Consider the following 1153433-nt stretch of genomic DNA (forward strand, 5'->3'; position numbering starts at 1 on the left):
AGAAACAAGGGTGATTAAGAATGCAAAAATGGTGGTAGTTCTCAATGTTCAATAGAGTGCTCAAGAGTAGGGGTCTTTTACAGAGCAAAATATGGCAAAGACTAGAAGAGGGGAATGAGAGAGTCATCTGGATATCTAGGGATGCTGTGTTTTAGACAGAGGAAAAAACCATACTTGAGGTATGAAACTGCAAGTCCCAAGTTTCAGTGGCTTAAAAATCAAGGGCTTAAAAAGCAGCTGGTTTTATGTCTAGCTGGGTCTTAGAGGGCAAGTGGAGAAGGATAGGCAGAAGCCAGATGATTGAACACTGTGTATGCTCTGTTAAGTTGTTTACACTTTATCCTATAGAGGCCAGTTTATCTTTCACACAGGATAGATTCATAGACAGGGTACTCTATCTGCTGAAGACCTTTGGATATAGGAGATTCTCAATAAATGTCTAATGAATTAAAACATGCTTGATTTTAAAAAAGCTTCTAGTAGTATAATAGTGGCAAGAATTATAAGAAATAGTTCTTTTTCACAAAAAAATTATACGAGTAGATTTTATCTGTAATAGTTTCCTATTGCCGCCATAACAAATTACCACATTAGTGACAACACAAATTGATGATCTCACAGTTCTGTAGGCCACATGGCCAGGATTGCTTAACAGATTTCTTTGTTCCAGCTCTCACAAGGCTGGGATCAAGGTGTCAGTGGTCTGTGCTGTTATCTGGGGAAGAACTGGCTTCTAGGTTCTTTCAGTTTGTTGACAGAGTCTAGTTCCCTGGTTTTAGGACTAAGGTCTCCATTTCCTGGCTGGTTGTCAGCTGGGGCTTGCTTTTATCTCCTAGAGGCCCTTCTCAGGCCCTTGCATGAGGGCTCCTGTATCTCAGAGCCAGCAACAACGTGAAATCAAATCCTTCTTGGGATTAGATTTGTTCTGACTTTCTCTTTTCTTCCTCTTTCCCCATTGCTCTGTCTCTTAAAACTGATTCTCTGCCTTTCTTTTCTGATTTTAAAGGACCATAGAATTTCATTGAGCCTACCCAGACAATCCAGGATAAGCTCCCTATTTAAGGTGATTAGTAACTGTGATGTTGTGAAATATATATTTGGTCTTTGTCCTATTTCCTGGCATACAGCTCCTAAAATCCTTAGAATCTCCAGAGTGGTAAGAGTGTCCTTTTTATGCTAATGAGTTGCCAGGTGGCTGGGGCGATCTAGATTGCCTCATGACTGGGGCTGGTCATAAGAAAGACCAAGCCATGACTATGGGGTTGGAACTTTAATCTCATCCCCAACCTCCAGGTTGGAAGAGAAGATAAAGGATAAATTGATCACTAATGGTCAGTGGTTTAATCAATCGCACCTACGTAATGAAACTTCCATTAAAAACTCCAAAGGACTGAGTTCTGATGGCTTGGGGATAGCTGCGCATTTGGAGGATTTGGGAGGGTGGTGCACCCACGGAGGGCATGGAAGCTCCGTGCCTCTTCCCAAATGCCTCACCTTATGCATCCCTTCCATCTGGCTGTTCATCTGTATTCTTTGTCATATTCTATTTGATATTATTGTAATTTTATATTATATAATATTGCAATAGCATATTATAATATTACAATATTATTTGAAATATTATTTATAATAAGCCAGTGTATGTGTGTCCCAGAGTACTGTCAGTTGCTGTAGTATATTAATAGAATCCAAGAAAGCAGTTGTGGGAAGCTAGTTCATCAGAAGCAAAGGTAAAACAACCTGAGGCTTGTGATTGGCATGAAAGGTAGCGGCAGTCTTATGGGACTGAGCCCTCAACCTGTGGGATCTCATGTTGCTTCCAGGTAGATAGTGTCAGAATTGATTTAGAGGACACCCAGCTAGTGTATGCTGGAGATTCATCTGTGGAATTGCTTGGTGTATGTGGGAAGGCCCCCTGCCCCTTGCCCCCGCGCATTGGTGTCAGAAGTATTGAATGAGTGAATGATAATAGGAAAAACACTTCAGATTTCTGTATTCTTACAGTAACCTTCATTGTATCTGCTAACAGTGCCTAGATTCATTTTGAATAACTAGAGGATGGGGATCTTGTGGGAGACATCTTTAGAATTTTTGCCTACCACAATGCCATGTCTTGGGATGACTCATGCTCAAATGATGATTTTTTTTTTTTTTTTCTAAAGCAGGATACAGTAGAAGGGAGCTAGGTGGTAGCACAGAACCTACTCTCTGGGGAAGAACCGACATAGGAGACATGACTAAGTTGCAGTTGACGGTAAGGGGGTGGTGAATTGGGGGGCTCAATTTTTGAGGACTGTTACAGTCTAATTTACAAGGCAGAAAAAAGTCATTTCCAGTTAAGTCCATAGTGAGTAAACCAGAAAGCAGGGGATACAGAGAGCCAAGTGGACAGTGATTATCATTCATAGAATTGATTTGTCTGTAGGCGTAGGTCTCCTTTGCTGGGTGGGTTCAGGACAGGGCTTCGGTCTTCAGGTGGTGAAAGACGATGGGGTGATCATGGAGTTTTAGGCAGAGGACAAGTCAAAACTAACTTAGGCAGAGGACAAGTCAAAACTAACTTGTTAAAATAAAACAAAAAGACAAAGAAAGCAAATGTGTAACAGGGGCAATTTAGGGACAAGAGGCAGCTGCATGCAATCCTTGATGACGACAATTTCTGGCACTGACTTGATGTAAGTCATTTTTATAAAGAAGCCTAATGGTTTATCAATAGTGCTGTATAAATACAAATGTCTAGTCTAAATCCTTCTGCCTTTAGAACATGTCCCATTTCTCCTCTTGTAAATGCAGTGACATAGCTAACAATATATAACAAGAGTCAGTAGCTTACTAATGTTTCAGAGGTGGAAGCGGGCAACATTCCTCAATCGGCTTTTCTTTTGTTCTATAGATTAAATATATATATATTTTTTGCAGTTGGTTTACTTTTAGCACATGTTACAAAGAACTTTAGAGAAGAGAAACAAAATGTGAATGCAAATAGACATTTACAAAGATTGAAAATAACCTTTTTTCCCTTTTCCTAGTTTTAAATACTTTAAAAGATTTGTTTTTGGTCAGAGAAAAAGGAATATTTCTTGGTAACCTAGAAGGGTTCTTGGATCTGAAAGGAGAACCTTAATTAATCCTTTGGGGAAGACATCATTGAGACCTAGGGAAGCAAAGTGAAGATTTTCAGAGTGTTTTTAGAGCTCTTTCCCAGGCTACATTTGCTGGACTCTCCCTGTTGTCTTGTGGCCAAAGACCTTCATGCCAGATAGGCATTGGCTATTAGATGTGAGTGCATGTGTGTCTGGTTGGGGAGAAGTTGGGGGAAAATGTAGTAATTATTGAGTAGCATTACTCTGGTTTTAGTCAACTTGCACCTCTATAATAAGCAAGTTTCTGCTTCACATTTTTCCTCCATGTAGCTGACCTGGCTAAAACTGAACCTAGCAGATGATTGACTATGGCATTAGCTGACACCACACTGCCTCCAGCTTCCTGTCTTGGGTTTCCTCTCTTGAGTTTGTTATATTTCAAGTCTGGTTCTTCTCCAGCCAGTTCACTATCCCAAAGATTGCTTTAGTTATGACATGAGTGGGCTATATGTGAGTTAAGTGTCAGAAAGATGAGAAATTCTTCCCTTTATTCATTCACTGATAGTCTTTGCAAGTTACATAACCATCTGTATTTGAATCTATATATTTGTTCCACGAAAAGGGAAAATAAATGCTTTAATTGGTATGAACTAATCTTTTAGATCATCATGCAGATATAAAATGCTGTGCATTTTGCTACAGATTATCGATGTTTTTGCTAAGACAAACACAATGGCTATGATTAGTGTAGCAGGTATTTGAAATAGAACACAAACAACAGGAAAAAGGCAATGATTTATAAGACACTGAAGGGGAAGTGGGATCTCATCATTGTCTCAGGACATGATTGGGATTCCTGGAGAGTGTGTGGTACATGATAGCCAGTTATCTGGCTCAGGTTGTTTTTGCTAATCGGACTCTCACACTTGGACTCTGTACAGATTTCAATGAAGAACAGCTTCATCTATCATTGGGAATTACTGTGTATTCTTTTTGGGGGGGGAATGATGGTTGAAGCAATATTAAGGTCATGTAGAAGAAAAGTATCTCCTTTTCTCTTTGTTCAGTTATCATCATCATCATCATCATCATCATCATCATCCACCACATTGTGAATTACAATTGGTGAGGAGTGTGCCTACAGTTTGAATAATGGCATGATCAATTCCCTTTACTTTTTCCTTTCCAAGTCTATATATACTTCTTGTGTAGGGATAGAACAGAACCTAGATTACTTGACTATAGAAGCTTTTATACCTATAGAACTTTTTGTAGAGAAAATGGTGTATTCAGGGGAGAGCCAACATTCAACTAAGGTAAAAAGAGAGTTTATGCCAAGTACTTCAACATGCAGGAGGGTTTTATTTTAGATGAAAAAGGCAAGGAAGCATAATTGCAAGATAATGCATCTATAATATCTGGAAAGGCAGAGATAGGATATGCCAGATGTGAGGGAGTGGGTTTGTGTCAAAAGTATATGTTGCTGAAGAAGGTTGTCTTCTATTATATGATAAAGTCCTCAGGAATAAGAATTATATTTGGGATGACAACGGCATGCTACAAAATAATTTTAGTGTTAAATATTTGCCCAACATTGGCAAGTAAATGATGACATGGATTATATCATAACTTGACAGAAAACAGTTTGAAAGAAGGATGTTTTAATATGGTATTTTTCTATGTTTGAAGATATTGGGGCAAATGATTTAAAATTCTGCTTTTGAGAGTTCTTAATTTAGAAAAATAGGTTACTGTGCTATAGGAGTTTATTTTTATTCACTTTGGAATTTATATTTTAATTCACTTTGGGATTCACATTTACTTAAAATAACTTCTTGATGTTCATTTGAAACATGAAATGTAATAAATAATTAAAATTTCAAGAGAGGATTTGATAAGTAAGCTTATATTCCAGCTCTAAAAAATTCTAGTATTCCCCAGGTAATACTGGAAACCATCTGTGATGGTTAATACTGAGTGTCAATTCGATTAGATTGAAGGATACAAAGTATTGATCCTGGGTGTGTCTGTGAGGGTGTTGCCAAAAGAGATTAACATTTGAGTCAGTGGGCTGGGGAAGGCAGACCCACCCTTAATCTGTTGGGCACAATCTAATCAGCTGCCAGCGAATATAAAGCAGGCAGAAAAACGTGGAAAGGAGAGATGGGCCTAGTCTCCCAGCCTACCCCTTTCTCCTGTGCTGGATGCTTCCTGTCCTCGAACATCGGACTCCAAATTCTTCAGTTTTGGGACTCAGACTGGCTCTTTTTGCTTCTCAGCTTGTAGACAGCCTATTGTGTGTTTATGATCCTTAATACTTAATAAACTCCCTTATCTATCTATCTAATGTGTCTTATCTGTCTATCTATCTATGTATCTATCCTATTAGTTCTGTCCCTCTAAGAAAACCTTGACTAATACAGCATCATTTTGATTTCTTTTAGAAAGTAGGTAACTTTTTTCCCCCATGTTTTATATTTCTTTCTTTCTATGTATGTTCATGAAAACAATGTCACTTTTATTTTTATGCTAATATTTGTAATCAGTTATTATACTTTGTTTTAGATATAAAAATATGAGGCATTTAGCTGAATCTACTCTGACCCTGAACTTCCTTCTTGAATAAATTCCTCATTTGAACTTAGTTGAACTTCCTCTTTTCATCAGTAAATGACAGAATATTTAACTTCGTGATCTGTGAGCAATAGATACAGTTAACTGAAGCAAAGGATAAAACAAACTTTATTAAGCCTGCTTTTTTAGAATCAGAAAATTATGATAGTCACTGTTTTGGTCAGTGTCCTTTGACATTTTATCAGCATTCAGCATGTTATTATTTTAGCAGGAGTAATTGCTTCAATCACCTAATCAACCTCACTAGCTTCATATTAAAGGAGGTGTAAATCATCATCCTGCAAAAGTTTAAGACCTTCTCTGTAAAGAATGTGAGAAGTCAGGTTTCTTTTTAAAAGTATATGCAGTGCCTGCATTTCTGTTTTTTGTCTCCTGGGATTGCTGTGATTCTGGAATTTCATAGTGCCAGATTTCTGAGTTCTACATGGATATGTGAAGTCTTACTACCTAGAAAACTATGAGCTGCTATATCATCATCTTAACAGGACAAAAACTAGTTTGTATGAAACCAGTTTCCTCACTTGATCATTTCAATTCAAAAAACGGAAGATCATTCTTTGAAAATAGATATTTTTAGGGGGTTCCATCTTCATTTTTACATTTAGAAATATAATTGAATGTAATTTTTCATTGCATATTTTACCTGTAAAATTTTTAGTTATTATTATATTTTACTCAGATAGAAACATAATAATACTACAGATAGCATCCAATTTTACTAAATACAAGCATCTTGAAAAGCCAACATCTTTAATGGTACATGGAGTGTGCCAAATTAAAGAAAATAAAACTTTATTATTGTTTTCTTTTTTGTTTTTTACAGCATGCAACCTCAAAGAGAAAAGTTTGAGGAAATCACCTCAGGACAAAAAATTGCAATGTAAAGAGAATTATTTATCTCCAAATTCCAGATTATCCGCCTGCCCAACCCCTGCCAGCAGCACCGTCCACATGGTGTCTCATTTAGTTTTGAGTTAGTTTAACAAAGTAGACTCTGCAGTCTGGATAAAATAGTAAAGTCACCTCAGGTAGGTGCCAATAGGATGCTCCCTTGGACATTGTAGATTTTAAGTACTGTCTTTTTATAATATAGGAGGCATGTACAAGTCTGTCATATGTGGAAATGCTGTGAACCCATCATATATACTATGTGCTGTTTTAGAAGACACACTGTCCATTTAGATGTCTTATAACAACCTAGATGGAGAGTCACTTTCCGGTGTGTTCAAGGTTCCTTATCTGATTCTGCAGAGGCTGGGATCTGAGCAGGTCACTCTATCTCTGGAGGCCTGTTACTTGATGAGAAATACTAATAAACATCTCCCATCAGACATCTCATCTTTTTATCTTTTTGCAGATTCCTGTGGTACTCTTACCCTTTCTACAAACATGTAAATACCATCCATTGATACAATTTTTTTTTTTTTGAGATGGAGTCTCGCTCTGTTGCCCAGGCTGGAGTGCAGTGGCACAATCTTGGCTCACTGCAAGCTCTGCCTCCCAGGTTCATGCCATTCTCCTGCCTCAGCCACCCGAGTAGCTGGGACTACAGGCGCCCGCCACCACACCTGGCTAATTTTTTGTATTTTTAGTAGAGACGGGGTTTCACCGTGTTAGCCAGGATGATCTCGATATCCTGACCTCGCGATCTGCCCGCCTATATAATATTCTTATTTAACCCTTCGTTAATATATTGGCATCGGTTTGTTTTAACAACAATAACATAATTATCCTTAATAATCAGCATTATAAAAGCTATCATAATCACTTACATAACTACAACTATTATCTAGACAATAATAGGTTAGATTAATAAGAATTCAGTGTTATTCAACACATTGCTAAAATGTTTCCATGTACTTTTATCTTATAAGCTAAATCTTAGGAGCTGTTACTTCTGGAATAGAACAATATTTCTTTAATATATTTAAAATTTTAAATTAATAAATATTTTTCTGAGAGATTCTGATTCTATGGAGAAAAAATAATGTGATCAAGAATTTCTATTGCTGGAAACAAACTAACAAATCATTTAGTTCGAAAGCCCCTCTTACAAATGCAGGAACTGAGCTGACTGACTCCTCATTTAATGATAATACTATTAACAGGTAGTGCAGTGTTGAAGGAAAGCACAGGCTGAATACAGAAATCTCTTTCCAAGAGGTGGTGAGTCTTTACAACAATTGAATATGAATTATTTTTATTCACTAAAATTTGGCTAAGATTGAAAGAGTAAACTATGTGGGTCTTTCAGGAGAGTTTTTAATAAAATAAGTAGGGCATTAATCACCGCTGAATGAACTTTGTACAGAATGGGCCCACGGGCCTCATCTGTTGCAGCTGGGATTGCTTTGAGAGAAGTGGATTTGTTGAAAAGTGGATGGAAGAACACAGGATTTAGAATTGCCATATTTGACTATAGCTTCTGCATCCACCTATCTTTGTGCTATAGAAATGATCAAATAGAAGAAGTGGGAAAAATTCATAAACTTTGTTATGATTATTTTTAATTTTAAGGAGGACATGGGACCTTTATTAAAAAAAATTCCCATATATGAAAGATTCTTATTTCTCTAATGGGGAAATGGCGAGACTATGAAAAAAAAAAACAAATATGTAATTGAACTTTAAAGTATAATACCAAAATAAACTATAGGTCCCCTTTGGCAGTATATATGTTTAAAAATAATTTCGATGTTTAAAATGCCTTAAAAGAGGACCGTTAAGGTCAGATTGAGAAGATAAAAGAATTGATCTTTTAGGGTGCCATTCTACTCTATAGCTCTGTAATTTCTATGGTTATGATGGTTCTCTTTTGTTAAATAAGGACTTATAAAAACTATTGATTTTATCTGTTTGTATTTATTTATTTATTTGCCTGTTGGTACTAGTCAACTGCTTCCTCTTACTTCCCTCCACCTACTATGACAACTAATCAAATGTCATATTTTAAGATTATTTACCAAGGTTGCTTTAAATTTTTATCTTCTTTTTAAAGTGTGAAAATTATTTATTTTAAAGTTAGCATTCATTTCATTATTCCTTCTTTAATAAAGTCTTTATTGGCCGGGCACAGTGGCTCACACCTGTAATCCCAGCACTTTGGGAGGCCGAGGTGGGTGGATCACGAGGTCAGGAGTTTGAGACCAGCCTGGCCAACATGGTGAAACCCTGTCTACACTAAAAAAACAAAAATTAGCTGGGTGCGGTGGTGCACCCCTGTAATCCCAGCTACTCAGGAGGCTGAGGCAGAATCGCTTGAACTCAGGAGACAGAGGTTGCAGTGAGCTGAGATCGCACCACTGCACTCCAGCCTGGGTGACAGAGTGAGATTCTGTCTCCTCTGTCTCAAAAAAAATAAAATAAAAATAAATAAATGAATAAATAAATAAATAAATAATTAAATAATTAAATAATTTATTGAATGATGGAATTCATGTACTTCCAAAGTTCTGAGAGGCAAAACATGGTGATGGCTGATTCTTTGCCTGTAATATATTGCTATGTTATCAAAGCAAGTCAAATATATAATTATAATATAGTTTAAGAAGTGCTGTAATAGATGAACAGTACTACTATGGGAATTCTGAAGAAAGGAATGCAGGTCGGACAGGGGGAAGAGAAAATGTTTTGTCTTTCTGAATAGCCAGGGGTATTTATGATATTGGACTGATAAATGCAGAGATCTCATTCATGCCTCCCTGAGCTAACGTGTGTTTCCCTTACTACTATGCAAACTTCTTTAAGAAGGGAAACATTTTCTACAGTATTTAGAATAGTTTTTTGCATAGAGTAGACATATACATGAAACAATGATTCACATTAATTATTTTCTCAGTAAGCTTGATAAAATGGAAGATGCTCAATAACAGTTCAGTTTCTTGTCCCTCGAGAAGTGGTGCATGAATTGTAGCCTGGGTAAGTTTCATGTCTTTGTATGCTTTTGTTTCTTTTTTATGTCTAAATAGTAAATCAGGAGGAATTTCTTGGATATGCTGGTGATTAAGACTTGATTCTTTGGTTTTAATAATGTTAATATATTGAGGTTTAGTTGTGACTGAATATAAAATTCATTGTTTTTAACTTACATAAAATCAAATTGCAGAAGCCTTGGCCAAAGAATAATTGTATAAAATAGAGTGTCTGAACTTGCAAGCTGTTCTTTTATCTGATTTGTGAACATTTATTAACATGGCCTTATGTATTAGAATGTCCTATACAAACATGTCAAATAATCAAAATTCAAAGCTTTTCATTTTCAAAAGCTGCCTAAAATGCCACTCTCTCTAGACAATCACCCTGGAAGTAATGGTCTCTTCTCTGAACCATCATAATTCCCTGGTTCTTTCAAGAAAGAGTTAAATGCTTTCCAGTAGTTTCTTTCTGATCTTGATTGTTCTCAGGGGTCTCCTCAGAGTTATTTTGTATATTTTGCTTGAAATTTTGAAGAGTTATTTGTGGATCAATTCTCATAGAATATATTTAATTATGGAGGTTCTCATTATGCTTCATACATGAGAAGTAATTCTGAAACAAAGAAAATAAAATGCCTTAAATTCTCTATGGGCTGCTTTATTAATCAAAGGAGATATAGAATTAACCCATTAGAAGTACTCTACTTTCTCTGAGGGGAATTTCTTTGTACTGTAGATTGGTATATAAATTGAAATGTAATTATTTGCTCAGTTTTATTAACATATTTAAAAAGTTATTGAATATTTGCAGATGAGAGAGAAAGAAGCAATAAATCAAGCTACTAAGCATTTATTGAACATAGACTTGTTCCTTTAAAAAAATTACATTCTAGTTTATATAATGAGAATGCAGAAATGTTCTCCAACTTTCCAAGTCTTCTTCATCCTTCAGTTTAAAAGAAAGACATCAAGTTGACATTTTGGGACGATGGAGGCAGTAGCTTACATTTTGATTCTTCCTAAGTGTTTCTATTATGCAAATACAGAGGAAGAAAACCAACTAGAAAGTATGGCAGTGTTCTGAGAATAGCACTCAAAGCTGGAAGGGCTCTCTCATGATCTAATTTGCTGGTTGGTTCGTGGAGACCACAGTAAGATATGGATCCTAAGAACTCTCATACTGTAAAACAGCAACTCTTATACTATAAAACAGACGCTGTCTTCCAGGTCAAAGCTTTGAAATAGGAGACACTTTTAGGACTAGAATTCAAACTGACTGGGATAGTGACAGCAAGCTCAAAGGAAAATGTTGGTCCAGGAGTCAGGAGTTGGCAAACCTTTTCAGTAAAGGTCCATAAAGTAAATTTGCAAGCTCTATTGGGGTCCACATGTGGTCTCCTGTATCTCTTTTTTCCCTCTCTGTCTTCTTTCCTTCTTTTTTATTTTCAACTCTTGAAAAGCCTAAAAAATATTCTTAGCTTGTGAGCAATGCAAAACAGGTCCAAAGTTCATATTTAGTCCACAGGTTGTAGTTTGCTTGAACTCTGTAGAAACGAAAAAGGGAAGCAGAGGAAGCAGGTCTCAGAAAGTAGGACTCCACAGAGGGCGCTTTAGAGCCACAAAGTTGGAAATGCTGAAAGGGCTCATCACTCTTTTCTAAAAGGACGTGAAAACTTGTTTTACTTAAAACAGAGCAATAGAAAAAGGTGAGTCAGATCTTACACCAATTTAACATTGGGAAAAAAAGAATAAGGAGTACCAGAAATCCTTATAGATTAAAAAATACTTGAGAGACATACTCTCAAAGAAATAAACACTGTAACCTAATATTTGAAAACAAAATACATTAAGAATATGATAAAAAGTGTGTGACCAACACACATTAGAATAATGAAAACACAGAAATGTACTAAAATACACTACTCTGAAGAAATGTTTGCAAAGTTTTTTTGTGTACATGCACGCATATATAAAATAAGTTTATTGAATGAATGCTGATTTCCATTGTCAAATGTGAGCCTAAAAAATGAACCCTCCCTCTTTATGCTTTTGTATCTAAAAGAGGATCTCTGGGTTTTATAAAGCATATAATGAGATACTGTCTTAATTCTCTGTCTCTTCTTTTATCAGGTATTTTGTCTAAGAGAGAATTTGCTGATTTTTGAAGCCATCTAATAATTGGAGTATGTACTAAACAGATAGGAATTTATTTTGTGAGAAATTTTATTGAACAGGTACATGATAATAGAAATAATGTTTGTAAGTTTAGAAGTTAGAATAAATTAACCCTACTTTCAATAAGCAAATTATATGAGTGAGATGGATATTTTCTTACATTCATTTCTTCATTGTTGTTTTGATCAAGTCTCAAAGGATGATTAAATCTGTTGAATTTTATCAAATTTATCATTTATCTGAAAGATGACCTTTTCTAAACTACGTAGTACACTTAATCCATTATATGAATGTGCACCATTCCAGGAGGAGAGGATTTCCACTTTTCTAATATTACACTTCTTGTAATCAATGCTGTTCTCAGGAGGATTTTTGTTTCATGGACTAGATGTTCTTTGTAAATTCTCAACATGACCTAATATAAAAATCAATACATCTTTAGGTAAGTTCATTTCTATTATTAGATCTGGCTGTAGCTTCACGCTAACGTGTTTCGAAATATAAGCAGCTCCCTACCACAGGGCAAGGCTTTTTCCTGGTAATGTATTAAGTTTCATTATGGTAGAAACCATTACAACAACAATAAAATCCACTACAGTCTCCCAGCTCTAGCAGATTGCCAGCAATGTGTGTGCTTTAATGTTCTCATTACAATATTTATCTTGATTAAGGCAAAAATGCTTTTGTCCAGGCCATATCTCTATTAGTGATCTCTCCCCACAACAACAGAACATGGGGTGCCTGGCTTAGCAAGGACTGAAGGAAGCACTTTACCGTGACACCTGAGTGAGGACAGACAGACAAATGACTGGGAGCTTAGAGCAGAAGGAAGGAAAGCCATGCACCCAGCCCTAGTTACAAGATAGATTAGCATGAACAATGTATTTCACAGACTAAGAAAATGATGATTAATTCTACATTTGGCCTATTCTTGAAGAAACTTGCCCAAATTGAACAAAAGGTGCCAAAAGAAGTCCTGGGGACATTTGAGGTCTGCTTTATTTTATTCCCTTTTTGACCAGGGAGGTGATTAAGTACACTGCGACTTGGTTTTTTTAGCCATCATTAGAGCATTCCAGCACAAGGAAAGAATTTAGAGGCTCTTTGAAGTGGTTGTAGAAAGATTTGCATTGAACTATACTCCTCCAAAATTGAGAGTATGTGGAATACTTTAGTGATTGAGGTTTCTATTCATCTTACTCTTCCATCAGAGCACAACTTTTTGTAATTCTTATGTGTATTTGGATGTCTGTGGCTTTTTATTGGTCACCCACATTTTTCATTACCTATTAAAATTCTCATTCATATTCTGGCTTAATGATGTGTTTGATTGAAATAGTCAGGCTATGTTTTTTCAAGTTTAGCATAGTGAAAAAGATACTTTTGAAGCAAAATTATTATGCATATGCAAGGGGGCTGTGAGTCAGCAAGTTAGCAGAAATTATTGGGGCCTGATTACAATGGCGGTGTGAGAGGTGTTCTCCAGGTGAGTTGGAAAGGGGCGAAAGGGCAGTTATAGGACACAATGGAGAAAATCAATCTTCAAAGCTTCATGATAAAATTTCAATATTTAGTTTGAATTATTTCCAGAATAATAGACATGCTCAAAATAACGACACTAAAAGTAGTCTTTAAAGACATGTAATTCTTGGATTGTCTGCGAGTTGGGATAATAAGAACTCTTGTGTCCTTTGATAAGCACTGATAATTTTATTCCATTGTTTAATCTAATTCTCATACTGGTGTCCCATCATTAAGATTTTGTAACATCACCTTGAATCTTAAAAGCAAAAGTATACAAGATGGGTCTTAAAATTCCATTGCTGTGTGCCATGAGCATTTTTTTTGACATTTCATGTTCTATGATGTCTAAGGGGAAAACATTATGAAAATCATTACCCTACTATTATTGTCCAACATGGCTGCTCACAGGTTAGGAGGAAAAGCTCCAGGATTGTTGCAGGGGGATGGGGACTTACCTAGTGAAGAAGTAGACTAAAAGTTGAGAGTTGTTCTTTTAATCTCTTAAAGAGTTCTTTTTTTTCACTCACGTCCATGTGAAGAGACCACCAAACAGGCTTTGTGTGAGCAACAAGGCTGTTTATTTCACCTGGGTGCAGGCGGGCTGAGTCCGAAAAGAGAGTCAGCGAAGGGAGACAGGGGTGGGGCCATTTTATAGGATTTGGGTAGGTAAAGGAAAATTACAGTCAAAGGGGGGTTGTTCTCTGGCGGGCAGGAGTGGGGATCACAAGGTGCTCAGTGGGGGAGATTTTTGAGCCAGGATGAGCCAGAAGAAGGAATTTCACAAGATAATGTCATCAGTTAAGGCAAGGACCGGCCATTTTCACTTGTTTTGTGGTGGAATGTCATCAGTTAAGGCAGGAACAGGCCATTTAAATTTCACTTCTTTTGTGATTCTTCAATTACTTCAGGCCATCTGGATGTATACGTGCAGGTCACAGGGGATATGATGGCTTAGCTTGGGATCAGAGGCCTGACATTCCTGTCTTCTTATATTAATAAGAAAAATCAAAATAGTGTTGAAGTGTTGGGGTGGCGAAAAGTTTTGGGTGTGGTATGGAGAGATAATGGGCAATGTTTCTCAGGGCTGCTTCGAGCGGGATTAGGGGTGGCGTGGGAACCTAGAGTGGGAGAGATTAAGCTGAAGGAAGATTTTGTGGTAAGGGGTGATATTGTGGGGTTGTTAGAAGAAACATTTGTCATATAGAATTATTGGTGATGGCCTGGATATTGTTTTGTATGAATTGAAAAAAGAATGGAATAAGACAATGACAAAAACAGGTATTAAAGGACTAAGAATTGGGAGGACCTAGGACATCCAATTAGAGAGTGCCTAAGGTGGTTCAGCCAGCACTGCCAGCAAAGATTATTTATTTACTTTAAGAGGGAGTTAAGAGTGGCGGTTTGTGGATAGCACCAGGAGATATCAGCTGTGATGGCTTGGAGAAACAGTGTAAACTGGCAGCGTAAACAAGAGCAGGGCATTTATGAGTAGTTGAGAAAGGTGAATAGGAGTATGACTAGACAGAAGATAGTAGGGATGACAAGGTTTTTTTGGGGGGTGCTCAGTCCAGGTTGGTCTGGTATCTGGAATGAGACTGGGGCCTAATAAAAAGGAGCATCTATACAGGAGCTCAAATGGGTTGTACCTTGTAGCATTCTGAGGACATGCCTGAATTCTGAGAAGGGCAAGTGGTAAAAGTATTGTCCAGACCTTTTTAAGTTGATGGCTGAGCTTGGTGAGGTGTATTTTTAAAAGACCATTAGTTCAGTGAATACTAAGAGCCTGAGAAACTGCTTGGGTGATTTGACTAATAAAGGCCTGTCTGCTATCGGACTGTATAGAGGTGGGAAGGCCAAACTGAAGAATTATGTCTGACAGAAGGGAAGAAATGACCGTGGTGGCCTTCTCAGACCCTGTGGGAAAGGCCTCTACCTATCCAGTGAAAGTGTCTACCTAGACCAAGAGGTATTTTAGTTTCCTGACTCGGGGCATGTTGAGTAAAGCCAATTTGCCAGTCCTGGGCAGGAGCAAATCCCCGAGCTTGATGTGTAGGGAAGGGAGGGGGCCTGAATAATCCCTGAAGTGTAGTAGAATAGCAGATAGAACACTGAGAAGTTATTTCCTTGAGGATAGATTTCCACAATGGGAAGGAAATGAGAGGCTTTAAGAGGTGGGCTAGTGGCTTGTACTATAGCATAGCCTGCCTTTGCTGGTGTGTGGCGATTAGGCCTGGTGGAACTGCCATTAATAAACCAAGTGTGATCAGGATGAGGAACAGGAAAGAAGGAAATATGGGAAAATTGGGTGAATGTCAGATGTATCAGAGAGATACAGTCATGGGGGTCAGGTGTGGTATCAGGAATAATGTGGGAGGCCGGATTGAAGTCTGGGCCAGGAGCAATGTTAATTGTGGGAGACTCAACAAAGAGTGAGTACAGCTGAAGGAGCTGGGGAGCAGAAAGTATATGCGTCAGGTGTGAGGAAGAAAATAGATTTTGGAAGTCATGAGAACTGTAGAGAGTGAGTTGAGCATAGTTTGAGATTTTGAGGGACTCTAAAAGTATTAGGGCAGTGGCGGCTGCTGCACGCAGACTTGAGGGCTAGGCTAAAACAGTAAGGTCAAGTTGTTTGATAAAAAGGCTACAGGGCACGGTCCCAGTCCTTGTGTAAGAATTCCGACTGCATAGCCCTGCACTTTGGCTGTGTGTAATGAAAAGGGTTGGGATGAGTCAGGGAGAGCTAGGGTGGGGGCAGTCTCTAAAGCTGTCTTCAAGGAATGGAAAGAGAAGTGGGGAAAGGATTTAGGATCTATGGGGTCAGCTAGGTTTCTTTTTGTGAGTTTATATAATGGTTTTGTTAGGATGGCAAAATCAGGTATCTAAAGTCGAAAGTATCCAATCATGCCTAGGAAGGAAAGGAGTTGTTGTTTTGTAGAAGGTGTTGGGGTTTGAGAGATCAGTGGGACACGATCAGCAGGGAGAGCACATGTGTTTTTATGAGAATTATGCTGAGATAGGTAACAGATGAGGAAGAAATTTGGGCTTGACTGAAGTAATAGGGGCTGTCTGTGAAGCCTTGTGGCCATACAGCCCAGGTAATTCGCTGAGCCTGATGGGTGTCAGGGTCAGTCCAAGTGAAAGCAAAGAGAGGCTGCGATGAAGGGTGCAGAGGAATAGTAAAGAAAGCATGTTTGAGATCCAGAACAGAATAATGGGTTGTGGAGGGAGGTATTGAGGATAGGAGAGTATGTGGGTTTGGCACCATGGGGTGGATAGGCAAAACAATTTGGTTGATAAGGCGCAGATCCTGAACTAACCTGTAAGCCTTGTCTGGGTTTAGAACAGTAAAATAGGGGAATTGTAAAGGGAGTTTACAGGCTTTAAAAGGCCATGCTGTAGCAGGTGAGTGATAACAGGCTTTAATCCTTTTAAAGCTTGCTGTGGGATGGGATAATGGCATTGAGCAGGGTAAGGGTGATTAGGTTTTAATGGGATGGTAAGGGGTGCATCATTTGTCACCAAGGAGGGAGTAGAGGTGTCCTATACTTGTGGGTTAAGTTCGGGAGATAGAAGGGGACGATGTGAAGGAGGCTTTGAACTGGGGGAAAAGGCTGCAATGAGGTGTGGCTGTAGCCCAGGAATAGTTAGGGACGCAGATAATTTAGTTAAAGTGCCTCGGCCTAATAAGAGAACTGGGCAGGTGGGGATAATTAAAAAGAGTGCTTAAAAGAGTATTGTCTAAGTTGGCACCAAAGTTGGGGAGTTTTAAGAGGTTTAGAAGCCTGGCTGTCAATACCTACAACAGTTATGGAGGCAAGGGAAACTGGTCCTTGAAAAGAAGGTAATGTGGAGTAGGTAGCCTCTGTATTGATTAAGAAGGGGACAGACTTACCTTCTACTGTGAGAGTTACCTAGAGCAACTGTGATGGTCCTATAGGCTTCTGAGGCAATCAGGAAGTGTCAGTCTTCTGCTGCTAAGCCGAAAAGATCGGGGAAGGAGTCAGTCAGAGAGCCTTGGGCCAGAGTTCCAGGGGCTCTGGAAGTGGCTGCCAGGTGAGTTGAACAGTCTGATTTTCAGTGGGGTCCTGCACAGATGGGACACAGCTTGGGAGGAATCCTGGGATGTGGGCATTCCTTGGCCCAGCGGCCAGATTTCTGGCACTTGTAGTAACCTCCTGGGGGAGGAGGTTCTGGAGGAACCCCTGGCAGCTGCGGTTCAGGCGTTTGGAGTTCTTGTGTGCTGGAGATGTGCCTGGGGTTTGTCTCACAGTGGAGGCAAGGAATTGCAACTCAGAAATACATTGCTACTTGGCTGCCTCTACTCTATTATTGTACACCTTGAAGGGAGGTTAATTAAGTCTTGTGGGGTTTGAGGGCTGAAAATTAATTTTTGGAGTTTTATTTAGTGTTGGGAACAGATTGGGTAATAAAATGTATATTGAGAATAAGACGGCCTTTTGACTTTTTAGGGTCTAGGGTTGTAAAGCGTCTCAGGGTTGCTGCCAAACGAGCCATGAACTGGGCTGGGTTTTTATATTTGATGAAAAAGAGCCTAAATGCTATCTGATTTGGGATAAAGGAAAAGGAGCATTAGCCTTGACTATGACTTTAGCTCCAGCCACCTTTTTAAGAGGAAATTGCTGGGCAGGTGGGGGAGGGCTGGTCTCGGAACGAAACTGTAAGCCAGACCGGTGTGAGGACGGGAGGTGATAAAAGGATTATAGGGTGGAGGAGCAGAGGCTGAGGAAGAATTGGGACCTAGCTCAGCCTGGCGAGGAGCAGCCTGGGGAGGAGGGGAGAGGTCAGATGGGTCTGTAGAAAAGGAAGACTGGAAAGAGGAAAGACTCAGTGATGCTTGGGGTTGGAACTGAGGGGACAGGTGGGAGGGAAAGAAGGAAGATTTGGGACAAGTTGCATTGGGAACAGAGACTAGGGAGGGACCCATGTGTAAAAGAATGCCTGGACGTCAGGCACCTCAGACCGTTTGCCTATTTTATGACAAGAATTATTTAGATCTTATAGGATGGAAAAATCAAAAGTGCCATTTTCTGGCTATTTGGAACCAGTGTCAAGTTTGTATTGGGGTCAGGCGGCATTGCAGAAGAAAATAAGGCATTTAGGTTTTAGGTCAGGTGTGAGTTGAAGAGGTTTTAAGTCTTTGAGAACACAGGCTAAGGGAGAAGGAGGAATGGAGGGTGGAAGGTTGCCTATAGTGAAGAAGGCAAGTCCAGAGAAAAGGAGGGTAGAGATATGGAGAGAAGGGGTGGGAGGTGCTTGCCCCCCAGGAAAGTGGAGAAGGGGTAGAGACATGGAGAGAAGAGGTTGAGGGGTTCTTGAGCCCTAGAAAAGCAGTACTTGCCGCAAAGGGTGAAGGACCAAGGCAGGCGTCCTGGCGTGATCAGACACCTTTGAAATGTGGGTGAATGATCAGGCAGGCATTCCTGCGTGATTAAACACCAAGGAAAGACTGTCTTCCCGAGTCCGTGAACGGCGCCGGAGTTTTGGGTCCACAGATAAAACGCATCTCCTGTCTTTATGAGAAAAGGAAAGGAACTGAAATTAAGAGAAGGGAGAGATTGAAGTGTGGTGCCAAGATTGAAAGGAGAAAGAGGTTGAGGGATAGTGAGAGAGGATGGAGAAGAGAGTAAAAAGAGGCCGCTTACCTGATTTAAAATTGGTGTGATGTTCCTTGGGCTGGTCGGTCTGAGGACCCGAGGTCATAGGTGGATCTTTCTCAGGGAGCAAAGAGCAGGAGGACAGGGGACTGATCTCCCAAGGGAGGTCCCCCGATCCGAGTCACAGCACCAAATTTCACTCATGTCCATGTGAAGAGACCACCAAACAGGCTTTGTGTGAGCAACAAGGCTGTTTATTTCACCTGGGTGCAGGCAGGCTGAGTCCTAAAAGAGAGTCAGCCAAGGGAGATAGGGGTGGGGCCGTTTTATAAGATTTGGGTAGGTAAAGGAAAATTACAATCAAAGGTGGTTGTTCTCTGGCGGGCAGGGGTGGCGGTCACAAGGTGCTCGTGGGGGAGCTTTAGAGCCAGGATGAGCCAGGAGAAGGAATTTCACAAGGTAATATCATCAGTTAAGGCAAGGACCAGCCATTTTCACTTGTTTTGTGGTGGAATGTCATCAGTTAAGGCAGGAAAAGGCCATTTAAATTTCACTTCTTTTGGGATTCTTCAGTTACTTCAGGCCATTTGCATGTATACGTGCAGGTCACAGGGGATATGATGGCTTAGCTTGGGCTCCAAGGCCTGACACTTTTGTATAAAGCTTCTTTTTCTGAGGAGTGGAGAAGATTGTAATGACGGTCCCTTCTTGTACTGTTTCCCAGTTTTGCATGACAATTGGCTAGCAAATTTGTCAGTATGGTGCAATTAGTCTTGGTCCTCATGAACAAATACATGAGAAATAAAAAAGAATATTGAAATCAATTATAAATCCATAGAGCATGCAAAACTGAGAACTATGGCCCATCCAGTGAGAGACCTAGATGCTACAGGATGGATGATAGTAGCTACCTAGTTGAGGGAAACTTCTATTCTGTGGAAAGAAAGTAAGAGTAGCCTTTAGGTGCCCAGTGATATTAATCCTAATCTGCCAATTACCAGTGACATGACCTTGAGAAAGACCCCCAAGTTTTCTGGATCTTCATTACATAAATGGCAAAAAAAAAAAAAAAAAAAGGATTTCTCAGATGACATTTCATTATAACACTCTGTGAGTGGTTTTTATTCATTATATTCTTATAAGATTTGTATATTTTGGTTTATAAGAAAAGATCTCATTTTTATGTTATGCAATTAACCTAAGGAAATACATAAAGAAAGGAAGACACAGCCATAAACAGTTCTGAAGGGTCATTTCTCTATGTGTCTCTTCTGGATTCTTTATAGATGTATTTAAGAGAACAAAAAGAAAAGATCAAGAAGAAAACAAAGAACAATGTTATTTAGTTACACATCTTTCAGTGTCAAAGAATTATTTGACATCTCGAAGATATTTTTCACTAGGATTCTTGATTGGTTAGAGAATGTTGTTAAATACAAGATTTTTCTGGGAAAAGAATGACTTTTATGATAATCAATGTTCTTTGTTCAATTCCTGGACAAAAATCTTAGCCCTTCAATAACGGGCTTTTCTAATTCTGTTTTGTAATTGCAGTAAGACATCTTGGAGGATTTATCTCTAGTGATACAGGCCAGCAGTATGTGGCCTTTTCTTGAACTCGTCAGAATTGTGACTTTTCTTTGAACTCTTGGCTGCTTGGTGCTACTGACTTTGTTGCTCATTTATAACTTGGGTGCCATTTATCACTCCCAGACTTACAGATATTGTTGTGGAAAGAGACTGAATACAATCATTCATGCCATTGCCTCTTTCTAGTGGTGCCTTCTAGCTTCCTTCCTTACAGGATAACTGATAGGGAGAGATTAGTGACAAAACTGTAATTCTATTGAGGGATTGTGATGTAACTGTATCATAAACCGTGAAGTGAGACCCCAGAGATTTGAGATCACCAGAATGCTGAGATTAAGTTACAGCAGCCACAGTCAATCTCTGTCAATATGTGTTTTGTGATGGTTTGTAATCTGCCTGTAAAATACTAGCTACCTGTAGAAAATTCCTCTTTTTATTGTATTGACTTTATATAGTTTCTGCAATTTCAGAGCTTGAAAGAAATATTGATTTTTATTTTTACAAATACATAAAGACATTTTAAAGACCATTAAGAAAGCTTGCTCTGAGTTGGTAATGTATGTGTTAATTCTGTGAAACTTTTTGTTGGTTTCTCATATGCCACTTGAAATATTTAGGTTTTAATATTTTGAAATGAAATCTTTTATGTATGTATAAAATTAAAAAAGTAATTTATTGAGGTGAAATCTACATAATGATTTTAAAGTAAAAATTTAATAGCATTTCCTGCATTCACAATGCAGTAGAACCATCACCCTTATCTAGCTCCTAAACATTTCCATCACCCCAAGTTGAAACCTTGTACCCATTCAGCAGTTTCTTCCCACTTGTCCCTCTTCCTCATCCCATGTGTGAAATTTTCAAAATAAAAATAAATGAATTGACTTGATATTTTCTTTACTTAACAGTTAAAAGGAATTAAAGACATTATGTTTGATTAATCGTTTCAGTAAACTTATGTCTCTAGCCACATTTTCATAAGCCATTTGTGGGGTGGGGCTTGACCAAGTAACACAAGTCTTTGGAGGTATTAATAGATATGATGTATTACCTTTGCCAAAGAAACTGGAGATGCTAATATAAACAGATTTACTTACTGGAGGATTTTTTGTAGAAATCTTTCATGTGTCAACAAATTCTCCTTCTCTCAAGTCTACAGCCATAGTGTACAACACTTCCTGAATTAATTGCCTCTTTTTTTCTGGAGTATTCTGAGTCTACTGCTAAGACCCATTCAATGTAAAAAAAAATAATAATAATCTAGGCCTAATTATGACATTGTTGGAGGATAGCACCAGGAAATAGGAGCTTTTTACTAAAGGGATTTAAAAAATATGAATCTGACTTTTAAAACTAGTATTCACATTATATTCTTTGTTAAAAAGAGCAAAAGGCCTGAGATACAGGGTTTCTGAAATTTCTCCTAGTAAATTAAAATAATGGTTAAAATTTTGTTTATTTTTATTTTATTTTATACTATTTTATTTTATTTCATTTTATTTTTAGAGATAGGGTCTTGCTTTGTTGTGGTTAACATTTAAAAAACTTTTATACATTATCTACATTTCTATCAGTAACCCTGAAAGCCAGGATTATTGTCCCAATTTTATGGATGGATAAACTGAAGTACGTGAGTAAATTAACTGACTGCATCAAAATATCTTCCTCTAGGGTTAAATGATTTGCCCAATATCCATCCCACAGTTCTAAATGGTGGAGTAATGATTTGAATTCAGATGCCTGTGCCTCCAAATCCTGCAGTCTTTCTTTGTACCCTACTGCACTGCTGTGTAAGCACGAGTTTGGACTCTAGTTTTTTGGGACTTCATTTTCATATTTATAAAAATGAAGAAACTGAATCATCTCTAAGGTCTCTTCCAGGTTTGAAATTATATTACTTAAACCTTGTACTATTTCCTAGTCTGTTTAGAGGCTTTAGAGAAAAAAAATTCATATATCAAGAATCCCAAGATCTCAATAAAAAGGTTAAAGTACATTTTTGAATAAATGAACAATTACAACAGCTGACCTTTATATAAACCTCCCAGAACTAGAGTGAATTATAGAATCAAAGGAGGAATTCTGCTCCATTTTTATAAATATAGTTAAGACCAACATAAATACATGACTTGACTTAAACACTAGGAATTCTTAGACATAGGTTGAACTTGCAAAGAAGGTATGTGTGTGTTAGCCTCTGCCTGGCCATCCTTTATCAGATAAAGAGTTAATACTGGAGCCTAGGCCTATGTTCACATGGAGGGGAATATTAATATGAATCCACCACCTTTAAAACAGCACAGTTGTTATTTTATTAGAGGAAAAGGTGAGAGTGAATAGATGTGGTCAAATGGATTTTGTTATTTTTTTCTCTCCTACCAATAAAATACATTTGTTTTCTGTTTATAAAGACCAGGCTTTTTTCCTCTTTTCTAAAAAACCTACATCTCAATTCCCAAATTTTCCTTCTTTCTGATTGTGATAAACCCTGTTAAAATCACTGTATCGTATACATATTACCTCCTATGAAAAAGATTTTATAGCTTTATTTTCTGTGGTTTGTATTATTTATTCCTATGGAACTATGAAATACTTTTTGTGTGCTTTGGAAAATTTCAAATCTCACTAAATACGGTTCTCAAACTATATATCTCCCTTTTCTTCATCTTTTATCCTGATATTCTGGTATCGCCTCTCAGCCTTGTTCTATATTTCAAATTGTGGTTGAGTGAACCCCTTAGGCTATAAAGTAAAAGTTTTGTTCTCACTTCATTTTTGTAAGAAAGACTCCTCTCCATTATTGAATGAGGAAGTTGAAAACAGGGATTCTGCCTAGGGGAGAGTTATTTGGTAATTAAATTTGCTGTAGGTTATCTGGATCACAGAAGGAAAGGGAATAAACTCTCAGCAGATTCTATTTTTTTCAACATTCATGGCTACTAAAAAACAGCAGACTTTTTTTGATGACCCAAGTGGGCTTTAACTTCACATGTGACTTTTATAATTATCAAGAGAATCATATTAAAAAAATGGAAACTTCATAACTTTTCCCCAAATCCACTCTTAATCTTTTGATATTTAGCATTTGCTTTTGAGGCAATTGTCTTTTCTTTAGTAGTTAACTAGAGTAAGCCAGCTAAATTTTTCACTGCCAGTTTCTGTCCATAAAATAAAAACAGTCCTCCAAAATCACTTTCAAGAACTTTATGAACTCTCACATCTTCTGCATAATTTGTAATTTCACTTAGCAATCAATTTCCACTGTCAGATTTTTACAACTCCTGAGGAGAAACCGATAGACAGGTTCCACTAAGTGGCTGATATGATGAGCAGGAATGGAAGTTAGCATCAGGTGGAAAGGAAAGTTTCAGTGAAGTCTAATTGGTTAAGACATAATATTTATGTGGAATTTGTTTGTATGATGTGGCTTCATGACAGTGGTGGTCCAGAAAATAAATATACAGGTGTCACAGACCACTTTAAACACCACAGCCTTCTGGAAAAATAATTTTATGCACTACAGTTTGTTCTTTGTATTTGAATGTTTTATTCCTAATAAAATTGATTTTCTTCTTAGATATCTCATCACCATCCAGGCTAAGCATTTGATTCCATTTGTAAGCCTACCCACATTTACCCCTTGTCCATCCACAAAGAGAGAGACATAGGAAGTGAGTATAGAGTTAGCGTCACCTATAACTAGCTCTCCTAATATATCCCAGACAGCTTGCTACCCATAGAACAGGTCACATACTTCCTACAGATACTCTTGGATATTGACCCTCCTGTCTATGGACAAGCAGAACTGCTGATCAACAGCACCTGGAGGTCTATGAAATCCTCTTAGGAACACGTGGCTTGTTCTGACATAGCCAACAGATCTATGCAAGGACTCATAAAATCTGACTGATTTATCCTAGGCAAACACTAGGATATTGTCCCCTCTGGTCCATTCTATGTGGTGGGGGGCACATAACAGGCTATTCTTGCTTTTCATCAGCGGATGTTCATGGAAATTGTCATGACTTATTTCATTGTCAAAAAGATTGATTTTTCCCATAGGAACATTTGTAATAGGTGGTAGATGTTGTATTTCTGACCAAGGATAGGGAAAAGCATACAACTATAAAAGTCTGCAATAATTTAAACTAGCAAAATTGTGCTCAAATCCATAGACTGGGGAGGAATGCATTAAACATACCAGTTATATAAATAAAACTTTTGTTATAAATTTGATATAGAAGTGTAGCTAGTTGTGATAAACACTTAACTAAATGACTGTTTTATTTGCTTTCTTAGAAATTAGAATGTTTTTGAAATGATGTATTTTTTTTCATCTAGCTTTACAAGCTATCCAGGAAAACTGAATCAATGTCTTATTTTTTCTTTCTACATATTTTTCTGAAGCAAGCAGATATGTTTTGCAAAAATAATTTACAGGTTGTATTTTATTTTATTATTTTTATTTTTGCCAAGCCTGTGTATCATTATGTATTGAGTGAGACTTCCAAGAGTGTCAAAATTGAATAGCTAGTGGTGAAATTTACCAAAAGCAGTTAGCTGATGGACCCTGAGGGCCTCATATAAAAATATCCAAGGAAAACCTCTTGAAGCGAACTTTTGTGTTTCTTCGTGATGGATGTGTTCTTTGAGTATAGCATGTTCAGGTTTCCAGAGCCCTGTCTGAAGATGAGGAGACTTAAAGAGGCTACCAGGTTAATCCCTCCCTGTAGGCCTTGGCATTTCTTTCTCAGCCCTTCTTGCAGTTGAGCATGTTGGCACCATCTCAATGCCTACTTCCTTCCCACCTCAGGCTGGATTAGAGAGAGTTCTCTGTGATAGACACTCATGAGCCACAGACATTCTTCTCTTCTGGCCCTTCACTACCATACCCCTTTATAATGCAGAAACATGTGTTCCTTGTCTAGGCCAAGAATCTGGCTTATTCAGTCAAATATATGCATTCTAAAGAACGAATTGGTACACAGTAAATGAAGTGGGAAGTGTGAGTTAGCTTCAGAGATCATTTTACATGTTAAGCACTGAAGCATGGAAAGAATGAATGTGAACTTAGAAGCCTGCGTGAAGGATAGGACGCTAGCCTAGAACTCAGAAAAGGTGTGCTACGGATGGTTCTGCCACTTATTTGCTGTGTATATTTGAGAAAGTGTTTAAACTCACTGCATTGTAGTTTCTTAGCTGTAAGGAGGACCAACTTTAACATTCCCGATCGTATGTTTATAAATGAGGTTTGCCTTTATTCCTTTCTGCTATATCGGAACTAGCAAATACCAAACATACAGACCAAATAAATACATAGGAATATTCAATTAACATGCTCATCTTACTAACTTAGAAAATTCTATCTTGTTTATATCTAGTTGTATTAATCAGGGTTCTCCAAAGAAACAGACCTAAAAAAGTTCAGAGAAACAGACCCAATAAATCATACATAATGTGATTAATATTAATATATAAAAAATCATATAACATATCATGATATACTATATACTAATATATTTTATTATATATTTATATATCATACATTACTATATAATAAATCATAGAGTATATATAATAAATTATATATTATGTATTATGATGTAATATAGTATATATTATAAATCATATAGTATATGTAACTATACATATAGAGTATAGATGTTAATATATAATGATATATATAGTATATAATTATATACATACTATGTACATACTCTATATTATAATTATATATAGTATATATGTTAATATATATTATATGATATTATATCATAATATATACCAAATATGATAATACATAAATACTATACATTATTGTAGTATACAGTATATATAATATATATATCATAATATAAACTATATGATTTATTATAAGGAATTGGCTTAGATTGTGGAGGCTGAGAAGTCCCAAGGTATGCAATCATCAAGCTGGAGACCCAGGAATAAAGATGGTATAGTTCTCATCCAAAAGCCAACAAGCTAAACCCCCAAGAACAGCCCATGTTTCAGGTTGAGTCTGAAGACGGGAAATGACCAATGTTTCAGCTTCAGCAGTCGAGCAGGAGTGATTCCCTCTTACTCACAGAAAGGTCAGCCTTTTTGAAAGGTCAGACTTTTTGTTTATTCAGGCCCTCAATGACTCAGATGAGGGTCACCCATACTGGGGAGGGTGATCTGCTCTCCTTAGTCTACTGATTCAAATGTGAATCTTAGGTCTAAGAACGCCTTCAGAGACACACCCCGAATAATGTGCCACCAAATGTTTGTCTACTCTGTGGCTCAGCCAAGTTGATACAGAAAATTAACAACTCACTACTCAGAAAGGGAGATATGTAGGAGGTATGTATTTGTCTCTAAGCTTTGGGGTTAGCTACTGCTGTTTATTTTCCAAGGGGCTTTAAAGATGTTTGAGAAACTAAGAACACTAGAATCATATGGCTCATCCCAAAAGCTCACCCAACTCAGGAGCCTCCAACTTTCATAGGACCACTCATGTGGGGAGGGTGGCAGCATTTTTCTTTGATCTGTGTCACAAACAGTAGAGATTGAAATTCAAAGGTACTACTTCCTTTTGATAAGGCTCTCTCATCTATGATGTCATCTACAATCTTCTTGAAACTCTTTATTTTCATCTCTATTACCTTTCAGGGGTTTCAAGCTGATGAAGTCCACTGAGTAGAAGTATGCATTCATTTTCCAAAAAATGTTTTCTTCAAGTTTCAAGGACATGCTTCCTTTTTGGCTCATCCTAGATTTGAAAATGAATATGTCCTTCATGTTTATATGTTCTTCTCATGATCTGTACTTTTACAAATGAAAAATCTTCAATTGCCTTTATTTTATTTTCATCTAGAACTTTGTCTTCATATGGATTACTTCAATTGCCCTTGTGTTATAATAACTACAATTGCTACTGGATATGAATAGGTGAAAATAGGAAAATGGGGATACTGGATAACTAATGGGAAGAGAAAGATGGTGATGTCTTTTTGTCTTTTTTTTTTTTTTTTTGAGACAGAGTTTCACTCTTGTTGCCCAGGCTGGAGTGCAATGGCGTGATCTCCGCTCACCGCAACCTCCACCTCGCAGGTTCAAGCGATTCTCCTACCTCTCAGCCTCCCGAGTAGCTAGGATTACAGGCATGCACCACCATACCCAGCTAATTTTTTGTATTTTTAGTAGAGACGCGGTTTCTCCATGTTGGTCAGGTTGGTCTCGCCAACCTGCTTCAGCTTCCCAAAGTGCTTGGATTACAGGCGTGAGCCACCATGTCTGGCCGGGTTTGAACTTTTGCACAAGTTCTTGCCCACAATCTTCTTTACCTTGTAAATACTGAGTTACTTACTCAAAAGTCAGCTCCAATATTCACGTGCCTTATGAAGCCTTCCTTCATCTTCCATGGGCACAGATTTCCTTTTCACTTTTCTATAGAATAAATGCATATTTATTATGATGCAAAAGATAGTTCAATTGCAATTAGTTATGATTTAAGTCTCATTCTACCCATTGTAATTACTAGAGTGTTTTTGAGATAAGACTAAGGGGAAACTATTATAGCTGCAATTTGAAAATACTTTTTGGAATGTTTTGATACAACACATAAGAAATTATAGTTTCCTGATTGAAACGTATATTTTAAAAAGTGAAACAAATTTACAGAAAAATTAATTGAGCGTGAAACAAAAGAAAAAAGGTCAGGAATAAATTTAATTAGTTTTTTTAATAATGAGAAGCAAATTGCATCAAAACATGTTTAAATCATAACTAAACTAATAAGTCATGAAGAGAGAGATTTATTTTTTCAGGGTAATAGAACTTGAATGCTAGAGTATTATTAGATAATCAAATTAGCGGAAAGGAATGAGTCATCTGAACCCATGGAAAAAGATTTAAATTTATTGCTGATTAAATGTGATTATTGACTTTAATGAGGATAACATGAAACTCCTAATGACATCAAAGCAATGAAGAGATTTGTGACAAACAGACTAATATGTGTTGTCAACTCAGCATGTTAACTAAGTCAACTTTGTTTCATACTCATACTCTGACATTTGACAACTCAGTCGACGTGCGGGAGGAACATTTGCAATAACTGAAATCTTATTTATATGAAAGAAAGTCAATAACTTTGCCAAACTGGAGAACAATCACAAAAATTTTCATAACTACCAATAAGTTGTGAAGATAAAAGTTTCCTAAACTATCAATAATTTTAAAATTTCAAATATTATGCTAAAGAAAAGACAGAGTTGGTTGATATTGTGATATTTTCAGCTTTTTAAATTTCACAATTTTAATGATTTTTTATTCTAAATATTCATATACATGTGTAACTTTATATTTGTAAGTTTATATTCTCTTTCTTTTTTTTTTTGAGATGGAGTCTCACTCTGTCACCCAGGCTGGATGCAGTGGCGCGATCTCGGCTCACTGCAAGCTCCGCCTCCCGGGTTCACGCCATTCTCCTGCCTCGGCCTCCCGAGTAGCTGGGACTACAGGCGCCCGCCACCACGCCCGGCTAATTTTTTTGTATTTTTAGTAGAGACGGGGTTTCACCGTGTTAGCCAGGATGGTCTCAATCTCCTGACCTCGTGATCCGCCCACCTCGGCCTCCTAAAGTGGTGGGATTACAGGCGTGAGACACCGCTCCCGGCCATATTCTCTTTCTTAAAGAAGGTCTTTTAAATTGAGTAAATTTCGGGCCCAACAAAACTTGGACCAAACTGCAGAACACACTTTGCAGATATTAGTAAGCAGTTATTTTATTTATTTTGTAGTCTGTTAATTCCTTATAGAAGGAAACCAGGATGTTTATCTTTAAAACCTTTGGGCATAGCACAGTGCGTGATATACTATAGTGGAAATTGCTTAGTAAGTGATTATAGGATGCATAAGTATCTAACAGACCATGAGATATGAGAAACCCTCTCAGGGAGGTTCTGAGTCCCCTCTTTTACTAGGAAAATGCTTGAACTATTCAGATGACAACTATTATATGATAGCAATTTATCGTTTTAGAAAATTTGGAAACTACTACTTTGAGTAGTCCAACCATCCAGTGAAAGCATAGCATCATTTGGCTTAGAAAAAATGTTTTCAAAGGTGTCTGATTCCATCTTTCCCTAATCGTGATTTAAAACACAAAATTTATCCCAAAAGTAATGATGACCATTTTTAATGTCAAAAGACATTTCTATCAGAAAAAGCCTTACACTTTAACTTTCTTTCAACTTTGGGTGCAAATTATAAGTAAAATGAACTCCAGTCAGATCTTCATTTAACTTAAGAGTATGTTTAGAGGTAGCTATTATTAGTGCTATAATTGATTTTTCTCCCTTTTGAATATATCTGGAGCATATAATTGGATGGATCAATACTTTTAGTTATGGAAAGTTAAGGAACAAAACATGAACTAAAGACAGACTCTTGTTTCAGTAAAGATGTGATATTTTCATTTTCAAAGAGAAGAACAGTCATACTGTGAATAAATTTAGTTTATTCTGTTGCAAGTAAGTTTTAGGAAAGGAATGATGATAAACTCAAATATGTTTGAGCTTCATTATTTTAACAGAATGATGATATTTTATACTGCAATGAGTAATAAAGTATGAATTTTTGTTGTAGAAGTATAAATAAACTAAATGTGTGACTTTTCTTGTCATTTTCTTAAGATTAGGCATACAAATAAAATGATTCTTTGAAATTTGTCATGTACAAAGTTATGTCTTTTTCTTTATTTTCTTTAAATACTGTGATTAGAGCATGCAGTAAAATGATGTTTCATAATAGCTATTTTGTAGTTTGTTTCTCATTTTAAAAAATATTAAAATCCTAAAATGAGAAATTCAGGTGAAGGCTTTAGGGTAGGTTCTCATGTACTTGCGCAGACTTTAATATGCTTCTGCCCTTATAAATGAGACTGCTAATTTCTTAACGGTACCGTAGAGGATATGATGCCTTTTGCAGTTCCCCAAGGAAAACATCAGAGAGAAGAAGAAAAAAATACTGCTTGGGTTTCAAGATTGAAGAGTGAAAAATCTAAAAAAGCTCTCAATAGCCTACTGTAGAAATAATCCCCAGTGGTTCAAACTGCTTAGCTAGATGTAAAAAAAATAAACATTCTCTTTTTGCCAGCATGCCTGCCGCCCCACAAATTATTTTATACAAGTCTCACTCATTCGGTCAGTAAATATTTATTGAATAACTAACACCATGAGTGCCAGGCATCGTGGCATATTATCATGAGGATATGACGAAACAGATAAAAACTTAACTTGCTCTTGATAAACCCTTGGTCTAATTTGGGAAAATAGATTATGAAAAATGATCATGTTTTCAGCAAGTATAGAGTGCTGTGGGATCAAGGTGGGGCAAGGGACTAACTATTAGAATCACAGAATTCTAGAACTGGAAAAGGGGGTTTAGAGATTATTAACCCACATTTGGACACACATTTTTAAAAAAACGTTGAAGAATCAGTGCAGTCAAAGGTGAAACTTTTCATTGATTTAGTCAACAAACAATTTCTGAGTAATATGTGCCCAACATTGTTCTAGATGCTAGGGTTAAGACTGTTAAAAACAACAGCAAAGGCTGGGCGTGGTGGCTCATGCCTGTAATCCCAGTACTTTGGGAGGCCCACGTGGGCAGATCACGAGGTCAGGAGATCGAGACCATCCTGGCTAACACGGTGAAACCCCGTCTCTATTAAAAATACAAACAATTAGCCAGGCGTGGTGGCGGGCGCCTGTAGTTCCAGCTGCTCGGGAGGCTGAGGCAGGAGAATGGCGTGAACCCGGGAGGCGGAGCTTGCAGTGAGCCGAGATCGCGCCACTGCACTCCAGTCTGGGCGACAGAGCGAGACTCTGCCTCAAAAAAAAAAAAAAAAAGAAAAACGCAAAAATTCTTGCTCTCATGGAAGTTGCATTTTAGTGGCAGTGAAAGTCGCACAACTAAAATTAATCTAAGACTAGCATTGAGAACTACGTTAGTAGAGTAACTAGAAAATAATTAACAATGAAGATCATGAAGTGCACCAGGTTATAGATGTTTTTACATCTGTGTCTCAGCACAACAGAAGAAAAAGCATGACCACTGATTCACTGAAATATCTGCAAAGTAGCAAGTGCGACTCATTTAATTTCAAAAGATAACCCAATAAATAACATTTATTTTCATTATGATAGATTTCAAGATATTTGCTGAATCCTTGCAGATCAGAGAAGGGGATTTCTAGAGAAGTAATAGGCAAGTAAAAAGTCAAATCTTCTGGACGACAGTTTTACAGTAGGGAAATTAAATGGAAAGCTCTTTATTTGGAAGACTAGAATAAAGGAGAACTATACTTGTGTTATAAATGGATTCTCTTATGGAAAAGTTTTTGTAACGCTATATAATACTATAATTGTGTGGAATATATGATGTATATTTGTATAGAGTATACATTTGTACATAATAAATTTGTATAGAGTATACTATATATGTATACAGTATACAATGTGTAAAATGCATAGTGGTACTATAATTGGTTAAGGATTAGCTACATTTTGGAGGAGGTCTAGTTTGCAAAATGACCAGATTTTGTCATTTATCCTTTTTATAGAAGTGCTAAAACGTAGGCTCAAACACAAAACTTGATCCTCCAACTCTGAAACCTTTGCTCTGCAGGATTATTGGCTCATCTCAGTAAGCGGTAGTTGAGCACATAGGAACTTACAAATAATTATGAAAACCCTTAACTTCTCAGAGTTACTGAACAAAATGGGATTCTTAACTCCTCTACATTTGTGAATAAAAAATTCTTCATATTATGCAAAAATTAATATGCCATAATTTAAAAAATCATAAGGGTACGTTGGCTTTCATCAGCCTGCAGCTTGGACATAGTTTATGAATCTAGAAAAGGTCATGTTTAATCTGTGGAGTTGCTAGTTTTCATACATGTGGGAGCGAAATATTCAAAGGTGTTTGAATCATTCAAACTCTAGAGATCAATTCTGACCATTTTCTGGAATTTTTTTTCTTCTACTTGAGGTTTTCTTCTCCTTGGAAATATCCATTTCACAAGGGCATTTTTTTTCTCTATAATGTTCAACTATTCCTTTTTCTGTTCTCCATTTCCTTTTTATTCTCTATTTCTCCGTTTTTGTGGGGAGAATATTTTATCCCTGCTGTTTTCTGTTATGCATTGAGGTTCACACTATAATAGTATGTGGCAAAATCAATTAACTGGTACTAAAACAGCTTTTTAAAAATGAAATAGAAGGGAAATAGGAGGATAATACCAGATTATCTACTGTATGTAATAAGAACAGACATTTATTAAATGAAACATTATGAATCTGTTATGTGTGTGGGTTTATATATATGATATTAAATGAATTTTTTACTAGGAGTCATAGTAAAAAGTTAAAAAACCACTGGAGTAATGAGTGTTAAGGACTTGATAAAATTGTACAGAATTATTTCAAGTAACATATTTTTAAAACTGAGCAGAGCATAAGCCATAAACCAGGGCTTATGACTGTTTTCCCTATGGTGATTATTTGTTTTAAAATTTTTGTGGTAGCAGAATTTGGCCCTATTAACATTTACTATAATGTTCATTCATATTAAATATATTCAGGTTGGAATGGATTCACTTCACAGAACAATCTGGCCCTCAGGAAAAAGGTGAAATGAGGGGATTTTTTTTTTTTTTTTTTTTAATATTCATACCCAGGATCCCAGACAGCTTTCTCTTTTGAGATTTGCCTTACGCCTTCCTATCCAATATACTCTTCCACATAAGATTTATTTTAAAAGTCATTTTCCTCAAGAAAAATTTTCTTACCAATAATTCATGTACCAACTTACTAATAACACACTTAACATAAAAATGACAGATGTGGTCTTATATTAATAAAATGAGAGACTGGCCTGCTCTTGTTTTGGGATTAAATGTTTTATTATTTCTTTTTTTTTTCAATCTTTCTTTTACAGTAATTGTGTGGGAATAAAAGTGAGAATGATTTTTAAAATTCTTATTTATATTTAAGAAATCCATTTCAGATTTTTGTCTGAAGTAAAAAGAGTAAAAGCTCCACGTGCCAAATAATTACTTGGTTATTTTTAAGCTAGTGTAGAGATTAATCAAGAAGTTACTGGGAACTTACTGTTTGAAATTTATAGATGTGTATTCCTCATTTGCCCTGGTCGACCATTCCCATTTGCTACCATCCTTATAAATCCTTTGAATATGTACTCGCAATGAATAAACACAGTGAATTATTACTCTGGGGGTACTCAAAAAATTTTGTTGGGAAAATGGACCTCTTGTGCCAAGACTCAATCAGTGTCAGCAGAAGCCACAGAGAGACACAGGATATTTGAGTTTAAATGGCCTCAGAGATCTTAATTTAGGGATTTGGACTTTGTGACCAACAGCTCACAGGTTCAGGGCCTGTCTACGGCCATGGACTCGGAGGAAGAGTGGTCCTCAAACCCAGGACTTCTGAGTTCAGTTAAGGACTAGTTCTAATAACAGTTGTTTCAGATCTCCTGAAGTATTCTCAAACAGGCTGTGATAATGTACCCCCAAGATAAGAGCACAGGCAGGTGTGGCTAGCCGCAAACACAACTATGTAGACAAATATTCTATCACGAAAGTTTATACGATTGTGTACATACTTAATGGTGTTTCCAGATACTTTCAATTACATAAGATTAGCTAAGTCTTAGATGCCAGGAAAGTGGATTGTAATTTTTTTCTGACTTAGTGAACCCCTAGACACATGACTGCGTAACTATGTGAGTGTGTATATGCAGTACCCATTGGTAACTTAACCTCCTGGTGTTGAGAAAGAACAGGCAGAAAATGGGTCATCTCCCTTTATTGCAAGATGATGCTTATTAGGTATAGTACTTAAAATAGAACATCCATTTTAATGAGTGTCTAATCATGATAATCTTGTAATATATGATGCTTTTAAACTTGTGCTGGATCATTTTACACCAAATTAAATTTTAAACTGGTTCAGTATACTTTTAAAAGTATATTTAATTCATACTTTACCTTCTACCTATTTTTTAGTTGCTATATTCTCACTCTCTCTTGATTTCGGGGAACTAAAACATATTTGTATGATTTTCTGAATCTCTAATAAACTCTACCTTGAGCAAACACATCTATCACAAGAGATGCCCTTTCAAGATTGTATTGTCTTGCAGCTATCTGTACCAAGCTTTGTTTGTAAATCATCACTAACGTTTTTCATAAGTTTTAATTTTTTATGAACTGTTTTTAGTGTCCCTCTAGGATTTCAAATATTGCAGGAGAACAAATGAGTTATGATGTGATTCTTTGGGCTAAGAAATAAAACATACTTTTCAAGGTTCTGTCTAAAGTGTACTCTTAAGCCAAATCATAAGAAACCTGAGTCTTTTAAAAAGGTTTCCAAAACTAAGTACTCACAAAATGTGCTGTACTTGTCCTATCTTAGCACTCATCACACTTTACTGTACAGGTTTGATAATTGTGAGTCTCTTGTAAGAGACTTTACAATCTATGACCTTACCAGGACCATCTTTTTCCACTCTACCGTTTGCACCGAATATAATACCAAGCACATTACAGGTATAAGACAAATGTTTTTAGGTTAATGAGAAGTGGTTTGACTGTTGGTAAGATTTTACTTAATATTGTATGTGTATATTGTTTGTGACATAACCATTATTTGAGAAGTACCATATTTAGTAATTAAAGACAATAACAATATATGTGCATTTTTTTAGATTTCTTACTGCATTACTTAAAAACTCTGAAAATATGTGGTGTCCAAAGGCCATAGCTAGCTCTACTGTCAGGTGGATCACTGCTCAACAAATATCCTGAATAGGTAAGATCTTCTAGGACCCTTACTGATACCAGTGGGACATGCACTTAAGAATATATACAACATTGATTTCATATATGGTATTCAAATTTATATCTCTAAAAATGAAAATATATTTTCTTACTACTTAATGTTAAAATTCATGGTAGATAAGACGGAACAAGATCATGTGCTTTGCAGGGATATGGATGAAGCTGGAAGGCATCATCCCCAGCCAACTAACACAGGAAGAGAAAACCAAACATCGCATGTTCTCACTTATAAGTGGGAGCTGAACAATGAGAACACATGGACACAGGGAGGGGAACAACACACACTGGGGCCTGTCAGAGGGAAGTAGGAGAGGTAGAGCATCAGGATAAATATCTAATGCATGTGAGGCTTAATACCTCAATGTTGGGTTGACAGGTGCAGCAAACCACCATGATACACGTTTACCTATGTAACAAACCTGCGTGTGCAGAAGTACGTGTGTCCCAGAACTTAAAATAAAATTAAAAAATAAAAAAAAGATTTATGGTAGAATGTGTGTAATTTGCAAATGAGCATAATATATTGGGAAAATGATTTTTTTTGACAAATACGTGATTAAAAAAATTGAATATTACTGTTTACAAGACCACCATTAATATATATCCAGAATACTATGATGATGCAAAATATTAAATGATGGTTCATGAACATGTTTACTCTTCATTGACATAAGTGTAGATGGTGTAAACAATGCACTATAAATATGCATATATTTTAAACTACCATTTGAGATCACATTGTAGAGAAATTCTGGAAGTTATAAGCAAATGACAGGTAAATAGAAACCAAATAGAATTGAGGAATTTGAAACACAGGTGAAGTAGAAAGCCAATGAAAAAGTGACATTTCCTAGCAAAACTGCAAAAAAACTCCCCAAACTGGCATTAACAAGAGCTTGGCTACAGTAGTCTATGAGGTTGTTAGCAGGATAGTTTATCGCTAAGCTGCAAAGCTGGGCCAGTCAGAATGGCCAGTTGGAATGTGTTGGTGAGCAGTATCATCAACAATGGAAGCTAGAAATAGGAGAATATTATCTTCAAGTAGTGAAGGGAAATAATTGTTCATCTAGAATTTTCTATCTCCAAGCCTTTAAAAAAGAAGGACAAACTCAAGATTTTTTGCAGAAAAATAAATATAGTGGGCATTTCTCATCAGCAAACCCACATAAAAAATGAAATGACTTCAGAGGAAGTCTGAGATGCAAGAAGACATGGTGAGCAAATAAAATAGACACATCTTCATAACTGTAAGGAAACATTTACCAGGTAAAAGAATTACAACATTTTAAAACTAATGGGATAAAAATAAAAAAAATATGAAAGAAGAGAATGTAAATTGAGAAATGACTGATTAGATGAAAGCTTTCTGAGTTCCTTTCATTATTCAGGAGTAGTGTAAAGAGATTGATTAGGCTGGGCGCGGTGGCTCATGCCTAAAATCGTAGCACTTTTGGAGGCTGAGGCGGGTGGATCACCTGAGGTCAGGAGTTCAAGACCAGCCTGGCCAGCATGGTGAAACCCCGTCTCTACTAAAAATACAAAAATTATCTGAGCATGGTGGCGGGCACCTGTAATCCCAGCTACTCGGAGGCTGAGGAAGGAGAATTGCTGGAACCTAGTAGGCAGAAGTTGCAGCGAGCCGAGATCCTGCCATTGCATTCCAGCCTGGGCGACAACAGTGAGACTCCATCTAAAAAAAAAAAAAGAGAGATTAACTTTAATATGTAAGTGAAACATCATGTTAAATTTTATAAGAAAACAGCTAATAGAACAGAAACAATGTTTATACACCAAAGCATAAAGAGAAAAAAAAAACCTTGGATTTTCAATGAAGTGATTTAATAACTATTTAGTTAAAGATGCAAAATGAAAGTACTGACAGTAGAGGGCAGGGTATCCCTGATGCTGTGCTGATAATTTCTTGAAATTGCAGAGTATCTCATGTTCTCCCTAAAGTCATATATTTCATGTATTGAGCCAGATATTAAAGATTTTATGTTTAAAAAATACTGATAACACAATTTACTTTTTATTAAAAACAGAGATCTTGATATGATCTGTGTAATATGAAGACCTAGCTTCTAGACAGGAAATGGTATATTTATTTTCATTCTTTGGATTTAGAAAATTTATTGAGTTTTGCTGATACATTTTGAGAGTCTTTTTTTTTTTTTTTGCATTGAAAACAATTTTGAAGTCTCTTGGTTAAAAAAGAAAAAAGAAAAACAACAGGATAGTGACCATCTCAATATCCAATCTCTAAATAATGGCCAATATTATTTCTGGATGTGATTCTTTAGCTATATGCTTTCCTATCCTATAAATAGCCTTTAAAATCCTTCTCTGATTCTGAATCCCTTACAACATCTTTGTGGTTTAGTGCAGACAAAACTGGATCTTATATCCTGTTTTAAGCAACTGTGTTAACATATGTGAAACACTCAAATGCTTGTTTCTTTGTGAATAAATAAGACGTTTTATGTTGCTGTCCTCTTTATGTTAATTATTCTAATTAAAGTGTCAAAGTACAGAGTGTAACTGGACTTTAACATTTTATTAATTAGTCACTTAGGAGAGCCTAGGTTTTTCTGCTATTAGTCACTGATATTTAAGTCACTTGTTATTACTGGATAACACTGATATCATTGATACTTAAGTGACTTAAAGTACCAGTGACTTACAGCAACACTATTTTATTTCTCATTCTGCTACATAGTCCTCTGGGTTGATCCTAGCGTGATTCCATGTTGTCTTCACTCTGGACCCCAGCTCCTGGAGAAGCCCTTCTCTGCAATATTCTAATCTCATAGAATAGGAGAAAAAAGAATGTGCCAGACTACATAGTGGCTCTTAAAATTTCTGTTTGCTGGTGACATGTGTCACTTCTGCCCACTTTTCACAAGTCATACAACCAAGGCTGATAATCGGTGAGTGAGGGAGTATAATCCTTCCTGAAAGCTGGGCTGTAAACACTTGCCAAAAGTAACGCTATCTACTACAGTATCTTTATGATATTTCTGAGAAATCGAGCCAAAATTTTAGTCAACTGGTTTGCATAAACTACTTATACAGATGTTCTGTACATATTATTATTGTTTATTCAGTCCCTGAGAATTCTGAAGAAAGTGCTCTTGGAATCTAGTACATTAAGTCCTGACTTAATGTTAATAGGCTCTTGGAAACTGACTGAGTGAAAAGATGCGTGGGGAAACCAATCTTCCCACAGGCTACTTGGTATAAACAAGATTTAAGTTCCTACAGCATATTTTGATCACACAAACATCAGCAAACTTCTAACTAAAGACTAAAACACTTCTAATATTAAATATTATAATAAATGTGAGCAATGTATACATTTAAGAAAGAGTAATAAAAACAAGTAAGACAATTATTTATCCATTTATTTCAGTTCAGGGTTGTGGGTGTCCAAAACCTATGCAGACAGCTTAGAGCACAAGACAGGAACCAACCCTAGACAGGATGCCATCCCATCAAAGGGCACACTGACATACACACACACACACACACACACGCAAACTGGGACCATGTAGGCATCCCAATTCACCCAACATGCACAGTGGTGGGGCGTGGGAGAACACTGGAGAATGGGGAGAAAACTCATGCAGACATGAGGAGAATGTGCAAACTCCATTCAGACAGTGGCCTCAGCTGGGAATCAGTTTTTTTCTCATCAACATTATAACAAAATGATTTTATTTGAGGGCCTGCTGTGGACTGTATATTTAGGAATGACTATATCATATGTTAGTGATTATTAATGGTAAGGAAAATTTTAGAAGATCCTGAAAAATGAAATGATGCTATGATAGTGAGTTTACTTTGCTTTTTCACAAGGATGGGATGGCAAAGAGAGCTCCTGGTGTCTTCTTCATTCTGTTCCTGGTGGAAGGGATTATAGATCTATAAAGGAGAGAGAGAAAAAAGAAAACAAAGATTTTTTTTTTCCTTGTTAGAATCAACTGTAGGTCTTAGAAGACTACTTTCGTGAATATAGTGTTTTAAATTTACAAAATAATTTATGATTTTTCTTTCATAAAACTTTTAGACTAAGCCTGGTAAGCTAACAGGTGATATGATTGCCATTTTCCTGTGGAAGATTCAGATTTAGAATTAATTAGTTCAGGTAATGAATATTGTAAAGACTGAGAATTTAAATTTTATGACTTTTTTTTTCTTTTGCCCATAGATTATATAGCTTTTCAATTGTAGAAGTCTTATGTTATCTTTAGTCATGCTGTATTCCTAGATGTGACTCTCAAATAAATTCTGGTGAAAACTATTATTTAAAAAATGAAATGACTGCCCTAACATATTGATTATTTTTCAACTCTGCTTTATAAATATAAGAAAAACTAGATATGACTAAAATATCTTTCCCTAATACTTTGAATTTTAAACAACTTAAAGCATGTATAGCTATATTGTCCATTATTATACTTGTGAGACAAATTTACAAAGTAACAATATTTTTGAAATTAAGAAAAAATATAGATCATAGGACTTGTTAAACTAGATATTTCTGTATTAAAAAGAGCTCAAAATCAGCTCCTTTATTCCCCTTTCATTTTAGAAGGCTGAATACTGATCAAATTTCACGTCTACAGATATACCCTGAAATAATGTTATTAAATTCACATCCTGCTAGGGGAGCTACCTACCTTATTTATGCCGCCTGGGCATCCAAAGTTTTTTGTCCACTAAATCATGACAAGTAACAATTCACATTACCTGGTCAGTTTCTTTAGAATAGGACCATATAGACAGCCAAAATAATATTTGAGAATTAGCCTGCCCACACTGTAGAAAGAGAACCGTATTTCTTTTCTTTTCTTTTATTGTATGGCAGTTTAATTATTAAAGGCATGGAATTGAGTTTGAATCTTGGTTTATTGCTTTTTAGATCAGGGGTTGGCAAACCATAGTCAGTGGCCCCACCAATTATTTTCACAACACAGCTTTGTTTTTTGTTTAAGTATTGTCTATAGATGCATTTTCTCTGTGCAGCAACAGAGTTGAGCAGTTGTGATGGAGACCTTATGGCTGGCAAGGCCAAAATATTCACTGGCCTTTCAAGAACAGGTTTTCTGACCCCTATTCTAGGCGGATAACTTTGCCCAAGTTATTTAAGTTTCTTTGCCTCATCTTCTAATTATGAAATGCGAATAATAGTCTCTACTAAGTTGGGTTTGTGTGAAGATTAAATGATTTACTTTATAAAAAAATTAGCATAGTGATAGATTGGAAATAAGTGCATCATAAAGACTAGTTATTGATAAAACTATCATCTTATCAAGAAATATAGATTGGCATGTATTTCCTTGTCACTGGAGGAAATATAAGGAACTGGTAAAAGCTCTTATAAGAGAATGAATCTTTGGTGATATTTCATCAAGAATCTGGATTATTTTCTGCTGAATCTCTTTTCTGGGTTCCACGGAATTCTAGCCTCTTGCAAGCCTGTTCTGGAGTGCCACTTCTTGTAGCAGGCGCTTTCTTATTATTTGTGGGGCTATCTCCATGTCTACATCTGGAATTGCTCAAAGGTCACTGTAAGTATTGAAATTTATTAATGGATTTGTTCCCCTCCAAATTGCTTTCCAAAATGCCTGCAGCCAGGAACTTATAGCTGGAGCATGACTTTTCAGTCTGATTTTGGAGACCTCACTGTTTTGCCCTTTATTTGCTTTCTCAGTGAGGAACAAAAAGGTTTCATTCTGTTTGCTGTTAGACACGAAGAGTTTTCATGAGTTAACAAGTTCTTTATTGGGCAAATGTATTTCAGTCCAGCATGTTTAAACATTACAGATGGGAGCAAATTTTAGGGCTTTCTGATTTACAATACTATGTTCAATATCAGGTAAATTGCAAAATATGTGAAGACTTATTTCTTTAGCTTTGTGATAGCCAATATTTCTTAAGATTGTTTTTCAGATTACAAGCAAAATATGTAAATTTTAGAAATTTTAACAAATATAGAAAAAGAAAAGAAGTCTGCTTTAAGCCTTTTCCTCAGTTGTGGCACTTTCTGTCATGTGTTCTCTTCAAACACACACACACACGTACGCACACACAATTGTACTTTGTATAGTAATATATCATATCATTGGTATGCTTTATTGTATCTTGTATCTTGTTTAACTTGATATAGTCCCATGCATAGTTTCCTATATGATTAATTTTTGCAACATAGCATTTCAGTCTGTAGAAGTACCATAATTTATTTAAACATGTTCATATTCCAAACTTAGGAAGAGAGTAAATTGTTACAACTTTTCTAGAGGTTAATCTGTTAATATAATGTGAAATTTTAAATTTAGGGGCTCTTAGACATAGAAAATTGCATTTCTAGGAATTTATCCTAGGGAAACTAATAGGAAAACCTCACCTAAATACAGGTATTGAAATGCTCATATTAGAGTGTATAAGAGTGAAAATAGTTTTGCGGGTCAATGTCCACAAGTAGAAGATTGTGTAACTACTTCATGGTGCACACTTCCAGTGGAATGCAGTCTGGCTAAAAGTGAAGGAGTTCATTTTTCTTTATGTACATTAAAATGCTTTATGCTGTTTTTAAGTGAAGTAGAGCAAATGAAATGAGAAAATAGTTTAACAGATCCTAGTTTGGCAAACACACACACACACACACACACACACACATACAAATCTGGATGAATATTTGTCATGATACCCACTGTAATTAACTCTAAGTACTAGCATCATGTAGTATTGTTTCTTTTTAATTTTTTCTTTATAACATTTGTCAGTGATCTATGTATTCCTTTTGTGATCTGGGAAGAAAAAAGATAACCTCAAAAAGAGAAAAAGGATTTATTAGGTATGAGACACTTCATAAACCTGTGCTTCCATTTATTTATAATTGAGAAGATATTGGGAACAATTCTTACTTTTTAGTGGAATCTTCATTTTTCAAGTACTCACAAAACTTGGGAATGACTCTACTTACAGTTCAAAGGTGCTATGGAAATATTTTTATCCAAAGATTGTCAGACTCATGGACAATTGGGGATATTAGGATTTCTCATGCAAGGTGGACAGTCCTATGGGTAAAAGTACATGCTTCTAGCTTTTGCTTAATACGATTTCTTCAGAAAGCTGCCCAATCCATAGGAAGAAGGAAGGTGATAACAAGGGAACTGAATAGGGGACCTCATGCTGCTAACACTAAGAAATCTTATAATCAGTAGAGAGGTTGTAGGACTTTCTGCGCTTGTTAGCATTTTGTTCTGCCAGTAAATAATGGGGCTATAAAAGTGCACAGTTATTATTAAATAAACTATTATTGTGGCAACCTAGAATTATTATCTTGCTCCTAATTCATCTATAAATAGCATTTGACTAATTAGAATTTAAAAATTCAAACCAAACACATGTCCTTAGTAAGAGTTCCTAATTCTAATTAAGTCTCTCTCTCTTTGTATATACATACATATATATAGAAGTGCATATATGAATTTATATATTTCTTACATATATAAGAAGAAAAATATGTGTATATATACACACAATTATATATTATGTATATACATATTATATATTAATATATGTATAATATGTATGAATTTGGCCTTCAGATAGTTTGTGAAATTTATGTTAATATCCTCTCCTTCTCTCTAGTCATGTATTATGGTATTTAATTCATAATGTTGTAGGTAAAAATAGAACGTTATTGTTGTCCTTCGCTTTATTTTACTACTAGTGTGGTTGAACATTGTTTCCTTATTCTATTTATTGACTAGTTTATTCTTGTTAGAAATCCTCTTACAGTTCTTTGTCCTTGTTTTCATTAGAACAAGGGGTTTGTAAACTCTGAGCTGCAGACCAAATGCAACCTGCTACCTATTCTTGTAAACAAAGTTTCATTGAGAAATAACCATGCCCATTTATTTACATATTTTATTGTTTATGTTTTTGTGATTGTTGTTATAACAGAAGGATCAGGTAGTTGTGGCAGAGATTCTATGGCCTGGAAAGCCTAAAGTATTTACTCTCAGACTCTTTATAGAAAGAGTTTATGGGATCCTATCTCTGTATTAGAGAACTGGTTTATAAAAAATATTTTTATCAATTTGAATGAGCTATTTATGAAGTAAAGATTTTAACCTTTGTTTCAAATACTTTTGCAAATATTTTAAGTATTTTGCTTGTCTCATTAGGTCCTGATGGTTTTTCATCTCTATGAGATTCCTATTTCCTCCTCTTTTGATTTCTCAGAATCCTGGGTGCTGGAGTGATGGATATAGTGTCCAATAACTTAGCACGGCTGCCACTATCCTTTTTACCACGATTCCTTTTCTCCTTTGACTTATCTCTCTTTCTCCATTTTCCTGCCCCACTTCTTTCTATTTCCTGACTTTGCTATTCTTCAATCGTCCGTTTTCAAAGTGGGATCATTACTTATGAAGGAAGATTTTTCATTAAGAGCCAATTAGATTGTTATGTAGCTTTCTTGTATACATAATTAGTCACTAGGTGTTTTTATAATTAAAAAGAAATGGATGAAACTCTTTCTTCCCATTCATAGTCATAATCCAATATTTTGAAAAATGTTTCTCAAAAATGGTGGTGATCAAATGATGTTGCTATGGCTTATTCACATGTATCTGAATATTATAAATACAGGGAGATGGAAATCACTAGCCCCCATGATAATCATTATTTCTCTCCTTCCTAGGCGCATGTAAAGACTTCCTAACCTCCCTTGCCATTAGAGCAGGGGCATGCATCTAATTGTAGACTAAGGTTTTGAGAGGAAGTGTCATGTGTCACTTTAAAAATATGATTATAAATTCCTATTGATTTGGCCACCTCAGGATCCAAAAGTTGAGACGGTGACTAAAGACAGTGATACAACCAGTATCTTGGTTCCCTGAATGAGTATATGGAGCAGAGTTCCCATATAAATTGCACATTTCATGTGAACGAGAAATTAACCCATGCCTCCATAAGCCACTGAGATTGTGGGATTAATTTGTTACCACAGTATAACCCCATTTATTCTCACTAACCCAGAAATTAATTTTAGAAATTGAGTTTTGCTATCACAAAATCCTTTATATGTACTCAGCAGACAGTGGACAAATGTTGAGAATGTTGATCCTGAAGCAGGCAAAGAAGAAAATTAATGTCACGTGATACTAAAACATTTGGTGAAACTGTGATAGTCAGGACTTGGAAGGCAGACCATAGGCCTAGGTACCTTTTAGCTCCTGGGTGAAAGGGGGAAACTAGAACCAAAATAGTAGATGTTAACTGCTATTGGCTATATTTGGCAAGGTACTGTTAAAACAAAAATGAATTCGGGAAAGAATCAGTTGGCTCACAAGCAGAAATGAGAAGAAAGAAAGAGGATCTAGAAATGTGGATTCCTACAGTATGGGAAAAACAACTGCCTCTTGACCCAAAGCAGTAAGCAAAGGGATTTTACAGAGCATTCAAGAAAACTGTTTGGTTGATTAAAGACCTTAAGTTGACTAAAGTCCTTAATAGTGAGGCCTTCCCATCAGTTATTGCGATATGTTGAAGGTCGCCCCATCAAATTGAGAGAAAGTGACATGGGGTTGAGAAAACAAAGAGCTCTCTAGGAGATCCAAGAACCAGGTATTTGAAAGTGTGAGTGTAGTTACCGGCACAGGGCAGGGACTGGAAACGGATGGAGAAGAAGCCTCTTAAGTATTTGAGGGCAATGTGCTGCCAAAACGACCACAAGACTGCACCGAAGAAGCCTTTGATAGTGTGAGGCTGAAAATGACCTTTGTGCACCGAAGCTTGTGTGAGCAAGAAGGGGGCTGGCAAAGCTGTGGAGTCTTATTTTCAGATACAGTCACAGAAGAGAATGGAAAAAAAAAGAACCTGTCATAGGGTAGAGACAGAAGCCACATACCGGTGGGGAGCCTTTGCTGCTTGTGCTCGGCAGGACTTCAGGATTTAAGTGGGCTGAGGCCTATGTCCTGTTCCTCTCCTTTCTAAAAGTGAGTATTATTGTCATTATTCTGGCTCTGCCACCCCTTCATTTAGTGTGTGTGTGTGTGTGTGTGTCTGTGTGTGTGTGTGTGGTGTGTGTGTGTGTAGGACAGGCAATTTGGCTTTTAAATTTAGAGGTCTCCAGACCAACAGAAACAAGCTCTGGGCTTGGGAGGGATTATTGCATTTCATGTAGATGCTCTGGACTTTGAGATTCAGGGACTGACTGGATGGGCTTCAGGCTGTTTCCCATGTGGCAGTGCCGAGTATGCGTTATGTGTCAGAAGAATATAGAACTGAAAACGTAATGAGTAAGAGGTGGTAGAGATTAATAGTCTTCACCATAATTGATTCTTCTCCTTTTGCCTGAAAATTTCCTAACACTCCTTAAAGTACTCAGGGACAAAATTTGCCAATGAGCTGTGAACAGAAATAAAGTGCTTCTCATAAGAGTGGCTATGAGTTCTCTAAGCTCTTCCTTTGCTATAGCAAGCGTTAAAGCCGTGTGTGTTTGTGTGTTCCAGCATCACAAGATAGAGAAGTCTCCCTCAGCCCAGGTTCCAAAAACACCATGAAGAAGAGAAACCTTTGTTAACCCAAGCCAGACACATGTGCAAGAAGAGATCTTTTATTGTACTAAGCCATTGAGATATGAAGTTAACATTTAAAAAAAATCAATGTTACAACAAGTTCTCTATTTGAAAAGCTTACCTGGGATTAGTCCCAGGTAAATAATGGTGTAGAACACTTAAATAAGAAAGCAAAGGCTGCTCAGAATAAAGACTACTTAATATAGGTTCAAGTTAAAAGAAATCTGAAAGCTCCTATTTGGCAAATTCTGATCCCTTAAAAACTGTATTTCATGCCCTTAACAATTGTTCATAAATTGTAACACATAAATTATTTGATTCTAAACATATTCCTTTTTTTTTTTTTTTTTTTGAGGTGGAGTTTCATTCTTGTTGCTCAGGCTGGAGTGCAATGGTGTGATCTCTGTCCACTGCAACCTCCGCCTACCAGGTTCAAGTGATTTTCCCATCTCAGCCTCCCAGGTAGCTGAGATTACAAATGCCCGCTGCCACTCCTGGCTAATTTTTGTATTTTTAGTAGAGATGGGGTTTCGCCATGCTGACCAGGCTGGTCTCCAACTCCTGACCTCAGGTGATCCGCCCACCTTGGCCTCCCAAAGTGCTGGGATTACAGTCGTGAGCCACCGCGCCTGGCCAAAATATCCCATTTTTAATGTTAACTACTCCAAAAGACCAATGAATGCTGTACATATTTTCTTTTTAGTACAAGCTATTATTTTCGTCTATAATCATGGACTGGTAGAATGATAGCTACATAGTACCTGATTTAATTATGCTTTTCTCATTTTCTAAGTTAATTTAGTTTTATCTAAGGACATCACAGTAACTTCTTTAATATTTTATAAGAATCTGAACAAACAACAGTGCTTACATTAGGGAAATAAAGTATTCACTAAAAAGTTCTAAGGATATAGATCTGCAACTAATATAATTATGTACTGGTTTAATGTGTGGTGACAAGTCAAGAACCTTTATTCAAAATATGACTATATCAAATTATTTGCTTTCCTGCTTAATTGTTGGTACAAACTTTAATGAAGATTGGAGTTTCCTAGGAAAGGTAAATGAGAGTTCTAAAACTGAATAGCGTTCACTGAAGGAGAACCTGGGAAACTGAAACTTAGTTTTATAGGAACAAAGAAAATAAAACTAAATAGGTAAAACTGAACCGTAATGTATTTCTTAGGAAATATGTACATGCATATCTTTTTTGTTTCTATGAACAATCATTTCTACATATTCTTTTTAGAATAATGTGGGGATTGTCAAGTTTTGATGTTTGCAAATTAAAATCTATACATGAAATTGCCTGAATTGTGAAAAAGTATAGCTATTCCCGAAGTTTTTCAGTTAAATTTACAAACATTGAGTCTTATTTTCTTGTTTAAACTTTGCTCTTTTCTTTAGAGTACAGTCTATCTTTTTATCTCTCTCAAGCAGCCTCTGATCTTGCACTCGACCTGCCCATAAATATGAGACAGATGGAAATAAATAATCCACTCGAAAATCCACTTGACACAAGTACTACATTTTATGTCTTACAGGACTGGAAATGGGTCTGACTTTAAAGTCATTTCAGGACTGTATGACACTTACAGAAAATGTCTTTTTATTTTTCCCATCGAGCTAGAAATTTCTGGCCGCCTTCAACCTTCATGTAATAGTGAATTTATTGATACTGCATTTGCAAGGTTGACGTTTCATTTCTAAGAAAAGAATGTTTACTACAATTAGATGATAAGATTCTCTTCTGGTCAAAGAAGATCTCTTAAGAGTAGTTCACATGGAGAAAAGAAAAGTGAGTATCATTTATTTTTAGTAGCAGGTTTGTATTGCTGTTTTGCATCTACATTTGTAAGTAGCTTTAAAAATCCAATATCCATGCCAATCACGATTGTAGAAACACACACACACCTTATTTTTTTATTCCTTACATTACATTAATTTCAAATCATTCATATGTATTTCCTAGTAAGGTAGGTAGAATGGTTCTTTTTCACGGCATCCCACAAATTCTCAGTGTAGTTCAGTAGTCCTCCCTTATCCGTGGTTTTGCGTTCTGAGGTTTCAGTTTTACCCACAGTCAACTGCGACCCAAAAATATTAAATGGAAAATTCCAGAAACAAACAATTTAGAAGTTTAAATTGCACACCATTCTGAATAACGTGATGGAATCTTGTGCTATCCTGTTCTGTCCAGCCCAGGACATGAATCATCCTTTTGTCTAGCATATCCACACTGTGGAGGCTACTCAGTCCTCAGTCACTTAGTTGCTGTCTCATCATCAGATCAAAAAACACAGTATGTATCAGGTTTGGTACTGTCTGCGGTTTTAGGTATATACTAGGGATCTCAGAACACATCCTCCTAGGATCACGAGGGACTATTGTAGTATTGCATTGAGGACAACTTTTTGTTGAGGTAATTTTTTTCTTTTTTTTTTTAAATTATACTTTAAGTTTTAGGGTACTTGTGCACAACGTGCAGGTTTGTTACATATGTATACATGTGCCATGTTGGTGTGCTGCACCCATTAACTTGTCATTTAGCATTAGGTATATCTCCTAATGCTATCCCTCTCCCCTCCCCCCACCCCACAACAGGCCCTGGTGTGTGATGTTCCCCTTCCTGTGTCCATGTGTTCTCATTGTTCGATTCCCACCTATGAGTGAGAACATGCAGTCTTTGGTTTTCTGTTCTTGGCGATAGTTTGCTGAGAATGATGGTTTCCAGCTTCATCCATGTCCCTACAAAGGACATGAACTCATCACTTTTTATGGCTGCATAGTATTCCATGGTGTATATGTGCCACATTTTCTTAATCCAGTCTATCATTGTTGAACATTTGGGTTGGTTCCAAGTCTTTGCTATAGTGAATAGTGCTGCAATAAACATGCGTGCGCATGTGTCTTTATAGCAGCATGATTATAATCCTTTGGGTATATACCCAGTAATGGGATGGCTGGGTCAAATGGTAATTCTAGTTCTAGATCCCTGAGGAATTGCCACACTGACTTCCACAATGGTTGAACTAGTTTACAATCCCACCAACAGTGTAAAATTGTTCCTATTTCTCCACATCCTCTCCAGCACCTGTTGTTTCCTGACTTTTTAATGATCGCCATTCTAATTGGTGTGAGATGTGGTTCTCATTGTGGTTTTGACTTGCATTTCTCTGATGACCAGTGATGATGAGCATTTTTTCATGTGTCTTTTGGCTGCATAAATGTCTTCTTTTGAGAAGTGTCTGTTCATATCCTTCACCCACTTTTTGATGGGGTTGTTTGTTTTTTTCTTGTAAATTTGTTGGAGTTCATTGTAGATTCTGGATATTAGCCCTTTGTCAGATGAGTAGGTTGCGAAAATTTTCTCCCATTCTGTAGGTTGCCTGTTCACTCTGATGGTAGTTTCTTTTGCTGTGCAGAAGCTCTTTAGTTTAATTAGATCCCATTTGTTAATTTTGGCTTTTGTTGCCTTTGCTTTTGGTATTTTAGACGTGAAGTCCTTGCCGATGCCTATGTCCTGAATGGTATTGCCTAGTTTTTATTCTAGGGTTTTTATGGTTTTAGGTCTAACATTTAAGTCTTTAATCCATCTTGAATTAATTTTTGTATAAGGTGTAAGGAAGGGATCCAGTTTCAGCTTTCTACATAAGGCTAGCCAGTTTTCCCAGCACCATTTATTAAATAGGGACTCCTTTTCCCATTTCTTGTTTTTGTCAGGTTTGGCAAAGATCAGATAGTTGTAGATATGTGGCATTATTTCTGAAGTCTCTGTTCTGTTCCATTGGTCTATATCTCTGTTTTGGTACCAGTACTATGCTGTTTTGGTTACTGTAGCCTTGTAGTATAGTTTGAAGTCAGGTAGTGTGATGCCTCCAGCTTTGTTCTTTTGGCTTAGGATTGACTTGGCGATGCGGGCTCTTTTTTGGTTCCATACGAACTTTAAAGTAGTTTTTTCCAATTCTGTGAAGAAAGTCATTGGTAGCTTGATGGGGATGGCATTGAATCTATAAATTACCTTGGGCAGTATGGCCATTTTCATGATATTGATTCTTCCTACCTATGAGCATGGAATGGTCTTCCATTTGTTTGTATCCTCTTTTATTTCGTTGAGCAGTGTTTTGTAGTTCTCCTTGAAGAGGTCTTTCACATCCCTTGTCAGTTGGATTCCTAGGTATTTTATTCTCTTTGAAGCAATTGTGAATGGGAGTTCACTCATGATTTGGCTCTCTGGTTGTCTGTTATTGGTGTATAAGAATGCTTGTGATTTATGTACATTGATTTTGTATCCTGAGACTTTGCTGAAGTTGCCTATCAGCTTAAGGAGATAATTTAAATGACTTTCTTTGCTATAGTAGTAATTAAGGCTTAGTGATCCACAAAGTCTTTAAACCATTGGAAATAAGAGCAAACACATTGAAATTTGGGACAAATATTTCACTAACACTTTTCATCCTAAAACTCGAAATGAAAACAACTGATAAAGACAATAAGCCTACTAAAGAAACATGCCATGGAACTAGCTGTAGGTAGATGGACAAGGGTTGAGAGGGAAGGCAATCAGATGGCTAGAGTGGTAAGTTTTCAAAATATTGGCATTCACCTTTCTTAGATTCCTCACTGCTGCTTAGTGGCGTATTTTTTGGCAGATAATTTCTCTGCATTTTTATGTGTTTAATGAGAAACATCTTTATATTTTGAAGATGATTGAGATAGTTTCACTTTGAGGGCTATTTTATCTGTGCTCCAAAACCCAAATAGACACTTTTAGCTGATTAATCTGAATAATGAAAGCATAAATACAAATTAAACTTCTCTCCCTCTGTGTCTCTCAACCCAATCTTTCTGTTTAACTAACAAAATAAGCAAAAACAGCACACTTATTTTTATTTAGAAACATTACCAAAATTAAGGCAAGAGTTCCAAATGCCAGCTGTGCCATGAACTATAAGTAATTTCTGGAACAATTAATAGAAAAAATAATTTTGTTTAATAAATTACTTGAGAGGCTCAGAATATGTCTCTTATGACTTTACATATTTACATAAATGAGAAGTGCTAAAACTGAAGTCATTAAAAGATGTTTATTTACTTCAGAACTCTACACCAATAATTTACTTGATTCCACTGAACACAGTCTGTTCTCCCTGCCCTTAGGTAATGACATGTATGCTAATCGCTCATTTCGCTGGAACATTTAAAAAATGTATTTTAGATTGCTTTAGAAACTCAATTTATAACTTCTTCAGATGCTCAAAGCCGAGTACAGGACTGTAATGCAACTTTAAGAAACAGTGGCGTTTTTGTGAAAATAACTAAAAGATCAGTAAATAGAAAACAGAAAACATTAAGGACATTTCAATTCTTTCACTTAAGGAAGAAATATTTACACTGTCAAATGTCCCTGAAGGGCATTGAGGAGATTTACGTAGAACGTTAAATATTTCTGATTATGAAATGGGTTATTTTTAAAGTGGTCTTTCTCTTTTGTAGCGGAATTATTAGTAGAGGCAGTGGTGGTATTAATGGTAGCAATGTCTATTGAGAGCTTACTAGATATCAAGCACTGTACTAAATGCTCTGCAAGATTTCTCGTTTAATTGACTCCTCCCTTGCTGAAATCCTGAAGTTCATTTTATTTGTATTATACAGATAAGGAAACTGAGTCTTAGATAAGTTCATTTGTTAGAGGTCACAAAGCTAGAGGGTTACTGAGCTGAAACTACAGCAGCCAAGCCTGTAAATGTTACTTAAATTTTCTGAGTCTTAAATTTGTTTTCCTAGGTAGAATAAAAATGATAAGACCGATCTCTGATTATGCTTATTATTACTAAATAAGGTAACAAATGTGAAGGTACATAACACATGTTTAATAAATGTTACTTATCCTCCTTAATTAGCTATGCACATGTCACCAAAACGCTGCCATTTATGACATGACATTTAAATTATGTGTATATCCTATTACTAAACTATGAGCTCTGAGATGAGTTGGATGGAACCATGTTTTAGTCCTCCTGTATCTCCTTATCTATTACCACATACACACCCCAGTATGTTATAAGCATGCAATCGATGTTGACTATTAAAAAATGAATGGGGGAGAGCACAAGGAATGCACCCATGTGATATTGGTTGGAAGGCAGTTGGACAATATAGTTTAGATTTTAAAATGTGCTTACTCTTTGGTTTAACAATTCCACTTCTAAAAAGGATGGGGCTTGTGAACTAAGATATATTTCACCTATAGTCATCACAACATTGTCTTCAATATGGGAAAGTCAAAAACATCCTAATTGTCATTTAAAAATTGTAACAGGCCAACTATGGAATAGTATGAAGTCATTAAATGATGTGCAAATGCACTTAGTGGTGAGAGAGTCTCCATTTGAGGGTAGAGGGTAGGGGGAGAGAGAGAAGCAGAAAAAGTAACTATTGGGTACTAGATTTAATACCTGGATTTGTTGTCATTATTTCACCTGTACAACACCCATGACACAAGTTTACCTATTTATGAAACCTTCACATGTACCCCTGAACCTAAAAGTTTAAAAAAGATATATTTGTTAATATGTGAAAAGAGATATGATATAAATATATGATCATCTTCCTGATACACACATGCACACTATAAAAGTTAATAAGTCAAAAAATAATTATGTCTGGATAAAGGATCATAAGCTATCTTTATTTCTCACACTTTTCTTTATTCCTTTAAAATATTTTATAGAAAGTATGTATATTTTAATCTGCAGAAAAAAATAAGTTACTTTAAGAGATGAATGGCATCTTTCTCAATAATTGGGTTTTTGACTTAAGGCTTCAGCAATGGATGGTATTAGGTTTTTAAAATATTGAACAAGCCATACCTTAAAAGAATCATTTGGTATTAGGATATTATTTAAAGCAATGCCTTTTAGGCTATTAACAACTTTTTTTTACTTCGTTAATAACTAAATGTAGGAGGCTTTAAGTCATTTCTCAGATGACTTCTTTTTCTATCCTTTGTGTTTACATGAGGTTAAACATCCACAACTTTGAGATAGAAGATTTGTTTGTGTAGTTTGATGACGGGGAAAGATTTGGGATGTGTGTCTTTGTCCATTCAGGCTACTATAATAAGTTACCATAGACTGGGTGGCTTAAACACACAGAAATTTATTTCTCATAGTTCCAGAGGCTTGGAAGTCCAAGTCAACGCTTGGCAGATTTGGGGTCTGGTGACGGACTGTTGCTTGGTTCATATGTGACTCCTTCTCACTGTGTCCTTATATGGTGAAAGGGGCCAGGCAGTTCTCTGGGGACTCTTGTTTTTTTTTTTTTTTTTTTTTTTTGTTATTGTTGTTGTTGACAGAGTATCACTCTGCTGCCAGGCTGGAGTGTAGTGGTGCGATCTCAGCTCACTGCAACCTCTGCCTCCTGAGTTCAAATGATTCTCCTGCCTCAGCCTCCCAAGCAACTGGGACCACAGGCGCGTGCCACCACGCCTGGCTAATTTTTGTATTTTTGGTAGAGACGGGGTTTCACCATGTTGGCCAGGATGGTCTCGATCTCCTGACCTCGTGATCTGCCCACCTTGGCCTCCCAGTGGGGCCTTTTCTTAAAGGGCACTAATGCCATTCATAAGGCCTCTTCCCTCATGATCTAATCATCTCCCAATGGCCCCAACTCCTAACACCGTCACATTGGTGTTTGGGTTTCAACATAAACATTTTGGAGGGATACAAACACCCAGACCACAGCAAAATGTTTGAAAACCTCTTCTGTTAGATAAAACTACAGGAAACTCCAAGATGGTTCATTCTGTGATTTTTTTTTAAATATGAGTACACATTAATATTAAAAGGGAAGATCTATTTCTATGTCAGAGAAATATCAACAAGGGAACACTTGGTTCTAAGCAGGCTGTCTGTAAGCCTACTGTAGGAAGAAGTTATTTTATGAAAAGTAAAACAATACAAATAAAACTTTCATGTTCTATCTTGGGAGAGAGAGGTATCTTGACAACTGCTGTTTGTCACAGTAGACAGAATGAGATTCAGAATGGCAGACCCAAGAAGAGGGGCAATAAATACGGAAAAAACTACATATGACATATGAGTATATGAGGAAATGTGATTCCGGAGATCAAAAGTGAAATCAGAATATGAGATTTCAGGAAATCTAGCCATCTTGAGGTAGCTATAGAATAATTTTTAAGCATTCATTTTTAATTTTCATGAGTCTTAAATGATTACAAATGAGCCTCTAGTAGCAAAGGTCTGGGAAAAATTGGACATGATTGCCCTGCCATGATTGCCCTGCCTTGTCCATGATTGTTCTTAAAGAGAATTTCTTTCCTGGTTTATTGTTGTCTCTTAATATCTTTGCAGTTGAGCATTCCTAAATGAGGTGAAGCAACTAGAACACAGAAGGACTGAATATGGCTTGGAAGAACTTTGTAACAATGGTGGTTATCTACTACGTAATTACAGTTTTCTTGTGATTGCAGCTTTTATAAAATGTATTTCTCTCACAGAAAGACTTTTTATACAGAGAATATCAAACTTAGTTTTGGGCATTAGACCTAAATTCTATACTGAAGACCACCGGGTCTCTTTCATTATGTCAAATAAATGAGATTTAGCCCACAGTAGGGTCTGTGATTATTCAACTCTACTAAAAGTTGCTCCAGACTTTGATTTTGCAGAACACATTAATATTAATTTTGTTACTTGAACATTTGCTTTTCACATAACAGAATCCACATGCTTGGTTAAGGCCAACATATGCTGTTTATTATGCAGGTTTATCTGTTCCTGATGATACAGCACATAAATCAAATCTAAATTAAACCAATACCACTTTTCCCCTATGCTGTGATATTTGGGGACAATATTGTTGGCTAAGGAATCATGAGAAAACGAAATACTTTTGCTTATTGAACATGACACAGTATATTTAGAATTTTTTGGGAGATACTCCTATTGACATCAATAATAACACCATTATTGAACAGGAATTTTAGGTATTCCCATTGTAAGTCCTGCTGTTGATGCAGTTATTTTGCTTAGCTTTTAAAATTTTTCTAGTAGTTACATATGATCTTCCAAGCCAATGAAATTTAAAAAATTAAATTGGCTTAGTGAGACTATTACTTTTTGCTTATTTGGTTGGTTTTTAAATCTGGGAAAGAGAGTATGACATTAATCATATACTGCACATGTTTAAAAAAGTTTGGGGCACTGATTTTTGTTCTTTTTGTCTTCAGTGGAAAAAAATGTTGGTGCAACAACATTCAGATAAATGTTGGGGAATTTCTTATGTGAAAATGGTTTATTAAACTACAGCACGGAAGGAATGTGGAGAGACATCTTTGTTAATGGTTTTTAAAATTGTCTTTATTACCAAACCCCTTATTTTCATATTGAGCTGTACTGAAGAAAGCATTTTTATGATAACCTTTATTCAATGAGGAAATATTTATCAAGCTTGTAAACACAATACACTTTGAATTGGCGACTGTAAGCCTAATCCCAAGGCTCTCAAACTCCCATCATAAAGATAGACATATTGGCACAACTAACTTGTCAAATAGATCAGTACATCTAAGACTCAGCTCACATATTACCCCCTCTGGACAGCTTTCATCTATTCATTGAGTTTGTTTTATTCATTTGCCTGTTTGTTTCCTTCCAGAACTAGAAGTTATCTTCCCTGCCTGTCAACTATCATGACAGTTTTTATCTCTAAGCTTTGGTTGCAAGGAACAGGTTCATTCAATTCACCTCAAAGTAAAGGCAAGATTCTTACAAGATTTCTAAGGGTTTGGAAATGGAATCTCCTCAGGACTAGAACAGGCATTCTAGCTCAAACTGCATCTCACTCTGGGGCTCAGTGGTCTCTCTACTTGGCATTTTCATCCCTCTCTCTCTGCTTTGCATGATCCTTGGCGACGCTTGCTCTACTTCCCTACATCACCTCTTACTGACCCCACTGCTGGGTTTCTTGGCTCTAATTCCCAGTGTAAGACCGGCTACTTTACTTTCCATGCCAGCTCCACTCCAGGGGTTGTGGCAAGTCTATGAAATGCTTTCTGACATTTGTCCTGTAGTTTCCACTCATAGCTGGCACTTGGATAAGCAAGACATCATGAATATTGAATCATTCTGTGAGTGTCTAATAAGTGGAAGGTGAGTTTTTAAAACACATACTAAAAATGAAGTGTTCAGGATTTCTGTTTCTACTAAAGATTGTCAGAAAGCTGGAGAAAGGAGCATGATACTCAAAATGGGTTTAACAATGCATCAAAAATATTGTCTCATTCTTTTTAACAGAAATAAAAGTATTTCTGCCTGAATAATTAGCAAGATAATATATCAAAAGACCATATGTTATGAAAATATAAAAAAAGATTCAGTGAATTCTGTTTAATCCTCATCATATCTGGCCTGTCTGTATTTGACAGCATTGAACACTCTTGTCTTCTTTACCCTTTATTCTTGGCTTCTAGAATAACCCGTGCCTTGTGTCTGTTCTTACCCATCTCCCAACTAATTCCTTCTCAGACTCCTCTGTTGGCTTCTCTTCTCTTTTCTCTTTCTTTTTTAAAAACCTGCTTTTCGAGTATTGGTGACATTGAGGCGATTGTTCTTGGATATATTCTCAATTATCCAACCACCGTGACCAATATCCTTCTCTCCCATGAGATTATCAGTCAACCGTAATCATAAAAGCTCTGTTTCCATCCTCAACTTCTCTACTAAGTTCCAACTTACAGGAATTTTCCATATGGTTTACTGGACTTTTCCAGCTGGAAAAGTCATACATAATCCTGCCTTGCCAAATTCAACTCTTTGTCTCCACCCCTCTCCCTTGACACTTTTTCTGACTTTTGTATTTTTTATGTCAATGAACATTTCCAACTAGTCACCCAAGTCACAAAGGGTGAATAATTATCTCCTTCCTTGTTCTAAGTCCCGGAGTAAATTATATTGTCTAGTCTACTATTTTTACTCATTCAGGGCTTGTCTCCTGTCTCCATTCCTTCTGCTATTAGTTTAGAACTTCCTCGTATCTCCCATGACTCTTTTCCCTATTTGGGGATCATTCTTCTCTGTTCTATAGTCCTCATTGCTTCCAGAGTGAGTTTACTAGAATATAAATATGTCATGCTACTCTTTTAAGAAAAAGCCATTTTTAAAGGCTTCTCAGTGCCCACAGAATCAAGCTCATACTCATCTTGATGTCATGAAAGATATTCAGGGATCATGTTCCTCCTCTCTCCTTTGTTCTTATCCTTCCCTTTCACATGCTTCTTCCTGTACCTGTACCTGTATCTGACATACACACATAAAGTAAGAAGATCTGGTTTGTATAGAAGATTAAATAAAACACAATCTTTCAACATTCTGATGAAGTCTGTGAATTAAAATTATCACTTTAAAATTTTATATTAATCTCCGATAAACTGTGTAAATATTTTTTACTTCTGATAAAACACATAAGATTATTTTTAGTAAAGATTGCCATAATACCTGGCTTAGCAATAGAAGGGGTAACATATATTTTTGGTTTTGAATCAATTAAATGACAAAGAAAATATGCTACTGTGTGACTTATGACCAACAAAAAGTGTAAATTGTGTAACTTGAACCTATGATATCTTAATTTATGATATAGTCATATTAGCAACGGATTGGCATTTTTTTGGTTGCCTAGAAAAAGCAAGAACAGGCTAGGCGTGGTGGTTCACACCTGTAACCCCAGCACTTTGGGAGGCTGAGGCAGGCAGATCACCTGAGGTCAGGAGTTTGCGACCATCCTGGCCAACATGGTGAAACCCCGTCTCTACTAAAAATACAAAAATTAACCAGGAGTGGTGGTGGGCGCCTGTAATCCCAAGTGCTTGGGAAGCTGAGGCAGGAGAATTGCTTGAACCCAGGAGGTGGAGGTTGCAGTTAGCCGAGATCATACCATTGCACTCCAGCCTGGGTGAACAGAGCAAGACTCTGTCTCAAAAAAAAAAACAAAACCAAGAATATATCATACATTTAGGAAAATAAATGGAGTCCGACGTTTCAGTGCTCCTTCTCCTGAGTGATTTCAGAGACTATTTGGGAACGTGATTTACTGACATATGACGTGGCCTGTAAGAAGAATCTGTATAGAAAAGTGGGGTTGGCTGAGAAAAATGGTTACTTTCTTCAGGGTGAAGAGTTTTGAACTAGATAATTTGTAGGAAAGGTCAGAAATTCAATTTTGGCTGCTTTAAAATGCCTTTGTTCTGTTTCAATTGCGTCATCAAAATATGATTTTTCTCCCCTATCATATAAGTTCTGTATGACTAGCTGGACAGAATGATTGTTAAAATTTACCAAACTAATTTTAAGATTTCTAGTCTATTTGATATCGTGTTCCTTGTATAATCGATAAACTTTAGATGATTGGTGTTCTTCTAAAGTCAATATCGTATAAGAAATAATAAATTCCTTCCTGGAAGAATATACTCAGATCGTATAAAACAATCACTGAAATTATTTTAATGAGAAAAGGTAAATATTTTCAACATGTTTATTTCAGTAGGCATAAAAATGAATTGGCCAATTTAAATAAGTATAATTTATCAAGTTAACTGTATAAAATCCACAAAAATGTTAAACAACTAAAGATACTACTCTATTTAATAAAATAGGTCTATCTATGAAAGTCTGTCTTTCGAAAGAGATTACTGTAAGACAGGATATAATAAAAATGTAAAGAAGATATAATAGAACAATGTCCTCCTTTCTCTTGTTTTTTGTTTGTTTTGTTTGTTTTCATTTTATGTATCTCCTTTGTGTATCATGATATATATATATTAAGACTGGTTGCTCTTTCTTATTTTTATTTCCTGGAAAGACTTTGTTTGTTTTGTGTCTCTCTGAATTCTGAAGAGTGTTGTTACTTTTTTCTGTCACTCTTTCTTAAATCGGTTTTCCCATAAAATGCATTCAGAGAAATAAAATGCAAGCAGCTCTTTCTAATACTATGCCTCAGGAGGAAATATTACTCTATGTGACTTCAAAATTTGGTCTAGTCTATCCCAAAGGCCTACACAGAAAATGTAAGTAGATACATGGAAGATACATATGGCACTGCATTAGCTCACAACTATAACATGGTTTGGTCATGTGTATTGGTTTCCTATTGTTGCCATTACAAATTACCACAAACACCAGTGTAATTATCAGGTTCTTAACTACTTATGTCACACTGTTAGAATGACCATGGATTAACATGGATTAGTTTGTCACAATAAGTATGGTTTTCTGGAACTGTAGAATATTAGGATCAATGCCATGTATAGAAAAATACTTCCTTCTTTGAGAAGTAGGAGCTGTCTGTCAGTTTCTGGTCCAGGGACTAAAGGGGAAACTAATGAGGGAGGACTGACTATAAAGGTAACATAATGTAGTGATTAATTTTGTCCTAGCCTAGGGCCTAACGTGTGAGGAATTGTATGGTCTATTTGTAGAACTATACATAGAACACTTGATTGAGCTTCTCAGAATAAGACAAAGGCCCCTAGGAAGAGGTGTTTGCTTCCTCATTTTCTAGATCTTAATTTAAGCAAGCCAAGGAGTCAGTGAGCTGTCCCCACAGGATCCGATGGTTAGTGGGCCCACCGTTTAAAACCAAATCATCAAATTGTAGAAGTTTGATGCTAGAAAGGATCTTGAAAGACCATGTTCTCTACCATTTTTAACATGACGGAGTGTATACATTAGATAAGGAATAGAAAAAAAGATGCCAAGGGTCCATCTACTCATTATAATGGGCACAGAACAGCAAAACTACAGGTGGACTGTTCTCCACCTCCTACCGCCTCACAAGTTGCTAACTTGTAGGTTAGGACTGTACTTGGAAGCAGTCTGTATATAATACTTACATATAATTGTATTCAACTAGCTATTAAGCATACATAAAGAATTTTTATCTTTTCCTTACCACATAGCTTTATAATTCTTTTTTTTTTTTTTTTCCTTTTTGAGACGGACTCTCGCTCTGTCGCCCAGGCTGAAGTGCAGTAGCGTGATCTCGGCTCATTGCAAGCTCCGCCTCGCGGGTTCACGCCATTCTCCTGCCTCAGCCTCCCTAGTAGCGGGGATTACAGGCGCCTACCACCCCGCCCGGCTAATTTTTTGTATTTTTTAGTAGAGACGGGGTTTCACAGTGTTAGCCAGGATGGTCTCGATCTCCTGACCTCGTGATCTGCCCGCCTCGGCCTCCCAAAGTGCTAGGATGACAGGTGTGAGCCACCGCGCCCAGCCATAGTTTTATAATTCTTAACTGGAGTAGCCAAAGTCTTCCTTTTCTGTCCTTCTATTCCTTTCTTCACCACTAATTTGTGTGATTTGGTCTGGGCTGAATGAGTGCTTTTGGCTCCAAGACCCTAGTTACTGATAACAGAATTTTCTCAGTTTTTGCTTACGCATTTCCCCAAAGTACAGCTTGGAAAATCAAGTCCTGACCAGCGAATAGCCTTGAGGTTTGGTTAATATGTTCAATGAGTATTGTGGCTCTTCTCTGCTGAAGTTCTCTGCCTTTCTGTCTATGGCGCACAGTGTCTACACACACGCTCTCTCTGGATGCTTTAGTGTCATGATGGGTTTGGTGTTCCAGGGGGTTTGGGTCACTTCCCACTTGAAAAATAAATTGAAAACATCCTTTCCCCACGCTGAAGTGTGATGTTACTTTCCATGTTTTATCTTTAAAATTTGTTCTAAAAGAATGGCTGGGCCGGGCGCGGTGGCTCACGCCTGTCATCCCAGCACTTTGGGAGGCCGAGGTGGGCGGATCACGAGGTCAGGATATCGAGACCATCCTGGCTAACACGGTGAAACCCCGTCTCTACTAAAAATACAAAAAATTAGCTGGGCATGGTGGCGGGTGCCTGTAGTCCCAGCTACTCGGGAGGCTGAGGCAGGAGAATGGCGTGAACCCGGGAGGCGGAGCTTGCAGGGAGCCGAGATCGCGCCACTGCACTCCAGCCTGGGCAACAGAGCAAGACTCCATCTCAAAAAAAAAAAAAGGATGGCTGAGGGGTGATGACATTTAATCAATGTATATCCAATAGTGGGGGAACTACACATGTGCAACATACAGAAGAATGAAATTCAGAAAAACAAGCAGATTAAAAAATATACACTCACTGCCCAAGCACATTTTGATATGCAGACTTTTGCCTTATTTTTTAAAAAGTTTGATTTGGCTGTGATCTTACTACTTTCATGCATTTTTGTTTTTTCCACTTCATAACACATGTATCTATTCCTCATATTTTAAATATTATCTCCTTATTATTCCAGAAAGTCAACTTTTCATAACATATATGGTAATCTTTCTAAAGAGTTTGAGGAGTTGTTTCTGCTAATTTTACTGCAATAAACAACTTTGTGCATTGAGTCTTCCCAGCCTTCATATTTAAGATAATTCCTTAGAACTATTGTCAGAGTCTATGTGGTAGTTTGCAAAACTGGCCAGATTTTTCCATACTTCCTGCACTTACGCTCCTTTGCAATGTCATTGAGAAATTTTTCCCATCAAGAGTGAAGCCTGTTTCTCCACTACCTGAATCAGAACTTGTGACTTGATTTTACCAATAAAATGCAGCAGAAACCATGTGCAGTGGCTCACATCTGTCATCCCAGTACTTTGGGAAGCCAAGATGGGAGGATTGCTTGAGGCTAGGAATTTGAGACCAGCCTGGGCAACACAGGAAGACATTGTCTCTATAAAAATCTTTTAAAATAATATCCAGGCATGGTGGCTCATGCCTGTAGTCCCGGCTACTAGGGAGGCTGAGGCAGGCGGATCTCTTGAGTCTGAGAGTTTGAGGCTGTAGTGAGCTATGACTGTACCAATACACTCCAGCCCAGGTGGAAAAGTGAGACCCTGTCTTTAAAAAATTAAATAAAATAAACAGAGCAGGAATGCCAACTGGGCTAGTTCCAAACCTAGGTCTTAAGACGTCTTGCAGCTTCTGCTCTGATTCTTGGACTCCTTCCAGCTAGAGGTTCAGAACTCATTTGCCCCTGTTACTCCAGCTGATTGTCAGCCAATGGCAGAAGCAGGGCTGCCTCCGTGATTAACACGTGATACAAGGGCACAAGTAAGCCCAGCATGACCAGAACCACCCAGTTAAAAGTATAATAATAAATTGTTGTCATTTTATTTAAGTTTTGAAGTGGTTTTCACAGCAAAACCAACTGATACAACCTATTTGGCCAAAAAGAATAAATATATTTAAGCCTTATAATTTGTATTGATGAGTTGTTTCCCAAAAGTGTGGTAAAAAATTGCCCTATCAATAGTTTTGCTGCCTTCATCAGCCAGGCTTATATCATTGTAAATTTTTGCTAGTTTGATAAAAGATAATTAGTATTTCATTTTAATTTTAAGTGCAACATTTTAAAACCCAGTTTCCTCTTACCCCAATGAAATAGTTACTAATTTGATGTCATTTCATTAAAACAAGTCACATTTTGCTGTGAATCTTTTTCCAAATTATCTTCCTAGAATTAATATATTTGTCAGGTTTATTTCCTCTTAGAAGATATAGAGATTGCAGCACAGATTTTAATTTTTAATTTGCTAAATAATTATTTATAAAGTCTAAGTTGTGACCCTTTTCCCAGATATTTTTAATTCAATAACTATCAAATTTATGAAAATGAAGTTGGTTTTATTAAAGTATCTACTGACATCATCTTACTGCATTGGATGCTGATCTCAGTGACTGCGACTATTCTAAGTTGTTAAAAGCCATGTAATCATTATTGGCTCACAAGCAAGAAAATGAGGTAATTGTATTCAAATTGGAAAATTTGCTTCTAGGTAAAGCGTATGCACAGAAAATATAGACAAAGTATTGGCCATTATACTTGGCAGACTTTGAAGTGTTGCCATCACCCAATGCGTTTTCATTGCATACAGAATGAAAGAAAAATTACATCATTTATGTTGTCTTTGGCTGTAGGTAACAAAAAACCCACTTAAAGAGCACTAAATTATGAGAATCATTGGTTGGACTGATGGTTAACCAATTCATATCGGGATAGGAAGAGTAGTTTTTAAAAACTTGAAATACTTTTTCACTGACTGCTAAAAAAAAAAAGAATAATAGAAACTTCAATAAGTAGTAAAATTAATAAAAAGAAATTAGTAAATAAAATTGCATCTGCTGCCTGTGGCCGCAAGAACTCAGTGGTATATATTAATAAAATTTATTTGGCTTATGGTTTTATGAGATTCAGGTATTTTCGTGTGAGCTCAGCTGATCTCAGCTTGGTTTGTTTCTGTGGCTGCTCTTAGATACATGCCAGCTAAGGTGTCTTTCCTGATCTTGGCTGGCCTTGCTCACATATGTTGGGGCTGGCACTGGCTTTGATAACTGGAGTAACTCAACTCTGCTCCACCTGTCTCATCTTGTAGAAAGTTAGTCCAAGTATGTTCTCATAGTAAAGACAGAGGAGCAAGCACATGCCTAGTCACACATGTGTTTTTCAAGCCTCTGCTTGCACACGCTTACTAATATTCCGTTTGTCAGGTCACTTTGTGGGTCCCAGAGACAAAGTGGATGGCACTGCAAAGGTACATGCCCCAAACACACAGATGAATGGAGTGGTGAAGTGATGAGATCGTTGATAACAATCAAGCTACAATAAACTTACTGATTCAAGTGGATTGTCATAGGATGCTATTGATAAATAGTCCTCTTCTTGGAAGGAGATCCAAAACATTAGCAGTTCCACTCACCTGGTGTAATCATGTCATGGTAAGCAGCCTATGCATTCTCTAAAAAGTGTTCTATGTTTTAGGAGAATCAGCATTTTCATCGTCCTTTAGTTAAACAATTGCCATTGTTTGGAACTACACATATTCATAGGAATTTTTTGGGATAATTGAGAGTTTGGATAGCAATAGATGCCTATGTAATAAACGTGAATCTTTAGAATTTGTGAGAGCACAGCAAAAATATAATGAAATAAAATAATAAACTGCCTACTGGGCCATCTTCTGATGCTAGGTAAAAATCAGAAAGTGGAATATGTTTTGATAATGTCAAGAACTAATATAAAATATAACAAATCATTTGCATTTATTGAATAAAAACAATTATTTCAACAAATGTATAAGTAGCTTATCATTGCTTTTAAGCATTAAAATTGCTTAAACTTTGTCAATAATAGATGAAAGTGCTTAACACATGTATTTCATTAGTATGTTGATCATGTTCCATTAAAGCTCATAGTTGTAATGAGGAAAATTTGCAAACATCAAACAGGGAAAATTGGCAAACATCAAAGGGGAAAATTGGCCTCGCACAGTGGTATGCATCTGTAGTCCTGGAGGCTGAGGCAGTAGGACTACTTGAGCCCAAGGGTTCAGTGCACTGTGATCGCAACTGTGAATGGCCACTATACTCCAGCCTGGGCAACATAGCAAGCCCCTGTCTTTAAATTAAAAAGAAAAAAGAAGGGGTGGATCATCAATCCATTTCAATTCAAATGAAATTGAAATTATCAATTCCATTTCATATATCACATCAATCGGTTTCAGATAATAACGCATTTGAAATAATAACAGCTTCCAAACCTTTTTTAAAGAATATCAATAAAGAATATAAAAATTTAGAAAGTACCATCCAAACTTCATTTTATGTTAGAAATACTCAAGCACTTCTAGATATAAAATATTAATAGTGCACGACAAAATAATATTATGTGCATATTATTATAGTCTAGATTTATGTATGGCTCACTTGGAAACATCCTTTTGGAAAGAGTTTATGAAACTTTCCCACTTTTTTGGAAAAATGTGTATATCAAGACAGTAGAATTTCAATTATCACTGATGAAGCTTCAATTATTTCACATAAAAGTGATTAATAATTCACTTAAAATGTGAAATTCAAGACTGAAAGTAGTTTTATGTTTTCTTATTCATCATGGAACTAGAAGAAATACCAGAAATAATAATATATCAATCTTTATTTTCTTTATTCAAGAAAAATAATTGGTAAATATTTGCATAAAAATCTTATGATATATTTTCATGTAGTTGTGTTAACATAATCTGAAGGGCAGGTTGGAGTTTAGACTAAACTGTCATGAAAGTTTTTGGATATTTTTATTTAGCACTACATTATTATATTCAATTATTTCTGAGTGAGGCAATAGAAGATGTAAATAAAATTAAATTCCTTTCTTGACGGATTTTATACTATTATCATATATTAGATGAACATTAGAATTAAATGATGTACTAACTGGCTGGGGGAATTGACCTAATGAAAATTGAGTCATACCTCTATTTATAGCCTGATTCACTAGAATAGCAAACATAGTTTGGAAATTTTATCAAATGTTGAATATTCAATAGAAATTGTGAAGTGGAAATAATTAAGAAATTGGAAAGTGGACTTTTTAAAAAAGATTTGGGTTTAAATTATTATAGTTTTATAGCTTTCACTACTTTGTTTAACTTGAAAAATTTTTGTTAAAGCTGGCAGATTAATGCATGATAAAAGTGATTAAACCTATAAAACTAAATAATGCTGTGAAAGAGAAGATGTAGAAATAAAGGCATATGATTTAACAGTTGAGGCAAAATAGTTATAATAAAAAGACTGTTACATACACTTAAATTACATAAAACTGATATCACAAATGAAATATTTAATAAATTTTATGACCTTTCAATTTATTGGATACTGACATTTTTCCAAGTAATATTAGGTAGATTTATAGTTTTAAGATTAACATACCAATAAAATTAGGCTGAGTAATTGAATATTATATTCTAATAAATATCTTATGAATTAGTAATACATGAATTTAATACGTAAAAATCAGAGTGTTATAAAAACTAGAAACATTTTGGATATAATCTTTGGTAGTTTACCAGACATGTAGAGAAGATCCAGTGTAATTAATTACATTTTGTGTGTGAAGAAAAATGCCCTACCTGTTTAGACTATATTACATAATAACTAACATTTTTATGAGAAATTTTTGGAAGGAGTTGATATAGTTTCTTATGTCAAATTATGACTCAAAAAGAGACATTATTTAGCTAGAGGCAGTCACATCAAAGAAAAGATCATAACACTCTAAACATCAAGAAGCAATTTAGAAGTTATTAGAATGATTTGATGAGTGATATGTCCTGTGAGTTATCTATAAATTACAGCATACATCACTTAATAAAGTTGCAGGCTGGGCATGGTGGCTGAGGCAAGCACTCTGGGAGACTGAGGCAAGCAGATAGCTTGAGCTCAGGAGTTTGAGACCAGACTGGCCAAAATGACGAAACCCTGTCTCTACACAAAATACAAAAGTTAGTCAGCCGTGGTGGCATGGACCTGTGGTCCCAGCTACTTGGGAGGCTGAGGTGGGAGGATTGTTTGAGTCTGGGATGTGGAGATTGCAGTGAGCTGAGACCATGACACTACACTCCAGCTCAGGTGACAAAGAAAGACTTTGTCTCAAAAAAGAAAGTTTCATAATATATGTGTACACATATATGAGTAGTTTATTGTATATTGGCTTATATGTACATATATAACATACTCTACAAGTTGTTCCATACTCTTAATATCACTCAGCTTATTGGCCCCTGTACCTGGAGTCCAGAGACAGGAAGGGACTTGGGGCAGGCTCAAGCCAGCGTTTCCACCTGTTTCTCTCTAACCCCTTTGGTTCTGCTCTTCTCTGTAAGGACTTAGTTCTTCAGCAGAAGAGTTCCATATTGGTGGCAAAATGGTTGAAGCAATCCCAGGGGTCATCCTTATGTCATGACAAGCAAAGAAAGATTATCTCCTAGCAGCTTTCTGTCCAGAGCAGTTAAACTTCATCCCTATAACTTTGCAAGAAACCGTCGCATCTTGCATCTTGTTCCATACTGAATCGTGTGCATGTTCTAAATCTTGTCTCTGTGGTCAGGGAATATCACACACAGTCTGACATAGGCTGATTTCTTGAACAACTGCTTGCTCAGTCGATGGTACGCTCCCAGGCCTGACAGGTGCAGCCCTGAAGTCTAGGTGATGCAATGAAAGAGGAGTTGAGTCTGGCCTCTGGTCACATCCAGTGCAAACACCCTGAGTTAACATGCAATACCTACTGTGGCCCACTATCAGCCTGAACTTCTAGCTGCATCCCCTGATGCTATATTGCCTGCACGTTAAACCCTGAATCACCCTGAACCAAGTATTATTCGCTGAATCAACAAAGTAAAATAAAGCTTGTAAACCCCTTTTTCTTAATCACCTCAATCTGGAATCTTTTCTACTTCCAGTGCATCAAAATCCTATTGCCCCCTTTTGTCACAAAGTTGACTTTTTTTGTGATCTGAGACTGTATGACATAAAACAACAGATTGACCCTTTAGTTACGAAAAGTTAAGTAATTCATTATTCATTGTCTTGGAAAAAGTGAAAGATCATTTGAATCTGCAAGGATGGTATGAAATTGCTTGGTTTATTAATGTAAATTGAATTGAGATTTAATTTTAGTTGTTTCCTTGAGAAAGCAGAAAAATGGTTTTCCTACTAAATGAGTATTTCCTACTAAGTGAGGGAAATTTAGATTGGACCACATGTGCCTAACGTGGACTGTTAAATGTGGAACACCTAGAGCTTTGAGAAATATACTGTGAAATATTAGGATTTTTTTTTTTGAAATTTCACTTGACCGAGATATGGGGCCTGGGGAGAGTGTAAGGAAAGGACTGTGTCCTCTCCTAGAATGAATTAACTAGGAGTGGGTCACAGGGCTGTTTCTGGACATAGTGCAGTCCATGTTCTTGTCTGATATTCAGATTATTCACAGTAATTTTTTTTGAATTAATAACCTTCTTAACTATATATAAATTTTTATCCTTTCCTTCCTATACACACAACACCTAATATGGTGTTCTACTTTTCCCTTTTCCTTTTCCCCATATAATTGGACAAAACCACGTTGCCTCTGATTCTTTAATATTGGGTGAAATTCAGTCCTCCAATCTTACTCCAGGTTTGGAAGGACGAGAGACAGGAATCCAGTTTCAAGGGACTAAATGCAGGGCCGACCAAAGCCTCGGAGGCCCTCCCTCTATTAAGTATCTTCTCTGTTACCCAGTTCTCCAGCAGTTAACTGGTTAACTTGTTAAGATGTAAATCTAAAAGAATCCCTGGGAAAATGGAACAATGGGAATCTAGGGTTCTAAAATTTGTATTAGCAAAGGGTCTAAAACTCCTTTGTTTACATTGTCTTAATTATTAAAGAATCCAATAGCATTAAACAGCTTGAGAGAATGTTTGCCCAGGGGAAGTCTATATTTTTGGCAAGCAATAAAATGTTGAATATAAATGAAAGCTACCCTGAATCCTAGCATATGTGTCTCTACTATGTTATTTGCTTCCAGATTTTTTCCAAATGGATACTTTTAAACATATTTATCAGAATACTAAACTTACGCATCTCATTTTTTAAATATGTCTTAAAATTTTCCCCTTGGTTGCTAGGGTCTTCATAATTATTATTAAATATAATCAGTTTTCCAAGAAACACTCTCCAGTTTTGTACTGCCTAAATAACCTTGCATTATGATCTTTTCTCCTTTTGAATGTATTTTCTTGGACTACATTTCCAGAAATAGAATTACTGAATAAATGGTTTGGAAATATTTACGGCTCATTATATGAAATGCATAGTTTTTCAAAAAAGAGTATAAAACAATTTCTATCTCATAATATAGTATGTATATCAGTTTTGGTTATTCTCCACTATTATGCATTACATTTAATTATACTTTTTTATTCTTTTTATTTTACTGTCCCACTTCCAGACTCAAAGAAGATCATAGCCTCCTGGAGAACTAGGAGAGTGTATTTATTACTGTTGTATTTATTTACTTCTCTATAACATTAGAACAATGACTAACACATACTAAGTAAACATTAAATGTTTGTTGCATTGATTTGAATTAATCATGGAAATTCTTTTTGCAGTTACAGTAACTGCCAAATTACTTCATGTTTTGGTGAATTACTTTATTATGATTTTAGCTTTTTTTCATTAACTGAGACTCATGTTCCTCTTTTTAGTGCTTTTTTGTTTTTAATGAAATGCTTCATGATTTTCTGTGTCATCCTTAAAAGAGGACATGTTTATTTTCTCTGGATTGTGCCAATTTTAAGATATTTTCTGCCAAAGCATGCATCATTTAATTTAATTTTACTCCTTCAGTAAGCAATTATATGACTTGAGTTTACAGTTAGCATTTGAGATACAATTGAGGTTAAACATTTCTAATGTGTGTTTATTAAAATAATATTCTTTATTTTGTGAGTTGTTTGCTCTTGAGTTTGCCCATTTGAATCTGGAGTTTTATTTGTAAAATAATTATAATTAAATTTTAAACTTTTCCTATTACTTTTTTTTTTTTAGATTTTTTAGTTTCTTTCCATTTTTATTGATGGCTAAAATTCAGAAATTTTGAAATTTTATAGTCTCATTTGTTTGGAGGGGAGCAGATACCTTTTTTTCTTAGATAGTTCAAAGGCTATTGACTACTACTTAGCACCGCCACAATAGGCTAAATGTCCAGTTTTATTCTATTTGAGGCATTCCGGATATTATTAATGCTTTGTATAATGATATATTGCACTTTTAGAGAATATTTAGGGATGGGATATTATTAGTTTGAATAGTCTGCATAGATTTTTTTTAAACTGGGAAAACAATTATCTATGCATATATTAATTAAAAACATTTTCTTTTATTTTGATGTATGGGTCAGTTTTTAGTTTTTTCTACTTTTCAATATGATGTAATATGTTGATTTTTGTACCGTACTCTTTCATCTATTGATGGTTCAGCATATATTTTAATATTTGCTAAGCCTAGTTTCTCCCTTGTTTGAGAGTATTCTGAAATATTTTTGTTAATTAATAATCCAAATAAAATTTGTCACCTGAAGGCTATAGTCCAAAAAAGAGCTTACAATTTTGGTTGGGATTTTATTAAATGTTCATATTATTTTGGGAAGGTCCAAAATAATATGTTTTTCCATCTAGGAGCATGATTATGTGTTTCTACTTATTAAAGAATAAAGTTTCTTTCCAATAAAGCTTTATAATTTTTGTAAAGTATGTCCTATATCTCTCATTTATGTTTTCAAGTTAAGATTGCTACTTTAATTACTATTGTGATGAGATACTTTAAAAATTTTTTTTTTATTTTTTTGAGACAGCATCTCACTCTGTCACCCAGCCTAGAGTTCAGTGGCAGATGTCTGCTCACTGCACACCCACCTCCCCAGTTCAAGTGATTCTCATGCCTCAGCCTCCCGAGTAGCTGGAATTACAGTCACGTACCAACCCACCATGCCCGCCTATTATTTATTTGTTTATTTATTTTAGTAGACAGGGTTTTATCATGTTGGCCAGGCTGGTCTCAAACTCCTGACCTCAAGTGATCCACCTGTCTCAGCCTCCCAAAGTGTTGGGATTACAGGTGTGAGCCACTGCACAAGGCCTAATTTTTTTATTTTTTTAAGACAAGGTCTTACCCTGTCGCCCAGGTTGGAGTGAAGTGGTATGATCTCAGCTCACTGCAACCTCCGCCTCCTGGGCTCAAGCGATCCTCCCACCTCAGTCCCCCAAGTAGTTCGGACCACAGGCGCTCACCACCAGGCCCAGCTAATTTTTTTGTAGAGTTGGGGTTTTGCCATGTTGTCCAGGATGGTCTCGAACTCCTGAGCTCAAGCGATCCTCCCACCTCAGTTTACCAAAGTGCTGTTATTATCCGCATGAGCCACTGAGCCCAGCCTGAGTGTTATTATTATTTTTTTAGTGTTATATTATTATCCTGTCTCATTCATATATTTGATTACATGTAATAGTTTGATTTCTTGAAAATGACATGCATCTTCTTTTCCTGTAGGTATATAATTTCCTTTCAGTATATGTTAACAGTTGCTTCAGGGTAGACACTATCATGACAAGTTATCATGAGAATGTCCTTCCATTGAACAATTGTGGGATTTTTGAGCTAAATTTGCTAGGTCGTAATAGATTAGCCTATCATTCTATTCAATCTCATATACCATTTTTTAAAGATCTGCAATGAAGCAGAAGGAAAAGTAGCTACAATGAAGTTAGAGATTTGCTCAAATATTTCATGGCCTTAAGCCAAAATGCTTATGGGAACTCTGTCTGCTGCGGCAACGCCTACTGACTTCTTGCATTTCCTGAAGGATGGTTAGAAAGGGATGCCCATCATTTCTTGTTGGTTGGTCAGATTTCCCAACACTTCCTGCCTGATGTAGGTGTCTGGGTATGGTTGGGGTTTGGAGGAGTGTTCTCATGATCTAACAGTCAGATTTTCACTTATTTCCCCTTTTGCCATCCAGCTTCTCGTCTTTTTTTTATCAGCGGTTTCTCTATGCTATGGCACAGCTTATCTAGAACTCTCAAAGGTGAAAAAATTTTGTTGCACAGACTAAAAAAGGAACCTAGGGTTCGAATACTTTTGTTTCAGACTTTTTAAAGCAATCTTCCTGTTTTATGCCTTCCCCTCCCCACATCCCTACTCCCTGTCCTCTGGAGATAGTGGTTACCTTCCATTCCTGAGCCTTTCTGGAGTTTTATGGCACAAATGGACTTATTTATGCTGGCTTCTTTCCAAGAATTCACTTCCCTATCTGTTACTATTATTCCACCCATAAGTCAGCTTTCAAAATTTTATTGGTCTCATTAGAGTGCTTTTGTTTTCTCATCTTATTTGTCTTTGTAGGCTAATGATTTTATTTTTTTTAAACTGAGTGTCATTTTAGTCAGGTTTGGGGAGGGAGCAGAGGTGCACATGTCTGCCATGTTTTTTAGGAAGTCTCTGTCATGATATATTTTTATACTGTCTGCAGTGGACAGAGCCAATGAACTCCCTGGCATCAGTTTTTCTGTACTCATTGTTAACAAGACATCAGATTACCAACTATATGATTTTGGAGGAGTAAGCCGTTATTAACCCAAACTAATCATCATCATTGTAGGCGAAGAAGGTGAAATGTTTTCCAGCTCTTGGCTTTATTTTTCCTTGTGGAGGGACTTCAGGTGGAATAATGCTCCCCACTTCTCACTCAGTCCTCCTTAAGGAAAAGGAATGACATCTGATTATGAGGTAGAAAAATAAAATAAGTGTTCTCCAGTCAGCCCTATTTCTTCTTATTAGGTTTTCTCCCCTCAGCAAGGCAGCTTGCAATAAACTCAGTGGTACAGGCTTTGTCTCGATGAGGGTCTCCAGACATCTATAGTTGAAATGTGAGCAAATTCATTTGGCCACAAGCTAAACCATGTTCCCTATCCAGCCAGTCAGTAAAAAGGCTTACATCTCCATAGGTCCATCCCCTGTGTTTTATTTTTCACTTATTTCTAAACTTGGGCAGGAAAGAAAAAGCTATTATATATCTACTTTCATCTCCACCCTTGAAACAAATAAACAAAACCCAGACCCACAAGTTAATCCTATTCCTCATGTAGCAATATTTGGTTTAACAGTGGACATGGAGTCTGAGCCTAAGCCATTAGTGCTTAACATTCCTCTGACCATGGCGATCGGTTCAGGTTTGGGCAGCATCTATGTTGCTTCTGCAAAGTAAAGACCATGACTTTCCTTTGATTTTTTAAACATCAAAACATGTTTATTCTTTCTCTGAGTGGTTTTGTGAGAAGCCATGATGCTGGGAAAAACTGCAGCAATTTTGCACCCATGACAAACCCAGCAAGCACATGAAGGATGAATTCTCCTTGGAGGAAGAGCAGAGGATGGAGATAGAACCCGGATAGAATTCCCCCTGAAGTCTACACTACTCCTAGACTTTTCATTTGTGTGGTGTATTAGTCTGTTCTATGCTGTTAATAAAGACACATCCAAGACTGGGCAATTTATAACGGAAAGAGGTTTAATTAACTCACAGCTCTGCAGGGCTGGGGCAGCCTCAGGAAACTTACAATCATGGTGGAAAGGGAAGCAAACATGTCCTTCTTCACATGGTGGCAGCATGGAGAAGAATGAGTGCCCAGCAAAGGGGGAAGCCCTGTATGAAACCATCATGTCTCATGAGAACTAACTCACTATCACAAGAACAAGATAGGGGAAACCACCCCCATGATTCAATGTTCTCTACCTTGTCCCTCCTGCAACATGTGAGGATTATGAGAACTACAATTCAAGATGAGATTTGGGTGGGGACACAGCCAAACCATATCATGTGGGTTAACACATTTCTTTCTATGTTTAAACTCACTTGAAGTGGGTTTCTTACCATTAAGAGTGTCTAATCACTGCATTGTTGAGTTTGCTTTTCTAGGATTTCTGTAAAATTGTCACATTTTAATTACAAGTGAGTTTCCAAACAGTGTTTCTCAGAACATAAGCGTTATGCCCAGTCTGCTCAAGCAAAATCTCTGCTCTTGAGTTCAGATTTACTTTCACAAGTCAAAATTGGTTTCATCCTGGATTCAGTTTACCTAGCCTTCAGACAGGATACATGGTAGGCCACATGGCATGAATGGCAACAACGAATCAGAGGAATTAGGAGACTTACTTCATTGCTAAGATGGACATAGTCTCAGGAGATGAGACAAGATGAGCATGAGCCACCTCAATTCATGGAAGGCGCATGCTCTGGCAGCCCTTTCAGCTTTTACACCTTGTAAGATTCATAACATTCTCCTCATATTCACATGACTGGCCCTCATTCTCCAGTACAGTAGAATTTCACTGATACTTGCTACTCAGTAAACAATTTCAGCAATGAGGATCAAATGTATGGTCTGGAATGTAGTAACCACAGATGAATTCTCAATAATTTAGGGTCTAGTCTGCTCCTGTGACTCCTTTAATTAATATGCAAGAAAGATTTTAAGAATACCAAATCCTAGCAATGAAGTAAGTCTCTTAATTCCTCTGATTTGTTGTTGCCATTCATGCAATGTGGCCTATCACGTATCCTGTCTTAAAGCTAAGTAAACTTAGTCCAGGCTGAAACCTATTTTGACTTGTAAAAGTAAATCTGAACCCAAGAGCAGAGGATCTGTTTGAGCAGACTAGGCATAGCACTAATGTTCTGGGAAACACTGATCGGAAACTCAACTTGTAAGTAAAAATGTAACAAGTCTACAAAAATCCTAGAAAAGCTAACCCAAATCCTCAGCTATCTCTGAGGCTAAAGGTTAAATCATGGACCTACTTTTAACTCTATTCTAAATTAGTATCCTATGACTATGGACAACAAGAACAATAATATATGTCAGGTACCAGTTAAAGTGCTTTCCATATTATTGTGTAATAAACAATTTGGCAGGCCTTTTTTCCCAGTTCCCGTGAGTTATCTTCTAAAGCCTTAGAATTCCCTGAGTGACAGGAGAGTTTTTGCTATTCATAGTATGTTCTGATAGGTTATGCCAATGAGGTGACTTATGGTGAGCTCATAGATAGTTTATGCTAACAAGATGACTCAGGATGGTGTTGGCCAATCCAGAAAGACTAACCATGTTTTTAGAGGGTTGGAGCTTTGAACCATGTGATATTAGCCTGACCTACAGGGAGGGGAGTAGGAACTGGAGATTAAGTTCAATCACATCACCAGTAATTCAATCTATCATGCCCACAAAATAGAACTCCAATAAAAACTTAGACACTGAAGCTCATATGAGTTTCCTTGAGTAACAATGTGTATTGTTACACATCAGTGATTGGAATGGTGATGTGTCCTGACTCTGTAGGGAGAGAGGACACCAGAAGCTACACATTTGGGACCTTCTCAGGCTTCACCCTATGCACCTCTTTTTGCTGATCCTGATTTGTATTATTTGTGCTGTAATAACACTGTAATTATATGTACAGGACTTTCCTGAATTCTCTGTCAGTCTATTAAATGATTGAGCATGCAGAGAGAGTAGGAACCCCTGAATATTTAGCTTGTTGGTCAGAAGTGCTGGTGGCCTTGGAACTGATAAGCTTGTGGCTAGTGTCTGAGGTGAGTGAGAGCAGTCTTGTGAATGACTGTGCCCTCAGCCTGTGAAGACTGCCTAACTCCGGCTAGTCCATCACAAGTCACTGCACACGTATTAATTCAATCAACTCTATGTGTGAGTATTTTATTACTCTCATCTTACATACATAGATTAATAAAGACTCATAAATAACATTGATAAATTGCTGAATAGTACATTTCATCTCTTCATTTTATAGGTTATATAATAAATTTATTTTCATATTCTCTCAGAATTTTTACAACAAAAGAATTATCTGATTTTTTTCCTTATGTGTCTTTTAGAAATTTAAGTTGTATTGCTGAGTACATTTTACTTCCTTTGGTAGAAACATTTTTATCTTACTTTAAGTTCTGGGATATCACTTCCTTTTTTAATTTGCTGTGTATTTTTTTCCAAGTCCAAAACTGTTTGGAAGATTTCAAAGGAGTACAGCGGAATACATTTAAAGGCTGCCAGACCTCAATTCAAAAGCTAATGATTATGTTAAACCAATTTACAATTCTTTGGAGCTTCAATTTCCTCATTTCTGAAAATAGAGATAATTATACATATATAGAATAATGCTATGAAGAGGTATGAGATAACATGTGTAATAAATCCAGAAAATATATTACGTCAATTTCCCCTTTAGAGTCAAATAGCCTCAGGGCAAGGGCAAGCAATCTACATATTTTTATTAGTATAATTCTTTTAGGGATGATAAAGTTGTAGAAAGACATTCACTCTTCTTTCTTCTCTTCCTCGGGGGTTAAGTTTTCAGTGTTTGATATAATCTCAGAGCAGTGTATGTCAGCGTATGGGGATGGGGCAGGGGAGAGAGAGAGAGAGAACTCTTATTTTAAAATAATTTCCTAACAAGAGAGCTTTTGTAAATACCAGCCTAAATTGTTATTAATGAGACTTTCTTATTTCCAAAAGCCTTCAGAAGAATGTTGTGGTGGTCATGGATTCACAGGTCTCCATTTACAGAAAGCAGAGCTAACTAAGGCATGCAAAATTTGTTGCCATGTTTAGAATGAGGCCACACTTCCTATGTGTTGCTCCCAGCCAATGACTGAGCACAACAAGGCTACTAAGTCAGTCAGCTTCCCTGGAGAAAGGGGACACTTTGATGGCCATTTTGCTTGAATTCTCTACTCTTAATATGTGGTTGCTTTTTTCTCTTTTAGCTTACTATGGAAATGGAAAAGAACTGCTGCTTTGAAAGTCGATATTTAAGTAATTGGGAAAAATTTGGGAACATTTATCTTTGAAATCCTTTGAAACTATATTATCTAAGGATTTAGTGTTTTTATTTTTGTCAGTAAGTGAGGTCTATATTTATGTTTTGGTGGGGAAATGTAGTAACAAGCAGACAGAAAATAACCCTTAATATTCCTCATTCTGAGTTACTGGCACAAGTAAATATTTCACATGCCATCCCTTTCATGTAGATACATTAATTTGTGAGCTATATTAATTCTTGTTATGGTTAACATGACCCTATTTTCTCACCACTTCTGTCAAATTAATAAATATACCTGAAATTTAAATATTGTTCTCTCTATGTATTACAGGTTTTTGCCCATGGTAGTGGGGTTGGAGGGTAAAAATAACCTGTCCTTATCTTTTAGCTAACCCAGGCACAACAGGAATACAACCTTTTACTACAGATGTGGGATTGTTCATATCATCTACTAATGGAAGGTACACAGCTTTTTGATGGTGTTGTTCTAAAAGCAGCTATTTCTATAGCTTTAAATTACATGCTTAAATTTATATTTTGCAACCTATTAATGTCAGAAGTAAGATAGTATTAATTTCCTCTATGGAATTCTAGATAATTAGCACACTTGTATTTCTTCTTATCTTCCCCTCCTTCCTTCAATGTCATAAATTTTGTTCATATGCTTTAAAATTTGTGCCTCGGTTCATTTAATTAAAATTATTATTTACCAACTGACTTTTATATTGCATATGTCATTCAGTTATGTCAATGTTGGCATTTTATATTATAATCATTTTAAATTCTTACCTTTAAAAATTAATTCAATACCTGATTGCCACTGTAAATATTTCTTTTTATCACATGGAGAGGCAGACATAAAACATAAGGCATAAGAAATAGGTCATATCTATTGAGAAGTATCTGCAATAAGCAGTTGATAAGGGGAACAGAGCTATGGGACCAGGCATGGGGTGTATTAGAATTCTCCAAAGAAATGAACAAATAGGAGATACATATATCGAGAGATTTATTATGGGAATTGGTTCCTGTGATTGCATAGTCCAAGAAGTCTCCAAAACTGCTGTTTGCAAGCTGGAGAACCAGGAAAGCAGTGGTATAATTCAATCTCACACCAAAAGGCCAAGAACCAGGGGAGCAGATGGTATAAATCCCAGTTACAGTATGAAGGCCTGAGAACCAGGTGGGGAGAAGTGGATGCTGGTGTAAATCCTGGAGTCTGAATTCCCAAAAACCAGGAGATTCAATGTCAGAGTTTAGGAGAAGATACATGTCCTAGTTCAAGGAGTCACAGAGAGAGAACGAAAGAAAAAATAGAGAGAGAATTCACCCATCTTCTGCCTTTTGTTCTATTTAGGTCCTCAACAAATTGGATGATGTCTGGCTACATTGGAGAGAGTGGATTCTCTTTACTCAGTGCTAATGCTAATCCCTTCCACAAACATCCTAACAGACTGACCCAAGAATAATGTCTTACCAGTTATTTGAGCATCCCTCAGTGCAGTCTGAAAGATGTGTACCCCTCCACACCTGCCAAACCCTTGGAAGGTTGGGGGGAAGGCTGGATGACTGTCTCTCCCAGGAATAAAACTGTCTTGTTTTATTCCTCCGAGTTTGTGAGGGGTATTAGTGGAATTTGATAAAATTATCTCCACTTATTTACCATAAAATTAAAGTACTTTCTTGCGAAAAGGAGTTGTGTTTCAGCTTATGTTTTGTCAGTTGGATTCAAATTGTGTTGTATCTGATAATTTTTTTTAAGTTTGTGACATGTGGTTTTAATATTATACTTTCCTAAATCCAGGATTGAAGGAGTTTCCCTTTCTCTTCTAGCTTCTATTTGATCTTTTTGGTTCATTTTTAGTGTAGAGTTTGTAAGTCAAGTTCTTACATTTCTCTTATTCCCAGAATTTCATTTCATGAATTGCGTGGACAACTTTCTGAAACTTTTGTAGCATGACATGTCTGGATAATGACTTAACTTACCTCAAATATTTTATTGGTGTTCTTATTTTATGATGTCCTTTTTGTGACACAGTTTGTCTTGCCTTAATTGCTTATCTTGCCATTACTACTAATTGTCCAAATGAATGAATAAGAATGAGAAATGAAAATGAAAAATAAATGAGGAAAAGACATGTGAAATCTCTTCATTCTCATACTCTTATCAGCAAAACAATGTTTCAAGGTTATCTGTTCCCCAACATGGAATTCTTCCTAATTCCCTTTCTGTCAGGCTGAGATTATTTCTTGTGCACATAATTCCTCCTGTGGTCTCATTATTGCTGCAAAATATTTTAAAATATATGTTTCATAGCCTGAAGTATTAGGGAAGTTTCAACCAAACTGCTCCTGGGAAATAAAATGAAGTATATTTGATTTTAAATACTCTTTTTTTAAAACTCTTGTTTGTTCTCAAGCTCTATTTAGCTGAAATCAGTGTATAGGCAAAACTAACTTTTTTTGGTCTGTTTTGAAAATCACTGTCTTTTTAGAATACAACATCATATAATTCTGTAGGTTTAAGAAAGATTAAGTATAACATAGCATTTGTATCTTTATATAACTAAATTCTAATTATTCATTAATACTAAAGAATTGGGGTTGAGGAGATTTCATTAAGATGAGTCAAAACTTACTCCTATTTTTGTGTTGTTGTTATTGCTTTTGTTTTTGTTTTGTGTAACTTTATCGACCAACAGTATGCACCAACCTCCTTTTGGCAAAACAGTGAACATTGTATCTCTCTTAAATGATAGTGCTTTATTATTTGAACTTTTTTCAAAAGACAACCTTATTTTAACATGATGTAACTTAATATTACTCGAGAGTTTTCATTTTTAGCAGTTTCAGAGCGCTTTATGTTAGGGTTTTATTAATTCCCATAACACATTTATAAAGAAAGCCTTGGAAACAGCCCTTCACCAAGAGACAGTTACCATTCAGAGCTTGCTTCTGTGAGAAAACACCTCACCCAGAGTCTGAAAGGACCGGCATTTAGCACCAACAGCCTCACTCCCCTCTCCCACAGTAATTATTTATGGATGTGCACTTGATGTCAGTATGGCTCACAAATTTGGGGTGAGGTTCTAGAGCTGCTGTCTCACAAAATCTTACATTTTCTCATTCTTTGCAATAGTCTTCCTATATTTCCTGCAATTGTTCCTATAATTTCTGCAATTTTGTTCCCTGTATTCTTATATGTTTTTTAAAATTTAGTTTGTGTAGGATTTTTTCTTTCCAAATCAAGTGGTTTCTGACAAAGACAACCTCAAACTCGGGTAAGAAATCATGTGTTGTATTCCCAGCCCTGTCATAAATTTGCAATAATCTTGCCATAAAGAATTAGGTTTTTCTTCTCTCTCCTCCCGAAGTATTATTCATAACTCTACAGTGTTATTTCGTCTATATACTCTAATTTTTTGATCATCTGTCTTCCTTAGAAGAGGCGATTATTTTATTTTTATCACCTTGATATCTTCAGCATCTACTATTGTGGTTGGCTCAATAATGTGTGCTTGATAACTTTTTGTTGATCAAGAAACAAACCATTGACTATTTGGAGTACAAGTCACTTCATAATTCTTGGATGCAGTTTGCTTAGAAGGAATCAGAGAATTTCTAAAGTTTCAACTACTTCTAAAATTTTACCTGCTGGGCGAGGTGGCTCACGCCTGTAATCCCAGCACTTTGGGAGGCCGAGGTGGGCGGATCACGAGGTCAGGAGATCGAGACCATCCTGGCTAACACGGTGAAACCCTGTCTCTACTAAAAATACAAGAAATTAGCCAGGCGTGGTGGCGGGCGCCTGTAGTCCCAGCTACGCGGGAGGCTGAGGCAGGAGAATGACGTGAACCCTGGGGGGCAGAGCTTGCAGTGAGCCGAGATCGCGCCACTGCACTCCAGCCTGGGCGACACAGCGAGACTCCGTCTAAAAAAAAAAAAAAAAAAAATTACCATTGATCTCTAGTTTCCTTTGGTTGACATGGACATTTTTAGTTTTCCTTTTCTGTCTTGGGTGTTGTTTTCTGCAGCTAGCCCTTTCTTGTCTTTTGTAAGTATTAGGAAACAAAGTCTAGCTTTTTGGATATTCTTTTCTTTGTTTCTGTCTCTCCACATATATTTATTTTTAGAGGCGGTGTCTATGTTTGGGCTTCTATAACAAAATGCCATAAACTGGATGGCTCATAAACAACAGTTTTTATTACTCACTGTTCTGGAGACTGGACGTTTAAGATCGAGGCATTGACACGGTCGGTGTTTGAAATGTTTCAGCATGCAGTGCTAAGGTTTAAGAATTCAGTGCTTCCTTTTAAAGAGTCACATTGGTTTGCAATTAAGTATTAGGAAATGAAGTTCTAATACTGCTTTGATGTAAGCTAGTGTGCTTGGCAATTTCTACATAAAAAAAATCAAAGTTGATTTCAGCAAGATGATAAAGATTTGTAGAAAAAGGCAGTTATGTTTGCAGTGTGACAAATATCTTTTCATTATCCTTTTAGTCATTTCTCCTGAGTGACTAAAGAGAAGGGTGAGATCAACGCATTGGTCGAGTTGGTGTTTGGTGAGGGCCCTTTTCCTGGTTCATAGGTGGGACCTCTGTGAAAGCTCTTATAGGAGCTTTCTGGGGCCCCTTTGTTAGGGCACTAATCCCAGTTATGAGGGCTCCACCCTCAAAATATAATCACCTCCCTAAAGCCCTACCTCCTAATGCCCTCCCACTGGGGATTAGGTTTCAAGATGTGGACTTGAGGGGGACATGTTCTATCTACATAGCAGGTGATTTTTAAAAAATGCTACAGAGGTCCTACCTTTAAAAAAATTTAATAAGACCATTATTTTATAGGTGATTAATACATGAGATAGAAAAATATAAAAACACTCATGTACTCATCCCCCAGTTTCCACAATTATCAACACGTGGCTGATTGGACTTCATCTCTACTTTACTCAATCCCCCAGCCCTGCTGGGTAATTTAAAAGCAAATATTAAACATCGTATCAATTAATCTGTAAATATTTTAGTGTGCAACTCTAAGGTTTAAGAATTCAGTGCTTCTCTTTAAAGAATAAAATTGGTTTGTAATAATTTAAGTATTAGGAAATGAATTTCTGATATTGCTTTGTTGTAAACTAGTGTGCTTAGCAATTTCTAAATAGAAAAATACTAAAATATAATTGAGTTTAGCAAAATGACAAATATTTGTAGAAAAAGGCAATTATAACTAAAGTGTAGCAAATATCTTTTTGTTATCCTTTTAGTCACTTCTCAGTTTCTAGTCTCTTTTTTCAGTGCTTGGCTAAGATCAGTAGAGAACTGCAACTCCTCTCAAATGCTATGCATTCCATTCTAGTGATACGAGATAATTCTCCAAAAGTTACATCAAACCTTAAACTTTATAGCAAACCTTACTCCTACATAATAACATGGATTCATGTTACACTGAGCATAGTCCCTAAGTATTACCCTGGGAAGTCTTCATCCAGCTGTTTCAAATTATTTTCATTTCATACGTCATGTTAATAGCAGGGAGGAGACTATTGCTAATGGTTTTTTCTTGGAAATTAATCTGTCAACCCGGTGAAAGTATAATGTTTCAGCAGATAAGAAGGGACCCTTCAGTTTAACATCCTAAGCATATTAATACACTTAGCAAAAGCATAGCAAGATTAAGTAATCAATTAGAATTTCCATTAAGAATGGGTAAACAGCACATAGAGCGGGGGATTAACAGTCCTTCAATGTGATGCAGTCATAAAATGTTTAAAAAATACATTTAGATTTTAGGTAGTGATGGTTGAACTCTAATGATGTGCCTTGGGCCTGGGGGTAGATGTATATAGGCAGTGTAGTGTCCAGGATTTAATGTAATATTTTATGATGTAATATGCTATACTGAGCCTGCATTTGTGGTGTTGGAATGGGGGGAGATTTTTCCGGTGAGCCATGTGTAAAATAAGCTTTTGATTTCTCTGATGGTAGTCACTCAAAGGATTTTCAAAAGTTGTTTTATGACTTTGTAATTGAATAAGGGTGCCCAGGATTCACAATGTTTTTTATTAATGAGTTAGGAGAAATCTTCCATCATGCGAAAACACAGATTTTAGTCACAGGTACAGATTGTTATAGAATCAAAGACAAAGAATGTAATGGTGTATCAGTCCTGGAATGTATAACCTCAAACAGATTGCAATATTTCTCTGCCTTTGGCTGTTAATGTACTGCTTTCTCCAGCATTGAATATGCCAGATACTTGTTTTTCACTTCCCACCCAATAATTTATTTCATATCCTTTTTAATTCACTCGTCTTTTCACTCTTAATGCAGCTCTCACACTGTAGCATAAAATTAAAGCTGCCATAAATTACTTTCAATTTTGCATATATATTTTTCATAATTTTAATAGCTTGTGAGTGGACTGTAAGTCAGATACTTATAACATTAGAGTTCAGCAGAGGTGAGCTAATTTTTCTCTTGTGATATATGGATAGATCTCCAGTACAGATAATGGTTATATTCCTATCTTCTATCTCTATCTGTAGCAACAGATACTCCCTCCAGATATTTTTCACTGTATACCTCAAAAACTTATTATATTTTTGGATTATTAGGCCTCCTACTGTAAAGGAGTATAAAATAGAGAAATCTTATTGTACTGAAAAAGAGGCAAATCTTAAATGTCAGAAGGGAAGATGTCATTGCTCTTTCCCATCCTTAGGTACCAAAAGTGGATGCTTATTAATAGATAAAAAGTAGAGTGTTCCTAATACATATTAAGAATTAGGCAAATAAAAATAAAAATTGTTTTCCCACTTACACAGTAATTCCACTTCAGAGAATCTAAGGAAAACAGATAAGGGAGAAAATTTGAAGCACAAGATAAGTTAGTTACAGAATTTTTGTGATAGCACAGAATGAAAACGTCCTAAATGTTTCATTAAAAGTATTAATAAATGGTTCAGTAATGGCAAGTACATTTTGGAATACGTATTCAATTTGCTATAGAGGTATATATTAATCACTCATTTAAAATGACAAGAAAAGTTATGTAATTTTATGGAAATTGCTAAATATGGGATAATTACTATTATAGAAAATATCCACAAGACCTTAGACAAGCAAAACAAAAATATGTTGATAAAGACTCAAATCTAAAACCTTGATCTATGAAACTACTACAAGAAAACATTGGGGAAAATCTCCAGGGCATTGGTCTGGGCAAAGATTTCTTGAGCAATACCCCACAAACACAGACAACCAAAGCACAAATGGACAAATAGGATTACATCAAGTTTAAAAGCTTTTGCACAGCAAACAACAAACTGAAGAGACAACCTACAGAGTGGGATAAAATATTTGTAAGTTGCCCATCTAGCAAAGGATTAATAACCAGAACATATAAGGAGCTCAAACAACTCTATAGGAAAAAATCTAAAAATTCAATCAAAAAGTGGACAAAAAATTTGAACAGGCATTTCTCAAAAGAAGACATACAAATGGCAAATAGGCTTACGAAAAGGTGCTCCACATCATTGATAATCAGAAAAATGCAAATCAGTACTACAATGAGACATTATCTCACCCCATTAATATGGCTAATATCCAAAAGGCAATAACAAACGCTAATATCCAAAAAGGCAATAACAAATGCTTATATCCAAAAGGCAATGACAAACGCTTATATCCAAAAGGTAATAACAAACGCTTATATCCAAAAGGAAATAACAAACGCTTATATCCAAAAGGCAATAACAAACGCTTATATCCAAAAGGCAATAACAAACGCTTATATCCAAAAGGCAATAACAAACGCTTATATCCAAAAGGCAATAACAAACGCTTATATCCAAAAGGCAATAGCAAACGCTTATATCCAAAAGGCAATAACAAATGACTGTATCCAAAAGGTAATAACAAATACTTGTGAGAATGTGGAGGAGAAAACCCTTGTACACTGTTGATGAGAATGTAAATTAGTACAACCGCTATTGAGAAGAGTTTGGAGGTTCCTCAACAAATCTAAAAATTGAGCTACCATATAATTCAGCAATCCCACTGCTGGGTATATACCCAAAAGAAAGGAAATCAGTATATTGAAGAGACACTGTACTCCTACATTTGTTGCAGCACTGTTTACAATAGCTAAGATTTGGAGGCAACCTAAGTATCCATCAACCAATACATGGATAAAGAAAATGTGGTACATATACACAGTTGAGTACTATTTAGCCATAAAAAAGAATGAGATCCAGTCATTTGCAACAACAACATGGATGGAACTGGAGATCATTATGTTAAGTAAAAAAAGCCAGGCATAGAAAGACAAACATTGCATGTTCTCACTTATTTATGGGATCGAAAAAAGCAATTGAATTCATGGACATAGAGAATAGAAGGATGGTTACGAAGAGTGGCAAAGCTACTGGGGGTTGGTATAGTTAATGGCTACAAAAAAGAAGTACTTAGAAAGAATGAATAAGGCCTACTGTTTGATCCATAGCATAATAGGTTGACGATAGTCAATACGACTTAATTTTACATTTTATAATAACTCAAAGACTAAAATTGGATTGTTCTTAACTCAAAGAATAAATGCTTGTGGGATGCATTATTACCCCAATGCTATTATTACCATTTTCCATGATGTGCTTATTTCACATTCCATATCTGTATCAAACATCTCATGTACACTATAAACATATACATCTACTCTGTACCCACAAAAATTTAAAAAATATATATTGAAAAAAAATTTTAAGCATTTATAGTGGTTGCATTTGGTGATAATATAATGGTGGTTTGTTTCTCCTATTTGCTATGTTTTCTCAGTTTTTGATTACACAGATGCAGCACCACTACTTAAACCACGTCTTGGGAAAGGTTAAACAATTTAATGTAAGTTAGTGACATCCTATAAGCTTAATTCGATTTATGTGCCCTAAAACAGCATTCTGCTATGAGAAAGAAATGTAATTAATTATTTTGAGATACATGTTGTAGCTATTATACAGTAATAAAATGTTGGTGAGAGAAGCTAGGTGTGGTGGGATACACTTATTTATTGTAAAATTCCTTCAACTTTATTGAAAGCTTGAAATATTTTATGATACAATGTTAGGGAGGAACAACAAAAATATGCTCTGAGTTTCTGACAACCACCTTACAGTTAAGCTTTCAGAGCATCATTTCTATGCAAATCAGAGGCAGTCAGTATAAGGTCCATTATTCATTCATAATTCTGTTTTTCCTGGTATAATCTAATTAGATGTGAAATAGTCAAATATTGGGGGTTATACAAATTGATCTGTTAACATGTAATTTTTTTCTTGTGCTTATGGCCATTTTTAATCTAAGTTTGATTCTATGGGTTAACTATAATATTTTATTACCCATTCTCCTAAATATTATCTCTTCTATTATCTGCCCTTAAAATTTCTTAATATGTTGATGTAATATTTGAGTAATTTATTTATAGGGAAATAAAAGTACATTTGTCATAAATAATATTACTATGTATATAGTAATAGAAGTCTATGTATTCACATGTATGTAATATATTATGTGTTATATAGTTATAGAATTAAACATTACTAAGAAGATGGTAACCAGCTGTTCTCCTTCTTCAGTGATGCAACAGAGCTAGAATGAATGGAGCTGGGAAAAATATAAAGCAGAAAGAATTTCATTATACACATGTATTTAATTTGGGAACAATACATGTTTCAGTGAAATGACTGTGTGTGTATGTATATGTATAATATAGGAATATAGAAATAATTGCCTTGAGAAGGTCTATTTGAAAATGCATATGTACTAAGTTAACCTAAAATATAAAAATTTTCTTTTTATAAGCTCATAAACTGTAAAAGGCTACAGGCAATATATATTTATTATCTTGCTATCAGGATATTACTAAGATAAAATATAGATCACTTCAAGTGTGTGTTTTCTTTGTAAATTTTTAAATTTTAGCATTTTTAAAGCACATGGATTAAAAAGATGAATTAAGCTGATCTCATCAAGGAGACAGACGATCTATGCAAAGCCTCCTAGAGTAGTCTTTCTGAACTGACATTTTTCTTTGGTCAATATTTGGTGCTAACTTTTAGATCAATCCTTTGAAATTATACATTTGTTGGGATTTTTCTTTGTCCAGCATAGTGACAGGAAATGAACTAATGATATAAATTTATATTTAACTTTCCTAAATTCAACTTTATCTAGAGACTTCCTTTTGGTTCCTTGCTTATAAAAATATCCCCTTGAAGTTATTTACAGTTTAACTGTCATTATGATAAAAATCCTTCTATTTATGAAAAAATATTTTATATACACAGAGCTAATGAAATATATCACCTCTGTGTATACAAAATATGAAAGTTTAATATGTAATGCAAAATACATTTGTGTTAACATTAAATCAGATTACAAGTAATAGAAAAATCCAAATAGTGGTGATTTAAACAAGACAGAATTTTATTTCTTTCTCAAATTCATGAAGCAGAGAGATAATTTCAGGCTCGCTTTGGTGTTCAAAAGACACTGAAATTCCTTTCATCTTTTTCTGTTATATATGGCTTCCACTGACTGTAAACGTTAACTCCTAATCCAAGATGACTGCTGAAGTTCCAGCCATTGCATCTGCATTTCAGCCATCAGGATGGAAGAAGGCAGAAGGGCATGCCCCTTTTATTCTAAGGCACACTTCCTGAAATTTTTACAGAACACTTCAGTTTATATTTTATTAGCCAGAACTTAGTCACATAGTCACACGTAGCTATACAATAGACTGTCAAATGTAATCTTTATTTCATCTGGCCATGCACCAACCTGAAAATCATGGTTACCTCACTGTGGTAGACAAAATAATAGCCTCCCAAAGATGTCCATGTCTTAATAATCTTACAGAGCAAGGGAGACTTTGCTGATGTGATTATGTTAAGAATCTTGAGACAAGAAGATTATCCTGGATTGCACAGAAGGCCCAGTATAATCACCAGGGTCTTTAAAAGAGTGAAGTTCAGAGGAGACGGGATGATGGAAGCAGAGGCTGGAGTGAAGTGTGTGAAGATGGAGAAGGACGTAAAGACCTAAAGAATGCAGGTGGCCTCTAGAAGCTGCAAAAGACAAGGAAACAGATTCTTCCTGAAAGTCTTTGGAAGGAACCAGTCCTACAAACACTTTAATTTTAGTTCTTTAAGATGCTTTTAGATTTTCACCTACCAGAATTGCAAGAGAATAAATGCATATTACTTTTAGCCACCAAATTTGTACTAAATTTCTGTAGGAACAGAAGAAAATAAATATACTTATGAAGGAAAAGGGGTTTATGGTTATTAGGCCCCTTAATAGTCTACCATACATTTTCTTTTCTTTTTTTTTTTTTGAGACGGAGTCTCAGTCTGTCACCCAGGCTGGAGTGCAGTGGTGCGATCTCGGCTCACTGCAACCTCTGCCTCCTGGGTTCAAGCGATTCTCCTGCCTCAGCCTCCTGAGTAGCTGGGATTACAAGCGCCCACCACCACACCAGGCTAATTTTTGTATTTTTAGTAGAGACGGGGTTTCATCACGTTGGTCAGGCTGGTCTTGAACTCCTGACTTAGTGATCCACCTGCCTCAGCCTTCAAAAGTGCTGGGATTACAGGCATGAGCCACTGTGCCCGGCCTACTCTACCATACATTTTCAGTGGCATATCCATAATTTTGGTCCTTGAATCTATAGTTTTTTATATTTGGATTCAGCAGTTAAGTGTCATTGGCAAGTGGGTAAGAACTCTAAACAGGTTGCCTAAGTACATAGGGCTCAGTTTAAGCACTTGGTAATTAAGAACATCTATTACACAGCCACTAGTACTGTGGCAGAAGGCCTCCCTCAAATGCTTTGTCTAGTATTTGCATGCATATTCCCTCAATCCTAGCATACAACAATCAACTAGTAAGACCTGGAATTGAGGCCAGAGAGAAAGAGAGAACAAAAAACCTGGGTCTGTTGAGGAGGAGGTCCCAGAGAGTGGCCTGTCTCTATTTGATGTCCTGGTCCTTTCTCTTAGTGCCTGGTAGTCTGTCTCCTAGGTCTCCCCAGCTGTCTGAGTTCACCCTCCATTGCCACTCCTCAGGTTGATGATTTCTGTCTGATTATCTCACCACTCATGCTGATCACTGCTTTCTAAAGGGGATTTTGGTGTTGTTCTTGACCCTAGATTATTCTTCAACTCAAGTTTTATACATTTGCCGAGTATTAATTTTCTTTTGTTAATTTAAGACTTGCCCTCTGTAGTAGATAGAATAACATTCCCCCAAAGATGTCCATGTTCTAATCCCCAGAACCAGGAAATATGTTGCATTATGTGGCAAAGGAGATTTAGAATTGCATATACAATTAAGGATGCTAATCAGCATATGCTATTACCTTGGATTTTATCTGAGTGGGCCCATTGTAATCACAAATCCTTAAAAATGGAAGAAGGAGGTAGAAGGTTTCAGCATATGAGGGAGATTTAACTAGAGAAGAACGGTGTGTGAGATGCAACACTCTTGGTTTTGAATCTGGAGGAAGAGGCCACCAGCCAGGGCATGTGGGTGCCCTCTAGAATGTGGAAAAGACAAGGAAACAAATTCTTCCTTAGAGCCTCCAGAAGAAACACAGCACTGCCAGCACTTTGGTATTAGCTCACAAAAACCCATTTTGAACTTCTCACTTCCAAAACTGTAAGATGATAAATTTGGCTTGTTTTAAGCCAATAAATTTGCAAACATTTGTTACAGCAGCAATGGGAAACTAATGATATATATGCCAATCTGTTAAAAAAAAAAAAAGACTTGAGAGATTAGAGGTTAAAGCACTGAATAAGAGGAGACATTTATGGGAGAGAAAAAAAATCCTTCTAATGGAAGCAGAGGCAGAACAGTTTATAACAGTTGTGCAACAAATTTTGCTTCACATTTTCTGGCATCAAAGGCAAAAAGAGAAAGATCTTTGGTTACATAGTTTTCATTATCTGATGACAGCATATAAATACACCTGAAAATGTAGCATTTTTCTTCCAACTGTACTAGAACTGGGATTCATTGAAGTGTCCTTGCTTAGAAGACACTGGCAAAACTGAGGGCCATTCTTTGAACCATGGTTTAGGAAAAGATAGAGTTTCCACTGGCTCCTAAGGGAGCAAAGTCCGTGTTGTGATTCATGAAGGCATCTGAGAGAGGCTCCAGTTATGTATGCAGAGATTTTGTTTTTTGAAAGTCTTAATGTAGAGACACCTCCTGAAAGAAGTAGCTGAAAGAAAAGTTAATTTAGCTGATTAAACACCAATTTTCTGATTGCAGAGGGAGTAAAGCAGCTGTGTTCTCCTATGGAGAAGAGGCCTTTTAGACAGACAGGCTTTAATGATCTTGAGTAAGTCCTGTTTTAGGCAAATCCCAGTGAAGAAGAAAAGTAAAGTTTCAACAAAGAGGTAAGTTCAGGGCTGCCATTCCTTATCACAGCAGGCAAGGTAGCCTGGATCGCTGCTGCCAGGAAGGGGATGCTGCCCACAACCATGGCCCCTTTCCTATCTACCAAGGGTAGGAACCCAAGTCCCAGCAAGTGAAGCAGAACTGAAATGAATAATTGTCATATATAACTGCTTTATATATAATGCTGCAAGCTTTATCCACTCCAGGCCAGAGTTGGATTGTATGAAAAAAGAAAGTGTAATTGCATAGTGGTGGCTTTCTATTGAGACACTTGGATGGATGCTAATATCAGCAACCTCTTACCAAGATAAACAGTTAAAAAAAAAAAATAAGTCCCGGAAGAGGTAACATCATTCTCAAAATTCAGGTGTAAGATAACCTTTAGCCAAACTCTACCTTGTTGATTCAGCCGAGAACCACACGTTTTCCATAAGATTGGTGGGAGGCTGTCAATGCAAGAGCCAGATTTGCATCTGTTTCCCGAACTATATCTGCCTTAGAAGAATTCACAGCAGGGACCAGTTTATCTCGCATGTATTTTTAATGCTAAAAGGATTTTAAAGTTTTCTCAGTTTTTTTTTAAATACCTCCCCACCACCAGGGTATATTGATCTTCAAAAGTCTGCATCATATAAACAGCAAAAAACGATTTTTTTTTTTTTTTGAGACGGAGTCTCGCTCTGTCACCCAGGCTGGAGTGCAGTGGCATGATCTCAGCTCCCTGCAACCTCCACCTCCCAGGTTCAAGCGATTCTCCTGTCTCAGCCTCCCGAGTAGCTGGGACTACACAAAAAATGATTTTATTCTAAGTGCTGTTTAGACTAGGATATTATCAGGGAGACTGAGGAAGATGACATGCATCGAGTACATTTTTGGGGGCTATACACCAAGGAAGATATTTTAACATGTTACTTTATTTCATCATTGTGACAATATTCTAAAATAGGTTTGATGATTGATCTCTGTTTTATAAATGAATAAATTTCATCTCAAAGCAGAAAAGCCAAGATTGAAACCTGTGCTTCCTCCCAAGCCTGTGTTTTTCTTACTACCTTACTTTGCTATTTAGTTTATTGAATTTTCACCTCAGAAATACACAGTTAATTTTTTTAAGAAAGAAATGAATGTAATGTGGGGACGTTCTTTAATCTCTGTAACTCCATATTGAAGGAAGACTCCACAAATGTAAACACTCATTAAATATTAACTGAGGAAGTGTTTACATGGTCTTCACCATCTGGAAGAATGTGGGAAAAACAAGTGAATAAGCCAAATGTTCCTGAATATCTGTACATTTGGCATCATGTTGCTAAATGATGCATATGCTTGGTGTCATTTTTTAACATTTTATTTAGTTATATTTGTTATTAAAAATACAGTTAAGAGAAAAGGTCCCCATTTCCTTTCCCAACCCATTTAATAAGGAGTAGCAAATCTTAACACATTGGTTGGTATCTTCCCAGATATTTTAAATTCTGATTATAAATGTAGTATTCATGCATGTGTGTGTGCACACTTGTACACAGAATTATGCTTATTGTTCTGTGCTCTGTTTTTTAAGGGAATTTTGCCAATATTTTTCTGTATAGATAACTATCTTATTTCCTTTGTGACATTGTTTGATTGCTAAGTGTCATTTACACAGAGCTCAAGATGGTATGATCTTGTAAATATTGTGAAGAAAACAATGTACTCAAAATCTCGTTCTATTTCACAGAAAACATTAAGATAAGTAAAAAGAGAAAAGTATTATACCTGATTTATTAAGTTTTATGTCAAAATGCACTTATGAATTGTAGTGTTGCTAAAGATGGTACTTCATTTAGTGTGTATTTTTGGCAAGTTTTTTGACTAATATTAAGATTACATAAGTTAGGATTGTGTTTTATTACATGTAATATATGGCGACTTTAAAATATTAGAGATTATTTTGCTCATTTTGGGAAAAACTACTCACGGCCCAGCTACTGAACATCTGTTCAGGAATATGAACTAGGGGAGTGGGTACCATAATTTATTCGTAGCTCAGAAAGGCCTATTCCAGTTCTCAGGAGAACGTCAAGGCAGGACACTCGTATGGAGTGAACTGAGGATGGTGATCAGGCAACAGGTCACAAAAAGGAAAGCAGGCTCTTCATCAACCCATAAAAAGACAAGGTTCAAGCTGACATTAATTCCTCAGTACAAGAAAACAGGACAATGGCAAGAGGGATCTCTGCCATGATCTTTACCTGTTGAGTCACACTGTTGCCATCTGGACATGTTGCCTCTCCATGTCTAGAGTACGAATGTTGTTCTGGAATCTCCCTTTACCTTGGAAGGAAATCGTGATTTCCTTCATCTCTCTTCTATACTGGGTTCCATGACACTGGCATCTCATATCTTCCTCTTTTGCATTTTTTTCTTTCATTTTGATGAAGCTTAGCTTCCACTACATTTTTTTAAAGTTTATATTAGATTGTAACATATATACAGTAGACAAAATCTTAAATGTGCATCTTGTTAAAAACTCACACATGTACACACTTGTGTAACTGCCACCCAGATTCAGATATAAAATCTCTGAACCCAGAAGATTCTCTTGTGCTCCTTCTTAGTTAATATTCTTCTCCCCAACCAAGGAAACACTATTCTGACTTCTATCACTATACAGGAGTTATACTTGTTCTTAACTGTCATATAAATGGAATCATATGGTATATATATTTTTGTGACTGACTCCTTCGGCTCAACATTTGTTCATGTTGTTTAACATGGAAATAGTTCACCCATTTTTATTATGTGTGCAATTATTTTGTCCATTCTATCATTGATGCACTTTTGGGCTATTTCCCAAATATTATTACACATGTCTTTTGGTAGAAATACAGTTCTGTTTTGCTTGACTGTATACCTTGAGGTGGAATTATTGGATCACTGGGTATATATATATTCAGATTTATTTGATCTTGGCAAAGAGTGGGTGTACCAATTTATAGCCAAATTAGCAAAGTACAGGAGGCTTGATTGATTCACTTTATTGAAAACACTTGATATTGTCATGGGCTTCCTGGGTTGTTGCTTTGCCAGCCAGACACTTCTGTGGCTGGTGGCACCTTTGCCCAAATTTTGCTTGAGCCCACTGGGCTCATTCCGCCCACTTAGCCTGGTAGGTTGTGCTTGGCTTTCGCTATTGGCCGAGATTCCATGTCTGCCAAGGGCAAGCCAGGCACAGAAAAGTGAGTGATACATGAGTGAGTGAGTGAATGCAGGGTCCAGCCACTGCACGCAGCTAGGCATGTGAGCTGCTGTGGGATGGGCAGCTCCAGGCGCTGGCATGGGCTCTGGCTCCCTGCTGCAGCTGGACCAGGTGTACCACAAGAGGCTTCCACTGCAGGCACCAGAGAACATGGTAGCACCTGGAAGCTTGGAGACACCAGGAACCACAGAGCCCCAGATAGGGTGATATAGCCCTGGCTCAGGGAGCTCCTAAGTCTGGGATCCCTGAAAGTCCTCAGCTCTTCCCTCTCCTCTCCTTCTCATCACCTGTAACATGGCAAGTGAGGGGCATGTTTCAGCCCTGCTTGTGTTACAGCCCTTTCAGTCCTGCCATTTGGTGGATCCTGAGTTCTTGTCCTGCATCCAGGAAGAATGAGGTACATGGACAACTGGAGGGTGAACAAGGCAAAGATGTGCTTTATTTGAGCAACAGTACAGCTCTCAGGAGATCCAGAGTGGGTATCTCCTTTCCACAGGCAGGTTGGCCTGATGAGTGCAGCCCTCAATGGAGAGGAGACCCAGAATGGGTAGCTGCTATCTGCGGGCAGGTTATCCTGACATCTCTCCAGCCTTCAGTGGAGAGGAGACCTGGAGTGGGTGGCTCCTATCCCCAGGCAGGTTGTTCCAACGTCTCTGCAGCCCTCAACAGAGAGGACACCTGGACTGGGTAGCTCCTATCTGCAGGCAGGCCATCCCATTGTTTGCCTGAGTCTGGCTGAGTCCAGAGTTTTTATGGGCTTCAGAGGTGAGGAAGTGCATGTTGATTGGTTCATGGGTGGCCATGGGCACACCTGGAGAAAGCACAGTAAGTTTCCACTCTGGTCTGCAGAACCCGCAGCTTAGCCCCCAGGCTTCAGGCCATCTCTGGAGTGAAGGTGGGCTTTTAATGGGGATCTTCCTGTTTCTGCCCAGGAACCTGTCGGCCTCCTGCTACCATTCATGATGCCCAGGCTGTTTGTGCCCTTGCCAAGTTGCCCTAAGCCCCATCTCGGCCTCCTTCCCATGCTCCTCAGTGCCCAAAGTCCAGAGGGAGCCTAGGTGGCTGGGTGCTGGCATGTCAGTACTGCCCTAAGCATGTACACACCTGGCTGGGTCATGATAGTGCCCAGGTTTGGCCGCAACTTTGCTCTGAAATCGGAGTGGGTGCCAGGAGTGGGGAGATGCCAGGCAGTGGGAGCAGGCACTTCCAAGCCTGCAGGGGCAAGGGGGCTTCCTGGGCCCCAGAAGCACAGGATGCCTAGGTCTGAAGTCGTGGTTACGTGGCTGCAGCCGTGCCCAGGTAGGGGGGCTCCCACCCCACCAACTTAGAAGGGAGAGAAACTCCCACCTGTTCCCAGCTCCCACCAGCTCTGCTAGAGCACGCAGCCCCAGCCATGCCTCTTCCCGCTGCAGCCAGCATCTTTGCAGCAGCGGCTTCATATGGGCCACTGCTGCTATCAGTAATGTTAATCTGAATTTTTGCAATTTTGTTAGCTATGTAGTTGTATCTAATTGTAGCTTAAATTTTTATATCCTTGGTGAATTGCTTATTTCTATTTCCCATTTTTAACTGGGTTGCCTACATTTTTTTCTTTACTTATTTGTAGGAATTCTTTTTTTTTTTTTTTTTTTTTGAGACGGAGTCTTGCTCTGTTGCCCAGGCTGGAGTGCAGTGGTGCCATTTCGCCTCACTGCAAGCTCCGCCTCCCAGTTTCACGCCATTTTCCTGCCTCAGCTTCCTGAGTAGCTGGGACTACAGGTGCCCGCCACCACGCCTGGCTAATTTTTTGCACGTAGAGACGGGGTTTCACCGTGTTAGCCAGATTGGTCTCGATTTCCTGACCTTGTGATCCGCCCACCTTGGCCTCCCAAAGTGCTGAGATTACAGGGGTGAGCTACCGCGCCCGGTCAGGAATTCTTTATATATTTTGAATGTGACCCCTTTATATATATTGCATGGACTGAACCTTCTTGCAATATATTTCTTGCTATATAAGTTATCTCTTTCCATAATATTGTCAAAAAACAGACAATAAAAAAATCCAGGAGTCGTAGAGCAATAGCACTTATTTAACTTGAGATTCTCTAAGTTTCGGATGGTTTCATGCTCTCTCGTGCATTTGTGGTAATCTGTGGGAAAACAAGCTGCTCTACCGTTCCTAGCTGGACTCATTGACATGTCTGGGTTGGCTGCCTATTGACTGATCCACCATGGCTGTATCTGGTGAAACTGAAGCAGTTTAACTCTGCTCCACATGCTTCATCTTCCAGAAAGCAAGTTTCAGTATTTTCTTATAATCATGGCAGACAAACAAGAGCTGAAACAGAAATGGTCAGCTCTTTCAGCTTTCTTTAGCTGTCTGTCACATCTGTTAACATCCCATTGGCCAAAGCAAATCAGAAAGCTGATACGAAATTAAGGGTTGGAGTAAAATCTCTACCTCTGTAGTAAGAGGAATTGAAAGTTTCATGAAAAAGCATGAAAAATTGGGGACATTAATGCAATCAATCTTTTGTACTTGCCTTTTTACTCTATTAAATGGTGACTTTTGATGAATATAACTTCCTAATTTTATACAACATAATTTATTATTCTTTTATTAACAATATGGCTAGTCACTTTTTGCTGTTTCTTAAATATATGTCTACCCCAAGCTTATAAAAAAACTGTCCTAGGTTTTTTAAATAGAAACTTTTTTTTTCTTTCAATTTTGGGTCTATAAGTCACTATAAATTAATTTTTATACAGGGTGTTAAAAACCATATATATCTAATTGTTTAACACAATCACTGGAAAACTTCTGAATAAAAAGAGAAAAAAATAATATTTATAGTATATTATCAGAAAATTGTTTATGAGTGGATCTGCTTTGGAACGCTATTCTGTTTGATGCTGGTTTTTTTTTGTCTGCTCTTGCACAAATACAATACAGTCTTAATTAGTTTAATTGCATAGTAATTCTTGATATCTGATTAGAAGTCTTGATATTATCTTGGCTATTCTAAGCCTTTTGCTTTTATGTATAAATTTTGGAATCAACTATTAATTTTCACCAAAACATGGTGATTTTGATTTTATAGAATTTATTGATAAATTGGACAGAACTGATGTGATTCTAATATTAAAAATTAGAATCCATAAACATGACATATATCTTGATTTATTTAGGTTCTTTAAAATTTCTTCAGTAATATTTTACAGTAGTCTGTCTTGCACTTTTTGTTGATTTATTGCTAAAGATTTATTTTTATGGTATTGTTAAAAGGGAATTTTAAAATTTTAATATTTTAACTGGTTTTGGTATACAAAACTACAATTAATTTTTGTAGTTTGACTTTATATTCTGATACATTTACTTATTAATTCTAATAGTTGATTTGTATGTTTTGGATTTCTATTATGCATTATCAAGTCATCTCCAAATATTGACAATTTTACATGAAACTTTGATGTATTTATATCATTTTTCTTGACTTTTCCTACATATTGAGAACTGCACAATGCTGAGCATAAGTGACAATAGTGGAGATTATTATCTTGTTTCTGAGGTAAGGGGAAAAGCATTCAATATTTTACTTTTAAGAATCTATCCATCTATTATCTATCTATCTATCTTTTATAAGCTAAGAAAATATCTTTATTTTACTAGTTTGATAAGAGTTTTAATATTGAATAAATGTTAAAGTTGATCAAACAAATTTTCTGCATCTATTAGGATGGATGCATGGTGTTGATTCTTCATTATTTAATGCAATGAATTATATTGATGGTTTTAAAAAATGAAAACATTTCAGTCCTAGAATAAACTCTACTTGGTCAGGATGCTTTATCCTTTTATATATACATGACTTCAAGGCACAAGTTTTTGTTTAGACATTCTGCTTAGATATTTATGAAAATATTGTTCTGTAGTTTTCATTTTTTGTGTGTAAAATTTTTGTCAGGCTTTGTTATCAATGTTATGCCAGACTCACAAAATGTTTGCAATTGTTCCATCATTCTCTGGTTTCTGAATGATTTGTTATGAGATTGGTATTGTGACTATCTTAAATTTTTGAAAAATTTTACCAGTAAAGCCATTTGGTCTTGGAGTTTTCTTTCTAGGGAGGTGCTTAATTCAGGTTCAATATGTGATTATTCATGTTTTTTGTTTTCTTGTGTGCGAATTTTGGTAAGTTGTGTTCTTTAAGGAATTAATCCATTTCATTTAGGTTTTCTAGTTACTGGTGCAATGCTATTTCTAATATCCTCTATACACCTTTTTAATGCCTTTAGTATCTGTAGCCATGTTCTCTTTTTTCATTACTGATGTTGGTATTATCTTGCTCCTTTTTCATAATATATGTTTGTTAGGTATTTATTATTTTAAATTATTTTCAAAGGACCACTGTTTTTCTTTATTGAGTTTCTCTATTTTATGACTGCTTTTTGTTTCATTGATTTCTGCAGTTAATTATTTTTTCTTTTACTTTCATTGGGATTAACTTGTTTTTATTTTTCTAGCTTCTTTGAATAAAAGCTTAAATTTTAGCATTTCAAAAATATGCATATTTACTTCTACAGGATTTTTTAAATCACTGTTACAGTTACATGCATTTCACACATTTGGCAGGTTATATTTTATTACTATGCAGTTGAAAACATTTTCTAATTTTCATTTTGTTTTCTTCTCTGACACATGGGTTAACTATAATATGTTACATAACTTTCAATTTTGTAGACATTTTTGAGTTATTTTTATAAGTGTTATTTTCAAACTATCCTTATAGTTTTACTTTTGAATTATCTTTATAACTGTTTATCTGTTTAATTCTACTTTGGTCTGATAAAATATATGGTATAATTACAATCCTTTGAAATTTGCTGGTATTTACACTATGGTCCAACATCTTTTTCAATTAAGTATTTCTAAAAATAATATTCTGCATGTAATTATAAAAGGGTGAAATATATATGCTGAAGTTTTTTATTGACATGTCCTCTATATATTGATAAAGTCATATTGGTTAATTTTGTTCTTAAAATAATCCTTCTAGGAGATGTCCAGTTTTTTCTAAAATATTATGAAATTATGATAATAGATTAATAAAAATGTAAGCTGCTATGTCTTCCTATTTAATTGACATATTTGTTATTACAAAATGCCCTATTTGTTTTCTATAATTTTTTTTTCTTCGATTCTTTGTCTCATATCATTGTAATCTGTTTCTTTTTTTTTAATGTAGTATTTGGGGATTTCTTTCTTCATCTTTTTTACTTTCAATTGATCTCTATACTTATATTTAAAGTTTGTCTCTTATAAACAGCACACAGTTAATATGTTTTTATACTTAGTCTAAAAATCCTTGAGTTCAATATTTATGAATATATTTAATGTAGTTACTGAAAAACTGGCTTTAAATCAACACTCTTGATTGTCTTTTAGTTGTTACACTTAGTATTTCTTCTTTTGCCTTTCTTTGGATTAATCAGTTTTTAAATTTTATTCATCTTGTTAATAACTTTGCAGTAATAAATTCCTACATTATTATTTTAGAGATTATCCTACATATCATGATATCACCTCTCACTTTCTAGTCTACCTGAATTTAGTACTTTCACCAGTTTCCCACCAAAGCAATAATTTTATCACAGTTTATCCATTTAGATAATCTAGGAAAATCTCCCTATTTTAATGTCAACTGATTAGCAACCTTAATTCCACCAGGACCCTTAATTATCCTTTGCTACATAATGTAATATATGCAGTTTCTAGGGATCAGGATGTGGAAAATTTTGGAGGACCATCTATCTGTCACCTAAGAGGAAATAACTCAGAAGAGGCTGTTGAAACCAAAAAGCAAAGAGATAAATTAATTGGCAAATTTAATTTCTTCTCCTTATCCCTAATTACCCAGTGGGGTAGAGCATATAATGAAAATTAGATCACTTTTAGAAAATGAAGAAACCATGTTTCCTTTGCGCATCTGTGGTATAGAGTGAACAATTTTTTCTACTACACTACATGCAGATTGTGAGATGCAATCTGACAACTTTCTTGTTAATCATTAATTTAATAACTACTGCGTAATATAATTCTGGACTTGGTCTATGGCTTGAGCTTGAGTAGAGCATGTCTTTCTTTTTCTTCTTTCTTTCTTTTTTTTTTTTTTTTTGACAGAGTTTTACTCTGTTGCCCAGGCTGGAGTATAGTGGTGTGATTTTGGCTCACTGCAACCTCTATCTCTCGGGTTTAAGAGATTCTCGTGCCTCAGCCTCTCTAGTAGCTGGGATTACAGGCGTGTACCACCATGCCTGGCTAATTTTTGTATTTTTAGTAGAGACAGGGTTTCACCATGTTGGTCAGGCTGGTCTCGAACTCCTGACCTCATGTGATCCACCTGCCTTAGCCTCCCAAAGTGCTGGGATTACAGGTATGAGCCACCGTGCCGGGCCACAGATAGTATTTCTTTCTAATTCATCTGGATATTAAAAATAATTTTTATTTGCATGAAAATCATTACTCAGAGACAATGAGATAGTCCTAGATACTTGGTGGCAACTTCTTAGATGAAAAGTTTTCGTTTTTCTTTCTAAAGTTCTCTGCTGTTTCTTGTATATAGGAAAAGAAATCATAGTAATTATAGACCATAAGATTCAAGTTAAAAGTTGCTGAAACCTGTGGCTGTTTTTTTCTAATAAAATATTTCTCGTTAGCTGGTTAATCTGCTTGAAGATTTTCTTTTCCTTTGGGTATTTAGATGTCATGATTTATTATGTTATCTTTATGAAGTAATTAATCCCATTAAATTTTAGTAAATAATCCCATTAAAACAGTTTGGGAACTTTGCAAGAGAAGAAGCCAGTTTTAAAAATTGAGGTGCCATGTTTTCCCACAGGGATACACTGTTCACCTTTTGGAGGTCAATATAAACAAGATCAACCATAACTATGCACTGAGAAGTGTTTTTTGGTATCAGAGTGTAGACTAATTGAACCATCAATGACACCTTTAAAAGTCTTATGCCTTTCACATCCTATAAAGATGATCATTATTAAAGAGTTCAAGGGTTGTGTATTTGAAATCCAAAGCATGAACACTGAATTTTTAATCTATAAGTTTGTGGGCAAAAAGGAGTCAGATATTTAGGGCCATTCTGATGATGAGCTGCATCTTGTTCTGTCATCTGAATGCTTGTCATTTTGTAGATGGGGGATAAACAGTGGTCTCTTCATGCTGATGAATATTTTCCATACTTATTAAAACTAAGATTTTTTTATAAGAATAAGTCAATGAGCAGACAGACAAGTTGCTTTTTATTATTTTTGTGTCTCTTTTCAAGTTCACTCTTCTTATAGAATGCATTGTATTATTCATAAAGTTAATGCGATTGGCTGCTATTTCATATTCTTACAGCCAATTTGTGCAGACTTCACTCTTTTGGTGAGATCATCATGATTGTACGTCTCAGGTTGGGCTTTTGATCTTTGTAAAGAAGTTTGCTTTCCTTCATCCTGGGAACATAGATGACGTTTATATTCTCCATACAGTTATTTTATAAATGCATGTCTTTGATGTTATGGGAGGAGGTCATAAATTCCTTATCTATAGTAAAACTCAACCAATTAAAAATATCCTGACAGCAGCAGATCAGAATCGTATTTTAATAAAGGATAGCAGCATGATAGGGTGGAAATACACTAACTAGTTACTAACTTTCTTTGGATGTCCTATATAAAAGGATGGTTTAAATTTCTAAGGTCTACTTTTTGTTTAACTTACCTAGTAAAGTGGTTCCAAATAAAATTTTATTGCAAAATTATTTCAAATTTGAGTAGTATATTAAAATCTCATCATTGCAATTTGTGTTTGGGATCTGAGAGGGCTAGTAAAAACTGGATAGTAGAATACCATACGAAATGCAATATTTTTTTCAAGTATGTCTAGCAACTCAATGGCAGAGTGTTTCTAAGTAGGAAGCCTAGCTTGTCTGGTTTAATGAATTGTATTTAAGAAAGGCCTCCCATATTTTTAGTGTTTGTTTGTTTACAAATACTATTTTGTGAAATGAGTCAGATATGAATCATCCACTAATCTTGTTTATGAAATTAATATATTCAGTAAAATTCTTTGAATAACAGTAGTTTCCAAACACATTCTATGTGTTGGTGGGATCTAAATCTATGTGATATTATGACAGTTTGAACTCTGTTTTGATTTTTACTTAGCAAAATGGTCAAGTCACAGTTAAGTATGACCTCTTTGATTTTCCTAAGCTTTTTTTTTTGTTATTCAATGTCAGATCAAAGAATTGGGATGAGTGGGTAGAAAAGTTGCACATTCTTATGAAATAAAAAGGACAGCCACAGTTTTATACATATGCGTATTTACATATATGACATATATGTATATGTGTGCACATATGTATATATATATGTGTGTGTGAAAGTGACAAGGGAGAGAGGAATGAGGTCTACATAAGTTAATTTTATTACTAGTACATTTTTATGGTTAATTCAAATATTTAGGCAAATTTGCCTTTAATAGGAAAATCACCAAAAGGCAAGGCAAGTAGTTGCATAAGCTTTGCTTTTTTCTGAAACTACCTGCATTCACTTAGAGAAAAAAGGATTTTACATTATTTATCAAGCAACTAATTTACATATATGATTTCAGGTATTTTGATTTCAATGTGTGTAGCAGTTCAGGAATAAAAATGCAGTATTTTCTTATATTATTTGTGTTTTTTATGATTGAGCTGTATGATCTTTTGGTTTAGTTAGGAATTTGCCTTCCCCATCCCTCCTATTAAAACTTGATTTTTGGAAAGTATAGATAGAAGAGCTGTGCTTTTAAAATGCTTATAAAATTCAAAAGCAACTGGAATACATTTTATGATACAAATTTTACATATATTTAAAAACCAGGACTACAAAATATAAATTTATAAAAATTTATAAGAAACGATTGGGATTCTTTCTCTTTGGAATGAGTGTATGTTATAAACATACAGCCCTGTGAGTATAAATAGGTTACTGTTTCTCCTAATGTGCCTACTTTAATGATGAATTGCATTCCTGATTACAGAATCATGAGCTAGAAATGAAAATACATCAATAAATACAGGCAAACATTGGTAAAATTCCAACTTAGAAAATAATCAAAGCTTAAAGCTTAGCATTCTGATTTGGAGCAAGAAATATGTAAATTGTGAAATAATGAGCAGCTTCTGAGCATACCCCCTTTATTTTACCTGCAAGGACCTGAGTCAGAAGTCTGCATTTCAAAATGCTTATTTTTTTTTACAGTGTGGATGAATGGCCACGAATAATACAAATTGGCTTTACTTTCCAAGTTTATTATACTTAAACATTTGTTGGCAGGTTAGCGACATCATTTATTATATAATGAGGTAAACCCCAAATGAAACCCCCAAACATCTTCTCTTCCTGGTCATCATAGGCTGCCATTCTTCCCCTAGAAATTAATACATCTGTATGCGGGATTGTGCCTTCTCATCTCCTGCTGCAGAATCCTCGGTCATAACAGCTTTTGTGTTCATGAATATGTAAATGTAACATGCATAAAATAAAATAAAAAAGCAGACAGTTTCTACCACAGACTGTGCCTAACTCTGTTGAAGTAATACACAAAAAGCTAAGATTTAATTTTTCAAGCATTTTGAGTCAGTGTTTCAAGGCATGACATAATTATGTAATATAAAAATACATAAATTAGGCATATGCAGATGTGCATGACAGTTAGACTCAAAATAAATCGGCATGTAGTCATGACTACAGTGATTCATGCAGATTCACTTACTCCTTCACTCCGATGCCTAGTAATACGGGGGAAATGCCTTAGGTCTTTAATGACCTTGTATTTACTGACTAGATTCTACTCCCGTACTTCACCCCAATAAATGACTAGGAAAATGTTTAAATAATGTATATTATCTGTATATGTATGTATATGTATATATAATACACACACATAGGCTTTTTTCTTTTGAAGGGGAAAAGCGATGGCTATATTCCACTGAAGTATTCTGGAGGAAGCTGTGAGAAGAAAATTGGTGGATTTTATTATTGAAATAAGCAAGTATGTTCATGCATATTTTTACGGCATGCATGGCTATGCGCCACTCTGTGCAAACAGTGCTATTGCAGCTTGTGCGCGGTAATTAGGTTGATGTAATTATGGTGAAATAAAGGCAGTCGCACTGATAATTTCATAGTGAATATTAAAGACATATGTGCCTTCCAGTGTACAATAAATGAACCTGAACTGCTGTCAGGGTCTAGGAGGACAGTGTGGCCAATGCACCTATTGTGTCCCTGCTGCAGAAAGGAGCCTGCCGATTGGCCACTGTCTGCAGCACATAGCACTGGCTGGTTATAAAGGACTTGTCTAGGGGAGAGCCTGTAGGTACTCCATTGTCTGGTAAAGTTCATATGACTGCATTCTTTTTTGCAAGGGGGGTGGAGGGAGAGTGGGGAAGGAGGGGGTGTCAGCTCAACTGTAAAAGCTGCACAGATTTTTTTTCTTTCTCTCTCTCTGCCTCTCCATAGATCGTTTCTGTTTCATGCCCTGTCTCATTTCGCATAGCTAAAAAAGAATGCTAATTAAGATCCCTTGTCTTAACCTGAAAAATAATGACTCGGCTGTAATTAGAAATCTGGTGAGAGTTTAAAAATTCTGATAGGGGACCAAAAACATCAGTTACGGTGCTTAGGAAGAAAATGAAGATTTATTTTTCTGTAATCAAGGTAAACATGGGAGAGGGGGGTTCCCCCCATCTTTTTAACCAATTTTAACCAATGGTGTTCTACTGCAGATGAGAAGATACTGTATTTCAAAAACTATTTTAACCATCAAATTGAAGGAACACAAATCAGTAGCAATAGAAGCCTTCTTAATCCTCCTTAGGATGCAATTCAGATGAAAGAACTGCTTTTTTTTTTTCTATTTTTCTTTTTGTATGTGTGTGTTATAGATGGATCTGAGAACGCTGTCTGGGCTTGGTGCCAAGGGCTGGTATTTCACAGCAGCGACCGCCTCACAGACGAGCTGTGGGAAGCAGGAGGGAGACTCTCTCTTAGGGTGCCACTACTATGGAGACACAGCTGGGCTGAACAAGATTTGCTTCAAACGACAACAAGAGAGACAGAAAGTATCTGGTTCAACCGCTGCCCGAGCAGGCAGGCACCAGAAGAGCTAGCAGCCAATCCGGCCATGCTCGAAGCCAGCTCTGCAGCTCAGCCAATCAGTGACATCATTGGTGAGAAACTCATTTACATCATGCAGTAATGAACTTTGTTTAACATAGCCTTCCCCCTTTCCTGTCACCCCCTCCCCCTTCCATATTAGGTCCTTCCATTAATTATTCTGCTGGCATAATTTAAACCGCTATGCAAAAATGTGGCTACATTCTCTCTGATGGCTTTTACCTTTTTTTTTTTCCCATTGGTGTCTGCTGTCACTGAAAGTGATTCTGGGTACAATTCTATTTTGTTTTGAACTTGCAAAAATTATCTTCTCTTTCTTAAAAAAAATTCTTAACAACATCAAACCTCTGTTTATATTGTCTGATCCCTCTTCTTATGAATGAATACATGCTTCTCCAAGTTGGGGTTCAGAATTGTACAAGGTAACAGAGAATAAGGGTTACATTGCCGTGGAAGTTGCAGGTTTTTCAAACAATCTGTATCTTAGAACTTCCTTTAACGTTTCCAGATTTTATGCTGCAGTGGCCATTTTACATACAGTGCTTTATCCAAAAAGCACTTGTATGCATCTGTCACATGGAGGAAAGTTCACTCTTGTTATATTTCATTCTCCACTGCTCTCAGCCAACATTGTCATTTTATTAATGAATAGAACTGAGGTCATTTCTGGACAAATCTCCCCCTTCCCATCCCAGCACAATGCACCTGATTTGCATCCATTTACTAGAAAAACTGAATACGAGAACCAGCTTGAAAAGAAGTTAAGGGACCAGCTTACATATTGTTTCAGAATATATTGCAGTAATACAGTTTGTTTTTTTAAAATGTGTAATATTTAACATTTGCCTTAGTGTTTCTATAAAAATGCCTGGTCTCCATTTGCAATGTAATACCTTTAGCAAATTTATAGGATTGTTACATAACCAAAGTAGATCAAATTAAATAATGTTCACAAATGAGTTCATTAATCTGCAGAAAACCTGTGGAAATACAATTTTGCCTTGCACATTTGTATTTAGTTGTCAGGGATAAAGTCATTTGTTCTATAGATAACTTAAAGAGGCTGGAACATGTGGCATGTGAAGATTTCACGTTGCTTTATAAAATCCCAGAGAGCAAAACTGGGTCACACTTCAATGCAATTTCTATTAAGTCATATCTTTATTGCATATTTGCATTAAAGGTGCACAGTTTTCTAGCAGAGAAGGTGAAGCTTCATTATCTTTCTTTTAAAAGGATGTTTTGAATATAATTATTCAAAAACATGGAATTTAAAAAATGTTGACAATTGTTTCATAATAGTGCCTGATTTGTTTAAGAAGCTTAGAGAGTGCAATGATAGGCATAGTCACTTTTTAAAGCATATGAAAGATTTAGATGAGAAACCATGGCCCTTTTAATTCATGAGGCATTCCATCATCCCATCATCAGTATTCAGGGGGCGACTGTCCTGAATCAGTCACGAGCTCCCCTGCTGCAGATCCTGTAATTTGAATCATGTGTAATAATATATTATCCTACTGGGGGCCTTCTTTCAGTAGGAGAATGGTTTATACATTCTGCTATAAGAGAACTTTTGGCTTCTAGCCGAATCACAGCCATTACTCACATAGGCAATCACGATCGTCTTCCTTAAGGAATAACATCTGCACAACCTCCAGAGCCAAAAATCTGCAACCTCCCGCACAGTATGAATTATGATTTCTTGGAACTGGGAACACTTGACAAACTGAAGTAGAAAAATGGAAGGTTTAAAGGAATGGATCAACATTTTATTGAGTGTGCCATGTGGCGACAGCGCAAACTGCCATTCCTTTGAAATGATGGAGAATGTTGAGGAAAGGGGGCCAAAAATATACCTACATGTATTCATTTGATTTTTAGACACAGCCGAAATGTAATGTGTTTTGTGAAGACGTGGCTGCCTCTGTGTTTTTCTGTGGACATCCTAGCAAGGTCCTGTAAAGGGTGTAGCAACGTGGAGAAATAAATGGGGGGGCGAAGGTGGTTGTGAAAGCAGAGAAATTGTCTCCCCTTGAGAAGGAAGCAATGTAATATAGCAGGAACCATTTTGACCCCGGAGTTAAAAATTATAGTGTACCTCTGACTCTTTCTCTTGTTATCACCTGGATCAGATCACTTAATTTCTTTCCATTTTCTCCTACATTCAAAAATTCAAGACAATGCCAGCATAGAGATTTTCTCTTTGTGTGAAATGTCTTCCCATTTTTTAAGAGTCTAGATCCTTTTTTGCTTCAAGGACCAGGTTAAATGTCTCCTCTTCTGTGAAATCTCTCCAAATCATCACGACCAGAATCTCTCACTTCTCCACCCCTTTTCATCTCCTTTATTGCCTGTGTGCCAGTCAGTATTGCTGTAGGGCCACATGTGTGTATATCTTTGCCACTAGACTGAAAGCCCCTTGGGGACAGAGACCACATTGAATTCTTCCACCCCCAGCTCTAAGAATAATGAATGATGCTCCTAAGGTTTAAATCCATGTTTTAATTAATGAATTATAAGTACATTATAAATTGCAGAGGGAGGATCATACAAATTCTGGGGATTACGATTATCGTTGTCAACTATTACCACTATGTACCAGTTGATGTCAGCTTTACCTCATCAATGTTAAGCCTTTTATTTCACTGGCCCTTCATAATAAAGCTCAGATTAAATGGTCCTTGTATTATTTTTCTTAAATAGCCAGTTGTAAGGAAATGCAAATCATTTTGTTTATTAAATATAAAATTAAGCCAACTTAGTTGGTGTTTAAAAACTTAAAAATAGGTGAAATTTATGTAGATTCAAGCAACCATGATAAGCAAATTACAGTATCCAGCTCTACTGTTCATGATATGAAAAATTACTTGGAAAAGGTAAGCAGTTAACATGGAATGTTGAAATGCTTTACAAAGCATAATAAATCAGGAAATATAGAATCCCATGTCAGCGTTATAATTAATGTATGTATTTTTAATCTGTAAACTAGTACAATCATCTTGAGTGATTTCTAGGTGTTTTTGATATAATCTGATAACATAATGCCAAAGCATGATTGATTTTATGTTAGTTATCTATTTAAGTTTATACTTTTGGTTATTGTACTACTGCTAAGGGGAAATTAATGTTTTGGCAAACGATATTTTTGTTAATGTTTGAAAATTGTCTTTAGGTTTAAAAATATTTTTTAAACTGTTTTTCACTACATTTTATGAGAAGAGAATGAAATAATTAGAAAATATATATATCTTTACTTTTATATCTGGAAAAATAGAAATTTCAGAGCTTGAAATCAGCTTAAGTCTTTATTTTGTAAAAGTATTAGAGAGGAAAAGTATCTTGTTCAAAATACGTACTTTCAAGTTCCCGGGACAGCTAAGACTGCTATCAAGAATTCGGAAAGACTGGGTCAATATTTTTTTACTCTACCAAATAATCTTCATGTTAAAAACCAGCAAGATAGGATTATACAATTTTATAGTACTAACATAAATTACATTCACTTATGTAATCTAATACTGTATGTAGCATTCACATATCATAGGGAAAAATGGGAGCCTGGACCTTATTGAGCTGTATTTTTCCACTATCCTACAATAATGCAATTGGGTCCTAATAAATAATCATTTATATTAGTATTCTTTAAAAATAATTATGGTTATGATGAAGTAAAAATGGAAATGATATCTGTGTTCACTTTTCTAGCTCTGAATTCAGTTAATACAGATATTGTATCTTAATGACAAGATTGGTTAAATAGATTTGGGTGGGTCAGTTTGAACTTTTTTTAACCAATGAATTATACTGTTATTCTTAATCTTTTTTATTCTGCTTAAGTCTCCAGTTATCCCAAAGATGAGATATTTGCATCTAGCCAATTATTTAAAAATATAATTCTGGACCTTGTAAATACTGAGAGATGAATTGTGCCCACTTAGAAACGAATGTTTCTCAAAGACAATAAAAATAGTAGGACTCTGTCCAGCATCTTCTGTTTAGAAAATTACAGTTAAGAGTTCAGAGAGTGACTGAGAAAATGTAAAGCATCTTAAAGAAAATGTTACTTCACTTCCTAATTTGAGACGTGGTAACTGACAGCCATGTGCATTTGAATACTATTTTGTTTTTCTAAATTTATTAAAGCAATGATAAACAAGATAGAAATAATGAAACACCCTCCCCCATACTGGTACTTATTGATACCATAATTGTACAGTCCTTATTCCAAAATTAACTATTGAGTTAGGAAAGTGGAGTAAATATTACGGCATAGGCTTACACAGCAAAACTATTAAGTTTGTGATTAAGAATTGCTTATTTGTAAGATGGCAAAGAAATAGATAAAACTGACCTAAAACATTTGCATATTCTGGCTTTTTTTCCTGCTTAACCCTTACAACATGATTTAAAAGCACTATCAATATATTTAGGTGTTTACCGAGTATTTCCACGAACTGAAGATAACACATCTTGTTATTGATCAGTGAGGTTGCTCTGTAACTGGTTGCTGAACCAAGAGGAGGAACAAAAGGCTATGAGTTAATGGCTAATATTTGCTGGGGCCTAATATTTGCACTATATGCCATATGCTGCACTATGTGCTATGCACACGTTCCTTCATTTAATTCTCAAATCAATCCTTTGGTATAATTACTATCCTCATTTTACAAAACTGAGAAAATTGAGTTTCAAAAAGGCTAAGCCACTCCTCAAAGTCACATGACTAACAAGCAGCAAAAGAGGGATTTGAACGAAGGATTCTGACTTGAGAGCATGCATTCCTAATCATTCCAAACTGAATAATCAGTATATGTGATTTTGCTGTTTGCTGTAGAAACAGATTTTTTAATATATATTACATTCATTAATGGTGTATCTGGTTCAGTTTTTTAAATGCTCACATATATTTTTACCTTAGTATTTTATAGGTCAGTTTGAAAGCTATTGACTTCGCAATAATATCTACATGAATATTTTCTTTATATTTTGGTATTTCTGCATCCAATCAGATCATTTGGGTAATGCACACCAAAACAATTTCTAAACAGTGACATACCAGGTAAATGTAAGGTCATGTTACTACTAAAATGTCTTTGTAAGTCTGAATTACTAAAAATAAGTATTAGACTAAATGTTTCCATTTCCTCTTTTTCCTAGATATTTTATTTATTAAATATAACACCTATTTTATGACAAAATTAATTCTCATTAAGTTGGCAGTTGCAGAATGTCACTTTGGCTTATTTAGACCCTGACTATCCAGGCGTTTAAGGTAGTTCAGTTTCTCACTCCTGATTACACATCTTGTGTCTACAACCCACTGCAGTCCACGGGATGTTAAAGGAATCTTACAATTACTGAATATGTAGTAATACATTTTATGCCTAATGCTAGATTTTTTAGTTTTTATCTACAGTGGTCAAGACTAGAGGGCATAGCTGACAAGTTGTTGACTTTCAGGGAATCAGCTTAATTTGGGGAAGGGAAAGGAGAAAACAGAATTGTGTAGTTTCTTAGCTTCCTGATGAAACGTTGTCCAGTTTCTTTCTCAATTTTCTATTTCTTTCTAGAACAATGTTGTGCACTTACTATATGCCAGAAACTGTGCAGGCAATAAAACGAGCCTCTCATGAACTCCAACTTCAACATTGTTATTGATTTTCATAATGAAAACACTACATCAATATATGTTCATGTATAATTGAGGTGTTTAGTTTGGTTACATAATTTATGGTACCTTCTTTTCAAAAAATCTAGAAAAGCAAAAGTTTTGACCCCTGTGATTCTCATTTGAATGAAACTCCACTCCACTGCGCTCTCCACTGCGCATGTGCCTCTTCTATGATCCTGATACCTAGAACTGAATATAGTGCTCCTTGGAAGGTTTAAGGAATGCAGGGTGAAGGAGGACTATGATCTCTGTGTTTGGGGGCCACTAGGCCCATGCATGTGGTGTAAAGACCTCAATAGCAGGTTGAAGGATCATATTCTGATTTTGCCTGTGCCTTACGCTATTCTCTGGTACAGTTAGAATTTGATATTATTTTTTCTCCCAAGATTCCTTGATGTTCGCATTACTAATAATTACCTTTGTGGGAAAGAATCAAGGTCAACATAGCAGTTCATTTCATTGCTTCTGAACTTACTGAGAAAGCACTTAAAGTATAGGACTTAAGTACTAGTAAAGTACTTAAAGCATTTATTTTCAGAATGTTAATTTTTACACAGTGAAAACTAGAGATAATAGTGTCAATGACTACTTAGTGATCATTTAACTCCATGAGGCACTATGAGAAGTGGTTAGGAGCATAAAATCTCTGTACAGATGCCTGGTTCTGATTCTGAACTTCATGACTTAGTAGATACATAACCTTGGACAAGTTACATAACTTCCCCGGGCCCCAGTTTTCTCATCTGTGCAATAGTACCTACCTTATAAGACTGTGAGGATTCTAGTGCATTTTTGCAAAGGATGGTGTTATAAAGATGTGTAAATTCATGTTCTTTACTCTTCAAAGTACAGAATGTAGTTAGAGAGTATGCGTTTGTATATATTTAAATAAATATTAATACAGTGTAGTTAAGTGCTATACCAGAGATGTATTTATGCTTCATAAATACTTTTAAAGTTTAATTTTACTCCACCTCTTTAACCAAGTTTTCCTTTTATTTGAACAAGCTGTCAACCGTTGTTATAATCATCAGTTTTATCCCATCAAATATTGGTTTCATTTAAAAAGTTGTTTAAAAAGACTGTATGTTATTTTAATAATATCTATATAAGTTTACAATTTCAGGCAACTAATAATATTCAATCCATTGATTCTACTTTTTCCTCCATTGCTCAGTGTGTATATCAGAAAATACAAATGTCCTAAGTCACATGTAAAAATACACGAAACCATTTATTCTGATTTTTGCAAAGCTCGATGGTAGAGCTAATATTTTAGACCATGGTACCCTAGAATGACCAGAGGTTAGGTTCCTAGTTAGTGGCATTCTGTAAAGACAATTAATCCATAGTCCAAGTGTCTAGTGTTCAAGAATCAGATACTTGATCACATAGACTTTCCTTTAACAATCTCCATTGTACTCAGGAAGAAAATAATAGATTCTAATCCAAAGACCTGATCTAAAATCCTTTGTAAGTGCTCCAAGCCTCACTTTTCTTATTATGAAATGGAGATAGAAATGCCTAACTGGAAAGATAATTGTGTGGGCTAAAGAAGAGGACCTGTGGAGTTCTGTTAGGTTTTCTCTTCTGTAGGTTTTGTAAAGTCTGTTCAAGTGTGTGTTTCAACGTCAATGAGAGCAACAGGACTTCAATAAAATGCAAGCTTCTGAGGAGGCAAACTCTAGTATGATGTATTCTATAGAATAGAGAATGACAAGATTCTTTAAAAATATTTCTCATTAAAACACCCATTAGTTCGAATGATTTCAGGGGATTGTGAATGCAAGTTAATTAAATCAGAATTCTTTCTCATCTTAACCTGGGAATGACTGAAACTAAAAATAGTTTCATTTTAAAAAGAGGTTCATGAGCTTGCTCCCTCTCTCCACCTCCATCTCTATCTCTGTCTTTCCCCACCTCTGAGAGAAACTGACGTATTTGGGTAGAGAAGAGCATCAGTAAGTGTTTCCAGTGATTGAGGCAGAGGGATGTTCAAAGGCATGAATCTTTTTAGATTAATAGTAACGATGCAGCTAATTTTCAGGTGTCTCATTAAGGTGAAAAATAATATACTATAAATAGCATCATATTTGAACACCTATGTGCCAATTTTATGATGCTTTTACAATTTCATCTAATCTATTACAATTTGTTATTACTCCCTTCAAGTTTTATCCATGCTTTCATGGTGCTAATAACGAAGATGACGATCAACTGAATTTTGCCTTGATATTTTGTAGGTGTACCTGTTGTTTGAACTATGTATATAAATAGTAAAGCAAAGAAATTACACATTCTGTTTGGGGTATCTTATAGTAATATTGCCTTTTAATAATACCCGTTTCTCCTTTTATTTAACAGCAATTACCTAACACCCTATTAAACATCAACAGAGATAGTCTTGCTTGTCATTATAGTGCAATAAGATCTATTTGGCTTTTCAGCTCTTACAAGATATTCATTTTGCAGTGGAGTTAAGCGTTTCTATTACCTTCCTAGGATGATGGTTTAGGAGTCTTTAAAAATTTTTATTAAACTCATTTTAGTTATTTTTTCCCTTTGTTAGTTAATTGATTTTTCTAGGACTGAGAAAGTGGGCTTTTAACATATTACTTCTCTAGGGATAGGCTTCAGCGTGGGGGCTGTTGGAGAGACCATATACCCCATTTCTCCGGGGATATGTCTAGTTTATGCCTACTGTACCAGGGTAATTATTGAGGGTATCCTCTTTCATTTTCAGTAGTGACCCATTTTTCATTAGAAATTATGTGGCCATTCTATAATATAAAGTTAATTTCTGAATTTTTTGGTAAAAATTATATTTTTTTGGATATGCAAATCTGTTGTCATCATGAAAGTATTTGTACTTTGCAGATTGTGCAACATGAGTTTCAGTTTTGCAAATGTGGTCACTACAGTGATAGATAATTTTGTTGATATGTGTTAGACATGCAATGAGTAATTGTTGATCTAAACTCACTCATTTGAGCATCAGATTTCATTAGTACTCTAGTCTAGACTAACAGCAGGAAGAAGTCCAGCATGTCAATTCATTTAACAAATATTGGTTGAGCACTGTGTGCCAATCATTGCTATAAGCACTGAGGGACACAGCAGTAAAGCAAATAGACAAAGTCCGATGTACTCATAAAGCTTGTGTTCTGAGGTCCTTTATAGGGTAATAATATATATTTATTAAGTTATACCAATGACATTTTGCTCTCTTATACAAATTGCTTTGACAAAAGGAAGGTTTCATTTAAAAACCCAGCCTGTTTTTATTCAGACTGCTCCATGATGTAGGCTAACTTTATACCATGAATTCCTACTGGGTACATTTTTCTTTCTCTCACTCAACAGCTTACCTGACATCTTAGGCCCTCCTGGAGTTGATGGTGCCAGCTGCCCATGATTTTTATGTTTCTATTTAGTCAAGAAGCAGCTCAGAAATCCAAATTTCTAATACCTTGAGATCTTCTTATGTTCTAGCTAACACACAAAGGTACATGGAAAATGTACTACCTTATTTGTTTTTGGAAACTTTTTTTTTCTCCCTGAGGACAGGTTATTGTCATTTTTGCCTGTATATATAAAATTCATGTTTTTAAATGTATCCTGGAGCTTTTCAAGTGATTTCTCTCCTGTGGAAGCACCTTCTCTTATTATTTGGCTTTTCATAAAGCCCATGAATATTTTAAAATTTTAAACGACTTATGTGCATAAAAATAATAAGCAATTTATATATTAAGAATACATATTTAAGCAATTTATCTGTTAAGAGTACATATTTAAAATGAGAACAATTATATCATAAAATCAGAACTGTTTGGAGTTTGACATAGACTTAAGACAATTGTTTAATTCCTTTGTTTTTTAAATGTGCCCAGGAAATGTGTAAAGAAATGATATTCAACTTGCTCAGATTTACACAGCAGTTTGTGATAGACTCAGAAAAAAACCAAGATTTTTTTGAAATTTGAATTTTTAAAGTTTTGATTATAAAAATATTTTCTCTGCTCTAAATTTGAAAAATTTTAGAGTTATATGTAAGAAAATTGAAATATTTAGTTATTTTACTCTATATAAATTACCATAGTTGCACAAATTCTAAAAATACATATGTCTTTTGAATAATATTGAGGTTTCACTATGTAAATATTTATATCTTGTTTTTAAACATGAAGAGAGAAAATATTATGTGGTATGATATAAGGGATGTACATTTAGATAAAAAATGAAAGAATTGATAAGACGGGCATTTAAAAACCTAGGTTTACAACTTCACAAATTATATGAGGCTATATAGGATATATATAGAAGTGAATATGAATACGTCAATGTCATTTCATAAAAATGTTTTGTGGTACATTGAAGAGAGATATGTCAAAGTGACAATGCTGTCATAGATGTGGATGCCTTTTCTTGCTCCTGGGAAGTAGTATCTCTTCCCTCCACACATACTCTGGGTTATACCCTCTCTTTAATCCTCATGGAATTTTTCCGTCGATGATCCTTCTCCTGTATCATCACCTTCCTTTCAACCAGCTCTTCCCTCCCAGAACTCAAAAATGACCAACTTCCACTCATCCTAAGTAAACAGATGTGGAAAACAATAATAGCGACCCCCCATAAACCTATTTCCTCTTGCATCTCTTACTTATCCATTCTGTTGCTGGACACGAAGTCAGGAGAGCTGGGAAAAGACTCTAACTCACTCGGGACAAGTAGTATAACTTCTTTGCACTCCAGCAGAATTGACAGTTTTATGTTTCATAAAATATAAAACGATGTTAAAAAGCTATAGTTTCTTTTTTTCCCAAAAGTACTTTGTCCACCTTGAACATCACATAAATTTAAAGGAGAAGAGAGGAAATATCCTCTACAAGCTACTTTTTAATTGTTATTTTTAGGGAGCTCCAAAGTAACTCTAAAGGTGTTTTTGACATAATATAATTACCATTTACAGCCACGATCTCATTTCCATTTATTTATTTTGAGATTCTGTTGCCACTCAGGGTTCTAATGGTGCAGGGGAGGTAGTAGGGTCAAGTTATTTTAAATAACGATCAAGGAAACAATCTATTTTTAAAGGAAATAAGCTCTTTGTGCTATTGAACAAAGATCACTGCACTTGAAGTCTATTTGTTACTCCAAAATTATTTCAATGAGAATAGGAATCAGATGATCTCATATCTATTGCTAGCTATGCCACTAGTCATTCGTGTGACATTGGAAAACCAGTGTTTATTGGTTTATCAATTTACATGATGGACAGGAGACCAGATCAGTACTTTCAACAACTTTTTTTAAAGTAGAATTCTTTCTTAAATAAAATCGACTCAGAATCTCAAAATATTTTTAGAAAGTGCAATGACCCTGTTTGGATTAGGGTTGGGAACCTCAGAGCTGTATTCTCTTACTCCTCAAGCACTTTAGGTGGTGCCTAAGATGCCCTCATTACAGCCTCATAACTCCATGAGAATAAAGCCACTAGAGTAGATAATTGTTCACATTGCCTAGAGTTCGAAAATTAGACTTTTTGTTGTTGTTGTTGTTTTGTTTTGGTTTTGCTTCTTTTGGTCAGCCATTAATAAATTAATATAAATTAAACTTCCACTAGATGGCAGTAGATCAAATCTTTGATCTTGACAATCTTCAGTCTAATATTTAAAAGCACATATTTGGACTTCTTACACACATTTTAGAAGAATTCTATTGTCTTATATTTTAAACTTTAAAATTCTTTTTCAACCTCTGAATTTTCACTTGGTATTCTGTTTTCAAGACATTATGAACTATTGGTTAGTCCAGTCTTTATGATGCCTGGTAAAAAATATTACTTGCTCTGATTATAGAAATTTTTAAAAATTGCATAATGTTCAAGTGAACACATTTTCATGAGCATCTAAAATTCATTATTCATACAGTCTTGATTATACAGCTTCACTGGAAGGCTAATTTTTAACCCAAAATTTACAGTGAGCTGGTCATTTATTTGTCTATCCCGTAACACCCACTCCCTTCCACGGCAATGCAATTCCAATGATAGTCTGCATTGTGTATACTCTTAACTTTGCAGAGAGGAGTTGCTTTCAAATTATATTAGATGATGGGAATTTGTGATAAGGATAACTATCGAAGTGAGGTATCTCAGGAAGCTGCTTCATATCCCTAAGGTTAAAGGTATAGTAACTTCATGGAGACACAGAGCAACACCTTCCTTTGGGATTCAGCAGGTCCTCCTGGAACCCAACAGCTCTGGTACCCTCGTGCCAACAATGAGCCTCCCAGAAGTTGCCTCTGCTCCTGTTTTTGGATACCACTTATTTATACTCCCCAGGAAAGAAGAACTGGTTGAGTCAGTTTGTTGTAGTTGTACACAGATCACCCCTTAAGTGCAGTCTCTTGCTAAGTCCCCTGAGTTGGTTAGACCCAACTGAGGACAGCTTATTCTTTAAATAGTGTATTAGTCCATCTCATGCTGCTAAAAAGACATCCCTGAGACTGGGTAATTTATCAAGGAAAGAGGTTTAATAGACTCATAGTTCCACATGGCTGGGGAGGCCTCACAATCATGGCAGAAGATGAAGGAAGCACAAAGGGACGTCCTACATGGTGGCAGGCAAGGGAGCATGTGCAAGGGAACTCCTCTCTATAAAACCATCAGATCCCATGAGACTTATACGCTATCATGAGAATGGCACAGGAAAGACTCACCCCCATGATTCAATTACCTCCCATTGGGTCCCTCCCACAACACTTGGGAATTATGGAAGCCACAATTCAAGGTGAGATTTGGATGGGGACGCAGCCAAACCATATCAAATAGCCAACATAAAAGGTCAAAGTTTATGCCTGTTTTCCAGGTGAAACTAGTGATAGCTCTAGCTACCCATTTTACTCTCAAAGTGATCCCAATTCAAATGCTTAATGATATGATTACCTGAGCACACAGTTATCTTTACCTTGAGAACTAAGTCTGATCTTCAAGCCAGAGTCGTAGACACAAGACTTGTCTAATGAAAATAATTGTCTGTGGCAACTTTCTTAGGAAGGAGCTGTGGGACACAAGTATTTAGAGTTGTATGAACTGCCAATTACTTAGTCCTTAGAAGAAAAGACAAGAGAAATTAAAGACGAAAGCTAACTTTAAACTCAAATTCCTACCTCACTGGTTCAATTTTATCCACTAGATACCATCTTTTTCTAATGCATTGTGGAAAAGAGTATTATTTTCATAATTAAGGATAGTATAAAGCTAGAAAAGAAATTAAGGGGCATGCCTGTATTACATTGTAAATATCAGAGAAAATTCCAAAATTAGAACTTTAGAGATGGTTAGTCACAATCTATTAGGCATAAGTAGTAGATTGAGTCTTTTAATTATCACTCTTTATAATAATTCACATGCCACCAAATGTATTGGAAGTAGTTATCTTTCCATCAAAATTATTACCCCAAATTCTTTAAGTAATCACATTTTTAGATTTTAAATACATTTTCTCCCACATTAGTCCTCTATCACTTTAATGAGTATAGTTAATATAGTGAATCACAGATTCTAAAGCCCTTTCTCTTTTTTTTGCCCTCAGAACAGATTTATAGTGAAAAAAAAATTAAGTGACTGAAATATTTAATCTGAGGAAGAAGAGCCCGACTCACTGGTACCATTCCTCAGAATGTAGTTTCTTTCAGAGAGGGCTGTGATGAAATTTTTGCTTATCTCAATGTACGACACCAGAAAGAGAGATGATATTATAATTTGAGACATTTTGTTTAGAACAATTTCATGCATTCTTCTAATCAGAATGGGCTATTGAAAACATTTGTGCTAAGCCTGTCCTCTGGAAATCATTTATTTCATTTGCGGTATTTCAAACATCATCGTGCTGAGTTGGAGGGCAGCGGCCATTATAGTCATACAAATAATACTGTATCACTTTGTTTAAAGTATAGAAAGACCCGCTTGTTGGTTGAAAACCTCCTATGTCTTTCTGAAAGATTAGCTTCTGTTCACCAAATTCCATATTATTTTCCTTCTCCTGAGTACAAAGAAAGAGTAGATTTCTTAGCCCCTAAACGGTTAGGTGGCAGCATGTGACTAATTCTGGCTCATGAAATTTGATCAGAAGGCATCAGAGTCACTTCACCGACTCTGGCCTGTGTCCTGAGATGGCCAAGCTCCAGCATGGAAACAGCCTGGATTTCTAAGACTCTGCTTGGAAAGGAGCCGCACCAAAGTGAAGGATGAAGTGAAATACACTGAGTACTAAGTGAAGATGAAAGATTTTTATGACATAAGTTACTGAAATTTCAACATTCATTTTTTACCATTGTATAACCTGGATTTTCCTGACTACCATAGGAAATATATGAAGTTTAGCTTTATAATTTAATTTTATTTTTCTGACTTAGCTTAGTCTTTGCCATAGCTGAGATTCTTTCAAGCAAGTAGTGAGTGAGATGGATCATTTCTTAAGTGTTCATTACTTAAATGTTCATTCCAATATTACACCGAATTGGATGATATCTTGTATCATATATTTATGTGGCCAGACTGATCAGTGACAGTTTGGAAAACATGTATCTGGTGCAGCTAAATTTTGTGAGCCAGAATTAGTCACATTTCATGAGCCAGAATTAGTCACATGGTGCCACCTAACTGTTTAGGGGCTAAGAAATCTACTCTTTCCTTGTACGCGGGAGAAAGAAAATAGTATGAGATTTGGTGAATAGTACAAAAGACATGAATTGAGATTATCATCCAAATCATTTTTAACCTGCCTAAAATATGAGAAATCATTTAGAACATATAGAATCTGTAGGCAAATGTAAGCTGTAAATCCGTATAGTAAGAGAAGGAAAAAGGCAGTAATATTTTGTAGTTTGTGATTTTAAAAAATCAATGTATAGTCTTAGAGTTCTCAGATTTTATTTGTAAAGTAATAGTGTTGTGGAACTAGCAAATAATCATTAAGTTTCTGTGACACATTAACTCTTTCAGCATAAGAACATGTGAATATTTGCCTTGTAGATATGGTGATGAGAGGTTCTGGTTTATTTGGGGGCAGTCTCAGTTTATATCTTTTGCTTCATTACAATTCTTAATAGTGTCGCTTTTCATTCAAATATTACACTGAATTAGATGATATCTTGTATCATGTGTCTATGAGGCTAGACTGATCAGTGACAGTTTGGAAAACACGTATCTGGTGCAGCTAAATCTCTTTTTGTTTTCTCAGTTCTGTGGAACATAATACGGCATGAAAATATCATTATATGAGGATGTTAGCTACCACATCCCCATGTAATGGGATCAACCCACAAAATATTTTTGAATCCATAACTTAGTGAAAGCATTGTGATGAGTACATCTAAAATAAACATTTCTAGGCTTCTGTGGATGGACTCAGGAACCTAATCATCAGGTATATAAAACATTAAATCAAATGAAAAGTGCAGTCTAGTTTTCAATAACTAACTTGCCAAAGAGCTTTAGGACATAACTGTGTTTGTCATTTCAGCATAAGCAGTGGTTTTTAAATGCAGCTTTCAGTTGTATTAATTGTGTTGGTATTTTATTTTTTATTATGGAGAATTTTGAAAAATGCCAAAATTACATAATAGTATATCAAACTACCTTGCAGCTATTAACCAGTCCAAATAGACATCAACGAATTGTGAGTTCTGTCCTATCCATACCCCCATCTACTTTTCCCCCTATATTATTTTGAAGTAAATCCAGACATCATATCATCTTATTTTTACATATTTTAGCACTTGTCTCCAACAAGATGTACACTTTGGTAAACATAGTTTTATGTGGTTTCTGTATAATAGCATAGATTGAACACATATTTGTCAAAACAAATTTGGGTTAAAGTTTAACATGTCAGCATTTACCCACATTAAAAAGACATTATCTCTTGGACTAACAGTTTCCCAGAATCACCCTAATCAGAACAAATTACCTTTAGATATTCCAAAAGTAAACTCTAAATTTCCCTTTAGACAATCTAGAGGGGTATGTATACGCTCCAATCCAGAGATCAAGGAGCTCTGAAATGGATTCTGCAGCTGTCTCCCTTTGAAATTCTTTGCTCTGACACTTCAGATAACAGTACAACTTAGCTTTCCTGGGAAGCAAATAGCCTGCTCTTCAAAGGGTGAATACCTTAGATTGACAGGTTAACTTCAAGAATGTAATTCTAATAAATGGAATTTATGGGGCAAATGTTAAAAACACTAAAAAATACCTTTTATTGGCCTGTTTATTGAGACTAGGAAGGAACATCATGTTACAAACAAATTCTGTTTTCTTTGTGCTAAAACATTCCTATGTCATCTTTTAATAAACTTAACTGGATTTATAGGAAAGGAAAATTATTCCCTTTGTTTTATATTTCAGAAAATGATTAAAACACATTTCTGATTTGTATGAAAAGAGAAAGCCAGACAAAATTTTTAAAATTTATCAAATATAAAATTGAAAGAAAAAGAGGAAATCTTGGTACAGATTGTATCTGTAGCAAATTAGAGAAATTTGGAAGGTTGCAAAATATTGTTTATGTATTGTACCAATTTCCTGGAACTTACTATCTATGCACATAATATGTTTTTTATTTGTATGTAAATGATGTAAAATGATTAAGATGGTAGAGCTAATACGGTTTCTTGAAGAAGGAGGACATTAGAGTTAGAGCTTATATTAATTGAATCACTGGTCTTTTTTTGGCTCCTTATATCAGTGGATATAGATGGCATTAACTTAATTTAGGCATTTGATTTAGATTACAGTGCAGGAGTAAGAAGCATATTTAGGGGAATAGCTCTGTTTTTACCACTTAGCAGCCATATAACCAAGGTTAAACCTTGCTTCTCTAATTATGTAATGATAGTAATTTAACCTATAAAGGGACTGCAAGAATTAAATAGAACTGTCTTGGTAAATGTTTTTAAAATCAGCTCTATTTTCATGTTTATGCATAATAAAAATACTCAAATTTTAAGTGTACAGTTTGCGTCCTTGGCAAATACATATAGTCATGTAGCCAACATCATAATCATGATGGAAAACATTTCCATCGCCTCGGAAAATTCCCTTGAGTCCCTTTGTGGTCAATCGGCTCCACCTACCCTCAGCTTCTGCAACTACTGATTTGCATTCTGTCATTACAATTTTGCATTTTCTGGAATTTCATGTAAATGGAATAACGCAGTATACAGACTTTTGTGTCTAGCTTTTTCTACTTAGCATAATGCTTTTGAAATTTATTCAGATCCTTGAGGGTATCAGTAGCTCATCTGATTTATTGCTGAGCAGTCTCCCGTATTAACTGCATATATGGCAAGTGGATGGACACTGAGATTGTTTCCAGTTAGGGACTGTTATGAATAACGTTCTGTGAACATTAAAGTATAAGGCTTTTGTGAATAAAGCTTGATTTATCATAGCTAATTGTGTAGAAATGGGATTGCTGGGTTGCGTGTTAAGTTCATGCTTAACTTTTTAAGTAACTTACAAGGTTTTTTTTTTTTTTTAATTGGCTATACCATTTGCAATTCCCTCAACCACATACCACTTGCTCCACAACCTCACCAACCATTGGTATTGGTCATTAAAAAAAATTATCCCTTCTAAAATGTGTATGTAATGGTATCTCATTGTAGCTTTAACTTGAATTTGTTTGGTTTTCAAATCAGGTAATTTGGACTGATAAAGTAAGTTGAGAAGTATTTTATTTTCTATTTTTTGGAAGCATGTGTGCAAAATTGATATTATTTTTCCTTAAATGTTTAGTAGAATTCACCAGTGTCATCTAGGATAATACTTTCTAGACTAATACTTTCAGCACGTTTCCTTGTGCTTATTGTCCATTCGAGTATCTTCTTCAGGATGCTCATTTTTACTGCATTTTTTTTCTTTCTGTTGGGTTTTAAGAATTCTTTAAATATATATGATGTAAATTCTTTGTCATATATATGTCTGCAGATGTTGTTCCTAGTCTGTGGCATGACTTTTTATTACCTTAACAGTGTTTTTTGAAAAATGAAAACCTTTAATATTAATGATGTCCAATTTAACAATAGATATTTCATAATTTGCACTTTTTGTGTCCTGGCCAAAGATGGTTTGCCTAAGCCAACATCACCAAGACCTTCTCTTATATTTCCTTCTACATGTTGTATAATCTATTATGTTTAGTTCTATGAACCATTTCAGGTTCACTCTGTCACCCAGGCTGGAGTGTGGTGGCGTGATCTCGGCTCACTGCAACCTCCACCTCCTCGGTTCAAGTGATTCTCGTGCCTCAGCCTCCCAAGTAGCTGGGTCTGCAGGCAGGTGCCACCATGCCTGGCTAATTTTTGTAATTTTTAGTAGAGACAGGGTTTCACTATGTTGGCCAGGCTGGTCTCAAACTCCTGGCCACAAGTGATCTGCCCACCTTGGCCTCCCACAGTGCTGAGATTATGGGCATGAGTCACCGCACCAGGCCTACATATCTTTAAATAATGTATATGTGACTGCATGACTGCAGCATTGGTGTCTAGATAGATAATCAATTCATCTATAAACCAGCTATCAAGTAACTGTCTAAATATTTAAAATACAGTTCTTGTTTAGCTCATTCTTAGTTTTGATCACCTTTTTTTGTTAGGTGGTGGGGAGCCCTGCTGGTCACTTTCAAAATATACTAAGGTCAAATCTTCTGATATCCTGAAGGTTTCTTTCAGCTGGATTAAGCTCCCAACTCCAGGCAAGCCCAAGTTTGTGGACTCCCGCATTAATGCTCTTCCTATCTACCAGAGTTGACAGTATTTGTTCAGCTCAGTGTCTGAGTGTAGCTCACTCCAATTAACTACAGTTGTTGACTTTTGCAGAAATGGAAGCAGTGGGATCCAACCGATTTAGCTGCAATGCGAAAATGAGTGCAGTTGATACCTGATGTCCAAGTACAATGCACTGAATTGTCAAGATTTTCACATACTTTCTGATAAATTGATTCTCCATATTCTGTCCCATCATTGACATTAGTGTGTAGTTGAAAGTCTCCAGTCCTATATAGCCCAGAGAGAAGTTATTCCTTGTCAGCTTTGATTTGACACTGTCAAAGGTCATCTGGTACCCAGCAAGCCAGCCTCATCACCAAAGACAGCCAAACCATGGATTTTAAGTCCTGAAAAATGGAAGTCAACATCACAACCAAAGTGTATACATTCTCCTTGTAACAGGACTTGATCTTATCACTTTCCTGTCCTGGGTTTGGTGAGAAGGTAGTATCTAATGTCAGTCTCAAATCTTGAAAAACCTGGTCTTTAACTGTGATTTCTGTTCCCAGAGCGTTCTACTTTTCTGTGAAAGTCAGATCATAATCACACCATTTATGTCTGGTCTCCAACATCCCAGTAATTTTACCAGTGTCTGTATGAGATGAACCAGATGTTGAGAATTCCATGCCACTGCATGACTTTTTTTTTTCACATCCAGTTTCACCAACCCTGAACCAAATCCTTTGTGGAAAGTATCTCTGACAGCTATGCCAAGGTCAGCATACGATGGAGGAATACATTGGCCACACTCAGGTCTGTCTGTAGGTCACCATGGTGAAGACTTGGGAAGAGATAATCTGGTGGTCTCCAGATGGGGAGTGCTCCCACTGCTGTGCTCACAGCTGAGGCCACTGGGTTTGCCTGCCATTGGGTCACAGCTGCCTCGGCTGGAGGACAAAGTTGAGGGACCATTCCACTTGCAGCCTGAATGTTTTTGAAATGTAAAAATATTTTTGAGCCGTATTAGTTAGTGTTCTCCTTAGAAACAGAATCAATAAGATAGATAGCAGTAAGATAGACAGGTAGGTAGGCAGGTAGATAGATAGGTAGATAGATAGAGAGAGAGAGAGATAGATAGATAGATAGATAGACAGACAGATAGATAGAAGACAAAATGAGCCAGCTGTGGTGGCTCACACCTGTAATCCCAGCACTTTGGGAGGCCGAGGTGGAAGGGTCATGAGGTCAGGAGTTAGAGACCAGCCTGACCAACATGGTGAAACTTCATCTCTAGTAAAAATACAAAAATTAGGCGAGTGTGGTGGCATGCGCCTGTAATCCCAGCTACTCAGGAGGCTGAGGTAGGAGAATTGCTTGAACCTGGGAGGCGGAGGTTGCAGTGAGCCGAGATCATGCCATTGCATTCCAGTCTGGGTGACAGAGTGAGACTCTGTCTCAAAAAAAAAGAAAAGAAATGTATTATGGAAATTGACTCACACGGTTATGGAGGTCAAGTAGTCCCACGATCTTTCATCTGCAACCCGGACAACTAGGAAAGTCATTGTTGTAATTCAGCTTGAGTTGGAGGGACTGATTATGTAAATCTTAGTCCAAGGCCAAATGGCTGAGAACCAGGGGCCTCCTTGTTATAAGTTCCATGCCCAAAGGCCTGAGAATCAGAAGCTCCGATGCCCAAGGGCAGCATAACCTGGATGTTCCAGTTTAAGGAAAGAGAGCTAAATTCTCCCTTTCCTCTGCTTATTTTGTTCTATCTGGGCCCACAAAGTATTGGATGGTGCACATCTATATTGATCAGTCTACTGATTCAAATGAGAAGCTCTTCAAGAAACACCCTCACAGACACACCAGAAATAATATTTTACCAGCTATCTGGGTATCCCTTAACCCAGTCAAGTTGACTTATAAAATTAACCATCACATTAGCCTTATTTCTAGTAGTAAATTCTTGGTAAATATTTGTTGCATGAACAAATGTCATATTCTTTTCCAACAATAATAGCTATGTTTCTACTAATAATTGTTACCGAGTGTTTAGTAAGTACCAAACTCTAGACTACATTTTTATGATTGAACCTCATTTAGTTCTCACAACTAATTGTGATGGAAAAAATAATAAGGAAACTGAGGCTTAGAAACATGAAGTAACTTGCCTGAAGTTAAACAACTGATCAGAAGATTGACCCAGAGAGCTTGTCTCCAGAATCCAGTCTGAATCACAATCTACTGTGCCTTTATTTTAGCCACTCATGAACAAATAAATTTAGTAACCCTCTTGGCTAAAATATCTGGCATACATAGTTTGGTTGTATAGGATTGAAAATTTTTTTTGCACGTATATCACTTTTCATGAGAATTGTTATAGTGATTAGCATGCTTATATTTTCCCAAATGTGCCATCTCTCATCTCAAATTCTAAAGTCAATGAGTTGTCTCTAAGAGAAAGAACTGGTTTGTATCTTTTAGGCTCAATTCTTGGAGTGACCAATCCTGCTAATGCTCATCTTCTTTCCAGTTAGTAAGGTCTGGGTCCTTGCACTTTTCTGGATTCTCTCTTTTTTTTTTTTTAAATTTTATTATTATTATACTTTAAGTTTTAGGGTACATGTGCACAACGTGCAGGTTTGTTACATATGTGTACATGTGCCATGCTGGTGTGCTGCACCCATTAACTCGTCATTTAGCATTAGGTATATCTCCTAATGCTATCCCTCCCTCCCTTCCCCCACCTCACAACAGGCCCTGGTGTGTGATGTTCCCCTTCCTGTGTCCATGTGTTCTCATTGTTCAATTCCCACCTATGAGTGAGAACATGCGGTGTTTGGTTTTTTGTCCTTGCGATAGTTTGCTGAGAATGATGTTTTCCAGTTTCATCTACGTCCCTACAAAGGACATGAACTCATCATTTTTTATGGCTGCATAGTATTCCATGGTGTATATGTGCCACATTTTCTTAATCCAGTCTATCATTGTTGGACATTTAGGTTAGTTCCAAGTCTTTGCTATTGTGAATAGTGCCACTATAAACATACATGTGCATGTGTCTTTATAGCAGCATGATTTATAATCCTTTGGGTATATACCCAGTAATTGGATGGCTGGGTCAAATGGTATTTCTAGTTCTAGATCCTTGAGGAATCGCCACACTGACTTCCACAATGGTTGAACTTGTTTACAGTCCCACCAACAGTGTAAAAGTGTTCCTATTTCTCCACATCCTCTCCAGCACCTGTTGTTTCCTGACTTTTTAATGATGGATTCTCTTTTTAAATGTAATAGAAAAGAAGTAGCTTTGGGCTTCGTCCAGTATGTTCCTGAATTGTGATGCAGTTGTCTGTAGTAAGGATATCAATAACTGTGGAAGTAGCGTTTCCCTCTAACCTCCTGGGAACAACATTTTTCACTGTGTGGGTTTGTCTGTGATGGAGAGAAGTGCAACAAAAACTGTGGTTGCTACCATTTTTACATAGGATGGAGGGATAGATACTTTTCATTGTGATTCAAAATAAGTAATTTCTGGCAGAAATAAAAAGGATTCTCTTGCTGTACTTATTCCATAGCTAGTGATTAGTATTAATATTACACCTCCATAACCAGAGGCCTTTACTGTGCATGACATTGGCAATGGTACATCCTAAAAAAATTTGGGAAGTATGATGATGCTTGAGATATGCCATGTTTTCCTTTTTTACTTTCTAAGTTTCTGCTTTCCTCTCTCCTTTTCTTTCTGGACTGTGTGTGCGTGTGTGTTTCTGTGTGTGTGTGTGTACACTTTGGTGTGTCTCTTAACAAAGTCTTTTCATCTCAAGCTCCCTGATATATCTGGAATTTGTCCACCCCTCTCTGCCTCTGTTTTCTCTCCTAGCTTCTATCATTCCCAGCGTGAACTATAACCTCCTAATTGGTGTCTTCACTTGTGTTCTGTTTCCCTATTGTTGATTCACTGCATATCATTTAAAAGATGTTTTACAAATGAAAATCTGAGCATTCCTGTTGCTTAAAAATATTTGGTGGCCACCTCAAATCCTTAATATTTCTAATCTTCATGATTACGTTCCTGAAAATATTCTCTAGCCACATTCATTTACTAGATCATTAGATTTTGTGTATTTTTGGCTGTCATCACAGTAAGATATTTGTGTCATCAGTATATATACACACACGTACACACACGTGCCTAAAACAAAATTTCACAAAATACCTACCTTTTCTACACACACATATGCATGTACCTATGTGACATAGATATATAATATATGTGTGAATATTTAGTATATATTACTCCCTATTACATGGGACCAGGAAATATGTTTGTCCTATTTGGGTACTTATGGCCAACATTCAGAATTTTGCCCAGTACAGAATAGGTACTCAGGATATATTTGTTTTTAAGAACCCATAAGCTAAAATAATCTTTATAAAAGAATGCTATGTTAAGAAGCCATAAGCTAAAATAATCTTTATAAAAGAATGCTATATCAGTGTTTCACCCTCAGAAGTTTCCAATAAAATAGTTTTTTGTAGGAAGAGCAAAGCTAAGAAAATATTTTCTATTTCTATTTATTGATGTGATTTTATGTGTTAACTAAAAGTCACACTTATAATAATTTTCCTTTGGAATCAATAATAGTTATTTCAGTGACAGAGTTTCACATATTGCACATTTTAATATATACTATACAATGTAGGAAAACAAACCACATTAAAAAATATATGTGTTGCTTTGTTTAAGGTAGAACATTACGTTCATTTTGTTCTGTTACATTTGGCTTTAGGCAGAGATATATTTTCATTTACTAGACAAGATTCATCATTGTAGAATCCATTAACTAGGCACTGAGTACTTAAAAGCTTTAGGTGTTTAGAGGACGTTTGGAAAACTGATGAAATGGGAATGTGAGCTGCACAGGTAGGATCCATTTAATTTGGGGACATGCAGGAGTCAGCCTTAAGGGAGATTCATTATGATGGTTAATAAAACCATCTAGCATATGTAATTGGTGTGGGATTGCATTGATAAACTTCCTTTCTAGAGGATTTGAGCTGCCTATTGAGCCTTTCAGCTTTCAATGTTGGATAAAATTTATATTAGCCTCAAGCATTAAAACCAAATAGTTTCATGTGTTGACTATTTGTTGGTCTTTATACAGTCCAACTTTATACCAGGATTTGAATGAGGCAAAAGTGCATTATTTAATCTTCAGAGATATCAACATGTTTCAGGTATGGTGATTGATAGATTTCCTAAAGTCATCTATTATTTGCTTTTCTTAATATCAACTGTGGTTATTGTCTCTTCTAAAGTTATTTAAAAAGAAGAATAGGGTAATTTCTTAGTGCTTTTTTTATAATTAAAAGAACAAAAGGAAAATAGACTCAAAAATTGATAGTAGTTGGGCTCCAGTCTTTGCATTTTTCTATTAAACTCTTGAACTCATATGTGATATGGATGACATGTTCTTCTTGCAATTACTTACTAGTTAGGAATTGACTAAGCTGCAATGAAGAGATTTTTAAATTATGGAAATTTGAAAGAATTATTGAAAACAGTTATTTTAAAAATTATCCTAGTAAATTGAAATAATTTATAGCATGCTTTTCTATTTCCTGCCCAGCCTTTAAACTTTTATTTTGCAGTAGTGGTATTATTTTTCTTTCTCAGCAAGATATGTAGATGATAATTGTTTATTCCAGCCATGATCTTTATATTTGTGATCCTTCCCTGACCAGCTGTGCTAGAATATGTTGTTAGTGTTATCCTGGGAATCACATAAAAGACTTGGTCACTTAATGTAAGGAGGTGATCGTGGATGAAGTCACTTAGAAAAAGGACAAGGCAACTCCTTAAGAAAAAACAGATGAATAAGAGTATAATATATACTCAGTATATAAGAGCTGCCTTTTCTCTAAATCTTGCCAGCATTTGTTATTTTTTTTTTTGTCTTTTTGGTAGCCATTCTATTTGTAGTTCTCTGATGATTAGAAACATTGAGCATTTTTTCATATACCTGTTGGCCATCTTTATGTCCTCTTTTGAGAAATGTGCACTCAGATCCTTTGCCCACTTTGTAGTAGGATTATTTGTTTATTTTTTGCTGTTGAATTATTTGAGTTCCTTGCATATTCTTGATATTAGTCCCTTGATGGACACATAGTTTGCAAATATTTTCTCTCATCCTACAGATAGTGTAATGCCTCCAGCTATGTTCTTCTTGCTTAGGATTGCTTTGGCTATTCAGGGTATTTTGTAGTTACGTACACATTTTAGGATTGTTTTTTCCATTTCTGTGAAGAGCATTATTGGTATTTTAATACGAATTGAATTGAACCTGCAGATTGCTTTGAGTAGTATTGTCATTTTCATGATATTAATTATTGTGGTCCATAATCATGGGCTATCTTTCCATTTGTTTGTGTCCTCTTCAATCACTTTCATCAGTGTTTTCTACTTTTTTTGATAGAGATCTCTCACCTCCTTGGATAAATGTATTCCTAGGTATTTTTTTCGTAGCTATTATAAATGAGATTGCTTTCCAGATTCTTTTTCAGCTAGTTTATTATTGGTTTTAAGGAATCCTATTGATTTTTATATTTTGATTTTGTATCCTACAATTGTACCAATTTTGTTATCAGTTTTAAGGTGTTTTGGTGCAGTCTTCAGGTTTTTCTAGATATAAGATCATGTTGCCTGCAAAGAGGGACACTTTGACTTCCTCTTTTCCAATTTGGATTCTTTTTATTTTTCTCTTGCTTCATTGCTCTGTCTAGGACTTTCAGTATTATGCTAAATAGGAGTGGTTAAAGTGTGCATTCTTATCTTGTTTCCAGTTCTTGAGGAAAGGCTTTCAGCTTTTTCCTATTCAGTGTAATGTTAGCTATGGGTTTTGTCATATATGGACTTTATTGTATTGAGATATTTTCCTTCTATGCTTAATTTGTTGAAGGTTTTTATCAGGAAGGTATGCTTAATTTTATCAAATGCTTTTTCCTGCATCTATTGAGATGATCAGATAGTTCTTGTCCTTTATTCTATTGATTTGATATATCAGATTTATCAATGTGCCTATGTTGAACCATCCTTGCATCTGTGGGATAAATTCCATTAGATTTTGGCACATTATCTTTTTAACATGTTGTAAGATTTAGTTTGCTAGTATTTTGTTGAGGATTTTTGCATCAATATTCATCAGGGATATTGGCCTGTGATTTTCTTTTGTTGTTGTTGTTGTTGTGTCTTTGTCTGGTTTTGTTATCGGGCTAGTACTGGCCTTATAGAGTGAGTTAGAAAGAATTCCCTCTTTTTAATTTTTTGGAATAGTTTTAGAAGAATTGGAGTTAGTTTTTCTTCAAATGTTTGGAAGAATTCAGCAATAAAGCCATCATTCGTGGGCTTTTCTTTGTTGGGAGACTCTTTATTACTCGTTCAATCTTGTTACTAATTAATGGTTTGTTCGGGTTTTCTGTTTCTTCCTGGTTCAGTATTGGTAGGTTGTATGTGTTCAGGAACATATCCATTTCCTCTAGGTTTTCCAATCTGTTGCCATAGAGTTGTTCAAAATAATCTCTAATAATCTTTCTTATTGCTGTGGTATCAGTTGTAATGTATTTTTTGTTTCGATCTTACTTTAATATTCTTTCTCTTAGTCTAGCTAGCAGTTTATCAATTTTATCTTTTTTAAAAAAACAACTTTTCACTTTGTTTACTTTGTTTTTTTAGTCTATACTTTGTTTAGTTTTACTCTGATCTTTATTATTTATTTTCTTCTAATTTTGAGATTAGTTTTTTCTTGCTTTTCTAGCTTCTTGAGGTGCATACTTAGGTTGTTTATTTGAAATCTGTCTACTTTATTGATGTAGGTGTTTCTTGCTACAAGCTTCCCTCTTAGCATTGCTTTTGTTGCATCTCATAGGTTTTGGTATGTTGTGTTTCCATTTTCATATGTTTTAAGAAATTTTAAAATTCCTTCTTAATTTCTTCATGGATCAATGGTTGTTCAGGATTATGTTGCTTAATTTACACACATTTGTAAATTTCAAATGTGTTTCAAATTTCCTCTTGTTATTAATTTCTATTTTTGTTCCATTGTCATTTGATAAGATATTTGATATGATTTAGATTTGTAAAATCTTTTTGAGACTTTGTCTTGTCACTTAATATGTGATCTATCCTGGGCAAAAGCTCTAGTTTCTTACAGGTGGACTGGAGACAGAAAAATCAGTCTTTGGCAAAGACAAACAGAGCAGATAAGTAGAAAGAAGTGAGCAATATTACAAATTCAGAAAGACAGAATGAGTTGCTGGTTTCATTGTTCCCCATGACTATGTTAATTCCTCTTGAAAGGTATGTGTATAATCTAGAAAACATGAGACATTTCTGAATCCAGAAATAGTAGGAGTAGCTTCGTGTTGCTAATGGCGCTGTGCTGTCAGCTTACTAATCTTGGTTGCCAACAAATTATGTCAGTGATGTTGTGATCCTGGAGCAAGCTGTGATACTGAAACTTTCCAATTTTCCAGACAGCTTTCGATCGTAGAAGAGGCTGTAGTTTCCTCCATGGTGCACTTCTGAACTGTGACGTTAGGAGTTCTTCCTGAAGGTTCTGCCTAGAATATTTTTGTTCATCTCTCCCAGTGATTCTGTAAGTCATTTAACACCCTGTGATACATAAGTTGGGGCTGAAAATGCCAAGTGTGGATTCTTTTCTCTGAAACTGAACTTTAACAAATACAATAGTTATAGCATTTAGAAAACTATAAGGTGATACTATACCTTTATTCATTCATATGTGCTTGAGAGTCATTGGTAAACAGATAATACCCTCATGGAATTTACATGCTAGTGGAATAAGACAGACAATAAGCAATAAACAGAAAAGAAGAAGTACATAATATATCATGTGAAAAGGTAGTATGAGCTAAGAAAGAAGAAGTGGAAAGTGTATCTGTAGTTTTAAATAAGGTGGTCAGGGTAGGTGACATCTGAGCAAAGACTCAATTGAAGGAGATTTTGTATTGTTATTTCAATATTGTTTCATTATACAAGCTTGAAGATGAAACTTTAGTTTCTCTTTAATATTTTATCTATAATAACCCTATATAACATTTTAAAAATTTCATATTGGTCTCATATTTGTCAAGTGTCATCATTCATCTTCTTCAGATAACTGATATGTAGGCTTTAATACAAGTCTTCTCCTAAAATTCGTTTGTACAGATTATCAGGTGGTTAGATTTTCCTTTCTTATATCTCACTCAGAGCCAGAGCAATTTAAGAGTACGTTGAAACTGATAAGGAATTAAGTAAAGACCATTAGGTTACAGTTATAGAAGTAATACTTTAAATTTTGATGATCATAACAATAACAAAAGAGAATTTTGCATAGGGTGAAAGTTTCAAACGATTATGAGTAGCAAGAAAGCTCAGAAATCATAAATGTTGACAATTCTTAGAATGTATGAATCTCTTACATAACAGCAAAGATCATTCCAATTTGTCAAAATCTCTCCAAATGGAACAGATATTTGATTTGTGACTTACTAAGGCCTATGAACATGAAGTTTTTACTTTCTTTGTTGTGGCCACTCCACCTTTATTTGCATGGCTTGATGTTTTCACTAGATATTTTCGCCCTTTTATCACACGTCACATTATTGACCAAGAATGAACTTGCAATTTACTAAAAACCCTGCCATTGGTACTTACTCAACTGTGTCTTTCTACATATTTGAAATTTTAATTTTGCAAATTCTAATAGCTGAATTTTACTTTTTTCATTAATTTTTATCTCGTTAGATTGGAGTCATTTTTATGACTATTGAATCTAAGTAATCCCTGACTCTTTTGTCAGATAAGCAATTTTTGGTTTCCCTTGTTGTCTTCTTTACACTCTTCTCTACTCTAATTCATGAGACTAATGAGTCTTCTTCAATGTATCAAAATGGAAGACTAAATCTGGCAGCAGACACCGGAAATGTTTCACTGACTGCCCATCAAAATCCCACAGTCATAGGAATGATCCTCTAGACATTTATACATCGCCCAGCCGTTTGTACGTAAGAATGGCCATTCTGCCATTTATACATTTACTGATGTAAAGTAGTGTTCCCATTGAGTGAATGAACTTCTGTGTGATTCACTTGTGTATATTTGCTACAGCATTTTTTCTCTCTTTTTAAAGTGGAGTCATACCATAAGCTTGAAGTGCTATTAGGATTAAATAAAATAAGTTAGTAAAATAATCCCTAATATATATTAAATGTCTTATGAATTTAAGTTCTCATTTCTCACTTTCCCTCCTTTTTTATTATATATTTAAAGTTTATAACATGATGTTTTGAGATATATATGCACATATATGTACATATGTATATATGTATATATGTATACATGTTCTCATTTCTCACTTTCCCTTCTTTTTATTATATATTTAAAGTTTATAACATGATGTTTGGGGATATATATGCACATATATGTACATATGTATATATGTACACATGCACATATATGTGTATGTACATATGCACACACGTATACATGCATGCACATATATACACACACATATGTGTACATATACACATATGTGTACATATATGCACATGCATGTATATGCACATATGTATGCATATATGCACATATACGTACATATACATATATGTATACATTTGTGCACATACATATATATATCTCAACATCACAGATGATATATATATGTATACATATACACATGTACATATATGTATGTACATATGTACATATGTGTATATATGTATATAATATCAAATATATGTAATGAAAGCATTACTGTGTCAAACAAATAACATTCATTATCTCACATAATTACCATGTGTATTGGGGGGATGTGTACAAAGACCATCTAAAATCTCTTTCAGCCGATTTCCTAAATATGATACTGTTAACTATAATTCTCATTCTTTATACTACATCTCTATCTTTACTCATCCTACATAATTGTTAATTTTGTACCCTTTGATCTACATCTCCCTATTCCTCCCTAACCTCCTCCCCTGATAACTACCATTCTACTCTGTTTTTATGTCATTGACTTAAGAAAGACTCCGCATATAAGTGACACCATGCAATATGTTTCTTTCTGTGTCTGGCTTGTTTCATGTAGCACAGTATCCTTCATGTTTGTCCATGTTGTCACAAACCTGGCAAGATACCCTTATTTAAGACAAATAATATTCCATTGTGTGTGTGTGTGTGTGTGTGTGTGTGTGCATCACAATTTTTTAGTACATTCATCTGTCCATGGATGCTTAGGTTATTTCTGTATTTTGGCTATTGTGACTAGTGCTGTGATAAACATGGAAGTGCAGATGTCTCTACGAGATACTGAGTATTCATTTATTTGAGTATATTCCCAGCAGAGGGATTACTGGATCATATGGTAGTTCTCTTTCTGACTTTTTGAGAAATCTTCATACTGTTTTCCAAAATGGCTGCACCAATTTATATTTTCTCCAACAGTGACAGGTGTAAGGTGACATCTCATTGTGATTTTGATTTGCATTGGTTAGTGATGTTGAGCACCTTTTCATATATTTGTTGATCATTTAAATGTCCTCTTTGAAGAAATGTTTATTCAGGTCATTTGCCCATTTTTTTATTGAGTTGTTTGAGTTTTTTGGATATTAACCCCTTAACAGATATTTTCTCCCAATCTGTAGGCTACCTTTTCATTTTGTTGATTATTTACTTTGCTGTGCAGAAGAGCTTTTCAGTTTGATGCCATCCTACCTGTTTTGTCTTGTTTTTTTTTTTTTGAGGCGGAGTCTCGCTCTGTCACCCAGGCTGGAGTGCAGTGGCGCGATCTCGGCTCACTGCAAGCTCCGCCTCCCGGGTTCACGCCATTCTCCTGCCTCAGCCTCCCGAGTAGCTGGGACTACAGGTGCCCGCCACCACGCCCGGCTAATTTTTTTTGTATTTTTAGTAGAGACGGGGTTTCACCGTGTTAGCCAGGATGGTCTCAAACTCCTGACCTCATGATCCACCCGCCTCGGCCTCCCAAAGTGCTGGGATTACAGGCGTGAGCCACTGCGCCCAGCTGTTTTGTTTGCTTTTGTTGCCTAAGCTTTTGTTATAATATCCAAAAAGTCATTGCCAAGGCCAACCCCAAAGAGCTTTTTCCTAATTTTCTTCTTGTAGTTTTATAATTTCAGGTTTTACATTTAGGTCTGTTATTTATTTTGATTTGATTTCTTGTATATGGTATAATATAAGGGTCCAATGTTAGTGTTTTGCATGTGGGTATCCAGTTTTTTCATCACTATTTATTGAAGAAACTATCCTTTTCCTATCGTGTCTTCTTGGTGACCTGTCGAAAATTAGTTAATCATATATGCTTGGGTTTATTTTTGCACTCTTTATGCTGTTCCATTGATCTGTGTGCCTGCTTTTATGCCAGCACCATACTGGCTTTTTTTTTTTTTTTTTTTTTTTTTTTGATGGAGGCTTGCTCTGTCACCCAGGCTGGAGTGCAGTGGTGTGATCTTGGCTCACTGCAACCTCTGCCTCCCGGGTTCGAGAGATTCTCCTGCCTCAGCCTCCTGAGTAGCTGGGACTACAGGCGTATGCCACCACGGCCAGCTAATTTTTGTATTTTTAGTAGAGACAGGGTTTCACCATGTTGGCCAGACTTGTCTTGAACTCCTGACCTCAGGCAATCCGCCCACCTTGGCCTCCCAGAGTGTTGGGATTACTGGCATGAGCCACTGTGCCCAACCCATACTGTTTTACATACTATAGCTTTGTAATATAATTTAAAATTAGGCAGTTTAATGCCTCCAACTTTGTTTTTATTTCTCAAGTTTGCTTTGGCTATTCAATGTCTTTTGCAGTTCTATACAATATTAGCATTTTTTCCATTTCTGTGAGAAATATTATGGAAATTTTGATAGAGATTGTATTAAACCTGTAGATAGCTTTAGGTAGTACAAATAGTTTAGCAATACAATTTTTCCAATCTTGTCCAAAGTGAAAAGGAAGAAGCAAAATTATCCCTTTTAGCAGATGACATAGCCCTGTATGTAGAAATCTTTGATGAATCCACAAAAAACTGTTAGAACTAATAAATGAATTCAGTAAATTTTCAGAATAGAAAATCAACATAGAAAAATCAGTTGCATTTCTTTACACCAATATGAACAAAAATATTGAAAATGTATTTTTTTCTTTCAAAATTTTTACTCACTTTCTCATCATACAGCAATTGATTGTTAACTAAAAATCCCAAGGCACCTAACCTCATAGCCTTATTTATTTTCTAATTATTTTATTATTGAAAAATTAATACATGAACAATCAGACATACAATGAAAATAAATCTCACTCTTTGCTATAGAACCTCCATCCCTCTCCTCCTAGCAAAATAAAATAAAATTTTATTATGCTAGACCAGAAATATCTAGTGGTCTTGGAAGTCACTAAACTGTAAAAGGAGGGGAAAACAACAAAGATAAAGAAGATAATCTGCTAACTTTGTTGCTTTCCTAAACTGAGACTTTAAGACAATTAGACCTTGGGAATTTAGCCTATCAGTCTCTTATATATTGACCAAACAATGTCAGATATAGACATTGGTTTGCAGATTAATTCCTACAAACATATGATTAAGAACCCCTTTAAATATGCTCTTTTGCATGAAGCACTTTTCAGCATAGTTACTCTATTTTTTGTTTTAAATTTATAAAATAGAACCTCATTTTGTCTGTTTTCAAATAGAGCTTAAGCAAAGAGATTGCCATGATTCTTACAGGATCAGAAATAGAGAAAGCAGAATCAGATTGAAGAGAGTGGTTGGCTGAGATATATTTATCAATTTGATTGAAGAGACACTACAGTTGTATTTTTTAACATGATGGTTTTTGGAAGTACATTATCAGGATAAACCATAATAGGTATCTCATTCTAGAAACCATCTTTGCAAAATATTTTTTACCAAAGTCTAAGGAATTAATTCATTATGGATTTGTGTTTTGATTAGTTAAAAATAGTATTGTATTTATCAGTTATAGCTACAAACTGGGAGATTCTTTGTTTGATTTACTGGTTTTAAAACAAAGATCTTTGGAAGGTGTTATCTTTCTAAAACAACAGAAAAGAAAGGGAAGATGGGGGAATACATGGTGTCTTAGCCTGTTTTGTGTTGCTATAACAGAATATCAAAGATTGGGTAACATATAAAGTAAAGATATTTATTTTTTACATTCTGGAGGGTGGGAGTCCAATAGCTATGTGCTGGCATTGGAGAGGGCCTTCTTGCTGTGTCATCTCATGGCGAAGGCAGAAGAGCAAAAGAGAACACAAGTGCTCATGAGAGAGAGGAAGGAGGCCAAACTCATCCTTTTATCAGGAACTCACTCCTGTGATAACTGACCCAATCCCATGATAAGGGCATTAATCTATTCATGAGGGCAGAGCGCTCATGACCTAATTACCATCCCTCTCCTCCTAGCAAAATAAAATAAAATTTTGTTATGCTAGACCAGAAATATCTAGTGGTCTTAGAAATCACTAAACTGTAAAAGGAGGGGAAAACAACATAAAAATAAAGAAGATAATCTGTAACTTTGTTGCTTTCCTAAACTGAGACTTTAATTAAAACAATTGGACTTTGGGAATTTAGTCTATCAGTCGCTTATATATTGACCAAACAATATCAGATATAGACATTGGTTTTCAGATTAAGTTCCTACAAACGTCTTACCCCCCAACACTGTTGCATTGGGGATTAAGTTTACAACACATGAACTTTGGGGGATACATTCAACCCATAGCATATAGTATTCAAGTAAAATCTGAATTCATTCTTATTCAGTTAGAAAGTCAAACCAAAACATTTCCACCAATTCACTAAACATTTTTCTGGCCATTTTCTCTGACTTCAGTTTTATATCTTAACCAGAAAGGGATGGATCTAAACAAACCTTAAAACACAAGGTGAATGTGGACAAAATTTATGAGTGTTTGCATATTTTCTACAAGGTTGTATTTCTTCTTCCATCCACTTTTAAATTAATTAAGTACATCTCTTTCAATAATTTGTTCAACAAATATTTACTGAGATTTCACAATATTCTAGGCACTGTGAACACAAATAAGAAAAAGCTCTTTGCCCTCATGAAGCAAACAGGAGGAAGAATGATGATCACCATACGTCCCAGTAAAACATATAAGGAGACAGATGCTGATAAGTACAATGGAGAAAAATGGAGCAAGAAAGAGAGAAAAGGGATTGGAATGAGGGGCTATTTCAAACAGGTTGGTTTGGAAAGACTTCAGTAGAGAGTTAACAGAGGTGAGAGAGTGATGCAGTGCTGAGGAGGAAGGCTTTGCATGAAAGGGAATAGCAAGGGCAGGCCCTGACACCAAAGGGGGCTTGGCAGGTTTAAGTAACAGCAAGATGGCCAACATGGTTGTAAGGAAGAGCTGCCGAGGTGGACTCAAAGAAATAGCCAGGGTCAAACTGCGGAGGGTCCTGTAGGCCACTGTCAGCACATTGACTTTTATTCTGAGGATCTGAAGAAGTGACATTATCTCACATATTTTAGGAGAGTCATCCTGGCTGTTGCATTGAGTGTAGACCATAGAAGCAGACGTGAGGGTGAAACTAGGGAGACACACACACAATTGATCGTCAATATTTGCAGGTTTCATATTTGTGAATTTCCCTACTTGGTAATAACCACCAAATCTATACTTCATACATGCATTACAACACATGCATGTAGAAAGTGTTGACACATTTGAGATGCACAATGCACATGTTCAAACAAGGTGATTCTCTGCCCTGCTTTCTGGTTTTAGCTCTCATGCAGTAAACAAGTGTCCTTATTGCAGTCTATCTGGTGCCACATTTATTTTTGCATTTTCATGGGATTTTGTTATTTAAAATTGCCCTGATGCAAAGTGCTGAAGTGCTGTCTAGTGTTGCTAAGTGCAAGAAGCTGTGATGTGCCTTACAGAGAAAGTATGTGAGTTAGGTCAATTTTATTCAGACGTAAGTGATAGAACTGTTGATTATGAATTTAGTGTTAATGAATCAACAATGCAGTATGTCCAAAAAATAGAGGAAATTCACTAATATGCACATCAGGCCACAAAAGTGATAAATTAACACTTATGTATTGAAGCTATGGAAAAAAACTAAATTTGTGCATTCATAAGATGATGACCAATAGAAAAAGCATACGGAACAACATTGTTGTGAGGCTAAATAAAGGCTATAGAAATTTATCATCGCATTACCCAGGGTCAGGAGAATGTTAAATTCTTCTGGGCTAGTGCTGGCTGACTCACAGATTTCAGAAAATGTTAAACTTGCTTGAGATTCAGGTTCTGCAGATAAGGAGGCTCAAGAATTTAAAAATACCTGCTGTGTGTTATGCAGTAAAAGGGTCACGTGAAAGAATAGGTTCACAATGCTGATGAGACTGCTTGTTTTATGATGACATCAGCAAACAAACCTATATAATGCAAATGGCCTCTAAAGCCCAGGCTTTAAATCATTCAAAGGCCATGCAATGAATTATTTGTGAGAAATATGTATTAAATAAGGTGTCTTTAAACAGAAGCACACATAAAACAAGGTTATGAATTGATTGTTTGACAAAAACATGACCAGCTACTGAAACCTAATCCTGTATTTTCCACAGAAGCAATGGCTCTGTATTTGTTCATTCAGCATTTGCAATAACTTTTTAGTACATGACTACTGCAACTAATGAGAATCAACTGTATATAAACATATATATTTTTGTATATGTGTGTTTTGGACTCAATTATTTCGCCAGCCCCCAACCAAATTCCTGTGTTGAAACCCGAATCCCCAGTAGGTCAGAATGAGACTATATTTAGAGATATGAATTTAAAGACACGATTAAGTTAAAATGAGGCCCTTAGGATTGGCCCTAATCCAATCTGACTGGTGTCCTTGAAGAAGAGATTCTGACACACAAAAGAGACATCAGAGGGGCACAGACATACAGAAATGACCACGTGAGGGTTGATCATCTGCAAGCCAGAGAGAGAGGCCTGAGAAGAACCCAACTCTGCCAGCACTTTGATCTTGAACTTCCAGCTTCAATGACTGTGAGAAAATAGATTGATTTTATTCGCTTCATCTGTGGTATTTTATTATGGCAGCCCTAGAAAACTAAGGCAACATCAGGCACATCATGTTGGTGTCATGGAACAGCCATATGTTTTATGGTAGTGGTGTGAAATTTATGAGACACGATTAAATTCGTGTATATCTTGAAAGAGGAGCTAAGGGGATTTTCTGAAGAATTGGCTATAGCGTATTAGATAAAAATGAAAGTTTGCATTCAGGAGAAAATATATTCCTATTTTGTTCTTTCTTACTATTCATATGTTGCACCATTTTTTTCCACAGAAAAACAACTAAGAGAGGAAAAAATCTTATGATGTGAGGATAAAAAGACTGACCACCCTAGTCATATCACTGAAACATTTCCAGTGGAATCAGTAAAGGCATGATGTGTTTTAGGAAACAAGATAGGGTTGTTTGTGACAATGTAAATGTAGTCGTTCGGGGTTCAATTTTAAAAATTTTAATTTTAAAACACTTAGTTTTGAAGAGTTAGAAACATTTGCAAGGAAAAATTATTTCTTATTTTTTATTAATATTATTTTCCATGGTTCTCTAATAAGAAGAAATCAAACTTAACTGCATAAACTATAATTAAATTCAAGAGTAAATGAGTAATGAATAAGTTTTAAGATCTAATGATATATTTACTCTGCCCATGACACAATTATCTGAAAGCAAATCGATTTTTGGATATAAAGACTGTTTTAGGGAACAAAAGCATTGAAAATAAATATGCAAACACTTTCTTTGTGTTGTGGATTAAACCTTACTGTTTTTAAAGTATTATAAAAGATCAATAATAGTTATGTACTTAGAAAAATGTACTTTGAAAAGTAATTTCTGTGCATTTTATTTCTGCCATTACTGTTCAATTTCATTATTTGAATTAACATTTTAATGTAATAAAGATATATTTTTGTGAGATAGTATCTTGGGACAACTTTTAAGAGAAAGACATTTTCATACATTCAGTTTATACTTTTTTGTATTGAAATGCAATCTACATGTTTCACTTTAATAAGGAACCAAATAGAGTCTTAACTTTGCTTTTGTTTCCTTATCTCCAATTTTCATTGTGGTTCTTATTTATATTAAGGGGATTATGTGGCTACTGTAAAATATTCTTTTCATAATAATTCCCCGCATCCTAAGGCTGTATTCTTCTCTTCGTGTTCATATATTTTGTATTTGTTTCATAGTATTCTATTTCTTTTATAGTGAGGAAAAAAATCTGTTTGAAGTATCTAAGTCTCTAACCCTATGATTACCTTGGCTAATTAACATTTTTAGCTGCAGAATAGTTGTTTTCTAACAAGTTCTTCCTTAATTCTTTTCATAAGTTACCAAGTATCTCTTAACAGCTCCCAACAAGCCCTACATCTTGAAAATATTTAAATATTTTCAAGATCTTAAAATATTTAATTGATATTCAATGATATCAGTTAGAATTTCTGATCAATGTTATTTTGAGAAATAAGAGCTGCTTGATTTCATGTAGCTAAATGTTACTTTTAGAATTTTTATTTTTTGTTTTTAATCTTTTATCTGAATTCAGACATCTACTTTTCACTCTTACAGCTAGCTTTATTTACTCCTTGTTTTTGCTCTTTTACTGCCACAGATTAAGTTTTGTTTCTGTTCTAGAAGTAGCTTGTTCTTGAAAGGCTTAATGTCTATTGAGTTATTATTCATTTCTTTTCTGATATTTACATGTTTAATTAGCAACACTTTATAAATTACCTTCATAAATATTATTTCATTTGAACCTGATTGATTTCATCCTGTGAAATAAATGGGAGATTATTATCTTCAATATGTAGATAAGGTGACTGAGGTTCAAAAAGGTTCTATGACTTACTTTGGGCACACAGCTGATGGAGGTGGCATGGGTGGACTTAGGAATCACCCAGTGCTTCTCCCTTACAAGTCTTGGGCTCTTTCCACTACCATCCTATTACCTTTGCAGGCAATTGAAGCTTAGGTATTCTGCAATAAGCAATACTTGCAAGATTATCAGTCTTTAGTATAACCATGAATATAATTCTTAATAAATAATACTATGTACATTAATGTAGGCATATGTGAAAGTGTTTTGTGAATTATGTCTATGCATACACAGCATATTAATATTTAGTCTGGCAAAATAGCACTAATGTAATTAGATATAATTAAGAAATACTTGATGCCTTCAAAATTATTTCTGGCCAGCATTTCTTTATTTTCTTATAAAATATAATTTTGGTTTATATCAAAATAAATCACATATACCTTAAAAAGACGTATTTCTACAAAGCTTATATATTAAGTAGAATATAGGCTTACATTATTTTAACAAAGAATAAAGGGATGATGGATTAAACAAATCTCATGTCTCTCTCATGTGAAAGTGCAAGATGAGAACCTGTTGTGGTTGCATGGGAGGTGGGAGGGAAGGGATAGATAGGGAAGCTCTGCCCCTTGAGGTCATCCAAGATCCCAAATTTCTTCTACATTGTTGCTTCACCAAGCGTTTCCCTTGTCTGCGTAGTCAAAACTCATCACTACAACGACAGTCCAACACAAGGGAAGGGAGGAAGAAGTCAAAGTTACCTGCAGTGACACAAACCTCTTCTGCTCCACATCCAGGAGGCTGTTTCTTATTTGCATAGCTTTTCTTAGCTGCCATGCATTCAATTAAATATTTAGGGATCCTGTTACTAAAAGAGTAGAATGAGAGAATGGGTATTGGTTGATGAATACCGTTATCTCCTAGCCTGATCACTCATATACAAATGAGTCATTTGTTTATTTTTTGATACATTTAAAACATACTTTTGGACACACAGTAATCCAAAGTATTTTTATATTACTTGATATAGCTCAAGGAATGTATAATTCTCTCTTTTGGACCAGTTAAATCTAATTGTTATTCGGCAACGTATACACTAAAAAGTGAGTTATTAATCACTCCTCCCCTGACTTACACATAATCACTTGTATAGTGGGACAGGATACCACGAAGATACCTCTTTTCAGAAAAGCCAAGAATATTATACAAACTAAAGTCGTTGGTTCATTAGAGTTATCAAATCCTCCTGAGCAGTCAGTGCTAGCTCTTCCTAAACTGATCATCATTATTCTGCCTTTGGGGGTTAACTATTTTTGGGGGGGGGTTCTAGTTTTTTGGGGGGTTCTAGTTTTCTCCATGGCTCCTGGGTTTTCCATTTGGGAAGTTTTTGTTTGTTTGTTTGTTTCTATTATTCTCTATGGATTCCTGTTAGGTGAGTGTTAGAATATATCCCCTTCTTCAGAAAAGACAAATTTCACAGTCCATTTCCTGCTAGTACATATTTGGAGACCTAGAGATTGCTTTGAAAGTTTAAAAGACACAGGCTTTTTGAAAATTTCCCTGTGGTTTCTTTGAAAAGACAATTTCCATCAAAATGTAATCGTTTCAGTCAGTTCCATGTGCAGGTAAGCAGAAGCAAAGATTTTATTTAACCATAGATATTAATTCTGAAATCTCATGTTTATTTACTAGTCCTGTCCAGCTACCAACCCACAGCTGACATTACAGCTACCAGGAAAAGAATGACAAATTACAAAAATAACATTTGTAAAGGTATAATACAACAGTAAGGACTCAATATCAGAGAGGGCAGAACCATTCTGAAGTGATCTGAAGATCACCAGCTGCTTAAAACTTCCTAGAGGTGTTGGCCAATTCTGAATCAGGGCAGAGAACAAGCTCAATGCAAGCCAAGGCTACAATTAAGGAAAAAAAAAAAAAAAATCAACAAAGCTGTTAGTTGTCATGGAAAGCTTACTGACAAGTTATAAACTTGAGAGGATTCTAACACATGGCTGAGTTCTGGGGCTACTCAAGAGGTCAAGGAGCCAGATCAAAAGGGAAAACAAAATTTTCTACAGGTCTGTGAATATTAAGGAAAAAAAAAATATCACCAAAGAGTGAGAGTGGCTTACTCAAGTACACAGCTAATCTCCCTCTGAATAGAAGTGCCAGGATTGAAGGTCAAGCAGCTAAGAGCTGACCTTGGAACCTGTGACAGTAGAGCTTGATCTTAAAATCTTTCAGGGATGAAGAGAAGAGTACTTGGTAAAAACCATTTGTCAAAAGCCCAGGACACCATGACTGAGGAGTAGGAATTCATCAGATGTAAACAGAGTCTTAGGAAAACTATTACCAAATCCCAAAAGTGTTCAGTCTCTAATTAGTTGTGATCATCAGTTCCTTCTTACATTTGTCTAACAAAGGAAATGGAGAACCCTCTCTAATGGAAGATAACATCATATGGAGCCTCTGTGGTTCTTTCATGACAATTTCCAATATATAATAACCATTACTAGATATGTAAAAAGGTAGGAAAATATGACTGACAATAAAGAGAAAAAAAATAATCCAAGCAGACCCATAGATGATCTAGATATTGGAGGTAACAAACAAGAACTTGAAATTAATTAAGAATGTATAATTATTTTAATTATACTTAAAATGTTTTTCAGACATGGCAGCTTATGCCTGTAATCTTTTGGAGGCTGTATTAGTCCATTTTCATGCTGCTGATAAAGACATATCCAAGACTGAGCAAATTACAAAAGAAAGAGATTTAATTGGATTCACAGTTCCACATGGCTGGAGAGGCCTCACAATCATGGCAGAAGATGAAAGGCACATCTCACATGGCAGCAGGCAAGAGAAGAGAGCTTGTGCTGGGAAACTCCATTTTTTGTTGTTGTTGTTGTTTTTGTTTTGTTTTGTTTTGTTTTTGTTTTGATGGGAGTCTTGCTCTGTCACCCAGGCTGGAGTGCAGTGGCATGGTCTCGGCTCACTGCAAGCTCTGCTTCCCAGTTTCATGCCATTCTCCTGCCTCAGCCTCCCAAGTAGCTGGGACTACAGGCGCCCACCACCACGTGTGGCTAATTTTTTATATTTTTAGTAGAAGTGGGGTTTCACTGTGTTAGCCAGGATGGTCTTGATCTCCTGAACTCATGATCCACCCACCTCGCCTCCCAAAGAAACTCTCCTTTTAAAAATCATCAGATCTCATGAGACTTATTCACTATCATGAGAAAAGCATGGGAAAAACCTGTCCCCATGATTCAATTACCTCCCATTGAGTCCATCACACAATGTGGGAATTCAAGATGAGATTTGAGTGAGGACACAGCCAAATCATATCAGAGGCCAAGGCAGGAGGATGGCTTGAGCCCAGGAGTTAGAGACCAGCCTGGACAACACATGGAGACCCAATCTCTACAGAAATTTTTTAAAAAAATTAGCCAGGCATGGTGGCGCATGCCTGTAGTCCCAGCTACTCAGGAGGCTGAGGAGGGAGGGTCACTTAAGCCTTGGAGTTCCAGACCAGCCTAGGCAGCAGAGCAATACCCCATCTCAAAATAAATAAATACATACATAAAATGTTAATAAAAATTGAGGAAAAGTTGGAAAATAAATGAAGGATGTAGACTTTTAATATAGAAATGCTATATATGATGGTGAAACCCCACCTCTACTAAAAACACAAAAAATTAGCCAGGCATGGTGGTGCACACCTGTAATCCCAGGTGCGTGGGAGGCTGAGGCACGAGAATCGCTTGAACCTGGAAGGCAGAGGTTACAGTCAGCCGAGATTGCGCCACTGCACTCCAGCCTGGGTGACAGGGTGAGACTCCACCTCAAAAAAAGAAAAGAAAAGAAAGGAAAAAAATTCTATCTATGAAAAGATTCAGATGGACATTCAAGAGCTGAAAAAATGCAATACTAAAATTAAAAATCAATAAATAGTTTTAATAGCAAATGGAGAAAATCATGAAATAGAAGATATTTCGACAGAAAACATCAAAACAAAAGCATCTAGAGAGAGAAAACTAAAAATGAAATAAAAATGACAAAAGAGATGTGTGTGACACACTCAAAAGATCAACTTAATGAAAGCTACACTCTGCAACCATCTGAAACAGAGAACAGTCTTTTTAACTGATCTTTCCTTGTGAGAACAAATTGTAATGTGACTGAGAGGCTTGGGAGTCCCATCTCATCTTTTGCTGTTGAGATACAGGAGCTGGCTAGTTTTCTAAACTAAGTGAGGCCCCAAGTGAAGCTGTCTTCAGCCAATATAAATTGAAGGTAACGGAATGAAAGACATACTTTTTAGCAAAGTTGTATTCTCTTTTGTCTCTCCTTTCAAATGAAGTAAGTCTTGTGAAATTTATTTCTTTGAGACCTCTTTTAAAGTGGCAACAAGCAGCCAAGAACCACCACCATTTTGACTTTTTCCAATGTCTTTGACTAGAGCTGTGCTGTCTAATATGGTAAGCAGTAACTATTTGTGGTTACTTAGATAGAAATTATGAAAATTAAACGAAGTTTGATATTCAGTACCTCAGTTGCAGTAGTCACAGTTCAACTGCTCAGTAGTATCAAACAGCACAGATGTAAAAAAAATTTCCACCATTTCCTATATTGATATAAGGTTCTATTAGATAGCAGTAACCTAAAGTTATACACTCAATAATCATACAATTTTCCTTTTAACTTTTACTGGATGCTTACCATGGCATAGTTACCAGCTTTTTCCAGCTTTTCAGCTGGAAATACTGTTAAGAGCTTTACTTTAGAATAACTGGCCAGGGGTGCATTGGTTTTATTGGAATTTAACTATCAGAAACTACATATCATTCCTTGAGGGTCCATGTTGGAAGAGATGATTCTTTAATTTTTTTTTTTCCTGGTATAATAAGCATGGCTGCCACTTTTCTCAGAGCCTAGTAATAAGTGAGTTTGGTGGTGTGGAGGTCCACCAATCAGCATAAGGTGGTATTTAATTTCTCTATTTTCAGATGCCACCCAAGCCTTCCCTTCTGTGCACTGTTTCTGAGTTTAGTGTCCTTTTAGTTCAGCCCTGCCATAGAGCAGTCCTCCATTTTTGAAAAAGAAGAGACCAGTGAGAGCTGATCACCAAAAAATCTAGTTGCTTTTTGCACAGATTTTCAACTAGTTTCCCTATTTTCTATTTCACTTATTCTCTGTTTTCAGGGTTCACCCTGTCTCATTTTTGAGCCTTTTTTTTGGCATGTAGTGTATGATGATTTCCTTTGGCTTTCTTTATGCTTTTGGATATTTAGATTTGAGGTTTATTCTATATGTTGCCTTTCACCACTTGGCCACCTTCTTTTCAGCTTCATTATTTTATTAAAATTTCCTATTCGTTGCCTTCTTCTCTGGTATTTTCTTGTCCTCAAGGGGACCCTCACTCTTTTTTTCTTTTTTAACCCTTTCACAGACATTTTTAGTAGAATTTTTAAAGGGAAAGGAGGTAAAAATAAAAAATGTTTACTACTCCAGGTTGAACCGGGAATACTGCATTGTTTTATAACTGAGCTGTGAATAATAGGCATGTGAAAAATGTGTGTTGGTAGGAACTGATATGTACTATATAGTCAATATATTCTGGGAACTCACATTCTTTGAAATATAAATAATTCTATGCCATACTTGGTATTTTTCACGTGAAAAAAACTGAAATTTCAATAGATTAAATCATATCCTGGAGGTCCAAGAGCTTAGTAAGTAGCAATCTATTTATACTTGATTTTGTCATGCTTCCTTATATCATAATACAGTGTGTAAAGGCTCAAGAATTTGTGCCTGGGTTTGAATTCCAGTTGTACAACGCAATAGCTGCACTTAATTTCACATTCTACTTAATTTGTCTGTGTCTAACCTCTATTTGTCTCTGTGTGTAGAATATTGATAATATAACAGCAGTATCTACCTCATAGGATTATTGGAAGGATTAAGTACATTAATATACGTAAAAGATTTTGAATAGTGCTTGACATACAGTAAGTTCTATAGATGTGTTAGTAATTTCTAATTGTATTACTTTGTGCTCCATCTATCCCAAGGAAGAAAAGATATTGCTTCTGCTTATAGATGGTCTTTTAAAGCTAGGAAATACGACATTAAAGGTGTGACGTCTACTTGCACTTTAAAAAGTCTCGCCTTTCTAGAACTTTCTATTACTAAAGCTTGAAAATGGAAGAATTGTTACTGAGTGAGCTAATGAAAGAAAAACATGCTGATTTCTTCTACTTTTAAAGGGGAAATGGATGATGTAAGTTCTGCAGGTAGATCTCTACAATTTTTTTTTGAAATCCTCTAGATTACTTTTAGTGGTTTTTCCATACTACTTTCATTCTACTCATTCTAATTTCAAAAGTCCTAATTTGTGTATTTGAATTAGTATCCCTAGAAAACATTTTCTCCATAACCAAATTGATGTAGAACCATAGTTTTCAAAATGTTATTGCATGGGTCATAAAAAGTAGTTGTGGGGACTTTAAAACTATCCTGAAACAATCTTCTTGTTTCATATAAAAGCCAATCTTCTTGGCTTTTATATTTCAGATTAAATCCAAACCACTCATAGCTTGAGTACCATCAGCTGTTGGCAAAACTTAGCTTCTTGGTTCTATGTAAAAGTGAATCACTTTGTAAACACTCTGACAACCAAGATATAAATCATTTGGTTTACACAGGTGACCTCATGAATATTCTTTTCCACCCTTTGTGTGTGTTAGAGGGAGAAAATACTACAGGCATTGGATATCGAAATTTTTTCTAATCATTGTAACTGGAAGGAGAGGCTGACAGATCCATTCTCTGGACATGTGTTTTAAAGTTAAGGAGGAAAAAACATGAAAAAATACTGTATAGGCTTTGCTGAAACCAAAGCATTTGGAGCACAGTTTAATACGTTTGCCAAATTTTAAATACAGCTGGGTTCTCCCACAGTTTCTTTAATTGGAAGCAGATTTCTGTGCTAATTCTGTAACGTGAAGAGAGCTCTAACAGTATTTCTTTCCTAAAAGTAGGACATATATTTGCAGTGACCACTTCTAACATCAACAACTCCTTAACAATATCCGACTTAGAAATTTTCAATGCGACTTAGAAATTTTCAAGAGTTTTCAGTAGATTTATTACCTCATATGGTTTTGTATACTTAATAGTTAAGTGTATAAATAATTAAAATTATTTAATAACTGATAAGTTCACTGGGTATTTTGTTTTTAGAAAAGATAAAAGTGGATCATATCTAAAGAATTAAAAATATGGAACTGTTCATATTGTAAAGTAAAAGTCCACATTCTGCTTGAATGTGAAAGATAAAAAGATTGTTTCTTTCATAAGTTTAAAAAATTTACCAAGTTCTTAACATTTTAATATGATAAAATTTAGTGGAAAAGGTTAAATTGAAACAAAAATGTATTTATATTATATGCTACATATATTCCATTCAAAACTACAATACTAGTTTCTGAGTCATCAAATGTGGAAATTAATGTCAATATGATGAAAATGCAATTTTGGAAAATTTATCTGTTTTTAATACCTATATATTCACTTTAACACTCAATATGTTACATTTTTAATAAGAACTAATGATATTAACAGTAATTTGAAAGAAACATATTACAAAGTTTTATAAAGAAAGCATTAAAATAGGTTTTTGGAAGATTAACCTTGAGGCATTATTTCAGTCTGCTTTCCAATTACATATTGAAAAGAGGGGTACAGCATCTAATTTTTAATGCTGCTCTTCCTTTGGTAAGAATCTAGGTAGTGGGTAAAAAACAAAATCATTTGAAATAGTTTTTTATTTATTGAACATTTTTTAGGCTGCACCTATAAAATATCTTTATAGCGATAAATACTTTTATAGCAATAATCTACACCAGATGGCATCATCCTGACTTTCTAAACTTTCTACCCTTTCAAAATTACATACCTGATTTTTGTTGACAGTGCTATTATAACTTAGAGTATTTACCTGATTTTAATAGCACAGCAAAAGAGCTGTTTTAGGAGAATGAGCATAATTGAAATATAGGTATTTGCTAAGGAGAGTCTATAAAGACCATCTTCATTAGGACACAAAAAGTTCCCCAAATATTAGTATAAGCTCTAAAAATTGTGCCAGCGGTGTACCCTGAGAAGGCGGTTATTTCCTTATTATTATGCAGGCACCTAAATAAAAGGTCGATGTATGTATCAGTTTTTTCCCCAGGATCTTCATTGCTTTCTCTTGGTCTTTGTACTGTTCCCTGTGCTAATACTGCGGTATCTTAATATTAATCTATTTTATTGTAAGTTTTGATATCAGTTGAGCTAGCCCTCCCATTTTTATTTGCATGCAAGCGTGCTTAGCTATTCATGGCTCTTTCAATTTCATTTCCATTTTAGAATCAGCTGGATATTCAAAAATTCTGTTGTGATGTTGGTTGGTATTGCATTGAGTCTGTAGATCAATTTGTGAAGGACTGACATATCTATATTGTCTGTAATTCATGAACATGTTATATATCTCCACTTACATCATTAATTTCTTTCCATAAACTTTATCCCATAGAATTGGTGCATATCTTTGATTTTTTTCTTGTTGCCTAGTTTTTTCAACACTATGATAAGTTGTACCTTATATTTTGTTACTGATGTTTAAAAATAAAATTGATTATGGTATACTGGTTTTATAAAAAATGGCCTTGCCAAACTCTTAGTAATTCCATCAATTTGTAGATTATTTCTATTTTCTATTTCAAAAAGCTACATCATCTGCAAATATTGGCAGCTGTCAATATTGACATGTTGAATAAAAATGGTGGTATGAATATCTTTGTCTTGTGCTTAATGTCTTACCATTGCAGATTTAGCATTAAGTAATTACAGAAAATTCCTTTTGTAGCTACCCTTTGTTAGATGGAAGAATGTGCCCATTTGTTTCTAATTTGTTGAGTTTTAAAAAAATCATAAATGGATGTCGAATTTCAATAGTATCTCTTCCCTTTAAAATGTTTACGTGGCGAATTTTATTGATTGATTTTTCAACATAAGCCAAATGTATTGGTGAATGTAGTAACTCATTGCTTTTTTTAACTAGAATTTTCCCCATCATGAGTGAGGTTGAATATCTTTCTTTTAGTGTGCTTATTGGCTATTTGGATATCCAGTTTGTAAAATGCCTGTTCAAGACCCCTCTCCCTTTTTACAAAATCAGGTTGCCTGACCTTCTCTTATTGATTTATAGATGCTCATTATATATTCTTGATATAAGCCCTTGTTAGTTATTCGAGTTACAAATGTCTTCTCCCTCACAGCAGGCTTGACTTTTCACTTTGTTAAGGATGCCTTCTGGAAAATGTTACTTAATTTTAATGTGATGAAGTTGCTCAATTTTTAAATTAATGGTTTTTCTGGTAATGTTTAAGAAGTTTTTTCTTTCTTTCTTTCTTTTTCTTTTTTTTTTTTTTTTTTTTTTAGACGAGTCTCACTCTGTCGCCCCCCCCAGGCTGGAGTGCAGTGGCCTGATCCTGGCTCACTGCAACCCTCTGCCTCCCAGGTTCAGGTGATTCTCCTGCCTCAGCCTCCAAAGTAGCTGGGATTACAGGCGCCTGCTACCACTCCTGGCTAATTTTTGTATTTTTTGTAGAGGCGAGTTTTCACCATCTGGCCAGGCTGATCTTGAACTCCTGACCTCAAGTGATCCACCTGCCTCAGCCTCCCAAAATGCTGGGATTACAGGCATGAGCCACCTCGCCCGGCTGAGGTCTTTTCTTACTCTGAGGTCCTATTGATACTCTTCTATATCTTTTAGAACATTTACTGTTCTTCCTTTTAAATTTACATATATAATCAGTCTGGAATTCATCTATATGGTATGAAATGGAAATATTTAATTTCATACATATGTATATTATATATGTATATAAATTATAAATATACATATATATGTAAATTATATATAAAGCATAATTTCCATTTTATTTTTTTCCAGAGGATTGTTTTTCTTTAATCCTTAAGGATTCAGCTCCTTACAAGGGTTTTGTTGGAGGTCATGGGGCAGCACCAGGAGGTCTAAATCATGGTGGGTGCGTTCAGTACTTCATGAGATCCATTCCCAATTAACGTGCTGTGAATGGTATAACTCAGGCATTAAGGTAGCTTCACATATACCTTGGGAAGCACGCAGGAGTCAAAGACATTCCCTTTGGAAATGTCTGATAGCTGCAGCCTCTTCTGTTTTGAATGACGAACTTCTTAGTAGCCTTGTCCTTGGGCATACATTGGGCACAGTGTCTGCAGCAGATAGGCTGCATGTGGCGGTGCCTCTTTTTGGCATGACATGGTTCCTTCTTTTCTTTGTCATCTTGAGAGCAAGAACCTGAGACTAATTTCATATTTTTTTTTTGTAAATTACATAAAACACCTTTATTATTGTTTTACAAGGTCAATGTTTAATTACATTTATCCACATTTCCATCCCCCTTTCTTTTCTTTTCTTTTCTTTCCTTTTGAAGTTTTATTTTAGATTCAGGGAGTGCCTGTGCAGATTAGTCACACGGGTAGATTGTGTGTCGCTGGGGTTTGGTGGACAGATTACTTCCTCACCCAGGTAAGGAACATAGTCCTGATGGGTAGTTTATTTTTTTAAAATTCTCACCTTCATCCCTTTTCTTGTGCTCCCTCTCTCTTTGCCTCTCTTGAGCTTCTGTTTGGGCTTCAGGATTACATTCATCCTTGCTACTGGTGGGGCACTGGTTCCAGGAACACCACTCCCCTCTCCCCCATGTGGATACCCAAATCCCAGCATAATCAAATCCTGTAGTTGAGGAACCCTGGAACATCGATTAGAGGAACAACTGTGTTTATTGCAAAAAATCTGCCTATAAGTGGACCGCACAGTTCAAACTTCTGCTGTTCAAGAGTCGGCTGTATTTTTCTTATGCTTGAAGTCTATCACTCAGAATTTCCTTTAATAGAGGCTTGATGGTTGTAAAGTCTCTTGCTTTTTGTTTCTTTGAAAATGTCTCTTGCAAGACTTTTTCATTATATATAAAATCCTCAATTGAAATGTATTTTATTTTATTTTATTGCATTGAAAAAACCCTTCTAAAAGTCTTCTGGATTCCAGTAAATGAGTCAGCCATTAATCTTTGGAAAGTAATTTGTCTTTTATTTATGTCTCTCTTTCTCGCTCCATGTGTATATGATTTATAAATAGATATATCTATTTATATACATAAATAGAAACATATCATATAAATAGATATATCTTTAAGATTTCCTCTTTGTAGTTTTCTGAATTTCACTATGATTTGCCAGCTTTTTATCCACTTGGGTTTCATTAGGTTTTTGAATTTGTGGATTGATATGTTTTTTAATTCTGGAGAATTCTCAACCGTTATCTACTTAAATATTGCTTATACATTGTTCTTTTTCTCTCTTTCTGAAAACTCCAATAAAATATATGTTAGATTTTATTATTGTATCCTTAATGTATCAAATCCTTTCCCCAACGGTTCTGTATTTTTGTCTTTCTGAGCTTTATTCTTGATGTTCTTGATGTTTTTTTCTTAACTGTTTTGCATTTCACAAATTTTCTTCAATTGGATCCAATTTGTTCTCAAATCCATCCAGTTTCTTATTTTGGTTACCATACTTTTCAGTTCTATACATTCTATTTGGTTCCTTTTCAAATATGCTATGTCATTTGAAAATACTCTGTTACATTTTTCCAGCTTGGCTTTTATTTTCTTTTAAATTCTAAGTACGATTATTTTACAATTATTATATGATAATTCCAATATGTAAAATGTCTGAGTATGTTTCTGTTGGGTTTTATAAATGGTGCCTTTCTCTTGAGTACCTAGTTATCTTTGACTGTGGGCTAGACATTGTATTAGAGAAAACATTTTGGAAAAGTATTGAGGCCCAGTATAACATTATGTTTCTACACAGAGGATTGTGGTTTGCTTTTGCTACATGTCTAGAGGTGCTAGAAAACCTAGATCCCTGTGATTCCATTACAAGGCTTCACATTTTCTAGGCCTTTGTAATGCAAATTTGAGCTGTAAGTATGCACATTGGGTAGTTTATTTCTGGTTCATTTGTACTCTTAGGAAGCAATCCTTTGGAGTTGTAACCCTGGTATGCTTTAGAAAGAGTGCTTCTAAGCCCAATATAGCCAATCTTTGAGGATCGTGGACACCGCAGTTTGTATTTTGACCCCTGCAAGGCATTTTTGCTACTAGTTTCTCAGCTCTTTCTTTATATTGGTAACTAGCCTCAATGCAAAAGTAGCCTTAAGTACTGGGTGTGGTTTTATGAGTTCTCATCCTTTCCTGGATCTCATCCCATATTTCATCTTGAATTGATAAGTTATTTGATAAATTAAAAAAGAATTCTTTTTAATAGTTTATCAAGCTATTTTTAGTTGTTCTTAGCAGGAGGACTGATCTGAATACCTACCATCAGCAGAAGCTCCTGATACTCTCTTTTCAGTGTAATTTCACTTCAACAGAAGTTGTTGGAGTAACGAGGATAGAGCACATCATCATTTTCCTTAGTCCCCATGCACACCGGGAGATAGGCCTAATCTCACCAATGGCAATGAATTCAGAAAACACATTAACTTTGAAATCTATTCATTTAAGATTAAATGAAGGCTGTTAATAAGTAAGTATTCTGCCTACACCCAAAAAAGCACATTTTATGAGTTTTACGTGTACTCTTTCCAGTGAACTATTTGGAGATTTTTTTCTTCTATTTTTTTTCTTGTTCAATACATACCACAAGGCCAGAGAACTTATTATGGACAAATGCGGTTGAGTTTGTGTACATAATTAGAGTGACTGTTTAGCAATTTTAAATTTATATAAGGCATTAGCAATTGTAAAGTAACCAGTGAAAATCTGTCCGACCATAAGGTGCATACAATGGCATTTAGCTAAAGGCCATATTCTAAGTTACCCAAAATTAAATTATGAACTTAATAGTATAACTATTAGTGCATTATACTAGTATAAAGAAAGTGATAAAATGTGTTATTAAATTATTTAGATTGTCATCAGTTTAAAATTATAAATAAAAGTAACAGTGGCATAGTATGTCCTCAGTTAACCAGAAAGCTTGGGTAAGCATACCAAATTATTGGTGATAAACTTTACTATATGTCTCAATCATATTTCTTTGTTCATTCCTTGTCAAAAATGTAGATTATCTGTCTAACTGCTTGAAAGGAAAATTTTCTTATTATTTTCCCTTAGGACATTCCTGTTTTATTTTATGTCTATTTTTTTTTTTTTTTAACACTCCATAATTTTTAAAGTAACCTGGCAGGAGCCCAAGTGCATGGAATGAAAAATCGTTCTTGGACCTATTCCATATTGCAACACCAAGTCTCTTAAATCACTTTTATATGTAACATTTGTATTCTATTCAGCAAATGGTCATGTTACTTACTATTCTGTTGAAACATTGCATAGGTATTTGCTTAAGACATACATTACTCAGAGGATAATAAATTTCTTATTCTTTAATATGCAGCACAATGCATCTAAATACTTGTACTTTTATTTATCAAAGCTAAAGTCACTGTTTCTCTATCGGTTCTTTGCCTTCAAATACAAAAGAGGAAAATGTAATTAATGAACCAGTAATTTTGGAGTGATCATCTTCTGTTCCTTAGCTCACAGATATTTGCTGGTATCTGTTTTACACTTTCACAATAACTTCCATTTGCATCACTCTTTAGATGACTACATCTGAGAGAAGTATACGGTAAGAGTTAGAAATATTACTCTTGTTTAGTAGTAGCAAAACTCAAGTGCAAGAGGCTGAGAGTCACATGGCCCTGTTCAGCTTCAGGTCTGGTACTCCCCCCGATAACCCTAGTTTGTCTTTTTCTCCTCATTTTTACTGATTTCTATCCCACCCATGCATTACTTTTGAGATTTCAGCTCTTGTGACATCATTTCTCCAAATTATGCATTGAGATTTTTGAGAGATTTCTTGAAATTTCTGTTTAATGAGTGGTGTTAATGTAACATATAGATTTTAATATCTGGAAAACTTCATTCTTTATCATCCACTACTTTCTATTAATTAATTTAACATCGTTTGCCTTTCTCAGTGGTCATAGTATAATTCTGAGGTAATAAGGTGGCATTTTTAATTTAACTATTCATAGAACTTCTGGGAGAAATTTTATGTCTAGTTCAGAAGGCATGGCAACATTTTAAATTTGGTTGTGGAGTATTCTAACCAAATCTTCAAGAGCCATAACTCGAGGTGAAACCTGCTAGCAGTAAGTTCTTCTCTTAGCCCAAGGCTTGTTTGGTTTTGATTAGTTTTACTAGACTTCATTTGGTTTCAATTAAACCTTGAGACAGGCTAGTGACTTTCATGAAACGTGAGTTTCTTAAGTTAGAAAATAATTCTTTTGTGTGGATGAGTGTAACGTTTTCTTCACTGAAAGAAAATATCTATTCAAAGATAATTTTAGAAGATTTTATAATCACATTGCAGAGATTTTTATACATTGAACTGTCTCGTATTATGTTTTTAAAAAATTATTATATTGTATTATTAAATGGCAAAGTGAAAATCATTCCATACGCTTCCAAAGCAATAATAAGAAATATTTAATTATATAAGTATAACAATATTTTATATTTAACTGCGTATTGTTAATTTGATTTTAAAATAAGCAGCTATTCTGGTGAGTTCCAGAAATATTTTAATTCATTTATTTTTCTAAAAGGCTTTCTTTCAGTATTACATTATCTTAGGTTGTGTTCAATTGAAATGATTTTCCTGAGTCACAAGTCCTTTATTACTTAAAAACTATGGCAGCATAACGTCACTGGATAGGAGTTGAAAATCGTGCATAGTATTTTTATGCAGAGGTAGAAGGAGCAGCATAAGGTTATAAATATATTATATACCCTAAACAAAGAAAGCTGTGGTCTGTAGGCCTGAGAGAAAAATCTCAGGTGTAAGTTCCTTTTGTATTCCAAATGTTTTTTTGATCCTAAACAAAATCCTTTATTAATCCTTATTTAAAAAAATTCCTTGTTGGGTAATAAAGATAAATAGAAAACAAACTCAAAAGCAGTGTTTGAAGTGATAGAAGATGTACATTTCTCTTTCTATGAATTCATAAACCATGGCTTCAGATACTATTGATTTTTACCCAGAGGCATCATTAAATACCCCACCATCTGTTTAAGACTATGCCAAAAATATTGCAGTTATAAATATAGGGCATGTGTATAAAAATTAGATGTATCAAGTTAAGGATATTATCATAATGCTCTTCTATATTCTCAGCATGAAACAAAAATATTAATAAATATGTGAATATTCTGCTTGTAAATATGTCTGTAGAATTTACAACTGATAAATAAATTTGTTCAAAAATGTAGAATTTAACATTTACCACTCTGAAAACAAGAGCAGATCACCTCTTGAATAAGTGTCTTCCAATTTTGTTTCTAACACAGCAAATATTTTATATTTACAATTAAAAAAATTGAATTCTCCAAGTATTGTGTTCCAAGATTTAAATAAGATTAATGACCCCTTCAAATATTTTTGTTGAGAGTTGTTTATTAATACCTTATATGGTCACATCAATTAAAATTAATGACATCTGGTATACATGTGAATAATTTCCTCACATATTTTATCATATTTGAATAAATAGAATGAAAAACAAAGCACTGACTTTGTATTCATACTACCCAGGTTTGGATTTAGATTCTGCTATGAATTCATTGTGTGCCTTTGGGATCTTTTCCTTTCTGGGCTTACCTTTCATCAAATGGAAAGAACTAGAAGCTCTCAATTGTTCTTTCTACCTTTAACATTCTATTGGTTATTTACAAATTATAAACATTTAGTTTGGTTAGCATAGGCTGTATGTTTATATATAGGCTATATAATTATGTGCTTTATATCTCTAGTAATTAAAAATTATTTTTTTACCTTGTAAATTTAAATTTATCATGAAGGAAGCAGAACTAGTTACATTGGTAAACATGTTCAGTCACTATTACACTATTACTTCTGAATGAACACACATTATTTTCTCTATAGACCAAGAACTATCTATTAATCTATTAAAATATATTTTCTCAAAACTGATCCCAGGGTGCTAGGGACACAAAATTCAAAGATAAATAAGAAATTAAATTTGGCTGTGTGATATTGAAATGTAAGTAAGCAAATAAAATAAAATGTGGTCAAACTTTAAGTTTATAAGTTCGAGTTTTTATTACCAGCAAATTCCAATTTTATTGACACAGAATTGTCTCAGATTAGCAAAAATAAGTGGTGGTACTTTTTTCTTTTTCTTTTTTTTATTATACTTTAAGTTCTGGGATACAGGTGCAGAATGTGCAGGTTTGTTACATAGGTATACATGTACCATGGTGGTTTGCTGCACTCATCAACCCATCATCTACTTTAGGTATTTCTCCTAATGTTATCCCTCGCCTTGCACCCCACGCCCAGACAGACCCTAGTGTGTGATGTTCCCATTTCTGTGCCCATATGTTCTCAGTGTTCAGCTTCCAATTATGAGTGAGAACATGTGGTGTTCGGTTTTCTGTTCTTGTGTTAGTTTGCTGAGAATGATGGTTTCCAGTTTCATCCATGTCCCGGCGAAGGACATAAATTCATTCTTTTTATGGCTGCATAGTATTCCATGGTATATATGTGCCACATTTTCTTTATACAGTCTATCATGGATGGGCATTTGGGTTGGTTCCAACTCTTTGCTTTGTGAATAGTGCTGCAATAAATGTACGTGTGCATGTGTCTTTATAGTAGAATGACTTATAATCCTTTGGGTATATACTCAGTAATGGGATTGATGGGTCAAATGGTATTTCTAGTTCTAGATCCTTGAGGAATCACCACACTGTCTTCCACAAAGGTTGAACTAATTTACACTTCCACCAACAGTGTAAACAAGTTCCTATTTCTCTACATCCTCTCCAGCATCTATTGTTCCCTGCCTTTTTAATGATCACCATTCTAACTGGCATGAGATGGTATCTCATTGTGGTTTTGATTTGCATTACTCTAATGACCAGTGATGATGAGATTTTTTTCTTATGTTTGTTGGCCGCATAAATGTCTTCTTTTGAAAAGTGTCTGTTCATATACTTCACCCGCTTTTTAATGGGGTTGTTTATTTTTTTCTTGTAAATTTGTTGAAGTTCCTTGTAGATTCTGGATATTAGCCCTTTGTCAGATGGATAGATTGCAAAAATTTTCTCCCATTCTGTAGGTTGTCTGTTCACTCTGATGATAGTTTCTTTTGCTGTGCAGCAGCTCTTTAGTTTAATTAGATCCCATTTGTCAATTTTGGCTTTTGTTGCAGTCGCTTTTGGTGTTTTAGTCACGAAGTCTTTGCCCATGCCTATGTCCTGAATGGTATTGCCTAGGTTTTCTTCTAGGGTTTTTACAGTTTTAGGTCTTACATTTAAATCTTTAGCCTCCAACTTTGTTCTTTTTGCTTAGGATTCTCTTGGCTATACGGGCTCTTTATTGGCTCCGTATGAAATTTAAAGTAGTTTTTTCTAATTCTGTGAAGAAAGCCAATGGTAACTTGATGGGAATAGCATTGAATCTATGAATTACTTTGGGCAGTATGGCCATTTTCAAGATATTGATTCTTCCTATCCATGAGCATGGAATATATTTCCATTTGTTTGTGTCCTCTCTTATTTCCTTGAGCAGTGGTTTGCCGTTCTCCATGAAGAGGTCCTTCACATCTCTTGTAAGTTGGATTCCTAGGTATTTTATTATCTTTGTAGCAATTGTGAATGGGAATTCACTCATGATTTGGCTCTCTCTTTGTCTATTGTTGGTATATAGGAATGCTTGTGATTTTTGCACATTGATTTTATATTCTGAGACTTTGCTGAAGTTGCTTATCAGTTTAAGGAGTTTTGGGGCTGAGACGATGGGGTTTTCTAAATATACAATCATGTCATCTGCAAACAGAGATAATTTGACTTCCTCTCCTTCTATCTGAATACACTTCATTTCCTTCTCTTGCCTGATTGCCCTGGCCAGAACTTCCAATACTGTGTTGAATAGTAGTGGTGAGAGAGGGCATCCTTGTCTTGTGCCGGTTTCCAAAGGGAATGCTTCCAGCTTTTGCCCATTCAGCATGATATTGGCTGTGAGTTTGTCATAAATAGCTCTTATTATTTTGAGATACGTTCCACAAATACCTAGTTTATTGAGAGTTTTTAGCATGAAGGAATGTTGAATTTTATCGAAGGCCTTTTCTGCATCTATTGAGATAATTATGTGTTTTTGTCATTGGTTCCGTTTATGTGATGGATTATGTTTATTGATTTGCATATGTTTAACCAGCCTTGCATCCCAGGAATGAAGCCAACTTGATTGTGGTGGATAAGCTTTTTGATGTGCTACTGGATTCAGGTTGCCAGTATTTTCTTGAGGATTTTTGCACTGATGCTCCTTGGGGATATTGGCCTGAAATTTTCTTTCTTTATTGTGTCTCTGCTAGGTTTTGGTATCAGGATGATGCTGGCCTCATAAAATGAGTTAGGGAGGATTCCCTCTTTTTCTACGGTTTGGAATAGTTTCAGAAAGAATGGTACCAGCTCCTCTTTGTACCTCTGGTAGAATTCGGCTGTGAATCCATCTGGTCCTGGGCTTTTTTGGTTGGTAGGCTGTTAATTCCTGCCTCAATTTCAGAACTTGTAATTTGTCTATTCGGGTATTTGACTACTTCCTTGTTTAGTGTGGGAAGGGTATATGTGTCCAGGAATTTATTCATTTCTTCTAGATTTTTTAGTTTATTTGCATAGAGGCATTTATCATATTGTCTGATGGCAGATTGTATTTCTGTGGGATCAGTGATGATCTCCCCTTTATCACCTTTTATTGTGTCTGTTTGATTTTTCAGTCTTTTCTTCTTTATTAGTCTAGTTAGCAGTCTATTTTGTTAATCTTTTAAAAAAAAGTCAGCTCCTGGATTCATTGATTTTTTTGAAGGGTTTTTCATGTTTCTATCTCCTTCGGTTCTGCTCCGATCTTAGTTATTTCTTGTCTTCTGCCAGCTTTTGAATTTGTTTGCTCTTGCTTCTCTAGTTCTTTTAATTGTGATGTTAGGGTGTCGATTTTAGATCTTTCCTGCTTTCTCCTGTGGGCATTTAGTGCAATAAATTTCCCTCTAAACACTGCTTTAGTTGTGTCCCAGAGATTTTGATACATTGTGTCTTTTTTCTCATTGGTTTCAAATAACTTATTTATTTCTGCCTTAATTTCATTATTTATCCAGTAGTCATTCAGGAGCAGGTTGTCCAGTTTTCATGTAGTTGTGCAGTTTTGAGTGAGTTTCTTAATCCTGAGTTCTAATTTAATTGCACTGTGGTCTGATAGACTGTTTGTTATGATTTCCTTTCTTTTGCCATTGCTGAGGAGTGTTTTACTTCCAATTATGTGGTTGATTTTAGAATAAGTGCTATGTGGTGCTGAGAAGATTGTATAGTCTGTTGATTTGGGGTGGAGAATTCTGTAGATGTCTATTAGATCTGCTTGGCCCAGAGCTGCAAGTCCTGAATATCTTGTTAATTTTCTCCCTCGATCTGTCTAGTATTGACAGTGGGGTGTTAAAGTTTCCCACTATTATTGTGTGGGAGTCTAAGTCTCTTTGCCGGTCCCTAAGAACTTGCTTTATGAATCTGGATGTTCCTGTATTGGGTGCATATATATTTAGGATAGTTAGCTCTTCTCGTTGCAATAATTCCTTTACCATTATGTAATGCCCTTCTTTGTCTTTTTGATCTTGGTTAGTTTAAAGTTTGTTGTATCAGAGACTGAGATTGCAACCCCTGCTTTTTTGTTTTGTTTTGTTTTGTTTTTCATTTGCTTGGTAAATCTTCCTCCATCCCTTTATTTTAAACCTATGTGTGTCTTTGCGCATGAGATGGGTCTCCTGAATACAGGACACTGATAGGTCTTGATTCTATTTAATTTGTCAGTCTGTGCCTTTTAATGGGGGCATTGAGCCCATTTACATTTAAGGTTAATATTGTTATGTGTGAATTTTATTCTGTCATTATGATGCCAGCTGTTTATTTTGCTCCATTAGTTGATGCACCTTCCTCATAGTGTCGATGGTCTTTACATTTTGGTTTGTTTTTGCAGTGGCTGGTACCAGTTTTTCCTTTCCATATTTAGTGCTTCCTTCAGGGGCTCTTCTAAGGCAGGCCTGGTGGTGACAAAATCTCTCAGCATTTGCTTGTCTGTAAAGAATTTTATTTCTCCTTTGCTTATGAAGCTTAGTTTGGCTGAACATGAAATTCTGGGTTGAAAATTCTTTTCTTTAAGAAGGTCAGATTTTGGCACCCACTCTCTTCTGGCTTGTAGGGTTTCTGCAGAGAAACCCACTGTTAGTCTGATGGGCTTCCCTTTGTGGGTAACCTGACCTTTTTCTCTGGCTGCCCTGAACATTCTTCCTTCATTTCAACCTTGGTGGATCTGATGATTATGTGTCTTGGCGTTGCTCTTTTCGAGGAGTATCTTTGTGGTGTTTTCTGTGTTTCCTCAATTTGAATGTTGGCCTGTCTTCCTAGGTGGGGAAGGTTCTCCTGGATAATATCCCGAAGTGTGTTTTCCAACTTGGTTCCATTCTCCCTGTCATTTTCAAGGACACCAATAAAATGTAGGTTTGGTCTTTTCGCATAGTCCCATATTTCTTGGAGGTTTTGTTCATTCCTTTTTATTCTTTTTTCTCTAATCTTGTCTTCACGCTTTATTTCATTAGTCAATCTTCAATCTCTGATATCTTTTCTTTCACTTGATCGATTCGGCTAGTGATACTTGTGTATGGTTCACGATGTTCTCGTGCTGTGTTTTTCAGCTCCATCAGGTCATTTTGGTTCTTCTCTAAACTGGTTATTCTAGTTATCAATTCCTCTAACTTTTCATCAAGGTTCTTATCTTCTTTCCATTGGGTAAGAACATGCTCCTTTAGCTTGGAGGAGTTCGTTATTACCCACCTTCTAAAGCCTACTTCTGTCAGTTCATCAAACTCATTCTCCATCCTATTTTGTCCCTTTGCTAGCAAGAAGTTATGATCCTTTGGAGGAGAAGAGGCGTTCTGGTTTTCGATTTTTCAGCCTTTTTGTGCTGGTTTTTCCTCATCTTCATGGATTTATCTACCTTTGGTCTTTGATGTTGGTGACCTTTGGATGGAGTTTTGAGTGATCATCCTTTTTGTTGATGTTGATGCTATTGCTTTCTGTTTGTTAGTTTTTGTTTTAATAACCAGGGCCCTCTTCTGCAGGTCTGCTGGAGTTTGCTGGAGGTCCACTCCAGACCCTGTTTGCCTGCGTATCACCAGCAGAGGCTGCCGAACAGCAAAGATTGCTGCCTGCTCCTTCCTCTGGAAGCCTTATCCCAAAGGGGCACCCACCAGATGCCAGTGGTGCTCTCCTATATGAGGTGTCTGTTGACCCCTGCTGGGAGATGTCTCCCCGTCAGGAGGCATGGGGGTCAGGGACCCACTTGAGGACACAGTCTGTCCTTTAGCAGAGCTTGAGCACTGTGCTGGGAGATCCTGCTGGGAGCCAGCAGGCAGGAATATTTAAGTCTGCTGAAGCTTCACCCACAGCCGCCCCTTCCCCCAGGTGCTCTGCCCCAGGGAGATGGGAGTTTTATCTATAAGCCCCTGATTGGGGCTGCTGCCTTTCTTTCAGAGATGCCCTGCCTAGAGAGGAGGAATCTAGAGAGGCAGTCTGGCTACAGCGGCTTTCCCAAGCTGCCATGGGCTCTGCCCAGTTCAAACTTCCCTGAGGCTTTATATCCACGGTGAGGGGAAAACTGCCTACTCAAGCCTCAGTAATGGCAGACAGCCATCCCCCCACTAAACTCTAGTGTCCCAGGTTGACTTCAGACTGCTGTGCTGGCAGTGAGAATTTCAAGCCCATGGATCTTAGCTTGCTGGGCTCCGTGGGGTTGGGATTTGTTGAGCTAGACTTGGCTCCCTGGTGTCAGCCCCCTTTCTAGGGAAGTGAATGATTCTGTCTTGCTGGTGTTCCAGGCTCAACTGGGGTATGAAAAAAAACCTCCTGCAGCTAGCTTGGTGTTTGCCCAAAGGCCGCCCAGTTTTGTGCTTGAAACCCAGGGCCCTCGTGGTGTAGGCACCCGAGGGAATCTCCTGGTCTGTGGATTGCGAAGACCGTGGGAAAAGCATAGTATCTGGGCTGGATAGCGCTGTTACTCCTGGCACGGTCCCTCAAGGCTTCTTTCGGCTAGGGGAGGGTGTTCCCCAACCCCTTGTGCTTCCCGTGTGAGGCGACACCCCACCCTGCTTCTGCTCACCCACCATGGGCTACACCCACCATCTAATCAGTCCCAGCGAAATGAACCTGGTACCTCAGTTGGAAATGTAGAAATCACTGGCCTTCTGTGTTGGTCTCACTGGGAGCTGCAGAGCAGAGCTGTTCCTATTCAGCCATCTTGCCCGGAGCCCCCAGTGGTTCTTTTTTCAATGCTTAAAAGAATGGAAACAATCTATTTAGAAAGTGAACATGTATTATAGATTTCAGCATGTCCATTAGAAGATAGTTTAATAGAACTATTTCTTTTTGCATATAGAGGAACAAACTTAAACAGAAAATGCTCAGTCTTTGTATTGAACTTCCTTGCCTTGAAAGAAATGAGGAGGTAGTGACCAGCATTTTTACTAGAATGTCAGAGGTGCCTCTCATAAACTACTTGCATGCTGACTTCAAGAGTTGCAATGATCAAAAAATGCAGAAAATGAACTAGTAGATAACTGTGGGAGATGGAAGGTGTTGATGGCATTCACCACAGGTGTGCACTTGTCCACTTATTTTCTTGGCTGGATTAATGAAAAGATGAGGAACCTATTTTTATTTTTTTATTTTTTTAAGGCAGAAAGATCTTCCCAACATATCAGTATGGTGAAATGAAAAACAACTACCCATTTTCTTGTCCTGTTTTATCCTCGATTGTAGTTATGTAAAAAGCTTTACTCGTTAAAAAAAAATAAATGTTTGGCCAAGTCGTAGGATCAACTCAGGATTTTATTATAACCCAGATTTTGGATAACCACATTTTCTTAAAATGTCCAGTAGACTGAATTGCACCTGTGGCTTCTAACATGAACGGCTGGAGCCAAGAATGCTTGCGTGAAAGCAGCCAGCCACCAAAACACAACGGGATTTATTCCTTCACTCCGGGTTTAAAGAAAGGATCTTAAAAATCCAACCTTTTAGCCTAGAAAGCTTTATAAACCTTTTCAAATAACTCTGAGGAATCTGCATACTTTGTAGCTCAACTTATTAGTCTATTTCATTCACACGAGGAGATTCTCCACTCTAAACACTCTGATTGCAGAGGATGGAATACCAAGTAGGTGTACTCTGGATTGGGGCTTTGATAAAAACCTTCAAAGAAGAACCATAGTACAGCAGTTTTTGGGATACAGTTTCTGGAATAATGTAAAATAATGAAATGTAGGCAGATTTTTGTAACCCTGCTAGTAAGCTAATTAAGAGTACATATTTCTGTATTGGTTGAAGAAGTTTTATTTTTTCCTTCAAGAAATTCAAGCTATTATAATGAGAAAGAATTGTTCCTTTGCCAATTTTAAAGCCTTTGGAGACATTAGTGTATTAACCCCACATGTTATCTGAAGGGAGCATAGAACTGGCAGCCAGAATTCCTGAGTTCTGGTCTTGAAACTGGTATGTGCTACTGATATTATCTTGAGCATATTCATTCATCTGTCCTGGAAGAGATCATGAATGCTAATCAAATATTCCATGTGTTCATCAATATTTGCAAGCATCCCCTGTGGCTATGTTGGGGTCATGTGACAAGTGCAGGACATAAGTCCAAGGGATGTTTGTCTTCCAGTTTGAAGGAGTTAAGTGGACCAGGATAAATTTTCAATAATCTTTGTCACCTGCAAAGCAGCAAACAAAGGTTTTAAAATGGCCAAGTTGCAAGATGGGAGCAAGGAGATCTCTGAGTTGTAAAAAGAAGAGGAAAGCCATTTGTTCATTGTGACATGAAAAAGAAATAAATATTTGCTGTATCAATCTACACGAATCTGGGGGTTTTTTTCTGCCACAGCATAGCAAATCCTATGTTGACTAGCATCTCTCCAGGAGTTATTGTAAACTGAGGGGTTTGGAGACTTCTTAATTCTGTTCCAGTTTGTATTCCTGAAATTGTCTTTGGGCATATGACCTTCATTTTACAAGAGAAAGAACAGAGAAGTTTGGAGATAACTGAATAAAGTCACAAAGTAAGTTTGTGGCCGTGCTGCACGATGTATTTCTCTGGGACCCTGTAGATTCATATTCCCCAGGTGTATTTCTCCACAACCCATGAGATTAACTGTGGGATCATTCAAATTGACCATTAACAAAATGCCAGATTGACTCTCTTCCTGTCTACTAGGTTTTGTTCACTTAGACATGATGTAATTCTGTGATTCAATGGATAATACGGCATTCAACATCCTGACCTTAATACCAGAGACTTATCTATCAGATTATGGAGTCTGATAGTGTACATATTATGTCTATTTTCAACTGGGGAAAAATTCTACCTCTGTTTTTAATTTTGAAGTAGTTATTGAGCAAGAACCTATGACAGACCCCGAAGCTATTTTCACAAAACTTGAATTTAGAAATTTAATGCAGGGGTCCCCAACCCTGGGGCCATGGACTGGTACCAGTCCTTGGTCGGTTAGGAACTGGCCACACAGCAGGAGGTGAGTGGCAAGCAAGCAAAGGAAGGTTCATCTGTATTTACAGCTGCTCCTTATCACTGGCAATACCACCTGAGCTCTGCTTCCTGTCAGATCAGAGGCAGCATTAGATCCTCATAGGAGCGTGAACCCTATTGTGAACTGCACGTATGAGGGATCTAGGTTGCACACTCCTTATGAGAATCTAATGCCTGATGATTGTCACTGTCTCCCATCACCTCTAGATGGGACCATCTAGTTGCAGAAAAATAAGCTCAGGGCTCCCACTGATTCTGCATGAAGGTGAGTTGTATTATTCTTTCTTTATATATTACAATGTAATAATAATAGAAATAAAGTTCACAATAAATGTAATGCTCTTGAATCATCCCGAAACCATCCCCTCAGTCCCAGTCCATGGAAAAGTTGTCTTCCAGGAAATTGATCCCAGGTGCCAATAAGGTTGGGGACTGCTGAATTAATGCATTTGTAACTAACTACCTGGTAGTTTCTTGTCTTTGGCATCCAGGATGGATATGATTGTCCTCACAATTGTCAAGTGTCAAAATGTAAAATATAGTACACATAAACAAATATTGATGAGGATAAAATGAGTTAATATCTGTAAAGTCCCTAGGACAGAGCCTGGCATAGAATTAACAATATACAGGTGTTTATTAAATAACGCAAATGTGATTATGATGGATCATGAGACACTGTGAGCTAGGATCTAGTTGACATCTCCTTTAATTTTCCTCTTATAGAGCCCCAGATACATGTCATCCAATTTCTATTTAACCATATTTTTGTGCTAGGAAATATGATTTTGTAGTACATGATAAAATATTTTTACTTAGGACCCATCATTATCTCAATTAAAAATAAGAAAACAGGCTAAGAGGAGTTCAGAGGTTTACCCAAGTTTACAAAGCTGTCAGTGTCCTTCACTATCTGCCTAGGAAGTTCATAATCTTTCCTAGGCAGTCTTTTATATCACCGTCTCCATTATTAGTAGGAGTAGCAGTGCCATGTGATTTGAGCATGGTAGCCCACAAGTTCCACTGTGAACTTTCTGCAGGGTAGGAATCACTTCAGCCAAGATCTGGAGCTCAAGCAATTTCCCTCAGGGTGAGCAGCATTTATTATTCAAATACACTTATTTAATAAACTTAATTATTACATATTCAACTATTTAAAAATCTGTGCTAGCATTTTATCGTGGTTTCACATTTGTTTTTTCTTTGACCTTTTTGAAGCTTTTTTCCTAGTGGCTAAGGTGTGTCACACCAACCGTCTTAAAGACAAGGCCAGGCACAGGGTGAATATTTGTTGATTGTACAATTGCTAAAAGGAGACAGGTTCAAATGAGTCACTTATAGAAGCCTTTGGACTTCAATAGATTGTCAAGTGTTTGAAAACTCTTATCACTACCATGTCTTGTTTCTGGGACATTTTGGTTTTCTGCATTAGGAAAACATCAGATACCTCAGTTTGAACACTGTGGAGCTTGCAATTTACTCACACTATTATGTCACTTATGTTCTTGTGATCATTTACTGGAAATTATGTCATTCTACTCTCTGTTTCATAGGTGAATCTTAATTCCAATCCATCCTTCTACATTACTTCTAATAAATCTAATTTTTGCTTTGTTTTTGTTAAGGAGTATCCTGCCACCATTGTACTCTAGATATAATCTCATTCTTAGTATCAGAGATACTCCGCAGATTGTGTATTTGCCTTATTTTTAAAATTGAAGTTTTTTAAAAGACTCTATTTAAAGACTTTAAAGGTTCTGTTGTATGCATTGCTATTGTTAACAACTGAAACCATATCATTCTTGCCATTATTTTAAGATAAGACAAATCATTTGTTTCCTGGGATGGAAATGAGCTCCTTTTCTTGTAGGTTTGTGTATTTTTCCAACCCATATATGATTATAATTTTCTTCCAGTAACCTTCAAAATTCTTTATCTCTTCAGGGTTAATATAGTGAAATAATTACTTGGGAAAATGGAAGGCATGTTAGCTTTGCTTTTGAAGTCTAGCTTTACTACTTGGTACCCACATAATACTGAGCAACATATTTAATCTCCCTGATCCTCATTTTCCTTTTGGGTAAAAGGAGAATAATGTGCATATAGAATAGGGATTAAAGGCATGGACTCTCAAGCTATTTTGCCTAGTTTGAAGATTCACTGTGCCCTATTTTGCCTATGATATCATTGGCAATTACTTAACTGTTCGTGGTGCAGTTTTCACGGTAAAAAATTAGGGAAGCAGTTGGATCTTCTTCGTATGGTGATAGAAATATTTTTATATGTGCTTTTTCTTTCAGATTGTAATGGAGGTTTGAAATAAAGCTTGCTCAAGTCCCTCCTATCAAGTGGCATAGTATTTGTATATAACCTATGCACATCCTCCCATATACCATAAATCATCTCTGGATTACTTATAATAACTGATACAATGTAAATACTGTGTAAATACAGTCAGGTGCTACAGAAAAACTTTTCACTCAATAATGCACCACATATATGATGGTGGTCCCATAAGATAATAATATAGCTAAAAAATTTCTATTCTTTAGTGACCTTGTAGCCATATGCATTATTCACGTGTTGGTGGTGATGCTGGTATAAACAAACCTGCACATACGATTACATACAGTACATAATACTTAGTAATGATAGTAAACGACTATGTTACTGGTTTATGTGTTTAGAGTACTAAACATTTTATGGCTATTTTTGAGTGTACTCTTTTTACTTAAAAAAAAAGTTAATTGTAAAACAGCCTCAGGCAGGTCCTTCAGGAGGTATTCCAGAAGAAGGCATTGTTACCATAGGGGATGACAGTTTCATTGGTGTTACTGTCCCTGAAAACCTTCCAGTGAGAAAAGATGTGGAGGTGGAAGAGAGTGACATTGATAATCCTGACCTTGTGCAGGGCTGGGCTAATGCATTTGTTGATGTCTTAGTTTTTAAGAAAAACATTTAAAACATAAAAAATTAAAATCATAAAACAAGTAAACGAAGAAAGAAAATATTTTTTGTATGGCTGTAAAATGTGTTTGTGCTTTAAGCTAAGTAAAAAGCTTAAAAATTAAAAAGTTTGTAACATAAAGAAGTTACAGTAAACTAATTTATTGTTGAAGAAAAAAATGAATTTAGTGTAGCCTAGGCTCACAGTGTTTACAAAGTCTACAGTACCTACAGAAACGTCCTAGGCCTTCACATTCACTCACCGCTCACTCACTGACTCACACAGAGTAACTTCTAGGCCTGCATGCTCCATTCATGGTAAATGCCTGTATTAGGCTGTTCTTGCATTGCTATAAGGAAATATCTGAGACTGAGTAATTTATAAAGAAAAGAGGTTTAAATGGCTCACAATTCTGCAGGCTTTACAGGAATCATGGTGCTGGCATCTGCTCACCTTTGGGTGACATCTCAGGGAGCTTTCAAGCACGGTGAAAGGTGAAGTGAGAACAGTCATGTCACTTGGCAAAAGCAGGAGCAAGAGACAGCAAGAGAGAGAGACAGAGACAGAGAGACAAAGAGACAGAGTGAGTGAGAGGAGGTGCACACACTTTTAAACAACCAGATCTCACAAGAACTCACTCACTATGGCAAAGACAGCACCAAGCCATGAGGGACCTGCCCCCATGACCCAAACTCTTCCCATCAGGCCTCACTTCCAGCACTGGGGATTACAATGCAACATGAGATTTAGATGGGGACAAATATCCAAACTGTATCAGTGCTCTAGAGAGGTGTACCGTTTTTATCTTTTGTACCTTATTTTTACTGTTCCTTTTCTATGTTTAGATACACAAATCCTTACCATGTGTTGTAATTGCTTATTATATTCAGTACAGTAACATGCTGTACAAGTGTGTGGATTATGAGTAATAGGCTATTCCATACGGCCTAGATATGTAGTGGCTACTATCTAAGCTTGTGTTAATACACTCTATGATAATTCCACTGTGACAGAATCACCTGAGCACACATTTCTTAGAACATACCTCTGTCTATAAGCTGTGCGTGATTGGAGTTGTTGTACCGTATTGTTTTTAAAATTTGTATCATTTTTACAGCTATATTGTTATTTTTTATGGCTTCATTTTTTTTCCAAGTGTTTTTGATCCAGAGTTGTTGAATTTGTGGATACATAACCTTCTGATAAGGAGGGACAACTGTATGTCATAGTGCTTTTATTATAGTTCAGAGGTCTGTAAACTTTCTATAACAGGTCAGATAGTAAATTTTTAAGACTTTGTGGGACACCTATACAATTCTGCCACCGTATAGAAAAAGTCATTATAGATAATGTATAAACAAATTGGCATGATTTTGGTCAATAAAACTTTATTTACAAAAACAGGCTTAGGCTGGCTTTGGCCCATCAGTCGTACTTTGCTGACCCCTGATCTGACTGTTGGTTAACACAAATTTGATCCCATCAGGCAGTTTTGCCTTTTCTTCCCCAGATTACAGATACTCAGTCTCTGTAGCTCTGAATTTGTACTTTATTTCTCTTGCTCATCTGAAAGCATTCAATTTTCAATTGTTTAACTAACAAGCTTTTTGAGCTGTGTGCCAGAGCAGAGATCAATTTTAGTGTTAATTCGTAGTCGTTAAATAGAATGAGGAATACATTTTTAGAATCAAATATACTCATAATAGAAGAGCTTTTCTACTTCCATCTATCTCTCTTGATGGACTAAGGTGAGAGTATACATCCTCAACTTCTCCCCATAGGTCCCTAATAGATACCCAAACTTGCAGTGTACAAAATCAAACTCCTTATTTTCACCCTCTAATCTATTCCTCCTGCAATCTTCTTTTTCCTTGCAGTTCTTCAGTTCGTTCGAAATTTTTAGGTCATCCTTGACAGTTTCCTCTTTGACATTCCACATGGAATTCAACAGAAAATTTCTCTGGGACTATCTTCAACATATACCCGGCTTCTGGCTACTTTGCACAACCATTAACACAACCACTAAGTGATGGGGAAGAAACAAAATATTTCCACAAGTAACCTTTTCACTCAGTAACTCAGGATGTTTTTCAATTTGAGAGACGATGAAGTATAAAGCTAAAATTTAAACCATATCAAGATCATTTATTATTAAGGTTATTCTATAGATAGTATGTTTATTGTCCTTTTGAGTAAGTTTTGTTTTGTATTTTCCAACTGGGTTGTGTTGTCTCGTGAAATGGCTATTTACTTTGGTGTGTCATGTATTTAGGCCATTTTACTCAACATTTAAAATAATTTTCTTAGTGTCTTTGGCATTTTTGGAACATAAGTCTTTCTTCAAGATGAATTTTCTTTTCCCCTCCAATATAGGCATTTCTTGTTTTATTACACTTTGCTCTATTGCTTAGCAGATATTGTGGATTATTTTTTTCAGATTGAAAGTTTGTGGTGACCTTCTGTCAAGCAAGTGTAGTGTCATTACTTGTCTTCTGTTTTAAATGAATCTTTTAAATTCAGGAGTACATGTGCAAGTTTGCTAAGTCAACTTGTGTCATGGGGGTTTGTTGTACAGATTATTTCATCACCCAGGAATTAAGCCTAGTATCCATTTATTATTTTTGCTGATCCACTCCCTCCTTCCAGCCTACACCCTCCAAAGGACCCAATGTGTGTTGTTCCCCTCTATGTGTCCATGTGTTCTCACCATTTAGCTCCCACTTATAAGTGAGAACATGTGGTATTTGGTGTTCTGTTCCTGTGTTAGTTTGCTAAGGATAATGACCTCCAGCTCTATCCATGTTCCTGTAAAGGACATGGTCTCATTCTGTGTTATGGTGTATATGAACCACATTTTCTTTATCCAGTCTACCACTGATGGACATTTAGGTCAATTCCATGTCTTTGCTATTGTGAATAGTGCTGTAGTGAACATACATGTGCACGTGTCTTTATAAGAGAATGACTTATATTCCTTTGGGTATATACCCAGTAATGGGATTGCGGGGTTGAACGATATTTCTGTTTTTAAGTCTTAAAGGAATCATCACACTGTCTTCCATCTGGCTGAACTAATTTACACTTTAATCAATAGTAGTTCTGATTTGTATTTCTTTCTTTTTTTTCTTTGAGATGGAGTCTTGCTCTGTCGCCAGGCTGGAGTGCAGTGGCACGATCTTGGCTCACTGCAATCTCCGCCTCCCAGGTTCAAATGATTCTCCTAACTCAGCTTCCCGAGTAGCTGGGATTACAGGTGCACACCACCACACCCAGCTAATTTTTGTATTTTTAGTAGAGAAGGGGCTTCACCATGTTGGCCAGGATGGTCTCAATCTCCTGAGCTCATGATCCACCCACCTCTGCCTCCCAAAGTTGAGTTTTTTTCATGATTGCTGACTGCATGTTATATTGTCCTTTGAGAATTGTCTGTTCATGTGCTTTGATCACTTTTTAATGAGATTTCTTGTTTTGTTTTCTTGTGAATTTGTTTAAGTCCCTTATAGATGCTGGGTGTTAAAAACTATGCTTTGTCAGATGCATAGTTTGTGAAATTTTCTCCCATTCTGTAGGTTTTCTGTTCACCCTGTTGATGGTTTCCTTTGCTGTGCAGAAGCTCTTTAGATTAATTAGGCATCATCTATCAATTTTTGCTTTTGTTGCAATTATTTTGGCATCTTCGTCATGAAATCTTTGCACATTCGTATGTCCAGTAAGGTATTGCCTAGGTTGGCTTCCAGGGTTTTTATAGTTTTGGGTTTTACATTTAAGTCTTTAATCCATCTTCAATTAATTTTTGCATATGATTTAAGGACAGGATCCTGTTTCAGTCTTCTGCATATTGCTAGCCAGTTACTCCAACATCATGTATTGAATAGGAAATTTTTTCCCAATGGCTTTTTTTTGTCAGGGTTGTTGAAGATCAGATAGTTGTAGGTTTGTGGCCTTATTTCTGTGCCCTCTATTCTGTCACATTGGTCTAAATGTGTGTTTTTATACCGTACCATGCTGCTTTGGTTACTATAGCCCTGTAGTATAGTTTGAAGTCAGATAACGTTATGCTTCCAGCTGTATTCTTTTTGCTTAGGATTGCTCTGGGTATTTGAGTTCTTTTTTGGTTCCATATAAATGTTAAAGTAGTTTTTTCTGGTTCTTGTAAGAACGTCAATGGTAGTTTAATAGAAATAGGATTGTATCTATAAATTGCTTTGGGCAGTATGGCCATTTAAAGGAAGGATACTGATCCTTCCTGTCCGTGAGCATGGAAGGCTATTTCATTTGTTTGTGTCATCTCTGATTTCTTTCAACAGTGTTTTGTAGTTCTCATAGAGATCCTTCACTTCCCTGGTTAGCTGTATTCCTAGATATTTTATTCATTTTGTGGCAGATGTGAATGGGATTATGTTTCTGATTTGGCTCTCCACTTGACTGTTGTTGGTGTATAGAAATGCTAATGCTTTTTGCACATTGATTTTGTATCCTGAGACTTTGCTAAAGTTGTTTATCAGCTTAAGGAGTATTTGTGCCGAGACTAGGGGGCTTTTTAGATGTAGGAGTATGTCGTCTGAAAACAGGGGTAGTTTGATTTCCTCTCTTCCCATTAAGATGCCCTTTATTTCTTTGTTCTGCATGATTACCCTGGCTGGACTTCTAATATTATGTTGGATAGGAATGATGAGAGAGGACATCCTTGCCTTGTGCCAGTTTTCAAAGGGAATGCTTCCAGCTTTTGCCCATTCAGTATGATATTTACTATGGGTTTGTCATAGACGTTTCTCATTATTTTGAAGTATATTACTTTAATACCTAGTTTATTGAGAGTTTTTAACATGAAGCGGTGTTAAATTTTATTGAAAGCCTTTTCTGCATCTATTGGGATAATCATGTGGTTTCTGTCTTTAGTTCTATTTATGTGATGAATCATATATATTGATCTATTTATGTTGAAAAACCTTGCATCCTAAGGATAAAGCTGACTGGATCATGGAGGATGAGCTTTTTGATGTGCTGCTATATTTGGTTTGCCAGTATTTTATGGAGGATTTTCGCATTGATGTTCATCGAGGTTATTGGCCTGAAGTTTTCTTTTTTGTTTCCGCCTGTCAGGTTTTGGTATCAGGATGGTGCTGGCCTCATAGAATGAGTTAGGGAGGAGTTCCTCCTCCTCATTCTTTTGGAATAGTTTCAGCAGGAATGGTACCAGCTCTTCTTTGTACATCTAGTAGAATTCAGCTGTGAATCTGTCCGGTTCTGAGCTTCTTTTGGTTGGTAGGTTATTTATTACTGATTCAATTTCAGAGCTCATTATCGGTCTGTTCAGAGATTCAGTTTCTTGTTGGTTCAGTGTTGGGAGGATGTATGTGTCCAGGAGTTTATCTGTTTCTTCTAGGTTTTCTAGTTTATTACCATAGAGGTGTTTCTAATGTTCTCTGATGGTTGTTTGTATTTCTGTGAGGTCAGTGATAATATCCCCTTGTTGTTTCTGATCATGTTTATTTGAATCTTCTCTCTTTTCTTTATTAGTCTAGTTAGCAGTCTATTTTATTGATTTATTTAAGCCCCTGGATTAATTGATCTTTCAAATGGTTTTTCAGGTGTCTATGTCCTTCAGTTCAGCTCTGATTTTGGTTATTTCTTGTCTTCTGCCAGCTTTGGGGTTTGTTTGCTCTTGTTCTTCTAGTTGTTTTATTTGTGATGTTAGGTTGTTAATTTAAAATCTTTCTTACTTTTTGATGTGGGCATTTAGTGCTATAAAATCCCCTCTTAACACTGCCTTAGCCGTGTCCCAGAGATTCTGATATGTTCTATCTTTGTTCTCAGTGGTTTCAAAAATTTCTTGATTTATGCCTTAATTTCATTATTTACCCCAAAGTCATTCAGAAGCAGGCTATTCAATTTCCATGTAATTGTATGGTTTTGAGTGAATTTCTTAGCCTTGATTTCTAATTTGATTGCACTGTGGTTCAAGAGGTTGTTTGTTATGATTTCAGTTCTTTTGCATTATTTAAGGAGTGTTTTCTTTCCAATTATGTGATCATTAGAGGATGTGCCACGTGGCAAGGAGAAGAATGTATATTTTGTTGTTTTAGATGGAGAGTTCTATAGATGTTTATCAGGTCCATCTCATCCAGTGCTGAGTTCAGGTCTGAATATCTTTGTGAATTTTCAGTCTTGATGATCTGTCTAATATCATCAGTGGGGTGTTAAAGTCTCCCACTATTATTGTGTGGGAGTCTAATTCTCTTTGAAGGTGTCTAAGAACTTGCTTTATCAATCTGGGTGCCACTGTGTTGGTTGCATGATGTTCCCTCAGTCTTTGAAATTGCTGACCTTTGGATTATTTTCTTTTTCTTTTATTATATTTTATGATCTTGAGGGCTTGATTGTGGTGTAGGGTGGATTCTGCCAACTTGCTTCATTTCTGGAAGATCCTAGGGGGCCAGTGGTCAGCTCCCAACCACTGGACTGTATGCTATCTTTGGGGGACTTGTATTGGGCCCTGACTTTGTTCTCCGGCTCCTTGAGATTAGGAATCCACTGCGCGGGAGGGGCTGAGGGGTCCCAAGATCAGTGGTCACTATACTCCAATGAGTGGTGTCAGCCAAAGCATTTCAAAGTGTGGGGACAGCGGGATTCATCCTCCTTTGCAAATGCCCACAGCAGCAGTAGCAACAGCTGTGGCAGAGTACTAGCGGGTATTGGGGTGCCTGCCTCCCTGTGGATGTTTACCACAGTGGCAAAGGCAGTGCAGCTGGGGAGGGGGTGGGGCCCCTGCTGGTGACTGTGTGCAGGGTCCTGCTGGAGGTGGTATTGGTTCGGGGACAGGGTGCCTGCAGGCACAGGTCTAGGTGCCTTTTCTGTGCCCCTCAAGCAGGAGTGATCCCTCAGGGCAGGGGAGAATTCTGCTGTTCTTTGTTCAGTGTTAGTGCAAGGGCAGGGAGCTGGCAGGGGCAGGGATGGCTGGCTCTGTGCCTACAAATGTTCCATCTGCAATGGTGGTCTGTGGGGGGAGGTGGGGTGGTCTATACTCCCATGTGCTGGCAGGGCAAGGAAAGCAAAATCTGCTCGCACAGACGTGAGCCAGCAAAGTAATGTGAGGAGTTGCCTTGGGCCTGGGGGAATCTACAGTATGTGGGTGGGAGAGCTTGTGGGCTGGTGTGTGTCTGCAAGGGCCACCCCATTGGAACTCTCCACCAGTCAGACATGGCCCACCAGCACAGAAGCTATGCTGTGAATCCCCAGGGCAATCGAGACTGCTCTGCCAGGAGGCATGGCCAGGCTGGGGCCCTGAAAGAGGGCAGCAAACCAAGGGGTGCTCAAGTCATACTGTTTCTGTCTGATGGCCAAGGCTGCCTTGCAGAGTTCAGGTCTGACAGTTCCTCTAGGGCTAAAGTCTCCTAAAGGAGCAAGTCAAGTCTAGGGGGATGACTGTCCTTGGCTGTGCTATGTTATAGATGCTCTCGCATCAAACTCTCTGGGTTCCACATCAGCTGTCTTGTTGTCCCTACCACTTCTCTAAGCAGCTCTCCCTGCCAACTCAAATGCCCATGATGGTCAAGGGATCTCCTCCTGCTGAAGTCCCACAGCCCTGTGGTGAGGGTGAGTTGCTCCTTGCCAGTTCAACTCATCCATTTCCCTGGAGCCATTATGAGCCAGGAATGAGTCCTGGTGCATGGGAGCTCCGTGCAAGGTTCCCAGTTTTCTTCCCCTTCAGCTTAGCTTATGTGTCTTCCCTCCACTCTTGGTGCCTTCACTCTGCAGATCTGTTAGGGACAGATCTATCTCAGTCTCTAGTGGGGAGCTGTTTCACCTGGCTGCATCTAGTCAGCCTTCCTACCCTCCCTCCTTTCTTGGCATTATTTTTCTAACAACATGTGCTTACTTTGTGTCTCTGTGCCACATTGTGGTGATTTCCTCAATATTTCAAACCTTTTTATTGTTATTATATCTGCTATGGTGGTCTTTGATAAGTAATCTTTGATATTACTATTGGAATTGTTTTGGGGCACCATGAACCTCATGCATGTAAGAGGGCAAACTTAATTGATAAATGTTCTGATTGCTTCATAGCCTAGTTGTTCCCTTATCTCTTTCCCTTTCTTTGCTCTTCTCTATTCCCTGAGACACAACAATATTGAAATTAGGGCAATTGATAGCCCTACAATCACTTCCAGGTGGTTGAGTGAAAGGAAGTCACACGTCTCTCACTTAAAGAGCTAGATCAAGCTAGATTAATCTTAATGAGGAAGGCATGTCAAAAGCCACGACAGACTGAAAGCTAGGTCTCTTGTACCAAACAGTGTGCCAAGTTGTGAGGACAAAGAAAAAGTTCTTAAAGGAAGTTAAAAGTGATACTCCAGTGACCCCATGAATGATAAAGTGAAACAGATTTATTGCTGATATGGAAGAACTTTAGTAGTCTGGATAGATCAAACCAGGTACAACATTCCCTTAAACCAAAGTCTAATCTAGAGCAAGGCCCCAACTCTTCAACTTTTTGAAGAATGAGAGAGATGAGAAATCTTCAGAAAAAAAGGTGAAAGCTGGCAGAGAGTGATTCCTGAGGTTTAAGGAAAGAAACCGTCTTCATAAGATAAAAGTGCAAGGTGAAGCTGCAAGTGCTAGTAGAGAAGCTGCAGTAACTTACCCAAAAGATCTAGCTAAGAGCATTGATGAAGGTGGCTACATTAAACAACAGATTTTGAATGTAGATGAAACATTCTTCTATTGGAAGAAGATGACATCTAGGATGTTTATATCTAGAGAGGAGAAGTCAATACCTGGCTTCAGAGTTTCAAAGGACAGGCTGACCCTCTTGGTAAGGACTAATGCAGTTGGTAACTTTAAGTTGAAGCCAATGCTCATTGACCATTCTGAAAAGTCTTAGTGACATTAAGAATTATGCTAAATCCACTCTGCCTGTGCTCTATAAATGAAACAACAAAATCTGGATGACAGCGCATCTGTTTACAGCATGGTTTACTGAATGTTAAGCCCACTGTTGAGACCCACTCCTCACGCACAGAGAAAAGATTCCATTTAAAATATTTCTACTCAATGACAATACACCTGGCCACCCAAGAGCTCTGATGGAGATGTATGAGGAAATTAATGTTATTTTCATGCCTGCTAACACAACATCCGTTCTGTAGCGCATGGATCAAAGAGTAATTTCAACTTTCAAATTTTGTTACATAAGAAATATATTTTACAATGCTATAGTTAGCATATATCATGATTCCTCTGATGAATCTGGGCAAAGTAAATTGAAAACCTTCTGGAAAGGATTCACTCTTCTAGATGCCACTGAAAACATTCATGATTCATGGTAGGAAGTCAAAATATCAACATAGCAGGAGTTTGGGAGAAGTTGATTCCAATCCTCATGGATGACTTGGAGGGGTTCAAAACTTCGGTGGAGGAAATAACTGCAGATATGGTAGAAATAGCAAGAAAACTGGAATTAGAAGTGGAACATGAAGCTGCGGCAGAACTGCACAATTTCAAGATAAATTTGAATGAATAAGGTGTTGCTTCTTGTGAATGCAAAGAAAGTCATTTCTTGAGATGAAATCTACTCCTGGTAAAGATCCTGTGAACATTACTGAAATGACATCAAAAGATTTAAAATATGATATAAACTTAGTTGATAAAGTAGCAGTAGAGTTTAAGAGGATTGATTCTCATTTTGGAAGAAGTTTTACTGTGGGTATAATGTTATCAAACAACATTGAATGTTACAGAGAAATCTGAAGTGAAGAGAAGAGTCATTCTAAGTGGCAAACTTCATGGTCTTATTTTAGGAATTTGCCACAGACACCTCAACCTTTGGCAACCACCAACCTGTTCAGTGAGCAGCCATCAACGTTGAGGCCCCCACGAGGAGGTCCCAGGCTGCGGCAGGGGTTCAGGCTGGTGGAAAAGTGGGAGAGAAGAGTCAGGGGGCAGTTGGGAAGCGTGATGATATGGGGAAAGAGGGAGAGAGCGGAAGCCAAAACCCACTGCTTCCAGTATCAATCTTTTTCACTAGCAAAAAGGTTATAACTTGTTAAAGGCTCACATGATTGTTAGAATATGTTAGCAATAAAATATTTTTAATTAAGGCATGAGCATTTTTTTTTAGATATAATGCTATTGCACACAATAAACTACAGCATAGTATAAACATAACTTTTTTGTGCACTGGGAAACCAAAACATTCATGGAACTTGCTTTATTGTTATATTTGCTTTATTGCAATTGTCTGATACCAAATTGACAATATCTCTGAGGTATGCCTGTATTTTATCTTTATTTGTGATAAGTTCTTACATATTTGATAAAACAAGTTATTTATATTGAAATGCATTTGATCGTATCTCTTATTTAAGAAGAAAATTTGGAATTTTCCGTGAAAAAGCCTGCTGAAGTAATCAGCCTTCTGCAATTTATAAATATTAGAAACATTGGTCAAGTTTTAGAATATTTTATTGCCTATTAAATGTTATGTGACTGTGTTAAGTTATTATATATTATTTGCATAGTGTGAAAGCTTACTTTTGCTTCATGAATTATTTTAAATGGAAAAAATTCTCAGTTATACTTGGAAGAGAAAAATCACATGTCCATTTTGGAGTGCATTTTAAATTGTGCTACAAAGAATGACAAAACACTGCAGTAAGTGTGACGTTTGAAATTTTATAAGGAGTATGATATAAATATCACTTTTTAATAGTATTTTTAAAAGTGGAGCCATGATACATTCTGGCTATAATAACCATAACAATATTCCATATTTTTAATAATATGAATGTTTTAAAAAATATTTTTCCATAGTTCTTAGAACAACTTTAGAATTCCTCAAGTACTTGTTTACATTTAGGTGTTCTGATATTTCCTGTTTACATTTACCCTTTGAGAAAGGACAAAATCAAGACTATGATACCCTTTTCTCAGCACACCTGTCTCGTGTTGGACCTGTGTTCTCCTGGAAATGCTTCTTATTTGTCAGTGTGGCAGCGATGATAACAGCACCACCAGACACCCTGGTAAATCGCTTCACTCAAGCACTTTGTTGTGGTCTTCGTTGAGTTCTGAGTGAGGTGTGAAATCTGAGAAGACAGAATTTGTTTTCGTTCTTCAGTAAGTAAGTTAGCATGTGGTTGTGCCTAGCGGAGTATCTGGCACTTAGTGGGGAAGTTAAATAAACCTGGACTTAAAACCAGACTTCACACAATTTGCTGGGAATCTTATGCTCTCAGTTTTCTTGTGCATCAAATAGGAATAATAATTGCCTTCTGGAATTGTAGCAGGAAATAAATGCAATCGTACCTCTCGGATGCTAAGCACAGGGCTGGGACCTAGTAAGCGCTCAGTAACTGCTCATTGTTGTTTTTATTACTTTGCTTCCTTTTTTTTTTTTCCTTCACTGTTGTCTTTTTATTTTCTATTTTAAGGATATTGGCTGAGTAAAAGAAACTAAAAGACATCTGCACATAAATTAAATAAATGCCTCATTTTTAAACATTCTGTGAGTGTCTTACTATGTATAGCTGGTACCTCAATTGTAGTTGTTCAATCAATGATTTATCTTACTTTGGGAACTTTCTTAAAAAGCTTAAATCCCTTCATGTTAATAATAGTGAAAATCTTATGTTTGAAAAAATGCTTTTGAAAAACATATATTATGTTACCCTTTTAAAGAAATACACTTAATATTGATATGACTGATTTTTTTAAAGTAATCAAAGCTTTAGAGAGTAAGAGAAGAAATAAAAAGAAACAAAAACATAATGACAGGGTTTATATTCCTACTTATTAAATTAATTAATTCAACATGGAAAACAAGGAAGTAGAAACTACTTAGTAAAATATCTGAATATAAGAAGTATTTGGATATTATAGATAACATTTTCTATACTATAGTGTCACCTCAAATAGTGTACACACACAGTTATGAGGATATGATAGTCACTTGGAGGATTCATGCTGGGATTGAATACTAGGACCACACATTTTAGGAAATTTTAAGCAGAAATGCTTTAGAAGAAATAGTCTTTATTTATTTTTTTAAAAGAGCTTTTAAATTACTGAGTTCAAATACAGAAGAAGGCCTAAGTTTGAATTCATGGCGTATTGCTATAATGCACCATTAGACTAATCCTTCATTTTCTTGTCAATTAAAGACTTATCTTTATTCACTGATTCACTTATCAGTAATTCGCTCGGTATTTTAAAGCTGGCTGTTAAAAATCCCTTTGTTTATGGCAATAAGGCACCATTCATTTTGTGAACTTTATAAAACCAACCTCTGCCAATTTTGCTCTTTGAGAATAGCTCTAAAGATGTGTTCCCACAGTAATTACTGATTCCAGAGATGTTCATTAAAGAATGAAGTCAGAGGCAAGTGTTTGAAACAATTGTATCCCACCAAAGCCAGCTTTACTGCGCACCTTCCCAGAATCTACAGTACTTCTCCACGTTTAAAAAAAATCACTGAACAACTTTATACAAAATTTGTACTTTTGAGTGCTTTTACCTGCAGTAGCATTAAAGATGAGTATTATTTTTTACATATTTATATTGAAATCAGATTCAGGGAAAGATGGAGGGAAAGCTAGGATGCTTTGAATGTGGGCCCAGTTGTCCGTCATATAGCTTCTGTGAATAGTATGGGTCAATCTTGTGTTCCTGCTCTATGTTGCCCACTTACCCACGGTGAGCAGGGTGAGAAAAGAAAAGGAGGGGAGAAACTTCAGTGAAGCCAGCCGAATCTTAGCAGAGAAAAATAAATAAATAAATAAATAAATAAATAAATAAATAAATAAATAAAATGGTTGTGGAGTTGAATATTTCTTTTGAAATGGATTTGTTATTGTAGAAGAGTAGGAAGAAAAGCTTAATTCTTTTATTAGCTTATTATCAGAACCTGAAATGCTGGAGTGAGTTTTAGTTACCGCATAGCTATCCTGCAATTACAGCCCAACCTCCCACTGAGCCATAATGGGCAAAGAAGAGAGAAAATTCACAGTGAGAGAGGAGGGAGAGAGAGATTTTGCATATCAGCCTGTCAGTGACAGGTCTGAATGATAAACGCCTTACAGAAATGATGTTTCATTTATTTTTATTGCATGAAAATATATAACAGACAAAGGAAGGAAGTCAGAAAACGGGATTAGGTATATTTTCTAAATTTTTAGGTGTTAAACAGACTAGAGACCAGTCACTTGTAAATGAACACATTCCTTGTTTGGATGCAAACAACCCAACCAAATTAGTTTCCTAAGTGCTTGGAAACAGCTTTCTGTTTTCGGCTTCCAGACCTGAGTTCTTTCATTCATACTATTTTTTTTTCTTTTTGTTCAATCCTTATTAATCACCAATATTTCAAATACTGTGTAAATATAGATTGGTTTCTTTAGAATTAATGTATTTGGTGGCCAACAGGTTGAATGAATGATTTTATTTTAAAATTGCAAGATCCTGCCCGATACCTGGAGTATAATACTGGGCATCCTGAGGAGAAATGTTGCAATAGCAGGCTTTTGTGAACCATATCCAAAGAACTGCAGATCCTTGCACTGTGGTGACTGGGAACATTTACTCAGGATTCAGGCTGCTAGCATTTGAACACAGAGATTGTGGAACCTCTCTAGGCCTCAGCTTCTTCATCTGTAAAATGGAAAGGCTAATAATACCTACTTCAACATTTTTGTTTATTTTTTGACAGAGTCTGGCTGTGTTGCCCAGGCTGGAGTGCAGTGGCGTGATCTCGACTCACTGCAACCTCCATCCCTCAGGGTCAAGCAATTCTCCTGCCTCAGCCTCCCTGAGTAGCTGCGACTACAGGGGTGAGCCACCACAACTAGCTAATTTTTGTCTTTTTAGTAGAGATGGGGTTTTATCGTGTTGGCCAGGCTGGTCTCGAACTTCTGACCTCAAGTGATCTGCCTGCCTCGGCCTCCCAAAGTGTTGGGATTACAGGAGTGATCCACTGCACCGGGCCAAAATTTTTGTTTTCTTAAAGGTAGATTAAATGAGATTTCCTATGAACAACTATGAGATCATTGCCTGGCGCATAGTAAGTGCTCAATAAATGTTAGCACTTAATATTACATACTGATGACTGGAGCACCCTTTTAAAAAAATTATGCTTATTCCTAAATATAAAATAATTCACATACCTATTACCAAAAATTCAGAAAAATAGAACTATAGATATAAATCCTACTTAGAAAATAAGAATCCAGTGTTATCTTACTATCCGACTGTATCTGTCCACTATCAGTACAGCTATCAGATGCCTTTATTAACATGATCCCATTCAGGCTGGGTGTGGTGGCTCACACCTGTAATGCCTGCTCTTTGGGGTGCTGAGGCAGAGTAGATTGCTTGAGCTCAGGAGTTCAACAACAGCCTGGCCAACATGGCGAAACCTCATCTCTACAAAAAATAAAAAAATGAGCCAGGCGTGGTGGCATGTGCCTGTAGTCCCAGCTACTTGGGGGCAGGAGGATTGTTTGAATCCGGGAGGTGGAGGTTGCAGTGAGCCAAGATCACACCACTGCACTCCAGCCTGGATGACAGAGCAAGACCCTGTCCTAAAAAAATAAATAAATACATAAATAAAATGAAATAAAAAAGAAAGAAAATTCCTGTTAAAAAACACTTATTATAAGTGTTTATTATAAGTTAATTATTTACTGTCAGTTCATAGCCGTCTTTCCATGAATAAATATAGATGTACCAACCGATGTTAGTGTCTTCATCATGCTCTGTGCTCCACAGTGGTCCATAATTCAAGTAGTCACCCCTGGCATCTTAAATATTTTTTGTAAATATAGATAATAAAAATGCCTTCAGTCTGCACATTCTTGTTTGCTGTCCCTGGAGTGTTTGGATGACCATTAAAAATGGCGGAAGCCTGAGTTTGTTTTTAGGCCTGAATTACAGCCCTGCCATCTACAAGCTGTGTGACTGTGAGCAAGTTACATAACCTTACTGTATCACAAGTATTTTTTTTCATTTATAAAATGATGATAATATTTTGAGTATCTACCTGACATGATACTGTCATGTCATGACATGATGAGTATCTACCTGACATGATTGCTGAGCAGAGAAAGATGTTAAGACACATAAAGCTTTGGAGACTGGTTTCTGGTCTATGATTTTTACTCAGAAAGTATTAGCTTGAGGCTGTCTTGGCATTTCTCCCAAATCATCAAAGATAAATTATGTTACTCCTTTGAATTAGCTAAATTTTATTGCTATAAAAATTTACTTGCAATCTTAACATTTCACTGCAATATGTATGCATACTTTGGGATGTTTACATGTGAAAATGCACATTATTCTACACACTTCAATTCTCAAACCATGTTGGTTAGAGAAGAGATTAATAGTCATTTCTAGACACACTATACACTGAACCATTTGGAGAAAAATCACCATTGGACAGTAGCAACTAGTTTCATATTTGGCATCTCTTATTTTCTCTTTTAACATTTCCAAGGAATAGGGGACACTCTTGTCAATGACTTTTTTTTTTTTTGAGACCGAGTATCACTCCGTCACCCAGGCTAGAGTGCAATAGTGTGATCTTGGCTTACTGCAATCCCCACCTCCTGGGTTCCAGCGATTCTCCTGCCTCAGCCTCCTGAGTAGCTGGGATTACAGGCATGTACCACCATGCCCCGCTAATTTTTGTGTTTTTAGTAGAGAAGGGGTTTCACCATGTTGGTCTGGCTGGTCTCAAACTCATGACCTCATAATCTGCCTGTCTTGCCCTCCCAAAGTGCTGGGATTACAGGCGTGAGCCACGGCACCTGGCCAATGACTAAGGTTTATTACACCACGTGGATAGATGCAGGGCTGGGGGGAGTGAAGACAGGAAGGTACTCCTACTTTGCAAGGACAGAATGTGGGGCGGGTGGTAAAATCTGAAGAGATCCTGAAAAATTGTCCTCCTTTAGGTGTTGTGATGTATTGTTTCTGCAATGGCCATCCAATCTTAAATACCTAAGTCTAGATATGGCATCCTTATTACGTAATTCTGGAACAAAAGTTACCCTAATAAAGAGCTTCAAACCTGCTAGGACCCACTCAAAATAGGGTAAAAATACTCCAAGACATTGAGAAATTTCCTCTGTTCCCAGTGGGCTAGTCAGGACAGGGCAGTGAGAGCCCTCAGGCTAGCTTCCCTGGCCTCAGCAGCTCCATTCACTTCCCCCAAGAGGGTCCTAAATAATTTTAAATTTCTCTATGTACCTTGACATGAAATAGTTGGAGAGCACTCTTAAATGCCACTTTACTGACTGTACTGGCTAAAACAATGAGCTATGTATGTCTGAAAAAGAATGTTCATGTGTTTTCTTTGTCAATTACATTAATTTATACCCTTGCTAGTGTTTCTAAAAGAGACTAATAGTTCCCTCAAATACATTTAATGACCCAGTTTGAGAAATACTGTTCTAGAAATTAACACTAGTAATAATTTTGTGCTCATATGATTACACATACAAATACGAATTCTCGCACCTTAAACTCCATAGAAAAACTTGGATGTAACCTGGCTATGTGGATGAAAAACTGCTAATGTTAATATGTCTTTTAGCAGATGATCAAAATAAAAACAATACAATCTAATAATTCCCATAAACATCTGAAATCCTCTAAAAACATGTCTATGTAGACCATAAGGTAATAATATTCTAAAGCAATGATTCCCAGAATGTGCTCCCAGGGCAGTAGATGAGTATCATCTAGAAACTTATGGAAAGCTAATTCTTGTGACCCACTCCAGATTTACTGAAACAGAAGATGTGGAGGATGGGACCCAGTCGACTGTATTTTAAGAAGCTCTTCAGGTGATTCTGATGTGCTCAAGTTTGCAAACCACATAATGAGGCTGACTCCTTTTCAGTCATTCCACACCAAATGAGCACCGTCGTACGTTTACCTTAGGAAACATATCCTCAATTGAGTGGGGCTGCTGATATTTCAATTCCTTTTAAAGAATTTGTCTCAGAGCCAATCTGTAACAAAAGAGAAGTTCAGTTTCATTATTTTATAGTCAAATCTCATTAAGTAGTTGCTGAGATGTTTGTATGAAACTCAGATTTGACTTTGCCCTGCACTGTGAACAAAGACTATGAAACATTTTCACATTTGGAATGATTAGTCATCAGGAGATGCAGTCACAAAATTTTATTGAAAGCCTAATATTTATTCAAAAGCCTCTGATAGACTACTTTTGGAACTTCTATGACATTCTCCACCATAATATTGTTTAGCCTCTAACTCTCCCTAAATTGCCTTTGGTCAGAAAAGTTAACATGGTTACTGCTTTGTTTATTTGACTTTCCTACCTCCTGATTCAGAGTAGAGGTAACTTTGGAAGGAGACTAAGAGTCAAGCGCTTGCCTGAGTGAAACCCATTTTTGGCCAAGAGAACTCAAAACCAAAACCTTATATATATATCCACCTTATTGCCCCAGCTAACTTGGCTACTAATTTCTCTGCTGCTATGAAATTCTCTTTCAAATTCCTAATTCATAGTCAAGTCTCATCTTGTTCCAGAGCAATTATGGTGGTTGGGCAGCCCAAGATGAGAAGGGTAACACAGGAACAAGGGAGCTGAATCCCAACAGTCAATCCTAGTTGTTCCTACTATCTCATACCATACCAGCATTCCATCCTGAGGACTTAACTACCAACTTCAAGCCAGTCCATGTCTCATCTTGTGGTTCATCACGTCTCATCATCATTTTGTGGCAAACTGTCCAGGGTGACCCCCATTTTTTGCAAAAAAGAAGACACAGAGGGGGAATAATCTTGGTTTTTCTCCAAACCCTAGATGTATCTCATATCTGTGTTTCCTGAAGTTTTCTGTCTAGTGCTCTTGTGGCCTGAGGCTTTTTCCAGAATCCAAGTGAGAGGGAAGAAAAAATGAGGGAAAGTCATGGTCCCTGAAGAAAAAGGGATGCTCAGTAAAGTCCAACAGATAGAGCACCAGCCAGGGATGTGGTGGGTGGAGCCAAGGACATTAAGCTAAAAGAATATGAAACTTAAATCTATTGCCATGTCCCATGGAAAAGTGTTGATGAAATTTCAATGAACAAAGCTTACTATTGTTTATCACTTTGTATGTACCTTTACTTTTTTACACAAATGAGATCATATCACATATTTCTTTTGAAATTGCTTTTTTTATTTAAAAATTTGTGACAGGCTGGACCCGGTGGGTCATGCCTGTAATTCCAGCACTTTGGGAGCCTGAGCTGGGCAGATCACCTGAGGTCGAGAGTTCAAGACCAGCCCGACCAGCATGGTGTAACCGCGTCTCTATTAAAAATACAAAAATTAGCCAGGCATGGTGGTGCACGCCTGTAGTCCCAGCTACTCAGGAGGCTGATGCAGGAGAATCCCTTGAACCCGAGAGGTGGAGGTCTTAGTGAGCCAAGATCATGGGACTGCACTCCAGCCTGGGAGACAGAGGGAGACTCTGTCAAACAAACAAAAACCAAAAAAAAAAAAAAAAAAAGGAGACAAACATTTTTTAGCTCACAAACATTTTCTTCTTCTTCCTCTTCTTCTTCTTCTTCTTCTTCTTCTTCTTCTTCTTCTTCTTCTCCTTCTTCCTCCTCCTCTTCCTCTTCTTCTTCTTTTCCTTCTTCTTCCTTCTTCCTTCTTTCCTCCTCCTCCTTCTCCTCCTCCTCCTCCTCCTCCTTCTTCTCCTTCTTCTTCTGTCTTACTATATCTTTTTCTAAGCCTTCACAGTATAGGTTGAGTATTCATTATCCAAACTACTAGGGACCAGCAGTGTTTTGGATTTTTGATTTTGGAATATTTGCCTATGTACAATGAGCTATCTTCCAGATGGAACCCAAGTATAAGCACAAATTTCATTTATGTTTCATATGCACCTTATGTACATAGCCTAAGGTTAATTTTATCCAATATTTTAAATAATTTTGTTCATTAAAAAAAAGTTTGTGTCAAGTACTTACATGTGGAATTTTCTTTTTTTTTCAGATCTCTTTTTTTTTAATTTTATTATTATTTTACTTTAAGTTTTAGGTTACATGTGCACAACGTGCAGGTTTGTTACATATGTATACATGTGCCATGCTGGTGTGCTGCACCCATTAACTCGTCATTTAGCATTAGGTATATCTCCTAATGCTATCCCTTCCCCCTCCCTCCACCCCACAACAGGCCCCGGTGTGTGATGTTCCCCTTCCTGTGTCCATGTGTTCTCATTGTTCAATTCCCACCTGTGAGTGAGAGTGGAATTTTCTACCTGTGGCATTGTGTCAGTGCTCAAAATTTCAAAATTTGGAGCATTTCAGATTTGGAATTTTCAGATTAGGGATGCTCAACCTGTATTCTCTTGTTGTATAAGATACCTATAAAAACCACTTTCTATATTTATTGCTTTCAGTTTTTTTGACCAGACTCTTTTTAATGTTTTCCCATGAGTACTTAGAATAAAACCCTAAAATACCAGCGTGAGCATTTGCACTGTTTTATTTGTTAATTTTAATATTTATTTATAACAATGATACTTTAAAAATTTTCAAAACCAAGACTATATACAAATATATACTGAGATGTTCCCTTTCCACCATTTTTATTTATTTATTTATTGAGACAGAGTCTCACTCTGTCTCCCAGGCTTGAGTGCAATGGCACGATCTCTCTGCCTCCTGGGTTCAAGTGATTCTCCTGCCTCAGCCTCTGGAGTAGCTGGGATTACAGGTATGCACCACTGTGCCCAGCTAATTTTTGTATTTTTAGTAGAGATGGGGTTTCACATGTTGGCCAGGCTGGTCTCGAACTTCTGACCTCAGATGATCCACCCGCCTTGGCCTCCCAAAATGCTTGGATTACAGGTGCCCGGCCAATTCATTTTTTTCTATAAAATTAATGCTACTCTGATGGCCCCTAATTCTGACTAAACTCCTTTCGAATCCAGGATTATTAATCATCTTAATTTTTTTCTGAATTATAATAAAGTAGATAATAATCTGGGCATCTCAAATGCAATTTCTCATCCTATAATTCTGAAAAATATTGTTTAGTTGATGCCAGACAATTCCTGGTAATTCTTTGGAAAAAGATAATATGTGGGACAATATAATTGTCAAAAATAAACCTGGGATTTTTCTTCCATGATCTTCTATAGGTAGCAAAGGTGAATTAGTACAATTTAAATGTAGGTATGTTTCTGAAATGTAGGTTGTTCACCCATGGATACAGTCTTACTAAATATCTTATTCCATATTATAACATTAAAGGGATTTATAAAGATCGAATATTATAATCTTACTTGAACCAATATTTTACTGCTTTTTTCTTATTTTAATTAGCATGTCAGTAACTGTAGAATGGTATCAGATAACCTTTAGTCTTGTTTATTTCCAACAAAACTTTTCTAATTACTTGAAAGATTAACATAATCTTGCACTAATCTGCATTCTAGTACAATGCTTTTCAACCTCGACTTCACATTAGAATCACCTGGGGAGATTTAAAAAATTCCAATGCCAAGGGCACCACAGACCAATTAAATATAAATATTTGATGGTAGGACCCAGGCCACAGTATGTTTTAAAGCTCCCCAGGTAACTCCAATGTGCAGCCAAGCTTGAGAAACACTGCTCCTGGGAAAGAAATAATTATCTAGTTTTTGTTCATTTTTTTCCAATTAGAATTTATTTCAGTATGCTTTCCTGGAAGTATCCATTTTGTTAAATTTTGCATTGAAAACCAAAAACTAAAATAACAATTCTTTGTTTTCATATTTGATGTGAAAAGAATAAATTCTCAGTAAAAGAAATCATATTGTGTGTAAAGTTTCCGTCTACATTTTGGAGTGTTGGGGAGAGAAGTTCATAGCTTTCTTCAGATTTTCAGTGTGATGTTTCTGTGGTAGGTACGGAATTGACTGCACGAAGAAACATGTTTTGTTACTGGTTTGTACCTGACCCTTGTCCATGTAAACATAGAATGCCCCTCTCTGAAGTGATTATAATGTAATCTGAGTTGAGCATTGAATTCTGTGAGTGATGATTCTCCACTCACACTATAGCAAACTATAAAACTTCCATGCACACTTTTAATGAAACGAATTAGCCACATGCAAAAGGGGGCAAGTGAGTTGTGATTCAAAAGACAGTCTCAGAATGTGGGTAGAGCTGGCATTTTTTCTTCCTTATGATTGAATAGCTCATTATTATTCATGGGCGAACTAAAAAGTAAAATCTAGTAGTTTGGAGAAGTTTTTATCCAGCTGTGGAAAGTAGCTCAGTGGGCAAAAACTCTGTCCTGTTAAAGAAGAAATGGGGGCTTTCTAGCATAGGGAAAAGATGGTTGTCATCAGAAGCTGGGGCTGCTTTGTCTTTAAATATAGTTTTTCATGTGTATACTTCTGAGAAGTTATGTAGTAGAAAATTCATAGAATTTTAATTTGAAAAGACATGATCCAGTGGCTAGTGAGAAGGAGATCATTATATAAAAATTTGGGAGTGGGGCTTGTGGGGAGAACAGAGTTGGATTTCTGATTCTCAATTTTATTTCCTGCTATTGAATAAGATAGTAGATAATATTCATTGGATTACTTTAATATTTATGGGTTTTTTATATAATAGAAAGTGTTTTTTTCCCTCAGACTTTTCTTGTGAATCCGATAGGCCATTGATTTCTCCATTCTTTGTGAATTGGATATTTTACTAGGAATATCCTAGTAAAAGTCTAAAGATTTTTGTGGTAGTCTCCCATTATCGCATGGGCTTCACTCACCGAGGTTTCAGCTACTCACTGTCAACCAGAGTTTGAAAATAAGTTATTACAGTAAAATAAGATATTTTGAAATAGAGACTACATTTGCATACCTTATATTACAGTATATTGTTTTAATTCTTCTATTTTATGATTAGTTATAGTGTGTATAGGGATTGATACTATTTTATTAGTAGTCATCGCATATATAGGGTTTGATACTATCAGCGGTTTAGGTATTCGCTGGGGATCTGGAACATTTCCTCCACAGATAAGGGGATGCTATTGTAGCATTCTTTCTTAAGCTACTGCTTTCTCATACACTCTCCCAGAGTACTTGTATATTTTCTTTTCTTTTTTTTTTTTTTCTGAGAGGGAGTCTTGCTCTGTCACTCAGGTTGGAGTGCAGTGGTGTGATCTCGGCTCACCACAACGTCTGCCTCCCGGGTTCAAGCGATTCCCCTGCCTCGGCCTCCCGAGTAGCTGGGACTACGGGCGCCTGCCACCATGCCCGGCTAATTTTTTGTATTTTTGGTAGAGACGGGGTTTCACCATGTTGGCCAGGATGATCTTGATCTCTTGACCTCGTGATCCACCCACCTCGGCCTCCCAAAGTGCTGGGAGTACATGTATACTTTCATTACAGAAGAAATTATATTTGCAAGGTAATGTATTGAATCCTATGATAGTTATTCTTTAATTTAGAGGATATAATGTTACTGATTTTTGTCTGGAGCCTCAAACATACCCAATTACAGGACAACATGCATTGTTACTTTTAATGAATCACATTTGATACCAGGATTTTCTTCCTTCAGACTTCTTAAAGCATGCTTTCAAATATTCTGGCCTGCCATTAATTTCACCCAATTTGTTCCCTTAGATAGGGTAATTTCATCAAAGTTTTCCCGCATGGCCAGAATCTGTATTAGCTATTTGGTGTGCTATAAATTTAAAAGCTAATAGTATTCTTCCCACTGCTTATATACACACAAAAAAACAGATGTTGTGATTACACTGTAATGTTCCTGCCTAAAGTAAATTTAGATGTAAGAATATCGTCTTTATAGGTATTGTAGCAAAGTATGTCATTCTTTCTCATTTAGCTTAAATGGAGGTTTAATAAAATTGCTACTTATCAAAAGAGAAACTCCAGGGGAAGACTAAATAAATGAGGTGATATTTTAAAAGTTAATGAATGAGGTGCCTTGATCTATGGTTCCATTATACTCTTTTCATTGCTTCACAGAGCTCTTAAAACATAAGATGTGATGAAAAGAGTAGGTAAGCTAATTTGAACATTGCCTTAAAACATAGGCATTGAAACACTCTTATTATGCCTACCAAGGGGCTGAGAGTAGAAAGTCCATTATTCTAGAAAACATTAGGAGGCAAAAGGTAAAATGCAAATTAATCTTCTTTATAATATAATGAAAATTACAAGTGAACTGTGTTTAAAGTGAGTAAAGCTGTAAAAATTTGGTGAAACAAACTATAATAAAACATATTTTTAAAATTTACTTTAACCATTACTTTGATGATATTACTGATAATTCTACTTTACAAGATTCATTTTTGTTATATATTATGAGCATAGTTTTATAATCAGTATAGATCACACTTCTAATGCCAACTTATTTCACATTGGTGATTCTGAAACTTCTTTATTTTGGATGTCTATATGGCTGGTTTTAACAAAACTCCTAAAACATCCTGTACTTAATTAGGACTCTTTTTTCACAAACAACCCATTCCAATTTGAGCAAATTTAAACCAAAAATGTATGTATTAAACAGCCGCTGGATTATCTCATGTCATCTAATAGTAAAAAAAAAAAAAAAAAAAAAAGACTTGTTCTTTAGGAGAGACAGAAACTGGATCCTTAATGTCTGCTGAAATATTTTCTCTGTCTTCAGTCTCTGCTTCTTTCTGTGTGTCTATCTCATCTCTGTTTCTATGCCAGCTGTTGATTCCAATCCTCAGAGAAGCTGGACTAGGGTTCCTTCACGTTTATGAGTTTACATCTATTTCCAAAGACTTGGATTAAGCTGAAAAAGAGTTTCTCAATTTTAATTCTACATTCCTTGGAGAAAGAGTGTGATTGATCCAGCTACATCAAGTCAGCTGGGATTAGAGGAAAGAGTGTCACTTGCTCATGGGGACCCATCCCTGTGGATGGAGAAAGTAGTTATGGCAGAAGAGGAACTGACATGAAATCCCAGGAAATGTTCATTACAACCCCGTTAGATAACTAAGAAATGTCAATTTAATGTTTTCATTATTTTAAGTGAATTAGCCACCAGAGAAAATCTTAGTTTTTAAGATATAAGATAAATTAATGTAGTGTTTTTTTCATTGAATAACCTTTTCTTGTACTAAATAAACTAGTTCATAATATCAGCAAATCCTTAAATTCTTTTATCAGTATTCTGTAACTCGAAGAATTGCTCTTTAATTTTTTTATATTCTTGAGTATGCTTATGGACCATTGGAGAAGTGGAAAAGTAAATTTTGGATTTGGATTACCAGGTAAAACTTATCCTCGTTCTGATATGAATTAGGTAATTTTAAAGTAGCATTAAGTAAACTACAAAGTGTATAGTACATAAATGCCATTTAGAGGTAAAATATTGTTCAGAATATGAATACTTAGAAGGAGAATTAGAAATTATCACATCCCAAACAACTTAATAGGTATAAATAAGTAAAATAATGCTCAGAAGGGTACAGAGTCTTTTATTCAAAGTTACAAAAACTGTTCAGAGAAAACTTTTAATGAAGAGCCCTATCTTCAGATTCTCAACTTTATGTTAGTTGCTTAGCCATATATGAAAAACAAATGAACCAATCTGAACTGCTCCTGTCAAGAGATGCACTCTCTTTCCATAAAAGAGAAACTCTAGGACCTTAGGAGTTATTAATGCAAGGTTTATCCTCATATGAAATTTAAATAATCATCTGTTTTACTGATTCGGAAGTTTCTGGTAAGTATTGCAACTGAGAAATATACACAAAGGCATATTAGGGATATACCTATTAGAGTATCGGGTAGTCTTCTCATAGAGTCCATGTTTGCAACTCATTCACATCTCTATATTACTTAAGAAGATGACTTAAGAAGATTGTGGGAAATGAGTTCACAGAATAAATAGCTGTCAATAAGGCTCACCCAGATGACTGGGTGTGGGTGTGTGTGTGTGTGTGTGTGTGTGTGTTGTGTGTGTGTGAAAAACTGTTATGGTAAGGAATATACAAAACTTTATTTTTTCTGATAAAATCTTAAGATGAATCCATTTCTTTTCAGGACTGGTAATTATATTTATAGCAGGATTTACTTATTCATAATTGCCTTTAATTTAGATTTTGAAGTCTTCCATTACAGTGAGTTAATAAAGAGAATGAGAGTTGCAATATCTTCATGTTAGTAAAGAGTTTTTCTGTTTATGTTCTTTATTTTAGGCATAAATGATTTGTAATAGTGGTCATGGTTTCAGTAATGTATTGGCACTTAAGGGGCAGTATTAAGATGTTGTGGTGATTAGTAAACTTTTCTCTGTAACTTCAGTGCTGCTTAGAAAAGTGATCGTGTTAATGAAGGACTTGTATAGAATTCATTCATCTGTGTATTTATTTTTAACAACTCAAATTATCTGCATAAGAACATTTAAGTACCCTCATATATAGGTGAGAGACTGCTTGTTGGGAAAAAAATAACGTGAGATTAGGTATATTTAGCTCTTTCTCTACTACTATTTTGCTGTGTACCATTGAAATAAATGACTTTATCTTCCTAGGCATTACCTGTTAAATGTAGAGCTTAATGTTAAATATCTAGGGTATTTTCTAGCTCTGTTTATGTTTCTATAATAAATGTTAATTGTACATATAAACAGAAATCCAAATTTCATAGATGATGATATAAACTTAGGTCTCATTCTTTTGAAAATTCAAAATAAATAACTATGTAGCAATCAATTGCCTCCTATTAACTATCTTTATTCTCTCCTTAGTATCATCCCACTTTTGGGAATTTCGAGAACTCATGAAAAGATTTCACAAACCAATAATCAGCAATGATTTTTAACATGCTAGAAGCTATAGTTATCCAATGTTGTTTTCAATTCCTTTCCATATTTCATACTCATATTAGTATTCTGAACTTCAAGTAATAAGTATGGAAGATTCAAAATTAAAAAGAAGAGAAAAGAGGAACATAAAACATTATTTTTAACTGTGGGGAAGGCCACCATTTCCAAGGAGAAAATAAAATGCTGACTCCCAACCTTCTGGGGCATAGATGATCTCCTCCCTTCCTCCACATCCATTTAGATTTGTTTTTTATGAATGGGTGTATGAAAAAGGAACTAATACCATATGGCATTTTCAGGTTCAGCAATGAAAAGTAAGGAAGGCAAAAATGAAATATTGGAATAAACACTCAGAGCTTAGGAAAGGGGAGTTCCAGATCTGGTGCCTTGTACCAAATTTCTGGTGATGTTTATTAAATCTCTTTATTTCCCTACCCTTTCTTTCAATATCTGTAAATTGAGGAGTTTGAGCTAAACTTACTCTACGCTCACTTTAAACTGTAAGCATATTTATTTTAGGATGTATTTTCTTTATGTGTTTATAAACAAATACTTTTCTTCATGTAGTTGTTAGCTTTTTAATCCATAAACACATTTTTCAATACCTTCACCCATATCATTTGGAATATGCTCAGGGGATACAAATAATTTAAATATTTTTAAGCAAATATTTCAAATGTAAATATTTCAAATATTTGTTTAAGCAAACTATAGAGAGAAATGTAAAGTGTTGGTGGCACTTTCTTTTTCCCGTGTTATTTTCTATCCTTACTAATGCATTATAAGCAAGGTTTGTTTTTTAGATAGCCCCTCAAGTCAATTTCTACCAGTGGATTAAGGCCTAACAGAAAATCATTGCTCCTTAAGACAAAACAAATACAAATCATAAAACTAACAAACACAACGCAAGAAAATTCTGCATTAAAAATTAGTTGGAGTAATAAATCACAATAAATGAAAAGGCAAACATGGGAATTATTTTCATAAGATGATAAATAAGCCAAGATTTTGCTCTTTTACCATCTCATTTAAGCTGTAACATACACTCTTGCAAAAAAGATCGTCCCGAATAGCCTACAGGCAATAAAGAGGGTGGGCCTACTTAGTTAATTTTAAATTGTCAGCTCTTTTTTTCCTATTCTTTCAGTAAAATAAACTGTTTTGCTGAATAAGAGGGTTAAGAAAAGGCCTGAGTGAGTCACTCCAATTTGTTTCCACATTCTGAACCGTCAATAAAGAAATTTATTGCCTCATTAGGCATTTTGAGTAGATTTCTGGAAACCTGGGTGACGTAAGACAGAAAAGTAACCTAGTAAGATGTTTTAAAAGCGATTGCAGCTGAATTTGTTTTTGAAATTGCAAGTTGCCTGTTAGACTGGAATGGCATCGTGATTTGTTTCAAGAAATGGTGCCAGGCAGTGGGCTGGTTTCAAGGAGAGGAGGAAACTGTGTGTTTTCAGCAAGAGCTGAAAAATACTGTAAATACTGGTTCTGAAAAATACTGTAAGATGATAGAAGTGAGATGATTAGAAGAGGGCGAGGTCTCAGTAACGAGATCAAGAGTCAGCTTCTTATGAGAAAAAAAAATGAAAGCAATGAAAATTGGAGCATTAAACTGAATGGGAAGCAAAAGCCAGCAATGTACACACTGCATGTTGCGTCCTAACTTCTACTTAGCTGATATTTAGCTCTCTGTTCAAATGTGGACACTTAAAATCATATGCCTCCCTCAGATCAAGTCATCTGTAACCACTTTGTATCTGGTTTGGGGCTTCAAAGACTTATAGCCAAATGAAGGTAGCTACTTTCCCCACACTCTATGCTTGTAATAATCTTGAGGCAACCTGTCTTAACTTCTTTTGAAATGACTGAAGGTTATACTGGTGGTTGGTTGATAAAGTATTATTATTTTTTGAATGAAGGAATGTTGACTTTGCTTCAAAATGTAAACAACCCAGGAGGCAAAATTCATAGGACAAATGATTTATTAACAAGTAGAACACAATGGGCTGCTTGTCTAAACTAACTTTCTTTTTATTCTTTTAGCAGATAAACACATTAATCATAATCAGTCTGATCTGTATTAAAAAATAATTGATCACAATCAGCCACAGAACAAGTAACTTTCAGGGAATTTTTCAGATACAAAGAGGTAAAATATTTGTTTCCCGTAATGAATATATATATATATTCATGTGCATGTGTGTGTATATATGTGTATACACATGAATGTGACATTCTATTTAAGAGATTTGTTTTCATAAAGGAAAAGAAAAAAAGGAATAAAAGGGGAAAATAAAGTTTTAATCAGAATTCTCTTCCTGTTAGTCAAAGATGGATTTCTCAGCACTGTTTCATTCTCTTATTATAAAATATTCTAACTTTAGGAGAGATCTTGAAATGTAAAAAGAAGGAAATATTTTCTCCATCATCCACTCTTTCAAACCTCTCAACTGATACCTTGCTACTGTTGTTCCATTGAATATCCGGAGAATAAAACTTAAGAGAAAAAAAATATGGTGACGGGATACAAAGGGAGAGGCATTGGGAGAAGAAACCTAGTACTCATCCCATCTTTGCAAATCTCTGTAGAAAGTGTCTTCATCTGCAAAATGTGGGGTTTGAACTGGATGACTTTAGATTGCCCTTGAATTTTAAGGGCAATCGATGAGTCTAACTTGGTGGCCTGGAAGAGATTAAAATCTACTTAAAACATTGGAGAAAAAGTTAAGAGCGGCAAAATGGTGCTGTGTTTCATTACTCCCTTTTTAATTAACATTATAAAAGTTCCAGATCTGAGATCCTGCCAAATTTAAAGTTCTACTTTTTGACCTATCCAGACATAGCTCAGAGATATTGTGGGTTTGGTTCCAGACCACTGCAATAAAACAAGTCACATAAATGCTATGTTTACACTATACTGTAGTCTATTATGTGTGCAACAGCATTATGTCTAAACAAAGTATATACCTTAATTTTAAAATACTTTATTGTTAAAAAATGCTAATGATCACCTCAGCCTGCATTGAGTTGTAATTTTTTGTTGTTGGAAGGTCTTGCCTCCCTGTTGATGGCTGCTTACTGATCAGGGCGGTGGTTGCTGGAGGATGGGGTGGCTGTGGCAATTTCCTAATATAAGACAGCAACAAACTTTGCCACATCAACCAACTCTTCTTTCACAGATTTCTCTATGGCACACAGTGCTGTTTGATAGGGTTTTACTCACCGCAGAATTTATTTCAAAAATGAAGTGAGTTCTCTGAAACACTGCCACTGCTTTACCCACTACGTCTATGGAATGTTCTAAATCCTCTGTTGTCATTTCAACCATGTTCACAGTATCTTCACCAGGGATAGATTCCATCTCAAGAAACAATTTCCTTTGCTCATTCATAGGACGCAACTCCGTAGGTGTCCATATATTATCATGAGATTGCAGCGATTCTGTCAGAGCTTCAGGCTTCACTTCTAATTCTAATTCCAATTTTCTTGCTCTTTCTACCACTTCTGCAGTTATTTCCTCCCTGAAGCCTTTTTTTTTTTTTTTTTTTTTTTTTGAGACAGAGTCTCACTCTGTTGCCCAGGCTGGAGTGTAGTGGTGCGATCTTGGCTCACTGCAAGCTCCGCCTCCCAAGTTCACGCCATTCTCCTGCCTCAGCCTCCCGGGTAGCTGGGACCACAGGTACCCGCCACCACGCCTGGCTAATTTTTTGTATTTTTAGTAGAGGCGGGGTTTCACCGTGTTAGCCAGGATGGTCTCGATCTCCTGACCTTGTGATCCACCCGCCTCAGCCTCCCAAAATTCTGGGATTACAGGCGTTAGCCACCGCGCCCGGCGTCCTCCCTGAAGTCTTGAACCCCTCCAAGTCATCCATGAGGGTTGGCATCAACTCCTTCCAAACTCTTGTTAATGTTGATATTTTGATCTTCTCCCATGAGTCATATATGCTTTTTAATAGCATCTGGAATGGTGAATCTTTCCCAGAAGATTTTTAATTTAGTTTGCCCAGATACATCAGTGGAATCACTATATATGGCAACTATAGCATTATAAAATGTATTTCTTAAGTAGTGGGCTGCAGAATGGATGTTGTGTTAGCAGACATGAAAATAACATTAATTTCCTCATACATCTCCATCAGAGCTCTTGGGTGACCAGTACATTGTCAATGAGCAGTAATATTTTGAAAGGAATATTTTCTGTGTGTGTGAGCAGTAGGTCTCAACAGTGGGCTTAACATATTCAGTAAACCATGCTCTGAACAGATGTGCTGTCATTCAGATTTTGTTGTTCCGTTTATAGAGCATAGGGAGGATAGATTTAGCATAGTTCTTAATGACCCCAAGACTTTTCAGAACGGTCAATGAGCATTGGCTTCAACTTAAAATCACCAGCTGCAGTAGCCCCTACCAAGTAAGTCAGCCTGTCCTCTGAGGCTTTGAAGCCAGGCATTGACTTCTCTCTAGCTATGAAATTCCTGGATGACATCTTCTCCCAGTAGAAGGCTATTTCATTTATACTGAAAATCTATTGTTTAAGAAAACCGCATTCACCAATGATCTTTTGAATAACTTAGTTCAGCTTCTCCATCAGCACTTGCTGCTTCATGTTGCATTTTTATCTTATAACGATGGCTTCTTTCCTTAAACCTTATGAACTAACCTCAGCTAGCTTTAAACTTTTTTTTCCTGCAGCTTCCTCGCTTCTCTCAGCCTTAATGAAATTGAAGAGAGTTAGGGCCTTGCTCTAGATTAGACTTTGGGTTAAGGGAATGTTGTGTTGTGCCTGGTTTGAAAGTCTATCCAGACTACTAAAGTTTTCTCTATATCAGCAATAAGGCAGTTTCTTTCTTCCTTTCTCTTTCTTTCTTTCTTTCTTTCTTTTTCCTTCCTTCCTTCCTTTCTTCTTTCCTTCCTTCCTTTTTTTTTTTTGGCAGAGTCTTGCTCTGTCGCCCAGTCTGGAGTGCAGTGACGACGCCATCTCGGTTCACTTCAAGCTCCGCCTCCCGGGTTCACGCCATTCTCTTGCCTCAGCCTCCGGAGTAGCTGGGACTACAGGTGCTCACCACCACGCCTGGCTAATTTTTTGTATTTTTAGTAGAGAAGGGGTTTCGCCGTGTTAGCCAGGATAGTCTCAATCTCCTGACCTTGTGATCTGCCCGCCTTGACCTCCCAAAGTGCTGGGATTACAGGTGTGAGCCACCGCGCTGGGCCCAAGGCTGTTTCTTAGCATTTGTATATTCACTGGAGTAGCACTTTTAATTTCCTTGAAGAACTTTTCTTTGCATTCAAAACTTTTCTCTTTGGCACAAGAGGCCTAGCTTTTAGCCTGTTTTGACTTTTGACATGCTTTCCTTGCTAAGCTTAGTCACGTCTAGCTCTTGATTTAAAGTGAGAGACGTGTTAACTCTTCCTTTCACTTAAACACTCAGAGGACATTGTAGGGTATTTATTTATTTTTGAGATGGATTTCACTCTTTTGCCCAGCCTGGAGTGAAGTGTTGCCATCTCGGCTCACTGCAACGTCTGCCCCCTGGGTTCAAGCAATTCTCCTGCCTCAGCCTCCTGAGTAGCTGGGATTACAGGCACGTGCCACTATGCCCAGCTATTTTATTTTATTTTATTTTATTGTATTTTTAGTAGAGACAGGGTTTCACTATATTGGCCAAGCTGGTGTCGAACTTCCGATCTCAGGCAACCCACCCTCCTTGGCCTCCCAAAGTGCTAGGATTACAGGCGTGAGCCACCACGCCTGGACCATTGTAGGGTTTTTAATTGGCATAATTGTAATATTATTATGTCTCAGGGAATAGAACAGCCTGAGGAGTGGGCAAAATTTGGAGAAACCATCGGTCAGCGTAAAAGTCAGAACACACACACAATTATTAAGTTATCTGTTTTATATGAGTGGTTTGTGGTGCCCCCAAACAATTACAATAGTAACGTCAAAGACCACTGATCACAGATCACCACAACCGATATAATGAAGAAAGTTTGAAATATTGAGAAAAATACCCAAATGTGTCACAGAGACACAAAGAGAGCACATGCTGTTGGAAAAATAGTGCTGATGATAGGCTTGCTTGACACAGGGTTGCTACAGACTTTCAATCTGTAAACAATTTAATACCTGTGAAGGGCAATAAGTGAGGTTCACTAAAATGAGTTATGCCTGTGTATTTTTCCACACATTAATTATTTCTTTTTAAGAAAGCATAAGATGTTATCTTTTAATGAGTATTTATTGATTATGATGTTTACTGAGGCTCTTGTGGATGGTTGGGTTCAACAAGTATTTGATTAATGGCTACTATGTGTTGAGAAGTGAGCATGGGAATAGAAATTCACTCTCCCACCCCAAATCAAAATGACAAATAGTCCTGGGTTTAGGGAGTTTAGAATATGCCTGGTATGTAATAGGTACTCAGCATACATTGTTCAATGATTGAATAAATGCACTAAGGGAAACAATTAGAGTATAATATATATGCTTAAGTATATATATATTATCTATATATCTCTCTGTATAAATATTTATATCCAGATATTAAAATGCCAATACTTCCTAAATATTTCTATGACTCCCCAAGCAAATCTTTGCCTACTCCTCTTCATATCTATAGATTTATTATCTATATTATATATATAACAAATAAGTATATATATTATTTACATATCTGTCTATATATATTTCTATATTTATATAGACAGATATGTAGATAATAAATCTACATATAATATATTCTATATATAATATAATCTATATATGATATATAATAAATATATAGATATATAATAAATAAATATATTATCTACATATGTCTATATAAATATATAGATATGAAGAGGAGTAGGCAAAGATTTGCTTGGGGAGTCATAGAAATACTTAGAAAATATTGGCCTTTTAATATCTGGAAGTTAAAGTAAAGATGGCAAGGAAGCATATTAGTTGATGTATTTTAAGAATGGGGCAGATCTACCAGAAAAAATTAGAAAGAACAAAAGTTAATTGAGGAATATAATCAATAAACTGGATTTTTGGGGTATGTATATACGTAATACATGTGTAATAATTTTATGTATATGTAGAGAAAACTTCATATTCTCCAAATACTGCATATTCTTCTTTTCTATGTGTTCATAAAATATATATATTTATTGAAGAACAAAAAAGTAAAAAAACAAAGAAAGTATTAACATTTGAGTTGGCATTCCAACAACAAATCAGATTTTAAACATTCATTTTAATCAGAGAAAGCGTTCTAGTTTACAGCATGTTTGGGAACAATTAACATGTATATAATGAGGAGTAGTCACAGATCACAGGAAGTGAGGCTGGAAAGGTGGCTGGGGCAAAATTGCCAAGACTTTTTAATTCCAGGTGAAGTGGTTTAAACTTCATGCTATGAAGAGTTAAAACTCCATACTATAAATAATGGCATTTTGTGTGTCAAGAACAGAGTGAAATGACCCAGGTTTGTTTTTGTGACTCCTGATCCTTTTAGTGTGCCCAGCCCATCTGGATTAAACTTTTAAAGAACTCGTTGACCTATGCTCTAGCAATCTAATGGAGCCAGTCTTTAACTACTAAAGTAATGTACTTTCTGTTAGTAATTTATGATATTTAAACTATGGAACTGAACATATTGAGTGGGGCTTTTCAAATGCTACATCATCCTTCAAATTTCTGAAAATTCTGTTGTCTTCCTTCTCTCCCTAGTCCCTCCCATCCCCTCATGCCTTTCTACCTCTGCATTTTTTAGACTTGAAACATACTAAACGAATGCAGGTGTTGTTCCTACTTTAACACAAACCTTAGAGGCACAAAATAATAACCAATTTTATAAACAAAAATAAAGAAAATAATAACACCAAGAGCCAGGAAACAATAACAATGCAATGTAAGCTCTCGATCCAGATGGATGAGGTTCAAATCTTGGTTTTGCCACTGATTGGCTATGACCTTGACCAATTTACTTAAACTCCCTGCAGCTAGATTTTGAGGAATAATGTTGTTACCTTCTCTCCTAGCAATGTTGGAGGAATAAAAGAGTTAATAGAGATTATGGCCTGATGTATAGTAGGTGGTCCATAAATGTTGTAGATGTCATTGTTGTTATTGTATAGCAGAGGAAGTTGGTACAATCTTTGTTTGTCCCTTATGTTGTTTTCTGACCTGGAAACCAGTAACGTTGCTCCTTTTAGGAACACCCTTTGTCCTCACTTCATGCATAAATCACATGTCCTTCTCTTTGCCAACACCTATGTTTTGATAAGATTCAATATCGAAGCTGAAAACACATTCAAATCTCCTTATGTTAAGTTACCACTTCTTGTTCTAACCAAACACCAACATTAGTACTTATTCTATTTTCTTGTCCTTTCTATTCATACAATAATGGCTTTTCTCTGTATCTGCTTTCTGCCTGTATATTGAGTCAAGGACTTTTTCCTCGAAGGCCTGTTTTGTGTGTAGCAGTTCAAGGACTATCAAGTCAGTCCTTTATCTCAACATACTCCACAATTTGAAAAAATAAATCTCATTTTTATTAATGTGATTTTATAAATCTTTTTTTTATAAGACTTTATTAAACTTTATGAGTCTTCTCTAGATTTCTTTATGGTTTACATTTCCTTGTAACTTGTGAAGACCAGATGGAGGTTCAGTTAAGTTAGGGGGATTGGAGCATTGCTTAGAACATCAAGTCCCAGACTGGGCCGAGAGTTCTGAAAACAAGCTGGCTTTCTGCTCATCCAAATGAGTCATTTGGGAAGCCATTGCCTCCTTTACTAAAGACACTTTCTTCATCATCAACTTTCATTGTGGTTTCTTTTCAGACCTATTTTGACTATAAAATAAATCTGAAAAATGCTTTAGACAGAATATCACTGCAAAATGTAAGCTATTCTTCACATTAGACTAAATTTAACAATGATCCTGAATTTAAAAATCAGAGTTAAAAATGACAAAAAAACTGTGATGGATTTGTTATTGACATTACTGAATTGACATGGTCAGTTAGGATTAAAATATTATGAGTAATATGAATGTTACGTTATTTAAAATAAAGAGCTATTAAGAGACTATTTGTTTTTTATCATTTTGTGAGAGTAGCTAGTAGCTTCCCCTCTACCCCTTCTTCAATAAAACTAAGCAGTTCAGGACATCTTGTATTAATGCAAGAAAGTTAGATTAATATTAATAATAATATAGTGTTTTCATGTTGTAGTTGTTCATCTGAACTCAGCCTTTAGTATTCTTTAATTTTACTCAGTGAAAATAAACTTCATCTCAGCTCTTTAAAAATAAATGGCATTGCAGGATTGGGTAGAACCCTGGGCACTTTGTTTGGTCTTATATTACTCTGAATACCAAAATTATTTTTTTTTCAAGCTAGTTAAATCATCATTTGAAACAGAGCTGCAAGACTAACATATGGACTACAGGAGAGTAATAGATGTGTCATACACCAAAAACAGAATGATCCATTACCTTAAATGTAAAATTGTGAGAGGGAAGGAGAATACACAAAATAGGATGTCTGGAAGCCTTTTTTAGACTGTATCACTATCCATCTAGAAAAATGTTATAGGTAAATAAAATATGTTCTTACTGAATAATAAGTATAATATGTGCAATTTATCCTCATTACAAAGAGATTTTATTGTGTCTGAAGAATTCCACAGAGAGCCATTATAGATCCATTATAGCGTTTTTAGTGATCTGCTCTGCTTCCCAAACCGCGGTTGTTTTATGCAGTATCAGACGTATAATGTGCATTTCTATTTTCTTCCTGCTCCAAATTCTCTGTGCTTACACATAATTAGGCAGGAGGGGTTTTGTTGCCTTGCTGGCCACTTCTTAAAAGCACAATATAATTTATTGGAACAAAATATAGTAATGCACTTTAAGGAAAGTTCTCTTATGTAAAAGCTCAATCTCAAATTGAATGAAGGGTAAATTTTTATTCACAAGAATTGACACATTTCCAATAGGAAAGGCTTCATAGTGGCAGTATTTTATTATGATAATTGAATTTTATGAGAATAGCACCATTTACTTCTATGAAAATTTATTCTCCTTGTTCTACTCCAGAGCTTTATTAGCTTCCCAGTATTTCCCCACTCTTCCACCTGGAATTCATGGGCCAGGCCCCAACTACATTGTTACTTCTTTTAAATATAATTACTTTTGCACATAAGCATTTTCTTCCACTCAGCCTCCATCTTTTCAAGAATATGTGTGTTCCTTCACTTCTTGGATTCACGCTTTTACTTTCTCCACTTTTCCAATTTTTTTTTCTTGTTCTAAAGGTCTTTAAAATTTTTCCCATCTCTATAACACTATTTGTGGATGCGTGGGTCTTTTTCTTTCAAATAAAGTACACATCTGCTGTGCTGAACTGCTCATCTATCTGTAGAGCAGAAAGGAAGGATACACCTGTTGAATGTCCAGAGTTCTCCATGGATTTTTCTAGGTGCTCTATATTATGTACCTCATTTAATTCTCTTAACAACCAGGCAATGAAGAACTAGCATGCCTGTTGCATGGGCGAAAAAACCGAGGCTTAATAAATCCAAGCAGCTTTTCCCAAGTTTCTTTGGTAGAAAGCAAAAGAGGATAAATTCAAATCTGTCTTTTTCACCAAACCTGTATGTGTTTGTTTTTTAGCTTTCCCTATGTATGTGTCTATTTCATTTTCCCATCTCCTAATGGTAAGGACTCTATCATGGGCAATTTTATCTTTTAGGTAGCCGTCACATATCTCAATTCTGCATTTACCTCCTTGTGTAGCTCAGGTGCAACATTTTCCTTCACAAGGTTTTTCCAATTTTTACTTATTAAAATGATTTGGATATTCATAAGTAGAAATGGTATATTTTTCCTTGTTAGCAAAAAAAAAAAAAGAAAATAGTCATGTGACTAATGAAAACTCTTTCAAGTTGGTCTATATTTTCAAGTTGGTCAAGAACATAAAAGAATATAAAAGAGTTTTTTATGTTTTCCAAGTTTGATTTCTATCAACTTTATATTCTGTGTATGGTTGATAATATTTCTCAGTTTATACAGTTTTGTGTTCTCTTAAAGGATAATACCCACTTTTCATAGACTATTTAAATATTCATTGGGAAAAAATATCAAAATTTATAAATTATATGAATATATTTAATTAGCACATGTGCCCCAAAAGTATGTACATCTATTATACTGCAATTTTAAAATTTTAAATAAAAGGTAAATGTAAAAAAGTACATGAACTTTGAACCAAATTTAGACATGCTTAATAAAGCCTATGTGTATTACTTTGAATTTGGTATTATTTATTTATTATTATTATTTATTACTTTGAATTTGGTATTATTTAAAAAGCAATCCAGTTTTTAAAACTTTAAATGAAATAACATGTCTGAAGAGAGTTTCTAGATGCAGCTTACTCGTCTATGTAGGGAGCAAATTACAAATAAAGTCTTTAAAGAACCCATAATTATTGAGATAACGTGGAATTACTGATAAGCAACTCAAAAGCTGCTCCTTAATGTTGTTCACCTATTTATCATCTTATTCTAAGCCAAACTCCTAAACAACTGAAAAAGAAAGCTTAGATAATTGGATAATATTTCTTCACAAAGTCAGCTTAAATCTCTGTCTAAATGCATTATAAGACAAGCAAAAGGCTTTTAATATTGCTTATGCTAAAGGAAAAAATATACTGGTTCTTTTGTCAACCTTCTTTTGTACTAATTGTGTAAGTTTGAAGTGAGGGCTGTAGGAAATTAAAACAGAAAATAGAAGTCCTGATTGTCCGGCTTGTTGAATTTGCACTGTAACACAGGAGATAAGGCATCAGTTTAAACAAACATAGACACACACACATAACATCTCAGGATCGCATAATACAGCTGCCAAGATGGGGTCACAGATGAGTTCAGTAAATACAGAATGTCATGGACTAGTATGGTCAGAGAAATTGTTACCAAGGAGGTGCAATTTGAAAGGAGACTTCAAAGAGGGGAAGGATTTTGTTAGTTGGAAAGCAGGTGACACAGCAATTTGGGCAGGAAGGAAATCAAGTTGCAGAAGCTGCTTAGGGAAAGTAGGTTTGAAGGAAACATCAGAACAACTAAAATAGAAGCTTTGCTCAAATAACAAAGTTTCGTTTTATTTTTTTCTGTTTTTTTACTTTACCTCTATCAGTTTATCACTCTTTTCAGGCTGGTACAAACTGTCATGTTTTAAAATCTCTCTACTTCTATTAGTTGTAGGATGTAAGCTTTGAAATAAGCTTTGAAACTGTGGAGATGAGTGTCCCATTCCTTTGAGGGTCTGGACAACCTAGGGGATCCACAGATATTAGCTGCTAGGTGGTCGATCACCTTGAAACACCATCCTATTATGCTGTGTCCTAATAGCTTGAGAAGCTGAACCAGAAATACACAGTTCACTTCTACACGTTCTGCAGCTCTTCCTGAACAGCTTCATTTTTCATCTGTTTCGTGATGAACAGCAATATTCTCAGAAATTCTTTTTTTCTTTTAGCTACCAAGATTTGGGCCTGCTTTTTTATTGGTTATTTCGTGAGGGTAATGGGGCATTTGACCATTTTAATCCACTTTTCTGAGAACCAGCACATTCTGAAAATTGTCTGAGCCCTCTCCTTTGACTATCAATAAGGATCACTTTTAGATAAGTCGAAGAAGAGGCCAGACTGAAACAGGAACCTGTGAGGCTCCCTGTTGCATGTTTTTAATTCACACACCCACACGGCTACATCCAACAGAGGTGACCTGAATTTTACTCCTTTGATGTTGCATACCATAAATTCCCATAGCAGGTTTGCAACAAAGGGGGTATTTTAAAGCTTTTTTCTAACATCGCCTTAGCAGATACTGACTGATCCTTTCCCAGGAACAGAGAGGGTCCCACCCATGCTCCTGATTTTAGAATCATAAACATCAGTAGGACCAAGATGCTTTTAGAGGGATAAAGTGACTTTAATTTATCTTGGGTGGTCAAAACACAGCATGTGCAATATTTTTACAAACTGTGATTCAGAAAGCACATAGTTCTAGAGCATTTTGTTTTTTATTATGTTGGTGTCAATGGAAACAGTTGTGCTTCCTGATGTCTTACTGACATGGCCTTTTTGGTAATTTTGGGCCACTTTCCCAAGGATACTGCATGTTGCCTGACCTGTATTCCTGAGGAAATAAGGAGGACTTAGATTGATCTGTTTTGGACAGCGTACTTTCTCTAAGAATGGCGAAAGGAAAAACATCAGACTAGGATGCTCTCCAGAAATAATAATGGAGAATCTCATCCTGTTGTGTAAACTCTCCTTGTACTTTGCTCTGTGTGTGTTTGGCGGAAATATTATTTTTAAACAGCCATTTACTCTGAAAAAATATGATTTTGCATTAAATTAGTTTTAAAGTTAAGGGATATAAATAAGACCTTTTTATTAACAAGTTGATGAGATGAACATTAGTATACCTATAGGAAGTTTTTGAATGAGTGCCAATTCTGAACTTACAAATCAACATTTCTCCTCTCCAGCTTTCTTTAGTTTGCCCAGGGTGATGTGAAGATGAGAAGAAATAGCAAGGCCCAACCATTTCTTCATCTGGAGACAGTTCAATGTTCTGCAAACCAGGTAAAAATAAGACAGATGATTTTAGGAATGCATAGTCCCTTTATAAAATAAAGTATTTTCTTTCTCAAGTTTGATCTACAGATTTTTGCAAGAAGCTATATTTATCATCTAATGTATAACTTGTTAATAAACATGACATTATATCAATTTCAATAATCTGTGAAGAGCAGAGTGACTAAAGCATGCATATGTGCATTGGCTCATTAATAAAGTTATAGTTGTAGGATAACTTACTTTTATAGAAATATTTTAAAGAAAAAAGAGGACATGTGGCTATTTGATTTGCTTGTTACAATTCTAAACAAAGGAAAGAGGTATGGGCTAAATAAATTTAATATTTCTTTAAAAAATAACTTTTACCCAATGAATATATGTGCATATATTTAAAATTCAGGTAAATTTAAAGGCTGGTAACTAAAGAAATAAACCTTTTGGCACAACTGCAGGAAAGCAAACACTTTCAAACTCTTTAATTTTTATTTTACTTGTGTGGTTTTAAATAACATCTATACATCTATCTCATGATTTTTAGAGTTCGTGCTCTAACAATTGATTTCTTGTTGCTATAGATGTGGATTTAAACTTCCTTAAGACCTCCAAATTCTTGATTCTCCCAATATAGCTATATCACTATTTTTGTTATTTTAGTTTAAATCTGTATCAGAATTTATAGTTAGTAAGACTATACGAATAATGTTTACTGCTGAGCCTGGTGATGTGATATGATTGCATTCTCTTTACTGTAGTAGAATTTTCGTTTTCTCTTGAAGTCAGTGCCCTTCCTTCCCTCCTTCCTTCCTTCCTTCCTTCCTCCCTCCCTCCCTCCCTCCCTCCCTCCCTCTCCCTCCTCTCTCCCTCCTCTCTCCCTCCTTCCTCCTCTCTCACTCTTTCTTTCTTTTTTTTGATGGAGTCTCTCTCTGTCACCCAGGCTGGAGTGCAGTGGTGGGATCTCGGCTCACTGCAGCCTCTGCTTCCTGGGTTCAAGCGATTCTCCTGCCTCAGCCTCCCGAGTAGCTGGGATTACAGGCATGTGCCACAAAGTCTGGCTAATGGTTTTGGTATTTTTATTAGAAACGGGGTTTCACCATGTTGACCAGGCTGGTCTCGAACTCCTGATCTCAAGTGATCTGCCCACCTTGGCCTCCCAATGTGCTGGGATTACAGGCGTGAGTCACCTTTATTTTTCTTTTGCTCAGTTTCTCCCTCACCATCTCCCTATCTCCCTTTCTCCCTCCTTCCTTTCTCCCTCCCTTCTTCCTATTCTTCTTTTTTTTTTTTTTCTAGGTCTTCCCAAACCCTCCCCTATCTTTATAAAATGCCTTTCTACTCAATTTTCTACAATGACAAGCTGGTCAAATAATCTAGAAAGGTCCCCTTCCCACTACCCTTGGAGAAATCTCTCCTGCTACTCTGGCTCCTTCCAGTTAAAAGTAGAAAGAGACAGGGGACTTTTATCTCCTTCCACTTTTACCTTTCACTTTTATCTCTAGTTGCTCTCGAAGGCTTCTTATAAAGAGATGTCATTTAGGGTTTGTTTTTGTTTTTATTTTGGCTGTCGCCCTAGTTTATTCTTCCGTTTTATGATGTGGTAGGTGTTTTTTTTGTTGTTTGTTGTTTGTTTTTGTTTTTGTTTTCTAGAAATCACGTCCTCTTTTTACTTGGCCCTGCCAAAAAGCTTGATTTTACCCCAGTAAAACTGATGTTAAGTTTCTGGCCTCCGGAACTGTAACAGAAGAAATTTCTGTTGTTTTTAAGTCACCAAGTTTGTGGCAATTTGTTATACAAGAAACAAACACAACTTGTATTAGAGTTTCTTTTTCTTCCTCATTCTTTGCAATGATTTTTGGAAGTAGAAAGTTATGGAAAGATTATTTATTTTACCTTCTTGAAATTGGAATCCTTTAGTTATCTGATTTAAGATAGTTTTCTTTTTCTTTGCTATAAAGATTATATCTACCTTCAAAAGAATGATGCATTCTCAGTTATGGAATTTTAATAGAGTCTTCATTCCTCTCCTCGTCTTTGTACATTATCTCCTGTCATATCATACTCTCCTCTTCTCCCCTCCCCTCCCCTCCTCTACTCTCCCTCCCCTCCCTTCCTCTCCCCTTCCTTCCCCTCCACCCCCCTGCCCTCCTCTCCCCTCTCCTCCCCTTGTCTCCCCTCCTCTCCCTTCCTCTTTTCTCCTTTTCCTTTCCCAGTAATCCAGCAGTTGCCTACTGAGTGCTAGACGTTGTGACAGGCTTTGGAAACACTGAAACCAATAAAGCAGTTTGATGCCTCCATGAGGTCACCATCTATTGGTATAGAGGACGAACAAAAGTAACATTTGTTTCGTGCAAGACATAAAGCCAAAAGCAGAAATAAAATCAACAACTAAAATACTGTACTAAATACAAAATTAGGCCAGGAGCAGTGGCTCATGTCTGTAACCCCAGCACTTTGGGAGGCCGAGGCAGGCGGATCACGAGGACAGGAGTTCAAGATCAGCCTGGCCAAGATGGTGAAACGCTGTCTCTACTAAAAATACAAAAATTAGCTGGGCATGGTGGTGGGTGCCTGTAATCCCAGCTACTCGGGAGGCTGAGGCTGGAGAATCGCTTGAACCTGGGTGGTAGAGGTTTCAGTGAGCCGAGATCGCACCACTGCACTCCAGCGTGGGTGACAGAATGAGACTCTGTCTCAAAAAAAAAAAAGGAAAGGAAGAAAAGGAAAGAAAGAAAGAAAGAAAAACAAACAAAAAACCCAAAAAACTAAATTAGATACATGAACAAAATATTGTGACCTCACATAACATTTAGCAAATCGCTCTGCTTGGCAGAGACGGGGATAATTTATTGAAGAGTGCTTGGGCTGCATCTTAGGAGATGAATTAGCGTTTTAGAAAGAACTAAATGGGAGAAAGGCATTTTATGGCAAGGAACTGGCTCTGTGGAAGGCACACACATATTAAGGAGCACAGGTTTCTTGAGCATGGCCAGATATTTAATGTGCCCAGAACATAGATTAAGAGTGGTAGGAGTGTGGGCTAATGAGACTATAAAGGTCAAATTATGATGAATATTATTTATTTGTGTATTTTTTGCTGTGTTAAAACTTTAGATTTTTATTAATTTGGAAATGAGGGAAACTAAAGGTGTTGAGCAGAAAAATGGCATGTATTTTAGGAAGGAAATTCTGGCAGTATTTTGATTATTGAGCTGCTGAAGAGAGGCTGGAAAACCAGGGAAGGGGCTTTGTAAGAAACCAGGTGAGAATAGATGACAATTACCTGAGTCAAAACAGTAGAGGCACTGGGACAAGATCAGAGAATGGAATCAAGAGATATTTCTGAAACCAAATTGGCAGAGGGATGAAATTTCTACCTTTTAGTGAAAGATAGTAAGTGCCATGCTAGCAGTCACAGAGAACAACTGGATGCCAGAGGAGAGGGACTCAATTGGGTCTGGGCAGAAGCAGAGGAGGTGACATCTAAGATAAGTCTTAAAAGAGAGAAGAAACAAGTTACATGAAAAAGAAGAGAAGCCAGAAAAAGGAGAGAAAACAGATTGTGGCTGCAGGGCTCTCCAAACACCAAAGACTCTCTAGTAAAAGGCATGGCCATGACAAACAGAGTGGCTGCTGGCTTTGCTTTAATTATTGTATAATTATTGGTGGAGAAAGTCTGGTGGGAGGTAAGGTGGGAAGGAACCAGTCACTGGAGACTTCTGGTTAATGTCCCCATCCTTTCTTTCCCTAAACATCACTCTTACCCTGTGTAGCTGGGACTACAGGTGTGCATTATCACACCTTTGTAACTTTATTTTTTTGTAGAGATAGGGTGTCACTATTGCCCAGGCTAGTCTTGAACTCCTGGGCTCAGGCAATCCTCTCTCCTCAGTCTCCCAAATTGCTGGTATTTCAGGTGTGAGCCACCGTGCCCAGCCCCTTCTTAAACGTATACGAGTCTTTAGGCCTAAAGCAATCTTTTATCAACTGCTAAGACTTCCTTCTTTTAAAAATATGATCAGAGCTTTTATCTTTCACAGCAGGCATCCTAGTTTCATGTTTTCTTGGGAAATTTGTGTAGATTCACACTCACTACAAATGTTATTTTCAGCTGTTTTATAGATGTATAATGCACCATTTATTCATTCAGTACATATTTAGCAAGTAAAAGGGAACAACCAAGATTCATTCTATGCCTTCTTTTGTTGGAATTCAAGCACACCAACAATGTGTTCTCTTGTTGGACAAACATTAAAGAAAAAGATACCCTTCTTGTCAGGTTTTCATATTTCTCTGTGCTTACAAGTATCCTGCAACATTTGATGATTTCTTCTCAAGATTTGCTTCCTGAAAGGAAAAAGGTCAAGAAAAGAATAAACTTTGTAACGTGTAATCTGTATAATATATTCCAAAATGCTTTAGCTCAGATATTTTGGATACCTTTCTGATCACATGCTATAGTTAGAATCAATTTTCTTTTCTTAAAAGCTTGAAAGTTAATTAATTGAGCTGTGACTTGGGGACAAAATGAAAACAATTCCCCCATCCAATCCAACAGTAGCTGGGATCTGAAAAAATAGCTCTTCTTGAATATTTTAGGACTGGAATCATAGAACTTTATTTGCTTTTATAATCATTATCCCATAATATCTTCTTCTAAATGGAAGTTTAGTTCTGATCATTTGGATATAGGCTCAGGGAGCTCAGGAAAGTAGTATGTTGCCTTTGATTAACTCTTCAGGATTCTCTAACTCAACAGGCAAAGTTTCAGTAACAGCATAGGCACCCACAGTTTCAGGTGCTAGGAATTTAGGGCCAGTTGTTTAAGAGTATTAACTCAAATTCGGCAGCCCTGGTCCTGAGGGGCTTGCCTTCTTTGCCAACATCCTCTGATTCAGAATATCCTAATCTAAAGCCAGAAGACAGTCATAAGGAGGTAAATACAATTTTACATGTACTATATTTTATTTTTGTAGAAGTTCCAGAGATAGTATTTTACCCATATACAAATTAGTGTCTTGGTATGGTAAGGATTTTTGGCACCAAAATCTCTAAGGAGATTTTTAGAACTAAGGAGGGCTAAAGGGAAAGCTAATTTGAATAGGTTGGCCTTTCCACACTCCTTGAGGTGTGGCATGTGACATACTTTTCACTGTCTGCTCAAGGAAGCCCTGGTTTATCTCAGAAACATTCCTGCATAAGTGCCAAATACAGTCTTGTCTCTTGTTCTTGACTCTGCCACTCCATGTGACTGTAATATGCTGGAGCACATTTGCCTAATGCCTCCGGTATCTTTTCCTTGGTTAAAATTGTTATTAATTCCACACTATCTTCCTAGGTCTGTCTCTGGGGCCCAAGCAGATTTGGTCACCCAACAGCTAGAGCAACCACTTGACTGGGTGAACTCTATTGGCAATGAGGCATATGGGGACCAGGCAGTATCTCACGAGAGATGAAAGACAATCTGGATATCAGGACCCCAGTTTAGCCCAGGCCTCACACACAAACGATCCTCCCTGAGGAGCTCAATAGTTGCCCCTCAAATAGTTTTCCATAGGATTAGACCTGTCACTATTGTAGACATGCTACCTGTGCTTTTGTTTCTTCTCAATTTGTGAGTTTTCTCCATTGTCTATTGTGTAAATGTCTCTATTTTTTTATGTCTGAATCAAACTTGTGTTTTCCAACCACTCTAGCTTTCTCAACCCCCTTTACCATCATCACCAGTCCAGTCAGACCATTTTCTATATTCTGCTCTAAAATCTCCACTTACATTAATGTAGCAGCACCAGTGAACACAAGAATCAATTATACATGTGCATTTCATAACACCCCTCCAGGAGCCATTCTTCCTCTTCCTTCCCAGCTCCCATTCTAATCATTTATTCATTTTTTAAAATTGTGGGAGATCATCTAAAATTCTCTCTCTCTCTCTCACCTTCATATTTACTTTCTTTATTGGCTTTAGTGTTTTTTTTTGTTGTTGTTGTTTTAAAAAGAGCTTTGAAAGACAACACCCAGGCAGTATGCTTTATAGATTTATCAAAACAAAACTTGTTGAACTGGGTGCTCTTGACCATCCTGCTCTCTGATTCCTCGACATGAGATTTCACCTGTACATTCTGATACCTTGCTGAGTTTTCACTTTTCATTAATGACCTAATTGTGTAGTTTTCTCTGTGTTTGCATGCTTGTTCTCTTCCCTTTCCCTTTCTACTTCCTTCTTTCCTTCCTTCCTTCCTTCCTTCCTTCCTTCCTTCCTTCCTTCCTTCCTTCCTTCCTTCCTTCCCTCCCTCCCTCCTTCCCTCCTTCCCTCCTTCCTTCTCTTTCTGCCTTTCTCTCTCTCTTTCTTTCTTTTTTCTTTTTTTTTTTTTTAAAGCAACCTCACTCAGCTCCCAGTTTCTCACCCATTTGGCTACATGTATCCTCGGCTGCAGTAAGATACTTTCTTGCTTTCCAATCCTTTGGGATCTATACAGACAGGGAGAGCCTCAGACATGAGTTATTTTAGATTGTCTGAGAAGATCTAATTAAGGGTCAAAGTAGTAGATGTTGTGGGAGGGCATTTGTCACTGGATGAGATGACTCTCACCATATGCTCTTGAAGGAGAAAACAAAGGCTATAGACAGAGATGAACATGATTTTATAGATTTATTTTTAAAATCTTCCTGTGAATCTAAGCAACAGAGCAGAGGCAGTGAAATTGAAGGGAAGGGGGAAATTTCCATTCCTTAAAAAAGAAAAATCACTTCAAATTCTAACTAGATTTAGGAAAGTAAAATATTTGAAAAAATTAAAGGCTTCAAGATGTGTGATAAAGAGAATGCTGGAATTAATGATAAGCCAAAGTTGGAATGTCTGCCTCTCCTTTGTTTAATGTTTTTCTTTTATTAAAAAAGATACTTATATGTTTTTTTAATTTAGAAAACATCAGAAAGTAAATCCGATATTCTACTATACAGAGATGAGAGTTACTATCAACATTTTGATACCTGATCTTTTAACTATATTCAAAAATACTTGTCTTACAATATTGGAATCATACATTATCTGCAGTTTGGTTTTTTCCCCCTGCTTTTGCTTACCTAAAGTTTACATCTCATGACTCTTGAAAATATCCTTTTTAACCAATATCTAATATATCATAAGAATTGATATACTCTATTTTCAGTTTTCCTGGCAGTTATAAACAATTTTGTACAAAAATGGTGCACACATCACACATACCCCTATCTCACTAATGAATTTCTTACAAAAGGGCCCTCGATGTATCACTGAGAATCGTGCCCCATCTTAGAGCCTTTCACCGGTATGTCCCTCTCCACAAGTGCTTTTCTCCCATATATTATGTTGGACTTCCATATTACACTCAGATTATTGCTCAAATGTTACCACACCAGAAAGATATTTCCCTGAACAACTATGTAAAATGTAGTATCCGCTTCCTCCGAAGTCATTTGTCTTATCCTGCGTTATTTTTGTCTTAACATTCAGTAGTACTTAATATGTAACGTCTATTTGTCTACTTGTTATCTGTACCTCATAGAATCGAAGATAAACGAGGCAGAAATTCTGTTTTGTTAAACGCTTTATTCCTAGTGTCTCAAACAGTGCGTAAGACATAGTACATGATCAATAAATATTTATTTATTCAACAAATAAATACATAAAAACGAAAAAGTACAAAACTCTTGGTACATATAAATAAGTTGCCTTACAGAAAGCCTGTTTTAATTTGTATACTCATATGCAATGTATGAGACTACTCACTTTACAACAGAATAACCCACTTTGAATATTAGTTTTTAAATGATAAAAAAATAAAAAAATGTACACTTGTACACTATGTATCAATGTTGCTTTAGGTTTTTTTTTTTTTTTTTTTTGAGATGCAGTCTCGCCCTGTCGCCTGGGCTGGAGTGCAATGGCGCGATCTCGGCTCACTGCAACCTCTGCCTCTCGGATTCAAGCAACTCTCCTGCCCACAGCCTCTCGAGTAGCTGGGATTATAGGTGCCTCCCACCACGCCCAGCTAATTTTTTTGTATTTTTAGTAGAGACGGGGTTTTACTATGTTGGCCAGGCTGGTCTCGATCTCCTGACCTTGTGATCTGCCCGCCTCAGCCTCCCAAAGTGCTGGGATTACATGCGTGAGCCACCGCTCCCGGCCTTAGGGTTTGTTTTTTTTTTTTTCTCGTCTCTTCCTCTTCTTTATCCATTTTTTTTAAATTAAAGTGTTTGCTCCTTTTTTTCCTTTAAAATAATGTGCAAGAGCTGTTATGCATTAATAATGTTGAAATTATTCACATTTTTATGGACATGTTTCCCTCTTTCATAATATCATTTTTAAGTGATATCATAATATCATTTTTATTTTAGATTCAGAGAGTACACCTGCAGGTTTATTACGTGGGTATAGTATAGGATGCTGAGTTTTGTGTATGAATGATCCTGTCACCCAGGTAGTGAGCATAGTACCCAATACGTTTAGCCCTTTCCTCCCGCCCTCTCTTCCCCTGTCTAGTGACCCCCAGGGTCTATTGTTTCCATCTTTATGTCTATGTGTACCCTGGTGCTTAGCTCCCACTTATAAATGAGGATATACAGTATTTGGTTTTCTGTTCCCGCACTAATTTGCTGAGGATAGTGGCCTCCAGCTGCATCTATGTTGCTGCAAAGATCATGATTGTATTATTTTTCATGACTGTGTAGTATTCCATGGTATATATGTACCATATTTTCTTAATCCAGTCCAGCACTGATGGGTATCTAGGTTGAGTCCATGTCTTTGTAATTATGAATAGTGCTCTGATGAACACACAAGCGCCTGTGTCTTTTTGGTAGAACACAGAATATACTTTTAAGTTTTCCTTAGGTTTTGTGACATTTTAGATTTAAAAAACATGTGAAATCAAATATTAGAAGATTTCTTCCAGCAAGCTTACCTATGTTTTTGCTACAGATTTCAAACACATCTCCTGTTTTTTAAAGTTTGTCATTCATTTCACTGTTGTAATTTTCCGGTGTCATTTATCATCCTTACTTCATTTTTTTAAAATCCACTATGGTTTCTTTCTTTTCTTTCTTTTTTTTTTTTTAAGTGTATACCTCTGTTTCATTTTCTTCCTTTTATTTTAAGCCATTTCCTCCTTCTTGTCCTGTATGATAGGGATCATGGCTTTGTGAATTTTATTTAAAATCCCTGTTTTCACCTGTTTTAATAGTGATATATTTACTTATTGCTCTCCTTTTAAAAATGTTCTTATCCCATTTTCTCTGTAGTATTTTTGTATAGGCTCCACCTTTATATTTGTTTTTTATTGGCTCAACACTCTGGATTAGCTTAGATCTATCCAATATCATGTTTACAACCAGATAACACCTGTTGTTTTCTTACTATTCACTTCTTGCTGGTTAAATCCCATTCATGCTGATTAAATCCACTTCATGTTGCTCCAGCTGGGTGACACATTGGTGTGCAGACCTCCCAACAGCTAGAGACCAGGACACATCTATGCAATCTGACTTTGCTCTCAATAGTAAGTAGGTCTCTTATGTCCCAAACTTTGTTATATCACAAGCATGAAAAGCTACTATTCCTAGTACAGTAAGTTCATTTCTTCACCATCTTCCTCTCTCTCCTACTGTATAACTCATTTTAACTAGTTTTGGGGGGATGTAATGTGTTACATGCCAGCCCTCCCTGCCCTGGCCTCCCCCAATCCCACCCCACTGCAACTTTCTGTTTTTGGGTGCTAATGCCAAAATAGGAAGCGATAGTGATATAAGGACACTGCACTATGTATCCCAAGAACTATGTATCCCAGCACCTTCTATTGATACCTGATGTAATTATGGCAGTCCAAGTTTTGGTGGAACAGGCCATAAATATGACTGCAGTTAATCAAGAAATGTTAAAATACCTTCTTAATTTTCAGATGGATAGGACTAATCTGTCTACAATGCAGACCACCTGTTGTTTTTCTTAGCTCAACATCATTAGCTTTAGAAGAATGGTAAAGATATTACCGCTATTAATCTTAGTTTTTAGAATTGTTGAGAGATGTACTTTTCAGTTTAAGTATTTTAACAAAAAGTTAGCTGAGACCACCTTATGATGGTGGACTGCTAACCAGATGTCATGGAAAACTAAAATTTTTATGGCAATATTTTTCAGGCCTTTGATTTTACTTCAAATCTTCCTCCATCCCAAAATGACTGTCCTCCAAGACATTCCAAATGATTGGACAAATGTATAGATGCATAATAGGACTAGAGTAGAAAATATCAACATGACATAATAAGTAGCAAGTATTTTCTTTTATTATGTGATGTTTTGAAATTATGTCTTTGTAACTTCAAATATTATTATTATGTCATATCATTTTGAATGGCCTTTTATTTAAAATATAATCTTAATTATTTTCATATTTATTCTAACTTAGCATCTCTAAATACACATCATAGGGTTTTAGTGGTAGAATTATCTAAGCTATTGAGATGTTTTTCAAATTAGATGAACTTAGTGAAAAATGTTCTGCAATGTTTGATAAAATCACCACGACATCTAGAGCAGTGGACAATATCCCCGTGAAATGATGGTGGAAACTGACCAACTTGTTTCAATAGTATCGTGATAGTGATCTTTTCAATGCTAGATACCACACTTTTAAAATGGGATTTTTTTCTGTAAACCATATGTAAATCAAAATGTCTGTGGTTGTTTTAGTCAACTGGCCATTAAAAAAAAATACGTTATGGACTGTGAACTCACCAAGGCCCTTTCAAGTGCCGATGTATGTTTTATGTTTTATGTAGGTTATTAGTGATCTTTTTGCACTTTTATCAGAAAGTCCTTGTTTTGTGCATGTAGATCTGTCAGAATAGAGGCCAGATCTTCAGGTGTTTAATTGCAGACTTCTAATGCATAAGGCCTGCTGGCCTTGTTGACTTTTAGAAGTTATTTGTTAGTCTCGAAAGAAACAAGAAAAAAAAAGCTTGCTCTTTTTATAACAGAGTAAGATGAAACATGCAATGATAGGGTGGTGTTGAGTTGTAGAAATTTCTAAAAACTAGGTATTCCTCAAGCAGTAATTAGAATTTTTGATTTTCTACATATCTGTTGGCTAAAGAGCCAAAAATGGTTTTCAATAATGCCTGTTTTCAACATATAAAATATTCATAACAGAATCACTAAAAGACATCAAATTATTATTATTTAAAATTTATTGAGAGGCAATGTCAATCTGTTTTTTCAAACCTATCAATGACTCTTTATTGTATATTGGAGAAAGTGGAAACTCTTAATTTCTGCCCTAATTCCCACCCATAACTGATTTTAACACTCCTATTACCACATTATTTGTTACTGCAGTTTTTAAAATTGACTTTAGCCATCAGACAGTATTATTTGGCCGCTGCTTTCTTACACCTGTCTTATTTATTCTTGATTTTTTTTTTTTGGTTTGTCTGTTTTATTTATGTCAGTGTTCACTTTGCAGACAATTTACTTGGCCAGGTATCCATAAGGAATATTGCCATTCCTACACTGTGCTGAGTCAGACATGCCTTGTGACATCATCAAGTAAAAAGGTTGAGAAAATGTGGGTGTGGGAAATCCATTTCTGAGTAACAGCCTTTTTGGAGGGAAGAGATTGGCTAATCCAATCAGTATCAAAGCCTGTGCTTCTTAATTGGGTTGTGTTATTTAAAAGCATGGATTTCATTTGAAATAAATTGTCTGATGTTTCTGTATCATTGATTTATTGATGGTGGTGGCTACTATTTTTTAGTGTTTTCAAGGAATGTGAAAACTTACAGTATAAAATTTACACAAATCTGTAGTTTTAAAATATTACCTTTTTCTTTAGTGTTTCTCCTATTTTGTTATTTTGAGTTCTCATTTTAAAAAAATGTTAAAGAGAAAAAACATTTGTCTGAAATAGAGCTCAAAAGGAAATTCTCATCAAAACAACTATGAGAATGAGAGAAATCATGATACTAAGATAGCATGTAATCTTCAAAGAGTTTAAAATAGTTGTTCCTAGCTCCTAAAGTGATATTATTTTGATTTCCTTAAGCATAGAGAACTTTGTTTACAGTAGTTCTACTCTGCAGTTAGGTGTAATAAACCAGCATTCTTTAAAAAACTCAAGCGAGACCTTGGAACCTGAGCTATATGAGTAATACATATATGATTCTGTGATCTATATGATATATTATTCGTCATTTCTCTATTCCAAGCTTGAAACTTAATATAAAAAAAAGTTTCACTGCTTCGTTCTAAATCCTGTTTGATCCAACATGGAAAATATTGTTTTAGATTTCTTAATGTAAAAAAAAAAAAAATCTTTGTCTGGATTAGATAGTAGTTACTGCAAAAAGACACTCGGAGTTTACCTTTAGTCACATCTTTAGTACATTTTCTATTAAAATATTTCCAGATTTTAGTGTCTGCTTGGTTTGGTTATCTAAGCTGTAATAAGTAGCCTTGGGACCCCTGAAGGCACGCCCCACACACTTATGCTGTGTGACCTAGGGTCACAAGTAATGGCTGCAAGCTAATTGATTGAGAAAGGGTTGTCTGGCGGGGCCTCTTTGCGTCCTCCCTTTACATTCCTAAGTTCTGTGAAAGAGGCACTAGTAGCTCAGCCTAGCAAGGAAGGAAAAAAGAGGAAGTTTCTCTCCGCGTTCTGATTACACTCTGAATTCCCTTGTAGTGAGCTTACTTCTCTCCACCCACTTCTTACCAAGAACTCCTTAACTTGAGGGTGAACAACTTAAAGCTTGATCCTACAGTTACCTGAAAAGTGATTTGAGTATTCATTGAAACGAAAGAACAAATCGCCTACTTCAGGCGGTGGGAAGCGTATGGAAATTATATTAGAACTTCAGCAAAGTGCACAGCTGCATAATAGAGAAGCCGGCACTCAGATTGACAGGCAAATAAGCCAGCTTGTGGAAGGGGCCTCTGGGTGGCAGCTCTGGGCTTTTGGGTGTTGGACAACCATAGGCAAAACTGAAATGGAACAGGGGCAGAAAATAGCACACTTTTACTCTACGCAACTGTTGCTTTTTCATGGTGAGTGCAGATTTAAGATATTATATTTAAAATCTACTTTCTATGTTGTAAAACAAGTTAAGAAATCTGTTGTGCTTTGAGGGAAATTATAGCAAAAGCATTTCTTAGAAGTTCTTAGACGATATGGTTTTGTTTCTGCTTGATTTCACACTAACCTTGGTGATGCAAACAGAAAAATACAATATTTGTATTGTCTTGTGTGTCCTTTTTCTGAAAATTGTCCTTTGGTTTAAATCATGCTTCTCTTCAACTTGAATCAACATTGTTTTAGGCAAATCATGTGTGGGATAGATGATGAAGGGACAACGGTGTGACAGAATATATGTAAACATTTCATTTAGTTCGACTTTGTGTCACTTCTCCACGGCTTCATGTTTTGCCGCCTTATCTTAGGAATATATAGTGCAGTCTGCATGAAAAGAGCTTTGTGTGAGAATTCCTGGCCAGTTGAAGGGTCAGGGCCTGTGCGTTATCTGACTGCCAGCAAGATCACTGGTGTGTCCTCTTATTTTTAACTTAAAATAGGAAAAAAAAAGCGCATCTTTACATATTAAAAAGTAAGTGCGTTTGATTTCAACAGTTCCCTTCTTGTAGTATGTGGTAGTAGTTATTCCTGGCAAAGAATTGTTTAAATTTCTTTTAGGAAGCGGCATGCAAACTTCTTTTGTTTCTTTTTATCTTGTTTGCTCACATTTCATTGAAACTTTACACACTTTAAAAAAATTTGAAATGGTACCAAGTAGTTTTTATTTCAGTACAAATATTTTGAAAGTTGCTAGGCTTATGTTTTCTGGAAAACAATGTCTCAGAGTGTAAATTGTGTTTAACTCCCCATGTAGTCATACTTATAACTCTATTTTAAATGTGCTTCTTATTTCAAAAATGTCAGAGCCTATAGAGAATATTCCTAGAATTGTTAATAGAAATGTTTTTCTTCAGCAAAAATTGCAGATTCAGTTTTACAATTTATTAAGTGCCAAGATATCATTGCTGTTGTTGACTTTGCTAAAAAAGCAATTTTATTAACAAGGTGACTGCATTAGATGTTACCAACTGAGACGAAGTGAAAAATGTGCTTTCACCCTGTTGATCTGATGAAATATAGAGGTCTGTGTGGTTACTTTGTGCGTCACGTTCATTTAAACTTTTTAAAGAGCAGCTGCGTAATACAAATTTTGTATACTCACTTAAAAAATAAAATTTACTAGAGTAGGCTCTTGTTTTTGAAGACTTATACATTCTGTTTGCTAAAGTAAACTAAGAAACTGAAAAAATATACTGGAGCTAGAAGCTCCAAAACTTTTCAAAGGGAAGAAAGCTTTAAAAAAAAAAATGAATGTGCTTTCAGTTATAAGGCAATTTTGAAGCATTACTTAGCTCTCTTTTGCAAAGATTTAAGGAAAAATCAACTGTTGTAGAACTAAGTAATAGGCTTGGCTTTATACAAAAATTATGTATAAAAAGAATAATTATTTTCCGAACTGTTTCTATGATTTGATACAAGCTTCCTTCAACAATTGCAAAATGTGGCTGACAAATCCTTTTCTAAGAGAACAAGTTCATTATGCTCTCGTCACCTGTTACATTCGTTCTCCCTTGCCCACATACACAGTTCCTAGCTGTTTATTAGTGCTGCAGGAAAGTGAAAATATTTTTTTTTTGAAAGAAAATGTCAAAGATTTCATTTGCCTGAATCTTTTGAGCTTTAAAAAATTGTGGTCTTATCATAATTGCCCAAAGTGTTTTGTTAATAAGGTCTTTGGTTATTATCTTAGTATGAATATTCAGGAAAGGACATATAAATCATTTTGGATTTTCTTTTACTGTATCTCAAGTAAAGTTAAGGTGTGGCTGAGGGTTTTTGAAAGGCCAAGAGATTAGACCTTTGAAAGTTTATCCTTTTTGTAGAAAGATTTTTTAAAAAATGTTTACCACTTACCTATACCCTCCAAATGAATGTAAAGACCAAAAATTAAAGGGAGCATTATTATTTTCCTCGGTTATAAAGTCTAACCACAATGCAGGAAGTTACTAGGCTTTGGAGACAGGCTACAAAAGAATGAGCTTCCCTCTAATGAAAGTACATAAATTGTGAAAAACTAAAGACTTACTTCTTAGTTCTCCTAACATTTAATCTTAAACTAGTAACGCCTGTCTTTTCTTTGTATATTTACTTATTGATTTGCTGCTGAGACAGAGGCATCTTTTAAAAACTGAAATCAACCACGTAATTTTAATACCATGATTTTAAGAAGGTGTATATTTTCTTATATAAAGCTAGTCTTCCATAGATGTTTAGATTATGTATTTGATTACTAGGAAACAGTGGCTATATGGTCACAAATTAATATATGCTGATCTCTCTTATCTATATATAAAACATATATTCACATACAAACATAGACACATATCTTGTGCTTAGGCCTCTAACGTCTTAAGGCAATGTCTTTTCCTCCTAGTTATGCAGTTAGTTTTGAAGAAATGTGTAGATGAAATAAAACAAAAAAGCCTTCTGACAAGTGTTCTGAATAAAACAAGAAAAAAAAAAATGTTTCACCAATGGTGTGAAGCGTAACACCAAGCACTTGTTACAGAATATATCACTAGTGGGTTTGTTGCTTTTCTTATGTATTTATTACCATATTGATGATTACTTGTCCTTTGCCTATAGACCAGGTTGGTGGTGTGTGTGTGTGTGTGTGTGCGCACTTATGAGCTCACACAGGGATGAGAGAGTAGCCTGGACATGTGCCAGGGTTATGGCACTCTTTGATTTACTTCTTCAATTCTCTTGGTCACTAAATTTCAGACTCTTCTGTACCCTTGTAACAGTTGACATCTGATACAGTGAAATCGTGCCTTCTCTTTAAGAATACATATTATATCAGCTGTATTCTTTCAAATGGTTTGACCAATTTATGTTAAAGATAATTTATTCCATCAAAATATAGAAAATAATCTATAGGACTAGATCCTATTATCCCAGACAAATTATGGGTCCTTAAAGACTTTCCTAGAGAGTAGCAGTATAGTTTTATTCTTCTTCTTACTGGGGAGAGAGCATAGAGTTTGTTCATCTTTCTAGACACTTTGATCTTCCTGAAATTATTTCCACAATTTTGATCCCACAAAAGCACAAATATTGCTTTTTTTTTTTGACAGAGTCTCGCTCTATTGCCAAGGCTGGAGTGCTGGAGTGCAGTGGCGGGATCTCGGCTCACTGCAACCTCCACCTCCGGGGTTCAAGCGATTCTTCTGCTTCAGCCTCCCAAGTAGCTGGGACTACAGGCACCCGCCACCATGCCCAGCTAATTTTTTTTTATTATTATTTTTAGTAGAGATGGGGTTTCACCATGTTAGCCAGGATGCTCTTGATCTCCTGACCTTGTGATCCGCCCGCCTTGGCCTCTCAAAGTGCTGGGATTATAGGCGTGAGCCACAGTGCCCGGCACTGCTTCTTTTAACATTAGCTCTAATCTCTTTTTCTGGAACTCCATAATAGATATATGTTAAAGTTTCATAATATATCATACATATTTCTTAAATTCTCTTTCACACTATTTTATATATCTATCCGTGCTGCACTTTTGGTGAATTACTGAGACATCTTCCCATTTACTAATTCTTTTTTTGACTATGTCCACTCCAGAATTTATTTTTTTGACAATATTTTTCTTTTCTGGAAATTTTAATTGATTCTCATCGCCACTTCAAATGTTTTATTTCTACTTACTTTGTTACACATTGTATTGATGTTATTTCTTGTCTCTTCCAAAATCATAGCATGCTTATTTTGAAGTCATTCTGAAACTGCTCTATTATTTTCATGTCTTCTGGAATAACTTCACTGAATGTTGTTTTTAAAATTTTGCTGGTGCCTTTTTATATCATTCTCTCGTGGCTTAGAATTTTGGTTTTCAGGCTTAACTGGAGTGAGAAGGATTTAAAAATTCTCTCTCTCTCTCTCTCATTGCTAGCCCTTCTGCACCAGTCCTATTGTCTTAGCATTGGCTCTGTACCCTCTCATTTCCCAGTCTATAATCTCTGCTAATGGGGATATCAAAAACCTAGTCACTAAATCAAAGAGCAGTCTGTCCCAGGATGTACTGTGAGATTATGGCTGCTTGCTTTGGCCTCCCCAAGAAAGCAGCTCTATGCAAGCCGTGGCTCCAGGGAAAGGGAGGTGTTAGTCAGTTGTTCAGCTTCCTCTTGTCTTACCTTCGGGTTTTAATCAGTAAGCTTGGCACTGATTATTACTCCCTGTGGGGCACATGTGGCATCCAGTTACTTTGCAGATACAAGGATTTGCTTACTTCTCATTCCAGACACCATCTGGTGCAGTGTACCTCACTTTATGTTTATAGTTTATTTCTGGTATGTTTATCTTGTTTTTGACTATTACTTTTCTTTTATAGCACCTCTTTTAAAACTTGTCTATTATTGTTACATGTTGGAAGCAAAGGCATGGGGCTCAAACCATGTTATTGCAATGCCATCTTGACAAGAGTTTTCAAAACCATGGGCTTTGGAATCAGAAAACTTGGTTTCAAATTCTGACTCACTTATGAAATATGTGTTACCATAAGCAGTCTTTAATCTATTATAAACCTCCTTTTCCTTTGCAAATATTGATAGTAATGCCTACTTCATATGACTGTTGTAAGCATTGAATGTGAAAAGATGTGGAAAGTAGTTAGGCCTGTGCTTAAACATTCTGTGTATGCAAATTCTGGAGGTGGAGAAAAAGCAATTAAAACCAAAACAAAACTAGGTATTACTGATTATGTAATTAACAAATGGTAATTGGAGTATCAAATAGACTTGCTTCTTGTATTCTGAGTGAAAGTAACACTATCATTTTTGATATCTAAAGCACATTTCTAAAGATGAATGCCGACTGCATGAGTTTCCACAGGTGTATCAAAGCTCTGTTACACTATCCACCTACACTATTCGTGTAATTCAGAGAATCTTAATAAAATGAAAAGCATTCTTCAGAATGACCCTTTAGGTATGGTTCTCTAAATCCATGTCACTTAAGACAGATGGAAAAGAAGAGAAAAGTGGCATGAGAACATGCTTGTGGCTTGATGAATAGTGATATATATATCACCCAGGTTGGGTTTCTGTAATAGTGAAAATGGGGAGGGGGGTGGTGATCTTTTGTAAGTGTTCCAGATAGTCTTGTTTTGTTGCTTTGTAGCTACTTTGTAATATTGTCTCTTTTAAAAACATATCTTTTGATGGTCTAGCATTCAAATTTACAGCATCAGCAAAGGGTAGGTTTAGTTGAGTGAGAAATGAAATTCTGAAAACAAAGAGTTTTAAAAATAAGAAAGATGGGGATGACGATAAAGAAGCAGTAGTAGCAACTTGGAATTTGTCTTAGAATTTGAAAATAGAAACAAGTTTCTAAAAATCAGTCTTAGTCCATTTTCTGTTGCTATAACGTGATACCACAGGCTGGGATAAATTATAAACAATAGATATTTATATGGCTCATGGTTCTGGAGGTTGGGAATTCCAAGGGAATGGCATTGGTGGAAGCAAGAATGTGAGACAGATGAGAGCAGAGAGCCCGAGGGGTAGAGTCCCTTTTTTAAAAAACTTTTTTCTATTTTAAGTTCTGGGATACATATGCAGGAAGTGTAGGTTTTTTACATAGGTAAACGTGTACCATGGTGGTTTGCTGCACCTATCGACCCATAACCTAGGTATTAAGCCTAACATTCATTAGCTATTTTGCCTAATGCTCTCTCTCCCCACACTCCATCCCCCAACAGGCCCCAGTGTGTGTCGTTCCCTTCCCTGTGCCCATGTGTTCTCATTGTTCAGCTCCCATTTGTAAGTGAGAACATGTAGTATTTGGTTTTCTGTTCCTGCCTTAGTTTGCTGAGGATAACGGCTTCTAGCCTCTGCAAAGGACATGATCTCATTCCTTTTTATGGCTGCATAGTATTCCATGGTGTATATGTACCCCATTTTCTTTATCCAGTCTATCACTGATGGGCATTTGGGTTGATTCCATGTCTTTGCTATTGTGAATACTGCTGCAATGTACATACGTGTGCATGTGTCTTTGCAATAGAATGATTTATATTCCTTTGGGTATATACCCAGTACTGGGATTGCTGGGTCAAATGGTATTTCTGGTTCTAGATCTTTGAGGATTAACCACACTGTCTTCCACAGAGCTTGAACTAATTTACATTCCAACCAACAGAGAATATTTAAAGAATAAGCAGAAGATGCTCCTACAAATGGAAATGAAAGGAAGAAGCTAACCTGGTGGAAGGAAAGCCAGTGGTTTTGCCATACTACCCAAAGTATGGCCTTATTGCCCAAGGATTCCCTTTTACAACAACCCGTTCTTACAATAACTAACCTAGCACGGCAGTCACAATCCATTTATGGAGGACTCCACCCTCATGATCCAATCACTTCTTACTAAGCCCCACCTCTTAATACTGTTTCAACGGCAATTTATTTTCCAAAGTATAAACTTTGGGGGACATATTTAAACCATAACAGAAGCTATTGTCAATATGTCTTCAGGTGGGACATTTATGAAATAAGCATTTTATTTTTCTTTCTTACCGCTGGGTTTCCTTCCACTAGATTAGCTTATTTCTTTCATTTCCATTTGAAGGCACATCTTCTGCTCATTCTTTAAATATTCATGAGCTTCATTGCTTTTTCCTGGGTTGCCCTCTCTTACTTTTCTTTCTCCTTTGTTCATCTCATCCATCACCATGACTTCAGATACCATTATAAGCCCATCTCTAGCCTGTTTCTTGCTCTCAAACTTTATGCCAGTATATTCAGTTAGCCACAGGCACTTCATCCTCAAGATGTCTGAATTCAAATAATCATCTTTTTGCCAGAATCTTTTACCATTTCAATCCATCATCCACCTGGTTGCACAAAACAGAAACAAGATACGAACTTTGTCTTCTCTCTTTCTGTCTCCACACATTTAAGGCTTTTGAAATATTGATTTCTAACCATTTCTATTTTTAATCATTTTTTTAATCACAGCTACACATTTTTTACTGTATGATTAATGGTGGACCACTTCAGAGTTGTATCACTTGAGGACAAGGAAGCTGGGGTGTGTATCTGAAACTCCTTTCTGTCATTGGTTGAAGGTTACTCCTGTGACCATGAATTCTAGAATCCCAGCCCATCTCAAGGCAGCCCCTCGCATGTTCTTGGCTAGAGAACACCCTCAGGTAGAGAGTGGCAGGTGCTTGCGGTAAAACATCCTCAATGTGTAAGGAAAATATAAGTGCCAAGGGTATATGAGAACACCAAAAACACATTTCAGAGGCAAGTACTTAAGTTGTTTCTATGGGTTTGCTATTTCAAACAACATTGCAAAGAACACAATTGTATATGCACCCTTGTGAACATGTATCAGATTTTTCTTAGGATAATACCCAAAGTGGAATTTATATGTTGTGAGATATATGTGGTCTCAATTTTACTACTTTTCCAATCGGTCTCTAAAATACTGAAATTTCTCTCCAAGAGTACTGGACAAATTTCTACTTCCGTCAGCAGTTGCTAGCATACCCGTTTGCCTCAATCCTTTCCAATTCTTTGTTTTTTTGAGACGGAATTTTGCTCTTGTTGCCCAGGCTGGAGTGCAATGGCGTGATCTCAGCTCACTGCAACCTCCACCTCCCAGGTTCAAGCAATTCTCCTGCCTCAGCCTCCCAAGTAGCTGGGATTACAGGCATGTGCCACCATGCCTGGCTAATTTTTTTTTTTTTTTTTTTTTTTGTAGTTTTAGTAGAGATGGGGTTTCTCCATGTTGGTCAGGCTGGTCTTGAACTCCCGACCTCAGATGATCTGCCCACCTCGGCCTCCCAAAGTGCTGGGATTACAGGCGTGAGCCACCGCGCCCGGCCTCCAATTCTTAATATTGTCCAATGTTTTAACTTTTATTTGTTGAGTAAATGATATTTTAAGGTTTTTAAAATTTTCATATTTTTGATTCTAAATGAAAACAGAAAGATATCTAGTAAATCTCTGAAATGAAGTGAGCAATGGAGACCTTATATGCAGAATGCAATACATTCATCATTTTTATTATAAATATATCTTTCTTTATTAAAGTGTTCTCTTCAGTGAAGTGCTTCCTTATAACTTTGACAATTTTTATTAGGTTGTTTATCTTCTTTTATTGATTTTTTGGCATTTGCTATATACATTCTGAGTGTTGATACTTTGTCTTATATGTTTCAAATAATGTCTCCCAGGCTATCCCTTGATTTTAAACTTTTGTTATGTTTTTCTTATAAAGAAGGTGTTAGAAATTTTAATTATTTTTAAGATAAACATATTCATGTTGAAATCACAAAAGCAGACAAATATATAGAGTGAAAAATCTCCCCACCATCCTTGTCTCCCATCCACTCCACTCCCACTGGCCCCTTGTGAGAGTTCTCTTTGACTATAAATCAAATAAAAGCATACAATTTACACCTCCTTCAATTACATACAGTGTTTTAAACCCTGCTTTTGTCATGCAATGTACTGTGGAGATATTTCAAGATATGTAAGGAACTGTGCTTCATTCTATGAGGGATGAAAATGTGAACACAATACACAGCCTATCCACTGAAAGATTAGTCTGTCATACCATGTTGAGAGAGTCATAAAACACTGGGAATTCAGAGGGGAGATATTTCTTTCCAACTGAAAGAATATTCTTCAGAACAGTTGAGAATCATGCATCAAGGAGATACAGTTTACTTCACCACCAGAATTTTTTTTAATCCAACATCTTTCCTTTATTTTTTTCTCTTGAGACAGTGTCTCTCTCTGTCACCCAAACTGGAGTGCAACGGCACAATCTCAGCTCACTGCAACCTCCGCCTCCCAGCTTCAAGCAATTCTCCTGCCTCAACCTCCTCCTGAGTAGCTGGGATTACAGGCATGCACCGCCATGCCTGGCTAATTTTTTTGTATTTTTAGTAGAGGCAGGGTTTCACCATGTTAGTCAGGCTGGTCTTGAACTCCTGACCTCAGGTGATCTGCCCGCCTCTGCCTCCTAAAGTGCTAGGATTACAGGCATGAGTCACCGTGCCTGGTCTCCAGCATCTTAAACATTAAGCCTTCTATAGCTGAGAAAAGTGTAGCAAATTTATAATTGAAGAAAATATATATTAAGAACCTAGTACATATCAAACACTGTGAGAGGTATGAGGGATATAAAAGTGAACAAGGCAGATAGTCCTTGATTTTGTGAGAGGTAAAGGCTGAGAGTTAAACAGCAATGAAGACATGATAGATAAAGTGTGTTAATAAAAAGGTATTGGAGGTGTAGCATGTGGACAGGGTGCATGGGTTTCAGATGGAGGCTTGTTGGAAGAGTAGAGAGATATGTAAGTGAGAGTAAGCAATGTTCCAGGCAGAGGAAAGAGATATGAAATATTATAAAATTGAGAGTCTGGTGAGCTTGAGAAACTGCAAAAAGTTTAAATTGTATGGAGCACCAAGTGCTGGGAGTGGCAAATGGCTGAGAAGAAGATTTGGAGATAAATACTGGCTCCCTCCTGAAAGGTCTAGTTTGGACTATCCTAAGGGCACTAGAGACAAATCTAAAGGGTTAATAAGGTTGGCAAATGGTTGTATATTTTCTTTATTTAGATAGGAAAATATCCTGCAACATAAGTGATAGTTAAACCATGATAATATGTGCCATTTCTCAAGAAGTTTTTTAATCCTGTTACTGTGGTTACTTAGAGGATTTGAAGATAGGCTTCAGGGTTATTAAAAACTACCAATGTTTATATGCTGTATAAGCACTAGTATAAAGAAGAATATATGTACATATCTTTTATTAAATTCTCAAACATTTCGTTGATTGAAACATTGAAAAATCACTAGATTAAATTAAGAACAGTGGTTGACCAGAAAAATACCCTCAAGAAAAGAACCTTTAAGAAAAGAACCTTTAAGAAAATATTTAAGTTCAGAGAAATAACAGACAGAATCTTGAAAGCCAAGTGCATGAAAGAAGAAAAAGATTCCAAAATTAAGTCCTTTACATAAAACAGTTAAATTCCCTCATGGTACAAGCCAGACTTCCTGTGCTAATGGGATGGTTCTGCTCCTCAAGGTAATTCAGGAGCGCAGGTTGCTTTCACCTTGTTGCTCTCTCATCCCATAATATGTTGCCTTTTAGGTTGCAGACATCACTGAGTTCACATATGGAGAGAAAAAGAGCCAAGTTTCGGAGACCACAGCCTGTCTTTAACTTGAAGACAGCCTGGAAATTATACACAGTATTTCTATTCTACTCATCTAATTATAGTTACATAGTCACAACTGCATATGAGAAAAGTTGGGAAATGTGTTTTCTAGCTGGAAAGTCATGTCTTTAAGAAGAGGGAGAATGAATTTTAGGTGAATAACAAGCAGTTGTCACACCAACCTTTTAAGTTTCAAAAACTATTGAGTGATTAAATAAGTTTATATACTTATTAAACAAGTATTTATCAAGTGATTGCTGTACTTGGTTGATTATTCTATGTGATAGGAATACAGACTTTTTTTTTTTTTTAAGAAAATCTACTACCAAGTGGTACATATTTTAGAAAGGAGAGATAGGTGTTAACCAAATTACCAAATAAATATGTGGATATATTAAGAAGTAATAAGTATTAAGAAAAAAATAAAGTTAAAGAATAGAGGGGCTGTTTTCAGATAGAATAGATAGAGAAGGGCTATTAGGTTAAAAACTGCAAAAAGTTCTTTAAAGGATACAAAATTGAGATCTCCCTCCTTGGTCGAGATTTTGCAGTTGAGTTGCAAGCTTACAATAGTAGTTGAAATAGGGCAGGGAGCGTAGCTCATTGGAAGGAGATTCAGAGTCAAAGTCCAAGGAGTGTTACCTTTTTAATGAGTTTGGGGGCGTGATTACAGCTTAATGAACAAATGCATGCAGAAATGAGGTTGTTGAGATACTTGTGCTGACAGGAAGGAGGGAATGATGGGTAAATAAGAAGTTAGCAAAGCTACTGAGAGTAAGGATTGTGTGAACTGGTTCCGGTTCTTGATGTGGTCACATAAAGGCATGGAGTTGTTATGGAAAACCTCCAGGATGTTGAGAAGTCCAAGTCTAGTAGGGGAGATGTGTCATGAGATTGAACCTGTGCTAGGGCTTCTCTAGCTGTGTGCACTGGAAGGGTACCTATACTAGGTAAAGAGGAGGTGGCAATGAGAGAGGTTTAAGTGAGGAATGTAATGTCTATTCTACATAGCAAAAGAAATAGTCTTTCAGAAGAGAACTGAGTGGGAGGCGGGCATGTGGCTCATGACTGTAATCCCAGCATTTTGAGAAGCCGAGGTGGGTGGATCACTTGAGCTCAAGAGTTTGACACCAGCCTGGCAAACATGGTGAAACCCCATCTCTACTAAAAATACAAAAATTAGCCGGGCCTGGTGGCGCATGCCTGTAATCCCAGCTACTGGGGAGGTTGAGTCAGGAGAATCACTTGAACCCCGAAGCCGGAGGTTGCAGTGAGTGGAGGTGGTGCTGTTGCAGTGAGCTGAGAATGCGCCACTGTACTCCAGCCTGGGCAACAGAGAAAGACTTTGTCTCAGAAAAAAAGAAAAAAAATGTGACAGAAGAAAACTGACTGGAACCACATGCTCCAGTTCTAGATGATGCCTGAATTTGTAAAGAGACTAAAAATGTGTTCCAGATTATATTTTTCATGACAGGCTTTTTTCTTTTTAATTTAATATTTAAAATTCTAAATTTTTAATTTAGTTGACTCTCTTGATTTTGTTGTGTGGGGATTGTTGTGTAGAGCTGTAAATTCATGGTCACAGTTATAAAGTTAGGTAGGTAAGTCATAAAAAATATTAAGAAATTAAAACCCTCAGTGAATCTCTATTATATTCTGCATTTTTTTTTCATAACATCAACCGGTTCCTAGTGGATTTATTGCTTTTATTTCATGCAATAACTAGGGAAACATGTATTCCTGAAAAAAATTAAATAATGTTTAAAAGCTATTTATTGATACAGTTCATTTAGCATTATATGCATAATATTTTATACTCCATTCCTCCATAGATACTACATCATAGAGCAACCAGCCTTCTTGGCATAGTATATTTTTCTTGATAACTTGGTTTCAATTTTTTTTTCATCCTTTATGTCTGGATATTTGCATATTCCTATTTCTACTTCCATCTTTGTGTTAGAAATGACTTCAGATATAAAGAAACTATGGCCAGAGCTATAAGGATTTTTGCCTTTTGAAGGTAATACCTTGATATCATGACGTTTTCTATGATTTTAAGCTTTTTAGTTTTTATCATTTTATATAAAGTATTAATCATTTCTGTTTATTTGCTGGTTCTTGGCTTACTCCAAAAATATCTAATATAGACATTTTGAGGTGTTGCTATTGTTGGTTACTTGTTTCTAAGCAAGCCCATTTTCTCTAGTATTTATTTTTTATTAGTTATTTGTTAAATAACTAATAAAACTGTTATTTATTATTTGTTTGTCTTTCGTCCAAGGACATGAACATGTCTTTAATATTTTCTCCTGTTCTTTTTTCATTTGCATTAACTTGTCTTATTTGACTTCTCTTACCTTTCTTTCTGCAAAGTGTAGCTGATTTCTGCATTCACATCTCATAATTTGTTACTTTGGAGTGAAAGTCCTGTTTGCCTTCAGCTCTTAGTGAAATCTGTCTTTCATTACCCTATTTGTATTGCCACTTCTTGGTGCTTTAAAGTTCTTTTACACTGTTCCCCATTGCTGACACAGTTCCTCTCCTCAGGAGAAATTTCACTCCACTCCCTGTAAAATATCTGTCTCAACAAAGAAGAGGTAAACATTTTAAATCTTGAAGCTCAATAAGGTATTCTTTGACATCAGTCTCTTCTATGTTAAGTTTTGATATCTTATAGCAACATTTAAATGACTTTCTTATTGTTCTCATCTTCTCAATCAATATTTTCTTGTCAGTCAGATTTAAATTAGCAAGATTAGATTTCATATATTCTTGAAGGCAGGATATCACAAAACAATTTAGCAAGCTGTTTGCAATCAATATTATTTATATATTCACACACTAGAGATTACATAGGGACAAATATAACAGGAATATGGCCCAAATCATCTAGATTTAGAGCCCTTTAATCAACATTTAGAATTATTTACTTCTGTGGGTAGAAGAAATTATCGATGTTTACTAAATGTTATTAACTTTTTAATCACTGTTATGTCTTTAGCAAATAAATTTAATTATGTATTGGGTGATTAGAAATGACTAGTTACAAACAGATATGTAGAAAAGGGACATTGATACTATACACATACACACACACACGCAAAGACTAATAGTGACAGATACATGTACATAGAGAGATATACACATATCATACTTTACGGAATGTTATATTCCATATTTCATCTGCATAAGTCACTGATATACTTGAAGTTAAATCATGACAAAATGAATTGTGTGGTTTGAAAGTTCCAGAATGCACCATTAAAAAGGAGGAATCAGAGTGTGTATTCACTGGAATTCTTATTTTAAAGATTAATTATTAATGAATCACGTAATGTCAAGGTAATATTAATCTTTTTTAGGAAAATTTGAGTGGGCTTACTTTCTTTAACATCTTTGAAGCCAGGGAATTCAGTTTTTTAACATAGTGAAAATTTTGTATTCATCATTAATGTTGGAGCTTCCAGTCTTTCCCTGGTACTTGCTAGTTATAGGGGCTCACAGATAACTAAGATGGTTGTATCTTTTTAGTCCACTTCGTTTTGAAGAATGTGTGACTATTGCTTTTCATGACACTATGTCTCATTTATTTTTAATTTTTTCAAATAATGACAATCTAGATGAACTTCTTTGGGATTAGTCTGTGTTTAAATTTGTTTTAAGAGGGACAATGTTACATGTTGCCTATCAGCAATCCAGAACTTTTTACATGTCTAATCACTTTACAGCCACTACAGAAGGTGCTTTGGGATCTAGAGCCAACTATCTGAGATATAATTCCTATTCACACGTAGCTGAGTGGCAGTAAGGAGGGTTAACTAAGAGAGCTTCCTTAACCCTTTATAGAAAAAGGCAGAATATAAATAGATTTATTCAGAGGATAAAAGATTACCAAATGAATGTTAGAGATGTACAAAGCAAGGCAAAAACATTCTGGATTGACTGATAATAAACAATGTATGTGAGAGCAAATAATGTAAGAGCAAAACTCTTGTTTGACTTTGAGTGATGGGAAAGATTGGAATATATGGCTAGGAGTTTAAAAGTTTAGCCAAATGGATTTAGTGGTCAGTGAGAAGGTCTGAAGAACCAATTCCATACAGAGGTAGCAAATCCCAGAAGAGTAATAATGTCCAAATGGAGAAATTGTTAAATCTCAGCAGCAGTAAAAGGCTGGGTTCAGCACTGGAGGAAAGACGAGGTGGCCATGCCAGCCAAGGTAAAGTCATTCCAGCCAAGTCATCCCAGGAGAAAACAGAAGATTTAGTTCTAAGGGACAGGATTGTAGGGAACAGTTATGTCCTCTGTTATATATAAAGTATGGACTGGGGATCTTCTAGTTCACAGACATTTTTGCCAAATTGGTAAAAGTTCTCTTATAAAAACTTTAACTCTAGGAAAATATAATCCTCAAACACATAAGGGTAAATTCTTCTGTTCAATACGACGATGGACGTAGAAATTCTGGGAAGCCAAGGCCAGGTATGGTGGCTCATGCCTGTAATCCCAGCACTTTGGGAGGCCGAGACAGGCAGATCACTTGAGATCAGAGCTCGAGACCAGCCTGGCCAACATGGTGAAACCCCGTCTCTACTAAAAATACAAAAATTAGCCAGGCATGTTGGCGAATGCCTGTAATCCCAGCTCTTGGGAGGCTGAGGCAGGAGAATAACTTGAACCCAGGAGGCGGAGGTTGCAGTGAGCTGAGATCGCGCTACTGCACTCCAGCCTGAGCGACAGACTAAGACTCTGTCTCAAAAAATGAAATAAAATAAAATAAAATAAATTCTAGGAACCCAAAAGAGATGGATAGAATAGGGAGACTCGCCTTTTAAAAGTGCATTCTGAGGTAAAGGAACGTGATAACTTGGCAGAGGTGTTTGACTGCTCCTGCTTCTGGATCCCCTGCTAAAAGCTTCAGCTGACAGTTTCCGTCTCACCCAGTTCAAGGGTAAAGGCTACTTTACCCAGTGGCTCATTGACTTACTGTTTCCAGGGGAGACATAAGACAGTCTGGAGGATGAAGAGTTAGTTTGGAAAAGTGAAGAGGGCCTGCTATAGATACAGAAACTGATGGGTAGCATCCATAGTTGGAGCACAGGTGCAGAGGGTGTGTTCCTCTGACATAGTGCAACTTGTGGTGGAGTTTGACTTAGAAGTGAGATTGTTTGGGGGATGAAAAGGGAAAGATAGATATGAAAAAAAAATTCCAAATATCAAATATATTGGTCTTCTGCTGAAAATGGCTAGAACGGACATATAAACTCTGAGAAACAGGAAATTCAGGAAAGGAGCTAATGGTAGAGAGACTAGAGGAGCTTAGTTTGGGAAATAATAAGTTTGTGAGGGGTGATAAGAAAGCCGAGAGGCAAGTCCTTTCGGCAGTTGCAAGCAACGAAGGAGAGAAGTCAAACCTGGAGATGTATATTTTAAGAGCATATCTCAAATGTGCAGATCATACTGGTTTTCATATGTGATTGAAAAAAAAGTTAAGAAAACATATGTTCTTTAAAATGCAATAAGGTTGTATAATATTCTCTCCAGACCAGTAACTCACACAGCCATCACAACACAAGTAAAACATGCTAATATCTTCTGGTAAACTACCTTTCACAATTCAATTAGATAGGTATTGTACCAGCTCCATTTCTTAATGTGTTCATTTATCTCAACTGCAGCAGTGTGGTAGGATTGTATGTGCCTGGAGACCCTGACCATAGAAACAGGGGAGAAGAGAAATGCATTAATAAGTACAAGGCTTAAACTAAATATAAAGAATTTCAATATCACAAACATATAATAGCTTTAATCACGCTTGTTCTCAAACATTATTTATGGCAGTTGCTTATGTGATTTTACTTAATTAAAAATTAGGTAAACTGATTTTTAAAAATGTATATATAAAGAAAGAAAGCTGTTATTTCTGTGAAAACTGAGCTTTTGCTTTGGCAAGTCTTGATAAAAGTACATTTCTAAGAAATATTTCCATTGAATAAAGTATGGGCAATATAAATGTAAAAGACTACACAAATTATAGAATTTCAGATGTCTGTACTGAAATTTTTTTCTCTAGTGACTAAATTCTCCATTCATTTAAAAATATATTAAATTCAAAATTATTGATGGGACAGTTTATACACAAAAAGCAATAGCAATAAAATTATGCTTGATGGGCACACAGGTAAAGAAAACTTTTGCTATATAAATATATACATATATACATATGTCTACATTAATAACGTTATTTATTATCGTCTCCATTGTAATAATTGGCTGACCAATCAGCAGACTTGCTGTGTTATAAGGATATATCAGCTGATGTGATAGATAAAACCCCAGCTTCTTAGAGGTTCAGAGCTTGTTCAGATTACAATCCATGAAGTATGCCTTGGACAGTTTTTTACTCCCTGATTCAAAGACTTAAGTTCTTTCCATCTTGTAGCTCTACCAGTAGCAACTTCCACAGTTGCTATTGAAGTATTAGTTCACACATGGGAAAATTTTATGGCCTGGACCTGGAGCAGACCTATATATACTCCACTCTTCAGTGCTCAGCCACATGGCCATACCTTGCTCAGGTGAATCTGGGCAATATCATCTCTCTGTGTCCCTCATAAGAGCCAGATAACACATGTAGGATAACTTTGGTTGTATGTATAACTCTGAGCCAGGCACTGTGGAGAGCACATCTACAACCAATACACATTTTCTACCCTCTAAATTCTTAGTAATTATGGAACAGAACTTTCCATAAGTCAATGTTAATGCAAGGCCGGATTTATTAGCTTATGCAGTAGAGGGATAAAGACTGTCTCACAAGGAAAAACTTTTTGCAAGGGGCAGTATTGGAGCAGAGCTTGAAGCATAGGCAGGGACTTGTCATCAGCAGAGATAGAGGCTACAACATGAGAAGTGACATGACAACAGGAAGCTATAAAATGGCCAGAGATGAGATTCTATGATGGGGCAGAGATAAAGACGTCTGAAAGATATTTGTGGACTATCACATGACAAGCCTTAAGCACCCTATTTATAGTTCAGGAGTCACTTCAAAATCTGCAGCAAATGCTTGAGAAAGAAAGCAGTGTTCAGAACAAGTAGAATGGAAAGAAATTAGGAATGGGAGTAGTGCAGAGCAGCTTGAACTAATGCAGTGGGAATGGAAACGAGAGAACACGCAAAACATTTGAGAAAGTCGATTTGAAAAGGCAGATTGTTTGTGTTGGTGAGTAATCCAGAGATTTTGTATTTCACTGACAGAGTGTTCTCAATTGTTAATCCTTGGGAATTATTTGATGAGTTCCAAAGGGCACTAACAGCTAACAGTTGATCTCATTAACTAAGGGTCTGTTAAAACCTGCCAAGGCAAGAATTTTTTCTGGGTTTGACAATGACGTCTCTGAAAGCCTTGAACTTGAAGAGAAGCACAGTAAAAATATCTTCTGTTATAGCCACATGTTACCACATTTTGAAAAACAAAACTGAATAATAAATTATATAGGGTAGATCATGTCCCCACCTTTTTAAAAACTCATTAAAAAGTCTTTTTTATCTTTGTTTTTCCTTAACCAAAATTATATGGCTCTAATCTTCATTCTACATTCTCTTCTAGACTTATGGTCAGGGTATAGATATTTTTGAAATTATACTGAAAGGTAACATTTCAGAGAGTTCGAAGGCATTATGAATCTTTTGATTCTGCTAGACTTCAGTGAAGGAAAAGGTAATATTGGAGTTCTTCAATGGCGTGTGTAAGTCTCATCTGCATAATCAAGAATACTGTATTCACAACATAAAGGGCACTCTTGAAATAGGGTTTTGAGGGCCATTCTTTTCTCATTTTTGTGATGCAGGGGAAGTATTTAAACATTTGAGGAGTAAAATAGCCTCTTATATTCCCACTAGACGTAGCAACAATTTACCACAATGTAAAACATAAAATAGTGTTGATGTAGAGTATGCAAAGTCTCATTTTCAGGTATTTGACTTAAGAAGATTTTTCACTGGCAACTGAGACTGTTAGTCCTCCAAGAAGATAGCCTAACTCTTTCCAAGGTCAAAATGAAAGATCCTCCTCAACTCCCTCAGAGAAGGGGTAACAAAGTTTAGATGACAATGATGGAGTTATCATTAACATGTAACTTTTAGATTGATAATTTAAATTATTCCAACTTTCAGAAAAATTGTCTTACTCCCATCAAACATATTGTATGCTATGTATAATTGTTAAGCTTAGAATGGCAATTGGAAATACAGTGTAGTAGCAGAATTCAAGTGAAAGTGCGTTAATTGTAATAAAAAATTTTATCTACTCATGTGGTTTCCTGTTATAATGGGTAGTAGTATTTATGTGCTCTTTAAACACTTTGATCTAAGGTGTAGGTTTCCTTTCAATAATGGATACATTCCAAAAATATTTCAAAGAGAAGAAAAAGACATATTAAACGTGTTTGAAATTTACTTTTATTATTTCCTACTCATTGATGATATTGAGAGAGTGAAGAAAATTTTGATTAAGCAAGAGGAAAAAGGACTGATAAGTTACCAGAAGATATGGGTTTTAGCTTAGTTTCTCTCCTTTTTGGCCATGAAACTTGTCTGAGTTTTTAGTTTTTGTCAATCATAACCGTTCTATCCACTTCACACAGTTATTTTGAGGGCCAAATTATTACATGTTTTACATACACAATGAGTGTATAAAATCATTTCCCTTCTGAGGTCACTCCAGTATTTTCATACCATCATGGCTTAACTCCACTGACATAAATCCCATGGCCTATTGTTGTGACTTTCTGATCACTCATGAGTCTGTAGAGGAGTCTTGGTCCTCAGCCTACTGGAGTGTAAAGGAGTCTTGGTCCTCAGCCTACTGATGAGTCTGTAGAGGAGTCTTGGTCCTCAGCCTACCAATGAGTCTGTAGAGGAGTCTTGGTCCTCAGCCTACCAATGAGTCTGTAGAGGAGTCTTGGTCCTTAGCCTACCAATGAGTCTGTAGAGGAGTCTTGGTCCTCAGCCTACCAATGAGTCTGTAGAGGAGTCTTGGTCCTTAGCCTACCAATGAGTCTGTAGAGGAGTCTTGGTCCTCAGCCTACCGGTCTCTGCTTTTAACACCTGGGAGAATGATACAATTCCTGCATTTCAGTAAGGTAAAATATTAGGGCAATGACCGAGATAAAAAAAAGAAAGAATATAATTTTACCCTATAACTGGTTGCTGCCAAAGGATTATTTTTCTACATTGCAATTCTTATTACATCACACCACTCTACTTAAAATTATCTGTTAATGTTTTTTTTTTAAGTCTCTTGGTTTTTGATTTTGGCATTTCTTCAAATCTATCTCATGTGCTAGAATCTGTGATTTGAGAATTTAGGCTGCAAATGTGTAAGAGTCAGGTGCTCTTGTTAAATTTTGTTGAGTTTGAATAAAACCACAACAGAATACTTTTGAGTTTTTAAAAAATAAAGATATACTCCCACTGATTTTTAAATAGTACGTGCTTGGAGGGAAAATTTTTATTTTGTTTTGCTATGCCTCATCACCATATCTTTTGCTCTGCAGGACAGTATTACTGAAGGACTAAGTATTTAGGATACTTGACTTATTTAAATAAGGCAGTGAAAAAAATAGAATATGGGGAGTAAAACAACCTCTGAATCTAAGTCTGCATATATAATAACTGGGTAAATCTTTTAGTGAGTTTATTGGCTAGTAACGGGTTTGATGCGTAAAATAGAGCAAATTGCATATAGGTATGATTTGAATGGGCTAACATACTTACAATTAATATAAAACATTTCCAGATTAAGAATTATAAGCACACATTAAAATAAGAATAAAGGAACTTTTTCAGGTGTCTTGAAGGCCCTGAAGGATTTAGCGAGTCATCAGTGAGACATATTCATAAGGATGAGTATATGTATGAGTACCTGTTGGGTTTGTTTTCCTATCCTTTTTTCACTCTAAGTAGTAGGATGTATTTTCATTTTTCTTTTTGAAATGGAGTTTTGCTCTTGTTGCCCAGGCTGGAGTGCAATGGCATGATCTCAGCTCACCGCAACCTCCGCCTCCCAAGTTCAAGTGATTCTCCTACCTCAGCTTCCCAAGTAGCTGGGATTACAGCCATGCGGCATTACGCCCAGCTGATTTTGTATTTTTTAGTAAAGACAGGTTTTTTCCATGTTGGTCAGGCTGGTCTCAGGTGATCCACCTGCCTCAGTCTCCCAAAGTGCTGGGATTACAGGCGGAGCCACCGCACCCGGCAGGCAGAATGTATTTTCTAGTTCTTTTACAAAAGGAGGATTTTCATTTACCTGCACTTTCTGTTCCCCAAAGAGGGAGTCCTGGAGTCTCTTGATGTGCATAGAAAGGCTTAAATATTTTAGCCAGTCCTTTGTAACTTTTTCCTTGCTTGTCAAAAATAATAATATTGCCATCATTGAGAAATGGTTACAATGGTGGTGACACTTCACAGATAAGAACAAGCTTATTAATCTTGGGAAACTCACAAATGATTGTTGAGTCTCCTAGATTGCTAAAAACAAAGAAGAATTAATTTTTTGTCCTGAAGATTTAAGGTAATTGTCCACAGCTTAATAATCATCAGGAAGAGGATAAACTCAATCACAGGAAATACAACGTAGTAGTGAAATTTGTTCAATTACAGAGGAAAGTTCCATCGGAAATGGTGGAAATCCTGGCACTTGGAATAAGCAAAACCAAACGGGACAAAGTACTAAACTACAATTAGTAAGGATCTAATACAGCTCTAAAAAGGAATGCTTCCTATATTGATGATAATTAGTTGATGATAGATTACTGAGCTGAAAACTTGACATTTGATTGCTACTTTTAAGTGTTAGGCAAATTAAGAGGTATGGAAAATTGGACATATCATAATGTAAATGAATGTATTTTCTCCATGGCAGGATTTGGTTGCTTGTGAACATGTAGCAGATTCTCTAATACTCATAAGGCTCCCTCTTTCCTTTAATATGAAGGATGTAGGAGAAGTTCAGCAAGCACTTATTTGTTAGGTTGAATTCTAAATATGGACACAGTGCAGTCTTAAATTATGTTAGAAAAAGGACATTTGGCTTAGTGAGACACATTAATCATAGTGCAGTCTTAAATAGATCTGAGGACTTACAACAGTGCATAGATATGTCTTTAAATCAGCAGAAATTCAGAAGAACATGGCAGGTTAGAAATGATAAGACGATAACTTGGATTTGAATATGGCAAGATTAACTAAGCAGCTGTTGAGATTGGATAATGATATGTGAGGTTCTCATCACCCTGTAACTTGTTTCCACTAATACAGATTAAGAATGTCTGGAGGAACTATAATTATCTCTGTGGCTTGTGCATAACATAATTATGTTGTGCCAGTGCAAAGCATTTTATTAAGTGGAAAATGATTTTTAAAAAGTTATACAAGTGGCTACAAGAACAAATCAACTAAGAACAGAAACTTTGGCACTTCATAATAGTAATGTAAAAATACTTTTCTCTTTTTGTTATATGGAGTTTTCAGAATTTAAAGCCTTGTTTATATGACAGATACATAAGGGATTATTTCAGTGATGTTGACCCTCTTACTGAAGTTTGTGCCCCAGGTGTCCAGACCACAAAATAGAAAATGCAATCTTTGTCTGCCTTACGTAAATACAGTACTGAGATCAGCTTGCCTTTTATATGTCTGACTGCTATTTAATTACAAAAAATTTCTCTTTAAACAGAGCACCCAAAACAACAAAAAAACAGTAAAGAACTCATTTCAGAGCCTTGTAATCCACACTACCACATAAAAAGAGGGTGATATATCTGATAACTCTCTATATAATCAGGTTTATTAAGTGATAGTCATTTTGCATTTTATAAACACTACCCTAAAATATGTAATGTGAATGTATCTGTTAATCAGGAAAAGCTAACTAAAACTGAATGCAATGTACTCATTTCCATTCTGGTGGCGTTCTTATATAAGGATTTTAAAGCAACTGCGATGAGACAGAAAGAGCGTTAAAGCTGTAGTGAACAAATGGGAATTCAAATTCCAGCTCTGAAGTGTTCTGGCTGGCTGAGTTTCTTATACTTTCTGAGCCTCCGTTTATCCAGTAGTAAAATGCAGCTATGAATTTCTACCCTAGTGGGCTGCTGAGAGAATTAAATGAGATAATTTACGTGAACAATCTTCTTAGAATATGTTTATTTAATCTGACCTTGAAAAATAATTCACAAAAAATGTGTCAGAGTAAGTTTTCTCTCTTTCATCTCAAAGGAGAGACTATGAAGTAGATTAAGTGACATTTTTGAAAAAAGTTCCACATTTGAAACTTTTATTTACAAAATTGTGAATTTATCTTTAGTTATAGAATAACTGTTTCCTCTTCCTTTGATCTTCTTAAGTATAATATTTAGCCCTCTCTTTATTACTCTGAGAGGAGATGAATATTTTAAAAATATTTAAGTCACATGTCTAAAAGTATTTCTCAGTTGTTTTTTTCTTAAGCTCTTTTTTGAATATTTATAATTTCTCTCCCTTGTATTCTCATATTTCACACCTAGTATTTCTGCTTTCATTTCATTAATCGTTTTTTTAATAACTTGGCACCTGGGCCTGTTTTGCAGCTATGTGCAGCAATCTTAGGTACTATGTATAGTTTAGTTTTCAATCAGTTCCTTGCTCTTACTTTCTGCAAATAAAAACTAGCTTAGCTATGCATGTGATTAACAGGGCCCAGATATTCCTATTACTAGGTCTTTCTTTCCTTCTGTGTTATTTAATATAAGGCAAAATATGACCATGCCGCTTACCAAACTTTCAGGATCCTCCATCTTCCATCTTTCACTAATCCCTTCCTATGTCTCTATGAATAATATATCTCTAAGATGGTGGTTGACAAGAGTGTGAGAGTCAAATGGTAAGGAATATTGCTTGGAAATAAGGCTGAATTAATAATTCCAGAGAAACATTGTGAAATAACTTACAGGTACATAAATTCACTATATTTAGATCTGCCTCATACTTTTAAACCAGCAGCATGATAATTCATAGCATGGACTTATCATCATACCATATATTAAAACATTCCTCTATTGTTGGATGGTTATTTCATTTCCTCTGCTTCATTGTTTTGAACATCCCTATAATAGTCACCACTGTATATGCCACTTTTTGCAGAAGTGGAATTCCTAGTTAAAAGTTGAATTTCAAAATTGTTCTTGACAGTTTATGCTTCTATCAACAAAGTCTCTAAGTCTTACTATTAAGAGAAAATGCAAGACTTAGAACAATACACTTCATAAATGACATGTATAATAAAAACGATCTATTATGTGAATGTGTCATACAACTTGAATGATATATACTAAACACTTACCTCTGAGGAGGAAAATAAAATTAAGAAAAGGTGGGGAAGGAAAATTGACTTCAAATACATTTGTATTGTTTAGATTTTTTACAGGAAAGATGAGTTTATATACTGCTATGTGTGTGTGTATATATATATATATATATATTTTTTTTTTTTTTTTTTTTTTTTTTTTTGAGACAGAGTCTCACTCTGCCACCCAGGCTGGAGTGCAGTGGCGCGATCTCAGCTCACTGTAAGCTCCGCCTCCCGGGTTCACGCCATTCTCCTGCCTCAGCCTCCCCAGTAGCTGGGACTACAGTCGCCCGCCACCTCGCCCGGCTAAATTTTTTTGTATTTTTAGTAGAGATGGGGTTTCACCGAGTTAGCCAGGATGGGCTCGATCTTCGGACCTCGTGATCCACCCGCCTTGGCCTCCCAAAATGCTGGGATTACAGGCGTGAGCCAGCACACCCGGCCTACTGCTATGTATTTTTAAAAATAAAATTAAAATAGAGACAGAAAGGTATTACTATAGTGGTATCAAAGTAAACAGCGTGAAAGCATCCAACCTGAATTTCATAGCTGCAGTGTGATGGCATTTTTATTCAGCTATTTCTAGGCATATTTTAAGGTCTGAGACTCACCATATGCACTAGCATGTAAATTTATTTTTATAGGTAAAAACTGTAAAGTAATAAAACAATCTCAGTTTCCAGAGCAAATCATATCCATCTGTACTGCTGGGTAAATGTAGTTCTGATTCAACCACATGAATAAGATTACACGTGTTTTTGAAAATCACTATTTGCTGAAGATCATAAGCAATTCTCATGCTTTGTCTATGCTTAATTTTGGTAATAAGATGCAAGACAGCTCACAGATCTTTATGCTATATCTAGAAATAGTGCTGATTGAATTTAAGCTGATTATGCAGCTTATTTTGGTTGCTTTCCCTCTTCCTAAATTCTAAAGTTCAAAGTTTAACGTGAAATTGTTTTCTCAAGTTTAACTCTAGCCAAAGTCCATGAAACGGCTTATGTCTGTCAATAGTTGACCTAATAGATTTGTCCTATGTTGACACTTTGTTCTTTTCGTAGTAGACTGTGTGTGTCATCTAGGTATGTTATTTTCAGTGTGCTGTGCTTTAAAATGGGATTAGAAAGTCATGGAGAATTTTTTGAAAATGTTTTGATGTGTTAGTGTTTATTGGTAGGGTTTTGGGATACATCATTTATTCATTAACTAATTCATTATTCTGTATTTATTCTAGAATATCATCAGTAATATATTGAACTACCAATCTTGTTAGTGGGGATAACAAGGCAAGACCAGTATAGTGACATTAGAGGCATAAAATCAATGAGTTCTATAAAATATTTGAGTTGCTATATAAGAACTGTGTATCAACAGGAGTAAAATCATCAAGAAGAACCTCTTCTACCAGTGCCATCAAGAAAGGGTTCATTTATATGGGGAAGGTCCAACAGAATCTGGAAAGACAGAAATGGGATTTTTTTTCACAGGCAGGGATGGAGATATGTTTTAGACATGGAACATTTGAGAGGATAAAGAAGCATGAAACCACATGTCTGGTACATGTGACTACTAGGGCATGTAAATAAGGCATGGTGAGAGATGAGAACGAAGGTAAGGTGGTGAAGCAGGGGTAAGATTTTGGAAACCATTAAAAACCATGCCAAAGTTCATGAACATTTTCCTTTAGGCAGTGAAGATCTTTTAAGGGGTTTTCAGCAGGAGAGCAACAGAGCTGTACATTTTAGAAGGAGACCTCTGGCAGAAATGCAGAGGATGAGTGGGGAATGCACAATAAGAGGCGTTAAATGATTCCTTCTGGTAATATTGGGACATGAAATAAAGCCTGAATGGTGGGGATAGAGAGGAAAGGATTTGATACAGGATATGTTAAGGAAGTAGTAGGGTGTGTGTGTGTGTGTGTGTGTGTGTGTGTGTATGTGTGTTCTTTTCTTTTTTTTTTTTGACAGTTTCACTCTGTTACCCAGGCTGGAGTGCAATGGCACAATCTCAGCTCACTACAACCTCCACCTCCCGGGTTCAAGCAATTCTCCTGCCTCAGCCTCCAGAGTAGCTGGGATTACAGGTACGTGCCACCATGCCTGGCTAATTTTTGTATTTTTAGTAGAGATGGGGTTTCACCATGTTGGTCAGGCTGGTCTCGAACTCCCGGCCTCAGGTGATCCACCTGCCTCAGCCTTCCAATGTGTTGGGATAACAGGCGTGAGCCAACACACCCAGCCAGAAGTAGTGTTAACAAGTCAAAGTCGATGATAAAATTTGGATGATGTGGAAGAGGCAGTATTCCCAAACATCTGTCTTGGGTTAATGGGTGGATGGTGATGCTGTTCACCAATAGGAATAGGAAAAGAGGTTTGGGAGCAAAGAGTGAGAAGTGGTTAGTGTTCAGTGTTTAGCTATGTTTTGTTTGGAGTGTGTATGTGGCAGCCAGGTGGAGATTCCAAGTATGCAGTTCAATATGTGGGCCCAAAGGCTAGAACATGGGAACGAATTAGAGATGTAGATTTGTTGGTCACTGACGTTTCATAAATGTAATGTTAATATCGCACAAAGCAAAATGTTTAGAGGAGGAAGAATAACATTAGGAATAGCAACCTGCAATATATATATATATATATATATATATATATATATATATATATATATGACTTACCAACATAATCCATAGGGTGTCACAATTAGGAGTTTACATTTGTGAGACCAGTCTCAGTAACATAGTGGAAGTAGAAGTGGAGCACCCACTCAGTGCATAGTAGAATAAAATACAAATGAAAGAGTTAAAATGAACAGGTTCATGTTCTTTTTCGAGGAGCTTAGCTATGTAGGGGAGGGGAGGACATTAACTTGAGGAATTCACAGGGTAGAGGGCTGCATTAATTAATTCAGCAAGAGACACAAAGGCATTACTAATAGTCTACGGGAAAATAACTGGTGGACTGAGAGACTGAAATGTAGAAGAGATAAGAATTACTCACGAGGCACAGATACAGGAACTCTCAATACAATGCAGCAGAAAAAGGGTGAACTGGCTATTCTTATTATTGAGAAAATTGTGGATGATAAAATAGAAATTATGGCATATGAAAGGACAGCCTATTAGCCACTTATATAGCAATGTTTTAAACCTACATAGGTAAAATGGCCGAAATAGTAATCGTTCTTCCAAATCTCTTTCCCTCCACCATATGCTAGACACACCCTTTTAATAAACAGCACCACCAATCTACCTTGTTGCTCCAGCTGAAGACCTGAGTTGGCCTTGATTCTCTTTTCCACAGTTTATTCTCCAGACATCTCAACTTCCTATGTTCCTGTCAATTTCTACTACTGCATTCTAATTGAAAGTATAGTTACATTATCCCCAGACTACAAGAGTAGCCTAACTTTTCTGTCTGCTTATCTAGAGCCACCCCGGCCCCACTCTTCCATCTGTTCTCCACTTATCAGCCACAATAATATCATAAAAAAGTAAACCAAGTCATGTCGCTCTCTGGTTCAAACTCTTCAATAATGCATAGTGGGCATGTGGTAAGTTATGACTATTATAATCATAGTTAAAATTTTCCTTTCTCTTTCTCTTTCTCTTTTGGTTTTCTCTTTACCTTCATTTAACTCTATAATAGCAAAGACATTTAAAAATTGGTCAACCTATTCCAAACATATGATTACTGGTAGATTTATAGAAAACATATTTAGCACTAATGTGACTTATTTCTGTCATAAACATTTGACTCCTTGCTGTTGCCTTATTTGAAAATGACAAATGACAAATAAGTAAAACAGTGTTTCTATCACTTGTGTTTTATTTGACCCCTCAATTCCCAGTAATAAGTAAGATAATACTTTAAACAATCTTTGACATTGTTTTCTAATTAGATGACAAGCAATCTCAATGCATGCACCATGTGTTTCAAGGATATAAATTATTGCACCATGTGTTTCAAGGATATATATTATTGCACCATGTGTTTCAATGATATAAATTAGAGTGAAAACTTTAGCTAAAAAAATAGAATAAAAGCGGGACACACTGATATTTGACATTTTTGAAAATCTCGAATCTCACAACCCTGATTTTTATAATGACTGTGATTAGGAAAAAAAAGCATAATGTAAGACAATAAGCTCTGAAATTTTTCTTAGAAATGCACTAAATTTGATTCTAGGAGGAGAAGGCACTTGAGAAGAGCCTGTTGAAGTCTCATCTGCTGGAGAAAATTTACTCCAAGAAAATAGGATGAAAGTGTCAAAGACAATAGTTACAAGCCTTGGTGGTGCAATTCATTATGATCTTTTAATGTTGTAATTCTGAAACGATGACACAGACAGTGTCTTTATATGATGGAGTTGGTCACTAGAAGCAGAAGACATAGTTTTCAAGTTCAGAAATTTCTAATTAATATCATGTATATGGTGAATTACATATATAGGTAATAATATGTAATATAAGGTTCTGTAATATATGTAAGGAGTTTTATTTTATGATATATACCATAAAATGTTCCTTATGTCCTAAGTATATGACAAAGAATAAAACACTTCATATCATAGCTATGACATTGTGGAAAAGACACAGAACTAGTAATAAAGGAGCATTAACCAGATTCCATTCTATCAATCACCGACTATGTGCCTGGGTTTGTCTTCTCTTTAAAACGTAGAGAATGATTCTCCTCAGGCATTCCCTGATGGGTCCATTCTATGAGCTGATTCTTTTTTGGTGAAATCAGTCACTAATTCAGTATCCTGAATGTCATATAAAGGAGGTTTTGAGAGAATCTGAAAGGTAACTATGCTAAAACGGAGGTATTTCTAAGTGAATCAAGTTGGTAGTCACATTCAGAGGCTTTGGACTCGGTCACAAGGAAGCCTAACCAATAATCACTTCACACTGAGTAACCATTCTACATATCTTTCTGTTGTTATAATTTTAGGAACAACTGTAATTTTAGGCAAAACTTGGCAACTTGGCCTTATGTTTAGTAAATTATTTTGGGCTCTTTGTTTGCCAGATTTCAACTGATGTTTTTATAATGACAAAACCATCCCAATTTGCCTCATGTGAAAGCCGTTCTAAAATAATTAATAACCAAAGTCATTAAGATAATGCAACTAAACAGGAATGTAGTTACTTATATCTTATTGTTAGGGAGCATAAAAATGTAGGCACGAGAAAGGTGTTTTAGTTATCTAAAGATCCAATCTGTTATTTTTAAACTATGCCATTCTATTTTGCAAATGCCTACTATAAGCGGAACAACTGAACTCACTGCCAAATATGAAAGAGTAGTTAAGAAATGATTTGCAGAATGGATCTCAAGGTCTTTATTTTGCTCTTGTGTGTGGAATCTGTTTGCTCATTTGCACGTGTGGAAATTTTAACCTCTACAGCATGTTTTTAAGCTTCACACTGAGCCTGGAAGTTAACACAGAATCAGATCAGTAAGTAAATAAAACATATCTTTGAAAACATGAAATGGAAAAAGATACTTGTTTTTTGAAAGTTTTATCTTTGCACAAAATGTCTATCTACATGTCAAAGATATTCAGATGTTCAGCTAAGCACTTTGTAGGTCAAATATATTTAAGAGGTTTAAAGAAAGAATATTCGTTGGAAACTAGGCTTGGCTCATAATACCACTGCATTCTGAACTCTTGGCATCTTGGTTAAACTTTCATTCTATATTAATTATACGGATGGAAGAGTTTATTCAATACTTTAATGAACCAAGATTATTAGAATTAAGCTTCATGAAATCAGGTTCTTTATCTATCATGTTCATTACTGATTCCCCAGTGCTCAGTTAGATGCTTGGAATATATTATAGTTTTAATAAATATATTTCAAAACAATGCCATGGAAAGAGGCGTAAAATAAAGCTTTGAGACTTAGCATTGCCATAGCACTGCTTCTAAGCTAAGATCTTAGCCAAGCCATTTCTCTTTCCTTGAGTTTCATTTTCCTTATCTTCTAAAAATAAGGATTTTTTTAAATTGATGAGAGTTCTCTGGTCTTATAAAAGTACTTGACAATTATTATACCATGTCTGAAATAACGTGCTAATCACGATCTTAAAATAAATATATTTCCAGAGGTGATATCATTGCCAAACCTATAAATTAGCTCACCTAGTATATAGACTCAAAAATTTCAGGATATGGATTTCCTCTGATCACACTTGAAGATTATAGTGCAATTTTCTCCTACAGAAAGTTTGTGAAGTACCATTAAAAATTATGAGCGTAGGTTGTGGGGAAGATAGCCAAATAGGAACACCTCCGGTTTGCAGCTCCCAGCTAGATCAAGGCAGAAGGCGGGTGTTTTCTTCATTTCCAACTGACGTACCTGGCTAATCTCACTGGGACTGATTAGACGTAGGTGCAGCCTACGGAGGGCGAACCAAAGCAGAGTGGGGCGTTGTCTCACCAAGGAAGTGCAAAAGGTGGGGAACTCCCTCCCCTAGCCAAGGGAAGCCATGAGGGACTGTGCCGTAAGGAACGATGCATTCTGGCCCACATACCCACAGACCAGGAGACTCCCTCAGGTGCCTATACCACCAGGGCCCTGTGCTTCAAACATGGAACTGGGCGGCTGTTTGGGCAGACACCGAGCTAACTGCAGGAGTTTTTTTTTTTCATGCCCCAGTGGTGTCTGGAATGCTAGCAAACAGAACTGTTCACTCCCCTGGAAAGGGGGCTGAAGCCAGGGAACCAAGTTGCCTTGCTCAGCAGATCCCACCCCACAAAGCCCAGCAAGCTAAGATCCACTGGCTTGAAATTCTCGCTGCCAGCACAGCAGTCTGAAGTCGACCTGGGACACCCGAGCTTGGTGGAAGAAGGGGCATCTGCTCCTACTGAGGCTTGAGTAGGCAGTTTTCCCCTCACAGTGTAAACAAAGCTGCAGGGAAACTTGAACTGGGTGGAACCTACTGCAGCTGGGCAAAGCCACTGTAGCCAGACTGCCTCTCAACATTCTTCCTCTCTGGGCCAGGCATCTTTGAAAGAAAGGCAGTAGCCACTGTCAGGGACTTATAGATAAAATTCCCATGTCCCTGGGACAGAGCAACTGGAAGAAGGGGCGGCTGTGGGCACAGCTTCAAAAGACTTAAACATTCCTTCCTGCCAGCTCTGAAGAGAGCAGAGAATCTCCTAGCACAGCACTCAAGCTCTGCTAAGGGACAGACTTCCTCCTCAAGTGGGTCCCTGATCTCCATGCCTCTTGACTGGGAGACAGCTCCCAGCAGGGATCGACAGATACCTCATACAGGAGAGCTCCAGCTGGCATTTGGCAGGTGACCCTCTGGGAAGAAACTTCCAGAGGAAAGAACAGACAGTAATCTTTGCTGTTCTGCAGCCTCCACTGGTGATACCAAGGCAAATAGGGTCTGGGGTGGACCTCTAGCAAACTCCAGCAGACCTACAGCAGAGGGGCCTGACTGTTAGAAGGAAAACTAACATACAGAAAGGAATAGCATCAACATCAACAAAAAGGACGTCCACACCAAAACACCATTTGAAGATCACCAACATCAAAGACCAAAGGTAGATAAATCTATGAAGGTGAGGAAAAACCAGCACAAAAAGGCTGAAAATTCTAAAAACCAGAACGCCTCTTCTCCTCCAAAGGATCATAACTCCTCATCAGCAAGGGAACAAAACTGCACAAAACTGGATGAGTTTGATGAATTGACAGAGGTAGGCTTCAGAAAGTGGCTGATAACAAACTGCTCCGAAATAAAGGAGCATGTTCTAACCCAATGCAAGGAAGCTAAGAACCTTGAAAAAAGGTTAAATGAATTGCTAACTACAATAACCAGTTTAGAGAAGAATATAAGTGACCTCATGTAGCTGAAAAAGAGCACGAGAACTTCGTGAAGCATACACAAGTATCAATAGCTGAATCGATCAAGTGGAAAAAGGAATATCAGAGATTGAAGATCGACTTAATGAAATAAAGCAGGAAGACAAGATTAGAGTAAAAAGAATGAAAAGGAATGAACAAAGCCTCCAAGAAATATGGAACTATGTGAAAAGACCAAACTTACGTTTGATTGGTGTACCTGAAAGTGACAGGGAGCATGGAACCAAGTTGGAAAACACTCTTCAGTATATTATCCAGGAGAACTTTCCCCATCTAGCAAGTCAGGCCAACATTCAAACTGAGGAAATACAGAAAGCACCACTAAGATACTCCTTGAAAAGAGCAACCCCAAGACACATAATCATCCGATTCACAAAGGTTGAAATGAAGGAAAACATGTTAAGGGCAGCCAGAGAAGAAGGTCAAGTTACCCACAAAGGGAAGCACATCAGACTAACAGCGGGTGTCTCTGCAGAAACCCTACAAGCCAGAAGAGAGTGGGTGCCAATATCTGACTTTCTTAAAGAAAAGAATTTTCAACCCAGAATTTCATATCCAGCCAAACTAAGCTTCATAAGCGAAGGAGAAATAAAATTCTTTAAAGACAAGCAAATGCTGAGAGATTTTGTCACCACCAGGCCTGCCTTAGAAGAGCTCCTGAAGGAAGCACTAAATATGGAAAGGAAAAACTGGTACCAGCCACTGCAAAAACATACCAAATTGTAAAGACAATTGATACTATGAAGAAACTGCATCAACTAATGGGCCTAAAAACCAGCTAGCATCATAAAGACAGGATCAAAATCACACATAAAAATATTAACCTTAAATGTAAATGGGCTAAATGCCCCAATTAAAAGACACAGACTGGCAAATTGGATAAAAAGTAAAGACCCATTGGTGTGCAGTATTGAGGAGACACATCTCACGTGCAAAGACACACATGGGCTCAAAATAAATGGATGGAGGAATATTTACCAAACAAATGGAAAGCAAAAAAAAAGAAAAATCAGGGGTTGCAATCCTAGTCTCTGATGAAACAGACTTTAAACCAACAAAGACAAAAAAAGACAAAGAAGGACATTACTTAATGGTAAAGGGATCAATGCAACAAGACAAGCTAACTATCCTAAATATATAAGCACCCAATACAGGAGCACCCAGATTCATAAAGGAAGTTTTTAGAAACCCACAAGGAGACTTTTACTCCAACACAATAATAGTGGGAGACTTTAACACCCACTGTCAGTATTAGACAGATCAACGAGACAGAAAATTAACAAGGACATTCAAGCCTTGAACTCCGCTCTGGACCAAGCAGACCTAATAGACATTTACAGAAGTCTCTACCCCAAATCAACAGAATATACATTTTCTCAGCACATTGCACTTATTCTAAAATTGACCACGTAATTGGAAGTAAAACACTCCTCAGCAAATGCAAAAGAATGAAAATCCTGACAAATAGTCTCTCAGACCACAACACAATCAAATTAGTACTCGGGATTAAGAAACTCACTCAAAACTGCACAACTACATGGAAACTGAACAACCTTCTCCTGAATGACTACTGTGTAAATAACGAAATTAAGGCAGAAATACATAAGTTTTTTGAAACCAATGAGAACAAAGACACAATGTACCAGAATCTCTGGGACACAGCTAAAGCAGTGTTTACAGGGAAATTTATAGCACTAAATGCCCACAGGGGAAAGCAGGAAAGATCTAAAATCAATACCCTAACATCACAATTAAAAGAACTAGAGAAGCAAGAGCAAACAAATTCAAAAGCTAGAAGAAGACAAGAAATAACTAAGATCAGTGCAGAACTGAAGAAGATAGAGACACGAAAAAGCCTTAAAAAATCAATAAACACAGGAGCTGGTTTTTTGAAAAGATTAATAAAATAGTAGACCCCTAGCCAGAGTAATAAAGAAGAAAAGAGAGAAGAATCAAATAGACACGATAAAAAATGGTAAAGGAGATATCATCATTGATCCCACAGGAATACAAACTACTATCAGAGAATACTACAAACACCTTTACGTAAATAAACTAGAAAATCTAGAAAAAATAGATAAATTCCTGGACACATACGCCCTCTCAAGACTAAACCAGGAAGAAGTCGAATCACTGAATAGACCAATAACAAGCTCTGAAAGTGAGGCAGTAATTAATACCCTACCAACCAAAAGAGCCCAGGACCAGAAGGATTCACAGCCAAATTCTACCAGAGGTACAAAGAGGAGCTGGTACCATCCCTTCTGAAACTATTTCAAACAATAGAAAAAGAGGGACTCTTCCCTAACTCATTTTATGAGGTCAGCATCATCCTGATAACAAAACCTGGCAGAGACACAACAAAAAGAAAAGAAAATTTCAGGCCAATATCCCTGATGAACATCGATGCAAAAATCCTTAATAGAATACTGCCAAACCGAATCCAGCAGCACATCAAAAAGCTCATCCACCACAATCAAGTTGGCTTCATCCCTGGCATACAAGGCTGGTTCAACATATGCAAATCAATGATGAAAAACACATGATTATCTCAATAGATGCAGAAAAGACCTTTGATAAAATTCAACACCCGTTCATGCTAAAAACTCTCAATAAACTAGGTAGTGATGGAACATATCTCAAGAAAATAAGAGCAATTTGTGACAAACCCACAGCTAATATACTGAATGGGTCAAAGCTGGGAGCATTCCCTTTGAAAACTGGCACAAGACAAGGATGCCTTCTCTCACCACTCGTGCTCAAAATAATATTGGAAGTTCTGGGCAGAGCAATCAGGCCAGAGAAGGAAATGAAGGGTATTCAAATAGGAAGAGAGGAAGTCAAGTTGTCCCTGTTTGCAGATGACATGATTGTATATTTAGAATAACCCATCATCTCAGTCCAAAGTCTCCTTAAGCAAATAAACAACTTCAGCAAAGTCTCAGGATACAAAATCCATGTACAAAAATTACAAGCATTCCTATACACCAATAATAGACAAACACAGAGCCAAATTATGAGTGAACTCCCATTCATAATTGCTACAAAGGGAATAAAATACCTAGGAATCAAACTTACAAGGGATGTGAAGGACCTCTTCTTCAAGGAGAACTACAAACCACTGTTCAAGGAAATAAGAGAGCACACAAACATGTGGAAAAACATTCCATGCTCATGGATAGGAAGACCCAATATCATGAAAATGGCCATACTGCCCAAAGTAATTTATAGATTCAATGCTATTCCCATCAAGCTACCATTGACTTTCTTCACAGAATTAGAAAAAAACTACTTTAAATTTCATATGGAACCCAAAAGGAGCCTCCATAGCCCTGCCAATCCTAAGCAAAAAGAACAAAGCTGGAGGCATCACCCTACCTGACTTCAAAATATACTACAAGGCTACAATAACCAAAACAGCATGGTACTGGTACCAAATAGACCAATGGAACAGGACAGAGGCCTCAGAAATAATGCCACCCATCTACAACCATCTGATCTTTGACAAACCTGACAAAAACAAGCAGTGGGGAAAGGATTCCCTATTTAATAAATGGTGTTGGGAAAACTGGCTAGCCCTATGCAGAAAACTGAAACTGGACCCCTTCCTTACACCTTGTACAAAAATTAACTCAAGATGGATTAAGGACTTAAACATAAGACCTAAAACCATAAAAACCTTAGAAGAAAACCTAGGCAATACCATTCAGGACATAGGCATGGGCAAAGACTTCATGACTAAAACACCAAAAGCAATGGCAATAAAAGCCTAAATTGACAACTGGGATCTCATTAAACTAAAGAGCTTCTGCACAGCAAAATAAACTATCTTCAGAGTGAACAGGCAACCTACAAAATGGGAGAAAATTTTTGCAATCTATCCATCTGACACAGGGCTAATATCCAGAATCTACAAAGAATTTAAACAAATTTACAAGAAAAAAAAACCAACCCCATTAAAAAGTGGGTGAAGACTATGAACAGACACTTCTCAAAAGAAGACATTTATGCAGCCAACAAACATATGGAAATAACCTCATCATCATTGGTCATTAGAGAAATGCAAATTAAAACCACAATGAGATACCATCTCATGCCAGTTAGAATGGTGATCATTAAAATGTCAGGAAACAGCAGATGCTGGAGAGGATGTGGAGAAATAGGAAAGCTTTTACACTGTTGGTGGGAGTGTAAATTAGGTCAACCATTGTGGAAGACAGTGTGGCAATTCCTGAAGGATCTAGAACCAGAAATACCATTTCACCCAGCAATCCCATTACTGGGTATATTCCCGAAGGATTATAAATCATTCTACTATAATTCTGCACATACACTCGTATGTTTATTGCAGCACTATTCATAATAGCAAAGACTTGGAACCAACCCAAATGCCCATCAATGATAGACTGGATAAAGAAAATGTGGCACATATACACCATGGAATAGTATGCAGCCATAAAAAAGGATGAGTTCATGTCCTTTGCAGGGACATGGATGAGTCTAGAAACCATCATTCTCAGCAGACTAACACAGGAATAGAAAACCAAACACCACATGTTCTCACTCATAATTGGGAGTTGAACAATGAGAACACATGGACACAGGGAAGGGGACATCACACACCAAGGCCTGTTGGGGCGTGGGGGGGCTAGGGGAGGGATAGCATTAGGAGAAATAAATGTAGATAGGTTTCATAAACCACTATGGCACATGTATACCTGTGTAATAAACCTGTACGTTCTGCACATGTATCCCAAAACTTATAATTTAAAAATTATGAGCATAATGGTACAGTCTCTCTATTTTGTTTAAGGGAAGTATCAAGTGAGAGTTTAGAGTGAATTATTTCTTTTAACTGCACAGTGTGATTCGTGAAGGTCAGAGTTGAGGTTCAGTGCAGTCAGGCTGGAAAGGTAGCTCCTGGCAATGAAGAGTGTGTGGATAAATAAAAGACGTGTGCTATTTCCTAAGTTTACTTAATATTCAGATTAAATGAAAATTATGAGCCTGAATGTGGGAGCCTGGAATGAATATGAGTCAAAGATCACATGGAATTAATGTATTATAAAATGATATACAAAATAGGTTTAATTGATCTTCCTCAATCATTCTTATTTTTCAGATCTTCAGGAATTTTACTGGGATAATTGTCCAAATAACTTGCAAGCATTCTATCCAAATGGTAAGCAGAACATCTTATTATGTAACCATATTTGTTTATCCATAATTAATATAACTTTCTGAGTACTGAAATGAGAAACTTGATTTACCTTCTTCACTCATGTTTTAATTTTTTTATAAGAAAAACTAGAATCACTAAATACTTTTTTTATCTTATTTAAAAATTATAATCCTGAGATGCAAATATATGGCATGTAAGCCTGGGAACTATTTAATCACTCTACTCTAAAATCTGGTAAAAGTTAAAATTTCTGAAAATAGGCGACTGGCAAACATTTTGTAAACAATATATAAGAAGAATTGTATATCAAAATATACACATAAAACTATCTTTTCAGATAATTACGTATCATTTATTTTCTTATAGTGAAATCATAAAAATACAACCTATAGCCTTCCATAGATACATAATTAACTATGTTTTGAAATGATATCCAATTCAGTACCCTCATACATTTGAAACTTTGATAAGCTGGTCTATCTTCACTTTGGGGATCATCTTCATTAAGAGTTTCTTTTCTCAAGTTTTGAGGTGGGATACATGAAGTCATTCTTCTTTATAATTTTGTGGCAGGAACTATCTCCCTGAAAACTTTATGCTTAAGTTTGTGACAATCACACTGTCAGTCAGATGGTGCAAAGTCTTTTAATACTGTTTAACATAAGGGAGTTGTCTAAAATACAGACAGTTCTCCATCTGAGCTCATGACCCAAGCAATGTGCTTCAAAATTGCATTTATTGTATTTTTCTTATTACAGATGATATTACGTTCATAATGGATAGATAAATTAGATACACATAAATACAATTAAAAAACTTATTCCCACCACCTAATGTAACCTGTTAACCTTTTGTATAAATTGGTGAATGTTTTCAGTATATGAACACACAACCTACTGTAAAAATTCAAGAAATGAGTGTGATGATGATGTAAAATGCAGGTTTGCCTCCTTTGACCCCACTTCCTCTGCTGCTTGGGTATAAATGCCTGCTCCACCACCTGTTCTCTGCGTGAACTTGGGCAAATCCTTTACACTCTCTGGGCTGTCCTTTCTCATCTGCAAAATGGAGCTAATAATACATACCTAGCTGAAGGGGTTGTCTTGAGGATGAAATATGTTGATACAAGTTAGGTGTATAGAACAGTGCCTAGCTCATAAGTGTTAGATATTACAAAATTACTTATTGTATTTGAATTATTTTTTGGGATTCTTAAGATGTGCATATTTTGTATACTTATATCTCATTTAGCTCTATAATAAATGACATTAATAAATAATCTCATTATATAATAAATGACATTAATAAATAATGGTAATCGTTCTTCAGTTAGTTATTTTGTTGTTCCAGATAGAATATCATATTTTCTAAAAACAATAACAATTTTAGATACTTTTATTTTTTTCCTTTTTAGCATCATACTTTTTTCAATTTTGAGTTCACTACTTATTGCCTTGGCTATGTCTTTCAGTGTAACATGAAATAACTGAATAATTATTTGTTCTTTCTGATTTTATTAGGAATTACTTTCATGATTGTAATTTGATTTCTGTGTTGACTATTTGTATAAGTTTTATTCTTTTTCCTAAGAAGTAATTATATTCTTAATTAACTATATTTGATGATCAGAAGTTCCTGTTGATGTTCTATAAATCTCAATTAAATATAAATTAATGTTTTAAAATCTGTTGAGAAGATGATTTGGTTCTCCTCTCTAGATCAGCAGATTTGCTAATATTATGTTACTCTTGCATAGCTGGAAGCTTACTTTTATTACGTACCTTAGCTCAATTCCTTTTTGTTTACTTGAGAATTTTAAAGAATATTCCAAAGTAAGAATGATATATACTATTTTTTATTGCTTGATATCTATGTGGTACTATTAAGGATGTTATATCCACATTGAACTTTACAATATTTGCCGTGGAGTTATATATATGTAAAAATTACAGATAAAAACCTTACTGGTAGAATATTCAGACCACGGAATCTATTTTGGAGGTGAAATTTAGAAAAAAATGTTTTATTAATTGTTCTTTGAATTTTGTAGGAATTCTACTTTTATTGAGTTAATTTCTAGTCTGACATTTTAAAAGTATTGCTCATTTTGTTAAGTTTTTCATTTTACTGCCACATATTTATACACTACAATCTTTTGGTTTGCAAAATTATTGTTGAATAGGTTTGATAGACTCTTCATCATTTCTAATTTTTATATGTTTTTCTTCATTTTTCACTGATATTGTATGTCAGAAGTTTCCCTGTTTTACAGCTTCTCTCAAAAAGCCAAAAGTGGAATTATGTACTTGTTTGATATATTTATCTTCCTGATTTATTAATTCTGCTTAATACCTAGTGTGTGTGTGTATATATATATGTATGTGTATACATACACACACACGTATATATATATGTATTTATTTATTTTTTTGAGATGAGGTCTTGCTCTGTCGCCCAGATTGGAGTGCAGTGGCTCAATCTCAGCTCACTACAACCTTCACCTCCCAGGTTCAAGCAATTCTCATGGTGCCTCAGCTTCCTTGGTAGCTGAGACTGCAGACGTGTACCACCATGCCTGGCTAATTTTTGTATTTTTAGTAGAGATGGGGTTTTGCCATGTTGGCCAGGCTAGTCTCAAACTCCTGACCTCATGATGTGATCTGCTCGGGTTGGTGGATCAAAGTGCTGAGATTACAGGCATGAGCCATCATAGCTGTCCAAAACCTAGTCTATTTCTAATGCCATTTTTTAAATTCTGAGATTTATTTCTATGAAAATATTTCTAAGTGTATCGGGTTGTATACACCAGAGTTTGAATATGATTGATTTTTAAAATGTTTTGGAAATATTTGAAAACAATATGTAATCCTTGTCATAGACTTATTTGGATGTAGTTCTATCAGTTCAGCACAATTCATCATAATATTCAAACTTCATGTTCTTATATTCTATTTGCTGGACAGAGATGAGGCTAGTTTGTGCAAATTCTTAAAATGCCCAAGTGATCCATTTGGATTTATACAGTAGCCATAAAACTATTGAATATAAGCTGGTGAGTTATATGAGTAGACCCTATATTATCTTTGATGGGTGTGAAAGGTCAACTACAGTTGGGTACGACTAAGGCCAAATATAAGATTTAAGGATCTGTTTATTTCAGCGTTTCTGCTTTTAGGAATGTGACCTTTAGAAATATCTTCCAGTCTTTGAAGGAAGTGTTTAGTGTTCTGAATCTTTCCAAAGGCAATTCCCGCCATCTTCTACTTTTCCTTCATCCAGTCCATTTCCTCCATCAGCTTTCCTTCTCAGTCCTTTTGTGACCTTCTGTGACATTAACTTCTTAAATGTAAAATATAATGACTTTGTCTCATGAATTTTATCCCCCACTTTTATTTTTAGAAACTTTGATATAGCTTGTAAAAGCCAAGACAAATTTCTACCAGAATTAGAGATATAGCATTCATCCAGCCAGCCATCAGACATTTTTGAAAACCAACTATCTGCTAGGCACCATGCTAAGAGGTAGAAAAAGCTGCCTCCCTACAAGAGATAGAACCTTTAACCTCCATACAAAAGAGCTCTTAATCTTTTGCTTGAATTCTCCAAAGTTCAGCATCTCCAACTGACATTAATATATTTTTGATTTGACGACCTGAAGACAACCAAAACATTAATGAGCTCAGTCTTTATCCCTAACCTACCTCTCCTACTATTTCCTATCCTGGTTGATGGCTGATATTAATCTATGCTAGAAACTTAATAGGCTGTCAATATATAATCTTTATTTAATTAATAATTTATGCTATATCTTTACTCTGTCCTATCCTTAACCAAACTTCATAAAAGTCCTATTGATCACATCTTTACATTTATCCCAAACTTCTCTTTACCTCTGTATTTATTACCTCAGTTTTAGGACCACAACATATGCCTTTTGATTTTTTATAAACCACTAATTATTTTTATATCCCTACCTCTTTTGTCCATCAACTACACTCCTACCAGAGTTATTCCTAAAATTTGCATATGATCATGACAGTCACCCATTGAAAAGTTTTTATGATTTTGCTTTGCTTAGAGGAAAAAGCCAAAATCCTCAGGATGCATTCAGTTTTCTTCACAACCCAGTACCAAGTTTATCTCTTCTCTATTTATTCCCTTTCTCCATCTCCATCATCCTCATTCCCCTGAATTTCATCACATCTAATTAATGTGCATTATGGCTTCTTCATACTTAGACCATGTTCTGACACATAGTGGGTATTCAACCAATGTTTGCTGGTCATTATTTTGAAAAGGCAAAGGGCTAGACTAAGCAGGAGCATATGATCAATCACCTGAGTGGGTCAGACTGAGAAGACAGTTTAGTTGTTTGGTTGATAACTTATTTGGAGTCTTCAAGTTTTGTATTGGAATACCATGGAAATGGAATTCATAAATACAACTTAGAAATGACCTAGTCTAAGCTATGTTTCCTGCATGTTGAGACCTGAAGTATCAGGCAGTTGTTCAGAATAATAGTTGCAGCTGTTTAATACTATGAGATTTACTGCTCCTGAATCTGTGGCAACTGAGGTAGACAATAGTTTGAGTCCTGAGTAGGAATTTAAAAGACATGATGAACTGTAACTATTATTGATAGAAGTAGATTATTCTGAGTTGATTCCAAACTGATTGCATGCATGTAATTTACCTCCAAGCGTGTATAATTATGATTTTTCCTGAGGTATCTATATGGAAGTATTTATGAGGATGCAATTTTCAGGATTTTTTTTTAAAGCATGTAATTGGATATTTCATTTGTAACCTCTAAAATTAAGGTTAGAAATGGAGTCATGAGTGCTTCATGGAAGACTTCAAATGGAGAGACAGTGAATTTATTTAGTAGCTGCTTCATACAACTTGGCTCAAATAGAGATTGTAGTCTTTCTCCTACCCTTTATCATAGGAAAAGCAGGCAGGATAGATTTTCCTTGTTGTATTTTTGTATAGTTGAAAGTTTTGAATCAAATTTTAAGTCTTTACAATTATCTTTTTAAATTTTAACTGTTTGTTCTTAGTTACTTCTTTCTAAATGTCAAGGTGTATTTATTTACTCTTGATAATGTGATATGTAGTATTCCACAAACATTGTCAGTGACAAATTTTTTGAACTAAAGAATAGATTGTTTGACCGTTCCAGTAATTAAGGAAACTAGATTAAATACACAATGGTTGCACTGGTTTTTCAAACATTGATGAAGTAAACATTATTCTCAATTGACTTAGTATCAAGACATTCTTCTCCCAGGTCTTGAAAAATAAAATATTCAACTTTCTGTTCAATTGAATGGAGAGAGCTATAAATTTTGTTTCATAGCTTTGTTTACATTGTATGCATTTCTCTAGATTTTATAGTTTTAGAAGATTATAAGCCTTAGGAATTCAAATGCAGTTTTGCATTTAAACTTATGAAAAATAATTTAGGCCCACACTGAAGATCTGTGAACACTTTTCTTCCAAAGAGGGGCTGTACTGTTTAAGTTTGAGAAACACTATGTGAAACTAGTAGCTTAAAATATCCCTTTCTAAATGTTAATATGGTTCCTATTGTACAAGGGCAAGTTTCTGAATATATAATTATAAAACCCTATTGATATATTGGGCAGTGTTTTTTTTTTTTTTTTTTTGAGTGCATCTAACCCAATGTCCACATTGTATAAAGTGCCAGAGAGATTGAATGAATTATCAAGTTCATGGAGCTAGTCAGTGACTGACAGGACATAACTGTAGTGATAAATATATGCAAATAAACATGGCAAAATCATTCATAATAACTTTAATTATAACAAGAGAGCTGGGTCGAATCAAATTACATACAGGAAGAGTTAAAATAACTATCTGAATATTAAAAGTAAGATAAAATTTTGCTTGATGTAGGCTTTCTGGAATATTTAAATAAACAAAATTCTGAAATACCCTCTAATAAGTATTTCTCTATAGAGAGGTAATTATATTTAACAGCAAAATTAACATTAATCTATTTTCACTAATATATTTTAAATATTGTTTTGAAATACTGTTGTATTTATACAATGCAAAGATTGCTATTTTTATTAAAAGAATGTTTTCAAAAAATATTTTAAATTTTTATTTCAAAGTGACAGTTATTCAAATGTTGAATATGTTGAGTGTTTTGTCATATAACAATGTTGTAAAATATAAATGATTTTTATGTATAACTAGAAATATGTCATTCATCAAGTTATATGTAATTGGCCACAGCTAACTCTAAATGGGAAGATTTTTTTCTCATCCTATTACTTTTTTCTTGAGTATCTCAAGACATAATGCTTGTTTCTGTATTTAGACTTTTTTAGTTTCCCTTTTATTTTAGTTAGAATTATCTAATTGCTGCTGTCACACGAATGATATTATGTGACTAGAGAGAGGGATCACAACTTACCTCTTTATCTCCCTGTAGCCCCCCGTTTCTCAACTTTGGCTGCATGTCAGAAACACTGCAGAAGATTAACAAATAATCATGTATGGGTGATAAATCTTGATTTTACTGATAGCTTTACATATATCTACCTATGCCAAAACTTCTCAAATTATACACTTTAAATATGTGCAGTCTATAAAAAAAAAAAGGAAAACATACACTTATCATATAACCCACTAGTCTCCCTACTTGGGGGTGGGAAGGGGAAAAGTGGGAGGGTTCAAATACTCAGTTCCCATCTGCAGATATTCTAATGTAATTGGTCTTAAGTGAGGCTCAGGCTCTGATATTTATTAGAAACTTCCCATGAGATTCTAATGTGAATTCAGCATTGAGAGCTTCTAGTGAGTACTTTGCATATAATAAGTTCTCAAAAATAATTGTTCTCTATGTTATTTTAGAGACAGGTTCTCACTCTGTCACCCAGGCTGGAGTGCAGTAGTCAGATCATGGCTCGCTCCAGCCTCAACTTTCTGGGCCCAAGCCATCCTCCTGCCTCAGCTTCCCAAGTAGCTGGGAGTATAGGTGTGTGATGTGATATCACATCTGGCTAATTTTTATTTTTTGTATAGACAGGGTCTTGCTATATTGCTCAGGCTGGTCTTGAACTCCTGTCCTCAAGCAATCCTCCTGCCTCAGCCTCCCGAAGTGCTGGGGTTACAGGTGTGAGCCACCATACCTGGCCTGTCCTCATATTTTAATTGAATACGTTTTTTCTTTAATTACAAGTAATGTAGCTTGGGCGACATGGCAAAACCACATCTCTACAAAAAAATACAATATAACTAGCCAACCGTGGTGGTGCGCTCCTGTAGTCCCAGATACTTGAGAGGCTGAGGTGAGAGGATCACTTGAGCCTGGGATGTCTAGGCTATGGTGAGCCATAATCATGCCACTGCACTGCAGCCTGGGCAACAGAGTGAGATCCTGTCTCAAGAAAAAAAAAATTACAAGTAATAAAGCCTTGAATACACACATTGAAAAGCCTTGAGATGTATAAACTATGCCAGAGGAAGTCCAGTAAAAGAAGTACTCCCAAATAGCTTTTTGCAAATATAGACATGCCACAGCCTTATAGGCATACATCTTTACTAAGACACATCATAAAAACACATCTGTGTGGTACTTTTGATGCATTTTGGGTAAAGACTGAAAAAAGTTCACAAAGATTGGTCAGTTTAAAGTATGGAATTTAACTCACAGTTGTCATCTTATTAATGGCTATTTTTTTTTGAAATTTCCATTTTATGTAATACAGTAGTTTGCAAATCACTTTCATTTACATAGTATATGGTCATTTGAGTCATATTTATTTGTTTTGAACATGGACTTTGATGGAGACATTCCCAGATTTTTTTTTTTGGTATAAAATTCATTTCTTTAAACATCAGTTTATAATTGAAAATTTCAGTTTTATTGAAGTTTTGCTTCAAGACAGTTAAGGTTTAGTAGTGTTCCCATTTTTGTCTTCGTAAAAATATTTGCACATTTAATTTATGATTCAATTTAATTTTTCTGTTATGAACATGAGTGGGTAACAGAAGAAAATTAATGTCGACATTCGTAGTTAGAATTGTGGGTTTCAAAAATGGGGTATAAGTGAGATGACAGTCTCATCATACTTTGTATCTAGAAGAGAAACTGTGGCAAGAAAGATTTTATATTTATTTTTTGTTCTTTGGGCATAACCTTTATAATTTTAACCTTTTGGAATGTATATATTTTGTGAGTCAGAATACTATAGACTATGCTGCAGTAATAAACCATCCCCACATTTCACTGATTTATCTCCACAAGGGTTTACTTTTCCTTTCTTTTTTTTTTTTTTTTTTTTTGACAGAGTCTTGCTCTGTTGTCCAGGCTGGAGTGCAGTGGCATGATCTCGGCTCACCGCAGCCTGTGCCTCCCAGGTTCAAGTGATTCTCGTGCCTCAGCCTCCTGAGTAGCTGGGATTATAGGTGCTTACCACCATGCCCAGCCAATTTTTGTATTTTTACTAGAGGCAGTGTTTCACCACGTTGGCCATGCTGGTTTCGAACTCCTGACCTGGAGTGATCTGTCCACCTCGGCCTCCCAAAGTGCTAGATTTACAGGCATGAGTCACCACCCCCAGTGGGTTTACTTTTCATTTATAGAGCAAGGGTTGCTCTGCATGTTATAGTTACTTGGAGCCCAGACTCAGGGAGGCACCATATTGACTCATGTGACAGCGAAAGGGACACTGATGAACAGTAGTTCACTGTTAATACAAGTCACATGGGTACTTCTCATTCAAAAGGGGTGAGAAAGGCACATTCCTACTATGTGCCTGGGAGGAGAGGAGAATTGGAGTGTTTGTAAGTGAGTCCTAGAGAGACCCACAAACGTCTTCTAATGGATGAGATACTGGATGACAGCATATCTTTTTCTTCCCAAAATAAGCCTGTATTGTAAGGAAGGTAGAATCTTATCATTGCACCTTCTCAGATAGGAAGCTGAGAATCAGAATGCCTGGACAGCGTCACTATACACCCACAGCTAGTGAGAAGAGGGATCAGGTTTATTATGTCTTTATAGCATAATTATGTCTCCATATATTTCATTGATATGAAACCTGTACTGTGTTCTGCTACTTTACATTCTATGATCCTTTTACATAATTGCTACTTTATTTTATAATCAAACAAAGAGCCAGTTTATGATAAGCACAGATTCTTAGGTTTAAGTGTGTAAATTTATAACTATTACTATCGGTTTGTCTTTTATACTTTCCTTTAAACAATATTTTTTAGTGTTAAAAATTATTCTTACCTTCAGTCCATCTTTACATTTTCACTAAAAAATATTCTGTTAAGTTGAAAAACGAAGCAAATCATTGCCACTGGACACCATATTTATATCACTGGGAATGATGTTGTTTCTCAATAGGATTTAATTTTATCTGAAATTCCAAATGTTTCCACTGACAATATAAAGAAAAAACAAAAACAAGAACAATCTGCTAATGAACAGTTTCTGAAGGGACAGAAGGGAAGTTTTCCAAATGCAAAGCTCAGCCAAAAGGGAGAATTTATTGTTGTTGTTGTTTGTTTGTTTCCTGAGACAGAGTCTCACTATGTTGCCCAGGCTGGACTTGAACTACTGGGCTCAAATGATCCTCCTGCCTCAGCCTCCCAAGTAGCTAGGATTCTAGGCAGATGCCACCAGACCAGCTCAATGGGGAGGGTTACTAATGCAATTTTGCTACACCAAAATGGTGGCATCTATTTATTTACTTATTTTAATAGGAAGAAGTCAGAAGACTTAATGAATCAAGCATTACTTATAATTATATTTTTTAATACAACAGTATGAGCACGGACTTAAAAATGCAGAGATGAAGTATAAAAGCTTCCTGGAAGCAAACATTGTTGGACAGACTTATAATGTGTCAGGTTTTTCAAACTCATTTTCTATAACTTTCCAAAGATGCTGTCAAATGAAGAATGAGTCAGGTTTTCCATAAAAACATCATTCTAATTTTGTAAAACAGTGTGGCTCAAAACTATAAATTGGGCTGCCAAACTATTTCTCTCATCTCTCAAATGTTTGATGGTTTGGGAACATGTAGAATCCATTATATTTTGTTCATTAAAGGACTCCATATAATAAAGTGATTTATTGTGACAATTTAATTTATTGTGATAATTTAAAGTTTGTGATTCAATGGAAAAACACCATTTTTTTTCATAAATGTGATGTAATAACATAATATTCATCATTGGGTGCACAAAAGAAGTTTATGGATATATGACTCTGCTGCTAAGCTATCAGAAGGATTCGTGCCCCTGTCACTCCACACACGCCTTAGAAAGATAACAGCCATGATTTTTGATATGTAAAGTCCCAACCATTGTGTGTTCGGGAATCTGTCTGCATCATGACACAACGGTAGAACTAAGCCATAATGAATGATTTAGCTCTGTTTCCTCTTTCTGCACAATGTGCCCATGATTCTCATACCAATATGCCTTTCTTGGACTTATCTCTGAAGTCCGTAGGAGATAACTTCCTCCCCATTACTAGTCAGCAGGGGGGCCTGGGTTTCCTTGTTTGGAGCTGCAGGATATTTGTTCTATCCTGTTTATTGCCAATGGGGGGCCCTTTTTCTTCCCTACAGTGAGCCTTTTCATCTGCACAGAGGGAGATACAAAATCGGAAATGATCTTAATTAAATGTTTTCCGTCCAGAAACAACTAGTCCACTAACTTGATCTAGCGGACCTTCTTGGAGGTGGCACCTCCAGAGGTGCGTTCCCTCCTCCCTCTGTGGTGAGATTGCAGGTAATAGACCTTATGACAAACGACAAGGATAAATACTTATCAGGGCACCGAAGAATTTTTGAGTATCTACATTTATTTACATTCATTCCTGTGAACACGTTTAACCATGTGAGGTGTTATTAGTACTCGCCGCTGAAATTTTTTCCTTTATAATATTTTCAAATAAAATTCTATCCCCTGAACAAATTATAAAAGTGCTTTTAAATATCCAGAATAAATATTTTGAGAATATTCATTTTAAGGTTCAAGTTTCTAAAGTACCCTATTCTGTACTAAGTTATTGCAATATCTGTCATTTAGAGGAACTTGTAGGTTTATTAGCTCTATAATGTCAACATTCGCAGATATGAAACATTTTATATTTCTTAGTGATGTATAAATGTATGAGGAATACATGAAAATGCAACAAGATTTTGGTTGGCTTAATAATGAGTTTCTTTCTTCAAGATCAAGATAAAAATTCTGAATTTCTACTGTTCTGTTTTTAAAATTATAAACTTAAATGTATCTAGCTCCAATGTAAACTCTACATTGCCAACTTTTTGGAATATGAATATAATGAAAGTTTATATGTGGTTAGTTGTGAAAAAAATTATTATTCTATTATGTAAAGAACATAGAATTTATTAAGGAGATATTACTTAATTGGTAGATTATTCACAAGTTTTAGCTGAATTGATTTTTTTAAGAAAAAAATTATGTGAGGAGTTTAACATATTTGTTTTGATAGAAACATGTTTTGACAGAGGAATGTTATATTTAGATAAAATATCAGTTTCATATAAACAAATTATAACTTTTAAATTATAAGTACATCTTATAATTTTTATATTTTCGCATCCATAGATTATTTATTGATAGATGGCTAGAAAAATTTGCAAAATTCAGATTTTCTTTAGCGATAATCTAATTTTTTTAAATAAAATGATTTAATATTTGCACAGTAAATGTGATGAAAACTTTGTGTACAGTTATAAGGTCCTGTGGTTTGGGGTTTCCATTTTGTCCAAAAGGCATTGTTCCATGTGAATTAGACATACTGATTTGATATTCTAATTCAATGCCTATAAAACCACCTTTATTTAATTCTCTGCTTTCTGCAATTCCTCAAGGGGTGAACAAATAGACTGTGACTTCTTTAAAAGAGGCATTTTGTTAAAAGAATAAAGTGTCTTTTGAAATATTAGTGAGGTACTGGTATTTTAATACCCTTTTTTTTAAAAAAAATTAAAGAATCCTATGGTTATTTCTTTTCCCTATCTCAAAACCAAGCATATTTTCAATTAAAATTAAATATATTTGAATCTACACTTTATAATATTACAATAAAGGAAAGAAATAGTTATCATTACTACATTTGGAGATTTTTTTAAACGTAGTTTCTCATTGAAAAGAATTTACTTTCAACCACAAGAAGTTGATTATTCTGTGTGTTTTTATCAGATAGGCTTTATATAATTTCTTGTCTCTCATAAGGAAGTCCATATACAATAGACAAAGCATCCAACAACACAAACTTAATGAAAAACCAGCTTTTGCTGAGATGGTTTCACTCCAGTAACCTCAGAAGTGTTGGCGAGTGATCTGAGTTTTAGTGACAAGATTCTGTTGCTGCTAGGGATGGTTCTGGCCATTTGATAGGCTGAGTTTTTACAAGAATAATTTACTGTGTTTACAGGCAGCTTAGGTCTTATTAGGGAATATTAACCCTTCCCCCAAGTTTAGATTCTATGTGTGCGTAAATTAAGAGATCTATTTCTGTTTTGGAAAACACACAGTATATTTTAAATATGATTTTTAAATGTAATTTTTAAAAGAAAGGCTCTATTTTAGCCTTCTAAATTATATCTTTTATATACAGTTGGTATTGCTGAATAACCAAAATTAGCTTTCGCTTTTCTTGCTGGAAATTTGTAATTTTCTTAACATGTTCTTTCTGTTCTGAGTAAAAGTAAATAAAGGTAATTAAAATACAGTATTTTTTAAAAAATTTTTGAAAAGGTTCAGCTTTTAAATTCTTCAATTATATGTAAAAGTTTCTACCTATGAACTTATTTTTTTGTTACTGATAATTTGTATTAAATAATTGATGCCTAAAATATGTATTTAGTAGAATAAAGAAATTAGCTATAAAATGAAATTAGAAGAGCCACAAACTAGACAGGGCACTGTGGCTCATGTGTATAATTCCAGCACTTTGAGAAGCCGAGGCAGGTGGATCACCTGAGGTCAGGAGTTCGAGGCCAGCCTGGCTAACATGGCGAAACCCTTTCTCTACTGAAAATACAAAAATTACCCAGGCATGGTGGCAGGCATCTGTAATTCCAGCTACTCGGGAGGCTGAGGCAGGAGAATCACTAGAACCCGAGAGGTAGAAGTTGCAGTGAGCTGAGATCGTGCCACTGCACTCCAACCTGGTGACAGAGGGAGACTCTGCCTAAAATAAAATAAAATAAAATAAAGCAAAATAAAATAAAAATAATTTAAAAAAAAAAGAGCCACAAACTAAAGTCTGGTTTGGCTGGGTTCCATTGCCTTGCTAAGAATGTAAGCTGCTACTATCTAGGTACATCAGCTGTACATATGTCATGTAGCCCTTTAGGGTCTCAGATTTTGTCTCTGAAAATAAGAGGATTGGATTAAAAAAAAAAAAAAAGCAACTCAGTACCATTTTATAATTCCAGATGACAGGCTGCAGGATCAAGTCTTTAGCTTCTTAAAATTGTTATAGAGGATATTGAAAATGTTATTACTAACTAAATTTGGAGTGAACATACATGTAAAGCATTGATTCTTTTTATTTTTGTTTTGAAAATAGTTAAAAATAAAAACAAGGGAAATTTATTATGTTGATCTCACAATTTATAAAGCTTGATATTTTGAGTTGCAAGTAAAATTAAATATAAAAATCTTTATTAATTCTGTCACATTAGTATAGGTTTCAATGCTGTGAAAGTCCATGTCTAAATTACGACAAAATTATTTTCAACCATATCAGCATTGTTTCAGAAGAAAAGATCACAACTAAATTTACTTACAGCAATCTTACAGGTTTAAGTTTTATTGCGATTTCAAAACAAAATAATTTCACTATCAAATTAAAAACAATTCATCCTTTTATCCAGAAAGATAGACATTAATTTGAATTAATAACATATCTCTGTTTTTTATACTGCAATTTCTTTCCTAAAGATATAAAATCTTGTGCCAACTGTCAGAGAAAGGAAGGACAAGATTATTAATATGTGCAATGTGAATCAAAAATGATTAAAGAGAAATTATATGTATATCAGGAAACTTCTTGTTCTTTCTTATTGATGCTAAAGCAGGGTGGTAGTGACTTGAGGTATAATTTAGTTAACACTATTAGCTATTTAGATATATGTTGTCAAATTTAGAAACACATTTGTAGTAATATAATATATCATATATGACATGATTTTCTGAGGGATTTGTGATAATAGTAGGTTTCATGAAAATATCTCAAGAAGATATTGATTTTTTTACCAAAAGGTAAGGCTTTATATCTATAGTATGGGGATGTAAACATAACTATCAAATGAATATTTGATTCAAATGATTTATTTGATATTCACGTAAATCAAATGATTTATTTGATATTTATGAATATGATATTCATAGTCATCAAATAAATTTGATATTGATGAATATCAAATAAATGGCAAAGAAAATATTTATAATGAGATGAACTTCTTTTTATTCACATCAGATGTTCTATACCTAGTATTATTACCTTTTGTCACTCATCAACAAAAGTAGTATTGAGTGTTTTCTTACTGGCATTTTAAAATATTGTGCACTATTAATTTTCTTCAGTAAAATTTAATCTACTTAATCTGCTCTTATAATTATATTCTGTGATGTGTTCCAATGCAAATAGTTATTCCAACCACTTTTAGAACTTGTTTCCTTTCCAATGTCCTTTCATAGCGTCTTTTAGTATAAAACAACCTTTGGGATAAATATTAATAACATCAAGTCAACACACAGAGTGCCTATTCATCTTTGTTCATTATATCACTTGCTCTATTTAGATGAAAATCATATAATCAAAAATGCCAATATATTGTCTGTGTGACAAAGTGTCTCCAATGACACATTTAATATAAAAGCCATGTTGTACTAATCTGAGAATAGAATAGATCTATATCTCATTCTAATAATAATTCTCAGTGAATAATGTGGCTATTTCAACTGATGCATTAAACAGATAAAGATATTTCTTGGAGAGTTCAGTCAGTTGGCTATGCTGCCAGTTATAACAGAAACCAATTTTCTTTTATTTATTTATTTATTATTATTATACTTTAGGTTTTAGGGTACATGTGCACAATGTGCAGGTTAGTTACATATGTATACATGTGCCATGCTGGTGTGCTGCACCAACTAACTCCTCATCTAGCATTAGGTATATCTCCCAGTGCGATCCCTCCCCCCTCCCCCCACCCCACAACAGTCCCCAGAGTGTGATGTTCCCCTTCCTGTGTCCATGTGTTCTCATTGTTCAATTCCCACCTATGAGTGAGAATATGCGGTGTTTGGTTTTTTGTTCTTGCGATAGTTTACTGAGAATGATGATTTCCAATTTCATCCATGTCCCTACAAAGGACATGAACTCATCATTTTTTATGGCTGCATAGTATTCCATGGTGTATATGTGCCACATTTTCTTAATCCAGTCTATCATTGTTGGACATTTGGGTTGGTTCCAAGTCTTTGCTATTGTGAATAATGCCGCAATAAACATACGTGTGCATGTGTCTTTATAGCAGCATGATTTATAGTCCTTTGGGTATATACCCAGTAATGGGATGGCTGAGTCAAATGGTATTTCTAGTTCTAGATCCTTGAGGAATCGCCACACTGACTTCCACAACAGAAACCAATTTTCAAGCCATGAGTTCTTGTTCTTTGTTTTTTACCAAAGGTACTGTTTCGGTACACTGGTATTAAAGAAAAAAATGGATTATTCTTTTTGATACAGCTAAGATGAAACATTTTTTCATTTTTTCTTGTGATTTTCAGTTTGTCATTTATTATTATATTTACCAGTTTTTGTTTCTATGTGCCTTACACACAGCTCTCACAAACTTTGTTTCTCCGTTTGCTTTACTCTTTTTTTAATTAATCTGTCTAGTTTGTCCTGATGAAACAAAATACCATAGACAGGGTGGCTTATAAACAACATAAAATGATTTCTCACAGTTCTGGAGTCAAGGAAGTACAAGATCAGGGTACCAGCATGGTTGGGTTCTGGTGAGGGTCCTCTTCCAGGTTGCAGACTGCCATCTGCTCATTGTATTCTCACATGGCAGAAAGAGGACTGGAGGGCTCTCTGGGGTATCTTTCATAAGAGCACTAATCCCATTGATGAGAGCTCCACTTTCATGACCTAATTGCCCCCCAAATGCCCCACCTCCTCATATCATCACATTGGAGGTTAGGATTTCAACATATACATTTCTAGGCAATGTATACAATTCCACTGGACAGTCTTACAGTCTTTTCAGTGTTTACGTGCATAATTTACTGCAAGACTTGGAATGAAACTTCTTAGCTTTGCTTGGTCTATATAAATAACATGCTTTATCTTAAGCAAGCTCTACATTACTAGTGATGTTAAATTTCAGTAAATGGAAAAATTCCTTGAGACTACTATATTCTCTTTCATTATCCAAATACCTCTAATTTTACAATTTGATTAGTGTTCCTGCCCGTGTACAACCCAATTGAATTACATTGGATGTAATTGCCTGTTTTTAAAATATATCTTTGGATTAAAAGATAAATATTATGAAGGACCTTGTCTCATTGTGCCATCAGTATATCATGGCTGAGACTTTCTCAGATAAGATAATTATTAGTCGTCTGCTTCCTAGGAAAATGAACACTAAAATGAAATATGGAAGAAATTGATTCTGAGTGTTTAATGTGAGAAACAAGGTTTATACTGAACATTCTAAGCCATTGCCAAATGTCAACTTTAAACTTCAGATCAAGAGATGCAGAATTGTATGATGTCAGGTATGGTAGATGTTCTCACACCAAGGTGAACACAAGAATCAACTGAGTGATTTATTTAAAAGAGAGTCCTGAGTGCCAGCCCCAGAAATTCAGATTTTTAAATTTTTAAATAAATCTGAGTGTGTCTTTTAAATTTACATTTTGTACCAGCAACTCCAAGTTATTCTAATATAGGTAATCCACAGATTAAAAATATTTGTTAGAACATTTTTTTAAAAATATTGGTTAGAGCATAAATATTTTAGCCTTTTCTTTTTTTAACAAAATACAAATTTATACTTTTTAGACAGCAAAAAAAAAAAAAAAAAAAACTGTTTAAAGAAACTCTGGCTGGGCGCGGTGGCACATGCTTGTACCCAGCACTTTGGGAGGCTGAGGCAGGTGGATCACCTGAGGTCAAGAGTTTGAGACTGGCCTGGCCAACATGGTGAAACCCCATCTGTACTAAAAATACAAAAATCAGCCGGCCATGGTGGTGTCTGCGTGTAATCCCAGCTACTCAGAGGCAGAAGAATTGCTTGAACCTGGGAGATGAAGGTTGTGGTGAGCCGAGATCGCACCACTGCACTCCATCCTGGGCAACGGAGAGAAACTTGGTCTCAAACAAAACAAAGCAAAAACATAAAGAAACTCTAAATTCCGTTACGTATGTATGTATGTATATATGTATGTATGTATGTATGTATGTATTTTTTGAGACAGAGTCTTGCTCTGTTGCTCAGGCTGGAGTGCAGTGGTACGATCTCTGCTCACTGCAGCGTCCACGTCCCAGGTTCAAGCGATTCTCATGAGTGGAATGCCTCAGCCTCCTGAGTAGCTGAGATTACAGGTGTGCACCACCAAGCCCAGCTAATTTTTGTATTTTTAGTAGAGACGGGGTTTCACCATGTTGGCTAGGCTGGTCTCAAACTCCTGACCTCAGATGATCCACCTGCCTTGGCCTCCCAAAGTGCTGGGATTACAGGCGTGAGCCACCACACCCAGTCTAAATTCCTTTAAAACTGTATTTATTTCTTAAGAACCTGATCACTAGTCTTTCTCTCACCTCTTTCTCTTTCTATTTTTATTTTTTGGTCATTTCTGGTTTATATTTTGGAATGTGCTATTGTAGATTTGCTGGGATGATTCTGATTTTAATCAATTTTTTTCCTGCTTGTACCATAAAAAATTGAAATGTCCCAGAAATTTTGAATACATCTAGAATCTAGACTGTATCTCCCAGATTCCTATTCATATAAAAATTTCAGGCAAATTGTCCCTCTTTGGGGTTCACAAATCGTGATTGCAAGAGCTAGAAGTAAACCGCTGTAAAATATTTTAGAGGCTAATGTTTTAGAGGCTAAAGATGTCTCAGAGAATATTGATCTACCCCTGTCCTATGGATGAATTCTCTCTTTAGCAAAGCACTGGGCGTGTATCATGTCCTAGAGTATCCCAAAACGGTATATTGAATCATTTCTAAAAACAGTCAGTGTATTAGGAATCCGTGTGCAAGCAACAGAAGTCCCTAGTACAGGAGCATAAATAGAAGCATATTTACTTGTCTCATACTACAAGGAGTCTGAGATTAGGCCACAGGCTAATATAGACACTCAAGAGTGCCTTCAAGATTTTGGGCTCTTTTTTTTTTTTTTTTTTTCCTGCTTTTCTGCTCAGTATTGTACTGTACTGGCTACTACTACCCTCATGCTAACTCCTTCTTCAGTAGATGATTGCTACATTTCTAGGTCCCATATCCTCAGGCTAACTACCTAGGAAAGAAGAAAAGAACAGATTAGCGAAAAGCAACGCTCTGTTTTTCAATTTGGAAAAAGATGGCGCTTTCAACTTAATGTTATTACCCAGAACTGTGTCACTTTATCTGGTCTGGCTTTATGAGAAGCTAAAAAGTTGAGTAATTTTACCTGGGTACATTGGTGTCCCAAACTAAATCGGGGTTCTGACAGGAAAAAAGTAGGAATACATACTGTATCAGAAACTGGAATTGTTTGCAACAGATAGTATATCTATAAAGAAAAATGTGTAAGAAAGACTCAGAACAATTAATGTAGACATAAAGATGTAATTTATTATTTGCCTGTTACGTGTATTAACTGTTTGGTAGACTATTATTTGGGAGACATCGTTGTGAGTCTTCATAATGCTCATCTCACTCACCCATGACAGCAAAATGGGGGATGGTCGCTAATTATTAGGTAAAACATTCTAAACTAACGGGAAAAAGGAAACCTTGAGTTAATCTTGGGAGCATAACAGTGGGTGAAAGACGATGATAAATGCGCAAAACTGCTAAAGTTTTAATGATTGGCACTTTCAGGATGGTAGCAGTCAACAAGAACATGACTGCTGAGTAGCTACCTCTGCAGGGTTTTTTTCTTTTTTCTTTTTCTTTTTTTTTTTTTTTTTTTTGAGACAGAGTTTCGCCCTTTTCACCCAAGAGTGATCTCGGCTTGCTGCAACCTCTGCCTCTCAGGTTCAAGTGATTCTCCTGCCTCAGCCTCCTGAGTAGCTAGGATTACAAGCGCCCACCACCACACCCAGCTAATTTTTGTATTTTTAGTAGAGATGAGGTTTTGCCATGTTGCCTAGGCTGGTGTTGAACTCCTCACCTCAGGTGATCTGCCCCCTCAGCCTCCCAAAGTACTGAGATTACAGGTATGAGCCACCACGCTCAGCCTCTGCCCTGTTTTTATCAGTTTACCTTATGACTGACTTTGAGGAAGTCCTGAAGTCGCAGCTGCTCCACTTCTGAGTGACCCTGATTTTTTATTTCTTGTTGTCCCACAGCAGACAATTATTAAAATACTGAAATAATGAGAATCCTCAACAACTCTAGTCAACTTTGGCACCTGCAAAATAGAAGTTTTGCTATAGTGGTCTAGGGTGAGAGGTACCCCAAAGAGGTATATTGAATCAGTTTTAAAAGCAGTCAGCTTGTTAGGATTTCATGTACAAATAACAGAAATCTCTACTACAGTGGCTTCAATAGAAGCATACTTACTTGTCTTATACTACAAGAAGCCTGATATTAGGCCACAGAGCTAATACAGAGGCTCAAGGATGTCCTCAAAATGAGAGGTTTCAGTGTTCACTGGCAGAGTTTCCTCTGGCAAGCCTGGAGGGGATGGACAGAGGCTAGAGTGGAATTCAGATTACTCAGAATTAATCATGTCAGAATTAATCCTGGTTATTACTTTATACCATGGTTCAGTTACTTTTATACATGAAGATGTATTTTGTGCCTAATCCTACAAAGACATCCACCCCATCATATGTCAAGAGCCTGCATTTATTCTGGGAAGAATAATCAGAAAACCTCTCAAGAGAAATTTTCCACTATAAAATGTAAAAGTAATTTTATGTGATACACAGATCAATATTACTTGATGAATGTATTATACAATGTTCTTGAACATTGAAATATACTTTAATAATACTTTGGTGTACATAATACCTGTATTTCCCATATGTATTGACATCATTTTATAGAAAAGATCATAATTTTAAAAAAAGAGTTCACAGGAAGGTACAGTTGGGATCTGTGCATACATATACGGTCTTAATGGAAAGATAATTCAATACCTGCTGAAACCATAACAGATCATTAAGAACATTTAAAAAGATGTGTGTCTGTATTGAAATAGAGAACCTAGCTCCTACTTCAAATTTACACCAGAAAATTGAACAATTGATATTATTTTTCCATTCTTTAATTTCTCTTTGCTTAATTGATTTTTGTTTTGTCTTAGTTATCGGTTTGTCAGATAGCATGTGGTTTGTTATTTTTAGAGAGCTCAGATTTTCCAAAATAAGAGTTAAGCTTCTTTGTCATTATTTTATATTATCATATATATATGCATATACACATAGATATATATGTGTGTGTATTTACACATATGTTTACTATAAAATAAAGAAAGCGATATTTTACATAATAGTTTTAAATATTCTGTAAGTACCATTTGGACTAGAATTGGTAAGTTTTTTTGTTTTTTTTTTGTTGTTTGTTTGTTTGTTTTTTCATCTGAGACAGAGTCTTGCTCTGTCGCCCAGGCTGGAGTGCAGTGGCGCGATCTCGGCTCACTGCAGCCTCCACCTCCCGGGTTCAAGTGATTCTCCTGCCTCAGCCTCCTGAGTAGCTGGGATTACAGGAGCCCACCACTATGCCTGGCTAATTTTTGTATTTTTAGTAGAGATGGGTGATAAGCATTTTAAAAATATTTTTAAAAAATTATATAAATTTAGGAGTACAAATGGAGTTTTGTTACATGGATATACTGCATAGTGATGAAGTCTGGGCTTTTAATGCAACCCCGTAACATCAGTTTTGTCAAACTCTTATCAGTCCCACAGTTTGTGAAGAGTTTTGAAGTTTTGTTATGGTGTGGATTACAGAATTGTAATATTGTCATTAACACCTTGTGGGTCTTTTCAGTGACTATAAAAAACTCTGGAACCTGTATTCATTAAGGAAGAATTTCACTAACCTCAGAAGGAATGAGATGTGGTTGTGAGACAGAGAGACCCTGATTAACTCTAATACACAATGGTAGTTCTAGCATAAGCATGATCATATATGGACAAGCTAATTTCATTCCACCCTTATGGAAATCTGCCAAACTCCACTATACTTTCAATTGCAATAAAATAGCTTCAGGCAAATCTGACTTTTTATCTACTTCTTTGTGTACTGTAAAAATAAAAATAAAACAAGTTTTTACTCTGAAAAGCTTGTCATTTCAAAATATATAGTATTAATAACTATGAAGCCATACAGTTATCACTACCATTACTTTGGTGTTTATTTTCATTTATTTTTTCCTGGGTACTGATTTTGCATAGTTGGAATCATAGCGTACAAATAATTTTGTCCATTTTTATATAAAAGGGCTATTAACCTTTGTTAATTTCATTCCAGTTTGGTAATTGGCTTCCACTTCATTACTGTTATATGGATAATGTTTATATAACTCTGATAATTGCTTGTGTGCAAGACAGAGTAAAGAAATGAGAAGTTTTACAAATTTGTGTCGGTGATTGAGCCTAAAATGGAATCTTTACTTCAGCATATTTGACCCTTAGACATTTCAATGTTTATGAAAACAATTACTAAAATTATTCCCATTTTCTACTTGATCCAGTGTACCTCATGGAAAGTTAAATACGTTTGAAGGTAGTGAAAGTCTCAGCAAGACAAATGCCGTAAAATGATTCTAATATTGCATTCAAATGTTTCTATCATGTATATAGATATGTATGTGGATGGTCTGAATGTATCTATATGTATATGGAAAGAAAGAAATGATTCATAATAGATTTTACATTGAAATGTACTAAGCAAAATAAAAGCATGCTGCAGAATATAAAAGCAATAGAGACAAGAAATTAAAAAAAAAATGAAAAGAAAATGTACACATCAGAAATAAAACCCACTACATGCTTCTGTATATTTGTGAATAACCAGTACTCACTGTCATTATGTACCAATTAAAAATAATAGGAAATTTTATAAACCCTATAAATATTGTGTTTAACTTTTTATAATATAGGACTTCAACAGAAAACAGACTGCATAAATTACCTTTTATAGAAGTTTAGTTGTTAATGATCATTTTTAGGGTAGCATCCAGAGAGGTTCAACACATTGTTATGGCTGATTTAAATTATGATTACAATTATGAAATATTGTGTCTGTGAAATTCAAAAATTTATATACCACAGGCAGCAGAGAAATCTATTAGAAGCTCTGGTGCGTTTGTAGGTCTAATGTGAATTGATATACTGGTTCAATTTTAAAACATGTTAATTCAGTCCCCTGTGCCGTGCCACAGGGATTAATATTATTATAATATGTCATATCACTTAAAATTAAATTATGGTATACTCTTTTGTGATAAAAATTAACTAAAGTGCATGAAATTATTTCTGAGTCTCTAACAAAATTACACATTCCTTCGTTTTACATAATTTAAAATAATATGGAAAATGTCAATATTTGGAGCTAATCTCACATCATTCAAATTATAGCTAAAAAACATAGAATTGCTACATTATTTCTTAGATTAAACATACTTTTCCTTAATGTGAAATTGATATTGAAATGTCATCTAGACAATGCTATGGATATCTACAGGTTTCTAAGTTTGCATCCGTTCTAATAGATCATTTGAAATGAATAATCATCAGCTTCATTGAGACAGTAGGGGAAATCAGAAACTTCACAGATGTTTAGTGACCTTCCAAGGACAAAATAATAGAAGTAATTTAAATTACTAACGTATTGGTCTGTTTTCGTGTTACCATGAAGATACTACCTGAGACTGGGTAATTTATAAAGGAAAGAGGTTTAATTGACTCACAGTTTCTCGTGGCTGGAGAGGCCTCAGGAAACACAATCATCGTGGAAGGGGAAGGGGAAGCAGGTCACACCTTACATGGTGGCAGGAGAGAGAGAGAAAAAGACCGCAGGGAAACCTGCCATTTTTAAAACCATCAGATCTCATGAGAACTCCCTCATTATAAAGGGAACAGTATGGGGGAAACTGCCCCCATGATCCAATTACCTTCCGCCAGGTCGCTCCCTTGACTTGTGGGGATTACAATTCGAGGTGAGATTTGCGTGGGGACACAGAGCCAAATCATATCAACTAGTTTGTCCTTTGGATTATAGCACTCATTGGGAGGCACAGTATATTATGTAACTTTGAAGCATAACTTTCATTTTAAATTTTTTTTTATCGTTGCATTTGTACACATTTTTGCCAGGGAGGCTAAAACATAGGTTAGGTACCAATATTTAAATTTATGGACTGCTTTCCACTGGGGGACACGTATTTTCAAGGGTAAATGAAAGAAAATAATTTTCATTTCATATTCCCTTAAATTTTACTTGGAGAGTAGATTGCCTGGTAATCACTCTGTCACTCCCGTCTATTTTCTTAGAAGCAGGCAAAGTTGCCCAGCTACCATAGTGTGGACCTTATGGGACAGCTCTGGATATGTATGTCACTGACACCCTGGTTCACTGTCAGGTTGACAGACCTGATGGAGATACTCTGTACCACCTTTCTCACAAGATTTTCCTACAAATTGATATCAATCTATCAACTGAATAGAATTGAATATTGAATATCCAATTCCCCTGTCTAACATAATAAAATACACTAGCAAGGGAATTTCAGTCCCCCTTGAAGAGAGAAGACATTTTGGGGCTGGTATTATACTTAGGACCTTGCCACCAGTGAGTTCCTCCACCTTAAAAATTGTCAGTAAGAGTATCAAATAGATCGCTTATATTAGCATTTCTTCTTCTTTCTACTGTGTAAAGTCATCAAAGATCATTTTGAAGACTGATTCATATATTATTAAATGTAGTATTGCTTTATTTTACTATTTTTTACTTAATTTGGGAAAAGACTCATAACTCTTTAATAATTTTGAGAGCTATAAAAAATAAAAGTTTTGAGATTCTTAATCCTGAGTTCTAGCTTGATTGCACTGTGATCTGAGAGACAGTTTGTGGAAACTGAACAACCTGCTCCTGAATGACTACTGGGTACATAACGAAATGAAGGCAGAAATAAAGATGTTCTTTGAAACCAATGAGAACCAAGACACAACATACCAGAATCTCTGGGATGCATTCAAAGCAGTGTGTAGAGGGAAATTTATAGCACTAAATGCCCACAAGAGAAAGCAGGAAAGATCCAAAATTGACACCCTAACATCACAATTAAAAGAACTAGAAAAGCAAGAGCAAACACATTCAAAAGCTAGCAGAAGGCAAGAAATAACTAAAATCAGAGCAGAACTGAAGGAAATAGAGACACAAAAAACCCTTCAAAAAATAAATGAATCTAGGAGCTGGTTTTTTGAAAGGATCAACAAAATTGATAGACCGCTAGCAAGATTAATAAAGAAAAAAAGAGAGAAGAATCAAATAGATGCAATAAAAAATGATAAAGGGGATATCACCACCGATCCCACAGAAATACAAACTACCATCAGAGAATATTACAAACACCTCTATGCAAATAAACTAGAAAATCTAGAAGAAATGGATAAATTCCTCAACACATACACCCTCCCAAGACTAAATCAGGAAGAAGTTGAATCTCTGAATAGACCAATAACAGGAGCTGAAATTGTGGCAATAATCAATAGCTTACCAACCAAAAAAAGTCCAGGACCAGATGGGTTCACAGCCGAATTCTACCAGAGGTACAAGGAGGAGCTGGTACCATTCCTTCTGAAACTATTCCAATCAATAGAAAAAGAGGGAATCCTCCCTAACTCATTTTATGAGGCCAGCATCATCATGATACCAAAGCCTGGCAGAGACACAACAAAAAAAGAGAATTTTAGACCAATATCCTTGATGAACATTGATGCAAAAATCCTCAATAAAATACTGGCAAACAGAATCCAGCAGCACATCAAAAAGCTTATCCACCATGATCAAGTGGGCTTCATCCCTGGGATGCAAGGCTGGTTCAATATACGCAAATCAATAAATGTAATCCAGCATATAAACAGAACCAAAGACAAAAACCACATGATTATCTCAATAGATGCAGAAAAGGCCTTTGACAAAATTCAACAACCCTTCATGCTAAAAACTCTCAATAAATTAGGAATTGATGGGACGTATCTCAAAATAATAAGAGCTATGTATGACAAACCCACAGCCAATATCATACTGAATGGGCAAAAACTGGAAGCATTCCCTTTGAAAACTGGCACAAGACAGGGATGCCCTCTCTCACCACTTCTATTCAACATAGTGTTGGAAGTTCTGGCCAGGGCAATTAGGCAGGAGAAGGAAATAAAGGGTATTCAATTAGGAAAAGAGGAAGTCAAATTGTCCCTGTTTGCAGATGACATGATAGTATATCTGGAAAACCCCATTGTCTCAGCCCAAAATCTCCTTAAGCTGATAAGCAACTTCAGCAAAGTCTCAGGATACAAAATCAATGTGCAAAAATCACAAGCATTCTTATACATCAATAACAGACAAACAGAGAGCCAAATCATGAGTGAACTCCCATTCACAATTGCTTCAAAGAGAATAAAATACCTAGGAATCCAACTTACAAGGGATGTGAAAGACCTCTTCAAGGAGAACTACAAACCACTGCTCAAGGAAATAAAAGAGGATACAAACAAATGGAAGAACATTCCATGCTCATGGATAGGAAGAATCAATATCATGAAAATGGCCATCCTTCCCAAGGTAATTTACAGATTCAATGCCATCCCCATCAAGCTACCAATGACTTTCTTCACAGAATTGGAAAAAACTACTTTAAAGTTCATATGGAACCAAAAAAGAGCCCACATCGCCAAGTCAATCCTAAGCCAAAAGAACAAAGCTGGAGGCATCACGCTACCTGACTTCAAACTATACTACAAGGCTACAGTAACCAAAACAGCATGGTACTGGTACCAAAACAGAGATATAGATCAATGGAACAGAACAGAGCCCTCAGAAATAATGCCACATATCTACAAGTATCTGATCTTTGACAAACCTGACAAAAACAAGAAATGGGGAAAGGATTCCCTATTTAATAAATGGTGCTGGGAAAACTGGCTAGCCATATGTAGAAAGCTGAAACTGGGTCCCTTCCTTACACCTTATACAAAAATCAATTCAAGATGGATTAAAGACTTACATGTTAGACCTAAAACCATAAAAACCCTAGAAGAAAACCTAGGCATTACCATTCAGGACATAGGCATGGGCAAGGACTTCATGTCTAAAACACCAAAAGCAATGGCAACAAAAGCCAAAATTGACAAATGGGATCTAATTAAACTAAAGAGCTTCTGCACAGCAAAGGAAACTACCATCAGAGTGAACAGGCAACCTACAAAATGGGAGAAAATTTTCACAACCTACTCATCTGACAAAGGGCTAATATCCAGAATCTACAATGAACTCCAACAAATTTACCAGAAAAAAACAAACAACCCCATCAAAAAGTGGGCAAAGGATATGAACAGACACTTCTCAAAAGAAGACATTTATGCAGCCAAAAAACACATGAAAAAATGCTCACCATCACTGGCCATCAGAGAAATGCAAATCAAAACCACAATGAGATACCATCTCACACCAGTTAGAATGGCAATCATTAAAAAGTCAGGAAACAACAGGTGCTGGAGAAGATGTGGAGAAATAGGAACACTTTTACACTGTTGGTGGGACTGTAAACTAGTTCAACCCTTGTGGAAGTCAGTGTGGCGATTCCTCAGGGATCTAGAACTAGAAATTCCATTCGACCCAGCCATCCCATTACTGGGTATATACCCAAAGGACTATAAATCATGCTGCTATAAAGACACATGCACACGTATGTTTATTGCGGCATTATTCACAATAGCAAAGACTTGGAACCAACCCAAATGTCCAACAATGATAGACTGGATTAAGAAAATGTGGCACATATACACCATGGAATACTATGCAGCCATAAAAAATGATGAGTTCATGTCCTTTGTAGGGACATGGATGAAATTGGAAATCATCATTCTCAGTAAACTATCGCAAGAACAAAAAACCAAATACTGCGTATTCTCACTCATAGGTGGGAATTGAACAATGAGAACACATGGACACAGGAAGGGGAACATCACACTTCGGGGACTGTTGTGGGGTGGGGGGAGGGGGGAGGGATAGCATTGGGAGATATACCTAATGCTAGATGACGAGTTGGTGGGTGCAGCGCACCAGCATGGCACATGTATACATATGTAACTTACCTGCACGTTGCGCACATGCACCATAAAACCTAAAGTATAATAATAATAATAATAATAAAGAAAAAAATAAATAAAACAAAAAAAATTAAAAAAAAATAATAAAAGTTTTTTCCCCATATTTTTGTGTTGGTAGCCCTCTTTAAAATAGAAAATATGAATTTATTTAAGCCAGATCAACCCAGCAAAAAACAACAAAAAAAGACTTTTGACTTTATCTTGTGTTATTTTTGTTATTGCTGGTGGATAATTTGTTTCTCAAGTCTTCCATTTATTTTTATAAACATGAATAAATTCCACATTGAAAAAAGTTCCTGTATTTCTGTTTTTTAGTGCTACCATGTAACTTATTTTGAGTGTGACATTTGCCAAAATAAATAGTTCCAATAAAGTTCCAATGAATACTTGTTCACAAGTATGTCCAGCATGTCATCTATGCTAAATAATTTCTTAAAATGTCATTTCTTCTCCAATCATACTAGGTACTAAATCATTTCTACTTTTTACTGCCACTGGAATAAGTTACATGTACTTCAGTTTACATCTATCTGTTATATTATTAATGGCAATTAATGGCTTAGGAATGAAAAGTTTTGTGATTAAAACTTAGGTTTAGCCCGATATGAGAGGCACAAACATGAGTGTTAATACAATAGATAGGTTGTCATAAATTATTGCTCTTAAAATGTCAAATTTGTTAATTCCATTGAAAGAAATAGCTTGAAAAAAAAGAAAGCTAGCCAATTGCCTTTCACTGAAATGTAATGGTTTATCTGTAGAATAAACAGAATTACTTTCCCTTCGTTTGAAGATTTTGTGGGAAATACATTTCATTCATTGTGTCCCATCCTGATATTGGACTTTCTTAGATTCCTTAGAGACAGCTTCTTGGAGTTGAACTGGCTTCAAGATTTGATGTTTTCGTTCCATAAAACTGGTGCCATATGAATGAATGTGTGACCCAATTACACTCATTTATTTCTATTTATGTAAATAAAAATTTTATTTATTTATTTTAAAATGACACTTTATAAAAATCTTCTAGTCATAAAACAATAATTGTGTTGAATTAAATTAGCAAGGATTTATTAAAATATTCTGCTGGTATTTGTAGTTTTATAGTTAAGTCTAAGAATTATAACATATAGGCCAGGGGCAGTGGCTCACTCCTGTAATCCCAGCACTTTGGGAGGCCGAGGCGGGCAGATTACGAGGTCAGGAGGTCGAGACCATCCCGGCTAATACGGTGAAACCCCAACTTTACTAAAAATACAAAAATTAGCCGGGTATGGTGGCGGGCACCTGTAGTCCCAGCTACTTGAGAGGTTGAGGCAGGAGAATGGCATGAACCCGGGAGGCAGAGCTTGCAGTGAGCCGAGATTGCACCACTGCACTCCAGCCTGGGCAACAGAGCGAGACTCCGTCTCAAAAAAAAAAAAAAAAAAGAATTATAAAATATAACTTGGAAAAATTTCAGGAAATATATTTAAATATTGCAAATATTTAGGATAATTTCTGCTAGCATGCTGAAGCTATTTAGGGAGAAAACATAGGATAACACAGAACAATTAACTTTTGTTTAGGATATTGCTTAGGAATGTGATATTAAATAAAATGCCTTTGAGTTCCCCTAAGTATCTTGTTGAAGTACGATAGTTTATGATTTTTATTATGCCACCTTACAGAAATTATAGAATACAAAACGATATTATCTCCTTTTTGTGAAGAGAATAAATAGAAATGCACATAGAAATAAAAATATTAAATAATCCAGAACTACATAAAAAGCAAGTCCAATTCATTCAACATACTTGTATTACTCACTGATAATATCCATGAATTGGACTGTTTTTCTTCAACTCACCTGTCTCATGCTACACATGAGCCTATTTTGAATGTTTCCCATGGGAAAGAAACCTCGTGCATTCATTTCAATTAAGGCAGTGATTCTCACCTGGGGGATCGGTTGTATAGTTTATAATAGTAATTGTACAGAGAATTTCTACTGTAGACAAATGTTAATGATAGAATACTTAATAATGTTAAACTGTTGATGGAAGTATGTCATGTCTATCAGGATTCTGGGATGGAAAAAGATTGGCAAATACTAAACTATAATATTGGTCACTGGTAGTAGCTGGGAAAATTCTCTTCTAGGAATTTTGCATTTGATAGGGAATCATTGAATATCCAATTCCCCTCTCTAACATAATAAAACACACTAGTAAGGGAATTTCAGTCCCCTTTGAAGACAGAAGACATTTTGGGGCTGGTATTATACCTAGGACCTTGCCACCAATGAGTTCCTACATCAGGTACATGTTTACCTGACATTCAGTCATGAGACTCCTGGGCCAATCTCCGCACTAACATGTACAATTGTGTGTATAGACAAGACACATACATAGTAGGCTTAAGAGCAAATGCCTACCTTTTCCTCTGTTTTCAACTCAAAGTGTTGGTCTTGGGTAAACAAAAGTTTTGATTATACAGTTTTTATCAGTAGATACTCCCAATTTTTTTTCCATCTGATCTCAAATGATGCATTGCCTACCAATAAAAATAGACTGTCCACTGGCAGTAACTTCAGATCTAATATTTGTCAACTGTTTAACAGTGTCGTGGGATAATTCCACTGTATTGTTTACTATTTCTCTTTTCCCCAAGATCAGATATGTTTGTCTCTAGTTGCATATATTTAAAACTTTCTAGTTTATATTTTCAATACAAAGACATATTTAAATACATTAATTTCCATAGCCTGAATTAGAGTAGCATTTGTAATAGCATTTTCATCTCAGTTGATATTGATTTTCTAAAATACATTTGCCTCAGAAACATTCTTTTTTCATTTGGCATTTTCTTTACATTGAAAATTGAAGAAATTCAGTCATTAAATTATCATTTTCATTTAACTGGATCTTGTTCAAATTTCAATCAGGTGTCCTACAAAAAGTTAATAGTTTACCAGACATTTTCACATTTCTACTGTATGCAATGGGCTAATAGTAGTTTTTTTAAAAAAGAGAAAGCTTACACTTTTTCTCTCTGTGATTTGGCTTCATTTATTGCAAAAGATTGCAAAGTAATTGAAGGAAAATGAAAACTAAATGAAATAATTAAATAAGCATTCTAATTTCTAGGTGTTAATTCAATTCTATTTCTAATCAATTTTCTGTATTTTAAACTTCATTTGCTTTCTATCTACTTTTTGCCTGCAGGCTTAGATGTCTCAAATTAGGGATGGATACATCCCTTAGTACTTAGCATGATGACACAGGGGAAAATGCCACTCAGAGGACTAGACTAACACATTTAACAGTTATTTCATTATTGGTGGCCTCAAACTCCAGATGGCCATATCTAGTTGATTTTATTGTCTTTGTCCATTAAATACCTGTATTGTAAAATTGTATGACTAGAAAAGGATAAATTTTGATTTACTAAAGGTGATCTTCTGAGATATTTTGAGGGAAAGAGGTAGTATACCAAAATGAAAATGCTACGCAAGGTAAGTGAAAACCTTTTTAATGTTTCTTGGTCAGTAAATTAAACCAAGTTTATATTGATGCAGTTGCCAAATTTCCATGTCTCTTACCAACACAGGTACTAATCTGGAAAAAACATTTACTGAAGAATTCACTGATTTGGCTTGTAAAAGCCTTTTCTATAAACCATAGGATCAATTGTCAGTCCTGTCTTGAATGATTACTTATCTCTAAAGCTAACAGAGTTGCTATTTAAGCTGAATACCTTCCTTAAAAGCAAGAAAGATAAGTAAAAGTACACAGGACACTGTTTGTTAGCATTATAACAAATATCCTCCAGCATAAGTGATCAGGATGTTAAATTTATGGTAATTGAATTCAAGAATTTTTGTCAGAAAAGTATTTTCAGATATGAATAGGTGAATTCTTAGCAAGCTAGTCTTCTTTGGAAGGTGCTTCTATTTGAATAAAAAGGATTTCTTTAAAAAAATTGCTTTTAGGATGCCATTTAAAAGAAATAGGCAAACTTCATAAGCCTTAATGGATTTCTTAGAGAAAGCAAACCCTCCATAAAATTCCACCTTAGCTTTTTGCAGCCCTGAATTCATGAGATGCTAACTAAATTATCCTTGACTGTCTTTTATTGGTCTGCTTAAAAAATTAGAAATAATTAATTTAAATTGTCATTGCTTGGTTCTAAATATCTTTGCTGGCCATGTCTATAGAGAGTAGGGGAATATTTTTGAAGATAATCATTAGCAAATTTCCTAGATTCTTCCTTACTACTGATTGCTTTATTATAAAGCTAATATTCATAGTTTGATTATATTAATGTGATCTTGTTTTCTTAATCTAACTGCATTAAAACATACATGGAATGACAGATCTACCTGTCATTTACAACATACTTAGGAGATTGACCAATTTCTAAATAGTGGCCTAATTAAGAAATAATGGACATTAAATCAAACTGTGTGTGTCTGTATCTTCACATGTTTGTGAATTGTCACTGGAGCGGGTTCTTTATAGCACATCAAAGATCTAGTTCTTTATCCCTCCTCTGCCCTTGGAGTTTTTGTACACACGTTTGCTTCTCTGTGGCTAAGCACATACCCCTAAATTATACGATTGCATGTGGCAGCAGCCTCTCTTATCGACATCTTGAAGACGGATTCAGTGAAGCTGGATTTGTGGATTTTGCCTTCATTTGTGTCAGAAACCAATGCCCTCTCTTCTTTCGGAGCCAACGCCAGTTATGAACAAAAAGGCGTAAACGGTTGTGTTTCCCCACCCCCATATTCTAAGAGATCAGAATGTGGGATTTCAATGATTTATTGTCTTCCAAAGATAGGTACATTTCAGGTTTTTTAATTATGTTGAAAACTTCCAAAACCCATTACTTCTATATGATATTTACACAGTTCTTTACTCTGATAGGGCCTGTTTTATAAGGCTACCGTATCTAATAGTAAGCTTGCTTTTAATTGTGACAGTCTGAAAGCTTACTCTGAAAGCTGCTTCTAGAGAAACCTAATTATTCCTGGTTGGGAATGTTCTTCTGGTGATACCACTAGCCTCCTGGGTACTAAGCATGTCTGGTGATAGGTGATTCATAAGCTCAATGTGACATTTCCCAATGAGTTGTTTTGTCACGGGTTATCCATTTTGTCAGACATGTTATTTCATCCTGAGCTTTAATGTGACTATCATGTTGCTGGGCAAGTAGCTGAGAGTGTCATATAGCTTGTCAAAACCATAACACCATTTGAACCGGAATACGTAATTTTAAAATCAGAGCTGTGAAATTTAAACGAGGATCTTGCTAAGTCACAGCTAATTCCCTTCTTACTTGGTAACCTGGGGTCTAATGTATGAGTATTAGGTTGCCATCATCAGCCTCTGTAAATAAGTTAAATCAACTGAAGGACATAGTTTCTTGCTGGGGCAGGGTCTGTCACCTGTTCTGGGTTAAGTTACTGTGGGGTGCATTTGAAGATTTGAAGAAAGCAGTCTGTTGAGACGACGAATTTCTTGAATCAACTGTGACAAATGCAAAAACCCATCTGTGCGTTTTTGAGTATCATTCTAGTAGTCATGCCTCTAGTGTTGCTTTTCTTACTCTCCAAACATGAAAGTTAGCACATCTATTAAAAAGCAGATCTGTAATATTAGTAGAAATCATTTTGTTTTAGTAACTTTGCATGTGTTCTATAAATTCAGAGGAGTAGAAGATTACAAAATTCCAACACCAATACAGCATAGCTATCAAAGCTGTTCTTAAAAATAGTTTGTTAATGTAACTACATTTTAAAATAAAATTAGAAGTTCTTTGTCCACATAGAATTCCCTTTAGTTAAATTATTTTGAAATTAGCTAGTAAAGAGGCATTTACAGAATTTGAATTAGTTGACAGCACAATTTTAATACATTCCTTTGTGTTGGTATTTGGAGTTTGTTTCCTTTTAAAATTATTATAAATATATAGATATACACACACATACACATATATTTACACACACATAGATAATACATTATATTTACTATATATATATATTTGTGACAGTTACAAACTTTTCTGAAACATGTATATATGTAAATAGTAGTGGTGCCTGAGTGTTTCTAAAATCATTGTAACAATACATTAAGCCAATTAGTAGTTGAATCAAAATAAAAAATGCAGAAAAAGAAAGACTTCATAAAAAAATAGTAAGCTTCGCAAATATTTAAATATAAAATTAATACTTAGCAATTAATATTGTAACAGAGGTGTACAAACGTTTAAACCTAAAGAAGATAAATATAAGAATATTCATTTTAAAATTAGAAAGTACAAAGAGATGAGGTAGGGACATGTAAACTGCTGATGTCTTCATATTTTACAGAATCCTACGGAATTATACCCTGTAATATAGAGTTTTAAGATGGAAAATGACATCACTTCTTAATATTTTAAATAATTTCTTAAGCAAAAAGGAAATTTAAAGAAATCATACCTTTGTTGGTAAAGAAATATTAGAAATTCACCACTATCTTTAGTGTTACTTCAGATTTATTTTGTTATAATGTATAAAAATTAAATTTAAGACTTAAAAAACAGTGTTTATAATGATTAAATATTCATAAATATATCATTTACCATCCATCCATCCATCCATCCATTCATCTATCCATCCATATCTACGCACAGAAAAATGCCTGAAATGAATTTCCCTTCAAGTCAATTCCAGTTTTTTCTTTGTTAGGATTTTGTGTGTTTAAAAATATTTTGCTGTACTTTTTATTTCCTGACAAATAATTTTTTGAGTTTTTTTTTGTTTTTTTGTTTGTTTGTTTTTTTTTTTGCAGTGAACATGACTCCTAGTAGAAAAAGCAAGGAAGAATACTAATAAAAATATGCTAAGATATTATTGATGGTTAACTCTAGATGGTAAGAATATGTATGATATGGGTGCCCTTGTTTATTCCTTTAAACATTTTTAGTATCTTTTCAATTTTAGGAAATATAACTTTTAAAATTAAGAGAGACAAACCATGGTAGAATCTATTATTAGCAAGGTATGGTATTTCGAAGAAAAAATAATTGAACAAATTGTTTTCATAATGTGGAGTTATGTGCTGCCTGTTAAGTCGGCAATCCCAATAATGTTTCCATTCCTTTAGGAAACACATTATGAACCTTATAAAATGGGGTGGGATTTTCCATAGGGATGAAATTCATTAGAGCAATGTCTGCATTCTATGAAAACATCTGGTGGTTTTGGTCATTCTATCTTGTGTTTTGGCTTAATTTTCTACCACGTTGTAAGGCACAGTTTTAAGAATAATTCACACATTTTTCCACCCAGAGATTTTTGACCAATAAAAGTATGTTTATATTGATGGACTAAACAAGTTGCATTATAATTTTGACAGTAACAAACTTTTCTGAAACATGTATATAGTTTTTTTTTTTTAATTTTAAACAGTAGATGTCACACCTAAAATGGGTAGGTCCATTTCATTTTATAAGGAAAGCACCCAGAAGGGTCCATATGTATTTGTGCTTGAAAAGGAAGTAATTGTATGTGTCATTTCTGCCCCCTTTTTATGTTATCAATATTGCCTAATATCCAGGAGAATCAGTAATAATAGAATTATTAATAGCAGTAATAGAATCAGTAGAATAAGAGTGGTAGAGTTAGTGCTTATGAATGAAAAACTAATCAACCTTATTACTTTGAAGGGAAATCTGGGAAGAAAGGCAATAGAATGAGGTACATGTTAGAAATGGAAATGGCGAAGTAAGTAATTTTTCTGATTTTCATAATTCTGTTTCACTTGTTAAATCTATTTCCACTTTTCTTTCCCTCCTTTATTTGGCTCGGTTCTCACTTTAGAAGGCAAAATTTTGATTATTTGCAAGAGTGCTCCCAATTCAAGTCTCTTAGTCAACATTTCCTTCCCTCAGGCTTCAGTCTATGATATTTCATGTAATAATTTGTAAAATATAGTTCTGATTGTGGGATTCCTCATTTCTATTTTAAGAAAAATAATTTATATTGCTGCATGCATTCATTGATTTGAGATAAAATTTTGTAAGTTTGTGGAAATCATTGAATAGGAACTTCTCAGTCAGCGCTGAAAGAAATTTTATGAATGAATAATACAATTCCCTCCTTCGAATGAAAGTATTGTACCTCTCACATTTAGTTTATGTTGATTGCTTTCTGACATGGAAATAAAACAATCTTTATATTATGCAGAGTTCCTGTTAGTGGTACTATCAAGAATATAAATCTGCCCTTGTGACTTCTATTTCTATGCTTTTCTCCAACCTGAAGTAATCCCAACCAGGTTTTTAATTAAAGTAATGTGAGTCACTGAGTGTATCACCCCTTTTATGCATGATCAAGTTACCATAGCATAAATATATTCCAACTCTTTTGTAAACTTGAATTTTATGGATAGGTAATAAAATTCTTCTTTCCAAAGTTTGCAGTTTTACTTCCACCTTTAAAAAATGTTGTAGTCTCTTGGCAGTGCTTATATAAAAATATGTGAAGTGTGGGTAATACTAGATATAGTATATAGATGTACTAGATATGGTTTGCAAAGGTGGACTTGGAAGCCATTTTCATTTTTGGCCTATTTAGAAAATTAAATGACACTACTTTTTCCTACACAACTTATATTTGGTGGGGTATTTTTATTTGCTTAATTTGAAATTTAAGACCAAATAGTCTTAAACTTCCAGCATAAATATTTTATATTTTAATCAATGTTTCCTTGTATATAGCATTTGTAGAGTTAGTCTTTTGAAGTTTTTTAATTTTTTTTTTTTTTTTGAGATGGTGTTTCACTCTTGTTGACCAGACTGGAGTGCAATGGTGAGACCTCGGCTCACTGCAACCTCCACCTCCCAGGTTCAAATGATTCTACTGCCTCAGCCTCCCAAGTAGCTGGGATTACAGGCATGTGCCACCACGCCCAGTTAATTTTGTATTTATAGTAGAGATGGGATTTCACCATGTTGGTCAGGCTGGTCTCAAACTCCTGACCTCAGGTGATCCGCTCACCTCGGCCCCCCAAAGTGCTGGGATTACAGGCGTGAGCCACCTTGCTCAGCCTGAAGAAGGTCTTTAAGAATATCAATGAACATTAATACCCGTAATATCAAATGTTAGCCACATATCATGAATATTACCATATATAAGCACAAATGGTAATATAGGGTAGGGCTTAAGAGTGTGGTGTTTGGAGGCAGACCAACTTCCAACACTTACTGGCGTTATGACCTTTAACAAGCCTTCCTAAACCTCAGTTTATTCATCTGTAAAAGTGAGAATAATTATATTACTGCCTCTTGGGTTTGAGAAGATTAGAGATAATGCAATTGCTGCAGGGCCTGACACAAAGAAACCACTCTAAAATGTTAACTAGTCTCATTAGTTATTCATTCATCAAATTACAAAATCCTTTTTGCTCAGTTCTAAATAGGAGGCCTCAAAACTTTTAGAGGATGGTTTAGGAACTTGAGTATAGTACACTAACCAAAGTTCTTGGCAATGGTCTTATACCAATTAAGGATTCTTCAGAAGAGCTTCAAATATAGGCAGGTGTCTGTGACAGGTCTGTCCATAGCTCAAATTATTTCAAAAAAATTCCTTGCATTTTCCTTTTGTTCTGCCTTAGAAGATGATTATTTTTTCTCTATGATGTTATCTTGCTTTTCTGTTAGAGGGCTGTTATGTGGTGTGCTGAACTTCCAGATAGCCAGAGATTAGCTATCTAAAAGTTTCAGAATGACTGAAATAGTTATTTTTTCTTTCTTTCTGTTTTTATTATGTGTCTTTGCAAAGGTTTGTTGAGTGAAAATTACCAAATAAAGTTTGAAATAGTATTAGTACCTTTAAGTGTTTTCTCTAAAATATCTTAACGATAGATAGATAGATGATAGATAGATAGATAGATAGATAGATAGACAGATAGACATAGAGATATATGGAATGCTTCATTACCAATAGTAGACACTTGTTGATTTTTTAAAAGGAAATGAATTTAGAAAGCAATTCTCCTCGAAACCAGTTTTTTTCTTTTTTGGTAAAGGCTAAGGCATTCTTACAACTCTCAGTGATGCAAGGTGAAATTTATCCAATTTTAAGTAGGGATGCTAAATAATGTGGAGAAGACACAAGCACTTGTTTTGGAGACAGAATATTTGCACTCTGGGCCCAGATGTGCCATTTAAAATTGAGTGTTCTTTCATTCATTTATTCATTCTTGCCTTTGTTTGGTAAAGGGTATTGGGAAAGATCTGTAATCAAAGATAAAAGTGTAAAAAGAAAGAAAAATCCCCTTGAAAACAAAACAAAAGTGCCAGCAACGGGGCTAAAAAGATAACATAATGTTATATGCCCTTGCTATAAATAGGTCATAATTTTTGTTTCAGGATTTCTAGCAGCCAATGCAAAAAAGGAAATCCTGGTGAAATTACACAAGTTTAGGATATCTTCCAGACCATGAATCAACCAGTCACAAAGAATATGAATACTTATTTTCTTGATATTAGGAACAGGAATCTCCCATGGGTCCTAGTAAGGAGAACATGGAAAGTAAGTGATTACATCAATTGTAGTATCTTTTAAAAGCGGTATTGAGTTTTATAAGGAAGTCGCTTCTTCTTCAGCCTATGCACTTCCATAATTTGGAGATGTTTGGGCTTCCTGTAAGGTTCCTTTCAGTTTCAACATACGTGACTCTAAGCTGGAACCCGATGAGATCGATGAGTTGTTAAATGTGAATATGATCAAACTGAATTAAAAAGCTGTTAAGAAATTAGATATCTCATCCTCAGTTTTTGGACTTTATGATTTTATTTCCATTCCTAACGTTTTTTCTATCACAGAAAAAAAAGTCTCATGGTAACTGCTTTTAATTTTGACTATTTTCTATTCTTCCAAGAAAATCATTTATTTTAAAGACACAACTTATCTTTTTTAGCATATTCTGATTGATGCAAATACTCTTGTATAACTTTCAATAGTCGATGAAATATTGGATAAAATGTATTTCTAAGAAGATGGCCATATATGTGTACTTTTTCAAAATTGCTGCTTTTTGCCTATTATTGTTTGCTCGTTTGTCTTTTGGTTTTGCCTTAATATAATAAAAGACTTATTAGTTTATATTTAACTTTCCTCTTTTGAGGAACTAATCATTATCCAACTTAATTCATAAACTTCACAGATGACATTTCTTCTTAACTTAGAACTATTTTTGTCTTACTATTCTGATTCTTTCTTCTATGAGACAGCCTCATGAAACCTAAACACCCAACAGGGAGAGATAAGATGGCAAATATGTTTTCCATTTTGTTTGGCCTTAATTTTATTCAGGTAAACAATTGGGTTGTGCTTAACTTACGTGGAATACTGCAGTTGATATGATGTGTCATAACATCAAAGCTAAATTAAGGAACAAGGGAGAGAGTTGTGCTTTTTTCAAAACTAGTACAACTTATAATATTGTGCTGGCTTTTTAGATTATTGTCAGTCTTGTTTCTCTTATAGCACAAGGTCTCTCTTAATTACGAAATTTAAAAAATGTATCCTTCTCTTCAAGACCAGCCTGACTAACATGGTGAAACGCTGTCTCTACTAAAAATAGAAAAATTAGCCTGGTGTGGTGGCACACACCTGTAATCCAAGCTACTCGGGAGGCTGGTGCAGGAGAATTGCTTGAACCTGGGAGGCAGAGGTTGCAGTGTGCCAAGATCACACCACTGCACTCCAGACTGGGCGACAGGGTGAGACTCCATCTAAAAAAAAAAAAAAAAAGATATCCTTCTCAACCTTTCTGAGACTATATCTTTTAAATTTGTTTTGCAGCTCTCCAAGGACCAGTTGCTTCTCAAATAACTGGTCCTTGGGGAGCTCAGTGGATTGTGTGAAAAACTCTGATTGAGTTGGGGAAGATTTCTAACAGGATGTAATATTTGAGATTTACGTAGGAATTTTCAAGGTGAAGAAGGGGAATATGCCATTAGATCTACAAAGACTATAATCCAGTAGTTGGGTACTAGAAGAAGAGATGAAAATTTCATTGGCTGTAAAGTTTTCAGCATCAATAATTAGAAGCACACTGATACAGCCTGAAACAGGTAACAAGGACACTGACATAGCGTGGATCAAACCAGATAGAAATTTACTTCTTTTCCCTATCATGTCTGGAGGAAGATAGGTCAACCAGAGCAGGCATGTGGTTCATCAACATAAAGATATCTACTGTCTCAGATTCTTTCTATCTTATTATCAACCATTTTTACATGAATGCGTGAAGCTTCCTGAACTGTCTGTATGTTATGGTAGTAATAGACCGTAAGCAGAAATTAATGATCATCTCTCTTTTTTTGTTCACACAAATCAGATTTTGAAACTTTAATGTTTCTTAGGGAATTTATAGTTCTACAAAACACTTAGAAATGCTGCCTTCAGTTATGGCATCTCCATTAGGTTCCAATTCGTTGGTGTCAGGAAAATTTCTTATATGTTTTGGAGCCCCTCTGCTATATAGTAGACTCTCAAAAATATGTAATAATAAGGGGAGAAAGGAAAGTAAGGAATATGACTTTCATGTAGATTTGAAGTTGTAATTTCATTGATCTAGAAGAGCTGGAAGGATTTAGGTAATCTTATGCAGATAATGGTAATTTTAAAGAAAAGGTCTCATGTCATAGTCACTATCTGGACTAAATAAAAGGAAATAAATGAAAAGGTTGTGTTACAGTTATCATTCAAAAACATCCAAACCAAAAAAGTATTTCTTAAATCAGATATGCATTTATTTTGGGATGGATTTTGGCATTATGCACAAGTGTTCTCTTGAAAAGCAATTCATAGGACCCTAACTGAACTTTTGGATTATAACAGAGGTAATGTCATTCTGCCAAAAAACACTGAAATTAGCAAAAGCCAGTACCCTTACTAATTTGATTCTTATTAAGGGAATCCAAGTGATTGAAAACCTGAGATGAGATTTAACTATTTTCGTCATCAAATTCATAACATAAAGGGGAAGCATAACATTGCCAGTTAGGAGAGGGTAAATTCAATTTGGAATTTTCCAGCAGTAGGACAAAAAGTAATAAACTCATTATTCTCTTCAGATTATTACCATTATTGCTGCTGTTGTTTTGAGCGCAATGACTGCTTACTTGTGCTCTCTGACAGTATATAACCAATTAGGGGATTTGAAATATAGGAAGTCATTTTTGAACAAGGAAAAGGCAGCATAGAATCTATTTGCATATCTTCAAAAGGATTAATTTTTACAGCTAGTTTACCCATTGCCTATTTACATACATGAGTTTGAACCAAATAATGTTATAAATGTATCCAAGTTTTTAAAAAATTCTGTTTGAAAATCAAATTTTGTACTAATTTTGTCAGTTATTGTTGTCAAAAATCTGAAATGCCAGACCTTTTATTTAAAATATCAACATGGGTATGAAAAATAATAACATGGGAAGATGGTATCTATCATTTGACAGGCTTTCATAAACCCTGTATGATATACTCCAATCCTATCATGAGCTCTTTGAAAAGGATTTAGTCTCTTTTTGTCAGATGAGGATAACCCCAGACGTTTAAGGAGCTGATGTTTTTTCAATTCCAGGAAAAGAATTGGAACTCAAATCTGTGAGACATGAAAGTCCCGAAGCCCTCATTCTCCACTGTTACAAATTTGCAGAAATCTGAGTGATATGAAAAATATTTATTTTTATTGATGCCTTATACACATATCCATATTACTTTACATACAATGAATACTTGTGTAAAATTATTTACAATAAGGTGCTTCATACGTTCAGTGTTTTGTTTTTGACTAAATAAAATATTTATTGAATGCCATTTAAGAGCCCTGCTACATGTTGGGAATACAGTTGTAGGCACAAAAAGGCATGATTCTTACTTTTGGGGAGTAAATGGTCTTTAGGGATCATTTGGTTTTTGCACCATAGGTGAGCAGAACACCCAAAGCAATGAATCAAAGTGGATGATATAATTTTTCTTATTCCCAAATGCAAATAAAATGTATCTTCAATAAAGTAGCTCCGTAGTATTTCCAAGGAAAGTGTTATTTTCCTTGAAAAACACATACCATGCTTTCTGTAGACTCTTAAATATCAATCTTCAAATTAAGAAAAAGGTTTTACTTCCACTGCCCTCCCCAACCAGCCCATGAACATGTGGCATACACACCAGCAGAACACATACATACATAGAATCTGAAATAAACCTACATGTGAAATGACCAAATGGTGCATCTGGATTAGAGTTTTTGACAGATCTATGCTATTATTTAATTTGTTAGCATAATTATATTTTATGTTTTATTTTCTTACACTTAGGAATTTTCAAACTGTAAAAACCTTATAGTATATCATTACATTATTACCAACATATCTCATTACATTTATCACTGTTGTTTTTTTCAGAATTTTCAAGAACTGTAGCACATTCATAAGATTTTGTGCCTGTTATTCTGTCTTGAATATTGGTGAAAATTTTGTATTTTCATTGCAAAATGCCAGCCTCTTAAGTAACTGTAACTCATCATATGACAGGTGGAATAAATTGGCTACCAGTAATGCAGAGCTAAGCTAGGAAATAGTTTAGCTTTTAGTGTTAATTTTACTTCAAGGAAATTAGAGCATTTTATACATTTATAACCATCAGTCTTGGCTGAAATACTTAATGGAGCCATGATAACATATCTTGTACCTTTATAGATGTTGTGGCTCAAAATTATGTTTAAAAGTTGCTTTTCCAATTAGGAGATCCTAATTTAGTTGACAAAGAAATAATACACGTAAAACAAACAAACCACCAATACAGGCATTATGAAAGAGGAAAAACTTAATAATTGGCATTGCAAAAGGGTAATTATCTAATTATCTACAGAAGAAAATGCTAAATAACATAATAAACAGAATTAGAAAAACTGGGCAAGATACAAATATTAGTTTTTCAGGTCAGACCATAGCACAAAAGGAGATAGCAAAGGAAGATTTCAGTTTGGGATTAAAACCTCTTAAAAAGGATTTTAAAAGGACCAATTAAATTTGGGCTTCAATTTCTCCATGAAATGCTACAATGTATGGGATTTAATATATATATTATTAATATAGATATTTATTATTTATATTATTATAAATAATTATATTTATTATAATATATTATTATAATATATAATATATTATATATTATGTATTATTTATAATATATATTATATATTATTATAATAATTAATAATATATAATATATATTATATATTATATATAATATATTATAATACTATATATTATATTATAATATATAGTATATAATATAATATAATATATTTATAATATATAATATAATATATTTATAATATATAATGTATAATATATATTATAATATAATATATAGTATTATAATATATAATATATTATATTATATATTATAATATAATATATAGTATTATAATATATTATATATAATATATAATATATTATATATATTAATTATATATAATTATATATAATTATATAAAATATATATTAATATATATTTAATATATATATTATTGATATGACTAGTTTAAAACTGTTCATAACGTCTTACCTGAAGTTGTATCCCTCCTTGGAGACAAGAATGTAACAAATATTCTGAAAAAACTTCAGAAAGTATATTATTATTGGAATTATAATTATTTGATGAAATTCAATTAGTGTTTATTAATAATGAGCTTGACGTAGAATGCATTATGTAGATGGCCACCCAGGTGTCTAATCTTACGCACTAAAATATACATGCTGGGAAATGAAGATAGGGAAAATATAATGATGGCAGAACATAACATTACCAAAATATAAATTGTCTCTAGAGATTATTATATCTTCCACTGTTCCACAGAAAGAATAATTTTGATATTCTATTGCACATTGATAGTCATGGGATTGCTTCAGGAATTTTTTTTTCTTGTGATAATGCTTGTGTTCCAGTCTTACAAAATTTTAAGAAAATTTCTTGTGAAAACGTGCTACTCTCTAAGACAGGCTACTGTCTAATTGTTGCCAAGCACAAGCTATAACTATGATAATGAGATTGGCTTATTTTCTCTGTGTTTGTCATTCAGACCTGTTTTAAAATCTTGCAGTTTTAGATGTCAAATAGTCTGTTTGTGATGTAAAATCACCTAGGTGACATGTTTCCACACTTGTCATCATCAACGTGAAGTCATCATATTTCAGCACAGCTCCTCTGTCATATGAGAATTATGTGCCCCAGAATCCAGATCCTTGAAAACTACAGGACCCTAATGTGTGTGTTATCAGATTAAAACACCTGAAAATTTAGAATTTATGCATAATTAGCCATTTCAAAGACTTCACAGAATGAAAATAATCTACTGGGCAAAACATTATATATATATATATATATATATGAAATCAAACATTGAATGAACACGTGCTTTGTGTCAGGCATTGCTCTAAATACTTTAAATATATTCTCATTTAACCTTTCAAATTCTTTATGGGTTGAGTACTATTATCATTTCTATGTTATAGGTTTGTAAATAGCTTCCAGAAGGTAAGGTCTAAAGTCACATTGCTAGTTTTTGGTTGAACGGGACTCTGAACCCAGGAAAGCCAACTCCAGGGTTTGCACACTAGTGTATACTATACTTTTAAGAAAACTATGATTACTAGATATTTCAATTATATTTCAAAGGTCTTAGGTAAGTTAATTATATAATTGGGATAATGTCTTGGGTTCTTGGAGTACACTGCAATCACCATGTTCAGCTCTTTAGGATAATATGACAAATTCTGGACTGTGCACAACTGTTTCTCTGCAGGGTGCATTTTCAGCTGTTTCTCTCCTTAACCTTTGTGATAGTAATCCAATCACCCTGAGATTCCTCGTAGGTATTATAGCACAGCATTAAACACTAGCCAGTTTGACCAGGGCTTTACAATTCTTGTTATGCTCTATCTAGGAGAAAACAGAACCAGTTTTTTTTTTTTTTTTTTTTAACTTTTCATCACTGATAGAGGCCTGGTCTAAAAGTTTTTATCATTTGAACCTACAGAACTGGATTCTAGAATTTCATAGTGCTTGCCATGTTGTGTGTAACCTTCATGCTGGTTATTGGGTTCTAACTGCTGCTGCATTCAACCCAACCTCCTGGCACCCCATTTGGACATTCTACATGGAACGATCAATTTCCCACCTTAGAATCTAAATTCTGATTATTTTAATCCGTGTTGGCTCTCCTTGTCCAGGCTCCCCCTGCCCATGGTTCTGATGTCCCAGAAGGCTTTCATACAAAATGCTGCTACATAGCAAAATAACTTTTATAATAGTTCTTGACTTGGATACGCTATTTGGCTGTAGACGGTCTGTGAACCCTAACATTACCTGCAACATTATATGCATGTTCATAAACACATTTTTTTTTTCTGAGCAGGGCCTAGAATTTTAATTTTTTTTCTTTCAAAGGTGTCTGTAATCCAATAATACTTAAAACCACTGCTACTAACAGATACAAAGCAAAAGAGAAGGGTGGTTTCTTGTTTTGACACCTGTGTTAGTCCATTTTGTGTGGCCATAACAAAATAGCACAAAGTGAGTAATTTATGAAGAACAGAAATTTCCTCTCTCAAAATTCTGGACGCTGTAAGTCCAAGATCAAGACTCCAGCAGGTTCAGTGTCTCTGAGGGCTGCTGTCCATTTCCAAGATGGTAGTTTCTTGCTGCATCCTCCAGAGGGGAGGAACACTGGGTCTTCACATGGCAGGAGGCTGAAGGGCAGGAAATCCTAATGCTACATGAAGCCTTAATCCCCTTAATCCCATTTACAAGGGGAGGAGCCCTCATGGCCTAACCACTTTTTAAAGTCCCTACCTCTTAATACATCACATTAAACATTAAGTTTCGACATTTAAATTTGGAATTTTGGGTAGTATATATTCAAATCATAGCAACCCGTGAATTAAATTATTTAAACATAAAGCAATATGTTCCTGAAATTACTAATTCACATGTTTAATATGTACATGTGACTAGTGGCTGACGTATTGAACAGCACAGCTTATAGCAATAAGTGATGTTGTGCAAGTTTAAAATATGGTGCAGAGAGTAATATTGCAACTGGGCTTTTGATTGTTTGTGAGAACCTAGTATTAACAGTCATATTAACAGTAGAGTATGCCTACTAAGAAGGTATAAACATTATTGTACATGTTTGAGTCTAAGAAAAGCTAGCTGCATTTGATCTATATCAATGCCATATGGGTTTTTAAAAATCATGTATTGAATGTGATTTTCAAGTGGTTCAATGATGTAACAGTGTTGGTAGGGTGGCACTTTATAGAAATAAAGTAAATCGTGTAATTGAATTCAGTAGGAATTCATAAGTTCTGAAAATGTGGTAATATTCTACAAACCTTGAAATAAAGTGTAAAATATCACAGCTTTAAACAATGCTGGAATTGGTAAATATTGTTATGAAGACAGTAACAAAACATACTAAATAATTGATAAAGCTATAAAAACAAATACGAATATAGTATGTTATAAGTAGTGGTTACTAGAGAGCAGATGATAATATACATTATATTTAAACATATCTCTATAGAGTCAACAAAATAAAATAAACATTTTGGTAAAAATTACGTAAGCAACAAAATGAATTAGAGTATATCTCTGCCACATTACAAGTATAACAATGAATATTTTACAAACAACTGTTAGAAAGCATGTGATAAAATAATAAACGTTAAGGAACTGCAATATTTTCATCCATATTAGTAAATCAGGAGCATCAGGAAAAAAGAGAATAAATGTTCATCAAACTGATAGATCATTGGATATCCTTATGAAGGTTGTATTTGCAGCATCAGGTAGAGTTCAGCTCTTCCTGTGACGGGTAAAGTCTTTATCTCTATTTTTCTCCCAAGTGATGACCTTCCGATATATTATTCTGCAAATCTCTTAGCAAGCACATTTCTGACTTGTACAGCATTGAGCTTAAATCTGTATTGGAACAACATCTCAACCGTATTTGAGTCATAGATTGTGTTAGTAAAATGTTTATGTTTAAAATGTATAGGGAAAAGCACCATTCTACTTCTAATTCACAGTGTAGGTGATGACTTATTTGTAGGAAAAGTAAAGCTACAGCGTGGTGTTTTCTCTAGTATTGCTCTGCCATCAGAGAGTATTACCCTATTATTGTTCTCCTTAAATACAGGGTAATATTTGGCTGTGTTCTATAATGCCAACAAATACTTCACATTAAAGGGCATTTTGGAAAAGTTCTTGTCAAGATTGGTTGACATTATTATAGTCAAATTAAAGTTTTCCTTGAATAAAAACATCATATACTGAGAGAAAAGAAAAGGATATTTGATGGATAAATGTTGCTTCCATCTTGTTAAAGAGTCTTTACCGTTCCTTTTATAAAAATCTCACTATTAAGAGTCATGGTCTCTTTAGAACATTGCCTTAAAGTTATCTGTAACAATAAGCATTCCTATGAACCATTAGTTTCAAATAGAGTGAAAAGATATTTCTTTCAAATAATTTTTCTTCGTTGCCAAATTCCCAAACTTTCTTTCAGTCACAAAAAAAAAAAAAAAAAAAAAACCCACAGGGCAACACACACACACAGAGAGAGACAGAAACAGAGAGGGAGAGAGACAGAGACAGAAAGAGAGAGAGAGAGAATTCACAGAGGGACTGAATGAATGTCCAAGATCTTGATATAACTCAAGGGAAATTGAACTGATAGGCTTTGAGCTCAGGCACCATGGATTGGGATCCCATCTCTACCTTTTACTTACTGTCATTTAACCACTATAGGTCTCAGTTTTCACACCTTTTAAATGCAGAGAAAGTAGTAATTCCATCATAAAGGCAAAGATCTTATGCCTTATTTATCTTTTCCTAGAGGTAAGTACTCTAGCATATAATATGCATGAAATAAACAGCAGTTAAATAATTGAATAAAGGGCCAGGCGTGGTGGCTCACGCCTGTAATCTCAGCACTTTGGGAAGCCGAGGCAAGTGGATCACCTGAGGTCAGGAGTTCGAGACCAGCCTGGCCAACATGGAGAAACTATGTCTCTACTAAAAATACAAAAATTAGTTGGGTGTGGTAGCGCATGCCTGTAATCCTAGCTACTCAGAAGGCTGAGACAGGAGAATCACGATCCCGGGAGGAGGAGGTCGCAGTGAGCCGAGATCGCACCGTTGCACTCCAGCCTGGGCAACAGAACAAGACTCCATCTCAAAAAAAAAAAAAAAAAAAAAAAAGTTGAAGAAAATATTATGGATATTTATGAATATAAATATTCATAATAAAATAAAGTGTTTATGAATGTAATTGAATAACATAACCAACAGGTGCTAGGACAACAGCCAACAGGTGACTATTTGGTAATGATGATAGTTAATTATGCTTCCACTTACTAAGTTATTCTTGTTAATTTAAGCATCGTTTAAACTACATTTTGTATGAAATGGGTGTATTATTTTATTTCTTACATTCTACTTCAACTGGTTATCTTATATTTGTATTGTTGTGTTTCAGCTAGATATGCTGTTGTGTTAGAACATACACTGTTATACACGATATTATCTATAACCTGTATTTTAGCAAACTTTATATTTCAGAAAGATAATAGAACTTTTTTCGTTATTATACATAAAGTATGCTTTTTTTCTCCTGTGCTAAAACCTAAAGATTCTGCTTTAATTTTGGCTAAATAATTTTTTTCCCATCATTATCTATATTTAGAGCTTACTTCTGAGTTGTAGTTGGAAGAATTAAATGTGGGAGAGTTTGTTTTGCCAAACCCAATCAGAAGGACTGCCTAGACTCTGTACATGAGCCTGTTGGGACCTGATTCTCATGTATTCTCGACACAGTGCTCAAGGTCCAAAGCCCTGGTGCTTCTAGGGAGCATATACCTCCAGAGTTGAGAAAACCTGAATCAGGAACACTTTCTCTGACTGAATTCTACCTCAACAATATGCATATTCAAAAAACAAAAGGTAACATCCTTGGAAAATATGTGCTGGGAATGGCCATATTCAAAATATTTCTAAAATAAATGGAGAGTTTTTTTTTTTTTAAACCAGGAAAAAAACTCGTGTGAAAAATTAGTTTCTAAGTTTTTGGTTTCTAAGTAGTTTCTAAGTTTTCTTTGTATTTTATTGATCTCAAATGTTGTTGGGTTTTATACATCACATAACTTTCGATGTTACTTATAGATACTCTATCATTTGATGTGTTTATTTCTGAAAAGTGAGTGATTATTGAATAGAATCCCATTAGCAACATTAATGTTACAATTTAAAGACAATAATTTCTTGTAGAACTATGGCAAGGATGCAAATTTTGCAATGTTAAACATTTTTGGAGGTGTACTTCCCTTGAGTGGGCACAGTTTTAGTCATTTTGATCTATTTTTAAGCTTCGGTTTGAAAAAGTCATACCTCATTTGTCCTTATAAATATTTATGTCATCTTATAACCAAATTAACTCCTAGATTTTCACTTGAAATAAATCAGTTTGGTTGAGTGCAGTGGCTTACTCCTGTAATCCCAGCACTCTGGGAGGCCAAGGTGGGTGATAGCTTGAGCTCAGGAGTTCAAGACTAGCCTGGTCAACATGGTGAAACCCCATCCCTCCTGAAAATATAAAAACTATCCGGGCATGGTGGTGCATGCCTGTAATCCCAGCTACTGGGGAGGCTGAGGCACGAGAATCACTTGAACCCAGGAGGTGGAGGTTGCAGCAAGCCAAGACTTTGCCACTGCACTCCAGCCTGGGCAACAGAGCGAGACTCTGTCTCACAAAACAAACAAACCTCACTTCAATAGTATACACTACAAAAGCATAACTATAAAATGGAATAAGACTTTATATGTTTTGCTTGACATTTTATATACTTTATATATAAATTTTTTTACTTAAATGAGAATAGAATACAATATTTAAATCAATAGCAAGGATGGACTATATGTACAAATCTTCACTATGAGCTTCGAAGGAATGTGTACTAATTGGAAAAACAGAAATAAGGCTAGACATAGAGGATTCTGTTATGTCTTCTCCGAGTGGTTAAATGGCTTCACAATATTACGTATAGAACCTGCAGATGTAGCCCATTATTGACAAATAATATGGTTATTTTGATATAAATATTTTGATATTATTTTGATTATTATAATTTTGATATCATCTTTATGGCTCAAATAACTTTTCCAATTTTCCTTGAAACATCTTTAACCCTCCTTAAACATCCATTTATAAGCAAAGAAGCATATCGTCTCCCAATACCATGTTGGTCCACCTTCAGAACGTTAAAAATAACTCATTAACATAGTCTTCCGCCTAAAGAGTTCTTCTCTAATCTTCTTTAAAAAGTTCTTTAATAAGTTGAATTACTTCACCAGTTAAATTTTAATATATTTGAGGGCAAACCCCATATTCTTCTTTTTTTAGTATCTATTATGGTCAATGAAATGTTTCTGTTTCATTGATTATATTAGACTTGTTGTTTGCATGGTACCTATTTAAACACTGTATTAATAGTGTTAATATATATTGAATGCTTAACATTTCCCAATAATGCTCTGGCATCTGTAGTAACTGACTTAATTCTCACCCTAATCCTTTGAGATCACACCTATTTTACAGACAAGAAAACCAATAAGAAGGATTATTAATTTGCCCAAAAACCAATCAGCTATTAAGTGGCCATGCTTTTTTTGACTCCCTACAGTCTGGTTCCAGGGCCCCATGCTTTTCACTGCCTTAGTCTTTCTAAATTCATCTTCCTAAATATAGGACAAAACCTGAACCCTCCTGAAAGAGCAGTATAAAGTACAAAGGAGAGAGAAAAGATTGAGCAAAGGGAATAAAACTGGGAGTATGCCAGTTAAGCAAGCCACACGGTAATTATAACATAAGCCACCTGAAACCAGGGTGAAAATTAAGGGTGGAAACATACACACTTCTTGTGATGTGAGAGGATGATTCATACCAGTCACTTTTAAAGCACTGTGTAACGAGCAGAGTCCTTAGAAACATCTTAGCATCAGATCATGATACTGCTATTCCTCATACTGATTGATCTTTACTGATGTTTTAGACATTATATTTTAAAAATTCTGTGAAAGTGATTCTACGAGGGCATTAAGATTGTGCAAATCCAAATATATAGACTTCTGCTGCCTTTATGAAACTGAAAGAATTTTAGGAAGCCTAGAGAAGTGTGATGAAAATGACGATGATGTTGGTCATGATCATGATGAAGAATCTTGCCAGTTTACTAGCATCAAGTATAAATTACAATCTTTTGATGTCACTGATGTTATTTTAGAGCTCAGGAAACTGGAGCTTGGACAGGCCAAGGGGCACATAAGGTCAAAGAGCAAGCAGGTACCTGAGGCTCAATCTGCATCTAGACCCTTACTCAAAAATCTATACTCTTCATCCTTACACTATAGATGTTTTCTCAAATCGGAATTTTGAAGGAAAATAACGACATGAGCAATTAACCATTATACTCTCTAGTTCAGGTATGTAATTGATAATTTTGATTAAAGACAGACCTACAAGCTATCCAGCAGGTGGGTGGTAGGGTTAACATTTTATAACAGAAGCAGGGACTAATACTGAAGTACTTATCTACTTCACCTGGCTCTACAGGAAGGGAGAAGATACCAAGCCAAACAAAAATATCCTTAGAATGAAGTTCTGGTTTATTTCAACTTGCTATTGTTGTTATTGCTGATTTTAACATGGGATAACATTAGTTTGTTTGGGCTGCTATAACTAAATACCATAGATTAGGTGGCTTAAACAATAGAAATTTGTTTTCACATGGTTGTGGAGGTTAGAAGTCATGATCAAGGGCTTTGGTTTCTGGTAAGGGCTCTCTTTCTGGCTTGTAGATGTCTGTCTTCCTATGGCCTCATATGGCTTTTCCTCCATATGTGTGTGCACAGAAAGAAAAAGAGTGAATTCTCTCTTGTCTCTTCTTATAAGGACGCTAATACTGTTGGATCAGAGTCCCCTCATTATGACCTCGTTTAACCTTCATTACTTCTTTAGAGGTTCCATCCCTGCATACAGTCACACTGCGGGTTAGGGCTTCAACGTGTAAATTTTAAGAGGATACAAACATTCAGTCCATAACAATATGAAAACCTCAACTTGTCTCTAGGTTTATCAGAGGCTCTCTAAAAGCTTTGTTAAGCCTTGTATCATGGAGTCACATTACTATCTATATTCTCAATGTAAATACACACATCCAGATTCGAGTTCTCAATTGCTTCCACCCTTTACCACCTCCAAGCTATTCTTGGGGCCACATTCTCTCACTTTGGCTCCCAGAGTTTCAGGCAGAAAAGAGAGTACTATTGGTTGCCACTTCTCAAGCCCTCCAGTAACACCTACATTCAACTTTGCCTCCTCCTCCACCTTGTTATGGATTGCAAGACCCCATGAAAATCAATGGAACATATTCCTTAGAAAAAGAATGAGGAGCCCTACTCTAGAACTTCACTAATATTTTGAAGAGCAAATTCTTAAAGGGAATGGTCAAAACTATAATTTCTGCTTCTCAGAAAATACTTGTCACAATAGAAATTGAGGTTTGATAATACAGGTTCTGTCCTAAAATGTGATTCCTTTGGTGATTAATGAAAGTAAACTATCACATTAACATTTTGATGTGATATAACTCATTAACATATAGTCTTATGAATAAAAATTATTGATTTTTACATAGCCATGCTAAATATTAAACTCACTACTATAAAATTATCTTATTGTTTAATTATTCCACAAAAGAGGAATATATATTTCAGATCATTTTCCATTTTCTAAAATAACCCTTTTCACATATTTGCGTAACTGCAAGTATGTCTTCAGCATCCATTGATTTACTGATTTTATATATTTAAAGGCAAATTTTTTAGGTATATTTGAAGAGCCATTGGGCTTTCTATACTTTCAGAAACAGTAGAATGCATATTAATTGTAATAATAATTTATATCAATGCTGAATAATAATATTGAACTTTATATTACAATTATGGTTCCAATGTGTATTTCATAAATTTCTAAATCTTAATACCGAAATAGAATGCTATGAGGCACTGGGATGTTTAATATACAACTAAATTTTCTTTCTTTTGAAAATTTGTCAAATTTCTGTGACTCAAATTTGGTAGAAGAGAATTCTTTGACCTACTGGTTCCTATGATTCACATACAAAGAGTGATAACTATAGGTATAGAGCAAATGCATGTTTTATTTATAATAGCAACTTTGTTTTAGATAAATTGAGTGAAATAATAAATGTATATGACTTTGTTATGTGAATGGTTAAGGAATGATTTTATGTTTCTTTTATTTTGCCTCTTTAAAAAAGAAATTCTGTATGTGTTTGAGAGTTTGTGCATTTCTATCTTCTTAAATATTAACAACATTTCTGGATATATGGTTATAGAAGTTTGCATAATATTTAGTCAAATCAGATTTATTTATGTGTACTTTAGAAGTATTATTTTTAAACAGTATTCAACTTTCTCTGACATATGCAGCTGCAGTAAAAAAACGTTTACTGAAAGATACCTTGGAATCATTTGTGTACAGAGTTTAAAAGTTAATGTTGTCTTATTTACCAAAATAAAATAAGAAAATCAAGATTTGATAGGGTCAGAATGTTAATTAGACTTGAAAATGCAACTTTTTATTCTGCAAATAGATCAGAGTGTGTTAAAGCAATCTGAAAATCTGAAGCATAAATGCAGAAAAAAAATTTAAACTTCTTTACTCCTTGTTAACTCATCAAGTTGAAATGAAAGTTAAGTGCATTTAAAGGCATTTTCAGTAGAAAACAGCTTTTCTTTAGGAGCTGCTGGGCAAACAGCCTTTTTTTAATGAAATAGATATTGTATATTATTTATGATAAAGGTAAATAAATACAGATAAAGCACTTAGTTGAGAAAAAATAGACTGCAAAGACTGTTATACATTCACTTGTAGGTTCTTAAGTCATTTTTTTTGTTCTTTTGTTCTGTAATTGATTGCTAGCACCCCCTTTAACCCACCTTAAAGGGCAAGCAGGAAATTCATGTTTTCGTTCATCAGCCCATCCCTCTGAAAAGCGTTCGATATTAAAACAGTTTTCAAGGAGCAAAAGCAGAGGAAAGAAGAGGCCCAGTTAGACTGTAGCAAGGTTAGAAGACACACGCAAGATTGCCTGCCACACACATCGGGTCTTGTTCCTGTCCAGTATTTGCATGGAGATATCAAGTTAATTAGGGTAGGACTCTGTTCTTCGCTTTATATGTGACCTTTTATTATATCTGTGGCTCTCTAGTTCATATGGTGTCATAAAGCTTTGGGAAAGTCTTTCTAGTGTTTGACACAAACTGGAAAAGAAATAAGCATTGATATTTCCCTTTGCCTGAAGGTTTTTACAGCAGCAAAATACTGCAGAGGCAGAGTTGATATTGTGGTAGATTTGCTGTGGGTGTAAGAACGTTTCTTTTGTCTTTCGGCTCCCCGCTTCCCCCGATGATGATCAGGTGCGACCTAGAGAGTTGTGGAGAGGAATGGGGTATTGGTTGGGGAGGGGGTGCGGGTTAGTTCAGGAGGAGGTTACATGGCGGAATTCCCACGAATGCTGGCGAAGGATGAAAAAGATGAAGAAATCTTGTTTTTCTGAACGAGAGGATTCTCTGCATGACTTCCCCACTGTTGGGGTGATGAGCTTTCAGGCTGAGATTTTATTAACAATTCATATGGAGATTGAGGGCAGTGGAGGAGCAGATTCTCACATAAACTTGATCTGTCCATGAATGCAGTTCTCTGTTTGCCCTGACCCTGCATGGCTTAAGACACTGCCTGTGAGGCCAGTGTGCCAGACACAAAGAAAGAAATGAAAAGCAAGCACATTCCAGGAGTCTGCACAAAGGAGCCCGGCCGTTTCTAGTCGTCTCCCCAGAGAGGATCTTATCTCTGCACAGCCAAAAACCTCTAAAATGTTTATTTGTGTACTTAAAGTTTTAAGATCCATGTGGCTGTTCATTCAGCAACAGTCTATAGAGAGGTTTTGTGAGGTTTTAAAATGTTGTTTTCTGAACTTGTTGAAACTGGAAAAATATTTGCAAGGGTACATTTTCTGAAGTTTAGCTTTAGAAGTCACTGGCCTTGAGTTGTTTTTACTTTGTCAATTGGTAGGTAAGCCTGCAAAATGAGTCCTTTCCAGCTTTGGGAGAGGCCAGAACAACATCTTAAATCTTGATTTGACTTCGTAATACATCCTGACACTGCAAGCTCTGAAACTTGTGGCAGAGAGTTAATGCATGAGACAAAACTGACCTGGAATCACAAGTGGACATCCTCACGCTCATGATCACAGACCACAGTGTTACATTAGAAAAACCATGGGAGAAGCAAGTGCAGAGAAAAGTTTGAGTGAGAAGAAAGAGTGAGAGAAACTAGGAACTTTTAAGACTATAACGTTTTTACAATTATTGGCAGTTCACTATCTCTAGAAGCATTATAACAGGATAATGACAAGCTCTCACAAGACATTTCTCTGTAACTTAATATAATAGGTTTTATTGTTTGACAAATGCATTGTCTGAAAGTATGACATCTTTAGGTTCAGGGGATAAAAACTCGATATACATAATTCTGCTGCTCAAATACATGTTTCCACAGATACTTAAAATTCAGAAAATCCAGATACACAGGCTTTTGAATTTTGCATATATGTTTAGCTGTTGAAATTACTTCAAACTTTAATGGTTCATTAATTAAATAACCAGTAGAGGAATGCAGGCAAATGCCATTAATTATGATAGGTTTTGTTCCTTTCATTTTATAGTGGTTTTATTTCCACGAAATTAACTGTTGTACTTAGGCTAATTGTCAGTAATTGGTGACAAAATCACTTCATTGTTTTTCTATAGCATGATACTAATGAGGATATTTGCAATATTGGCCCAACCATGTGTGTATTTTACCTTCTGTGTTTAGTCAGTGGTAGATAATATCAAATGCAACTTTTTAAGAGAACCATGAGATAAAACATTTCTATTAATAATTAAACAAGTCTTTTAAACAGCTTGTCATAAATTAATTTTAAAACATCGAGATTGAAGGAAGCTTTTATTTTAGGTTTAGTTGGTTTCATGAAATATCAACTAATTTTCCTGATTTGAACTGAATTGTATTGGAATCATCTATGCAATATCGCAGTTACAAATCTCAACTGCTTAGCCACATGTATTTTTATTATTCTATTTGTGTAGGCAATGCTAAAATTAGCATTGCTAAACACGCTTTTGTGAGGTATCACAGAGCTGAGTGGGATTGCCTTTCTTTTCACACCTGATGGTTAAATTCTCATAATATATAGCATATTACTTATTCTTGTTTTCTAACAGTTTTTTCCTCTTTCACTTTGCCACATGAAAATGTTTTTCAAGACATTGTGTTTCAAATGAATATATATGAAACAGTTGAGATCATGAAAGCTTGGTTTTATGTATTTTTTTCAACATTTAAAAAATGTAGTTCCATGTAAGTAATGGGTTATAAAGATAAAAAACAGTGGGAGAGTATTCCATTTTGTGAAGTGAGATTTAATGCCAATGGGAGAAAATATTGCAACACTACTTATCCCATTAAAACAATCACAGACAATACTGCTTTGCTCATTTTGTTCCTTAAAAGAATTCTTCTCAACAGATTCCCCTATGATTTTTATGAATTCATAAGTTACAAAAGTTTTCTAGTACTTTGAAGTATAGTCTTCTTGCTTCTTTTTCTTATTCTAAGATGCTTTTTACCAATCAAGTGCCATTTTACAGTTTATAGCCCACTCTGTTTGTTTTAAATGCAACCATAATGTATAACTTAGAGCTGAGTGTCTCACAATCATCCCGAAAAAAGTTTTTACAAAGCAATTAGAAAAATAATTGCCTATTAAAAGGTGAAGATTGGTTTGAGTAGGGAGAGCAGAAACTGAACTCTGAAATTGAAAGCATTCATTGTTAGAGGAAACATACGTACCAAATCCAAAATTAAAGAAAACTCACAAAATACGTATCTTGGCAAGGGGAATTGTTTGAATTTTCTAAAGCTGTCAGCCCATTTTCTCTATTTTTTTTTCCCATTAAAGAAAAACTTCAAATGGAAAGCTTCACCTTTTGTACAAAGTTGAAATGTTTTATTATTGCAGGATTGTTCTACACTGTACAAAACCAGAACAATTCAATAGCTTCCGGGGGGCTGGGGGATGGGGAAACAAATGAGAATCTTTCTATCATTCTAGAATGCCCATAGCAAAGCAAAAATAAGTATAAAAATCTATGGTCATTTCCTTGAAAAAAAAGAATCTTTTGATTACAGCAGTTATTTGAATACCCATTCAGGCTCTTTTGTAACATGTAATAAGTGCTATTCTCCCAAATGAAAAATACTCTTAGGGAACAAAAATCAAACATAAACTACGTTTAGATGCTGCATTTCAATAGGTGACCCCATAGGATTAAGCAAAGGTTATTTTTCTTTTTTGCGTGTGCTCTAAAAAATAAATTCCCCAGAGTTAAGTTTCGTTTGTTTGTTTTTCATCTTACTGGTGTATTTCCAATATGTTTTCTTACTTTTTGTCAGTTTCAAATATGTAGAATGTGAAAAATAAACAAGTCTGGAACTGACTTCAAGTTTAAGAGTGATAAAGTATTGTGAAAGTTACTTAGAGAAGATGATTTTTCTCTGATTTATCCTGCCATATTATAGACTCTGGATAATACAGTAATATGGAGGTTTTTTTCTCTGTCTTGAGTATTCTAACTGTTCAAGGAAAATACAAGGAAGAAGTAGGACTCTGGTAACACTATGAGCCATATCCATGGGCATCTAAATCCTGTAGGAAAAAAATAATAAATACAGTTTGCTTCTCATTTAATCATACTTGACAACCATATAGACACTGCTGGGGCCATCATGAGTAGCAGGCGGTATGTTTGACTGTTTTGGCCCCAGAAGTCTTTATAATTGTAATCAGTTTCTTCATCAGTCCACACTGTGCCAATACCCCTAATTAGCCATAGTGTCATTTTAAAAATTAAAAATAATCCACGTTCAATAACATCAACAACAACAACCACCCCTCAGCATAAACTATGTTCTCTGTGTGAACTCACACTACGGAGCAGTTGCATCCAGCTCCTGGGCTCTGATTTACTTGGCACACTTGGGGTTAATCAAATTCCCCAACTGTGAGGTGCACACACATTTAGAGGACTATAACACACTCTAATGCTACCTAACTCTGCTGTCATTTTTAATATTTTCATGAGTTTTTTTTTTAAGTGATGTACTTGTGCGTAGCAGAAATAGCCTGACTTTTTCTTACTGCTAAAAAGCGTGCCCACCAACTAAAGCAAACAACAATAAATGAAATAAAAAATGATCAGATGTACAGCATACTTATTCCAAGATAGTTTTAGTTTCTGTTGCCCAAATAAGTTTCACGTTCCATGAAACTTGTCTTTTCCCAGGGGTTAAGCTCCTGCAGCAGTTGGGATAGTGAGCAATGGCTTCATTAAAAAACATAAAGCATAACAAAACGATGTGATAAACCTTGGGGTGCTTTTGTTTTTACTTATTTTAGAATGTACTAACAATTTTGTAGGCCTCACAATAGAGGCATCCGTGTATAAAGACTTGTAAGTACTCTTATTATATTCACATTTTCTGGGGCCTTAATTTCATGGTGAACAATATCAATCTGTAACTGGGGCAAATTTCATGACATCACATACAAGGCCCAGCAAGTCAAAGGCGGATGAAACAGGTTCACTGCTGCATGCCACGTGTCTTACCTGGACAGGCAGCCATCAACTCCTGCTTCAGGTCACCGCTGTCTACAGGTGAAACCAAACTGTACGTTTTGCTCTTAGTGCCTTATGACCAGTTGTTTTCACTCATAAATAATGTTTGAATTGTAAGCTCTTTTGCTCTGGAATCCAGGAGCATCCAGTCACTAATGATCATTTTGCAAACTACCTAGTCATCTACCAGCTAAGAAAATAACGGCCTCTCACTCTCTTTTGTGTGTGTGTGTGTGTGTGTGTGTGTGTGTGTGTGTGTGTTAGAGCTGTTAGCATTCATCAACAACCTTAGTTGTCCCCACCAACCCAACATAGGCTTCATCAGAAACTGTTTCCTTTTTTTTTTTTTAGTAGCAAAGATAGGCTACTTAAGATTTTATCTCCAAGTATGAACATAGAAAATATAAAATATTCAGGCTCTAAATCATACTTTGGATATACCTTCTAATTCTCACTTTGAACTACCTGTGATAAAACGTGACATTTATGTTTTGTCATATTATTCAACATATCATTTAAAAATAATTTAAAATCACATCTAAAATTTTAAAAGAACTTAGGCACTAATATGTTTTGTAGTCTTACATTATTATTTAAAATAATAAAAGAGTAAAATTATATACAGTATCTTTGTAGGTACATATTTTTCCTTAAAGGGTTACATGCAATGGAAAGAAGATAGATTAAGAAAGAACAGTCACCTAAATGTGATTAAATTTCAAAATGATATAGAAAAAATTTACTGGAATGAAGAAAAACATCTGCCTTTTAGACAACTACATGGAAAGTTTATTTTTATTTTGTAATACGGACTTTTGTTCCAGGATAACTTGTAACAAGCTCAAGATGTGGAGTATTAAATGAATTATTACAACATATAGCCTAGAAGTAGGACCGCATTGTAAACCGTCAAAGGTATAACACACTACAACAGGCCCTGTGATTGTGGTTAACACACTCATAGCGAGGGCAGGCTGACCTTAACCTTCTGGATTTTTACATGTGCTGTTTTACTCTTTGGTTTACTTCTTCCTGTGATCAATACCCGGGCAAAGCTAGAGCTCTTCAGGAGAAGATTGAGATCGTAACAATGTCAGCTTTTGCTTTTAGCGGAGTGATGAGGTTATCAATAATGCATTGGAGATCTTGGGAACCTTCGACATACACATATCACAGCTGCCCCGCATTTATCGTAGGACTCGCAGGTCTGAGCTGAGTTGTCACCACATCTGTGTTTGAGCCAGCCATTGATGCAGTCTCAAGTAATCTTGGGCACCTAGGGAAAGCTGTTGAGATTATTTAACTGAAACATTGCATTTGAGGAAGTTGTTTAGGAGTGAGAATACGTCTATGAAATTGCTTTTATTAAGAAGCCTGTTCAATATTCCTTTAATAACTTTTTGTCTCCCTAGCTCCCTTCTAATGTTTATAAGTTTTGTTGTTTCTGTGACAAGTTTATTCATATCCTAACAGCTTGTCTGGCAGCAGGGTTCATGTTTTTTACTTGAGCTTTCTGGTCACGGTGGTGGCTGAGCGTAATGGAGGGGGGGAATAAGTGGGTGTGGAAATGCAAAGCTGTCTCTTGTTACATTTTATCGATCTCATTCTGGTGTCATTCAATTAAGACAGAAATGCGATGGATAGTCTCTGCACAGATTCATGGGTTGCTCTCCGTCCATTGCAGATACAGCTTTTGTGTTTTATTTTGGGGGAAGGGATGGGGAAAGGGCATGGGCAAGTGGGAGAAATCAAAGATGCTATGTGATCTGAATTACAAATCAACGTCTCTCTAAGGATGCTCCAAAATGTCAAACATGCCATTTTTATATTTTCACATACACAGAGTACTTCTGTTGATGTATGAGATGGGTTACTAGAATTTAAGTTGGGGTTAATTGTTGTTGATTTATTTTCAAAGACCTATGAGCTAACATCACTCTTCTACCAGCTCAAGATAATTAAAAATGAGCCACATAGAAAAATACTTGAGTCCAACTCATGCCATTTTTGAAGTTTGCAAATGAGAAATTATTTTCTCATTTTTTATGAGACTGTGATTCTAGCTTGACCTTTCTGCAAATAGATTTTAAGGCTGATAAAATGAAAATAGTAGGTTTTTTTTTTTTTTTTTTAGTTTATAAACAATTCATTCTAATTGTTGCCTATGTTATCAAGAAGTGTACTAGTGTGAGTAAGTTTCAGAATTTAGGACTGTATGAATTCTGATCCTTACCCTTGATGATGTATTTTCCCTTAACTATATCACTACTTCTATTTGCTACCAGTGTTATAATAAGGGTAGTAGGAATTCATGGATGTGAGAGGCTCTAAAAGTAACAGTTCATGTATGCAAAGTTTTTTTTAAAAGACATTAAAATCGCTACTGCAAGCACATATAATAAAAGCAGGATATGTTCAGCAAACTCCCTTGCCCTTCCCAAAACAATGCCAGATTCAAAGTGAGCATTCAGAATTTTCTAATCGAGGTTATGGCTTCTGATAATTAATCCATACTAAAACGGAGTATGGAATAAAAATGTAAGCAGGAGTTTTAATATTAGATCAATATGTTAATGTCCAGGCTCCCCTATATACTCGGTATATGACCTTGGGAAACATTCATACAGCCTGTAGTTTAACCTTAATTTCATTATCTGAAAAATAAATAGCATTGCTTTGAGAATTATGAGACTCAGAATATGAAAATAATTGCTCCATGCTTATCCTGTGTACTTGGCCCACGGGAGACATCCAACACATTTAGTTTTATTCTGAATCCCCCTTTATGGTTTTGACACTAAGTAATTTGGTCCTATAATAAGCTTGCTCAGTCATTTGGGAAAGGAATGTAAGCAAAGAAAAATAATACACTTGGGTCCTACCACTGTGAGTCAAAAATTTTCCAGATCCTAATTCACAGAAGCTAATTTACCAATCTGTGTGATTTTTTTTCAGTGATTTTACTAAAAAAAAAAAAATTAATTGTCATTAAAAGCTTATCCTAAAATTTTGTTTATGGAAGGCACTCAGTGTGTTTTGTTTTAATCCAAATTTATCAGTGATTTTAAACTATCATGCTTTTATCCTAAAATTAAAGAGAAGCTGCTGGTTAAAGCAGTTATTTACTAATTTTACAAAAATTATAGGGCACTTGGAAATGATTTAGGTGGGAATTTAACTGATAACCCACATTGTAACCCACTCAATAGTGTAGAAAAACACAAAATCTTATGCTGCTGGTGTATGTCTTGTAGGTATTGTTAAAAACTATACATATATATGTGAGGTGGGACCTGGCTATCTTTATTTTTACTGTTTCCTTCTGAGGTTGTAAATTTTTCAATTGGATGTTTAAAAAAATCATCTTCATGAGACAAGGCTTACCAGATATACATCAAAGTATAATTGACATCTATTTAAGGAAAATGCATCCATAAGATGTACGTAGTAAGTAAAAAAGTTTTTCTACATGATCCAAACATAAGACATAATTAGAGCATGTCTGGGGAAAAAAAGGATGTATCCTAAATATTGCACATGATTTTTTTTCAATACATACTTGGTGTGTGCTAAGACTGCTTAATGCATGCTTTGTGAAAACACTACCAACACTTTGGTTGAAGATGTAATGAGAACAAATTTCTACACTCACATAATCATTGCACACTCAGTAAGCATTACTGCGTAATGAACATATTTGTGTGCTTGTGTTGGGAATTAATGCAAACCATTTTATTCATTTCAGAAAGGGTATGAATGATGTGCTAGGATAATGTTGTAAATTTTCCCAGATAGGGTAGGAATTGCAGTGATATGTTTGGTCATTCTCTTATCTTTTGAGATAGTTCAGGTCTAATCTGGGTGTGGGGTGCTTCTTCACTCTCTTGGATCCAAGAAGGTGCTACTGAAAAGCAACTTTCCAAGTTGTACTACATTCCACAGCCAACTGATGGAATTTTAAATATTTTGTAAAGTAGACTTAAAAAAATCACAAGTAACTATGATTGACAGAATTTATAGAAACAGAGGCTCTAGTTTGGGATCATACCTAATACACTAAGTTTCAGTGTTCAATTCCGGGAGAATACATAACCAAATCATGGTGGCAATATTGCCTCCCCTTAAATTCTTAAAGAACTGTTTTCTTGGCAATTTACAAGATACTTAAGCACCAGTTGTCAGTGATACGTGTTTTTCTTTTTAAAACTTCTTTGCTGCCTGTAGTTAATATTAAAAACTTTGTTGTTGTTTGCATTCTATTTCTTTATAGGCTTTCTTTCCAATTAGAATGTAAGCTTTGTAAAGTAAAAGGCAATTGGAGATGATAAACGAAGGTTGAAGTAATCATGCCGACCATACTTAGTGCCTTCGAGAAACAGAAGGTTCCTATATTCTCCGTTCTTATTTTCTGTTCATCAAAGAGGATTTAAAGGAAGATGCCATCCCTTAGACCCTGGCAGTTCCTTCTCTTCAACATTTAAACCTCCACTTTACATTATCAAACTAACAAGATGTTCTAGTCATTCTATTGCAGGCAAGGTATGAACAATTTCAAATTTATCAACAATCAAAATCATCAACAAGATGATGTTAAATTTCATAATCACTCTGTGCGTATCTTTACGTTTGCAAGATTCTGACTGGTATCTACCTCCATTGGCTTCTCTGTCTTTGTCTTAATATCTTTCCTGCATGGCTTTCTGGCTATAGCAGCTTGGTTTAAAATACTCCCTCAATAGTCCACTACCATTTATCTCAAATAGATTGTTCTTTTGAAATGTCAAAGTATTTCTTAATACCTTTTTTGTTAAAGTTCCAACCTAAGACAACTTCAAGTTGATATTCTCCAAATGAAACTCTGATTCTATGAAATCTGTTCTCTCTATTGGCTCATTTTCTCTCAATCTCTATCTCTCTTACTTTTCACACTTTACTCATCTCTTCCTATCTAATTGTATTGGAAAGTCTTTAGAATCCTAACATTGGAGTTTTGGATATGGCATGAATCTTAGTGGTCACAGACTTCATCTCTGTGCTTTTACAGATGAAGGTCCCGAGGCTCAGAAAAGCTATGGGAGCTCAAATCTAAAAGGAAGTTTAGGAAAGGTCTTTGCCCTGTGGAGGCCTCTAGATGTCTTACTGAGGGTCAACCCTATCATCTTGTCTTAGAGTTTGCTGGGCAGAGTTCTTTGTCTTATTCATCTTTCTGCCCACAGTGCCTGGCACCCTGGAGGAGGCTAATGTATGCTTGTTAAAATAGAAAATGTTATGCCATATCTGAAGATGTTTTTAACATATGATGAGTTAAATTTCATCTTCCCAAATGCAGATGTGCTAATTATGCATTCTGAGCATGAGGAGGAATTTGAATGTTTTATAACTATATGTTGATCATTTCCTCTTTATTGAGATTTGTTACTCCAGAGAAAGAATTTGGGGTCCTGTTTTTCTGTTTCTCCTCAGATCATTTCTAGAGATTAGTATTAGCATTAAGAGTCTCATAATTTTTATATTAGAAGAAGGTACCTCCAAGCTTGTTTTCTGAGTAAGATTCTTTTTGAGAATAGCTGGGTGTCTGCTACACAAAGGAACTTGACAAGCTATTTTGGTGGTGAAAGTTTAAACAATACTCTGCTAAGAATAGAAGATACACCCTCAAATCACACATCGAAAAAGATAGTCCAGTTGAAACCTAGAAATTCTTCATGTTGATCAACCTTCTCACTATATTCCCACCGTAGCATTTTACCTTTTCTCTCATCAAAATCTGATTCATCTCTTATGGGTTTTTTGTTTTGTTGTGTTTTGTTTTCAGTCATTAATGAGTATAATGTCAGCCTTTTGGCTATCACTTGAATTACTTAGTTGAATATTGAACCAAATTTGTCTCTGGCCACCAAGCACAGCAAGCTTTCTAAAAGACTGACTTGTAACAGATTGAATTAAGAGCGTGGGAAAGGGAAGTGGAATTATCTGGGCAAGTTGGCCAATGAGAATAGGGGTAAAGCAACAAAGCCATGCTGCTTTCACCTGTCACTTGGGAAAAATACTTTTGGAGTGGGTAAAAAAAAAAATACTTTTTTACCCATAACTTAAGATGTCTTAAAATATAGACATGCACTTCTTCGCTTGTTTCCTGTCATGTTATGTTGTAAAGCTCACTGTTTTCGGCCAAGTCGTAAAAATCCTCAGCTGGGTCCAAGTGTTCCACGACTCTGTTGAATTTGGTCAGAAAGCTTATTTGGTCATTGTACTCAAGGGTGATAAAAGTCCTTGAGGATTAACTCTCACATAATCAAGTTCACAGGAAAATCAAAAATAGAAAAAAGAAAACAACCATGGATAAATGAAGGATGTATATATTTGTTAGCTGATCAAAACATTTTCTTTCCAGTAGAATAGTGAATTCAGGAAATCATATTAGTGTTTGTATGACCATGACAGATTATAAAATCAAAATAAATTGTATACATTAATCCTAATGATTATCACCAGATAACTATCACCTGAATTTCCAGTCAAGTGAGGAGGAATCAGGAGTCTCCAACATGGTTGGTGGGAAGCTCCTTTCAAATGGACTCTCCTGTCTTGTCCCTTTTTTATCCTCATGCAAATTATCATTGCTTATGAGTAAAATAAGTCAACGGAATGCTTGGCATCATTCAAAACATATAAGGGTAACTAAGCAAAACATAATCACAAAAGAACAAACTAGTTAGCAAAAGAAAGCATGCCACTTATAAGCATAGATGTCTGTTCTGGTCCTCTTTGTATATCTATCTGTCTGGTTTTATTTTAGCAAGTAGCAGTTCATCTAGCAAAGTTTCAAATGCAAGTAAAAAAACTGTGGGATTAAAGTACCTGTAATTTTGCTTCCAGATTTCACAAATATAAGAAAAAAGTCCCCAAACAACTCCACTATTTTGCAAACTTTCTACATCTTGGGAGACAGGTTTTCTGATTTTCTTTTATCGGCAAAAACTAATCAAAGTTGTCTTATGTGAGCACTATGCTCAGTAGAGAGTGACGTGAATGTACAAAAGACCACTTTTTACCTTCAGCAGTTTGCAATACAGCTAGGTAGAAAGCATCTTGAAATGGAGGGAAAACTAAGAATTTGAAGTCAGTTCTAAGTGCTAAAGAAGTGATACAAATCAATCCTCTTCAGAACTTCAAAATAGAATTGGGCTTTTTTTTTTCTATGTAGCCCAGAGCAATGAGAGAAAGATTTTTGGAGGAAATGCTATTTGAGAATGGTTCTAAAAGAAAGTTAGAGACAGAGAAACCAACAGAGAAAAAAACATCCCAGAGAACTTTGTATCTCTGCTCCCAATCTCAGGACCATGGAGAAGTACTCATGGATGGAGAAAATGGACCCACAGAAGATTGCCTCAGGATATCACAGTGGTTATCCAGAGCGAAAAAAAGGACTAACATTCATTGCATGTTCTCTGGTTGACCTTAATCAGTGGCTTCATGATCCAAATGAAATTGTGTGTCTCAATGAGTACATATGTAGCTGTAATATAAAACAATAGGGGCACTTTTATATTTTGGGCAGGTGGGTGAGTGAACGTATGTAGGGAAACATTATTTTCACATCTTGTATACATTCTTGGGAGGTACCTATCTGGCAACACCCTTTAGATCTTTTTTGATGTAGACTAAAACATTATACGTTCAAAATGAGAGAGATGTATAAATTGTCATAAGAAGTAATGACATGTATGAAACAGGCCTCATATTTTCCCACTCATCTACTCCTGAAATCCTGCTCCTTTCCAATTTCCCGTCTCAGTAAATGGTACCAACATTCACCCACCCAGTATCTCCAGTGAAAAAGCAAGTTGTGATAGATTTCTCTTTTTTTCTGACACTCACATTCTTTCTATCCGCAAGTCTTTCCAACTTTACTTTCAACTCTGTTCCAGTACAGTCAATTCCCCGTACCCCCAGAACTACTGCTTTTTCTGGAGCCACTGTCATCTGCTACAATAGCCCTCTAACTGATATTTCTGTTTTCATTCTTCTCCCCCTAGAGTTAATTTTGCTCACACCAGTTAAGGTGATTTTTCAAAAATGTAAATTAGATAAAGCTTTTCTATAGTCTCTCATTAGAAAAAATTTTAACTGCATACCCTTGACTGCTTGAGCCTACATTTTGAAGCTTCTGCGTATGTGTCTGGCTTCATTTCCTACCACTCTTCCTTGTGTATCATGTCCTAATGACACTGGCCTTGAAGATGTTCCTCTAACGTGCCTTAATCCTTCTAGCCTCAGAGACTTTACACTTACTCTATCTGCCTGGGACACTCAGCCTTCATATGGGTTTCTCTTTGCTACATTTAGGCTACCACTAAATCATCTCATCCTCAGAAAGACCTTATCCAACCTCTCAACCATTACTTCCAACTCATTACTCTCATCTCGTTATCCTCATTTGTTTAGCATCATGGCACTTGTCAATACCTGGACTCACATTATGTGTTTATGTATTTGTTTGTTGTCCTTTTCCTAACGTAAGTCCCATAATAGCAAAGGCATTGTCTCTTTTGCTTATCCCCAGGATCTAGAAGAATTCAGGGCACAAAAGAAGTATTTGATAAGTATTTGTTGAATGAATTTATTAAGGAAAGTGGGGCATAGTTTGCAAGACTTTATCTGAAGGAGTGAAAAGTTATTTTGTAGCCAGGAGGACCTGGATTATAATCTCATTTTAGACACATGCTTTCCTTCTGGACTTGGAGAAATCACTAAACACCTCAGTTTTATCCTATAAAAAATGGAAATAGCACTACCTATAAGGCTGGTTTGCAGAGAGAATTAGAGATAATAAACATTATCAACACAATAGTTGGCCAATAGGAGATGTTTACTGATATAATAATAATACAATAGTGAATATAAGTGTAATAACCCCGGGAGGCTGGGACATGAGAATCGCTTGAACCTGGGAAGTGGAGGTTGCAGTGAGTTGAGATCGCGCTACTGCACTTCAGCCTAGGCGACAGATCGAGACTCCATCACACACACAAAAAAAGAGTAATAACTCAGTGCCCCAGATTGTAGCCAGGATACTTCACCAAAGAAACATAAAATATAAACACCCACCCCCCAACTCTTCAACTCATTGTCAGTGACTTCTATCAGACTCTTGAATATGCACCCTTGGGAAATGGAGTAAGAACCATAGCTTAAATTGTTTAAACTCATATGGGACAAAACAATGAAAATATGCAAGAGGGAACCATCTTAAATTGGAAAAGAAATCAAGCCAATGACCCAATGTATCTTTTTATTATTTCTTGGGAGAACCTGTATGTTTAATTCATAGAATTCTTTACTGTTTCTATGTTGAAATACACTTACGTGAAAATTGCACTCCTATCAATAAAATTGGACTTTGAAAAGCCCAAGGATTTTAGTATTGAAATGTTTCTGTGCAATGTATTAACATTCATTGACTATATGAATCCCCACTTGTACTTCGTGTAAATTACAAAAGGTGCCCTTTCCTCTCTGCACATGACACGTGTACCCTTGCAGGTGTAATTGGACTCATGCTTAGGGCTTGGTGAGCAGAGCCTGGGCTATATATTTCAATCTCACTCACCACCCTGGCCAATCTTCCTTTCACAGGGCTCAGTCCAAACAACCATATGCAACATCGTGTAAATATTAGATAATGAATACAAAGACAGAATGAGATTCTGAATAGAGTGAACTGAAGATAGACGAACCTCAGCTATGCCTTTCTTCCACTGGAAATTTTGAACAGCATGTAGAATAAAAGAGACATGTAGTTTCTATGACAGAAAAAGCAATTACAAGCATGCCACATTTAAATGTGGATCACTGATTATTATTGACCCAAACTCTAAAAAAGCACTATTGTCCAAGTAGCATGCTTGTCAATATTTTAAGCCTAAAAACTAATTTGACAAAGTTCTAGTAAGCTTAGGGTAAGAAAGGGAGGAGTTCATCAGGAACTGAGTAATCCCTGCTTTTTAGAGAATACCTTTAGTTTTAAACTTAATTCTAATGATTTTACTGAGTATCCTCTCCTCTGTTGGACATTTCGAGTTGTAGAAAAATGTGTGCAAGCAGTTTTGGACCTTATGGAAGCAACACTTAGGAGCACCATATCAGTGTATGAGTCACTATAATGCAGAACAGAGAAATACAGAAGCCATGACAACAAAGAAAGCAGGTCCAAGGAAGAAAAACCTACATATCGACAGGTGGATCAGAAAAGTTGCATGGGAAAAGTGGACTATTGCATTGGAAGCCTGTAAAGGGCAGGACCACTCTGTCATCTTAACTAGCTTGGTAAGCAGATCCTGGGTTTCTGTATTAAAGCTGGTCCTTTGAATGAATGAGAGCACTAACATTTTCAGGTGGAGGAAAACAACATGAATAAAAGTAAAATTGGAAGAGTGTAGGGCCTTTTTAGGGAAAGTAGACTATCCACTTTGGCAGGAGTGAAGGATGTATATATGGAAAGAAGGGGTGTGAGTTGAGGTTGGAAAGATACGAAAGTGTTCACCTGTAGACTAGGTTCTAGGGGAGTGTGTTGTTTTTCTATTTTCCTATTGTTTTCCAGATAATATATTTCTTTTGAAGTCTTTTGACCATGATCAGGCCTATAATCTATGAAGAATGAATTGCCATATGTATGTAGAAGGTATCATTTGAGTAAAGGAGTGTGAGAATGACATGTAAGAGGATGTTCTTATGTAATATGTAAGAGAAGCAATAAGGACTTAATGTGAGACAAAAGTGAATATAATAAAGATGAAAATTTGGCATGACTTAGAAAGTGTTTGGGTGAAACAACAACAAAAAAGGAAGCAGAAGGGTTAAAGACAACTGACGTTTTGTGCCTGAGTAAATGGAAAAATGGTGTCGAGTTAACAGATTAGGTAAAGCTAAGAGGCTTTCCTAGAACTCTGGAAATTTATTAAATATTTTTTCTTAACAAAAAGTGTAAACTGGCCTATAATGTAAGCAAATTTTGACTGAGATTCATGGTAGATTCTTAGCTCTTTTATAATTATTTAAGTAACATTAACTCTTGTTTATTCATTAAGCTCCAAGGCATCTTATGTAGTCATATACTTATGTATATATTCCTGTTTTATCTTATGTAATGCAATCAGATTTGATTTGCAAATGTAAATGAACTGAAGTATTTAATCAAAAATAAAGACATAACACTGAATAACAGCCCTTAATGCTGATATTTGAATATCTTTCTCTTTCAAATATTTTGTATACATATACCCCTTTTAAATGACCTCACATTGCTGATTTTTAAAATTTTTTATTTTGAGATAATTTTAGGCTTACAGAAAAGTTACAAGATAGTATACACAGTTTTTATATACACTTCACCTTGCTTTCCTAATGTTAATATATGATGTAACTACAATCGAGTGATCAAAACTAAGAAATTAATGTTGGTTCTGCTAATTGATTTTCATCCTGTTTCTCAATCACTTTTATAAAAATGAAACATATATAAAAACACAAAATTAGCTGGCGTGGTGGCGCATGCCTGTGATCCCAGCTATTTGGGAGGCTAAGGCGGGAGAATCGCTTGAACCCAGGAGGCAGAGGTTGCAGTGAGCCAAGATAGCGTCATTGCACTCCAGCCTGGGCAACAAGAGTGAAACACCATCTCAAACAAACAAGAAACAAACAAATAAAAAACATATATACAGAGAAAAATAATATAGTCTACTATTTATAGGCTCTGAATGCTATTTTAAATTTTCAGACAGTGAGAACTAACATGACGGATTGTACTCTAAATTGTTAGCTAATTACTATTCATACAACCTACCTCAAATGATCTTAGCACTCTATCACAGTCTCCTTTTGTACTATTTATTTTAAATTCCAACAACAACTTTGACCATTATAGCTGACATAAATGTTTTAAGTAATAGCTTGTGAAACAAACAAAAAGAAAGCTAAAAAATCTGAGCAAATGTATTGCTGGATGTAAAATAGCAAGTTTAGTAGAGGCTGGGGATACCATCAAGAAAATGGTAATGAAGATAGTACAAACAGATCATTGGCAATTAGGGATTGATGCAAATTCTTTGACATTATTAAGGGAAATAGTCATATCCCTGGAGGCTGGAATGAGTGGCCAACAATTCTGCAGGAATAGGAAAGGAAATTTATGTTTGGGGAGGGCTAGTACATTCCTCTAATAGAAAATTTTGGAGATGCTGAGTTTCTGGCCTGTCATCAACCCGCTCTTGTTGGACTTCCAGCCTTATTTTACTATCCACCCTTGTAAAATTCCCTCATCCACTCAATTGCTCAGGCCAGAAACCCAGATGTCATACTTGACCTCTCTTTCTATAATTACCCCAATCTGATTCATCAACAAGTGCTGTTACTTTTACCTCACAAATATATTTTGAAACCATCCCATTCTGTTTATCTCCATTGCTACCACCCTAGAATGCGACACTCTTTTCTCACAGCAGAACTATTGCAATAACACCCCAACTGTTCTTCTTCAGTTTTTAATCCTTCTCTTTCTCTATCCTCTTTCCCATAGAGCAATCAGATTTATATTTTAACTCACAGATCTGGTAATGTCATTTGTTTCTTAAAACCTTCCAAAGTCTTTTCATTGCACACGAATTGAACTTTTAAAAAAGGTCCTGTATTAACTGGCTGTTGGTCATCCCTCTTGATGTGATTTGTCTGTGTCCCCACCCAACTCGCACCTTGCATTGTAGTTTCCATAATCCCCACGTGTTGTGGGAAGGACCAGGTGAAGATAATTGAATCATGGGGCCAGTTTCCCCCATCCTGTTCTCCTAACAGTGCGTTGGTTTTCACGGGATCTGATGGTTTTATAAGGGGCTTCTGCTTTGGCTGGGCTCTCATTCTTCTCTCTCCCGAGCCATGTGAAGAAGGACGTGTTTGCTTCCCCTTCCGCCATGATTGTAAGTTTTCTGAGACCTCCCCAGCCCTGCAGAACTGTGAGTCAATTAAACCTCTTTCCTTTATAAATTACCCAGTCTTGGGTATATCTTTATTAGCAGTGTGAGAACAGACTAATATACCTCTCAACTCATCACTCCTTTTGCCTAGATGGGATCTGCTGCAGGCAACATATTCCCGGCCTGAGAAGCAGAAGGGAGAACCTTCTGTTCTTCCCCACCTTAGGCTTGCATTCCTCCTTCAGCATTTTCTTAAAGACAGTTTCCACTGCACAGTGATCAAAGTTGCAGAGGGATGAAGTACGGATATCCGGGAATCCCCATTTTACTGTTCCTGTCTTTACTGCACTTTCCACTATCCAGGGAGGATAGTTTGTGCCCTTCAGGTGCTTTTGGATGCATATCAGAGGACCCCACTGGGAACATTCAAGTGTACTTCCTACGTGTCGGGTAATAGAGTTTCCTCTCATTGTGTGTCATCCTCAGCTCACCTTTTTAGGGATCTATGCCGCGCACAACTTTCTCCCTTATGATGTCCAGTATCCTTCCAGGTGCTCTGTTAGAGAGCTTCTTTTCGTGCTTGGGAACACAAGTATGGCCCACAGGCTATATTCGTCTATTTTTGCACCGATGAATTCTGGGAATTTAAGCAGATATCAACATTGTAGGAAGTTCTTCTTGAATCGGAGGCTGAAGCAGTTAGCTAATCCAAGCGTGACATTTACATTGTCCAGGCAGGATTCAAAGTCAATTCCACTCTGTCTTCAAACTTCAGCTCCCCAAGTGGTGCTACTGAAATCTCTTTCATTAAAATTGAGTGGAAAGGCAGGCCCAATGCTCCCCAAAGAAATCTTCCTCAGAAAACCCTCTCACATCTCTTCATTTCAGGCCTTATATAGTTTCAATGTGTTCACAGCCACCTACTTTGAAATTCCTACTTTACCACCTAATACCTCTTATATAATGGTACTCCAATTAAACACTTTTAATATAATGCACTGTATATACCCAAAATAAATAACATCTTATATAAAGTGACAACTTTAACTCTGATTTTAAATTAGACTTATCAAATTGAACACCAAAAGAGCATTTCAGTATGTAATTATTGGTACAGATGACCCATGGTAAAATCTTTTAAATTAAAGCCAAAGTATCTAATGCACTTAGAAAAGTGGACCATCGCCGGGTGCGGTGACTCACGCCTGTAATCCCAGCACTTTGGGAGACCGAGGCAGGTGGATCACAAGGTCAGGAGTTTGAGACCTGCCTGGCCAACATGCTGAAACCCTGTCTCTACTAAAAATGCAAAAATTAGCTGGGTGTGGTGGCACATGCCTGTAATCCCAGCTACTCAGGAGGCTGAGGCAGGAGAATTGCTTGAATCCAGGAGGCAGAGGTTGTAGTGAGTCGAGATTGCACCACGGCACTCCAGCCTGGATGACAGTGCAAGACTCTGTCTCAAAAAAAAAAAGGAAGAAAAGTGGGCCATCAATATTAAGTACAAAATTCTACACTGAAGTGTATTAAGCATTCTTTGTAGCTTTATTTTCATCTTCTACGTGATTAAACATAAATTTCCAAGAAGGGGTATATCTGTAAATTAGACTTTGAAAAGGAGCAAGATACTTGTTTCGGGAGAAGTTCAGTAAAGGGAAGCCACAGTTAAAAATGTCAACTATTGTATATCCATGGTAAGTTTGAAATGTGTTGCTTTTAATGTGTTCTAATATCCAGAATTTACAGTGCTGCAACAATTTGTTTTTAAGTGGCTGGAAAAATGCAATGAAACTTGTTATTAAGTATCTTATTTAGCAGAAACACCTTGTAATTTGTCTTAATAGTTGTGTTGTTAATTTCTTATCCTGCTTGGGCCACAGCCTATTCAGAATGATCTTAACTGCGTATCCAATCTTTAGAGCATTTAATGAATACATTTTATCTTCCCAAAAGAGATCTAAACAGTTAACTTAAAATTTTTTCTTAAAAACATAAATTATATTATAATTGAATATTTCTGGTTGTTAAGTAGAAAATAGTATCATGTCTAATCGTAACATAAAGAAGCAGCATACGTGTATGCTACTCAATTCATTTAGTTGCTAGTATACTGAAACTACTTGAGTCAATCCTTTTCATGTATAATATGATGCCCTTAAATTTTGTGGTTGAATACTTAGACAAAACACAGAGTTAAAGGAAATAATATTATTGGTGAATTATTTTGCCGTATAAGTAGGTAAACTCAGAGGACACACCTATTCTTGACTGAGAATGTTAGATATATATTTGCTACCAGACTCACATACCTCAACCAATAGCCAAATTGACCCGTTAGCATTAACCTATAGGAAGGAAATGGTTTCATCTGCTCTTGAGAAAAAAATCATAAACCAGTGTCCCAAGTATGCAATTTTTTTTAGTTAAGCAAAATGAGAAGACCAGATTATTCACCAAGTAACGCCACAAGGATTGTTTACGATATTGTTAATAACTATTGCCTAATATATTCGGTTGCCATTGATGGTCCCCAAATCTAGGGAGATTTTAAAAAATGTTATATCCCACCTCTCATTTCTGAGAGATGGTATCTCGGGTGTCTAATGCCTTGAGAATAAGATCCTAGCCTTTCCTAATATTCTGAGTGCACACAAGCTGTTCCATCTAGTGCAGAAACTTGGTGTGTTCTGATTCCCATAACGGGGTCATTCTCATTTTAAAAACTCATTTCACGCATTGCCTTCTGTTGCCTTCTGAAGACCTTTTCTCCTGGCCTTTCCTGACCATCCTGTCTGTGCAAGAACTCTTTCTCTTCCTCATTCTCATTATTCTCTATCATAGCATATAATCTTCCAATCATTTAAAATAATCCATATTACGTTTTTGGAAGCTTGAACATTGCTGAATAGATATATAGAAAATACTTGTTGAATGAACAAATTTCCTTCAAACCCGGGATAGCACAAAGGCAATTAAAAAATGTTAGTTGGGCCAGGAGCAGAGGCTCATGCCTGTAACCCCAGCACTTTGGAAGGCCAAGGTGAGTGGATCACTTGAGGCCAGGAGTTCGAGACCAGCCTGGCCAACATGGCGAAACCCTGTCTCTACAAATATACAAAAAATAACCGAGTGTGGTGGTGGGCACCTGTAATCCCAGCTACTCAGGAGACTGAGGCATGAGAATTGCTTGGACCTGAGAGGTGGAGGTTGCCACTAGCTGAGATTTGGCACTGGGCAACAGAATGAGACTCTGTCTAAAAATAATAATAATATATTACTCGAATGAATGATTGGATTTTAGACCAAAGGACTATTTGATGTAAAATGTTGTCAATGTCTATACTAGTTTATGAGTTACTTCAGAAACGTCTTTTGAGAGCAAGGCCTCTAATAAAAAATCATATCCCTCAAAGAACAGTTGCCAATTTATTGCAAGTTTTTATAGCTTATCATATTTATCTTTCAAACCATATATATATATATATACATATGGTTGTTATCTGACTGTATGGAAGAAATAATGCTCTCTAGAAATATTGTCATGTTCCAACTTTTATTCAATGTTTTTTAAAAGTAAAATATGCTTAGAGGGCAATAGTTTTCCATTTTTAGAACAAGTTTCACAATTATATGTATACATTGAAGTGTATTGGCTTTTGATAGCAAAAGCTATAATACTACAGATGTCTAAATTGTATTTTGACATTATTAAATATAAATTGAGAAGTGTGAGCCAGTGCACTGGGCTCAAGATTTGAACTTGAGGCTTTGCTTTACAGAACAATATAAACTAAGATAGATTTTTTTCCTAAAATCACAGTGACATGTATTTTCTTTGATTAGTGAACAGTGTAGCTCATAGATGGGGTTTTACTTTTAGTCCAAAGCAACAATGAAAGCATACAAAGTTTTCATTGCCTATTTAGGATATATTATAAGCATAATTAGCATGGGGCTATAATTTTGTGACATAAAATATTATTTATAAAGTCTTGACATTTAAAAATAGTTTTAAACAGTTTCTTCAAAAAAAGTATTAACTCAAGCTCATTACTTTTACCAAAATGTAGTATAGCTAATGGAAAAGTAATACAAAATTATGTTAATTAGATTGTTTTAAAAATCCCTTCAACATGGAAAGTATCATGTTTTGTATGATTTGATATATGAAACTGAGCATCTGTGAACAAATTTAATTTTAAAAAGAAAAGTAAATAATATTTAGCCCTTTTTTTTTCAAATGTCAGAGAAAAATTAAAAAGCTGAGGAAATACAGCTAGCGATTTCTGATCTTCCTTTAGGAAATCCTGACATTCCAGAGAAACTTGGATAGACTCCGAAGGATTAACCCGTTTCTGACTTTTCAGGAAGTTTATCTTTCATTTAAAAGGATATCTGATGGGGTGGGATACAAAACTTAAAATAAAGAATATGTTAAATGCCATCTCAGGGATGCAAGTTTAACAGCAGTGGTTTTGGGCTTTAGAAACATATAAAAACAACATGACATTGACATAAAAAAATTACAAAAAATATTAAAATGAGCATATAAGTTTTCTTTGTTTGTTTGTTTGCTTGCCTGTGTATAAACATGAAAGTGGTACGTCTCTCATTTAAGTTATGGCCCATGTACTTGAAACAACTTTTTGCCTTCTAAGTGATTGTATAATGAATGGCCTAAGCTAACATTTACTTTAGCATTCACTCTGTCCTTGTCTATCCGTGTGTCAGCTGAGTTACTGTCAGAGGCTTGCTTGGCCTGTCCATCTCTGACCTCTGCATTCTGAATTTGCTCTGATGAAGTTTTGTGGCCTAGAGCATGATTTCTGCAAGTCATCTGTGAGTGTGGTGCCTGCTCAGTCTAAGGACTAGAGTCTGATAGATCAGAGAGAAGCAAGAATAGACTCAGATGCCATCAGTGGTGGAGGCCAATGAAAAGAAGGAAACAAAACTGAACAGCAGCTGTGTTGAAGGCTGTGCAAAGCCATCAGAAATTGAGTTCTTGAGGTGGATTGGAGGAGAACATCCTCTGGATGTCTCCTGAGCAGTGACGGTGTGTCTGGAGGCTTTGACATTGGATTCATTAGCCATTGCTAATGTATGCAAAAAATGTAGCAAAAATGATGCCTGTTTCTGGGTGAGAACATCTGGAGCACCATAGAAGATGTGAGAGTACCTTCATGTCTCAGGCATTACCCACAGGCTTTGCTTGAAAAAAGTTCAGTTTACTTCTTATCACTAGAAAGAGAATTTCACTAATAATAGTTATTACAATAAAGAGATTATTAAAAGATGACAGAGAAATGTGACATTATAAGCTTTTGCAGAAAGAATAAAATATTAAAGCAAAATTTGAAATTGTGTTTTTCTAAGTGGATAAAACTTTTCCAAACTCCAAAATTTCAGAGTCATATGATTTGCATTAAATGACATAGATTTTTTTAATAAAACCACCAAATTATTTAATTTAAATTTGAATTATTCCTCATCTATGGAAGGGGCATACTGCATTTTTAATAAGGAATATATTTCAATATTATAACTCAGAGAGCTATAAATTGTGATTTTCTTGAAGACATTCATTTATTACGTGTTTGAGAAAATCATGAGACTGTAAACTGAAATGTTTAAAACTGATGTGAAGAAGGAAAATGTCCTTATTTCTAAAGTAAAGTGAGGGAGGAATGGGAGATGGTGAAAGTATATAAAGTGTAGGAATGAATAAGTTCTGGAGATCTATTTTACAGCCTGGCAACTAATTAATAATAACGTGTTTTATTTTATACTCAAAAAATTTTATAAGAATAGATCTTAAATGTTCTCACCACAAAAATAAGCATGTGAGGTGATTTAATCTTTGTACAATGCATTTGTATATATCAAAACATGATACTGTATACCATAAATATATACCACTTTTAAATTTGTCATTCTATCTTAATAAAGCTGGGAAAAAATAAAATAAAGGGAAAATAAATCATTGAACCACGATTAGTGTTGGTATACAGTGGATTATCTGTGCTTTCTAATAATTTACATATATGAAGATTATCTTACATTTAGTGCTTAAAAAGAATTTAAAATAGTGATTCTATTATGTGTAAATGGAGTATACAGTGGGCATATTTCTTTTGTTTACTGAGACATGCTTTGTGCAAGAAAAAATCTAGAAGCAGTAATCTTGGTCATTTTGATGTAAAGTAAGAGTAATCCAAATAAAGTCATTTTACTGAGAGATGAGAGGAAGCTGGTATTTTAAATAAAGTATTTCTTATGCTAATTTCAAGGTAGAAGTTTTGGTGTGTGCAAATTTTGCTTGAAATATCAAAATGGCTATGTCATGTTAGATTAAAAGGAGAAAGAATTCTTTCTCCTAAGGTTTTTATTGTTTGAAAAGGATTTTTTTAAATGCAGCTTAAGTGAAGAGAATACTCTCAATTTTTGGTTGGATCCTACATTGCAATACTCATTTAGGCATATTTGCTTTAAATGACCAGGTACACTAGTTAAAAAGAAAACGATTTACCACGAGCTGTATCAAGTACAGCCCTGCAAACGGTATGAGATTTTTCCAAGAACCCATATTGTCCTTGGACTTGGCTGTTGTATTATACTTTAAACGGAATTGATTGTGTGGTTGTAATGAAAGTAGCAGATTGATTTCTATCCAGTGTTACAAAGAGTAAATAGAAAAATGTTCCTGTCTTGACCTGCATTCATAACCGATGGGATTTGCTGGCTTTAGACCCAATCTTTAATAAGAGATAAGATGCAAATGTAATAAAACTGGCTTCGAAGTTTAAGGATCTTTTCAGTGCTCTCAAAGATGTTTGTTGATGCATTTAAATGTGTTGTATTGATTAGATCACAATCACCTAGGAAATGTTACTTTCTTTAAATGTTATTCATAATTTATTATGTAATTAGCATTCATAGAGTTGTGCCTTTATACACATATTAAGATTATTGAAGTGAGGGTTATGACACAATGGTATATATTTTAATTGTCCTTAAAACTGAATTGTCTTTTATTGTTATTTAGGCAAATGATGATGGTTTGATGACTGATTATTTATGAGTAAATTTTTACATTGCAAAATATTAGAAAAAGGTGTAATTGGCATACCATAGCAGTATATTGTCGTAGTGTTTCTTGAAGGGTCTATTCCTGCTGAATTCAGAGTTTTTGCATTATTTATTAAAAAATGAAATACTTGTTTCCAATAGTGAGCTCAGTCTTTTTTCTCCACCTTTTCTTGGTAATTTAGAAGTTAACCAAATATGCGTGTTATAGTTACATTTTATATTCTAATTGTTAGGACTTCGTGAGCCTCTATTCCTGTTCATCATTTTGTAAACAGAACTCAAGCCCGCAAAACAAGGACTTTAAACTATAAAGTGCAGTTGATAAATTTGCTTTGCTATAAATGAACGGATGCAAAAAAAAAAAAAAAAAAGTAACAATTCATTTGTAAGCAACAGTTTCTTCACACATTATGTGACTTTTTTTGGATTTGTTTTATGTTTTGGGTAAAACAGTTTAGTATAATGATGCCTAAATGAGACAAAACAAAACAAAACAAAATAAATTAAAAAACAAAACAAAAACAAAAACTAACACATTTGACTGCCGATGTTTCTCAGTTGTAGCTTCCAAGAGCTCTCTATTCTTCCCAGCCCACTTGATACCCTGCAGGTTGTGGCAGACAATTCGCAGGAAAAGCTTAGACATCGAGCTTGCACGCTTCTTGACTCCATTTTAAACCTTTTGTTCACACCAGGGTGGCATTTTTTCACACCGCATGTGGCAGTTTTGACTCCTATCCAACTTGTCTTATAAAATCAAAGTCTGTGATTTTTACATTCACGGGGCTGCTTCCTGAACCGCTACTACTGTTTGTGTCTTTCCTAGTGATTGGTGCAGAAGTTTATAGCAAAATGTGTTTTAGGGAGAGGGAGGAAGGAGAATGCAATATGAAAAATGTTCTGGGCCTGAAGCACAGGAAATAAATTTTGAATAAGACAGGTTGACTCTGCAAAGATCATACCCGAAATAAAATACACTGGCCTCTATTTCTATTATTTTTTGCAGCACTATGCTGAGTGTTCAGGTAAATTCTTTATAGAAACAATATAATGACATCATTTTCACGTTGTATGATGTTATTTTTAAAAAGCTGTCATGTAATTGCAAAACAAAGTCTTATCCTCAGAGCCGTACAGTTATTTTCCTATATAATATTTTATAATATTCAGTGAGTGCAAATGAATTTTACTTTTAGATACAACCATTTGGCATGCTCCACTTAACTACGAACAAAACAAAACCTATTATTTTAAAAATCTATACTATAAACCACACATTTAAACAATTTCAATAACAACATCATCATTCGTAAACTTTTCTTCTTTCCCCATGTTTAAATTAAAAATATCACTTCCGTCATTTATATTTTCTAAATATAAATTGTGCAGCTATTTCAAATAAATTACATAAAGAGGATAGTCATAAAATAACAGCAGAAGTGAAAAATTTTACCAAATACCAAAGTAGGTATATTGGCTTTTTTCTGTAATTATTAGGAAGACATAAAACTATAGATAGGAAATCTCTGCAGATAATCTGACAGTAATTGCTATGTAAATCTATATTTTTCCTTTGAAATTCTTATTTTGTTAAAATATCATCTTTTAGTTGTGTTAGCAAAAACATAATAAAAGAATATTCTAAAATACTTGCAAGACATATGTTTAATTCAGTTATTTTTTTGTGTAGGGAGGACAGAGGAGGATTTCTGCTTGCATCAACAAATAGAAAATCATAATTATATTATTTTTTATATTTTCTGAAGTTATAGAATAAGCACTCTTATTTTTAAATTACTACTTTTTAAACATTAACAATTCATTCACCAAGAAATCAGTTAATAGAAGTAAATCTTTATGAAGTAATAAGTATTTGTGAACAGTGTTAAACTTCAAGATAAGTATTATGGCGTATTTAATTTAGCTTTTAGCTACAAAACCAACTTAATGAAATCATTTCAGCTAATTCAAATTGTATAATTTGTACATCAAAATAACCAAATTATTTTATTTAAGAAAAAAATAACAGAAATAGTTGTAGATTATAGTCTTATTCCTCCTTCCAGGGAATACCTAATTAAATTAAGTGCATTTGAATTATTCATTACAATATTTGAAATATGAAATGGATTCAATAAATTGAGAAAGACTGCAATTTAGAATTTAGATTTTTTTTTAAACTTTCTGGACAAGAACATAGGGAAATAGCACTTTGTTGTAAGTCTTCTAACAGTAGACATACTAGCAGACAGAACAACTGTACACTTTCCCTTTTACAGAGAGAAAACTATTTCATCTACAATTTCTATAAAGTCTTAGGAAAGAAAATACAAATAATTTTCAAGAATAACTAACTCCAAATGGTTAATGTAAGTAAAATTCTATTTAAAACAAATGAATTGCAATAAATGTTGTAGTCTGGGATTTCTTTTTATTACGCACAGATATTTATCAAGTACAAGTTTTTGCCCCTCTTTTAGTTAATTTAAAAATTTGACCTCATAAGAAATAGAAAGGAAAATATTTTTTGTATTTTCATATACAAATTTTATAAAGATCAAATAAAATCCTTGTCATTAAAAGCAAAACAAACAATTGAAAGCATGTGAAATATTCAAATAAACACATGCCTATTTAACCCAAGTTTAATATTAAGCCCTCTTATAAAACTAAATGGCATCTAGAGATCTAACAAAGCATTTGAAATTAAAAACATGAAAAACAAAATCATCTAAAGAAAGGTAAGTTTATGAAATAAAATTTACCTACTTTTGCAGCTGTTGTATTTGTTGAAAAAAAGTATGACCTTATTTCATGTGCATGCCAAAGAATGTAGAAATACTGCATATTTAGTTCATCATTTTTCATTATCTAGTATAGAAAACCCACAACTTTTATTACTTTAAATTTCTTATTTTCTACCCTCCCCACCTACGCCCTCGATGTCTTCAGAGTCTCTTCTGGCCAGCATATCTTCTGCTTGAGGTGGATTAAAATAAAGCCCCCAAACAGATACACACAAAATAACCACCATCCAGCTGAGGAGAAATAGTTTTTCTGCCTTTGCCCTATCCTTACGTGTTAATAAAATCAGCTCATACATTCTGCCACAAAATTCAGCTTGGAAGTAATCCTCTGCTACTTAGAGCTGAATGAAAAGAGTACTCATTGTGAATTATGTTTCATCTGTCACAATAACCTTCTTTATTCTGTCAGGGACCTCCCCTTTGCCTGTGGCAATTAGAGAAAATAGGTATACGTTGAAGTATGAAATAGTGGGTTCTTAAAATGAAACAAAACAAAACAGAAACTGATGACACATACAGACACTACTTGCTAAGCAATATACTGCAGATTAGTAGAGGAGGCATTTTAAAGTCATTCTGATTTTACAAGAACACAGTAAAAGAATGCTTTTTAGAATGAGCAGGTGGTATAGTTGCTATTACTTATTGTCAACATTAGTTATTGATGACAAGCTGTGAATTGTAATTGTACTAAAAATGAAATGTAAACATCTTTTTATATTGTGTACTTTCTGATTAAATCATGCCACAAGATATATATCATAAATATATAATATTTATTTAACATATGAAATCACCATGATTTTATGTGCCTTTCACGGATCATAATGAATTTATGTGCTTTTAAGTCTATTTTAATGCTCCAGAATAACATTTTTGCAAATTTTTTAATGGGAAAAAACAAAGAAAAATTTTCCCTTGAAACAGCTTATCAAACAATTTTGTTTAATTTAAAATCAATGTGATTATTTGATTTACTTACTCTTACAAATCACTGAAATTACCTGGAGGCAGTTCAAGTTCACCTTTCTGGAATAAACCTGTTAAATGATAGACACCATCTCATTATCTCCTTGAAAGAACACCTCAACTTTTTGGCTTCATAGGTTACAGTCAAAGTTATACTATTTCTAGTTACAAATGAGTTAATCTAGAAGATCTTAAAAAGCTTAAAAGGAAAACAAACATAGTTGACGGAAAAGAAAATGCTCCTTCTAATACCAAAAGAAAGTCACTGCTGACGAAGTAACTGAAACGGTCATCATAACGGTTGGATAAAAACATATAAATAATTTAAGCTAACACGAAATTCATAAAATCTGAAGAAAAAATTCTTGAGGCTGAAAGGAAAACCTTTTGGCCCACTGCACAGGTTGGGCACAAAAGTGCTTGCTAAGCTATCTATTTCACACATGCAACGACAGAAGGTTCGATATTCATTCGATCGATGAGTGAAAAGGCACAATGGCAAAATCAGACAGACTTCTTTTCAAATACAGATCTCCAATGTCCCCCTCCAGTCTGCAGATGCACGGCTGGTGGTGTGGCTCAGACGGAGCAAGGGTTACATCAAGGCTGTTCTCTGGACCGTGCAAACAGTCTAGACCAATGACCTGCAGCTTCATGCCCTTTGAAGAAGAGGCAAGTTCGGTCATGATGAAGAAAAATCAAGGCGTACCCCTTTTAACAATAGGGAGCAGCTCGAGGCTGCAAAGAGGTAAGCAGGGTGAGAAGAAAACGGCATCTGCTTCCATGGTTACAGGCCAACTATGAGAACCTTGCTTTTCAAGGGAGTCTGTTCTCAGGCTCCCTCATGGGGTATGTCATGCATTATAAGCAAAGGCAGGTTGAGCTGAAATCCGCATAGTTATTTCAGAGTAAAATGATACGGAGCACATGGCTGGCAGAAAAAATAGTCACATGACTATTAAGAACCAGACTTGGGCTATTTCAGAAAAGATTTTTTTTTTTTCTTATACCAGTTTAGATAAAGGAAGACAGTAAATTTGTATAAAACAAACAACCATGATAAACATGATTTTCATTTCTCAGGCTTTTATGTGAGCAGAGGTCAAGGGTCAAGACACCCCTCCACTCCAATGGCAGGACCATACAGCCTATTGTTAATATAGTTTTATTATGGATATCATTTTAAAATATTTTCCTCTTTTGGGCGGACCATAACATAGAATTTGTGTTCTTGTGAAATTTCTCTCTCTGACCTGATTCTCTTTGACGTGTTACCCAGGATTTTCCATGTTTTAGATCTCATGTTCATTTCCGTTGTTAGATCTCATGCGGAGAGGTAGAAGGTTTGGTGAGAAACTTCCTTGTTGTGGTGTTACTTCTCTAAGATAGTGCAAGCTTGCCTCTGCCTTGTGAAATCTGCTTACAGATAATTCAAATCTGCAGCAAAACCATTCGCCTCTGGACTAATTCATGCCTTTGTAGTTTATTCGATGTGTAATACATCAATGAGTCTACAGATTCTAATATAAATGTTTTTTTCTTTTCTGCAAGATAAAGTTGAATTTTGTAATATGATATACTAGCAGCTCATGTTATTTGAATAAAAATTTGACAAGCATGAAGTGTAACATATTCTGTATTATTAAGGAAAGACCATAGTATATAGTAACCACACAAAATGCACACATATATATAATTAACATGGATAAGACATTCCTCTGACAATGTACCCCAACTCAGTATTAGAAGAATTAATATTGGGTTATGTTCTAACTATGCACAATTAACTATAGATGTTCCATGCAGTGTATCCTTTGAGCAATTTTTGTTTGCAAGTATATTGTTAAAATTAGGGAATGAAAAAGGAAAGAATCCTTCAAAGGACAAGGCATGAAAACAACTTTCATTAAATTTGTTTTTCAGAATTTATGTATTTTAATATAAATGGGTACCATATAGTCTTGTGTGTAGATACTCACTTCAAATACTGACCTTGTAGGAAAATATCCTTATAGCTTAGCAAAAGCAATGAAGTGTTGGTGATAATGGTAGAAACAATTTAACACTTTCAGTTAAGAAACCAGAGAAGTATTTGCTGGTATGTTTCTCATATAGATGCCTCGATTTGAGTTGGGTTCATGGGCAAACATATGCTTACTGTTTGGTTTCTTTGAATGTGTTGAGATACGTTAGTTTCTATTCTTGCATGGTGAGAATAACTTAAGGAGTAAAAAAAGTGAGCTATTGGAGTGTCACTATTATAGGATAATAATCTATACACTAGTATAAGTAATGAATGTATTATCTTAAAGTAGCCGTGTTCTATTTGCTTTAAATAATTTATATACTACCAAGATAATTCAACATCAGAGTATCTTTGATGTAACAACAGATCACACTTTCTGCCAAAGGTCAAGTGGCAAATATTTCTCCAATGAAAAATCTACCTGTCAGTTCTCCAAAGGAAAACTAAACAAAACAAAAACAAGTACACGAAGGTTTATAGATTGCATGATAATTTGTGAGTTGTGATTAAAGGGAATTGTGTCTATTACCTGAAATCCATTGCAAAATAGATAGTTGGATTCTTCTTATTTTTTCAGTTAGCATTTAGCCTACTCCTGCTTTTTCGTTTTTCAAAAACATATTTAGTTTTAGGAATATTTGTATGTGACCGTAAATTAGATGAACTTGCTAAGTGTGGACATGTTTAAACACTTAGAAACATTCTAATAGAGTCAAATTGGTGGTTAGTAAAATGCTATTATTTAAACATTTAATAACCAGGTAAAAATATTTAATATTGAGTATTTAGTGGGAAATGACAGCTTCTTCCCTTTAAAAAATTCTCTATATCTGAGTTATTAAATAGCTGTGTATTATGTACATCCTGCATATAGTTTGCAAAACCTCCACTCCTAACATGTGTTAGATTTAAATGTTCCTTTAAATTACATTTTAGATTAATTATTGAGTTTTGCCCACCCCACTTCAAAATTTGTTCAAAAAAGGAAAACTAAACTAAACTTGGCGTTGCCTAATGGAGCATTTATCCTTAAACGTGAGAAAAAAAAAGACTCTGAAATGTTTCAGTGACTTAGTGTCCCGATAGTGCTCTGAATATAGTATATGCTCAATAAATACCTCTCTAATAAATGAATACAACTATGGTTGCATCAATGAAACAATTTCAGAATAATCTAGTCTCATGAAAATCAGGAAATAATCCCTTCTATTTATTTCTATATCATTTCTAACCTTTTTCTTGGGACCGTTCTATATGCATGAACACTTGTTGTCAGTAATTTGCTATTAGTAAATGCCTACTGTGTGTCCAATATGACTAGAAGTGTCTGCCTACAGCCACATTTCCCAAACAAGGTCCTGTGAAGCATTATTATTCTGAAAGATGTTGGAAGGTATTCTGAGGGAAAAAAATCAAAGAGTCAAATAAATGTGAGAAAGATGCTATGTTAAACAACGGAAATTAGATTTCCTATGTACAATAGATTTTAGGACATTTAAAAGACTAACGCATACCTAAGAAGGGTATATAGTTGACATCATTTCACAGAACTATTTAATTGACATTTTTCAGAAAATACTTAATAATGTAATATGACCTAATTTCACAGATGTGCTCAAGCTGGCTTAAGCCAGATTGAATAAACCAATTTTAACTATCTCTTCCTATTTTCCATTTTCAGTGACATCATTTTCTTAGCTTGAAATCAGTTGTGGCAGGAGTATTTGCACCATGGAAATCAGCAAATGCTATAAATCAGGGCTTTTTTTTTTTTTTTCCTTTTTTGAGACTGGTTGTTGAACATTTACCAGCACACCATTGCCTAATTTTGTCTCTGAATCCATTTTTTTAGGTAAGCTGTGCACTAAAATGTCAATAAGTTCGGAGGTTTTCTATTCATCAAACTGTCTAAAGTACAAAACAATTTAAAGCAAATTGTGAACATTAGACATACAAGAAAGGGATAGCAATAAAAAATATTGGACACTCAATTTTTCTTTTAAGATTTAGCGGTTATATCAGGATTTCATATAGTTTATGTTTCTGATTCCTTTAAATTACCTGGATAAACATCTACGTTTATTCATTTATCCCTTTTCTATCAAAACATTTACATACTCTAGTATGTAATTGTCTAATCATATTTAAGTGAGTTCTCGACATGAAAGCTCTGAAAATCGCCAGACATCCTTTAAAAGTGTCTCTAACTCAGACCCACTTCATTACCTTTGAGTTCGTATAATGCTGAGATGAAGCATCTTTAATCAATATATACACTTTATTGCATATCGTGTAATTTAAGGCATTTTATCAGACATGTTTACCTGCCTGACATCTTGGGTGAGATTTTTAGGAGAAAAACAAAAATGGAAAATCTATGAATAGAGAATTTGAAAAACACATTTTAAGTGGTAAATCAATTAATTCCCAACTAAACTTTTACCTACTAAATTTCTGTGAATAGATTAACAGGTAAAATCTGTAAATATAGGTAGAGTATAAGTAGAGATATTGGCTAAATAAAAGATGTAAAATCATGAATGGATTCTTCTTTGGCCTTATTGCTTGAAGCCATGAGTTCTATGGTGACATGTTTTGAAGGGCCTCTGGAATCTACTTTGTGACAGTACATGAGATGATTTATATGATGGTTCTAATTTACCTTTCCAAACCCATGAACCCAAAGCACTAGGCACTTCAGTTTACAGAGCCCTCAAATTAATTAATCCGAGTGTCTATTTTGAGCCAAGTTTTGTGTTATTTATCAGAAATTAAAACATGACTAATACATGGTTTCTGTCGTTGTGGAGCCCACAGTCAAATGTGAGAAGAAAGCAGCTGAAATGTGTTATCACAAGAGAAAATTTTCTGAATATAACAGAATATATATATATTTGATTTAAAGTGTTATATATATCAAATTTAAAGTGATAAATATATATATGTGTGTATACATATATATATATATATATTTAACTCCCAGAACTCTTCTGGTTTAATCCCAGAATCTCATATACTTTTTGGATTCTACTCTCATCACATAATAGGTGTTGGTACATCACAGAGAGCTCCATATTCACAAAACATTAATGAATAGTACAACCAAGATGGCAATGATATGATCCTTAATATAGTCTTGAGTGAAGAGTAAGTACAGGTTAAGTTACAGATTCTTGCTGTCCATCCTGTTTATAAACATAAGGAAGCATTTCACATAAAGTCAAGATTCTCAAAGGATACTTCACTATTAAAGATAAATACAAGCAATTCTAAACCCAGTGAAAATTCTCACAGACATTCAGCTTAGATAATATTGTATGCCTGTGTGTTTATGTATGAAATACATATTTGAATACTCATTGGATAAGATGTTTTTTGTATTTGGAGAAAAATCATTTGGACATACTAACATTATAATTCTGAAAACTCTAAAGCCAATATAAAGTTGTAAAAGGCTTTACTTTTCATTATATCAACCACGCTGGAAATTCATACACAATTTTATCACTGGAAAATTTTCTTCTCTGTGCCATAAAACCTGGAACTCTTCTTTCTTTCAAACAGCACCTCCCAAATTTGAAAACATATTACTGTAAAATATTTATATATGAAAGGTTTTTAAATGAATTATGGAATGTCAGATATTTAATAAAAATACCTTTGCTATTTGATAGATAAATTTATAAGCACTATTATCTTTCAATTTCCGATAAAATAATTTTATGTATTTTTAAAGAACATATCTCTGCTCTTGATAACAAATGGTGTTTTTTTTTTAAGAATTTCTATCTAGAAAATTTAATTCATTTTTCTGGGCCTAGTTCAGCTATTCTCTCTTTTGTATGTCTCTTCTCACTGGACTATCTTCTCTTTCTATCTTTCCCCATATATACTCATCTGCTCTTCACTTCTGTTCCACTTATATTTTTACTAAGGTAGCAACAAATAATGATAATAAATAGGTGGCAAAGGGAAAATTTTAAAATATATACAGAAGATCTTTACATTGGAACGCTGTAAATTGAGTCTAAAACTCAGCTCTGAACTTTGAACCACTTTTTTAAAAATGCTGTGTTTGAACCTTAAAAAATGCAAAATAAAAACAATCTCCCTCCCTTCTGAAAGGGGAAATGACCTTCTTACTCCTGTCCATTCTTTTATCTGAGCAATGAGGGGTGAATATGTTTATAAAAAGCCATGTTTAGGCTCTATATTGCCCTGCTTTCCAAAAATTATTGTTTGTTTTTACTAACATAAGATCACCCAAAGCAATTTCCTTTAATTAGCATGTCATAACCTTCCTATTTTTGTTGAGTATCAAATCCATTTGACTTAGCCATTGTGTGTCTCTGTGTATATGCAGACCCCCTAATGTTAACATGTGTTAAAATAAGCAACGCTCAATACTTTGTTTTTACAGATGGATGCCGACTATTGTGCTTGCTACATTACTTTGTGGCCTCTTTTGTATTCTTTTTTTCTCAAATGATTGACCCCATCTTTGTTTACTTCCACCAGGCTGTGCAATTTTGCTTCCATTAAAAAGAGGCTCAATCCTTTAAATTTCTTTTTATCTTTGAGGGCCACGTCCATGGACCTAAAATATGTTTCTTTTTAATTTGTATTCATTATCATATATTTTATATAAATCATATTATCAGTTAATAATATATATTGAGTATTCTTTATAGGATATTATTTATTGCTTTGTTAATTATAGTTATTTAATATAGAAATAGTTATATTAATACTCAGTATTAAGTAAGGATAATTCTATGTGATAGTTCTTCTATTACTTTACATATATATATACACATATCAATATGTATGGTGTGATGGTTCTTCTATTGCTATGTATTTATTGCTACACATATATACATGATCAAATATACATAGTTTGCTATATATATTGTCAAATATATTTAGTCAAGTATATATAGTTTGACTATATATAGTTATATAGGATATATGAATATATAAATATAGAATATATTCATAAATATCCTATATATAAGAATATATATAACTATATATAAGCCAAATATATATAAAAGTAACAAATATATTTTACTATATATTTGAATATGTAAATGTATTTGAATATATAAATTTATGCAAAATAAAAACATAAATAATATATATAGTCAAATGTGTATATTTATAAGAATAACATTTCTATGTGATGGTTCTTCTATTGCTATCTATCTAGTAATATATATCATCATGATATATATATTTGAAGGCAGATAGGTTCTCTAGTTTTATATCAGTTAAGCAGTTAACTTTAGTAACTCTAAGTGAGAGTAACTCTTCAAGTGAAACTTTGAAAGAGTAACAGCTCACAGGAGTGTAAGTGTTTCTCCGTGAATTTTGCAGTGCTCCTCCCTCTTCTCTGGGATAAAGGATTGGAGAGGGTGATTCTTTCTGCCTCTTTTCCTCCTCCTTTAAATGAATTATTATCTTTTTACTCCATCATTCCAGGACTCAGGGTGTACTTTTTGAGAACACACCTGAAAGTTGTTTTGTTTTACCAGTTCTTTTTTAAAAACTCCAAATCATCCAGAAAGCTGTTGCTCCTCTTTCATCCTGTAATGAACCTGTGGAGTAACCTGGGGATATTGTTAATACTCAATTAAGATTCAGGCATCTGGAAGGAGTCTGAGAATCTGCATTTCCAATAAGACCCCAGGAGGTGATGATGATGCTGGCCTGTTGGTTGAGGTTAGAATGTGAGAGTTAGAAGACTTTGCTTCAAGTTTTCGCTTTGTCCCAATTCTGATCTTAACCTAGAGACTTAACCGCCCTGATCCTGTTCCTTATCTATAAAATGGGTGGAATCATGTTTCTTCTGCCTACCCATAGAATTGTTCTGTACTTCAAATTAAATTAAGGAGGAAAGCACTTTATAACAAGAGAATAGAAGAGAAGGTAATGTAGCAGGATATTTCGCCTTATTTCTTGAAGAGTATATTTTATACCAGTAACCTAATTTCTTTTAGAGTTTGCCCAGTTAGTCTAAAACGATGACCCCTGTTTTAAAGTTATCTTCAGTAGTTCTTTATCCTCTTTTACTCTCCTCTTTTTGTTCATTTATTCATTCATCAGACACTTATTGTGTAGCTACTGTGCACAATACATTGTGCCAGCTGCTGTGGATGCAATTGATTCTTTCCATTTACTTCTACTTTGTCTCATTCTTTCAAATACTTAGATTTATTGATTTCACTCTGTGCTCCATGTCTCCCATATCTTTTACTTCTGCCTTCAGTAGAATGTTGAAATCACTAATTTGAAGGTTGCATTCGTCTCTTTGAATCAATTGTATTTAATTCCACAAATATTTACTGATTCCCCATTACATGGCAGAATTTCTACAAAAAGAATACAGAATTGAAGAACAGTATTTTTTTTAAGAAAAAAAAAGTTTATATCCTATTTGGGAAATAAGATTTTTAATAATTTTTCAATGAACTGTAGTACCAGGCAGGAGATTTTTGGTGTCATAAAAGACACTTTAAAGGAGGAAATCACAGCTGACTTGAAGGGTTTGAAAAAGACTCCTTAAAATATGGCTAAATTGTGACAGAAATAGATGAGAGGAAGAAGAGGATAGATATTACAGGTGGAACAAATTATACCTTCCCCTCTCTTTGCTTTCGTTCATGGTGAGTGACTTGGGAGAATGGTCTGGTGTAGGCAAAAAGGTCTTAAAAGTATATGAGGGAAAGCTGGAAGCTCTCATTGGAGTCACACTGTGATAGCCTTGGATGCTAGCTATGGGAGTCTGTACTTAATTTGGGGGGCATTAAGAAGTCTTTGAAAGTTAATGTTACTGTTGACCTTCCTGCCGTGCATTCAAAGTCAACCTTTAATTCAACTCTGTGGAATTTAAATGTAAGTCAACTGCCGGGGTCTGGGTTCGTACAGAGCAGATTGGCAACCTCCAGGTAGTCTTTTGCCAATTTTCATCAAGGCAGCATATCATAATGGACACCATATAGTGGACTGCATGAGGACGCCTGGCTGCTAATCCTGGTTCACTAACTTGCTAGCCTTTTGACCTTAGAGAAGGCATTCATCTCTCTGAGTCTTCAGTTCTTTCTTATAATGATGGGAATAATAAACTCTGCCTGTTTTCAAAGTTTATGATGAGAGATAAATATGAAATAAAAATAAATTTCGAAAACGTAAACTTTGAAAGAGCAACAGCTCACAGGAGTATAAGGGTTTCTCCTTGAATTTTGCAGTGCGCCTCCCTGTTCTTTGGGATAAAAGATTGGAGAGGGTGATTCTTTCTGCCTCTTTTCCTCCTCTTTTAAATGAATTATTATCTTTTCACTCCATCATTCCAGGACTCAGGGCGTACTTTTTGAGAACACACCTAAAAGCTGTTTTGTTTTACCAGCTCTCCTTCAAAACCCCCAAATCATCCAGAAAGCTGTTGTTTCTCTTTCATCCCGTCATGAATTTTTATTCATGTGCAGATTGTATTAACTACATTGTCATTCTGACCTTAGCTTAAGTATCACCACTTAAGATATCCACCATCACAGGGCACAGCCACAGTATCCCTCATGGAATCTCTCACCATCTTTTTATTTTCCTTATGGAATTGCCTTCTTCATTTATTTGCTTGTATATTGCATGTCTCTTTAGCCAATAAGATTTTATTAGTTCATTATGTGGCAGACACTGTCGCAGGAACTGGGAAAATGTGAGTGGGTGTGCCCTTAAAGAGACAGACACATAAATATTAATACTAATAATAATCTATTTACCTATGTGTATGAATGTCAGTAAGTAAAAAGTGCTATAAAGAAAAATAAAGCAAGCTGAAGGATTAGAGACTGAAGGTTATTATGCCTTTTTTTTTTTTTTTGGTCAGAGGTTCAGGGCATGGTTCTCTGATTAGGTGCTATTTACTCAAAGACCAAAGACCAAGAGGAAGTAAGAGAGGGTGCCAAGCCTGTACCTAGAGAGAAAGTGGTCCAAGCACAGGGAATTGTGAGTGCAAAAGCTTTAAGGTGGAGGCATGTGCGGTATGTTGAAAGACAAGGTAGCAGGCCAGGGTGGCTAGAGTGCAGTGAGCCAGGGGACAGCAGCAGGCAGTGAGGCCAGAGGGTTAGAGGACAGGGCCTGGGCACCATCAAATAAGCTTTGGAGTTCCTGTTAGGATCGGAGATCTTACTCAGTGTGACGTGGTGAGCCTCTCCGGAGGCTTTGGGCAGAAGAGTGGTATCATCCCACTCAAGTCACGTCGGCAGCCATGTGGTGATGAGGCTATTAGGTGGCTAGGGTCAAAGAAGGGAGAACCAGCGTTATGTTGGAATGGACTCCTACCAACTCAGCAGAAGCCATGTGTGCATCTCTTCCTGAACCGTGCCCTCACGTCACTTGAAATTAGCCATGGGGAAGGTAATTCCATGTGGAAATCTGCAAATAATATAGAGGATTTCTTCTCCCTCCCTTGTCCCTTCCCCTTCTCGTCTTTCCTGCATTTCTTCCTTTCTTCTTCTTCTTCTTCCTCTTCCTCCCGTTCCTTCTTTTCTTTTTTTTACAATATTATATATACTTATTTATTATTTATAAACAAAGTTGTTGATGAACATTTACCAGCACAACTCTGAAGAGACCCTTAGAAGTGTTAGAACATTTTATGTAAAAGATGGTGGTGGCTTAGACTAGCATAGTAACAAAGGAGGTGATAGGAAGTGGTGAGATTCTGCAAGGAATCTTCAAAGGAAGCACTGACAGGTTTTACTGAATGACTAAGAAAATGGTTGAGAAAACATTCCTCAACAAAATAGTAGAGAAAATAATGAGTCAAGCCTGGCTTCCAGGTTTTCACCTTAGTATCTAAAAGAATAGTTATCGTGGATTAAGATGGAAATGGCTTCAATAAATGAGCAGTTTGTGAAATGAGTATTAAAAACCTGATTTCACACATATAAAGACTGACATATTAAGGTGTAGCCAAGTGGAGATATTGAGTAGAAAGTTGGATATATGAGCTTAGTACTCAGGAAAGGAGTCTGGATTGGAGATATCAATTTGGGAAGTATCTGCAAAGAGAATAGTATGATTCTGTTCTCCCTAATTTAAATGGGGGCTGATTGCATATCAGAACAGAGAGGCAATGCCACCATACTTCCACTGCATCTTTTGCAGACTGCTGAGTCAGGTGTTTCTTTGATGCTTTTTATAATTTTAATATAATTTGAGCAACCACATGAAAGTTGCCATGGATTGATTGAACCCTTACTTTTTCTCCAACTCAGTTTCATATTTATGCTTCTTGCTTCCTGGAACCAATCAGCTACAGCATCACTTCTCAAAATGTGGTCTCAGTATTGACTACATCAGATTAAATGGGTGCATTGTAAAATGTAGATTTCTGCATTCCAGTGTGAGACCTATTTAATCTTAATATTAGTCCGGGGACCCGAAAATATCCATTTTACAAAACAAATACGCATTGTCATTACTATGGAAATAACAATTTGGCCCCTCCTGTTGTAATGTTTAAATATAAAGTTTAATATCTTTTCTATGGTTTTGTAAGGATTCCCATGGCAAAAAAAAAATTGTTTATATCATTTATATATTTAAACCTGCCTGTACATATTCTAGGTTGTTCAGATTAAAATAGATTTAATTTCAGTCATATAGATTTCAATCTTAGTTAAATAGTAAAACCAAATTTAATCATCCTTTTTTTTTTTTGAAGAAAGTGTAATTTTAGGGCATACTGTAGATATACTGTTCAAAACAGGAAACCTGAGTTTTCAACTGTAGGTATTGGATTGCTATGGTAATTTAAATAGCAAATATTTCTGATTTTCTCATGTTTTGGGTGACAGAATCGTGTTGCATTTCCCAGCTCTCGTGATTTAGATGGGATAGAAAAGTAATTGTGACCAAGTCTGCCTGGGGCCAGAGTATTTAATTTCCAGTGTTTCTTCGTCTTACTTGCGTCTTTCTCCACATTTGAGGTGGAAGCTGCCCTGTTATCCTGCTTAGCTAAGATGCTACAGTCAGCAAAGCTTCCCTGCTAACCTGTAATGAACGTTTAATGTGAAGGAGAAATACTTTGTGATTTTAAACTGATTGGTACTCCAGCATCATCTAAAGCATCGTGACTGATTGTGACTTTCTCTAGCAAAAATGAGCTACTCTAACCTGAGTTACCTCCTATTTAACATGCTGACAGCGGGAATTGATCTAAGGTAATTCATTGCCCCAACAAAGTAGGGATTTTTTTGTCAATATTTTGACCTTTGACAAATGAGAGATAGGTAGGAGGTAAATGTCTCTTCTTTTACAAATTTGCTACTAATTAGGTTGTTTCAAAAACAAAAACAAACCAAGAAACAAATGTTACCAATCAATTTCTGCAAAGGTACAGACTTTCATTAACAATCAGGTACGAAACCAAATAGCTTGTTCTAAATAATCTGGAGGGAGTCTCTGTTCCTTGTCTTTTTAGGCATGCCATCCAGCACTTTGTAGAAAAATTTCACCGCAGAGCAAATGCAACTGTATTCCAGTAGCAGGAGCAATGAGCCTTCTAGTAGTACCGGGTGAAGGACCCTCCTTATATGTCCAGGAGTGGGTAGCAATTCAAATAGATTTTAGATCAAAGGTACCACTTCAAAGATGTTAGACTCACAACCTTTTCCTAGGGTTATTTTACTTTGTTCCCACAATGGGGAGATTACCCAGTGTTTCTTGCCAATCACATATCTTGATCATCATTTTTCTCATCAATGAAAAATTATTTGTAACTGTCTTGTAAATTACCAAGCTCCCATGGGTAGTTTCACAGTGCAATATTTGGAGACTTGAAGCATTTGCCACAGGTGCCCCTAGAGTATAAACTACTGATTAGGAAATGGTAGATCTTAACCAATGTAGAGAGTGGATCTCTGATTAGATTTCTTTAAATCTTAGCTAACTTCTTCTAGTGTGTACATTAAAGAAAAACCAAGGTACTGTGAAATCTCTCTACTGGAGCATTTTAAAGTAAAGTATAGGCACTAACAGAATTAATTATGGATTTTTGTTTATTTTCCCCTATGTTCTACTAGGACTACAAAAACCATAAAACTCACCAGAATCTTACATTATTTTATTCAACAAATGTAGATGTATTGCTTGATCAAGTAATGTGCTGCTTGATTTTTAACAATTTACTCAAGACTTTGTTATCAATATTTAACTAGTTTACTTCAATATTAAACAGATCAATAACCATTTGTTATTTAAACAAATGTTTAACCACAAACATACATATATGCATATGGATGTGTGTGTTTGTGTATGTATGTGTAATTGAACTGCTTATACAGCATGTAGTTTCTTAAACAAAAAAATAGATAATAGCATCTTAAAATTAAATCTTGAGACATTGGGTTATAAGTTTTAATTTTGCTTTTCTTTCTGCATCTTCATGGTCTGTAGAGGAGACTAGACTTCCCTAATGTTTTAGTTTCCAAATATTTTGCCAAGTATGAATGAACTAGGTCAACGAAGGAAAACATTCTTTCTGCAGCCTACATTAATATTCTGGTGTTTGAAAAACTGGACTAACCCATCAATCATTTTGTTAATATTTGTAGCTTCTCACAGAGTTGGAATATAACTTGTAAAACCTCATAAGTAAACATAGGTTTTTCAAATCTTTACCTCATTTTAAATTCTTTTAGTTACTGTTGTGAATAAAGAATTTCTGGATGGTTAATATCAGCTAATAAGATTAGTAAGGAATGAATTGTAAATAGAGCATATAAAATTACTTATTTTCAAATGCTTCTTAAAAACTTGAAATAGTGTCTCTAGTATTATAATTTTATACATTTGACTTTTTATGATATATTTAATGGTAACATTTAAAATAAAACTGTTTTTTAAAAGTAGCATTTTACTAGCCCAATGACAAAAAATGTTCGTAAATTGATAGATATTAAACAAATTGAATGGTGCTATTTTTTCTGTTCACTTTTGTCTCTAAAATATTTTTGGTATTTTGTAAACAGCAATAAAAATAGCAAGAGTAAAATTTGACTTCATGGAGACTTAACTGTGACTGGACCTCTTTTAATATTTTTATTAATTTTGACTCCTGTGAATTTTGATGTTTGGAAGTTATATATTTCCAAACTTAAAAAACAGACCTACAATAAATTAGATTGATTATTCCTGGTGAAGTACTTTACTAATATTATTGATATTATTGTGTAGTAGTTATTAGGGAGTCTAAGAGGAAGACTATTTTTATTATAGGGAGGATGGTTTCAACTGACAGGTTTTAAACTAAAATGTTTAAGCATTTTAGACATTCCATTTTAATAAGTATGTTTTAGTTTTAATTTTTTTAAGAATAAATGTGAAATGAATGATTTGGATATAGGTTAGTTTATGGAAATTTTTGATGATGACTATATATTGATTACTTTTCATTTCAGGTTATTGATTATTAAAATGGCATTATAAAGAGAGAGCTCCAAAATAACAGTAAGTCTTAATTATTTGAAAGGCATGTTGTTTTAATATTGCACTGTAACATGCCATACCATATTTGGTGATCTGTTTTCTCTATTCTAGTTTTGTATGCTACTGTAGGGCATAGAATGTGAGTAGCACCCCTAGAACTCAAAGTATATTTTTATGTGAAGCTGAAATGTTTTTAACTTGACTCAGCCAGTTAATAATTTTTGGATTTGGCAAGCTTCAGTACAGTCCTATTTTTGAGAAAAGCCAACAAAAGTATTTATCTTCTAATTCAATGTCCTTTTTTCCCTTAAAGAGATTTTTGTGTGCAAATGCTTATAAACGTATTGTTATTATAGTAACACTAACATACTCTATTTCTTTCTACTGCGCTAAAAATAATTAACATTTATGGTACATTTAAACTTTTGTCAGTCAGAAGATCTAGTTATTAAACCAAATGAAATAGGTATAGCAATACCTTCTTTATTGGAGTTAGATTATCTCTGAAAGTAATACACACTTACATCAGATGTTATATAGTACCATTGCTACCTCAAAACCACACATCCTAATATGTTTATTGTTTATAATAAAAACTTTAAATCAGTCATACATTTTCTTCTGAAATGCATACATAGCATATACAATGGACTGGTGGAAATACTGTACTATTTCTCATTACTTATTAGAATAATTTAAAATATTGGTTTTGGCTAAACGACTAATCAGCATTTTAGTGGAACAGATTTACAATCTTTCCTGACAGTAAAATATACTTTTTGTATATAACATTTCTTACCCAAAGACAGTTGGCACAGTAGTAAACTTAATAATCACCTTCAGAAATAAAACATGGAGAAACAATGTTAAATTAAAAACAACTGGCAACTTTAGATATACATATATGCATGTGTGTATGTTAATATGTGTATATTATACACACAGAGTTTATACAGGCATATAATAATATACCATTATGTATTATATATATAACATAGACATATAATATATATTTAAATAAATTATATAAGTATATATGTAAATTATATAAATACATATAAATATGTAAACATAATTATATAGATATGTAATTATAAAGGCAATAGAATCTAAAACTCAAAACAGACACATATAAAGAGAAAGTTACTAATCATTTCCTCCTGTCATCCTGAGGCAGCCAGTGTCAGAGTGTGGTGTGTGTTTCTCTACCTCCCTCATGAGCTTCTCAAAGCACAGATGCACATTTGTACATCTCTTTTGTTAGAAAGAGAGATGTGGTTTTGTTTCTGTGGTTTGTTTTTATACAGAAACTGTCAAACACATTGCTCTTCATTTTGTTTTTTATAGATACCCCTTCAAATTAATATATGGAATATTCCATATTAAGGCACGCTATTTTTAATTTAAGGAAATAAAAATCTGGATATTCATTGTCTTTCTTTTATCATAGCTGTAGTAAAAAGTACCAATATTGTCATGGACTGCAAATCTCAGGGATATTTTAACTCCAGATCTGATAATCACATGAAAATGACTCTGATGTCTATGGGAAAGCAGGAAACCAAGATTTACAAAGTGAATTGCAACTTGGTAGACACTGTTCTTTTACTGATCTATTCATTATCTAGTGCTATCTATCTCCAAAAATACCTGATCCCCATGGTAGAATACATGCTTCACTATGATATAATGGTTGTAGTTTTCAGACACCGTATTTGGTGAAAAAAATCACATTATAAAACCGTATGTCAGTAGAAAGGAATGAGTTAGGGAATAGATTTGCTAAGCTTCTACCAATGGTATAAAGGCGGATGCAGGATTTTCTTTAGATTAAGACTAGGTATAACGAAGAGAGCAAAAATAAGTTAAGCCATGGATTAATCCAAGTGAATACAATTCAAGGAAAATAAACATGATACAATCATATTTAAGAGTAAATAATATTCCTCAATGAAAATATTATAGCAATTTTGTTTAGAATGGCATAGGTCATCAGAAAGCTATGTATATATATGTATTATATATTGTATACACTCATCTATTACATATTTAACATGTATTACACACATATTAATGTCTATTATATACTCATATTTCACATAGTATACTGATATAGTATATCCACCATACTGTTAGGTGCATCTGACTTTTTCCATCTTAAATTTTGCATGCACAAAGTATATTTCTTGTACAAAATTTAAATCCTAACAATAATATAGCAAAGGTAGATCATGCTTTTGAGAAGCTTTTTGAATTAACAAGTGTTTAAAAGTCTTTGTATATATGTCTGTTACATGTGTGTGGTACGTGTGTGTGTGTGTGTGTGTGGTTAGCATTGAGCCTAAGTTCCAAGCAAACAGTGTGGGTCAGGCAGATTTAGTTCAGCTGAAACATAAGGAGAAAATTGACAAGAATGATTCAATTCAATCTATCAACATTGATTAAATGCTTACTATACACCAGGTACTCTTCTAAACGTTCAGGTTATAGTAGTGACCACAAAAAGTCCCAAGCAAACATGGTTCTTATATTCTATAGGTGGTGCTGGGGGCACATGGAGAGGAGGAAGACATTAAGCCACAAACCAAACAAATAAAAAGCATCATACTGTTTTTGACAGTGTCAAATAGTGCAAAGAAAAATAAAGTTGGTTGGGTGTCTATGGGGAGTGTTTCTTCTATTTTTGGTTGCAGATGATTTTTTTGCAGTTGGTAGCATCTGAGAAGAGACCTGCGAGAAGTGAAGTATGCTACCAGGCATAGCCCAGGAAAGGGCACCCCGAGGCAGGGAAAAGAGCCAGTGAGGTTTTCAAGGAGAGCAGAGTGTGGCATACTTGAGCTATACCAAAGACAATAAGATGGTGAAATAGTTCCATGAAAGGCCTTGTTGGCCATATCAACAATATTGGATTGTTTTTCCTAAGTCAATTGGGAAGCCCTTGGAGGCTTTTGATCAGTGAAGTCTCAGTTCATATCATATATAAGTGAATATGTATGTTTTAAGAGTTCACTCTGCGGCTGGGCGTGATGGCTCACACCTGTTATCCCAGTACTTTGCGAGGCCAGGTGGGCGGATCATGAGGTCAAGGGATTGAGACCATCCTGGCCAACGTGGCGAAACCCCATCTCTACTAAAAATACACAAATTAGCCGGGCGTGGTGGCCCACACCTGTTATCTCAGTTACTTGGGAGACTGAGGCAGGAGAATCGCTTAAACCTGGGAGGCGGACATTGCAGTGAGCTGAGATCACACCACTGCACTCCTGCCTGGTGACAGAGCAAGACTGTGTCTCAAAAAAAAAAGAGTTCTCTCTGCTACATAAAAACTAGCCTGAGAGGAAACTGGGAAATTGGTTCAATGCTTATGGCAGTACTTTGGAAGAGTGAATTTGTAGACACTAGGTGCTTCAAAACAGAATGATATTAATAACATAATATTTGATTTATAATTTATCTAATTCTCACAACAGAATAGAATAATATGTGTAGAGCTTTAAAGCAATACTAGCATACAGTAAGTTCCATGGAAATTCTAACTATTAACTTTATCCTCTTTATCATCATAATCACCATCATCATTATCCAAATGCTTAATAGATGCTCTTGGGGAACAGGTAGTCTTAAATAATGTTACAAATATGACCCTCTTTTCCTCACTAAAGTCAAACATAAGTTTAAGGATTTGAGGATGTGCTCTACTACAGAGTTGTTTAAGAATTTTACATTAACATCCAATGCTTTTTTCATCCTTAAGCTGTTGCATCAGTTATTGAGTTATAATTAAACCTAATTTAAAAAAAAACAGCTAAACTAAATTGGCATTATTTGTATTTACATTTAAAAAATTAAATCCTAATCAAACTTTTCCTCTTCATTTGTATGAAAATTTTGTCTCCAAATGTGTACATTTATTTTCAGCTGACTTTTCCCAGCCTGTTACTCTTAGATAGAAATGTCTTCTCTGTGCTATTGTTTTTATATGATTTTTTTCAACGCTCAACCCTACTTGATATACATACATATACACAACCATGTACAACATTCACTGTACTCTTTGAAATTCATGGCTTAGCACATGAAAAGTAGCATATTAAACTTTAAAATAATACAAATATATTTGGTTATGCTTGAAAAATATAAACGTTTGCAAAAAATATCACTAGCCGCACATGCATATATTCATATAAAATAATGTATATTAATAAAAACTTATACAGGCAATGATACAATCATTAAGTGTTAGCTTGGAAGTAGATGGTATCAGAAAATTAGAAAATAGTTCTTGTGCAAGTTATTCTTCTACTAATTGGTTCTTAGTTTCCTGAGGACTGCTTTCTTAAAAACAGATTTACATGGTATGCAAATCAGTTTTGTGTAGTGTTTTTGTTTTGTGGTTACTATTATTTTGCTTGTTTTATGTGTGTATTTTTTAAAGTCTGGCAGAATGATAAATGGTGCTAGTTTTAACTTGAGCTTCAAATACTGATTGATATTTTTAAACATACACCTTTGATACAATAACAAAACAAATAAAAACAGAGCGTTAAGTCAAATGGAGAAACTAGTACAGATAAAATGTTCTAGTTTTCTGATCTATGCCTGGCAAATAAATGTATGTACTTAGGAAAATTTGGTGTGTTTTCCTATGTGATACATAAACTGGATAATTTTAATATATTCCCCATTTTGGACATTATATTAGAGTGAGAAAAACAGAAAATATATTTAAAATCATAAAAAGTATGAGTAAAGTTCTGAGATTAAAATAACTCCATGAGTATTTTTTAAGAAAATATTTTCAATTTAGTGATAAATGAATTTGTATATGTAAGGCCAAATCCAAAATAGTCTAAAGCTAAGATTCAGGCCTGTCTCAGCTAAATTACATAAAATCAAATGATAAAAGTTGACACTTAACTCATCTTGGATTTTGGATGTAAAACATATGTTGCTGATGTTAGTTTGACATGTGTCAAACACCTTCAAAATGTATGTATGAATATTTATATTCTTCATACATACATGTTTATGGGATAATATTGAAATTAAATAACATTCTTAAAAAATTAATGTGACAATATCCAAACAGAATTGAGATCTCAGACGCAAAACATCTGTGTTTAGGCCTATTTGCCATTGACCTATTACTAAAGGACTTCTGAAAAATGTCCTCACAGAAGGCTGTTTGGCCTTTCATCCTGTTCCAAAGTGGGTGAGCATAGCTCAGCTGATGTCTACAAACTGTCAGATTGTATGAGCAGAGATTGTGTTTTTCCTTCTAACAGTGTAAGTTGCCATTGTTTAATCTTTTGATGTGGCTCTGGAAGAGAATATGGTCATTGGTACTCACTCTAGGGAAGAAAAAGAGCAGTTGCAGATGGAGGGAGGAGGATGCAGATTGAAGGACATAAAATAGTGGCAAAATACAGTGTTCCCTCTCCAGAGGTGAAGACCTGAGTCCCAGCTGGGAGACATGTATCAGTTTCTGTGCCTGGGAACATCACATCTTTGGCACCTATCTTGTGCTCAGTGTAAGTCCAGCATTAAGATATACGTATTTTTCCTACTCCATAGCATCTAAATGGAAACCAATCACATCATTATGGATAACAAAGAAGCCAAATTAAAAAACAAAAATAAAATCCTGCCTTTATTAGACTAATTGAGAGGCCCCAGGTTTTCACCATGCATGGTTGCTTTAGAACCTAACTCCCCAGCAAGATGTGGCTCCATTCTGCTAGGAAGCAGTCTAGAGCAGCACTATGCAAAGTGGGGTCCATGGGCCAGGCCCTTCTGAGAACAGTTTCATACCCGTTAGAAAACACAGAAGTACAAAAATAGAGAGTAAGCATTTAGAAAATTTTATAGAAAATCAACCCAACATTTGTGTCTATTGATTCAAATAATAAAATATGAATGTTTTAATGTCAGTTTTTACATTTAATTTCTCTAGTTATCCACTTTTACTGTAAATTATAAAACATTAGTTCATGATTTAGGAAAAAAATAGTCTGGCTTAGACCACAGTTAGTTTGAGAAGCACTGGGGTAGCACTTTTAGAGTTTCAACACAGATCAATATCAGACAAAGTGTGATCAATGGCAAAAGTATTTTCAATCCCTTGAAACATCAAGGCAACAATGAGGTTGCGTAATTACATCCCTAAAGAAATTCACATCTTTATTAATAAGCTTTGTCCTCTCTCTTTTCTTAAGTATTTATGTAAAAACATTCTGAATGCAAAAAGTCATATTTAAACACTAAATAGAATATCAGTAGAATTGCATTTATATGTGTTAAAATCCTATTATCATTTTACTGTAAACTTCTCTCCTTGCTGTTATTGCTTAACTTCTATAGGGCATTTGTATGTGGTCCTCTTAAAACATTTACTGGGAAGAAACTTAATAAAAATAAATTTATCAATCCAAGATGTGATTTCTCATGAGAATCTTGAATATCTGCATTTAGAAATTATATATATGGTCATTTATAGAAAAAAAGGAAAGATCTCCTTAAAAACTGGAATAAGAAAATGATTTATATAGTCATGCTAACAAAATATCTTATTTTAGCAACCACCTGTCTATCACTCTTACCAGTGAAAATTGTTCATAAAATAGCTGCTCCTTATAGCAAGGGGTAAGAGATATGCGAACAAGACTGCTTTTAATTTTGAAAAGAATGCAAAACAAAATTTAAACATAGACATCAAAAGAGAAAAACTGTTCTCCAATTTGTCACCAAGTCATTGCTCCCTATATTAAGTCCAGCAATTCACGAAACCCTCACTCAAAGTCATTGTTTGCAGTGCCCTATAGCAAGCTGGAAGTGTCTTTATATGTATTATTAAATTGCCGTTACTGCCATCTAGTGGGAAGAAATACTCCCTGTCACTATGTCAGGGATTGTACATAAAGCCCTAAAGTTCTAAGTGTAAAGGGAAAGCCACAGTTTGTGTGAATCGCAGAGAGCAAAATGGCAAACTGAAGACACAATCTCATGACAATAGAGACGTAATAGACATCTTTTCACCGAATAAGTTAAAGAGGTATGTGGGACGAAAAGAAAGGGTGTGGGGGAATGCATGCATTCACGAGAATTCATTTTGTGTACACCCAAAATTACATCTAAAGTATTATTTCTTATTGAACATAGGTTACCTGAACCAGGACATTTTATTACATGTAGACTTATTTTGTCTTTACCTTTTGAATGTAGATGGATTGTTTTGCATATGCTTAGTAAGTCTTAAAAATGAAGACAGCTTAAATCTGTTCTTAAAAGGTAAGGTTCATAGGAAACACTGTAACGTGGGAATCTTGTTACTATGCAGATTCAGACTCCCCAGGGGTCTGCATTTCTAGTAGCTCTTAGGTGATACCATGCTCCTGTTTATAGTCAGACCATACTTTAGGCAGTTACAGGCTTCCAGTAGGTTACCAAAGGGAAGGAGTCCACAAATGAAGCAAACTCCCCCACAGTATATTTCACCGCTTGTTATCTTGTTATAATGTAACAGACTAGTTCATTCAATGGCCTATACAGTCAAATTGCCAAATTCATTTCTTGAGTTTGTTGCTTAACTATGTAGGTAACCTTGGACAAGATATTTCACATCTCTATGACTTCGTTTCATCATCTGTGAAATAAAATAAATCATAACTAAATATACATATATAAATAGACATACATAAATAACTATCTCATGGTTCTTATGGGAAATAAATGAGCTAAAATCTCAGGATGAGCCATATGAAATTGCCCTCTTTATAGATTAAAAATAAACATCCGCAATTTTATATAGTTAAAACTAAGTATGTAAATTATTTGGTATAACATGTAGCACCTAGTGAACAATAAATGTTAGCATCTGCAACAATTGTCACTGGGTAAATTTATAGACACATGAATATATCACACCCTAAAAAGTTTCTTTCGGTGAAGAGAATTTTGACATCAAATACACATTATGCAGTAGCACATATAAACCACGAGGACATAAAAAAATCAAAGACTCTGGATAAAATTCATAATATGATAAGCCTGTTCTGGGGAAAATAGGCCATGAAAGTATCTATTGTTTTCTAAATTATTAGAGCAAGCATACTTCGTGTTTTTGAATTCTTTGTCATTCTTATGCTGTAAACATTTTTACATGATTTCAAGCTATGTTACATTCCTTAGTTGTATGGTGAATCATAAAATGTGTGATAAATTATTTATATTTATAAAGTTTTGCCTCAAATAATAATATTTAGCACTGTGCTTTGATGAAGGGACATTCATTTGTATGAAAAGCAGTTCTGCTTCTTTTGAGTACATTTAGTCACTTTTCTTCAATGAATAGATATTTCCTAATTTTGACCCTCAGGTTTTAAACTTTGCTTGAAGTGTACTAATTTTTGCTCTCGTAAAGTATTGTTGGCGAACTACAGAGAAGCATGTAACATACTATAAAACTATAAACTTTTAAATTATGAGTTAGAATCAGGTTGGTATTAATTTAAATTGATGTTAATGGTTACATATACAGGCTATCAACTGAGATATATTGTAATTCTTTCTAAGTCCTTCTTTTTCTAAAATTTGAAATCTTTTCAACCTTTCGATGTATATGAAATATTTGTTATAAACCTGTTTTATAATGAAAGTAATTTTTATTACCATGTAGTTTATAGACTAAACTTGTAAGTTTCAAGGTTAGTGGAGGAAAGAATTTAAGCCAGTATAATCTATTCCACATGGGCAACATAGTACATTTAAGGAATAAAATTATTAGATTATATTTATTGAATGATGAAACTCAAGGTGGTGTTATATAAAGGGATGAAGGAATTACTGAATTCTCTTTTTTTTGTTTTTTGAGATGGAGTCTCGCTCTGTGGCCCAGGCTGGAGTGCAGTGGACCTATCTTGGCTCACTGCAACCCCCGCCTCCTGGGTTCAAGTGATTCTCCTGCCTCAGCCTCTCGTGTAGCTGGGATTACAGGTGCCCACCACCATGCCTGGCTAATTTTTGTTAAATTCTCTTTTCCAAAGATGCAATACTGTTATTCTGTTGCAGCAACAAAAACTGGGTATACACACAAAATAATTGAAAACATGATATTTATACATCTAGGCTCATGTCAGCATTATTCACAACAGGCAAAAGATGGAAGCAATCCAGATGTTCATTGGAAAAATAAAATATGGTGTGTACAGACACTGGAATATTATTCAGCTGTAAAAAGGCATGATATTCTGATACCTGCTATGGCATAAATGATCATTGAGAACATTATGCTAAGTAATATAAGTCAGACACACGAAAACACATGTTTTGTGATTTTAATTATATAAGGAATCTAGGATAATTAAATACATAAAAGCACAAAGTAGATCAGTGGCTACCAGGGACTGAGAAGAGGAGGAAATGAGGAGTTAATATTTAATAGGTACAGAGTCTCAGCGTGAGATGATGAAAAAGTTCTATAGTTGTACTGGTGATGGCTGCACTTTACACTTAAAATGACTAAAATGATACATTCTATACTGTTGTGTATATTCATTTTAGTACAATAAGAATAATTTATAAAAGACGCTAACGAGCTCCTAGTCATCATATGACATAAAGGTGTCTTTTAGGAACGATGAAATTAATTTTTTAAAAAAAGTCTACTCTCATACCTACACAGCTATTTTCCGTCTGTTATGATAAGAAATAGGAGTTAAGGTTATTAACAAAAATAATTTGGAAAGCAAGACAGGAGATCAACTATTTGCATCACTTTAGGAGAAGTTAATTAACACTCAATGTCTGTCTTAGTCTTTTCAGGCTGCTAAAACAAAACACCATAAATTGTCTGGTGAGGGCCTACATTCTGGTTCATAGATGGCATCTTTTTGCTGTGTTCTCACATTGGTGGAGAGGAAGAACTCTAGTTTCCTCAGTTCCTTATAAGGGCACCAATCTTATTCACGAGGGCTTCATCCTCGAAATAATCACGCCCTCAAAACCCCCACCTTCTGATAGTCTAATACCATCACGTGAGGGGTTAGGTTTCAACATAATAATTTGGTGGTGGTGGGGTTGCGGGGAGAGGGAAACAAACATTCAGACCATATCAATGCCTTATTTTTCTCTTTATAAAGCTGGCCATTGTGAGAATTAACAGGAGAATTAAAGGCATCTGTCATCATCCCAGACACATAGTAAGTTCTTAATATGGGTGTTTATTATTATTTTTTCTGATGTTGTTATTGCTTGAACTTTCAAGATGTAGTGACAAAAGTTTTATATAAATAACAAGAAATTCAACTAAACACTGTATTGTGCATCCTATAAACATGTAGAATATGGAGGCACAAAAATGAGCTTCAGGACCAAAATACAAATATGTTCAAATAGTTTAGACTCGAGTGTCAATGCTAGATGGTCAGTCCTGCACTCTGCCTCCCTACTATTATCAGAGAAGTGAAAAATAATAATCTGTTTTTTTCTTTCTTTTCTTTTCTTTTTTTTTGAGATGGACTTTTGCTTTTGTTGCCCAGGCTGGAGGGCAACGGTGTAATCTCGACTCACCACAACCTCCATCTCCGAGGTTCAAGCGATTCTCCTGCCTTAGCCTGCCAAGTAGCTGGGATTACAGGCACGCACCACCATGCCCAGCTCATTTTGTATTTTTAGTATAGATGGGGTTTCTCCATGTTGGTCAGGCTGGTCTCAAACTCCCGACCTCAAGTGATCCACCCACCCCAGTCTCCCAAAGTGCTGAGATTACAGACGTAAGCCACCGCGCCCGGCCTCCAAGAATAATAATAATCTTACCAACTATTCTATATAGGCATTTTTGGCTCACTGAGCACTGTCATATGTAACTTCATTACACCTTCACATCAACCCCACCAAAATATACATAACAATAGGCTATCTTTAAAATTCCCGACTGAAACAAAAATTGTGACCAGTAAATTACAAAGTTAATAAGAGACACAGTCAAGGTTGAACACCAGATCTTCTGACTCTAAGTCAAACTGTCTCTTTATTCCCTGTTGTGTATCATAGGTTGCTGTAGACCAAGTATTGAAAATCCAGTGTTTTCTTCATTTTGCATTCTTAGTTTATGGGATTATTCAGAAAAAATTATGAGAGAGAATACATTAATTCAAAATCTACAGATTTTTTAAGACACAGATTTTTGGGCATCAGTGTTCAAATCAATAGAAAGTCTTGCTTCCCTTCAGCTGCCTTTATTTTGACAATTTTAAGGGGCAGGTACACTAAATTTCTGCTGATTAGATGGAATGAATCTTATCCTTAAATCATAAGAGTGTTAATGAATCTGGTAGCAAAAGTTGATTGCAAACTTCTTACAATGACACCATGGGACAACAACTGTGTTAACACAATTTTGAATATCTCATTAAACATTTTTTCTCTGCATATATATTTTTCTTTTTTTTTCCTTTTTTTTTTTTTTTTTTTTTGAGACAGTCTTGCTCTGTCACCCAGGCTGAGCGCAGTGGCACAATCTGAGCTCACTGAAAGCTCCGCCTCCCGGATTCACGCCATTCTCCAGCCTCAGCCTCCCGAGTAGCTGGGACTACAGGCGCCCGTCACCACACCCGGCTAATTTTTTGTGTTTTTTAGTAGAGACGGGGTTTCACCGTGTTAGCCAAGATGGTCTTGAACTCCTGACCTCGTGATCTACCTGCCTCGGCCTCCCAAAGTGCTGGGATTACAGCCGTGAGCCACCGCGGCCGGCCTTCTTCATACAAATTTGTTCATGTAATATTTCATTGCCTGCGTATCTTCCTATTACAGGTTGCTCAAACTTTGGTAGATTCTCTTTTGTTTCTGTTCACCAAGGTTTTGCTAGACCAAGCTACAGGCAGATTTTTACCATTAACAGCTCCTTCTAAAGTTATTCACGTTTGGTCAGTACTCTGGGTTGAAATTCCAACCATCAGTAAGTACTCTTTCACTTTGAAAAACAAGCTGGTTTGACTTTATTTGGAAACATATAACTGGATTGCTGTGCTGGATGCTAGTGAGCAATGGTTTAAGGACCCCGTTTATTGTAGGAAAGTTTATTATATTTTGTTTTCATACACTTTATAGGGTTGGAATTTTTTGCACCGTTGGTATATAGACAACATGTCATTTGTTTTAGTTGCTACATGACACCTTAAAGTTTATTTTTTCTCCAAAGGAAATGGCAACTGTATTCTTTAAAAACACCTGTGTAAAAATAAAATAACTAAACTTGCTTTTAGAGTATTCTATATTCCAGATGGATAATGCAGAAAAAAAAAAAGATGCATGTGTACAGCAAAACTTGTTTTACGAAACAACTCCAGGGGCCAGGAAAAATTAGTTGCCTAAGAAAGATGTATAGTTAACTGAAAATTGAACACATACTGTCTTTGAAATTTAGAAGACATTTAAAGCATCCATTTAACTTATCAGTGGTCTCCATGTCTGTATAGTTGATGCCAGAAAGAGAGAATAAAAGATTACCTAGAGAAACGGACTTTAGGTAAGATTTTAAGATATGAAACATATGAACAAAATTTAGTTTTCCAGATTATTTGTATAAAATACTGCCAGATAATTTGCTAATTATATGGTACTAGGGACAATAACAAGGATTAATGAAAATGTTCTAACTTAACGGATTTTTAAATAATATTTTTCTTACACAAATAATAAAGATTTATTGTAAAAAATAGAAAATATAGATAAGAGGGAAATTATTCATAATTTCTGCTTTTTAATATAAACTATGCACATTTCAGTATATCAACATCCATAGATTTTTCTATGCATATATACACTATTGCATACATGAATTAGTCCATATTGTACACAGTCTTTTAAAATTCACACCTTTAACATAAATATTGAAAATACCTTTTTCATGTCATAATAGTTTTTGAGAAATTGAGTATCATTTTGAAATAAAAGCAATGTCCTTACTGTGGAAAAGCATAGCTCCTCCCTGTTGATTTTCACAAAAATGTATGTTTGGAAATTATAGAAAACAACATTCTATCATAGTGTTGTTTTCCTAGCAACACCACATAGGCTCCTGGCGTACAATCTAGGCACTTGTGGGTGTAACCTTTGAGCATGGCTTCATGTGTTTAAGCCTTAGGGCCTCGAGCACATCCTAGAACAAGTATGGACAGATGACACTGGGTATGCTAAGGAGCTGAGACCATGGTGAGGTGTAGAATGTAGAAGGGCTCAGGAGTAGGTCTGGCTCAGAAGTCAGTGTATGGGGTCTAGGAAGCAGCTCAATGTAGGAAGGATGTCTTTGAACAAAAAGGTCAAAAATTGGAGAAACACGAATTCTCTGAATGAGCACGCATCCATAAACTTTAGGATAACAAAAGGCCAGGCTGCAAGAGACTGCAAAATGGATATGGCTCACAATAATCAATTAAAAAATCTTTGACATACATTAATTCCACTAATATTTATTAAGCATAGGATAGTTTTATACACCATTCCCAGCTTAAAACAGCGTATAACATACACAGTATGGTGAGATGATTGTTAAGTAATAAAAGGCAATATGTAATTCATATGGTCCAAGAATAAGTGCTATAGGGATTTGTTTATTGGATGGTTTGCTTCTGACTTTTGCGAAGTAGAAATTCATAATGATAATAGCAGCCGATATTGACAAGTATTTTATAGGCTTTATTTTTATGCTCACAACAACATGCACATAAATTATTATTTTCAGGAAGACAGTGCCTATGGTGGTTACAGTCTTGGAGCCAGACTGTCTGAGTTTGAATCTCAGCCACTGACTTTGTGGCTTTTGGCAATTTATTTAACTCTCTATTTTTCAGTTTTCTCATCTATAGAAAAGAAATAATGGTAGCATCTGTTTCATTTAGTTATTGTAAATACTAAATGTGTTTATATATAATACTTATGAAGAGCTCTACAAATGTTAGTTATTGTTATTAATTTTATTTTTGTGGTATAGAAATGAAGGTTTGGATAATTAAGGTAATATCCCTCAGTTACGCAGGTAGTAAATGATGGAGCCAAGGGTGAATACAGCTCTCTCTTACCTGAACCTGAGTTCTGAATGTAGCCACTTTGATGTTTCAAACTTTAAGCACGACAAGAGTGAGTCAAAGATAGTTTGGATTTTGATTATGGATGACTGGAATCATTAGTGAAACAGGGAAGTGACTAGGAGAGGTTGTTTTTATTGCTATTGTTGGATAAAGAAAAGGTCAGATTTAAGATGTCTTGAATTGGAACTGGTGAGGAGGCATTCAGGGTAAAATATGTAGCTGTGAGATAGAAATCCTGGACCAGAGCTCTGTAGCGAGTTGGAGTGGAAGCTGAGATTAGGGCAGTATCTATGTACTGAGATTAGGGCAGTATAATAAGATTGGCAGGGAGATAATATTTTAAAAAGCAACATATATAAAAAGAGGGACTACGTCCAGAAGTCATTGCATTATTAACCACGGGGAAGAGAAGCTATTAAAGAACTCAGAAGTAGAATTGATAGGGTCCAACCAGAGTCAGTGATAGCCTGTCAGCATGGAAGATGAAGTCCAAGAACTCCACTAACAACAGGGTGGAACTCTCAACTATGTGAGTAGAGAGGAAAGGTTTTTCTATTTTTTTGATCATTAAATTGCTTATTGAGGTACAGGCCCCAGGTGTTATGAAGAATATGACTTAGTTCATTTGGGGCACAGAAAGTACTGGGGGAGGCACTACTTTTAGAGCACTCAAATATGCCACGATTTCATTTCATTTTGCTTTCTCCAGGTCTGTGATAGTTTTTACTTAGGCATCGATATCATTTTCAATTTGGATCATTTCAAAAGAAAGAGAAGGACTTCTATGTGTGTGTGTGTTATATGTTTTTTGGCTTTTCTTAGTCAAGTATTTCCAAGGATATTCTACCATTAGTTCTTTTTTATTTCCTGTTTTTGTTTATTTATTAAATACACCAGACAATTTATCTTTCCCAGAAATTTTAATTTTTGTTCCTATGTGGAAAGAGCTGGGAAATAGAGGGTTTTTTTTTTTCATATTTAGATTGACATTAAAGGTATGACAGATTCTGTTTGGGGAGCAATTTTATAATAAATAAAACTAAATTGTGCTCCTAGAAGTTCATAGTGCTGATCAAATGACATTTATATGTTGGTCTTTCTCTAAAAATTTGTTAAAGAAAATAATAAATATTCTAATAAAATTAATTCTACTTCCAATTAAAGTCTAGAAATAAATCCACTATGATTATTTTGTCAGCTTTAGCTGAGGAATAACAAAATGAAATAGGATAATTAGCTGGAGCATGGAATTTCTGAAATAGAGGAGAGTAAACTACAGTTTTGAAGAGAAATATCTAAATCTGAAGCACAAAAAGAAGCAAAAAAGTTGTTGGAAGTTCTGTTCTAAGCAACTATTAATTTTTTTGTAGTTGCTCTGCTGATTTCTAGGGTATTTCTCTATAGCTAATACTTAGAAAGATACTTCCTTATTGATATGTGTTTCCTAAAGGCATCATTGGAAGTTGCTTCCTATTTGTCTGATGGGTTCAGGTTGGTATGTTGAGTCCAGTGATGCTTGAATTCAGGGACCTAAAGTTCAAGGCAGACTTTAGGTCCCCAAGATTAGAAATGGATTATCTGTTTGTGTAGTCTGGAATTTTATATTTCAAGTTGTATTTTAAAATGAATTCCTCTGTTGCATTATATGACTTTTGACTCTAGGATCATTCAAAAGTCTGTCATCGTCTTGGTCCTTTGTGTCAATTTGTTTGGTTATAGGATTTCACAAAACATGGAGTAGCTATGCTGCACAATTGAGATTTTTCATTTATTCTACATCTTTCCTCAGCTAGCACATGATTATGTGATTGGTTCAATAGTAGGTCCTCACCAAGACCCTTTACATTTTATGTTGCCTCCGCTAGTGTCATATCAATGTGGCTTTAGTATCAGCCAAACTCAGCTCCAGGATTTTGTTGCTGAAAACTTAAATTTAGAATCACATGGTGTACATTTAAAGGAGCTCTTAGATTCTCCTTTTAAGGAAAGATGTCTGAAAATTTTAAACATAGGTGTCTGTCATTGTTATGATATGTTTTGGAATTTATACTATGGCTTAAAATATCATTAAATATTGGATTGGTATGATAGCAGTATTGTCACATCTTTAGATCTTTTTTGGTTATATATATATATATTTATATAGGTTATATATATATGTGTATTTTTGGGGACATCTTGAGTTCTGGGACAGCCTGCCTTGGTGAAAAGAGCCCCAATTTTGGTGTCAGACTGAGTGTGAATGTAGGCTGCATTCAGTTCTATACCTGTTATTTTCCAACAGTAGACACTTTAGTAACTCATTTTCTCTGAGCCTCAGTTTCTCAACTAAAAGTGGGGGTGCTACATTGTCAGGCTGCTAAAAGTTTCCAGTGAGGAAATGCTAGGAAAACCATCATAGTATTTAGTAGAGTGGAATCATAATAAATACCAGCTGTCTCTCTTCTCTCCGCCTTATTCCAAATTATGTACACCAGAATGATTTTTAATTGCAAATGAATACCAAATTTTAGCTGTCATCCAATTCATCCATGATCATTCAGTCCCTGTTTAGTTCATAGAATCATAACAGCTTGGACTTGAAAGTGACTTAAATAGCATCTAGTCTAATCTTTCACCTAAAAGGCATGGAGTCTTCCAGATTATGGTTGAATATTTCCCATACTGAGAACTCTACTTCACAAAGCAACCCACTATAATTTTTAAACTTGATCTTCAATAATAGCTTAAAATCAGTTCCTATAATTAGTCAAAACCTTTTGCATATCTAAAACCATCTATATTACCATGCCTTAAATATTCACATGTGAAGACTTCCCACTATCTTCTGTTGTGCTTCATGTGATAAATTTTTCAGATCCTTCACTACTCTACTAATTTTCACTTTTAAAGTAGTGTGTTTTAAAATAAGTTGGACATATTTCCCTATAAAATACTATTGTTTCTTGCTTTCCTAATTCTAATAAAGGCATTCGCCTTCTGCTGCCACACAAGAAAGTACAGTAGAATGTACCCTTGCCAATGTTTCTTCTATACATCTTTTGAATTAAAGTCCATGACTTGGATATAATATTATGCTTTATATTAATAAGGTGAACAGAAAAGAACGTGGAAAACACCCCCATTCATGCTTTCACAATTGTATATTATGTACTAGCATTTTAGAAGGCACATTAAAATAGTCAAGAATTCATTTCAGCATTCAGCAGTTCATGAATCCAGCAGCTCCATACCACGAGCTGTTCAGGGCTCTGACAAAGGGGTTGGGGGAAGACTTTTATAGGGTGAATGTAGAAGCAAGGCAAATAAAATATTTGATTGGTTAAAGTGGAGCAGTAGCCTTATTTGGATCATTCCAGTGGGAATCCCTAGTCAGAGGTATGACTGACCTAAAATATGACCATTTACACTGAGTGGGGTTTTGACTTGCTTACATAGGAATCAAGGGTGCTGGAGCCACCTCACCCTGCTGGCCTCCCAGTTAATTTTTTAACAAGAGAAAACAAAATGAAAAGATATTACTTTTGCTAAAGAACAAAATGTCTAGTTGGGAAACCAAGAAAAGAAAAATAACACAATATTATCTTCTCTAATACAGTGCTTCTCAAACTACTTGTGGTGAAGGAAAGTTTAAAAAGAAATTTTAATATCTGTACAGACTAATACTTTTGGAAAATACAAAAAAATGAATTACTAGAAAAAGTGATGTTTAAGATACAAATCTCTATTTGTTGTTTTAATCCACAAATTATTACTTTTTTCTTATTTTAAGTTTAGAATCTTGAAAAATCTTCTAAATTCTTAATTTGTATACTTACTTTGTCCCAGATAGGTAATGAAGAGTTTGCTGAGAGGCACCATTCTCAGCTCACACTCAGGGTAACACTGTATTAGTGCACATAAAAATAAGGTACAACTGAATAAAAAAAGAAGGAACTTGTAGATGCTAGAGATACAACAGTGAACAGACCAAAGGTCCCAGAGTAGAGAATGACAGATACTAAACAAAGTAAAATACATAGCTATAGAATTTATAACCATGCAATGGTTACAAATTCCATAGAAGAAAAAATAAAGCAGGCAAAAAGGATAGGAATAACATATCGAGGGGTTGAAAGAAAAATTTAAGCTATTTCTTTTGATTCTTGGTATAACTTTTTTTTTTTTCTACAAGTGAACGTCTAATCACTTATCTGTAACGGTGATTAGATAAGGTTAACTCTTGTAATCAACTATTTTGTAAATGATAAAATTAGGTTTCCTGAGGAGAAAATAGCCTTTTATTCACAAGGGTAATTTTTATTTTTAATATGTTAATTTTAATATTTTAAAATAGATTAATATATTTCTGATTTTGACTACTATTTGTTTTAAGATATTTTACCTATCGTCATAAATGAGATTGGGCTATAAATTTTTTATTGTGTTCTTCTTATTGGTTTTACTATAAAAGCTATATTACCCTTGTAAAGAAAATTGGATGGCATTCCATCATTTTAAAAAAATCTGTGAGGCGTTTTATGAAAAATAGAATTTGTATGTATTCTTTGAAGAGAATGATGAAATTTACCTATAAAGTTGGGTAAATTGTTAAGTGTTATCATTCAGTTCACTATTTCTCTCTTTAATTGGTATCAAATCTATAATACTTTCTATCTACTGAGGCTTCTATTTTAATGTCTGTATTATTAGTTTCTAATATTTCTAATTTTAAAAATCAGCCTATTTGTATTCATATCTGCTATTATATGCTCTTTTAAAAATGGATATTATTAAGCATACTTATTTTTAGTCTTTGTTAGGTTGTTACATCAAATAAATTTCAAGTAAATTAAAGTGACAATTTTGGGGCTGTTGCTTGTCTTTTCTATCTATACTAGGTCACTTGTTTAGGTACTTGGGTTTACAAGCTTATTCTGAGTGAAAGGGCAAGTTAGGAGACTTTCCTCCCCTCCTCGCTCACTGTCAGCATTTTTGCAGTTGCCTAGCCCAGACCACCCCCACATTTGAGTTGAAGCCACTTCATCCCAATTGCAGAAGCTGTTGGGTGGCCTGGTTCAATTTCTGACTAAAATTCATCTGTATTTAAGCCCCCGTCCTTTTATAAAGCTAACTCCCCAAATAGCTTCAGCTGTGAGTATTTTGTTTTGCTTATTTCTCTTGTTCAACCTCTCACTCAAACAAGGGAGTTCTACCTCAAACTCTGGTTTCAAGCAAACAGCATGAATGTCTCTGGTCCCCCAACTCATGTGGAAGATACTTTGTTTCCTCCTTTTACCACAGGAGGCTGAAGTTTTGGCCACCTCTGTTCACTGTGGGCTTAGCCCTGCCGCTCCACTTGCCAATTTGCATTTCTCTTCTGATTTTCAGTCATTGAGTTTTCATTCTGTTCTTAAGCCTGGATTTGTCTTTTGGATTTTTTTATTCTTATACTTTATTTACATTGCCATGTGTTTGAAGTGGAAATAATATTTTAAATTATGAACGCTGTACCATCTTGACTGGAATTCTCCTTTTGTACAAATGAAATCTATAAATGTTGTCTTAAAAGGACTGTTTAATTGGGATCTCCTAAAGTATAGCTTCTTTAAGTAAAATATTGTATATTTAACTGGATGGTAAGTGGGACTTTGCCTGGTGAACCAGAATTTTTAGTAAGCCTCCAAATCTGAAAACAATGTTATGGGTGCCCACACATTCTAAAGACATTACTAGATCCTCAGATTGGACACCAGAGAAAGTAACCTGGCTGTTTCATCTTGTTTGTTTGTTTTAGAGTTAAAATATATAATTTATTTTCAAAGTAATTATAAGGAAACCAATGATCACTTGTCAACTATTACAAAAAATTATGACAGGGTTTCAGAAAAAGGTGGTTTTTTTTTTTTAATTGAGATAGTGTGTGACATTTTAGAGTTAGATTTTAAATGGATACGAACAGAATGTAGGAATCAACAGAAAAATGTAAGCAGCTTCACCAAACATAATCTCTATTTCTTTTGAAGTCATTGCCCACAAGAACTCACAAAAACTACCCCATGAGAAATGGCACCAACACAGGTCACAACTGCACTAATTAAATAAGATTCTCTCTATGCCTTAAGTTCTCCATCTCTCTGCTGTAACCATGACCCAGCATAATGAGTAGGGAGAAGGAACTCAAGCTGTGAATTGTGGAAAGAAGCGACTATGCACACCTTTCCCTCTTTCTCTGTTACTGCAGTTCCTAAACCTGTCAAGCCCAGCAGAAGAGGTAAAGGTATTAGACTGGTCTGTAAATTTCAATGCCTAAAAATATCCACCAAGCTGTAGATCTTCCCAAGATATTTTTCAGGAACAAAGCATGTAAACTTACATGAGTGAAAGACAGTGGTAAAAAAAAAAAAAAAAAAGTCTATTTTGGACTTTGGCTCCTACCTAAATCTAGCTTGTTCAATAAACCTGTTCACTAAGTTTTATGTTAAACCATATTCATGCATTTTTCCTTGCCATTATACTTAATAATGCAACTTTAAAAATCTTAAAATAAATGAATACTTGATTTGAAATGTTCATGTGTGTACAGACTTTTTGATTGAAGCAAAAAATATTTAATGAAATCAAACCTTCCAGACTTTAAATTGCAATCCAATTCACATGAATACAAATGAGCTTAAAAATAATATTGCATATGTATAAAAAATAAAATAAGGGAAATATAAATCAACAGCTATGCTTGTATCGGTTTAATTTTAAGCCATGATACAAGAATTACTCTGCTGCGGCTCATTAACACACTACTAAAAAGCAAATCATATCTTTTCTCTATTTTATGTAACATTTTATTTTGCCTGATTACGTGTTCTCATAAAATAGGCCTTCATGACTTATATAAATGTGGAAAGAAGTTATTTCTGAGAAATGTTATTGGCAATAAGGAACTGGCTTAGGTAAACTATTTTAGAATTGGTAAGAGCTTATATGGAGTTCAAATGTATTACCATGTAAATTCATATACCATATACATTTCATTTCGTAGCTTTGCTGTTATTGTTGTTTCTTATGCATATAGCTCAATACATATTTTACTCACACTCTCCAGTTGTCTGATTTCTTCGTCAGATTTTTTTCTCGGGTCTGTCTTTAAGATTTAGATAAATTGAATGTTATTAGTGGTACTCATTCAATAAGAATGTTTTTATGAAACCCATAAAACAGTACACTGCTAGAGTAAATGATTCAGCATATGATTCAAACCAAACTAAATTTCCCTTCAACCCAAAATAATCTCTAAGTCATAGTGGTCTATACAGAATTTAGTCATATTTTGATATTTATAAATATTATAAACATAATATTTAGAGTTAGTACTGAAATCGTATTTAGCAATGATAAGAATCTACTTGCTTATTTTGAGATTAATCACTATAGCTCCTATTGTCAAATATCTACTGACATAAATAAAAATAAACATGAGTTTGAACGTGTTAAATGCACAAAGATCATCTGAAAGTACCAGGTTGAGTAAGAAATGATTAAAGACATGAATGTTTATATTTAATAGAACTTTAATTTCATAAGAAGAAGAAAGAACTAGATATAGTTGTATTATTTGGCCTTTATAATGAATAGTTTTTCTTAATATCATTTACATGTAATATGAGGATATTCTGGGATGTTGAACAGTCTTCAAGATAGGTAAAAGGAAGGGATTCAAAAGAAAATTTGAATAAATATTTCATATTTATCTTTTTGTGAGCTTCGTAATAAACCACACAAAGCTTTCATCTGGAATACTTATTACTAAAACTTGTACTGTAGCTGTAGATTGACATTAACAGGGAAAAATAAATATAACCCATTCCCCAAGACACTAAAATATGCTAAATGAAGTAAAAAATGTAAAGTAATTTTGAAAACTTAAATTGCTATTGAAATGTGAGTTAATTTTATCTTAGTCATCATCATCATCATTGTTATTGAAGAAAGGCAGATTTTATTCACCAGGATTATTTATTTTAGTTTAGATTAAAAGCCACTTTCTGACATATGAGTTGACTCCTGTATCTACTTTTCTGAGATATTATTGGCTGAAACATGTTGATTAAATTTTGTAGTAACTTAATTACAAGATTCAGAGATAGTAAAGCTTTAATGTAGGTTATAATTTTATAATATGAACTGACATTTCTCTAGTGCTCTGCAGTTTTCAAAATGCTTTCATAAGCATTATCTCTTTCCATTTCTACAACAATTTTGCAGTAGGAAACAATAGTATCCCTCTTTTAGAGATGGAAAAGTTAAAGTTTCAGAGAGAATAAATCACTTAGCTACTAGATGGCTGAATCAGAACTCAATCATGTGATGAGAGGTAGTATATAGCATATGTTAAGAATCTTTGTATCAAGATTAACAGCCTTGTAGACAAAAGGTCTTTGTTTAAATTCATACTTTACCCTTTGGTGGTTGTGTGCCCTTGGGCAACTGAAAAATCTGATTGAGTCTCAGTTTTTTAATCTGTTTAAAGGGATAGCAAAGTTCATTATTGGGTATTGTGATAAGTAAATGAGTTGACACCTAGAACGTGCTTAGACTGTACCTTGTATATTTTTAGTGGATGCCCAGTAAAAATCCATTGATTGTTGTTGATTAGTACCAATTCAAACTTGAAGTTCCAAATTGCAGTTATTTGATGTTTTGGTCTGAATTGTTATCTGTAGTGAGAGACATCTAACTTAAAATAGCTTAAGAAAAAAAAAGGGTGACTTATTAGACCACTGAGTTGGGAAAAGTTGCTATACTTTCATACATTCAAAGGAAAACCTGAATCTTGGATTAAATGGCACTGAAGACTCAGTTCTTCCCCAATCTATATCTCTGTTCATTTCTTCTTTCTGCTCTCTGTGCTTCTTCTTGGCCTCGTTCTCTTCTACCATAGATAGGCTTTGTCCAGAGTGTTCATTATTCCGTCCCAGGGAAGGGCTCTGATTGGCTATGCTTAAAATTTTTGCTGGCTCTTTATTTCCAACAGTATTGTTAGAGAAAATGGGGATATGGATATCATATGGATATCCCTGTGTCTAAGGGATTGGTATGTTACCAGAAGCAATTGAAACAACATGCCTTTTGGAGAAAAACTGAAAAACCAGAAACAAAATGATAATGAAAAAGATACAAAGTAGTATATTCTATCTGACTTTCTGAAAATCAGAAAGAAAAACTGTTAAAACTAAGAAAACTTGGTTTTGAACTGAGTTTTGAGATCAGTTTTAAGAATTAAGTCTTAAAACTAAGAACACTTAGTTTGGAAAACTTTTGAACATAAAGCTGCCCTATAAGGTTTTCAGAGGATTATTGTGTCCTCATGCCACCATCAGGCTGGCACCAGGCAGGGGTATCTAGTGTTGCCTGACAGTGATGTGCAGGGCAGAATATTGCTACAACAGACAGAAAGGATGGTGATGGTCTGATTTCAAAAATAGATCAGTGTAACTATGTAGCTACTTCGTCAATAGCAAATTTCCTAGACATTCTTATGTTTTGCTAAGAGGGCAGCAGAAGCTTGACTCTGACAGTTGCTCCAAATGAAGTAATAAACCTAACACTCTAGTTACCTTGTCATTCATCTGTCATCAAGGTGGAATACATACATCACCTTTGAGTGAGCATTCATATTGTTGAAATATTGAAAAGTCATTCAATGCCATAATTTTCAAAGCATGAAATTTAAATAAAATCCTTTGCCCAGCTTCTCAAATACCTCTGTGGTCTCTGGATGACACTGTGCAAACCACAAACCTATAGAAATTTCAGGGGAGGTTGAGTTAAAGAACTATCGAATTAAAGAGTTGATTTGCAGTAATTAACATTTCACTTTCTGAAAACCCCATATATTTAACAAAACTATTGTAATAAGTTAACATGTGCTTCAGCTTCTTTCTCACTCTACAACTGGTTTAATGCTTAAACATTTCTTCTCTATACTTGGTATGATTTCCTCCTTTTCTTGCATTATATAAGTTCTGCACTTGTTTTCAATGTCCAAACTTGAACTCATCACCTGTCCCCAAAACCTGTCTTCCTTTTATTGTGTCTAGCTCAGTAGTTGCACAAATTTGAAGCCTGGGTAACACCCTTGAACTTTTTCTCAACCCATGAATTCATCTTTAATCAGTCAATTGACTCTAACTCTTAAATAGCTCTTAATTCTATCTATTCATGTCTAACATGATGCCTCCATTGCACTTAGCATTAAGTTTAATTTCTTGACTTGAACTTCTAGGCCTTTTGTAATTGGTTCTTGTTCTGAATCTGAAGTCCTTCAAGATGCAATTCAAATAGTGTTAAAATATTGCATAGGTTGTTTATTTAATTTCATAGAAACTTCTGACAAAGAATATCCTCAACATCATTCAGGTAGAAGCATCATAATATACCACTATATGATTAATCTGTAAGGGTTCATGAAACAATTTAGTTAAAATATGCCTATTTTCACATACTTAGATAAAGTCATTAATTAATTTTTATGTCACTATGTTGCCTGGTATAAAATAGGAATGTGGTTTCCCCCCAAAAGAATAAGATAATGAATATAATATATAGCTGTAAAATGAATATACAATTGGGGCCTGGTTAGTGTTACTTCTTTTTATGGTCATCCCCACTTATTATAGCTGACAAACACTGGCACTTGCTTCTGTTTCTTTTCACAGCTGATAATCATTACTACTTTGTAATATAGGACTTTCCAATAAAACATTTTCAAATAGAAACTATCCTGGAATGCTCATATGTTTTTTGTTTTCTTTTCATATATACAAGAGTCATCAAGTGCAGTCATTGTAGATACTTTTGGTCATTGCAGATGGTCAAAATGATTTTTCAATAATTTAGAATAATCTATTCATTTCCTAAATTAGGGAGGCTAGTAATATCACCTATGTTTATTAAACGCTGGATTCAGTTCTATTTTCTTGTAAAGTTTAGGTATAATGATCATTAAGAATCACCATATTCTCCTGAATTTCCCCCAGTCCTTATAAAGACTTTTATTTTATTATTATATGTATTTATTTTTGAGACAGTGTCTTGCTCTGTCATCCAGACTGGAGTGCAGTGGTGCAATCACAATTCACAGCAGCCTTGACCTCCATGGCTCAAGTGATCCCCGTACTTTAGCCTGCTGAGTAGCTGGGAATACAGGTGCACACCACCATATCCAGCTAATTTTTAATTATTTTGTAGAGATAGGGTCTCACTATCTTGCTCAGGCTGATCTCAAATTCCTGGGCTCAAGTGATCTTCCCGCCTAGGCCTCCCAAAATGCTGGGATTACAGGTGTGGGCCACCATGCCTGGCTGAATGAATTTTTAACTTAAATGTATAAAACATGAATCTCCTCTGAACTTTCAACTGTTGATTCCCTGGAAAATGAAGGTTGTTGATTAAATGCGGTAGTAACATATGTATGAATAAAACATACTGTATCTGTTGGTGCTATATAGGACCTTGAGAGCACAAGATTTTTCCTAACTATTCATTCTTTACTTTTTTAGCTTTGTTGCTTAAGAGCATTATAACTCATATCTATTAGTACTTATTTGATATTTTAAAGCTTAAGGGGACTGAGAAATGTATTGTTAAAAATAATTTAAATTAAATGTAACAAAAGATATTTTATTATTTCTGATCTTATGCAACAGATTTTATTGGAGGTGGAATGAAGTCTGTTGGTAACCAATAAGATCTATTTCAAAATGTAGAGTATGGAATATTTTAAAGAGAAAAGAAGGAAAACCAGAAAAGAAAAATTAAAAAAAAAAAAAACAATGTCTTGGATATATATTTTTTTATTTTTTGAGATGGAGTTTCACTCTTGTCACTGAGGCTGGAGTGCAATAGCGGGATCTCAGCTCAGTCCAACCTCCGCCTCCCAGGTTCAAGCCATTCTCCTGCCTCAGCCTCCCTAGTAGCTGGGATTACAGGCATGCGCCACCATGTCCAGCTAATTTTTTTTTTTTTTTTCAATAGAGACAGGATTTTGCCAGGTTGGTCAGGCTGGTCTCTAACTCCTGACCTCAGGTGATCCACCCACCTCACCTCCCAAAGTGCTGGGATTACAAGCATGACCCACCGTGCCTGGCCTATCATGGGTATTGTTATTAGTGGAAATTTCCTTTCTTCAAAATATATTGCAATAACTACTAATTTTCTCCATGTATCTGGCAAAGATAACCCAAATACAAGGTATTAAATTATAAAGTAAAATCTAGCTATTGGAAAGAATTTGAAAACAGAAAATTAAAGCTACCCATAATTTTATTACCTAGGAAAAAACAAGATTGGATTTCATTCATTCTAGCCCTTTAAAAGTAAATATGTGCATGTTGTCTTAGTTTGGGCTGCTATAAAATATTAACATACACTGGATGGATTATACAACAGAGATGTATTTCTCAAAGTTCTTGAGCCTGGGACATCTGATATCAAGGTGTCAGCATGGCTGGGTTCTGGTGAGGGCCATCTCCTTGCTGTATACTGACATGGCAGAGAACAGAGAAAGAAAAAGCAAGCTCTCTCTTGTCTTTTCATAAAAGCACTAATTCCAGTCGTGAAGGTTTCACAGTCATGATGAAATTACCTTTAAAGGTCTCAAATCCTAATATTACATTGGGAATTAGCATTTCAAAATATGAATTTGTGTGGGACACAAGCCTTCAGTCCACAGCATTTTTTCACCACTCACACCCTAAATTTATGTTCTCACATGGCAAAGGCATTCCTTCAATCTTTACAGCCCTGATGTGCCAGTATTACCTCTAAAATTTAAAGTTCAGAGTGTTTAAAAATCATCTAAATCAGATATGGCTGAGACTCAAGATACTATTCATCTAGAAGCAAGAAGGAAAAATTGGAGTATATAGTAGCCTTTTGATCTTAACATAATTACATGAATTTTGATCATTGTCCAATATTCCTTTATAATGGCTATATAATTGAATATTTATTGCTCTATCATTCTTTATTTTATAATTCTCCAATTGCTGAATATATTGTTTATTTAAGTTTTTACTATTATAAATAACACTTTGATGAACACATATGCATGTAAAGTCTATATTTATACTTCCTTAACATGGATTATTCATACCTGGAAGGAAAATTACTATTTCAGAGGTAAAGTTTTATCAATATCTTCACTTCTGGAAAACACCAGTGTATGTGGTGAGAAGGGATCAAATTGCTACCCTGGTATAATTAATATGATATATTTAGGTTTTCATTTTCATTTATATTTCTTACGTCACAAAAAACAGACCTTGATTATTATGTAGGTACTATACGAGTGAAATGCATGTGTTGTTGGTATAAAGAGATCTTGGAGTTAAGATAATTGGCTAGAAGTATAGTCTTCTTGATTGGAGCTTGTATGATTCATTTCAGCTGGTTAAAGTGTTTCTAACTGCTTTGAAAGTTTACATAAGAGATTAGCTTCATTTAATTTGTTCTAGAGTTTCTCAGTATCTTCACTACTTTTTCTTTTCTTTTCTTTTCTTTTTTTTTTTTTTTTTTTTTTTTACAAGTCTCTGTTGTATCTCTGTTGATATGGTTTGGCTCTGTGTCCCCAACCAAATCTCATCTTGAATTGTAATCCCCATATGTCCAGGCAGGGACCTGTAATCCCCATATGTCGAGGGAGGGAAGTGATTGGATTATGGAGGCAGTTCTCCCCATGCTGTTCTCATGATAGTGAGTGAGTTTCATGAGATCTGATGGATTTAAAGGTGGCAGTTTTTCCTGTGCTTGCACTTCACTTCTTTCGCCTGCTGCCATGTAAGACATGCCTGCTTTGCCTTCTGCCATGATTATAAGTTTCCTGAGGCTTCCCCAGCCATGTAGAACTATGAGTCAATTAAACCTCTTTTCTTTATAAATTACCACATCTGAGACATTTCTTTATAGCAGTGCAAAAACCGACTAATACATCTACTAAATAGAACACTTATGTAAATAAGTTCAATTAAAAATATAGTAATAGTGTCATAGGTAGATAGATAGGCTTGAATGGGGAAGGGGAGGGTTCTCCCCCCACCTTCACCCACTAGAAATGTCAAGTGATGGTTCGGCAGTTATTACATTGCCGTCTAAAAGTGATACATTGACAGCCAGTGCCAGGGATAGGCCATTATCTGAAGGTCCACACCTGTTAACATTAAAGTGTCAATTAAAGACAGGCCTCAAGGGGAAGCAACTCTCTGGGCATGCATATTAAGAGACAGAAATGACGAAGTATGATCTTCCAGGTACACTCCACTGGAAAAAGGAAGAAAGCCTTAGATGGGCATACGTATAACTCCCTAAACACACTGCATGTGCTCAATTCCCAAGGGCAAGGAGGGCACTGTGCATGCGGGAAGCCCACCCTAAGGGAAGAATCATGGGAAAGAGGTGAGCCTATAAAGTCCCAGGATCAAGGGTAAAGCTTCTCCTTTTTTCTCCCTTTTACCTTCAGGCACCCACTTGCATCTCTTCGGGGGGTTCTTTCTTTTCTTTCCTGTTCTAAGGCCTTTTAAATAAACTTCCATTTCTTCTCTGAAAGTTGCCTCTGTCTCTTTTTCTGTTTTATGCCCCTCAGTTGAATTATTTCTTCTGAGGAGGCAAGAATTGAAGTTGCTGCAGACACATACGGATTCAACGTGGTAACCTTGGAGTAACTTGGATCTCTTCCACTGATAGAAATAACATGGCTGGTAGCACATTTGTTTTTAAGGTTTAGAAGAGTTTTGATGATGTCACTTAATAAGAGGATAGAACTGTTCAGTTTTGTACATAACAAGTCATAATGTTGAATAACTGTATTTGGAAAGAAGGCAAAAATCCAGAATTTCCACTTCCTGAATTGGTACTATTCGTCTTTCCATTTAAGAGTTGATTTGATCACAGATCAGGGATTCTTAATTGTTGGTCAAGAATGGTTAAACTCATCTGTTTTTTCTAGTGGGTGTCATGATTATTTAACAAATAAATTAACTTGCCAATGATGTACATTTAAAAAAAAATACCTGGGTTCTGGGATTGGAAGAGTGATCCTGGTATGTTTGTGAAGACACAGGAGGGTGGTTATGGGTAGAGCAGAGGAAGCAAAAGGAGTACTAATAGAAGAGAAGAAAGGTAACAGGAGGAAGTTTTGTCAAGCCTACTTGCTTTAAGGAATGGACTTTTACTCTGAATGAACTAGTACACCATTAGAAGTTTTGAGCAGAGAAGTGGCACGTAATTTCCATCTTTTTTTTTTTTTAATTTTTAAGACAGAGTCTTGCTCTGTCGCCCAGGCTGGAGTGCAGTGGCACAATCTCGGCTCACTGCAAGCTCCGCCTCCCGGGTTCACACCATTCTCCTGCCTCAGCCTCCCGAGTAGCTGGGACTACAGGCGCCCGCCACCTCGCCCGGCTAATTTTTTGTATTTTTTAGTAGAGACGGGGTTTCACCGTGTTAGCCAGGATGGTCTCCGTCTCCTGACCTCGTGATCTGCCTGCCTTGGCGCCCGAAAGTGCCCAGATTACAGGCGTGAGCCACCACGCCCGGCCGTAATTTCCATCTTAAAAGCATTAGTTTAGCTGCTAAGTTGAGAATATGTGGTTGGAAAGCAGGGCAGTTTTAGTAAGATATGTTGGAAATCTGCTTTTTTAACATGTAAGATGGTGATGTATTGGCCCAGGTTGTTAGCAGTGCAGGTGTTGAAAAGCAAGAAATACATTTTGGAGATAGAGCCAAAGTTTTTACTAGTGGATGAGGTGGGGTTAAGTATGACTGCAAACTTTTTAGCCTGAGTAACTGGGAATATAGAGTTTCAGTTATCTAAGTTGAGGATTGATATGGTTTGGCTGTGCCCCACCCAAATCTCAACTTGAATTTTATCTTCCAGAATTGCCATGTGTTGTGGGAGGGACCCAGTGTGAGGTAATTGAATCGTGGGGGCCGGTCTTTCCCGTGCTATTCTCCTGATAGTGAATAAGTCTAACGAGATCTGATGGGTTTATCAGAGGTTGCTGCTTTTGCTTCTTCCTCCTTTTTCTCTTGCCGCTGCCATGTAAGAAGTGTCCTTTGCCTTCTGCCATGATTTTGAGGCCTCCCCAACCATGTGGAACTGTAAGTCTAGTTAAACCTCTTTTTCTTCCCCATCTCAGGTCTTTATCAGCAGAATGAAAGGAGACTAATACAAGGGTGAATGCAGTAATGCAGGCTTAAGGGCTGTGGAGAATCACAAGCCATATCTGGACATGTTAGGGTATCTGGCAATTTTTAGTAGGCATTTACTTGGAGTGTGGAATTTAGGAGAGAAGTCCTTGCTGGAGATATGTACTTGGATTTTGTCAGCTTGTAGAGAGCATTGAAAGCTACAAACTGAAGCTATTAATATTACCATCGTTAGATTCAAGAAATAGTAAATACATGGACTCATAAAACATATTTTTCATATAGTAATACTGTCTCAGCAAGTAGACAGTTGGAGAAAACAAGTTTAGATTTTGTGCCATCATTATACAGTCCCATAATCTGACGTGGATTTATAGTTAAATATTAATGTGAAACAGCTATTAAAAACAATGGTAAGATTTATTAGAATGATATAATTTAGGTCATTCAAGGTTACCTTGTTCCCCTGTACCATCTGTTTTCATTTTAAGGTGTATATAAAATCTAATGATATAATTTTCAACCTTTATTTATTTTAGTTTTGCTTTCCTGTCTTTCCAGTGTGCAACACATTCCTATTTGTGATATCCCTCTGTCCAGGTGAAAGTGTGTGGATAAAGACCTTCCCGACTCACATGCCCAATCTCCTTCGCCACTTCCACCCTAACCCTCGTCTCTATAATAGCCCTTTCTCTACTGAAAATATCACTGATAAAGTGACTAGCTATTTTACTATTGCAGTTCTCAAACAAAAAGCACAGTATGGTGGAGAGAACCTTTAGCTTCATGGTGTTTTGATCCTTAAATTTAATCTACATTTTTGTATGTGTATTTAAGAGTGCTTCATGAATTTCTCCTTTTTCATTATTAGGTGCTATAGGTTGCTATAGCACCTTTTTCATTATTAGGTGCTATAGGTTGAACATAGAATATTAGGACTAGCCTATAAGCTTTGTGTTATTTAGTTAGTTTGTAGTTGTAACCTTATTTCTTGAGTGCTTTCAGATATAGTTCTTCATTAGATGCTCATAAAAGCCATGTGAGGTAGGCAGGATGTGGGAACCCCATATGTACCTTAAAAAACTGAGGCTCCAAGTGTTTTGGTCCCATTGAAGGTACAGAGTTTCATGACAAAATGAGAACCCATATCTTTTGTATCTAATAAATATATATGTAGGTGTGTGTATAGTGGAAATATACACATGCACATTTGTGAATGTATATATATTTCAATATATGCCTATGTGAGTGTGTCTCCTCATAACAAGACAGATGGTAATATATATAGTGAAATGTACCAGAGGAAAAAAACTATATTGTTATCTATTTATGTAAGAACCCTAAAATGTTTGCAATTGTCTACAAATAAATTGTTAGTTTTTAATTAACATTCAAACAATTTAAATTTTCATTGTGTGATTAGTTTTAATAGCTTAACTTATTTTATATTACTTGAGAATCTAATACATATACCTATTAAGTCATTAAATTCAAAACGACTATTCAGAAGATGCATATTTAATGAAATAAAATAACCAAGTTTGACAGGTTATTTTAAAACACTTACAGACCAAGATTTCCAAAGGTGTGTTTAAAAAGTAATAGATGGCATCAACTTTAACTGTCAGCAAAGTCAGTCCTTATGGAGTTGTCTAAGAAATGTGATTCATTTGAAAGTCATATTTGATAATTCTAGGGTAATATTCAGTGTAAATTTAAATTTCATTTACATTAAGTGAAAGCTCAAATTTTTATTTTTGTTTTTAATTCTGTGGTATAACTGTCTCCTTTTTGGAAACTACCACTTGGCTTAAGAGTTAATCATGATCATTCCCCGATTGACTGACTTTTGAGAGCACTCTTAGTTCTGAGATGGAAAGTAATATAGTAGTATCTTCTTTTAAAGAGTTTTTTTTTTGTGAGTGAATTGAATGTCATTGAAGGATAGCAGTGGCTTACATAGTTGAGAAAAGGAATAAAGACAAAGATTGGTTCACAAATTTAATCTAATGCTAATGAGACTTCTTATTTAGTTTGTGTAAATAAATTAATGTATGTAATTAGTGCTGAGCAGCATATGGAACCCACTGGGAATGTGTATTTATATGTGTATTTCAAGGGCACCAGAGTCATTTTGTTTACAAGTGCATAAAGTGTAAAGTAACTTTCCACTACAGACGGCAACGTCTTAAAATATTTCACACATGTCTGTTTCCTGATGTATTTTAATAATCTTCTTCCCCAAATATTAAATTTGAATTCTACTCAACTTTCAGCTGGACTCTACTCTTAAGCAATATTAAAATGTTTCATACCATTTCTTTTTTTTTTTGAGATGGAGTCTTGCTCTGTTGCCCGGGCTGGAGTGCAGTGGTATGATCTTGGCTCCTTGCAAATTCTATTTTGCGGGTTCAAGTGAGTCTCTGGCCTCAGCCTCCCGAGTAGCTGGGATTACAGACTCACGCCACCACACCTGGCTAATTTTTGTGTTTTTAATAGAGACAGGGTTTCACTATGTTGGCCATGCTGGTCTAGAACTCCTGACCTCAGGTGATCCACCTGTCTTGGCCTCCCAAAGTGCTGAGGGGTTACAGGTGTGAGCCACCACTGCCGGCCTGTTTCATACCATTTTATTTATTATATCTGTAAATGAACTTATGTTAGTTTCATGCCTGACCCTCCATATGCATTCAACAGAAGTTTGCATACATGATGAGAGAATGAATTCCTATAAACATTGAACATTCTTCTGTAAAAACTTCTTGATCTTGCAGGTCATTATAACACTGGTATTTCAAAAGACACTGGCTCTAGTTAGTTTTGGACATTAGGTTTTTAGCTCCCAGGGCACCATATTCCTTTCATTCCTATTTTTTTCTATTTCATTGATATTTTACTGTACTATGTTTATCCATTTGTGAAATATGAATTAAACATTAACTTTTGATATCATTTGATCAGTATACTTACTAATAGATGTCAATTGGAGGTGAAGATAACACACTTTTGATTGTAGAGGAATGTGACAGTCATTGGTTGATTGAGTGGAGGATTTGAGTTATAATAAAAAAAGATTACTATCTTTTATTTAGAAGACAGATTCCTTGGGAAGCAGAGGCAGGCGGATCACGAGATCAGGAGATCGAGACCATCCTGGCTAACACGGTGAAACCCCTTCTCTACTAAAAACACAAAAAATTAGCCGGGCGTGGTGGCGGGCGCCTGTAGTCCCAGCTACTCAGGAGGCTGAAGCAGGAGAATGGCGTGAACCCGGGAGGCGGAGCTTGCAGTGAGCCGAGATAGCGCCACTGCACTCCAGCCTGGGCGACAGAGCGAGACTCCGGTTCAAAAAAATAAAAAGAATCAGTGCTCCCTCATTTCTCACAGTGTCATGTAAAGGTAATCCTCACTAAGAGTCGTGTAAGTAGCTAACTCACTAAAGTGCACGCAATCTGTTGTAGAACCTCAAATTTTAAGGAAGCAAGAGATAGTCCTTTGACTCAGCCGTGTGTGTATGTGTGTGTGTGTGTGTGTGTGTGTGTGTGTGTCAGTGTAAGTACATATAGGTGATGAGTATTAGAAGGGGGAAATCTTGCAAACCACACCACATCACAATAAAAAATGTGCTATTCGTCTATGCAGTTGACACTAATGGTAGGGTATAGATCCCAGGGAGTCTTGGAAGAACATCTTTATGATTTAAGATGTCAGAGGTTTTCCGAGTAAAGGAAATGTTCCAGATCATCATTCTCTTCCTTTTTCTATTGAGCTCATCGTTCTCTTCCTTTCTCTATTGAGCTCGTTAAAAGAGTAGTTCCCTGCCTTTCTATAAGATCAGGTAATATAATCAGACTCCACTTCCAACAGGATGATGAAAATATATGTTTCTTTATTTGTTTTAAGCTGGATTTATAATGTTTGCATAAATGAGTAACCTTGAGGAAAATAGCATTGCTATTCATTCTCCTTTTTCTTCTTCTTTTTTTTTTTTCTTTTTTGAAAGCTGGAAATAAGCCTCAGACATAGCCTTCCCTTCTAGGTTTTCTTAAATGGCTATATGTTAGCACATCTTTATCTACAAAAGTAGATTTAGGAAATTAATAACCCAATTAACACTGTAAATTAAAGGTGGTGACACATTTGTTCAAATCTGTATGGATTCTAAGTCTCAGACACTTAAATTTAGAGATTTTGGCAAGAACCATCAAGTGGCTGAAATAAATGAAGAAAACAGGAGCAGTGCCAATTAGAACACTGGAAGAAACCCAGAATTCAATCATTTAATGAAGTGTTTAATATTGCAGAGCATGTTATTGTGATATATTTTATGTCAAAGTGTTAAATATGTTTGATCATTTCAAATGATCTGTGCCACCGTTTTATAAAGTGTTCATGTTTGGAACACTCATTTCACCATACATATTTGTAGGTTCTGTAAAATTTGAAGCCATTAATTAAGATTGCTAATTTTAAATGAAGTATTTTTCCCAGCTTATTATACTTTCTAATCTAAACCTCATATAAACTAAGAAATAGACCCAACTCCAAAATAATATATTTAGAAAGCCAGTATATTTAGAATCCAAATATATGTTTATTGAACTAAATTTGATATTATGAACAAATTTGTGAATATGTGAAATATCCAGTTTTTTAAAGTTTTATTTTATTTAGAATTTTCACATAATTGTACATATTTATGAGGTACAGTGTGATATTTCAGTGCATGTATACATTGTGTAAGGATCAAATCAAAGTAATTAGCATATCCATTACTTTAAACATTTATTGTTTCTTTGTAGTGATAACATTAAAATGCTTTCTTGAAATATACAATACATTACTACTAGCTATAGTCACTCAACTGTGTGATAGAACACCAGAAATTATTGTTCCTAAGTGTAACTTTGTACCCTTTGACCAATCTCTTCCTATCTCCCCATGCTTTCCCCTCCCTAGCCTCTGGTAACCATTATGCCACTTTCTGCTTTTATGAGATCAACTATTTTAGATTCCTCATATGAGCGAGGTCATGTGGTGCTTGTCTTTCTGTACCTGTGTGATTTCATTTGATATAATATCCTCCAGATTCATCCTTGTTGCCACAAATGACAGGTTTTTATTCTGCTTTATGGATGAATAGTATTGCATTATGTATATTTACATTTTTTTTCTTCATTCATTCATAATTGGTCACTTAGGTTGATTTTATATCTTGGCTTTTGTGAATAGTGCTGCAATAAAAATGGAAGTGCAGAATCTCTTTGACATATTGATTTCCTTTCCTTTGACTATATATACCCAGTAATAAGATCACTGAATCATTTGATAGTTTTCTTTTTAAGTTTTTGAGGAATCTCCATGTTGTTTTCCATAGTGGCTGTACTCAGTTACATTCTTACCAACAGTGTGTAAGTTTCCCCTTCTCCACATTCTTACCAAATTTGTTAATTTTTGTCTTATTGATTATAGCCATTCTAAGTGGGTTGGGGTAAATACCTTATTGTGGTTTTGATTTGCATTTTCCTGATGATTAGTGATGTTGAGCTTTATATATATATATATTTTTTTTCCGATTGTATGTCTTCTTTTGGGAAATATCTAGTCAGGTCTTTTGCCTATTTTTAATAGGGTTTTGTTGTTGTTGTTGTTGTTTTTCTTTTCTTTTTCTTTTTTTTTTTCTGTTGAGTTGTTTGAGTTGCTCATATTTTGGAAATTAGCCCTTGTCAGATATATAGTTTGCAAATACTTTCTCCCGTTCTGTAGGTTGTTTCTTCACTCTATTGTTTCCTTAGCTGTGCAGAAGTTTTTAGTTTGATGTAATAGAATTCGTCTATTTGTGCTTTTATTGCCTGTGCCTTTGAGGTCTTATTCAAAAAATTCTTGTCCAGACCAATGTCATGGGAGCTTTTCCTTAGTTTTCACCTGGTAGTTTAATAGTTGGGATCTTACGTTTGTCTTCAATCTATTTTCATTTGATTTTTCTAAATGGTGAAAAATGAGGTCTAGTTTCACCCCACTGTCTGCATGTGGATATTTAGTTTTCCAGAGCCATTTATTGAAGAGACTGTCCTTTCCCTGATGAGTATTTTTTGGTGCCATTGTAGAAAATCAGTTGGCTGTAAATGTATGGATTTATTTCTGGGTTTTCTGTTTTGTTCCATTGTTGTATGTGTCTATTTTTATGCCAGTACCGTACTGTTTTGGTTACCATAACTTTGTAGTGCATTTTGAAGTCAGGTAGTGTGATGAAATATCCAGGTTTAGAAGGAAGTAAAAGGTAGAACACAGGATATTATGGACTGGGAAGTTTAGGAGAAAGGGAATGATAGAAAATTTTTAAAGACTATAAAAATACAACTAGACAGCAGAAATAAGTCCTAGGGTTCTATACCACAATAAGATGACTATAGTTATCAATAATACATTATATGATTTTAAATAGCAAAAAGGAGGAATGTTCCCAACAAAATGATAAATGTTTGAGATGTTGGATATGCTAATTACCCTAATCTGATCACTATACACTATATGTATGTACACATCACTATATACCTCATAAATATGTATAATTATATGTTATTTTTAAAAATAAAATACAATAATAAAAAATCACATGTAGCCCATAAATATATATAATTATTATGTATTGATAAAAATTTTTAAATAAAAAAATGGTATTCACTATTTCTAGGTCTTAAAAGATTTTTTTAAATGTTTAATTTTATAGAAAACACAACAAAATATTTCTTCAAAAAATTTGAAGTGACTATTTAATATATAGGTACAAAATATCTGATATATCATTCATGAGAACACCAGTTTGACTTATAACTTGTCTTTCATATTCTTAATTCTATAACAATTACAACAATTCATGGTATATTGTTATTAAAGTGAGTTTTATAGAGGTAGGCTGTTATAATATCTCATTTTTAACCCATGTATTATATATAGTTATTGTTTTAATAGTAACTGAAAATAGGAACGTTTAGATACATAAATAAAGATGTGCACACATACATGCACACATTTATTAACTGCCTTTTCTTAAGTGAGAATTTCACATTTTCAAAAAAATAATTGTGTATGTAAGAGTTTTGTTTTTACCTTACTGTCAAGAGAGTTGGATCATTATCATCTGGACAATGGGCTAAAATGTAGGAGTTGTTCTGTCTTATAATAACAGAAAAATAAAGGACCTGTTTTATTTCATAGATGAATTAAAACACAAAAATATATTAATATAGTAGCATAATTTTACCAGGAGCCTGTTACTTTCTGAACTGGAGTATCTAAAGGAAATTTGGGGTACTGTGTTCTATTTACAAATGACTAGGAAGACTGATTGCGGGATGAATGACCCTCCTTTATTCATGTGCTCTGTATAAAGGAGAATTTTGTCATTAATAATAATGATTGTAATACTGTGTGTTGAATGTAAACCATCACTACTTTACACATTAAAACCTATCCTAATTTAATTAATAAAATTAGCCATCGCTGCATCTTCGACAAAAAATTATAAAATTCTTATCTGGATTGATTAAATTTAGTTGAGCCCTTAATCCTGATCATTCTGCTTGTTTTTGATAAATAATTTGAAAATAAATTCAAATTCATTCAAATTACACCTTGATTTCAAGTAGGAATAGTTTAATAGTGTTCCAGAAAAAGGAATGTTAAACTATTGAGGCATTCTTGACAACTCTTAGAGCTGATGATAAGAAGGTTCGTAGATAGGAAGGCAGGAATGACTTATTATTAAGTCATCAGAGTACATCTGACTTTGAAACCTAACATAGCATAGTACAACTTTGAGCAAATCAAGACTCTGCTGAATGCCCTCAGTTGTAAAATAATAGTGTTGTACTTTAGAATCACTGACTGAGCCCCATTTTAGCTCTTTCATAATTATTTTTGGAAATAGTGATTTTCATTTTGTTAGAAAACACTACTGGCATATATAACAAATAATTTAGAATATCTTCCACAAAAGCTCTCACATTAACCCAAGGAAGGCATTGAACTTGCAAATAAAATATAATTCAAAGTCTGTGTTAAATCTTGAGACTCAAAGCTTCTATGTCCCAAATGTGTTGGGTCTGTGACTCATGGATTGTCAAATTCAGAATCAGAGTAATGTTTTGTACAACTGGTAGCTGCAGAACTGTTCCCTGTGGTCTCTGGATGGAAGAGGCAGTCAAACAGATGGGTCCTAATAGCCTTCTAAGACATGAATCAAGGAGCCTCATCAGCAAGGCTGATGGTTGCCTTTTACATTATCCTTGGGATGAACAAAACCCTTGGGCCTGACTGGCAGCTTCTTCTTTACCTCCCTTCACTTCAAGGCTTTCCAGGATACAATTCCCAAAAGCCCTGAATGTACTCTTCTGCAGAGGGAAGGCTGTAGAAGTCTTTGCAAGCTTCATACAGAGAAATACAAAAGATGTGATGCCATTAACTGGTCCTTTCTAAAGAATTAGGAATTTAGTGAAACTCTCAAACAGAAAACTGAAAAGCCATTTGAACAAATCTTATATACTTGTAGATAAGCTTTTTTTATTTAAGGCATACAAATTCAAATCTTTCAAGCAGAAAATTCAGTCAAGTGAGATCCATTGGTGGTTTGAGTTCAAAGTCAGTGAGCAAATGGAAATCATTGCAGCATCTCTCTCATTTCCCTAGTGGACATTAGACCACTCAAAATGTGCCACATAATTTACAGCCCCTTGGTAGTAATTGAATATACACATTGAGAGTGCATTGGCAGAACACTTAAGAAAGATTGAATGCAGGAGGACCAGCTTACGTTATTTTTGGCTCTACTCTGGTTTTTGCTTTTAATGTTTTTTCTTGAGATTAATTTCAATTTGGTTGTTCCATCCTATTCAAACAAATGCTTTGAGAAAAGAGATGAACAGTGGCATCAAATAAATTGTGATATTTAGTTTCAGAGACATCAGGTGTTGTAATCAAATAAGACAGAAGGACAAAGTAAAATTTGTGATTTGCCATAAATGATTTTAAGCTGTAAGAATAGTAGAATTGAGAGGTAAATTAGCAATATGAGTTTTGAACTATTATCTAAATGTGGGGTGAGATTTTCAAGATTTATTTTAATATATAACATTTTTGCTAATATTTAGGAAAACAAAGAATTTTGTAGATAAATTGTGAAACATTAAAATTATCTGTCTTTTAATATTAATTATTCTCTCTTTTGTGTATCTGTTACAAGACACTTCTAATTCTTAGACACATATTTTACGAAGAGTTATTCTTAAAATGGTATGCTTTGTTTGCCAGTCAACATGGAATCTCCCTAGGTGTAACCTTTAATGTTTAAGAGAATACAGATCAAAATAGTGGAGATTTCAACTTGATTTTATAAAGACGTCCAAGTATTCTGAACTTATAATAGGAAAATGAGTCCTGATAGAAATTGTCATTTGAAAATTTCCTTCCTTCTCCTCTTTCTCCTCCTCCTTCTTCCTCGGAGCGAGTATGTGGTATCCACTATGTACACGCACACAACATAAAAAAATGGAGGTCCGTGGTACAATATGTGTATGTGTGTTTGTGTGTGTGTGTGCATATATATATATACACACACGTATATATATACACACAGGTATATATATACACACATATATATACACTAACATAAAATTTCACATATATTAAATATATAACATATATTAATATTAATCTTTACAATCTGTTACACTCTTCCTTTGAGTGCCCATATTAACTGGCTACTAACATTTACTTTAATATACTGCTTTTTATTGAGACAAAAACAGTGAAAAAAAGTAATTAATCACAAACTACTTATAAAGTTAATATTTACCCATGCTGAAGATAAATGAGAACCTATGCAAGCAACTTAATAGCAATACAAATCTATGTGAGTATTCACAAGGAAGAATTTCTCTCTCCTCAGATATTTTGTCAGGATTTCAACTTGCTAAGAAGACTATATACCTAAAAAAATTTTTTTAAGGCACAACATTTCTTTTTCTGCTATTTAATATGTAAATAATTGCATATTAAGAAATAATTTTTTACTTTTGCAGGTAAAAGGATGACAACACAGACTCTTAGCTATCCAAAGCAATCTTATCATATTCATATATTTATTTGCTCTATATAAACATATATACATATTTACCTATTAACTTTATCTTACTTCCAATTTACTATTATTTTTCTCCTGATATCTTAGCCCCTTTATCTTTAAAATCTTAATATTGTTTTCCTCTAAATCAGTCTGGTGTGTTTTCCCCTTTCCTCAAGTGTTTTTTTTTGAGACGGAGTCTCACTGTTGCCCAGGCTGGAGTGCAGTGGTGCGATCTCGGGTCACTGCAACCTCCACCTCCCGGGTTCAAGTGATTCTCCTGCCTCAGCCTCCAGAGTAGCTGAGATTACAGGCGGCTGCCACTGCGCCCGGCTAAGTTTTTTTTGTTGTTTTTTTATTTGTTTGTCTTTAGTAGAGACGGGGTTTCACCATGTTGGACAAGCTGGTCTCAAACTCCTGACCTCGTGATCTGCCCACCTCGGCTTCACATAACTCCTCAAATTTTTTTTAATACTTGTTAACCTGTCACCAAACCAAAAACTGTCTTTCATTTCATATGTGACATACCATCATTTTAAATCTTTTACATGTATTACTTTGTTTTCCATAACAAATTGGTATTTATATGGTAGGTAGAAGTCATTGTTCATGACATTCATCATTTAGTATTAAGAGCATCTTTATGCATGCTGTGTATAATTCATAATAATTAAAAACAATTCACAATAGTAAAAAACTGGAACATTTCTCAGAAAAAGTAATATCACCCTCCTTTTTAAAACAAAGCTAAATCTTCTTTTTAATCCTGTTAATTTTCCCTTGGTGAGAAATAGCACCACTCATTACAGCCTTTAATGGCTTAAATAAACGTGTGTAACGCACAGTATAAATTTGAAAAGTAGTCAAAATCCTGTCTATCCTCCATCTTTGAACAAACTGTGCTGCCTCATTTTCAGAGATTTGCAGTAAAAATCAAAGATGGCATAGATTTTTACACTATGTCAATATTTCTTTCTCTGTTTCCTGTTACTTACATCAGAATGATTGGCTCTTTTCGTAAAGCAGTGACTGAAGGCCAAAAGGGAACTTACAGAAGTGCATTATACAAATTCTAAATATAAAACTCCCCAAAGAGGAAAAATGATGTTCAGATACAATAAAAATAAATTATAGAATAAAAATGAGAAAACTTATAGTCGTTTTTTGCACAATAATAAAATGTATAAAGGCTAACGTCAATGATGTCAACTTTGTTGAATGGAAAATCCTGAACTGACAGTTGACTCTATTTCTGTGAAATCCTGCTTTTATGTTATGTCACTCTCTGATTACTCAGACCTCTCTCTATCCTATTATGAAACCGAGTGATTCTCAGAAAGGAACCAGGATATTCTATCACTTAATTCCAAACACATTAAAATGAAAGCTATGAACAGGCTTCCCAACATTTTGTAGGGTTGAAAAAGAAAAAAGAAAAAAAAAGCTTCAATGAACTCAAATTGAATATGTTCACAAATCTCAAATGCACAAATGAACATTTTTTGTAACAGGTTTATTCTAATAAGTCAAATCCATCCCTCATACAGATATCTCCATGCTTTATGAATAATAGAATGATGTGAAAATATAAAGTAGGGTTCATGAAGGTGAAGCTGAATGCAACTAGAAAAGCAAATACCAAAATAAAAACATGGAACACAGTAGTAGATAGACATTACTCTGGCAACCTCTGATCCTTACTAAGAAGTTAGTGATCATTGAGATCTTTCTGATAACCTGATTGCTTTTGTTTTCTCATTCACCTGGACAATAAATACTTACTGAGTAGATATCTCTCTCGATTATAGCGACTGACTACCTAGTCGTGGTTCCATCCTCTCAGGGAGATTACAGTCTTGTAATGGTAAACACATTTTCAAAATAACAAGAAATTCACCTCCGGGCTAAAATTATTTTTTAGCTATTAATTATTGTTTTTGTAGTTCATTCTAAGTAGAGGGGACAAGGTTATTACCATATAATGTGACTTGTATTAAGATTGCTAAAAGCATGGGGGCTGATTTAATTCAAAGAACTGTGGGAGAGAATGCCCCACTCTCAACTTAGTGACATGACTTATGTTTTCATTACATTTAAATACAGCTTTGTTTTCCTATGGTGGTAACTGATAACAGTATGAAGCACAGACAGTGCATTATTCAGGTTTAATTTGGGCATGGTTGAACTGCAGGGAGGGACTATCAATTACAGTGGTATTTTAACATTTGTATAAAGAATTATGTGCCAAAATATTCTAAAATTTAAAATTTCATAGAGAAACTGGTTGAATAAGTGTTCCATATACGTACTCACTCTGAATTTTTTGGCATCTGAATGTGTAGAAAGTTTGCAAGTAAACATGTGCTTGTCAATACATCGTCATTGACCTCCTCCCGTTCATGTTGCTGGTCACTGGCAATTTCTTCTTCTGGATGCTGGAATTTTTTTACTGAGTCCTATGAGAAGCTGTTGAGGGGCCAGAGACACAATGTATTCGGTCTACTACCCACTGTCCCATGTTTTTCATCCCTGTTAGTGTAAGTGATCTGTCCTGAGAGCACCGTCATCCATTAAGCGGAATGCAGATACCTGGGACTCCAAGTAAAGGACATTCAGGCATAATTGAGGCGAAATATATGGTTATGGACGGAGACTCTTTGAAATTTTAGAGAATATTTTGGATTCCTAAATGGTTACCTTCAAGACACTGTGAGTAGCATATACATCTGTGTGCTTGTATGTTTGTACAAGCACATGAACATGGAGGTAACATAAATGCATTTCATCCTAGAAAAACTAAAACTAAAAGCTAAGTAAATACTTTCAATAATGAACTTCTAATATTTCAAGCACTGTTTATTAATTAACTTTATCTTCAACAGCAAGCTTGTATTAGGTAATAGCATCACCATTCTGTAGATGAGGAAACTGAGACACAGCAAGATTAAGTTATATGTGCAAGGATGAATAGGGAGTAATGGAAGAGCCAGAGTTTGAATCTGAATAATCTAACTTCAAAGTCTTAATCACCACTCCAGGCTGCCTCTCAGCCAGTTGAACCTCATAAAATTCAAGACTGTAATAAGTGGTCAAAAACCTAAGATGAAACTCTGCTTACATGGTTATTTAATATTTGATTGACAATGAAAAATAATTTTAATGCATAAAGTCTTGTTGAATGTAACTACAATATTAAAGATCATAAAGAGTAAAGTAAATAAAATAGAAAAATCAAAATCAAAATAATTATGTTTAAGAAAGAGGATTATGCTGGGTGCAGTGACTTACACCTGTAATCCCAGCACTTTGGGAGGCTGAGGTGGGTGGATCACTTGAGGTCAGGAGTTCAAGACCAGCCTGGCCGACATGGTGAAACCTTATCTCTACTAAAAATACAAAATTAGCTGGGCATGGTGGCATGTGCCTATAATCCCAGCTACTAGGGAGGCTGAGGCAGGAGAATCACTTGAACCCAGGAGGCAGAGAGCAGAGGTTGCGGTGAGCCGAGATTGCGCCACTGTATTCCAACCTGGGCAATAGAGTGAGATTCCATCTCAAAAAAAAAAAAAAAAAAGGATTATAATAAATTCAGCTACAAAAGAAGGAACTAACTGGGTAAAGTTTAACAGCGAAAGGAAATTTCAAGATACTAAAAGCTCATCAGATAAACAATTTTCTATCTCAAGAACAAATGATACCAGTGCACAGGAATGACAGAAAGAATAACAAGATACTAAATTGGCTATAATCAGAGACCTGAAAGTCAAATGCCAAAGCCACAAAGAGTGGAATTCAAGCCAGAGCCCTAAAGAAAAAATAGCGTAACGAGAGAGAGTCAGCAAAAAGCAAAATGAAAAAGACGGAACTCTTGTCATAGCACACACATGCACCAAAACAAAACAAAATAAAATGCAGGAAAAACAGTAAAAAATTATCTAGCTGTAAAAATTACTTGGCTGTACAGCCTCAATTGTTTACTCCCTGATTTAGAAATTATCATATTTGCCAAAAGTTTGAATGGAAATGTACTTTTACTCAGCAAAACTTCCATTATAAAGAAAAAAAAAAAAAAAAGAAAAGCTGGCAAGGTGCGGTGGCTCACGCCTGTAATCCCAACACTTTGGGAGGCCAAGGCAGGTGGATCACCTGAGGTCAGGAGTTTGAGACCAGCCTGGCCAATGTGGCAAAACCCCATCTCTACTAAAAATATAAAAATTAGCCCGGCATGGTGGTGGGCACCTGTAATCCTAGCTACTCTGGAGGCTGAGGCTGGAGAATCGCTTGAACCTGGGGGGCGGAGGTTGCAGTGAGCCAAGGTCATGTCACTTCACTCCAGCCTGGGTGAAAGAGTGAAACTCTATCCCCCGCCATCCCCTGGCCAAAAAAAAGCCAAGGTAAAGAGTACAATATTTAAGAAGAAACTTTCTGTAAACATTTTAAGAAATCTATTTAAGAACTAACAGTTGATATGCAAATTGCAATTTAGAGATCCTGAATGAACTAATTAATTAACAAACTCATTTTTTAAGCTGAAGTTAAGTGATATGCTTAATGAAAACCACAGTTATACTGAAGAGGGGAACTCTGTGTTTAAGTCTTTTCATTAAATCAGACAGAGCCTAATCAATGAATATGTGTAACATTGCTGTATAGGTCTGATTACATGTTTCCTTGTTTTTCTAAAATGCTAAACATTTTATTCTGATCTTATACTTTGACAATTGAACAGCAAGATGGGCTGTCTATAATTCAAATTTAATTGTCTTTAAATCCTAATCTCTAAATAGTCTGTTAAATAGATTGCCATTGATTAAGTGATCTACAGTTAAATCAATGACATAAAATCAATATCAGAATTTAAGGATTTAACCAGGAGTTCTCTAATAACTTTATGTCAAATATTATTCTTAATAAATGCTTTCTGTATACTTTTAAGTTATCTCAAAATCTTGAATTTGAAATCTTTAAGCATTTACAGGTTCCAGGCATGAGAATTTTCCTGGGGGATGGGGGAGGGAGAACAGGAACCTGGGTAAGTAAATAATATGATGCTCCAGGTTTGTTTCTCCTCAGCTAACATTTATCTCTTTGGCATGATGAAGGGCAGATCAGCGTTGATTGTAAAAACAAACACGATTAGCACTAACGCAACATATGTTAACACTGCTGCAGCCTAATGATGAATGAGCTGTAAGCGATGCCAACACCTGTTCTTGATGAGGATGCGTGATACCCAACCCCAGTGGAGTAATGAGAGCGAAGACACAGCGGTGCACATCTCACCGATTACAGTGGTTTATGAAGGCATTCTGGTAGTGTTCTCACTTTCTGTCTCTCCATCTCTTCTCTGATTATTCTATATTCGTTCATTCATTCATAACTTCAGAATTGGCTTTAAGCTATAGAAATCCAGATGTGAGATCTTACATGTATTAGCCACATGAGACCTATTAGGTTACCCAAGTCCTAAGCAACTGGAGAATATGTTTTCATACCAGAATAATTCTTTCTAAAACACCATTGTTAAGTTAGCCTACTTGGTTCTAATGTTGATTGACATTATCAAGCATCTCAACTCGATTGGCTCTAAATGTGGCAATGCCTGAACAGAGTTTGATAATCTCAAAACAGAATACCTGAACTTGTGTGATGGTGTCTTTTATATTTAATACACAAAATACTGAACATAAGTATGAATATTATGTAAAGTGACAAATTGCAAACAATAGAGTTCTGATATTATCCTTCGGTCTTGTTTCAGCAAGGAATAAATGATATTCCTATCTGCCGCTTCTATGTCATTTAATGTTCTCTGTTATTTTATATATGGTTCCAATGTCCCATCTGGTGTTCCTGTTAATATGACTATATAATGTGAATTACTTCTTCTATTATTAATTTTATTTCTGGTTATCCTCTTCCTTATTGCTTCAAAGCTTTGTTGATAAAATTTTCTTTCCTGTTCTGAATAAAATTCCTTTACCTGTGTTTAGATCATCCCTATCTGGAAGGACTTGTGTATGCATCATTTCTTCCCATTTTTAAGCTTTTACTCTAACTTTCCAGCTGACACTTTTGCTCTATTTCCAAATTTGTTCAGAGCCTTCCATTCTTAAAGAACATTGTGTTTCTGATTCTTGTCTTATTTTTTGATGTTCTTCTTCTTATTAGCAATTTCTCAAACAAATGGCCAAATTCATTGCTCTTATGTCCTCATATTTTTTTTCTTTTTCACTCATTGAAATTATTAAAGAAATGTCAGTATTTCAGATTATTAAACATTTACTCTTGCAAAATTTGTGACCATTGGCTTTTACTATATTTTCTTATAGTTTTGCTTAATATTTTTCTTAATGATTAAATAATAAGTTCTAAAAATAAAGACAATATTTGTTTTATTTTTCAATATTTGTTTTATTTTTATTTTTTAAAGACCTATGAAGTAGATGATAAAAGTTTAGGTTCTGGAGCTAGATTCTGTAAATCCAATACCTTGCATTGCCATCTACTAGCTGAGTGATCATGGGGAAATTTCTTAAGCCTTATGATGTAGATTGTCTCATTTGTAAAATGGCAAATAACAGGCCAGGCGCGGTGGCCCATGCCTGTAATCCCAGCATTTTGGGAGGCCGAGATGGGCAGATCATATGAAGTCAGGAATTCAAGACCAGCCTGGACAACATGGTGAAACCCCATCTCTACTAAAAAATACTACAAAAATTAGCCAGACATGGTGGCAGGAGCCTGTAATCCCAGCTACTCGGGAAGCTGAGGTAGGAGAATCGCTTGAACCCACAAGGTGAGCCAAGATCATGCCACTGCACTCCAGCCTGAGTAACAGAGTGAGACTAGTTCACCAAAAAAAAAAAAAAAAAAAAAGGCAAATAACGTACAGTTCATAGAGACATTATGAGGAAAAATAAGTTAATATATGTAAAGAGTGTTGTGTAGAGAGTAACACATAGTAGCTGTCCTATATATTTTAGCTAATGTTGTTATTTAGCTCTTGTTATTGGTACCACCTCTGTAATCCTTGAAACTAGCACTGTGCCTGATATATATTGATTTTTGACCAGTATTTTGTGGAGGAGTGAGTGAAATGAATTAACGAATCCTGCATTTAACACAACTGATCATTATACATCTTTAGAACATTAGTGTCTTTTGAATTCCACACTAATGATATATATTACTGGTTAAAACATAATCTTTGCAAAACAAAATTGCATTTCTAACTCTTCTATGTTAGTCAGCAGAAAAACTACTCTGCAAGTCACATCCAGGGAAAAAGGAAGATATTTAAGAATGGCTGAAGATAAAATTACTGTGACAATTGCCTCCTCTTCCATTCTTATAACATTGAAAAGCATTCTCCCAATGGCAGCCAAAATAATCATTTAAAAATATAAGTCAAACAGACTTCTCACTTTGCTTAAGCCCTCTTGTAGCTTCCTATTGTAATAAGAAGAGAACCCAAATTCCATCCATCCTGCCCAGTCAGGCCCTGCTTATCCTGGCCCTGCCTATTACTCTGGATCTATTTGAAACCATATGTTTCAGCTGGCATGCAGCACAAAATCACAGTGGCCTCTGTGATTTGAAGAGGCCAAACTTCATTTCTGCCCTGGACACTTGCTATTCTTGCCTATAATGCTTTTTTTTTCCCTCCCTTGGATTTGGACTTGGCTGACATCTTCTTGTCATTCAGTTTCTGTTGAAATGTGCTTTCCTCAAAGTCCTCCTTGATCCACCACCTCCCCCATTCTGTTATACATTGTTCCTGCTTGATTTTCTTCATATCACTGTCTGACATTATCATTTCAATGTGTTTGTTTATTTGCTTCTCATTATCTGTCTTTCCCACTAGAATGCAAGTTCCATGATGAAAGAAGCCTTCAGCGTCTGATTCATTATTTTGGCCCACTGCCTAGTACATTATATGTTATTATTAATTATCTGTTAAGAAATTAATAAATTAGGCTAGAGGCAATGTCCATATTACAAAGAGCCTTCTTTGTCATGTTGTAGAAGTGGAATTGTATTCCAAAAGTAACAGAAGCCATCATAGATGGAAAGTTGAGGCTGGGCACAGTGGCTCACGCCTGTAATCCCAGCACTTTGGGAGGCCAAGGCGGGCGGATCACAAGGTCGGGAGTTCGAGACCAGCCTGACTGACATGGTGAAACCCTATCTCTACTAAAAAATACAAAAATTAGCCTGGCATGGTGGCGCATACCTGTAATCTCAGCTACTCAGGAGGCTGAGTCAGGAGAATCGCTTGAACCTGGGAGGTGGAGGTTGCAGTGAGCCAAGATTGCACCACTGCACTCCAGCCTAGGTGACAAAACAAGACTCCATCTCAAAAAAACAAAAAAAGTTGAAGATTGGCTTATGCATTTATGAAAACTTTGCACCAGACAAAGGGTTTGAGTTGAAGAACAGGTCAATTTATGAAGAAGGGAGAGGTACATTCTGGAGGGGGTCTTAGAGTGACAGGATGGTCAAAGATGCCAGAAGGGGTGATGTGTGTTCTGGACATGGTGAATGAGTAGCTGAATCTACCTATTGTGTAAGTTTCTTTTAAGCTAGTAGTAGTAGAAAGATTGAAATGGCGGAAAGGAGTCACAATGTCGGCTATTCTTTCTGGGCAAAGTGATTTGGAATTGTCCTCCAGCAAGCATTTGTTTTTTGAAAAGTTCTTCACTGAAGGTTGACATAATGAAAATCATAAGAAAAATCATCTATGGGTGTACCAAAGTCCTAGCGGTTCTTTAGAGCCCAGCTTAAGAACTCCATCCTTCATATAACCCTCCCCAATAAGAATGCTGCAAGAATGTCCAACTCTTTCATTTTGTATGAATCCAGATTCAAGGACGTACTGATATCCCCAAGATCACAGATGATTAATCTAGGGTTAACAGCTGTAACATGTATGTTCAGAGTATAATATTTTAAACAGAATCCCCCAAACTTGTCAGCATTCAAATTAAAACACACATACCACACACATACACACAAACTCTCATGTCCCATTGAAAACTTCTCACTAAAACATATATCAAGTTTCCAAACCACTTCACTGGTGATTTTGAGTTATATCAACAACTAGATGCCCTCTCAGTAAAAAAAAACCCAACGAACATCTTATTCATAATGGAGATATGGGGGTACTAGCAATGATCCAGGCATGTCTGTCAAAATAAAGTGTCTTTCCCCTTTAAATATCTTTGTAAGGAATAATAAATAGTTCTCCTAATAACAAATATTGGCCATGGAAAGTTGTTAGGGACCACCCACACTATGTAAATAAATATTGTAAAACTAGCATCAGTGTTTGTTTTTGTAATTTTAAAAATTTTATTGGAACATCTGTGGAATATAAAGTAACAAAAGGCTCAAAACATTTTCCATTTTAATTAAGGGAGAAAAAAGGATGCACAAAAACTTCATTCACAAGCAAAGGGATGTGTATATATTTATGATGTGTAAAGGAATTTCTTGACAATGAATATCTACTTGTCCTTGCACAAAAATGATGGTGCAAGCTTTAATAGCATGAAGATAATATCTTTTCTTTCTAATGTTTAGTGCAGTTCTTCCTTTCTCCAATTCCCATATGTAGGTAAGTACAAAAACAAACAATAGAACCAAGTACATGTTTTAAATTTTCTAAGTGTATTAAATCTTTCATCTTATTTGGTCAGAACCCTGTCTGCAAGAACCTGAAAATTCCTCCATGTGACATGGTGACCTCCCAGGAAAAGCACACCTAGCTGGCCCTGGATAACTTTTGCTTTTGTCTATTTTTATTTGTGATTTCCAAGTAACATGTAATTTAAGCAAAGGGACTATTCACTTTAAATGGGGAAAAAAAAAAAAAAAAAAAAACCACTTGAAAAGCCCTAGTGTAGAAAGAGAAGAACTGAGCAGTTTCTTTTTGCATTTGGGATCTGGTCTGGCCAGCCTTTCCACTGAAGGTTGCATGATCTTGGGCACGTCTTGGAACCTGTCTTTCCCTCTGACAGTGCTCTCTCAGAGAGCTGCTAGGGTCAGTAAATGGCTACGATATCAAATTGAGCTAAGGCAGTCTACCAGGTGGGTCTTTATAAATCTTGACTTTTAACCATTTCATCAGACTTTTATTTTTGTAAGGCAGATGACTATAAAGAAAATGAAGGTAGGGATTGTATCTGCCTTTTTCTAGTATGTGTCTAACAGAGTAGATACTTAGACATTTCCTAAGTGAACTCATGAATGAACAAAGGCAATAGCAGTAGACATGGAAAGTTGGGAACAGATATAAAATCCTGGGTTTAAAATGTCAGTGAGGGTTGAATATCCTACTGTGGCTTGAAGATGCCTTACTGCTATGTCACATGCCCATATTCCAGCGCCAAGAGGCTAAGAGACCTCCACCTTTTGAGTTTTGGCAGTGGCAAGAAGGATCCGCTGGGGAAAATGAGTTGAGAAGAACCTCCTTCAGGAGCTGTTGTGGTAGGGCTCTTCATCTGCCTATTAAGTATCTGTAGGGAAAGAGCAACTACTTTGATCAATCAGGACAATGGTATAAAGTTTTCCTCTGTCTGAAAAAATATGTTAGGCTTTTCTGTGTTCATGAAGAGAGCTTTCCATCTAGCAGATAATATTCGCTGTCAAATATAGTTTAAAATATACCAATTCACAAAGGAGATTCATCTGTCTTTTGTGGCCCTGGTGAGTGCGTCATAATTATATAAGCACACAAAACTTCTTCTTTGATAATGATTTGCTTCCTGGCCTTTCCCTGGAAGTAGAATTTCATGCAGCCTCTTGGAATTTGTTCTCCTGTTCTCCATTTGTTCAGCCTCACGTGTAACTGAGGGAGTAAACATCTTCCATAAACCCCAGTGTTTATGACTGACTAGTCCTCCCAACTTGCTTGTCAGTTGTATTGATTTTATACTCCAGGCAACCAAACCAGTCATATCTTAAGGCCTTGCTTTAACAATATAATACCAGATAAAACTGCAATCTGAGGACTTGTGGTTTTTAATCTCTAAGATAGGCATGAGGCTTGAACATATAGAATATGTTACTTTCACCTTCTTGCAAGTTTCATCAGCAATGGTACACAGTACACTAGATACATCTAAATTATACCCATCTTAGGTTGTATGTTGCTGCTGCTCAATGTTACAATCTAAATTACATTTCTGTTTTCTTCTTTTTCCAACCACATTTAACTGTTTGGGAGTTAAACTCATTATTCACAGGCCATTCCAAATGCTTTTGGAAAAACAAAATTCTTCTCCCCAATAACTATATATTCATAGTACCAGATTTAACAACCATTCTTGGCTGGCATCATCATTATTCACCTTTTATACATGAGGCAAGGGGGACTCAGGAAGTTTAGAAGTCTGTACTACATTTTTCTGATAATGAATATTTGCTACAGAAAATTGTTAGGGACCACACACACTGTGTGACCAAATATTACAAAACAAGTAACAAAGTTTATATTTACAATTTATTTTATTTTATTGGACTATCTGTGGAAAATAAAGTAACAAAAAATTAAAAATAGAACCTAGCAGAGCAAAAACCAGACCCTGTTTCTCGCCTCTAGAGAGCATTCCAGACTGTCTAAAGAATGTCCCTGTCTTCTCACTGTCCCTGAACAACCTTTCCCTGATAACTGACCAGCTCGCCCTCATTTTCAAAGAGCTAACTCTGTCAACCAAGGGAAAAAAGATCTTTCAGTATAATTTTCTACATTGACCACCTGTCTCTTTCCATATTTAGACATAATTTGTGCTGCTAAATAAGGTTGCCCCTTAGCCATACAGACTAAACTCTGAATTTCAAGCAGATACTTTGTTTATAACTGCCTTAAGTCATTAGTTCTCAGGATGAGAAAACTGGTTATTTTAAGCACAAAAAATTTGGTAAGCAGACCAGAGAGAACTTTTCCTCTTTATTTAACGCCCATGGGTGAAACCTCAGGATGCTGCCATTTGAATTGCACTGCCATCGAGTCAGAGCCTTCACCAGAGGCACTTTTGTGTCTCTCCACCAGATGAAGACAGGCAGTCCAACACTCTAACCACGGCCCGCAGATGGTGGCCTGCCACCACCACATCTGAGCTCCCAGGATTTAAAGGACTCAACTATGTTCCATTCCTGTCCTTTTGTGGGTTTCCTCCTTCACCACCTCTGAGAAAGCCACAGTGTCCAGAAGAAGGAAGCAGTCCAGCATCAACAGTCAGAGCCCTCTGCAGCCTCTCTCACCATCTCCCCTCCACTCTACCCCTCAGTCTGTAGGTCAAGAATACAGAATGAATGGAAAAAAAATCTTCCACTAGACCAAACCCTGTCTGTGATTTTGGCTTTCTACATGCTGTTAAATTTTTGCAGAAAATGTTCTCTTCTCTTATTCTATTTCCCCTCTTTCTACCCTGTATTAGGACTTGTTTGAGTGTCTTTCCAAGTGGGGATCCAACATACACACTTCTATATTTGAGTGTATATTGTACATGTGTACACACACTTACAAACACACATATATACAAAAACATAAAAGTGTGTATATATGTATATGTGCACATATACACACAAATATGTATACAAATGCATGTGTGTGTATATACATACACATATATATAATACACACTCAAATATAAAAGTATACAGTCATTGATTTTGTTAGGATAACAGCTGTTTTTAGACTCCTATTCTGAAGGCTAACTTGTGGTTAATGACATTTTTTATCCAATGACAGAATTACAACAGCCTGCTCGTTTAGTTCAGTGTCATTCCAGAATGTTTATTTTGAGAATCATATTATTCTGACTTCACTCTGGTAATGTGAAAGTTTAACAATAACTCTGCTACATTAATTGTGTTATTTTTTTTTAACACCTCAGAGCTAGAACTGGAAGGTTTAAATGGCTAAGAGACAATAAAGAGAGGATGTGATAACCATTTCCAGGTGCATGCCTGGGTTAATCTCCAATGAGAGAGACTGTGTAACATGAATAGGGAACCACGACATGTGCCTACAAAAAATAAGGTACATTAGTTAGAGTTAAAGTCTGGGTTTTCTACCTATTAGGAAGAGGTAAGGAAATAAAAGGCCCTTAATATATTTATTCTACATAATTCAGATGTAGTCTAAAATAGTTGCAATTAGTGTGAGAACAAAGAATATTATCCTTAAAAATTCTGAAGGAGAGACAGAATAAATGCATAGGTCTATTCTAAGCACAACATTGGAAAAATTTGAATACTGTACTGTGATTAGGCTTGATAAATGCTAAGATGATTAAAATACAGTTCTCACCCTGAGAGAGGGCATGTGCTGGTTTGGGGGAAAAAAGTAATGAGTAAATAATTACAATCCAGCCATATGACCCAAATTCTTGAAAATATTGAACAAGAGCCATTAACTCTCTTGGGAAGGTTATAGGATATTTTCCAGAAAGGAGTTATATTTAACCTTCCTGAAAGTATGTGTGTCAACAGAGGAGGAGCAAGGGCAGCTCCCTGCAGAAGACATTCCTTCCTCTATAGACTACAGAATTAGAAGTGTCTCCTGAAAAGACATTTTCCTGATGCATGCCACTCAGAGGAGCCATTTTGCTCCAGCCTTCAACTCCTGATTGCTACTAATTTCAAATACTTTTCCTGAAATTTTGTGGTTCTCTCAGTGATTACTTTCATATTATTTTCTCTTTTCTGTCCCACTTCTGCTTTGTTTAGCAACTACCAGTACCAGTAATAGCTTACTTTATAGCAATTTATTTTCACAAAAACCCCTGTCAGAGACTTTAATAGCTATGTATATGTCCTCTATCTTTGTATTCATGGCTTCTCTTCATTTTCAAGATAATTGCATTGATCAAGTTATTGAGCTATGTGCATTCAGGAGAACATGTACTTTAACCCCAACCCAATTAATAAAAGCAGCTTTTGATGATACTGTGTGATACAGACCATAGAGACATGGTTTTGCTGCAGTGTTGTTGGATCAGAAGTTCTCGTGCACATGTATAATACCTCTCCGGGGATAACACTGGTTCCACCAGCATCTGTAAGAGGAATGTTTTACTTTGTCTGAACATTCTGCACCCCAGCACAGAAAGTATCATGGAGATGAGGTTTTGTACAAATAACTGAAAAAGTTAGTTGAGATGAAAACACGATAGACTAAGTTATTTATACTTTTCTAAATACTTAATCTAAGCATACATAAAAAATTTTCACTAAGATTTATTTAAAGCTAGAAGACAAAGCAAAACAAGCATTGTTTCCTTTTTCTGTGTTTCAGGTTGGTGCAAAAGTAATTGCGGTTTGTTTCACTGATTTGTTTCTGTGTCTCCAGTGGGTCCTCTTGCTATGCCCAATGCCCTTGGTGATATCCAGCTCAACAATGGGCAGGCACAGTTGTACATGTTTTACATGTAAGAAAATAATACAGAACCCAGATGATACCTAGTGAATTATACTAAGTGTATTGTACAAAGTAATGAGATGAGAACTTTGATGAATTAAAAATACTCTTTTAAACAAAGATTTCGATTTAAAACTGATATTTTATTCTCTCATTATTAAACAGTCCTGCTTTTGGAGAGGTGACTTTTTTTTTTTTTTTTTTTTTTTGAGACGGAGTCTCGCTCTGTTGCCCAGGCTGGAGTGCAGTGGCACGATCTCAGCTCACTGCAAGCTCCACCTCCCGGGTTCACACCATTCTTGGAGAGGTGACTATTGATTGATTGTTTAAGTATTTCAATTCCCTTCTAGTTTCTAAGCTGAAATCTGCATCAGTTCAGGGGACTTGGCCATCCTTTGTGGTGAGGCTTTTCTACTTCACAATAGTGCTCATTAATATATTAAGGACTCTTCTCTTTAAAAAGAACAGTTATGACAAGATGGGGCATTTAAAGTAGAGTGCACTGTGGTGCTTTGTGCCTGATCGCTGTCATGTTTTCAACAAGAGATATTAAAAGAAGTAAATGCCGGGTGGTCTCATGAGGGTATGGCGATTTAAGCCTTTGAACCTTGGGCATCCAGTATAACAAAATGGCTGGTTGCTTTGATGTGGCAACATGAGAAAATCTGTTCTTTTATTGTTTGCAAATGCTAGAATTCTTTCACATTGAAGTGATCACTTTGTATATATACCACAAGTTAAAATTTAATATGTTTTGAGAATGATGCCTCTGAACAATACGGACATCGCAAAAATTTGAAAGTTTCTTTTTGTATTTTTCCCCCTAAATCGTGACCTTGGATACACTGAATTTAAATTGTTTGGTTGTGGGAAAGTTATTAATAGTACACATTAATAGTAATGTATATTCATACTTTGTTCATAAAGTACCTTTTAAGATAAATTTATAAGATATATTTACCAAATGTATTTGTTTTTAGGAGTAATGTTTCACCAAAGGTTGTAATTTCAGTTATTGAAAATATATTTATATGGGATATAGATGGTATTTGTATTGATCTTTGTTAAGAATAAACTGTATAAAATGGTTCTTAAATGATTAAAAGTAAAAGTATGCATTGTCAATTGGTAACTGGTGATAGTGTGAAGTAAAAACAAGTTGCAGATAATTTTTGAAGGTTAGTCTATGTGAATAAGTACATAGCTGCTAGAAGTTTATACAAATAATGTAAATTCAATTTTTTTTTCTATTAGAAAAGAAGACACGTCAAGTGACAGATAATTTGTTTCTTAAAAAACTGTTTCCTACTAAACAAAAGATGGGTAAAACATACAGCAAAGAGAACCATCTCACCTGTATTCCAACCAATGTTTGGTACATAGCTAAAAGCTGATTTAATTGAATTTTAAAATGTGAGATTATGAGTGCTACCATTCTGACTGGGAGAAAAACAGGAACTTGTGTTATCAAAACAAGTTTCTCTGAAACGTATTTTACCTGGATTTAGAACAGACGTTTATAGGACATGACGATTTCTTATTCTCTCTGGAATATGAATGTATGATCTAAAATTTGACATCATCCCTTTTAACTTAATCCCCTCTCTGAAGATACCCTTGCTCCTGTTTATGGCAGAGGTAGTTTCCAAGTGATTGTCCATCCTGAAAGATTTCTATGAAATTATTCTGGATTTTGTTTCATTTACTTGCATGTAGTATGTTTCTCAGAAAGGCTTTTGAGGTACATTAACATTTTTGTTGTTTGACTTTGATTTTTTATGCTGAAAGTTGGCTGAAATATCATCTACTAAACATATATAATCAGTTAAAAGACATACCATGTTCCCAGATTGAAAGATGGTATATTAATCTATTACTCAATGCAATCTCACTAATTATCCAAATGTGATGTTTTAATGAAACTTAATAAACTGCTGGTAAAATTTTAAAAAATATATGTATGTAATTAAATTTGTGTTAAATGAAATTATATGAATAGATATTACATTTTTAAAAGTGGCTCAAAACTTAATATAGCTCCATTCATTCTACTCTTAGCCTTTAAAATTGCATTCCTTAATTAAAAAGAGAGCATTTTAAACATGCCAATAAAAATATTGACCATCTTAAAATCTTTAAATGCCTAACTACTCGGCATTTATTGCTGAATCACTAACATTCAAGATGGTTTACATATTTTAAATAGTCACAACTCTTTTCAAATCGGTCATGACTTAAATGCAGCTTTCATATTAGTTTCTGTTTTATGTTTTGGTATGCAATTTTTGCTACTGATAATATCCTTCCCATTTTAGTCTGATTTCTCTCTTTGACTGTCAGACTCCAGTGGCCCTGAACAATGTTTAGATTATTCTCCAAAACTTTTGGCTAAGGAGATAATTTTGGAAGTAAGCTTAATTCCTTCAGGTTTTGAATGTAATTAGCAGAGAACTGTTTTTGAGTGAAAGGCAGGTGTTTTGTGACTTTCATGGTGCTATTCCAAATATAAGTATATTAAATATCATTATTTCAAGAAATCGTATGTCGTTGCTATTTGAGGACTTCGCAAATTCTCTTTCAGGAAAAAGTAGCGTGTCTCTGGTAAGGGTTTTATATCATCCATTGGAAACTGCATCATATGTTTTGTATTTTAAATCCACTGCAAGAATCGTTGCTCCTGGTAAAAAATCAGAGTGCTCTCAGGATTCTAATATAATCACATGTTTAAACTGTGCTACAGACTTCCCAAGTGTGACTCATTGGCCTTTTGGAAGTCCAAGCCTAAACATGGAAGCTACTCGACATACGATGAGGAAAAAAATTATGAATGAACAACAAATTCTATGATCATACAGAAATTTAGCTAAAGTACATTATAGACTTACATATAACAAAAATTTAAAAATAACCCAAATGTTTGACAATAAAGTTTCTTTAAGTAAATTTCATATTGTGCAAGTATTAATGATGTCCAATATCATTTTCCTAATTTTGATATTTGATACATAAAAAAATTAAATGTCTTTGAAAATTGCTTCCAAGATAGTGCCTTTGGTTTCATAGTTGTGTGTCCTTTGTTTGTAAAATGTGACTTCTCCTTCAACTTTTAAATTAGAACTCCTCAGGGTGTACTAAATGACATATTATTGTAGATTAAGTGCTGGAAGTGCTCATCTCTTTTGCTTGTTTCCTTAGTGTCATTCTATAGAGCTCATTGACTTGAAGGTGACAGGGACTTACTTCTATAGATACTATATGTAATACCATATGTCAATATCTATAGATTCTATATTTGATACCATACATGAGTCAATCAATCAATCAACACATATGTAATCAAGGTTGGCAGTGCATTTACTCCTGAGTTAGGTGCTGTAGGACCACTGTTGTATGTGATCTTGCCTTCCAGAAACTTACAACCAAGTTGAAAAAAGAAGAGCCATAAAATAAAATAATAGCAAATTAATATAAAACCTGGATAAAGAATGCAATAACTAGGTGACCAATTTGAGAGTGCTTATTGGGACTTAAAAGAAAAAGAAATTGAAAAAAGGTGAGCCTGTGTTTAAAATTTAGAGAGTTATAGATATAACACAGACTGTTAATATTTTCTTCCAATATCCATTTTGTTTTACTATTCTTTTTTAAGGTGTTTTATTTTAGTTGTTTTTACATGTTACATGAACATTCATTCATCGTAATGCATATTTTATCACATTTTATTGATTGTCCAATATTCATTGTATTGTTTATCAATTTTATTGATTGTCCAATGCTGACATCTCCCTATGTCAGCATTTAATAATTTAATAATTTCTGTTGAACTTTTAAAGGGCATTGGGTATGTAATTTCTGTTGAACTTTTTAAAGGGCTTTGGGTATGTAATTATTTAACAAAGTGCACCAACCAGCAGAATTATCTATATACATAGAAGCGATTTTTTTTACAATAATGATGATTTAGTCATTCAATGATTATTTATTGAGTACCTGTTATGAGCCATGGACTGTCCCAGGTGCTGGTGATATAGAACTAAAAGAAAAAGACAAAAGTCCTTATCTTTGTGGAGCCTACATTTTAGTTACGTAAGTAGGTAATAAATAATGTAAGTAGGTAAAGTATACAGTGTGTTGATAATGATTAATAATAAAGAGATGCTGGGTACAGTGGCTCATGCCTGTAATCCCAGCAGTTTGGGAGGCTGAGGTGGATTGATCGCTTAGGCCAAGGAATTCAAGACCTGGGCAACATGGTGAAACCCTGTCTGTACCAACAAAAAAGTACAAAAATTATCCAGGCACACACCTCTAGTCCCAGTTACTTGAGTGGCTGAAGTGGGAGGACCCATCTGAGCCCAGGAGGTTAATAACAATTGTAGGTAGGGTAGTTGGTGAGAACTTCCCTGAAGAGATAATTCTTGAGTAACAACTTGGAAGACATGAGGCTAATATCATCTATATCTTGGGGAAGAACCTTCCAGGCAGGGAAACTGAAGGCTGTTTTCTTCACTGCAGGTGGCTGCCACATAAGGCTAGCACTTCCCTTTCAAGGTAGGGAGTATCGAGCAAGAGGCAAACACTTATTGCTTAGAGAAGAAAAAAGGACTAATTTTGCTTTAGCAAACCTGTTATTTTTATACTCTAAATAATATTATATCTAACCATTCCAATATTTTGAAATCAAGTATTATATAATTCTGATCATTAATCTTTACTAAAACTTTGTGTACATACTCTGACAAACAATCTTTCTTCCTCATGAGTTTGCTGAGTATTGTGGAGAGTGAAGATTAACAAAAATCGTGAGAAAAAATAATGTGATAGCAACTTAGAGATAGTTGGAGTGAAGTTAGATACATCCTTATTAGGAGTAAGAACAATCAAATCCAGCATTTGCCTCAAGACTCACATCTTTCTAAAACATGTCACTTCCGGACAAGAGGTGACTACCCCAATTAAGTAATTTATTTGTGTGCGAGGAGGATCTAACTCCAGAACTCTGTAAGAAAAAGAGGTGCTTTTGGATGCTGATAAATCCCCCCCAAAAATGTTATATTAAAACATACATCATGATTTATTTTGAAGAGTGTATGGTGTCTGCCCCATGACTGGCAATTCTGATCATCCACTTGAGAAGGGATAATCTCACCGTTTGTCAGTTGAGATGGCTGTAAACTGAAAATTATTATGAAAGCAGCCTGATGAAAGTACCAAGAACACTTTAATTAACACTTGCATGATTAAGAAATATAATAAATATGATGGTAAATATGATAAATAGCTTTAATCTCAATCCCTATTACAATCACAAAATTTAACTTCTCGGAGGAACAATCTGATGACTATGTACCGACATTTTGAAATTAAGTTTGACGTATTAATGTTTTTGGTTGAGTATCACTCTTTCTGTTGCCCCAGATTCTAGCGTTAGACATTTATATACTTTTCACTTCTCAAGCCAGAGAACCATAACATGATTGGCATAGATATCTATTCTGTTTTTTAGTTTCTAATATCTGAAAGTGTGAACCAATTCCAAAGTGTTGACATTATACAGTCATTTTTCATGGATGTACATGTTATGGCTGGCATGTAGTAGGACCAAGAAAACTGTAAAATATATAAATATCCTCAAACTACTGTTCTATTTCTTATACTTTTTTGAAACTGATCTAGTGATTTGCTTTTGATTTCCTATTGCAGTGTTTCATTGTCATCTAACTGATTATTTTAAGTGATTTAATTATATTATAAGATGAATAAAATTCAGGCTTCCAGTTGACAAACTAGCTTTTGTTCCCTGAAGAAATTGGCAGAAAAGGACATGTCTATTCATGATTTTTTGTCCTCACCAATTTCTACTTTAAGAGACATGTTCTCAAGTAGAGAGGATTTTCCCGCAGACAGCATTAATTGGAAACGTTGTAATGACAATAACAAGTATGCAGAAATCTAGTTGTTTAGAAGAAATTTTCTCTTTCTTCATGAATATTTGGACAAGTTATTCCATCAAATGTCTGATACATTTAAAATGAGGCCAAGCAGAGATGCATTTGGTTCACAGTTTTCCAAAGTGTGTGTTCTAGAACACTTTTTATCACTAGATTTCTGCTGGGTTTGTGTGACAGTGCATCTTATCTCCCTCTTCATTAAATACCTTATTTCTCATTCATTGTTTCAAGGTTTTTTGTTTGTTTGTTTTTTGTTTTTTTGTTTTGTGTTGTTTTGTTTTGTTTTGAGATGGAGTCTTGCTCTGTCACCCAGGCTGGAGTGCAATGGCACAATCTCGGCTCACTGCAACCTCCACCTGCCGGGATCAAGTGATTCTCCTGTCTCAGCCTACCGAGTACTTGGGATTACAGGCACCCCACTATGACCGGCTAATTTTTGTATTTTTAGTAAAGATGGGGTTTTGCCATGTTGGTCAGGTTGGTCTTGAACTCCTGACCTCAGGTGATCAGCCCACCTCGGCTGCCCAAAGTGCTGGGAGCCACCGCGCCCGGCCTTTCAAGGTTTTAATATCTCCCACAGCAAAGAAATCTGATTAACCTTGCTTAACCCAATGTTTACCAAATGTATTTACTGACAGAATACTTTTTACATCAGATCAATTAACATATTCTGAGACTAGCATTTCCGGAAGCAAATGCTGCTAAAACACCTTAGCAATTGCTGTGGGAATGAAATCCATATCCAGTTAACAGCGTTTTTCAGTGTTGTATAACCTTGTGGACAACTTGATACTGGTTTAGATTCTTGAATTACTGACCTTTTAAGAAGTCTGCAGGTGAATAATAATTGGCCACATACAAAGCAATGCACTTAGAGCATTATTTTAAGTTCCGCACTTGGAAATTTGCCAGCACTACTTTGGAAATGGCAACTAAAGCAAGCATTTCATATACTGGATTCTATGGAACTTTGCTGAATTTGGAGACAGAAATGCATTAAGCAGCATTCAATATAACTGGTCTTAAATGTGGGAGGGCTTAGTGTTTATTTGCAACACATAATTTGTTGGGAGCCTTAAGGCTCTTTAGACTCCAAAGTGTTTTCCTCACATCCTATCACTCAATGAAATTCCAGCTTTGGAGCTCCTCCACCTCTCATTGGAATTAGATAATCAAAACAACCCTGTTATTTTGTATCCTATGCCTCTGCTTAGCCTTTTTCTCTTCCTAAAATGTCCTTCTCTTTTATGCCTCAATCAGTGCCCTTCATAATTCTGTGCTACCTTCAAATGACCCTTCCTTCCTCACACCTTTCCTCATTCTCACCATGGTGACAGCTGTTTGTCCAGGCTTTGCTGAGGTAATCGAAATGTTTCCTCTTTTCTCTGTGTCTTAACAGGACTTTGCTTGCCTCTTTGTCACAACAGATTCTATGAAATACTGTTACTGGGAAACACGTATAATATTCCACCAACATTTCCATAATCACAGACGGTGTTTTGCTTATGATGACTAGTGTCTTTCACGGAGTAGAAATGCAAAATCATACGGTATGGCAACTTAAAAATTGGTCTTGACCAATTTCTTTTACACTAGGGGTGTCACATGAAAATGCAGGTTGAAAATCACATTTTGAGTTTTTTTTTAAATTTATTTACTAAGATACACACTGGCTACTTCACATGTAAACAAAGAATTTATTTCTTGAGGATCCTGGCGTTATTGGTACGCTTTCTTGTTGTCACTTGGTTTTGGCCATTTTTCAACTGGTCAAAATTAAAAAAAAAAATTTTTTTTCAAAGCAATATGACACCTACAATTACATTGTTAATTTTGGCTCTCCTTATCTTTCCAGATAATTGTTCTTCATCTGTTTTATTCCTAAGTTAGAATTCTTTAAAATAAACTTTTAAATAATTTCAGACTTATGAAAAAGTTTCAAAAGTAGTACAGAAATTTCCTTACAGTTTTTAAGCAGCTTCCTTAAAGGTTAACATCTCACATAATCAGGGAACAGATATTGAAAACAAAAGATTAACATCGAAACCATCCTATTAACTCATCTATAGACTTACTTAAGTTTCCTTAGTTGTCTCCCTGAGGACTTATTTCCTCAGTCTAGGATCCAATCCCTGATCCAACATTGCAGGTAGCTGTCAGGCACTTTGCCTCCAATCTGACATTTCTTCAATCTTTCTTTGTGCGTCAAGAATTTGACATTTATCAAGAGCGTTATCCAGTTATTTGGTAGAACATCAATTTCAGGTTGTCTGCTATGTAAGTAGCCATTATATCCTTTGAAAAATAGTCTCAGGTATATTTCTGAAGATTACTTGGGTGGAAAGCATTTGTTTCCCAAATGCTTTGTTGACTTGCATCATTACTTTCCATGTGAGAAAAATGCATGTTTTAGAGTCTTAAAAAAAAAAAAAGGCAGAAATATCTTATTTTCCTCTTTCCTGATGATTTGTCCTATAATAGTCTTTGGAAAGATTTATAATGAGATTGAGTTTCAGAGCTTTGTAAGCCTCTGTTCACATGAGTATAGATCCTTTATCAAAAAATATTTTTAAAATATGAAGTTATTTATATTAGCATTCTCCAGAGAAACCAAATCAATAAGATACGTATGTAGATAGATATATGAGAGGTAATTTGTTAGGGGAATTGGCTCATGTGATTATGGAGGCTGAGAAATCCCATCACAGGCCATCCGCAAGCTGGAGATCCTGGGATGCCTGTAGGGTGACTCAGTGCAAGTCTTCAAGCCTCAGAACCAGCGAAGTCGAGGGTGGAACTCTCAGTCTGAGGCTGAAGTCCTGAAAACCTGAGGAGCCTCTGATGCAAATACCAGGGTCCAAATGCTGGAGAGCCTGGAATTTTTGGTGTTGGAGTGTTATAGGAAAGGGGTCCTGATCCAGACCCCAAAAGAGGGTTCTTGGATCTTGTGCAAGAAAAAATTCAGGGTGAGTCCACAGTGCAAAGCTTTCAAGTTTATTAATAAAGTAAAGTGGTGAAAGTACAGCTACTCCATAGGTAGAGTAGGGTGTTTCTGAAAGTAAGAGGAGAAATGCATTCACACTAGATACAATACTTGTTTATGTATAGTATAAAAAAAGATCATGGGGACGTGCTCTGCTACTAAGGTTTGCGACAAAGGATTAATTTTCTTAATTAGTATATTTTGCAAGAATCAATATTATGATCTTTAAAGCAAAATTAGGAATGCTTCTTTTCTCAAGATAACAGGATATCAGGACACTCCTAAGTCTGGGTCTGTTTAGTAAACATTATCAATCTGTTCCCTTGCCCGTAAACATCTAGAGACTAGGAATACCTAACTTTCTGGGAATGCAGCCCAACAAGTCCCAGCCTCATTTCCCTAGCCCTCACTCATGATGGAGTCACTCTGGTTTGAAAGCCTCTGACACCAGGGCAGGAGAAAAGGGGTGTCCTATCTCCAGGAGAGAGAGGGAATGAGAATTTACCTTTCCTCTGCCTTTTCCACCTACATTGAGGGTGGATCTTCTCCACCCAAACCAACGACTCACACAGTAATCTTCTCTGGAAACATCCTACTAGACACACCCAGAACTAATGCTTTACTAGCTCTCCAGGTAGTCTTTAATCCAATAAAGTTGACACATAAAATTAATCATCACAGTCTTTTTTTTTTTAAACCACATAAGTTATCCATTTTCTTTCTTAGTGACTACTAGGTAGGTAGTATTAGACAACTTGAAATGTTGAAATTTAATTGTTTCAAGTTATCCATTAATTATCCTGGTTAGAAAATCAGGCTTGATTGATGTACCTCTTTAATGAATAGCGCAGTGAAATCACATTAAAATGTGATACTGTTAAACCGATGTGTTAATTCTTTGACACACTTGCTTTCCTTCTTTCATTTTCCAGTGTGCCTTTCTCTCTCAAAAAGTTCCCAGACTCTGCTTTTTCACTAACTTCCTTATTCATTTTGACCAATTCCTGCATTGACCAATTTACCCTATTCAATTTGCAATCTGATTTCTTTCCCTACCACTTCATGAGACTGCTTGCTCCCTCAAAAAGTGCAAATGACTTTCTAAGCTAAATCTGCTACTTGCATGCATCATTGACAATGCTGGCCACTTTCTTTTTCAGTGAAATTCTTACCCTCTTGTAACATCTGACAAACATTATCTCTTGCTTCCCTTGCTGCTTCTCCAAACATATCTTCTATTCTCATTTTTGCTGCTTGTCTTTTCAAATATAGGCATTCCACAGGTTTATTCTTCAACCATGCCGTGGTTAGAGAATGCTCAAATGCTCCCAAAGCTTCAGTTATCACTTTCGTGTAACTGACTCAATCTTTACCTTGAATTTGGATATTCATCCTGAACTTTTTGTTCTGAATTTCCCATAGGTACTACAGATTCAACTAGGCACTAAACTGAGATTATTAGTTCCCCTTATAAACATCAATTTATTTCTCCTACTCTCACTCCCTGATTTGGGCTGAAGTTAAATTCAGTGTTTAGGTTCTCCCATCCCACTTGTCCTCTGCCTCCTAAACCATGTTATTCTTTTAATCTGGATTATTCTCTCCCTCTCTCACTTTATGTTTGAACATGATAATTTTTCATTTAGGTACAGCCTTGAGTTCTATCTCAGTGATACCTACCCTGTTCAATTCAGAAAGAATGAAAGAACTCTCATGTAATTAACTTCATTGCATCATGTTTCATCATTAGTTGTAGACATGTCTGTATGGTTTTCCTCATCAGAATGTAAGTCTCTCAAATGATCTTTGTGGAACTTGTAAGTCGGTCATTACCTTATTTCTTTCTTTTTCTTTTTTTCTTTTTTTTTTTTTTCGAGATGGAATCTTGCTCTGTTGCACAGGCTGGAGTGCAGTGGTGCAATCTCCGTTCACTGCAAGCTCCGCCTCCCAGGTTCACGCCATTGTCCTGGCTCAGCCTCCCAAGTAGCTGGGACTACAGGCACCCACCACCACACCCAGCTAATTGTTTGTATTTTTATTAGAGATGGGGTTTCACCTTGTTAGCCAGGATGGTCTCGATCTCCTGACCTCGTGATCCGGCCGCCTCAGCCTCCCAAAGTGCTGGGATTATAGGCATGAGCCACCATGCCCGGCCGCTCATTACCTTATTTCTATAATGATTTGTGAATTGGCCTGAAATAACTCATCCCTGGTTTGTTGTTGTTGTATTGTGTTTTGTGATTCAGCCCTGCAAATGGCATGCTCCTCCCAGGAATGATAATGCTACACTGTAACACAGATCTTTGGTGTTTCAAAAAACCCATCCATCCATGTCTTCATTTATTTGCAAAACAAGGGCAGGAAAAACTAGAATTAAATCGTTAATTCTCTCTCGGTCTCTCAGGGCAATATATTGGGCAGTTACTTGAGTGAGATATTTTTTATCAAACCAAATATGCTGAGGCAGGAATAACATCAAATGTGTCTGTGATGTACTGTTGCTCTCATTAGTTATCTGCAGATCAAACAGGTATCTGTTCTAACACTTCGATTTTGAAACTTAATGCTGTGTTTGTTAAATTTACTTAATTAGGACCTCTTAACACCTCAGATAGTCGCTTAAAACAACAACAACAAAAACAACAGTAATACCCAGCTGTTAGCCCTGCGGATGAAACAGTAAATGCAAAGTTAACACTTTTTAAAGGTGAATATGTACATTTTGATGCCTTGACAGCATTCAGTAAAAATCAATTGTGCTTAGAGATAATCTACTAAGTTGCTGATTGTTTCTGGTCCTGTAACTCTTAATAAATATTGAAAATATCTAAAAGATATTGATCATTATTTAGGGGAAATGTATGTATATGCATAAATGCAATCTTTTATAATCTAAAAATACTTTTCAGGAGCTCTTTCTGAGATGAAGAGAACTCTCAATGTCAAGATTTCAACAAGAAGAGAATGGAATACACGATACGGTAAGTGACTTGCAAAATAGACCAATGTGACCACATTTCTAGTGCTCCATTGGGCAGTTATCACTTGTAAGTTGCATGCATAGAAAAATGCATACTTATGGTAGTCACTGTTGCAAGCAGTTCTGAAATATTAACACAGTTGATCAAAATTGTTCCACTCCTAAAAGCTTATTTTGATAAACTTGGTGTAAAAGATACTTGGCTATCACTCATGGCAGGTGATTTTACTCTAATTTTTAATTAGGGAAAATTAAGGTTGCTTATGTGATTAATGTCACGCACGTCCATGTGAAGAGACCACCAAACAGGCTTTGTGTGAGCAATAAAGCTTTTTAATCACCTGGCTGCAGGTGGACTGAGTCTGAAAAGAGAGTCAGCAAAGTGTGGTGGGATTATCATTAGTTCTTGTAGGTTTGGGATAGGCAGTGGAGTTAGGAGCAATTTTTTGTGGGCAGAGGGTGGATCTCACAAAGTACATTCTCAAGGGCGGAGAGAATATTACAAAGTACCTTCTCAAGGGTGGGGGAATATCACAAAGTAACTTCTCAAGGGTGGGGGAATATCTCAAAGTACCTTCTCAAGGGTGGGGGAATATCTCAAAGTACATTATCACAAGGGCGGGGAGGGTGTATTGTCATAAGGTCAGCTGATCAGTTAGGGTGGGGCAGGAACAGGTCACAATGGTGGAATGTCATCAGCTAAGGCAAGACCTGGCTATTTTCACTTCTTTTGTGGATCTTCAGTTGCTTCAGGCCATCTGGATGTATACGTGCAGGTCACAGGGGATATGATGGCTTAGCTTGAGCTCAGAGGCCTGACATTCCTGTCTTCTTATGTTAATAAGAAAAACACAACAAAATGCTGGTGAAGTGTTGGGGTGGCAAAAATTTTTGCCGGTGGTATGGAGAGATAATGGGCGATGTTTCTCAGGGCTGCTTTGAGCAGGATTAGGGGCAGTGTGGGAACCTAGAGTGGGAGTGGTTAAACTGAAGAAAGATTTTGGGGTAAGGGGTAATATTGTGGGGTTGTTAGAAGCAGCATTTATCATATAGTTTGATTAGTGATAGTCTGGATGCAGTTTTGTAGGAACTGAGAGATTAATCGGAAGACACAAGGGCCAAATAAGAGAAAGAGAAAAACAAGTATTAAAGGTCTAAGAATTGGGAGGACCTGGGACATCCAACTAGAGAGTGCCCAAGGGGGTTCAGAGTAATTATTTGCTTGTTAGATGAGTTTTTGGGCTCTATCCTTGAGTTTTTTTATGTTGTCGTATACCAGGACAGATTGATTTAGGTAAAAACAACACTCTTCATTTAAAAATATACAGAGTCTTCCTTTTTCAGCATGAGTAAGTCAAGGCTTGTTCCTGTTTTCTTATATTAATAATAATGATAAAAAAAAACAAAATAGAAGTAAAGTGTTGGTGTCATGAGGGAAACAGGAAGCTGTTCAGTCCTATATTTGCAAATTGATTTGGGGGGGTAAGGCTGACTAGTGTACATGTGCCTGTCTAATTAATAGGTAGACACATGTAGGTGAAGGAGCCACAGAAGAAGAAGAGAGCTTTGTAAGGCAAAACTGGAAATGTAAAGTGAAAAGATGAGAGGGAGCACAAAAACCGGTATCTTTCACCCAGACTCTTAGGGATTTAGTAAGGGCAGCAGCTGCTAGAGGTTGTAATGGGGGTTGACGGGGCAGCTGGGTAGAAGGGGAGGTTTGATTTTTATGGTGTATGAGAAAATGCAAAGTGTCTACGAGTAACCTTTCGCTGCTATTCATGGGGCTGGGTATGAGCAACCAAGAGGAGGGGCTAAGAGGAGAGTCCGAAGAACAAGGGGAAGGTAGCTAAGGATGGAGTGAAATGCAGGGCAAATATTTTAAAGGAAATGAGAGGTTCTAAGAGGCGGGCTAGTGGCTTGTAACTTACATGGAAGAGGTTATGAAAAGACAAAAGAATGGACTGAGCTTGTGAGGCAGGAAGGATGAGTTTTCCATGATCTAAGAACCACTTGCCCTGGGTTGGAAAAGACTGGTAGAGCAGGTTTTCAGAAGAAGAGTAGGTGGGAGCGATAGAGGAGAAAAAAAAAAATACTCGCCCTCTGGAGTGGGGGCTGGAATATTAGCGGGTGTGGAGGCATAGGTTATTTTTTTTGCAATAAGATCAGTAGGTTTCTGGTGTCCTTTACAATGAATGATTCCAGCCTTGGCTGGCAGGAGAACAACCTTAAGGAGGGCCTCTATTAGGGAGGCATTGATAATGGAAGAGCTTTGTGTGGTAAGGAAGCCTCTTTCCTTACCACAGCATGGTTATGGAGGATGTGGAAAGCATATATGGAGTCACTATAAACGTTAATGTGCATTCCTTTAGCTAGAGAGAGCACACGAGTTAAAGCAATCAGTTTGGCTTGTTGGGAAGTGGTGGAGGGAGGAAGTGCAGCAGCTTCAATAATAGAGGTGTGGGACATGACAGTGTATCCAGCTTTAGCTGGTGAAAATTGATTGAGTGTAGAACTGCCATCAATAAACCAAGTGTGGTCTGGGTTTGGAATTGGAAGATTAGAAATATGAGGAAAGGGAGAAGATCCTATGTGTGTTAGGAAAATACAGTCATGTGGTTCAGGACTTGTGTTGGGTGCTAAATGAGAAGCTGGGTTGAAATCAGGCCCATGGGTAATAGTTACTGTTGGAGTTTCAACAAAGAGTGAATAGAGCTGGAGGAGTTGGGAGGCAGACAATAAATGTGAAAGATATGAGGAGGATATTAATGCTTGAAGGTTGTGAGAGCTGTAAAGGGTAAGTGGAGCATAGCCTGTGATTTTTGAAGGCCTCTAGAAGTATTTAAATGGCACAAACATGAAGGCCAGCCAAGAATTGTGAAGTTGAGTTGTTTGGATAGAAGGGCTATAGGGCACGGTCCCAGCTCTTGTGTAAGAATTCCAACTGCACAGCCCTGTACTTTGGCTGTGTGTAATGAAAAGGGTTGGGATGAGTTAGGGAGAGCTAGTGTGGGAGCAGCTTCTAGGGCTGTTTTTAAGGAATAGAAAGAGTAGTGGGGAAAGCATCTAGGATCTATGGGGCCAGCTAGGTTTCCTTTTGTGAGTTTATATAATGGTTTATTCAGGATGGCAAAATCAGGTATCCAAAGGTGAAAGTACTTAATCATGCCTAGGAAGGAAAGGAGTTGTGGCTTTGTAGAAGGGGTTGGGTTTGGGAGATTAGCCGGACATGATCAGCAGGGAAAGCACATGTGTTTTTATGAAGAATCATGCTGAGATAGGTAACAGATGAGGAAGAAATTTGTGCTTTGGAGGGGAATATGTGATATCCCTTTGAGAATAGATGTTAGAGGAACAGGAGGGTGTCCTGTTGAGAAGATTTTGGGGGGCGGGGGGCTATAAAGTAGAAGGTCATCAAAATATTGAATAAGGTGGACAGAATGAAAGTAAATCATGAGAAAGGGCTTGACTGAAATAATGGGGGCTGTCTGTGAAGCCTTGCGGCAGTACGGCCCAGGTAATTTGCTGAGCCTGATGGGTGTCAGGATCAGTCCAAGTGAAAGCAAAGAGAGGCTGGGATGAAGGGTGCAAAAGAATAGTAAAGAAAGTATGTTTGAGATCCAGAACAGAATGATGGGTTGTGAAGGGAGGTATTGAGGTATGGCTGTAGCCCAGGAATAGTCAGGGAAACAAATGATTTGGCTAAAATGTCTCGACCTAATAAGGAAGCTGGGCAGGTGGGAATAACTAAAAAGGAGTGCATAAAAGAATATTGTCCAAATTGGCACCAGAGTTGGGGAGTTTTAAGAGGTTTAGAAGCTTGGCTGTCAATACCCACAACGTTATGGAGGCAAGGGAAACAGGCCCTTGAAAAGAAGGTAATGGGGAGTGGGTAGCCTCCGTATTGATTAAGAAAGGGACAGACTTACCCTCCACTGTAAGAGTTACCCAAAGCATCTGTGATGGTCCAGGAGGCTTCCAAGGCGATCGGGCAGCATCAGTCTTCAGCTGCTGAGCCAAGAAGATCTGGGAAGGAGTCAGAGAGCCTTGGGCCAGAGTTCCAGGGGCTCTGGGAGTGGCTGCTGGGAGAGTTGGACAGTCCAATTTCCAGTGGGGTCCTGCACAGATGGGACACAGCTTAGGAGGAATCCCAGGCTGCTGGCATTCCTTGGCCCAGTGGTCAGATTTCCGGCACGTGGAGCAACATCCTGGGGGAGGAGGTTCTGGAGGAACACCTGTTCTCTGTGGTTTAGGCAATTTGAAGTTCTTGTGTGCTGGAGATAAGGCTAGGGTTTCTCTCACGGCAGAGGCAAGTAATTGCAACTCAGAAATATGTTGCCACTTGGCTGACTCTTTTTTATTATTGTACACCTTGAAGGCGAGGTTAATTAAATCCTATTGTGGGGTTTGAGGGCTGGAATCTAATTTTTGGAGCTTTTTCTAATGTCAGGAACAGACTGGGTAATAAAACGCATATTAAGAATAAGATGGCCTTCTGGCCCCTCTGGGTCTAGGGCGGTAAAGCATCTAAGGGTTGTTGCTAAATGGGCCATGAACTGGGCTGGGTTTTTATATTAGATGAAAAAGAGCCTAAACACTGATTTGGGAAAGGTCTGATAGAGAAAAAGGAGCATTAACCTTGACTATGCCTTTAGCTCCAGCCACCTCTTTAAGAGGAAATTGTTGGGCAGGTAGGGGAGGGCTCCTCGTGGAATGAAACTGTAAGCCAGACTGGGTGTGGCAGGGGAGGTGATAGAAGGGTTGTAGGGTAGGGGAGCAGAGGCTCAAGAAGAGTTGGAGCCTGATTCAGCCTGGCAGGGAGTGACCTGAGGAGGAGCAATCTGGGAAGAAGGGGAGAGGTCAGATGGGTGGGTAGAAAAGGAAGATTCAAAAGACTTAGTGACACTTGGGGTTGGGACTGAAGGAACAGACAGAAGAGAAAGAAGAAAGATTTGGGACAAGTCGCATTGGGAGCAGAAACTAGGGAGGGACCGATGTGTAAAAGAATGGCTGGATGTCAGTCACCTCAGACCATTTGCCCATTTTTCGACAAAGTTATCTAGATCTTGTAGGATGGAGAAATCAAAAGTGTCGTTTTCTGGCCATTTAGAACCATTCTCGGGTTTTGGCACCAAATGTCATGCACATCCATGTGAAGAGACCACCAAACAGGTTTTGTGTGAGCAGTAAAGCTTTTTAATCACCTGGGTGCAGGCGGGCTGAGTCCAAAAAGAGAGTCAGCAAAGGGTGGTGGGATTATCATTAGTTCTTACAGGTTTGGGATAGGCGGTGGAGTTAGGAGCAACTTTTTATGGGCAGGGCTGGATCTCACAAAGTACATTCTCAAGGGCGGGGAGAATATCACAAAGTACCTTCTTAAGGGCGAGGGAATATCACAAAGTACATTATCACAAGGGCGGGGAGGGTGTATTGTCATAAGGTCAATTGATCAGTTAGGATGGGGCAGGAACAGGTCACAATGGTGGAATGTCATCAGTTAAGGCAGGACTTGGCTATTTTCACTTCTTTTGTGGATCTTCAGCTGCTTCAGGCCATCTGGATGTATACGTGCAGATCACAGGGGATATGATGGCTTAGCTTGGGCTCAGAGGCCTGACAATTAGAACATACATATTTGTGATCCTACAACCATGGAGTTTCTTAAGATGACATTTAGGATTATAATACTGGTTTTAATAGCAAGCCAGGAATTTACAGTGTCTTAAAATGTGGCTATTACTTATTCAGACTATTCAACACACATATGTGACAGTTAAATAAGTATATCCTGATATTTACAGGGCTTTTTAATTGTTTACAAAAGTAAGTTAGTTTTATGTAGTTTATAAGAATCTTTAACGTGTTGAGTTATTTTCTTTTCTTGCTGTGTTTACTACAGTGAGTATATTAGGAATGTATTTATTAGGTAAGTCCCTTTTTTACTTCTTGTGCTATTCAGGGTCTCCCAGACAATGAATAGTAAGACAGTTGAGAGAGTAAAAAAAAAATAAAAGCAGAGAGTTCCAGAGTCATTTCTGGTGCGTGAATATAGACACATTGCTAGCTGTGTACTCCACCCCTCCCACCACCATCCCACCCCATCAAGGGCCCAGGAAAAGGCTGCATGTTTACAGCGTCATCCAGGCACAAACTACCTTTTTTCTGTAGTAGTCAAATTTCAAAAGCCATTTGTAGGTCCTACTTTATTTAGTTAGAAACATTCTTCTATACTAGAAGCCCTTAAATTTGGATCAAAGAGTAAGTTTTATACAAAATAATAAGTAATCACTCTGAAATTATACGTGATACATTGTGTTTATATTTTTTTTTCCTGTGGAGACCATCAGGTGTTGGTTTTTATTAATTGTTCAGCGATAGTGATGACAGAGAAAGTTGTCTAAAATGGTTTTACAAATTTAGAATAGATGTGATTAAAATGAAGATTTTGAAAGAATTGTGGAGTTTGTTTGTATTTTATTATCATGAATTCTCCAGATTGTGTTGACTGTAAAATTTGTACGCTTATGACTCATTTTAATGATTTTTTTTAGAGAAATAAAACCATTTCAGAAGAGTTTGGTTCCTACTTTCCCTTTTGTCATTCTCTGAAACCTAAAACAAATTTGCATAGTTATTCTTGCAAATAAAAAAACCATAAAATTTTATTCATGTTTGTTCTGTAGTCATTTTACAAACTCCTAAAATAGGCTCTTAGTTAACCTGTGGCTAAATGTATATTTTTTAAACATATCTGTTATTTTACAAATATTCCCATGATTTTGGCTTTATCTGAATATTGATCTCTATTACCTCCAGATTATTTTGTTTTTTGTTTGTTTGTTTTTTGCTTGCTTTTTATCACAATTATAAATAGAAAAACCAGTTCTGACCCAATCATAATTTTTCTTTACTTACCTGGAAATTCTGGAAATTATTTGCTTTGTCTCCGACATAGTATCTCTCTCCCTGCTAATGCCAATGTATTGCCTCCTACCTCTGTTTATACTCATGAAGATACCTATTCTTTAGTATTACAGCAGCATATTTTATCTTCATCAGACTCCAAACAAAGATTCTCCAGCCCATGTCTACACTAACTGATCACCAATTTTTTTCTTTTTCATTAGATATGCTAGTTATAAAGAAACACTCTAGATATTTTGGCCATTTCTTTGGTGGGGGAAAAGAGGAGTGTAAGGATATAGAAGAAAACAAACTCAGATTCTCCTGCTATACTCCCATAACACAGAACACTTCTGTGACCAAATGTGTGTGGATTTTTTTCCCCACACACACTAAGCAATTCTCCAGCAATGAATTCTGCAGTGGACACCAGCTGGGTGTCCTCCAATTCTATTCAATTCTGACTGTCAACCTCAAGATAGTTTCTGAGCCCACAGGTTGAGGGCCCAGTCCTCTTACTGACACCACACACTACTTCAGATACCAGTCACAAGTAGTAGAGCCCATACTTCTGACCAACTGTCTATAAATCAGGGTTCCTACGATCTTCTGTCTTTTTTTTTTTTTTTTTTTTTTTTTTTTTGAGATGGAGTCTCGCTCTTTCGCCCAGGCTGGAATGCAGTGGTGCAATCTCGGCTCACTGCTACCTCTGCCTTCTTGTTTCAAGTGATTCTTCTGCCTCAGCCTCCCAAGTAACTGGGATTACAGGGGCCTGCCACCACGCCAGGCTAATTTTTTTTAATTTTTATTAGAGACAGGATTTCACCATGTTGGCCAGGCTGGTCTCAAACTCCTGACCTCATGATCAGCCCGCCTAGGCCTCCCAAAGTGCTGAGATTACAGGCATGAGCCACCATGCCCAGTCATTGTTTTTTTGTTTTTGGTTGTTTTGAGACGGAGTTTCGCTCTTGTCACTTAGGCTGGAGTACGATTCGCAATCTCGGCTCACTGCAATCTCCACCTCCTGGGTTCAAACTATTCTCCTGCCTCACCCTCCCGAGTAGCTGGGGTTACAGGTGTACACCACCACTCCCAGCTAATTTTTGTATTTTTAGTAGAGAGGTGGGATTTCAACATGTTGGCCAGGCTGATCTCAAACTCCTGACCTCAGGTGATCCACCTGCCTCGGCCTCCCAAAGTTCCGAGATTACAGGTGTGCGCCGCCGCGCCTGGCTGATCTTCTGTTTGAATTTGATTAATTTGCTACAGTAGCTCACAGAAGTCAAGGAAACGCTTATGTTTACTGGTTTATTATAAAGGATATTACAAAGGATACATATCAGTGATCAGACAAATGGAAGAGGTGCAGAGGGCAAGGCATTCAAGAACAGGTGCAGGCTGGGTGTGGCCACGCCTGTAATCCCAGCTACTTGGGAGGCTGAGGCGCAAAAATTGCTTGAACCTGGGAGTCAGAGGTTGCAGTTAGCCAAGATCATGCTACTGCACTCCAGCTCAGAATGAGACTGTATTTCAAAACAAAACAAAACAAAACAACAACAACAAAAAATACAGGTGCAGAGCTTCCATGCCCTCTTTAGGTGTGTCACCCCCCCCAGGAACCTCCATTTGTTCAGCTGTCTGGAAGCTCTGAACCCAATCCTTTTAGATTTTCATGTTTCATGGAAGCCTTACTATATAGTCACGATTGATTGAATTATCTGCCATTAGTGATCAACTTAACCTCCAGCCTTTATTCTATCCCCCAAAGCTGGAGGGGCAGGCAAAAAGTCCAAACCCTCTAATCATGCCTTGGTTTTTCCCGTGACCAGCCCTGTGGTCATCTTATTTGCATCCTAGATACTCTTATGAGTCTAGAGATTCCAGAAGTTATAAGAGCTATATATCAGGAAACAAGGATGAAGAACAAATATATATACAAGTGACCATGGAAAAATGCAGGGGTTAGGGGTGGCACAGTAAAAAATCCACTTAGAAATTTTGACTCCTCAAAAGCTTAATTAATAGCCTACTGTTGACTGGAAGCCTTACTGATAACATAAGCAGTCAATTAACACATATTTTATTTTATATGCATTGTATATTGTATTTTCACAATAAAGTAAGCTAAAGAGAAAAATGTTATTAAGAAAACTATAAAGAAAAAATATATCTACTATTTATTAAGTGGAAGAGGATCATCATAAAGCTCTTCATCTTCCTCATCTTCACGTTGAGTAGGCTGAGGAGGGGGAGGAAGAAAAGGGGGTGGTCCTTCTGTCTCAGTTGACAGAGGTGGTAGAGGTGGAGGAGGTAGAAAGGGAGGCAAAAAAGGCAGATACACTTGGGTTATGAAAATACATCCTAACTTATGTCTAATTGCTTTTTAATTTCTCTAAAAATGTTTCTATATGGTAACAACTCTTCCACCATTTTCTTTAATTTTTGTGCCCATATCACAAAACAGTTTATGTCATAAAATAAGTCAAAATGAGTCTAGAATAACCGAAATCCCTGTGCCAAATTGTCTAATGTCAGTTTGTTTTCTGACATTACTTCTTCTACATCTTCTTCCTCATCACCTGGTACTGGTTTGGAACCACTTACCTCCATCAAATCTCCTTCCATTAATTCCTCCTGTGTGCTGTCTACTAACTCCAAGATTCTCCAAGATTCATATCTTGAACCCCCCTCAAACACATCATTTTCGCCATATCCACTATCTCTTTCATGATTTGTTTGATTGTCTCTGTTGTAAGTCCTTAAGGTCATGCACAACATCTGGACACAGTTTTTTCAGTAGGAATTTATTGTTTTAGGCTTGATGGCTTTCACAGCTTTTTCTGTAGCAACAATGGCATCTTCAATGGTGTAATTCTTCCAGACTTTCATGATGTTCTACTGGGGTTCTCTTCCATAGCACTGACAATCCTTTCCATAAATTACCATGCATAATGAGCTTTAAAGTTTCTTATGACTCCCTTGTCTAGGGGCTGAATTAGAGATGCTATGTTTGGGGGTAGGTAGGCCACTTCTACACCATCAGTGTTGAACTCATGGGGTTCTGGGTGGCTGGTGGCATTGCCCAATATCATAAAAACTTTAAAGGCACTTAATTAGCAAAGTACTTTCTGATTCAGGGTCAAAACATTGATGGAACCAATCCAGAAAGAGTGAAAGAGTTCTTGTTGTCCAGGCATTCTTGTTGTACAACCAAAAGACTGGCAGCTGGTGTTTATCTTTTACCCTCAAGGCTTGGGGGTTAGCAGCTTTATGGACAAGGGCAGTCCTAATCATAAGCCAGACTGCATTTGCACAAAACAGTAGAGTTAGCCTATGCCTTCCTGCCTTAAATTCTGGTGCTTACTTGCTTCTCTTCCTTACTGAAAAAAAAATGTCCATTGTGACTTTTTGGGCACTTTTGTCTGCATTAAAAACCAGTTCAGGCAGAAAACCTTTCTCCTCAATGATTTTCTTAATGGTGTCTGGGAACTCATTTGCTGATTCTTAGTCAGCAGAAGCTGCTGCTTCTTCTGTTATTTTATTTATTTATTTTTTTATTTTTTGAGACGGAGTCTGTCATCTGGGCTGGAGTGCAGTGGCATGATCTTGGCTCACTGCAACCTCTGCCTCCCGGGTTCAAGCGATTCTCCTGCCTTAGCCACCTGAGTAGCTGGGACTACAGGCAGGTACCACCACGCCTGGCTCTATTTTTAGTAGACATGGGGTTTCACCATGTTGGCCAGGCTGGTCTTGACTTCCTGACCTCAGGTGATCTGCCCGCCTCGGCGTCCCAAAGTGCTGGGATTACAGGCATGAGCCACGGCACCCAGCCTTCTTCTGTTATCTTGACAATTTCAAGCAACACCTCATTCTGAAATTATCAAGCCATCCTTTGCTGGCATTAAATTTTCTAGTTTTACCTCCTTCACCTTCCTTTTGCTTTAAGTTGCCAAATAATAATTTCACTTTTTCTCAAATCATATTAGTGTCTATACATATGTCTTTCTCACATCGATCTTAAAACCACATAAAAGGTGCATGTTCTATACAATATAAAAAAGTATTTTGCAGAAAGTACTGGTGTAATTGCAGCTATAGCTTCATGAATTTTTCTTTTTTTGCAATGATTGTTAAGCTGGATTCATTTATCTTGAAACGCTGGGCAACTGCAACTGCAGACCTCAATCTATGATATGTATCAAACAATTCAACTTTTTCTTGTAATGTGGTGACTTCTCTCTGTTTCTTGGGAGCACTTTCAGTAACACTAATAGCACTTCATATGGGCCCATGCTGTTATTCAAGGTTTACAATATTGCACTAACGTGAAAAATACATGAAAACTACAAGAGATATGTTACTATGTAACATATTTTACTGGAGAAAGAACTGATCACTTGAAGATGATTAGCTTCACATGGTGCTTTAAATGCATACTTGATCCTTTCAACGTGAATTGGCAACAAAAGATGGCTATAAAATTATTAAAATAGTACAGCATATATGACTGTTAATTTTATGCAGTTATTATATAATACAGCATCTTTATGTTTGTTTACATTTCTCTGGACTGCAAATATCTTTGTAAGTGTTTGTGTTTGTACAGTTTGGTAAATTTTAACTTTTAATTATAGATTTGTATCTATTTTATAGTAATAAATGATAAAAATAGAGCAGTATTTACATATATTTTATGCATTTTCATGACATATCTAACCTTTTCTGAATTTTTTCAAAATTTCTGTGCTACACTGTGAGTTTTTTCAAATTGTCATAAATTTCAAAAAAAAATTCAAATGCATCTATTGAAAAAAATCTGCATAACAGTGAGCCTTCACAGCTCAAGGCTGTGTTATTCAAGGGTTAGTTGTATATGTTATTAAAACTCACAATCTCACAAGCAGCTTATGCTGCTTTCTGACAGCCCAAGAATGCTTCCCATGCTAGCTCATGTCTTTATTTGATAGTAAATATGTTCCCCACCTAAAAGACGTCTGAAGCCCATTAGCTTTACTCATGGTGCCAGAAGTAGTGTAATATTTTTTCTTCTCTTAGTGAATTTCTTTTCCAGAAAAAAGAGTTGAAACTTAATAAGATCAACATAGAAGTCCAAAAGTTGTCCTGAGCAATGGGGTTATTTCTTAACCAGATGCTTGTCTCGTCTCCCCAGCTGCAACATTTCTCTGTACTGAATTTCTTTAGTGCCAAGGGGGATAAGTGGAAAGAGATGAAAATATAGCTGCTGTTGCATGGATGACCCCATTCACTCTGACTCCTTCAGCAAGTTTCATTTTTCCTTATAATTCTCAGAGGAATGCTTTGCCTAACCACCTACCCCAACATCTAGGATTTACTTTTAAGATGGTCAGTTAATATTTCTTGAACATAAACTTTTGGCCAGAGTAACTGGAAATTCAAGTTTATTAAACTTTTACATACTTAACTATGGTCTACAGGGTATTTTAAACTCTGCCATTTGGCTTTAGATCTGCTTTTTTACCCCACCCCCAAATGTACAGCAGTGTGAAATGTATGAGAACTAATTGGATAAAGCAATTTTTTTTAAGATATTGTTATCTTATTTCTGCCAGGTAATAGAGAACAAATATAAAATATTCCCATGATTAAACACACCAGATACAGCTTGAATTTTTAGAATATTAAACAGGAGTGATAATGAGGAAGAACTTAGGTCCCTAATTAGAAAAGGTTTACACACACACACATCATATTAAGAATGTAAGTAAATCAAGTTACAACACAATATATGCAGTCAGATTTCCTTTCTTATGAAGCCAACTATATCAAGCAAATTAAAGTCACATATATGGAATATAATTTAATCTGTTTTACAAGTGAGGGCTGTGGGTGGTGGCTCAAGCATGTAATCCTAGCTCTTTGGGAGGCCGAGACAGGAGGATAGCTTGAGCCCAGGAGTTTGACATCAGCCTGAGAAATATGGTGAGACCATTGTCTTCACAAAATAAATAAATAAATAAATAAATAAATTTATAAAAATTAAAAATAGGGTAGGTGCGATGACCCATGCCTGTAATCCTAGTACTTTGAGGGGCCAAGATGGGCAGATCACTTGAGGTCAGGAGTTCAAGACCAGCCTGGCCAACATGGTGAAACCCTGTCTCTAATTACTTGAACCCAGGAGGTGGAGGTTGCGGTTAGTCAAGATCGCACCACTTCACTCCAGCCTGGTCGACAGGGCAAGACCCCTGTCTCAAAAATAAATAAATACTACAAAAAAAGTGCAAGTGATTATGTATTTTTCATACAATGCATATTTCCTGAAAACACATTCAGTTTAGTAGTTACATCAGGGGAACAGAATACTATCATTATGGAAAGGAAGGCATCTTTATTTTATGCTTTGTATGCTTCTGTATGACTAGATTTTTTAAACCTCAAGAAGATATTACCTTTTCAAACAGTCCACTATGATATTTATTGAACAAGTGTTCAAATGTTTCCTTTGCATAGTTTGCTACTTGGTGGTATTCTGCTTAGCAATGTCTATTGGAAGATCCCAGTATATTCAATATAAATAAATGAAATAACACTATACTATATTATTAGACTCTATTATTGGATTACATAAAAGTTTTTTCTGATAAGAATGTCTGTTATATTTTTCTCTTCTTATTTCACAGTGATTAGGCTGACTGATTTTCTCTTTCACTTGCTGTTAGGATTTCTGGGGACATTACTTCCCGTCTCCCTTATCTAGTCAGTTCAGTTCACCATTTTGCCACCAGGACTATCATTCACAAGCCTGGCAAAGCCTGACTGTGAAGTCTGTACCTCTACTCTCACCTACTCCTTAGATGAAATGACCTGGAAGTAACGCTACTTCTTATTGATCCTCCTGGCTATCATATCCCATTCACCTTCTTCCAGGTTTATCCAAGATACCCTAATAATGTTTCCTATGCAAGGTAATCTTTTAACATTAGTCTAACTCCCACTTTCTGATTTCACACCTTCCACTGAGACTGAGCTTCTGATAGTATCAATACTCATATATGTTATTTTAACATGCATACATATATATTCCTGGAGGAGTAGACAGTACACATTTTTTATAGACTCATTCAGTGGGGTTTAAATACAATTTGGCTGTTATGTAATTTTTGGCAAGTTTCTTAGCTTCTCTAAATCTTAGTTTCCAAATATGTTAAAAGAAAGTATATAAAAATTACCAACTTATAATTTCATTTTGAGGATGAAATGAATTATTATACCCAAAGTACTTAGAGCAGCACCTGGCACAGAAAAATATGAAATAAAGATAGACTATTTTGATTGTTTCATAGAAAGAAATAAGTCATGGTATTACTTATTATTAATGAATATGTTGAAGGAATAATTAGTAAAAATGAATATATGATATATATTGCTGTGCTTTGCATTGATGGCCTGATGCAAATAGCAGTAATTACTTACACATGATGGCTAACATTTCTGGGAAAGACATTCTAATCAATAGTTGCTATTTGTGGCAGGTTAAGTGTTTGAATTAAAAAAAAAAAAAAGCTGTAGCTCATTGTGATACTTCCAAATGCACTGTTCACATTTTAAGTTGGTGACAGATTATTACAAGAAATAGGAGAGATAATCCTAAAACTTAGTCAATTTTTTTTCTCATCACAGATTTTAAAAAGTGACTAGCAAGGGAGAATTTTGAGAGTCTAGAAAAGCTGGAGGGAAAGAAAAAGGAGGGAAGGAAGGAGAGAAAAAAGGAAGGAAAGAAAGAAGAAAGGAAAAAAAGGAGGAAGGGAGGGAGGAGATAAAGGAAAGAAAAGGAAAAGAAAAAAGAAAGGCAGAAAGAAAAGAGAAAGAAAAGAAAGAAAGAAAGAAACAGAAAGAAAGAAAGAGAAAGAAAAGAAAAGAAAGAAAGGTAGAAAAGAAAGAAGTAATGGAAGAAATTTGAGTATTAACAGAGGGCACTCAGGTTTCCAATTCAATACATCTCTTTTGTATATTCTACAAATTAGATTGTCAAATATTCAGCTTCTCTCAGAAATTTAGGCTATTAGCCATTTACAACTTACTTTGAATTAATTTAATCAGATTATCAGATTAGGATTTTGCTTAGTGACTGCCAAAATCAGCCACCCTGAGGAAATTGGAGTTTTGATTGAAAAGTGGAACTGACAGGAAGTTTGGTTTGAAAGCACAGGGCTCTTGCTGGAGGAGGAGGGATTGTGGGTGTTCAGTGAGTTAGGAGAGCCTGGGATAGCCAGAGGGAAGCATGAGGGTACTGGATGCCTGAGCAAAGATTAAGAGAATTTACCACGAGGTGGGACATTTCCAAGACAAACAGCATACTTTACACTTTGGCTAAAGTCCCTCATGGCAGTACTCATTTTTGATGTGTGCTCTCACTACATTTAATTGCAGTGACAGTTGTGAGATTAGAGGTACCGCTTTCTTCAAAAGGATCATTGAAAGTTGTGGGTTTATCCTTGTGTTTCTGTTCAGTTTTTATCATACTAGTTTTATTTGTAAACCAAAATTCATTATATTTTAGACCTTTGCTCCAAAAGGCTAATGTAATAATTAAGTTTTTTAATGGACTTAAGATTTTAACTCTAAAACCTCATCAACATTCCATATATTATGATTCACATGGGACTCGTAAAAGACAGACTCTTCACTTCAGAACTTCAATGGGCTTTTTCTTCCCACTGCTATTTCTGACTTCTTTGGAAGGTTATAAATTTACAACTTAGTATGTTTTATGGTGTGGGGAATATTGCAGAGAGTGATCTGGCCAGATGAAAATGGGATTCTGTTGGCCCTCAATGTTCTTTTCTTGAGAGACCTACTCTGCATTTTAATACATGTTATTACTATCTTCAAGTTTTAACCAAAAAGTTAATTTGATTTTTTTTTTCTTTCAGTCAGGAACTTTTTGATGACTTATTTGTATTCCACGTTTCTTCACTTGTCCCAGTGTTTTATTGGGAAAGTGTTGAGGTGTCTTGGGATCTCTTCTGACTCGTTAAGCATGGAGAATGATTGGTTGTTAAACGCAGTAGGGGAAGATTAGTAGGAAAAAACTGATTTTGGTTTTATGAATGGGATGGGTGCCTGTGGACATTTAGAAATAAGGTTGGAGCGCTATACTGGTGTATGTGCTGAAGATTTGGAGGTCATCAAACAACCTATATGTAAGAGTCAATGAGATTTAAAAGAATTGAAAAGAAAATCAGATATAAGAGAAGGACAAAACAGGAGAAACAATGTCATGGAAACTAAAGGAGTAGTTTTACTACTTTAATGTATATTTCTCAGAAATTGCTTTTTGAACGTTACTTCCATACTTGAGAAAATATTTCTGTAACATACCTATCAAGTGTTTAGATTAATTATTTTTTTCTGATTAAAACATTTTGCTCATGTATCTTTTAATTTTTAATTTTAGTATAATTTTATATTTACAAAATTATTGAAAAGATAATACAGAGAGCTCCCCACACTCAGTTTCTCAAATCTATCATATTAGTACGGTATATTTATCACAATTAATGAAACATAATTGATACATGGTAACACACCGAAGTCTATACATTATTTAAATCTCCTCAGTGTTTCCCCAACACCCGTTTTCTGTTCAAGGATGACGTACAGGGGTACCACATTCCATTTAGTAGTGGTATCACCTTAGTCTATTCTTGGTTGTGACAGTTTCTCAGACATTTCTTGCTTCTAATGACCTTTATAATTTTGTGGCTTACTGGTCACTTGTTCTGTGTAACATTCCTCAATTGGAATTTATCTGATGTTTATCTCATGCTTAGACTTGAGTCATGCATTTTGAGAGGAGGACCACAAAGATAAATTGCCATTCTCATCACCTATTATCAAAGATGAATACTATCAAAATAACTTATCATTATTGATATTGTCATTGATCGGCTAGCTTGTGGAAGTGTTAATCGGATTTCCCCACTGTAAAGCCGATTATTTTCTTTCTCTCTCTTTCAACATCATGCTTTTATATATATATATTTTTATTATTACACTTTAAGTTCTAGGGTACATGTGCACAACGTGCAGGTTTGTTACATATGTATACATGTGCCATGTTGGTGTGCTGCACCCATTAACTCATCATTTACATTAGGTATTTCTCCTAATGCTATCCCTCCCGTCTGCCGCCACCCCACAACAGGCCCTAGTGTGTGATGTTCCCCTTTCCTGTGTCCAAGTGTTCTCATTGTTCAATTCCCACCTATGAGTGATAACATGCAGTGTTTGGTTCTCTGTCCTTGTGATAGTTTGCTGAGAATGATGGTTTCCAGCTTCATCCATGCCCCTACAAAGGACGTGAACTCATCCTTTTTTATGGCTGCATAATATTCCATGGTGTATATGTGCCACATTTTCTTAATCCAGTCTATCATTGTTGGACATTTGGGTTGGTTCCAAGTCTTTGCTATTGTGAGTAGTGCCACAATAAACATACATGTGCATGTGTCTTTATAGCAGCATGACTTATAATCCTTTGGGTATATACCCAGTAATGGGATGGCTGGGTCAAATGGTATTTCTAGTTCTAGATCCCTGAGGAATCACCACACTGTCTTCCACAATGGTTGAACTAGTTTACAGTCCCACCAACAGTGTAAAAGTGTTCCTATTTCTCCACATCCTCTCCAGCACCTGTTGTTTCCTGACTTTTTAATGATTGCCATTCTAACTGGTGTGAGATGGTATCTCATTGTGGTTTTGATTTGCATTTCTCTGATGGCCAGTGATGATGAGCATTTTTTCATGTGTCTGTTGGCTGCATAAATGTCTTCTTTTGAGAAGTGTCTGTTCATATCCTTCGCCCACTTTTTGATGGTGTTGTTTGTTTTTTTCTTGTAAATTTGTTGGAGTTCATTGTAGATTCTGGATATTAGCCCTTTGTCAGATGAATATATTGCAAAAATTTTCTCCCATTCTGTAGGTTGCCTGTTCACTCTGATGGTAGTTTCTTTTGCTATGCAGAAGCTCTTTAGTTTAATTAGATCCCATTTGTCAATTTTGGCTTTTGTTGCCATTGCTTTTGGTGTTTTAGACATGAAGTCCTTGCCCATGCCTATGTCCTGAATGGTATTGCCTAGGTTTTCTTCTAGGGTTTTTATGGTTTTAGGTCTAACATTTAAGTCTCTAATCCATCTTGAATTAATTTTTGTATAAGGTGTAAGGAGGGGATCCAGTTTCAGCTTTCTCCATATGGCTAGCCAGTTTTCCCAGCACCATTTGTTAAATAGGGAAGCCTTTCCCCATTTCCTGTTTTCGTTAGGTTTGTCAAAGATCAGATAGCTGTAGATGTGTAGCATTATTTCTGAGGGCTCTGTTCTGTTCCATTGATCTATATCTCTGTTTTGGTACCAGTACCATGCTGTTTTGGTTACTGTAGCCTTGTAGTATAGTTTGAAGTCAGGTAGTGTGATGCCTCCAGCTTTGTTCTTTTGGCTTAGGATTGACTTGGCAATGCGGGCTCTTTTTTTTGGTTCCATATGAACTTTAAAGTAGTTTTTTCCAATTCTGTGAAGAAAGTCATTGGTAGCTTGATGGGGATGGCATTGAATCTATAAATTACCTTGGGCAGTATGGCCATTTTCACGATACTGACTCTTCCTGTGCATGAGCGTGGAATGTTCTTCCATTTGTTTGTGTCCTCTTTTATTTCCTTGAGCAGTGGTTTGTAGTTCTCCTTGAAGAGGTCCTTCACATCCCTTGTAAGTTGGATTCCTAGGTATTTTATTCTCTTTGAAGCAATTGTGAATGGGAGTTCACTCATGATTTGGCTCTCTGTTTGTCTGTTATTGATGAATAGGAATGCTTGTGATTTTTGCACATTGATTTTGTATCCTGAGACTTTGCTGAAGTTGCTTATCAGCTTAAGGAGATTTTGGGCCGAGACGATGGGGTTTTCTAGATATACAATCACGTCATCTGCAAACAGGGACAATTTGACTTCCTCTTTTCCCAGTTGAATACCCTTTATTTCTTTCCCCTGCCTGAATGCCTGGGCAGAACTTCCAACACTATGTTGAATAGGAGTGGTGAGAGAGGGCATCCCTGTCTTGTGCCAGTTTTCAAAGGGAATGCTTCCAGGTTTTGCCCATTTAGTATGATATTGGCTGTGGGTTTGTCATAAATAGCTCTTATTGTTTTTAGATACGTCCCATCAATACCTAATTTATGGAGAGTTTTTAGCATGAAGGGCTGTTTAATTTTGTCGAAGGCCTTATCTGCATCTATTGAGATAATCATGTGGTTTTTGTCTTTGGTTCTGTTTATATGCTGGATTACATTTATTGATTTGCATATGTTGAACCAGCCTTCCATCCCAGGGATGAAGCCCACTTGATCATGGTGGATAAGCTTTTTGATGTGCTGCTGAATCCCGTTTGCCAGTATTTTATTGAGGATTTTTGCATCGATGTTCATCAGGGATATTGGTCTAAAATTCTCTTTTTTTGTTGTGTCTGTGCCAGGCTTTGGTATCAGGATGATTTTGGCCTCATAAAATGAGTTAGGGAGGATTCCCTCTTTTTCTATTGATTGGAATAGTTTCAGAAGGAATGGTACCAGCTCCTTATTGTACCTCTGGTAGAATTCGGCTGTGAATCCATCTGGTCCTGGACTTTTTTTGGTTGGTAGGCTATTAATTATTGCCTCAAGTTCAGAGCCTGTTATTGGTCTATTCAGAGATTCAACTTCTTCCTGGTTTAGTCTTGGGAGGGTGTATGTGTCCAGGAGTTTATCAATTTCTTCTAGATTTTCTAGTTTATTTGCATAGAGGTGTTTATAGTATTCTCTGATGGTAGTTTGTATTTCTGTGGGATCGGTGGTGATATCCTCTTTATCATTTTTTATTGCATCTATTTGATTCATCTCTCTTTTCTTCTTTATTAGTCTTGCTAGTGGTCTATCAATTTTATTGATCTTTTCAAAAGACCAGCTCCTGGATTCATTGATTTTTTGAAGGGTTTTTTATGTCTCTATCTCCTTCAGTTAACATCATGCTTTTTGAAAAGAGGTCAGTACACTCAGCTGCCAGTTAACAAACGAGTGAAAAATTATGTTCTACCTCTTTAAGAATATATATATACATATATGTGTGTGTATATATACACATATATATACTATATATGTGTATATATACATATATACACATATATATGTGTGTGTGTATATATATACACACACACATATATATATATATGTGTGTGTGTATATATATACACACACACATATATATATATATATATATATAGAGAGAGAGAGAGAGAGAGAGGGAGAGCCAGGTGTGGTGGCTCATGCCTATAATCCCAACACTTTGGGAGAGAGAGGTGGGTGGATCACTTGAGGTCAGGAGTTCAAGACCAGCCTTAGCAACATGGTGAAACACCATCTCTACTGAAAATACAAAAATTATCCGACTTGATGGCAAATGCCTGTAATACCAGCTTCCCAGCTACTTGAAAGGCTGAGGCAGGAGAATCACTTGAACCTGGGAGGCGGAGGTTGCAGTGAGCTGAGATTGCACCACTGCACTCAAGCCTGGGCAACGAGAGTGAAACTCCATCTCAAAAAAAAAAAAAAACAAAAAACAATTTTCTGCATGGAATATCTGTTTATTCTCTATATGTTTATTGTTTATTCATCTAATCATTTACTTACATAAGTATGGATTCATGGATATTTATTTTATACTTGGGTTATCAACCAGTACTACTTTATTTTGTTGTTTAAATTGTTTCAGCATTAGTAACTGGGACTTCTTTCAGCTGTCACTTATACGCCTTTTTTAAATATCCCACCATTGTTTATTTTTATTTTATTTTTTAACACTTACTTTCTTTGTGGCACTATCCTGCAGGTCCACCTTGTATATTTCTTGTCAAGTCCTAGAATCAAACATTTCTCTAAGGAGCCCTAGTGTCTTTGATTGGAGAATGGTATTAGAAACTAACATCTGGTTTCTAGGTATACTCACTTCCACGATGCTGTCATTACTTCTAGACCCTCTCACCTGACAGAACGTGAACATAGATTTATTTAGATCTTCTTTAATTTTTTTATCAGTGTTTTGTAGTTTTGCACATATACATGCCATACATATTCTGTTACATTTATTTCTAAGTACATAAGGTTTAGATTCTATTATGAATAATATTTTTAAAATTTCAAAAGTCAAGTGTTTATTTCTGGTAAAGGAGAAAGCATTTGACTGTTGCGTATTAAGCTTGTGTCCTAAAACCTTGCCAAATTGGCTTTATTTTTTGTAATTTCTTTGGGATTTTCTATATAGACATATCATGTGTGACTAGACAGTTTTATATATTCCTTTCCAATATTTATGTTTTATTTCCTTTTCTTGTCTTATTTCATCAGCTAGGACTGCTGGTATGATGCTGAATAGGAGTAGTGACAGGGAACATCCTTGTCTTTTCTCTTGGGGGAGAGTATCTAGTTTCTCACTGTTAGGTATGATGCTAGTAGCTATTTTGTAGATGTTCTTCATCATTCTGAAGATGTTCTCCTCTATTTTTAGTTTGCTAAGAGTTTTTATCCTTGCTTGAGTGTTGGATTTTGTGAAATGTTGTGTCTTGTGTCAATTGATATGATCATATTTTATTTTGACTTTCAAATATTGAACCATCCTCGCATATATGAAATAAAGACCACTTGGTCTTTGGGTAGAATTATTTCAATACATTGCTAAATTATACTGGCTGGTGTTTCACTAAGGATTTTTATGTCTACCTCCATGAAGGATAAGGGTGTACAAATTTCCTTTCTTGTAATATATTTATCTAATTTTGGCATTAGGAGTAATGCTGGCCTCGTTCAATGTGTTAGAAAGTGTTCCTCTGCTTTTATGTTTTGGAGGGGATTGTGGGAAACTGACATGAGTTCTTCTTTAAATATTTGGTAGAACTCACCTGTGAAACCATTTGGATCCATTGGTTTCTTTGGGGAAAGATTATGAATTATTATCTCAACTTATTTTAGATCTATGGCTATTCGTGTCATCAATTTCTCTGTGTGTGTTTAGATTGTTCTTAATCTTTCTGAAACTAAAAAATACATTTGATAAAATATAAAAGTGCCTCTAGAGATTCCCTCAAAAAAAAAAGCAGATTTATAGGCTTAGAAAATGGAATGAAGCTGGTAATGGTTAAAAAAAATTATACTGAGAATGCAAAATCATTTTTGAAATTCTGGTCAAATTAATAAGATAGATATCTTCCCTCCATTACTTCAATGTACCATATATTTGTTTGTTTGTTTGTTTGCATGTGTCTGTGTGCATCTCTGTTTTCTAAATTAAAAACATTTCTATTTTGACAATTACATGTCATATTATGTTTTATTTTAAATTATTTCCATATGACCTTTGTGGAGAAGATTTAATCATTTAAGCTTATTTTCTTTATAATAGTTTGAGATGTTTCATGATCACATTCAACTTAATTTAACCTTATTTGAAATTGTTTCTCAGTGTATTATGGTTATTCTCATTAAGAAATAGGTGTTCAAAATACCATGTCATTATTAGCATGTCTTGCTTAAAGTGAAAGCCATTGTAGCATGGTTTGCAATTTACTTTGGAGTAACAATGGGGTTTTGTGTAGAAAGATTATGTCCCAGATTTTATTTTAAAATGTTAGAATTTCAAGAGATGAATAGTCTTCTTGGTCTCATCTAGCATAAGAAGTAGAGGGGAAATATTTTCATAAAAAGATAAAGGAGACTAACAATTGTAGTTTCACGCAACCAATATTATATTTAGCTGTTTTAAGACAATGACATCATGTAGCTGTAGGATGACAAAAAAAATGGCATTTTTCAAATAGCACCTTTCTCCATAATTTGTTTATTGTAATTATTTGAATATATGATAATTACTAATATTGTCATAATATTCTATCACATTTATGAAACCACTGGACATTACCACCTCAGCATTTGAATGTGCTCAACACAGTGCCATTTTCTTTAGGACTGGTTGTTTTGCTTTCAGTTTGCTTCCTAGATTATCATCATGAGATCAAAAGCTGTGTTTTTTATACCACATGACAGCCCAATGCCCCACACAGGGTCAGCATTAAGCAGAATTTTTGATAGGACCAGGTGAGCCAAAGGATGAATGAATGAGTACTCACATTCAGGTGGCATCAGGTGGGAATTGTGGCTAGGTAAAATGGTATCTTGTTACAATGGCAATTTCAGTCACCTATTCCTTGCCTCTTCTGGGCAGGTGGATTGATCTGCAATTGGCTTCTTTTCCTCTTTCTCACTCTACTAATATTAGATGGAAATCTCATTGACTCTTAACAACAAAGCAGGTGTCTTACCATATTCACAGGTTCTACCCCACCTACTAGGGAAGTAAAAGTATACAGGGAGTGGAAATCTTGGGGCCATCTTAAAATCCTGTCCACCACAAGCAGCAAAATATTTCTACTCCAATATATTTCCCATAGCTACCTTGTATCTTCCAACTTCGTGTGAGTGGTGTGTTTGTTGCTTTGCTTATGGGCAAAGATGATTTTTTGGGGGAGATATTTGTTTAACCTTCTGACTTCTTTTATCTTTGACACCTTCAGTCTTCCTTCATTTACCTTTATACAGACTTTATTATAAGGCCATTTTTCCTTTTTCCTTTAGGGTCTCTTCCCTTTGCATAGGTTATTGGAACTCTCCACTTACAAAGACTAGCTTTTATGCTTCCAACTCTTGATATAAAGTTTTTATCTAGCATCAGATCTTGAATGTGAGTTGTCCAAGTGTCAGAACTGTCTTTCAAAATCAAAAGTTTCACATACTGTTTTCGATTATCCCAAAGGAAAAGCTAGGCATTGCATTAGTTTTCTACAAATAACAACTATAGACTGAACGACTTAAACAACAGGAATTTATTTTTTCATGATTCTGGAGGCAAGAAGTCCCAGCTCAAGTTGTTGGCAGGGTAGGTTTTTCTGAGCCCCATCCTTTGCTTTGCAAATGGGTATCTTCTCCCTATGTCTTCACATGATCTTGTCTGTGTTTTTGTGTCCTAACCTCCTCTTCTTATAAGGACACCAGTCATTGGATTCGGGCCCATCCTACTGATCTCCTTTAACTTAATTACCTCTTTAAAGACACTAACTCCACATACAGTCAGATTTTGAGGTACTGGGAGTAAGGACTTCAGCATCTGAATTGGGGGGGAGACAATTCAGCCTGTAACAGTCATGATATGAATAAACTGCCATTGTGCATGAGATGTCTAACGAAAAGACAGAAAAGATGTGTAAAGAAGTGATTACTGAGATCAACAAATGTTACTATAGGACTGCCAATCTATAGCTACCGCAGATATATATATATATATACGTATATATATATATATATATATATATATATAAAACAATGTGATAGTGGGTGATTTGTAGATAGTAATAGACCATTCAGAGAAACAAGTTGAATATTTTCTTACATTGGAGAAAAAAGGGGGGCACAAAAGAAATGATTTCCCAGCATTTTATTAGATTCCATAAAAATTCTGAGCATCAAACTATATACTGCTCTATATGAAGCCAGATCCAATGGGAATCTTTTGATTTTACATATCGATCACTTTCAAAATAAGGATACTAGCATTATTTGCTGTGCAATATTATCATGACATGCATTTTTAATTTATTGGGTCTTTCAGTTTTTGTGCATCTATAAAGCCTAATAGTTCAGCCTCTCTGTAGGCATCTTTGTTACTTCCTATCTGAGGAAATAATGTTTTATTATAAAATCACAATTTGTTGTAATTTAGATCTCTAGTTTCTAAGATAAGAAAACAGATCTATCATTTGGGGCAAAAATAGAAACAAAATAAACTCTCCTCTTAAAGCAGGGGAAACAACTTTCTGAAAAAAAAAATTGAAGACACACCTTTCATGTATTTCAGGAACATTTCACTTTTGCTCATCTTCTGACTGCATTGTGAACCATCATACCTAGATCAAAATTAGTTATGTTAATAAACAAAAACAAAAATTCTGTCTATTTGCCCTACATTAAGAGATATCCTTTTGCCTGATGCAACAACAGAAACTAAAATCTCTAAAGAAAAACGTGCTGGCTTCTCTCACCATCGTTGTCCAATAGGAAGGAATTTGGTCAGGAGTAAAAATAACTCAGTTATGCTCCATGTTATTACACTGCTCTGAGCTTCTTTCTCTCTTCCACATGTTGAATGACTTACTGGTTTATTTTTGCCACATACATAATGTTTGGCTCCTATTTCATGTGCAATCAATCTTAATTATTGGATCTCTTCCCCCCCCCACAATCAGATCATTTTGATTATTACTTTAATTGTACATTCCCTAACTAACATCTCTCTAGTTTGTTTTTAACTTCAGGTTACCTGTGGGCATAGCGTTTTACAATTCAGAATGTGAATTTTACACTTAGCCTAATAACTAAATAAGCTTAGAAATTTAGGTACGGTAAATTAGGTCACTTGGTACCTTTTCATACAAGGAAAGCAAACTTCTTGTGTGCCTAGGTGTTGCTTTTGGAGAAACTTCCCTAGCATTGAGGAGTCAGTGCTAACTCCTGCAGCCATGTGAGTCTCTCCGACTCTGTGATGCCAACTTACCATCTCGCTGTAGTCGAAGAGCCTTAGGTTGGAGTGAATGGGTACCATCTTTGATCTTAGAGGTGGACTCTAGGGACCTTGTTTTTGTAGGAACACACAAGGGCTATTTTAGTGTTAATTTGAACACATCAGAAGAGTTTACATTAGAATTTCAAAGAAACGTAGGACTCCTTGTTACCTTCAAATCTCAAATTTTCTCCACGATATAAAATATCAGTCTTCTTTTAAAAGATCAGAAATTACCCCAATGACCAGATCCAAATGCTGAACAACAAACAGTCCAGATTTACCATGAGGAATAGGGTTAATATTTGCTCCCCAATGACAGCTCCCAACCCGGAACAGATTTCAGCCAGGCAGCTAGCAAAGCTCGCGGGTGAACTTCACAGGCCATGGTGGGTGCAGAGCTCAGAGCCGGAAAGCAAACAGCTGCTGTAGCCTGATTTGAGTTAAAATAGTGTGAGTGTTTAGTCTGGCGCACGGCTTCAGGGGAGATTGGCAGCTGGGTCAAACAAAGTCCTTCCATTGGCTCCCTTCCCAGGCAGCTTCTGCTAGTGTTTAGGTACTAGTGCAGTGTAGAACCCTTTTCTCAGGCAAAACCTAACATCTGACCGCACCCTTTTTGCTATTAAAAAAAAAAAAAAAAAAGCTTCTATTTTTTTCCTCCTTTCGTTAAGATAAATTCTCCAGTAGACAACCTCTCTCACTAATTGTGTATTAGCAACGTATTTTATTTTGAGAGCTGTACACTGGGCTCTCAATGTGGTGTGGAAGGTAGCCTGTTACAGTGCTGGATTCATAAAAGGGCCTTTATGGTTTGTGAAAGAATATCTGTGTGCTTAGGGAGGAAACTTTTTGATCTGCAGAAAAGCCAGAAAGAAGACATCTAGGTAAGGCTGCGATATCAAATCTGCTTTTTTGGGGGAAAGTTGGGTGGTGAGACTGCTTAATCGTAACCAATGTGAGTTTAGAGGGTGCATGTTCACTTTTGTAGAAGTTCAAAATGTACTGACGATTGTTTGCTTATTTTTTGTTTGTTTGTTTAAATCTTAAAGGAATACTGTCGTCTGCATTTTTACGATTTTGTTTTCTTCTATTGAACCCATTACAGTGGATATAGAGTTTTATTATATAGCGAAATCTTTGTAAACTGCCACAGAAAGAAAGTGTTATTTAGAAGGGAAATTGACAAGTTTTAAAGAGTAATTGTACAATCATTTGAGGACAGAGGAACACTGCATTATACTAATAAGGGTTTAATTACCAAAAAAAGTTTAATGTTGCTTTGGAAGGAATATTAAGTAAGTTGTCTTTGTCTCTTACTTTTTAATTTTAGTCGCTGATTTAGCCTGTTGGGTCACATTTTTTGTTAGTGCTGAAGGCTGCCATGAATCCGTAATGAGGCCCCTTTGCACATGATTTTGGCACTTGGCCAAAATCAACTTCCCAGCGGCAAGCTTTCTCTAAAGAACCTGGAGCAATTTCTTTCTTTTTTTTTTTTTCAATCAGGAATCATGTCTGAAAGCTGCCACAACCAGTTGTATAGGCATGTCAAAATGACTTTATACAGTCAATATGAAACAAGCATTAAATATTTTTTCTCATGTTGTTGCTTTTATCATTATGAATTCCTTGCTTGTTGCCACCTAAGATACGATGGAGCAAGCACAATCTTAAAGAAGATTTGCTGATTTTTTGTTTTTCTCAGCAGACCAGAGTAGGTATGATCATCTTATTGAGAAGTATACAGTGCAAAAAAGGTTTTTCAAAACACTACAGGATAAATAACAAATGAATTCTTAAAACTGTTAATCTCTGTAAGTAATACTCAGTGAACAGTAAGTAATGGAGTTTTCTAGAAGTTTCATCGTGTGCGCAATTAAGCTTAACATTTTTATAGTGTTTTTGTCTGTGTTAAAATGTAGCATTTGGGATTTTTAAAAATGTCATCATTTGTTGTATAATTTTAAAAACGTATTAACACCTTGATATTATTTCTAACAAATGTTTTAATAGAAATGCTTGGTATATAAACATGGCTGAATAACTTTTAAGTAATTGTGTTTAACTGCTGTTTTGCAATAAAAAGATAATTTTTCATGAAATAAATTCTGAAGCTCAAAGGTACTTACATCCAGTTTCTGGAACTATTATTAATTTTGATATTACTATAACTGAATTTTGTCCTGTAAGCCAATTTTATACTCTAGTGTTTTAAGAGTTAAATTCACGAGTGGCAATGAAATACTATAGTAATCAAATATTAACACCTCAAATTTTCTATAGCCATTTTCAATAGCGTCTTTAGACATTAAACATAGGTACCCTACAGAATAATTAGAAGTAGAAAAGTGTAATATCAGTTGTTCTATTTTGTTTTTTTTAAAAGAAATTTTATTATCACTATCGTAAATACTATTATGCCTTGTGTGTTAATCTGTAGTAATCCAGAGTGCAACTTTATTTTACTAGAAACAGTCATATTTCTCTTTAAAATATTGATGAGAATCAGATATATTATTTTTTAAGAATGACCTAATTAAGAGATTTCTTAATAGGCATGTTTATTCTGTATTTATCTTCCCTTTACAGTATAGAATATTGTGAATTTTGGTGATAGAAAAAATCATATTAATTTTAGGTAAATTTTAGGATTGGAAAATGCCTCCTGATTTCCTTCAGGTCATTTTTGTAAATATACAATTTATATTTGTTTTGCTGTGGACTGAATTATGATACTGTAAAAACCTTGCTATTAGTTTAACCGAGGAATGGAGTGTTTGGAATTTTCATACTAGTTAACATTAAAATCCATACAAGTTATAAATTGTTATTAATAGAAATTTACCTAGATAAGTTCTCTTTGTATGTGAGTTTACAGCTGAATTCTCATTTAATGTAATCTTTGTAATTTATATAAAAGAAGTTAATAAAGGTAAATATTTCAAAACTTGGATTAAAAACCAAGCATTTTCACATTTATCATCACGAAACAGGTGCAGGAAAAATAAGATAGCTTCTCTTGTTCAGCATGATTCTCACTTAAAAATTATTTTTGAATTCAATTTTAATTTTAATTTTAGCTCTTACACACATCTTCTGTTTTTATTTTTTGATTAGTTTGAATCAATTGTTGTACTCAACATTTGAAATTGATAGATTATTTTTCTAATATTTACTAAGAAATGTTTTAACTGAAAATTATAGGGTATTCTTGGTTAATTAGAGCCCATAGCAAAGTAAATGCCATCAAATATAGAACTTTTGGAGTACACAGAAGTGTTAGTTTGCGAGTTCAGAAGAAACTTACTTGTACATGATTACTGACAAATATTTTTTAGTTGAGGTAGAAACAAGTAAGTATTAAGGACAATTTAAATTATCTTCCTTACTGAAATAGCTAAAAAATTTGCTTTCTTTTGCTATGGCAATGATTTGTAATTATTTCCATAATGTAGGCTTTTTAGCAGAATTATTAGCTAATTTTCTTTAGGACCATAAATGCAAAATACCGATTACATTTCCTTCTTTGAGTTAACATTTTAAAAATACTATATGGAAATGTGATTACTTTTAAAAAGAAAAATATTTTAATATTTTTGTTGAATTTCTTCAATTTATAAAGAATAGCTCAAACAAGTTTTTTCATTCATCTTTTCCCCCATACTTCTATTGGAAATATTAAAATCCGTGAAATTTTACAATGTGGAATCTCTTTTACTTTTCAGAAAAACTGAAATTCATTTATAGTTGTCAATTCAAATTATGGACTTTTACCATTTTAAATGTGACAGGGTTTTTTGTTTGTTTATTTTAATTATTCAACAGGCACATAAAATACTTTCTTTCCCTCCAATTAAAAGAGACATTAAATAATTAAACATCAACTTTTATTCTGTATTGAAAAGAAAGCTTTAACATTGCAGTATTTTATCCACAATTGTTTAAATGTGAGAAATGTTTACAACAGGGTATTTTAGGTGAGCATTTATCATTTAAATGAAGTGCTTTGTTCTGAGGAGTCTAAAATTCATCAATAAGATAAATGCATTGCTACATTAGATTGAACATCATTGTTGAATTTTTGGCACAACTTCAGTGACCTCGGCCATATAAAACTAGTATAGTCAGGATGATTTCGAATTTGCAGTAACAAAACTAGATATAGAAGCACGTGAAGACACCAACCTTTGTTGTTTTGGAGAAAGTATGCACTAAAATAAAAGATGATACCTTTCATATAAACTGCTAATAATAATACTTTGTTATTTCATTAATACAATAAACGTGAAATATTAAAACAGTAATTATAATCTGTAATGCATTTGTAAGGCTTTTCTCATAAAATTAACTGCCATATTTTACTCTTTTATTAGATGAACAAATGTCATATTTCCAAGCAGCCAACATACAACTATAGCTTATATAACCAAATAATTTTTTAATGTTACTTTGATTTATATACAATTCATATTGTATAGAAAGAATCACATTAGCTGATTTTAAGTCTTGTTCAAATAAAAGAAGCATTGATTTGCACTTGTTGCAATTTTTTTACTTTATATTGGTTTAATTTTAAAATTATCACAAAGTAAATATTACTGTTTGATATCCTTCTTGAACATTCATTTTACAAGCCACCTGACCTATTAGCTATTTAAACAATGATGATTTATATCTTGCTATAAATTCTTCTCTCAAAGTCAAGACAAATAGAATCAGTAAAAGAACCTCTTTTTTAATGCTCAAAATTTTTTCTTACAAAACTGTAAGAGTTTTTTTAGTTTTCTTTTGTTTATGTGTTCATGTGTATTTGCCAACCTATGTTTTTGCCTACATCCTGAGATATATGTCTTTTGAGCTCGAGGTTGGAGAGTCTGATAGTAGGCTCTAAGTTTATTCTTATTCCATATTACTTTTTATAAACAAATTTATTGAGTTTCTTACTGAGAGTAAGTCGATATATGAATCAATATTAGTGATCACATCAAATCTGAGGATTTGCTTCCTTTAAAGCACTGAATATTCAGCATAAATCGTGCTAATTTACGTGTTTATAGAGTGATTCTAAATATTTGATTTTTATTTGTTTTAAAGATTTACTAATTCTTTGAAAATCTGGAGAACTATCATTTGCTTAAAAAATTAATATCTACTAAAGTTGTAATTGTCTCTGCTTTGCTATTATTGAAATATTACATAATCTCTTGTTTAAAAATATCATGAGACCAAGCTATCGTGCCTTTCTTTCCATTTCTCCCACTAACATCTGAGGTCAACGTCTGTAAGAGGAAATATCTGAAAATGTTTCAAAAACATTTTCTTTCCTGTGATAATCAACTGCTTTATCATTTGCAGAGATTTTGAAAGGAGTAACTGTTTTATTTGAATGTTTAGATAAATGTGAGGAATATGTGGGCTTTCTGTGGACTTCAGTTTTAAAACTAAAATAGAAAGTAAGATGGAGAGTAATAAAATGATATATTTTATAGCAACTAATTACAACTTGCTGTTCATACATAAACAACACACTGGAAAGGTAGACAGTGGGCTTTGAGAGCAGCTTTCATTTACTCAGCCTGTAAGAACTCTTGTGAAAATGGTGTCAAAGGGATGGTGGTGATCTATTCTATATGGTCCATGGTGCTTTAAGCTTATGCAGTCATTTACCATATTTAAATCCCTGAGTCTTGCCTCAGAGCCCCAATCACCAATCTCAGATATTTTTACAAGGAGAGAGGAGTTACACACTCATTCTTGTTCACTGGAGCACTGGAGGATCTGTGATAGGGTTTCCTTGGCAGAAGCAGGGTTCTTCTCTGTATAATGATTTTTTAAAAATCCCTGTTTAAGTAGTTCAGCTTGTTCAGCTGGACAAATCAGCATTATAACCAAGCTGACTCAGCCTTAGCAAGGATCATTAGTTTTTCATTTTGCCCTAAACCTGGTCATTTTCCTGAAGAATATGGACTGTTGTGCATGAAAGTTCAAGTTGCTAAAAATTATAGAACATGCATGTTCTACTTACGAGTTACTAAGTTGTGTTTTGTGTTCAAAATAGTATATATAAATACATGTTTTGTGTACAGAATATTTAAACAGTGATAGAAACAGTTGTTCTGAAATTTAAGTTATGGGATTGGCTCTATTCCAATTCTACTTGAGATGTCATCCAAAATTACTTTTTGAAAGCACTGCTTTGAAAATTTCCTGTTACAGCCTTCATGAAATATAGTGATCTGGATATGAATTTTCTGCTAATGCAGGAGTTTGGGAAAAATGCAAGTATATGACTATTGCATGTTCTGTGGGATTCTAATCTGATCACATGCCCTGTCCTCTCCATTCCTTGGGCCCATTCATAAATATTCTATGGAGAGTTATTTTTTTTCCTGTCAACAGCCGATTTTAGTCTTTATTTTAATTTATTTCTTTTTAGAGATAGGATCCTACTATGCTGCCAGGACTGGAGTGTAGTGGCTATTCACAGGTGTGATCATGGCCCATTATAGTCTTGAAGTCCTGGGCTCAAGAGATTCTCCCACCTCAACCAACAATTGTAGATGTATTCAGATAGCATGACATTTGAAAAAGTTGATGGAGAGAAAATTCCTACTGAAGTGTGTTATAGATATCTCTAAAACATCTTTGGTTGTCAGGAAATGAATCAATGATATAGAAACAAACAATGATTTGTAATCTTGGCAGATAAACAGAGAAATAATCAGTTCAGAATATTTATGGAATGATAACATTTTCCTGTTGATGTATTTTTGTGCCAACAAATTTAATTTGGAGACTGGTATTTGTTACTAGAAGGCAGTAATCAATTTTGGTAATCAGTAGTTTTAAATGCTTTATTCAAGACCAAGGGCTGATTTATTGAATGAATAGGTCTTAGATAAAATGTAAGCTATTAGGCCACCCCAAATCTGGAATTTGTTTTTATTTTCAATACCCAAGTCATTAAGTGTAAATGTAATAGCATTTGCATATTTTCAACTTTCAGATTAGTCATGTCTACCTTTGAAATTTGTTTTCTCCTTAGATAAGTAACTTATGAGTAATCAAATATCTTGCAATTTCCATTTTCCATCTTAAAGCCTGTGCAAGATCAAATTTGCAGTTGCTAAATCACATAAAAGTCTGGATTAATAGCAAAATGAGATTATGTAGCCCAAAATGAAATTATAAATAAAGTGCAGGTGTTTGCTAGGATTTGTGTGGTCAGATATACAAATAGAATCGCAGGTAGAGTTTCTCATTTCTCACTTGAGAAAAGTGCAATTAAGAGTAATTTCCAGATGTTCAAATGCACAGCTGCTTTCTCCTAAGCTAAATTTTGCAGAAATGAGCTAAATTATAATGGGTTTAAAAGTCACTATGTTTTAATGGTTTTTAAATTGAATTTGAAACATCATTACTAGGTTTACCAGATGAAGAGAGTTAATGCTTATGAGTACCTGGTACAATTTTCATTTAGGTGGCAGCAGAGCCATTAACGTATTGGAAATTATAATAAGACCAAAACTTACAATGGGTTTGAAAAAATTGACTAGTATGTGTGTTGATACACTCTATGCCTTTATGAGATTTATATTATATACTCTATGATACTATGAAAGTTATTCAGCTATAGGTGAAAGAAACGTGTATATATGTTCATAAAACGGTATGTGTGGGGCAGAGGTATGGGTGTGTATGTGTGACAGAGATTTTTACATTTTCTTTGCTTAATGATAAGGAAAATATCAAGAGTAAGATGTAAGTACACTGTTTAAAATATGCAAGTCTGTTAAATTGTTTTTACATATCAAATTATAAGCAATGACGATGAACCTACATATCTGTAATATCAACTTAAAAAAAATCCATCTATTTTACTTAGAGTTACTTACATGCCCAATAGCAATAAGCTATAGTCATAAATATTATCCCATTAAGTAAAGTCCTGTTCTTGACTAAGTTTTCTTGGGCTTGAAATAGGCTTTTCTTTTCAGCCAGGAATAGCCAAGTTTTTTCTAAAACTCTTACGGGAAGGCGTGTGGATGGTTAAACGAAGAAGGGGAGGTAAAAAGTGGGGGCATCGCATTGGAATAGAGAATTAAAGAGCTTTTACCCTACGTAAGCTCAGGAATTTATCATTAAACAATCCATTAGTATTTCCACAACGGTTTTCAAAGCGCACTACTGAAAGAATTTCAAAAATTTGACCTTGGAAGTAATTAGAAAACTGACACGTTAGTTTTGAGTATGATGGTAGAACAGTTTATCCTATGTAAGAAGTTCTTTCAAGTGATTGACTCCTGCCCTTGAAAGCATTATCCATGGCCCGTGATTGATGGACTTGTTTAGGACCTATGCAGAGTGCTTCATATATCTCATCTCAGTCCTCTAAATAACCATGAAAGTTGATGATTATCTCATGGTACAGATGGGAGGCTAAGAGTGTTTAATTTTCCCCGAGTTCCAGTGCTAGTAAGTGTTGATGTCTGGATCTGAACCTGTGTTAATGGCGTTTCTAGTCGATGCTGTTATCTGTTGCACCACATTTTGAATAATCTTGGACTTTCAGAGTATGAAGGACGATTAAATATAACCCTTTGGTATAAATGTTCTCTCTCTCACTCCTCTCTAACAATTGGAGAAACAGAGTTCTAAAAATATGAAAATCAGCCGTAGACAGAGAGTAGTGAGAAATATACTTTTTTTTTTAATACAGAAGGTTTCCTGAAGTGCTTTTAGTATTATTCTAAATTAAGCAATAACTAATGAACAATTTTGGTCATAGGCAGTTTCTCTCCAGAAAAAAACAAAACAAAACAAAACAGATAATATCCGTGAACAAAGGTTGTATTTCTAATGTGAGGCTCTTTTGCACATCAGTGGCTTAAAATAATGAGTAGTGGAATAGCACAATAGGGGGAAACACCTCTCGGACAGGAAATTGCACTAGCTTGTTTTGTCAACATATACATTACTATACCCAGAGACATACAAGAGTTAGAGAGGCACGGTGAGTTTTCACTGCGGCCATCTGTGCCATCCCGTGCAGTACTCTACTGTGGCATTCCACAGAAGCAAATCCTCAGAAGCCTTCTCAAAGTGCTTAACTGCCTTGAAACAGGCGTTTCTCACTAGACAGCAATGTCCGTTTACTTTAAAATTCAGAATTTCCCCATATCACTTGCTTATGAAGAAAGAAATTTGAACTCCATTATAGTCTAGTTGTTGGCAATTGTTATAAAAATTAGATTTCTAACCTCTATTGATAGCAGTATACTTAAAATGAGAATGTGGGCACAAAATACTTCTTATAAACTTATTTTTAAGTTTTATGTAATGTTGGCTGTTGTGAGTCAAGATATGAACACTGAAAATTTTGGGCCAAAGTCACTTTTTCAACACTGGCCCATTTGAGTTGTTGATTTTAGAGCTGGGACCATTGAATGTTATTTTTTCACACCTTTATTTTATGCAACAGAAAAGGAAGGCTTAAAGAGGGAAAAATGGCCTTTCTGCTCGTGGTCGTAATACTAGCGCCTGGAGAGTTGGCTTTGATCACAGATTTTCCTTCCAGTTTTCTATTCCTTCATTTATATAAGGCCATTTACCCTCTAAATCATTTACATCTAGTTATAAAATATTTTTTTTTATTTTCCTAAAACTTCAGTAGTATAGAAATACAATTGAAGGAGATTTAGCTTCCTTGGTAAATGTAGAAATAACTAATAAGAGGTATTGAATATAAACTTACCCATAAGTTACTGTTTCTGTAAATGCACACTATTAAAATGTCTAGTATGTAATTTCATTCTTGATGTATATTGTAGGGCACGCTGACATTTTAAAGAATTTTGTTGAAACGCCCACCGAGCATGCTTTCTGAAAAATGAAGATTGTCTTTTGTTTTTTTCTTTTTTATGAGCTTTAAAAAGTTTTAAATGAAAGTTTCTAAGATGCATGATTCTTAAGCATACATCTGGATGAATGTTTTACATATGCATCCCTATGTAGTTATATACATTCATACATCTTCTCCCAGATACCAGAATATAAAAATTTTAGCACTCCACAGGACTCTCTCATCCCCGTCTGACACCTGTCACCATATATATTAGGTTTACCAGTCTTCGATTTCATATAAATAGAATTGCACAGTATGTATATATTTTTGTCTGGCTTACGTTACTCAATATTTTGTCCATGTGATTTTCCCATGTCGCATATATTGGTTGGTTGTTCTTTTTTGCTTTGTAGTATTTATTTGTGTGATTATGGCACAATTTTAATCTATTCTACTGTGTTAGTACACTTTTTGGTTGTTTTCAGTTGTCTGTTCATGTAATTTTTTAAATGCAGATCCGGTACCAAAAATATAGTAGTCAGTTGTTTTCTTTAATAGATGAAATATAAAATTAGAATCACTTTAATTAAAGTACTACAGGCAGTTATTGCTTTACATGGTCCCATGCTAATTGAAATTCATTTATATTTCAACTTTGAAAAGTGATGACAATATTTCTGAGTTATCTATGAAAAAAATCCTGGAAAAAAGAATTAGTGTGTGTTATCCTAAGTAGATGCTGAAGAACCAGTCCTGCAATATTTAAACTTTATCATCACCCATTTGCTCCTGTTATTTATTACATATATACAACTGTAATTATAGTTTGGACCAAATATCCATGTAGTTAAACTCAGTTGTCTCTTTATTTTCTAAAACTCCTTCTGGATGGCAAAAATTTTCTGGTTTAAAGCAAAATAATTAAGCCATTGTATTTTACATAGGATAGTTTGGGATGATTCTTAAATTTGTTTGTTTGTTTGTTTGTTTGTTTGTTTTTTGTTTTTTGTTTTGAGACAGAGTTTCACTCTGTCGCCCAGGCTGGAGTGCAGTGGCACAATCTCAGCTCACTGCAAACTCCGCCTCCTGGGTTCACACCATTCTCCTGCCTCAGCCTCCCGAGTAGCTGGGACTACAGGCGCCCGCCACCATGCCTGGCTAATTTTTTGTATATTTAGTGGAGACGGGGTTTCACCATGTTGGCCAGGATGGTCTCAATCTCTTGACCTCGTGGTCCACCCGCCTGGGCCTCCCAAAGTGTTGGGATTACAGGCGTGAGCCACCGTGCCCAGCCGATTCTTAAAAATTTTAAACTCAACATTTTATGTACGATATGAGTGAAATGAGATCCAATATTTTTGACAATAGGGATAAATATTTGTTTGAAAGTAATGGAAATAGTTTTAGAGATATTTTCTAACTATTTTGTATGATATGTTTTAACAGTTCCACCATTGGTGTTACTATACTCAAATTTAAGATCTTTTCCTCTTCTAGGATAACACAAACATTGCTAATACAAGATTGTAAAGATTTTTAAATTTTTCCTTTATTATGGAAAAAAGATTAAGTTATTTAGAAGTTCTTAAGTCACCAATTGAATTTATTTATAAGCTTCTATTGAGTGCATCATCCAAGAGCTAACGAATATATTTATTACATTGACTATATTGATAAACAGTCTGGGGTTGTCATCTGGATATTATTCACACTTGCTAGTAAGCAACTGCTTTGATAAAATAAATAACATGAAAGTAGTATATTACAATGTGGTTTGCAAAGCCCTTTCACATATACATATACACATTAACATTGAGAGGGAGAGGATATCACAGTCTTCCACCCCAAACAGTGAAATAATTAGTATCCTGTAGCTAAGAAAGACTGAGCTATGATCTGTACTGAAATTATTTTTCTACTCTAAATCTGTCATCTTTTATTACAACAGACTACATCTCTGTAAATAATGGAACTTCATACAAGAGATCTGTGGTGAACTAGTGGCTTAATATATCTCTCAAAATATTTTTTAAACAAAATATATTTTTTATTTGTATCTATAATGCTACAAAATTCTCATATGATCTGGAAAGTTTTCAACCATATATGATAAATGATTTATTTATCATTTAACACATTTTCTTGGAGGTTGTGTATTAAATACATTTTAGCCCCTAAAAATGGTAATATCACTTTCTAATTTTTTTGTTTGTTTTAAATAATCAGTTCAAAGTTGGCCAAGGTCAATGATTCTTAAATCCTATTATTATTTTTTGACAACTATACAATGCCTGATAATGATTCCATTCCTGATACCAGTTGGCAGTAAGCTTCCCTCTCAGATGAAGTGATAGATGGCCTGTTCATAATTCATACATGCAATGGACACTACAAAATTCCACTGCTAGGCTTCTCCTTAATTAGATGTATTTGCATCTAGTAGGAAGAGAAGGCTAACTTTCCACAATGCTTTGTCCCCGTAATTGTATTCTAGGTATTAAAAACATTTTTAAACATGCGCAGTGTCTGAAGACTTCTGAATTAACAAACTCATTTGGACATTTGAGAATGTATACCTGTTTGTCCTACTACTATGCTACATATGTTTGGTTTTGTAAAAATATGGGTGAATTCATAGTATTGTTCTTTTTCACTCTGGATGTCACCTTGTATCTGTTGGTTTTTACTGACCCATGAAAATGGCTGGAGTTAGTCTGATCTCACCATGTAGAAAGATCAGGTTCATGGCTTGGATTTGAGAACAGCAGAATGAATCAACTTTGAGGAAGAAGCTGATTTAAAAAAAAAGAAAATGTCTATTTACATTGAGCTTATCAGAAATAGGTAGAGATCAAGAAGAAAACAAGTATGGAATTACTTCAGGATATTTTAAAAGGACTTCCATTTAGGTACCTTGACCAAATCTGTCAACTTTGTATCCATTTTCTCATGAAGAAAGTATTGAACTTTTCACTAGAAGTACTTTTTTAAATTCCTCAGTTAAAACATGCCTGTTATTCTTTTTGTAATAATACTTAAGCAATTTTAAAGATATACTACTTAGTTCATCCGTCTCCACTTTGGTTTTTTTTGCAATTCTGTTTGTTTCCTTTAATACAGCTGCTATAAAAGCAATCATGTTCATGAAGAAATAAGTATAATTCATAAAACTGGCATGCCTTGCAGATAGAAGTAAAAATATAGGTGTGTGTGTATGTGTGTGTGTGTGTGTGTGTGTGTGTGTGTGTGTGTTTATTTACTGAGATGAATTTAATTCCTGGAGATTATTTTAAGCTTTGGAAATGATCTCTGGAGTAAAGAATAATATATTTCACTTTTTTATCAATAGTAATTTTTATTTTGAAACATTGATATTTATAATCTGAAAATCTTATTTATTTGTTTGTTTGTTTGATATAGACCAAGAAACAGTACGTTGATAAGTGATCATTTTTTTCACCGTATTTATTTATTTTTGGTAAGAGAAAGTAAATTGATATTTAATTATGAAATAACTAAATATGTTTTTCTTTTGTCTAGACTAATTGTGAAGTGATAAAGTACATTTCTTACCAAATATAACATTTTAATGCATAGAACTTACTATCTATAATAACTATCTTACAGTCATAGTTGTTAATGTAATTTATCAATAAGCCTTCTTTTGGACAGAAGGGATACATCTAATTTTTAAAAGTTTCTCTTCGTATTTTACTAAGAAAGCCTCATTTATAGAAAACCAAATGAGAATTCTGGTGATCATGGACCCTAAGAGCTCTCAAATCCACTAAGAAAATCGCCATATGTGAAATATTCTCCTGCCCTGTTAGAACTATTCATTCATTGTAGGCTCTGATACGCATTTGATAAGAAATAATATTCTGATGCATGGCTAATTTGAATCATATTTAAAAATTCAGTAAAATTTGAGCCATAGAGGATTAAAGAGATGTAGATTATCTCATTTTGTAGCAGGAGATTTTTAAAATTTGCTTACAAAGAAAACCAAATACTCCTGTAATAGGAAATGTTACAAAATTAAGTGAGAATCCTTTTTACCCTATTTTGTTATTCTAGTCTCTGACTGGCGTGAAAAAGCTGCTAGTTAAATGATTCAGGAAAGAATAAGATAAACAAAGGGCGTACACTGTCCATACACCATAGTAGTTCCTAACTTCTCTCTGGAATAATTAAAATCAATTTACAGTCAGAGCAGTTAACCAGCTCTCAGTAGTCTTCCATGTAATGAATACACTTCTGTACCCTTATTAAAACATGATTTGTCAGTGCTTCTGTCCTCATGAAAATTATAGCTTGGTTGAGAATATTAAACAGAAATGAACCAACATGAGAAAAAATGGAAAATAGGCTAAATTAGTTTAACTAAGCAGCTAGATTTTCTTTATCATGTGCCAATCATGGCCAAAAATTGAAGCCAGCACAGATCTCTCTGAATGGCTTTCTAGGGAAAACACATTTTTTATTACCACATGAGCCTGTAACTGAATTAAACAAAACCATTAATTGATATTCTGTTTGAAACCTTTCCTGATAATGCTTCTAGCATCTAGCACCCTATTCCTATTTCTCTTGAAGAACAGAACATAGCATATAATAGGTGCTCAACAAATATATGTTGAATGAATACATGCATGAAAAACCCTAATAAAGTGAATATTTGTATCTCTAACTGAGTTTCTCTTTCTCAATACGGCTAATTTCCTCAAATGCTAAAAGATTCTTAAAGCTCCTTCTGGGTCGCTTATCTTTCAATGATTCAGTTACTTTACAAAGAAATAACATCTAATTAAATCTTAAGCATCCAGAGAAATCACTTTATCATTTTATAATAGTATCAGTCAATGAACATGACAGTTACTGAAGATATATGTGTGGTAACTTGTGATCATTGTGCTTATGTCTGGTCCACAAGGGAATGAAGATTGTTACCAAGGAGGTAATAATTTAGTGTGCAATACAATTTAAAAATCAATTAAAAACTGAGATGTAAGAATGACACTCAGCCTGTTTTTGGTTTCTTTGTGTTGTATTATAGTCTCATATTTTGTTTTCAAAAGGTAATTGTCTGTCAATGTGTTTAGTCATTTCTTTGGGCATTTTTTGAACATGGTACATATAAACCATATCTTCATAGAGCCAAGAACTTTTATTTTTGCCATTTATAAATTCAAATGTACTTATAATGTATATATTTGTATTCAGTTATTCAGAAACCTTAATATTTAATGAAGATGCACAGAGAAATGGCATAATCAATAATGAATTGGTATAGCACCTATGTTGGAGCATCTTTTATTTAGTGCAGTAAAATGCAGCAGATGATTTCTATTCCTAAAAGTATTTCCCCACTTGATTTAATGGTAAATCCTCCAGATCATAGTATTACTATTTTAGCATTCATGTCTGCTGCCTTTAGCTTTCTGTGTGACAACTTCTCATCAGGAAATTTCTTAACTAATCACCAGGAAGATTTAATCAAAATCAGTTTAGTTACTAACTAATGTACACTTAGGGGAAAGAGAGAAGCGAAGTGTATAACGATTGAATTGACTACATATGTTAACATGGATATAAAATCCATGACTGCTCTCCCTTCCTCCTCCACTAAATAAAGAAATTGAAGATAGTTGGGAACAAATAGTTGTTAACAGCAAAAATTAAAAAAAATACTAGCAGCTACCACTGCCTCTAGAGAGTGTACTGGGTTCTAGTAGACAAGTAGAGCTTTTTAAAAAGAAATAATGCTGGAGACAGTAACACCAATTCAAACCTCACCTCTACCACTAACCAGTTATCAAATCTTGACTTTTTTTCTTACCTTTCTTTTTTATCTGTAAATTGGTAATAATAACAAACTTGATTTCATAGTATTTGTTAAACAATCAAAAATTAATAATGTCTCTTCCGATTAAATGAAGATGTATACAATTTAATCCAGATTTAGGAGTGAATATGAATGAAATGGGAAAAGAAGCATGTTCCTTTGAGATGTTACACTTTTTTAGTATAACATCATTGAAAAAAGCATCAAAGTATTCAACATGTTACCATTATGAAGGTAAAAACAGAAAACAGAGTGGCAAGTTTCTGAGAATATTAAAAAGTAGTAAATGTTGACTGCTTCATGTTTCTTTAAGTCATCATTAACTGGAGGGTATGCCAGCCATATCTTCCATGAATATTTTCTTTTGAAACATTTCTTCAAGGAACCTTAAGTATGTTAATTAAACTAGGGCAAAACTTCAACGGACCTACTTCACTTTTCTTTGTGCAAGTTCACATAAGAAAAAGCAATTAATTTAAAATCCAAGTTTCATGTATTCCCAGCTTTCCAGTTGGGAGAAGATGAAATATACCTTCTCAACTCTCCTATTTCTTTCTGAACTCAATCTTCTCATTCTCTCTTTTTTCTTTTTTTTTTCTGGCATAATGGGTTATTTTGATTACCATTAAAAGGCTGAATGGTGTTGACAATTATCTTCGTTTTACTTCTGACGCTAATTCTATTGTTCAGTAAATTAAGGGAAAGGAATACCAGATGAAACTTGGTATGATTTTTAAAGTCTGGAAAAGAAATCAGTATTTAGTTTAATTATTGTCTTTTATGTACAGGTCTGAGTATTTACATTTGGAACAATCCTTGAGCTTAATTCTGCTGTTTAGACATGAAATAGAGTTCCAAAGTCAAGTTAACCCATTTCTCATTAAGGTCTATTAGTTTCAGTGTATCTTGCTCTGCTTAAAACAATCTTTTTTAATGCTCTATGTTTTGATCTATTTAATTTTTTTAAAAAACATAATAGGAGTTTCCAGTATGGAATTTCTGGTTGTCTCTAATTCAGTCTCTTTACACTAAGTCCAGTAGATCCATTTTAAGAGCAGGATAGACCTTTTTAAGGTGAATATCTTTCAGAGGGGAACACAGTGTCTGATGTATGCTGATCTAAATCTAAGAAGTTTTTTCCAATCTGAGATCTCTTGCCTTACAGATACTGAAAGCATCAGTGTTTCTCTTTTCTAAAATTTTCACACAAATTTCGGTCCTGATGGTGTGATTTTTTTTTTTTTTTTTTGCCTTCAAGAGCTAACATAAGACATAAATCAGAAACAAATTAACTGAAAGGAACCCCCCCCCCAAAAAAAAAGAAAAAAGAGGATGCTTTATGAAGGGAGATGATTTGATGGTGGGTGAAATTGTAGACTAGGTTAATGCAACCAGGTTAAAGAAATTAGAGGGTTGAAGTATAATAAAGGGTGCCCAGAATTCTTAAGTGCAATAAAACAAACAAACATGTAGCAGAGGGGCCTTGTCTAGGGTATGGATGTTTTTTGACTTAAACAAAAGGGAGGAAAAATAACCAAAAGATCTAGCAATTCCTTAGAACGTCTGTATACTATCTATCCAATGTAATAATTAATCCAAATCATCTGTCACTATGCACTGCCACTCCATTCTGATAACAACCCTCTAACCATGTCTCATCAGGAAATAACATTTTTATTCATACAAGTTGAAGGTTATTTTCAAGACAGACTTCCTCTGTGCTGTTCATCATGCATACCTTAGCTAAAGTATTGTAGCTAGAATATAGCAGCAATTTTTCAACCAATCTTCAAGTCTTTATTCCTTCAGGTATGTTGTGTGTACTCTTTCCATTTGCCTAAATTTTCTTTCAAAAATTAAGATCACATCTCAAATTTTCTAGGAATCTTTTATGACTTTGTTGCTTTGATGTCCATGTCCCAACTGCACAGGTAAAGGTTCATCATAGCCTTACCTAAACCCTCTTTCTGGTCTTATTTCTCTGATGGTTATTTCCACAGTTAGAGCTACAGGAAGCCACTTCTTTCTTTAACACATCATGTTAACTTCCATCTATTTTAGTTCATGCTGCTTCTGCTATAAAAACTCTTACTGCTCTTTGTCTTTACCTAAAATAATTCCATTTCTGATTTTTATTAACTATATCAGTTTGGGCAACGTATTAAATTGCTTTGTGCCTCACTATGAAACTCTTTGGTTCCAGATGTATTTAGAATAGTTTGAATTTTAGAAAAGTTAGAGTGGTTATGCTATACATTATGTAACATCCCCAGTAAGGTCTTGGGTGGCCAAGGACATTAATATGTATGAATAATAACATTAAAGTTAGTAAATAGATAGTATAAGTAGTTTTTGCTTTAATATTAATTGATTCCAAACTTGAAAAGTCTTTTGTGTTTAGAAATTATTTTGATTTGGAATTTCAGATTCCAAAAGGAGCCATATATCTCTAGTGCCAATCTCACAGACTTGAGGTAAAGGTTAAGTGAGGCGACACATTTAAAGAATTTGCAGGCTCTGTGCAGTGGCTCACGCCTATAATCCCAGCACTTTGAGAGGCTGAGGCGGGTGGATCAACTGAGGTCTGGAGTTCAAGACCAGCCTGGCCAACATGGTGAAAACCTGTCTCTACAAAAAATACAAAAATTAGCCAGGGGTGGCGGTGTGCGCCTGTAGTCGCCAGTTACTTGGGAGGCTGAGGCAAGAGAATTGTCTGAACTTGGGAGATAAAGGCTCCAGTAAGCCAAGATTGTGCCACTGTACACCAACCTGGGCAATACAGTGAGACTCGGTCTCAAAAAAGACAAAAAAAAAAAAAAAAAGAATTTGCGAATGGTCAACAATCAGTATCTGTAACTGTTATTATCACCATCACCTGTCTAGTGTTTCATTTAAAAACCTTGTCGCCTGCAAAAATTCCTTCTAGCCAATCAGAATTTATTATACAATTCTTATAAGAACATTACAGATGTTACTTTTTGCCTGTTTGTGTGATTCATTTTTTATATGTTTGTTTTTACCTACCCCAAACTTCAAAATATTTGATAGCAATAGTAGTTTATGTTTTCAAATCCACATCACATTCCCAGCTGCATTCCATAGCATCTCTATCTCTTCCCTCTGGATTTGTCTTCCACTTCCAGTGAAAAAACCAGTAATGTTTTGGCTTTGTAGAAAAACTTATTTTTATTCAGAGAAATTGTGACTTCCTCCATTTTGCCTCTTACAGACAGGAACTTGTCATTAATGTGCAGTAGAGGCAAACATTCCTTCTTGGAACAGGATCTCTGCTTCTGGCTGATAAGCTAGGTGCTGCTAGAATGTAAATGCCTTCTAACTTGGGTAATAATTCTTAGTACCTTTCATAGAGTCCTCTCTTATTTCAGATAAAATTTGAAGGAACTGTCACAGATATTTAAAATTATCAAATAAAGTATACTAGAAAAACTACTTAAATTTTAATAAAGTTTGATTTTTAGTTGAGGGTGTAAAATATGACATTTCATTTTCTTAATAAGTTTATGTGGACTTAAACTATGAGGGTCTAAGTTTTGTTTTTTTTTTTTTTTAATTATCAGTTTGCTTTTATCTAAAAGATTGTAACTTGATTTCACAACTGGATATACATAATCCTCATGTGTATAGACCTCCAAAATTCTTTGAAATTTTCATTTGGGAGAGTAAAAAAATTGTTCAGGAGAGTAATTTGATTCAGAGTATTAAAAAAAAAGGTAAATTGAGAACTTTTGTGGTTAACATAAACAAAAATCCCTTGATTCACTGGATTTATAATAATGAAGGGAAAATTGAAAATTAGTTAGGTTGTTTGGAGTTAGGAAGGTAATATGATGAGAGATGAAAATGGAATTCAACTAACTTTTTTGAGGGCATAACCTTTATTTTATTTATTTATTTATTTATTTATTTGAGACGGAGTCTCGCTCTGTCACCAGGCTGGGGTGCAGTGGTGTGATCTCGGTTCACTGCAACCTCCACCTCCTGGGTTCAAGCAGTTATCTTGCCTCAGCCTCCCGAGTAGCTGGGACTACAGGCGCCCGCCACCACGCCCAGCTAATGTTTGTATTTTTAGTAGAGATAGGATTCCACCATGTTGGCCAGGATGGCCTCTATCTCTTGACCTTGTAATCCACCCACCTTGGCTTCCCAAAGTGCTGGGATTACAGGTGTGAGCCACCATGTCCAGCTTAACCTTTATTTTATTAATATTTGTTTCTTCCCCAAAACTTGCATGATGAGTATCATTAACTGATAATACTAAATTGATCTTGGAGGGACTTTCTGTGAGGAAACATTACTTAGTGTTGCCTATAGGTATTTATAGGCACCTATAATAGCTCAATTGAAATGTTGCAGAAAAATTCTGAAAGACCTTTACGAGGTGTATGGAAATGAGTGAAGAATAAAGTTGAGAGAGAAAACTGATGGCATTCTGAAAGGGAAACACATTGTATGGAATTTAGTGGGTTGTTTGTTTTCTTAACTTGGCTTATTGAATAAGCTGAACTTTCCCAGCCTCCATCCTTTAAAATATGAACACCACAAATAACAGGAAAGATAATAGCATTGGTTTCTAAGAAGAGCTCTACATGTAAGCCATGCATTGGGTCTCTGAGGCCAGTAACCATAGCTTTTGAAATTTCAGGAATTCTCTTTAAAGTCACCATCTTCAACCTTAAAAATATGAATTTAAAGATTGAAAAGAATAAGAAACTGTTTAGTTACCATAACACAGAAATTCTGTTGTGATTTTAGTTGTATGTTTATTTTTTAAGAGTTCAAATTAAAAAAGACAAAATTCCCATCATTTCAGTAACATTTTTCTCATAGTTAATTTACTCTATAAAGAAGTTATTGACTAAAGTATTTCAATGCTAATAACTGCAACTCTAACATGATAAGTATGTATTATTTGAACTCACTATGCAAATGTAATCCAGAATAATGCATTTAAAAATTTCTAAAAATCAAATGAGTCTGCTTGTAAAATATTTTTGCTGGAAGCCTTTATAGAATATTGAAAATAATAGATTTAAAATGAATATTCTGATTAATAATAGATGTCAAACTTGCCAAGAAAAGTCAGTGGAGGATACAATTTTTAAAATCTTATGTTTACAGAAAGATAAAATGAATAAAACAGAAAAACAAGCCTTACCGTTCTGAACTATCACATTTGTATATTAAAATGCTCAATGTAGGCTGGGTGCGGTGGCTCATGCCTGTAATTCACACTTTGGGAGGCCGAGACAGGGAGATGGCTTGAGCCCAGGAGTTCAAGACTAGCCTGGGCAACATGGTGAAACCCCATCTCTACAATAAATTTAAAAATTACCCAGGCATGGTAGTGTGCACCTGTGGTTCCATCTACTTTGGAGGCTGAGGTGGGAGGATCATCTAAGCCTGGAAGGTGGAGATTGCAGTGAGCCATGATTGCACCACTGTACTCCAGCCTGAGCAACACAGTGAGAAAAAAAAAAAAAAGTGTTCAATGCAATTTAAATAACTTAAATGTTATTGGGGAAAAATAGTGTTCTTCAGATATCATATTTGCTTCAAGCAAAAAAATAATTTCAGTTAGAGCTAGCTGGAATAATGACAGATTTCTAGATTATGGTCAAAATAATGCCATTACCTTATACCTGATTGCTGCATGTAATTTTTGAAAACAATACAAATTGTTTTACCTGACCTTTTGGGTATCAAAGCCTTCTCCTATCTAAATGCAATTATGATATTAGGTAAATGCAGAATAATTCTGAAGTTATGTTTTAGACTTAAAACTCTGTGTATTTAGAGGCATGACCAATTTCATCTTTAGTAAAGCAATACCTGAAAATGGGGGTTTTAGTATTTTAAACATTGTCATTTGAGCTTAGAAGTAACATTTTTTCCTTCTCTTATTTATTTATGTATTTATTTATTTATCCTTTATAGGCCTTATTCAATACCAAGAATTCCTCAGGATGTCCATTTTTTTGTTTTGTTTTGTTTCTTATTACCTTTGTTTTTTTTTGAGCTGGAGTCTCACTGTGTTGCCCAGGCTGGAGTGCATTGGCACAATCTTGGCTCACTGCAACCTCCACCTCCCTGAGGTTCAAGTGATTCTCCTGCCTCAGCCTCCCAAGCAGCTGAGATTACAGGCACTTGCTGCTGCACCCAGCTGATTTTTGTATTTTTAGTAGAGACATGGTTTCACCATGTTGCCCAGGTTGGTCTTGAACTCCTGACCTCAGGTGATCTACTTGCCTTGGCTTGCTGGGATTAGAGGCATGAGCCACTGCACCCGTCCAGGATGTTCATTTTTAAATAGGTCACCACAGCTTCATATTTAAAAAAAACTTTAATTAAATTTCAAATCTTGAGCTGAATTTAGCATAATATTAAACATAGTTTAGTAATTACATGTCATTTATTGTTGATAGTTTTGCATATGAATCTATGTATAGCTCATTTAAAAAATGGCTTTAGCATGAAGTATAAACAGTTGAACAAATAAATGAGAAAAATGCTTGCTTAGAAGGAATGGAAATTGGGTCAGCACAGCCTAGCCTTTGCCCAAGCGATGGAATTGAGAAAGTATTTTGTCTACACAAAATCCAGACAGCTTCTCTAATGCCCAGTGAATTCTGACAGTATGTTACAGTTTAGTGTGATGAATGACGTAAGGACCCGCCTAAAATGCTCACCCAGCTTCCCAATGTCTTACCCTGACCTACAAACTAGCTCATAGGTCTCCATGCATGTGTCGTAGGAAGTGATGTAGATGGCCAGGGGGGGTGGCTTACGCCTGTAATCCCAGCACTTTAGGAGGCCAAGGTGGGTGGATCACGAGGTCAGGAGTTTGAGACCAGCCTGGCCAAGATGGTGAAACCCTGTTTCTACTAAAAATAAAAAAGATTAGCTGGGCGTGGTGGCAGGCGCCTGTAATCCCAGTTACTCGGGAGGCTGAGGCAGGAGAATTGCTTGAACCCAGGAGGCAACGGTTGCAGTGAGCCAAGATCACACCACTGCCCTCCAACCTAGGTGACAGAGTGAGAATCTGTCTCAAAAAAAAAAAAAAAAAAAAAAAAGAAAGAAAGAAAAAAAGTGTAGATTAGTTGAGGATATATATAGGGAGAAGTTATTTCAAAAATGTTATTTTTTATAAAAATCTTTTTGACTGTGTTTCTCACCCACTTAAACACCTCCAGGGTAGAGACTGTTTCTTATTTATATATATTCAGTCTTGTGTATAGAGGATCCTTTCCTCATGAATGTTTATAGAATAAAGTTAGACGTTAGAAACAAGAATGAGTCTTTTGCTTCTTGTTGCCTGCAGGGCTAAGGCAAAGCTCGTGGAATAAGTCTAGGATGTTTGTTTTTTATATGAATTGTGGTGTAATAGAAAGAGAGCAAGAAAGAACAGTGGTAAGTAGGACAAGAATTAGAAGCTGATAAGTTAGTCCTTCTACCTTAGCTTAGCATTTAAAGCCCATCCCACTATTCTTCAGTGTATGATTCAGTTGATGTGAAACTCTCACCGGCTTTTCATAGCTCTATACATTTGTACATACTGTTCTATATGCATAAAAATTCTTTTATTCCCTTTTCACCTGAAAAAAATATCCGCTGATCCTTTGATACTCTGACACCTCATTTGAAAAAGCTTGCTTTACTCCTCCAGGCAGAGTTGATTGTTCCTGTCTGAGATGTTACCTATCTGTATCATAGTGCTTTTCACATTGACTTACAAATATTCATTTACATACATGTCTGCTCTCAGGCTACATTTTCAGCTCCTCACAGCCGGGACTATTTCTTGTTCATTTCTGTATTCCAACCACCTTCTATTATGCCTTTCACAGTTGGCATTCTATGAAAGGCTGGTTAATCTTTCTAAGCATTAAACCAGCCTTTTAGAAAAATAATGTAATATATTTACAGAGAAATGATATATGATGGCAAACAGTAGTTTATGCTCTCTGTTGCCTTGTATTTCTCCACAAAAGTAAATAACAATGACAAAAACACAATATCAAATTTAGAAATGAAACGAGATTTGTTTGAAAGCATTTATTTGAATAACTTAAATGAAATAGCCAGAGCAGTATAAATAGCATACTACAAGAAAATAAAGTCATAAAGAAATTTTCAGAACTCTCTGCCAGCTTTTCATAGACAATAGAAAATTAGAATAGAAAAAAAAATCTTTATAGGACATCCTATTCAATTACATCATGAATGGACATTGAATAAATAAATGGATGACTGAAGCCTAGAGGCTGGAAATAACATCCTAAAGTCACATTTGTTAGCATCTGTGCTAGGATTAGAACCCAGATCACAATGCCAAGTCAAAAGTAAAATCCTGACTTTTAAAATGCTGTGTCTTTTTTAACTTTTATTTTCATGTAGTAATTATAGACCTACAGAGAAAGTTGTGCAAATAACATAGAGAGTTTACATATATCCTTCACCTAGTTTCCCCTAATGGTAACAACGTACATAACTATAGCACAATTATCAAAACCAGAAATGAATATAAAATTCAGGATTCCACATTGCCTTTTTTTGTTGGGTCTCTGTCTTTTCACTGCGTTGTAGATTCTCAGTCTTTGTCTTTTATGACATTGACACTTTTGATGAGTACTGGTCAGTTATTTTGTAGAATGTCTCTCAATTTGGGTTTGTCTGATGTTTTCTCATAAGTACTTTGTTGTTGTTTTTTTATTATTATACTTTAAGTTCTAGGGTACATGTCACAACATGCAGATTTGTTACATATGTATACATATGCCATGTTGGTGTGTTGCACCCATTAACTCGTCATTTACATTAGGTATATCTCCTAATGCTATCCCTCCCCCTTCCCCCGACCCCACAACAGTCCCCAGTGTGTGATGTTCCCTTTCCTGTGTCCAAGTGTTCTCATTTTTCAATTCCCGCCTATAAGTGAGAACATGTGGTGTTTGGTTTTTTGTCCTTGCGATAGTTTGCTGAGAATGATGGTTTCCAGCTTCATCCATGTCCCTACAAAGGACATGAACTCATCCTTTTTTATGGCTGCATAGTATTCCATGGTGTATATATGCCACATTTTCTTAATCCAGTCTATCGTTGATGGACATTTGGGTTGGTTCCAAGTCTTTGCTATTGTGAATAGTGCCACAATAAACATATGTGTGCATGTGTCTTTATATCAACATGATTTATAATCCTTTGGGTATATACCCAGTAACGGGATGGCTTGGTCAAATGGTATTTATAGTTCAAGATCCTTGAGGAATCACCACACTGTCTTCCACAATGGTTGAACTAGTTTACAGTCCCACCAACAGTGTAAAAGTGTTCGTATTTCTCCACATCCTTTCCAGCACCTGTTGTTTCCTGACTTTTTAATGATCGCCATTCTAACTGGTGTGAGATGGTATCTCATTGTGGTTTTGATTTGCATTTCTCATGAGTACTTTGAAGTTATGCGTTTGGGAAAGAACAACTGCTATGCCCAACACAGTGTGTCATGTCAGCAGGTACATTTTTTCAACATATCTAATTACTGAAGATGTTAACCTTCAGCACTTGAGTTAGGTGGTTCCTGTAGGGTTTTTTCCATGTAAGGTTACTATTTCTTCCTTCATAATTAATATATATGCAGGAAATAGTCTGTTTTTCTTCCATCTTTCACCCACTAATTTTAACATTAAATACTAGATCTTGTCTGTAACAATTATTAATCTTGTGTTTGCTTAATGTGATTTTGTTATGTTCTTCATTCCTTCTACATTTATTAATTGGGATTCTTTTAAAGGAGGTGGTTCTTCTCCCCCATTTTTTTGGTTATTTAATTACGTAATTTACATCAGTGTGGACACATAGCTGTTTATTTATTTTAGGGGTTATAATCCCTAAATACTATCATTATGTATTTTGTTGTCCAAATTATTTCAGCTTCTGCCATTGGGAATGCTTTTCAGGCCGGTTTCAGTATCCATTCAACATGTGCCCCATTTTTCTAGCACTTTCTTACTCCTTGCCATCACAAGATATTCCAGATTCATTTTGTATTTTTCCCGCCCAGTCATCTGTGATTTGATTCTAATGGGATAGATTAATTCTAGTCTTCTGCCTTTCCTTGTTTCTACTTTTTTCAAACAATGAAAAATGAAACTGTCGTGATTACAATGTGTTTACTTATTTGTTCAATCCCGGTACACACATCGAGTGGTTACAAAGTTGCTAAACCTTGTCTGTAAAAACAGATCGACTGATCATAGTAACGTAATAGAGTGCAGTATATTCAAAATATTTTTACTAAGTGCTAATATATTTAAAGTAATAATAATTACTTTAGTTTGTTATTTTCTTCCCGCCCCATTCATTGTCATGATGTCATTCATTTATAATATAGCTAGCTTCATTTTTTACTATTTGTATTCCACTCCGTGTCCACCTGATATCCTTGTTTATTTTGAATTTTTTAAGTTTTGGGGGGATATGTGAAAATCGCTATGGTTCTAAGATGCAAAACTATTTTTTAGAAGTTACACCCAGAAAGGTGTTGTTCCCTGTAGCTCCTTCCCTCCGTGTTCCCATTACACCCTTTTCCCTACTCATTTCTCTTCCACTCCCTGCAGCTTCTGGGCTTTCCTTCCTATATTTCTTTTGAACAAATGAGAAGATACATATTTATTTTCTTATATTCCTTTCTTTCTTACACGAAAGGTAGCTACAATAGATACTCATTTACAATTTGCTTTCTTCAATTAAGAGATTATCCTGGAAACCACTCCAAATCAGTTCATAGAGACCTTCCTTTCTTTTTTACAACTGCACATTACCCTGTTGTGTTGATTTAACGTAACAGTCATGCACTGCATAGTGATGTGTTCATTAACTATGAACTGCATATATGAGTGTGGTACCATACGATTATAATGGAGCTGAAAAATTTCTATCACCTGGTGACATTGTTGCCATTGAAATGTCATGGCACAAAGCATTACTCAAGAGGTTGTGTTGATTCTGGTGTAAACAAACCTACTGTGAGGCCAGTTGTATAAAAGGATAGCACATTCAATTATGTACAATACATAACCCTTGATAATAAACAACTATGTTACTGGTTTAAGTATTTGCTATACTATACTCTTTCTCATTGTTTTAGAGTGCACTTCTTCTACTTACATATTTTAAAAGAAGGTTAATAGTAAAACAGCCTCAGGCAAGTCCTCCAGGGGGCATTCCTGAAGAAGACATTGTTGTTACAGAATGAGATGAGAGCCCCATGCATGATATTGTCCTGAAGACTTTTCTATGGGACAAAATGTGAAGGTGGAAAACACTGATATTGATGATTCTGATTCTGTGAGAGCCTTGGCTAATGTATGTGTTCACATCTTCATTTTTAATAAAAAAATTAAAATATGAAAAGCTTATAGAGCAGTGATATAAGGAAAAATATTTTTGTGTAGCTGTACAGTGTGTTAGTATTTTAAGCTAGGTATCATTACAAAAGAGTCATAATGTTTAAAAATCATTTATAAGCAATAAAAGTGACACTAAGCTAAGGTTCATTTATTGTTGAAGAAAAATATATTTTTAAATAAATTTAGTGTAGCATGAGTGTACAGTGTTTATAATGTTTATAGTAGTGTACAGTAATGCCCTTGGCTTCACATTCACTCACCACTCACCCACTGGCTCACCCACAGCAACTTTCATCCTACAGCTCCATTGATGGTAAGTGTCCTATATGTGCGCCATTTTTTATCTTTTATACCGTGTTTTTACTGTATCTTTTCTATTTTCATTCTGTTTAGATGTACAGATACCATTGTGTTACAGTTGGCTACGTATTGAATACAGTAACATTCTGTACAGATTTGTTCTAATGGGCTATACTATATAATCCATGTGTGTAATAGGCTATACCAATAGGTTTAAGTAGGCTATATTAAAGTAAGCTACACCAATATACTTAAGTATATATACTTAAGTAGGCTATACCAATATATTTAAGTATGTATACTTAAGTAGGCTGTAGCAATAGGTTTAAGAGGTCTACCAATAGGTTTAAGTAGGCAATACCAATAGGTTTAAGTACATAAGTATGATGTTTGCACAATGATGAAATCACCTAACAACCCATTTCTCAGAACATATTCCTGATTAATTGAGTGATGCATGACTGTATATTCAACAAAATTCCTTTCCATTAGCAATAGGTTGTTTCCAATATTTGTCAATGAAAAACAATATTGCAAAGCATATCCTTGTGTCATGTATTTTCTAATTATTTACAATATCTTTAGGATAGAGTCTTAGAAGTTGGATTGATTTCTCTCCAAAAGGGTTAGACCAATTTGTATTTCCACCAATAATGCTGGGAGTGCGTATGAATGAGTTAATGATGCTTAAAGACATAAAAGTAGACTTGAGCAAATGGAAAAGACATATCCTGTTTAAACCTACTGGTGTAGCCTATTACTACAGTGCCTGTTCCCCACACTCTCACGAACAGAATGCAATGTCACTAATTTTGGTCGATAGGAGAATTGAGAAACAATATCACAGTGTTTTAATTTGCACTTCACTGATGATGATTGAGTTCAAATATTTTAATATGTTGGGGGGCTGGCTAGGCTCAGTGGCTCATGCCTGTAATCCCAAGATTTTGAGACGCTGAGGCGGGCAGATCACAAGGTCAGGAGTTTGAGACCAACCTGGCCAACATGGTGAAACCCCATCTCTACTAAAAATACAAAAATTAGCCCAGTGTGGTGGCATGCACCTGCAATCCCAGCTACTCGGGAGGCTGAGGCAGGATAATTGCTTGAACCTGGGAGTGCCACTGCACTCCAGCCTGAGCAACAGAGCAAGACTCTGTCATATATGTGTGTGTGTGTATATATATATATGTGTATATATATATATGTGTATATATATATGTGTGTGTGTATATATATATATATATGCCTGTAATCCCAGAATTTTGGGATATATATACATATAAGACATATATATATATGACATATATATATATGACATATATATGACATTATATATATATGACAGTTTGTATACCTTTTGTAGAAATTTTCAGTTTGTATGGTTTTCCAGTTTTTATGTTTTTGATGCTTTTTTCGCAATTTTTAAGAATTCTTGATAAATCATGGATATTAGCCTTTTGTCTGTGGTATAAGTTGTGAGTATTTTCTCCCAGTTTTTCAGATTTATTTTAACTTTGTAGATTTTATCCTGCAGATTTTTACATTTTGTACGTAGTCAAATTTATGAATTTTTTATTTCATTGCTTCTGAATTTTGATTTGTATTTAGAAAGCCTGTTTTTAATCCAGTTCATATTCATTCATATTTTCTGGTACTTGCATTGTTTCATTTTTGCATTTAGATCTCTAATTTGTTTGGAGTTTATTTTAGTGTATACTATCAGATATGAACCTAATTTTATCTTTTTTTCAATGGCTAGCCAGTAGTTCCAGCACCATTTATGAAAAAGTTTATCTTCACCCTAAGGATTTAAGATGGCACCTTTAACATGTGCCAAGTTTCAGTATATACAAGGATTGTTTCTGCATTCTATTTTTTTTTTGATTATTTGTCTATTTATATGCCAGTACAACAGGCTAGTAACAGAGACTTCATAGTATATTTGAAAGTATAGTAGTGTTTATTCCTTTTATAGTTTTTCTTTTTAGTGTTTTTCTGGATATTTTTTCATGTTGCCTTTTAAAATAAACTTTAGATCAACCTAACTTCATAAAATAGCTTCCTGGAGGTTTTATTGGAATTTCATCAAGTTTACAATTTAACTTAGAACTGAGATCTTTATAATGTTGAGTTGTGTTAGACAAAAACAGGATTTGTCTTTTCCATTTGCTCAAGTCTACTTTTATGTCTTTAAGAAGCATTAAAAATTCCTTAAATTAATATATTAATTCCTAAATATTAATTCCTAAGTACTTAATCTTCTTTATTGACATTATAAAAAGGATTTCTCTGTCATTATACTCTTTATTCATTTATTAGTATATTGAAGCTACTTATTTTTATATGTTAATGTGCATCAAGCTACTTACTGCTTCTTTAATTGAGTTTGCTTTAACATTGATTTTATAGGGGTTTCATAGTATACTGTCATATCATCTGGAAACAGACATCGTTTTTGCTTCTCCTTTACCGATTCTTGTGCCACTAATTAATATCAGTTATCTAATTACATTGGCTAGTATTTCAAGTACATTGCTGAATATCCATAAATAATGGCCAAGCTTACCTTTGTCCCAATTTTAGTGCAAATGCTTCTTCTCTTTTCTCACTAAAGAAGATACAGGTCTTGGACTAACATATATATGTGTGCGTGTGTATGTGTATACATATACACATATATATTGCTTCTGGAATATGTATGTGTATACATATATATACACACACACATACACACACACAAATATGTGTTAGTCCAAAACCTGTATCTTCTTTAGTATAGGTTTTAAAGTATTCCTCCATTCCTATGTTCTTCAATATTTTTGTATCATAAATGGTTGTTTAATTTTGTCAAAGATTTTTTTCAGCATCTATAGAGATAGTCATAATTTTCACCTTTAGTTTTATAATATAATGTGTGACAGTGAGAAATGTTTTTACATTCCTGAGATAAATCCCATTTAGTCACAGTGCATTATTTTTAAAACATATCATTGAATTTTGTTTGTTAATCTTTTATGTGGAATTATTTATTAGTGATATTGGTATTTTGTTTTCTTCTTTACAACGCCTTTATTTTTAGATATCACTGTTATACTTGTTTCATAGAAGGAATTATGAAATTTTAATTCCTTTTCAGGGCATTGGAATAATTTTTAGACTCTTCAGGCTATATGGTTGTTGAAATTAGTTAAAAATCTCCTGTGAAACCATCTGGGCCTGTTGCTTTTTTGTAAAGTAATTCTTTGATAGCTCTCTTTGTTTTTATGCATTGATCTGCTAAGATTTATAATGGAAGTTGAGTCAATTTGGTAATATCTGTTTCTCTAGGGAAACTATTTAGCTTTTCAATTGTATTTGACTAGAGCTCTGCGAAGCAGTCCTCTGGGGGTGTGTGCATGTGTATGTTTTAATTTCTTTGCTTTCAAAGATTATTTCCTTTTTGTCATTTCTTATTTTGAATGTTTATACTTTATTGCTGCATTTTCTTGATTAAGTTAACTAGTAGTTTTTCTCTCATTTATTTTCTTTAAAAATAGGATAATATATTAGATATAGTTTTTCAATTACCTTATTCTCAAATCATTTTCTTCTTTTATTTTTATTATTTCCTTCATTATGATGCTTTGTTTTTGTTTCCTTTTTTGTTCTTTCTTAAAGCTTTATGAGAAAGGAATTTAATTCATTGCCCTTTATTATTTCTTTGTGATTAATAAAGCCTGAATTTTCTTCATAATTAATTAATCTTCATAAGGATTTTGTTAAAGATGCAGATGGATGGGCCCCACCCATGTATGGAGACTTAGTTTCAGTAGGCCTAGGTGTGACCTGAGGACCAGAAGCAGAATATCTAGAACTACACTGGAGAATCACTGATGTAGTATTAAAATTTTACAAATGTTCCTCTCAAGGAATGTTTAATTCCTTATCCAATCATTTTGTTATCAGATGCATTCAAACCTGTTATGGTGTTTTGCTGGTAAGGTCCTCCTTCTAGACCTGTGGTATTTTGACTTAATAATCATGACTAATATTCGACCATTTAAAACTTGCTTAGGTTGACAATAGGCAATACCAAGAGTCTCCCTTAGATAAAATATCACAGTTTCCTAAATCTGTCACTCTTATCTTCTAAGGCAACAGAGGTCAGAGGAGCTATACTAACGTCTTAAGTAACATTTTAAAATACAACTGAAGAATGTAATTTGTAACAAATTTGTTCACAATAATTTTTTAAAATCCCTTTGTATGTACACTAAGTAACTGAACATTTTAGAAAGACTATCAGTGATAAGAAAAATACAAATAACATGAAAATAAATTATTTGGAAAATTATGCTACAAAACTATAACCACTGAACTAATTCAAGCATCAAAAATATTAGTTAGAAGCCTTTCTCTAATGTTTTGGAGGTTTCCCAAGACTTTCAAACTACTAATCTCACTTCTTGATATAAGGTAGAGCAATATTCTGAAAAGTCTTTGAGTTTTTAGTTTTGCTAAAGCCGTAGTTTCAACTGAGCCTAGATTATACAATTGTTAGACTGAGGTCTCATCAAATAACTGAACAAATGGACTAATGAAAGCACCTCATCTCTATAATTATCCACAGAACACAAAGGAAAAGAATGGGTAATTTCACTGTCTATATTACATTGGGCTGGTACTTTTTTTGTGAAGCTGGTATATTGAAGATGCAGTGTAATAATTCAGAGATTATTTATATATCCTTGAAAACTGATACTATCTGTACATTGCACATTGGCATTTATTTCTGCAGATTTATTTTGGTGTAGCTGGTATGGGAGCCATAAAGTGCTGGTGTTCATTTTTCCAGGGGTGAAATCAGAAGAGTGTAAGAGAATGGTCTTCTTCCTCAAGCTATCAATGTGAATCTCTGAGATAACTAGAGTCTGAAAAAGAAGTTCAAATCTGTCTTAATTTTTCAGGCCAGGATTTCTCTACAAAACTAATCTTCAACTTAGATAGAAATACAACCCTTGATCTTCTTTCATAATGTTTATAAGCATAGAGCCTCTTTTGTCATTTTTTCAGAATTCCTCACCTTATGCTATTGGGGACAAAGCAAAAGTCAGAAAAATTAGACTAATTTGGAAAATGACCACATTACTATTGCCCTGGAGTAGGACACAGTTGGAGTTTATCACCAAGTCATTTTATGTCCCCTGGTAATGTTCCCATCTCCCAAATCCTCTGCTAATATTCCTGTATCTTTCAGAGAAGAGAGAAGCAACTCTATACAAGAATTATCAGCAAAATTGTTCTACGCAATGAAAGTATCTTAATTCACTGAAAGTAAAGCACATCTTTTCAGTTTCTACTTTGATTTAGAAGATTAAAAAAACAAAGTTATACATAACAGATATTAATGTTAATGAAAGGAAGAATTACAAGCTCTTTCCATTATTTGAAATGATATGAAATGTCTGACCATTATTTTATTATAATTCTTTACTATAAATAAGACTAAAGGAGGATCAAAAAAATTTTCACTTAAGAAGTAATCATACATTTCTATAAATATTTAAATATCAATTAAAGTACAGGTGTTTTGCTATTCAACAGATGCCTTATAAGGACATATACAACACAACTGCATTCATTTCAGAGTTCTGAATGTGTCAAAAATGCCCTGGTATATTGCTCAGTAGTTACAACTAGTAAACTGATTTTCACAAAGATCTGCGTCAAGGTTGTTGTTATCAGATCCTTGTTCAAAAACACCAGATACTGTAGTTATAATAATATTATACACATTTTAGCAGTCTTTTAATTTAAGAAACTATTTTGAGCTGTACTTAGTGCAAAGGGCAAGCAATGTGACTGTTACATTGTTTCTTTTAGAAACAAACCTTGTAGGCAGGAACACACTAAACACAATTTTAAGCAATACTGGAACTAAACTTGGTCATGTATAATTATTTTTGAAACATTAGGTTGGTTAGTTGATGTTCTAGATTTACAATAAGTAGTGTCTATTAGAGAGAGTTTCAGAGTTTTTTATTTTACTGTGAAGGGAAAAGAAAATCTGGGGGAGCCTAAGTTCTGCTATGATCATAATTAGTTGTGTGGTTGTAATCATAATTTTGAGAGTAGTAATATATCAGTTACCACGTATTCCGTATTTACTTGTGGCCAGGCATGTCGCTATATACTTTAGATTGATGATGATGCGATTGAAAAACCAAAACTAGTATTATCTTAGACATTTTTCATATGCAGAAACCGGTTTCAAAAAATTAGGTAACATCCAAGGTTAAACTTCTACATAATTTAAATTTATTTCTAATAATGACTTCTCTGGTTCGTTAAGCTAAGTTTTTGAAAATCTGCTTTGATCACGCAATGTAATCGTGCTGTAATATGGCAGGGTAGAGTCAATTCTTTGGTCTTTCTGGATAATAGTAAGAAAATTACTCTAAACAGGGACATCTTTGGACTCTATCACTGAATCCAGTGTAATTGGGAGCAACTTGGCAATGGGCTTCGATTGTACCTCGTTTTCTACATTGCTGTAATGAACAGGACTGTGTATTTGATGAGAGTCACAATGGTACGATGAGATGGGAAAACATGATATTACAGATGCTGTCATATGCAGACCTTGACAGAAGTACTTAGTGAACAATGACTGTAAGCATTTTATGTTGCCTTTCATTGAAAATGTTTTATAAGAAAAAATTTTTGCATTCCGTGAAGTGATGATGGAATAATTACATTTTCGACGATAAAATTGTGCAACAAATACATCGCATAAAAGCTAAAGAGATGACTATAAAATTGAGTAAAGATGCCACCTTCTCTACATTTGTGTACATATGAGTACCTTCTCCAATGTTCTCTTTGTGTCTAATTGAACTGTGGGAAAGTGTAAATATCCACTGAGTTGAGTCAATATTAATGTGGTTCCTAGTTTCTATTTTTCATTTGAACTCAAGTTATTGAGAGGATGATGTTAAAGTCTCTAACTCATAGCTTTGACTTTAAAATAACTAAAAAAAAATGTATATGCTCTAACTGTATTGAGTACCAACTCTGCTATATACTCTGCTTGAGACTTGAGGACAGAAATAAATGATTTCATATATTGGTTGAGATATACAAGTATATAATTGATTATCCAAGTTTTTTTACATGAAGTGTATGGTCTATAAATAGGTTTCAAGGGATTCACAGAACCCTAAAATTATATGCAAATCATTTTCTGTCTATGGATGTGAACATTTTCATAGGCAAGGTGTTCATGGATTTCATCAGCTTTTTTAGATTCTCAAAAGGTTCATTATGTTAACAAAGTTAGAAATTATTAACCCTCTTTCCCCTTGGCAATGGAAATAAACTAGTTTTAGGGGTATATGTTTTCATATGTGATGAAATTTTGGTTCAGAAGTTTTGTGACTTGCCTAAGGTCAAGTAATTGTTTAATGGCAGATCCAGAATAAGAATAGTAAGTTGTCTTGTCACCTAGTCCAGGCTTGTTACCCACCATATAGTTTTTATCTCATTGACATTATCTCATTGTTTCTTCAAACTCCAGCCATATAGCATTTGTTTTCTACATTTTCTCATACTATTAAATGGAAACATCGGCTTTTATATGCTTCCATGTTTAATAGGGAAAAATTCCAAATTGCATTAGACAACCAAATCCTAATTCAGTTTTTATTTTGGCTCATTCTTTATAAGAAGCAAATGACAACCAGAATTTTACAATGTAATTTCCCAGAGGAGACATAGTCTCGGAACATTGTTTACCCAAATGACAGTGTCTTTGACATCTAATGATCATTGATTATCACAATGATAAATCACAAAAGAAAAATTCCACTGTATTTACTGTATGCTCTACCATCTAGGGCAAGGGCATAAAGAAATGATTTTGGATATTTCAACAGAATTGCGACAAGATATTCTTGTTAAGCCTCTACACAGGTATTATTGTAAACCTAAGGAGTCCATTCTCCATGCATTCAAGTCATAGGTGCTCTGGTTTTCCTTTCTTTCTTTTTGTTTTTTTGTTTTTTGTTTTTTTAATCACTGGGGTTTGGTATCTCTATGGAAATAATTAAAAACTCTCAGGAAAATGGCACTTCTTTGCTCTCAGTTCAAATGATAGTAAGTCAGTACATTCTTATATGACCTCAGAAGCTCACTTTTAACAATGCATGTGTGTCTATATGTGTGTGTATGTGTGTGTGTGGGTATACACTTGAAGGTTGATTAACTTATTTATAATTCATATATGAACACAGTACTAAAGAGTTTACTTATTTTTAATTAAAAAGTTGGAAGGCATGATCTTCTCACAAAAGGGAATGTATTACCCCTATTTTTTCATTAGGAGAGGAAAGTTCATGCTACACTTTATGTATTTATCTAATATTTTGTAATTCTGGGGCTGAAAAATAGAAGGAAATTAGGTCAGGTTTAGCCTTTATAAAAGACACTTTTACTCTGACATACCACTGGGTGGAGTACATTGCTAGCCCAGAGACTAATATTACTCTATTGAAAGGTAAGAATTTCTGTGCCAGAAGAAACTCCTGATCAATTTTGAGGTTTTATGTATTGCTTCTAAAATCTGGACATGTTTAACAATGGCTAAGTGACTAGAATATAATACCAACATTGACTATGCTGTGGCATTATAACTTTCAAGTTTCAATCCATCTTCCCTACACCTTTGGGAGATATGCCTAGAAGACTCTGAGAGAATTATGTGGACGAAGGCCATTTTATATTCTGGTCAAAAGAGCAATTGCAATTTGGTCTGAATTAGTGTTTTAACTCTACATGGAAAAGCATAAAGCTTCTTTTTGATAATGAAATCAAACTGTACCCAGGTATTGAATTTGACTTTTTATTTCATGTTGCTTTGACATAGCTTACTTTGGAGCTGAGCCTAATCTTATAATAAAATGAGCTTCTCTACGATGCCCTGTGGGACTATTATTGTCCATAGCATTTGCCTGAATTTGGCCTTCAGGACTTTATGAATGAGAATAATTTCCTAGTAGGCATTAGTTCTATATTATTTTCAATTTCCCATACATTTCCCCCCATTCCCCTCTCCTCTCTTTAATTTTTTCTCTCTAAGTGCTGGGAAAGTGAACTCTACTAATCAAGTCTAAAAATCTCCAAACTTAGAAATTTATTGTGCTTTAAACTTTGTAATCTAATAAAATTGAGTCATTTTTACAGAACTATTTAGGATCTATAATTCTAAATATATGTCTTTATATTTCAAGTAAAGGTTATGTTATACAAAAGAAAGAATTCTCACATTGATCATTCTTTTGCCTTGTTTCTTTTATTCCTTTAATTTCATTTTCCTGCTCACAGGACCCCTTTATTTTTTCTCAGCTTCCAGCTCTCAAACCTCGCCCTATAGCTTTTATGCTTCCAAACTTTCCCTCCTGCCCCATTTCCATTCTAAAAGAAGTTCTCTTTCATCTTTTTTTTTTAACAACCTCATATTCTGCACTTTACTTAATTTTTCTTCCCAACGCTATTAAAGATTCTTTATTTCTCCCTTCACCCAAGTATAGCATCTCATCTATTTCTCTATACTGAAGATGTGGTTTACCCAGGGGAGGAACTTTCTCATGCACACTGCTCAGTGCTGGGATGATTTCAATGGTGCCAGCATATTTTAACCACATCATTATCATGTAGTCCCAAAGCTTTGCTCACTGAAAACACCATCTTTAAAAGGATTTAGTTTCCATTAATCAATTTCAGAAATTCAAGCACAGAAAGCATTTATTAGAATGTTCCCTACTTGTTCCCACATTCATTTCATTCTCTTGACTATCCAAGAAAAAGGAATTGTGCAAAGGTCTTTTCTCTCTCCGTGCTTACCTCTCCTTTCTATAACCCACCGAGCCCCCCAAGTCTATTCTTTCATACAGTAGTTAAATCAGAGCATGCGGCAGGAAGGCATTGTGTGAACTGGTGGCCACACAAGTACTTTGTATTCACTAGAGGTTTAGAAGTACAGCAGCTGCATATAAATATGCATAGTTGAGAGATTCATGATGGTGCCTCCTCATTCTAGTGCTGGTTGGCTGCAGTGCAGGCACTACAAATCAATGAACATTTTCCCCATCCATCAGCTGCTCGCTTGCAAGCAGACAAAACACTTACAATGCCAGAAACCCACAGAGAGCTCCTTAGTGAACGAAACCTCACTGTCACAAGATTCAAAATAGCCTTCTCCCTCCCACCCTCAACCTCCACAGCTCTCGACCTCAAATGTCTTTTTTTTTAATCCAACGTGGATCGCAAGTACTTAAAAAATGACGCCAGAAAAGAAACTGGAAAAAAAAGGAGCAATGATAAATCAGGGTTTTGAGGGTCCTCACATAACACTTGTCACAAAACAAAGGGTTCTTTGAGATTTAACCCTTTTAGAAAATAAAACTCATCATAAAGATGAATCTGCTTATGTTGACTGTACTGCTTTACAATTGTAGGGTTTGAGCGTTGAAGCATTCAAGTATGCAAAGCATTATGCCAAGCTGTGTCAGACATTTGTAATTTATCTATAGTTACTAGATGGCTTTGGGTATTGAAGGAATTATGACTGATGATATGAGAAGAATAAATCATATATATATTTAACAGTAGAAATCATGTTTCTCCCTTTGAGCAATTTTTTGCAGAGAACTCAGATATATTTATATTGTGACAATTCATGTAGAAACTTTAATAAAGCTTAATGTCACTTAATAAAATTTCATATGCAATATATTAGTGAATCAAATTATATTTCTTGGTGAAAAGATATACATTCATTACATCTCGAGAACAAGTCTATTTCTCATTTTTAGATAGATTAACATTGGTAATAAAAATAGTTTATTCTTTTGTAGCATGAGCTATTAAACAATTTACAATGCTTTATCTGACAACTTGCCAACTCATCTTCTAATAACAATAATAATAAATTCAATTTTTCATTCATTTAGGTTTTCACCTACTTTGTAAATACACACCATAGCACCATGATGCTATGTGATGCATACTATATGATAATATCTGTAGTCCCTGTTTTTAAGATGTGAATGTTCTGATTGGGGACATAGGAAATACAGTTATATAAATGACCACATGACTTTCAAGTATTAGGAAAGTCTAGTTCAGTGTTCAGTACATTGAAGATAGTAAATATTTTTTAAATGTATGACATTTATTTAAAACTTATCTATCCAGTTAATATGTTTTGTTACCATGTTAAAGTAAGGATAAAAACAAATATAGGCAAGATAATTATAATTATACTTAACTGTGGCTCAGAGAAGCTGACAGACATGTCCAAATTTTATTTGCTTGTGTGGAGCAAAACCGAAATTTGAACTCCTGTCTGCTTAACTTCAGAGCTCATCCATTCACTTCTACTAAGCCATGTAGAATTACAAGGCAGAATGCGCTAATTGCTCTAGCGGATCAGAAGAGGTAAAGATCGCTTCCAGCAGGGAGGACCAAAGAAGACATCATTAAGAAGGAGTAGCATTTGAGCAAGCCTTTGAAGAGTGGGCACAGGAACAAAGCAAAAACTGCAGACAGGGGTTAGCATCCGTGAAACCTTATGACTCTGGAAAATGAGTTGCCAGGCAGATGAAGGACACCACTTTGAATGAAGTGGATGCCGTAAATAACACTACTATTTAAAGAATTGCCAGACAGACTTCTTAGTTATTAGAAATGGAATGCAAAAATAGACTTATATTTCAGGTTTCAAATGAAAGTCAGTTAAACTCTCCGGACCTCAGTTTCTTTGTTTCTAAAGTAAGGACTTGAACCTAAAAACCACTGAAGACTCCTCTTAGGAGGTCCATTTTGCAATACTTTCATTTTCATTTTTTTTCAGAATATAAAAATGTTAGTAGTAGCAAATTCAATGTGTAGTAATTATATAACCTGTGTATACGTAATTCTTCTTAAAACAAAAAGTATACCTATGTATTTACATATTCATATCTCTATATACAAACAAGATATTTGCATTTGACTGGCTTAGATAAGCTCTCAACTTCATTTCAAGAAGGCTTTTTTTTTTTTGGCCATGTATTTATCTCTAGTTTGCTTCTCAGTGTTTGAGTGCAAACTGATTCTTATAATAATTTAATCAATACATAATAAGAAAGTATACATGTATTGAGCAAGTGATAAAGACAAGATTTGGGGATTATGCACTCTCTCATGATATCTGTATATTTCAACCTTTGGAGGAGATGTGGAGACTGAAATATTATATATTAATTCATCAATAAAATGGCAAATTTTTGTGATGTTCAAATGCTCTTGAGTAGATTCACAAATTTCACTTTTCTATCCTGTAACCCATACAGAAGTCAAAGTAAGATTTTGGCAATGTTTATTAAATGAATGTGAGTGTGTGTATGTGTGTATACACTTGAATGTATATATACATATACATATACGTTCAAGTATATACCAATACATATACGTATATACATTCAAATATATATGTATTTGAGATATATATATCAAATCAATATAATGTGTATGTGTGTACATGCTTGCACATATATAGACAATTTGAGGAAACATGAGAACTTAAAAGATTAATACAATAATACTTATTTTTTTCCTGACTTCAAAGCATTTTTTCCATTAGTATTTTTTCTCTCTAATTTCCCTTTCCAAATAAGAAAAGAGAACCCGAAAAACAGGAGTATTTTGTTTGAATTCATGGTGAGAAGAAAACCAAACATTATTTTTTTCCATAATTTTTGCAAAGGTTTCTAAGGGATTTTAGTGGGGACCTCTTCCTTGAATAGAATTGCCCAGGATGGAATTCCATCTTTCCATTGTTGCTGCCAAACCCATTCGGGGGAACTTGATGTTGTGAGAGTTCCAGACTCTTTCATTTTCCATCTTACACTGTCTCTCATGTCCTAAAATAGTATGTTTTGGCAAAAGCTGATTTGGATTCCAATGTATTTGGAATTGATCTTTGGATTTGGATTCCAATATGTTTGGAATTTATTAGGTTTGTTTTAATGATTTGAATGAAATTGAACCTCGTTGGTAGCAAACAATGCAATGCTTTGATCATATTAATTCTGAGGCTGATCTTAAGTAGGGATAGTTTAAGCTCATTTTGGTTAAATCAGTTCATGGTCAAATTAACTAATCTTCTTAACAAATATTTACAGAGCACTAACTATATTCATTAGTGTTGAGTGTTGTTAAGATGAAAGGAAATATAAAAAGGTTTCCAACCTTCATGGCTTGTATTTTATGTTGAGAAATGAGATTAAATCTTTGAAAAGTTAACCAACTTAAGGTCTTACATACATAAATACTAAATGAGTGTTAAAGTGTACAAGTTCTTTGGAAATTCAAAGACCTGGAATTTGTGTGAACCCTCTGATTTTGTTAACTAGGTAGTACCAGCACCACTTTCTAATGGGAGAAAAGTCTCAAGATGAATTTGCCCTCAGGTACATTCTGAGCAGATGGAAGTTGAAAAGCAATGAAAGTAAATGAAAAACATTGAACTATTTTCACTTAACAAAGAGAAGATAAAACTGGAGCAATAGGAAAATTGCAGTAAATTTTACCATTACAATAAGAAAATCCTTCCCTTCAGAAGACACCAGTGCAACAATATAGGTTGATCTTAAGTTAGAAGCATTTAATTTCATATAGGCACTTCTGGTGGGAAGACTGGGTATAAGTCCATTTTCGTGCTGCTGATAAAGACATACCCGATACTGACAACTAATAAAAGAATGAGGTTTAATAGACTTACAGTTCCACATGGCTGGGGAGGCCTCACAATCATGGCAGAACGCCAGGAGGAGCAAGTCACATCTTATATGGATGGTGGTAGGCAAAGAGAGAGCTTGTACAGGAAAACTCCTGTTTTTAAAACCATCAGATCTCATGAGACTCATTCACTATCACGAGAACAGCACAGGAAAGACCCACCCCATAATTCAATCACCTCCCGGTTACTCCCAGAACAGGTGGGAATTGTGGAAGTTACAATTCAAGATGAAATTTGGGTGGGGACAAAGCCAAACCAAATCAGCCTGAATTACCTTTAAAGGGGATATTGATTTACGTGAAATAAAATTACCAAATTTATATCATGTAAGAATTAAGAGCAAATATTCATTTGTAATCCTAAAAATCAGTCACAGAATTGAATGCTTATATTTCAAGGAAAATGAATATTAATAAATATTAAGATTGTAAAAAAATCTTAAGTCTAGAACTTGAATAAAATGTTAACCCAATGACCCTTAAATCTTCCTATTTTTTTAGGTACTATATATATAAAATATAATAAAAATGATCTGGTTGAGAAATATTGGTCTGGAAAATTAAGATAGATAGAACTTCTTTCCCAGCCTCTAGTTATTGCAAAGATTCACACTGATTGCCTAAGGAAGAACATTCTCTCACACTATGGCTAGAAGAGAAGTGAAAGGAAATTAAAAATAATTACAAAATCGATCACTAGGAAAAATTTAATTGTGGACAAAATAATGAGAAAATAACATAAATTAATGATTAGAAGGTAATTGGTGAGTTTTAATGTTTTATTGGGCTCTGGATTCTAAACCTTTTCTAAAACCTAAGTCAATTGAACTGGTTGAAGAACAAATGCCTTAAGATAAAAACAATTTTTATATTTAAAACCTACCACTGATTTCACAATAAAGTGCCATATAGCAGGAATATGATTAGCTAAACAAACATATATTGGCTGAAAAAAGTTAATTTTGATCAAATTGTCACTCCATTGTCAGTGTCCATGCTCTGCATACTCAGCCTTCAAATGAAATTTTGATCATCTCCAAAATTTAGGTAACAGGACACCATCTGATGTGGTTTGAGTTTGCATCCCCACCTAAATCTTTTATTTAATTGTGATCCTCAGTGTTGGAGGAGGGCCCTGCTGGGAGGTGACTGCATCATGGGGGTAGTTTCTAATGGTTCAGCAGCATCCCCCTAGTGGCTGCTCGTTTAGAAGTGTGTGGCACTTCCCCATTTACTCTGTCTCTTCCTCCTACTTCAGTCACATAGGATGTGCCAGCTTCTCCTTCACCTTCCTCCATGATTGTAAGTTTCCTGAGGCCTCCCCAGACAGGCTTCCTGTACAGCCTGTGGAATGCTGAGCCAATTGAACCTCTTTTCTTTATAACTTACCCAGTCTCAGGTAGTTCTTTATAGCAATATGAGCACGGACTGATACACCGTCTAACCTACAGAATGATTCATTTGTTTCTTCATAGGCTACTTGGATCTAGGTGGTAATTTGGAATGCTATTCATCTCTGATTTGAAAATGATTTGGGTTGCTTGTAATTGGTCATTTCCTAACTCATTTACTTCCTGGTTCTCATAGACAAAGCCAAGAAATATCCATCTATGTAGTCAGGGTAATTCTTTGGGTCTTAGAATCAGACTTAAAAATCAATGAGAACAGACTTAGAGATATTTACAACCCTATTTGCAAGTCTCTATCATTTTATAGGTAAAACCTAAATTCTTCCTTTTAAAATTTCATATAGTTCCTTTTTATTCTGTTCTTAATGGAGAATACATTATATATGTTTAAGTAAATCCAATGCTTTTCTTTTTTCTGTCAAAGAAGTCCAAAATTCATCTTTTTTGTCTTTGTTGATTTCTGTTTCCCAAGTTCTCGGAATGCAGCTTAAATGAAAATCACCAAGACAGGATGATTTAACAGCTTAGACAAATTTGTATTTAAGAGCAGATGAATCTGGGAGGGGTTGGATTCCTTAGAACAGGAGTTCTTGTGGGAGTATTTGTGGGGTGGGTGAGGTGCTACAGCAGAAATAGGATGAATATTTTCAAGAAGCTGTCCAACCCTCTCTTCCTGCCCTTTATCGTCAACCAAAAAGTGAAAGATTGCTTCCTCAGGTAACATGCTCTGACTCCATAGACTAGGCCATGTCTCCCTGTTAAAGTGCTCACAGCTCCCTGTCTGACATTTCTCAATAATGCCTACATTATGTTTCATTCTCCTTTACTGACAGGCAAAGTATTAGGTGGTATGTGGGTTAAGCATGGTAAAAAATAATGATGATAGTGATTACATTTGTGAAAAATCTTAAAGCATATTATGGATCAGTGAAACACTAATATATTAGAATCTCTCTCTATTTGTATCTCTAGCTCTTTAAATGATTGTATTATAAGCAGTTCACCCTTTCTATGATTACTGGAAATACAGCTTCCCCTTCACCAGGAAGGAAAATATGTTCTACTGCACAGACACACACACACACACACACACACACACACATTTTGCCAATGGATTCTCCCACAAGGACTAAGAGATGTGGCTAAGAGATGGGCATAATTAATAAACTGTTTTAGTCTTTTGGCCATTTTAAATGAAACAATTCATGTAATATTTAATATTCTTGTTATTGAAATTATGTTACTGTATGTTTTTATATAGTTCTTACAATTGTAATATGTTTCTAAATAGCTTGTGTAATATTGACTAAATTCAATTATTTTAAGTCCACCTTTTAAAAATATGCTATTTGTTTTGTTTTATCTTGGTGTACCACTGATGTTGTTTGGCTCTGTGTTCCCACCCAAATCTCATCTTGTAACTCCCCTAATTCCTACATGTTGTAGGAAGGACTCAGCAGGAGATGACTGAATCATGGGGGTGGGTCTTTCCCATGCTTTTCTTGTGATAGTTAGTGGGCTTCATGACATCTGATGGCTTTAAAAATGGGAGTTTGCCTGCACAAGCTCTCTTTTTGCTTGCCACCATCCACATAAGCTGTGACTTGCTCCTCCGTGCCTTCCACCATGATTGTGAGGCTTCCCCAGTGACGTAGAGCTGTGAGTTCTCCATTAAACCTCTTTCTTTTGTAAATTGCCCAGTCTTGGGTATGTCTTTATCATCAGCATGAAAATGGACTAATACAGTAAACTGGTACCAGTAGAGTGGGGCGTTGCCGAAAAGATATCAGAAAATGTGGATGCGACTTTGGAACTAAGTAACAGACAAAGGTTGGAACAGTTTAGAGAGATGAGAAGAAGATAGGAAAATGTAGGAAAGTTTGGAACTCTTAGAGACTTGTTGAATAGCTTTGACCAAAATACCAACAATAAAATGGTCAATGAAATCCAGGCTGAAGTGGTCTCGGATGGAGATGAGGAACTTGTTGGGAACTGGAACAAAGGTGACACTTGTTATGTTGTAGCAAAGAGACTGGCAGCATTTTGCCCCTGCCCTAGAGATTTGTGGAACTTTGAAATGGAGAGAGGTGATTTAGGGCATCTGGCAGAAGAAATTTCTAAGCAGCAAAGGATTCGAGAGGTGACTAGAGTGCTATTAAAGGCAGTCAGTTTTATAAGGGAAGGAGAGCATAAAACTGGAAAATTTGAAGGCTGACAATGAGATGGAAAAGAAAATCCCATGTTTTTGAGGAGAAATTCAAGTTAGCTGCAGAAATTTGCATAAGTAACGAGGATCCAAATGTTGATCCCCAAGACAATGGGGAAAATATCTCCTAGGCATGTCAGAGGTCTTCATGGCAGCCCCTCCCATCACAGGCCTGGAGGCCTAGGAGGAAAAAGTGGTTTTGTGGGTCTTGCCCAGGGTCCCCGTGCTGTGTGCAGCCTAGGGATTTGGTGCCACTCTAGCTAAAATGGGCCAAGGTACAGCTCAGGCTGTTGATTCAGCTGGTGGAAGCCCCAAGCCTTGGCAGCTTCCATGTGGTGTTGAGCCTGCGTGTGCGCAGAAGTCAAGAATTGAGGTTTGGGAACTTCCACCTTGATTTCAGAAGATGTATGGAAATGCCTGGATGCCCAGGAAGTTTGCTGCAAAGGCAGGGCCCTCATGGAGAATCTCTGCTAGGGCAGTGAGGAAGGGAAATGTGGGGTTGGAGCCCCCACACAGAGTCCCTACTGGGGCACTGCCTAATGGAGCTGTGAGAAGAGGGCCACCATCCTCCAGACCCCAGAATGGTAGATCCACTGACAGCTTGCACTGTGTGCCTGAAAAAGCCACAGACACTCAACACCAGCTTGTAAAAGCAGCCAGGAGGGAGGCTGTACCCTGCAAAGCCACAGGGGCGGAGCTCTCCAAGACTATGGGAACCTACCTCTTGCATCAGTGTGACTTGGATGTGAGTCACGGAGTCAAGGGAGATCATTTTGGAGCTTTAAGTTTTGACTGCCATGCTAGATTTTGGACTCACATGGGACCCGTAGCCCCTTTATTTTGGCCAATTTCTCCCATTTGGAACAGCTGTATTTACCCAAAGCCTGTACCCCCTTTGTATCTAGGAGGTAAATAACTTCCTTTTGATTTTACAAGATCATGGGTGGAAGGGACTTGCCTTGTCTCAGATGAGACTTTGGACTGTGGACTTTTCAGTTAATGCTGAATGAGTAGAGAGTTTGGGAGACTGTTTGGAAGGCATGATTCATTTTGAAATGTGAAGATATGAGATTTGGGAAGGGCCAGGGGCAGAATGATATAGTTTGGTTCTGTGTTCCCATCCAAATCTTATTTTGTAGCTCCCATAATTCCCATGTGTTATGGGAGGGACCTGGTGGGAGATGATTGAATCATGGAGGCAGGTCTTTCCAATGCTGTTCTTGTGATAATGAATGGGTCTCATGAGATCTAATGGCTTTAAAAACAGGAGTTTGCCTGCACAACCTCTCTTTGCCTGCCACCATCCATGTAAGATACGACTTGCTCCTTGCCTTCCACCATGAGTGTGAGGCTTCCCAGTCATGTGGAACTGTGAGTTCTCCATTAAACCTCTTTCCTTTGTAAATCGCCCAGTCTTGGGCATGTCTTTATCAGCAGCACGAAAACGGACTGATACAACCACCCATTTGACTTTTGCTTAACTGGGAAACCTGGAAGTTTACAAACTGAAATTTTCGAAACAGTAGCTGAAACCTCGCAGAGGTGCTCCTAGGATCTCTTTCAGTTTCCTTCTAGAAAAGTGGGAAATTCATACCAATCTGTTGCCCAGCTTGTAGCTCTTCTAGTCCGGATGTAGAAAAGTTTCATTCTTCTGATGGATGAAGAAACTTGAGGAATAATTCTATCTACATCAATACTTTTTTTAGATTAAATTAAGAGTGGGGGCTGTGATTCTGTGGGTAAGCAATCCTTGCTCCCATGCAGGACCCTAATTTTTACCTACATTTGCACATCAGAGCTGCCTAGAGAGCCTTTGTGAAATGCATGTGCCCTGGATCTACTCCTGGATGCTTCTGTAGGCCTGGAGTGGGGCTGTGCCATGTGCATTTTTACAGGACTTGGAGGTGATGCTAATGTATTTTCTGGATCAGTAACAACAAACCAGGGCTTTCTTCTCACAGTCATGCTATAAGGCTCACTAATATTTGAAGGATTCACTGTTGGACAAAATGTCCAGAGACTCCATTCTTTCGAAAAGTGACCTGCTTCCCTATGAGTTTTGGATGCAGATTGACTTAGCTTGGCCTGCCTGTCTTCATATTTTTACCTATGATTCAGACCTTAAAAAAAATTAAAGCCCTAAATTTCTTGCCCTTGTTTAAATAGTATTTCAAAGATAATTTTTTAACATAAAATATCTCCAACTTCTAATTCAAAATATTTTGAAAGATTATTGTTTAAGTAATACATATTAACATACCCTGTATGCTTCTTTGAGAAATAATTTAGAGAGTATTTTCCAAAGGTAATAATAATAAAAAAATAAAACACAATAGTTATAAATAAATAAATAATAAACACATAATAATCATAGGCATACAGCATCTTCATATCTGGTGTCTAACCCACTTGACTATAGGTACCTTGAAGCTCATAAATATTTTCATTAACATATGATGTATCGGCTGCATATTTAAAATGGCATAGAAATGAACTATTTTCAAATTAATATTTTATTCATACAAAGAACAGACCATAGCCTTTCCTTTATTTATTCCATAAACATGAGAAAAATATTTTTCTTCTTGCTTATATAGACACTATATTAGAATACATTCTAATATATATTATGTGTGTATGTGTGTATGTATGTAAGATGCTATTGAAATGACTCCCATATCTATGTTCACCTGAAAAGCTCTTAATTGTGAAACCCAAGGGGCATATGTAGTCTTTACTTTATTGGTTGGACTTCTTTGACGTGTTTGACTTGGTCTATCACCCATTTGAAATTCTCATGGCTTCTGTGAGTCTCTCCACTCTTTTCCTTCTAATCTTTCATCATTGCTCCTCTCTGTCTTCTTCAGGGCTGCTTTCTCCTATGAACAATTGATTATTTATCATTCTTGGATTCCTTTTCCCCTCATTCTAAATACAGGTTTTAGGTGAGCAAAACCTAAAATATCTACTAGTATATCTTAAATCTCAAAGCCATACCTCAGCATTTTCTTTTTCAAGTTTATGGTTACTGTTATGCTGTCTCTCCTAGGTGATGACTTCAGAATGAGCCAATTTACCAAGCTCATGTTTAGGAGTCATCTATGACTCCTCCTTAAGCCTCATCACCCATATCTGACTTTTTCCAATATAGCTTCCTAAATATTTCTTGAAAATTTCCCTCCTCTCCCTGTGTATTTCCACTGCCTTCTTTAGAACTCTCATCATCTCCCTTCTGAGCTATACAAAGGCCTCTTATTTTTTTTCTCCATTCCAACTCTTGCCTTTTCTTCAATCTATATTAAAGAAAAATATTGGCATAGTAATTCAAACATACACTGAAAGTCCACCATCCCTGTATGGCAAAAATAGCACATACAGCATCAATGTCATGACTCCCTGTTTTTGTATCTATGAAAAATATTACTAATTAATTAAAATATTCTATTTTGTTGTTTTAATATTTATTTAGAAAAATTCTGAGGAATTCTCAAAACAGAAGCCACCCAATGACATCATATAAGATTTGGCAAATAAGAGTAAAGGCATTTGCCATATTGATTAGGATAAACCCCATAATGCAGCCCTATGTCATCCATGATCTGACCTTGGTCAGATTTTCCTGCTTTGTCTCCAGCCGTTCCCTGCATCATATTCTGTGGAACACTTTGGTGCTAGCAGTTTCTTGCTTACACCATGCTGTTTCTTCTTTCCGGGCTTTTACTTACATTGCTCCTTTTGTTTGGAGGCTTTCTCCTTACACTCCTACCTTTTTGCCAATCCCAATTCCAATTAATTTTTCCCTGTGTTGAAAAGAGTCAGCCCAGTTCTCACCCTTTTCTTGAGTCCAGCCAAAGATTATGACTCTAGTCCATATTCCTCTAATAATCTATGCATATCTCTATCAATTCCTGTTATTGTTCTTAGTATATCTGTACTTAGTTATTTTTCCACTTATGTGTTTGTCTAGCCTACTGATAGACACCGAGAAACACAATTTTACTAGTCTAGCAATTTTCAGACAACTTGTATAGTAACTGGCACATCAGCAAGCACCGTATAAGATGAATCAATTAACTTTAAAAGTATTGCTGCACATGTAAAATATCAGATTTATTTAGGAGAGGTATTTATTTGTCTTTTCCTAAAGCACAGTTCACAAACTTCTATCACGCACTCTTCAGGCAATCCAGTCTTCCCTTAATCCACATAATTAATTTACATTGCTAGGCTGCTGTGGGAATTTAAGGTTTAAACTCCTGTGTAAAGCATAGAAATACTAAATACATTTTCTGATGAAAATTATGTATTTTAAAAAATAATAATAGTTAAAGACTGTAGAGAAAACAAGCTTTTTTCGGGAAATTGTTCCCAAACACCTAAATTCTGTTTTCTTTTGTCATGAATTATTACTATACATTGTATATTAAAGCCATATATATTTTATATTTATTTACCTTCCCAGTGTTTAAAAAACACATATTCACTGTATATACTATTGATTCACCCAGAGACATGCTTTGGTTTTATATGGTTGAGAAATATCTAATAAAAATGTTTCAAAGTTGTTTATACTGTAATTCATACTACTTTTCTGGTCTTCTTAGTCATAAACCAAAGACATGATTCGCAGATTTAAAAGTAGGTATAATATCTCTATATGGGTCGAGCATGGTGGCTCATGCCTTTAATCTCAGCATTTTGAGAGGCAGAGTTGGTAGATCACTTGAACCCAGGAGTTCAAGACCAGCCTGGGCAACATGGTAAAAACCCATCTCTACAAAAGAATACAAAAAAAAGTAGCCAGGCATGGTGCCATGTGCCTGTAGTCCCAGCTACTTGGGAGGCTGAGGTAGGAGGATTGCTTCAACCCGGGAGGTTGAGGTTACAGTTAGCCACAATTGCACCACTGCACTCCAGCCTGGGTGCTTATGTGACAGAGCAAGACATCATTCCAAAAAAGAAAAGGAAGAAAAAAACGAAACAACTCTATATGTCCTGGAGAAATTTGCTGTTAAAATTTATTCTTATATATCAATATATTTGAGGGTCCTTAGGTTCTAAAACTTTTTTCTCAGTTTTCTTGAATTTTACTCATTTGGTTTTTATAAACCTAAACAGAAATAATTATATGCTGATAAAAGGATTTCTATATTGTACGAGTCTCAATTACCAATCAAGGTGTGTGTGTATATGTGTATGTTGTGTGCGAGTACACATTGTTTGAAGGAAATGTAAGAAGAAAGAAGCCAAAACAAAAAGGGCTCAGTGTCAAAATACAAATGCTCTGTAATGTGATCCAATAATATGAAAATTTGAGCAGGAACTTATATGAGCAGGATCCCATATTTTTCATGAAATTTTTTGAGAATCATGAGACAGCAATTTGAAATATTTGTACTTGATTCCCTGAAACATCAGTAAATAGCACAAAGTAGTCTTCTCTTAGGTGCCTGAATATAATTTGGTGACTACTAGATTTAGAAGGTGTTGAAATAAATTTTTTTGCCTTAAAATACAAAATACTGTGTGAACTGGTCTACTCATAGAGATGAATGGAAAGCTCCCCAGAAGTATAATAAAAAATTATGCAGAAAAGTAATCATGTGGTAAATAGAAATAGTACCTTGTTATCCTTGTTTCAGGTTAGCCAGACACACGAATTTCATCTGTAGGAAAATGGAGAAAAAATATCTGGCTATGGGTTTGACTGATTCCTGTTCTTATTAAGTATGTATCTTCATATGAGAGAGAAGAGACAGGAATCATTTCTTATATATTACAGCTTAATTCACTCATCCACTAGTGTTTCCTGAGCACTTTACACATGCCAGGAATAATAAACACAGAACTGACCACTTTTGTAGAGCTTATAGTCTGGTGGCAGAAGAGGCAGATTATTCAGTACCCATACAAACAAAAGTAAAATTTTTACTGTCACAGTTGCTGAGAAATGCACAGTAAACAGTGAATAATCAGGGTGGTGGGGAAGGCCTGTCTAAGGAGGAAACACTTTGGTTGAAATCTGGAGGATGGGTGGACGTTAACCAGGCAACAAAAGGAAAGACAGCTGTGCAGTAACTTTATTATGGGTACACGCTTTCTTAAGAAAGGTAAAAGCTACATATACAAAGCACATATGCTGACTTCAGACCGTTGTTGGTGTTTGCGTGGGTTAGAGGGGAAAGGGAATGCATCGGGTGAAACTTTGGTTATAGTAAGACATTTATTCAGCTTGCAGCTTACATTCTGGAAAGTCAGCCAGATAAACATTTTATCATTTAGCAGATACGTAACATAGACAGCAATAAACGATACAAAAAACAGTAAAGCAGAATAAGAAAATGAAAGGTTAGGAGTGATGTCGTTTTAGATTGACTGTTAAAGGAAGTCCTTTCTGAGAAGACACCTGAATGAAGTGAGATAGTAAATAGTGAGCTAGGTTCTTTTAGCTTTTTTTAAGAGATAGAGAAAAAGATAATGAAATCGAGCATGGCAAAATGGTAAGACCTATTCCAGATTTCATACTTACGGCCTATTTTTTTATTATTTTTGACTCTTCTGAACTTTCGTATTTTGAAGTATTTAAAAAGTAATTTTATAATGCATATGTTTGTGACCAGTTGTGGCCACATTCAGCCTATGTGAGCGATTGAGGAGTAGGCTAGGACTTTCGTGTTTGGTTGAGTCCGCCGCAGCCGCCTATTAGGATGGATAATATCGCTATAGATAGAGGGAAGCTGGTGTCTGTTAGGTCCTGAAAGAATCCAGTTCGGCATTGACAGGTAAGAGTTCCATGTGAGAGGAAACTGAAGAAGTGGGTAGGCAGTAAGCCAGCAGGTCCTTGTAGATTGTTAAGAAGTTCAGTCTCTTTTCTAGGAGCAATGGGAAGATGTTGAATGGGTTTTTTTGCAGGGGTAAAAGTGATATGATTGGTTTTGCATTGAAGAATTTAAAATTTTCCATTCATTCAAGAAATTTTAGGCTTGCAGCTACCATTTGTCAGGTTCTGTTCCAAATATGTGGAGATATATTTGTAAAAAACCAGATAGGCCTTTACACTCAGAAAACTTGAAGTGCAAAGGTAGGTGAAGTTTTTCCTGTCATCTATGGATGAACTTACTAGCTAAATATTTTGAGATCTCTTTATAAGCTGCTTTGCACCTTCAACAACCCACATAATTATCACCTTTGACAAAGATTGGGCAACCATCTTTATTCTAATGACTGAGAATTTTGATAACTCACTAGTTCGTTCATTGTGAGAAAAATCTTTTTGTGTGTGTGTAAAGTGGTTTCTTACATTGTTTTATCTGTTTCCTATTGTATCTGCAATGTTTATGTGATTCTTCTCCAAGTTTAAGGCTTCTAATATTTTAAGGTCAAGAAAGCCTGGGCCAAGGACAGAAGAGCCACATGAGGTGCATGTTCATTGCTAAAGCCGAGCCAAAAAACACAGTCCTTCAGACTGTCATTTGAGAACTGGAATTTTCAGCACTTGCCAAAAAGAGCATTTAAAATTCAAGTGTTAGTGATAGGTATACTTTTAATATTTCGGAGGTAGTCTGTGTCTTCTGTACAAGAAACATGTTCTAAGTGATTAGTTATTATTGAGGACTTGGAAGAAGTGATAAAGATCCATTCTCAATGAGGAAACATGAGCATAGTTAATGCCATCCAGTTTAAAAGATTGGCTTAGTAATTTCCTTTGAGCAGTTCCCTCCGATATTTCCCATTCATTTGACTTCATTCTCCTGGAGTTTTGTCATTTTCCACAAAACTTAATTGATCTATCTTTAGAGACAAATGAGGTCCATTCTTTGCCATGGAGAGAATGTGAGTTGTAGTCAAATTTGATTATTGACTCTTTCTCTGTAGTTACATAGAAAATGGGACTACCAGGTTACTCTAGTATCTCAGTGGTTTATTGGACCTAAGTTGGTAGCAACTAAAATTTTATGTAAGTACTTCAAATTGCTCTTTATATTTATTGTAAAACAAAAGCAGTTATCTTAATATACGGCTCTTCTAACATTCAGTTTATCATATAATGAAAAAAGATGTTAGTGCTCAGACCGTAATATCTATCAATGAATTCTGAAGAAGAAGAAAAAAGCCAGTAAGTATTTATGCTTTTCTTAATTACCAATCTGATAACTGCAGGCAGATAAATCTTCTTCATTTTTATAGCCAAGTAATTAAATGTTTTTACAACAAATCTGGAGTGCCAAATAAAGACAAAATTGTTTTTTAAATTTAAAAGAAATGTTTAGTTTTCAAGGGATAATATATAAATTTAGGAGTCAATTTAGAGATTAATATTTCTTTGAGTTTATCTTTCATTTTACATTACTAAATTTCTTTTTAGTTACAAATATTAGTATTTATATTTTAAAATTATATATTTACACAATAATATAGATGTTTGCTTTTAAGATAACCATGAGTGATAGAAAGAACAAATCATATATATCTTTGCAAATGCCAGAACATTAGCAGAATTGTACCAAGTTGAATTATATCAAGTCTAGCACTGGTAGAATTACATCGAGGACAACTTTATGTGTTCCCAAATTAGAAGTGATTAAGTTGGTTTGTTTGATTTTTTTGTGTAAAGTGGTTTCTTATGTTGTAAAGGAAGAGTTAAATGAGCTTATGAGAGATAAAGAGTGAAAATGCTAATTTTAGAAAATGCAAGAACTTGATTTTCAATTCTTTTATTTGTTATTACAAAGGTTCAACCCCAAGGGAAAAACAGGATTGAGTGTCTCATTCGGAGAGGCTTTGCCTCACTTTTCTATTTCAAAATGGCGGAGCTGGGGAACTGGGCTTGAGAGTGACAGGGACCCAGGTCAAAACTCTGCTGTTCTCCTTTACAATCTTTGTCATGTTAGGAAGTTACTTAATTCTCTTAAGTATCTGTTTCCTTATCTATAAAATGGAAATAATACTTACAAGTTTTAACTAGTATATGTAAGTGTCATAAGTGTCCAAAACTCAGTGAAGCTTATTATGCTATGAAACTATTCCAGTCCTTTCTCTTTAATCACTGTGTTTATTTTACTTTTTAAATTTTTTATTCTTAATTTTATGACTATATAGTAGCTGTACGTATTTATGGGATACATGAAATACTTTGATATAGGAATACAATGCATAATAATCACATTAGGATAAATGAGGTGTCCATCACCTCAAGAATTTATCATTTGTTTGTGTTACAAACATTCCAATTATACTCTTTTAGTTATTTTTAAATGTACAATAAATCTGTGTTAACTGTAATCACACAATTGTGCTATCAACTACTAGATCTTATTCATTCTAACTATATTTTTGTACCCGTGAACCAGCCCCATATTCCCCATCACTGTGGGTTTGTTTTTAGATATTTACCTATAGTATTTGATCAGATATTTAATTTAATATTTTAAATAGATATGGGATCTCACTATGCTGCCCAAACTCATCTCAAGCTCCTGGGCTCAAGCAATCTTCCCACTGTGGCCTTCCAAAGTGCTGAGATTACAGGTGTGAGCCACCGTGCTCCCCCATCAGATATTTTGCAATCAAACGTGTTAAAAATTTTGCTAAGTGTATGTTGTTATCCATTTCACAGAAAGATCAGATGGTGACATAAAGGAGAATCTCAGGTCCAAAAGTCCAAAATAGCAGAAGCAAGGTGATAATTGATAGCCTTTAGGAAGCATTGTGACGTCTTATTTTGTTCTTTTCCTTCCTCATCTTCCTAGTTTTTCTAAAAATGTGATCCCCACCCCTCACTTCCACATTTGCCTGTATTATTTCTTTTCATAGCACTTCACCACCATTGATGGTACATATTTATTTATCAATTTATTACTTTTGGGTAGTATATAACCGCTGTAAAGCAAGAGTTTCTTATTTTGTATGTAGTCTTCTCTTAATAAAAATTATTAATTATTTTGTATTTTCCATGATATAACTTGGGATAATTTTTAGAAATGAAATATCATACATTCCATTAATTGCAGTCAAAAGAAAATGCATTTAAAGAGGATATGTGCATGTGTGTTTTTCAACAAGCAATGTTAAACTTACTTTGTAATGTATAAAATAAACATAGCTAAAAACTCTACTAAAAGTGTGATTTTAAAACTGTGATTTAAAAATACAGTACATTTTACTTAAATGGAGATTTTTATTCTAGAAAGGTATTGAACATGACAATCTGACGATCTGTCCTTGGGACACTGTCACTGCTAGTCTCAGATCAGCTGACAAGACCTCAGCTGGGCCTCTGCAAGTTGCTTAAGAACACTTCTAGAACCATCCTAATGGGCACGTTCCAACTGTCACTTGGAAAAAAATGATCACTCGAGATCAATCTGTACAGCAGCTCTTTTGGCAGAAAACCAGTCATATCATTCTCTCCAATAGAGCCTTTGTGGGGAAAAGGCCTTATCGCATTTCTTGGACATGAAGTTACTGTTGGAACCATTCTCGTCTCAAACCACTCTATCACCATGCCAAAATCTGCAGCTTCTGAAAGCTCAGCAATGGCCTCATAATGACTTAGACCGTCTTATGATTGTTAGGAAGTGAAGATAGTTATAATACTCTAAAAGCTTTGGGTCTTTTACCCTTTCATGAGCAGAAACTGTGTGTTATTAACTTAACCACAACTTCCTGATACAAATATCAGAGAGACCAAAGCTAGGAGACTAATATTAACTCTAATCCTATCCTGGACTTGGATTCAAAGTGTAGAATTGGGTTATTCAAATTGTAGAATATTAAAGAGAAAATGGAGTGCACAAAAGGCTAAGAGGAAAAAATATATATTTATTTATTTCTTATGAACAAAAATTCACAATTGGCTCATATGCATTGTTAATAATTAATGTGGGGAAATTTATATTTTTTAATTAAGCTTTATTTTTTAACCTGGTGTTTATTCTTCTGCATTAATTAAATAGAAGAATATATGTTTTGAATTTTAAAATATATTGCTAGTAGGCATTACTCGATTTGAATCATGAAGAGGAGCTGGGAGACGAATCTCAAAACTGAAAAATTGGAGCATTTCAATAATCCTTATTTTTAAAGTGTCAATGCCAAGCTTTGTGGAAAATCAAAAGAAAGCATGTGCTGTGATAATAAAATTAGACTTTGCTCATAAATATTATAGTGCACATCTTAATTCCTTCATGCATCTGTAAAATAAGTGGACTTATCTAGACAATCAAAAAGTTTTTAACTCAGTTAACCTACGAATGATACTATATTTAAAAATACTGTTTTAATAAACATGTTAAGTATAATTTCCTGTGTATTCATTATAAAGAGTATGTTTGTTTTGTGTCAAAGGTGCATAATATAGACATTGTAATATTGTTTATTTGTTCCTATGCACTTTTGTAAAAATGCTAAGGTCTATTTTGTCCCTATTCTTCAACTGTGAGCAACTTGCTTTCCTTGTAGAATATCAATTTCTTATGACCTCTTATCCTGATGAAAAAGCTAAAACCTTTTGTAATGAAAGATAGAATACAGTTGCACGATATTTTAAATTCTTTTGATTGTTCAAACCTTGATTTTCTAAACTAGGAGATTGTTAATTTTTTAAATAGGACATTGTTTTGAAGATGCTTTTGGTTGCATCTTCATAAACAATTCTCTCTTCAGTGAAAGAGAAAGGGAGCAGAGAACAAGAAGAGAGTTTCTAAGTAATTTATGTAACAAACTAGTAACCTGATTTATCTCTTTGTCCTTCAACTGTCTGCAAAATCTTGCCTTCCACGTTATGGTAATCTTGTCTTAAACTGGTAGTCACTTACACCATGTGTGTCACTTTGAAACTTGCAGGTGTGTTTATTTACCATCATCTTTATTTTGGAGGTAGTGAAAAAGCCAAAAATCTCACCTCTGGTTAAGAAAAATATTCTTCTAATGCATTCTAATGCATTATATGTTCTCAAGTATTCTTTTTTTTTTTTTTTTTTTTTTTTGAGTCGGAGTCTCGCTCTGTCGCCCAGGCTGGAGTGCAGTGGCGCAGTCTCGGCTCACTGTAAGGTCCGCCTCCCGGGTTCACGCCATTCTCCTGCCTCAGCCTCCCGAGTAACTGGGACTACAGGTGCCCACCACCACGCCCTTCTCAAGTATTCTTAACTTGAGATGATGGATTAGAAGAATAGATTTCAGTGTTTAAGCGTATTTGCTTGTGCAAAGCATAATTGTGTCTACCTACAGTAGTGTGTGTATGTGCATAAATTTATATATTTATAAAATAAGAATGCTGAACTATATTCATATGACTGTTTATAGAAAAAGGTAGACACACTTTGTACTTTACCAATTACTGCTATTTCAAAAAACATTTCTTTGTAATTCATTCTGTGACTTTATTCCTCTTAAATATGGTTGGGTCAAGTTACTTAAACTTTGGCACAAAAAATGTTTGTCTCAGCATTCTTTTCTAATGATTTAGGCAGAATTGAAAAACTCGAGTCATAAGATCCAGTGAATACACCTTATTATTAAATAATGCTTTTTCTTGTTACAGCTACTAGCTGCTCTCTAGCTGGGTACCCTGGCTCAAACTCTCAAATCATTTAAAGCCTATGTTTTAAATCTAATCTCTTTTTTGTATCTGATATGACTTTTAAGTTTACTACATTCATCCTCTGACATTCTGCAAGGGAAACATGAATTAATCATTGAGTTTGTCCAACAAGGAAAGATGCATCTTACTGATACTGTGAGCTTCCAGAGTGGTACACACAAGCTGTTTCTGAGATTATAGCACAAGCAAACATTCCCACAGCTATTGTGTTGCTGTTTGCTCAGTTCCCAGTCTCTTAGAATTCCAGGTTGTGATAGTACAGCAGTGGAATCTATGCTTATGTAGTATTGATTCTGTTATTGTACTCACTGAAAACCTAGAGGTTACTATCTGTTAATAGCAAAACAAACTTGGCCAAGGGTTATTATGTATCTTCTGAAAGCATTTACCAGAAACAGTTTGTTGATTGTTACAAAAATTTTATTTTATTATTTCATAGTCACAAATGTTTATATATTTTTAAAAATATGAAATGTAGCCAGAGAGAAAAGAATAATTCCGTTATTGCTTGTAATTTTACAGATCAATTTAGAATGAGGAAGCATATTTTAAAGAGCAAATGGTATATTTTCTTTGTCTGAAGTCTGCCTAGAAAACAGATTTTATGTGAAGGACTACTGCGTGGCTTCTTTCATGTCCAGCTAGTAGTGTTATTGACTGACTTTGCCAGCTCTGTAGCTCATGTGCTTTTTAACTTCATTTTTGTTACCGCTTTCTCTCATTGATTTGTAAGCAGCTTAAGATCAGAATGCTGTCCTCTAATTCATTGGTATCCCCCTCCATCAAGGAATGGAGTTTTATTTTATGTTAAAATTTTTTTCTGGGTACAGAGTAGGTGTATATATTTATGTGGTACATGAGATGTTTTGATATAAGCATGCAATGTGAAATAAGCACATCATCAAGAATGGAGTATCTATCACCTTCATTGAGCTGCAAACAATCTGATTACACTCTTATTTTAAAATGTTATTCTTCAATATAGTCACCATGTTGTGTTATCAAATAGTAGCTCTTATTCATTCTTTCTATTTTTAAAAAAATTTTTTTACCCATTCACCATCCCCACCTCCACCCACAATCCCCCACTACCACTTCCCAGCCTCTGGTAACTATCCTTTCTACGCTCTCTGTCCATGACTTCAGTCTTTCTGATTTTTAGAGCCCCAAAATAACTGAGAACATGTGATGTTTGTCTTTCTGTGCCTGGATTATTTCACTTAACAATCTCCAGTACCAACCATGTTGTTGCACATGACAGGATATCATTCTTTTTTATAGCTGAATAATACTCCATTGTGTATATGTACCACATTATCTTTATCCATTCATCTGTTGATGGACACTTATGTCATTTTCAACTCTTAGCTATTGTAAATAGTTCTGCAACAAACATAGGCATGCAGATATCTCTTCAATATTCACATTTCCTTTCTTTTAGGTATATACCCAGCAGTGAAATTGCTGGATCATGTAGTAGCTCAATTTTTGTTTTTTGAGGAAACTCCAAACTGTCCTTCATAGTGGTTGTACAAATTTACATTCCCCCCAACAGTGTACAAGGATTCTCTTTTGTCCACATCCTCGCAAGCATTGGTTATTGCCTGTCTTTTGGACATAAGCCTTTTTTTTTTTTTTTTTTTTGCTATCAGTGGTTTATTTGCTCAATTTATGGACACATCTCTGGAGATAACGTGACGTAGTCCTTAAAGTTAGTTTCCAGGAAAGAGGAAGTACTGTGCAGCTCTGCTAATTGGAATTCCAAGATGGTGCATAGCTGCACTCTACAAAAATACTCTCACTGAAGAACAAAGTACTGTTCTACCATCACCATTTCTATAGGAGACAAAATTGAAAAGATTTTAATTTGTAATTAAGACAACAACTACTGTTATTTAGATAACTAAAAAAATTGTCAAACTCTACCGGGAGTATGGAGTTCTTCCTGAACCTTTTAATTTTTTATTTTATTTTATTTTATTATTATTATATTTTAAATTTTAGGGTACATGTGCACAATGTGCAGGTTAGTTACACATGTATATATGTGCCATGCTGGTGTGCTGCACCCATTAACTCGTCATTTAGCATTAGGTATATCTCCTAATGCTATCCCTCCCCCCTCCCCCCACCCCGCAACAGTCCCCAGAGTGTGATGTTCCCCTTCCTGTGTCCATGTGTTCTCATTGTGCAATTCCCACCTATGAGTGAGAACATGCGGTGTTTGGTTTTTTGTCCTTGCGATACTTTACTGAGAATGATGATTTCCAATTTCATCCATGTCCCTACAAAGGACATGAACTCATCATTTTTTATGGCTGCATAGTATTCCGTGGTGTATATGTGCCACATTTTCTTAATCCAGTCTATCATTGTTGGACATTTGGGTTGGTTCCAAGTCTTTGCTATTGCGAATAGTGCCACAATAAACATACATGTGCATGTGTCTTTATAGCAGCATGATTTATAGTCCTTTGGGTATATACCCAGTAATGGGATGGCTGGGTCAAATGGTATTTCTAGTTCTAGATCCCTGAGGAATCACCACACTGACTTCCACAAGGGTTAAACTAGTTTACAGTCCCACCAACAGTTTAAAAGTGTTCCTATTTCTCCACATCCTCTCCAGCACCTGTTGTTTCCTGACTTTTTAATGATTTCCATTCTAACTGGTGTGAGATGGTATCTCATCGTGGTTTTGATTTGCAGTTCTCTGATGGCCAGTGATGGTGACCATTTTTTCATGTGTTTTTTGGCTGCATAAATGTCTTCTTTTGAGAAGTGTCTGTTCATGTCCTTCGCCCACTTTTTGATGGGGTTGTTTGTTTTTTTTTCTTGTAAATTTGTTGGAGTTCATTGTAGATTCTGGATATTAGCCCTTTGTCAGATGAGTAGGTTGCGAAAATGTTCTCCTATTTTGTAGGTTGCCTGTTCACTCTGATGGTAGTTTCTTTTGCTGTGCAGAAGCTCTTTAGTTTAATTAGATCCCATTTGTCAATTTTGGCTTTTGTTGCCATTGCTTATGATGTTTTAGACATGAAGTCCTTGCCCATGCCTATGTCCTGAATGGTAATGCCTAGGTTTTCTTCTAGGGTTTTTATGGTTTTAGGTCTAACGTTTAAGTCTTTAATCCATCTTGAATTAATTTTTGTATAAGGTGTAAGGAAGGGATCCAGTTTCAGCTTTCTACATATGGCTAGCCAGTTTTCCCAGCACCATTTATTAAATAGGGAATCCTTTCCCCATTGCTTGTTTCTGTCAGGTTTGTCAGAGATCAGATAGTTGTAGATATGTGGTGTTATTTCTGAGGGCTCTGTTCTGTTCCATTGATCTATATCTCTGTTTTGGTACCAGTACCATGCTGTTTTGGTTACTGTAACATTGTAGTATAGTTTGAAGTCAGGTAGCGTGATGCCTCCAGCTTTGTTCTTTTGGCTTAGGATTGACTTGGCGATGCCGCCTCTTTTTTGGTTCCATATGAACTTTAAAGTAGTTTTTTCCAATTCTGTGAAGAAAGTCATTGGTAGCTTGATGGGGATGGCATTGAATCTATAAATTACCTTGGGCAGGATGGCCATTTTCACGATATTGATTATTCCTGCCCATGAGCATGGAATGTTCTTCCATTTGTTTGTATCCTCTTATTTCATTGAGCAGTGGTTTGTAGTTCTCCTTGAAGAGGTCCTTCACATCCCTTGTATGTTGGATTCCTAGGTATTTTATTCTCTTTGAAGCAATTGTGAATGGGAGTTCACTCGTTATTTGGCTCTCTGTTTGTCTGTTATTGATGTATAAGAATGCTTGTGATTTTTGTACATTGATTTGGACATAAGCCATTTTAACTGAGGTGAGATGATATCTCATTATAGTTTTGATTTGCATTTCTCTGATGATGAGTAATGTTGAGCACCTTTTCCTATGCTGCTTTGCCATTTGTATGTCTTCTTTTGAGAAATGTCTCTTCAAAACTTGGCCGTCTTTTGACTGGAGTATTATTTTTTTTTTCCTAGAGTTGTGTGAGTGCCTTATATATTCCAGTTATTAATGCCTTATCACATGGGTAGTTTGAAAATATTTTCTCCCATTCTGTGTGGATTGTCTCTTCACTTTGTTGATTGTATCCTTTACTGGGCAGAATCTTTTAAACTTGATGTGATCCCATTTGTCCATGTTTGCTTTGGTTGCCTGTGCTTGTGGAGTATTGCTCAAGGAGTCTTTGCCTAGACCCATGTTGTAGAGTTTTACCCCATGTTTCCTTGCAGTAGTTTCACAGTTTGAGGTCTTAGACTTAAGTCTTCAATCCATTTTGATTTGACTTGAGAGAGACAGGGGTCTAGTTTTGTTCTTTTGCATATGGATATCCAGTTTTCACAGCACTATTTATTGAAGAGACTGTCTTTTTCCCAGTGTATGTTCTTGGCACCTTTAAAAAAAAAAAAAAGAGTTCACTCCAGGTGCGTGGATTTGTTCCTGAGTTTTCTATTCTGTTCCACTGTTCTATGTGTCTGCTTTTATGCCAGTACCATGCTGCTTTTGTTACCATAGCTCTGTAGTATAATTTGAGGTCAGGTAATGTGATTCCTCCAGTTTTATTCTTTTTGCTTAGGATAGCTTTGGCTATTCTCAGTCTTTTGTGGTTCCATATTAATATGAGGATTTTTTTTTCTATTTCTTTGAAGAATGTCATGGGAATTTTGATAGGGATTACATTGAATCTATAGATTTCTTTGGGTAGAATGGATATTTTAACAATACTGATTTTCCAATCCATGAACATGGATTTGTTTTTTCATTTTTTTTTTTGATGTCCTCTTCAACTTCTTTCTTCAATTTATAGTTTTCATTATAGAGATCTTTTACTTGTTTGGTTAAGTTAGTTCCTGCATATTTGATTTTATATGTGATTATCATAAATGGGATTTTTAAAATATTTCCTTTTCAGATTGTTCGCTGTTGGTATATAGAAATGCTACTGGTTTTTATATGGTGATTTTGTATCCTGCAACTTTACTGAATTTATCAGTTCTAATAGTTTTGGGAGGAGTCTTTAGGTTTTTCCAGATATAAGATCTTATCATCAGCAAACAAGGATAATTTTACTTCTCCTCCTTTTCAATTTGGATGAGCTTTATATTTTTCTCTTGTTTGATTGCTGTAGCTAGGATTTACAGTGCAATGTTGAATAACAGTGATGGCAATGGTCATCCTTATGTGTTCCCAATCTTAGAGGAAAGATTTTCAGTATTTTCTCATTCAGTATAATACTAGTTATGGGTCTGTCATATGTGGCTTTTATTATGTTGAGGTATATTTCTTCTATGCCAAGTTTTTTAGGGTTTTTATTATGAAGGGATGCTGAATTTTATCAAATGCTCTTTCAGCATCAGTTGAAATAATCACATGGTTTTTATCCTTCATACTCTTGATAGGATGTATCACATTGATTGGTTTGCATATGTTGAACCATCCTTGCATCCCAGGGATTAATGAGTGGTTTTTGTAATGTATTGTTATAATGATTGATTTTTGTAATGTGTTGTTGAATTCTGTTTGCTAGTATTTTATTGAGAATTTTTGCATCAATATTCATAAGCAATATTGGCTTGTAGTTTTCTTTTTTTGATGTGTCTTTGTCTGGTTTTCATATCAGGATAATACCACCCTCATACAATGTGTTTGGAAGTATTTTCTCTGCTTTTATTTTTTAAAATAGTTTGAGTAAGATTGTTATAAGTTCTTTTTTTAAAAAGTTCAGTAGGTTTTTGGGGAACAGATAGTGTTTGGTTACATTATTAAGTTCTTTAGTGGTGATTTTTTGATGCCCATCACGCACGCAGTGTACCATGTACCCAATGTGTAGTCTTTTATCCCTCATCCTTCTCCTACCATTTTCCCCAAGTTGCCAAAGTCCATTGTATCATTCTTATGCCTTTGTATCCTCATAGCTTTGCATCCCACTTATGAGTGAGAACATACAATGTTTGGATTTCCATTCCTGAAATATTTTGCTTATAATAATGGTCTCCAATTCCCTGTGAATGCCATTATTTCATTCTTTTTTAATGGCTGAGTAGTATTCAATGGTATATATATATATATATATATATATATATATATATATAATTGTGGTATATATATATATATACCCCACAATTTTTTAATCCACTGGTCGATTGATGGGCATCTGTGCTGGTTCCAATTTTTGCAACTGCAATTTGTGCTACTATAAACTTGTGTGTGCAAATATCTTTTTCCTATAGTCACTACTTTTCTGCTGGGTAGATACCCAATATGGGATTGCTGAATCAAATGGTATATCTACTTTTAGTTCTTTAAGGAATCTCCACACTGTTTTCCATAGTGGTTGTACTAGTTTTCATTTTCATCAGTAGTGTAAAAGTGTTCCCTTTCTACCACATTCATGCCAACATCTATTTTTTTTTAATTTTTTGATTCTGTGAAGAATGATGGTATTATTTTGATGGGAATTACATTGAATTTGTAGACTGCTTTTGATTCTGGCCATTCTTGCAGGAGTGAGATGGTATTGCATTGTGATTTGGATTTGCATTTCCCTGATCAATAGTGATGTTAAGCATTTTTTCATATGTTTGTTGGCCATTTGTATATCTTCTTTTGAGAATTGTCTATTTATGTCCTTAGTTCACTTTTTAATGAGATTGTTTGTTTTCTTCTTGCTGATTTGTTTGAGTTCCTTGTAGATTCTGGATAGTAGTCATTTGTTGGATGTATAGATTGCAAAGATGTTCTTGCAGTCTGTGGTTTGTCTGTTTACTCTGCCAGATGTTTCTTTGCTATGCAGAAGCATTTTAGTTTAATTAAGTTCCATCTATTTTTCTTTGTTTTTGCTGCATTTGCTTTTGGGTTCTTGGTCATGAAGCGTTTGCTTAAGCCAGTGTCTAGAAGGGTTTTTCCAATGTTAACTTATAGAATCTTCATGGTTTCAGTTCTTAGATTTAAGTCCTTGATCTATCTTGTGTTTATTTTTGTACGAAGTGAGAAATGAGGATCCAGTTTCATTCTTCTACATGTGGCTTGCTAATAATTATCACAGCATCATTTCTTGGATAGAATGTCTTTTCCATACTTTGTGTTTTCGTTTGCTTTGTGAAAAATCAGTTGGCTATAAGTATTTGGCTTTATTTCTGGGTTCTCTTTTCTGTTACGTTGGTCTATGTGCCTATTTTTATACCAGTACCATGCTGTTTTGGTGACTATGGCCCTATAGTATAGTTTGAAGTCAGGTAATGTGCTATGCCTTCAGATTTGTTATTTTTGCTTAGTCTTGCTTTGGCTATGTGGGCTCTATTTTGGTTCCATATGAATTTTAGGATTTTTTTTCTAGTTCTGTGAAGAATGATGGTGTTATTTTGGTGGAAATTGCATTGAATTTCTAGAGCTTTTGGCAGTGTGGCCATTTTCACAGTATTGATTCTACCAATGCATGAGCATGGGATGTGTTTCCCTTTATTTGTGTTGTCTGTGAATTCTTCCAGCAGTGTTTTGTAGTTTTCCTTGTAGACGTCGTTCACCTCCTTGGTTAGGTATACTACTAAGTATTTTATTTTATTTTATTTTAATTCAATTTTATTTTATTTTATTTTATTTTAATTCAATTTTATTTTATTTTATTTTATTTTATTATTTGCAGCTATGGTAAAAGGGGTTGAGTTATTTTTTATTTATTTATTTATTTATTTATTATTATTTTTTTTTTGAGACAGAGTCTCGCTCTGTTGCCCAGGCTGGAGTGCAGTGGTGCGATCTCGGCTCACTGCAAGCTCTGCCTCCTGGGTTCACACCATTCTCCTGCCTCAGCCTCCGGAGTAACTGGGACTACAGGCACCCGCCACCATGCCTGGCTAATTTTTTGTATTTTTAGTAGAGATGGGGTTTCACCATGTTAGCCAGGATGGTCTTATCTCCTGACCTCATGATCCACCCACCTCGGCCTCCCAAGGTGCTGGGATTACAGGCGTGAGCCACTGCACCTGGCCAGGGGTTGAGTTATTGATTTGATTCTCAGCTTGGTCGATTTTGGTGTATAGAAGAGCTGCTGATTTGTGTACATTAATTTTGTATCTGGAGACTTTGCTGAATTCTTTCATCAGTTCTAGGAGCTTTCTGGAGGAGTCTTTAGGGTTTTATAGGTAAACAATTATATGATCAGCAAACAGTGACAGTTTGACTTCCTCTTTACTGATTTGGATGCCCTTTATTTCTTTCTCTTGTCTGATTGCTCTGGCTAGGACTTTCAGTACGATGTTGAAGAGGAGTGGTGAGAGTGAGCATCTTTGTCTTGTTTCAATTCTTAGAGGGAATTCTTTCAAATTTCCTCCATGCAGTATTATGTTGGCTGTGGGTTTGTTACACATGGCTTTTATTACATTATATGCCAATTTTGCTGAGAGTCTTAATCAAAAAGGGATGTTGGGTTTTGTCAAGTGCTTTTTCTGCATCTATTGAGATGATCATGTGATTTTTGTTTTTAATTCTGTTTATGTGGTGTATCACATTTACTGACTTGTGTATGTTAAATCATTCCTGCATTCCTGGTTTGAAACTCACTTAATTATGGTGGATTATCTTTTTGAAATGTTGTTGGATTTGGTTAGCTAGTATTGTGTTAATGATTTTAACATCTATGTTCATCAGGGACATTGGTCTATAGTTTTCTTTTTTGGTTATGTCCTTTCCTGGTTTTGGTATTAGGGTGATATAGGCTTCATATTAATAGAATGATTTAGAGAGGATTCCCTCTTTCTGTATCTTGTGGAATAGTGTCAATAGATAGTACCAGTTCTTCTTTGAATGTCTGATGTAATTCAGCTGTGAATCCAACAGGTCCTAGACTTTTCTTTTGTTGTTGGCAATTTTTTTTTTAGCACCATTTCAATCTTGCTGCTTGTTATTGGTCTGTTCAGAGTTTCTATTTCTTCCTGGTTTAATCTTGGAGGGTTGTATATTTCCAGGAATGTATCCATCTCCTTTAGGTTTTCTAGTTTATGCATTTAAAGGTGTTCATTGTAGCCTTGCATGATCTTTTGTATTTCTGTGGTATCGGTTGTAATATCTCCTGTTTCATTTCTAATTGAGCTTATTTTGGATCTTCTCTCTTCTTTTCTTGGTTAATCTCACTAATGGTCTATCAATTTTATTTATATTTTTAAATAACCAGCTTTTTGTTTCATTTATTTTTTGTAATTTTTTTTGTTTCAGTTTTATTTAGTTCTGCTCTGATTTTTGCTATTTCTTTTCTTCTGCTGGGTTTGGGTTTGGTTTGTTCTTGTTTCTCTAGTTCTTCAAGGTATAACCTTAGATTGTCTATTTGTGTTCTTTCAGACCTATTGATGTAGGTATTTAAGGCTATGAACTTTCCTCTTAGCACTGCCTTTGCTGTATCTCAGAGGTTTTGATATGTTGTGTCACTATTATTCAATTCAAAGAATTTTTAAATTTAAATTTCCATCTTGATTTTATTGTTGACCCAGTGATCATTCAGGGGCAAGTTATTTAATTTCCATGTATTTCCATGGTTTTAAGTGTTCCTTCTGGAGTTGATTTCCAATTTTATTCCACGGTCTGAGAGAGCACCTGATATAATTTCAATTTTCTTAAATGTATTGAGACTTGTTTTGTCTCAATTATTATGTGGTCTGTCTTGGAGAATGTTCCATGCACTGATAAATAGAGTGTACATTCTGCAGTTGTGGGGTAGAATGTTCTATAAATTTCTGTCAAGTCCATTTGTTGTAGAGTATAGTTCAAATCCATTGTGTCTTTGTTGACTTTCTGTCTTGATGGCCTGTCTAGTACTGTCAGTGGAGTATTGAAGTCCCTCACTATTATTGCTGCCTATCTCATATAGTGTTGCTGCCTATCTCATTTCTCAGGTCTAGTAGTAGTTTTATAAATTTGGGAGCCCCAGTGTTAGGTGCATGTATGTATATATATGTTAGGTGCGTGTATATATATATATTTATGTTTTTTATATATATATATGTTAGGTGCGTATATATATATGTTAGGTGCATATATGTATATATATTTGCATGTATATATAGAATTGTGATATTTTCCTGTTGCACTAGTCCTCTTATCATTATATGATGTCCCTCTTTGTCTTTTTAATTGCTACTGCTTTAAAGTTTGTTTTGTCTAAGTTTTATAAATTTGGGAGCCCCAGTGTTAGGTGCATATATATACATATATGTTAGGTGCATGTATATATGTGTTTTTTATATATATGTTATATATATGTGTCAGGTGCATATATGTATACATATATACACACACATATGTGTATATACATATGTGTGTGTATATATGTATATATGTGTATATGTGTGTGTATATACATATATACACATATGTATGTGTATATATGTATACATATATGCACCTAACATATATATATGTCATATATATGTCTTATATCAGACAAAACATATGTATGTGTATATATAGGATTGTGTTATTTTCCTGTTGCACTAGTCCTCTTATCATTATATAATGTTCCTCTTTGTCTTTTTAATTGCTATTGCTTTAAAGTTTGTTTTGTGTGATATAGGAATAGCTACTCCTGCTTGTTTTTGGTGTCCACTTGCATAGAATATCTTTTTCCACCCCTTTACCTTAAGTTTATGTGAGTCCTTATGCATTAGGTGAGCCTCTTGAAGACAGCACATACTTAGTTGGTGTATTCTTATCCATTCTGTGATTTTGTGTCTTTTAAGTGGAGCATTTATGTCATTTACACTCAATGTTAGTATTGAGATGTGAGGTACTTTTCTTTTCATCATGCTAATTCTTGCCTGAATACTTTGTTTTTTTAACTGTGTTTTTGTTTCATAGGTCCTGTGAGATTTATGTTTTAAGGAGGTTCTATTTTGGTGTATTTCAAGGATTCGTTTCAAGATTTAGAGCTCCTTTTAGCAGTTCTTGTAGTGCTGGCTGGCTTGGTACTGGCAAATTCTCTCAGCAATTGTTTGAAAACGACTGTTTTTTCTTCCTTTATGAAGCTTAGTTTCACTAGATACAAAATTCTTGGCTGATAATTGTTTTGTTTTAGGAGGCTGAAGATGGGGCTCCAATCCCTTCTAGCTTGTAGGATTTCTGAGAAGAAACCCTCTTAGATATTGGCCTTAAAGCCTTGCCCTTGTGAGGGTATTTTCCAGATTCTGTATGCATGCTTTACTGGTTTCTATTCTTTTATATTTTGTCTCCTCTGACTGTATTTTTAAGTAGCCTATTCTTCAAACTCACTAATTTGTTCTTCTTCTTGATCTATTCTGCTATTAATGGACTCATGCATTCTTCATTATGCCAATTGCATTTTTTAGCTCAAGAATTTATGCTTCTTTTTGGTTATTTTGATCTGTTTGTTAAATTTTTCTGATACAATTTTGAATTGCTTCTCTGTGTTATCTTGAATTTCTTTGAGTTTACTCAACACAGCTATTTTGAATTCTCTGTCTGAAAGGTCACATATATCTGTTTCTCCAGGATTGGTCCCTGGTGCCTTATTTAGTTCACCTGGTGACATCATGTTTTCCTGGATGGTACTGAAGCTAGTAGATGTTCTTCGGTGTCTGGGCATTGAAGAGTCAGGTATTTATTGTAGTCTTCACCGTCTGGGCTTATTTGTAGCTGTCCAGAATTCTTGGGGAGGCTTTCCAGGTATTTGAAACAACTTGGGTGTTATGACCTAAGGTGTTTCTGCTATAGGGAGCATCCAAGCCCAGTAACTCTGTGGTGCTTGCAGACTCATAGAGGTACCAACTTGATGGTCTTGGACAAGATCCGGGAGAATTATCTGGATTACCAGGCAAAAACTCTTGTCTCTTTCCTTGCTTTCTCCCAAGCATACAGTCTCTCTCTCTGTTCTGTGCCACCTAAAACTGGGAATGGAGTGATACAAGCACCCCTGTGGCCACCACCACTGTGACTGCACTGAGTCAGATGTGAAGACAGCACACCGCTAGGTCTTGCACGGGCCTGCTGTAACCACTCCCTGGCTACTGCCTATATTCACTCAAGGCCCCACAATCAGCAGGTGGCAAAGGCAGCCAAGAATGGTCAAGAAAAGGAGTTTTAAATGAGGTGGATACAGTAAATGTTGATGACATAGATTATTCAGGCAGAAATATGATGTTTCATCAAGCGGATGGAACTTATCAAGAAGAAAATACACAACTCTACTTCCTTTACTTCTTTCCAATCTTGGAAATTATGAAGGGTTAAAAAACTTAATGTTGTGAAATGGGTATGAGGAAGAGAGATGGAAATGTGGCCCTTAGTTCTGCCATGAACTAGTGATGTGACCTTGCTTTGCTTATCTGTAAAGTGAGGAAGTTGAACCAGTTGATTTTTAAATTACCTTCTAGTTATAAGACTAATGCTGTTTTAATGAAGGACATCACAATTTTTAATAATAATTCTCTGCACCAGATAATAGTCTATTACATTTCCAGAATGTAAAACTTGGGCCACTTAAGGTCAAATCTTATGATCATGTCCACATAATGGATTTCAATCTCAGCACCTAGTTTTTTAATAATTTAAAACGATGTTATTAAATCTAAAAGTCTTAGTTTTGTCATTTTGTTATTTTTTAGCTGTTATTTTGTTTTATTTTAGCAATATGGAGTGATGTTTCTTTTTTCTTTTTACCTTTACCAACTGTCAATTTAAAAGTTACTTAATTGACTAATTGTTTTGAATAACAATGAGTCTTTTTTTTTTTTTTTTAAATTTTGAGATGGAGTCTTGCTCTGTCGCCCACGCTGGAGTGCAGTGGCATGATCTCAACTCACTGCCACCTCTGCCTCCTGGGCTCAAGTGATCCTCCCACCTCAGTCTCCTGAGTAGCTGAAGTGCCACCACCATGCCTGGCTAATTTTTGTATTTTTGATAGAGATGGGGTTTCACCATGTTGCCCGGGCTGGCCTTGAGCTCCTGAGCTTAAGCAATCAACCTGCCTCAGCCTCCCAACATGCTGGGATTACAAGCATGAGCCACCACGCCCCACCAAGAGTTTTAATCATTACATTTATGCTCTACAGAGCACAAACATGCTCATGCTTTTATTCTAATGCTCTGTGCCCTTTGTCACTATCAGTGTTGCCAGTCTCATGTATGTATGAGAAGAAACAGAGAATGCCTTGCCACAGTGTATGGTTACCAAGCAAATATACCACTAACACTCAATGTGGATAATAATGTTAAAGCAGTTAGCTATTTTTTTTTAATTCTCTATTTCATCTATTTTCTGTTTCTTTTCCAGGACATCCATAAAAATTCTTCAGAGGGTGTTTTACTACTGAGCTGCAAAGGTAGGAAAAATAAATTTTTTTTGGTTAGAAAATATACTTCTTTCATCTGCGTTTCAATAATTTATTCCCCTTGTTAGATATACATAGAATTGATGTTGTTTATTCTAAGTGTAAAGTGTTATTTCTACTTACTGGTCAATTAGAAAAATGTAGTGTTTAATTGTCAGTTTGAATTTTTCTTTCATACTATTACAGTTTATATTTTACTATAGACAGAATTTACTCTTTCTCCTAAATTTTGATATTCTCCATAATTTCATCGTGACTTGACATTGCTGTATATAATTTCTATACATCAGGAAGGCAATTCTGTGTGTGTGTGTATATATATATATATATATATATAGTTAGAAGTTAGAAACTGAAACTCTTTTTTTGTCTGCCATCATTTCATATTTTTCTTGCTATTTCAAACCTATAATTTTTAAAGAAACGACTAAAGTAATCATTCATATAATTTGCTGTCAGTAACTTAACAATACAAACGTTAACATGGAGACATTTAGTTCAGCATTTGCTTTACTTAATAGAGTGCAGAAAATGTGACCCTTTTCCCAGTTAGGGTATATGTGAAGATAAATTTATAATTTCTAGACTAGTAAATACTTCTCTGATAATAACTTAATTATAGCTATTTCAAACCAAATTGTTTAATTGTGGTGAATCATACGCAAATTGTTCACATGTAGGTCAACACCCACGCCCACATTCTAGCACCTCTTTCCTAATTCAAGACAACTTTGCAGTGCCTAAAAGAGCTGAACAGTACAGATTAGAGACATAAGACAAAAAAAAAAAACAAAACAATGGTAACGTAAAAACCAACCAGGAGTCAGAAAGTCTCTGTAATAATGAATAGGCAGGTTGTATTTATTTAGACTTTGCTTGATTATTTCTTAGGCTTTATGTGTTTGTAGATAACAATTTCCTCACTGCTCACCAGATTTGTGGCTAGCAAACTCATGGTGCTTCTAGGATATTAAATTTTCTCATCTGTAAAGTATATGCAATAGCATCGTTATTGTCTACTCATTGAACTGAAATAAGGATTAAACAAATCAACGACCGTAAAATGAATGTGTGACTCCTCAAATCCCATACGGGAAGAACATGCTGTTTTTCTTGATCTGGTTGAGTCAAAGATCACTGATGGCAAGAATGCCTTGTGTAGCTGCAGGTGAGGACAACTGAGATACAGTGCAATTGCAGAAAGTAAATAAACTTTTTATTTTTTGAGCTGTTACATTATAGTTGTAATCTATGGATGCCTTTGTGATGCAGCATTGTATCATTTTCTGATGAATGGCTGAGGTTTTATGATTCTATTTTATCTTTATATATTGTCTGCTGTATTTTCAAATACTTCATTTCCATTTATAGACGCATTGAAAAATCATAAAGTACATTGCATAAATATGTTACATTTGTTGTTGCTTATTTATTTATTTGAGATGGAGTCTTGCTCTGTCACTCAAGCTGGATTGCAGTGGCGCAATCTCGGCTCACTGCAACCTCCGTCTCCCAGGTTCAAGCAATTCTCCTGACTCAGCCTCCCGAGTAGCTGGGATTACAGGCGCCCGCCACCATGTCCGACTAATTGTTGTATTTTTAGTTGAGACAGGGTTTCACCATGTTGTCCAAGCTGATCTTGAACTCCTTACCTTGTGATTTGGGAGGCCTACCTCAGCCTCCCGAAGTACTGGGATTACAGGCTTGAGCCACCATGCCCGGCCTGTTGTTGCTTATCTTTAGGTGATTATTGCTGATGTTTTTGGTATATTGACAGGAAATAGTCTTGCTGCTTGTTGATGTAAACTACTTTTTGGCTTTAATGATAATAAAATTATAATTTTGCCTTAATATAAAACTTAATTTTTATTGTCACTTATCATGAGAATTTGTTCAAGGATTTGAACTTATATCTGCATATAATTTATGATTTTTGACATTTTCTAAAAATTAATTATTGAAAAAAGTGGCAATTGTTTATTTTAATTCTTAGAGGGGTAAAATAAATGGTGTATCCTTTGTGCTTCTTTCAATATGAGTATCTTTGTTGTTTTAATTATTTAAGATAAAAAATAAGAATTATACTAAACATAAAATCGTATATCCCTCAAAGTTAGCTACTACAAAAGTTTTCGTATTTATTCTTTCAGGTTCTTTCTTTATCAGAAACATCAATATCAATATGAGCATATAATGTTTCCGTATCATATATATGATCCTCTGGATTTTTTTTGGTTTTTACCATTTTAATTATGGGCATTCTTCTAAGTCTATGTATGTTTTCTATTTCATCCTTTGTAATGGCTGCACATTAGTCAATATTTTGGATGTATCATGATTTATTTAATAGGTCCTCTAAGCTTTTGTTTAAAAAATAGAACTTTAAAATAGAATGAAAAGAGGCTTCTTTTAATTACAGGTTTGTCAGGCATACAAAAGAATAATTCTCACTTGTATATTGAATCAAGAAATTAAGGAGTAAAGAAAAAGTGTTACAGTAAGGAGTCATTGAAAATAGTATTGAGTAAGTGTGTATTAGTGGGCAGGGTAAAGGAAAGCTAATAATATAGATATTCATGCAAGTGTGTTGTAGGTATGTAAAATGGAACAGCTACCCATTTCTTCAGAGTTTATCTCAAATGGCACCTCCTTCCATAAGCTCTCAGAGACTTTTCCCTTCATTCCCACTCTCACCAGTTGTCTTACATCGCCATAAAAATTCAGGGAAAAATAGACCTTTTCATGTTATGTCCCATGTACAAATTCATTTTGTATGCATCTTTTTTTTTCCTCACTAGGCTGTTAACCCCCAGAGGGTAATGACTGTGTGTTATTCATCTTTGAGCCTAATAGATGCAGAAAAAATATTCATTCAATTAAACTGGAACAAAGTATAAGAAAAGAAAATACTTGGCAGGGCACAGTGGCTCACATCTGTAATCCTAGTACTTTGAGAATCCAAGGTGGGTGGATCACCTGAGGTCAGGAGTGTGAGACCAGCCTGGTCAACATGGTGAAACCCTGTCTCTACTGAAAATACAAAAAATTAGCCAGGAGTGGCAGGTCACACCTGTAATCCCAGCTACTTGGGAGGCTGAGGCAGGAGAATCGCTTGAACCCAGGAGGTCGAGGTTGCAGTGAGCCGAGATCGCACCACTGCACTCCAGCCCGGGCATCAGAGCAAGACTCTGTTTCAAAAAAAAAGAAAAGTAATCAAGTAGAACTGTTAAATCTTACACAGATTTTATAAGATGCCACTATATGCCTTGCTATTATGCCTGGAGAAAATCATAATCAATTCTCCTGATGGATGAGACACAAATAATATAAACACATGGGTTTGATATATAATGGAAATTATTTTAAATTGAATTTTAGTGATTTTTTGTGGTATTTATGTTCAAAAACCATACCTACAAGTCAAGCATTTCAGAAAAATGTTTATAAATTTATGAAAAAGTTATTTGTGTGGTGCTGAACTTGGATATATGTTACTGCATATCAATATGAAAACATTGTGTCAGCTTCAAAGCATTGTACACATGGAAGATATTATTGCTATTGTTAATACTGTAATAAAATTGCCTCTGTGGATTAAAAATATAGATGTTTATGTACAAAATAGCAGCAATAAGTAAAAGAAGAAATTATTTATATGGATTCTATTAAATAAAAAGGGAGTACTGTTTTCATTACTTTGTGTAATGCAGATTGCTACTTGTGCTATTTAAATCTCTGACATTGTCTTACCATTTGAATCATTCTTGAAAGAACCTCTTTCCACTTAGTCTGAATGCACCGGTAAAACAAATTAGAAAAAAAAAAAAAAAAAAAAAAAACAGTGAACAGAACAGATGTAACAATTGCAATTTCATTTAAAGAAAAATTAGAAAATAGTGGGAGTAAAATATCCCTTTGAAACAGAATGTAATGCCTAGTGAGTTCTTTTTCTTATCTCACTTGCAAAAGTCACTAGTCCAACTCTGATTTCACATGCCTTTTACTGAGCAGGTCAGTAAGTCATTGGATAGAAGGCAAGTATCTTGGTCAGTCTTTTCTAATTTATTTATTTTTTTTAGCCTGTTGCTGAACTTTTTAAACCCAGAGCCTGAAACTTAGTGTTTCAAATGCATATCTTAGCAATGCTTTTGTTGTTGTTGTTGTTTTTAAAAAAAACAAAAAAACAGAAAAGAAAGCTCTGATCTCCTCATTGTTTTCTATTTTGCTAGGGATACAAATATAAGTACCTCTAGCCCCTATGGTGTACAAAGAAATGAGTGTAACAACAAATATCAGATAATGGAAAATGGTGGGTACTGAGGAACAGGTGATCATATGGTTAACATCTGTGCTATACGGGCTACTTCTAGAATACTAGAATGAATATTCTAGTCAAATGTTCTGACAAATTGTGTGTTCCAGTGGCTACCACTTTTGAAGATTTAGGAAGTTGAGTATCAGAATTTTTATGTAAAATATCATAGTTTTGAATGTTGGCTCAAAGAAAGAAAGGAAAAAAGGAAGGAAGGAAGGAGGGAGGGAGGAAGGAAGGAAGGAAAGAAGGATGAAGGAAGGAAGAAAGGAAGGAAGGAATATCAAGGACTAGGGACTAAATTATGCCCCCTGCCTTGCAATTCATATGTTAAAGCCCTAACCCCCAATGTGATAGCATTTGGAGGTGGGGCCTACAGGAGATAATCAGGTTTAGATAAAATTATGAGGGATGTTCATGATTAGATTATTGCCCTTATAAAAAGAGATACAAGAGGGCTTGTTTCCTTTCTCTTGTTTCCCACGTGAGGGTGGAGCAAGAAAGCCATCGTTAGCAAGCCAGGAGAACCCTTACTGGGGTATCTCATTGGCCAATATCTTGATCTTGGACTTTCCAACTTCCAAAACTGAAAGAAAAAAAAAATACTGTTGCTTAAGCCACCTAAGCTATGGCATTGTGTTATGGAAGTCCAACCTGCCTGGAAATAACAATGACTACCGTCTAATCCTCAGATTCCATTCAAGTTTTATGGGCTGTCCAAGTGAATTCCGACGACTGTCCTTTAAGGTGTAAGAACTTGTTTCTGAGTGATGTGTGCTGTTTAGTAGTCATGTTTTATTAGTTTCTGTCAGTGTAGGAAAGTGCCACAGACTTTTCTTGAGTTTCTTGACCCTGACACTTTTGAAGATTACATGCCAGCTGTTTTGCAGAATGAATTTAATTTGGGTTTGTTTAATTCAGGGATCAGGTTTTATGCCAATTTGGATCCTAGTGTCTGGGACAGTCTCTGGCATAGAGATTGTGTTTCATAACTAATTGAGGAATGGATTATGATTGAAAATATCTATTGTGCACCTCTGAATCATCAGGCTAATGCTAAGTATTTCAAAACTTTCTAAATAAAAAAAATGTCAAAAATAGGAAACACACAAGTCTAAAATCAGAAAAGAAACCCTCAAAAACACAGACTCTGGTGTCTTCTCCTAGCAGCATTGGGATCTGTTCTTTAATGTATATAGTGAGCAGGCAGGTGCTAGCCACTGTGTAAGTGAATACTAGTTTCTTTAGAGCAGGACTTCTGAAAGTGTGGTTTGTGGTCTGCTTCCAGGTCACAAGTTGTTTCAGATTCATGATGACATAAGAAGAGAAACTGGAAATGAGAATTTAGAAATCTTTGAGCATTTTGACAAAATAGTTTTGTTTTTGCTATCTAATAATTCCAAAACCATCTCACATTTTATCTACATTTTTATTACACTAAGCTGATTATTAATTTACATTGTATTTTTCCATTGTATTGATCCATAATTGAGTGGAAGTTTTAAAATGTAATCATTTACCTCAGTTGGTGGCCATTCTTCATTGCTTTAGGGGGATTAAAGTAGAGTGGTGTAAATGTGATCTAGACCATGGTGGGATTTGATGTAGACCCTAAAGAATGGATAGAATCCACCTAGTACATAAAGTATAGAGCTCGACAATTTATGCACAATAAAATGTAAGAGTATATGTGTATGCATATATGTGTGCATGTGTGTACTTGTATGCCTGTTTGTATGTCTGAACATCCTTTTATGCACTGTTATCTGTGCACATGTACCCTTGTGTATGTGCACATATATCATACATGTGGGTGCACATGGGTGCGCATATGTATGTTTGCATGTGCATGTATGTGTATTTGGGAATGTGCATGACGTGTTCATAGAACTGGGTAATCATGATCTTGACTAGTTTTTTAGCTGTCCAATTTTGGACATTAAATTTGAGGTGCCTGTAGAAGAAGAGAGAAGGGGCCGGGCACAGTGGTTTACACCTGTAAAGCCAGCACTTTGGGAGGCCGAGATGGGTGGTCAGGAGTTTGTGACCAGCCTGACCAACATGGTGAAACCCCGTCTGTACTAAAAATACAAAAATTAGCCTGGCGTGGTGGCACATACCTGTAGTCCTGGCTACTCAGGAGGCTGAGGCAGGACAATCGCTTGAACCCTGGAGGCAGAGGTTGCAGTGAGCCAAGATCATGCCATTGCACTTGCACTTCAGCCTGGGCAACAGAGCGAGACTCCATCAAAAAAAAAAAAAAGGTAATAAGAGAGAAGGTCAAACTGGAGAAATGTATGTATGTACTTTTGTATGTATGCATACGTAATATACAGCTTATGCATATACCTCAAGAACTCTGTGTGCCAGTTCTGCCTGTGCAGAATCATATGGAGGCTTTACTTTCTCATTTATTGCTGTCACATTAATTTATTGCCTGAACGTATCATTTGAAACTCCAGTAATTTGTCCCATATTTCAAAATGTAGTATGGACAGAGAAGAATGACATAGCTTAAAACTGGTTTCAGACTTATAAAAACATCTTGTGTCTCTACTACCAAAGCAAAGAGGAAAATTGTGCCAATTAAATTCCTGAACCTGTTTCCGTTTCAATTACCTGGATTATCGAGGCAGAAACGATCTTTGTGCCTGATATATGCTTATAATTGCCTTAGTCTTCAGCTTTGACTTGCTTTGGGAACATGTGCATGTCTATTAATACCGTTGTTAGAAAGGAGAACTTATTTCCTTTTTTGGTGGTTCCATAAAAGCTTTAAAATATATTTTACAATTCAGAGAACTAACATTTTATAAAAACTCCATATTGGAGAATAGTATATGGAGCAAAGGGAAAGAGTTAACTAGTATTCACTTCACAGTCATCATGTGATAGTTGAGTTACCTCTTACTCCTTTTTTACAACAAATGTTAGTGATTCAATCTTATCTGTAGTGACCTTTGAGCACCTTCTGATTTAAGACATCTATGGAGACCAAACACACTCTTGAATTCTCCATATATTAGGGTGAGTATTGTGAAGATTAAGCCTCCAGTCAATTCAAGCACTTCTGAGTGAAGCTCAAGATGAATTAGAATCCATAGGAAGAGAAGACTCGCCTCTCTATCCCCCAACCACAACCTCGGCTTTTCTATTGAGCACCCAAAACCTAAGTACTTCAATTAAATGGAGATTTTTCAGCACAGACATTATTATACACTTCATCCATAATACCTACTTAGTATTTTTATTTCAACTCAGTTAATGAAAAAGCCAGAATAGTAAGGTAGTCCATGAATAAATAATGACCATCTCAAAATACCTTTTTGGACCTTTTTTCTATGAAAGAAGTAGACAAAATTTATGTAATGACACTCCTTTTCCCTGCACAGTTAGTAAAATAGATGTCAAGTTTTAGTGGTCAATATCACTTAAATATCTAAAATGTATAGAATCCAACATATATAAACCTAAATTGAGCACATTAAAAATCAAAAATATTTAATATTCCTATTTCATAAAACATGTAGGTAGTCTCCATCATTTATTTTGATCTGCTGAAGTGTCTATTAGTTTCTGAATTAAATCAAAAAGCCTTGAGCATAGAGTACATATTAGGCACTTTAGCAGGCTCTGAAGACTCAGTAGGTATAAGTTATATTATCTGTCCGAGAGGGAAGTGCATTGTTCCTAACCTGGAGTGAAAGCTTCCGGTGTAGCCTCTCAGAGGAGGGAATGTAAAGGAATAGATTTCAAAAGTCAGGCATTTGGTCAAAATGGATAAGGGAGTTCCAGGCATCATAACAAATAATAATGGCACTTGAGAAATAGCAGTGCTATGTGTTTGAAATGTAGAGGGGAGGAGGAGGAGGGACGAGATAAGTAAGAACGTGCCAGATCACAAGAGCTTTACATGCAATAACAACTTTGAACTAAAATTTAAAGACAGCAAGGAAGAAATGAATACATTTAAGAATGAGGATGAATTGATCACATTTACATTTTAGACTGATATCTGGAAGTGTGTGCAATTGTGATAGCTGTGTAAGTTGATCAAGCAAGAAAGATAAAGGAAGAAGAGCATGGTCAAAGAAGAGTGAGAAGATAGAGTTGAGTAGGTTAGCCAAGAAATATATTTAAAATATCAGATTGACAGTACTTTACCATTCATGTGTGGGAGGTTAGCACAGCTGGAAATCTTATAACTCCCAAAGGTTTGCAAGAAAAACTGGGTAGATGAAGGTGCCAATAAATTACTACAAAGAACAGATTTGGGATAGATGATGAGTTCAATTATGAACATATTGAGAGGTTGGTGTGTCTGGGGTATATTCAATTAGTTATTTAAGTAGATTGTTCTGAATAGACAAATCTGGTTTCTTTCTTAGAGAAACTTAGACTGTAATCATTATAATGATATAGATGGAAGTTAATTCATTGATGTAAGTGGATTAATTCAGCAGTATGTATATGGCAGGAAGTGAACAGAGCTTGAAACCTGGTGAGCCAGTAAATTACATAAAATTACAAATGCGGGACCAATGTGACAAAAGTCTCAACCATAATCTTAATGTCTTTGAATGTTAATGTGGGATGATTTCTTTAATAGATGCCTTGTATTTTTAAAGACAAAAATGCAACGTCTAGGAAAAATCTTTTTTAAATAAAAGGACGAGTACCCAAATCTTGATGTTTGTTGTATTTCTGAAAATCTTATTTTTCTTAAATCCACTTTTATTTTGACTTGCAAATTTTCAAATCAGTACTGTTCAAATATGAGTTTAAACATGAAAACATGATTAAAATTTTCTCAGCACTCAGGATATCACTCCTTCCTACCAGATTTTTTTGTTTTTTTATAATTTTATAGCACTCAACTTGCTTGAAGAACAGCCATCTCAAAGTGTGAAGTTTTCAGTGATCTAACCCGGATACAGCAATGTTTTCCTGCATTAGCTCATCAGAAAGAATGCCAATGATATAAAAATAAATTGGAGCAAAAATAAGTTAAGTATTTGACCTTCATAACATATTGCTCAACTCTTATTATGTTTATGTCACCTTCATATGAATTATCATAATTGAGAAATAAGAAAGATTTTATTTTCTATGCTGTAAAACAAAGTTACAGTAAGGTTAAATAACCACAGAAAGAAATGCACTCTGAGAAGGTATTTTTTTCTTTGAGAATTATACAGGTTTTAAGCAGTTATTACATCTTAGAAAATATACCTTAGGCCAATATTTTATTTAAGCTATTGTTAGACTTTTGATTAGATCTATAAGCATTAGTGAGGTCTCTTTGGGGTCAATATTAGTAAAGGAAAATGGAGTTGAATGTAACAAAGATGAATCAATTTCATTGTCTAGAAGTCTTTTAGGATTCATTATCACTTGGATTTTATTACAGTTCATCATCATTGCCATATTATGCAAGCAAATCAATGAACTTTTAGCAAAACCAGAGATAAAAACCTAATTACTTAATTTGATAATAGTTATTTTCTAATTTATGCTGCCAAAAAATTTATATCATATTTTATTATAGAATTGTCATTTTAAAATACATATGTTGAGTCATGTCCAAATCATAAACATATAAAGTCTCTGTCTTTTATAACAGTCATTTATAGTCACATTCAAAAGGTGAATTTTTAAAAATTTTACAATGCAAACAAAATAATCTATTTTGAGATAATTTGAAGATCAGTCATAACTCATGAGCACATTGGATTGGTAGATCTTTTATTAACCTAAATCCTTACCTCATTCCCCTTCAAGTCCAATCCCGTTTCTCCCTTTAAGGAAGTATTTCCTTGACCAGACAGAACAATAACTCTGACGTGTGCATGGTCAACAAATACCAAGAGCATTTGAACGCTTTCAAAAGATAATTAAATATGTTTGTTGGCCATTCGTATATCTTCTTTTGCGAATTGCCTATTCAAGTCCTTGACCCACTTTTTGATGGGATTATTTGGTATTTTTCTTGCTAATTTGTTTGAGTTCCTTGTAGATTCTGGATATTAGTCCTTTGTGGGATGTATAGATTGTGAAGATTTTCTTCCACTCTGTAAGTCTGTAGGTTATCTGTTTACTCTGCTAACTGTTCCTTTTGCTGTGCAGAAGCTCTTTAGTTTAATTAAGTCTCACCTATTTATCTTTGTTTTTGTTACGTTTGTATTTGGGTTCTTGGTCATGAGGTGTTTGCCTAAGCCAATGTCTAGAAGGGTTTTTCTGATGTTATCTTCTAGAATTTTTATAGTTTCAGGTCTTAGATTTAAGTCCTTGAACCATCTTGAGTTGATTTTTGTTTGAGGTGAGAGATGAGGATCCAGTTTCATTCTCCTACATGTGACTAGCCAATTATCCCAGAACCATTTGTTGAATAGGGTGTCCCTTCCCCGCTTTATGTTGTTGCTTGCTTTGTCAAAGATCAGTTGGCTGTAAGTATACAAATGCCAATAAACATATGAAAAAATGCTCAACGTCACTAATGATCAGGGAAATGCAAATCAAAACCACAATGCAATACCACCTTACTCCTCCAAGAATGGCCAGAATCAAAAAGTAACGGGTGTTGGCATGGATGTGGTGAAAATGAAACACTTCCACACTGCTGGTGGGAATGTAAACTAGTACAACCACTATGAAAAACAGTGTGGAGATTCCTTAAAGAACTAAAAGTAGATCTACCAATTGATCCGGTAATCCCACTACTGGGTATCTACCCAGAGGAAAAGAAGTCATTATACAGAAAAGATACTTGCACAAACATGTTTCTAGCAGCACAATTTGCAATTCCAAAAATATGAAACCAGCCTAAATTCCCATTAATCAACAAATAGATAAAGAAATTGTGATATATGTATGGAATACTACTCACCCATAAAATGGAACAAATCAATGGCATTCACAGCAACCTGGATGGAACTGGAGACTATTATTCTAAGTGAAGTAACTCAGGAATGAAAAACCAAACGTCTTATGTTCTCACTCATAAGTAGGAGCTAAGCTATGAGGATGCACAGGCATGAGAATGATACAATGGACTTTGGGGACTAAGGAGAAAGGGTGGGAGGGGGACAAGGGATAAAAGACTACAAATTGGGTTCAGTGTCTATTGCCCGGGTGATGGGTACACCAAAATCTCAGAAATCACCACTTACTCATGTAATCAAGAAGTTACTCATGTAACCAAATACAAACTGTTCCCCAAAAACCTATGGAAAAAAAATTTTTTTAAAGTAACAGAATTAAAGAAAAAACTTTTCTAAAGGAGGAAATTCTCTTCTGCAAGAAATTTGACTTTATTTTTATTAAATCTCAACACAATTTTTATTTCAAGTTCCTGTTTGTCTTCAAGGTGGTGAAAATCAGCCACAGTCAATTCAGGCTTTCTCCTTATTTTGCCTGATGTCTAGTCTAAGTTCTGATAGGGGACCTCAGGTCCGTTCAGTCATCTGTCTACTCAGTTATTCAGTAAAGATTCCATGATTCCGTCTGGTTCTTAGTCATTAATTCATGATTGTCATTTCTGAGAGGCTTCTTTCTCCCATTGCTATGGCCATCCCAGGCCTACAACTCTCTTCATGTCAGTGCAAGACTCCGTCTCAATAAACAAACCAAACAAACAAACAAACAAAAACAAAAACTCTCTGATGCTGTTTTGGACTTTACATACACATGCAACATGCCCATATTTAAGTTAAAGGAGGAGATTAAACAAAAATGATCTCCCTCCTCTTCTTCTAAACTATCAGGTGTTGTTTTCAGGAGGACAGGGCAGGGGTCAAGAGAAGGTGGAACAGTATAGTTGTTTGAATGAATACTTAAGAATTATGTCATTTAAGACATATTTTTCATAAGTTTCTTGAAGCAATAGATAATTAAAATAAACGGTTTCTTATTTTAATATTGCTTTGATCTACTTTTAGCAAGAGACTTTTATCATATTTTTATGGAATATGTCTTTAATTTAGTATCTAAACATAAATCACTCCTTAAATTCAATTACTAACATATATTTCCAGCTAAGAATTTCATGAGCAAAGAAAAAGTTTGTATTTTTAATGTCAAGAGCACATTAAAATATAAATGCTTTTGATATCTTAGATTTAAAATAAGGAATTTGTGTATTCATGAAAAAGATAAAAATTTCCGAGAAAACTTTTGACAATAAGTTACATGAAGAAAAGTAAATGTTCTCTTTAAAAATTAGATCTTTCCTCATACTCAAATGAATCAGCTATCTAATGTTTTTGGTTTTTTGTTTTTCTATTTGTATATTCTACTTACATTATTGTGAGAAATTTGTGAGATTTCCAAATTTACCTCTCTCCAATATTGGAAATTCTCATAATGTTTAATGTCTGCTAATTAGATGAGTATTTAGAGTGTGTAATTTGTCATTTTAAACTAGGTTTCTTTCATTTATGCTAATTAATGGTAAATTTTAAAAATGTTTTACACCATTTTCTGTGATGGTTTTCTAGCCTCCCGTCTTTCCACTTATTGCCTCTAATCCACTACTTCCACAAAGCTCTCCTTACAGCACACTCTGACTGCATTGTGCAGAGAATATCAATGATTCCCAGTTATTCACAGAACAAATTCCAAATGCATGGTCTAGATGACCCGTTCTTTACAGCCCAGTCCCAGTGTCCTTTCTCTTCACTTAATTTCTCAACCCTTCCTCCCATGCCTTGTAACTGTGTCAAGCTGGTATAATTTTCAGTCCCTTTCCCTATAACTTTATTTTTCCCATTTTTACTAATTGAAATCCTACCTATGGTTTAATATTTGGCAAATAGGCCCCAACATTTATGTAAAATTTTGTCTTAGTCTGTTCTGTGCTACTATAACAGAATACCATAGGCTGGGTAATTTATAATGAACAGAAGTTAATTTTTTCACAGTTCTGGAAATTCTGGAAAGTGCGAGATTAGTGTGCCAGCGTCTGCTGATGATCTTTTCATTGCATCACGGTGGAAGGTGGAAAGAAGAGAGAGAGAGAAAGAGAGAGATAGGCATTTTAAAAGGCCATCGAAAGCATGTTCAACTGTTGTTAAGATTTAATTTACAAACCGTTAGATTTCTTTAATATTTTGTGTTTTAAAACAACCTCAGGTCTACATGTCCAGAGCTTTTCAGAAATGTTTATAAAATTTGGTTGCTGAGTCACCAAAAAATAGCTTAAAGGTATATAACTTTAAGCATTTTAACAAATTAAGATTATTTAAAGTAATGTATGTATGGTTGTTCTATATACATCTACATTTAAGTTTATTTTAAAAGTTATGCAAACTAACTTTGCATAACCGTAACCAGTTAGGAGTCACTAAACCCTATTTATTTTTGTAGCATTCTTGGAATACAAGTGTTTTATTCTTGATACTATGCTTTCTCTTCAGCCAAACATATGTTTGTTCCCAAAGAAAAAAATTGAGAACATGATAATTAAGATATGCACTCAATTTATAAGTAAATATCTAATGAAAAAATAGACCAATTGCTTTGATAATCAGTTCTGTTAGCTTATGTTTAGGGCTGTCACTTCAAAACTAGAAAATGAATCAAAAGGTTTTTCTTTTCCATCTGTTAATATCATCTATGACATTTGGATACATATCTATATTTACGTTTGCATTTTTACATATACTTATGTCTTAATATAGTATTTACACTTGTTAATTAGCAAATTTTGGTAGTCCTTCTTTTAATAACCAGTGGTAGAGTTTGAATTTTTGAAGTGTTTATTAATTTATAATAGTGGACTAAAAGAAAGTATAGTATTGATTTAGATTATCAGACCATATGATGAGTTATAAGGATCCATATTTATTAATGGTTTTGCCTTGTCAAATGCAATTCTTGATTACTCTTAGCTGGAAAGAAGTCATGTTTTTATTATTTAGCTTAATTCATCTAAAATAAAGAAAATAGCTTTCTGGCAAGACATGACTTCGCCTTTTTGATTACAGCATTTATTTCCCGAGTCTTCAAACACCTTAATCACGCAAGGTTCAGTTCCAATTGAGTGTTCAGACCACACAAATAGTACAATGTTTAATACTTGGTTTAACAAAATAAGGGCATTAGCACTCACAATTTTGATTCTTTACATATTGACTAGGCTCGTTAAGGCAAAAGATCAAAGACTCTTTTTTTAAAAAAGGGAAAAAAGAAAACCTCCATGCTAGAAAATGGGGAAAAGCTGAGTCTGAAATTAAATCCTAAGCCTCATAGGTTGGCTTTTCAATAGTTCAAACCTCAATTTTTCTTTGCTGCAACTCCCATTTGAAACAAAATGAAATTTTCCAAACCTAAGTACTGTGTTTTGCAAAACTTTTTTGTTTTCTTCATAACAGCATTTCTCTCTTTAAACAGTCTATCGCCTGCTTTTATTAGTTTTTTATCTCTACTCTCTTAATTTTACTCCTTTTCTATTTAGTCTCTTTTTTCCCTCACCCTTTTTCTTCAGCTTCTCCTATGTCTTCCTGCTTGAATCTAATGATTAGACCTCCTTGCGTTCTAGTACTTTTGTCTGCTTGGAATATGCACACACAAACAAAACCGTTCAACTTTCTCAGTTCCGTTTCTACTATTTTCATAATTTATGAAACCACAGTAGATGTAATTTGCGTAAACATTCTCAACATACAAATTTCGTTTCCTGTAATTCTCAATATCAATTTGGAGTATTGTTTATCTATATCCTTAAATTTGACAAATGTTGATTATTAGAATCCTTTCCTACTTCTCAAAGAAGCAAGTTTCCATCTTTAAATTACATATTTCTGGTGCTTTATCTCATACCACTATGAATTACTTTTGCTTTATTTAAAAAATTTTAAAAAGAGATATTATGTAGGAAATACATTCTGGACTCGGGGAATATAGAGAGGTCTGAGGGCTTAAGAAGAATAGAAACTCATCTGGCTAGGTGGCACCAAACTGCATCACTTCAGGCCACACAATGTTCATTAACACCTAAAGGACTTTTTTTTTTTTTGTATATAAATTCTATAGCCAAAACGAAAATAAAACATAACCCACCAAAAATATTTTGTTTTACCTCTTGGTTGGTAATTTTGGCATCAAGCACACATACTTTAATCATAGAAATACTTTTCTTACAGAGAGATGGAGGTTGCTCGCTAAATAGAGCAAAGCAAAAAAAAAAAACAACAAAAAAAAACAAAACACCTTTCAGAATGAACAGGGCATTCATACAGAAACTGTGGAGGTGAAGTTGGCACTTACTCATGTCAAAGGACATTGTCTTTTGGCCAAGGCTGCCATCCTGTCTGCTTTGACACTTGGAAATGGCAATGGAGTTCGTAACACAAAACTGAATGTTGCCCTTCCTAATGTGAGGAGAGAATGAAATAGAGTACAAAAAAAAATGGCATTCAAGAATATAATCACCACGGTGGCTCATGCCTGTAATCCTAGTACTTTGGGAGGCTGAGATGGGTGGATCACCTGAGGTCAGGAGTTCGAGACCAGCCTGGCCACCATGAGGAAACCCTGTCTCTACTAAAAATACAAAAATTAGCTGGGCGTGGTGGCATGTGCCTATAATCCCAGCTACTCAGGAGGTTCAGGCAGAAGAATCACTTGAACCCGGGGGGGCAGAGCTTGCAGTGAGCCGAGATCACACCACTTCACTCCAGCCTGGGAGAAAGAGTGAAACTCCGTCAAAAAAAAAAAATATATATATATATATATATATATAATTATATGCAATATTGCTGGGAACAAAACAGACTCATCAGACTCATTGCTACACTAAGTCAATGATCTGAATTTCAGAATAAAAAGAGGATTTGAAATTTAACACCCAGAGTAATTTGAAAAAGTATGAAGAAGACATATTTTAAATAGGTGATTGTAGATTGATGGGATTTTCTTGATTTATTTCTGTACTTGAGCTTTTTCTCTGCAGTAAAGTTTATAAAATATAAACAGTACCCCTGTATTCTATGAAGAAACAGATAATACCCCCACTTGAGGTTGTTTTTGAAAAATTATTAATTGAAATTTAAAGTGAGAAAAATATTAGGTTTCTGAGAATAATCCTACAACATTGAAATGAATACATAAGAAATAAATTGGTTACCACAGCTCTCCTCTTTATTTTGCACTTTTGTATAACATACACCGAAAAACATATTCCATTAGTTTCCCTAGACCATCCTGTGACTTCTACCTTTTCCTTACATTTCATATTTTCCTACAAGATCTCATATTTCTCAACCCTCACTTCTATGTTTTGACCAATTTGTGTGTGTGTGTGTGTGTGTGTGTGTGTGTGTTGACCAATTTTTAAGCTGCATTTCTTTTCAGAGTACTAGACATCTCACTATTTTATTAATATTAGACATGTTAATAAAATGTCTATCATCAATATTATCAATTATTAATATTGTTAATATTAACTATGTTAATATCAATATTCATTATGTGCAACTCTTGAACATGCTATATATGCATAAGCATTTGGATAGATTCGATTGTTAAGGAAGAATGGACAGGATAAAGCCATGTGTACAGAGTGCAATAATGAGGTCCAGAAAAGCTGGATATTTATCTAGGAGAGTTTCTACTGCATGACATATTCGGTTGGTTGGGATGATTTGGCAGTAATCCCTGTGCTTTTAAAGGAGTAACTACAAAATAGAAGTGTTGTACCTTTTGAATTTAGCATGTCACTTCTTTACAAGTCTGTAAAAATTTTACAAGAATTTCAATATAAATTGTTTTCTGGAAATGTAAGTGACATTTAAAGAAATGTACAGACAAAATAATACACTAAGTATTTTACACACACACACAAAAGTTCTAAATGGTTAAATCTATCCCGTACTTATTATTGCAGTTTAACAAAAATTGATCACCCTTGAGGTTTGTGGTACTGTTGCTCATCACAGAGGTTAAAAAACCTTAATTGCTAGCTTATTTGGTTCAAAAGAATAAAAAGAATCAGAAAGAAAATAAATGTTTTTCAGAAATCCAAAAATAATTCTTTATTGCAGAATCATTAAATGTTAATTTATTGCCAAGTTCCTTGTTTTTATTGAAATAGTTGTGCTACTTTGGGGGAAATAGCGAACATTGTAAGTGATGTGTAGTGTTTGGTTGTCAGTTTCTACATTTTTAAACAAGGGACAAATGTATCTCTTGGAGTTAGCAGAAATTAAGCTGTTTATGTATCTTCTCATTGCTCAGAAATTTTGACCCACACATATGTATGGAAATTCAAATGTTTTTATACATAAGAGTTTTAACTCCTATAGTACCTTGTAAAAAATGTTAACTTCCATAGCAAAAAATATTTTGTTATGTTTTGCAGACCACTTTTATTACTGGAAAAGCAAGATGAACATGTTTTATGAATTCAGAAATAGGTAGAAATATCATGTTCTGTTTTGTATTGCTTGTGACAATGCACTATAAGTGATCAATAATTTTTGAGTGTTTGCTGTATTTCCACACCATTTTTGTCATCGTAAAAGTGATTGATAATTAACATAGTTCTCTTCAAATATGTCTTGATATAATTATGGAAATGTCTCTAAAAGACATAAAAGAATCTTGCGTATTAAAAAGTCATTCACCAGGAAGTGATATTAGAGTTGTAGGAATTGACAGGAGGTGGAGCCGAATGATAGTGGCAATAATGAGCGAGTGCTTCATGGAAGCATCAGGGTTACAGTATTGAAGATTATGTAGAACTTTATTAATGAGACAAGGGTAAAAGTGGAGGGCACTTTGTATGAGGGCAGTCTCATGAATGAAAGAATGCAGTTTCCAATGATACAGCAGTGAGAAGGTAACCCTGAAGTATTTCTTGGTATGTTCCAGTAAAAATAAACACATAAATAAATTAAATAAATAAATAAATAAATAAATAATCAGATGAGTATTATGGAAACAGCTTATGTATGGCTTTGATATCTAGATAGAATCGTTTGTGTTTGATGTGGTCTGAAATAGGGCATCATAATTTATTTTTAAGCAAAGTTGCAATATAATGAAAGCAGCATTTAATATGGATTATTCCAGAAGTGATAGGCAATATATAGGTGACAGTCGGAGAGTGGAGAGAAAATCTGGAGGCAGCTTGAGCTTTGAAAGTCCATAGGAAACATTTCCAGGAATGCAGGTGTGAAGTGAATGATAAGCTTTTAGCTTTTGGTGATGGCAATTAGAACACTGAAAAGGAGAGGATACCTGAGGCATTTAATTTACAATAACGCTGCGTATCTATATTTTAATCTTATAACTACCCTCATATGTTTGGTCTGACAGTTGTCGGTTTCATTCCATGGGCAAAATAGGTTACCGTTAATGCATTCCTTATCTTTCTGTTAAAGGCATTATTAAAAAATCCACATTGTCCTGCTTATACAAAGATAGTGCTACATAGTACTATCCACTATTACAATCCACTAAGAGCATGTACTTTGAATTATTTTCCAACAGTTGCAGAAAAATTTGCTGAAACAGACACATGCTCTCTCAGTCCATCCCCATTATAAACAATAGCTGGTACTTTTCAGATTGTTGGTAAGAATTGGTGACCCATTTGGTGGCTTGGGACTGAAAGCTCTGTATCCATCATATAGAAGAAGGTGGCTGATACATAATGGATGCCATCTTCCAATAGTGTTATTAATGCCATCTACTAAGCAACTGAACCAATCTACTATGTATAGTATCGAAGGTAAGCTAGCTGCCAGAAGATGACAGAAAGGTAAACTTAACAGCATTTGTCTTTGAGTTCTGTGTTGATGAACACTTTTGAACTTCTCACTAATTCTGTAGATTGTCAGCATACAAGGTCCAAATTAAACTTATAGCAAATTCGATGAAGAAATAGAGTTGATTCTGATGTGAATCTTATGAATGATAAAGGAGTACATTTTATATATTTAAAGTATTGATTCATACTAATTAATTGGAATGCCATTTAGGGGTCATTTATGATGTTATGGGGTTCAGCAATACAAGCATGAGAATTCTTTCTATTGAATAGAAAATTTATTTCCTGCTCTTTGGAAGGATGAGGCCCATTTTGTAATTGGAGTGTGAATGTTGCAAACAATATTTGCTATTGTTTGATTGTTTTTAGAACTGTATCAAAGAGCCTTAACCATTGTGTGTCATTTTTTGCTATATAGCCTCTAACCTAAGCGTCAATATATGATTGTTTTCATGTATTGTATTGATTGTATCAATGTCACATAATTTTGTCAGCAACAGCCTGGTCAATTCCATCTGCCCTGTTTTGATGACTGATTTCCTTATGTCAATAAATTGACAAGTAAGTTATCCAAATGAGCAATCTAAAAAAGATTGCTTTTAATATGCTTTTTTCCCCTTGGACAGTTAGTCAACTTTATACCAAGTCTCTGTGCATCCATTATTAGTATATTCTGGCCAGCTAAGCCTCTCTGAAAAGCGTGATTTTTACATAATAGATCTTTATTGGTTATATTGCTGTAATCAAATTATCTCTATGTTGTTGATCAGGGAGGAATTCTAGACATGTAAGTAAAATATTGTGTGAATTTTATTGAATGAAGCAATTAGGGCTCTTTGACCTTCTGGTTGCAACTTCTATTTTAGAAAGACATTAGAAACCCACATTTGAAAATGTTTAGGAATTTTCTCTTGGCAATAGAGTGCTTTCATTTTTAAAGGCAGAGAAGAAAACTTCACTTTCTGAGTTGTACTTGTCTATAGAAAAACTGTACTGGAGCTTTAGTATGATCCTGGCAAGCAGCTTAATCATCCCTGGCTCTAAAATACCTAACAAAGCTTGAGGGGGAAAATAAGACTTAAATTTTATAGAGAGTTCATTGTTTTGGGTACAATTTGTCTATTATTTTCCTGCAGATATGGTGATAATTATAACATAGTCATTAAAGCAGAGGTTACTTACCTAAAGAACAACAAAAAAAAATCTTTGTTAATGATGAAGAGAAAGTTGTAAGTAATTTAGAGGTGAACATAAAGATGGAAGAAGTGAAGCTGTGCTGGGATCCTGGGGATCAGGGAGAAGACATCACAGGCTTCTGTAACACTCAAAATAACAAATGATGCATAAATAGTACAGCAATATTTAATAAGCATTTTGATATCTTTGATGACCACTTCAGAAAATGAACATTAGTGAACAAAGTATAAAGCATATTTAAAATATTGAATCAAATGACAAGGACCAAGAATTGACAGTACCAGATTATGCATACTAAAAAGAAAACAAAAAATTAAGTAGCTATTTGAAAGAAAAAGTCTCAAAATGGATGTATTTTTAAAAAACTACACTGAATTAATAGAAGTTGGTATTGATTCAAACCAGGAACTGGAAATTCTTTTTAATTTATTTTTTTGTTTTATATTTTTTTGAGACAGAGTCCCACTCTGTCACTCAGGCTGGAGTACAGTGGCACAATCTCTGCTCATTGTAACCTTTGCCTCCTGGGTTCAAGCGATTCTCATGCCTCAGCCTCCTGAGTAGCTGGGACTACAGGCATACGCCACCACACCCAGCTAATTTTTGTGTCTTTAGTAGAGACAGGATTTCACCATGTTGCCCAGGCTGGTCTCGAACTCCTGGCCTCAAGTGGTCTGCCTGCCTCAGCCTCCTAAAGTGCTGGGATTACAGGCATGAGCCACTACACCTGGCAGAAATTCTCGCCCTAAACATGAGCACAAAGTTTATCTGATAATTGTTCATATAAATAATCTACTTCCATGCAAAAAGTTTAGATCAGTGTGAGAAACTATATTTAAATTTCACAAGTTAGAACTTTTAACTATAATTTATTATATTTTAATTATAATGTACTTATTTATAATTTAATTTTCATTCAGAGAATATCATAAAAAACTTGTATGTGTTTCTTGAGCTCAAAGGGCACAAAATCTTATTATTTTGTAATCAAAGAACAAAATAGGAAAAACAAAACAATGTATAGGAGTACAAGGCATTTTTCACCTTCCATTTAATGCTTATAATGTAGTCCAGGTCTTCGAAGTAGCCTAAGCATCTTGGAGCAGCCACTTAATATATTTTGATTTATGTTTATTTGTTTCTACAAATCACACGATGTGTAGATGAGTATTCTCAGGACACTGTGTCAGTAGTAATTTGTATTGGAAAAATTATTTTGCTAGATTTATTAACATTTACTACATATTTTTCAAGAAATTGTTCATTTTGTCATAAAAGAATTTTTCCATCAGTCTATAATAGCAAGAAGAAAGAATGCAAAAACAGAAATAAAAAGGTGCGTGGTGAGTGAATGAACAAACTGTAGAGTGTAAGGTTTTTAGGAAGAAATTAAGGAACTGATTCATAAATAAAAGAAAATGGTAATGAAAACAAAGTGAATTGATTGCAAACTTGCTGTTGATATAACCATAGAATACCAGATATCCATGGGAGAGCTTATAATGCTACTGGACATTTGTACACAACAGTGTGTATATGTGTCTGTGTGTGTGTGTGTGTGTGTGTGTGTGTGATGACGAGCGGGGGGGAGAAAGGATGTATCATTGTATTTTTTATTCTAGGTTTGTTTTTTATTTGTATGTAGTTACCACAATAATATTCAAATTTTAGGGGAAAAATGAGAATTTTTTTACTTCTGCAAGTATATTTAATACAACCCATCCAAATTTATTCTAAATACATTTTGATACAATTTGTCAACCTATAATTCTTCAAGAAGTGGAATCAGCAGTTGGTAATAATTGCGCATCTGTGGTTAATTAGCTCGGTTGAATCATGGAGCTAATGAGGCCAAAGCCTGGGTTTGATCTCTGCGTGGGCTGGTGAGTTTTGCTCTATTCCTGGGTCGTAGACTGCAGTTCAAACCCAGGCCAAGTATCTCATGGATGCATGTCACTGACCATAAGAAATCGGGCAAGGGAAAGTAACTTCAACAGGTCCGGAACACATCTTCAAACTATATACAGCATCTGCTTGTTAATGTATGAAGAGAAGCATTAGTTATGAACTCAGTACTCCTACAAAAAGACACACAGGAAATTTTCTGTGGCCTCAAATGAAACATTGAGGAATAAGTAATATTAGGAATTACCTAAAGAGCGCATGGGAAATAGCTAATTCATAACCACAAACAGAATCTATTTCAAATGGCAAGAGAAGCAAAATCCCTGTCATTTCCACACATTGATTTTTCCTTGGTAGATTGTAAAGGACTTTAAGGGGTTGGATGAAGAGTTCTGAATCAACTGTGAAATAAGACAAAGGAGGGAGGAGAGAAAGCAGATGGAAAGCCAAAATGTCACATTCGTTGCAGATAAAGACTAGAGGATGTAGTTTAGACCCACAGGTAAATGGGCTCCTTAACACTAACCTCAGAATTAGAGACATTTCCCACCCACATAGGCTAAGAAAACACAGGTCTCCCCAGTGCGACCGGCTTTACTTTGTGGCCTGATAACGCTTTTCATAGGAAGATCATCCCCAAGGAGAAAAAGGGTGGGGAGAAAGGGGGTGTTGTCATATATGGACAGATTTTTTTTCTTACAAACATATAAATCAGATTGGGCCACTGGTTAAGACTGAGTGAGAGAAGGAGAGAGGCCTGGATTGTTCCATATGAAAAAAAAAATCAAGAGTGGAAAATAATTCCTGCCACCCCCATCTTCAACTATATATTTTATTTTTAAATTGGATAAATGGCCAGTGTAGGATGAAAACCAAGAAAAATGCCAGAAACTGAGACTTAGACTGTATGTCCATTGTGGTAGATAGAAACTTGTGAACTTACTAAGAATCAATGTATCTCTGTTGCAGTGTGATGGTCTTTCCTCATGATCTCCCAAATTTCTAAGGGTAGTTGGTTCCCAGTGTGTCTGCCACATTGTGATCACAAAAATATCATGATCATGAAGAGATGCTTTGTTTGGAAATGCCTACAAATAATGATGGAAGGGCCAAATTGAAAGTAAATATTTTGCTGAAATTATCCATTTACCAATTCATTATCATTAACAATAAACTCAACATAACATTAGTCTAATGAGAGCTCATTTAAAAAAAAATGTTATGTTGTTAAATATATCCTTTAAACATTGTCGGATATATTCCCTTTAGGGATTCACAATGCACTTCATCTCTCTAATGTTTGACTTTATCACAATGTTTTTCATACTTTGGTAAGTAATCCCATCTAACTGCTGTGTGATAATTTAAGTTTGGGTAACACTAATCAAAACCATAATGTGAGCAAGTTCTTTGTAGTAATATTTTATGATGTTTAGTTTACTAATAATGATGAATAGATCATTTATCCTTCAATGATGTTTGCTTTAAAAAAAGCTATAAATTCATGGCATAGTAAGTTGAAATAGCATTTTAGTTGTTGTAGAAATGATAATTAACAGCTTTTTGTAGATGCTGTTTTGTATTTTTTTACTCTGTTATGGTCTATAGAGAAAGACTCTTGGAGTGCATTTGCATTGCTGCAATTGTGATTTTCTTTTTTTATTATTATGCTTTAAGTTCTAGGGTACATGTGCACAACGTGCAGGTTTGTTACATAGGCATACATGTGCCATGTTGGTTTGCTGCATCCATCAACTCATCATTTACATTAGGTATTTCTCCTAATGCTATCCCTCCCCCAGCACCCTTCCGCAACAGGCCACAGTGTGTGATGTTGCCCGCCCTGTGTCCAAGTGTTCTCGTTGTTCACTTCCCACCTGTGAGTGAGAACATGCAGTGTTTGGTTTTCTGTCCTTGTGATAGTTTGCTGAGAATGATGGTTTCCAGCTTCATCTGCATCCCTGCAAAGGACATGAACTCATCCTTTTTTATGGCTGCGTAGTATTCCATGGTGTATATGTGCCACATTTTCTTTATCCAGTCTATCATTGATGAACATCTGGGCTGGTTCCAAGTCTTTGCTGTGAATAGTACCACAGTAAACATACGTGTGGATGTGTCTTTATAGTAGAATGATTTATAATCTTTTGGGTATATACCCAGTAATGGGATGGCTGGGTCAAATAGTATTTCTAGTTCTAGATCCTTGAGGTATCACCACACTGTCTTCCACAATGGTTGAACTAGTTTACACTCCCACCAACAGTGTAAAAGGGTTCCTTTTTCTCCACATCCTCTCCAGCACCTGTTATTTCCTGACTTTTTAATGATCGCCATTCTAACTGGTGTGAGATGGTATCTTATTTTGGTTTTGATTTGCATTTCTCTGATGACCAGTGATGATGAGCATTTTTTCATGTGTATTTTGGCTGCATAAATGTCTTCTTTTGAGAAGTGTGTGTTCATATCCTTCACCCACTTTTTGATGGGGTTGTTTGTTTTTATCTTGTAAATTTGTTTAAGTTCTTTGTAGATTATTTAAGAATCCTACATGTTATTTGTGGCTTACAAAAAACTTTAACCTTAGCTTATATAGAGATATTGATTGAATTTAGGTCTCAACCTCAAGATTCCATTGAAAGTGGTTATACAGACATCTAAGTTCATTTATTCCTCTTTAATAATACATAAAGTCCCATTATTATTTATACAGTTAATTTATCTTTGGGGAAGTCGTCAACAAAATGACATCACAAAAATTAATCAGTTACATTCAAATGGAATAAAATGTAATCATGGAGATTCCAAATTATATTAAAAACATCTATATACAAAATACTTTTTAAAATTAGGCCTTTTGTTGCAAAAAAAAGAATTTTTAATTTGTCGCCCAGGCTGGAGTGCAGTGGCAGGACCTTGACTCTCTGCAACCTCCACCTCCCTGGCTCAGGCAATCCTTCTACCTCATCCTCCTGAGTAGCTGGGACTATAGGTGCGTGTCACCATGTCCAGCTAAAATTTTTGGATTTTTGGTAGGGACAGGGTTTTACCATGTTGCCCAGGCTGGGAAAATGATTGCTTTTTTAAAAAGCCATCTTTTGGTATGTTTGTTTATTATGATTCTACTTAAATTCTCACTGAATGCTTTTCCAGAAGTTATTGCAAAACAGAACTCTGAACATTCTTCCTGTTCTTCTGTGCACAAGCAAACAGTCCATCCAGATAACCCAGATTGCACCAAACTCAAACTTTACTTTTACTTATTGGCAGTGAATTTTACTCCCCTCTTAAAAATCTAGTGATCTAAACCAGACTCTGGTTTAGAGTGTTCTATAAAATTATACAGGGAAAATCATTCTATATTGTATGCCTCCTCTTATCTCCATTACCCTCATAGGGGCAGGCAGGCTGGAGTGAGAGAGAAATAGAGGAAGAGATAAAGGAAGAAAAATGCAATAGAATATATGTTTTCCCTGAAAAGCACACTCAGTGAACAAAATTAGCCCTTGGGTTGCGCGGATCCTGGGTTCTACATCATGGCTATTGTTTATTACTTGAAGTAAGTATTATTTCAGTTTATTGATTTGTAAAAGAGAATAATAGCATCTACCCTGCTAAACTTTCAAAGATATTAACTGACATAATACGTGTAGCATCATATAAATGTACAGTCATGTAATATGTGCATATAGACGTACAATAATGTACATGATATAAATGTATAATAATGGTAGCATCATCGCCCTTTTTAAGAAATGATGCTGAGAAATTTTTCCAGATAGATTTCTGTTTATAAATATTTTCAATTTAGGTATAAAGTCCTGAGGTGTAAACAATGACTATAGTGGCTAATATTTAATTTTTAGTATGTGCTAGACATGTTCTGACTCTTTTAGATGAATATATTTTTATTTAATTATTTCAATGACCCAATTAGGTAATTATTTCCTTTTATTCTTATTGCAAAGGAGAGGAAAGTGAACACATGTTGACTAAAAGGCTTACCCCAGGTTACAATGCAAAAAGGGGTTCAGGTTATCTTGTCTACCCTTAGTTTTGACAGGCAATCTCTTCTACAGAATCCTTTCACACAATGTTCCAGCCTCTTTTGAAATTTATTCCAGTAAATGAGGCAGGGCATGCTAGTATGCTCATTTTTCTGTGTAGACTCCCTTCCACAGTAACTCCATAGATTTAAAACAAACTTTTGTCCTTTTTTTTTTTTTCAACTTTTATTTTAGATTCAGGAGTAACATGTACAGGTTTGTTACCTGGCTGTATTGCCTAATGCTGAGGTTTGGGGCCAAATGATCCCATCACTCAGGTACTGAGCCTAGTACCCAATAGTTAGTTTTACAGTCCTTGACCTCCTCCCTTCCTCCCACCTTTAGAGTCCCAAGTGTCTATCGTTGCCATCTTTATGTTCATGAGTACCGAATATTTACCTCCCACTTATAAGTGAAAACATGTGATATTTGGTTTTCTATTTCTATTTGGCAATAAATTAACTTGGGAGAGTGTCCTCCAACTGCATCCATGTTGCTGCTAAGGATAGGACCTCATTCTTTTTTATGGCTGCATAGCAGTCCATGTACCACATTTTCTTTATGTAGTCCTCTGTTGTTGGGCGCCTAGGTTGATTCCATGTCTTTGCTATTATGGATAGTGCTCTGATGAACATGCCAGTGCATGTGTCTTTTTCATAGGATGCTTTGTTTTCTTTTGGATATATAGCCAGTAATGGGATCACTGGGTAGAATGATAGTCCAGGTTCTTTGAGAAATTACCAGACTGCTTTCCACAGTGGCTGAACTCATTTACATTCCCATGACCAGCGTATAAGTGTTCCCTTTTCCCACAGCCTTAGCAGCATCTGTTGTTTCTTACTTTTAGATAATAGCCATTCTGACTGGCCTGAGACAGTACCTCATTGTGGTTTTAATTTGCATTTCTCTGATGATTAGTGACGTGGAGAATTTTTTCATATATTTCTTGGCCACTTGTATTTCTTTTAAGATGTGTCTGTTCATGTTTTTGCCTACTTTTTAATAGTTTTTTTAATTACTCAATTGTATAAGTTCCATATAGATCCTGGATATTAGCCCTTTGTTTGATGCATAATTTGTAAATGTTTTCTCCCATTCTGTAAGTTCTCTGTTTCCTCTGTTGATACTTTCTTTTGCTGTGCAGAAGCTCTTTAGGTCCCACATTGTCAATTTTTGTTTATGTTGTGACTGCTTCTGAGGACTTAGTCATAAATTTTTTTCCCAAGGCCAATGTCCAAATGGTGTCGCCTAGGTTTTCTTCTAGCATTCTTATAGTTTGAAGTCTTAACATTTACATTTTTATTTCATCTTGAGTTAAATTTTTGTATATGGTGAAAAATAGAGGTCCAGTTTTATTCTGCTGCATATGGCTAGCCGGAATCAAGAATAAGAAGTCCTTTCTCCCTTGCTTACTTTTTACTTCAATTTTGTTGAAGATCAGATAGGCTGTAGGTATGCAGCTTTATTTCTGTGGTCTTGATTCTGTTCCATTGATCTTTGTGTCTAGTTTTCTACTAGGACCATGTTGTTTGGTTACTATAGCCTTATAGTAGAAAGTCAGGTCAGTGTGATGCCTCCAGATTTGTTCATTTTGCTTAGGATTGCTTTGCCTATTTAGGCTCTTTTATGGTTGCATATGAATTTTAGAATAGTTTTTTCTAATTCTGTGAAAAACAACATTGGTAGTTTAATAGGAATAGCTCTGAATCTGTAGATTGCTTTGGGCAGTCTGGCCATTTTAATGATACTGATTCTTTCAATCCATGAGCCTGGAATGTTTTTCCATTTCTTTGTCTTTTAGCAGTGTTTTGTAGTTCTCCTTGTAGAGATCTTTCACTTCCTGGGTTAGATGTATTTGGAAATATTTTATTTTTTGTGTGACTATTGTAAATGGGATTGTATTTTTAATTTGGCTCTCAGCTTGAGCTTTATTGATGAATAGAAATGCTACTGGTTTTTGTACATTGATTTTTTTATCCTGAAACTTTATTTAAGTTACTTATCAGTTCCAGGAGTCTTTTGGTGGCCTCTATGGTTTTCTACTAGTTATAATGGAAATAATCTAATAATCCCATTATTAGATTTATTGAAATAATCTAATAAAATAATCACTGTTACAATCATAATAATTATAATAATTATGATTCTAATAAAGAATCTCATCATATATGAAGAGAGAGAGCTTGACTTCTTTTCCTATTTGGCTGCCTTTTATTTCTTTGTCTTGTTTGATTGCTTTGGCTAGCACTTCCAGTTATATGTTGAACAGGAGTGGTGAGAGTGGGCAGCATTGTTCTTTTCTACTTCTCAAAGGGAATGCTTCTGGTTTTTGCACACTCAGTATGATGTTGGTTGTGAGGTTGTCACAGGTAGCTTCTGTTATTTTGAGATATGTTCTTTCAATGTCTAGTTTCTTGAGGGTTTTTATCATGAAAGGATGTTGGATTTTATCAAAAGCTTTAAAGAAGCGTTTTGTTGAGTTAAGTTGATATTATTTTTTACTTATTACTAACAAGCATAAATATCTGAAACTGTAGAATAAAACACTTCTACAATATATCACTTCTATTGAAAAAAGGAATTTCCGTAATAATTTGGACAAATGATAGTGAAGGGAGGAGGGGATATTTCTAAAACAAATTCTGATATGTCACAACGAGACTTTATAAATGTAAAATTAGATGCTGCTTATTATGTACATGGAGAAAGGCATTTTGTAGTATAGTCTGAGCCTTTTGAAATGAAACATACTAATCATGCTTGCTCAACATATGAAAGAAATCTTTGTAAACACACATGCACATGTTATCATTTCAGAAGCTCAGGCTAAATAGTTAAATAGATCCATTCTCCACACCCTAGATAAATGTCTAGGTAAATAAACTATCATCTAGATTTATCTAGATACATTTCTAGATAAATTTATCTAGATACGTTTCTAGGTAAATTTATCTGGATACATTTCTAGGTAAATTTATCTGGATACATTTCTAGGTAAATTTATCTGGATACATTTCTAGGTAAATTTATCTGGATACATTTCTAGGTAAATTTATCTGGATACATTTCTAGGTAAATTTATCTGGATACATTTCTAGGTAAATTTATCTGGATACATTTCCAGGTAAATTTATCTGGATACATTTCCAGGTAAATTTATCTGGATACATTTCCAGGTAAATTTATCTAGATACATTTCTAGATAAACTATCATATTTATCAAATTCACATATCTGTAGTTAAACACTATGATCACTGATCCATTGTCTGTAAAGTAAATAATGCAAATGAAATTCAGAAGTCAATTCTGACCCCAACTCTACTATAGACAAAGTTGTTTTCAAAAACAAGTTTGATTTCAAGTTGTTGGATTGAAAAAAACAAAAAACAAAAAAGTATATACTCTGCGTAAAAGTAATAAAGATATTACTTTTAGCTTTACTAATCTAGTTTTCTTTTCTATCTTAAGATAACAAATAGGAAGGTAGTCTTTTTAAATTGAAAACATAATATAAAAAGTTGTAATTGTTTAATTGTATACATACACACATATATACATATAGACATGCACAAATATATTTATGTACACACATTCTTCCCTTTTCATATCACTTTCCATTTTTATTTTTCTTTAAAAGCAATTTTTTGAGACACGGGTATTACTGTATCACCCAGTCTTTAATCAAACTCGGGTTCAAGTGATCCTCCCACCTCAGCCTCCCAAGTAGCTGGAACTACTAGGATGTACCACTATGCCTGGCTCCATTTTCAAGTAATAAGGAAACAAAGATTTGACGAAGTAGTGCTGGGATTTGTTCATTAGAAATCCATTTCAAAACTATTTTGAAAACATGGTCAAGACACATAATGTACCTGATAGCATACTTGAATTATTCTATCAAAAATATGCAAATAATAAATTTATTGATGTATATACATTACACCTAGCTTTGTGTTTTCTCCTTTCTATCTTCTGCCCAAAGTGGGATATGTTACTACCTATGAGCCACCAAAGAGCAAACACTAGATGACTGCTTACTTTTTTTGTAGCCTTCTAGATATTACATCATTGGAATGTCAGACAAAGACTTGAAATTCATACTCCATCAAGTATGTGATTTTTGTAATACTTCAGGAACAGAATAAATTTTAAAATATTTCACAGGATTGTGAAATTTTTACCCACCAGTGTCTAGATGTACATGAAACTCTTCAGATTTTGTTTTCACACCTTCTCACCCAGCCTCCTTTTTACAACTGCTCTCAGTTATGACCAGCACTTTACACTTTCAAAAGTACACATGACTTAACTGTCATAAGCCATCAGAGGAAAAACATTTGGCTTTATGTTAAAGAACTTTTCCCATGTTTTATCATTTCTACAAGATTTTAAGCTTTTTGAAGACATGGAAATATTTCTCGTGTAGCACTTTACACATATGGAGTACTCGTTTTTTATTAAATATCAAAGGAGTGAAAGCCATCTTCCCACTATTCTATGATTGGATTATCTGTATGTTTTTTCTGGGCCACTGAAGATTAAGTTGAATAAACGAGGAGCTGGCACAAACCCTGACAGACAGGAGAAAGTTGACATCCTAACAGAGACAAAGAAAGAAGTATAAATGAAGATAATGAAACTCAAAATATAAATAAAAAATAAATATAATATAATGAATATAAAATATAAAGACGATGTAGATTAGGGATAAATAAATTCTGTCTTTTAAAAACTGTATGGACCTTCTACTCTGGACAGCAGGCTACATAGACATTGAATATTACAGCAATTTAAAGGAGCATATTCTTTTTTGTGAAAGACTATCTTGCTCCATTAAGGAGATGGGACACTGTGTTCAATCAAAGTGCAAAATCAAAGCCTGTAATCATGACACCTAGAAAACTAAATTTACCTAGAAAGCTAAAATGATGATACTGTTTTCTGTTTTGTAACTCCAAATATGCAATGGTTTCTAAATATATATAATATATGTACTTAGATACATATATTTAGATAAAATAATATATAATATATTTAAAAACATATTTTTTATTTTAAAAATTATTTTAAATAGTCTTTGGTTAAGTCAATTTCCAGGTATTTCTTTGGTTAGTTTCTACATACTGAATTTTATATGTGGCTTTTGTAAATGGAATTTTTAAAATTTCATTTTCAGGTTGTTTACTGTTCGTGTATAGAAATGCTACTGGTTTTTGTGTGTTGATTTTGTATCCTGCAATTTTACTGAATCAGTTTGTGTACAAATCACATACATTCTTTTTTTTCTTTTTAGTTACACAGGTATTTTGTAAAATAAAGAAGTTATTCATTTACGAACATAATATGAATAAAATTATCCTTGCGTTACTCTAAAAATGAAGGTTATAGATAAACAAAAATCAATGTTTTCACCCATATTAGTATGGTAATCTAGCAAAGTCTGTGTGCAGAACATGGACAGTATACTCCTTCTATAGCCCATGAGATGATTGCAAGTATAAATCTTACGAGATTTCCATTTGGTTCTCCTGGAGATAAGGGAGGCTTAAAAACTGATGTATTCAGTCCAGTGGACATTGATATTGGGATAATCTGGAATATTCCATTATGGATCTGGAACAAATTTAACACAATTCACTACAGAAGGCAGTGTATGAATAATCCACGTGTTTTGCTAATTCTGCCTGCTCTTGGTTCAGTGACATGCTTTTTAAGGAGAATCTGTCATTACACATGCAGAAGACATTCAGGCCTGGGGGATATCACTACTCCAGCATAACCTCAAGTTAGTGGGGAGATTAAAGTCTGAAGTCAAAATTATTTCATCTGAAGTCAAAATTGTTATAAAATTGAAAGCACATACTTGAGGGTAAAGTGAGGTCATAGAGTGACTTTTCAAAAGCAGAATATACCATCTATAACTGAGAACAGACAGAGGAAGAGTGCCTGGTGAGCTGTGGTAAACAGAAAACCGAGGTGCAGCTCCTTTTGTGCACTCAGACACCATACTGGGTTGTAGACTGGATTCACTCTACCTTTCTAGGATGGCATTAATTAATTATTATTCATTTTTCATTCTTCAAAACACCCACATTTACACCTAGATATTGCTTGAGCATATTCATTTGACTGTGGAGAAACATACTTATCAAATAATCCAGTTGCAATAAGGGAATAATGAACAGGTATTTTCAGTTCTAGGGGTCATGGCCTTCCCAGCAGTACTCCCAATTAATGGTTCAAATATGGGATTGGCTCTTCACTGGGCAGCTCTGGCTCAAGCTTCACTTCTTTCCAAAGGCTTTTCCACTTACTTGAGGTGATGCAATTGATGATGTCATATGTACATTTGATATTGAATCAAGAAAGCCCTGATGATGCCTCCCATTAAATAGAAAGAAATGTCTTGAATATTTATGATTTTGTTATTTAAGTCTGAATAAAACCTTTCATTTGCGAAATGGTTGTTCTTGTAGCCCATCCTTTCCTTTAAATCTGAAATTAGTTAATACGTAAAACATAACTCCTAAGTGGTCAAGAAAGATGCCAGACTTCCTAGTCTGCTATACTTAACATGCAAACCTCACTTGGCATGTAAATCAGAAAATGAAATATTGTGAATGGTTACCATAAATGTCTTCTTAAACGAAGTCCAATTAATAAGACAACTAATAGTTTTACTGGTCTGCAACATCTTTGACTACCCAAATTTGTTCATTTTAAACTTGACGTGATTTATCATTTTTAACTCAAAACAGCACTAGAACCTCTTTAAAATTTCATGGAAAGAAAGGATTTATGACACATATTTAAAATTTATTGGCTATTTTTTTTTTAATTTCAAAGCAATTTATTTCAGGCCATTGTAATCTGGTTTATATGGTCCCAGAGGGATGATTGTGGAACCCCAAATTCTTAAACCAGTCAAAACCCCACTGAATCTGCCAAACGAAGATTGAATGAAGACCTGAAGGCCAAATCTCTAGATCTGAGAAGACCAAATATCCAAAAGCAGCAGAAGAGGCATTATACAAAATTACTTAGAAAAAGCCCTTATATTAAAAATTACATATTATTCAGTTTCTCTGTTTTGGAAAATTAAAAATTAAATGTACAATTTTATAGTTATTACAAAAGTAAGGGTTAAAACCCTAAACCACTTAAAACACCAGTTTTACCACACACTTAAACACAGAACTCTTTTCCCCAATGCGTGATGGGTAGTATTATACTAGCAAAGATAACTGTACTTTATGAACTTCATACTTGTGTAAGTTGATTAGGGAAATTATTTTTAGAGTTATCAATTGAATCAATTCACATAAATTGCTTGGCACAATATCTGTACTTTAGAGGTGCTTAAAAATATTATTATTTTTCTATTTGTGTGTGTGTGTGTGTGTTTTTGTTTGTTTGTTTTTTGAGATAGAGTCTTGCTCTGTCACCCAGGCTGGGGTGCAGTGGCGTGATCTCTGCTCACTGCAAGCTCCACCTCCTGGGTTCACGCCATTCTCCTGCGTCAGCCTCCCAGGTAGCTGGGACTACAGGCACCCACCACTACGCCCAGCTAATTTTTTGTATTTTTAGTAGAGACGGGGTTTCACCGTGTTAGCCAGGATGGTCTCGATCTCCTGACCTCGTGATCCACCCATCTCGGCCTCCCAAAGTGCTGGGATTACAGGTGTGAGCCACCGCGCCTGGCCCTATTTGTGTTTATTAACTAAAATGTTTTAACTATAACTTTTAAGTGTGTTAATACATATTGACTCATGTCAGTAATGATAAAACCTCATTTCACTTTTTGGTTGGTGTTTTAAGAACTTACGTTTATTTAAAATTCATCATTCCACTATGCAGCCATCAAAAGGAATGAGATCATGTCCTTTGCAGGGACATGGATGAAGCCATTATCCTCAGCAAACTAATGCAGGAACAGGAAACCAAACACCGCATATTCTCACTTACAAGTGGGAGCTGAACAATGAGAACACATGGACACAGGGAGGGGAACAACACACAGTGGGGCCTGCCGTGGGTGGCAGGGGAGGGAGAACATCAGTATAAACAGCTGATGCACGTGGGGCTTAATACCTAGGTGATGGGTTGATAGGTGCAGCAAACCACCATAGCACACGTTTACCTGTGTAACAAACCTGCACGTCCTGCACATGTATCCCAGAACTTAAAATAAAATAAAATAAAACTCCTCATTTCGATTAAATTATTTTCATCATTTCCCATTTGATACAAAAATAATGGTCATGAGTTATTAATGAATCTCGAGGTTTAATTGACCATAAGGGTAAAAATAATGCAGTTTAGTTTTCTACATTAATTATTTGGAGTCATTTAATTAAAAAAAAAAAAAAAAAACAGGCCTTGTTCTCTGTACATTCTAATTTTCTAAAGAACTTCCAGACAATATTGTCTGAGGACTTTGGAATATTCTTCATTTATGTTACTTTAAAGAAGCCTTGTAAAATGTCTTTGATTAAACATAATTGTGGAAAATTTTATTTTTAATGAAAATAAGAATCCCATTAGAAGTCTATCATTTTATTCACATGACCCCAATGGACTTCAAAATATATATGACTTCAAAATATACATTATTACCTACTATCATTACCTGCATTTAGGCCTTGCTTTTAAGTTTCTCTTTGTGATTGACATGGTTTTCTTTCTTTCTGACTTAAATTAATTTCAACATCCTTATTATTGTCATCAACTACTTTATCCTCCTGCTTTTCATGCCATCTCTGCCCCTCCATCCATCACTATCAAGTGTCACCTACAACCACAACACACCACACCACATTGTTTCTTATAGGCTTTTTTTTTTTTTTTTTTTTTTTTCTGTTGCCTAGGCTTGAGTGCAGTGGCGCCATCTCAGGTCACTTCAACCTCCACCTCCTGGCCTCAAGCGATTCTCCCGCCTCAGCCTCCTGAGTACCTGGAATTACAGGTGCCCACCACTATGCTCAGCTAATTTTTGTATTTTTAGTAGAGACGAGGTTTCACCATGTTGGCCAGGCTGGTCTTGAACTCCCAACCTCAAGTGATCTACATGCCTCAGCCTCCCAAAGTGCTGGGATTACAGGTGTGAGCCACTGTGCCCTGCTTCTTATAGCCTTTTTTATTAATCTATTTTTTTCCAACTTCTTGGTCTAAATAAATCTGAATTTTTCAACTAGTTTGCCTCATGCAATTTTCTCCTCTATTGATTCTCAAGGCATGAATCATCAAAGCGGTCTTGTCAAAAGGAAGCCTTACTTTTTTACTAAAATTATGAAGAAATTGAAGCAAATGTGATTTCAAAGACCTAACTTTATCCAATTTTCTACTTTATTCCAAGCTCTACATTTTCACAGTAAAACTTCTGTTTTATCTTTTAACAACATGATAAAGAAAAACACAGATGGAAGAACATTGAGGGGGAATTCCTAAATGGGAGCAGTTAGCAGCTATGAAAATGTAGATATTCAAGAAGAAAAGAAAAAGTAAGCAAAACTGAATCATGAGACCATAGAAGAGTCAAAAAAATGTCAATTTATCTCAGCTTTCTGCAAACTACAACCCATGGGCCAAATTCAGGGTCTGTTTTTGTACAATCTACACATTAAGAATGGTTTCTACAATGATACGTGTTAGAAAAATGTTTAGAAAGTCATATTTTATGATGTGAAAATTGATAAAATGTTGTTGTCCATAAATAAAGTTTTATTGGAACACCATCACACTTTCATTTATGTATTTTCTATGACTGTTTTTATGCTGTAACAGCAGAATTAAGCAGTTGCGACACAGATCATATGATATGCAGCATGTAAAACATGTATTATCTAGCCCTTCATAGACAAGTTTGCTGTCTCCAGATTTAGAACATTCCCCTAAGTTAATTTTCCCAGCTGATTACATCATTGTTTATTGAATATCAGCTCTGGAATTTCAAGTTCAAATAAACCAAGGAGTACCTTCAGATTTTTTCATTAGAGTTTTTCTTTACAGTAACACAAGGTGGGAGCAAATAACCAGTAAGAGCAGTTACCTTCGTGTATCTGTCATTTTACAAAAAATAAACTGTTCATTTTGGGATAACTGTACACTTATGCAGTTGTAAGAAATAAAACAGAGTTAGATTAATCTTTATCCAGTTTCTCCAGTGCTAAAATCTTGAAAACTGTAGTACAATTGGAAAACAATGAAACAGTTGTACAAAATAGTACAACTGAAAACAATATTATAGCCCAGATGTTAACATTGATATAGTCAAGATACAGAATGTTTCCATTACTATTAGAATCCCTTGTGTTGCCCTTCTATAGATACACCTCCTTCTCTCTCACTCCCATCTCTGCCTTCACTCCTTAGCAACTTACCTGTTTTCCATTTCTATAATTTTAACATTTCAGGAATATGAAAATGTAATCACAGAATGTGATCTTTGGGGATTGGCCTTTTTCACTCAGCATAATTCTCTTGAAATCAACCACATTGCTGAGTTTATCAATAGTTTGCTTCTTACTGAGTAGTATTCCAGGGTATGGATATACTACATTTTAACCGCTCATCAGCTGAAGTACATCAAGGTGGTTTCCAGTTTGGGGCTATTGTGAATAGAGCTTCACGTATAGATTTTTCATGTAAATAGAAATTTTTATTTTGGGGGAATAAATTCCCATTAGTCAAATTGCTGGACCATATGTTAAGTGTTTGTTTAGTTTTTAAAATAATTTGGCAAACAATCCCCAGAGTGGCTGTATCATTTTACACTTCTGTTAGCAATATATGAATGATCCAATATACTCACCTACATTTAGTGTTGCCACTACTGTTTTGTTTATGTTAGACCTTCTAACAGGTATGTGGTGATAGCTCATTGTGGTTTTAATTTGCATTTCCCTAATGTGCTTGTTTGCCATCCATATAGCCTCTTGGGTAGCATGTGTTTTATATGTTTTGCCCATTTGCCATTTAGACTGTCTGATTTTTTGACTGTTGAGTTGTGAGAAGTCTTTATGTTTTCTAGATACTGGTCCTTTTTCAGATAGATGGTTTGAAAATATACTCTTCCAATCTGCGGCTTGTCTTTTCATTCTCTTAATGGAATTGTTGGGAAGGAAGTACAATTTCTCCTCAACGCTCATAAATTCATAGTTCAAACAGACTTCAGTAGCAAAAGACAGATTAACAAGAGAAAAACAATCAAGTTTATTAACATGCACAGTGCATATCACTCGGGAGAAACTTCAATGACAGGTAACACAAGGGAGTGGCTTAGAAATCTGGTTTATATAGAATCTTCGACAAACAACAATATATTTTAGAGAAGTGACATGACAAAGAAAAGCAGTTTTAGGCTTCCAGAGGCAGGAAGCTGTGGGAAGTTAAATATATAGAAAAAAACTAATGGAGTAAGGTTTGTTTGTAGATTCCTCTGGTGCCATCTCTCAGCTGATAAGAGTTGTTTCCAGAAAGAATTTATACCTTCTCCTTACATGGAAAAGGGGGAGGATAGACAGAGCTATTCCTTTGTTGGCTGTTTCGTGATTGCCTTTAGCTCAACAATATTTGTGTCACAGAGGCACATTTTGGGGTGACATCTTCTGGTTTCCTTCAGAATGTTTTATGGAGCAAAAGTGTTTAATTTTGATGAACCAACTTACCAATTTTTCTTTATGTATAGTGATTTTGTTATGAATTCCAGTAACTCTTTGCCTAGTTCCAGGTCCTAAAGATCTTGTTTTGTTATTTTCTAAAAGTTTTATAGTTTAATGTTTTACATTTAGGCCTGTGATCCATTTTGAGTTAATTTGTATGTAAGATGTGATATGTAGATCAAAATTCTCCCTCTCTTCCCCTTCACTCCCCTCCTCTCTTTATTTGTCTCTCTCTCTGTCTCTCCTGTGGGTGTCCAGTTGCTGTGACACCATTTGCTGAAATGACTATCTTTTTTCTATTGAATTGGTTTTGGGTCAGTCATGGCTGTGGTCCCAGTACTTTGGGAGGCCGAGGCGGGTGGATCATTTGAGGCCAGGGGTTTGAGACCAGCCAGGCCAACATGGCGAAACCCCGTTTCTACTAAAAATACAAAAAGTTAGCCAGGCATGGTGGCACGCGCCTGTAATCCCAGCTACTCAGGAGGCTGAGGCAGGAGAATAGCTTGAACCTGGGAAGTGGAGGTTGCAGTGAGCCAAGATCGTGCCATTGCACTCCAGCCTGGGTGACAGAGCAAGACTCTGTATCAAAAAAAAAAAATGGTTTTGTATCTTTGTCAAAAATCAGTTGTTAGTTGGGCGTGTATATATGAGCCTTGTTCTAGATTCCCTGTTCTGTTCCATTGATTGGTGTGTCTATCTCTTTGCCAATACCGCCACACAGTCTTGATTAGAGTCACATAGTAACCTACTACTATTTTTGTTATTACTAATTTATTTTACATATATTATTAGGTCTAATGTTAGTATATTATACTAGTTAAAAATCAGTCTTTACATCAAATAGACTAATTCCTGCTGCTATATATTTTTTCCCAAAATTGTTTCAGTTATTCTAGTTCCATTACATTTCCAAATACATTTGGAATACTTTTATCTATATCTATAATAAATCTTGCTGGGGTTTTGGTCAGAACTGAATTAAATGTGTATATCAGTTTGGAGAGAACTAACATCTTTGTTGAGACTTGCAATCCATGAACATAACAATATCTCTCTCCAGATCTCTTAGGTTTCTTATCAGCATTTTGCAGTTTTCATCACACAAGTCCTGTACATGTTCTTTTATCTACACCTAACCAGATCATTTTTTTAGCAATTCTAGATAGTATTGTATTTTTACCATCTTGTCTTGTTGCTGATCTTAGGGAGAAAGCATTTAGTTTTTTACCATTAAATATAATGTTAATTATAGGATTTTTTTTTCGTAAAAGTTCTTTATCAAGTTCAGAAAGTTCACCTGATTTCCTAGTTGTCTGAGAATTTTTAGTCATGAATGGGTGCTGAATTTTGTCAAGTGCTTTTTTTTATTTTTGCTTTGATATTATCATGTGATTTTTCTTTTTTAGCCTGTTAGTGTGGTGAATTGTACTGATTGATAGTTGAATATTAAACTTGCTTTGCATCCCTAGAATATACCTCACCAGGTTACTGTGTACTAGGTTGGTGCAAAACTACTTGCCATTTTGGACCACGACTTTTGAATCATTAAAACTAGGCTCAAACGCATTTGTATTAATCAAAATAAGAACCATTACAATCAACACAATTTTGCCAAAAAGAAATAAGTTTGTTTACTCATGTAGCACAAAAATCCATGCTTTGAGATTCGAGGAACTTTTGGAAAGCACTTTCTGCATCCTGCTGGTTGTGGAAGCGTTTTCCCTGCAAAAAGTTGTCGAGATGCCTGAAGAAGTGGTAGTCGGTTGGTGAGAGGTCGGGTGAATATGGTGGATAAGGCAAAACTTCATAGCCCAATTAGTTCAACTTTTGAAGTGTTGGTTGTGCAACATGCAGTCAGGCATTACTGTGGAGAATAATTGGGCCCTTTCTGTTGACTAATGCCAGCTGCAGGCATTACAGTTTTCGGTGCATCCCATCGATTTGCTGAGCATACTTCTCAGCTGTAATGGTTTCACCAGGATTCAGAAAGTTGTAGTGGATCAGACCGGCAGCAGACCACCAAAGAGTGACCATGACCTATTTTGCGTGCACATTTGGCTTGGGGAATTGCTTTGGAGCTTCTTCTCGGTTCAACCCTGAGCTGGTCATCACAGGTTGTTGTATAAAATCCACTTTTCGTTGCACGTCACAATCTGATCAAGAAATGGCTCATTGATGTTGTGTAAAATAAGTGAAGACGGCACTCCAAAACGACGATTTCTTTGATTTTCACTCAGCTCATGAGACACCCATTTACTGAGCTTTTCACCTTTCCAATTTGCTTCAAATGCCGAAAGACCGTAGAATGGTTGACGTCGAGTTCTTTGGCAACTTCTCATGTAGTTGTAAGAGGATCAGCTTCTCAGTTGGTCATTGTTAACTCCCAATGGCCAGCCAATATGCTCCTCATCTTCAAGGCTCTTGTCTCCTTTGCAAAACTTCTTGAACCATCACTGTACTGTAGGCTTATTAGCAGTTCCTGGGCCAAATGCATTGTTGTCGTTGATGTATTACCCATTTTGAACTCAAATAAGAAAATCGCTTGAATTTGATTGTTGATTAACGTTATTTCCATAGTCTAAAATAAACAGCAAGTAATAAGTCATTAGCAAAAAACACAAAGTGAGAAATGCCCATTAAAATGATGTATAACATAACCACATTTATTTAAGAATGTATTTCTTTTTTTTGATATAGAGTCTTGCTCTGTCGCCCAGGCTGGAGTGCAGTGGCACGATCTTGGCTCACTGCAAACTCCACCTTCTAGGTTCACGCCATTCTCCTGCCTCAGCCTCCCAAGTAGCTGGGACTACAGGTGCCCGCCACCACGCCCAGCTAATTTTTTGTATTTTTTTTTTAGTAGAGATGGGGTTTCACCATGTTGGCCAGGATGGTCTCGATCTCCAGACCTCGTGATCTGCCCACTCAGCCTCCCAAAGTGCTGGGATTACAGGCGTGAGCCACCACGCCCGGCCAAGAACGTATTTCAATACAAATGGCAAATTCCAACAATGCACTCACCTAATATAATTCTTTTTTATATATTGATGAATTTTATTTGCTAATATTTTGTTAAGAAATTTTGTGTCCATATTCATGAGACATTGTTCTATGGATTCCTCCTCTTACACTGTCTTGTCTGATTTACGTATCATGATAATGTCAACTTCATAAAATAAATTGAGAAATGTTCCCTCTTCCCTATTTTCTCAAAAAGTTTATGTAGAATTGGTGTTAAAACTTTCAATAATGGCCAGATGCGGTGGCTCATGCCTGTAATCCCAGCACTTTGGGAGGCCGAGGCAGGTGGATCATCTGAGGTCAGGAGTTCGAGACCAGCCTCACCCACATAGTGAAACCCCATCGATACTAAAAATATCAAAATTAGCCGGGTGTGGTGGCAGGTGCCTATAATCCCAGCTACTAGGCAGGTTGAGGCAGGAGTATTGCTTGAACCTAGGAGGTGGAGGTTGCAGTGAGCCAAGATTGCACCATTGCACTCCAGCCTGGGCAACAAGAGCAAAACTCCATCTCAAAAAAACAAGCAAAAAAAAAAACCTTTCAATATTTGTTACAATTATCCAGTTAAATTATCTAGGCCTGGAGATTTCTTTTTGAGAGAGTTGTTAAATTACATGTTCAATCTCTTTCTTTCTTTCTTTTTTTAAAATAGAGACAGGGTCTTGCTTTGTCACCCAGGATGGAGTGTAGTGGCATGGTCATAGCCCACTGCAGACTCAAACTCTGGGGCCCAAGCCATCCTCCCACCTCAGCCTCCTAATTAGGTAGGATTACAGGTGTGCATCACCACAACTAGCTAATTTTTTAATTTTTTCATAGAGATGGTGTCTCACTATGTTGCCCAGCCTGGTCTCAAACTCCTGGCCTCAAGTGATCCTCCTGCCTTAGCCTCCCAAAGCACTGGGATCACAGACATGAGCCACCATGCCTGGCCTTCAGTTTTCTTAATAGTTATAGGACTCATTTCAGGGCTCATTATAGGGATCAGTCAAGTGATCTAATTCATGTTGAGTGAGTTGTGGTAATATGTGTTTTTAAAAAATTGGTTCGTTTCATCTAAGATATTCAATTTATGTGTTTAGTGTAGTTGGCAGTGTTCCCTTATTATGTTTTGCTGTTTGATATGCCCTGTTTCATTTCTGATATTGATAATTTGTATATTCTTATTTCTCAGTCTTGCTGAGGGGATGCCAATTTTATTAATCTTTTCAAATACACGTTTTTCATCGATTTTTCCCTGTTGTTCTGTTTTCATTTTTGTGTACTTGTGCTCTTATTTTCTTTCTCTTCTGCTTTAGGCTGATTTTGCTCTTCTTACTCTTGTTTTTTCACATTAGACCTTTGATTATAGATTTGAGACTTTTCCTCTTTTCTAGTTTATACATTTATTGCTATTACTTTCGCTGTGAGCACTGCTGTAGCTGTGTCCCACAAATTTTGATATGTTGTATTTTCATTTTCATTCACTCCAATTTATTTTTCTTTCACTTGAGACTTCCTCTTTGACTCATTAATTATTTAGGAGTATGTTAATTAGTTTCCAAGTGTTTGGAGATTTTCCTGTTATCTTTCTGTAATTGATTGCTATTTTGATTATATTGTGGTCTGAAAACACTTTCTGTATGATTTCAGTTATTTTTAATTTGTTGAGATGTGCTTTACGTGCTATATAAAGTGATCTATCTTGGAATATGTTTGTTTGTGGGCACTTGAAAATAATGTGTATTCTTCTGTGGTTGGGTAGTGTGGTTAATAATGTCAACTAGATTCTGTTGGTGAATGATTTGTTGGATTCTATATCGTTGATAATTATCTGTTTAATTGTTCTGTCCATTATTGGGAGATGTGTGTCAAAGTATACAACTATAAATGTGAACTTGTTGGCCGGGAGCGGTGGCTCATGCCTGTAACCCCAGCACTTTGGGAGGCCAAGGCAGGGGGATCACGAGGTCAGGAGTTGGAGACCAGCCTGACCAACATGGTGAAACCCCGTCTCTACTAAAAATACGAAAATCAGCCAGGCGTAGTGGCATGCACCTGTAATCCCAGCTACTCAGGAGGATGAGGCAGGAGTATTGCTTGAACCTGGGAGCCGGAGGTTATAGTGAGCTGAGATTGCACCACTGCGCTCCAGCCTGGGTGACAGTGAGACTCCATCTCAAAAATAAAACTAAAACTAAAAATAAAATAAAAATAAAAATAAATTGAACTTGTCTGTTTCTCTTTTCTGTTTCATACTCTACATATTGAGCAGCTTTGTTTTGGTGCGTACACATTCAGGTATGCTATGTCTTCTTGTTGGATTGTTTCTTTTATCATTGTGTGATGTCTACTTGTGTCTCTGGTAATTTTCTGTCCTTGGAAGTCTAATTTATTTGATATTATTAAAGACACTCCTGTTTTCTAATGTTTGACTAATATGCCTACTTTAATCATTTTACTTTCAACCTGTTTATATTGTTATATTTAAATTTTCATTGTAGACAGCATATAATTGGGCCATGATTTTTAAATCCACTGTGCAAATCTCTGCCATTTCATTGGTATATTCAAACAATTCACATTTATTTCAATAATTTATTTATATGATTTAAGCCTTCCATTTGAATAGTTCTTTTTTGTTTGTTCTTTCTGTTTTTTATTTCTCTGAGTTTTGTCTCCTGCCTTTTTGTGGGTTACTTGAACAAATTTTAACATTTTTAGAATTTTGACATATCTAGAATTTTTTTTACTAAATTTTGTTATGTAATTTTTTAGTGGCTGCTTTATGTATTATATTACATATACATAACTTATCACAGTCTACTAGTATCCTCATTTTACCATTTCAAGCAGTTAAAAAATCTTACCTACTTTTGTACCTTCACTCTTACCCATTTATAATATAATTGTCTTAGATATTTCCTCCACATGCGTTTAGCACTATACCAGACAGTGCTCTATTTATGTTTCCACAATCAAATATAATTTAGAAAACTCCAGAAAAGGAAAGTCTACTCTATTTATCCATATTTGTATGTACTAAATTATTTCTTCCTTTCTAAACTTCCAAGTTTCCCTCTTTTGTCTTTTCCATTCTGTGTAGACAACTTCCTTAGCCATTCTGTCAGGTTAGGCCTGCTAGTTGAAAATTATTCTAGTTTTCTTTATCTAACAATGTTTTCTTTTCCCCTTCATTTCTGAAGGATATTTTCTATGGATATAAAACTCTAGGTTGATAGTTCTTTTCTTTCAGCAAGTGAAACGGTCATGTCCTTTCCTTTTGGCTCCCGTGGTTTCTGATGGGAAACCCACTGTCTGAATCATTTTTCCTCTATAGATAAGACCGTGTTTTTTTCCTGCTCTTTTCAGATTTTTTCTTTAAGTTTTTGTAAGTTTTACTATGATATGCTTTGGTATAAATTTCTTTGGTTTTATTCTGTTTGTGGTTTGCTCAGCTTCTTGAATCTGTGTCCTTTTTGCTATATTTTGGAAGTTTCCAGCCACTATAGCCACTATTTCTTTGAGGATATTTTAAGCATTGCCCTTTTTCTCCTCTCTTTCTGGGATTCTAGTGATACAGATACAAACGTTTTATTTTTTGTTATAGTTTCACAGTTGCCTAAGTCTCTGTTTTTAAGTATAGTTTATTTCTGTTGTTCAGATTAAGTTATTTCCATTATTCTTTCTTCCAGTTCACTGATTCTTTCTTCTGCCTTCTCCACTCTGCTGTCAAGTACATCCTCTTAGTTTTTGATAATTTCAATTATTTTATTTTTCTGTTCTAAAATTTTATCTGATTATTATTTGTATCTTCTATTTCTTTGTCAAAACTTTTACCTTTTTTGTTTGTTTCAACCATGCTTATAATTGCCCCATGGAGCATTTTCATGATAGCTGCTTTAAAATCTTTGTCAGATAATTCTAACATCTCTGTCATCTCAATGTTCACATGTATCAATAGCCTTGTAAAAATTCAGTTTGAGAACTTCTTTCTGCCTTGTGTGACAAATGATTTTCAGTTGAAACCTGGACATCTTAGGTATTATGTATGAGGCTCTAATTCTTATTTAAATGTTCGGTTTTATCTGGCTTCTTCTTACACCACTCCAGCCGGGAAAAGGGAGCATGCCGCCTTGTTACTGCCAGATATGGATAGAAGTAGCTCCTGCTCTTCAATGAACCTCCATTGGTTTCTGCTACCAAACTGACCTCCACTGATATCGTCCTGGCTAGAAAAAATGGAGTAGTTTGTTGCTGCTCTTATTGTGATCTTCACCAGTACTTTAGAAGTTGAGGGATAGCAGGGTAGCCTCATTACAGCTGGACAGTTTCAAATGTTCTCCATCTCCACCAAACCTCCTTTCATACTACCTCAGTGGAGAGGGAGATGGATACCTCATTATTGTTGAGTTTGGGGTGGAAGTCCAGACTGCCCATTTAGTCAACATAGACACTGCATGTAAGGTAAGAGAAGAATCTTGCTAACCCCCGGCAGGGATGAAACTCCTAGATTCCTGCTCAGACTTCTTTTACACTACTCTGGGCGCTGGAAGTAGAGGGTGTTGGAATACCCTGGCAAGGATCAGCATCTGGGCTTGCCACTTTGCCTTTGCAGGTGTACATGGGGATGGGACCATAATTCTTTTTGTGGTGTTCAACGAGAGCAAAATGGTATTGCTTTCTGTCTTTCTAGGCTGCCCCTTTCTTGTTCCTTTGACTAGAGAGAACAGCCTTTTGTTGGAACTTTGTTTTTTGGTCTGAACCAGTTGGCATTTCTGGGTTGCAGGCTTCTTCAGCTCTGAAGTTTTGATGTATAAGGTAAAAATTTAAAATCCATGTCATTCCTTGAGTCCTTCAGTCTCTAGCTAGTTTTTCACCTTCTCTCAGCTTTTCAGAGTCTCTTTAAATTTCTTAGATGTGTAATGAGGAGGGATTTTAGTTGTACCTAGAAGGGGGATTAGAAAAAACTATGTCTACTCCAGCTTTCTAGAAGTGAAAGTCTCCCATTACTTTGCTTCTTTTTAAAAATTGTTTTTAATTGGGAAGACAGCATACAATTTTCACATCAGATTCTTTCAGGAAGTTCAACAGAATTATACAAAACTAATCATGAATTTAGTATTAAAAAGGAAACCTTCAGACAGAGAAAATGTCTCTAATTTATTTTTTAATATCCATTTTACTTCCACTTTGAAATATCCATCGGTTTGTTTCTTGACAAGTTTGTCTCTTTTAGGACCTGCAACATCTCTGTTTAGTAGTGAGCTTTTCTCATTTAAAAGTACTTACTGAATGACTCCCACATGGGAGTCACGTCAATTTCCTTCACTGATGCTCCCCTATGCCTATCAGAAGGACTGGCACATACTAGGACTTAATAAATAATCTGCTGAATAAGTGAATGAGAACTGGAAATTTAAATTTTTATGTCAATGAATGTGTCATCTACTTTCTTGTTTTGCTGAATCATGGGGCTTAAGTTTCTGCCAAGCACTCTTTAAATATGTGCTTAGGACACTAGCAGATTTGTCCAGAATTTTGCAACCTAGAAAAAAAGCAATTTTAATTTTAGCCCATGTGTAAATTTTTAGTTTATGGTTTAGAATTGCATTATTTTGAATTACAAATGGGGAGGACGACATGATGGTTCTCACGTGTGTGTATGTGTGTACGCACATTCACTCCTATCATTGCTAAAGAAAGTCACCTGAAGGACATGGCACAAAAACAACTGCAAACCATTTTTATTTCTGTTTCCTAGATGCCTGAATCTTTTTTCAGATTTTTTTCTATTAGACAAGTCACAGTTTGATTATCTTTGAAAGTTATTGCTATGTATTGTGCAGTGTGTGTGTTTATACATGGAAAAGGGGCAACATTAATCCATCATTTGGGGAAGACACTGAATATAATGTTAAATTTTTTGCAAACAATCATACTTTAGATAAAGATTCTCCAATTATTGCAACATTTTTAAAAAATAAAGTTAAAGGACATGGTTCTTTTTAGTGCCACTCAGTATGTTTGGTTTCAGTACTAATAATGCTTGCTTTCCTGTTTGGCTTTAAATTCTGCTTAAGGAAATTGTGAAAAATTTAATTCACTCTACTTTTATTAGAAAGTATAGAAATGTTCGTGCATGGGATTCATTGCCTGCTAGAATGGAAATTCATTGGGGAGGGGAACCATTTCATTTTACTACCTAAGAGCTGTTGACACAGTCCCTGCATCTTTCAAAGGCATCTTTCATGCCACACGGGCAAACTGTAGCCAGCGAAGAAACAGAAAGAGCCCTTCTCACATATGTCAATCTCAGAAAACTTGCATAGCAGCTGTGCTAGGTACTGATGAGGATTACTATAGACCCAGTTGCGGGGTTTTATGTGGATAAAGAGACAACTGGCTTTCTCAGGGGAGCACTTTGTTGGAGATTGCAGCAATAGTGCATCCCCACTGTTGCTAGAAGACACTGACCATGTAGTACAAAATCAGTGCCAGATAAAATCAGAAAGTAACAAAAAGCAAGAAGAAAACCCGGAGTTTTTTTAAATCTTAAAGTGAGAGACGAAAACAAATGTTCTGGGCTTGTTTCATTCACTTGTGAGGAAAAGGAGACAGACGAAGGGATGCCTTTAACTCAGAAAACTTGAAGGGCTTTCAGTCTTTTCATTTGAGAACCATTTGGGTGTGTTGAGAAAAAAAGTTGCAGAGTAGGCATGTTCAGACCTTTATTTGCTACATTTGGTAGGAAAGATTTTTTTTTTCCGCTCTTAACTACAAGAAGCCAGAGTTTTCTGTGCAAACGAAACAGGCGTTGCAAGAATCAGATTCACTTTGGACGACTCTTCACATTCCAAGTCATCATTGCGTTAGGCAGCACAATTCCATCTCTGGTTGATGGGCAGAAAAAGTGGGCAGCTTGCCAGGTAGACGTTTCCATGACTCCCAGCCCCCAAAGGTGATGCGTTTTTCAGCTAATTCAATGAAGAGTGGGCTGAACTTTGGGTCTAAACGAGACAATAGCTGCCTTCGCAGTATCAGCAGAATGGTTGATGGGAGTGCACTCTACATTTGGCAGAGAATCATGTGACCTTACGACTGAGATTTTGTGATGGTGCCAACGGAGACTTGGAAAGCAGCAACCGTCCTGACTTTTTTCTTCTTCTCTAACGTGGCTCAGAAAATGGTGGATCTTAATACTTGACTTTAGCCAGACTCAGCAAGCGACTGAGCTTTGAAGCACAACTTCGCCTTTATGCTGGGTTTTTGGCAGGCCACCAGGAGGCTGTCCCTTTCACGCCTGATAAATTCTGCTGCTTATCTCTAAATAGAAAAAAAAAGAAAAAAGAAAATAATAATAGAATATTGAGGCATAACAAGTGAATTCTAAAATTGTATGTGCTTTTTGTTTTTTTGCCTTTTCTGACTGGTGATTTGTATTTTTATTTTATTTATTTATTTATTTTTTAGGTTACTACCCTTTCTGCTTGTAGAAGAATCCAAGTAGTTGGGTCTTTTTTTTTTTTTTTTTGGTTTATAATGAACAGGCATTTGAACTGGGCAAACAGGACGACAGCAGCAGTGAGCATGAGATCATTGCATTGCAGCAGTGTAGCAAACTGGCACCTTGCCTTTGCACCCCTTTGGTTCAGGAGACAAACGTGTGCAATCCTCATTTCTAAAGTCAGCACAGCCTGGAAGGATTCCTGGTCTCTCCCACCTTCTACCATTCTGCTGCCAGTGACGGCAAGGATTGGTGTAGCTTCTGCGCAGTGCTTTGTGCCTGGAATACCGAGAAGGAAGAAAAAGAAGACGAGCACCCTGGTCCTTTTCTCAGAAATTACAGGCGCCCTTGAAGAAAAAATCTGAGTGTGTCCTACTACATGCAAGAGTGCTGAAAAAAAAAAAAAAAAAGAGACGCTCCTGCTCAAAAACAAAAACAAAAGCAAACAAACAAAAATCCAAACCAAAACAAACCAAAAAAAGCAAACATTGGCTGTATAACTACAGAGACATCGGGCTTTGTAAATCAGCTTTTTAAGTCAACATAACCAAATGAGCCTTCTTTATTTTTATTATTTCAAACCATATGGCATAATTAGCAATATATTGCACTTGGTGAAATCGCACCTTTCATATCAGGTATAACTTTTTTTGTTGTTTTTTCTTTTAAAGGCTACTGTTATATAAAAGGGAATCCTTGAACTTTCAATTTACTCTTATTTAACTCATTGCCCACTTTACTCTTATTAACTTTTTCCTTTTCCTCTCTTGCTCTAATCTTGATTAGAATAGAAACTTAAGGAAAGATAGAAAAATCTCTATGAAAAAGACAATACATGTTTTTATGTGGGGTATACACAGAAGTTTTGGAAAGATATTAATATATCTGTGCTTTTTGTGTGCAGTATTAGTTTTTGCTATGTAAGAAAAGTGAATGTTTAGACCTAGTGGGTAAAAAAAGTAAATCTTTCATGTGACTTATAATTTGAAATGTGAAAGAAGAAACTTTTAAAACTTGTAGAAAAGGATTATATTAGAATATGCATTGAATTACTGATAAATAAGATTGCTTTTGGGGAAGTTATATTCAAATTATTTACAAAGATTTCAGTAGAACAAAAATAGGGATGAAAAGAGCATGTTCTCAGTTGCTAGGTAGAAAAGAAGCTTCTTTCATAATAATATGCTCTTTTAAAATACATTTTAAAAGAAGTACTTGTCCTAGAGCAGTTGCAAAAAGCATTGGAAATATCAAGTGTATTAGAAAAAGTACATGCAAACTTGTTTTAAGTTCAGAGCAATGTATGGGCTCAGCAGATAACTGCATTGCATTGTAATTATTTTGTGTGTTTGTAGAAGTAAATTGCTAAGCAATTTAAGCATTTTATTAAAAAAACAGTTTTGCGTGGTTCAGTGTGAAAGGATTAGCAGATGCATTCCAGCTATTTTAGTTTTGATAAAAAATGTTTCTAAACAAGTGTAAAAATAATTTTTAAAAGAGAATGCTTTTGAAAAATTCAGCAAGTATCAATGAAAACTGTAATTTGCATACTAAGAATTGATGTTATAATATTTCGGTAAAAATATACTTTGGTAATCTGTTATGCTTTTAAAATCATATTTTATTATATTACAAATATGTAGGGCAAACAATGAAAAATATAGAACTGATTAATTCTGCCTTTGTGTTTGCTATTCTTTGAACAATTACAGGAAATTGCAAAATCCCTATATACTGATAACATTCAAATAAAACATTTTGTTGATTATTGTTCACTAATTATTTACAAAATAGCTCTTGTACCTCCACGCTGCCTCAGCTAATGGTACACCAACTTTCACAGGCTTAATTAATATTGATAAACCTGTTTCCATGTTTCAAGATCCTTTAGTTTAAAAACATTATTTTAAATGTTATTTTTAGCAGCCATTAATCTCTACACTCTTAATTATCTTATTAAGCTCCATGCCAAATCCAAATCTCTTTTCAGCTTTCACTACTTCATTGTGCAAAACCTAGTCGCTTCTTTAACAGCCATCGTCCTTTCACTTTCAAAACTGTTACTGTGAAAACAACACGAACCAAAATGAACGCATAAATGCAAACTATGAAACCACTTTATATGTCATATGAGTAGCCTGGGTGGGGCCCTATGAGTCTTCCAAGCCTTTAAAAAAAATACTTTAAAAGGTTTTGCCCATTTTGATATCGTGTTTTCTTCTCGATCGTCTACCCTCATTCCCACTATCCACTCAGATGCTCCTCCTAGACAGCAGTTGTCTGATATTTCTCCTTTTGTGGTTGTTTTAGGGAAAAACTTAAAATGGATATGAAAAGTGAAGAAAGTGATCATAGGAGAAAACCATTTCAGGTAAAAATAAAAAACAAAGAGCAAATAAGATTTAATATTTTTAAAGAAAAACAACATTCTTTTGACTGTGTTTTGTTATAAGAATTCATTTCATATTCTTTATGAGTGTAGCTGTTGAAATTTTATCGATGGTTTTCATTTGAAAATGTGTACTATGACCTGCCTTTGTGAAAAATTTCTTGTGATCAATTGGGCAGTTTGTGTCCCATTGAATATATGTCTGTGTATCCATACGCTTAAGATAGGTGCAATACGGTTTACTAGAAAGCTTTATAGGAAAAGAAAAAAATTATATTTTCCTGTTTGTTGTACCATATAAAAGGAAGTGAAATCAGGAGGAGGGGAATAAGGTCATGCTTTTTCATCTTTTTTACATGACCTGATAAGACAATGAAACCAAAACATGCTTTCTTATAGTTATGGTAAAACTAAACCCAATGCTGCCTCTTATTTCACATTTGCATTTATAAATATATGTTGAAATATTTTTACTACAACTGAATGTATGATTGTTGATTATTTACTATAGTTTTTAATAATTATGAGGACAATTTAAGAATAAATAATGGTTTAAAATTATGTAGAACACATGATCTATATAAAGGCTATAAAACGTATTTATTTCAAAATATGCAAAATCACTAAGCAATTAGTATGTAGTATTATTTTACACAATAAAGATATAATTAGGAAATGCTAAGTGATTATAGATGTGAAATGATTAATGATTGTACAACTTATCATTTTGTTGCAGTTGAGTTTACAGTCTTAAAAAACGTGTATGTGGCTGGCTTTATGTTTACTCGTTTGTGTGTTTGCTTGTTGTCTGGTGGTTTAAAACATTTTTTAGTAATATTTTACTTTTGCCCAACCCGTTGACCGGATGAGAGTTGTGTGTAGCCATGCATTTTAAGTGTATCTTTTTTGAACAATAAGTTTAAATATATTTTATTTAGGAAAGAAGATATCCTATGTCATGTAGTACATCTGGAGTATAAACGTTAGTGTGGAGTATTAGCAATCATGCCATTATCGTGCCATTTAGTTTAGTTTTATATTAACTCATCCAAATATTGTAAATTTTAGCAACATTCCAACTGTAGACACAGATGTATATATTTAAGGCTGATAGTAACTTCCTGTATTCTCTACCTAGTGAACAAGATCTTACTGTTTTATGAGAAAGTTATAATGTTACCAATTCCTTGAAACCAGTAACTAAACTAGTTTTATAAAAATTAAAATAAGCACGGTCTAATTCATACACAATTAACTTAATAGTTAATTTGGTTTTAATTATAGGCTCGTAATACTACATTCATGCCTCACAATTACATAATTCATACATGCATGTATGGATTCTTTTTTCTTTTAGAACTCATCATCAATTAGAATAGTTTAATTCCAAAATATTTACTATTGAAACAAAAGCAGTTCGTGAAAAATTTTTCAATAAACTACTTTTTAAATTCTCATGCATATAAATTTGTATTTAGTTTTGAATATTTATGAAGGCCTTTAATGGAGAATATGCATCCTTAGAATTCAGCATTTAAAACATTTACACTAAAGGATCAATATTATTTTTGACTCTTAATAGCATCAGATATTTACAACAAATTCTATATTAATAGGGGGCCCATGCAAGATGTTGCCCATTGGCATAAACCCGTAGATCCGATCTTGTGGTAAAGTGGACCGCACAAGCTCGCTTCTATGGGTCTGTGTCAGTGTGGTAATCTGACAAAATGCTATACACAGTGCCGTTCAATAATAGTACAGTAAAATCCTGTTAAACTCCAGTTGATTATATACTTTCGAAGTAATTACATTTTCCTTTGTTTTTAATGTTTATTTTAATCGTTGTCTGTCTTACAAGGCAGGCTTCAATTCTCAACAACTTGGAAGTGTTTATATCACACCCAGTCAAGTTCGATTCCATGTACAGTAAATTGCATAAGAAAGTTGAACCTTTATAGCAGGGTTTGGACCAGGATCTGAATAGATTCTGTTCAGAAACTTCAGTGCATACTGTAGTCCTTAGTGTACCTCTTCAACTTCAGTAAGAAAATTAAAGACTACCATTGGATTTATATGTTTTTATTGAGCCTATTTCTCCTGAAAAAATGAGGCTGAATGCAATTGACTTTTACTATTAATTGCTACTAGAACTATGGCAGGTGAGATGGTCAGAAGAATTTTACGTGACCTATGCTGGAAACCCAAGTGTTTAGGTTAGTCCTATGAGAAACAGTTAAAGTTTACTGGTAAAATGTTAGAATATTGTATCTATATCCTTGCCAAGCCCTTAGGTGTATGGCTGCCATATTTGGAGGAGCTGACTGAAGATATGATAAGGAGTTTGAAGCAACATTGGAAGCTGTGTGCATCCGGGTTGAGGTAGTAGGTTGTATGGTTTAGAGTTACACCCTGGGAGTTAACTGTACAACCTTCTAGCTTTCCTTGGAGCACACTTGAGCCATCGAGGAATTCTTCATCACTTTAACCTGATTGAGCCAATTTCTGTGCAAGAAGGTAATGTGTCATGAGTATCTTGGATCATTGATTTGGGCCTTTATTACATTAAAGTGATCATTTCAGCCCTATTAGATTATTCCATTTGTATCTGCTTATGAACAACGTCAAAATGGTATTTCTAATGGGTTGTCACTCCGTGTTCAAACGTTTTAAGAAAATTGTAGGTAGTGACTTAAATTGCATTAATATTAAAGCTTTTTATCATCTATAGATTAACAAAATTCAGACCTTAATTTTCAAATTGATCATTGGTCTATTTATATTGGTTGCTTAGACACTATAATAAAAAACGTCTGCTAGAGTTAATAGCTCCCATAGCACATTATTTGAGTTTTCCTTATGACACATCACTTTCTACCTTATGTTATGGCTATTTATGTGCTTGCTGATTTTTTCCACACTAGACTGTAAGCCCCTTGAGGGCAAAGTCCATGTTTTATTTTTCACTGTATCTCCTCCAATGCCTTACTCATAATAAGCGCTAAATATTTATTGGATTAGTGAATGGAGTATAAGACCTCACTCTGTGATGAGTTTCTATTGAATATTTGAATGAGTTATGACAGTGGTCAAACATCTGAGTTTTATTTATTGCTCCTAAAACTGTTTAAATTTAAATCCTGGACTGCTCCGCATCAGTAATACATGTGTCGATTTTTGACTGTGTTGAATGTGTTCATTCATCCTAAACAGATAATTTAAAATTTAGAAGTACTTTTTATCTAGAACAAAAATAATAGAGCAAATTCATTTTTACTAATTAGTTCATGACAGTTTATGATCCTACACTTAGATAATTTGTATTTCTGTTGAATTTAAATACCTTTGTTTCCAGATGAATCGTTTTTCTTTTAGCATCAATTTCAACTAAATATTCTAAGTCTCATTTAACAATATGATTTTTAAAAATTAGGTTTGTGTCTTTTGTGTATTTCCCTCATCTCCTGCCCTTTATTTTTGTACAGCTATATCTGTTGAATAAACCAGAAGCAACTAAACCAGAAACATGCCAATAAATTAATAATAAATATGTATATAAAGTATAATTTGAGAATGTGAACACATTTTTGTTTAAAGGAAAGGCACTTTATAATATTCTTTATGTTACAAAGCGAATGGGACTCTTTGGAATCTTAGTTTGCTGTCAACTTTAGCAGCAGTTAGTGGTATAATTTGTGTAGTGAGGCTATGTTACACAGATCATCCTTCAGACACAGGGTTAAGTAGTTGTTGATGTTAGAACTTTAAGACTCCAAATATGAAACATGGAATACATTAAAGAGATGTTTAGATGCAAATATATATTAAGAACCTCAAGATACTGGCTATGTGGTGCTGACCTTTCTAGAATGCTCAGGCATCCAAAATATCTTAATTCCTAGAACTTGCTAACAATGTACTGAAGAAGGAATGTCTACCCCCAACATGTAGAACATGTGAGCCTTAGAAGGTGAATACCAGTCACTTCAAGCAAAATAATTTGATTGGTCTACAGTAGTAAAGACTATTTCTCTCTGTGAAAGAAAAATATTTGCAAGTACTAATCAAGAAGCAATGAATAAGAGGCAGTAGACATAGACCTAAAACAAACAAACAAAAAGACATGAAGAGATGAAAAGGAAAGTGACTCATAGCAAATAGGAACACCATTGTGTCTAATGATGGCAGTTCAACCCACGGATGTAAGAAAGGGACAACTAAATGGGTAAACAATTGTATCTTTATAAATAGTTTTTTCCTTGAGAGCCTGGGATCCCTTTCCTGTGTGTTTCTATGTATGTATCTCCCAATACTAGGTGTATTTATTTAGAAGCCAAATCTATTGATGGGCCAAATAGAATATGATTGCCAATAAATGTCTATTTCCTTACAGTGTAATGGAGTTAAGTGCCTCACAGAGGTCAAGTAAGATGTGCAGTTTAAGGATAATCTTACAAAAGTACGATAACGAATTGTTAGAACTACAGCCTCTTTTATATACTATCATCTAAAGTGAATGAGTATAATAAAAGAATAATTGAAGAATGGCAAAGATGTCTCTATGATTTATTATGTTAGTTATGTAGAAATCATAAGAAAAAATCTGGCCAGGTGTGGTGGCTTATGCCTGTAATCCCAGCACTTTGGGAGTCAGAGGCAGGTGGATCACTTGAGGTCAGGAGTTCGAGATCAGCCTGACCAAAATGGTGAAACCCCGTCTCTACTAAAAATACAAAATTAACTGGGCATGGTGGCACACACCTGTAATCGCAGCTACTTTGGAGGCTGGGGCAGGAGAATCACTTGAACTCGGGAGGCGGAGGTTGCAGTGAGCCGAGATCATGCCATTACACTGCAGCCTGGGCGACAGAATGAGACTCCGTTCTCAAAAACACAAAACAAAACAATGAAACAGAAAAAAATCTGCAAGGTGGAGGATATAGTTAGTACAATGAAGAAAATTTTAAAAACTTCTCTGTAGGGTAAGAACACTACATGGAAGAATTGTATGTTTGCCTTTGATTCATAATAAATTTTGCTACTCCAGGTATGAGGGCTATGTAACTTGCTACATGTTTATAAATAAATGGCAAATGTCAGATATATAAATTGATAGGATTTTTTAAGAAACCAAGATATAGGACCACTGCTGATGTCAGTAATTAAAAATAGTTAAATTATGTCTAAGAAATCAAAGCGAAAGCTTGTTCATATAGAGGGCTTATGTTCAGCTATGGGGAAACAACTACCCAGACTGAGTAATTGCCTTAAGAATTTTAAGTGGTCAAGTTTAACTGTAGACTGGGCTTTTCACATCTGGTAACAGAGTATGACAATTCAGGAAATTATTAAATATCAGTGAATCATACTTCATTTAACCAGTATTTCTTTTGATATTTTGGGGCACAAAGTTGGATATATCTTTATGTTCATACTGGTTGACTTACCTCAAATGCTTTGCGGGATGAGGCAGGAAGGAGTTTTAGAGTGGGAAGGGATGGAGGGAGAGAAGAAGGGAAGGAGGGAAGAAGAGTAAAATCAAGTGCAAAGCAATCAATTGAGCCTCACCAGAAAAGTACATTATTAGTTTATAAGAACTAATGAGAGAAAGTAACTATGAGAGAATCAGATAAATTACTTGGCAATTGGACTGAGTCTTTTTGAAAACAATCCAATAGTCCATGAACTATGTTATTAGAATAAATGAATGATTTCTGTAAATAATAATTTAGATTCTCTTCTTCCCTATTATCAAATGCTGACTAATGAGCACAGGTGATTCCTCAAGATTACCCAAATGATCTGATACAGGATTCTGTCTTCCTGAGCATTATTTCACACCCATGGCTAGTTTCTCTGCTACAGGATAGAGGAATAACTCCTGAGGTAACTGATCTTAACTCTATCTATACTTGACCTCTAAAACCCTTTGGGAATACTTGTGAAAGATATACCAGAAGAGTACTTTACTCTTACTTTAATTCCTACTGCCCAAGCAAAACTAGTACCTGTATTATTATGTCATTTAACATGATAATATCATGTTCATCTACAAATCCTTTACTGATTCTCTAAGATAGAATTTCTCAGTTTTGAATCCTCAAGGCCCTTGCCACTTTCATTCCCACAGGGATTTCTCTGACTTCTATTAGTAGTATTTACAAGTGTCCAAAGGGACTGTGACTTGCCTGTGTACCTCTTGTAATGCACATGCTTTACTTTTTTAACTATGGATATATTGAATCAATGCCTGTCATCTTGAGTTGAACTTTAGATCATTTATGGGCAATGATGAGAACTGCTACACACCTTACAATAAACTTGGTTTCAGCAGTAAAGTCATGGGTTACCCAAGACATCTCTAGACTCTCCAGAATGTATTGTCATGGTATTAGGAGTATTCTAACGGTGCCTAGGTCTGCAGCCCACTCTTGATTAAGCATGTGATATACCATTGGAAATGATTTAGGCAACCAGCCGATCACTATAATTTGTAATAAATCTAAGCCCCTTTATGTAAGAAATCCACGTCTGTTTCAAACTGACAGCTCCTACCATAATGTTTAGCTTATAGAATCCATTCACCATTCCATTTTGGTGAATGAGCAAAAATTTTTTAAACAAAATAAAAAAGTGTTATATATTGGAGCAATTCTATATTTAAGTAGACTTCTTCAAACTTTTAAAGTTTAGAATTTAAAATAAATTAGAAATATCACTTTTGGGGGGGAATTCTGTTTGATGATAATTCTTGATCTTTTAAAATTGGCATTGTCTTGTGTGTCCCTTAATTTTTAACCTTATTCTATGCTATGTGAAGGTGTGAATTAAATCATATTTCTCTCCTACATCCAATATCTCTTAAATCCCAATTTTGTTTCTCTTCATCTGAACTCTTAGAGTACTTCTTTGACTACAATCATTGTCAGCCTGTGTTTCTAGTTACTTTTTTGTATGTTTATGTAGTATATAAGAAGATTAGATCATAAGCTGTATAATTTGTGTAAATTTTTACACAATAGGCACTTTTCATTTTTACACAATAGGCACTTTTCACAATTCATTAATTGTGCTTTATTGAAATTAAAAATAAAATTGACACTTACTAATGATAAGAACCTTAGAGATCAAATGGCCCATTTTCCAGATGACCAAACTGAGGCCCAGTTTCTTTAATGATTCTGCCAAGGTCAGTCTACTAGTTATGGACATAACTCAGATTTCAAACCATTTCAGTGACCTATCCAAGAAGAAATATTTTAGAATTGCCATCATTAGATTTTTAGTTAGTACTCCATTTTAATGTGTCATGAAACAAATTTTAATAAAGTTGATTGAAATTAGAGAATAGACTTTTGTTTCCGAAAGGCTATAAATCACATAGTAATTTAGCTTCAAGCTCAAATATGATAGACATATAATTAAAATGATTTAAAATAAACTCATCTCTTCAATTCTTTCCAAGTACCATTGCACCCTCATTCTTCTAGGCAAAGAGAGGAAATTATCTACCTCAGTTACATTCTGATATTTCTCCTCCTTCTAGAACACTTCTCCAAGAGAGGAGAGTATGGCCTAGCAGTTGGTGGTATATCTTAAGCAAAAAGGAAAAAAAAAAAACTATATATTGTTCAATCTGTTAGCACTGTATCGCTCAGAAAAATGAAAGTTGATATTAAATGGTAATCATAACTAAATCCAACTTCAAGTTTCAGTTGTTCATGCCCTCAATGAGATAGGCAAGATATTATGTAAAGTGCTTTCACAGGGATCATAAACTTAAGTAACCTCTGGTTCCAGGTAGTATAAGCCAGACTTTTAAGACAAGGGGAAGTAATGGGGACTGTGGTAGACCAAAGAAGGCATATTTACCTTTAAGATATTTCAAAATAGGCCAATGCCGTGGCTTATGCCTGTAATCCCAGCATTTTGGGAGGCCGAGGTGGGCGGATCACCTGAGGTCAAGAGTTCAAGATCAGCCTGGCCAACATGGTAAAACCCCGTCTCTACTGAAAACACAAAAATTAACTGGGCGTGATGGTGGGCACTCATAATCCCAACTACTCAGGAGGCTGAGGCAGGAGAGTCGCTTGAACTGGGAGGCAGAGGTTGCAGTGAGTTGAGATCATGCCACTGCACTCCAGCTTGGGCCACAGAGCAAGACTGTCTCAAAAAAAAAAAAAAAAAAAAAAAAAAAGATATTTTAAAATAACTCTTGTTAGTCAGTATGAATTTGGATCCCAAGGGCAGCCAGTTTTCCATTTCTGATATGAAGGTGTCAGACAGTAAAGCAAAATTTCAAAAAACTTGTTATTTTGATGAAGCTAACAGCATCTTTTCATTAAGTTGAACTAGATAATTTGGGATAGCTTTACTACTCTCAAGTCATTATAAAGTTCATAAAAAAGACAACTTCTATGCTGACATTGTTATTTCAAATAGATATGTGTGGTGCATGACAGTCTACACGGTTTCTTGAATTTAACTGACCAATGAAAAATATTCATTCATCAAGCAATAATTAGCAACTGCAGTATTATTTTGATGTCATTTTAATAAAAGAAGTGTAGTAGTAGTAGTAATTGTAATATTCTTAGTAGGAATATGTAATTTTAGGTCTGTATTTGCATATAAACCTTAGTGTACAAAAAATGAAATTCATATAATTCTTATGCTCAGGTAATTAATGCTATAGATGGATAAATATATAGCATTTTCACGTTAGAAAAAACAAAATGTTAAATAGAATGAAGACTAAGTTCAAGTATTCTTATCTCCATATAAAGTCAGGCAACTGAGTAGAGTTCAAAAGTAAAGAAACATTGATATTGTTAATTATATTTTAATGTGTTATAATTAAAAGACAAATTATACATAAATCTGGAATTAGATAAGGTTCCTGTCCATAAATTTTCGATATAATTTAATCCAGTGAATATAAATGTGTAAAAGAGAAATGACAAAACCACTTATGAAAACACAGAGTTTCTAGTAGTAAAAAAACATGTATTGTCAATTTTGTTGTCTGTTGTAGAAGCCCTCTTATTTAATATAATTGGGATCAATAGTCAATGAGTTAATATACTCAGATATTAAAATAAATTGATCTTAAAAACAAATACATACACACAACCTACATTTTATTTAAATTTTAAACACTTGATTATATATTTATTTGCCAATAATTTTATGTAAACCAAGAACTTTTTTTTGGTTTACATTGTTGGTTACAGATTATAGTCATCCTTCCTTTCAATAAATCCTATAATGCATCATATATGATTTCTAATTTTTCATTGTGTCATGAATGTCTTTAAGTTCAAATCCAATGAAAAGAAATCTAAGAGCAGAATTCTACTTTCTCCAGTTTTTTTCTAAGCTTCTGAAATTGTCTTTCCCGCTTGTTATTCCATAGCATTATGGGGTTTTTTTCAAGTGACTGAATTTTATTAAATCTTCCCTAAATATTCAACTTAGAGGTATAGAACAACATTTCTCATTTTCTTTACAATTATATTTCAATTTGTTTATGTGATATTTAATTAAATTATGTAATTCCGTATATGCAAAACCGGCATAAACTGGTTTGGGAGCAAACGTAATGGACTCCAAGGAGGCATATAAACCACTTGGTGGGAGCAGACATATTCAATTGGGTGTTCCAGAAATCTTGATGGTGATGGAACTGTTCTCTCTGCACTGTCCAAAACAATAGCCACTGGCCACATGAAGCTATTGAGCACTTGAAGTATGTCTAGTGTGACTGAAAAAATGAATTTTAAATTTTAGTTAATTTTAGTTGACTCAAATTTAAATAGCTACTGTGGTTTTTAGCTAAGGCAGTAGGCTGTGCAGTTCTAGAGAGTAGCTCACTTGCATTTAGCATTTAGCAGCTGGGATATCAGTTAAGAATATTAGATAATCTGCAAAGTGGCTAATGGTTAAGAATACTACTGTAGTTGAATTAAGATACACTTAGGAAATGCAGATTGATTTGGAATGTGTTTGTTTTGCTTTTTTTTTCATTTTATCATCTTTTACATATGTCTTTTTTTCTATTTGAATCTAAATTTAGTTTTGAGGAATTTTTAAAACTTTATTCGAAATAAGGAAGCCAATGAGTAAAACGTTAAACACTACAGAGATTTACAGCTCTTTATGTAGCATTCAATTCAACAGAAAACTAATCAGAAAGTAATGACATTCCTTCTCATATTGGCAAAAATAAAATGTTCTTAATTCAGGATAATAGATCCATAGGAGCCATAGGATGAATTTGTTGAGTCTTTAGAACCTTTGAAATATTTATATTAATAGTTTAAATGTATGCGAGTGTGCTTGTATTTGTTTTGTTTGTTTGTTTGTTTGTTTGTTTTTGAGATGGAATCTCACTCTGTTGCCCAGGCTGGAGTGCAATGACACAATCTCGGCTCACTGTAAACTCTGCCTCCCGGGTTCAGGTGATTCTCCTGCCTCAGCCTCCTGAGTAGCTGGGATTACAGGTGTGTACCACCACACCTGGCTAATTTTTGTATTTTTAGTGGAGACGGGGTTTCACCATGTTGGTTAGGCTGGTCTTGAACTCTTGACCTTGTGATCCACCTGCCTCAGCCTCCCAAAGTGCTGGGATTACAGGCGTGAGCCACCACACCCTGCCCAACGTGCTCATATTTCTAAGAAAAACCCAGGCTCTGTCAGATTTTCAAGAGAGTGCATAATTCCCTCAAAAAGTCAGTAATAACTCTATGAGGTTACTGTTTAATACTTTTTGAGGTGCCTGAATTTAATTCAGTGTAAACTGTGATATAATCGAAAGCCTTCATTTACAAATACTGTAAATCTATCAATCCACATATATTTTAAATTTTAAAATTTATACATGTTATTAAATATGTAAAAATTGTATGTATTGCACAATATATAATTTATATGTAATTAATAATACATTTATAATTTAATTACTTAGATAAACCTGTGGAACAATGTTGACATAAGAAAAAAGGTAGCTTAATTCTTTGGAAGGACTAAATTAAATTGGATAGGTAAAATTGCTGTTATATTAAGTTTGAACATTTAACTCTAAATTACTGGACATATCATAAAAATATAGACTGAAGCCACCCATGGTGGCATGAGCCTGTAGTCTCAGCTACTCAGGAGACAGAGGCAACAGGATTGTTTGCATCCAGGAGTTTGAGGGTGTTTTGAGATGTCATCTCCAACCTGGGTGATGGAGGGAGATCCCATCTCTAAAAAAAAAAAAATAAAATAGATTGAGCCATCTCTCAGTTTTACAATATAAGTACATTTACTTTTTATTCATGAATAACTGGGCTTATTAAAGTGGTGCTTTATGAGTGAGGTTTATGAAACATAAAAAGATAGTCACTAGTTTCATGCTAAATGAGAGAACTTGCCTCATGTGAAAATATTGGGAAAATTAGAAAACTGTACTTTTTTATATGTTTTTAAAATAAAATATTTGTTTTAATGTATTTTTATGTTTCCCTTTTTAATCACAGTTGGTCCTTGAACATCACAGGGGTTAGGGGTCCTCACCTCCCAATGTAGTTGAAAATTTGGGTATAACTTTTGACTCCTCAAAAGCTTAAGTACTAATAGCCTACTTACTGATAACATAAACAGTTAATTAACATATATTTTGTATGTTATACGCATTATATACTATATTCTTACTCTAGAGTATACTTGAGGCTGGACGCAGTGGCTCACCCCTGTAATCCCAGCACTTTGGGAGGCCAAGCTGGGAGGATCACCTGAAGTCGGGGGTTCGAGACCAGCCTGACAAACGTGGAGATACCCCGTCTCTACTGAAAATACAAAATTAGCTGGGCATGGTAGCTCATGCCTATAATCCCAACTACTTGGGAGGCTGAGGCAGGAGTATTGCTTGAACCCGGAAGGTGGAGGTTGTGGTGAGGCAAGATCGCTCCATTGCACTCCAGCCTGGGCAACAAGAGCAAAACTCTGTCTCAAAAAAAAAAAAAGTATTCTTGAGAAGAGAAAATGTTATTAAGAAAATTGTATGAGAAAATATTCCACTGCTCATTAAGTTAAAGTGGGTAATCATAAAAGCCTTTATCTTAATTGTCTTCAAGTCGAGTAAGCCAAAGAGAAGGAGAGAGAGGAGGAATTGGTCTTGTCGCCTCAGGGGTGGGAGAGGCGAGGGCAGAGGCAAGAGAGGCAGGCACACTCGGTGTAAGTTTTATTGAATAAAATTCACATATAAGGGAACCTGTACAATTCCAACCTGTGTTGTTCAAGGGTCAACTGTAACATTTTTAATCTATCAACTACCAATTCCAAAGACACCAAGTAGGATGACTTCCACTGCAATAGTATTAGTCTTCTTATAAAAGTGAGAAAACCATGGTCAGGGAGTTTTATACATATGAATTCCTTACAGCCACATAAAAGGTAAATCCCAGACTGAAGCAGATGTATCTTACTCCAAAGGATTTGATTTTAATCATCTTGTTATAATGTCTCCTGTGACAGAGATTTAGAAACTTGAAAGCAGTAGGTATCCACAGTAAAAATTTGCAAGTAAGATTTTTCTCTGTTTTATTTAAATGAATGTGCAGCCTCCCCAGTCCAACTGACCAGCCCTTCCTGTGCTTTCAGAGACCTTTTCTAGACCAGTGTTACAATTTGGAGATCCACACAATAAAAGTTCAAGGAGCTGTTTTCTGTTTCTGAGTCTTTAAAATATAGAATAGCATATGGTTACCAAACCTAACCTATCTAAAAGCAGCAAATATATTTGCTTCTAACTGGGGATTTATCAGGTTAGTGTGGTAATATGTTTATTTGAGGATTAAAAAAAATATATGCATTATCACTCAGTCTTTTAACTTCAGATTATTTCCATTTAAAAATTCTAAGTATTTCAAAACATGGGAGAACAATAAACTTTACGTCACAGACTACTTGAGATTAACTGACTAATATTTGGGAAGTATCTATATAACACAGTTTCTTACATAATATAGGGGCCCAGAGAACACTCTGTTTTTCCTTCCCCCGCTTCTGATGATTAAAAATCACTTGACCCTCACTTAATGTTTTCCTCCCTGCTCTGGGTTTTAAGCCTTTTAGAACAATGACCCTCAACTGGGCATGAATGGGAGGGGAATGTGAGGTGGGAGGTGGGTGTGGTTGAAAAAGTCTTCAATACTATTCAGATTTTACCTCTGCATGGGCACCCATTTCGGTAAGAATCCATTCTGTGATATTATTTCAGAGGCGAAGGAAAGGCTACCCCTCCTTCAAAATAGCTTGGTCTTACATTGCACATTTAACTTAGAGCACAATGACTATCCCTTGTTCTCCAGTAATATAGTGGTCGAACTCCACCCTGGAGTCGGGAATCCCTGAGTTTATAGTGAGTCTGAGTCAACACCAACTATAAAAGCTGACCTTTTCATCAGTGCTTTGTGGTCTTTACCTGTAATGTGAAAATTATAACACCAATGTTGCAAGATTTTCAAGAGAATTAAAAGATTGTATGCACATGACCTTAGCAACCATGATGCCTAGTAGTTAATAGGAGTTGAATAAAAGGTAATTACTATAATTAGGCATATTAACTGAGGCAGTGTATTGTTTGCTTATTTAAGGTTCTGCATGCTCAGTGCTGCAGAATTTATATAGGCAGAGCCAGTCGTGAGAAATGTTGGGAGGTGTTTTTTTTGTTTTTGTTTTTGTTTTTGTTTTTTCTGACTGTCCTCTTATCTTCAAAACATCATGGCACTGATGCCTGGATTTGCTGGTTTGAATAGGCCACATTTCAGCTATTCTTTTCATTGTCAGATCACGGCAAATAATAAGTCTCACCTTTTCCTTCTGAAGTTGCAGTCCCTCTTCATTCATCTGAAGTTAATTCTTTTCTTTTTTGTATCATGCTTATTTTGCAAACATGAACAATCTTGTCACTACTGTGTATATGCAAATAAAGTGAAATGATAAATTGCTTAAGTGTCTCCGTTTTTCTATCTGTAGAATAGGGGTCATAATCCCTTCCTGTTGCACTTTTCCAGACAGTTGAGAAAATAAAAACACGTAAAGAGCATCAGTATTCTCATAAATAGAAAATTAAGCCATTTAGACTATCTACAGGAAGTTTGATAAGTAGACTTCCAGAAAAGAAGTGGCAAAGTATTCTTTAATTGTTCATTCCCTAAGAAAAAGCTGTCTCTCTCAATCTTCTAACACCTCTCTTTGTCTTTCTTTCCCTCTCTGTCTACCTGCCTCTGTTCTGTGTGCCTAGATCCTGTTTATATTTTCTCTCCTCAACTCTTTACATAATGACTATTTTCATGTCTGCAGGTAATTTTTTTTTCATATCTAGCCAACTGCCAAAATAACATTATGTTTGATATATAATTTAATTCTTTAATTAAATCGATTAATGAGAACAGCTAGAGAAATGTAGATTTTGGTTCACATGAAACTGGAGGGTACTGGCTACATTGTAATTAATATATTAATAGTTTGTCAGTCTTGGTCATCGTCTTGGTCAGGGGATGCCATAGGAAGCTAGATCAGTCCTGTAATTTCTTCCTAATTTTTTTTTAAATAAAGCTAATTATTTCCATATGAGCTAGGTATGCACTCCATACCTGTTTGATAAGATTGATTACATTAAACATTTCTCACAGGAAAATGAGTCTATATTTTATGTTTAATTTTAATTTTCACTTTGTAGAAACTAAGTTCAGTGTGCCATGCTGGTCCAGTGAAAGCATATGCAGTAATTTCATTGTAACCGATTTTCACTTTAAATAGTGGCCAGGAGATGTTTGAATCAGGTTATGAGTTTGAGGTTTTGCGCATGGTTCTTCTTCCTTCTTTCCCTAGGCTGGATAGAGTACTATGGCAGGGTATTGGATGGTTTCCCAAAGCCTCAATACTCTCCAGGAAATAGCATCTTTTTTTCTCCCCCCGTTTTTTTTTTTTTTTTTGAGATGGAGTCTCACTCTGTCACCCAACCTGGAGTGCAGTGGTATGATCTCGTCTCACTGCAACCTCCGTCTCCCGGGTTCAAGCGATTCTCCTGCCTCAGCCTCCCGAGTAGCTGGGATTACAGGTGTGTGCCCCCACACCCAGTTAATTTGTTATTTTTAGGAGAGATGGGGTTTTGCCATGTTGACCAGGCTTGTCTCAAACTGCTGACCTCAGGTGATCTGCCCGCCTTGGCCTTCCAAAGTGCTGGGATTACAGGTGTGAGTCAACACGCCTGGCCAAAAATAGCATCTTCATCCACTTTTATCTAAGCTTAACATCTGTTCTGTTTATGGTGTTGTCAGAGATTTGGGGAACTGGGATAATGAGTTTGTCCATTTCAACTGTTGATTATTTTACTAATGGCTATGAAAGTGCTATGATGTTCAGAGCATGTCTTTTCACATTTGATGGATAATTTTGGGAGCAGGGAAGATAGACCTTATTTCCTTGCTTAGAGTTTCATTTCAAAACATGGATTTTAGATATAGGACTGCCAGTTTTAGCAAAATAAAAATATGAGACATGCAGTTAAGTCTGAATTTTAGCTAGACAATAAATAATTTTAAAATATTAGTATGTCCAATAAGTCATGTTGTTTTTACTGCTTATCTGAAACTGAATTTTGACTATACATCTTCTATTTTTATTTGGCAACTTTATTTAGATAGCATTTTCTGTAATGAAGTGTCTTACTCCTGTTTCTCCATGTATTTCCACCCACAGTAAGTAAAGGAATAGAAACTAATGAATAAAATTCATGTATGAACTATCAGGGGAAAAATACAAAATTAAAATAATTTATATTAAATTAATAGAAAATCAAAGAAAAGCCCTTTTTCTAAATGCCAGAATCATATGAAATTTGTATTAGGCTATGTTTATTTTATATGATTAAATAAAATGGTTTAGCAAATGACATTTAATAAACAAAAGCCAGTTTATAACATTAGCATAAACTTTAGAGGATTAAAAATTTGTTACAGTGTCTAAGCCATATTTCTGGTGGGTTTCTGTGATATTCTACGTGGTCTTTGCATTAGTTACTACAGAGTATTTTTCGGTGCAAGTCCTGGAGGGCAAGTTTTCTAAGAAATGAACATTCCGATTAAAGGAATTTCACTCTTCAATTAATAGAAAGCATTATTTGTTTTTCACATGATGTGTTGCTATCAGTTCTGTTAAAATGTTTGTTAGCTTTTTAAACATCTGTTGCTGTAAGAAGATAAATCTTATACACATTACTTGTGCTGTGTGTTTGCCCCAGAGTCAAGTCAATGTTTTACATGGCGCCTAGAGATCTGTGATAACAGCTCACTGGCTGTGTTCCTGTACATCACAATCTAACCCTTTCCCGTATTCTGACCATCCTCACCATCCTCAGCTCAGTGGTCTCCCCATTTCCTGTTTTGCTCAGACCCTCACCGGATCCGAGCTCTCCAGCCAGGTCTTCTCCCTACATTTATCAGCCACCTCCCTCCGTCTGCCTGGCTGCGGCAATTCCGTCCTACTTTTGCAGCCTGAACCCTGAGCAGAGAATAACAAACCTGGAAACTTTCATAGTGTCACCCAAAGTCACACTGCACACACATGTGCTTGGCCACGTATTCACACATAATGAATTTTTTTTAACTTAATGAGGGAATTGTTATGTAAATTTGGCACCATTTATTTTGTTTTATATGGATGGACATTAGTGCTTAAAGATTAAGAGGTTATTTTCGGCCGGTCACAGTGGCTCACACCTATAATCCCAGCACTTTGGCAGGCCAAGGCAGGTGGATCACCTGAGGTCAGGGGTTCGAGACCAGCATGGCCAATATGGTGAAACCTCATCTCTACTAAAAATACCAAAAATTAACCGGGCTTAGTGGCGGACACCTATAATCCCAGCTACTCAGGAGACTGAGACAGGAGAATCGCTTGAAGCCGGGAGGCGGAGGTTGCAGTGAACCGAGATCGCGCCACTGCACTCCAGCCTGGGCAACAAGAGTGAAACTCCTTCTCAAAAACAAACAACAAACAAACAAACAAACAAAACCCAAAGAGGTTCTTTTCAAACTTGCGTAGTCACAAGTCAAGGCAGGAACCCAAGCCCTGCCATCAAATCAAAGTTTTGAGACTTAAAGTTCTTCCTCTGTAATACAGGATCATATGGTCCCAGAGTTAAAATAGAACTTAAAATACCTAGCTGAAGTGCTTATAGTTATCAGATAATGTTTGTTAATTTGACCTAATAATTAGCATATAGCAAGTCAAGAAGTTTTTTTTTTTGGCAAGTCAGGAATTTTCAAATGAATAAATGCATGGGTAAATGGTGGTATCCCGCGCTTTACTACAAATAATAAAAAATATATTATTTTGCAATTGTTTAATGACACATTTGAGAGTGACGTCAGTATTTTATTGTTTCTGTGGATTTTTTTTTTTTTTTTTTTTCGAGATGGAGTCTCGCTCTGCCGCCCAGGCTGGAGTGCAGTGGCGCCGTCTCAGCTCACTGCAAGCTCCGCCTCCCAGGTTCACGCCATTCTCCTGCCTCAGCCTCCCGAGTAGCTGCAACTACAGGCACCCGCCACCACGCCTGGCTAATTTTTTGTATTTTTAGTAGAGACGGGGTTTCACCATTCTGTGGATATTTTAAAGTAAACTCTAGGACATTTTTAAGTAGTTGGATTTTTAAAAATTGTCCCACATACTAAGTTACATTTTTTACACAGTCGCAGCACAGTACTCCCCTTTGACCCTCATTTGAGCCTCTGGCTTTCTTTAGCCCGCTTAAGCTCTGTCCTCTCTCTCTTTACTCCTCTATTCAAAGAGTAGTATGTATTTTGTAAAGATTTTGTAATCTTGCCTACTCATAAAGTTTACATTCCTCAGCAGGAGAGTAAGGAACTTTACAATCTGCTTCCAATGCACCAACATAAACTCGTATCAGGCTGTCTCTTCATCTCCTGAGTCCACCATTTCCCAGCCCCTACGTGTGCACCACTACTTTATATTTCACTCACATTGGGGGTCCATGCACTAACGTAGCACATGAGCAGTGGTGTGTAGCAGAAGGCAAGAAAGTCCGTAAGCGCAGGCTTTGGAATGAGACGATCGGAGCTCAAATGTAGCTGTAGCTCTATCATTTTGTAGCTACACGGCTATCTCTGTCTCCATAAACCTCACTTGTTTTACCTATGACTAAAATAATATGCCGGGTGCGGTGGCTCACGCCTGTAGTCCCAGCACTTTGGGAGGCCGAGGCGGGCAGATCACAAGGTCAGGAGATCGAGACCATCCTGGCTAACACGGTGAAACCCCGTCTCTACTAAAAATACCAAAAATTACCCGGGCGTGGTGGCGGGCGCCTGTAGTCCCAGGTACTCGGGAGGCTGAGGCAGGAGAATGGAGTGAACCCAGGAAGCGGAGCTTGCAGTGAGCCGAGATCGTGCCACTGCACTCCAGCCTGGGCGACAGAACGAAACTCTGTCTCAAAAAACAATAAAAAATAAAAAAGATAATAACACAGCATAGAGCGCCTATAGGATTAAATGAGATAACATAATTTTAATTATGAAGTGTTTGGTACAGGGAAGGCAATAAGTGTAAGCTATTGTGATAAAATAAAGATGGACATGAAAGTTTTTGCTTATTTTCGTTATTCCGTCTAAAAAGTTTTGAATTACTTTTATTTCTGGCAAAATTGCATAATATTCTTTAAGATCTGCTAACTTTTATATTCACATTAAAATGTAATTAATAATGATTATGTTGCATGCCACTCTCTTATTTCTTAATTGACATTGTATCTTTTCCTAGTCTCACTTTTCTCTAGATTAACACTTTAAAAAAAGTCATACCCAATCAGAGGGAAGGGAATTTGTCAATCATTTACTCCAATATCCTCATCTAATAATTAACAAAACTGAAGTTCAAACTCATTGATAACTACATATTTTTGTGAGATTGTTGTCTAATGTCTGCCTTAGTAGTAGTCTGTGAATTTCCAAAAAGTAGAAAACTATGTCTGTGTGAATGGCTTAGTATCAACAATGATTGATACAGGGTGAACTCTCAGTGATGAATATTTCTGGAATAAGAGAATGTTGTGGAACTACTTCTGGCCGGACTTCTTAATTGTAGGCTGGTGCTTTTTGTGTGATACTATGTTTCTTTTCACTCAAACCTCATCTTGTTTTGCAGATTCACTTATTAAAAATCTCTCCTGAAAGTTTTTGTACATCCTGGAGTGGCCCACATAAAACTGATCTTTATGAGATCCAGGAAATGTCCTGGTTGTATAATGTGATCACCTGTTTTTGGAGTTCTAATGATGCATACCCCCAGAGACAGACCAAGGAAAAAGTAAAGCTGAAGCAATAACTTATTTATTTATTTACTTATTTACCTACTTTTTCCTGGCTAAGATGATCTAGACATGTGGATCTTCTATCGTTGGCATCAAATGTGGTGGTCCTTTCTTGTGTCTAACAATTAATTGCTTCAACCTTAATTTCACAGTAGTACCAATTTTGTGTTAACCTTGGCTGTCTGCAGACTACTTTCATTCTTGTTGCTTATTTGTACTCTAATAACCCAGAGAGAAGCAGAAAAATTTATAGGACTTGTGTTTTATAAATGAGGGAACTACGACTTCGTCTGAATTCAGATACCCTCTCTGCCATCATACTGTTTTTACGTTGTGCAGTTTTGCCTCCCTTCACTGGGTTGGGGCTGCCTTAGAACTACGGTTGAGCTAAGGATGAGGTGGCTCCCACCTGTAATCCCGGCACTTTGGGAGGCCAAGGAATGTGGATAGCTTGAGGTCAGGAGTTTGAGACCAGCATAGGCAACACAGTGAAACCCTGTCTCTACTAAAAATACAAAAACTAGCTGGGTGTGATGGTGCATGCCTATAGTCCCACTTACTTGGGAGGCTGAGGCAGGAGAAGTGCTTGAATCTGGGAGGCAGAGGTTGCAATGAGCCAAGACTGTGCCACTGTACTCCAGCCTGGGCGACAGAAAAAGACTCTGTCTTTAAAAAAAAAAAAAAAAAAAAAAAAAAAATGGAATCTGGGCCTCAGTTTGGTCATCTGGAAAATGAGCCAGATGATCTCTAAGGTTCTTACCATTAATAAGTCTCTTCCAAAAATACAAAAAATTAGCTGGGCATGGTGGCACACACCTGTGGTCCTAGCTACTCTGGAGGCTGAGGTGGGAGGATTGCTTGAGCCCAGGAAGCAGGTGTTGTAGTGAGCCAAGATCATACCACTTCATTCCAGCTTGAGCAACACAGCAAGACTCTGTCTCAAAAATAAATAAATAAATAAATAAATAACTATGGCTGAGATATTTTACCACAGTGAGAGAAATCTAACCATTCTCCCCATAAGTTCTAGCAAAGTTCCTAGAACAGCCTTGGACTATAGGACCACTGAATTCCCATGCTAAATTCCCCCCCATGGCACCCCACCCCCATGGAGTCCTGAAGTTAAACAGCTGGCTAGTTCAAATTGTGGTTTAGGGCTGCAAGGTCTGTGTTTAGTAATTAGCACTTGAACCTAGCAATAACCTTCAACGAGTCTCTCATTTTCCTGCTCTGGGGAGAGAAAAAATCAAATACAGACTGAGTGTGCTCTAGTGTCAGACGGTCAGAGTCTGGATCACTTGTTGGATGTATGGAACTAAACAAGTTCTTTCATTTCTTTGTACTTCAGATGCTTCATCTGCAAAGCAGTGTCAACCTCAAAGTTTCTTGGAAAGGGTAAATGAAATTATAAATGTAATAGTACAGGGCCTGACTCATAGGAGTGCTCTGTAACTATTAGCTCCTAATCATTATTATTATTCATTACTTTGCAAAAATCAAGTCACAGTTTCATCCAATCTGAGTTGATCATATGCATATTTTTCTTTATTCAAAAAAACAAATTTCCTTACAAACATGAAATAAATGGGGTGGAATTTACTTTCTTCATTTATAATTAGATGATTTCAGTTAATTTGATTTTCAGCAAAAGCATCTTTATCAGTTTTGACCACGTTGGAAACTGAACACAGCTTATCTGGCATTATTGGCACCACACTGGAAATGTATATAATCTTATGTTGAAAGTGCAATTACAAGTGTAATTCTGTCTTGACGTTTGCTTGAAATTCATCTCTTTTGGGTTATATGTTAATAATGAGGGCGGAAATTTGCTGTGAGCATTTACATTTGATTTAGACACAGGCTAATATTGTTTTCCTGTAATATATTTAACATTCCAAAACTGCTTTCTGATTTATCTTATGTATCTTAAAACTTACAGCTATTAATTCTTCTCATTTTTCCACTAAAGCTAGCATACTGCAAAGCAAAATATTAATATATTCTCTAAGTTGTAGAATTTCTTAAGATTTATCTCTACCATTGGATGAAGCATCATAGGCCCTTTTCCTCAAGGAAGTGGAAAATATTCTGTGCCAGCAGTTGTCAGTAAAAAAGGATATCTGTCCCTAAAGTTCATTTCATATGAATATTAATATTCCTTATATGGCCATCATTTTCCGTGTTTCATTTTCCAAATGCACTTTCTAAAAACATGTAAAATTATGGTCCATTACTAACCACTAATGGATGATTTTATGACTGAATTCTGCACCAAGAATGATTATTTGCTGTGTGAGGACAGATTTGCAAAACAAGATGTGGTAGCATTTAAATGGCCACTTATTTTTAGTAGAAGACTGCCCTGACTGTCGCCTAAAACTTAGATTTCCATCTCACGGCATCATTATCTTCAGACCCAGATGGGTGTCTCTTGCACTTAAGGAGCATGAGGAAAACCAATTTGATTAAAATAAGCTGTTTCATATCATTAGGAAATTTGGAGATGGAAAAATAAAGATTTCTGTAGTAAATGTATGATCTGAAGCTACATTCCTCCTCCAAGGTAATTAGCAATTCTGTATTTTCAGGAACCAGGAAGGTAACAGATTTTTCTACGGGATGCTCTTTTTGTGGAAAATTGTGGGTGTAATACTTGATGGGTCAAACTGAACAAAGTAAACTGTTTGATTTGTGGTGTGAATATTATGAGAATTATTCTGTAGTTCATTTCTTCCCATCAATTCATGAAATCAATCTTTTAAGCATATTTTGCAATCAAAATTTCTGAAAGAAACCGAAGGATCTTATCTTATAATAACATCACAATTCTTTCTATATTATTTTCATGCAATATACTGCATATCTAGTGCATTAAAGTAATTTAAAAAATTTCTTCTATTGATATCGCTACAGTCTATTTCAAACATTGGTACCTGAAGATAATTGTGAAGTCAGCAATGATTCAGCAAAACAGAATTTAAATAGTGCTGAAAGCATAAATAGTACCCAAGGAGATTTGGATCTTTTCTAAAAAAATTTAAGATCTAGGATTTACCCATACTTAAATAAATTTTAAGTATTTATTTTTTAACTAGTCTCCACTCAAAGCTCCTTCAAACACTGTTTCCACATTGTTTAAAGAAGTGTAAATGAATAGGATAATGAAAATAACTATTAAATAAAATAGAGGTTAAGTGACCTGCCAGCAGCCACAGGGTTAGTTCATGGCTATGGCGAGAATCAAACTTAGATTTTCTGGTTTGCCCATGTTGTTTTCACTGCTTTTTTAATGAAGTCAAGGTTTTAAGATAACTGACCTCAATACATAGTTCAGTATCTCCGTTTGTCAGCACAAAATACATTTCATGCTATTGTGTTTAGATAAAATATACAAAATGTAAATGCTAATGAGATGCCCAATATGTGATGATGAACCGCAAAAAGCAATATAATGTGACAAATATTTATTAAACAGCTAATTCTGTCAATATAAATATTTCTGAGGACGGTATTCTTTTCACCTTCAGAAAGCCATATAATACCAGCAATTAATGACGGGTGAAACCAATCAATGGTAAAATACTTTCAGATTTTTAAAAACTAATTTAGTAATTGGCAATATATTCAGGAACATTTTTAAGTTGGTTTTTTTGCATCACAAAGATTGAGTTCTGCTATTTCTGTTGATAGAACATGTGCTAAATGATAACCCTGATAAATAAGGGCAAGTTAGGTAATTTTTAGAAGTGCGGTTCCAGGAAGAAAACTTCCTAAATGATGGAAGAAAAAAATAAGTTAACTTAGATATTTTTCTGTACAATTTAGAAACAGACAAACCACAGATTACAAAGCATGACTTCATGATCTCTGGAACAAGGCTATGACATGAGGAATTTAAGAAGCTCCCCTTACATACATTGTATCAGGCTCTTGCCCCTCCCTCCAGGACCTTGTGCTGCCTGTTCCATTGCCTGAAATATTTATGTGACCCAAAGAAGATTGGGTCTTAGATGTCAGATTCTCCAAGAATCCTCCCCAGACTCCTGGTGTCTGTGGGAAGGATGGTCCAGTGCGCCCCTTAGAGTCTGTACTTTGTCAGCCTTTGCCACAAAATAATCACCACATCGAATGCGGTGGGCTGTTTACCTGGCATCATTTCGCTGGAGAGTCAACTTCCCAAGAACAGGAACTGGGTGTCCAGTGGTCTAGCTGTGTTTCACCCATAGTAAGTGATCAACTCTGATTGAAGGAAGGGATACTCAAGTTAACTAGTCCCTGTGCAAGTCCCTATGGTGTACAGTCACAGGCTGTCTTTTGAAGCTCTTTACTACACTTTATTTCACACAGATGACAGGCAAGGAAACAGACTCAGGCAGGCTAAGAGGTCACACACCATAAATGGCAGAGTGAGGAAATCAAGCCCATTCTCTTTCCTTGCTTATTCTTTCATTCAACACATTTATGCTGAGCATCCTCTATGTGTCAGACATTATGTCAAAGCTGAGAATCCAAAGATAAATAGGTTAAGATTTCCTGAAGCTCCCTGCCTAGTCAGAGATAGACTATAAACAGTAATTATAATTCAATATGATAAGGGCTTTGACAGAACCTTGTACTCTGTGCTGTAGAATTTCTAAAGAAGGAATCAGTGTCTGTGCATATTAAATCACTCCGTTTTATTTTAATATTCTTTTAATACTCTTTTAGGTCTGACTGTTTAGTATATAACTACCCTCATTTAGAAGAAGGTAGGCAAAGGCCTATTCAACTTAATGAAAGTTTAAATATTGCAATGTTATTTCTAAACTAATTAGTTTTCATGATTGTTCATATTGTACATTAATTTGAATATCAAACAGAAGTCTATATAAAGCCTAATCCACAATAGTTTTAAGTGGATTGCTTAGAAAAATTAGTATTGTCATTTATATAACTTGGAATCCAAAGAAGATTCTCTGAAGAGAATCATCAGAAGCACATTACCAGAATAGATGAGTGAAGAACTGGGATAGGAATACAATATGGCATGGAGATGGCTTAGGGTGAATCAGGAACTAGCAACACCCTTCGAGAAAGCAGCTGTGTGCCTGAGTTTTGATCAGAAGTTCATCTGCTGTTTTTAAAAATCTTTTAAAGAGTAACTGGTTGCCTGGATGAATAGATTTATTTTACTTCTCATAGTTTTTAAATTATTCTTCAGACAAAAGAAAATAGCCATGGCAGATTATGGCTTTTAATAATGACGATTCAAAATATTTTATCAAATGAATTAAAAAAAAGTAAATGTCAATAAGCAACATCAGTTTATTTGCATTTCTTAATAATCACCAAGCCATTCAAACCGAGAGCAATGAGAAGCTTGTAAAAAACAAGCCATGAACCTACCAGGAAATTCGAGGGAGGGGATCTCGCTTTATCAATCTGTGTATCTCCAGTGGTAAGCACGATGGCTTATCTCATACGTGGTTGAAAAGCTTCGACCACAACAAGAAGACTCCCAACCGAAGACTTTTTTTTTTGTTTTCTTTGTTTTTTTTTTGAGAAGGACGCCTGGACTGGAGTGCAGTGGCGTGATCTAGCCTCACTGTAACCTCCAGCTCCCAGGTTCATGCGATTCTCCTGCCTCAGCCTCCCTAGTAGCTGGGATTACCACGCCCAGCTAATTTTTGTATTTTCAATAGAGACGGGGTTTGGCGGTGCTGGCCAGACTGGTCTCTAACTCCTGACCTCAAGTGATCTGCCGGCCTCGGCCTCCCAAAGTGCTGGGATTATAGGCATGAGCCAACACGCCCGGCCTAAGACTTCATTCTTTAAAAATAAGTAAACAAACCAAAAATTGAATAGACATAAACCAAATAAGGATAAAAGAAAACTCTGCTTTAAAAGCCTAATTCCAAAAACCTATGAGCCGCAAGTCGTCAGTGATTAAAAGCTAGGAGGCACACTGGGTGTTTAAAAGTAGTACCTGTGCCCTTCTAAAGCAGCCAAACCAGTGAAAATGGGTAGAAGCCAATAAGGGGGCATTCACCCCTTTCAAGCATCTAAGGAATGCACATTCAACACATTCCAAGCGCACCTCCCCCGCTGCAGACTGCTCAGGCCAGTGGCCTTCCACCTCTAGCCACATTGCACAAAACTTAGTAGGAAAACAAAAGAGACGCCTTTCTGGATTTGTCACATTGCTTCACACTGGTGCCCCTTTCTCTTGTAATCAGGATAAAGAAAGTCGCGGCCGGGCGCGGTGGCTCCCGCCTGTAATCCCGGCACTTGGGAGGCCGAGGCCGGTGAATCACCAGAGGCCAGGAGTTCGAGACCAGCCTGACCAACATGGCGAAACCCTGTCTCTACTGAAAACACAAAATTAACTGGGCGTGGTGGTGCGTGCCTGTAATCCCAGCTACTCAGGAGGCTGGGGCAGGAGAATCGCATGAACCTGGGAGGTGGAGGTTGCAGTGAGCAGAGATCACGCACTGTACTCCAGCTTGGGCAACAAGAGCAAAATTCCGTCTCAAAAAACAAACAAACAAAACATTGCAACCCCACTGTGAAAAGGCGGAATATGTGAACCCGAAAGTACTGACAAAGGAAGTGGACAGGGCAGCAGGAATAGATGAGGTAGCCCATGTAGAAAAACTCCAGAATTTGCTAGATTTTTTTTTTTTCTTCTGGTCACTATTTAGAATTCTTTGCTTAAATTCCCACTACCAACTTATTGTGCATATATTGTCTCAGCTCAAGAATGGAGAAGAAGGTGTTTAACTCTAGATTAGACTACCCAACCTGTGGTTTAGTAGGGTGAATAGAGTTCATAAACAAAAAACCCTGTCCTTACCAGTGTTCATCAACCATCTGCTTGCTGTGTCCAAATCAAGCCAGTCAGGAAACTCATCCCACCCTTGATAACCAGAATCAGTAATTCAACAAAGTGGACTAATTGTGCTATGTCACTCGTTTTTACTATACAGATATCTGTGGATATCTCTCCAGAACTTCATATATATGTAAGTGACTTGCTCCCAATCTTTTACATTTTATCAATATCAGCTGTGTTTTGCTTAAAAAATGAGCCTCACGTAACTAAAATTTCTAATGTAATAAAGCAAGTTAATTGTAGTGAAATCTAATTATCTGTTTACTATGATTTCATTATAAATCTTGTGGGTTTTTTTTTCTTACATTGTCCTTATGTATTAGCACCTGTGGTAAGACATATTGATCAGTTTCATCAGATAGGCATACTGCTTCAATATTGTTTGAAAAAAATCTTTATCTTTCAGCTTCATATTCTAGGAGGAACCAAATGTAACATGTACTTTTCATTTTGATTGCATATTAACTTGAGGTCATAATCTTGCTTTTAACAATCCATCTCTTATAGATTATAGATATAGGAAGTATGGAAGTACACAGAACAAACCCTGGATATATTTCCATCTTGCTTATAAAACTTGTCTTTATGTAAATGTTTAAATAAAATATTTTAGGATAAATGGTTTTTACCATTGCCTATTATGTCATTTTCTATTAAAAGTGAATTTTATACTTAATTGACTCTGATTCTTAAGGCATTAAATTCTAGTCCATTCTTCTTATGAGATAGGGTTAGTAAAATAAGTTAGTTTTATGGGATCAAAAGCTACAAATAGGCTGGGCATGCTGGCTTATACCTGTAATCCCTGCACTTTGGGAGACCAAGGCAGGAGGATCGCTTGAGACTAGAAGTTTGAAACCAGCCTGTGCAACACAGCAAGACCCCTGTCTCTATAAAGAAAAAAAATCAAGTAAAAATATCTAGAAACATACTTTCCCCAAAATGTGTATATTTCCTTATGTCATTCTGCCAATTAAAAATTGTCAGTTCCTGGATGTTACTTGGATGGTATTTTCCTAATACTAAAGCTACTTATTCTAGGCATTTGTGAGTTTTATCATTCTCAGGAAGAATAAATTAACTCAAGTGTCTTGCCTTTACTAATAATCTATAGAAGGTATAATACATTACAAAACGAGATCTCCAAAGAGAATTTATCTATGTCTGTGGGTCAGTGGAGACACATCAAGAATTAGGAGGGAGTGTACCTGCAACATTCTGAGTAAGATTTTGATGTTAAAACCAATGTGGCTTGTTAGTCTGATATGCCCCCTCTGTGCCACTAAAGATGGTGCCTACTCCTTACCACTCATACTTGCCATATCCTTTACCCATTTTTGCTTGACTTTCTACCCCAAAGTTCCTCTTGTGGGCTATGTGTGGAATGTGATGGCTTTTAAAAACATAAATTGGGGAACAAGTGTGAAAATATATGTATGAAAAACATTTTAAATATTCTAAATATTATAATTTAAACATCAAAAGACTTATTGTATATGTGCAAGATTGAAAGTTAAAAAGTGAATATAAAATTCTAAATAATAATAACTATTTCAACCTGAACCTAAAACTGTGCCTGTTGAACAGTACATGGAATATTAAATGGAATTAGGAAAGAGTTACTTGAGTGGTGAATTACATCCTGCATTGTCAGCCTATGATATCTATGTCCATATATTTTGTAGCCTAGATTCATAAAATGTATATTTTTTAAAATCGTAACACTTTTCATCAAATGGAATGATTTATTTTTAATTTGATTATAGATCAATTTTTAATTTGATTCTAGAGCCTACTTAATCATTGCTTTAGGTTCTTAAATTTCTTTTATAGAATATAGTTGAGCAGATTTTTAGGGTTTCCTTTTAGATGGTTCTGAGGTTTCTATCCATGTTAAATACTATGAGTTTATAACTTTGCAATATTCTTTTGTTACTTGCCTAAAAGCAGGTTTGTTATTTTTCTTTTTCTCAAGGAAAGCTTTAGAGAGAGAATCTAGATCTTTTAAATTTGAAAGGCATTCATGATACCCAGTTACTTCCTCTAATGATTGACTACTGTTGTAAAACCTAACGTTAATATTTAAGAAGTGGAAAATTATGGATTGTATTGTAAAATAGTCAATTAAAAGAAAAGTTTTTTTTGTGTGTGGGAATCTAGCAACTTTCATCCCATAATCCTTAAATCAAGTTTAATGTGTACTAAAAATACCAAGTTTTACTTTGAACTATTGAGATTAATACAAGACTCCCATGTTTTTTCAGATTTTCCCAGTCTTCAATGTTCTAAGGGATTTACTCTGAGACTGCTTAAACCTTCACATTTTTGATGTTCTCATTTACTCACTGGCTGTTAAAATCTCAAACCTTGTGCATCAATACTAGGAGCTCTTACTTAAAATGATTAATTGTAATGTTTTCAACAGTGGGCACTAATGTTTTTCCTTGGGGAAAAAGTCTTCCCTATATGCTTATGTGGTTCTCTTGCCTCTGTAGTTGACTTAGATTAATTTCTTTGCTAATTTTCTTGTTCAGTTGGATAGAAGAAAGCTTCAGGCTTTGTATTTCTTGAAAACCAAGAAAAGTAAGTATTACACATAAGAAAATATCCAATTTTACCACTTCTTCCCTTGGGCAGTTGACCTGTGTGCACATGTGCATGCATAGCAATCTTTTGCAGTGAACTCAGTTTTTATATGAGATCTGTTTTTCAGTATTGCAGAAAGATATCTAATCTATTTGAAAATACATTGTCAGCACCTAGTGTTCCAAAACATAGATTGAATTGAGTGTGGGAATACCGCCTAGTATTGGAAGAAAAGTAATTAAAATCATTTAGAAATTATTTTGAAGAATGCATTGCTTCAAGGTGTCATAGCCATATAAACATGACACCACCATCTTATGGAATGTACAAAAAAGGGGTGTCTCTTGTGCCAAATAAACATTCTTCAATTAACGCTTCACAATATGTAGTGTGAACTTTCCTAGTCTGTGTTTATCCCTCCTGGGGCTGCTACTTTTAATGCCTCAAAAACTGTTGCCTGTATATATTCTCCTTCTGCTGGATCTTGGGATGAATAATTGATTACAGGTGCATTTTCTCCTTGAATCTGTCTAATAAGCTGAACTAAAACTAAACTAGTACAAGAAAGCAACAAGAAAGGTCTTCTTATGATGAATTAGGTGTGCTTATATACATATAAGAGTTAGTGAGGTCCACAAGAATAAACTGGCACAATAAACTACTTGTATTTGAACACTGCTATTTGTATTGAACTATTTGTATTTGAATATAATAATTACTTTGAATTCCATAATTAATATACCTATATGGGAAACGTTTTCCACTCAGGATGTTTAGAGTCATAGATTTTGGGGGGAAAAAAGTTAGTTTATCTTATTGTGAGGGTTTGAATAGGCATTTTGATATTCATTATCTATTTGCAGGGAAATGACAAGTTTTCAAAATGAAACAGTCTTTGTTACCTGTCTCTTTTGAAAGACTTACTCTCATGCTGTTTATTTAATTGTTTTGTCTGCATTAATCTTGCTTTTTTTTTGAAATAATGCATATTCCTTTTAACTACATCTACTTATTTAAATAAAACTTTTAAATTGTGAATGGCTATGAATCACCATATCCATATAACTAGAATATGAAAATCTTAAAAAATTAATGTGCTAATAATTATAATACTCCTGTTTCTTGCGTTTCTTATACATTAATACACATTCTGAAAAAGAGGAAATGCTTATCTTAGGAGTGGCTTAAGTTGTTTTGGGCTCTTCTTCTCAGTGATAGTCATATATTTTGTAGCAGCCAAAATTCACATCTCTTTGCCAGTGTACAGACCCAAAATGTCAGGTTATTATGCATTAGTAGAAGGACATATTTTCTTCACACTTTATTAATGAATCTATTTCACGAATTTTTCTTTTCAAATGTCTATCACTGTAATTATCTTTGCTTATATTAAATTCAGTTTCACTGGATTACTTAGAATGCTGATATTCAAATAGTTTTTTGAAGCTCAGATTTCAGGCTTTGTTCAGTTCTACTTAAGAGTATTTATTACAATTAATCATTATTCCACCTGCCTCTGAGCACCTTTTACCTAGTAGTAGCAGAGGTGAGTCCAGTCTCATGCAGGAAGAACAAGGATGTGTTTGGCAGGTAAACTGATTAGTGAGTCTACATCAAGTGATTGAGTCAGCAGTTCATAACAACATAGCTAGAGCAATGCTTTTTGAACTATGGGCAGCTGTCCTTCCTCTTGATGCCTGCATCTTTAATCATTTCCAGCATTTTCTTTTCCATTTGTTATTTTCACCAGGGAAGAGAGAGCCTTATAATATTAGTCTGTTATGTTAGCTTTCCATAGATGTACACATTATTTAAATCATATGTAAATTAGATCCATCCTTCAATAAAAATTTTAAAACTAGTAAATCATCTCCTAATAATTTTTCAAAATTTAAATTACTGTTAATTTCAGATAAGGCTAATAGGCAATGGTTTTCTTGTTCTACAATACTCTTAACCTAGAACTAAGCCATGTTCTCTAATAACCAGATCTCAAGGTATATGAATTTTCTTTCATTATTGGAAACATGGTTAGTGTGACCTAAAGCTCCAACTTATTATTACATACATGGAACCCAATCTAGCTAGTTCTTTCTTATTTAAATTATCTTTCCTTAGAGCCCTTTCATTGTTCCTCTTGGGGAGGACTTAAAGGTTTTCTTGGTTCTAGTCACAATCAGAAAATATATAATGAATTTTGTACGTATAAGGTGAAAGAAGTAGAGGTACATTATTGCTTGAAAACAAGGTGTAGCACATTTTTAAAAATTACTATGTTAAATAGAATCAGCATATGTAAACAGAACACCAGCTAAACTACCCCCACCTAAGCTTCAAATGAAGACAACTGAGTAAAATGAATAAGATGTTTTCTGACATAATCACTGAAGTCTCAGAGGAAAACAGGACAGTCACAAAATTACCAGGTCTGATGAGTTAACTACTTAAAAGTGTGATTAAAAGCCAATGGAAGTGATAGGAATGGCAGCAAAAAAGCATCCTGAATGTAGAAATAGAGGTACATTCAACTGGCCAACTGGAGTAGGATTTCTGTTATCCCAATGCTTCGTGATTAGGAATGCAGCCCAGAAGGCATGGTTTTCACATTATCTCAACACATCTGCTCAGTGGATGAGTAGTGGATGATATGGAGGTTGTCTGGTAATCCTAAATGGAAGAGGATATAAGCCACGAAACAGGAGAGTGGGGAATGTGATAGAAATATGTTTGAACCTCACATGTTGTTAAGTTCTGAAGCCCTTAGAAATTTCATCTTTTAAAATTATTATTATGTTCCATTGTTATTTCTCCTCAAGAATAGACTGTGACTTTTCTTTCTTATCTTCATATTTTTAAAAAAAGTCTCTAATACCTTTTGTACAAAATCTCTAAGGAAATTTTAGGATTTCTTTAAATTCTTAACTCCGTGTTTTTCAAGGCAAACCATTCCGAATAAAGGAACACAACATTTGTGACGTATTTGAAGTATGTAAAAACTCTAAATTACGTGGATCCTAATGAATCATAGATGCAGGTTAGGTAGCTATCCTAAAAATTAGGAAGGTCAAAATACTACCTCTTTGTTTGGAAATTCCACCTCCGTGATTTGTTCATGATAGCCTTTTTGTGAGAAGGGTTTTGACTGTAAAGAATGAATGAATGAGTAAGCAGTTTTTATTAAACAAGCTCAACTTTGTTCTGTTGCTGCTGTCTCTTTGTTGTTGTAATGTATGCTTCTAATTCATGCAATACCAACATGTTTTCCCTCTCCTCAAGAAACAAGCTTTACTAAAATACCTTCACTTCTAAACAATGTGATATATATATTTGAAATTTTCTTTGAGTTAATAGAGGTCTACTTTAGAGTGTTGTCTAGAATATTGATAAAAATCTTCTTAAATACCCTCAAAGCTGCCTGAACAGGGGATGAAGGATAGTCAGAAATAGAATTACGCCTTCTATTTTCTCATACTATTTATTGAGAATTTTCTAAATAATAAAGGGGGAAAGAAGATATAAATATTATCCAAAAGAAATACAAAGGAGAAATTCTTGACGTGATGGGTACCCTGTTTACCCTGATGTGATTACACAGTACATGCCTATTTCAAAATATTTCCTGTAATCCATAAATATATATACCTAGTATCTACCCATAAATATATATACTTACTGTGTACCCATAAAAATTAAAAACTAAAAAGATTTGTCCAAGGTATATGAGCGTATACTTTCACTTTACAGTTGTAGAAGTTGGATGCCTGAGGTTTGGATAAATTACTACTTTCACAAGTCAGATTCCTTTAAAACTGGTTGGGGTTTTTGAGAACGCATCCAATGTATCTGCTCCTGCTCTAGTGAAGAAGTCCTCGACTACTGCTACTCAGGACAAAATCATCATGGTGCATGGAAGAAACCAGTAAAAGGACCTGTAAATATTAGATTTTTCTGACTTGTTCACTTGCCTCTTCCTCCTTCCCATAAGTGGACTCTTTTTTTTAGGGTCTATGTGCAAGCAGTTTTTTTTAAATATAATCATAAAAGTTGCTTTTTCAAAGGAGTCTAAAATGCATTTCATATTTGTCGTTGTTTTCTTTAAATCTAGAACTCTTTTGGAAGGGATATGTAACTTGAGATGGCATTGTTATAGTTTGGAAACTGTATTCATCTGCTTCTTCAACTCAAAAGAACAGTGCCTTCAGATCCTGAAAACTTAACTAGTTGTCTCTATTTATTTTTACCCCACTACAGCTTATGTACCTTGATCAATAGGAGTTCAGACTTTATCCTCTTGTTTTTGCTGCATTTCACGTCTTCCAAAATCAACAACTCTGTCATTGAATTCCAGACACATAAAGCCAAGTTTAAGAAATCGTCATGAATTGGGATTTTTTTTTTTCTCCATCTAACAAAATTTACTTTAAAAGTAGCAGGCAAAGTAACTCCAGATCAATCTGTTATGAGGAAATGTTATTTTATGTTTATATGGCACTTTTTGTTTTCAATGGTTTTAAAGTTGCAAAATTGCTGTTCCATTCCACTGTGGTAGTATAATGCGTTTTCAAAGGAAGAAACCGAAGCCTTGAGGTGTTAAGTATCCTGTCTGTAGTTGCACAATGAACACGGCAGAGACAAAATCAGAACTCAGTTTCTAAGTTTTGTTTTATTTCATCTCTCTTTTACATCTCTTTTACATATTAAATTCTCAAATTAGAAGTGTGATGTGCTTTCAAATTTAATTTAGACCCCTAAAAAATACTTTTTCTGTGATACATTTATGCTTACTTTTCTATAGTCTAAATGATTATTTTCAAAAAGTTTTAAAAAGTAGTTAGAAATATGAATGATACAGGAATGCAAAAAGAAGCCTCCAAACTGATAGATTTTATTCTGGTAAAACTAAAACGCTCATGGAAGTTTTGTTATAAATTTTTTTCCAAGAGTTGACTTTATTCCTCTGGAAATAACATCATGATGCATCACTAAATGGTCTACTTTATCATGAAACTTGAGAAGACCACATGGGATAGAATATTTAAGTTCCTGAAATTAATGACTTAAGTTTTCTTGAACATTAAGGTATTCAGTGACTACTCTCACAGGCTTACTAGATAGTGAAAAGTCTAATCTCTAGCTGAATCTTCAGTCATATAATGTGTAGTTGGATAAGAAGTGAATGGACAACACAATAGTTAAGTAATGAGCCAATGGAAAAATGAATGAATGAAACTGACAAGCAAAGGCTCTAATGAATTCATATTAGATATTATGGTTTTATGCTTGACACATTATAGAATTCAAATAAAAATGGAAAATATCTCTAGGATATCAATTATTCAGTTATGCCAAAGTTATTCAGCTGCTTTAAATCATTATAACCGTCTCACTTCTACAATGTTATACAAAGGAGAGAATTCAAATAGAGGAAAAAGACACATGGGAAAAAGTATTCATTTTAACACTATACATTTGATCCCCAATTTTTTGGGGGGGTGTGGGGGATGGAGTCTCACTCTGTTGCCCAGGCTGGAGTGCAGTGGCGCTATCTTGGCTCACTGCAACCTCTGCCTCCCGGGTTCAAGCAATTCTCCTGCCTCAGCCTCCCTAGTAGCTGAGACTACAGGCACGTGCCACCACGCCTGGCTAATTTTTTGTATTTTTAGTAGAGACGGTGTTTCACCATGTTAGCCAGGATGGTCTCGATCTCCTGACCTCATGATCCACCCGCCTTGGCCTCCCAAAGTGCTGGGATTACAGGCGTGAGCCACTGTGCCTGGCCATGTTCCCAAATTTGAAGCCCTAGAGATTCTCAACATTTGGGAATTTGTTAAACAAATACATTCCTGAGATGAAATTTTTCACAGCTATTTAAAATATTGATTAGTCCAATAGTAACGTGAAAGAAAGAACATGAGCTTTGGGATCAGAAAAACCTATATTTGAGTCCTCTGTCACTTCCAAAATGTTCCAAATATAAAGAAACTCCTGGAATCTGTGTGCACTCTTACAGTTTCTTTGTAGAATCCTCCCTGACCTGACATAGACTGCTTATCCTATGGTGTACTGAGATTTAACACTGTGCTTGCAGAGAGACCAATTTAATTTTGAGAGGTTATCTGACTAAAGACTTAAGAAAGGAATGAATGGAATCAGATAGGCCACAATCAAATTCTGGCCACTTACTAGTGATACCACATTGGGTACATTACTTCTTTGAAGCTCAGATTTCTTGTCAATAAATTGCTAATAATTATACCGTTTACCCAGTGAATGATTAAATGGCATTATATGTACTAGCACCTTGCTAGGTACGAATTTGGTATTAAGTACATACTAATTGTTAGCATTGTTGTTGTGTGTCTTATGCTAGTCTAAAACTTTTACTCAAAAAGATTTTAGTCGGTCATTTACGCCCAAAGTATTACTTCTTAGTACACCAAACACCCTGTCTGACCAAACCCCCAATCCAACTGCCTGGCCATTTTTCCTAGTAACATTCCTTGTATAAGCCAGCATTTTTGCAGTTCTAGTCATTTCCCCCAAACTCTGTGAATTCCCACCCTGAGCCTTTCCTCCTGCTCAGCCCAGAGACTATGTCTTTTCTCCCTCTTCTAGATTTTCCTGTTGAACAGTCCTTTTCCTTCAAGGTTTAACTCAAGTGGAGCTTCCTGCTGGAAGCCTTCTATAAAGCATTCAGTATTTACTGTCTTTTTCTCCTGTGTTTTTATAGCACTTTGTATTTGAGAGAATGCTTCACACTTTCCACAGATCACAATTTCTGTATCTGACTCTCTACCATATATTAAACTTTTTGAAGACAGAAGCTATTTCTCCCTTCATTTTTGTAATTCTTTTAGCAACTTAGTAACTTCCACTCAGTGGATATTTATAAAATATATGTCAAATTAAATTCAAGTGACTGAAAGCTCTAGAAATAACCTTGTGTACACAGATGTGCCATTTGAAGTGCCCATTTGAATATGATTTTTTAAATTTTTACATATTGAATTTTCACATACATAAAGTTGGTTCTAAAAGGCTAAAAGTATTGGTATACTTGACACAGAATCACTCCCCCCTCACATTTCATTTTAATTTATTGCACAGATAGAAAGCTAATGGGTACCATTATATGGACATAATCTTTCCAGCTGGGCTAGTTCATGAACAAAGCATATTAGGTAATTTACAAGCTCTATCCTGGCTTGCTTAAAACAGTACCTGTAACATTTTGGGAAATTTTACTAGTTTAAGAGAGGGAGAGATAAGTGAACTGATTTACATGGTCGATTTGGAAGACTTATGGATCCTCTGGAAAGAAAATAAACTCAAGAGTTTTCAAATATAATGTCTTATAATTCACTCTTTAGAAAGGAAGAAATTGTAGTTCTTTAAAACTGATTAACTATGAAGATGGTAAGATTGGGGGAAAGCATAGGCTAAAACTTGGCCTGAACATGAGTGTCAGCTGATCTTGAGTTTCTAATTTTAGTGTAATTAAAATAAAAATTTTTAATAGCTTCAACCATTGCCACATAATATTAATTAGGCCTCCAAAGACAAGAAAAGCTCCTCTATGAACCACTTTTACAGGAATCTCTGTGCCGTCTTAGAGTTTCAAGTCTGAGACTTGAAAGATTGAAACTACAAAATTCTGTGTGTATGTGTGTGTCTCTCTCTCTATCTGTCTTTCTCTCTCTATGTGTGTGTGTCTCTCTCTCACACAGACACACACACAGACACACACACACACACACGCACATAATTTTCTCCCAAAAAATTTACACCCAAATTAATGGCGTGTTCCTTTTTGACAAAGACTTTGGCTAAACCCTCTTGTAAAACATTCTAAAATGGCTAGTGATATCTACCTACTGACAAGGAGTCAGTGTAATCAATAACCCAATCAAACACTCAAAATGCTTAACTATAATCTTAGGATTTTTAAATATCCTGATTATTTTCACTTGGTACTTCATATTGAATGAATATCACCAAGATCCGACTTGATAGGCTGGGCGCAGTGGCTCACGCCTGTAATCACAGCACTTTGGGAGGCCGAGGCGGGCAGATCACGGGAGGTCAGGACTTTGAGACAAGCCTGGCCAACATGGTGAAACCCCGCCTCTACTAAAAATACAAAAATTAGCTGGGCGTGGTGGTGGGTGCCTGTAATTCCAGCTACTCGGGAGACTGAGGCAGAACCCGGGAGGCGGAGCTTGCAGTGAGCTGAGATAGTGCCACTGCACTCCAGCCTGGAGACGGAGCTAGACTCCGTCTCAAAAAAAAAGTGGCTGGACTTCCCAGAGTTTGGTTGGCAAAGAAGACCCATCAAATTTTAAAATGATCAAGGTCATTGTAGACTTTGAAAAATCTTTATTTCTGTTTGTATAGAATGGTGAACTTAATTCGTGAGAATTTTGCAAGTCAGTATAAGGTCCAATTCTCCTTCTTCAGAAATGGAGAAGAACTTGTTTAAATATTACATATTTTTCTTTAAATAATAAAGAGACAATTCCTATTAAATCTTAATTTGGAAGTATTGTTTGATTGTGGAAGATTCTAGAATGCATGTTAAGAATCTGATTTTGTCTATGAGCCCCTTCCCTGTTTCACTCCATGGTTTTCTCCAGTCCCACCTTCCAATATTCTCATCATATTCTACTTTGTCCAAAAAGACTAAACTTTTCACCCTTCTCTGAATATACATTTTCATTACTTTCCACCAAACTACTTTTAAATATCTAAAATTCTACCATTTTCCAAGGAGACTTATGTGCTATTACAAACAAAATAGGCATATAAACAAATAACTAATATAAATAAAAGTTGCCTTAATCATTACAAAACCATTATTAGGATTAAAAAGCCCTTACTAAATAATAATCAAACATAATTTTAGAGCTAGTTTAATGGCAATTATATTTCAATACATACTTTAAAAATGTATGTTGTGACTCTTTAACACCTAGCTCTAAGAAATTAAAACTATTATCACAATATTTTATATATATGATTAACAAAAAACTTGCAATATTAATAAAATGCCGTGTTTCTCTACTCTTTAAAAAGAGTTAAGCTAATATCAATGTACTAAGTAATAAGAGTAAAATATGTTCACAAATAGACATGGAATATTCATCTATGTTAGAACTTTCTCCTTCAGTCTATCAGCTCAAATCTATATGAGAAACCTATTTTTAGTTCTTGTAAAAGAATAAAGCATGGCACCCATTTTTAGTTTAGCAAGCTCATAGTGACACATAGAGCATTTTTCTATAGAGTTTTCATAGCATATGTTGTGTGGATCACATACTAAATATTTATTTTGTAATTTACAGTCTAGAGGAATTATGAAAAAAGAAACTGGGTAAAAAATATTAGATCAAACTTTGATAATAATAAGTTTAAGTAAGAAACTAACTTTTGAAATTTACATGTTAGCTGGGCATATTTCAAGATATCATCTGTTGGGCAACACCTAAAACAAGTTGTTTTCTAATAAGGTTTACCCCCCACCACCCCCTTTTTTTTCTTTTAGCTGAATTGTTATGTTTTTTTCTGAACAAGTATTTGTGTGACAGTTTCTACTGCTATTGGTTCAGTTGACATTCTATCATAAATAATGAAAATTCTTGGATATTTTTACTCTTACCAATATAGTAAATCTTCACTTACATTAATATATGTAAATTGTCATATGTTACACATGCTTTAGAAACATTGTATATTTGAATAACTATATGTATGTACATCACAGGACCACAGGATTCTGGAATACTTGTGAATTAAAATCATTAAAATGTTTATAAACTGAAAACTCTGTCATGCGAATTTACTTATGAAGAATACCTTAATATCACAGTAGAGAACAGAGTATGGGAGATGTTTAATTTTAGTACAGTTTTAAAACAATGATATGTTTAACTGGCTACTTACTTTTAAATGATATATTCATAAACTTTAGCAATGTTCATTCACAAATTTTCCCTATAAATTTAACTTTCCCTGTACTAATCAAGGATATAAGTTAGTAGACTCTAGTTACTTCTGGATTGCTTGGTTCATATCTTAAAAAGGAGAGATTTTTTTTAAATGGTATTTACTCAGAAAGTAATGACATTTTTTAAGAGAGAGAATTTGGCATTTTACATTTGAGAAGCAATGGTATTGGCAGATGTATATCAGGATTTTAAAAATTCCTTGCAAAAATATGCATATTCCAGCCAGCTGGAAACAACATGAGACCTTTATTCTACGGGAGATCTAGAGAGGTTGTGTGCCTCTCTAGATCCCCTTCCTCCACATCCTACAGTGAGTTAATAACCAGTGGTGGGCAAGAATGCAGATTGCCTGCCTTTTGGGTAGGTGTAATTTTTCATTACCTTGAAAGTCTTAAAGGTAATCCTCGAATATCAAATACTTTATTATTCATTAAATCACTTTTCTAACTGTTCCAGACCATGTTTCTATAGCCTGTGTACACAGTGATTGACACACAAAAATCAGTCACATTTAACAAGTGCATGAACTTAAACATCTGTATATGAATTTAATATCTAATTGTGAATTGCAACTCACTATGTGATCACCATCTGTCATTCAGCATGAACTGAGAACTATACATTATCGCTATTCATTGGTTCAATCTTTTTCAAGGCACAATGCCTAAGGAAGTTACTGATTATTGATCCACCATAATTGAAATGCCCACACATTTGAAAAAGATGGTTAAATAATGAAAATCACTTGTTTCCCTGTATATTGATTTAACTAAAGAAAGAAAAGTAAAATGCATTTGTGGTTCACTTGTACATTGTTTTTCTAACCACAATAAAAACTGACTTGAGAAGTTTGTCAGACATATATATTTATTTCACAAGTGGGTATCTTTTTGATGGTTTTTGTGAAGAAAATGATGCATTGGAATTGATATATTGTGCATAATATAAATGCCAATAATACACTTATTCTTCTAGATTTTTATGTATTCTAAATTTATCCAATTATTATGTAGGGCTGTTTACATCGAACTGCCCTGTTTTTGCTTTGGGGAGTCTTAGCTTTTGCCCTATGTACAGTTCTGTGCTTCTAAGGCAGAACAAAAGTTGTTGGTGCTCGTGGGTTTCTCTCCGTCTTGTGCCAGAATCACTTCCCTGCAAGACTGCTTATGGAACATTCCTAACCCACATTTGTTTCTCCCAGGACTCTGGCTCCTTTGAGGGATTTGCCTGCCTAGCTTGATGGAGGTATTCCAGCTCTGCTTTCTTTCAGATAATATTTCTATTCATTTTATCTAAATAAAGGATTGTATTAGCTAAAAGCGATTGAACTTGAGATATAAGTAGGTACCTTTCTAGTATCTGGTTTTGTTACAGGTTCTTATGGCTGATTTTCTGCCTGTAATGTAGTATTTTAATAGAACCGTCTTTAAATAGCAACAACTCCTACGAAAAAGTTTCAAGGAAACCTATGCAAGCTTTTTGAAAGAAATTGGCATTTAAGTGCTTAATTCAATTAGCAACTCGTAAAGTCTATATTCACTGGGATGCAAATAGCCTTTATAAGCATTAATTTCATGACATGAACATTTTGTAGAAGTGAATGTAGAGTTTGTAGATCCTTAGGCAAATCTTCACTGTCAGTTGAATTTATTTAAAGAGCTTTTCTGGTCACCTTTGAACCTCAATGATTTCTCCAGATGTACAGAAGTGAACAATGTAAAAATCTTGCTGTTTCAGCAGAACTGATTCCAGCTGGCTGGGAACTGGATCTGCAAGTCATTGGTTACAGCTGTGTTTCGATTTATGTGATGGTTGAAAAAATAAATTACCCGATTAGATGGCTAGAAAGAGGACTCTTTGTTTAGCCCTTGTGTGGGGACTGAAAGTGTTTATGGTGCTGTTTTCCACGCAGTCTTTGCAAAGTAAGCCGGACAAATAGACTTATTCAATGCTTCTAAGAAATGTTGCATATTCAGCTTTAATTCTTTACTAAAGAAACTGTATTTTTTTTATAGTGCTGTCATCCAGCAAATGTTTTAAAGGTCTAGCATTTAAGAGAAGCAGTACGTTTTCTGTCCTACTGAGCACTGCATTCAGTAATTGAAAAGCAGTTTTCTTTTGTTTAATGTGTACTTTAAAACATGTCTTTGTCACGCATGGGAATGGGAATACATTTTCTCTTAAACTCAATACTTTATAATAGCAAAGTATCTGAACATAAGTTCTAACAACCCTTTTCCTCAGTGAGTTATGGCTAGTGTCACATAAGAGAAAATACATTAATTAAATTGCTGTATAAAGAAATATAGTCAAACATTACTGTAAAAAATTAACATGCCTGTGGGCCACTTAGGCTATTAGGCTTTTGAAATTGTGAATGTTTTCTTTGTTACAAAAGTAAAGTTTTGTATGGAGAGTTTGGAAGGGCGTTAATCAGCATATAACTTTCCAGGCTAGTAAAAGTCAAAATGCTAACTCTTGGAGCTTTGATATACAGAGCCTAACAAAATACCTCCCCAAAGAGACTAATATATGAACACTATCTTGTGTGAGGAGTTTTTTGTTTGTTCTATTGCATTATTTTTTAAGGTAACTTAACTTGGATCATTCTGTTTCCTAAGTTATAAGCTGTCAGAACCAATGAATTGTTTAGAGCTCACCCAGTTCTACTGTGGCATTAAAAAAGTGAGCAATGGCTCTGGAAAAGATAGCTACGATGATATGTCTTCATCATTATTTTCTCAAACACTGATTTGCTAAATGATTTCAATATTTTTGGGAAGTTTTTTTTTTTCTTTAATGCTTTCTAAACTCCTGAAAAGGGCCCACATTCTTCAGTGAACTTGAAACTGAGGCCAAGCACTTGACTAGGTGTCACAAAGTCTCCTAAGTTCAGTAGCAGTTCAGTGTGGGGAACACCCGGGAATGTGTTATGTTTTCCAAGAAAATAGAAAATTCTTTGTCTTTTTCCTTTCTTAAACAGCTATATATTATGGAATTTAAAGATGCAGAATAAATAAGCATAATGTATCTAATAGGAGGCGAAGGTGGGATTGATCTGTCTTGAATTGAAAGAGTTTTGCTATGTTACGCTATTTTCTTGATCAATGAAAGTATACCTTCTAACCCTTAACAAAATCAATACAATTGATTGGAAAAGATAGAACAAAGTATGAGAATGCAGAATACACTTGAACCTTCATTGTGCAGAAATATTTAAATGATGTTTATAATGCTTAGAAGCATTTTCCACTAACTCCATGTAATGGAAGCTTCTTTAACCAAGATTGAAGACCTTAAGTAACAGAGTTTGAGAATATGCTATAGTGGCATCCTTCATGGAATAACATGCTTTTTGTTTTGTTGTTGTTGTTTTTTTTTAAGTTAAACATCTCACATTACTTATACTTCTAAAAGTGGGAGCAATTTCTATTACTGAGCATAGAGATAGCAAAGTGAAATTCAATCTTGAAAAGAATGTGTATAAATTAATATGAAAAACTTAGAAAAAGGTATCTATAAAGAGAGAGCACTTTTTAATTTAAAATAATTTGCTCTATATTTTGTGCTCCCGCTAACTGTCATAATTAGTAGATAAAGCATTTTCTTTTCTTATGAAAAGAACCCTACAAAATTAGCATATTTTTTACACAAAAGAAAACTCTAAAAATCTAGAATAAAAATGATTATGCACAGTCAGTATAATACCTATCCATTAATAACTTTATTCCCCTTCAGTTAAGGAGCACTTGAAAAATGAGTATTTTTTGAAACCAAAAAAGATGTTTTTAAGGTTTTTGCAAGTTGATAGAGAATTTTTAACCTATGATTCACCTGTTTCTCTGGTTTCCTTTGTATTTCAAATTTCAGAAATCCACTTAAGGAGGTTTTATAAACTATATGTCTTATCTTGACAAATTTTAAATGCCTTATTAAAGCTAAAGTGTGTCTATTAGATCAATGAATCCTAAAATTTTTTTTAATCACATAGGCTAATTTTTGCAGTCATCCAATGAAATTATGAGGTTTTCTCCCCAGCGCCTATGCCATAACTGTGTTTACACATTTTTAAATCTTAGAAAATTACTATCTAGTTATAAAATGAAAATATTTTATATAGCATTTCAAATAATTAAACATTTCAGTGGAAATAAAGTAATCTACATAAAAGATGTAGTATAACATTTTGAAGTTGCCATATTATGCAGCTAATGTGAAATGATACAATTTTTTTTTTTGAGGTGGAGTCTCACTCTGTTGCCCAGGCTAGAGTGCAGTGGCCTGATCTCGGCTCAGCACAACCTCTGCCTCCTGGGCTCAAGCAATTCTCCTGTTTCAGCCTCCTGAATAGCTGGGACTACAGGCGCACACCACAACGCCCAGCTAATTTTTGTATTTTTAGTAGAGATGGGGTTTCACCATATTGGTCAGGCTGGTCTCGAACTCCTGACCTTAGGTGATTGACCTGCCTCAGCCTCCCAAAGTGCTGCAATTACAGGAATGAGCCACCACGCATGGCCTGAGAACATACACATTTTTGAAATTCAGCTACGAGGTGAGATACCACAGGGATATAGGAAGAGGCTATGTCATTAGCTTTACTGGGGATAAATGCTACTGGACAGTTATTATGAGGGTTAAATTAGATAATTATATAAACAGATATCTAAATAGCAGATAGTAATTACCAGGATGTGTTTCCAATTGTACTGTCCTTCCATTGCACAGAATTTTAGGGCTAAATTGGGCTTTGGAGATAACCTAGTCCTCTCTCCTCATTTTAAAAATAAGAGAACTTAGGTTCCAAGAGTTAAATGACTTATCCAAGATGATAAACATTATTAATTACAGAATTGGCACTAGAACTAGTTTTTCTCACTCTTAGATTGGTTATTTTTCTACTTTCTCACTTTGTTTCATGGTGTTGTACTTAGCCTACCATATGGAAAATAGTATTTTTCTATAGTTACGTTACTTAAAACATAAATTTTTATTGATCCTGTGCCATAATATTCAGAGTCTAAATACAACAGTAATTCTGAAGCCATTTGAAGGCTTCTCACTTATATTCATTCTTAAAAAGCCAGGATTAATTGTTTTCTCTCTCACCTGTTAGGAAGCACATCAACCCGGCAGAAACATTACTTATTAGTATGTACAATATGGAGAACTATTGAAAAATGCTCTTCCAGATTTGTGTGTGTGTATATATATATTTATTTTATTTATTTATTTTTTTGAGACAGAGTCTCGCTCTGTTACCCAGGCTGGCGTGATCTCGGCTCACTGCAGCATCTGCCTCCTGAGATCAAGCAATTCTCCTGCCTCAGCCTCTAGAGTAGCTGTAACTACAGGTGTGCACCAACATGCTCGGCTAATTTTTGTATTTTTAGTAGGGTGGGTTTTCACCATGTTGGCCAGGCTGGTCTTGAACTCCTTACCTCAGGTGATCCACCCGCCTCTGCCTCCAAAAGTGCTGGGATTACAGGAGTGAGCCACTGCGCCTGGCCTCAGATTTGTATATAATTTGTTAGGGTATAATTTTTGTGGTCTCCAAATTGCCCCTCATTATCATTCCCTGCCTTTTCCCTGAAAGAGAAACACTCCACCAGCATCCTCAAGACCTAGTTGTTCCTATGTGTGGTTGCACAACAAGGTTCACATCACTTTTAGCTCAAGACCTTCTTCAAGTTCTTCTTCTTGCTCTGTTCCCTCATCTCAGTGTCATCTCTGTAGTGTGCTTTGAATGAGGTCCCCTTGTGGATACTGATGACTAACAGACTAGATTGGAAAGTGGGTTGTACACTTCCGGAGAGCAGAAAAGGGGAGACGGCAAGAGGAAAGAAAACAAGGAAGGGAAGGCATGAAAAAGAGATTGCTACAATGAATTACAATCACTTTTTTTTTTTGTATTACTAAATGCAAGAATGAACATTAGATTTTTACATGCCAGGATCATTCCTAAAAGGAGGAGAAATCTCTGATTATTTGTTTTTCCATGGTAGTTGTGATATTCTACACTTACATATATCAAAAGAAAGAGAAAGAAAGTAATTTCAGGTTGGCAAACCTATTGCATCCTGGTCATAAAGTGCCTGAATTTAACACTGAGTCATTTTCTTGTCCAAACACTAAAATCTTAAAAGAAAATATAGGTCAAGTTTTTTTTTTCCTTGTTAAAAACCAATGATATCTTTCATCGTCAACCTTTTAAAGTAATAACTCATATAAATTTACATTTTACGTTATTTAATTTTGCTTAAAATAATTAGTTCTAGAATCTGATTTGTAAATCAAAATTGTCATACCAAGGTACACACACACACACGCACTCACAAACACGCTCGTATCATCTGGGATTTTTTTCTCAGTTAATTCCGTAGAAAATTCCTAACCAGGGCTGGGAGTGGTGGCTCATGCCTGTAATCCCAGCACTTTGGGAGGCCGAGGTGGGCAGACCACAAGGTCAGGAGTTCGAGACCAGCCTGGCCAACATGGTGAAACTCCTGTCTCAAGTAAAAATACAAAAATTAGACAGGCATGGTGGCACGCTCCTGTAATCCCAGCTACTCAGGAGGCTGAGGCAGGAGAATCACTTGAATCCGGGAGGCCGAGGTTGCAGTGAGCCAAGATCGCGCCATTGCACTCCAGCCTGGGCGACAGAGCAATGTTCCATCTCAAAAACAAAAACAGAAAAAAGAAAATTCCCAACCAGTTCATCCTAGTCCACAAGAATCTGATTTTTGTCTCCCTTGCCCTTTAATTACTCTTCCTTGTCTCCTAAAAAACAAACAAACAAACAAACAAACAAACAAAACGCAACAATTTTGTATGCTCCTAACTGCTGATTGCTCCTTATTTTAACAGGATTTTTAGAAAAGATTTTTTTTTTTTTTGAATTTTTGCTACTCACACTACTATTACATCACTTCTTTACTGAAAGCAGAAATATGTAATATGTGTTGTTTGGCTCCAAAAAGAGAATGACTCTCATTTCTGGAAAAGTTAGACAAATAAACACCTCATATTTATTCGGAGACTTTAGCTTGAGTAGTTTTTTTGTGTCTTCTGATAGCATTGTTATCAACTATTTCAAAGTTAGTATCTATATACCCTTTTTCCTTAAGTAATCATGCATATTTCCAGACTATTAGTAAATAAAAACAATAGATACTCTTCAGTCAAAAGAAATTCTCTTTATTTTAGATCTTCAAATAAATCAACATAGTTTCATTCTCTTAAAAGAGACTTGAAAGAAAATATTGAGATCCAATAATCAATTATGCTATAAAACTTTTCACAAGGAAAATTTAAATCAACAGTCTCCTATAAAACTTTCTGCAGGGTTGGAAATGTTTTATATCCAGGCTATTCAAAATGGTATCCATCACGATGTGCCCTTCTATACATTTGAAACATGGCTAGGGCAACAGAAAAAAGAAAATGAATTTTCACTTTAATTTAAATTTAAATAGCTACACGTGGCTGGTCACAGCTTATTGGAGAATGCAGGTTAAGTAAAACAAAGAAAAAATGCAAGTAATAAACAATAAATTCTGCACATCCATGAATTTTGAGTCAAAATTTGAACTGTAGTTGATTTTTTGTCTTTTGTCTTCTATCCTTCTTACTCCAAATCTCACTAAAGAATTTAAATATGATCCCCTTCTTAGCACTGATTTCAAATGGCATTTATAAGAAATAAAAGATTCCTGCCTTAGTAGTCAGGTAGAAGACAGGTTGTATTAAAGTATTTCAGAGTAGTCAGTTATTACTTCCTTTAACTGAAAATATTTTTTACCATTAAATTCATATCTATCTTTCTTATTTTTTAGAAAGTTAACAGAACAAGTCTCCAAAAACACAAAAATAGTTGATCTAGCAAGGCAATACTTGCATTATACGACTTAAATTAAATGTAAAACAGCATCAAAATTTTACTTTGTAAGTATTTTAGCCATAGTCAAAGTATAAACTCTGATTTCGGGATGCTTTTGTATTGATGATAAGATGTTAACAATCAGAAGAGACCTTATACCTGTATATATGACAGTGGTAATTGGACTAATTGATTACAACATCTTCTTTCAAATAAATATGATTTAATCAAGTCTGCATTCCCATTGGCCTTAACGGAAGTCCTACCAGAAGCCTGTGCACTCGGACCTGGCTAACCTCTATCTGGATATAAATATTTTAAATGCGTGGCCATTCAGTTCTAAGTATGAATTTTTTTTTGTGAATATTTATTCCTCTTGATTTTCTAAACTCCTCAGTTAACATTGTTATGCCTTCTGTAAAGTTAAGGCCTCCGTGTGTGTATATCTCTGTATGTAATAGAGAGATAGCATGGATTAGGGGAAAAAAAAAGTTGTATTTGCATTTGTTGTTTCTGATTCACAGAGCTAAGAGTGCAGTGCTAATGTGGAGTCCACAGAGCTGGGATATCAGTAGGCAGTTGCTGTAAGCACATGTTCAATTATTAAAATAGTCGACATTTTATGTCTGATAGCCATAGCGAGGTCATGACATTAATTTATCCAAAGTATTGTGGGCAACTGTCTAGAAAAATAAATAGCATAAAGGACACAGATGCCAGAGAGCTAAAAAAGAAAAAAAAAAATTGGGTCTGAGCAAAGAGAGATTAAGAGATGACCAATTTATTTAATCCACATAGAACAGGAAGAAGTCAGCAGGTGTCTCAATGTTAATGACAAGTATTTTAAGCTATGCTGCGCATGCGTTAATTTTTGCTTTAGTTTTTCATTAGGTTCTAAGCTTGTTGAATACTACTCCTATTCTTCCGTGTCAGAAACTTAATTTCATATTTTATTGTTGCTTCAATGCTTAGGGATTCTTTGCTACCTGTTTCCTTCTCTCCTTTTTCATTCTTCCCTTCCCTCTTCCCATTTCTGTGTTTCCCTTTCTTCTTCCCTGTTATTATTTTCCTTCTTGCCTTTCTCTCTCATGAGAATATATTCTTAATTCTGTTTCCTTCTGTTGCCAACTTCTTTTTCTATTTTTATTCTTGCGTTTGAGAGGTTTCTTTTTCCTTTTGCTTTCAGATCAGGAGGCTGTGGGAACTGATCTTAGAGATGCATACCCTACTACCGATGCTTCTATCTCTTTATAGGTTGTGTGATGTTTTCTTTGGAACCTCTGCGAATGGTTGTCCTTGTTTGTTGCCACAGATCTGTTGCCAATCTGCTACCTTAGTTGAGCCTGCAGTGCCGCACTGCATGCTGGGATCTGTCTGTGTGAGTAAACTGAAATTTCCACAGCACCAGACAGCATTCGAGTTGGCTTGAGAATTGCCGTACTTTGCTTCCCTTTGTATGTATTTCTTGTATGCTGCAGAGTCACTGATGGCTAGCTCTGTCTGGCAAGTGATTCAGAAATGCTGTTTATGTAGAGAGGAAAGGTAGGCACTTTACCACACTCTGTCATTAAAGGGAGCAATTGAAGAACAAAGGAACTGAGTAAATACCTATATATTGCCTTTTGTGTTGTGAAACACTGTAGCACAAACACATTTGTGTTCAGCCAAATGTTTTACTTCCTTTTGTAATAATGCATATAGTAGGTTGTCTCCACATATGTACAAGAATCCATATTTTATTTAAACGTATATAGTCAATTGTTCACATTTATAGGCTGCAAACATGTCTCAATCTCAAAGACTTTTACATATCCACTCCCCACACAGCTATTTGTTGTTATTTTAAAAGTTCTTGAATTAAAAAAAAAATAAAATATACGAATATCTCTGTTGGTTGATTTTATTAAGCAACTTAGGATTTCAACACAGTTTAAATCATATTGATGACTCAGATCCTGGCAGGTCTTACAATTCCTGTGAAATGAGAGCACAGCTAATAAAAATATTAAGCAATTACTTTTATTAAAATCATAGGGTTTTTTTTTCATTATCACATAGAAATGATTGATCTATACAGATTGTTCTCACTCATGTGTCTTTTGGGCTGCTTGGGGGCTCCATATAGAAGGTGGAAAGTCCCCTTTGCTCTTCCTTGGACCAAGGTGGGGAAAATGAAGGCGTGGAATACAATCTAGGGCTATTAAAGAATTGCTGGCATTACTTCTCTCTATCACATGTGAGCCTGGCTGCCTGCTTCCTGAGGTAGGGGATCCAGGATGAGACTGTCCAGGAGCCTGTTTCCACAACTGCATTTGGAGATCCGTCTTATTGATTAGGGGGGGAAAGGGGTGGGGATCAGGAGTGTGAGGTGAGGGGAGGACCAACTGACGACTGGCTCAATGAAGCACAAGACATTTTCTTCCGGAAAGATGTCAAACAACTGAGAAACAGCCAGAGAGGAAGTAGAAAGGTGGAAAAATGAGGAGACCCTGGAAGAAATGAAGGCATTTCCTATGAGACAGCCTTGGGGCTTTTTCTTTTCTTTTTTTTTTTGCTTCCATCATCTGACCTGCAAAGGCTAGAGTGACAGCGTCATGCAAATGCTGCAGTCCAGCAGGTCTGGGAGAGGGTGGATGCTAGACTGTGAGTTAATGTTAATGATGAGCGCAGTGAAAATACCAGCCGCTGCCACCCCCTGCTCACAGAAGCGCTCTGAGTCAGCATCAGATGCTTTGCCTCGCCTCTCGCTGTGTGTCTGTATGCCTGTGTGCGCGCGCGTGCTCGCTCGGGCATCCGTGTCTAGCCGAGGGGAGGGGGTGGCGTGTGAGTGCGTGGAGGGTAAAAGCCAGTCAGTCAGTGAGAAGCAAAGGTACGTTGGAGAGCAACTAAAATCTGACTGATTTCCATCTTTGGAGCATCAGATGTATTCCCTAAGGAGGATGGGTCTCCGTGATGGGGGTGGTATAATTATGTTAATGTCATATTTATGGAGGGGTGAGATTTTTCATTCTGATAATTGGTTGAATGCTATGGTCAAAAATTGTAAAGCCATATTCAGTTTTAGGGAAAAGCATGGACTTCGATCTAAGGGCTGTTTTATTTTTTCGCTTTTTGTGAGTGCTGCTTTTTTGTTTTTTTGGTTTTTGTTTTTTAACTATTTATTTTAAGCCATAAGTGATTCAGTATGGGAAATCAAATGATAAACAGAAAGAGATCTTATATAATGATGCATTACATCATGGAGCAGAATATTTAAAGTCTTACAAGGCAGAGTAAAGATCTGGACAGGGGGTGGGGGGTGGTGGTTGGAAAGGGGTGTGGTACTAGGGTGGAGGAGGGGGGCCAGTTAGCAAATATTTTGTGCAGTATAGCTTTCCTTGCAGCTTACTTGGAAATGGATGATTCACCTGTTCTACAGGAAAACATTCTAATTCTTTCCATTTTTTTTTCCTCCTCTTTTCCCTTTTAAGATCAACCACCTCAGAAGAGCCAGATTCCACTTCTGTGGCCAGGACTTTTATATTATGGCTGGTCCGATTGTTTTACCCTGCGTTCTATGCTACTAAACCTTGGATCATTCCTAAAGTACAAATTCTGTTCTCGAACCACAAACAAGGCTAAAAGATCGGAGGAAATTCAGTGAATATACAGGATTGGGGTTGTGTATTTTTAAAAGTATTGAGCTTTATAATGTAATTATTCAAGAAATAGAATCATGGTTTTTTTATGATGTTGCCAGCATTTTAAATTACATGTTTATTAAGTGACATTGCTCAAATAACTACAGAGTGTGCGTGGAAATATTTGCTGTCTGAATAGTTTGGAGATTCAAAGAGAAAAATCAAGCTTCAGAGGTATTAAATTATGACATGCAGAAAAGTTTTTGTTTTGTTCTTAACTGCAACGGTATATATTTAAATCCGATTTAAAGTATTATATGTCCTGGGCCCACCTTACCAGTTGTGCTGTATAGCAGTGTAACGAGAAGCAAAATTTCAATTAGGGTCCCATTAACTGGCATATAATCCTTCTTTAATGTAATAGAGGCTATGGTGTTGCTGTACAAATCTGCTAGAAGCAGATTTTAACCCATGTTTAGTCTCTTTCTTTGGATCTAATGGAATGACTCTTAACTGTTCATTGTCTGCATTGTTTCTCATATTCTTCATTAGTTTAAAGTCTGGAATTAGTCTATAAATGGTCATCGTGGTTACTCAGCTCATCCTAACTTTTATATATCATATATATTTCTACTTACGTATTTTAAATAGTATTTAGAGGTAAAAGCCTAAGTGAACCCAACTGTAATTTCTAAGCTATCCTTATTTCTGGAAGAAGAATTCTACCGCATCAAACCAGACTTTTCCTAGTCCCTGAGACCCTAACTTGTGAGGTATTTTAGTAACATCACAAGTCAGGCTCTTGGGACCTAGGCGGAGGGGAACCAGCAGCTTTGGACCTTATTGATTGTCTGCAGTTACCACCAGAACAAAAGAACATACATAGATTCTGCCTAGGAGAAAAGAACAATGCTTTTCTTTATCATCAGCAATGTTTTCACCATGACCCACCCCCAAAAATACTATTGTCAGAAACTGTACTCTAAAGTGATTACACAGTTGCACTGAAATAGCGTTTGTATTATAACGATCATACAAAAGCAATATAAGAAACCTGTGTAAGAAGCAAAATTAAAATATAAGTGTTTTAAAATGCTTCTTTTGGTGCATTTTAAGGTGGCTAGTATAAGAGGATATCTCTTCAGTTAATGAAGAGAGGGGATATTTATAACTCTTTTCATATGCATTGAAATATATACATTAGCTACTTAAATAAATCCTGTATGTCTCCATATAACTATGGCTCAGACTATGTCATATACAGTTATAATCATGCTTGAGGCCTAGAAATAACATGATTTACAATCTTCTTTATTGACCCTATTAGATTTTACTACCGATTTAAGAAGAATGCTGTTTTATACTTTGTATTTATTGCCAGGGCTTTTCTGAGTCTTCTATCCAAACAACATACTTTATATGTCTTAAAAATTCTAACAATTATTTTGTTACGAGAGTCCAAGAGTGAAAGTTTCACCAATAATCTGGGAAAATATGTCTTTTTAAAAATTTTTACAGTTTACTGTGTACATATCATGGGCCTACGTGAGATAAAACAGTAAACGCCACCTATGAAGTCAAACTGCTTTGACTAGCAACTGCATATGAACTGCATAGTTTTAGTTTTATAAGAATTTTAGTTTTATCAGAGGTAACTATTCCAACCATAAGTAATATGTCATATTTGAAAGTTTAATAGCCATTGCCACATCAGATATGTCTTTCTTGGAGATAGAATCAGTATACTAAATCTATTTAAAAATTTTACAATAATGTTACAAATATGAAGATTCAAAATGGAGATGACAGACTTTCCTTAATAGAAGCAACAAAGTGGCTTCATTCTTTTAACTATTGCCTTAGATGGGTGCCATAAATTATGTGTCTTCTGCATTGTTAAAATAAATTTATGAATGTATTTAGAATACTGTATGGAGTCTTTGTTCACCTTTTTAAAAATTTCTTATAATACCTACTTGAAATATTACAGAATACAAATCATCTATTAGTCATAGTTATTAAAAATTAATATAACAATATCATAAACATATGCATCTATATAAAGCATGCAGAATATGTTTAAGCATGTATGCACACTGTACCTATTCAGATTCTTTATTATTTATATCATCTACTTCATTTATCTAGAAGTTCTGAAATTTTAGGTGTGTGTATGTGTGTGTATAAATATAAGTTTTAAAGCTCCAAATGAAAGGAGGTAATATAAACAGTAAAGAGTTTTGGTAGTATTTATCTTTTATTTCTTTTGACCTCATTCTCGTTGGAATTGAGTATTTTTTAAAACCGTAAGTTTCTTAATACAAAGAAATCTATGTATGTGTGTCTACATGTACATGGAAGCTTGATTACATTTAATAGCAATGTTCACACAATGGGTCTGAAAGTACTTGTAAAAAAGAATATCACATACAAGTATGTGTTTACTGACACCTGTTTTAACATGATCATAAATAATATCTATAAGAGGTTCCATCAAGTTAGTTCCAAAACAATGTAAGGGGTAGATGTTTATTGGCTATAGTGATATCAGATATAGGTTATTCAAACATGAAAATTTTTTAATGTTATCATATTCATGAACCACACTATATATATTAACTTCTGTCTCATAAAAGAAATATACCAAAACTGAATTGAGAATGCAGTGATGTTTGTTCATTTTCACCATAAACATATAAAATGTTTTTTACTGATAATCCTGCACAATTGGAACTTCTCTATGTAAGCCTCCTATATGAACAGTCTTTTGAGAGCATCATTGATAAAGCTTTTCTCTTACTTCATAGAGGTGTATACAGATTTAAGTGGGTGACTTTGTTTATATAAGCTACTTTATGCTGTATGTGCATAGACAGATGCCACTTTTTCTGCATTTCTATCTCAGCTGTCACAGGATAATATCGTTTTAGGGCTTTATGATATGATTTGGAAAATCAGATCATACTAAGCTTAAAATAAAAAGGAGAGATCTACAACAAAGAGCGAGAAAATGATGTGTGTTGCATACAAAAAAAGCAGTGATATTAACAATTCGATGGCTTCCTGGTTGGGAGACCAGCCTGAGCCAGACGCATATATTAAGGGGTGTCTGCTGCCGATGTGAGCTTGCTCAATGCGGTGGAAATGAGGAATCATCTCCTTTCTGACACCAGCTTATTTGTACATTTTAATTTTGAAATAGCCAATCACTGTTTTACATAAATATACTAACCCCTGCCTGATTCATTTTCTTTCCCATATTGTTTGTTAATTTACTGTGAACTTCAAGTTCCTTTTTTTTTGGCAAAAAAAAATCATCATTCAACTTCAACATCTACCAAAGACCAATGAAGTATTAGTTTTTCTTTTGTCTCTTTTGTATTGCTCTGATAATATTGTGATACTCATGCTTTTAACTTTTAATCTCTGTAAGGAAAACATCAATTTTCCAAAATAGCATTTTTTAAAGCCTTTTAGGATCCATCAAGGAAGCCACTCTGGAATTTTGCCAAATCTAAATATGATTATATTTCATTTCAGGGTTCATGGGATCAATATCTTTTTCAGTATAAAAGCCCCAAACACTTTAGTATTCCAGTGGAGCTACAGAAGAGGTGTAGAGATATTCTTAAATCATTTAAGCATCAGGCTGCATTACTAGTGTCTTGAAGAGAAATAAGTATCTCAGGAGAATTATAGTACAAGTTAATTACTAATGAAATTAGAAAGGGTATGTTCTGCCTTAAACTCCTCTTCAAATGGGCAGGCTGGTACATGTGCCTAGGCTTGGTCTAATACACCTTAAATACATAAATGGTTTTACAAGCTGTCATGTTTGGATGAGTTTGAGAAAAGCAGTATATAAAGGGTTAGCTAACGCCCAAATTTTCTTGCCATTTACACATGCAATGCAGCCTACATTTCTGTAGGCAGCAAATGCAGGCATCATTTTGATTGCTTGAATTCTTTTGTTTAATTTTTTACTAGACATTTAACTTAGCACTCAAATCCCACTGATCCCTTAGAGGCTGCATTTAGATAAGGAAAACAAAGTTCCTAATATAGAGAAGTTTAAAACAAAAATCCTGGGCCCTTGTAAACATTTGAGAAATAGACTTTTAGTGTAGCTCTGCAAATACATATTTAGTGTGCAGAAACTTAGGTACCATTATTATCTATCATCATCCTAGTTTTCTTATCTTTCAGTGACCAACTATACAGTCGGTCACATATTTATTTCCTATATGTCTTTATTTCTTGAAAGGTTTAGTAAAAACAGTGTAAAAATTGAGATATCTTCATAAAATGATTCACACCATTTCTTCAATGAGCTAGCTTCAATTTTCATTAAATGTTGCTTTTCTCCACATCTCTACATATTAAATGTAACTTTATGAAGTACATTATCAGCCAATAATATTAACTTGTATGTAATAGTTTACTTGTAGGAATTTGAAAGCAGGTGGAACTTGAAGGTAATTGAGATTAAGTGAATTTGAGATTAAATAGCTTCATTTTACATAAACAGTTAATTTCATGCATATTTTATGGACAACTTAAAAGTGAAAAATTCTGATAAGGTGAACTAAATTTTTCATTATTGATATAAGTAATGTGACTTTAAATCTGTTACCTTAATAATTTCTAAACAAACAAAACAGGTGTAAATATAATCAGGGACTATATCCATTGGGTCAAGTAAATAAGAATAAAAACTTCCTAGGTTTTGTCTTGGCCATATAAGGTTTTTGAGGTGTTTTGGGTTCTTTTGTGTTGATTGATAGATTTAACTTTGCCTCTCTTCTGAGAAGTTTCTCCCTCTTTGTCAATAGGTGTCTGATGATTTGTGAGCCTCAAGTGACTACTCTGTGGAATCACCTGTCCTTGCCTTTGAATTAGCTTTCCGTAGGCCATGAGTCAACATTAGTAGTTTATACATCCAAATTGGTAGGTCTTTATGAAATTCTTCTATGTATTTGTTCTAGACATATAAGTGAAGTATAAGAAATTGTGGATTTACATTGTGGTTGCTTTTACAGCTTCTGGACATCTTTGAGAAAATACTTGGGTGGCATTGAAACACCAGCCAATGGAAGCATTTGATTTTGTAGAATTTTGAAATGCAGTGCCTTACTCGTAGTACACTTCCTTGTCTTGGGGGTGGGAAGACCAGTCTGTAGCTAACTTATTACTGTCTTATACATCACGCTAAAGCCCAGTCTGGGCATTTGTAAACCTCGGGGAGGTTTCTACTTTAGACAACACTTTTTGTTGAGGGATTACACCACAGTCAGTTCCCTCCATTTCTCCCTCTCTTCCTGGCCCCCTCCCACCCAACATGGAGCCTTTTCAACTTCTTCAAAGAAGTGGGAAAAAAAAGTAGACTCTTTATTAATGGCAGAAAACAAACTGACTGCTGTACTTCCGAGGCAGCTCTCTAATAATAAAGCAGAGCAGGCACTGCAACAAAGAATTCTTGAATGTACTAAATATATAGGGAAGCCTATTTAAATTCACCAGAGGGGCTTAGAGGACAAGCAGCAGAAAGTTTAGAATTCAATTCAAGCCATGCCAGAAAATGAAAATGTACTTAAAAAAGGATTTCTGAAACAATTGTTCAAAGAAATGTCAACTTTTAAGGTTCTTTCTAGAAGAATGAAATTTGTACTCTAATTTGTGTGGTGACTTTTTCAATTAGAGAGGAAAAGTGATTAACAGAATCTCAAAGGAATTGTATCTTATGTTTAAAGAAAACGTGTTTTCTTTCCATAGGATGTTCTCTAGTGAGGGCCACCTAGTGCACTGACTAAAAACAACCAAATATATTTATGGGACAAAGAGATAATGTATTTTTTTTTTTTAGCAATTAGACATATAACAAATGCTCATCTTACTTTGAAAGAAAAATATTCAACTTTATATTCTTTCTAGTTCATTTTCTCGCATTCAGCTCTACGATTTAAAATATTTTAATTGTTACTCTGAAAGAGCAATTTGCTGATAAATAATAGGACTATGTGTTTCTAAATTTAAGAGATAAAAAAGTGATCCCTACCTTATCTCTTAGTGATTGAGTCAAGAAATTATCGTTGCCCATTATTTACCTATCTATAAGACATGTGCTTCTATAAGGAATACCCACATCTATAAGAATATATATTTTATTAATCACAATGTTGACTTTCTTTCTTTATAAAAACTGCTTATAAAGGTCCCAGCACTCTGGGAGGCCGAGGCAGGTGGATCACGAGGTCAGGAGATCGAGACCATCCTGGCTAACACTGTGAAACCCCATCTCTACCAAAAATACAAAAAATTAGCCGGGCATGGTGGCAGGTGCCTGTAGTCCTAGCTACTTGGGAGGCTGAGGCAGGAGAATGGTGTGAACCCGGGAAGCGGAGCTTGCAGTGAGCCGAGATCACGCCACTGCACTCCAGCCTGGGCGAGAGAGAGACTCTGTCTCAAAAAAAAAAAAAAAAAACTGCTCATAAATTTTATTCAAGGCCAGTATGGTCTTGACTGATTAATGAAATTTCATGCAGGCTTTCCTTAATATCTTATTTTAGAAGTAACATAGATATTGGAAAAAAAAAGATCGTTTTTCTTTGTCCTCAAGGATTGCAAGTTTTAAAGAGAATGGAGGCTTGGACTTGCTAGTGACTATCTTTGTTGCCATTGTGGAGAGATTCTACCTGAGAATGAAACCCACATGGAATTCATCAGTTCAGCAGTATAATTTGTCAGCTTAAAATAAGATATTTATTTATTAATGCATCTATTCTTCCCACCCTCCCCCAAGTTCCTCTGCTGGCTCTGCCTCTCTCTCACCTGATATTTTCTCCCTCTTTCTTTCTGTTTCTCTTTCTCTCTAGTGTTGACTTCATTCTCAGGTAAGCTTTCTGAACGTGGTGGCAAAGATGGCCACGCACTTCAGACTTGCATCATGCGTCATCCTACAGCCTGTGAATCCAGGAAAAATAAACAAACAAAAAGATTCTCTTTATGCCAACATCAATTTCAGTTGTCAGAAAATCTTGGATTGGCTCTGTTTTGGTGACATGCCCATATGTGGATCCATTTATTTGATAAACAAGGACTACTCTGATTGGATGGCCAATGTAGGGAGGCAAAAGAAGACTAGCCTATCAAGGTCATGAGGAATGAGTGAGGGTCTGTCAGTGGTAGAAAGTGAAAGGAATTTAAAGCAGGCGGGAATGTAATGGAACACACAACCACCACCACACATTTTTTAATTACTGAGTATAATGATGATTGATAGGCTTTTGAAAATGTTTGTCTTGGTAAACTCACTGGTACCTATCAATGTGCGAGTAACATTAGTTTATTTTGCCAAATGTCCTCTTACAGCATGGAAACTATAAAACATCTGCTGCAGCAAATCTCAACCTTGAGTGTCATGAGATTAATTACTTTTATTAACACTTTCCATAAGCATTTAACATATGACATATACCAGGAAAGTCAGCATTTGGTCTCATTTAGGAATTTGAAATTTTAAAAATTATTTAAGATTACTAGAAATTGTTTGGTAAAGAAGAGATGATTATTTTTTTCTGTAGTCTATTGTGTCTATCCTTAACCACCATATGAACCGGCCATTTCCTTACAACAAATTTTATATCCTCCCCACTTTTACCTCCAATGTTAGAGATAATTAGTGCTGATTCTTGGAAATTTTTATTTTTGTTTATGAATTAATTTCTTCCACTACTATTATACATACATATATATATATTCATTATATATACATATGTGTGTGTGTGTTTGTGTGTATGATGTATATATGATGGCTACAGTTATAAAATGAGGATGTTAGATTCTTATTCCTTATCCTTTACCTTGTTGCTCTTTTGTTTATCATAGTATGACCTGGGTGGTTTTTAACATTTTACCATCAAGAACTACTATTTAGGAATCTTCCTCAATGAGAAAGGATTAATTTACTATGAATAATGGTTCTAATGCAAAACATTTTGGGCTTTTGTTGTGATGCAGATGAGCAAAGCCATAAATATAATTTAGAGAGTTTGAAAATGTATTTTAACATTCACAATTCTTCTTACTAATTAATCAAATTACAAAATTATGCTGTGGCTTCCAGTATATTAAAATAAGTTGTCATATTTGGAGCATCTGTTTATGGTCCTATTATGAATATGTATTTCTAAAGGGCTGAAATATAGATTGCCATAAACAATGTTTGCAATTTAGTCTGTGGAAAAATGAAACCTACTTCCCTTCACAATGCTTGTTTATTTCCCACGAAGTAAATCTTCCAGATTGTATTTTATCATTCCCTTATCAAGACGGAGGAAAAAAGACTTGGGTCTTACTTAAGCCTTGCTGATTGGTTAAGAAAAGAGATGGCTGTCATCGGCAGCCTTGCCAGACACTGTACTGTGGCTCCAGACAGTCAGCTGGTACTATCGTTTTGTCTCAACTATAAATCACAGTCTCGTAATGGCCAAGGCTGACACCTTGACATTTTCAAGAAGAGTAAAAGACCTGATTTGAATGGAAATCAATTTCATTTCACAAATCTTGGGTGACTACTCCAAGCCTTTTCTTGTGTCTTCTTGAGACTTATTTGGGATTTTCATGATCATCAGAGGATTATTTGAGTGTTATATTATGACTTTTTAAAGCTATAAAACCATATTCTTATTTCCTTCTTCATTCCTAACATGAGAAAATTGATTTTTAAAGTTTTATGTAAGAAAAATCACTAATAAGCACTGATAGTTTTTAAAATGTCAATAGCAGCCAATGCTATTTAGTTTTGCAAAACTTTTGTAAAATGTTCTCTGATTGAAAAGTACAAGCTGTGTACACACGTATCCAGATTAACCTTTGATTACCTGATAATAAATATTAGCAATTATTAAGTGATTTTGCACTTCAATCAAGCAGGTCTCAATGAAACTTAAAATCTTTTGAAAAGTATTTTCACTTTTATGTTCTTAGACATAACAAGAAAGTTTTAAGCTTTAAATTTTAAGTATTCTAGAGCCAATGATGACTAATAAGTACTTAATTATGTTAGATGGGACCTTGCATTAAATTGCATCAGATCTTTTGGCCATTCGACCCAAGTGACGTAGAAATAATTTGATACTTTACTAGTAAGAAAAGAAATTCTTTTTAGGGCTTTTAGGAGCTTGGCACTGAATGTTTAAAATTTTTAATATACTTACTCTGTTACATCTTTCTCCTTTAGAAGAATACTACAATTTCTTTAAAAGCATGGAGGGGAAGACATTTCTTCTTTCCTGGTGTTTTGTCTTGATCCCTCTCCAAGAGTGATCTAAGCTCAGTAAAGCCTTGGTCTTCTAGACACAATATTAATAGAAAATGTTAACCTTACCTATCTCTCTTTTTTGAGTATGGAGGGATTACCACAATGCCTTGTGATGATTTCTCTTCATCTTCATTATTAGTCCTCAACTTTGTCTCAAATCATAATTTTAAACAGATAAACTTTGATTGTTAAATTCATTATTTTGTAAAGCCCTATGAACCAGTGAAATTACACACAGTTACAAACAGGATTCCCAACCCTTAAATCTTTTTATTCATCCTTCTATCCATCTATTCATTCATTCATAATCTATACAGAACATGATCCTACTGAGGTCATGAGTTCGAGACCAGCCCGACCAACATGGAAAAACCCTGTCTCTACTAAAAATACAAAATTAGCCAGGCATGGTGGCACATGCCTGTAATCCCAGCTACTCGGGAGGCTGAGGCAGGAGAATCGCTTGAACCCGGGAGGCAGAGGTTGTGGTGAGCCAAGATTGTGCCATTGCACTCCAGCCTGGGCAACAAGAGCAAAACTCCGTCAAAAAAAAAAAAAAAAAGAAAAAGAAAAAGGAACATGATCCTATGCTACATAGGTGGGAAATATAAAATAAAATTAGAATTCCTTCTTTACAAAATACATTCTTATGATAATTTGTTTAAAAAACAAAAAAGTTATCAAGTCAGAAAGTGATCTATCCACAAAGGAGATGTAAACACAACGTTCTGATGTTTCAGGATTCTAGAAAAGGCATTTTTTGTTGTTGTTGTTTTTTGGTTGGTTGGTTGTTTTTTTGATGGAGTCGCTCTGTCACCCAGGCTAGAGTGCAGTGGCACGATCTTGGCTCCCTTCAACCTCCGCCTCCCGAGTTCAAGCGATTCTCTTGCTTCAGCCTCCAGAGTAGCTGGGACTACAGGCTCCCGCCACCACACCTAGCTAATTTTTTTGTATTTTTAGTAGAGATGGGGTTTCACCATGTTAGCCAGGATGGTCTCGATCTCCTGACCTCATGATCCTCCTGCCTCGGCCTCCCAAAGTGCTGGGCTTACAGGCATGAGCCACTGTGCTTGGCCTGAAAAGGCATTTATTTTAGTCATTGAAAATCAAGAACAGTTCCTTGGTGGAGGCTGCATTTAGCTGGTCCCTAGATAGGAAGGAGTTCTAGAGACAGTGATGGAAGGGCTTGGGTTTCTGGGAGAATATACAGTGTATACAAATGTGCAGGAACAGGAAAGCTGGGCTATGTTTGGCAATGAATGTTGTTGCAAAGTTAGGTGCGTTGTTGGAAAGTTAGTAATTGAGTGCCTAATAAAAAGTAAGCTGAAATCAGTTGATGGAGTAGCTACAGAGGTCAGGGAGGCTCTCCTGGGGATTGTGCAATTTTACAATGAAGTAGGCACTGAGGACCTTTTAAATATTTGGAGACAGACGCAAGGATGTAAAGTGCAAGATTAATCTGTTTCCAGTCAATATGGCTTAATACTCCAATCCAGAGGACCTGTCAGAACTACTGAGCAAGCTTTATGTAGACACACCATTTTTCCTACCCCATAAATTCTGACTCACTAGGTCTGGGGTAGAGAATGTGCAGGTGTGTTTTGTAAAAGCTCCTAGATGACTGGCTAACACACAAATTGAGAAAGAGTTGGATAGAGAATGCTGAAATGAGAAAATATAAGGGATTATTAGATAGAAATAAAGACTATTGCAATGTGTAGGAAGAACAAAAATGGAGATATAAACCAGGGTTTCCTAACATGAACTTCACATGTCCCTAGACTTTTGGGGTTTTATGTTCCCATGAGAGCGCATGTAATATTTTGAGTGTATGTCTATTTTTTTTCTGGAAAAGGTGATCTAATCATGTATATAATATTTTCAAAGACTAAAATCACCCAAAATTAGGAACTACTAGGGCCAGTTAGTATGAAGTAAAGGGGAGAAAGTTCATGCATCTACAATTGGAAGTATTTAATGACAGAGTAGATTGCATAGGGATGAAATTTGTGTCAAGAAAGAAAGGTAGAGAAGATTTCATAAAGTTTTTCTACCTGTTGATACTAAAAGAATTAGAATCATCATATTCCTTTTGTGAATTAACATTAACTTCCCCTTAGACTTGTATTTCAGTTAATAGAACGTTGATATTAGGCGTGGTATGAATGTGGCACCACAGGAAGATGTTGAAGCAGTAGTGAAAAATTTCGAGATGACTAACATAGCTTCAGAAATCATTCTTCTAGAAACATAGTTGAACACTTTTGAAGTTAGGGATCAGGTTGCTTCCATCTTGTTGCTCTAGTAGAAATGCAAGGAGAAAAATAAAGGCACTGCACTCCCTTTTAAGAAAACAATTTGGAATTTTTATAAACAGAATCTACTATGTCCTTAGAACTTAATCACAAGTTACACAAAGTTTTGGAACGGAGGGGTGCATGAAAATGCAGACTTAATTCTAGGTAGTTATTTACCCAGCTAAAAATCAGAAGAAAAAAAGCGGTAGATATTGAAGAAAAACTATCAACCTGTCATAATGAACATCAACAATTTTGAAGCATCTGATAATAAATGAACCCAACCATAATATGAGGACATTTATCTCAACCTTCTCCTTAAATAATATATTTTGCTTAGAAAGATGTACAGATTTCTTTATAACATATCTTATGACACATTTTAACACCTGTCTTATACAGGTGATTCATATCCTGAAAAGATTAGAACCCTTCCAGGTTCAACTGGAAACATAATATTACTGGTTGCAAATGCAGTTAAACCTATTGCAATGTTACTAAACCTACTGGTCTTGAACCATTTTAAAACAATTTAAGATATTTTCACATTATCTAAAGATAACTAGGTTTTTTACAGAATAAATTAAAGTCTAGGGAAGGACAAAAGAAAAAGTAACAAAATAAAGTCTTACAGATCAATGATAGGAAATGTTCATTTCATAAAATTATAAAATGAAAAATTCCAGACTAAATAGAAAAACAAAAACAACTATTAGTCTCATCAGCCAGAGAATAGCTCCTATTATCATACAATGTAAACTCATGTGCTCTATCTCTCTCCGCCATCACATACATGCACTCAATATTGTTATAATCTTTTGTAACTTGTTTTTCAATTGTTATATACCGAATACTTTCCCACATATTATTTTATCATATGCTTATTTTGTTATTGTTTTATAATACACTAATATAATTTATTTAACCAGTCAGCTCACAGGTGTACATTGAATTTACTTCCACCTTATTTTTAACTAATATAAACACTACTATGTTGATAAATATACATACATATAATTATATGTAGTGATTCCCTGGGTATATTCATTGGAACAGATGATAATGGCCTGAATGAAGGTGATGGCAGTGGGATTAGAAAGGCAAAGAGGGATCAGAGAAAATTTAGAAGGTAGAATTAACAGTCAAGTGATTGACTGTACAGTTGAATGATATCTGGAAAACGTAAACCAAAATAATTACCTCCTAACATTATGCTGTTGCTCTATTTTTCTCCGCTCATTTGATCTATAACATTTATTTCTTTCATGGGAAGGAAGATGCAATCAAGAATAGAATAAACAGAAGATTTGAAGTGACTGGTAGATTGTTTTTTAAATTTATAGCAAGTGTAATGAGCTCTAAATAAATTGGTCTGGTTTGGAAGAGATAGACTCACAAGAAAAAAAAATGGTTTTACTTTAATTTCTAAAGTTTATGTCCAGAAATATTAGCCTAATCCTAGAGACCTGGATCATAGAACTTATCATAGTTAACTATCAAATAGAGAAGACTTTAGGATATGATCTGAAGGTAGTCATCCATCATATAGAACACCATGGTACTTTCTAGACTGGGGTCAGTGAAGAGACTAGTATCCTAGAGAGAGAAGAAAAAATTGAATATAGGCAAATATTCCTTACTTCACTCCTAGTTTTACACTAGTGGTCACTAGTGTCCTAGAGAGAAAAGAGAAAATTGAATATAGGCAAATATTCCCTATTTCACTGCTAGTTTTACAACCTCTAGGGGAGAGAGTGAAAATCAGAGATGTGTAATTCCACCTTTATTATACACTAAATTCTCATACATTCTAGAATATTCTAGTCCATTTTAATATTGTAGATACAATAGTAATAACAACTATTGTTCTAGATTTTCTTTTCCTTTTCAGTGAGTGAATTAAGAACCTTGAAAACTGGAATCTTTTCTTCATGGAGCTTATCCAGGGGTAGCATAGGACATAGTCTTTTTTGTTTTTTCTAAGGTTCATTCAGACTTTACTTTTTCTTCTTTTGTCTTTATGCAGATAATCAAGTACTTGATCCTTAGCAGATAGGCTCATTTATTCACTTACTCAGTCAACAAATACATTAAATACCTTCCATATGGAAAGCAAGTTATTTTAAGTTGTAAAATTAGTTTCAGCTACAATTTATTGTATTGTATTTTTTTAATGTTAATTGAACATATCAAGGCCTTTATGCTCGTTGGAGCATATGCTTCACACAGATCTCACTTAGTATTTTAGGATTATAATTAGAAATAAACAAAGCAGGCCAGGCGCAGTAGCTCACGCCTGTAATCCTCACACTTTGGGAGGCTGAGGCAGGTGGATCACCTGAGGTCAGAAGTTTGAGACCAGCCTGGCCAACATGGCAAAACTCCATTTCTACTAAAAATACAAAAATTAGCCAGGCGTGGTGGTGCATAACTCCCAGCTACTTGGGAGGCTGAGGCAGGAGAATTGCTTGAACCTGGGAGGCAGAGGTTGCAGTGAGCCAAGATCGCACCACTGCACTCCAGCTTGGGTGACAGTGAGACTTTTAAAAACAAACAAACTACAACAACAAAACACAAAGCACAAACACACAGAGACACACCTACCCACAAGCCTGTAAGAAATATTGATGATGGTGCTAAAGAAAATGTGTGAAGAAACAGTTCAGAAAGACTGTCATGGCACATCTTTTCAAAATCATTGACTAAACACACCAAGAGAAAAAAAAGAATGATTTCTTTGTTAGTGCTTCTAATATCTTTCCCGAGAATTCAAGTGGAACAGAGAATCCAGTGAAATTTGGTGCTTTGCATCATTACTAAGCTCATATCTGCAAGCTAATCATGTGTGATAAGGCTAAAATGTAAAAGCATTTGAATCAATAGCTCTTTCAGATGTTTTTCTGATAAAATTGCTTCATTTACTTTCCTAACTAATTTATATAAGTGAAAAGATTAAGAGAAAAACTTATATTAGGAGTAACAGGATCCAAAGAATGTATTGAACTTCATTGTTTTAGTTGGTATCTTTGCAAGCCTTTTAATAATCTGATCTCAGAAACATCTATCTTAGAAAGGGGTATACTTTCTGGCTTCATTTACTTGAAAATAAATTAAGTTAGGGTCATAAGCAGAGGTTAGGTTACTTCTACCTGGAAATTAATCAGAAATTTGATTTTGCCCTTTGTATTGCTTTTCTGCCCCCACACCTCAACACACCTTCTGTCGTACAATCCTAAAGCTCCCTTTCTTGCATCGTGGCAGTTTAAAGGAATTTGAAGTTGTGGATTTCCATATTTACATAATTATATACTGAATATATAATATAATAGGGTAGGGTAAAGTGTTTTTAAAAGATGTGACATCTTAAAGAAAATCCACAGATATCATAAGTGAGTCTAATTTATTGGCAAATTTCAGGCTATGTTCTTAGTCATATTTCTGCTAGAAGAAACCTACTTTCCATTTTGTGTTTTCTCATTTGCATTACTGCAAAGTTATTCATGCATATGAAAAGGATATTATTCAGCTCTGTATTCCTTTCTCTCCTTATTCCAAACCCAATGGTTTTATGAGTTATACATAAAGAAACACACTGCTGTATCTATATGTTCATACATAGATATCTATGTGATTCAATTTGGTATTACAGCTGGATAGCAACCCCAAGTGATAACATTATGTGCTACATGTGTCTTATTACATCATTAATGACATACCAAAATTGTCAAATATGTTGAAATCCAACAATTGTAACTGACAAGCTTTAGCATGATTTGCCTCCATTGGGAATGAAAAAGAAATAGAGGAATGTATTTCTGAATTCTTCCTCAAAGTGCATGTGGTTGTATGATAAGCTCTTGTTTCTTACCTGCTAATATTTTTAGTGAGATGCTGTTGTTACAGTATTCATGGTAACTGGTTTCTGAAGTTTTTATGTGCATAAAGCCATATCATCTCCTACATTGAAATTCCAGTGATATTCCAGAAGGAACTATGAAGGTGAACTGGCAAGAAGAAAGATGACCAACCTGACAGGGCTTTTTCCTTTCTCTAATGTTTGATTCTTCTTATCTCAATATCCCAAGGAAATTATTTCACTTGAAAGTTTAGGCAGAATCCACAGAAAAAAAAACAAACAAATTCTCTTTTCTACTCTCCAGTTCTACTCCTACCCCTTAGAAAAGCAAATGGTATTGCTTCAATTCCTGAAAGTTTTTCCTTAAAATATCTTGGCATTTGCGAGGCAGAGGAAAATAGGGTTGACAGTGAATTTCATGGACACAAACCTCATTCATGACAATGATGAGGTATTCAAGATTTCTCACCCTTTGTGTCCTGCTTTATGTGTATTTAGGGATGGCATGAAGGAGGAGAAAGAGGAAGCTTATACTTTTCTCTTTAAAATTAATTCCCATTTAGCCATTAAAGAGTGGAGTCGTTTTTAAGCCTAGAAGACATTGTAATTGCATTTTCCTTTTCAATAATTGTAGCAGATATGAAAGTGAATAGACAATGGCAGTCACATACAGAATAACCTGGTTTCCTAGATGGACCCACTTGTCGGAGATCAAACGGCTACAGCACATTTAGGGTTACACTCTCTTTCCCTTCCTCCTTATTCTCAACTGCAGTGGAGCTTGTTCCAAAGTTGCCATGGTAACACTATATCTGGCTGCTAGCTCTGTCGTAAGTTATTGAACTGAGACTGGCTTTTGGTTTAGCAGATAATTAGGTTCTGTCTCACAGGTTCATTTTCCTGTGACTGGGACGTGAATATGACCTACAGCTGTCCTCAATTTCAGTGTCACAGACAAAACTTTAACCCTTCCAAGCTCCTCTGGCACACTCCTAAGCACCGCTTGTGTGATAGAGGAAGTCCAGTGTATCTCACCCATACCTTGAGGAGGATTACCAAGTCTTCATTTTATTTTTTATCTTTAGTATAACACTAAAGAAAATATAGTTAAGGTTGTACACATAGAGCATTTTCAAAATAAAAAATATAACAACAATGTAATATATAGTTATGTATTTTATATATACTACATGAAACTTTTTGTAGTCATATTATTTCCTTGAGTCTCTAATAATTTTTAAGTCACACTGAAATTTCTTTTGTTATAATTAGGAATCCACAGAATTTCAATTTCAAAACCTCTATTCTCAGAAATATTAGGTGGGTACTTTTATTCTCAGCTTTGAGAACTGTCTACCAGTTCATTGACACCCCTCTCTCTTCTCTTATGTACCCTGAATTATAGCTGACATTAAAAGGTTCCACTGGAGTCACAGGCAGACCCATATGACAGGGAACACCGCTACCACTCTACTAAATGCCAAAATGTTCACTCAGGGCTTAAATCTTGCTGGCTTGGAAAACTAGCTACTTTTGCATGTTGTATTTGGAAGATTTCAATCAGTTAAATAGCTGCCCTTTGTTTAAGACAAAGAAGCATAACTTTGGGAACAGATATTGAATTCACAATATCCATGGCAACACAGAGAGCTGTGGAATTACTAAGAGAAGATGTGCCTTTGTATGTCAAACCATGGGAAAGACCTTCAAGGAAATCTGTTTAAAAATTTTAGTGTGTATCACCTAGAAGCTTAACATGAAAAGGTAAGAAAATAAAAGGGACAGTTGAGTTTACCAGAATTAAAACATGAGTTAAAGGAATTCCATACCCTAATTGGCTGAAGGATCACCTAATCATGTTAATAGTGATAGGTAAAATTTGTGAAACGGAAGATTAGAAGATTCAACAATTGCATATTGGACTTACGATGTGTGTGTGTGTGTGTGCGCGCGCGTGCGCGCATGTGCACAGGCATATGTCCCTCATAGACTGTACTCTATTTTAATCCGTGCCTTTCATTCTCGAACTCTAGATGACAAGAGCACCTCAAAGGCAGCAGCCTCAAGGAGCAGCCATGGCCCCAGAGTTGTCCCACGGATGCAGAAAACTTAATGGAGGAGGCTGAGGTCAGAATGGGAAGAGTTTTTAAAAAGTAAAAAGGGGAGCTAATATGTGAGGAACTGATTGCTGTGCATTATTTTCCGCTGAACAGACCACAGACCTTCTTTTAACTTCTAATCTCAAGCACATAGCAGCTGTTGTTTTCATATTAAAGATCAGTAAGTGTTTGTTGAATGAATGTATAAATTCTTCCCCAATCTCTGTTCCATGTAATAAGAACTAAGTTAGCATTCAATTATAAAGAGGACTTAGAAAGTCTGCAGGCATTTTTGATCAAAAATCCTTTTAACTGCCTTCTCATGGTTCCCGGTAACACCTAAGCCCAAAAAACTCAGGTCATTTCTTGCCTGTACTGTTGCAATAGCCTCATAATAACTAGTCTTCTCCTTTATCAACCACAGTCGTCTCCACTACACAAAGAAGAGAGGGTGCTAATCTAAAGTGTAAATTATTTTAAATCAGCACCCTCCTCGTAATTTCCCAGTGGTTTTTCCTGTCATAAGAATAACATGCAAAATTCCTTGCTTGCAAAGCCAGGTATGACCTTGCCCCGTCTACCTTACTGGCATCGTCTCTCATGACTCTTCCCCTTTTTCACTCTCCATCTTGCCTTTTCCCAACCATGCCTGCTAGTGAGCCTTAGCCCTTGTGTTCTCTCTGCCAGGGATGCATGACTGGCTTCTTTACTTTATTCTGATCTCTCTGCTCAAATGTCATCTTTTTAGAGATACCTTTCCTAAACATCTTTAAAAGTACCCCATTAACTGTGAAACACCTTTCCTGCTTTAAGTTTTCTTCATAGTACTTATCACTTCCTGATATTATGTTAGACAACAAGCAAATAAGTATATGCGTATATGCTGTTCCCAGTAAAATATAAGCTCCGTTTGAACAGGAGCCTTGATTATTCCTGAGTATACCCATAGTGCCCAGAACCTAGTAGGGCTTTAATAAATATTGGGGCTTTAATAAATATTAGATTCATTTGTTGAATGAAAAAATAAATGAATACCTTGAATAAAGATATCCAGGTAGAGTGTCTGGGCAGCCCAACCTATGTGAAGCCAGTACAAGAATGTTTCTGTGACATAATGAATGCAATTATTCCTCTAAATGATGAACTTGCATGAGTACACGAGGATAAAATTAAGCACGTAGTTTAGATTTCTGCAAGTCTCTTCCTCAGATTGAGAAAAAACAAAGAAATTGAGCTTATTCTCACCTCATTCTTACATGAACTAAATCCAGAATAAAGCACCATTTATATACCAAGCACATCCCTACCTCAGCCACTCATGGAATACTTTATCTGTAAAGGGACAGATAGTAAATATTTTTGGCTTTGGGGACCGTACAGTCTGTGTCGCCACTACTCAGCACTTCTGTTGAGGTGTGGAATCAGCCCTAGACAACACATAAACAAATGGGTGTGGCTGTGTTCCAATAAAATGTTATTTATAAAACTAGGAAATCAGCAGATTTAGCCCACAGGCTGTAGTTTGCTGACCCTTGAATTAGAGAGTCTTCCCCAAATCCTCTTCCCAAGTTGTTGAAAGTATGCCCATAGGACCATGGCTCCCTCACCTGGTTCTTTCGAGAAATGAGACAAATTCAGGGATGGTTGGAGGGTGGAACACCTACATGTGACATGACTATTGAGCCCAATTTCTTTCCTTTTATCTCTTTAAAGTGAGTCAGGTCTTAACATTAAACTGTCTCTAAAGTAGCAATAACTGGGCCTTGTCAGATACTCCCAATGACAAAATTTCTTCTTGGAGAATGAATGAGGGTTGCATACAGCAATGTGTTGGTAAGTGTTTAGCAACTGGCTCTCTTACTGATTTCTGTAGTGTAAATTCTCCCATCCTGGCCATCTGAAACTACCAATATGATGTCACTTAATGTAGAGTTGGGAAAAGACAGTCTCTTGAATCAGTATGAGCTGGTTCCAGGCCACTGCTGAACACATATTTAAAAGCTACAATAGCTCTGCTCACTGCCATTGCAGAGTCTGGAGGAAAGAGTAGTGGGCTTGATAGGAGCAATTGGCTGGATAATCTTTTGCAATGCCAACAAATAATGAAAAAGCATATAAATATAATGCTGTATAGAAAGCTCTCAAGTTCAGTGTTTGGTTAAAATACATACTCAGTAAATGGTAGCTATTATCATCTTAGTTTAAGTTATTGCAAGCATTAAAATTAAATGTTTAGCTACAGACTCAATCCAATTTTAATGTCATTGTGTTAATAAGGCCTCTTAACATTGAAGCAAGAAAGATAAAGGAATTTTTTTGTAGCTATTCACGATTCTGCCCAGCTCAAGGTAAAGATAGCAACAAAATACTCCAACCAGAATAAAAGAAGTCTCCACTTGACTGCAGCTCTTCACAACACTTCACAAGGGTCAAGCTGTGTTAGTGTCCTTCAGTGTTAAACAGAATTCGTCTTAAGAGAATAGTTCAATTATTGATTGAATAGTAGGTTCAAGTTGACTATAATCCCAACTAATACACTCTAAGACCAGGGATGGGCCAACAGAAGGGTAAAGTTTTCCACTCAAGTCTCGAGGCAAACACTCAGATAGAAGTAGTAATATGGATGCCTTCTATTATTTGGTCACATACAATACTGCTCCAGGCCAGTTGTGCAAAACTGGTGAAATAAAAGGCAAAAATATTGACAACAGTTTGGGTAACTGGATTCCAAAATGGGCATCCATCTAACAGAAATTAATGAAAAAAAAGTATATGGACCTTGAAAGACATTAACACACAGTTTAGGTTTGAACACTCAGTATTTGCTAGAAAAGACTAACATATGCTGTTTTGAATACTACAAAAGTGCTTTCTGAATCATTTACTCTCAAACCTCCTCCACGCATTCCCCTCCATCTATAACGCTTTCTGCACATCTGTAAAAGGTATGACTTAGTGTTTGGTCTGTGAAATAAAGTTAAAAAGGAAGCATTTCTCTTTACATTCTAGCTAATGTTGATATTTTTCTCATGCTTCTATTAGCACATAATTCAGATACATTAGTTTTGAAGTTTTGAATCTGCTCTGTTTCTTGAGGGCTCTCTGTTCTAGATCAACATTATCTGTGGAACACCAGCCAAGTCCTGGGCAGAATCCTCCCTGTTGTCCAAATATTACTGAATCAGTTGAGTTTTCTCTGTTTTCAATGAATTATTCCATATGTTTATTTGCTGCATTTTCTTTTGGCTTTCTGTTCACAGTAAATAATAGCTTTTGTTTTTAAAAACTTCTATTATGAAAATTCCAGATATATGCAAATTAGAGAGAATAGCATAATGAACCTCTATGTGCTTATCACACATACAGGTTCAACTAATTAAATTATATCAATTTATGGCCAATCTGGTTTCATTTATAACATCATTCGCTCATTCCTAACTCCCTGGATTATTTGATTGATATATGTTTCTAAAGTTCCTTTTAATCTATAGGTTCCCCCTCTCATTTAATCTTTTGCAACTTATTTATTGATGAAACTGGGTTATTTGTCCTTTATTGTTTCTCTCATTCTGAAATATGCTGTAATGTTCTTCTTTCCTGTATTTTCTGTAAGCTTTGAGCTAGGCAGAAATATTTTAATCAGATTCCTTTTTTTTTTCTTTTAGCAAGATTTCTTCATAAATAATATTGTATGTGTTCATGAAAATAGAAATAAAAATTGAAATAAAAAAGAAATAACAGAAAAAGGACAGAAATTTTTAAATTTTTTTAATGAAAACAGATAATAAATGACATTGTAATAAATCCCAACAGAACATAGAGATCCTGACTTTATTGAAGTTACTGGGAGGATGTTTGTGATTTTAAAACTATATATTATGGTTATGTCATCTAAAAATCAAATATTCAAGCACATATATTAAAATTAGTCATCATTACATTTTTCCAAAATAAAAAATAAAACTAAACCAACCTTAACCATCAGTGATTCCATTAACTGAGCAAGTTTGAGTAGCATTACCCAAGTGAATATCAGACTATCGATTATTCTACTCATGTACCTGAAATTGGATAACAGCAAGAAGAATTCCCTGAACAAATACAAGATACGTATTTAGACCTTCTCCAATCTAGAGGAGGAATACTTGGTTATTGTCAGAATGAAGAATGAGGAGTGTTGTTTTAGAACTGGACTTCTTTGATGACCCTTGACCCTTAAGTAAACCAATATGGACCAGATAACAGGAGCAATTCAAAGCATCAGAATTTTGGGGGCTTCTTGTGGTGGAGCACAATGAGGCATTCCAGCCTACTCTAAGAAAATAGTTCATCCCTGTCGATATCCTGGGAAGCAGAGTTGAGATAAAACTATGAAGACACAATGTGAAATGTCAGTTGTCTTTGCAAAACATAAGTATATGTGTATTCTTGGGAATGGGGGGAAATTATGTAATTATTTGTGGCTTTTCAAAAATGTATGGCTTTTGAAAAGCCACCTCTATAGTGCCTTTTTGATTCCTCTTATGAAAAAACAAACCTGGAAAAATTAGTAGTCTTTAATTTATAGTTAGTTAGCACATTATGACAGAACTTTAATCTCATATCTCACTAGATAGAAATGAAATAATACATTTTCCCATTATATATTGATTGGAGTTAATTAAATATAGTTAGTATTCCATTTACATTGATGCTTTTTGTTCAAATCTACGGTATTATGTATAAATATGCCAATTATTCAGTAAAACATCACTAAAATTAGACCTGTATTGTTTTGAAGCTGTTAGAAAATATCTTCTTTGAATTCTGAGAGCTGTATTATATTAGTTTAACTAGTTATCTTCAAATTCTGAAGTTCCTTGAATCTATTTTAATTTTGTATCAGGAATTGGAGAGGTTTTTCCAGAAAAATGTTACTTAAATGCACCAAATGCAATGTGGGAATTTTGACCCACTTCTTGTACTTCTATTTTCCTGCTGCTTTTGCCCCCAAAGGAAGAATATAAACATTTTGCTTACTGTAACATATTGCTTCATTATGATATATTATTGTTACCATTTTTTTTTAAAAAAAGAATGTTTCTAGGTTTTAATTAAGCTCCTTCATCTAATATGTAATTTTAAAGTTATTATTTCATATAATATCTAACTTGCCACAGTTAGGAACCTGGAGCAGCCTGAACCTTTGGACAAAATGATGCCGTTATTATGAAAATAGAAAAGCATAGACCAGGCGTGGTGGCTCATGCCTATAATCCTAGCACTTTGGGAGGCTGAGATGGTTGGATCACTTGAGGTCAGGAGGTCAAGACCAGCCTGGCCAACACAGCAAAACGCTGTCTCTACTAAAACTACAAAAATTAGCCTGAAATGATGGTGGACACCTGTAGTCCCAGCTACTCTGGAGGCTGAGGCAGGAGAATTGCTTGAACCCGGAGGCAGAGGTTGCAGTGAGCTGAGATTGTACCACTGCACTCCAACCTGGGTGACAGAGCGAGACTCTGGCTCAAATAAATAAATAAATAAATAAATAAATAAATAAATAAATGAATAAATAGAAAGAAAATCATAGCTGTAGGCAACTTCAAGCTTATAATTTTGCAGAGCAATAGCAGTAAGATACTCTGTACAAAGTTAAGTCAAGGATTATTGCACATCTCATATGATGGGATTCTTTTTTTAAAAGTTTTATTTTATTGTAGTAAGAATACTCAGCATGAGATATACACTCAACAGGTTTTCTAAGTGTACTGTTCATTATCATTGATGATAGGCACAACATCGTACAGCAGATTTCTAGAGTTTATTCATCTTGCTTAACTAAAACTTTGTGCCCATTGAATAGTAACTCCCCATTTCCTCTTTCCCCCGCTTCTGACAACATGATTACCCTTTGGTTCTACAAATTTGACTATTTTAGATATATCATGTAAGTGGAAGCAGAAAGTGTTTGTCTTTCTTTGACTAGCTTATTTCACTTAGCACAGTGTCATCCAGGTCATCGATGTCATCCCACATTGCAGAATTGCCTTTTTTTTTAATGGCTAAATAGTATTTCATTGTGTATACCACATTTTTTTATCCATTTCGCCTATTGATGGGCATTAAGGTTGTTTCCACATCTTGGCTGTTGTGCATACTCCTGCATTGTGCTATTCACGGGAGTGCTAGTATCTCTTTGGGATCTTGATTTCAACTCTTTTGGATATACAGCCAAAAGTGATATTGCTGGATCATATGGTAACTTTTTTTTTCAATAGTTTTAGGGGTACAGTGGTTTTTGGCTACATGGATGAATTATATCGTGGTGCAGTCTAGGCTTTTAGTGTATCTGTCACCTGAATAGTGTGCATTGTACCCAATATGTAATTTTTAACCCTCACTCCTCTAGTTTTATTTATATATATAAATACAATTTTTTTGAAATGGAGTTTCTCTCTCGTCGCCCAGGCTGGAGTGCAATGATGCAATCTCAGCTCACTGCAACCTCTGCCTCCCAGGTTCAAGCGATTCTCCTGCCTCAGCCTCCTGAGTAGCTGGGATTACAGGCACCTGCCACCACGCCCGGCTAATTTTTTTATATTTTTAGTAGAGATCGGGTTTCACCAATTTGGCTGGTCTCGACTCCTGGCTGGTCTCGACTCCTGACCTCAGGTGATCCACCTACCTCGGCCTCTCAAAGTGTTGGGGTTACAAGCATGAGCCACCACACCTGGCCTATTTATAATTTTTTGAGGAAACGTCATACTGTTTCCCATAGCTGCACCATTTTGCATTTCCACCTACAGTGTTCAAGAGTTCCAATTTTTCCACATCCTTACCAATACTTGTCTTTTTTTTTTTAAAATAGCCATCCTGGCAGATGTGAGGTGATATTTCATCACAGTTTTGATTTGCATTTCCCTGATAACTAATGACATTGAACTGTTTCTTATATATCTGCTGGCCACCTGTATGTCTTCTTTGGAGAAACATCTATTCAAGTTTCTAGTTCATTTTTAAATTGGATTATTTGCTTTTTGCTCTTGAGTTGTTTGAGTTCCTTATCTATTTTGAAGCTTAACCCTATATCAAATGGGATTCTTATATTTTTGTTTCATATTTTGTAATATATCAGGTCCATGAAATTAGCTATCTTAAGTTGCTTTTGTGTTGTTTCTTATGACAATAATTCTGATTAGAATATTAATAGAAACGTGAAATGCAGCTTTTACCAATGAATGGGCTAGTTTTTATTGAATCAATAAAACTCATATTTTGAGAGTTTTACTCAAGAACCTAAAATTCAGTTGAATATAAAGAAATGGCAATTACTTAGGGAGGCTTGGAAGGTATATTTCAGAAACCGATGTGACAGCATTTACTGATAATTACAGTGTAAAAAAAAGTTTCTGTTTTGAATGTTCATGTAAATTTGCATTAAATTTAATTTTTGTCAAATTTGTAGTTTACGTTCTAGTGTGACAATTTTTAATTTTGTTTATATTCATTTATGATTCATTTGAAAGGGTTTTTGTGTAAATTGATTGATTTGTAATAAAATGCCAATTCTCATGGTACATTATTAAAATTCTGTGTTAGTGATAGAGCTGCTTTTTATAAAAAGGATACTTTCCATTAACATTTGAAAGTAAGTATTCCTCACTTTATCCTGATAATGATAATGACAAAAACTTGTATGGGAGGATGTGAGCCAGCACTACACAACTTCTAATGTTTTGTCTTACAGTACTTCATTTTTCTATCTTGTAAACTTATATTTGTCCAGCTAATTGGATTACATTAAGTGATCTGGTATTTTTAAGCAAAACAAAATAACAGATCTTTGTAAGAGCCAAATCAAAGACTTTGGCCTATTATACATGTAAGCTAGGCTTTATTCGTTGTCATTTTAAAGAAATAGTAATGGTGACCAAAAAAATAGCAGAATCTTTTTTTTGGGGGGAGGTGGTGGAGTCTAATTTTTTGTATTTTTAGTAGAGACGGGGTTTCACCATGTTAGCCAGGATGGTCTCGATCACCTGACCTTATGATCTGCCCACCTTGGCCTCCCAAAGTGCTGGGATTACAGGGGTGAGCCACTGCACCTGGCCAAAATAGCAGAATTTTTTTTTCTTTTTTTTTAAAGACAGAGTCTTGCTCTTTCGCCCAGGCTGGAGTGCAGTGGCGTGATCTCGGCTCACTGCAGCCTCCGCCTCTCGGTTCAAGTAATTATCCTGCTTCAGCTTCCCAAGTAGCTGGGACTACAGGCATGCACCACCACGCCCAGCTAATTTTTGTATTTTTGTTTTTTGTTTTTTTTTTTCTTGAGACGGAGTCTCGCTCTGTTGCCCAGGCTGGAGTGCAGTGGCGTGATCTCTGCTCACTGCAAGCTCCGCCTCCCGGGCTCACGCCATTCCCCTGCCTCAGCCTCCGGAGTAGCTGGGACTACAGGTTCCCGCCACCACGCCTGGCTAATTTTTTGTATTTTTAGTAGAGACGGGATTTCGCTGTGTTAGCCAGGATGGTCTCGATCTTCTGACCTCGTGATCCACCCTTCGGCCTCCCAAAGTGCTGAGATTACAGGCGTGAGCCACCGTGCCCGGCCAAAATAGCAGAATCTTAAGAGTTAGAAGACACCTTTAAAATCACCCACCCTCTCTTAGGCTGAAGTTCCTTAGCAATACATCTCTCTGGCTTATAGCATTTTAATTAAGGAATTAACAGTTTCTAAGGTAAGGAAGTTACTACTTTCATAGGCAACTAATGACATTTTTGCATAACTAATTTTTAGGAAGTGCTTTCTTATTCGAACCAAATTTTATCTCTGGACTAATACCAAATATGTCTATATGACAGCACTTTGAATATTGGAGGTCAGTTTTCATGCCCTTCTCCCCAGACAAACCTCAAATTTGTTACAATAAATTTTTAAGGATCTCTGGAATTATGGCATTACTGTTATGCATCTGCACGGACTTACTTATGATAAAGTTTTCCAGACCACAAAGTCTGCCCCAAATTTTGGAGTTTAACTTAACGAAATTAGAATCCAGCTACAAAGTTAAAGAGAAGACCACCTTTACTTCTGACACCCACCGCAAGTTCCATATTGCCCCAAACCACCTTCAGATTCCATAATTTACTAGAAATACAGAACTCACTGAAACTTACTTATTATACTCACAGTTTTATTTATTACAGCGGAATGATTCACAAAATCAGTCAAAGAAAGAGACACATAGTACAGAGTCTGGAAGGGTTCCAAATGGGAGATTTGTGCTGTCTTTAGGATGTATTCCTCTTCTACTACTAATGTGTGATGGTATGTTTTTGGCCCATTTTGTGTTGGTATAATAGAATACCACACACTAGATAGTTTATAATGAACAGAAATTGATTTATCACAGTTCTGGAGGCTGGGGAGTCCAAGACCAAGCAACCTTGGGCCTTCTCAGTGTGTCGTCCCATGGCAGAAGGTGGAAGGGCAAGAGAGGGAGAGAGAGTAAAAGAGGGACAAGAGGGTCAATCTGCGCCTTTTATAACAAACTCACTCACTCCCATGATAACAGCATTAATCCATTCACTTTGCCCTCATGGACTAATCCCCTCTCATTAGGCCCTACCACTCGACACTCTGGAATTGGATATTTAACTTTTAAATGCATGCTTTTTGGGGGATGTATTCAAAACACTTCAATACACATGAAGAACTATCAAACAGGGAAGCTCAACTGAGCTTCTGTACTCAAAGATTTTGTTGGAGTTTCAATACGTAGGCATGACTGATTGATTAACAATATAGCAAGTTGTCCAAAGAGCCCATGATATGAATAACAAAGACATTCTTATCACCTGGTGAATTTCAAGAGTTTAGAGGTTACCTCCAAAGAACCAGATACAAAGACTGGGCCTCTCTTTGAGTGAGGCCAAATTTCTTTCTATGCTGTATCATTTGCTATTTTCTTGGCCCCAAACACTCCAATTTCTTCAGCTTACATGAGATACAGTTTCTGAAGTTCAACAGGTCTTGGATGTGTTTCTCTAGATAATCTCTAATATTTCAGTTTCCTCTTCCTATTGCTTGTCTTCAGAAGCTAGCTCTATATTAAAGTATTAGAACCCCACTAGGAAGTGTAAAATAATACTTTGGGGTCAGCCAACTTGGAGAATCCTGACATTTAACAGGTGTTAAAACTTTTGGAAACGTTATATGTTCTTTCTGAACTTCCAGTTCGTCATAGATAACAGTGTTATGAATAATACCCACTTCATATTTTATGGAGGCTAAATGAGATCACGGGTAAAATTGTTAATGCATCATAGGAGCTTGATAGATATTAGTTATTTTCTGGGACAAATACTGGACAGTCTGAATTTGGGTGTGAAAAGTATCTTAAGCACTGCTTGTTTATCAAGTCTTCTAGACTAGATGTATGCATACATTATTAAAAACATAATTCAATTCAGTTCATTAAATATTTATCTAAGTTCAACTGAGAAGTGCACAGCATTATGCTAGTGACTGAGAGAGAAGTAGACAGTTTCTGCCTTCCTGGAGTGATAACATTTTCATAAATATCTCTGATGTAAGTAGACTGGAGTAGGTGTTAAATTCAGATACATAACTAGTACAACAATGGAAGTCCAAGAGAGAAAAAAACATCTGATTGGGGTTATTGGAAGAATGCATCTCCAAGAAGGTAATATGTTCCTGAAAGCCCAGTAGTGAGTAACTTTAAGAATTTCTGAGTGAACTTACTTGGTAAAAAAGTAGATTTAGCAACAAGATATAAATAAATTAATCATGAATACAGAAATAAACTTTAAACAAAATTATAACAGAAATAAGAGCGCTCTAAAATAATTAGCAATGTTAAAAAAACAAACATAACTTTTAGCCATGAGTTTAATCTTTGCATGAAAAATATTGTATTGATTTTTATTGGAATGCAAAGAGATTGCTTCTGTGCTTCATGCTTTAAACACCCAGCAAACTTTACCCAAGTTCTGAAATTGATTACGTCAGTTTTTGATTTCAAGGAAAATATGTGTAGATTTTATTTGAGGTAGTTTGTTTGAAAACTATGAAGGAATTAAACATAAATCATTTATTCCTCAAACAATTTATTCAACAAATATTCATTGCATGTATACTGTGTGCCAGGAACTCTTCCAGGCTCTGGGAAATATGTCTCCAAGAAAGCAGACAATACCCCTGCCCTCTGTAGAAGACGACTGACAAATATACAAGTGCATATGTATATACAGACTTGTATAGACTATCAGATGATGTAAGTATGATGAAGAAAACGAAAGCCATATAATGGGTGATGGAGCGGGGCATAGAAAGGTGCCATTTGCTATTTTATAGAAGTAGATCAGGGAAGACCTCACGATAGACATTTGAGCAGAGACCATTCCAGGTGTGGGAGCATGTCAGAGAGGTATCCAGGGGCGACAGTTCCAGGCAGAGAAAGCATGAAGAGCAAGGTGCCCAAGGCCAGAGCATGTGTGCTTGGCATTTTCCAGGAGCAGCAAGGAATCTAGTGTGGCTGAAGGAGAATGAGCAAGGGAGAAAGCAGCAGGAGAGTGCGCATGAAGCCCTGTGTGCCATTACGAAGACTCTGCTTTTTTTTTTTTTTTTTTTTTGAGACGGAGTCTTGCTCTTCCGCCCAGGCTGGAGTGCAGTGGCGCGATCTCAGCTCACTGCAAGCTCTGCCTCCCGGGTTCACGCCATTCTCCTGCCTCAGCCTCCCGAGTAGCTGGGATTACAGGCGCCCGCCACCATGCCCTGCTAATTTTTTTGTATTTTTTTTAGTAGAGACGGGGTTTCACAGTGTTAGCCAGGATGGTCTCGATCTCCTGACCTCGTGATTCGCCCGCCTCGGCCTCCCAAAGTGCTCACCCTCCCTTCCTTTAGCCTCTGCCTCACCTCTTGTCTCTGTGTTCCTCTATACCTGTGCTATCTTGTATGGTCACCACTAGCCACATGTGTCTACTGAGAACTTGGAATGGGGCTAGCCCAAATGGACAATATGAGAAAAATGTAAAATAGCTCAACACTTTTCATATTGTTTCATATGTTGAAATACAAATATTTTGAATATATTTAAGAAAAATGAATTTCATATTTCTTTTCTTGTAATTAACATATTGGTTTTGAGATAATTCTAGATTTCCATGCAGTTGTAAGACGTAACACAGAGAAATCCTGTGTACCCTTTATCCAGTTTTCCCAATAGCAATATCTTGCAAATCTTAGTCACAATATTGCTACTAGAGTATTGACAATGATACTATCTTATTCATATTTTCCTAATTTTAATTGTACTCATTTGTATGTGTGTTTGTGAGTGTGTGTAGGTGTTTAGTTCTGTGCAACTTTATCACATGTAGGTTGTATCTACCACCATATCAAAATACAGAACTGTTCCTTCATCACAGATTCCTTATAGTTCCCTTTTATAACCACTCTGCCCTCCTTCCTGTGCCCTGTTCCAGCCCAGCCCTGAACCCTAGCAACTACTGGCCTTTTCTCCATTTCTAAAATTTTGTCATTTAAAGAATTTTGTGTAAATGAAATCATACAGTGTGTCAACTTTTGGGATTGCCTTTTTTTCCTTAGCATAATTCTCTGAAGATTAATCCAAGTCATTTTAACAGCTCATTCTTCTTTTTTTGCTGAGTAGTATCCCCTGGTAGGGATGTACCACAGATTTTATTTAACTACTTGCCCATTGAAGTACCAGGTTGGTTCCTGTTTTTGCTATAATCATTTCCGTACAGGTTTTTGTGTAATCATGAATTATATTTGTCTAGTTTAAAGGCTCAAGAGTCCAATTGCTAAATCACATGGTAACAGCATGTTTATTTTATAAGATTGCCCGATTGCTTTCCATGGTGTCTGTACCCATCTGTTGCATTTTGCTCTTTTTCACTGTGGCTATTAGACAATTTAAAATTACATACATAATTTTTCACATTTGTAATAATTTTTCACATTTCAAAAGAACAGCACCCAGACAGTTCTTGTTCTCAAGAACAGGACTTGAGACAGTCCTCTTCTCCAGTACCAAGCTCTTACCACCTCAGGCTTTCCCAGGTGCCTCGATTTCTAGCTGGAGTGTGTTCTCATTATCCCCTCACAGATGCACAGACTTCTACAGCACAGTGAGTGGTTAAAAGAAGAATCTAAAACTAAGCAACCTGGGTTTAGATGCTGGGTCTATCCCTTACTGGCTCTGTGATTTGTTAAGGTATTTAATGCCTTTGTTCCTCAGTTTTCTTATCTGTGAACAGGGTGACTGTAGCAGTACTGATGTCATTAGGTTGGTTTGAGGGTTGAGTGAGTTAGTACATGTGAAATTATGTCCCATTGAGACCCTTCTGATCCTTTACCTAAGAGCAGGTTTAAATCCTCATATAGACTTCCATTGCAGTCAATGTCCTTGTTAAAATTGTAATTATATGATTGTATTAGTCTGTTTTCATGCTGCTGATAAAGACGTACCCAATACTGGGCAATTTACAAAAGAAAGAGGTTTAATGGATTTACAGTTCCACATGGCTGGGGAGGCCTCACAATCATGGTGGAGGGCAAAAAGGAGCAAGTCACGTCTTACATGGATGGCAACAGGCAAAGAGAGAGCTTGTCCAGGGAAACTCCTGTTTTTAAAACCATCAGATCTCATGAGACTCATTCACCATCATGAAAACAATGCAGGAAAGACCTGCCCCCATAATTCAATCACCTCCCACCAGGTTCCTCCCACAACACGTGGGAATTGTGGGAGCTGCAATTCAAGATGAGATTTGGGTGGGGACATGGCCAAACCATATCAATGATTGTTTCATATTTTTCTCCACTACTGGAATCTAAATACCTATGAGGCCTGTGACCTCATCTATCTGATTTAGTACTGTATCCTCATTGCTAGCACAGAACTAGTTAAGAGAAGGCACTTAACATATCACTTAAGAATGAATGAATGAATGAATGAATTTCCTTCAATGTAAACATTTACTCACTATTTACTAAGTACTATTTTGTTTAATTTATCCTTTCTTAATGTTTAAAAGATCATGTATTATTCATGTTTCTCTGATTCGGAAAACTAGGCCTCTAAGTTATCTGAACAGTTTTTACATGAGGATCCCATGTATTCTGAAATAAAAATTGTTCCAGTGTAATGACAAAATTCAAATGAAAAAACAATTAGACATATCTATATGATACTATTTGATTGTTAGTTTTGTTTAATGTGTGTGGCTTTAATAATCATTGTATTGTTATACTAGGATTCCCTAAGGTTGACAGAGTCCATGTTACTTAACTGCTTCCTTTGGCTTTATGGACCATTTGAAGTCTTAGCCCCCAAAGCATCAGTAGGTGATATTGCCATTGAAGTACTTCTTTATCTCTCTGCAGATAATTTTAATCTCATTATTTCAATTATTTATGGCTTCAATTAGGTAACCTCCATGACATTCTTAGGAAATTCAGAAAAAAACATGGCACAACTTCGATGATTTTCCTTTAGCCACTCTCTGTTTAAGACCCAAACGGTGTACCAACCATCATGATCAACAGCATATGCTTTTTACACACACACACACACACACGCACACACACACATACACACACACATTTTGTCAGTTATCTACCTTTACTTCCTCATCTACTGAGGGCAGTTTCTGTAGTAGAAAGAACACTGACTTATGGTTACTCCGAGCTAGGGTGAGTTAGGCTCTTGCTCTACCATTTTATTAACTCTGAAGTCTTGAAAAGACCAATTAGCATGTTTCAGCCTTCATTTGCTACATACTGGGAATCATACCTGGAGGAATCACATTGATGGCGAAATATAAGAGTCCGTGTATAGAACCCTAATAATAAATAGCTCCATATTTGGATAGTACTAGCTCACGTGCTGAATCTCAGGGACATACTTACAGATGTACGTTTCCTCCAATTTCCCCTATATGCCCTAAAAGGCAGGTATCATTGGGCCAATATTACACATTAAATATGCTGAGTATCAGAAGTGTAATTTAACTTCACACAGCTATGTGACAAGACTGTGCTATAAAACCATGACTAAATCCAAACTGATCCATAGGGGGACAAAATGTCTGTTTTCTTCATTAAAACGTTTCAGCTCAAATTTATACTAAAGCATATCCAGGAATAAAAAAAGGGTTTGATGATATTTGCTTTCTAGTTTAATAAGTTTTAATACTGAATAGGTTAAATTAATACAAAATAACATAAAATGCTAATATTTATTGAGTATTTACTTTGTACCCAGTACGATCTTAAGTAATTTACTGGTATTATCTTATTTTAGTTTAACAATGCAGGTAGCTACTATAATCATCCCTATTTTACACTTGAGGAAACAGGCTAAGAGAGATTAAATTAGTGGCCCAAGGTCAGAAAGCTCGTAATTATTGAAACCAGGGTATGATTCTGTGTAATGTGAGGGTTCAAGCCTTTACTAGTGATGCATGTTGCCTCTTATTTCATTAATTTAAATTGGTCATTTGGGTTAATCACGTAGAAGGTGACGTTCCCTTTTGTTTTTGCATGACTTACATTCTTCAACATTTTTCATCCACAGTGTGATAAAATAATATCACGTTCATCCTCTTCTATACCTTTACATTTGTGTTTCCCTATGGCCTTTATAAATAAAACAATTTCAATAGCAAATCCTTGCGTGAAGTGAGTTAATGAATCTGGCTCCTCCCATTTTCCTATTGCAACCCAAGGACTTTGAGGTTCGTCATAATATCTACCTATAGGCCAAGAATAATTTTCATGATTGGGTAACTCTAGTACTATAGATATGAAAATGTAATACTATATTTTTTAAAAAATTACTTCTATTTTAGTAGATCTCTATATAACTACCTTCTGGAATAACAATATTATGTGGATTATTTTTTCTAATTAAAATATTAAATCCTTATTTAAAGGCTGCTGTTTATTTGGCTATTTATTTACACATTACATATGAGTCTCTGTTTGGAATTTGTTAGTTTCTATACATCTGCTCCATGAGCTATTTTTATGTGAAAGTTGCTGCTTTATAAGAACATTTGCCTTTACGTGTTGCTATTTTATTATTGCTGTATTTAATTGGAATGCCTCTATTGTGTAACCAGAAAGAGTTTTCCAAACTTGGGAATGTTTGCATCACATAGTATAGAGATATTTATTTATTTATTTAATTTCATTTCCCTAAGATATCAACTTTGATTAATAATTATATACAGGCTTTGTTCTTCTTATCTGGGTGTCAACAGTAATTGGAATCCATATCCATAGCCTACCTTGCAATCATGCTGCAAAAGGCCAATAAATTCCCGCTGAGTGTGTTACTTGTTAAATTTAGTGCATTACATTCAGGGTAATGAATAAAAGCAGTGGACCGTTACCGTCTGGCTGGCTGAGGAAGGCTAGAACAGCCAGACTCCCCTGAGGCCTTGAGCCAGCTTAAAAACAGTGACAGGCAGAATCAAGGGAGTCCCCAAGCATCACAGTTCAGTTTGTCTCCCTTAATTTCCTCTTCTGTAGAGACTCAGGCTGTCGGGAGGTGAGGTAATCTTATCCATTAATTCACCACACTTTCATAAAATGCTGCATGCTCTGGTTTCATTAACAAGCAAATACAGTTTAGATAAATAGTTATGTATTTACATTTGAGCAGGGAAGTGAGAATGCTACTGAATGTAAACAAGTGGCTATACCTTTGTGCAGTTCACTTTGCATATCCACATATGTCTATTGTGTATTCATTTGTCTGTATTAAAAATGCACATAGATATTTTTGTGAGTGAATAATCAATAAAGCAAGCCCCATAGGTATATATGTCTACCTACCTCCATCTCATATTTATTAAACACACGTAAGCAGTCACTGAAAAAAGGACTACAACATTCCTAAGGCTACTTACAACTCTTTCTTAATAAATAAATATATGCTTCATATAAAAATATTATTTTTAAAACTGTAATGTAAAAATTTCAGATGTATGGTAAATATGCAAATGCAAAGATATTAGAAAAAAACTGGTCTATACTCTCAGTTTACTGTTTACAGTTGTGAGAACTGAGTGAGAGTCTTTATTCTCCCAGCGTAATAATTATTACACGTTATGCTTCCTGCCAAAACTAGCTGACTGCCTTAGTCCTTTGAGCTGTGTGAATATCAATATCAATTCAAAAACAACTATTTAATAAATACTTTCTTAAAGAAAGGAAGAAAATATAATTTTATGAAATGACCACTTATTATTCTTGAGTGTCTCAGAAAATTTAGTGTAAAGTGTCCTTTGCTATCCAGGATGTAACAGCTGTTCCAGATAACATGGTATGTCTCATTAGAGAGATACTAGATCTAATTATGCAACATATAAGCGAGATCATTATAGAAACATTATCTCGATGAGGTAAGTAAAGTACACGTGAAATCTAACTCTGCTGTTTGAAAGAATTTTTGAAAGCAAATGTAAGGAATTAATGATTACTTAAGTGTATGAAGAAAGCTGTTGCAAACTACTTATGAATCTTTGACGTGTAGTGAAAAAATATAATAGAATGATAAGTACCCTGATTATTTGTGCTAGAGATAAAAATGAACTTCTGGGCAAATATTATCTTTTGCTACAGACAAATTTTTTTTCTAAACATAGTAAAAATGAGTGCCTTTTCATAGCATTTCTACTGTGTCAGAAATTCTCAAACTTCAGAGTGTAACTGAATCACAGAGAGGGCTTATTAAAACAAAGATTGCCAGGCTCCAATCTCAGATTCTGTTCAATAAGGCTAGGTAGAGCCAGAAAATTTGCATTTCTAAAATTCCCAAGTGGTGTTTATGTTGCTGGCCCAGGTCCACTATTTGAGAACCGCTGCACTATGTGAAAATCACTAAAGAAGATGCTTAACTTACATTATCTTCTTGATTATTTTTCTGTAAGATGAAAGTCCATGGATTCTATTCTGTTAGGTATTTTGCTTTCTTTTTATTTTTTAGAGACAGGGACTCACTGTGTTGCCCAGGCTGGTATTGAACTCCTGGGCTCAAGTGGTCTTCTCACTTCAGCCTCCCAAAGTGCTGGGATTTCAGGTATGAGCCACCGTGCCCAGCTTGCTTGATATTTTCCAATCAAGCTATCTATCTATCTTTGAAAATCTAGATTCTTTTACAAATAAATCTATCTTCAAAATATAGTTAAGACTATATGCCGGTCGGGCGCGGGGCCTCATACCTGTAATCCCAGCACTATGGGAGGCTGCGGTGGGCGGATCACGAAGTCAGAAGTTTGAGACCTGCCTGACCAACATGGTGAAACCCCGTTTCTACTAAAAATACAAAAGAGTTATCCAGGTGTGGTGGCGGGCGCCTGTAATCCCAGCTACTCAGGAGGCTGAGGCAGGAGAATTGCTTGAACCCGGGAGACAGAGGTTGCAGTGAGCAGAGATCGCGCCACTGCACTCCAGCCTGGGTGACAGGGCGAGACTCTATCTCAAAAAAAAAAAAAAAAAAAGCCAAGCATTAGGCATATTTATAATATTATAAATATGCCAAGCATTAGGCATATTTATAATAGCATATTTATAAACAACAGCACAAATAATAAAATGAATAGATATTACCAGCTTAATAATTGACTTAGCAAGGAAGAGCCCAGGAATAATTAGAGGTTTCAGCTCTACAAAGCTAATTTTGCTTACTCTTATCTGTAGACATTGTCTTTTTCCTAAGAGGACTGAGTTTGTTTATTAAGTTTATTAATTCTGTTCATATCAATTTTAAATTTATCAGAAAGTAGCTACCGGGTCAAAGTTCTTGATTTTGAAAAACTGGATTATGATCTGTTTTCCAAGTTGATTTTAACTAAGCAATTTGACTAACTCTTGTCTCCATCTTCACAGCAAAACAGAGCGTGACACTCCCAATCATCTGCATGCTGGAAATGAGGAAATGGTTATTGAATGATACAAGTGCTTTTCGATCATTTGGAAAGTTCCGTTTCCCAAGATCGTTTTTTTGTTTGCTTGTTTGTTTGTTTGTTTGTTTGTTTTTTGAGACGGTGTCTCCCTCTGTCACCCAGGCTGGAGTGCAGTGGCACGATCTTGGCTCACCGCAATCTCCGCCTCCTGGGTTCAAGTGATTCTCCTGCCTCAGCCTCCCGAGTGGCTGAGACTACAGGCGTGTGCCACCATGCCTGGCTAATTTTTGTATTTTTAGTAGAGACAGGGTTTCACTATGTTGGCCAGGCTGGTCTCAAACTCCTGACCTCGTGATCTGCCCGCCTTGGACTCCCAAAGTGCTGGCATTACAGTTGTGAGCCACTGTGCCCGGCCTAGCAAGATCACTTTTTAAGTATACAGGAAAGCTCTTTCTTATATTGAATTATATCCAGAGGCATAACTAGACTGAAGATTTAGACTCCATTCATTCTCCTATGTTTTTGTCTTAACTGCATTCTGCAGTCAAATCAGGAGCTTTAGAAAATACTGATGCCTGGCTCTCAACCAGAGAGAAATGAATTGAATTGGTCTGGTGAGTAGACAGGTCACTAGGATCTTTAAAAAATCTTCTCATGTGATTACAATGTGTAGCTCAGAGTTTGAGACCAATGTTTACCATTATTTACAGGTGAATTCATTAAAAGAGCTAACAACAATGAAGTTAATGTATGCATCTCACCTCTCAAGAGTATTAACAGGCCAGGCGTGGTGGCTCATGCCTGTAATCCCAGCACTTTGGGAGGTCAAGGCGGGCGGATCACCTGAGGTAAGGAGTTCAAGACCAGCCTGGCCAACATGGTGAAACCCCGTCTCTACTAAAAATACAAAATTAGCCAGGCATGGTAGTGCATCCCTGTAATCCCAGCTACTCAGCAGGCTGAGGCACAAGAATTGCTTGAACCCGGGAGGCAGAGGTTGCAGTGAGCCGAGATCCTGCCGTTGTACTCCAGCTTGGGCAACAAGAGCGAAACTCTGTCTCAAAAAAAAAAAAAAAAAAAAGGTATTAACAGATGGGAAATCATAAAGTTTTCATTCTGAGTAGTGTGTCTTTGAATGTTTTGACCATGCAGAGATGGGATTATCATGGTAAAATCCACTCTGTGGATTTACTGTAATCTTGGTGGTAACATGTTCAGAGAAGCAATATTTATTATGAGAGTTAAAGTTTCATTTGGTTTAGGTTCATATTTTCTTTCTCCTGTTAGTCTGCAATGGCTCCCTAACAGAATTCCAGAAAGCATATGATGTGCTAGTCTCTGTGTAGGGGACAGGGACACAGTGGTGAACCAACATAAAGGTAAGTTTATAGAATCATTGGTAATATGTTTAGAATAAATACAAATATGAAAATCACTGGAAAAAAAAGATTTAAATGTTTAAAAAAGATTTACAAATCAACAATAATTTGATGTTAAAATATAGATTATATTGACAAAAAGTAGAAGGGGAATGTGGATGTGAAGAGAGGGAATAAAAGGAGTACAAAAGGAAAGATGTATTAATATTTTTGTCCTAATTGGGCAGGGAAAACTGTGCTGCTTCATTCTTGGCTTTGATACTAACACAGGTATAAAGTATAAGAAATATATGTAGACATTTTAAGGAGACATACAAAATAAATATAAAATATAAACATTGTGTATAATTGTCAAATCACTAGTCAAGAATCATATAATTTAAATAACTAAAATCAAGGCAATAAAAGACAAAGTTAGTAACTGTTATTTAAAAGGATTTCTACCCTACAAACAGAAACTATACATTTTTCAAGCATCTATGGTTTATTTACCAAAATAGACTAGTATTAGTTAAGAACAAGATAATAATAATAAATAACAGAAATTTCAGGAATTACATAAGGTCACAATTTAATAATACAAAAAAATAATATTTTCATAAAAACATTCCCCAAAAATATTAAAAACAAACAACAAATCAATAACAACATTAAAATAAGCAAACCATTTGCCTAAATAACTGTTGTGACAAAAGGCAAACTAAACCATAATTGTAGGCCATTTAAGAACCTACTAAATTATAGCACCACATTTCAACACTGATGTATTACCAAAGCTGTTCTTAGAGACAAATTCATAGGTTTTAACAGTCTATTGAAAAGAAGTGTAAAAGAATCATGTCTTTATCACAGGAACTTAACTGGACTACAATAAAGCAAAGATGAAACTTAGAAACAGAAGGAACACAAATTTAATTGCATTAGAGAAATTGGAAAATCAACAAGTAAATCACAGAACTAATATTTTTAAAGAAAAAAGTTCTGTACTATTTTAAAAGGAATAAGAAGCAGGAAAAAACTGAGAAAGAATACAACATGCAGAAAATTTTTTTAAAATACTGAGGGTAATGTTTAAGAAGGTAATTGCAAATTTCTAGAACAAATGCTAGCAAATGTAATTTGTATAGGATGTTAAAACAATACTTAATAATGCATTACTACTTTATCTTAGCAATACATAGATGATTTCAATAATCAATTTATAATATTTGACTTTATATAGCAGCATTCTATCTCTCCATATATTCAGGTTTTCTTATAGGACTCATAAATATGTTTTAATAGACTTCTGGCAAGTTTATACTTTTGTGAAAATTAGAAAGATTTTTTTCCATTACATTTTTTACTTGGTTATTGCTGGATTGGAAGAGTCACAAAATTCCACACACACAACTTGGATGTAAACAAAAAATACAGCACACATAATATGGTCTTTTTCTGAATTCCACGTCCAAAATTTGGCAGAAAAACAAAGTGTTCAATCTCCTGTGAATCTATTCAGATCTACTATACTAAAAAATACTTAGTCTTTTTGTGTTGCATTTTTTCCCCCTTCCCCATTATCTCCTCCTAAGCCTTGCCTGGCAATTGCAAGCCCACTAGAGATCCTATTCTGTCACTAAGCAAAATCTGATTTACAATTCTGGCTAAGGAGAGGGAACATATTAAAACATATCAACAATTTTAGAATCAATATTGTTAAATTTCATGTAGGTTTTAGAAATGTTTTACTTGTATACTTTAGACTTCATTTTATAAAATTACATTTTTAAAACTTTTTACATTTTTAGGAAATACATGTTAGCTAAAAAAATGTGTTTTGCTCCCTGCTACATTTGCTTATCCTATCCTTCATTACTCCTTGGATTTTAGTCTAACTGGTCTTGGGACATGCCTCTTCCCCACAAATACCCCCACCACCATACCCCGTTGTTGTGACACATTTAGCTTATTAATGTGGTAAGAGTGGAGCTCACTTACAGAATTTTTGCAGACTAGACATTAGGCTACAGGCCTTTACCATGGAGCAGAAAAGTGGTATCTCAAACCCAATCCACAAAGGTTGATCTAGTCCAAGCCCCTCTCCAGGTTCATGTTCATGTACAGCTCTCTGTTCTTATTGTAACAACTTACATTTTAGAATAGGCGACGAAGACCATTACCAAGAGTAGTAGGAGGGGTAACCTTCGGCTATTTGTTTTTCAGGATCTCAACTTGTGAATTTACTCTTCTCTTCACAGAATGGGATAACTGCCTGGCACTCACCAAGCTACACTTGAGGAGAATCAATCCATATCATCATGTCCCCAATTTCATAGCACCAAGTATTTTGTTTATTCACAAATGCCCTATTGTGGACATCTAACAAACAATGATACATCAAAAAAGGAGATGTGCATAAATTTTCATGGAATAAAGTATAAAGCCCAACTCTCAATACATATTAATCATAACGGGAGTCTAGGAAATATTCTGAACTAAATGGGAATGCAGAATGTGTCAGGCCTCTGAGCCCAAGCTAAGCCATCATATCCCCTGTGACCTGCAGGTACACATCCAGATGGCCAGTTCCTGCCTTAACTGATGACATTCCACCACAAAAGAAATGAAAATGGCCTGTTCCTACCTTAACTGATGGCATTATCTTGTGAAATTCCTTCTCCTGGCTCATCCTGGCTCAAAAGCTCACCTACTGAGCACCTTGTGACCCCCACTCCTGCCTGCCAGAGAACAACCCCCCTTTTTCCTTTACCTACCCAAATCCTATAAAACGGCCCCACCCCTATCTCCCTTCGCTCTCTTTTTGGACTCAGCCCACCTGCACCCAGGTGATTAAAAGCTTTATTGCTCACACAAAGCCTGTTTGGTTGTCTCTTCACAGGGACGCGCATGAAAGAATGTACCACAGAAAATAAGACACATCAATGAGGGTAGGTCTGAAATACCAATTTAAACAGACTTTCACTGTTTGGCCAGGCTATAAACATTAAAAATCCATAACTAAGTTCTTACTATCTATTCAGGCATTTTAAGAACTCTGCATATATAATTACATTTGACCCTTCTAATGCCTTTATCAGATAGGTTCTATTATTGCTCTTTTTTAAATAAAGAAGATAAACTTTGAAGAGATTAATAAATTAATAAATTGGTCCTCCATGACACAGATTAATAAATAGCAGAATCTTGATTCAAATTCTAATTTTGTCCTCGATTTTAACTTCATAATCATAATGTTATAATGTTGTTTCATGTTGTTATATGTTACTTTTATGGATTGCAAAAGGTTAAAACCCAATTTTTATTAGTTTAAGAAAAAGCAGAAATCATAGAGGGTACCCTTAGGGTACTTCCCCTTTTCCATGAGTGGTTTCATAGAAACCAAGTACAGGAATGCAGCTGGGCCTCAGGAATATCAGAATCCAGGGAATAAAGATGGACCAAACTTAGTTTCCACCTCTGCCCCAGCCACCTGACCCCCTTCCACCACACTCCACTAGTTCCCTCCACCCCCGCACTACCCCCCACTGTCTTACTTCAGGCCACTTAGTAGAAAACGTAGTTACCGTGAGCTTTATATCTTTTAGTCCAAATATTCAATGCCCAAAAACAGTTGCTTGATCTTTTTTTTTTTTTTTTTTCTTCTAATCACAAACAACACTAATTGTGGGGATGGAAAACTTTGACCAGGTTTAGGTCATTGTCCATTCTAAAACAATTATATATTCATTATCTTAAATCAAGAATATTTTGAGAATGTTTTATATGTCTGACACTGTCTTTAGTACTGTGAATCCAGCAGTGAACCAGACAAACAAGATCTTATATTCTATAGAGAGAGACAGGGAATAAATAAGTTAAAATACATAATAAATATCCAAGAGGCAAATACATATACATAAATACATAAGCTGATTTCAAATAGTACTACATTAAAACAAGGTAATATATAGCAAATGATTGATGGGGGAGAGGAGTGGAGGTCAATGTTGGATATATAAAAGAATATTTATCTGAGATAACATCTGAATAGAGACCCAGATGACAAGCAAAAAAACAGCCATCAAAAAATCAAGAAAGGTGATGGCAGGCAGAGAGGATGAAAGGTACAAATGCAATGAGCTGAGAATATTAGACAGCCAGGATGGCTAGAACCTAGTAAGCAAATGGGAAAAAATGTAGGGAATAAGTTAGAGGCAGGGAGGCAGACAGGGACTAAAATTATGTATGGGAGGCTCTGCAAGGCATTTGAATGTTATTCATGTGGAAAAAGTTATAGCCAAAGGGAGGATGCTATGATTTTCTCAAGTTGGGTTAGGTACCCCTTGGGTTATGTTTTAATTTGACTGCTTTTGTTGCAGCCAGAAGGTTGTAGAATGAGGTGGAGTATTTCCCATGGGAGCTGTGGTTCTGGGCAGATTAAAGCAATGGACAATTCTATTCTCTTCACAATTCTGTTCAAGTAATTCTGTTGTCAATCCCCTTAACAGTCAGTCTCCCCATTGTCAATCACAGTAGCCACTGTTCTTCCAAAACCAGCTTTATCTAGGTTTTATTTTCTACCAGTTTTCAATATCTTAAATTTTCTTATTTTTCATACAATTTTAAGGCTGTTTAAAAGGGCTAGCTCAATTGAAATATGCATAACTTTCCAACGTTGGAAAGTGATCTTTGCTATGCTGATCATTGATTGATCACCTGATAGTTAACACCTATTTGAATCACTGTCTCTTGCCTCTAACCATTGGCTTCCAGGTAGATTTCACTGGGCTTTGTATTTTAAAGTTTCCATCTTCCAAGCTCTGTTATTTGCCATGCTTCTTTTCAGCTTTCTTAGGAAAAAAATGATTGGATCCTGGGGGCATTTGCTAGATATCTGGCAAGGAGCATCACACAGGTATAAAAGCAAGTCAGCCTAACTGAGGTAAATTGAGTAAAATGGAAAAAGATGCCAGTAGAAAGGAGAGAATCTGGGAGGGAAAAAAAAGGGAAACTATATACAGTCAGGTAGTAGTCATATCAAAAAACAAAAGAATGCCCCCAAAGAGTTATGAATTGCTGCAGGAGAATTAATAAGATGGAAAATTTCTCAAGGAAAAAGAGCCAAGTATATATAAAGGGGAGAAAAGCATAAAATGAAGAAAAAAAAACAAATAAGGGAAAATAAAAATTTTTAAAAACCTCAAGTGCAAGGTGAAAGAGTAAAACAAAAGAAAGGATAAATTAGGAAATGGTGCATTGCATTAAAGCAAATGTATTCTGTTTTCTTTATTCTTATCTTTAACTGGCTTTGCATTTCTCGGGTAGCAAAGCCAAACTGAAAGGATAATTTTGTTTATGTACCCAATTTGCATAATTGTGCAATATAAATTACAATGCTAATTAAGGACAGCCCTTGGGCTTCTGGAATTGGGTCAAAGTGGCTCCCCAAGTGCAGGGAGGTTGGGGCATTGGCTCTGTCCCCTCTCCCACTGCAGGGAAGCTGGGCAAGAAAAAAGAACCTCTCTGACAGTGTGTGAAATCTTGTCAGAATTTGTTGAAGACCCAGAACTGTATGTCTCACTCCCAGACTTGGCTTTTAAAATCATTTTTGTGTGATTCCGCAATGAAGCTCTTGAAAGCTAAAATTTCTTCTAAATGCGGTGTTGGTTATCATTTTATGAGTCCCCTCCTTTTTTTTTTTTTTTTTTTTTTAATTCAGAGAATTTTGATTGAAACACCAGATAACTGAGCATGAAGCTGGCATGCAATATTTTCTCTCTGGACTCTTGCCAGAATTGTCTCAAACCAGTGTATGATATACTCTGCTCAGGCTTTTGTGAGCCGGGGGGAGATGACAAGCTGATTTCTGAGCTTTAGTTAAATCCATGTCCTTGAAACTAACTAAACAATTGCACCATAACTACATCAAATTCAGTCCCAGAGCATTTATTCCCAGCACTGTTCATAATAGAGGATTGAAAGGAGTAGGGTTCTTATCATCTTTAGCATGGGTTTTTCAAGGAAAGAATTATTTCTGAGTTACTGTTGTGAAGGCTGGCATAACTACTTTGGAGGAACCTCTGTTTAGGCCTGTTTTGAAGGTGGTGTTTGGCAAGCCTTTGGTAGCCATTGAAACTTGACCTCAAGCAAGTTGTATGCAAAATAGAAACAAGCAGCTCTCAATCACTCAAGTACTTGAGCCGACGCATAGGGAGGGAGACCTGTTATCCTGTCTATGTCATCTCTATTCATGTTCCTTTTTCTCCTTCACCTTTTGAGAGAGTGTAAGCCCCCTTTTATAAGAGATTGATTATCTACCTCACTTGGGTAACAGCATAACAGTTAAGGCTGCTAGTTGTGTACACATGATTTTGACTTTGAAATACCAAGAAGCTCTTTCCACTGGGATAATTATAGGAGTAATTGGAAAATACGTGGCCTGTGTTACTTTGTTTGCTAGAGCAATGTTTTCCAAACTCTTTCACGTCTAGACATATGAAAAACCAAAAAGATAACTGTGTGATCCTGGGGTGCTATAGTCTGAATATTTTTGTATCCCCTTGGTGGTAAAGATAACCCCCAAGGTAATGGGATGAGAAGGTGGGGCCTTTGGAAGGCAGTTTAATCATACTGGTGGAGCTCTCATCAATGCAGTAAGTGCCCTTATAAAGGAGGCCTAAAAGAGACTCCTTGCTCCTTCTGCCATGTGATATTTCAGTGAGAAGACAGCTATTTATAAAGAAGTGGGCCCTCACGAAACTTGGAATCTATAGTCCCTTGATATTGGACTTTCCAACCTCCAGAACTAGGAGAAAAATATTGTGTTGTTTTTAAGCCACTCAGTCTATGGTATAGCAATCTGAACAGACTAAGACACAGGGTAAACTAGAGGAGAATTGGGACTGTGGGCAGGGCTGCTCATGTTCCAAGGTGACTGGATCTGTGGCTCTGACCAACTCAACCTTCCAATTTCCTGAAACTAAGAGGTTAGTATCTCATGGCACATCAGTATATCTCGAGCAAGGTCCCACACTGTAATCCATGCAGTAACAATGTTCATTCATAAGGAGTCCACGGTCAAATCAGCATGGGGTAAGTTGATTAAACACACAGACTTAAACATGTTTATCACAAGAATTGTGACATTAGCAACCCTTATTTTTACCACTTCTTCTCTTTTCCCTATGGAATCCACCTCTCTGCACTTTCACTTTTCTCTACATGGTTTGGGTGGAACTGGCCTACCCTTGGCTATAAAGGAGGGCACTTGACCTGTTCTGGTCAGTGAGAGTAGCTTAACCCCCAGGCCATAGGGATTGGTTCAGGCTGACAGTAGACTAAAGGCATGGCAAATCAGAGTCAGACTCAGGAACAATGGAAAAATTTGGCAAATTCTTGGTAGTATTTTTTGAGCATGTAGATAAAACTTTGAATTTTCTAAGTTACTCCTGGTATCCGAGATAATATACTTCTCATTTTGCTGAAGCTAGTCTGAATTGAGTATTATTTTCAACTGGGGAAGTCTTGATTGATACTTACTTTTATTTCCTAAGATTCAGCTCTAATAGATCATGTTCCTGCTTAAAAGTCTCCAGGACTCACCATTACATAGGGGATAAAGTCTAAGTAATTATAACTAATATATAGGTTTTACCTATAATTGCAGTAAATATGGCGTGGGTTCTCTCTCACTGGTTTATTGATGACAGTGTTAGCTAAGAGTAAACAAGGAGGTCAGAGTCTGTAGTCTAGTTAAGTATCCTTTTAATATGTCGGTTGAGGGGTCCTCAACAAACAGATTGCTTTTTGCTCCTAGAGTTGATCATGCTTTTGGGTAGATTTTTTTTTTTTTTGCTTTTTTCTGCAATTGTTCAGGTGGATTTAGTAACTCCAGCCTTTCTCTCTGGCGTATACTTTGTCACTAATCATAAAGGCATAATCTTGACAATGTAGACATTTTAGAGAATACTCCTTCTGATGGTTGTATATGCATTGGGAACAATTACTGTAAAGCAGTGATTCTGAAAGTGTGGTCCCTGGACCAGCAGTATTGTCACCTGGGAAATTGTTAGTGATGTAGAGTTTTGGGCCAAACCTCAGACCCATTGAATCAGAAAATCTGGGGATGGTGGCCAGCAATTTGTATTTTAATAACAAGGTGATTCTCTTGCGTGATAAAGTTTTCAAACAGTTGACAAGAAAGGTCAAAGCCTGGAGAATATCTTGGTTGAGGACTCCTAAAACCTTCTATCTCATTACCCCAATATACTTTCCTCATGCCTTTGTAATTGCTATTTCACTAGAGTTTTTACTTCTCTCGGGAGCTCATCCTATTTAACCGGGTTTTTAGTTTTACAGTTTCATGCCCACTCTGCGTGGATGTCTATTGTCAGGTTCTCACTTTTCTTGATAGTTTTCTTGGAAAATTAAAAGATCGAGCCAACTGGATTTTTATTATTTCAACTGCCATTATATCTTCTTCAGAGTAGAGTTTTAAAATTATCATATATACTTGCTCCCCCTCCCAACCCCTTAGATTTACCATCTTGTTGATTTCAGACTAGTATTTAAATCGTATTTCCTAGACAGGCAACTGATGCCATTGTGAGATGCAAAATAGTTCATATAACATAACAGGGGATATCATTCTAGAATTAAACTCATGTTATAGAAATTTCATCATGAAGGTAAAACACATTTGTATAAATTGAACTTTGACTATATTTGCATCACAAGCAGTAGACCAAGACAGACATCAGCTATAAAGTCAGACTTCCTGAGTTCAGATCTAACCCACCACTTGCTGATTATGTGACCTTGGGCAAACCCTCTGTGCCTCAGTTTCTTTTTCTGCCTGAATAAGGAAAATGCTCAGTAAATTTTAGTTAATGCTACAGCTTTTGAGGCAACATCCTGAGAAAGATGCCCACACTTAATAGCAAGGCAACGTTTGTCTAAACTAAAATCCCGTCTCTATGAACACACATAAAGGCTCATATTTTGAAGACAAAGAGAATTGGTTGAGAATGATTAAACCTATACTGGTAAATAAAAATAACAAACAGTTCTTATAAAACTTGCAGTATGTACTCAAACTTAACATAACTTTAATTGATATGCTATCAGATTTAGTTTAGTTCACATTAACCCAAGCCCAGGGACCTACACCAATTTTAGTTAAGATAATAGTCTCTGTTATTTCTAATCTAGTCTCTTTTTATTTGACTAGAAGTTCTTACTTTCCTTTTCTGAGGGCCTAATTCTCTTCTAAGTCCACTAACTCAGATGTTATCATGTTTATAAATGGATCAGTCTCAGGTGTTGTTACTTTCATGCCTGTGAGCACATATTATTGTTTGTAAAAAAAAGTTCTAAAGTTTTTAAATAGCTAAAAACTCATGTTAAAATTCTTGCTATACAGCAGCCCAGAAGAGGTATGGCTTTTCTCCACTATGGTTATGATGCCTGCCAGGAATTATTAGTTGTTCCAGTAATGTCCCTAATACCTGTTTGAATAATCTTTGGGTGACTGGGTATAGAATTTTACACTCTATAGCATACTGTCTAAATTTGCTTCTTCACAGTTATACCCATCATGTAGTGTCTGGTCTTAAAAATTCACTTACATATTACATGTATACCTGCATTTGCTTATTTAAAAACTATTAAACGTCAGGTACTGTTCTAGGCATCAAAAACACAGGGTTTACTTAAGTCCCTGCCATTATGATGCTTCTATTAACAGTGAAATAAACTGTAATCATTCTAGAAGGCAGAAACGGAAAGTTTTCTTGTCTGCCTTTTTCTTAGTAGAGTGCTGGAAACATTAGTAGGTGCTTAATAAAGACTCCTGGATTATTAAAATGCATACTATACTTAAAATATTAGGAACTTTTGGCCAGGTGCGGTGGCGCACAGCTGTAATCCCAGCACTTTGGGACGCTGAGGTGGGCGGATCACAAGGTCAGGAGATCGAGACCATCCTGGCTAACGCGGTGAAACCCCATCTCTACTAAAAATACAAAAAATTAGCCGGGTGTGGTGGCGGGCGCCTGTAGTCCCAGCTACTCAGGAGGCTGAGGCAGGAGAATGATTTGAACCTGGGAGGCGGAGCTTGCAGTGAGCCGAGATCGCACCACTGCACTCCAGCCCGGGCGACAGAGTGAGACTCCATCTCAAAAAAAAAAAAAGAAAAAAAATATATTAGGAACTTCTGAGGAGCCTAGTTGAAGAAGGAAGCTCAGCAAATGCAGGCTTATGGAGTGGAAGATTATTTGAGCAGCAAATCACTTTAGAGAATACCTAGTAGAACTGCTTACTTTTTAGGTGAAATAACAGAAAACACCTGTTGTTTTAGTAAGGGGGGAGACCACCCTTCACATCGTCTTATGCCCAATTTCTGCCTCCAAAGAAAGAAGAAGTAAAAACTAAAAGGCAGAAATGAAATCCACAAGCACACAGCCCAGTGCCACACCCTGGGCCTGGTAGTTAAAGATCCACCCCTGACCTAATCGGTTATGTTATCTACAGATTACAGACATTGTATAGAAAAGCACTGTGAAAATCCCTGTCCTGTTCTGTTCTGTTCTAATTGCCAGTGCATGCAGCCTCCAGTCACGTACCCCCTGCTTGCTCAATCGATCATGACTTTCTCACGTGGACCCCCTTAGAGTGGTAAGCCCTTAAGAGGGACAGGAATTGCTCACTTGGGGAGCTCAGTTGTTGGAGAAGTGAGTCTTGCCGAAGCTCCCGGCCAAATAAAGCCCTTCCTTCTTTAACTCGGTGTCTGAGGGGTTTTGTCTGTGGCTTGTCCTGCTACATTAGCAATTAAAAATTAACTGTAGCATACAGTCAATTGACTGTACCAAAATTGACTGTACCATACAGGGTACCGACAGTATACCCCCCTGCCCCCTGCTGACCTAGTGAAGACTTGTGGGAAGTATCGGAAAGAGAACTGGAATTAAGGGGGAAAATCAAGATTTGTGACTTTAGCCAAATGTCTTGGGTTCACGAAACCCACATAAAATGGCTCATTTTGGGGGATATTGTGAGAATTAAAGGAATAGAATATTTGAAAACACTTTGGTATATTTTTCTAGGCAGAACAGAATTGAGTTTTGGGGAAGGTGTCTTGAGTTAAAGATGGTGATGAAAATAATGAGTCATTGACAGAGAAGGAAACATCCTAATTTACAGTCATTAAGGACTGCCATGAAATTCCACCCCATGAAAATCTGAAATGGGTATGTATACCTTCAGGAATGTGTAGCTTGATCATCAAGAGATTCAAGTATACTGCCACAAAACAATTATAGTTTAGACCATGATCCTGTGGTAGAGACAGTTAAAAATATTTAATCTCTCTTATTTTCAAATAATGAGCATAGGAAACAAATAAGAATTTAAATATTTCTGAAGATCATCATGAAAATGTCTAGCATATTTTATAAACAACAATTTCCTGGATTATTAGATACTTTGCTGTTTGCTTTTCAGTAGGCGCAAACATATTGTGAGATGTTCTATATTTATGAAGTTATAATAAACTGTGAAAATAACAGAATGCATTCTGGGTAAGCTAAAGCAGTAGTCCAGATATTTCATTAAAATTCAGATCCATACTTTGGGTTGTATTCTTATTCAAAAATATATTTAAAAATATTATTGTAAGTATGTTTCTTAGTGCCACTTTTTAATTTTCATTTGTAGGTTGTGGAAAATGCACTAGAATCAACAAGCATGGGGACTAATTCAACTCGGATATCATGTCTTCAGAGAATTTTTTCCTGCTCTCCTCTCCCTGTAGAATTAATTATTCTTCCACTGTGCCACCCTCTAACTTGTGCTCATATCTGCCTCTATTGTAGTTATGTGTTTACATCCCTGCTGTTTTTGTACCGGCTTCTCCTGAAGGGAGACATTTAGTCTTATTCTTCTTGGTAACTTTAGCACAGACCTGGCAGATTGTTGACGCTCAACAAATGTTCATTGACTCAAATGCATTCAATTAAACATTGACCTTTGATCAACTCTGGGAAAAGTCTGCAAAGCTAGTTAGGACACTCAGAAATTCATTTCATTTCAATCCTAACTAAATAAATTATTGAAGTCTCAGAACTTCTCAGTACTTGACTTAGAAACATAGAAACTTGGGTAAATAGCACCTATATTGTTATATTCCTCAAAAAAAAAAGTTTATCTTTTCATGAAATGAATCTACTGAGGATATTTATAGAAATTGAATGTAAGTGAGCAGAATAAAGTGGTGTGTGTGTGTGTGTGTGTGTGTGTGTGTATGTAATTTGAAGAGTAGGTGGGAGAAGGTTGTGACAGGATAGCAGATCTTGTTTATGATAGTCACTAGCTATAGCAGACACTGCCTGATGCCTTTCCAATATCCACTTCACTTTTCTTTTTTTTTTTGGAACAGAGTCTCACTCTGTCCCCCAGGCTGGAGTGCAATGGCATGATCTCGGCTTACTACATCCTCTGCCTCCTGGGTTCGAGCAATTTTCATGCCTCAGCCTCCCTAGTAGCTGGGATTACAGGCTCTCGCCACCACGCCCAGCTAATTTTTGTGTTTTTAGTAGAGACGAGGTTTTGCCATGTTGGCCAGGCTAGTCTTGAATTTCTGACCTCAGGTGATCCACCTGCCTCGGCCTCTCAAAGTGCTGGGATTACAGGCATGAGCCACCATGCCTGGCTCCCTTTTCTTACTTAATGTCTGTGTCAATTAAATAGAAGTGTATCAAGTTAAAAACCTTGCTTCGGTAGCTTCCAGTGCAAATAAAGTTACCCATGCCACCCCATTCTGGCCAACAGTAAAATTGATGGAAGCCTCTGGTTGGGCCTTCAAGGAAAGCTTTATCAAAAGATAAACTCACTGCCTTTGTCCCTTAGTTCAGTGGTCCCCAACCTTTTTGGCACCAAGAGACCAGTTTTGTGGAAGACAATTTTTTCCATGGACCAGGAGGGTGCCGGGGGATGGTTTTGGGATGAAACTGTTTCACCTTAGATATCATCAGGCATTCAGTTCTCATAAGGAGCATTCAGTTCTCATAGATCCCTTACATGTGCAGTTCACAATAGGGTTCATGCTCCTATGAGAATCTAATGCCACTGCTGATCTGACAGGAGGCAGAGCTCAGGCAGTAATGCTCACTGGTTCCACTGCTCACCTCCTGCTGTGCAGCCCAGTTCCTAACAGGCCACAGACCAGTACTGGTTCGCAGCCCAGGGTTTGGGGACCCCTGTCTTAGTTCCTTTGCCTTCCTTCCAGATGGATGCCTGGAGGAATAATCATCCCGCAATTGTGAAAATTAAAGCCATATTTTAAAGTTGGTCTCAATTGTAATACAGAAGAAATCTGGACCTTGATGACATTTGAGCTACAGTACTAATCTTGATCTTCCTATTCATGAGCTTGTTGCGAGAGACAAGTCTTTTACTGATTTAACTCATTGTTGGGATTTCTTGGAACTAAACACAGTCATAATACATTTTTTCCTTCCCAGGGAAATGGTAGAGCATGACTTTTCAAATCTAATAAAACTCATGTGTAGCTAAAACCACTCTACTGAAACAATTCCATCTCAGCCCATGGTACAAGGGATTTTCCTGAATGAAAAATGGTGTCTGATCATTTTGTTGGTTTCTTTGTTGGTTTTTCCTGAAACTCAGGGTTAAAGAATCCAGGAAAGTTGCCTTAGATAGAGTTATAATTTCTGTGGACATCAACTGATAAATGCAACTACAGTTTGTATGCCTAGGTTTGGCAAAAATCATATAAGCCACATCCCTCACATAATATTGTTTTAATTAAATTTTATTTCTTTCTTGGTATGAAACATACTGCAGAAGCACAATCAATGAACATTGGATAGGTTCCTTAAATCTTGCTGTTTGTCCTATTTATATAATTTCTTGTGTCAGTGGTTCTCAAGTGGTATGCTCCTGCAACTCATCATCTGAAAATCCTTCCCAGATGTGCTGAAAAATTTTCATTAATTTGATATTCTATTTTATTTTTATAAATAAGTACACATGCTTGTGACTGGAAGAGAAAACACCCCTCGTTTAATCCCAGAGGAATATTTGGCCTTGATTCCTGCCCTGCTTACTCCACCCCATTATTAAGATAGAGATCGCTGAAGAAATCCCTGCTCTATAAATGTAGCTGATCCAAAAACAAAATGGAAATTCATTATTTTAAAGATTTCTACAAGATCTTGGTACAACTCTGTTTTTTTTTTTTCCTATTAAGAATTACATGATTCTAGAATAAGTTCCAACCCCAAGTATCAACACTGGAACACAATTTTAAAACAGGAGGCGATTATCTCTATAGTGAGATTTAACTACAGAGGTGATAGCTCTGGTTAGTGAATTTCAGGACTAGAAATCAGGCCTGCTGTCTCTTAGCTTAGAGGAGGTATAATAAGAAGAGGATTAGAACTAGTGTGTATATTAACAAGAAGAACTCTATTATGTTCAGCTATCATTATATATGATATTATGTTTCTTTTTATGAACTATAGTTCACTGTCTTTAAGCATAATGTTTGCCCAAGGTGGGGGTGTAGGTGTGTGTCTGTGTGTATATGCATGTGTGCACATATGTGTATGTATATTTGATTCATTCATTCTGACCTACTGAATTTACTGAAGGAATGAGAAGAAATACCTTGGACTGAGGGACCTGGCTTAGCTCAACATCTGTACCATCTACCTTTGAGTATCCATTCCTTTACTATGAAGCATGGATGCTAAAACTAAAATTGCATTTGCTAAACTACTTTGTAGCTAGATTCCTGGGTGAGATTAGATTTGGTCAATTAGATGTTCTTGTGTAACATTTAGAAGGTGATAGTAAGGTAAAGGTCATGTGACTGGCTGATTTTGTTTATGTTCAATGATCTTTATTGGGGTACACATTATATATAATAATAAATAATGCACACATTTTAAGTGTACAATTTGATGAGTTCTGACAAATTTATATGCATATATAACCAGCAGCAATATCAAGATATATAATAATCCCCTCATTCCAGAATAGTCTCTTGTGTTCTTTCCAGCCAATGCCCCACCCCTGGATTCTGGCAACAATTCATCTGCTTTTTATTACCATGGATCATATTTGTCTTTCCTAGAGATACAAATCAATGAAATAATGTAGTGTGTCCTCTTTAACTTTGGCTTGTTTCTCTCAGCACACTATTTCTGAAATTTGTCCATACTGTTGATATGGCAGACAGAATTTTAAGATGGTTCCTAAAATTCTTGCCTCCTGGTATATATAATTTTCTCTCAGTTTTCCACTGAACACTAATCTAGTGTAATCTATTGTAAAGGGATTTCTCAAGTGTAATTAAAGTCCCTAATAAGTTTATTTTAAGTTAGAAAAATTTTCCCAGGTGAACTTGAGCTAAGTGAGTGACCTAAGCAGGTGAGTCATTAGAAAAAAATTAAGAGATATTTGAAGCATAGACAAAATTCTGTCGGCTTTTAAAAGAAAACTTCCATGTGATAGAGAAAGCCAGATGATAGGGAACACAAGGTTACCTCTAAATTGACAACCAGCAAAAAAGCTGAGACTTCAGTCTTATCATCATAAGGAATTGAATTCTGTCAATAGCCATGTGACCTTAGAGGAGGACCCTGAGCTGCAGATGAGATCATGGCCCTGGCCAATACCTTAAATTCATCCTGGTGAGATATGAGCAGAGAACTCAGCTATGCCATGCTCAGATTTCTCACCTGTAAAGCAGTGAATTAATAAGTGGACATTATTTGAAGCTGCTAAGTTTGTGGTGATTTGTTACACACCAAGAGAAAACATATACTGTATATATCATTAGATTTTTCCTTTATATTGGTGGGTGTATTTGTTATCTATTACTTCCTAACAAATTGACAATAATTAAGTGTCTTAAGACAACATATATTTATTACCTCATAGTTTCTGTGGGTCAGAAATTTGGGCATGGTTTATGTGAGTTCTTTGATTTAAAGTTGTTGGCAAGTCTGTAAACAAGGAAGCAGTCAGGACCGAGGTCTCATCTGAAAGTCAACTTGGGATGGATCTGCTTCCAGCCTTACTTAACATAACAGTTGGCAGGATTCAGTTGCTCTGGGGTAGTTGGATTGGTGGCCTCAGATAACTAGGTAGCTATTAGCTAGATTTCACCCTCAGTTTGTTGCCATGTGGGCCTCCCCAAGGTGGCAATTTACTTCATCAAAACCAGCAAGGGAGAGAGTCGGCTACAATCTCTAGTAATATAGCTACAGAAATGACATCCCCTTAGCAATGAGATATTTTATTAATTAGAAAGAAATTACTCAACAGGAGGGGATTGCACAATGTAGTGAATACCAGGAGGCTGAGATCAGAAGGAGCTAGTTTAGAAGCTGCCTACCACAGTGAGTAGTATTCTATTACATGAATATACTAGAATGTCTGTATCCACCCAACTGGGCATAGACATTTGTGTTCATTCAAGATACGGACTATTATGATTTTAAAAATAAAAGTTAGTATGAACATTTAAGTATAAGCTTTTGTGTAGGCATGTTTCATTTGTTTTGAATGAAATTGCAGGATCACATAGAAAATGCATATTTAATCTTATAAGAAACTGCTTAAAATGCTTTACAAAGTGATTTTACCATTTTACACTCCCAACAATGTATAGCAATATATCATAGATCTAGTGGTTTCATATCTCCACAAACACTTGATATTGTCACTCAGTTTAATTGTAGCTATTTAAATAGGCTTATAATGGTACTCGTTATGATTTTAATATGCATTTCCCTAATGCTTATTAGGGACTAATTATGTTAAGCATCTTTTCATGTATTTAGAGGCCATTTGTGTATCTTCATTTGTAAAATATCTGTTTAAGTAGCTTGCCCATTTGGATTGCTTTACATTTTATTACAGAGTTATAAGAGTCCTTTATATATTCTGAATATGACTCTTTTATCAGACATACATATATATCAAATATTTTTTTCTAAGTTTGTGGCTTGTGTTTTTACTTTTTATACTGTTTATTGAATAGTAGATTTTATATTCATTTTATCCATTCTTCTGATATGATTGATACTTTTTGAACTATGAAAATATTGCTATGTAAAAATAAAAAATATATTTTCATCCTGAGTTTCATAATTTTAGCTTTCGCCCTTGTGTCTGTGATTCATTCTGAGTTATTTTCTTGTATAGTTTAAAGTCAAAGTGGGTGTTTGTTTGCTTATTAATATATTTATAGATATTTCTAATTCTTTCTAGCACCATTTATTAAAAAGTCTCCTTTTTTACCCATTGAATTATTTTGCTTAAATTATTATGTCTAAAATCAAATTACCAAATATGCATTGTCTATTTTGAACTATTTATTCTGTTTCATTGATTTTTATGTGTTCCTTTACACCAATATCATTGTCTTAATTACTGTAGATTTGTTGGAAATATGGGAGTCAAATTTAAGGATTTCAATTTTGTCCTTTTATCAGGTTGTTTTGGTTGTTCTAGGTCCTTTGTATTTCCCTATAACATTTGGAATTAGGTTGTCAATATCTCCCTAAAATAAAGCCTGCTGGGATTTTGAACAGGATTGTATGGAATCTATAAATCAATTTAGTGAGAATTAATAACTTATATTAAGTACTGTAATTGATGAACATAGTATCATCTTCCATTTATTTAGGTCTTTGACTTCTCAGAAATGTTTTATAGTTTTCAGTGTGTAGATCTTGAAGTTTGTAAAATTCTAAGTGTGTTATGGTTTTGACTGTAATTGTAAATACCTCCCATTGTTCATTGTTAGTACATAGAAATAAAACAAACTTTGTATTAATTTTTTCTTATGCAATCTTCTATATTCACTTCTTTCCAATAGTTTTATGTGGAATTCTTAGAAGCTTCCACTTACATCATCATGTCATTTGGTAATTAAAACAATTTTACATCCTTTTCTCATATCTGTATGTCTTTTTTTTAAATTTTGCTTTATTGCACTGCAGTACAATGTTGAATAGGAGTGTTAAACACTGATTCTTCCCTTATTCTTAATGCTGAGGAGAAAAGTCTTTCACTTTTAAGTGTGATGTTAACTGTAGGTTTTTATAGCTGCCTTTCATCGGATTGAGAATGTTCCTTTTTATCGCTAGTTTACTGAGATGTTTTATCAAAAATGGAATTTTGTCAAATGCTTTTTCTGGAATGGTCTGATGGTTCTTTTCCTTTATCCTGTTAATGTGGTGAATTATAATGATCGATATTCAAGTTAAACAGTGCATTCCTGGAAAAGCCCTATAGGGTTATGATATATTCCTTTTTAAAAGATTTTCAGGATTAATTTGCTAACATTTGTTCAGGATTTTGTGTCTAAATTCATGAGAAATATTTGTCTATACTTTTCTTGTAATATCATTTTAAATCAGGGAAATGCTGGCCTCATGAAATGAATTAAAGAATGTTCCACTCTCCTATAATTTTCTGGAACAGTTTGCATAGGACTGGTATTATTTTTCCTTAAAAGTGTGATAAATTCACCAGTGAAGCCATCTGATCTGAGGATTTCTTTGTGGAATCATTTAAAATTATAATTCCAATTTTTAAATTGGAATTTTAAATTGATTTTAACTCAGATTTTCTATTTCTATTTCTTTTTGAGTCAGCTGGGTATTTTTTTTTTCCGTTTAAGGAATTTGTTCATTGAATTTAATTTTTCTAATGTATTGGCTTAAAGCTGATTATGGTGTGCTCTTCTTGTCCTTTTAATGTTAGCAGAATTTAAATTGACATGTCCCCCCTTATTTTCATTTCTGATATTGTTAACATTTCTTCCCATGCGGACTCAGTGTGTTTTTCTTTGTGTTTGTCCTGCTTAGGGTTCATTGTGATTTTGTATATTTAAATTTTTCTTAAAGTTGGACAAATTGTTCATTGTATCTGCAGATATTCACTCTGCCACCCCTTCTTCCTGGGCCTTAAATTATACAGCCTTTACACTGCTCACTGCTCAGTGTTATCTCACAGCTCACAGAAATGCATTTCATTTTTTTTCACTCTTTTTCTCTCTGTGTTTCATTTTAGGTGGTTTTTATTGATAGTCTTCAAAAGTTCACTAATATTTTCTTTTGCAGTAAAGTTTACTAAGAGTTTTTGTCTGCAGTGTCTAATCCTGTGTGGTGAATTTTCCGTGCGAGATATTCTAGTTTTTATTTCTAGATAATCTAGTTTATTCTTTTTAAATTTCTTCTATTAACATCATGTTTTCTTTACATAATTGAATAACACTCTAACAGCTATTTTAATATCCTTGCCTTCTAATTCCATCACCTCTACCATTTATTGTTCTGTTTCTATTGCCTAGTTTGTCTCCTCATTCTGTGTCTCATTTTCCTATTTCTTAACATGTTTAATAATTTTTGACTGGATGCTGGATGTGTGAATTTTACTGTGGTGATGGTCAGTCGTAGTCATTTTTGTCCTCTGTTGAAACCTAGTGTGTCGCCTTTGTTCTAGAAGGCAGTTAAGTCACCTGCATTTCATCTTGCTCTTTTCTGAGGTTTGTTTTTACTTTTTTTTGGATACGGCTGCAGCAGCCCGTATTCTAGGTATAATCGAACTCCACTACTAAAGATGGATTTTTTTTTTAACATCACTATTGAATTTTGAGAGTGATCAGTGAGGATGCTCCACTCTGGCTGGAGTAAACCCAAGGATCCCCAGCCCTCTGTGAGCTCTGGAAACTGCTCACCTCACAACTCTCAGCCAATTTCTGCTTATTCTCATGGGGTTTTATCCCATGCAGATATATCTCACAGCTAAGTCTCAAAGGGGCCTCATTAAGATTTCTGCTGTTCTTTTTCTGTATGACTTCTTCCTCTTTGAAACTCACATTTTTATTCCAAATATGGTTGTATTCTGGGATTCCAGGTAGACATATCTTTTGGGGCCACAATTCAACTTACTATGACACCTAATGAAAAGTGTCATTTAGTATGGACCTCTTAAATTTCACATTACAAACTACAGAGAACTGTGACTGTGAAATTCAACTTTTCAGAAGTGACTATAATATCCTGAAATAAAGTATATCTCTGTCTTCAAATGCTTTTACTGGATTCCTTGTACACAGATTTATGTGGTATACTATAATCGTCACAAAAGAATGACACAGTACTCTCTTTCAGTATGTTTACTGTTTTTCCAGGAAGATAAATCATGAATATACAAAAAAAAACAAACCCAGTTTAAGAGAGCAAATTAATAGACATCCAAAGGCAGTAATTGAGGGGTTATAAAATAGGTGAGTGCATACGTTTAGAGAAGAAAGCTCTCTGAGGTCTGGATTCAATTGAAAAGGTTTCATAAGTAATAGGGAGCTGGAGAAGGAGGTTGGAGAATAAAGAATGGAATGGAAAGTTCCATTCCAGAAAGTTGAAAGAGGAGATAAACCACAGTGAACTAAGGGTTGAGGTAGGCAAAGGACTGGTGCTCAAGAGGAAGAGGTGGAAAATTGAGTAATTCAAGAGCAAACCATGAATTAAATGTAGAATAAGAGCTTGACTTTTATTCTACAATAAGTAAAAATCCACTGATTTTTGAAACATGGGTTATGAGTAAGCTTATCTTTTCTAGCTTATTTTTTCTACTCTCTCTCTTCTTCCTTCTATTTTGTTCCAGGATAGTCTTTCCAAAACTCTACCCTGCACATCAAAAATTCCTTCCAATTTTTTTTTTATTTCTTCAGCTCCTCCCTCAAACTCTTTATTTTCTCCCATTTTTTCCCTCTAAACTGTTTTTCTGAAAATTATCCTAGAGCTGCTTCTGTCATTTTGATGTGCATATTTACAAACAAGTGGGCCTTACACAAAAGTACAATCACCTGCTAGGCACTTTTTTTCACTTAAACCTACAGCCTATTTAGATGTTGATTATAGTTGAATATTCCTTTGATTAATAGCTAAGGTTTCTATATTTTATACAGATTTAATCCTACTGTAATGACATGCAAAGCAGATTTAAGTTTATATTTAGCAGGGATCTGTTCAAAATGTGAATGAAATTCTGTCTGAGCTGGAACCACGTTGTGCAGAGCCCGTGGTTCTTTGCTGGTGAAGCCCTTAACCCCTCTGGCTACAGAGTTATTTTTCTTTGGCACCCAAAGGTGGAGCAGGGACAGACAATGAAGGGGGCAGCAGTTCAAACATGCTGTTCTATCATGTAAATATTCTCTAAGCACCAGCGCTGGACTATTACTCTCAGCAGTTTATTAGTTCATAGGAAAAATACAAGTACATGTGGAAATAAACATTGCAGGCAAAGTTGCTTTTAATAGTGTATCTAGTCTTAATATTCCCAATTTAGTCATTTCTGGAAATGAACACAAATGAAGATTACAACCTCGTTGCTGTATCTTTACAATGATTATTTCTAACACAGTGAAAACAGATTGATGGCATCATCTACAGAGTAAGCTGTGGTTGGTTGTACATTTCCATTTCCCTTTCTGTGTCTTTTCCACCATAAATCACCTGACTGCAAATAGCCAAGTATCATAGAAACGCTTTGTTTTCCAAGCCTTGTACATTTTGAGTAGAGCACTTTTAAAATGTCCCACATTGTAGAGTATAGCATAGCATAAGCTTCAGGAGAAATACGACAGCATCAGTTGGTTGCAATACGAAAATCATCCCAGAGCCACGATTAATAGAGAAAAGACACAGACAAAATTAAAAATGTTGTGGACTTGCTAGACAAACTTTCTCTGAAATGTCTCCTCACCTTTCAAACAACACAAAGAAAAGTATGAGTGGCCTCTGATTCTGGATAAAGAAGAAGAATATCGTAGCTAATTTACACCAAAATCATCCACATCTCTCCAACACCCAATCTTTCCTAAAAGGTAACTAAACATATCCAGTAACAGTAAACTTGCTCCTAGGTGGACTCATCTTCTATTTCACTCCCACAAATGTCAGGAAGGATTCTAAGGTTCTGAGGAAGAAAACTTATAACAAAAGGTAAAGTGTATTAGAGTTGCTGAGCCTAGAGAAAGGCAGAAAAAGCACAGATATAAGAATAGCCTTAGGATGTGAAGGAGCAAGACACTTATTCCCATGAGGATGAAAATTGTGTCTAAATTAATCTTGCCTCTGGCATGAATTTTAAAGACTCTGATACTTTTACAAATGTGGCTGCTGCTATTATAACTTAGCTGATGCATGCATAGAATAAAGGGTTTAGGTTAGACAGTTTAAATAATTTGCAGATTTTAGACTTTACAACAGGATGGTCAATTTGTTTCTGCAAAGGGACAGATAAGACATAGTTTATGCTTTGGGGGCCATAGTCTGTCACCAGTACAGAAATCTGATACTGGAGCTGGAAGACAGCAATAGACCATGGGCGTAGCAGGTTTCTGCAGACCACACATTGCCAACTCCTGCTCTAAATTATTAACATTAGTTGCTAGAACTGAACCAAAACATCATTTTGGAGAAGTGGCTGATGTGGAGGTTTATTGACAAAGGGGAAGGCTAAACTCCAGCTCCCATAGCTCCTGTTAGTAAACATCTTTCTAAGAAAAAAGTTCACTTGCAGTGCAAAGGGAGCATCAGTACATATTCCATAGGCCTCCGTCCAACTAAACTGCTGCCCTATGCTCCACCCCATAGCAGTGTTGCAACTTGCATGGCACACAAAGATACAGAGGGTGTTTACTTAACAAAGGGAATAATTTAAGTGTCCTTTCTGCATGTTGGGGATATTGCTTCTCACAGCCAAATCAAAATATTTTCACAGTTTCAATAAAATTGAATTTTAGTAGTGACATTACATCAGTGGTTCTCAAGTAGGGTTTGATTTTGCCCAGCAAGGGACGTTTGAAAACACCTGGAGATATAACTCCAAAATTGTCATAGCTGGGAAGGGGTTGTTACTGGCATCTACTGGGAAGAAAGCAGGAGCTAAAGTGTTTAGCGGGCGTGGGTGCTGCTAAGCATCCTACAATGCACAAGGCATCCCCCCACAACAAGGACTTATCCAATCCAAAATGTCAATAGTGTTGAGGTTGAGAAGCCCTCCAGTAGTACTTTAATAAATTCTGTCTTTTGTGAAAATAGTTACAACATAAAACATAAATTCATTTTTGGGAGGAATCTTGAGAGCCATCATGCACAACAGTTTTCAGAGTGAAAGCTTTCCAAATAGTTTGCAGAAGGAACTCTCATGAAAATATTTTGCATTTTGCAAATTAATACAGGAAGTAAAAGGAAGTCTCATATTTAAAGATTTGAATGCAGTATCTTTGAGAACATGACTTAAAATTCTTGCTTTGAAGAAAGGTGCTGGAATTCAGAGGTTTTGTAGTTTAATTTCTCTAACCCTAGTGTTGGACATAAAATATAGATATATTTAGTTTTTCTATTATGAGCATGATATAGTCTGGAATTATATCATGCCTGAGCAATAACTTACCAGGTTAATGCTGAGAACTGGAGCTATGGAAGAGAGAAAGCTTAAAGTACATGATAAAATAGAAGCAATGCTTTTGTAGAGTTGGAAAGAGATTAGTGGAGACTTGGAACTGCCTAAGAACTGTATGTTTTTCTGTAGGGAAAGCGGTAGCTAAGATGTAGTTGAGGCTGGGCTGACAGAATCAGGTCAAAGTGTTCTGCTCCATTTTGATGTGTCTTAATATGGAGTTACTTAGATGAAGTTAAATCTGTATAAGTCCTGAGTCTGGATAAAGGAAAAACACTTCAGTGAACATATGGAGTTCCCTTCAGTAGTTAAGTTTAGTCACATATATTAACCAAGGTTACCCCAAATGATCAGAAGCTATTAAAACTTATCAAAGCCTCCAAATTATTTAATGACAACAGAGTTCGGAAGCAGGGACCAACCAATAAATTCTACACTAAAAAAAAAAATCAACCAAACTGGTTATTTGTGGAAATAAAAATGAAATTCTTGCTACTGGTTTATTTATTTATTTATTTTAATGTAAAAATTAACTTTTTACTTTAGAGTAAACTTGGATATACAGAAAAGTTTTCAAGATAGTACAGAATCCTAGTTCATTAGTATGGCACACTTGTCACAAGTTATGAATCAATATTAATACAGTATTATTAACTAAAGTCTATACTTTATTTAAATTTTCTGAGTGTTTCCCTAACATTGCTTTTTCTGTTCCAGAATCTCATGCAAGATACCATATTACATTTGGTCAGTATGTCTTCTTAGGTTTCTCTTAGCTGTGACAGATTCTTAGACTTTCTTTGTTTTTACTGGTGAGATATTTTACAGTATGTCCCTCCATTGGGATTTGACTGGTGTTTTCTCATAAGCTAGGCTGGCGTTGTGTGTTTTGAGAAGAAGACTACAGAGATAAAATGCCAGTTCTAGAAAATCATCTCCAGGTTACACACTATCAACTTGACAGATCACTCGATAGAAACCTCGCATCATCTAGCTAAGGTAGTGCACATAATTCAGTTTTAAACTTTCTTTTATTTATATATGGAAATTATATATAATAAATACCACATATTATGTAAGATGGTTTGGGAAAATGTTCAGAGAGACATCTTGCTTTAATTTTTAAAAAATCATTCTGTTTTCTTGAAAAGTGTTCACTAAAATATTTAACTGAAACCACAACTGTTTACTGCTGTTAACACCTACTCCTAGACTAACTTAGAGCTAGTCTTATTTATAACAATCTTTAATTTACTTCTGTGAAATAATATTGAAGGCCATATTTTTTCCTAAAGTGGAAAAAACACTACTACTCCTCCTAATAATATTTTTAGTAAAAGCACCTTATAATTTTTATAGCATTTTCACATATATTATGTTTCTTGAGTCTCATAACAATCCCATTAGATAATCAGTGGATATTATTTCTTTAGTCATAGTAACTGTGTTTTTGTACTTTGCTATCAAATATGACAAGTATTTACATATTGTATGTGTCTTTATTGCATGAGTGCAAAGATATGTTAATAGATAAGGAAATTTACCACTCTTCCTTCCCTGAAAAATTTACATTTGTACTTATTATGTGTCTATATATATTTGTAAGAGGAATCTATCCATTCAATAATTTCCATTATAAAGAAAATATTGGGTTTTGCTGGGCGTGGTGGCTCACGCCTTCAATCCCAGCACTTTGGGAGGCCAAGGCGGGCAGATCACGAGGTCAAGAGTTCGAGACCATCCTGGCCAACATGGTGAAACCCCATCTCTACTACAAATACAAAAATTAGATGGGAGTGGTGGCACACACCTGTAGTCCCAGCTACTTGGGAAGCTGAGGCAGGAGAATCCCTTGAACCCCGAGGCGCAGGTTGCAGTGAGCCAAGATCGCGCCACTGCACTCTAGCCTAGTGACAGAGTGAGACTCCGTCTCAAAAAAAAAAAAAAAAAAGAAAAGAAAAGAAAAGAATGGGTTTTCCTATTTGCTAGCAGTTAGTAAGATTTTGCATTTTACTAAAATTAAGTTTCAAGCCTAGTGTGCCAATAAAAATAAACATTTTAATAGGTAAATGCCAAAATTATCCTGACACCTGTAAACCAAGTTATCAGCTGAAATAGATGAAATTATTTTAGAGATTATTCTGAACATCTGATTGTTAGATTTCTAAAATATATTTAAATATTATACTGTAGTTAAGTTACTGTATAGGAATAGAAGAAATAAGCTATTATTTTTCTTTTCTTGGCATCTGCTCTCTCTAATTTGGACATTTCATCTGTTGTAATTACTTTTCAAAAGCTAATAAAACTAATATTTGCTTAAAAAAGGTTTATTAAAACAATTTTTATATGGAAAAAGAACAGACTTTTCTTAGGACAATTTATATTAATAAGCCATAACTGTTTAATGTTTGTGCTGATAAAAATAATCTTCAGGCAATATTATGGACTAGATGGGTAAAGAAACTCTCCCAGTACAGAGCATCTAAATATGCTGATAAAAATATTTTTAAAAAGCTTTTCATAAAGCTACTTGACTGATGTAAATTAATCTTAGTCCATAAACAAAGATAAAATATGATATCACAGGGCCAAGAAATTATTAAAGCCTATTCTAACCCAAAAGGCATCTACTGATCTCTGGTGGCTTAGAGCCTAGGTTTTAAAGGGACACTGAATACAAAGGACAAGAGACAGCGTGTGGGCCTTGTGTGGGAGGTCAAGTTTGCCTGCCAATATGGGACACGGAAAGATTAGCCAGGCAATAGGGGTACACACACACATACATACATACACACATGGAAGCTTATATAGTTTATCTGACTTGGGCGAGGCTTGGCATAGAGTAGAAAAAACTAAAGACTCTCTTGAAAACTCATGATCATAAACTTACATTCAAGCACATATGGGGTAAGTTAAAAAAATCCTTTTTGAGAATTTAGTTTAACATAGTCTTGGATTGTGCCTATAGTTACCTGACTGAAGCAAAAGTAAATATTTCATGGAGAAATTCACTCTAAACACAATTCCTAAATAATTCTTCTGTCACATGACTCCATTATAAAAAGAAATTACAAAACAAATAAGAAACAAGCCACTGATTATGAGTAATCATTAAAAAGTCTGGAAACAACAGATGCTGGTGAGGATGTGGAAAAATAGGAATGCTTTTACACTGTTGGTGGGAGTGTACATTAGTTCAATCATTGTAAAAGACAGTGTGGCAATTCCTCAAGGATCTAGAGCCAGAAATATCATTTGACCCAGCAATCCCATTACTGGGTATATACCCAAAGGATTATAAATCATTCCACAATAAAAACACATGCACATGTATGTTTATTGCAGCACTAACAATAGCAAAGACTTGGAACCAACCCAAATGCCCATCAATGATAGTCTGGATAAAGAAAATGTGACACATAGACACCATGGAATACTATGCAGCCATAAAAAAGGATGAGTTCATGTCCTTTGCAGGGACATGGATGATGCTGGAAGCCATCATCCTCAGCAAACTATCACAAGGGCGGAAAACCAAACACCACATGTTCTCACTCATAAGTAGGAGTTGAACAATGAGAACACGTGGACACAGGGAGGGCAACATCACATGCCAGGGCCTGTCCGGGATGGAGGGAAAGGGGTGGGAGAGTATTAGGACAAATACCTGTGCATGAGGGGCTTAAAACCTAGATGACAGGTTGATAGGTGCAGCAAACCACCATGACACATGTATATCTATGTAACAAACCTGCGTGTTCAGCACATGTGCCCCAGAACTTAAAGTAAAATAATAATAATAAAAAAACAAACCAACAAACCATTATGAACAAGAGTTACCAGAAGCAGTAAATTGCATGCTCAGAGCCATGAATATTATAGTCATTGGTACTGGTAGATGCAGAATATAAAATCTATGTGTCTTATATATTTAAAGGAATGAATAAGAATTTAAAGTATAAACAAGAAATATAAGGCCATCCCATCAGATAAAGCAGTTTTAAAAGTGTTACCAACATAACTGGAAGGAACTAAAATGTGTTTATGGAGGTAAAAATTTAATAAGCAAGTTTTGTATCAGGTCAGACACTTGAAAACCGATTTAGTATCATGAGGACTTCCATTTTTATAATATAGTGGAATGGGTGCCAGACAATCATGTCACCTAAAACATTTTGCAATAACACATGAATTTAGATTGTCAAATCTGGCTCAAATGAATCAGAGATCTAACCCAGTATCAAGAATTACTAATTATTTTATGAATACCACTAAATTTAGGGCACAGGCAAAGTGAGAAGAGACCTGGGATCATTATTAGAGCTCCCAGTTCTTCCTTTCTATATCAGACGCACTCTGAACCCAGACTCATATGTGAGGTCTCTAAGTGTGTGCAGAAGAAAATACTTCAGATTATGAAACATTTCCATTTTATATTCAATACTTCAGATTATGAAACATTTCCATTTTATATTCATACAGTTACATGGCCTTTGTGACATTTTCCATTTCCTGTGCCACATAAATCCATAGATTCCAAATTTGTTTATGATAAATCAGTCTATGCAACCAAGAATATACTATTACAAGCTTTCCATAAATAAGGGCTCTCCTGTTAACAAATACAATTTGCTAGTTTTCAGGAAACTAGCTAGTTTTCAGGAAATTCAAACTTTGGAATTTATAACCACAAACTAGTTCTCATATGGGTTTATTGCCCAAATTTATAGTCCATGAATGGCCCGAAACAACCCAAGCTGTGGACTTAGTTGAAATCCTAGACTAGTACAGGAATATTACTAAAACAAAGACAAAAATGGTATGATAGACCCTACATTTATTCCAGACTCCTCTATCTCTCCCAAAGAATTCACAATTAGCATTCCAACAAAAATATTGAGAAAACTATTAGAAATCAACAGATCCACAGGTAAACACATCACCATGTGCTAGAAAAATTATGGTTGGAAGAACAGAAAACAGGATTCCAGCCACAAAATTGATAAAATTGAATAACTGAATACATAATATAAAGTCTATGATTTCATATATTTGAGATATTAATAAGAAGTTTACCTTGAATAAAGAACTTATAAATTTACAAACGAGCTATCAGAACTCTTAGACTTGGAAAATATAGTTGAAGTGAAATATTTAAAGGATTTAATAGCTGATTAAGTATGGTTGTAAGGAATTAACAAACTAACAACGTTTTAGAGAAGTTATTTGGAAGCAACCCAGAGAAAAAAGGTGGAAAATAGGAAAGAGAAGATAGATGACAAGCAAGCTAAAGACAGCAGGAAGTGATCCTAAGACAAAATAAATATGTGAGTAAATCTAAACAAATACTGACTGTATGAAACGATGATATTAGTATTGTAAAGGGACAAAAAATAATTAAAATAGCTGAAAATAATAGCAGAGAAATCAAAAGGCCATTTCTTGGAATTGTTTGGGAGTAAAAGACCCATTACTTGTATCATTTGGGAAAGTTAAGCATGCATAGATACTTTCTAGGATAACAACTAAAATAATAGAAATAAAAACTCCAAACTAGTAGAAAAATATGAGTAAGAAACCATAATCATTTTTCTAAAAAGGACAAAACACAAGCAAAAAATAAAACCAGGACAAATTGTTTACAATAAGATGGTAGAAATACATTTTTAAAAATCAATATTTGCAATAAATATGAAAAGATTAACTGCCTCAAATTAGTGCTGTCATGCGGAGAAAAAAGAATGCTTATACACTGTTGGTGGGAGTGTAAATTAGTTCAGTCATTGTGGAAGACATTGTGGCAATTCCTCAAACACCTAAAAACACAAATATCACTGGACCCAGCAATCCCATTACTGGCTATATACCCAAAGGAATATAAATTGTTTTATCATAAAGACACATGTACATGTATGTTCATTGCAGCTCCATTCACAATAACAAAGACATGGAATCAACCAAAATGCCCATCAACAGTAGAAAGGATAAAGAAAATGTGGTACATATGAATCATGGAATACTATGCAACCATAAAAAAGAACAAGATCATGTCCTTTGCAGGAACATGGATGGAGGTGGAGGACACTATTCTTAGCGAACAAATGCAGAAACAGAAGCCCAAATACAGCATGTTCTCATTTATAAGTGGGAGCTAAATGGTAAGAACACATGGACACATAGGCCGGGGCCTATTGGAGGATGGGAGCAGGGAGAGGATCAGAAAAATAATGAATGGACACTAGACTTAATACCTGGGTGTTGAAATAATCTGCACAACAAACCCCCATGACACAAACTTTACCTGTGTAACAAACCTGCACATGTATCCCTGAACTTAAAAGTTAAATTAAACACACACACACACACACACACACAAATTAGTGTTGCGAGAAAAAATCCTTAAATTGTTTATGGATCTCTTATAAACAGAACACATAAACATTTATGAAAATAATAACAAAACTTTCAGGCAGAAAAAATATGAGTTCATTTATTAAACAAGTATTTATTTGTTCTCTGGTATGTGCCAGGCACAGTTTGGCCTTCTGGAGACATCACTGCATAAAACAGTCAAAATACCTGACATCACGGAACATTAATTTACAACTTGTGGAAATGGACAAATAACTAACTAAATAAATTACATTGAGTATTAGAGGACTGAAATAAATGCTATGACAAAAGATAAAACAAAGCCGAAAAGAAAGGTTTGATGCTTTCTTTGGAAATGGGAGAAATGTATACACTTGGATGTTTATGCTGAAAAAATAAAAGGCTAAAAATTTATGTGCTAGACATCTAAGTTTTAAAAGTAACTTAGAAAAAGAACAACAGAATAAGCCAAAATAAAAATATAGCAATAGAAATCACTTATTTAGTGCATATTATATGACAGACAAGGTTCTAAGGATTTCCCTTATGACCTATAAACTGAACATTTATGAATCTATTGCAATTTTAAACTGCAGCAGTAAAAAGGAAACCATTTATAATAGTAGCAGCAAAAAAGGAATGCACGTAGAAATACGTCTTACAAAATGTGTTAAAACATTGTGCAAAAATTACAAAACTATCGTGAGACAGTAAAGATTTAAATAAATTAAGATACTTATCATTTTATGAATTGAATGATTCAATATCAATAAGATGCCAGGTTTCCCCAAACTGCATGAACTATAGATTTAGCATAATATTAATCAGAATCCTAACAGAATATTTTGGGTGGAAATTGTCAAGCTGATTTTACATTTATATGAAAATACAAAGGAACAGCCAAGGCCATCTTGAAGAAGGCAAATTTAGAAGACTTATTCAAACATCAAGGCTTGTTAAAGCTTTAATAAGCCTTTAACAAGCCTTGATGTTTGATTAAATAAGAGTGTAGTATTAGTAAAAATATAAATAAAAATAAATAGAACAGAATAGAGAAATTAGAGCCACACATATATGGTCATTTGATTATTACTACAAAGTTCCCAAAACAATACAGCATAAAATATAGTCTTTTCAAATAATGATGTAGGATAAATTAAACAATAATTTAAGTATGGGTAAAATATAAATCTTACGTGTATGTTATAATAAAATATTAATTTCAGTCAGAGTGTAATTCTGAATGTGAAAAACAATACAATACATCTTCCAGGACAATTAATTTGGGATTTCTAATCGTTATAAATCAAGCATCATAAACTGGACTTAGTTAAAATGAAAAACTTCTACCTATCAGAAGCTACTGAAGGCAAAAAAAAAAAAGTTAGCTGCTGTATAAGTAAACATGTTTGCAATAATTTTATTTGACCAAGGACTTATGCTTAAAATAGATGAAAAAATTCTACAAGTGAATGAGGAAAACATAATTCAGTTTTAATAAATGACTTGAAGACTTTAGCATTTCACAAGAAAAACATGGAAAGAACCAAAAAGCACAAGAAAAGGTGCTTAACTTTTTCACTAATAAGAGAAATTAAAACAGTAGTTGCTGAAGAGACCAGATAATCAAGTGTTAGTGAGGATGAAAAATAACTAGAACTTTCACACAATAATACTGGGAGTCTCTATTGCAATAACCACTTTGGAAAACACTTTGGAGAAATTCAGCTAATACCAAACATATATCTACTCTGTAACTCAGTAATTCAGCACCCAAGTATATCCCTAACTTAGTTGAGTGATATACCTACCACCAGATATGTACAAGGCTGTTAATAGAGGCTTAGCTTATAATCACCTAAAACTGAAAATCACCCAAATGTCCATCAATAGTGAAACGGATAAATAACTGCTGGTATATTCATGTAACAGAATACTAAGTAGCAATAAAAAACAAACTGAATTCATAAACATGGATGAATAAAAAAGGCCAGGCGTGGTGGCTCACGCCTATAATTCCAGCACTTTGGGAGTGCGAGGCGGGTGGATCACAAGGTCAGGATTTCGAAACCAGACTGACCAACTGGTGAAACCCCGTCTCTACTAAAAATACAAGAATTAGCCAGATGTGGTGGCGGGTGCCTGTAGTCTCAGCTACTCAGGAGGCTGAAGCAGGAGACTCCGTGATCCCAGGAGGTGGAGCTTGCAGTGAGCCAAGATCGCGCCATTGTACTCCAGCCTGGGCAACAGAGCGAGACTCTGTCTCAAAAAAACAAAACAAAACAAAAAAAAGATATAATGTTGAGTGAAAGTATTCATACAAAAGAGTATACACCATTTAAATTTATTTATATAAAATTGAAGTACATGCAAAATGAATTTGTGCTAATAAATGTGAGGATAGTAGTTATTGTTAGAGGAGGTATTGATGGGGAAGAGGAAAAGTGGAAGTATTTTGTAATGCTTGACATGTATATCTCGATATTAGTGGCAATTGCACAGATATATACATGTGGAAATATTTATCAAAATGTAGCATAATGACTTATGTGCTTTTATACATGTTTATCATACTCTAAGAAAATATATTTAACAGGGTGACAGAGATAGCAATTGCAATGCATAGCCATACTTTAGACCCTGACTCAAACATCCTTTAAAATATATATTTATGAGACGGTTTAAAAATTAAATACTTACTGGATATTTGAAGATATTAGGGAACTATTAATTTTGGTGTGTAACAATTTAAAAAGAGTTCATATATCTTTATTTAGTATATCTTAAGTTCTGGGGTACCTGTGCAGAACGTGCAGGTTTGTTACACAGGCACACATGTTCCATGGTGTATGCATACACGTGCCATGGTGGTTTGCTGCACCCATCAACCCGTCATCTACATTAGGTATTTCTCCTAATGCTATCCCTGCCGCAGCCCCCCAGCCCTGACAGGCCCTGGAGTGTGATGTTGCCCTCCCTGTGTCCATGTGTTCTCACTGTTCAACTCCCACTTTTGAGTGAGAACATATGGTGTTTGATTTCCTGTTCCTGTGTTAGTTTGCTGAGAATGATGGTTTCCAGCTTCATCCATGTCCTTGCAAAGGACATGAGCTAATTGTCAAAAGAGTTCTTATCTTTTAGAGATGCATACAAAAATAAATACAGATATAATAATGTGATGTCTGAAATTTGCTTTAAAATAATATGGGGGGTGAGGTGGGTGCAGGTGAAGTATTCTTGGCCAGGATTTGATAAGTCCTGAAGTTGAGAAAGAGGAACATTGGAGAGCTTTATACGGCTCTAATTTGTATATCCTTGAAATTCTCTGTAATAAAAAATATGTTTAAGAAAACTGTTGAGAAAACCAAATACCATATGCTTTCATTTAAAAGTGGGAACTAAGCATTAGGTACACATGGACATAAAGATGGAAACAATAGACCCTGGGGACTACTAGAATGAGGAGAGTGGGAGGGAGCAAGGGCTGCAAAATTACCTATTGGGCATTATGCTCACTACCTGAGTGATTTGATCATTCGTACTCCAAACCTCATCACGCAATATACCCACATAACAAACCTGCACACGTACTCCCTGAATCTACAATAAAAGTTGAAATTACTAAAAGAATAATAAAACTGTTGGGAACTATCAGCATACATGTTTCTTCTATTAACTACTTATTATTAAATAATCAAATTGAAATTCTAGAACAAAAAACAAACAACAACTGATTAAAAGTGCAGTGCATGTGTTTCATAGGGCATTAGGTGGAGCTAAAAGAGATTTAATATAGAAGAATACATGGCTAAGAAGAAAATGTCTGAATTGACACAATGGGCAAAGTGTCTATAACACACACACACAAAATGAGCATTATCGGCAAGTAGGGCACCAAGATCTAACATATGTGCAATTGGAGTTTTAGAAGGAGAGATTAGAGAACATGGGGTAGAAACACTATACCTAATGTTAATGCTAAGAATTCCCCAATTTACAAAATACATAATACAAGATTTAATAATAACTATAATCTTCAATCAGGATACATACACAGGAAGCTATCAAATCATAACTGCTGTAACCCCAAACCAAGTAAAAATCCCAAAGTGGGGGAAAAAGACATGTTATATTCAAAGCAAATAGAAACAAAAACAAAAACAGACTGACTTCTCAATGGAAATAATTGAAATGAGCAGATTGGAGAATGTTAGGCTTAATGCTGAAAAAATGTACCAAACATTCTATATTCAATAAAACTTCGCTTCAAAAGTAAAGATGATATAAAGACATTTTGAGATAAAAGTCGAATTTGTTACCAAAAGACCTTCACCAAAGGTCATATTTGGCACTTGGAAAAGACCCACAATGGCAGCTTGAGGTAGACAAAAGAGCAAAAAGCAATGGAAAGTTAAACTATCTGGATAAACTTTAATAAATATTTACAGCATAAATAATGCTGATGACTTTTGGGATATAACGTAGATAGCATATTAAAGTACAATAAGAACACATAATTAGGGAGGAAAAAATAGAAGTAAAATTCTGAAGTCTTTTCATTTTTCTAGAAATATTTTAGATTTATGTTAGACCTTATAAGAAAACTATTCGTTTTGCAATCTCCATGTAAAACAAAAAAGTAAACAAAAAAGCTCAAGTAGACCTAGAAAAATGAAAAGGCAAGAGAATGCAAAAAAATTCAAAAGAATGCAAAAAAGGAAAATAAATTAAATTTTAAAATAAATAGTATATTTGAAAAATTAAACCAAATTAATTATTATTTTACTCTTAAAGGAAATAAAGGCTCCAGTTAAAAAATTGTCATGGAGGGAAAACACCAAAATGCATGTAACTTACAAGAAATATAACTTAAATATTAGCAAGCAAAACAGATGAAAAAAATAGAAAATGTGATCATTCAGACAGTACCAAAATAAAGCTGGTTTAAGTAATACTAGCGAAGAAGAGTTTCATGCCAGAAGCATAACTGATAATGAGAACATTTCATAATAATCAAAAACATAATCTACCAAGAATATATAGCAGTTCTAACTTTGTAATGAGTAAAATTCAAAACATATGAAGTAAAAGTAAAACAAAAAGGAAAAAGAACCAAATATGTAATCACAATGAGGAATTTCAAAATTCTTTTCTCACCCCATAAATATATACACCTACTAAGCCCCCACAATAACTTAAAAAACCATCATTTTCTCATGAACTGATAAATAGCCATTTAACCTAATATGCTAGTCCATGAAACTAATCAACAAATTTGAAAGAATGGCAATCTTACAGAATATGTAAGAAATTAGTGGAAATCAGCCAGAAATAAGAGCAAAAGATAACTAGAATGTTCCCACATGTTTAGAAATTGTCCAATACATTTCTAAATGGTCCTTGCATCAAGAAAGAAAGCAAAATTGAAATTAGAACATATTTTGAATTGAAGACAATAAAAATATCAAAACATGTAGGATGTATTGAAGACTATCCTCACTGAAAAGTGCATTGTCTTAAATTTCTACATTGGAAAAAAACTAAAGTTTAAAAATCTGTAATCTAAGCATTCAATTCACAAATAAAATTCAAATGAAATAAAATATCTAATGAAATCCAAAGACTACAGAAAGAAAGGAATAATAAGACAAAAGCAGAAAAATATCAATTATTTCTGGAGTAATTGAGGCTTTTAAGAAACTCTCAATAAGGATATGTTAAAGTTGATGTAGGAAATAAGAAGTTAGATATGAAATAACTAACAGTTCTTCACATTTAAAAATAGTTCATATATGATAAAGGTTAAGTACCTTCATTTCTGCTCTAAAAAGGAAAAAAAGGTAAAAATAGCAAAAACCAATGGGAAAACAAACAAAAAGAAAATAACCAAACAACAAACCACAATATGGAACATCAACAAAGCTAGAAGTTTGTTCTTTGATAAGACAAATAAAATTGGCAATCTCTTTGCAAGATAGATCAAGAATAGAAACAGAAAACACAAATTCCTAATATTCAGGAATGGATAAAGTAAACTCAATATAGATCCTAGAGACATTTAAATGATAATAAAACATATTTGACATGGATTTATGCCAATAAAGTTTAAAATTTTAGATGAAACAAGACAAATTCCTAAAAGTACAAAATTTGCCAATGGAGGCAGGAATGAATAAAAATCTAGTCAAAAAAACTTTAAGTACTAGGGTACATGAGCACAACGTGCAGGTTTGTTACATAGGTATACGTGTACCATGTTGACTTGCTGCACCCATTAACTCGTCATTTACATTAGGTATTTCTCCTAATGCTACCCCTCCCCCTGCCCCCCCACCCCACAACAGGCCATGGTGAGTGATGTTTCCCACCCTGTGTCCAAATGTTCTCATTGTTCAGTTCTCACCTATGAGTGAGAACATGCAGTGTTTGGTTTTCTGTCCTTGCGATAGTTTGCTCAGAATGATGGTTTCCAGCTTCACCCATGTCCCTGCAAAGGACATGAACTCATCCTTTTTTACAGCTGCATAGTATTCCATGGTGTATATGTGCCACATTTTCTTAATCCAGTCTATCGTTGATGGACATTTGGTTTGGTTCCAAGTCTTTGCTATTGTCAATAGTGCCGCAATAAACACATACATGAATGTGTCTTTATAGTAGCATGATTTATAATCCTTTGGGTGTATACCCAGTAATGGGATCACTGGGTCAAATGGTATTTCTAGTTCTAGATCCCTGAGGAATCACCACACTGTCACTGTCTTCCACAAAGGTTGAACTAGTTTACACTCCCACCAACCGTGTAAAAGCGCTCCTATTTCTCCACATCCTCTCCATCATCTGTTGTTTCCTGACTTTTTGATGATCGCCATTCTAACTGGTGTGAGATGGTATCTCATTGTGGTTTTGATTTGCATTTCTCTGATGACCAGTGATGATGAGCATTTTTTCATGTGTCTGTTGGCTGCATAAATATCTTCTTTTGAGAAGTGTCTGTTCATATCCTTTGCCCACTTTTTGATGGGATTGTTTGTCTTTTTCTTGTAAATTTGTTTAAGTTCTTTGTAGATTCTGGATATTAGCACTTTCTCAAAAATTTTAATCTGTAATTTAAAATTTTCCTATAAAGATAATCCCAGGAATAGACGGCTTTATCAGGCAATTCTACCAAACTTTTAAAGAAAAACTAAAATGCAAAAGGCTGATAATAACACACGTGGACAAGGATGTGGACTAACTGTATTTCTAATAAATGAATATTGGGAATTTAAATCGGTACAACCACTTTGGAAAACTGGCAATTTTTAACAGAAAGCATTTGTAAATGAATTTTGTACACATGCATTAGAATTCAGTGCCATATTGTTTTTCCTGCATATAGTTTGATTCTTTTGCTACATTTTCAGGAAGAAACCCTTGCCATAATTCCACCTAGAGTACTTTTTCACATCCCACACAATTTTTTTGAAACAGCACCATTTTGGATTTTTTAAAATCTATCTCAATGTATTACTATTATTATGTTTATAAGCTACAAAATTTATATTTCTAATTGTAGTTTCCTGTGATTAGTAAATTATCATTACACATTGTTAAATTTCTACTTTGTCTTGAAGTCATTCATATTAAAGAATTAATTTCACTTTAGAAATTAAATACGGCTGAGGTTTGTTTAATGAGGCCATTAAAAGGCACATGCAGAAAGAAAATAGATCCTGTTGCTGTTCTTTCTGTTCATGGTGATGGTGATCATAAAGAAGGACAGGCACACAGGCTAAATGAGAGAATATACAGAATCTTCCAAGAATATGACTGAGGAACACACAGTCTCTGGTTGGCCAAAATTACTGACCCTTTGTTTTGTTGAGAAGAAAATGCAAGCCCAGTGCTTGTTCAATTGCTAGAGAAGACAATAAAGGAGATTATGGAAAAATGAAAAAAGAAAGACAGCAATGAAGTGGTTTGTATAGGCACAAACTATAAGAAAAATATGTTTTTAAAATATTTTCATGACATTTTAATATATGACATGTTAAAACCCCCTATCACATCTTCACCCAAAACATTCAGGAAAATATTTATTTTAATATTTGCATTTCTTGGGTACATTTTTCATCAACATAATGATCCCTGTTTCAATGTCAGGAGGCTGAAAATAAGATATGCCCATGAGAAGCCCTCAATATCATGATTACTACTAGAAATAACAGTACAGAAATATTTCTTAGAAAGCATCAAAGCAAGGATAGCTTGATTTTTAAATCCTCAGGCAGTAGTGTGAAAACCATAGGATCACCGGCTAACCAACAGTAAATTATCTAGCCTTTAAAAGCAGGAAATAGACTTTTTCTTGCTGACTTTTAGTTTACAGCTCTGTCCCTACGTCCAGAGCTCTTTATTCCACAACTTTATCAAATTCTCCCTTTAAAAAACAATCTTTGTTTTCAAACTCATCATGGCCCGAAATTACTAACACTAGAAATAAAATCCCAGCTGATGTCAATGTTTTAAAAAATGTAAAGAGGCTTTTCTTAGAGACTCTGGATGAAAAATGCCTATTCAAAGATTCGGGGATGCTTCAATTGACCCTCTGTGCATCCTTTATATTTCTCAACAATTCTGGGAAAATCTGTTATTAAATCAAGTTATTTTTTCCAATTGAATCTCTAATTAAACTCTTTGATACAAAGTCAAGGGTTGCTGCAAAAATTTGGGTACTCTTGCAAGTCTCTGAAGTAGTAAAACTGTAGATTCATGAAATTCTTACTATTATTATTACTTTAAAGTTATGGAATTTCTTTGTTTATTGTGCTCATGTACTTTCCAGAGAATTAAAGTTTCCTTAGTTTTAATTGAGAGATTTCTATGACAAATCAAATCTCACTGACCTTCTTTGAGCCTTCTTTCTTGGAAATGTGAATGATTTGGTATTTGATCTTGAGAATCATATCTTACCTTCTTAATGGATTATTATGCCTTCCGTGGTTTGAGGTGGACAAATTGATTGCTATTTGGAAGGATTTTAATTTTTTGTTTTCTTATTTCTAAGAGCAAATGTATTCTCTGAAGACAGAAAAATATGTGAAATAATATTCGTTCTTATCTTACTTGAAAATTTAATTAATTGATGAGTGAACCTTGCCGTAATATTTACTTGCTAAACTTATTTTAATAACAGGCCGCTAAAAAGCACAAATCTATTCATTTCAGGTAATAATGAATAGTTCACTTTAGAATGTGTCAAGGTATGTCCTAGTTCCTTAAATAAGTTCTTAAAAATACGTTAATGAAAAACAAGTCATTGTTTATTCTGAATTCAGTAGCTACTGAAGAAAATAACAATGTATTTGGTTGCGATGTTCCTTTGTTCCACAGGTCCCTGTTTCTGAAGTGTTTACTGTCTCCTTTCTGGTCATCCTACATACATCCATTGTTAAAGGGCCAGCCCTGGACTCCTCCCTCCATTCCTGGGTAGCTTGCCATACACAGAGCAGTCCATCATTCCAGGACTTTGTACTGTTTGGTGCAATAGATTTCCTGAGTTCATGTCTTATCCCTTTAATTGGAAGGCAACAACAATTTATTTTGCTTCTTTTATATTTCCTGCATCACCTACAACATCCTGAACATTTTGTCTCTCAGAGGTTTACATAATAAAATGAATACCGGCCCAGCGTGGTGGCTCACGCCAGCAATCGCAGCACTTTGGGAGGCCAAGGCGGGCGGATCATGAGGTCAGGAGACCGAGACCATCCTGGCTAACACGGTGAAACCCCGTCTCTACTAAAAATACAAAAAATTAGCCGGGCGTGGTGGCGGGCGCCTGTGGTCCCTCCCAGCTACTCGGGAGGCTGAGGCAGGAGAATGGCGTGAACCCGGGAGGCGGAGCTTGCAGTGAGCCGAGATCGCGCCACACTGCACTCCAGCCTGGACGACAGAGGGACACTCTGTCTCAAAAAACAAAACAAACAAAGAAAATGAATACCTGTTGACTGATTGTGTGACACCAAAACTCCTCTATGATGACACCAGGATGATATGATACTGTGATTAAATGAATCTCTGTGTGTCAAGAGAAGTACTGAGCTCGATTCTAATATAACGCATATAGTCTAGTGCTTGTATAATATGCTGCTTAATACAGATTTCTTTTCTTTTTTTTGTTTTCTTTAATTTTTTTTTCTTTTATGATTATTATTATTATTATTATTATACTTTAGGTTTTATGGCACATGTGCGCAATGTGCAGGTAAGTTACATATGTATACATGTGCCATGCTGGTGCGCTGCACCCACCAACTCGTCATCTAGCATTAGGTATATAAATTTAACAAGTATTTATTGAGCACCTACTATGTGTCAGACGCTATATAGGTAGGTAATTGGTAGACAATAGAGAATAGAACTGACAAAAATCTCTGCTCTTATAAAGCTTATATTCCATGGAGATTAGATAATATCTGGTTATATCTGACAGAATCATTCTGGACAAGGAAAAGATCAAGTGCAGAGACCCTGCGTGGAGAGTGTTGAGACTAGCAAGGATGAGGTCACGGAGCTGATAGAGCGTGAGATTACATAAAGCCTTACGGGTGTTGAAGGGCAAATAGAAGCCATTGGATGATTCTGAGCAGAGGAATAACGTAATATGACTTTAATAGCACCTGTAAAGATACTGGATTGGATTTAAAGATGACTTGAAATTTCTCCTATAAACGAAATTCTGTGGCCCTGCGACTTTCTCTTCTATGTGGGGTTCACCCTAAAAAATATATTAATTTATGATCCACATAACATGACAGTCTTTCTAGTCATACCACATATGTTTTATACATGTTCATCATACATATGCAAAAATAAGATAATTTCCTTTTACATGCTTACCCGAAGAAAACTAAAACCTAACTTACAGATATTCAAATGCTTTATATATGCCATTATTCTTAGCTTCACACAGAACTAGTTCTCTCTCTTAAACATGCTGATATTTAAACATAGGAGGGTTTCCAGAGAAGCTCTGAAAGTAAGCCAACATGATTTTTTTAATTATTATTTTTTATGATTATAGACATAGTTATTTTCTATGCATATGTTTCTAACTTAAAATAAAAAAGCAATCCTTCCTGTCACCAATTAACATGTATGTCCTTGTGTACATGGATATATACAAAGCTAATTACATGTGTGTGAGTTTATTGGTTATTATACATATACATATTATCCCTTTATGCTGAGTCTTTAAGCAATAACATCCCAGTAGTAACAAACATACCCAGAGCTCAGATCTTGGTTTCTACATACCATTTTTTATTGAAAGACAGCAGATACTGCTGTTTCTAGGGTTGGGACAAGAAAACTACACGATGAACCTACAGCATCTTGTAGTACCAAAAAGTAAGAAAGCACTCAAAAACAAAAATATGGGGGTATTGTCAAAGGGATAAAGAAACCCACATGAAAGATTTCAATTGCCAAAGCAACAAAAAATGTCAGCAAAAAAATAAATAATGCATTATTGGTTTATATAGCAAAGAATAAAATAAATACACCTGATTCCATAGTGGTATAAATAAATGATTGATAAGCAAATAGAGGAGACAAATCTTCTTTACAGAATTTCAAAAAATATATGTAGGGGGTGGAGCTTAATTCTCATACCACTCCCTGCACTTGAGGGTGGGCTTAGTGACTTGCTGCCAAAGAGTAGAGTAGGGAATGGGAAAAAGGCAAGTTTTCAGTGGAGTAACCTGGTAAACGCTACTTTATCCAAATAGTTAAGGCTAACATTGTTAGTGATTTTATGTGACTATTATCTAACACCTGATATGATATGATGAAAATGGTGCTTTACCTTGTTAGTATTTTTTAAGACTCATAATCCCAATCTTACCTGAAAAAACATAAAACAAATACAGGTTGAGGAGCATTCTACAAGATACCTGAAAATTACTACTCGAGACTGTCAAGCTCATGAAAAACAGACTGAGAAATATTCACAGAGCAGAGGAGACTGAGGAGACTTGACAACCAAATGCAGTGTGGTACCCTTGATTGGATCCTAGAACCCAGAGAGGGAGTTATGGCATTAAAAACTGGTGAAATTCAAGTAAGTCTGGAATACAGTTAACAGTAATGTATTAATGTAAGGAAACTGGCTGAGGGGTACATATGTCAACCCCTTTACGCTATCTTTGCAACTTTTTCGCAAATCTAAAATTATTACAAAATAAAATGTTCGTTTAAAAGGTAAAATTATGAATTGCCATTTTTTATTACAAAGATGCTTTTGCTGGAAATAAAGATGATTGTGTTTGTTTGAATCAAAATGCATGGAAAATACATGAATACATTCTGCTTAGTTTTTTCTTTTTCGAGCACTACAAAAATGAGTGCCGAATCTCTCTTTTCATCCTTTAGCGTGGTTCCTTCACTCCCAATATGTATCTGAAATTAGTAGGAAGAGACAAAGGAAGCACTGGCATTTTTACTTTCATAAACATTAACAGATGCAGAGTCGGGAGGTCTTTCCAGTCACAGCCGGTGGGTGGTTTCAGTATTTTCTTCCCAGCATGGTCTTACGTGAATAATGGTGGCAAATTATATATGACTTTATTAAGCACCTTTCTCTTTTTGGAATAAAACTGCTTTTCATTACATGTAAAATAATAATAGTTATATTCATAAAGACACCAACCATCCATCACAAGGACTATATTCCTTTTTTTTTAAATTTACTATAGAAATCACCTCAGATTATGTGTTGAGCTTGTTGCAAAGTCTAAATGCAACATAAATTGTCTCCAGTATGACCTTTCACAAATGTGAGTGCAAAGTAAAAATAAAATCCTGGGACTAAAAGCCTCAGCTCACAATCCAGAGAAAATTTCAAGTAAAAACATAGATTAAAATGTTTTTTTTCTGAAAAATTGATAATTGAAAAGAAAGGATGAGAAGTGCTGCTGAAATTTGTTGGTACTAGAAGCTAAGCAGATTTATGAGACAGATTCAAGGCATGATTTTTTAAATCCCAAGTAATAACAGTAATAATTGTACAAATCAAGCGTTGGTGAAAAAATCACTACAAAATTTATTACCATACTTTTAACTCCCAAAAATTACACTGTTGTTACTTCACTCATATTCTTGACACTCTGCACAGGGTTCTTCCTTGAAGAACATAAGATATGGTATATTAGGGGATCTCTGGGAATTGAATTACTAGAATTATTTGTGCTTCCTATTGCTTAAACTGATGCTGCTGTGAACAATTAATTAACCAAGTTAGCAAAATAAATTGAGCCTTTAAATCTTTTCTTTATTTGGCTTATATGTGTTATACTTTTCTTCAGTAATAAATAAGTAGGGATTTTGTAATGCAAATTAGTAAAAACTATTTTATTGAATGCCTTCCATTCATTTGACTGATAAAATAGTGGTAAATAGAAATATTGCTCATTAATGCCCACACTTAGCTATAATTCTAATTTGGGGAACTCTGAGCTTAAAACCAAATTCTAAACATATTTGGAAAGAAGATAGCCTATGGCCTTAAAAATAAACGATGTGAACTGACTGTCTTGTGTCTTTTTATTGTTATTTTCTTGAGACAGGCCTGTTGCTAGAACTTTCTTTTTCTAACTAATTTTCACAATTGCCAATAAAATATCTTTATTATTTTAACTCTAAATCAAGTAAGAACAATATAATTTTGTGCAAAAATCACAGAAAATTCAACATTTGGACATTCCATCATGACCTCCAATGCAACTTGTATGATGTTGAATTCATCATTTACTAATTTCCTCAAAAGCTACAACCCTGTAAACAACACCATATTCTATTCTTTCATGTGAGAAATCTTGGCAAATTTTTTTTAAATCCCCTTTTTCTCAATCTTTTAAAAAATAATTAGTCACCAAAGTTGCTCATTTATCTTTTGAAATATCTTCTGGAATCAAAGCTTCTTTGCCATTTTGTCCACAATCACCATCAACCAGTTACTCGCATCTAGACCACCAGGTGACCTTCCTGTTCTCAATCTCTCTATCAGAGAATTCATCCTGCAAGAACCTCTATTGCCTACCAAACTACAACCAATGCCTTCTGCTAGTATTTCAAGATAATCACATTGCCCTTTACTTACTTTTAATTCTAGCCAGGTTGTTTTTCTCTGTCCCCTAGATATATCACGCATTTTTAGTTTTTGCTTCTCTTGACTCTACCTAGAAATTTATCTTAACTCTCTTCTATCTAAACTCTCATATCAACCCTTTTGCCATTCAGCCTACTCATACATACATAACACAGAAGCATTATATCTGTATTTACAAAAGAAAGCAACAAAAAACATTTTGAGCTTATAGGAAATTCAGGGAACATTGTTCTCAGGAAATTTTCTTATAGAAATTAACAGACAACTTTAATCAACTCAGACATAAATTGAGAAATAACAGTAAATGAATCATACACAATGCTGAACATGAATAAACCAAGGAAATATATTTACAGGAAGAAATAACAGCGTTATAAACCTGACAAGGCCAAAATGAGATAATAATATCTAGTTTTAAAAATAGAAGAGGAAGTTATACATAGTATATGTACACTATTTTCCTAATCTTCCTGGCTAAAAATCTAGAGAGAATTTATTATCAAAAAATCAAAGAACACAATTACAAAATCAAAGATCAATAACAAAATCAACTAAAATCATGCGGTAGAAAAAAAAGAAAGAGGAAAGAAGAAGCAATGTATAGTGACATCACCGCTTATTATAGAGAGTTCATAAACCCTGCCTAAAATACAAAAAAAACTTAGTGTATTTCTAAAATAAGCAATAAGCTCTGACATATTTATTATGAAGTTAATGAAGCTTAAACTGGAAGGCACCTCTTTTGCACAGACCCCTTCTATTCTTTGCTGTGACTCCTTTCTTAATTCTAAATAATTTTTTTCACTTGCCTGGTTACTTTTATTTTATTACTTTCTATTCTTTTCATTGAAGAAGTTCCCTCTACTTGTGTAATCTTTAGAACTCACAAAACCTGAGTCTACCCCGATTTTAAAGATACCTCAGAAAAAAAAATAGCACAGTACACACACACACACACACACAGCAAAAATAATAAGCAAACAAAAGAGTCAGTAAATATATAAAAAGACATTGCTTGAAAAACAAAATAAACAGAATAATTATAAGAACAGAACTAAGTTGAAACACAATTTTTAAAAATTATAAATTGACAACTCATTGAAATAATAACACTTTCATTTATATCATTATAAATATTCATCTACATAGTGTGTACCAGAGAATCACCTAAAACCAACTGACTGAGAGAGATTGAAAAAAAATGATGGGAAGCATATAGCAAATTCAAACCCAAAATAAATCAAGAGTCACAATATTAATATTTCAGAGAAGGTAAAATCTAAAGGAAAAAGCACTAAACAACATAAAGTGTACCACTATATAATAATGACTTAATCCATTCAGGCTGCTATAACAAAATAACTTAGACTGGGTAGATCATAAGCAATAGAAATCTATTTCTCAGAGTTCTAGAGGCTGGAAAGCTGAGATTAAGACACAGATTCAGTACGTGGTGAGGGCCAGTTTCCTGGGTCATAGATGGCACCTTCTCACTGCCTCCTTGCATGGTGGAAGAGGCCAATGAGCTCCCTTGGGCCTCTTTTATAAGGGCACCAATCCCATGCATGAGGACACTGTCCTTATGATCTAATCACCTCCCAAAGGTCCTACCTCTTAATACCATCATCTTGGGGGTTAGGATGTGAACGTATAAGTTTGGGGGAGGGGACACAAATATATCCACTAAAGCAATGAATAAGGATAAAATCCACAGTCAACATCTAACAGATGAATTTCTATGCAGGAAAGGATATAGCATCAACAATCATACTGAAACTAATTTTAAAAACACTTGAAGAAAGTTATATGAATACATTAGTAGTAACTTTTATTTTCCTAAGTGCATAATAGATCAAGCAGTCATAAAATCAGTACCTATATGAAAGACCGAAGTATCATAATTAATGAGATAGTAATAATTAATATTAATTTAACTTTGTTCCCTGAATATAAAGAGCAAGCCTAGTTTTCTGGTATCCTTAGAACATTCACATTAGGACACACACACAACCCTTGGGCTGAAACCAGAGTAGTAAGTAAATGAACAGCCATTGTTATCCTGAGGGAAATGTTGTTATTGGAAACTGAAGTTTTGAGGAAATTAGTCACCAATCCATGTGGGTCTTCACAAGACAGACAGCTAAGGCTGAAAGCCCTGCACAAAGCTGGGAATATCTAAGATACGATAAACTCAATGAGAGTCTTAGTTATAACAACAAATATGCCCACAAATGGAACCAAAAAGAGACCTGCTTGTCTCTGCTATAGCCCTGGATGGGGTAAGAATAGTATTTTCCACACATGATAAGCATAGGCCTACCTCATCAATTTATACTACCTGAACAGGTCAGGAACCCCTCACGTTGAGAAATCAATTTAAAGTTCTAGGTTGTCAGCATTCTTTGGTACTAGCAGAGGCAATTTCAGTTCTTCTCTGGAGATTCTTAAGCTACTAGCTCAGGATTTTCCAAAATTAAAGCTAACACCTAGATTTAATTATTATCAAATGCCAAATACATGTCCCCAAAAACCCAAAAGCAAAACCAAAACAAAACCCAATTATCACGGTCCAAAGATAATGGAACCACAGAAAACAATCTGGTATATCAGATATTGGAATGACTAGAAAAGATATTTTAAAACTAAGTATAAAATATTTAAGGCAATAAAAATGATTGAGAAAAATAGTCACATGTCAAGAAACTACAGTTGCTAAAATATCCAATTACTTATGAAGAACCAGAAATAGAGGGCCAAGAATATAGGTACTAAAGGTAAATATAGGATGCATCCTGGCATTAGAAAAATTTCAAAACACAATGATGAAGAAATCCAACTACAGGACTCTGTAAACCAGACTTTGCATGGCAAAAACAAATCTTTTCCCTCCACTGCTACTACAAAAAAGTTCAATCCTGCTACTTTTTTTCCAAGAGGAATTGGTAATCACCTAGCTGGGAGAATTGCCCTTTGAAACTGCAATTTAAATGCTAGCCTTTGCTTACTCTTGACAAATTTATCTAAAAACTGTGTAAAGGTCATTTTAACGTTACCAATGAGACTAATGATAGACGTGTACCCCCTTGGCTGTAGTCACAGCTACTATTACCTGGGATATACATTTTCAACTTTAAAAATGGTTTATGAGTGTGTTATCTGTCCAACAGTTACATCTGTTAGCAATGTACTATATAAACTTTACAGTTGGTAGAAAAACTTTAATATAGGCTTTTGTATACTGAGATTACATGGGAAAGGAAAATAATATTTTAGTGCTGAAGGCCTTCTGGGCCTCTTTTCTTTTATTTCTCTGAGTCAGCAGCATGTGCAGGCTCATGTATTTGAGTGGTTAGCCAAACTCTGCCAACATTTTGCCCAATGTGAAATGCCCATTTAACAAAGAATCTACGTCCTTTTTAAATTTAAAACATGTTGGTCCATGTCTACAGATTTAAAAGCAACAATACAAATTGCTCAAATGGAAAATCCTTAATTTAAAAATACAATCAATGCAAGCCACAACTCCTGCATACAATCTTTGAGGAATTCTCCCCTTCCCAAGGATCACATTTAATGAACTGGCAATAGCTGAATTCTGAATGATACTCCCAGAAGTAGCACTGTAACTATGTCTTGAAACCTCAAGTGTTTAGATTGGCTTTTCTTGAGATAGTTATCTAATAAGTCGGCCCTGTATGATTTTCTTTCATCTCCTATCATGGAAGTCTAATGGTCAGATATTCTGTTTTCCTGTTTCTGGCGGTAACACTTTGAGCATCTTACCTAGTATGGAATTTGTAATCTTGGTGTGACCAAGAGCTAGCTGTGCCATTGAGAGTCTAGCAGCTGCCGCCTTGTGTGTTCCGAGAAAGCCCTATGCAGGAGAGCAGTGCCAGGGTGCATCTCAACCCGCCTGCTCTGGGGATGACAGTCTTGCTGTTTTCCTGCAGCCTTTCCTTCCTTGCTTCTTCCCCTTGTTTTGGTGTTCCCATATATTGTGCAAGCTATCAGACACCCTTCTAATATGATCCTTTCAGGCCAGACTAGAGTCAGTTTCTATCGCTTGCAATGAAGAAGCCTATCTGATATAATATCTCAACTAAAAAGTCAACTCTCAGTTATGAAGATTGCATATCTTTTCTCAGCCATTTGTTCCAGGTAATCCAAGTGAATTTCTTGTATGTAGGTACCATTTCTCTTTATCCTCATCCCTTCCAGCAGTCTCATTTCTGAATTTGTATATCAATAAGGAGAGTGCAAAATTAAATTAGTCTAACATCTGCCTAGCTTCTCTTTTTCATTGTTGTGCAGTATATATACAGTGTTGTGAAGTACATAGTACAAGGGATCTGGGCAAAAGCCAGAGATAGCACTTATTAGGTTTAAATCCATTATCTAGTGTTCTGTGAATGTATTTCTCTGGGGCAAAATAAAAAATATTGGAATAGTTTCACTCTGAAGTCAGCTGCTTCAGAAATTGCAGGCTGTGTCAGATTTCACTCTCAAAGGAAAATATGAAGCACAGAAACAGTGGTAAATGACAAGTAATAGAAAAAGTTGTATACATTCAGCAGAAGTCAATAAACTTTAACATTTTCCAAATAAGATTTAACTTTCTAAAAAGTGTTTACTTGGTGTGAAGCATTGTGTCAAGTGATTCCAATCAGGGTTTCTCAAACTCAGTTCTGGTGACAAGTGGCATGGGAGAAAACTTTCTTACGGGAGCTCTCCTGTGCATTTTAGGATTGCCGGCAGCATCCTTGGCCTCTATCCATTAGATGCCAGTGGCACACACGCAGACACACCATTTACGATAAACAAAAGTGTTTTCAGGCTTGGCCAATGTCACCTTAGCTGGGAGTTGGGGGGTGTGGTGGGGAATCACCCCTTGTTGAGAACCACTATTTAGATGATGTAGTTTTTTAACCTTCAAAACAAACCCATGAGATAGGGATGATCATTATCTTTTACTTGTAAAGGAGTTATCATTACCCTTTTACAGGCAAAGAAAAGGAGACAGAAATATGTTTCATTAGTCAACCACACAAACAGCTAGTAAGTGGAAAACTGAGATTCAAACCTAGGCAGTCTGACTCCAGAATTGTTGTTCACATTGTTTGTCAGTGGTACCCAAAATGGTTGGGCTCAAGGGATACTTAAATCCAAAGATTTATTAAATTTATCCAAATACGCAATTCAAAAAAACCTCATACATTCTGCTTATATATTCTGATTTTTTTTTTTCAGGAACCCCTTTAAATATTTAGTGCCAGGGAAAAATTCACAGTACTTAAGCTCATATTTAAGTCATTGTTCCTGGATTTTAGATATGCTTAAAAGAAGCCTGGGTAGGAAAAGGATATGGAAATATGACTTTTAAAAGTAAACATTAGTATCTTCTAAAGTTAAACTAATAGCACATAGACAGTTTCCATCCCTCCTTTAAACATGCTATAGTCTGAGCTATGAGCCAACTCAGTCCCATCCCGTACAAGCCCACCTCACATTCAAGTCCATGCTTGTCTCCAGATAGCTCACATAGAACCAAAGTAGCCCTTGGGTTTTAGCTTAAAGCAGTCTGAGCAGGAGCACCTACAGAGCTTATGGGAGACAAACTTTGAATCTGTGGGATATTCATTTATTTTTTCAATTTCAAAAGGCTTCGTTTCCCCCCTCACCCCCTCCTTCAAAAGCATAGGCTGTAGGTACAAAAAGGGAGTGAAATATGGAGAAAAGGGAAATGTGGGAAGAGAAAGAAGGTCAGAAAAAGAAAAAAAGAACTGAATTTTACTCAAAAGCATATTTTTCCTTTAGAATATGTTTAAATTTGAAAGTATGATTTTAAACTGAAAGTTGAAAATTATAACTTGAGTCAGCAGAGTAATTACCTACATTGTGTCAGGAATTCTGCTTCTAGGAAACAAATGAATTCACAAAATGTCACTTTTCTTCCTAGACATACAAAAATTTATACTTGCAACCTTAATATATTGAAACATACAACTTGCAGACATACTGTGTAAGTGTGTAACTTTCTAACTTGGCTAGGACAGAGGAGCAGGCTGGATGGAAATTGAGCCGTTCTTGCAAATTTCGGAGAACTAGTTCATCAGAGATGGAAATTCCAAACAGCATGCTGAGGCTAAATGGAATTGAGGGCCTATGGATTCAATGAAGGCCATAATTGAGTTTTATTTGCCCTTTCAAGGACTTATGCAAAGCTTTATTCCCTTAGCACAGTACACACAAGGTGACATTTTTCAGCAGTCTGACTTTTCAATTATGGATCTTTTGGAAAGCTAATGACGTCTATATTGTTAATACTGCCAACATTGTGTCAGTACATTGAAGAACCTGTGATATTAAATATGCTGATGTAAAAATATATGTTATTTCTGCTCAGCCGTGTGCAAACAATCTGGCTGAAGTGCTAGAATTATAGAGAAATCCTCTCCAGAGATAAAAGCAGAATGGAATTCTGTTGAGAGCAGTTAAAAAGCCTCTTGTTTTAAGTGGTTTCCTGAAGTACTGAGGCCAAAATTTTAGAAGCTAATTACATGGAGTCTCTCACTCGAGACTTCTGGTTAAAGTTAGAATACTCTTACCATGTTATTTGTACTTTAGGGGACGGGGAGAGCATCATAATGTCTAAAGTTTTAAAAAATTGATACAAATAGAATTTTTGAGTAAATGGTTGATGATATTAAAAGGTTTAAGAGAATAACAACTCTTCAGGCAGCAAAGGGTCCAAGACCAAATATTTTCCATCACACAATTACTATAACAAAGCCAGGATCATATTCTTCATGTTTACTCTTCACAGTAAACCCTCATTTATTAGTTATGAGCATTGGTGATTTTTCAGTGTGACAGGTTCCAGATGTCTAAATACAGTGACAACCCATTGATAAAATGAATTATAGTGACCGAAGTAACAAAAGCACATTCTCCTCAAAAGTAAAAGGAATAACAAATGTGGTATTTAATTACATATTTAAGATATTACCCTTCCAGATTCTTTTCTCCATATTTTTATTACTTATTTCAAAATCTCTCGCCTGCTATATCTCTTCTAGACAATAAATTCTAACAATGATTTTATTTCTCATGTATAAAAATGTCTATCTGATATTTCCAGAGAATAAAACCTTTTTGGCATGGAACTAAAATGCATGCTAAACTTAAGAAAAATTTCATTTGCTGGTAATGTCCAAATGAAACAAAGTATTTGGTGCAGAATAGGAAATCTGTAGTGTTAACAACTAACAATAGGGCAGAAAGGTTTTTATTATAAAGGAAACCCAAGAAATAACTTCTTAGAGTAGTATACTCCTACTATCTTAGAATAGTAGTATTCTAGTATTAATTTAGAGGTAGTTAAGAAATGTATGTGTCAAGAACTACACAAACATTATTCCATAGGCCATCACTATAATATAAATGTTAGAATACATTATCTGAGACTATTATTTAATATAATCTTTGTCATGTTTCAGTAAATAACTTCACTTATATTACAGTATAAAAATAATTAATATTGCCTTTCAATCTATATCAATTTTAAGGTGATCATCTCATATATAAATTTCATATAATAATGATAATGTGTTTATGAAATAAAAATAAGCATGAATTAGGAAAAGGAGACTTTTCTCTAGGTTAAGTTCTGTGTTGTTTGTATTTGTTGATCCTCTTGTACACATTTTGCAGTGAAACTGAGTTTAATGATGGTGGAAAAGTGAAGAATAAGCACCCATCTCTAAAGAAAGACTTAAAATTTATCATTATATAGCAAAATTCAAAATGACTATTACCTTTAAAAGTAACTTGTAATGATAGAATTTTTTTATACTAGGTTAAAAACAGTACTTATCTTTTTTTAACTACAAAAATGAGAAAGGTGATAAGTAATTCAGGTCCTTGAGCAAAAAGCAATATAAAAGTTTTGACATAGAAATATTTTTGTAGGAGGGAGATTTTGGAAGAAATGGGCACATGCACATGAAATTGTGGTTTAAAACTTTGCTAATCCTCAAACTTAAATGTGATTCAACTTTAGAAATAGCCAAAAATCTAGTAAATATTTGAGCACACTAACTGTGTGAATTTTTATCCTCTTTTATTTTGTTAATGTGTGATAAGACTAATACTAATTTTTGCATGATTTATAAAGTGCTTCTAAATATGACTCTAAATGACTCCAGAAAGTATTTTAAGTCATAACATAAAGTGAATTTCCTCTTCGAATAATTTATCTCTTTTGAATCAGTTTTCTGTTACTGTGTAATAAATTCCACAAATTTAGCAGCATGAAACAGTATCCACTTATTAGTTCATGGTTCTGTAGTTCAGAAATAAGGACATGGCATCATCAGTTCTCTGCTGAGATCTCAGAATACTAAAAATCAAGGTGTCATCTGGTGATATAAGTTGGCTGTGTCCCCACCCAAATCTCATCTTGAATTGTGGCTCCCATAATTCCCTTGTGTTGTGGGAGGGACCCAGTGGGAGGTAATTAAATTATAGAAGAGGGTTTTTCTCATGCTGTTCTCATGATAGTGAATAACTCTCACGAGGTCTGATGGTCTTATAAAAGGCAGTTCCCCTGCACATGCTCTCTTGCCTGCTGCCATGCAAGACGTTCTTTGCTCCTCCTTTGTCCTCCACCATGATTGTGAGGCCTCCCCAGCCCTGTGGAACTGTGAGTCGATTAAACCTCTTTTTCCTTATAAATTACCCAGTCTCAGGTATATCTTTTAGCAGTGTGGGAATAAACAAATACATCTGGGCTGAATTTTTTTATGGAGCTTGAAATCTTTTTCTAAACATACATGTTTTGGGCAAGTTTTAGTTCCATGCAATTATAGCACTTAGGTCCCTGTTTCTAGCTCTCAGCCAGAGGCCACTCTCAGCTCCTTGCCAAGTGGCACCTCCAAGTTCAAAGCCAGCAGAATAGTATTTCTCTTTCATCAAATCACCCTCACCTTCAAATCTCCTTGGCCAAGAATACAGCCAAGTGGATTCCCTGATTAGGTTCATCCCTCTCAAGATAATCTTCCTATATTAAGGTCAAATGGTTTGGAATCTTAATTACATTTGCAAAATCCCTTTGGCATATAACACATCATCAGTGAAGTGATATCTAATCATATTCACAGTTTCCACCCACACATATGGGTAAGAGATTATACAAAGGAGAGGGTCATTAAAGTCATTTTGAAATTCTGGCTGCCACAACCCTCCTAACTGAGCTTTCCACTTCCTTCAACCTCTAATCTGCTGCCAAATAGTTTTTTTTTCCTAAATGCAATTATGAAGAAGTTATTCAATACCACCATCACTATCATCTGTACCATTAATGTTTAAAGTATTTTGTTGGTTTTCACTTGTTCATTCTTATGATAGCACATTTGGCTATTGTTTCTTCAAATATTTTCTGCCTCTCAAATCTTCATACACAGTGCTCTAACTCCATTTACCTAGTTTTAGTATCTTTTGAAGACCTATTTCACCTCCAGACTCCCTTATCCTTAGAGTTTGTATTTCTCCAAACCTACTGCCTGTCTCTCAACTTCCGCTTGTTTCTTTAGGTTCATTAAGATTCAGCTTGGATATCATATCTTTCAAGGACATTTTCTAGTACCTTTCCCCATCCTTAGCCCCTTCATTTTAGAGAGATACCTCTTCTCTGCAATCTCAGATAACTTGCATGATTCTCCTAACTTCACTCTGTATTTTAATTGCCTGCTGTTTGTTTTACTCCACTGGATTGTGACCCTGTTGAGGAAGAAAGTTTCTAAAGTTTCTTCCATATCTCATTTATTGTTTCTGATGTCCAAAATAGTTCCTGTGACCAGAAAAAAGGTTGTTAAAATTTGTGAAACTCTGACACTTTCTAATTTTGAGACCATTTCTGTAAATGACAAATAATTTGACTTTTCCGTATTCTGCTTATTTCAGTTACCTTATGGGTTAGACAAAATCCACAGTATATTAGTCCATTCTCACCCTGCTATAAATAAATACCCGAGACTGGGTAATTTATAAAGAAAAAGGCTTTAATTGACTCCCAGTTCCACATGGCTGGGGAGGCTTCAGGAAACTTACAGTCATGGCAGAAGGCAAAAGAGAAGCAAGGACCTTGGTTACATTGCAGCAGGAGAGAGAAGTGCAAGCACAGGAAATGCCAGACTCTTATAAAACCATCAGACCTCATGAGAATTCACTATCACAAGAAGAGCGTGGGGGAAACCACCCCATGATCCAATCACCTCCCTCCCTCTACACGTGGGGATTACAAGTTCCTCCCTTGACACGGGAGGATTATAATTTGAGATGAGATTTGGGTGGGGACACAGAGACAAACAATATTACACAGTATATTGGCTTTTATAATCAAGTGAAAGTTTAGAGCTAATTAAATAATGGTCTAGGTAAATGGATATTGTTTAGATAACTGGAAACAGAGTCTTAATTTTATATATATATATTTTTTTCTTTTTTTTCAGTTAGTATAACAGAAAATGCTGGAGCATGGATCAAAAGGCAGAGCAACCATAAGGACCTTGTAATGGGACATAATTAATGAGGCAAAAGTATAAACTTCTAATAAAATTACAAAGTCAAATAGATTGGCATTGCTTTTGCATTAAAGTATTATACTTATCTTGGCTGTGCTTTATATCCTAATTTGTAGTTTTCTATTTTATTTAATTCATTATTTTAAAAAAGTTTCCAGTGTTAGAAAATTTCTATAGGAAACTTTAAGTCTGCCAGCCATGCAAAAACATTTTTATAGTTTCTTTCATCAACATTAATTAAATGGCTACAAATGCCCTGTTAATTTTCTTGTGAATTGCACACTTATTGTACCATTTTATAGGCATCTTGTCAGTCATGAGTACACATTGAGAGGTTTGCATTACTTTTGCTAACAAAGTATTTATCCTAAAATGCAGATGGTAGAATTGTAGACATGATTCTTAAGGAAAATACCGTACTTGAAAAATGAAGTATCAAATACAACACACACTCTCTCTCTCTCTCTCCACCCACATTTAAAAAACATATACATTAGGGAAAAAATTCCTGTTGATACTGGAGAATGAGAACATATCCCTTTATACTGAATCATTTTGAATGTACAAAATAGGATATGTTTCTGAACAGAAAAAATACTTTAAGCATTAATTAGCATGTATAAATTAATTTATAAGAAAAAACTCATCCAGTGTTTACACAACACTTCAATAAGCTGCACTAACAGAACCATATAAACCCTTTGCACAAGTGTAGAAAAATACTTACTGGTTTTCATTTGACTTCTCTCTGAATATATTATCAAGTCTTTAAAATAACACTGTACCTTTCGTTGAGAAACATACAATAGTCTTGAAATAGACATTCATTTTCTACATTTCACTTTTAAGCAATTAACAGTTTATATTAGTTGTCAAGAGTTTGTGTTTAAAAAAAATTCTAAGTAGAATGAATATTTATAGGTGACTATTAAACATTGGAAAACATTTATTTGAGAATCGATCATGTTTTTTAAAAGTGGTGTATCTGACAAAAAAAGTGTCTTTTTCCTTTTCTATCTCATTTTCACATATGAGAAATAGAGTTGTTCCAAGGATCAACTTAATTGTCATACCTGCATTAAAAATAACTTTATTTGGATTACAGTTTTTATCATCTGCTTTTTTAAAACAGAATAACATTGACCTTGAAACTTTCACTTTTACAATGAGAATGACAGTTTTCTTCTGGGAGATATTCACATGTAATTATTAGTTGGTCTTTGCTTTGAATTTATTAAAGTACATTCAAGGAAGTCTATTTCAAGACTCAATTTTTTATATTACATTTTTAAAATTCAATGTAGAAAACATCAAAAATGTGAAAATTATACTGATGTCTTTCTGACCCAACAAAACACAAAATGCTATTCAGTACTTCTCAGCCTTGGCTATTTACTAGAAGCACCTGGGGATGGAGGTGAAGCTCATGAAGATCCTGATGTTCTGGCTGCACCTTGGATCATTTATATCAAATTGAAGTGTGGGAACTGGCAGCAATATTTTTAAGAATTACCTGAAGTTTCCAGTGTGCAGACAAACTTGAGAAATACTACTCGACTAGTGGCTCTGAATTTGTTTTGCATTCTAATTACCTGTGGAGGTTTTTAAACTTTGTTTAAAAGTCAAAACCACCCTCCATACCAATTAAATCAGTTAGAGTGAGACACAAGGAATAGCGTTTAAAAATGTTTCAGCTGATTACAGTGTTCAGCTAAGTTTGAGAGCAAGTGCTTTAGGTTGGAAATCAGTTTAGGCATATTGGTGTTCTATGTTTGTGGATTGTTTCAGTTTGTGATAGGGAGGTGGTGGGGAAGATGACAAGAAGGGAACAAATACTATCGCATTTTTTAACCAACGCTATTTTGTAGACTCTGCGTATTTAAAGCAATTTAATAAAAACTTAGCCTATATTAAATGTGAAACACATTAACAAAAGATTTGCATGAAAATATAAAACTGTTTAATGAAGATCTGGTAGCTTTCCCTCAGAATTGCAAAGGAGAATGTAAACTGTTGTATCGTAATTCCTTTATCTCTTCCACAGAGAAAATATACCATAAAAGTAATAAGAACATGCTAAAGCAACTGTTAGTAAAATATGTATTTCTTTTTCTTACAAATTGTGCCCTTTGTTGAAAAACTGCAAAGTGACAGATGGCTTATTTGTTTATATTGTTAGGTTGTATAAGATGTACTCTTTTCAAAAACTGTTCTAACAATTTGGTCTGAATTGAGCTTGGATTCTTCCAAATTCTATTGCCATATACATTAAGTTTCAATCCAAGCTTTAATATTTACTGTTATGCCTTTTTCAAAAAGCATTCCAAAGAAAAGTTACAGTCAGGTCAATTTGCTAAAATATGCTAGAATAAAAAGCCAATATAATCATGAACTTTTGCTCCATAATCATTATGTTTATCCCTGTATACGTCCAAATAATATTTGAGGTAGTTCACAGTCAACTGGGATAAAGTAGGGAGAGATACCCAATATTGTCTTTGTGTTACTCTTTCTGTAGGAAGTAAACTGTCAATTCATTACAGTGTAAAGATACATAAATGCTAAAATATGGAATACATTAAATGTTGAATAAGTTTTTATTATCCAGCGATAAGGTCTGTGAAAATTATATATTGGAACTTGAAACAAAAGCAAGAGTTTTACTAAATAGTTATTCTTGTTCTTAAATTTCCATTTCTACATGTGACATCAAAATCACAATCCAGTCTTCAAAGGGATGTTATAATTATGTAGGTACAGATACAGAACTCCTACATCTCCCACTCACATACCCACACACACCCACCTAAACATTTCTTAACAATAATTTCTCTACAGGCTTTTAAAATTATGAAGGTAATTACATTTCCACCTCCTGATTTTCACCATATTGCAGTGATCAAACATTGTACAAACAGGATTAAAGCCTTTATGTTTTAATCAAGATCATTTCCCTGCTGGAGCTATCATTTGCGTCAAGGGCAAATGTATGAACACAGTTTGAAAATCATCCAAGAAGCTAGAATCCATGGAAGAGCATTTAACCAAGATTCTACATCAACAGCCAAGAACAACGTGTGTTCATGACTCCTTGTGGTGATTTATTCACATACTCCCTGGTTTACATTGGATTAGTTTTTCTAAAGATAAGTTTCTACACCAGATGACTTTCTAAAGCCTTGTTGAGTATGCAACTCAATGAGTTAGGAGTTTCCTGTGTTAGCAAACCTGTCCTTTCTTGACAATGAAAACTCTCACTGTGAGTGTTAAACCTAGTCTGGTCTGCTGTGAAGCTCTAGTTGAAATCTTGTCTCAGCTGTGAGGCATACTAGATATAAATTAGTGAAAAACAATGCTTGAGGAACAGTAGTAGTACTTTGAGCTAATGGATTAACCAACTCTAACTTCTATGCTCCCTAGTTTCTGAAAACAGAATAGCCATCAAAGATGGAGCTATATATATGGCTCCTGAATATAGATGTAAGGAATTCATAGCCCAACTCAATCTAATTATGTGAGAAATGTCTTATTTGTAGAAAGAACATGAGTTTTGTTTGAGATTACCTGAGAGCTCCATTACTTACTAGCTCTTTGACAAGGGGCAAATAATGTGACTTCTTAAAGCCTTAGTTTATTCATCATACAATCAAAATAATAAAACTACCAAAGAGTTTGTAGAGGCAATTAAATAGAATAAAACTTGTAATAAACCTAACAGGGCAAATTGCATGTAGCAGTCACCAAAATAATATCCATTTTCCTTCTGTGTAACTGTGAGGAAAGAAGTCTGGGTCCCAAGAGTAGGCTGACACGAAATGTGACAAGATAAATAATATTATCATAATAAAAAACTATAAAAATTATTTTTTTTCAACTTTTCCCTCTAATTACATACCTCTCCTTCTATCACCCCTTTGTTTTTCTCACTCATTTAGAAGATTGTACTTTCTTTTATTCAGCCTAACCATTCTGCATACACAGATACATACTTTGGCCATCGTGCTTGAAAATATTTTTAAGCAAATGTATGAATATTAGACCAAGATACACACTTATAATTGTGTATGAATTATTTGACCTCTTAAAATGTATTTTTACACCAAGCGGTAACAACAAATGTGATAAATCAAGAAAATTAAGAGCCACCGCACATTACTGGCTTATCAAAAAGCACATATATTCATGCTTCTGATGTGGTTATATAAACACATCACCACGCTGTTTCCAAGCAGAAATTTGTGTGGCTTGGCAGTCCTAGAAGGATTGAAAAAGTTAAAAAGGATTATCACAGTATCCATTATGAAGCTCTATTTGAGATGTTTTGACACAACTACTATTTTACTTATTTGATTAACAAAAACTAACACTCATTTTTTTTTTAATTTTGACTCAAGAATATTATTAGATTAGTCTTGCTTTTACTGTAGGTATTTGCAGAAACTCATTCAACTTTCTAGAAACTTTTGTCCAGAATAACTCAAAAATGACTGCTTTAAAAGAAAATTTGCTGAAAATTTGTTCAGCATTATCACCTATAAAAATGATTTTGTAAGCCAGGCGCGGTGGCTCACACCTGTAATCTCAGAAGTTTGGGAGGCCAAGATTGGCAGATCTCTCATGTTCAGGAGTTTGAGACCGCCTGAGCAACATGGCAAAAACCTGTCTCTAGTAAAAATACAAAAATTAGCTGGGTGTGATGGCACAGGGCTGTAATCCCAGTACTTAGGTGGCTGAGGTACGAGAATCCCTTGAATCCTGGAAGCAGAGGTTGCAGTGAGCCAGGATGATGCCACTGTACTCCAGCCTGGGCGACAGAATAAGACTCTGTCTCAAAAAAAGAAAGAAAGAAAAAAAAGGTTTTGTGATACCATGTTCTACATACCAGTTATGATTGTGATGTCTCAATTCAGACATGTTCATTTCGTTAACTTTCATTTTATTTTTTTATTTTTATTTATTATTATTATTTTTTGAGACTGAGTCTCACTCTGTCGCCCAGGCTGGAGTGCAGTGGCACGATCTCGGCTCACTGCAAGCTCCGCCTCCCGGGTTCACGCCATTCTCCTGCCTCAGTCTCCCGAGTAGCTGGGACTACAGGTGCCCGCAACCACGCCTGGCTAATATTTTGTATTTTTAGTAGAGATGGGGTTTCACTGGGTTATCCAGGATGGTCTCGATCTCCTGACCTCCTGATCCGCCCGCCTCGGCCTCCCAAAGTGCTGGGATTACAGGCGTGAGCCGCCGCGCAAAAATTAGCCTGTAAATGGTCATTTCAAAATGCTTCCATCTGATCATGGAAAAAAATTATACAAGTCCCAGTTAAAGGACATTCTGTAAAATACCTGACTGATATATCTCAAAACTGTGAAAGTCGTCAAAAACAAGAAAAATCTGAGAACTCTCACTGTTGAAGCAACATGACTGCTCAATATAATATGGTATACTGGATGGGATCTTGGAGCAGAAAAAGATTAGGCAAACAACAGAATAAAATATGGATTATAGTTAATAATGTGTCAATATTGTTTAATTGATAATAATAGATGTACCATACTAATATCTTAGTAAAAAGAAAATCTGGATGTGGGGTATATGAGAACTCTCTATATTATCTTCAGTTTTAAAATTAATTCTAAAACTATCCTAAATTAAAATTTTAATTTAAAAAATGCTCCCTTTTTGAAATTCATGTTGGGTATTTGGTGTCAATTTGAAATCCCATAATAGTGCTCAAATTCAAAGCAACAAGCGATTTTTAATCATTCAGCATTGAAAATTTCCTTGCCCTTAAAATTTGCTATCTTGTGCAGATAACATATATAAGCAAGAAATATTTGACAAAATGACCCAAGAACAATATACAATTAAGGGATAAAATGAAGAGATAAGAAAAAGAACTCTTGGCATTGAGAAGTAAATGTGCAAAAAAGTTAACTGTCTCAGAAAAATCAGGGATGTAGAACAGTGCTGTTCAATAGAACTTTCTGTGATGATGGAGATGATTGCATGTGCTGTATAATATGTAGCCACAGCTACCTGTGGCTATAGAGAACTTGAAATATGGCTAGTGTGACTGGGGAAATGAATATTTTATCTTCTCCAGTTTAAATTAAATTAGATTTAAATAGCGACATATGACTAGCACCTACTGTATTCGTGTGGAATTAGTGTTTGAGCTGAACACAGAAGCCCAAGTAAAGCTTCGGTAGATAGCCCATTTCAGTGCAAGGACACACTATAGTTAATAAAAGACATCGTGCTTGTGGAACAGTGAGTAGATCCATTATCTACTACATCAATCAACCTTCAAATCTATCCTACCTCTGTACTTCCTGTTCTTTGATCCAACTCATTTTCTATGTAAGCCAATTTTAGCTCTTCATATGAGCTACACATCCAAATTTAATCTTCTCTTTAAGTGTTTTTGTTCTAGTTTAAACCTGGTCTTTAGAAGAGAAAATTGAGAAAAGCAAAATCATAAAAGAAAAAGAAAAGGTATATCTGATCCATGAGGGAGAACTCGCTTTTTTATGTCTCTGATGTTCTAATCTGATTTTATGCCATACTAAATTGTGATGAGTCCCATTTAGCTTAACTTTATTTTTATACTCGTGTGTTGCCAGCCACAGTTTTTCGATTGGTTAGCTGGAGATCTTATAAAAAGGATATCACGGCCGGGCGCGGTGGCTCACGCCTGTAATCCTAGCACTTTGGGAGGCCGAGGCTGACAGATCACGAGGTCAGGAGATCGAGACCATCCTGGCTAACACGGTGAAACCCCTTCTCTACTAAAATACAAAAAATTAGCTGGGCTTGGTGGCGGACGCCTGTAGTCCCAGCTACTCGGGAGGCTGAGGCAGGAGAATGGCGTGAACCTGGGAGGCAGAACTTGCAGCGAGCCGAGATCGCACCACTGCACTCCAATCTGGGCGTCAGAGCGAGACTCCATCTCAAAAAAAAAAAAAAGGGGGGGATATCACTTTCATCTCTCATTACAACTCTTATGTACTTCCATTGCAAAAAGCTTGAAGAGATGAGTTGAATATGAGATAAAGCTTCTTCAACAGGGGCAGGCACTCAACAATCTTAGCTATAAGTCAGAGAAAGATGCATCAGGTAGGTGAGAATTACTTCTACCATGTAGTTTTCCATCAACCACTCTAAAATTGCCTAGAAGCCTGAGCCTAAGAAGAAGATTATAAGCATTGATTATTCATCTTCCCATAAAAAACCATTAAGAATAATTCCATTACATGTTTATATCATTGACCACCAAAAGTTCAATCCTCAAAGGTCATCCATCATCATCTGAGCACTTACACCTAAAGCCTCTATGTACCCCTCCACTAATGTGACCCTCTATCCCAACCCTCCCCGGTGCCGCAAACATTTCCATTAAATCTCCTAGGAATGTCCTTTCAGTCATCAACAAAATTGCCTATACACTCACAATCTTTTATGAGCGTTAGCTTCACTTTCTTGCTTTAATTGAAGTCTAGTGATTTCTGAGGTCACTTATCTCCTTGAAGATCTCTCAAGTATAGAATAGATTTACTCTATTCTTTGAGAAACCTTCAAGGTGGTATCATCCTTGTTTCTCATTGCTGGTCAATGGGTTGGCAGATCTATGCACTTCCAGAATACTTATCTATCCTTGTCTCTCAATCAAGCCAGCTACTTTGAAGCACATGCCATCAGATTACATCAACTCTTACCCTTCCTTATTTTCCAAATTCCCAGTCACTTTCACTAGTGACTGGTTCATGTGCTTCTCTTCAAAAACTACTTCAGTAATTAGTCTCTGAAATAATAAATTCTAAATAGAAAATTAATCCATTAATAACATCTAGGCTGCTTAGTCACTTTCAGTAACATATTTTTCTAAAATCCCCTTCAGTCACACTATTTTGTAATCATACTCTAAAACTTGGCATTAACTGTAACAATATTTGCAGTTTAGCCATCTCTCTGAACAGAGATTCTTATTATTCCAGGTTTCTAGTATCCCATCCCAAAAATTTTATGAGCCCATTAGAACTGCCAATCCATTGGCCATTCTGTCACTTTTTCATCATGCATTAATCACCTAATATCATTATTATCCTCTTTACCTAATTTAGGTCAATGTTCAATCACTATGATTACTCTCTAGTCTTTACTCACAACTCCCTTACCTATAGTTACTCCATCATACTTCTTGGAAAAATCCTAATCAAGGTTAAACCCTATGTTCTGCTGTAATAAACCTTTGCTTAGGAAGTGTTGAAAAACACACAACTGTGTTGATTGGACTCCCTTTTAATTCACATGTTACAACGCTATGTTGTTCCTTTTTAGAGTCTGTAAATCATGTTACTCTTACTTTTCTCATCTCTTAAGTGATTCTTTCAAATCCTTATGTATGTTCTGTTCTGAAATACTAAACACTTGCTTTTATTCCAACTGGTAACTTCAATTTCTATTTGCCTGAAGACAGAAGCAATCAGGAGAGAATCCCTTTATTGCTTTCCCACTATATTTAGCAAACTCTTTGTATGTAGGCACACCGTCTTCTGTGTCATACAAGAACAAGAGACTAAAATGCTAATACCTATTCTTCTGCTTCTGCACCTGACCTCACCTCTTCTTTCCCATGCAAGGACTTTGCTCTTAATCATTATTCCTCTTTCCTAAATTATCTATTTTTTCTCTACTGTATCTTTATGATCAGTTCAAAAATTACATATATGCATAATCTGAGCAACTCCCACATGGTAGCCTCTTTCACTCATTGTGGTATTCATTCAAGAATTCCCTCCACAGAGAGGTCTCCCCTGACTACCCTATCTAAATAAAGTGTCTAAACTTATCATTTTCTCTTGCTCTAGGCTGTTTTATTTTTTCTTCATAGCTCTAGTGATTACTGGAAGGTAAACTTACAACATTAGTGGTTTAGATGGTTGACTCTGTTTTCAAAGTCAGGGATCACAACTATTGCATATTGGCACCTCCATTGTCTCATTCAATTCCTGGATCACAGTAGATTTTGATTATTAAAAAAAGCAAAAGTTCAAATTAATTGACTAGTCTTAGGCTTAAAACCATGGACTTAATATAATGTTACATTTCATGATACTATTGTTAGTGTCCTGAGGAAATGGCAGCCCACAAAAGAACACCATGAATGACAGGTAAAGGTCCTTGGTGCTACAGTTAAGATGGAAGTTAGTGGAATTTGACAGAAAGGGAGTGAAGCCCTCTTTTCCACCTGTGAGTTTAAGTCAAGTGAGAGAAAGTAAAGAGATGGGCAAATGAAGCGCAAACATTATTTTTATTAAACTAGATAGTTTATGTGAATAGCCACAATGGGTTTCCAAATACAGAAGCTCAGAATTATCCAGACTTTCCATTTGTACTCAGAGTGAGTAAACAAAGATTCTGCCCTGTAAATAAAAGGGAAAAGAAATGTAAGTTTCCTACAGGCAATAACTCCATGATCAGTTCTTACAAAAAATTCTCCAACTGGAATTCAATTCTCCTACTCCTGGAAGATGCCAGTGAATTAGTAAAGAAAGACCATGAGTTTTACACTAATGAATGTCACTCTACATGAAAACACAAAGAATGGAGCATAAGGACTCCTTAAGAATAAGCCCCAAACCATGAAAGACAAAATAATATTCTCGGTTTGTAGACCTAGAGAACAAACAGAGGCTCAACTAAACTTTCTACTGAAAACTGATTAGTATATGAAAATATTTTAATATCAGTGAGAAAAAAAGAAGTGAGAAATCATCACTGGACTTTTTTGATATTAAATAATCTGGATATATTGTCTTTGGAAGAACTTATGTGCCAGTTATTTATTGTCACAACAATACTGCAGTGGTAACACCATAGAACAAACAACCAGAAAAGTGTATGTATAATTAACAATAATTAGTCATTGTGCATGTGTCTGTAATCAAGTGGGGGTCAGCTAAGGGGACCCCCGACATTGGTTATGCTTGCTTAGATACCTGGAGCTCAGAGGGCTGTTGAGTGAGGTAGGCTGGCTTCTGCCAGAGTGACCAGGGCAACTGGACATCTGTCATGTGACACTTAGGCCCAGTGACCCAGGCTAACTGCTGAGACACAAGAAAGAATACATTGAAATATGTCAGACCTCTTAAGGTCTAGGTCCATATTAGGCACCTTCTCTTACAAATCACCCTATAGATCAAACAAGGTGTATATCCAAGTTTAGGATGAAGAGGTGAGTGAATATGCCCCATCTCTTTTTTGGAAAGGATTGCAAGGTCACATGACAAAGGGTACAAATATAGTTAGGGAGTAAGAATTAGGACCATTAATGCAGTCTATCACAATGTAACATTGAGGCAGTGACTAGATTTTGAAATTTAATTACTGACAGAAGAAAGATGACATACATAGCCACATTACAATTCAGTTTTCCTCATTTCTAATATTTGCAACATATCCAATATATATCAGTATCAATATATTCAATATATTATATCATTATCATCTTCTGCATAATTATTGTTATGTAAACAATTCATCTTGGTGTGAGATACATTGTTTAGAAACAAACTTCTCTTTTAGGTTGCAAAGAATTTGTCACCTCATAAACACCCATGTAAAGATGTAGAAACACTTGTTAGTACAATGAGAACTCAAAAGTCATGATGATTCCTAATGAGGAGGTAATCCTACTCAGGGGCAGCTTATGCAGAAGAATATAAACCAAACCCAGTATGTCAGGAAAATACCTACAAGTGCAAATGAGAGGCTTACAATTGAGTCACAGGATAAAGTGGAATAACAAACACTGTTTGTTCAGGTTGGCAGTCCCAGGTAATAGTTTAGTAGCTCAACTGCAAGAGACATGAGCTTGGCCCACAAGACTCAGATTCACATGTGGGAATCCAGAGACCCAGCCTGTCTATGGTAAGGAGATACTGAAGATCTTAAACAGCAAGCACTGCTGTCTCTGCTACTCCCAGACCCTAACTCATAAATTATTAATTCCTTCATCTTCGGCTTTCCTGCTTTCCTAAATAGTCTTCACATGAAATCTGTAGTTAGATTTTACTTAGTGCTATAGAAAAAGATACTTACCAAGCAAATGCTAACATGAGAAGATTTTGAGTGCTAAAATTAGGAGTGCACTCATTGTATTAGTCTGTTTTCACACTGCTATGAGAACTACCTGAGACTGAGAATGAGTAATTTATAAAGAAAAGAGATTTAATTAAATCACAGTTCCACGTGGCTGGGGAGGGCTCAGGAAACTTACAATCATGGAGGAAGGCAAAGGGGAAGCAAGGCATGTCTTATATGGAGACAGGAGAGAGAGTGAGGGAGGAAGTGCCAGACTTCTAAACCATCAGATCTCATGAGAAAGGACTCAGTATCAGGAGAACAGCAAGGGGGATGTCCACCCCCATTATTCAGTCACTTCCCACCATGTCCCTCCCCTGACATGTGGGGATTATAATTCAAGATGAGATTTGGGTGGGGACACAGAGCCAAACCATATCATTCCAGCCCTGACCCCTCACAAATCTCATATTCTTCTCACATTTTAAAATAAATCATGCCTTCTCAACAGTGCCCCAAAGTCTTAACTCATTCCAGCATTAACTGGAAAGTCCAAGTCGAAAGTCTCATCTGAGACAAATCAAGTCTGTTCCACCTAGGAGCCTGTAAAATAAAAAAACAAGTTAGTTACTTCCAAGATACAATAAGGATACAGGCATTGTGTAAATGTTCCCATTGCAGAAGGGAGAAGTCGGCCAAAACAAAGGGGCTACAGGCTCCACACAAGTCTGAAACCCAGCAGGGCAGTCATTAAATCTTAAGTCTCCAAAATAATCTCTTTTAACTTCACATCTCACATCCAGGGCACACTAATGCAAGGGATGGGCTCCCAAAGCCTTGGGCAGTTCCACCCCTTTGCCTCTTCAGGGGACAGCCCCTGAGGCTGCTTTCACCAGCTGGCGTTGATTGCCTGTGGCTTTTCCAGGTGCACAGCTGTTGATAGATTTACCATTCTGGGGTTTGGAGGACAGTGGCCTCTTTCTCACAGCTCCACTATGCAGTGCCCCAGTGGGGATTATGTGTTGGGGCTCCAATCCCACATTTCCCCTCTACACTGCCCTAGTGGAGGGTCTCCATGAAGGCTCCACTTCTGCAGCAGAATTCTGCCTGGACATCTAGGTGTTTCCATACATCCACTGAAATCTAGGCAGAGGTTCCCGAACCTCAGTTCTTGTCCTCTGCACACTTGCAAGACCAACACCATGTGGAAGCTGCCAAGGTTTGGAGCTTTTACCCTCTGAAGCAATGGCCTGAGCTGTACCTTGGCCTCTTTTAGCCATGGCTGGAGCTGGAGCAGCTGGGACACAGGGTGCCATGTCCTGAGGCTGCACAAAACAGCAAGGCCCTGGGCCTTGCCCATGAAACCATTTTTCCCTCCTAGGCCTCAAGGCCTATGATGGGAGGAGCTGCCATGAAAATCTCTGAAATGCCCTGGAGACATTTTCCCACTATCTTGGTGATTAACATTTTGCTTCTCTTTAATTATGTAAATTTTTGCAGCCAGTGGCTTCAATTCCTCCCCAGAAAAACTGGATTTTCTTTTCCACCGCATGATCAGGCTGCAAATTTTCCAAACTTTTATACTCTGCTCCTCTTTTAAACATAAGTTCCAATTTCTGATAATCTCTTTGTAAATACATATGACTGCATGCTGTTAGGAGCAGCCAGGCCACATCTTGAATGCCTGGATGCTTAGAAATTTCTTCCACCAGATACCCTAATTCATTTCTCTCAAGTTCAAAGCTCCACAGATCTCCAGGACGGGGGCAAAATGCCACCAATCTCTTTGCTAAAGCACAGCAACAGTGACATTTACTCCAGTTCCCAATAAGTTCCTCATCTCCATCTGAGACCACCTCAGCCTGGGCTTCATTGTCCATATCACTATCAACATTTTGGTCAAAAGCATTCAACAAGTCTCTAGGAAGTTCCAAACTTTCCCACATCTTCCTGTCTTCTGAGCCCATCAAATTGTTTCGACCTCTGCCTGTTACCCAGTTCCAAAGTCGCTTCCACATTTTTAGGTTCCTTTATCACACCTGGTACCAATTGTCTGTATTAGTTGGTTTTCCCACTGTTATAAAGAACTACCTAAGACTGGGTAATTTCTAAAGAAAAGAGATTTAAATGACTCACAGTACAGTATGGCTGAGGAGGCGTTGGGAAACTTACAATTATGGTGGAAGGCAAAGGAGAAGCAAGGCATGTTTTTCATGGAGGCAGGAGAAAGAGAGGGAAGGGGGTAAGTGTCACACTTTTAAACCATCAGATCTTGTGAGAACTCACTCACTATCATGACAACAGCAAGTGGGAAGTCCATCTCCATGATTCAATCACCTCGCACAATGCTCCTCCCCCAACACATGAGGATTACAATTCAAAATGAGATTTGGGAGAGGACACAGTGCCAAACGTTATTACTTATTATGAATGAGGTAAGAATATAGCAAAGAAGATAGTCAATAAAAAGTACTCTAGAAAAGAAAGAGAAAAAAGGAGTACAGACTTAAAAGAGGGAAAATGAACAAATGATAGGTAGAAGAATCAAATTAAACTAGGACATGAACAGTTTTCTTCATATGTATAAAGATAGGATGATCGATTGATCTTTTATTGCTTACATTTTTCTTGTTGACCATGATAGAGAAGAAAAATAATGGCAGAGGTTTTAGGCAAGTGTGTATCAGGGAAACATAGATCAGCTTTTTTCCCAAGAAGTATGGACTTTACAAAACTCACACTGTATATACTCATTGGGTCAGTAAGTTTAATTCCAGTGGATGTGTTATATATCAATGAGTGTGTAGAGTAAGTATATAATGATAATGTATTATGCCTATGAGTATGTGTTATGGGTATTCATTGCAGTGTTTTATGACATCAGTGGGTTAAACTACCACTTGCTTACTTTCTCCAAATGAAAGCCAGCTAAAACCATCAAAAGGCGTGTCCAGGTCAGTTCAATAGATCAGTGATAAGAACAGACAAAAAGTGCAGCTTTTTCATTCTACCAGCAATATTTACTCTAAAAATCTATCTAAATAATTTAGCTGGCTGGGAACGGTGGCTCATGCCTGTAATCCCAACACTTTGGGAGGCCGAGGCAGGTGGATCACCTGAGGTCAAGTGCTCGAGACCAGCCTGGCCAACATGGTGAAACCCCATCTCTACCAAAAACACAAAAATTAGCCAGGCGTGGTGGTGGGCACCTGTAATCCCAGCTACTCAGGAGGATGAGGCAGAAGAATTGCTTGAACCCTGGAGGCAGAGGTTGCAGTGAGCCAAGATCATGCCACTGCACTCCAGCCTGGGTGACAGAGCAAGACTCCATCTCAAAAATAACAATAACAATAATAATAATTATTATTATTATTTAACTGCTGACTCTATCATAAGTAGAAAGAAAAACTAAATTTTTTAAAGCCAGAGAATGTAACTGAAATTCTTAAGCAATCTCTGTCCAGTCTACACCATTCAATTCCCTTTCATCTTAGAAGAAAATTACTGGGGTCAAAAGTCATTGCTTTAAATTCCTATATATATGTTTTAAGACACAGAATGCTAAATTCAAAAGCTGTTATCAAGTTTCTGATAAAGGTTTTGTGATAGGAAGTCTAATTTTGTATGGTTATAGTTATTAATGAGCATTGTGGTGATTTAGGCTCTCACTCCTACACATGGATTGCTGATCCAGTAGAAATGTGCTACAACTAAGTTCTCTGGGGTTGTACCTGAATCCTTTCTCCATGGCATTGATTTGGCTTAGTCTCTCTCAGGAAGTTATACTGATATGTTGCTTCCCAAGAGTGTCAAGGTACTTTCTCTTTCATGTGTTTGCTTGGAAATACAGCCTGTTGAGAGAAACAAGTGTCAACTTCTACTTAAACATTTTACCTAAAATCTACAAAGCATCCATCCCTTTGAAGATTGTTACAGGTTTATGTGTCAATTTAATATGCCATATTCTCCTGGAAAGGCTGGTACTATTTCAAAGTAATCCCATACTTACAAAATACAAGTAGAAGTTGACAAGACTTTAAACATAACCAATTTTCTCTTTCATAAATGCATAGATCAACTGTGATGATAAATGTATTCTGACATTATTTAATCAGAATTTATTTTTGCCTTTCAGGCATTCTTGAGAATTCATATGCAGATTTTGCATTTTGTAGCTTTTATAAAATAAATGTCCTATACCAGGTTCATTTGGATGAGCATATAAGGGAAGCAGAAATTTTTCAGTAGATGAATGTGTATTCATAATGAAAATGGGCATTCTAATCTTTGATGGGTTGTCCAAAGAAATGTCTTATATTTGCAATTCTTCGAAGCCAACTCCATGGATCTGTGGAATATGAGACATATATTGTTTTGTCTTATATTTCATTTGTTTCACAGATTATACTGAGTAAATGACATGTGTCAAATATTTGTTAATCAATAGAATTGAGGTCTTTTTATTCCCAATGTCTTTCACAGAGCCCTATCATAGCGGATGTTTAAAATGTTTGTGGTTGTATTGTCTCCCCTTCTGTAATGTTTAGCTGCTCTATGCTTATTATTGTTACATTTTATGGAAAATTAAGTTTTTCGTAAAATCATGCTAAAAAAATCTATGCTACATTATAAAGCCAAATAGAAATTTTCTCATGACTTAAAGATATTGTGGAATGTTACTGCCACTGTACTTTTTCATGAGACTAAATTATTGAGAAGCAGTAAATTGCCTCAACAGCCTGAGATTTTTCCTCCTATGATTGCCTGAACATACATTTTAAATTCAGGTCTGTTCGTTTCTGCAGGAGTAAATCTACTCAGGTATTCCTAGTGAGATTTGTTAAGCATTAGAAAATCTATCCTGCTCCCACATCATCATAGCAATACCGCAGCAGTTAAAATGAGTGTCATTAAAATTCCTGTCTTTGAGGTTAAAACTTTCACCTAAAAATGTCAGTTTTGAAATGAGAGTACCCCCAAAAGTAAATTTCTTTTCTTATCCTTAACACAGTTATAATTTGTCAAGTAGATGGAAAAGAAGAGAACATAGATCAAGCAGAAAAATTTAAATAATCAGTTTTATTGAAGAATGTCTTACATAAAGTTATTTCACTCACTTTATTAAATTGAATAAATTTTGTAAAAGCTATTACTGTGTTTTTGCCACAATAAAGAAACAGAAACCCTTTTTTCACCCAAAAAGGATATCTCATGGTCCTTGATATTGAAATGCATATTTCCATCCCCGGTTCATAGGAGAAGTGCTCTTTATACCTATAGTTTGGTCTTTCATAGAATTTCATATCAATTGAATCACACAGAATGTGGCTTTTTTCACTCAACATAACATCCATCCATTATGTTAAGAGTATTGGTAGTTTATTTAACCATTTATATTTTGATGAAACAATAGTATCGTGTCCAGGTTTTGGATATTACAAATACAGCTGCTATGCAAGTTCTTGTATGAGCCTTTGTAAGTTCATATGTTTTAATTTTTCCTGAGAAATATCCAGAATTGGGATTGCTGAGCCATATGGAAAGTGTATGTTTAGCTTTATAAGAAACTGTCAAGCTGTTTTCCAACATGATTGTACAGTATTACATTTCTACTAGCAATGTATGAGAATTTCAATTGCTCTACCTCCTCACCCACACGTAGTATTGGAAGCCTTTAATTTCTTCTATTCTGGTGGGTAGATAATAATGTCTAATTGTGGTTTCATTTACATTTCCCTGGTGACTAAACACGTTGATTATCTTTGCATTTGTTTTTTGGCCATTCACATACTATTGTTAGTGAACTATCTGCCCATATCTTTTGCCCATTTTTAAATTGAGTCATTAGTCTTATTATTCAGTTATGAGAGTTCTTTATATATTCTCCATACAAGTCTTTAATCAGATATAAGATTTATAAATATTTTCTCCCAGTTGTGACTTGTCTTTTCATTTTCTCAGCAGAAACTTCAACAGAGCAACAGTTTTCTTTTTTTATTTTCTTTTTTGGATGAAGTTCAATTTATAAAATTTTCCTTTATGTTTTGTTCTTTTGGTATTCTAGCTAAGAAGTCACTATTCAACCCAGGGCCAGAAAGAGTTTTTCCTATATTTTCTTTTAGAAGTATTATAATTTTAGCTCTTTCTTGTGTTTAGTTGTGAGGTAAAGGTCAAGTTCTCTGTATGGATGTATGTACTACTTTGTATACTGATGTCCATTTCCTCATGTACCACTTGTTGAAAATATTACCTTTATTTTATTATTGAATATCATATTTGGATGAGTCTATGTACTGTTTATTGTGTTTCACTGATTATGTTTATCTTCACATCAATATTTTGATGACAATCTCAATTACTACATAACTTGAAATTAGATACTATAAATTATCTAATTTAGTTTCTCTTTTGTTAAATTGTTTTGATATTTTAGTTTTTTTGCATTTCTACTTAATTTTAGAACCAGTGTATCAATTACGACAACAAAGCTTTGTGGAAATTTGACTGCAATGAGTCTACAGATAAATTTAAAGAAAATTGACATCTTAAAAACCTTGATTTTCCTGATCCATGCATACAGCATATTCCTCTGTTTTGGGGTCTTCTTTAATTTCCCTTAGGAATATTTTAGTTTTCAGTGGATGTCTTATACATATTTTATAAAATATATCCCTAGGCATTTTGTAGTTTGATGCTATAATTAATGACATTGTTCAATTAATTTCAATGTCTTCTTATTTATTTTTAGTGTATATCATTACAATTGACTTTTGCATAATGACCTTATATCACACAACTTTTTGAACTTACTTTTTGGCTATGAAAAGTCTGCTGTAATTATTATCTTCTTTTCTTCATATGTGATGTGTCTTTTCTCCAGCTTCTCGTCATTTTTAATTATTGATTTCTAGTAAATTGATTATAATGTATCATGGTGTGGTTTTGCTTATATTTATTCAACTTAGTATCTCTTTTTAAATGTGACAATTTAAAATGTTTTTGAAATATTTTTATTTTTATTTCTTCAACTATCTGCCCTCTACCTCTAGGACTCCAATTTCACTTATGTATGAAATGTGATATGTCTTATAGGTTTCTGATGAACTACACTTTTCATTTTTTTTTCTCTTACTGTGCTTTATTTTGAATAGTTTCTATTTGTAAGCCTTCCAATCCATTGGTGTTTCATTCGGTAGTGTCTAATCTTCAATTAATTGCCTCCAGTATATTTTTTATTTTGAATATTATATTTTTCTCTTTCTCTAAAATTTCTAAAGTTTTTACTTTTTTATACTATCCATTTCTCATTTCATGGTTTTCTTAACATCCTCAAGTATATTTATAAAGTTTGGACTGCATTTTCATCTTACCATTCCAATATTTTTGTTATTGTGAGCTTGTTTCTATTGATATTTCATTCTCCTGACGATATGTCATATAATCCTGCTCTTTGGTATCCCTGTTAATTCTTCATTAGATAAAATACTTTGTAAAATGTGTGGTCTTGAATGGTGATTTTTTTTCTTTTAATAGTTTTTAACTTTTTTTCTGGCATGTAGTTAAGTTGCCTAGAACAAGTTCAATCCTTTCAAGGATTTTATTTTTTATTTTATTTTTTTTTTTTTTTGAGACAGAGTCTCGCTCTGCCGCCCAGACTGGAGTGCAGTGGCGCCATCTTGGCTCACTGCAAGCTCCGCCTTCCGGGTTCACGCCATTCTCCTGCCTCAGCCTCCCCAGTAGCTGACTACAGGCGCCCGCCACTACGCCCAGCTAAATTTTTTTGTATTTTTAGTAGAGACGGGGTTTCACCGCGTTGGCCAGGATGGTCTGGATCTCCTGACCTCGTGATCCGCCCGCCTCGGCCTCCCATAGTGCTGGGATTACAGGCATGAGCCACCACGCCCCGCCGGCCCTGACTTTTTAATTGAAGTTTTAAAACAGCCTTCTAAAGCTATTGCACAGGCATATATCTTCTGAGGACTCTACCCATTGCTGCACGTGTAAAAACATTTAACCAATCTGACTGTTGGGAACACAAATTCTTCTCAGCCTTAAGTGATATCCAGATAATTTTCAAAATATTATTTTCTAGTTTTTTTTCCCATGGCTTTATAAAATATTACTCCATGCATTCAAGATTTCTAGTAAATCAAAGACCCAAGAAGACTCAACTATATACCTCTCAAATTCTCTCTCTGAGTGTGTAAAACTTCCGCCATTTAAATATTCTGCTGCACAGAATTTAGACAAATTTTTCACTGAGCTCTGACCTTTGTCTCTCCAACTTAGCTAGATTGTTAGGCCCAGTATGAATTTTCCCTTGGTCCACTGTGATCTGCAAACTGCCCTCTGTGTATAAACTGGGTACATTTTAAGATTCACCTAATTATTTCACCTAATTTTTCTAATCTCAGAGATCACAGTTCTGTACTGTGCTATTGTCCTATGTGTGAAGTCAGTTGTTTTACATATTTTGTTCAATTTTATAATTTTTTTTGGCATAAAGGCAATTTTCAGAGCAATTCCTCTTTCATAGATGATAGTGGAATTTCAGATCAGTTTTGATGAAAGTGAGAGATGAAACATTTAGAAGAAATGAAAGTGGGAAATGAAACATTTAGAAGAAAAAGCATGGTACTAAGGGGTAATGCTGAGTAGAGAATTGAAGCAAGGAATTTTGGAAAACCACAGGATAGCAATGAAGGGCACTTATGAATGAAAGCAAAAAGACAAGTTTTACTTACTGCCCTATATTTTAAATGTAAGAATACTCTATTTTAGCCATGTTTATTTCCATGGAAAATTCTATGAAGCATTCAGCAAAGTTCCATAAGGAATCATCATCCTAAAATGACTTTTTACAACTTCTGAACTGCTGAGGGACAGAGTCTGGGTCTGGCCTGTAAAAAATCTCAGATTGGGTAAATTTTTTTCTCCATCTGATTACTCCTTTTTCACCTATATGTTTACCCAGTTTGGCACCTCTGTCCTTTCTGTCCCTTGCTCCTTGCATTAAAGATGTAAAATACCCTGCCAAGGTTCTATTACCACATTTAAACCTATTTCTTCTCTAAGAAGAAATCATTATCTACCCACTAGAATAGAAGAAATTAAAGGCTTCCAATACTACGTGTGGGTGAGGAGGTAGAGCAATTGAAATTCTCATACATTGCTAGTAGAAATGTAATACTGTACAATCATGTTGGAAAACAGTTTGACAGTTTCTTATAAAGCTAAACATACACTTTCCATATGGCTCAGCAATCCCAATTCTGGGTATTTGTCAGGAAAAATTGAACAATGTGAACATACAAAGGCTCATACAAGAACTTGCATAGCAGCTGTATTTGTAATATCCAAAACCTGGACACGATACTATTGTTTCATCAAAATATAAATGGTTAAATAAACTACCAATACTCTTAACATAATAGATGGATATTATGTTGAGCGAAAAAAGCCACTTTTTTAAATTATACTTTAAGTTCTAGGGTACATGTCACAATGTGCAGGTTTGTCACATATGTATACATGTGCCATGCTGGTGTGCTGCACCCATTAAGTCATCATTTAGCATTAGGTATATCTCCTAATGCTATCCCTCCCCGCTACCCCCACTCCACAACAGGCCCCAGTGTGTGATGTTCCCCTTCCTGTGTCCATGTGTTCTCATTGTTCAATTCCCACCTATGAGTGAGAATATGCGGTGTTTGGTTTTTTGTCCTTGCGATAGTTTGCTGAGAATGATGGTTTCCAGCTTCATCCATGTCCCTACAAAGGACTTGAACTCATCATTTTTTATGGCTGCATAGTATTCCATGGTGTATATGTGCCACATTTTCTTAATCCAGTCTATCATTGTTGAACATTTGGGTTGGTTCCAAGTCTTTGCTATTGTGAATAGTGCCGCAATAAACGTACGTGTGCATGTGTCTTTATAGCAGCATGATTTATATTTCCTGGGGTATATACCCAGTAATGGGCTGGCTGGGTCAAATTAGCTTTGACCATCAAGACTAGAAAGCAAGAATAGGAAGGACAAGAGATTCCTGGATTTCAATGCAAGATTTTAATATCTTTTTTTAAAAAAAGTATACATTGATTACTTTTGTAAAGTTTATAAAACATTATAAATAACGTAATTCTCTGTCTTGAGAAAAGGAAAAGGAAAAAAGGAAAAAAAATACTCTCTGTCTTGAAAAACAAGTACATCCCAAATGGAATGAGGATCCTGGAGCTATGAGGAAGTACAAAGCACTCTAGAGAGTCTTGAACTCCGGCCATATGATGGCACAGAAGGAATGGATATTTTCCCCTTGACTTCAAGTTTATTCTTTCTCCTTCCGCAATGGTCTAGCATAAAGTAAATCCTCTCTGTGTTTTTATTTAAGTGTATATGCTAAAATAAATTTTGTGGAAAAAAGACATCTTTTACATAGTCTAGTGATAAACTGACAAAAAGAAAATTTTTAAATACTTAGGTGATAAATTATATCAGATGATTCCTAATGAATAATGGACACTGATACAAAGAATTCCTAATATATAATGAGGCTGGTTGTTTTCCTTCTTTTGGTTTCTATAATTAGGTTTAAAATATCCCTGCAAGGTGAAGGGAATTATACTTTTAATTTTTTAATATAATATTGAGCATATTCAATTAAGGCTGTCAACATAGCAGAGTTGATTCTATGCCTGCTATTTTGAGACTTGCTATCACAGACCTTGAAGAACAGTATGTTTCACTTTAAGAAGAAGATTTGTGTTATTAAATACATGGAGACACAAGGGAGAAGTTGAAGATTGGGTTAAAAAATGTAAATGTTCACTCTGAATTTACTTACTGCTAAAGACCCAAGTTAAGTAACTAAGTGTATTTTAATGTATTAAATATACTTTTTATTTAATGTATTAAAGTACACTTAGTACATTTAGTTTAAATAAGACAAAATTTGCCTATATGTATTATGATTTCATTTTGAAACAATTTTCTGATGTAGTATTGTTCCAAATATTCTAAGGAGAATGAATGGTTCATCTTGAACCACTTTATCCTTGTAGTTCTAAGTTAGAGCAAGCAACACATCTTAGTGATCAGAATTTATTTCTTGATTTAGTGATACTATGCCTTCTCTTCTATATTTGCTTTATAAAGGCTCACATACTTGTGGTCACTGTGTTTCTGCCCTGAGACTTCTATTTCGTATAACAAATACTTCTGAATTCATTATATTTTCTTAAAGTTTATTCTTACCAACACATATTCTTTTCTCTTCATCTTTTTGAAGTCAATTCAAGCCAATCAATGTAAATAGACTGCAAAATTTGCCATTTTCTTTGAAAATGGCCTAGCCAATTGTGACAAAAATTTTATGTTGACATTCTTAGTTTCCATTGGAATATTTCTATTTTTATTGTAGTATAAGAAAAACCATACATGTGTGTGATATTAATGTATTACATTTGAGACTAAAAGCCTATTATTTTACTTTGTTTCTGCCTACAAAATAGATGACAGTAGAAGTTCATTTTCAGGATTCTAAATATTAGAAGTATTCAAATATTAAATTTTTTGAAATTATTTTTAAAATGATTACCTATTAAAAAGTGTTGGCTGTATAATAACTGAGGAATCAATTGTAAAAATGAAGAACCAAAATGTTTGCACTAGAGAGCCAAAAGGATAGATGAAGAACAAAGTGGTAGAAAAAAGATTGCTTTTCCTGTCATTTCAATTTGTGCACCATATGATGTACTACGTATTTAAAATAAACTGAAAGGCTTAGCCACTCTCAAGCTAAAAATGAATGGTAGGTGTTCGTTCAGTGGCCCAATCTGTGTGACCCAGACAAGGTGTTGTCTTTTTAATGATGATTGAGATCGTTATAAAAATTGCATAGATTTTATGAAAGATAATTTGTTACAAAACTGGAGATACTCCAGATGTACAAGATGAAAGAAGTATTTGAAAAGGAAAGACGTAACAAGGGGAAGCAGATGACACTGATGGATGTTTTTTAAAACGCTCTCGTATCATCCGCTCCTTTGGTTTCACACATGCTGTTAGAACTAATCCTGATGAACTGTTTTCCTACAACACTATCTATAGATCAATAAGGATTCTCTGGGAAATAAAGTTTCTTGCTTTTTTTTGTTATTAAGCAAAATGCCTTTTGCCACTTTTAAGGGGAAAAAACCAATATTGCAAATTTATTTTCAAAATGGAATATTTGCAATGCAATTATTTTTCCACTTTTATTAAGTATTTAGAATTTATTTTTCTCCAGTTTTAAAGAAAGTATTTTAATGTATGAAAATCCAGATATTTAATATATTTTTCTCCTGACTTACATGATATGTTTATGGACAACACAAAGTTGTTTGGAACAAATATTATCCATAAATTATTGACTACTTATCATAAATCCATATTATGCAAATATGTTTAAAACCACAATACCATCTTTATTTTTTATTACTGTGTTTTTCAGAATCCAAGCTATCAAATCATAGAAACATTGCTAAAATAGGGAAGGGCTAGTCCTAGACATCAAAGTTAAGTTTTATATATATATAAAAAACTTTTTTTTTAGATGGAATCTCGCTCTGTCGCCCAGGCTGGAGTGCAGTGGTGTGATCTCAGCTCACTGCAACCTCTGCCTCCTGGATTCAAGCAATTTTCCTGCCTCAGCCTCCAGAGTAGCTGGGATTACAGGTGCCCACCACCATGCCCAGCAAATATTTTTTGTATTTTTAGTAGAGACAGGGTTTCACCATGTTGGCCAGGCTGGTCTTGAACTCCTGACCTCAAGTGATCTGCTCACCTAGGCCTCCCAAAGTGCTAGGATTACAGGCGTGAGCCACCGTGCCTGACCTAAAGTAATATTTTAATACAATGTAGCATCCTTCCCAAATATACTACAGTCTAATTTAAATTTATATTGCACATTAGGAAATATAAAGTTTGAAATTACTCATTTTTCAAATGAAGAAATTAAATGGATAAAAGTCTAATGATTTTATCAACACCACAGGACTAGCTAGTAGACTGAACACAGGAATGGAAGTTGCTGTCTTTTAGCCCAGTGTTCTTGCTTCTAACTCATAAACTCAATTTGCTTTTTGGAAGACCCTTCTAATGGTTATGAAAATTTGGAAATGAATTTGACTATATCCAGCTGATCTTAAGGCATAGTCATGTGTTTTGACATTGGATTGGATATAGTTTTGAGACACTGTTCTTAATTCAAGAATGTTGACTACTATTGGATATAGGACTGATTTCTGGGCATTCCAAGATTGGAATTAAAGGATAAAGAAGTGTGAGAAAAAAAGCAATAGGGAAGTATTTTGGAAAACATTTCTAGAGCAAAACAAAACACAATAAAGAACTGAAAAACTCAAGAAAGAAGATGAGCTGGAATACAAAGGCAAATGGTAAGCAAAGAAACAAATACAACTTATATTTAGTATCAACTAAATGTTGATGTGAAACACAGACTGAGTAAACTGAAACTAAATTGCCAGATGATCTCAACATGTGTATTGGTATGAGTGACATGAAATAGGAGGCAATGAAAGCATGATAACATTTTTGTCTCATTTGGGAAGAGGTTATAGATGGTGTTCAACTTTAGATATTGATATAAAACTGTACTGGGATTAAATACTTGTACTCACAAAAGAAATAGGAAGAATCGAGATAGGATATATAATTTCCAAATTGCCAGATAAAAACAACAAAAAAGTGAGTCAAATGAAATACAAATAAAAGGATGAAATGTGATAGACAAGGTAACTGTTAATAAAACCACTGTGGGTTGAGAAATTTTAATGTTATATATTTAATGTCTAAATATGAAAATGAAAGATTTTTTGTAATAAAAAAGTTACAGTGACAAAAACACTAGAATAAATTAAAAATTCACAATTGTTAACTAAAGATTTTAATGTGTTTTTCCCAAATCAATAGAACAATTTTCCCAGTCATTTCATGTCATACAGTAGCTTTACATGAGATAAATTTTATTTTACATATATATATTTATTTATATGAATTAATTAAGTATTTTCTACCCAATATTTTTTAAAAGTAGACTGGACCTATGTATAATACCTTAAATTATCCTTACCCTTCATTCACATTTACATCCATTCCATATGGTACCATACTGGAGTAAAGAACTCTAAATGTGTTGAACTGTTTGCTATTGTCTCCAACAATGAACTGGGGGGAAGGAGTGGGTGGGCAGGAACAAACCCTACTTCAGAAATTTTCAAATTATAATGAAAAATGTTTCATTCTTGCTCAGGATGTACATAGCATTCATGCGAATCTGGAGACTAACCAGTTTCTTTACAAGGAAGGTTTTCTAAATATGTAACAAGAGCTACAACTGCCAGATAATTCTAAATGAGAAGTTAACAGTTTTCTTCCAGCTCTAAAAATACTAAGAAATCCTTCAGTGTTTCTGTTCTAATTTTCCTCATGCTAATTAGATGAGATTGTCATTTTAGAAACAACCCTACTATGTTCTTTTTCTCCTTTAATTAGCACATTAGATCATTATCTGTGCTTTAATGACCCAAAAGGGTGACAATTACAGCTGTTACATTGAAGCCTCACTGGAATGCCCTACTTGGGGCCCATGCCACAGGCCCACTGGAGACAAAGTCAACATTTATGAGTCATAGCGTCCCTGTAGGATATTAAACTGCTTTTCAGCTGTGTCCCACATGTATCTTGTTCTCTGTCAGGAAAAACTCGGAATCCAGAAAAACTTCCACAAAACAAATGCCACCTACATTTTAAGACTCATCTGACTGGATCATACAAATTCTTATCCTGAAGAAATAGCTCTCTATAAGATGGAGAGTTGTCATGATAAAATTCCCATTAACATGGATTACATCCTTGCACTAATCAGTGTACTCTTACATTTAAAACACTTGTAAACTGATAGATGTAATGTCCCCAAAATATTTGTTCCTATTTATATGACTTTTCTGTTGCATTATTTTTTGAGTAAATAGTTGTTACGAGCAATTTCTTTCATAATAAGAACTTTTGAATTAATACACTGAACTTATCGCAATGCAGCTAAGAAAGAAACAAATCATTTGTATTAGCCTGTTCTCACGATGTTAATAAAGATATACCCAAGACTGGGTAATTTATATAATGAAAAAAAGGTTTAATGGACTCACAGTTCCACATGGCTGGGGATGCCTCACAATCATGGTGGAAGGCAAAGGAGGAGGAAGGGAGCATGTCTTACATGGCAGCAGGCAAGAGGTCATAAGCAGGGAGCTCCCCTTTATAAAACCACCAGATCTCATGAGACTTATTCACTATCATGAGAACAGCACAGGGAAAACCCGCCCCTGTGATTCAATTACTTCTCACTGGGACCCTCCCATGACAAGTGAGTATTATAGGAACTACAATTCAAGATGAGATTTGAGTGGGGACACAGCCAAACCATATCATAATTCCTGGTGAAAAATCTCAAATATGTGTTTCCATTAGTTTTGAAACAATGGGACTGTAATGTAAATTGATAGTCTTAAAGTCAATTAATTTTTCCTGAATGTATAATTTGGGAATCTTAATAACAACAATTAAAAAAATAGATTACTCACTTACAAAAGTACAACAAATATTTTGGGAGGCCAAGGCAGGTGGATTGCCTGAGGTCAGGAGTTTGAGACCAGCCTGGCCAACACAGTGAAACCCCATCTTTACTAAAAATACACAAAACTAGCTGGGCATGGTGGCAGGCGCCTGCAATCCCAGCTACTCAGGAGGCTGAGGCAGGAAAATCATTTGAACCTGGGAGGCAGAGGTTGCAGTGAGCCGAGATCGTGCCATTGCACTCCAGCCTGGGCAACAAGAGCAAAACTCCATCTCAAAAAAAAAAAAAAAATAGATTGCTCAGTTACAAAAGTACAACAAATCCCATGACACAACTTTACCTATGAAACAAACCTGTACTTGTACCCTGGACCTAAAATGAAAGTTTAAAAAAGTACACAAACACTCATGGACATGTATTTAAAATAATTTCACATACGCCCACATAATGAAACCTGTTTTAATATTAAGATTATTAGGGATCTAGCTTCTCAAAAGTCTTATAATCTTTAAATTGTAAACGTCTGAATCTTGGAGGCCTAGCAGATGGGTGAGGAGAGAACAATACCCAAAAAAAAAAAAATGCCTGGAATGTGATTGATTTTTGGAATTTGTGCAAACACATAGGGTGGTGCCTACTGAGGAGGCTGCAGAAAGGGAGTATAATAAAAAACCATATTTTTCTGCTTTAAATCAATAAAAGTAATTCTATAACAATGTGAAATAATTGTGGATCCAGCTGACAGTTTGCTCAAGGGTAGTTCACTTTAAATACTCAGATACTTCCCTTGCCCTTATCACCTTAACTGGTCACTCGCCCAGAATGGGCTGTGTTTATAAGTCATGAGATGCTTCTTCCATGACTTTAGTGGCCTCTAAACTCATGTGAAATTTATACGTTTAAGTCTGGTCCAAAATGAATCACATCTGTTTTTTTGGAAACTGTGGCCAACTTAAAACTTTCAAAAGAAAATGAGAACTAAAAACGCTTCCTCTGTCTTAACAGAGCAGAAAGAAAGGATGTGAAAGAATATACAACCTTGACATTATGGATATTACTTTATCCCCTTATATTGGCAGTTTTTGTATCAGAAAAAAGTTCTTAAGCTAACATTTGGATACATGTCACTGAGTGGCAGAGTTGTTTCAATCATAACTGAAACAGAGAACCATTCTTTCCTTTTTATAACAAAGACGAATTCTTCATTCTGTGAATGAGAATTAACAACCAAGGTTTTCGGGAGCTTAATGTTACAGAAGCTGTCATTAATTATAATGAAGCTTATTATAAAAATGGAATTGTAATAAATCAGGCTACAGTCAACCACCTTTGAGCAGCTAGAATACTTACATACTTGTAGTGTTTTACTTTTTTTCTTCTCTTTATTCCATGTAATTACTTAGATCATCCTTTTTATTCCTGATTCTTTCTTGTTTATGGTTTTTTTTGCGTAGGGAATGACAATTGAAGAAAATATTGTAGTATTATATGAGTTTTGGTAGGGCAGTCTGGGTTAACAAGTGTACTCCATAACATATAATAGACCAGAAACAATAGAAATGTATTGCTCCTACCCTTAATAGTTTAAGCAAGGGTCTGCTTTTCCACTGGCAGCTCTCATCTTGTGATAATTCAAGAACCCACACTCCTTCATCTGTGACTGCCAATCCAGAGGCAAGGTTCTTCGTATTTTTGTTTCTGTGCCATGGATTCATCTTTCACTCTGGTAAAGCCTAAAGATCCTTTCTAAGTACAATGCTTTAAAATACATGCAATACTAATAGGGTTCAAAGGAAAACAATTATATTGACATACGTTTATCAAAACATGTATATGAAATGAATTTGTGATACAGCAATATACGTCCTTTTTTTTTTCCGAGGCAAGGTCTCGCTCTGTTGCCCAGGCTGGAGTGGAGATCATGGCTCACTACAGCCTCAACTTCCTAGGCTCAAATGATCCTCCCACCTCAGCGTCTCAAGTAGCTGGGACTATAGGCATGGGCCACCTTGCCTGGCTAAGTTTTTCTTATTTTTGGAGAGATGGGATCTCACTATATTGCCCAGATTGGTCTTGAACTCGTGGCCTCAGTTGATCTTCCTTTCTCAACTTCCAAAAGTGCTGAGATTACAGGTGTGACCCACTGTGCCCAGCCCTATGTGTGCTTTTAAATTAGTATTAGATAACCAGATCTTGCAACACAGTTTGAATAACCACCATAATTTTGAAGTAGTGATGAAGGCAAACAGTATTTTGAGATATCTGCAGCAGAAGAGCTGATATAAAAATATCTATGATTTTGACTGGGAGCCAAGTCACAGGTACTACTATGCTACTGGGATTTGTTGGCTGCCATCATAAGAGAAAGAAATTATAAATTTCAGTTAGATCCAGTTAAAATAGAGATGTAATTTGTTCCCATCCAAGTTCAGGAACTCCCTGAATTCTATCCACAAATCCCCAAAGGCTAAGAATCTCAGCCCTTGTCTGCCAAAGCCAGCAGGGGGAAAAAGTGAGCATGGAAGAGCATTTAGTTTTAGTACTTGGTGCTGATATTAACTACAAGTATAATGGAATAAAATAATATCCACAACGTCAAAATCATATATCCTTCCCCTGTTATAAACTTTATCTCCAAAATGGCACATATAACTTCCTGTTGACCATAATTCAGACATATAGGGAAGTAGGAAGGGAGGGAACAGATTCTATGAAAAATATATTTTCTTTATTTTTATTTTACTTTAATTTCTGAGATACATGTGCAGAACGTGAAGGTTTGTTATATAGGTATACATGTGCCATGGTGGTTTGCTGCACCTATGAACCTGTCATCTACGTTTTAAGCCCTGCATGCTTTAGGTATTTGTCCTAATGCTCTCTCTCCCCTTGTCCCCCACCTCCTGACAGGCCCTGGTGTGTGATGTTCCCCTCCCTGTGTCCATGTGTTTTCACTGTTTAACTCCCACTTATGAGTGGGAATATGCAGTGTTTGGGTTTCTGTTCTTGTGTTAGTTTGCGGTGAATGATGGCTTCCAGCTTCATCCATGTCTCTGCAAAGGACATCAACTCATTCTTTTTTTAATGGCTGCATAGTATTCCATGGTGTACATGTGATGTATTTTTTTTTTTATCCAGTTTATCACAGGAACACTTTTACACTGTTGGTGGGAATGTAAATTAGTTCAACCATTGTGGAAGACAGTTTGGCAATTCCTCAAGTATCTAGAACCAGAAATACCATTTGACCCAACAATCCCATTACTGGGTATATACCCAAAGGATTAAAAATCATTCTACTATGAAGACATATGCACACGTATGTTTATCGCAGCACTATTTATAATAGCAAAGTCATAGGACCAACCCAAATGCCCATCAATGATAGACTGGAAAATACATTTTCTAGTAGTCGAGTCAATTTACAGACCTGAAAGAGGCAGTCCAATTTAGTTCCTGCTAAAACTGTTGTGATCAGAAGGGTAAGTTATCCTTGCTTGTTAAAATTGTCCCTGTCTATGTTCCCATGCCTTTAATGTTTTTGTTTTTTATTTTCTATGCCTATTTTGGTTTATTTGTCATTGTCACAAAATGTACTGACAAATGGGATTTAAATTACTATTATAATAACATAGCATGTGGAACAAATATTAATTTCTAAGCTCATGAACATCATATTTCTAGATCTAAGCTGACTTTTTACCTAATGACCATACATTAATGACTCATGGACAGTATGTGTTCTATATAAGTGCCACAGAAATCAAGTAAGTGTCTGATAAAGCCCAACTCACACCTCATGGCACACCACAGAGGAAGGGAGTGACTCTCCTTGGAAATCAGAAAGATTTCTAAGTGGAGGGAAAGTTTTTGCTGGGAAGTTAGGAATTCATAGTACTTCAACTGGTGGACCTAAGGAAATTTTATCCCAGAAAGCATTGTGAACAAAGGAGAGGAAAACATGTTCTGAAAATGATCACTATCTTGGGTTGACTGTAGTATAGGGTCATAAGGGAAAATAAAATGATAGTCCACTCTAAAAAGTATAAAAGCATCAGAGTATGAATAGTCTTGCTGTTCTGCCAAAATTGGCAGAGAGACTGGTTAGATAGCTATTGTAAAATTCAGAGAAGACTAAGTTCTTGTACAATTCATTGGCTACAGAAAGGGAAATGAGTGGATTATTTTGAAAGATAATTTAGATTTAGAAATAATAGTTCATTATAGAGAATCTGTTTCAGGAACAAATGTGAGAGAGGAAGTTGAGAGAGTAGCTTCTGATGGTTAACCTAGAGGATGGTGGTGCTATCTAAACCATGGCAGAAGACAAAGGCAGTGGGGCAGACTGAGGGAAAGAAGAAAATGGGCTCAGTTTGGGACATTTTAGGTCTGCTGCATGAGCAGGACATGCATTTCACACTCAGAGAAACAGTCAAGGGTATAAGGCAAATGTAAGAGAGGGCCAGGATTTGAGTCATAGGTCTCCTGGGAACCGGTTAGGACATATGAGTAAAATCAGTTAGGAAAGGACTGTCAAATAGAACATCAGTCAATTTCAAAGCACCTAGAAAAGCAGTTCCACACAGGAATCAAGACTTTCTCATACTAGCTGCATTTTTTATTGCATTTAACTAAATGATGGATGAGAATAAAAAACATCAAAAGACTCATAAAAGTAAGATTTTTAAAATATGCCCTGCTGCATTTTCAGGGACAAGATTAAAAGTAAGGGTTTATATATTTATTTCTTTTATATATTTCTTTTCTTTTATATATATATATATATTTCTCTTTATAGATGATGAATGACAAGTGTGTCATTGTTAATAGTTTCTCTCAAATATTGAAGAAAAGAACCTCTATTAGAAAATACCTCATAAAGCAAAACTGGGCCACATGTCCATTTCTGAACCAATCACTGGCAGGGGAAATGGGATAACTCCTTGGATTATTAGTCTCTTCCTGGAGGATGAATGGAATTTACTTATCAAGATACTCAGCTATGTGTATTAGGTGTGGGGTAGAGATTACCTGAAAACACAAGTCAGAATGCTCTTGGAAAAAAAGGAGGAGTAGATATTATGAAGGCAGAAGTAATGTCTATTGTATCTTGATGATCTGGCTGATTAAATAGCAATAACAACAACAACACATTTTCTTTTTAACCCTTATTAATTCGTATTATTCTAAAAAGTATTAGTTCTTCCTCCTTAATCGAATACAGTTTATAAAGGATTTTGCCCTCAGGGTTATCATTCTGAATTAGCATGAATCATCAATATCAAAAATACACATGTAAAAAATGTAGATAATTGAGCCAAATACAAACAACATCAGAAAATATATTGGAAGATATTTGATGAATTTTTATTATATATTTATATTTTTAAAATGTAACTTTACAATGGAGAGATGTTGTCTGTTATATTTTCCGATTAATGTCCAGTGCCTAAAAAGTTGCCTCATACATAGTAGGCACTCAATAAATATGTGTGAAATGAATAAATGATGAAAATCTTTATATCACTTAAATTGTGATTTTTATCTTTCTCTGAAAGCAGAATTCTCTGTAAATATTTTATTTCCGATGACTCTTATTCTATTATTCCCTTTTGTAATATTCTTTCTAAATTTCACTATGTATAACCTCATTTGCCCTTCAACTTTATCCAAAGCTCTGGATGTATTCATATTGACTTTTTTCCCTTTTTGGCTTTTAAATATCCTGGCATAATTTGTTTTGACTGGGTAGAACTGTGTTCTTTTGGATAGCCAACTTCCTTGAACTCTACTTTCTAAAAAAAAGCCCAAGGATTCATCGTACTGGTTTTCAAATTTGATGCAATTAGCTTCATAAAGTTAATTTTCTTAATTCTGCTGACATTTCCATTTCCTTCCCTTAGGGAAGAGAATTCAATTTCATTAACTTGTGATTGTTTCCTCAAGGTTTCTTTCTACTATTAGAAGCCCATCTAATTTTTCCCTATGAGCAAAAATAAAATCTGATATCTGCCCTAGGAATTTTACCTTTATTACAGAAGATCAAGTCATGAGATCTCATTGCTTCAGAAGTGCTTTGTCATCAGTATTCAGTTTGATATGTGCCTGTCAATGCTGCTTCATCTTTATTTAAAATTGCTTTAAGTCAACTAAAGAAAACCTTATTAACCTTCTTTTACTGGTTTAGTGATTTATATAATTTACATTAAGTTTATAATGTGGTTATTTTCTGTGTTCTTACCGTATTAACTTTAATCCAATTATTATTTCCAAACAATCCCATTGCTACACCTTTATTCTGGATATAAAAAAGCATGAATTGCACAAATAATTATGAAATGAGTTCTCTTTTCTAAGCTCATCCTCTAGTTCCAAGTGCTATTCTACTTATTGTCAGGTATGTTAATAACAGCTTGACTCTGGCCCTGAGATGGGGCTTCCAGATATTCCTGATTAATTCCATCATTCAAAAGTCACATCGAAGCCTATTTACGTAGTTGTATGATTATTTCCTCACAAAAGAATATAGTAATTAATAGATAATGAGATATTTAAAACATTATGATGGTCATTGAAATGATATATGTCAGTGTTTGTAAGTCGATAATTTTATTAAAAAAGCTTTAAAGAAAGTGAGCAAATGAAGTGACAAAAAACTAAAATCTTCAACTGGTTTGTATTAGAAAGAAAAAACAAATGGTAAAAAGTTGGTGAGAACCCAGAGAAGAGTTAAATGGATAGCTAAACCTACTTATTAAATTGAACAGGAAGATATCAGTTGACTAAAGTGACAAGATGGTTATTTTATAAAAACTTTAAAGTGCTTCAAATTATGCCTTATTATTTCTTTTTATTTCTTCAACTAATATATTTTGAGTGTTAGTATATGTGAGTTATTACAGAACTACTGAATGTGAGCCAGAGAAGTTGGATTAAAAATTATGGTATTGCACTTGAGCTGTCTAAGGGATGATTAGGGTAGGCCTCCACAGGTAAATGAAGCACCTATATAGTTAGTTATTCAAAGAAATATAGTCTATGTGTCTGTTTTTGTGCCACGCCCATGCTGTTTTGGTTGCTGTATCTTTGTAGTGTAGTTTGAAGTGCCAGCTTTGTTTATTTTGCTTATAATTCCATTGGCTATTTGGGCTCTTTTTTGGTTTTATATGAGTTTTAGGATAGTTTTTTTCTAATCCTGTGAAAAATAACATTGGTGTGATAGTAATAACATAGAATTTATAGATTACTTTCAACACTATAGCTATTTTAATGATATTGACTCTTCTAATCCATGAGTAGAGAACGTTTTTCCATTTGTTTGTGTCATCTGTGATTTCTTTCAGCAATGTTTCATTGTTTTCCTTGTAGAGATCTTTCACCTCCTTGGTTAAAAGTATTCCTAGGTATTTTATCTTTTTTTTGGGACTATTATAAATGGGATTGCGTTCTTCATTTGGCTGTCAACATGAACATTATTGATATATAGAAATGCTACTGATTTTTGCACATTGATTTTGTATGCTGAAACTTTACTGAAGTCATTTTTAAGTTCCAGGAGGCTTTTGGTGGAGTCCTTGGAGTTTTCTAGGAATAGAGTCATATGGTCAGCAAAGAGAGGCAGTTTAACTCTTCCCATTTGGATGCCTTTTATTTCTTTTTCTTGTCTAATTGCTCTGGCTAGGACTTCCAGGACTATGTTGAATAGGAGTGGTGAGAGTGGGCATTCTTGTCTTGTTCCAGTTCTTCAAGAGAATGCTTACAGCTTTTCCCATTTGTTATGATGTTGGCTGTGGGTTTTTCATAGATGGGCCTTATTATTTTGAGGTGTGTTCCTTTGATACCTAGTTTCTTGAGGGTTTTATCATGAAAAGATGTTAGATTTTATGGAAGGCTTCTTTTGCATCTATTGAGATAATTATATGGTATATGTTTTTAGTTCTGTTTAGGTGGTGAATCGTAGTTATCGATTACTCTATGTTGAACAAACCTTGCATCCCAGTAATGAAGACTAGATACAAACAGCTCACAAACATGGGAATTGCTCAACATCACTGATCATCAGAGAAGCATAAATCAAAACCACAAAGAGATATCATCTCATACCAGTCAGAATGGCTATTATTAAAAAGTCAAAAACAACAGATGCTTGTGATGTCATGGGTAAAAGGCAACACTTATGCACTGTTGTGGGGGATATAAATTAGTTCAGCCACTGTGTAAAGCAATTTGGAAATTTCTCAAAGAACTTAAATTGAAACTACCATTTAACACAGCAATCTTATTACTGGGTATATATCCAGAAGAAAATAAATCATCCTACCCAAAAGACACATACACTCATATGTTTATTACAGCACTATTCACAATAGCAAAGACATAGAATCAACCTAGGTGCCCATCAAAGGTGGACTGGATAAAGAAAATGTCATAAATATACACTGTGGAATACTACACAGCCATAAAAAAGAACAAAATCATTTCCTCTGCAACAACATGGATGTAACTGGAGGCCATTACCCTAAGTAAATTAATTCAAGAACAGAAAAACAAATACCACATGTTCTCACTTATCAGTGGGAGCTAAACATTGGTTATCATGGACATAAAGATGGCAATAACAGACACTGGGGACTACTAGAGAGGGGAGAGAAGGGAATAGTATCCAACTGACTGTTGGATACTATTTTCATTACCTGGGTGATGGGATCATTCATAAAAAAACCCCTCAGCATCACATGATACACCCATGTAACAAACCTGCACACGTACCCCTGATCTAAAAACATAAATTATTTAAAAAATAATTTAAAGTTTTTTTTAAAAAATTAGAAATAAAGATAAGTTATTTGAAGAGAAACACAGTAATTAGGAAATGGGTATTCTGTTTAATTAAAATTTACCAGTGTGTATTATGTATCAAAATACTTGATTTAAATTTTGTTCATGGCTTTCATCTCAACAGTTCTACTTCTAGCAATCAGTCTAATGGAAATAACCTATAATATCCACGAAGAATTACAGAAAGGACGCTATTCGAACTGCTTAGATCTTCCCACCACTCAAGGCAGAGCCTTGTAATACAAGGACTTGTAATAGTGTAGTGATACCAGGCTGCTGGAATGAAGGATAGGAGAGATTAAGGGAAGGAGAAAAAGCTATAATAATGTCTGTTGACAAGGTCACTAAAGAGGGCAACTGGGGCTTGGCTTCACCTGACATCTCAAAAGCCTATAGAATGCCTCTAAGTTTTTCTCTGGAGGATCAACTGAGAGATGCATTCCTCCATGAAGGCTTATATCTCATTGGCTGAGGGCTACTCTGCAGGGGTTGCCTATGTTATCCACCCCCACTCCACTCCTGCTACAATATGCATTAATTAGTGCCAATTCTTGGGAATTCTTGGCCACAGACTGAGGGAAAGAAATCTGTTTTAGGAGAGATGCTGTCAGCTGACAGTGAGTTGAAACCCACACAAAAATATCTACTGCACTTGTTGCCGAATTCAATGGGGAGACTTGGCAGGGGAGATAGCATGATCACAAAGGTGGTTTTCCCAGGGCAAGATTTATTCACTGCACTCTGGATGTGCCGACCCCTATGATTTCTGCCCAAGGGGGAAGCTTGACTGCTTAGTTTGTTGTAGCAGGGGACTGTGTTCACACTTTTCCCGGGTCTAAAATATTAAATGACAACAACAACAACAAAACCAATGGGGATATCTAGGACATGGAAGCAGGATATTAGAGCCATTTGATTTAAAAAATCATGGTGGTTATTTTAAAATATGTTCAAAAATTGGAGATGGCCAAATAAACCAAATATACACAAAAATGGAGTTTGGTTATTATAGCGTACAGCTAACCTGTATGACAAAATATTTTGTAGCCTCCTAAATATTTTTAGAAGAATGTTTAATGCTTTAGGAAATTGTTCATAATATTAAGTGAACAAAATAAATAATAAAGTTATACAGGTATTAATTATATATGCATAAAATTATTTGAAAATATATATTAACATATTAACTGTGGTGACTTGGTGTAGTAGAATTATGGTTTATCTTCATTTACTGTTTTGTACTTCTTCATATTTCCTAAATGGTTTACAAAGATCATATATTATTTTAGTAACTAAAAAATCAATGGAAACAAATTTTCACTGCATTGAATTCATTCTATAGTTCCACTTTCTAGGAATTCATCCAGGCTTTGTGAACTATGGACTCACTATAAAATCTTTTCTCAAACAAATGTTCAACGTACACCCTAAAGCCTCATTACAAATTTGACTAACTATGATTTGGTGATGTAGCCTCAGCTCAAGCTTCCTGTCTCTCATTGACTGACCCTAAAAAGCAATACTGTGTACTTGGAGATCTTCAGAATCTTCAGTGTAGATAAGAGCACATTCACTTAATTGAATTATTTATCCTTGATTCAGCCAGCAGAAACAGAGGAACCAAAAAGAAAGAAAGAATGTTGAGAAAAACTAAGCAGTCACCAAACACATTTTGTGTGGAAAAATGCTTACAGAATTATTTATTTGTTGAGAAAGAAACTGTATCTGGAAAACTATAAGGGAAACGTTTTGGTTAGTTTTGTGGACACTTGATGCTCATTTAATGTGGAGCAGAATCTAATGTCACATGACAGAGCACTCATGCTACCCTCTCTAGCTCATTTTTTGCTTTTTTCTAAAGATTCTCACATAATAAATTGTGAATTGAGAAGATACACAGTTCATCTGAAGATTTTATACATAAGACATAAACTATGCTGAAAAACCAAGCAGATAACCTATGATTAAGTGAGTGAGAACAACTAGTTTGGGTATGAAAAACCTACATTACAGCTGAAAGAAACAAAATGCCAGCTGTAACCTGTTGAGAAAAGAACAATGGCAGAAAAAGAAACAAAGACTAATCTGGTTTGTAGTAGTTGGAAATAGAGTGGCTTTTCCTGAGCAGAATTAAGACTGATGGTGAACTTAAGAGGGGGAAAAAACTAAAAATTTGTGGCCAACAAACATGAAAAAAAACTCATCATCACTGGTCATTAGAGAAATTCAAATCAAAACCATAATGAGATACCATCTCACGCCAGTTAGAATGGCGATCATTCAAAAGTCAGGAAACAACACATGCTGGAGAGGATATGGAGAAATAGGAACACTTTTACACTGTTGGTGGGAGTGTAAATTAGCTCAACCATTGTGGAAGACAGTGTGGCAATTCCTGAAGGATCTAGAACCAGAAATACCATTTGACCCAGCAATCCCATTACTGGGTATATACCCAAAGGATTATAAATCATTCTACTATAAAGACACATCCACAAGTATGTTTATTGCAGCACAATTCACAATAGCAAAGTCATGGAACCAACCAAAATGCCCATCAATGACAGACTGGATAAAGAAAATGTGGCACATATACTCCATGGAATACTATGCAGCCATAAAAAAGGATGAGTTCATGTCCTTTGCAGGGACATGGATGAAGCTGGAAACCATCATTCTCAGCAAACTAACACAGGAGCAGAAAACCAAACACTGCATGTTCTCACTCATAAGTGGAAGTTGAACAATAAAAACACATGGACACAGGGAGGGGAACATCATACAGCAGGACGTGTCAGGGGCTGGGGGGCTAGGAGAGGGATAGCATTAGGAGAAATACCTAATGTAGATGACGGGTTGATGGGTGCAGCAAACCACCATGGCATGTGTATACCTACGTAACAAACCTGCACGTTCTGCACATGTGTCCCAGAACTTAAAATATAATAAAAAAAAAAGTTAGAGTTGGTGCCAGATTAAAAATATAACCCAAAAAATTATTATCAAATTTTTGAATGAATAGAAAAAAATGCTTATCTGAGAAATGGACTTTTTTCTTCTGCTACATTTTATTACTTTTACAGAAAGTTGACCATCAGTAAATCACCACTGCATATGATAGAAGTTTTGAAAATTTCAAGAGCAATAATTTGTCTTGTAGTATTATCATATTGGTAAATTTCACTTCTCTATGGAAACCTTAAAATCTATGTTCTTTTGACAAGGAAGTGCCTTCCAGTGTAAATTATAAATTCATATATTCAACACATATTTCTGCATATCTACAAGGTACCAGATAGCATAATTGGTTCTGAAGACACAAAGATAAAAAAAAAATTTTTGGTTATGAAGTTTGTTATGAACTCCCAGTGTAAAAGAGGAGATAAAGATGTAAAGAGAATATTGCTATACAATACACAAATACAAAGGTCAGAAAGAAACATTAGAGTGGAGTAGTAATTGACAACATAGACTCAGGAGCCATTTGTCTGGGTTCAAACTCCTCTTTCACCACTCACTGTAATGGGTACTTTTGGAGCATTTACCCAAACTACTTTTGTCTCAGTTTCCCCATCTATAAAATGAGAATAATAATAATGCATCTGCCTTTTATGATCTAAATGAAAACAAGATGAATCAATATATAATTTATGTATATGTAAATCAATATATTTAAAGAACAGGGTCTGATACATATTAGGCTTTAAGCAAGTGCTAGCTAAAGCCATAAATGTAAGTAGTTGTGAATGATGAAAGGAGAAAAGGCTGCTGGGAAAATATCAGGGAAAGGCTTGACAGAGGAGTACTCTGAAGATGATAGAAAATTTGTGAGACTGAATGACAAAAATCTGATCTAACACTGTCCTAGGTCATAAAAGTCATTTTTAAGCAAAAAATGTAATAAAATACATTTTAAAAATCTAAAACTAGTCTTGATAGGTGGGGTTGATATTTGTGTGTGTGTGGAGGTCAAGATATTTCTATAATACAAATAATGATATATATTGCAGCTCATCTTTCACTGGGAGAGACTAAGGCACAGATTAATTTTACCTCTCCTATTTTTACAATGACTTTCCACCCTGCTTTTCTCTAAACTTCAGATTTCTTAATAATTTAATCTGATATTTTTAATGTTTCAGCCCCCTGGCCAGTATCTGTAAATTTACTGAATTTGTTTCTTAAAATGTCTGTGATCACTAATGAACTATTTTATTCTGGAAGAGACTTTACCATCTTTTGTTACATTTATAAGAATTGTCTCCAGAAACTTAAAATAAAGCTTACTGAAGAGAAAGCTCCTTAAGGGCTACAATTGTGTGTTTTTCATCTTAATATTCCATTTAACAAACACCCACAATGTGCAGGTACTGTATTATGAACATTTTAATGTAACAGCTACCAGTTGAAACTATAACTAGATGTGGAGTAGGTGTTAAAAGCATGTATGTTATATTGCACTACTGTTTGGAGTATGTTGATACATACGAGTGTTTTACTACTGTTATCTTCCTTCAATTTTTCCAGTTATTTTGATGATTATGGGATTGGGGTGTAGAAAACTAAAAGAAAATAGACTTTAATTTGGACCAACAGCTGGTGGTTACACATGTAATTAATGGGGAAGGCTGTTTACTGGTATTTATTTTAAAACTGATCCCATCCCTGCCAAAGAAAATGTCAGTACTGAAACTTCACATATTCAAACAGCCAAATTTGTCTGCCATGAACTTGTGGCTTGATATATTTATTTAATTTTTTTATACCACTCATGTACGAGTCAGAATTTATATAGGTCATAGCATGTTATTTTCATTTGATAATAATCCTCTGTTTTTAATGCAGAGTAAGTGAACTTCATGGCATATACCTTGGGATATGAAATTGAATGTCTTCAAATATATTTCATTTGTGTTTTCCCATACTATTGAGACATTTCAGTAGCTAATGGAAACCATAAGTTAGTCTAATGAAGTCCATGTATAATTTTATACCATAGTCTGTGCAACTTTGACATTTTCATAATTAACCAAAGTCTGGGAATTTAGTTCTAGGTTGGTCTTTTGCCCAAGCATTCAATTCTTGAATGTGATTAAGAAGCTGGATTTTATATTTGAGTACTTGGCTTCAGTTCCTAGCAGCCATGCTACTGAAATCATTTGGTTTCTAAGCATTTCCTTTTGGAGGGAATAATTTCCATAAAATAGTGTGTTTCTTAGATATATTTTGCTTCTCTAGTCTACATAACACTATTCTGTGTATGCAACATTCCCTTGCCTTTGTGTGGTTGGTTCTTCATCATTTTCCAGATTTCGGCTTAAATATTACTTCCTAAGTGACCTTTCCTAAAGAATCTATGTACTTTCTACTAGAACATTCTCTATCTCAGGTTATTTTAACTAGTCATATATTTATCATTTGTGATATCTAGCATTAACTTGTATTTTTAATATGCCCCAGATATATGGAAACTGTCAACTGCTCTTATTGTTTTTGCTCTTGGTGGGTGATTCAGATAATTGTTTATTGACATTTTGAAGCTGTACCCTTTCCTGACCCTGTGGAATACTAGAAAAGATTAATAAAAACAAAGTAACTTTTTCTTATTTTCTTAGCTGAATATGCAAGGTCAAAGAACTTAAACAACTAGAATTATTTATATTTGGTTATATATTAGTGTATATAAGATTTTCAAAAGAACAAATCTTCAAAGCCTCTGATAGTATTTTTCTTTTCAAGTACTCTCTTCTTTTCTCCTTTCTCCCTCCAGAGACAGCGCAACTGCTTCCCTGCTCTGCTTCAGGACTCTGCATATTTGCTCTTTGTTGTCACACAGACCTCTCAAATTCGACATATTTAAAGCTGAAATTATCATATGCTACCCAAACTACATTCCTAATGACTCCTCTTCTGATGTGCCTTATGTTAATTATTGCTACCACCCTTCCACCACCTTTTCTGAGCCAAGATCTGAGAATGGTGTATAATTCTCTCTCAATCTACCAGCCCATAAGTCACCATACAGAGCTATATGTCTATGTATACATACATACATATAGATTTGTAATGTCTATCTCTATCAATCGCCTATTTACCTGTTTGTGTTTATATTGCTCTTTCATAAAATTCAATTGAGTTCCATCCTCTCATCTCTACCACTTCTGCCACTTGCTGAATTCTGGCCATTTTTTTGATCTGACTACTCAATCAACCTCCTATATCGCTCCCTCCAGTTCATTCTAGCATCCCTTACTGATTTTTTTCTGAAAGTCTTGCCCTTACTACTTTTTATATGCATCTATCTTCTCCCCACTTTGAGCTTTCCACATATAAAGGAGCTTCTTGTAATACTTGAATGTACTCTTCCTTCCATGTCACCCATATATTGTACATTCATTATTTTTTTCTCTGAAATTGTCTCAATACTTTACTTATTCCAGTTAACTACTGTGTGCCCTTCAAATTTTACGTAAGCTACAGTTTCATCTCAAATGAGTTTTTAAGCCTCTCATTTCAAGCGACTGTTTTCTATCTCTGTAGTGTCGTGAATGCCCTGTCAGTATTATTACTCCGTATTTATTGTTTTTATTTTCTGCCTCTTTCACAAGGCTATAAGTGTATTTAAAAGAAGGATTATGTTCTTTACCTAAATCTCTGGTACACGGCATGGTGTCTGGCTTGTGATTTGTGCTCAACATATGTAGATAAAGGAGAAATAGCCATGCAACCAAGAACACTGGCTTCTATTTGAAGAAATTTTGTGGTTGGAAAAAGGTGATGTAAAAATAATTGGCACGTAAGCCTTTGCTTCAGGTTCTTCTTCCTGTATGTCAGGAAATGTTCTAGGTGTTTTTTCATGTATAAATGCATTTGATCAGTGCAGCCATCCTAAGAGCTAAGTTCTATTATTACCCATTTCCATCTTAGGAAGCTGAAGTGCAAAGAAGTTAACTTACCTAAGATCATACATTTTCTTAGCCTGGGTTCCTCTGAAAGCTGAGTCTGTGGCAAAGGTTTATGTGCTAAAATTGTGTTAGATTAAGGAAAGCCAGGGAAGCAGGGGTTAGGGAAAAAAAAATTGGAGCTGGAAAGAAGAGATTCAATATGAGGGAGCATTACTGAGCTGATCAGCACTTGGCGTCTAGTGCAAATGATGGGGATCTCTCTGGAACATCTTTTCACAGGCTTTGTAATGAATACATCTCAAGACTATCCATCGAAGGAGAAGAAAGGGGAAGAATCACCGATAGATTCATGTGTCCCATTGGTCAAATATTTTTCTCATATTTATTTTTGGATCATGCAAGCACAGTTGTGTTTAGGATCTCCCGGCACTTTGTTTTATCATCAACAGGGATGCACCAAAGAAAGGGGCACAGGGTGTAATGCAGGAGAATGATTCAAGGTAGAGTTGATTTGCCTCGTTCTGAAGTCATTTGAAGCCTGTGCATAGCGTGTTGTTGCAGCAATGGTTTAGACGAAATGGCAGCCAAAAGCCCTGGAGAAGTTCTGGCTGAAAGGATCTGCAGAGATGCATCAGGAAAGACTGATATGCCCATCTAATAAATGGTGAAACCCTAATTCAAATGCTAGAAGTCTAACTCCAGATCCTGTAGTCAGTGACACTCTTCAGCCAGGACAGAAGAGGCCCTTGCCCAGTGCTTTGGCTGGCCACGTATCACAAAGACACACAAAAAATAAAATTATTGAAGAACACATGAATACCTCTTGTTTCTAGCAAAACAACACCTTCAAGCCAATATAGTCTTTCTCTTGACTGTATACTGCTTAGGCCTCAGAGAAATGCTTCTCCACATCTCTTTTTCTGTCCCATACATCCAATGCCAGCACTGAGATTCATGGGGTGGCTGACATGAAGATGGACATGACTCACATTATGAAGAGGATGTGAACAGCTGAAGCACTTAAGTAAAAGAAAAATGAACTTGTCAAACTCTTGTTTCGGATAGAATGACTACAAGAAATTATTACCTAGCAAAATGTCATTTCTCAGTGTTCCAATTCATAGTTTAGAGGTATTCATGGAGAAGCATGATATTCTCAATAGTTGTATATAAAGTGTAAGGGATATTTCGATGATTCTAGTTCTCTACATGGCCATCTGGATTACTACTGAATGTTCTGAATATGAGTAGTTTTATTTTTATAAAATTATTAGGATTCAATTAAAATTTTTACATAAGCATTCAGCTGTATTATATAACCTAATTTAAAATTTTCCTATTCATCTGTTATAATTTTTATTCTGTTCCTCAATTTTAGTAGATAATACTGAATCTGTTGGAGGAAAAATTACTTCTGAAGCACATATAAGAGAAAATTTTATTTTATTTTTACATTTAACTTAATGCGTATTTCTTGATAAAAATCAACTCTTGTGACCTCTGAATGTAATTCAATGCTATTATTTTAGTTCTTTACATCTTTAGATGGCATTAGAACACAAATTATGTGAAAAGCTTGATAATAGTACAATTCATGATCTTGCAGAAACGAAGGCACAAATAAGTTTGTGGAATCCACATACAATAATTTGTTAATTATATATGCTTATGGAATATCTATGCAGACCTCTTCAGCCACCAACAAAATACCAGCCATGTGCAATAACAATCGAATTTAGTAACCTCTGGCATTTGGCTGACTCAGTCATTCAAAAACCATAAACTTAAAGATATTTTCTAGTTTGTTATTACTCGGGTGTATATAACACATTTTATTTTAACAGTTGGTTAGCTAGAAATATAACTTTTCCATATTTAGATATAATGTATGTGTGTCTCTATTTGTACACTTGCCCCACAAATATTAGGAGTAGCTTTGCCCATGTTTACAATAAATGGCTGTGCTCTGCTCCACCATACTTCACTTTACCCTGTTCCACTCTGCAGAGTACATGCGTCTCTCTGTTCTGCTCCACAACTCTACCACCCCGCTTCCTGATCGTCTTATGGATTGATTCCATGGAGCAACTTATTCCAGTTAAGCAATGGATACTAAACTGACAATACTAAGGTATTGTCATAGCTCACTTAAACTGTACTATGTTTAAGTGTCTATATACAAATATGAAAACAGTTACAGACGACAAAAACTAAATTTTCCAAGCTACAGTACAGTACACCATAATGCTTTGAGTTCTTGAGGAAAGCACTATTCAAATATCAGCTCCCTCCTCCAGCCTTTCACAGGATTTCATTTAAGTCATCTTATTTCATTGTTCTTCCTTATTTTGTTATTCTCTTACTGACGTAGTAACTCAAGTAAGTTCCCTGATACTATAAATTACATAAGGCATTTGCTTATTATTTCATTTTTGTTTATGACCAAATGCTTTCTAGACTTTTAAAAATTTTATTGAGTAGTGCTGAAAATATTTCTAAAGGATTGTAGTTTTCTCATTTTATATATTCTCTTTAAAACGAATTTCCAATAAGGAGCTTCTGGGGAGGGAAATGGTAATAAAGTGTTGGATCACTTTTTACCTTAACTGCTATTTCATCTCTACTTTCTCTGTTGACGTCACAGACATTGGGCAGTACTTTTAAAAGAGAAACTGTTGGCTTGACACTTAGATATTGTTTTTATGTTTTTTTAACCTCATAATTACAATTTTGGCATGTTATACTCAATAAAAATCAGACGATTATAAAATGTTCCATTCTTCATCTCCCTGGGTGGGCCACAGAGAAAGATATGGCTGCTATAGAGCTACCTTGAAGGAGTACCCTTACAGTAATATGCTCATTTAAAACCACAGAGTAATTTAAACATGGTTTTGTTTTTCCTTACAACCATATTCTCCAACTTCTTCATAGAAATGTCCCATGATGTAAATTTTGATATTTTGTGTTTTTGTATGACGGATATTTTGTATTTTTAATTTCTTATATATGACAACTAAAATAAAACCTCCCATTTCTTCTTCTTTAGTTCTTATAAAAAATAATATTTGGTTATTCAAAAGCTCTATTTCCACTTACATGTTATCTAGTTATCTTAATATGTTCTCCATCAAATTCAGAAATATAGAATGAAATCTTCAATATATTTCCTGAAGTTTAGTAGAGTTTAGGTCCATCATATGAGATGGATAGCAAAGCTATCCATCAGATAAGCATTTTTAAAATCATTCAAGTAGTCACTCAAGTGTCCATGCCAATCAAACAAAAAATTGGCATAAATAATTAAATATTTATAAATAATCTGCTTTGCTTTTTGTGGCAACACAGATGTATTATTGACGCTAAATCCTCACATGGGAGGAAAATCAGATGTCCAGGCATGACAGATATCTCAGTATCAAGCAGCTCTATGTCTCAGAAATATGTTCTTAACCTTATTTGACCCAGCTGGAAGCAGGACAGCAGCTGAGAGGAAAAGCACACTGGTGAGGGCAGAAAAATCTCTTACCCTTCTGGCTGAGTTAGTTCTACAATGTATATTTTCTACTACAATTATTTGAACGTTGAGTAAGAAGTCATGACATCCAGAAAACATATGTCTTATAAAATCCTCTTTGGTCCAGAGACCTATACAGATTTCTTGCTCCAAGACTGATTGATGTTCATGATCATGACAATTGGTGATACTCACTTGACCTCCTCAAACCACAAATATCCAGGATATCTGGCCCTAAAGTAGGAACTTTTCAAAGCAAATTAATAATTTCTGTGGAAAATGTTAGGGTATTGAAAATCTAATGTGTGTATGTGTTGTTGCTTCTGATGCTCTATACATCTCATTTATTTAGAGGTGGTAAAGTGCCTTAACCTCTAATGTTAATAATATGTACCTTAAATAGCTATTATTGCAGTTATCTAAAATGACCCTTTTATCTGTGGGGAAAATGACTGCAGACAAATGGGTTATGGTTATATATTTTAGCAATAGGTTGCTCTTTACAGAAACATGTTTTCGAGAGCTGGCAATCTCCTACTAAGATCAAATAGCTTTTAAAGTCAAGTGGCGAAATTAAATGACTGTGAAATATTTGGAATGCAAGTTGCTGCTTAGAAATGTACAAATGAGAATACTTTAGAAGATACTAGCTAAAATCAAAATGTTTTACTGAACACAGAAGTAAAAGTATAGGCAACATAAAGTGCAAAGCACTTGAAGCAATATGCCTCTACGGCCAAAGAGTAGATTTATTTATGAGAAATTTGTGGAACGATATGACAGTTTACTCAACTGTGGGGAGATTATTTGTGCTGTAGTTTTCAATATATGATAAATTCAAAATATTTTCTAATCCAGAATATATGGAACATCTCAGAATCTGTAGCTATTCCATTAAATGTCATGAGTTTTGGCTATATTGAAATGCTTTTACTGTCCTCTTCTCTACCTCTATGATTTGCACACAGAAACTCCTCTGCTTGTATGCCTTTCTCCCTCCTTTTTTTTTTTTTTGAGATGGAGTCTCTCTCTGTCGCCCAGGCTGGAGTGCAGTGTTGCAATCTCAGCTCACAGCAAGCTCCGCCTCCCGGATTCATGCCATTCTCTTGCCTCAGCCTCCCGAGTAGCTAGGACTACAGGCGCCAGCCATCACGCCCAGCTAATTTTTTGTATTTTTTTAAGTAGAGGCGGGGTTTCACCGTGTGAGCCAGGATGGTCTCGATCTCCTGACCTCGTGATCCGCCCACCTTGGCCTCCCAAAGTGCTGAGGTTACCTGAGTGAGCCACTGCACCCGGCCCCCTCCTTTTATTATTATTATTATTATTATACTTTAAGTTTTAGGGTACTTGTGCACAACGTGCAGGCTTGTTACATATGTATACATGTGCCATGCTGGTGTGCTGCACCCATTAACTCGTCATTTAGCATTAGGTATATCTCCCAATGCTATCCCTCCCCACTTCCCCCACCCCACAACAGTCCCTGGTGTGTAATGTTCCCCTTCCTGTGTCCATGTGTTCTCATTGTTCAATTCCCACCTATGAGTGAGAACATGCGGTGTTTGGTTTTTTGTCCTTGTGATAGTTTGCTGAGAATGATGGTTTCCAGCTTCATCCATGTCCCTACAAAGGACATGAAGTCATCATTTTTTATGGCTACATGGTATTCCATGGTGTATATGTGCCACATTTTCTTAATCCAGTCTATCATTGTTGGACATTTGGGTTGGTTCCAAGTCTTTGTTAATGTGAATAGTGCTACAATAAACATACATGTGCATGTGTCTTTAGAGCAGCATGTTTTGTAATCCTTTGGGTATATACCCAGTAATGGGATGGCTGGGTCAAATGGTATTTCTAGTTCTAGATCCTTGAGGAATCACCACACTGACTTCCACAATGGTTGAACTAGTTCACAGTCCCACCAACAGTGTAAAAGTGTTCCTATTTCTCCACATCCTCTCCAGCACCTGTTGTTTCCTGACTTTTTGATGATCGCCATTCTAACTGGTGTGAGATGGTATCTCATTGTGGTTTTGATTTGCATTTCTCTGATGGCCAGTGATGGTGAGCATTTTTTCATGTGTCTGTTGGCTGCATAAATGTCTTCTTTTGAGAAGTGTCTGTTCATATCCTTCACCCACTTTTTGATGGGGTTGTTTTTTTTCTTGTAAATTTGTTTGAGTTCATTGTAGATTCTGGATATTAGCCCTTTGTCAGATGAGTAGATTGCAAAAATTTTCTCCCATTCTGTAGGTTGCCTGTTCACTCTGATGGTAGTTTCTTTTGCTGTACAGAAGCTGTTTAGTTTAATTAGATCCCATTTGTCAATTTTAGCTTTTGTTGCTATTGCTTTTGGTGTTTTAGACATGAAGTCCTTGCCCATGCCTATGTCCTGAATGGTATTGCCTAGGTTTTCTTCTAGGGTTTTTATGGTTTTAGGTCTAACATTTAAGTCTTTAATCCATCTTGAATTAATTTTTGTACAAGGTGTAAGGAAGGGATCCAGTTTCAGCTTTCTCCATATGGCTAGCCAGTTTTCCCAGCACCATTTATTAAATAGGGAATCCTTTCCCCATTTCTTGTTTCTGTCAGGTTTGTCAAAGATCAGATAGTTGTAGATATGTGGCATTATTTCTGAGGGCTCTGTTCTGTTCCATTGGTCTATATCTCTGTTTTGGTACCAGTACCATGCTGTTTTGGTTACTGTAGCCTTGTAGTATAGTTTGAAGTCAGGTAGTGTGATGCCTCCAGCTTTGTTCTTTTGGCTTAGGATTGACTTGGCAATGCGGGCTCTTTTTTTGGTTCTGTATGAAGTTTAAAGTAGTTTTTTCCAATTCTGTGAAGAAAGTCATTGGTAGCTTGATGGGGATGGCATTGAATCTATAAATTACCTTGGGCAGTATGGCCATTTTCACGATATTGATTCTTCCTACCCGTGAGCATGGAATTTTCTTCCATTTGTTTGTATCCTCTTTTATTTCATTGACCAGTGGTTTGTAGTTCTCCTTGGAGAGGTCCTTCCTATCCCTTGTAAGTTGGATTCCTAAGTATTTTATTCTCTTTGAAGCAATTGTGAATGGGAGTTCACTCATGATTTGGCTGTTTGTCTGTTATTGGTGTATAAGAATGCTTGCGATTTTTGCACATTGATTTTGTATCCTGAGACTTTGCTAAAGTTGTCTATCAGCTTAAGGAGATAAGAACACATGGACACAGGAAGGGGAACATCACACACCAGGGCCTGTTGTGGGTTTGGGGGAGGGGGGAGGGATAGCATTAGGAGATATACCTAATGTTAAATAATGAGTTAATGGGCGCAGCACACCAACATGGCCCATGTATACATACGTAACTAACCTGCACGTTGTGCACATGTACCCTAAAAGTTAAAGTATAATAATAAAAAAAAAAAGAAAAAAGAAAAGAAAATAAAAGACACAGACTGGCAAATTGGATAAAGAGTCAAGACCCATCAGTGTGCTGTATTCAGGAGACCTATCTCATGTGCAAAGACACACATAGACTCAGAATAAAGGGATGGAGGAAGCAAATAGAAAGCAAAAAGAAAGTCAGGGATTGCAATCCTAGTCTCTGATAAAACAGACTGTAAACCAACAAAGATAAAAAAAGACAAAGAAGGGCATTACATAGTGGTAAAGGGATCAATGCAACAAGAAGAGCTAACTATCCTAAATATATATGCACCCCATACAGGAGCACCCAGATTCACAAAGCAAGTTCTTAGAGACCTACAAAGAGACTTAGACTCCCACACAGTAATAGTGGGAGAATTTAACACCCTGCTGTCAATATTAGACAGATTGACGAGACAGAAAATTAACAAGGATACTCAAGACTAGAACTCAGCTGTGGACCAAGCAGACTTAATAGATATCTACAGAACTCTCCACCCCAAATCAACAGAATATACATTCTTCTCAGCATCACATTGCACTTATTCTAAAATTGATCACATAAATGTTAGTAAAACACTCCTCAGCAAATCCAAAAGAATGGAAATCATAAAAAAGTCTCTCAGACCACAGTGCAATCAAATTCGAACTCAGGATTAAGAAACTCACTCAAAACTGCACAACTACATGGAAACTGAACAACCTGCTCCTGAATAACTTCTGGGTAAATAATGAAATTAAGGCAAAAATAAGTAAGTTATTTGAAACCAACAAGAACAAAGACACAATGTACCAGAATCTCTGGAACACAGCTAATGCAGTGTTTAGAGGGAAATTTATAGCACTGAATGCCCACAGGAGAAAGCCGGAAAGACCTAAAATTGACACCTTAACATCACAATTAAAAACACTAGAGAAACAAGAGGAAACAAATTCAAAGGCTAGCAGAAGACAAGAAATAACTAAGATCAGAGCAGAACTGAAGGAGATAGAGACATGAAAAACCAATGAATCCAGGAGTTGGTTTTTTGAAAAGATTAACAAAATAGATAGACCACCAGCTAGACTAATAAAGAAGAAAAGAGAGAAGAATCAAATAGACACAATAAAAAATGATGAAGGGGATATCACCACTGATCCCACAGAAATACAAACTACCATCAGACAATACTATAAACACCTCTATACAAATAATCCAGAAAATCTAGAAGAAATGGATAAATTCCTGGTCACATACACCCTCCCAAGACTAAATCAGGAAGAAGCCAAATCCCTCAATAGACCAATAACAAGTTCTGAAATTGAGGCAATAATTAATAGCCTACCAACCAAAAAAAGCCCAGGACCAGACAGATTCACAGGCAAATTCTACTAGAAGTACAAAGAGGAGCTGGTACCATTCCTTCTGAAACTATTACAAACAACAGAAAAAGAGGGACTCTTGCCTAACTCATTTTATGATACCAAAACCTGGCAGAGACACAACAAAAAAAGAAAATTTAAGGCCAATATCCCTGATGAACATTGATGTGAAAATCTTCAATAAAATACTGGCAAACAAAATCCAGTAGCACATCAGAAAGCTTATCGACCACAATCAAGTCAATTTCATCCCTGGAATGCAAGGCTGTTTAAACATATACAAATCAATAAATGTAATCCATCACATAAACAGAACCAATGACAAAAACTACATGATTACCTCAATAGAAGCAGAAAAGGCCTTTGATAAAATTCAACACCCTTCATGCTAAAAACTCTCAAAATACTAAGTATTGATGGAACGTATCTCAAAATAATAAGATCTATTTATGACAAACCCACAGCCAATATTATATTGAATGTGCAAAAGCTGGAAGCATTCCCTTTGAAAACCAGCACAAGACAAGGATGTCATTTCTCATCACTCCTATTCAACATAGTATTGGAAGTTCTGGCCAGGGCAATCAGGCAGGAGAAAGAAATAAAGGGTATTCAAATAGGAAGAGAGGAAGTCAAATTGTTTCTGTTTGCAGATGATGTGATTGTATATTTAGAAAATCCCATCATCTCAGCCCAAAATCTCCTTAAGCTGATAAGCAATTTCAGCAAAGTCTCAGGATACAAAATCAATGTGCAAAAATCACAAGCATTCCTATACACAAATAATAGACAAACAGAGAGCCAAATCATGAATGAACTCCCATTCACAATTGCTACAAAGAGAATTAAATACCTAGAAATACAACTTAAAGGGTTGTGAAGGACCTCTTCAAGGAGAACTATAAACCACTGCTCAAGGAAATAAGAGAGGACACAAACAAATGGAAAAACATTCCATGCTCATGGATAGGAAGAATAAATATTATAAAAATGGCCATACTGCCCAAAGTAATTTATATGTTCAATGCTATTCCCATTAAGCTACCATTGACTTTCTTCACAGAATTACTTTAAATTTCATATGGAACCAAAAAAAAAGCCTGTATAGCCAAGACAATTCTGAGCAAAAAGAACAAAGCTGGAGGCATCATGCTACTTGATTTCAAACTATACTACAAGGCTACAGTAATCAAAACAGCATGGTACTGGTACCAAAACAAATATATAGACCAATGGAACCCAACAGAGGCCTCAGAAATAAAGCCACACATCTAAAACCATCTGATCTTTGATAAACCTGACAAAAACAAGCAATGGGGAAAGGATTCCCTTTTTAACAAGTGGTATTGGGAAAACTAGCTAGCTATATGCAGAAAACTGAAACTTGATCCCTTCCTTACACCTTATACAAAAGTTAATTCAAGATGAATTAAAGGCTTAAACATAAGACCTAAAGCCATAAAAACCCCAGAAGAAAACCTAGGACATTCAGGACATAGGCATGAGCAAAGACTTCATGACTAAAACACCAAAAGCAATGGTAAGAAAAGCCATAATTGACATATGGAATCTAATTGAACTAAAGAGCTTCTGCACAGAAAAAAAAAAACTATCATCAGAGTGAACAGGTAACCTACAGAATGGGAGAAATTTTTTGCAATTTATCCATCTGACAAAGGGCTAATATCCAGAATCTACACAGAACTTAAACAAATTTGCAATAAAAAAAAAAAAACATCAAAAAGTGGACAAAAGAACAGACACTTCTCAAAAGAAGACATCTATGCGGTCAACAAACATATGAAAAAAAGCTCATCATCACTGGTCATTAGAGAAATGCGAATCAAAACCACAGTGAGATACTATCTCATGTCAGTTAGAATGGTGATCATTCAAAAGTCAGGAAACCACGGATGCTTGAGAGGATGTGGCAAAATAGGAACACTTTTACACCGTTCGTGGGAGTGTAAATTAGTTCAAATTTTGTGGAAGACAATGTGGCAATTCCTGAAGGATCTAGAACCAGAAATACCATTTGACCCAGCAATCCCATTACTGGGTATATACCCAAAGGATTATAAATCATTCTACTATAAAGACACATGCACATGTATGTTTATTGTAGCACTGTTCATAATAGCAAAGACTTGGAGCCAACCCAAATGCCCATCAATGACTGGATAAAGAAAATGTGGCACGTATACACCACGGAATATTATGCAGCCATAAAAAATGATGAGTTCATGTCCTTTGCAGGGACATGGATGAAGCTGGAAACCATTATTCTCAACAAACTAACATAGGAGTAGAAAGTCAAACATGGCATGTTCTCACTCATAAGTGGGAGTTGAACAATGAAAACACGTGGACACAGGGAGGGGAACCTCACACACTGGGGCCTGTCGAAGGGATGAGGGGAAATGAGAGAGAGAGCATTAGGACAAATACCTAATGTAGATGATGGGTTGATGGGTGCAGCAAACCACCATGGTATGTGTATACCTATGTAACAAACCTGCACGTTCTGTGCACATATCCCAGAAATTAAACTATATATATAAAAAAAAGAATACGTCGGAGCTTGTTATCAAGATAATGTAAAAGAAAGTATGGGCAAATGAAGAGTAACCGCTACATACTTCAGTGTTACCTTATTCAATGGCATCCTGACACTTTTCAACAAAGGCTTCGATGATAGGTTTTAATTTAGCATTCCAACTCCAGGAATAATGTTAGGGAATTTCAATACAAGTCATCTACCCGTAAATGTTCAGCATGTTCATAGGATTTTTCTGGAATATTCCAATGTCTACAAGCACAGTAAGTAGCAAACTGGAAATGTGTGCTGATTTACTTTAAGCAAAAAGAAAAGACAAAGTTTTCTCCATATAGCAATATCATGCTTCAAAAGAAAACACATTATTCTGATTCTTAAATCACTGCTATTTCTACCAGCACATCATGCTTTCCAGTATTACAATAATGATTTTCCTTACACGATTATAAATATTAGAAATTTATCATATACTTTGCATTGTTGAACAAACAATGATAAAAACTCTTCACATTATTTCAGCTTTTCTCTTACAGTTTACAGATGTTTTCAAACAAATACAGAGTTGCAGAAATAGATGGATAGATAGATGGATAGATAGATAGATAGACAGACAGACAGGCAGAAAGATAGATATACAATTCTATATATAACTACTCCTACCCTTATTTATTTCTACTTTCATTCAGGAAAGAAAACTGAGAAAACTCAATAATCCATTTTGTAATGAGATGGTATTTTATACCAGGACAACTGTATCAGTCACTCACTGGCTCTATTCTCTTTTGCACTCTGGTCTAGCCAGCATACCATTCCCAAACAAATATTTCCAAAACTCAGCTTTCATTGCTTAATCACCTGATGAAGAAGCTGTAATGAACTCTTAATTCCTATCACATACAATCAGCCTTCACACATACAGAGTTCAGGTCTCTGTATTATATTATAGCCACATGCATCTCACTATTCTAGAACGAACAGCACTCTTCCTAAAAGGATGACTCCTTCTTGGCCTTCTCTCTTTACTCATTATATTTGTTTCCAGTTCTGTTATTTTGCTTTTACCACCACCCCAAACCTGGGTGCTCTGTTTTTGATTTTGAGCTATTTAAATAAAACTATTATTAATGACTCATATTTTCCATGAAGACTTCTCTGAGTTTTCCTGGAAACAGGTGAGAGTAGCCGTCTCTCTAGAGTGTAGCCTTCTCTTACAGTTGATCATTTCATCATTGGCTAAGTTTATCATGATGATTAGTTTTCTCTTTCCCAATTTATAATCACCTATTGGTAAGAACATGTCCAGCTAATGATTATGTGTTGTTTTGGGTGCCTGCTACTGGCTGTAGTAATTAGGAGGACCTCTATATGCATTTTGTTTTAATAAAGATCTGACTTATTTAAGAAAGAAATTAATAAGAATCTCTCTCTCTTTTTCACTTTTTCTGTCTCTTAATGAATTGCATACATTTTAGGGTCAGGCCGACAAAAGCTACTCATGTAGTTTCAGATTAGTTACTGACTAATTACTGAAACCCTCTAAGCTTGTTTCCCCTTATAGACAATAGAATAGAATCTACTCATGGTTTATCTGATGAGTATTAATATGGTATATGTGAGGTCATTAGCATTATTCCTGGCATATAGTACTTAATGGTATTTTTTCCAATTAAGGAGAGAGAATCAGTCTAGTGATTAAGAGAACAAATCTTAAGAAACATACAAACCTGGCTTCAAATTCTAGCTCTATTATTTATTAATTTGCTAAGTTCTCTTAAACTTAGGTTACTTATTTTTCTCATTATCAAAATTGGTGATACTTATCTTTCTCATTTCCAAAAACTGAATAATATTTTCTGCAAAACTTTGGGAAGATTAAATAGGTAATAAAGATGTGATCCATATGTCAACAAGCATGATGTGTATGCACTGTGATCACTAAAAAAAAATTTTAATGGACTAGTGGGAGAGGATATAACCATCTCCTGTCCCTGGAGGGAACACTCAGGCAGCTTCCCTGGCTTCTCCTCTTATTAGTAGTTAAAAAGGAAAGGAAACCTAACTATTATTTTACATTGAAAACACACACTTGATTCAGTCATCAGAATGTTCAGTTAAATTTAATAGTGAAAACCCTAAATCTGACTGAACATGCATGTAACCCCTCAACCAGATGGTATCTGTTTCAGGCTGGGACTTACAACGGTGCAAGGACTCTGCTCCTTCTCTCTACCTGCTCACAGTGTCTCCCAGTCCTCATCTGCACTTCTGGAGTAAAGTTGGGGAGAGCATGAAGAGAAATTTCCTGCGTGGCTTCATGCCTCCTGGTTTTAGCACATAGCTAAAGCTGGCAGTTCTTGGTGGAAGAGCCTCGCAGATGATTGCAGATGATCTCAGGATTGCTGCTACAGACTGAATGTTTGTACGTTACCAAAATTCTATGCAGAATCCTAATCCCCCATGTGTTTGTATTTGAGATGGGGCCTTTGGGAGGTAATTAGGTTTAGATGAGGTCATGAGGGTAGAGCTCCCATGATGGGATTAGGATCCTTATAAAGGGACGAAGAGCTCAGAGCTTTCTCTCCACCCTGTGAGGATGTAGTGTGAAGACAATTATCTGCAAACCAGAGAACCAGCCCTCACCAAAAGACTGAAGATGCTGGCACCCTGATCTTTAACTTACAGCCCCCAGAACTGTGAGAAATAATCCTTTGTTGTTTAAGCTCCCCAGTCTATGACAGCTTGTTATAGTAACCCGAACTGACTAGGATGGTTGCTTCAGGAAACTCTTTGAATGTTCTCTTTAGCCAATGTCTCTGGATCCCAGACAGATCCATCTCTATTCCAGGATCTCAAGATTCTTGCCTCAACTCCTACCCACAAGCTGAACATTTTTCCCCTGGGGTCTCCTTATGTCTTCAGCAGCCCCAAGATAGACCTTGGAAGACCTGAGATAATTCTATACCAGTGCTCTCTTCCAGATGGCCCATAGCTGACTTATACATTATCCCTTGTTCCATTAAACGAGATCACCTCCTTTTGATTTCCCTATTTTAGCCCCGCTCTTAGCTCTAGACTTTCCAAGTATAAGTTAGATCTAAGCCATAGTCCACGATAGCTTTCTCAGTCATGACTATCAGTAATTTACAACCCCCTTAAGTTCTTATCTTTCATATAAAAGGGAGGAATTGGGAGATATCTTCACAATTTTTTTCTCTCTAAACCTTTTTTTAAACGCTTTATCTGACTGAAGATTCTAACATCCTGACATCTGTCCTGATATCGATCCTGTCCTACCTCAGTCAAAATTGAGGAGGAAGTTATCCTTCTAGAATCTTATTAGTATTTACAACACATAGAAAAAGGCTCAACATGAGGATTGGCTACATAATTTGCTGGGTCCAGTGCAAAATGAATATTCAGGTCCTCTTGCTCACAAATTACTAAGAATTCCAATGACAGTAGCAGAGCGTTAAGCTGCTCGTCGCAGCATGGAATCCTGATGGCCCAGGTTACATGCCCATGGAGTAGGCTCTAGAAAACAGATGGTAGAAGTACTCATTGTTGTTAGTCCATTGTTGTTAGTCCCTTGGTCCACCTCCCACATGATACCACTTCTCTCAGATGTGCCTGAGTGACCTCAGCAGCACTGAGAGTCTTACTAATAATCCATTACCAAAGACTCCACTATGGCTCATTTGTGCATGGTTCCTAACTGATTTCACGCTGAAACAAAAACCAGTCAATTTAGATCTGAGCAGATTTTCCCAAAATTAACTGGCCACTTCCCTGATAATGAAATAGGGCCTCATTAATATCCTTTGTAATTTTTTTTTCCGATTTCATTCAGTTGAAGAAAGCAAAAATATCTAGAAAAAAGTGTAAAGACTACTACGTGTACCAGTAGCCTCTTTATTTTAGCTTTGAAAAAAAAAATACTCAAGTAATAAGACAAAAACAAAGAGTCTTATAGTCAGGAAGTTTGAGGATGAAAGTACAATGTGCAATCCATCAAATATCTAATGCGTGTCATTATTTCCATTAAGGTATTTTGTGTTGGGAGAAAATAAGACATTTCTCGGAAAAGGGAGGTTTGTTTTTCTAATTCAATGGCACAGAATTTAACATCCCCGAGCTAAGGTTCAGCAGGAGCTCATAGAGTCAGCGTTGAGATGCAGACACTGCAGATATGATCCATCTCTCTGACACACGCAGGGCCTCATTGTGTGGCTGCCAGACACAGTCGGCTGAGATGAGAATGTCACAGAATACAGAAAAGGAAGCAACGCCATTGGGCTCATTATTGCTCTTATATATGAATAGCTCCATAAAAAGCAGCTCTGGAGAACATTGTTCTGAGATGAAGAAATGGAGGTTTGGTCCATGGCCATCATGATTAACATAGACAGTCAAGGAGTTAAGCGGACAGTGCATAGGGAATGTGGAAACTCTACACGTTAGCCAGGGAGTGAGGGTACTATATCTTTTTCAGAGCAATATTTTTGGTGCAGGAGCTGACTCATCAGATTAGCAGCCTCTCAAGATTGATGATGTTCCTGCCTTGCCTATTCCTCTAATTCTAAACCAAAATGATAAAGAGTACCCAATATAGAAAACATCACTCAGTCATCACTGAGAAAAGCCATTAAAATGGCAGTGTGTGCATAGAGTTGGGCAGAGTACAGGTAGAGAAACACCCAGTTACAGTTCATGCCTGAGCCTTCCTCAGTGTTTAAAAAAGAAAACAACAAAGAGAAGATTGTCACAACTAATCTGGAACAGGCAGACCCTATAAGGACGAAGGGCTTTGTCTAGATAAACATAACAAAACAGGGTAGCATACGGTCATTTATGTTCTATGACAAAGAAGAGGTTTGAGTCAGTCCCAAATGAGAAACATTTGGGGTGAGGTCAAATGCACACCTTATCACCCTTTACTGCCATATATGAGAATTATCTGGTTTAGTGTAACACTTTGGGATGCATAATTTGACCTGTGACCTTGAAATCTGCATAAAATAGATTATTCTGGAAAGGATCTCATGCCATAAAAGATCCACACCTCTCATCCACCGCCCCACCCCCACCGCCTTTTGTTTTCAACAGAACTTCTTTTAGGAAAGTAGACAATTAGTGCAAAATCTATCAGAAGGCGTCTCAACCTGTCCTGCAGTCTCCAGCCAGGAACTCCCTGGAAGGAGGCCATGTAACTCATTATTTGTCAGGCCATGGCCTATTTTTTCCAGGCTGTTGTATAAGGCAAATCCATTGCCTCATTTCTCATAGCCTCTCTACAAAAGAAAAAAGCAGACAGATCTTCCCAAACTCAGACAGAATATTGTGCACAGCCAAGTGGGCTGAAAAAACGTGCTGCCAAATTGGCTAGCAGAGCTCCATGTATTGCTCTCTTTCCAGGGTTTCAGCAACAACAACAGAGATGCTGACCCCAAATAAATGCAAGAGAAGGCTCATATGCTTCTATTTGGACAGAACCAGGACTCTAAAAAGCATGCAAGAGATATTTCCACCAAGCCTCAGTGCTCCTCAGAAGTATCACAGGGAAGTCTGGTAACTAATATTTAAAAAGTAGATAAATCTGAGCCAGAAAAAATTCACGTAAGATAGATAAATACTAAAATGGGCCAAACCATCACCACATATGGGACAAGTCAATTACACACACAGATGGGTCCTAGGTCAAGTCCTGCTGTTAAAGCATTATGAACATTCCCTACAAGCATGTTATAATCTTCATAATCCTAATAAATAATTAATAATAGCTACCATTTATTGAGTGTTTACTAAGTTTCTGGCTCTGTGATAAGGACTTTGCATGGCCTATCTAATTCTGACCACAACTCTGATATTATTCCGACTTACAGATGAGAATATGGAAGTTCAGAGGAGTTCAGACACTTGCTCCAGCTGATCTCAGAACAGGTTGATTCTAATGTCTTTTGCTGCTACCTTGCTTCCAATATCATTCAGTTGCCTTTAAAATAAACAACTTCTGGCTTTTCACTCACGTTGTTTTCACCAGCACTTACCATGTGTAGAGCAATGAACATCTATGACAAATAATATTGATATCACTTTTGCCCTTAGAGAATTAAAAAAAAATCTCTGAGATTATTGACAGTAAGGAAAGAATAGAAACAGAATGTCTACAGGTCAGATATTTCTCTCATCTTAGTGGTACTCCTTTCCTACCCCAGCAGTTGATTCTCTCTCTCTCTTTCTCACTCTGCTTTCTCTCTCTCATTTGTTTGATCACAGCAGTCCTTATGGCCATGCAACACAATGTGAAGGCCGACTCCCATCTGCCCTCTTTTCTCATAGACCAATGGAGAGGCATTCAGATTGTAAGGACCACATTCCCAGAAGCTGCAGGGCCTCTGGTGGTGGTCAGGAGATTGGAAACTCTATGGCCTCAAAACACTTCATCAAGCCATTCAGCCAGTGGCATTTCACATAATGCTACATGATTAAAGACCATGAAGGTTAAACATTCTAACCAGACACATATGTCTAGCAAGGGTCTTTTGAAAACCCCCATTCTGAGGAACCATCTGGACATTCCAGGTGATCTCCATGCCTACTGATGGGAGTTTACTCCATCATACATAATCGTTTGGGCAATCCAGCAGAGAGTGTATTTGATGGCCCCTTTTGTTTTAGCTTCTTTAAGAAGAGAGCCAAAGATTGACTTCACTTTCATCAAAAGAATATTAAGTTACACATAAAGAATGTCCTGGCTCTTAAAGGGTGTTAGAATTTAGAACTTGTTCCTGAGGAGTGTAAAGATTCAGATTCCAACTGAGACTCTGAAGATTAAGAAAGAGAATTCAGAGAGTGGATGCTGAAATTACAGAGGAGTAAGTTTTAGCTGCACTCATGGAAGAATTTTCCAACAGCAAGAACAATGCATGATTTGAATAGAATCTCTGGCTTTCAGGAACCGAGATATTCATAAAATCAGAGAGCCAGATGAGATGTTAGTAGTTATCTCTCTAGCATACTCCTTTATCAGAAGAGGAAAAGGGTCCAAAGGCTGGCAACGTCAAGACTGGGCCCCAGACTCTCAGACTTCTGACACAGGATAGAGCATTTTCCTCAAAACGGGCTGGATATGTTAAAACAGTGACTTGATAAATAACTGTTTGGAAGGGTGCAGTTATGATTCAATGTTTAGATGGGAGAAAGGGGGTCAAGAGTTATTTTTAATTCTAATAGCTTAAGATATTATGGCTAACTACTCAGGATAATTAGTATAAGCCTGCTAAGTGACAATATACTAGATAACCTTAAGATCCCTTTCTCATCCTGAATATATATGGAAAGAGGCATTATCTTTGATAAAGAAAAATTATTCAGGATACATTAGATAAAAAACATCATTTCACATGAGCAAACTTTTGGTAGTGATGAATATGTTCATTATCTTGATTGTGCTGATGGTGTCAGAGAGAAATCCATATGTCAAAACATCACATTATATCCTTTAAATACATACAGTGTTTAAATATCAATTATACCTCAATAGAGTAGTTAAAAATATTTTAAAAAATCACTTCAGTAGAATGCCACATATAGAACACAGTTTACGTGCTTATATGTAGACGTGTGTGTTACTGCACAAAACAGTGAAATATAGAAGCAAAAAACAATGCTACCCAGATCGTTTTATTAGATTATCTAAATAAACATTGTACCAATATCAGTACTCTCTTCACCTCCCTTTTAGGAAGTAATTTTTTAACATATTTTTTGTTTTTTGCCCTGTGGTATAAGGACTTCCAAAGGATATTTAATTTGATTGAAAACTGACTGATTTATGAAATGCAAAATGGTCTTTTATAAAGAGTCTCTGGAATGTAAATGTTTTACAGTGGACCGCAGCTCTCATTTATTTCATATTTGAAGTTTGGGACTTCAGAATATATTTGACTCTGGAGATCCACACTATTTTGTGATGTACAGTTTTGCTCAATCATAAATACAATGGTCACTTTGCAAAAAAGAGTCACTTAAGAGGATAAATGAAATTGCATAATAAACACATTGTCATGATTCAGTTGAATTCATCCAAGAGTTTTTGAAATTCTATTCTTTGGCATTATCAGCTAAGCAGTATTTCTCATTAAGCCTCTGAAGGACCACTTAAACAACTCAGTATTGCTTGATTTCATTTTATATGAACATTTATATGTCACATTGGCAGTCACGAATTTGAGATTTCTTGAACAAATACAAACTTAGCCCTTGTGGAAATCCAGGGTCTGATATTAATTTTGTAATACTAAAAGAAGGAAGAATTTAGGATTAAAGAGCATAATCTTGTCAAGGTTTTTGGTACTTCATTCAAACACACATACCACATTTTTACTATCCTTTCCTTGAAAAGTTATGTGTGTGACTCTGTATACAAATTGTGAATGGATGACAAAACATTGCCAGTGATTCTAGTATTTACTAGAGTTAAACTCATCCTGACATAGAATAATACTGAATAAACCTAACATGTGATTTGTCAATTTTTACTTAAATTTCTTTCTCTTCAAACGCTGTATCTACTCGATTTTGCCTACCTTTTTGTTTGCATAAACTGAACATAACACTCTCCCTAAATTAGCTATCACTGGATATTACATTCACTATATTTTTTAAATATCTTGATTTTCCTAGCCCTGGTTGGATTTAACTATAATCGAAAGAGGATCTAACCTAACCCTGATAAGAAACACTGAATCAAACAGAGAAAGAAGTCCCAGAGTCATAGATTTGGATCCTGAAACACCGGATCTCAACTGTTTTGCACTCTACTCCTGATTTGTTTTTTTGTTTGTTTGTTTGTTTTTTCCTAAGCACTGTTGGTTGTCAATATCATCAACATCTCCATTTATAGTGTCCTTTATCCTGCCAGTTTGGCCAAGGAGCCCATTCTCTTGATTCTTAGTTCCCTTCCCTGCCTCCGTTTTACTTCACAATGTCCAGAGAGGTGTGGGTTACCTCAAGTCTAAAAAAAAATAAAAGTCAGATCATACCCTCTCTATGTCTTCCCTACTGAGAAGTAGGACCTAGACCAAGATGTATTTGATACTTTAGGGTCTATTCAAAACACAGGCTAAAGCTCCAGGATTTCTGTAGCCACTGAAGAGGTTTACTCTGTGACAAATATAGAAGCTATGGCAGTTAATTCTATGGTTTTATGATTTTAAGGAGAAAATAGTCATCATTATTTAATTTCTATAATGACATAATTTGTGTTAGCAACGTATTTTAATGCATTTGATTGTGCCTGTTTCTTCTGTTATTGCTTTCTTCCTTTTGTTATCTGTTAGCTTGAGGAGAGTAAGGATTAAATGATTTAGCGAGTTTTTTGTCATATGTTTAATATGAGATGGCATTATACCTGACTAGAGCTATACCCTGGTTGTTAGTTAACTAGTGATCCAAAGGATGTTGATAACAGATGTTTTCACAATTGGTTTTTTTGCTTTTAAAGTAAAAGAACAATTTAAAATAAAACAAATTAACTTTGTTCCAGTTTTTGATATTTCAAATAATAATTATATAGACGAGGACTCAGAATGGTTAATTTAATTGAAATGTCTAAGCCCAAGGCTACTAGACCTTAAAAAAGTGGATAGCTTATGCAGATACACAGATAATGGTTTAATAATATGCATTATCTCCTTCGAAGTTGGTACACTTGCATAAACAATGGCTCAAAAGCTATCAGCCAAACCGAAAGTGTACTGGTGTAAAAAGTGCTGAATGCTTCCATTATGCATTATTTTAGCCGAGGTAATGAATATTGTATGATCCTTTAATGTTGAGGTAGTTTGTACTATTTTGGTGTCTGTTATTCTTAGAGGAACCTTAAGTAATGTAATGGAGCTAAGCTTAAATGCTATTTTGCTGTTTAGGTCATTATTGTTCCTTTTTTGTCTGCTCTTTGGATTATATAAAATCCTGAAAAGGCAAGAAGACACTTTAAAGATGCGACAGAATCAATGCTAATTTTAAAGTAAATCTTTCCCAGGAGAAACACAAAGCATTTTCACTTATGATTTCCAAATAGAATATAGGTGTCTGAAAAATGGCCAAATATTTAATTCCTGGAAAAGACATCATAAATAAACATCATTATAATCATGAATTAGATGAGGGAATTTAGGGGATTATAAGATTAGGTGACTGCCTAGAACTAAATATATGTATATGTATATTATGTATATATATATATATATGAAATATAAAAAGGGAAGGGAATTGGACATTGAGTACCCAATATGTACTAGGAATTGACGTAAATGTTTCATAAATGAGACCTCATTTCCACCCTTCTCCACGTGTTATCTTTTCCAAGCACTAAAACTTTATAGTATTCAAAGCTACTGTTACCAAGTCAGTTCAACCAAAAGGACAGTTTGCCAGTCATACCTGAATATAGTCAGCTACCTTCCCTATTGATATGGTTTGAATATTTGTCCCCGCTCAAATCTCATGTTGCAATATAGTTCCCAATGTTGGAGGTGGGGCCTGGTGGGAAGTGTTTGGCTTATGGGGGCAGATCCCTCGTGGCTTGGTGCTGTCCTTGCGATTATGAGTGAGTTATTTAAAAGTGTGAGGCAGGTGGCTCCTTCGCACAATGGATGGTGCTGTGGACTTCTAAAAGCGTGAGGCGCCTCCCCCTCTCCTTGTTCCTGTGCCCACCGTGTGATGTCCCTGCTTCCGCTTTGCCTTCCGCAATGATTGTAAGCTTTCTAAAGCCTTCACCAGAAGCGTATGCCAGCATCATACAGCCTGCAGAACCGTAAGCCAATCAAACCTCTTTCCTTTATAAGTTACCCAGTCTCAGGTGATTCTGTATAGCAATGCAAGAACAGCCCAATACACCTACTAATCAGACAAAAGCATTCAAGTAGCAATTATTTGTACTTGTTTCTATGACTCACTAGGGAGCCTAAAGTCCTCTGAGGCTTACTAAGCTTGGAAATGAGTCCACTGACATATATTCCAGATATTCAGAAGTCTCCTTCGTTCTCTCTCCATCTCCACTCCACAGTGGTTCTTTCCCCCAGTGTCTTATTTTGTCACTGCCACATCTATCAATAGCTGTGCACACAATATTCACTTCAGTTAATTATTTCCTTCATTAATTGGTTCCTTTTATTATCAAATTGTAATACCAATGTTTATTCAGGAGTTTCATCTTTGAAGATAGTGGATTAGAGTCTATACAGTCACCTTCTTCCTAACAGAGCTAATTCGTCTTGCTACACATGATTAAACTCTTTCTCCACATGATTGTTGTATGTAGTGATCATTCTTTCCTAATCTGATTTTCTACATTTTCTAGAACTGGTTTGCTTATTCACTTTTACCAAGTGAATAAAGAAGAAGCAGATGAAATTATATCTACATTTTAAATTCCTTATTTACACAGAAGCAGATGAATTTATATCTACATTTTATAGACAGCTATAAATATTTGGGTTGTTTTTGTTTTTGTTTTTGTTTTTGTTTTGAGACAGAGTCTTGCTCACTCACCCAGGCTGGAGTGCAGTGGCACCAACTTGGCTCACTGCAAGCTCCGCCTGCCGGGTTCACGCCATTCTCCTGCCTCACCTTCTGAGTAGCTGGGACTACAGGAGCCCGCCATCACGCCCGGCCAATTTTTGTATTTTTAATAGAGACGGGGTTTCACCGTGTTAGCCAGGATGGTCTCCATCTCCTGACCTCGTGACCCACCCGCCTCGGCCTCCCAAGACAGCTATAAATATAATCTTATAAAAGAATACCTTTATAGTTCAACAGTCCTACTAATTTTGAAATTAATAAAATGGATACACATTTCATTGTGTTAATGTTTTCTTTGTATTACAACTACATTTCATATGCTTTATGTTAACCCAATTACTATTTGGTTCTAACTATTGAGTCAAAACTTTGAAAAAATTAGTCATTTTCTTTTGGCTGAAATCAAACTTTTGGTACTCAACTTGTCACCATTAGATCTCTACTATGTTTAGAAATTTACTTTAGACTCATTTCTTTTTCTGATCTCTAAAAAATGTCTCTATTGCTTTCAGGGGACTGTTATACAATGGCCCAACATCTTGGGGCTAAATTGACAAGAAGATAAATCTAGAAGCAGTGTTCATTTGGTGACAGTTTTTAAAGTAATGAACTGTACTTCCTCTAGTCACTTGCTTTCTTTTTCTTAATGAGATTTTAAAATTCATCCTCATGTTCTTTTTGATCTCAGTGATTTTCTCTTTCCACCCCCCCCCATGCTGCATATTGTCGCTCTAAGCCATGTGTTTTAATGACAGTTTTCCCTAAAGATCTAGAAATTTTTTATTTTTTTATTGTAAGATTATATTTTATTTAACTAAATCATAAAGGAACTTGTACGGTTCATTAGTCATCCTCTTCCCTTTTCCCTGTTTCTTATCCCACTCTGGCATTGGGGAAAAGTAATATGCTAATGAGGATTATAATTACATAAGAATGCATGCGTAGAGTATGCTACTGTTGAGTAATGCCTACATATTATTTCTTTCAGGCTGGTGGCTAAAGCCACATAGAGTGATTCCTAGGTTTACAAGTCCAGATATATCTACTAGTTAGTTATTTTAGTAGTGACTAGCTCCCTGAAAAAAATACTTCCAGCCACTTCCCATTGCAAAGTAGCACACTGAATACGAAGAAACTTATTTCTGTAAATCAGATTCTCTATTTCTTTCATATTTTGCTTTTCCTGTTATTGTTATTATTACTTTATCATAGGCATCTCCAGTGTTGAATTTTACTTCTTCAGGGAAGCTTCTATATATGCACACAGATATTTAATACCTGTTTTGAATAATCTTATCAAGCTAAAGTGCAATAAATTTAGTCCTAAGAATAATTAGAAAGAAACATGTCAGACAATAGGATAGCATCCACCTTGAGATCATATAGCAGAATGTTTTATACACTCTATAAAAAGTTTACAATATTGCTTGCAATTTTAAATACCAATACACAAAAGATCCAAGCACATGAGCTATAACTTATTCAAATTTTAACACCATGGTTACATTGCACTTTGCTATTCCTTCATATCATTCCAAACAATCTTCACACATTTAACAAGGTCTTGAATTTTTTTGATTCAACTAAAGCAAATCCAGGAAATTTAGAAGGTTACAGTTAGTTTGGTTTGATTACAAACATCTGTCATGACATGCACTAGATACAGCTTACCTATGCCTTCACATTAGCACCCCATGGTAGCTGCATTGCCCCATTAACAATCAGATGAAACTCAATCATCTTGAAATATTTTTAAAGTTTTGGTTTTCTATTTTAGTATAAGTAAGCCAACTGCATATTTTTTATATAACTTGACACTTTAAGCTTAGCAAAAGTTCTGTTTGGGGAAATCTTGCCATGTAAGGAAACTCCCGTTTTTACTTTACCTATTAAATTTTTATTAAGGTGTTGTCAGTTCCAGTTCAGTTAAATAACTTTATTTTTAATACAAGTTTACATTATTGAAATTCAGAGTTAGTCATGTAAAATATATTGCTCTGTATTAGTTTTACTCCAGTAATAAAATATTCACAGTCACCCTGAGAAATGTGTTCTTTGATCCCCTAGAGAGAGATAAAGAAAGTGAGGCTTAGAGAAGTTCAGTAATGAGCCAGGCAACAACAACTGCCATGGGGCGTACTAGGATTTGATTCTAGGCCATTCTGACTCCAAAGACATACGTCCAGGTTAAATGCAATTAATATCTCTGTTCTCGTCTACTTTTTCACCTCTGAGTGAATTAGTCACCATATGAAAACTTCGATGTACTGTCATCTGTAGAGATTTCTCTGTTGTAAAATGTATTGAGGGGATGGATTCTTCTAGTTTCTTTTGCTGCTCCCATAACTTCAAAGCCTAGGTATGCTTTGCTACTTAATCAAAATGCCTAGTGATGCCACTAATACTAAATTTCCTTAGTATATATAGAATAAGTTAAATGCTATCTAACCACTATGTCAATTTCAATAGGACAATTCCAGGCCTATCTACTGTTACTCTCTGCTCTTTTTTTGTTTTTAAAGCAAAGACAGCTAAAGTTGAATTAAATAAAGGGTACTGTTTTCTTTTCTCCTAGTTCATGAATGTGTCCTTGATTTGTAAAAGGAGGTAAAATATTACCAGAAACCTAAAAGAAGAAAGTCAGCTGCCTGCCTATTGAAGATGGATATAGCTGACTCATTTGGAAGCTTACTAGGAGGTTTTTTTAAAAAAACAATTCTATAAATTAGATTGGTGACAATCTTGGCTGCAGGTGCTATCTTGGTACTTTCCAGATGCTTTTGTTAGAAGGCAAGCAGGGATTTACAGTGACGGAATGCCCTATATCTGTCTTTCATGGGGGACATTTGGAGAAAAAACCTGTTAGCATTTGTTGGTTAGGAATCACCACAGAGCTTTCAGCTGTGGTTTCTAACTAAGGATACATCAGCAAGATTTTCATTCTGCCATGGACATATAGATTTGAAATTTATTATTTGTGAGCCATAGGAAAGAACTGCATTTTCTAACTGTCCAGATAAAATTAAAACACAAACCTTATCCAGAAAAAGTAACTGAGACTTTCTTAGCCAATGAATTATTCCAACAGTTGGCCATTGAGGGAACAGGACAATGTTTAACCCATAATCATGCTTTGAAATTTGCCAACTGCCCTGTCCCTTTGATCACTCTAAAAAGAAATATGTTCTTGTCTTTTTGAAAGAGAACCAGATACAATGTGCTTTGGCTGCAGTCCCTATGCTTGGTCACCAGATTTATAAATGAAGTTGTTTAAAACGCAAATAAATAAAGGAAAGGGGAAAAAGATGTTGGAAATTTAGAAAATAGTACCTGAAAAAGAAAAAAAAAATAGAGTTTCTTGTGAATAAGTACTGTAAGAAAAAGACTCACGATATACTATATTTGTGACTCAAAGAAGTTATTTCACAGAAATAGTATATGTGATGTTCTTTTGTGCCAACAAGAAAGAAATTGACCACAGTTGTTCAAGGAAAAACTTCATTTTTTTTTTTGGTTTAAAAAATTAAACTAATAAGAGATAATTAGGAAGTAAATTTTGACATTTGCTCATATTTCCAGAGATACTAAACTGAAAATGCTGTCTGGAAGAGCATCAGAGGATGCTTAAGAGCAACAGAGTGTTTTCTCAGTGGAATACAATACGCAGACATAGACATTGTGAAGCATCTCTTTGATTTGAAATCTCACTTTCTGGATGAAACATAAAAAATCTTTAACCCCTTGGTACTAGCTCTTCATGGAAAAAAATATTTAAAACATTTGAAAGCATTATTTTAGAATAATTTATTTTTTGCTCACACATTTAAAAAGCTTACAAGGTGAAATTAATTAAACTTTAAAAGTAGGAGCAACATTGAAGCCTGTATAAGGGCCTAAAGTAGCATGAAGCATCCTGGAAGCTAACCATTAAACATTTAATGTCTCTGTAGCTTTCATTTATTTTCTTCCATTTTTCTCTGACCCTTGTCTGGATGCGTTTCTGTGCTGTTCTTCCAATGCATATTTAAAATACAGCTCTATTGACCTTGGAAGCTGAGAGGAAAATCTATAGTATTACTGGCAAAAGATGTGATCAACTAAACTAGTTATCAATGCACTCCCCCCACACTAAGGATTTGGGAGAGATTGTTCCAGATGTAAAAAAAAATGGCAGGGCTAAATGATTACATTCTTGGGTTATATCAGTGGGTTCCATTAACATGTTTAGTTTGAGCGTAGGGGAATGATAACCTGCTGTTATTAAAGAACAATTAGAAGTTTCAAGGCAGTTCTAAGAAAAGCATATTTTCTGTTAGGTTCTTGGTAGCTATTGCTACTTAACAAATGACCCCAAAACTTTGCATCTTAAAACAACAAGCATTGTATAATACCTCACAGTCTGGAAGTCAAGAATATAGTGACTCAGTTGGGCAATTCTTCTGATACCTATGGTGTTGACTAAGACCACCAGGTGCTATTCAGTTGGCATATGGGCTTGTTTGGAGGGCCCAAGACAGCTTCACTCGCATATCTGATGTCTTGATTGGGATGACTGGAGCACTGGGTGTTGCTGGGACTCTTAACTAGAGTACCTGTCTGTGGCCTCTCCATAATTGTGCTTTCAGCATAGTCAGATTTCTTGCATGGTAACTTAGAGTTTGCAAAGAGAATCTTCTAAGAAACAAAGCTGGAAGCTTCTGGTTTCTTAAGTCCTGAGCCCCCAAATTGGCACACTATCATTTCTACCATATTCAGTTTTCCAAAGCATATTCAAGGGGAGAGGCCACTGCTTCCACTTCTTAACTGGAGGCATTTCAAAAAGTTTGTAGTTGTGTTTACTTTGTCATGCTTGTGATTACTAAAATGAAGTGAAAATATCTATATATTCTTAGCTATCTGGTATAGAGACATGAGTTATGAGATCTATTATTGAACAGATATACTTTTTTAAACACATTACTATTTCTATAATAACCAAGTACAATGAGTAGACTTTATTTGGATCCTGAGTTGAGTAAAACAACTGTAAAAATAAATTTAGATAAGAGAGGAAATCTGAATATGGAGTAGGTATTGTATATTGCCTGGATATTAAATTTTCTTAAGTGAGATAATGTCATTGTGGTTGTATAAGAAAATATTCCTATTGATATTTCAAAGAAACATACTGAAATATTTAGAAATTAAATGACTATTTTGGGAATTTGTTTTAAAAACCTTCACCAGGGAAAGTGGGTAGATAGACAAAATGAGTATGCCATAGCATTGGTGATTATTGATGTCAATGATGGGTGTATAGGGTTCATTGTACTCTCTACCCTTGATTGTGTTTATACATTTTCCCATAAAGAAAAAAGAAATGTTCTGTTGTTTTAATAGTGTATATGTTTTATAATTTCTACTGATTCAGAATCAGTTGCTTATTGGGGAAATATTTTAAAAGTCATAGCACGTTTCTGAATATAAAGTTATTGTTCAGTCATTTTTAAATTATTATGCATAGGTTGTCTCAGGGTGTAATTCCGATTCTACCTACTAACAGATACCCCTGAGTCTGTTCTTAGCAGCATATTTGTATTAGCTTTCATCAATAACATAGCATAATTTTCTTCATAGGTATTCATGCCTTCCATCATAAGTACTTCTTGAGTGCCTACGATGTGCCAGACACGTGCTATGAGGTAGAGCTAGAGTTTTGAACAATATCAATGAAACAGACCTACTTATTACCTTTAATGAGTTCACAATATAGAAAAATAGACAAAATTTTTAAAAAACTCAACAATAAATTAGCATTATCACAAACTTTGATATGTGCTTTCTAGGAAAGATCACATTATTTTGAGAGTAAGGGGACATGACCTTACTTAGGTAGTTACTAAGACTTGACATACAACGTAATAATTAATTTAAATCCAAAAAAATTAATAGGCGTCAATTAAAGGAGGAAAGGATGGGTGGGTATATTTCAGGCAGAGAGAAGACTGTGTGTAAGGAAATTGTGAATAGAGGAAGCACAATGAACTTAAACAAGGGATTTGGGGCTAGAGTGCTGAAAGCCTGGGGATTGAGAAGCCCAAAGTGTAGTCTGGAGCTAGGTATATGGAGTTTTGTAGCTCATAGTGGAGTTTTCTATTTTTTCCTTCCTTCCTTCCTTCCTTCCTTCCTTCCTTCCTTCCATTTCCTTCCTCCAGGGTGAATTCAGGGTGAGACATGGAGACAGTTTGAGAGGTAAACTCAACAAAACTTGGTGATGGGTTAAATATGAAAAATGAAAGGGACTGAAAATTAAGTGCTTCCTGTTCACCAATAACCATTATCTCCTGCTTTAATAACATTCATTTTAACCTAAAAACATTTAAGTACACCAAGCATGGTTCTAAATGCTTTACAAATACTTTCCTGGCCAGGCGCAATGGCTCATGTCTATAATCTCAGCACTTTGGGAGGCCGAGGCAGGTGGATCACCTGAGGTCAGGAGTTCGACGCCAGCCTGGGCAACATGGTGAAACCCCTTCTCTACTAAAAATACAAAATTAGGCAGGCATGATGGCGCATGCCTGTAATCCCAGCTACTCGAGAGGCTGAGGCAGGAGAATCGCTTGAACCTGAGAGGTGGAGGTTGCGGTGAGCCGAGATCACGCTGTTACACTCCAGCCAGGGCAACAAGAGTGAAACTCTGTCAAAAACAAAACCAAACCAAACCAAACCAAACAAACAAACAAACTTTTCCTACAAATATATGGGGTTATGCACATTTTCCATATGAAGGATCTAGGACCTAGTACACAGAGAAGCAAAAATAACTTGCTCGTGATCACACAGTTGTTAAGTGGTAGAACAGGGATTTGAACCCAAGAAGTCTGTCCCAAGGGTCTATAATTAATTTTAACCCCAAACCATGCTAGACCATTCAGGTTCATGGCCAACCACCTAGATATTACATTTCTCAGATTACAACTTCTTTGCAGTAGATGTGTTCTTGTGACTAATTCTGGCCAGTGGCATGTGAGCGGTAATATATGCCACTGCTTGGATCATATGTTTTATTCCCTGCCTTTTCCCCTTTTCCACTAAGAGATGATGAGCAGTGGAGCAGCTGCCTTAAACCCAGAAGTTGATGTTGTGTGCTGAAGGTAGCAGGGCTGGCTGCTCCAACAACCTGAAACCACTTATTTAGAAACCATGTAAAAAAGATATGTGCTTTTGTGTTATTTATTTAACCTATACCAAATTAGGGACTATTTGTTACAGCATATTAAACTCTTCCCTACTTAATGTATGAATCTGTCATAGAATACTTCTCTTTTTTTGGAGTACAGAAATGGAGGCACGAGGGGGCCGTTCACTAGGAAGAGGAAATGCAGAAGAGGGAGAGTTTGGGAAACAGTCGTGGAGTTAGCTATAAACGAGGTAAGTTGAGATGACTTTAAAGCACTCACATAGCGATGTATATATGGGTGTGCAGCTGAATAAAGAGATACAGCTGAAGCCATAAGTAAACTCTTTCATTATTATGGTTTTAATACCAGCTTCACAGCAAATGAAAAAATATACGTTGTTCTGAAATAGCTTGTAATAACATCAAGTGCTAAAGGGTAGTTTTTCCCCTGAATTTTATTAACTTCCAACATTTATCTAAAAATACATTTTAAGATTATGAATGTTTGAAATAGATTATCCCATTTTATTTTATATTTGTGATTAAACATTTGTTTCTAAAAAGCTAGCCTTTGAAAAGCTGGTTTAGAAATTTATGTCAGAAGAATTCCCTGATTTAGTGAGATTAGGTTATTGGTAATTATATTAGTTATCTACTGATGCATAACAAATTACTCCCAAAATGTAATGAGTTTAAACAAGGAACATTTGTTATCTCATAGTTTGTGTGGCCCAGGAATCTGGGCACAACTTAAATGGGAGCCTGAGGCTCAAAGTCTATCAGGAGGTTGTCATCAAGCTACAGGTCACATCTCAAAACTCAACTGGGGCTCAAAGATCTGTTTCCAAGCTCTTTGGTAATCAGACAGCTTTAGTTCCTTGAAGGCTGTTGAATTGAGGCACTTATTATTCACCATGCTTCAGGGGGCTCTCCACAGGGCTGCTAACGACATGGCAGCTTGCTTTCCCCAGCATGCGTAATGAGAGAAAGAGACACGGCAAAAGGAAGGTACAGCCTCTTTAAAATCGTATCATGGACATGCCATCCCATCACCTCTGCAGTGTTCTAGTCATTAAAAATGAGTCTGTAAGCTCAGCGCACTCAAGGGGAGGGGATTATGTAAGGATCAGAATATCTGAGGCAGAAATTATTGGAGGCCATTTTAGAGGCTGACTACCACAGTAATCAATAATGATCCTAATGAACCAAGAAGAAATTCAGACCTGGCATGGTGGCTTATTCCTATAATCCTAACACCTCAGAAGGTCAAGGCAGGAGAAATTGCTTGAGCACAAGAGCATGAGATCAGCCTGGGCAACATGGAAAGACTCTGTCTCTATAAAAAATAAAAATAAAAAAATTAGCTGGGCCTTGGCATGCACCTATGGGGGTCTCAGCTACTCAGAAGGCTGAGGTGGGAGGATCACTTTAGCATGAGAGGTTGAGGCTGCAGTGAGCCGTGATCATACCACTGCACTCCAGCCTGGGTGATGGAGTAAGATCCTGTCTCAAAAAAAAAAAAAAAAAGAAAAAAAAATTTCAAAACCTCAGTGTATGAATAACAAGTAACGAGATCAAAGCCATAATAAAAAGTCTCCCAGCAAAGAAAAGCCAAAGACCTTATGGCTTCACTGTTGAATTTTGCCAAACATTTAAAGAAGAACTAATACCCACCCTACTCCAAGTATTCCAAACAAGAGAGGAGGAGGGCATACTTCCAAACTCATTCTGTAAGACCAGTGTTAACCTGATACCAAAACCAGACAAAGACACATCGAAAAAATAAAACCACAGGCCAGTATCCCTGATGAACATGGATACATAAATCCTCAACAAAATAAATAGCAAACCAAATTCAATAACACATTAAAAAGATCATTTGTCCTGACCTAGTGAGATTTATCCCTGGGATGCAAGGAAGTTTCAACATTCACAAATCAATCGATATGATGCATCATATTAACAGAATGAAGGACAAAAACCATATGATCATTTTAATTGTTGCCAAAAAAAAGCATTTGATAAAATTCAACATCCTTTCATGATAAAAACCCTCAAAACACTGGATACAGAAGGAACATACCTCAACACAATAAAAGCCACATGTGACAGACCCACAGCTAGTATTGTACTGAATGGAGAAAAATAAAGCCTTTCCTCTAAGATCTGGAACATAACAAGTTTCTCCACTCTCATCGCTCTTATTCAGCATAATACTACTGGAAGTCCTAGCTAGAGAAATCAAACAAGAGAAATAAATAACGGACATCCAAATTGGAAAGGAAGAAGTCAAATTATCTTTGTTTGCAGATGATATAATCTTATATTTAAAAAAACAAGAAGACTCCACCAAAAAATATTAGAATTGATAAACAAATTCATAAAGTTGCAGTAAGCAAAATCAACATAGAAAAATTAGTAGCATTTCTATATGCCAACAGCAAACATTCTAAAGAAGAAATCAAAAAGGTATTCCTATTTACAACAACTACAAAAAAATTAAATACCTAGGAATTAACTAAAAAGGTGAAAGGTCTCTATAATGAAAACTATAAAACACTGATAAAAGAACTTGAAGAGGACACCAAAAAAATGGAAAAATATTCCATGTTCATGTTCATGGATTGGAAGAATCAATGTTGTTAAAATCTCCACATTACCTAAAGTAATCTACTGATTCACTGCAATACCTATCAAAATACTAATAAAGTTCTTCACAGAAATAGAAAAACAATATCCTAAAATTTATATGCAACCACAAAAGACCCAAAATGGCCAAAGCTATCCTAAGCAAAAAAAAAAAAAAAAGAAAACTGGAGGAATCACATTACCTTACCTCAAATAATACTGTGGAGCAATAGTAACCCAAACAGCATGCCACTGGTATAAAAACAGACACATACATCAATGGATCACAATAAAGTGCCGAGAAACAGATCCATACATCTACAGTAAACTCATTTTCAACAAAGGTGCCAAGAACATACATTGGAAAAAGGACAATCTCTTCAATAAAAGGTGCTGGGAAAACAACATTTTTATGCAGAAGAAGATTTTACCATATACAAAAAATCAAATCAAACTGAATTAAAGACTTAACTATAAGATCTCAAACTGTGAAACTCCTACAAGAAATTATTGGGGAAACTCTCTGGGACATTGGACTGAGCAATGATTTCTTGAGTTATACTCCATAAGCACAGGCAACCAAAGCAAAAATGGACAAATGGGATCACATCAAGTTAAAAAGCTTCTACACAGCAAAGAAACCAATCTATAAAATGGAAAGAGTGCCCACAGAATGGGAGAAAAATATTTACAAATTATCCATTTAACAAGGGATTAATTATTATAATACATAAGTGGCTTAAACAACTCTATAGGGAAAAATACCTGATTTTAGAATGGGCAAAAGATGTAAATAGACATTTCTCAAAAAAGACATGCAAATGGAAAACAGATATATAAAAAGGTGCTCAACATCATTGCTTATCAGAGAAATTCAAATTAAAACTACAATGAGATATCATCTCACAGCAGTTAAAATGGCTAATATCCAAAAGACAGGCAATAACGAATGCCGGCAAGGATGTAGAGAAAGGGAACCCACATACACTGTTGGGTTGGTGGGAATGTAAATTACTATAGCCACTGTGGAAAACAGTTTGGAGGTTCCTCAAAAAACTAAAAATAGAACTACCATATGACCCAGCAATCCCACCGCTAGGTGGGGATTTTATACCCAAAAGAAAGGAAATCAGTACATTGAAGAGCTTGCAGTCCCACGTTTATCGCAGCACTACTCACAATAGCCAAGATTTGGAAGCAACGTAAGTGCCCATCAACATATGAATGAATAAAGAAAATACACGTATGCACAATGGAGTACTATTCAGCCAAAAAAAGGAATGAGATCCTATCATTTCCAGCAACATGGGTAGAACTGAAGGTTATTATATTACATGAAATAAGACAGGCACAGAAAGAAAAACTTAGCATGTTCTAACTTATTGTGGGAGCTAAAAATTGAAACAATTGAACTCACAGAGATAAGAGAGCGATGGTTACCAGAGGCTGGGAGGGTAGCAGGAGGGAGGGGAAAGGGGGAATGGGTAATGGGTACGAAACATAGTTCGATGGAGTGAATAAGATCTAGTATTTGGTAGCACTACAGGGTGACTACAGTCAGCAATAATTTAACATACACTTAAAAAATAACGGAAAATATAACTGGATTGTTTGTAACACAAAGAAAGGATAAATACTTGAGGGAATGAACACTCCATTTACTCTGATGTGACGGTTATGCATTGTATGCCTGTATCAACATATCTTATGTACCCCATAAATATATATGCCTACTATGTATCCACAAAAATTAAAAAGCATGTTCCTAATATTAATATAGATTTATAGTCTTACTGCATTTCTCCCAGTTTTCAATTTTGAACAGTTTCAATCAATACTAAATTTAAATATACATACACACATATTATGGTAAGCATTTTGTAGAACACAAATATAAAATAAGTCATGGGACATGTCCTCTAATAGTTTCTGTTAAAACATGTGGGCTACTTACTTCCCAATTTGAAACTTTATATTACTTTTTGAGCTCATGTAAGGTATAGATAGGTACAGCTACAGAGATAGATATAGATATAGGTATACATGATATAGATAAGTGTGTGTGTATATATCTATATATAGATATACACGCACATATATATATTTTCCACATGACAAAATGGGGTATGAGAGAGAAAATACTATATTTTTTCTTACATGAAGATAAATCAAATAATGTCTTTTGTTTTGTTTTGTTTTGTTTTTGAGACGGAGTCTCGCTCTGTCACCCAGGCTGGAGGGCAGTGGTGTGATCTCTGCTCACTGCAAGTTCCACCTCCGGAGTTCACGCCATTCTGCTGCCTCAGCCTCCTGAGTAGCTGGGACTACGGGCGCCCGCCACCACGCTGGGCTAATTTTTTGTATATTTAGTAGAGATGGGGTTTCACCGTGTTAGCCTAGATGGTCTTGATCTCCTGACCTCGTGATCCACTCGCCTCAGCCTCCCAATCTCACAGCCTGAGATTACAGGCGTCAGCCACCACTCCTGGCCCAAATAATATCTTAATATTTATTGTTATTAGAACATTTACAGTGTCAAATATAAACAGTTACATCATATTTAAGAATTGATGTTTTTAGTGTTCACCAATAAACATTTTTATTCTTAAAAAATGGAAATTAAATTTTTTTTAATATGAAGATGAAGAATCTAACACACTTTTGTATTTCATATATTTACAATGAAATTCAGGGGGTGAGTAATGATAAGCCTCTGCAAAGCTTCTTAAAAAATTCATTGCAGATATGATCCCATTTGTTAAGTATTAAGATTAATAAAAAAGCAATTAAATTAAGATAATTAACACAAAATGCAGTATTCATGCTCAGTAGGGTTACTCTGTACTGGATTGTAATTGAAAACTGACATCCTCTTAGCCAGCATACTAACTAAGGGCTTTTATTTTATCTTGAGAAGATTACATATCAGTATAAATCCAGAGATTAGAAAACTCTTTGTAATTACACAAATTGCCTCTATAATATCATGTCACTTTGAATGTTACACAAAGATAGAGCAACAAGGCTAAAAAATTAAGATAAACAACCATTCTACTGCTGGGGAAAAGTCTATTAAAAGGTCATACTCTGTCCTCTACTAAGAAAATATCAAAGAGTTTCAATTCTTTATTGATCAACTCATTTCCATGATGTGAATTGCTATAAACTATTGACGTAGGTAAAAGGGAACAGATAAATTTAAATGTTCAAGTAAATGATTATGCTACTCCGATCCAAATATAAAACATTTCCTATGCCATTGTTTTGTTTATCCTACATATCAAATTACTGTATATGATGAGAGAGTGCATAGGAGCATCTTATTATATATCAGCACTACTGTCAAAATGTATACTCTATCAACAGTCATATTTAAAATCATTGTCCTACAATTTAAACAATAATCACGTAGAAATAACTGAGTAAAGTGTTAACTCATTAGGTAGAGTTAATGGAATAGGCAAAAGATTCTTGGGTAGGTAGAGAATTTCTCATAGTTTGTCTAAGATGAGCAAAAAATAATTGCACCATTGTTTGGATATATAATATCCACTATTCATTCATCAAGATTCCAGCAAACGTTGGTTAAGCTTTTCTTATGCAACAGATACTGTTCTAAGCACTCTGTGGGATACAAGGATAAATAAAAAGATAATATAAGAAGTGATGCGTGAAGCACACTGCTTATAATGTCATATAACCTAACCTCAAATAGTGTATAATACAACATGAGCATTATTTATTTCCCACTTCGAAACTATATTACTTTTTGGAGCTCAGATAAGAAACTATTAAGGGAATTTCCCTGCATAAGTCAGCATCTTTCTTTTTCCTCTGCTAGAAATCATGCAAAAGTCGCAATGATAATAAAGACCTCTCTAACTGCATTTTCAGGAAAACTAGAACACAGAATTGAAATGTATGTATTGAGCAAGAGTTACATATAAGAAATTGCAGGAAATAATATGAGAGTTATAAAATTGATCAGTGGCAGCATCTTTCAGAAAGCATCAGCAAAAGTATATTTCCTGAAGGTGAGTGGCTCACTGTGAATTGTGAAATTATATCCCTTTTTTTTGCATTAATGGAAGTGGGAACTGGTCTGAGCAGTGCTGATGACAAGTCTGCCCCCATCCTTATCCAAAGCCATTTGGATGAAGAGAATACAGGTGAGAGGGTTACACAAAAACTCTCCCAGAAGAGACATTTTAGCAACAAAGCAACAAACAATCGAGAGACATATTTGTCAGCAGAGGAAAGAAAATTTGGACTTTGAAATCTAGAAGATCCCCTGGAATATCTAACCCTACAGAAACCTCCTGCAAATAGCTTGCCCAGGAAAATTTCAACTCATTCAGTGATGAGTAATACAAAAGGGACTGGAACTGCATCCATACACTGATAGTACACAAAATGAAGCACAATGCGCACCACAGAGTCAAAACATTGTCATGGTGCCTGTTATAGTTAGGGACAAATATCTCAGCATATATTGAGAAAAACAACCTCATTAAACAACAGGCTTCATGGCATTAGACTGGAAACACAAATAGAGAACTCAGGCAAGAGATGTCAAGGAAGATGTGAGCTGAGTTTTGATCTGTCTTATCTCAGAAAAAAAAAAAAAGTAGATAATATAAATTTTTGCAAAAATATAGGGAAAGAAGACCACAAAGAAAAATTGTTGCTATAAAAAATATAGTGAGATGGAGAATAGAAAACTAAAATATGAAAGATAAAGACAAAAATAGCTTAAAATGTTAGCTATTTAAATTAGGTAGTATAGGCAAAATTGGAGTCCCTGTTGAAGGAAGCGAAATAAGAAAACCAAATAATGGAAAACTATATAGAAAGGTATAATTTTAAAAAAATTCGTGGACAATCACAAAAGGACAAATATAGTATGATTACACTTATGTGGAATAAAAGAATCAAATTCATAGAAAGTAACATGGTGGATGGTGGTTGCCAGGCGCTGCGGGGAAAAGGAAATGAAGAGATATTGTTTAGTGGGTATGGAGTTTCAGTTTGGGAAGATGACAAATTCTTGAGACAGATGATACTGATGATTGCACAACAATGTGAATGTACTTAATGTCACTGAACTGTATACTGAAAAAAGATTAAAATGGTAAACTTTATGTTATTTTTGCCACCAAAAAAAAAAATTCATGAAAGAAGAAAAGACTTGACTTTTCATAAGAAAAAGGATCACCTTCTGGTATAGAAAAATGACCTAGAGCAGGCCAAGACATAGTCTATCAAAAATGTTGGACATTAAAGATAGACAGGCAAAATATTAAGACACTCGTAAGAGGGGAAACAAGTCTAGCCTCAGATTTCTCTACAGAAATTGTCAACACCAGAAGTCAGTGGAACAACATCTAAAAGATACTTAACGATAGGAAGCATGAAGCCAGGATTTTGTGTGCAGACGAGCCATACTCAAGTATAAAGTTACAGATCATTGTTTTAAATATGCAAGAAACCAGGAATTTTATTCCCAAGAGACCTTCTTAAGACAAACACTAGAGGAAGAGACTTCAGCTCATTAGGAAAGATTGATAAAAACATGACAAAAGAACTGGCAGAAAACTTTGAATATGTTTGACTGTAAAATAAATGTGACAATTATGGTTAAGTCAGAGAAGACAAAGGTATATTCTCTGACAATGAAGAAATAATAAGAGAAAAAGTAGGAAAGAGAAGGTAGGAAAAGACTGAAAGAAGAATAATTTTCTGATTGTCTCGTCTTGGAGTCAAAGAAGGTCATTTACAGTTGACCAATAAAATACAAATACAGAGAATATATATTTGCAATGTTACACATTTGTGTTTTACCTAATTGTTAGAATATTGCACAAAATCAGGAGTTAAAACCGTAACTAATTTTCAAGAACCTGCAGTTTGGCTGAGGCAGCTCTGCCTCAGGAGGCAGGTCTGTGGCTCCAAGTCTTCCTTATACGGCTGTAACTCTTTTGGAGATAGAAACTAGCTAACCAGGCATGATTTTATGCTGATGATAGAGGCTCAAGAGACCAAGTGGAAACACATAATGCTTCTTGCCTCTTAACATTGAAATGACCGTCACTTTTCTGAGCTTACTTTTTTCTTTGTAGTACCTTCTCATACATAACCAAAAGCAACCAAAACATGCTTCTGGCATTCTAGAACCATCTTGCTTAACCTTCCATTCTGCCTGAAATCACAAGATGATTGGCTGCACTTTATAATTTTTGATCTAAAGTAAGTAAACCTTTTGCTGTCTACCTTTTATAAATGTTTAACCATGTGAGTATAGTGGTTTCACAAAAAATTAAAAAATACTATTTAGAGGGAGAGCATGATTTTGGGAAATAAATTAAATCATGAAACAGAATATTCGGGTTTTGGTTCAGATTCAGTTACTAACTTGCTTGAGACTGTAGATGAGCCACTTAATCCCCTGAGCTTAGTTCCCTGATCTGTAAAAATGATGGGGTTGGATTAGGCAATCTTCAAGTTTCTTCCTCCTTCAATATTCGGTGGGTCTATGATTTAATACGGTGTTCACCAAACTGTGGCCCAGGAAAATAGCTTTGGAGTCCAGCCATTATTCCATCTTTTTATCAGCACTTCCATCCTCTGCTTTCCTGAAACACACAAATAATGAATAACTGTTTTCCCAATCCTAAAATTATACAATTCAAATCATGTAAAGGATAAATATTAGGAAACTCAAGAAACAGCATGCTTTCAAAGGCATTCAAAACAAATGATGACAGGAAAATTCCCTAAAAGACTTACATTGAACCATTGTTTTATCTGTTTTTTGTTTTGTTTGTTTGAGACGGAATCTCACTCTGCTGCCCAGACTGAAGTGCCGTGGCGCAATCTTGGCTCACCGCAACCTCCACTTCTGGGTTCAAGAGATTCTCCTGCCTCGGCCTCCTGAATAGCTAGGATTACATGCATGTGCCACCACTACTGGCATATACATATATATGTGTGTGTGTGTATATATATGTGTGTGTGTGTGTGTGTGTGTGTGTGTATACATACATATATACATAGTACATATATACATAGTAGTTTTAGCAGAGACGGGGTTTCACCATTTTGGCCAGGCTGGTCTTGAACTCCTGACCTCCAGTGATCTGCCTGCCTCGGCCTCCCAAAGTGCTGGATTACAGGGGTGAGTCACTGCACCTGGCCTGAACTGTCATTTTAGACCTCATAGATATAGTAATAAAATCATGAGCATATTTTAACATATGTATTTAATATAAATCTACAAAAAATACCTCTTCTTCATGTATAGATTGCAATAGAGAATCTGGGTAAACCCCAGGAAATTTTCTGTTCATTGTAAGATTAAGCTCAGTTAAAGCTGAGAGTGAAATATTTCTTCCCTCTCTGTTGTCTAGCAATTCATGATTAACATGACTTATGTTAATCTTACAGTTATGTGTCTACATTCTGTGTCCTATCTCTGCATCTTATAGAAAGTAAGATACCACTTACTTCCTCAGTAACTTCCACACACACTACAGCACTGTGTACATGTATGTGCTCTAATATGGTTCTATTTTGACTGGCCCATGATACGAGGAAACAGATGAGGCGGCAGGGGAGATTTAGCCCTCTTAGATGATGAAGAATTCTAAATTCCCCCTCATTAATATAAATGAACAAATGAAGAAAATAGGCAAAGTAGGCAAAGCTTTTCTGTCCATTATGTTAGCAGCCCTTTCCAAAGTGAATCAATGTCCCAAGTACGAGAACCTACATTTATACAGTGAAAATATTTGCACAATCAAAAATGTAACAGTAGTATTTTTTGCTCTCCTATCCAAGGAGGATTTGATACCCAGATATTTCCCTTAACAAGAAGGGAAGGATGACTGTGCCTCTTTGTCTCAAAATGCAGATTGAATGAAGCTGTGGAGAGTAAGATTGCAACATTCAGTGCAATCTCCATACATCCTCTGGACACATGGAATATGCCTGGCTGGTGTGCCATTTTAGTAGTGTCTTACTACATTTCTTCTTTCATTAATCTAAGTGTATTTTTTGTTTTCCACCGGAAATTTCTGGAAACCACGATTTTTCTCATCTAAGAAATGATAGATCTCTTTCATATCTTGCACTGCAGTCAGAATCAGCATTCCTTAAATAAATGGTCTCACATAGTCCCAATTCTATATGATGACATCATCCTTGTTCCCTACACATGAAAGTATTTGTTTTGTGATTTTTTTAAAGTCAGTATCTCCTATGAAGCTGTATAAATCACTAAAATCAGACTGGCAGAACTGAACTTTTTTTTTTTTTTCAGTCGGAAAAGGATCATGTAAATACAAACAAGATTCAGTTAGGGCAATAAAACTCCATCTCACTTTTTTATAGGTCTGAAACAGCTGCTTTATTATGTGAGCCAAGAGAAGTTTGGGCGGCTCTACTCACAGGAATTCTGTCCTAATTATCCTCAATCATCATGGATATCACCTGTTTTGACATCCTTGATTCAAAACTGGTCTTACTTCTTGATTAATTTTCTATTACAGAATTTGTGTTTGCATGAAGCACATCAATGATACATAAAGTGTATCTGAATGTTATTTTATATGTATCTTCTCTACTCTTTTTATTGTGTTAAATTACCACATTATTCCTTTGTAAAACCTATTACAACTACATCCAACTATAATAATGTAGTATAATATTATTAAAACCAATCCCCAAAATGCAATACTACAGTAATGCTTTAACAAATTATTGTTTCTTCTCTCAAATTATATAAGATTTTCACTGACTAAAAAAAAAGTGCCTCCATTTCCTTAATTATATATATATTTTCTCTTGCTTTCGTCTTTCAAATGTCATAAAATTGAACTAGAAAATATCATTATTTGGATTAGCAGCCTTGTAGAAAAATGATTTAAAATATTACAATTTGGATTAGTTGTTTTTGGGAAACTGAAATCCCACCAGTTCCAAAACTATTGTTTTCACTCCTGAGAAATAATTGAAAATAAAATGCTATTTTACAGTGCTATTAAAATTGGGTAGGAGTTGATATGAGAAGTGAAATCAGTCGTTTTTCAAAGAAGACCAGAAACAAACACAAGAAAATCTAAGAGTTTAAAAATATTAAATATATTAGATTCATAAATTAATCATGACATTGGTCCAAAAGGAGCTCAAACTAAAAATGCATATTGTGCTTGTTCTACTCCTACTGACTCCCAATTTTCCATTTCTATGATGCAGTAGTATTATCTCAATAAAAAATTTTCTGGTTTTGTCACTTAATTTTTTTTAATGTGGGAAATCATTATGATGTATATTTTCAAAGCATTTTGAATTTAAACTTAGGTACCCTGGCGTTTTCAGAGGTGATATAACCTTTGAGATATTGCTACATTACTATTTGTTATCACTTAAAACCACTCGATATTTCCTGGGATCTTGGATTCCAAAATTAATGAACCAGCTTAGCAAAATCATTGCAGATCATCAACAGCTGTTTTTATTTCATAGGACACCTAAGTTAGCAAAAGCCTTCTGGGGATTTCATATTGTCAGAAAGAGAACACAGCTTGTCTGGAATATCATCATGCCAGCCACCAAGTTCATAAAAAAAACTCTAAGGCAGAAGAGAATACATCCTTTAATGCTTTTTGCCTCTGAAGTTGGAGAGGTGATTTGTTTTGGACTTGAGGTCCCGTAAAACAAGCAGACAAGGTTGGGTGCGGTGGCTCATGCCTGTAATCTCGGCAGCACTTTGGGAGGCCGAGGCAGGTGGATTACGAGGTCAGGAGATCGAGACCATTCTGGCTAACATGGTGAAACCCCATCTCTACTAAAAATACAAAAAAAAAAAAAAAAAAATTAGCCGGGTGTGGTGGTGAGTGCCTGTAGTCCCAGCTACTCCAGGGGCGACAGAGCAAGACTGTCTCAAAAAAAAAAAAAAAAAAAAACACCAAGAAAAAAAAAGCAGACGAGAATAGTTTTTGAGACCTACATAACTTTTTACCCAGTCTACTCATTCCTCATTCAACTTCTGGATTATGTGCAGTGTAAATATATAGGAAAAAAAACTACAAATTTTGTCCTGAAGGACCTATTAGCTTATGAATGGAAGTAATAAATTTACACAAACATCTGGATAAATGGTGAAAACTAAACTCACCCAGTTCCACTGGTACCAAACCTATGCTTTCTCATACATGCCCTGTTTTAGTAATATTACCCCCACTCCCCCCAAAGACAGATACATAGCAACCTTGCTAACTCCTTATTCTGCCATTACCTTTCTATCCCTGCTACCCAAGTTTTAGATGAGAAATTAATCTCATTCCCTTTCCCCTCAATAATTGTCTGACTGGTTCCCCTCATTCCACAGCTTCTTCGAGATGGCATTTCTAACATAAACATCTGATCACATTCCGTAGTGATAACCTAAAGCTAAGCTCCAAACTCTCATTTGGAAAGTAAGGTCTTTGCCATCTCACTCCTGACTGTCTCTCCCATCTTAGTCCTCATCACTTCCCTCCATGCCAGGTAAATTCCAGCTACTCTCAGCTACTTAGTTATCCTCAAACATGTATTTAAGCACATGCCGTTGCATGTGTCCATTCGTCTGGAATGTCTTGTGCCATCCCACTGTATACCCTGTGTGGTTCACTGTGAACTCGTTCATCCTTCATTCTCAGTCCAAGCATCTTTTTCCTGTAATATATTTCATAATGCCTCAGATAATAATATAGCATTTTATCTACATAATAGTATCGGTTGTTCTATGCTTTCACCACCTTTCAACATGATATTGTATTTATTATCATGTCTGTCTCACCACGAATTTGTGAACTTCTTGATGGTAGAGACGATATGAATTTTTTTTCGTGTTCATATCCCCAGTTCTTAGTGCAATACTGAACACACAGTAAATACTCAATAACTATTCAATTAAAAATACAATTAGAAAGTAATAAGACAAGTCACAACGTGGAAAATGCCGTATCCCTAATAATAGTTAGATATGAGTTGAGAGAGAGTATATAAAGATGAGAAAAACAGGAAAGGCTTTATGGTGTATGTTGCACTTGAGCCAATCATAGAAGAATGTAAAGAATTTGCAAACACAAAAATGGAAGGAAGAAAACTTTTAGCTTGGGGAATTGCATGATTGGTAACAGAAAGTTGAAAAAAATATTTGCTGTGTATGAGGAACTGGTTTGAATAGAGAATAAGGGCAAGAAAAAAATTATAATAAATAAGGTAGAAAAGTTACCTTAGAGAATAGATTCTTGGAGGTCATGAATATCCAGTTAAAAAGTATAAAATTCATATTTTATCTCTAAGAAATAAAGTATGAATATATTGAAAAATTGTCTTCACACACACATATTGTATCAGGCAAGGGAACTATAATAAATTAAGTAGAAAAGTTAGCTTGGGAAAATATGGAAGTTCACATATAATTATTTTTCTCTAGGAAATATGGATATATTAAAAGATAAATAGATGATTCTGCTATAGTTTTTATATAAATACAGTTATAGACATTGACATTGATATCCTGGCAAATTAAGGCCAAACAATTAAATAGAATACAGACAGTGTAGAAGAATGATTTTGATGATCTGAATTTGGATAATTGAAAGTCAGAATATATAAAATTTTAGGAGACATAATCTACATAATTTTGTACCTGGATAGAGGAAATAGGTAAGGAAAAGGGGAAAGACAAGGGAGAGAGATATCAGTCAAATAATCCATTGATTGAGCACCTCATCTCTATTACCTTGTACCATTAATTTGCTTCCCTTGTATAAGCCAGACAAGTTTACTGAAAATGGGGCCCTTCGTTATCTATTTTGAAACTCTACCACTCAATTGATGGTGTGGTTTATTTGAGTTAATCAAATTTTGAATGGATCTAACTACAGGTGAATAGTTAATAAGACTATGGCTTATGTTAAGTTTACCAGTCTATGGTTTATCTTATGAAGGGTAGTCAACAATCAAATCTGTACACTGTGCCTTTTGAAGACCTGGGACTATAGCATATAGCTCAATGGGTTCTTATAGTTCAGTGGCCCCTGCTGTTTAATCGTAATGCACATGGAAAAAAAATATGTCAGCTTGAGGAAGCACTCTCTTATTGTAACAGTACATACACAGTTTTATGCTAAACATAGTGAGCCATACCATGTTTGCCAACAAATTATTCTTAGCAAAAATAGCAACAATTGTGTATTTAAAGTTTCCCCCAAAATACTGTTTGTTGTTCAAATGATGAAATGTAAATTTAGAAAACCAAGGGAATTAAGACACTGAATCTTTTATGCCCTCTTTATTATGTTTTCTCTTTGTGGAAAATAAACTGTGCTGTATAAAATATCACCTTAAGAAAAAGGAATACAAAAATATGTTGGCTGCCACTTTAAAAAAATTCTGTTAGCTACTTTTATTTGCACATTTTTTCTTTTTTCTTTCTTAATGGTTTTCATTAGAATTTAAATATATAGAGAAATTACCTCCTGGGATATACTAATCTTGAATACTTCCTTGTTATGTCTAGAATAGGTTATTACAAAGCTTTCTAAAAATCCTTGATATTTCTAAGGAAATATAGGAACTACCAACTATTTTGGTTCCCTCCCCCTTCTCTCTGTAAATTCTAAAGTAATTGGATAGCATTAGGCCAATAATTATCTAATTTGAATTTTTAAAATATCAAAGTTGTCACGGAATTGTCTTTCTGCGATGTGGGGCATTGAAAGGAAACTTGTGAATTACTACCCTTCTTTTCTGTGTCTATACATGACAGGATCTACTGTTCCTACAGTTAATTCAGTCAAAGAAACCATTTGATCTGAATGTGTGACCGAATGACCAGTGGTTTGACTGAATTCACAGCCACCGTGGCTGCTCTGCCCATGCGAGTCCACAAGGGCTTTGTTTGCTTGCTGGCAGTCTCTGCACAGAGAACACACAGCATATGCCAGGTGGCCATGTGTCTGAGGCGGAGGGAAGGGAGAACAAAGCAAAAAAAGATTCCATTTGGACAGAGATGCTTTAAGCCATCCGACTGCCAGTAACATATTAAAGAGAGAAGAAAATGCAATGATGCTTGAATATACTCAACAGTAAACAACTTTAAGCCTGAGCTTCAGATCACAAATCTCCCTCTGCTGCTGCTGACATGCTCAGCTTGAACGTGGTTGCAGGAGACAAAGGAACCTGCTCCAGGAAGAAAACAGAAGAGAAAATTCTCACCCTGATTTTAATCTATCTCAGATGAATGTTGAAGAACCAGCGATACCATAACAATTGTATTCTTATGTCAGAAACCTGTTCTGTTGAAGGTGAGAATAGAGGAAGAAAGTTCTAGAATGGCAAAAACGAGAACTCACTTTCCTGTCCACCTCTTTTTTCTTTATGTCTCTCCTCCATTTGGCACTTATCACACTGCTCACAACATGGCTTCCCAACAAACCGTGAAATGCAAAAGACAGATGTTAATGCCATCTCAGAAGAGTTGGGACCTGCAAACTATTATTTTAGAAAGTCAGCAGGGCAATGTGGATTCCTTTAAAAGTGTAATATCATTTCTCATATAAGTGTAATATTGCCCCCATTCCCTGCCTCATGATTTAGGATAAATAAATTTTCTTTTCTGTATCATTTTCTCATTACTCATTAATTGAGTAGCTGATATGGGCTAGATAGTGTGCTAGCAGCCTGATCTTCATTCAGTATTTTCAGTCTTCCCAACAATGCTACTGAGCCCCACTGTGTTCATCTCACAGATGGAAATACTGATATTCAGAGGAGTTAGTTAACTTGCCTAGGTGATTCAGCTAATAAGTGCAAGAAAGATTTAAATCCAAGGTGATTTGATTCTGAAGCCTGTGCTAATCACATTACACCAAGCTACAACTTCATTTATAAATAATAAGTCAGCTTTCAAGGGCCTTTCAGGTGTCCTGCACTTCTACAAGCTGTGCCATTTAGTGAACACAAAATGAGCCTTCTGATGAAGTAGTCTTTGCATTATTTCAGATATTAGAACACTAAAATTCTTAGCTGCCAGCTCATTCAAGGCTGGGACGAAATTCAAACATTCATCTACAACAATATATATCTCAGTGTTAGACTCCAAATTCTATTGACTTCAACTCAAGAGAATATAAAGAGCTAGTCTTTATACACTCTTTAAGGTATGATATCATCTGGAAATTAACAAAATTGATGCAAATTTGAATGAACTTTATCATGGTGTATTTAAACAATGTGTTTCTTCTGCCTGGAATGTATTTCTTTCTCTAATTCCTTCCATTTGATCTTTCATACATAATCTGGTTCTGATGTATGTTTTTTGGATGCAGTCTTCAATTCCAAAAGACAGAGCTAGTTACTTTCTTCCTGGTGCTCCAAGCACTGTATTTGTATCTGTATTCAAGCACTTTGCAATATTGTACTGGATCATTATTTCACCCCTAGGATGGCTTCCCCAGGCAACTTGTGTTCACTCAGAGACTACATTTTGTATCTTGTTGACCTTTGAACTTCCACCAGTGTCTAAAAATAGTAGGTATGCAAAATTACTTGCTATGAGAATGTATAATTAAACAATATAAAAAGGAGAAGTAAGCAGAGAAACACAGGTGTGTATATGTGTTTGTGTGCTTAAAAGGCAGTGTGGAAAAGGAAGAAATGCCATTTATAGTGAAGAGACAAAGTTATATTACCTCTTATCTGGCTTTTAAGGGGATTTTGCTGAGCTAAAAATCCTATATTCATAGAAAAGCCTTACCTGAGCTGCCAATACCATCTAAGATTATTCTTTAAAAAGGATTTTAAAGATCTAATTTACTTTTTGTCATGCACTGCTTGCTATTTGCATTCCACTCTGGTTGAACATTGAAATGAGACGAGCCTTTATCACCTTTGTGTCTGGTCACGTCTGCTTCCTCGTCTCCCTGTGCTAGCACAGTGCTGCAGTACCGGGCTATAAACACAGCAGCAAAATCATTCAGGAAAAGAAAAAGAAAAAGAATCAGAAAACAGAAAGCTGCTTTGGCTCGTAATTGCATGAAAATATATGTAATAAAAACATTTCTATCGGTAGCAGGTTTTTTTAATAAGTTCTTCTTTTCTTTATAACTAAATTTTTGAAAATGCAGACATTTGGCCTTAGATATCTCATGGATGTAAAATTGGCATCAGATCAGTACAGTTTGCTAGCCAAGCTTAAAAAAGAAAATATAATGGGAAAACAGTGTGATTTTATAGTTCTTATAAAAATGAGAAAATCACAACCTGCACAAAAACCCCAAGTTGAACATCCCTTAAATGTGCCACGAAAAGACCAAGATACATGTTTTCAGTTTTGAGGATGACCTTAGAAACCTACGTGGGGTTTATTTTAGTTTACCCTAACGTAACTGTAGATCCATCTCAGCAAACAGATGTGCAGAACATGAGCTGTATGTTCATTGGCTCAGGAAACGGAATTGAGAATTTAAGCTGATTTCCATTTTTATTATGTAGTATGACTTTTGCTTCTTTGTTCTCTCATAGCAAACTTCAGTCCCCTTGAAAATACCCTAACTGATAGACTCTAACAGGGTTAGATTGTATGAGCTGACTGAAGACTTGTTTATGACTGCCTTAGCCAAATATGCACCTGACATCCTTTCTCTCAGTGGAATAACAAATTAGATTTTTCCAGAGCAGAAGAGAGGTACAAGCTCTTCCTAATAAAATAAATATAATACCACTTGTGTATGGCAGAATCTTTTGTACCAAATTAAAACTGTATTTTTGAGAAGACCTTGAGCATAGAAAACTCAGCATCTACAACCTTGCTAAAAAAGAGATTGCACCGAAAGATTGGCCACCTCCACGGTGGGCATTTGTACCAACTCTTTATTTTATTACCCACCAAACCCTTTTACCTCCCTTGTCTTGTCTTTCTGTGCTCCCAGAGATGATTGTTGTGAATTCATGTACTCAACTCTCCTGCAGGCTGGACTTCAGTTAGGTTTGGCCCACAAGCCCACCAACAAAAGAGGGTGGGAACACTTACTCTACTTTTCCTTGCTTCTTTGGTGCCGCAACTGTGGCAGTGACTGTGTCCCTTTCCAGTTATGCTTTTACCAGAGAGTCCTTTTCCATGGTCCTCATTCCAGTGACCCACCATCACTCCAGGTCATTCCTGTGTCTCTTTTGCCCTTGAAGTGGCCACATCTTCCTAATATTGTGGGTACTTGGATGTCTGACCAACTCTTGTTTGCTTTCTTATCCCTGTTCACACTCTACCTGTTGTTTCTTTTTAAAAAACTTTTCATGTGAACCACCTGTGATGAATCCAGTGTCCTGCTTGAAACTTAATGCTAAAGAATGCAACCATTTCTTTCTTTGAAACAAAAATCAATGCTTACTTGAACAAAATAATCTACTAGACAGTCACAGATGGATTCTAATTGGCTTGTAGTAGTAGGAAGGCCACTATGATCAAGGTTGTCTAACTTCCTTCACCCTTACTCTCTGTGGCAGAGACTGATAGAACATGAAGCAACTAAAGTCTGTGTCATCTAAGAACTTCAAGAAAGCTGTCAAAAGTCTTCCAGAGTCTTTAAGGAATCTGCTAGATTGGGTGGAAATATTTCCTATTGATGGAGGCAGAGAGGGCAGATTTATATTCTCCTGGGTGAGACACGGCATAAAGTCAAGGAGGAAGGGGACAGAGAAGATCTACCAAAGCCTAGTCCCCTTTAACTTGAAGTGGCAAGGATGGCTGAATTCTAGGACATCTCAGTAAAAGAAAAAGGTTTCTAAGACATCTTTTTGCCCAGAAAATAAGGACATCCTCACAAAATGAGCTGAACATATCAGTATAACCCAGGATTTAAAGATATAAAGGCGATCCCACTGACCAAATGTGGACATTTGAGCTAAAAAAAAAAAAAGTAGTGATAATCATTTATAACTCACTGAGTTACATGAGCATCCCTGAGTTCATATGGAAAGAAAAAAGAAAGAAAGCTCTTTCTTACAGTAAAATGCCAACTAATACATGTAACATCATAATGGAGTGAATAATCTAGCATTAATAATCAATGGATTTCAAATTAGTGGGTGAAAATTTGATGAAGAAGAGGCTATTTCAGAGTGTCAAAGAAATGTCCCCACCAATTGCTTATTAATTACTAAGAGAAAAATAACAGTTTTACTGTGGAGAAACCTAACAGATACCGTGGAAGTGTGGCAGAATATGCCACCCAAAATATGCCGATTTGGTATAAGGATTCCTTTGAGTTAAAGAGACTTTAAAAATAAGTAGCAGGTGCAGGAAGGACACTCTGATCCTCCTTTTATTCTTCCTGAAAATAGGAGATAAAACCCCCATACGGAAGATGTCTTGCCTATACCAGAAGGAAAGTAACATTCTTATCATCAAGGACATGAAGTTGAGACTGAGAGAGTTCTGTACAAACAGACCTTGTTAAAATAATTCTTATCTTCCTTTAGCAACATTCTCCCACCCGATGTAGTCTACTTACTTTTCCACAATTGCCTTTTTTTCAATCTAATATAAAAACATTTAGGTTTTGCTACTTCTTTGGGTCATCATTTTCTTATGAGGACTCCTGTGTTACGTAAAAGTTTTATGAGATAAATCTGCATGTTTTTCTCTGTGAATCTTTCTTATGTCAGTTTAATTCTTCAGCCCACTGAAAAACCCTAAGAGGCAAGAGGTAACATTTTGCCTCCCCTGAACCATCTTAATCAAGGGTTCCATCAAAGTTACTATCACCAATATAGGAAAAAGTCCTATTACATGCCTCCTGAGATGATATGCTGAGAATAAACAACTCACTATTTTTGTAATATTCTTGCTGAAACTGAGTGATGGACTCCTCTGTTAACTCAGGGTTCTTGATACAGAGAAATCGCTCTTGCTTTCATGTTGCTCACCCGACAGAAACTTCTATCTCATGTGTTGGAAAATACGTACCTGCTGAAATGCTACAAGGGGAAGCAGATAGAGAGAAATCTTCAAAGACTGTTGGCATTCCAAAAGGCTGTGCCTGAGGCCACTAATGTAAAACTGAAGACTGTGAGAAAAATGTAACTAAAAGAGAGGGTCTGAGAGATGATGAAGAAAGAGAACAGAGCTGGGTGTGGTGGCTCACGCCTGTAATCCCAGTACTTTAGGGGGCTGAGGCTGGAGGATTTCTTGAGGCCAGGGGTTCAAGACCAGCCTGGGCAACACAGTGAGACCTCATCTCCATAAAAAATTTAAAAATTAGTCAAGTGAGGTGGCATACACCTGTAGTCCCAGCTGCTGGGGAGGCTGAGGCAGGACAGGAGGATCTCTTGAGCCCAGGAGTTGGAAGCTGCAGTGAGCTCTGATTGCACCATTGCACTATAGCCTGGGTGACAGGGGGAGATCCTGTCTCAAAACAGAAAAAATAAATAAAATAAAAGGCAAAGTGGACTAATGGAAGACCATAGATCTACTCTTTTTTTTTTTTCATGGATCTACTCTTAAGTCATTTTTAGTTCTTGCCTTGACTATGAATATTCCAGAACTTCTGCTTAAATAGAATATTTTATTTCACTTAGAATCTATGGCATGTCTATTAAACATTTTCTTTCTCCTATTTTTCATCTCTCAAGCCTTCTGTCAGACAGGACCCCATTTATTATATCAGATATTTAAGCTGCCAACATTTTTAACTTGCTCATGATTTCTTTATTATTCAAATATTAACATCTCATTCAATTCTAGAGCCCAGTGTTTGGTGAAATTCCTTCTTATATCAGTATTAGTATTGGCTGTGAAAGAGGTTTCTTTTATTTGTGTTTCTGTTTTTCTCCTTGTAATTGTTTCAATGTAATATATAATATTCGTCTAGTTTGGATATCTATTTTGACATCCAACTCAATTGTATACCAACTGTGCTACTACGAATTACATAACACTTCAATCTTTGACTCATACTCAATATAAATATATTTTAAATGAAGGTTAGAGCATGTAAGAACTTTCAGATGTCTTTTTTTAAAAAAATAATGAAACCACATATGCCTTTGTCCTTTTCTTCCTTTGGATTTAGAGTGAGAGGTACAATCATTTATCAGAGGACTTTAGTTAGCAAGTAGTGAAGCATCTATAAAAATATATTGCCACATATACTCTTAAAGTTGCTACTCTTGGCACCTCTATTTAAAATAAGGCTACGGGAGGTGGTTGGCAGGATGGCCAAATAGGAACAGCTCTGGTCTGCAGCTCCCAGTGAGATGAACACAGAAGGCGGATGATTTCTGCATTTCCAACTGAGGTATCCAGCTTATCTCATTGGGACTGGATAGACAGTGGGTGCAGCCCATGAAGGGTGAGCTGAAGCAGGGTGGGGCTTTCAGAGGAAGGAACAGGCAGCAATCTTTGCTGTTCTGCAGCCTCCGCTGGTGATATCCAGGCAAACAGGGTCTGGAGTGGACCTCCTGCAACCTGCAGTAGACCTGCAGCAAAGAGGCCTGACTGTCAAAAGGAAAACTAACAAATAGAAAGGAATAGCATAAACATCAACAAAAAGGACCTCCACACAGCAACCCCATCCGAAGGTCACCAACTTCAAAGACCAAAAGTAGATAAATCCATGAACATGAGGAAAAACCAGCTCAAAATTTTGAAAATTCCAAAAACTAGAACACCTCTTCTCCTCCAAAGGATTACAACTCCTCACCAGCTAGGGAACAAAACTGGATAGGGAATGAGTTTGACGAATTTACAGAAGTAGGCTTCAGATGGTGGGTAATAACAAACTCCTTCAAGCTAAAGAAGTATGTTCTAACCCAAAGGAAGGAAGCTAAGAACCTTGAAAAAAGGTTAGAGGAATTGCTAACTAGAATAACCAGTTTAGAGAAGAACATAAATGACCTGATGGATCTGAAAAACACAGCACGAGAACTTCAGGAAGCATACACAAATATCAATAGCTGAATCAATCAAGCGGAAGTAAGGATATTGGAGATTGAAGATCAACTTAATGAAATAAAGTGTGAAGACAAGATTAGAGAAAAAAGAATGAAAAGGATGAAGAAAGCCTCCAAGAAATATGGGACTATGTGACGAGACCAAACCTACATGTGACTGGTGTACCTGAAAGTGATGGGGAGAATGGAAGCAAGTTGGAAAACACTTCTCAGGATATTATCCAGGAGAACTTCCCCAACTTAGCAAGACAGGGCAACATTCAAATTCAGAAAATACAGAGAACACCACAAAGATACTCCTCAAGAAGAGCAACCCCAAGACACATAATCGTCAGATTCACCACGGTGGAAACGAAAGAAAAAATGTTAAGGGCAGCCAGAGAGAAAGGTCGGGTTACCCACAAAGAGAAACTCATCAGACTAACAGTGGATCTCTCAGCAGAAACTCTACAAGCCAGAATAGAGTGGGGGCCAATATTCAACCTTGTTAAAGAAAAGAATTTTCAACCCAGAATTTCATATCCAGCCAAACTAAGCTTCATAAGCAAAGGAGAAATAAAATCCTTTACAAACAAGCAAATGCTGAGAGAGTTTGTCACCACCAGGCCTGTCTTACAGGAGATCCTGAAGGAAGCACTAAATATGGAAAGGAAAAACCAGGACTAGCCACTGCAAAAACATATCAAATTGCAAAGAACATAGACACTATGAAGAAACTGCATCAACTAATGGACAAAATAACCAGCTAGCATCATAATGACAGGATCAGACTCACACATAACAATACTAACCTTAAATGTAAATGGACTAAATGCCCCAATTAAAAGACACAGACTGGCAAATTGGATAAAGAGTCAAGACCCCATCGGTGTGCCGTATTAAAGAGACCCATCTGATGTGCAAAGACACACATAGACTCAAAATAAAGGGATGGAGGAAGCAAATAGAAAGCAAAAAGAAGGTCAGGGGTTGCAATCCTAGTCCCTAATAAAACAGACTTTAAACCAACAAGGATCAAAAAAGACAAAGAAGGGCATTACATAGTGGTAAATGGGTCAATGCAATAAGAAGACCTCACTATCCTAAATACATATGCACCCAATACGGGAGCATCCAGATTCATAAAGGAAGTTCTTAGACCTAAAAAGAGATGTATACTCTCACGTAATAATAGTGGGAGACTTTTAACACCTTACTGTCAATATTAGAGAGATCAACGAGACGGAAAATTAACATGGATATTCAGGCCTAGAACTCAGCTCTGGACCAAGTGGACTAATAGACGTTTACAGAACTCTCCACCCCAAAACAACAGACTATACATTCTTCTCAGCACCACATTGCACTTATTCTAAAATTGACCACATAATTGTAAGTAAAACATTACTCAGCAAATGCAAAAAAAAAAAACAGAAAAACAGAAATCATAACAAACAGTCTCTCAGATCAAAGTGCAATCAAATTAGAATTCAGGATAAGGAAACTCACTCAAAACCACACAACTGCATGGAAACTGAACAACCTGCTCTTGAATGACTACTGGATAAATAATGACATTAAGGACATTAAGGGAGAAATAAAGAAGTTCTTTGAAACCAATGAGAATGAAGACACAATGTACCAGAATCTCTGGAACACAGCTAAAGCAGTGATTAGAGGGAAATTTATGGCAATAAATGCCCACAGGGTAAAGCAGGAAAGATCTAAAATCAACACCCTAACATCGCAATTAAAACTAGAGAAGCAAGAGCAAACAAATTCAAAAGGTAGCAGAAGACAAGAAATAACTAAGATCAAAGCCAAACTGAAGGAGATGGAGACATGAAAAACCTTTCAAAAAATCAATGAATCCAGGAGCTGATTTTTAGAAAAGATCAACAAAATAGACTACTGGCCAAACTAATAAAGAAAAAAAGAGAGAAGAATCAAATAGACACTATAAAAATGATAAAGGGGTTATCACCACTGATCCCACAGAAATACTAACTACCATCAGAGAATACTATAAACACCTCTACACAAATAAACTAGAAAATCTAGAAGAAATGGATATATTCCTGGACACATACACCCTCTCAAGACTAAACCAGGAATAAGTTGAATCCCTGAATAGACAAATAACAAGTTCTGAAATGGAGGCAGTAATTAATAGCCTACCAACCAAAAAAAGCCCAGGACCAGACGGATTCACAGCTGAATTCTACCAGAAGTACAAAGAAGAGATGGTACCGTCTCTTCTGAAACCATTCCAAACCATAGAAAAAAAGAGACTCCTCCCTAACTCATTTTATGAAGCCAGCATCATCCTGATACCAAAACCTGGCAGAGACACAACAACAACAAAAATTTCAGGCCAATATCCCTGATGAACATCGATGTGAAAATCCTCAATAAAATACTGGTAAACTTAATCCAGCAGCACATCAAAAAGCTTATCCACCACCACCAAGTCAGCTTCATCCCTGGGATGCAAGGCTGTTTAAACATACACAAATCAATAAACATAATTCATCACACAAACAGAACCAATGACAAAAATCACATGATTATCTCAATAATGCAAAAAAGGTCTTCAATAAAATTCAACACCACTTCATGCTAAAAACACTCAATAAACTAGGTATTGATGAAACATATCTCAAAATCTTAAAAGGTATTTATGACAAACCCACAGCAAATATCATACTGGATGTGCAAAAGCTGGAAGTATTCCATTTGAAAACCGGCACAAGACAAGGATGCCTTCTCTCACCACTCCTATTCAACATAGTATTGGAAGTTCTGGTCAGGGCAATCAGGCAAGAGAAAGAAATAAGTAGTATTCAGATAGGAAGAGAGGAAGTCAAATTGCCTCTGTTTGCAGATGACATGATTGTATATTTAGAAAACCCCATTGTCTCAGCCAAAAATCTCCTTAAGCTGATAAGAAATTTCAGCAAAGTCTTGGGGTACAAAATCAATGCGCAAAAATCACAAGCATTCCTATACACCAATAATAGACAAAGAGCCAAATCATGAGTGAACTCCCATTAACAATTGCTACAAAGAGAAAAAAATACCTAGTAATACAACTTACAAGGGATGTGAAGGACCTCTTCAAGGAGAAGTACAAACCATTGCTCAAAGAAATAAGAGATGACACAAACAAATGGGAAAACATTCCATGCTCATGAATAGGAAGAATCAAGATCGTGAAAATGGCCATACTGCCCAAGGTAATTTATAGATTCAGTGTTATCCCCAGCAAGCTATCATTGACTTTCTTCACAGAATTAGAAAAAAAAAACACTTTAAATTTCATATGGGACCAAAAAAAACCCTGTATAGCCAAGACAATCCTAAGCAAAAAGAACAAAGCTGGAGGCTTCACGCTACTTGACTTCAAACTATACTACAAGGCTACAGTAACCAAAACAGCATGGTACTCTTACCAAAACAGATATATAGAGCAATGGAACAGAACAGAGGCCTCAGATATAATGCCACACATCTACAACCATCTGATCTTTGACAAACCTGACAAAAACAAGAAATGGGGGAAGGGTTCCCTATTTAATAAATGGTGTTGGGAAAAACTGTCTAGCCATGTGCAGAAAACTGAAACTGAACCTTTCCTTTCACCTTAAACAAAAATTAACTCATGGTAGATTAAAGACTTAAATATAAGACCTAAAACCTTAAAAACCCTAGAAGAAAACCTAGACAATACCCTTTAGGACTTAGGCATGGGCAAAGACTTCATGACTAAAACACCAAAAGCAATGGCAACAAAAGCCAAAATTGACAAATGGGATCTAATTGAACTAAAGAGCTTCTGCACAGAAAAACAAAAAAAAACAAAAAAACGATCATCAGAGTGAACAGGCAACCTACAGAATGGGAGAAAATTTTTGCACTCTATCCATCTGATAAGGGGCTAATATCCAGAATATACAAGAAACTTAAACAAATTTACAAGAGAAAAACAATCCCATCAAAAAGTGGGTGAAGGATATGAACAGACACTTCCCAAAGAAGACATTTATGCAGCCAACAAACATGAAAAAAAGCTCATCATCACTGGTCATTAGAGAAATGCAAATCAAAACCACAATGAGATACCATCTCATGCTAGTTAGAACGGCAATCATTAAAAAGTCAGGAAACAACAGATGCTGGAGACGATGTGGAGAAATAGGAATGCTTTTACACTGTTGGTGGGAGTGTAAATTAGCTCAACCATTGTAGAAGACAGTGTGGCTATTCCTCAAGGATCTAGAACCAGAAATACCATTTGACCCAGCAATCTCATTACTGGGTATATACCCAAAGGATTATAAATCATTCTACTATAAAGACACATGCACACGTATGTTTATTGCAGCACTGTTCACAATAGCAAAGGCTTGGAACCAGCTCAAATGCCCATCAATGATAGACTGAATACAGAAAATGTGGCACATATACACCATGGAATACTATGCAGCCATAAAAAAGGATGAATTCATGTCCTTTGCAGGGACATGGATGAAGCTGGAAATCATCATTCTCAGCAAACTAACACAGGAGCAGAAAACCAAACACTGCATGTTCTCACTCATAATTGGGAGGTGAACAACGAGTACACATGGACACAAGGAGGGGAACATTACACACCAGGGCCTGTTGGGGGATGGGAGCTAGGGGAGGGATAGCATTAGGAGAAATATCTAATGTAGATGATAGGTTGATGGGTGCAGCAAACCACCATGGCACATGTATACCTATGTAACAAACCTGCATGTTCTGCACATGTATCCCAGACATGAAAGTATAAAAAAAAGAGTTGATCAGTCCAACTTTATTCAACTAGAGATGTGTTCAAGGTGTTTTTGTAATATGGTAATGACAATCTTACAGTGCATTTCAAAAAGTTACTTCTACAAGAGCTATTTGTATTTAAAACTATAATAAAAAGTATAATAAAAATGAAATAAAATAAGGACATGGAAATGTTTTCTAAACATGCTTCTTTGACATAAAAGAGATCAATTGAAGCAATTTATATATATTCCTGTAAATACAAATATACCCTTGTTATTAAGGGCTATAATCCAAATTTTATATCAAATAGTCTTGAAATAAAATATAATAAAAAGAGGCAAAAGATTGGATCTTTCTAATTGTATTTTAGTGTAGAAGTTATTCCGAATTCCTTTATTTTTGTTATTCTTTTCTTTTCCCTTTGGAATCTGTGGAAGACTTTGAAGAAATGAGGAAGACCACTTTTCCAAGGTGGTCTCAAATGTTTTGTTTCCCTTAGATGTTCTTGCCTACCCCCGCTTGCAGACAAACTTGACACTTAGCTCTTCCTCCTCAAGAACAATTCTTACCCCTTCTGAGACCATCCTTGACCAACTATTCTCTGAAACTAGCAAGGCTTGACCTACTTTTCCTGGTAAAATCCTATAAAGCAGTCTGTCATTTTTCTCAAGTTAGAATTTTCCTTGAGAGCTTTCTCATGTTCAGTATTTTTGAAATTTGCTTAGGCTAATGGTATTCTTGTTGCTTTTCTTCCATGAAATATACTATGTATGTATGTATGTTGGCATATGTATAGTTGTGTGTGAGTGTGTATATATATATATGTGTGTATGTGTGTGTGTATACATATATAATGAGTTTAACTGTCACAATGGTTTAAAGTCAATGAAGTGTTTAACCTTAATTCTCCATTTAATTGTTATGGCAAAGAATAATATTCCCCCCGTGTTACAGAAGGGAATGTAGGTTCAGGCAGGATATAGTAGGAAATGTGGTGTGGGAGACAAGATAGGGAATGTATAAGTAGGATAAGGTTAAAATAAAATGTGAGTTCAGTTCTGATATCCTGAGTTTAAAGTCACTCCTCTGAGGTATCTAAGGGCAGATGCAAGTAGTTTGATGCATGGTCTGAGGCTCAGTAGTTAGATCACAGCAAGACTGGGAATCATGAAAAGATAGAAACTGAAAATTTTGCTTAGGGGCAATTCCACTATGTAAATTAGTTTAAAAAGCTAATCATAAACATAGCCCAAGGAATTTTACATCATGGAATACCCCACAAATAGATGTAATATTTCAAGCCTAGTATCAATGTTCTACTGAATCCTCTTGCAATGGACACAGTAAATCGTCCATTACAAAGAACTTCGAATTATGCGTGCATGAGTAGGCCTATAACATGCTCAATCATCATATTAACTTTCCTTCTTTATGTTGTAAAAATTCTCTTAATTGGTATAAAAATTCTCTCATTTCCTCAATTGAGTTATGATGTTTCACTTTAGGATTTGTGAAGTGATCACAGCTATACCTTTTCTGAGTTATGAACCTAAAACTAATAAAACCGTATGGGATTCTGTCAGTTATTTTTCATTTTCTGTTCCAACATCTTAGCCTACTTGAAGGATTTTGCTAAATATTAGATTTCTTAATCTTATCTTAAAATACTATGCTTTTATTTTGGAGAAGCTTCAATCTCTAACAAATAATCTAATAAACTCTTTAATATATTTCATAATTTTACCAAATACTAAGCCAGAATTTAGATGGCCCATTTGAAAGAGAATGTTTCCTTACTAAGCAAATCTTTACACTTACACCTCTATCTACTCACCATATCCTTCATTTAACCCCCCCAATTGCTTCCCGTTGGTTCCCTTTGTTTTATTTCCATTTTTCACCAAATACAGTTTGAGGAAAATTTTCTCAGACTCTATGGTGAATTTTTACCTCTACAGAAAGCTAAACTAAAAAGACTGCAAATAATTCCTCATAAAGAACCAGTCATACTACTTGCAGAGTGTGCCTCAACCAGCAATGAATGACCCCATCTCTCTGAGACAGCCTGACAGCCCTAAGGTTGTAGGCTAAATAGTAATGTGGTACAGTGTCTATATAGCAGACCTATCAAAGGCTAAGATTCCTCTTCCAGAATGCCACAAAATGGGTTTTCTATGAGAACTTCACTTTCAGGTTATTACACTATCTAATTGTTTTAAAAAAATTTACTCATTTGCAATATTTTAAAGTTATTTCTTTTCAGATTATAAAGGCAAAAGAAATTTAACAGAATTATATATTTTTTCTACAGAATCTTTTTATGTTTTCATTTCACTTTACTAAGTCTCATGAAGCCTATGTGCTAATTTTGACAACAGTTTCTATCCAGATCTTATCAGACAAGATAACTCAGATAGTGGTCAAGGGATTCCCTAACTCTTATTACAGTGGAGTTTCTAGTGCTTCTCTAATATGTGTATGTACTTCCTCCAAAATTCTGCTTCCTTAACAGGTTCGTTTTTATTCTGTATGGCCAACCTAAGGATGTAGAAAAGCCAGAATTATATTTAAGACTTTCCCAACTGTCAGTTTTGTACCCAAACAAACTAGTCATTGCTGTCCCTCAGAAGGAAAGCTGCCTCTCACATATAAAGAACCTTCCTCTTGGAAGATTCTGTATCTTAAAAGGTTGTTTTGAAATGTTGATGTACCATATAAGTAAAAAAATTCTCCAGGCAGATTAAATGCATATATAAATTTATAATAGCCCACTGACTCCAGTTGGCAGAATTATAGCTTTAGGATAAGTGGCAAAACACTTTCCAAAGAAGTTTGGAGACTCTTTTTTGTCTTTCTGCCAAGTCCTCCCCACCGAATCTCACACACTGACTAATGCATATGCTTGTTGGTGTAAGATTCCAGGGAATGGTCTTTACTGAGGCTGGTAGGTGAGAATACTTTCAGTCAAGACCTATCTGAATTCTTGACTTGGGCAGGTTTTGGCTTCCACTATATTTTTAATGGCTTTCTTGTTGTATACATATCAACATCAGCAAAATGGGTGTTCTTCCGCTTCTAATTCACATTCAGTCATCTCAAATATGAAGTATGTTTTACAATTTTAAAATGTTAATTGTGAAACATTTTGCAATATTGTTTAAAGATAAGAAAAACAGAAGTAAATTTCCCACTTAGTGGTTTTTAATCATTTCTAGTCATTACTCTAAAGAGTATTTTTACGCCTTGTCCTTTTTTATTTATCCATTAATGTTAGAAAGTATCTACTTGCTCCCTACTCTATAAATGAAAAATTAAAATTCTAAAATTTCCTTTAACTATTCCTACTGACCTCTCACTTCTATCAGGCAAATACTTGCACTTTTATGTTATCAGTGTTCACTTAAGTAATTGCTATTATTCACTGTTGCTAAATATTCCATTATAAAAATACAATGTATTGATTTATTCTCCTGCATATGATGAATAATTGGGTTGCTTCCGGTTTGAAGATATTATAAAGTTACTATAAAAATTTTACGTACTTTTTTTTGTTGCCATAAGCACTCGTTCCTATTACGTATCTAACTCAGAGTAGAATTGGTTATGTATATATTCAGCTTTTGTCAATACTGCAAAACACTTTTCCAGCAAAGTGATTATTGAGTTATGGAGTGTTAATTTGTATAATTTTTTAGAAATCTCTTGAATTCATATTCTCACTAACACTTGGCATTTTTAACCTTGAAAATTGTAGTCATTCTTCTTTATAGTGTCCTTTTTTAAAAAAATTAATTTTGGGCTGATGACTAATGATTCCAACCACCTTTTCTTATGGCTACTGGCCCTTTGGCTATCCTATTTGGTTAAGTGACTGTTAAAGCATTTGGTTTATTTTTATTTTTTAGATGCAATCTTGCTCCGTCACTCAGGCTGTAGTGCAGTAGCACTATCATGGCTCACTGCCGCCTCAAGCTCTAGGCTTAAGCAATCCTCCTACCTCAGCCTCCCACATAGTTGGGACGATAGGCGTGCACCACCACGCCCGCTGATTTTTAAATTTTTTAAAGAGATGGGGGTCTCACTACGTTGCCCAAGCTTGTCTCAAACTCCTGAGCTCCAGCAGTCCTTCCACTTTGACCTCCCAAGGTGCTGGGATTACAGGCATGAGCCTCTACACCCAGCCCATTTTTTAAATTATTCTTTTTCTCATTGATTGATTGGAGTTTTTTATATAACTTGCATATGAGTACACACATATATATATAGATATTAGACAATTTTCTCTCTATATATGACTATTCAATTATTTTCTCCCATTACCTTGGTAGTCTGACTATTCACACTATTAAAGCTTATCTTTTAGTAAACAGAATTAGCTAATTTAAATTACCTTAGTTATTAATCTTTTCTTTTATACTTAACAATTTAGAAATCTTCCTACTCTAATACTGTGAAGGCACTTTCCTAAGATTTCTTCTAGAGAAGTATTGTTCTTTGGACTTCCACATGTATGTCTAGAATCCACTGCAAATTCACTTTTGTAAATGGTGTAAGTTAAGGTACAGATTAATTTATTTTTCAAACAGATATCCAATTGATGCAACCATTTAGCAAAGCCACCATTTTTTCCACACTGAGTTGCTGTGACATCCTTGTGATAAATCGGTGATTATATGTGTGGGCTAGCTTCTGAATATCTTATTCTGTTCTATTGGCCTATTTATTTATTTTTACATTAACACTGCACTGTTTTAATTACTGCATGTTTATAATAAGACTTGATCTTTGTACAATTCAGTCAGATTTGTTCTTTTTCAAGATTGCCTTGCTGTTCTAGATCCTTGGCATTTCTATACATGTTTTATTTATTTATTTATTTATCTATTTATTATTTATTTATTTATAGTTATTTATTTATTTTGAGACCAAGTTTCACTCTGGTGCCCACACTGGAGTGCAGTGGCATGATCTTGGCTCACTGCAATTTCCGTCTACTGGGTTCAAACGATTCTCCTGCCTCAGCCTCCTGAGTAGCTGGGACTATAAGCACCTGCCACCATGCCTGGCTAATTTCTGTATGTTTAGTAGAGATGGGGTGTCACCCTGGGCTGGTCTCAAACTTCTGACCTCAAGTGATCCACCCACCTCAGCCTCCCAAAGCGCTGGGATCACAGCCTCCATACATGTTTTAGAATTAGCATGCCAATCACCTCTCCCCAATTTAAAAAAGGAAAAAGAAAAATAGCTTTCTGTTATTTTGATTGAGAGAACATTGAGTCTATGGATCAATTTGAGGAGAATTTTCATTTTTATGATATTGAGACTTCCAATGCAGGAACATATATCCCTTCATTTATTTAGATTTAAAAAATTTTTCTCAGAAGTTTACTTGTGCACAACGTAGAGGATTTGGGTGTCTCTCATAATTATTATTTAAGTATTTGAGGTTTTGATGTGTGCTCTTGTAAATAGTATTTATTGATTTCTTTCTTCACATGTGCTGCTAATTTATAGAAATGTAAATTGTTATATGTTGATTTATTATTTTCCATGTACATATGCCTTTTCTTTTCAGTGAAAAGTTCTAATTAACTTTAAGCAAGTCATCTCCTTTTAGAGTGTTTGTTTGTTTGTTTGTTTTGTTTTGTTTAAGAAATTGAGTTAGTTGTTGGTTCTGTGATTCAGTGGACTTTTGCCTAATGAGATTATTCCTTTACCTTTCTACCAATAGAAGCAAGAAATAGCAAAAGAAACACAGATGAGGAGGCACTACAAGATCCCTACCATAGATACCACTAGTTGCCAGCCAGTAACTTTTTCCTAAGTATCAGGTAGACATGTAGCTTACAACTCTTGAATAAAATTGAAATTATAGAGTTTTTAATTCATGGACGGTATTACAGAATACATACACTGCTTTAACACAATTAAGTTCCTGAGATTTGAAAAGGACAAGTACGACTGCAAGGTCTAACTCACATCCCAAGTAGCTAATTTATTCGTCTAGTTGAATATGGCTCTTAGAGTTTCAAAGTAAGCAGAACTTTGCCACTGAACTCACTTCTAAGCTTTAGCAGATTTGTTTTATTGGGAAAATGAGTTATTTATATTTTAATAGTATTTTATGTCTTTTAATTTTTTTTCTGCCTAACCAACTGGAATAAATGTCTCTCAAGATAACCAATGAAATTTCAAAGCAAGACCATTTATCTTAGTTCCATGGAAATTTAACTTGACAAAAATTATCCCTAAAATGTTATTGAAGTCCTTCCAGGGCCAACAGAAGCAGAGACTCCTTCTTTTGCCTCGGCTTCCAGGATTCCAGTATGAAACCGCTGCCATTTGCACTGCACACTAATGACAAGCTGCATGTTTGCATGAAAGCCAATATGTTCTTACACTGCTTTTTGAGACAAGTAATAATCAGTCTGTCATCAATGTCATGCTGCAATCAGGCTTTGACAAGGTTTGCAAATAACTTGAAAGGAATTGCTCATCCCTGAACACTACAGATCAAAACCAGACCTGAACAAAAACTAGAAGTCTGCTGAGCGTCAGCTGCAGAGTCTTAGGAAACGTGCTGTGAATAAGCAGAAGCAACAGCAGAGGTAACAACCAAGCCTTAGCCACCCCCAACCCATGTTTATAATTAAAAAAAAATTTTTTTTTTGAGTATAGCTTTTTTCAGTTACTAACCCTGAGAACTCGCTAATCAAAATGATAATGTAGCCACCAGAAACGCCCAGCCTGCTTAGAAGTACCACCTGTATTATTCTTGAAGATGACTGGAAAAGCAAATAGCATGTCCATCTTCGTGTGGTTTGTTCTCTCATTTCATAGACTGCAGCAGGCAGTATTTTGGGTCAAACCCAGCACTCCCATCAGTGAAGAGATTGTGTGCACAAAGATTGAATCACCAATTGCTTTCTTTTTCTCTCCTCCCTTCCTCAATTCTTCCTATTTCGTTGAGGGAATGAAATATGTATTATTTGTTCACTGCTGTTCCTGATGTACGTTAATCTGCAGGCCTATCCAGTACTAAGAAACAAATTAAATTTATATATAAAAGTTTTGAGAGCAAGATCCTTTGGAAGAAAATATTAAAGATTTTTTTGTAAGTATCAGCTGGTCACAGTTCTGCTCAGAGCTTCAAATCTTGTTTGTACTTTATGATTGTATAAATAGCTGGACAATCATGGTACATATGTACTTAAGCATTCATGAATTATGCCTAATACATGAGTACAGACTTGAGATGTGAGTTATTGTTGATTTTATTGTAGCCCACAATAAGAAGTTATTTCAGAGTTATCTTGGTGATCTTTAAAAGGAACTCTGAAAATCAGGTGCTATTGACATTCGAAGTAAAGATAGCAGTGAAAGAAAAGAAAATCAGAATGAAGTAAGTGAAAGTCCGCATTCCAAAAAGAAAAAAATTATAGACACATTTAAAATCCCATATCATGTGATTACAATCTTTTGAGATTATAGGCCACATACTCCTAAAATAAATGTCCAATAAAGTATCCATTTTATAAATATATGCTGAGCACCATAATATTGGCTCAGCACCATGTTAGATATTATGAGAGATAAGAATGATGTGTAAAATTTCCTGTTTTTCAAGGAGTTTGTGATCTGGTTAGGGAGAAGATATTAATGCACATGAACATGTATCAGTAACTTTTGGAAAGTTCATAATGTAAGCACTGAAATATGAGACAAGAAACACTCTTGAACTATACTGAGGACTTGTAACAAATGTCTATAAGTATATCGTTAAGCCACATTTGATTATCCTCTAACTTTTCCTGTCTTCTGAGCTTACTTACCCTGTACCATTTCACAAATACCTAAGTCTCACCCCCATAAGAACAGAAATGCAGACCCCATTTCTGCTGTTTCTGAGGTCCCACAGTGAGTGTGTGTTGGAGGGGTGGCAGTCATTTGTCATTTCTCAGTTTTGACTCTAGAGCTGGGATTCTTCAGCATTGTCTCAGTCCATTCCATCATTGGTTCTCTTTGCTGAGCCCGTTCTGTCTAGTCAATTGCCCCTCCAAGACATGGATATGTATCCACACATTGGCTTCCTTACAGCAGCTTACTTGATATCACATTGGTTTAACAAACTAACTTGAAGTTTTAAGGATTGCATTAAAAAATTACAATGCAGAGGGAAAGAACCTTAAAACTGATTATAAAGTAGCATGTTTCCTGGAGTGTAACAGCTATACCTGTCCTTTTTTTATTGCAAGGCCCTTTTCTCTTCCCCTGAAATCTGAGACCCTTCTGTCCCAAACTACCTAACTCTCCAGCCTCTTTTCTCTGGTTTCCTTAGTGCAAATCCCAAAATCAGTTATAACGTGACAACATTTCAAGTGTGTGGTTCTGTTCAGAATAAAACCAGACTTTTACATAATTGGCAGAGCTCTCTACACTCTCAACTCAAATACATGCTATAGGGTAAGCTCTGGGCCTTATTTAAATTAAATATATTAAAATGATGGGGAAAAAAACCCTAAACACTATTTGTTGAATTCTGCTTAAAAATGTAGTAATATTTATGCATTTTGTGACATTAGTCACTCAAATACACTATAAATCTACTTAGCAATTTTAACAATTGCTATATATCTGTAATTGCTGAAAGAGTTTACACAGGGGATGATACTCTCTGTAGAAAGAAGTTTTAAATTACTATTCATTTTATGATTTTAAATTACAATCATTTTATGATTGAAGCCCAATGTATTAATTGATAGATAATAAGTTTTTTTTCAATAATTTACCTTCCTGAAAACCGTACATTCCCGTTCAATGACAAAGCTCAGCATAGCAAATTTGTGTACCATTTAACAGAAAAGTTTTGTAGTGCTTTAGGTATAATATGGAAGTCCATAAATAAGTCTTTCCCTGCTTCCTAGACACATTTTTGCTTCTCTTTCCATGACAGTACTGAAAAACTTTCAGTTAACCAATAATTTCCATTAGAAAATCATCTTCCTCATGGAAAACTAAAATATGGTTATAATTTAGATATCTTAGAGAAGTCACAAGGATATCATATTCTAAAATATTAGGCATGAGTCTCTTTAATATTGTGCTTCTCAATTCCATTTCAAATAGCTTACCAAGCTTTCAAAAAAATCTTGAAGAATAGCCAAATGTTTTAGGAGACTCAGAAGTAATTGAGCTCAGAATCAAGGACAGAGTTCTGTGGCATACACTAGAGATCTCCTGGTGGACTCACTGCCTAAGCCATTTGTTCAAAAAATATTTGCTGAATGCCTACTATGGACACTGCTGTGCTGGGAGCTGGTGAGTCAGCGATGAACTATGGGAGCTGGTGAGTCAGTGATGAACTGGACAGCCAAGTACTGACCTTTAAGAATCCTACGCAGTAACAGAAGAGAAAAATGACGACCAAGGACACAAGAAAAAAAAATAATTGAACATTGTATTGAATGCAAGGAAGGAGATATCAACAAAGTTATGCTGCAGCAAAAATAAATCTAAATGTCCTTAAACATATTTTTTTTAAAGTTTCAACTTCAAAAATAGAAAAGAATTAATTGAAACTGCAGTGACAAAATTTTTCACCTATCTGATAAGAATTGAAAAGTTTGATAGCACATTCTGTAAGTAAGAATGAAGGAAAAGGGCATTCTGATTGTGAATATAAATGAATTTATCCTGTGTGGAACGCAATTTAGTAGTATCTATCAACATACAAAAATATACAACTTTTGTCCCTTAATTAGAAATAGGAATATGACCTATTAAATTTGTTCTTATTTGTACAAAAGAGTGTCATGTACAGGATTATTCAATGAAATTGTGTTTTTAGTGAGAGAAGATTGGAAAAATATCTAAACATGCATCAATAAATGGTCACTTTCATATATTATACTACAAAGACAAAATAAAATGCAACGTAGCCACAATGAAAATGTGAACATAGCTTTCTGTTCATTTGTTTGTTTGCCAATATGGGCCTATCTACAAGATAGTGTTGAGGAAAAAAATTAATCTTCCATATTTGTATAAGATGTTAAAAAGAATGTGAGCACTTATATTTGTATATGCTTAAAATATCTCTGAAAGTGGAGTGAGTTTTTTTCAATGTACATATTTCTTTTTGTTCCTTTTAAATTTTGAATTATGTGAATATATTCTCTTTAAATCATTTAAATATTTTGGTAAAGATAAAAATTTCCAGTAGTATCTATTATGGGATTCTCATTATCATCTGTATAAGCTGTAGGGTTTGAGAGCAAAGTTTTTGAAAAATTTATTACGTCAGATTCAACTGAAGTAATATATATCAGAAACTATTGGGTTCAAGCCACTGTGCTCTTGAGAAATAAAATTAAAATAAAGACCTTGTACCCAGAAAATGCAGTTTAATGGATGTATCTAATTTTATAGAAAACATAAATTGTGATAAAATAATTAGAAGAACAAAGACTTAAGTTTTACTATACCTTTCAAAACTTTTCCAGAGTAAGCACCAAGTACTGGATTTAAATAATTACTAAAAATTTCTAGCATCTTATTTGTAAAACTCAATTTATTTTATGTAAATCCCCAAAGGATTGTTTGGCATATACTTTGAATATTATTGACATACATATGATGAACACTACTTATTAAAAGATTATAGAAAAGGTGTTCTAAAGGAACCTGCATTAAACATCTATTTAATTAAATTTATTGTTAAGATTATCCAAAAAAGTCAGAAATCTGATGTGTTCTTTGGAAATCACATAGACTTGACTCTAGAAAACCATGCTAGCAAAAAAATGCACTATGTTAAAATGTCTGGATCTGTCCTGTTTATTTTCTATTATCTGCCATTTCATTTCCTACCTATAATTTTATTAAACGGCTTTGAAACTACAATGATGCATGCAAACTGCACATTTTTTGTTATTGCTGTTTAAATATGCACAAGTCTGGAATTGATGGAGAATTTATTATATTCCCCAAAATGAGAGGAAATAAAACAGACATGAATATTCAAAACAGAACTACAAGGTTAGAAGTCTGAATGTCATAATATAATAGCAACAATAAGTGATCACACAAGTCATTCATGTTCCTTTTCTTTTTAGGAGTGGATCCAGAATTTGTGGAGTTTAAAGCTTACATAATGGTGAGAGGGGGGGAGTAAGTATTAAAAGAAAAAAATTTACAAATGCAAATTTAGTTACAGGGCCTTAGAAAGGGCCCTTACAAGAGAGGATCCTTGAAGATGAAACTTATTTGCTTCACAGAAATTTACTTTGCTTCTCTTAGCAAACAAATTTCCTTAAACTTCATTCATTGAATATTTATTTAAGATGGTGGCAGATGTACATATCAATAAGTCATAAGTAATCAAAATAAGTTTTCCATATCACTATCTAGATGACATTCCCATTTATTAGGTTTTCCTCATTTGAGAAAGAAAAATTAAATCTGCCATATCAGATTCAATAGAACAGACCAAAAATTTCCTCTCACAGAACATAGCATCTTGCAATGCAATTTACTTACTGTTCTTTTAGCTTACTTGTGGAAAATTCAACAATGATTTTTTTTATTTCTCCAAAGCAGTCTGCAATTGCAGCTCTGACATTTAATTCTCTCGCCATTGAGTATTTATTAGTATGATAGCATGCAGCTCTTTCCCTTCTACGGGATCCCTCTCTATTCAGTCTTGACTGCAGATATATGCAGAATTTCCCTTGATGGTAAGAAAAAGGCGGACATGTCTAAGTTTTCTCCTTTTCATTATGCCAGGGGGAAACCAGTTTCTGTTAATTCTGGTAACCCTGTTATCTAACTCTCAAAACAGGAAAAATGATGGGGAAGAGCGGAGGCAGAAGTTCTGAGAAGTATCCCCTGGTTATTGTTGCCAGGGCAACTGAAACTTGGCATCCTCCAAATAGTCATCGTCTGTCACACTTGGGGTATAATTCACAGGCATGCAACACATTTCAGTGGATCTTTAAAAAAATAGTGGGGGAGGGGTGAGGAATAAATGAGAATTTTAAATAGGCACGTAAACAAAATGCATGCCTAATAGTTAGAGAGATAATAGGCATAAGAGGAATATACTTTTGAAAAATGTGTCACTGTTTTATATTACTCTGTTTCTTATTGCACAAATTAGCCACTATGCAATCTCAATAATTGTCTACCCATCTGGCTTCTTTTACGAGAACCCCTTCTTCCTCCAAATTATTAATAGTCTTCTGAAGTATGACTTCAGACTAAATGTATGCAAAGATTTAGATGTCATTTTCTTTTTCACAGTCCTTAAGAAAGCCAAGAATATTTTCAAATACTTTTCATTGTTTACCAGAATGTCTGACTTAGAGGCCAGCCTGGTTTTGCTATAAGAGAAGAAAAAGTATTTATTACTCCACTATTCATTGAGAAAAACGGCCTTGAGCCTTGAAATGCCCTTGGCTAAATCTAAATTGTACAATTCATTTTTCTTATGTTTGCATTTCTTAGAGCCAAGGTGTCTGCTTAATGTTTCTAATCACCAGCTGGCTTTCTTGACATTATAGCAAATGTATTTTCTACATTGTAAAAAAAAAAAAAGAAAAAAGAGGTACCACTCCTCAAATCATATAGCAGAAAGGAAGCCTTAAAAATACCTGTCATCAAAGTCACGTAAAACCCTGACAGCTTCAACCTCTGCTTACTATTTGCCAGTGTCAGCCTCATAAAAATGTGAAGGAAACCCATATTAATGTTTCACGTTTACAAAATGGGTTTAATGGCCAATGCATTTTTGGAAGTAAATGGAAGAAGGAGAAAGAATATTAACCAAATTGCACTGGATGAGCACAAAAACAATCATAATGGATTAAAGAAGGAATAAAAATCAGAAACGTAACTTCTGGCAATGACTTTACTAAAAGGTTTCCTTTCCTCTTAGAATTGCTAAAGTCCTCTCATGAAAGCCAAATATATACTTTCATATACCCAAGATAATGAAACTAGGCACCAAAGCAAATAAAAAATACTTCCTTAATTACTAGGCTTAACATTTCACATTGGCTCAGCCAAATCAGCCTGGCTTTGGTACTATTTTACATGCTGTTTTTAATGTAATCACCCACATTTTGTGAACCAATACACCCACTACTTGGAACTCCAAAGAAGGAATAATCACATAATGGTATCCATAATAAAAATAATGGCTCATTTTTGCTGAGCATTTATTATATGCCAGCCACTATCATATATACTTTACAGAGATTACCTCATTTAATGCTCACATTATAAGACTGAATTAAATTATTCTCATTGTACAGATTAAGGAATTAAGGCACAAAGAAGCTATGTAGGCTCAAGTTTGCATAACAAGAAAATGGCGGTACCAGGACAGAAGATCCGTTTTTTACATTAGTGTCCCTTGCTGTGGCAATTTGGTTGGATGCCCGCTCTCCACTTGGGCCTGTGTTCTCCTCTTACCCAGAGTATTTCTGTGAGTTTGGGCTGCAACTTTTCTACCTAATCCTTACTTTTTATATGGCAGATGCTTCTAGTTACCTTCTTTCTGGATCTCTTGTTCTCATTCAAATCCCTTTTTAAATTTATGTTTGCATTAAACTCGAGTATTGTAGGTTGAAGCAACCAAGAGGCTCATCTGTGTATCCTAAGTTTTCTTTCTTCTCTTGACATTCTCTGATGGTATCATCGTGCCTAGGTAGATATCTAATCCTGAGTAATATCTTCTACTACTTCCCACCTTGCTTTTTTGGTTTATGTACCTTGGGTATGGGACCATTTGAATTTGCAGGTACTATGGTTTGCACCTAGGGAATTGGTACCTAAAAAAAATCTCACTCACCCCCACCCACATATAGACTCACAAATGGCTACTCTACCCCTCAATGATTTTTATCCATGCAGAATAAAATTGTGCAGAATAACCTGACATGTACCATGCTAGTAAACATAAACTTCCTGAGAGAATAAATTCTGAGCATCTTGACAGCAAAGACTGAATGTTGCTCATTTTTGTACTTGCATCTCAAGTAAATACCTAGTGCTGTTCATTATATACAGATGATCTCAATAACCAATTCTAAATGAGATCATATGCCGAGAAACTAGCTTTACAATTTACATTAATCAGTATACTAGTCAGGCTATGCTAGGCTGTACTGCACTAACAAGCACACCCAAATCTCAGCAGCTTTTCAAAACACAAGCTTATTTTTCATTCTCCTTGTCCGTGCCTTGAAGGTTAGCATGCAGACTCTGCTCATCACAGTCATTCATGCTCCAGGTGATTAAATTTCCATCTCAACACATGTTCTCATGTGGCTGAGACCAAAACAAAACAAAACAAAAAGAAATATAACAAAACAAATATCTTGTTTAACTTTCTGTCCAGAAATGACCAATATTATCTTCATTCACCTATTATTGGGCAAAGTAAAACAATATGGCTACTCCTAACTACTAAAAGGGCAGGTACATGCAATCTTTCTGTTGACTGGGAAGGAGAAATGAACAAGAATATCTGTGAACAGCCCAAATGAATATGGTAAGGAACATGCCATTTATGCCTTTTCTCCAGAGTAATTCCTTATATTAATGCATATGTGCTCAGTTTATCATCTTAGCCCAGAAATTGTGTGGCAAGCAGTGAAGAGAGAAAAGGCAGTAACAGGAGGGCAGATATCAAGGATATATCAAGTTCAAGCAGAGTGGCACAGTCATAGAGGAGGGGAGGGGAGAGAGGACAACAAAAAGCAGTCAACCCCAGTCAGTTTTATTGAGGGGGAAAGAACCTAGTCTCTGTGGCAATAATTTTAAGGAAAGTAGGATATTGGTCACACTTCATTGCATAAAATGTGGAAAGATATTATCAGTGTATCCAGGAAGTAATGTGCCCTACCCAATACATCCCAGGGAGAAACAAGAATACATTGTCTAATTTCCATTTCCTCTTTGACACATCTGTGAACTTTATGAGGTCAAGTGCCCTGTTTGTGTCTAACCTAAAACCTCTTGATGTGTGTATGTCGAAAAAGGCCAACAGTGTACTTGCAAAAATAATAATCTTGTGTATGAATTATATGTTCTGGATGAATCCAAACAGAAAATTTCACTCATAAAACCTCCCAGTAATGAATAGAAGCTGTACTGACTTAAACAAAGTGTGGGTAGGATGCAGTATGTTCAGATTTAACAGTAGGAAAATCACTTAACTGAAGATCACATTCCTACCTAGTGCCATGATTCATTCACACTTGGTGTGGAGAGTCACTGGTTCCAAGATGATCTTCCCGAACGGTGAGCGTATTACAAGAATTACAAAGGGTAGGAGACAGGTCCTTCTTTCCTCTATTAGTACTATCTTTAAAAAGTAATTACAAAGCATTGCAGATATTCTAGAATGGGGAAAAAAGTAAGTCTATGTTTACTTTTATACACTGATTCTTAGTTACTTGATTTTTCCATAGAATGAAATCTTTTCTGTTTTCCTTGTAGCTTCATATATAATTTCTGAGATATATAATGGGAAATTTAAATACTCTAGTAATCATCTCCAAACATCACAGCTTCTGCCAAAAGGATTACCACATCGTTTATCCTGCCTTACAGGGTGTATCTCTATTGTGATTACACCTGGACATTCAGGCATAACTGATCATTTTGGGGATTATTAACGAGACAAAACTGAAAAACATCTATTTGCATGGAGAGTGAGAATCCTCTAAGGAGAGACCTACTCTTCAGGTAACAGGAATTTTGGAATCCTGAGTTTGAGCTAGTTATAAGAACTTAGTTGTCAGAAGGGAATAGAGATTCTCAATACCATACAACGGCTCGTGTATAAGTCTATTGCCGGGACGTGCACTTGCATGCATATCTATATACCACAGAGAGAAGCCTTGAAGCATAGCTTAAGGCTTCCTCACAGTGTAATGTTAAAGTATATTTTTAGGCTTCTCTCTTCCTAGCATAAGGGGCAGATTTACAGAACTCTGTCACACACCAGTGCCCAAGAAACTATGCTCAGATCTCACAAAGAAGAGAGGACTTTTCTCTAACTCCTTCATGATCTCCACAGGCTTTGAGATTCCATGGGCTCAAGAAACAAATGAAAGAGAACATCTCTGCCCAGCCATAGAAGAAACTACCAGACTCTGAAGTGGAACCACATTATACCAGTTCATGCTACACCAAAAGGTGGAATGAGAGTGGCTGCTTTTCTGGCAACACGGAGACAAACATTAGAAAGAAGATGCTGGCTTTGGGTAGCATGAAGCAGTGACGGTGTGCCCCACACCCAGTGAGCAGCAAGAACCCCCTCTAGGACTGGCGGAGTTGGAACCGTCATTAAAGGATAAACTGCTCATCTCAAATCAGAGGCAATTAAGTGACAGAGGATTCTAGATCTGACGACTCTCAGCCTTTGACAGTGGCCATAGCAATAAAAACAGCTATGCCATGCAGAATTGTCCTTGGCATTGTCAGTCATGTACCTACTGCTGAACGTTTGACAGACCCTCAGAGACTAACATATATGAGTCTAGAGTCTTTGCAGGAAACTAAAGTACATGTGTTATCAGTAGATGATAGTAATGATCTTTCTTATTTACTTAAGCCTGTATATGACCTCACATATATTCATAAACTGCTGAGATTATGAAAGTTCAAATTTCATAGTGTCACTATTTTCAAGCTTATAAGAAATTTTCTATTACTTTATGCTTCATATTTGTTAATGGCAGTTCAAGGAGCAATTCGGTGCATTCATGATTGTTTGTAGAGAATCCTGGAGGATGGAAAACTTTAAGAAAGGTCATATTTTGAAACTTATCTCAAACATGTTATATGGATCTTTCTCATTTTAAGTCACAAAGAGCAGTCTTTCCTTAAATAATAAATTTTGTGATTTCTGTGATCTGTTTCAATGATCATTTGTCGTAATAATTTATCTTATTAAATCTTGAGAATCTTTTGAAAATATAATTACTTTAATTTTCTAAGAATCTGCCAGACAGTTGTTCTTGAACTTTCTTTGTTCTTTTTCTTTAAGAGTGTCTGTATGTATGTGTACATCACTCTCCGCAGTAAAATTTCTTTAAAAAAGCTACAAATCCAAATATCGTGGGAAAATAATCTCTGAATTTCTTGTGAAGTGACAGTTTTTGGAAATAAACCCTCCCTACAGTATAAAATTATTTGCTCATGATGTTGCACATACTAGGAGCTCAATAAACATTTGTTGAATGGTGGAATCACATTTTTTATGAATGTAGTTTGGGACTAAATTTATATATCACCTGATAAGCATCACTAAGTGATACATAAATTGCCTTCATGTTCCTCAAATTGATAAATTTAGTCCCTAAAACCAAGAAAAGGTATGAATGTCACTGTATCCTTAAGGCTTTTAATTCTAATGTGTATTCTTTTATCTGAAAAAGAATTCCTGCTTATACAGAGCTGGAAATTTGCCTCTCTGAAACATTACATATTAGGTTTAGTGAGTTTCTATAAAGCATTACAGAGAAAGCCTGGACACAACCTATATAAGATAACTTCGAATATTTCAACACAGCCATTGTGTGCCCTCTTAGGGGTCTCTTTTCAGTGTAACATTAGTTTCTTTTTCAATCATTCTTTCCACACATTTGACCATTTATTTAAGCCATTCTTTCCTCCATTGTATCTAATTTGTCATGACCTTCTCGAATTATGATTCTCAGAATTGAATACACAGTTATATATATAAACTCATCAGCATTCATTGTTCAAACCTTCAATAATATTTAATGTACACCCACTATAAGCCAGCTATTGTAGTAAGCACTAGTGGTTAAACAAGAAAGACATAGTCTTTACTTGCCTTAGGAAGCTTAGAGTCCAAGATGACGCCAAGATTGTAGTGGAGATAACCATACTAATACTAAATTATAAGTGTAGTAAGATTACAATTACAATAGATGGATCAAATGTTTATCTATGGGCATCACAATTATATTATGAAAATCAAATATCATTTTTGCATTTTTAACATCACATTAAAATTTTTATTAAAATAAATGTAGCGATCATCTCTGTTTTCATATATTTGGCTAATAAAGCCAGTCAGAAAATTAGGCACACTTGATGTTGAATTCCTCAGAATGAAGGAAAGAAGAAAATACAGAAAAGCAAATGTCTGAGTTAAAAAATGATATAAAAGCTCTGGAGCACTGATAAATTGTAACTTGCAAAAAGAAAGCATATGCTTAAACATAGATCCAAAAGTCCAGAAAACATATACTTAAAAAAAATTTTTTTCTTTAAAATAATATTTTTACAGTAGACAGAATATTAAAATAAAAATTAGAAGACTGAATATGAATTCAGGTTGTTTAAAGCAAATCAATTATTCTCTTTTAGGCTTAATATCTTTATCAGACATATAGAGTTTAAAATTTTCATTCTTCCCTACCTAAGTTATAATTTATTTGATGGTATTTTGAGAATAATATGATAAAATAATAATTGCTTTGTAAAGAATAAACCACAATGTAAAGATACCTACTTATTTTTACAGAAGAAGGAGCAAAATTATGGTAACAGTTAGGATAAAATAACAATTGTTGGACTTACTCTCTTACCATATGAAGCTGTAAAATGATGCTACATACACAGATAGTTCAGAGCTCTGATCCTTTAAAAAGGAAAATATGAGTTCCACATTTGCCTCAGTTTCCTATCTGGTGACACTCTCCAAACTGCGCCATAGAGAAGTGGAGACAGATACAAAGCAATAGAATTATTGGGTAGACAAACAGAGATCTGTAGGATTTGGGCTGCTGAGGTGGCTAAAATTTATGGGACAGAATTTTGGAGAGGAGAGACATATAACACACTGAGAAGGAAGCCCATAAATCTGCATGGGGTCTATCTTGATTCTTTTATGAAACATTAAGCTGCATTTGCACAGGCTGAGACATCATGACATCATAATTGTTTCTGAAAGAGATCTGAATGGAAGTTAAATGAAAATTCTAGAGACTCCTTAGGGCTAAGAAGACTGAAACTCCCTAAAAACCATCAACTTCTATTTCAGACTTCAGAAAGACCAAGTTTTAGGATTAGCAGTATTTTAGACATACTCAAGTCTTGACACCATCAAGCTGATCTGTGTGTAATCACTTACCAGAACAATGAATAGTATTCTTTAAAGAAGGTCAAAAATTCATATTTCAGCAATGTAGCATCCACAGTGTCTAGCATACAATCAAAAGTACAAGGTTTGTAAATAAATAGAGAAAAATGCAGAATAAATAGTCAATAGACATAGACACAGAGATGAAACATAGAAGACATGAATATCAGCATTATGACACAAGGTTCTTTATATAGTTATGATAAATATATTCAAGAAACTCAAGGACAAACTGGATATAATAAATAAACAGATGAAAAAAGGATGTTCTAAAACTGAAAAATACAATATCTGAAATGAAAAGGGAATCAGAGATTAGGCACCACTGAAGAAAAGTTCAGGAAACTGAAGACAGACCATAAAACTATCCAAACAGAAGCACTAACTGTAAAAGAATGAAAATCCAAAAAGCGTCACTCATGTGTAAAGTACTTTAAAATACTTCAATACTCATCTCATAGATCCAGTAATCTCAAAGAATTAGGATAAACACAGAAAAGAACATGTGGGGCATGTCACTGTCAAATGGCAACAGCTCAAAAATAAAGAGAAAAGTCCTCAAAGCACTTAGATTAAAAAGATACATTACATACAGGAAAAATATAACAAATGCTTCACTTGCAGAAGATGATAAAACAACATTTTAAATAGCTGAGATAAAAAGTCAGTATAGAATTCAATGCATTGCAAAAATAATCCTTCAAAAATAGAGAGAAGATGAAAATATTTTTGTCAAACAAAGCTTGACAGAATTTGTCACCCATAGACTTAAAGCTCAATCAATAATAAAGTTCTTTAGGAGAAATAGGTACCACATAGGAATTCAAATTTATTTGAAGAAATAATGAACAGGAATGGTTAACATGTAATTAAATATAAAATATGCTTTTATCCTTCTTAATTTAAAAAAATGACTTTAACGCAAATAGTAATAACAATGCCTGTTGAGGTTTATAACATATTTAGAAGTAACTAATATGATAAAGTAGCACAAAATGGAAGAGAAGTGATGAGAAATATATTGTCATTAGATTCTTATATTACGTAAGAAGTGATAGAATACAGTTTTGAAGAAGATAGTGATAAGGTAAAGATGTATACTATGAGCCTTAGAACAATTAAAATTAAAATAATAAATAAAGGATATGTATTTAATTAGATAACAGATGAGATAGAGTGGATTTCTAAAGCCACATGAATAATACAACATAATGCAATTTATTTAATGAGTCAGTACACCCCTGATACCAAATGGTGGGAAAAAAGAAGAAATAAATAGCAAATGGTATTACTACTATAGAAAACAAATAACAGGATTAAAGACTTAAACCCAATGATAATTAATAATTACATTAATGCAAATGCAAATACTATATACTATGTATATACTATATACATTTCAATTAACAGATCGATAACATCTAACCTGCCAAAAATAGAGAACAACCCTCAGCCCCCAATATGGCACCATTTCACTAGGAGACTGAACAGACACTCAACAGCAATTTGACCACATTAGACCCCTTCACTCTGAAAGGGACGGTGATTCATCTTGACTCAAACTGACATATATTCTGTAGATAGTGTTGCCTTTTCTGCTTCACAAGACCTCAGTCAGCACCAACATCTAAGAGTTTAGTGTTAGATTTATAAGCACAAAAATTGCATGAAACCAAGGGATTTATTTTATAGCAACAAGTATGGCAATTAGCACACAACAATGGGATCCACTGGTCCTAATAATGCAGGCACCACCACTCAGAATCTGTCAGACTGACCTTCCAGTATGGTCGTGTGCTGAAGTTGCAGCTGAGGTACCAGCTCAGATATGAATGATACTTTGTGAGGATGAGTATCATGCTCAAGGATGAAATATATATTCTATACTCTCAGTTTGCAACTAATATATGTGTTATGTCTTCAACTGAGAGAAATCATGGATCCAGAAACCAAAATGTGAATGTAAAAGTGGTCTTGGTTACTATCATTTTTTTTAACCCATATTCATGGTGCTTTCAACACTGCACTCTGAAAAGGTCTTTGTAAATCCTGGTTATGCAAATGGTTAACATTTCCAATTAATGACCCAAAAAGAGTCTCAACCAATTTTATTCTTTGGCTATTGCCTGTGCACTCTGAACTTAAGCCAAGAAACTAGCAGAAACACAGAAGATTCAATGACCTGAAGTGGGTAATTGTCCCTGATTATCACAAGGAGATAGTGCTGCCGTTACACAATTGAGGAATAAGTTTGGCACTCAGATGACACACTTGAACATTTTTTTGTACCTCCTTTGCACATTACCAGTTAGTGGAGTGTAGCAGCCACATCTTAAGAAGGTCATGACGATCAGGTCTTCAGCTGAGATATGAGGTTCTTGGTCTTACCCTAAGTAAACCTCCTAAATGAGCAGAGTTGCTATCCAAATGTGAATGGACTCTTGAATGGCTAATAGAGAGTAGAGGTAATGAGTATCCTTTGTGGCCAAGAGAACAGCTTCAGTGGCTATAGTTCATCCCACTAAAATTCATTTTACAAATTTCCCCTGGGAAATAAGGCCCACCAGAGTCCTGATGGATTTTTTCAAGAAATCCTATGAAGTAAGTGGACCCAAGAGGCACAAAGAATGAAATATAGTGGATGGAGTCCTGTGCATCCTAGTACCCCAGCACCCTAGCCCTCTAGTTCTGAAAGAATTATTCTCCTAGCTGCTGGAAGGGGTGTTGGAAGATAGGTTTCATATATGAGCTCCCTCTGCCAATTACTCTCAGCTAAAGAGAGTCATTTCACCTAAGGCTATATCTTCTCTCAGTACAGTCTGAAACCAACCACTACTTAATACAGAGTCATAACAGTCCAGTTTCCTTGCTTCAAGTCAGGATCTTAAAGGGTAATTCTGGATTTTGATATTCTTATCAGATAAACTGACACATTTGTTGTGACTGCATTTTATCACAACTGCTCCTAACTAATCCCACTGCCATCACTTTCATGGTAGGTAGAGAGTTATCCCAAGAGAGAACTCTGCAATAAATTTTCTGAAAGCCAATGTGTCTCAGAATCTAACCTGTAATGCCAACACATGAAAACCACGAAATCTTTGCTGAAAATAAAGAATGCCTAAATAAGTTGGAAAATATATTCATAAAGCACAAGGCACAAAATTGCTAAGATGTCAAATATACCCCAAAGTGTCCTTTGTATTCAATATAAGCCCATTAAAATTTGTTATAGTTGTTTTTGTGGAATTTGACAAAGATGTTAAATTGTATATGGAAATAATAAGTATGTAGATGATTCTCAAAAGCAATCTTTACGAAGACAAATTTGGAGTATTTACAATACTTGCCTTTAAGACATAGAACAAGGTACATTAGGACAATTTAGACTGCTGTAAAGAAAAATGAATATGTTTAATAAACCCAAAGAGATTTTTTTAGAAATATACCCAAAATGTACAATTAATTAATCTTTTAAAAGAACACCAAAAAATAATCTTTCAATTAATTAATCTTTTAAAAGAACACCAAAGAATTAATCTTTTAATTAATTAATCTTTTAAAAGAACACCAAATTACATTTAGTGAGAAATGAAAATCTTTCCACCAAATGGTGCCAAAATAGGCAAACACAAACATTCATATGGACAAAAGTTGAACACTGACCCCTCCACCAGTGCTTTATCACACAAAAACGTTAATTCAAAGTAGGTCCTATATCTAAATGTACACACCAAAATCATAAGGCTTATACAAGAAATCGTTAGATAATATCTCCAAGCTCTTTAAGTCTATTAGATAGAACAGAAAATGCGTGGGCCATGAAAACAACTGATAAATATGATCCCATCAAAAATTTAAAGAGCTCCTTCTCCAAAAACTTCTGCTCTTTAAACAGTGAAAAGGCAAAGCCACAGCCTGGAGAAAATATTCAGAATATTTCTATTTGGCAAAGAACTTGTATCCAGGATATATAAAGACCTCTTACAACTCAGTGAGAACAACACAAGAACCAAAATTATTTAGATGGGCATAAGACTTGAATAGAAACCTCACAAGGAAGATAAGGAAGATATACGAAGGCAAATGAACATAAGAAAAGGTATTATGTGTCATTAATCATCAGAGAAATGCAAATCAAGCCACAGTGAAATGTTTGACAACCTGAAATATTGGCTGTTTGGAGTGCTATGGCTTGAATGTTTGTGTCTCCCCAAAATTTTTATTTTGAAACGTAATTATCAATGTGATTGTGTGAGGAGGTAGTGCCTTTAAGAGGTGATTTGGTCATGATGGCAGAACCCCCGTGAATGGGAGTAATTCCCTGATTAAAAAGACTCCAGGAATCTCCTTTGCCCCTTCCACCATGGGAGGACACAGCTAGACGATGCTGTCTATGGACCAGAAAGCAAGCTCTCATCAAACACTGAATCTGCTGACCCCTTGATCTTGGACCTGCCAGCCTCTAGAACTTTGAGAAATAAATTTCTGTTTTTTAATAAGCCACCTGATCTAAGGTATTTTGTTATAGCAGCCTAAATTGACTAAGACATGGAACAACCATAATTTTTATACATGGCAGGTGGAACACTGGCGATTTCTTATAAAATTAAACCTCCACTGGCCCTATAATTTGTAGTTCCATTCTTTGGTATTTAATGAAGTAAATAAAAACATATATCAACTAAAAGTTTCTAGAAGAATATTTGTAGGACCCTTATTCATTGTAGCTCAAAGCTCAAAACAACACAGATGTTCCTCAACAGAAAAATGAATAAACAAATATTTGTGTAATGGAATGTTACTCAGTAACAAAAAGAATGAACTATGATACATGCAAGAACTTAGATAATTCCAAAAATATTTTATTTATATTAATTTCTAGAACAGAACAAATTCATCATTATAAGAATCAGGTAACAATCACCTCTGAGGAACTAATTGACTGGGAAGTGAAGGGAAGAACATTTCTGGGTTGATAGAAATGTTCTATCTTGATAGGAATGTGGATAACACAGTTGTATGTATTTGTAATACACTCTAGAAATATATACATTTGTCTTATCATACACAAAGCACTATAGATTAGTGGATTAGTGTATTCCACTGTATAAAATTTTTACCTCAAAAAATAAGTAGAATTAGATATCAGGAAGCTACTAACAGGCAGCACATGGCAGGATTTCTGGGAGGTCAGAAGCAAATTACAAATTGGTTGTTTGTAGTGACTACACAACTCAGTTTTGTCTTCTCTTCCTCCTTACAGAATGTTTCCCTTTTTCTTGTCAGTTAGCAGATAAATATTTAATGAGCGTCCATTATATTCTAGGTACCATAATCTCAGGTTCTCTACATCTGACATGTCATGGCAGCTAGCTAGTTAGTTAGTTAAGTTATAAATTTGAAATTAATGTTTCCTTTTCTTTATAATTTTTAAGAATGTGGGAAAAATTGATATAAAAAATCAACTGTTGGAAAATTTTCTGTCAGTGATGAACTGGTGGTGGGGAAAGTTTTTGTTTGGGAAATTCTTAGTCCTCATGAAATAATTGAAGGTTTGTATTCTTCAAGTTGAATCTTTTCCAGCTCTCAAAGAGCTTCATGGAAACACACACACACTAAAAGGACAAATTCAGAGTAGAGTTTTACTTTATTGTATCTTGTAGATCATGCGTTGCTGGCTGTTTAAGCATCATCTGAAGAGTTTGATAAATATGCAGATTTTTGAGTCCTAATTTTGGAAATTCTATTTTAGCAAAGCTATATAGCCAGGTTCTTAAAATATCATTATAGACAACTGGGTTCTAGAAATACATACACAAAAACTCTATGAGGAAAAGAGATAGTATATATGAGAGATCATCATAGGCAAAATGAAAAAAAAAAAAAAAAGATGGCTGTACAAGTGATTCCCCTTACACCTCTCTCTTGGTTCTCCTAATTTTGTCTTCACCACAGCCTCCAGAGGCACAGAGTTGGCTGTGTGCTACAAGACCCAGAAATGAGCAAAACCCCTTTCCCATCTTGCAAGCAGCAAGTTATTTTCAAATTTTAGCTTTTTCTTTACTAAGAACCCAGGAGAAAGTAAAAGAAAATGCAAAATTAGAAAAGGCTTAGCCTAACAAAATACAGATTTCTGAGCCAAACATAGTCAAATTGAAACCATAAGTTAGCTGGTCCAATTTACTGACATTCAGGTCAGTTTGCTCAACTTCCTCCAACACATTCTACTGATTAGAGATTCATCTGGGTTTAGGGGTAAAAAACCAAAAACCTCCATTTAAACTTACAAATTACTTCTCAGGAAGGTTGAGTTGATCACAAATTTTAGTCAGATAATCTTATGTTTTTTGTTTTGTTTTGGTTTTTGTTTCTATCTAATACAAAGCTACAAAATGATGGGCATTTAAGGGCTGGGAGAAGAACCGAAATTACAATTTTTGAGCAAGAAACATAGGGAAACAAGTCAGCATCTGAACTTTTAGCAGCTCCTTGCATGCCCACGCTGCAGGCCCCAAGTGCCCTTCACAAATCAATCAATCCTTCTTTTATCACTCAGAGTTTCTCTCTAGGTCCCCACCTTCAGAAACTATCCCTCTATTCTCCTGGCTTTTTTCTTCTCTTTGCATGGTCCCCTCTGAACATTGACTCAATTGGCCAATCCTTGACTTGGCCATACATTACTCTTCTGTAGGTTCCCTCCCGTTTGATTGTCTTCAATCTCTACACTCTGGCTTCTTCCCTGATCTTGATCTAGACTAAAAACACTGCCCCTATGCTCCGGGGCTCCTTCTTCTCTGAAAGTTGACATCAAACGCACGAGGGGATAAATGTAGAATTTAATGCCCTTATATGGTCAGAAGCCCTATCAGGGCATTGAGAATAGATAAATATTATTTATCTGTTTACACATTTTCACACAATTTTGGCCCTATGCTATGGACTTCTCACTCTACAGTCTAGGTTCAGCACTATCTGTTTTCATTCTCTTATTTTTTCTTGAAAATGAATATCACGACCTATGACTCCCAATAGCTATCTTCCTATTGCTGATAGAATTATTTACTGACAAATTATTTGGATGACTTTACATCCAAAGCATATGTTTTCTTTTTCCAGCCTCTTACACATTGCCATCTGGTGTCTGTTCCTGCCTTATCTCCATCTACATGATCTGTTAGACCTCTTTGACGCATTAAAAAATATAAAGCCTGCTTTATTAAAGACCATGAAACCCTTTCAGTGAACTTACCTCCTTCCTAGTTTGCTTAAACCAAGTGGAACAGGATTGTATTATGAAGAAAAGTAGTACCAGTAAGACTAGGTACAAATTGGAAAGCAGCTGCCCTCCCAATTCAAGGTAACATACCTTTATTGTGGCCTTTCTATGTCCCAGAGATTTTGTTTAAATGCTGGATAAACAAATTAGAGGAAAAAGATAAATTGTTGAATTCTTGAATGATTGAGAAATTCTTGAATGATTGAGAATTTCTTGAAAAGAACATGAAATTCTAAGGAAAGCTTTATCTGGGTGAACTTGAGTTCTAAAACTCCATTTGCAAAGACCTAACAGAAATATCTTGCCAAAATCTTACTATCAATAAAACTAAACTCACTAGTCTCTTTTCAATTGTCCCTGAAAAACGACATTTTATGTTTCAGTCATCCAGCTTCCTTACTAATACTTTTATTCCTTTTTTGCATTGCTTCATGTACAATCAAGAAGCTTTTCCTTTTTTGAGGTCTACGTACTGCACTGTTAATACCTGTCATAGAATTTATTTATTGAGCTGAATTTTGCTTCATAAGCCTACATAATAATGCTATGGCATCATTAATGTTGGAAAACTAAAATTTAAGATAAAATCAATAGAAAATACTAATTGGGATAGTTCATGTTGAAAAAGGAAAGATTCTGCCTATGAAAAAAATTAAAGAATTGTAAAACTTTTTGAACCTAACAAAGGGGAAATTAACATTTTTACAATTATAATAAAAAATTTAAGCATACTTTTCCCCAAAACTAACATAAAACAAACCAAAACCCAGCAAGACAAGGAAAATTTGCATAACATAAATAATAAAGTATTTAAAAGGTAACGTATATTCAGTTGTAACCCACTTGCAATATTTACAAAAAAAAAATAAAAATACAGAGGTTACAAAGCAATGCTCTCAAAGTGAAAATGAATAAAACCATTTCATGCATACCAGCTGTATTTACTACTAAAGCAAAGAAATCGTAAAATTTAATAACCTTTCAAGTGAAACAAACCAAACCAAAACAAAAAAAAATATTTTAGCAAACAGGAAGGATAATAAAACTCTTTTATTCTGATAGTGCATGTTAATTGGAAGCCCATCATGAATATCATCCCTTAAACTGCTAATAAATAACATTACACACTTTCCTGCTAAAGTCAGAAACAGTTATAATTTACGTTACTACTACTACTATTTATCACTATGCTATAGGTCTTAGCCAATGCAATAAGAGTCTTTTTTAGAAAATTAGATTGGAAAGACAGAATTTTAAGCTATTATGAATAGTTGTAAGAGGGAAAACTAGAGTATTTATAATAGTACCAATAAGTGAATTTAGCAATATAGCCAGATTGATATACAATGTATAAACATCAATAGCTTTTCTAAATCCTGCCAACGTAAGACAGGAACAATTATTTTTACAATAATAACAGGAAATATAAAATACTTAGGATTATACCTTATAACAAAGATTTCAAAACAATGAGTAGTGTTCACCTCATAGCAGACAAAACTCAGGAGGGTAAATTATCAGAAAATGAATTTAAAAGATATACTAAAATCTATGAAATTAAAAAATCAAAGATAACCAAAAAGCCAAGCTGAATTCTGTGAAAAGTTTAAATTAATAATGCAAAAATTGGGTAACACTGATATAGAAAAAATAAGAGAATGCTTAAATAAAATACTAAGAATGAGAAAGAGGTATAACTAGAGATGGAATAGAGATTTAAAACTCACAAGAGAATATTTTCACTTCTAAAGAGAAAACTGTAGAAGTTTACTCAATAGCGTAATCACTCCTGAATAAATGAAGAGATATCCTTGCGGATGAGAAGTCTCGACATGTTTTTTTTTTCTTATTTAATATAAAAATTCTTTGCAATGTAAATCAATATCAATAGGATTTTATAGAATTTTGTAGGCTGATTATAAATTTCATGTAAAATATACATTTTCAGGAATAGATAATAAATGTCTGAAGATGAACAGAAAGGAAAACATGTCCTACCAGATGTAAAATCTTAAAAAGCATATGTTTTAAAGAACTGCAGTGTTGACGTAGGATAGGCAACAAAATCTGTAAAACTAAATGTAACATTCAGAAGGGGACCTATAGGAATAATTAAATATTTAGAAAAAAATAGCATTTCAAAACAGCGAAGAAAAGAAATACAACTCAATAAATGGTCTTAGAGTTTTGGGATAAATATTTAGAAAGATAAGTTAAATTTCATTTTACAGTCATCACAAAAAATAAATTCTAGATTAATCCAAGAAACATAAAAGAAAGTTCTACAGGGTTATAAGAAAATATAGCACAATGCTTTCTTTGGTGCAATGTGGGGCAGTTAGGTAAATAAGACAAAGCCAAATTTATAAATAAAAATTTTGATGCATTAACCAAAGCAAAATTAATAGCAGGAGTTCCATTGCTAAATGATATTAAAATGTCACTAATAAAGCTAAATGGTAAGCAAACACAGAGAAAATATTTGTAATTTTTGTGATGCTAAAGCATCGAAAGCAATACTTTTCAAACTCTCCGAGGTGGAGGGCCAACTTTTTTTTCTATTTTTAATCTTTTATGGGCCAGTACATTTATATAATACAATCAAAATGAATTAGCAGAAAAATAAAATTAAAAGAACATATAACATGTAAGTCCTTTTCTTACATGAGATTGAATAGTAATAAAATTATTCAGTCCACCTACTTTCAATTTCTCTGCCTACCTTGTTGTGGACCAGTAATAACCCATTGGTGGAGCAACACAGATCCACTGAAGACACCACGAGCTAAGCGGATCATGAGATGTCCCACAGATCAGTATGAAAATGGCAAAAAATCAAACACAAAAACACGTAATTTTTACTTCATCTTATGCTCTGGGGAGAAAATTGCATACATGCCGCAAAATATACTCATAAGGATGTCCATATCATGATTGTTTATAAAAGCAAGAAATTAAAGGAAAAAGTCCACCTCCTAATCCTTGCTCTAAAAAATACTTCAGTATTTAACTCTGCTGTCACTTTCCTGGTCTACATGAGCTCCTGAAATAACCTAACTCTAACCCTAACCATTACATAAATGTCTGCTGCTCTTCCACCATCCAGTCTTTCCCTACACATTAGCTAGAGTCTTCACTCAGCATGTAAACAGGATGCCTCACACTCTCCTGAAAACCTTCAATGGTTTCATTTTACACTGACATTAAAATTCTAATTATTTACAGCTCCTTGTGTGTTCTGGCCTCTGCTTGCCTCTTACATTTGATCTTTAAGGCATGCTTTCCTTTACTAACTATTCCCCATATACACTGACCTTTCAGTATCTGCTCTGAAATTCTGTTTCTTGCATTTTATCCTGGCTAGTTCCTTCACATGCTTTTGTCCTCAAACTTAAATGTCACTACTTCATATTGCTTTCCATTGACCCAACCAATCCAAATTAGGCATATCTCTACAGCCTGCTTTTCTTTGTAAAACTCAGTTCTTTTCCACATTCGGTTTTGTGCTTCTTCTACCTCCCACGCTAACTACACTGAGAGCTACAAAAAAGTAGAGAGTGACTTCTCTATTCCTATAACCTGGCTCAGTAGTCAGCAGCTAGCAGGTGCTCAATATGTATTAATTAATTAAATAATTGAGTAAATGAGAAATGGAGGTTAAGAGAGGAGCTCAAAGCTAAGAAGAGAAGAAAGTGATTGTGAGAGAAGGAGAGAATAAAGACAAAACAATGAAGAAAAGAAGAAAAGAAAAGAAAAATTGTGTTGAATTTGAAAAATAAAAACAATAAAGATAAATTTGGAAAAATTATAGTACTCGACTTAGTTAACAACAATGAAAATATTTTGTAGATAAACATGTCATGTCATAATTCCATAACTGCCCTTCTTTCAGAATTATAAAGACAAGACAGCATCCTAAAATCTTTTTTCTAAATATATAACTATTCCTACTATATCATACATCAATACATTATTTAAATACAACAAATTGATTTATTTGCATCATACTTTCTCACAGTAGAATAAATGGAGTTTTACATTCTCTAGGAACTTTTTTGAACCACTCAAAGAATTTCACTTTCTTGGATGTGAGGTGAGACCAGGTGGTTCCTGAGTAGATTTTTTTAAAATGCTAGAAAAGAATAAAAAGAGAAAAGAAACTAGAAACTTGAGTTTGTAATTTACTTGTGAAATGATATAAATAATGGTAATGTGCCATCTTGTTCCCGCAGGCACCATTTGGAGCCTGAGAATGGAGACCCAAATAATTGTTCTTTGTGGGCACATAAAGTGAGTTTTTCTTCCTTACCTGTCTTTTTGTTGTGTATCTATCAGTCAGTGTTCAGTTGCAGGGAAAGAAAAGAATCTACTCTAGTTAGTTTAAACAGAAAGGGTTTATTTAAGGGCATTAAATACCACACAGGATCATTAGGAGAACTAAAGATCCTAATTCTTGTTCGAGTTTTCAGGAATCATTCATGAAGCTACATTGCAAAATTGGGCTATCAAGGGAGCTACAGTTCCTGCCACAATCCTGTAAAAGGAGAAGACTGCATGTGAAATCAGAAAAGTGTTGCTACAACCTTTTATCAATTCCAGAACCATACTGCATTTATCATGGATACCATGGATTTGATACCCTGACTCCCTAGTCACATGACTGTGTGAAATAAAAATTTCGTGCTGGTTCATCTTATCAAAAGACTATAAATCATATCTAGAACACTAGCCACAATAATGTCGAGGAAATGCTGTTTGTTGTTTATTTTTGTTTGTTTCATACGCTAAAAGGGTGTTGGAATGCCTGTTGAGCAAGTCATATACAGGATGTGCACCTGTTCCTTTCTACCAGTTAAGTGAGAATAGATACGTGAATTAAGATAGTAACAGTGAAGATATGGAAATTCTAAGAGATATTTAATATATTTCTGTTTGGGCTAATAAGAAAATATAGGTATTATTTTAGATATTCAGGTGGATCCTATATATCGTTATTGAACTATATTATTGATTAAAATATCAATAATTTCTTGGATTTTTACAGAAAATATGAAGCTTCTAACAAGTTAGTTTAAAATAATTAAGCCTTGACTCTATTGATGCTTTGGGTCAGATAATTCTTTCTTGTAGGAGGCTACCCTGAGTATTGTGTATAGGTATTTAGCAGCACAACTGGCCTCTACCTACTAAATGCCTATGGCACTTCTTTTCTTCAGATGTGACAATAAAAAATGTCCCAGATGTTGCCAAGTGTCCCCTGGGGTGAGTGCATGATTGTGTCCAGGTTTGAATCACTAGTTTAGATGATCACATAAGCGGAAGAGGTCCAAGTCTTGCTTTTAAAAAATAGAAACGAAAAATAACAACTTCCAGAATACGTAACTATTTCTTTTATTATAATTTCCTGTTTCTCAATTTTAGAAGTATATTTTCTGTTTTTGTTTGTTTGTTTGTTTGTTTTTTTGAGACAGAGTTTTGCTCTTGTTGCCCAGGCTGTTGTGCAATGGTGCGACCTTGGCTCACTGCAAACTCTGCCTCCAGATACAAGCTATTCTCTTGCTTCAGCCTCCCGAGTAACTGGGATTACAAGTGTCTGCAACCACACTTGGCTAATTTTTTGTATGTTTAGTAGAGACAGGGTTTCACCATGTTGGCCAGGCTGGTCTTGAACTCCTGAACTCAGGCGGTCCACCCACCTCGGCCTGCCAAAGGCTGGGATTACACGTGTAGCCATCACGCCCGGCCTAGAAGTGTAAGTATATATATACATATATATATACACACACATATATATGTATATATACACACACGTATATACGTATATACGTGTGTGTATATATATGTGTGTGTGTGTGTGTATATATATATATATATATATATTTTTTTTTTTTTTTTTTTTTTGAAATGGAGTCTCGCTCTGTCTCCCAGGCTGGAGTGCAGTGGCGCGATCTCGGCTCACTGCAAGCTCCGCCTCCCAGGTTCACGCCATTCTCCTGCCTCAGCCTCTGGAGTAGCTGGGACTGCAGGCACCCGCCACCACGCCTGGTTAATTTTTTTGTATTTTTAGTAGAGATGGGGTTTCACCGTGTTAGCCAGGATGGTCTCAATCTCCTGACCTCATGATCTGCCTGCCTCGGCCTCCCAAAGTGCTGGGATTACAGGCGTGAGCCACCACGCCCGGTTGGATATCCTATTTTCTATACATTTAAAAATTATATAATGTTTATATTTCGTTAATATTTTTAATTTATTGCATTTTTCCCATTTTTATTGCTTAATTTCATTTTTAATGTTCATTACTTAATTTCTGCAGAGATTTTATAATTTCAAGAAACTAAAATTATCACTTACTTGTAAATACACCCCACTTTCTCACAAAAATAAATCTAGAAATCTAGACATTAGAAAAACATGGTGAAACACTTATTCTATTTCTCACAAATGTGGGGAAAATATTTATTCATTAATATCACCTTTGCTGTAGTAGTGACAATGAGGTAAATTGTATTTCTAATTCCATCTTCTGTTGTTAGTTCTAAGTCAGGATCTTGCTGTATCCTTAAAAAACTGAGATTGAGGCTCTCAAAGTTTTCTGCCTCAAATTCCTTTAATTAGTGATAATGGCCCCAGATGGCTGGGTATTTTTCGTGGAATGAGGGGGATTCGAAACAAGTTTCAGCCGGGTGCAGTGGCTCACATCTGTACTCCCAGCACTTTGGGATGCTGAGGTGGGCAGATGACTTGAGCCAAGGAGTTGAAGACTAGCCAGGGCAACATAGGGAGATCCCGTTTCTGCAAAAAATAATAATAAAAAGCCCGGAGTAGTGGTTCCTGCCTGTGCTGCCAGCTACTCAGGAGGCTAAGGTGGGAGAATTGCTTGCCCAGGAAGGTCTAGGCTGCAGTGAGCCGTGATCACGCCACTGCCCTTCAGCCAGGGCAACAGAGTGAGACTCTGTCTCAAGAAAAAAAAGAAAGAGAAAGAATGAACGAAACAAGTTCCTCCATGAAAGGGTTTTCAATTTCTCAACTGTGGTTACATGTGACAGTGTCTTCGATATCACATACTAATGTCTAGAACACATCCATAGAGAATTTGATTTAATATGCCTGACTGGGGCTGGCCATAGGTATTATTTTAGACCTCTCTGGATGAGTCTAATAATTGAGAAAGATTGCTGGAAGGAAATACTGTTCAACCATGATCAAGTTATATATAGTTTATGAAAAACTCTCAGATAATTTTCATATATCATTTTTAAATGGACATGTTCTTAACAGTTACAAAGCACATCACGAAAATTAATTATTCATGATCCAAGAGTCAGTTTCTCTCTCTCTCTCTTTCGCTCATTCTCTCTCTCTCCCTGCTTCCTCTGCTTCACCTCAGAAACCCTTAGCAGGTACCTCCCAATGCAGAATTGGGAAGATTTTGTGTGGAAGAGGATGCTTGTTTAACATTAGAACTAAACCTGGAAAAATGATGTCCAGTGTCATTTTCAACTGGAAATTTTCTGAAAGAATATGGAGCCAACAGACAAACCTGCGGTGAGGAAGATAGCTTTAGGTGAGTCTTCTCATTCACAAATCCATCCAAGACACTGCATTCTTTCTGCTTTTACTAGCTTATGTAACCTAGACACTAAAGGTCACTCTGAGAGCCTGACTTTACTAGCTGCTATGCCAGCTCCCAATCCCATTTTATGTTTGCTCCAGATTACAAAACTACTTCCTTGCGGGGTTGTATGACTATGAAAATTTGGTTAATATTTCTGCGTCTCTTATCTCATCTATAAAATGAAGTAAATAGACTTGAGAGGCTTTAAAATCTACTCTTGCTCCAATAATTTATTTCCTTCTTTGCAAGACATTTGGCAAAATGTTTAATTACTGTTAGGAGCTTTAAAACTCCAATGGTATATTTTAAATTAAATAAAAATATTTTGGATATTTCTTTGTTTTCAGTCAATCATGAACCCTCCTCTTCTCTTTCTCTTCTATCTGTTTTTTCTTGGCATTTCCTCTTCTGAGATCGATAAAGTGATAGATTATTATCTTTCTACAGACAGAAATTGATGGGCTAAGTGTGAAGCACAGAAGATAGGGAATAATAAATTAAGTAATAGAGAAAAGAGAGAGGAGGAAGTGAGATCATAGATCCAAATGCTCGTGACTTTTAAAGATGGGAACCTGTGATAATGAGGTGTCAGCAAGGTCAACTAGATAAGTACTAAACTTAGAGGATTCTGGTTACATCGATTGGCATTGTAGTTTGTAAGTATATTGCATACTTTCTACCAGTCCCCAACCACAGAAGGCTTCCACATACTCTCCTTCTCCTTTGACAACTCCCCTTAGGCCTTCTCCTCCTACAGAGAGTCATGAGTTGTAACCCCAAAGCCCTTGCACAGACGTCTCTCACCCCCGCTGTTCAGGTGCCATCATTCAAAATATACACAGATTCCATGGAGAAAAGACATTATGACAGCATCACAATTGATCTCCTCACTCCTCAAGAAGTTATATCCAAGTGACCTATATTCATGTACAAATTAGGTCAGATGGGAAAATGAAAAGCAGTTACAATAAATCACACAGTAAACACAGGAGCTCATAAATAAATAAAACCCCTGTGATAGGAAACTCAGAGTTGAAATAAGAATGCCTAATAAATGAAAAAGAAAAGAATAAAAGTTACAATCATAATATAAAACTTTGGGAAAACTGGTGTGAAAAATTTCTAATATCTGTAAATATACCTTTGCCCTGGATAAACTAAATGAGGGCGGTTGCGAAGGGTAACTAAGTGACAGATACGACCTGAATTTAGGGACTGAATAATTCTGTATTGACTGAATCTTTAAAAAGTAAAGTAATAGCAATAGTAAAAAAAAAAAAAAAAAGGAAAGTAATAGTAGTATAGTAAAAAAAGTTCCAATGTGTACAAGCAAAAAAAAAAAAAAATTCCCTTATTTTAGCCTTTCTTAGTTTCCAGTAGTAACCACTGTTACAAACTGTTGTGATTACATATAAACACACACACACACGTATATACACACATATATATTTCAAATATGTTTATATTTCACATATAGTTTTAAATATAGAGCTATATTTGCATCTATAAATGCTCATATACTTTTGACACAAATGGGTTCAAATTTTACATCTTTATGCATATTTCCCTATTTATTTTTCTACTAGATACAGTCCTACTTCCTGGTGTTAAGCCTGGCTCTAACACTTAATACTTGCATGATCTTAAAATGTGCTTGCTGCTCAAATTCTCTGTGCCTCAGTTTCTCAATAAACAATGGAGATAATAGCAATACTTGATACTTAAAGTTGCTATTAAGATTAAATGTACTACATTACAAGTCTTAGAATAGTGTTCAAACATCAGAAGTGCTGTGGAACTGTTAGCTTTTATTTTGATTGTCATCATCAATATCGTCTTCATCATTATACATAGCGGATGGTGTGGTACTTTGCCCAGATCCCCTCTTCATGTTACTTCTGATGACTCACAACCATGCCCCTTACTGGTAATCACCCTTTACCACAGGGAACAGCCGTACACAAAGTTATGTTCACATTCCAGGATACATTCCATAGCCAAAGACTGGCTGATGTGGGAACACAAATGCTCAGCTGCTCTAGCCACAGTGTTGGTAATTATGAGGGCCATCCCAGATTCAGGACTCTTTTGTAGGATTATAAGACAACTTTCTTTGCTCAATCCTATTTTCTTCATTCACTTTATACGTACACATGTAAATTCTGAAACTACCACAATAAATGTGCTTCATGAAATTTACTATCTCAGAGTTTATTTCCAAGGAACCCCCAAATCTAAAACAATTGGTTCCAGAGGTAACCCTAGGGGACATGTTCTTTTGTGTTGTTTTTGTTTTGAGACAGGGTCTTGCTTTGTCACTCAGGATGGAGTGCAGTGGTGTGATCACAGTTCACTCTATCCTCCATCTCCCAGGTTCAAGAAATCCTCCCACCTCAGCCTCCTGTGTAGCTGGGACTACAGATGTGCAGCACCAAGCCTGGCTAATTTTTTCTTATTTTTTGTAGAGACAAGGTCTCACTATGTTGGTCAGTGTGGCCTCAAACTCCTAGGCTCACGGGATCCTCCTGCCTTGGCCTCCCAAAATGCTGGGATTATGAGCATGCACTACCATGCCTGGCCAAGGGGGCACACTCTAAAACTTTTTATTTGTATTACCACTGATCAACCAGTACTGAAGACACAGCAACTTGTGGATGGTGGTGTATGGATAGCCTGTACTGTGTTGTACCGTTTGGTGTTAAAACTTTCACTGGTGATGAACAGGATGTGATACCTGTGAAAGGGAATGCACCACCTAGTGCAGTTTCTCTTGGTTGTGTGATATATGAGAAAAATGGTAATTACAAGGTTAATGAAACTGGGTGACTACTATTGATTTCCACTGAGTAGTTAGAGAGATGAGTACAGCTTAGCATGATTAATCAACCATTCAAGGCAGAGTGTGAATGACTACGAGTAGCTTGTAAGTGGCTACATTTAAGAAAACCCTAATCTCCTGTAGCTGGAAGGCAGGGAGAATAAAAGACCACTCTCAGGGCTTAAGTAAAAGTGGAACTTCAGAGAAACTTGACTTCTTAGTCCCAGAAGATCTCCTACACCAAGGAATTTATCTTCTAGCTCTGGAAGGAATGGGACTTGAGAATTGTAATGGTGACATCTAAATGGGTAACATTTGAGAATCTTAAACACCCAAATTCCCTCAACCTTTCTGGGTTTGCCAAAGTAGCCTCCTCCTCTCTGTTAGTTGACAGCAGTGCTCTCTTTTCTTCCTCTCACCTGCCGCACTGACTTGAGATCATGCAGAGGTCTCATATAAATCAGAGACATTATAAGACAATGCTTACTCCTTCAGAATATCCTAACATCCATACCTCTAATAAGGACCAAATTCCAGCACAGTCTAGTTAGGGAGTCATCATGCATTCTTTCCTCCTTCTCCTTCTTGTTCCTTCTTCTTCTTCTTCTTTTCTTCTTTTCTTCTTTCTTCCTCTTCCTCTTCCTCTTCTTCTTCCTCTTCTTCTTGTTCTTTTCCTCTTCTTCTTCTTCTTTCTTTTTCTTTTTTTTTTTTTTTTTTCTTGACAGAATCTCACTTTTTTCACCCAGGCTAAAGTGCAGTGGCACGATTTTGGCTCACTTCAGCCTTGACCTCCTGGACTCAAGTGATCCGCCCACCTCAACCCCTAAGCAACTGGGACTACAGATGTGTGCCACCACTCCTGGCTAATTTTTTGTATTTTTTTGTACAGAGGGGGTTTTACCATGTTGTCCAGGCTAGTCTCAAACTCCTGATCTCAATTGATCCACCAACCTCGGCCTCCCAAAGTACTAGGATGTCAGGCATGAGCCACTGCGCCCGGCCACATTCTAAGGAAGATAAGAACTCTGTACTGAAGTTGCTGAAAGATCTGGCTAATATGTTTTGGTAGGAGTAGGTATGTAACTGGATCCTGAGGGATCTGGATCAAAGGGGCAAAAAATAAAGTTGAAGATGAAAGAAAAACATATGAATGTAGGTTCAGTCTATAGATCTTAACACCATGTCAAGGACCACTGGAGTTGGTCTTTGCTAGGAAGGTCTTTGAAAGCTAGGAGAAAGTAATGATTCACAAAAAAGAGAGAAAAATGCTAGAAAATATTATGACAAATAGAGAAAGAGGGGGTCAAAAGACAAAAAGAGAGCATGCTATTATAGAACAGATACTATCTAAGGTCAGAAAACTCTACAGACCACAATGTTCATTGGAATGGTCCAGAGGATACTTCATTTATTACAGCAATAAGGATTGTGCTGATGAGAGGGATAGTGGCATTGCTGAGAAGCTGGGTGGTGGGGATCATCTGTAGGTCAGGGTAAAAGGAGGAGAAGTTGTCACAGAACTAAACTTCCTGATAATAATGAAGATAACAGGATTGTGAAAAACCAGTGTTAGGGCAGTGCCATGAACTGTCAGAAGCACGGTGCATGCAATCATTGCATTAAGTGAGAAGATTGAAATAGTAGCCAGGGGGGCTGACCAGCAAAGCTATGAATATGGTAAATGAAACATAGTATCCCTAGAAATACTGGCAAGAAATACATGCTTAGCTTTTGTTTAAGGAATCAAAACTATATGTATGATCAGGAGCCAGTGGGTGGAAGCCCCAACAAAAATCATGATCTCTTATCAAAGCCATAGTGCATAGAACACCACAGCAAACATATTCAGTAGTAATTTCTTCCATCTTTCCCAAAAGGGACCTATGGCCATTTGCTCAAGCAATCATGTAAATTAAGTCTGAATTGACACTGGTATTCAGGGACCCAAGCACCACTATTGCACCCTGTAAAGAGTAGGGGTGTGGGAGGTGCCAGATGATAACTAAAATATTGGCCCATATGAGGATTAAGTGATCCACTGGGTCCACAGACTTGTCCAGTGATAATTTGCCCAGTCCCTGAATGTATAATTGGAATAGACATACTGATTATTAGCAAAACCTGCACATTGGTTACTTGATCTGTGAAAGAACTCTTAAGAAAGCCAACTGGAAACTTCTAAAAGTGTGACACTTCTTTTCAAAACAATACAGCATTACAGAGGAAATTCAGAGATTAGTGCTACCCTCAAAAACTTAAAGAATGCAACTTGTGGCTCCTTTCATACCACAATTTAATTCACCAGATTGACTCTTAAAAAAAAAAACAACGACAAAAAAAGATGAACCGTAACAGATGACCGTGGATTATTGAAAACTGACCCAAGGAGTACTCCAATTTTCAGCCTCTGCCATATTGTTGATAGAGCAGATTAACATAGACTCTAGCTACAGAATGTGGCCATTGACTGCAGCTGCATTCTTTTCTATCCCAATAAAGAAGGAGGTCAAGAAGAAGATCATTTTCACGTAGGATGAACAACAGTACACATTTTCTGTCTTGGCCAAGAGCAATATTAATTTTCCCTCCCTCTGACATAATATAGTCTGAAAGAACTAGACCATCAAGGGCATCTAGCAGAATATCACACAGGTCCACTAAATAGATGACATCATGCTAGTCAAACCAAGTGAGACAAAACTGGCAAGTACATTGGAAACATTGTTAAGACATACGTGCCAGAGAGGACAGGAGATAAACCCTCCTAAGATGCAGGGGCCCTCCACACCAGTAAAGAAGTTTTTAGGATTCCAGGGGACTGGAAAATGCCAAGACATTCTCTCTAAAGTAAAAAATAAATGATTTTCTCTTAAAACTTCTACCACTCAGAAGCAACACGATAATTGACAGGCATCTTTGGAGTCTTTGGAATATAAAAGAAGCAAATTTAACAATTTAGAATACTGTTTCAATATGAAAAAAAGAAATAAAAATAAAACAAAAGAATACTGTTTCAATCCATGTACTAGATGACATAGAAGCCTGCTGGTATTGCGTGGACTCATCCTAATACAGATACAGAAAGGAGTCTGTATCTGTATTAGGTGTTCTTGCTTTGCTAATGTGAGATATATATACATATATCCGATATATATATATATATCTGGCTCATATATATCAGATATTATAGATAGATATAGATATAGATATAGTTATAGATATAGATATAGATATATATCAGAGGCCAGTCACAATGGCTCATGCCTGTAATCCCAGCACTTTGGGAGGCCGAGGCAGGGGAATCACTTGAAGTCAGGAGTTTGAGACCAGCCTGGCCAACATGGTGAAACCTCATCTCTACTAAAAATACAAAAATTAGCTGCGCATGGTGGTGCACACCTGTAATCCCAGCTGCTCTGGAGGCTGAGGCATGATAATTGCTTGAACCCAGGAGGCGGAGGTTGCAGTGAGCCAAGATCAGGCCACTGTACTCCAATCTGAGCAACAGAGTGAAATTGTCTCAAACAGCAACAACAAAACCTGACTGGGTAATTAATAAAGAAAGGAGGTTTAATTGGTTCACAGTTCTTCTGGCTGTACAGGAAACAAGATGCTGACATCTGCTTGGCTTCTGGGGAGGTCTTAGGAAACTTACAGTCATGGCAGAAGGCGAAGGGAAAGCAAGCACATCACATGGTGAAAGCAGAATCAAAAGTGAGGGAGGAAGGTGCCATGCACTTTCAACAACTAGATCTCAAAAGAACTCACTCACTGTCATGAGAATAGCACCAAGAGGATGGAGTTAAACTATTTATGAGAAATCTGTCCTCATAATCCAATCACCTCCCACCAGGCCCCACCTCCAACATTGGGGATTACAATTCAACATGAGATTTGGGCAGAGACACACATCCAAACAGTATCAGCATCAGACCAAGACTGCCGTTCAAACAGCCCTTCCACTTGGAACACATTAACTAGAAGACCATGGTACTAGACGTATCTGTGGTGGAAAAAAAAAAATCTGTCATATGAAGTTTACATCCAACTTTAATAGAAAATCACAAGCATATGCTCTGCAAAACCCACCGCTACGGTCTGAATATGTTGCCCCAAAATTCATGTTGAAAGGAGTTGGAGCCTTTTAGAAGGTGATTAGGTCACAAGAGTGGAGCTGTCATGAATGAAATTAGTACCCTCATGAAATAGGCCCAGGAGGCTTATTCATCCTTTCCATCATGTGAGGGCACAGTGAGAAGTCACTATCTATAAAGTAGGAAATGGGCTGTCTCCAGACACTGAATCTGGACATTCCAGAACTGGGATAAATAATTTTCTGTTGTTTATAAACCATTCAGTTAATGGTATTTTGTTATAGTAGCTCAAATGGACTAAGACACACACCAAGTAATGAGACAGATAAGACTTTGTAACATTGATAAATCAGAGATTGGGCAAAAAGAAGGCCAAAGGGCATGAATAAGGTGTGGAAAGAGGAATAAACAATGTAAGAATACACATTCATGGGCAGTGGTTCATCTGATTTTTTCAGGGTCTTGAAAAGAGACAAATTATAAGACTGGGGACAAGAAGTTCTGATGAAGTGGTAAGAGACTGTGTAAAAGAGGAAATTAAGTGTGAATACTTTTATGCCATTTGTCAATTCTTTCCAGACAGCATCTACTATTAAAGACTCTAAAGAATCAAATGGACAATATATGTCATTACCAATTTATATCAGCCAATCCCTGTTATCAGCCACTGTGTTTAAACAATAGGTATATGAACAAGTGGCCAAGACAGCATAGAAGGTATGCATAGACCCCATAGGATGGGCTCCCCTAAACAATTCTATCTTATCTAGCTACTGTCCCTGCTGAATATCCAATGTGCCAGCAACAGAGACCAAAGCTGAGTCTCCATATTATTGGATGGCTGAGACCACACAATCATCTACTTTGTGGCAAGTTGACTACCCTGGAAGCAACAGAAAATCACCATGCCTTGTATTGACAAACATTTTTTATTACACGTTTATTTTTTCTCCTCAGAGGGCTACATTTAACATGAGTTTTGAGGACTTCCAGAGTATTTAGCCACCAAAATGGGACCCCATATAGCATTGCCCAGAGTTTAAAAAATAAAAAATACTGCATTAGAATAAAAGTGGTGTATAAATAGACACACAGCTGTGGGGTCTACTTATTCTGTCACACACTGCACAACCTAGAATTTGTCAATCTGATAGTCTGGCATATTTGCTTCTTTAAAACACAGCTAAGATTCTATCCGTAAGATGATACTCTCTACCTGAAAAAAACTCATCCTGGATCAACCTTATTACTTTCATATTTAGCATTTGCAATTAAGCTGTGGAAAGACAGTGCAGAATGGGACAATTTGGTTTCATTATAAATTCACAATCACCATAGAAAAGGAACTCTTAAGGTAGCACAAAAACTTCTGGTCAATTTTATCTCCTAAGAATATCTTTTTGTGCATTCCCTTCTTACGTACGCCCTTTAATCCATACTCAAAGTTTTCATTAGCACCTGTACATAGAATACTCTCGACTTTTCTCCCTGGCTCAAGATCCACATACACAATGGTGTCTTCAACATCTCCACTTAGGTAGCTCAATGTAGCAAGATTTTATATCCATGCTTTTCCTTCTTGCTGGCCCTCAGTCTGCTCTTCTGTGTTTCTTTTACCCCCAAACAACATCACCACATATATGCCAATGGGAAACCCAATATATGCTTGAAATTTGCCTTTTTATCACCTATCATATCTAATCTATTACAATTCTTTTAAAATTATACATTTTTGTCTCCCTGGAACACCTGCTATCTTTTTCCACTGCAGCAATTTATGTGAACTATTAGTGTGCTGGTACTCACAAACTATTAGTGTGCTGGTACTCAGTGCAGTATTAATGAGTTGTTACCTCACAAAATTAAAGATGAGCACGTTTCACTCTTCTTAGGAAATGTCTCGCAGAATAATTTGGGGGTAAACACTCATTTGGGGTGGAAAGGAGTCATATTACATAAACAAAATAACCATTTGAAATACATGTGATTTCCAGTTGAAAATGTGTATTTAAATTATGGCTTCAAAGAAGATGGAACTTTGATCACTTTATCTTTTAAAGATGTTTATGTTTCTATGTATAGTTATATAAATATAAAATCTAGTTTTATAGAAGTGATCGCTACAGCAAGTACTTTTCAGGAATGATAGGCAATAAAATAAATACCTCATCAAAAGGATTTGCTCAAAGCTGCAAATAAAATCACGGCACAATTATCTCTAAAGAACCCAAATCGAAGGTGGATGGGTGAGTGACATAAGTGGCAATAATTTTGGTGTGTGTAATAGTGTAATGGCAATAAGGCTATAAAAATATACCCAAGTGTCTGACCTTATCAAAATGTACTTTATAGAAGCTTTTCATTTTTATATTTTAAAATCTAAATAACTCGTTTAAAGTTGTTGAATTATATGACGCTTTTTTTTTTGAGACAGAGTCTCGCTCGTCGCCCAGGCTGGAGTGCAGTGGCGCGATCTCGGCTCACTGCAAGCTCCGCCTCCCGGGTTCACGCCATTTTCCTGCCTCAGCCTCCCGAGTAGCTGGGACTACAGGCGCCCGCCACCACTCCCGGCTAATTTTTTTTATTTTTTGTATTTTTAGTAAAGACGGGGTTTCACCGTGTTAGCCAGGATGGTCTCGATCTCCTGACCTCGTGATCCGCCCATCTCGGCCTCCCAAAGTGCTGGGATTACAGGGGTGAGCCATATATGATGCTTTTATAAATATATTATTTATTTTAGACTTTCAGCAGCCTTGGTGACATACATGCTTTCCAATTTAACGTGCTGCCTAGTATTTTTTTTCTTTAAAAATTGAGAAAAGAATAAGAGCCTGGTTTAATCCCTGCTTCAACATTTTTTCGCTGCATAACTTTGGATAATGTTGATAATGCATTGGACTTTTCTGAGCCTTGGTTTCCAACTGTATAGTTGGAACAATGGGAGTGTTAATGCTTACCTCAAACTGGTTATTGTGAGTGTAAAAAATGTAAAAGATTCCTAACAGTCATTACTTAAGCACTCAATAAGTAGTAGCTCTCAATGACATTAATATTGATCTTTTGTTTTTGAGCCTTTGCTTATAATCATGGGTAAAATTATACTGTTTAATTTTGCAAAGCCAAAAAATATAATTTATAGGAATAAAATGAGATCAAAGCTTAAGTAGTTTTATTATTATCTATAAAAGGCAGTGGTTTCTAAGGTTATTTTATTAGACAGAGATAATTTGGGACATGAATTTGAATCTATTGAATGAAGTAGTGAGAGTTCAAATGCAACATTTTATGGCAGATAACTGATAAATGAAAATTTAAGTTCGGGAATGTTGAAATTGAATAGAACCATTGGGACAACATAAACCACCATTTTTCAGAATATAACACTTGAGCCTAAAGAAGTTAATTAATTTCACATAATCACATAGCAGATTAGCAAAAGAGAAAGTAAAAAATATATTTTTAAACTCCAGTCTTAGGCTGTTTTTAATGCAGCAAAATGAAATGAAGAGAAAATTAATTTCCAGGTTATTTCCTTATTTTATAGGCAGAGTGCTTTGGATAGAAAATGTCTAAATTCTTTTTATATCATCACAGAGATATAAATCATTGTCTGTGCTTGCAAACATCATTCTACTTATCTGTAAGTATTCCTGGAGAAACTTAGATGTTGGCTAAGCTTCTGGGTAAAACTTTTTAACTGCACTCACTTATTAGTTATGACCTGGAGGAAATACATAAGCTTCATTCAGCATGCTGTTCCAGTGAGAATAGTCACTTCACAATATAGATCCTGTTTTTGTGCTTGGTGTAGAAAGATATATGGCCATGACCCTTGCCCTCTAAAAGTACATGGTCTAATGAAGAGGAAACCCATAAATGGATCAATGCAATTCAACAAAGAAGGTGCAGAGATATGGGTATAAAGGAGGTATTATGACAGTACCTAGCAGCAATATTTACCTGTGGTCAAATTACTACTGACTAATAGATTTTCTGGTCAAGAAATTGCAGAAACAATAGCCAGATGTCTATGCAGATGGTAATAAGACTACCATCACCTTAACTTGCTTCCATTAGCAAAAAGGGCTGTTGGGAAGTAGTACTCTATTTTCAGAAAAACAAAAATATGTAATAACATTACCATAACCGTGTATCATTTCTGTGTACTCCTTTGAGAAAACAGAGTGAGAATCTGTTTTCTAAACTTCCAGCTAGCAAGATTTATACTTCCACCTTCAGAAAACACACCCAACTTCAATCAAAAAAAGGTTATTTTCCATACTTCCTTTCTTTCACAATATGAAAAGAAATTCTAAGCAAGAACAAAAAAGAAAGTCAGGCAGCTGTTTGGACCATTACTGAATAATCATGGTGCTCAGCACTATTGTTTCCTTTTAATGTTAATTTAAAATATGCCAGGCTCTGTCAAACACACTGGTAAATGCAGCATTTTAAGGAAACTTTGGGCTGAAACACATAATATTTTATTTCAAAGAAATAAAAGGAAAGCAACCAGATGCCACATTATAATTTCCTGTCAGTTTGCAGGGAAGTAGCAGTCCATTATTCTGGAGTAGAAGAAAATAGTGAATGGGATGTTCTAGAACCTCCCTGAATCAGTTATATCTCATGAAATCACCACAGTAAACAAATGTAATTATTTTTCCTAGGGCCAACATTATAGCCTTTTGCAGAGATTTGTGCCCTTTGTCAGGTTCTTTTATTATGACAAAATAACAATAAATGACACCATGTAATAGCTAATAACATTGTTATGTCCCTTTATTATTTTTTCAGCATGATGAAATGTAACAAAGTATTAACAATCATCTAAATCAAAAGATAATTCATTTGAAAGTTTTCAAAATTTTGTTGTTTGATATTTTATCTTAATTGAAGCCTTTTAGAATCCATCAAAATCAGTGTATGTCTAAGCTCTTCAGTCAATATTTTTGCCAAAAAATTCATTTATATGTTATACTTAACAATCATTATGTACATTCTTTATAAAAAGTATCGGTAAAGGAATTAAGTACAAAGAAAAAAACTGGTTAAGGAAGATTTTAACCAGAAATTAAGTAGGAAATGTTTTCCCCTGATGATCTTCCCTTGTATAGTCAGGATGAACAGAAGATTGGGCAAAAGACATAAATCTTAAATTTGAAAGAAATGAAAAAATACGAGGGTAGAAAGCAACACACAGCCTGATTTGAAAATCGGGTTTGCTTTTGAAATTAAGATTTGAGTAAAAAGAAAAATAATGTTTTTTCTTGAATAACTCAGTTGTTAATTTAACAATATTCATAAACCATCTACATATACTACACGGTGTTCTAATCTATGTAGGTTCAGGAAAAAATAAAACCCAAACTCCTGCTTTATGGACTTTATAGTATAGTGAGTGGACAGAGACAATAAAGAAATTGAAAACATTCCACTATGTCCGGGAATTATAAAAACAGCAAAAAAGGTGAACTCCGGGAATTGAGGGTCTGGATAGGAGTGTGTAGATACTGTGGTCTAGGAAGACCTCTCTAATGAGATACTCAAATAAAGTGAGGGAGTGAGGTTTGTTGATTTATGAAGTAAATGGAGATTAAGAGCTTCCTCTTATGGGAACCAAAGAAATATGGAAGTTTATATGTAATAATTTTCAAAATAGGAATCAAATACAAACAAGGAACGGGTAAGAGGACATTTCAGCATTTGTTAAAAAATGGATATATCCATATGACTAAGTAAAGGTTTAAAAATTAGGCTGTGAATAAAAATTAGGTTGTGGAAAAACAAAGTTTTATAGATGTAATAATGGAATTAAATTATACATACATTAAAGTAATATCAAAATTAAATTCAAATATTTCTATATATGTATATAAACTTATATATAAATAAAAATAAAGGACTATATAATATATACAAATGGAAATGAGGCATATTTTTGTGCCTTCAGAGCCAATTATCATCTTCCTAATAAGGATATCAAAATTAATTCTTGAAGAATGTGTGTGCTGATTTGTTTTCAGACTATTGTTTTCCTACCCTCTTGAGAAATTTTAAAATATGTTATTTTTTTCATCTTTAAAAAACATGCAGTGTGAGGTTGAGAGACAGAGTAGCTTGTTCTCAGCAGCTGTGCAATGCTAACATGTTGTGAATATTCAACAAATATTAAGTGACATTGAAATATGAATTGATGGATAATGAATCACTTTAGGGAATTATTCTGCCAAAATGTTTTGGAAGATCTATGAAATGTTTGACAAATCCAAAAGATCCTAAGCTTTGCCTTTGCTGAGATTTATTTATTTATTTATTTGGAGGGATGGGGAGACAGGTTCTTATTTTTCATCAGGCTCATTATGTCCTTCTGTTAGAGAGTAATTCGTGTTCAAATCATATTACTTTAACTTTTGTTAAGCAATTGATTTCTTAGTGGTTATATAATTGGAAAAACAGAACATCTAGAAAAATTGCCTTTTTTATTAAGTAGAGAAATAAAATTGATTAAGCAGAAACTTAATTATAGTAATGGATTGACCCAGAGGTGGTGAATGAGCACCAGGACAAGACACAAATATTGCATTTAGAGAGTTTATACCTAACGGCATTATCTTTAGCATTACTTAAGTAAGGGGAAAAAAACCCATAGCTTATAAAATAATTTTTCCTCCATTTTCTTCTGTTACATGCAAGTTAACAGGATCTTTGTCTAAGATCTATATGGTTATTTTAACATAATAATTTAAAAATTATCTCACTTTAAATACCAAGTAATTTTAGCCTACTCTCGGCTCCTTTAACATTCCAGCCACATTTGTTCTGTGTATACGCATCACTGTAGTTACATAAAGCTTCTTATAATGCCTGTAATATGAAAAATTGTATGGATTAGTCAGGATTCTTAAAGTTGAAAATTAGAAAAGCCAGCTTAAGGAAAAAGAGGTGACTGCTCATTAGAATATGGGGATTTATAATAGTAAAGAAAATAATGCAGCCGAACGTCAGATAGGGCAGGACGCAGCAGTAAAAGACTGTTGGCAGCTGGATCATTCTTTCACCATTTCTTGATCCTGTTTCTCTGTGTGCATTGGCTTTATCCTTCTCTTTTGTCAGACTGTTTTTTTTTTTTCTTTTTCTTCTACTCAATCCACATGATGGCAGAAAAATAAAAGAGATACAGTCATATATGGTAGAATTCAAGCCATATGAAGACATGAACTCTTTTGATCTTAATTCCTAATTCTCAAGGAAGTGACTTGAGCCCAGACGGGGTACAATGTACAATTATTTTAAGGTGCCATTGCATAAATATGGCAGCTAGGTGCTAACTGTATGGTTATCAGTAGGTCTGAAGTGGATGTGTGTAATTACGTGGATCGTTGTGAGTTGGAAGATATCCAGCAGAGTCCGCTATGTCACATAAGTGAAGTTCTGTCTAAAAGTCTCCTTCTCAAGTACTTTACTTTTCATACTAACTATAATTTTTAGGACAACATCTTCATGGTTCAAAATCAATTTTTCAATCTACCTCTTAAATCACGTTAAAAGAGAAATGATCAACAGAGCAATTCTCCTAGATATAGCTATAAAACAGAAAAAATTATTAACAGAATTACCTGCAGGTTCAGGAAACTGAAGTATGACAGCAGATTTGGGAGCAGAGACAAGACTTGGGGAAAACAATCATGACAGCAGAGTGACTGCCTCTTTTTTGTGTGTGTTTTGTTTTGCAGCTTTGCCCTGAATGGCGCCACAATCATAGTGGCATGGTGTAGGGATGGCTCAAACTCTGGTAGAAAGTCCACTGGCTTACTGGCTACGGGAAATAGGGCAAGAAACAGGGCAACCAGAGTCTCCAGAGAGTGATAGGAGAACATCAGAAAAGAGAGAGTCAGAGGAAGAGAACCCCAATGTTTGCATTTAAACTGCACACAGAGACTGGGGCACAAACTGTGACTAACCATTCAACCACATATTGAATGGGAAAAAATGGAAACCAGCTCACAGCTATAATTCAAGGAATTGAATTGAGATCAAAACTGCAGCCCACCACAGACATTCCTGTTTGCACTTTGAGTCTAACCAAGATCATCGCTTGCTAAAACAAAAGCATCAACACTTTTTGGAACAATATACAGAATCCAGATTCTCCACAACCTAATATTCAGAATGTCCGGGATACAGTCCAATATTATTCACATACAAACAGCCAGGAAAATGTGATACAGTTTCAGGGGAAAAGACTATAAACAGATGACAACAGATGAGGTTAGCAGATGTTGAAATTATTAGACAAGTATTTAAAGAAGCAGTTATAATTTTTCACAGTGACATAAAGAATATAGACTTGCATTGAGTGAAACAATATATCTGCAAATATTTAAAAAATTGAAAATTTTAGAGCTAAAGATCTTAGTATTTAAAATAAAAAATCCACTGGGTAGGCTTAAGAGGCTACTGGAAATGGAGATAAAAGGGTCAGTAAATCTGAAAACATATTAAAAGGAAGCAACCAATATAAAGAATGGTAATCTCCCCCAACATACTTATTAATTTCAAAGGGAAAAGGGTAGCTTTATAGTGGAGAGACAGTAAGCCACAACTTAATAAAGTGATAGAGTTGATATCACCGGTAATGAGACATAGTGATACCTTCTGCCTTCTAATATGATACACTGGAAAGGGTACAGTGTTACTTCTATGGTTTCCTTTATAAAAATGAATAACTGAATTTAACATGGGGAAACATCAGACAAACCAAAGTTGAGAAATATTCTACGTAACAACTGGCCAGTACTTTTCAAACGTGTCAAGGGCATGAATAATAAAGACTGAAGACCTCTTCCAGAATGAGAGATTAACTGCAGTGTATGGCCCTGTATTGAATGGTGAGTCAGAAAGAGAACACTATAGGGCAAAAGATGAAACTTGAATAAAGCCTATACATTAGTTGGTAGTATGTTATCAATGTTACTAGTGAGATTTTGCAAACTGTGTGTGCTTATGAATGTATTGTTAAGAAATTCATTTTCTTTAAATAAATTTGTAATTCTAATGCAATCTAACTCAAAACCCCAGCATGTTTTTTTTTTTTTGCAGAAATTGACAAGTTGATTCAAAAATTTATATAAAAACCAAATGAACAAGAATAGACTCTTTTTAAAAAAGAGAAAAAATGGCAGAACTTAAATGATCTCATTTTATGACACTACAAATAAATAGTAATAAAAGAGGGTGGTATTGGAGAAAAAAATAGACAGATAAATAAATGGAAGACAATAGCTAGCCCAGAAATAGTCCCAAATATAATTGGCTGATTGATTTTTGAAAAAAAATTAAAGAATTTCAATGGGGGAAAGAAATGCTGTTTCCAAAATGATGTTGCAACAACTTGATATTTATATGGAAAAAAATGGACATTGACTTTTACCTAACACTGTTTACAACATTTAGCTAAAAGAATTTCATACTTACTATCAAAACTAGGAAACTCCTAAAAGAAATAAGGGAAGAAGTTATTTGTCTTCTTGAGATGAGCCAATATGTCTCCCATGGAATACAAAATGCTTGAATAATTTTTTTCAGAAAGGATCAATTAGACTTGATCAAAATTAAGACATGAAGCTTCAAAATGGGGATCAAGTATATATTTATATAACCAGGGAGTCCTCATCCCCCACCCCGACTTTCTTCATAATGTTTTCCATCTTTGAGGCCTAATTTTACAAAAATGCAATTTGGTAGGTACTGCCAAAGCAATTTTTGCTTGTAATTGACAAGAAGTAATGTTTCATGAGCTGCGTTTACCTGTATGTTGGGTTGCTTTATATTCACTTCTGTCTAAGCTGAATGTTTAGGAAGGTTACTTTCTACTCAATACACATAACATTCTCACTAAAGTTAAACCATATGGGAGTCATTTCCACTGAACATATAAAGACTGGAAGGAGACAAAAAGCAATAAATTTCCTATTTTCTTTCATTTGAGGGCTTAGCATGACCAAGGCACCTGTTTTGTGATAAGACAAAGGCTCAAAAGTGAAGTGTGGAAAACGTTTTCAAAAAATGGGAGAGGTGGCTCTCTGAACTGGAAAACCTGGAAATGTGATAGCTAATAATCTCAGGATGGTCTAAGCTAATATTAGTAGCATGTAAACCTAAATTAGGCCTTTCTATAGCTGACTTATGCTCCTGAGAAAACATTTCTAGCAAATGGCAACATGTTGAACAAAAAAATCCCCCATTACATCTCTGACACTCTCACAGTATTTGTCAATTATTCCGCTCGACAGCAACTCACAAAACTTTTGCACAAGCAATTTTTCAAAGCTTTGAAATTCTTGTGGATGTGGATGTAATTCTCATTTTTGACTCTCTTTATGTTAAGACACCAGAACACAGGAACTACTATTTTTAAATAAACACAATTTAGATGTCACAGATCCTGCTGTGTATTTCTTAAAGTTTTCTTTTCCTTTTTGGTTAAAAGCTTTACGCTGTTTTCCTAAGAGCAAACCTGTTCCAACATTAAAAGGTTCCAATTAGAAATGAAACTCCAAACCCACGAATTTTGAGAGGGCTCTGAACTTGCCAAAACAATTTCTTGTAAGACTTGATAACTTGGATCACACACTCCCACTGCATATTTAAAAGCCTTTACTATAAAGGTTTCCTATAACAAAAGGGAGACGAAAAGATACTATAATTATTCATGGAACATATTCAAGCCATCATTGCTGATGAAATATGGTATCTACGACATTCCTCTACTGTAAATAAGGCAGTTATTCAGAGTAGTGCCATTAGCTACAGAAAACCCATTCTTATCCTTGCTAACATATAAAACAATAGCTTTTATCTCAGACTATGCTGCCTCTCAGTCTCAAACATACTAAATCTAGCTCTTTGGGAATAACATTTAAATTACAGGTTGGTTTCAGCTTTTTATACTTTTAATTCAAGTGGAAACTTTCGGTGCCTCTCCTCTAATGAGATGGTCAAAGGATTAGTGTTCACTCCCTGGAAAACAAAAGCCAATAGTCTAAGCAGCCAGGTCCATTTTTTAGGTGGACCTGGGTTGGGAAAGTAGGTTGGAGACGAGCTGACCTCACTAGTGTGCAAACTGTCCTGACAGTTCCTTGTGAGTACTCCGAGGCATAGATAGCTCTCATTACATGCAGTGTTGTAGAAAGCCACATCAGTCCTGAATTGGATACTGAACACAGAAATTAGAGTGAAGTACACAGAATATATAAATGCAGTCTGCAACCTGCAGAGTGATTGCTACCCTTGCATTCATTCTGAAAGCCATCCTTGAGACTGCATATAAACATATTCTGATAACAACAGAAATGCTAGTAAATGGACAAACAGTTGATTAGAGGAGTTTCACAGCTCCCTGTGTGATGCTTTCAGAGCATCTGCCTTTGCCACTGGCAATCCTTTGAGAAAAGGACTCCCGCACATTGCATCTCTTGATTTAATAAGGCGCCTAAGCTGCCATTGAAATTATTAAGGCCTTAAAACGTGCCATGAGTAGCTTCAGTGCCCAGAGATCTTCTCCCTGATTTTGTCACAACAAACTAGTGTATAAAAAAAGTGAGGCAAAGGTGGCAAATTGACCCACATGCCATTTCTCCTATGTCATCAGAACCTGCTGCTACATAAGTTTTCCTGAAACTGATGGTGTTATTGGGCATGACCTCGTCAGACTTAGAAAACCTGCATCTATTTTAGCCACTTACTGAAAGCACACACAACTGCTGAAGATAAAATTTCCAAGAATATATTAAAACAAAACTGCTAACTCAGCCAAATTTCCTACACACTTGGAAAGCCTGTAAAACAGCAGGCCAACATTAATACACAGAAAGATGATAGTGTAACTAAGTAGAAGCTGCTGTTTAAATGTCAAGGTTTTGAACATTAGAGGAATGGAATGTTTACATGAGTGCCAGCTACCTTTTAGTTGCCACATGAGTTGTTTCAGCTTACCTTCAGGTTATTTTTAACATGAAAATTTGAGTTGCAATTTGCTGAATATTTCAATTTTATTTTCTTTCCTAAATTAAAGAAGTAATTTTGTTAATAAGATTTAGATTTCTGAGAAACCATCATGTGCTCCAATTGTAGAAAAAGACCCATTCCAAATATTCTCCCAAACTGAGAAATACTGTAGGTACATGGACAGCAATCACATGAAACTCACTGTTATTGATATCAACAAGTATCTTGGGAATTGTTCAATATCATTCTGTCTTGTTCTAGGCACTGAATTTACAGTAAATCATTTCTACCTACTATTTACTTATCTTCCAAATATCTTCATAGCTCAAAAAGACCTTAGTCATTTATCCCCGTATGAAATGAGTGACCCAGCTCTTCCCTAACATGGCTATAACTGTTAGGTTCTAAGTTTCTTGCATAAACCCACTGGTTTATTCGCCTCCACATTCCCTGTGTCTAATACTGTTCTTAGCAAATAGTGGTCACAGAAAAAATGTTTAACAGAACTAGAAATTACATTTCTCATGTGATTTGTTTTTATATTAGTCTGAAAAACACAAAGTGTAAAACATGTTCAATTATTCCACAAATAAAATATGATGAGTTTAACAACTGTTTTTACTAGTAGAACATGTTTAAACCACTTTGACTTCTACCTTGTACTTTTCTTAAATGTGTTGTGGCAGATTTTGTGTATGTATATGATTTGCCCAACTGTTTGAAATGAGTAACTCTATCATATGTGTTTTTCCCCCTAAAAACCCAGACCAGGGCTACATATTAATTCTGTTGAACTAAGCTGAAATCAAATTAAGGAATTTAGAGTTTTCTTCATGAAAGATGGTCTTTGCCATTTAAATAAGCATTAACAGAATACGTCGATCACTTGACTTGATAATCCCTTTTTTAAAATTACCTATTAGCCAGCCGTTATTTGTGAGTTAAGAATTTTTTATCTTTATCTACGTAACTAGTACTTACATGCGATTAATAAGCTTTTTAAAAATGTCCTCGGTATTGAGGAGAAAATACAACAGAAAAAGATAAAAAGCTCTCTGTGAATTAATTACACACAACATGAATTTTAAAAAGGAATATTGGTGAATTCAAAATTAAAAGAATATTATCAGCAACATATTCGATTTCTTTATGTTTAAGAATAAAATGAGGATATTTTAGGAAGTAAGAACTTAGATTTGTGAAATTTGACCTTTCAGCAAAAAACAAAAACAAAACAATAGAAATTGTCCTAATTATAAATAGATTTGCTAATCTAGATGTCAGATTGTGTCAGACTGATGACATTTTAACCAGGGATATTGAAATTACAAATGATGCCATAAAGAATAAGCATCCATCTTGGAGTTCAAAGATCTGTTTTATAATCTAGCTCCTGTCACTAACTAGTTGTTGAGTTTGCATAGTCTTAATCACTGGCTCTTAGTTTCTTTCGATGTGATTAAGTTATCAAATCAGATGACCTAGCAGTACCTTTCTAGCCTTAAAATTTTCCAATCTTTTAGAAGACCTCAATTCTACTTGGTAATGAAGAACTGATTAAGTATGGTAAAAAGTTACGTTTAGCATTAGAGTTTTCTTCTATTATTACTATTATATTAGATGATTTATCAAAAGTGGTTTTGGAAAATTATGTCTGAAAGTAGACAGTGGAAAAAAGGTTATGAGAAATCCCTTTGGTTTTGGGTTACCTGTTTTTGTATATAAGTGTGTGTGTTATATGTGTGCACTTTGTATGTTCTTCTGTTTGTTTATTTTTTTGACTTTTTTATGCTCTTTAGCATTTCTTACATTCAGAGTCTTTCAAGTGCCAAAAGAACCACATTTATGTGAAAAGATTTTTTGGAGCATTTTTGCCAACCTTCATTTGAAGCTGGAGTTTACAAAATCTTCACAGAGCCTATTTTAATGAGGTTTCCAGCATTAATAAGAAGAGTGTGCTTGCTTAACTGAAATGACCTGCCAAAACTTTCTTAGGTTCATCCATGGTTACACTGAATATTAAAACTACTGAATAATAGATTGAAACAAGAGCATAAACATTCATCTAGAAAACAGTGCATTTTCTTCAACCTTTTACATTAAGAACAAGTCTTCTCAGAGCATATGTAGCAACAACTAGTAGTTCTTATTAAGCAACATTTACCACAGGTATAACATGTGGTAGTTAATATTCTGTAAAATTGAATTTGCTTCAGAGTTTTGATTAAAAGTATTCATTTCAGGCTCTCTGAATAAAAGAATGCTAGTAAAAGTGAAGATTTCGCAAGTTGCTAAAACAAACTAGCTTTTGTTCTTGAAGTCTGAAAAAATACGAAAGCATATTTGTTTCCAGATGGAAGATAATTAACACAAAAAAAATCTGCTTTATCCATAAATATGGTTCCTTTTTAAATTTCAGTAAGTTCACCAAAATATATAAATTCCCTTGGAACAAGTTAAAGTAAAGCTGGTATTGGAGAAAAATTAAATAAGTTAGAACTAGGTTTCTTTTTTTCAGTTTATTCAAAGCATGGGAAAGATGTGTATTACAAGTTGAGAAATCATGTCTTTGTTAGCCTCATTATTTCTTTGTTCAAGGTGTTTGTTAGAATGAGAATCAGGCTGTCTATTGACAAAATTATGTGACAATCTGCATAATTATGTTGCATATGTGTGAAGCTAGTTATGAATGATTAGATTTTTGTTCAAAGTTAGAATGTCTTTATTTTATAAAAGCCAGTGACTGTGAAATGAATAGGATTTTTCATGGCAGCAAAAATATTTCCAAATTTCAGAATTAGACTGCCAGTATCAAAAGGACTTAGACTGAGTAACATTATTTACCTCTATCCATTAATGACAGAAGCTAAATGAAAGAATTTGCATAAACACAACAGTATAAGTCACCACTAAGTATGGTGTAACTTAGATTATTTCTGTTCAAGTGCATTTAAAGTGTCAATTAATTGCCTCCATTTCAAATGCACACCTTTTCCCCAATTATCAAATTAAAATTTGAGTTGAATCAATGAGCACAATGATAGTTTAATTATATTAAACCACATGAAATAAACAGTGAGGAAGTGTTTGTGCAGATGGCCACCTGAGTCTGTCACCTCCAGGCATAGCCAATGACAAGTATCATTTCCTTGGTAAATAAAATTGCTTTATTTTACTGTCACGGCAGCATCTTTACTTTTAAAAGAGAGGAGAATGGGTTGAGATAGAAAGATTTAAGGGAATTATAGAAGGAGAAATTGCAGACACAGATGTATTTTTTTTCTAAGGGCACCAGGTGTTTTAAATGCCACCAGAAGGGTGCTCCAGGCGATTCCATGCTGTCCAAGATAGCTTGGCATAGATTATCTGAAAGCTTTTGTGTCTTTTCAGCTTTTGATTAAAGGCCAGTGTCAGGACTCCTATGGGCTTTTGCTTGGTACAGTAAAGCCGAGGGATTTTTTTTTAAGCTGTTGCCAAAAAGATGCCAGTTAGGATAATTACATTTCAATTTAAATTGGTAATTTTATGAAAATTTAAACCAGAATATGTGTCACCCAAATCTCCTTACTTTCATTCCTCCCAAACATGCACACACACACACACCCCTCTTGTTTTGGGGGAGACAATGACAGCAGCCCACCAGAACCTTCCCATAACCCAGAGATATGTGCCAGGAATTAAACAGATGAGAGAAAATTGAACAGAGCCTGTTTGCTCCGTCCAAATGTATTTTCTAGCTTGGATTTAACACTAGTGTACATTGGAACCATCCCAGGGCATCCTAGCTTCTAGTATCTTTTTCCCGTGGACTCCAGCGAAAGCAGCTTTGGACCATAACTATAGTATTTAAGACATTGTTTTCCATTCACAGTCAAGCTTTGTATTTGTTAACAGGATGTAGAAAAGGAATCAAACCTACTTAGAGTCTCTCACCCTCTCGGTGAAAGGACTAGGGACACAAGTCGCCAGATGAACCCTGAATTTTCTGTCTGCCACTTTCTTTTTCCAGGACACATACGCAAGCTTGGGAGCACCAACAAAGTGGAAATAATGTTCCTTTGTTTAGAATGCAGTGTGTACGAACATTTACATAATAAAATACACACACAAATAACAGATGGTGAAGAGCCACTCATTTCGCCACATGTTGTAAGCACGATATCGTTCCTTGATGATCTCATTTCTCTTACTTCTGCCTACAGATGTCTACCAGCTATTTAACCTCAGGGGTTATTCAAACGGTGAAAGGTTTGAAGACAGGCACAAATCTGTCTACAGAATTTTCCTCTTCCATCAGGTGCAAATGCCCTTTCTGGGTGGAGTTATCAATCCACAAAAATGCTGTCTTCTGTCTGAAGCACTAAATAATAAACTTCATTTCTCATGACACTTGTTGGGCAGACAGTGTCTACGAAAGAGCACAGTAAATACCGCCAGTATGCTGACTTTTAAAGAGGTCTTTTCCCTTTAACCTTTTGTTCTGAACAGAAAGTGTATTAATAATTTTGGTTATTAAGTGAATAGCCTTCTTTTATAGATGTGAGGAAGGGCCTTCGGAAATGAGTGGAAGTCTCCCAGATGCTGTTTGCTCACATGTCCAATCTGTAATTAGAGTTAAGCCTCAAATGTGTAGTAATAGATACGTTGCATAGATTTAACTGCCACTTGCCTCCCTAATTTACACTTAGATAACACTTCTCCTCCCAAAAGCACAAATTACATTCCTTTTAATTAGCTCCCAATGTACTTTGTTAAAGTACATTGAGAATGTGAATTACTAACCTATTAATTTATAAGTATACATTATTCAAAAGCACATAATCATTAATTAAATATCACAACACATAAGGAGGCAGCATTATCATACCCATTTTACAGAAATGAATGCCTGTTAAATTATTTGGACTATGACTGATCCAGAATAAGAATCTGTGTTGATCTGTCTAGGATTCATTATTTTGTCCAAGAGGACATATCTTTGACTCAATTCTATTTCTTCTTATATAAAATGAATCATAATTTTTAGGCAAAAATCGTTTTAAAAAAAGTGATGATTTAAATCAGTTAGCACTTTAATCTAGGGAAATCTCGTGTTTTAGCACGTACGTGTATCTTGCATTTTACATAGGAGAATGTGTAAGAAGCACTTAATATCAACACTAGAATAAGACAATAAATGTGGCTATTAAAAATAATCTACCAAACAAGAACTATCTCAAGAAAAGAACAATGAACTTCACTCAAAATGGCTGAAAACAAGCAAATAATCTTATCTTTCAGAGAATATCTAGACAATAATATTCAGAAATAGGGTTAGTGACTGGCTGGAATGTAAATGAAAAGATTTTAAGAGATCAGAATGATTTTTGGAAAAGGAAAATAAATAAACAAAAAAGAGAGTTCATTTAGCTGTATACCTGAAGGCTAATTAAGGCACACTAAGTGATCAACTGAACATAAACATATTCCAGAATTATCAGATTATTCATCCACAAGCAGAAGAAGAAATAGTAGCCACCATAAGGAAGAAAGGGCTAGAGTATAGACGGGCAGGAAGGAGCAGATAGTAAGGTGGTTGGACTAGGTGGCAAAAGAGCCTTTGGCACAAAAAACTTCAGGACAAAGGAAGAAAAATGTAAGAGAGGTCAATTAAATGCTTGTAAAAACAGAAAAGGAAAAAAAATGTTGATAATCTGACAAAATTTACCGGCAAGCACCAGATTTGAGAGCATTACAATTTCCAAGAATATGATGTGCACTTATAAAATTATGACCTTACAGAAAAAAATAATAAAAAAAAAACCAGAATATATTTCTGAGGACAGGTGCGTATTCAAATGACCTCACTTGCTTATTTTAGTCACATCATGGTGGTTTTTCCAATTGGTAAGTAGCAGAAGACCCTTGCCCAAACTAAGGTTTTTCCTATCCTCCACACTCTCCTTGCTCTATCGAGTTCCACATGTATAGATCACCCATGTCTCTATGTTCTCATCATTCTTGCTCTTCACTGGTACAGCCAACAATTGGGATAAAACAGTCATAGTAGACTGTTCCATTTGGCATACACCCAAGTCAAACCACCACCAGCCACTGACATAATAGATGACAGAAACTCTGAACTGTGATACCGATATACAAAATACTAGTATATAGTTCTCAGCCTCTGGACTCATTTATGTCACCTTTCTAGGAAATAAGCAAGGAAAGCTGGACTGGTAAGGGATGCCTATGGAAGGAGCCTAGCAGGAGCTAGGTAAATTCCCAACCATAGGCTGGTCCCCCAGTGACTTGGGGCCTTAACAAGTTGAAAATAAAGCAAGTAACAATTTTTCTCTCCATGGAGTTTACAGGGAATCCTAGCAGGGCAAAAAATTGCCCATTGGTATCTTCACAAAAATTGTACTGCCAGTATACTTTTCCCTAGCCTGGAACATCTTTTTTACCACTCTATTAACCTTTTTCTCCCCTCTCCTGATCTCAGTCTCAAAGAAAGAAAGTTCCTTAACAAAAATATATGTGGGTTGAATACCTACCTAGATGCTAAATGCTAGGCTAATTGTTTACATGTGTGTTAATTTATTTACTCCTCTCAACAATGTCCTAGAAGAGGCTTCCTTATAGTCAATAATGAGGAAAGTGTATTAATCTGCAAAAACTTGAGTTCAAGGCAGGGCCTTGGATCAAATCTATAACTCTCTTCCTAATGCAGCTACTCTTACTAAAGTGTTAACAGTCTTCTTCTGTTTGAAAACCCTCAGTCACTCTTTAGTTTCCTTAAGATTGATATGTTTAGAGCATCATTTTGGAATGCACTGAATTCCCAGACATCCACCCCCGGCACACTCCAAACTCTAACACAACTTAACATGTAGGTCATAATCTGCTATCTCACAAAGCTCCTTCCTTAGGCTCTCTTCTTCCCCTTATCCTTCCTGCTGTTCTGAATTCCAAAAGTATTTCTTACATTTTCTGGACCATCCACTTTAATTCTTCTTTTCATAATTGCCTCCACAGATTCAAGACAGAGATGGGCCTTTAAAAAAAACAAAAAGCTTTCCCAGCCCTTAAAACTGAAAAAAAAAAAAAAAAACCAAACAAACAAACAAAAAACATCGGTTTATCACAGCTGTTATTTTTCTTCTTCCTTTTTTTAAGACATGGGGTCTTGCTATGTTGCCCAGACTAGACTCAAATTCCTAGTCTCAAGTGATCCTCCTGCTTCATCCTCCTGAGTAGCACAGTTTTATTTCTTATTAATAAGATATATAATATCTGAATGGCGAATTGAGGATGTAAAATATTCATCATTGTTGAATTGTATTAAATAGTTTCATATTGCATTTGTTTGTATGAAAAAGAAAAGTTTTACTTAACAAAAGACACAAACTAATGAGTAGTTATTGCCAGTTGACAGAGTCTTAGTCTATTTGTTGCTGCTATAGTAGAATATCACAGACTGGGTAGTTTATAAATAATAGATGCTTATTTGGCGTATGGTTCTGAAGGTTGAGAAGTCCAAGATTGAGGGACTGAATCTAGTCGGGTCGTCTTACTGTGTCATAACATGGCAGAAGGCATCACATGATAACCATGTGAGACAGGAAACAAGAAACCAAATTCATCCTTTATAGAAACTCATTATATAGAAACTCACAATAACTTAACCACTCCTGTGATAACAGTGTCAATCTACTCATGAGGGCTATACCTCATGACCTAATCACCTCTTAAGGGTCTCACCTCTTAATAGTATCAACAATGGTAATTAAATTTTAACTTGAGTTTTGCAGGGGATATTCAAACCATAGCAGACAGGTGCTATCCTATGTTCTCGATAATAGTTACATACATGTATGTGTGCAGACAACTACACACACACACACACACACAGACATATGGCTTGACAAATCAAGGATTTCTTGAACAGATATACAACTAATGAAAATCAGAAATGAGTTGATGCTTTATACTGACACTTAATTTGTACTTGATTCTTATTAAGGATTACCCTTTCTTTGTTTTCAGTCTCTGCTTAGATTTTACTTAAAAATATTTTCCTAATTTATTTCCCAACATCTTTTCCTGCTGGTATTTCTTTTTTTCCACCACTTATTTATAATGAAGTCTCCTCCAAATACTACTTTGGTCTGAGTTTCTGGAATCTTTTTGGCAATTTCTTTGCAAAAGTAATGTTTGGGATTAGTGTGTAGCTCTGTTGCCCAGTTGGAACTGAACATAGCATCAAGCTATATTGACTACTACATTTTATTTCTTTTTATGCTTTTTTTTTTTTAAATAAAATAACAACTACCTAAGGAAAACTATAGCTCTCTTCAATGTAGGGCTCAAGTCAAAACTCTGCAACTCAGGCTGAACTGAATTCAAAAATTAATTTAGCACTTACTTCTTTGCCTTGCAATAAATATTGATAGTGACCTCCACTTTGAGAGAGATTCTCAGGCAGAAACTTTAACTCTAGAGATACTATTAGGAAATACTATAAGTTCTTTTGCTTCCAAGCTTCCATCTTATACTTTACATTTTATATTTATCCCTAGAGATCATTTTCCTACACTTTTCCAGCTTTTTCTACCCTATTCTGTGGCCAAGAGACTGGCCTCTATCCATCACACCATGCTGACTCTCTTACTCTGCATTTCTTGTTGGTTCAGCTATGGGAGAAAAGAGAGGTTAAAGGAAAGAGAAACAGGAGTATTTACTCCCTCAGCTCCCTCCTTGTTTGACTGAGGGTTAGCTGGGGTTGTTTTCCACTCACCAAAAGACACTTCTTGGCAGATGTCCCTGTCTTATAGTTACAAGTCTCACTGACATTCAATAACTGCTCCCTCTCCTCATCCCTTTGGTCTCAGGAGTAATAAAAGCTTCCTAAAATACTGGTAGCCATTAAGATCTACACCATAAGTCATCACTTACCCAGTATCGTTTCCTAATAATTGTAAATAGTCTATTAGACTCATTTCTAGTACCCTAATTTGAGTGTGCTACCTCCTTCTTTCTGGGACACTAGCTGATACTTGTGCCTTTTTCTTAACCTGCTCAATTACTCATCTCACAGACCTAATTCAGTATTAAACATTTATGAAACTAACTAGTCATCACAATTTTTAAAATATAAAAATAAAACAATCACAATTTAAAAAAACATTCTGTTTAAGCCACAAAACCCATAACTATCATTTCATTACTTCCTCCTCTTGAAACTCTAATAGGCATCTTTCTATGTTGTGTTCTTATTTTAGTTAATCTAATAAACTTAGCTTTGCTTTACTAAGAAAAAGTGAGCATAGTCTTGAATGCTTGAAAATATAAGTTGAAATTTTAAAGGCTATAATTTTATATTTATTTAAATAACTGTTATACTTTTTCCCACTATAACTTGTGTTAAGAATGCCCCCCTCCACATAGCTAAAAGTATGTGAAAGCAATATAACATTTCATAGTTGTTATAAAGTGGCCAAAGTACTTTTTAAATTAATGGCTTTAAAACTAAGAGTGACATAACATTTGATATCTAAAATTTAGTTTTTTCAAAAATAGCTCATCTGTATTCCCACCTGCTTGTTTGGAAAACTAAAACTCAAAATATTCATCCTCAAGAGAGAAGGGTGACTCCCTCCCTTTATCATTAATATTATATTAGTGACTATGCAATTGCTTTTGAACTTTAAAGGCAGATTATCTAAAGAGAATCAAGTTTCTAAGCAAATCTCTGCATGCTTCAGTCATAAAACAGGTAGAATCTTTAAATATTTTGCGTGGCTATTTTGTTGAGGACATACCTTTATGAAAGTAGTCTTAAAAACTTTCAGTCCTTGAAAACTTTCTTAGAGATTGAATACTGATAACATCACTGATTTAATGTTTTTCAAGGGATTCATCTACATTTTTGTCTTTTCATCTGAGAATAATGAAGAACCTTGAAAATGCTTCATGGCTATGTGGGCTTCTTTAAAAGAGTTACATTAACTAAAACTGAAATGTAGTTGCCACACAAAGGCAAGGATAGAATAGGAAAAGACAATGAAGAAAACTCCTTTGTAGGCATAGGCTCCTTATGAGGTTTGGGCTTCTTTCTACCCACTACATCATAACAGTGTAAGAAATGTTCTTTGTTACACTTCTCATTCTTTTCTCACTCTCTTCCCTGTACTGATTTTTCTCCACGTGTCCCTTCCAGATTCATTATCTGCCCTGCACTACCCTATGCTTTGCTCTAGAGGCTAATAGCACAAATTACAAACCCTGGGCATCGTTGCCATCTGATTCCAGGATAGGCCATAAGGTGGGAATGGACTGGGTACCAGCAGAGAGTACCCAGCGTATTTCTGTCCCCACTCCCTCTGTGGTTCAGTTCTATGGTTCTGGGGATTTGCTGTGTCCCTCTGTAACTGTAACCTTGCCAGGCAGCATTTCTCCAGGTATTTGGCTCTGACTGCCCTTCAATAACAGTTTCCTTTGCTTGCCTGTTTAGGACTAAAGGCAGTGATGGCCTCCCACTGCTGTTAGTCCCTGAGTGCCTCTTGGTTCCCTTAATGCTGCCCTGTAAAAGGCCTCCAGAGTTTGATCTGAGTGAGCCCTATTTCAATTCAGAATTCTGACTGATATATCCCCTTTTATCCCTTCTCCTGACTCCTTCCAGGTACCAATATGTTCATAGTCCATGACCACTATCCACAGGATGCTGTAATGGACTTAATGTGTTTCTTCTGCATAGATGTATTTTCAGATATAGATGTATATATGGTGGGTGCTCAACTATTCTGGTAGAAGTAAGAAGGTGATCATTGTTTACCAATTTGGATCTCCTAGAGTTCTAAGATTTTCCCTGTGTGGTATCACCTATTCATCTGCCCATCAGTTTCCCTAGCTCTTATTCCCTTGATTCAAACTGCTGTGGTTAAGGATTCAAAAGGATGAATGACTTTTATATAGCCAGAAAAATATCTAACGGCTGCCAAAATGAACACGTCAGCACTGTAATAGAACCATGAAAGTTCTAGTCTCTGGAGAGTAGGTGTCCAGAGGAAAATTTCGAAGTAGATAATTGGTCTCCTACCTTTTTCTGTTTTTCTCCTTGCCTTCCCTATTTTCTAGTGACCTGTATGTGACATTTAAGAAGGTAAAAACTTGCTTGTGAAAAAATAAATACCTTGGTGAGAAAGTGTGGCAAAGTCACATCTTGGGAGGACGAGGAGTTAGAGCACAGTGGACATAGACATTGCATTCTGAGTTCACCTGTACCATTTGTTTTTTGTCTCCATTATGCCTCATCCTTTTGGTAAAAATGTGTCTGGTGACAAAATGGAAACATGGAGTCATACAAATCCTTCTGGTCTTCTTTTTCTTTCTTGCACTAAACACAGTGAGATCATGAAACCCCACAGGGCTTAAAGTTATAGCTGCCAGTCCACTATGAACTTGTCATGTACTCCATTAGACCTGTGCTGGAGAGTAAATTCTACTTCTCTGTAGTGGAACCAGACTCCTAGACAGGTAACAAAGACAAGACTCAAACTGAAGATACTTTGTATTCAGCAGACTGATGAACCAAAACTCTGTTCAGCCGACAGCACATTACAAGAAAAAAAGGAAAGACAGATTTCTAATATGACTTTTCTAGAAAATATGATTTTATATTTTTATTTATATGTTTCATGTAAGTATACCTAATATATAAATATTTAGATATATTTTTATATATTATGTAATGTATACTTATATATTATCAACATACAGTATCTTCCTCTTTCTTGTTCTTTGCCCGTGTAATGTGTCAGAGGCCTCAAATTCTTTTCTTTAATACTACCCCATTCATTGATACTTGCATTATCAATTACAATTTGTCCTGTTTAAAGCATCTACATTACTGATTTATCAACTTTGAAAATTATATAACTTTAATTCCACAGATTTGCATAAAGTTGGTTATGACTGCCAAAAGTATAAGAAGTTCGTACACTGAGAACAGAATACATCAATATCTATTATTAGAGGAGGTAAAATGCAATGTTTAAGAGTCCAAGTTCTGCAATCATGCTTCCTGCATTTGTAGTCAAATGCTCTACCACTGGGCTATACCCTGCTTGCTGCTTGTATTTGAATCCTGGCTCCACTACTTCTAGGTCTGTGGCCTTAAGCAAATTACTTTTCTGTGTATTAATTCTACCTGTACAATGAAGATAATGAGAATATCTGCCTTAGTATGTTAAGTATTAAATTTGTTAGAACAGTGCCTGAAAATAGTACCGAAGGAAATAAATTTATGTAAAAGGCCTTAGGCCAACCTTCAAACCAATATTATGACTGACTCCCACACAATAAGTAATGAAGCCTTAACCTAACACTGCCTGATGTCATCCCCACTTTCACCTGTAGGGTGAATGTTAGAATAAAAGTCTTTAGTACATTTGCTCCATTTGCAAAGAGCTGCCAGTGTAATCCTACATCAGGGAGGGTAAGAAGACAGAAGCTGGGAGCTCATGGCCATAAAGAATATCCTGGCCCCTTTCCTGATTTTCTATACTTATTATCGAGACTGTCTTATATAATATTTATAAATATTTGTGATTTATAAAATATGTTGTATATTAACATACCATATGTGATGTACTTCAAAATATATTTACTATTTATAAAATATCTATGCCCTAAAGGGACTTGTCCATTAAACGATCAGGTTTTAATATTTTCTACCTTAGCATGCTTATTCTTTTGAGAATTGAGGAATGGCTGGCCCAAGGTAAGAACTCAATATACAAGCTGACATGATGCTCTCATTTTTCTCTCTCTTCTAATGCAGGTCCAAGTTATGAAAGAAAGAATTGAGGCCATTGTGCGTTACTCTTATTCTAACACTGCCTGATCTTGGGAAGGGATCAATTGCAAAGTTTATATGAATTGAGCTTGGAATAGTGGAGTAAGCTTGGAGAACCTATCTTGGGAAGGATTCCATTTCATAGGCCTTGTTTATTAGCTCAGGAGATATGAGACATGGCAAACCTATGAGTGACTGGAAAATACAGAGTAGCAAATCCAATTTGGGAGAAGTAGTTTTCCCAAGGGATAATGTCTTAAAAATTAAGAAGCTAGAGATTATATTTCAAAAGATTATAGGTGAGCAATACAAAGAACAATCCATAAAATACTCTGGATATATTAGGTCAGAGAGTAATTTAATTGTATTGTGTATTTCTGGAACAGACTATAGAGAAAAGATTTAATATTATATTTGTAGACTGTCCTGAAGCACAGAAGAAAAAATAAAGAGAAGGATCCGTGTTGGATGGAATTGAAATTCATAGATGACACTCAAATTCAGATTGGACTATAAACTGGAGGGGTGTGTGAGTGTCTTCATTTTTTACGTTAGCATATCTTGCCTATATAATAATTTATTTAAAATGTATAATGAAAGATAAGATCATTATCTAATAGATTGAGAATTATAGCAGAAGTAAAATATATAAGGAAAATTTATGAATCTTGGAGTAGACTCGATTTTACTGAGTACTTAGTAAACATTCAAATTTCCAGAGTAATGATAAGGGCTCAGGTTCTTTGACCCTTGCAAAGACAATACCAGGATACTACTCAGTTCAAGTTGAGAACAACTGATCTATTAAAACAATACCCTGGTTAAATCACTATAGAATATTCTGGAGCAACTAGCTGGAAAATGCCTGAAATAGATCTGATTAAGACTCATATACACTGGGATTTAATGTTAAGCCAAGATAGTATGTGAGGAAGATGCAGTCATTTTTCTAAAATGTGAGGAAGTATATTGAATCTTGAAAATTGTAAAAGGTGCTGTGTGGAGGATTGCTACACGTCCTTCTGACCCATGTAAAATAACAAAGCAAACATCTGATCAAAATATGACTTTTGAAGCTCTGTTATGCAAAGAGACAGCCTAACTTCTCTGATCTGCATGTTCTCTTTCTCTTTGTAGATAGCTGCATAAGTTGCTAGTGTCTCTGGACATCACTTTTTGAACTCGTATTCCAAGTTCAAATTCCCTTAGCGTGCTCTTGTGTTGCATTGCTAACCAGCCTAAGCGTAAGAATAAAGGCGGGTTAGGTGTTCTTCCAATCGTTACCCATATCTGAATTCTGTTATTGCTCCAGTCTTAAACAACGTGAAGGTCTAGGCATAGAAATTTTGTCAAAAGTAGCATGGCAGCCTGAGGCAGATGAAGCATAAAGCCATAGTAGAAACAATATAAATGGAGGCCAAAATAAAGAAGAAACAAAGGAAGGAAGGGAAGGAGGGAAGTAGGGAGGGAGGAAGGAAGGGAAGGTAAGAAAAGAAAAAGGAAGGGAAGGGAAGAAATTTCAGCTATTTTTATTGGGATGTAAAAATTCTACACTTGGATTGCCAGGTAAGATAATTATTTTCTTGGAATTCAAAAACAGTCAGAAAAACCTTGACTCTAAGGATATATCTGGCCACTATTAGATATGTACCCTCTTTGATTGACATTTTCTTTTGGAGGATGATAAACCTCATAGAGATTTTCTGTGATTTAAGTAAGTAACATTTGAATAAGAAGTCTTTCATGTAGCAGACATTCAGTGAACTCCAGTTCTCTTGCCTATAACCAATTATAAGATACTGGTTGGATGTGTATTTTTTTTTTCACATTCACTTCTTTAGGTCATTAGATAATGAAGGAAAATTTACAATGTCTAGCTGGGAAATCATATAAATTTTAAATCACAGAAAATGGATTCAGGCAGCATGATAAAGATCTTATATTTAAAAATGAATAGACTACTAATGCACAGGTATTAAATTATGCCATTAAAACCTAAAATTCTCTCTTATTTTCTAACAATAACATTTGTATCTGGCATTATAAATCTTCATCATATATACCCAGAAACTGGGGAGTGTCCATGTAAGTGGGAGTTCAAATTTATTTTCTATGTAATGTAAAAATGTACATTTTAAAGGATAGGAGGGAAAAGGTAGAATTTTTCTGAAAGACACATGCCAGTATAAGAAAAAATTATGATCAGGGTAATTCCTAGAACATATAGAAAGCAGAGATGGCTGCAGAATTCTTTTTTCAGGAATCTTTTGCTAATGCTTGGCAGTAACTCAGAAGATGAAAATGGAGAACAGAAGAGTACATGACTTCACCAACTGATAGAAAAAGAATTAAGAAGCTTTTATAAACATCCAAATAGGCCATAATCCTTAATTCCTGTGCCAGAAAAAATGCCAAGATGAAAAAGTAAACATTTCCACCTCTTCCTTGGCTACACAAGTATTGCTTATGTTATTCTCTCCTGTAATATTTTTCAAGTATCTCTGATGTTTACATATGTAAAAATAAGTTTTAAAATATTGAGCTCCCAGACCCAGTCAGTTATTCTTGGCACTAAGGTACAACTAATGAAAAAGAGAAAATAAGATACTCACTTTGTAGCCAATTACTCATACACGCCCAGAAACAGAGAAGCCAGTCCACACCTGTCTACATGTATATCATGTCCTGGAGAATTATCTTGTTAGATGTAATCATATGAAGATATATGACCAAATTAAAAGTATATGTACTTCCTTAATTATTCCAAATTACCCCATATTTTATTTGTTATAAAATATAATTTATAATATGAGTCTACTATTTTTAGATAGCTGAATGAAATAACTTTTCTATAATGAAAATAATACAGTTAAAAGTTTGCATGCAGAAAACAAGGAAGTCTAGTATTTTTGTTTTGTTTTTAGTTTATTTTTTAAATTATATTTTAAAAACACATAACATACAATTTAACATCTTAACTTTTTTTTTCTTTTTTTGAGACAGGGTCTCTTTCTGTCACCAGCCTGGACAAATGTGTTGAGCATATTCACATTTTTGTTAAACAGATTTTCAGAGCTTTTTATCTTGCACATTTGAAAGTCAATATCCACAATTACATAAAATATCTTAAAGTTATAGCATTCTATTTTAAACCAAAAACATCCTACCTTCAATCACGTAAAATAACTCTACTCCTTTATGGTCTAACCCTCCACACTTTATGTTATTGACGTCACAAGTTATGTCTTTATATGCTGTATACACATTAACATAGAGCTAAATTTTTTTAAATGTTTTGTACATTCAAATTGATATACTACATTTACAATAATACAGGTTAGTTAATATGTTTGTCCATGTATTTACCTTTACCAGGCAGCCTTATATTTTCATATGGTTTCACGTTGCTATCTACTATCCTTTTATTTTTAACTTGAAGGATTGACTCCCTTTGGCATTTCTTGTAGAACAGACCTAATAATAATAAACTTTCTCAACTTTTGTTTAAAATCTTAATTTCTTCTTTATTGTGGAAGAACAGTTTTCTAGATACATAGTCTTGGTTGACTTTTTTTTCTTCATCAGCATTTTAAATATATCTTTATCTTCTTTCTGGCTTGCAAAGTTTCTGCTGAAAAATCTGCCATTAATCTTATGGACGATCCCTTGTATGTGATTAATCATTTTCTCTTGCTGCTTCTAAGATTCTCTTTATTGTTGACTTTAGGTAGTTTGATTTATGTGTCTTGTTGTGGTTCTCTTTGAATTTATCTTCGAACTTCTTAAATCTGTATGTTCATTTCTTTCCCGATATTTGTAGAGTTTCCATATTGTTCCTTCAAATAAGCCCTCTGCCTTTTTCTCTTTCTCTTTCCTCCTGGGATTTTCATAATGAATATGTTGATCTGCTTGATGGTGTCCATAACCATGAGTCCCTTGAGTTCTCTTCACTTTTCTTCACTGTTCTTTCTTTTTGCTTCTCTGACTCAATGATTTCAAATGACCTGTCTTTTGAAAAGACTTATTTTGAAAATAAGACTTATTTTTGACCTGTCTTTTGAAAAGACTTTTGAAAGGCACTTATTTTTTTCTGCTATTGAAAACTCTGATTAATTTTTTCATTTAGTTATTTTATTTTTAGCTCCAGAATTTTTGGATTCTTTTTGTAGTTTCTATTTCTTTGTTGATATTCACATTTTGCTCATGCTTTGTTTTCCTGAAACAAGATATTTTCATTTCAATTAAATAAAATTAGTGTCTATGTTCTTTTTAATTTAAGCATCTTCATGAGAGTTATTTTAAACTCTTTGTCAGGAAGCTCACAGATATCTGTTTTCTTAGGGTCCGTTTCTGGAGTTTTATTTTGTTCCTTTGATTTGGCTATATTTCTTTGTTTCCTTGAAAGATTTATGATATTTTGATGAGATTTGAGCATCTGTAAAAATGATCAATTCACCCAGTCTTTGCATCCTGCCTTCCTGCAGTGGAAGACCTACTCCAATCAGCCCAACTAGAGGAGCTAGGACCTCTTAAACTTTTTCCAATCTATTGCTCTTCCTGGCATCTGTCTGCAGAACTGCAACTGTAATATGCTGCTCATCTCTGTTTTCAGCAGCTTCCAAACTCTGACACTGGTCCTGTCAGTGCTCCAAGTCATGCAAGATAGAAATCAGTCTCTTTAACATCCTCCAGAAAAGCCAGAACATTGAGTGGAAGGTCTAGTCATTTGTTTCTAACCGAGGGTCCAGCGCTAGTATGGGAGGTCTCCTCAGGGTTGCTTCCTACTGTACCACATAAGAGAAGGGACACAGGCACAAATTGTACACCAAATTTGGTAAATCTTTCTTGTCCTTTTGCTGGGACCCCTTCTTGGTTTTATAATGGTCTGAGTATTGCAGATTTTCAACTGCTCTCTAGACTTCTCACAAAAGTATTCTGGTCCATATATTATGACTAACATAGTGTCTCTGTGAGGGAAGGAGTGTCTGCTACTTTCTAGTCATCATTTTACTGATATCACCTCAAGCTTTTTTTTTTATATCAAATAATTGGTCAATAGGTTAACTTAATAGAAAATATATTTTAAAATGTTTTATATTCTTGTAACGTGATATCACAAGTATCAAGTTTGGGAGAGGTTATAGTCAAAAACGGATCTCCAGTAAGCATATGATGATTGAAGACTAGCTAATGTTGATATTAGCCACCTGAGCTCTTTGCAATATTCTTACAGTGAGTAAAATGATCTCTTCAGTAAAGTTATGTAAATGTCTTTTCAGTAAGGAAATAGAAAAGTTAGAATATTTTTTTAAATCCTTCAGGAAAGTGCCAATAAGAAACAATTGAGAGCCAAAAAGTGACAGAGTATGGGAACAGAAACTTGATAAAGAAAACATGTTATAATAGAATTTTCTAAATTGTATAAGGAAGCATGGAATAATAGACTTATCAGTGAGTAATATTCAATGAATCATTAAGCCATTCTGAGACTTACCTCATCTGTAGAGGAAAATATAGATATCTATTGGTTGACTATATGACAGTTCTATGAGGTTCAAAGGAAATAATGTGTGAAAATATTTGATAAATTATCATACTCATTTTAATCACATGATCTCTGCACTTTCACTCTCTTCCTCTGTTAAAAACAAAATAGGCATTGAAATTCTCTGGGCTTTTCACTGTCTTATCTTCCTCAAACTCGATTTGACAAAACCTTAAATCTGTAAAGAAGCCAGTGCTCCCTACTCACCTATTCTGTGGAAGAATTTTTCTGCTACTTACGTGAAGCATTTAGTTTCAGATGTTCTAAAGGTCTTCAGGGAGCTTGTAGAGCTCAACCTTTTTGTGATGCTAAGTCTGGGACTATTCACAAATGTCAATTTCAGTTTCAGAGGCATTTTAGACAGATTAGCAATAAGCACAGTTTGACATTATTTGGTACAATGGAATCAATTACAATTAGCTCTTACAAGACTGACTCTACCCAGTGCTACATGCTACCACTGAGGAACACTGAGGAGCACAAAATATTTATATCAGATGACATAACCTGGAATAAGCATAAGTAAAGGAAGTGGAGTAAAAACCTAATCATTGCTGAAACTATTCTTTATGACGGTCCCTAAGAGAAGTTCTTAAGCTAGGTATTTTTGCAACTACTTTATAATGTAGGCATTCTAATATCCATATTACTGTAGATGAAACCAATACTAGAAAAGATAAAATAATTCATACAAAGTTTGTAAAAGTAGTTAATAGAAAACCAAAGATTTGAACCCGTGTGTGTCTTAATTATATTTATCTGTATTTTAAAATGTAGATATGTAGAGTTAAATTTTATAAATTGAATATTTCCCATTAAAAATAATTAGAAATTTAGAGATAAAACAGATTTCAGACATGATAAAATTTATTCTTAGAAAAAAATAGTATCTTTGAAAATCACATTTAAGAGTTCTAATAACCATTTAACAACATTCAGTTGAATCAAATGTTAAAAAGAAAATACTTACTATTAAATATGAGAAATTGTGGTGTTTATCTGTAAGATCCACAAAGGAAGAAGTTTTAAAGAAAAATAGTTTAACCGTGGAAAAAAAAAACTTTAATGTCTATTATCGAATAGGGGCCGTAATTACTTTTGCAAAATAAAAAAACAAATAAAACTAGCTATAGTGTAAATGTAATCTGTAGGCTTTTCAATGAAACAATTAAGTAGGTTGCGCATTTACAATTAGCCTGATTTTCTCCTGTGTGGTATTATGTGTACTTAACAACAGAACTCACTCATTTAACAAAGTCTGCCTACATGGTTTCAAATATGGGCCTAACTTGAAAATTCAGTCATAATTAAATCTAAAGACTAAAACAAATCTGTATAAAAAGATTCTGCTAAATAAGGGAAAATTCAAGTCTAGGGCTACATTGTGAAAGATACTGAAGTAGAACCTCTGCAGCAAGACTAGCCTTGGAAAGTGTGGGGAGGAGGGAAAAGAAACAGATTAAACTTGATATGCAGTAAACATAAAGGAGCAATTTTGTTCAAAACACATAAATTTAGCAAGATCACCAGATTGCAAATAATTGTAATGGTTACAAACAAAAATATGTTTTTCATAGTTTTAGTGCAGAAAAATTAAATCCGTCTTTTTAGCTTGGATCATGAAATCCTAGCAACTTCATAAATGGTGGAATGATTTTAAAGGAAAGCTGTGCAGCTATGTATCACACACAGAGCTAAATATGGATAAGCATCCCTTTTGTGTAGTTTTTGTTCATCCTGTGTAATTGTTTATTGTTTCTCTGTTGTTTTTCTATCCCTCTCACATCTCTGGCTTTTGTTGTCCTTTTTATTCTTCATGAAATTTTAAGTACAAGTTCACAATAAAGGGATATTTTGAAAATAATTGTTCTGTTAGCAAATTATCTCTTGTAAAAATATTTATTTTTGGCTGGGCACGGTGGCTCACACCCGTAATCCCAGCACTTTGGGAGGCCGAGGCGGGTGGATCACGAGGTCGGGAGATCGAGACCATCCTGGTTAACACGGTGAAACCCTGTCTCTACTAAAAATACAAAAAATTAGCCGAGCGCCTGTAGTTCCAGCTACTTGGGAGGCTGAGGCAGAAGAATGGCGTGAACCCAGGAGGCGGACCTTGCAGTGAGCCCAGATCGCACCACCGCACTCCAGCCTGGGGGACAGAGCACAAGACTCCGACTCAAACAAAAAAAAAAAAAAATTATTTTTTAACCTTATGGTTGTGTAAAAAATGACTTTTTTTCAAACAACAAATCCTGATACCACTAGAGCATAAAAAGCAAACTTTTCAAATATAGAAGTATTCTCATTATTTGTTTTTCAATATAAAGAGAGGATAAGAAAATGTATAAAGTGATCTACTCCCATATGGCCTATAATGAAAACTTAGAATAAATAAAGATTAAATTGGGTAATAAAGGGCAGAAATGTACCATAAGTCAAGAAAAGGAAAAAATGTAAATAGGCTTTGTGAAATAAACCATATACAAATATCACTGAAAATGAATGATCCTTAGAAAGACTTAAGGGCTAGGCGCTGTGGCTCATGCCTGTAATCCCAGCACTCTGGGAGGCTGAGGCGGGTGGAATGTTTGAGCCCAGGAGTTTGAGACCAGCCTGGACAATATGGCAAACCCTGTCTCTACTAAAAATACAAAAAACTAGCTGGGAGTGGTGGCACACGCCTGTAATCCTAGCTACTTGGGAGGCTGAGGTGAGAGGATAGCCTCAACCCGGGAAGTTGAGGTTGCAGTGAACCGGGATCACGCCACTGCACTCCTGTCTAGGTGACAGAGTGAGACCTTGGTCTTGTTCCGTATTTTTGCAATTGCAAATTGTGCTGCTATAAACATGTATGTCCAAGTATCTTTTTTGTATAATGACTTATTTTCCTTTGGGTAGATACCTAGTAGTGGGATTGCTGGATCAAATGGTAGATCTACTTTTAGTTCTTTAAGGAATCTCCATTCTGTTTTCCACAGTGGTTGTATTATACTAGTTTACATTCCCACCAACAGTGTAAAAGTGTTCCCTTTTCACCACATCCATGCTAACATCTTTTTTTTTTTTTTTTTTTTTTCAGTTATAGCCATTCTTGTAGGAGTACGGTATCACATTGTGGTTTTGATTTGCATTTTCTTGATCATTAGTGATGTTGAGCACTTTTTCATATGTTTGTTGGCCATTTTTGTGTCTTCTTTTGAGAATTGTCTATTCATGTCCTTAGCCCACTTTTTGATGGGACTGTTTTTTCTTGCTAATTTGTTTGAATTCTTTGTAGATTCTGGATATATTAGTCCTTGGTCAGATGTATAGATTGTGAAGATTTTCTCCCACTCTGCGGGTTGCCTGTTGAATCCGTGGATTATTTCATTTGCCATGCAGAAACTTTTTAGTTTAATTAAGTCCCGTCTATTTATCTTTGCTTTTGTTGCATTTGCTTTTGGGCTCTTGGTCATGAAGTCTTTGCCTAAGCCAATGTGTGGAAGGGTTTTTTCCAATGTTATCTTCTAGAATTTTTAAAAAGATGACTAGAATGATGTCTCATAGAACTAATTTTATTTTGATATTTTCTCATCAGCCACGTTCAAAGTTCTATAGCTTTTTACATTTTCTACCCATTAATGAAGTTGCCATTTAGTTTCCTGGATTAGCTGCTTTCCTTTTCTTTTCTTTTCTTTTTTTTTTTATGTCCACCCTTCTTCAAAACGTGGTTCAAAAGTTAACACCTCACAGAAAAAATTTCTTCTTACTGTCTTCTGACATTTATCACCCTTTTACTGCATCTCAGTCTGCAACTTACTCTGTTCGTGGATGTTGGTCAATAAGTTTCTCCAAGTGTGTGTGTGTGTCTGTGTATGTATACATATGAATATGCATGTGAGTGTTTTTATGAGCTTTTCAGGGGACTATTTCTACCCTATTACCCCTACCTCCTAGAACAGGGCTCTAATACAAAGGAAAAGCTAAATAAATGTTACTAAACCACTGACTGTAGTAACAATGATTTTAGTTATTAGGATAAAAACATAATTAGCACTTGTAGATCACATTAGGGCCTAACAAAAGCTTTCAGATATATCAGCTAATATGTTAATTATTTTATAATATATAGTTTACTTTATCTGCTGACAATTAAAGTGTATAATAACAATGATTTGTATTTAGCTTTGAAGTGTGGGGATTTCTTTTGTATTTATGTATGAAGATATCCTGGGAATTAATAACATTGCAAACTAATAATGGATTCTTTAACTAACCAGCTGAGCAATCCCATTATGCGTCTCCGCTTCAGACAGTTCTACTAGGTACACCATCTACCTCTATTCTGTTTTCTTATTTGAGTCAGATTTCTTTCCATCCTTGAATAACAATAAAGATTTCAGTTTTAAAAAACTTGAATGAAAGCTATGCTGTAAATATCCACACTCCCTTCTCTTCTACTCCTCCCAGGCTTTAGGCAGTAGGCAAAAGCATCAATGGAGAAGATAAGAAAATCAACACATTTACCCAGTCTCAATGGTGGCTACTGAAAGGCAATGCTAATGTAGGATTACCTGATAACAAAAGCTGGCATTTGATGAAGAAAAGATTAACAGATTGGGGTGCAGTTGGAGAAAATACTTTCTAAATTTAGCCTAAAGGTATTTCATGATTACTAATACATGTCATAGTATCCGGATCTTAAAGTAATGTAACAATACCATTTTTTAATGGTCCTTTGTTAAATGGGATAGAAAATCGTTTTTTAACAAATCTCTTTGTTTAACCCTAATTAAGAATAACAATAAATGTTTAAACCTTTCTCAAAAAGTATTGCTTAGAGAGAAAAAAGGAGCAATGTTTATGTGTAGTTTAACAAATCACCTTAATAAATGTTATGTTGATGTACAAAGACCCAGAGGCCAATCAGTAATGTTTGTTTAAAGTTGAATTCTTTATCATAAGAAAGTGAAAGAAATGTTGAGTCATGTCTCATCTGTTAACCCCTCTCACTCTCAGAAAGTAGAGACTGGGGTTTTGAAAGAGGAAGACAGAACAGTGAATTTGGGTTCTCAGAAGAAGAAAAGCTAACATATTTTAAAGAATGATAATATTTAACATTCACATTTTTCTTGAAGTTTCATTTTATTCTTGAATAGTTAATACATTCAAATGTTTTAAAATTCAGAATAATCTTACTATTTTATTTTCCAGTTTTTACACAAATGATAGAATACTATCTATATTTACACTGAACTATATTATTATTTAATAGCAAATCTGAGAGTTCTTCTTATATCAGTATATCAAAATTTATCTTATTCTCTTATATGACTGAATATGTATACTCTATTGTCTGTGAAGGGGCTTTACATTATTTTCAGTTTTCTGACCCTTAGAAAACAGTTACTCACTGAATAGCTGGATATACTTATCATCTTGCCTATTAACACACTTAGGCATAACATAAAGTCTTAGAAGTGGAATTGTTGGGTCAAAAGCTATGCACCTTTTTAATTTTGGTAGATATTGACGAATTCCTCTTTTAAAGAATTATGCCAATTTAAACCTTCACAAATAATACGCGAACTGCTTGGAGTTTTGTTGTTGTTGTTATTACATCTTTGCTGACACAATGAATAATTAAGACAAGATCTTTGACAAACTTCTAGGTGCAAGCAGTAAAATAGTACAGTTTAAATTTGTATTTATTATATGACAAATGGTGTTGAGAATGTTTTCATATTTACCAAGCTTCAAAGTTTATAGAGTTAATTTCCTGCTTGCTCAGACCTGTAAAATGGAAAAATTCTTCCTTAACACCTTATTGCCTTTCTGGACTTCAACTACTGGCTAACCTCCATCCTACTTTCATATAACTTCACTCTTAGCACAACCCTCTTCCACCACACCAATCACTTCTGTCCTGATGCATTCCAGAGAGAGGGAAAACTGTTGACACAGAAGTTTCTAGATACAAAGTACCTACTGAGTAGGGTGAGGAGGGGAACTTATAAAGACTAAAATATGGAACTCTGTGCAGCTACTCTGGACATGTTGATGCTGGTATACACACATAATATAGCCTTCTGAAATACAATAATCTGTGTTTTACTGTGTTAAAGATTTGGTATTCCTCTATTCAGAGATGTGTTTTCCTTGTTTGTTGACTTTAAGTATTTTTTGGTTGTTGCTGTTTTTAACCACGTAGAATTTCCTCATGTTTCTGATGTGGAAAGGAAAGTATAAGAGTATCAGCTAGGTAATCTTCTGTTATATCTGTTATATAATAATCACTCTGATGATTTGTAGCAGAGTTTACTAAAGAACAAATGTTCACAGTATCAGGTTATGAGTAATAAAAGGCCTAGGTTTAGAATGGGCCTACTTTCATTGTATTGCCGTAAATTATACTGTTTATGTGTAACGTATCTGGTCAAGGTTGTATTTATTTCTGAGCAATCTCTAATAGATATTCCAAATTACTGAAGAGTTGGCTCATTCTCCATTAATAAGATGTTATTGAGCAACCTGTCTTTAGAGAAACTTATTTATTTGCTTGATGTATGGATGATGCAACCAGTTCAAGTGGTAGAAAGATTATATTAACACAAAATCATTACAATATATTACCTACTGATTTGTTAAGAGGTCCAAGTTTTCTTAAACTAAAAGGAAGTAATTCCTTGTGGTTTATCTTGCTTTTAGAGTCTGTTGTTGTCTGAGTTTAAGTCATCTATCACCATGTCCGTTTTAAAAGCAGAGGCTTTTAAAAGGTCTGATGATAAATGTCTAATATTGATATTTAGAATATAAAGCTAGGAATATAATATTCTTTGCCTAGCTTATTTTTTAATAATTGCACAATGCATGCATCCAAGTAAAACCTAATTATAGCTTCTACCCTCATTTTCCAAGGTTTTTCTAGCATGAAATATAACCTGACTATTCATCCAAACTAAGTGATCAAACACATTATTAGACCAGAGTCCCCTTCAGGTGTAGGGCGCCTTGTTTTCACACTGATCTCAAATGTCTAATGCTATGTTAACAAAGACTGAACATTTGAAGATTGAAATAATTATGGTGTCTCAGATTGAGAAATACGAAATATAAACAAACTCTCTGACTATGCATTATACTGATAATACAACAACTCTACAGAGATTTTCACTAAATACTCATTACATTTTACATATTATTATTCATTCCAGAATATTTCTACCTTGTAATAAAAACCATTTAAATAATATTCTGTGTGAACAAGACTGATTTATCAGTAATTTCCTAGTTACAGTGGTAAAATTTTAAAAGGGGGCTTTAAAAAAAAAGCAGGGGGGCTTTAGATGGTGATCCTTTAAATAGAGACTATAATTCACAGACAATGACAAAGACACAAGTTAGCTTTAAAGCTTCCATGCTTTTTAAGATGAAGTAGTGAAGAAATCTATTACAGCTCAAGAAAGAGTTAAGGGCAACAATAATATCTTGCTACTCCAGGTAAGAAAATACAAATTTTAATGACAGAGAAGACTGGTGACCATTGTCACCAAATGTGTAGTTTCCAGAAAGCACAATTATTTCATGTATAGATCTTGGAGAGACAGAGCTTCATTATAACCTAAGAGGGTCCCTCCTAAGAACAGGTATATAAGAACAGGTATATAGAAATAAGTACCTAAATTACCCCCAATATTGAACTACGATTTTTGTCTTTATTTATGTATAAAATAAGTAAAATGATACTTTTTAGTACCAACACTAATATGGATAATTTGATTTAACTTATGAGAAAATACCTCACTGGCTGTTCAACTTTAAAATTCAGAAGAAAAACAAAACTCACTGGCCAGATAAGACACTTACTAATATTTGGGGACTAATTATGGCATAGAAATTGTCAGTGGAGTTAAGAATTAAAAACAGAAAACTTACATGCACTTTAAACATTATTCCTTGAGTTGACTTATCCTTTAGCTTGTTTTTTGTTATAGTTTGCTGCAAATTTCAGATCTATATCTTAAATTCCTAGTTTTTTAAATAATGAAATAAGCTTATCAAGATCTCTTAAAAGTAAAATTCACACTAGTATACAGTGTGTAAATTTGAATTTAGTTGCCTTTTTTAACCCAAGGATGACCATGTTATGTGCAGAGGGTCATGGGATTGTCCCAAACTAACTATCAAGTTATTCTGGAGTGTCCTGTAAATATTTTTTAATAAATACATTTTTCATGCTTTCATGCTTAATTGTACGCACTAAATAACTCGTAGTAGTTTTCCTAAACTGATCTGGAAATATATAGCATCTTGATCCATGCTTTCCTTATGAAACATTTATTTATACTAGGGACATGTCAAGGATACAAAATTCCTTTCTCACAGAAACAAAAACCACATCCAGATGGCCAAAGTCTCTTCCAGGAGAGTATGGTTAACAAAATAGTGTCAATAATTTGTCAAAAGAAATCCTCTATAAAATAATTAAAAGAGGCCTGGGAAATCAGCAGAACCTACCTGATATGTCTTTCCCTTGTTCCTGATATTTGGCCAGCTTTTTGGCTGTTGGAAGTACCAGGTCTCTTGTTTCCAAAGAGCTGCCTGTGTTGGCCTGTCTTTCAGACTATCATGTTACAAAATCTGAAGTTCTGTTGCAATAAACACCAGATTTCAAAGGAAAAGCAATGGAAATTGTGCAGATTAAAGTTCATTTTTATAGCAACAGTCAGTAGTACATAACTATGTGTCTAAACATTGCTTCCTCTTCCAATATAATATTAGATTGAGAAAGACACTGATTTTGAGGGTACATTTAGAAAAATATATATATGTTTAGGCTTGGGGGAAAAAGGGTTGTCTTTCATAGAAACACAATAAATTTATCCTTCGAATCCCTCCTGAATCAGCCATATGCAAACAGATAACTTTAGAACTGTGTTATTCTAGAGTAAGCCTCAGCCAAGTGTAGTCGAAAAGTGGTTGGGCATAATGAGGGCAACCCTGACACAAACATAGACAATATGCTTCCCGAGATAAAGAATTTTTAAAAAGAAAAAAAAAAAAAAAACAAAGTCAAATGAGAGCACAATATTTCAGGAGTAACTGTTTTCTCTTGATGCTCATTTAATTTGAAATTAGTTACAAGGACCTCAAATAACAGTACCTCAAGAATTAATTTTTTTGATCTCTCAAGGACATTGCCATTAGCACTATAGTGTCTGTAACCTTCAAGGTTCAGGGGATAATGTTTAAAGAACACTATGAAGTTAAAACATCAAAAAGTCAAGAATATGCTCATAAGCTACTGAGAAAACCCATAAGAATATGGCCAGGGTACCAAGGAAACTGTAACTTCTTTTTGGGGGGATAGAAGGTATCCTTTAAATTTTAACTCACTATTTTTTGTCTTAGCCTCTTTTCATTCCTTCTTGGCTTTATAGGGACAGTGCTCTCATGATGTAATTGCTATAGAAGTGAAATCTCTCAGATACCTATCATAACAGAATGGTAGAGTTATAATTTCAGTGCACATATTGTACAGATGAGAAAGCTGAAGCTTGATAAGGTTGTGATTTGCCCCAAAGTGATGGCTAGCTGTGTCAAAATGGGGGAAAAAGTCCAGTTCTCCTCATTACCAGGTAAGAGCATCTTTTCTAGTATACTGTGATTAAACTTTCCTGGGTAAATATTTCTTAAATAGTCTAACATTAAGATACATTGGAATGGAACACATGGCAAAATTAAAACTAAGGTTATAACAAATGATACAGATAAATTGGAGACTTGGCTGAGTCAATCCTGAATAGTATATATGGTGGTTGATGGGGTGTTGACATTCTTTCTAACAGCAAATGTTTATCTGGTGTTGCTGGCTGAAACTGCATTTAGCATGGCTGAATTTACTCAGAATATGATTCCTTAGAAATGATCTTAAGCCTTCACACAACAGTTGCGCTAGAGAAAATTCATTCGCAAACACTGGTCAGTACAGATATCATGTGGGTAAGATGTATTTTCTTTCAGAATTCACTCTCTCGATTTTTCTTTTTGCACTACCGGCCATGACTAATTTTTCATAACCTTTGGGACTGATGATGTTACTTTGATATTTTGTCTACTTTTCTACTCCTCATGAGACCAGCAAAACTATTTGACATATTTATTCCTGCTAGGCTGTCATCCCAGGGATCCCCTATTGAACTTCTGTGCCTTCCCCTTTCCCCAGTATAAGGCCAACCACATGGAAGTGCGTTGCGTTGGAGAGTTGGGGTGTTTGAGTGTGCGTGGAGATCAACCATAAGGATACCTGCAGGATAATGCAAAAGTAGACCAAACCATCAGCCAACTGTTACAACAGGATGGCAATTACTATGGCTAGTTTTAAAAAAATAGAAAAAAAATGGTTTTGGTTCTTTTCCTCTAGACAAAAAATAAAATATTAGGATAATTGGACAGTTAAAAGCTATAAAATATTAAGACTCATTTAGGGAAAAGAAAATGCAAATTTTAGTAGTTTGCAGTGGATCGCAACCTGCTGAGTCAAAACTGCGACAAAAAGAAAATCAGGCCAGGCACAGTGGCTCAGGCCTGTAATCCCAGCACTTTAGGAGGCCAAGGTGGGTGAATCACCTGAGGTCAGGAGTTCGAGACCAGCCTGGTCAAAATGGTGAAACCCCGTCTCTATTAAAAACACAAAAAAATTGGGCATAGTGATGTGCACCTGTAATTCCAGCTACTTGGGAGGCTGAGGCATGAGAATCGCTTGAACCCAGGAGGAGGAGGTTACAGTGAGCCAAGATCATGCCATTGCACTCCAGCCTGGGTGACAGGGTAAGACTCCATCTTAAAAAAAAAAGGAAGAAAGAAAAGAAAAGCAGATCATAGACATATAATCCTTTAATCTTGTGTTTACCATTAGAGTGAATAAAGAAACCATGGTTTATTTTTGCATAATTTATAAATACCAATTTTGTGGCATTTATTAATTTAGTTATTAATTTAAAATAAGAACATATTTGTATATTGCCAAACTGTTAATAAAATGAGTCCCTGTTATAAAAAGGTCACAAAACATGAGTTGATATTCCAGTTAAGAGAAAATTCAATTAAATGATCAAAATACTTCTCTGGCAAAGGTAGTGTCCACCCTGAGGTGAGTCCCTCTTGATGGAACCATGGTAAATGACTTCCTTTTCAACCCAAACATAGTCCCTCTTACCTATCAAATGGATAATGTCATATTTTATAGTCATGAATTTGTGTTTGCATTGTCATTTAGAAAGGATTATCAAATCAAACATAGCTCCAAACTAAAATTGGCCAAAACCCAGGGACACCGCAAGACAGGCAAACATGTTAGTTCACCACAATGTTATATAACTCCGATAGTTCTGAAATATTCAAGGGATTGTGTACTTCCCCAATAAATAGAATAATAAATCAGTAAGTAGAATAATACTTTGAGGTCAGTGCCAAAATAATATGTATTAGTTTGACTTAAGAAAAGTTCAAATTCAGAAAGACAAATGTGTATGTCCTCACTTATACGTGGAAGCTAAAAATACGGAACTCGCAGGAGCAGAAAGTAGAATGATGGTTACCAGAGGCTAAGGGTGGGGAAAGGGAAGAAGATGATCAAAGAATATAATGTTCCAACTAGATGGAAGGAATCAGTGATAGTGTTTGAGGTGATGGATATTAATTAGCTTGAGCCAATCATTCCACATTGTATACATATATCACAGCATCATTTTTTACCTTATGAATATATACAGTTATAACTTGCCAATATCCAATTAAAAAGTTTAAAAAATATATATAAAGAGGCAAATTTTTCTTTTGAATTATTTTGCACAAATGAAGATCCTTTAAAAAAATAGTTTCTTGCCATTTTTTCTGTTAGTCTCATTAACAAAAAAACTTTCATGAATGACAGTAGCTGAAAGGGCATGTTCCAATGGGTCACCAAGACTGCTTATGGGAGAATGTGCAGCCAGGAGTCCACAGAGAGGCAATGTAATCGGGGGTTATGAAGGAAATATGAGTAAGTCAGATATGGCCTTGACCCTGGCTTTCATATGTAATTGCTGCATGTCTATTTTCATCTCTGAGCCTTGACTTTCCTGTTACTAAAGTGGATATTATAATGGTATCTGCTGTATTAATCCTGTTGAAAGAAATACATGGTGTAATACATGCAAAACAATTAGCAGAGGGCCCAGGTTATCGTAAATTCTAAATAAATCTTAGATTTTATTTTGTTTTTAATATTTTTACTATTACAAAAGTGGCCCAAGTCAGAGCTTCATTATAACTTGGAAATTTTTTTTATCACTGAGCTGACACGTTTGAGTCTTTCATTAAGGAAGAATCGTTTTCACAGGTAGGTGACTACACAGATAATTTGGTGACAACTGAAGTCATAAAAAGAGAAGACTTTTTAAAATGTTCTCATGATATTGAAGCAAAAGGAGTACCAGACAGGGAGATGGGATATAGGAGCGCTAGTCCTGACTCTCTTACTAAATTGCTGAGTGATATCACAAGTCATTTGGGGGCCTTAGTTTCCTTAATCAATATACAGATTTTTATTGTCACTTCCAGTTCAAATATCGTATGGTTGGGTTGTGTAGGACTGTGAAGTTAGAAAACTCTTCCTTTTGTTTGGTACATGGAGAACTTGGCCAATTTCTCTGTCATCTGTCTTGGAGAGGGTGCCCTGGAAGCACTTCTTATCATGGAAATTCTTGTGCAAGGGATTTTTCTTTTTATGGGAATGCTCCTAGGAAAAATGTGTAAGAGAGTAAGGAAAGAAGGAGAAGGAAAGAGAAAGAAGCTAAGTAGCAATATGGTTTAGGTGAAGTCTAGCTCCAGACTGATCTTGTGTGGAACTCTGGAACATAAACTATACCACATCTACGCCACTTTTTAGATAAGAAAGGAGGACTTTATCCCCACAGAAGTCACCTGGATGCCCAAGGTTGAGGGCAAGGTGGCTCCAGTTACCCAAGATCTAAGCAGCGGAACTTTATCAACCAGTAAAAGAAATTGCTAAGTATTCAGAAGAGGCACCAGCCACTTCTAGTGCATTGCTTGATGTACTGCATACTGAAAGCCCTTGAACTTACACAACAGCTTCCATAAATCAGCCTCATCATTATAGGATATCATTGTGCAATACTTCCTGTCTTACTGGACAGATGCTATAAGCTTTTTAAATTGTTTGCTTGATCTTTCCTAACTTATGTGATTACAAATTTTCTGAGGGTCACAAGGCCCTTCAGCTGATTGCACAGCAATTTAGGGAGATGATCTTTGGATGTACTTGTGTGTTAGAAAAATCTAGACATTAAAACCAAAGTAGGGTGTGGAAACCCTTAGGAACTGACCATCAGTCACGTCCCTCTTTACTTGCTGAAAAGCAATTCTTATATTTTAATTCTAAGACATTATCTTCCTTTTCAACAGCAAGTGTCAGCTTCATCAGAAGTATACATTATGCTAAGAAAGTACCTTTTGAAAGAAAAATGTGAAACCCGGACATCAACTTCAAATTTTTCTTTTAAAATAGGTAAAGAGGTAGATGCTCATCTTTGAAACTAACAAGTAAAAAATCGTTTTTGATTCCAAGATCGCCACTCATTTTACTGTAACACATGATCTAGTAAGAATTGCATGGTATTTCAGTGGCTATTAACTTCCAGACTCTCTGGCCTAGCATGACTCCTGAGAGAGTGTGACACATTTTTCTCTTAGGCTTCTAGAATAGAATATCCCTGGTTTTCATTTTCTTTGAGATAAATTATGTTACATTGGACTCTCTTATATTATTTCAATCAAAATATCCTCCTTCAAGTACTGATTTATTTCCATCATTGTGGCAAGAAATAGTAGATGACAAAAGTTAAGAAGCTTTTACCTGTAAAACAAATTACTGGAAGTTTTTCTAATAAGAAGGGGAAATTAGATCCAAAGTTATATCATCTTTTAGGCCTAATATGTCCTATTAATGAAATTTACATAAAATTTTTAAAGAATTTAAATTATATCTAAATGTATATAATTTAGTCCTGATTTGGTTTGAGGGGTAGAGTTTTTATTTATTTATTTAACTTGTGGCTTTATTTTCTCTTCTTTCTTTTTTCTTTCTTTCTCTTCTTCTTCCTTTCTTAGGAGACACAAATTTACATAAAGAATATCACTATTATTCAGTTTTTAAATGTATTAACTCTAAAAGCTTTGAAATATTAAACAACGAATTTCATTTCATAGTTTATAAACAAATGTGAATTTCACAGTTACTTTAATGTGTAGGGTTTGTTTTCTGGCTAAGAAATTTGTGGTAAGTTGAATGCTCACTGTGCAGAGTTAATTCTTTTTAACTACATTAAATTTTCATTATAACTGTTCATATAAAACTAAAGCCACTTCGCTATAGCAGAAAGCGCTAATATCACAGTATGGCTCACAAAACTGTTTCTCTGTTAATATCTTACCTTATTTTCAGGCACCTATAAAATAGTCATGGACATTAATTCAATATTGAAATATAACAGAAATGTCAATCCAAAAGCAAGTTTTATTTTTCTTAACCTTCAGTCTTGAAATAAGACAGAGAAAAAAAAGAGATATCTTCTCCTCCAGCAGAGCATACTCCAGAAACAAATACGCTACATCTGTTTTAGCTGGCATGGATGGGGCCCTGAAGGGTAATACATTACTTTAGATTTCAAAACTGACAGTCTTCAGACTAGTGGTTCTCCATGCTGCAAATAAAGATTTTATTTTCCAATGATATTTATTTAGGATTTTTTTTTTTTTGCTGGGTGAATCGAACTTGTGAGTTTATGAATTCTACTAAAGCAATTATCTCCCCAACTCAGAAGGAGCTGCTGGAATCTCTGATGTGAGTACCACACAGCCAGCAGGTTCCCTCATCACAGATCATCACAACAGGCATTTTGGTGGTTTATTTGGAAGGCAGTTTTATGCTAAAACCCATTTTTCAATTCTTTGCTACTTCTTCAAAAGCTTTTCTTTAGCCTTAATGTGGAGTTAAGAGCAATTTACCCATTTTTTGAGAGATTGATGCATGAGTAAAGTATTTCTCAGGGTATTTGAAGACTGAATAATATCAAATTAGGTCCTGATAAAATATAGTTGAAGCTAGCATTTTAAACTGAAGAACCATATGAAAGCACTGAGTTCAGATATTTTGATTCTGAAGAATAGACAGGGAATATTTTGCATTCACAAAGGATTTTCTTCCTAACCCCTCTTTCCCTATATCCACCATTCCCCAAACACAAACATGCACACATTCTTTTGAAGTAAGTGAAGGTGAAATCATAGCAGGCATACCCCTCAGTCTATGCCTGTGGGCATGATTTTAAACAGAAACCTTGAGGGGGTTTATTTCTGTTAAAATGCATAGACAGGACCATGGTTTTTTTCAAATTTGCACACAAAAACTCAATACAAGGGGAGTCAATACATGTTTATATGTATGTACTAACATATACAGGAACTTATTAATATATAATATATTTATGCTACTGGCAGAGGCAGGCAATTAAGCAATGTGCAATTGAGCATGTAAAACTGAGGTCCGGTCACCAGATGGAAGTGTATTTGGGGATAAGCCTGCCAACTTGTGCTATATGCAATATGGTTATACTCAGAAAATACATCATCCATGAAAGGAATAAAATGAAAGTTTGCTTTCTTTATTCAGTTTCAAAAGGAGTAGTATTTTGGTGGATTTTCTTTTTTTGTATTGCTTTCATTACAGGAGAAAAAGCAACGATGACCTAATTGCCAGAAAACGTGCATACAACGTGAGACTTGGGGATCTGAGCTCTTGAAAGCCATACCAGAGATTTTCTCTAATACCTTTATTTTCAAAGTGTCTTTCCCCAAGGGGACAACATATCTCTGCAGACTTCATCTCATTGATCCTCACATGATCATTGTTAAAGAGTCAGGAAGGCTAAGACTTCTGTAGATTCCACCAGTGAAACAGACAGACAATAGCCGTTAGAACGACTTGATTGAAATTATAGAGTAAGTTGGGAGCACAGCTGGTGCAAGAATCTGGGTCTGCTGTTTGCCAGAGCTTTCTTCTATCCGACAGAACATATTGCCTAAAGCTGAGAATCCCACAGTGTCCTTGATTACGTATTTTCAAATTATAGCTCACTTTAGAGATTCCTATTAAAAATGGAGTATGGCAGCAGGCCTGGAAATCATTTAGGAAACCCCAGGTTTCAAGCGGATGGGAGATTTAAGAAGCAGGGCTGGAGGGATGAAATATCTAAAACATGGGTGGGGATGGAATGTCTAAATGGCTGTCTACTGGATCTTTCTGTGGAGAGGGCATCATGCTAGGTGCTCTGCTGGTTAATCAGAAAGATGCAGAAGGTATTCCCTAGGAGTTTATTTATTTACTTGACAAGGGTCTTCTTGTGAAAGCCTCATTTCTTGCGAAAGCCTTCTTGTAAGTTGCTGGAGAAGGCAGATGAAGAATAGGAAGATGTATAGCTATTTTAGAAGCCCAAGGGCAGCTTGAAATGAACTCCCTCATAAAGTAGAGGGGAGAGCTCTCTTGGGAAGTATTCAGTAGGCTCCCTCTTGTCTCACTTGGATTTTTTTAAGATGTAGTCTAGTAGGAATAGACATTTCCCTCATGAATTATTGATACCCTAAAGCAGTTTTAATTGTTTTTCCTTTCAGTGCTATATAGAGAAACTCAATAATGATTCTTACTGCAATATTAGAATATATTTTAAGCATGCCATAATACCGAGCGAGGGAAAGCATCTAATTTTCCTGAAACAATATGCTTCTTTAACTTTGAGAAATATGATTTAAATTAGTAATAAAGATGAGAAGTAGTCCAACTTAGATTATAAAATTGCTTTCTGTACTGAAATATTCTGTAGGAAAATAAAAGAATACATTTATGTACAATTTAATCATGTGAAAGCATAGTTAAAAATTGAAATATGGGATTTAGAGATATAAGATAAATTTCACTACTGCATGAGGGTCTTTTCTCGGTCACAGATTTTAACTCTTTATATAACATTTTTTTCAAGCATGAGTATGCACAATATAGTGAACCTTTGCCACAAAACAACAACAAAAAAATGAAAAAGCACTGAAATATCTATAAGGAGCTATAGTCCCACTCTCAAAAATAACAACTCTTAATATTTTGACATATACTTCCAGTCCTTTTCATTTTACATACATTTATTTTTAAATAGTATTCTATTATACTTTAATATTTTATAGTCTGCTTCTCCCTCTTATTAATATGCTATCAATGGCTTTCCATTAAAAAATTATTCTTCAATGGGATTTTTACACTGTGAATTGCAACGTATCATAAAGATGTTTATAATTTACAAATTATTTTTCAACTTAGGTAAGTTATTCCAGTTTTTTTACTATTGTGATAAACATTATTAAGTGATCCTAGTACATATTTCTCATCTCTTCTAGAATTCCTTAAATTAAGTCAGTGTTCTAAATACCAATATAGAAGCATATAAATATGTGGCCTTCTGTGAGTTTATGTCAAATTATTTATTAGGGAGAGAGTTCTGGTTCCAAAATGGCAGCATAGAAGCAACCTGGCTTCACTTTCTACAACAGAAAACCAAAAACACATATATAGTGCTGAAATTATCACCAGCAGTATCCCACAACTCAAATATGATAAGGCAACAGTGCCTGGACCAACAGAGACATGAAAAAACTTTGAGTAGATGGTAAGAGAATTAGACTTTCATCTCCACAACACCCTTCTTCCCAATCTGCCCAGCACCAAGTGCACAGAAAGCTTCTTCCTGACTCATGGTTTTTACATTTGAAAAAGGGAGATTAAGGTGGACAACTAGCTTCCCCACCAACCTGGCTTCCTTGGCAGGAGACCTGTCCCTGTTTCAAACCAAAGAAAGCATGGCGAGTGCCTGAAGGGTGAAATATGCCTGAGGACAGCCAGAGACAAAGGTGGAAGGTGGGACTATCATTCCCAGCTCTGAAATCTCTGCTCTATAACTCAGCCAATGGAGAGACATTTAAAAAAAAAATCATTAACCAGGAACAAGTGGGATTTATCCCAGGGTTGCCAAGGATGACTCAACAAACATAGAACCAAGAGTAAAACCACGTGATCATTTCAACAGGTTCTGAAAAAGCATTTGATAAAATTCAACATTTTTTGGCAAAAATCCTAACAAAACTGAGTATAGAAGGAACATACTTCAAAATGATAAAGGTCATATATGACAGACCCACAGCTAACAACATACTTAACTGAAAAAAATGGAAAGGCTTTACTCTAAAATCTGGAGCAAGACAAAGATGCCCACTTTCACCACTTTATTCAAAATAATACTGGAAGTCCTAGCCAGAACAATTAGGCAGGAGGAAGAAATAAAGGGCATTCGAATTGGAAAGAAAAAGTCATATTAGCCTTGTTTGTAGATGATGTGATCTTATACTTAGGAAAACCTAAAGACTCTACCAAATAGTTGTTAAAACTGATAAATGAATTCAGTAAAATTGCAAGATACAAAATTAACATACAAAAATCAGCAGCATTTATACATGCCAATAGTGAGTAATCTAAAGAAAAATCAAGAAACAAATCCAATTTTAAACAGCTACAAGGAATATAGAATGTTAGGAATCAATTTAATCAAAGTAGTGAAAGATACAAGCAAAACTATAAAACACTGATGAAATAAATTTAAGAAGACATACAAAAATGAAAAGATATTCTGTACTTATGAATTAGAAATATTAATATTATTAAAATAATAACACTACCCAAGAAAATTTACAGATTCAATGCAATGCCTATCAAAATACCAATGACATTCTTCACAGATGTAGAAAAAGCAATCCTAAAATTTATATGGAACCACAAAGACTCTGAATAGGCAAAGCAATCCTGAGCAATAACAACAAAAAAGCAAAACTGAAGACATTACACCACTGGACACCAAAAAATACTACAAATCTGTAGTAACTAAATCAGCATGGTATTGGCATAAAAGCAGACACACAGAACAATGAAACAGAATAGAGAACCCAGATACTAATCCATGCATTTCCAGCCACCTCATCTTCAACAAAGACACCAAAAACACACAATGACGAAAGGACAGTCTCTTAAAATGGTGCTGGGAAAACTGGATAACCATACGTAGAAAAACAAAGCTAGACCTCTATCTCTGACTATATACAAAAATCAACTCAAAAATTAACTAAAGATTTAACTCTAGGCCTTGAAACTTTGAAATTACTAGAAGAAAACATTGGGGAAGCACTCCAAGACATTGGTCTAGGCAAAATATTTTGTGTAAGCATAGGCAACCAAAGCAAAAAAAGACAAACTTTTTATCTATTTATGTAAAACTGAAAAGCTTCTGCACAGCTAAGGAAACAATCAACAAAGGGACAACCTGCAGTATCAGAGACATTATTTGCAAACTATCCATCTGACAAGGGATTAATAACCAGAATATATGTGGAGCTCAAACAACTCAGTAGCAAAAATAATGATAATAATAGTTACCCACTTGAAAAATGGGGAAAATATCTGAATAGATATTTCTCAAAAGATGACACACAAGTGGTCAACAGACATATGGAAATATGCTCAACATCACTAACTATATCAGAGAAATGCAAATCAAAACCAAAATGAGATATCACCTTACCCTAGTTAAAATGCTTTTATTAAAAAGAAAGAATAACAGATGCTGGCAAGGATGTGGAGGAAGGAGAACTCTAATACACTATTGGTAGGAATGTAAATTAGTACAGCCGCTATGAAAATTTATGTGCAGGTTTCTTAAAAAACTTAAAATAGAGCTCCATATGATCTAGCAATTCCACTAATGAGCATAAAAGAAAGGAAGTCAATATATTGAAGAGATGTCTGCACTTCCATGTTAATTACAGCACTATTCACAATAGTCAAAATATGAAATCAACTTAAGCATCCATCAGTGAATAAATGGATAAAGAAACTGTAGTATATATAAGCAATGGAATATTTTTCAGCCACGAAAAATAAAATCCTGTCATTTGCAGCAACATGGATGGAACCTGAGGTCATTATGTTAAGTGAAAAAAGCCAGGCACAGAAAGAAAAATAACATGTTTTCACTCATGTGTGGGAGCTAAAAAGTGAAGCTAGATATTAGATTGGTGGTTATCAGAAGCTGTGAAGGGTAGTGAAAAGGGGCTGATAAAAATAAGTTGATTAATGAATACAAATATACAGCTTGATACAAGAAATATAACCTAGTGTTAGATCAGTAGACTGACTACAGTTTACAATAATGTTGTATATTTCAAAACTGCTAGAAAAGAATAATTTGGATGTTTCTAGCATAGAAAATAGATAAATATTTAAGGTTATAGATATCTCAATTACACTGATTTGATCTTCACAAAGTATATGAATGTATTAAATTATCACATGTACCCTGAAAAATATGTGGATCAACTTAAAAATATTTTATATATTTTTTAAGGCTCAGTCTTAAGCCTTATTATGGTCTCCCCCTACACTCTCTCCCTGAATGATCTCATCTACCCCCTTAGCATTATTACATCTACCAAATGCATGTATCCAGCCCTGAACTTTCTTCTGGATACAGACTCATGTATCCATCTCCCTATTTGACGTCTCTACCTTGAGGTACCACAAGCGCGTAAAATGTGACACGTCCAAAACTGACTCTTGATGTTTCTCTTTTCCTAAATCTTTTCCTTTTTAATGTTTTTCTTACCATTAATAACAGCTACAATTTCCTCTAAGTTGCTTAAGTCAAGAAAATGGAAAACATTTTTTATTACTACCTTTCTCTCTTTTCCGGCACTCAATCCATCTTAAGCCGTCTAATGCTATCATTGTTTTCTGTATGCCATTGCTTGTTACTAAGAAAGTCTCTCTGTCATCTTTACAAAAAGAAGGAATTTAGATTTGTATAATCCAAGGGCTGTAATTGTATTGTCTTTGTGTATTTCCTGATGCCATTTTCTTTTGGAAGTATCATTAAAATATTATAAATCATAGGAATTTCATTTCCATATACTCTAAGGATATCTAATTAAAACAGGCAGATTTATTATCAAAAAGTACAAAGATTTGTCAATAGTCAAAGGAAGAGAACTGGGTTTGGTATGGCTTAGAGAAAAAGGAGCCTTTCTTTGATGTTAGCATTTTTTAAAGGAGCGTGAAAGCATAATGGCATAAGAAGGTAAAAGGAAAGGGAATGATCTGCTTAATTGTACAAAGCTTCATGAGCTTCTTTTATTACTATTATTATTATACTACTCAAGAAACCTATAAAGTGTACAGAGCTTTCCCTCTTGTAACTAAAAAAAAACAGAAAAAAGAACATTTTAATGATAAACTCCTTACCCCATTTTTTTTTAGCTTAATGCATTCTAAGTGTCTGCAGCTTAATGCTAGGAAAAATAAAATATTCTGGAGGGAAAGGATGACACATAAGTCTCCCAGCTTGACCAAAAGTCTGATAAGATTATTTTATTGTACAAATGTTAAATATTTATTGAAAAAAACTAATTGGTATACTTTCGCCTTTCTCAGAAGGAGACTAATATACTATATTGTCTAGTTTATTTCATTTAAAAAAGATGTTAATTTTTCTTTTTTTTGCTTTGAATGTGTTGTTACTTAAAGAAAAAATTTCTTCTCTGCACTTCAAGAAAAATAAAACTATGATGATAAAGTTTGATTGCTAAGCATGAAATAATTTTTTGAGGCCAGGTGCAGTGGCTCACACCTGTATCCCAGCACTTTGGGAGGCCAAGGCAGGCGGATCAGAAGGCCAGGAGATCAAGACCATCCCGGCTTACACGGTGAAACCCTGTCTCTACTAAAAACACAAAAAATTAGCCAAGCGCGGTGGCAGGCGCCTGTAGTCCCAGCTACTCGGGAGGCTGAGGCAGGAGAATGGCGTGAACCCGGGAGGCAGAGCTTGCAGTGAGCAGAGGTCACACCACTGCACTCCAGCTTGGGTGACAAAGAGAGACTCCGTCTCAAAAAAAAGAAAAGAAAAGAAAAGAAATAATTTTTTGAAATAGTCATTTGGCTATAACTCATTTAATAGTCATTAAATGAGCTAATGGAAGCTTCTTTGAGGAACCCAGGCAGCCCAGACAAGCGGGCTTCACACAGCAGCACACCCCCTTCACCAAGGGACAGCCAAAGTGCTTTGTTAAATGGGTTCTGGTTCCCATGACCCCCAACTGGGTGAGAGCCCCCAATAGGGGTAACCAGATACCCTATACAGGAGCCTTCTTACTCGTATCAGGTTGGTGCCTCTTGAGGTGGGAGATCCCAGAGAAAGGAGCAGGCACCCATGTTTGCTGTTCTCCAACATGCTTGGGTGACATATCTAGGTGCAGAAGCAACCCAGATAAATAGGGCCTAAAGTGAACCCCCAGCAAACCGCAGAAGCCCTACAGAAGAGGAACCTGACTACTGAAAGAAAAATAAGCAAACAGAAAGCAACAACAGCATCAACAAAAAAAGTCCCCACAAAAACCTCATCCAAGGGCCAGCGGCCTCAGAAATCAAAACTAGACAAACTCATGAAGAAGAGAAAGAATTGATGAATAAATGCTGAAAACCCAAATGGCCAGAGTGCCTTTTCTCCAAATGACAGAAACACCTCTCCAGCAAGGGCATAGAGCTGGATGGAGGATAAGATGGATGAATTGACAGAAGTAGACTTCAGAAGGTGGGTAGTAACAAACTCCGCTGAGGTAAAGGAGCATGTTCTAATCCAATGCAAAGAAACTAAGAACCATGATACAAGGTTGAAGGAGCTGCTAACTAGAATAACCAGTTTAGAGAGGAACATAAATGACCTGATGGAGCTGAAAAACACAGTACGAGAACTTTGTGAAACATATACAAGTATCAGTAGCTGAATCGATCAAACGAAAGAAAGCATATCAGAGCTTCAAGACTATCTTGCTGAGATAAGGCTGGCAGACAAGATTAGAGAAAAAGGAATGAAAAGGAACCAACAAAACCTCTGAGAACTATGGGACTATGTAAAAAAACTGAACCTATGACTGATTAGAGTACCTGAAAGAGACAGGGAGAATGGAACCAAGTTGGAAAACACACTTCAGGATATCTTCCAGGAGAACTTCCCCAACCTAGAAAGACAGGACAACATTCAAATTCAGGAAATACAGAGAATTCCAGTAAAATACTCCATGAGAGGATCAGTTCCAACACACATAATCATCAGATTGTCAAAGGTCGAAATGAAAAAAAAAAAAAAAATGTTAAGGGCAGCCAGAGAGAAAGGCCAGGTCACTTACAAAGGGAAGCCTATCAAACTAACAGTGGATCTCTCAGCAGGAACCCTACAAGCCAGAAGAGAGTGGGGGCCAATATGAAACATTCCTAAAGAAAAGAGTTTTCAACCCAGAATTTCATATCTGGCCAAACTAAGCTTCATAAGCAAAGGAGAAATAAAATCCTTTTCAGACAAGCAAATGCTGAGGGAATTCATCACCACCAGGCCTGCCTTGCAAGAGCTCCTGAAGGAAGCAGTCAATGTGAAAAGGAAAAACCAGTTCCAGCAACTGCAAAAACAAATCAAAATACAAAGACACTATGAAGAAACTGCATCAACTAGTGCGCAAAATAACCAGCTAGCATCATGATGACAGGATCAAAGTCACACATAACCTAAATGTAAATGGGCTAAATGTCCCAATAAAAAGATGCAGACTGGGAAATTTGATAAAGAGTCAAGACCCATGAGTGTGCTATATTCAGAAGACCCATCTCACTTGTAAAGACACACACAGGCTCAAAATAAAGGGATGGAGGAATATTTACCAAGCGAATGGAAAGTAAAAAAAAAAAAAAAAAAAAAAAAAAAAAAAAAAGGCAAGGGATACAATCCTAGTCTCTGATAAAACAGATCTTAAACCCACAAAGATCAAAAAAGACAAAGAAGGGCATTACATAAGGTAAAGGGATCAATTCAACAAGAAGAGCTAACTATTGTAAATATATATGCACCCAATACAGGAACACCCAGAATCATTTTTTAAAAAAAGTTCTTTGAGACCTGCAAAGAGACTTAGACACCCACACAATAATAGTGGGAGGCTTCAACACCCCACTATCAATATGAGACAGGTCAATGAGACAGAAAATTAACAAGGATATTCAGGACTTGAGCTCAGCTCTGGATCAAGTGTACCTGATAGCTATCTACAGAACACTCTACTCCAAAACAACACAATACACATTCTTCTCAGTGCCACATAGCACTTATTCTAAAATCGATCACATAGTTGGAAGTAAAACACTCCTCAGCAAATGCAAAAGAACTGAAATCATAACAAACAATCTCTCAGACCACAGTGCAATCAAATCAGAGCTCAAAATTAATAAATTGACTCAAAACCACACAATTACATCAAAATTGAACAATCTGCTCCTGAATGAATCCTGGGTAAATAATGAAATTAAGGAAGAAATCAAAAAGTTATTTGAAACCAATGAGAACAAAGACACAATGTACCAGAATCTATGGGACACAGCTAAAGCAGTGTTAAGAGAGAAATTTAAGGCACTAAATGCTCACATTAGAAAGCTATAAAGATCTGAAATTGACACTTTAACATCACAACTAAAAATACTAGAGAAGCAAGAACAAACAAATCCAAAAGCTAGCAGAAGACAAGAAATAACTGAGATTGGAGTGGAACTGAAGGAGATAGAGACACAAAATACCCTTAAAAAATCAGTGAATCCAGGGTCTGTTTTTTGAAAAAATTAATAAAATTGATAGACTGCTAGCTAGACTAATAAAGAAGAAAAGAGAGAAGAGTCAAATAGACACAATAAAAATGAGGAAGGGGATATCAGCACTGATCCCACTGAAATACAAACAAACATTAGAGAATAAACACCTCTATGCAAATAAACTAGAAAATCTAGAAGAAATGGATAAATTCCTGGACACATACACCCTCCCAAGACTAAACCAGGAATAAGTCGAATCCCTCAATAGACAAATAACAAGTTCTGAAATTGAGGCAGAAATTAATAGCCTACCAACCAAAAAAAATCCCAGGACCAGACGGATTCACAACCAAATTCTACCAGAGGTAAAAAGAGGAGCTGGTACCATTCCTTCTGAAACTATTCAAAACAGTTGAAAAGGAGGAACTACTCCCTAACTCATTTTATGAGGTGAGCATTATCCTGATACCAAAACCTGGCAGAGAAGCAACATAAAAGAAAACTTCAAGCCAATATCACTGATGAACATCAGTGTGAAAATCCTCAATAAAATACTGGCCAACCAAATTCGGCAGCACATCAAAAAGCTTATCCACCACGATCAAGTCGGTTTCATTCCTGGGATGCAAGGCTGGTTCAACATATGCAAATCAATAAACATAATTCATCACAGAAACAGAACCAATAACAGAAACCACATGATTATGTCAATAGATGCAGAAAAGGCCTTCAATAAAATTCAACATCGCTTCATGTTAAAAACTCTCAATAAACTAGGTATTGATGGAACATATCTCAAAATAATAAGAGCCAATATTATACTGAATAAGCAAAAGCTGGAAACATTCCCTTTAAAAACCAGCACAAGACAAGGATGCCCTCTCTCACCACTCCTATTCAACATAGTATGGGAAGCTCTGGCTAGAACAATCAGTCAAGAGAAATAAATAATGGGTATTCAAATAGGTGAGGAAATCAAAATGTCTCTGTTTGCAGACACGTAATCCTCTATCTAGAAAACCTCATCATCGTCTCAGCCCAAAAGCTCCTTAATCTGACAGGCAACTTCAGCAAAGTCTGAGGATACAAAATCAATGTGCAAAAATCACAAGCATTCATATACATCCATAATAGACAGAGAGCCAAATCATGAGTGAACTCCCATTCACAATTGCTACAAAGAGAATAAAATATGTAGGAATACAGCTAACAAGGCACATGAAGGACCTCTTCAAGAAGAACTACAAACCACTGTTCAAGGAAATAAAACGGGACGCAAACAAATGGAAAAAAATTCCATCCTTATGGATAGGAGGAATCAATATTGTGAAAATGGCCATACTGCCCAAAGTAATTTATGGATTCATTGCTATTCCCATCAAACTACCATTGACATTCTTCACAGAATTAGAAAAAAAATACTTTGAAATTCATGTGGAATCAAAAAAGAGCCTGTATAGCCAAGACAATCCCAAGCAAAAAGAACAAAGCAGGAGGCATCACACTACCTGACTTCAAACTATACTTAAGCTGACAGGCAACAGTAACCAAAAGAGAATGGAACCGATACCCAAACAGACATATAGACCAGTGAAACAGAATAGAGACCTCAGAAATAAGACCATACATCTACAACAGTTGGATCTTTGACAAACCTGGGAAAAACATGCAAAGGGGAGAGGATTACCTATTTAATAAATGGTGCTGGGAGAAATGGCTAGCCATATGCAGAAAACTTAAACTGGACCCCTTCCTTATACCTTATACAAAAATTAACTCAAGATGGATTAAAAACTTAAATGTAAAACCAAAACCATAAAAACCCTAGAACAAAATCTAGGCAAAACCAGGACAAAGGCATGGGCAAAGATTTTATGATGAAATCACGAGAAGCAATTGCAATGAAAGCTAAAATTGATAAATGGGATCTAACTAAACTAAAGAGCTTCTGCACAGCAAAAGAAACTATCATCAGAGCAAACAAGAAACCTAGAGAATGGGAGAAAAATTTTGCAATCTACCCATCTGAGAAAGGTCTAATATCCAGAATTTACAAGGAACTTAAATAAATTTACAAGAAAAAAACAACAGTCCTATCAAAAAGTGGGCAAAGGGCATGAACAGAAACTTCTCAAAAGAAGATATTTATATATCCAAAATCATATGAAAAAAAGCTCAACATCACTGATCATTGGAGAAATGCAAATCAAAACCACAATGAGATACCATCTCATGCCAGTCAGAATGAGTAAAAAGTCAAGAAATGACAGATGCTGGTAAGAGATAGGAGAAATAGGAACGCTTTTACACTGTTGGTGGGAATGTAAATTAGTTCAACCATTGTGGAAGACAGTATGGCAATTCCTTAAGGATCTAGAACCAGAAATACCATTTGACCCAGCAATACCATTACTGGGAATATGCCCAAAGGAATATAAATCATTCTATTATAAATAAACATCTATGTTTATTGTGGCACTATTCACAATAGCAAAGACAAGGATCCAACCCAAATGCACATCAGTGATAGACCAGATAAGGAAAATGTGTTACATATATGCCATGGAATACTATGCAGCCATAAGTAGGAATGAGATCATACCCTTTGCAGGGGCATGGATGACATTTGAATCCATCATCCTCAGCAAACTAACACAGGAACAGAAAACCAAACACTGCATATTCTCACTCATAAGTGGGAGCTGAACAATGAGAACACATGGACACAGGGAGGGGAACATCACACACAGGGGCCTGTCAGAGGGGAAAGGGGAGGGAGAGCATCAGGACAAATAGCTAATGCATGCAGGGCTTAATACCTAGGTGATGGATTGATAGGTGCAGCAAACTACCATGGCACACGTTTACCTGTGTAACAAACCTGCACATTCTGCACATGTATCCTGGAACTTAAAATAAAATAAAATCTTCTTTAAAATATTTAACATTTGATAAATGAATACAGAAGAATTATAAGTATCCTCATTTGTGTAACATTTATTTTAATCAAAGTAAATCTTTCAATGAATTAAGTTGCTTTGGAATTTTGGCTTAAAGAAATTATGCATCTTTTCTTTCACCTTATCGCCATGAAGAATGTAATATATGTTAGTTTCCGATAAGTCAGAAACCACTCTAATGGTTAGTAGTTTTCAAACAACAATAATTTATTATTTCATATGATTATTCTTCTGGGCTGTTTCAGCTGAAGCTGGATGGTCTAGGATGGCTTCAGGCAGTTGACTCAATGTCACCTTGAGTGATGGAGGTGATTTGGCTATAATCATCCAGGAGGCTAGCCAGGGCTTGTTCACATGACGGCAATTGCAGAATTCCAAGTACAGAAAATGAGAGCAAGCTCCAATATGCAAGTCTTTTAAAGCCTCTGCTTATATCGTATTTGTTCATGTCTCATTGACCAAAGTAATTCACATGACCAAGCCTAGAAAGAACAGGTAGATTCATGAAATAGACCAACCGTTGATGGAAGGAACTACAAAATCAGGTTGTAAAATTATATGTGTAAAGAGACGGAACATTTGTAGCAATTTTTAAAATCTATTGCAGACTGTTTTCAGCCACAAATTGTTTCTCCTAAATGAAAAATATGCTTACTTCCAGAATTTCAATAGTCTCATTCAATTATGTCATCTGATTCAAAGTCCAGGTTCTTATAATTTGTTTCTAATATAGGTATAAATGTGACCCATTGGATGCAGCTGCTCTTCATCCAGAGACTTATGAACTAAAAATATAAGTTATCTGTGGTCAACCAACCTAATATACAAGGGTGAGATGGGAGCAGAGTAATTGTAATAGATACTTCTGAACAGAAAAATGAGGAATGGGAGGCATAGAGCAGCCATTGGTCTAACCAATTCTGAAGTCCATCCAGGCACATGTTAAAAGGATCCCCTGCTCTAAGTCTGTGTAAGCTCCTTGGTTAAGTTCTATTTCTGCTCCTTGAGAGCGATTTGTCTGTCTGTTTTTCTCTGGATCTCTTGCCTCCACCTCTAGGATTTTCATCTTTTGAACTAGAAACGGCCATGATTCTCAGTCTGATTTCTGCCCCCAAAATGTTGGAAGCCTAGAAACCTTTCTTTTTGTAATTGATTTTAGTCCAAGCTGGCAGTGCTTTTGTTAGTATAATGTTCTTTAAAAACTCATGGATTGCCTATGAATCTGATTTACATCTATTGTATGTAATTTCTAAAATTCTCCACTTCCAAAATTCACATCTAATTCATTTCAAAACAGGTCTTCCTCCACTTTAGATGTGGTAGGCTGCTATGAAAAAAAAAAATGCCCGTAGAATTATTAGGAGACAATTTATCTTACTGAGGACTCTTCTGTCCACCTTAGAATGTTTAGAGGTTTTTTTAAAAACGGATCTTATAACCAGCCACATTTGTGTCTATGTTTATACTAGGCCATTTCCTACTTTGTTAATTTTTACCAATGTGGGAGACAATTTATTTTTTGACCCAGCAATTCCTGGCTTCTTTTTATTTCTTCTAAAATCTGCTTGTAAACAAAACTGTTCGTTTTTAAACTTATTCTGTCTGTTTCCATATTATTATATGCAGCTAACAGGGGCCAGTTGACACGCTCAGCATCTAGCATCAAATCTTTTTAGATGCACAAGTTCATTAGGTACATTTTCTATCTTCCAATTTTCTGCAGATTAAAGCTTTGCCAAATATTCCACTATAGAACAACTTTGTCTGCCACTGTCTCAACCTTCACTAACAGTTTCTTCACTGTTTTTTCAGTGTCCATCCAAAGCCAATATTACGTATTTTAGTATTTTATTACATGTTTTAGGTTTTGTTATAGCAACACCCCACCCCTGGTACTAGTTTTTATATCAGTTAACTTTTGTTGTGTTAAACAACAATTTGCTTTAGACAATAAATATTTATTTTTATGCTTCAGTGGTTCGCCTGGCTGGTTCTTCTTCTCTGAACCAGATTCATTGGTGCTGGGTTTTCAGAGAGCCTCATTCATGTATCAGGCAGTAGGCCTGCTGTCAGTTGGATAACAGCAATGACTTTACCAACTGTTTCTTCATCCAGCAGGTTTACTTGGACTCATTCAGTGATTGCAACATTCTCGAGATCAGAGAGAGCAGTCTTATTTTGGTTTTTAGCCACTGCTTATGTCACTTTTGATATGTCCCTTTGCCCAAAGCAAGTCACATGGCCAAGCCCAGATTCAAGAAACAGTGAAAAGGTTTCCACCTTCTAATGAATGGAGCTGCAAAGTCACATTACAAAGGGAAGGATGCATAAAAAGGCAGAAGAATGTCCTGCCATTTTTGCAGTCTATCACAGCAAGCATATTTTATGTAAGACCTGAGTATAATTTTTTATTGCTAATCTAATCATTAGAGTTTGCTAAGTTTCCTATGCTATGTTTATGGGAAAGATTATTATTGTTTCCATAAATTATGTAAGATTATGAGAATATAAACATATGTGCGTAACTAAATTGAATTATAAATATTAATACCCTTTAAAAGAACTTGTGAAGTGGAACCTATGTTGCAAATCCTGTGAGTTTAATCACTAATCTCTGCCTACTCTATCTTGGTGAAATTATAAAAGGTTATCTGTCTGAGAAACAGGTTATATCCATTTTGATTGTGTTGTTCTGTAGGGGCAATTTAAATGCGATTTCCAAGATTATTAATTGACTTTAAGACTTTGGGCTACTATTAAATTAAGTTAATGAACAAGTAATCCCTCTAATTAAAGTAAAAATTTCAGCAAGTTATGTGCATCCCCTTATGCTGATAAGTTAATATTTTAAAACTAAAGTTGAAAGCTTTAATTTAGCATCTGATCATACGTTTTTATAAGGTTATGTAAACATATCCAAATTACTAGACAAATAAAGCTTGGTATGATAAAGAGTAGAGGATTAATAATTTAAAATTGGTCTGGAAGTATTTAGCCTTTTCATAAAAAAGGCTAATGGATTATTCTGTGTAATCAGCCCAGATTGCAGAGTTTCCTTAACCCATCAGAATTCTCTCACGTGCAATCCTGTTAAGTTTTCATCCTACTTATAAATTATTTGATAATAAACAATAAAATGTTTCACTTCTGAAATAAGTAGTTGTTTTATGTTACCTTCTTCTATTATTTAATATACCATCACTCTAATAGAACTCACGACTACAATAATTTACCCATGACTTAAGCTCATATTTTGATATAGTGATCAGTGTCCTCTCACCAATCTTTTTGATATTGCCTTTCCCAAACTCAAGCATGAAATTTAAAATTATAAAACTGTTTAAATATATTTGACATCCTTACTCTTTTGTGCAATACTTGCTCATTTTCCTTCTAACGAGGAGTGACTAGAAATAGATAGATTTGGTATTTTCTATTGTTTATTATATCACCATAATTGTGAAAGAGAGCCATTCTATTTGTCAAACTAACAGTATCGGAAGAGCTGTCAAATCAAAAAGAGAAGTTCAACTTCCATAGGTCAATTATGTACAAGTAAGATACTGTTAATAAGAACTTATTTCCAGTCATTTGGTTTCAGGATAGACTGAAGTGTTCTCATGTTCATGTGCAAAGCCTGGCATGATATTGCTAGAACAAATCAATTCTTTAAAATGTTGTCTTTATGTTTTTAATACCCTTCTCAGTGGCTGCACATGTAACACATATTCGACTGAATGGCTCGAAAGCTCTGGAGGTTTTTCAGTGTTCCTAGTATTCACATTATGTTCTTATATACAGGGTAAACTTTAACTGGATCCTTTCTAAAGAATGATAGATTATGCCTCAACAGGAAATTTTAATCTCCTCTGTTCTTATATTTTTGGTGACTATTATAAAATTTACAGTGAGCATTCAGTCATATCATAAAACATGTTCCCCCCAACCACAACATTGCCCTTAAAGCTCATGCTATATAAGCTATAGGAAAGAAATTACATCTTTTGGAGGAAACTTCTAAGGAATGATAATCTCAGTTAGGACTATATCAGCTACTGTAGGCTCTTGGTAGTTAAACGAGTAGATTAATGCTTACAGGAGTCCTGGTGTAAGCTGACATTACTACCTGCCAGAGTATGCCAGAGGACTAAATCAGAATTTCCAAAACACCATGGTCCAGGAGTGGATGGCTTCCTGCATGCTTATTGATGCCTTTGGTTCTGAAGGGATAAAAATTAATTATGCGAGACTAAATGAAACTGATAACAAGATTTCAGTTGTTTTTTGTTTTTGGTTTTGAGACGGGGTCTCAGTCTATCACCCACGCTGGAGTACAGTGACATAATCATAGCTCACTGCAGCTTCAACTTCCCAGACTCAAGAGATCCTCCCAGTTTAGCCTCCCAAGTAGCTGGGACCAAAGATGGATACCACAATGCCCAGCTAATTTTTTTTTTTCCTGGAGAGACAGGGTCTCCCTCTGTTGCCCAGGCTAGTCTCAACCTCCTGAACTCAAGCATTCCTCCTGCCTCAGCCTCCCAATGTGCTGAGATTACAGGCATGAGATATCACTGTGTCTTAATTGGTATTTTTAATTGAAATATTGATGGTATTGTTTATAATGTTCAAAATTCTGATGGTCATCTGGAGGAAGTCTTTTTCCTTTTTTTCATATATGTAAAACCCTTGTTTCAGCAAAATAAATTTGTACAAACTGGAATAAAACACTTCTATAATTTCCTCTAACTCACCATTCAGAATTCAAGAAAGGTGTTCTATGAGAAATATTAAAAAATTATAATCTTATGAGGCAAAGGTTGATAATTATGTAGAATATTAATGCTTAGTGATGGTTTTGTCTGGAAAACTGTTCAAAATGTATTCAAAAATGCTCAAACTGGCATTAAAACCTATATTAACAAATGTACTCTGTATTTATGAAATTTTTACTCATACATCCTACCAGGATAAAATCAGATAAAATATGTAAGAAATATTACTTTTAAAGGCAAATCTTATTTAATGAACTAAGACAAGTCCACAGTTAAATAAAAAGGACAGTGTGTAAATAATGCCTACAAAATCATTTCAAGACATTTTTCTCCACCTACTCTGCATTGAGCTTATCCTTACATGTACTCAAGACATCACTTTCTAGAAAATCAGAAACACTGGTAAACTTAGAGATCTCAAATTTGGATTTGAGGGGAATTTTCCTATCATTAAAAGCACTGAGGGTAAAACACAAAAAAGGCAAATTGAATAGTTCTTGGTTCTACTCTTTGGAATACAGGAACTGGTGAAAACAATAAAGGTATTTATGATACAATAAATGTGACTTGAAAAATGTCACCAGGGGATCTGCAAAGCTAATAAAAGTAAATTCCCTAATCTTAATATTGTATAATTCCAGCTATGTTAAACATTGTAACAAGAATGTCCTTGAATATGTATCAAACTGCAAATCAAGAAAACAGTTCTGAAGGAGAAATACATAAATTAATACTACTGAATCAAAATATTGGAAAGCAAATTTGTGGTTAAATTTGCACCTTAGGGAGGACTATGACTACAATTAGGGTCTGACTTCACTCTTTCTGACTTACATTTTTTTTTTATTAAATATTTTCTAAGACATGGTTTATGATTTAGAGATGGGCCCTGAAAAGCAAAAGCTTTCTCTTATCAGCCAATTCTACAAAAGCAATGAAAAGCAGCAGAGTCCTTATGAAATCCCTGTTTCCTGAAACAAGCTCTAAATGAGAGAGGGTGTTTTGCTACACAAACCCCGGGGAATTTTGGTTTTGTTTTGTTAACAAAACCAACCCAAAAATTATGATATCAAAATGTTTGATGGTGAAATAATACTTTGAACTATAAATGCTCTGATTTTTCTCTGATTATTCTGTTAGCCTACTTGAAAGTTAAATGCCCTTGCATAATATCCTTGTGAAAACCTTTACTCAACAACCAAAATTACCTATTAGGATTTCTTATTTTTAATATGTAAAAATGATTTGTTGTTTGTCATTAGAGTTGTTTGTATGCATACGTATAAATATGGGTACAATTTCTGACTATATGGAAATCAACATATTCCTACATTCATGCCATGTCTTCTATGAGGACTCCTACTGTGCTGATTTTACCACCTGTTGTAGGCAGACTAATGCCCTTTCCACCCAAAGATGCCCATGTCTTAATCTCCAACTGGTGAATATATTAGGTTATATGGCAAAGGGAAATTCAGGTTGTCAATGAAATTGAGGTTGCTAATCAGCTGACCTTAAAATGAGGAAATTTTCTTACTGAGTGGGGCCAATCTAATAACACATGGGGGATAAGTCAAATTCAGAGAGATATTTGAACATGCTATGCTGCTGGCATTGAAGGTGGTGGAAGCAGCCATAAGCCAAGGAATGTAGGTGGTCGCTAGAAGCTGGGAAAAGCAAGGAAATAGATTATCTCCAAGAGACTTCAGAAAGGAATACAGCCCTGATGATGCCTTGATTTAGCCCAAGGGGACCCATTTCAGACTTCTGACATCAAGAACTGCGTGATAATAAACATGTGTTGTTTTCAGCCACTAAAGTTGTGGTTATTTATTATAACAGGTATAGCAAATTAATACACTTCAGTATTTCTGATATACATTAGGATAATAGCCCAAATCCTTCCCATGTCCTAAGAGGCATTGCATAAACAACTCCCTCCTTCGCCTCTCATGGCATCTTGCCACATTCCTCTCTTTGTTACTCTGCTCAAGCAATGCTAACATTCTCTCATTTCCTTCAATGTGCCAAATTCTTCTACCAGAGGATGTTTGCCCTTGCCACTCACTTGTCTAGATTGTTTCTCTTCCTACTCTTTGCTAGACTGGCTCTTTCTCATTCTTCAAGTTGTGGGTGTATGTCATCTTTACAGTAAGGCATCTGTGACCACTCTTAAAATATCTCACACACATACACACATATACAGAGCTCTTCTTGTATTCTTATTGTCAGGCCTCTGAGCCCAAGCTAAGCCCTCATATCCCTTGTGACCTGCACGTACATATCCAGATGGCCGGTTCCTGCCTTAACTGATGACATTCCACCACAAAAGAAGTGAAAATGGCCTGTTCCTGCCTTAGCAGATGACACTGTCTTGTGAAATTCCTTCTCCTGGCTCATCCTGGCTCAAAAGCTCCCCCACTGAGCACCTTGTGACCCCCACTCCTGCCTGCCAGAGAACAACCCCCCTTTTTCCTTTACCTACCCAAATCCTATAAAACAGCCCCACTCCATCTCCCTTTGCTGACTCTCTTTTCAGACTCAGCCCACCTGCACCCAGGTGAAATAAACAGCTTTATTGCTCACACAAAGCCTGTTTGGTGGTCTCTTCACATGGACGTGCATGAAATTTGGTGTCGTGACTTGGATCAGGGGACCTCCCTTGGGAGATCAATCCCCTGTCCTCCTGCTCTTTGCTCCATGAGAAAGGTCCACCTACGACCTCAGGTCCTTAGACCAACCAGCCCAAGAAACATCTCACCAATTTCAAATCCGGTAAGCAGCCTCTTTTTACTCTCTTCTCCAACCTCCCTCATTATCCCTCAACCTCTTTCTCCTTTCCATCTTGGTGCCACAATTCAATCTCTCCCTTCTCTTAATTTCAATTCCTTTCATTTTCTGGTAGAGACAAAGGAGACACCTCTATCCATGGACCCAAAACTCCCGCGCCAGTCACGGACTGCAGAAGGCAGACTTCACCTGGTGTTTAACCATTGCAGGGACGCCTCTGTGATTATTCACCCAGGTTTCAGAGGTGTCAGACCATGCAGGGATGCCTGCCTTGGTCCTTCACTCTTAGCAGCAAGTTCTGCTTTTCTGGGGGAGAGGCAAGTACCCCAACCCCTTCTCTCCATGTCTCTACCCCTTCTCTGCTTTTCTGGCAGAGGGGCAAGAACAACTCAACCCCTTCTCCTTCACCCTTAGTGGCAAGTCCCACTTTTCTAGGGGGATAGAAACCCCAATCCCTTATTTCCATGCCCCTACCTCTTATCTCTGTGCCCTGATCCCTTATTTCCGTGCCCCAATCTCTTATCTCTGCTCCCTGATCCCTTATTTCCACACCCCATCCTCTTATCTCTGTGCCCCAATCCCTTATTTCTGCACCCTGATGTCTTATCTCTGTGCCCCAACCCCTATTTCCATGCCCTGACCCCTTTCCCACTTTTCTAGGGTGTAAGAACCCCCAAACCCCTTCCCTCCATTTTCTACTCTCTCTTTTCTCTGGGTTTGCTTCCTTCACTATAGGCAACCTTCTACCCTCCATTCCTCCTTCTTCTCCCTTAGCCTGTGTTCTCAAGAACTTAAAACCTCTTCAACTCACACCTGACCTAAAACCCAAATGCCTTATTTTCTTCTACAATGCGCTTGACCCCAATACAAACTTGACAGTAGTTCCAAACAGCCAGAAAATGGCACTTCCATTTTCTCCATCCTACAAGATCTAAATAATTCTTGTTGTAAAATAGGCAAATGGTCTGAGGTGCCTGATGTCCAGGCATTCTTTTACACATTGGTCCCTCCCTAATCTCTGTTCCCAATGCAACTCATCCCAAATCTTCCTTCTTTCCCTCCCACCTTTCCCCTTAGTCCCAACCCCAAGCATCACTGAGTCTTTCTAATCTTCCTTTTCTACAGACCCATCTGACCTCTCCCCTCCTTGCCAGGCTGAGCTAGGTCCCAATTCTTCCTCAGCCTCTGCTTCTCCACCCTATAATCCTTTTATCACTTCCCCTCCTCATACCCGGTCTGGCTTACAGTTTCCTTCTGTGACTAGCCCTCCCCCACCTGCCCAGCAATTTACTCTTAAAAATGTGGCTGGAGCTAAAGGCGTAGTCAAGGTTAATGCTCCTTTTTCTTTATCCCAAATCAGATAGCATTTAGGCTCTTTTTCATCAAATATAAAAACCCAGCCCAGTTCATGGCTCGTTTGACAGCAACCCTGAGACGTTTTACAGCCCTAGACCCTAAAAAGTCAAAAGGCTGTCTTATTCTCAATATACATTTTATTACCCAATCTGCTCCCGACATTAAATAAAACTCCAAATATTAAATTCCGGCCCTCAAACCCCACAACAGGGCTTAATTAACCTCATCTTCAAGGGGTACAATAAAAGAGTAGAGGCAGCCAAGTAGCAACATATTTCTGAGTTGCAATTCCTTGCCTTCACTGTGAGACAAACCCCAGCCACATCTCCAGCACACAAGAACTTCCAAACACCTAAACCGCCATGGCCAGGCATTCCTCCAGAACCACCTTCCCCAGGAGCTTGCTACAAGTGCCAGAAATCTGGCCACCAGGCCAAGGAATGTCCACAGCCCAGGATTCCTCCTAAGCTGTGTCCCATCTGTGCAGGACCCCACTGGAAATCGGACTGTTCAACTCACCTGGCAGCCACTCCCAGGGCCCCTGGAACTCTGGCCCAAAGCTCTCTGACTGACTCCTTCCCAGATCTTCTTGGCTTAGCAGCTGAAGACTGACACTGCCCGAACACCTCGGAAGCCCCATAGACCATCACGGACGCCAAGCTTTAAGTAACTCTCACAGTGGAGGGTAAGTCCGTCCCCTTCTTCATCAATATGGAGGCTACCCACTCCACATTACCTTCTTTTCTAGGGCCTGTTTCCCTTGCCTCCATAACTGTTGTGGGTATTGACAGCCAGGCTTCTAAACCTCTTAAAACTCCCCAACTCTGGTGCCAACTTAGACAATACTCTTTTAAGCACTCCTTTTTAGTTATCCCCACCTGCCCAGTTCCCTTATTAGGCTGAGACACTTTAACTAAATTATCTGCTTTCCTGACTATTCCTGGATTACAGCTATATCTTATTGCTGTCCTTCTTCCCAATCTAAAGCCTCCTTTGCATCCTCCTCTTGTATTCCCCTACCTTAACCCAAAAGTATAAGATACCTCTACTCCCTCCTTGGTGACCAATCATGCACCCCTTACCATCTCATTAAAACCTAATCACCCTTACCCCACTCAATGCCAATATCCCATCCCAGACCATGCTTTGAAAGGATTAAAGCCTGTTATCACTCACCTGCTACTGCATGGCCTTTTAAAGCCTATAAACTCTCCTTACAATTCCCCCATTTTACCTGTTCTCAAACCAGACAAGCCTTACAAGTTAGTTCAGGATCTATGCCTTATCAACCAAATTGTTTTGCCTCTCCACCCCATGGTGCCAAAACCATATACTCTCCTATCCTCAATACCTCCCTCCACAATCCATTATTCTGTTCTGGATCTCAAACATGCTTTCTTTACTATTCCCCTGCACCCCTCATCACAGCCTCTCTTTGCTTTCACCTGGACTGACCCTGACACACATCAGTGCCAGCAGCTTACCTGGGCTATGCTGCCACAAGGTTTCAGGGACAGTGCTCATTACTTCAGCCAAGCTCTTTCTCAGGATTTACTTTTTTTCCACCCCTCTGCTTCTCACCTTATTCAATATATTGACGACCTTCTTTATAGCCCCTCCTTTGAATCTTCTCAACAAGACACACTTCTGCTCCTTCAGCATTTATTCTTCAAAGGATATTGAGTATCCCCCTCCAAAGCTCAAATTTCTTCTCCATCCATTACCTACCTTGGCATAATTCTTCATAAAAACACACGTGCTCTCCCTGCTGATCATGTCCGACTAATCTCCCAAACCCTAATCCCTTCTACAAAACAACAACTCCTTTCCTTCCTGGGCATGGTTGGATACTTTCACCTTTGGGTACCTGGTTTTGCCATCCTAACAAAACCATTATATAAACTCACAAAAGGAAACCTAGCTGACCCCATAGATCCTAAATCCTTCCCCCACTCCTCTTTCCATTCCTTGAAGACAGCTTTAGAGACTGCCCCCACCCTAGCTCTCCCCGACTCATCTCAACCCTTTTCATTACATACAGCTGAAGTGCAGGGCTGTGCAGTCAGAATTCTTACACAAGGACCAGGATCGTGTCCTGTAGCCTTTTTGTCCAAACAACTTGACCTTACTGTTTTAGGCTGGACATCATGTCTCCATGCAGCGGCTGCTGCCACCCTAATACTTTTAGAGGCCCTTAAAATCACAAACTATGCTCAACTCACTCTCTACAGCTCTCATAATTTCCAAACTCTATTTTCTTCTAAACACCTGATACATATACTTTCTGATCCATGGCTCCTTCAGCTATACTCACTCTTTGTTGAGCCTCCCACAATTACCATTGTTCCTAGCCCGACTTCAATCCGGCCTCCCACGTTATTCCTGATACCACACCTGACCCTCATGACTGCATCTCTCTGATCCACCTGAGGTTCACCCCATTTCCCCACATTTCCTTCTTCCCTGTTTCTCACCCTGATCACACTTGGTTTATTGATGGCAGTTCCACCAGGCCTAATCGCCACTTACCAGCAAAGGCAGGCTATGCTATACTACAAGACACTAGCCCGCCTCTTATAACCTCTCATTTCCTTTCCATCGTGGAAATCTATCCTAAAAGAAATAACTTCTCAGTGTTCCATCTGCTATTCTACTACTTCTCAGGGATTATTCAGGCCCCCTCCCTTCCCTACACATCAAGCTCAGGGATTTGCCCTCACCCGGGACTGGCAAATTAGCTTTACTCAACATGCCCCAAGTCACAAAAACTAAAACACCTCTTAGTCTAAGTAGACACTTTCACTAGATAGGTAGAGGCCTTTCCTACAGGGTCTGAGAAGGCCACCGCAGTCATTTCTTCCCTTCTGTCAGGCATAATTCCTCAATTTAGCCTTCCCACCTTTATACAGTCTTACAACAGACCAGCCTTTATTAGTCAATCAGCCAAGCAGTTTTTCAGGCTCTTAGTATTCAGTGAAATCTTTATATCCCTTACAGTCCTCAGTCTTCAGGAAAAGTAGAACAGACTAAAGGTCTTTTAAAAACACACCTCACCAAGCTCAGCCACCAACTTAAAAAAGAATAGACAATACTTTTACCACTTTCCCTTCCCAGAATTCAGGCCTGTCCTCAGAATGCTACAAAGCACAGCCCATTTAAACTCCCGTATAGATGCTTCTTTTTATTAGGCCCCAGTCTCATTGCAGATACCAGACCAACTTGGACTGTGCCCCAAAAAACTTGTCATCACTACTGTCTTCTGTCTAGTCATACTCCTATTCACCATTCTCAACTACTCATCCATGCCCTGCTCTTGTTTACACTGCCAGTTTACACTGTTTTTCCAAGCCATCACACCTGATATCTTCTGGTGCTATCCCCAAACTGCCACTCTTAACTCTTAAAGTAAATAAATAATCTTTGCTGTCAAAGGCTATGCTGAACCTCCTTAGTCACTCTCTAATTAGATGTCCTAGGTCCCCCCAATTCTTGGTCCTTTAGTACCTGTTTTTTTCCTTCTCTTATACCATTTAGTTTTTCAATTCATACAAAACCATATCCAGGCCATCACCAATCATTCTAAATGACAAATGTTTCTTCTAACAACCCCATAATATCACCCCTTACCACAAATCTTCCTTCAGCTTAATCTCTCCCACTCTAGGTTCCCACACTGCCCCTAATCCTGCTTGAAGCAGCCCTGAGAAACATCGCCCATTATCTCTCCATACCATCCCCCAAAATTTTCACCGTCCCAATATTTTACCACTATTTCATTTTATTTTTCTTATTAATATAAGAAGACAGGAATGTCAGGCCTCTGAGCCCAAGCTAAACCATCATATCCCTTGTGACCTGCACGTACACATCCAGATGGCCAGTTCCTGCCTTAACTGATGACATTCCACCACAAAAGCAGTTAAAATGGCCTGTTCCTGCCTTAACTGATGACACTGTCTTATGAAATTCCTTCTCCTGGCTCATCCTGGCTCAAAAGCTCCCCCACTGAGTACCTTGTGACCCCCACTCTTGCCCGCCAGAGCACAATGCCCCTTTTTCCTTTACCTACCCAAATCTTATAAAACGGCCCCACCCCTATCTCCCTTCACTGACTCTCTTTTTGGACTCAGCCCACCTGCACCCAGGTGAAATAAACAGCTTTATTGCTCACGCAAAGCCTGTTTGGTGGTCTTTTCACACAGATGCACATGAAACTTATTCCTTTTTTCTGCTTCTATTACTATTTGATACTCTCTTATTCAGTTGTTTACCTTTGTTTCTCACCCCTGCTTGAATATAAGCTCCACAAAATTGGAAACAAACTTGTTTTCTGTTGAGTGCCCAGAATATAAACTGGACTCTTATACACATGAAAAGCTCCATAGTTATTGAAGGAAATAAGCAGAGTGCTTCAACAATACCAAATGACTTGTGGTTATCAAAATGTTGTATTAGTCCATTCTCACATTGCTATAAAGAACTGCCCGAGACTGGGTAATTTAAAAAGACAAGAAGTTTAGTTGACTTACAGTTCCACATGGCTGGGGAGGCCTCAGGAAACTTACAATCATGGCAGAAGGGGAAGCAGGTACATCTTACATGGTGGCAGGTGAGAGAGAGCAAGCAAAGGGGGAAGACCCCTGTATAAAACCATCAGATCTTGTGAGAACTCACTCATTATCATGGGAACAGCATGGGGGAAACTGTCCTCATGTTCCAATCACCTCTGACCACGGCCCTCCCCGGATACCTGGGATCACAATTCGAGAAGAGATTTGGTTGAGGACACAAAGCCAAACCATATCAGTGTTCATTCTTGCCTATATGCCTTGTGAACATAGTATTCACTCTATTTTGTTCCCCTTGCTTACTGAGACAATGCCAATGTGTTCTTTAATATTTAATTTTAATGTATCATCTCTATGAAGATTTTGGTGACTGTCTTCATTCCTATTTCATATTCACTGCTATGTAAAAAACCATCCCCAATCATAGTGGCTTAAAACACTCACAGTTTATTATTTCTGAAATATCTCATCTTTATTAGGCTTAGCTTGGTAGTTCTCTGCTCTGTGTATGGTCATTCACTTAGCAGCGTTAAGCTTGGAAGTTGGACTAGCTAATCTGAGGCTAAAAGGATAAATAAGACTTTACTAAACGGTTTAGTGTCACTCCATTTGGTTAGTGTAGTCTTCCTCCAAGCATCATGGTTTCAGACTAGTGTCCCTTCTTATATGGCAGCTAATTTCAAGAGAGAACATGAAATATAACAGGCTTCTTAAAATCAAAACCCAGAATGGAACTGGCACAATGACATATCTGCCACATTCTATAGGTCAAAGAAAGCAACAAATACAGCCCAGTTTCAAAAACAGGTATGATCATTCATTTTGATTCGGCCACAGAGTGCCCAGATATTTTTTCAAACATTATTCTGGTTGTATCTGTGGTGTGTCTGGATGAGATTAACATTTGAACCGGAGTAAAGGAGATTACACTTTCTAATGTGTATGGCCCTTATCCAATCAGCTCAAGGTCTGAATGCAATAAAAAGGCTGACTCTTCCTTGAATAAGAGAAAATTCCTACTATCTGCCTATCTTTGAGCTGGCACATCAACTGTTTTTCCTGCTTTTGGACTCAGATTGATCAGCTCTTCCAGGACCTCAAACCTTCCAGCCTTCGTACAGGAAGTATAGGAACTATACCATTGGCCTCCCTGAGTCTCTATCTTGCTATTCATCATGCATATCTTGGGACTTTACAGAGTATGTCACTGGAGAATACATAACAGCACGAGAATTGCACACACACGTACATATAACATATACATATATTTATAAAACATATACATGTAATAAGTCTACATAAAATGGTTTGCTCTTCCTTTGAAGAGTGACAGCATCCTGTGCTCTCCTGTTATGCCATTCACTACATACCCCTACAATTTGATGATTTGTCTATGTTTTCTACTGGATTTTTAATACTTTAAGAGGGGAGATAACATTTATCTCTACATGTCTAACATTTGATCTCAATATAGTATTTAATGATACTTGGTGAATGAATGAACAATAAATGTACTCTATATTTATAAATTTTTAATTCTTACTTTTATAAACTTTATAATTCCTTTTTAACTTCCATTGAGTTACTATATACTCCAAGAAATACACTGCACTATTTCTCTAAGACACCATTTCTACCTTTAAGATCTTTAAATAATTCAGAACAATATAGAACCAATAATATACAATTGTTACTGTGCAGTATCTCTTCTCCATTTGAGCCAAAAGAAGATAACCTGGTTCTAACTAATAACATTATCCTATAAAACATTTTTTGAGATAAATTTTAAATTATAAAATTATTTTTATACTTAGAAAATTTTAAAAATTACACTAAAAATAGCTATATTTTTTAAATCTATGAAAGAAGATCATATACTTTTCTAAAGATTTTGTGCTGAATTGATCCTTCTTTGTCTGAAAATATTAGATATCCCAGTGTCAGAATTATCATGCAGTGTAAAGACTTCAGCACATATCTCTTAAATAAAGATTATATCTGGGCTAATATACCTCCTACCTCATTCTTTCCCCTCACAGTGTGACCTCTGCATCTTTAACAAAGAAAAGACAATAAAAGACAATTTTAGAGCTTCGGAACGGCTTGAAGTTTGCTTTATCAAGGACAATACTGGCAACTTTCCAGAAACCTGGAGGCCATGGCTCATCTGCAAATCATGTACATATATTTGCATGAATTTTATTTTGATTAGTAGCCTCAACCCATGATGGTACTTAGGATGAATGAAGCATTTTACATATATGAATAAATGAAGACAATTTAGTAGTCTTAATGCTCATGGCTGTATTTTCCCTATTTCTTAACTCTAATTCTCCTCACCCATCCCCTTCTTGTTATTACTTCTCTTTAAATTCATATGTGTGTTGCTTTTCTTTTTTGTTGTTGTTATTTTCTTTTTTTAGCATACTGATTCTGTGTAGATGTTGGGAAGGAAGTTGCCCTGCTATTGTGTTTTATTGATCCATTTAACCTAGATCTATTATAAAATCATTATGACTTAGTGATTTTTGCAAAGTTTTTTTTATCTCAACTGAAATAAATTGGCATCTTTTTGGGCTGAGTCAGTGGAGTACGTGAAGCTTGAAAACTGTGCAATTTTGTTTTTGAAGAGGTTGTCCTTAAGGTGCTCCATAAACTAAAATATAATTTTAGGGACAAATATATAAAAGCTGCATATAAATGTGCTAAAATAGGCAAAAAAGAATTACTATTCTATTAACAGCTTTTAATTTTTATGAAATTTTGTATTGAAATAATAGAAAATTCTTGAGAGCATATGAGAAGTGATTAAATGGTGATTAATAACTAGTTTAATGATCAATGCTGTAAGTCTATAAACTTTACCAAAAAATCCTTATGCACTTAATGTAGTCAATGACTGATAAAGAAAATGATTTTTCTCTGCGTATTCAATGTAGATTTTTCCCAGAGAATGAAAGGCAATCAATTCTAGATTTGAGGAAACAAAATTTTTTCTTCCTAACCTTGCTAATTCATTTTGTGTTCTTTCCTCTTTTCTATTCTTTTCTCTCTTATTTTATTCTTTTACAGTCTGACACACTTAATTTCTTTCTAAGCCGGGCACAGTGGCTCATGCTAGTAATCCTAGCACTTTGGGAGGCTGAGGCAGGTGGATCACCTGGGGTCAGGAGATGAAGACCAGCCTGACCAACATGGTGAAACCCCATCTCTACTAAAATGCAAAAAATTAGCCAGGTGTGGTGGCGCATGCCTGTAATCTCAGCTACTCGAGAGGCTGAGGCAGAAGAATCGCTTGAATCCAGGAGGCAGAGGTTGCAGTGAGCCGAGATTGTGCCATTGCACTCTAGCCTGGGCAACAAAAGTGAAATTCTGTCTCAAAAAGAAAAAAAAATTCTAGCATTTTAGTATAGTCAGATTTTCTACAAGCAATAATATATTTATGTTTGTATTAGTTATTTCTCAGTAGGGCCTAGTTTATTTATAAGGAATAATATTTATTTATTCCTCTTGTATTTGGAGCAATAGAAAAACATATGAAATTATTTCAGAATATGATTAATGTCTCCCGTTTATAAGCTGTAAAGATGGTAATACAGTTATAAATATTTAAAGATAAAAATCTACAAATATTATAGAGAACTCAATGTTACAAAGTAATAGAAATATTACTGTGAATAGTACTTTAAGAATTTAGGTTAAAATGAATTTGGAATTTGGATCCATTGGTGTTTGATCACAGAAGCAGATGACAAAGAGAGATATAGAATAAAGAATTTATTATGAGGTAATCCTTTACACAACTATGGGATCTGATGAGGAAGATCATGGACAGGCTGTTGTACCTGAAGTCTTGTTGGTTGTCAGAGTCAGCAGTTGGGAAGGAGGGCTGCACTGGATAGAGTAGAATTGAGTGGAAATAAACTAGGACTCATCAGGATAAACTGGAACTCATGAGGATAAATTAGAACTCAAATCTGATTTTCAGAACCTCTAACCTGACCTAAGGGACCTGCAGGAGAATGTAGTGTCCTTTGTCACAGAGTTGCTAACGCACTTGTTCCAGAACTTGAAAATTCTGAAATGGAAGATCCAGTAGGATCTGGAGGGCTTGTAAGCCTGGCTGCTGCCACATACCAACAAGATGAGCTAGTAGATGCACAAAAACATGAGAAAGCAGAAGCAATATCTAGTGCCCTACACTGAATTTCAGAAGGTCCACCTTCTGCTTTACTTCTGCCGTCTGAATTTTTTGCTAATTTCTCTTGCAGCCTGCCCTAACCAGGAACCATACCAGAAGTGCATTCAGAGAAAAGTATTTTCAGCTTAACCTAAGCTGATACAGAAAAATACATCACCATCAACCTTCTGTCTACTTTTCAAACATATGAACTTCTCTCGATTATACCCATCATTCAAATAAAGACAATATTTGAGTCACCAAAAGTGCCATGCAACCTCCTTTGTCCAATTAATTGCATTATAAACTTTTCTGCAGAAGAAAACACAAGTCCTTTATCGATCTTAGGATGGTTTTACTCTTCTTCTAGCTGACACCTTCTTCCCTTTCAATATTCCATCACTTAAACATTGATTTTTTCTTGAGGAAAATTTTCTTAACTATTGTGTATTTCTGCATGTCACCAAAGATATTAACAGCTGTTTTGCTTTGTACTGTCTTTCCAAGGACATTTGGAAGACAGAAATTGTTACCTCTTAGGATAGTAAAAATAGAAGTTATTATTCTAGAGTAAGAAAGAAAATGTTTTTATCCAGAGGAGAGTATAATCAGGTTTGCCAAGATTTTTCTCTATATGATCTAGGAGTCCTAATATCAGTATTACCTTCCTGCAATGCCTTCAATGCAATGGGCAGGCAACACATAGCTCTCATCACATCATTCTGTAAGAATTGGGGCTTGAATAACATCGGGGCACAATACTGTTACTTAGGCTAGGGCTACTGTTGTGAGTAATAAACTGTCTTTTATCCCTGACCCAGGCATGTCATGTCTTCTGCTAGTATCTATGGAACTGGCTAATCTGTTAACCTGCAAGTAGGGTAAAAACTCATACCCTGAATGCTTTCTAATGACACTGAGATATCAAATTGAAATTAAGTCATCTATATACATGTAACATGTCATATAGTATGAAAATAAGGAAAATGATTAATGTATCCAGAAAAATATCCATGTGAAAATAATAAAGTAACATTCATAGCCATTATGATGCTCTTTTCTGCAACTGGTCACATGGTTGTAGCTGATATTTATGCCTTTCTTCTGCCATTGTTGATACATATTACCTTAGCTCTCAGAAAGCTCTAGTTGGTTGTGGTCTCTTGTCTGTCAGAGTGAGCCAAATCTTCACTGTTGTTTTTAAATTGATACAAAATATTTGTTTGGATTTATGGGGTACATGTGAGATTTTATTACATGCATAGAATTTGTAATGATCAAGTCAGGGTATTTCGGGTATCAACACCTTAAATATTTATTATTTCTTTGTGTTGGGAACATTTCAAGTCCTCTTTTCCAGATCACTAAATGGGCCTAATAGACAGAGTACATTTCATCCAACAGCTTCATAATATACATCTTTCTATTTAGTACATAAAATAATGTCCAGGATAGGTGATATGTTAAGCCACAAATAGAGTCTCAACAAATTTTAAAAAAATAGAAACTATGTCAAGTATTTTCTCAAATAACATTGTAATAAAACTATAAATCAGTAACAAGAAAAAATTTGGAAAGTATACAAATACATGAATATTTTATCAAATAATAATGTAATAAAACTATAAATCAGTAACAAGAATAATTTGGAAAGTATACAATACACAAAAATTAAACAACATGCTCCTGAATGACCATTGAGTCAATGAAGAAATTAAGAGGAAATCAAAAAGTTTCTTGAAAAAAATAAAAATAGAAACATAAAATACCAAAACCTGAGATACAGCAAAAGCAGTACTAAGAAGAAAGTTTATAATAATAAATGCATACATCAAAAAAGTAGAAATATTCAAATAAACAATCTAATGATTCACTTCAATGAACCAGAAAAGCAAGAATGAACCAAATCCACATTAGTATAAGGAAAGAAATAATAAATATCAGAGCAGAACTAAACAAAACAGAGACTAAAAAAATTTACAAGAAATCAATGAAACAAAAGTTGTTTTTTTGTAAAGATAAATTAAACTGACAAACCTCTAGCTAGATTAACCAAGACAAAAAGATAAAAGACCCAAATAAATAAAATCAGATACAAAGACTTTACAATTGAAACAACAGAAATACAAAAAGATCATCAGAGACTACTATGAACAACTATACTACCTAACTGGAAAGCCTACAGGAAGTGGATAAATTTCTGAACATATACAACCTAGCAAGATTGAATCAGAAAAAAAATAGAAAACATGAACAGACCAATAACAAGTAATGAGATTGAATCAGTGATAAAAAGTCTCACAACAAAGAAAAGCCAATGACCAGATGGCTTCACTGCTGAATTCTATCAAACTATTAAAGAAAAACCAACACCAATACTCTTCAATCTGTTTCAAAAAATTGGAGAGGGAAAGGAACACTCCCTAATTCATTCTAAAAGGCCAACATTACCCTGATACTAAAACCAGACAAGGATGGAACAAAAAAAGAAAACTACAGGCTAATATCTCTTATGACCATAGACATAAAAATCTTCAATACAATATTAGCAAACTGAATCCAACATCATATCAAAAAGATGATACACTATGATGAGGAAAGATTTATATCAGGGATGCAAGGATGGCTCAACATATGTAAATCAATAAAGATAATACATCACATCAACAGAATGAAGAACAAAAACTATATGATTACCTCATTAGATGCAGAAAAAGTATTTGAAAAATTTCAGCATCCTTTCGTGATGAAAACTCTCAGCAAATTAGGCATAGAAGGAACATACTTCAACATAATAAAGGCCACATATGACAAACCCAAGGCTAATATCATACTGAATGAGGAGGAACAGAAAGCCTTTCCTGTAAGAACTGGAGCAAGACAATGTCCACTTTCACCACACTTTTTTAATGTAGTACTAGAAGCTCTATCTGGAGCAATCAGACAAGAGAAAGAAATAAAAGACCTCCAAACCACAAAAAAAAAGGAAGTAAAGTTGTTTTATGCAGATGACATAATCTTATAAATTAGAAAAATCTGAGGACTCCACCAAAAAATTCTTAGATCTAATGAATACATTCAGCAAACTTGCAGGATTCAAAATCAATGTACAAAATAAGTAGCATTTCTACACATCAACGATAAACTAGCTGAAAAAAATCAAGAAGGCAATTCTATTTGTAATAGCTACAAAAAAGGAAAACCTAAGAATAAATTTAACCAAGGAGGTAAAAGATCACTACAAAGAAAGCTATAAAAGACCGATGAAAGAAATTAAAGAAGACACACAGGTGGAAGGCCTTCCTGTTTATGGATTGGAAAAACTAATATTGTTAAAATGACCATACTACCCAAATAAATATACAGATTCAATACAATCTCTATCAAAATACTATTGTCATTTTTCAGAGAAATAAATAAAACCATCCTAAAGATTGTATGGAACTAAGAAAGATCCAAAATGGCCAAAGCTGTCCTGAGCAAAAAGAACAAAACTGGAAGCACCACACTACCTGACTTCAAAATATATTACAAGGATATAGTAACCAAAGAACCTGATATTGTTATGAAAATAGAGCATCGAACAATGAAAAGGAATAGAGAACCTAGAAATAAATCCACGTGTTTACAGCCAACTAGTCTTCAACAAAAGTGTCAAGAACATGTATCGAAGAAAGGACACCCTCTTAAATATATCATGCAGGGAAAACTGGATCCATATACAGAAGAATGAAACTAGACTCCTATTTCTCAGTGCATATATAAATAAACTCAAAATGGATTAAAGACTTAAATGTGAAACTGAACGCCCTAAAACTACAAGAAAAAAATGTAGGGAAAGTACTTCAGGGCATTGTTCTAGGCAAAGATTTTATGGCCAAGGCCTTAAAAACACATGTAAAAAGAAGCATCCAAATAAGACCATATTGAACTAAAAAGCTTCTGCACGGTAAACAAAACAATCAACTAAATGAAGAGATAACACACAGAATCAGAGAAAATATTTGCAAACTGTCTAACAAGGAACTGATAATCCAGAATATACAAGGAACTCAAACAACTCAATAGTAGAAAACAAACGATCCCATTAAAAGGTGGGCAAAGGACATTTCACAAAAGAAGACATGCAAATGGCCAATACTTATGAAAAAAATGCTCAACATCACAAATTATCAAAGAAATGCAAATCAAAACCAAAATGAGATATCATCTTACCCCAGTTAAAAGGGTCACTATTGGCTGGGAGTGGTGGCTCATTTCTGTAATCCCAGCACTTTGGGAGGCCAAAGCCTGCAGATCACTTGAGGTCAGGAGTTCAAGACCAGCCTGACCAACATGGTGAAATCCCATCTTTACTAAAAAAATTAAAAATAAAAAAACTAAAAATACAAAAATTAGCCAGGTGAGGTGGCAAGCGCCTGAAATCCCAGCTACTCAGGAGGCTGAGGCAGAAGGATCGCTTGAACCCAGGAGGCAGTGCTCTCCAGCCTGGGTGGCAGAGCAACATCTCAAAAAAAAGAATGGTCATTATTAAAAAGACCAAAAAAAAAAAAAACATGCTCGCAAGGTTATGGAGAAAATGGGACTCATGCACTTTTGGTGGGAATGTAAATTTGTACAGCCACTATTGCAAACAGTACGGAGATCTCTCAAAAAAAAAAAAAAGCAAAAATACAACTACCATATGATCTGGCAATTCCACTACTGGATATTATTCAAATAAAATAAAACCAGTTTATCAAAGGGATAACTGCACCCCCATGTTTATTGCAATACTATGTACAATAACAGAGATATGGAATCAACCTAAGTGTCCATCAATGGATGAATGGATTGTTTTAAATGTGCTATATATTCACAATGGCATACTATTTCACCATTAAAAAGAATGAAATTGTATCATTTGCAGGAACAGTGATGAAATTGGAGGTCATTATGTTAAGTGAAATAAGTCAGATACAGAAAGACAAATATGTTCTCATGCATATGTGAGAGCTAAAAAAGCTAATCTTATGTAGGTAAGAGAGTAGAATGATAGAACAGATACCAGAGCTGGAAAGGAGGAGTGGGGGGGGGGGAGGGGAACAAATATACAGGTATTGGGTTCAAACATAAAGTTAGAGAGATGAAATAAATTCTAACATTTAATAGCAAAGTAAGGTGACTATAGTTAACAACAATGCATTATATATTTTAAACTTTCATTTCTGAAAAGATTGGATTAGTAGCCAACTTGCCTGATTCAGTTGTAGTATTCTGTTGAAATTAATCACAGGACACAAAAATGGTAATAGGATCTCCAGGAAATCTCCAGCATTTCAGACTTAGTCCTCCTTGCCTCTATTATGTTATAGTGACCCAAGTTTCCCTTGACAGTCATAATTAATCACTCACTCATAAAGTAAACCTCTTGATTCACTGGCATGAGGAAGGCAGGTGGCCAATTTGGCAATGTTAACTCCCTGTTTAATAAAACCATTGCTTTGTCCCCTAATAGAAGTATTTCTTCCTTGGGAACAAGACTAATATAACCCACAGTTATGTAGATAAAAAACAAATGTTTCCACTAATGGAACACTAGACATAGCAGTAAAAAAAATTACTTCAATTTTTAGTTCTTGATCCCTGGAACCATTATACCTAGCTTTGAGAGGAAAAAACAAAGACATCACAGTAAAAGCATTCTAGAAAAAAAAAAGATACCCTGAAAAACATTACCTCAGCCTCATGAACTATTGCCACCAAGCTGGTGCCATAACTCAATCATCAAAAATTTAGTTCAATATTCAATGGGGTAACATGGTGAAGTTAATTGGTTGGATAAGCATAAACCCATTGCCACATTGCTGTAAAATGAATGTCTGTTTCAGTGTAAACAAAGAATTACCTCTTCTTTGACGGACGGAAGAGGGCCTATGTAATCAACCTAATGTCAGATGGCTCACTGATCTTCCAAGATTAGTGCCATATTAGAGATTCAGTTTTGCTCTCTGCTGCTGGAAGGATAGAGACTCAGAATGGCTGCCACCATATTGACTGTGGTAAGCAAAAGTCCATGTTGCAGTTTCCATGTATCAACACCATTGTTATTCTGTTTATGGCCTTGGAAAATCACGTGGGACAGATATGCATAGAATGAGTCATTGCATCCCCTGAGTGTCCTCAGTAAGTAATCATATGGAATACAATATTTTCATACCTCATATTTCACTCCCAAAACTTTTCCTCAGACCTCCTTGTCACCAGTTTTCCAATCACATTTCTTAGAATTCTCTAACCATCTTTCCTTCTAGAAAAACTGAACGATGTTGTACTACTTAATGTTCCGCCTCGGAAAGTTTCCTTACACTGCTGTTCCCCAAGGCAACACCAGAATGGGGCTGTAATAGTTAGTAAAACTATATAATTTATGAACACCCAACTTCAGTATATAAGGGCTCCTTCAGTAATTGATTTATCCTCTTTGTGCTTAAGTTTCCTCATCTGAAAAAAAAATAGAATTAAAACAGTATTTGCACCTGGAAGGTTTTTGTGAGAGATCGATAATATCATGTGTGTAAATAAGACTGCCTGGCACTTGATAAAGTCTCAATAAGTGCTAACTGTCATCATTAAATCATCATCATAATTTTGTTATTTTATTAAAATTTAGTTTTAACCTGTGATTATTTAACTTTTTATTCATGTATTTGTTTTTTTCATGATTGTAAACTCTTAATTATAAAGATCATATTTTACACTTTTAGAATATTAAGAATACCAAGCACAGAATCCTATGATTACTGACTGATATGTGTTGTATTTAATACACTTGGCTCAATCTACTAGAAATATTAGAAGAATATTTAGAGAGAGAGAAATAAAATTATGTTTGTATTAATATGTATTACACTAAAACATATTATCCCATAGGTACTACTGTTTTATTCATGGCATATCCTTAGAGTCCAGGGCAAGGATTTGTCCAAACTAAGGACTAAATAAATATCCGTTGAATAAATGATGATATGTAGTGTTTTGCAAGATTTGAGGCAAAATTGGAAAGTAACACCATGAATAGTTGAATCTTTTATTTTGGGCTACAGATCCTTGCCTTGTTCCTTCCGGGATACCAGGTAGCAATGTTAGGGAGTTGGGGAAATAGGTAGAAATCCCTCTGCCAACTTACAGCCTTTTCAGAGACACAGAGACATAAACACATACATATTCATTGACACACGTGAGAGCACACATGTGTAATCACACACAAATGTGTAAGTAACACAGATGAAAGATTGTAATGTAACATTTCATTATGGCAATTTATAACAAATGAGTGGTGTGTAATGTAGTATTTTATTGAGAGAGGAAAGATTCCTGAGGCTGAAGATTTAAAAGTAAGAATTAAGGAAGTACTATTTGAACCAGTACTTGAAGGAATGTGAAGCCAAGAAGAGGCAGAGAGTTCTTAGAGGCAAGAAAATAGATAAGCAAAATAATTTGAAATGGAAATTGTCATAGTTTCAAAGAATGTGTTACTTAAAGAAGAGATTTTGCACTGAAGGATAGTCAAGATTCATGGTTAGATCTTCATTGCCTTTCACATTTAAATACACTCACTGCGACGTTAGTGAGAAGCACCCAAAAGCCATCCAGCCCTGTCTGCTGCACTCTATGTGGTCTTCTCACTGCTTCTCAGCTACATGTCTATATTCAGATGTCACATGCATCCAATGAGTCAAATATACACAGTCATATATACACCATCAGCACAACACATTGGGATGACACATATTGTGTCTACTCAGGCAGCCAAATCTATTTGGATCCCAGATTGTAGACAATATAAAGACCCAGCAAAAATCCCCCCCAGAATAAAAACAGTAAATTTTCAAGACTGGAAAGCAATAAAGGACTATATTATTAATCCATAGGATTTTCATGAAAAATAAATGTTATTTATTATAGTAACTCTAAGCTCTTTTATATTTTACTAATTCTTCAATTTGAACCCATTTCAAAACAATGGGCGGAAGAGATAAAAAATTGGTTTATCCTGTCTTATCTTCTTTTTAAATATGTGCTGCCAATTCCCATTTTGAGTTCTTTTGTGACTACCACGAAGAGTGAGGAGAATTTCTCTCTAATACAGTGTTCTGTACACTGTGTCCTGCCTTTGACATAGAATGTTTCATAATGGTGATCTATTATGACATCAATAATTGTCTGAAATTTCAGTCTACAAAGCCTGAAACTGTGAAAGTATAATTAGATTGCCTAGGGACATCACAAAATTAAATGAAAGCTGGTTTGAACCTAGCTGTCTATTTAAAGTTTGGCCAGCAAACAACCAACATAGAAATGAAATACAGAGATATACATAAAATAGATGAGACTGCACTATCAAATCTGAACTAGCTCTGGGTTCTCAAGTTGTGGGTATCTGCTGTGTAATTTGCCCAAATTCTACAGCTTTCCCTCAGAAACAGCTTCATAAGTTTGTCATGTATTTCAGATGTTGGCTGATTTCCAAATGAAAATGATCAACATTTAGCTAATGAGTTTAAACTGAAGTGAAAGTGAGTTGGGGTAATCTTATTTGGTTTGGTTATGATCGAGAACACATGCAGAACACAAATTCTTGAATTAAAAAAATACTTTGAAACTGATAGCTTTAAATATCACTAGGATATATATTTCAGTACAGCTAGGCCCTGTTTATACAGTAGATATAATTATCAGATCCTGCTTTTAGAATGTTGGCCACTGCCACCATCCCTGAGGACCTGTATCCTTTTAAAAGTACTTAGGATGGTTGAACCAAAGAATATCAGATCTGGAAAAATGAAGTTAGTGTTTATTTAGGCCTCATTTTAGAGAGGGGCAAATTGTCACCCTAAAAAGTTTAGCATTGCACTATGTAACAAAAGTCCTAAGAAGAGAAGGTGGAACAAAATTCCTTGGGAATTCTAGGATAGTGATTATTCTGGCAGAATGCAGGTTCCTAAAATAAGGAGGCAGCTGCTTTGAGATGAGGCTTCTTGGTGGAAGTCATTGGGATTTGGGTGGTTTGCCAATGCCAGACCAATGACAAAAGTGAGGGTTTAATTTTTATAGAAAATTGCTTTTCTTATTCTAGTGACCTTCCTTTTTTCCCTAAATATCGTGACCAATATGACTGCAAGGTATCCAGTGGAAGGACTTTCCAGTTTTCTGGATGGGAATAAAGTCAAGTGCACATACCCCCATGCAAGCGAGGTTGGTATATGTTTGACAGCTCATGATAGATTTTAAGGAAATAGACAAATTTCCCCTGCATTCTAATCTAAATTGTATCTTTTGCATTGTCAACGTTTTGCCCTGCCAAGCTCTCTTTTCAGAAATGCTTTTACAGGGTAAAAGTGACTAACTAGAATGTCATCTTGTCTTCTTCACCCTCTCTTTTCCTTGCTCTGTTATTTGGTCTGCAAATCTAGCCTAAAAACCACTGAAATGGTTTCAGTCATTTGTCTTGTGAACTATGCTACTCTGAGGAATCGTTTATAAACTTCCTTGCACATATCTGTAAGTTTATTTCTAAGTTACTCTTAAAAATAGATCAAAAGTTAAGGTTGTTTAAAATCTTAACTACAGTCAAAACTTCTGTAAATGTTATACCTCTTTATATTTCACTAACAATACATAAGAATTAGTACCTGTTACCCTCCCCACATTTGTATATCCATATTAACACAGTATATTTTCTCTCATTATCAGTGTTTGACTTATTTTCCTGTATTTCATAGTACTGGATGCCTTTTCACATTCTCCGTTCATTTTTCTAAACGTCCTTCATAAAATACTAGTTAAATACATTCTGTGTAAAAACATTCAATAAAATAATGAGCAGTCATTAATAAAAGGCGGGAAATTCTGTATGACCTAATATGGGAAACCCCCAATATATAGCTAACATTAGTTTTCTCGGGAATGTGTATACATCCATGCTTGAATGAGCGGAAAGTGTCTCTGAAATGATCTACATGAAACTGGAAAGCATGCACTCTTCTGGGATGACACACGGTGGATTCACAGGCAGGGCTAGGAGGAAAACTTTCTTTTCACAATATCATGTGTTAACTTTTGATTTCTTTTGATTTTACCACATATATTGTTACCAATTTAAATAAAAAACCGTAATAGCCACAAAATTGAAAAAATGGCTTATAAAATGGAAATAGTAAGAAGCAAAGTAGGGTGAAATCAAAGAGCTGTTAGTGACTCTTTCTCCAAGCACCTAGTGGTGGCTGAAAACAGATTGTTGGTTGTGACTGTCAGTGAACAGCCAGAGGGCGATGTGTTCAGGGCCTGCTGTGTTGGCATCCGTATCCTACGGTGATTACCAGTCACCCTTGGTCAACTCTCATCCTTCCTTGCAGAAACCCTGAGGCACACAAGTAGCACAAAGTTTTCCAAAGGCCTACCTAGTAGTGAATCTTTCTCAGAGAAGCAAAACAAAACAACGAGTAAGTCAAATCCAAATCATGTGCAATAACTTTTGTTTCTGTACTTGTCTAAAAATCATGTAACACTCTGTGATACATTGTCTTATAAGATGAACACCATAATTAAACTATGAATTATTTATTTATGTTTATAATAATAACACAAATAAATTAAAAGTACAAGGAATTTCAAGCAAACATAAAAGCTGAAATCACCTATAACCCCAGCTTACACAGAAATCAAATATTAATATTTTCATTTCTCATACATATGCATATGTACATTATATGCTTTATATGCTCCACGTGTTTTAAATGATTACATGTATATTAATGTTTGTATATTTATTTTTTTCTTTTTTCTTTTTATTTATTTATTCATTTTTGGAGACAGAGTCTTCCTCTATCCCCCAGGCTGGAGTGCAGTGGCACGATCTTGGCTCACTGCAACCTCCACCTCAGGGGTTCAAGCAATTCTTATGCCTCAGCCTCCCAAGCAGCTGGGATTACAGGCGCCTGCCACCAGGCCCGGCTAATTTGTGTATTTTTAGTAGGAAGAGGGTTTCACTATCTTGGCCAGGCTGGTCTCAAACTCCTTACCTCAGGTGAGCCACCCTCCTTGGCCTCCCAAAGTGCTGGGATTACAGGTGTGAGCCACTGCGCCCCGCCTCAGTTATTTTTACATACTTGAGATAATGCTTTTTAAAAAACATATTTACAAGTAGATACAGCCAGTTATCACAGGAAATGCTTTTAGAAGTAAAATTTATGTTGAGTGTCAGGCCTCTGAGCCCAAGCTAAGCCATCATATCCCCTGTGACCTGCAGGTACACATCCAGATGGCCAGTTCCTGCCTTAACTGATGACATTCCACCACAAAAGAAGTGAAAATGGCCTGTTCCTGCCTTAACTGATGGCATTATCTTGTGAAATTCCTTTTCCTCGCTCATCCTGGCTCAAAAGCTCCTCTACTGAGCACCTTGTGACCCCCACTCCTGCCTGCCAGAGAATAACCCCCCTTTTTCCTTTACCTACCCAAATTCTATAAAAGGGCCCCACTCCATCTCCCTTCACTGACTCTCTTTTCAGACTCAGCCCACCTGCACCCAGGTGAAATAAACAGCTTTATTGCTCACACAAAGCCTGTTTGGTGGTCTCTTCACACGGACATGAGTGAAGTTGAGGTCCAAAGAATTTAGGGTTATTTTATTATCCCGTAAGTATGATTGTTGAGGCTGTTTTCTCATTTGTATGGCATTTGGCAAGTTTTGATATTAGGTTTAATGCTAGTTTTGGAAAAGCAATTTGGAAGCCTGTATGTGTGTGTGTGTGTGTGTGTGTGTGTGTGTATACACAAACAGCATATACATATATTCTTCCGTAGTTGTTGTTCTATTTAGTTTTTATTCTTTTCTGGCTTCATTTTAATAATGTGTTATGGAAAATAATTTTTCCATAACACATCCCCTTCAAAAAATTTTCTAATGTATACATTTATCTTCTCTAGTTTTTAATACATGTCCTCTCATTTTCCAAAATTTGGAAGTGGGGGTGGTGGAACTGCTTTTGTCCTTTATTTATTGACTACAACTGTGTATTTAACTGACTTAAAACAAAATCAACTCTTGAATTTGCTTATTTACAATTAACAATTTATTTAGTTCTATAATTCTACTCTTTGACATTTTCTGGATATTTTTATTATCTTTATTACTCACTTTCTCCTAAATATTAATAGTTTAAATTCATGAGTTGAATGTTTATTTATTTTATTTCTTTTATTTCTAAGTAATAAAGGCTTTTAGGACTAGATTGCATTATTGATCAATATTGAACATTATTTCATAAAGCAAGATAAGTTGTATAGATGTCTAAAACCTATAAAATATTTTGCAATTTGAATATTATACTCAAAGACACATAAAATGTATTAGACATGTTAATTACAGAAAAATCTCTAAAGTACTATAAACACATAGAGAATATTAAAAATGACATTAATTTATAATAAATTTGACCCATATAAAATTAATACATGAATGATAATAAGCTAATAAATTTTCAAAAAAATTACCTTCTAAGACTAGAAAAACATTTGAAAATAAACTTTACTGTGTTTTTTAAAATATCCATGAATAATGGATTTGAGCTTAAAGTTCAGATCACTTCTTCAACAAAAAAATACCTTCAATGAATCTGAATATTAAAATAGCTCATTAAGAAACTTTTCCCCTAACAATTTAGAGAGTTCTCAAAATAATCTCTTATTCTCATTTTCCTATTATTTAACTAATGTTTATTGCCTCCCCTCTACATTTAATGTGATTTGAGAATTGTGATTAAATAGATACATTATTAAAGCTTTCCTTTGTTGAAATATAGCTCTGTATATTTTCAAATGCTATTGGCTATCAACTATATATTTATCATGTAAACCTGATATCAACAGCAGCAGTGAGAAATGCTCCTTATTTATTTGGAGGTTTCAACAAAGTCCACTTAGATTTTTTAATGACCAAATAAATAAAAGTGTCAAGAGAGTAACCATCGGATTTTATTTGGTAATAACAAATAATCAGATTAATATCAACAATATCAAATGTCAATCCCCGCATTTGAGTCCTTGAAGAAACTTAGTTTTTTCTTTATGTCCAGCCATTATCAACATTTCAAAGGAATAATTTTCTCTTCTGAATACAAAATAGACAGTAAGCAAAATTTAAATAAAATGAGAGAACTTCTGATAAAAATACATAGATTATGTTTTAAAGAAAGAATTTATCTTTTCTACCTTTTTTCTTTTCCCTCTTTTAAACAAGAATTGATTCTTTTTAACTGATAGCAAAAATTTAAAAAAACAACTTACTATAGTCAAGGATTCACTATTACATTTTATAAGATGGCTGGAATTATGAAATGTATGCTTGTATTATTAATATCAGATAGATAAAAAATAGTATTCTTTATTTATCTTTGTTCTGTTACTAATCCTCAGAAATTAACAATAAGATCTCTTTGAAAAGTGTGTACATTAATTCTCTTGACCTGGGCACCATTGCAAGAATGCATATAATAGACAAGCAATAATTAAATGTCAAAGAAGTTGCTTGCATTTTTATTCAGAAGAATTTAAAAGCACATATAAATTTTAAATGTGAAACAAGAATGTTATTTAAATCAGGAGGGCGTGCCATTTCTTCCTAATGCCCTTGTCAAATAACTACTCTAAAATAGCATTACATGTAATTCTGAAATGCCATGGATTAATAAGAGACATTCAAATCCTATAATGCAATTCAGTTTTTACCTCCGGTCATGATTTTCTTTTCCATGGCCTTTAATTTTGTCTTTAGACTCATATGTGTAAATTGACAAATTTTCTTTTGTAATATAAATTTAAAAGAAGAGATAAAAATGCACAGTACAATTAAGAAGAGGGGAAGAATTATTTATTCACATATAGTTATCTGTGTGCACTTAGTCAATTCACAATCAATTCGAATTGTTATTTTTTAACTGAACTTGGAAAGTTTGGGATCTACAAAGTAGAAATTGAATTTTAGCCAAGAATTTATTACATAGCAGGTATAAAATATGGTGAATATCAACAATTGAATGTTTGTACCCTTCCCCCAAATTCATGGGTTGAAGCCCTAAGCCCCAGCGTGGCTGTATTTGAAAACGGAGCCTTTAAGAAGGTGGTTAACAGTAAATGAGGCCGTACAGGTGGAGCCCTAATCCAATAGGATTAATATTATCAGAAGAGACATCAGAGAGTTTGCTCTTCCCTTTCCCGTAAAACATGGAGTGAAGAAGGTCAAAGTCAAAAGCAACCATCTGCAAGCCAGGAAGAGAGTCCTCACCAGAAACTGAATTGTTCATAACCTTGATCTTGGACTTTTAGCCTCCAGAATTGTGAGAAAAACTACTGTTGTTTAAGCCACCCAGTCTATGGTATTGTGTTATGGCAGCCTGAGCAGACTAAAACAGTCAGATAGAAACTAAGTGATTGTTCAGTGTAGCATTGATTACATTATAACATTGGCATGAATATCCTAACTGTAACTATGAGAGGTTTGATAGATGGTGAAACAAATTCAAGAAGTTTTTTTCTAATTTTTTAGCAAAATTTTAAAACTACAAAAAGGAATGAATATTTTAAACTCTAGATCAATTAACAATCTTCATTTTGTTTAAAAACAATGTTTTGAATAGATTTTAAAGAACCAATTTTACAGCAACATCTAAACTCAATTTTCATAATTTCCAGTATTGCCCAAATAAGATTAGATTCTTTATTAATCACTGCCATAAAGGAAATTCAACTTTAAATGGGATCTTTGACATCTTTCTTTCCCTAATCTTCTTTAGCGAATTTCTTTGCAGAAAAAAATAAAAGCTAAATGGTTAACCTAGATTTTAAGGCTCTCATCTCAAAGTTTTCAAACTTGTAACTCCCCAAATATGTGTGCCCAACACTAACTCCTGCCCTCAACCAAGGCCATCTTGCATCCCTAGCCTCCATCCCCAGCTTATTATTTCCTTCATCAAAAACACAGGCTCTCTCCCTGGTTCCAGGCTGTCACTGTCCATCATGATTTACCCACTCTTGAGACTTACCTTAAGCAACATCATCAGGACACATTTCTATTTCCTCCCGAATGGAATCAACCACTGCCTTGGAGCTCTATAGATTTTTTTAAAATTTCTATAATAGTAGCATTTATCACACACTATTTTGTTTTATACAGTTTTACTTCATTGCCTTTCCCCTCTAATAGAGTGTGATCTCTAAAACAGGAAAGACAGCATCTAGTATCTTTTTGCATTTTCCAAAAAAACTAACCCAGTACCTATTGGCATAATCAGTGCTAATTTTTTTGTTCTGAATCAATAAATCTGTAATGCCTTGGGAAAGTAAAATTATGTCATTGATGTTCAATTGTTGGGATTCTTCAAGAATCACAAAAATTATGATTCTTGAATTTTAGTAATTTATTTTTTATAACAGGCATTGGCAAACTATGGCCCATGGGTCAAATCTGGGTATATTTCTATTTTTGTGTAGCCTTCAAGCTAAAGAATAATTTTTACACTTTCCAGTGTTTAAAAAAATCGAAAGCAGAATAATATTCTGTGACTCATGGCAATTACATAAAATTTAAAATTTTATGTTTGTAAATAAAGTTTTACTGGAATGTAACCACGCCATTCACTTGGGTATTATCTATAGGTGCTTTTGTGTTACAACAGTAGGATTCAGTAGTTGTGACAGATTGTATAGCCCACAAAGCCTGAAATCTTTACTATTTGACCTCTTACAGTAAAAGAACTTAACAACACCTTTTAAGCGTATTGGATTTGCAGTGTTTATTGTATCGATTTTGCACTTTTGTTTTGCCTTAAAACATTTCATTATTTGACAATATATTGTGATGTTCTATTTGAAAGAAATTTAAAAAGGAATGGAGGTAATATAAAAAAGTTTAGTTATCCAACAAGTACTAGAAGAATTATTTTCAAAAAGTTATGCCATGAAAGACTGAATTATCCAGGTATGTCAATGTTATCATATTTTATCATGTTATTATATAAAATAAGTTCTGGTTAGATAGAAAGCCAATATCAGTAAATGATCACTAAGTGCCTACTATGTACAAGATGAAGAAAAGAGGACAATGGAAAAAAGGGGACAGAAACAAGAGAAATCAAGAAAGCAAGATAACAACATCAGGAAATTAAGTGAAGAACAATGAGAGCAAGTTTTTTGACCAGGGTGAAGAGACTATTTGTGGTGTCTTTAACAGATATCAGGTTCACAGCAATTAAAAATATATGGAGGAGCTTGATATAGTAAATTCTGAAAGTACCATGTTTGGGAAACTTGTGTGATGTACAGGAAGAGATGTTCAACAGACAACTAGAAATATAATACTCAAGCTCAGGATACACCTTTGAGTGTCATCTTCTTACAAATAATAGTTGAAGATATAAGCATATAAAAACAGCAAAGAGCCAAGGACAGAAGTTAGGTAGATGTATAACATTGGCTTAGAGTAAGAGTCAAGGACAGAAGTTAGGTAGAACATGTATAACACTGGCTTGGAGTAAGATCCAAGGACAGAAGTTAGATAGAACATGTATAACATTGGCTTAGAGTAAAAGTCAAGGACAGAAGTTAGGTAGAACATGTATAACATTGGCTTAGAGTAAAAGTCAAGGACAGAAGTTAGGTAGAACATGTATAACACTGGCTTAGAGTAAGAGTCAAGGACAGGAGTTAGGTAGAACACGTATAACATTGGCTTGGAGTAAGATCCAAGGACAGAAGTTAGGTAGAACATGTATAACATTGGCTTGGAGTAAAAGTTTACAGAAAAAAAAATTAAGTAGGTAGTAGGATCAGTAGAAAAGAGCATGATAAAATCAGATTTTCAAGAATACAGAGGTAATTGATGTAATATTGCTGAAAACAGAAAAGCTGAGAAAATAAAATACATAGAAATGTCACTGGATTTAGAAAGGAGCATATATCATTGGGAGTACCACCTTTAGATTCAGAGAAGGGGCCATCTCATACCACTAAAGAGCCCTTCAAACCACAAACATATTCACACACTACATTGTTATAAAAGAAGATATGGGCATCTCCTTCTCTTAGGATTCAGCCCTCAGCTCTAAAAAGATGTGATCCCCAAATATTATCTTTAACAAGCCCAGGAAACATTTCTCATTATGGCAATATGTGCTAAATACGTCCCCCAAAATTCATATGTTAAAAACGTATTCCCCAATGCAACAGTGTCAGGAGGTGAGGCCTAAAAGGAAGTGTTTATGTCATAAAGGTTCTGGCCTCATGAATAGATTAATGCCACTATAAATAAGATTTGCATAAATTAGTTGTGGTGGTGCTGCATACCTGTAGTCCCAGCTACTTAGGAGGGTGCGGTGGGAGGATCACTTGAGCTAGGTAGGTTGAGGCTGCAGTAAGCCATGATCATGCCTTTGCAATCCAGCCTGGGTGACAGAGTGAGACCCTGTCTCAAAAAAAAAAAAAAAGAAAAAAAAGAACTTTCAGGAGTGGGGAGTGGGTTCTCTCTCTTCTGTTTTTCTCCATGTGAGGACATGGTGTTTAACCACCCTTGCCCTTCCACCTTACACTATGGGAGGATGGAGCAAGAAGACCCACACCAGATGCCAGTCCCTTGCTCTTGAATTTCCCCACCTCCATCACTGTGAGAAATAAATTTCTGTTTTTTATAAATTACCCAGTCTCAGATGCAGCAGCAGAAAACAGACTGAGACAGTGCTCTAAACAAAGGCAATTGAATTTCAGTGTTGTCAAGATCTCTGGTTTGTGCTACCAGCAAAGACAGGGATGGGATGCTAGGAGGATTTGAATAATGGCATTGCATAGAAAAAATCGAAGGGCTAATATCCAGAATCTACAATGAAACTCAAACAAATTTACAAGAAAAAAACAACCATCAAAAAGTGGGCAAAGGACATGAACAGACACTTCTCAAAAGAAGACATTTATGCAGCCAAAAGACACATGAAAAAATGTTCATCATCACTGGCCATCAGAGAAATGCAAATCAAAACCACAATGAGATACCATCTCACACCAGTTAAAATGGCAATCATTAAAAAGTCAGGAAACAACAGGTGCTGGAGAGGATGTGGAGAAATAGGAACACTTTTACACTGTTGGTGGGACTGTAAACTAGTTGAACCATTGTGGAAGTCAGTGTGGCGATTCCTCAGGGATCTAGAACTAGAAATACCATTTGACCCAGCCATCCCATTACTGGGTATATACCCAAAGGACTATAAATCATGCTGCTATAAAGACACATGCACACGTATGTTTATTGTGGCACTATTCACAATAGCAAAGACTTGGAACCAACCCAAATGTCCAACAGTGATAGACTGGATTAAGAAAATGTGGCATATATACACCATGGAATACTATGCAGCCATAAAAAATGATGAGTTCATGTCCTTTGTAGGGACATGCATGAAATTGGAAATCATCATTCTCAGTAAACTATCGCAAGGACAAAAAAACCAAACACCGCATGTTCTCACTCATAGATGGGAATCGAACAATGAGAACACATGGACACAGGAAGGGGAACATCACACTCTGGGGACTGTTGTGGGGTGGGGGGACGGGGGAGAGATAGCATTAGGAGATATACCTAATGCTAAATGACGAGTTAATGGGTGCAGCACACCAGCATGGCACATGTATACATATGTAACAAACCTGCACATTGTGCACATGTACCCTAAAACTTAAAGTATAATAATTAAAAAAAAAAAGAAATGTGGTATTTGTGTGCAAAAAGTTTATTTGGACATGCTCAAGATAAACAGCTATGAAGTATGGACACACAACTGGGTAGTAAGATAATTTGAGTAGTGATGCAGCCACAACCAAGAAATCAGTTGATTCTATGGATGAATTTGGAGCTGGAATGCTTCAGAGATGCTCTACACTGTGGCATACGGACAGGCCCATATACCTCTCTGTTGACCAATTATTGGACTGGGCTGCCCCCAGGAAGAGGGCATGACCTTAGGTGGGTAGACTATTCAACCAAAAGAAAGTCCTGGACAGGAAGTCAGCTGAGAACCATTGGCTGCCAAGACTCTCAGCAATCCAAGAAATGAATATTTCAGACCTGGAGGACTGAATGTTGGCAGTGAACCATGCCACACACTATAGATAGCCACTGTTTTCAGAGACCCTCTTGGGAGCTGCTGTCCAGTTCTAGCTAGTGCTGGTATAACAATCACACCCAGTAGCAAACCAGGTTCGTTCTTCTTCCTTCTCCCTGACGGCAAAGCAATGAAGCAGATACCATGTTAAACTGAGCCATCCATTTGTGCTTTTTACTTGTGTCTCCCAGAGCAGCTTCAGCTCAGTCTGATATACACCACTTCCATTTTATAAAGTAATGCTGTCATGCATATCCAATTTTATGGTTGGGTTAATCAGGTAACATACAGTTCATCTTAAACAGTATGATTCACGTAGCCATGGGGTTTTTACAAGGTCATGCATTCACTTTCTATCAGAGCCCATTTGCAGGACAGAAGAAACTTTTCAAATGCAAATAGTTGATAGAATAGAAGGGAATTACATTACTCCTTAAGTGTAGATATCTGAGCTGTAATTGCTCTTATCTGGGTTTGGAAGGGTTTCATACAAAAATCATGTCTGTCACAAATGCATCAAAAACGAGTGGGTGTGCTAGGTTATTAGACCCAAAAGGCAATATGGCATGAACCGAAACCAGTCTGGTTGCAGAGCTTTTTCTTATTCAAGACTCAAATCAATGCTGGCACCTGTCCAAATAAGTAAATGAGTTGGAGAAGCTTGACCAAATACAGTATATATTGGTTCCAAAATCCAAAGAGGCCTACTAAGTTATGTGTTTCTTTCACTGTGTTGGGTAACATAACTTGACTCATATTTCAGAAGGACTATCTTACCAAAAATTTCACTGATGTGGCATACCACAGAACTTTTTCGTCATTTATCTCCCATTTTCTGCAATGCACCTATATTACTAGGATATTTATAATGTTTTTACTTTCTGTTTGCCATTTTCAGTTAGTATAATGTCTTCAGTATAAAGCAAGCTTGTCCAACCCGTGACTCACAGGCCACATGCGGCCCAGAACAGCTTTGAATATGGATCAACACAAATTCATAAACTTTCTTAAAACATCATGAGTTTTTTTTGTGATTTTCTTTTTTTTTTTGGCTCATCAACTTTTGTTAGGGTTAGTGTATTTTATGTATGATCCAAGACAATTCTTCTTCCAATGTGGCCCAGGGAAGCCAAAAGATTGGACAACCCTGGTATAAAGGATTAGGATGATAGTCAGGCCACAGCTCCACTCACTCCCCAGCACCACTGAATCTGAATCTTCAGTTTAATAGGAGTCACAGATAATTCATATGCACGTCAAAATTTGAGAAGCACTGACCAAGACTGTATCAGATAGGTAGGCAAATACAACACAGCCTTGAGGCAAAACAAGATAGGTACCTTTCTGTCCCTACTATATAAATATTCTCATTCCATAGATAAAAGTCCCATTCCTTCCCCAGCAATGTCCTTATCTTAGTGTGAAATACTTAACAAGGTTAAGTATTTAATTGATGTTTACAGTAAACCCTTGTTTGTCTTTAGTGTTATATCCTTTGTGAATCTGTGAGATGAAGGATTCCTTCAAAACTGCCAATGGGCCTTCTCCACAGAAATTTGTAGTTGTTCATAGCTCATACTTTTGCTTTTCCTATGTGCACATCTCTAGGACTATAAACCAAATCCAGGGACCCTCCCCCCAACCAAAACATCTTATAATTACTATTGTTTCCATAGCTACCAAGTGCCACAGCCACTTGCTCTCCCTCCGTGTGCCATCTAGTCATTTGATTTGACTAATTATAATGCCACACTATGCCATGGATTACCCATGCACCATCCCCTTTAGCAATGTGTTATTATCCCTGTGTTCTTTGCATGTATGAGTGATTCCTCTCTAGAATTCCATTTTGAGGATCAGTTTCCTAGGGCCATTTACCAATTACTATATTAGTCAAGACCAAGCATAGCAAACTTAAACCTCAGTACAGTCGCAGGAAGAAACACTCAAACAAGACTCAGATTATTTTGAGGACTGAATAAAGGGAAAGCACAATGGGATACCACCTTACTCCAGGCCTAATTACAACAGGCCGGTTACCACCTCTGGATAAAACTTGGGGGAAGGAAGTAGAGTTGTTGATACCAGACTCCAGAAGTGGAGAGGGTTATAAACAAGACCACCTTGAAAAGATGGGTAATTTTTAGTTAAAGGTCATAGTGAGCCAGAGGCACTAGAGAGGGAGCTGGAGAAAAGATCTCCTGAATCTTCAATCCTCTCTCCCTCTTATCCACTTCAGAAACTTCCCATTGGCTCAACACAAGAAACTAGTAGATAAGAAAACCCATTGAAGTAAGTCACTTGGAGCAGAGAATAGAATGTATTAAAAAAAAAAAAAAATGGAGACTGGAGCTAGAGGGACAAATGTAACCACCCAGCACATCGCAATTCAATATTCACATTATAATAAGAAATATGAATGCCAAAGGTAGAAGAGCCTTAAATATTCTGCAGAATATTTTCTACCAGAAGGCAAATTATCACAGGAAAGGGAATTATAATCAGAAATTTGCTTGGTGAAAAGAGCAAAAGCACAAGAATGTTAATTAGATTAATTTAATGGTTATTAACAAGTTATAATAACCTAATGTACTCATCTTTACTATAGTGACAGTCTTCATTAATTTTTTTCACGATCAATTTGAATTTCTATATACCAAGCCATATGCTTGGCATTGGGAACACAAAGAAGATTAAAACATTGTCTATGTCTCCAAGAAGCTCACAGCTCTAGTGGGAAAGCAGACACAGAGAATATAATTCACTATAACACATATTATGTCAGAGGTAAGCACAAAGTTCATAAGATCTCAAAATGAGGGTACTTAGGCAGACTAATGGATCAAGGACATTTCTCAGCAGGGATTATTGGTGCAGTGTTAAGGATTAGTAGGTGTTAACTAAGAAAGAACCATGAGAAACATATTCAGGAGAAACATTATCTCCAGAAATAGTAGGGAATGCATAGACAATTGCATGTATCAGCCCAGTATGTCTGGGATGTATCTAAAATACACAGTAGGATCAAAATAACTATTGCCATGTACTCAGGGACAAAATTATGCCAAGGTTTTTACATATTAAGAAATTTATACTTTACCCAGGAGTGAATAAGAAGCTATAGAAAAATGTAAAACTTTAGAATAGCCTGAATCCTGAAAAAACAGTCATCTACTAATTAGCTACTCTTCTTCCTAGATTGTGTTAAAGACATCCTAGCAAATCTTTGTGCTTCGGGCTCCACTTTTTTAGGCATTAAGCTAATGACTACCCTTCTACCTATATATTTGTGCTTCTGACAGTGGTCAACTAACTTAGGTTCAATTTTCTATGTTACAATCAGATTCCAAATTTTCCTAAGTTGCATTAACTAAAAATGGATATCCAAGAACTCTTCAGTCACATATTTATGTATGATTTCCATACATAAATATTTATGTATGTCAGTTATTTACATAGTAGCTCATCCCAAGAAGATTTTTCATGAATTTTATTCTTAGGTAATGGTAATATCTTTTGGGTTTAGAATTTAATTGCTGTTATTCTTAGGCCTTTGTGAATTTTTTTAATTGAAATATACTAGATATACATATCTTGAAGGCACATGTAATAATTTATACATTCATATATGTGTGAAGACCAAATCAACATAATTTGGATATCCATTATGTTAAATATTTATCTTTTCTTTATGTTAGAAAGATTCAAATTATTCACTGCTAGCTGTTTTGAAATGTGCTATTTTGATTATTGTTAATTATAGTCACCCTATTGATTAATCTACAGAACAGTAGCTCTCATTTCTTTCATCTAACTGTATATTTGTACCCATTAATCAACCTCTATCCACCCCCCCTCTCCTTTACTCACCCTAGAGTCAGGTAATCACCAGTCTACTCTCTGTCTTTGTGAGATTCACATTTTAGCTCCCACATGTGAGTCAGAACATGTGATATTTGTCTTTCTATGTCTGGCATATTTCATTTAACATAATGACATTTAGTTCCATGCATGTTGCTGTAAATGTCAGGAATTTATTCTTTTTATGGCTGAATAATATTTCTCTGTGAATGTATATCACACTTTATCCATTCATTCTCTGTTGGGCAGTAAAGTTAATTCCATGTCTTGGCTATTGTGAGTAGTGCTGCAATAAACATGGGAGTGCAGACATTTCTTTGATACATTGATTTTCCTTTTTTTTTTTTTCGTGACAGAGTCTCACTCTGTCACCCAAGCTGGAGTGCAGTATTGTCATCTGGGCTTGCTGCAACCTCCACTTCCTGGGTTCAAGTGATTCTTGTGCCTCAGCCTCCAGAGTGGTGGAGATTACAGGCACACACCACCACACCCAGCTAATTTTTGTATTTTTAGTAGAGAAAGGGTTTTGCCATGTTGCCCAGGGTGGTCTCGAACTCCTGGCCTCAAGTGATCTGCCCCCTCAGCCTCTCAAAGTGCTGGGATTACAGGCGTCAGCTCCTGCACCTGGCCAGATTTTCTTTCTTTTGGATGTACACTCAGCAGTGGGATTGCAGGATCATATGATAGACGTATTTTTAGTTTTTTGAGGAATTTGCGTAAAGTTGTTTATACTAGTGGCACTAATTTACGTTCCCATCAACGGTGTCTGAGAGATTTTCTTTCTCAACATCCTCACCACCATCTATTATTTTCTCTTTTTGATAAAAGCCATTTTAACTGAGGTAAGATGATATCTCATTGTGGTTTTGATTTGCATTTCTCTAATGATTAGTGATATTGAGGATTTTTTCATATACCAGTTGGCCATTTGTATGTCTTTTTTGGAGAAATGTCCTTTCAAATCCTTTGGCCATTTCTATTTCTATTTATTTATTATAATTTAAGTTCCGGGATACATGTGCAGAACGTGCAGGTTTGTTACATAGGTATACATGTGCCATGGTGGTTTGCTGCACCCATCAACCCATCATCTACATTAGGTATTTCACTTAATGCTATCCCTCCCCTTGCCCCCCACCCCTCGACAGGCCCTCTGTGTAACTTTCCCCTCCCTGTGTCCATATGTTCTCATTGTTCAACTTCCACTTATGAGTGAGAACATGCGGTGTTTGGTTTTCTACTCCTGTGTTAGTTTGCTGAGAATAGTTTCCGGCTTCATCCATGTCCCTCAAAGGACATGAACTCATCCTTTTTTTATGGCTGCATAGTATTCCATGGTGTATATATACCACATTTTCTTTATCCAGTCTATCATTGATGGGCATTTTGTTTGGTTCCAAGTCTTTGCTGTTGTGAATAGTGCTGCAATAAACATGCCTGTGCATGTGTCTTTGTAGTAGAATGATTTATAATCCTTTGGATATATACCCAGTAATGAGATTGCTGGGTCAAATGGTATTTCTAGTTCTAGATCCTTGAGGAATCGCCACACTGTCTTCCACAATAGTTAAACTAATTTACACTCCCACTAACAGTGTAAAAGTGTTCCTATTTCTCCACATCCTCTCCAATATCTGTTGTTTCCTTTTTTTTTTTTTAATTTTTTTGAGATGCCAACTCACTCTGTCACCAAGGCTGAGTGCAATGGCACGATTTCAACTCACTACAATATCTGCTTCAGGCTCAAGTGATCTTCGTGCCTCAGCCTCTCAAATAGCTGGGGCTACAGGTGTAATACCACGACCAGCTAATTTTTGTTATTTTTAGTAAAGAGGGGGGTTTTGCCGTGTTTTGCTAGTCTGGAACTCCTGGGCTCAAATGATCCACCCGCCTTGGCCTCCCAAAGTACTGGGATTACAGACTTGAGCCACTGTGCCCAGCCCCTTTGCCCATTTTTAATTGGATTTTTTGGTTTTGGTTTTTTTTTTTTTTTTTTTGCTATTGAGTTTGAGGTCCTCACATATTCTGGTTAATTTTTTTGTCACATGGATAGTTTGCAAATATTTTCTCCCATCCTGTGTGTTGTCTCTTCACTCTGTTGCTTGTTTCTTTTGCTAGGCAGCTTTTTAGCTTGATATAATCCCATTTGTCTATTTTCTTGGTTGCCTGTGCTTTTGAGGTCTTATACACACAAAAAATTTGCCCATACCAATGTCCTGGAGCATTTCTCCAATGTTTTCTTCTAGTAGTTTCATAGCTTCAGGTTTTAGATTTAAGTCTTTAATTTATTTTGATTTTATTTTCATATATGGTGAGAGGTAGTGGTCTAGTTTCATTCTTCTGCATATGGATATACAGTTTTCTTCATAACCATTTATTGATGAGACTGTCCTTTCCCCATTTTATATTCTTGGTGACTTTGTTGTGGATGACTTGACTATAAATGCCTGGATTTACTTCTAGGATCTCTATTATTTTCCATTAGTCTATGTGTTTGTTTTTAATGCAAATATCAGGCTAATGTCATCACTACAGCTTTGTAGTATGTTTTGAAGTCAGGTATTGTGATGTTTCCAGCTTTGTTCTCTTTGCTCAGAATTACTTTGGCTATCATGGGTCTTTGTGGTTCCATATAAATATTAAAGTTATTTTTTTCTAGTTCTAAGAAGAATGCTGTTGGTATTTTGACAGAGATTGTACCAGGTAGTATTATAATTTTAACAATATTAGTTCTTCCAATTCATGAGCATGGAATATCTTTCCATTTTTCATATGTGTCTTCTTCAATTTTTTTATTAGTGTTTTATTATTTTTCTTGTATATATTTTTTACTTCTTTAGTTAAATTGATTCTTAGGTATTTTACATACTTTTTAGCTATATTAAGTGAGATTGCTTTCTTGATTTCCTTATCAGATTGTTTGCTATTGCTGTATATAAATGCTACTGATTTTTATATGTTGATTTTGAATGCTGCATCTTTATAAATTAACTTATTAGTTCTAACTTTTTTTGACAGAGTATTTAAGTTTTTCTAAGTATAAGATCATGTTGCCTGTGAACAAGGCTAATTTGATTTCTTCCTTTCCAATCTGGATGCCCTGTATGTCTTTTAGTTGTCTGATTGCTCTGGCCAGGACTTCCAGTATTATGTTGGATAATATGTTGAAAAGTGGTGAAAGGGCACATCCTTGTCTTGTTCCTGTTTTTACAGAAAAGGCTTTCAGTTTTTCCTTACTCAATATGATGTTAGTAGTGGGTTTGTCATGCGTGGCCTTTATTATTTTGAGATATATTCATTCTACACCTAGTTTGTTGAGGGTTTTTATTATGAATTTGAATTTTACTGAACACTTTTTAAACATCTATTGAAATGATCGTGTGGTTTTGGGGTTTGGTTCTGTTAATGTGATGTTTCATGCTTATTGATTTTTGTTTGTTGAATTATCCTCACATCCCTGGGATGAATCACACATGATAATGGTGAATGATCTTTTTCATGTGATGTTGAATTTAATTTGCCAGTATTTTGTTGACGATTTTTGCATCTTGTTTCTAAGTGATATTGGCCTGTAGTTTTCTCTACTGTTGTGTCCTTGTCTGATTTTGTTATCACAGTAATCCTGTCCTTGTAGAATGAATTTGGAAGTATTCCATTCTCTTCAATATTTTTGAAGACTTTGAGGATAAATGGCATTAATTATTTTTTAAATATTTGGTAGAATTTGTCAGTGAATCTGTCAGGTCCAGGGATTCTCTTTGATAGAATAATTTTTATCACAGCTTTGATATTGTTACTCATTGGTTTGTTGCAATTTTATGTTTCTTTGTGGTTCAATCTTGGGTGCTTGTATGTTTCTAGGAATTTATCCATTTCCTCTAGTTTTCCCATTTTTTTGGCATATAATTATTTATAATAATCTTTAATGATTCTTTGTATTTCTGTTGTCTCAATTGGTATGTGTCGTTTTTTATTTCTGATTTATTTCAGTCTTCTCATTTTTTGTTAGTCTACCTCAGGGTTTGTTAATTTTGTTAATCTTTTCAAAAAATCCAACTTCTTTTTATTTTGATCTTGTGTATTATTTTAGTCTCAATCTCATTTATTTCTTCTCTAATCCTTATTATTTCATTTCTCCTACTAATTAGGTGTTTGGTTTGTTCTTGCTTGTCTGCTTCCTTAGGGTGCATCATTTGGTTGTTCATTGGAAGTATTTTTACTTTTTTCTATATAGACATTTATTGCTATAAACTCTCCTCTCTGAACTGCTTTTGCTGTATCCCATAGATTGGTATGTTATATTTCCATTTTCATTTGTTTCAAAATTTTTTAGAACTTCCTTCTTAGTATCTTTTTTGACCAATAGTCATCCAGGAGCATGTTTTTAAATTTCCACATGTTTGTGTAATTTCCAAGGTTCTGCTTCTCCACTGATCTCTGGTTTTATCACTGTGTTCGGAAAAGACACTAATATGATTTCTACTTGTTGAGACTCATTTTGTGGTCTAAGAGATTATTTATTCTTGAGAATGTTTCATGTGCTGATGAAAAGAATGTGTATTCTGTAGCTGTTGGGTGAAATATTCTGTAAATGTCAGTTAGACTTCTTTGGTCATATGTGAAGTTTTTAACTCATATTTCTTTGTTGATTTTCTGTCTGGGTGATATGTCTGTAACTGAGAATGGGGTGTTGAAGTCTCTTACTATTATTGTATTGCACTCTAACTCTCTCTTTAGATCTATTAATGCTTGCTTTATATACTTGGGTGCTCTGGTGTTAGGTGCATATATATTTACAATTGTTATATTCTCTCACTGAATTGACCCCTTTATCATTATTGAGTAGCATTCTTCGTATCTTTGTATCTTTTTACAGTCTTTGACTTGTAGTTTATTTTATTTGATATACGAATAGTTATTCCTGCTCTTTTTTGGTTTCCAGTTGCATGGCAACCAATCTTTCTCCACCTCTTCACTCTCAGTCTGTGCGTGTCTTTATAGGTAAAGTGGGTTTCTTATAGGCAGCATATAGTTGGGTCTCGTTTTTTGTTTTTTGTTTTTGTTTTTGTTTTTGTTACCCATTCTGCCACTCAATGCCTTTTATTTGGAGAATTTAGTCCATTTGAATTCAGTATTATTATTGATAAGTAAGAACTTGCTATTGACATTTTGTTGCTTATTTTCCTGTTGTTTTATAACTCTTTCTTTTTTCCTTTCCTACTACCTTCTTATGTGATAAGTAATATTCTCTGGTAGTAAGATTTTATTTGTTGCCTTTTTATTTTTAGTGTGTCTTTTATAGTTTTGTGTGTGTGTGTGTGGTTTCCATAAGGCCTACAAAGAATATCTTAAAGATTAACAAATTAGTTTAAATCTATGACAAATTATCTCAGATCACAAATAAAAGAATAGAAACAAAGAACAAGTGAAAAAAAACTGTATGCATTAACTTCATCTCTGTCCCTCAACATTTTGACTTCATGTTGTCTCAATTTACATGTTTCTATATCACATATCTTTTAATAGGTTGTTACAGCTATAATTGTTTTTTTCATAGATATGTCTTTTGGGCTTCATACTAGTTATGAGTGGGTTGTATACCATAATTATAATTAGTAGAGTATTCTGGGTTTGTCAACGTACTTAAGTTTACCGGGGGTTTTATACCTTCAATTTTTTTTTTTTTTTTTTTTTTTTTGCACATTACTGTTTTGTTTTGTTTTTTCTTTCAGATTGAAGAACTCCCTCTAGCATTTCTCATAAGACATGTTGGTAGTGGTTAAATCTCTCAGCTTTTGTTTATCTGAGTAAAACTTTATTTCTCCATATTTGATATAAAAATTTGCTGCATATAATATTCTTGCATGGCAGGTTTTTTTCTTTAAGCACTATGAAAATGTCATCCCACTTCCTACTGGCTCCTATGGTTTCTGTTGAGAAGTCTGTTGCCAGATAAATTGGAATGCCTTCATATGTTATTTGATTATTTTTTTCTTGCTGCTTTTAGGATAATTTCTTTGCCTTGACATTTGAGAGTTCAATTATTATATACCTTGGGGTAGTCTTTTTTGTCCATGTCTGTTTGGTGTTCTCTGAGCTTCCTGTACTTGGATATTTAGGTCTTTCTCAAGTATTGGAAACTTTTCTATTATTTCTTTGAATATGCTTTCTATCCATTATTCTGGCTTAATTTCCTTTTGAACACCAATAATTCTTAGAGTTGGTATCTTAAGGTAATGTTCTATGTCTTTAGGTGATCTTCATTTCTTTTCATTCATATTTCTTTTTTCTTCTTCATGTATTTTCAATTAGCCTGTTTTTGAGCTCACTGATTCTTTCCTCTGCTTGTTCCATTGTGCTGTTGAGAGCCTCTAGTGAGATTTTCAGTTTAGCAAATGTATTTCTCACTTCTAAGATGTATGTTTGATTTTTAAAAATTACAATCTATATTAAATTTCTCTGATAAATTTCTAAGTTGCTTTTCTGTGCTATCTTGGAGATCACTGTGTTTCCTTAAATCTGCTTTTTTGAATGCTTGTTCAGAGAGTTCACACATCACAGTCACTAGAGTCAGTCACTGGTTTCTTGCTTTGTCCATTGGGAAGATCATGATTCCCTCTTTGCTGTTGTGTGTGTGTGTGTGTGTGTGTGTGTGTACATCAGCGTTTTTGCATTAAAGGATTAGTTGTTGAATCCAGTCTTCTCTGTCGGTTTATTTTGGTTTTTATTGGACATGTTTCCTTAGATGTTTTTATAATTAGCTGCTGGTTTTCTTTCTCATTTTTTTTTTCCTGCTGGGTTGCTGCCTCCTTTTTAGCACTAGGTGGCACCTTAAGCCCAGGTTGGCCTCAGCTCTAGTAAACAGTTGGAGGGCTGCTCATCTTAAGTGGGAGGGGTTCCAAAGGGAATGTCCCAATAGTGTGGGAATGCTGGCTAGGAGTTTGTGCCCTAGGAACCTGCAGAACATACCTCCTATAGTATAGTGCTGCTGAACAGCCATTCTGATTTGGTGTCAACTTTGGCCAAGTTACCTATCAGAATTTCCAGAGTTGAGAATGATAGTCTTATCACCCCACTTTGTCTCTGGCTGTCTTCAGAGATATTTCTCCCTTTAGGCACTTGCAATGCTTCCTGTAGATTGATACCAGAATAGACTTCCTTTCAGGGATCCCAAGATGATGGGGAAGCTGGCTATTAGCCTTGATTTCACCTTTTTTTCTGTGTACAAATTGTGAACAAGGGGAAATTTCTATGCACTTGGTTACAGTCAGATTGAAGGGAGAGGCATCAAGGATATAGAAGTCCAATTCTCTTTCCATCGCTCAGAGTTTTTTCACTTCTCTTTGGCTCTGGGAACTGTGTCTTCCTCATATTTTAGTTCCAAGACACTGGCAGTGATAATCTCAGTGCTGCATATTTGTTTTTGGTTTTCTATGGTGGGGAGGTTAAGTCAGTTTTCTTCTACACTGCTATTTTGGAACCAGAAATCCTATACATTGGTAAAAATAAAGTGGGAAAGAATAGAAAGCACTAGACCAACTCTTCATGAAATTTATGTGTGAATTAAAGGAAATATGTTTATACTTATTAGAATGTACCCCAAAATTGTTGCGATCATAAATTTACACATTATAGATTGATGTTAGATAGATGGACAGATATACAACATATAGAAGAATTAAACCTGATTGCTTCCAAACGGAAGGAAACCTCTAGGAGAGTAAGATTGAAGAGTAGAAGCAAGAAAGTGAATTTATGAAAGAACAAGTTCCCCAAATAAGCAAAAAATAAAAACAAATCAAATTATGTATATAATTGAGAGACAAACCAGGAAAGGAAAAAATAGAATATCTTCCTTGAAGAAATATTTTTAAGAAAAGGAAAAGGCTGGGCGCAGTGGCTCACACCTGTAATCCCAGCACTTTGAGAGGTTGAGGTGGGCGGATTACGAGGTCAGGAGATCGAGACCGTCCTGGCTAACACAGTGAAACCCCGTCCCTACTAAAAAATACAAAAAATTAGCCAGGCGTGGTGGTGCGTGCTTGTAGTCTCAGCTACTTGGGAGGCTGAGGCAGGAGAATGGCATGAACCCAGGCGGCGGAGGTTGCAGTGAGCCGAGACTGCTCCACTGCACTCCAGCCTGGGCGAGAGAGCAAGACTCTGTCTCAAAGAAAAAAAAGAAAGAAAGAAAAGGAAGAAGTGGGTGAAGGTAGAAAACTTTTGAGACATAATGTAGGACAGAGGAAACTTTCATACAAGAGCCTTATTCCTTATTTTCTAAAAAAAAAAAAAAAAAAAAAAGGAAATAAAAGGTCATCCATGGTAACCAAAAGCAGAAGAATAGAAGTTAAGTATTTACCAAGTCTGGCAATGTGTTTTATAGAGAATATAAAAGTGTAAATTCACAATGACTAGAAGCCGTATTGAGCAAGAATGAAGAGGTTGACTAAAATTAAACAGAAGGACACGCTAGTGAACACATTCCACCCATGGTTAATTGTTACTATCAAGCCTTAGCAGGAAGTAAAATTGGAAAAAAGAAAAAAATAAATTCACCTACTATGTAAAGTAGATGAATTTATGTTAGGAAGAAAAATCTTAAGGACATTAAGAAAACAAATATTATTATCATCTTACAATTATATAAAAAATTTAAAACCTAGCTTTTACAAAGTTTGAGGTTTTTATTTTACCTTTGGAAAATAAAGTTCAGAAATTGTAGAGTTATATTGAAAAAAATTTAAGTGTTTAGAAATGCAAGTACTATCAACATCACTGTCTATTGTGTTCAAAGATAAGTATTAGCACTGATATTATCCAAAACAGGAATAAAAATAAAAACTATGCTGAATAGGGCCATAAGATTTTCTCCTTTTTCAACAACAAAAGTGATTAACTGCACACGGTTAGTGCTTTTATGTTGTAATGCTATATTCCTCAACAATGGTGTCTTCCAAAATGAGTCTCTTTTTGTTTCTGAATGACAATAACCAAGAGTTATGGGCTGAATTGTGTCACTCCACAGTTCATATGTTGAAGCCCTCACTCCCAGTACCTCAGAATGTGTCTGTAACTGGAGATAGAGCCTTTAAACAGGTAATTATGTTAAAATAAGGCCATTAGGGTGAATCCTTATCTAATCTGACTTGTGACTTTATAGAAACAATGAATTCTGGAAAGGGGATGGAGCAAGATGGCCTAATAGAAGCCTTCACTGATTGTCTACCCTGCAGGAACACCAAATTGAACAACTATCCACACAAGAAAGCACCTTCAGAACAACCAAAAATCAGGTGAGTGATCACAGTACCTGATTTAAACTTCTTGTTACTTCTTGAATTGCCAACACTCCCACTCCCACAGACCCTAGTGGTGGCCACGTGGCACAGAGAGAAAATCTGTTTTCCTGGGGGAGGAAGAGTGCAGAGACCGTGGGACTTTGCATTGGAACTCACTGCTGTCCACTTGCCCCAGAAAGCAATACCAGGCACAATGCAGCCAGTGTCTATGGAGGGAGCATTTAGACCAGCCCTAGCCAGTGGGGAATTGTCCATCCCAGATGTCAGAAGACGAATTCAGGCAAGCCCCACCACCTCAGGACAAAGTGTTCTATGGTCCTAAATAAAATTGAATAGTAGTCTAGGCCACAAGAACTGCAATTACTGGGCAAGTCCTGGTGCTATGCTGGGCACAGAGCCAGTGGACTTGAGAAGCACATGACCTAGTGAAACACCAGCCAGAGTGGTTGAGAGAATGTTTACATCACTCCACCCCAGCCACAGGTAGTATAACTTGCAGCTCCAGAAGACACTCCTTCCCTCCACTTGAGGAGAAGAAAGAGAATAAGGAGGACTTCATCTTGCAACTTGGATACCATCTCAGCTACAGTAGAATAGGACACTGGGCAGAGTCCTGAGGCCCCTATTCCAGACCCTAGCTCCCAGATGACATTTCTAGGCACCTTGGGCCAAAAGGTAAACCACTGCCTTGAAGGGAAGGACCCAGTTCTGGCAGGATTTACAACCTGCTGACTGAAGAGCCCTTGGGCACTGAATAATCAGCAGTGGAACCCAGGTAGTATTTGCTGTGGTCCTTGGGTGAGACTCAGAGAGCTGCTGACTTCAGGTGTGACCCAGCACATTCCCAGCTGTGGTGGCTCTGGGAAGAGACTCCTTCTGCTTGAGTAAAGGAGAGGGGAGAGTAAAGGGGATTCTGCCTTGAAGCTTAAGTATGGCTTGGCCACAAGTAAGTAGAGCACCAAGCAGGCTCTTGGGATATTTGATTGCAGGCCTTGGCTCTTAGATGGCATTTCTAGACCTGCCTGGGGCCAAAGGGGAGCCTGGTGTCCTAAAGGGAGAGTCCCAGTCCTAGAAGCATTCACCAAAGCTGACAGAAGAGCCCTTGGGCCTTGAGTGAACATTACCAGTAGCCAAGCAGTACTTGTCCATGGCCCTGGGGCAGTGGTGGCAATGGTGAGAGACTCCCCTGCTTGCAGAAAGGAGAGAAAGAGTGGACGGGACATTGACTTATGACCTGGGTGCCAGCTCAGCCACAGAATAGAGCACTAAGTGGATCCCTAAGATTTCCAGCTCCAGACACTGGCTCCCACATAGCTTCTCTAGACCCACCTGGAACTGGGGGTAACTCTCCACCTTGAAGGGAAGCCCACAAGCCTGATTGGCTTTGCCACCTGCAGATTGCAGAACCCTTGGGCCTTGACTAAACATAACCAGTAGCCAGGGAGTGGTTCCTGTAGGCTGTGAGCAAGACCCATTATTGTGCTAGCTTCAGTTCTCACACAATGCAGTCCTAGTGGTGGTGGCCACAAATGTGCTGGTTCCACCTTTCCATCAGCTCCAGGCAGCTCATCACAGAGACAGAGAGACAACATTTGTTTGGGAGAAAGTAAGGGAAGATAACACGGATTTGTGCCTTGTAATCCACAGAATTCCTCTAGATGTTATCATAGACCATCAATGTTATACTTCGCAGATATGGCTGCAGTGACCAAAAATCTAGACAACACCCAAGTCACTTCAAATACCTGGAAAACCTTCCCAGGAAAAGATACAAACAAGCCCAGACAGTCAAGACCAAAATAAATATTTAACTCCCCACTGCATAGACAGCAATAACATCCATAAGCAATAAGACCATTTAGGAAAACATGACCTCACAAGATGAACTAAATAAGGCACCAGGGACCAATCCTGGACAGAAAGAGATATGTATGTAATCTTTCAAAAAGGGAATTCAAAATAGCTGCTTTGAGGAAACTCAACAAAATTCAAGCTAACACAGAGGAGAAATTCAGAATCCTATCAGATAATTTTAACAAATAGATTGAAATAATTAAAAGGAATCAAGCAGAAATTTTGAGGTTGAAAATGCAATTGACATACTGAAGAATGCATCAGAGTCTCTTAGCAGCAGAATTGATCAAAACAAAAATGAATTCGTGAGCTAGAGACAGGCTATTTGACAACACACAGTAAGAAGAGACAAAGGGAAAAAATAATCAAAAATAAGGACGCACACCTACAAGATCTAGAAAATAGCCTCAAAAGGACAAATCTAAGAGAAATTGGTCTTAAAGAAAAAGCACAGGGAGATGAGGTAGAAAGTTTATTCAGAGGGATAATAACAGAACCTCCCAAACCTACCAAAAGATGTCAATATTCAGGTACAAGAAAGTTATAGAATACCAAGCAGACTTAACACAAAGAAGACTACCTAATGGAATTTAATAATCAAACTCCCAAACATCAAGGATAAAGAAAGGATCCTAAAAGCAGGAGGAGAAAAGAAAAAAATAACATACAATGAAGCTTCACTATGTCTGGCAGCAGACTTTTCAGTGGAAACCTTACAGGCCAGAACAGAGTGGCATGACATATTTAAAGCACTGAAGGAAAAAATTTTTGCCCTAGAGTAATATAACCAGTGAAAGTATCGTTCAAACATGAAGAAGAAATAAAGATGTTAACATGAGGAAGAAATATAAAAAAAAATCCTTCAAACATGAAGGAGAAATAAAGACTTTCTCAAACAAAAGCTGAGAGATTTCATCAACACCAGAGGTGATGTACAAGAAATGCTAAAGAAGTTCTTCCACTTGAAAGAAAAGAATGCTGATGAGCAATAATAAATCATCTGAAGGTACAAAACTTACTGGTAATAGTAAGTACACAGAAAAACATAGAATATTATAACATTGTAACTGTGATGTATTAACTATTCATGTATTGAGTAGAAAGTCTAAAAGACAAACTTATCAAAAATAATAACAGCAACCACATTTCAAGACATAGACAGTAGAATGAGACATAAATAGAAATGACAAAAAGGTAAAAAGCAAGGGAATGAAGTTAACGTGTAGAGTTATTGTTAGTTTTCTCTTTGTTTGTAAGTTTGTTTATGCAATCACTGTTGTCATCTGTTTAAAATAATGGATTAGAAGACATTATTTCGCAAGCCTCATGCTGACCTCAAACAAAAGAACATACGCTAGATATACAAAAAATAAAAAGCAAGAAATTGAAACATACCACCAGCAAAAATCACCTTAAATAAAAGGAAGATGGGAAGGAAGTAAAGAAGAAAGAAAAGACCACAAAACAATCAGAAAATAAAACAAAATGGCAAGAGTAAGTTCTTACTTATCGATAATAACATTCAATCTAAGTGGACTAAACTCTCTAATCAAAAGACTTAGAGTGGCTGAATGGATGAAATAACAAGACCCAGTGATCTGTTTGCTATAAGAAACATACTTCACCTATAAAGAAACACACAAACTGAAAATAAAGAAATGGAAAAACATATCCCATGCAAACAGATGCCAGAAAAGAACTAGGGTAGCTCAATGATAGACTGGATTAAGAAAATGTGGCACATATACACCATGGAATACTATGCAGCCATAAAAAATGATGAGTTCATGTCCTTTGTAGGGACATGGATGAAATTGGAAATCATTATTCTCAATAAACTATCGCAAGAACAAAAAACCAAACACTGCATATTCTCACTCATAGGTGGGAATTGAACAATGAGAACACATGGACACAGGAAGGGGAACATCACACTTCGGGGACTGTTGTGGGGTGGGGGAAGAGGGGAGGGATAGCATTGGGAGATATACCTAATGCTAGATGACGAGTTGGTGGGTGCAGCGCACCAGCATGGCACATGTATACATATGTAACTTACCTGCACGTTGCGCACATGTACCATAGAGCCTAAAGTATGATAGTAATAATAATAATAAAAAGAAAAAAAAAAAAAGAACTAGGGTAGCTATACTTACATTAGACAAAATAGACATCAAAATGAAAACTATACAAAGAGAAAAAGAAGGTAATTACATAGAGATAAAGTGGTCAGTTTAGCAAGAGGATATAACAATTGTAAATATATATGCACTCAACACTGGAGCACCTAGATATATAAACCAAATATTATTAGAGCTAAAGAGAGAGATAGACCCCAAAACAATAATAGCTGGAGACCTCAACACCTTACTTTCAGCATTGGACAAATCATCCAGACAGAAAATCAGAAAATAAACATGGAACATAATCTGCATGATAGACCAAATGGGCCTAATAGATGTTTACAGAACATTTCATCCAATGACCGTGGAATACACATTTCTCTTCTCAGCACATGGATCATTCTCAAAGTGAAATTACATGAGTATCTTCTCTGATCACAATTTAATAAAACTAGAAAGTCAATAACAAGAGGAAACTTAGAAACTATACAAACACATGTAAATTAAACAATATTCTCCTAAATGACTAGTGGCTCTCTGAATAAATTAACAAGAAAATTGAAAAATTTCTTGAAACAATAATAAAAACATAACATACCAAAATCTAGAGGATACATGCAAACAGTACTAAGAAGGAAGTTTATAGCTATAAGCACCTACATCAAAAAGGTGCAGACGTTTCAGACAAACTACTTTATGATGTATCTTAAAGAACTAGGAAAGCAAGAGTAAACTGAACCTAAAATTAGTAAAAGAAAAAATTAATAAAGATCAGAGCAGAAACAAATGAAATTGAAAAAAAGAAAACAATATAAAAGACCAACGAAGCAAAATTTTTTTAAAAAACTAAAAAATAATTGACAAACCTTTAGCCACACTAAGAAAAAAAGAGAGAAGATCTAAATTTTAAAAATCAGAGATGAAAAAGGAAACATTATAAATGATACCACAGAAATTAAAAGGCTAATGAATGGCTACTATCGCAGCTATATGGCAATAAATTGGAAAACCTAGAAGAAATGGATAAATTCCTAGACACACATGACCTACCAACATTGAACCATGAAGAAATCCCAAATTTGAACAGACCAAAAACAAGTAATGAGACAGAAGCCATAGTAAAAATTCTCCCAGCATAAAAATCTCAGCACCCAGTGGCTTTGTTGTTGAATTTTACCAATCATTTAAATAACTTATACCAATCTTACTCAAACTATTAAAAAAAATAGAGGAAGGAATACTTCCAAACTTATTCTACTAGGTCAGTGTTACTCTGATACCAAAACCAGACAAAGACACATCAAACAAACAAACAAAAACCTATAGGCCAATATCACTGATGAAAATTGATGCAAAAATCCTCAACAAATAAACCAAATTCAGTAATACATTCAAAAGATCATTCATCTTTTAAGAAGATCAAGCAGGATTTATGCCAGGGATGCAAGGATGGTTCAAAATATGTAAATCACTCAATGTGAGACGTTATATCAAAAGAATAAAGGACAAAAACCATAGAATCACTCCAATTGATGCTGAAAAAGCATTTGATAAAATTCAACATATCTTCATGATAAAAATCCTAAAAAAACTGGGGGTAGAAGGAACACAATAAAAGCCATATATAACAGGCCCATAGGTACAATAATACTGAATGGGAAAAACATGAAAACATTTTCTTTAAGATCTGGACCACGACAAGGATGCCCACTTTCACCACTGTTATTCAACGTAGTACTGGAAGTCCCAGCTAGAGCAATCAGACAGGAGAAAGAAAGAAAGCACATGCAACTTGGAAAGGAAGAAATACAGTCACCTTTGTCTGCAGATGATATAATTTAATAATTGGAAAAGCCTAAAGACTGCACCAAAAAATGATTAGAACTAAGATATTCTGCAAAGTTGCAGGATACAAAATCAACATACAAAAATTGGTAGCACTTTTGTATGTCAAAAGTAAACAATCAGAAAAATAAATCAAGAAAGTAATCCCATTAACAATAGCTACGAATAAAATTAAATATCTAGGAATTAAGTTAATCAAAGAAGAAAAAGGTCTCTATCATGAAAATGAAAATACTAGTGAAAAAAATCGAAGAGGACACAAAAGTGGAAAGATATTTCATGCTCATAGATTGGAAGAATAAATATTGTTAAATTGCCTATATTACCTAAAGCAATCTATAGGTTCAATGCAATTCCCATCAAAACACTAGTGACATTCTTCACAGAAATAGAAAAAAAAAACAAAAATTTATATGGAACCACAGAATACCCAGAATAACCAAAACTATCCTGTACAAAAGGAACAAAACTGGATAAAACACACTGCCTGACTTCACATCATATTACAATACTACAGTAACCAAAGCAACATGGTACTGGCATAAAAACAGACACATAGACCAATGGAAACAGAATAGACAACACAGAAACAAATTCATACATCTACAATAAACTCATTTTTCACAAAGTTGCCAAGAATATACAATTGGGAAAAATAGCCTCTTCAATAAATGGTGCTGGGAAAAATGAGTATCTATAAGGAGAAGAATCAAATTAGACCCCTATCTCTTGCCACATACAAAAATCAAATCAAAATGGATTATTAAAGACTTGCCAAAACCTCAAACTATAAAACTACTAAAATAAAACTTTGGGGAAACTCTTCAGAACATTGCACAGGGCAAAAATTTCTTGAGTAGTACCCCGCAAGCACAGGCCTCCAAACCAAAAATGGACAAATGAGATGACATCAAGCCAAAATGCTTCCACAGCAAAGGAAACAATCAACAAAGAGAAGTGTCAACCCACAAAATGGGAAAATATATTTGCGAACTATCCATCTGACAAAGGATTAATAACCAGAATACATAAGGAGCTCAAACTGCTCTACAGGAAAAAATCTAATAATCCGATTAAAATATGGGCAAAGGATTTGAATAGATATTTCTCAAAAGAAGACACACAAATGGCAAACAAGTATATCAAAAGGTGCTCAACATCATTGGCCATCAGAGTAATGCAAATCAAAACTACAATGTGGTATTGTCTCATCCCAGTTAAAATGGCTTTTATCCAATAGTCAAGCAATAACAAATTCTGGCAAGAATGTGGAGAAAGGGGAACCCTCATACACTGTTAGTGGGAATGTAAATTATTGCAATCACTATAGAGAACAATTTGGAAGTTACTCAAAAACTAAAAATATAACTATCATATGATCCAGCAGTCCCACTGTTAAGTGCACCCAAAAGAAAAGAAATCAGTATATTAGAGAGATATCTGCACACCTATGTTTATTGCAGCACTATTCACAGTAGCCAAAATTTGGTAGCAACCTAAGTGTCCATCAACAGATGCATGGATAAAGAAAATGTGGTACATATAAACAATTCAGTACTATTCAGCCATAAAAACGAATGACATCCAGTCATTTGCAACAACATCGATGGAACCGGAGAGATCTTTACATTAAGTGAAATAAGCCAGACACAGAAAGACAAACTTCCCATGTTCTCATTTATTTGTGGGAGTTAAAAATTAAAATAATTGAACTCATGGAGACAGAGAGTAGAAGGATGATTACCAGAGGCTGGGAAGGGTAGTTGAAGGATGGGGGTAATGGCAGATAGTCAATGGGTTCAAAAATATAGTTAGGATAAGAAAAGATCTAGTATTTAACAATAATTTATTGTAAATTTAAAAATAATTAAAATAATATAACTAGATTGTTTGTAACAGAAAGAATAAATGCTTTAGGTGATAGATACCCTATTTACCCTGATGTGACTGTTATGCATTGTATGCTTATTTCAAAGTATCCCATGTACCCCATAAATATATGCACCTACTGTGGACCCACAAAACTTAAATATAAAGTAAAAAAATTAATTAATGAGTGAATTGTATGGCATATAAATTACATCTCAATAAAGCTGTTACAAAAATCGGAAAAAAAAGAATAAATTTGAATACGGAGAAATACCAAGAATGAGGAAGCACAGAGAAAAGGCTACCGTTTGCGAGCAGGAAGGCTGCCATCTGCAAGCCAAGGAGAGTTGCCCCAGAAGAAACTAAACCTGCCAACACCTTGATTTGGACATCTAGCCTCAAGAACTGTGGGAAAATAAATCTATCCTTTTTAAGTCATCCAGTCTGTGGTATTTCATTACAGGAGCCTTAGCAAACTAATATACCCAGTTTTTCTGTATTGTTTTGTTTTTTTTTTTACCCTTTTATTGTAATTCACAATGTGGATTTTTTTCTAATGTTCCCTTCAGTATTTTACTACCTGCCCCTGCTAGATTTGCTGTCTTTCAAAATCAAGTCTAGCAAAGCTGACCTAGAGCAGGGTAAGTATCTCCATGCTGAAAGACTGAGCTTTCCTAGAACCTCACAATTAAGAACGCTTTCATGCTAGTTAAAATTAAAGATGGCTGCTAAAACAAGAATTTGCAAGTAGCCATTTAGCAACGTTTAAAAGGTAGGTTGGAGTTCATTCAATTTTGTCTTTAGTGCAAGGCCCAAGTGTTTGGCACCTTCCTCATCAGCTTCCAAAGGAAATGTTAGGCTTTGCTGGTTGCTGATTTATTTTACCTTATTTGTTTATTTTTGAGACTGAGTCTCGCTCTGTCACCTAGGCTGGAGTGCAGTGGTGTGATTTTGGCTCACTGCAACCTCCACTTCCTGGGGTCAAGTGATTCTCATGCCTCAGCCTCCTGAGTAGCTGGGATTACAGGGGTATGCCACCATGCCCAGCTAATTTTTGTATTTTTAGTAGAGACGGGGTTTCAGCATGTTGGCCAGGGTGGTCTCAAACTCCCGACCTCAGGTGATCCATCCGCCTCAGCCTCCCAAAGTGCTGGGATTACAGGCGTGAGCCACAGCACCCAACCTGTTTGCTGATTTATTGATGACCGTTTCAGGTTTCACAAATACTACTCTTATCATTGCACAAGATTATGAACAAATATCTTGTTTTCTCTAGTCAATTCTTATGTTAAACGTTGGCTTGATGTCTTCATCTCCAAATAATCATATTTTTCCCTCTTAATTATAGAGCAAATGAACAATGAGATGTTATGATTCAATTAGATTGCTGCATTACTGAGTGCAGAAAAACTGTCATGTTCTCCTATCACCTTAGTACCCACTCCACTCCAACATTCATGCACAGTTTATTTGTTCATAGGTAAATATCAAGAAAGCTAGATTAATTAGCGCTCTTCCCTAGGTAGTTTTTGCAAACTAGACCGAGGAAAGAAAATATGTCTTGGTTGAAGGAGTTCAAGTTATGACCCTTAACAACTATGAACAGCCATGTGCCACCAATTTGGAATAATTACTTTTACAGTGAGAGGGCATAAAGTGGAGATGGAAAATAACAGCATCCAGCTCACAGGGTTGTAAGACTTAAATGGGAGTATGTATGTAAAGTACTTACCACCATTCGATAGATGCTGGCAAAAACAATTAAAACTAAGAAGCGTCTCAGATTTTAGCCTGCTTGTAAGCCAACAAGCAGCCTGCCACTGTTTCATGAATGCTGGCAGAAGACATAAGACTCCTCAGCTAGAAAAAAAGGGTGTTATTACTTTTGGCACAGTGGGCAGCAAGAGCTTCAATGTAAACATTGGCCTCTAAGTCTCATGGTCATGATAGAGGCAGGCACAGGTGGATGCTGTAAACACAGTGAGTGTGTGTCATAGCTGAGAAATCCAATCTTAGGAATCTCCAATTGTTTATAACGGGCTGCCCGAAAACCTGCTCAACCTTTGCCCTGGAGGAAGGCGTTATCTTTATTATACTTGACAACAAACAAACCTGTCATCTGTTCTAGGGGCAAGACCCTGTCTCTGTCTTGCAAGGCTATTTGCTATACATACATCCTTGAAAAGACAGTCTGGACAAAACTGTGAATGCCTCTGGTTAAAAGAAGTGCAGGTATGAAAGACCCGTGGAGAATTCTCTTTGAACAATAATTAATAGATATTTAGAATTGAGAGCACTGAGATATTTATTGAGCATTAGTAAATAAAGAAACATGGATTTAGAAGCTAAATTGCTGGTAATATTATGTAATCTTTGATTTAATAGATGAGAACCCTTGTCCTGGGTAAGAAATTAATTTAGCTTTAGCATAGAGAATATGAGTTATCTATAGCACATACAATGAAAATATTCAATGAGAAACTGGAAATTGATTCAGATGATAGAAAAATATTAAAATCTGGTTATATCAACATTGCAATCATACTTACAAAAAGGTCAACTAGTACTTTCTTTTCCTTATTACAATGATTTTCAAGCTCAGGGGTCAACAAATCAGCCCATAGGTTAAATTCTGCTCACTACCTGTTTTTGTATAAAGTTGCATTGAAACACAGCCACACTCCATCCTGACGTTTTGTTTAAATCTTAAATTCAAAGGATACACATGTAGGTTTGTTACATGGATATGTTGCATGATGCTGAGGTTTGGGCTTCAGTTGAACTCATCACCCAATTAGTGAACACAGTACCCAATAGATAGTTTATCAACCGTTGACCCCTCCCTCCCTTTCCCCTTAGGCATCCCTAGTGTCTCTTTGTTTCCATCCTTATGGGCACTTAGGTAGATGCCATGTCTTTTCTATTGTGAATGGCACAACACACCCTTTCATTTATATATTGTCTGTGGCTGCATTCATACTACAATGGTAGAGTTTGATAGTAGCAATAGAAATGACCCACAAAGCCAAAAATATTTACTATCTAATTCTTTACAGAAAAAGCTGGCTGCCCTCTGTTCTAAACTCTTAAATTTGTGGATCAGCTCATGGAATCAACTTAAGTGTCCACAATGGACGGATTGGATAAAGAAAATGTGGTACATATGCACCATGGAATACTACACAGACATAAAAAAAAAACCCATGTCCTTTTCAGCAACATGGATGCAGCTGGAGGTCATTATCCTAAGTGAATCAACACAGAAACAGAACATCAAACACTGCATATTCTCATAAGTGGGAGCTAAACTGTGGGTACATAGGAACATAAAGATGAAAATAATAGGCACTGGGGGCTCTAAAAGTGGGGAGGGAAAGAGGAGGACAAGGGTTGAAAAACTACCTATTGGGTATCTATGTTCACTATTTGGGTGATGGGTTCACTAGAATCCCAAATGCCAGCATTATGCAATATACCCATGCAATAAACCTGCACATGTACACCTGAATTTGTAATAAAAATTTGAACATCATCAGTCCTTTCCAAAGTTTTATATTATAAAACCATATCTACTTTTTCTCTGAGGCTACTTTGCATTTACCTAGTTGTATTTTCCCCAAGTAATTATAATCCAGGAAAGAATGAGTTAAATGCTATATCAGTGGTATACATTGCAATGATAGAACCAAGAAAGAAAAAAAATTAAAAAATAGAAACTCACATGGGAAAATTTTGGAATGTCCTCTCAGAAGATGTGGTTTAAGGAGGGCCTTTAAGGACAGTTAAAACACTGACATGCAAAACTTCTTCATTGGTGAGGAAATTACATGAGTAAAGGATGGGAGTTTTTCACAAACAAAGATACATAGAAGATCAGGGAAACAACCAAGGTTAGGTCAAAGCAATAGGATACAAACACACTTTTTTTCATATTGTTTTGTGATTCAAATTCTGTAACTGCTTGAAAGTCTGGGACATGTGTGCATTATGCAGAATGAGAAGGAAAAGTTAGAGTCAGCAAAAGGAAAGGCCAAGATAACCTGCTGTGACAAGCAAAGCAAACGAGAAGCTTGTTTGACAAAAATAGATTCTATAATCCAGTGCCTTTTCCGGATGATGACAGAGGCAGAGTATATGTGCATAATATGGAGCATTTATCAAGGTGATGTCAAAAGATGATGCTTCCCACCTGGGAACTTAGTTTAGGATTACGACTTACAAAGGGCAAGGAAAGTCATGAATGCAGAGATCATTGCAAAAAAAAAAAATCTGTCATTAAAAGTTTTTATATAATCTAATTATATAAATTTGGAATATAAATTGAAAAGCTATCTTAAAAAGAGGTTGTTTTGAAATTTTATATCATGTTTGTAAAAATAATTTGAGGTAAAAAGTGTCTTCCAGTTGCATCAGGCTATGACGAGTCATGATTTCATTAACTCTGTAGTTTACCATAAAAGTCTAGTTGTATGGTTGTTAAGGGCATTGAAAACTATGTATTAATATTTAATTCCCTTTTTAAATATTTGTGTGGTTATCTTATACCACTTCCATATGTGGTGGCTATGAATTTCAATCCATAAACCTGAGGGCTCAGGAAATAGCACTTTATTTGCTGTAACTCAGTTTTATTTCTGAGCTGAAGTTGATTTTTCCTCAGTCACTTTTATTTTTTCTTCCATCCCCAAGACCATTCCATGGTTCCAGTATCTTCAGTTAATGTAAAGGTATTGTGGGAGGGGGCACTGTCTGGACATCAATCATTTTTCTTCACAGACAACTCTTATTCTTTACATGGCTGCTTCAGTTCTGTCAATTCCCTTTAGCTTCCATGCCTTGACTGAGGCCCAGCAACTTTTCTCTTTTTCTGAGATCCTGCAAGAAAAGATTGCCCTCTGTTGCCCTGGCTGGAGTGCAGTGATGTGAACACAACTCACTGGAGCCTCAATCTCCTGGGCTCAAGCTATTCTCCTGCCTCAGGCTCCTGAGTAGCTGGGACCACAGGTACATGCCACCATGCACAACCAATTTTTAAAATGTTTTGTAGAGACAGGGTCTCACTATGTTCCCCAGGCTGGTCTCAAACTCCTGGGCTCAAGTGATACTCCCACATCAGCCTACCAAAGTGCTGGGATTATAGGTGTGAGCCACCATGCCCAGGCTCCAGTAACTTTTTTAAAGGCTGTCTTCAATTCTTCTTACTAGAATCACCATGCAGCCAGTTCTCTTTACGATTTATTTATCTTACTCCCTCCACAGAGGCACTTACTAGGAAAGAGAGGATCATCTCTACTCAGGATTTACCATCCACTTTACCTCATTGCTAAGGTAATTTCTTTTATGAGTCTCTGTGTTCGTCAATTTGTGTTACTGTAAAGAAACACCCAAGACTGGGCAATTCATAAAGAAAAGAGGTTTGTTTTAGCTCACGCTTCTGAAGGCTGTTAGGAAGCATGGTGCTGGCATCTGTTTCTGGTGAGTCCTCAGGAAGCTTACAATCATGGTGGAAGGGGAAGCGGGAGCAGGCACATCACATGGCAAGAGAGAGAGCGGGTAGGTGCCAGGCTATTTTAAATGACTAACCCTCACATGAATATCTGTGAACTGACAATGAGAACTCACTCATTACCAGGGGAAGAGCCCCAAGCCACTAATGAAGGCTCTGCCTTCATGATCCATACATCTCCACCAGGCCTCACCTCCAACACTGGGGATCACATTTCAACATGAGATTTGGAGAAGACACACATTGAAACCATATTAGTAGGTAAGAAAAATGCCCCTTCAAAATGCTCTAGCTAGCTCCTTCTCAATCCCTTTCCTGTGGAAAGTCAACTGCTCAGTAGTATGAGTCAGTGACTTTGGAGCTAGGAAGGAACTTGGTCAGCATAACCAGCATGTTTTACAAGACTGACACCAACAAAGCTCTTCAAATTTTCGAATTAGTTGAAGACAAGAAGATTTAGCAAATAAGTGAGTGAATTCAGTATAATAGAAATTAGGTGTCTACTGTTGAATAAAGAAGGTAAAAATACTTAAGGGAGAATGGCTGGAGTAAATTTGAGGTATCAGTGTGAACTTAACGATTTTCAATATAAATATAGATACGTAGATACATGTGTATGTGAGTTTGTATATGCACACACATAATTTTCTAGCTGTCCTGTAAGGCGTCCTGAAAGCAACGGCACACTGGCAGTAATGAGCACATACCGAGTCCCCAGATTTTGGGTTCTACATTCATTCTCCAATAAAAGAAACCTGATTCTTTGAGAAATGGCTGATTTCAGGGCATGGGTTAGAAAACAAATGAGTTAAATCTAGAGCATTCTATCATGGCAGAATGTAAGAAAGCTTATTCAAAGATTAATGGGGACATTTTAAAAGAACAAAAAAAGTTGAGTTGAAGGGAACCCACTGATTAAACCTGCAAAAATTTTAGCATCAAAATAATGATAATAACATATTGTAACCTCTTGAATAAAGTAGGAATAGAAAATAAGCTCCTGCCTTATAGTAGAATGCCAACTAACAAATGTAGAAGGGAGGATGGAATTAGAAAAGCACCGCTTGGCAATAATCTTAGTAATCATTGATTCAGAAAAGAATTGTCAATGGATGCTAAAATTAGTAGATGAGTATTTGATGAGGAACAGGCTATTTACATAGTCTGAAAGTATGTTTCCACAAAATACTTCTATTTACTTGTTATTTAATAAGTTTGAGATACTTATTAATTAACATTAAAATGAAGAAAATCTGACAGATTATTTTAAACAAATGGTAAATGATATCATCAATAGTCCAAATATTTATGCCTTCTATTAGGATGGAATAAGAAGAACAGTGCATTATTTTTGTGGCATTCCTGCCAAAAAAAATGCATAACTGAAAATAAATTATAAGAAAACACCACAGAAAATCTGTATCTTTTTAAAAAGTCAAGGCCATGATACATGAAGAAAGATTTCAAAAGTCTAAGAGGTATGGCCTTTAAATGCAATGTGTGCTCCCGAATTGGTTCATAGACCAAAAAAGAAATGAAGAAAAGGGGAAACAATTTATTTTACCCTATAATGGGCACTATAAGGAAAACTGGGAAAATCTGAAGTTCTGGGAATTAGACAAAAGTATTGCATTAATGTTAATTTTCTTATTTTGTTGGGTGTATTAGGGTTATAAAGAAGAATTCCTTTGCTTTTAGGAAACAGAAAATTTCGGGAATTTGGGCCGTCATGTCTGCAACTTGTAAACAGCTCAAAACAGAAAAATAGAGAGAAGAAAAATGTACAATGTTAAAAATTGTGGAATCTGGACAAAGTTTGTAGAGTTCTTTGCACTGTTCTTACAACTATTCTGAAAGTTCAAATTAAAATTTAACCCAAAAATACTATTGATATATCTTAAAATTCAAACTCTCTTTTACTTCCTCACTGTTTGTAGTTCTGTTAAGGCCATAAGGGTTTGTAAAATAAATGCCAGAAAAGCTTGCAGACAACTTTTACTTTCTACTCTTCCACATATCTCTTTTAAACAATTTTTTTTTCAAAATTTTGTGAGTACATAGTAGGTATATATATTTATGGGTACATGAGATGTTTTGATACAGGCATGCAATGTGAAATAAGCACATCATGGAGAATGGGGTATCCATCCCACATGCGTTTCTTCTTTGAGTTATAATCTAATTACATTCTTTAAGTTATTAAAACATATATAATTAAGTTATTATTGATTATACTCACCCTACTGTGCTATCAAAGAGTAGGTCTTATTCATTCTTTCCACTTTTTTGTACCCATTTACCATGCCTCCCCGCAACCTCCAACTACCTTTTCCCCCACCTCTGGTAACCATCCTATTCTCTATGCCCATGAGTTCAATTAATTTGATTTTTAGATCCCACAAATTAGTGAGAACACGTGATGTTTGCCTTTCTGTGTCTGGCTTATTTCACTCAACATAATAATCTCCAGTTCCATCCATGCTGTGGCAAATGACTGGATGTCATTTTTTACTGCTGAATAATACTACATTGTTCATATTTACCACAATTTGACACTTAGGTTACTCCCGAATCTTAGTTATTGTAAACAGTGCTGCAATAAACACAGGTGTGCATTTATCTCTTCAATATACTTATTTCCTTTCTTTTGGGTATATACCCAGCAGTGGGATTGCTGGATCATATGGTAGTTGTATTTTTAGTTTTTGAGGAACCTTCAAACTGTTCTCTACAATGACTATATTAATTTAGTTTCCCACCAACAGTGTGCAATGGTTCCCTTTTCTCCACATCCTCACCAGCATTTGTTATTGACTGTCTTTTGGATATTAGCATTTCTAAAATGCTTTTGATTTGCATTTCTCTGATGGTCAGTGATGTTAAGCACCTTTTCTTATCCGTTTGCCATTTGTGTGTCTTCTTTTGAGAAATAGCTATTCAAACATTTTGCACATTTTTTCTTATAGAGTTGTTTGAGCTTCTTATATATACTGGTTATTAATCCCCTGTCAGATGAATAGTTTGCAAATACTTTTTCTCATTCTGTGAGTTGGCTCTTCCCTTTGTCCCTCATTTTTCTATGCAAAAGCTTTTTAGCTTGATGTGATCTTATTTGTTCATTGTTGCTTTAGTTGCCTGTGCTTGTAGGGTAATACTCAAGGAATTCTTGCCCAGACCAATATCCTGGAGATTTTCCCCAATGTTTCTTTTAGTAGTTTTATAGTTTTAGGTTTTAGATTTTAGTCTTTAATTGATTTTTATTTTATTTTTGTAGATGGTGAGAGATAGGGGTCTAGTTTCATTCTTCTGCATATGGATATCCTGTTTGCCCAGCACTATCTTTGCCCATTTGTAGTGATGTTCTTGTTGTCGTTTTTTGCTTATTGACTTAAGTTTCCTAGAGATTCTTGATATCGGTGTTAAACCTTTGTCTGATCCATAGTTTGTGAATATCTTCTTCAATTCTGTAGGTTGTCTGTTTATTCTGTTGATACTTTTTTTGTTTGTTTGGTTTTTAACTGTGCAAATGCTGTTTAGTTTTATTAGGCTCCACTTGTCAATTTTTGTTTTTGTTGCAATGGCTTTTGAGCACTTAGCCAAAAATTATCTGCCAAGGCTGATGTTGAGAAGAGTATCTCCTAGGTTGTGTTCCATTATTTTTATAGTTTGAGGTATTAAATTCAAACTTTGGTCTATTTTGCATTAATTTTTATAAATGATTAAAGGTAGGGATCTAGCTTTAATATTGGGCATATGGCTAGTCAGTTGTCCCAGAACCATTTATTGAATGGGAAGTCCTATCCCCATTGCTTGTTTTTGTCAGCCTTGTTGAATATCAGATGGTTGTAGGTGTATGGCTTTATTTCTGAGTTCTCTACTCTGTTTCATGGGCCTATGTGCTTGTTTTTGTACCATTACCATGCTGTTTTGGTTACTGTAGGCTAGTATAGTTTGAAGTCAAATAGTCTGCTGCCTCTGGTTTTGTCCTTTTTGCTTAACATTACTTTGGCTATTTACACTCTTTGTTGCTTCCATATAAATTTTAGAATAGTTTTTTTCCTAATTCTGTGATGAATGACATTGGTACTTTGATAGGTATAGTGTTGAATCTGTAAATTTCCTTAGAGAGAATGGTCATTTTTACAATATCAATTCTTCCAATCCATGAGAATGGAATGTTTTGCCATTTGTTTATTTCATTTTCTTTGGGACTATTGTAAATGGGATTGTGTCCTTGATTTCATTCTCAACTTGGATATTGTTTGTTAATAGAAATGCTACTGATATTTGTACACCGATTTTGCATCCTGAAAGTTTACTAAAATTGTTTATCAGTTCCAAAAGCCTTTTGGTAGAGTTCTTTGGATATTCTAGGTATAGAATCATATAACCAGTGAAGAGAAATAGTTTGACTTTCTCTTTTCCTATTTGGACCCCTTTTAATTCTTTCTCTTGCCTGATTCTCTGAGAAGGACTTCCAGTACTTAGTTGAATAGGAACGGTTGTTCCAGTTCTCAAGGGAAATGATTTGTGCTTTTACCCATTCAGTATAATGTTGACTGTGGGTTTGTCATAAATGGCTCTTATTATTTTGAGATATGTTCCTTCAATTCCTAGCCTATTGAGAGATTTTATCATGGAGGAATGCTGGATTTTATCAAAAGCTCTTTTTTTTCTTCAATTAAAGAGGTCATACGGTTTTTGCTTTTAATTCTGTTTATGTGGTGAATCACATTTATTGATATGCATATGTTGAACCAGCCTTGCATACTAGGAATAAAGCCTACTTGGTCATGGTGTATTATGTTTTGATATGCTGCTGGATTTAGTCTGCTAATATTTTGTTGATGATATTTGCATGTATGTTCATAAGAAATATTGGCCTAAAGTTTTCTATTTTTGTTGTGTCTCTGCCAGACTTTTATATCAGGCTGATTTTTTAAAATTAATTTTGTAAAATGCCATGGCAATTATTTAATACTACAACTGCCTGAGGCACCAATACTAGCTGGTCAAACAAAAAGCTGACCAAGAAGAAAACAAACAAAAAAAAATCAGGTAATAATGCAATTAAAAGTACTATAAGCCATCTGGGTTTGAAGGAACAAGTAAAACTATGTATACTCACAAATGACTTAATCTTAAATGAATAAAGTCCTAAGGGTTCCACACACGCCTGAAAAGCTATTCGAACTAATCAGTGACTTTAGCTAAATTGCAGGACCAATATACAAAAAACAACCGTATTTATCTAATAGCAGTGAACACTCCAGACATAAAATTTTAAGAAAAATTTCATTCACAATTACCTTAAAAAAGAACAAAATACTTAAAAATAACTTTAACAAATGTGTTAAGACTTGTACATTGGAAACAACAAACATTGTTGAAATGAAGTAAAGAAGACATAAGTAAATGAAAAGACATTATGTTCATAAATTGAAAGACCTGATGTGGTTAAGATAGCAATATTCCTCAAATTTATCCACAGATTCAACACAATACCTATCCAAATCTTAACTACTTTTCTTCTTGCAGAAATTGACAGGATACTCCTCAAATTTATGTGGCAATGCAAAGGACCTAGAATGGGCAACACAATCTTGAAAAAAAGAGTAAAGTTGGTGCACTCATTCTTCCTAGTTTGAAATTCACTACAAAGTTACAATAAGCAAGACAGTGTGGTTCTGGCAAAAGGTTGTAAATAAATTAATGGAGGTTTTTTTGTTGTTTTTTGTTTTGTTTTGTTTTTCTGAGACGGAGTCTTGTTGTGTCACCCAGGCTGGAGTGCAGTGGTGCGATCTCTGCTCACTGCAACCTCTGCCTTTGGGATTCAAATGATTCTTCTGCCTCAGCCTCCTGAGTAGCTGGGACTACAGGTGCGTGCCACCACACCCAGCTAATTTTTGTATTTTTAGTAGAGAGGGGGTTTCACCATATTTGCCAGGCTGGTCTCGAACTCCTGACCTCATGATCTGCCTGCCTCAGCCTCCCAAACTGCTGGAATTACATGCATGAGCCACCAGGCCCAGCCATTAATGGAGTATTGAAGAGGATGTCCTTTCCCCAGTGCATGTTCTTGGCACCCGTGTCAAAAGACAGTTAGATTAAAATGCATAAACTTATTTCTAAATTCTATATTCTGTTCCTGTTTTGTAGCCTAATCTGTGGTTTACCCCGGAGAATGTTTTATGCATTGATGAAAAGAATGTCTATACTGCAGCTGTTCAATAAAATGTTCTGTAAAAGTCTGTTAGGTCCGTTTGGTCTACCATGCAGTTTAAATCCAATGTTTCTTTGTTGATTTACTGTATGGATGATTTGTCCAATGCTTAGAGTGGGGTGTTGAAGTTTTCAACTAATATTGCATTAGAGTCTATCTCTCCCTTTAGATTTAATAATATTTGCTTTATGTATCTGGGTGCAGTAGTATAGGGAGCATAAATATTTACAATTGTTATATCCTTTTGTGGAATTGAATTGATTCCTTTATATTTATATAATGACTTTCTTTGTTCATGGTTGTTTAATCAATGACTGTTTTCTTTAAATATAGCTACTCCTGCTCATTCTCATTTTTGGCTTCCATTTACACAGAATTTTTTTTCCCATTCTTTCTCTTTTTGTCTATATGTGTTTTTACAGTAAAATAAGCTTCTTGAAGGCAGCATACAGTATAGTCAGGTGGAGAATTAAATCTGTTCACATTCAAGATTATTATTAAGAGGTGAGGACTTACTCCTGTCATTTTGTTAATTGTTTTCTGGTTGTTTTGTATATCCTTATTTCCTTTCTTTCTCTTTTATTATTTATCATTGCAGCTGAGTGGTATTCTGTAGTGGTAATATCTGACTCTTTTCTCACTCTCCTTTGTGAATCTGCTATACCAGTGAGTTTCATACTTTTGCACATTTGCATGATGATGATTATTATCTTTTCACTTTCAAACACAGGACTCCCTTGAATGTTTCTTGTATGGCAGATCTAGTGGTGATTAATTTCTTGTTTTTGCTTGTTTGGGAAAGACTTCCTTCCTCCCTCATTTCTGAAGAACAGCTTTGCTGAGTATAGTAGTTTTGGCTGCCAAACTTTTTTCTTTCAGTACTTTGAATATACCATTTCATTCTCTGCTTGTGAGTAAGGTTTCTGCTAAGAAATCTGTTGTTAGTTTAATGGGCATTCCCTTATATGTAACTTGATGCTTTTCTCTTGCAGTTTTTAGAATTCTCAGTCTTTGACTTTTAACAATTTGACTAACATGTGATTCAAAGAAGCCCTTTTTGGGTTAAACACATTTGGGGACTTTTGAGCTTGCTTGATCTGAATGTCCATATCTCTTTCCAGACTTAGAAAGTTTTAAGCATTTTTTTTATTAAATCAGTTTTCTATGCCTTTTTAATCTATTTTCCTTCTGGAAATTCCGTAAGACAAGTATTTCTTTGCTTAATGCCATTTCATAAATCTTGTAGACTTCTTGACTGTTCTTCATTCTTATATTGATTTTCTCTAAGTGTATAATTTCAAATGACCTATCTTCAAGTTCAGAAATTCTCTTTTCTGCTTGATCAAATCTGTAGTTAAAGCTCTCTATTGTATTTAAAATGTTTCATTCATTGGATTCTTCAGCTGCAGGATATCTGTTTGATTCTTCTTTTACGATATCTATGTCTTTGATGAATTTCATGTTCATATCATGAAGTATCTTCCTGGGAACTGTCTGTATTTTCTTGGGTTTCCTTGAGTTTCCCGAATATCACTATTTTGAATTCCTTTTACGGAAATTTGTTGATTTCCTTTTTATTGGAATCTAATACTATAGAATTATTATGTTCCTTTGGTTGTGTCATATTTCCTTGCTTTTTCATGTTTCTTGTGTTTCTATGTTGATGTCTATGCATCTGATAAGACAATCACCTTTTTCAGATTTTCTAGAGTGACTTTTGTAGAGAAATACTTTCATCTGTGGTTGAGTCTTAGAGCACCATTTGGGAAAGGTATCGTGACCCCTGCACATACAGCTATGTGCAGGGGTAGTCTTTTAGATTCTTTAGCTGCATTCAACGTTAGTAATAACTGTGGGTGTCTCAGTGGCCTATGTGGTAGAAGTTTGTGGTAATAGTAGTGGTGGTATAGATTGTAAATATCTTTGGAGTATGGGATTTGGGGGTTTTCTGTACCTCTACCTGCATTCCCCATAATGGAGAGATATAGATGGGGATATTTCTCTTAGTATTAAATCTAATATGGCCGACAAGCAGCTGTCATGGTCCTAGTTCTGGGTGCAGGTACTCAGAGTGGCTGTGGAGCCAGGGCACTAGGCTTAGGGTCTTGTGAATCCACTGTGGCACCTAAATCTTTGGGTGCAGGTTGGCTTTCTCTGTCAGAGTTGGATGTAGGGTGCCCACGGCACAAGGATCTGACTGATGCACCCTGTAGCAGCTCAGGTCTGGGAGGTATAGTTGTAGCTCTGATTATACCCCTGGATGGCAGAGAACAGATCTGGCCTGATTCTAAGGGAGAAAGAGAGTTCTGTGGGTTTAAGCCTGGAGTGCAGGGTACAGTTGTAATTCAGGAGCCTGAGATAATAGGGTTCAGTGGCAACTTGGGTCCCTGCAGATGAGACATCATGTAGCGGTGAATCTAGACCTTAGGATGATGGGGCTCAGCAGCATCCCAAACTGTTGAGGCCATGTGCAGCAGCAGCAAGTACCCTAAAATGACTGAGCATGGCTATTGTTTGAGCCCAGTTGGGGAAGGCAAGAAGCAACACAGCAATGATTCCACTCCATCCCGGGGAATAGAGTTATTGCTGTGCTGCTTCTTGCCCCCCAGGGGGTGTCTCAGAAGCTCAGATGCTAGGGGTCTAGTCCAGCTTCAGGGAAGCATGATTCTACAGTTGTTTGGCCTGTAGCGTGGGGTGTCTCAGCTCAGCTTCTACTCTGCTTCCCTAGAACAAGTGGTGCTATCTCAGTCCAGCTCTGGCAAGTGGAGCTACTTATCTCAGCCAAGGTAATAGTTATCCAGGTGCAATGTGCCACTTCACCTCAGGCCTGGGAAGTGTGACTGTTCTTGGTGTCCTGGGCCTAGAAATGTATTTTCAGCCTGACTCCCTGTAATGTCAACTGTGTAAAACTTAGGAATCTCTAAGCAATGAGTAAGACAGAAGCATAGAATTCATCATTATTTCATCTTGCTGTCCAACTTTTTAAAATAATCCCCTCTCTATATTCCATATATAGTATATAAATAGAATACTTTTAGCAATATTACTATCGACATAGTACAGGACAGAATATAATTCTGGAAGACTTTTGTTCCTGTGTTTCCTTATGGAACTTCATAGCTAAAATCCACAGCTTGGCCAAATCTCATAAATTCTTTATCTTCAGTACTGAAAATGCTAGGCAGTTTACATCAATAATTTTCACAAACATATTTAAATGTTTAGTCTCCATAGATTCAGAACTGTAAGAAATTAATTTGTATGGCATGTATTGTTTTCAGGTTTAACTAAATATGCTTTGTTAGGACATTCTGCTTATTAATTCATTTTCACAAGCTGTAAAATATTAACAAGTAAGACTTTTCCTTGAAAGATTCCTGTCCTAATTGCTATTCTAATTGAAATTAAATAATTAAAAATCAAATATATTGTAAGATGGTTTAATGCTATAAGTGCTGTTCCCTTACTTTAATTACTTAACATTCTTAACCACTCTATAAACACACAATTTTACAGTGATCATTATTGAAGTATTTTACCTTTGAAATAACATCTATACATACCAACTTATTGATGAATTTGCAACATAGAAAACATTTAAGGGAATTTTCCATATCAACTTACATCTAGAATGTTCTATTCATTTATAATGCATTTATGATATCATTATTTATTGGAAATTTTAAATAAAGTGACACTGTAGTAGGCATTCACCATTCGGTTATCACAATAGCTAAAGCCAAATCCAAGGCTTAGGAGACATTTATGGCCAAACACCAAGACCAAAGTTGAACTCTGGCACATACAAAAGAAGCAGCATACAAAACAAAAGTACAGCACATCACCAAACATTCTTTGAAAACTTGCCAGGCATTGGCCAGACCATCCAGACATTCTAGAGAAGGTGTGAATTTTACATTTTGCTTGAAACAAATAAACATATACACAGAGAGGTATTCTTAATGTTCTTTACTCAAGGTAGCCAGCATCATTACTACTTATTTTCTTGTAAAGCCACTCACAAAAATTTGCAAATAACATCTGCCTTCTTTTGCTAATTCAGTTTCAAGAAACTACAGTGTCTTCAAACTGCCATAGAGACTTTTCAATGTAATATTTTTATGTTTTTATTGACAGCATTTTTATTTTATTTTTTCGGTTATTAAAATCCACTGGCTCACATGAACTGACCTATCACAACAGATTCCTGAATAGTGCAACTCCGAATTGCACCCATGGACATATAGGGAAATCCAAAACTATTAGTTATTAGGTTTCCAGAGAGATGATAGAAAATGTGAATCTATGTGACTTAAAGGGTCTTGAATATATTTTGGAGAAGGTATTTGTATCATGTCATTTGTGTACCTTGATACTTTTAAAGTTAGATACCCATTCTTGGCACTAGCACTCGTCTTTCCTAAACTTAACTCCACTTTATGCCCATGTATCTCTGCAAAATGCAGCATTTCTATTGACATCAAAGCAGGTTCTAAACCTTGATGCATTCTGAAGATGAGGACAGTGACTGGGGACACTGGGGGCAGAGGGGAGGGTTCAATAGAAATCTATTCTCTTAGGTTACATCATAAACATGTTTTATTTCAAGCGCTGTTAATACTTAAAGCAAAGAGAGGAAAATTCCCAGGGTACATTACATCTTAAACTATTTGAACCACAAAAGTAAACATTCAGGGAATAGATCTATTTAAGTGTTTTGTCAATACCAGCTTTAGTATTGCCACTGGGCTTTATAAGATTTTTAAGACTTAGATTTCTTCCTTTTCTAAAGAAGCTTTGGAGCTAAATTTAAGTTATTATCAATTTGAGGACTAGACTATTTTTTAAGGTCTGACTTATCATTTGAAAAGAGTTTGAGAATTTTAACTTACTCTTTTCCCCCGAAGAGTACTCATGTAGATTTTTCTATTCTTCCTTTCAAATCCCACACAAGATATATCCATTGTGTCTTATTGCCAACCAGAACTCTTCCTGTGTTGCTTTAATCTTATTTCCTTTGGCATAGAGCAGCCCTAAAAAGGATACGAGACGAATAAAAAAATTCATGAGTTTTTATAAAATAAACCCAGGGGTTTGTTTTAAAAACAAATACTAAATGTTATTTCAGGAAAGTCTTGCCATTTTAGTAGAATCTGTAAAGGAAAAACATTTTCGACATCACGCTTACATATTGGGTTAATAGCAGCCTATACAAACATAATCTTTCTTATTTTCTTTTTAAGAAAAAAAGAGATATATGCTGATATACATCATATATAAATACACATATGCACAAATTATGAGTTCTTCTTTAAAATCACTTAACAAAAAGATGAAACACAAACACTGACCAAATATAAATGGATTAATTCAGAGTTTAGAAAAATAGTTCCCAGGGATTTCAAGGCCCCAAAAAAAGAAGTCATTTTAACCTTATCAAAAACAGAATTAACTTCACACTAGTCAACTGATTTTCTCAGCAAATTGGAGTGAAATAAATGACATAGAAAAGTACTTTGAAAGCGGGTCAGATCTGGGAGTCTTATAGGCAATTTTGTATATTTATAGGCAGTTTTATATATTTATAATATAAATATATAATATATAATATACATAATATATTATATGTTATATAATATAAATATATAAGATATTATATAATATAAATAATATATGAGATATTATTTTACATATCTTAATTTATATATATATACAAATATATAAATTACCCATCTTCAGGTATTCCTCTATGGCAACACAAGTGATATATACATGAGGTTTATTTGGCTCATGGTTCTGTGGGCTGTACAAGAAGCATGGTGTACTTCTGGTGAAGGCTTCAGGCTGCTTCCAGGCAGAAGAAGAAAGGGAGCCAGCATATGCAGAGATCACATGCTAAGAGAGGGAGCAAGAGAGAGAGATGAGAGGAAGGTGCCAGGCTCTTTTTAATAACCAGCTCTCATAGGAACTAATGGAATGAGAACTCGCTCACTTCCTCCAGGAACGGCATTAATCTGTTCATGAGGGATCTGTCCCCATGACCCAAATTCTTCCCAGTTAGGCTCCACTTCAACACTGAGGGTCAAATTTCAACATGAGATTTGGAGGGTCAAATATCCAAACTATAGCACCATTATATTCCCAAAGTCTATGCCCTTCCCCCTACAACAGACAAATATGCTAATGGATTTAACACGATTTTGTTTGTATGTGTCCTTTCAAAATGCATGTTTTGATTGCACATACATTTTTAGTGTGAATAAATTGGGTTTTTAACAAAAATCCTTTTTATTTTTTATGGACACTACATTTTGAGAATACATGTATGTTGATATTTATATATTTAATACATTTCTCCATAGTATATATCTAATTTTCTACCAGAACCACCTGGAAATATGCACTCTCAAAGCATGTGGAAACCGAATAAGTGAGAAGGAAAATCAATTCAGTGTCACCTAATCTTTCACTACAAAGAGTAAAGTGAGTTATATTTAATATAAAAAATTAATGAAGTACTTTGAGTGTGCTTACACTACACATGCTCAGAGCATTCACATGTTTACGTTTAGGGATATTACAGGATTTTGCTTGATATGCAGCATATAGCCTGCTGTAGAGAAACTATAAAAAAAACTGGGAGAATAAATAATAAGAACTAGAGATGGGTTATAGAGCAGTAACAAGGATTAAAATAAAAATTAAGTTCCTTTTTAATCACTGGCAAATAGTAAACCTTTTCTTGGGAAACAAGAAAGTATCATTATTTAAACAAGTTTTGTATAACTTCTTTTATAAACTAATTTCTTTCTTCTTTAAAAACTAAGTTTATGGAGCTTGAACTACAGTACAGTCATTTTAATTTAATTTTGATAAGGATCCAGCAGGTTTGTGGTTATTATCCCCATTTTATTGGTAAAGAAACTGAGGTGTTAAGAATGTGAAAAAGTCAGGGAGCTAACGCAAGGGAGGAATTAATTCAAACCTAGGTTTGGAGGAACACAGGCTTTAGTCAGAAATACTTTGTTCAAATCCTAAAACACTGCTACTTATCAATTCTCTGACATTTGGCAAGTTACCTACATTCTCTGTGCCTTGGTTCCTAATCTGTCCAATGAAGTTACTGATGCCTATTTAAAGAATTGCTGTGAGTGTTACAGGGAGTACATAACTGGCACTTATTTATTTATTTATTCTCACTAAGCCCACATATTTCATAGCTGAAACAGGATTTGAACCCATGCTTTTGGGTATTAATTCACTATTTGTTCCAGGAGACTAGTTACATCCTTAACTAATCAACATACAATATTCTTATATCCAAAGTATCTGATGTCTAAATTACACCTTGTATCTTGGTCTTATTCTCTCTTCTCAATGCCTATTGGCCATAGTAGTCCTCCTCTACCACCAGAGTAATCTTCCTTCTGGCCCTGTGACTTGATCATGTTACTAATTTTAGCAGGAAAATACTATACTTAAAACCCTTCACAACCGGACCTGTGACTGCTTTTGAAATTCATCTGCTCCTATTGCTTGGGCTCCAGCTTGGGGCAGGTCTGGTTTTTAATCCCATCTTCACTTTGACTCATGAATTCACTTACTCCCACATGTATCTGCATCTTTGTTTCACATATCCACCTTTCTTTAAGGCCTGTGAAGCCTTTTTCCTTCCCCCTAACATAAACACAGCTTCTTTGAATCTTTGCACTTTTTTTTTTTTTTAATAGAGTCTCACTGTTGTCCAGGCTGGAGTGCATACAGTCTCACTCTGCTGTCCAGGGTGGAGTGCAGTGCTGCAGTCACGGCTCACTGCAGCCTTGACCTCCTGGGCTCAAGCAATCCTCCCACCTCAGCCTCCCATGTAGCTAGGCCTACAGGCATGTGCTGTCACACCCGGCTAGTTGGCTTTCTTTCTTTCTTTCTCTTTCTTTTTCTTTCTTTCTTTCTTTTCTTTCCTTTTTTTTTTCTTAGTTTTCTCTTTCTTTTCTCTTTCTTTTCTCTTTTCTTTTCTTTCCTTTTTTTTTCTTAGTTTTCTCTTTCTTTTCTCTTTCTTTTCTTTTCTCTTTTCTTTTCTTTCCTCTTTTCTTTTCTTTCATAGAGAAGGAGTCCTGCTTTGTTGCCCAGCTGGTCTTGAACTCCTGGGCTCAAGCAATCCTCCTACATCAGCCTCCCAAAGTGCTGGGATTATAGGCATTAGATACCACACCCAGTGAATCATTGAACTCAGAACAAAGTTTTCTTCTTCTTCTATGACATGTACATAGAACTTCAAATTATAGACATTTGTATTCTTAACTCATTCTCCCTATTCAACTACAGCTTCTTGAAAACAAATTTCCTTACCATTTCTTGTCACTTAATGCAGCATGAGACCTTATGTATGGTTGGTACTTAGTAAATATTAAATGAACATAACTAAATTAAAAGCTTGAAGGTTTTCAATTCTGGGTTGCAAGACCTGTGTTTCTTAAACTACTTTGGCCTTCCAGGTAACTTTTATAAAATCAAAATAAATTATCAAGAAGATGACAAAGAACAATGATAAATAAAAGAGTTAAACTTTCAGAAAGCAGTGACAGCATTCATTTTACTCACAAGCCAAGACAGCTCAACAACAATTAAATGCTACTGAAGTAAGTTGGGATTCTTGGTGAAACAACATTGCATAATATCTCACAGTGGCTTTAAGTCACCACAGTGCAGTGGGTGAAAGCATTTTCCACTTGGAATCTAAGGCAACTTAAAAGGATTATTGATTTTTCCCTCTACTTATAAATGACAGTCACATATTAGGAGTGAAAGCTGTAGACCCAACATAATGACATTTCTACTTGGCTTCTTTTTCCTAACATAAACAGAATCACTTTCTGTGGTTAAGATGATATTAAGCAGTCAATCTTGTAACTGTGTGTGTGTGTGTGACTGCCTGCTCCTTGAGAGCAAAAATTAGTAGCAACATTTTTAATTTTAAAAATTTTGGTTCTGTTCACTTAGCATTAGAAATCTCAATATCTAATCGTGTGTTTTCTCTTCCTGCTCCGGTGTTGAAAAGTCTTGTGTTTACTTAACGCCTCATCACTAATACACAAGTTCAGCTTCAAACAGTCACTTTATTGAAGACATAAGACCTGGCTTGACCTTGTTTAAGATGTAAGATTTAAAATAAACTTATCGTTTCCTGATGCATTATCATAAGAAGAAAGATTCTAAAATACAAAATAGTGGGAAAGCCCATATTAAAACTGCCCTCCAAAACAAAGGCTGTGGGGTTGACAAAGTCATTAAAATCAGATTTTGTTTTGTCTGTCAGATTGCAATTTCGTGATTTAATTCGGGATTTTCTGAAAACAGGTTGAGGCTTGGTGGATTTCCTGCTCTTTGTTGCTAGTTCCCTTCTCAGGGATTTAAAATGACTGTATTTTCTCCAGCTTCTCACTCTTTTGAGTGAACTCTGAATTATTTCTGTGTTTATTTTAAGATTTTCTTTCTTTCTTCACTATTCAATGACATCTAGCTTCTATTTTAATGATAGAAAAGTATGATCTTGGGTGATCATCTGCAACTACTTCACTGTAAGCAAGCAGGAACATTTTTGTGATTTGAAAGGTACCAAGTAGATCCTTTCTCTGTCTGAAACTGTTATCTCTAACACACACACACACACACACACACACACACACACTGCCAGTTGTTATGTCTGAAGTTCTCCCACTGAAGGGCTCCCATCAGTTTATTCTAACAAACGCAAGTTTCACATACCATGTGGTAGTCATCCCTTTAGATATTGAAATTACAAAAATAATATCTGCAATTTAGCCAGCACTAATTATGCATCAAGCACAGAACTAAGTGTTCTATTTATATTCTCTCATTTCATCCTCACATCATCACAATGAGGTAAATATTAGAACCCTCAATTTCCATATGAAGAAAGTGAGGACCAGAGAAGTAAGTGACTTGGCCAAGGTCAAAGAGCCTGTAAGTGCTAAAATGAGCAGGTTTTTCTGATTTCAAAGATTGAGCTCTACCTGACACTGCTTCTGTGAATAAGGAAGTCCCTGTCAAGAGGTTGATAGCCAGAGACAAAATGGAAATAATTCTTAAGCGTTTGAAAAGAGCCTTCAATTTTGGCAAGAATCCCATTTTTACAGATAAGAAAACAGGTTCAGGGGATTTTCAAAGTTTCTCAGGCTTATAAACCTAGTGTGTCAGTTACCAATTTGTAATGTCTCAGCTTCAAATCTACTCTCCATTGCCTGGTATTCAGGATAGAAACAGACCCTGGGTATTAGTTTTCTATAGTTTCCATAACAAAGTACCACAAGCAGGGCAACTTAAACAACAGGAATTTATTTTCTGTTCTAGAGGCTAGAAGTCTGAGATCAAGGTGTTGGCAGGCTTGGTTTAATTGAGGCCTATCTCCTTGGCTTGCAGATGGCTGTCTTCTCCCTGTGTCGTTACATGGTCTTCTCTCTGTACGTCTGCGTCCTAATTTCTTCCTATAAGGACATTAGTCATATTGGATCAGCTGTCACTCTAACGAACTCAGCTAGCCTCAATTACCTGTTTAAAGATCTTATCTCCAGACACAGTGCTATCCTGAGGTACTAGGGTTTGAAACTTCCACATGTAAATTTTGGGAGACACAATTCAGCCCATAACACTCTGTAAATTTTTTCTTTTGCAGCTGCATAGTATTAAATTTTGTCAGTAGAAGGTGCAGAAGACACACTGGAAGAGAAAGGGTTTCTCATCCTGGTTCTGGTATGCTGCACTAGACAAGCCCCTGTAGCATATGCAGCACAGCCTCTGCAGAACCAGGCTCCTGTAGTATCTTTGGCTTCTGCAGCACATGGCTCCAGCAACACCTATCAGACAGCAGCACATGGCAGTTCCCCACGGACAGCTGCTACCAGCTTCCTCTTATAAGGCTTTTAGGTAAAGGATCACCAGCATGGGACCTACCATGAGCAGCTTCTCCAGGCGCCCTCTTGGGTGGCTGCACAACAGAATCCTGCTAGCCAGCCCGGCACCGCCCCATCCATGGCTTCTCTAGAGAACTTCCTTGGGGCAGCTTCACAGTGAGTTCCAAGGTACAGCAGCTCTCCAGAGCAGCTTCCCCCAGCAGCTAAGAGAGGGGCTTCTCAGTAAATGCTGCCAACATGGCACCTCCTGGTGGATGACTTTCCCTGGAACTTTTCTGGAATCCCCTTGGGTGTCCTTGCAGTCTTGTGAACATCTCTGCCATACAGTGAGCTACTGCTGCACTGTCTCCAATGAAATCCAGACAGTCTCAGGATGGGAAGGGGCATCCAGATTTGATTTTTTTTTATTCCTTGGATATTGTTTTTCATACCCAGGGGGAAGTGGCTGTTTCCTATACCTACTATTCTTCTATTTATTGTTATTTTTTTAATGTCTTTACTTCTAGTCAATCTCCTGTTAGTCTAATACCCTGTTAATAATTTCTTATATTAATTGTGTCTTTTTAAAATTATCTTTAAATTCAAAAAAAACTTTGTGTTTTCTATCTACCAATTAGACCCTAACTAATATAACTGGTAAGTGGCAAACCCAGTACCCAGAAAATCCTATAAAAAAAAGGAAAATGCATAGGTGTTATAAAGATTGAAAAGGAAAATGTAAAACTGTCATTCTTTCCAGAGGATAAGGTCATTTATCTAGAAATGCCAGCAGAATGGAGATGAGGACCATAGATGACAGAAATACAATGGAAAAGAAATTAACAAAATTTAAACTGCAGTTCCTTACATAAATTAACAATGATAAATAGCTATAAACTTGGGATTATAATTAATTTGTCTCTCTACCAAAATTCTAAAAAGTGTAGAATTTAAGAAAATAAAAGTCTATAGGAGTGAATGACATCAGCTAGGGAAGAGTTTTATAAGCAGAAGCAAGAGGGCTGATATCAATGAGAAATGTAGTAGAGATAGAATAGCCAGCAAAGAGACTGACAAGGAAGGAACAAGAAAAAATGTAGGCATATAATGTGGAATCCTAGTAAAAAGGTATCAGCAGAACTGTGGACTGTGAGCCAAATCTGACCGTCCTCCCACCCACACCCTCCAACCTTCTACCCCTACCTGTTTTTGGACAGCTCCTGAGCTAAGAATCAGTTTTATGCTAAAACAGAAAAGTTGAATAGTTTCAACAGAGACTGTTTGGCAGCCAAAGTCTAAAATATTATCACCTAGCACTTTACAGGAAAAGTGTAATGACCCTGCTAAAGAAGTGTCTCAAATGCTTTTGTGAGACAGAGTAAACTGCGGACAAAAATATGACCATTTGTTTGCTCGAATTCTGTGTCCTCTGAAAGTGAATTTCACATCCCTAAAACACAGATCAGATATAATCTAAACTTTTTCTCCTTAAAATTGAACTTTACCAACTCTTGAACTCCCATTCTCTAAAATTCAGGATATACTCAGTCTCATTTCATATACTTATCCTATCTAGGGATAATCTAAATTCCAGGCAGCTTACTTACCCCTCTAAAATTGAGGAGAAGGCCAGCCTGGTCTGCAGCAATCCTCCATTCTACTGATCTCTATCAAGATGCACATCCCTCACCAACCTTTGATGGCTGGCATTGACCTCTGGTGTATTATCTACCCTTTGATCACCAGGTTGATGCCAGCCATACGCTATCTTCATCACACCAATTATGCCAGTGAAGTCTTCCAGCTTACTCACCATTCCTTTTTCACCTCTCTCACTTAGACTCTAGGCAACTTTGCTGTGCTTTTTCATGTACCATACTGGATGGGCAGAAATCTGTGAGAGCTTACCCCTCTACTGACATCCTTCTATTCAACAAGCTTCTCTAGGGGCTTGGGTTCACACCAGGCCACCCCAAGAAAGCAAAGCACAAGTGTTGTTCAGCCCAAACTTATCAGAAACAGAGAGAAAGTGTGTCTATGATTTTTGAACTTGCTGAGAGACATTCTCCAAGGTCTGACTCTTCATTTTCTCTCACAATTCTGAAGCCTTTCCCAATTTTAACAATTCTTTCAATGGAAGAAAAACTAATTCTTACAACATTTTTATTTTTTAATTATCTTTAATATAGCAGAAAAAGTAATGAATGAGGTGATATCATGGCATATTTCATGTGTATTAAAAATTAATAAAGGAATTTTATTAAAAACTTAATGCCCATAAATTTTACAACTTAGATAAAATAGACAATTTCCTTAAAAGGCATAAATTACCAAACTCAATAAAGAGAAAATAAATAACTCAGACAGCTGTATGTATTATATGAATTGAAATTGTATTTAACAGTCTTTCCCAAAAGAAAACTAGAGATCCAAATATTTTCACTGGTGACTTCTACCTACGTTTATGAATAAAATAATGCCAAGTCCACATTAACTCTTCCAAAAATTAAAGAAGATGAAATACTCATTGTATGAAGCAAGGATTACTCTGATACCAAAACAAAATATATTACAAGAAAAGAAAACAAGAAAAAGAAAACAAGGAAAAGAAAACAACAGACCATATCCCTCATAAATGTAGCTGCAAATATTCTAAACAAAATTTTAGCAAATCAAATTTTACAATACATTGAGATGATAATACATCATAACCAAGTTGAGTTTTTCTCATAAATGCAAGGTTGGCTTTATATCTTCAAAAAAAATCAATGTATTAAAAGACTTAAAAAATAAAAGCCATGTGACCATGTCAATAAATGCAAAAAAAAAAAAAAAAAGCCTTTGACGAATTCTAACACCCATTTCTGACAAAAATAAATAAAACTCTCCATATCAGGAATGAAAGTGAACTTTCTCAAACTGATAAAAAGCATCTACAAAAAAAGTGGAGCTAACATCATATTTAATTGTATAAGTTAAAGTAAGAGCAGAATGTGAATTGTGTTGATGTCAGGTTAAAAACCAATACTTTGTCCTACAGGCCAGAGATGGCCTATTGGTTTTATTTCAAATGCCAAATCTAGTAAACTACATTGACAAGAATTCTGAGACCACATTCAATCTGTGCAAGAAATAGAGTTTTAAGATAAGGGCAATATGAAATGGTACGTGTCTGTTATCCTTGCTACAAACAATAGGAAATTACTGACAGTATAGGAACCACATCAGTAGAGAACACAATAGAATCTCAAACTTGAAGGGACATAAACATTTAAACTTGTGTTCTATTTTTATTTTTATTTTTTATTTTACTTTAAGTTCTGGGACACATGTGCAGAACCCGCAGGTTTGTTACATAGGTATACATGTGCCATGGTGGTTTGCTGTACCTATCAACCTGTCATCTAGGTTTTAAACCCCATATGCATTAGGTATTTCTCCTAATGCTCTCTCTCCCCTTGTCCCCCACCCCCTAACAGGCCCCAGTGTGTGATGTTCCTCTCCCGGTGTCCATGTGTTCTCATTGTTCAACTCCCACTTATGAGTGAGAACATATGGTGTCAAACTTGCATTTTAAAAAGAACATACTGATGAGGGGGTGCAGAATAACTCATATAAGAGATTAAATATGAAGCTAGTATTATACTCGCAGTAATGGGGTGCCTTTCCAAGATTTAATAAAAGGATAGACTACTTATCCCTACAAAGATAAGAGCAAAGATATTATGAACCATATTAAAGAGGCCAAATAATTCTTAGACTAAAACTCTAAAAGAGCTCAGTGAGGGCTTGGTCATAGATCAAGAAATAATTTATTAATCAAAAGGAGGATGACAATTATTATGATTATTGAAAATGAATCATCAATAAAGAAATATCAGTTGGTCTATAGCACTTTTCAATGGAAAGGATGTGCTGAACTATAAAAGGAATTGTCTGGTACTCACGGCCACTATGACTCCAAGGTGTTATAAGTTCATTAGACTTTCATAGCTCCATAAGACTAGTCATTAAAATCATCTGATCAACACCCCTTACTCTGATTCTATTCCTACCATCAACTTTCTGGTTTTCTTTTGGTTTGCATGTGATTTACCTTTAAAGAAAGTATACTGATTATTGAACTCTGCTCTCTGGTTCAATTTGTTTTGTATTATTAATTTCAAAATTAGCATTACATTTTATAAATGCATTTATTATGACTTAGGTAGTTAAGTTTCAGCACCCTCTAAACTCTACATATATTAACTCCCATGTTTCTAAGACCCCTCTAATCCTGAATTGTAATGACTAAACAAAGTTACCACTACTATGGAAATATACAGCTCTGTCTCACTGCTTACCTCCAAATTGTAACAAACAGCATAATACATATTTGTTTTGTTGTAGTATAAAGAAGGGTGGAATATATATATAAGCATAATAAAGATCTTAACATTAATTCCCTTGCTATGTACCCCAAACCCAGGTAAAAATACGTTGTGGAACACGGTAAGAATAATACAATTATTGTGTTAAAAACAAAAAAAACTATCACATACTTTTTAATTTTAGAACTAAATTGACCATTACAAAAGATAAGAAGACATTGCCTAGAAATCTGATGATCTAATGTGATATATTTCGCTCTTCTCCCCCTTCTGGTATTGAACAATGAAAAAACAAAATGTTACCAAAAATAGCTACCTTACTCGAATATAATTGTCCATGCTGAATTAATTTTTAATTAATTTTGGATATGTAAGCATTGTGATATCCCTTTAAAGAATATTAAACATTTAAATTATATTCTCCCTTAATCAACTTATTATATTAAGAAAACAAAACAATTATTTTTACAACTTCAGCCTTCATTGGCTTTCTTTTTTCTTGATTTCCATGAAGACTTTAAGGGCATGTTCTCATTAGGTCCACATATTTGCTCATTTTTCATTTTTTGAAATTAAAAAATATATATATATGAATGATATCAGGCATACTTTTGGCACTTCTCCATTTTAAAGCTTACAAATGGAGTTCAAGATAACAAACTGCCAAAGACTGTAGGGAAAACAGAGAGCAAACATTGAGTGTGCCAAGCAAGTTGTTTGCCATCAGTCATATTGACATAATGTGCCTACACTGAGAGAGACATAACAGCATCCTGCTAGATAATTCTAGGGAAAGGGGGTGAAAGCTTAATAGAACAATTAGTGGGTTATTTTTTTACCTACTTAAAGAATGATTACAAAATGACTTCTTAGTTTGGATTGCTGATTGACATGGACTCATTTACAGTCAAGAGTTTTTAGCACAACACCTGGAGAAAGAGATATGGATGTAACCACACCAGGATTGTGTTTTTATGTGACCCAGGAGATAACCTTGAAACAACAAAGATAACAAATTGAAAACTGGCATATTTTTATATAAAAAAACATAATTTTTACCCTCAAGAAATTTACAATAAGATATAAAATTTGAAAATTTTAATTTAAGGAAGTCTATGCACATTCTTTTTCTCTTATTTGCCAATAAATTTACAAATATTAGCTAACTTAAGAGAGTTCTGAGAAATAAGTAAAAGATGAAAACTATACAAAGAACAACAAAACTTTCTTATTTCCTATTTTGAGGAAAAAAGTATTCATCTCAAAGGCTTAGTTTGGTAGTGGTAGACAGTCCCGATATTATTTTAGAACTTGCCTGATTGGCTGGAGATATTACATAAGGGTATCTACATCATAGGATCAGGAAAACTCACATTCTTTGATTCATTCAGCTAGTTAGCCCCTATAGTGTGGAGTACAAGTTTAGGGTGAACAAAAATACACATACAGAAATTATGTCATAACATGATAAAATAAAATGTAATAAAAATAATGAACGTTATATGGCTGAAATGCCCTTCGTTTAATTCCCAGACTGATTATTAAGATATTCAACTGACCAGTTTAAAGCCAGACAGCTAAAATTTCTACCTAGATGTGTCGTGCACTGCAAACCCATCATGCTGAAAGTTCGATTCACTATATATTCATCTAAAAATTATTTTTAGAACATACTATGTTCAAGGCAATGTGATTTTCCTTCTCCTTTTTTCTACTCCCGTGTTCAGAAAACATAACACATGAAAGTAGACCAAAGACTAAATATTACCGGCTACTATATTCACCAAGATCAGTTTTTATCAAGTATTTGTACTTCTTCATAAGTATGGACATTATTCAGCAAATAATTGTACAAAATAACCTATAAGCTTGGCTGGTTGCCTTTGGTTCCCTCTATACCTTCTTGTTTCAGAAACTTCCCATCTCAGTATGGTACGATATCCACAGGTCCTTGTTTGTGGAATCTCCACAGTGGCTCTCCATCAGTGTCAGGGTTTTTATTGGCTTTAGTAAAATCAAAGGCATATAACTATCCTTCTTGGAAAGTGTAGAATTTTGTTTCTATCATAAAATGTTTTCATATGATTGATGATATGCCAGAAATATCACTGCTTTACAATACATACATCTAGAAATAGTGAGGGTATTTCAAAATTTTGGTTTATACCCCAAAAAGACAGTAAGAATAAAAGATGTGTTAACTGATGAATTCAGTGAATAATCTCTAAATGGAATTCTCTCATTCTTTTCTTACTACTATACCCCCTTTTATAATTTCCTGTCTCTGAACAAGCATGTGCATGTGTATTCACATGTGCACACACAGAGAAACTTACATGAATCACTTTTTTTACTAGAACCTGAAATTGTTTCCTCTACTTAAGGTCTATGATACTTGACACTATTAAATGGTGGGCTCTTTTTCCATTTTAGTTTTCTTTTACTTTACTTGCTATGTAACAATAAATATTTACACCCTACTGACCAAGATTTTAAAAAAAAGAGGGAAAGGAAAATAAAATGTTAGCTCTGTTTGTGGTATTCACTTAACCTTTTTCAAAATGAATTCCATAGTATTGAAAGATAAGAAAAAAATTATCTTACTTGGCAAGGCCAAATTTATTATAAACTATATTTGTTCATTTTGCAAGTTAGTTTTTGCTAAAAGAAGAAATTTATAATCCTCAGAAATCTATGAACACAGATCATAATATTGGCAAAAATAATTCTCTAAAAATATTTGGTATGTTTATAACTGGTATGCTGTCTTTTGGAAATTACTTAAGCATCAGATAATATAAAAATTGTTTTTATCCCTCTCTAATAACAGTATTTATAACTTGTAACTACTTATATAAGACATGATGGCACTAGTAAAAGAGTAAAGTATCAAATAGGAATATTATATTATTTAGGGTAAGGTAAGGTAAAGTAATAAATAAAATCAAAATTTTAGCAGTTTAATACAACTGAAGTTTATTTCTCAGTCGTAAGTGTGCGCTCCTGGTTGGTGGAGACTCTTCCTCATGCTATAATTTAGGGACCCAAACTTTTTCTAAACTGTGACTCTGCTCTGTCCTAAAGGCTTCAACATTATTACCTGGCTCTAGGTGTATGAGACAGGCGCCATTGCTTCTTAAAAGTCATACCTAGAACTTGAACACATCACTTCCTCTCACATTCCAGAATTATTTACAAGGTCATACCTAGCTTCAAGGGAAACTAAGAGATAAAATTCCACCGGGAGCAGCCATCATGCTAAACCATGAAAATGTGCATAACTTTTGGTAGACAAACCTTTAACCCCGTTATGTTCAGATAAGCCCAAAGTATTCAATCAAGAAATACGATTTTTGAATAAGACACAAAAAATTTAGTAGAAGCCATAAAATCTTTTGGAAAACATGTGTTAATACATCTCTGTGGCATACTTGTTTTATTTCTTATATTTCTTAAATTGTTTAAAATTACTGTTTTGTTCACCAAGGGCATCAATTTATTCATTTTACTGCTGACCAAACAAAAATATTGCATAAATATATAATAATGCAACAATGTAACCCTGAGTTTCCTAATCATAATTTCAAGAACATATCTACAGACAGCAAATACATATCTACATTTGTTTCCTGGCTCTTTTTTTATATGAAATTCCAATAGATGTCTATGATCCTGACCATGTGAACAATGACATTAAAAACCAAGATGGAAAACCCATAAATTTTTCGCATTTATCTACTACTTATAAACAGGCAATTTTGGTTGCCTGTGCTTGTGGGTTATTGCTCAAGAAATGCTTTCCCAGACCAATATCCTGTAGATTTTCCCCGATGTTTTCTTGTAGTAGTTTCATAGTTTGAGGTCTTAGATTTAAGTCTTTAATCTAGTTTGACTTGACTTTTGTGTATGGTGAGAGACAGGGGTCCAGTTTCATTATCTTCGGCATATGGATATTTCCAGCACAATCTATTTAAGAGACTCTCCTTTCCCTAGTTTTTCCAGCACAATTTATTTAAGAGACTCTCCTTTCCCTAGTTTTTCCAGCACAATTTATTTAAGAGACTCTCCTTTCCCTAGTGTATGTTCTTGGCACCATGTCAAAAGTGAGTTCACTATAGGTGTGTGGATTTATTTCTGGGTTCTTTGTTCTGTTCCATCGGTCTACGTGTCTGTTTTTATGCCAATACCATGCTGTTTTGTTTACCACAAGTCTGTAGCAAGATCTGAAGTCAAGTAATGTGATTGCTCCAGTTTTGTTCTTTTTGTTTAAGATAGCTGTGGCTATTCTGAGTCTTTCATATAAATTATATGATCTTTTTTCTAATTCTTTGAAGAATAATATTAGTATTTTGGGATAGGGATTGGATTGAATCTATACATTGCTTTGGGTAGTATAGACATTTTAACAATATTGAGTCTTCCAATAAATGAACGTGGAATATTTTTCCATTTCTTTCATTAGTGTTTTATAGTTTTCATTATAGCGATCTTTCCATTCTTTGGGTAATTCCTAGGTATTTATTTTATGCATGGCTATTATAGATCTCATTACTTTTTAATTTCTTTTTCACATTATTCACTGTAGGCATATAGAAATGCTACTGAGTTTTGTATGTTGATTTTCTATCCTACAACTTCACTGACTTTGTTTATCAGTTCTAACAGTTTTCTTATAATCTTTAGGTTTTCCTAATTATAAGATCATATCATGAGCAAACAAGGTTAATTTGACTTATTTCTTTCCAATTTGGATGCCCTTTATATCCTTCTTTTGTCTGATTGCTCTAGCCAGGAATTCCAGTAGTACGTTGAATAACAGTGGTGAAAGTGGGCATCGTGTCATTTTCCAGATCTCAGAGAAAAAGCTTTCAGTTTTTTTTCCCATTTAGTATGATAATACCTGTGGGTCTGTTGTATATGGTTCTTAAATGTATTGAGGTATTTTCCTTCTATTCCCAGTTTTTTGAGGGTTATTATCATGAAGGAATGTTGAATTTTATCAAATGCCTTTTCAGAAACAATGGAAATCATCACAAGGTTTTTGGCCTTCATTCTGTTGATATGATGTATGGTGTTGATTGATTTGTATATGTTAAAGCATCCTTGCCTCCCAGGGATAAATCCTAGTTGGTCAGGATGAATGCCCTTTATAATGTATTGTGGAATGCAGTTTGCTAGTATTTTGTTGAGGATTCTTGCATCAATGTTCATCAGAGATACTGGCCTGCGGTTTTCTTTTTTTGATGTGTCTTTGGTTTTGGTATCAGGGTAACACTGGCCTCATAGAATAAGTTTGAAAGTATTCTCTCATCCTCTATTTTTTGGAATAGTTTGAGTAGGGTTGATATTAGTTCTTCTTTAAGTGTTTGGTAGAATTTGACAGTGAGGCCATCAGGTTCTTTACTGGGAGACTTTCTATTACAGCTTCGATCTCATTGCTTGTTATCAGTATTTTCATGTTTTGGATTTCTTCCTGGTTCAATCTTGGTAGGTTGTATGTACCCAGAAATTTGTTTATTTCTTTTAGATTTTCCAATCTATTGGCGTATAGTTGCATGTAGTACCCATTAATGAGCCTTTGAAGTTCTGCATTATCAGCTGTCTCCTTCTTCATTTCTGATTTTATTTATATAGATCTCCTCTTTTTTTCTTAGTTATTCTGGCTAAAAGTTTGTAATTTTGTGTAATTTTTTTTTAAAAAACAACTTTTTGTTTCATTGACCTTTTGTATTTTTTATTTCAATTTCATTTATTTCTGCTCTGATCCTTATTATTTATTTTCTTCTACTAATTTTGTGTTTGGTCTGCTCTTGCTTTTCTAGTTATTTAGGATGCAATGTTAGATTGTTCATTTGAAGTTTTTCTTATAGCTATAAATTTCCCTCTTAGTACTGATTTTACTGTATCTCATAGGTTTTTGTATGTTGTGTTTACATTATCATTTGTTTCAAGAAATTTTTCAATTTCCTTCAAATTTCTTCATCAACCCACTGGCCATTCAAGAGCCTATTGTTTGATTTCCATGTGTTTCAATAGTTTCCAAAATCCTTCTTTTTATTATTTTCTAATTTTATTTCATTGTGGTTAGAAAAGATGCTTGATATTATTTCAAATGTTTTAATGTTTTAAGATTTGTTTTGTGACCTAACATATGGTCTATTCTGGGGAATGATTCATGTGCTGAGGAAAAAAGTGTGTACTCTGTAGCTCTTGGATAAAATGTTCGTTAAATATCTATTGGATTCATTTGGTCTACAGTGCAGATTATATCTAATGTTTCTTTGTTGATGTTCTGTCTAGAAAATCTGTCCAATGCTCAAAGTGAGATGTTGAGGTCTCCAGCTATTACTTTATTGGGGCCTACCTATCTCTTTAGCTCTAATAATATTTCCTTTATATATATTGGTGGTCTAGCGTTGGGTGCATATATATTTAAAATTGTTATATCCTTTTGCTGAATTTATTTCTTTATTATTTTATAGTGACCTTCCTTGACTCTTCTTATAGTTTTTATCTTGAAGTCTATTTTGTCTGATATAAGTACAGCTACTGCTACTTTTCTCTGGCTTTTGCTGGCATGGAATATCTTTTTTCATCCCTTTATTTTCATTCTATGTGTGTCTTTATAGGTGAAGTATGTTTCTTGTAGGCAACAGATTGATTGATTTTTTTTTTCATCCATGCAGCCATCTTATGTCTTTTGATTGGAGTTTAGTCCATTTACATTTACAGTCTTTATTGATAAGTAAGAGCTTACTTCTACCATTTTGTTATTTATTTTTTCTTTTTTTTAGTTGCCTTCTCTTTCTTCTTTCTTTCCTTCTTGTCTTCCTTTAGTGTAGATGGTTTGATTTAGTTTCTTTCTTTTCATTTTTTGTGTCTCCATTGTATGTTTTTTGGTTTAAGGTTGCCATGAGGTTTGCACAATACTGCCTTATGGCCCATTATTTTAACCCAATAACAACCTAACACTGCATAAACAAACAAACAAAAAGAAAATTAATAAAAACTCTACATCTTAACTTTGTCCCCCTACTTTTTAACTTTTTGTTATTTCTACTTATATCTTATTATACTGCCTGTGCCTTGAAAAGTTGTTGTAGTAATTATTTTTTGTTAGTTCATTGTTTATTCTTTTTACTTAGGATAAGAGTAGCTTACACACCACAGTTACAGCATTATCATATTCTGTGTTGTTCTATGTACTTACTATTACCAATGAGTTTTCCACCTTTAGATGATTTCTTATTGCTCATTAATGTTAAACAAGTAATTTCAATGTCTCTATCTGATCTGCAATAATTCACCCAAACTCCAGATTAATTTCCAGCTGATTAGTTCAATTTTTAACACAGACACTGTTTACTCAAAATTAACACATCCAAATCAAACTGGATCTTTTCACTCTTTATACATAAAACCCGATGGTCTTCAAATATTTTGGTGAATGATGCACTCATTCACTAATCAAATAAAATTATGCATGGAGCTCATGTGAGAGGTGTCAACTCTTTGTCAATATACTCTAAAAGAGAGTCATTTTGGTAAAACAGACACACGCAATGACAAATAAAAAGCAATGCTGCTACCTATCCTAATCAAAATAGCCCTGCATGCATGATTGTTAAACAGTCAAAAAAAGGGACCAAACATTGAAAGAGATTCAACAGGTAGGAAGAGATGAAAAATGAATAAATCAAACAGATTTTAAATAAAAATACAATAATTCAATAAGAGAAGATCATTTTATTTCAAATCCATGATTATGTCAAGTAGATAAAGAGAATGCTGACTTCATAAAAAGAGACTGCTAGAGAAATAAAAGAATAAGAAATCAAAGAGTTCATAGAAACTATTAATAAAAAATTAATTTCCATTAAATCACCAAATGAGTATTTCTGAGTCTAAAGTCCTATCTTAGGATTTCCAGATATAATACAGGACACCCATCTAGATTGGAACTTCAGATGCCTAATGATTACTTTTTTAGTCTAAGTATGACCCAAATATTGCATGAAACATGCCTATGTATAGGTAATTTATTGACAAGGAAGGGACAAAGTAATTTGTTGCTTCTCTGGAAATCAGGTTTGACTGGGTGGCCTGTATTTGTATTTGCTAAATCTGACAGCCTTACGTATTATGCAGTTAGTGAGTGGAGATTAGATAATACACAAAGAAGAGCATAAAGAAACTATAAACATATAGTTTATATGTTTATAAAGTTATAAAATATAGTATTATTTTTCTCTTAAAAAATATAGTTTCCAGTTAAAATGAAAATCACTAAATACAAAAAAAATGGCATGACTAAAGACTTAAGTAGGAGTCTAAAAGACAGTCTAGAAATTCTCTTGTAAATTAGATCAAAAAAGATAAAGAGGAAAAGCATGAGGGAAAATTCATAGGATATATAAAGATTAGATTCAAAAAGCTAACATCTATCCCATAGGAGCTCTGGAGGGAAAAACAAGGACAATGGAGAGGAGGAGGGAGTTTTCAGAGTACCATGGTTTAATTTTACGTAATGAAATTTAATAGAAATTTTCTAAAATTGAGATTCCTAATAAAAATATTTTAAGGTGAGATAGAAAACCAAAAATGAATTTATAATAACATAATTATCAAGGTGGCAGAGAAAACAGAAGAGAAGAAGAAAAAATATGCTAAAATCATTATTTTCAAATGGAGGAGAATAACATGACTCAAGATAGATGTATTTATTATTTGGACCTGTAGTGATATATTTAGCCCAGATTTCTCAAAACAAAGCTTCAGGTTAAGGCTTGAATGCAGGTAGTTTATTTGGGAAGTAAATTCACTAATCAGGAATGAAAAAATTAGTGAGTGAGACAGGGAAGGAAGAAAAGCAAATATAAGAACAGGTTGTTAAGTTGGCTACCATAACAGGTGACTAAAACTCAATTCCAAAGTATTTTCTGAGGATCATTAGGAAAATTATTTTGCATTAACCTCCCAGGAAATGAAAGAAGAAAACTTAGCTATACATTTCATGCCCCGTTGGTTAAAGCCAATAATGTGTTCTATCTGATGTCGACACAATCAAAACTGTGATCAGAAGCAAAGGACTTAACACAAACCTGAGGCAAGTGAATGTGTATAGTTGTCTTTTCCATGTGAAAGCAAGTTGCATTTAATCATCTGTATTGATTGGCATTAAGAAGATTACATTCACCAAATCAATAGCCATATCTGAAGTGCTTAAAGTTGTGTCTATATTTTCTAGTCTGCCAAGGCTAGACATTCATTATTTCTCAGCTATACTTACAATTAGATGCTGGGCCTCATTTTTATAACAGAAAGTCTGGAAATGTAGGAGATAAGAATCTCCTTAGAAGCTGCCACAGAGCCCCTCTGGTTTTAACAGTATGCCTTAAATAGATCATTAGCTAAAAACAAACTAGTCATTTTCTTTTTTCAGTGCATCATAACAGTTTACAATAGCCGGACAACTCCACTATTCCTAAAACTGCTATTTTTTTCCTTCCATTCAAGGGCAACAATTTCTGCATAACCCAACATTTTCTCTTCCCCCATTCCTTCATTCAAATTCATCACAAGTGTCCAATGTTTAATTTTAGGTACCAGCTTGGCTGGGCCGAGATGCCCAGATATATGATCAAACATTATTCTGGCTGTTTTCATCAGGGTGTTTTTGGATGAGATTAACATTTAAATCAGTGGATTTTGAGTAAAGTAGGTTGCCTTCCCTGATGTGGGGGGTAGGGGGGTGGGGGGGTGGAGTTTCATCCAATCAGTGAACTCCTGTATAGAACAAAAGACTGCCCTTCATTGACAACAAGGAATTCTACCACTAGAGGCCTTTGAACTTGAACTGCAACATTGACTCTTCCTGGGTTGTCTCTAGTCTACCAGCCCATCCTGCAGATTTTGGACTTACCAGCTTCTATAATCATATCAGCCAATTCTTATAACTACAACATGTAATAAATTGTATAAATCTATATATGTACATATAATATATATAAAAGAAGGACTATGTATGTGTTTGTATATGTGGGTACATATATACATTTATTATACATATATTATACACATATACATGTATTATATATCTTATATGTAATGTATTATATATCTTATATGTAATGTATTATATATCTTATATGTAATGTATTATATATCTTATATGTAATGTATTATATATCTTATATGTAATGTATTATATATCTTATATGTAATGTATTATATATCTTATATGTAATGTATTATATATCTTATATGTAATGTATTATATATCTTATATATAATGTATTATATATCTTATATATAATGTATTATATATCTTATATATAATGTATTATATATCATATATAATGTATTATATATCTTATATGTAATGTATTATATATCTTATATATAATGTATTATATATCTTATATATAATGTATTATATATCTTATATATAATGTATTATATATCTTATATATAATGTATTATATATCTTATATATAATGTATTATATATCTTATATATAATGTATTATATATCTTATATATAATGTATTATATATCTTATATATAATACATCTATATGTACATATCAATATTTTACTCCACTTATTTAATATGCATTTTTTATCAAAGTCTTCTTTGTAATTCCTATTATCTCAGCTTTCAGAATTTCCTTTTCTAGCATTCAGCATGTTGGTAGTAATAGATTAGAACTTTGATCATATTCACATAATCTAAAATTCATTTACTTTAAAATCTTTAGAACCTTATTTTATTTTATAAATATTTTTCAATAGTCAAAGAGCAGCATTGAAATCTCAACAAAGATTCCACTATCCCAGTGGGAATAAATCTCTATTTTACAAGCTATAGCTATCTGAGTCAAAGTAATTTTCTATATTATGTCCCTTTATAAGTAATTACATTATTTTTACACTGTTCATCCAATATTAGAGAAAATACTTGAACTCTGCTGCCTGAACATTACTCTAGGCATGATACAAGAGAAAATGTAATCATAATATCGACAGCTCTGTTTAAACTCCCTTCAAAGAAGTTTGGATCAGTCTCACACTGTGTCTGAAAGCAGATATTTATAAATTGCTTTGAATTATATGACACCTTTCTTCTCCCAAGGAGCTTATTCTTATAGTATTTATTCTGTGGCATTTCAAATAATTGATTTGTTTCAGTGTGCATGTCCAGAGGCCCCAAGGACATGGCCATGTTTTTCGCAGATCTAATAACTAAAATTAACTTGGGGCAAAAACCAATGAAGGGAAGCTAATGCAATCAAGTGGGAGGCACGAAGACTCAGCGTGTTGTGTGTTGTTCATCTCATGGAATATTTTGTGTGTGTGCTGAAAGATATTGAAGATACATAAGATATTGAATTTTCTGTTTCTATTTCTGACCCTCTGCTGACTCAGTAACTGACTGTGGACAAGGAGACACTAAACATTTTGCAGCTGCACCACATTTACTTAGTAGAAATTATGTTATTGGTGAGCTGTGTTCTAACAGCATTACCTGCCAGACATTATACTGACTAATGACATCATATTATAAATAAATTAAAACTCCTCAGATGATAAGAACTTGCAAACATAGCTTATATCTTTTTTTTACTGAATAAAACAGAACTCCCACTGCAGCTCCACTCAGAGCCCAACCTGGTGTTACCTGACCCATGAAAATTCCTTGAAGTCTCTAATAAACGTTTGCCTCAAGAGAATTTAGCAATATTGCCTGAGTTGCACCAGTGATCAAAGATCTTATCTAATATAACAACAGAAATTGAAACAGAAGATGACAAAGATGATGCTAAAAACCCGATATTCAATAGGTAGCATTTTATAAGACATTAACACTGTTCCTTGAACTTACAATATAACTATTTTCTATTATCTGCCCAGAATATAACTATAATGTGTGAGGTTGTATTTAGTTAAATTAGGTTGGTATGAAATGCCGTAATCTAAAAAAAAGCAAGAATATAAGTCACTGTTGATGTTGTTTCAGTCTGAATCTAGAGTTAATTTCTACTTTCCATAAGGTATTTGTTTTGTCTTGTTTGGTTTGGTTTTAAATAGACGTCAAATGCCTATGAATTTCCTAGGAGTATATTTCTCATCATTATTATATGCTCAAGCTGTCAGTATGTCAGACATAGAGAAGAAAGGAGTAAGGAGTATGATACACATCTGTACACTTATTTTGTATAAATTAATGATGACAATCCCACTTGAAATCCAATTAATATACTAATAATAAATGCAATCTAGATATCTTGGTAAAATCTCAACAAGAATAAAAACAGATTTAAATTTTAAAAAACTGTTGTTTTTTGTGTGTATGTGTTTTTAACATAGCCCATTTTCCATTTCTTTTTCCATTAGTTAATAGCTCCATGAGGCTTTCCCCTGGGCCGATAGCTGGGCTTTGATCTCACATTTCTAACAAATCTCTGCCAGTGGAGGCAATAGTGTGGCCTGCCAGTTCAATTCAGTTCTTACCTCTTTTTCTAATTGTTCTGGTGTCCTCAGAATCCCGTGTGCCAAAATAAGCCCTCGTCTGTCTGTTTCACAGCTCTATGTGCCTGAGCTGGTTTCTACAAACACAGAAACATCTCCTGCACTAATGATCTTCTACACAACTATAGGTGTGAAAAAAGCTGTATATGGGATTCTTTTCAGAAAAGTATTCCTCTGTTCAGTTATGAAGGTAAAGATTGGGTTCAACTTTTCAAGTTATTCTATGTTATTAAAACTTTTGTTTTCTTTAATAACCTTGATATTAGCCTTTCATCTTAATACATATAGAATTAATGATTATGGATTTTAAGGAGGAACAGCTGTCTTACTTCTGTGTTTTTCTTCAGTGATGTTCAATTACACAGATGTAGACACTATGCAGATATTTGGATTTAACTTTGGTTATTGTCTCTTCAAACAGGTAACACACAACAAGACTTAAAGGTATCGTATGCATACACAATAGCATTCAAAATAATGAATCTTTTGACACTTTCTAAATGTTTAGCCCACCTAAGGCACATCTCTCAATATGTCTATAGTAAGAATGCAATTAAGAAGTAATCTGTTTTTGCTTCTGCCTCCAGCCATGATGGAGTAATAGGGCTAAGATTTACCCTCCCATTTTAAACAACAAACAACTAAAAAATAAAGTAAAATATAAAGAATCAATGGTTTTCAGATATTAGACAATGGGTAGTACAGAACAATAACCTCTGAGAAAAGGGAAAAAAATTAAGTGAGCCCTTCAATTGTCCCATCTTGCTAACTACAAATGTTTCCAGGCTAGAGCACAGGAAGAAGAAATGCATAGAAAGAGCCTATGATATTGCTGAATTGAGAAGACAAGTACAGAGTTCAGAGATGCCAAGGCATCTAGAATTCACAGGCAGCATACTGGAAAGAGGCAACTACCTAAGAAAGAACTTCAGAGGTCTGCAAAGGGCTCCCCTTGAGGCTTCGTCATGAGCATGAGCATGATTAGCACATGCAGAGTGAAAAGCTCCCTATCTCATGGGGCATTAAGTAGAGTCCTCAGAAGGGCATTGCTTCAAGGACACCTAGAAAGGATTGGCTTCTTTTCAAGCAACTTACTGTTTTACAGAATAAAGTTCAAAACTACTAAAAAGAATGCAAATTCTCTAGAATGTCACATATAAAATTTCAATTAAAAAATAGGCATAAGACAAAAACAGGGGAAAAATCAATCAGTACCAACAGACACAGGAATGACAGACATGACAGAATTAATAGATATGAAAATTAAAGCAGTCATTATAAATACACTCATTATGTCCAGGAAAATAAATGAAAACAAGCATAATAAGGAGAGACATGGGGGAAAAAGATCAAAATCAAATTTCCAAATAGGAAAAATAAAACAAAAGACACATTGTTTTAGAATACTCTTCTAACATTCACCAAAACAGAGCATATTATGACTCATGAAGCACATCTCAATAAATGTAAAAGATTTTAAAACACGCAAAATATGTTGTCTAGCCAGAATTAAATTAAAAATTAATAACAAAATATATAAATTTCATAAATATATTGAAATTAAACAACCTAATTGTAAATAATTGATGGGTCATAGAAGAAATCACAAAGGCGATTAGAAAATATATGAAAAAGGAGATTAGAAAATATATGAACTAAACTAAAATGAAAGCATATTATGTCAAAAATTTGGGGATGCAACTAAAGCAGTTCTTAGAGAAATGTTTATAATTTTATAGGTACATTTAAGAAAAGCAGAAGGGTCTACAATCTATGTACTAAGCTTCCACAATGAGCAATTAGAAAAAGAAGAGCAAATTATATTAAAAATAAGCAGAAGAAAGAAAATTACACAAATCGATGAAACAGTAAAGTTATATAAATCTGTATCACTTTGTATACATAAAACTACACACACATGCACAAACACACACACACACACACATATATATAGAGAGAGAGAAACAGACATAGAAAATCAACTAAAAGTGGCTTCTTTGAGATCAATAAAATGGATAAACTTCTAGACAGAATAAAAGGAGAGAAGATGTATATTACCAGTATCAGAAATGAGAGAAGAGGAGGAGCCAAGATGGCCGAATAGGAACACCTCCAGTCTACAGCTCCCAGCGTGAGCCATGCAGAAGACGGGCGATTTCTGCATTTCCATCTGAGGTACCGGGTTCATCTTACTAGGGAGTGCCAGACAGTGGGCGCAGGTCAGTGGATGCACGCACCGTGCATGAGCCAAAGAAGGGTGAGGCACTGCCTCACTCAGGAAGCGCAAGGGGTCAGGAAGTTCCCTTTCCTAGTCAAAGAAAGGGGTGACAGATGGCACCTGGAAAATCGGGTCACACCCACCCAAATACTGCGCTTTTCCGATGGGCTTAAAAAACAGCGCACCAGGAGATTATACCCCACACCTGGCTCAGAGGGTCCTACACCCACGGAGTCTTGCTGATTGCTAGCACAGCAGTCTGAGATCAAACAGCAAGTCGGCAGCGAGGCTGGGGGAGGGGCGCCCGCCATTGCCCAGGCTCGCTTAGGTAAACAAAGCAGCCTGGAAGCTTGAACTGGGTGGAGCCCACCACAGCTCAAGGAGGCCTGCCTGCCTCTGTAGGCTCCACCTCTGGCGGCAGGGCAGACAAACAAAAAGACAGCAGTAACCTCTGCAGACTTAAATGTCCTTGTCTGACAGCTTTGAAGAGAGCAGTGGTTCTCCCAGCACGCAGCTGGAGATCTGAGAAAAGGCAGACTGCCTCCTCAAGTGGGTCCCTGACCCCTGACCCCTGAGCAGCCTAACTGGGAGGCACCCCCCAGCAGGGGCAGACTGACACCTCACACGACCGGGTACTCCAACAGACCTGCAGCTGAGGGTCCTGTCTGTTAGAAGGAAAACTAACAAACAGAAAGGACATCCACACCAAAAACCCATCTGTACGTCACCATCATCAAAGACCAAAAGTAGATAAAACCACAAAGATGAGGAAAAAACAGAGCAGAAAAACTGGAAACTCTAAAAAGCAGAGCGCCTCTCCTCCTCCAAAGGAACGCAGTTCCTCACCAGCAATGGAACAAAGCTAGACGGAGAATGACTTTGACGAGCTGAGAGAAGAAGGCTTCAGACGATCAAATTACTCCGAGCTACAGGAGGATATTCAAACCAAAGGCAAAGAAGTTGAAAACTTTGAAAAAAATTTAGAAGAATGTATCACTAGAATAACCAATACAGAGAAGTGCTTAAAGGAGCTGATGGAGCTGAAAACCAAGGCTCAAGAACTATGTGAAGAATGCAGAAGCCTCAGGAGCCGATGCGATCAACTGGAAGAAAGGGTATCAGTGATGGAAGATGAAATGAATGAAATGAGGGGGAGGAGCCAAGATGGCCGAATAGGAACAGCTCCAGTCTACAGCTCCCAGCGCGAGCGACGCAGAAGACGGGTGATTTCTGCATTTCCATCTGAGGTACCGTGTTCATCTCACTAGGGAGTGCCAGACAGTGGGCGCAGGTCAGTGGGTGAGTGCACCCTGCGCCAGCCGAAGCAGGGGCGAGGCATTGCCTCACTCGGGAAGTGCAAGGGGTCAGGGAGTTCCCTTTCCAGGGGTGACAGACGGCACCTGGAAAGTCGGGCCACTCCCACCCAATACTGTGTTTTTCTGATGGGCTTAGGAAACGGTGCCCCAGGAGAGTATAGCCCGCACCTGGCTCAGAGGGTCCTACGCCCACGGAGTCTCGCTGATTGCTAGCACAGCAGTCTGAGATCAAACAGCAAGTCGGCAGCGAGGCTGGGGGAGGGGCACCCGCCATTGCCCGGGCTTGCTTAGGTAAACAAAGCAGCCAGGAAGCTTGAACTGGGTGCAGCCCACCACAGCTCAAGGAGGCCTGCCTGCCTCTGTAGGCTCCACCTCTGGGGGCAGGGCACAGACAAACAAAAAGACAGCAGTAACCTCTGCAGACTTAAATGTCCCTGTCTGACAGCTTGGAGGAGAGCAGTGGTTCTCCCAGCACGCAACTGGAGATTTGAGAATGGGCTGACTGCCTCCTCAAGTGGGTCCCTGACCCCTGACCCCCAAGCAGCCTAACTGGGAGGCACCCCCCAGCAGGGGCAGACTGACACCTCACACGGCCGGCCAGGTACTCCAACAGACCTGCAGCTGAGGGTTCTGTCTGTTAGAAGGAAAACTAACAGAAAGGACATCCACACCAAAAACCCATCTGTACATCACCATCATCAAAGACCAAAAGTAGATAAAACCACAAAGATGGGGAAAAAACAGACCAGAAAAACTGGAAACTCTAAAAAGCAGAGTACCTCTCCTCCTCCAAAGGAACGCAGTTCCTCACCAGCAACAGAACAAAGCTGGACGGAGAATGACTTTGACGAGCTGAGAGAAGAAGGCTTCAGACGATCAAATTACTCCGAGCTATGGGAGGATATTTAAACCAAAGGCAAAGAAGTTGAAAACTTTGAAAAAAATTTAGAAGAATGTATCACTAGAATAACCAATACAGAGAAGTGCTTAAAGGAGCTGATGGAGCTGAAAACCAAGGCTCGAGAACTACGTGAAGAATGCAGAAGCCTCAGGAGCCGATGCGATCAAATGGAAGAAAGGGTATCAGCCCTGGAAGATGAAATGAATGAAATGAAGCAAGAAGGGAAGTTTAGACAAAAAAGAATAAAAAGAAACGAGCAAAGCCTCCAAGAAATATGGGACTATGTGAAAAGACCAAATCTACGTCTGATTGGTGTACCTGAAAGTGACGGGGAGAATGGAACCAAGTTGGAAAACACTCTGCAGGATATTATCCATGAGAACTTCCCCAATCTAGCAAGGCAGGCCAACATTCAGATTCAGGAAACACAGAGAATGCCACAAAGATACTCCTCGAGAAGAGCAATTCCAAGACACATAATTGTCCGATTCACCAAAGTTGAAATGAAGGAAAAGATGTTAAGGGCAGCCAGAGAGAAAGGTTGGGTTACCCTCAAAGGGAAGCCCATCAGACTAACAGCTGATCTCCTGGCAGAAACTCTACAAGCCAGAAGAGAGTGGGGGCCAATATTCAACATTCTTAAAGAAAAGAATTTTCAACCCAGAATTTCATATCCAGCCAAACTAGGCTTCATAAGTGAAGGAGAAATAAAATCCTTTACAGACAAGCAAATGCTGAGAGATTTTGTCACCACCAGGCCTGCCCTAAAAGAGCTCCTGAAGGAAGTGCTAAACATGGAAAGGAACAACCGGTACCAGCCGCTGCAAAATCATGCCAAAATGTAAAGACCATCGACACTAGGAAGAGACTGCATCAACTAACGAGCAAAATAACCAGCTAACATCATAATGACAGGATCAAATTCACACATAACAATATTAACTTTAAATGTAAATGGACTAAATGCTCCAATTAAAAGACACAGACTGGCAAATTGGATAGAGTTAAGACCCATCAGTGTGCTGTATTCAGGAAACCCATCTCACATGCAGAGACACATATAGGCTCAAAATAAAAGGATGGAGGAAGATCTACCAAGCAAATGGAAAACAAAAAAAGGCAGGGGTTGCAATCCTAGTCTCTGATAAAACAGACTTTAAACCAACAAAGATCAAAAGAGACAAAGAAGGCCATTACATAATGGTAAAGGGATCAATTCAACAAGAAGAGCTAACTATCCTAAATATACATGCACCCAATACAGGAGCACCCAGATTCAAAAAGCAAGTCCTGAATGACCTACAAAGAGACTTAGACTCCCACACATTAATAATGGGAGACTTTAACACCCCACTGTCAACATCAGACAGATCAACGAGACAGAAAGTCAACAAGGATACCCAGGAATTGAACTCAGCTCTGCACCAAGCAGACCTAATAGACATCTACAGAACTCTCCACCCCAAATCAACAGAATATACATTTTTTTCAGCACCACACCACACCTATTCCAAAATTGACCACATACTTGGAAATAAAGCTCTCCTCAGCAAATGTAAAAGAACAGAAATTATAACAAACTATCTCTCAGATCACAGTGCAATCAAGCTAGAACTCAGGATTAAGAATCTCACTCAAAACTGCTCAACTACATGGAAACTGAACAACCTGCTCCTGAATGACTACTGGGTACATAACAAAATGAAGGCAGAAATAAAGATGTTCTTTGAAACCAACGAGAACCAAGACACAACATACCAGAATCTCTGGGATGTATTCAAAGCAGTGTGTAGAGGGAAATTTATAGCACTAAATGCCCACAAGAGAAAGCAGGAAAGATCCAAAATTGACACCCTAACATCACAATTAAAAGAACTAGAAAAGCAAGAGCAAACACATTCAAAAGCTAGCAGAAGGCAAGAAATAACCAAAATCAGAGCACAACTGAAGGAAATAGAGACACAAAAAACCCTTCAAAAAATAAATGAATCCAGGAGCTGGTTTTTTGAAAGGATCAACAAAATTGATAGACCACTAGCAAGACTAATAAAGAAAAAAAGAGAGAAGAATCAAATAGATGCAATAAAAAATGATAAAGGAGATGTCACCACCAATCCCACAGAAATACAAACTACCATCAGAGAATATTACAAACACCTCTACGCAAATAAACTAGAAAATCTAGAAGAAATGGATAAATTCCTTGACACATACACTCTCCCAAGACTAAACCAGGAAGAAGTTGAATCTCTGAATAGACCAATAACAGGAGCTGAAATTGTGGCAATAATCAATAGCTTACCAACCAAAAAGAGTCCAGGACCAGATGGATTCACAGCCGAATTCTACCAGAGGTACAAGGAGGAACTGGTACCATTCCTTCTGAAACTATTCCAATCAATGGAAAAAGAGGGAATCCTCCCTAACTCATTTTATGAGGCCAGAATCGTCCTGATACCAAAGCCTGGCAGAGACACAACAAAAAAAGAGAATTTTAGACCAATATCCTTGATGAATATTGATGCAAAAATCCTCAATAAAATACTGGCAAACCGAATCCAGCAGCACATCAAAAAGCTTATCCACCATGATCAAGTGGGCTTCATCCCTGGGATACAAGGCTGGTTCAATATACGCAAATCAATAAATGTAATCCAGCATATAAACAGAACCAAAGTCAAAAACCACATGATTATGTCAATAGATGCAGAAAAGGCCTTTGACAAAATTCAACAACCCTTCATGCTAAAAACTCTCAATAAATTAGGTACTGATGGGACGTATCTCAAAATAATAAGAGCTATTTATGACAAACCCACAGCCAATATCATACTGAATGGGCAAAAACTGGAAGCATTCCCTTTGAAAACTGGCACAAGACAGGGATGCCCTCTCTCACCACTCCTATTCAACATAGTGTTGGAAGTTCTGGCCAGGGCAATTAGGCAGGAGAAGGAAATCAAGGGTATTCAATTAGGAAAAGACAAAGTCAAATTGTCCCTGTTTGCAGATGACAGGATTGTATATCTAGAAAACCCCATTGTCTCAGCCCAAAATCTCCTTGAGCTGATAAGGAACTTCAGCAAAGTCTCAGGATACAAAATCAATGTACAAAAATCACAAGCATTCTTATACACCGACAACAGACAAACAGAGAGCCAAATCATGAGTGAACTCCCATTCACAATTGCTTCAAAGAGAATAAAATACCTAGGAATCCAACTTACAAGGGACATGAAGGACCTCTTCAAGGAGAACTACAAACCACTGCTCAAGGAAATAAAAGAGGATACAAACAAATGGAAGAACATTCCATGCTCATGGGTAGGAAGAATCAATATCGTGAAACTGGCCATACTGCCCAACGTAATTTGCAGATTCAATGCCATCCCCATCAAGCTACCAATGACTTCCTTCACAGAACTGGAAAAAACTACTTTAAACTTCATATGGAACCAAAAAAGAGCCCACATCACCAAGTCAATCCTAAGCCAAAAGAACAAAGCTGGAGGCATCACACTACCTGACTTCAAACTATACTACAAGACTACAGTAACCAAAACAGCATGGTACTGGTACCAAAACAGAGATATAGATCAATGGAACAGAACAGAGCCCTCAGAAATAATGCCACATATCCACAACTATCTGATCTTTGACAAACCTGACAAAAACAAGAAATGGGGAAAGGATTCCCTATTTAATAAATGGTGCTGGGAAAACTGGCTAGCCATATGTAGAAAGCTGAAACTGGATCCCTTCCTTACACCTTATACAAAAATCAATTCAAGATGGATTAAAGACTTAAACATTAGACCTAAAACTATAAAAACCCTAGAAGAAAACCTAGACATTACCATTCAGGACATAGGCATGAGTAAGGACTTCATGTCTAAAACACCAAAAGCAATGGCAACAAAAGAGAAAATTGACAAATGGGATTTAATTAAAGAGCTTCTGCACAGCAAAAGAAACTACCATCAGAGTGAACAGGCAACCTACAAAATGGGAGAAAATTTTTGCAACCTACTCATCTGACAAAGGGCTAATATCCAGAATCTACAATGAACTCAAATTTACAAGAAAAAAACAAACAACCCCATCAAAAAGTGGATGAAGGACATAAACAGACACTTCTCAAAAGAAGACATTTATGCCACCAAAAAACACATGAAAAAATGCTCACCATCACTGGCCATCAGAGAACTGCAAATCAAAACCACAATGAGATACCATCTCACACCAGTTAGAATGGCAATCATTAAAAAGTCAGGAAACAACAGGTGCTGGAGAGGATGTGGAGAAAAAAGAACACTTTTACACTGTTGGTGGGACTGTAAACTAGTTCAACCATTGTGGAAGTCAGTGTGGCGATTCCTCAGGGATGTAGAACTAGAAATACCATTTGACCCAGCCATCCCGTTACTGGGTATATACCCAAAGGACTATAAATCATTCTGCTATAAAGACACATGCACACATATGTTTATTGCAGCATTATTCACAATAGCAAAGACTTGGAACCAACCCAAATGTCCAACAATGTCAGACTGGATTAAGAAAATGTGGCACATATACAGTACGGAATACTATGCAGCCATAAAAAATGATGAGTTCATGTCCTTTGTAGGGACATGGATGAAATTGGAAATCATCATTCTCAGTAAACTATCGCAAGAACAAAAAACCAAACACCACATATTCTCACTCATAGGTGGGAATTGAACAATGAGAACACATGGACACAGGAAGGGGAACATCATGCTCTGGGGACTGTTGTGGGGTGGGGTGATGGGGGAGGGATAGCATTGGGAGATATGCCTAATGCTAGATGACGAGTTAGTGGGTGCAGCGCACCAGCATGGCACATGTATACATATGTAACTAACCTGCACATTGCGCACATGTACCCTAAAACCTAAAGTATAATAATAATAAATAAATAAATAAAATAAAATAAAGAGAAATGAGAGAAGAAAACTCACTACAGAGGCTACAAACATTAAAGGAATATTATAAATAATTGCATGTCAATCATTTCAACAACTTAGATGAAATGAACTTTAAAAAATAAACTAACAAAGCTCATTCCTGAAAAACTAGATAACATAAATAGCCCTTTATCTCTCTAAAAATTGGATTTGTACCACAACAGTCACAGTGATTAAAATCTAGTGTATATAAGACTTCATTGGTGAATTCTAACAACATTTAAGGAAAAATAGTACAAGCTTTTATTTCAGCTCATTCTGATGAGCTATATACAATGACACTCATGAACACAGATCTAAAATTGTCAGCCTAATTTTAGAAAATGAAATTTAACAATATTAAAAAGACTAATACATCATGACTAAGTGGGATTTATCTCAGAAATAAAAGTTTTGTTTAGCATTGGAAAATCAAATAGCATAATTCACCACAATACAGACTCAAACTGAAAGAAAAGATATTCTCAATAGAAGTGGAAAAGCATTTTACAAAATTTAACATCAACTCATGACTTTAAAACTCAGTGAATAGAAATTGAAATTGTGGTAGGTTGAATACTTGACTCCTAATCACTGAAAGCTGTGAGTGTTACCTTATATGGCAAGAAGGACTCTGCAGGTATGATTAAATCTTGAAATCAGGTAATCATCCTGGATTATCTGTGTGGGTCCTAAAACAGCCACAGGCATTCTTATAAAAGGGAGACAGAGGGAGATTCTAGTCAGAAGAAAGGGATATGATGACCTCTGCATGAGCGTTTGAGCATGGAAGGACCAATCCAGAATAGGGAATACAAGGAATGCAGCTCTAGAACCTGGGAAAGGCAAGAAAATAGATTCTCTCCCTAGAGCTTCTGGAGGGTACATGACCCTGGTGACACCTTGGTTTTGTCCCAGTATATCTGACTTCAGATCTCTAGCCTCTAGAAGTGCAAGAAAATAATTTTGAGTTGTGCTAACACACCAACTTTGCAGTAATTTTTTAAAGCTGTTGCAGGAAACTAGTATGGAAGAAAACTTCCTCAGCCCAATAAATGGCATCTAAGAACAATCAATAGCTAACATCATGCTTAATCATAAAAACTGAATGCTTTTTCCTTAAGATTGAAAACCAGGATTGGAAGCAAGTATGTCCACTCTTACTACTATGCAACATTATGCTGTAGATGCTAGTAAGTTCAATAAAGAAAAATGTAAATAAAAAGTATAATGATAAAAAAGCAGATTTAGGTAGAAAATTTTTTATTTTTTTAAAAAGCTAGTAAAACTAATGAGTGAGTTTAGCAAAATCACTTGACTCAATTTCAATACTACAAAACTAAATATAGTGGCAAAAAAGCCCAGAAAATGAAATAGAAAAAAAACCTAATACCATTTACAAAAACATAAAAATATTAAATACATAAGACTGAAATTTGACAAAACTTGTGGAAGGTTTATACACGGAAATCTACAAAATATTATCCTCAAAATAAAGGAAGACTTAAATAAATAGAGAAATATAGCACAGCCAGTAATCAGAAGATCCAATATTGTTAAAATGTTAAATTCTTTCCAGGTTGACCAAGGTCAAAGGTTGGCAAACTTTTTCCATGAGGAACCAGATAGTAAATATTTTAGGCTTTGCAAGCTATATATCATCTCTATTATACATTCTTTGTTTTTTGCTTAGGTTTGTTTTTTGCAACCACTTAAAACTGTAATTATAGCTATTTTTAGCTTGAAAGCACTACAAGAACAGACTCTGGGGTGAATTTGACACATGGACTGTATGTTACTGACTCCTGCCATAGATTCAATGAATCCCAGTGAAAATCCCAACAGGCCTTTATTATGAAATTAAATGGAAATACAAAAGTGCTAAAATAGCTAAAGATTGAAAATCAAAAACAAAGCTGAAAGACTTATACTTCCTGACTTGAAGACTTATTTTGCAACCCCCAATTAATCAAGTTAGTGTTAGATTCATATCAAGTTATATAAACATATACAGATCAGTGGAACTGGAAAGAAAGTAAAAAAAAAAAAAAATGCACATATGGTAAATTTATTTTGACAAAGAGACCAAGCAATTCCACAAAAAGGATACGCTTTCAACCAATAACTCTGGAACAATCCTATGTCCAGTTACAGGTAAAAGAGAAAACATCAATCATCCCTTACTTCAGAAAAATAACTTACAATTAAATCTGTGATTAGGCAAAGATTTCTAAAGAGAACATGAAGATTATGACTCTATTAGTTCATTTTCACACTGTGGATGAAAACATACCCAAGACTGGGCAATTTACAAAAGAAAGAGGTTTAATGTACTTACAGTTTCACATGGCTTGGGGGGCCTCACAATCATGGCGGAAGACAAGGAGGAGCAAGTCACATCTTACGTGGACGGCGGCAGGCAGAGAGAAAGCTTGTGCAAAGAAACTCTGCTTATAAAGCCTTCTGATCTCATGAGACTTATTCACTATCATGAGAATAGCAAGGGAAAGACCTGCCCCCTGTGGGTCAATTACCTCTCAATATGTCCCACCCATAACATGTGTGAATTCAAGATGAGATTTGGGTGGGGACACAGCCAAACCATATCAATGACCTATTGAAAATATCAATAAAGTGTTGGATTTTATAAAAAGGTAAAACCTTTGTTTTTTGTAGGACATTATTAAGGAAATGGAAGGACAAACCACAAACAGGGAAAATATATTTTAAAAATGTATATCTCATAAAGAACGTCCAGCTAGAACAGGAATCAGCCAACCAAGGAATGGGGCAAACATGGTCTGCCATTTTTGAAAGTAAAGTTATATTCATTTATTTATGTCCTATATGTAGCTCTTTTCATGATAGAAGGCTAGAGTTGAATAGCTGCAACAGAAATCATATGGCCCATAAAGCCTAAAATATTCACTGTTTGATCCTTTACAGACATGGTATATCAACCCCTGAGCTGGAATAAATATAAAGAACTTGTGTGGCTCAACAATAAATAACCCAATTTTCACAAATGGGCAAAGATTTGAACAGACACTTCACAAATGAAGATATATGAATGGCCAATCAACATATGAAAAGCTTTTCAAAATCATTAGTCGTTAGGGAAATGCAAATTAATGACACAATAGACAGCACTTTAAACCCATTAAAATGGCTAAAATTAAAAATTAAAGACTGTTCGTACCAACTGAAAAATGGGAGGAGAAGCAACCAGAATTCACAAATATTGCTGGTGGGAATGTGAAAAAAACAATTGTAAATCACTTTTGAAAATTTGATAATTTGATAATGTCTTTAAAAGCTAAATGTACAACTTCTATACAACTCAGTCATTCTAAACCTAGGTCAACCTAGGTATTTACCTAGAAAAATACAAGAATATGCCAATACAAAGGCATGTACATGAACGCTTATCACAGCTTAGTATGTTATAGCCCAAAACTAGTAACTATACAAACATCTATTTGCAGCTGAATGTATACACATATTGTGGTATGTCTAGTCAATATAATAGTACTCAGTAATAAAAAGAGTGATAGAAGCAACTGAATAATAAGGCAAACAACCTGATTTTCAAAGTAACGGGCAAATGAATGAATCTCAAAATAATTATGCTTAATGAAAGAAGTAAAAGGGGCTAAATAGTAAAAAAGTACATATTATATGATTCTAGAAAATATGAAATAACCTAAAATAACAGAAAGGAGATTCGTGGATGCATGGAAATGGGGGTAGGTAGAATAAGGGATAAATTACAAAGGGGAATGAAGAAATCTTTGAGATTGATAGAAATGTTTATTATCCTTATTGTCATAATGATTTCATAGTTGTATACATATGTCAAAACTAATCAAATTGTGCGCTTTAAAATGTTACCTTCTTGTGCATCAATTTCACCTCAATAAAGCTATACAAAAATAGAAACTTTTCTTAGACAAAATTTTTGTAACTACAATTTCTCCAACATAAATATTACTCTTGGAGTGTTACTTGTGAAGGAAAAAATAATTATAGTGACATTCAGCCTAGCTACTCAGATTGTTGTCTGAGAAGAGACAGCTTTGACATTGACTGAGAGCTTTTAGAAACACTGAGTCTTTTCACTAGCCATACCACCACCCCAGAGCTTTTGATCAGATTACATATTTTTTAAAAGGTCTCTAGGTGATTTACACGTACTTTAAAGTTTGAGACATACTGCTCTACAAACAAGAGCTCTGGCTCAAATGAAAGGTAAAAATCAATACAAAAATTTCTCATCAGAGATGTTGTTTACAAGATTCAGGTATCATATCCTGGGTGTTACTAGATAATTCTACAATGTTCTTTGATTCTGATTCCACAGTCCCATGTCACTGCCCTTTTCTTACTAGACCTGCCCGCATTTTTCATGTGTCATTTTCCCCCACCTCTTCTAATCTCCCCATACTTAAGCATAAGTGTTCGTTTTTTCATAAATAATGTTAGGTGGTTGTAATCACTTTAAAATCATATTGGCCTCCCTTGCCTCCATTCCTATCTGTGATTTCTGTATATTGTGGTAAAGTCAACAGGGGGTGGTTTCAGAGAGTTACTCACCTGATCTGAATCCAAGTCTCTAAAATTAATTCCAGAAATTATTAACAAAAATAAACGAAGAGAAAAAACTGAATGATGTAACCACTATGCATTTAATTCTTCTTTAATAAATTTTCAATGAAATCTAAGTACAATTGAAAAAAATAAGCTAAAAATAAAGAGTCGAAGAGAAGATCGTAATACAAAGCAAGTGCATTGAGTAAACGGCAAACTCTGAGGAAAATATTATCTATTTTAAACTTTAGGTTTTACTACATAGGTTTTATTATGTTCTCACATGTATTACTTTTTTAAAATAAATTTGTGAGATAAGAAGTCAAATATCATCATTTTCTAGATGGCTATGCAATTTGTCCACTCTCAATCAGCTGGGATTCAAATCCAATTGTTTCAACATTCAGCCTAGTGTTCTCTGCACAGCCCATATTACACGTATGAAATGTCCTTGAAAACAATACTGTGAAGATCTCTTTCAAGTTTCACACAGAAGTGTTTGAGTTAAAAACTAAAACAATGCCTTGAAGCATTTGTTCTTATGATGAGTCAAAATTTGAAAGAGTTTGATGCTAAAATCAAAATTGCTTTTGAATTATAAAAGCACGTAAATACAACTTTATCTCCAAGACTTATATTGTCTTTTTACCTAAAAGGAAATTGCAGGCTTACGTTTCATTTGGTAAAATATAAAACTTGAAGATATTTTTATGTGAATAGTTTTTTTTTAATTAATCAAGTTGTTAATTCTAGTGTTTCTAGTGTTTTCGCTGAAAACTAGAGTTCCAAATACCACATTTTAAAAGGTACTGTTTGCAGATTTCTTTCTACTAACCAAAGAAATATTTCCCCCTTTAGGCAAATGTACTGTATTTGTCCTACCTTTTATCATGGGGGTCAGCCATCATTTGTATCCTTTTTTCTTCCCTTAAGTGACTATTTCTTTGATTTCTTATTAAAAGGCTTGGTAGAAATAGATAGAAATGACACGTAGAAAAGAATATTTCTGCACCTGAAAGTCATAAACTTTCCAATTTGAACTTGGAAAAATATCTGAAGCAAGCCAAAATGAGCACAGAGCAAGTCCAATGACAAATGCTTCATTCTTTTTTTTCCTCTCGATTTTTTTTTTTCTTTTTTGCAGGGGTTGGGGGTTAATTGTTTTGTTTTACTTTACATTTGGTCAGCTGGCACACTGCACAGAAACTTGAGATTTTTTTCCCCTTTCTCATTTCGGTTGCTTTTAGCCATGTCCTAAATTAGCTTTTCTTTAAGTCTTGAAGGGAGTTGGCTTCCACTCCCCAAATGGAACAATAGTTCCTCCTGAGTGAGAGTGCCAGCTACATATATTATCTGTCCTATTCCCAGCAGGAACATTCCAGTGACTGCTTAGAAAAATTAGTCACATGGATTTTTAGTTTGGAGAAGGGGTGGCTAGCCTTAGTTGTCATCTTTAATTTGTGAGAGAATTGAGCTGTTTTTCTCCTTTCAAATCTTCCATTTACCCATTTTAGACTCTTGTAGATGCTTTACCTTTTCTTCACACAGTCAAGAATGAGCCCATCTTCTGAAGGCTCCAAGAACTGGGGACACATGTAGCCTGTTAATGCTGCTTAGTTGGCCCAATTCCACGTTGGTTAATTACATTCTGTTCCACAAACATATCTCTTTGCATTTTCATTTGGCGATGAAAAAAGATTCCTTTTCAGTCTCCTCTTCTGAGTTCAATTCTCAAAGGCCCAGCATGGATCCATCCAAAGTTGCCTAAGGAAAAATTCCCCAAGTGTGGGAGAATCCAAAAGAACACAGCCATTCTCAGCCCTCCTCACACCCACACTAAAATCAGTATTGACAGAAAAATGTATGATTATCTGACTGCAGAAGTTTGCCCTTTGCTTTAAAAGAGGTACTTATTTACCAAGGGGCAGTGATGACATACTTGAGGATCCATACCAAATACCATTCAAGAGAGTCGGGAATTCCTTGGAAACACATTGTCTGTTTCTCTTTCGGAAAATGAAAAGCACTGCAAAGAAATTCTAAAAATCAAATTCCTGTAGTTTCTAACCTCTTCTTTGATACTAAGTGTTGTATGCTCCAAATGTAGCTAGTATACTAGAGGCAGTAATGAAATAGGTGCATCTTACCATGATTTTTTTTTTTTTTTTTTTTTTTTTTTTTTGCTACAATGTTTATAGCAAGGGCTCTTTACTTTTATTTCAATTGCATGAAACAATGTGACACTCGCCTTTGTTATTTTAGCTTCAGAAGTTTCTAAAACACTTTTCTCTGCAAGATTATCTTGATGTTAAGGTGCAGGAAATTTGCTTTAAGGCTCTGCTGACTCAACATTTACACATTTTTCTTCTGATGAAGTATTTTGTTTCCTTTAAAACCAAATGATATCATGTAACTCAAACAATGTAGAACTATACTAATTATGATCTAAAATGACAGATGTAGATGGAGTCATACTTTATGTCTGTTCTTGTAGTATATATAGTCATTATCCATCAAGTATTCACATGTACACTGGGAATTTTCATACCAACTGCCAAAACTTCAAACTAACCACTTAAAAAAAAGGTTCGACTTCAAAAGATTTACAGTTTTAATTTGGACAGCACCACCAGGAAGTGATCCGTGAACAAATTCATTTTGCTAGTCTTTGTAACTACAAAGTTCTCATGATTAAGCTTTTTACTTTCTGTTTCTCTTTTTTTCTTTCTTTCTTTTTTTTTGTGTAGCTTAACTTTATGATTCATGGGCTAAAATGCAATCCTGAGAGCTTTACTGTTGGTGTCATACTTTCACATTTTCTATTACAAGTTTCATATGAATGTAAAATTGTATTAGTTTCTGTTATAAATAGCCTTAAAAGCGGATTAATCATCATAGAACCAAATTGTTTTTCCCAGATATCAGTCATGGTAAAGTCAGGAAATATAGTTTTAGGTAAAAAAGAAGAAGAGAAAACACTCTGAAATCTCTAAATTTTTGGTTAACACTAAGCTTTCTCATACAGAAAACTCACAAATTTGCCCCCTCCCCCAAAAAAATCATACTCAGTTCAATGAGATGGCAGAACAGTGATATTTTCACTTGGAAAAAAAGGAAGAGAACCTATTTATTAAAAAAATCACTAGGCTGGGCGCGGTGGCTCATGCATGTAATCCCAGCACTTTGGGAGGCTGTCAAGGGCAGATCACAAGGTCAGGAGTTTGAGACCAGCCTGGCCAATATGGTGGAGCCCTGTCTCCTCTAAAAATACAAAAATTAGCCAGGTGTGGTGGCATGCACCTGTAGTCCCAGCTTCTTGGGAAGCTGAGGCAGAAGAATCTCTTGAACCCAGGAGTCAGAGGGTTACAGTGAGCCGAGATCATGCCACTGCACTCCAGCCTGGGCAACAGAGTGAGATTCCGTTCTCAAAAAAAAAAAAAAAAAGAAATTAAAAATCACTAATTAAATGTGAATCATATAACTGCTCCTAGAAGAAAATAGCCTAATAAAGAATGGTATTTTAAAAATTACATGGTTTTGCCTGTTTACTAAAACATGTATCTTGTCTTTGGAACCTCTGAAATCCACATCTCAGGGAAAAAAGGAACCCCAGAAAGTGTATTCCTAGAAAGGCATCCATAGTGAATAATGAGCTCATTTTCATTTAAGGATAAAAAATGTAGATATCTTTATTTAAAAATGTGAGAATTTTTCAGAAAATATGGCTAAAATAAAAATATACTTGAATAATATGGATAAAGTCCATGTCATAAAATATTGGATTTAGATGATACTAATATTTAAAGAAAGTATAAAGTTAAGCAAAGAACTAATTACTCCAAGAAGTTGAAAATATTCTGTGCTCTGGATGGGTATATATTACTGCATTAAATATACATTACAAGCAGTAGGGAGAATTTCAGAAATACTAATCTTAGTATTTAGTTGTGGTCCTGACCCTTTTACATCTTACAAGTATAAATTATCTTATTGTACTTTGCAGATATTGCATTTTTTTTACAAATTGAAAGTGTGCGGCAACCCTGTGTCAAGTAAGTCTATCGGTGTCATTTTTCCAACAGCATGTGCTCATTTTGCATCTCTGTGTCACATTTTCTTAATTCTCATAATATTTGAAAGCTTTTTGTATTTTTTCTCCCTGTTATGGTGATCTGTAATCAGTGATCTTTGATGTTACTGTTGTAATTGTTTTGAGGGAGCCACATCCACACCTCTACAAGATGATAAACTTAAACAATAATGTTGTGTGTGTTCTGACTTCCTCTCTGATCAGTCATTCTTCCATCTCTCTCCCTCTCCATGGGCCTCCCTATTTCCTGAGACACAAGAATTTTGAAATCAAATCAATTAATAACCCTTCAATGGCCTCTAGTTGTTCAAGTGAAAGAAAAGTCACATGTCTCCCACTTTACATCGAAAGCTAGAAATTATTAGTCTTAGTGAGAAAGACATGTTGAAAGCCAAGACAGGTAGAAGGCTAGGCCTTCTGAAATTGAGAAGCAACTTCAGCAAAGTCTCAGGATACAAAATTAATATGCAAAAATCGCTACCCTTAGTATACACCAACAACAGGCATGCAGAGATCCAAATCATGAATGAACTCCCATTCATAATTGCAGCAAAAATAATAAAATATCTAGGAATACAGCTAACTAGGGAGATGAAAGATCTGTACAGGGAGAAAACCTCAAACCACTGTTCAAAGAAATCAGAGATGACTCAAACAAATGGAAAAACATTTCATGTTCATGGATACATAGAATCAACATCATGGAAATGGCCATACTGCCCAAAGCAATTTATATACTCAATGCTATTCCTATTAAACTACAAACGACATTCATTACAGAAGTAGAGAAAATGCTTTTAAAATTCATATGGTACCAAAATAGAGCCTGAAAAGCCAAGGTAATCCTAAGCAAAAAGAACAAAGCTGGTGGCATCACACTACCTGACATCAAACTACACTAAAGGGATACAGTAACCAAAACAGCATGCTACTGGTACAAAAACAGACACATAAACCAACAGAAAAGAAGAGAGAACCAGGAAATAAGACTGCATGCCTACAACTATCTGATCTTTGATAACCTGACAAAGACAAGCATTGGGGAAATAATTCCTATTAAATAAATGGTGCTGGGATAACTGGCTAGCCATATGCTGAGGAGGGAAACTGGACCCCTTCCTTATACCATACACAAAAATCACCTCAAGATGGATTAAAAACTTACATGTAAAACTCAAAACTATAAAATATCCTGGAAGGCAATCTACCCAATACCATTCAGGACATAGGCACAGGCAAAGATTTCATGACAAAGACACCAAAAGCAATTGCAACAAAAGCAAAAATTGACAAATGGGATCTAATTAAAGTAAGGAGCATTTGCACAGCAAAACTATCAACAGAGTAAACAGCCTACAGAATATGAGAAAATGTTTGCAAACTAGGCATCTGACAATGGCTTAATACTCAACATCTATAAGGAATTTAAACCGATTTCCAAGAAATAAACAAACAAAACCATTAAAAAGTGGGTGAAAATATATGAACGGACACTTCTCAAAAGAAGACATACCTGCAGACAACAGTCAGATGAAAAAAAGCTCAACATCACTGATCATTAGAGAAATGCAAATTAAAACCACAATGAGATACCAGCTCACACCTGTCAGAATGGCTATTATTATTATAAAAAGTCAAAAAATAATAGATGCTGGTAAGGTTGTGGAGAAAAAGGAACACTCACACTCTGTTGGTGGAAGTGTAAACTAGTTCAACCATTGTAGAAGACAGTGTGGTGATTCCTCAAAGAGCTAAAGATGGAAATACCATTCAACCCAACAATCCCATTACTGGATATATATCCAAAGGAATAGAAATCTTTTTATTACAAAGACACATGCATGTGTATGTTCATTGCAACACTATTCACTATAGCAAAGACATGGAATCAACTTAAATGCCCACCAATGATAGGCTGGATAAAGAAAATGTGGTACTTATATACCATGAAATACTATGCAGCCATAAAAAAGAATGAGATCATGTCTTTTACAGGGATGTGGCTGGAGCTGGAGGCCACTATCCTTAGCAAACTAACACAGGAATAGAAAAACAAATACAGCATGTTTTCACTTATAAGTGTGGGCTAAATTATGAGAACACATGGACACATAGAGGGAAACAATACACATTGGGGCCTATCAAAGAGCAGAGGTTAGGAGGAGGTAGAGGATCGGGAAAAATAAGTAATGGATACTAGACTTAATAAGTGAGCGATGAAATAATCTGTGGGATAAACTCCCATGACACACATTTGCCTATATAACAAAACTGCACTTCCTGCACATGTACCCATGAAATTAAAATAAAATTTAAAAATAAATAAATAAAATGAAAAGAAACAAAAATAAGGAAAAATTATAGAAAAGAAATCCCTAGTTTGACCTGGAATAGCTTAGTATTTTTCTTTATAGAAATCTGATGATTATCTATAGGACGAAATTCTAATGGTAGATGGAAACATTGAAGAACAGTAAGTGGTACAATACATAGAAATTTGACATGGGAAAGAACAGAAGTTCCATAATGATTGTAGATTCACCACAATCTGTTATTTCCCTGTCTTCACCTTTAGTCCTTAGGTCACTTTTTTGGACTTGGAAGAGTCCCAGATACCTCACGGATATACTTTCATTTATAATCTTGATTTCTATTCAAATTATAAAATGTCAAGACTCTTACAGTAGCCCTAGCCTACATTTTCAAGTTTCTAAGAACAAATACAATGAGAGCCAGATTTCTGTTTCTAATGTAAAATGCCAACTTCTCTCCGAGGGACCAGAGTTTATTGGTCCTTAACATTTTCTCTTACTTTCACTTATTTTCTCTTACTTTAAATATTTTACTTTCACTTTACTTTTTTCTCCTACTTCCACTTACTTTTCACACTTCAGTGGATTGAACTAAAGGTAATAAAATGAATATCTAGTAAGGCTAAAGCTATATGGGATCCTTAATTTAAATAATAATTTTCTTAATTATTTTACCAAGAGTTACATGACAAACTTAAAAATGGCATTATTTTGACAGTAGCAACAACTCAAAGGACAAAAGAAAATATTATAATGCCAGTACCCTCTGCTACTATGGCAGTGCAGAAATTTAGAATTTAAAAATGCCAAAATACTTTAACAATATGAAAGTCATTTTATTCATAATTTCACTGATTCACTCAATTTTAACTATATTATTTGGCTGATTTAATAAAATAACAAATGAAAATTTTAATAACAGTGCCATTTGAGAGTTACCTGTCATGAGTGATGAAATTACTCCAAATTCTAACAATACATATAGCAAATGGCATATTTGCATGGGTATTGGCCTGAGTATTTTGGCTTGCATTTCAACTTTTGTAATAGCTGCAGCAAAAATTTTCCTGTCTAAAAGTTTTTTAAAGGCAGAATGTCTTCCTAAATGAGCAAAAGTTTGGGTATTTGGACATTCCCCGAAAGCAGAACACAGACAAGTATTCAAATGCAAACTTTGTCATTTGTACGTCATTGATTTTTAATTTACACGTCTATTCAGCTTTTTCTTAATTAGGGATTTGTGTATAACTAAGCTCTTTAGGACTTTCTCTGTCTACCTGCTTAGCATAATATCCTGGGACCAATTGTGAGAAAAAAATCTGTGATGGAGCACTGATAAAGCAATCCCTGGATGTTCAGAAACAATTTGGTTGTTTCTGGCTTATAAAACTCAAGAACTACTTTAATGAGAAGTAGAGGGTAGAAAGTGTGGAGAGCTTGTATATGTACCAAAATTGTGGATAGACAAACCAAAAAATTGATATTTTAGGCAAAGTGACATTTTGGATGAATATATAAACAAGAGAGTTAAAGTCATATTTAAATGAGAAGCTGAAGCAGAAAAAAAAATCAAAACAAAAAAATGAATTAAAAGCACAAATAAAGGGAAGATGCTAGGACTGAAAATCCCAAGAGTAAGGTAGCTAAACCTAAGTCAGAACAGTCAGAAGTACACTAGAGGAAAGTAAGAGAGTGATGTGGTTTGGCTGTGTCCCCACCCAAATCTCATCTTGAACTGTAGCTCCCACAATTCCCATGTGTTGTAGGAAGGACTCGGTGGGAGGTAATTGAATCATGGGGGCACACCTTTCCTGTGCTGTTCTCCTGATGATGAATAAAGTCTCATGAGATCTGATGGTTTTATAAAGGGGAGTTTCCCTGCACAAGTTCTATTCTCTTGTCTGCCATGATGTGAAATGTGCCTTTCACCTTCTGCCATGATTGTGAGTCCTCTTCAGCCATGTGGAACTGAGAGTCTATTAAACCTCTTTCTTTTGTAAATTGCCCAGTCTCAGGTATGTCTTTATTCGCAGCATGAAAATGGACTAATAGAGAGATTAAAAAGAGGTAAGAGAATCAAATTATGATATCAATTAGTTCATAGAATTAGTGACAAATTTTATTTACATGGAATTTGTAACATCCTCTCCCCTCCTTTCTTTCTTGAAATAACTCTTTGAAAAAGAGAAAAGAGGAAATGGAAAATTAGCATTTCTTGATGGCATACTATGAGCTAGGCCAGGTGCCTCATGGTCAACATACTGTCTTCTTCAGTGCTTATACTAAAGAATGGTCAGGGTGTTTTACAGCAGTCTGTTAAGGTTGGAGGTACACTGTATTGAGATTCTCAAGAAAGCCAATTCCTCATTAGATGAAAGAAGTGAGCAATCATTTACCTGGATGCTTATAGTATGATGAGTAAGAACGTCCATTTCATTCCTGGAGTAAAATTAAAGAGAGGAGAGGTGTAATCTGATGAACCCTATCTTTAGAAATAAAAGTTAGTAGCAGAAATCTAATACAGATTTCTAGATAGTGAGAAAACAAAAGAGTTGGCATCTCTCGATGTGGGACAACTATAAAAAATAACATTTCTTAAACTTTCTGTGTTTCCACAGCCTATTTTATTTGTGATTTCCAATCTACTGTCATAAAGTTGTTGGCCTTAAAGCAAAAAATGGTCTTAAACTTTGAGTCATAAAATAGATTGGCCACTGGAGAAATTGCATCTAATCCAATGCAGGTTGAGAAATGACATCCCCAAAGGATACTTGAGGTTTTGTTTGCTACAACCAAAAGGGAAGAAGGAAGGAAGGAAGGAAGAAGGAAGGAAGGAAGGAAGGAAGGAAGGAAGGAAGGAAGGAAGGAAGGAAAGAAAGGAGGGAGGGGAGGGGAGGGGAGGGGAGGGGAGGGAAGGGAAGAAGGGAGGAAGGGAGGGAGGGAAACGAAGAACAGCTTCAAGACCAAAAGCAAAAAGAAAACTTTGCCCTAGGTCTGAACGGAGCAAGCTGTGAACTTCTTGGTAACTCATGAAGTAAGCAGATGTGACATTATACTTCTGTCAAGGAAATTTTGGCTAACAAGAAGTGTTTTTAGCTGCCCAAGGTCACACACCTAGCAAATGGTGGAGTTAGAATTCAAACATAATTGTGATTCACTCTGGTCTGTAATCATAGTCTTCCCTCACAATGGCCAACACATGAGAATTTTAAACCAATAATGAGAAATGGAACCGTAAGAAATAGAGAACAATAGAAATATACAGCAAAACCAAAGTTACTTAACATACATTAGCACAATCAATTTAATTAGAAAAGGAAAATATTATAGCATAAATATTATTCTAATGAAGAAATTTGCATAGGACTGAAATTTTAATGAAGCTCCTTAATTTAACATGAGAGAAAATGATATGAATGAAATAAATAGGCAAATACTCTTGTGTAACAGGTTGGGAAGAGCTAAGTTCTGTTGTCTGTGAGATAGCTCTGTATTATAGGCTTCATTTTTTTTGTTATATCCAAGCTTTACTGGACATATTCACTGTAGTTTGCGGAATATGAAAGAACACTGGACTGAGGTTCTGACCTCTAACTTGTTATAAGATCTATAACAAATTACTTCAAGAAATGTGTTGACCTGAGGTATCTCACTTGTAAAAATGAGGGCGGTAGCTAGATAAGTTAGTATCATATATTGTTTTGTTACCGAATTCCTTTTTTCAAGTAAATTCTTAGGTTGATTTCAAATAAGTAATGCTAGTGAAATTGCAGCAAAATAAATATGAAAAACTAAAAACTTCCTTCTCCTTTGAGCTCTTAGATTTATATTTTAGAGCATGTACAGCCTTAAAACATGGGAAAATGATACTGAACTGAAGTATATTTTAGCATTTTTCATACTGTATTCCTAATGTCATAACTCTTGAAAGTGATGTTTAAAAAAGAATTCTTTGGTTAATAATATCATTGAATAATGAATACTGCATCTCCCTTTTTGAGAGTTACAATATTTACATCAAGTTAAGAAATCAATCAAGTTCTGTAGAAAAGAAATCTGTTGAATTTGTTTATTTTCATGTATCATAAATAACCTTGAGTCACTTTTTTTTCACCTAAAGTGAATGTACCAAGAAGAATCATGGTTTTTAATATGAATTACAAGCTTATGAACTCCAAGAACCCTACTTTAAACATCTCAGCCTTCTTTCAGCTTCTCAAATGATACTTACTGTAGTAATAGCAACTCAATGAATATTACTTCCATAAAGTTGAATTCCATAAGCACAGATTTAACTGAGAATAAACCATGGAATATCTAAAGTACCTTTTCAAAAAAGATAAAGTGATTATACAAAGCATATATAAAGCTTGTCAAGGAAAATAAATTTGAGATAATGTAGATATACATCCAAAATAGGAAAAAGAACCTAGAAAATTTTTAATCTTCCTTTTACTCATTGACTTCAAACTACCTAAAATTTCCTTTTATTGATCCATTTTCTCTCCACTTGTCAGCTTGTCCATTAGTCAATGACAGAAGAGAAAAAAAAAATGAAGAAAGAGGAAATGTTAGTATCTTAGAAGCTGTTCCATCTCTCTACAGCTCGTCTGCCAGTCCTGGTCATTCACACAGGCAGTCCTCACTAGCCCTTACCCAGGCTTCCATAAAAAGAGCTTCTCTTCATTGAGAGCTAGTGCCTTTGGTACAGCTCCTCTAATAAGATAGAGTGTGGTCTGAGACTGATTTTCCACTGAAATGTGGATTGATGTTCTTTAAGTCCCTTTCACAGTAAGTCCCTTTTGCACTAAGATTATCTTCATCATCTATATGCACCTCTAAGTAGAAACAAAACAGTAACGTCAAATAGGAAAGAATAATATTCACTCATCTCTACAAATGGCCAATAAAAGCCAAAATACATAGATAGATATGATTGTGTTTGTTTTAGGAATGGAGAATAAAGGAAAATAGTTAACACTATATTTTTGTATAATGAAAAAACACTTTACTTCTAAGCCATAGATAATGGTTGTGAATAAAAGAAGTGAGTAACAGGAAGGAAGGAAGGAAAAAAGGAAGGAAGGAAGAGAGGGAAGGACAGATAAAGAAAGGAGGAAAGAAAGAAAAGCAAAGAAAAGAAAGTAACGCAGGAGGAACGCTAAAAAGTGAGATTTTTATCACTATCTCCTCAGTGCTCAAATCCCTAAATTGGCCACAGGATCTACAATAATTCATTTAGAAGATTTTCCATTCCTCTTTCCAAAGGATAGGAGGGTTGAGGAGGACACTTCTGTTATTCCATCACAGTAAAAGAAGATGAATTACTGCCATCCAAAATTGAAAATGCATGATTGATTTTTCATAGAAACTTTTTAGTATGCAGTGTTAGGTTTGTAGCATTATTGACACAGCACGCTACTTTGTATACAATGTGATTAGTGAGCTGACCTTCTTATGGAAACTCAAGCTGCAACATGATGCTTGTCCTTTTGGAATACAGGCTGATCATGAAATGGAGATTGTCTGCACTTATTTTCAGGAAAGAAAGGGACTGTACTGAGGTTTCTCTAATCCAGAATAGTTTAAACATAGAAAATGTTTCAGAGGAAGGCAATCAAAATGATGAATGAGTGAGAGTATTTTATTTATGTGAAAATATAAATGAGGCATAAATTATACAAAAGAAACTTGCTGAGATAAAAAACAACTTTGGAAAATTGTGTGATGGTCCACAGAATGTAGAAAGCACAAACATCAAGGCTAGAGAAATAATTTACTAGGTTTCAAGGGTTACTAGTACAGATAATGAGAATAATTAAAAAGTAAAACAAAAGCTGCCTCCTCTATTTAAAAAGTAGCTGAAAAACTACACTAACTTGAATGTAGTCTAGGATCCAAAGCAGAAGTCTTAGGATAAGAGTCTAACATTATATAATACTCATGTTAAAGGAGGCAAAACTGCCTACCTAGGGGCCAATAACAATTCATCTACATTTCCTAGATATGTTTTTTTGACTCATCAGTATCATATTCTTTTATGAATAATAAGCTCAACTAATTTGTTATCAATTCTTTCCACTATTGGAAAAGTCTGTTGGATATATTAATGTTTGAATGACAAGCAGCTTGTGCTCTTCTCTGAGCATCTAAAAATATCGCCAGATGCATTGTGAGCAATTTAAAAGCCATAATTAGCTTACTTCCAACGACAAATGAATAGCAGCTCCACATACCCTTAAGAGTCTCCGATGTTGTTCATTAGAAATATGTGAGCCACATATGTAATTTTAAATTTCTTAGTAGCTACATTTTAAAAAGTAAAACAAATGGGTAAGATTTATTTTAATAATACATTTAATTTAACCCAATATATGGAAAATATTATAGTTACAATTTGTGGCACTATCCATATTTTAAGTCCCCAGTAGGTACATGTAGCCAATGTACTTTATTATACAGCAAAGGAACTAAGAGAACAGTAGAGGCATAATTCTGAGGGGAAAAAAGCATAGGTCAGTGAAAAGGCATTTTTTTTTTTTAACTTATGGTAGTGCACATAATGTGATTGGATTGTGCTCTCTGTAAGTGACTTCACTGAAAAGGGAAAGGAGGACTTGGCACTGTGTATGAGGTGAGGTGAGAATATCATCAAAATAAGAATGAACCTCTTTTTGTGATGAGGAAATAGAGCAATTTGGTAATAAAATGATTTTCTTTATATCCCCTCTAAGGATCAATAAAAATATATCAAAACATAATTTTAAAAATCTTCATAGTTTGCAATTGCAATGATATTAAAATGTTGTGACAGGAAAAACATGTTGTGATGAAAGTATACATAAAATGATCAAGAAAAACACTTAAATTTAGCACTTAAAAACATTTTGAGGACAGTTAAAGATGCCCAGATTCAGAGTACCACTTACAGATCATCATCCAGAAATATGCCAACAATATATTCCTTTGTTCACTAAAAATATCCTTAGTATTTACTATATACACAGAGCTTTTCTAGCCCGGGGTACAATAGAAACAAAAATAGGTAAAATCCATGCTCAATTGGAGCAAATATTCTAAGGTACCTACATAAATTCATTGCCTACCAAAGCTTTGTTAAATGGCTTCTAAAGAACTTTCTTCATTCTTTACCAACTAATATGATCTAGGGTTTGGTCTTATAAGGAAACATGTTCAATCTGATTGCCAAACTCAAGAAGTCTGGAATCTGTTTTATCTATCTCTGAATCTGCCTCAGTACATATCAGACTGCCTTATACATTAATGATGGTATTGAGTTGAATCAAACTGAATTAAATCAAATTGAATTTAATTGAATAAAATAGAAGCTATTGCATTGATAAAAGTACCAACTCATAAACTAGAAATATCACCATTAAAAATGAATACCAAAACCAGATAAAGACTATTCTAGGGCAAGAAAAGTGCAAACTAATATCTTTCATTAACAGAGATGCAAAAATCATCAAGAGACTATGAGCAAATTAAATCCAACAATATATAAAATGAATCACATACCATGACTAACTGAGATTTATCACAGGTATATAAAATTGGCACTACGTGTCATAATTAATTAATGTAAACAATCATATAAACAGGCTACGGAAGAAAATAAATATGATTACATCAGTTGATTCAGAGAAAAGATTGATGCATCCTGGCATCCAAAATCAATTCATGGTAAAAACTCTCAGCAAACTAGGAATATAGGGGAATTTTCTCAACGTGATAAAGAACATCTGTAAAGAACCTACAGCTAACATCCTACTCAATGATGAGAAACCGATGCATTTCCACTTGGAACAGCTTCTCTTTAACATTGTGCTAGAAGTCCTAGCTAACACAATAAGACAAAAAGTAAAAATAAAATGTATACAGACTGTGAAACAAGAAATAAAATTGTCTTTGTTTAGAGATTACATAATTATCTATGTATTAAATGCCAAAGAATCAACAAAAATCCCCAGGAGCAAGCAAATGACTATAGTAAGAATGCAGGATATAAGGTTAATATATAAAGTCATTTGCTTTTCTACATACCAACAATGAACAATAGGAATTTTAAATGAAAAATATGATACCATTTACATTGGCACCAAAGACAATAAATCACTCAGGCATAAATCTAATAACATATATACAGGATCTATACAAGAAAAACTACAAACCTTTCATCAAAAACACCAAGGAATATCTGAAAAAAATAGAGATATCCCATACTCATGGATACTTAATCTCTAGATTAAGGCAATCCCAATCAAAATTTCAAGTTACCTTGCAGATATCAATAAACTAATTCCAAAGTTTATATGAAAAAGAGGAAAGACCCAGAATACCCAACACTATGTTGAAGAAGAACAAATTAGCAAACAAACTCTATCTGACATCAAGACTAAGTATAAGCTACTGTAATCCAGACAGTATAATATTGGCAGTAGACACATATATTAGAATAAAGAACCCAAAAAACATAGCCAACTAATCTTAGACAAAAGAACAAAATCAGTTACATGAAGAAAAAGATAGTCTTTTCAACAAATCACACCGGAACAACTGGACATCTGTATAAAAACAAAATCTAGATATGAAACTTAACTACTTTCACAAAAATTAACTTAAAATAGATTGCAAACTAAATGTAAAATGCAAAACTATAAAATTTTTGAAGATAATATAAGAGAAAATCAAGACAATCTTTGATGATGAGTTTCCATATACAATATCAAAAGCATAAATTACAGAAAAAATTAAAAGTTGACTTTGTTAAAATTGAAAACTGCTCTGTGAAAGACATTGTTAATAGAATAAAATTACAAGCCACATACTGTGAGAAAATTGTCACAAAACACATATCTGATAGAGGGCTTGTATTCAAAATATAAAAAGGACTCTTAAAACTCAACAATAAGAACTCAAACAATTCAATAAAAAGTGGTCAAATAACCTGAATATATTGACAAATGGGATGTAATTAAAGAGCTTCTGCACAGCAAAAGAAACTATCATCAGAGCAAACAGGCAACCTAGAGAGTGAGAGAAAAGTTTTGCAATCTACCCATCTGACAAAGGTCTGATATCCAGAATTTACAAGGAACTTAAACAAATTTACAAGAAAAAAAAACCCTATTGAAAAGTGAGCAAAGGATATGAACAGACACTTTTCAAAAGAAGGCATTTACGTGGCCAAAAAACATATGAAAAAAAGCTCAACATCACTGTCATTAGAGAAATGCAAATCAAAACCCACAATGAGATATTGTCTCATGCCAGTCAGAATGGCAACTATTAAAAAGTCAAGAAACAATAGATGCTGGAGAGGCTGTGGAGAAATAAGGATGCTTTTACACTGTTGGTGGGAATGTAAATTAGTTCAACAATTGTGGAAGATAGTGTGGTGATTCCTCAAGAATCTAGAACCAGAAATACCATTTGACCCAGCAATCCCATTACTGGGTATATACCCAAAGGAATATAAATCATCCTACTATAAAGACACCTGCACATGTATGTTTATTATAGCACTGTTCATAATAGCAAAGACTTGGAACCAACCCAAACGCCCATCAACGATAGACTGGATAAAGAAAATGTGGTACATATACATCATGGAATACTATGCAGCCAAAAAAGGAATGAGATCATGCTCTTTGCAGGGACATGGATGAAGCTGGAAGCCATCACCCTGAGCAAACTAACACAGGAACAGAAAACCAAACATCACATATTCTCACTCATAGGTGGAAATTGAACAGTGAGAACACATGGACACATGGAGGGAAAAAACACACACCAGGGCCTATTGGGGGGGTGGGGGCAAGGGAGGAAACATAGATTATGGGTCAATAGGTGCAGCAAACCACCATGGCACATATATATCTATATAACAAACCTGCAGATTGTGCACATGCATCCTGGAACTTAAAGTAAAATAAAATAAAATAAAAACAATAAGAACTCAAAGAATCCAACAAAAAATGGTCAAATGACCTGAACATACACCTCATCAAAAAAGACATACAAAGGGCAAATAACCATACAAAAAGATGTGCAACATCATTTTTCATTAAATAATTGCAAATTAAACAATGAGATACCACTATACACCTATTAGAGTGACTAAAATCCAAAAATCTGACAATAACAAATGCTGACAATGAAGCACAACAAAAGAAACTCTCATTCATTGCTGGTGGGAACGCAAGATGGTTCAGCCACTTTGCAAGACAGTTTGGCACATTCTTACAAAGCTAAACATAGTCTTACCATATGATCAGGCTCCTAGTTATTTACCCAATTCACTTGAAAACTTATGTACACAAAAATACCTGTACTCAAATGTTTATAACAGCTTTACTTATAACTACCCAAAGTGGAACCAACCAAGATGTTTTTCAATAAGTGAATGGATAAGCAAACTAGGACATCCAAATAATGGAACAGTATTCAGTGATAAAAGGAAATGATCTATCAAGCCACAAAAAGGTAGGTCATGCTTAAATGCAAGCTACGTTTAAATGCATGTGAATGCATATTGCAAGTAACAGAAGCTAGCTTGAAAATGCTACATTTTGTGTGATTTCAATTATATCATATTCTGGCAAGGGCAAACTATAGAGACAAAAAATATCAATGGTTGCCAGAGCTTAGGGCATTAAGGCAAGAGCGGGAGGAATGAATAAGTGAAGCACAGTGCTCAAAACATACACACACACACACGCACACACACACAAACTCACAATGATTAGGGTATGTCAAAGTGCCACAGGAGCCAACTGAAAGAGCTCCCAATGCCCAAAGGTGGGGCAATTGGAGCAATAAAATAAAGTAGTATTGGATAAAATAAATATCCATAAGTCCTTATGGATATAAATAATTAAATAAACTAATAAATGGGAGAGAAGAAACAAATCTATCCAGAAAAATTCCAAATAACTTTAGACCTTTCACCCTAAAATAGGGGAAGCATAAGTCCCAGATCCTTAAGTCTTGGAAGCACATAGTAACTTTCTTCCAAAGAATACAGTATGGAAGAAAGGGGATAAGAAAAACAGTGAAGAAACCTGACAAACACTATATCAGCCATCAAAATCAACATCAATACTCACAAATGCTGTAAATTTTACATACCCTGGATGTAACGTGATTAAAAATTATACTTTGCCTTTGTGATCTTTCTCCACAAAAAACCATAACTCTAGTCCAATAGTGAGAAAAACATGAAATTCTAATAGAAAGGCATCCCAACAATGTATCTGACCAGCACTTCCCAAAACTATCAAGGTCATCAAAAAAAAGGAAAGTGTGATAAATCATCAGAGCTGAAAGGGGACTAAGGACTCAGGACCCTAGAGTAGAAAAGAAACATTAGGTAAAAGCTAAAAAAAAAATCAGAATAAATTATGGACATCAGTTAATAATATATCAATATTGGTTCATTAATTTTAACCAACTGTACTAATGTACGATGTTAGCAATAAGGGAAACTGTGTGTGAGATTGAAGGGTAGAGGGAGGATATATGCAAATTATCCCTACTATCTACTCCATCTTTCTGTAAATGTAAAACTTTTATAAAACATAAAATCAATTAGCCAGGCTCAGTGGCTCATGCCTGTAATCCCAGCACTTTGGGAGGCAGAGGCAGGTTGATCACCTGAGGTCAGGAGTTCGAGACCAACCTGATGAACATGGCAAAACCACATCTCTACTAAAAATACAAAAAATTAGCCAGGTGTGGTGGCTCATGCCTATAATCCCAGCTACCTGGGAGGCTGAGGCAGGAGAATCACTTGAATCCGAGAGGTAGAGGTTGCAGTGAGCTGAGATCACACCATTGCACTCCAGCCTGGGCCACAAGAGTGAAACTCTGTCTCAAAAAATAATAAATAAATAAAAAAAATAAAGTCAATTAATAAAATCAATATTCTGACTAACCCATGATATACTTTAATATAAGTAAGATCAATTTTTGGAATCCATATAACAGAGCCATTCTAGGGATCTTAATGATGTCCACAAAAATTCAGTGCCAAGAAGATCCAGCCTAAAGGAACTTGCCATCCTTACTCATTTATTATAAAATCTACAATACTACAGTTTTCTATGATACCAGTGCTTGTCAGAATATGAAGTACTTACATCTCCATCTTAGTCCTGCAACCTAATCTAGTAATTACCCTAATTCTTTCTTCTCATTCATTCACAGCTAATCTTGAAAGACTTCTCTCTCGCGCGATCTCATTTCCATTCATTCTTCAATCCATAATAATCTGGGTTCTGCCCCAATTCACTCCCAAGGTCAATAATTGCCTATCTATTGCCAAAATCAATGGTCACTCACCTATTATCTTATTTTACTTCTCAGAAGTATTAGACACATTATTTATTCCTTCCTTTTTTAACACGTGCTTCTTTTGTATTCATCACATCTTGGTGGGTGGGTGTGTGTGTGGGTGTGTGTGTGTAAATAAGGGGGGGAAGAGAGAGAGAGAGACAGAGATTCCTATTCTGTCCTTAAATGTTATTGTCCATAAAGTTTAGCAAGTTTAGCAGTTTAGCAAGTTATTTTCACTCTGTTACTCTCCCCATGTGACCCCCTTAACTCCCATCACTTTAGTAACTACTATATGTTAATGTATACCAAATTTTTATTTCCCATCGAGAGCTCTTTCATGAGAGTGAGAAGATGCCTTCCTACTTACAATGGCATTTTCACTTGACAGCCCCAGTCACATATCAAAATCAACATGTCCCAGAATAACCTATCATCTCTGTCATTCAAAACTGCTTATACACTTATATTCTATTTGTTAGTACATGGTATGCCTATTGTTTACTCAAGACAATAGCATAGTTGTTAAAATCAGCTTCATCCTTACTTCAAATATTAAATCATCCCTTAATTATTTTCAATTGTCTGTTAATTTTTAAAAATCCATCAATTTCTATCTGTCCTAGAACTTCCATTCTCATTTAAGCCATCATCTCCATCATCTCTTGCCTAGTTTCCCACAACAGCCTCACACTGGTCTCCACACCTCCTTGCTTCTTCCTTCAAATCTGTTCTTCAGTCTCTCTCATCATTCCCCAATTCAAAGCACTGTATTAACTCCTCTTTGTTATTTGTTTGAGGTTCAAATGATTTCATTTTGCTTATAGGGCTTTTCATAATTAGGATCCTGGATAACCCTCCAGTCTACTTTTCTCCTTCCTTCCCTCCTTCTACCTCACATTATGCTAAACTGCTTTTAGTTCTTCCAATGTCTGTGCTGCTGCTTCTGCATAGGTCATTTCTCTACCCAACTCTCATTGTCAATCTAACTTCAGAGTTTTGCCTAAATAGACCTTCTTTCAGGATATCTTCTCTAAATTCACAAATCTCAAGTAGTTGCCTCTCTATATATTACCACACCCTCTCCTTCTCTCTCTCTTTCTCTCTCTCTCTCTGCCCCCACCCTCTCTCTCTCCCACATGCACACACACACATTTCTAAATTTCCTGACTGATTACCCATACTGCTAATTAAACTCCAAGCACTATGAAGTTAGTGAGAATATCTAAATTATTATTATCTCCCCAAGAATATCTAGGATAACGACTGACACAGAAATATTTGATAGATGGATTAATTGATCGATTGAAGGAAAGATGGATGGATGATTAAAACATGAAAGTTGAAAAATCTAAACTCAGATCTCTTTTTTAAAAAAAATAAATAAATGAAACCTCTCTGGACTGAGTTACTCCTTGCTTGGTGCTTTTGATTCTAATACATTATCTCAGAAATAGCCTTGGTTTCTGTGAGTATTAAAAAAAAATGTATAAAGAAGACTCACTGTGTCCCAAGTTTAAAGCAAGGATTTTCCAAGAAAGCATTATTGCTCTAGGTTTGCAATCAGCATGTTAATCACCTAATACGATGTTTGGAACTACACATGAATGGACAGGACCAAAATTCCAAGACATCAAAGGACTCAAGTTTAATAATATCAACTTGAAAGTAATCAGAGAATGGTTAAAAAATGAATTGTCAGCAACTGAAGAATAACAGTGGGAATTAACCAGGACGTACTATGGGGCTAGGACAGCAAATTGAATATGGGATGTATAAATAGCTACATAAGCCAGAATCAAATACTTGCTTCAGGCAGCCTTTAGACGTGACAGTTGGACAGTCCAGGAAGATTTCAAAGGTTTAAGAGAATAGATCTCGAGCAGATTAGGAAAGTCTGGATATTAATAGCAGCAAAATATATAGAATAATAGGAGGTGAGATCAAAGATATTTTGCTATGCTTAAGCGCAGGAGAAGATTGAAAAACAAAACTATGGAGTGAAAAACTTGGAGGTCAAAGATACACACTATTTTCTCCAAATCAGCTTTTTTCATTCAAAACCAGCAGTAGCCAAACAGCTTCAAAATGACTTTTTAAACTTTTTCCTTAAGTTATACTTTAAAATTAAATAATATCTCCACAGGAAAACTACTATTAGATATTTCCCTTTTGAAATGTGTAATTATAATGTCTTATGTTACAAACAAACAAATAGGCACTAAAATGGCATTAATGATAAACTCAACGTTAATCCAATTAAAAATAATAGGCCAGGCATGGTGGCTCCCAGCACTTTGGGAGGCTGAGGCAGGAGGATCACTGAGGTCACAAGTTTGAGACCAGCCTGGTCAACATGGTGAAACCCCGTCTATACAAAAAATACAAAAATTAGCCGGGCATGGTGGCATATTCCTGTAATCCCAGCTACTCGGGAGGCTGAGGCAGAATAATCACTTGAACCCAGGAAGTAGAGGTTGCAGTGAGCTGAGATCGTGCCACTGCACTCCAGCCTGGGTGACAGAGCATGTCTCTGTCTCAAAATAATAATAATAATAATAATGATAATAATAATAATAATAATAATAATGAGTGACAGCTGAAATCTTTCTTTTGACGTCTACTCTGAAGTCCACTATAACTTATTATTGCTTGTATTGTTTTGTTTTGTAAATGAAGACATCATCAAAGAGGAAATGGCTATTAATTTTTATCAATTTTGAAATCCTACCTTTACATCTTCCTTCGCTGATGTCACCTCCACTTAGATCATTCAGAAGATAGTTGGGCAAGAAAATGACTATTCTTTATTTTTGTCCCAAATGTTTTAGCTTATCTAATTCTAAAGATCCAAATCACCAGGTTATTGCAAATCTTCCACTTGATTTTTTCAGTATAAATTTGACCTACCAATGTTTAAAATTCCTGAAGTACAGGAATGTGGTTCAGCTTTTCTCTGCTGTCACCTATGTGTCACACAATAACAAGAAAAAAAAAAACCCTAAATGCTCAAAAAGTACCTGTGGGGTAAACGAGTAAACCAAGAGTGAGAGAAATAAGTCCTTTAATCATTTGCTCACCTCGTGCCAGGTATAATGCCTGGGTGAAAAGAATGGTTAGAACATGCTTGACCACCTGTCTTTTACCCATAATATCAAGCTACTAAATTGCTAATTTCTGAAAGGTCTGAGATAACTTGCCATATCTTTTTTCCTATCTTTTTTGCTGATTTATTTCTAGGGGGTTCCACATTTTCTCATTATCTTTCTTTTCCTGCAGCAATTTGTGCATATAATTGCTTTTAATCCATAAAGTTATTGTTACAAATAGTACTCTCTTTGATGAAGAACACTGTACTTGACAGGTTAATGATATTAAATTTTTTAATAACTTCCTATATTTAAATAAATAATGAGAAGATGCAATTCATTTGTTTATTTTTAGTCCTTTGACCCTCTACAGACAGTTAATATAGAGGAAGAAATTAAGGCAAATTCATTTCTGCCTTAGGAACTAGAGTTGAGCTCTTCTCCCAGTGTCTAATGTTTATTTGAATTTCCACACAGAGTCAAGTGCCAATTACATTAAAATAATCTAGACACCTTCAAAATCTAAAGCCCCATTCATGGGATAAGTTGGAATCCAAAATTTATGGAAATAGTGATTTCACAGGTGTCTGTAGTAACTTGTTCCCTTGGCTAACGTGCCCATTGAACTAAACAACACTGATGCAAAATTTTACAGGAAAATTATATTAGGTAGCCATAGGTGGAAATGACATCTGACTTTTCAGCTAGTTTCTCTTAAATAAAGAGCATTAAGTATCATGAAGTAAAATCTATAATTAGATTTATGTTCCCCAAAACTAACACTCCAAAGTTTAGAAACAGGCATACCTGGTTATTTCAATTTATAATTTTTTTCTTGGAATTCTTTTTTGAATCCAGGGTATTTTTCTACAGTTCTTTGACTTAATATTCTCTGAGGGTAGATTTTTTTGTGTGCATTTACTCATTTGTTTGATTTTGGTTTTGCTCAGTAAAAAGATACTTTATCTAATTTCCTTTCCATATTTCCATTTGCTTTGTAAAATTAACTTAAAGCATGTGTACAGGCTTGGATGAAACTCAAAGTAGAAATACATAACTTTCTTAGTGAGAAACATAATTTGTTTTTTATGAAATAGTGTATCTTTTCTAATTGATGGACAAGTTTTAGAAACCACATATTCTTGGTTTGTGGCTATACTATCTAATTTTCTAAAATAGATTCATCTAGTTACTCTCTGTTTATACTAGTTGTGACATTCCCTTGTCATTTCACAACATAATTTTTTTAAATCTTAGCATATAAGAGTTCCCCTCCCTTAGGTATATTTATTCAAACTTGGATGGTGTGACAACAGGTATCAGGATTTTGCTACAGACACAGAAAAAAACTTGAGTCACACTCTTGTTTTCTTGAAGTTTCCAGATGGTGGTGGCTGGCTGCTCCTCACTTAAGTATGAATGTTCAAAACTGTAACTTTTCTTTAAGGCAGAACAAAAATTTTAAACCTGTTATTTGGAAAGGTGTTTTTTTCTGAGCAACCTTAAGAAAACAAATGCTTTGGAAAATCTTTATTATTGATTCATAACATTCATTTTTAATAGATTTTATATCCTAGCTCATGTTTCACATTTTACACCATCTTCTTCTCAGGCCTGAAGGTAAAATTCTCATGGCTGCCTATCTCTGGGCAATGATTTTCTTTCTCTCTATTCTCTTTCAGCAACAGTTTAATCAAAGGGAAGGCAGTTTAGTTTTTCAGACCCTCTGCTCCCATAATGACTTCCATATCTTTTATTAAATGTAGCAGGAGAAAAATTAAACATAAAAAATGATTCGAATCAGTTACAATTTTGAACATTTAAGGGAGAGTAAGTTCAAGACATCTGTTGTAAATCATGGTGACTATAGTAAAACAACAATACATTTTAAAGAATAAAATAAAAGCTCTTACAGCATGACTCTGTTTTACATATCCAGAATTATTGAGATATTTTCATAAAGTGTCCTAATTTCCCCTCTCCCTTTGGCTTTCTTATCCAGGCACACTTGATTTTCATCAATATCAACTCCTTTAGCCTATTATGAGTACATCTATACCCCTCTTTCTCTGACACTCTATTCTCAGCCTTTTCTCTTTCCGACATGCTCCTTTGCCCAGCATTCTCTGCCTTGTTTTGGCATTCTTTGTCCAAGCCCACTCTCTTCTCTTCCTCTCTCTTCAAACTCCCATATACCTCCTCCATTCTCATTTCTGCTGAATTATTGATGGGATTTTCAGCTCCCATTCAACAATTTTTGTTTCTTTTCTTTCTGCCAATCTAGATATGAAATTTGGCCTCTTTTTTCTTGAATTTTACTTAAATAATAATAAACAAAAACACCCACAAATACAAAGTATATAGTAGACATTATTGAATGTTTTGGTGTCAGAGTTCTATATCAAAGTCATGCAAATACCTTAAAATTAAATATTACATATCCCCACTCTTAAAATTTTTTCAGCCATTTGTCCAGTCTCATCTACCACTATAACCTGAGCTCACTCCCCCTACACATAATTTCAAGCTAATTTTTCATGTAGAGGAATTCAGCAATATTTCTGTAATCCTTATCACTTGCTAACTCATGCCTTGTTTTCAAGCCATGCCTTGAAAATCTCACTTTCAAGCCCCAAGTACTTACGTTATTTTCCTTACTTATTAAAAAAATAGTGTCATCTCTTAAGATCATAATCTTTTGCTACTATAGGTGACATTTTAACACAGTATAATGTCTTCAAAATAATGATTAACTCTATTCACATTATGTATCTTAATTATGAAAACTGCATAGTAAGGAATTACATTCAGCTGAAAAAAAATGACAAATGAGGGTGTTTACTTGTCTTACTTGAAGGGAGTTCAGAGCTAGGTTGCTGTGGCAGGTCTGAATGTGTTCAGGAATCTAGGCTTCATCTTCTTTCCACTCAGATGTCATTAACATCATTGTCACCTCATAGTCACAAGATGCATGTCCATCCTGAACATTACATCAACGTCCCCAGGCAGGAAGATGGGGAGACAAAAGACAGAAGGTATGTGCCAACTTAACCTAGCTGTCTTGAGCTTTGATGGAAGCACCACCAGTATTTCCACTTATATCTCATTCTGTTTCACACAGCCTTTCCTAGCTTCAATGGAGGTACATTGTTACCCTCAACTAAATTGAAGTTCTGTTGTTAGGGAGAAAAGATTTTGACTATAGGGTCATAGTGTCTACCAAAATAAAAGTTCTAATTCTCACAATTTCAGTGAAAACCTATCTATTCTTCAGCTCATAACAAGGATCAGATCATATGGTTTTGGCATAGTGTATTCTTACTTTATATACCTTGTACTATTTTAAATTGTTAAACAACATGTTACTTGCAATGGTCAGTATGGATGAATAATTTTTTGATGGTTTGCAGGTGCAGGTCTTGGACTAGGTTTATCAACCTTATTGCTATTAATATTTGGGTCTGAAAATTCTTTGTTGTGGAGGCTGTTCTCTGCCTCGCAATGTTTAACAGCACCCCTGAATTATACATGCTAGAAGCCAGTAGCCCTCCCCACCTCTAGTTGAGACAATGAAAAATGCCTCCAGACATTGCCCATGCTCTCTGAGAGGAAAAAATGTTGTTGACTGAGAAACACTCTCTTGGATTGATGAGATTTTTTTTGTAATGGCATTAAAATTACCTGGGATGTCTTTTAAAAAAGACTCTACTCCCAAATTTCTGATTCAGTGGATATTCTTTGAAGCTTCCTAATTTGTTTTCATTAAGTCCCTTGTATAATTCTAACACATACCCAAGTTTGGAAATCATTATATCATACAAAGGCTAAATTACCCAGCAGTCAAGATGGAGCCTGACACTTAGACAAATGATAAAAGGGAAAAAGCTAGAAGCACTTGGAACCAGGCTTGGAGAGACAACCTGTGTTGGAGAGACACCCACAAAGGAGCACAGCAAATTGTCTAAGTCACGGTGTTCAAAGGAAAAAGGTGCTCTCAGGATAGTACTTGTAGCTGAGTAGTACTCTAAAACACTGGGAGTTATTACAATAGCTATTCAATCTTTCTGAACACAATTAGACAAGCAACAATATTATACATTTACAATTTAAAAGAAAGGGCCAGGTACAGTGGCTCACACCTATAATCCCAACACTTTGTGAGGCAGAGGCGGGAGGAGCACTTGAGTTCACGAGTTCAAGACCAGCCTGGACAACATGGTGAACCCCAGTCTCTACAAAAAATACAAAAAATTAGCCGGGCGTGGTGGCGGGCACCTGTAGTCCCAGCTACTCGGGAGACTGCGGCAGGAGAATGGCGTGAACCTGGGAGGCGGAGCTTGCAGTGAGCCGAGATCACGCCACTGCACTCCAGCCTGGGCGACAGAGTGAGACTCCATCTCAAAAAAAAAAAGAAAAGAAAAGAAAAAAAACTTAGCCAGGCAGGGTGGCATGTGCCTGTCCCAGCTACTCAAGAGGGAGGCTGAGGTGGGAGAATTGCTTGAGCCTGGGAGGCAGAGGTTGCAGTGAGCCGAGATCGCGTCACTGCGCTCCAGCCTGAGTGATAGAGCCAGACTTTGTCTCAAAAAAATAAAATAAAATAAGGAAGTAATATTATCATTCATTTATAACGATCACATAAATGATAATTATGGTAATATTATCACTAATAATATTAATGACTTCATTATAATGAAGTAAAATTATCAAATTTTACACTTAAATAGAATCAATAGGAAAACAGAAAGTTTATTAAATGCCTGAGAAAAGAGTATACAGAAAAACAAATATACACATCATATAATATATGTATCTACATACACACATACAACATTATACTCATAAGCAACAACTAGTTAGAAGATATGATGGAAGATTGCATTTATTATGGCAATAAATATCTAAAAATAAAATTAAGTAAATGTGAAAATTTATATTTAGGAGACTAAAGTGTACTGGAATGAATAAAAGTATAAGTCTGGTTCTTGGAGAAAAAGACTCAACATCATAAAGATAAATATTCTCCCTAAGCTAATCTATAAATTTATTAATACCTCAACAAACTCACTAGCCATACATTTTTTTAATTAGCAAGGTGATTCTAAAGATTATGAACAATAATAAAGGAAGAACAATTTAGCAGATAGCACTACCAGATATTAAAACAGATTTTAAAGGTTAAATGATTTAAAGTATGTTGTTAGTGCATGAGCAGAGAGAATCATGAAAGAAACAGACTAAGATGAGAAATATGCAAAATACAAATGGGAATTTGTAACATGATTAAAGTGCCATTTTAAATCAGTAGAAAAAGTAATTATTATTCACTCTATGAGATCAAGGATTTAAATTTCGAAAATAAAACCAAAAAGTAATTTTAAACAATCAGTAAATTTTCTGTTTAAAACATTTACCTAGGAAAGACCTTTTTAGCATACCATCAAATCTGTAAGCTATTAAATAAAAGACAAATACATTTGACTCTTTAAAAACTAAAATAAAAAATATGAATTAAAATACCACAATGAACAGAGTCAAAGGCAAATGTCCAATTGAGGGGAAGATGCAGCCTATAGACAAAGGACAAATTTCTACATTATGTAAACAGCTTTACAAATCAACAAGATACATTGGCCAATCTTACTGAAAAATGAACAAAAGATATGAACTAAAAGTTCATATATAGAGAAATAAAAGTGGTATTTTTAAAATGTGAAAGATGCAAAATTTTACTTATAATAAGATAAATGTGAATTAAAAGACAATTGAGATACCACTTTCTATCTATGTAACAAACATCCAAAAGCCTGATACCAGTGGAAAAATCTGGACTCTCATTGATCACAGGAGGGTGACTTGCTCTAACTTTTTGTGAGCAATTTTGAAAAATCTGCTAAAATTATCATTGTACAAACTCTTTGAACCAATAATTCCACTTTAGAAATTTACCATGTAGGTACACATGTATTCGTTTTCTATTGTTAACGTACTTGTATTGGTTTTCTATCACTGCTGTAACAAATTGCCACAAATTTAAACTTTAGCATACACATTTATTATCTCACAGTTCTGTAGGTCAGAAGACAGATGGGTTTGGCTGTGTTTTTAGTTCAGAATCTCTCAAGGTTTTAACAGGGCTGTACTTTAATCTGAAGCTTCTACTTATTCAAATTCTGCAGAATTCAGTCTCTTGCAGTTCTAAGGAAAAGAACCCCATTTATTTATATATCCATTCATTCATTCAATTATTCATTGATTGATTGATTTGTTGTTGACTGTCAGCTAAGAAGAGTCACCAGCTTCTAAAGGCTAACTGCCTGGAGTCCCTGAATTCTGACTCACTTCTTCCATCTTAAAAGCCACAAAGATGGGTCAAGTTCCTCTCATGCTTCAAATCTCTTCTGCCTCTGTGTCCATATTGTGTCACTCTGACTGACCTCTTCTAGTCAACTCAAGTTGCAAAAGTTCCTCTTCTACTTGTAAGAACCCGTGTGATTACATTAGGCCCACCTAGGTAATCTTCCTATTTGAAGATCCATGACCATAATTTCATCTGCACAATTCCTTGTACCATACAACATAACATGCACACAACATAACACTAGAGGTTGAAAATTATAGGGTTAAAATTCTCCCTACCACACTGATATATATTCAAAACTATTTACAGCACCACTGTTTGCAATAGCAAAAATAAACAAAAACAATCTAAAAATCCTCCAAAAAGGACAGATTAAGGACATTATGGGAACTCGTACAATGGAACATTATTCAATTGTGAGTAAAAATTGAGGAAGAGCCCTATTTTCAAATACAAAAAGCTCTTAAGGACTTGTTAAGTGAAAAAAGCAATGAGCAGAACTATGCATACTATGCTACAGAATTTTTTTTCTAGATAAACAAAAGGAAAAGAAAAGTAAATATAATATTTTTGTTTAAAACTGAAACTGATTCTTTCAAGCAGAATAAAAGATATTTAACAGACTTGTAATTTTCATAACATGTAATCTTATTTCAAACAAAATTTTTAAAAGAGAGTTAAATAAATTTCTTTGTACATTTTGGTCTCTGTGGTTTTATTGTTGCTATTGTTGTTCATAGTTAGATACAGGTAAAGAAGGAAAGCTGGTCTAAAATTAAAATTAGCTATGGAATTGCCTGCCACAAAAAGCTATATATCCTTCACAGGTTTTAACCAAGTATTTCATTTTCTCCTTCGGTTCCTTATGCATACTATGTATGAGCTGTTGCTGCTGCATCTCTAAAGATATCTTAATAACTAATAAAAACTGCAAAATGTTACTTTAAATTAAATCATCACATTATTATTGGCCTTCAACCAATATTTTTAATGAAAGCATATTGTAAAGTTGAATTACAAATTTGAAGCCTCTAGTTGACAAAATTGCAAAAGGAAAAACTCACATCTCAGAAAGTGGCATTTTATGGACGCCTTCAAAAAATATGGGGAAAAACAATCTATCTTTCTCAAAAAAAGCTGTTTACTTTTACTTTGTTTTTGAGCGAATTTAAAATCACTTGTACTTGTTTCTCTTCTCATTGCCTTTTTGCCTATCTCATTGATATTTCAGGCTCAATAGATCCAAAGTCAGAACATGTTCCTTTCTCCCCACCACCTAACCCCAAATGTATCCCTTTTCTTAATGTCTCTGTCTCTGCTAATATTATATATCTGTCTTAGTTTGCTCCAAATGCCATAACAAAATACCACAGACTGGGTGGTTTAAACAACAAAAAATCCATTTTCTTACACTTCTAGAGGCTAAAAGTCCAAGATCAAGGCACTGGCAAGGTTAGTGTCCTCTGAGGACTCCCTCCTAGGCTTGCAGGTGGACACCTTCTTGCCACGTTCTCAGGTCTCAGGTGGTCATCTCTTGGTACATGTGCACAGGCACCCCTGTTCTCTCTCCACTCTCCGCTCTCTGTATGTGTCTTGATCTTCTCTTCTTATAAAAATAACAGTTAGATTGAATTAGGACCCTCCCTGAAAGCCTATTTAACCTAATTACCTCTTTAAAGGTCCTGTCTCTCACATTCATAGGATACTGGGGGTCAGAACCTCGACATAGGAATTCTAGGAAACACAATCCAGCCCATAATAACATCCAAATATTCTAATCACTCAAGAAGGGCTGATGCCGTCTGACTCCTTCCTCTCTGTACCTCTTTCCATTCAAATAGGTTTTGTACAAATTCTACTATGTCACCTTTTTGTACTCTCCATTTCTATTCTAATGGAGATTTCTTATTTAGACTAATTCCTACAGCATGTTAACAAACTCTCCAACACTGCCTTACACTTTGCCAATAGATCTGTCTAAAAGTTTGCAGTGAGAATTCTATATAAACTCAAAGACCTTCAGTGACTATTACGTTATTTTCTAACAATTGCCTAATAATTACTTAAACTACTTTTTAGAAATGTCCTTTAAGGCCTATTCTCATCTCTTTCCTAAGCCTCTAATGTTATGTCCCATGATTTCCCTGTAGAGACTTTAGTCTTTAGAACAGTGTGTTCATACTGTGCAGAAATAATTATTGGTGAATCATGACACTAATTTTGGCCAGCATTTATGAATAGAATAGAATAGAATAGAATAGAATAGAATAGAATAGAATAGAATGGATCAGAGCAATATTAAAGAGTATCTAGACATTCATCCACATTATAAAGTTTTAGTTCAGGCCTCTTTATTTTTCTTCTCCATCAAGTTATTCCTTGAGGCTTCCCTGAACTTTTCATTTTATGCCCTTCTTTGAATATTTTCCAGACATTATTACCTTATAGATAATTAGATTGTACAACACATGAATATAAATTACATTTATTTTCCCAAGCAATAACTGAATTCTGTGCACAGAAGTCCTTATTTTCTGAAATCTTTCCTCTGACTCTTGACTCACAGGTGGGTTCAAAACCTGGGAATGTGCCACGTGGTGACTCTGCATAGCAGCATGACAGCAGTTAAGGCATTGAAAACACCACATTCCCCAACATTTATCAGAGTTTGAAACCTCCTAAGCACCCATTTTGAATTTTACACTGGGCAATTTAAATGCAACACTGAATGGACCTAAACTATTAGTCATGTACAAGTGCTGCTGTAAGTACTTAAAAAGATTTGTGTTGGTTAAACATTCACAGAGCTAGGGCGCTGCAAACCAACCAACAAAACAAAAACCTAGGAGCCAAAGTCTTCCTGACTGCTGGGAACAGAAGTGAAGTTTGGCTGTTACAGCAAAAGACTTAGTGGGATGGGAGGACCCTTTTATGGTAAAATAAGGTGAGAATACAACACAATATCTGGTCTAGACAGAGGAGGGACATAAATAACAGCAAATTATTTCTGATGGATTTTATTTTTTAAAGGAAATTTCAAAATAAATCAATGCTATATGTCTTAGTCCATTTGGGCTGCTACAACAAAAATAACATAGACTGGATGGCTTAAACAACAAGTTTTATTTCTCATGATTCTGAAGACTGGGAGTCCAAGATCAAGGTACTGGATGATTCAGTGCCTGGTGAGAACCCCCGTCTTAGTTCATAGATGGCTGCCTTCTTACTGTGTATACTTCTTACTGTCACATAGAAGACAGAGGGAGGGAGCCCAGGCACAGTGGCTCGCGCCTGTAATCCCAGCACTTTGGGAGGCCAAGGCAGGTGGATCACTTGAGGTCAGGAGTTTGAGACCAGCCTGGCCAACATGGTGAAACCCCATCTCTACTAAAAATACAAAAATTAGCTGGGTGTGGTGGTGGGTGCCTGTAATCCCACCTACTGAGGAGGCTGGGGCAGGAGAATTACTTGAACTCAGGAGGTAGAGGCTGCAGTGAGCTGAGATCATGTCACTGTGATCCAGGCTAGGCAACACAGCGAGACTCTGTCACAAAAATAAAAATAAAAAAATAAAAAGAGTGAGGTAGTTTTTTGGTGTCTCTTTTGTAAGGGCACTAATCCCATTTGTGAGGGCTGCACCCTCATGACCTAATCACCATCCAAACTCCTGGTACCACTGGGTGTTAGAATTTCAACATATAAATTTTAGGGGAACACATTCAGTCATTAGCTTCATATCATTAAAATTAATTTTAACCTATTTTATCTATCCATTGATGTTACAAAGTCCATTTGATTGGCACCTGCATGTGTCCCAGAAACCAAATGAACTGATTTGGGTTACCTCTGCCCTGCCACTCCTTGCACTATGTATATTTTGAGTAACACTAAGGAAATCACTAAGGCAGAGAGGGGTTTGTCTTCCACTAGTCAAAACATGGGCACATGTGTGAAGACTATTTTTCTTTTTTAAAAAAAAATACATAGAAACATTGGATAAGGAATTAAAAATGGTTCAAGTTAACCATAGTGAGTGCCATCAGAACTTTGGGGGCATTGAGAGTTTTGGCCACACAAGATTTGTGCTTGAAAGAAAATGTGCAGAACACAAAAAATAAAGAGTACACACTTCAAATTACAGGAAAATTTATATTTTAAATTGTGTTCATTATTATCAACAAAATTACAAAACTAATGCTTACACATTTATGATTTAAATGGCACAAAATTTTTCATTATAGCTAAGAATAATTCTTCCACTGGCCATTTATTTCTTGTATTATCTAGGCTGATTATTCCTCAGTTAAAATTCCCTATTTCTCATATTATCCAGTCTGATTGTCCCCCAGTACTAAAGTGCTATGTCAAAATATTGGATATTTTCCTTATGAGGTCACAGTTAATATACATGTAGCAATTTGGAACAGCCTCTTAAGACTTACACAATTGGAATAGGAACAGCTCCAGTCTGCAGTTCCCAGCGTGATCAATGCAGAAGACGGGTGATTTCTGCATTTTCCAACTGAGGTACCTGGTTCATCTCATTGGGACTGGTTGGACAGTGGGTGCAGCCCACGGAGGGTGAGCTGAAGCAGGGTGGGGCATCACCTCACCCAGGAAGTGCAAGGGGTCAGGGGATTTCCCTTTCCTACCCAAGGGAAGCTGTGACAGACTGTACCTGGAAAAATGGGACACTCTTGCTCAAATACTGCACTTTTCCAGTGATCTTGGCAAACGGCACACCAGGAGATTATATCCCACACCTGGCTCGGTGAGCCCCACGCTCACGGAGACTTGCTCACTGCTAACACAGCAGTCTGAGATTGACCTGCAAGGCAGCAACCCAGCAGGAGGAGGGGCAACCGCCATTGCTGAGGCTTCAGTAGGTAAAGTGCCGGGAAGCTCGAACTGGGCGGAACCCATTGCAGTGCAGCAAGGCTGGCTGCCTCTATAGACTCCACCTCTGGGGGCAGGGCATAGCTGAACAAAAGGCAGCAGAAACTTCTGCAGACTTAAACGTCCCCGTATGACAGCTCTGAAGAGAGCAGTGGTTCTCCTAGCATGTTGTCTGAGCTCTGAGACCAGACAGACTGCCTCCTGAAGTGGGTCCTTGACCCCTGTGTAGCCTAACTGGGAGACACCTCCCAGCAGGGACCAACTGACACCTCATACAGGTGGGTGCCCCTCTACAAAGCTTCCAGAGGAAGGATCAGGCAGCAATATTTGCTGTTCTGCAATATTTGCTGCTCTACAGCCTCCACTGGTGATACCATGGCAAACAGGGTCTGCAGTAAACTCCAACAGACCTGCAGCTGAAGGACCTGACTGTTAGAAGGAAAACTAACAAACAGAAAGGAATAGCATCAACATCAACAAAAAGGACATCCACACCAAAACCCCATCTGTAGGTAAACAACATCAAAGACCAAAGATAAATAAAACCACAAAGATGGGGAGAAACCAGAGCAGAAAAGCTGAAAATTCTAAAAACCAGAGCACCTCTTCTCCTCAAAAGGATCACAGCTCCTCACCAGCAACGGAACAAAGCTGGTTTGAGAATGACTTTGACAAGTTGACAGAAGTAGGCTTCAGAAGGTCAGTAATAGCAAACTTCTCTGAGCTAAAGGAGGAAGTTTGAACCCATCGCAAGGAAGCTAAAAACCTTGAAAAAAGTTCAGATGAATGGCTAACAAGAATAAACAGTGTAGAGAAGATCTTAAATGACCTGATGGAGCTGAAAACTATGGCACAAGAACTACGTTACACATACACAAGTTTCAATAGCCAATTTGATCAAGTGGAAGAAAGGGTATCAGTGATTGAAGATCAAATTAATGAAATAAAGCGAGAAGAGATGTTTAGAGAAAAAAGAGTAAAAAAGAAATATGGGACTATGTGAAAAGACCAAATCTACATTTGATTGGTGTACCTGAAAGTGATGAGGAGAATGAAACCAAGTTGGAAAACACTCTTCAGGATATTATCCAGGACAAGTTCCCCAACCTAGCAAGGCAGGCCAACATTCAAATTCAGGAAATACAAAGAACACCGCAAAGATACTTCTCAAGAAGAGCAACCACAAGACACACAATTGTCAGATTCGCCGAGGTTAAAATGAAGGAAAAAATGTTAAGGGCAGCCAGAGAGAAAAGTCGGGTTACCCACAAAGGGAAGCCCATCAGACTAACAGCAGATCTCTCTGCAGAAACCCTAGAAGTCAAAGAGAGTGGGGCCAATATTCAACATTCTTAAAGAAAATAATTTTCAACCCAGAATTTCATATCAAGCCAAACTAACCTTCATAAGTGAAGGTTAAATAAAATCCTTTATAGACAAACAAATGCTGAGAGATTTTGTCACCACCAGATCTGCCTTACAAGAGCTCCTGAAGGAAGCACTAAATGTGGAAAGGAACAACTGGTACCAGCCAAGGCAAAAAAAAAAAAAAAAAAAAAAAACTGGTAAAAACCATCAATGTTAGGAAGAAACTGCATCAATTACCAGGCAAAATAACCAGGATCATCATAATGACAGGATCAAATTCACACATAACAATATTAATCTTAAATGTAAATGGGCTAAATGCCCCAATTAAAAGACACAGACTGGCAAATTGGATAAAGAGTCAAGACCCATCAGTGTGCTGTATTCAGGAGACCCATCTCACATGCAGAGACACACATAGGCTCAAAATAAAGGGATGGAGGAAGATCTAGCAAGCAAATGGAAAGCAAAAAAAAGCAGGGGTTACAATCCTAGTCTCTGATAAAACAGACGTTAAACCAACAAAAATCAAAAGAGGTAAAGAAGGCCATTACATAATGGTAAAGGGATCAATTCAACAAGACAAGCTAACTATCCTAAATATATATGCACCCAATACAAAAGCACCCAGATTTGTAAGGCAAGTCCTTAGAGACCTACAAAGAGACTTAGACTCCCACACATTAATAATGGGAGACTTTAACACCCCACTGTCAATATTAGACAGATCAATGAGACAGAAGGTTAACAAGGACATCCAGGACATGAACTTAGCTCTGCACCAAGCAGACCTGATAGACATTTACAGAACTCTCCACCCCAAATCAACAGAATATACATTCTGCTTAGCACCACATCTCACTTATTCCAAAATTGACCACATAGCTTCAACTAAAGCACTCCTCAGCAAATGTAAAAGAACAGAAATCACAACAAACTGTCTCTCAGACAACAGTGCAATCAAATTAGAACTCAGGATTAAGAAACTCACTCAAAACCGCACAACTATGTGGAAACTAACAACCTGCTCCTGAATGACTACTGGGTAGATAACAAAATGAAGGCACAAGTAAAGATGTTCTTTGAAACCAATGAGAACAAAGACATAACATACCAGAATCTCTGGGACACGTTTAAAGTGTGTGTAGAGGGAAATTTATATCACTAAATGCCCACAAAAGAAAGCGGGAAAGATCTAAAATCAACACCCTAACATCACAATTAAAAGAACTAGAGAAGCAAGAGCAAACACATTCAAAAGCTAGCAGAAGGCAAGAAATACCTAAGATCAGAGCAGAACTGAAGGAGATAGAGACACAAAAAACCTTTCAAAAAATAAATGAATCCAGGAGCTGGTTTTTTGAAAGGATCAACAAAATTGATAGACTGCTAGCAAGACTGATAAAGAAGAAAAGAGAGAAGAATCAAATAGATACAATAAAAAATGATAAAGGGGATATCACCACCAATCCTGCAGAAATACAAATTACCGTCAGAGAATACTATAAACACCTCTATGCAAATAAATTAGAAAATCTAGAATAAATGGATGAATTCCTAGACACATACACCCTCCAAAGACTAAACCAGGAAAAAGTTGAATCTCTGAATAGACCAATAACAGGCTCTGAAATGGAGGCAATAATTAATAGCCTACCAACCAAAAAAAGTCCAGGACCAGACAGATTCACAGGCAAATTCTACCAGAGGTACAAAGAGGAGATGGTACCATTCCTTCTGAAACTACTCCAATCAATAGAAAAAGAGGGAATCCTCCCTAACTCATTTTATGAGGCCAGCATCATCCTGATACCAAAGCCTGGCAGAGACACAACAAAAAAAGAAAATTTTAGACCAATATCCCTGATGAACATCAGTGCAAAAATCCTTAATAAAATACTGGCAAACCGAATCCAGCAGCACATCAAAAAGCTTATCCACCACGTTCAAGTTGGCTTCATCCCTGGGATGCAAGGCTGGTTCAACATACACAAATCAATAAACGTAATGCATCACATAAACAGAATCAGCAACAAAAACCGCAAGATTATCTCAATAGATACAGAAAAGGCCTTTGACAAAATTCAACAGCCCTTCATGCTAAACACTCTCAATAAACTAAGTATTGATGGGACAGATCTCAAAATAATAAAGACTATTTATGACGAACCCACAGCCAATATCATACTGAATGGGCAAAAACTGGAAACATTCCCATTGAAAACTGGCACAAGACAGGGATGCCCTTTTTCACGACTCCTATTCAATATAGTGTTGGAAGCTCTGGCCAGGGCAATCAGGCAGGAGAAAGAAATAAAGGGTATTCAATTAGGAAAAGAGTAAGTCAAATTGTCCCTATTTGCAGATGACATGATTGTATATTTAGAAAACCCCATCGTCTCCGCCCAAAATCTCCTTAAGCTGATAAGCAACTTCAGCAAAGTCTCAGGATACAAAATCATTGTGCAAAAATCACAACCATTCCTACACACCATAACAGACAAACAGAGAGCCAAATCATGAGCGAACTCCCATTCACAATTGCTACAGAGAGAATAATACCCAGGAATCCAACTTATAAGGGATGTGAAGGACATCTTCAAGGAGAACGGCAAACCACTGCTCAACGAAATAAAAGAGGACACAAACAAATGGAAAAACATTCCATGCTCATGGATAGGAAGAATCAATATCACGAAAATGGCCATACTGCCCAAGGTAATTTATAGATTCAATGCCATCCCCATCAAGCTACCAATGTCTTTCTTCACAGAATTGGAAAAAACTACTTTAAAGTTCATATGGAACCAAAAAAGAGCCTGCATAGCCAAGACAATCCTAAGCAAAAAGAACAAAGCTGGAGGCATCATGCTTTGTTCTTAACCTGACTTAACCTGACTTAAACTATACTACAAGGCTACTGTAATCAAAACAGCATGGTACTGGTACCAAAACAAATATATAGACCAATGAAACAGAACAGAGGCCTCAGAAATAACACCACACATCTACAGCCATCTGATCTTTGACAAACCTAACAAAAACAAGCAATGGGGAAAGGATTCCCTATTTAATAAATGGTGATGGGAAAACTGGTTAGCCATATGTAGAAAGCTGAAACTGGATCCCTTCCTTACACCTTACACAAAAATTAATTCAACATGGATTAAAGACTTAAATGTTAGACCTGAAACTATAAAAGCCCTAGAAGAAAACCTAGGCAATACCATTCAGTACATAGAGATGGGCAAGGGCTTCATGACTAAAATACCAAAAGCAATGGCAACAAAAGCCTAAATTGACAAATGGGATCTAATTAGACTAAAGAGCTTCTGCACAGCAAAAGAAACTACCATCAGAGTGAACAGGCAACCTACAGAATAGGAGAAAATTTTTGTAATCTACCCATCTGACAAAGGGCTAACATCCAGAATCTACAAAGAACTTAAACAAATTTTCAAGAAAAAATCAAACAACCCCATCAAAAAGTGGGCAAAGGATATGAACAGACACTTCTCAAAAGAAGACATTTATGCAGCCAACAGACACATGAAAAAATGGTCATCATCACTGGTCATCAGAGAAATGCAAATCAAAACCACAATGAGATACCATCTCACACCAGTTAGAACAGTGATCATTAAAAAGTCAGGAAACAACAGATGCTGGAGAGGATGTGGAGAAATAGGTAAGTTTTTACACTGTCTGTGGGAGTGTAAATTAGTTCAACCATTTTGGAAGACAGTGTAGCGATTCTTCAAGGATCTAGAACTAGAAATACCATTTGACCCAGTGATCCCATTACTGGGTATATACCCAAAGGATTGTAGATGATGCTACTATAAACACACATGCACACGTATGTTTATTGCGGCACTACTCACAATAGCAAAGACTTGGAACCAACCCAAATGCCCATCAATGATAGACTGGATTTAGAAAATGTGGCATGTATATACTGTGGAATACTATGCAGCCATAAAAAAGGATGAGTCCATGTCCATTGCAGGAACATGGATGAAGCTGGAAATCATCATTCTGAGCAAACTATCACAAGGATAGAAAACCAAACACTGCATGTTCTCACTCGTAGGTGGGAATTGAACAATGAGAACACTTGGACACAGGGAGGGGAATATCACACACCACGCCTGTCATGGGGTTGGGGGCAGAGGGAGGGATAGCATTAAGAGAAATACCTAATGTAAATGATGAGTTAATGGATGCAGCAAACCAGCATGGCACATGTATACCTATGTAACAAACCTGAACATTGTGCACATGCACCCTAGAACTTAAAGTATAATAAAACAATAAAACAATAAATAAATAAATAAATAAATAGGCTTATACAATCATGACTTTTTTTTTTTTTTTTTTTTTTTTTTGAGACAGAGTGTCACTCTCTCTGTCGCCCAGGCTGGAGTGCAGTGGCACGATCTCGGCTCACTGCAACCTCCGTCTCCCAGGTTTAAGCAATTCTCTTGCCTCAGCCTCCTGATAACTGGAATTGCAGGTGTGCACCACCATGCCTAGCTAATTTTTTTATTATTATCATTATTTTTAGGAGAGACGGGGTTTCACTATATTGTCCCGGTTGGTCTTGAACTCCTGACCTTGTGATCTGCCTGCCTCAGCCTCCCAAAGTGCTGGGATTACAGGCATGAGCCACCAAGCCCAGCCATGACTTCCTCTTATATTAATTAGGATGTTTCTCACACCACCTCCATCAAAATCAGTAGGGGTAGTTTTTCAAACTGAAGATTTTTGGTACCTCCCTTGGAACTATTTAATATGAAACTCTGTATCATGGCTTACATTTCTGAATTCTTAATAAATCCCTAGACTTTCTCTTGCACCACTGCCAATTGCCCTCTGTCGAGGTTTCACAAGAAAAATATATTTGCAATTTCTACTTAACTTCATTTTACAACTTTGGAGCAAATACATAGCACTCAGGTACTGGGAAGAGGAATAAAGGGAGTAGGAGAATGAGGAAAAGAAGTGAAATCTAATGAGATTATGAAAGGGAAGCTTGAATAGGAGAAAATTGCTGGCAGAAATTGTCTTCTAAGTTCGCAATTTTGCCATCATATCCAACCATGTTTTTAGCACTACATTCTTGGGATAAAGGAGAGATATCACCTTCTGGGAGGACTTTTGTCCCTTGTTGTGTTTCAATACTGGTGAGAAATCTTCACTGAGTAGCAGTAGCTGTGGTCACTTAATGTAGAGAGGACAGAGATTGCTAATCCCTTTAACACATTAACTGTTAATGCTGTTATTTCTCATGTGTTACTGTTCTTTGGAGCCTGTTTGTAGTGAAGCAATATCTTTACATTAGTTTTATTTTTTATTATTTGTCTTTAACTTTTATTTTAGGGTTTAGGGGTACATGTGCAGGTTTGTTATATAGGCAAATTGTATGTTACGGAGGTTTGGAGCACATATTATTTCACTACCCAGCTAATAGACATAGTGCCTGATAGGTAGTTTTTTTGTCCTCACCCCCCTCCTATACTTTACCCTGAAGTAGGCTCCGTTGTTTGTTGTTCCCTTCTCTGTGTCCACGTGTACTCAGTGTTTAGCTCCCACTGGTAAGTAAGAACATGCTTGAACTACTTACTTACTGCTATTATATCATTACTCATGATGCTATGTCATCCATCATGCTGCCCTAAATATCCGCACCCATTGTCTCTCTCAAAAGTTCTACTATGTTTTGTTGATGATGACCATAAGTGCAAGTCTTACCCAGAGGATGCAAGAAAGTAAATGGTAATTTGCTTTCTGGTCATGTTATATTTGCCATTTGGAATTCAATATTGCAGTCACATATCAACATATTTTCACACGCTCACTTCTACATATTGCCACCAGCAGAAAGGATAGACAAGTCTCTACGTGGGGTGATAAGAATGATCTCATTTTGTACAAGGAATATCTGTCCGTTGTCAACCATGTGTTAAGACCAACCCAGGAGAGTATGACATCAGTGAAGCGTTAGTGTTAAGGAGAAAATAGTCTTAAAGTCCTCAGAGGACGTAGAAGGAGAGAGGAGCCGAGGCCATTTCTGGAGGATAACCCGACATGCAGCATGGAGGCTCAGAAGGATTGGAGTAACCGCTCTGAATGTCAGTGGTCAGGCTGCACAGGGTAAATGATGCCTGCTTGTTACCCCTGTGTATGAGTGCAAGAGACTGGAGACTGCACTATTGTCGGAACAGACATGTTCATGAGCCATTGTGTTAGCCCACACTGTTGCTTAAGCCCAACGGGTGGTAATGAGCATGGGAGACCCACAGCCTTAAAGTCTTCCTGCAGTCCACAGTGTGCGTGAGGGTCACTCAAATTCAGTGTGTAAACACTAACACAGCTGTCCAGTGTCATGCAACCATGCAAACAAATAGACCACCACCACCAACAACAAAAACCCATCACTCTGGCCAGTGAGCATGATCTCCTTGCCAGTCTGGGCTTCTGGAACTAGGACCTGGAATGGGTTTCAGGGACAACTCCATAGGAACAGATCTCAGAGCTCCTTGTGACATCTGGTCAACCTCACCCACTGAGTAGAATATTGAAAAGTGTCCCCTAGAAGAGAGCTGAGACTCAGTTCAGACTCAGATGCTTCACATAAAATGCACTGAATTCTCAAGTATGGGAGAAGGGCTTAGAAAATGTGAAAATGGCACACAAAAGCATAAAACTTTGTTAATCTCAGACCAGGGAAGGGGCCTGGCTTGCATGGACTTAAGAAAAGTAGTCTCGATAATAAAGCTGTAATGTTAAAGGGCTGATGAACGGACATAAACCTTGGTCAATGTTAACCTCTTTCAACTGTGCTTAAAATTTCTTTTTGCTTAATTCATGACAATAATGGTATGTATTTGAGGTCAGGTTAATTAAGTCTTTAAGTTCTGCAGAACAGACTGATCTCTGTCCTCTCTACATCAGCATTGCTTTCTTTTCCTCATGGAGGAAGAAATGAGGTTATTCAAGAATGATGCATTTGATAATGAAGAACAGGAAGAGATGGATCCTAGACCTGAAGCTAAAGAGACAGTGCCTCAACCCTGTAACAAAACTTCATGTGCACTGATGGAACAATATTTTTTAAAAATAAGTGCCCTTCCCTACTTCTATTTTAAATCATCATTAACAAATCACTCTTCTTCATGTGGAAGCATACATTTTGTAATAAATTTGTAATCAAATTGTAATAAATTTTGTAATAAATTTGTAATCAAATTGTCCTTAGTTCTCTCTTTCTCCACTATGAGGGCATGAAACTTATGGCCCTCCACAGAGAGGGCCATAAGACATAAGAAAGCTGTCAACCATTCCAAATCATTATCTAGACAAGTGCCTCCCAAAAATATTTAACTGGAGGACTTCAAACCCTAGTGGTGGACTTGATTATCAATTCCCTTCCAGTAAATTCTCTCTCTCTCTCTCTCTCTCTCTCTCCTGTTCCCCACTCCTCAACCTCTCCTCATTCCAACTGGTATCTCATAACTGTCAGTGAAGCTGGAATGAGAGACTACATCTATGATCTCATCTGATGATTTTATGTCCTGATTTTTTTAAAAAACAATTATTGTTGACGTTTGGAATCTTACCACAGGGCAGGAGGATAGACATAGCTAGGGTTGACTGATGAAGAAGTTAAAGTCTTGTCCATCTCATAAAGCTAACTGTATAACAAATGTATTGCTTAAATATCCAAATGGTGTAGCTGGCTTATTAAAATGGTGTGGGCTGAGAGACTAATTGTGACATCTTTCCTAGTTATGCTTTTGCTTGAAAAAGTATTCAGCTTGCTTTGGGTTGTCCATATGTTGGTGAAGATGCCTGACTGTAAGAAGCTAAAGTCTTCTAAACAACAAAAGTTGAGGGTGACTTAAAGCTGTAATCATTTAGCTTTGGAAGTAAACTTTGTGGAGAAGAAATTAATATTAACTTAAAATGCTGGAAAAAGCATAAAGAAATCAATCCATATCTACAAAGTGCATTCCTTGAAATCTTGCTTATGATATTTTCCTCTAAGATATATATCTATATATAACTAATTTGAAAATAATAAATTCCCCACTATATTTTAATAAATATTTTTATGTATTTTGTTTAAAATCCTTGACTGTTAGGCTGCATTGTCTGTTTTGCTTCTTTACAATAATTTGTGCTTGAGGAATACAGACCTGCTAAGGTTGATTGGGTGAAAGCCATTACATTTGGCAAAGTGCCTTGGATAAATCAACGAATTCCTGAAGGCCTGGCCTTTAGATTCAAACCTCTCTTAGCACGTAAGAAGGAAGGAAAGTGTCATATCTGAGTGACATGTTGTCCCAAGAAGACATAACATCCAGCTCTATTATACCACATAAAAATGGCTCTTGCGAGCTCTCTCGTCTCGTGCCCCCCTCAACCCTTATCTTTCTGTCCCCATTTAACTCTAATGCTTTATCTGGTATGAGTGAGAAACAAATGGTACTCAGCAGAGACCTAGATAACTGACAAGTCGAGGTCAGTGGTCCCAAAGAGAGCCCCTTTAATTTTCTCCTTAAAAGAAAAAGACAGCTGAAAAAAGCAGATTTCACAAAATGGGAAACGGAAAACATATCGTATGCGTTTAAAATGGGTGATTTGAATACAAAGGAAATCCCTTTTGCCCTTAGTTCTCTCTTTCTCCACTACGAGGGCATGAAACTTCAGAAGGTACCTAGAGGGCCATAAGACATGAGAAAGTTTCCAACTATTCCAAATCATTATCCATATGTGGATTTTAAAAACCATTACTCCTATGAGATTGTTTTTTAATTTCTAAGGCTCCATAGGGCATTCTTTGTCTTATATCCTGTACTCCTCCTTTGTTTGGATGTTATAAAGCAGTACTTAAACTCTATAGTTCATTCTGATGAATAGTTTTATTTACTCAGGAATATGATCTTCATCTCAAAAGAACTAGATGTAGCATTTGATACAAAGGTCACCACTGCTATATTGCTTACAAATTACGAATTTTAATAGCACTTCTGTCTTCCTCTTTACCCCTACCATCCATATAGGACTAGTGTGAAAGAAAGACCTGTTCTTCTGGCAGGTTGAATATAAAACACTGGAGTTTTTGTTTAAATGAAAATCGTTTCATTTTTCATTTCTGAAACCAAACCAATGGCCTCTCAGTGGTTCAATTAATGCATAGGAAAACTTGATGGAAGCTGTAACTTACTACTGCTGTTACGTTATTCTTTAGGAAATATGATATTTTAAAATACATTTTCAATTTACCACATTCTATGCTAAAATATTTTAAACTAAAATTTTCTATCCATCAAAGATTATGGCCAATCATCAAGTAATTAAGAGAATCTGTAATATAAGTCAACAAGTCAAGAAGATCAAAAAGAAGAAAAACCGTGATCCCTGCTCTGTCCTATGTAGTTGTGGGTTCAGTGAGAGGTATGCTTTCAAAAAAATGATCATTAATAAATTATGAAGAAATCACCATTTAGACTGCCCTCTAGTGTTTGTAAATTCAAAGGCCTGTAGAACCCAGACTGGATATGAAGCAGTGAGGAGACCAGAGAACACATAACCCATGTCACTGAGTATCTGCTGCTGGCTCCACCCAATATTTTCCAAGTAGGACTGTGGTCCTTGATTTGCCAATTCTTCTGGATTCTCCAAAATGTCAGTTCAGGTTTTGTATGTGAAATCTATCAATATATCAATGCTGGCCCCTAACTCCATTTTTAAATATAACATTCTGTGAACCAAACTAAAAACATCTGCAGGCCAGATGTGGCCAAAAAGCTATCAGTTTGCAAGCCCTATTCTAGATTAGTGACTTCTAACCTTGTTTACTACCAGCATCTTTCAATTATTCACGGCTTCTGCATTTAACATTCATCCCTATATATCTCCCTCTCCCTTCTACTTATTTGCTGGGGTGTGATGGGCTCTTCAATACCTTGTTTCCCAAAAAATCCCACTTAGTCTATGGAAATATACTTCTCTAAGCACATAATCACGATTCAAAGTTATAATAAACCCTATGACATATCTGTAGGACACAATTTGGTGAGGATGAGAACAGTCAGATAAATAGATACACAATTGAAAGAACTGTAAGTAAAATATTCATAGTGAATTCCTCTGAGTAGTGAGAGGATGAGTAAATTTAAAAAGATAAATATCTGTGTTTTGGCAATAAATTTATGTTTTATATATATATTCATTGCAAAAGTTTTCAATTACTTAGCCTTTTTGGCTATGATCAAGTGAAAGAGTTTTCAGAGTACGTTTCTCCGGGTGGTGAAGGAGAGTGATGTATGGGGAAGAAAATATTAGAAGAAAATTTATTTTTTCTGAAAGAAATTGACAAGATTGATGATGTTCATGCCTTTTCAAACATGAATATATATCTTGCCATTTAAAAAAATTATAAATGTTGTAAGCATAAAAACTAATGTTCATCAACAAATAAATACAATTTAATTATTTTTCTTTTTATGCTTACAATCCACTTTGACAAGTTGGAAAAAAAAATGTGTTTTGTCTCAGAAAACCCAAAAGAGAATGTCCACAGAGTGGACAGACCTATCCCGTGGAAATTCACATTCACTAATTGAGATTGTGTTTACTCCTCCAAGCTTCACCACCTTCTTCCCAAAATTAAATGCCCACATCTTTGTAAAACAGTGTTATCTGTTATTTTACAGGCATTTAAAAATATTTGAATAAATTAAGGCACACAGACTAATGCAGATGATTAAGAATATAAAATATATTCATTTTCAAGTTGACTATTAAATTTCTTTTTAAATTTACCCTTTATTTTTCTTTCAAGAGAACCTCCTGCTACTTTTCTCTCTCACAGTCATATCTTTTCTATCTTTTCTTTTACTGTTTTGCCTTTTCTTTCCTCATTTTTCATTATTTTTCCACTTATGGTTGGATTTTGACTACAAGTGACAAAATGCCTAAGAGTGATTTTAACAAACAGAATTAATTTTTCTTTTTCTTTTTTTTTTTTTTTTTTTTTTTTTGTGAGAAAAGTCTCCCTCTGTCACCCAGGCTGGAGTGCAGTGGCGAGATCTCAGCTCACTGCAAGCTCCACCTCCCAGGTTCATGCCATTCTCCTGCCTCAGCCTCCCAAGTAGCTGGGACTACAGGTGCCCGCTACCACACTCGGCTAATTTTTTGTATTTTTAGTAGAGACAGGGTTTCACCGTGTTAGCCAGGATGGTCTCCATCTCCTGACATCATGATCCACCCACCTCAGCCTCCCAAAATGCTGGGATTACATTGTAAGCCACCGCGCCTGGCCAAACAGAATTAATTTTTCTCAAAAAATGAGAAGTCAAAAGATTGGCATTTTTTAGCATTAGTTTGACTGTTCTGAGATGCCATCAGGACCTCATATCTTTCTGTTCTCTCACTCCACCATTATAACAGTGCTGACTTTCATCTTCATGTCTGTTACTGCATGGTTGCAAGCTCCAGTTCATGCTACAACTTCAGATATTGCATCAATATTATAATGTAGAAGAAATGTGAAAAGCAGTACTAGACACTCTGTCCTTTCATCAAGAAAGATAAAGCTTTCCCAGAATCCCTAGGAAACATTCACTTTGATTTTATTGGTTACATATAACCATTCAAACCATTAGAACTATAAATGTTACATGGTCAAACCTAGCTGCAAAGGAAGCTGGAAAAGAGAATATACACCTGAAGATATTGTTGCGTCATATAAAATCCAGGTTTTGTTCACATAAGAAGAGGAAAATATATATTGGATAAGCAACTAACAGCACTTGCCACAATGACCTACTCAAAGGGTAGCAAATATTGCCTATTTTTATACATTCACTAATTCAATTGGGCTAACAGAGGACCCAGTAAGACCCTTACACAACTATTTGAAAAATAAATTTAAATAATCTCTAATTAATATAATGGGTGTTCTTAGTGCAGTGGGTACTTTTAAAGTGCTTTGTGGCTTTTGATGAAAATTGTCTTAGTATTTAAAACTTTTTCTTACCCAATTTTTTGCCCCATTGAATTAGCAATGCTGTAAAGAAAGGCATCTTATTCCATTTTTTGTTGCTATAAAGGAATACTTGAGGCTGGGTAATTTATAAAGATGAAAAGTTTATTTGGCTCGCAATTCTGGATGGCTGGAAGGTTAAGTACTGGGCCACAGCATCTTGTGGGGGCCTCAAGCTGCTTCTAGTTATAATGGAAGGTGAAGGGTGTACAGATCATGTGACAAGGGAGGAAAGAAGAGAAGGGAGGAGGTGCTGGTTCTTTCTATCAACCAGTTCTCAAGAGAACTAATAGAGAAAGAACTCACTTACCCCTGTGGGAACACATTAATCTATTCATAAGGGATCTGGCTGTATGATACAAACACCTCCCATTAGGCCCCACCTCCAAATTGTATCCCATTGGGGATCAAATTTCAAAAAGAGATTTGGAAGGAACAAACAAACCATATCTAAGCCATAGTAAAAGGAATGGCTTTTCAAAGGTAAAATTTACTGAGTGTATTAATATTTTACCAATTTCCAGCCAGGAGAGTATGAATGTTGCATTATTACATTGCTTTGAAACAAAGCATTATTCTTAATTCAGAAGTTTAAATTCAGATGTTAATGTTGCATATTTAATAATGCACAACCAGTACTAAAATCCTCATCTAAATGACAAATAATTTTATTTCGAATCCTTTATAGAGGTTCACAATGTTTTAACAATGTAGTTTTGACTAAATGGAAGTAGTCAAAACCTGTGAGATTGGAAATAGTATTTATAAAACATAAACAACTCATAGTAGGATCCCACATTGCCAAAAATAATAATAATGATGATTTCAAACAATCCTGATTTTCTGATTTGCAAGATTGGTAAATTCTTTCAGGAAAGAAATTGCTTAACTCAGAAGCTCCCACAGTTGCTTTTCTATTCTAAATCTTCTGGGATGTAGAGATGTCAAGATTGAGAAAGAGTTTAAATCACTTTTTTCTCCCACTTATGCCATACATCTTAACTTTTCTCTCTTCCTTCAGGTCTTCTCTGTGCTATGCAGATTGTTCCTTACCTCTCTCCCTTCATCCTTTCTTTTTCCTTCTCATCTTACCAAACTACCAATTGTTTCCCTTTTGAATTTCCTTGAAGATTGCTCCGGGTGTCTCTCAGAGAGTCAGCAGCAGAACCAAGGGGAACAGATCTGGTTGCATAACCCTAAGGCAGGGTGCTGTCTGCACGCCCTTGTAATTCAGAGCTTGGCTGGTGCATGAGTAATAACCCAAATTACCAAAACACTGCTTTAAGAGATTTATAATTTCAGTCTGGGGTTTTGCTTTAGAAGACTTTGCAGCTCTTTGCCACTTTTTCTTACTCTCATTTTATCTTTTTCTCCTTTTAAGTTTAGTTATTGTTTTTAGATATTTGATACCAAATGATTTAAATTAAACTTAATTTATAGTAACTGATAGAATTTTCAATTTTAGAAAATGAAAGGCCGCTGAGTAAATGCCACCTCACTTCCCTCCCCACAGCCACCCACACAAACCTATTTATCCAGCACAAAGCCCCATTAATACATTCTGATAATGGCTACAAAGAAGTAAGAGATTTTTCCAAATAAAACTCCCCTTTGTTCTTTTAGGCCTCTTTAAATAGTCAAAATATGTGTCATTAAGTTAATCTTTAAAGTGCCTCTTTAAATGACTAACAATTCTCATTTCAACTGTTATGGCATAAAATGTAAATTTAATTATATACAAAGAAATAGTCTTCTTCCTTTGTACCTGATAATGATAAAGTCATAAGCTGCCTTAAATTTATCTCTCTGCTTAGCCATTTCCAACATAGTTTATTGTAGGTATTAAGTGCTATTTAATGAAATTACACATAAAATTAAATAAGTGTTCAGTCCTCCCGAGGTGAAACAGTAGCAATTCAGACCTTAACTCAAAAACCTCTTGAAAACATTATGGTTCCAACTTAGTTCTGGTAATGTGAATCAATTGTGTAGCTATCTGAATACTTCACCCCTGCTCATCACTCTCCACATTCCTGCATCATAAAAGCAGAGTCTAAAGGCGCAACATTGACTTTCTGAGAGTAAAAATGTCTCAAATATGAGAACTAGATACTTTTTTGTTTAGTTTATTCACATATTCTTTCCCTGATGTAATACATGGATCCTGTTTATGTTTTGCTTAATTTAGGCAGAAAAAGGTCACTAAGAAATAGGTTGCCATAATTGAGTCAGCCAGGGCTGAAGAACAGTAATCACTTTAATGACTAATTAAAGTTCAATTCCTGAAACATACCAAATAATTTAACAGGAAAAGTGAGAAGGAATCTAATGGCTTGAAAATTAGAATTTGCTGATTTTGAAAGTTTTTTTTTTTTTTTTCTGGAATTGGAAATTGATAGCATCAGGAGGCAGACAAATTTCTAGGCAGACAGGGCAGAAGGTCTGGTGAAACCAGACCTTCAAGCCAAAGACAGCTTAAAGCCTGAAAACTGAGCTGCCAGAGTCCACAACTGGAGTGAGAACTTCCTCAATGCCTTTTAGCCAATTGAATGGTGCTTTTTCCAGGCCATGGACCAATCAACACACACTTCCCCCTTCTGAGCCCATAAAAACCCCAGACTCAGTGACACATTGAGACTACCCACCTTTGTGTAGGGGCTATGCACTTCAGGTCCCATCTTGTATCGAGAGCTGTTCTGTTGCTCAAGAAAACCCTCCTCTGCCTTGCTCACTCTCTGGTTGTCCATATAATCTCATTCTCCTTGGACATGAGACAAGAACCCAGGACCCACTGAACAGTGGGTGCAAAAGGTGCTGTAACACTGTAGTTCTCGTGCCTTCCACCGGTACTGGGTGGCCGCACCACATATACGACAGGAAGCAGTGATGGGGCTGGGCCAGTCCAGGAGCCATGGGCTGTAGCCGGGTTGCACTGAACGAGCTGTAACACAAATGAACTGAAACATGTCCCTCCTGCTCGTGGCACTGTGGGTAGCAGGAAGGAGAGACAGCAGTAATGACCCTTTTGGGCTCAGACCTCGGGACTCCCCAGGCAAGAGCCATAACACCCCTTGGGGTTCTGCAGTTGCTGGCATCTGCTGGTTTTGGGGCACTGCTGCATCCTCCTCATCCAGACGCCAGCATCCAAGGTGAAAGATGGTCACAGCATGCCCAGGCCAGCCGTAGGCTGAGCACAGAACCACGGCAGATGCAGAATCCCGGCCAGTGGCACAAGCTGAGTGCAGCCAGCCAGGCCGAGTGGGTGGAGCAAGCCCCGCAGCGGGCCAGGAGCCAAGCAAGGCCCAGGCAGGGGCACCACTGGCTGCAAAGAGTTCTGGCTGGTGAAGAGGCACCAAAAGAATCCTGTGTCAAAATGACTTTAGATATAATCTAGAGCAGACTCCTCACTTTGTAATGACTGAAATGCAGAGAGGCAGAAACATGCTTGCAGTCTCAAGCTGTTCATTGCCAAATCCAGACTTGAATGAGGGTGGTTTTCCCACAGACTTCCCACTGAAGCTTGAGGCCTCTGACATAATATCGAAGCATTTTTCAGTGGCTACTATTTGGACTAGATAATATATTCAGGGTGATTTTTAAAGTTGGCCATTTTCCTTCACAGGTGAGAAATTAAACAGTATGGAAATGATAATTACCTTTCACGTAGTTTTTAACTAAGAGAATGTATATAATAATACTAATGTGAATAAATATCCAAAGCCAAGGTGTTTCCAAGACTATGTGTGACAAGTATTCAGAACTAATAAGAGTGCTCAAATTAATGTTAATGTCTCTTTCTGTTGGTTTGTGACTTGCCAAATGTGAATTATCTCCTCAAATACACACGTGAATTGCCTGCTGATGATTATTTGACAGGACACATTTTACCTGCAGCAATATTCAACATTTTACTACCCACGGCATTATTTGAAAGATAATCAATACTTTTTGCTAAAGCTCCAGGCACTAGACGCTAATCATATGCAACACTGCTAGACAGAAAACATAAAGTCAGATTTACGTGTTTCTGGCACTCTTTAAAATGATAGTAGGGTTGTGATTATCAGGTAAGATTTGCTATTGAACCATGAGGTTTTGGATTATCTGTTAGGACATGGGAGTTTCAGCAAACATTGATTGTGCTTCTGATATTTTCACACTTAATGAGATGGTCGATGTCAGGTTAAGTATAAGAATGACTGAGAACTCCATTTTGGCTCAGAAAGGCAGAAAAAGGTAAAAGAAAGAGAACTTAACAGTAGAAAGCATCTAAGTGGCTTCTTGCTTTTGGTTCAATCTAATAGATAAGAACTTGAACAGGAAACTCATATCAATCCAAAGATTCAAACTTATCCTGATATAAGGAGACTTTCAGACCAAGAGAAGAAAGCTTATCTGTGATTAAATTGAAATTTGCTTGGGATAATTATTCACCATCAGTAACACAATTTAGACCTAAAATTCACAGATGTAGGAAACCAGGATTACATTATCTTTTCCAAATTACAGTATCTTTTCAGTTACTTATTTAGTTACTGAAATATTCTAGAATAGTTGATTGTAAATGCTTCTGAGAACTTAAAAATTACATCCTTTCTCTCGATTATGTGTTTTTAAACTTGTCTCTTGGGATTAGTGAAGCTATTATGATCACATTTCACAGAGATGACAAAGACAGGAAGCTAATATGCTAACATGAAAGATTAATTTTAATTATATTCTTCTATGGCTTGTGTATTTTTTAAATATAGACATTCATGTTGCATCTATCTACATTTATGTTGCATCTATCATATGTCATCCAGACTCAATCAACAATTCACTTCTTTAAACTATTAGCAATAAACTAAAGCATTTGTTAGCATGCTGGTTGATTTATATTTTAAACCTAATTCTCCATCCAACACTTTAATGTAAAAACTGAGCACTGGAACAAACAGCATTAGTTTTTCCTTGCTAAAATAACAAGTTTGCCTTTAAAATTGTTTACTGTTGTAACCTGTGAATTAATGTGCCTTGTAAATATGCCTTGTTAACTGATTAATGAAAGGTTTATACTTGCAAATTGTAAGTTAGATTGAGGCAGATGAATAGATAAATGCATCTATTTGAAATGTACTTCCTATTGAATTCACCTAGGCCTTAGGTGGGGCTTGGTTAATAATAAATTTTCAGGTAATTCAGGGTGATTTTCTGCCCTGTGAACAGATCACACTCACTGCCAGCTTTAGTGACTGAAATGAGCATCGTTCTCCACCTCTACCTTCACCACATTAACTCAAAATTGATGTTTTTGCCCGTTTTTCCAGAATGGTGCAATCAGCAGGTGATCACCTCAGGAAGAAAACCAATGTCTTTATTCCAATTGTTTTTATTTTTCCCAGACTCCTAACAACGATGGCTTGTGGAAACATATGGCCTATACACTCACTATGAATGTTCGTTGAATTTCATGAATATTTCTCCCTTTTGCACCTATTTTCTTAATAATCCCTTTGAGACTTCAGCCCTCATTTGTTTACTTAGCATACATGCAATAAGGGCTGGCTAAACACAGCCATGACAGGATGTTCCGCAGGAAAGCCTGTTCTACACGAGAGACAGATAAACATGACATTTCACTGAATGCAATAGAAAGAGTACTGACCTAGTGTTTTGAACAAAAGAAGCAACAATTACTCGAGAGGAAGGAGGAGAGGTCATTTGAAATGGTTTTAAAGATTAAGTGGAATTTTCTCAAATGTTTCAGGTTGACATAGCATTTTAGGCAAAAGGGAAAATTTGAAGAAATAACGTGGAGGTTAATTTCCCTTTCTTAAAATTTAACATAAGTCAAACTATGTCATGACACCTACTCAGAAAATTGGGTAAATTAAAAATCATTCCTAATGAAGATACTGAAAAAAAATTTTAATTGGTATCAGAAAAATAAAAGGTAAATAATGCAGATGGAAAAGATCCTCTTGGGAGAAATCAAGTAGATAAAACAAAAATACCTTGGTGTTGAACACTTCAAATGAATTTAAAATTTCTTTTCTTAACTTTTTTTATAATGTTAACTTTTTTTGTTTGTTTGTTTTTTAGATTCAGTGGGTACACATGCAGGTGTGCTACATAGGTATATGGCATGATGCTGAGGTTTCAGGTATGAATGCTGTCCTGAGCAGAGTACCCAGTAGGTAGTTTTTCAATACTTGCCCCTTCCTCCTCTGCCCCTTCTAGTAGTCCCCAGTGTCTGTTGTTACCTCCTTATGTCCATGAGTACTCAGCATTTATCTCCTACTTATAAGGGAGAACATCAGGTATTTCTGTTCCTGTGTTAATTTGCTTAGAATAATGGCCCCAACTGAATCCATGTCTCTACAAAGGACATGAATTTGATCTTTTTTTATGGCTATGTAGCATTCCATGGTGTCTATGTCCACATTTTCTTTATCCAGTCCACTGTTGATGGGCACCTACATTATGTCTTTTCTATTGTGAATAGTGCCGCAATGAACATATAAGGGCATGTGTCTTCATGATAGAATGATTTATTTTCCTTTAAATATATACCCAGTAATGGGATTGTTGGGTCAAAAGGTAGTTTTGTTTTAAATTCTTTGAGAAATCTCCAAACAGCATTCCAAAGTGGCTGAAATAACTTACAGTCCCACCAACAGTGTATAAGCATTCCCTTTTCTCCACAGCCTCACCAGCATCTGCTATTTTTTGACTTTTCTTTTTTTTTTTTTTTTTTGAGACACAGTCTTCCTCTGTCGCCCAGACTGGAGTGCAGTGGCATGATCTTGCCTCACTGCCTCACTGCAACCTCCGCCTCCCGGGTTCAAGTGATTCTCCTGCCTCAGCCTCCCAAGTAGCTGGGATTACAGGCATGCACCAATACACCTGGCTAATTTTTGTATTTTTAGTAGAGATGGGGTTTTGCCATGTTGGCCAGGCTGGTCTCAAACTCCTGACCCCAAGTGATCCTCCTGCCCCAGCCTCCCAAAGTGCTGGGATTACAGGTGTGAGCCACTGTGCCCGGCAATATTTTTTTGTCTTTTTAATAATAGCCATTCTGACTGATGTGAGATAGTGTCTCATCGTGGTTTTTATATGCATTTCTTTGATAATTATTGATGTTGAGCATTTTTTCATGTTTGTGGGCTGCTTGTATGTGATCTTTTGAGAAGCATCTGTTCATTTTTTCCTCATTTTTAATGAAGTGATTTGGTTTTTGCTTATTGAATTGTTTATGTTCCTTATGGATTCTGGATATTAGATTTTGTCAGAACCATAGCTCATGAATATTTTTCCCATTTTATAGGCTGCTTAGTGTATTGATAGTATCTTTTGCTGTACAGAAGCTCTTTACTTTAATTAGGTCCTTCTTGTCAATTTTTGTTTTGTTGTAATTGCTTTGGAAGACCTAGTCATAAATTATTTCCCAGGGCTAATGTCCAGAATGGTGTTTCCTAGGGTATTTTTTTAGAATTCCTATAGTTTGAGGTCTTATATTTAAATCTTTAATCCATCCTAAGTTAATTTTTGTATATGGTGAAAGGTAGGGGTCCAGTTTCATTCTTCTGCACGGCTAGCTCATTATCCCCTGCACCATTTATTGAACAGGGAATCCTTTCTCTATTGCTTGTTTTCATCGACTTTGTTGAAGATCAGATGACTGTGGGCGTGCAGCTTTATTTCTGCTTTTCCTGTTTTGTTCCATTGGTCTATGTGTCTGTTTTTGTATCAGTACCATGTTGTTTTAGTTACTGTAGCTTCATAAAAATAGTGTGAAATCAGATAATGTGATGCTTCCAGCTTTGTTCTTTTTGCTTCAGATTGCTTTATCTATTTGGGCTCCTCTTTGGTTCCATATAAAATTTAAAATAGTTTTTTTATAATTCTGTAAAATATGACCTTGGAAGTTTGACAGGAATAGTGTTGAATCTGTAGACTGCTTTAGGCCATATGGCCATTTTAATAATATTGACTTTTCCAATTCATGAGCATAGAATATTTTTCCATTTGTTTGTGTACTCTATGGTGTCTTTCAGCAGTGTTTTGTATAATATTCTCCTTACAGACATCTGTCACCTCCTTGGTTAGATGTATTCCTAGGTAACTTAGTTTTTTGTGGCTATTGTAAATAGGATTGCATTCTTGATTTGACTCTTAGCTTGAACACCATTGGTGTATAAAAATGTTACTGATTTTTGTACTTTGCTTTTGTATCCTGAAACTTTTTTCTCATTTGTCTGAATCATCTAGGATTTGTTTTAGCAGTATCTTGTAGTTCCCCTTGTAGAGATCCTTCACCTCCTGGGTTAGATGTATTCCTGGATATTTTAGTTATGTTTTTGGTAGCTATTGTAAATGGGGTTGTATTCTTGATTTGGCTCTCATCTTGAACATTACTGATGTATAGAAATGCTACTGATTTTTGTACATTGATTTTTGTGTTCTGAAACTTTACTGCAATTGTTCATCAGTTCCAGCAGCCTTTTGGTGGAGTCTTTATGATTTTCTAGGTATAGAATTATATGTCAGCAAAGATAATTTGGTCTCTTCTTTTCTTACTTGGATGCCTTTTATTTCTTTCTCTTTTCTGAGGGCGTTAGCTAGGACTGTTAGTACTATGTTGAATGGGAATGGTGACAGTGGGCATCCTTGTCTTGTTTCAGTTCTTCAGGGGAATGCTTCCAGTTTTCCCATTTGGTATGATGTTGGTTGTGGGTTTTTCATAGATGGGTCTTATTATTTCTGGGGTATGTTCCTTTGATGATTGATTTTCTGAGGGCTTTGTTCATGAAGGGATGTTGAATTTTATCAAATTTCAAATGTCTTCTAAAGCAAGAGATGGATACAGTTCAGGGTATGTAGCTATTTACTTTTGTGCCCATTATAGCTTTGTGACACTCTGGAATTTTTCATAAATTTACCTTGCCTTTCTTAAAATATGCCTACAAAGGAATATTGAAGAAAGTCATAGGATGTTTGTGAAAAGAGTATAAAGTGGATGGGAAGGACGGGAGAGAGTTGTACCTAATTGACAAAGGTTTTCTCTGAAATAAATTCAAAAACTAGTTACAAATGTTATGAAACTTGCTTAAATAAAGAACACTTGAGTTTGAATCTGGGTGCTTTCCATATCCTTGACTTGAGCCCTTGAGTAAAGTACTAATTCTATGTATTTAAAAAAATAATAATAGTACCTGTCATACCCAATTTGCTCGGTCAGTTAAGTATTTATTATGCACTCTACTCATTTGTACATTCTAACTGAGCCTTATAATAGGTAAGTGTGGTATGTGTATACACTCTAGATCAGAGACATCTAGTACCCCACAAATGAGTGACAACCTTCAAATATTCACCAAGAGCCTGCAGGATAATCCAGTAGACCCTACCCTACCATAATCTATGTCTGTATTTTGCAACTCATGATCCCTTAATCTCAACTTTGGCTCTAACTCCCTTGCCTTCAATGTCCAAATGGACATGTTTCTCCATGTCTGTCCTTACTTTCTATCTCACCCTCTTGCCATGCACCCAAAGCTGAAGAAAGAGATTCACACTTCATCTCACTACAAACCACATCCCAGTTGGGGCAATAGTACACAGCTGCTGTGGAGTGGTCAGAAAACTACAGAATGACAGGGGCTGCAGGTCCTAAAATGGTCACATCCCAGGAGCTCATTTTCTAATTGGTGACATATAAACAAATAATTATAATTTGTGGATTTGACATTAATGTTTTCAAAATGTATATCTAAGGAGAATGTGGATGCATTAATTATGAATGAAGAGCTTCTGAGAGGGAGGAGAGGTGTCAGGATTCCATGTCAAGGAAGTAAAAGTGCCAAAGCTCCAGGGCAAAGAACACTGTGTGTATAAGCAACTGCATATATTCTTCTGATAAGTACAAAACAGATCATTCCTACAATTATTTTTTCCAAGTAAGTATTTGGGGAAAAAAATAGCTTGGGACATTAGTTAGGAGACTCAAATTACTGTAAAGAATTATAGTAGCAGATGAGACGAATAGATCATTGACAAGATGAAAGATTACCAAATGACTTTCTTTCAGACTGTAACTGAGATTAAAAATTTAAAGACTGTTCATGGTTTTGTAATTTCTACAGCATCACTTATTAATACAAGAATCAAAGACTAGGACAGAGGATAGGCAGGCACAATGAGGTCAGAGGACAGATTTAATAGAGGATAATGAAAAAGATGAGTAAAAATATGGGAACTGGGGACAGGGAGAGGTTTCTTGTTTCAAATTGTGTGAATATGGATGCACCTTATAGGCTCTAACACCCTGAGCAGATGGGAGGTATTGTTTTCATTATTAGTCCAATAATGTGTATATGATTCCTTAAATCCCTTCGAAAATGGCTATAGGTGACAACCAGGTAAGGAAAGAACATACATCGGACATGTGCTTGCATTCCAGTTCAAGAAAACCTTACAAAGTGTCTAGAATTAAAACCTAAAACTTATTCTAAAGAAGCTTATTATCTACCACAGGAGACAAATATAAGCAGAGAATTCCAAATTAACATGCCAAGAACTACATAAAAAGTGAGGATATGCATTTAGTCCAATCTTCCTAGAGGAGATGATGCTGAGGAAATTTTAAAATATAGTAGGATTTAGTCAGAAAGCTAGAAGGACATTTCAGGCAGAGGGAACTGCATGAGAAAAGGCCAGGAGACTGGAAAGAGCATTTAGCTAAGTTATCGAATCCAAGAAATACTTTGCACTATATATTCATACTGTTTATAAGATGGAGAAAAGCCTAGAAGAAGGAACATCATGAATTATTGTTCACGACATCTTCACTTCTCTGTTCTTCCCTCAGTGAATATAGTATATTTCACTGTCCCACTGATTTTAGGATTAACCATATGATTAACTGTGACCTACGGAATGTTAGCAGAAGGAGTGTGAAAACGAATTGTGCTTGCCCAATGCCTACTTGTTCTCTTTCCCCTCTGCCAGTGCATGAAGATCATGCTCTGACTAGCCCACTGCCCCAAGGAGAATGGAAAACATGGGGAAGAGTCCATCCAACCCACAGACTTGAGGTCTGGAAGCAAACCCAGCTAAGTCTAGCCTAGATCTGCTCACCCTAAGCTGGCTGGTAGACATGTGAGTGATTTAAATGATTCATATTTTAAACCTCCCAATGTTAGAGCAGATGTTATGCAGCAACAGCTGCCTATACATTGCTGAACATAGCTGTCTGTTGAAGGAATACAAATATTTTTGAATTTATTATATTTTGCTTCACAGTATCTGCAAATTTGTTGCTTACTTTTGTATTAAAGAGAATTCTACAAAATAAATCATATATGTAAAATATTATTTATGAAGTGAGAATGTCTCTAAGATTATGTGTTATATTTCCTCTTAAACAATCGTCAGTCATTAACTTTATATTCATTTGAATGAATTTTGTTTTGTATACTTAATGTATAAAACATGATGCTATGAGACACATATAGATAGTAAAATAGTTATTAGAGTGAAGCAAATTAACATTATCTCACATAAGCATTCATTTCCCTCCACCCACCCATGGCAAGAGCAACTATGATCTAATCACTTAGCAAAAATCCCAAATACAATACTCTATTATTAACTATAGTCCTCATTTGTACATTAGATCTTTAGGTTCATTAACTTTACCTTGAGGGTTGTTTTACGTGACTGTACTGTCATTATCAATTGTCTTTGATGGCCCACAGGTGGTGAACTAAAATCTTCTTTATTCCTAAGCCTTCTTTTCAGTACATTGTTTTGGTTACTGTCTCAGGAAAAGAGAAGGCCCAGGTGGGAAGCAGAAAAAAACCAGTTGTAGGTACAGGGAGATTTGATTTAACATACTTAGACAATTACATAAAGGTCCTCACTACCGTGGCTGATGTATAGTAATAGATGATTAAGAAGTATTTAGTTCATTCTCACAGCCTCCCCTATTCCCATTAGCCAGTTTTGGAAAATCTCCCTTTAAGGTTTTCAAGTTCATGATCATTTGCATTTTGATGATGGCCAAGGTAAATCGAGCTGTTTCTTTATTGGTGCAATTAAGAGAAAAAAAGTCAGAACAATCCTGGCTTTTTGGATTTTGATGAAATTTTCAGTCTGTTTTGACATTTGAGTTTCTGATTTTCTGTGATCTGTCATTTATGAGTGCTGCAATGAATAAGTGAGAGCCATTAAACAGCTGCACAATTTGGGGGACTTTTCACAGCCCAGTCGTAGGACTCAGCAGGAGATCAGTAAGGATTAGACACAAAGAAACAGGCATTTTAATTTGAGTAATATTAACATTCACAAACTGTCATATTATGGAAATCACTGGGAGTGTGTGCACTCTGCTATTGAAACAAAAGCAGAAAAAACAACAAGAGGAGCTTAGAATTTGCAAGATGTCCTCAATGGCTGGAAGACGATACACTCAGGTGAGCCTGAAAAGTGGCATTCGGGAGGAACAAATTTGGGACTGAAGGAGACACTTAGGGGAATACCCTGAAAACTTCCAGGTTCTCCAAAGCACCTTTGTCCTATTAAAAGACCTCTCTATGAAGAGGCTGCTATATCCTTGTCCTGGGCAGTAAGCTAGCAATGTTTCTTTATTGAGGAAAGGACAGTATGGAGACACAAGAAAGTATAAGAAATCCATGACACCGTTCCTCACTTCAGGGATTCTCGAAACTATTTATACACACAGAAACCTACACTAAAACACTAAAACTGAAGTACACATAAGGGAATACCATGTAAGTGAACTTAATACGATCAGTATAGCTTAATCTAGCTCAAATTTCATTTTAGAATTTTGTAGCAATAAAGTTATCAAAAATATCAAGCCAGGCTATTTACGAATAACCCCTTGTAAGAAATTAACTTTGAGATGAGTTTTGACAAAAACAAAGGATAAGGATTGGTATAGATGGTGGAAAATGTGTGAACAAGAAAATGATAGTAATAACAGCATTTCTAAAAGTGCAAAGACAAAACCAGAGGGTGCAAAGAAGGAAAAAAAAAAAGATGTAAATGCTACAAAGTCAATCTTGTGCAACCTCACACATTGTTGATACAGGTTTAAGCTTTTGTGAGGGCCCAGTGACCACTAATCTGGTAACACCTCTGCTAAATGCAATCTCTTCACTGCCCTGTAACTTCTGAAATAAAAAACTCATGTGCAATTCCACAGGGGAGTCCCACTTAGAAGCAGAATTGAAGGTCGTCAGAGTTATATGGTAGATATGAGGTGTGGTAAGGGGTCAAAATGACAATAACTGGACTTCTCTGACTGATGAGGCACCAATTAACAACACCCATCTTTTAATTGTAGTTTACTGGTAAGATCATCGAGAAAGGAGAGCTCATGTCTACTGTTTTGTAATATATATGAAGAGAACACTGTAAATAACCTTCTCTTAATCTCACAAAAATCCCTCTCCTCCCCACACCACCGTGAAAAATCAGCTTCATCCACATGTACAATAGCCAACAAAGTAAAACAAGCCTTTCTAGTTGATAACTAAAAAGAATATAAAGTTTGCTCCTGAACTTACCCAAAAGAAGTGCTGAGAAATCGTGAATATATAAAATTCTGATAAATCCTTTCTGTATTTCCAGTTTAATTTTATGACGATATCAGTTCTTTTGTCTTTATTTTCTATTATTGTTTAATCATCCCTCAGCATTTTGGACTTTAAGGTCTTTGTCTCTTATGAGCCAGAAAATAATCATTTGACACCTGATGCTTAAATAAACCTGAAGAGGAGTCATTAAAGGAATCTCCAAAATGCTAAGACTCGCTTATATATGTATCAAAGAGTGAGATTTCTAAGAATTAAACATATCCTTCTTTTCTTTCTTTTATTTTATTATTACTTTCATCATTTTGTTTGGGCTTCCCTGATATTAGTATGTACTTATTAAAGGCAGTTGCTTATATTCTTCAATATTCTTCAATCTAATGATATATGAAGCAGCAAAGTTATTAAGCACGTTCATGAAGGAGAAATACAAGCAGTGCCAAAACAGTCTTGGAAAATAGAATTGACCTTTCTAATTTTTGCAATCTATCCATCTGACAAAGGTCTAATATACATAATCCACAAGGAATTTAAACAAATTCAAAAAAAAAAAAACGTTAAAAACTTGGCAAAGGACATGAATAGACACTTCTCAAAAAAGACATGACATTTATGCAGCCAACAAACTTATGAAAAAAAGCTCAACATCACTGATCATTAGAGAAATGAAAATCAAAACCACAATGAAATACCATCTCACGCCAATCAGAATGACGATTATTAAAAAGTCAAGAAACAACAGATGCTGGCGAAGTTGTGAAGAATTACGAATGCTTTTAAACTGTTGGTGGGAATGAATGAAAATTAGTTCAACCATTGTGGAAGATGGTGTGGCAATTCCTCAAAGATCTAGAACCAGAAATACCATTTGACCCACAATCCCATTACTGGGTATATAACCAAAGGAATATAAATCATTCTATTACAAAGATACATGCACATGTCTGTTCCTTGCAGCACTATTCACAATAGCAAAGACGTGGTATCAACCCAAATGCCCATCAATGATAGACTGGATAAAGAAAATGTGGCACATATACACCATGGAATACTATGCAGCCATAAAAAGGAATGAGATAATGTCCTTTGCAGGGACATGGATGGAGCTTGAAGCCATTATGCCCAGCAAACTAACACGGGAACAGAAAACCAAACACCATGTGTTCTCACATGTAAGTGGGAACTGAACAATGAGAACACATGGACACAGGAAGGAGAACAAAACACACTGGGGCCTGTCAGGAGGTGGGGTAGGGGGAGGGAGGGCATTAGGAAAAATAGGTAATGCATGCTTGGCTTAATACCTAGGTGATCGGTTGATAGGTGCAGCAAACCACCATGGCACATGTTTACCTATGTAACAAACCTGCACATTCTGTACACATACCCCAGAACTTAAAATTAAAGTAAAATTTTTTAAATAACATTTTTATAGTTTAATGATTTCTGAAAATTAATAAAGCTTCTATATCCTAGAAAAAGTACTACCTCTCACTCTTCAGAGTAAAATATATTCTTAGCAAAAAAAAAAAGAAAAATCTATTACTTCAGAAAACTTAACTAGTGAGGCTAGACAGTGATTTAGGAGAGAGGGGTCATTATTCAAGAAATTTTGCAACAGTAATCACAGAGTATCAATGGCAAGATATACAGTGGGATAGGAGATAGAAAAGGAATATGGCAGAGTAGAATAAAGTCAAGAAGAAGGAATAACAAGATGAAATGACATAATAAAATGGTAACAATAACAGTATCAAATTATGATTCTGTATTGTGGGGTGAGTTTTCCTGGCCAGACCCCTGTCCTTCCGCTAGGAACTTCTCCCACAAGTACTTCTGCCCTGACCTCACCTGCACATCACTGCTGTGTTAGGTTCCATGCATGCTGCTCTGATGATAACACTCCCTTGCCTTATGGTTTTGAGAGATCTTGGATTATTGATTAATTGCCCAGGATTTATACTCTTCAGTTACCAATCCCATATATTCTGTGAGGCCTTGTTTTCCTTTCAGTCACCGCCATATAAAATTCCCTGCTCAAATCACCTTAGCCTTTTTTTGTATTTCTTCTTTTCTTTCCCCTTTCTTTGGCCCTGAATTTCTACACACATTTCAAGCTCTAGACCTTTGATTTCACCCTTTCTCCCAAGTACAATTATTCATTTTCCACAAACCTAAATCCTCCACTACTTTCAGAGAAATGTAGAAAATATTAGCCAAATTTTCTCTGTCTCCTTGTTCAAATTCCTAGTTCAGTGGGTATACAAGCTCATGCTGACCAACCTACATTCATGGGTCTGTTTCGCATCCCATTCATACTGTCTTGGAGAGAAGGAAGAGAGTTCTATGTGGGTATGTGTATGTGTGTTGGGTGAGTATCCTGTCTCTACATGGGACTGCTATTTAATCAAATCTCTAGGTGTGAGGTTCTCACATAGACAGGACTGTGGGCTATTAGTGTTCTTACCCATAACTGAAAACCTTTGCTTTTTATGTTTCTGTGCCTTTACACAGGGTATCAGCTCCTTGACTGTTACCTCTTTTCAGTTAATAGAGAGACCCTTTTCTTCTAAATCAGTTTGCCACATCGGGGTAATGATGAACAAATGAATTCAGTTCTTTCTATGAAGTACCATATCCAGGATCATGTAGAATTTCCATAACTGAGGAAGGCATACATATTGTTTCTAGAGATAATAAATTTTGGCTGGATATAAAAGAGCCATCAATCTTAGTCTTGAAAAATTCTGGTTTGGAGCCAACAACCTTATAGCATTGTGCTTGGTTTAATCCAACCAGGCAGTGAGACAGATATTATAACCTCTCACTTGGATTTTTCTTATTTTTCAGTGAAGTTCAAATGCCTTCCAAGGAAAGCTGAGCATTAACAAATCATCAATATATATTATTATTTCCAAAAAAAGTACTTGTAAGCATCATACACATCTTTCCTTTAAGTAAAATATTTTTAACTTTATGATTCTTCTATAGGCTGGAATGCCTGTCTGCATTAGTAATAAATAGGAGGTGTTTGTCTGAACATAATTGTCAAGTCACGCCTTCCCCACATATACTTTGAAAAGCCCAGTATCTATTGATTTTATGTTTTGCAGCATCTTCACTTTCCTACCCCAAGCAAGTCTTCCCTTATGAGACTTATAGAAATTTCAGTTAAACTTTTTGGTTTTACATTGCTGTAAATGCTCGAATACATAATATGTTACTTGTTTTCTCCCATTAGAACCTATTTTCCTGCACATCTATTAAATGTGTATCAAAGCCAATTTGTTTCATTCCAAAGTTAGCTTTAAATTTAATCTTGATAAGGCACACTGTTTTTAGTCAAATCAGGCTGTGATAACAAAATGCCATGGATGGAATGGCTTATAAATAACACAAATTTATTTCATTTATTTCACACAGTTCTGGAGGCTGGAAGTCCAAGAACAGGGTACAGCATGATTGGTTTCTGAAGAGTGGCCTCTTCTGGGTTGCAGACCTTTGCCTAACTGTTGTATTCTCACATGGTGAAAAGAGGGCTTGAAAGCTCTCTGGGGTCCTTTATATTAGGCCACTAATCCCATTAATGAGGGCTCTGCTCTCATGACCTAATTACCTCCCAAAGGCCGTAACTCTTAATATTGCATGTTTGAGGTTAGGATTTTAATATATGAATTTGGGGGAATGCAGTCCATTACATACAAACCACTTTTAGAGGAAATACCTTTTTCTCCAGGAGAGTTTTCTGATTTATTTTTTAAAATTTTTAGTACTTTGATTCTCATATTTTCTCATTATTTTAATAGTGTCTATGATGTAGACTACAGCACAGTCTTCCTACCAGTTAGATGATCCTTTACATCTTATAGGTAAAATCTCAGAATTGTGCTATATTGTCATAAAGGGACAATGGAGTTTTGGAGCCACTAAGGTGCCCTTATGGCTTATCTAATTTAAATTGATGAGTTAGTTTCTCCTACAAATTCTCTAAAGCATACTAGAAATTACGTTAAATTGTAAGTCGAACCCCAATGATTTGGCTACAATTAAGGAATCCCACTCATGCCACTAAAGTGTGTGACACAGAATATTGTTTCATCTTTGTGTAACTGTAAAATTGGAAAGAATCTTACATGTGCTCCAGTCCAGAGGTTTCAATCCCTTCTCCCCAGGGACTTCAGGGGGTCTATTCTTTCCTAGGGAGGGGCTGGTGTCGAGAAGATGCAACTTTCCTCCCCTAACTCCATTTAATCAGAGGCCACTAATTCGTTCTGTTTTATAAATTGGTAAAATCTGAGTATCTTCCCCAATTATCTGTTTCTGTTCTACAGCATGAGAGACTGTGTATCAGATAATATTTTTCACTCAGTTAAAGCATCTGAATCCCCACCCTGAATGACTACAAGAAAAATCCATTTGGAATCATGTTTCTCTATCTTAATATTTTCAAGAATTTCCAGAGGATGCTTACATATCTCACAAATGTGCTGTGATTTTGATTTACTGTCTTATCATAGACATCTCCTCCAAACTATGCCTTCTCTCAACATAACTCTATCTCAAACATGGATTCACTGCAGTCTCAGTATTTCTGAAAGTAAACACTGAGAATACTGTTTAACAAAACTTTACTAAAGGTTTTTGAGCCATTGAGTTTTCCAAGCCTCCCAAAGACATTCCAGGGGCATGTTAGCACCATATGTTACTGTTCTTGACAGTGTGTTAAATGTTGTATCCTGAAAAAGCACATCCATAAATTTTCCCTTTTCTGGCTTTATTTCCCACCCCTCTTAATCTTCCATCCTGAGAATGCAATCCCAATATCCTATTCCATGTATTTTACATTCTCTTTCCAGTACATCTGAGCTAGGTCTTGTAGCTCAGGTCTCCACTAGTGCAATAATACACTTAGTTATTTGGCTTAACTTTACTTAATTGCCTTAGTGGCCAGGACATACGGTAGACACAAATGCTGAGGGGGACATCTGCTGTCCTATGCAGTAGTGCCTCTGTGTCACCTTCAAGCAAGGCTACTCTTAAAGGAGTGGTGGGCACTTCTGCAGGCTCAAACGGTCCAGGAAATCTGAGGGGATGAGATTTTCAAATGCATCAAACAAATGTCTTCATCCAATAACTTTGGGTCTCATTTATTGCAGCCAGGCCCCTACTCTTGTCATGGCAGACCTAACTAGTTGGGGACTTTTACTTTCTCTGGAGCTCTGATGTCCTTAGTTCCTGAGCCTGATCCTCAGCCTTTTCTGTCCTCCAGCTGCAAGAAATAGGAATCTCTCTTTGTGTTTCCAAAGATTTCCTTTGGCTTTCACATTTAGCCTTTTATTGATGGTTAATCTTTTTCAGTCTTTCATTCTTGCTTCCCAAAGCATCAATTGCCCCCAGCAAGTACTGTCCAATACCATTGCCCTTATAATAACTATTTGTCTCATTTATCTCTAATGATTAATACCCTGTACCTAATAATGCATTTCCTTCTACCAGTATAGCATCCCAGTTTACCTATGATGAAAGCTTTATAATTTCCATCTTGTGTCACAGCATCTTTGTTCTCTACCTCATTGTCCACTGAATAATGGGTGATCTAGCTTCAAAATCTCATTTTAGCCTCTCCGTTTTCAGACCATTCTCAGATCAACTGTCAGGCCTAGTTCTGTAGTAAGTAGCCTCAGATGACATTTAGAAAATTGAGGGTTCATTAAGAAATGCTCTTGGGATCAACAACTGTGGGAGAAGGAAACAAAAGCAAATTTAGGTGGTGTGTAAAATCACAACAAGCCCTCAGCCAAATTTACAGGATGCTCTGAAGCTGGCAAATCTCTTCAGAATTAAAGAAAGGGGTCAAGCCTTTAATATGCCATGATTAACCAGTCACTGGTTGCAAGCTACCACCTCTCCCACAGGGAACCCAATCCCAGGAAGGGGGTATGATCTTGAATAAGGCAGCTACTGTCTGTCGAGGACAAGTTTCCGAATGGGTAGACAGCTAAGAAATTTTAACCCTCAACCTTTGGGATAACTGAGGAATAAATCCTTTAGTCTTAAAGTGGAAATCTGAGTGGCAAAGCCTGCCCTCCATTACAGAAGGATTAAGTACTGATAAGGACATGTCTAAAAGACACAGGAACCAGTTTGAAAGATGCTCACTAGTTAATTTTTGGCTAACGTAAATATCAAAAAGAATAATGATGACAGTGAGTTTTCAAATATTGAATGAGAAAATAATTTGACTAAATATATTCTGAATATATTTAGTATATCCATATGTATCCTGAAAAGAAGAGTGGATGGAAGCTCTTTTTTGTGGAATAATGCCAGTTCCTTAATGTGAAATGACCATATTAAAAGAATTAGATCATTTTCAAACATCAATGTATGAATTGATTTAGTTATCAATAGTTGCTAAAACCTTTAGCTGATAATTTGTTGAGGATCAGGATTTCACATAAATTACAATGTGTCAACATACAGAATACACATTAGTGACCAAGGGGAAGAAAGCACCTTTACAATGGGGTGGTGTTGTAGATACTACCTTAACCAAGAGATCAAACTTGACATCACCAATAAGAGAAGGAAAAAAAACAGACTTCATTAGCTTTCTAATTTAATTCAATGGGAAGTACATCTGTATTATTCTTGACAAAATATTTAACTTGAGTCTGATCATAAGGAAGAAATTGGACAAATCTGGATTGTGAGTTACTTTGTAAGACAACCAGCCTCGATTACTTAAAAATGTCATAATCATGAAAAAAAAGTGTAAAGAGACTGTCCTAAATTAAAGATGTTTTTAAAAATGACAAATATACTATCAGATCATTAATCAGATCCTGAATTGAACATAAAAATAGCTAAAAAGAACATTGTGGGCTCAACTGAGTAAATATGAGTATAAATTATATATTAGATATTACTGTATCAATATTAAGTTTTCTGAGTTTGATCATGCATTTGTAATTATATCATGGCTGCCTACTAAAATACTAAAGGACCAAGTGTTGATATTACCAATGTACTTTGCAAAGAATTTTTTGAAAAAAGACATGGAGAGAGATGGCAAAGTGTTAACAACTGGTGAATTGTTAACATAAGTAAAGTTTCTATGGGTATTTGTAATATTATTCTTTTAATTTTTCTATTGGTTTTATTTTTTAAAAAAAATATATAGGGGAAAATTCTAAAGTTAAATTTAACCCAAGTCCTAATCTAATGTCTGCAAATCTATTAATAAGATCTGTGTTCACGAACTTTAACTGTGTTTTGAATTCTGATTACAGCCTTCTCTATACCAAGCCTTTTCTTTCTAGCATTACAAGCAAAGTGGTTTTTAAGAAAAAATACGTTAAGATACCACTTTTGTTTTAACTATGTTTCTATGACTCTGATCCACGTCCTTTTTTTAACAGTTATTTTCACCCTGACAAATTCCTACAACTGTCAAAATGAAATCTCAACCTTAGTTATTTTCACTAAATGTTTTCTTTTTATATCTTTTATGTTTCAGGAGACTACTTCCATTAACTGAACTGAAAGAGGAGACTTGAACTACTCTCTCTCTCTCTCTATATATATATATATACACATATATATGTGTGTATATATTTTTTTTTTAATAAAACTTTGTAGGTGGGTATGGTGGCCATGCCTGTAGTCCCAGCTGTTTGGGAGGCTGAGGTTGGAGGATTTTGAGTTTGAGTCTAGCCTGGGCAACATAGGGAAACCCCACCTCTTAAGAAAAAAAAAAAATGTTTTCTTTCAATTTCCTATTCTGATAAATATTTTTTCCCTTCTCATTACCTCATTCCATCAGAATCACATATCAAACCTGTTTTTGGAAAAAAAAGTAAAATTGAAGTTCTATATCAGCCAATCTTCAGAAGGATTAGGGAAAAATAGAACACAAATGTATCTCAAAGTATATCCAGTAGGACCCAAATAAACTAATGCCTCGCTTAAAGAGAAGAGCTAACCCTCTGTCTTACCATTTTTCAGAGCTATGGGACATATTTAAGGAATATGTCTCTCATTTCCTACATTTACAGGCTTTACTATTCTTACAGAAAAAATATATCAAAATAATATAAACACATTCAAAAAGCTTCAACCCCATAGATATGTATGCAATCCTGGAAGCATCTTCTCTTAACTTCAGGTTTTCAATGATTTCAAAAGTGAACATTTTACCTTCTCCAGTGCAGTTTCTGAAACAATAACTCTTCAATAGAACTCAAGTAGATTTTAACGAGTATGTATTCCTTTGATGGTTTTTTCCTTTGCTTTCTCTCATCTCTCAAATGCCTTAGTACCTATAGACTCATATATTAAAATATATGCACATAATTATAAACCTTTAAAATGTACTTTTATAAAGGCACTCCTAGCACAATGCATAAAACAGTGAGCTATTTTTAATTTCATCATGGGAAATATGGGAAGTTAACGTAGAAGGAGATAAAAAGGATCCCAAGTCATTGTTTTTTATTGGAAAAACACACTAGATGTTTTGTAAGGAGAGAAAAATCTCTATAGGATTGAATTGCAACAGAACCTTTACATAAAGCAGTTTTATTTGAAATATATTGTTCCAGACAGCAGTGAAAAAAGAAACCAGTTTTAATCTAAAATGCTTCCAGGCTCAGTCTCCTCTGGCCAATTAATTTGATTTCAGTAATGTTCTGGTTGCCTCTGCTTGGCAATAGCTATTAAATATAGTGCTGTGCCTTTCGGAAAACTTTTACTTTACTTAAGAGCCAAAAGGTAAATCTGTGGAAAATTGGACTAGGAAGTGAAATATGATTTTGAAATGGAAAAATATATTAGCTCAAACTCTGATAAATGAGAATCATTTTGAAAAAAAATAGGTGACAACAAGTGCCAGTCGGCATCCATCAGCCATCAGTCACATTTAAACAAAGACTAGGCAAGCCTCATTTACCTATCTACTTAGCTACCTAGGTTTTCAAATATTTCTTTTTTATTTTATTCAAGTTTGGGGAAGAGATGCCAACATTTTCTGATAACATTAGGATTAACTTCAATGAGTGTTGATTGGAATGTACTGGAATAGGCACTCGTATAAAAATGATTAAGACACATATAAGATAGTACATGCCCTTTGGGCAATCTAATGTGTAAAATTAGGGAAATCTTATAATACAAGAAGAAATAAGGTGTATTATTCCGTTCTCACATTACTATAAGGAAATACCTGAGACTGGGTTATTTATAAAGGAAAGAGATTTAATTGACTCACAGTTCCACGTGGCTGGGAAGGCTTCAGGAAACTTAACAATCCTGGTAGAAGGCGAAGGGAAAGAAAGGCACCTTCTTCACAGGGCGGCAGGAAGCGGAAGTGCCAAGCAAAGGGGGAAAAGCCCTTTATATAAACTCTCAGATCTCCTGAGAACTCACTCATTATCATGAGAATAGCATGCGGGTAACTGCCCCCATGATTCATTTACCTCCCTTCAGGTCCCTCCCACGACACATGGGGATTATGGGAACTACAATTCAACATGAGATTTGGTGGGGGGACACGGACAAACCATATCATAAGGTGACCAAATAGGTTGTCTATCTCAGCATTAAGTAATTTAAACAACAACCAGTTATTTAGCTGACAATTCTTATGAGCAGTTGCTGGTCTGTACCAGCCTTTGTTAATCTGGCCTGGGCTTGCCCCATGTACCTGTGGCATTTGGAAGTTCAGTTGTGGCCTAGTTTTAGACTGCCTTAGTCACATGTCTTTCCATTTGGCAAATAGCAATAATAACTGCAACTAGGATAATTGGGGAGGAAGTCAATTGAATGTGATAGAATTGGAAATAGAAAGAATATGCATTTTGGATTTCAAGTTTACTCTATTATAACATAATTAGATTAGCTTATTTTTAAATGAGCTATTTTTACACTGGTTCATTTTATCCCATCTTGGTCATTTTACTGTTGCCTCAAACAATAGTTTCTTTCCCCTCCTCCTCCCAGAACTAGTGTATATAAAGTCAGATTAAGACCTTACCCTTTATCCACCCAACATCTCATAACTTCTTTAATTTCTTCAAATAGCACATATTCAAAACTTTCAAATATGATTTGCCTCTTTTTCTTCTTCCCTTTTCATATTCAATTAGTTGCCAATGTCTTCTAAGTACCAGCTCCAGCATCGTTTTCCCACTTCTATTCCCACTACTTTCACCATGTCTCAGACTCTCTTTGCTTCTTGCCTGGACTGATGTAATATGTCCCTCATCAGGCTTATTATACCCAGGTTTGCTCTTCACAATCTACTTACTGCCTACAGATCAGTCTTCTTAACTCACAGTTCTGATAGAGCCATTTCCTTCTGCACAAATTTCTATGGTTCTCGATTCTCACCTGAATTTCTCAGCCTAGTATTAAAAGTTTTCCACACTTAGCCCCATTTATGCTTCTAAACTTATTTCCCACTGTTCCACCAATGCTGCGCATCAGCCCAGCTGAAAGCTTCAACTTTCTTTTAAACCCCAAGACATATTTGATCATTCCTACAGCATGGAATATTTTCCCTGGTCTGAAAATTCCCAGCTATGACATTTAGCTCATGTTACTTCCCACATGAAGCCTTTTCAGTCATCTTAACTGGAAATTCTTTTACATAACATGAATCATATTCATGGTTATTCCACCAACATGATATTCATTTCTATTATAGCTATTTAAATATATAAAATACACATTTTTGCCTTCCTTAGGAGGTTATATTTTCCTGAATAAAGTCACATGCTTCACTCAGCTTTGACTTCCCGCACAATGTTTTATTTTTTATTTTTATTATTTATTTATTTATTTGAGATGGAGTCTCGCTCTGTCACCCAGGCTGGAGTGCAGTGGCATTATCTCGGTTCACTGCAAACTCCACCTCCCAAATTCAAGCTATTCTCCTGCCTCAGCCTCCTGAGTAGCTGGGATTACAGGCATGCTCCCAGCTAATTTTTGTATTTTTAGTAGAGACAGGGTTTCACCATGTTGGATAGGCTGGTCTTGAACTCCTGACCTCAAGTGATCCACCCACCTCGGCCTCCCAAAGTGCTAGGATTACCAGCCTGAGCCATCGCGCCCAGCCCAATGTTTTACTTTAATATTACACATGAACATGAACAATTGTTCACAGTGTTTGGGGACTATTATACATTATGAAAATGGGGATAGATATTAGAGAATTTTTAGCAAGGAAGTAAACATATTAAATTTTAGATAAGAGTCCTGAAAGACCAACATGTAGACTATTTTGGTAAAGAATAAAAATACAGCAAGAGGGATCGATGTTGAAAAGGTCTAGAAGACAAATAACCAAAGATGAGGGCTTGGAATGTGGTATTAAGTCATAGAGCATCAGAGAAGAGGAAGATATTATGAATGTTAAATCAGCAAAACATGCTAACTACTCAAGAAAGCCTGGCCAGATGTGGTCGCTCTTGCCTGTAATTCCAGCATTTTGGGAGTCTGAGGCGGGTGGAGCACCTGAGGTCGGGAATTTGAGACCAGCCTGGCCAACATGGTAAAACCCCGTCTCTACTAAAATACAAAATTAGCCAGGCATGGCTGTGTGTGCCTGTAATCCCAGCTACTTAGAAGGCTGTGGCAGGAGAATCTCTGGAACCCAGGAGGGCAGTGAGCCAAGATCCTGCCATTGCGCTCCAGCCTGGGCAACAAGAGCGAAACTCCATCTCAAAAAAAAAATAAGAAGGGTAAGGGTAAGGGTAAGGGTAAGAGGAAGAAGAGGAAGAAGAAGAAGAGGGAGAAGAAGAAAGAGGAAGAAGAAGAAGAAGAAGAAGAGGAAGCAGAGGAGGAGGAGGAGGAAGAAGAAGAGGAGGAGGAGGAGGAGGGGAAAAAGAAAGGTGAACAAAATGGATATTTCTGGTTTGGAGATCTATAGAATCAAAGGAAAAAAAACACAAGTGTGTAATATAAAAACAATAATTAATTCAGTTTTAAACACCATGTAGCTATTTATTGTTGCATAATCATGTCAAAACATGACTTAAGACAGTGAACATTTATTATCTCACAGTTTCTGTGGGTTAGAAATTTAGGAGTGCTTTCCTGGGTGATTCTGGGTCTCAGCCACTCATGAGGTTGCAATCAAGATATTGGTCAGGACTATAGGTATCTGAAGGATTGGCTGGAACTGAAGAAACTGCTTCCAAACTCACTGCTATGATTTGGATGCTTGTACCTTGCAAATCTCATGTTGACATTTGATCACCAATGTTGGAGTTGGGGCCTATTAGTACGTGTTCGGGTTATGGGAGCAGATCCCTCATGAATAGATTAACACCCTCTCTGAGGGAGTGGTGAGTGATTTCTCACTCTATTAGTTCCTGCAAGAGCTAGTTATTTAAAAGAGCCTGTCACCTTCCCCTTCTCTCTCTTTCTTCTTCTCTTGGCAAGTGATCCCTGCACATGCTGGCTCCCCTTCACCTTTTACCATGAGTGGCAGCAGCCTGAGGCTCTCACTGGAAGAAGATACTGGTGCCACGCTTCTTCTTCAGCCTGCAGAAATGTGAGCTGAATAAACCTCTTTTCTTTATACATTACCCAGCCTAGGTATTTCTTTATAGCAACACAAATGAACTAAGACTTTCACCCATGTGACTGTGGCTGGAGGCCTGCTCCTTACCTCGTGAATCTCTCCATAGGGTTATTGGTGAGTACTAACAACATGGCAGCTAGTTTACCTCAAGCTAGTGATCCAAGGGAGAGCAAAAAGGAAGTGACTATGCCTGCCATGACTTAGCCAGAAGTCACACATCCCTTCTGCTATATTCCATTCATTAGAAGCAAGTTGCTAAGTCCAGCTCACACTCAAAGGGTAGGAAATTAAGCTTCAAATCTTGAAGGGAGGAATGTCAAAAATATGTGGACATATTTTAGAAACTTCACAGACATGTTGAGTTTGAGTTTCGTGAAGATACACAGATGGAGATATCCAGTAGCTAGGCTACAGTTTAGAATCAAAATCTAGAAAGGAGAGCACACATTTGGAAATCATTAGCTATTTGTGGAAATGGAAGCTATGAATGGTGGAAATTTTAGACAAGCTTGAGATCATTCAGAGACTATGTGAAGGCTGAAAAGGAAGAGAACCAAATGTGGATGTATGAGGGATATCTACACAAAAGGCAAAAGCAATGAAAGAGTCAACTAGTAGGGCTGAAAAGAAAAAAACAGAATAGTTTTCATTTCTTGTCATAAAATTCAAGAGAAAAATATTGATTTATTCAGAAAATACTGTGTGCCTCAACATTGGGTAACAATAATAAATCCCAAGAAAATATCAAGTGAAGTAAGAATTATGGTTTTTTCTTAGTTTTTCAATAGTTTATTGGTGACCTTTTTGCAGTTTCAAAGGTCTAGAGGAGGTAGATGATGGACCACAGTGGTGTGCCCAGAGAATGGAGAATGAGGCAGCGATACAGTTCTTCTTGCAAGTTTAGCTGAGAAGCCAAGGAAAGAGAGAGAGAACCATGGCATGTGTAAAGGTTTTGCTGCCTTTTTGCTTAAGTCATCTCAGGCTTCCATTACAAAATACTGTAGTCTGAGCAGTTTAAACAAAAAAAGTTATCTCTCACAGTTATGGAGGCTGCAAACCTTAGAGTGCCAGCATTTGCCCTCTTCCTGGCTTGCAGATGGCTGCTTCTTTCTGTATTCTTACAAGATGGAGTGGGCAGTGGGGAGAGGGAGGATGGATCCCTCCCTTCTCTTCCTCTTATTATAAGGACCCCAATCCCATCATGGGAGCCCTGCCCTCATTACCTCATTTAAACCTAATTACCTTCTAATGACCCTACCTCCAAATAACATCTCATTAGAGATTAAGGCTTCAACATATAAATTTGGGGATGGGGGACACAGGCATTCATTCCATAACCCTTTCACAATGTTTTTTTTTCTCTACTTTGTCAATCATGTAATAAGTAGAGACTAGTATAACAAACCCTATGTACCCAGCTTCTTTTCTCTCTTGCAACCCCATTTCCTACAAACTATAGGCAGAACATTTTTTAAAATGTAGAATCTTGAGCATGATCTCATGAGGTGAAAGTCAATAGAAATCAAGGCTAAATGCTCAGAAAATAGATAATAAATGTCTAGTCAGTTTTCATGTACTTTTTTAAAAGTTATTCTCATATTCTGTAGGAAATTAGATGCTATGGAGAAGGAAAATGAGCATGGGATTTTGAGTCAGCAAATCTATCTAGGCTGCTGTCCACAATATCAGCCCTATTACTTCTATGGCAAAATTTCTTAACACCACCAACTTGAGCTCCTTATTTTGGTGACATTGAAGAGGATACTGAGGTGATAATACTTAAATAAATGATACATAAAGGGCTTCTTCTAAGAAGTAACTGAAAAAAGAAATAAATGAAATAACATAAACAGAAATATCTGGAAACCTAAAAAACTGTAGAGTCAACTTATTATCCCCAATGTACCAAGAGAAACAGGTACAGGTTAAGTATGATACTTAATATCACTCAGCCAGCAGTAAATGAAAGGGCCTGAATGTTACTCACCCCGCCTCAAATTCATGGCTCTTTCTGCTTTACTATGTTGTCTTTCTTGCTTATAGGTAATATTCAACAAATAATGGAGGATAAATAAGACTAAATTCCATCCTCTAACTGTACTAGTACCTAACATCTTCATTAGGCCATTTTTTAAGATTTTTTTAGAACAATTTGATTTTAGCTGGTAATAAAATATGTTTCCCCAATTCACTGTTTTAATATGTTAATTTTAAAAGTTGAATTTTCTATTGTCCAAAGGCACAGAGCAATTTATGTGTAAAGAATGGGGCTCTAATTTCTGAATCTCTACATCTGCTGTTTCAAGGCATATGGCTTTCTTTTGAAAATACTTAACATATATGGTTTTTAAATGGTTTCTCAGTAATGTTTGAAATAACGTGAACATAAATTTTGCAAAAGGAAGTGTAATAAATGTTTCTAATGCCAATTTAAGAAATAGTTAAAAATAAAACAGTAATCTTTAATCCATCATTCAAAATAAACTCATGTTAGTTTTTAAGATGACTGAAACCATCATCTTTAAATTTTTGAATGCATATCTTTTAAATTATTTTTAAATAAAATATTTGTGAAATAAACAGAACTTCTTACATTCTGTGTTGAAATACATTGGGCATTATTTAATTTATTCTTGATGAATTACAGTTATTGCTATGAACCTAAGTTATTTTCATGCTCTGTGACAGAAATGCTATAAGACTTCTGGAAGCTTGCTTAATCATACATAAACAGCCAAGCTCCTAAGCTTTTAACTCTAAATCTACTCTTTGTCATTTTTTCTTCTCTTCCTATGCTATCAATCATCATCATGAGATGTTACATCTTACTGCTATAGTGCACCTTCTTGTTCTGTCTATTCTCTTTCAATTTATAACTTTTAACTTCTATGGACCAGAAATTCCAAAATCAGTGAAGCTAGTTGAGTAAGATTGACACTTAGAAAAGTTGTAGACACAAAACTGAAGACAAGTGGAATGAACATTGGACTTCATTTCATGATGAAATGGATTCTGAGACATAGAAATAAAGAATAGTAAACTACACCGAAGTGGGAATTGCATAAGTCAGAGGATAAGGAATCTTTCCCAAATAACATGCTAAGTTACCTGCTCCAGGGGAAGCACACAAGTAACAAAAGTGCAAAATAGCTTTCCTTTTTTCCTATACTTGATTCCTACAAATAAGATCTGCAAGAGAAAGATTGGATATAGAATTGCAGAATCCATGCTCTTCAAATTCAACATTGTACTCCATCACCCTAAGTAGCTGCCTCTTTATGTGGTATATACACTTTACGGCTACCACAGATCCCACGTAAACTATAACTTCACAGATTTAAAGAACAGAATCATAAATGAGGAACTTTCTGCATTCAAGAAATTGTTGTTTCTCTTGAATATCATGAGACATAGCTGAGATTACTCACTCCAGATAGTATTTATCAGGGTATATTTCCTGTATTTAGTATGTTCATTGCATGGTAAATTCATTCCCATTAACCAGGAAGCTGATTTTCTCCCAGGTTGACCTCCTTCAAATTACTTTTTTCTTCTCCCCTCAGAGTCTGTGAATCCAATTAAAGAAATTTCCATATGTTCTGATCCTATAGTTTTACTAGAATATGAGTCTTTGTGTTCCTTTCCCGGTCTTGAGCTAGTGAATACTTTCCACACAGAAACAGTTTTAGATCACCTGATGGTGATGGCAAAATTTCTTAACATCACCAACTTGAGCTTCTTTATTTTGGTGACATTGAAAGAGGATACCGAGGTGATAATACTTAAATAAATAATATATAAAGGGCTTCTTCTAAGAAGTAACATGAAGGACATGAGCAGAACACACAGAAGACACAGTCTCTGTTTTCACTCTTACTATAAGATGTTAATTTGTCTTTGAATTTATTTATTTCTCTACTCTGCTGCTCACAGAAAAGTCACTGGACTTTAGGAAGTGTGATTTAACCAACCTGAGGAAATAAGAAACCAGAAGACCTAGACTAGAGTGGTCAAGAGCTAATACATATATATTATAATAAATCTTTAGCAACCACAAAAGTGAACTGCTACATGTATCCAAAAACGTGGGAGAGGAGGCAATGATCACCTACATCCACGGCTTAACCTGCAAAATGAGCACAGGTGCTACCAATAGCCCTATATCTTGGCAGGAGTTGGGGGTGAGTGCTGGGTAGTGTGGCAGGAGATGAGAGAACTGTGAAAATAACTTAAGAGTTTGGCCTGATAGGGACTAGATGGGGGTCATGTCCAGATCTACCTTCTGATCCTGAGCCAGATCAAGCTTCTTTCATTATAGTGTGACTGCTGTGCTCCTAAAATATAAACCATTTTGCATTTTGGTTACCTGTGTGCTGCCCCTGAAGCAGATAACTTAGCATGTTAATGCCCTCTAATTTCTCACCTATAAAACTTGAGGTCCAAATCCATCCTCCATTACAAATCTTAGAAACCTAATCACAAAATGGTCCTTGCATTGCTATTGAGTTTGGGGATGAGAATTACTCACTCACTGTCATAGAAATCACTAAAAATTATAAAACTGGTTTGTGTTTTAGGAGCACAGCAGTTGCATTCCAGAATAGAAGAAGCTTGGTCTGGCTCAGGTTCCAGCCAGAGAGCCTGAGATCTCAGAAGGTAGAACTGGACATGACCCCAATCTAGTCCCGTGACAAGAAAAATCACTCTAGGACCAACAAGGATTAAGAAAATGTGTCTGATAACTGCCCTTACCCACAATAATACAAATAAACAAATAAACATTTTGAGCAAAATTATGAAATGAATCAGAAGTCCAGAATCTTCCTGTCATCTGAGGAAATAAACCCAAAATAGCAAAATGTAGTAAAATGTTTATAAAATCAAATACCAAAAGGGAAATACCCCTATACCATGAACACAAGAGTGATTACCAAGGAAAAAGACAGTAGATCTGACATGACTGGCTCCATTGTTCACACACTATGCTTTCAACATCAAAGATGCTGAAATCAGTAAATGAAAAGTAGTTGGTCCAGCTTGCAATGCCAGAAGCTTTTTGCTCTAAACAAGGCCTCCAAATATATTAAAATAACTTGGAAGAGAACAAACTATGGCCTAGGTAACCTCTCTTCTACCAAGCAGATTCACTTTTCTTGTGAATATGTCAGACAGTTCCAGAAAAAAGTGGGTGGTAGAGGATGATAAAAGATATCTGAGATATACAAGTACTAAGCGAAAACATTATAAGAAAAATAAATAGATAAGACAGATAAACTTTAATAAACTTTTATAAGAAAGTAGGAAAATGAATTCGCCAACTAGTTTATGAAGTTGGTATAATCTTGATAAATAAACTAAATATGAAGTAAGATATAATAAGAAAGTTAGTCCAAATCCAAAAAATGTAATATTTAGAGATACAGATATAATGATGCTTATGGAGAAATTTTTTCAATCATGCAAAGATGATTTAATCTTATCTGTGCAATTCAATTTACCACAGAAATAAGAGAAAAAAACACAATCTTCTGAATAAATGAAAAAATATATATATATAAAATAACATTCAAGGCCTACATATGATTTTGAGAAAAGGAGAAAAACTCATACTAAACTGAAAGCAGATAGTTTCCCTGCTTTAATGAAAACTATGATACTGCAGCAAGTGTCCTACTTAATGAAGAAACTTTAGGTGTGCGATTAGACAAGGATGCTCAGAACTGCTACTATAGTTCTAGGGCAAACATGAGATTCTAGTTAAAGCAATAATATAAGGGAAAAAAGTCCAGGCACTCTGGCTTACGCCTGTAATCCCAGCACTTTGGGAGTCTGAGGCAGGAGGATCGCTTGAGCCCAGGAATTTGAGGTTACAGTGAGCTATGATCGCACAGCTGCACTCCACGTTGGGCAACAGAGCAAAGCTCTGTCCCAATAAAAAATAAAAATTAAAAATCTTAAGGTGTAGTGGTTGGAAAACAAGGAGTAAAAATATCTCTATATGCAGTTGGTAAATAATTTTTGCATAACCAAAAGAATCCTCAAACCCTTAGAACTATTAAATGTGTTCATCAAGTTTGTCAAATATAAGATTAATATGCAAAACAACAACAACAATAACAAAAACTGTTCCTCAATGCCAATGATTATCAAAATGGGGATGATTTTTCTTGCTAGCATTTGACAAAATATGAAAACATTCTCCTTATCATAGTGGGGCGGTGTGAGAGGTGGGTGCTATAGCCATCTACTGAGTAGAGACCAGAGGTGCTGCTAAATATCTTACGATGCACAAGACAGCCTCCCATAATAAAGAATTATCCAACCCAAAACATTAATTACAAGGCTATTGAGAAATGCTGCTCCTCATCAGAACAATAACCAGTGAAAAAATATTATAAAAAATGAGAAAACGTTCACAATAGCAATACAAACTATAAAGTATGTACAGATAACCTAACAAGATATTTACACGAGCTTAATGGAGAAAAAAGTTAAGCTCTCTTCAATGGCTGAAATGAAAATGTGAATTAATAAAACAATATTTTATCTTTGTGGCTATATTTATTTAATTTAATAAAATTATTAATTATTTTCTAAAGTCACCAATATATTTTTTAAATACAATTTTTTAAAATTATCAGTATTTGAAGAATTTGTTAATCTGATTCTGAAGTTTTTAGTGGGGTAGCAGAGGAATCTTACCCTTCACTTTTTGGGTGGTTGGTAACTTCTCCAAAAAGTATAATAAAAAAACAAGACGTAGAAACAAATAGGAGTGCAGTATTTACGGGCATCGATTTCTTAGCCCAGTGACAATTGTAGCAATCTTCAATATATAGAGTTCAGCTTATCTGAAGATAACCAAAGTTTTGCATCTTAAGAATAAAATTACATATCTATGCTCACTAGAAAATTAGTTTTTAAAACAATATTCGTGGTATTTTAACATCACCATCGTTTAAAGCATGTATCCTATAGCTGCACACTAAATAAAGATGAAATGATCAGATAGAAAGTTTGAAATGTCATTTTTCCTTTGCTCTTCCCTAACATGGCATTCTGCTAATTTTAGTGCATGTTTTATATCAAAACTCTCTAACTCTAATCTCCCAGAAACTCATTAATCTGCATTAATAGCCTTTCTGGGAAGTTGTAAGTTTAATCAATTTTTATTTGATAAGGGTCTCTAATGCTTTTAGCGATGGGTGACTTACTGAGCAACAAACTTTCAAAACCATCAGCATTTTCTGAAGTTATGTCAGACGTTGATAAAGTGAAATTCCTCATACAATACAGGAATGTAATTCTCAATTCTTTATCCACCGAGGTTAACAAAATAGAGGGCCCTCAAAATGTTATCCAAATACTGAAGAGAGATAACTTATTAAAACAGTATTTTTTCATAATCTGGACACTTTTGGTTCCAGATAGTGCAGGCTATTTTCTCAATGACCTGATGGAGCTATAGAAGTCGCTGTTTGACTTGGTTTTTAAACGTCTAATCACTGCAATGAAGATGTTAACTATGGTTAACTGTCACTTTTTGCATTGAATGCCCTACCTCTGAGCTGCACCCTAATTCATTATATCTGTATAGTTTTTTTAGAGTTTACATAACCCTTTACATCAATCATCTTATATCATCCTCACAACAACCTTACAAGGTAAAGGAGAGTAGGAATGTTGCTTTATCAGTGGGGAAATGAGCTCAATGACCTTATGTCCTCCAAAGTTTTCATGGTTTAGTACCAACTCCTACCACTTTTTATCTGGGAGTGCTCCCATCCAATCTGTCAGGACACACCAAGGGGCTTGATGTGAGCAGGATGCAGTTTGTGGCTGGTAGACTGATAGGATTCTTGAGGATAAAGCTCTCTTATTCTTCTCTGTGTCCTCAGTGCCCAGTATAATACCTATGTAGAGGACAAGAAATATGTTTCCTCATTCATCACTAGATGTATGGCTGAAGCCCCTATTATAAAAGACAGAATATCAGGAGAAAATCATAAAAATGTATTTAATATAAGTTTTACAAGAAACTAATATAAGTTTTCCTTACTAAGGAAATGAAGACCCAGAAAAATGAGTTTACCTGTGTATTTTTTCTTTTTGATACATTCTTGTTATGTTACCCAAGGTGCAGTGCAGTGGCATGATCATGGCTCATTGAAACCTTGATTTCCTGGGCTCAGCCTCCCAAGTAGATGGGACTATAGGCACACACCACCACACCCAGCTAATTTTTTGTACAATGCCCAGGATGGTCTTGAAATCCTGAGTTCAAATAATCTGCCTGCTTTGACCTCCCAAAGTGTACCTGTATCTTTTTTTTAATGCTAAGGTTGATGAAGCAGATAGTCATGAAGATGTAGAATTGGACAAAGGGGCTATGAGCTAATGGTAATAAACTGGGGGAACTTAGTAAGTCCTGTTTGTTCACATCCTTCTCTGTGTCCCTTCTCTGTGTCCCCGTGTCTTCAGATATAAGGCTGTTCCTTTCTTCCAGGTATAGGGAGGGCATCTCTCAAATGACGATCTTATGACCTGCTTCAGGGGAAGGTCAGAAAATTCTCCCTAGGATTTATTACCTGCTTTGAGGGAGAAGGGCAGCAGAAAATCAAAGAGGACTTTTCCTACTTCTTCGGTTTTCTCAAATTCCTTACTTTAAAAGGTTTGAAGGTAGCATGTCCTGAACCCCATCACCTATATGCATACAGAAATCACACACATGTGTGCACATGCACACACACAGACACACACACACACACACTTTTATTTAAATTAAATTCTGAATTCCAGTGGTCTGTTCCTCTGCTGCCACCCACTGCCCCAGCAGGCCCACACAGCTTTACACACCATATGGGCCTAGAGTTTTTAAATTACTTATTTGGCAATGCAAGACCCCAAACACTCTGCTTTCTCTCAAATCCACATCTGTATGCCTTTACACCTAGTATTTCTTTCCCTCTTTGTCTTGCAGAACTAAGTCCCCCTCTTCCTTCCAGATGCAGGCCAAATGTCAGGTCTTCTCTGATTCCCACCTCAGGCAAGATCAACGAGTAAATCACTCCCTGCCATCCCACCCTTTACTGCCCTCAGTTATTACAGAGCAAGATAAGATCTGTGCTGTACGTGGCTGGTCTTAGGAGAGATTATAACACTGAAGTGCTTGAAGAAAAGGAAGAAAACCATTCTGTTTGACATTATTTAGATAAGCTATTTCAATGAAGATTTACTGCCCTGTATTCAACAGAAAATTTTAGTGCCCGAGTATCATCCCTTTAAGAATTAAAATTAAAAGACTAACTCCAGAATGGAAGGCAAAAAGAGTGTTCCAATGCTATAGAACCATTTTTTAGTGTCAAGCAATTTCCACATTGCTATGATTTTAATATGACTTGGCCAAAACCTCATGTTGAAAATTTGGTCCCCAATGTGGCAGTGTTGGAAGTGGGATAAAATGGAAGGTGTTTGGGTCATGGGGGCAGGTCTCTCATGAATCCTTCCTCAGGGATGAGGGAGTTCTCCCTCTCAAGAAAATGGATTGGTTCCAATGAGAGTGGGTTGTTTAAAAACAGTATGGCTTTCTTGGCTTCTCTCTCTCTTGCTTCCTCTCTCACCATATGGCCTCTGCATACACCAGCTCACCTTCTGCTTTCTGCCATGAGTGAAAGCAGTATGAGGCCCTCACCAGATGCAACTGTCCATTCTTGGACTTTTCAGCCACCAGAATCATAAGCCAAATAATCCTCTCTTTTTTTTTTTTTTATAAATTACCCAGCCTTGGATATTCTGTTACAGCAATAAAAAGCAGACTAACATAGATATATAATATAGTTGTAAAGCAAACATGAAATAACCATGGCAGGGATGACCAATTAGCAAATTTATTGCTTAAAATTCTATATAAAATGCATATAATTATCTTCAGACAATTGTTTGAGTAAACTATTGTCTTAACTTCAATATTATCAATGTCATTAAAAGTAATAGTTGTTTTATTTACCAAGTACAATTCCACCTGGACTAGATTCAGTCATTTTTGTTTAAGTTTTTGTTTTCATTTTTATGCATAAAACCATGATATAACCAAATACAATTTCTAAAAACATTGATTTTATTTTTGTAGACTGTGGATTGCCTTTATTAATTACAATGTACAATTGGTCTTTGTCTCTGATCGGGTTTTAGTACCTATAAGTTAAGGTACTTATAGTGAAAAGTCACTTACAGTGAAAAGTTATAGTGAAAACTTACAGTGAAGAGTCAAGATTTATAAATATAAAATAATATCTCTTGGGATCTAATTTCAAGTGGCTAAAAGCCTTAATAAATTAGCTTTGTAAATACAAGCATTAATGGAATATGATTTGTTAAATTGCTAATTCTTCTCAATATTTTTCTTGTTGTCTAAACACAGAAATCTCTGTATACAAAAGCCATGTAGAAATAAATCAATATATATATTTCTTAACTGTGGATTGACCCTCCCTCCCTGAATGATTTCTTTAAATGATAAATTAAAACTGATCAAGTGAGAAAATATATGTGAAATCATTTGAAAGTTAAAAAGCTATAAAAATGTAAGATACTAGTATTTAACTGCACTCAATGAAACCATCTGAAGACTAGCATTCTACCATCTAGTTTTTTCCTCTGATAGTTCCAAACTGATAATTGGTTTACATTACCTCTGTTAGAATTTCTACTATAGTATAGTCTAGGGAGAAAAGCAAACAAAATCTAAAATATTGTATCCCTGAGTATTAAAGGCAAATCCTGTGAATACTTCTAAAGAGGTAATCAAATCACTTTAAAAAAATTATTATAGCAAGGAAATGAGTTGTATATTGTATTTGCAGTTCTCGTGCATTTTTTTATTTTGCCTTTTCACCTGATTACATGTTAGGAATCATATATGTTTTTCTCTATTCTCTTTTTCTAGAAACCATATATATATATATATAGAGAGAGAGAGAGAGAGAGAGAGAGAGAGAGAGAAACAGATATATAGATATATCTATATATATATATATATCGACTTGGGTCACTGGTGTTGTTATTGATTTTTCTCATGTGGCATGGTAATGTAGCTTCAGCTTTTCTAACAGTATGAAAGAAGATCAAGTTTCCAAGAAGAAGGCTTGAATGGTCCTTCCCATGATGTATGTTCAACATAAACTTGGGTAGACCAGGCCAGACCAACAAAGGTGAAGGAAAGTCAGGATGCAAGCTAGCTCAGGGGAATGAGATCCGCAATAACCCTCAAAAACAAAGAATGGTAATCTGGCTTTCTTGTGACCTATGAAATTAAAAGTACTTTAATATTGCCTAGAAATAAAATGCATTTTCATTTTTTGCTTTATTTAAGCATTTCTATTCCTGTTATGAACTAAAGATTTGGGTCCTGAAGACAAATATCACAAAAATCTGAAACACCTACCAATGAACTATTTTCTCTGCTGACACAGCAGGAAGAAGACTGAGCTTGTATTTGGTATATTGCAAGCTGCTCTAGTTTGCTTTTTAAGCTAAACAGGACAGTGACATTTTACAGTATCTTATACACTAGAGTGTTAAAATGCTTTTGCAAGCAAGACTTCACTCAGATTTCTTGGAAGTGTTTCAAAATTACACCATTCTCATTACTAATAAGTATATCTTTTTTGCTTTCCTGATATTTAGCCAAAATGTTTTTTCTTTTTAGGCTGTCTTATTCATTATAGTTTTACTACTTCATACCATGTTAAATAATTTTCTTTGCTCTCTAAATTTTTCAAATGTTATGTTCTCCTCTCTGTTCTTTGGCCAGATTATGCATATTTTATACCCTTTATTTTCTCTTATAAAATCACTTCTGCTTCATAAATGATTTATATTACTCTCTTCTGAATCCTTCTCCTCCAATATTGTTTCCAAATCTGAAGTGATTAGATTCACCAATATTAGCTGCCCTGTGCAGTTGATGATCTGAGCTCTTAACATTTATTAACATATTCAATCCTCACAACAGTTTTATAAGGTACAGCCTAGTATTTTAGGCTGATGAGCGACAGGTATGGAGAAGTTAAGCAATTTACCTGTGTTTATTCATCTAGTTACGTAGTAGAACTAGACCTGGAACTCAGATTTTCTAGTTCCAGAGCCTATTCTTAACTACTCTAAAACATTGTCTCTCTATAGCAAACTGGTTCATTAGATTAAATCTAAACTGTTACTTCCTTTATTCATAAAATGAGCATATTTATGAAAAATCAGAAATTAAATCAGAGTCAAGAGAGATTGTACTGAAATAATTTTTGTGCGTGCTATGGCAATGTAACTCAGTATACATTCTAGCCTCTCTTACAACTTAAACCCAACCTAAAATATGAATTGAACAGCCTGCCATTCTGCATTGTTATTTCATGGGATCTTTGAGATATTTTGACCTGAGAGCTACTTTTTACAACACAAGTATTTCCAAGGATAGTTATATCTTAGCTATTATCAGCTACTATTGTATGTATCTCTTGTTACCATAAGAATAAGCGGAAGTTAGGGGACAACATGGATTGGACACTTACATATCCACTTACTTATCTTTTGCTTGTCTGTATCTTCCTGATTTTCTACAATCAACATTACCAGTCTGTTGTTAAAAATACATATATATTTTAAAGAGATAAATCTGAATTATAGAGTATGTTCAGGATTAAAAGTTACCTGCAATTTTTTCTCAAGTTGAACAGTCTAGAAAATCACATAATAATTTATTCTCCAAATTTTTATTATATACCTATGATTTTGTCATACTGTAGGCACCAAAATAGGTGTGGTAGATTTAAAAGGGAGAGACAGAAAGAGAGCAGTCAAATGGGTACTCTGACCAGGAGCACAGTAATGAAGATAAACAAGAATTGAAAACATATAATTCTAATAAAACCACTACAGATAAGCCATATTCCCAAATAGATGGCAGATTATACTTTTCATGTTAAACTAAACCTTAATAAACAAATGTATTTAAAATTAATTAAGTAAATTTGTACTTAATTAGTGAAAAGGGCAACATATAGCCATAATAAATTGTGTACTGGAAAGTTAAAAAGTTAAAAATAAAAATTCCTTAGCCCAGTGCCTTGTTTATAGCAGGTATCAATAAGCATTTGTACAGCAAGCAATAATGTACACAATAAAACTCGAATTGTGCAAAAGTTTGTTGTTGTTATATAATGAATATGAATCTACCATCTGTGAATCCGTCTTCCACTGGGTGTCTGGAGAAAAATAGCAGCAGAAGAAGAATATGAAGAGGATGAGGAAGAAAAAGAAGAAGAAAAGAACAAGAGGAAGAGGAAGAAGAAGGAGGAGGAGGAGGAGGGGAAGGAGAAGAATTATAAGAAGAAGAATTATAAGAAGAAAAGAAGAGCAAGAGGAAGAAGAAGAAGAGGAAGAAGAAGAAGAAGGAGAAGGAGGATGAGGAGGAGGAGGAGGAGGAGGAGAAGGAGGAGGAGGAGAAGGAGGCCTCTGAGCCCAAGCTAAGCCATCATATCCCCTGTGACCTGCAGGTATACATCCAGATGGCCTGAAGTAACTGAAAAATCACAAAAGAAGTGATATTTAAATGGCCTGTTCATGCCTTAACTGATGACATTCCACCACAAAAGAAGTGAAAATGGCCGGTCCTTGCCTTAACTGATGACATTACCTTGTGAAATTCCTTCTCCTGGCTCATCCTGGCTCAAAAGCTCCCCCATAAGCACCTTGTGACCCCCCACCCCTGCCCGCCAGAGAACAACCCCCTTTGACTGTAATTTTCCTTTACCTACCCAAATCTTATAAAACGGCCCCACCCCTATCTCCCTTGGCTGACTTTCTTTTTGGACTCGGCCCGCCTGCACCCAGGTGAAATAAAGAGCCTTGTTGCTCACACCAAGCCTGGTTGGTGGTCTCTTCACATGGACGCCAGTGAAAGAAGGGAGGAGGGGAAGGATGGAGGAGGGAGGAGGAAGGACGAAGAATTGAAGAATTATCTTACTCTCTTCCATAATAAAACATCATCTTTCAGGTAAACCCAGCCTCTAAATTCTAGACATTCAGTAATTTCCCAACCATACTCTATATATATCAAATAAAGCAAAGAAATAACATGCCAAGATGGAGGAGGAGCCTGTCACTCACCTTCCCCCAGGACTTCACTGTTGTGTAATGATGGATGGATGCTCCAATCAGGGCCCCACACAGCTGGATACTGTTCCATCTGAAGTTGTAGCTAGCAGAACCCTTGTCTCCTCTCTCCTGAATCTAACTCCAGTGTCCTCACACCTGATGTCGAATTTCTGGCTATTGATGGATGTAGCTGATGGCTTGGTCCAAGCAGCCCTTCAGTGGTGTCTGGGTGGCTAAATGGATTCACTCTGCAACCTCCATTTGCCATCTTGTTTCTTTCACCTGAATCTCATTCACACACTCATTCAACTAACAGGGTTGAAACTGAAAACCAAACACAGCAGAAGGAATGACCCAAGGTCTTCTTAGAATGACGACAACCACTCGGTTGCTTTCCGTTACTTTCTGAATTTGCAAGCCCTGTTCCAGTTTGCTAGTGTCTTCTAAGAGTTTGAATATTTGTGAATCAGTTCACATTATTCTAACTTTTGGCCTTTATTGGGTTTGCTTCAAATGTATTGTCTTTATGTAAGGCACATTCAATTTTTTAACCAAACTTTGTTAGTAAAGAAGAAAACATTTTGTCTTTTCTTTGTAAAGTGTGGAATGACTGGCTGCACTAAAATACTAGCTTCATTTTCTCCCTAGTCAGATTTATGTTGTAACATGTAAATTTTAAAAGAGAAAGAGAGAAGAGAAACATACTGAGACAGAGCTATCTTTATAACTGCTGTGGACTTGCCCTTTCTCTCATCTCAATTTCAAAAAAGATAATATAAAGCTTCATGTTGGCAAGTTAATCACAGTCAGGGAGAGAATGAGCTCAACTGTGTATGTAAAAACTTAGTTGTTTTTCTTTGATTCATCCGATAGCATCACACTGGGTCAGTTTCTTGTTTATTCTGTCTTTATTGTTTCTGGTCTTAGAACAATAAACAGCCCTAAGTGGTTTCAATTACAGCAGCAAAACTGTGCAAATGAACTTTGGCTTTGTTTCATATTGAATAGATGGTTTTTATGATTTTATAAATGGTGATGTTTAGGAATCTTGCCAAACCTGTTCTATAAACAGTGAAGAGTCACATTTGCCAGCTCTAGGCCTTTAAATATCCTTCCCTTGATATGGATAAAATATTTTTAACGTTATCCTATGGAGATGAATAGGAATGATGAAATTATCTGCAGATTTAGCATCAATTTGCAAAAACAAAGTATTGGAATGTTTTTGCTGGTCATGTATACATTAGCCAATACCTGATTTTTTGGTATGTCTTCCTTAATTGCAGGACGGTATAGTCAGCTGTCACTCACTTTTAACAAATTTAACATACAATTGTAACAGCAAGAATACATTACATTATGCTGTGGTCACAAATAAACCCCCACTTTCCCAATCTTGATGGCTTCATAGCATAAAAATTTGTGGATAAAAGTATTCAGTACATCAGGGAAATATCCTACCTCATGTTCCCACAATCACCTGGATGGGGGAAAATAATTCTACAGATTCCTACACAACCAATTAAACACTTCCGAACTGGTAGCACAGGCCCTGCATCCACAGGGGGTCCAGAAAAGTCAACCTTTCATTTACCTTAGTGCAGAGACGTAGCAAGGCAAGGCACGCATTCATTTACAGAACTTGAAGTTTCAATCTTATAGAATATTTTGGAAGTCATCATTGGTTAGTGAATGTATTAGTCGGCTAGGACTGACATAACAAAATATCACAGACTGGTTGGCATAAACAACAGAAATTAATTTCTCACAGTTCTGGAAGGTGGAAATCTAAGATTACAATGTCAGCATGTTTGGTTTCTCTTGAGACTTCTCCTCTTGGCTTACAAATGGCTATCTTCTTGCCATGTTTTTACGTGGCCTTTTCTCAGTGCATGTGCATCCCTGGTGTCTCTTTCTCATTAGAATATTGGATTGGAACCCACCCATATGAACTCATTTATCCTTAATTATCTCTTTGAAGGCCATATCTCCAAATATGGTTACATTCTGAGGTACTGGGGGTTGGGACTTCATCAAATGAATTTTCAGGGGACACAGTTCAACCTGTCAGAGTGAATGAACCATCACAAATCAGTCAGTGTGTCTTTGCAGCTAAGATTTGCAAGTTGGAAATAATTTGCAAGCAAAAGTAAGACTGACCAATATTAGGAAGCCTATGTGCAGAATTTAGAGTTTCAAGTATGAGAAATTTTTCTAACTACCATACAAAATCTTCTTTGATTCCAGTTTATTTCAGGATTTTAATAAAAATAGTTAACTGGAAAATGTAGAACATTGCCTATATTGTTCCAATTAGCTGTTTCAATTTTTCCAGAATATGCTTGATATGGTTTGGAAGGTTGTTTCCTCCAAAACTCATGTTGAAATGTGATTCCCAGTGTTGGAGATGGGTCCTGGTGGGAGGTGTTTGGTTCATGGCTTAGCACTATGCCCTTGGTGATAAGTGAGTTCTCACTCAGTTCACAAGAGATCTAGTTGTTTAAAAGAGTCTGGGACCTCCCACTTCTCTCTCTCTTGCTCCTGCTCTTGCTGTGTGATACACGAGCTCCCCTTTTCCTTCCACCATGAGTGGAAGCTTCCTGAGGCCCTCACCAGGAACAGATCCAGCACCATGCTTCCTGTACAGCCTACAGAACTATGAGCCAAATAAACCACTTTTTAAAATAAATTACCTAGTCTCAGATATTCCTTTATAATAACACAAATGGACTAACACAATGCTGTTTCAATTATCATTAAATATTTTTTAAGAGAAGAGAATTCCAAGTAAAAAACTGATATCAAAAACTATAATTTAGTCCTCATCAACATGAAGAAATTATGTCAATATAATGATTTGCCTTTAGAGTGCTGTTGCTTATTTTTCATCTGACCTACTGTTAAGGATCTTGATTCAATGGAATTAGGAAAAACTATATTTTCATTTATGTGCTACACATTTTCAAAATGTGGTTCTGCGAAATGAACCTATATTGCACTTTAACACTAAGCACATAAGTATTTACAATTTTGTATGTATCCTTGTTTTAACCAGTTAACCTCGTCAAGCTTTAATTTCATTATGTGTATAAAAGGAGATAATAAGACTGACTTCTCACATTTAAGAGAGGATAATATTTGAAAATAGGTTGTAAATAGGCAACCACATAAAATGTAATGAAAGCCAACTTCAGAATATACAGATTCCTAAGTATAAAAATTGAGTTTTATGAGGGGTTGCTGGAGATGCTGAACTATCAACAGAGAAAGGTTATTAATCTTTGTAGGATTCATTTCTTCTCTTCTCTATTACAGATGTAAAAACAAATTCAAAATTCAATTCATATTTTTTTCATTGAATCCTTTATTAATCAAAGAACTATATTTCAACTCATGTAACTCTTAGAGGTCACCTAACACAAGGGATAATGCTGATTACATTAAAGCTAATCAATTTTAAATATATTTACACATGCCAAGACTGTGTAACTTAAAAAAAAATATTTTCTTAACTGCACAAATATTTCTGCTGACAAAACAATATTGCCAGTATGAGTCCTGAAGAAAAGTTAAATGCTATTTTTGAAATAGAAAATGGAAAAGATAGTATAATACAATGCAAAATTTAAGGACAGTTTGGTATATTGAACTGAGATTGTCCAAATTGTGTAAATACAGGCTTTGTGCAATGGTTTAAATTTTATTAATGTCATTACCTTTTAAAAGCAATTATGTCATTACAAAGACAGAATGATAGATATGAGAGTCTGGGAAGAGTATGTGGGTGGGAGCAGGAAACAGGGGTTGATTAGTGGGTACAAACATACAGTTAGATAGATGAAACAACCTACAATATGCAATAGCAGAATAGGGTGACTATAGTTAGCAACAATATAGTATATGTTTCAAAGTAGATAGAGGAGAGAACTTGAAATGTTACCAACACGTAGAAATGATAAATGCTCAAGGTGACGGATACCCCCAAAGGCTCTGACTCAGTCATTATACATTTTATGTACCTAAAAAATACATGTACCCCCATAAACATGTAAAATATTTTATATCAGTAAAAAGACTTGGGGGTGACTAAAGATTGTGAGCTGTGGAAAATAATTAATTTACCCTGTTATGCTCACACATCTGCTAGTCAATTAAATAAATGTAATAATATTATTAATATTAACAAATATATAAAACATAGTGTTCCAATTCTTAACACTTAAGACCATTGTTAGTTTTTTCTTCAAATAATACCCTCTAGGAAAATATTGGGTGACAGTTGCTTACTCTGCACAACTCAAATGACATTCATTTGGCAAACTTACTTCAACTCCTTAAAGGAAACATTAATTCTTTCTACTCTGAATCCCATTACTCTCAGTGTTTTAACTTCTGAAACCCAGAACTCAGAAATTTCCCTTAACCTGCCATCAGGTCCATCCTAAGGAATCCAGCATCATTTGTCCTCTCAAGCACTATTTCTTCCATAGCCAATCTGTCTCTCCACACTTCTTTGCCTCCTAGTCTGCCTTGAAGCCCACGTGTTGTCCCTTTAACCAGTTTCTCACCAGCATCTTAGAAGCCCCTCTACCACCCACTTTATTTATCTCTTAATATTTAGTAGATGTCACAACCTTTTTCTCCACTTTGACCCATAGGCTGCCAAAGCAGTGACAAATTCACTTCATTTTACCCCAATTTCTTATAATTTAAACACCTCTAATTCATAATCACTTTTTAATTTACCTTTTATTAAAATTAAAAGTTAGTTTACTCATAAGAATTTCTTTTCCTGTAAAAAATATAGAGAAGTATACAAATGAGGAAGGAAATGACTCCAAGTTTGAATATCTAGAGAGAATTATTATTAACATTTTGGTTAATGTCTTTCTATAATTCTCTCTCTTTCTACCTATATATTATATATATCTATGAGATTCATATCTATTAGTCTTTTTCTCTAAGTTATGACTTTTTTGTGCTTACAAATAACCACCTCAAGAATTAGCAAAATATCCATTATTTTTATTTACTATATTTTTATAATTTTGGGGTTCTTTTGATAACAACATCTGTATTAGTTAGGTTTCTCCAGAGAAACAGGACCAGTAAAATATATAAGTACAAATAAAACAAGATTTATTACAGAGAATCAGCTCATGCAATTACAGAAGCTGAGAAGTCCCACCATCTGCCATTTACAAGCTGGAAACCCAGGAGACCCCTATAATTCCAGTCAGAACGTGAAGACCAATGTTCCATCTTGAAAACAGTCATCTGCAATTTTTGATACGTGGAATGAGAAAAATATAGGATTGTTTTACAAGTTTAGCCAGGTTTTTAACAATTGTAAAATTTTAGCAATTTTACAAAGTTGATCCAACATTATATATTTTAAAAAATCCTTTCTTCTGCTGATTCATGATATTCTCCCCATCATATGCTAACTTTTCCAATTTACTCAAATCTATTTCTGAACTGTGTATTTTGATCCACTTATCATTCAGACAGGTCATGTTGCAAATTCATGATGTTTTAGTTATTTCAGCCTTGTTTCATGTTTTAATATTTTATCAAGTATATGTTCCCTCATTATTCATCTTTGCAAACCACCTTAAAAAATAATTCTAGCTAATTCCCTTTTAGACTTTCAGCTGTAATTGTTCAGTTTTCCTCTTCTTTTAGATTTTCTACCACTCAATTTCTTTCACTCTCAGAAAATCCATTCCCCTCAATATATCAGAGACATAAAAGTTGCTCATCCTGAAATTTTTTAACCCCTCCTTTCAAAAATCTCTACTTATGCTATGAATACTCTTGGCTCTTCAAACACATCGGACTTCTTTGCCTGTAGACCCAAGTCCAAAACTTCTAAACACGGCATTCAGTGTTCTCTAAACTTTGAACTGATGTCTACCTTTCCATCCTATCTCCTGTTAGGCCTTTTTTCACATATTTCAAGCAAACCAGTCTCTTCCCCTCTTCCTAAATTTAAGAAAAAAATACTTGTTTTATTTTGCCACCGTTTTTTGGTTTATATTACTTCTCTCAATAAAACATCCTTTTCCTTCACTACTCCTGCTGTCTCCACCTACCTTTCCCATTCCCTAATTCAACACAAGTAAAGGCTATATAGTGGTGCCCACTCTGATGACCTGCCATCCTGTCATCTGGAATATATTACTTTTATACATTAAGCTCCAATATCACTTTGTATCTCTCTCTGAACTTACATTTTGCCTTGATTTGCAGTTATTTCTGTATTTGTTTCATTTCACTAATAGATTATAAACCCCATGAGGTCAAATATTCTTCTTTGTATCATACACCTCTTCTAGTCATAGTTTATAATCAAATATGCTAAAATTAGGTAACAGACCAAAAAAAATTCCTATTTCCATCATCACTGTATTCTGAATTTTGTTTAAATGACCCAATGAAATTAATTTTAATTAACTCTATTAGACCAGGTTAGTAAAAGTAACCTAGAAATAATCTATATGAGAACCATAATTATCCTACTAGTTTGTGCTAAGGTTTGTTTATTTGTCCCCTTCAAAATTTAACTTCCTGAGATAAGGAGGAACCGACCAGAACAGCCTGGGACCTGTTCCTATTCTTTCTAGAACAAGATGTCCTACAATACTTTAAGCCCAGTAACTCAAATTCACAAAGGATAAAGCACAGGACAGGCTGCTTTTCCAGGACCCTCAGCTACAGTGCAACATGGGCCACACACAGATGAGATTCCACACTAGGTAGCTTTCCTGAGCCTTGGATGAGCTCCACGAAGCCCAGGCTTCTACTGTCCCTTGCTGCCGATATGTGAGTAATAAAGTTGCTTCATTCAATGTGTTGTGTGTGTATTCTTTCTCCTCAGATTCATGTATGCAGCAGAAACTGCATTCCAAGGTGCAGTGGACTGAAGCAGTAACCAGTGAAGAGTGATCTGCTTTGCAACAGGTTCCAAGGATTAGAATATGGACATTTTTGGATGACCTTATCAAACCTACAAAAGGTTAATCCAGAAAGTATTACAATCTAAAATCTTGAGAAAACACAAAGTTTAATCACAACCACTAGAGCCATATGTCTAGAGGATCACTGTGTTCTCTAGGTGATGAAAAATCTCTAAACAGGATGGAAAAACCTAAATATGACTAAGTGGTAAGTTTCACAAAAAGACAAAACAGAAAGGTAGGAGGATGGAAAGTGGTATTTCTGGGAAAGCTGCATTTACCACCTCCTAAATGTCTTCTTCTCCCATTGACTCTGAGCTCTTCTTTTACCAGTAAGTCAACTAGGAGGAGAAACACTGGACATGACGAATAAAATAGGTAGCACTGAGCAGAGGAGAAACAGAAGGCATGGACAATGTGCCCAAGAAGAGAAATATCTGAGGGCATGGCCAATCCAAGGTGGAGGAATTCTATAAACAAACAATAACAAAAATAATTATAATTATAATGATTACTTAGATCTCTTTGCCATTTGCAAAATGGCCCTGAGCAGAGAATTCTGGTGTACTCACAATGCACAGGAGTTCAGCAAAATTTAATGAGAGTACAAGATAAGTTCATTACCTATATGACTGAATAAATGTGGATGTTGATAGCTCAGACAGGCCACCCTTCCAGTTCAAACAAGAACTTGTTTCAAATACAGAAAGAAGGCAATCTAAGAGATAGAAATTACACAGCAAATCCTACCATATCTTTTCTTACTTACATTGCTTTCCTATGTTAACCAGCCACTCATGCTGAAAATGATAATATAGAAGGAAAGGGAAAGAAAGGTGATACGATTGGCTGTGTCCCCACCCAAATCTCAAGTCAAATTGTATCTCCCAGAACTCCCACGTGTTGTGGGAGGGACCCACGAGGAGGTAATTGAACCATGGGGGCCAGTCTTTCCATGCTAGTCTCATGACAGTGAATAAGTCTCACAAGATCCAATGGGTTTATCAGGGGTTTCCACTTTTGCTTCCTCCTCATTTTCTCTTTTCACCACCGTGTAAGAAGTGCCTTTCACCTCCTGCCATGATTCTGAAGCCTCCTCAGCCATGTGGAACTGTAAGTCCAATTAAGCCTCTTTTTGTTCCCAGTCTCGACTATGTCGTTGTCAGCAATGTGAAAATGGACTAATTCAATAGAGTAACCATAGTTCTTTTTCCTTTCAGTCCTTCCTTAATTATCAGTAGGCTGAAAGTAGAAAGTATTAGAATGTGTGCATATCAAAAAGTGATATGAAAACTGTTGCATTAGTTTAGGGTACTGTTTGCACTGTTTCAGAAAATATATTTGCATATACATTCTACCAAATCTGAATTATGTGATTTTGTTGATTCATAAGAATTCGATTCTCTGAAATTTGTATTAAAACTGTCATTGTATGAGACAAAGATTAACAGTAAAAATTATGCTAATGATTTAAAATTTTATTTTATTTTTACCTTGACATTAAATAGCAAATAAAAATAAATAACTCAGAGAGAAACATGAAGTGAAGAAAAAAACAAATTTTAACACCTTTAGCAGGATGTTTTTCCTTAATTTTGAACAAGAGGCCTCACATTTTCATTTTTACTAGGCCTCACGAATTACATAAGACCCTGTACCCCTACCATCTGACTGGTTTGAGCATAAGACAATTGATGCAGAATTGGTTTTCATTAAGATCAAAACCTTGGAGGAATTCAGTAACATTTTTGCTGCCCTTTCCTGAGCATAGCTTAGTTCTAAATGTTCAATGCTTCTTGTAATAACTGCATGGTGCAAGTCTCAAAGCTTCCTTTGTCTTGCCAGGACTTAAAACACTAGATCATCTGCCTGTTTTCATAAATTTAAAAAAAAAAGTCTCCTATTTCTCATGTTATCTGTACTCCGTAACCTTGGTTCCTTGATACCAAACCACAGATTATTTTTTCTCACATTAAAATAAGAAACCCTGTGTGTAAGTGCCTAAATAAATCTTTCATGACCTTAATTATAGGTAATACTATGTTAAATTTGCCTCCAATAGATGCGGGTACAATCATCTTACTGGAAATGTTGAAATTAAAATATTTTCTTGATAGAAATTATAAACCCCTGAAAGCTGACCATAATAAGCTTATAGATTTTTAGTGAAGTTTTTAAAGTGGTAGTGGTCAGTTGGATGATATATGGATTTACTTCTGAGAACAACACTGTCTTGCTTTATACTTCAAATCAGTGGTTAAAACCAGATTCTCGTAGAGGCCAGGAGGGCTCTAAAGCTGTATTAAAGGTCAACAAGAGAACTGGATCAAGGATGCCAATCAGATAGCAGTCCAGATCTTTTTCCTATACCATTGCTCCAACTGTCGAAGTTCCATGCAATAAGCTAGACCTCTAGATAAGCTTTCATTGGGAGAAACCATTGTGGGGTTTAAAGGAACAAATCTCTCCCCATCACTTTACCAAATAACCTGATCTTTATAAGACAAAAAATAATGAAAGATAAAGAGAACATAAAGAATTTTCTAGGAGTTGGCCATAAGATGGCTGATTAGAAGAATATGCAGTCCATGGCACTCACAAAGAGGAACAAAAGGGGTGAGTGAATACAGCACCTTCAACTGAAATATCCAGATTCTTGCATTGGGACTGATTAGGCAAACAACTCGGCCCGTGGAGAATGAAGAAAAGCAAGGTGGGGCAAAGGCCCACCAGGGAGCAAAACAGTGCCAAGGGAACCCCCACCTCCAGCAAAAGGAAGCGATGAGTGATTGTGTGACCCCACTTGGGAAACCATGCTTCTCCCACAGATGTTTGCAACCTTCAGATCAGGAGATCCCCTCATGAGCACACACCACCAGGACCTTGGGTCCAACATATAAAACTGTGTAGTCTCAGCAGAGCAGCTACTCAGTCAGACACAGAGACCCGGGAGCTTTCCATACTCTGGCCCTGGGATTTCCAACAAACATGTCTGCAGCTCAGGCAAAACAGGAGGTCTGTACAGACCCCTAGGAAGGGGAATGAATCCAAGGAGCCAAGCAGTGTCATTCTGCAGGCCCCACTTCCATGGCACCTCACAAGATAAGACTCACTGGTTTGGAATTCCAGTGAGCCAGTGGCAACAGGGTAGAGCCTGCCTGAGACAGGACAGAGTTTCAGTCCTCCGGGGGAGGAGTGGCTGCCATGTCTATAGTCCAGTCAACTCAGCTGTTCCAGCCTGCCAGTTTTGGAGAGTGCAAATGGCCTGGTCAAGGAAGGGTCCCCACCAAGGCAGCACAGCTGCTTTACCAGATCATGGCCAGACTACTTCTTCAAATGGGGCCCTGATCCATTCCTCCTCACTGGGCAGGACCTCCCTGCCAGGGCTTCAACTATCCCAGCCAGTTTCCTATGAACACAGCTCTGATCTCTCCCTCGGGTGGAGCCCCTGGAGGAAGAGCAAGCCATGATCACCACTCTTTGGTTGACTTAGCCATTTCATCTGGCTTTGGAAAGTCCAAACAATCCAGCCAAGAAAGGCCACCCCCAGAGCAGCACAGCCACTTTGCCAGATCATGGAGAGATATCTTTTTCAAGCAGAACTTTAATCCATTCCTCCTCACGGTTCAAGTCTTCCCAGCTGGGGGCCTTGAGCCACCCCTTCCCATATTCTATGGCCAACAGAGCTCTAATTTTCTTCTGAGACAAAGTGTCCCATGGGTGGGGCAGGCTGCCATGGTGGCTGTTCAGGCATCTCAGTCAATCCAGCCTGTGGGCCCTGAAGAGCCCATAGTGAACAGAGTCTGAAAGGATCCCTAACACAGCATACCTTCTCTACCAAAAAGCATCCAGACTGCTCCTTAAAGTGAGCACCTGATCCTGTTCCTCCTGACAGGGCGAGACCTCCAAACAGGAGTCTCCAGCTACCTCCTACTGGCACATTTGGGCTGGCAACTGGTCAATACCCCGCTGGGTGAAGCTTCCAGAGGAAGGAGCAGGCTGTCATCTTTTCTGTTTCCCAAGCTTCACTGGTGATACCTCTAGATATGGGAAAAACCAAGGCAATTAGGGTCCAGAGTGGACCCCAAGCAAGCTTCAGCAGCCCTACAGAAGAGTGGCATATTTAAAGAAAAATAAGCAAACAGAAAACAACAGCAACAAAAAAGACCCCACAAAACTCCATTAAAAGGTCAGCATCCCCAAAGATCAAAGGTAGATAAGCCCACAAAGATAAGAAAGAATCAGCACAAAAACACCAAAAACTCAAAAATCCAGAGGGCCCCTTCTCTTCCAGATGACTGCAACACCTCTGAAGCAAGGGCTCAGAACTGGGCTGAGGCTGAGATGGCTGAAATGATAGAACTAGAATTCAGAGGGTGGGTAATAATGAACTTGGCTGAGCTAAAGCAGCATGTTGTAATCCAATGCAAAGAAGATAAGAATCATAATAAAACAATACAGGAGTTGACAGCCAAAATAGCCAGTTTAGAGAGAAACACCAACCTGTTAGACCTGAGAAACACACTACAGGAACTTCACAATGCAATCACAAATATTCATAGCAGAATAGCCCAAGTGAAGGAAAGAATTTCAGAGCTTGAAGACTATCTTTCTGAAATAAGACAAGCAGACAAGAATAGAGAAAAAAAGAATGAAAAAGAATGAAAGAAAAACTCTGAGAAATATGGAATTATATAAAGAGACTGAACCTATGACTGATTGGGATACCTGAAAGAGACAGAGAATGGAACCAATTTGAAAAAAATACTTCAGGATATCATCCATGAGAACTTCCCCAACCTGGCTAGACAGGCCAACATTCAAATTCAGGAAATGCAGAGAACTTCAGTAAGATACTCCACAAGAAGATCATCTCCAAAACACATAATAATCAGATGCTCCAAGGTCAAAATGAAAGAAAAAATGTTAATGGCTGCCAGAGAGAAAGGCCAGGCCACTTAAAAAGGGTCCCATCTCACAAGAGACCCATCTCACAAGCAATGATACACATAGGCTCAAAGTAAAGGAATGGAGAAAAATTTACCAAGCAAATGGAAAATAGAAAAAAGCAGAGGTTGCAATCCTAGTTTTTGACAAAACACACTTTAAACCAACAACAATCAAAAAAGACAAAGAAGGGCATTACACAATTGTAAAGGGGTCATTTCAACAAGAAGAGCCAACTAGCCTGAAAATACATGCACCCAATACAGGAACAGCCAGATTCAAAAACCAGATTCTTAGAGACTTTCAAAGAGACTTAGACTCACACACAGTTAAGAATGTGAGACTTTAACACCCCACTGACAATATTAAACTCATTATAGAGACAGAAAATTAACAAAGATGTTCAGTACCTTACTCAGCTCTGAATCAAGTGGACCTGACAGATATCTGTGGAACTTTTCACCCAAAAGCAACAGAATATACATTGTTCTCATCTCCACATGGCACTTACTCTAAGATTGATCACAGAATTGGAAGTAAAACATTCTTCAGCAACTGCAAAAGAACTGAAGTCATAACAAAAAGGCTCTCAGACCACAGCACAATCAAATTAGAACCCAATATTAAGAAACTCACTCAAAACCACACAACTACATAAAAATCAAACAACCTGCTCCTCAATGACTCTTAGGTGAAAAATGAAATTAAGGTAGAAACCAAGAAGTTCTTTGAAACCAGTGAGAACAAAGATACAATGTACCAGAATTCCTGGGACACAGCTAAAGCATGATAAATAGGGAAATTTGTAGCACTAAATGCCTATATCAAAAAGCTAGAAAGATCTTAAGTTAAAAATCTAACATCACAACTAAAAGAACTAGAGAACCTAGACCAAACAAATTCCAAAGCTAGCAGAAGACAAGAAATAACCAAGATTAGAGTGGAACTGAAGGAGATAAAGACACAAAAACCCCTCAAAAAATCAACAAATTCAGGAACAGATTTTTTGAAAAAATTAATAAAATAGACTGCTAGCTATACTAATAAAGAAAAAATGAAGGAAGAATCAAACACAATCAGAAATGATCAGGAGTGTATTACCACTTACCCCACAGAAATACAAACAACCATCAGAGAATAATATAAACACTTCTATGCACATAAACTAGAAAATATATATTTAAAAAGGATACATTTCTAGACACATACACCCTCCCAAGACTGAACCAGGAAGAAATTGAATGCCTGAGTAGACCAATAATGAGCTCTGAAACTGAGGCAGTAATAAATAGCCTACCAACCATAAAAAGCCCAGGACCAGATGAATTCACAGCTGAATTCTACCACAGGTACAAAGAAGAGCTGGTACCATTTCTACTGAAACTATACCAAAGAAATTGAAAAGGAGAGACTCCTCCCTAACTTATTTCATGAGGCTACCATCATACTGATACAAAAGCCTGACAGACATACAGAGAAAAAAAACAAAAACAAAAACAAAAAACTTCAGGCCAATATCCTCGATGAACATTGATGCAAAACTCCTCAATAAAATACTGGAAAACCAAATCCAGCAGCACATCAAAAAGCTTATCCATCACAATCAAGTAGGCTTCCTCCCCGGGATGCAAGGTTGGTTCAACATATGCAAATCAATAAATGTGATTCATCACATATAAACAGAAGTAAGACAAAAACCACTAATTATTTCAACAGATGCAGAAAAGGCTTTTGATCTGTTTCAGTATTCCTTCATGTTAAAAACTCTCAACAGACTAGGTATTGAAGGAAAATACCTCAAAATCATAAGAGCCATATATGACAAATATGACTAACCCATAGCCAATATCATACTAAGTGGGCAAAAGATGGAAGCATTCCCCTTGAAAATCAGCACAAGACAAGTATGTCCTCTCTCACCACTCCTATTCAACATACGAAACATAGGAAAGTTCTGCCTAGGGCAATCAGGCAAGAGAAAGAAATAAAGAGCATTCAAATAGAAAGAGAGGAAGTCTGTTTGCAGATGACATAATCCTACATCTAGAAAACCCCATCATCTCACCCCAAAAGCTTCTTAAGCTGATAAGCAACTTTAGCAAAGTCTCAGGGTACAAACTCAAATGCAAAAATCACTAGCATTCCTATATACAAACAACAAGCAACCAGAGAGACAAATCATGAATGAACTCCCTTTCACAATTGCCACAAAAAGAAAAAAATAGTTAGGAATACAGCTAACAAGGGAAGTGAAGGACCTTTTCAAGGAGAACTACAAACCACTGCTCAAGGAAATCAGAGAGGACACAAGCAGAGAAAAACATTCCATGCTCATTGTATTAGTTCGTTTTCACGCTAATGATAAAGACATACCTAAGACTGGGAACAAAAATAAGTTTAACTGGAATTACAGTTCCACATGGCTGGGGAGTCCTCGGAATCATGGTGGGAGGTGAAAGGCACTTCGTACATGGCAACGGCAAGAGAAAAATGAGGAAGAAGCAAAAGCGGAAACCCCTGATAAACCCATCAGATCTTGTGAGACTTATTCACTATCACAAGAATAATACCGGAAAGACCAGCCCCCATGATTCCACTATCTCCTCCTGGGTCCCTCCCACAACACATGGGAATTCTGGGAGATACCATCTGAGTTGAGATTTGGGCAGGGGGAGGGGACACAGCCAAACCATATCATCATGTCCTCACATTTCAAAACCAATTATGAATTCCCAACAGTCCCCCAAATTCTTAACTCATTTCAGCATTAACCCGAAAGTACACAAGTCCAAAGTCTCATCTGAGACAAGGCAAGTCCCTTCCACTTATGATTCTGTAAAATCAAAAGCAAGCTAGTTATTTTCTAGATACAGTGGAGGTACAGGTATTGGGTAAATTCAGCCATTCCAAATGGGAGACATTGGCCAAAACAAAGAAGTTATGGGGCCCATACAGGTCCAAAATCCAGCAGGGCAGTCAAATTTTAAAGCTCCAAAATCATCGCCTTTGATTCTTTTTTTTTCTTTTTTTTTAGACAGAGTCTGGCTCTGTCCCCCAGGCTGGAGTGCAGTGGCACCATCTCGGCTCACTCCAAGCTCCGCATCCCGGGTTCATGCCATTCTCCTGCCTCAGCCTCCCGAGTAGCTGGGACTACAGGTGCCTGCCACCATGCCCTGCTAATTGTTTTGTATTTTTAGTAGAGATAGGGTTTCACCATGTTGGCCAAGATGATCTCCATCTCCTGACCTCATGCTCCGCCCACCTCGGCCTCCCAAAGTGCTGGGATTACAGGCTTGAGCCACTGCACCTGGCCTGATCTCCTTCGATTCTATGTCTCAAATCCAGATTACACCGACGCAAGAAGTGAATTCCCATAGTCTGGGGCAGCTCCACCCCTGTGGCTTCGCAGGGTACAGACTCCCTCCTGGCTCCTTTCACAAGCTGACATTGAGTGTCTGCAGCTTTTCCAGATGCACGGTTCAAGCTGCCGTGGATCTACCATTCTGGGGTCTGGAGGATGGTGGCCCTCTTCTCATGGCGCCACTAGGCAGTGCCCCAGTAGGGACTCTGTGTAGGGGCTCCGACCATACACTTCCCTTCTGTGCTGCTCTAGCAGAGGTTCTCCATGAGGACCCCACCCCCGCAGCAAACTTTTGCCTGGGCATCCAGGCATTTCCATACACCTTCTGAAATCTAGGTGGAGGTCCCAAACCTCAATTCTTGACTTCTGTGTACCCGCAGGCTGAACACCACATGGAAACTTCTGAGGCTTGGGACTTCCACCCTCTGAAGCCACAGCCCCAGCTGTATGTTGGCCCCTTTCAGCCACAGCTAGAGTGGCTGGGACACAGGGCACCAACTCCCTAGGCTGCACACAGCATGGGGACCCTGGGCCTGGCCCACAAAACCACTTTTCCTCCTGGGCATCCAGGCCTCTGATGAGAAGGGCTGCCGTGAAGGTCTCTGACATGGCCTGGAGAAATTTTCACCACGGGCTTGGGGATTAACATTAGGCTCCTTGTTACTTATGTAGATTTCTGCAGGAGCTTGAATTTCGCCCCAGAAAATTGGCTTTTCTGTTCTATCACATTGTCAGGCTACAAATTTTCTGAACTTTTACACTCTGCACCCGTTGTAAAATTAAATGCCTTTAACAGTACTCAAGTCACCTCTTGAATGATTTGCTGCTTAAGAAATTTATTCCGCCAGATACCCTAAATCATCTCTCTGAAGTTCAAAGTTTCACAAATCTCTAGGGCAGAGGTAAAATGCTGCCACTCTCTTTGCTGAAACATAACAAGAGTCACCTTTGCTCCAGTTCCCAACAAGTTCCTCATCTCCATCTGACACCACCTCAGCCTGAAACTTAATGTCCATATCGCTATCAGCATTTTGGGCAAAGTCATTCAAGAAGTCTCTAGGAAGTTCCAAACTTTCCCATATTTTCCTGTCTTCTTCTGAGCCCTCCAAACTGTTCCAACCTCTGCCTATTACCCAGTTCCAAAGTCACTTCCACATTTTCAGGTATCTTTTCAGCAACTCCCCATTCTACTGGTACCAACTTACTGTATTAGTTCATTACACACTGCTTATAAAGACATACCCAAAACTGAGAACAAAAAGAGGTTTAATTGGACTAACAGTTCCACATGGCTGGGGAGGCCTCAGAATCATGGTAGGAGGCAAAAGGCACTTCTTACATGGCAGCGGCAAGAGAAAATTGAGGGAGAAACAAAAGCGGATACCCCTGATAAACTCATCAGATCTTGCGAGGCTTATTCACTATAATGAGAATAGCACAGGAAAGACCAGCCCCCGTGATTCAATTACCTCCTCCTGTGTGCCTCCCACAACACATGGGAATTCTGGGAGATACAATTGAAGTTGAAATTTGGGCAGGGACACAGCCAAACCATATCACTCATGGATAGAAGGAATCAATATCATTGAAATAGCCATACTTCCCAAAGTAATTTGTAGATTCAATGCTATTCCCATTAAACTACCATTGACATTCTTCACAGAATTAGAAAAAAAAACTATTTTAAAATTCATATGGAACCAAAAAAGAACCTGAATAGCCGAGACAATCCTAAGAAAAAAGAACAAAGCTGGAGTCATCACACTACCTGACTTCAAACTATACTACAAGGCTACAGTGACCAAAATAGCATGGCATTCATACAGAAACATACACATAGACCAATGGAACAGAATAGAGAACTCAGAAATAAGATTACATACCTACAACCATCTGATCTTCAATAAACCTGACAAAAACAAGCAATGGGAAAAGGATCTTCTATTAAATAAATGGTGCTGGGAGAACTGGCTGGCCAGATGCAAAAAAAAAATTTGAACCCGAACCCCTTCCTTATACCTTATTCAAAAATTAACTCAAGATGGATTAAAGACTTAAATGTGAAACCCAAAACTATAAAAATCCTATGAGACAATCTAGGCAATACCATTCAGGACATAGGCACAGGCAAAGATTTTATGACAAAAATGCCTAAAGCAATTGCAACAAAAGCTAAAATTGACAAATGGGATCTAATTGAACTAAAGAGCTTCTCCATAGCAAAAGAAACTATCATCAAAGTGGACAGACAACCTATAGAATAGGAGAAAATTTTTACAATCTATTCATCTGACAAAGATCTAACATCCGGCATCTACAGGGAACTTAAGCAAATTTACAGGAAAAAAAAAAAAAAAAAAAACCTCATTAAAAAGTGGGCAATGGACATAAGTGGACACTTCCCAAAAGAAGACATACATGTGGAAAAAAAACATTGAAAAAAAAGCTCAACATCACTAATCACTAGAGAAATGCAAATAAAAACCACAGTGAGATATCATTTCTCACCAATCAGAATGGCTATTATTAAAAAGTCAAAAAATTACAGATACTCATGAGGTTGTGAGAAAAAGGAATGCTTATATACTGTTGGTAGGACAGGAAATTAGTTCAAACATTATGGAAGACAATTCCTCAAAGATCTAGAAGCAGAAGTACCATTTGACCCAGCAATCCCATTACTGTATATATACCCAAAGGAATATAAATAATTCTATTATAAAGATACATGCACGTGTATGTTCATTGCAGCACTATTCATGATAGCAAAGACGTGGAACCAATCTAAACACCCTCCAGTGATAGACTGGATAAAGAACACACCATGGAATACTATGCAGCCATAAAAAGAAACAAGATCATGTCCTTTGCAGGGACATGGATGGAGCTGGAAGCCATTATCCTCAGGAAACTAATGCAGGAACACAAAACCAAATATCATGCATTCTCATTTATAAGTTGGAGCTGAATAATGAGAACACATGGACACATGGGAGAGAGGGACAAAGCACACTGGGCCCTGTTGGATGGTCGGGGGTTGGAGGAGGGAGAGCATCAGGAAGAATAGCTAATGGATGCTGGGCTTAATACCTAGGTAATGGGTTGATCTGTGAGGGAAACTGCCATGGCACATGTTTACCTATGTTAGAAACCTGCACATCATACACGGGTACCCCTGAACTTTAAAGTGGGGAAAAAAAGAACCATACTTTGAGCAGCCAGATTTTAAATTTTCCCAAAGCTCTTTCAACATTACCTATAGCGTCTCAGCATGGGTGAAGATTTTTGCATGTGATAGTTCTAGTTTTTTGTTCTGTTTTTATTTTGCCTGCTTTGTAAATGTCATTCTAGGTGCTTGCTTTGTAACAGAATAGCAGAATTGATGCAACTACATTAAAACAGAAAGGGAGACACAGTGCCTGGTTGCCTTGGGCATTTCTGTTAGCAGAAATGGAAGTCTTTCAGAGCTCTTAATTTTTAATAGCTATGCTATCAGATTCTCAGTCTTGGCATTAGGGCTAGGTGTTAGAACTTCCCATAAAGTGTTCTGATTATGGACTCTCTGCTCCATACCATAAAATGAAGATAAATAAATAAATATTTTTAAAAAGAATTTTCTAAATAAACACAATGGAGCCTTTCAGAGAATGGAAGGTGGGAGGAGGGAGAGCATCAGTTAAAATGACCAATAGGTATGTACTAGCTTTAATACTGGGGTGATGAAATAATTTGTACAACAAATCTGTACTTGTAACAAATCTGCACTTGTACCCCTGAACTTAAAAGTTTTTTTAAAAAATTTCTAAATAAATGAAGTTTCTTTTTTCAGCAAATATTTTTTAATAAGATCACCATTGATAGACCCATTAAAATCATGCAATTTATACTCCTCTCTTCCTAGACTCTTAACTTACCTTGAAAATTAGGACCACTGGAATGAAATATAACATATTAATGCCCCAGGAACCATTGTGCATTATAAGCCATTTGCCTCTTCGCTAACAGGTCCCACAATAGTGTAATCTGTAATATTGGAGTTTGTTTCTGCTTTCTGCCTTCTCCTCCTGTCTATTCAGAATAGCATCATACTTATATTAACTTTATTATATATTTGCTATTTACTTAGTTTACCAATCTAAAACTACATTCATTTGATATTTAAGGGGGAAAAATAATTTGCACAGTCCCTACAATTCCATCCAAATGTTTCACTTAATTAGCCTGTGCCCCAGGTATTAGATGTAGCAGGCAAGTCTGAAAAAAATCAAATCAAGTAGGCTAAATGGAATGAATGTGTGAATTAACTTTAAAAATACCCTATTGCTGGAGGAGTTGAAAAACAGAATGTATTGTTCTTTTGAATATACACGCCTTTTAAGAAAGTCGATGGCCTCTTTTAAAACAGCCTTAGAGAACTCTCAACCATCACAGGCATTCACATTTCTGGGTTGGAAATCCATTCAGGCCTTCTGACATAGTACATGCAAGAAAAGCTCCTGCTTTCCAACTATGATGCATCAGAGGAGCCTTTTCTAATCAGCTTGATGTTATAAATTCAAGTGAATAACAATAAACCAAAAGGTGGCTCTATGTTCCTTTTTTAATTCTAATTTTTGGGAAAATAGTCTAGGTTATTAAAATCCCCAGAGAATGACTATACATACTCCCCATATCACAGGACACTGACAGTCTAAGCTCTGATTTAAAGAGATTCCAGTAGATGCTTTTGGATGTTTTGATTAGTGTTATCCAAATTAATATTACTTAAGAATAAAAATCAATCCATTAACAACAATTTTAAAAGATCAAAATCTGTGTGTCAGAATTAACCTGTGCAAACTCAGGATGCATCCTATGCTATTATTTACTATCCCTTTGAGTTTATGAATAAAAAGTTGCATTTTCAGAATTATTTATATCAAGGATCTCCCAATTTTTCACCGTGTCTTATTTTTTCTTATACTTTTTTATATTAAAAAAACTGCATGTTCTTTTAAGAACACAAAAAGTAGGCCAGGCATGGCAGCTCACGCCTGTAATCCCAGCACTTTGGGAGGCCGAGGTGGGTGGATCACCTGAGGTCAGGAGTTGGAGACCAGCCTGTCTAACATGGCAAAACTCTGTCTCTACTAAACATACAAATTAGCCGGGCTTGGTGGCAGGTGCCTGTAATCCCAGATACTTGGGAGGCTGAGGCAGGAGAATCACTTTGAACCTGGGAGACAGAGGTTGCAGTGAGCCGAGATTGCGCCATTGCACTCCAGCCTGGGCAACAAGAGGGAAACTCCATCTCCATCTGAGCCTCTGAATTAGAACAGAAGTACACATTCTTTTGCAGCCCAAATAAAGGGCATAATAAAATTTGTGAGGGATGTAGAACAGCAAGAAACTCATGTGCATACATCAGAAGGAACATGGCCAGTGTTTAACAGCAACTTCAGACAGCGACCTGACCAAGGATAGTATCAGTGAATGGAGCAGATTACCAATTCCTTCCCACCTATCCTTTAATTTTTTATTGTGATAAGAACATTTAACTCAAGATCTATCTTCTTAACAAAGTTTTAAGGGCACAATATTGCTAATTACAGGAACAGTGTTATACAACGGATCTCCAGAATATATTTATCTTGCATAACTGACACCTTACACCCATTGATTAACAGCTCCCTATTCCTTCCTCCTCTCATCCCCTGGCAACCATCATTCTACTCTCTGATTTGATGAATTTAACTATTTTATATGCCTCATATAAGTAGAATCATGCAATATTTGTCCTTCTGCAGCTGGTTTTTTCCGCTTAGCATGATGTCAAGTTTCATCCCTGTTGTCACGTATTGCAGGACTTCCTTCTTTTTTAAGGTGGAATAATATTTCATTGTACATTCATGCCACATTTTCTTCATCCATTCATCAGTGATAAACATTTAACTTATTTCCACATCTTGGTTATTGTGAGTAGTGCTGTAGTGAACTTGGGAGTGTAAATATTTCATCATTTCTCTTCCAATTCTTTTAAATACCCAGAAGTGAAACTGCTAGATCATATGGTAGTTCTACTTTTTTAATACTTAAAAAAGAAGTCTGTACTATTTTTCATACAGCCTGCACAGTTTTACATTTCCAACAACAGTGTAAAAGTGTTCCAATTACTCCACATCCTTGTCAACACTTATCTTTGATTTTGTTTTTATTATAGCTATTCTAACAGATGTGAGGGGATATCTCATTGTGGTTTTTATTAATGTCTCCAAAGAAATACAACCCTGGGCATCATGGAGAAGCCATCTCTATAGAAAATACAAAAATTAGTGAGGCTTGGTGGTGTGTGCCTGTAGTCTGAGCTACTCAGGAGGCTAAGGTGATAAGATCACTTGAGCCAAGGAGGCTCTGAGGCTGCAGTGAACCGTGATCATGCTACCACACTCCAGCCTAGGTGACAGAGTGAGACCTTGTCTCAAAAAAAAAAAAAAAGTACAAGTGGCCAACAGATATATGAAAATATGCTCCTGCTCAACATTACTAATCATCAGGGAAATGCAAATCAAACCCATCTGGTTTTTGAAAGCAGGATTTATGCTCCTGGCTTGAGTAAACCTGAAGGGTTCTTGGACAATTTGGGATGAAGAAATCTCAGGAAAAAAATATTTATTGGCACCAATAATAGCAGGTTGGAGGTCCCAAATAATTAACTGGAGAGAAAGAAAGGAATTCTAGCTACCTTATACTGGAGGATCAGTTCATAACAGCTAGATTATAGATTATGGTGTTTTTTTCAGAATTAGCCATTGATAATTCAATTTCATTAATTGCTTGTTCTTATTCTTTGTCAGTTTTTAGCATACATTCTTTCCTAATTGTTGTGAAAGTTCCTTCATATATTTTTGCTGCTATTCTAATTTTTAACTCCTAATTGTTTTCCTTCCTTATAAAATCTAACCTCATTTATTTTTTCTTACCATTTTTTGTCAATTGCAAACTATATCCCCTAGTCATTCTTTAATTCATGGATTTACACATTTTTCACAGAAAGAAACCAAGGCCAGGCAGCAAGCTGAAATTCCACACATTTTAACTCTTAAATCTATTATTTGACCCTAAAAGGTTGTTAATTCCTATTAAGTGACCCAGAAACTTCTCAACAACCAGCATAGTTCAAAGCCAGTCTCTTAATTATTTATCTAGTTTCCCAGTCCTCTGAACTTGTGTTAGTTGGGTTCTTCAGGGCATTCTTTTTCTCATTTAGGCTTTTATTTTTTTGCCATGTCATAATAAAAACAATAAAATTGAGGAGCGTATTGATTTGACTTGTGAGCTAATAGGTCAGGAAAGGCACGTCACTAAAAATAAGAGAAATTTCTGTTAGAATCATGTAAATTTCTCTTTTACTATTTTAAAATACAAAAGTTCATTATTTTTAACTAGTTGAATGTTTCCTGTTAAGCTAGTTTCCAGTGTCTAGGTGGGTGCCAATTCTATGAATTATTTGAATTAAAACCTGTGGAAGGATAGAAAATTACACAAGAAGGGAATTGTTTACATATGTATATTATACCCTGTTGCTTTGGAGGCCTTGGCTTGACATTGCTCTTATTTTTCTATAAAAATCTGAGAAAGCCAATAAAATAATTAGAGCTAATTTTGAAAACACAGGATGGTGAAGTGCTCTTCTCTGCTCATATTTACCTGCCATTTTCTCAAGAGATTCAAGCCTTATTACAATGCCAGATCTGCACACATAAAAGTAAAGTACAGTGAAAGTTGATTATTATTTATCTTGGGATTCAGAGATTGGAAGACAGACAGTGGATGGGAGCGGGCATGTTTGGCCAATTTAACCCACTTTTCTTCTGATGATCTGGAAAATAAAATAAATATGATCTTAGAACTTTAATCTCTTGTTACTTTACCCTTCCAGTGAGATACCTTGCAAATCATAGACACTCAGTAAACATCTGTGTACTTATTCAATAAAAGGGGGCACTCACAATATAATAATGGTAGTCTGTTTTTGTATGCATGTCTTCCATTTATCTATAATCCAACTCCTCTCAAAAGTGCGGTTAAACACTCAGCACAGTACTCTCATCTCAGCTGTGATGAGTTTTCCTCAAAACTGAGAAAAAGAGACAATCAAATGTGGACTTCAGGTTTCATTTTGTCACCACAAAATTCTATCAACTTTCCCACCATCTGTACTAAATAACCTACTCTATCTTTTATAACTGATGAAACCTCCCTTATAAAATCTAGGACCAACCTCAATACTTGTGACTGTTCTTGACTACACAGACTTCAAACTTCCCCTTCCTGCATCATCTTCTCCCTTTCCATGGGAATATTCTCACGGCATTCCAGCATGCCATAGTCGGTCCTTTCTGACAAATGCTCCCTCTAGTTAGAACACAATTTCTCTCCTCCCCTTCACATATAATCAGAGTTGGTCATTCATGATTTCTATCTCCTCAACCCATTCCAGCTGGCATTTTCCCTGCCATGCCACTATACGTGATCTTGCCAAAGTCACCTCTGACTACTATCTTATAAAATCTAAGCACTCATTTTTCTCTGTTCCACTTGACATAAGTGACTACTTATCTTCATTCATTTTTTAACAAATATGTATTGATTATGTACTACCTGAGAATACTGAGAGTACTGGCATAAGTGCTGGGGAGAAAGAAGTAAAAAAAAAAAAAAAAAAAAATTTAAATACCCCTGTCCTTGTAGAGTTTGCACTCCAAAAATAAGCAATGTAAATACATAAAATACATGCTATACTAGAGAATGACAAGTTCAAAGGTTCCTGAATCTGGTCTGGTGAGACAGAACACTTATACCACAAGTCAAGCAAACCAACTTTAATATTCACAGATAGGTAGCAAAGACAAACAGAAGCCAGGATGCATGGTGAGCCAGTCCCTCAAGGGTCAGGAAAACCTGCCCAGGGCAAATGGATTCTCCTCTGTGAATGCCCCTTATCACACCACAGCTGTGCAACCTTGAAAGCACTATGCTCTGGGTTTTGTACCCTGGGCATTTCTTGGCTCACTGACCCAAGCATTGCAGAATATCCTGTCCTGGGAAGAGGAAGACACAGCTCAAGTTGTTCCAGACATTTTCTCTTTATCTCAGGATGTTGCATTCTCAGTACATTCTGCCTAGTAATTGCCAATAAAAGGGAGATAAGCTGGCTTGGTCATGGTCATTTGAGACCTGTCTTTCAAGAGCAAAACTTTACAAATATAAAGTAGGAAAAGGGAATAAGAAGAATTGCGAAGAAGGCTTGACATTTTAGATAGTAAGATCAGGAAAGACCTTTTTAAAAGGTGACATTTTAGCAAAGATCAGAAGGAAGAACTTGACTTATCTAAGGAAACATAATTGCAGGTATATGGGAGGAGCAAAGTAAGTGCAAAGGCCCAGAGGCATAAGTGTGACTGGTGTACTAAAGAAAAAGCAAGAATACCACTGTGGAAAGGGTGGAGTAAGAGGAACAGAGGGTGGCAAGAGATGAGGTCAGAGACAAAACTGAGGGCCAATGCATAGTAAGTGCATTTTGGCTTTTATTCTAAGTGAGATGAGAGACAAAATAACTCCAGCTGCTTTGTTGTGACTAAACTGCAAAGGGATGAGTGCAAAATTAGGGAGACCATGAAGTACTATTGCAATAATCCAGCAAAGTGCTGATGGTGGCATGAGGAGCATGGTATTCTGGGAGTGGTAAGAAGCAAATGGGTTCTAGGTGTATTTCTGTGGGAGCGCTGACAATATTTAATAAAAATCTGGATTGTGGGGGGTGAGAAAAAATGAGAGTTAAAGAATGACTACAAGATTTCCGACATGAGAAACTGATGACTCACTGAAGTAGAAAGCATTGCAAAATAGGCTTGGCAGGGAATTCTCTGGATCTCTGATTTGAATTTGTTAACTTCTAGAGGTCTATTAATTATCCTAGTGGAGACAGATAGGAGTCTGGAGTCTGGGAGAGAGGGTTGAGCTGAACCTAATTTGGAGAAGATAAGGAGGAGCCAGCAACAAAGACAGAGAGCAGCCATTCCGGTAGGAGAATAGGTGAACATGGTCATTGAAATTCAAGTCAGGAAAGTGTTTCAGGAGGAGAGAGTAATCAACATGTCAAATGCTACAGTTATGTCAAAACAAATGAGGAGCACGCACTAAATAAGGATTTAGCAAAGTGAACTGATGGATTCCTGACTCTGGATAGGCTAGTGAGAGGCTGATTGGTGAGGAGTCAAGAGAGACCACTAGGGAGAAATTGGGTACAGAATATGTAGACAACTGTTCCCAGCAGTTTTGCTATATAAAAAGAAAAAAAATGGAATAGTAGTAGGATGAGAGAGTAAACTCAAGAGAAATAGTAGCTTGTACGTATACTGATGAGATATTTCCCATCTCAGCCGATGGTAACCCCATCCTTCCAGTTGCTCTGGCCCAATTCTCAAAGCTATCATTGATTCATTTTTTTGTTTTGTTTTGTTTTTTGTTTTGTTTTTTTCTGAGACTACACAGAAGCAATGGAAAATTTTGATAGTTGTACTTTCAATATCCAGAAATAAAGAGAATTGAAAGAATTAGAAGATTCCCCATCTCTAATGAGTCTAAGAAATAATCATCAATGGCTGCTCAAAACCAAAGAGACTATGAGAATCACATGCCTTCCAATAAGTATCCAACACCACCTCTGAAGAAAATCAAACCTGGGTACAATCAAACCACTAGATATAACCACAAAGGCTCAAAAATTATATGAGACAGAAGAACTTATGTGACCCAACAGGCACACAGTTAACATTATTCAGGATGCGGCAAATTCCAGAGGACAAAGTGACCTAGTCTTCAGAAAATAAACCATAAGAGAAAAACAGAAAGAGAGAGAAGAGAGAGAGAAAGACAGCAAGCAAACCTAAAGGTTAAAAGACATAAAGGACATGACAATATGCATCTCCACAAAATGTGTGAATCTTGTCTGAATAATGATTTAAACAAACCAATTTAAAAATTACAAGACATTTGGGGGAACTTTGCACACTGAATGGATGTTTGATTATATTAAAGACACAATATTTTAGGTGTGACAATTATGCTGTGGTTACACTTATTTATTTATTTATTTATTTATTTTGAGACAGGGTCTCACTCTGTCACCCAGGCTGGAGTACAGTGGTGTGATCATGACTCACTGAAGCCTCAACTTCATGGGCCAAGATAATCCTCCTGTCTCAGCCTTCTGAGCAGCTGGAACTATAGGCACCAGCCACCACACCTGGCTAAATTTTGTAGTTTTAGAGACAGGGTTTTGCCATGTTGCCCAGGCTGGTCTCAAACTCCTGGGCTCAAGCAATCCTCCTGCCTTGGCTTCTCAAAGTCCTGGGATTACAGATGTGACTCACCACACCGTGCTTGTGGTTACATTTTTAAATTGCTTTTATATTTTATATTAAAATAATTACAGAGTGAATAATATTATACCTGGTGATAATTTTGAAACAATTCAATAGAGGGAAGTAGAGGGGATGACTACAAATGCAAATGGATTGGCCATGAGTGGAACTTTGCAGGTAGATGGTTCAAGTTCATGCTACTGTTCTCTCTCTCCACTTTTGCTTATGTCTCATGTTTCATCTAATAAAAAGCTTTTTTAACTCTATTAAAATTTGCTGTCATAATAACTAATAAAGAGCAATGAAAACAAATTGTTACAAAGGTGGCAAGAGAGGTGTCAGGCCTCTGAGCCCAAGCTAAGCCATCACATCCCCGGTGACTTGCACGTATACACCCAGATGGTCTGAAGTAACTGAATAATCACAAAAGAAGTGAAAATGCCCTGCCCCACCTTAACTGATGACATTCCACCACAAAAGAAGTGAAAATGGTCAGTCCTTGCCTTAAGTGATGACATTACCTTGTAAAAGTCCATTTCCTGGCTCATCCTTGCTCAAAAATCTCCCCTACTGAGCACCTTGTGACCCCCACTCCTGCCCACCACAGAACCCCCCTTTGACTGTAATTTTCCTTTACCTACCCAAATCCCATAAAAGAGCCCCACCTCTATCTCCCTACACTGACTCTCTTTTTGGACACAGCCCGCCTGCACCCAGGTGATTAAAAGCTTTATTGCTCACACAAAGACTGTTTGGTGGTCTCTTCACATGGATGCGCATGAAATTTGGTGCTGTGACTCAGATCGGGGAACCTACCTTGGGAGATCAATCCCCTGTCCTCCTGCTCTTTGCTTCATGAAAAAGATCCACCTACAACCTCGGGTCCTCAGACCCACCAGCCCAAGGAACATCTCACCAATTTTAAATTGGGTAAGCGGCCTCTTCTTACTCTCTTCTCCACCCTCACTCACTATCCTTCAACCACTTTCTCCTTTCGATCTTGGCACCACCCTTCAATCTCTCCCTTCTCTTAATTTCAATTCCTTTCATTTTCTGGTAGAGACAAAGGAGGCACGTTTTATCCATGGACACAAAACTCCAGCGCTGGTCACAGACTCAGGGAGGCAGCCTTTCCTTGGGGTTTAATCATTGCAGGGATGCCTCTCTGATCATTCACCCAGGTTTCAGAGGTGTCTGACCATGCGGGGACACCTTCCTTGGTCCTTCACCCTTAGTGGCAAGTACCACTTTTCTGGGGGGCAAGAACCCCCCAACTCCTTCTCTCCATGTCTCTACCCCTTCTCTGCTTTTCTAGGGGCAAGAACCCCCAATCCCTTATTTCTGTGCCCCGAGCTCTTATCTCTGTGCCCCAATCCCTTATTTCCATGCCCCGACCTCTTATCTCTGTGCCCCATCCCTTATTTCCACACCCTGACCTCTTATCTCTGTACCCTGATCCCTTATTTCTGTGCACCAACCTCTTATCTCTGCACCCCAACCCCTTAATTCCACACCCTGACCTCTTATCTCTCCACCCACACCCCTTATTTCCATGCCCTAATCCCTTTCCTGCTTTTCTGGAGGGTAAGAACTCCTGAACCCCTTCCCTCCATGTCTCTACTCTCTCTTTTCTCTGGGCTTGCCTCCTTCACTATGGGCAACCTTCCACCCTCCAGTCCTCCTTCTTCTCCCTTAGCCTGTGTTCTCAAGAACTTAAAACCTCTTCAAGTCACACCTGACCTAAAACCTAAACACCTTATCTTCTTCTGCAATGCCGCTTGACCCCAATGTAAACTCAACAGTGGTTCCAAATAGCCAGAAAATGGCACTTTCAATTTTTCCATCCTACAAGATCTAAATAATTCTTGTCATAAAATGGGCAAACGGTCTGAGGTGCCTGATGTCCAGACATTCTTTTATACATCATTCCTTCCCTAGTCTCTGTTCCCAATGTGACTCATCCCAGATCCTCCTTCTTTCCCTCCCACCTGTCCCCTCAGTCCCAACCCCAAGCATCGCTGAGTCTTTCTAATCTTCCTTTTCTACAGACCCATCTGACCTCTCCGTTCCTCACCTGGCTGAGCCAGGTCCCAATTCTTCCTCAGCCTCTGCTCCCCCACCCTATAATCCTTTTATCACCTCCCCTCCTCACACCCGGTCCAGCTTACAGTTTCATTCCATGACTAGCCTTCCCCCACCTGCCCAGCAATTTCCTTTTAAAAATGTGGCTGGAGCTAAAGGCATAGTCAAGGTTAATGCTCCTTTTACTTTATCTGACCTCTCCCAAAATCCGTTAGCATTTAGGCTCTTTTTCATCAAATATAAAAACCCAGCCCAGTTCATGGCTCGTTTGGCAGCAACCCTGAGATGCTTTACAGCTCTAGACCCTGAAAGGTCAGAAGGCTGTCTTATTCTCAATATGCATTTTATTTTATTACCCAATCTGCTCCCAACATGAAATAAAACTCTAAAAATTAAATTCTGGCCCTCAAACCCCACAACAGGACTTAATTAACCTTGCCTTCAAGGTGTACAGTAATACAGTAGAGGCAGCCAAGTAGCAATGTATTTCTGAGTTGCAATTCCTTGCCTCCACTGTGAGACAAATCCCAGCCACATTTCCAGCACACAAGAGCTCCAAACACCTGAACCACAGCTGCCAGGGGTTCCTCCAGAACCTCCTCTCCCAGGAGCTTGCTACAAGTGCCAGAAATCTGGCCACTGGGCCAAGGAATGCCTGCAGCCCAGGATTCCTCCCAAGCTCAGTCCCATCTGTGCAGGACCCCACTGAAAATAGGACTGTTCAACTCACCTGGCAGCCACTTCCAGAGCCCCTGGAACTCTGGCCCAAGGCTCTCTGACTCCTTCCCAGATCTTCTCAGCTTAGCAGCTGAAGACTGACACTGCCCAATTGCCTCAGAAGCCTACAGGACCATCACAGATGCTCTAGATAACTCTCACAGTGGAGGGCAAGTCCGTTCCCTTCTTAGTCAATACGGAGGCTACCCACTCCACATTATCTGCTTTTCAAGGGCCTGTTTCCCTTGCCTCCATAACTGTTGTGGGTATTGATGGCCAGGCTTCTAAACCTCTTAAAACTCCCCAACTCTGGTGCCAACTTAGAAAACATTCTTTTATGCACTTTTTTTTAGTTATCCCCACCTGCCCAGTTCCCTTATTAAGCCAAGACATTTTAACTAAATTATCTGCTTCCCTGACTATTCCTGGACTACAGCTGCATCTCATTGCCACCCTTCTCCCCAAACCAAAGCCTCCTTTGCATCTTTCTCTTGTATCCCCCCACCTTAACCCACAAGTATGGGACATGCCTACTCCTTCCCCGGCAACCGATCACATGCCCATTACCATCCCATTAAAACCTAATCACCCTTACCCCGCTCAATGCCAATATCCCATCCCACAGCAAGCTTTAAAAGGATTAAAGCCTGTTATCACTTGCCTGCTACAGCATGGGCTTCCAAAACCTATAAACTCCCCTTATAATTCCCCCATTTTACCTGTCCTAAAACCAGACAAGGCTTACAGGTTAGTTCAGGATCTGCGCCTTATCAACCAAATTGTTTTGCCTATCCACCCCGTGGTGCCAAACCCATATACTCGCCTATCCTCAATACCTCCCTCCACAATCCATTATTCTGTTCTAGATCTCAAACATGCTTTCTTTACTATTCTTTGCACCCTTCATCCCAGCCTCTCTTCACTTTCACTTGGACTGACCCTGATGCCCATCAGGCTCAGCAAATTACCTGGGCTGTACTGCTGCAAGGCTTCACAGACAGCTCCCATTACTTCAGTCAAGCCCAAATTTCTTCCTCATCTGTTACCTATCTTGGCATAATTCTCATAAAAACACATGTGCTCTCCCTGCTGACCGTGTCTGGCTGATCTCCCAAACCCCAACCCCTTCTACAAAACAATAACTCTTTTCCTTCCTAGGCATGGTTAGTGCGGTCAGAATTCTTACCCAAGAGTTGGGACCACACCCTGTAGCCTTTCTGCCCAAACATCTTGACCTTACTGTTTTAGTCTAGCCCTCATGTCTGCGTGCAGCAGCTGCCACTGCTTTAATACTTTTAGAGGCCCTAAAAATCACAAACTATGCTCAACTCACTCTCTACAGTTCTCATAACTTCCAAAATCTATTTTCTTCCTCACACCTGATGCATATACTTTCTGCTCCCCGGCCCATTCAGCTATACTCACTCTTCATTGAGTCTCCCACAATTACCATTGATCCTGGCCCAGACTTCAGTACGGCCTCCCACATTATTCCAGATACCACACCTGACCCTCATGACTGCATCTCTCTGATTCACCTGACATTCACCCCATTTCCCCACATTTCCTTCTTCCCTGTTTCTCACTTTGATCGCACTTGGTTTATTGATGGCAGTTCCACCAGGCCTAATCACCACTCACCAGCAAAGGCAGGCTATGCAATAGTATCTTCCACATCTGTTATTGAGGCTAACACTCTGCCCTCCTCCACTACCTCTGAGCAAGCCAAACTAGTTGCCTTAACTCAGGCCCTCACTCTTGCAAAAGGACTATGCATCAATATTTATAGTGACTCTAAATATGCCTTTCATATTCTGCACCACAATGCTGTTATATAGGCTGAAAGAGGTTTCCTCACTATGCAAGGGTCCTCCATCATTAATGCCTCTTTAATAAAAACTCTGCTCAAGGCCGCTTTACTTCCAAAGGAAGCTGGAGTCATTCACTGCAAAGGCCATCAAAAGGCATCAGATCCCATTGCTCTAAGCAATGCTTATGCTGATAAGGTTGCTAGACAAGCAGCTAGCTTTCCACCTCCTGTCCCTCGTGGCCAGTTTTTCTCCTTCACATCAGTCACTCCCACCTACTCCCCCACTGAAACTTCCACCTATCAATCTCTTCTCACACAAGGCAAGTGGTTCTTAGACCAAGGAAAATATCTCCTTCCAGCCTCACAGGCCCATTCTATTCTGTCATCATTTCATAGCCTCTTCCATGTAGTTATAAGCCACTAGCCTATCTCTTAGAACCTCTCATTTCCTTTCCATCCTGGAAATCTATCCTCAAGGAAACCACTTCTCAGTGTTCCATTTGCTATTCTACTAACCCTCAGGGATTGTTCAGGCCTCCTCCCTTTCCTACACATCAAGCTTGAGGATTTGCCCATGCCCAAGACTGGCAAATTGATTTTACTCACATGCCCCAAGTCAGAAAACTAAACTATCTCTTAGTCTAGGTAGACACTTTCACTGGATAGGTAGAGGCCTTTCCTACAGGGTCTGAGAAGGCCACCATGGTCATTTCTTCCCTTCTGTCAGATGTAATTCCTCAGTTTGGCCTTCCCACCTCTATACAGTCTGATAGCAGACAGGCCTTTATTAGTCAAATCAGTCAAGCATTTTTTCAGGCTCTTAGTATTCAGTGAAACCTTTATATCCCTTACAGTCCTCAGTCTTCAGGAAAAGTAGAACAGACTAATAGTCTTTTAAAAACACACCTCACCAAGCTCAGCCACCAACTTAGAAAGGACTAGACAATACTTTTACCACTTTCCCTTCTCAGAATTCAGGCCTGTCCTCAGAATGCTTCAAGATACAGCCCATTTGAGCTCCTGTATAGATGGTCCTTTTTATTAGGCCCCAGTCTCATTCCAGAGACCAGACCAACTTGGACTCTGCCCCAAAAAACTTGTCATCCCTACTATCTTCTGTCTAGTCATACTCCTATTCACCATTCTCAACTACTCATACATGCCCTGCTCTTGTTTACATTGCCAGTTTACATTGTTTCTCCAAGCCATTACAGCTGATATCTCTTGGTGCTATCCCCAAACCGCCACACTTAACTCTTAAAGTAAATAAATAGTCTTTGCTGGCAAGGCTATGCTGAACCTCCTTAGGCACTCTCTAATTAGATGTCCTAGGTCCTCCCAATTCTTAGACCTTTAATACCTGTTTTTCTCCTTTTCTTATTCCATTTAGTTTTTCAATTCATATGAAACCATATCCAGACCATCATCAATAATTCTAAACGACAAATGTTTCTTCTAACAACCCCACAATATCACCCCTTACCACAAAATCTTCCTTCAGCTTAATCTCTCCCACTCTAGGTTCCCATGCCACCCCAATCCCACTTGAAGCAGCCCTGAGAAATATCACCCATTCTCTCTCTCCATACCACCCCCCAAAAATTTTCACCACCCCAACACTTAAACACTATTTTGTTTTATTTTTCTTATTAATATAAGAAGGCAGGAATGTCAGGCCTCTGAGCCCAATCTAAGCCATCGCAGCCCCAGTGACTTGCAAGTATATACACCCAGATGGCCTGAAGTAACTGAAGAACCACCAAAGAAGTGAAAATGCCCTGCCCCACCTTAACTGATGACATTCCACCACAAAAGAAGTGAAAATGGCTGGTCCTTGCCTTAAGTGATGACATTACCTTGTAAAAGTCCTTTTCCTGGCTCATCCTGGCTCATAAAGCTCCCCTACTGAGCACCTTGCAACCCCCACTCCAGCCCGCCAGAGAACAATCCCCCTTTGACTGTAATTTTCCTTTACCTACCCAAATCCTATAAAATGGCCCCACCCCATCTCCCTTCGCTGACTCTCTTTTCGGACTCAGCCCTGCTGATCTCAACTAATAAAAGTGTTTTTGTTGACATTTTTCTAACAGAAAAACAATGCATTCTGAGAGACAGAATAATAATGTGGAGCAACTGCTCCTTCCTGCCAAAACTTTATTTGAAGTTTGTTTAAAAAAGTTAAGACAAACAATTATAATGACTTTTCACTAGTAAAAAGCTCTACTTTAAAAATAAAACTCTAGAACAGCTTTTTTCAGATTCAGCATACAGGTGAAATTCAATTTATAACTCTCTGAAAACCTGTTGGAGCACTTTCCTGTTTCTTTTCTCATTTTATATCACATTCTGTGCTATTTTTAAGGAAACTCAATGCGCGAAGTGGAAAATGTTTTTACACGCTATGAAAGATAAAGAGTGCTTTTTCCCCCAAGGGTGTTTTACACATTAACCTGTTTTCCTTTCCTTTCTATTTATCACATGCCCCTTGCTCATATATTTTGACTGGTTTTGCTCCAATGAAGGCAAAGCCATGCTCATCAGGAACTTTAAAGTCATTGAAATTCACCAAAGATCAACTCCTATGATCAGCCTGTGGACAATACCACTTATTTTCAAATCAGTCCTTAGTCACCAGGATTCTTGACAAGCTCCTGCAAAGCAGACATAGGTTTGTCTTGGTGGAAGCTGCTGACTGTCATCCCCTCAGTTTGAAACTCGAGGTCCTGCTTTGGTGTGGAAGCAGAGCTTCTCTTGGCAGGTGAAAGATTGCTTAGCAAAGGAAACGGTGTCAAATGGAATATGCCAGAACCTATCTCAGAACAAGGTCACCCTGACCCTAAATGAATTCCACAAAAACTCATTGGAGACACTGTTTTGCAAATCTGGACTTCAACCAAAAAGAAAGAAAAGTGGACCACAGTAACCAAAGCTTTCCTCATCCTTCAGGTTGAGGTCTGGAAAACAGAATCAAAGCCTCCCTTCAATTCCTCCTCACCACCTGCGTTACCTGGATGTACATTTTAAATTTAATCATAAATCACATAAAACAGAGTAACACAGATGAATCCAAATGAGGTTGGATTGCATGCATGGAAGGCCAGTGCAGTATAGTTTACCAATGATTACAAGTATACTTTCTGCTTAATGTACATCACAACCATGTTAAGTGAGTTACTACTAACCACATTTCATGGGTGATGAAATGAGATATGCCATTTTGGGGGCCTGCTTGTGATAGGCCACACAGGAAATAAAGAGGAAAATGCATCCTTGGGCTAGGCTCTTTCAGATCTTTCTCCCAGCATTCTTTCGATGGCGGCAGCTCAGAGACAATGAGGACCTATCAATCTGCCTTTCTCCAATTCTCCTACCCCACTCACCTAATGTTACCTAAACCCAAAAAGGAAATATATACAACTTCAAACTCTTCTCTAAACACTAATTCTCCTGGTCAAAGCTTCAGCAAGGATGCCTTCCACCTCTCCAGAGCACCCCACTGACTGATTTCTCTGTGTCCTGAAGATCCCTATTGTGGCTAGTGGATAATAACACTCAGGAATGTACTTCTATCCCATGAACCAGAACACTGTAAAACTGTTGTTCACATTTCCCCAACAAAATACATCTGGTTCTTTTTATATTTTTAATAGTGGAAGTGTGTTTGTGATTTAAAAAATTAGTTTCTGTCAAAAGGAGTATAATACATAGTATTCAACAGTTTCAGGATCTCTTGTCAAAAGAGATAATTGCAGAACCTTAACAGAATAATATGGTACTACACAGAAAAATGACCTGTAAAATAAAACACATGGTTTTGGCTTCTAGGGATGATATCTGAAAGTTAAACCAACATTTATAACCAAGTGACCAGGATGTTCAAAAAGTCATGGCCCCAAGGCTTCTAGGAGACAATTAAGAAGAATGGACATTTCTCACAATGGGAACAATTCCCAGCTTTGCAGAGGAACACAGATTTTGGGGGCTTTGCAGCAGTCCCTCATAATGGGAACAATTCATATTTTTTTCCTTAGAGAATTAAGAGTGATGTTTTCCATAATGAATAGTTTATAAAGATAATACAAAGGAAATTTGTGGGCCGGGCGCAGTGGCTCATGGCCTGTAAGGAGGCTGAGGCAGAAGAATCACCTGAACCCGGGAGGTGAAGGTTGCAGTGAGCCAAGATGGCACCATTGCACTCCATCAAGAGTGAAACTCCATTTCAAAAAAAAAAGGAAGGAACTTTGTGAAAGCGTAGTTAGAAAACTAGAGTTGGATAGTTAAGCTTATTTTAAGAAGTTTAAATATTATTTAGAGGAGAAAAAGAAACTACTTCTTATCCCTGACTCATCCACTCTTTCTCATTTTCATGTTTTTGCCTGATGTTGTTGCTCATCAATTTTGACTTAAGAAAATTCTAGCAACCTTTATAGATTTTGCCAAAATTCAGCTTCTTTCCAAATCAATCTATAAGAAGGCTCTTCCTTAAATATAATTTTTATATCTATGAACTGCACTAGCATTTACTATATATTTTTATCACTCTCACCATTACTGGATAATAAATAAAAGCTCATTAAAAGAGTTAACAAAACATATTTATTTTAGGCATCCTGAAAAAAAGATTCAATTTTATTATCATTTCTACAATAAGTATTGAAGAAAGGAGAATTTAAATTACTTCATATACCTGATAAAGGAAAACATATATAAGGCAAATAAACAGCTTAGATCATGATATATAAAATAATAGATTATTACTAAAGATTAAAATACTTTCTTAAGAATTAAAGCAATTCTAAAAGCAATAGTAAATAACATTCTTCCTGGTGATCAGACACTGGGTACTATGTTTGAGATAGACAGTGAATTGGGAATGTTGTTTTACAGAAGCCCCTACCTTGCAAAGACAGGCAAGTTTAAATGTCAGCTAGAATACTATCTTGAGTTTTCAGTAATGTAAGATTTTCCTATTCAATTTCACACTTTAAATTTTATATATATATATAAAATGTCATGATTCTATTGAAAAATGTCTAAATTGGTACATTTAACTTTATATTCTATTGTTATAAAATGCAAACAGATTATTAAGCACAGCTGCACAAAGTCATCATTTCAAAAGAGTTTTAAGAACTGGATAAGCAAATAAGTGCAACCTTAGTTATGTTAAGAACAAGAGAATTCAGTGGAACAATAGTGTGTGAGTTTCCTTTCAATTTTTTCATCCTCAGAATGGAGAATCAGCTGAGGAGCCAGATTTACAAATAATATTTATTCCACTTGTGTTACATAGAGTGTTCTTATGTTAAGAAATTTGTCAGGATTTTAATTAACATTGCAAAAATTTATTTACATAAATATGCAAAGAAATCACATTAACACTGAAGAGGCACAAAACAATAAAAAATTATTAAAGAAAGGCAATCTCAGAGCACTAGTGACCTGTCCTTAGTGTGTTCCATACAAATTTGTTGTATTGCCTGTAAGCCATTTATCTCTTCCTTATCAATTCTTTCCTTTCTTTCCACAAAATTATCCCTAGCTAGTTCACAGGATTGTTATAAACATCAAATGAAATGATGAATATTCATGTATTTCATAAGGTATAAAATGCTTACCCAATATGAAACTGTTTTTATTGTGTGTGTTGAATAAGAAAGGAAAGTTTGAGGTTTGCAGCTAATTGTCTTTCAAATTTGAAACACGTGTCATAGTAATTATCCTTTTGTATCTCTTTTTTTAGAATTCTTGAGTGATGGGTGCTACAGATCTGAAAATCATTATGCTGGAATATTTCCACTCCTCCCAACCACAAATATGTGTCTATCAAGAGAGGCTGTATGTTGCTGTGAATCCCAAATGGTATTAATTGAATTAGAGGTTCTAAAATGTCACTGTGAACATTTAAAAAGTTCTGCCATTTCTAATTGGTTCATGGTTGTGTAACAAAAATTGTGAATGTATTTTGAAGCAACTCAGAATGATAAAATGAGATTTTATTCAAACCCTTCATATAATTTCACCTTGATTCTAGAATCATTGGGTAAGTTACATCAAGTATTTCAATAAGCAATAAAAAAGTTAGAATAGGGGGAAAGGACCAGATGGCCAACTAGATGCAGCTAGGAAATACCTCTCCCATTGAAAGAAAGCAAAATATGAAGTAAACCATCATATTTTGAACAGATCTTTTGAGAGAAAATACTGAAAGTCAACAGAGGGGGGATGCAGAAACTGAGGTTGAAGAGAGAGAAAGCTGGGAAGCTTACACTGAGTCACTGAGTGTCAGACTGGCTCCTGGTCGTGAACAAGTCCTAAGGAAGGGATAAGTGAAGGAACTCCAGGGCACCACACTTCCATCATGGACCTCTGGGATCCTAGCTACGAAAGATCCCGTGACTCCATAGACATTTGAATTGGCAGGGGAAGCTGCCTGGAAAGTAAGAAGAAGAACTCAAAACTGTGTGGAGCTCAGAAGGTGTCATAGCACATGGTACAGCTGCAGCAAAACATGACCCCAGGCACTCATCCCCCAAGGCTCTCCATCTGGATCCAAGTGACTGTAACACCTGCTGACTGTCAGGCCAGGAGAGAGCAGGATTGTCTTTCCTCTGGGACCAGAAAACATGTGATCCATGTGCTGCCCCCTTGTCTGCCAGCCCCTTCCAAGGCCACCGGTCTGGCCACTCCCACAAGAGAGTGAACTCAGAACAGCCTGCACTTCCCATCTGAGTGTTTTGCTCGCAACCTGGGATTAGTTCAGCACCCCAAGTACAACTGGTGCTTGACCCTGAGGGGCCAGAGGAAAAAGCTGTGGCCCAATTCCCAAACCCCTAGAGTTTGAGTATACCAACCACAGGTATTGAGCTGAGATCTGTGGCTAAAGCTTGAGCAGGGGAGGAGCCTCTACTCTCAGAACACAGAAAACAGTGAGGCACAGGTTTTTTTTGGTTTTTTTTTCCAAGGTTTTTTTTTCTTTTTATTATTATTATTATTATTATTATTATTATTATTATTATTATTATACTTTAGGCTCTATGGTACATGTGCGCAACGTGCAGGTAAGTTACATATGTATACATGTGCCATGCTGGTGCGCTGCACCCACCAACTCGTCATCTAGCATTAGGTATATCTCCCAATGCTATCCCTCCGCCCTCCCCCCACCCCACAACAGTCCCCGAAGTGTGATGTTCCCCCTCCTGTGTCCATGTGTTCTCATTGTTCAATTCCCACCTATGAGTGAGAACATGTGGTGTTTGGTTTTTTGTTCTTGCGATAGTTTACTGAGAATGATGATTTCCAATTTCATCCATGTCCCTACCAAGGACGTGAACTCATCATTTTTTATGGCTGCATAGTATTCCATGGTGTATATGTGCCACATTTTCTTAATCCAGTCTATCATTGTTGGACATTTGGGTTGGTTCCAAGTCTTTGCTATTGTGAATAATGCCGCAATAAACATACGTGTGCATGTGTCTTTATAGCAGCATGATTTATAGTCCTTTGGGTATATACCCAGTAATGGGATGGCTGGGTCGAATGGAATTTCTAGTTCTAGATCCCTGAGGAATCGCCACACTGACTTCCACAAGGGTTGAACTAGTTTACAGTAACACCAACAGTGTAAAAGTGTTCCTATTTCTCCACATCCTCTCCAGCACCTGTTGTTTCCTGACTTTTTAATGATTGCCATTCTAACTGGTGTGAGATGGTATCTCATTGTGGTTTTGATTTGCATTTCTCTGATGGCCAGTGATGGTGAGCATTTTTTCATGTGTTTTTTGGCTGCATAAATGTCTTCTTTTGAGAAGTGTCTGTTCATGTCCTTCGCCCACATTTTGATGGGGTTGTTTGGTTTTTTCTTGTAAATTTGTTGGAGTTCATTGTAGATTCTGGATATTAGCCCTTTATCAGATGAGTAGGTTGTGAAAATTTTCTCCCATTTTGTAGGTTGCCTGTTCACTCTGATGGTAGTTTCCTTTGCTGTGCAGAAGCTCTTGAGTTTAATTAGATCCCATTTGTCAATTTTGGCTTTTGATGCCATTGCTTTTGGTGTTTTAGACATGAAGTCCTTGCCCATGCCTATGTCCTGAATGGTATTGCCTAGGTTTTCTTCTAGGGTTTTTATGGTTTTAGGTCTAACATTTAAGTCTTTAATCCATCTTGAATTGATTTTTGTATAAGGTGTAAGGAAGGGATCCAGTTTCAGCTCTCTACATATGGCTAGCCAGTTTTCCCAGCACCATTTATTAAATAGGGAATCCTTTCCCCATTTCTTGTTTTTGTCAGGTTTGTCAAAGATCAGATAGTTGTAGATATGTGGCATTATTTCTGAGGGCTCTGTTCTGTTCCATTGATCTATATCTCTGTTTTGGTACCAGTACCATGCTGTTTTGGTTACTGTAGCCTTGTAGTATAGTTTGAAGTCAGGTAGCGTAATGCCTCCAGCTTTGTTCTTTTGGCTTAGGATTGACTTGGTGATGCGGGCTCTTTTTTGGTTCCATATGAACTTTAAAGTAGTTTTTTCCAATTCTGTGAAGAAAGTCATTGGTAACTTGATGGGGATGGCATTGAATCTGTAAATTACCTTGGGAAGGATGGCCATTTTCATGATATTGATTCTTCCTACCCATGAGCATGGAATGTTCTTCCATTTGTTTGTATCCTCTTTTATTTCCTTGAGCAGTGGTTTGTAGTTCTCCTTGAAGAGGTCCTTCACATCCCTAGTAACTTGGATTCCTAGGTATTTTATTCTCTTTGAAGCAATTGTGAATGGGAGTTCACTCATGATTTGGCTCTCTGTTTGTCTGTTATTGATGTATAAGAATGCTTGTGATTTTTGTACATTGATTTTGTATCCTGAGACTTTGCTAAAGTTGCTTATCAGCTTAAGGAGATTTTGGGCTGAGACAATGGGGTTTTCTAGATATACTATCATGTCATCTGCAAACAGGGACAATTTGACTTCCTCTTTTCCTAATTGAATACGCTTTATTTCCTTCTCCTGCCTAATTGCCCTGGCCAGAACTTCCAACACTATGTTGAATAGAAGTGGTGAGAGAGGGCATCCCTGTCTTGTGCCAGGTTTCAAAGGGAATGCTTCCAGTTTTTGCCCATTCAGTATGATATTGGCTGTGGGTTTGTCATAAATAGCTCTTATTATTTTGAGATATGACCCATCAATACCTAATTTATTGAGAGTTTTTAGCATGAAGGGTTGTTGAATTTTGTCAAAGGCCTTTTCTGCATCTATTGAGATAATCATGTGGTTTTTGACTTTGGTTCTGTTTATATGCTGGATTACATTTATTGATTTGCATATATTGAACCAGCCTTGCATCCCAGGGATGAAGCCCACTTGATCATGGTGGATAAGCTTTTTGATGTGCTGCTGGATTCTGTTTGCCAGTATTTTATTGAGGATTTTTGCATCAATGTTCATCAAGGATATTGGTCTAAAATTCTCTTTTTTTGTTGTGTCTCTGCCAGGCTTTGGTATCAGGATGATGCTGGCCTCATAAAATGAGTTAGGGAGGATTCCCTCTTTTTCTATTGATTGGAGTAGTTTCAGAAGGAATGGTACCAGCTCCTCCTTGTACCTCTGGTAGAATTCGGCTGTGAACCCATCTGGTCCTGGACTTTTTTTGGTTGGTAAGCTATTGATTATTGCCACAATTTCAGCTCCTGTTATTGGTCTATTCAGAGATTCAGCTTCTTCCTGGTTTAGTCTTGGGATTGTGTATGTGTTGAGGAATTTATCCATTTCTTCTAGATTTTCTAGTTTATTTGCGTAGAAGTGTTTGTAATATTCTCTGATGGTAGTTTGTATTTCTGTGGGATCAGTGATGATATCCCCTTTATCATTTTTTATTGCATCTATTTGATTCTTCTCTCTTTTTTTCTTTATTAATCTTGCTAGCAGTCTATCAATTTTGTTGATACTCTCAAAAAAACCAGCTCCTGGATTCATTAATTTTTTGAAGGGTTTTTGTGTCTCTATTTCCTTCAGTTCTGCTCTGATTTTAGTTACTTCTTGCCTTCTGCTAGCTTTTGAATGTGTTTGCTCTTCCTTTTCTAGTTCTTTTAATTGTGATGTTAGGGTGTCAATTTTGGATCTTTCCTGCTTTCTCTTGTGGGCATTTAGTGCTATAAATTTCCCTCTACACACTGCTTTGAATGCATCCCAGAGATTCTGGTATGTTGTGTCTTGGTTCTCGTTGGTTTCAAAGAACATCTTTATTTCTGCCTTCATTTTGTTATGTACCCAGTAGTCACTCAGGAGCAGGTTGTTCAGTTTCCATGTAGTTGAGCGGTTCTGAGTGAGATTCTTAATCCTGAGTTCTAGCTTGATTGCACTGTGATCTGAGAGATAGTTTGTTATAATTTCTGTTCTTTTACATTTATTGAGGAGAGCTTTACTTCCAAGTATATGGTCAATTTTGTAATAGGTGTGGTGTGGTGCTGACAAAAATGTATATTCTGTTGATTTGGGGTGGAGAGTTCTGTAGATGTCTATTAGGTCTGCTTGCGTGCAGAGCTGAGTTCAATTCCTGGGTATCCTTGTTGATTTTCTGTTTTGTTGATCTGTCTAATGTTGACAGTGGGGTGTTAAAGTCTCCCATTATTAATGTGTGGGAGTCTAAGTCTCTTTGTAGGTCACTCAGGACTTGCTTTATGAATCTGGGTGCTCCTGTATTGGGTGCATATATATTTAGGATAGTTAGCTCTTCTTGTTGAATTAATCCCTTTACCATTATGTAATGGCCTTCTTTGTCTCTTTTGATCTTTGTTGGTTTAAAGTCTGTTTTATCAGAGACTAGGATTGCAACCCCTGCCTTTTTTTGTTTTCCATTTGCTTGGTAGATCTTCCTCCATCCTTTTATTTTGAGCCTATGTGTGTCTCTGCACATGAGATGGGTTTCCTGAATACAGCACACTGATGGGTCTTGAGTCTTTATCCAATTTGCCAGTCTGTGTCTTTTAATTGGAGCATTTAGTCCATTTACATTTAAAGTTAATATTGTTATGTGTGAATCTGATCCTGTCATTATGATGTTAGCTGGTTATTTTGCTCGTTAGTTCATGCAGTCTCTTCCTAGTTTCGATGGTCTTTACATTTTGGTATGATTTTGCAGTGGCTGGTACCGGTTGTGCCTTTCCATGTTTAGCGCTTCCTTCAGGAGCTCTTTCAGGGCAGACCTGGTGGTGACAAAATCTCTCAGCATTTGCTTGTCTGTAAAGTATTTTATTTCTCCTTCACTTATGAAGCTTAGTTTGGCTGGATATGAAATTCTGGGTTGAAAATTCTTTTCTTTAAGAATGTTGAATATTGGCCCCCACTCTCTTCTGGCTTGTAGGGTTTCTGCTGAGAGATCCGCTGTTAGTCTGATGGGCTTCCCTTTGATGGTAACCTGACCTTTCTCTCTGGCTGCCCTTAACATTTTTTCCTTCATTTCAACTTTGGTGAATCTGACAATTATGTGTCTTGGAGTTGCTCTTCTCGAGGAGTATCTTTGTGGCGTTCTCTGTATTTCCTGAATCTGAATGTTGGCCTGCCTTGCTAGATTGGGGAAGTTCTCCTGGATAATATCCTGCAGAGTGTTTTACAACTTGTTTCTATTCTCCCCGTCACTTTCAGGTACACCAATCAGACGTAGATTTGGTCTTTTCACATAGTCCCACATTTCTTGGAGGCTTTGCTCGTTTCTTTTTATTCTTTTTTCTCTAAACTTCCCTTCTCACTTCATTTCATTCATTTCATCTTCTAGGGCTGATACCCTTTCTTCCATTTGATCACATCGGCTCCTGAGGCTTCTGCATTCTTCATGTAGTTCTCGAGCCTTGGTTTTCAGCTCCATCAGCTCCTTTAAGCACTTCTCTGTATTGGTTATTCTAGTTATACATTCTTCTAAATTTTTTTCAAAGTTTTCAACTTCTTTGCCTTTGGTTTGAATATCCTCCCGTAGCTCAGAGTAATTTGATCGTCTGAAGCCTTCTTCTCTCAGCTCGTCAAAGTCATTCTCCGTCCAGCTTTGTTCCATTGCTGGTGAGGAACTGCATTCCTTTGGAGGAGGAGAGGTACTCTGCTTTTTAGAGTTTCCAGTTTTTCTGCTCTGTTTTTTCCCCATCTTTGTGGTTTTATCTACCTTTGGTCTTTGATGATGGTGATGTACAGATGGGTTTTTGGTGTGGATGTCCTTTCTGTTAGTTTTCCTTCTAACAGACAGAACCCTCAGCTGCAGGTCTGTTGGAGTACCTGGCTGGCCATGTGAGGTGTCAGTCTGCCCCTGCTGGGGGGTGCCTCCCAGTTAGGCTGCTCGGGGGTCAGGGGTCAGGGACCCACTTGAGGAGGAAGTCAGCCCGTTCTCAGATCTCCAGCTGCATGCTGGGAGAACCACTGCTCTCCTCAAAGCTGTCAGACAGGGACATTTAAGTCTGCAGAGGTTACTGCTGTCTTTTTGTTTGTCTGTGTCCTGCCCCCAGAGGTGGAGCCTACAGAGGCAGGCAGGCCTCCTTGAGCTGTGGTGGGCTCCACCCAGTTCAAGCTTCCAGGCTGCTTTGTTTACCTAAGCGAGCCTGGGCAATGGCGGGCACCCCTCCCCTAGACTCGCTGCCGACTTGCTGTTTGATCTCAGACTGCTGTGCTACCAATCAGTGAGACTCCGTGGGCATAGGACCCTCTGAGCCAGGTGTGGGCTATACTCTCCTGGGGCACCGTTTCCTAAGCCCGTCGGAAAAGCACAGTATTCGGGTGGGAGTGGCCCGATTTTCCAGGTGCCGTCTGTCACCCCTGGAAAGGGAACTCCCTGACCCCTTGTGCTTCCCGAGTGAGGCAATGCCTCGCCCCTGCTTCGGCTGGTGCACGGTGCACTCACCCACTGACCTGCGCCCACTGTCTGGCACTCCCTGGTGAGATGAACACGGTACCTCAGATGGAAATGCAGAAATCACCCGTCTTCTGCATCGCTTGCGCTGGGAGCTGTAGACTGGAGCTGTTCCTATTCGGCCATCTTGGCTCCTCCCCCGAGGCACAGGTTTATGTTCAGGCATGGGAACTGAGCATCCCTCCCTCAGCAAGACTGGTGC

At 35.7% G+C, this 1153433-nt stretch overlaps 1 protein-coding gene, 2 long non-coding RNA genes, 3 other non-coding genes and 1 pseudogene across 15 annotated transcripts; 3 read left to right on the forward strand and 4 right to left on the reverse strand.

The window, feature by feature from the left end:
- The first annotated feature begins 2164 nt into the window (after positions 1-2164).
- On the forward strand, positions 2165-30190 carry LOC134760850 (uncharacterized). 2 transcript variants are annotated; one of them, XR_010138867.1, is made up of 4 exons: positions 2165-2254; positions 6541-6745; positions 9560-9635; positions 27557-30190. It is a non-coding gene; the product is annotated as an uncharacterized LOC134760850 (long non-coding RNA). The 2 variants fall into 2 exon arrangements; XR_010138866.1 differs by lacking the exon at positions 9560-9635.
- A 38974-nt stretch (positions 30191-69164) lies between these two features.
- On the reverse strand, positions 69165-69266 carry LOC112130557 (U6 spliceosomal RNA). The gene has a single exon (XR_002912804.1). It is a non-coding gene; the product is annotated as a U6 spliceosomal RNA (small nuclear RNA).
- A 5226-nt stretch (positions 69267-74492) lies between these two features.
- Positions 74493-674746, forward strand: LOC100936428 (uncharacterized). 8 transcript variants are annotated; one of them, XR_008517430.2, is made up of 9 exons: positions 355590-355639; positions 422276-422347; positions 518672-518720; positions 569438-569498; positions 595863-619106; positions 619708-624804; positions 637363-637456; positions 656351-668974; positions 669441-674746. XR_008517430.2 is itself a non-coding variant. In XM_063720861.1 (7 exons), exons 1-6 carry the CDS (start codon positions 75113-75115, stop codon positions 518680-518682), a joined length of 591 nt encoding a protein of 196 aa, XP_063576931.1. In that variant the 5' UTR covers positions 74647-75112; the 3' UTR covers positions 518683-518720; positions 569438-577715. The 8 variants fall into 8 exon arrangements, 1 of the variants encoding a protein (XP_063576931.1); XR_008517431.2 differs by lacking the exon at positions 669441-674746 and having other exon boundaries at positions 656351-660676; positions 668831-669430; XR_008517432.2 differs by lacking the exon at positions 669441-674746 and having other exon boundaries at positions 656351-656981; positions 657078-662903.
- LOC112130532 (voltage-dependent anion-selective channel protein 2-like) lies at positions 122556-152524 on the reverse strand (annotated as a pseudogene).
- Positions 317522-317606, reverse strand: LOC112131701 (small nucleolar RNA SNORD74). The gene has a single exon (XR_002913674.2). It is a non-coding gene; the product is annotated as a small nucleolar RNA SNORD74 (small nucleolar RNA).
- Positions 674747-748568: 73822 nt separating the features above from the next.
- LOC112130538 (U1 spliceosomal RNA) lies at positions 748569-748728 on the forward strand. Its single transcript, XR_002912790.2, has one exon. It is a non-coding gene; the product is annotated as a U1 spliceosomal RNA (small nuclear RNA).
- Positions 748729-911144: 162416 nt separating this feature from the next.
- LOC129052418 (uncharacterized) lies at positions 911145-1048364 on the reverse strand. 2 transcript variants are annotated; one of them, XR_010138868.1, is made up of 5 exons: positions 1046894-1048364; positions 986129-986294; positions 985292-985432; positions 946009-946126; positions 911145-911442 (listed from the first exon to the last, which is right to left on the reverse strand). It is a non-coding gene; the product is annotated as an uncharacterized LOC129052418 (long non-coding RNA). The 2 variants fall into 2 exon arrangements; XR_008517444.2 differs by having other exon boundaries at positions 911151-911442; positions 1046885-1048364.
- Positions 1048365-1153433: the final 105069 nt, after the last annotated feature.

This window comes from Pongo abelii, chromosome 22, assembly GCF_028885655.2.
Source record: "Pongo abelii isolate AG06213 chromosome 22, NHGRI_mPonAbe1-v2.0_pri, whole genome shotgun sequence".
NCBI lineage: Eukaryota > Metazoa > Chordata > Mammalia > Primates > Hominidae > Pongo > Pongo abelii.

Bases quoted from the DNA above. Each gene is read 5' to 3' on its own strand.
- LOC100936428 (XM_063720861.1), top strand. From the start codon at position 75,113: ATGACTGTGCCCTCAGCCTGTGAAGACTGCCTAACTCCGGCTAGTCCA. The intron at 75,203-76,722 runs GTGAGTATTTTA...CTTATCTTTTAG, and splicing joins TAATTCAATCAACTCTATGT to CTAACCCAGGCACAACAGGA. The intron at 76,796-104,004 runs GTACACAGCTTT...TGTGTGTTATAG, and splicing joins ATATCATCTACTAATGGAAG to ATGGATCTGAGAACGCTGTC.